The sequence below is a fragment of the Eschrichtius robustus genome, chromosome 12, assembly GCF_028021215.1.
Source record: "Eschrichtius robustus isolate mEscRob2 chromosome 12, mEscRob2.pri, whole genome shotgun sequence".
Classification (NCBI taxonomy): Eukaryota; Metazoa; Chordata; class Mammalia; order Artiodactyla; family Eschrichtiidae; genus Eschrichtius; species Eschrichtius robustus.
In genome coordinates this window covers 45,253,480-46,387,661 of record NC_090835.1, presented here as the reverse complement: position 1 = coordinate 46,387,661, position 1,134,182 = coordinate 45,253,480, and the positions used below count along the sequence as shown (strand labels likewise).

Genomic DNA, 1,134,182 nt, shown 5'->3' with positions numbered 1-1,134,182 from the left:
GGGCCACAGTGTTACTGCTGGCAACCACTAAAACTCTGAATTGGTTGTCTTCTCTTTTGTCTAGTCCATCCATGGTGAACATGGGAGCAAGGCTGGTTTTCTCTGTAGCAGACAGTGAGAAGCAGCCACTTAATTTAGGAGGCAGATCTTGGAAGACTTTACTCCTCAAAAGGGGTATCAGGGCAATTCTGCCTTCTAGATCTTCATTTCCCTGAGTGGTGGCCCTGATCCAGAGCAGGCTCATCTGCTTTGCTGGGCTCTCCCTCCACAATTCCCTTACTCATCCCTCGGAGGAGGTTTCATCCCATTTAACAGAGGGCTAAGTGTGAGTGATAAATTAGCTATGGATCTGTACAGTTTGAGGTGACGTCTAATGGAGATGTTGAAGTTTGTGGCTGGCTGTTTGGCTGGAACTCAGGGCCAAGGACTGGGCTGGTGATGTAAACTTTGAGAAGAATCACTTGTGGAAACTGGCATCATCCTTGAAGCTACTCTGTCACCCTTTCACATCCAATTCATCACCAAGTCCTGTTGATCTTGCTCCTATATTTCTCTGCAGCCCGCCCAGTTCTTTTCCTCTTTACCACCCTTCCTGCCTAAGCTCCAGCTTCATCCTCTCTTGCCCAGTCAACTGCACTGGCATCCCAGCTGGTCCTACCACAGTTTCCATGAGCCTTCTCCACTTTGATCTTAACATCAGCAGCCAAAGTGAATTTTACAAAATGCAAATCCAATCAGTTTTCCCCTGTCCCAAACTCTACCATGGCCTCCAAGAGCCTATATGGTCTTACCTCTTCTTTTCTCTCTAGTAGCTCTCACTCTACTCCTTTACTCTCTAAACTCTGAATTTCAGCCAAAGCAGTCTTGAGGAAAAAAGCAGAGCTGGAGGAATCAGACTCCCTGACTTCAGACTATATTACAAAGCTAATCAAGACAATATGGTACTGGCACAAAAACAGAAATATAGGTCAATGGAACAGGATAGAAAGCCCAGAGATAAGCCCACACACCTCTGGTCAACTAATCTATGACAAAGGAGGCAAGGGTATACAATGGAGAAAAGACAGTCTCTTCAATAAGTGGTGCTGGGAAAACTGGACAGCTACATGTAGAAGAATGAAATTAGAACACTCCCTGACACCATACACAAAAGTAAACTCAAAATGTATTAGAGACCTAAATGTAAGACCGGACACTATAAAACTCTTAGAGGAAAACATAGGAAGAACACTCTTTGACATAAACCACAGCAAGATCTTTTTTGATCCACCTCCTAGAGTAATGGAAATAAAAACAAAAATAAACAAATGGGACCTAATGAAACTTAAAAGCTTTTGCACAGCAAAGGAAACCATAAACAAGACAAAAAGACAACCCTCAGAATGGGAGAAAATATTTGCAAACGAATCAACGGACAAAGGATTAATCTCCAAAATACACAAACAGCTCATGCAGCTCAATATTAAAAAAACAAACAACCCAATCCAAAAATGGGCAGAAGACCTAAATAGACATTTCTCCAAAGAAGACATACAGATGGCCAAGAAGCACATGAAAAGCTGCTCAACATCACTAACTATTAGAGAAATGCAAATCAAAACTACGAGGTATCACCTCACACCAGTTAGAATGGGCATCATCAGAAAATCTACAAACAACAAATGCTGGAGAGGGTGTGGAGAAAAGGGAACCCTCTTGCACTGTTGGTGGGAATGTAAACTGATACAGCCACTATGGAGAACAGTATGGAGGTTCCTTAAAAAACTAAAAATAGAATTACCACATGACCCAGCAATCCCACTACTGGGCATATACCCAGACAAAACCACAATTCAAAAAGACACATGCACCCCAATGTTCATTGCAGCACTATTTACAATAGCCAGGACATGGAAGCAACCTAAATGCCCGTCGACAGACGAATGGATAAAGAAGATGTGGTACATATATACAATGGAATATTACTCAGCCATAAAAGGGAATGAAACTGGCTCATTTGTAGAGACGTGGATGGATCTAGAGACTGTCATACAGAGTGAAGTAAGTCAGAAAGAGAAGAACAAATATCGTATGTTAACGCATATATGTGGAACCTAGAAAAATGGTACAGATGAACCGATTTGCAGGGCAGAAATAGAGACACATGTAGAGAACAAACGTATGGACACCAAAGGGGGAAAGTGGCAGGGGTGGGGTGGGGTGGTGTGATGAATTGGGAGATTGGGATTGACATGTATACACTAATATGTATAAAATTGATAACTAATAAGAACCTGCTGTATAAAAAAATAACTAAAATAAAATTTAAATGATAAAAAATAAAAAAATAAAAATAAACTCTGAGTTTCTTCTCTCTTTCCTTTATTTTTTTGGTGGGAAAATATACATAACACAAAACTTACCATTTTAACCATTTGTAAATGTACAGTTCTGTGACATTTAGTACATTACATTGTTGTGCAACCATCACCACCATCCATTTCCAGAACTTTTTCATCTTTCCCAACTGAAATTCTGTGCCTATTAAATAACTCCCCATCCATCTCCCCTCCGCACACCCCCATCCAGTGTTGGTTTTCATCCTTCAAGGAGCCCTGCAGCAGTCCGCACAGAGTTCTTTATACATCTCTCTGTCTGAAACACTCTTCTTCCCTTTGCCTAGTTAGCTACTACTCATCCAGTGTCACGTTCTCAGGGAAGCCTCCTTGAACCCCCAAGTCCAGACCAGAAGCTCCTGTAAATTCTTTCAAAACCCGTGCTCCTCTCGGAAGAGCACATAGCTCGGTTTGTATTTAAACATGTGCTGTGTGTTGTGGGATGGGTGCTCTCACTCTGCTCTCCTAGCGTAGTTTTTACTGTCAGGAGTTACTCGCTGTGTCCACAGTGCCCGGCATAGTGTCTGGTTCGCAACAGGTGCTCAAAAATTGTTGAATGAATAAACGGATGAACACTCCTTCCCAATCTCCCTTCAGCCGGTCATCCGTCTGTGAGTACGTCCGCTCCCAGACTGGGGTGTGTTCCTGGCGGTCGGACTTTGGCATCTCATCCAGGCTGGCAGGTGGCTGTGCTCTTTGGTTTGCCTATCTCGGGCCTCCCGCCAAGCAGACAACTGAACCCACGCCCCGGGCGTGTCGCGGCGTCACGCGGAACCTCCCTGCCTCCACACGTCAGTCCGTTCCCTACCCTGGCAGGAACTGAGCTTAAACTGCAAAACTTCTCTCACCTCCGGACGTGGGAATTACAGGCTTGGAACTCAAATCCACGCGGGTGAGAGCCGAAAGATGTGAGGAAAATTGGGAGGCGTGCCCCAGCCACGCCCCATCTACATTTCGGTCGCAGTCCTTTAAGAACCGCTTCATTCAAGACTCCGCCGGGACCAGGCAGTGTGGGCGCACCAGGATTGGTCGGTTCGGGTTTGGGTGTTGCTCAGCAGCAGCGAATGAGGGCGTGGGGTGCGGTTTCAAGACTCGCGCATGCGCATCGCCGCCTACCTGCGCCTGGGCCGCCGGTGACCCGGGCCAGGTTCGCGGGTGGGCTAAGGTTGCGGAGAAGGCGGAAGGTGGCGCGGCGGCGCGGCGGGAGGGCGTCGACTCCCGGAGGCCGCCGTCGGGGCGAGGTGAGGGCTGGCGGGCGGAGGCGGGCGCTGCAGTCCGTTAGTCAAGAGCTGGCGGGGTCGGGTGTGGCGCAGGGCGGGCCTGGAGGTGGAGGGCCGTCCCTCCCCCCCGGGCCCGCCCAGCCATCAGGCCCGGCTTAGCTCTCCAGGGCTTCGTCTGGTGTCCCGAAGTCTTCTGCCCACCCTTTTCTGCCGCCGGCTGCTCTCCTGACTCCAGGACGATCCGAGGTGCGCGCCTGCCAGGAAGCCTCAGCGGCCGACGCGGGTAGAGCGCTGCCCCCAGTGGGAGGAGACGGGGTGTGTCCAGATGATAGAGGGGATGATTGTTTCCTTAATTATCCACGAAACTCAGGTAGAGTGTTTTAATAGCAAACTTCCCTTCGCGTGCCAATATTATAAGACTTGGTTGACCAAATACTGGGTGCACTAGACCAGCTTTTCTGAATATCAGATGTTCAGAGGTACTGTATATTTGTGTCCATTACAGGATTACATCTAGACTTCCAGAGCCAGAAGGATTAAGCACCCCGGTGCTTAATTAGGTTTGTAGACATCAAAGCCACAAAAGAATATTCCCAGTGGTTAAAAGTAACTGGTGAAATTTGTGACACGATCAGAAAAGTAATAAAGCTCAGACTGTGGATAGGGTAAATCTTCATTAAATTTTACAAAGAAGGGAATTAATTCTGATAGAGATAATTTTAGTAAAATAAAAATGTAAATAATTGAAAGTGCTTTAGTATTGCTAAACAGAATTAAATTGACATAACAGTTTGCTCAGGAAAATACATTTTAGACAATGTTGTTATAGCTCCAGGAGTTTGTGTTACAACACAGAGGACATCTTGGGGTCCCAAAGCTTTTTATTCTTAAAGGAGCCTCAGAGATCCACCGCATCCAAAGATGACCGATGATCAGAGAGGAAAACCAACTTATCCAGAGTAATACAATGAGTAAGGAGCAGTTGTAACTAGTGTAATCCTAGGCCTTGGCTGCTTTTATTAACAGGTCTCTGATTAGTTCTAAGTATTAGTGCTCCAGGGGAAGGAATTGTTTTCGGGAAATAGAGTAGCTGTAATCCCAAAGATTGGATTTAGAGAAGCAGAATGTAGTGGAAAGATCGTAGGCTTTCCAGTATTTTGAGTAAGGAAGTTTTGGATGGAATACTGGCTCTACCACTTGAGCCTTGGAGCTACAGTTTCCTTTCTGTGCAGTGTAGATTATGCCTACCCCATAGATGGTTATGAGCATTAAATAACATTATCAGTGTAAAAGTTCCTAGCACAGTGCCTGACATATAATATTAGTTGCTATCAAATTCAGCCCCCTACTCTTCTTAGCTCCTAACAAGTGACAGACTTGACGCCTACCCTCTCCCCACCCCATCCCCAAGCAATGCGGAACCAAGGCACTTTCTTGAACTACAAATGAGGTAACCAGTTCTCAAGTCCTGTGGCTGAAGGTGAATTCAGTAAGGGTGATATAACTCTATTTTGTCTTCTGTATTTTTTAAATTTTATTTTAAATTTATTTTATTTTTGGCTGCGGTGGGTTTTCATTGCTGCGCGCGCGGGCTTTCGCTAGTTGCGGCGAGCGGGGGTTACTCTTCTTTGCGTTGCGCGGGCTTGTCATTGCGTTGGCTTCTCTTGTTGCGGAGCACGGGCTCTAGGCACACAGGCTCAGTAGTTGTGGATCACGGGCTCGGTAGTTGTGGCTCACGGGCTCTAGAGCGCAGGCTCAGTAGTTGTGGCGCACGGGCTTAGTTGCTCCGCGACATGTGGGATCTTCCCGGACCAGGGCTCGAACCCGTGTCCCCTGCATTGGCAGGCGGATTCTTAACTACTGCACCACTAGAGAATCCTCTGTCTTATGTATTTTGGATTTGAGGAGTGGGTAATGCCTTATGGTGAACGCTTGTGTTTGAATATTTGTGTGCCGTGAAACTAGTTTTGCTTGTTTAAATTACTATTTTGCAAGGCCCGGTCATTTAATGCTGTTTGTCTCTCCCCCTTTCTTTCTGTCTCTCTTTTGGAGGGAGGAGAAGTGTATGTGGCAGGGGTTTGAGAGAGGGTTAAGGATACAGGGATGAAAAGAAACCAGTTGGAACAAGGGGGCCCTCCAGCTAAGCACAGTCTTTTGCCGGTAGAATATGGGTAATCTCTGACATGAGCAGTTTATAAATAGATGCTGAGAAAAGGATTTAGGAAATGGCAGAGGCAGATTAAAATATAATTTTGATAAAACCTAATAGTAACTAGAGTGCTATATTTGATTACTATTTCAGTTTCTATTTTAAAAAATTTCATTTATGTAAATCTCTTTTTTTCTCTCCAAGTAGAGATTTATCGTGGAAAATTTTTTATTAGTTTTAAAACCTAATTTTTTTTTTTTTTACAAGTTTTATTAGTTTAAAAGTTTTTATTGAGGGCTTCCTAATATGTGCCAGACGTAGTGCCAGGTTACAGGGTCTGCTGGCCTGTAGAAGGAGCTAGTAAGACAGATTTGTATGTCGGGGTGAGCACTCTTAGGCTGCCTTTGTCCTTGTGTAATTGATAATATTTTTTCTGTAACTGTGACATGATTTTCCAGATTCATGCCACTGCTTTCCTGTTTTAAACTGAGTACTGGTTATCTGCAAGTGGCTTTTATTTTAATGAATTCAGAGATTATAGTACCTACCAGTTTAGAAATGTCATGTAGGAATGGAGCTGCTCCCTATAAAACATGCCCTTCAACATTCATGCATAAATCATCAGAATTACAGTTAATTAGCATAAAAGATTATTGTTCTACTAGTAGAGATATTTTAAAATGACATTTAAATGTAAAAAGCAAGTATGAGCATACTTTAAGTGATATAAAAACCTTAAGGTAATACTTTTTTTTTCTGTTTTTAAAGTAATTATACTGACAGGAAATTGCAGAGATAGTACAGAGTATGATTGATAGACTGTATGATAATTGCAAGCTTAGTTTTAAAATAAACTATTTTCCAGAGTGACTGTACTGTTTTACAGTCCTGCCAGTAATGTGTGAGAGATCCAGTTCTCACACATTATGCACATCAAATGCTGTGCATGCTTGCCAGCATTTGATATTGTCACTTTAAAAATTTTTACTTGTGCCAGTAAGTATGTAGTATTATCTCATTGTGATCTTAAGTTGCATTTCCCTTAATAGCTAGTGATGCTAAACATCTTTTCATGTTCTTATTTGCCATTTCTATATCCTCTGGTGAAATGTCTGTTCATGTACTTTGTCCATTTTCTAACTGAATTATTTGTTTTATAACATTGAGTTTTTTTAAAAATTTATTTTATTTTATCCATTTATTTAATTTTTGGCTGCGTTGGGTCTTCGCTGCTGCACGCGGGTTTTTCTCTAGTTGCTGAGACCGGGGTCTACTCTTTGTTGTGGTGCGCAGGCTTCTCATTGTGGTGGCTTCTCTTGTTGAGGAGCACGGGCTTTAGGCGCGCGGGCTTCAGTAGTTGTGGCTCACGGGCTTCAGTAGTTGTGGCTCACGGGCTCTAGAGCGCGGGCTTCAGTAGTTGTGGCTCACGGGCTTCAGTAGTTGTGGCTCACGGGCTCTAGAGCGCAGGCTCAGTAGTTGTGGCGCACGGGCTTAGTTGCTCCGCGGCATGTGAGATCTTCACAGACCAGGGCTTGAACCCGTGTCCCCTGCATTGGCAGGCGGACTCTTAACCACTGCACCACCAGGGAAGCCCAACTGTTGAGTTTTGAGAGTTCTTTAAAAATTCTAGATATCTAGAGTCCTTTATTAGGTATGTGGTTTAAAAATATTTTTTTCCCAGTCTCTAGCTTTTCTTTTCACCCTCTTCACATGGACTTTTGCAGTGCAAAAGTTTTTAATTTTGATTAAATCCAATTTACTGTTTTTCTTTTATGGATTATGCTTTTGGTGTCATACATAAGAACTCTTCCCCTAAGTCCTGAAGATTTTCTCCTATGTTTTCTTCCGCTTTTATAGTTTTACTTTTTACATTTAAATTTATGATATATTTTGATTATCATCAAAATAATGAGAGGTGTGAGATTAGGTCAAGATTCTCTTTTTTTCTTTCATTCCTTCCTCCCTCCCTCCCTTCCTTCCTATAGATATTCATTGCTCCAGCACCATTTGTTGAAAAGACGATCCTTCCTCCATTTAATTGCTTTTGCACCATCGTCAAAAATCATTTGGCTGTTCTTGTGTAGGTCTGTTTCTGGCTTCTGTATTCTGTTTCATTGATCTGTGTGTCTTGTCCCCCTGCCAGTACCACACAATCTTGATTACTGTAGCTATACAGTAAATCGTGAAATAGGATAGTGAGGTACAATCCACTTTATTCTTTTTCAGAATTGTTTTAGCTATTTTAGCTTGTTTGCCCTTCCATATAAATTTTAGAATAATCTTATCTATATCTACAAGCTATCTTGCTGATGTTTTTACAGGAATTATATTGAACCTGTATATCACTTTGGGGGAGAATTGATATCTTTACTATGTTGAGTCTTCCAATTAATAACATGATATATTTCCTTATTTATTTAGGACTTTTTGATTTCTTTCAGCAAAGTTTTATAGCTTTCAGCATACAAGTCCTATACATGTTTTGTTAGATTAACACCTAAGTATTGCATTAAAAAAAGTATAGCTTTATTGAGATCATTTTTTTGGATGATTGTCAGTGGTATTTTATTTTTAATTTTGGTTTCTATGTGTTTATTGCTGGTACGTAGAAAAAGAATTGATTTTGTATATCGGTCTTATATTCTGCAACCTTGTTGAACTCATTCATTTTAGGAGTTCTTTTTTAGTAGGCTCTTTGGCATTTTCCATGTAGACAGTTATGCCATCTGCAGATAGGAGTAGTTTTATTTCTTCCTTTTCTATCTCCTGAGACTTTTCACATTTTTACCCTTCAATGGAAAGTGTGGGGAGATGGGACAAATGGGCTGAGTATGGTCTGTTGCCTGGTAGACTAATTTTTCTTTTTGCCGTCTCTTATTTTTATACCACTGCAGTTTCTTCACATATAAAATGGGAATAATTATCCATTCATCCATTACAGATGGAAAAGCTATAAAGTATAGCTTTACGGAGATCATTGTTTGGATTTTAAATGGTATTTTATTTTTAATTTTGTACTGGAGACAGTCCTTGGCGTGGATTTGAATGTGGAGAGCTCAGAGGAGTGTAGATATAGGCGAAGAATGCGCAGAGGCACAAAGGTGAAGAGAGTAGTGTACATCCTGGGGCTCCTGTTTCCTACAGCTCGTGGTAATTGAGATGCCAAATTACATCCCTAGTGTTCTTTGGGAGAAAAGTCCACCAGTGCCCATACCTGTTAATATCCTATCCAGGTAGAGGATCTGACAACAGGATCTGTGAAACAGGATGTGTAGATCCATAGAAAGATGCATCAAAGCTGTAATAACCTCCTCACTAATCCCTGGTTGCAGGGCTGCCACATGCAGAGGTGCAGTTTATGCCCTGTATGAGCACCTGCAGAATTAATAGATGGGGGCTGACACCCAACTAGGCTCTGCCAGCAGAACTGGTCCAGGGCTGTTTCTACCCCGAGAAGCACCTTGTTCTAATTTGCCACAGGTGCCATGAGGCCTCAGAATCTGTCTCCTTTTGTTGCTTAATGGTGGTCACATATCATGGCTAAAAATTTAGTATCTTATTTGCTAAGTGACTTCCTTTAGCCATCTGTAGGAACTCTCAACATTTTGAAGACTGGCTCTGGGTCAAATGTGCAGAAATTCAGGAGGACATACTATCCTCTCTGTTTTATTTTTGCCTTCTGCTTTCCTTGCTGCCAGCTTTAGGTTAAAAGCTCAGAAGCCCTCCACTTCAGGTGAGGATACGGCAAGTAAACTGCTCAGCACCTACCTCGCTGGATGACCTGAAATGCACAGGTCCCTGGACCCCAACCCTGCTGCATCAGTGTCAGGCTCTTCTTGGCCCTTTGGGACCATCTTGCTACCCTTGTCCTGCTCCCCGCTGTCACTGCTGTTGATCCTGAGCTCTTCTGGTCTCTGTTCCCTCATCCCAGTTGGTTTAATTCTGCAAATGGAGAGATTCATTAGAGAGAAGGAAAAGGAGGATTACAAGTGAAGAAGAGACAAAGAGGCTAATGGAGGGAGGACAATTGGGAGTGACATAGCAGTAGAGGGCAAGGAAATAAAAATAAAAGCCACATTTGCACTTGTGGTGGGGGTGAGGGTGAAACAACCCAGAGTGAACATTTCAAGGGCGGTGGTGTCCCTGGCTCATCACCTGGCCCTCAGTAACAAGGTGACCTTCCTTCCTCAGGTGTCCTCATGACTTCTCTTGTGGACCATGTCCATGATCCTTTTTGCCTGTGTGGTTAGGGTGAGGGATGGACTGCCCCTCTCGGCCTCCACTGACTTTTACCACACCCAAGATTTTCTGGAATGCAGGAGACGGCTCAAGACTTTAGCCTTGCGACTGGCCCAGTATCCAGGTCGAGGTTCTGCAGAAGGACTTGCCTTCAGTATCCAGTAAGCAAGCATGTTCACTGTTCAAGAACATCTTAACCGCGTGCAGAGGTGACATTATGCTGATCACACTGTGTGTTAAAAGCAGGTCTCACATCAGACAGCAGTCCAAGGTTGTGTGTCTTTACAATAGAATCAAAGGGACTCAAGCACTGTTGCCCCAACTCCCACCTTTCTTTCTTTCTTTTTTTTTTTTTTTGTAATTAGTTTTTATTGGAGTATAGTTGCTTTACAATGTTCTGTTAGTTTCTACCGTACAGCAAAGTGAATCAGCTGGCAGAGCGGCCCTGAGCATCGGCAGGCCCTGGTCACCCAGTCTTCATGCCTTTAGTTTGGTAGTTTTTTCTGCATTAGGTGCAGGGGTGGAAAAAAGGTGAGTTAAAAGGAGATACTAGATTAAAAGGTCAGGAAAGGAAAAGGACGAGAGTGAGGAAGCCAAGAAAATAAGAAAAAAGACTTAGAGTTCTTGCCTTCAGTTTTTGCTTTTTTAATTTTTTCACTTTTTAAACAAATTTTAAAGTAAAAAATGTTTATATGACAGGAGCAGGGGAGTAAAAATGAGCATAAGTAGGTCCATCTTCTCAAGGAACTACAGGTCTAATGAGGGGACAAGAGAAATATATAACTGAATATAACACAGTGGGGCAAATGCTCCAGTGGAAGTAGGAATCAAGTGGTTACAGTAATCATGGTAATAAGAGCTAATATGATTGTTTTCCATGGGCCAGGCACTATTCTAAGTGCTGTATGGGCTTATGAGGTAGATAATGGTATTATACCTGTTTTACAGAGGAGGAAACTAAGGTTAAGCAGCTTACCTAAGGTTAGACTGGTAGTAAATGGTAGAGCCAGGATTGGAATGGGGGCAACCAGGCACCAAGGTCTGCTCCTCATGTGTTACGTCATTTCTTATTCTAGGGGTTAGAGTAAAAAGCCGTTCTATGGAGGGATGGCGCAAGGCAGGTTTCGAAATCTCAAAATGGCTTGTTATAGATTTTACATCATTGTTTTCCAGAATTTAGGCCTTCACTTACCAAGTTCTTTTTGTTCCCCTTGAATAGTAAATTTTTGATTGACCTGATAAGGTGGCATCCTTTCAGGGGAGTTCAGTCTCAGAATTAGGAAAACAAAAGGAAAAGTCCAGGCCTAATTCCAGGCTTGGTGGTATTGTCAGGCGAGAAGGGTCGTGGCCTGAAGAGGGATCCAGATGGTAGGCATATGAAGCTGTCACCCTGTGGTATGGGCTCTGGGTGCTCAGGAGCAAAAGCTGAGCTGCATCTGCCCACATCTGCAGCTCCTTTCTCTGGGTGCCTGGAACCACCTTCCTCGGTGGTCCCTTCCTCATTATGCTGTGATTATCTAACAGTCTATGCGAACTTTGTGCTGTACCTCAAATAGGAAACCTTTTCTCTGTTCAAACAAACAAACAAACAAAAAAACGTATCACTTCAAATGAAGTTCTGGGTACTTCAGTCATTTTTTGAAAAGTAGAATGTCAAATATTCTACTCATTTGTATTTTGACTTAAATAGTCACCATTATTTTCACAGAGGAAACTAAGGCTTTTGTTCCTTACAGGTGAGCGGTCCCATAGCTTAGTTAATAATAAATAAGTTAGAGTGATCACACATTGTCAGTGGCAAATGCCACTATACATTTTAAAGGAAGTGTAAGAAAGGCACAGTCCCCGGCAGGTCTAGCTGAAGAGATGCAACAAGCAGCTCCAGGACTATTCAAGGCCCAGCAGATCCAGAGTTGAGGCAACGTGGCGTCTGGGTGCAGGATGCGAATACGTGGGTCTGTTCCCCGGTAACGCAGCTGACACTCTTTTGTTCCAGTTTCTCTTCTTCGAGGGATGTGGCCTGCATGGCTATCTGCTCCTGCCAGTGTCCAGCGGCCATGGCCTTCTGCTTCCTGGAGACCCTGTGGTGGGAATTCACAGCTTCCTATGACACCACCTGCATTGGCCTAGCCTCCAGGCCATACGCCTTCCTCGAATTTGGTTCGTAACCCTCGTTCGTATTGATATTGTTCTCTCTTGCGGCATTGTATGTGTAGGATTTCCAGTTTGGATTTGGCTTTGACCATCAGGGAACACCACTGGAGGTGCTGTAACGTGTCACTGGAGAACAGCCTTGTACGATGAGATTTCACAGCAGTGGAAGGGGCCTGCAAGCTTGGAGGTTCAACACTGGCTTTTCATCTCTCCAGAGCCTGGGGCAGGGTGGAAGAATGGCGAAACCTGTATCTTATTCTGGAGCAGACGTCAGCAAACTGTGGGCCAAGGGTCTGTTTTTTGTAAATAAAGTGGAACGTAGCCGTGCTTATTCTATTACTAACGGGTTGTCTGTGGCTGCTTTTGCCCTTCCCTGGCAGAGGTGGGCTGTTGTGACGGACCATCTGGGGCCCATAAGCCTAAAACATTGACTCTCTGGCACTCTGAGAACACTGCCAATCCCTGCTCTAGAGCGGCGCTGCTCAAGGGTGGTACGTGGGCCCGTTCTTCCAGCATGAGGGACGTACAGAGAGTGAGAATAAAAGTTTAGAAATTCTTGCAGTAATTTGGCACTCCTGCGATATTTTCAGTTGTATTTTATCAAAGTATCTGTCTGCAACCATTTGGAAATAAGAAAAAACTGGTCCTTCATGCAGAGGTTTGAGGAGCACAGCTCTGCCAGAGGACACTCCTTTTCTAGGCCCTGCCAGAGAGGCCCTGTGGAGGCTCAGGGCTTTGGAACACAGCAGGGTAATTGTAGCATATGCTATCAGTATCTGTCAGCTGTGATTCAAGTCATTTTGAGCTCCTGGAGAGGAGGAGTAGAGGTGAGAGTTGGGGGACATTCTCTGGTCTCGATGTAAATCGCCATGGTCCCTATGATGCTCTTGAACGAGGGGCTGGCAGCATTTGGTACTCAGGGTCAGGTGCAGGGCTGGCACCTCGAAGTGTTGCCACTTATGCTTCTGGCAGCTACTGCTCACATCCCCTCATGTGGTCTCTGGCTGGCCCATCAGTGATGGGCCCAGCACCCCCTTTTGGTGTCACCCAAAGGTGCTGGGGAGCTCCCTGATACTCGGGCCCCAGCCTGGTAGCCCTGTGACATAGACCATGAGTTCTGCCTGAGTCTCCCTGTGAGGATTGGTCCAACTGCCGCTCTCAGCCCCACTTCTTCTGAAGGGCATGCTGTCCCCAGTCAGACCACAGCTGCAGCCTCCCTTGGCTGTTATATGATTGGCAGCTGGTAGACCTGTGTTATTCTTTCCCCTCATCTCTGCATGCGCCTTCCTTCCAAAGCGGTGGGCTTGGTCTCACAGGAGACCCTTCCCAGCATCACGTTTATTCATTATTGAGTGTGAGTAGAATATAAGTAAAAGTATGTGGATATTAGAATTATACATGATTTTGCTTTGCCAATATGTATGGAACTTCACTTCAAATACTTATTAAAACTTGGTAATGGTTAATGCTAATGTAAATAAAAGAATTAAAACCAGTACCTTTCAGATATGTAATCCTAGTTTGCACAACATAACTCACAATGATTTGTAATTTTTTTTCACACGCCTTTTCTTGGGATAATCAGGTCAAAACTGACTGTCCCCATTTTTCTATCTTAGAAATATTCTGTGAATGGCCCAGGATTGTACTATGAGTCGTGGCTGAGCTAAGACTCAAGCCTCTGTCCCCTGACTCCCTTGCCACTGAGGTTCTGATGGACAGACTGTCACGTTTTAATTATTCTGCTTTGAAGAGATTGATGAGACCAGTCCTGATATGTACTAATCATGTGTAGTTGACACTCTTCAGAGTCTGGCTGACTTAGTAGCTTGCTTAGAAACGTGAACTTCATTGTGTACGTGTTGTCTTATAACATCCCTTGTAATGAAGACACTCAGCTTGGGTTGCTCTCTTTTCGCAGACAGCGTCATTCAGAAAGTGAAGTGGCATTTTAACTATGTAAGTTCCACCCAGATGGAGAGCAGCTTAGAAGAAATTCAGGAGGAACTCAAGTTCCAGCCTCCAGTGCTTCTCACTCTGGGGGACGCAGATGTGGCTAACGGGGTGATGAACGGTCACCCACAGATGCACTTGGAGCCTGGTAAGTGGCCTGCTGCTCTCTGGCGTTGATAAGGATGAGGTGAGATTGTGTACTTCAAATGCACAGTGACGGTTTTAGTAGGAAGGTGTTTGGGTGGGGGGGGGGGCAGTGTATAAAATACCTGGGGAAAAACATGGGCTGATCTTGTTCCAGGTGGCTGTTATAAAAAACTCAACTGTTGTGACCAGTGAGTCAATCTGAAGAGAGGCAACTCTTCTGACGAAATGCAGGAGGAGAGTGACTTGGCAGGTTGTTTCCTTAACCAGGGTGAAATCTGCACATTTAAATGGTGTAAAGGAGATTTTCACTCTCTTTTGCTGGAAGTCACTTGTTGAACTGTACAGATTTGTACATTCTCTCTCTCTCTCTCCTCTTTTCCTTTGACAGTGAGTCCCTATCTCATCATTTAGTGAAACACTGGGAATCTCCACTGAGAAGCCCCGCTCCTTGATGGAGGGGTGGAGGGCTATGGGGGTGAGTGTGGGCAGGGGCCAGAGCCAGGGCTTCTAGACCTCTCACTCTCTGCTTCTCTGTGGGACCCGGGAACATCGCTCTATCCCTTTGGATTCCCGAGTCCTTATCTGAGGAATGAGGTGTTAATGGACGTGCTCACAGTGCCCTGGCGTCCATCCGTGACTTAGTCTGGCATTAACACCAGTAGCCACTCAATGCCTAGCACATAGCAAAGCATGCTTTTTTGCATTCCTTGTTTACAGTTACACACAATTAAACCAATCTTTAATTAAAGTGGATATTTATATTCTAAGAATTCTGTAATGGTGTAAAAGCTGAATCCTTCCCTGGAAGACAGAACCATCTACATTATAACAGTCTAATTACTTTGTTTTAACAGTTTTATACTAAACTCATTGCTTGAATTTTGAAAGTGGTGTATTAAAAATGTTCACATTTTTGGCTTAACTTTGTGTTTCGATTTGATCTGTTTCAACCAGTAAATTCCTGGATTGGCTCTTACGCCATTCAATAAGTTGTTGTAGTTTATATTGGGATTGAACTTAACTTTTGTGGAAGGAAGACTGGGTAATCAGACCCCAAGCTTCTCCTTTGCCGTATCTGTAGACAGGGTAACTTTGTGATGTCTGTTTTGTTTTATAAACACTTAGACAAGAGGAGAAAATCCAGAAAGTGTCAACTTGCCTATCTTTCTAGGATGTTTTACTGTGGTTTGACTCCCCCTATTGTTCCAAGACTAGAACCTTTACAGGTAGCGTGCTCTGTTCTAACAGAAACTTTGAATTGCTCGGTGGAAACTCTAACACACTAACAACAGGCATCAGTTGGGTTGTGGCTAGATATTTGTGTGTGTGTATGCATATGTGGGAAATGTAAGGACAAGAAAGGATGATTTAAAAGGAGCATAGCAAGAGAATGGGTGGGACACTATTTAACTGTGTGAACCAGAATCCGTTTCAACAGTTACCTTTAAAGAGAGAATGATCATTTGTCCTAATTAGAGTTCCAGAAACAGCTTGTGGCTGAAATAATCAATGTTTCCCTCCTCTTCCCAATAATTTTAGAATTTAAAAAATTGCATTTGCTGTGAATTGCTCCAGGAGCACACATGACACTGAATGTTGTCCTTGTCAGAAAAAGAATGGAACATTTTACAAGCTGAGGGTTGAGCTGTGTAATAGAAATGCTTCAGGATTTGACAGCCAATTTACAGCTAAAGCCATAAACTGCTTTAAATCAGGATTTCTCAACCTTAGCCCTATTGACATTTTGTACTGGAAATTCTTTGTTGTGAGGGCTGTCTTGTGCATTGTAGGATGTCTAGAAACATTCATGGCCTCCACCCACTATAGATGCCAGTAGCAACCTGTCCCCAGTGGGGACAACCCAAAATGTCTCTAGACATTGATTGAGGGGCTATATCGTCTCTGGTTGAGAACCACTGTTTTAAATAGAAAGGAAGTGAAGCACTTGAAAAATCTGTGCTTGCTCAGAGAAGGGGCCTCTTTCTGGAAGAAATTCACCTTGGATTCCCAGATCCATTCTGTCCTTCATTTCTTGCCTTTTCCCCCTCTAACTACAGCTGCTTTTTAAATTAATATGTTTGCAGTTGTGTGTTTAACATAATAAAACTTTTCATTAGCAGAAGGTCTAGTGGATGTCTTTATTTTTCCTTCATATGGAAATTGTTTTCACTAGACACTTCTCGTTTTTCATTGTGAAGCTCCTAATTTCCGAATGGAACCTGTGACAGCCCTGGGCATCCTCTCTCTTATTCTCAACATCATGTGTGCTGCTCTGAACCTCATTCGTGGAATTCACCTCGCAGAACATTCTTTACAGGTAACCTTTTCTATACCTTTTAAATCAAAAGACACATGATGGAAGAAACGGATGGGGATACATATTATTTATGAGGTTATTATGTACTACATTTTAAAAATTGAAGTAAAATTTTTACTTCTCGTTTTATTCTTTGTCGTAAGTTGAGCAAATATGAAACTTGCTCTTTTGTATCTGTTTTCCTAAGACGCCCAAGGGCCCTGCTGGGATATTGGTGAGAAATGGAAAACTTGCTTCAAGGACATCAGGCCACCCCATGGCCCCGGGGACTCCAGGAGTCACTGCGGGGGCTGGATTGTTCATCCAGGGCAAAAGTTTGTTGCTCAGACTTTAATGTTCAGGCCCTTTTTTCCCCTGGGGAGAGTGGCCTCATAGTCTGATTTATATCTTTCAGATACCAGCTTCCTGGTGTCTTTGTCAAAAGAACTGTATCACTGCGAAGTTGCTTCGCCAGCCTGCTCATCTCAAAGCACGTTTCTACTTCAGTGCTTTTTAAATATTATCTTTAAATTTTGAAGTATTTCCAACACTTTAAAAAATAGTATGGAACCACTACGAACACGAACAGATAGATGTTACTTTTAAAAACAAGAGCCGTAACGCTCACACCGAGGCATGTGGTGGCCAAAGCCTGAAGCGCAGCTTAGACTGAATCTCAGGTGGCTTATGGGGACCGAAGTGTTTGGGGAGCAGCAGCAGGCCTGGGCCACGAGTGGTGGCTGGCTGTTTCCACACCCCGTCTCTGGCCAGTGTGTGGTGTGGTTCCCACTCTTACTGTTTACAACGACTCATAAGCAGATGCTTACCGAGTGTCTGTATGCACTAGAACAGGCGTTCGTTGGTCAAGACATAGTCCCTGAGTTGGGGCACATAGCAGAGTGCGGCAACATCACTAAGGAGGTGGCGGTCCCGGGGCGGGGTGGGAGGAGTTGGGGAAAGCTTAGCACTTACAGATGAGTTGGATTCTGAGAGGTGGCAGGGCTGGGGGTGGGGGCATTCCGGGTTGAGGGCTCAGCACACATGCCTGGGGACTGGAGGGCGCTTGGTGTGTCCAGGCCACTCAGAAGGATTTCATGTCACCCCCGGTGCGATGTGTGAACGGGGGCTTATTTCTCACCCAGCCAGGGATTTTGTACCGTCAACCATACCAGACCCAACGCGGAGTAAAGCGCTTCACGTCGTAGTGTTTTGTGTCGTCTAAATATTCCTTTCCTTGTGTTCCTCATATTTGTCTTAGGTTGCACAAGAAGAAATTGGAAGTATTCTGGCTTTTCTTATTCCTTTTGTAGCCTGCATTTTCCAGGTGGGTGAAACGTTGATGTTTTAGTGAGTGGGTTAAACCCATGGCCTTATTTTGTTCTGTTGGAACCATCAGCAAGTTTCTAGATCCTGCTTTTGTTCCACCAAGGCCTTGGTTCAAATCATGGATATAGTACCAGCCCTTAGTGGAAGGACCCTCCACCCATCCTGCCCAATCCTCTCATTGTACAGAGAAAAGACCTTTGGGCTCCGAAAGGGAAAGCCACTTGCCCTAGGCCTCAGGGCCGTTGACAGTGCAGGACAGAAACCAGGAATTTGAACTGGACTCCCAAGAAGCGAGGGATGAAACTGCAGTGGGGGTTGGGCTGGGCCTGACCAGTATGAGGCAGGGTCCTGCCTCGTGCTTATTGTCGGGGCGTCCAAGTATGGAAATGTCCTTCTGCAGAAGTGACACCTATGTCTATGTGTTTCTTTTCAAACACAGGACTAGGTTAAAAAATTTGTTGTTTTTAATAGTAATACCATCTGAGTCAAATCTGTCCTTAGGAAACGAAACAAAAATTATAACACTAACTAGAGCCCTTTGATTCTTAGTTATTTTCAAATAAGCTGTGTACTTAAGGAGTGGGGTAAAAAGGAGCTTTTGAATCCCCTATAGGCAGAGTTAATTCTAGTAAAAACCTGACTCTCTTTCCTCATCCTCCACATGGACTAGGAGTTTAGTACCTTTTCTGCATGTTTGAGCTTCTTCTTCTTCTTCTTTTTTTTTTAAATTGAAAGTTCTGTTCTCAGGGCACTTCCTCTCTCTCCTGCATACATCCTAGATGGCCTGTTTTTAAGAATTACCTGATTGTGCAAAAAGAAATTTTCATCCCAAGATTGAAAATGCACTCATTTTTTTAGAAACAAGTCTCCAAGACCTTGGGTGTTGCCAGGAGGAGTTTCCTGGAGCCTGCATTTCAGGGCTGCAGGTATCTTACAGTTCCACCTTCATCCCTTCAACTGCAGTCTTACTTGGAGAGCTCTTTCGATGGGAACTCTCTCCCTCCCCCACCCCCGAGCTTTTGTCAGATTGTTCTGTGTTTTGAGAATGTGTCTTTTTTAAAAAAAAAAAAAACAACACCCCAACATTGAACCAAAAAACGATTTCCACCTTTTGCAGAACAAGAATGGCCTCTTTCTGTGTGATAGCCCTACAGGAAATATCAGTCACTCTCCCTGCTATAAGACCTTTCCCTGAGTCAGAGATGCTTTTTTTTTCTTTCTTTTTTTTTTTTTTTTTTAGTCTGTGCCACTCGGCATGTGGGATCTTAGTTCCCCGACCAGGGGTCAAACCCGTGCACCCTGCAGTGGAAGCGTGGAGTCTTAACCACTGGCCCGCCAGGGAAGTCCTCAGAGATGCTTTGGAAGACATAACAAGGAGAAGGAGGCTGTCTAGGGAACGGTGGTCCCCTATGCAGTTGTAACTCAGGAAAAGCTAAAAGAGTAAAAGCACGGCTTCTCTCAGCAGCTTTCTCACCTGTTATGACCCCCCTGAAGGAAAATTCATTTGGAGGCCTGTCGACCTTGTTAGGGTATTCTGGCCTGGCTGTCTACCCCTGACCTGCGCCTCTTCTCTCTCTACAGCACGGCCTGGGCATTTCTGTCTGTCTTTCTTGAATTCTTTCAAGAGTGCTGTGTTCTAGTTCCTCCTGTGATGTCTTTTTCACTTTTCTTATCTCTTCCAAATCCCCACTTTCATCCAGTGATTAACAGCAGCTGATCCAGGGAGTCCAAGCTCCACTGTAACGAATTCAGTTTAATAAGCTACTGTGTATGAAGTGACACTGCGTGGCAGGTACGATAAGTGAATCCTGCGTCTGACCTTGGCCATTTCGTTATCTCTGATGGGACTTCCTCTTCTGGTGTCGTTTCAGTGTTATTTGTACCTGTTCTACAGTCCAGCCAGGACGATGAAGGTGGCGCTGATGCTGCTTTTTATTTGCCTGGGCAACGTGTACCTGCATGGGCTGAGGAACCTCTGGCAGATCCTCTTCCACATAGGAGTGGCTTTCCTGTCTTCCTATCAGATCCTGACGAGGCAGCCTCAGGAGAAGCAGTCTGACTGTGGAGTGTGAGGATGACGTCATGGGCTGAACGGATCCTTTGATTTTCTTATGAGGGTCGTGGGTGTTCCCCTTTTTGCTTCTCGACTTCACCTTAGGTTTCCATCCTTGAAGTTCCTTTCAACCGAAGCGGATCGATCCCGAGAGCTGAGACTTTTCATAGGTGCAGTTGAAAGCGTGAGACTGCTTGACATCCAGTCCGAGTTTTGTGCCGAGGGTTACTGCAGAATCTCCAGTTCAGCACGTTTATCTCGGACAGCAGAATCTGGGGGCTTGTTCAGAAAGAGCATTATTGGAAGACCAAAATGGAATTATTTTGGTCTTTTAAATTGAGTGATGCAATAAACCACTAGATTCAATAATAGTAGTTTAAAGTAATTGGCAGTGGTCTCTGAGGAACCACTTAAAAATCTGTATCAGCTTTTCAGTGTAAATGTGACTTGGTTAGTTTTCTTTTTTGAGGGCCAGAAGAGGGTGAATTTAAAACTTCAAAAAGTGGTTTATAACTATAAGATGGATAAATTTTGTTTACATTTTTTGATAACTTAGGTCTGATATGATACCTTTAGAGTATTAAGTTGAACATGTCTTCACTTAGGGTAAGGACAAACTTAAGCTGAGAAAATGGTTAAGAAAGCTGAATTTATTAAATTTATATATAACCTTTTATGGTAGTGGGATTGTAGGGATATAGAAATGTTTTGTATTTATTTGCAGGGTATATCTGAATATTTTTAAAATTGAGTAACCAGCGCTACCGGATCATTAACTTATAAGCATGAGCAGAAATGAGAATATCAGGATTCCTTGCAGTTGGCCACAAACTAGAGTAGGCAAGTCACACATATTCATACGGTGGCACTTTACAGTCACAGGTGGGAGAGGCTGCTGTCATCAGCCTTTTAGGTGGCGGCCGAATACCTGTCACTTTAATCATGTCATTTGATACTTGACCCTGTGTACTTGTTCTCAGAAGATCTCCCAAATTAATTACTCCTCCACAGCTTTCCCAATCATCTTCATTAGATTAAGGGCCTCATTTTTTTATGAACAAGAGTTAAGTGTGTGTTAACTTTTTTAGAGCTTTATAGCTTATAAAGCTTTATAATTAACCCTGTGCTCTGAAAAGTTACTTTTCTTTCTCTCATTGTCAAAATATTGACTGATTGTAGTTTTCCAAAATTTAGATCTGAATATGATCCCTCAGGTCTCTAGAAAATTTCAGACTGGGTTGCCCAGTACCATTCAGGAGGCCATTTTGGAAGTTTGCCCTTTGGATTGTTCTTCATAGAAGTCCGGAATCTGAATAGCTCCACCACAATTGCATAGAATACTTTGGGTTGAATTATGTGATCTTGATAAATTAAAAAATCCTATTTTGGTAGTTTTTAATAGTCAAAAACTGTTGCAAGGGTTATTGAGCAGATGGGGAAAGCAAGGATGTCATTTTAGGGAATTCAGTTGTACTTGGTCATTACTGGTGGTGAATTGTTATTGAGCTACCTTGGTGTCACTTAAAAGTCCATGTGACTATGAACTGTGTTGGGAAAATGTTGCCATGGTAATTTTATTTTCTTATAATAGAATTTCCTATTTCTAATCAAACAAAGTATCTGGATATGAAAGTTATGCTGGCAACATCCTCAGATGTAAACTTCAGAGTTGTCTCTCCACTGATTTTGCATCTGCATAATTTTCCGCATAGCCAGCAGGTGAATTTTCAGGCTTTCCGGGACATAATTTTGAAGAGATGGTGAAACAGAATGGGAAGCTAAGGAGGGGAGACAAATCTTTTTATATTAGAAGCACACACACAAAGCTTTAAAAGTTGATTAGAACTTTAAAAGCTTTAAAAGTTTGATTAGCTTACCCAATGTATTGTTTTCTTTTTGAGCCTGTGTGCTCTTGGTGTTGCCATGTAGCCCTGTACCCCAGATGGTCTGGGGTCTGAGCCTGTGATCCACATTCAGCAAGTGGTGAAGAACAGTCCTTGCGGAGGAGACCCTCCTGGTGAATGCCTCCTGCCCTAGTGGAGAGGTTATTCACACCTGGTTGAATGTGGTCTGAATCCGTTAACATCTATATGGGGTTTGAGATTTACTTTTGCAAACAAAAGGGAAAAGATGCAGTCGACAAACGCTGCAAAATAATGACCACATAAGCATCATTTAACTGAAATCCAGCTAAGAGCAGTCTCAGTTCACTGGTGGTAGAAGCTAATGATAGGAAAGGCGTTCTGGAGATTTTATCCAAGGGAAATCCCAGGCTCAGGGGTTGACTTGGTTCAGGCCTGGAGTTTTGTAGCCCTGTGTCATCCTTGATGCTAGAAAGTTGGCCCCCACGTTACCCTCAGTCCGCCACACACCTCTGTTTTAGCTGTTCTAGCACCTTGATTTTCTCAGACGTTAACCGATCTCACAGGGCTGGACCCTGGGATAGATGAAATAATGTTGGAAAAACCTTAAAAGTGCCTTCGGGTGTCAGATGTGGCAAGACCTTGAGCAGCAGTGTGTGAAGCGTCCCATCTGCTGTATCTGGGCGGGGATGTGGCTCAGTGCTCTCTGGCAGGGGCCAAGTCCGAGGGTTCCCAGTCCGCAAGTGTGCTAGTGTGGGAACCACATAGGCTCTGCTTTTCTTTCCCCAGGCTAGCCTGAGTGTGACGAGGACCATGCCTGGGTTTCCTGTCCTGGGCGGGGGCAGTCAGGCGTATATTTGGGTGGGATTTCCTCTCGGTACTAGAGGCCTCACTGCCCTCAGCGGGAGGAAGGTGACCATAGGCTCCTGGTTTTGCTTCTCCAGCTGGCACCCCTTTTATCTGTGAATCAAGGCCCAATGTTTTAAAGCTCTTCAAGGGGTGGGAAAAAGGGTATTAGAAGGAGAGCTGAAATTAGAACTTTTAGCATCATTGCTACCAACCCCCCCTTGAGCTCCCTGTTCTTCTCCTAGGTGCCCCCGTTCAGGTCTCCCCTGCCTCTTTCCACTTCTGCCCCCCACATTCCAGTCCTGAGGACCGAGGCTGAAACTGGAGTCTCTGGAGGGACGGGGAAGCCACCTTTCATCTTAACGGATAGGGCGGGTCCAGGAGATTCAGAGAGGGCGTGCATGGCCCCAAAGCCCAGCCCTCTTCCCTGTGCACCCCCAGGCACACAGCAAGGCTGGCTGTTTGCGGCACAGGAAGCAGGGCTAGACGAGAAGCGGAGCTGGGGGCTGGCTGGCTGCTGGAAGACAGCAGCTGCCCTTGGCACATGGGGGCTGCACGCCACACCTTCATCCAGGGCTGCCGTCTGTTGTTCCTTGAAGGAGTTGGCTGCTCGTTACATGAAGGACAGGTGGCCCTCAGAAAACAGTGCAGTGCAGGTGAGGACCGGCGGGGAGGGAGGGTTTACGGTGACCAGATGAGTGCACGGACCCCTGCCCCGACGTCGCTCACATTCTAAGTGATTCTACACAGAATCCTGCCCAGGTACGGGGAAACCCTATCTGTGCACTGTGAGTGTTAATAATGGTGGAAGAAGAGAGAGTAGATGTGCCCTGGAGAGATGGGGTGGGAAGGAGCTCCCTGTCAGCTGGCCCGAGGCCTGGAGGTCGGCGTGGCTCTCCCACTTGGTCCGGCCCCGCAGTGGGTGAGTCGCAGCCCGTCGGCCAGGTATCCTCTGGAAAACGGTGGTAACGTCGGCCGGCTCCCCTGGCGAGCTGTCAGGAGGGTAGAAGCAGTAGTGGAGGGGATGCTGGGTGAATCCATTGTTCATGTGCAGGAGGAGAAAGGCTTTGAGTTGGTTCACCCAACAGGCGGAGGTTCTGCAGGCTTCAGGCGGTGCAGCTCGGCACAGCTGTGTCTTCTGGCCTTTACAAAAAAAGTCCTCATGCTTTCATTCCAGACAGGTAGCAGCCTCTCTTCCTCCCCCTGGACCTGCCTCCTGCCTTCCAGGCACGGAGCCTTTGGTCCCAGTGGCATTGGGTCCTCCAGGATCCAGGGAGGCTGGTTGGACCAAACCTCATGGCCTGTTTCTGACCCAGATGAGGAGAGCTGATTCTCCCTTCTGGGAGCAGTGATGTCAAACTTCTGTTGCTGGGGAAACGTCATTGGCAGAGAACCTGTGGAAAAAGACTTGTCAGTAAAATCTGGGAATGGCCGGATATGGAAACATCTGCCCATGTGTACCGACGGCAGAGCTGTTGCCCACAAGCGCCTTTCATTTAGGGTAAAATTATCAAATCCAGTCTATTCCTCTACCCTGTGCTTGGTACATATGACCTTCTTTAACCCTTATACTTACATGATTCTGGGTTGTTTCAGAAGTGTTATTTAATGAATGATTCATACAATGTGGCCCCAGGATTCCATTTTGTTTAGTGGACTTTTTTACTAAGAGCATTAAAGATTGAGGCTGATTTAGCCAGAGAAAACAATTTCCTTCATGTATTCATTTTGAATGCTTGCTGCCCATGTTATACAAGCTTCTTACTGTTTTCATGTAATAACAAAGATCTATTTTGAGTAAACGATGAGTGCATTTTAACAAACTTTCACACAGTAGTAAAGCCTAAACTTGTGTTAATGTTGGTAACGAATGTCGTATAGCCGTTTATATACTATGTATATATAAATTAAACGAGGTGGCCTCAGAAGTGGGAGGAGAGTAAATCTAAGGTGCTTATCAACTTGTGTGTTTGTATTTGTGTGAAAAATCCTGAGTTATGGGTCCATTTTCCTAGATGAGGTGATGTGGGCCTGGCATAATGGAGGGGGGTGTGTTGAGAGAAGTGAAATTCAGGTCCTCTTGTCCAGTGAGGTCTAGACAGGTGCAAGGGCTCAAATAGTCTTCAGCACTAATCCCCAGACTCTGGAATGCAATCATGGGTCCAGGAAAGACCTTGGAAAAACCAAAATAGCAATTGCCGCACTGCCCTGGGGGCTGGAAGGGGCTGCCTTCTATGCAGGCTCTGCTTCTGCCCAGCCCTTTCCCTGCTCTGGGCTCTGAGCTCCGGTCTGTATGTACTCTAAGGGTGATGTCGTTTTCATTTCCAGGACAAGCCCTGTCAGGAAATGGCCACCAGGGGGCACATCATCAGGTTCTCAGCCCAGGGGACTGTGCTGTTTTGCAGGATCGTTCCTGTAGCAGCTGATGAAATTCCCAGAAAGGAAAAAAATGCACCAGCCTCTCCTGACGGCACTTTAACCACACTGGGGGATGCATGTGCCAAGCTCCTCTTCACTATCTGTCCTGAGTGAAGATCTTTTGGAGGAGGGCAAAGACCTCCAAAATAAGCATCTGAATTACTGAGTTCTGGGATTCGGGCGTTGGCAGACCCTTTAGATACCACTGGGTTCAACCCCCTTGTTGCTCAGGTGAGGAAGTTGAGGTCTGTCCTAGGTAGCCAATGACAGCGTAGCCCAGAGCTCTGTCCTCTGGGCTGAGACCAAGGTGCCGTCAGCCCACTTGGCGGAACCCACAAAGAATAAAAAGGGATCTTGGCCCATGAAGGATGCCTTTCTGTGCCAGGAGGGCTGGGTGCCAGTTCAGGCTGATGAATTGCCTTCCTTTTTCTTGGACTCTAATCCCCTGTGGGGTCAGGTAGCAGAAGTGCTGCCTGACAGCTGCCCAGCGTCCTTGGGCAGTGCCAGCGGAGGAGTGAAGGGGCTCAGAGAGAAGGGGCCCACCTGAGTGCGCCTGGCTCTGCTGAGTTAGCTCTAAGACATCCCCGGATCGAATGTGCAGGGCAAAAACTATTAAGTTCACTGAAGAGCACGACGGAGAGTATCTGTGACCTGGGATGAAAAAGTACTTCTTAAACAAAACGTCATAGGCACGACCCTTAAGGCAAAATGATTGATGAATCTGATGACATACAAATAAGGATGTCATGGGCAAAGTTAAAAGGATGAGAGAAGATATTTACAATGTCTGAAACCAGTAAGGGATTAATATACAAGCACTTCCTTAAATCAGCAAGAAAGACGAGCAACTTCAATAGAAAAACGAGCAATTTGCAGAAGAGAAAACCCAAAAAGCTAATAAGCATATGAAGATGTTTACGATCATCAGGAATACAGAGAAATACATATTAAAACAACCATAAGACATCACCTTACGCCTGTGAGTTTGGCAAAATTTAGAAACCTGGATGGGACCAAGTATTGGCACGAGTATGGGGATCTAGGACTTCGTGTACAGCGAATCTGAACAGCAGTGCTACCGTTATAAGCTGAACTGTGTTCTCCCCAAAGTCATATGTCGAAGTCCTAACCCCCAGTACCTCAAAACGTGACTGTATTTGGAGACAGGGTCTTTAAAGAGGTAATTAAGGTTAAAAAAAATTAGAGGTCATATGGGTGGGCCCAAATCCAACATGACTGGTGTCCTTATAAGAAGAGATTAGGACACAGACCCATACAGAGGGGAGACCATGGGAAAGTCCAGGGAGAGGGTGGCCGTCTGCAGGCCAAGAAGAAACCAGCCCCACTGACACCTTGATCTCCAACTGCTAGCCTTCAGAAGTGTGAGAAAATAAATCTCTGTTCTTTCATCCACCCGGCCTGTGGCACTTTGTTCTGGTGGCCCTAGCAAACTAATACAGCTGCCTACCCAAATTTAGTGTTCACACACCTTAGGATGTGGAAACTTCACTTCTGGTTTTACGTCCCTGGGAAACTCTTACACAGATCCTTAAGGGGTCACGTATGAAGAGAGATGTTTACTGAAGCATTATGTGTGTTGGCAGAAAGCAATCTGCGTGTCTACCGGGGACAGATAAAGCGTGTAGGCTCACCACAGAGCAGCATGCAGGAGGCAGAAGTACCAGATTTAGATGTAGTCTCATGGATGCATCTTCAAAACATAGAACTGAGTGAAAAATAACATTTATACGATTAGAAACGTATGTGCACAAAATGATCTAATATTTCCTAAGAATGTACTCCAAAAGATACATGTCAAATTCATTTGCATGGTTGCCTACGAGGGGCCAGGAGTTTGCGAGTTACGTATAGAGATAATAAGGAATTTTTTAAAAAAAGGAGGGCTAGCTAAAGTCAGCAGTCAGGTCTGAGAGCCCTGGGAGAACCAGGGGGCCCGCGTTGCCCCTGGAGAGCTTTCCCAGGGTGCCCAGCCCTGACTGGACTTGACGAGGCCGACAGGGCCTGCCCCTGGGGCCTCCAAAGCCCCGCGAGCTGCCAGAGTGGTTCGGCCTCCAGAGCTTCTTCAGTGGGCGACAGGGGTGGGGGGAACTCGAGCCGAGCCCAGGGGCTGTTATGGGCAGGGAGGGTTTCTGGGACCCAGGGGGGCAGGGGCGGAGGGGAGAAAGCAGGGAGGAGGGGGCTCCAGAGGGGGAATGCAGGCTGGTGGGAGCTGACTCTGGCCACCGGGACTCCTTCTCAGATTCAGGCCGTCTGACCAGTAGTTTCCTGACAGAGACTCTCTCCCACATGAGGCACTCAGCTGAAAGGCTCTCACTCGGACAAAGAGCACACAGCTGCAGGGGGACAGAGGTGCACCCAAGGCAAGGCCTTCCTCCCACCCCAAAAAATAGCCTGTTCTGGCCACGGAGCCAGCAGTGTGAGCCCGCGCAAGTGAAGCAGGAGGGGCCTGGGGCTGGGAGGCGTGAAGGTGACCAGGACCACGACTGCCCTGAGGGGTGGTTGCAGGCACGTTTTCTGAGGCCGCAGGGATGAGAGCAAGGGCCATAAGCAAGGAACACAGGGCCAGAATGAGGATGCACTTTCTCACAGAGCTGTCCAACAGCGCTTGGAGAGGTCGTCAGCACTCCACCATGAAGGTGTGCAAGCAGATGTGAGATGAATCAGATGGGACCTTGGAACATGCTGTCCCCATCTCAAAGACATCGTCTTGTCCGGGATGCTGGTGTCCGCGGGGACATCTGCCTATCTCCCGGAGTGCCTCCTGTTGTGTCCATCCCACGGGGTGAGCCAGACGCCAGTTGCAGGAAACAGCCTGTGCCAGCTCCCGTTTGAAGAGCAAATATTAGTCTTTTCAAGAGCTGCCTGTTCTCTGTCACTTGGCACGGAGGACACTGAACCGGGGGTGGGGGGGGGGGTGCCTCTTGGCCCCCATGCCCAGATGGAGTCTCTGGACCCGGGTCACCGCCACAATGTAGCCCCAAGGAACAGCCCTCCCCATGTCCAGGCAGGTATCCCCTCCTGGTGAGTGTGCGATCAGTGGGCACTGGAGCCCCTACCTAGGGGAGGCTTGGATGGCGCCGAGGCCCCAAGTCCCAGTACATGGCTCTCACGTACTGTCCGGGCTGCTGCTGCAGAGGCAGGGGACTGGATGTTTTGACCTAGACCTCAAGGTCTCTGGGCCCCAGTTCTGACATATATATGGTTTTAAAACGGTCTGATTACCAGGAAAGGGGAATGACCTGTTGCTGCCCCACTATCTCCCTTTGGGGAGACCTCTTCCAACTACTCCAACCAACAGAGTGCCCCTTAGCCAAGCTCTGCTTCTTGCCTTGTTTCTTCTGTAATTTTCCTCATTTATTATCGACTCCTCCATTAGAGGCTTAGCTGCGTGAGCGCAGGGCCTCTGCCTTGGTCACTGCTTGGAACTGTGCACACAGTACGTGCTCAGTAACTGTTTGCTGAGTGAATATAATGACGTTAATACTTTGAAAATATTAAACCGATAGCATTCTCATCCGCTGAGCCCTGAAATCGTATTCCTCTGAAGGCCCTCCACCAGGATGACTGGGGCAGGGTGGGGTGGGTGAAGCCATCTCAAGGAGAAGGGAGGATGGAGGGGGAGGGAGGAAAGCCCAGCCTCAGCTGGTGAGTGGTGGGAACAGGAGGGGATGCACCTCTCAGACGCGTGTCCTGGTATCATCCTCTGGGATGAAATCTTGAAGGGAAAGAAACTGAAAGCTGAAGATAGAGGGGGCGTGTGTCCCCCTCTGCATTGGAAGACGGCCCCCCAGGCAGCCTGTGGCCCTCAGGTGGCCCTGCAGGGTAAAAACGGTGGAGCTACAGATTTGATGGCAAGAAGGTCGGAGTGGGCGTCTTCTCTCAAGCCTCCCTCCACTCCCAGAGGCCTGGAAGGGTCCGGAAGTTCCTGTGTGCGCCACAGGGCACGGGGAAGGTGGCTGAGCTGGGACTGGTGGGCCTGTCTCAGCACCGCCGGGGCCAGTGCTGAGGTGAGAGCAAGTCATCCCCAGGGCCGGATGGAGGCACGGCTGAGCCTGGAGGGGTCTGAGGAGCCAGAGTGAGCTGAGGTGGGACCCCAGCCAAGAGAACAGACTGTGAGCTCATGAGCTATGAGCGCCCGGCCACCGTGAGTGTCCACCAAGACCCTAGTAGAAGACCCTAGCCCTAGCTTTGTGCCAGGCTCCGTTCTCTCCTGCCAGGAGGCCAGCCGTATTGGACTCTGCCTTGTATCCTCTTCACCTACCTTTGCCAGCTCCTGCAGGAATAACGGGACCATCCCCCATCTCAGCTGTCCCACACAGCTCTCGCTTTCTGCCCCAGTCCCTCTGGAGTCACAGTGTAGGATGCCTGCAGGGACCCGCTTACACTCAGGCCTGCCCAGCCTGGCAGTGTGAGGGCATTGCCGTGGGCAGACCTTGAGGTGTGTTCTGCCCACTCCTCAGAGGGTCCCAGCGGGACACGAGTTCCTGTTGGCAAAGCAGTGACCAGTTCAATAACCCACCTTGATTTTGGCTTTCTCCGTTTCCCTGCATCACACTTCTCTGTTCCCTGTTCCTGTTTCCTGGTCACAGGCTCTGCTTTCTGGGGACTCAGGCTACAAGGCCACCTGAGCCTCTGTGCTAGAAATTGCCTATTGGCACTCGGCTTCCCTCTCTGGCCCCTTCCATATTTCCCTGTGTTGCAGGGGCTAGAAGGCTAAAGACTACCTTTCCCAGGCCCCCATGCTGCTTGGGATCTAGATGCAACTTAGAGGGAAGCGCTGTGGGAGACAGTTGGAAGGCAGAAGGGAGATGGAGGCCTTTCTACCTGCGGTGCGGTGGCTGCCGGGTGGGATCTGGCAGACGTGAATTTTTGCAGCAGCAGGACGCTTTGTTCCTTCCACTTCCTTGTCACCAGTTTAATGGATGCGCAAGTAGGACACTGACAATAATTTCCTACAAGGTGGCAGCTGGGGTGGTGTGACCATGAAGCTAGGTGTGCCCTATTTTCCATTTCTCCAAATCTTTATACATTTAATTTCCTGCTTTTTTTTTTTTTTTGACATCTTTATTGGAGTATAATTGCTTTACAATATTGTGTTAGTTTCTGCTGGGTAACAAAGTGAATCAGCTATATGTATACATATATCCCCATATCCCCTCCCTCATGCGTCTCCCTCCCACCCTCCCTATCCCACCCCTCTAGGTGGTCACAAAGCACCAAGCTGATCTCCCTGTGCTATTTTACATTTGGTAGTGTATATATGTCCACGCCACTCTCACACTTCGTCCCAGCTTAACCTTCCCCCTCCCTGTGTCCTCAAGTCCATTCTCTTCGTCTGTGTCTTTATTCCTGTCCTGCCCCTAGGTTCTTCAGAACCACTTTTTTTTTTTAGATTCCATATATATGTGTTGGCATATGGTATTTGTTTTTCCCTTTCTGACTTACTTCACTCTGTATGACAGACTCTAGGTCCATCCACCTCACTACAAATAACTCAATTTTGCTTATTTTTATGGCTGAATAATATTCCATTGTATATATGTGCCACATCTTCTTTATCCATTCGTCTGTCGATGGACACTTAGGTTGCTTCCATGTCCTGGCTATTGTAAATAGAGCTGCAGTGAACATTGTGGTTAACTTCCTACTTTAAATCTCTTTCTGCACGAAAGACCTAGAGTGTTTTCTCTTTCCTGCACTGACCCATGACTGGTTTGGCTTCCTCTCCTCCACCATCTACCACACCACCAGGCTCAGATGGAGGGAATCTGAAAGGCCACACACTTACCCAAAGAGACGTCCAAAAGGAGATTGAGAGTCAGACTCTGTTGGTTGCCTACTCGACAACCATCTTCCCTTAACAGATCAATCCTTCTTCCTTATCAGATCAACTTCCCTCTGGAAGCCTGGTCTCTCTTGCAGCCAGGGCTTGGGTGTGTGACCTAGTCCTGGCCAAGGAGGCTGAAGAGAGTATGTAGAAGGTGGGTTCTGGGATAGCTTATCTTCCTGACAAAAGGAGACACACAGGAAGCACTCTCCTCCCTGCCAGTGGATGGAGTTCTGTGAGAGCATGATGCTTGGGGCAGAAACAGGTGTCTTGCAATCAAGAGGGGATAAGTCTGCGGATGAAAGTCAACACATTGAGGATGGCAGAGTGGACAGGTAGAAAACATCTAGGTCTATGTTGACATTATTGAACCTCTGAATTAACCCTGGAGCTCCCTACTTCTCGTGGGCATCACCCTGGCAGGACCCCTTCCCTCTGGGCCGCATAGAGGCTTGTTCAGAGCTCTTCAAAGTTTTTTCCATGCCAGTATGCTGGGCTTAGAGATGCTGGGATCTCTGGGAGCTGGGCTGGGACTAGGGTGAGGCAAGTGAGGCACTGTCCTCGGATGCAAAATTTAAGGAGGGTCACAAAAAACTCAGTAGGTAATCAGGATAAACGATATTTTACAGGACCTAAATTCCCTGACCAGGGATCGAACCTGTGCCCCCCGCAGTGGAAGCACAGAGTGAGTCCTAACCACTGGACCACCAGGGAATTCCCTTTAATGTAATATTTAAAAAAAATCAACACTAAAGTAAAAATACAAAGCGAACAAAAAATGTCGAGATTTTAAAATAAAGACGATGAAGATTCAGGGTCACCAGCCAGGTCTGCTTCTATGTTTCTACACAGGGCAATCCCAGTGAATGTCACCTATGACAATTCATACAGTGAGGCAGGGTTCTGGGACTGTGAGAATTGGGTTCAAGGCCGGGTTGTACCAGTGACTTGCTGGCGATCCCAAGCAAGTCCCTTCCCTCCTCTCTGGACATAATCTGCCCTACATGGGGGCTGGGGCATCGCCAGGATGGCCTCCTGACCCATCCTCCTCATCCCCATGGCCTGCAGACGTTACTGTCCCTCTTTCTGGGTGGCTGTGTCCTGGCTATTAATATCTCGGCCATCCCTGGCCTGATCAGGGTGTTTCATGACTGCCAGCTGTGGCTCCGGCCCGCTCCCCCGGGAGAAATAAGAGGAGTTGCTGTTCCCACATGGGGGTGGGGGGCAGGACTTGCTCATTAAAACAGGCCCTGGGCAAGTGATGCGAACTGAGGCGCTGAGACCAACTCTTCACCCCACCTGGCCTGGCCCACCAGATGGAGGTGCCTGGGGATACAGACCCCCTGCACCCCACCCCCTCGGGGGCTGCCCTGGTCTCCCTAACTCCTGCCTGGGCCCTGTTGCCTTAGGTCAGTTTCCAACAGCCTTGGGACTTCTCCCCAGATGCCCCACAGACATTAGCTTCAGCATGTCCCAAACCAGGTCCTTCCTCACCTGGATGACGGACTGGCAGCTTTTCCTTGGCCTGTCCCCAGGGCCCTTCTCAGCAGCCCGAGTGGCCTGCCCCAAACCCACCCTCATCCCCTTGGCCTCATTTAAGAAGTCCCCCCTGAATTCCTACTGCAAAGGGCTCCCCGCACCTGCTCACCTCGATTCAGGTGTCCCTGGCATCTCTCATGCTCCCTTGGGATCTGGAGACTACTACCTGGTCCGCAGGGACCGCCCCTCACCTGGGCAGATGCTCCCTAGCCATTCTACTGGCAGACTGGTCACCCTCCTTGGGCAGCCTGTCCCCTGGAGTGGCAGGAGTCATCCACATGGTGGCCGTCTGTGCCAGGATGGTGAGGGGCTACTTGTCTTTGCCTTCCCAGAGGGAGCCCACCTGAGTTAACTGGGCTTTGCCCTCAGGGTCTGGGTTCAACCTTGGTCAAGGGTCAGGGCCTAGCCTGTGGGCAACCAGAGGTCTGGTTCCACCTGGGGTCACAGCCGGGTCTGGGACGGGAATCACTGCCACAAGGTCAGGGACCTTGGTCTGAGGGCCAGGTCCTGGGTCTCCTTAATCCCAGACTGTCCCTGGGGTCATCAATCCTGTGTCCTCACCACTTCCTCTCTCTTGTATCTTGTTCTGAAATGGAGCTGAGGAGAGAGGTCTGCCCTCTGTGTCAACTGGCCTCCTGGGGAGGCGCCCGCACTCTGGGAGCTGGGAGCTGGGCTGGGACTGGGTATTTGGGCCCCTAAGGCCAACCTTGGTGATGTCCTTGAGGCACCACCAGGTGGCAATAGAGATGAGCTGGTCTGGTCTGTGCCGGGAAAGGCAGGAGAGGGACCGGGGAGCTGGAGGAAAGAGGCGCTGCAGGAGAAATTCTGCTCGTGGTCACCCCTATTCCACTCCCATTCCATGCGCAGCCTGGGATGTCTGCTCATGACCTCTGCTGGCCAGGGACAGTGTCTCACCTTCTCCCCATTCCTGAATGCTCCCCACTCCCAGGGGTTGGGGGGTGGGGAGCTTTTCACTTCCTGCTACCTCCCAGGCGGGGCCCCACTCCTGTCCTCCCTTTTTTGTCCCTGTCTTGGGTCTCTCTCTGTTTTATTCACTTTTTACCCTCCTGGCTGGTAACTCTGCTTCTCCCCAGACATGACTCACTAATGGTGGGATTTCAGGCACGGTGGTGGATGGGCCAGGTCCAGGCAGGAAGGTTGCAGGAAGGGGAAGCCAGGGAGGTCAGCTGGAGCAGTGGCTTTGAATCCATCCCTTGCTGACCAGCGTCATCTTCTTCGCCCTGCAGCCTCTGTGTCTAAACCTTTCTATTCGCTGTATTGTCTCTGTTTTGGTGACATCTGTTCTGTCCTCTATCTGCCACCTCTTGGCAACATGGTCATCTCACATGTGCTCCTTGGGCGCAGGTACCCCCATGTAACCATTTTTGGGACCGAGGGCAGCTCTGTCAGCTGTTTTGTATAAATCCAAGAATAGAACTATCTCTTCTTGGTTGGATTCAGGGGGTGGGAGGACACTGTGAGGATGGGGTATAACTTCACCACACTCAGAGGAGAGAGGGTACCACTCAACAAGATGTGAGTTGAAAGCCCTTAGAACTGTGTGTTCCTCACATGGAAGCCAGAGGGGTGGTGGCACCTGGCTTCAGTGATGTCTTGGACCAGCCCTTCTTGGAATGGGGGTGGGGGGCGTGGCCACAAGTTGGAAGCTGGTCTCCATTTTAGCCCGCATGGGAACACCAACCACCAGGAAAACCAAGCGAATCCAACCCAGTGTTTATTGTTGCACAAGCCTGTTTGCAGTCCCAAGGGGATCTTCCGGCTGGGGCGTGGGTAGGAAGCCGTGTGGCCACAGGGGTGCAGGGCGGACACAGGACATGACAACCACCAGGCTCTTGTCCAGATGGGCTGGAGGACTCCTCAGCCACACTCCAGGGAGGGTGGGGTGGGAAAGGGGTTTGGGGGATGGTGGTAATAACAATATCAGTGGTGATACAAATAAGCAAGAGGATCCAGCTTGTTACAATATATCAAAGGCAGCAGTTAAGAGTCTGTGCTTTCCCTTTCCCGTCAGCAAGATCTGAGTTCAAATCCTGTCTGTGTGACAAGATGAGGTACCTGCTCTCTGTGAGGCTCACTGTGAAACAGGGACAGTAGTGCCCGCCTTGCTGGGTTGCTCTGAGGATTAAGGGGCCCAAGAGTGTACATCTCTGAGCCCGGTCCTAATAGTTGGCACATAGGTAGGCAGCCAGGGGCAGCTCCCACAGCCCATAGGGATTGGTAGGGCTGGTGGCAAGCTCCTGAAATTGTTCCAGCCATCCCGGGATGACTCCACTTTAGCGGGGACTATGAAGATAGCTGCCCTCCCCAAAGTAAAACCCCTTGTTTACAACCGCATCTGCCGGAGGCAGAAAAACTCATTCACCTTGAAGAGCTGGCAGCTATGAGGAGGCACTGAGGGAGGGGACCGCATCTTTGGAGAGATGCCTGAATGGTGATGCTTAACCCAAAGGAAACTGACAGCAATGGTGGAACTTCAGGCACTGTCGAGGTGGCGGTGGCAGGTGACCTTTCGGGGCAAGACCTCTGTCCCCTCAGATCACACCACGTTCCCACATGCATTGTCAGGGGATAGGCGGTGGCCCTCCTCGGATGGGTAGTGAGATCTACCAGGGGGTGGAATCAGGTGAGAGTATGCAGATTTCTCGCCCTTAATGGGCAGAGGGGGCCTTTGGGGGCGGAGTCTGAAGACTGAGCTCCACCCCGCATCTTCTAGGTAGGAGCTCCCAGCCCTCCCCCATCTATGCGTCCTCGTCTTCCCAGGCAGGCGCAAGGGCAGTGTTCTCCAGGGGCTTCCGGACAGTGAGCTGGGGGTGCCCGGGCAGCCTCCGAGCTCAGGGCTGGGGCTGACCTCGCCTGGCAGGCCTCTGCCCCCGGTGCCGCGCGGGGTGGGGGGCGGTGCGGACGGGAGGGGCCGCCCACCCGCCTGGGCACCTGGCGGTCAGACCAGGGAGACTTCGGCCTGGAAGCTGGAGGAGCGGCGCGCGCCGGGGCTGACGCGGGTCAGCATGGAGACCTGCGTGCTGCACGTGGCCCCGCTGCTGCCTGCTGACGGGGGCTGGTATTTGGGGTCCCAACACAAGACGCCCTGCAGATGCCAGCGCCGCCACTTCCGCCGCAGCTCTGCCTGCACCTGGGAGAAGGGAGGGTGGTCAGGCCCGCCCCTATGAAGCCTCCTGCATTGCTGATTGGGCTGCACTCCGTCTAGGGTGCGTGAGCCAGACAGTCACAGCATCTTGGGGAATCTACCTTGAAAGGCCAGATGCTACCCTGGGCAGTGCAGAGATGGGACCTTCTAGGGGCCAGGTCAAATCCAGGGATTGGAGTCGGGGGAGGTGGGAGCCAGAGAGGATCAGAGAATTCAGTCCAGGGAGGGAGAGGTATGCGGCCCAATCTCCTGATCCCTGCCCTCCAGCTCACTGGAGCTCATCCAAATAGATTTCTGTGCTTTGTAACCAGGGCTCCACGGTGACTCAGCCTTCACTTCACCCATCCCCGCTCACTCTGCACACAGCCACCTAACACAGCACTTCTAAAACTCTGATGTGCACATGAATCCCCTGAGGTTTTCTTAAAAGCAGATTCAGAGTCAGCAGGCCTGGGGTGGGCCCAGAAATCAGCATTTTAAACAAGGTCCTAGGTGCCATCACTGATTTACTAGTCTGAGGACCACACTTGGAGTAGCAAGGTTTTGACTCTTCTTTGCTCTGCACATATCCCGTCAGGGGTTTTGGACCTTGGGGCTACCAGAGTTCTGTTCCTTGAGCCCCCAAGGTCTGAGAGGGGCTTACCTCGCCATTGAGGAAGCAGTAGAGGATGGCCACCACAAAACCCTGGGGAGGAAGGGAGGGGGAGAGGTGAGGTAGACAGATCCCGGGAGCCCCAAACCCTGCCCCACTCCTGTGTTCCCCTGGTGAAACAAAGGGCTAAACATACAGTTGGTGCTTAATAAATACTTATTACAATGAAAAGATTGGAATCTAGCGGCAAGAGGCCAAGGCCCCAGGTGAATTTCCTCCCTTAAAGCCCAGAGAAGAACGCAGCCTTAAGTCCACAGTTCATACCTGGAAAGACCCCACGACGAGCTCAAAGACCATTTTCACTTCAGCCTTAAAGTTGTCGGGGAAGAAGGCAAACATGATGTAGTGCACTCCAAACAGGGGAATCAGCAGAAGGGTGGACTTGGCCAGCCTCCTGGGGGCAGGGGAGGGGCAGGCAGTGGGTATGGGTGTCCACACATGTGGGCACATGGGGCACAGAAGACGGAGACAATGACCAGGATGTGTGAGGACAGACTGTTGGTTCCCATCAGTCCTATGTCCGCAACTGTTTCTGTTCCCTATCTGCAGTGCCTATGACCTCATGCCCCCTGGGCCTCCTCCCTTGGACTTCCAGCTCCAGTGAAGGAGGGACAAAGGGAAGAGGTGGTTTTACCAGAACCCAAGGACAGGGCTACCTGGAAAGGGTTGGGATTCTGATGGTAGAGGCCTTAGTAAGCGCTAAAATCAACGTGGGAGGAGTCCCTTGAATGAGATGGAAACATGTTGAGAAGGGCTTCTTGAATGACCTTGAGCCACAAAGAGATATAGTCAATGCCAGAGACCATGCCAGAGTCAACGCTGGAGCCATGAGAGAAGGTCTGTAGCTTCCCTCCCCTTTGTCCTATCTAATCCCCTTCCAGAGCCTCCCACTGGTCAAATTTAACTAGAAGTCAGTGGATAAAGAATCCTAGCAAATGTAGCTTGCAAGGAGAGAGAAACCCCTCTATTTTCACTTTCTGGAGGAGAGAGTATAAAGGAGGGCCAGGGCTGAATCCCGAGGATTACGTGTAATAGTGGTATTTCGGGCTCTATGGCCGCTAATGGGGATAGTTTCTTGAGCAACAGGAGATCCTGGTTTCCCTTCCCCTGGTCTCAGTTTCTCCAATCTGTACAATGGGGCAAGTGTATGCTCAACATGGTCAAGTAATAGAAGTGCGGCCCACTGTAAACTTGGAAGCGCTTTGGGTGCTATGAAATACAGTGCATTTATGAGAGACCAATACTCTACTGGAAATGAGGGCATTTGGGAAGGAAGTTTTTGTAATTGGGTTGCTGACCACAGATGCCCAAGGCCACTTGGGAGGATGACGGGTCCTCAAGTTTGTGTCTGGTCACCAAGGATGACTCAGGGTCAACTAGTAAAGCCCTGTCTTTGGCTTCTCTGCTGTATCCACTTCCCCAGGAGTTGCCACCTTTTCTGGGATTACCCCTTTCCCCTTCCCCCCGCTCCCCACACCAATACACGCACCCCCAGAATTCTCTGCAGGACCAGCTCCTCCTTCACCGGCCATGTGTGCTCAGCAGGGTCCACAGTCGCTCTAAATGACTTGCCCCTTTCCCATGGAGCAGAGCTCATCCTGGTTCAGGCCTCCCAGCCACTTGACCTCATAGCTGGTCCAGGCAGTGTGAACCCACAGTTCCCTGGCTGCGAGAGGTCTGAGGAGTGAGTGTGTCTCTGCCTCTGTCTCTCCTGCCTTGGCAGTCAGTCCAGGTAGGCCTGGCCCTGGGCCTGAGGACCCACAGCAAACTGGGGGCAGAGGAGCTGGCCTTGCCCCGCCCACTCCTTCCTGGACCTGGTTCCCAGCCACGCCAGTATCCCGAGCACTGCCCACCGCTCCTTGACTGCAAACCTATCCCACGCGCCTGAGGCTGACAGATGGAGGCTTTCTTTAAATTGAAGGCTTGTGGGGAGGTAGAGAGTGGGAGCTGACAGTCTCTCCGCGGGGAGCTCCATCTCCTACTCCCCCCACCCCTTCTGCCTGCCGACAGCTGTTCAGTTTCCACCTCACCCACGTGGACCTGGTGATGACCGGCTCTCTTTGCCTCAGATTCAAGCCCTTTTGAGCAGCTGTATGTTGGGGAAAACAAGGCCCCACAGGGAAAGTAGAGGAAGAGGGGGCACAGGCCTGATGTGCTACCCCCTGGCAGACTGCAGACCCCCGCAGGGCCTTCCTTTCTCAAACTGGAAGGGAAGCTCCACCTCCACACCCCGAGGGAGGAAGTGCTGTCACACCAGGAACGGGAGTCTTAGTCTCATCAGAGAGAATCACAGGATTCCAGAATAGAATCCTAAATCCAGCAGCTCGTGACATTCTAGCCAGGAATCTTAGAACCACAGCACAGATTCCCCAGAGAGAAGCCAGGCCCAGGAGAACATTCTGGATCACAGGACTGGAAGGTCCCTGTGGGACACCCCAGGTTTGTCTTGTCTGTGCAGTGCTGATAATCAATCTCCTGTTCCCATCTGTGGGCACACAGACCGACTCACCCTCCCACAGCCACCCCCTTCATGTTTCTGTAGTTCTATCTTCCAGCCTTGTTGTTCTCATGAAACCCTGCCTGTTCTCCAGGCCCCCCAAGCACAGGAAGAGCCCTCACACCTTTCCAAGCAAGGCTACGACCCCTGTCCCACAGACACTGTGCCCTCCCCCTGCCAAGACGATGTGCTCCCAAACCCTAGAGGAGGAGGGAGTATGTGTCAGTTTCCTCATCTGTGAAATGGGGACAATTTAGAGGAGACTGTACAGATGACATGAGATGATGCTTGGAAACCCCGTTGCACACACCTGGCACGTAACCTGTGGATGCCGTTACTACTCTCAGGGAGGACCGAGTCCCGAATATGGCCATTTCCTTGGTAGACTGGGGGCTCCCCCGGGCCACGCATCTACTGTGCCCCTTTTCTGTGCCAGGCCCATGCCAGGGACTGGGCACACGGTGTGAACAGGACACAGGTTATCTACTGTGTTCTCGAGCTCCCTGGCTTGACAGCAGATACACAGCGGGGCCGATCACCTGCTAGGTAAGTCATGCAGGAGAAGCAGACCTGGGACTCATGGGCCTGGTGAGGGTGGGACTGGGCAGGGGACACTCGTGCACTGAGCCAGGCCATGGGGGCAGAGGTGGGCAAGAGCAAGGTGGCTTTTTGATGCTTCTGGAGGGGGACTTCCAGGGGACGTGGGATGATTTGTGGACTGGGGCTGGGGATACCGGGAGAGCCGGGGCCCTGGGCCCATACTCACGAGTATGGGCTGCTGTCACTCTTCCCGACATCTGGGGCCCGCAGTTTGTGAACCAGGATTCTGATGATGCGAACAAAGAGGATGAAGTTCACCTGGTGGTTGGGGGCCGTGGTCGGGTGGTCAGAGAGGGGAGGCAGGGTGTCCAGCCCCCTGGGCTGATGGCCTGTCTTCTTCCCCAGGGCCCAGCTATCCATCCATCTTACCTCTCCCCTAGCTCTTCCCGCTTTGGGAAAGTCATCCAGGAACTCTCCCTCACATCCCTAAGGGCTGGGCCTCCCAATCTGCTTTCTCTACTCTAGAGGAAGAACTGGTGGGGAAAGGGATGGGGACAGTCCTGCATTAGGCATTGGGAAGCCTAGGGTTCAGTTCTGACCTAGACACGAATTTCCTGTGGGACCTTGGTCAGTTGTCTACCCACTCCGGGCCTCAGTCTCCCCATCCCTAAGTGGTGGGAGGAGGCCTTACCAAGATGGAGGCGAGGATGGGGGCCTTTATGATCCACCACAGTGAGGAGATGATGGTATCCCAGCATCTGGGCAGGGTATGGTGGGGGAGAATGAGAGAGATTGTCCTTGGCCGGAGAGAGTCAGCAGTCCTCCTGTTGTCCCCGGCTCTGCCCCCAAACCCTTTAGAGACCACTGGCCCAGAGTCTGTTCCTCCATGGTCCCCCTCATCCACCCGGGGGATCTGCCCCGAGTGACAGCAGCCAGGAGGAGGGGGCAGGGTGACAGCTCACCCGTAATCCTCAAAATGGATCCTGATGATGGTCCACACCATGGTGAATGTGCTGGGCACCCCTGTCAGGGCCAAAGGAGAGAGAAAGAGGAGAGGGTGTGGCAGGAAGAGAGGGAGATCAAGGAGGAAGAACCAGGAAGAGGCAGGGAGAGAAAAGGGTGGGTTTCCAACGTGGCCACCTATGGTGGCATATATAGGTAGTTCAGTGTGCAAAGATGCCTCACTGAGGGGGTGACGCTCTAGGTCCGAGGGACTGTGTCTGCCTAAAGGGGACTCGTTTTCTCATTTTGGCAGAGGCACTGCAGAGATCAGCAGCGGCCCTGTGTGTTTCAAGGACTGGAGGGGAAATGGAAGGCTGCTCAGAGAACCTGTCTGTCCCACAGGTCAGCTCGAGGTGCAGCTGCAGCCAGAAGGCACCTGCCCAGGGGTCAGACAGTTGGAGGACTTTTATCAACCCATGGCCAAGTGCCCTGCAGGCAGGATCTGCAGCCCAGCAAGACCTAAGGTGGCATGCTGGCTTGGTACCCTCCCCCTAATGAGCTCCCCAGGCTTTGCCCCCTTGTTCCCAGCCTGGCAGCCCTCCCTGGTACCATACCCCAGCCGATGAATATGTACCCCCAGAAGTACTTCCTCTCGGAGAAGAAGGAGACAGCAAGCAGGGTGTGCAGGTAGAGGCCCTCCACCAGCAGCCAGAAGAAGTTGGCCATGACACAGTACTGGAATAACACCACGGCTGCCTTACAGCCCACCTGCAGGGGGAGGAGAAGAGGGGGCCTCAGTGGAGCTAGCAGGGGTCCCTGCCTGCCCACATCTCTGTCTGGGGTGACAAACAGGATTGCTGTACAGCCAACTTACTCTCTTAGTTATTTTTGTATTATTCCTTTATAAACATACTCAGTGGTTTTCCCATTATCCCTAATTTTAGATCATCTGATGCTTTGGAATAAGCTTGCAATTTTAATTATCCACCCATCAATTTATCATCTATTCATCTTCCTATCTATATATCTATCCACCCACCTACCCATCCAACCATCCACCTACCCACCTATTTATCCATTTACTTACCCACCCACCCACCAGACATCCACTGCCAACTCACCCATCGATCCATCTACCATCCATGCATCCATCCATTAACTATCTATCTGCATCCATCATCTTCCATCTATCAGTCCATCCACACACTCACCTGTCTATCTCTCCATTCATCTACTATCCACATACTAGACATCCACTACCAACCCACACACCTAGACATCTATCCATCCATTCTTTTATCCACTTGTCCATCAATCTGCTCATCCGTCCACCCACCAATATACCCCCACCCATGATCTATCCAATTTTTCTTACTTTATCCATCTATCCTTCCACTTAGTCATCCACACACTATTTACTCAGTCATCCAGCTACCAACCCATCCACTTACCATCTCCGCTACTCATTTATCTTATTCCTATTATGATTGAAGGTAGCTGGAAGACGTATGAGGGAGAATTCTTGCTTGCATTAGCAAGAATCCCTTGAAAGTGTAGGGATATGGGCTGTGGACTGTGGAGTGGGGTTTAGATGGAATTGTTGGGGGAAAGATGGGGACGGAGAAGAGGGAAGAGGAGGGTGAAGTAGAAGTTAGGAAAAAGAGGAGAGTGGAGGGATGATCATTCCTCCTGGGGGCCAGAGGAGCTAGAGGAAGAAGGGGTTCCCCAGGCAGGTGAGGACAATGGAGGAGTTAGGGAGACCCCTGGGCAGGGCAATCAGGGGCTCTGGGCAGCCCAGCTCGCATGATTAGAAGGTCTTCTGGGCCATCTGTCCTCTCCCAGAAACTATCTGCCGTTTCAGATTGAGCCCAGATACCTGTAAGCCAGAGCTTAAAGCCACCCTCCTCCAGGAAGCCCCCCTGCTTTCACTCCTCCCTGTACCCAGAACACAGGTTCCCACCCTTTCCTCCTGTGCCCTCGGCTTTGAGGCACCCTCAGAGAGCAGCCTACCCTCCTCTCCCGATGGTTGGAAAGTCCTTCCTCAGGTCTTACTTCAGTCCCTCCTGTTACAGGCACTCTGTTTCCCCCACCTTCCCTCATCTGCTTTACAGCAAGAATAACCCAGCTCTTTAACAGGACAATTATCTGTGCTTCTCCTTGCCTTAGAAAAGCTTCACAGAGCTGCTAATGAATCGGGAAGCTCATTTCCCCGATTGTCCTCAACAAGTGCGATTGTCCTCAACAAGTGCGCTGGAGGCTTCCGGCTGCTCCCCAGGCTCCGGGTAGGTCTGAGCCCTACTCCCAGGCGGGATCATCTGAGGCGCTCTGGGAATGGCCAGGGTGGCTCCCCTGGGTGTTCCCTCCCCCTTGTCGAGATGCCTGAGATACCACCATCACTCTCTAGAGAAAGTCACTTTTTTTTTTTTTTGGCCACACCTCGCGGCTTGTGGGATCTCAGTTCCCAGGTCAGGGATCAAACCTGGGGCCTTGGCAGTGAGAGCGTGGAGTCCTAACCACTGGACGGCCAGGGAACTCCCTGGAGAGATTCACTTTCAATTTCACTCTCTGGGGAGAAGGTACTTCTGACCCCTGAAATAATGCACTGCCTCTGAGGTCACTCATGAGGCAAAAACTCACTGACCACAAGGGACGAATGGGAGCCAGGGCTGGTCTTGAGCTCTCTGTCTCAGCTCAGGGGGCACTCAGGGAGGGGGCCCTGAGCACAGAATCACCTGGAGATGGATCCCTTAGTGATGGGCGATGAATTCCTTATATGCTCTCTTAACCTCCCTTGCCTAGGAAGGTCCAGAGGACTGAGGGCAGGGGAAGAATAGAAGAAGAGGAGGGCTGTGTGGGCCTGGACTGGCTCCAGAAGGCAATGGGGGGAGTAGGAAGGGGGGCACGGTGAGCAGAACCATGGGTATGAAGATGGCAGAGAGGAGGGATGGAAGGAAGCTTGAATGTCCTTGCACGATGGGGAAACTGAGGAAGGGATTTCCCTAAGGTCACATAGGAAGTTAGCAGCAGAGGCGGGAAGGGGGCTGTGGGCTCTGGCACAAAGTGTACCACTTTGCACCCAGGAGAGGTGTTTCTCATTGGCAGGAGTGGGTGTGTGAACTCCCAGATGGCCAAGCACCGTCTCCTGCTGCTGGGAGGGAAGTGGGATCCAAGGAGCTGGCAGGCAGGGTCGGAGGGGGGCCATCTTTGGAGAGAGAGAGAGAAAGAGAGAGGGAGAGAGAGAAAGGGAGAGAGAGAGAGAAAAGGGGAGACAGGAGGGAGGCAAGGGAGAAGAGGAGATTCAGGTGAGAGATGGCAGAGGTGGGCCAGGGAGGTGGGCCTGGGTGGGTCCTCACCGAGCCCTTGGAGCAGTGATCCGACTCCCCGCCGTCGAAGAGGGCCAAGTCTTTGATGAAGACAGCGGTGGCCCTCAGGATGAACGATATGAAGAGATGCATGTGGATGTAGTTCCGTGTGCAGTGGAGCTTCCTGTGGGAGGTGGCCAGATCTGGGAGGCCGAAGGGGCCTCAGACCCCACCCCAACCAACACGTCCAGTGCTCTGAGGAAGGGTAGGGCTTGTAGCCTCTGAATGCAGACCCCACCCTTAAGGGGGGCCCTGTCCCCAGGTATCCTATCCATGTGTGCAGCCTGGCTTGCAGGTGCCTCATTCCAGGGCACAGGCCCCACCCTCTGGTGCCCTATCCCCAGGTACAGGGCATCCTGTGAGGGATGAGGCCGACACAGGTGAACACTTCGAGCACCCTGCTGTCTCTAGGGGAGGCTGGCCTGGCGGGGGCGCTGGGGCAGGACTGTGTGCTGCCTGGGAGCTGACAGTGGAGGGGGCAGAGCATGCCTGGGTGAGGAGTGACCTGGCTGGTCTCCTCTGAGACCCGTTGCAGGAGCTGGTCCTCACCTGAACAGGCTCAGGATGGCAGTGGCGACCAGGAGGGTGGCGAGGGACAGGCTGTAGCCGACGGTGTAGCCGGTCTTCACAGAACTGTAGAACATTGTCTGCTGCTGCTAGAGGGAGGTGGGTGAGCATCTTGGGTGGGGGTGGGGGGACTCACCTAGGGGGTGTTGGCAGAGGCGGGGTGCCCTATGCATCCTGCCTCCCATCCCTGCCTTGGCAGATGAGGAGGCTGAGGCCCAGGGCTCCCAGGAGTAGCTGAGTGGCCCCTTCCAGTCCCCAGAGCCCCTTCCTCCCTGGTTTCCACAGATGAGACAGGACTGCTTCCCAGGGTGGGGCGGGGGTTGAATGCCCTTTCTCTGCTCCTTCACAAGGGAAATGTCAGTGGGGGAAGGAGCGAAGACCCCACACGACCCATTGGTCCATCCATTCATTCTTCAGTCACGTGTCCAACAGCCCTTCTGGGCCAGCTCTGGGCTTGGCATCCTCAAGCACAAGACTGCTTGCCCTTCAGACCCCCACATGAGGCCCTCTCGCCAAGTGGTGAGGGATGGACAATGGTAAAGAAGACGCTAGGGGGAGAGTAATTTCCCATTTGGGACTCTCAGAGGCTGGATTTAGCAGGAGGAGGGCAATCTGGCCTTTCTGGGGAGGAGGGACAAAGCTGGACACCAAGGGCTTCCTGCTGGCCCCTCCCCATGGACACACACACAGAGCCATGGTCACTGGGCAGCCCCTCCTTCCTCCCCACCTTCCACACCCTGCTGGAACAGAAGCCAGTGGTCAAGAAGGATCCTGCCCGAGGATCTGGTGGGCTTTTAAGGCCTCTGAGGAAATTGCTGCCCTCTTGGGAGGAGTGAAAGCCTTGTCTGTGAAGGGCTTCAGGGGTGGGACAGAGGTCATCACAGACAGACTACATTCACCCACCAAAGCAGAGTGGGGCTCCTAGCTCGGGACTTAAGTTATACTCCAGCCTCACCATCAGTATCCTTCCCTGGCTCCTGGCCCCACATCCTTACAGAGACCACCTATGCTTCACCTGCTCCAGGGCAGATCCCCATCCTGGGACTGAGGACAATGGTCCTGTCCCTGTCCCTGCCCCTGATTGGCTCCTGGGTATCTGAGGCTGGTTCCTTCCAGGATCCGCACCTCAGTTTCTCCTCTGCATGTGGCAGGTGGGATGGGCTCTGTCTGCCCTGCCGGGGCTGGATCAAGGCTCCCACAAGGGAGTGGGGTGGCCTGGCCTGGGGGTGCTGCTTCAGCTTTGATGCTGTGAGTCATCCTCCTGGAAGCCCCCTCCTGGACCCTGTCAGGGGAGCCAGAGGATGCGCCCCTGGGAATGTGGGCCTGGAGAGGGAGGAGGCTTGAGGAGGGCAGACCCTGGGAGTCCTGGCTCCGACATGGAAGGCAACCGTGCCCCTTGGGGGGAGAAAGTGGAAGGAGCTAGCAGGCCCGGGTACTCTAGCGTGTGTGTGTGGGGTGCACTGAGGCCCACCTCGTCCAAACTCGATGCGTTGTCATCCAAGCCACAGGCAACGGGGTAGGGACCAGGCTCCAGGGGCGTCCAGCCCTCGTCAGTGCAGCTGCGGCTCACGTTGCGGCCTGGGTGGAGGGCAGGGGCAGAGAGAAGAGAGGTTGAGGCAGGGAGTGGGTAGGTCGGAGGAGTAGGCATGGGGCCTGGCTGTCTCTGTGTTCAGCCCTACTCTCAGCCCCCCCACGGCATCAGGCTCCAGCTGTTCTGACCTAGACACCCAGGGCATCACGGGGCAGCCTGGGGCAGGGAGAAGCAACTCCAGGGCGGCCAGGGGACGCACCAACGCAGATGACAGCCAGAGCAGACATTCCTGCCCCTTGTCGTGTCTGAACCTGACCCCAGGTGCAATTTAAACTCTGATCCTTGTCACAGGCAGCCTGGATCCTTGGTGTGGAATGATCCCTGACCCTTGTCATGAGCTGAATGCTGACCCCCGTCACAGGGCCACGGATGCTGGTGTGGCAGATGCTTCCTTTGTCTGTCCTGTAGGTACAGACAGCAGCCTTCTGGCTGGGGCAAGGGGCCCAGGCCTGCCCAGTCCTCCTGGGTCAGCCTGCCTGGGCCTACGCGTCTGGGTTTCCTCCCACGCCTGGGGGCTGGGGGTTCAGATGTGCTGCTGGAGAGGGACCAAAGGTGAGGCAGGAGGTGGGTGGGCGTCGGAGGACCTCTGATAAGGGCGCAGGTGCGAAGTCCTCACACACGGAGAAGGGGCACCTGCCCAGGCAAAGGCAAGTATGAGAATAATTGAGTGGCACACCATTGCAGAATCTCGGGGCTGAACCACTAAGGCTGGGGTTCCAGGACAGCGACACTGTCTGCTGTCCCTGGAGGACCAGGGCTGCAGCAAAGGGGCAGGACCACTGAGGGGCCATGTGAGGTGAGGGGTGACCCCAAGGCTCCCCACTCTCCAGGGAGGGGAGAGGCTGAATAGAAAATGGGTGAGCCAGAGAAGAGCCCTCTGCCCCCATCCCAGGACTCATTACAGAGGCACTGAGTCCAGGACACAGCCTTCCTGCCAGGCTTGTTGTGGGAGAGGAAAGGAGAAGGAGGAAGGAGGAGGGGAAGGAGGAAGAAGGAAAGGAGAGGGAGGGAGGATGAGGGGAGAGAGAACAGGTAGGAGGAGGAGGTAAGAGGATGGGGAAGAAGGGGGAGGGGAGAGAAAAGTAGAGAAAGAGATAAGGCGAGGCGATGAAGAAGAGCCGAGAGAGAAGGTGGGTCCTGACATCCTTGCCGTCTAGCTCCTTTCTCACCTGCACCATCACCATCAGCACCACCAGCAGCACCAGCATCAGCATCAGCATCAGCATCAGCATCACCATCAGCATCAGCATCAGCATCAGCATCACCATCAGCATCAGCATCAGCATCAGCATCACCATCACCACCACCACCACCATCAGCACCACCAGCAGCACCAGCAGCACCATCAGCATCAGCATCAGCATCAGCATCAGCATCAGCATCACCATCACCACAACGCACGCTTTGAGAACTTTTCCCAGGTACACTGCACAGAGCACTGCAGGCATATTATCTTTTTGAAGCCCCTCAACCATCCAGTGGGAAAGTAATCCCATTTCACAGTTGAGAAGTAAGGCTCCAAGAGGCTGGTCACTTGCTCAAGGCCACATACATAGGACAGGGTAGGGCAGGTGTGGTCCCATAGTCTTCCCAGGTAACCTTGGCCCTCATCTGCACTGAGGTGACTGGGGACTTGTTTCGGGTGTCCTGGTGCAGAGCTGTAGGGGGCGTCAAGCCATCCTGAGCTCAGGGAGGGTCCCTGTGCATATGTTTAAAATTTCCAAACTTTGCCGTGTGCTCAGAACATCCCAGGTGATTCCCTATTCCCTATTTCTGTAAATCCTCCTGGCCACCATTTGAAAGAGGTTCTTGTCACCCTACTTTATGGATGAGGAACTGAGGGACAACTAGGGGTAGGGGAATAACCAGGAAGGAGCAGCCCATTGGGTCTCTTTCCTCTGTGAGGCCCCAGGGGTGGCAGGAAGGACTTTGCTGAGGAAGGGACCCTAGGCTGGGCCAGTTTCTTGCCCTGGTGGCCCACTTCTGCACAGGTCTCCCAACCGCACTGCCACAGGAGGCTCCCAGGGCACGAGAAAAATCTTCACACTGCCCCTCTGCACACCGGCCCTCCTCACCCCCTCAGATTTCTCCCGTTGCAGCAGAGGGTGGGCCGGCCTGGAGGCTTCAAGCAGCCGCTCATCAAACTGCAGGCCCTCCTCAGCCCCAGATCTCAGGAACTCACTGGGGGCCCGGAGGCCATGCCCCTTCCCAGGAGCTGATTCTTGGGGGACTGTCCCCGCCAGACTGGGGCAAGTAGGAAAAAGGGGACAAGGCCAAATCAGCCAGCCTTAAAGCAGGGGCACTAAAGCTCAGGCTTTGGGTTCCCCAGTGGCTGGAGGGACCAGGGCTCGATGAGACCAGGCCCATGACGTGGTGGACACCTGGGATTATCATGAATTAAGCTAGCGAGCCTGGGTGACCCATCAGTGTCTACACAGCAGCTTCACATGCCTTCTGTGGGAGCAGCGGGGAGCAAACATTAATATGTTAAGGCTCGTGATCAGGAGTTACCAATAGTCCCATTGAAAGGGGGGATGCCAAGGGTGAGAGAGGTTGGGTGACTTGCCCATGGTCACACAGCAAAGAAGCAGCAGGCCTGGGATGCAGACTGAGGTCAGCCTGACTCCACATCTTTTTGGGCTCCCAGCAGCGGCTGAAGGGGGACCTTGTCCCTTGGAGCCCCGATTGCCCAGAGAGCAAGGGAGGGAAGGGGATAGTGGGTCATCTTCAGGGCTGGGTGGCCTCTTTGAAGAGCCTGGGTCTGAAGCCCAGGACTCCAAGGGAACTGCTCTTGAGATGATCTCAGTAGAAGCCACCATGGGACCTTGAGGATCAGCCAGCAGTCTCTTCCCCAGTCTGGGCTGGGGAACCGACAGACCCTGTGTGTGTAGAGGGGGATACGGAGGGTGCGAGAAAAGGCAAGGGACCTTAACCCTGTGCTGGGAGGGCCACTCCACATTCTCCCAGTCTCCTCCCGTTTGTCATGTCTCAAAAAAGAAGTCACGGCCGCCCTGCCCCCTCTCCTCCCTCAGTTCTCCACGTGAAAAGCCCTACTCGGTGACGGGGGGTAGAAATCGGGGGTCATTTTCTCCCCACTCACCTCTCTCCTCTCCCCCATCAGTCACCAGGCCTGCCCCAGCTTCTCTTTCCTCGACACCAGCACCGACCGTCTCATCTCCCCTGGATTAGGTAGGAGCCTCCTGATGGGTCTCCCTGTTTTCCTGCCCCTCCAACCCGCTCCGCACCCTGAATCCTGGAGGGTTGTTCTAAAATCTAGACCTGATCGTGGCACTCTCTTGCTGAAATCCTGTCAATGGCGCCCCACCCCAGCCAACCAGGGCAGACGTCTCAGGTTGACAAGACCTTCTTATCTACGGCTTCACGTGATGCTGTGGGGAGGAGATGTCCCACAGACCCCATAGACACAGGTAATATAGACTGTGGTGTCTTCTTATCAAAATAGCCCTGCTACTTTTTACTCTTAAAAAAAGTCTCTTCAAACATTTAATGGCAAAAACACCGCAGGTGAAAGACACGCAGACCACAAATAAAAGGACTAGACCTCCACAGTTGGGAGACCTCCACAGACTGGGATTGACATATATACACTACTCTGTATAAAATAGATAATTAATGAGAACCGACTGTATAGCACGGGGAACTCTACTCAGTGCTCTGTGGTGACCTAAATGGGAAGGAAATCCAAAAAAGAGGGGATATGTGTATATGTATAGCTGATTCACTGTGCTGTACAGCAGAAACTAACAACATTGTAAAGCAACAATACTCCAACAACAAAAAAATAAATTGAAAAAAAAAGGACTAGACCTCCACAAACATTTTGGTGCCTTGGTGAGCAATCTTTGCCTGGCCACCCCTCCTTCCCAGGCTGTTTACCCAGCCTGGCCAAATGACGTCTTTTAACTCTCTTCAGCTTTCCCTGTAGAACCAGGTCCCTTCCAACCCTTCCAGGGAAGACACTCCTTCCCCAGTTCTGTTACCCAGAGGGGCAGGAGTTGGGGTTGCCATCACTCCTATCCCACACTTCCCTTACTTGCAAACTTTCCTCTTTGGAATTGAGGCTCACACCTTCTTCATCTAGTTGCCCAGGAAAACACAGCCTCTTTCCTTTACATATTCAGCCCCTAGCCCAGTCTCCTATTTCTTGCCATCATTTTCAGAGGCTAAGGCTGCCAAGTATAGCTGCACAGGTTGTTCACTGCACAAGGGCATCTGGCTGATGATCACTGGGGGCTAAAGTGTACTTCATATTCAGCTTGTCACTAGGTAGGTTCTGGTGAGATGTTGAATCCACCTGAGGAAGGGCTGCCTTTCTCTCATCTGCCGAAAGGCTTGGTGTGGGCCCCCCTGAGGCTGGCAGCCTCGGGGTTAGCCAGATGGTGGGCTGGAGTCCAGGTTCTCAAGTGAAGGATCTGCCTTTACAATTCCAGCAGGGACAGAAGGAACAGCATCAGGAGGAATGCAATTAGCAGGCGCTTCCAGGGATCCCAGGAAAGGCTGGTTGCCAGGCTCTGCTGAAGGGAGCATTATGAGAGCTGCCAGAGGAGCTCATCTCCTATCTGTCCAGGTGCTGGGTCCCCCTGGAAGAGGGCTGGGCTAGGTGGGCGCTGGCTTGGAATACGGCACACCTGTGGCTGACCCTCAGGGAGGGCATCCGGATCTCTCCTTCACTGCTGAGGTCACAACACCGGGCACTGGGGAGCGAAGCTGGCCTGCTCCGAAGAGACCATTTGGTCCACCTCCCGTTCCCACTTTACAAATAGGGAAACAGGTCCAGAGGGGCAAAGGCCACCTGGAGTGAGAGACTTTCTGCTCATCCTTTGAGCCCTTATCTAGGTCCCATTCATCACCAACCCTTCCCACCTCAGCCCTGCTCCTCCCTCTGTCCTCCCCCAGCTCATCAAATCCATACCTGAGCGGGGCACACTCGAGTCCTATCCCCCCTCCACCGCACCTTCCCGCTTCCCTCCTCTGCCCTGCTCTCCACCCGAGTCCAAACCACCATCATCTCTCGTCTGCCTTGGGGTTGGGTCTTCCTATTTGTACTCCTAGAATCCTCTCTTTTCACAGAAACCAGTTATCAGTTAAAAACCCCAACTGGACTGTTTCCGTCGCCTGCTTAACCCCTGCAGTGGCTTCTCAGTGAACGTAGGAAAAGCCCAAGTCCTGTCAGTCCTTAAGGCCTGCGTGGTCTGGCATCTGCCCGCCTATCTCTTTCCTCTCCTCCCTCCCCTGGCCTCCCTGCTCTAGCCACACTGGCCTCCACTGAGTTTCCTCAGGGCTCATCCCATGGGCTGTTGATCCTCTGAGCGATCCCCCCGCCAGGATCTTTGCGGCTCTTTCCCAGCCCAGGTCTTCAGACCGCAGCTGCAGTATCACCTCCTCGGAGAGAGGACGCCTGCCTTAGGTTGCTTCCCTCTCTTCTCTGTCCCAGCACCGCTTATCATTTATAATACATGCATTTGTTTTCTTGCTAAACGCCTCTCCAACTAGAACGTGAGCTCCCCGAGGACAGAGCATTTTATCCCTCTGCCCCCCACTGTGCTTGTCTAGCTCAGTGCCAGTCAAGATAGTAGGTGTTTAATGAACATTCATTGAATGAAAGGATGTCTTACTGTGCCATCTTTAATTACTGGTAGCAAGACAGCCCACTTCCTAAAGAGGTTCCCGCTTTTCTTTTCTGCCTTATATGTGAACATTCACTTAAGCAGAACATGACAAGGTGTGTAAGAAAGGTCAGTTTCGCAAAGTCTGAAAGGTCATTGCCTCCGAGAAGTGAAAGACTCATTCATGGCCAGCCCCAAATAATGGGAACATGGCAGCCATAACTATCAGTCAATCAGTTATCAATTGCTGAGCAAATATTTAGTGAGACCTTCCCACGTGCTTATCTTTCTGTGAAGAGCTAATCGAATCCCATGAGTCCTTCAGAGAACTAATGTCAGTGCAACCTCTTCCAGGAAGCCGCCCCTGATTGCTCCAGCCTCTTTGAGCACCTCCTTTGCCTTCTCACTTCCTTGAGAGGCGAGTCCCCACTCCAGCCAGCTCTACTCCTGCCACCAAGCTCCTGCCCTTCAACCCGGGGTTCTTACCTTGAATGGGGGAGAAGAGTTTAAAGATGAGGGGGCAGGCCAAGACGACCACCTGGCCCCGAGGGGTGGCTGGCCAGCAGGTGAGGTTGTCCCACATCTTGCTGCAGCCTGTGGGATGAAGGCAGAGGACACATGGGTCAGCGTGGCCACCAGGTGCCTCCAGCCTTGGGGCCTGAGCCCACAGGCACCCACCCTTTTCCTCCTCCTCCAGGCTCCCACCTTGAGGAACCTCCAGTCTGAGAGGGGAGGCACAGCCCTGCCCAGGCTGTACAGGGAAGGGGGAGAAGGAGGCATAAGTACAGCCCCATGGTCCTTGGTGAGAGACAGAGTGCCCCCTGTGTGTTTCAAACAGTGGTGGGGTTTTGTTTGTTGCAGAGACTAGGGGGGGCCTTCCCCGGCATTCAGTGGGCAGGCGACAGGGATGCCAGGCAGGTACCCTGCATGGTCCTGCACAACGATGAATTGTGTAGCGTTTGGGACTTTCAAATGAGTTGCTGGGCGTTTGCATAGGTGAAAACCTTTTGTAATGACCAGAGGCTAGACTCTTACTCCATTTGACATATAAACACAAGGTACTTATTGTACAGGTTTGACAGTATGAGTTTTCCAGGAATGCAACTGCCAAGTAAAGGGATAGAAGACTGGGCTTCGTTGTGCTCTAAGAGTTGTTCTCACTAAGAGCTGTTCAATGTTTTGGAAAATCACGTTACCTACGGCAATGCTGCCGTGAACCTGGGTCGGTGATGCAACCAGCATATATATCAATCTATATTTAAAGCTCTCACATTCCCAGAATTTATATTTATAGGTACAACCTTTAGACTATGTCTTCTTATCTTTTGGTGTGATTGTGCTGGAATGTACACATAGTATTCCAGCACACATAGTATTTTATTATACGTGTCTTTATTTTTGTTTTACCTTATAACTAGAACATCATTAACAAAACTGTGTCCTAAATTTCATTTTATAATAGTAAGGGAGGCAATAGAAAATATTTGTTGTAAAAAGGAGCTGTTGGGTATGATAGGGTGATGGGTATATTGGGATTTAGCTAGTTCTTGAGGAGTCTTCATAAAACTCACATACAACACAGATGCCTCCAACCCGGTCACACTGTGAATTGTGACAGGGGTGGTGATTAGGGAGTGAGTTTGGAGAAAGCCCTGCATCGCAGGCTGAGCTCTCCACTGTGTACCTATCAGCCTTGAAGTCCTGGCTGGTGACGGAGGCACAGACCCCCCTAGGGGTCTCTAGGGGTCCACTTTAATAGGCAGATGCAAATGCCACGGTTTTGCCTGTTCAGGGTCTGGGTGCCCCTGAGGAACAAGGACTCCTCTGGATGCCGTCCCCGGAGGGAGGTTTAATTGTCTCTTTGCAACGCTGCCAGTCCCATAGATTTACTCAGGAAACCCAACCCCTGAGCTAAAGTCAACTCCAGCTGGGCCAAACCCAGCCCAGCCCAGGTCCGAAGGTTCCCAAGTTCCCAAGGAGGGGGCCTGCGAAGAGGAGGTGGAGGGACATCCCCACTTGGGGAAGAGCCTCGGGCCTCTGAATGCTGAAGTGGGCTGACAGCGGGGAGGGGTGCCTTCTGGGGCTGCGGTAGCCAGGTGGCACCTGCAGCTGAAGGCTGAGAAAGCCTGGATCTCCGCGGCCTGGCCAGAGCGCACAGCCTCCCTGCCTTGGGGACCCCATCCGCTACCACTCGTCCTATCCTGAGTCTTCTGTGGCCTCACCCTGGCTCCCAGTCTCTCCTCCATTCCTGTGCCAGCATCTCTGGAGGCCATGTAGCTGCTCTTCAGGCCAGTCAGATCCTGCTAGTGATGTAAGACCCTGTTCATAGTATCATCGGCAAACATTTATGTAGCCTTTATATATGGGAGACACTGTTCTACCCTCTTTACATAAATAACTTATTTAACCCCCTCCCATTTTACAGATGAACAACTGAGGCACAGAGCAATTAGGTAGCTAGCCCCAGGTCACGTCGCTGGCGAGGGGGACAGCCTGTTCACACGCTCCGTCTCCAGCAAACCTCTTGCACTCTGCCTGGTCTGAAGGGCTCAGTGCCATTCCCAGGAATCTTGCTTGGCAGGACTGTGTATAGCCCTGACAATGCTGGGCACACCCTGTCTTGCAGGCCAGCTATTGTGTCTGGGTCCTTGCCAGGCTTCAGGCTCTCTGGATCTCCAGCGGCGGTCCAGAACAGGAGTGGATTCAGAGCTGGGTCTCTGGCCCTGAGTTCAGCTTCACCAGAGGCGGCACAGAGGGGAGGGAGGCTGGGCTCTGCCCTCAGGGCGGCCACGTTTGGCCTCAAGGAATCTCAGCACCACCAGGGCTGGGCTGTGAGCTGTGCTGGGGTGCAGGCCAGCAGGCAACGGGGGAGCCAGGGAAGAGGGGCCGGTAGGGGGCACGTGGTCAGGGAGGCGTCCTGCTGGAGACAGCAGGGTCGGGAAGCTGAGAGGGGGTGACAGGCAAGAAAATGCTGGGCGCCTGGAGGGCCCGTGGTTGTGAGCTGGGCCCGGGAGTATTCCCTGTGCGTCTGCCCCAGGGAGGCCACTCAGGTGCCACCGCACACGTCATCAGGCCCACAGAGACCCAGGGCCCAGGCTGGCTGAGCATGCCCACTGGGGGCTGCCACCTCAACAGGAAAGAAAGCCCAGCCTGGGGTGGGGGATGGCGAGGCGGCGGCGGGGCTCTGCTTGTCCTTTTATAGACGTGTGTGCACAGAGAGACACACACACTGACAAGCATCCCAGGCACACAGACTCACAAACACACACGCAGATATACATACATGTACACTTACTTGGACATGGAAAAACCAGACACAAGCAAACACAGGCACAGAGAGACACACACAACTCACAGACACACATGTACAGACATGACTGAGCGTGCCACAGACACTCACACACACACACACACACACACACACAGCACACCAGGCAGACACATCCAGGCAGGTCCAGGCTTACACAGACACATGCCTCCAACACACAAAGACACTCAGAGTCAGTCACGGAGCTACACAGCCCAGGGGCACAGCCGTAGCCCTAGACAGACAGGGGCCAGGAGCACACAGCTGGATGTGCGTGAACATGCGCAGAGCCTCTCACAAGGTCATGGGCAGACTCACTGCCCACAGACTCATACATGCCCTCCTCTGGATCTCGGGCCAGCTGCCTGGTGACAGGGTGTTGGCACCTGCCATGCACCCCGTGCCAGCAATGACCTCATTGGGACCACGAGGGTGGCCTGCCCTTGGGGCCTAGGAGGTGCTATAGTGGGGCCTATAGTCTGGGGTCTGGGCCTCTCTGGGTTGCGCATGAGCCCGGATCCCACTGTGGAGCCTTTCCGAGGCCTGTCTGCAGCCTGCTCCTGCCTCCCTGCCCTGGCGGGGGGTTGGGGCATAGGCAGCAGGCAGGTCCGGCCACCCCTCTACCCAGGCCGCAGTCTCAGGGCCCTGGGAGACAAGGGGCCGTCCCTCCTTGCGAGCTGGGAGAGGCAGAGGCCATCCGTGATGCTATACACACACTCACTGCCTCTACAGGAGGCAGACAGCCTGGGCGGCAGGGCCCAGGAGGAGGGGCCCAGGACGGGGTGCATAACTGCCAGCCTCAGTGAGATGGGGGCACTGGGGAGCCAGGAAGAAAGGTGCTCCCCGCTCCTGAGCCAGGCTGCTATGTAACCGTAAGCTCGGCCTCGGGGGAGGTGACCTCTGGGAGGGAGGCCCAGAGCTGCTCCGGGCTCCCCACTGCTCCGGGCTCCCCACTGCTCCGGCCCTCCCCCTCCCTCACAGGGAGCCTTGAACGCCATAGCCACTCCCCACCTGCCATGGGCAGTCGGCCTTGGCGCCTCCCAACTTCCCAGCCTCTCTGCTTCTCCCAATCCTGCCCACCCTTCTGAGTCTGGCTCAGGCTGCAACTTTTGAAGGAAGCCATCTACTCCCTTCCGTTCTCACCCCAGGGCTGCTGAGCCAAATGCGGGGAGCACAGGATTGGGGAGTGAAGACCAGAGGGTGCTGCCATTTGATCTGATGGCCCTGCAGCTGGGCAGCCTCGACCTGAGGGTGGATCTGGGCTCACGGTGTGAGGGAGGGGGGCTCCTTGCCAGTGGCGGCCTCACCTGTTGTTTCATTCTCCAGCTGGGCCTCCTCCAGGCACTGGTTGTGCTGTACCTCGATCATCTGCATAAAGTCACACTCCTCCTGCTGCAGCCCGACTTCCCAGCCGCCCTGGGGAACAGAGACAGGGAGGGGGAGCCGTCACCCTCACCCACAGCCTGCGTGTCATCCACGGACTCCAGGAGCACGGCGCCAAGCAAGGCCCAGTCACCGGACGGATCCAAGTTCCAGACTAAACCCCAATCCCAACCCCAGGCTGAATTCGACCTTAAACTGAAGCCTGACCCTGACCTAGATCTGACCCCAAACGCTTGTCCATTGTCCCCAAAGTGGGGTCTACCTTGAGGGCCCTGTCATGGCTTCCTGGTGGCCCTAGCAGTACCATGGCTGTAACAACACTGTCTCTTTGTGGGTGGTACGGCTATGGACAGAGGTTAGAGGGCCTCTCCTTAGAGCCCAGAGCTGGCCCACTGGACTTTCCAGTTGGGGTTGGGAGCCCTCAGTCCCTGCTTCAGTCTCCATGGATGAGTGGGGCCCAGCAGGTCACCTCGTCATGAGTTGGACCCTGGCTTCCTGTTCTTGGAGCCAGGCCTGGGAGGAATCCAGGAGTCTGGCTGCATCTTCCAGCCTCTGTCCCCACTCTAGGAGCCTGTGCTCAGTCCCCCTGGGTCACCAGGCTGGGAAGGGAATTCTGGGCCTCCTTGGCCAGACCCCACCCCGCCACCTCTGCCTCCTTGGCTTCTGAATAATTCAAGCTCTATCAGATCTAATGAGGGTGAGGGAGGTCTCAGGAAGTACAAGAGGCCCCTTTAGGATGGCTGGAGGTAGGGAAAAGGGATGGGAAAGCCCAAGCTTCTCCCCTCCCCTCCCCTGTGCCCCGGCCAGGGATTAGGGGTGAGATCTGACCTGTGTGCCAGGGAGACATTGGCATTGGGTCTGACACGTGAGTAGGGGTGATAGCTGCCCAGGAACAGCCAGAAAAAACAGGTCTTGGGAGCCACTGAGTGGGGAAGGTGAGTAAAGGCCTCCGTGAAGGAACCACGGGGCTGGTGGCAGCTTCTGCCTGTCTCTTTGGCTTTAGGGAGGTGGCTGCCACCTTACATCAGCTTCCTCATCTCTGCCCAGGGAGAAGAATGTCACAGTCCCAACAGGGCTGTGGGCAGAGGCCAGCAAGATTGCTCCAGAATCAGAGTTTATCAGCGTCTCTTCCACTTGTCCCCCCTCACCCTGGGACATGGTCTTCGACTCCCTGGACCTCAGTTTCCTGGCGGGCCAAATGGGCCTCAACCACCTCCCTTGCAGACCCAAAGGCTTCTTGCAGTAGGGCTGTGGGCAGAGCACAGGTATGATGGGGTTCCCCTTATTTCCTTCTTTTAAGGGGGTCCCCGTCTGGCATTGTTCTAAACAAGTCAATCCCATTGTAAGCATGTGACCCCAAAGAGGGACCACACTCTTAAATCTCATTATCTTTTCTTTTAAACAGTTATATGAACAAGTGTATCCTGCTCCGTAATAGATCTGTGTTACTTTCCATATGCCAAGTTTAAATGACTTTCCAGCTAGTATCTTTACCCTAATTGGCTGGTAGAGTTAATGGTCCAAGATGGAACCCACGTTCGCTGTGTGGCTTCCAGGCTCGTGGCACACAGGCGAGTGAGGTCTGGGTGCTGGGGTCACATGCTTCCCCTCCTGCCCAAAAGGGACGGAAATACTCATGGTGCTTTGTCTTAAGGGATCTGTGTCTGGCCCATCCTGCTGGGGCATGGGAAGAGGGGTGGCCAGAGGGATCCCAGAGGTGGCCTCTGGAAGAGGAACCCAGGGATTGGCCACCCCAGTTTGTGTCCCACCATTGGTCTCTCTTGCTTGCTTGGAGCACGTTTCTCCCCAAGGTAACTTCCCAGCTTGTTGTCCTCCAGCAACAGGGTTTGTTCTGCCTTCTGGTTCTTCCCTAGCCTTGCCTGCTTCTCCTGCCCACTTTCAGCTGCCATCACCCCACAACATGAAAGCAGAATGGGTAGTATTAGACATCTGTGTTGCTGCCTTCTACCATCCTTTACCTTCCTCGGACGCCACGTCCTCATCTCTACCTGGGAAACCACGTCCTTCCCCACTCTTAGTCCATGGGGTTCTGATGAACCCTCTTCCAGGGGATCAATATATGACCAGACTTAAGCCAGTCAAAGTGTTCCTGGCCACAGTCCCTGGCACGTGGCCTAATTCAGGCTCCTCAGAGCCAGGAAGCTCATTCCTGGGACCTTGGATTAAGCAATTAGGCAAGTGGATTTGTTCTTTCCCACTGGACTGGAAACCTCAAAGGACGCAGGTGCTAGAACTACTGCCACCACCTTGTTGCCAAGTATAACACAATGATGAAGCCACACAGCTAAAGGAAGGATAAAGAGGTAGAGAAAAACTGGATCCTCTTGACATTGTCTGAGCCCCTGAACGCAGCCATGCCTGAAATCAGCCCTGCTTCCAGGAACATGACTCAATAACTTTCTGTATGGCTTAAGCCAGTTGAGTTTTCTGTCCTTGTAACCAAGAGTCCAGACTTGTGCTCTGAAGACAGGACAATGGACGCCCTCATTTACTGAGCCCTCTTAAGCCTGGGCTATGGCCATGCTGTTTGCCGGGACACATTTATTTTCCAGTCACTGAGGGCATCATAGGGCTCCTGGTGGCTCCTGCCTGCTACTTTCTGAGGGTGAAGGGGTGTGGGGTCAACTTCTCTAGGCAACTCTGCTCCCCCAGCAGCAGAGCCATAGTGTCTCTCCTGAGAGGCACTGTGTAGAGGAAGGGCAGGAGCCCTTGGGATAACCTGGGAGCCTGGGGGTATCTCTGAATAAAGTGAGGGTGGTCTAGAGCACAGGTCCCCAACCCCTGGGCCGCAGGGTTAAGAACCGGGCCACACAGCAGGAGGTGAGCGGCGGGCAAGCGAGTGAAGCTTCATCTGCCGGTCCCCGTTGCTCACATTACCGCCTAAACCATCCCCCCCATCACTCGCATTACTGCCTGAATCATCTCCCCCCCTCCACCTCACCCTGTCTGTGGAAAAATTGTCTTCCACGAAACCGGTCCCCGGTGCCAAAAATGTTGGGGACCACTGGTCTAGAGGATGAGTTCTGCTTTCACCACAATTGGGTGCTGGGCCCCATCTGGAGAAGGGTAAAGGAAATAGAGACCCAAAAGGGAGCTGGAGGTCACTCAGCAATGCACATTTCCAGAGGGACCTAAGTCTCTGGCCACTGGTCTGGACTGCATCAATCCCACTCCATGGCCTTGTCTTGGGCCATCTGGTCAACCATCGCCCTTCGGAGGACAGGGCCAGGACAGCTCTCTCTAGCCCTTATCACTGAGGAATTCAGGCAGACTATGGACTTCCTCTTCTACATACTTCCCTATTCTAAACATCCTCATTATCCCTCTGGACTCCAGACACACAAAATTAGAAAATTCCCAGCCAGATGTAGCCAAGTCTAATGGTCCCAGGGAAGGGTTCCAGGGGAGGATACAGCTGGTGTGTGGGGTTCACAGAGAATGAGCAGTAGTGGTGGGCCTTTGAGGTTGTGTAAGAGTTTGACAACTAGAGGTAGAATAAGAACATTCCAGAAAGTAGGAGCAGTGTGTGCAGAAGCGTGGAGGCATGAAAATGCCTAATACATTCAAGGTTGCAAGAAGCCCGATGTGGCTGCAGCAAGGGGCGCTGGAGGCATCAGGAGACAAGTTGGGAGACGTAGGCAGGGGCCAGGCCTCATCAGTTCTGCCTGGACTAGTGTAGTAGCTTTCAGCCCCACCACCTGCAACCTGAGGGATCTTTGTAAAATGTGTATCCCCAGCCTCGTTCTCCTGCATCAAATCTCTGATGGTCCTAGGAGTCAAAGCCCAGACATCAAAACTGGCATTCAAGACCCTTCCTAATCCCACCACTGCCTAGGTCTCCCAACTTGTCTCCTGCCGCCTAATGTGGAGAGGAGGAAGCAGGCCTCAAAGTCAGTCTCACCTTGCAGTTGGTTTAAGATGAGAGTTTCAGGCCAGACTGGACCCCCAACACCTTCTCTGTGACAGCAGTTCCTGAGCCCAGAAGAAGGGACCAGGCAAGAGTGCAGAAGTCCGTAGCATCCCTTCAATCCTGATCCTGTGTCTCCTGCCATTTTGTTGGCTGGATGTGGGAGGTGACTGACTGGGGGTTTGTAGGAGAGTCCTGAGTATCTGGCTGGGGCCGTGGATTAGCCAAGTCTTGTTAATTCCACCTGCTCAGTAGGCCCCTTCCTCTCTGTTCCCACTGTGAGGGGCTTGGGAGAGGCCCTGCTTCCTCTTCCTGACGTGGGGCTCCCTGAGATATGGGGCAAAGGCTGAGGTTCTGGGGGAAAGGGTGAAGATGCTGAGAGTTGTAGCTGTTAGATGCTAGGGGCTCAGAGAGACAGGGTGAGGCCAGCTCAGGTGCTGTGGGCCATACCCAACCCCCTCAAGGGAAGCTTGAGACCACAGCTACCGGTCTTGAATCAGAACCTCCAGCTTCATCCCAGGGCCAGAGAACTACGGCTGGAGAAGCCACGGGAGACAGAAGCAGGGCGGTGGGTGCGCATGAGTCCCTCTGAGGAGCAGCTAGTCTGTGAGAGGGGTCTAAAATGCAGCAGGCCGGAATAGGTGAGATAAGAGAAAGAACTTCCTGCCTGCAAATTACCAAGCAGTGTGGGCCACCATAGATGATTTGTGCTTCTGAGGTTTGTCAAAGGAGGGCTCTTTTTTTTTTCTTGCTAGGGATGGTTGGAGCAAGCTGGGGAATGGGGAGTAGAGAGCGGGGGCTCGGGAGGGTCACATTTACCATTCTCCCATTACCATCTCATATCCCATGATCTATTTAAGCTCCTCCCCACCCCCCACTGAAATAAGGGGGCAACAAAGAGTCATGAGGGGAAACTGAGGACCCAGAGAGAAAGCAGTGTGATCAAAGGCACATAGGACTGCAACCCAGCTTCGCCCGCTGCCCCCTTCATTTTGGCTTTTGTGTTTGAATTGGTAAGGAGATGGAGATCTTGTAGCCGAGGAGGAGGTGAAAGGGAGAGGAGAGAAGGAGTAAGAGGAGAAAAGAATGGGGGCAGGCATAGGAAGGTAAGGTAAATCATGGGATCCAGCAGTCACAGAAAAGAGGAGAAACATGCTCCTGGCTTTGCAGAGGGCACTCAAAGAAGTTCAAGTTATCATCTTAGTGGGAAGAGACACAAGGGAGTCTGTTGGGCTGACGGAAATGTATAGTAGCTTCATCTGGGTGGTGGTTACGTAGGTGCACACGTGCGAGACAATTCCCTGAGCCTGCAAATTCAGATTTGTACATTTCACTAATTAAAAACTGCCTCTAAAGTCCCAGGGCGGTATGTGACATGCCATAACCACTTTGGAAGAAGTAGCTCCTCTTATAAGACGGCAGAGCCTAGTTAAGTCCACAAGTTCTGGAATCATACTGTCTGCCACTTCCAGGCTGGGCGACCTTGGGCAAGTCACCTCACCTCATCTGTAAAATGAGGACAATGGCGGCACCACCTACATCCAGGGTTGTTTTGGGTCACATGTAAGGGACACGAGGGGACTGCCAAGGGTTAGCAGTTGTTGCCAAAGCCCCAGCCCAGCCCAGCCCCTCATGCCCGGCTGCCTTGCTGTCTATGCCCGGACCCAGCCTAGCGCCAGCCTGAATGCCCTGCGGAACCCCAGGCAGTCTGAATGTCCTGCCCACTAACAAGTGGCAGCAGTGCCCTCCAGAGGAAAGGTCTCAAGCCTGGTTTTCCCCTACCCCCTACTGCCGTCTGATTTCTCTCCCCCTCCCTGTATTTTCACATCCTTTTGCCAATAGTCCAAAGCCTCCTGTCTCTGCAAGTCCTGGGGAAGGCTGAGCTCTTGGGGGGTAGGAGGGTGGAGTGAGAATGGGTATTGGTGGATGGGGGGGTAAGAAAAAGAGGGAGACATAGGGCTGGGATGCAGGCTTGGGTTTGGGGCAAGAAAGAACTTTCCTCAGCTTAGGGTGGTACCAGGGCAAGGGCTCTCATTATTAGGAGAATGCAAGCAAAGGCATTCAGCCTGGGGTTAAGCCTGGTCCCTCAAGAGGCCCTTCTTGCAAGGTTTACTGAGGGGCATGAAGCCTTACAGGCTTTCTTTGCAGAGGATCACCACAAGGATGGCCAGCAAAGCCGGGGCAGCAGGGACTCAGGTTTAAATCCTCTGTCCTTTGAAAGTCATCCTGGGCACCACTGGGGAAAGAACACTCAGTTTCAGACACGGTGTCTGTGGGTGATGTCGATGTCGGGTCACCCGCAGAGAGCAGGGCAGTGACACAGGGAGCCATGACTCCTCGATACGTCGGCTGGTGACCTCTTCTCCTCCTCTGATGACCCCCTGAGCAGGAAGAACTTGTTTTTAAGATGGTGGGAGGCACTTCCTGGGAGATATGGACCTTCACATCATGAACCACATGAGAGGAGGTGTATATAAGATTGGGTCCTGTCCAGTGAAGCCCAGCTTCCTGCCCACCCACCCTGCTCCAGGCCCCCTGCTCATCCCCTCACCCACCTGCCAGCTCGCTATACAGTCCCATCATGGCACAGGCAGGAAAGGTCCTTGTAGTAGGTACAACTCTCCCACCCTGATAATATCACCACTCATCTTGTGATGCTGGATTAAATGCTGCTGGGGGATACCTGAATATCGACTATTAAGGAATCCCTGTTCATTTTGTTAGGTGTGATAATGGTATCATAGTTACATAGGAAAATATCCTTTGATTTTAGAGATGCATCTTAAAATAATTTGTTCTATGATGTCTATAGTGTATTTTAAAATGCTTCAGCCAAAAAAAGCAAATGATGCAAATATTAATGGTTAAAGGTTAATAATTTTCAAATCTAGAAATTGGGAGTGGACAAACACTGGAAATTCCTATACTGCCATTTTGCTGACATCACTCCAAGAAATGCGTATTTCCATGTTCATTATACTATTCACTCCACTTTAAAAAAAATATGTTTGAAAGTGTTCACAATAACAGTTTAAAAAAAACCCATAATGTGATGGAAAGATTAAATTGTATTTCTTTTTCTTCTGAAATACATCTAAGGTATGTGGGAGAGTTTGTGTGTATTGTACGTTTTCCTGAGTGCAATGAGAACAGCTTTGTGTTGGGAAAGCCAGAGAGGGGAGGGCCGAGTCTGGGAGGATGAGAAGAAGCAGGGAGAAAGGGACGGGGCTCTGTCTAGTTCCCTGGCCCCATTCCTGCATCCACGGCCAGGGGTGTCACAGTGAAGGGCCCCTGCGAGTGGCAGGCTCCACCCAGGCTGGGTTGCCATGAGGCTGCCCGCGTGCAGGGAGGCCCATCATCTGTTGCCTGCCTGGGCCTGGAGCCTCACCCCCCAAATTGTCTGGCCGCCCACGAGGAAGCACTACTCCCTGTCCCCAGTACTCCTGCCTGCCCTGGAAGCCCCTGGGCAAGGGGGGCAAGAGAGGGCTGAAGAAGGGTCCCTAGGGCCCCCGAGCTGGGGATCAAGAGGAAAGAAAGACCTGTCACATAGTTCACACAGCACTTTCACCTCCTTCAAGTCTCACTGAAGTCCTGACTGGACAGCCAAGCCCATTTCACAGTCAGTCGTAATGCTGGGGGTGGGTGGGTGGGTGGGAAGACTCTGCCCCAGCCAGGGTGGAGTTGGCCTCTCTTCCCATTTCTCCTGAATCTTGGGCCAAGGGTTCTCACCCTCCCTTTTGTGATGGGTTAACAGAGGCCCTTCCACAGAAAGGAAACATGCTCTCCGGGTCAACTGGTCATTGCCATGGAGTGAGGGGAGGACCCAGCTCAGGCTCCTTATCATGGAAGCTCTAGAAACGTCAGGAAAGACGGAGACTCAGGGGAGCATGGGAGGGTGGAAACCTCCGAAGGGAGCTCGCCCTTCCAGTGCAGTCCCTGGGGAGCCCTGGGCAGGCCTAACTGACGTTGTCCCTTGACTTAAGGAGGAGACCTGACCCCTCTGTAGCAGTGTTTCCTAAAGCCCACAGGGTGGCTTGCTGGGGGCCAGGAGGGCTGGGTAGCCATGGACAGCTTCTGGAGCAGCTGGAAGCAGAGGGCTGGGTCAGCATGCCTACGGCAAGGTGAAGCCTTCAGGAGCAGATGGCCAGCAACCCGCTTCAGAGAAGAGTCAGAGGAACCAAGCGTCCCCCAAGCCCAGGGCCATCCCAGTCTCTGGGGGGAGCTGAGGGCTTCCTCCTCCTTCTGGGGCCAGGCTCATTGGTCCTGCCAGCAGAGGCTGTTTCATGGTCTCAGGTGGAAGGTTGGACTATTTGGCTGAACTCTTCAGGGGCTGCCCTTCCTCCTCCAGGGAGCCTTCCCTGACTGCTCCTCTCAGCGACCCTTGCCCCATTTCTGGGCAGCGGCACCCCACCCCCACCTGGGCTGGTTCTCCTGGGTCACTGGCTCTGCTCTCCCCTACCAACTGGAGGATCTTCCCAGGGCAGGGCTTGGGTCTGTTCCTTCTCTATGACACCTCCCGTCCCTGCCCTGGGCTGGGCACTGGCCTGAGCAGTTCTGCTACCAGTGAGGAGCCCCTGTGCCTGCTGTCCAGGGGGTGGGGGTAGTGGAAGGCCTGGAGGGTGGTCTTGGGGCGGACTTCCTCTTCTGAGACACTAGAGGTTTTCTTTCCTTTTTTTGCTTCCCTGTTCAGAGATTTCCTCTTCACAGACTGAGGTCAGGGCTCCATAAACAGGAGTGATAAGGCCTTGAGCTTTCAAACTGAACTTTGCAGCTACGATTTTATGACTCTGGTAACGTACACCACCCCCCCTCTCCGCCCCCCCCCCCGCCCCCACCAAGTCTGGCTGGAGCAGGATTGCCTGGTGTCCATTCCTTATGGGAGCAAGTGCTGGCTGGTGGGGAGGAGGGAGAAATAGAGAAATAGGGAAATGGGGGCCCCTCATTCCAGCCTGCCCTCATCCACTCCTGGGTGAGTCCCTTCTCCCTCTGTGGGCCCAGCCCTGCACTGGGCTGTAGGGGACATGGGAGGGTGAGGGACCTTAGCCCTTGATCCCACGGGATGGTCAAAAGAGCCCAGGCTGGGAGGTGAGTAGGGTTGAAGGGTGGGGTCAGAGGGGGAAGGGCTGAGTGGGCTGGAGCAATCAGGGAAGGCTGTCTGGAGGAGCAGCTCAAGTTGGGAACTAACCAAACAAAATGTGGAAAGACAGGGGAGGGTAGGCATGGGAAGAGCCAGGTTTTGGACTCTCTCAGGAGGTGGGGGGCAGATGTTGCACGAGAAGGGGCCCCACTGAAACCACTCTGCCCCTAGGCTGAGAAGCCTCCAGGGATGGGAGAATGGGGTGCCAGTGGCGGTCCCAAGATCCCTGGCTCATCCAGGGAGAATGTGAGTGGTTGGAGCCCAAGGGTGGGAGAGCCCGAGGGCTGCTGGTGAGGCCTGGAGGCTTTGTGACACTGAGAGGCTGTAAGTGGTGCCAGAGCTATGGCCTCAGGGCCAGAACTTGGTGGGGCTTTGAGTGCTCAGGAGGTGGGTCTCACCACAGTGGGAGGAGAGGAATTATGCCAGTTGTTTTAAGGTCTGCTCCCAGGACAAGCAATGAGCACCCCATCCCAGAGTGTGCAAGGCATTAGCTGGATGGAAGAGAGATTCCTGCCCTGGTGGAGGTGATGGTAAGGGAGGTAATCATGGGATAGAAGAAACTAGATGACCAATATACTCCATCCACCCACCAGCCAACCTGGAGCTGGTGCCAGACCTGGAACCCACAGGTTTTAGGCCCTGCCCAAGCAGCAACTGCAGATTCCTCAAGTCCTGGGGTAAGGGTAGAAAGAAATCAACCTCAGTCCAGGTCTGATGGGTGGGGGACAGGTGTGGCTCTGTTATCTTTGGGCCTCACTTTGCCCATCTGTAAAATGGGCTTGGGTAGTCTTCAGGTCTTCCCTGATCTTACAGAGAGATGACCCATGCATCTCCTGCCTCAACCAGAATCTGCCCTGCAGCCCAGGTGAGCCACACCCCCAGGCACACACATGGGCACACCCACATATGGGGCACGAGGGCACACATGCACCAGGGGCACACACACACCCATATGGAGATGAAGCAGAAGTGGGAGGAAGAGGGTGGCCACTGCTTGTTGGTTGTTTGCTCCCTGGTCAGCTTTCCCCATGCACGTGTCTGGCCCTCCCTGATAAACACCACCCCAAATCCTTACTGCCCACCACCTTCCACCTTGAGCTCCATACCTTTCAGCTCTGCTCAGTGCGAGGGCACAGAAGGGTCTGCCTGCCAGCCACCTGATCCCAAAAGCCCCTTCCCAGGTCCCGGGGTCCTCGGTGCTTGGTCTGCTGCTGAATGTCACTCCTACAAGTAGCTTAACGCCCCACAGACACCTCCGGTCGGGCACAGCACACAACGACGACCCTCACAGCCTGCTTCCAACCTCCCGTCTAGCACACCTTCCATTTCAGTGGACCACAATCCCCGACCCTGCATCCACTGACCTCCCCAACCCGCAGGTACAAGTTTGGAGTCTGCTCTTTCCCGCCTCCCCTCCACCGGTGTCCCAGATCCCGGCGCCGAGCGGGCTCCAAACAGCGCGGGAAGGGACTAGGCTCGACGGAGACCCCACCCAGCCCTCGGGTCTAGATCCGGTCTGAGGCGCAAGGGAGGCGAGACACGGTGCTCCGCGCCCCTTATCCCCTCCACACAGACTTGAGCACACGGCTGGGCTCCCGTCACCCTCGCTCCACCCCCAGCTGCCGGGACTCTGGGCGGCCCGGCGGACACTCACCGCTGGGCCGAGGGCGCAGGCTAGGGCGCCGACCAACACGCAGAGCCAGCGGGCGGACGGAGGGCTAGGCGGGCGCATGGTCCGCCCCGAGTCCGCGGCGGGCGGCCCGGCGCCGGTAAAGGGCGGGCGGACGGGCGGCGCACCGCGCAGCGGACGGCGGGGAGACTGACAGAGTGGCGCTGCCGCGGTGCCCCTGCGCTAAGAGGCTCCGCTCGGAGCGGGGGCGGGCCCCGGGGGCTCGTCTGACGGGCGGCGGGTGCAGCCAATGGCTCGGCAGAGGCGGGGCGGCCGCGCAGGTGTGGGGCGGGGCTGGGGGGAAGCCCCGGCGAGTGGGGTGTCCCAGCGCTCCCTCCGCCAGTCCCACAAGTCCGTCCTCAGACGCGAGGTGTGGGCAGGCCTTTGTCCCTTCGGACCGCATCCCCGGGAGACCCCAACCCGTCCCATTCTCCCCTGCTTGGCTCACGACTTTTCCAAGCGCCAGACTACGATATCCCGCTCCCACACGCCCCCTTAGCCCCACCCCAGGGCGCTCTGGTCGTCCAACTTCAAAGCCACCGCCTCTAGGAGGTCTCCCCGCCAGCCTCGCCATTTTCCACTTCTGCGCCTCGGAGGGCTGGTGCAGGCGGGCCGGATTAGGAGACAGCACAAATCACTTCTGATCCTCTAGGCTGAGGGCGCGACCTGCCTAGGGTCCTGGGCTGCAAATGCCCCAGATAGGTGAGGCTCACTGTTTGATCCATTTTCAGTCGCCCCAACTCATCCCTCGCGCCGGAGAGGCCAGGCGAGGGGAAGCTAGGGCGCGAATGAGTCCCGACTCTGGGTTCCTTGGTGCCTCTCCTGAGCCCTGGCGACTCGGCAGGGCGCGCTCGGCACCGGCTGGGCTCCCGGACCATTCACGACCAGGCGGGGGCGGGGCGTCGTGCTTCAGGAAGGCTGGCGAGTCCGCTCCCTCGCGCGTCTGGGCCGGGGCACCTCCGGAAGGAGGCAGAACCGAAGCTCCAGCGCCCCCACGCGGGGAGGGAAGGTCTGTTGCCCGCGCGCGGGCCCGGACTGCGCGCCTCCGACCTAAAACAACCAGGGCCCTCCTCCTCCAGGCTTCCCTATTTTACGTACTGGGACACTGAGATACAGAGAAAGGCCCGGAGCCGGCCTCTGATGCCTCACTTCCAAGGTTCGGCGGGTGACATGGGGCCAGCCCTCCTCCACCGTGAGTCCTCAGAGCTCGGTTTATTCTTCCTTAGAATAAGGGGCAGGTTCACTGGCTCCGCGCCCTGGAAGGGCGCCTTCTTGTGGACCAAATGCCGGTGGCTGCCTTGCCCTCTTTCCGAGGGTTCGAGACGGTGCAGTCGAGGCTGGAGGTGGCGGTGGTGGCAGTGGGGTAGGGTGGCTGATGGGTGGCTGTGATAGGGGGATGAGGGCAGGCGATGTTCAGTGGAGAGGCGGAGAGGGCTGCGCGTCCCTGGGCGCCTGCGGAACGTGCGGCTGCTTGAAGGAAGTCTTACTCCAGGCGCTGGCTGATCAGCAAGTGCGTCAGAGTTCCCTGCGGGCGCACCCTGCTTTCCCTCCCTACAGCGCGGGGTACTCGGGCCGCTGACCTTCTAAGGGTAGGATGGAGTTATGGAGAGACAAGGGAAAGCCAGGAAGGGATGAGCGCCCAGCCCCTCCTCGATTTCGGCTTATTTGGGGTGCTAGCATTTGCTTTCTATTCTCCCTCTCCTCCCTCCCTCCCTTCTTCCCTCCCTTACACAATCATTAAGAGTTTGCTGTGTGCCAGGCTCTGCGCTTTGCACTGGGGCACAGAGATAGATAAGACAGTGGCACCTGTTGCCTGAGGAGGACTTGGGGAGCTATTGTACTCCCTCCAGATTTCTTCCTCCTTCCAGATATAATCTGTAAGCCTGGACATAAGCCCTTCCCCAGACAGGAGAACTGTGGAGATGCCCTTGCCCTGGCCATTCTGGGGTTTGAACTCACTTTCTCAGGGGAGGAAGTGTTTGAAAAATCACCAGCCATCTCCTCATCCATTCTCACTTCTGGAGGCCAGGTTAGGCTCAGGAGTCAGAGGTCCTTGCCTCCCCCTGCGACCCTGCCAGTACTCCCTCTCAGGCCTCAGTGCTCTAGCAGGGCAGTGGAATTTTGTCCTCATTCTGGAGAGTCACCTCTGCTTGGCACAGTGACCCAGGAATCCTAGATATGAATGGCAAATCCATGAGCTTTGGATCTCATAAACCTTTGCCCACTCTACACACACACACACACACACACACACACATACACACACACAGACACACACCCCATCTGATCAGCTGCAGAATGCTGATGAAATCCCACCATTAAAGCATGTCCTTTGGCCTGTTAAAGTTCTGCTCTCTCTGAGGACAGGTATCTTGGTTACTTGAGAGTGCATTTGAGGGAGGTGAGGATTGGGGAATAGGAGAGAGTCAAACCCCACTTTGCCAAGTGACCCTTGGCCAGGCCCAGAAGGGGGCAGATGGAGGAGGGGTGGGAATCTTAAGGCTCTCAGCTGGGAGTGGCTGCCTCTCCCCTTGTTCTGGAGGGTGTCCACACGACGCCCCCTCCTTAGCTCGAGGACTACACGTGGGCAGGCTGGAAGCAGCGAGAGGGACTGGCAGGGCCCCTGGATGCCCTTGCAGTCCTCAGGCTCCCAGGAAGGAAGCGGGTGACTGAGGAATAACAGTTTCCATGCAGATTCTTTGCAATGAAAATGACTTCTTTGTTCTTTCAGAATTGTTCTCCTGGGAGACCCACCCTTCCTTACTTATCAAAAGTCACAAAACAACTTCAGAAGTGAAAGAAGCAGGAAAAAGAAAATAACAAAAACAAACCAATACCTGAACAATTCAACCAAGAGTATGTTTGTCCTTGTTTTTTCTTTTTTTTTGACCTTGTTTTGACGAATTGTTCCTGCATGTCCAGTTCTATGTCCTGAGGCGTTGTGGGGATCACCCGGGGGCCTACTCCTGGGGAGTCCTTGTGATCTGATGAGAAAACCATCCTTTCACATGTTTGATGATCTGGGAAAGCTTCTGGGGTGGGAGTGGGATATCAGAAACAGGAGGTGTGTGTGTGTGTTGGGGGGGCACAGAGACAGACTATTTGAGGGGGTGGGAAGCAGTGACTTGGATCTCCGTCTCCATCCCCACCCCCCACAAAGCCCGAGTCCCTCTGGAGTTGGCCTTTGCCTCATCAGTCCAGGTTTGGGGAGGGGGCCACAGCCACCTCTTTCTCTCTGCTCCCCCATGTCCTCTTGAATGGATTCCTCCACGGGTATCCTGTTCTGAAGTCTCTCCTCCTGGATCCCTGGAACCAGTCTCCAGTCTCTGGCCCAAGCCCCACCTCCCTTCTGGATGCGGGAAACAGAGGGGTGCAGAAGGTGGGGGGAAAGAGAGAGAGGCAGAGTCACTTGCCTTCCCCCGTGATGACAGGCGCGGCAGGAAAGAATCGGCAGCTACTCATCTGGAGCCTGCCTGGCTTCCTGGCTGCCTGCCTCATTCTTGCTGTGGGTGCCACCTTGCCTCCCCCAGTCCTTCTCCCACCTCTCTGAGTCGTGCATTGCAGTGCTTCAAGGCTCCCAGCTCAGGAACTCAATGATGGTGAGGTCTGCAGTGGAGTGGGAAGGGCAGCTGGGGACCACGGTGTGGTCTTGGCTTCCTTGGCAGGGACCTGGCCTGGGGAGTCACTGCTCAGGATGCCCCTTCCGGAGCCATCCACATTTCTGTGTGGATGCAAGCAAGCTTTGCCCTTTCTGGGCTTCTGAGTTGAAGACACCTTAGGTCTTTATTCATCGAGTGGGGCTGGCAGCTCCCAGGATATGAGGTGCTCATCACCTCCCCAGGCCTCTCCTTCTTTGGGGCCGGTTCTTCCTGTGAGAAGATGTTTCTTAACTCCAAGCCGTGGTTTGGTGGAGGGCAGGAGAGGCCTATTGCTTAAAGAAGCAATATTCCCTTCATCCTTTCTGTAACTGCTTGCAGTGAGTAGCATTCCTTCATCCCTCTGGTATCACCACCTCCACTGACCTGGCCCCCTGATGAGCACTGGGGACGTTGCGGTGACTTAGACATTGGCTGCCCCTCTAGGACAGCCTAGCACTGCTTGAGCAGGGCACTGGAGGGACCTTCTGGTGATGCTGCAGCTGCACTAGCTAAAAAACAGAAGTTCATGGGAGTGCAGGGGATGGAGGGAGAATTGTCCTGACTTGAGAGATGGGGAAATGAAGCCCAGGGACGGGTTCGGAAATGGCCAGCATCACCCCTTGGTCCTGGAGGCTGGGGCTTAGAGCTCGAGAGGGAGGGGGCGGAGGGGAGGTGATGGCGCCAACTCTAGGTGCATCAGTTCAGGCCCTCCAGTGATCAGATGCTAAGACCGAGTTAGTATTAGCGGAAGTTTATTGGGTGGCAGGGGGACCCTGTGAAAGACAAAGGAGGAAAAGGCAGGACCCAGCAGGGAGAACCTCAGACTGAGACCCAGCTCTGACGGAGCCTCTGCTAGCCTGACCCTGAGCTGCAGAGCAAAGGTGACACGTGGACGCCTTAGTAACCCTACTCTGCACAGTCAACGTCTGGGGGCCGTCTGGGAAGAGAAGCACCCTCCCCTCAAATGCTGTGGTGAATCCTGAAAGCGCTACTCAGAGAGGCCGTCAGCTCACTGCATTCCCCACAGCTGAATGGCATGTTCTTTCCTGACAGGAGGTCCAACTGAGGCATGTCTGCGGCTACCACAGAGGGGAAACTGAGGCGTGGAAAATGAAGTCCGGGGGAGACATCCTGCTCCAGGAGACAGAGGAGGAGGAGCCTAAGGTCCTACCCTTGGGGAATGCCTATGCTGGGCACAGACAGGGATGACTCAGGAGGGAGCTCCTTTCCTCAGAATCCCAGGGCTCATCATGAGCCCAGGGGGTCAGCGGTCTGTCATCACGCGGCTTGGCATCGTGGTACAGCAAGTCTGGGAGACTCCAGAGGGGAGGACCGCCCCCTCCCCCGTTTACTCTCTAACAGCAGCCACAGTTTCTTGGTCAAATGCCTACTGCCGTACCTGTGTGCATGTGTGTGTCCGTGTATAAGAGCACGTGAGTGTGTGTGCTGTGTATGGGTGTGAGTCAGGACAGACGCATCTGCTCCCAGCCGGGTGTGAGAGCAGGGCGTGGCCGGCGTGTATTGGGAGGAGGCTGAGTTAGGGGCAAGGCTCTGCGTGATTAGTGGCAGAGAGGGAATGAGTCGCAGAAAGGGTTCCCAGGACCCTAGCACCAGGTTGTGTCTCAGAGCTCATTCCTGAGGCAATGAACTCTGTGGGCATTATGGCACCCCGACCCCAGAGGGAGCTCAGCCTAAGTCCACAGAAGACCTCAGTTCCCACGCTCACCTCTCCATTCCCAGCCCCGGGTTCCTGTGAATTGTTGTGTAGCTGGCCTTGGACAGAGATTCTGGAAAAGGATGATAACGTCAACGGGACAAAACAGACCTGGGGATTAAGTAACATAATTGATGCCATCAGAGACTAGTGTGTGTGTTAAAAATTTAAGGCTATCGACTGAAAAAGATGGAAGTCTCTATGGAACTCCCAAACAACTAGAAGAAGGTAAGATAACACAAAGAAAACTCCATCAGTCCAATAAATTATTGTATGTGTGTGGGGGGGGATTAGAAACAAGAATACATGATACATGGAAGCATAAAATCAGATATCAGGAGTAATGACAAACATTAATCATCACAGTAAATGTGAAAGGAGGAGAATTTAAGATGGGAAATTTAAGAGGAATAGTTCGTATTATTAGAACATTCAGTCTATCAAAAAGATGAAATAATCATGAACATCTAAGCATCTAATGATAGAGCCTCAAGATACATGAAAAAATGATGAATTGTCAAATCTACAGTCAGAGTGGAAGACCTGAACACCCTTCCCTCAGGAATTCCATTCAGCTGTCAAAAAAAAAAAAATCAACTAGAGCCACATTTCCCAGCAGGGATAGATATCTCAAAATATGGTATTGAGCAAGCAAAGCAGGTTGCGGAATGAGGTGTACAATACAGTGTTCCTTATATAGAACTTAAAATCTGCAAACAATACTATGTAACTTTTATGGATACAAAAATATATAGAAAAAGTCTAAAAAATGTCCAGGAAGGATAAACGTCTAAGTCCTGTTTTCTTTCTGTAAGGCGAGGGAGGGGAAAGGGGTAAGGCAACTGTATTAGTTTTCTGTTGCTGTGTTACAAATTACCACAAACTTAGCATCTTAAAGCAACACCCATTTATTACCTCATATTTTCTGTAGGTCAGAAGTCCAGATATGGTCTACCTAGGTCCTCTGTGGAAATCAAGGTGTTGGCCCCCTACTCTCCAACCTCAGCAGGCAAGTTGAGTATTATTCTTGTTTTTTAACTTGTTAAGAAAAGCTTCAAAATATACAAAGTGGATAAAATAACATAATGAACTCCCATGTATCCCCCATCACTTTGTTTTCTTTGTGTCCCCACCCCAGCCATGATCATTTTAAATCAAATCACCGATCTATCATTTTATCTGTAAATATAACTCAGTAGGTACCTCTACAGGATAAGCACTCAAAAAACAAAAAAAAGACCCACAATATTATTATTACACAATACCATCTTTATGCTAACCACACCTCCCTACCTGCCAAAATTCCTTAACAGCATTAAATAGTGTCATTATTTAATTTTCTTTCTTTGTCTTATAAATGCTTTTATTTTCTACCAGTTGTTTGTTTAAATAAGGGTCACATATTATAATTCAATATAGAGGCTCCCTCATCTCTCTGCCTCTCCTTTCCTCACAAGTTCTCCTTGGAAGAAATTGGACTGGTCCTGTTCACTGGCTTCCCACAGTCGCAGTTTTGGTGACTGCGTTCTGTGGTGTTATTCAACTATTTCTCTAAGACTGATTATTTTAAAACACATCTTAAAACATAAATGAGGTGATTTGCTCCTTAGTTCAAAGTGCTTACAAATCCTGAGTGAGACCCCCATCACCTCCCCTTTACCTCTCCTCTGCTTCTCCCACTCTTGTCTCCAGCCACCCTGGCCTCCCTGCTAGTCCAATAACTCATTCCTGGCCCACTCTTTTTTAAAAATTGAAAGGTAGTTGATTTACAACGTTGTGTTAGTTTCTGGTGTACAGCAAAGCGATTCAGTTATATGTGTACGTATATTCTTTTCCATTATAGGTTACTACAAGATATTGAATGTAGTTCCCTGTATTATACAGTAGGTTCTTGTAGTTTATCTATTTTATGTATAGTAGTGTGTATATGTTAATCCCAAACTCTTAACTCATCCTCCCCCCACCTTCCCCTTTAGTAACTGTAAGTTTGTTTTCTGATTCCCAGCCCACTCTTGCTCTTGGGTCTTAGGTCCCTCTGCTTGGAATGCTTTTCTTCCAGGTATCGCCATAGCTCCTCACCTTTCTCTTTAAGGCTGACTCCTCTACTTCATACTAAACTGCTTCCTCCGCTCCGAATCCTGGGCTGGGCCCCCTCACCCTGTCTACATCTTTTCCCCATTGTGCTTGTCACCTCCTAAGGTACAATGTCCTTTAGTTATTTGTGAATATACTCTATTACACATATTGTCAGTTTCTCTCTGCTAGAATAGAAGTTCCACGAGGGCAGGGATTTCCAGGTGTTTTGTTCCCAAATGTATCTCAAGTCCCTGGCATGGTGCCTGGCACGTGGCCCTCTATTAGTGTTTATTGAATGAACAAATAAGTGAATGAGTCTTCCTAAAACCCATAGCTGATGCCGCCCTCCCTCTGTCCCAGGATTCTAATGCTGCCCTCTCACAGGCTCTCAGGGAAGCTCTTCCCAGCCCCTCCTTAGTCTGGCCTTGGATACTCTTCCCCCACCCCTGCCCAAGCCTTGGGCTCTGCCTTGTAGAACACCAAGCTCTTTCATGCCTCCCTGGCATTGCCTGTGCTGTTCCTTCTGTCAGGAACGCCTTCCTCTACACGTCTCTCAGGGCAGTCTTTGTCATGCTTCAGGGCTTGAGTCCGTGTCAGTCACCCCCTCTGGGAAGACTTCTGGGAAGACCTGGGATGATAGGCCCAGAGTGGTGATGATTGGACAGCAAGAGAGATGGAGCTCCTCCAGCAAGCCTATCCTGCTTAGACCTATCTTTGACTCTAGGCCAAATCTGACCCTTGATCACAGGCTGATCCCTAATGATCTAAGGCCTCCACCCAGAGCTACGCATGATCTTAGACTGATCCCTGACTCTGACCTGACCCCTGACCCTTATCATGGGTCTCGATTAAAAGTAACCTTTGATCCTGATCACGGGCCTCAATCCAGAGTGACCCATGACCCCAGGATCATACCTAACTTCTGAATATGGGCATCAGCCTAGCCTGACTTCTGACCCCGATCCACCTTGCCTGTCACAGGGCGTGAGAATGTGTGGCTGGCTCCCGTCAGGCAGTGCCTGAGTGTCCAAGTCCACAGTCCCTAGAGAGGGGCCAGGGCCTCAAGGCTGGGAGTCTCCAGGACCCCTGCGGGAAGTTCTCACGTCTGCCTGTCCTCTTCCCATCCCTCCCTCTGGCTCCCAATCCGGTGGGTGCTGCCCCAGACTGACGGGAGACACCTCCCTACCTCAGGGAGCCCCACTACGAGGAAACACAGCCCTGCTCTCAAAGAACCACAGTCTGAGGGGGAGATACAGCCCTCGCTCAGGGAGCCCCACTCTGCGGCAGTACAGCCCTGTCCTTGAGCGTCCACAGTGAGGAAGAGATACTGCCCTTCCTCAGGGAACAGGAATTTGAGGCGAGACATGACCCTGTCCTCAAGGAGTTCCAGTCAGAGGGGAGACACAGCCCTAAATCAGGGAGCCCGACTCTGAAAAAACACAGCCCTTCCCTCGAAGAGCCCCAGTCTAAGGGGGGAGACACTGCCCTGCCTCACGGAGCCCGGTATTGAGATCAGAAGCAGTCCTGCCTCAGGGAGCCCCTCTGAGGGGAGACACAGCCCCGCCCTCAGGTCTCTTGACTTTGTGGCCAGGCACCAAGGGATGGGACTAACTGGCCAGAGCAGCCCACACTTCTTTTTGCTCAGATCTGGGTAAAAATAGCCTCAGCTGCACATGCCTCTCTCTTACTTCCCCTTTATCCTGGACCCTGCCTAGGCCCAAGTCACTTGTCGTCTCCTCCTGCCCCTCGGCCTCTTCTTGCCTGGGATGGGACAGGGCCCAGAAAGATGGGGCCAGGGGCCCAGACAGGTTCAGCAGTTCTGCTGCCACCCAGGTGAATCCTGACACCCGTTGCTGCTTCTGGGGAGCCACGCTGGATTGGCTGTTGGCTCTCTTGCCTCATGATATGAGATAATTTGCTCCAGATATGAGATGATTTATCCGCCCTTGAGGTGCGTAGACATCTCTTCCTCTGCCTTGAAAGGCAAGGAGGAAGCTCAGCCCCTGCCCTGGGAGCCCTCAGAGTGGTTGAGGAGACCAGAATCTTCTGCAGGGATGAGTTAGGGTGTGAGTGGAGGCCGCAGGCTGGGCTTAGGCTCTCTGAGTGATGCAGCCCAGAGGAGGCGCTCAGTGGGAACGGTGCTCTGAAGGGGACGGAGCGTCAGGGAGGGGAGGTCTGGAACTGGTGATGGAGGCGGGATTGCGCGTGTGTGTGTGTGTGTGTGTGTGTGTGTGTGTGTGTGTGTGTGTGTGTGTGTGTATAACCTACAGCTGGGGAGCAAGAAGGGAGTAGAGGGTAGAGGCCTTGCAGGCTAGAGCCAAGGCCACATTTGAGGACAACTGGGCACCACCAGAGGACCAGGAGAAGGGGCCTTGCCCCAGGAAAGTACACAACTGTGTGCATTAAAGAAAGGTCCCATCCCTGGTCTCAGAGAAGCGTCAACTCATGGGGAAGCTTGGGCCTGAGGATCCCTTAATCTGTGGCCAGAGTAGGGTTGGGGTCATGGCCTCCCCTCCATGTGGAGGGGCTGGATGTATTTTATCAGGGCCAGGCTGCTCTAGCCTGGCACGTGCTGGCCACTCAGCTATTGGAGACTCTTCCTTAGTCCTCCTGATGTCACGGTGAAAAATATATCCATGTAGAACACGTGCCCTTCTGGTAGCACCCTCTTGATTACTGGGGTGGAAACTACTGCTCCCCTAGTCTTGGCCCACATGGTTCGTTGGTTGAGTGGGGGTCAGCCTTACTCTGGCTCCAGTAGCGGGTACACGCCCTAGGCCTGACCAGTGAGAGCCTTGCTGATGGTCACATGCCTCAAGCTGAGCCAGTGAGCACCAGCCCTGGAACTTTTGCCAGAACTCTGGGACAAAAGTGTGTTTCTCTGCTAGTAAGCCAGGAAAATATAAGCCTGCTGCTGTTGTGGCCATATTGACCTGCCTGAGATTTGAGCCAGGACACAGGAAATCAGACCCAAGAGATGATGAGGGACATATCTGCTGACATTATTTGAGTCCCTGGATCCAGATGCACCTAAGGCAGATTTTTTTTTTTCCTTGAAGCCTTTTTTTTTTTTTTTTAAGTTGGGGTACAGTTGTTTTACAATGTTGTGTTATTTTCTACTGTACAGTGAAGCGGAGTAGAGTTCTCTGTGCTATACAGCAGGTACCTAAAGCCGATTTGCCCGTGGACTTTTTAGTTTCTGAGATACAGCTCCCTTCTTTGCCTCAGCCAGTGTCTGCTGGCCTTCTGTCACATGAAACAGAAAGAGTTCTGATACTGAACCCCTTCTCCCCACCAGAGCCCAAGCTGTTCAGGGAGGCCACCCTCGGATCATGCTAAGCACCTCCATTGTGAATATACAGAAGCCCAAATCTGACCTCTTTAGGTGAGTCCTATGCTTTAAGTCCTTCTGAATGCATCTTCTCCATCAACATTCACCTGTCCCATGTCCCATCCCCTTGACTTTTCTCCTGCCCAAGAGCTGGCTAATCTGATTAAGCAACTAATCACACATGTAGACCTTGGCCGGCATTTGTCTCCAAGAGCCTTTTCAAGAAGGAGAGATTCTAATCTCGAGAATCTTGAGCCCTCTCTGGACAAGGTTTCCAGAGAGGCTTTGGGGACCTGTCTCATTTCACTGGTCAAGCTGCCCCTTGGGAGTCCTCGGTTCTGAGGACTTACCTTCACCTCTGGCTGCCTTCAGTGGGAGTCCCAGCCACGGGACATGAGGCAGCATTACCACCAGGTGGCAGTGGCGCCAAGTTCCTGAGGCCTCAGGACATCGCTCAGCCCAGTTTACTCGATGTAAATAGAAAGAGGAGGGTGTAAGGAATGGAGCCCTGGCTTTGGAGCCATCCAGATAAAATGGGAATTACTGCTCTGCTACTTAGCGACTCCAGGCCTTGGACAAGGGGCTAGAATTGTGCCTCAGTTTCCTCCCTCAGACTCAGAACTAATTGTGTCACTGCAACAGCCCCACTCTCCCAGAATCTTAACTTCTTGAGGGCTTTTATGTTTCAGGCCTGCTCTAAGATCTTTACATATATTATCTCATTTGCTCCTCAGAAAGATTGTGAAGCACGTGCTATTGTCGTCCTTATTTTCCAGATGTGGAAACTGAGGCACAGAGAGGTTCAGGAGCTTGTCCAATGTCACCCAGCAGAGCTGGCATTTGAACACAGGCAGGCCGGCTTCAGAGCCTCTCTTACCTAACCATTATGCTAGTCCATGTCGAACACCAATGTGTGTTACGTTCTTTTTTTTTTTTTTAAACTTTGGGTTTATTTATTTATTTATTTATTTATTTATGGCTGTGTTGGGTCTTCGTTTCTGTGCGAGGGCTTTCTCTAGTTGCGGCACGTGGGGGCCCCTCTTCATCGCGGTGCTCGGGCCTCTCACTATCGCGGCCTCTCTTGTTGCAAAGCACAGGCTCCAGACGCGCAGGCTCAGTAGTTGTGGCTCACGGGCCTAGTTGCTCCGCGGCGTGTGGGATCTTCCCAGACCAGGGCTCGAACCCGTGTCCCCTGCATTGGCAGGCAGATTCTCAACCACTGCGCCACCAGGGAAGCCCCAATGTGTGTTACATTCTACTCCCACATTACTGTCATTGGCCACAGCCTGTGGCAGAGACTGAGTGTTGGGAAGATAGTAAAATCAGAAGAAATACAAAGGGAGTTGCTTCATGATCAGGTCACCCCAAATCCTTGCCAGTTTTCCAGAGTTCATGACCTGGGGCCCTAAGACTCTGTTGGGAGAGTCTTCTACAAGACACTGATGTCTTTTGTACCTGGAGGAAACAGCTTCCACCACCCCTGCAAATTCCTTCCACTCCAGATCAGAGGGTCTCTGTGTCCTGGCTTAGAGTATGTGGGGATTTGTGAGGGAGGCATTGCTGGTTCTCTTCTGGGGCCATTACTCCCTTTTGTGCCCGTCCTCAGTGTCTAAAGCTCATCTCTTAATCCTCCTTCCTGTGTCCTGGTGTATCCCTGCATTCCCGGCAGGCCAGGGCTGACAGGAGGGATGGCTGGAGACCCCGAGCATCTTTCGGGCTGGGCTGGCCCTCTCCACAGTCCTGGGAGTGTCGTTGCCCGGGCTGCCCTAGGTCATAGACCTGCGACAGTGGCCTCCTGCTCCGGAATTCCTCAGGCCAAGCCCGTGGAGGTTGAGAGTGCGGGTTCCGGAACTAAACAGCCGGCCTCACACCTCAGTTCTGCCACCTGCCAGCAAGGTGACTCTGGGATACTCACCTAACTTCTTTGTCTATATTGCCTCATCAGGAAAATAGAGATAAAAAACACCTACCTTACGGGGTAGTTGCAAGGGTAGAGGGCCTGACAAAGGAAAGAATAATGCATTTAGAAAGTATTAAGCATAAAAGTGCACCAACTGGCACAGGGCTTGATCCGTGGGGGATTTTTGCACAGAGGCACACATATGGTGTGTGTGTGCATGTGTGTGTGTGTGTGTGTGTGTGTGTGTGTGTGAAAATCTGGTCTGAGTCCCACCATCAATCTGCTCTGGTGCTCTGAGGGAAGTGCCCCTGCAGGTGGCAGCTGTGTTCTCATCTGATTTCTGAAACCTTACCCCGGCGGCTGGCTCTGGGGCTCCCTGGGATGCAGAGCAAACATTTTGCTTCCCCTGCTGCTGGCCACGGGGTGGCGATGCACCCCAGACTGCTGTGTCCTGCGACCCTTCCTTGCCTGTGTCTCCCTCTTCAAGCTCAGAGTGAGGGGGCCTTTTAGATTCTCCCAGTAGTAGGGCTGCCAGATTTAGCACATAAAAATACAGGTCACCCAGTTAAATTTGAATTTCAGGTAAACAATGAGTGATTTTTTAGTCTGTCCCTAGTATTGTGTTTTATCTGCAACCTTAGGCGTGGACCCCATGCCTGTCTGAGGTCCCTGTCCTATCCCCCTGGTCCCTAGGTCCCTAGGAACCCCCCCCGCAGTTTCCACCTAGCGGGTGGTGGAGGAGCAACGCCATTTCCAGGGAAAGCCCCAGTGTCCACCTCCCTTGCTGCCCACACGACTCCCCAGAGGCTATCCCTTCCTTGATCCTGGGACCCTCCTCTCCTCTGGGGCAGGGAAAACTGGCCCTGAGCTATCACAAGTCTTCAAAGTTTCTAGATGATCTGTAAATTTCACGCCAGGTCCTTCAGTTTCTTACAACTCAGAATGACTTTTGACGTTTAAAAGCCAAGCCAAGGTTTTGACTTTCTTGTTCTCTCATCCTGTCCCTGTGGGAGGTCTTAGCTATTGAGCTGAGAAAGAACAAGGACACACGAGGAAATGCAGCTAATATTTCCACGTGTTCCCCAGCAACACACAGAGGGTCTCAGGGAAATCTCCCCACAGTCTCAGCACTATTCCCATCCCAACCCTGTTCTTTGTTTCCACGGCCACTGGGGTGCTGGTTGTTCCAGGTGTCAGGCTATTAAAGGACAGGTGTACCTGGTCCATTCATATCATCCTCCCTTGTCATCTGTCAGAAAATACAGCAGTCAACTCTCAGAGCTGCTTCCCAGAGGGGACTGTCATTGTGTCTGTTCTATCAGTCAAATGCATGGCATCAGAGAATCGTAGCCCATCTCTCTGCCATGAGCTCGGGAGGGAGAGAAGACAAAGGAGCCTGCAGAGACTCCTGAAAACTGAGAAGTGCTTTATCACAGCCAAGGACACCCTCCGGTAGATGTCACCTCAACATCCCCTTGTCATTCAAGCGTCGCTGCCGAGTGAGCTGGGAACCCGCACTGCCAGGCTCAGGAGACTGAGGGGACCTGGGCATGACGTCCCCACACGGCACAGTGAGCCTGCAAGACAAAGGGAAATGGGAATTTAATTCTGGAAAGAGTTCTTCCTCGGCCATCAGGCTAAAAATGCACTCATTTGTGTAAGACATAGGTCTCAGTCACTGAAGAAAGTGAATGTGTGATGAAGGGAAGCGTCCTACACTTGGCAGACTTGCTGAGAATTCACACTTCCTGAGTCAAAGCCACTGACATTTCAGAAGAGCCAAATTTAATCAAGGCGTTTTGAAAGATCCAAACTGAATCAGAGAGACATGAGGCCCTATTATCAGCATGAATCTCGATGACTACTTGGAACTGTGTTTGCTGGGAAGTATAGCTTTCTCTGAAAGTGATGGGAAAATCGATTTTGTAAGAGGGCCTGTTTTTTTTTGGGGGGGGGGTATAATTGTTTTACAATGTTGTGTTAGTTTCTACCGTACAGCGAAGTGGAGTTTCCTGTGCTATACAGCAGGTTCTTATTAGTTATCTATTTTATACATATTAGTGTATATATGTCAATCCCAATCTTCCAATTCATCCCACCACCACCCCCGCTGCTTTCCCCCCTTGGTGTCCATACGTTTGTTCTCTACATCTGTGTCTCTATTTCCGGAGGGCCTGTTTTAAGTCAGGTCATTAGCATCAAATATGGAAAGAATAGTTATGCCTGAGAAGCCAAGTTTGCCCCAAGATGCAGCTTGGAGTGTCTTGGGAATACCATGGGCAGAACTTTTGCAAACTTGAGGATTGTAGCCTTGAGGATTATGGGGTCAAGGGAAACCTCATTTAAAGGCTGAAATGCAAAACCTGAAAACGAGCTGCTCTGAGAAGGCCTGGAGGCCTTCGTCTGCCCCTGTCTGATATTTGCCACGTCTATCTGTCTGTGTAGTATTTCTCCCCCTTCTAGAATGTAAGCTCCACAAGACCAGGAGTTTTTTAAATATAATTTTTAGAATCAGAAAAAGAATGAATATATGTATATGTATAACTGAATCACTTTACTGTACACCTGAAACTAACACAACATTGTAAACCAACTATATGCCAATAAAATTTTAAAATAATAATAAAAATAAAATATAACATAATTTTTTTAAGTTTGCAGTTATTACAAAATATTGGCTGTATTCCCCGTGTTGTATAATGCATCCTTGTAGCCTATCTTACACCCAAATGTTTGTACCTCCCACTCCTTCACCCCTGTATTGCCCCTCCCCTCTTCTCTCTCCGCACTGGTAAACACTAGTTTATTCTCTATAACAGTGAGTCTGCCTCTTTTTTGTATATGCACTAGCTTGTTGTACTTTTTTTTTTTTTTTAATATTTATTTATTTGGTTGCGTTGGGTCTTAGTTGCGGCACACAGGATCTTCGTTGTGGCATGCGAACTCTTAGCTGTGGCATGTGGGATCTAGCTCTCTGACCAGGGATCGAACCCGGGTCCCCTGCATTGGGAGCACGGAGTCTTAGCCACTGGACCACCAAGGAAGTCCCATGTTGTACGTTTTAGATTTTACATATAAGTGATATCGTACAGTATTTGTCTTTCTCTGTCTGACTTATTTCACTTAGTATAATGTCCTCCAAGTCCACCCATGTTGCTGCAAATGGCAGAATTTCATTCTTTTTGTTTGGCTGAATAGTATTCCATTGTAGGATTTTTTTCCCCTGATTTGTTCATTGCCATATCCCCAGTGCTGTGAACATTGTCAGGCACAGGGTAGCCCTTGGTATGTATTCACTCAATGAATGAATGAATGAATGAGTGAATGAATGAATGAAAAGACCTCTGAGGCCATGCACGTCACATCCTTTAATACTATTATTAATATTACTATTAGCATCCACTTATTATGTGCTCTATCCTGTGTTCTTACAGCATATTTAGCAGCTCATACACCTGATCTTATTCAGTCTCAGTCCTCACAATAAGCCTGTATAGTAGGTATTTAAGTCCCTACTTTACAGGTAAGGAAACAGAGGCTTCGAGAGATTTCCACATGGCCAGTAAGTGATGGAGCTGGTATCAGCACAGGCCTGTTTGGTTCAAAGACTGAGGTACCCCACTGCTCTCTCTCTTTCTTTCTCTCTCTTTCCCTTTTAAAATAACAGCTTTATCGAGATATAATTCAATAAGACTCAACAGGGCCCACATCTGGTCCACAGGACACACACACACAACCCCTTGATTTCCCAGGCAGGAGTACTGCTCTAGGCCATGTTGCTCCCCAGCTCAGAGAACCCAAAAGCCTTCTGGATATTCCCACTGAAGCCCTCTCTCTCTAGACCAAAAGCAATGGAGGTAGCATTCCATCTAAGCTCTTGAGGTCCCAGCACAGTTTTCTCCAAAGAATTCCTCCTCAAATCATACCTCTTTCCATACTTTCATCTTGTTTGACATCCTTGATGCAGCTGAGGGTTCCCACTTACTTGGTAAGTTTGTGTATTGTAAGGCTGTGTCTCATATTGACTTGGCTGTCTTGTGGTTAACATAGTGAAGCATCTTCTGAAACTGAGGCCAGAGGAGCCCCGTTTTAACATCCTTGCACCAAGATCATACAACTACTCAGGGTTTCCTTTCCTTTTGTCCTCCTGCCTGGACACTGGGAGCTTCATGGTTCGTAGAGCCAAGTTCCGTTAGAGGAGAGTAGAATCAGAAGTAGCAAGATGCTGTTTTCCATGAATTTATGGAGAGATGTTACTTTCAGGTCCTGTTAACATTTATGTCTTCCCAGAAGTACCTGGAGAGGGTCCAGAGATGCTCAGATGATGATTACCTCCACCTGACTTCCTTCTTCCTCTTCTTTCAACTTATTTATCAAAAGTACTTCATACATTGAAGGAAAGCCCCAGAGGACTGGAGTTGGTGGCAACATGGAGGAAGGTAGATGAGTTGGATACATCTCTGGGATCATGAATCTTGGGTGGAATTGAGGTTTTTACTCAGAGATTTTATCTGTTTATCCCCAAGAATCACTAACATCCACCAGATTTCCAGGAAGCCTGAATTTAAATTCACGATAGCAGGTCTTCTGTGTCTTTCTACCCAGGAGCTGTACGGAGGAAAAAATGAGTGGGGATTTGGAATAGATATTTCAAAGGCTTGCAGTCCCTGATGAGATATATTTCCAAATAGTTCTCTAGTTCTCCAAAGCTTTTACGACTTCTTTTACACACACACACACACACACACACACACACACACACACATAAATTCAGGCATTTGATGTTTCTGAAACCCAGCCCGAGGCAGAACCTTAAACACATCTCAAGTTGTGATCACAGAAGCAACAGGCTCCCACTGGGGTTGAGGTTCTGTAGGGCATTTCATGATAAATTTATCAAAGCCACAGGAGCCAGATCTTTATAAATAATTCTGACATCCTTCATTGCTCCTTTTTTTGCCATCAGCCCGTGGGGGGCAATTAGTTTTCATAGAAAAGGGAAGTTTCTCATTTACACCGTTGCATTCACAGCACTTTTGTTTTTATGAACACTTCATTCATTTCCTCAGTCTCCAGATGAATTTTTGCAATATTGGAAATTTCTTATTTATGAAAACCCTGTAAAACTGTTATGTTTCAGTTGAACTTAAGGTTTTTCTATCCATTTGGGGGTCATGTTCTGACAAACTGCGGCCCCTCTGTTTGCTGGGCACTAATGGAAGGGGAAGTCGAGCCCACGCAGACATGTCTCTGGAGACGAGCTGGAGAAATTCACAGAGTTGAAAACAGACAGAGTTCAGTGGGAAGAATTCTGACACAGAGGCCATGCATGGAAAGCAGATAAAGGAAAGGGCGAGGATACCAAGAAGGCTGGTTAGGTTTTGAAGGGTGTATGGAAGTCAGACATGCCAAGAAAGAAGGAAGGGTTTTCCAGGCATAGGGAACAGCATGTGTGAAGGCACGGAGGTCTGAGACAAAGAAGACCTTGCCCACTTCTGGTGGATCCTGGGGAGGCAGCAAGATCTCAGAAGGAGGAAGGTTATGCAGTGTGTTTGAGCAAAATGGTCTTGATCCCTGGTGTGTTTGAGAGTAGTACTATATGACTCCTGATGAGTCAGCTATTTAGAAAATAGCTAAAATTAAAAGCTTAAAATATGTTTTTGCCAACAGTAGAATCATATTAATAAAATCAAAATTTAAAGAGAAGAAAAGGAGACTGATTTTGAGGAAAACAAAAATCAAAACTGCCAGGAGTAAAAGTAGCCAAGGGACTTCCCTGGTGGTCCAGTGGTTTGCCTTCCAATGCAGGTGGTGTGGGTTCGATCCCTGGATGGGGAACTAGGATCCCACATGCCTCACAGCCAAAAAAAAAAAAAAGCAAACCAAAACATAAAACAGAAGCAGTATTGTAACAAATTCAATAAAGACTTGAAAACGGTCCACATCAAAAAAATCTTTAAAAAAAGGTAGCCAAAAGAATAATTTCTTTTTATTTGTTTATTTATTTATTTATGGCTGTGTTGGGTCTTCGTTTCTGTGCGAGGGCTTTCTCTAGTTGGGGCAAGCGGGGGCCACTCTTCATCGCGGTGCGCGGGCCTCTGACAGTCGCGGCCTCTCGTTGTGGAGCACAGGCTCCAGATGTGCATGCTCAGTAGTTGTGGCTCACAGGCCCAGTTGCTCCCTGGCATGTGGGATCTTCCCAGACCAGGGCTTGAACCCATGTCCCCTGCATTGGCAGGCAGATTCTCAACCACTGCGCCACCAGGGAAGCCCAAGAATAATTTCTTGATTAGACTTGGAAATGGTAGCATGTATGTAGTATATAATACATATATTTATAAAATAGCTACATACAGGCATATATACTATATATATAAAATACATACATATACTATATATGTGTGTATATACAATGTGCATATGGTATGTATATATATATATATTAGTCTGTGTTTTAAAAAATTGAGGTATAAGTTACACACAGTGCAATTTTAAAGTCTTAAGCTTGATGAATTATTTTTTATTGACGTATGGTTGATTTACAGTGTTGTGTTAGTTTCTGGTGTACAGCAAACTGATTCAGTTATACATATACATATATATCTATAATTTTTCAGATTCTTTGCCATTATAGGTTAATGGAAGATATTGAATATAGTTCCCTGTGCTATACAGTAGGTCCTTGTTGTTTATCTATTTTATATATAGTGGTGAATACATCCATTTTTATAGACGGGGAACCGGAGACTCGGATGCAGCATGAGTTAGTAAGTTGGAGGAGCCAAATTTTATCTCAGGTCTGCCTGGCTTTATTGCATGGCACAACCTTTTTCACAGGGCTGAAGAGAATTCACCTAAATCTGGGATCTGGCTGGCTGAAGCCTCTTCCCACTCTGGCTTGCTAGAAATCAACATTCTGTAATCTGAAAAAAAAATAACATGTGTATCGTTGAGGCCTAAGAATGATCTTGCTTAAGTAAAGGAGCTGTTACAGTGGAGGATTACTGGACTGAATGTCAATATTATGACATAGTATGAGTGTGTTTCGTGTTTGGTAATTGCAATCATTGTTGCTTTTGTTGTGGCCATCCATTTACAGTGCTTGGTGTCAGTCTATTTATCTCTTGTAAAAATAAAATACAGTGTGTGTGTGTATGTGTGTGTGTGTGTGAAAAAAAAAAAAAAAGAATGATCTTGCTTAAAGTTGCATTTAATGACAATTATAGCATTGAACCGTTTGATTTCAGAATACTTGTGTTGTTAAGTATTGAGGTCCAAAATTGGGACCTCAGGTTAGGCTGCTTTAATCAGATTTACACAATTCACCTATTGCAATATGATATCACAATTTGCAATTCTGTGGTACATGATAAACATCACTGGTACATGTAAGTGAAGGAAACTTGTATCGGAAAGGGTTTATTTATACAGGAGTCTGGGATAAGCAGAGGATTAACTGTAGGGATGAAGAGATTTACTGAAACTGAAAGGCCAAAACAAGTCATAAAGAACACTTGTGTAGTGACATTATTTGTTTAACTGGTAGCTGCATGAAGGGCCATCAGGCTATCCAATGAGTTAATGAAGATTATCCATCTGAGCACTTTCTGTTGCATGTGACTCAAACTGCTTTAAGCATGGGCTTATGGTTTTGTTTACTAAACCATCCAAAGATAGATCTGACAGGACTTCAAGGCTCAAATGTCGTGTTCAGGACCTGGTTTCTCTCTTAATTTCTGGGCTCTGCTTGCTCTGTGTTGAGTCCATTAGCACACAGACTCTTCCCTGTGATCCCAAGATGGCAACTGCCAGCTCCTCGCTGCTGTGGCTACAGCCTTCCTGTTCCACATCAATAGGAAAGAGTAAAGGGCCTTCCTTTAATTTTCTCTGAGACTTACTGGTCTATCCAATAAGTCTATGGATCCTATCTATGGGTCCATGTGTCTATCCCTTGGCCAGTCACTGTAGCCAGGAGTATGGGATGTACTGCGTGGCTCAGCCCCAGGTCACATGTTCCAACCTTGAGTCCAGGAACCGGGCGTAGGTGGACCCCGAAAGAAATAAATGTGGCATTATCAGAAGTGCTAATGAATGGTGGGAAGCAAACCAGCACAATTCCATTTTGGTCTGCTCCAGGACACTCTAAGATGGATTCAAGGAAGTGATTCAGGGGTCTGTGGCTTCCCTGAAGTTGCCAGTACTTTCTGTAGGTAGTTTGTGTTTATGTCCATTTTTTTTTTAATGTATTTATTTTTATTTATTTTTGTCTGCATTGGGTGTTTGTTGCTGTGCGCAGGCTTTCTCTAGTTGTGGCGAACGGGGGCTACTCTTCATTGCGGTGCGCAGGCTTCTCGTTGCGGTGGCTTCTCTTGTTTCGGAGCACGGGCTCTAGGCGCCCGGGCTTCAGGAGTTGTGGCTCGCGGGCTCTGGAGCGCAGGCTCAGTAGTTGTGGAGCATGGGCTTAGTTGCTCTGCGGCATGTGGGATCTTCCCGGACCAGGGCTCGAACGCCTGTCCCCCTGCATTGGCAGGAGGATTCTTAACCACTGCACCACCAGGGAAGCCCTATGTCCATTTTTTAGAGAGAGGGTCCATAGCTTTGATTAGATTATCAAAGGCCAACCCAAAGAATTGCCTCTGAACCAGACTGAACTGCTTTTTAAAACTGTGTTTATACTGTCTTCTTGAATGCTTTCGGTATAAGATGTAGAATCTGCTTTCCAGCTGCCTTTTATCAAATGATGTTGAACCCATCGGGATTACCAGAGATAGTAAATACTGATTAAAATTTAGTTTATAGGACTTTCCTGGTGGCACAGTGCTTAAGAGTCCGCCTGCCAGTGCAGGGGACGCGGGTTCGAGCCCTGGTCGGGGGAGATCCCACATGCCGTGGAGCAGCTAAGCCCATGTGCCACAACTACTGAATCTGCGCTCTAGAGCCCACGAGCCACAACTACTGAAGACCCTGCGCCTGGAGCCCGTGCTCTGCAACAAGAAAAACCACGGCAATGAGAAGCCTGCGCGCCGCAACGAAGAGTAGCCCCTGCTCGCCGCAACTAGAGAAAGCCACGTGCACAGCAACGAAGACCCAACACAGTCAAAAATAAATAAATACATTTATTTTAAAAACCTGTAAACCCCTCTTCCCTCCCCAGAAAGTCCTGTTTGTGGGGCCTCAACAGAGGCTGCCCCAAGCTCTGTCACAGAGGTTGAGCTCATAGCCCTGCTGGGACCCCAGCCACCACCCACTCTCCTCAGACCCTGCCTCAGCAGCCCCTGTTTGCCCAACGATGAAGAGCTGCTCATTCTAGGTGAGGAAAAGGCCCTTTGGGAATTATTTCCCTATCATGATTCCAAGGCTTCATGCAGGCTGATATCTTCCTGCTAATCCCAGGCCACGTGCATTGTTGACACCAGATAATGTTAGTCTTCTGGCTGATACAGTGGTGGATGAGCAAACACTGGGCGGCTGGTAGAATCCCCGACTTCCTGAGTGTCCGCGATCGTGGATTCATTGAAGTTTAAACATATAGAGACCTACCCCACCCTTGCCCTTTGCATTTGCCAGGAGATGAGGTTATCCGTGAATGATTGCTGTAAATAGCCGCCCCTCATTTCCCCCCTCACTTGCACTTTGGCTTTTAATGGGGTTCAAAGCCTGGCATTTTGCTGATTTTCCCCATCTGTGACCCGCAGGCTAGCCCAGGGATGCTTAGAATTTAATGTACACACAAGGGACTACCCTGGCAGTCCAGTGGTCAGGATTCCGCGCTTCCACTGCAGGGGGCACAGGTGCAATCCCTGGTCGGGGAACTAAGATCCCATATGCTGTGTGGTGTGGCCAAAAAAATTAATTAATCAAAATTTTAAAAAGTAATGTGCACACGAATCACCCAGGGATCTTGCTCAAATGCAGATTCCGATTCAGCAGATCTGAGGAGGGTCCGAGATTCTGCATTTCCGACACGCTCCCAGTGACACCCATGCTTCTCAAAGGTCCTCACGTCTAAGAGCAAAGAGCTAGGCCAATGGCTTTCAACTCTGGCTGCACACTGGAGTCACCTGGGGATTTGCAGAAATACCGATGCTTGGGTCCTACTTTCAGATGTTCATAATTACCTGGTTTGAGGTGTGACTCCCCAGATGATCCTGACACACAGCCAGGGTTGAGATCCATCGGGCTGACGCCCCAGCCTTCAGCCTCTGCCTGTTAGCTCCCCTCACTGCCAGTCTGGCTCGCTCATACCACCTCTGCACTGCACTCCTGGATTGCCTTCTCCTTTGCCCTTGGCATTCATAGAGAGCTTATTATGGATTAGAACTTTCCACATAACCTGATGAAGTCAACACTACTTCTATCCCCATCTTGCAGGCAGAGAAACTGAGGTTTGGAGAATGAAGTATCTTGTCCTAGGTCCCACAGCTATTAAGCAGCAGTATCAGGACCCACCCAGGTCTTCTGTCCCTGGAGCACAAAAGCAGCAGAGCGTGGGTTTAAGAGGATGGCCTCTGGAGTCAGACAGACCTGGGGTCCACCACTCACTATTGGTGTGACCTTGGGGTCCACCACTCACTGTTGGTGTGACCTTGGGGTCTACCACTCACTATTGGTGTGATGTTGGGCAGGCTACCCTGATCCTGAAAGCGTTGGGTCCTCCTCTGTGAAATGGAACCCCTTCTCAGGGCTGTCAGGAGCATAAAATGGCATGATCAGTGTAAGCCATGCCCTCAGAGCCTGGGCCCCAGGACAGGTTCTGGCAGTCTCCACACCATAGTACTTCCCGTGGGCCCGTGTGCTTTGGCACTGGGCACAGACTTCTAGATTGTAACTCATCTTTTCTGTGCTCACAACAACTCTTCAAATGGAACTCAATTTCCTTCAACGCAGAAAGGTGCAGGTATGAGAATGGAATGTGTGTGAATGTGATTTTTTTATATTCATGGCCTCAAATGAGTTTTCCTTTGCTGCAAGAGGGCTTGATGGGGGAGGTAGTGGGTTCACCAGTGTTGGCCTGTTCACTCTGACCCTATGGAGTGACCGAAGACAACTCAGCCTGAATCCCCCAAACCATACGCCAGGCTGGCTATACGGCTTGTTTCTCCCCATGGTGGCGGCTGGAGGGATGAAGAGGTCGGGACTCCATCGCTTGTGAATCTCATGTATGCAGGGAACTACATTTTTAGAAGCTCCACATCTAGGACTTTCCCAGTTTTAACTCTAAAAGTCCCACAACCCTGGAAAACCTTCAGTCCCAGAAAGATGGGGACAGTTGGTCACCCCACCCTGAGCACATGTGTCTGGGAGACATCCTTCCATAAACAACCCAGATGGCTCCAAGCCTTTCTGCCTGCCTTCTCCATGGAGGGCTCTTTGGAGTGAGGTGGTTTCTCATCCTCTTTCTGATGTGGGCCCTTTGGTGTGAGGTGGTTTCTCGTTCCCTTTGTGATGTGGGCCCTTTGATGTGAGGTGGTTTCTCGTCCCCTTTCTGATGTGGGCCCTTTGGTGTGAGGTGGTTTCTCGTTCCCTTTGTGATGTGGGCCCTTTGGTGTGAGGTGGTTTCTCATTCCCTTTGTGAGGTGGGCCCTTTGGAGTGAGGTGGTTTCTCATCCCCTTTCTGATGTGGGCCTTTGGTGTGAGGTGGTTTCTCATCCCCTTTGTGATATGGGCCCTTTGGTGTGAGGTGGTTTCTCATCCCCTTGGTTATGTGGGCCAGATGGTGTGAGGAGCTTTGTCATCCCCTTTGTGATGTGGCCCCTTTGGTGTGAGGTGGTTTCTCATCCCCTTTGCGATATGGGCCCTTTGGTGTGAGGTGGTTTGTCATCCCCTTTGTGATGTGGGGCCCTTGGTGTGAGGTGGTTTGTCATCCCCTTTGTGATGTGGGCCCTGTTGTGTGAGGTGGTTTCTTATGCCCGTTGTGATGTGGGCCGTTTGGTGTGCCTTTGTGATGTGGGCCCTGTTGTGTGAGGTGGTTTCTTATGCCCGTTGTGATGTGGGCCGTTTGGTGTGAGGTGGTTTCTCATCACCTTGGTGAGGTGGGCCATGTGGTGTGAGGTGGTTTCTCATCCCCATTGTGATGTGGGCGTTTTGTAGTGAGGTGTTTTGTCATCCCCTTTGTGATGTGGGCCCTGTGGTGTGAGGTGGTTTCTCATTCCCTTTGTGATGAGGGCCCTTTGGTGTGAGGTGGTTCCTCAACCCCTTTGTGATGTGGGCCCTTTGGTGTGAGGTGTTTTCTCACCTCTTTGTGATTTGCGTACGTTGGTGTGCGGTGTTTTGTCATTCCTTTTGTGATGTGGACCCTTTGATGTGAGGTGGTTTGTCATCCCCATTGTGATGTGGGCTCTGTGGTGTGAGGTGGTTTCTCATTCCCTTTGTGATGAGGGCCCTTTGGTGTGAGGTGGTTCCTCATCCCCTTTGTGATGTGGGTGCTTTAGTGTGTGGCGGTTTCTCATCATCTTGGTGATGTGGGCTCTGTGGTGTGAAGTGGTTTGTCATCCCCTTGGTGATGTGGGCTCATTGATGTCAGGTGGTTTCTCATCCCCTTGGTTATGTGGGCCACTTGGTGTGAGGTGGCTTGTCATTCCTTTTGTGATGGGGGCCCTTTGGTGCGAGGTGATTTATCATCACCTTGGTGATGTGGTCTCTGGTGTGAGGTGGTTTATCATCCCCTTTGTGATGCGGGCCCATTGGAGTGAGGTGGTGTGTCATACCCTTTGTGATGTGGGCACTTTGTTGTGAGGTGGTTTCTCATCACCTTGGTGATGTGGGCTCTTTGGTGTGAGGTGGTTTCTCATCCCCTTTGTGATGTGGGCCCTTTGCTGTGAGGTGGTTTGTCATCCACTTTGAGATGTGGGCTCTTTGGTGTGAGGTGGTTTCTCATCACCTTGGTGATGTGGGCCCATGGTGTGAGGTGGTGTGTCATACCCTTTTTGATGTGGGCACTGTGCTGTGAGGTGGTTTCTCATCACCTTGGTGATGTGGGCTCTTTGGTGTGAGGTGGTTTCTCATCCCCTTTGTGATGTGGGCCCATTGGTGTGAGGTGGTTTCTCATCACCTTGGTGATGAGGGCCCTTTGGTGTGAGGTGGTTTCTCATGCCCTTTGTGATGTGAGCCCCTTGGTGTGAGGTGATTTCTCATCTCCTTTGTGATATGGGCCCTTTGGTGTAAGGTGGTTCCTCAACCCCTTTGTGATGTGGGCCCTTTGGTGTGAGGTGGTTTCTCACCTCTTTGTGATTTGCGTACGTTGGTGTGTGGTGTTTTGTCATCCCTTTTGTGATGTGGGTGCTTTAGTGTGAGGTGGTTTGTCATCATCTTGGTGATGTGGGCCCCTTGGTGTGAGGTGGTTTGTCATCCCCTTTGTGATGGGGGCCCTTTGGTGCGAGGTGATTTCTCATCACCTTGGTGATGAGGTCTCTGGTGTGAGGTGGTTTATCATCTCCTTTGTGATGTGGGCCCATTGGTGTGAGGTGGTTTATCATCACCTTGGTGATGTGGGCTCTTTGTTCTGAGGTGGTTTCTCATCCCCTTTGTGATGTGGGCCCTGTGGTGTGAGGTGGTTTCTTATCCCCTTTGTGATGTGGGCCCTGTTGTGTGAGGTGGTTTCTCATGCCCTTTGTGATGTGGGCCATGTGGTGTGAAGTGGTTTCTCATCCCCTTTGTGATTTGGGCCCTTTGGTGTGTGGTGTTTTGTCATCCCTTTTGTGATGTGGGCCCTTTGGTGTAAGTGGTTCCTCAACCCCTTTGTGATTTGGGCCCTTTGGTGTGTGGTGTTTTGTCATCCCTTTTGGGATGTGGCCCCTTTGGTGTGAGGTGGTTTCTCATCCCCATTGTGATGTGGGCCCTTTGTAGTGAGGTGTTTTGTCATCCCCTTTGTGATGTGGGCCCTGTGGTGTGAGGTGGTTTCTCATCCCCTTTGTCATTGGGGCCCTGTGGTGTGAGGTGGTTTGTCATGCCCTTTGTGATGTGGGCCCTTTGTTGTCATTGATGTCAGGTGGTTTCTCATCCCCTTGGTTATGTGGGCCACTTGGTGTGAGGTGATTTGTCATCCCTTTTGTGATGGGGGCCCTTTGGTGCGAGGTGATTTCTCATCACCTTGGTGATGTGATCTCTGGTGTGAGGTGGTTTATCATACCCTTTGTGATGTGAGCCCATTGGAGTGAGGTGGTGTGTCATACCCTTTGTGATGTGAGCCCATTGGAGTGAGGTGGTGTGTCATACCCTTTGTGATGTGGGCACTTTGTTGTGAGGTGGTTTCTCATCCCCTTTGTGATGTGGGTCCTTTAGTGTTAGGTGTTCTCTCATCCCCTTTCTGATGTGGGCCCTTTGGTGTGAGGTGGTTTCTCATCACCTTGGTGATGTGGGCCAGATGGTGTGAGGAGCTTTGTCATCCCCTTTGTGATGTGGCCCCTTTGGTGTGAGGTGGTTTCTCATCCCCTTTGTGATAGGGGCCCTTTGGTGTGAGGTGGTTTCTCATCCCCTTTATGATGTGGGCACGTTGGTGTGAGGTGGTTCCTCATCCCCTTTGTGATGTGAGTGCTTTAGTGTGAGAGGGTTTATCATCATCTTGGTGATGTGGGCTCTGTGGTGTTAAGTGGTTTGTCATACCCTTGGTGATGTGGGCTCATTGATGTCAGGTGGTTTCTCATCCCCTTGGTTATGTGGGCCACTTGGTGTGAGGTGGTTTGTCATCCCTTTTGTGATGGGGGCCCTTTGGTGTGAGGTGGTTTCTCATCACCTTAGTGATGTGGGCCAGATGGTGTGAGGAGCTTTGTCATCCCCTTTGTGATGTGGCCCCTTTGTTGTGAGGTGGTTTCTCGTCCCCTTTGTGATGTGGGCCCTTTGGTGTGAGGTTGTTTCTCATCCCCTTTGTGATGTGGGCCCTTTGATGTGAGGCGGCTTCTCATCCCCTTTGTGATATGGGCCCTTTGGTGTGAGGTGGTTTCTCATCACGTTGGTGATGTGGGCCAGATGGTGTGAGGAGCTTTGTCATCCCCTTTGTGATGTGGGTGCTTTAGTGTGAGGCGGTTTCTCATCCCCTTTGTGATGTGGCCCCTTGTTGTGAGGTGGTTTCTCATTCCCTTTGTGATGAGGGCCCTTTGGTGTGAGGTGGTTTCTCATCCCCTTTGTGATGTGGGTGCTTTAGTGTGAGGCGGTTTCTCATCAACTTGGTGATGTGGTCTCTGGTGTGAAGTGGTTTATCATCCCCTTTGTGATGTGGGCCCTGTGGTGTGAGGTGGTGTGTCATACCCTTTGTGATGTGGGCACTTTGCTGTGAGGTGGTTTCTCATCACCTTGGTGATGTGGGCTCTTTTGGTGTGAGGTGGTTTCTCATCCCCTTTGTGATGTGGGCCCATTGGTGTGAGGTGGTGTGTCATACCCTTTGTGATGTGGACCCTGTAATGTGAGGTGGTTTGTCATACCCATTGTGATGTGGGCTCTGTGGTGTGAGGTGGTTTCTCATTCCCTTTGTGATGTGGGCCTTTTTGTGTGAGGTGGTTTCTCATCACCTTGGTGATGAGGGCCCTTTGGTGTGAGGTGGTTTCTCATCTCCTTTGTGATGTGGGCCCTTTTGTGTAAGGTGGTTCCTCAACCCCTTTGTGATGTGGGCCCTTTGGTATGAGGTGTTTTCTCACCTCTTTGTGATTTGCGTACGTTGGTGTGTGGTGTTTTGTCATTCCTTTTGTGATGTGGAACCTTTGATGTGAGGTGGTTTGTCATCCCCATTGTGATGTGGGCTCTGTGGTGTGATGTGGTTTCCCATTCCCTTTGTGATGAGAGCCCTTTGGTGTGAGGTGGTTTCTCATCCCCTTTGTGATGTGGGTGCTTTAGTGTGAGGCGGTTTCTCATCACCTTGGTGATGTGGGCTCTTTGGTGTGAGGTGGTTTCTCACCTCTTTGTGATTTGCGTACGTTGCTGTGTGGTGGTTTCTCATTCCCTTTGTGATGAGGGTGCTTTAGTGTGAGGCGGTTTCTCATCACCTTGGTGATGTGGGCTCTGTGGTGTGAAGTGGTTTGTGATCCCCTTGGTTATGTGGGCTCTTTGATGTCAGATGGTTTCTCATCCCCTTGGTTATGTGGGCCCCTTGGTGTGAGGTGGTTTATCATCCCCATTGTGATGTGGGCCCATTGGTGTGAGGTGGTGTGTCATACCCTTTGTGATGTGGGCAATTTGGTGTGAGGTGGTTTCTCATCACCTTGGTGATGTGGGCTCTTTGCTGTGAGGTGGTTTCTCATCCCCTTTGTGATGTGGTCCATTTGGTGTGAGGTGGATTCTCATCACCTTGGTGATGTGGGCCATGTGGTGTGAGGTGGTTTCTCATCCCCTTTGTGATGTGGGCCCTGTGGTGTGAGGTGGATTTTCATCCACTTTGTGATGTGGGCCCTTTAGTGTGTGGTGGTTTCTCATCCCCTTTGTGATGTGGGCCCTGAGGTGTCAGGTGGTTTCTCATCCACTTTGTGATGTTGGCCCTTTAGTGTGTGGTGGTTTCTCATCCCCTTTGTGATGTGGGCCCTGAGGTGTCAGGTGGTTTCTCATCCCCTTTGTGATGTGGGTGCTTTAGTGTGAGGCGGTTTCTCATCAACTTGGTGATGTGGTCTCTGGTGTGAAGTGGTTTATCATCCCCTTTGTGATGTGGGCCCATGGTGTGAGGTGGTGTGTCATACCCTTTGTGATGTGGGCACTTTGCTGTGAGGTGGTTTCTCATCACCTTGGTGACAGTGGCCCATTGGTGTGAGGTGGTTTCTCATCCCCTTTGTGATGTCGGCCCTGTTGTGTGAGGTGGCTTCTCATGCCCTTTGTGATGTGGGCCGTTTGGTGTGAGGTGGTTTCTCATCACCTTGCTGATGTGGGCCATGTGGTGTGAGGTGGTTCCTCATCCCACTAGTGATGTGAGCCCCTTGGTGTGAGGTGGTTTCTCCCACTAGTGATGTGATCCCCTTGGTGTGAGGTGGTTTCTCATCCCGTTTGTGATTTGGGTGCTTTAGTGTGAGGTGGTTTCTCATCATCTTGGTGATGTGGGCCCCTTGGTGTGAGGTGGTTTCTCATCCCCTTTCTCACTGGGGACCTGTGGTGTGAGGTGGTTTCTCATACCCTTTCTGATGTGGACAGTTTGATGTGGGGTGGTGTGTCATCCACTTTGTGATGAGGGCTCTTTGGTGTGAGGTGATTTCTCATCCCCTTTGTGATGTGGGCCCTTCAGTGTGAGGTGGTTCCTCATCCCATTACTGATGTGAGCCCCTTGGTGTGAGGTGGTTTCTCATCCTCTTTGTGATGTGGACCCTTTGGTGTAAGGTGGTTCCTCAACCCCTTTGTGATGTGGGACCTTTGGTGTGAGGTGGTTTGTCATTCCCTTTGTGATGTGGGCCCTTTGATGTGAGGTGGTTTGTCATCCCCATTGAGATGTGGGCTCTGTGGTGTGAGGTGGTTTTTCATCCCCTTTGTGATGTGGGTGCTTTAGTGTGAGGTGGTTTCTCATCACCTTGGTGATGTGGGCTCTGTGGTGTGAAGTGGTTTGTGATCCCCTTGGTGATGTGGGCCCTTTGTAGTGAGGTGTTTTGTCATCCCCTTGGTTATGTGGGCCCCTTGGTGTGAGGTGGTTTTTCCTCCCCTTTGTGAGCGGGGCCCTTTGGTGCGAGGTGATTTCTCATCACCTTGGTGATGTGGGCTCTTTGTTGTGAGGAGGTTTCTCATCCCCTTTGTGATGTGGACCCTGTGGTGTGAGGTGTTTTGTCATCCCCTTTGTGATGTGGGCTCTGTGGTGTGAAGTGGTTTCTCATTCCCTTTGTGATGAGGGCCCTTTGGTGTGAGGTGGTTTCTCATCACCTTGGTGATGTCGGCCCTGTTGTGTGAGGTGGCTTCTCATGCCCTTTGTGATGTGGGCCGTTTGGTGTGAGGTGGTTTCTCATCACCTTGGTGATGTGGGCCATGTGGTGTGAGGTGGTTTCTCATCCCCTTTGTGATTTGGGCCCTTTGGTGTGTGGTGTGTTGTCATCCCTTTTGTGATGTGCCCCCTTTGTTGTGAGCTGTTTTGTCATCCCCATTGTGATGTGGGCTCTTTGGGTGAGGTGGTTTCTCATCCCCTTTGTGACGTGGGCCCATTGTTGTGAGGTGGTTTCTCATCCCCTTTGTCAATGGTGCCGTGTGGTGTGAGGTGGTTTCTCATACCCTTTGTGATGTGGGCCGTTTGATGTGAGTTGGTGTGTCATCCCCTTTGTGATGAGGGCTCTTTGGTGTGATGTGGTTTCTCATCCCCTTTGTGATGTGGGCCCTTCAGTGTGAGGTGGTTCCTCATTCCATTTGTGATGTGAGCCACTTGGTGTGAGGTGGTTTCTCATCCCCTTTGTGATGTGGGCCCTTTCATGTGAGGTGATTTGTCATGCCCTTTGTGATGCGGGAACTTTGGTGTGAGGTGGTTTGTCATCCCCTTTGTGATGTGGGCTCTGTGGTGTGAGGTGGTTTCTCATTCCTTTGTGATGAGGGCCCTTTGGTGTGAGGTGGTTTCTCATCCCCTTTGTGATGTGGGTGCTTTAGTGTGAGGCGGTTTCTCATCATCTTGGTGATGTGGACTCTGTGGTGTGAAGTGGTTTGTCATCCCTTTGGTGATGTGGGCCTTTTGGTGTGAGGTGGTTTCTCATCCCCTTTGTGATGGGGGCCCTTTGGTGTGAGGTGATTTCTCATCAGCTTGGTGATGTGGTCTCTGGTATGAGGTGGTTTATCATCCCCTTTGTGATGTGGGCCCATTGGTGTGAGGTGGTGTGTCATAGCCTTTGTGATGTGGGCACTTTGGTGTGAGGTGGTTTCTCATCACCTTGGTGATGTGGGCTCTTTGGTGTGAGGTGGTTTCTCATCCCCTTTGTGATGTGGGCCCTTTGGTGTGAGGTGGTTTGTCATGCCCTTTGTGATGTGGGCCGTTTGGTGTGAGGCGGTTTCTCATCACCTTGGTGATGTGGGTCTTGTGGTGTGAGGTGGTTTCTCATCCCCTTTGTCATTGGGGCCCTGTGGTGTGAGGTCGTTTCTCATACCCTTTCTGATGTGGACAGTTTGATGTGAGGTGGTGTGTCATCCACTTTGTTATGAGGGCTCTTTGTTGTGAGCTGGGTTCTCATCCCCTTTGTGATGTGGGCCCTTTAGTGTGAGTTGGTTTCTCATCCCCTTTGTGATGTGGGCCCTTTGATGTGAGGTGGTTTCTCATCCCGTTTGTGATGAGGGCCCTTTGGTGTGAGGTGGTTTCTCAGCCCCTTTTTGATGGGGGCCCAGTAGCTCCCGAGTCGGGATCGGTGCCTGCCTCCTGCGATGCCGGCACTTATGGTCATGATGTGTCCCCTGCTTGCTTCCTGCTCAGAGTCTGTCTCAGCTCAGCCTGAAGTCTTTTTCCTTCCATCTCTGCAGCCGAGGGAGGTTTCGTTCTACTCGGGCAACAGGAAAAATCTTCATAAAAGAAAACACCTCCTCTCCTCTCCCCCTTTCGGCGAAGACACTTTGCCTCAGACAACCACTCAGTGAGTACACAAAAGTTGGGCTGTTTTCTTTCTGATGCCATTTCAGATGAAGTTTAAAAATATCTTTTTAAACTAGGGAAGCAACACCACAGCTAAAAATGCTTGGATTTGAAAATAAACGTGTGGCAGATTTACACAAATCCCTTGAATCTGTCAGAGATGCTTTCAGCAGCAGGTACGATGCGTGACAAAAGGGGGCTCACGCCACAGAGCTTTGTTTTTCTTGCGTAAGAAGAAGTCTGGAGATGGGCGCCTGCTGATAGTGATTCAGGGATCGAGGTGTCCGGCTCTGATTTGGTATCAGTGTCATTTTGTAGGTCCCCTCATGTCAAATAATGGCAGCATCATGCCTTGTGCGGCTCAGTTCAAAGAGGAAGCAGGGTGGCCTTGAATGGGACTCTCTCCTTCCTTGTCTCTGTTACCAAAGGGAAATCATTCCCAGGAGCCCTCTCCTCAGTGCATTTCCCCTTACATCCTACGGGCCAGAACTAGGTCATACACCCATCCCTAGGCCAGAGACAGGGGTCCTGCCCAATTCAGGGCTCTCTGCCCACTACTGAGGTTCTTTTAGGGAGGAATGGTTTTGGCTGGACGACCAAAAATGTATTCTCAGACCTCTTTCTTCGGGCTCAGAAGCCCTGAGTTCCGGACCTGGTCCTGTTTCTGCCTTACTCAGATATGAATAACATGATGAACTGGATGCATCTTCCTCAAGCCCTGATATCGTCCCTATGGGCCACTTGCAAAGGCAGCAAAGAAGGTGAGCTGGCATCGAGGGTTTCTGCATGAGACTGGCTTCACTGGCAAGAAACACTTTTGAGAACAGGTAAACTAGATCATTTCAAAGGGAACTTCTACCTTGAATGTTTTTGAGTGTCTGTAGGATTGGCTGGCCAGCATCTTTTCTTGTCTCCAGGCATTTTTTTTTTTTTTTTGTAGACGCTGTACAGATATAGATGCAGATATTGACACACATACAAATGTAATTATAGATTGTGTTATCGGGTGATGTCTGAGGAGCAGATGGAGATCCATCTGTTGGGGAAGGCTCAGGAGAAGTCCGGCTAGGGCCCAGGGCTGGGACAAACTGAGAGGGCTCAGCCCTGTGAGAGCAGGTGAAACTCAGGGATTCAGGGCTGGCTCCCTATCCCCGACTTAGAAGTGGCTGATCCTGGCCCCAGTTCAGGGATCCTGGCTCCTGTAGTGGACTTGGGACTTGAAGCAGCCAAATTTATCTTACAGTTGGATTATAGTTGACAAATGATCTTTACAAAAACCGAAGCTGTGATGGAACAGTTGGCAGGGGCCCCCTTATGCGCACATCTCTGCATTCTGGAGCTAAAGGTGGCCTTCTTGTATACGCAGGTGTTCTCCACTTGTGGGAGGAGGGATCCTAGCAGCTTTGCTGGAAGACTCAGGACCATGGAGCTTAATGATTGATGGCTTTTCCTGGGTCACCAGGCCTGGGGAACAGAAGGTGAGGGGCCAGTGTGATGTTGTGTAGCTTCCCCCGTAGGGCACGAGTGACACGTAATGTCAGGCCATCCCACTACTGTCAGTGCCAAGCCTGACACCTTGGTTAGAGTGGTGCCGTCCAGATTTCTCCACACAAAGCACATTTCCCCCTTTGTAATTAATACAGGCCAGGGAGGGAAGGAAACTACATCAGGTTCTAGGGCTGCAGGAGAGGATGGTCCCACAGTGCGCCTTCCTCAGAGCAAGCACATGCCCTCCCACTCCCGGAACCCAGAGAATGTCCAGATAACAATAAGCATGCAAATTCAGTTAGGTCATGGTCAGTGAGGAATGGGTGCTGATGCGTTATCCCTGGGAGAGGGATTATAGCATCAGAGCTACTGGGGATCCCAGGACCCAGCCAGGGCTGCTCCCCTGGAAAACCTCCCAGAAGCAGCATGTGGGTGCCCCATAGTAGAAATGAACATACCCTCAGGAGAGTCTGGGTGAGCCAGTGTAATCACATGTGTCCTTAAAAGCAGGAGAGGAGGCAGAAGGTGAGTCCATGAGATACAACAATGGAAGGAGAGGCAGATGAGATTCAGCGTGAAAGAGAGTTTTCACCCACCCTTGCTGTCTTTGAAGATAGAGGAAGGAGGTAGAGCCCAGGAATGCAGATGGCCCCTGGCAGCTGGGAATGACCCTCAGCTGACAGCTGGCAAGGAAACAGAGATCTCGGTGCTACAGCTACAAGGACTGTATTCTGCCAACAGCCCAAATGAGCAAGGGAGTGGATCCTCCTTTAGGGCCCCCAGAAAGGAGCATGGCCCTGCCAACACCTTGCTTTTAACCTGGTGAGCCCTGTTAGACTTCTGACCTACAGAACTTTAAGTTCATACATTTGTGTTGTTTTAGCTGCTAAGTTGGAGGTGACTTGTTATAGCAGCAATAGAAAACTAATACAAATGTGCTGGTGACCAACCCCTCCCTGTTTCAGAATACCCTTGTGCATAGCAACTGATGTCATAGAAAAGATTCTAGAAGAGCAGGTCACGAAGAAGGACTTATGGTTTGGAAGCTCTTGGGTGAAGGCAAACAGGTTATCAAGGAAGTGACATCTGAAAACTCCAGGGAGTGGAGTGTAGATAGAGCGACTTTCCTGCAATAAACGTTGAGCCTGTCTCAGTGGCTGCTCTTCCCTTCCCCCGAGGAGGCACCAAGAGCCTGCAGAAGGATGGTAAGTGGGTGTACGGTGGGCACGAACTGGGACAGGCATGACTATTCCCAGCTGCAGGACATGCTCATCAGCACATTCACTTATTGCTCATCCGATGACACTTCTGTTGGGAAGAGTAGGTTTTTGTTCAATCGTTCATTCATTCATTCATTCATCAAAGGTTCACTGAGCACCTACTGTGCCCCAGGTTCTGTTCTAAGTTCTGAGGACGAATAAATGAACGAGGAACTTTCTGAAATTGACTTATATTGTGAAGAAAATGAAAACTATTTTCTGGGATGTGGCAGTGGTCAGACAATCCTATTTGAAGTGGTGAGCTTGTCTGAGCTGAGACCATGACAGGAAATAGCAAGCTCTGTGGTGGTTGGGAGAATCACGTTCCAGGCAGAAGGAATAGCAAGTGCAAAGGACCTGGGTGGGAATGAGATGGGCAGGTACAAAGAAATGCGCAAGGTGAATGTGACGGTGTGAAGGTGAACAAGAGGAAGACAGGTGTGAAAGTAGAGGCACTGTGAGGCTAAGAGACTTCTCTGCTCTTTCCAATGACGACCCAGCTAATCACTGGCAGGTCCGGGCTGGACCAGGTCTCCTCGTGAGGACAGCGAGAGAAAAGGTCACTGGAGTTTGGTTTGTAGAAAATCTGGAGTCAAGACTGTGTAAAGGTTAAGACCACAGCTCAGAATATATTCCAGGATAAAAGGCAACGGCGGAAGTAATTCAACATGACAGTGTCTGTTGTGCCTATCATGGTGGGACCATGATGAATTATTTTTTTCTTTTCTCATTTTCTATTTTCCAAAATGTGTTTCGTGAACAAGTTCTGCTTTCACAGTAAAGAGGAAGAAAGCATTTTTGAGCATCTGTATCTACTGTCAAGGAGAAATGAGTGCGAAAAAACCCAAGAAGCATCCATTGGGTTTTGCTGGAGGGAAAGAATGGGGGTTGGGGGGTGGGAAGGAGACCTTGGAGAGAGCAGTTTCCTGAGAAAACAGGAGGTGAAGGGGAGGAGGAGAGGCAAGGCCTTGGGTACCATGGGTTTGCAGTGACACGAAACACAGAATTAGGATGGGAAGAAGTATTGTGATTAAGCCAGGAGGGCATCCCCTTTTTCTGAACGCACTGAATTGCACACCCCCAGTCCCACAGCGCCCTTCTCTTCGGCCAGAGTCCCAGTGATCTCGGTGGGAATTACCTGTGACTCCGTCCACTCACCTGGCGGCCGTCACCCTGAGCTGGAGAGGATGAAGGCGTCCATGGTGCTCTCCCTCATCGGGTACCTGGTGGTTCCAAGTGGCGCTGCAGTCTTGGGGCGCTGTGTGGTGGCTAAGAAGCTCCACGAAGGAGGCCTGAGTGATTTTGAGGGCTACAGCCTCGAAAACTGTGAGTAGCCCCTCTCAGCCCCACTCCTCATGTCTTTTCCCACTGCCCCCTGCCCAGGCTTCCCCAGCTCTCCTCTGAGCCACACCCCTCCCGTTCCATCTTAGGGGTGTGCCTGGCTTATTTTGAGAGCAAGTTCAACCCCACTGCTGCCTACGACAGCTTGCGCGGTGGCTACACCGGCTACGGCCTCTTTCAGATCCGCAACAGTGACTGGTGTGACCACGGCAAGAACCGCTGCCACGTGTCCTGCTCTGGTAGGTCCCTCCCTCCTTCCACCCTGGGGCCCGGGGGCGGCCGCGTTGAGCTCAGAGGGCTGGCCAGCGTTTACAAGTTTGGAGCCGGGAGGAGGAGGGCCTGGCAAAGACGGGGCTGAGCCAAATCCAGGGTGGACCCCAGGGAGGCCGAGCAGAGCACTGCACGGCCAAAGGTCCGCGAGGGGAAGGGGCTGCGGCAGCCTGGGACACAGCGATGGAGACCCACGTCCAGGTGGGCAGAGGCGGAGGCAGGGAGGAGCCTGACGGGTGAGGGCAGAGGGCTCCGGCTGGGCCTAATATAGAAGACACTCTTCTTCAAGGGGAACGGAGGCTGCCACTTTGACAGGCAGAGTGATCACCGGGAGAAGACGGGCTGTCATTTATGTCTCATAAGAAGGTTATGTATGTTTATCTCCAGAGTCCAATACAATTATCTGTAATAGAGGTGGTATTGAGTGCTGTGATGAAAATACGGTGGACTAGATATCCTGAAGAACCCTCCCACTAGATAAAATGTAAAAAAAGTAAAAAAACAAAACCAAAAAACCCCCATCTTTTAAAGTACCTAGCTAAGCTGGCAAGAAAGTAAGACATCCCTAGAGGCTAAAAAGAGGAGAAAAAATGCAGATAGGTAAGTGAAGACTGAATCCAATGATGACCCTGGGGGTTTGACGTCACTGTGTAGACAGGGTCTGAGCAAGGTACGGAGGTGCACTGGCGACCTCCGAAGAGACCTGAGACCCCTGAGAGCTATCCTGTCAGCTGAAAGGGATGAGCTAGAAAACCCCAAAGGGAAGGCACTCTAAAGACAGGGGAAAGACAGTCTTCCCTGGGAATTTGTAACCACAAGCCAACAGGACTCACAAGGCACCATCTAGAGGGGCTAGACCTTGTGCTAAGTACTGGGGGCAATTCAGAGGGATCGTATAGTTTTCCTGTCAGGCAGGGTGGGAAACAGAAAAAGCATAGGCTTTGAAGCCAGACAGAATATTGGCTCTACCTCCTACTAGTTATGTGATTTGAGCCTCAGTTTTCTTATCTAGAAAATGGAGTTATGGGACTTCCTTGGTGGTGCAGTGGTTAAGAATCCGCCTGCTAATGCCGGGGACACGGGTTTGATCCCTGGTCCGGGAAGATCCCACATGCCATGGGGCAACTAAGCCCGTGGGCTACAACCACTGAGCCTGTGCTCTGGAGCCCACGTGCCATAACTACTGAAGCCTGCGTGCCTATAGCCCATGCTCCGCAACACGAGAAGCCACCGCAACTAGAGAAAGCCTGCGTGAAGCAATGAAGACCCAACGCAGCCAAAAATAAATAAATAAATAATAAAATTTTAAAAAAGAAAATGGAGTTAATAATAGTACCTACCTGACAAGGCTTTTATTTTATTTTATTTGATCTTAGCAGCTTTTTTTTTTTTTTTTTTTAAATAAAACCCAAAACCTGGAGCAAATGTCCATCAACAATTGAATGGATAAATAGATCATGGTATATTCTTATTTGCAGACTCTTTTTAAAAACCAAAGTGCATGAAGGAATGTTTTCCTAAATATGTTCTTTTTTTTTAAAGTAGTAGTTCTTTTTTAAAGTAGCCACACAGCGTATGTACTATATGAACCCACTTATGTAAAGTTTAGAAACAGGCAAAACTAATCCATGAGCTACAGAGCAGAATAGGGATGAGGCTTTTTTGGGGGGGGAGTGAGGGGTGCTCCCACAAGGCTTTTACAAGTTTTAAGTCCTGAGCACGGTGTCTCGTGCTTGATGAACACAATTTTCCTTTATTTAAAGAATTTACAAGATAGTTGGGCATTAGGACTGATACATGTGTGTATGCATGCATACTATGCAGGTAAGTATGTTTGTATGCATGTATATAACAGATAAGTGCTGAATCAAAGTGACGTTTTATTCAGAAAAAGGGAGAGGGCACAGTGGGCTAGGCGGTCAGTGACAGACTTTTAAGGACTGTACTTTTGGATGAGCAGGTGCAGGTTGGGAGATGAGTGTGAACAAAGTCTGGGAAGAGGATCTGTGCATGACCCCCAAGCTGTGGGTATCGGTACCATCAGGGTTGGCACTGTTTTTGCCTCCTGCCCCTTGACATGTCTTGAATGGTGGGGTCGTGGAGGAAAGCAGTGGAAAGTGGAAAGCCACGTTGGGCAAAGTTGGACTAAGCCAAGGATTTGAGGTTCTGTTTTCCAGGCAACGAGGGGACAATGAAGTAGTGTTTTAAGGAGAAGCAATCAGACTAGGTTATGGAAGGGGGGAGACTGTAGTGCGGGCAAGAAGGAGGGGGTCCCAGGTGGGAGGTCTTGGTTTCACGATCCAATGAGGGAATGGAAGGATGGATGCATAGACATGTTGGTTCTTCAGGGGCACCTCTGGGCCCTCTCACATGCTGTTCCTTCTGCCTGGAACAGTTTTCCTTCTGTGATGTCCTCAACCCCTTTTCCTTACCTACTCCACTAGATGTCACTTGGCCCAATAACCCTTCCCTGACCCTAATTCAACTTTGAATTAGGTGTCCCCACTCAATGCTGCATTCTCCCATGGTTCCAGGTATCCTTTGTATTATAATTGCCTATAATCTTTATCTACCCCCTTCCAGACTGTAGGCTTTATGAAGGCAGGGATGGATTTATTGTGTTTCTCATTCTATCTCCACTGCTTCTTCTGTAGCCTAGCACAGGATATTCACTATACATATACATTTTTTTTGGCTGCATTGGATCTTAGTTGTGGCACATGGGCTCTTTCTTGTGGCGCGCAGTCTTCTCTCTAGTTGTGGCGTGCAGGTTTTCTCTTCTCTAGTTGTGGCGCGTGGGCTTAGTTGCCCCGCAGCATGTGGGATCTTAATTCCCCGACCAGGGATCAAACCCATGTCCCCTGCATTGGAGGGCAGATTCTTTACCATTGGACCACCAGGGAAGTCCCCATCATATACATTTTTAATGAAAATATCATTATAAGAATTATAAGGAAAAATCAATAGATTTAGTAAAAGATGACCACATCCTGCTACTTCCCAGTGTTGTCTGAGAAAAATACAGGGATAGATTTATTCTTGGAATCACATGGAAGCCTCTCTAGCGTGAGCCCCTGGTAGCTTGACATCACTCTGACTTAGCTGCCGAGTGGTGACATGGTATCATTCCACTTCATTTCCTTCACAGCTTTACTGAATCCAAATTTAAAAGAGACAATTGAATGTGCCAAGAAAATTGTAAAAGGAAAAAGAGGAATGGGAGCGTGGTAAGTAGCCTGTATTAATGACTTTCACCCACTCATCAAGTCCCACTGGTTTGGGACTGTAAGCGTATGGCAACCAAGATTAAGATGAAAGATTCTAAAGAAATCAAGCCATGTTTTCCTCTATATTAGAACAGTCCCTGGCACAAAATACCTTGTGTTAAGTTTTTGTTAAATAAATTATAAAATAGAATTGTCATGGTTTTATACTTAAATGTTGGTCCTTCTTGGAATTTATTCTGGTATTAAAAAGTCAGACAGGGCATTCGCCTTCATATTTTTCAAACGGCTGGTCGGTGGTCTCAACACCACTTATTCGTTAACCTATTTTTCTCACTAATTTAATAGATTGCATTTTAAAGTGGGAATCCTCTTGTTAATGTTAGCTGTCTTCTGAGTGTTGGAAATATCTTTCGTGCATAGTCTTGACCTTCCAATTAATTTGGAAGCTTGGCTGGCCCCCTAGGGTAAGCGCTAGTGAGCTAAAACCATCTTCATTGTATGGCACTAAATAGAGATGTGCTGGGCCAGTCTGATCAAGGCCTCTTACTTGCTCAGGATTCCCAGTGAAGTGAGCTCTTATTAAGCTAATAAGCTGCCACAGCTTTTCCAAAGCTCAGATCAGGCTGCTCTGTGGAACTTGGGGCGGACAGGAAGGGAGAAGACCCAGGCCCCCCTCACCCGCCTCCCCAAGGAGTCCCTTCTGCAGTGCCTGCCAGGGGCTATGGAGGGCGCTGCGATTTCTGAAAATACGTCTGTGTGTGTTTTCCCTGCTGCTTTGTAACTATGAGGGCCAGGGGGTCACCGCCCCTTCTCCAACTGTGTGACCCCCTACCCTGGAAGACTCATGGAGGTTCATGCCCGGTCGAGGGATGGGACGAACTGATGTCTAATGGCCTGCAGTGGCCTGGTGACTCCCGCCACTTCTAGGATGGGAGAGGAGGACCTGGGGTCTGGATTCTGGCCAAGGGGCTGAGAATAGGAGGGTCATGTTTGGAGGACCAGGAGAAAAGATTAGAGAAACTCAGTCCAGCTGACCTAGGTTGAGGAGCTGGAAGGAATTTTGGAAGGCGAGGGGTGAAGCAGGTGCATGGAAAGGTAACAAGAGGCCGTGGCCCTGGGACAAGTGTTCCCGTTTCAGAACTAGGATCTGCCAAGTACTCACCATACATGTCACAGAGCTTCTCTGATGCTCACTTCAGAGAAGTTACAAATGCTTTGCAGGGTTGGAGAAGGATTTCGCAGTTCACAGCTCAGCCTCCCCATCTTGCAGTGTGGGGTTTATGGGAAGGGGAGACGTTGTGAGCAGGATGGAGGGAGCACCAGTCCTCATGCCAGCGGGTGGTGGAGCCAGCCAGCGAGAGAGACATACTTGGGATGCAAGAAAGCTTTCAGAACTGCACCCACTCAAATGCTCCAGGGGCCAGGCAGCGGGTGTAAATGGGCCAGCGGGGGCTGAGCTCCCTGGAGATGCCGAGCTGTGACTATGGGAAGCCCCCTCCGGTTCACTCTCCCTGGTCTTCCTCCCCACAGGACCTCCTGGACCCTCAACTGCCAGCACTCCGACACTCTGGAGCGGTGGTTGGACGGATGCAAGCTGTAGCTACTGGGAAGCCCTGGCTGCACTTGCCGCTGGCATCTTCCTGGTGAAGGTGCTCTCCTGTTCACTGCCTTCACTCATCCCGTTGATTATCTCACCGCTTGATGGCTCCAGATGGAAAAGGGCAAAATTTGCTTCATCCAGGGATGCAGAATAAACCACTAGTTATTCAACCTGGGTCAAAGGGCTCCACTTGTCCTATTATACTGTGATTGTTACAATGAAAATCATTATTTACCATTATCATGCTTCCTTATTATTTAATCTCAGGTGAGGATTCGAAGGAAGGAAAACATCTGGAAAATAAGATGTGCCCATGAATGTCAATATTAATAGAGAAAGGAAGAAAAGATACAGAGGACGGGAAGGGGAGTCAAAGAAGAGAGGAAGAGACACCAGTGCCAGCAGGACCCCCAGCTCCAGCTATGGTGTCTACACTGGGACACAGGTGGCAGTGAGGAGACCACAAAAATCCTCTCTGGGGCTTCCCTGGTGGCGCAGTGTTTGAGAATCTGCCTGCCAATGCAGGGGACACGGGTTTGAGCCCTGGTCTGGGAAGATCCCACATGCCGCGGAGCAACTAGGCCCGTGAGCCACAACTACTGAGCCTGCGCGTCTGGAGCTTGTGCTCCACAACAAGAGAGGCCGCGACAGTGAGAGGCCCGTGCACCGCGGTGAAGAGTGGCCCCTGCTCGCCACAACTAGAGAAAGCCCTCGCACAGAAATGAAGACCCAACACAGCCAAAAATAAATAAATAAATAAATAAAATTAAAAAAAAACAAAAAGTTAAAAAAGAAATCCTCTCTGCACTTTTGTGGAGAGACTCTGGTGACAGTTGATCTTTCTTATAAAATGTTAAGTTTTAAAAACTTGTCAACACGTACTTGTATTAGAGAAATTGTGCAAAAGACAGAAACGTAAACAAGAAGAGTCCTCCCGTGATCTTAGAAGCCAAAGACCATCAGTCACTGTCATGCTTTGGTTGCATTCCCTTTCAGTCTTTTTTTCTGATTGGGGTTTTTCTGCTTTTCCAACAAGGCTGTGATAATGCTCTAGAGAGAGTTTTGTACCTCACTTTTTAGAAAGGAAGAACATGGTAATGAACCTTTCCCTACGTGTATTTCCATTTTAAGAAGAAAGGGGTTTATTTCCAAAGCTTCGTGGCTCACAGAATCCTTGCACAGAGTGGAGCTGCAGGTGGCAGTCTGGGCTCCCAGGGAGCACATGCCTGAGACATGGGAGCAATAGTAGAAGCAGAAGCCCTGCTCCTCAGAAGCCAGTTCATCTGCGGGAACCCAAGCTATGACGGGGGACCCTTGTACAGGAGGGGAAGAATGGAAGTGGCCCCGAGAGAGCCTGTCTGCAACATCTTCACCAAGGTGCTAGAGCCTTCAGAATGAAATTTTAAGGCCAGTTAACATGCCATTGGATGAACACACCAGATTTTACTTAACTTTTCCCCCTACTGTCAGATTGTTAGATACTGCCATTTTTTAAACCATTACAAAGAATGCTGTAGTGCCTGTTTGTGGCTGCCCCCTTTTCGTTTTCTGCACTTTTAAAGCTAAACGACATACATTTCATAAGGAGAACTTGGAGAGTACAGAGAGTCATAAGGAAGGAAATTTAAAATGCTCGTCATCCCCCCACTGGAAACAGAAGTTTTCATTATTGTTACGTAGACACAGTTGAGGGCACCCTGCCGCGGGGGTGGTTGGTGTCAATCTCTTCATGTGTGCTCTTCCCGACTTCATTGTGGGTGTGGGCACATTTTTTTCCTTATAAACATGAACTACTACTGTGTATACAGTTCTGTATCTTGCTTTTTTCACTTAATATTTTGTGGTCTAATATTTCCATGCCTATGACAGGGATCCCAGAACCATTTTTAACAACTGCACCGTATCCACTTAGTGGACAAACTATAATGTATATAAGCCCCTCTTGTTTCTCCGTTCAATCTAGACAGAAAGTAAACAATATGAGTGAATCATGGCCACCTGAAAGGCAGGCAACACTGAGAGCAAGTCAGCCCTTCCTTTGGTTTGCATCCTGGTCATTTTCAGAAAGGAGAAGAAAGAGCTGCAAGTTAGAATTTCAGGGGCAGAACTTTTCATCATTCTCAGTACTGACTGATTAGCTTAATCAGTTGGTTTTGTGTGGCTTCCCCTACCTCCAGAGAAAAGTGTATTTGATAGTTCCTGCCCGCACAGCATGAATCGTACAGTAAAATTCCTGCTGGCGGCCTCCCTTGCTGTTGAGGTCATTGAGAAGCTTCTGAGACCTTGAGAGCCCCTTCCTTATTGAGCTGGGAACCCACATTGTTTCCGAGGTTGGGTCTGCGTGCGATAACACACCTGACCTCAAGCCAACCTTACCCCAGACATTAATGACCACCTACAATTGATTAAAACACTATCTCCTCAAGTGCCACATCCAGCGTGCTGCCGCCTCCTTCCAGCCCATTACTTCTGCCACGGCTCGTCATCGTCCTCTAATGGCCACTTGTGTCAACATGGGCATGAGGCTTGAGGACAAAGCAAATGTTAGTGTATTGATTGGACCGGCCTCTCTAGGGTTTCCCAACACCACCTCCTGGCGTGATGCTTCAAAGCCACTGATAATGGGCGTTACGATGAGCATTCACCCCAGGGCCAGATCTCCCCGTCTGCTTTACAGAATGATCAAAGCTAGGTTTAAAAAAATCACTAATAATGACTCCTGTTACTATTACTTCTATCACCAGCAGCTACCATATTAATGCCAGTTTTACAAATAGTACACATAGACCCTTACATGCAGTATTTTCAGACCTTGCAAAATCTTACAGGGTAGGTATGAAGGTATGAATCATAACTATATCATAGGTGGAGAAATGGAGGTTGAAGGAGCTAAATAACTTGGCTTTACTCCAGCCTGGTAAGTGATGGAGATGGAATGGGTATCTCCCCAAAACCTATAGCTTCCCCACACAGCCCCTCCAAACTCTGGTACAGTACTGGTGTTAATTTTCCATCCCATTCATTAGCTGGAAAATCGGGTCTCCAGCTTTTTAATTAAAGACTTTGCATTGAAGAAGTTTTAGGCAACTGGCACATAATAATGGGTCACTATCCTAGTGCCCAAGTCAAAGGCTGGAAATTGAGGCCCCAGGAGATGAAGTGACTTTCTCAGCTACAGAAAATCAATAGAGGGGCTTCCCTGGTGGCGCAGTGGTTGAGAATCTGCCTGCCAATGCAGGGGACACGGGTTCGAGCCCTGGTCTGGGAAGATCCCACATGCCGTGGAGCAACTAGGCCCGTGAGCCACAACTACTGAGCCTGCGCGTCTGGAGCCTGTGCTCCGCAACAAGAGAGGCCGCGATTGTGAGAGGCCCGCGCACCGCAATGAAGAGTGGCCCCCGCTTGCCGCAACTAGAGAAAGCCCTCGCACAGAAACGAAGACCCAACACAGCCAAAAATAAATAAATAAAAAAGAAAAAATCAGTAGAGAAGGCAGCGTGGTGACTTGCAATGTTTCCACACTTGTGTCATGATAAAAATCACCTGGAGTGGCTGTTAAAAATGCTGATTCCCAGGCCATGCCCTTTATCTACTGAGTCATAGCTGCTGCAGAGAACTCTGACCTGTGGAGTCTCAATGTGCACCAGTTTCTGTGAGATGGAGAATGTCTATTACCTCCTTTCTGCCTTCTAAATTTCTGCAAATGTAGCTCAGTGGGGAAACCAAAACTGCATCTGGAACCCTGTTGGTGCAGGTACCTCCCAGGCCCCCAGCTCCTCCAACCCCAGGGAAAACAAAGAAGCAGGGGTATCGCTCACGACACCATCTTTTCCTCAGTGGGAAAAATTCATTTACTTGAAAAGAGACAAAAAGGATTGTACAAATCCTCAGAGAGGTCTGATTTAATTAGGTTAATTTGTTAAGTACTTACTGCAGCGAAAAACTTTTAGTGCGGATTGTTTCTTTTAGTTATTAATGTTTACATCGCCATATAAGCTCATAATATAAAGAGCAAAATAGGTTTTGTGGTGAAAGGGATGAGCGCTCGTTGTAACGCACTCATGGTGCTTTGAGAACATCACACCAGGAGCTGGCGTTGGGAAACCTGGGGACCCTGCCACTACGGCATCTCTGAGAACAACAGCTCACAAATCCAGCATGGATGAGCCCTCACAGGTTTTGTCTACACTGCATGTCTCCACCCTCTTGGCCATCCCTGGCTGATATAGGGGAGAACCCAATTTTGGCTATGACCATCACGTTCTCTGCCCTTGAACTGAGGGGCTGGACCTTGGGTTGCTGAGTCACGGACAAGTCAGTTCACCAAAGAGGTCAGCAGCAAGGCTACTGCTGAGTCCACAGACCCGTCCCTGGCTCCTGCCCTTCTCCAGCCTTGGGTTGGCTGTTCCTTTTTACTCTGCGGGATCCAGCAGTATTTACACAGTAAGTACTGCTTTTTGTTTAAGCTAGCCAGAATTGGCTTCTCTCATTTGCCACCCTAAGAAACTTAATATGATGGATATTTTAAAAAAAACAAACAACAGATGATTTACACAGTGAGGGTTCAAAGAGATGCTATTATATAGTCAAGGTTACCAGCCCTGTGTCTGCACAAAGTAGGTCATCAGGACACCCAACGCGTACCTCATCTCCCTTCCCCCTTTCCTTCTCTTGGGTACCCTACTCGGGAGAGACACACTCATTACCACAAGAATGCTCTGGAGTGTTGTCTTATTGCTTCAGGAGCCCGCAGCCCTCTGCCCGTCTCATCTACATACTAATGCAATTTCTCAGTATGATATATCGTAAGCGTGGCTAAAAATCCTGGAAGATTTATTAAGTTCCCTAGTTCTTATAGATCAGGGACAATTTTTTATAAATTCTTGCTTTTGCTAAACACTTTAATATGCCATCGTCTAGGCAACAAAATTTTCCTCGATTAGATTTTAAGGCTAATGTGGGGAAGAACTTTCCCCCTTCCTCTCCAACACTATTAGGAAAGGCCATAAGTCCTGATCAAGAACGTTTGCTGGTGCCTCACAGGGAACTTCAAACCTGATTCTGTTTTGCAGCAGTACTGGGTCCTACTTTCTGCCCCAGACCTGATGTCTTGTTGAGGTGCTTGAGGCTGCTAGGGGAAAGAGCCCTCAATCACATTGGGGGTCCTGGTACTGGCCATACAGAGAGGCCCCCACCAGGGGACACTGACCCTGGAGAATGAGTCACTGATCTGGTTCTGACCTTCAGCCATGTAAGCTTAGAGATTGAATCTTTTCAGTCCCAGAAGTTATTGATGCTTGAATAAACATAACCCATGAGGGACCTGAGAACAAACCAGAAAGCAAATTACTAATTTCAAGCAGCCTGGAGGTTGACAGCAGTGGGGTGAGAACATTCTCTCCTTGGAGGCATTGCTCCTCAGGAAGCCAGGTTATCCGATGGTGCCTTGGTGAACGTGAACTCAGCGAAATTTTAATGGCTCCAGCCTCTCTCTCGGGCAGTGGGTGGGCAGACCCCACCAATGTGCAACTTCTGCCTCTCCTTCAGGCTTCCCTGGTTCATCAGCCTTCACCAAGGGACCCATTCTCCCTGAAAAGGGGTGATTCCATCGTGGGCCTAGGGCCTCTGCACTCCTGTTCACTTGATCACTAGCTGATTTTCTGGTGTAAGTCTCAAGACATCCTTAATTCCTTCCTTCCCATGCTCCCTGGGGTCTCTCTGTCTCTCTCTCTCTTTTTTTTTTTTTTTTGGCTGCACCACGTGGCACATGGGATCTTAGTTCCCAGACCAGGGATCGAACCTGTGCCCCCTGCAGTGGAAGCCTGGAGTCTTAACCACTGGACCACCAGGGAAGTCCCTCGGGGGTCTCTTTTAGTCACCATGCAGATAGAATCTTGGTTTGGACTGGACTTGAGGGTGGGCAGGAGGGAGGAGTCAAGGCTGACTCAGGTTGTAGATTTGGGTGGCAGGCTGGGCGGTGGCACCGTTCTGAGCAGTGTGACAATAGTCCCTGTGTATGGAGTGCTAGGCTGTGGACCTCAGAATCATCATCTCGTTTAATCTTCCCAGTGTTCCAATGAGGAAAGTACCAGTATATTTCCCACTAGGCTGAATGGCAACTTTGATAAATTCACTTGTTTTGTTTAATCATTTCATTTTAATTGAAGTTTTCATTTTGTCTTTATAGCAGCATTTAAAAGGAACATTCAGAGTGTCCTTGCTCCCGTTTCCTGCTGCTGCTGTTGGAGCCTAAGGGTGGAGAGGGGGAGATGGAGGGAAAGGAGAGTAATATATTCTTTAATAAGGAGAATTCTTATGAGCATATTCTTCATTCATGCTTTCTTATTCATATGGAGAATATATTTATGAGAGTCTTCATAATAAAGAACACAGGCTCATGAATGTATTCTCTTCATGCATCGCCCCCAGCCCCCGCCCCAGCCTGCCTCTCTTTAATCCCCTTTCTCCCCTGTAATCTTCTCCCCCACTTGGTGCTTCAGTCTCCAGCTGCAGCAGTGGAGAGCTGGGGAAGACAAGAGCTAAATATCCCGTAAAATCCTGATATGGGGACAAGACAAGAGCTGATCAACGGAAACAGGATACTTCAAAGAATCAAATGATTTGGTGACTCGCTCATTTGGCAGACTGGCTCTCAGTGTTTTGGGCGAACTGAGCATTTGGCTTGCCTTTTGCCTAACTGCCCACGTTAAGTGACCTGGAGTCCTCTTCCAGATGAGGAAGCAGAGGCTGGGGAAGTTAAGGAAGTTGCCTGAGGTCACAGTAACTAGTGTGAGATCCACAATTTTAAAAAGGCTGATTCGCGGGTGAGTTGGTGTCTTTGTGCCATTCAGCAGGATAAGAGCACAGGAGAGAGGACAGTAAACCTAGGATGGTTTCCTGGTGTCTCTAAAGAACCGAACTGGGGAGGTTGATTTTCTTTTTTAAACAGTTAAAGAGGAATTTGTTTATTAATTTTTAAATGGATAATAGAGAGCACCAAATAACCATTGCATTGAATTCATCTAAAGAAGTTAATTTTTAAGTGCCAAAACCTCAAACGCCTACAGAGGCCAGGAAGGTGAGAAAACAATTGAGGGGGTAAAGGAATTAGAAAAATCTAATTTACTCTAAGAAAAAACACAGTGCAAAGTGTGATGCTACCTGGCTCCTGTCACTTGGCACCAATGACAGGGAGGCATTAGAGATGGGTGGGGACCGCGGTGAACAGAAGAGGGAGCCGCCATCAGTGTTGTAGATCCTCTGATTATTCACAAAGAGCTGGAAATCTTGATTTTGATATCAAATCTCCCAAGCTGTAAGTGTAACTTCAAATTACTTTTAAATTCCGTGTAGGCCAATGTAAGCAAATCTGCATGCTGGATCTGGTCTATAAATTTGCAGCCTTGTCAGTTGGTTGGCATGGAATCATCACCAAGTCTGGAAGTCGAATCAAAACCATGGGTTCCATGTGGCTGTGGGAATTCTGCAAATTCTGATTATGATAAAGACCGCTTTATCTAAAGCGGTCAAGAAATGACCTCAATACTTACAAGAATACCATTTTACCACTAAAAGGAAATCAGTTTCAAATACATCACCTTGTACATGGAGTGAAGAATTTAAAGATCAGGTTTTGGAACTTGAGAAGTCTGGTGCTGAATCCCAGCCCTGCCACTTAACCACTGTGCAGCCTTGAGCAAATCAGTTAACCTCTCGGTGCCTTTGTTTCCTCATATCTGGATTCTTGTGAGGCTTCAATGTAACAAGATACGAAAATCAAGATAACTGGCACATGGGAGATTCTCGAGAAATGGTGCTTGCTAAAATAGCGATTGCTATCATTGATAATAATGATTATTATCAGTACCTGTATTTATAAACTCTGAGGAAAACTCTAATGAAACTTGTGTTCTAAAAGCTCCTTTTTTTTGTTTTTCGGCCGCAGCACGTGGCATGCGGGATCTTATTTCCCCGACGAGGGATCGAACCTGTGCCCCCTGCAGTGGAAGTGCAGAGTCTTAACCACTGGAGGGAAGTCCCCTAAAAGCTCTTTTCCTGGGTGATTTTTCCATGAGAATGGCAAGGCGTTTTGATGTTACTTTCTCGTTTCATTATACTTACATTTGGAAGTCACAGAGTCTCTGTAATTCTGTCTGCAAAGCATTCAGGGAACCCAAGTAATCCGTTCAAATCCAAACCGGGTGGGAATTTCTGACACTTGACTTAGACAGCATAAGGCATCTCCAAATACTGTTATCCATCGGCCTTTGAGGGAGGCTGCGCCTTGAGAGGATTCACGCAGAATTCAGCCCGTTTCTCCTGCACAGGGCTCCTTAATTCTGTTCTCTGCCCCTTCCATGTTGCCCATCTCTTACTGTGCTATTCATCTCAGCCCAGTCTGCAATCACTGTATTCGACGCAAGAAGTGGTCGTCCTCCAGGCAGTCCTCCCAGGACCTGCACACACACACACACACACAACACACACACATGCACGCTCTCTCCCGCTCTCATGCTTGGGGTGAACCTAAAGAGCTGGTACTGAGTGCTGAGTGAGGGTATGTGTGGGAAACAGGGACCCTTATGTTTTGCAAAGACTGAGAAAATCTCTCAACATAGTCCCAGGTCATCGCGGCAGAGAGAAAGCTGACCTGCCTCACACTGTGGCTAGTGCCCAGGAACACAAGACTTGGGGCTCCAGGACAGTTGATGACAAACGTCCAGGACCCCTCACCTCATTCCTGGCTCACTCCCCACCTCCCAGGGCCACCTGCACCAGCTCCTGACTTTTAGGTTTCGTATCCTAATTCTAGCCCAAGCTCAGACCTGATAGGACAGATCTGACTTCTCCTCATGAGCTGTGTTGCCTCGTAGCAGATACTGTGGGTGGCTTGCCCTGACCGTTCCCATCCACGTGGACCCCATGATGTCCCCAGCAGCTGCAACCTGCGGCCCAAAGAAGGCTTTCTCTGGCTACTTACACCCACTGAGCTGGCACAAGGAGCAAGCTGTGCTGGGAAATTAAGCCCAGCCCCCCGGCAGCCCTCAACCAATGGTGGATGGTCACTGGGGTGGATAAATAGTCCAACTTCCTCACCCTTTCCTGGAGGGAAAACCTGAGGTGTGTTCCACCTGCCTTCCAGAGGTCCCAAAGGGGTTGAACTCCAATTGCTCACAGGGGTAGGCTGCACATTAAAACATTCCCTTTCCTGATTCACTTCCCCACTCTCATCCTGGTGTTTCCTAACATCACCTCCCAAATAAACTCCTTGGCTCAGGGTCTGCTTCTGGGGGAGCCCAGCCTGAGACTGCCCTCTTTCTTATTCTACAGAGGAAGATAATACTCACTGACCACCTTTATTCACCTCACGTCAGCTCCCCAGGGTGGACGTTGTTAATACTCCCACTTTTCAAGTGAGAAAATGAGGCCACAGGGCCAGCAAGTGGCAGAGCCAGGATTTGAACTCAGATCTTTCTGGCTCCAAAAGTCCTGCCTGTCCCATCACAAGACACTCACCTGGTTCCTTCCATCTTGGATGTCTCTCCTGCCTGTTCAAGCCTCAGCTACCAGGAGACAAGTGGGCATGGTTGACCAGTTACTGTGACACCAATTATCACCACAAGTGAAGAGCAGGAAATTGTAATTCAGGAACCGAGTGTACCAAGACAGCTGGCTCCAGCCCACAGAGGCAGGCAGCACTATTATTTTGAGAATCCTCCTGGGCACAGAATAGCAGCCTTTGTGTCTGTGGAGGTTGGCACAGGGGTGCTGGTGCCCTCCCCAGAGACAGGCTGTGTAGGAAGACCCAGTGGAAAAACCCAGCTTGGACCCTCTCTTGTCTGTCACTCTTTGTAAGAAATAGAGGACAAACAATCTGGAGTCTGCGCTTCTAGTTCCCACGCTTCCCTTTATTGTCTGTGTGAATTTTGGTTTCTTGCTTCCCCACTCTGGACCTCGGTTTCATGGGTTCCATGTGCTGAAGCTATGAGCACAGGCCACCGTGGTCCCCTCAACTGCAGCAGGAAGGTTTGAGTGAATTTTAAGTGTTGGGTGCTTCATTCGGATGTTTTCCCATAAGGTTTGGCCCGTGGCTGACCCCAGACCCAACTTCATCCTTGGACAGGGTAAATAAGATGATAGCCATGTCCCATCTCAGGACAGAAGGAAGCACATCACTGGCCCCAAATTTATTTTTATTATGTGCTTATTCTGACCTGAGATGCTGGAAAAGATGGACATTTGTTCATGCCTGCATTCAAATAACCAACAGCTCTTTAGAGTATACCTTTGTTCTTGGCTCTGAGCTTGACACCATGGATACAAAAATAGATACTACAAGATCCTTAACCCCAAGCGTCAGTGGCACCCCAAATGCCGCTGGAAAGTGGCTAACAGGGATGAATGTGATGGAAAAGGTCTTGGGCTCCCTCTGCTCCCCCTGAGTGCTGGTCTCAATGAGTCCATCCTGGTAAGGGAATAAACCATACAGCTTGTAAAGGAAGGTAAGCTGCCTCCGGACTAGGGGCAGCTGCTTCCAGTGTTGCAGAGGGGAGAGGGGATGCCCGGAGAACCTAGACATGGTGTTTGGGTGAAGTCCTGAAAGGTGCACAGGACATCAGCCTCTGGAGATGGAAGAGGATGACCCAGGCAAAGCAACTGTATACAAAGCCTCCTGACATTGTCCAGGGCACATACTGTTTCAGGTGGAAGCAGCAGAGGCCATTGAAAAAGAAAAGGATGGTGGGGAAAGGCTGGAATGGAGCATTCAGGTCGTATGATAGAGCTTCTGAATTCAGCCCGAGGAGTGGGCAACTCTGCAGAGGAGACTTGGCCCATGAGTTCTACAATCCGAACTGTGTGACAAGCCACAGAAATCAATTCCAACTAACTTTAGCAAAGAGAAGAATTTTTTAGGAGGATATGATGAAGCTTGCAGAACTGAAAGGAAAGCTGACCAACCAGGCCTCAGAAAATGCAGGAACCAGGACATCTAGAAGAAAATTGTGGTAGGAGTAAAGAGCAGTGTATTAGTCAGGTCTTGCTGCAATAAAGCTGCTTAACAAACAGTCCTCGAATCTCAGTGACTCACAACCTTTCATTTTTCTTGTCCTGGGCATGGGGGTTGGCTGGGATGGCTCTGTTTCAGGCTATAGCTAAGTTCAGGTTGTGCAGTACATGTCTCCTCATTCTCCTTGGACCTGGGGCTACCTGGGGCTTGTCTTTTCAAAACAGAGAACAGAAGAGTAAGCCAAACCACAGAAGGACATTTGAGACCTGTGCTCCTGTCAAGCTCAGTAATATTCCGTTGGCCAGAGCAAGTCCCATGGAGAAAGAGAAGGAAAAATAAGAAGGTGGGAATCCATGAGGGGTGTGGGTATGTATGTGGGGGAGGGGAAGGTGGGTTTTCAAGGAAAGATACTATAACTACCAAATAGGGGCAGTTTGTCAGTAGGATTACAACACCAGCCAGAGCCCCCTACTCTCCTCAGAACTCCACTTCCTGGAGAATGCCCTGGAAGCGCTAAAATCCCCCCCTAAGCCTCATGGTATGGGAGACCCTCAGGTGGTTTTACACATTACTGCTCAGACCCAGATGATAAGGCTGGACCCCCAGGAAGCAGCCTTTGTGCCCACATTCTTTATTTTTTCACAACTTTTATTTTATTACTTTTTTTTAACACTTTTATTGGAGTATAATTGCTTTACATTGTTGTGTTAGTTGCTGCTGTATAACAAAATGAATCAGCTAAATGTATACATATATCCCCGTATCCCCTCCCTCTTGCGCCTCCCTCCCACCCTCCCTATCCCACCCCTCTTGGTGGTCACAAAGCACCGAGCTGATCTCCCTGTGCTATGCGGCTGCTTCCCACCAGCTATCTATTTTACATTTGGTAGTGTATATATGTCCATGCCACTCTCTCACTTTCTCCCAGCTTACCCTTCCCCACCCCGTCCTCAAGTCCACTCTCTACATTTGCGTCTTTATTCCTGTCCTGCCCCTAGGTTCTTCAGAACTATTTTTTTTTAGATTCCATATATATGTGCCAGCATACGGTATTTGTTTTTCTCTTTCTGACTTACTTCACTCTGTATGACAGACTCTAGGTCCATCCACCTCACTACAAATAACTCAATTTCGTTTCTTTTTATGGCTGAGTAATATTCCATTGTATATATGTGCCACATCTTCTTTATGCATTCATCTGTCAATGGACACTTAGGTGGCTTCCATGTCCTGGCTAGTGTAAATAATGCTGCAATGAACATTGTGGTACAGGACTCTTTTTGAGTTATGGTTTTCTCAGGGTATATGCCCAGTAGTGGGATTGCTGGGTCGTATGGTAGTTCTATTTTTAGTTTTTTAAGGAACCTCCATACTGTTCTCCATAGTGGCTGTATCAGTTTACATTCTCACCAACAGTGTAGGAGGGTTCCCTTTTCTCCACACCCTCTCCAGCATTTATTGTTTGTAGGGTTTTTGATCATGGCCATTCTGACCGGTGTGAGGTGATACCTCATTGCATGCCCACCTTCTCGAGTGAAGCTTTGAGCCCTGTGGCTCCCAAGTATTGACCACTGGGGAGCACCAAGGGTTCCAAGAGCCTCAGCTACCTGTCTCAGATCACTCAGGGGTTGCGGCACCCAAGTTGAAAATACCGAGCTTCTGGTCACCCCTCAGGGTGGGGGTCAAAGCTCCCAGAGGTTGTCCCTGAAGCCACGCCCCACCCCAACTCTGCCTCAGGAGTCAGTGAGCCTAGGGTTCCCCTGGGAAAACGATCTTGGCTCTTCCTTCTCACTCAGTGCTGTGCCTCTGGCTGCTCTCAAGTTCAAAGCTAAAACTTTTCATTCCGGTGTGTGATTTTCCCCTCTTGGCCAGGCCACAGCTTAGGTTTCTATAAGCAGAGCACTGGTTGCTAGGTGACAGCCTCACTCCCGGTTCCAGAGGCAGCCAAGGCAGATATGAACCTGAGAATCTGAAGCTTCCCTTTTCAAGACAAAATATGAAAACTAAAAGAGGAAATACGACGCTAAATTAATTGGAGGGTTATATAACAGCCAGACACGGTCCTCATGCCCTCCCCACCACCCTGCCAAGACCAGTGGGATATATTTAAATGTATTTTTCAAAATAGAGAAAAAAAGTAGGAAGTTGAACTGATAAATATAGTTGGGTCTTTTGATCGGGAGAGGAAATTTCTAATTACATCGCTTTTCTAAGCTCCCACAATCAGATCTACACCTTCATTAACCACTGAGTCATTAGTGAGACTTATTAAAACAATTAGATCTGCAGAGAACTGCAGCCATAAGCAGTTCTGACAGCTGCATCAGGAATTTAAACTTTTCATGAAAATTGGATGGAGGCTCTTGCAAATCAATATGGAATAGATGAGCATTCCCAGTGAAAAATGAGCAAAGAACGTGAATAGGCGATTCATAAAAGAACCACAAATGGCCAGTAAACAAATGAAAAAAAGTCCCAATTCATTAGCAACTGAGGAAATATATTAAAACAATAACGAGAAAGCATTTTTTAACCTGTTAAATGGCAAGAATTTTTAAAATGATAATATACTGGATGGTCAAATATACAGAATATCTGCTTTTTTGATACACTGTTGGAATGAGGATAGAGGAGACCTTTCTGGAAAGCAATTTGGCCACATATTGAAAATGGTAAACATATAAGCATCTTTTGACAGAGTAACGTGATGTCCTTATTTACAAAGACGTTTGTTCACGCAGCAGTATTTATAAAAAGGGAGAAATTTGAAAAAATATCTGTCTAACAATGGGATGTTAGTTAAGTAAAAAGAAAGCATTTAATCCTGCAAGCCATCCTTCTCCGGATGTGGTAGGAAAGTGTGCAGGGAAGATGGGCCAGTTCTCATGAGTTGAGTGCACACATGTACCAGGTAAACTCCACGTAGAATCAGGGCGGGACTCCTTGTCGCCTGGGTGATGGCTGCTTTAGCAGTTGCTTTTCTCTTTTGCTAAGAAACCCAGGGGATTGTAGAATGTGAGGTGATAACCCAGGGTGGGGTTCCTACCTTCAGCCTCACCCTTGGACGTGAGGCCCTGAAGATAAGCCTGCCCCTTATCACGGATTCATTTTTACTGTCTTTCAAGCCCTGGACTATAGGGCTACAAGCTGTTTGTAGGTGGTTGTTGAGTTGAGTGTTGATTTTGCTCTGGAGGAGCCATGTCCCTGCAGTCTGCACATCGACAACCTTCATCCATAATGCATGAGGCTGGAGACGCAAACAAAGAGTACATTCACGTGATGGCCTGTGGGAGTTGATTATCCATACGGAAAAATGAGGAACGTTTTCTCCTGTAAGAGTTAGCATTTATCATCACTCTGTTTCTGTCATCGTCCTAGGCTTTTATTTCTCTGCAATTTTGTACCTTTCAGTGCTTCATGATTAGAAATGAATCAAACTCAACTCACCATATCAACCAGGAACAGAGCACCCCGAGGACTCAGGGGATGGGCATGTAGCGTGGTGGGAAGGGCACTGGTCAGGAAACTGGAAGATCCAGACCTGTCTCCAATTTTCTGTCCCTTACCAGCTTTGGGTCTCAGCTTGTTTTTGTTTTTGTTTTTAATTTATAAAATAATATATTTGAATGATATTATAACAATCAAGCGTCTGGTAAATCATTTGTGTCAAATGTAGCTGCATCAATATTTACCCACCAAAGCTCAGGCATAAAATGTAATTTTCTTTGTGTGTGTGTATGCATGTATCTGTGTGTGTGTGTGTGTGTGTGTGTGTGGTGGGGGGGTGTATGATGTATATGAGAAATATATATGACCATATCTTGCTTCAGAGTCATTTCCCTCTGAGAGCAGAAAACATTTCCATTTATCAATTAAAGGTAATTAATTCTTTTAATCAAATTCTTCTGATTTGAATGCCTCTTTTGTGTAAATATTCAGTTAATTCTAAGTTCAAACCTCATGTCTGGAATGACGAAGCTCGCTTCTCAAGAAGTCTCCTCACCCCTTTTCCTTTCCAAGGAAAATGCAAATCAAAACCACAATGAGCTACCACTTAACACTCAGTAGTGTGACTGTAATCAAAATGACAGCTAACAAGTGTTGGTGAGGATGTGGAGAAACAAACCCTCAAACGATGCCGATGGGAATGTAAAACTGTGCAGCCTTTTAGGAAAACAGTCTAGCAGTTCCTCAGAAGGTTAAACACAGAATTACCGTATGACCCCCTAATTCCACTGCTGGGTATATACCCAAGAGAAATGAAAACATACGTCCACACAAACACTTGTGCACAAATGTTCATAGCTTCATTGTTTACAATAGCCCCAAATTAGAAACAACTCAAATGTTCGTCAACTAATGAATGGACAAATAAAATGTTGTATATCCATCCAGCAGAATATTGTTAGACAATAAAAAGGAATATAATATAATACTGATATATACTACAATATGGATGAACCTTGAAAGTCTTATGCTAAGTGAAAGAAGATGGTCACAAAGGACCACACATTGTTTGATTTCATTTATGCGAACAGTTCAGAATAGGCAAAGCAGTAGAAACAGAGAGTAGATTGGTGGTTGTCTAGGGTTGGAGGTGGGAGTTTGGGGAAAGGGGGAATGACTGCTAAAGGATATAGAGTTTTGTTTTGGGACGATGAAATGCTCCCAATTGATTGTGATGATGGTTGCATAATTCTGTGAATAAATATACCAGAAACCATTGACTTATCAAGTGGATGAACTTTAAGAGAGTGAGCTGTTTAATACGTGAATTATATCTCAAGAAAGCTCTTACAAAAAGTGAAGAGTCGGTCTCTTACCTCTGATGTTGAGCTGGTAGAATAAAAACTTGAAACTGCTAGTGGTCATATTTGTCTATTTCGGAATGAAGCCAACACAAAAGAAAGCAAAGACAAGAAAGGTAGAGAAAGTTTCCTGTAGATATTATCTGAGCCCCTGATTCAGCCATGCTTGAAGCCATATACTCCCGGGACTTCTTTGGTTATGCCAACCAACTAATTCTTTTGTTTAATAAATTTTATTTTGAGTCTCTCTCTCTCTCTCTCTCTCTCATAATTGAAAATATCCTGACTTGTATAGCAAGACGGGCAATCTGTTTTTGTAGAGTTTACCTTGGCTATGATTCCAACTCTACTTTTGAACAGGACTTCCAGAATTTCCTCAGCTACGTAAACCTCAGTGTGGGTAAGAGGTGGCCGATTCTGTACACAGGTGTGCTGGGCCCTGAGAAACATCTGTACTGAGTCCACTCCTCACCAGGCATGAGCTTGGATGGGACCCCAGTGTCTCGGGGCTCACAGTCATAGGCTGGCCTGTAACATGAGGCTGATTTTGCTGCAGGGGTAACTATTTCAATCTCCACAGCTTCTTACTTGAAAATGTCTCAGGACTTCCCTGGCGGTGCAGTTAAGAATCCGCCTGCTAATGTAGGGGACACAGGTTTGATACCTGGTCCGGGAAGATCCCACATGCCGCGGAGTAACTAAGCCCATGTGCCACAGCTACTGAGCCTGCCCTCTGGAGCCTGTGAGCCACAACTACTGAGCCCGCGTGCCACAACTACTGAAGCCCGCGCACCTAGAGCCCATGCTCCGCAACAAGAGAAGCCACTGCAATGAGAAGCCCGCGCACCGCAATGAAGAGTAGCCCCCGATCGCTGCAACTAGAGAAAGCCCGCGCAGCAACAAAGACCCAGTGCAGCCAAAAATAAAATAAATATATAAAATAAATAAATATATTTTTAAAAAAGAAAGAGAATGTCTCAGATGCTCAGACATAAAGTATAGAGTAAGGGAACTCATTAAAGCCATGCAGGGCTTCCCTGGTGGCGCAGTGGTTGAGAATCTGCCTGCCAATGCGGGGGACGCGGGTTCGAGCCCTGGTCTGGGAGGATCCCACATGCCACGGAGCAACTGGGCCCGTGAGCCACAATTACTGAGCCTGCGCGTCTGGAGCCTGTGCTCCGCAACAAGAAAGGCCGCGATAGTGAGAGGCCCGTGCACCGCGATGAAGAGTGGCCCCCGCTTGCCACAGCTGGAGAAAGCCCTGGCACAGAAACGAAGACCCAACACAGCCATAAATAAAATAAATAAATAAAATTAAAAAAAAAAAAAAAAAGCCATGCAATACTTGAACTGAGGATAAAAAGTTACACAAAACCCTGTTCGTTTTTGAAAAGCTATGTGAAATTTATTCAACTTATTCAATTTAGCAAAAGCAAGACCATAAAAACAAATGTTTAAGCTGCAAGAAATCTAAGGCATTATCTGGCTCAGGAGCTTCTATTTTCCAAACTGAGTTAATGAAAAAAGAAAAAGAAAAATACTTTCCTTCCTGTACATTTGAAATAACAGTACTAAGCTCTGGTTTCACTCCAAAGAAGTGTAGGGTGGCATGGAAAACCAGATCCACATGGTTGTCTGTCAAATGTGCCATGGGTTGGCCATGCAGGGACCACTCAATAAGCCCATTTTCTTATTTAGACCAAACACCATCATCTTATTAAAATTCACTTTAGAGCAGATTTCATGTTAAAATTTAATGACACAGTTTGAGTTTGTCAGGAAATGAGGATGAAGTAGATGTAGGGCTGCAGACCGAGGGGCAGTGGTCAGGCTCAGAAAGAAGGGCAAAAATGGAGAGAAAAGGCAAGGTGTCTGAAGCTCAGGAGGCAAGAGGAAGAGTCCAAGGTCAGTCAAAGGTGGAGAAGAGAAAAAAAAAAAAGATGGAGGAGAGAGAGGCACTAAATCAATCAGGTCTCCATCCAGGGCTCCAGCGAGAGCAGGGACTAGGGGTGCTGGGTGGGAGACTGGAGAGCAAGAACCTAGGAGTTTGGACAAAGGAGGAGTTTGACCCCTCTCTGGGTCAGCAGAGGTCAGGGAGGGGGCAGAGCCTGGGAACCCAGTGGAGCTCAAGGCCAGCAGGAAGGGCTCACGAAGCTCCGCCCTTGGGCTGAGGGCTGCCAGTCAGGGCAGGCATTCCTGGCTGGGTGGGGAGTCAGGGGCCCGTTCTTCCTGCACCCCAACCTGGCTCTCCCAAGGTCTCTTTTCCCACCTTGACCCGGCCCACTGTCCTCCAATGCTGGGCTCTGTTTGCTCTGGCTTTGGACCTGGCTCCTGTACTCAGAAGTTAGCTTCTGACCTCCGGACTGTCACCCTGCCTGCCAGAGCGCTGGTCTCTACCATAACTCGCCCCACAGCTTGGAGCCTGAATCCACCACTTATTCCCAGTGTCACTGTCACTGGCCTGTGGTGTCCATTGTCCCTCCCCCCTCCCCCCGTGCCACCTCTGCTCCCGCCAGACTGTCCCAGCCTTCCGGGCACAATTCCCTCCTCCCCAGGAACCTGCCCAGTCCACTGCAGCTTGAGGGAACAACGCTCAGACCATGATCTGAGCTGCTCCTTTAGCCCTTAGATTGCCCGTAAGTGTTAGTCATCTGTTTTGTGCAAACGTCTTACCTCTCAACTAAAGTGGAAAGTCCCTGAAAGCAGGGACTTCCTCGCAGCCCTTATGCAATGCCAGATATACATGTCGTTGATGCCCAATGTAAGTTTCAGTTGAGTGAATGAGGTCTTTGGGTAGAGTTTTCTTTTCCAGCCAGCTTCTCAGCCTGATCGCAGGAGGCTTTTGCTAACAAGCTGTTCTAAATAACGTTGGTTTTGTACTTCAGAGTTTGGAACTGCTTATTGGGCTGTTGGTAAAAACCAAACCCAAGGGTGCCTTTTAAGTAAAGGACCCAATGTTTAAAGCTCACGGTGAAAATAAAACAATGAATACCCTGGAGGGATCTTGAAGTCAGGGCTGGAATTTCAAATTCGTTATAATTATTTTCTGTCCAGCTTGAGAGCTCTGAAAGCAACGTCAGAATTTCCCTTAAATATAATAAACAACCTCAAGTAAGGGAATAAAAGACTGTCCCTGGACCAGAGTCACACGGGGAGGGACGTAAATGGGGACACCTGTATAGCTGGGCCAGGCGATTTACCTGAGCAACAGGGGGCTGCTTCCAGGCCAGGAGAAGGAAGAGAAAGATGGAAATGCAATGCTTGTTTTTGTAGAAAAGTGCCAATGAGTAGAATAAACATAAGTGTGATGATATTAGATCATTATTGAGAATTTTTGATGTTGATAATGGTATTGTGGTTATGCTTCTAATAAAAGAATCTTTGTATTTTAGACATATCTACTGCATGATTTACTAATGAAGTGATAAGCACCCTCCCTGGGATTTGCATAAAAATAAAAATAGATGCAAGTAATGGGTAAATGAGAATTTGTTTATACTGTTTTCTCTACTTTTATATGTGTTTGAAATTTTCCATAATTAAGAAGTGAAAATGAACAATAAAATAATCCTGAGCCATCCCAAATTGCTTACTGCTGTGGCTTCAGAATTTCTCCATGAGCTGACTGGGGGAGGTAGGTGGAGTGAGGGTAGGCTAAGAATAATTGTTTGCATAACAAGGGCACTCCTTTTACTTAGATGGTTTATTTGGAATGGCCTGGTGAGGGGCTTTTGGCAGTTATGCGAGAGGGGGTGGTAAAGTCCCCCAAAGACTGGCTAATCCTAGGGACCTCCCGGTGAGTTTTTTCTTGAGGTCAGAAACATTCTGGAACATGTGACCTGTTCCTGCAGGTTTGGGGACTTAGAGGAGAAAGAGAAGCAGCCAAACCACAACCGCTGTGTTCTCTGGCTGTAGAGGGACTGGGTCTACTCCTGTGATCTAGGCTGGTCTTGCTCTGTATGGCCAAGCCCTGGACTCAGAGTCCAAAGAGTATTTGAGGATTGATAAATGGATTGATTGACTGATCAATTGATGATCCCTGTAAAGCCAAGTTATTGGGAGGATTGCTCGAGAGCACACACCTGGCCCAAGGCTAGGCACACTCAATACATGGTCACCCTCTCCCTCTGATCCCACATATTATTTATGCATACATCAAAACTGCACAGAACAGGGCCTGGAAGCAGAATTTTTCTCATTTCCATTTCCTTGCTTTGCTCTATTCAGGTTCCGAACTTAGTAATTCTTTACCAGCTTAAATTTTAAAAGAGTGGTTTTTGGAGAAAACCTCCTACCTAGATGCTGCCTAAACTCAGCAACCATGTATTCTTTCCCTAAAAAAATATTATACACAGTTAAGCAGTCAGCTCAGGGTCCTGAAGATGCAAAGTGAGCACTATTCACTTATAATGAATACGGGAAAGGCACACGAAAAAGCCCACCAGGTCATTTACTTACCTGTGAGGACCTGCAGTTTTAACTTGCACGTGCTTAAGATTCTCGAATCCACTTCCAAAGGCCAAATAACTTTCCCAAATTCTAGGTCTGTATTTCACTGGTCTACTAGGTATCTGCACTCTGGGATTTTCTTCACAAAACCCAATTCAGCATTTCCAGTGCTGAATTCATTATTTTCCTCCAGACTTGTTCCTCGTCCTGTATTACCTGACTTGGGAACTGGCCAGACCAGAAACCCTAGTGTCATCACTCTGACCGTCACTTCTTTGTCCCCATGCTCAGTTGATTCTGTCTCCTGAACACCTCTGGAATCTATTCACTCTCTTCAATCTGAGGACCATTTTTTTTTTTTTAATACATATATTTATTTATTTATTTATGGCTGCATTTGGTCTTCGTTGCTGCGCGCGGGCTTTCTCTAGTTGCAGCAAGCGGGGGCTACTCTTCGTTGCAGTGCGCGGGCTTCTCATTGCGGTGGCTTCTCTTGTTGCGGAGCATGGGCTCTAGGCACACGGGCTTCAGTAGTTGTGGCACATAGGTTCAGTAGTTGCGGCTCACAGGCTCTAGAGTGCAGGCTCAGTAGCTGTGGTGCATGGGCTTAGTTGCTCCGCAGCATGCGGGATCTTCCCGGACCAGGGCATGAACCCGTGTCCCCTGCCTTGGCAGACAGATTCTCAACCACTGCGCCACCAGGGAAGCCCAATCTGGGGACCACTGATGGTTAAGAAGTTCATCATCTTTCTCCTGGATCCTGACAGCAGACTACAGCCTCGATACTTCCAAGTGAATGGATTTAGGGTATTTCCTTGAAAAATGAGTGAATAGACAATCTCAGGAAGATAAGTAGGGGCCAGTCCATACTGAGAACTGGGTCTTTATCTATGCTCTTTACACTGTCTTTGCAGGGAGGGGTGGGGGGGGGGGGAAGATAAGGTTCTTAGCCAAGAGACGGGCACCATGGCACTGTTTTAGACACCACAGACAAATCACCTTTGTCCTTGATTTCAGGTAGTCTCAAATGGGTACATTAGCTCGGCACAACTTAGGAAACCTTACTTACAAAGAAGTCTGGAAAATGTAGTTTTTAGTTTTCCAGAGGCTGCAGGACCAGAAGGCAAGCAGAAGAGGAAAGTGTGTGGTGGGTATTGAGTGAGTCCGTCTACAGTATCTGCCCCAGTGGCTCCCCAAACTCTTCCAGTGAAACTTTCAAGAAAAAAGGTAAGAGGAGAATCAAATAAATACTATGAAAGCTGTGAAGACGAATAGCCTAAAGCCACCCTCCATAATTCTAACATTTCTTTGACATCTCATATTTTATCTTAAAAATTAATGGTGAGATTGCCTTCTACTCCATAATATGTCTATGTTTGTTTGTTTACATAAAATTGTGATGTTTTCCCCTGAAGCTTTCTGGAAAAATTATACTTTAGATAAAAGCAGCACTTTTACGTAACAGCTGCTCATACTCCTGGGATGCTGAGACGCTCCACTGGGGTAGAGCCACCTGCCCTGGCCTGAGAAGCTTGGGATGAAGCCAATATGACAAAGTTTGGAGACATGCCTGGAGCTCACCCAGGAGCTCACCCAGGTCCCTGGAGCTCACCCAGGTTCCAGCACCACCAGCAAATGAAGTTGAGAATTTCTCAGCGCTGAGGTTTCCACTCTTACCTTCTGTAGGGTCAGGAACCAGGCAGGAGGAGCCCACGGGTGGTGAGGGATACTGTTTAGTTCTCCTTCTCAGAGGAGCTGGGGAAGGTAGAATAGTGTGGGTATTCTTATTACCTCTACTGCTTTCATGGGCAATTTCTCCTGTACCACACAGATCCCTATCAGTTTGCAGATAAATTCAACCTCTTTCTGCCATGATGACTGCTTCCCATTTGTAATTCTCAAGCTCTTACCTGCAAAACATTTAACATTCTTATTGAAGCTTGTTTAAAGATGTCTTCCTTGGATAAAGTGACAATTACCAGGTATATGGGTTGTGGCTTGGGATCATCTATCATCTTGTGATCAATGGGATTGATTTAGATTCTGAGCACTATGGATCTGAATGTTTTCCAGCCAACTGTAGCATCACGGAATGGCAACAAAGTCAGTGTTATTACAATGGATGATAGAGGAATCCCTGACAGGAATGGGATTCGAGAACACCATGATTCCCTAGGGTCCTTCCTTTGCAGTCTTAGGATCATTAATGGGAAATAGTCCAGATCCTAATTTTGCAGTTTCCATTCCTACTCTGGGAACCCAAGGACAATTTTGTCAATGCGGCCTAACTGCCTGCTGATACTTTTTACAAAGTATAACCTTGGATCAAGAGACTTAAATGCATCCACTGCAGTCTCCTCATTTAAATCCCTAGAAATTCAAGAAAATGTATCTTTTTAAAATTCATAACTATTTTGGAAAACAAGAGATGGTGCCATTAGTGGAAATTGTGAGGGACACCTGAAAGTCAAAAGGCAAATGGGATCGATTTGAAGGAGGAAACTAAATTCCAAAATATGGGAAGGAAAGGACTCAAAAAGGAGGAAGGGATTCTAGGGGGAGCTCCGAGTTGGGGAGAGGTGGGTACAGAGATCTGAAGGGGTTCTGGCTGGGATATGACAGGAGAAGCAGACAGGTGGTTCAAAACATCTCCCACCTTCCACTACTTATGCTACTAGTAGGTGACAGAAGTGTCAGCGTTCAGGTGGGAGCAGTGAGTGTAGATGCTTAGGTCACCAGGCAGGCAGTATCCTTCCTGGCCAATGACTCAGAAAGAAACCAGTGGTCCCCACATCCAGAAATCTGGACTCTCCCCAGGCAGCTGTATGTCACCCATTGCCTGCGTCAGTGATGATAAACTGTGGTAATAGCACACACACAGACAGGCTTTCAGGACAACTCAATTGCAAAAATGAACACACAACCACATTTACAAAACCCCTGAAAACAATCAAGATCACATAAGAGAGGCACTAATGAACAAGAGAGAAGAATGAACACCCGAGGAAGCACAGTTAATCAAGAGAATAAAACTTCAGAAGGATGAGAGAGAATTTCACATTAAGCAAGAATAGGTTAGCTTGAAAACTAGCTTCAGGGGGACGTCCCTGGTGGTGCAGTGGTTAAGAATCCGCCTGCCAATGCAGGGGACACGGGTTCGATCCCTTGTCCGGGAAGATCCCACATGCCATGCGTGGAGCAACTAAGCTCATGGGCCACAGCTACTGAGACTGCACTCTAGAGCCTGCGAGCCACAACTACTGAGCCCGCATGCCTCAGCTACTGAAGCCCGTGCGCCTAGAGCCTGTGCTCCGCAACAAAAGCCACAATGAGATGCCCACGCACTGCAACAAAGAGTACCCCATGCTCACCGCACCTTGTGAAAGCTTGCGCGCAACAACGAAGACCCAATGCAGCCATAAATAAATAAATAAATTTATTAAAAAAATAAAGATAAAAAACCAGCTTCAGGTGTTTAAAGGAATCCATCCATATTTTCTTTTAGTACTTATGATTTCATTTTTTACATGTAGATCTCTGATCTATTTGACGTTTATCTGACTATACATATGAAGTATAGGTCCAGTGTGATCTTTTCCCAAATGGCTGGCCAGTTGTCTCAAACCAGTTATTACACATCCCATTTTCCCCACTGATTTGAGACACCACCTTTATCCTGTACTGGATTGATATATGTACTTGGGTCCTACTCCAGGTCTTTCTGTGGTGCTCCACTGGTCTGTCTCTTCAGGCACCAATTAGTTTAAATATTGAGGATTTCTAGTATGTTTTAATATATGATAAGGCTGTACCATATTCTCCAGTATTTTTCTTTTTTTCATGGTTTTCCTGGCCAATTTTGCCTTTTTGGTTCTCCATAGGACCTTCATATTTATCTTAGCAAGTTCCTGGGGGGTGGGGGTGGGGGGAGGAGGAAAGCTTTGTATTTTTGTAGAGATCACATTAAATTCTTTAAATAATTTGAGCAGGATTTAAATCTTTATGATGTTATCTTCCTATCCAAGAATACGTTATATCTTTCATTGGTTTAGGCCTGCCTTTTTGACTTTCAGGAGTGTTTCATCAGAGTTTTGCACATAAAGGTTTACACATTTCCTGTTCAATTTATTTCTAGATATTTTATCTTTCTGATGCTAAAGTGTAGTGGCAACAGTTTCTTTCTTGCCTTGTTCTTATCTTTAGCAAGAATGTCTTCAGTATTTCCCCATTAAATAAGAGGCTGGCTTTGGGTTGAAACATATCTATTTTAGCGGAACGTGACCTAACTTCTGACATATCCTTTAGCCAGCTGGAGAATTAGCAGAAATTGTGTTCCAGGATTGTGTAAAAGAAAGGCACATTTAGAGAACAGTAAGTAATTTAAAATAATTGTAAGTGGCAGGAGAGTAGGCTGCCTGTTACAGGAGAGGCAGGAAATGGGGATGGAGACGGTTAGAAGCAGATCATGAAGACCTCACAGGCTGTGCTGGGGAGCTTGAACTTTCTTCCATAGTATAAAAAAACCACCAAAAGGTGTTAAGCAGGAGAATGGCATGATTAGATTTTTATTTTAGTAAGATTCTTCTGGAGGCAATGGCTGTTGATTTCCATTAACAAAACAGTCCCAACACGACTGCAAATCAGACCAGATACGACCCCACTGAATGAGCCAGGAGGATGAACAAGATCGGTCCAGAAAAAAAAGTTGCAGCCATGTCACTTTTTTTCCTTTAATGTCTTAAAAATTATGGAGTAAGTAAATCTATTCAGGACGAAACGTGAAGGATATTTTCTTTTTTTGTTTTTTCTATATTTTCAGGACATTTTCAGGTTTTTTTCAAAACCTGAAAGTCTTGCTGGGGAGATGCACCTCCAGGAGGCTGCTGAGTCCTCATCTGACCTCAGTGTGAGCTCAAGTGGGCAGACCTAGTCAGGAAGTGGTCCCAGTGGCATGGCAGGGCCTGAGGGACACTTACAGCAAGCCCCAGAATCACTTCCTTTTGCTGAGAACATGACTCTCATCTCTCCCTTTCTGTTCTCCTGAGTGGAGTGCTGGAAATAGTCAAGCACAAAGCACAATATAGTGGACAAAGAATGTGACGTTTGCGTTCATGAAAAATTCAACCCTAATTATACCTCTGGGAGCCAGTGGGAGTTATTGAAACAGTGTGCCCAGAGTGTTCATCTTGTTAATAGATGCTGGCCATGGGGTACTTATTTTCCATGCCATTTATAGAGCCTGTGATGGACAGAAAGAAGCTACTTGCGTCAGTCCATAAAATAATAAGATATGAGGGATATTATGATAATTCTTTGGGGTGAGTTTCATTTAGTATCTGGTCTAGGAGAATGCCGTCCCTCCCTTTAGTGCAATATTCCAACAAATGCAATAGTCAGCTTAGCAGGAGCTCTCAAAATATACACACTAGCTTTGGTTCAGACACCAGGGGTGCATTTTGCTGCCATTTAAAAGTAATTATTTTCAATATGTTTGTGAAGGAAATAGTCTTTAAATTTTATTTCTGACTCTCAATGTAGGAGTGATAGCTCCTAGATTGCAATCACATGGACTGACATAGAGAAACCTTTCAATCACATGGTTTTTGACCCAACTGAAATGGGGAAAGCTCAAAGAAAGTTTTCTAAGGACCAAGGCAGACAAGATCCACTTACTCCAGCATGACAGCCAGTTTTCTGAAAACAAATGAGCAGTCAGATAAGGTAAACACAAAAGAGTGAAAAGGGAAAACTAGCTGGTCCTTTTGTTAGAAGGACAGAGAATATACAAACAAGGGTCTTCAGCCTGAAACCAAGTTCAAAAACTCTACTTTAGCGACTTCCATCGATGCTTCTGTATGTTGAACCATATGTAACTCCTGATATTCTACTGCTTTTGACCTACAACATCAGTCATTTTATACAGTTCAACCTAATGCTTTAGGAATAACATCATGTCCACACCCTAGAACTTGGCATAACCTGCCATTGCTTTAACTCTAAAGCCTTAAACTACCTGACTGCAGCTTCCTGTCTTTCTAGACCCCTTAGGTCCTCCCTTCCATCACAAATCCATGTCTACAGCCCAGACCAGTTTGCTAGTCTTCAGGCCCATGGAGCCAAAAGTCCCCTGGGTGTCTCTGCAAGGAACTCCTGCAGATACTTCAGTGTGATGGTTTAAGAAATATGTCTACAAATTCTTTGAAACTCTCCCCTTTAAGAGGTGGAGTCTAATTCTTCTCCTCTTGAGTGCGGACTGAAGTTAGTGACTTGCTGTTAATGAATAGAATGAAGGAGAAGTGTGTAGCTTACAAAATTGGGTCATGAAAAGCCTGTGGCTTCTGTCTTGGTCTCTCTCTCATCTCATCAACTCAACTCGTCTGTTGAGTTATTTTGAAAGTGGAAAGTGGTTCTTTCAGTTCCAGTCAAGCTTTCAAAACCCTGCATCTTTGGCTAACATCTTGACCACAGTGTCATGACAGACTATAGACAGACTTACCCAACTAAGAATGTCCTAAATTCCTGACCCACAGAAAATGTGAGATAATAAATATTTGTTACTGTAAGCCAGTAAGTTCACGGTAATTTGTTATGCAGCAATAGATAACTAATACAACCAAGAACAAGAAGCCCAACTCTTGATTCACCGTTTTATTGGTTTCCCAGGATTACTGTAGGAAATTACCACAAATTACCTTTCAACCCAGTCAGTCATTCCGGGAACCCAGGAATGTTTTAGACTCTTCTGTTTTACTCACTCTGACCACCAGTTAGTTACTGAGTTTTGTAGACTGTACTTGCTAGACACCTCAGATCTGCCCCATTCTGTCCATCTCCACTGTCACTGTCTCAGTTGGGGTCCTCATTTCCTTGTAGCCAGACGGCTGGAATTGCTTCCCAAGTGGGCTCCTTCACTTCCATCTCACTTCCCATTTCTTTGCAACCAGAATGATTTTCCTAAAGCTCACCATGTCACTCGTTTGCCTGCAAAACTTTGATGACTGCTTGTTTCCCCAGGAACTCTTTGGTTAACCCTAAAACAAATCCATGATCTAGACTCCCCTACCTCACCTCCTGCCATTTTTTACAAGCAGCCTTGGCTTCAGCAATACCAAATTTGCCTTCAGACATCAGAAAAGCCAAGCTGTTTCATGCAGGTGCTGTTCTTTCCGTCTAAAATGCCCATGACTTTCTCCTTTCCCACCTTTATCTAGCTACATCCAAATGTGTTTAAAATTCAGGTTATATTTCATCTCCTCCTAGAAGACTTCTCCAAGTCCCCAGAGGGATTCTGATGCTTCCCCCTACAGCCTTCCTGGGCAGAGGGTGTAATTCTAAATCCATCTTCCCCTTTAAAAGTGTGCTTCCATGAAATTCCAGGATAATGTCCATGTTCATCTACCTTTTTATCCCTAATGCCTGGCACAGTTGTTGCATGTGGTAGGTAACCAGTAAGAGTTTGCTACCTAATAAGTGAGTGAATGAGAGAGGCAGGGAAGGCAACATTTATGGCATGATTATAGAGCCCCGATTGAAAAAAAAATCTTCTTCTTTGATAACATAACTTCACCCCTTTATTTAGATTAACATGGTGGTGCCTTTTAAAAATTCACCTTGTGTATTAACTGGGGCCCTGCTCACACCTCTGACCACGGAGGAAAGGGACAAAGCAACAGGGAAACGTCACAGTCATCATTACCTCCATGCTTGTCATCCAGGAAGGATGGGGTTAAGTTTCCTCATTCCTGAAACAGCCAAGGGTAAAACAGACTGAGCTTGAGGGAATCCAAAAATCGTCCACTGCTTCCAGAAGACATGCTAGTCAAATTAAATGGAGGCCTGAAGAGTGTTGCCAGATCTCTGTTTTGGAAAAGGAGGTGGTGTCTCCTCTTCCAGCAGATGGAAGGCCTCTGTGTCCTGAGGGGGAGGGAGCATTTCTAAGGTCCATACCAGGGCTTCCCACAGGTGCATCTCCATGGCTACCTTTTCATTATCGCCAGAAACAAGGGCCAGGCTGATGTAGACATCCGCCAGAGGGCAACTGGGATTTTCCAGATGGAACTGCCACACCCTTGATGGAGAATACCCAGGAAAAGAGGAAAGGAGGGCAGGGCTGGTAGGAGGGGTGACCTGAGGGCTTGATGGGCCAGCAGAGGGAACCACCAACTAGCCTGAGAGAGCGGCCCAGGACACCAGCCTTGGGGAGCACGCTGGAGAAATGGGCAGATGGCTGGGGTCACAGGAGAGGATGGTGACGCTCACCCAGCAGGATGGGCAGGCTAAGCAGTGTCCTTACACATCAGGAAGAGGGGCCAGGAAGGTGACAAGAGGCTGACAGGGAAAGGCTGAGCTAGGCAGGGCTGCAGAGTCTCAGGATCTTTATACCTGTCCCTGGGCCTTACAGAGGTGAGCATTGTCTTCTGGTCCCGATAAAGATGGTCACAAAGCATGCCCCTAGGTCTGAGCAGAGGGACAGAGATGTTTCCTGAGCAGATGGGGGGAGAAGTTAGAGCCTAGAGGGAGCTCTGCAGTGATCACCTTCAAGAATGGGGGGTAGGAGAACACTGCAGGTGAGGGGCGTTTGCCAGTTTCCTAAGTGTTCTTGCCTGCATGCTCTCATTTGTGGCGCAATCTGTGATTCTTGAGTATAAGAACTAAAACCTGCATGAGAGGGACCCCTCCAATTTCCTCCTTGCCTTCTAACCTCGTCCCTTTTTCTTATTTCTTCGCTATATAGCTCCCTCATGCTGGAAACCTTGACTAGAGGATAAGCCATGGCTTACAAAAATGCTTCTTGGGATATACTATACTGAGGATGGCATTGGGATTGCACTGATGACATGAGCAAGAGGCAGAAAACCAGGAGTGACTTTTAAACCATGAGTTTCTATCAAAGGTGAAAACTGTTGCCTAAACCCAAACCACACGTCCACGTGTTCAGCTTTCCCGTCCTATAAAAACCCTGACCGTGGTTTAATCCAGGGTCACCTGTCCTTTAGGTACTCTTTGATGTGCCTTAGTTGAATAAAGTCTTTAATTTCTATTTGAGTCACTTAAATAATTTTCTGATAGTCAGAAAAATGGTCCTAGAATGTTATTTGGGTTGTCTGTCCCAAAAGCCACATTTTGGCAAGTGTGCAGTGGCATTCAGGGAGGGGATTAGCCTCTCTCTTCCATGGTTTTGGGCTTCAGCTGACCTCGCTTTGCCAGGCACACAGCTGTACAGGACGGGGAGAGTTTGAGGGCAAGCATGTGGGAGTTAGTGCAAACCAGATGGAGCGTAGCGTTCAGCTCACCCTGTCTCAGTCCATGTGCAAGGAAAGGAGGTGGGGTGGAGTAGGGGCAGGAGAGGGGAAGTTTAATGTCCCCGGGTGTGTGATCAGCATAAGTTTCATCTTATGAAATAAAGAATTCAAGAATTAGAACTTGCTTTATATCCCATGACTCTACTTAATTTCTCACTCAAGTCTCCATTCTGCTGGGCTACAGGAAAAGCAACCTCAGCCCTTCCTGGGAAACCCCACTCTCTAGGTGGTCCCACAATCCCCGGTCTTGCACAGCGCCAAGGCATGGGGGTAGGGGAACCCTATTTGTTCCTTAGTCATCGGTGCTCACAGGGAGTCATGACAACACCCGTCATCCTGAATTCCCAACTCCTTCAGGCTGGGCAGCTCTTGAAGAGAATTAGTATGTCTTTGTGAAGCACCAGTTCAAGTGAGGTCAACATGATCTCCAGGCTGGGGGAGACCATCTCCTCTGGCAGAGGGAGGAGGTTGCTTTTGCCAGCCAGGAAAGTTCAAGGGAATCTGGGGATTCAACACTGTTGGGTTCAGCCACCAAAATGTTTCCCGCCCAGGTGTCAAGCTCTCACTCTTTCCCTATTAGCTACTCATATAGTAAGTGGGATTGTTTTCTTAATTTCTCTTTCGGATAGTTCATTATTAGAGTATAGAAACGCAACAGATTTCTGTATATTAATTTTGTATCCTGCAATTTTCCTGAATTCATTGATGAGTTCTAATAGTTTTTTGGACCACCAAAAAACTTAGGATTTTCTCTAGGGTTTTCTATATACGGTACCATGTCATCTGCGAACAGTGACAGTTTTACTTCTTCCTTTTCACTTTTAAAAATATATAAAATATATAAGAAAGATAAGAAGATATTGACATTCTTTAATCTAATAATCTAATTCATGGAATTATGTTTTAAGGGAATAATGAACTCAAAGGAAAAAGATCTATTCACGAAGAAATTAGACCCTTACCTCCTTAAAAAAAAACACTGGAAATAATATGAACGTTCCAGAGTAGGAACTCTGGGGACTTCCCTGGTGGTGCAGTGGTTAAGACTCACACTTCCAATAAAGGGGGCCCGGGTTAAATTCCTGGTCAGGGAACTAGATCCCACATGCGTGCCTCAACTAAGAGTTCGCATGCCACAACTAAGGAGCCCGCTTGCTGCGACCAAGACCCAGTGCAACCAAATAAATAAATTAAAAAAAAATTTTTTTTTAAAAAGTAGTAACTCTGGTTCATTCATTCCTTCATTCAGTAGACATTTATTTAGCTTTTACTATGTGCTAGACATTAGGTTAGGAACTAAGAACCTAAAAACAAATGTGGCATTTGCCTAGGGATCTGCTGGGCGGAACGTGCAAACACATTTAGCTCACAATGTGAGAACACCACAATGAGGATGATTTCCCATCTTCAGTGATTTCAGCGTACTTCCCCCCGTGCCCCACAACCTCCCCAGATGAACTGATTTCCAATTCATTTGACATCAATTTCTAATGTAATTGCAATGTAGTTTTATAAAAGATAAACAAAATGATTTTTCAGGTAGCACATATTGATAAACCTGTAGCTCTGAAATACTGAAGAGTCCCAAGATATGGGAGATGATATTTGTTCAACAATAGAATTGGATCCATCAAGTTTTAATGGCCTGAGAGAAAATGTATGGGGGGAAATGAGCATGATTTATTTGTAGATGTAAATCTTATCGGTTTTTTTAAAAATAAATTTATTTATTTGGCTGCATTGGGTCTTTGTTACTGCGTGTGGGCTTTCTCTAGTTGCGGCGAGCGAGGGCTACTTTTCGTTGCAGTATGCGGGATTCTCATTGCGGTGGCTTCTCTTGTTGCGGAGCACAGGCTCTAGGCATGAGCGCTTCAGTGGTTGTGGCCCATGGGCTCAGTAGTTGTGGCACGCAGGCTCAGTAGTTGTGGTGCACGGGCTTAGTTGCTCGTGGCATGTGGGATCTTCCCGGACCAGGGCTCGAACCCGTGACCTCTGCATTGGCAGGCAGATTCTTAACCACTGCACCACCAGGGAAGTCCAAATCTTACCAGTTTTTAATGATGCCTTTTTACTCTCTCTGAGACTAAAATTATGTCCCAAAGGTAGCTTACTTCATGGCAGTGGGGGGTCAAGTTTACACCATCACCAGGCCCAGGTTAGCAGCAGGGCAAGCACATGGGAGCAGGTGTGTGAATAGACTCATGTCTACATCAGAGGATCTGCTCATTGCTGACATTTCTCCACACAAAGGCTTGCTGTTCATAATCTCAAAATGGAGCTTATCAAGTTAGGCTCAGACACTTTTAAATGTTCACTTGATAAGCTATTCTTCAAAGTATGTTTATGTAAAACACTGTAAAACTTTTTAATGATTGAATCAGACCTGGATGAAGATTTAGGATGTCTGTAGTCCATTCCTCTGCCTTTAGACTGGATGGACCATGGCTACTTCAACTTAGAAAGATGAGAATTTATCTTTTTTCCTGGTAGCATTATGGGTAGTAGCCAAAAGCTGGAAACCTCAAATGACAATTAGCAGAATAAACTGTGAGATATAGTCATTCAATGAAATACAATAAATCGAGCAAGGAAAATGAGTAAACAACAGCTACAATTAATTCCCCCTTCCATCCTATCCCTGCTACATCCCAGCCCTTCATGAAAAAAAAAAAAAAATCAGTGATAATGATAATTGCCCCAAGAGCTAGTTAGCCATTTCTGCTAATTTGCTCCATTGTTTAGAGACATTAACATTTAAAGACTTCCTCCTACACTCCTTGTGCTTCAGAATAAACTTAGTCCTTTTGGTTCTAATCTTGGCAAAATGAAGGGCCTTGGATCAGTCCCTTGGCCATCTCGTCCCCCTCATCTTCCTCTCCATCCACCTAATAGCCTTGGCTCTACTTGGATAACTCTTATTGAAAAGTTCCCAAACACATGCCACCCTCTGGGCTAGCCTATGGCTCATTTCTCAAGGGAGAGTGAGAGGAAAACATCTAGGAATTTATTGTTGGGCAGAGAGGGTATCTGCTCCCAACTCGACCAGTTCAGGGGAGCTTTCCCCATTTGTTTTGAGGAGGCAGCGCTGTCTTATCTAAACACTGTTTTCAACTCACTTTAAAATTATTATTAGCGAGTCTAAAAAATGGAAACAAATCTATACTGACAAGAACAGATCAACGGTTTCCTGGGGCTTGGGAGGGAAGGTGGGAAGAGATACTTGGAAACTTTGCAGGAGATGGAAATGTCTGCTGTCTTGATTGTGGTGATGGCTTCAAGGGTGTACACATATGTCAAAAATGATCAAACTGTATACTCTATGGGCTGTTTATTGTACTTTATACCTCAATAAAGTTATTTAATAAATTCTTAGCTGTTAGTTCAACATCTTTCAGACCTCGCCTAATTTCAAAAGCCTTGGTTTACTGATTTGGAAAGCCAAATCCCTCAGTCAATAGCTTGTCTCCCCAGTCCCCAGAGCTGGAAACCACAGCTGTAACATCCTAAGCAAGCCCTGCTTTGTAAGACAGCTAAGGCCTGTAATCATGTAACCACTTCACTGTCAGTGAAGCTCAGAGAAATTAAGTCAGTTGCAATTTGTTCTTGCCAGAGAACATCACCCTTGCAGTTCAGCTGGGCGTGGGCCACTCTGTGACATTGGAGAGGCAGTACAATGGACATTTCATAGGTGAATATTCTGAAGAGGACGTTCAACTTCAGGTATATGGACCACCACCCCGACCAAGACCTCCTCAAGGCCATGACTAAGGCTTTTCCTTTCTGAATGTGTTCGTTGAGGGGCCTTGGGGTTCACCCAGTGTCTCCTTCCCGGCAGCATCCCAGCTGTGTTAAAGGGAAGGGAATCTAAGGCTTTCTCTTCCAAATCAGTCCCCATCAGTCCCTTTTCTCCATCCCCTTCAAGGGGGAGCAGTGAAGAGAGAACATGAGAACACTGAGCATCTTAGAACACCTCCAGAGCCTTCCACAGCAAAGGCTCCAATTGCATTTCGCTCTAAGGCAAGGTAGAAAGGAGGAGAAGATGGTGATGAACACGTGTATCCACGCCTGAGCTGCCTTTTCCAAGGAGTGGCACGAGTCGTTGATTGTAATCACAAATACCCTTCCTATCCCAAGAAAAAATGCTTCCTCCTCCATTCACCTGGATAAACAAGGCGGGACAGACTTGATAGAAGTCAAGGTTCAGATTGAATTCAATGTGACAAAAGCCTGGCTCAAACAAACTGGCACAGAATTGGAATTTACTGACTACCATTACTAGGAAATCCAGATGTAGGTCTTCTCAGGCGCAGATGGATACGGGAGTTAAAAGGCATTGTCCGTCTCTTTCTCTCTTTCCTGTCTCTCTCTGTCTCAGTCCTCCGTACCGGCTGAATTCTCAGGCAGACTCTTGCGTTTTTGCAACCACCTACAGCTCTTGATTACAAAGGCCCCTACTGATCCTACTGTATCCTAGATAAAGACAGGCCAGCTCCCTCAACGGTAATATATCCAGTCTTATAGAGGAACTCTGATTGGCTCTGCTTGGGTTAAGTGCTGATTTGGGAACCAATCACTGCAGCCAGGAGAATGGCCATATGTACTGCCGTGGCCCACCCATGAGGGAGTAGGTGAGGAGGGGAATTATAGACCCATCCAAACCACATGGGTTGGTTTCCCCACAGTAAAGAGGAGCTCTGCTAGCAGAATGGGAGAGGAGATGGCATTCTGGGAAGCTGTCATGGTCCACTAGAAAGAGGAAGAGAAATCGCTAGCATCACACCAGAAGGCTGTTGCCTGAGGATAAAACTCTCTCCACTTGCTACCTCCTGGAGGGTCACAGAACTCGTCTTCTCTCTTGTGAACCTCCACAGTTCTCATTCATCTGGGGGAAAAGGGGATACTTCAACTCTGCTAGGAAGGCTACTGCCCTGCCTCTGCCTGTGCTATCTTGCTTCTGCAGCAGGAGGAAAGGCTATTGGACTGTCCTCCCCATTCACAGTAAAATAATGATGTCCGCTTGTGATTCATTCAGAGCAGAGAGAAACTTGACCTTCACAGAGAAGAAAATAGCTCAGAGGGGCAGAAGTGATGATGAATGAAATGTCATTTTTCTTGGCCTTGACCTGGAAGACTTAGACATATAGTGATGACATTCATGGAGGAAAGGGGCACCTGTAATCATCTATTATGTGCCTGAGGTTTATGTTCTCAGAAAGTCCATAATTTGAGATTCTTTCTCCCCCTCCCTTATTCAGTGCTATTCCACTTAAGAGAAAGGAAATTTTAGCTGATATTTCTGTGATTTGAAAGCAAGTCTAGCTTGTGCTAAAGCTTCTACTTTTACCATTGACCCCCCCCCCGCCCCCGCCATTTCCCTGGTCCCTGCTTTGCCATTTGTTGGCTATGTGGCCTCGGACAAGTACTGTAATCTCTCCAAGCCTATTCCCTAAAGGGCAGGTAGAAATAATCAGACCATTTTGGTAGGAAGACACACCAGAAAATGTTCCTCAAATTTCTTTCTTTCCCCAAAACCTAAGACAGCTTTTTAGAACTGCCTTTTTAAACAGACTACACTAATAAAATGACACTTGTGCTATATACAAATGAAGGTTATCCAAACCTCCTAAAATGTGAATTTATACACATTTTATATCACTCTGTGCTATGCTAAGAATTGTGTTTTTATCAAATGCTTTTCTTAAATCCATGCACAATTGCATCCCCTTTCTCCTGACTCTGATGTATGAGCTACTTCCTCATCAACACAACTAGGACAACAACAGGGGAAGGGAAAGAGAAAGAAATGTGTGTGTGTGTGTGTGTGTGTGTGTCCCTGCACGTGCACACACAAATATGTGGTGAGGTGGGTACCATGATTATTTGACCTGTGCATTCCTACCTAGCAAGGAAGTATTCTGATTATCACATATGGGCTCCATTCCCATGAGGGTCCTCTGTGGGAACCCAGTGCCTCCATGATGTGAGTGGGCATTCAACCAGTCCTAACTTCATACCTAAGGGAAGGGACTTGTCCTCCTGCAAAGTCACTCCACTCAGAAAAAGCAGAAAAGAAAAAACCCTGCATGCCTGTGTCCTTTCCTCTGCCCTGTTCTGTATCCTGATTGCCAAGTAGAGAAAAAAAATAATAGCTTAGGCTTGGTTGGAGCAGTGTATGAGGACAGAGATTTCAGGATGACTTTAAGCCCTTGACTATCGTTTGCTGAGAAAATATGGACTTGCAATCATTTCTCCAACAATGAATATTTGCTTCTCTGACAATATCTCTAGGTCTTACTGCGGTTTCTGTGTAAAAGAAGCAAAGAAAAACCTTTTATTTTGATGCCAAATTGTAGTGTAACCTCATGAAAGACATGAAAATAGTGTTTAAACTCAACATGCAACAATGCCATTACTTAGGTGAAGCGATATCAATATGAACAACCACAGCCATCTGGTCTCCAGCAATTGTGAGATGCCTGATTTCAAATGTTAAAATGTGGAAAAAATAAAAAATAAAAATAAAAAAAAAATGTGAAAAAATATCTATATCTTAGAATTGATAAAATGTGGTAAACAGGGACTTACCTGGCAGTGCAGTGGATAAGACTCTGCGCTTCCACTGCAGGCGGTGCACGTTCGATCCCTGGTGGGGGAACTAAGATCCCCCTTCAGATTATAACCTGCCAACTCAATGAAAAATCGTGCTCCATTCAAGGGACTGTCTGAGAGGGTGAGGAATTAATGCTAAACTCACACCACTGATTGCACAGCGAGCCCACTATTGGCAGTAGGTGTCCTATCCCAGAGGATGGGGAAAAGCCCAGCTGGTACCCCATTTTCCAAACACAACAGGCTTGGTCCATACCTGGTTTGCCACCATCCCCAAAGCGAAGATTCCCAGCTCTCCAGTACTTACTCAGTCCCTTAAGCTAATGTTAGCCTTAAGAGGGGGTAGGAGAATATGCCCCCAGGTGTTCTTGGGCCACATTTTGGCTCCAAGTGGGAAAGGTAATTGTAAATTTCAGCTAACCAAGAAGAAGGAGAGAATCCAGGCTTAAACTGGGGGACACCTGGTCAGAGAAATATTTTTCTTTAGATGCCCTAATTCTGGTTTGGCCCCAGATCTCACACAGACAGAGGATAGATGCAGGTGGGGAAACTGTGGAGTCAGGGGGATGTGGAGGTCACTGCCAGAAAAAGCTAGTTTCGGGGTGATTTTTTATGCAGCAATTGATATTGGAAGGAAGGGAAGGAGGGGGAAGTGTTAGACTCAGGGGCTATGATAACAGCCCCAGTATGAGCCCATGAGAACCTGAACTATAGACTGAGAGAGAGAAAAAAATCACCTTTGTTTTGACCCAGAAAACTCAGAGCTTCTAAGCCCTGACAGGCATGCAAATAATCCAGCAGCCAGAATTTCCACTGTCAAAACCTTCCAGATTGGACAACAAACCATCAGACAATTTTGGTCACTGCCCCATATAAAGGTCTACTCTGCAAATTTTCCCTGAAAGGAAGAGAATGTTTTTGTTCGCAGTGGTGATCAGGTTCTAGCTACAGAGAGGCTCCACTGACCTCAATGTCAAGCCCTTCTGAGGAGTGTTCTTGAGAGGTGGCTGCTCTGAGCGACAAACAGAAATGTGTGTGAGGGTGGGAACAAGGTCCAGAAGCTCCTGGCATCCTCCCTGCCTCCTTTCCTAAATTTATCTGCTCTCACTTTTTTCTTTTCTTTTTTTTATTAGTTACCTATTTTATACATATTAGCGTATACATGTCAATCCCAGTCTCCCAATTCATCCCACCACCACCACCCCCCCCCCCCCGCTTTCCCCCCTTGGTGTCCATACCCTTGTTCTCTACATCTGTGTCTCTATTTCTGCCTTGCAAACTGGTTCGCCAGTACCATTTTTCTAGATTCCACATATATGCGTTAATATACAATATTTGTTTTTCTCTTTCTGACTTACTTCACTCTGTGTGACAGTCTCTAGGTCCATCCACGTCTCTACAAATGACCCAATTTCGTTCCTTTTTATGGCTGAGTAATATTCTATTGCATATATGTACCACATCTTCTTTATCCATTCCTCTGTTGATGGGCATTTAGGTTGCTTCCATGACCTGGCTACTGTAAATAGTGCTGCAATGAACGTTGGGGTGCATGTGTCTTTTTTTTTTTTTAAACTTTGGGTTTATTTATTTATTTTTGGCTGTGTTGGGTCTTCGTTTCTGTGCGAGGGCTTTCTCTAGTTGCGGCAAATGGGGGCCACTCTTCATCGCGGTGCGCGGGCCTCTCGTTATCGCGGCCTCTCCTGTTGCGGAGCACAGGCTCCAGACGCGCAGGCTCAGTAATTGTGGCTCACGGGCCTAGTTGCTCTGCGGCATGTGGGATCTTCCCAGACCAGGGCTTGAACCTGTGTCCCCTGCATTGGCAGGCGGATTCTCAACCACTGCGCCACCAGGGAAGCCCCGCATGTGTCTTTTTGAATTATGGTTTTCTCTGGGTATATGCCCAGTAGTGGGATTGCTGGGTCGTGTGGTAGTTCTATTTTTAGTTTTTTAAGGAACCTCCATATTGTTCTCCATAGTGGCTGTATCAATTTACATTCCCACCAACAGTGCAAGAGGGTTCCCTTTTCTCCACACCCTCTCCAGCATTTGTTGTTTGTAGATTTTCTGATGATGCCCATTCTGACTGGTGTCATCTTTGATTTCTCTCATCAGTGTCTTATAGTTTTCTGAGTACAGATCTTTTACCTCCTCATGTAGGTTTATCCCTAGGTATTTTATTCTTTTTGTTGCAATGGTGAATGGGATTGTTTCCTTAATTTCTCTTTCTGATATTTCGTTGTTAGTGTATAGGAATGCAAGGGATTTCTGTGCATTAATTTTGTATCCTGCAACTTTACCAAATTCACTGATTAGCTCTACTAGTTTTCTGGTGGCATCTTTAGGATCCTCTATGTATAGTATCATGTCATCTGCAAACAGTGACAGTTCTACTTCTTTTCCAATTTGTATTCCTGTTTCTTCTCTGATTGCCATGGCTAGGACTTCCAAAACTATGCTGAATAATAGTGATGAGAGTGGACATCCTTGTCTTGTTCCCGATCTTAGAGGAAATGCTTTCAGTTTTTCACCATTGAAAATGATGCTTGCTGTGGGTTTGTCGTATATGGCCTTCATTATGTTGAGGTAGGTTCCCTCTATGCCCACTTTCTGGAGAGTTTTTATCATAAATGGGTGTTGAATTTTGTCAAAAGCTTTTTCTTCACTTTCTTTTCATAATGATTCAAAAATACATTTATTTTATGTGGACATAATCCCTCCCCCACCCAAAAGAAATAATAATAAGCCTGGTTTTCCCAGGACAGTCTTAGTGCTTGACACCAAGGCAGCTGCTTAAAAATACAGCCATTGAAGTGACTCTCTCCCATCGTTCAAGTAATTACACCCACCTCTCCACTGGGAAACCCCGTAAGGCATTGGGATGTCCTTTGCAGTATCTGTGGGGAGGGAAGGAACTTGGCAAAAGAGCCCTGGGGCTCCTCTTTCCCTTCCAGCAGACAGAAGGGTGAAAAACCTTTGAAGGTTTCATCCAATTATGTTTACTCTAATGGCATGTGCGCATGCTCGTGCATTAAAAGTTACCCATCAGACAACCAGGAAGAGTGATCAGGCATGTTTGCACATCTCAGTGGTGGGGAGATCTTGAAAGGAGCTGGCTTGGAGAGCCAAGCCCATCTGGAATTGTCTGACCCAACCACACTCCCCAAAGCACCCCCTACCCCCCGCCCGACTCCTATCACCATCTCCACTCCATGGAGTTAATTCCAGTCCAGGAGCCCGATTTCAAATAAGAATCACCAGCTACATGGACACGGTCTGTGTTCTGCCAAGGCGGATCAGTTTTGTTGCTTCTAATGGCTTCCACTTGTGATTTTATCTAGAGGGCTGTGCTCGGGCTAGTGGGGTTTCTGCCTGCGCCTACAGAAAACCGGAAGTGCCCACACAGCCCTCAGCCAATGATGGACGGGTGCAGCTATGAAAGCTCAGCCCCCTTGCCTCAAGTAGGGACATCACTGAGATATAACTTAAATGCCAGAGCTTCCCTGAGGATCAAGTGGAGGCCATCCTGTGTGGGATTTCTCTGGGATCACACCCTGCCTTGGCTTCCCCATCCCTGTCTTGCTTCCCTCACTCTTCGACCAGTCTTCCCCGGGAACACTGCCTGCTGCATCACTCAGATCGGCTTCTGGGAAGCCCAGCCAAGACATTTCAGGAACTTGTTAAAAAGCAGACCTCTGACTCATCTCCAGAGGTCCTGATGCAGTAGCTCTGAGAGGAGACCCCTACTCTGCCTTTTTAATAGGCATCCTTGATGAGTGTGAAGTAGGGGATGGATCCATGGACTCCACATGGAGAATGATTAGTCCAAAACATGGCATTCAGACTCAAGGAAATATATACCTGGGGGTTACCCTGTGGTTTGATGGTCCTAAGAAAGCGTGAAAGTCTGGATGCTGGATTGAGGCCACCTCTGTGGATTAGGGGCCATGAAACATTCAGCAAATGCTTTGCCAACTTGTGCAAAAGGAAGCTTCTGCAACCTGCCAAGATAAACCCTCGTGTTCACATCTACACGTCAGCCCCTGACGCCTGGGAGAAGTAGACTCTTTGAAGCCAACACTACACCCTACTAACCACAGCATCCCAGGACTGTGCAGGTCTCTTAGCCACGTAGCCAGCAGGAGTCTATAGCCCATGGACAGGGGTAAAAAAGCAGGAGGAATACATTTAACCCTGGAATATGACTCAGGTTGATGGAAGCTGAAAATTCAACCATTGTAGTTTGGGTTTTTGCAGAAGTAGACCCTAAGCAAAGGCTTTGAGGGCAAGAGGTTAATGTGGGAGGTGATCCCAGGAAGCACAGGGATGGAAATAAGGAAGTGGGACAGGGCAGGGAAGGCAGCCAATAAAGGTTGCATTACTGAGCATGATACCACCAAGGGCCATTAGGGCTGAACTGTGCTAGGGACCTATGAAGCCAGCATGGAACATGGTTCAGCATGAGAGAGCTGAAATATGTGGTCACCACTTCCCACTAGTTGCTGGCTGAGGGCTGCTCCTCGGGGCATTCATTCCTTAGCCCTTGAAGCAGGCTTCCCTCTACGAGAGACAGCACCCTGGCAAAGAGTCATGGGGGCTGGGAGCTGGAAGTCAGAACAACCCACACAGGAAAGTGAGTGCTAAAGAGACATGGGCAGGGCACCCCTGGCATCTGATGAAGCACCTACACTAATATGTGAGAGCCTGGTCTGTGAAGGCAAGTTCTTTCCAATCACAGTGCCTATTGCATGGGCCTTTTTAAAGCAAGAAAGCAAATTGTTACGGGCGGAAGAAAAAGAAACACAACCACCGCCAAGAAACCAGTAGCATTTCTCCAGACAGATCCTTGAGACCCATCTGTACCTTCTCAAGGAGAGCAGATTGCCTTGTGAGTTCCAGGGCTTTGGCTGGTAACAAACCCAGCTCCTCGCTTCTGATTTCCCAGCTGTGTGTACAGCACAGGCGAATGCCTTTAGCAGCCTGGCAGCTCTTGCGGCAATTAGGGTTGCCAAGAAATAGCTACACGTTCACTCCTGCTCCCTGCATCCATGATTTCCCATTAAAATTAGCATCTTGTTATACAAGGGGTCGTCCCCAGGGAGCCCAGAATAAACCTCCTAAACTTGACGGTTTCAGTGGACGTGAGTGCTGTTCTCTGTCACTTTGACATCAGTGGAGCTGCTGTTCTCCGAGTAACTGATAGAACTCAGGAGCCCTGGATCTGTAAAACTGAAAAAATGCCAAGATTCCTCTCACCTCTGCTCTTCCCTTCCAGGGGCTGTGTCCTACTCAGTATCTCACTCTGAGATCAATATTTTTGTTCCCAAAATTGCTGAATGTGGAAAAGGGCCGGAGGTGCGAGTTTTTTTGTCCCCGAGCCCTCACCTCACATGGCTAAGGTTTATCCCACTGACGGTTTACACCCTTCTAGGAAGTGATTTCTCCCCCACCTTGGATGGTTGTGCAAACGCAGGGTCGTGAAACCAAAGTGGCTTGCTCTGCATGACACGGACAGTGGGTGTGAGACCTGAGACTCAGAACTAATATCATTTCCACTATGAAGTTCCCAGGGTCAGAGAAGAAAGAGAACAGTGCCCACCGTGAAAGAGGACACATTCCTTGAACATTTCTCCAGGTCAAAATATTTGTACACATTGGTGCACGTGTTCCCCCCAAAACAAGAACAAAATAGGGAGATTTGTGTGTTTTCACAGTTCAAGAATGTAACGGGGTCTTTCCTGAGATTTGCACTTAGGGGCTGCAGAAGCTGCTGTTGATGTTTCGCCTGATATCCCCTCTGCCTCCCTGAATTCACCTGCAGCTGTGGGGGACACTTCCGGTACCAGCTGATGGCTTCCCATGCCGAATACCTGCATCTCTCTTCTCTGCCTGTTAGGTCCCCCTCTTTCACACCTGCTACAGAAACCCTCAAACAATAGGACATAGGAGTCATGGATAAACGCTCTAGTGGGAAAATTTTGAAGTGATTTCTATACAGCTTCTTTGAACCCCAGTGGGCCCCAGCAGTAGCCTGTTCTTTTTTTTTTTTTTTTAAGACATTTTTTGCTTTATTTTATTTTTTTAAATTTTATTTATTTTTGGCTGCGTTGGGTCTTCGTTGCTGCGTGTGGGCTTTCTCTAGTTGTGGCGAGCAGGGGCTACTCTTTGTTGTGGTGCGCAGGCTTCTCATTGTGGTGGCTTCTCTTGTTGTGGAGCACGGGCTTCAGTAGTTGTGGCACGTGGGCTCAGTAGTTGTGGCTCACGGGCTCTAGAGCGCATGCTCAGTAGTTGTGGCGCATGGGCTTAGTTGCTCCGCAGCATGTGGGATCTTCCCAGACTAAGGATCGAACCAGTGTCCCCTGCATTGGCAGGCGGATTCTTAACCACTGCACCACCAGGGAAGTCCCAGTAACCTGTTCTTTAACCCATGTCGTATCAACTTTTCTCTCTTCCCCACCTTCTCAGTTCAGCTTCCTGGGATGCCCTCCCAAACACACCACCTGCATCTGGACTTTGTCTCAGGGTCTGTTTACAGGGAGCCCCAAACTAAGGGACTCAAAATATAAGCCAACATTCTTGCTTGAAGACCGAGTCTCTTTTTCCTCCCCACTCCAAGCTCTAGAAACTTACATAAGAAACCCAATCTGGCAGCCACCATCATATTCTCCCTCCTCCGCACGTCCTCGGCGACCCTGGGCCCAGCACCCTGACGCTCCCCGCTCAGCTGGAGGCCTGTCTGTTGCCAGCGTCTCCAGGGAAGTCTCAGAATGGGGTAAACAAACTCCTTCCTTCACTCATCATCATGCGTGCTAGGAAAATCTATGCACAGATCCCTCATTTCCGGGCTGCCAATTTCCGCACATGCTGCAGGTTCGTGCCATTCCTTAAGGAATGGATGTCGTGAAAATCTAAATAGAACTTTTACTTTCATGGTAAAATTCCCTCTGCTTTTTAGCACTGAATGATTTTCTCTTTTCCTTTTGCTCCCTTTCCCATCGACACGCCCTTTGCACATGGCTCAACAGCACCGCTAGGCAAAGTAGCCCCAAACATGCTTTTCCTAAAACCCTGAACCTCTGGAGCACCTCAGCTGGCTCTGCCCATCTCTGCGCTGAAATCTGACATCTCTTTTTCCACCCTCAGGTCTCAGGCTTGTCCAGGAGAAGCTAGTGCAGATGGGATGCCGTGGTCAGGCCCAGTGGTCAGTAGCTTGGTGAGAAGGAAGAAGAACTTTGTATTCAGTGCTGTTTGTGCACCATCTCTCTTTTTCGGTGACCACGTCCTGACTCCCTGCCCTCCACACACGGCACCCCGTCTTTCTGGAGTCCCTGCCTTTAATCCTTGCTCCCAATGTTTGCCCTCCTATATTCCCCAGATTGAGTTAGGTTAGCAAGAAACAGGTGGAGCAAGATTAGGCCTTAAACATCCATGTTCTGAAGGCCTGGATTCCCAAACCCATCCGACTCTACATCTACTCTGGATAATAGATATTTCACATTCTCCCTTTATTGGCCTAAAATACCATTTATAATACTCCAATAAAGATGTTAAAAAAAAAACGTACTAAAGGTAACTACATAAGTAAATACAAAAGACAGTATAAATGTATTTTTGTTTGTAATTCAGTTTTTCTCCTATATGACTTAAAAGACAAATGCAGTATAAGCAAGTCCCAAATACATAAAGAAAAACTAACAGAATTAAAATGAAAAAACCTGACACTATTTTTTTAAAATAAATAAATTTATTTATTTAAAAAAATAAAATAAAATAAAATACCATTTATAACTCATAATATACCTATACAAACAATATTTTTAAAAAATCAATATAATGCCCCCAATATAAACATAATATAAAGTATATTCTGTAATATAAAAGGAAAGCAATTTAGAATACAATGATATGTATCTCAATGTGTAAATGGTCAGGCACAGTTAACTAGAAGACAGTTGTCAGATGTTTGTACCTACTTAGAGTGAGTAAGTTTGGATTTAAAACAAGCAACTCAGTTTGCAGCTGAATTTTATAGACATTTTTCCTTTACATTTGATAACTTGAAATAAAGGTTAAACAATATAAACAGAGGATTTTGTGAGTGGGACAACTAGCTACATGGGCCAATAGAGGTGTGTCACAGAGGGAACTCAAACACCACAAGCAACATTGGGGCTGGTGACCTGGGTTTTCAAAATGGTGGCCATCTCCTGTTAAAATCCCAAACAAAACAAAGTCCAATCTTCAGTAGATTTAACATTGTTGGAAAGTTCAGTTACATTAAAACTGTGCCAAAATGCTTTGGTTTTTTTTACGTTACATGAAGTTAGCTTCTAGGCTTGAATAATTATAGACAAGATTTTCACCCACATGAATCACCGGGGGGTCATCCAACATCATGTGCTTGTCCGTCCAGCAGGTCGCCAGACACCCTGCCTCCTGGCCCCCTCCCACCAAACGCCAGTAGGCACTGCCCACTATTGTGCTCACCCAAAAATTCCTCATAAATTTCCAAAATGTCACCTAGAGAGCAGTATCAACCACATTGAGAAGTATCACCCACCCTTTGCCCCCTACATGCACAGGCCACAGGAATTCAAACAGAACGGTGACCCAAAGATAAAACCCAGTGGGTCCAGTGGGGTCAGCTCTCCACCACCTCAGAGCCAATGTTCTCAGGCAGTGAGGATGTGGCCAAGCAGCTGGAGCTGAAGCATTAATAAGCAAGAAAAGATAAATATGCTGCCCTACTGACAGGTGGGGACAATTGCCCCAAGGGTAACTTGGCAATATTTACCAAAAGTTTAAGTGTACATACTCTGTAATTCAGCAACTCCACCTCTAAGAATTCATCCCAAAGGTAAAAGTGTGCATGAACAGTATGATATATATTCAAGGAGCCTCAGTTATAATTGGAACATATTGGAAGCTATTTAAATTTTTATCAGTAGGGCACTGGCTAGATGAATTAAGGCACATCCATCCAGTGGAATGTTCTATAGAAACTGAGGTAGAATTATGCCAACAATACAAAGTGACCTCCAATATATATTTTAAGTGAAAAAAGTAAAGCAGAGAACATTACATATTATGTGCTTCCAAGTAGGAATTATTTTGTGTGTGTGTGTGTGTGTGTGTGTGTGTGTTTGACACTAAATTGGTTTGCTTGTATGTCTGCGGAAGAATTCACTAGAAACTAGAAGCACTCCTTGCTTCTAGGGAGGGACAGGGGCGAGGGGGAGACTTAGTTTTAACTATATACCCTTTTCTACCTTTAAATTTTTGAATTATGTGCATGTAATACCTATTCAAACCACTTTAATTTGTAAAATTAAGAGCCTTCCCTGATAAGGCTGTCTAGGAACAGCTGTGTCCTCAAGCATTAATTTGGAGTAGGGGAAACAGCCGCCATTGACCAGTAGGCGGGGTGGTAGGTGGGACGTGTCTCTGCTGGAGGCTGGGACATTGCAGGGACACTTGCTCGTCCTCTGCTGCGAGGGGCCCGCTTCAGAGGGAATCTGGATCAGCAGGACCTCAAAGACTTCAGACTGCCCCTCAAAGAATTTAAGTCTCCCTGTTCATTAACTTTTCCCAATTATGGCAACAGAGGCTGCTCTTAAAACTTCTACAAAGGAAAGTGACCCAAAAGACGGGCCTGGAGACACTGGTGGATGGTTTCCCAGGCAACTACAATCCCTGTTGGCTTTTCAGTATTAGTTTGAAAAGCAAAGGCTCATTCTGCATGCGGGGATCAATGGGCTGGGAGATGACCTCTCCTCTTTCCTGTCATCTATTCAGGAGGCGACCTCCCATTTCTGGTGGCTCTTACATCCATGGCTAAAAGAAATGGTGTTACAAACAATTCCTGTGGCTATTTGGGAGTCCATGACCCAGCCAAGGGCCAACCAATGGCTTTTCATTCACCTCTATATGTCTTGTAAATCCAGTCCACTGAACTAAGAGTTGTTTCCTCAGTGAACATGTATTGATCACTTAGCATGTGTCCGGGTTCATTCTTGCATTGGGAGAATAAATCATGGTTCCTGTCCTCTGGCGTACTGGCAGATGAGATGTTCGTATAGATGAAGAGTTCAGTCAAATATCTACTGAACAACTGCTCTCCTCCCAGGCTCGGGGGTGCTGGTTATGATGTGTGTGCCTTGGGTTATCTCACAGAGACTTCAGTGGGTTTGAGTCCACAGCAGTAACCCCCTCATTAACATGCACTTGATTTTCTTCTCTCTCTTCCCTGCTCCTTCACTCCTGCTTCCTTGAGATCACTCCCAAGTAATCTCCCTGCACCCAGGTGCTTGTCTCAGCCTTGCTTTTGTGAACACCTGAACTAAGACAAGAGATTCTGAGGGAACTCATCATTAGGAAAAGGAAACTGTTCACCATGACCACAGCTACGTCTTTCTTTTCTGTCAAATTGCTTCATGTAATGGCAGATGACATTGGCTATGTGGGCCTTTGGAAAATTCCAGGACAAATAATGGCATTTCTAATACAAGTTCAAGAGAAAACAATTCAAGATCCCAAATAGAAGCCTTCAAATAAATTTCTAATCACAGCAAACATTTTCCTGACCTCCTTTAAATGGGGATCACTGTAACAAGTTTAAATTCCATGAATAATAAAGTAGGAGTCTCTAGTAGGTCCCTGGAAATTCCATTAAGTTTTGTACAAAAGCAAAATGGACATATGTCTTTGAGATACTTCGCATGTCTTTGAGATACTACATGGAAACAATCACATTCCTGTTTCAGGGACTGCTTTTGGGGTTGCCTCCCCAACTCTGAATGGGACCTCACTAAAATTGTTTTTGCCACAATCAGACGGAAATTTCTAGATTCCAAACCAATAAACAGTCGCAGGTTTTCTCTCACCTCTACTCTCTCTCCAATGACACATCTGGATATGGTTCCCACCCTTTCAGTTCCCTGCATGAAGCTAGGGACCTTCCACATCATGGGGCATCTGAGTCCCAGCTGTGAGTCTCACTCAGTGATAAGAGGTTGGCTGGGGTTGGGGGGGGGCAACAGAGAGGGCACTGCCCTTTTCTATTCCTTTCCTGAGACAAGGGTAAAATTGGGGTAAAATTTAATTGCCATCTCACACTTGGTAAAATAGAACAAGAACCTCCAAACAAGGTAAAATTCCATTACAACTTCCCTTGTCTTTGTTCGTACTGAGAAGGAAAACCATTTCTCCTTAACATGAGCAGTGAGGTCTACATGTCAAAGACCCTCACAGAGGGACCTCAAGCAGGGGTTTGCACATGTTCATGCAGATACCCTGCCCAACCCCCCCCTCATACCCTCTCCCGGCTCTACTTTTCTCCTAAGCATTTGTGACCATCCATCACCTACTGCACCTGCTAATATTTTTCTTGTTTATTATCTGTCTCCCCAACTAGAATGGAAGCACCATGAGTGCAGGGATTTTGCCTGTTTTTCTCTCTGTTGTAATCCAACAGTGCCTAATAGACAGTTGGTATCTTCAGTAGTATTATCCTGAAATTAGACAAAAGCTTGGGGGCAGGTGGTTTATTCGGGAGATGATCCCAGATACCAGAAGTGAGGAAATGAGGAGAGGACAGACAGGACACAAGGAAAATTGTTCAGTAAATGTTAACTAAATGGATGGAGGGAAGGGAGTTCAGTAACTGGCTTACCCTAGGGAAATTCTACAGCAGTGGGTCTCTAAGTGTGGTCAGGGAAGCACCACCACCAGCAGCGTTAAGGAACTTGTTAGAAATGCAGATTCCTGGGCTCCACCTCAGACCCACTTGAATCAGAAACTCTGGGAGGTGTTTGAACAAGCCCCTTAGGTCAGCGGTCCCCAACCTTTTTGGCACCAGGTACCGGTTTCCCGGAAGACAATTTTTTCCACAGACGGGGGTAGGGGTGGGCGGATGTTTCACGCGGTAATGCGAGCGATGGTTCAGGCGATAATGCCAGCGATGGGGAGCGATGGGGAGAGGCAGATAAAGCTTCACCAGCTAGCCCGCCACCCGCCACTCACCTCCTGCTCTGCAGCGGGCCCCTAACAGGCCGCGGACCGTTAGCGGTCCGCAGCCCGGGGGTTGGGGACCCCTGCCTTAGGTGATTATGCTCTATAACAACTTTGTGTTCTCAGACACCTCTGGGCCACAGTCACAAATCAAACGAGTTTCCCCAACTGAACTACACAGCAGCCTCGTGGGAAAACCACTGGAAAACATCTAATCTGCAGCTCTGTTTCAAAACTGTTGCCTTTTAGATTGCAGAAATGCAGCAGCTTCTAGAGTTCAGAAAGGGGGACGGCAACCAGAGGCGGCTCCCCGCCCAGCTCCCCGCCCCTCGCCGGCTCCCCACCCACCTCGACCCCTACAGTCCCACCATCCCGGGAGCTGAGTACAGATTCCGATTTTGAAAGAATCACTTCCAAATCTTTCTCCGGGAGGGAAAAAAGGGGAAGGAGTGGAGGACCCCGGGAGGGGACGAGGGATGGGTGGCGACCCCCAGGTCCCAGGCTGGAAGGCCTCGGTGCGCTGAGGCTCCAGGGGGTCTGTGGAGGAGCCTTGGCCAGGCGCTGCTCCTGTTGGCGCCTAGGTTGCCGACGGTGAAGTGGGCTGTCAGTGACTTTTGCAGGACGCGGCGAACCGGAGTACCAACTAGCGGACTCGAACACAAACGGCTTCAAGGCGGAGGTGGATGTAGACCCCTACGGCGCGCTAGCTGGGGGTCGCCTAGCTCCGGAGCCAGGGACGCGACCGCGCAGGGAAGGGCGCACGGCGGCCGCGGCGCCACCCGTGTCCCTACCAGGTGGTTGAGTGACAAGGGGCGAGGTCCTTATTTCAAAGCCGTTGGGGACCGGGCCAGGTGTGAGAGCTCGGGTGCTCAGGGAAGGTGGGAGTGGCGGACGCCGATGCCAGAGGGGAATGGGGACTGGGAGGCTTTGGGGGACACTCGCTGGCGCCACTTGGCCACAAGGAGCCGCGGCCACCGCGGGCAGGAGGTAGCTCCGCTGGGAAGAAAACACAGCCCTTTCCCAAACTCCGGGCGAAGCCCAATGGTGTCATCCTCATTTTACAGCTACGTGAATCGGGGCCCAGGACGCCAGCAGCCAGCCGTGGCCGAGCCCTTTCACTGACCCGGGAACCCTTGCCCTCGGAATCCTGGAGAGCTTCGAGGGCTTTTCATGCGGCTGAGAACAAAGTGAAGACCCCTCTTGCCTCCCCCCCGGAGGAAGCCCACTCTCGGGTCAAAAGAGCAGAGCTGCTTGGGGTGCTCCAAGAGGGGCCGACACTTCCTCCATCTCAGGATTACACTTTGCTGACACCCAGCCTGGTCTAGCGTCCCCTCCACCCCACCCCCAGTTTCCCTTCTGGCCCCTCTGGTCCCCCGAGCGGACTATAGGCGCGCGGGCAGCTTCTCCATCCCGGAGGAGGGTCCCCATTCCTAGATCTCCCGCCCGGAGAGGGGGAGCTTCGAGCTGGAACGGGCAAGGGAGAGGGGGTGGGCCCGGCTTGGGGAGGAAGCCCTCCCGACAGAGACGGGGCTGACGCCGGACACCCCTCCTGGGACAGGTTCACCCCGGCTCCGCCGGGCCATTGGCCCCTCTCTCCCGGCAGCCACCTCAATCTTTTGTCGCCCCGGTTGCCGCCCTCTGAGCACGTGTCGCTACCCGGCTGCGTCAGCGCTGGGTAAATAGATGACTGGCCAACGGCTCAGGCGGGGCTATTTAAGAGGCAGCCTCCTGCCCGCCTACCGTGAACTTGGCTCGGCTCCCCTTCTGGTCTGGCAGGAACGCGAAGTCCGTCGCGTCCTATTCCGAAGGTAGGTTCCCCGCTTTGGGGGATCCAGGTGCCAAGTGTCCTTCATCCAAGTGAAGAAGGGTGTCTTCACTTTTGTGCCCCTTCCGTTTCATTTGTCTGTTTTCTGTGTCTTCTTTCCGACAGCTCGAAAGACATTTCTTGAAGTCAGAAAGGACAGAGCGTGTAGGTAGAGCTGCTTTAGAGACTTCTACCCGCAGGCTTTGTTCTTCTCTCGCGCAGGCAACGCTGGAGTATCTATCTGTTTGCTCGGATTAGCATGCAAATTGCGATTTGCTAGATGTTACACATCGGGGCAGTCTACTTTGCAATCTTTTCGACTAAACTACCCAGAGGTTTTAAGACTTAAATTCATTTTCTGAATACTGCAGGAAAATTCAAGTCTTTGGGGGATAGAAACGTGTGTGTTTTATCTGCCGGCGGATCTAAAATGCAGCGGTGCTTGGCTGAAGCCCGATGACTGAACGCAGATTTCTGATTTTCTTTTTAAAAAAACCTGCCTGTGCTTTGCGTAGGGGTTTATTGCCAATTCCCATGTGCACCTTGAAGAAACTTGAAAGATATGGCTTTTATTTATTGCTCCCACATTTTAAACCGTGCTTCTTGGTTTTTCACCATTTATTTCCCTATTGGAAGCGTCTTAGCTCTCTGGAAAGGTGCTACTATTCCTCAAGGGTCTCATTTCTCCCCCAGAGTCTTCTCTTTAGGATAATTTTCACCTATCTTTAATCTCTTGCTTTTCCAGTTAGGAGAAGAGAGACGACACTCTGTAACACTTCCTCAAACTAAAGGAAAACAGAAGACATTCCTTCTGCTAAACAGGGCAGAGGACAGGGTCTCTCTGCGTCCCCCGCACCATTGCCCGGCCCCGGCTGTGGTTCCCCCAAAAGACGAGCGCGGTGAGCCCGGACGCGCGTGCTGGGGTCACGGCTCCCTCGTGCTTGCACCTGCCTGGCGGGTCCGGAGCCCCGCGCGTTTGGACTGAGCCCCCTTCTCCGTACCTCGGGGTGCCCGACCCTCCGCGAGAGCCCGCGGAGGCCCCACCTTTCCGTTCACGTCCCCTTCCCTCTGCTCCCGCAGCCATGAACGGTGGCTTGTGCCTCTGCGTGCTGATGGCTGTCCTGGCGGCGGGCGCCCTGGCGCAGCCCGTGCCTCCCGCGGACCCCGCGGGCCCCTGGGCGCAGCAGGAGGACGAGGTCCCGCGGAGGCAGCTGAGGGCCGTGCGGAGAGTGGACGACGAGTCCCGAGCGCACCTGGGCGCGCTGCTGGCCAGGTACATCCAGCAGTCTCGGAAAGGTACGCAGGCCGCCTCCCTGTCTCTCCCTGCTGCCTCCGGTCCTGACCCTCTTCTCTACCGTGGGGCTGATGGAGGAGGGTAACTCCTCCGCAGGAAACACGGGTAACACGCTAAGATGAAAGGTTTTTTCACTTTCTTTTCCCGAGTTGTGCTGCACTGGACAGTGCAGTTTTTCTGGACGTCCTCTGTAGCAAACTGAGAGCGAGGGTGGAGAACTTAGTTTATTCAGGGAAACCTTTTTAAAAAGCTTTCTTTAAACTTATGTTTGGCACGGGTGTCGCTGTTTAAGTTCAACACCATATGAAGACATGAAAAGATAATTACTGAGCAAATTACAGACTCAGAAAGGGTTTGCAGATCCACTAAACGCTCTCTACTGTAAATGAGAAGGACCCAGGAGCCACCCAGATACTGCACTTGGAAACCCTCTAGCAGGCAGTAATCAGTGCTGAGAACGCTTGAGATCTGACAGCAACAGTTTGAAAAGTGACAGTGTGTCGATTTTCACCGAAGTATGTAACAGGAGGAAAGAATCAGGAGCAGGTTTGAGCTCTCCTCGGCAGTGATTTAGGATGATTACCCAGCAAGAGACGTGTTTGTTTTTATTTTGCTGTTGGAGAGATGGACCCAACTGCAGCAGGAGCTAAACAAGCCACACTTTTCTCAGCCTCAAAGTCTTTCTCCAGGAATAAGGTGATTCAGCAGCTCAGTAGCTGAGTGGCATACAGACAGCCCTGTCCCTTTCCTGGGCCTGGCTATCTCATCTATAAAGAGGGCACGAGGGTGGGGTTCCCCTCGGCCCCTTCCAGGTCTTTTTGAGATTCAGAGGGAGGCTCATTCATCTGTAGAATTCCTGGAAATCATGATTTGGACTGGGGCAGATTTTTTCCAACCAACTTTATCCACAGTGATACTGATGGTGTACACACTGACTGGGGAGTGGTATTTCAAACTGGACCAACACAGCTGGATAATAAACCACAGCTGCTGGGAGGGGTAGGGGGTGGGCTCCATTCCCATGAGGCTCTCTTAACCTGCTGGTGTGCCACGGCCTGGATTTGAAATTTAACTCATGGCTTGACGAGATGGGGAGAAAATAAAGGGCTTGGCTCTCCAGAATCTCCTATAATTCCATATGAAGGTGAGAAGGGACCTTTTTACCAGGGGATTTCAGAAGGAAAGAATAGAAGATGATTTGTTATATTTCATCCTCTCATTGGGAAATTGTCCCAACTACCATCTTCTATTTTGCTTTCCTGCTAATTAAACTGAAAGATGTGGAAATACTAGTCAGATGACAGAGAACATCTGAAAATTTGGGGGAGTTCCTGCTGATTGTCTGCCTGAAAGTAGTTTAATATCTGTCCTTGGATATGGGTTGAATTTCAGCCAGACCAGTCTGAAATATCCTAGGCTTTTCATTGACCATAATCTGGAAGCCCCTTCATACCTTCAAGAAAGATCCACCAGAAACAGTTGTGGGTAAAAAAACCAATTACCAGATGATTTCCCCAGAACTGACACTCGACAGTGGCTTTAAACCACAAATCTTAGCTGGAAGGTCCTTCCTGGTGCCTCTTCTCAGCCCTTTGCCTTCAGCCTGCCATGACAAACAAACTCATATGGGAATAGCTGTCACTTGGAACTTTAGCTGCCAACACCAGGATCAGCACTAGCTAGAAAATAATCATGCTCTTCTATTTGACAAATATGAACTAGAAATAAGTATCTACATCTATAGAGTTTCTTTGACTGTTTTACACATTTTGAGATCACAGTGAATATTTACTCAACTATAGTATATATTATGCTTAAAGATTCCAAACAAGATAACGCACCCTTTGGGGAGTGCTCAAGAGTTTATCATTAGAAACTGTCTGTAGAGCTTTCAATGATCTGAGGAGAAGCAATTCTGTTAGTGTACACGTGCCCCAAGCCCAGCAAAGCCTGGTGCTACATCTGTATTGTCTCTCTTCATCCTCACAACAGCCCTGCGCAGTAAGGTCTATTATCCTCATTGTGTCAGTGTGGAAGCTGGGATTCTGGAAGACTGAGTGACCTACATGAGGTAGCACATCTAGGCAGTATCAGGGCTGAGAGTCTATTCAAGTCCTGCCCTCCCTGGAAGGTCTGGAAGCCATTCAGCTTCCCAACTGTACTGCCCATCATGAGTTTTAAAATTTCAAGGAGCCCGGCCCTTCAATTGTGTAAGTCGGGTGTAAGTGCCTACTCTGTCCACTAAGTGAGTGAGGACTCTGGTAAATGCGCAGAACCATGTGTGGAATGGGGAAATTGTGTCACAGGCGCAGCTTCCGTGCTGTACACGGTGGCCCCACCAACCACTGAGGCTGCTGCTCACATCAGAGCTGCCCCCTTGCTTCCATTAGGTGGAATTCCCAGCTGTGCCCAGCCCTCAGAGGGGGCATTCAGCAGCAACAGGCAGGAGGATGGGGCATATCGCCGTGTGACTGTGCACAGATAACTGGGTCTGAGAGTTTTGCTGAATGCAAGGACTAATATTTCACCTGAAAGGCGTTGAACAATTAAACAGCAGGGGCTGTTTTTCCTCTGCATAGACTGGGGATACCTGCAAAGGGGCTGGAGTGTGCTGGGGTGACACTTAGTTCCAAAGCTGGGAATTAATGGGGGCGGGGGGAGAGAGAGGGGAGAGGAAGAAAGGGTGGGGATGTAACCTGCTCTGTAGGGTAATTTAGCTAGCCTTATTTGATTATCCAACAAGACAGAATACCTGCTTCTGCACTGTCATCAATGAATAAGCCGTGGTCTGACTCGATGCAGCCTGTGGGCAGGAGTTGGCAAGGGCAGCCTTGTGCAGAAGAGCTCAGTGCCAGCAGTGGGACCACGGTGGCTCCCAGTACAATGGGAACCATCGAGTGATCGTCCACCCCTCTGCCCTTGAAGCCACCTGGGCTTTGCCTATCGAGGTCCCTGAGGGACCTTAGGTTGTATAAGAGAAGGTATGATACTGATTTTCTACGCAGGAGGCCACTGTGTGTGATCTGTAGGCCAGGACTGTCACATGCCTCATCATGGCCCTGTCCACTCAACGTGAATCATTCCTGGACTCATCCTGTTCCTAAGGACTTAACTCCCATCCCTAAGGGCCCATTTCAGGTTCAGTTATTGCATTTTGGTCAAAATGGCTGAATTAAATTACCTCTTTGTTCTGCCCACCCTTCTTTGAGTGTTACCGAGGTGCTGAGATTTTAATCTGATGGTGTGCCTTTTTCTCAATACCATTTTTTTTTAAAAAGAAGGTAACTTTCAAATTAATAATTTTAAAACAGTATTTATCTAGCATTGGGACTGGATTCCATTTTTAAAAACACATCCTAACATCAAAATATCGTAATTGCATTACCTTAAAAAGAGTCAGGCAGGCTCAGGGATATTAAGGGGTAAACTTTAGAAGTGGGTAGTACTGGGGAAATCCTGGGTTAGCACCTGCTGAGAGCCAGCTACATAAGGGAAAACACCCCTAGGAGTAGAAAAACCTAGGCAGGTCCCAGCTGTGAAAGGTGAGACTGAATGAATTCACCTAAATTCATACAGATCGCAAACCACACCCACGACTAGAAAAGACTATACCCTCTCTCCAGTTAAACTTTGGCCCAGCAATCCCACTATCTTTATACCTCTTTGATACCTTTAAGAAGGTGCATGTTATGTATTGTCTGGCCTTTTCTATTGTTTTCCTTTACAAACTGAACATGTGATGCTCTTAGATATAATGGTCCTGTTTCCTTCCTCTCTGCCCCTTGTAGCTCCTGCTGGCCGAATGTCTGTAATCAAGAACATGCAGAGCCTGGACCCCAGCCACAGGATAAGTGACCGGGACTACATGGGCTGGATGGATTTCGGCCGGCGCAGTGCCGAGGAGTATGAATACACCTCCTAGAAGACCCAGCCTTCGTCAGCACAACAGGAAGCAAACTCCTGACTCAGAGGAGGCAGAATAAGAAAACAATCACACTCATAACTCGTTGTCTCTGACGTCTGACATTTAAAGTATCTATTTGTTAAGTGTTCAATGTGAAAAATCTGTCTGTAACGTTGTCCAACGCAACCATGCACCTTAGCAGAAATGTACAAGTGGAAGACAAAATGTTTCCCTCATCTGTGACCCCCACCCCCCATTCCTAAAGTGTTGCTATGCTATTAAAGTGATTTCATTCTGCCCCTTATTCCCTGTTTCTACCGAGGGCAAAGGGTCCTTTAGTCCTCAGAACATTCAAGGAGGGATTCCTGATGTATGGGGCCCAAGGAGGCATCCCTGTGGTAGACGGTCCCAGAAAGGGCTTGAGAAATGAGGGTCAGGCAGAGAGCTGGCTTCTCTACTTCAGGCCGGGTAGCCAGTGAAAGGGCCTTCTGTGTCAGCTCCACGGCCCAGCCCTGGCCGCCCTGGGCCCTGGGCCCCGGGCCCCAGTGGGGCACCATTGCAAAAAAACACCTGCCCAGCTTATAGTGCTACTTGTTTGTCTGGGTGAATCCCAGAGAGGCAGCTGGGGATGGAGCTTTCCCTCAGCCCATCCCCACGGGGTGTTCTCATCTGCCAAGTCCATCACACACCAGGGTTTCTCTGGGGGTGCTCTTGGCCTTTAAACAAATAATGGGGCAGCACTGGTCAGCACTTTTGTATGCATTGGACCTCTCCATGGCCCTGTGGCACAGAGGCTATTGTCCTTTTACAAATGAGGAAACAGACTCTGAGAGATGAAAGTGACTAGCCCGTGGTTCCCCAGCTAAAGAAATTCACAGACTTGAGGGCGTATGGCTCCTAGGTTAGCGTGACCTCCATCGCTCTAGCACTTCTCAGACTCCGGAGTGGGTATGAATCACCCGGAAATCTTGATGAACAGCACATTCTGACTAATCAGTTCTGGGCTGTGGTCTAAGCAAGCCCCCAGGTAATATCTGGTCCTGGACCACACTTGGAGTCACGACAGTATAGAAAAGAGTCTGTGATTACAACCCCTTGGGTCTCACCATATTCCAGAGATGTATTGCCGGGCATGTTCTGGGGGATCTGGTAGTTACCCAGAGCAGAAGCTCTCTTTTCGTGGGCCACTCCCTCTATTGGGTCTCTGCCGGGGTCAGCAGAGAGAACTAGTCCAAAGGGATGTCCAGGGATCATCTAACGCCAGCCATCACACAGCAGCCTTTCTGTACCTCCTGGCTGAGGCCCCCAGGAACCCAGGGTTTTATCCAGCAAAGGCCGCAGGTGGCCCAACGCAACAGGACATGCAGCTCCAAAGGGGACAGACATTGGAAAGAATGGTGGTCAGTTCAGTTTTCAAGGAAGGCATACTGCTGTTTGGTTCCATATCAGTTGGGCACCACCCAGTGACCAGTCTGGGAAGTAGATGGTGGTCTATGTGTTACTTTAGCTCTCAAAGTCTTTGATGTGCTAATTAGGACCAGATTCAAGCATGCATGGCTTCGGGTGAGCCCTGGAGTTCATGAAGGACTATATGGGGTTGCTTTCCTGAGCTACTCCCTTTCTACGATCTCCCCAGTACTTTCCAGTTCCCTGGGGCTCCCCTTTTTGGTCCTCCACCCAAAAACTTGGGGCTCTGGTTACCCTATTCTGCCACACACTGCCACGTTTGGGCCCATGTTCAGGTCCAAGTAGCAGAAGAATAGAGAGAGAAAAAAAGCAATGGGGATTGACTCCACCCTCTTGGGATCACAGCTCCTCTGATCCAAGAGCAAGTTTCCCCTTCCTTACAGTTTTGGCCCTGGCCAGGGTCATGACTGACTGCTACCACAGCAGCTGTGTGTTTGCCTGGGGGCTGTGGCATGAAAGAAAGAGAAAAAAGAAAAAAACAGGGAATGTTCACGCTCTCTGGCCATTAGGAATTCCCTTTTTCACTCCTCGAGCCAGAACTAAGGGGCATCTCCTGGAAGTATCTGTGGCCCAGACCCCACTTCTGGTCCTCAGCTGTGTTAGGTTCAAGAAAGGCCCCACCCATAGCCTTCAGGGACTGTCCCTGCCTCCTCTCTGTCCACCAGGGCCTGGTAGTTTCTGCTGAAAATTCTAGGATCTTGATGTAATATTATCTCAAGATGTGCTGAAATTTAAAAACCCAATCATTCACAGCATCAGGCTATTCTCTAAGATTGGGTGCTTATTTTATTATCTTAATTTTGAATCCTTTACTATGACTCCCAAGAGGCTTCTGGTTTGGAAAATCTCAAGACAGCACAAGTGGGATTAGTGACAAGTGGGATGTTACATCTAATCAAGTTCCAAGACTAACAACTTTTCTACCTTTCCTTTCCCTGGCTCACATGCTGGTCTGGACACATGGAAGCAGGCAGAATCGGCAAGAGTTCAAGCCTTACCTGCCCTAACACCTCTGGACTGCAGCCAGAGTGACTCAGAGTGTTTGATCTTTTTCCAAGTTCCATTCTGGAAAGGATTCAACTGCTCTCTGGTATCACCTCGTGTGGACTGTTACAAGCTCTTCACTAGCCTGACAACATGTGTGGAAGTGCACCTGTGTGTCAGGCACTATGTTGATGTGGCAGGTACAATAAACCAAGAACTCCAGTGGGAGAGTCACAAAAGCACAGTATAATGTTCCAAGAATGATGGCAGGTAATATTCAGAGGCTGGGAGAGAGCAGCAGAGCTGGCTGAATTAAGGGGCAAGACAGCTGGGCAGCTGCCCCAGGAGCCAGTCTCAAAGAGACATCTAATCACCACTGCAGCATTGGAATCAGGGTATCAGTGAAATTCTTCATACTTAGTAACTTAGCTAACTGATGAAATGGGCATCGATTCCTCATCTACAGAAGATGACAATGCCCTCAAGTGGACAGTTTTTTAAAAAACCACTCCTGTGGGTGCCAGCTTCTCTCCGTAGAGAAACACATTGAAATCTGCAGGATTCAGGCCTGCTTCTCTTTGCCAAGCTGCTGGTTAACCCACCTAGTCAGCTGAAAATTTAAAACCAGATAATTCAGGCCCTCAGACTGTTATTCTAAGAATGGGTGATTTATTTTATCTTAATGTTGGAACTTGAATATGACTGCCAAAAGGCTCCAGGGCTTGGAAAATCACTCAATGAAACTGAAAAGAGAACAAGAACCACCGACAAATGAAATGCTTTTTGTAGAATTAAAACCAAGAACAAAAAAAGGAAGTCTTAGAAGTATTTTGAAGATAACTTGGTAACTATGGTTACCTCTAATTAGTGAGCGCCTCATGCTTTCCAGATTTGAGTGGAGGAAAACTGAAGTGAAAAACAATTCCAAATTATTAAAAATGTAAGTTCCACTGAGTGCATGTAATGTACTTTTGAAATGTAATTTAATGTCTGTTGAATCTAGTAATTAAAAAGTTGGCCTTGCATTTTTTTTTTTAAACTAACTTTTTTTTTTTTTTTTAATTTATTTTTATTTACTTATTTTTGGCTGTGTTGGGTCCTAGCCTCTGCGCGAGGGCCCTCTCTCCAGTCGTGGCAAGCGGGGGCCACTCCCCATCGCGGCGCGCGGGCCTCCCACTATCGCGGCCTCTCCCGTTGCGGAGCACAGGCTCCAGACGCGCAGGCTCAGCAGTTGTGGCTCACGGGCCCAGTTGCTCCGCGGCATGTGGGATCTTCCCAGACCAGGGCACGAACCCGTGTCGCCTGCATTAGCAGGCAGACTCCCAACCACTGCGCCACCAGGGAAGCCCCCGGCCTTGCATTTTTTAATTTTTTTTTTCTGTAACTTATCATTATTATATGTTACAAAAAATATTGGCCCCTGATAGATCAATTTAAAAAACAAAACCGGGGGGACCTTCAAGATAGCAGAGGAGTAAGATGTAGAGATCACCTTCCTCCTCACAAATACATTAAAAATACATTTACATGTGGAACAACTCCTACAGAACACCTACTGAACGCTGGCAGAAGACCTCAGGCTTCCCAAAAGGCAAGGAACTCCCCACGTACCTGGGTAGGGCAGAGGAAAAAAGAAAAAACAGAGACAAAAGAATAGGGACGGGACCTGCACCAGTGGGAGGGAGCTGTGAAGGAGGAAAGGTTTCCACACGCTAGGAAGCCCCTTCATTGGCAGATACGGGGGGTTGCCAGGCGGAAGCTTTGGAGCCACGGAGGAGAGTGCAGCCACAGGGGTGCGGAGGGCAAAGCCGAGAGATTCCCACACAGAGGATCGGTGCCGACCAGCACTCACCAGCCCAAGAGGCCTGTCTGCTCACCCACCGGGGCGGGTGGGGCTGGGAGCTGAGGCTCTGGCTTCGGAGGTCAGATCCCAGGGAGAGGACTGAGGCTGGCTGTGTGAACACAGCCTGAAGGGGGCTAGTGCGCCACAGCTAGCCGGGAGGGAGTCCGGGAAAAAGTCTGGACCTGCCTAAGAGGCAAGAGACCATTGTTTCAGGGTGCACGAGGAGAGGGGATTCCTTCTCTGTCTGCCCACAGAAGGCAGAGCACTGCCTAAACGAGCTGCAGAGATGGGCATGAGCCGCAGCTATCAGCTCGGACACCAGAGACGGGCATGAAACGCTAAGGAGCATTTCACCTCCTGCAGCCACCAAGAAGCCTGTGTGCAAGCACAGGTCGCTATCCACACACCCCCGGGAGCCTGTGTAGCATGCCACTGCCAGGGTCCTGTGATCCAGGGACAAGTTCCCTGGGAGAATACACGGTGCACCTCAGGCTGTTGCAATGTCACGCTGGCCTCTGCCGCCGCCGCAGGCTCGCCCCGCATTCCAATTATAACTACCGCACCCCACACCCCCCAGCATGAGTGAGCAAGAGAGCCCTAATCAGCCGCTGCTTTAACCCCGTTCTGTCTTGGAATAGACCTTGGGGCCAAAACCAAAGCTGAGCCCCAGGATCTGTGTGAACAAAAAAGAGAAAGGGTAATTTCTCTGTGCAGCCTCAGGAGCAGCAGATTAAATCCCCACAGTCAACTTGATGTACCCTGCATCTGTGGAATAGACAACTAATCATCCCAAAATTGAGGTGGTAGACTTTGGGAGCAACTGTAGGCTTGGGGTCTGCTGTCCATGACTGATTTGCGTCTGATTTTTATGTTTATCTTAGTATAGTTTTTAGCACTTGTTATCATTGGTGGATTTGTTTATTGGTTTGGTCGCTCTCTTCTTTTTTTAAAATTATTATTATTATTTTAAATAATTTTTTTCTATCTTTTTTTCTCCCTTTCCTTCTGAGCCATGTGGCTGACAGGGTCTTGGTGCTCCGGCCTGATGTCAGGCTTGAGCCTCTGTGGTGGGAGAGCCGAGTTCAGGACATTGGACCACCAGAGACCTCCTGGCCCCACGTAATATCAATCAGCGAGAGCTCTCCCAGAGATCTCAGTCTCAACGCTAAGACCCAGCTCCACCCAACGGCCAGCAAGCTCCAGTGCTGGACGCCCCACGCCAATCAACTAGCAAGACAGGAACACAAACCCACCCATTAGCAGAGAGGCTGCCTAAAATCATACTAAGTTCACAGACACCCCAAAACACATCACTGGACGTGGCCCTGCCCACCAGAAAGACGAGATCCAGCCCCACCCACCAGAACACAGGCACCAGTCCCCTCCACCAGGAAGCCTACACAAGCCACTGAACCAGCCTCAACCAGGAGAGTCAGGGGTCACATGCTGTCGCTGCTACTCTGGGCCTTAGTGTCACAGGTGACAGATAGAAGCCCCTGGGGGGACCAAGGGTTTGTACACTGGGGGGCTTGGGAGAACGACACATCTGTGGCTTTTCCCTTCTGAATAATGTCCCTAAACTTTAGCCTGCAGTTGTGAGTCTCTGCCACCGACGGCCCCCCGGTGCTGCCGCTGCCTGGCCCTAGAAAACCCTGCTGAACTCTGCCCTGCCCTCTGGCTCCCCTCAGGCTGGGGCTCTTCGAGAGCAGACCTGTTTTTCCTCATAGTGAGGCACCCTGAGGCAGGGCTGTGTCTCCCCTCAGAATGTGGCCCCTCAGTAGCAGTGCTGTGTTTTCTGAGAGTGGTTCCCTGAGGCAGGGCTGTCTCTGTCATCAGACTGGGGCTCCCTGAACTCATGGCTGTGCTTCCCCTCAGAGTATGGCTCCCTGAGGCAGGGCTGGAGCTCCTCTTTTTTCTTTCTGGCCATGCCCCTCGTGGCTTGAGGGATCTTAGTTCCCCGACTCGGGATTGACCCCGGCCAGGGCCAGGGAAACAGTGAAAGCGCCGTATCTCCTCCTCGTTGTGTCTCCTCAAGGGCGGACCTGTGTCTCCTCAGACTGAGGCTCCCTGAGGCGGGGCTGTGTCTCCCCTCAGACTCAGGGTTTCTGAAGCAGGGCTCTCTCTCTCCCTCTTTGACAGCAGGGCTGTGTTTCCTCAGATTGGGGCTCCCTGAGGGTAGGGTGGTGTTTCTTTCAGCTTCTGGCTCTCTGAGGAAGGGCTGCATCTCCCCTCAGAATGGGGCTCCCTGAAGGCAAAGCTGTTTTAATCCTCAGATTTGTTTGCGCCCCCTGAGGCAGCTCTGTGTCTCCCCTCAGCTTCCGGATCCCTGAAGGATCGCTGTACCCACCCCCTCCTCACTGTGGCTTCTCGGGGACAGGGCCGTCTCCCCCTTAGACCGGAGCTCCGTGAGGCCAGGGCTGTGTTTCCCTCAGATTCGGGCTAAGGAAGGGCTGTATCTCCCCTCAGAATGGGGCTCTCTCAGGCAGGTGGGTGTCACCTCTCAGACGGGAGCTCCTTGAGGACAGGGCTGTGTCTCCCCTCAGATCTGGGTTCCCTGACGGAGCTCTGTATCTCCCCGTCACTGTGATCCTCAAGGATTGAAGGGCTGTGTTTCCTCACAGTGGGGCCTCCTGGCGTAGGGAGGTGTTTCCCCTCAGAACGGGGCTCCCTGATTGCAAGCCTCTTCTTCCCCCTCAGCTTCCCGCTCCCTGAGCCGGGGCTGTATCTTCCCTCAGCCTGGGGCTCCCTGAGCGAGGGCTGTATCTCCAACTCAGACTGTGGTCCTTGGACAGCAGGGCTGTGTTTCCTCAGCCTGGGGCTCCCTGAGGGTAGGGCTGTGCTTCCATCAGATTTTCCAGCTCCCTGAGGAAGGACTGTATTTCCCCTCAGAATGGGCCTCTCTGAAGGCAAGGCTGTTTTTCCCCTCAGATTGGGGCTCCCTGAAGTCAGGGCTGTGTCTCCCCTCTGACTGTAGCTCTTTGAGGACAGGGCTGTTCTCCCCTCTGATTCTGGTTCCCTGAGGGGGCTCTGTATCTCCCCTTCACTGTGGATCCTCAAGGGCAGGGCTGTGTTCCCTGAATGGGCTCCCTGAGGTGGGGCTGTGTTTCCTCACAGCGGGGCTCCCTGAGGTAGGGAGGTGTCTCCCCTCAGACTTGGGCTCCTTGCAGTCAGGGCTGTGTTTCCCCTCAGAGGGGGGCTTCCTGAGGGAGAGCTGTGTCTCCCCTCACCTCGGGCTTTCTGAAGCAGGGCTGTCTCTCCCCCTCAGACTGTGGCTCTTCGAGAGCAACACTGTGTCCTCATAGCGGGGCTCCCTGAGGAAGGGCTGTATCTCTTCTCAGAAGGCAGCTCCCTGAAGGCAAGGCTGTTTTTCCCCTTAGGTTCGCACTGCCTGGGGCAGGCCTGTGTCTCGCCTCAGATTCCGGGTCCCTGAGGGAGCGCTGTGTCTGCCCCTCACTGTGGGTCCTCAAGGACAGGGCTGGGTTTCCTCAGCGTGGGGATCTCTGAAGCAGGGCACTTTCTCCTCTCAGTATCGGGCTCCTTGAGGACAGGGCTGTGTCTCCCCGCGTTTTCGGGTTCCCCGAAGGAACGCTGTATCTCCCCCTCACTGTGGCTCTTCAAGGGCAGGGCTCTTGAAGCCCTGTTTCCTTGGCTTGGGGTTCCTAATGCAGGGCTGTGTCCCCTATCAGACTGGGGCCACCCGAAGGCAGGGCGTTATCGGCCCTCAGGCGTGGCCTCCCTGGAGTCAGGGCTGTGTTTCCCCTCAGAGTCAGTCTCCCTGAGGCAGGGCTGTGTCTCATCTCAAAGCCGGGCTCCCTAAGGCAGGGCAGGGCCTCCCCTCAGAATGAGGCTTCCCCAGGTTCCCGTCTTGCTTGCTTTCCCTGGATCTCTCACATCTACTCAAGGCGCTGCTGAGCCTCCGTTCTGCTGGTCTAAGATCAGGGCCCCGCTTTCCCTCTCTGGTTCTCAGTTCTTTGGGACTTCAGAGCGTGATTAGCCTGAACCTTGGGATCTGGTGTGGTGAGATCCCAAGTACCGCTGAACAAATACTTCCTCCAACTCTGGATTCAGTCATAAAGGATAAAGATTATTTTTATTTTTTTATTTAATTCTTTAAAAAAATTTTATTTATTTATTTATTTATGGCTGTGTTGGGTCTTCGCTTCTGTGCGAGGGCTTTCTCTAGTTGCAGCGAGCGGGGTCCACTCTTCATCGCAGCGCGCGGGCCTCTCACTATCGCGGCCTCTCCCGTTGCGGAGCACAGGCTCCAGACGCGCAGGCTCAGCAGCTGTGGCTCACGGGCCTAGTTGCTCCGCGGCATGTGGGATCTTCCCAGACCAGGGCTCGAACCCGTGTCCCCTGCATTGGCAGGCAGATTCTCAACCACTGCGCCACCAGGGAAGCCCCAAAGATTACTTTTAAAAGGAAGATGTATTAAAAGTGGGGTCGGTTAATTTCAAAAGATGGAAATAGCATAACATAGAATGCTTTTTTGTAAACTATTTTAAAAAGGTGCTTTCCTCTGTCTCCTGGGTGTGGCAAGAGGATATTCGAGATGGTTTCCTCCCCATTCTATGCTCAGTTTTTTCCCTAATGCCCCAAACCTGTGTGTATGCCATGCCCTTCTCGGTGAATGCCTGCCTTGGGTTCACCTGGTGAACTTAGACAGGTGTCTCTCCTAGGACAGCTGCCTGCCTTGAATTACTTTCCAGGGAAAAGCACACCCACCTGATTTTAGGATTGGATCATCAGGGCAGGTTCCTTCAGGTCTTCTGCTGTCTCCAAGCGCCCTCTACAGGCCAAACAAAATAAATCCTCCCAGGATATGGTGTCTTCCAGCCAGGAGCCCAAATGTGCAAAAAATTAAATTTATTTTTTTTCTAAATTTGACTTAATCCCTATTATGACCTCCCAATCAATTCAGGTAATTCAGAATAACTTTCTACCTCCACCAACTTCTCCCCAGGAAGCATCAAAGTTCTGTGCACCGGCTCTCATTGGAGCTTGGGGTAGGCACTTGCCCCACTTTCTTTATCCTGTTGGAAAGCCCCCAACCCATACCTGCCTCTGCTCCCAGGCAATGTTTGGAGGTGAGTCCCACATTTGCCTGGCGCTAGACACTTTGGGACCTCCTGCAGATCTTTCCATTGAGACCCACTTGCTGCCACTTCTACTCTCCCTGTGGCCACTGCCCTGTGATGGGGGTAAGGAGCTGGGCAGGGGTTCTGGAACATCTCCACTTTCTCAGTCCCCCCCAGGAAATGAGCTTGCCTGTCCTTGGATCCCCAGACTCATCCAGGGCTTCTCCCAGACCCTGGACTTGGTTCAGGGACAGGGGAAGGCGAAGGCTGCCGCAGCAGCTCCCTCCTTCCTGCACCAGCTTGGTGAACCTGTTGGGGCCCTGGGAGGCATGGAGTGGGGCATGGGGGAGGGGGAGTAAGCAGTAGAAAGAAAAACTGGCTAGGTTTTCAATCCAGATCTTTTGGTCCTATACCAAAACAGATAGCCTTTTCTTTCTTCATAACTAAAAACCAAGACTTTGACATCTTTGTTTCCTGGTCCCATCAGCTGCCTCTTTGACAACTTCCCTTTGGGCCATGGTGCCCTCTGGTCAAGCTCCCTGGGCAGGGGGCAGGGCTCAGATATACAGAAGGATATTCGTCATAGAACAGGGAGGGGAAAACCAGACCACCTCGAGCAACCCTCTGCCACAGTCACAAGACAGAAGGATGCATTCATTTTTATATTTACAAAACATATAGTACGAGGGTGCTTCCCACCTTTTGGGGGTTCCTTTTCTTGCACCTTCCTTTTAAAAAAATTCTTATTTGCTTTTTCAAGGAATATCTGAAGGTGACTTGCAGAAAGACAGCAAGCCCCTTTATTTTAATCCTTTGGCTAGTCTCTCCTAGGAAATAGGACATGCTTTCACATAGCAGAGTACAAGGACTGAATTCAGGAAATTTAATATTAATACAATATTTTAAAATATACTCTCAATATTCAAATTTCTCCGATCATCCCAATCTTTTCTTTTACAGCCTCTTTTCCAATTTGGGGTCATGAATTGCATTCGTTGTCCCTTTATTCTGGAACAATTCCTCTTTCTTTCATGACATTGATGTTTTTAAAGGGAACAGGTACATGGTTTTATAAAATGTCCCTCAATTTGTGTTCATCAATTTGTCAACTTCATGATTCAGGTTTTGCATTTTGGGAACAACAGCATAGAAGTGCTGTGTCCTTCCCAGGACATCACACATGAGTGGTACCTGATACCCGTTTGTCCCATTTGGGTAATGTTCAGTTTGATAACTTGTTTAAAGTGGTGCCCGACAGGTTTCTCCACTGCAAAGGTACCTCCCCAGCACTTTGAAAATTAATAAACATTCTGTGGGAAGGTACCACGTATGTAAATATCCTGCTACCTAACAAATTCTTACCCAATAGTTTTAGCATCCACTGTTGTCTAAATGAGTTAGTTTTGCAAAATTGTGGTTTTTCTAACTCTATTGTCCCTTCTACTCAGCATTTTACTTAGAAGCATGCATTCCAGGCTCCTTTTCCCATCCTTCCTCCCCTTGGAATGCCCTCCCCACTTGGCAAATCCTGCCCATCCTGGAAACCCAGATCCAGGGTCACCTTGTCTCAAAGCCTTCCCCGCCTCAGCCGCCGGTAGATTAACCCACCCACTCTCTGTCTCCACTTCAAGCAAGGTGGCTACAGCTACAGCTGTCTGGCCTCCCTGAGCCCGAGACGGGGAGACACCGGGGAGGGGAACCCACTCCTCCCACAGCAGGACTCCCACCCGAACTCCGCCTGATCTAGCACAGTGGTTCTCAGAGCCTAGTGAGCCCCAGGACCCCTTGCCGGGCTTGGTGAAACACATACCTGGACCCTACCCTTGGGATTCTGATGCACAACCCCAAAACCTCACTGGCTTAACAACAAAAGTCGGTTTCTCCTTCAGAGCATATGTCAAATGCTAGACCTCGGGGAGTCTGGTCCACACGGAGACCCAGGATAATGGTGGCTCCACCAACTTGTGACGCCATCATTTCAACATGTGGCTTCAGAGCAAGAGAGGAGCACAGAAAATCATGCGTGGACTTTTCTCTGCCCACAGCTCACTGGCCAGAGCTAGTCCTGTGCCCTGCCCACTGCAAAGTGACTGGGAAACATGGGGATCAGATGGGCCATTTGGTGACACTGGTTTCTCTGCCGTAACCATGCTCCCCTTCTCTACTGGCACACAGCCATGAAGTCCTTCTCTCTGTTCCTCAAACACACCACATGCTTTCCTACCTTTGGGCCTTTGCACCAGCTGCTCTCTCTGCGCAGATGCCCGTGTGCCAGATCTCACATGGTTGGCTCAAATGCCACTTCCTCAGAGAGGCCTTTCCTGACTGCCCAAAGTAGCCACCCCATCTCTCACACCAGCCTATTCCAATTCTCTGTTGAAATAGGCCTTATCATGCCATGTCTGGGGTCATCTCTCTCCTATTAACAGACTGTACGCACACTCCACGAGAGAAACTGATCACTTATCACCATGTCCCACTACCTAGTACAGTGCCTGGTCCATGATAGATGTTCAAAATATATCTCCCTCAGCTCATCAACCCTAAGGTGTATTACTATTCCCATTTTACAGGTTTAAAAAATGGAGGACCCAAACAGGAGTGGCTTGCCCAAGGTCACACCACTACCAAATGGTAGCACTTGATTGAAATCCATGCCGCCGCCACCCACTACTGTTTGCTTGCGTGATTTCACTGCTCCCAAATATTAAGGTGGCAGAAATTTTTATTTATCCTTTTGTTCTCCCTATGGTGATCCTCCACTGTGCTTGGTTTTTAAGTCTCAACAAAGTTCTATGGAGGGCAATTTGGCAACATCTATCTGGGAATTTATCCTACAGATATTCTCATGTATGTGGAAAATTACATATACGCAAGGTTTTTCCATTACAGTGCTGTGATAGCAAAAGTTTGGAATTAACTTAAAGGTCCATGGGGGTGTGTATGTATTCGCAGTGGGCACGTGCACGTGGTGGAGTAGTATGCAGCCCTGAAAAGTGAGAAAGAGCTTCAGGTTCTGATTGGAAGGTTATCTAAGGGAACGTATTACATTAAAAGAAAGGTGGGTTGCAACAGAAGTATTATGACTTTCATTTAAGTTCCCCCAAGAGCTGAATACCTTCAAGTCTTTCATAGAGATCGTCTCCTCAATGAAAAGAACAAAATACAAATCAGAATAGCAGTGTGGTTTCCATCATTTGAACTTATTTTATTGGTATTCATTAGCAAATAAAATTTTATTGTTGATTTTGGATGCATTACAACACACTTTTTGGTAGTGGTTGCACGATGTTGATCATTTATTAACTATACTAAATACTGCAACCTCCGAATTGTTGATTTTTACACGGGTATCTCCTTTGTGATGATGGGTGGCTCCTCTCTCTGAATATATAAAATGGTCCGTTCCATCCATGGTTTTCATATTCCCTTGTTATTCTACCTACTGCTTTAAAATACATTCAAATAAAAAGATACAAGTTCCTTGCAGTGAGTGCACACATACCACAGCGAGGAGAGTTGAAAACACAATTAACCAACACCCTCGTGTTCAGAGAATAAATAGTATGAAATCATGGGACCGAAGCTTGCTCCTGGGGACTTTCTCAAAGTATCTTCAGTGGACATAAGGTCACACTCACTCAACTGAAGGATACATCTTTTGCCAAGGGTGGTGGGAGGAGGGTGATGGGGGGGTGCAAAAGGACAATTTCATTTGCATATGATGTTATCCTTCCATAAATGTCTGGAACAAATGGCCACAGAGCACCGTGATGTGCAGTGCAGTCCTCAGATCAGAATAAATAAATGACCTGCTTGGATTGGAAAGCCACAGGCGCGCTGTGACCGAGCTGGAGAGGACAGAAGATGTTTGTTTAAAATACAGCACACACAAATAATAAATAAAAGTTTGAAACTTAGTCGGTGACAGCGATGGGACCAGACTCCCTGTTTGTTCACGGTTCTTCTCACAACACCTCTACCTTTTCCTAAGGATAAAAAGTGGCACAAGGACACAAAGGGCTTTTGGGGACCACTCTGTTCTGAAACAAGAGGGCAAAACGTGTTTTGAGGGCATCGAATGGCTGCAGAAGAAGACCACAGTCGTGAAAGCATGCTCACTGGTCTCAGGTCCAGAACAAGGACCAGAACAAGAGGACCGCCAAAGCCTCATTTCTCTGTGAACCAGTTTGGTGTTACCTTTGGCCGTGGTGCTTCTCTTTGACTTATACTGTTGACAAATTTCATCCACCACCTTTCCCCAACCCCCTTTCCTTATGATCCTATTGTTAAAATCGCCTTGGGTCTGGTCTTAATTTGGTTGTGACACTGGGTCCCAGAAATAAGCTGCTATCTCAGGAGCGGCTTGGTGTGTCTGAAACTTGTATTTTGGTGTCACAGAACCACAGACAGAACGTTCACTGCGACTTCCCATCTAGTACCATTACTTCCCTGCATATATTAAAAAAACAAAACAAAACGCAGAAAAATAAAACAAATCACACAGAACACACAGGGGCTGCCAAACGGTGCAGCAGGAGTGTAAGTACATTCTCTTTCAGGTCAGACGTCTGGTCCGACAGTGGATTACAGAACATGGAGGGATGAATTCAGGTTGAAGGCATGAGAAGAGAAAGTCACAGCTCAAGAAAAGAAGCGACCGTCCGTTGGGGCCGCTGCACGTGGCAGCGGACGGAGGCCCCTTACGCTCTTACAGGGAGGGTGAGGCCAGGTGCCCAGTGACACCAGGCGGCACAGCCACTGTGCTACGTGACAGCTCAGGATGTGTGGCTCCGGCAGCCAGCCACAGATTCACTGGTTTCCTATCCATGGGATAAGAACACACATGGGGCGGGGTGGGGGGTTCAGTGCTTCTCAAAGGAAAGAAGAAGGAAAGACACCGGGCTGCCCCTGCCCCCGGCCAGCACGGGCCAAGTCCTCAAGAGAGCGATGTCGGTGCTGGGGTGCTTCCCGTGGGATTCGAAGGAAGGGCAGGGCGGATACAGGTCTCCAGGTCCTATGTACACATTTTACAGAGTCTCCACTCTGCCCCCATGAGGCACGAGGTTGATTTGTCCAGCTCAGGAGGGGACGTACAGAGGACAGCAGAGGGAGCGTGCGCAGTGCGGGGGGAGGAGAGGGAGGCGGGAGCAAGACGGGTTTCCTCTAGCGGAAGGGCCTTCTCCCAGCCTCACCGTAAGCTAGTTTGTTTGGGGAGTTTAGCACCCATCAAGATGCCCGAGGTGAGCGTCACGGGGGCTTTCATCTGCATGCTGGACCCCACCATGGTGGGGAAGCTGCGGTTCCGTCGGATGCCACTGTTGAGCTGGAGCCCGCCGATGGCACTGGTGACGGTGGGGCATCCAAGGGGCAGGCCCTCGGGTACCAGGCCTCCGGGGACAAGGGCCTGCGTGGGGCCCGGGGGCCCACAGAGGAGAGGTCCCTGGTCCTCAGTCAAGGTGGGGACGTGGGCTCGCCCCGAGTTCACCACTTTGGCCACACTAAACCTCCTGACTTTGTCCACGAGGTTCAGGTTGGAGACAGACACGTCGGTCTGGCTCTCGCTGCTCCGGACCGCCTTCTTCTCCCTCACCTCCCTCAGGATGGAGCTGGCTGGCTTGGAGGCCAGGAAGTTGTCGTAGGGAGGGCTCGTGCACTTGAACTCGAAGGAGGGCGGGGAAGACGTGGGCGACTGCATAGGCGAGTTGGGCGGGGTAGAGGGGATCACGGCCATCCTGGGGGTGTAGGAGTGCAGGAGAGAGCCCCGGCCAGCCCTGTCCCAGCTCTGGGGGTCGTACACAGCCGCGGAAATGCCCCGCTCCTTCAGCAGCCACACTAGCCCCAGGGATGTGCTCATGGTGGTCGTGGACTCACGGACGTTAGTGAAGGATTCGGCCAGGCTCAGTCTCCGCGGAGTGCATGGCGTGGCCACCGGCGTGGACTTCAAGTGGCTGGTGCTGCCACAAGCTGGAGTCGGGGCCGAGTTAAGGCTGATAAGAAAAGACAACAGGTCATTGATCAGAAAATGCCCACGAGCACCGAGGAAGCAGTCCGTGGCCAGCCGCCCGCAGGGTCGCAGCACAGGCCTAGGACATGCTAAGGGGACTCCCCCAGCCCAGGCTCCCCGGGTGCCTCTTTCCATGTCTGCCCTTCCCTCTCACCACAGGGGCCGTGGATTCCCCGAAGTGGGGACGTGGTTTAAGTTAACAGGAAGCTGCATGTGATTTCCCTCTTTCAGCCCTAGAGGGTGGGTACAACTGTCCCCTTTGTAGGTGAGGGAACTGAGGCTCAGGTTACGTGACTTACTCAACGTCACACTCAGCTACTCGGGGGAAGACCCTGGATTTAAACAAAAGTCTGAGGGACCCCAAAGATAGGGGAGGAAGGCCTTCAGCAGAGAGGCTTTCTGTCCCTACCAAATTTACTCAGATTCCTGCCTTCCTTCCCAGTAGCCGCTTCCCTGAGGCAAGACGTTAACCAGGACTACGGGATATGAGAATTTATCCTGGGAATGGCCGAAGCAGGTGGGACATCTCGGTGGAGGACCCTTGGGTGATGGGGAGACTGAGGCTGAAGGCGCCCATCAAGTCAGCGGCAGACCCGGGCCTCCTGACTCCCACCACAGTGTTCTTTCCTCTGCACCCTGCTGCCCTTTAGCCCTTCTCCCGTGGGTGCCCAAGTCCACCTTGATGAGTGGAGTTATCGGGACAGAGGGAGCCACGTCACGTATTATCAGATCTTCATCTAGGGAACCACCTAGAAAAAGCCCCACTGGGTGTGTGAAACCTGGTTACTAAAGGAAAAGTGGAAAGATTCCTTCGTCTACTCATGTCATGCTGACTGAGGACCCGCTATGTTCCAAAAGCTGGTATCCAGCAGTGAGGGAGTTAGGGCAGAAGGTATAACAGAGGGGCAGCAGCGGGGAATGCACTGCTGTCTGCCTGAAAACCAGGAGAGACCCACTTTTAACAACTGCTTCGGGGATGGAGTGAGGCCACCCAGGCACGGAGGCCCTGAGCTGTTGCTGGATGAGCAACTGAGCGGCACAGAAAACATCCCTCCTGAGGGTCTCATGAGACCTGTCCCGGCACCTGCCCAAGGACGCAGCAGGGGCTGCAGGTGCCCCTGGGAACAGGCAGCTGGGTGGTCCCCGGGAACCGGGGGATAGAGCCCTCTCTCCCCAGCCTGACAGGGGACAGGCCACATACCTTGGACAAAGCACCAACTTAGGGAAAGGGGAGGAAGGGGATGGGCTCTGGAGCAGGTCCTTGGAATGAGTGGAGCAGGGCCCCCTCCTGCAGGAGGGACAGGTCAAAGGCAAGTACAAGCTGAGGCGTCCCTTGGCTGCACACTCAGGTGACCTCACCACTGGCCAGTCTGCACAGGGTGAGGAACACAGAACAGGCCCGTCTCACACAAGCTCGGGACCGGGGATGCTGGTGGGTCCAGAGCACTCAGAGGAACATGGGATTAGAAACCACAGCAGATTCCTAAGGTTAAAAGGTGGATTCTTCAAAAGGCACAGGTGGAATTCTACAAAATTGATCTACAAGCAATAGAGGGCCAAAAAAAATCTGGACTTCAAATCTTGTTCACAGAGCCATTCCTAGGGAGATTCTCTATTTTGTTTCAAGCTGCCATTCTTTCAAACTCAGGCAAAAAGCCTTTTCCTACTACTGACTACTCAGGCTTTGTCATCCCTGACGAGGCCAGAAGGACTTAGAGAAGAAGGCAGGGGTGCGGTGTTGAGTCCTATGGCTACAGTCAGCAGAGCACCAGGATGCCAGCCTCTCCCAGGGGGAAGCTCTGTCCAGTGGTCTTAAACACGATCTCTTCAAACATAAAGCTGAGGGATAGGGAAGCCGGGTTCTCCAGAGGCAGGAAGGGAGACGGAGAGACAAGCTAAAATTGAGAGGTCCCCTTCCGGTGAGAACCTTGGTTAGATCTGTATTAGTGCTGGCACTCGGCGCAACTGGGGCATTTAGACAGGTTAGGGGTATCCATTGTCAAGGCCGAGTTAGCCAGGCACAATCAGAGACACGTCCACGCCTACGTCGCGGGTTAGTGGCGGCCACGCGTGCACACACAGCTCCTTCATGGGGCCCTGCCAGGCAGGCCCTGCTGGTGGTGTTCTCACCCCCTGCCTCGCCCGTGGGCTCACTCTCTGCCCTACATCTGCTCTCAGCTCAACGGGGCCTGGGGCTGCTTCGTCATCCTCCTCACATGACCTGCGGAGAATTATTCATCGTTGAAGGTGTTCCTTGGGGCAGCTGCTCCCTCCGAGCTGGCCCTGCTCGCCTCTCTCCCGTAAGTTACCTTCCACTCACCCTGCCAACCTCGTACCACAGAGAAAACAGCTGATGGGGTCACGCCACCGCGTTGGGGGAGACCATTTTCCCTTTCACTGGACGCTCTGGGAGGCCTGAAATCCAGCCAAGCAGACCCCCCCACCAGGCCATACAAGTCCTCTCGTCCTATGGTACCAACTCTTATCACTTCTTGGAGGTGCCCAAGGGAAATGGACCACGCTGGGCACGTGGTTCCATTCAAGTTTTATCATTTCGGTCATTACAGGGTGGCTGGGATGCATGGCCCCTGGGGCCACTGCCAGAGGCATAAGTGCTACCACAGGGCTCAGTAACTCCATTCTGTGAAAGAACACGTTCTACTGACAAACTTTGGGGCAAAAAGCCAACAGACTTGGACTTAGGGGCTGTGGTAGTGCCCTAAACTTCAGCTGGTTGAGGAGGGATGTAAGAATCTTCCACGGCCAATAAAAGAGCAACTAAAAGTGGGTCCAGGTCTCTCTATCTGTGCTGGATCTGAATCAATAGGGGCCTTGGTTCAAAAAAAAAGAAAGAAAAAAAGATGGGACTCAGAACAGGTGACTGCAGTGCTTGGGAGATGCTTCCACTGGCTAGGGGTGGATTTGAATGAGCCTCTCTACTTTGGCTTTCCTCAACGTTAAGTCTCACGGGGAGTGTCTCAACCTCACCCCGCCCTGCCCACCCCACGGCCGGGTCCCTTACCTTGGCGTGACCCGCGTGAGCTCGTCTGAAGGATGCAGGATGCGACAGGTGGTGAAGGTGAAGGTGGAGTTTGTCTGTGACATGCACTTCCCAGGGTGGTGGGCTAAATCAGGGGGAGGGGGAAGGGAGGAACAAAATATAGTCCTTGCATCCAAGTACACCCATGAGAAAAGTCAAACTCCCGCATGGCCCCGGACAGATGCAAGAAACGATGGGCTACCTTGTGAACTGAAGCTGGGCGAGGAAGGTGAAACGCAAATGTTCTGGATCGAAGGTGGTCCCTCAAAACTAACCACACTTTTGAGCACTGGTGTGCAGAGCATTGAATTCCAGCTTCCAACCCAGTCCAGACAGGGCTTCCCATCAGCGTTCTTTGGCCAGTAGTGGATCCAGTTTGAAGGGCTAATGGGCCCTTGGGGGTAAATTTGGGTTCCCTCCTCAGAGGTCCAAATCGGCTTCGGCTTTCTTTTGTTGCTTTACTTTTCTTTTCACTGGCAAATAGGTGCCAAACTCTGCCAAGGGGAGGGGAGAGGTGCAGGGCAGGGAGAGGCACTTGCACCTGGGAACAGGGCAAGGCTCACGGGCTCCCTTTTCTGTTTACACAAAAAGGGGCTTGAGGAAGCTGGCTCCACTACTGTCTAACTGTGGTCGACAGGGAGGGAGACGGGGCCTCAGCTGCCTCAGCAACAACGTGGCAGGAGTCCCAGGGCCTGGGTTCTCTGTGGGGCTGAAGCTCCAGGACCTGGGCTGGGCTGACACACAACGGTGCAAGCAGCACCAGTCCCCCCGGGCTGCTTTCTTGCCATCTCTAGGATGTCTGGTTTCTGACGAAAATGAGACAGAACAAGTTGTCCTCAACTTATTTCCTTTGAAAGCTCCAAAGAGTTGATAAGGCAGCTGAAGTCTACGATCTGGAGCAAAGTAAATCACGGAAGCGTTAGGACCATGCATCAGAAAGCTGGCAGGTGATAAGTAGGAATAGAGTCTACAGGAGACATCATGATTGTCGAGGCCATCCTCATTCATAACTCAAATGTAAAAAAAGAAAAAAAAAAAAGGAAAAATGATGCTGCTTCCAATAGCATGCAAGGTGAGTTCTGGGTCATCCCCCCTCCCCACCCACTCCACCCCTGCAGCCTCTCAGCCCCCAGAGACCTCCTGGGAGACAACGGATTAGGATATTGGAGGCCATGAGCACGCTGAAGATTCAAAAGGCTGCAACTAGAATCTTCTAGCTCCTTATGGCAAGTTTTCTCTTGGATTTGACAAAAAGGAAAAGGAAAACAAACCGGAAGAGATCGGTGCCCCAAACCTACAGATCCACACACAGGTGATTGCATCTTAAAAAAGAAAAGAAAAAACTAGAAACCAGATGAAACCAACAAACAAAAAAATATTGGAGACACGCAAATTGAAGGCAGGCAGGACAAAGCCAAAGCACAAAAATGGTGGCGGTGACTCAGGAGCTATGCAAGACTGGTTTCCCCTGATTATTGTGGTCCAATCCATGTCTTTGTGTCAAGGAAGGCTCCCGTGGCCCCTGGCGTGGCAGCCAGCACCATGGCCACAAGAGCAAACTCCCAGCCACAGGGAGCTCCAGGCAAAGCAGGAGGGGGGTGGAAAACACACGTAAGAATAGCCTTTATGCATCTTTGTTTCTCAACCAAAAACGTAATGGTTTAGGAACTCAGATAATTGAGAAATTACTGCAAGCAAAACAAAAATGGAAGAAGCTATGAAGAAAAGGCAACCAACCAATCACGATTCTCTGATTGCAATAAGGTCTAGAAACAGAAGCAACACAAAACCTGAGAAAAGCATCCCAAATAACAGGCGTGAGGGGTTATTTGGGAGGGAGGAAAGAAAAATGCAGTAAGTAGAAGTAATTAAGACAGAACAGTTGAAAGACAGAGAACATTTTTAAAAAATATCAAACAAAAGCAAGGCTTGATTTAAACTTAGAAGTGTACCCCATTTAAATACATGGCCAGAATATCAAATCAAAAGGTCACACACGTTCACTTTCTCCACCCCATTACATATCGGATCTTCAATCGCAACAGCTAGTGTGAGACGGACATTTTAGAGAGACAGTTGCATCAGCAAAAGCAAAACCCATCTTACTGCAAATGGGTTTTGGGAATAGGAAAAGGCTGCTAAAATTCAGAGGTCATCATTCCCCAGAAGCGATGGACAGCTTTAGAAGACCAAGGAAAATCAACAACAAAGATCAAAAGTGCCAAAGGCAGAGGTTCGGCCCCTCCGCAATACCACTGGGACGCCTGGACCGGCCAGCTCTCCGAGTCACCACTGCCCACCGGGCCGCTGCAGCATCTCCCTTCCTTGGGACACAACACAGAGAGAGTGAGTCACCCGAGGCTCCTTGAGCTGCTGGGGGCTGATTCCTACAGTTCTGTGAACAGGAGAGAGCAAATTCCCAAAGCAAGAGGCACTGACTGACAAGAGTCTTCTAGGCAGGGAGCAGGGGCTCAGTGGGAGCGCTCACTACTGCAGTCACCACTGCACCCCGAAGCCCTGCCTTAGGTGCTGTGGGTTAACCTCGTGCTGCTTGCTTGGGGCCTCCAAGGACAGGGGTTTTGGATTTAATGTTCTGACTTCCCACTTAAATCCTCATTCCTTTTCTCGGTCTGACTGGAGGACTGCAGTGTTCTGAGCCAAAAGTATTAACACTGACAAGTACTTTCATCAAGTATTTTATTTAGGAATGAACTTGCATTTCCCTGCCTCAAAATACCCTAACCTTTATTACTTTTATTTGTTCCTCCTCCCGCAGGTTCTGAAACTGGTACAAAATCCTCATCTGTCAAAGAGAACCTTTAAACTTCATTAATCCTTGATTATTCAAGATCGTCTACGTTGGTGAACTACATACAGGTAGCTACCGTGCAGATTTTTTGTTCTTTAAAATGTGCCACCTGCAAGCACACACCCTTCAGCCGAGGTGGGGTCTCAGAGGGCTGTATAAGGGGGACAGTTCCCCTGCTCACTTGCACTCTGACCGACCCAGGTGTGCTTTCCACCCAGAGCAGGTGCACTTGGTAAATGGCTCTGACTGGCTGTGCTCCTCTGGGGGCACATGGTGCCTGGTACTGACTGGAAAATTGGGTGCTTGGGATCTTGCTGCCGCAGCCAGCCGTGAGAGAGCCCTGGCCCAGCCCTGAGTCTCCAGTGAGTTGGGGCTTCCTTCTTGGATGCCCTGCAGACCACGCTGGGGAGTATCTGCAAGTGTGCTACCCAGACCAGGGTGACTGCTGCTTGGTGGAAGGCTCGGGTCTCCAGGGAAGATGGGCAGGAAAGCCCAGTGCTCTCCTCGCAGCCCAGGGATCCAATGGTGAGAAGAGGAAAGAAACACGGATAAGGCTGGGTATAGTGGCGGGGACCTGCAGGGTGACTGGGCTTTGCAGCCTGGCCGTCCACGGGATGAGATCTGTTCACACGAGCTCATGCATGTCGGTCAATTGGAACGACGCTTTCCTTCTTCCCCCACCCACAGGGAAAGCCAGGCTGGGAATGTGCCGGGGAGACCAGAAACTTCTCTCTCTAAAGGCCATCGTAGCATCGTCCTTAAAAGAACCCTCCCGGGAGCCCACACAGCTGTCAGGGTGCAGCTGCACCTACTGAACTCTATGGGGAGCTGGGACCTACACACACACGGCTTCCAAGGGGATCTCTGAGGACAGAGGAATGCTGGTCATGCTACACATCCAAGCTATTTTTTGGCTTACAGAAGTAACTTATTAAAATATTTTCTTTAAAATTACAAACCCATCCCAAAATCTTGGAAAAAGGGGTTTTATCTTTGTGACATACTGAGAGCCTTCCAGATTCTTTTCCCACTCTTCATGGGACGTGGCCAACTTGTGTAAAATACACAAAATGCCTTGACCTTTTCCCCCTTTTCTTGACTTGAACATGTCGTGTGCAGCTACCGTCACACGACTTGGATCTGCTCTGCCATTTCTATAAACTCATTCACCAAGACACACACACACACACACACACACACACACACACACACACACACTCCCCCCACCTCCGTTAATTCTAGTAGCTGTCACCACATCAACAGTGGCATCCACCGGCCGCGCCGACCTTTTCTGTCCAAGCAAAAACAAACCTACTGAAACTAAAAGCATTGTCCATCCAGCTTAAAGGCATGGCTTGAAAGCCCTGAGAACATCGGTACTTTTTTTTTTCTCATCTTTTTACCAGCTTCTAATGACTTTGTTGTTTTTTGCTCAAGGAGTAACCACAGTGGAGGTGGGGCGCGTATCTTTGCCTGTCAGCTACATGCCCTTTCTTTTTTTTTAAAAAAAAGCAATGTTTTAGAATTCTTCCTAAAAAACTAAACTCTCAGGGCATAGAAAAATGCTCTAAAGACTTTTTCTATCACTTCTTTATATAACTCTGTATGTGAATTTTTCTGGAAAAAAAAAGTTCTATGATGAGTCCATGTGGGAAAAACTCCATAAAACCTTTGTTTGCCCTGTGCTTCATCATTAACATCAATGCTGTTTGGGATTAATGTGGCTTTAACAAGTGTTTTTCTCTGGGGAGGTAGGGAATCAAGGGCAGTTTCAGATGCAGTACAGCTTCTTTTCTTTTTTAAAAATAAAAGTGATATTAAACTACACAGTGTTACAAGATGACATTTTTAAGCCCTTAGTTCCAGGCTTAACATGGGCCTGTGACTCTTTTTCTCTGCTTCAAGCATTTCTTTTACACAGCTCCTGTCTGGTCCTGTAGCTCTAGGGACCCCTGAGTCCCCAGTGCAGACATCCAGCCCACAGGCACCGGGGAGGTTTCTAGCACAGAGATTGTGAACCACATCACAAGATCTCTTCCTGGCTTCTGTACAACTTTCGTTTCCTGCAAAATCTTTAAAAATAAAAAGTCTACTTGTCCCCCTACACCAAGCTGTCTACTCTGTTTCATCTAAAAAGTGACTTAACAGAGGAACAATCTCACGGAATGGCACAGAGAGGACCAGAAATTCCCTCAGGTGGCCCTTGGGGTATCTTCAGGAGATAAAATGACTTTAAAAAAAAGATATATTTATTTATTTTTGCCTGCGGCAGGTCTTAGTTGCAGCACGCGGGATCATTGTTGAGGCACGCAGCATCTTCATTGTGGTGCCCGGGCTTCTCTCTAGTGGCATGTGGGTTTTCTTTTCTTTAGTTGTGGCGTGCAGGCTCCAGGGTGCATGGGCTCTGTAGCTGTGGCCCGCCGGTTCCAGAGCACGTGGGCTCTGTAGTTCGTGGCACGCAGGCGCCAGTTGAGGCGTGCGAACTCAGTAGTTGTGGCACGCCGGCTTAGTTGCCCCGCGGCATGTGGGATCTTAGTTCCCTGACCAGGGATCGAACCCACGTTCCCCTGCATTGCAAGGTGGATTCTTTACCATTGGACCACCAGGGAAGTCCCCAAATCACTTTTTAGAATGCTGTTAAAATATCAAAAGGGCAAACGCAAGAGTCTCTTTGGATTCTTCGGATGCCAACAAAGCTGGACCCTGCGCCCTGTGCCTTCATGTCCGTCCTGTGGCAAACACCAACAGGTGCGGGGAGCAGGCCTGGCTAAGCTGCCTCAAGCCCATCATCCAGCTGGTGCTACCGGAGCCTGTTCAAGAGCGCACTTCTCCCGTGCGTCACTAGGCGGCGCAACTGGACAACTCACCGGAACCTCAACGCGCGTCCACGTGCTACCTCAAGGGCCCTCCACTTTAGAAGAGGCATTGTGCAAACAAACGCCCACTCAACAATCCAAGTGGGTGCCCCTCGAAGCACGGCAGTGCCCTCCTATGGTTTTCAGAGGTGAGGTTCCATAGAAAAAGCGGTTCCAGCGAGCGGGCTTGTTCTGGAAATTTTAATAAAGCAGGGTTGACTCCGTGCTGTTTGGGATGAGTCAATTATGTGATTCTTCATTCATTTTTCACTTTGGGCTGCACTGGCCTGGTTCTGGTTTACTACACATTTGATGCAAGAGCACAGGGCGTCCTTAGCATCTCCTAATACAGGAGGGTGAGAGCAGACCCCAGCTTTGTCCGTAATGACCAAACTCCCGTAACTGCTACACACCAGGGTGGGGTTGAAAAGTCTTCTCATTAGAGTGGGATCTCTTTGTCAACTCCCTCGGTGGAGATAAGAAGGAAACTTCCCAGAGGGTCTGTGAATCGAACGTACCAGACTTTCCCTTCTAGATTCATCAGGTCCTCACGGCCAACGTTGCCTCACAAGCCCCTTTGGGTCCTGCTTCTGCAGTGGGACTGACAGTACAAGAGGATGCCCACCTGGGGCTTTGCTCACACCAGCCCCTGCCTCAGAGGAGGCTGGAGTGATACTCAGGTCCTCGAGCTTTCTGTCTGCCTCCTTTCATCCACCAGCTGTTCCCTTCTCTTCACGTAACCTCTCCTGAACAGAACCTGGACCTACGTGTCAAATAAGAAAGCTACAAAAGAAGCTAGTTCTTGGCTTTTGCTTCTGGGGGCCCAAGTGCTGCAGCTTCAGGGATTTTCAAGGGCACTTTTGACCAAATGTGATTTTTGCCTTCAACACTCAGCCCCCAAAATGACACACAGCTCCACTGCAGTACCACTGCCAGATAGGCTGCCATGATTTATAGGAGCCTGTTTTAGGATATTTCTCCCACTGGAAATGGTCTCCATGTGTATGAGCATTAAGTAAACTGACCTTCGCTTTCTTCTACATTGCTTTAATCCTGCCTCTGTCTCTCCTTTAAGAATCAAGGCATCCAAGATAATTCACCTGGACTGTCCATCCAACCATCTGTTGACCTAACTGTGTGACTTTAAACTCGGATCTTAACCCTTTACCACATGCAGGCTCTTCTCTACACATAAATACCTAAAATTCAGAACACTGGCAGTACGAGATTATGTCTATTTCTGATAAAAGTGTACTTTCTATATGAATTAAAACATAAAATATATTACTGAAATAAAGTAAAACTGTAATCTAAAAATTGTTTTACATAATCCATTTTAATCATCTAAATTATTTACAAATATAACAAGGATTTATCCTTTTTAAAGACATGGGATTATAAAAATCAAATAATGACACAATAATACATTAAAATATATTAATAAATATTTTTCAGTACTCAAAATGTTTTCTCCATGAGAGAGCAGGCTCTAGACAAAAGTGCCTAATATACAAGTTTTCCCAATTGCCTCCCATAATACCAGTTGTTAAAAGAGAAAGGTTAATCACCTTCTGTCTTCAAAGGTTCTCCCTACTAAGTCTTCCCAGGAAGATGGCAGCTCCTGGAACTGTGCTGTTTGGCAACAGGAAAGGGCAGATCAAGGCAGGGACCAGGCCAGCGGGGGTACAAATTCCAAGACAGAGGATGCCCCAGGCTTTCCCACTGAAACTTATCTGTCTACCTGTGACTCCAAGATTGTGTGCATAATGCCACTCAGGGTCCCTGGGATGATTTATGTAGAGTGACGTGCTTCTTACATTCCTAGAATCAAAGTGGTTCTGTCATTCTCCACAGAGAAAAAAGAGCCAAATCATTGCCCGTGCCTTTCCCTCCTGCAATGAGCTTTTACCAAGTCTTACCCAGAAAACAAGCTCGAAAGAACCTTTGCCTAGATGATCAGACCTTCCGTAAATTACCTTCAGCAATCTATGTAATTCTTTCTGGATGCACACTACCAATGTGACTCCTCTATGGTTTCCACTGTACGTTTGTGTGCCTCTCCTCAAAGTTGCTGGGATGGATTTGCTGCAGGTTTGAGGAAGGTGGGAAGAAGCAATGGATACGCCTTTGTATGTGGTAAGGAAAGTGGTTAGGACTTAGCTCCTCATAACTGGTCCCCTTGCTCCCTCTGTCCTCAGAGAGATATTCTTAGCTGAATTGATAAGCTTTATTCCTTCTCTACGACTTCTCCAAGAGAAACCAAATGGTGCTTCTTTAAATTTACAGGATTCACCTTCTAATCCACCCGCAAGACTGCAGGGAGGGGTCACCACACTCAACACGATGCCTGTTCCTTCAGCCACAAAATCAGCAGACACAGTGTCTCCTGTACCACCGTCTGCCTTCCAGAGGGGCGCCAGTGCCGATGACACAGGGAGGTAACAGTACCGAAGGAAAAAGGGTTCCTTTTCTTAAGTGAGAAGATCCTAAATAATATGCATTTTCATTCCCTTGCAAGCTTAATCTGGCAACTCAATGGCTAAAAAATAAAATAAGACATAAATAAACCCAGGTGCTAAATAATCCTTTTTACTTGATGATGCCTCTAAAGTTTATGTCAAAGAAAAAAGAAGAGTTCCTTGGCCAGAGGTGTGTGAACTTGGCCAGGGGATGGGAGACACCACCATGAACCTCAGCTCTCTCCTGCCCTGTACTCGATGGGGAGTGCTGTACCTCTCATGAACGAAAATTATCAGTCACAAAGATGAATGTCCTCTCCTCAAATCTGGTGACTTGGGAATGTCATGAGGATGACGACATCGGGTTAATTCATCTTTTTCTGGGTCTCTCCCCTCAGCCCAAGCAGCCGGGGGGTCCAGGAAGTCTGAGGTAAATAGTAAACCACGTGACCCTCTGATGCCAGGGCCCTGGGCACAAAGCCTTTCATCCCAGTGACGCCTAGGATGTGTAATTCTGCAACCTCATGGTCATATCTTTAATACTGGGGTGGAGGGAGGTGGGCACAGAGATCAGCCAGTGCTCTTTTCCAGATTCATCTAGAGTTCTCTCTCTAAGAAAGCTTACTGACATCCTCTCAGGGTTTGCTGGATTAAGGAGTATTGCTAAAACACTTTAAAAAAAAATCTACTTTGAACACATGTATAAGCTGGAAAGAAAACACACACTCCTTCACTGCAGTTAGGAAAGGGCACAGGCTGATCTATGAAGTGATCTCTGAAATCCTGAACACTTTCTGGGCTTCTTCCAATTTTAATGCATCGTGTAGGTAACAGATTCTCTCATTCACCTTCTGAACGATCCAGCACTCATAATTGCCCCTAAAACTGCCCAACTCAGCTCAGCTCAGTTTGGAAGTCACCAGGGGACCCGAGAAGCTGCCTTTTAGACACGGGGAGAGAGCCAGAAAAGGAAGTGGGAGCTGATGCTTGGGGCGGGTAGGGGGCAATAATCCACTTCTTTTTAGCAGCCTTTCCTGCTCCCCTTCAAGAGCCCGCCGGGCCATGCACCTCCAAGATGGGCAGGGAGCCGCACCCATTGGTTACAAAAGGAGGCATCAGACTCTATTAAAAAACGGAACCGCACAGTGGGAATGCTTCCATCATCACCCACACAGACGAGCAGAAGCTACAGACAGAGAGCCACTACGGATGGTGCTCGGGACAGAAGTGAGAATGGCCCGGAACTCTGCCTCCGGTAGAGATGCCAGGTTTACAGGAGTGATCGCGATGCCCTCACCAGACCCCTCCTCCTCCTCCTCCTCCTCCTCCTCCTCCTCGGCCGCTGGCGGCTCCTGCATCTCCTCTGGGAAAGCCTGAGGCCGGCTCGGGTAACTTCTGCTGCCTGAGACAGTCACGCGTGCTCGGGACCTCTCACCTGAGGTCTCTGGGTGCTGAACTGGCGTGGAGGTAGCTAGGCCCGGGAGGGAAATGTGGTCACCTGTGTCATCTTCTTCGAAGTCGTTAAGGCAGTACACTTCGTCCAGGTCAACGTCCAGCGTCCGGAAGCCCTTGGTGACCACACCAGGCCGGGGGTCCAGGATGCCCCCGAGGTGAGGCTGGGCCAACTGCTGCCAGTGGTGAAGGGTGGCAGAACCTTGCAGGAGAAAGGGCAGAGGGGGCGACAGGGAGAAGAGAGGGTTAGGACGGGGGTCTAAGCGGATGGCTGTTCACCACCCTCCAGTGCGGAGCGTGAGCCCCATGGGGCCCTGGGTGCCACAGGTGGACGCGGGTACGGACACCCATTGAGCTGCCCTTGCCCCTCCTGCTGTGCAGCCGGTGCTAATCCCCTTCCATGCCCAGAAGGGGCACCAATTTAAGGACGAAAATCAATTTTTTTACAAAGTAAAATTAACGCCATACTATGTGCCAAGGATGTTTGGTGACAAACTCTTTATTTTAATCAACTGATGTCAACCCCCCAATCCAACACAGAATCACTTTAGAACTAGAAGTGGAAAAAATAAGCGAGGCAAGCACAGAAGCGGGGTGGGAGCGGGGAATGTGTATGGATTCTATACCAAGTACACACAGCTGGGAACAGGGAAGACAGAGCAGAGGCAGAGTAAGACGATGTCCAACCAACTCTAGGACCCACAACAAGAGAAAAGCAAAAAGAAATTAAAGTAGCACACAGAGAAGTGGTGGGCACGGCCGTCACCTCCTTTACCTAGGTTTTCTGTATTCCGCCAGCAAGCCTGACAGGCCGCAGGTTTGGGGAGTGGGAACTGGCTTAAAGAGACGTGATTTAAGAACACGTAAGTCCACACAGAGGTCTGAAGCAGAGGAGCCCATCTGCTGGTTGACACCAGAGCCTGGGACTCAGATGACACCAAGCAAGGTCTGTAATAACACCGGAGTGCGTCCTTGAGGACCTGGAAGGTAAACCCCGTGCTACCAAAGAGAGGTGTTCCAAGACCAAGTCTGCTTAGGAAACTTGGGTTAAGAAGTGTATTTACTGAGGAACTACATCTCAGAACCTTTAGCATGTTACTCTGTGCCGGGACTCTGCCCAACCCATCTGCTAGAGCAAACCTTCTCCCCCTTAGGACACTTAATACCCCTCACACGGCCCTGGTACTGTGGGTGCCCCGCCCGTGGGCATTCTATCCCCATTCCACAGATGAAGAAGCTAGCCACACCAATAACATTCCATGCTCAACAGAGAGACTTTGAGAACAGTTCTCAATGAACTCCCAGACACTTACTGCTGGTTTCCCGAGGGCATCCTCTGTTGGGAGGGCAAGAATCCCTCCAGACTACCAGGATGCCCTGGGGAACGTCAGAAAGGGGAACCAGGGATGCCAGGGGCCAGCAGCTCAGGAGTCAAGATAAAAGAGAAGTGAAAGGCAGGCAGGCAGGCAGTGTGGCCAGGAAGTGGTCCAGGAATGTAACTGAACTCCCCGACCCTCCGCTGTGCCCAGTGAGCGCACTGCCTCCTAAACACTGCTGGGAAATAACTCCTTGTGGGACAGTCTCGGCCGAGGAGTCTTGAAAGGATTTTGCAAATGGGCAATTTCAAATCCACTTAAAAGAGAAAAAATTGCACACACTTAGGGGTCTCTCCCGGTTTTAAGTGTTACAAGTACGATAGCAATCTACATAACCCGAACCTATTGAATATAACTAGAAAATATTCTAAATGCAAAAAAGAAAAGAGATGAAAGGTGCATATAATGAAACAAACCTGTGCGTGGGATCCTGAGTCCCAGGTGCCACGGCACCATTTTTTAAAAAGCCACCCTGTATGGAGGCGTGCCAGCAGGGCAGCTTGCTCTACATGTATCACCTAGACTCACTCCTCAAAATCGCCCTGCAAGGTTAAGTATTATTACCCACACCTCACAGACAGAGGTTCACTGAAGTTACGTAACTTCCAGAGTCACTGAGTTAGCGGTAGCATAGCCAGGGTTCAGTGTTAAAGGCCCAGTTCTTTCTGTAAACTCCTCCTGCCTCCCTCCTCAAACCACAGGTCTGAAAACTAGCCAGGAACCTGGGCTCAGTGAGAATATGGAGGAATAAATGGCGGGCAGTGCAGCTTCCCCGTGGGCGTCCAGGGCCTGCCAGGAGATGGACACTCTCCCACCAATGGGGTTTCTCCTGCCACTCCTGGGGACCTCCACGCATAATAATCCAAAATGGGCCCCCGGTTTGTGTGTTCACTGTTCACATGTCCACGTTCCTGGCAACAAAACTGCACTGGGGAGAAATTTTAAACAAGGCATTACGACACCCAGCTTGGGGCGGCACATCCAGGTCTTAGAAGGAAGATGAGAAATCCCCAGATGCAATGTGGCCGTGGCCACATTGGGAAGGGGACTAAAGGGAAAGTCAACACACTGGAAAGTGAAGAACCATGTCAAGGAAGTGGCAGATCTCCTCATCCTTCTGAAGGGGGTTCTAGACGTTTACAATGCACCGGGAAAGAACTCATTGAGGCTGGAGGTCTGGGCCCGGAAAAGAGTCCCGTGGGCCTCCATTCTCCATCTGTTTAACAGGCTGCCCCATCTCTCCCCACCCAGTGCATGAGTCCGAGAGAGAAATGAGGCTACAGAGAGCTGCTATTTGGAGTTAAAGAGGCTACAGAAGTACATGGAGTATTTTGCATTCCCTGAAAATGCAGAGCAAGGAAATCTAGTGAGATTACAATGAAAAGGTTATGCTGAAAGATGCATAATACGTGCCTTTTTACCCCACACCTCAGGCCTCGTTTACTCATGGAATAGCCAGCCTTTACTGAGCACTAAGGGCCAGGCTCTCTTCTAAGAAGCCTACATTACTGACTCAGTCATCAGGATAACCCTGCCATCCTCACGTTACAGATGAGGAAACCGAGCGCAGGGAGGTAAAGTGACTTGCCAGAGGCTGCACAGCCAGGCTTTAAACCCAGGCTGGCTCCAGTGCCCAGGGTCTTGACCATAAACACCACCTCTCAGACGGCACTGAGGAGGCCTCACATAATGTGAGCCTCAGAAATCAGGTCAATAACACACGTGAATGGTGTTCTAATTCTCAAACAGGTGTTTTCTATTCTACAAAAGTGACTATTGGTGACAACCTCTGCAAACTTGACTGTCATGTGAGTTACGCCATGCAGGGGGCTCACGGACCATCTCCACTCCTGACTGGTTCTGAGGCCCGAGCAAACGTGGTGGTCCAGGCGTGGCAGTGGATGGGAGGTGGAGTGTGAGGGGTTCTGCCTTATTCAGAGCCTTCGTTGTCTCTTTCCTATCCCGTTTCCCCAGCTCCCCCCCCCCCCCGCACCTGCCGTGCCCACCCCTCCTGGCCTCCTTTATTTGTCAAGCACAAAGCAGGAGGTTCACTGTACTATTAACTACCTCCCATTACCATCACCTTCTCCCACCCACATGAGAATGAAGCTGGGGTCAGGCAGGCAAAGAGGGGAACCTTCATGTTCCTAGTCGGCACCAAGATGGTCTATGGAGCAGGGCGTGGACAGCGCAGAAACGTAACTACGGTCACTGCCCCTTTCCTTCTGTTTGCTTTCTTTCCACACCCCACTGTTCTAACTAAAAGGTTTTCATGTCACCAAAGGAGAAGAAAACTAAATCCATTTATGTCAGCAGAGCACCTAGGGCTTAAAAGTTAGAACTAAACCTGCTGGATAATGTACAGCTTGGAAGTGTATGCTCTTCCCTAATTACATATTAACTTGTTTATATTTGGAAATACTATCTGGTTATAATCAATCAGAAAGGAAGAGCAAAATAGAGGGGGAAAAATACTGCCTGATTCATCTTCTTAATGCCGATATATCTCTTTCTAGTTTGAATATTTTGTTTGTCCTTTACCTGCTTAAAACGTGTAAGATAAGGTGAAGAGACAAGAGTGCTAGCATTCTTAAACACCTAGCCCAGTTATTTTGGCTGACACCAATGAGCAGATAGCAAGATTAATTAAATAGGTAAGGGAGACACAGATGGACGACACAGATTGGCTATCTGCTATGATCCCAGCCAACATTCTCCAGGGGCCTCACCACAGGTACATTTACCTGGGCCACTGGAGAGCATGGGAATCCTATCAGCTTCTTGGTGGCAGTGGAAAAGGATGTATGAACATTGGCCCCAGCACAATGCTGGTCCAGGTCTCAACACTGGTAAGGCTAGCCTTTATACCTGAGTTACTGGAATAGGGCCAAGTTCAAGGAGCCTACAAGTTAATAAGCACCTATTAGATGCTGGGCACGATAAAAACACATCACATTTATTCCTTGCCACAATCTTGTGTGGCAGATGTGAGCCCTATTTCACAATAAGGGAAACAGGGCTCAAAAAGGTAAAGTAACTTATCCAACACCACAGTTAGAGCTGTAATGAACCCAGCATCAGGCAGACTTCCATGTCAGCAGTGCACCATATCAAATTCAACATGGTAACACAGAAGTAATTGTAGAGGAGAGGAAGAAAAAACATATTGGTTGTATTTTAAACAGCTAAGAAGTCAGAGGACTACAAAATGGAGCCAGAGGGATAATAGATCTCTATCGTGAGGATACCTTACAGCCCATAGTGATAAGACATGACTTTTTAATGGTAGTGATATGGGTTCCTGGTGAGCGGGGTACTATAGTTGAAATTTATCTTGCAAATCTAATGGGATTTCCTCTTATTCTATTAATTTATCACAAAACTACTGCTATCTATGTCACAAGATTAAAAGAGAAAAAGATGAATTGGTCAAAATAGCTTTTAAAAAAAATCTCTTCCTACAATATGCTTGGAAAATGAATCCAAAAACACATCCTTAGATGATCCAATGAAACACAAAGTAAAATATAGAAAGCAGACAAGATAGAGATGATAAATTCCAATGACCTTTGAGAGACAAAGGAGAAAAAAGAAAAGAAAGGCAAAAAGTAAAATTGCAGAAATGGAAGATTTTATTGAAAGAAAAACAGACATAATTATGGATCGGAAAACAATCACCAAGCTTACAACTGAATAAACAGTTAAAAAAAAGGATGAGCCATCCCTCTTCTGAAATCTAAGAAGGACCTAAATTATACAATTAAAAAGTAATTATGAAAAAAGAATGTTTGCCCACCCTCGTCCTTCCTTTGGAGAATTATGGCACCCAGCATTTCTTGGGTCTTTAACAAGTAAAACCTCATTTTACAGCATGCATCCTAACAGGAGTGATACTGCCCCCCAGGGTTGAAAACTGGTTCTTCTGGGGTGAATAACGGTACTCTCTTTAGGCACAGATACACATATAATACATATATGTATGGCATTAACTTTTCCGGGGGTAGGGATTGGGAATTAATGTCTAAAATGGCTTCTTAAAGAGGGTAATAAAAAAAAAGTTGAGAAGTACTGCCTTACAGAAATTTTGATTTGGCTTTGCATTAGATACGTAGTAGAATTCTGAAATACCTTCTCAAACTCTCATGGGTTTCCAAACTAAAGGAGGAAAGAAAAAAAGAAAATTACAGGCACTTAGTGGCTCTCAGCAGGGTAGTGGTAGGTAAGGGGAACACATGTTGTAATGCCTAAAGCAAAAAGAAGGAAAAAAGGGGAGTTTTTCCATGAGGTTAATCATCTAGGGTGTCCCTGACACTAGAAACTGAATTGCCCCTGGAAAAGGTAGGCTTAAGGAGGGACAGGACTCACTCGCCTCCACAGTCACCCCCTTCCCGGCCCCCAAACCGTGGAGGTCTAGAAGCCTCGCTCAGAACACACTGCATCTGAGGAAAGCCACACCCTCTTTATTTGAAGACCAAAGCAGAACATGTGAGTCAACAAACAGCAAACCGCTTTCACCTGGTTATTGAAAAAAACAACTTACAGCGTTTGCTTTGCACACCCCCTCCCTGACACCAAATTTTCTGAGAAGTCAAAGCATCAGTTGGCTACACTTCTCACACCCCCAGGCATGTCCTAGTTAACTTCTGAGGATGTTAGGAGCGCCTCTGCCTCCCCAAAAGATCTGTACTTCTACGGTTCTAAATGCAAGAGAAAGAGAACTAGGAAACCAGCGCTAACACGTTTTCTTTTCTTTGGCTGAGTTGGAGGTTAGTCTGGGCTGCCTGTGTGTGCATTTCCAAACCTGCACCGGGAGAGGTGGAGGCCTGGGCACTCAGAGGAACTCAAACCAGCAGCGCGGGTGGCTATCTCGGAAGAAAAAGGAGTAGGCGTTACAGAGGTTGCCAGCTTTCCGGTGGTGGATCAGGGACCACAGGGAGTCGCTGAGGAGGGCAGAGAGGGGCCGAGGCCCCTTGTGATCACCTTCCAGCGGCTTGACGATCTGCAGCTTCTCGGGCAGGTAGGAGCGGCTGCTGAACGACATGCCAGAGAAGCCGGTGAACTCCGAGAAGCGCGAGTGCGTGCCCAGGGACATGATGCTCTCGGTGGGCGTCAGGGAGCCGCTGAGCAGCTCGCCCTTCTCCGCCAGCTCCCTGAGCTTCCGCTCCTGCTCCTCCTCGAAGAACCTCCTCTCCGAGAGGTAGTTCTCCCGGCGGAGGGACAGCCGCCGCAGCGCCGTCTCCAGGTCGTGGGAGCCCGGGGTGCCCGGCGTGCCCGGCTTCTTACTCCGCTCCTCGTTTCTGGAAGGAGGGGAAACGGGGGGGGGGGGGGGGGGGTGAGCGCGGAGCACCCAGCAGGGGGCGCTAGACAACGACGGCCTTACTGCTAGTTTCCAGGTGGCAGCTGGATCTTCTAAGGAAACCAAGGCAGTTGAAATTTAGGCTAAAATGGGGAAACAAATGCCCGTCCAGAAGAAAAATTCCCTCTGTTGGTTCTCTTTTTCCTCAGGGAGGTGAGGAGGGAGCACTAAGGTGCATTGCAAATTTGCACACACTACGTAAAATCCAACCCCTACAAAACATCTCCCTCATGACGCCTTAGGAAGAAACCTTCTTCAGGCTGATAACAAATATTTTATAATAACTCTAAGTGGACTAAAACCTTTAAAAATTGTGAATCACTATGTTGCACACCTACCTGTAACTAACATAATATTGTACAGCAACTATACTTCAATCAGAAAAATAATAAAGTCCAGAAAAACCCAAAGTTCTGATAGAGCAGTTTCCAACCGTCTGACCCATCAGTCAGAAAAGCCAATTTTGTGAAGTCATAGGAAAAGGATGGACAATGGAATGGAGGTGGGGGGTGTTCCCGCAGGGCTTCAGGACGAGAGGGACAGACCACCGCTGAAGAGGACCCATCCCAGGAACGCATAGTGTGGCGGGCACTTGCCAGACACCCTGCACCCCACCTTCTGAAGCGAACCAGATTCTGGTCACAAGACAGAGCCTGAGTCCTCCTCAGCCTTTCAGAATCCAAGCTACAAAGGGGTTCATGAAACAAATGTCTGGTCTGTAGCCTAACAGATAAAGATTAACAGGAAAAAATTGTCATTTATCCTCTCCTCCAGCATTTAACAGAAAAGCCGACTTCTGGTGCATCCTGTTATAACTCTTTAAACTGGTTAACATAGCAGCATCAAGATAAGCATAAGCTCAGCCGGTTGGTACAACAGATTTGAGAACTGAAAGGTCGACACTTTTCAGGCGACTCTTATCAGCCCCCCTTCTTCCGCTTACTGAACCTGTGTTCAATCCCCCCTACCTGTCCCCAAAGCAGAAAGATAAGAGACCCCGGCTGGCTCACCCCAGGTCTGCTGACTCTGCTTCCAGGATGATGCTGTTGGTCTTGTTGTCAAGGACGACGTTGCCGACGTCGCTGCCGTAGAAGCTGGACCGGGGGGTGCTGACACAGCTGGACAGGAGCGAGTTCATGGCCGAGGACTGGTTGGAGCCAGGGATGTTCATGGGGGACGGGGTCAGAGACCTCTGCTTGACCACCTGGTTGATGTTTCTTACGGTCTCAAAGACTCGCTTCTGGTGACTGGGGAGAATGCACATCATCCATGACTAAGCAAATGCAGGAATGACCCTGGAGTTCAACCCTCCAAACCCTGTCCACTGAGAAGCCAATAGGCAGCTGGCCCACTGTGACCCCCAAGCAACCCGACACCCTGTGCCTTCCACGTGTTTCTTAGGGTGTTGGTTGGAATTCAAGAGACTCAATACCCACAGAATTCAGGGCTCCACTACGCGGTTGTGTCCTAAAGTTGATACTGCTTCCTACTTCCCTTAAGCTTGACCTACAAATATATTTAATGGTAACTTTTGTCTCCCACCTAGTTTTCTTCTCTCATGATAGTCTCTAGAAAGCAAACTCCAGGAGGGCCGTGTTCACTGCTCAGCACGTAACAGGGCTCAATAAATTTTTGCAGAATGAGTCTTTGTTGACCATTCATATTAAAAAAAAAAAAAGTAAGACAAAGTTAGTCTTAAAAACTTCTATAATGAGATGATAAACACCAAATGAGTCTTTTTTTTTTTTTTTTCCCTGGAAACTGCCAATTCTAAGAGCAGAACCACACTTTGATGCTCATTTGTTCTCTTTTAAGGAGAAAAAGGTAGGTATGTTTCTATAATGGCTGCTTCTTTCTGGGCTGCAAAGGGCTTCACACATGCACCGAGGCTTAGGGACTGGTCACTTCCAGGATCCCGTTTAAGTTCTGTCTATGGGATTTGGGTACAGAGAAAACTTGATGAAATCAGATCCACAGGTTCCTTACACCTCCGAGCAGGCCAAGTGCAAGGTCTCAAGTTAGGAAGAGAGGTGGCACAGGCCGGTCAGTATGTATGCAGAAAGGAAACGGAAGCCTTGCTCACACCCCACCCACCGAAGAGCCCTTTGTATCTCAGATTGCATCTTATTTTTCTTTTCCTAACAGACGTCAAAATTTTTTTAAAGTAACATTTTCCACTGAGAAGAAAGATAAAAATGAGCGGTGGTGTCAAGATGGAGCTTGTGTGAAGAGAGATGGGAAATACATCTATCCTTCCCTAACTTTCTGCAAGTTCATAATATATATTTAAAACCCAACCAGAGGAGGAGGGGGGTTGTCAGCTGCGTTCTCTAATTTCCCTTAATCTAGACTGTCTGTGGAAGGATCACAGCGATCACTGCTGGCATCTGAGGCCCACCCCACAGTCCCCGGGAGCTGAGAACCAAGGCCGTACGCGATGTCTGGCGACTCGGGCTCTTCCAGCTGCAGCTCCTTGCGCATGGTTCCCTCGATCTCCGCCGCCAAGGAGTCCTGGGAAAAGCCGGGAGACACACAGTGAGTGAGCAGCAATTCAAGTGCTCTGTCTCTAGAAAAGGCGCGAAGACAGCCTGGCCACAGAGCATAAACCGAGGCCTCGGAACACAGGGTGACAGCATCTGCCACAGGCAGAACGCCGGGCTGAGCGATCCCCATGGAGCTGAGGGTAAAGCCCCTTTGCTCCTATGAACTGAGGGTCTGAAAGCAAACCCTATGTTCCCTGGGCCAAACCATGGAGCTGTGGTGGTGACCACAAGGAGAGGCAGAGAGCTTGCGGCGGAGGACCTGAGTGATGGGTGCTGTCGTTTGGGCTCTGCTCTTGTGATCCCTGGCCTCCGGCAGGGAAAGCTCCTATGCCCACCAACCATCTGTGGCGCCCCCCCCCCGCCACCTTTAAACACCGGCTCACATCTCATTTCCGCCAGGAATCCTTCATCTCCTCCCCAAGGAGACAGCAAACACATTAAGACCTTGCCAGTTCTCTGAACAGTCCACTTGCGTCTTTCTCTAGCCAGGTTGTGAATCTGTGGGTCTGGGGAAGACCAGTCATTGAGGACTTCTCACCTCCTGGATGGGCCAAGCCACAAGCTGAGACTCAGCAATGGAGGGGCCTGCTGAGTACCCCTCTCCCTGAACCGCCCACCAGGCCTCACTGGGTGAAGCGGAGCCTGACAGACAATCCCTCATGCTCACGCAGGTGGATGCCAATAGGACCAGGGTGTGCAGAAAAGCACCTGCTGAGGCCTCAGAGGAGGACACCACCTAGGAGAACCTGAAGAGAAGGGCTAAGTTCGTGCCAAACAACAGAACTTCCTGCGACGACGGGAATGTTCTCTTTCTGCACCACCCAGTATGGCAGACGCTGGCCACAGGTGGCTACTGAGCGCTTGAAATGTGACCAGTGTGACTGAGGAACTGAATTCTTAACTGCACTAATTTTAAGTGATTTAAATTTACATAGTCACTTGTGGCCAGTGGCTTCCCAGCTGACAGCGCACGGGGCCTCCTCCAGGGTGTCCACCTCCAGGTCCGCCCCACAGTCCACTGGGGATACTCCCGTCTGGAATTTGTCATTTTTAAGCTAGTTTATTTTTCTTAATACTGTTTACATTCCAAGTTCTGCACAAGGGAAGGACCTTCATACCACTTAAGAGAAACAAGAAACCAAACTACTAATGAGACTGCGGTTCTGGAGGAAAAGTCACAAGCAAGGTCTGTGACATTTGGGGCCACAATCCCCCCTGGGCCATCTGGAGATGAGCATGGATCCCTTCTCAGAATAATGTTTTTAAATGAATAAAATAATTAGGATTAAAGAGGAAGCCAGATATACCGAGTTAATTACTAAAATATTAATAACTGCAAGTATGATAGAGTAACACACAGGATCGGGTTTCAGGACTGGTAATGACCGTCACTTTGAAGCGGAGATTAGCACAGGTGGTGTCTTGGGACGTCTGTGGCCACTGACACGTGCTATGAAAAGAGCTGTGATTTCGATGGATGACAAAGTCACGGGGATGCTAATATCGCTGTGGTTTGTTACCTACCTTCATGAAGGAAGGAAACACCAAGTACAGTTAGGGATTAGTAAACATATAAGATATAATCCTCCCTCGAAGTTCAAGGGCCCACTGAATCCTGTCTGTAGATCCCAGATTAAGAACTCTTGGCCATAAGGCAAGAGAATTGGGAACATACTTGAGCAAAACCTGCTACTCACTGTTTTATTCAGCAGTGAGAAGGGCTGGGAGCAAGAGAGGCAGATCTGGGTGTTTTGCTCCAGAGACACAGGCGTGATGTGAGCTTTAGATTGCCTTAAATATCTTTCATGCATAATGCACTTTAAAAATAGCCGTCTTCAAAAACTGAGCTCTGCCAACAGCAGAAAAAGGGCAAACAAAAGCTCCACCTCAGCAAATAATAAACGCTGAGAATCAATCTCTCCAGAAGAAACCCAAATGCAGACTTTCAATTCAACTTTTCTTATGTCCTGGTTTAGCTTTAAAGTACAGGTCTGTCCTTGAGAGTGGGAACACAGGAGAATGAATCCCAGGCATGCAGGAAACAAGACAGCCCCAAGGAGATGTGAAACCGGGAAGGAGGGAAAGTGAGGCAGGGAGTGTACAAAGCTACACGGGCCCGTCTGTGAGCCGACCATAGTCAGTTCTAGATCGGGATTCAGGGGATGTATTGTCCTTTGCTGCCTTCATTGGGATTCTTGGAATCACTGGATCACCAATCTGCTTCTTGGAAGGCTGACTATTTATGTGTGTCTTTCTTTTTGGTTTCCCTTAGATTTCAATCGGGTGGAGAGAGAGCGCCTGACTTTATATGTGAAATCAAAGAAGAAAAGGAGATCATGATTTAGAAAAAGTGGTTCAGACAGCAAGGGGTTGGGTGACAGTGTCTGCCATGGGGAGGGGGAATCTGTGAAGAAAAAAGAGCCCTGAGTAAAGGTCAATTTGGAAGGGACCAACTTTCACAAACATTTATACAGCCCTCCACTCCTATTTCATTTAGGGGAATTTCTCTCAAAAGTTCTTCTCTCCTCAGAGAGAACTGGTATCTCATCAAAGCATGGAAACAGAGCCTGAAAAGTTCTTGGTGGTTTGCTTTTCAGTCTGTTGATCCAGCCATCCAGATCTAATAGCTAGTAAGCACCTACAACTCTACAATATACCAAGCACTGTGCTAGGCGCAGAGTATTAAAGAGAGGTAAGGAGGGAAGGAGGAAATAGCAAATAAGACATGGTCCCCACCTTCAAGCGGCCCTAGTCTGACAGAAGAAGATAAAATGAGAAAGTTCCCCAAATATTACTGGGAAATGACCAGCAGAGGGGCATCACCCTGTGCTGCCCAAGCCCCATAGGGAGAGGTCAGCCTCCTGGAAAGCCCCCTTCTCAACCACATTCCCCTAAAGCTTAAACATGAAACACATCAGGCCAGGGTTAAAGAAATAAGATTGTGGGGAAATAATATGAAAAATATAAAAATGTCACACCCGGCACAGAGCGAAATCTTTTTTCAGATCACAGATGCCGAAAGCCACCAGAACGGTTAATAAGCATACAAAGAACCAGCGGAACCATCATGCAATTTAAGAATTCTCAAATGCACTCGTGAGGCCAAAATAGCACATACTCTAAAAAGGTCGGGGAAAAATAACGTAGAGTGCCTTCCAAATACCTGAGGTGCCTACCAAATCTAGTTCCTACTAAATTTATCTTCCAAGGGCAGGAGTAGAAAAGACAGATTCGGGGGGGACGGAAAATAAAGAACCAACTCGTCTCACGTGGTTAAGAAGCCGCGGGCTGGGCTCGCGAGCCCTCATCTCGGATCCAGATCCAAACTGCAAAAGGGGAAGCCACCTGCAGAGGCTCAGCTCCAGACCCGCCCTCCTCCCAGGAGCACGCGCTGGCCTGAGCGCGGGAAGTGGGGGTCAGGCAGCAGGCGGGCGCTCACCATGGGAAACAGGCCCAGCGAGTGGTAGCGCCTGGACGTGGTGTTGGGCATGGTCTTGTTCCGCAGGTTCTTGAGCTCTTCTTGAGCCTCGTGCAGCATCTCCATGCACTCGGCGTACTTGTCCTCCAGCTCGCGCAGCTGCAGGACACCAGGAAAGGGCAGAGGGCTGGGATGTGAGACCTGGTACCACCCACCCACCCACTCAGGAGCCAGGAAGAACCAGGATCACTACCAGAGGCTCCTGCCCTCCACAGGACCAGCTGCCCTGTGTCCTGAGGCCAAAGAGTCCTCAAGGCACAGTTTTTCTTTTACTTGCAGACTAATCTCCTAAAACACTAACAACTAAAAATCTCCTAAAACACTAACAACGAGCAACTGAGAGAAAACAAACGAGAGGGCAAGTCATCACTCCCTCGTTTCCTGCCACATCTTTGAACGGGGCTCCTCTGACATGGCGTGCTCTGTGTCCTTTCCCTTATTGGAACGTTTGTCGGGAGCCCGTGAGCGCCGGGCTCCAGGCTGGTGTACAGCCCAGCCTCCCAGGGGCTCACGACCGGCGTCAGCGGAACTGGGAGCCGCCTTAGGAGTAAGAATGACATTCAATTCAATATCAAAATGGTTGTTAAGATGGGCGGGACCCACACAGCCTGTTGGAGGGAGGCTGATGTACCCCAGCTGGGACCGGGGCCCCGATGAAGTGAGGGAGAGCCACTCACCTCGGCCGTGAGCTGCCGCTGGGCATCCTTGGCGGCCCCCAGGTGTTGGACAAGCTCTTCATTTTCCACTGCACACTAGAACGTGGCAAAGGGAAATCAGCTTCTCTTTTAAGACACGTAGAAAAGTCTAACTTTTCCCCTCTTATTCCCTGATCCGTTATCATCCTATCACATGCCCACAGGGAGATTTTATCTTATACTGGAGTAAAATTTTGTCTTTTATATAGTTTGGAAGGCAGCGTATTTCCCGTGTCCGTGTTCATTCCCTATCGCTTACCCCTACCCTCCATAGTCACAGCTGCTCTCTGGAAGCATTTCACCTCAGGCTTCTAGCAAAGGCCTGACGTGGGAAACTTAATTGTTTTTTCGCTGCTTCATCTTAAATCTAAAGGGGACATGGTTCTGCTGCGGAATATACAGGTGCCCTGTGTGAGGGCAAATACCAAACTAGATCATTCAGACTTTGAATTCCCAAACCCTCTGTTTACAGCCCCTTTACCTTTCTTAATGAGTTCTATTCATTTGCAGATTTTTCTTAGGAGGTTAAGTGGTGATAAATGTGATCCCCTTGCCAATTCAGGGCAACAAATTTTATGCTATTGAATCCGCTAAGCTTTAGCAAAAGCTCTAAAGGGACAGCACAAATTCCTAAAATATGAATCTAAAGGGCACTGTCTTTGGGGTAAATGCCCCTTCTCGATCTCAGAACAGCTAGTTTTGTATCAGCCAGAGAAACAGAAGCCTTACAGCTTTTGCCTTCTTCTGCAAATCAACTATTTGGGAGAGCAGGTGTGTGATCTCCTCCTGCTGGCGGGCAGCATCTTCCGTCTTCTTGGCCAGTTCCTCCGAGATACTGGCAATCTGCACGTTGGCATCCCCTTTGACCAAGAAACGACAGTCGCAAGAGCCAGAGAGAATGGTTTCTTTGCGGTTTGTCCAAAAAAAAAAACATCTTTATTACAAGACAGGGGGGAGGAGTGGAGAGGGCACGTGAAGATGGCTTGGAGGAAGAGTCCCCACCTTCCTATATGGGCTCGGTCTGTCTTGAGGAGGAACTGGCCCACCGGCTGCGGCTCGCAGGCTCTGTGTGGGTCCTCACCCCACGGCCCGGAGCCACCTCCCCAGAGAAAATGGGGCAGGCTTTGGCAGGCAGCCCCGGAGGTGCCATACCAAACAGAAGGCGCCTCTGGCCAATTCTGCACGATCCACACAGGAACACACCCCCATCAGTAACAGGAACCCCTGCTGCACTCTGTTCTAGAAAGGAACTGTTGCCATGCACAACACAATTCCCCTGGGCGTTTTCAACCCATATTCAGAGCCATAACTCATTTTACTAGATTTAAACATAGGGTGTGTTTCATTGACTTAAGTGTTTTGCTGACACTCAGAACACTGTGTTGCCCGTTTGTCTTAATGTGTAAACTTATAATGGAGAGGGTGGGGTGGAAGCACATCATATTTGCAAAGCTGAGAACTCTGGCCTCAACGTTTACACATCAAATTACTGATACTATAAGGCTGTTCTTCCACATCTTCAGCTCAGGACTCCGAAGCTGGACCTAACTCAGACGTTAAATAACCAATATTCCAGCAGAAAGCCAAAATTAAAATTAATTTTAATTAATTGCGAGAGATTGCGGAACGTACGGCTGAACAACACCGCACCCAGTGTCTCATAAACGAGGGTGAGGGGTGCCACACAAGATCAGGGGAGGCCTCTAGTTTTCAGAAAAAAATGCGACTGAGCCCAGGCTGGCAGGAAGACCACACTCTATCAGGTGATGCAAATCCGTCTGGTCTTAATGATGGCAGATGGGGGAAGTAAAAGCGGGGGACAGGGGTGGGGGGGGGGCAGGCCATACTCAGCTCCTTCACGCAGTCGTTGACCAGCTGCTGTTCCTTCTCTTCATAGGTAATGGTCTCCGTCTTCAGCTGGCAGGCCTGTGGACGAGGCTCAGGTCAGAGATCCCACAGTCACACCCGGACAGCCCAGGGGATGCAGCAAGGGCTAACCTGGGTCTGGAAAGCTGCCCTTCAGCATCTCCCCAGCTGTGACCCACAGAGCCCTCAGATACAGAAAGTCAATCCCGACCACTAGAGGGCACCGCACAAAGCAGTTGCTAAAACTCTTGTGAGCGCCCCCTCTATCAGTCGGCCTGTCTATTCACGTGTGTCTGTCCTGGCTCATAGTCATGGATCCCCTTGTGACCCAAACAGTGCCTATGACACAGCCCTGCCTACTGTGGGCATTCTAAGGATAACCACCACCACAAGAATGGCTAACACTTATCACACCTACTCTGTGCCGGGCACCACCCTATGAGGTTCTGAGTGGGAGTTAGACCTGCTCTATTCAGCTGAGTAAAAACAGGGTACAATATGAAAGCATTAAAGTTCAGACACCCAAGAGCTACCCTCAGACTCTGGGTGGCTTTGCTCCTGGCTGAAAAGGTGGGAAGATAAGAGATCTGAAGGCCCCAGGAAAATGCCCCAGTTGGAGAGGTATCTCTGAGCCCTCAGGTCCTGGCCCCAGAGATGCCACAGTCCTGAAAGCCAGATGCAGGAGCCGGAATCTGTGGCTGGGATCAGATTCCCTCCGCTTGCTTTAGGGGAAGACTCCGACAGAGGGACAAATTGCTGTGTGCCTGGGGCTAGAGCATTTACTTGGGGCAGGTGCTGGAACTCAGAATGGGGAAAACTGGACTGTAGTCTTGGCTCAGCCACTGGCTGGCAGAGAAAGCTTGGTCGCACTGGGCTGACGTCTCCCATCAGTAAATGAGAGGCTGGAAGCGGTGATGTCTCAGAGACATGAATGACCCTTTCCTCAGGCAAAAGAGCACCCTGTTAAGCCCAGACATGAGGCTCTTTCCAACGTGTGAGGCAAGTTCGAGGTGACAGGTGGTCTGCCCTATTGGAGGGACTTTGGGGAGCCCTGGGCCAGCTTAGCTGAACATGCAGCCCAAACTTGACAGACAAGGGCCTGATCAATAGGGCTGTACCATACCTCTGGCTAGAGAGCATAAACTCACTGATAATTAAACAAAAAGTACTAAATTTGCATGCATCTGTATTTCTGGATAGGGGCAGTGGGTGAAGGGAAATAATGTGGGGTTTGGAGCCACAGAGACTTACAAACCCTGGCTCCGTTGCTCACTAATTTGCAAGATCTTGGGCAATCTAAACACTTAGCAGCCTGGGTCCCGGTTTCCCCTACCGTAAATGAGAATCAAAGTAACCAGCTTCCAGCCTTGTTGTGAAGATTTTTTAAAAAAGAATGCAGGCACAGTACCCACCACAGTGACTAGCCAATCAGAAATACTCAAAAGCACGGGTTTCCGAGCTGCCTCACTCAGTTCAACCTTTTTAAGTTAACTGTCTAAGAAATATGTCTCCAAGTTCTCGTGTACTATTAGGGGACATCTGACCTGCAGTAACGTGAAAACGAGGCTTTCACAGCAGGCCTCCAAGTCATTTCTACGTCCGAGCTGGAGACCACCATGGCAAGGCCCCGCTTTCCAGGAGCTTTGGCCCTGACCGAGAAGGAGAAGGGTTTGCCACTCTCACCCATCCTCACGCTGCATAATTCACCAGTCTGTCTGCTGCAGCCCGGACAGTATGTGCTGCCCTTTGAAGGCAATGCCCGGCTCATAAATGAGGCACGACCTCTGGGCACTTGGTGTGGCTGTGACCCCAGACCCACGTGGCTCTTCCACAGACCATCACCCTGGAGGACGGCGGGGCTGTAATCACGGCTATTCTCACCAGACATGCAAATAGGGCCACCACCCTTGCAGAGGGGACGAGGGCAGGGAGTGCACTTCACCTCTGATCGAAGTACAACGTTCTCCTCTTCAAGGTCCTTCAGCTTCTTCTGGAGAGAATCCAGATGGAAGTAATTCTGGACGGAGGAGGATGACTCATTCCTCTTCAACCTGGGGGAGAAAGTTCACTTTCTAGGGAGGGAGGCGTTTCCTCCCACCACCTGGCAAACCATGGAGAAGCACAAAGAAGGGCCGTTTCAAGGAGAAGCTCAGGAAAGGTGCAGGGGTGACAAAGACCCATCAGGCTGCTCCCTCACCACCAGGAAAACAGCACGGGCTTACGGCACTTCAGAGCCACATCCCAACCCTTTGCTGCCACTTTGCCTCAGATTTCGGGGGAACCAACTCTATTTGAAGTCTACATAGTCTGGGATGCCTTCTATGTGCCAAGAACTATTTTAAGCACTCTTCATGTACGAACCCATTCAGTGCTCACAGCCCTAAGAACTGAGTACGATTATTATGCCCACTTTACAAATGAGCAAACAAGCACAGAGAGGTTAAGTAACTTGGCCACGAGCCACAGAGCCGAGATCTGAACTCAGGCCATCGGGCTCTAGAGTTCATGTTCCTAATAGGAGATTCTGCTGACTCAGAAAAGCCCCCCGCCCAAGGCACCCCCCCGCCAAGGACCCACCACAGCACTGCTGGCTCCAGAACCCTGTATTTCCTCCAAAGGCAGAGTCCAGCCTGTTACTCCTTAACAGCCAGGCCAAACCAATCTAAACCGACAAATAAGCAGCAAGACCCAGGAAGAGGAAAACTAAAGTCCCATCAGAATAGGAAAATCCATCTGTCGGAGGCACTCAGAGATGCTTGGCCTACAGGAGGCTGAGAGCAGCTGACCTGTGCTGCCAGTGAAGGTGACGCTGTCTAGGCAACTCCAAGGACACGGACCACAGGCAGCCAGCGCTCCGGCCCCTAGAGACAGGCCCTTGGGTGACTTACGGGGTGGAGCACACAGACTCCGGCTCGCTCTCCTCTGCGGCGCTGGAGTAGAACTGAAGCAGTTCATCCTTCATGGACAGTTCATGCCGGAGCTGTGACACCTGCACAAACACAGCCCGTCAGGCGCTCTCTACGTGTGACAGCATCCCCGCTCCCGCTGAAACACTTATTGCTCAGTGACAACATTTTTTAAATTCCTCATTCAAAGGGAAGGCTTGTCACCGATTTTGTGCTATTCAAGGAAAACAAAGGGCTGAGTTTGATCCCATTTAAGAAAAATACAATCAATTACTTTTTGGCAAAAATCCCTCTGTTTAAATTTGTAGTTTTTACTTTGGTACAAAGAAGAGGTGAGAGGGGGCTAGAAGGTGCTAGAATGATGGCTGGGGCGGGGGGCGGGGGGCGGCAAGACAGCATAGGGGCTTTGCAAGTAAACAGATGACCAGCTGGGAAAACACTCAGAGAAGCGGACCATGTTACCACGTGGAGGAAGAGGTCATCCGCTTCTGCCAAAACCAAATCCCATCTCGGACCAGGACCCTGGTGATGTCAGTTCCGGGTGGGCAGCTACAAGCAGCGAGCCCGTCAACCCTTGTTCTCCCGCTTGGAAAATCTCATAGCCCCACCTTGTGACGGCCACACCCTCACAGGAACTCTGGCCAAGCTTGGCCAGACCTTGCTTTGTACTCGATGATTACAAGACAGGCATTCCAGATACAGGAAGAAAAGAGGCAACCATCAGGAACTGGCCGTACCGACTACTGCAAGGATGGTTCTGCAAGTCACACTTATTTATACTTCAGGTTTAAAATAAACAGACCTGAGCCATAAAAATTTTCACCTGCCCTTTCACCATTCAGCACCGATGAATAGGCGACCAGCATTGTGAGCGAGAATTATAATTGTTCTAATTCTTTCTTGCTTCTAATTTGATTTGGGGTCTATAGTTTATCCCAACTTTCCTACACAACACCGTGAGTATATTTTATCTTCCATGGAGAAACCAGTTTTATGTGTGTAAAGGCTTCAGCTTCAACACCTAGACTGATCATTTAATGATGTGCCAAAGGGAAACAGTTTTCAAACTCCAAGGTTTCCCAAGGGGACAAAAAGTCACTTCCACCCCCAAGTGCAGGATGCACTTTGTGTGAGGAGAGGAAGCCCCAAGCAAGGGCAGCACCTTGGAGAAGCAGTGCGTGAGGGGCGACGGGTGACCATTTACTGGTTCCTGACGGCATGTCCCTCTGCTCAGAAGGGGCCAAGTAGGGGGCCAGGCTGACCTTCTCCCATACTTGGGAGAAGGGAGATTCAGGTCATGATGCTGGAGGCCGGGAGAGCAGGGGTCAACTTTATTTCTCCTTGAACACGACCGTATCCTACCTCATCACCTTTTAAAGAAAGCCCAGGATTAAAACTTGTCTTTATACAGTGCTGTACATCAATTATATCTCAGTTAACACCGGAAGGGAAAAAAAAAAAAAATCAATAAAAATTACAATAAACCCTTAAAAAAACTTTTTCTTATCGAGTGGCTACTCTGTTTCATCACATTAAATGATTGGTAAACCCAGACAACAATAGCTGGGAATATCTTCAACGAGGAAAAAGTCTGAATACGTCTTAGGGACATGAATAAGGGCATCCTCGCCGCCCCTCCCCACTAAGAAAGTTTCTGATAGAAAATAAGGGAGAAGAAATGAGAAGAAGGAAAGCCAATCAAAGTCCTCACAGCTCAGATTCACTGTTCAAAGGCCAGTGAGGATGATGGCGAAGACACTAGCAAGGGGGGCCTGGCTGTAAGCTCCTAATTCCGGCTGCAGCAACCCCGCCCGACTCTGCAGCCTTCCTCCTCCCGTCCACACCGTATCCCTCCCAGAAAACCAGCGCTGCTCCTCTGAGACCTCAGCCCCTAAGTTAAGCCTAAAATGTTCTTCCCCTGCCCCCTACCCCGCAAAATGATGGAGGCTGAAGACATAGGCCAAGATTTGTATCATTAACATAGTAGGGCTTCTCTCATGAAAACAATAGGCTATTTTTGGTTTTGTTTTAGAAACACAAAATTATATTGTGCTGATGAAGGGGCAGTCACTGCCTCACTCTGCAGCACGGCTGGCTTCCGGCTGCAGTTCCTTCTCCACCTGCTAACGCCCACCCCGGCTCGGAAATCCCTGCTCATTGTTGGAATAGCCTGCGTGCCCTTTAGCCAAGCTCTCAGTGTCTTTCTCAGCTGATATGATGATCTAGACTCTTGAAGGACACGGGCTGTAACTGGTCCACACTGGGGGCCTACTGACCACGTGAGGGCTGGTCCCAGCCTGGGCGACCCGTCCACACTGTCGGAAGGAGACGCAAATGAACAGGAGGGGCAGCAGAAAGGCAGCTCTCCACGTCCAGGGAGGGCCTTTCCCAACGGGATCCCGTTAAATCATCACCTTCCTCGGGCGCGCCTTTTGCGGCACCGAAGCCCCTGCAGACGCCCCTGCTGCCAGGTCCTCACCTCCTCCCTGATGTGCTCCACCTGCTCCTCCAGCAGCTCATTCCTCTCGGTTAGCGTCTTGTTCTTCTTCAACAACGACTGGCCGATCCGAGCAGCCAACTCTAGATCCCGCTCTTTCTGTGAAAGGCAGAAGCGAGAGCAGAGGTTGAGAGAACCCGTGCTTCCAGCAGGAGCCCACAGAAGTCAGTGTCAACTGAGGAAAGAAGGGCGTTCAGCAAGGACAAGGGAATTAACTAATTCACCAGCCACGCACCAGCGTCTGATACCTGTTCAGAGAGGAGCTCACTCAGCTACCCGGGCCCCAAGCAATGAAAGGGAACCTTCCAATCTAATGAAAACAAGTCTCTTCCTACAGGAAAGACATGCTTCCAAAAACCTTTCTATGCAACTGCTTTTGGTCCTTGTGTAATCATTTGATAACCTGTCTCTCTACCTGAAGGGCTGGGCTATTGTATCGCCAGCACCCAGCACAGGGAGACACTCGGTAACTATTTGCTCAATGAATAAGCGAATCCAGAAATTCCAAAGTGCACTTAAAATAGCTAAGGCAGCCTCTTTGGCACACGTTAAGTTGGAATTTACTGAGTTCCTTAGATTTACCGCGTATGAAACAAAAATGTTTAAAGTTACTCTAAAATAGCATACAGTTATGTGTTTCTTTTACTTATGGGAGGTAGGCTACTTAGGCTTTATTTTTTAAAAAAGAGCTTTAAAAATGGAGAAACAATGCATAAAATTGCCCTACTTCAGAAACAAAGACTGTTGCAGACAGAATTTTCTGTTAGCTCAGTTGCTGACATTTAGAGCACAGCAGTACACAGAGGAAAATCCTTACTGGCATTCAAAGATACAGCTGCCTTTATGGGAGGAAAGCTGTTGCCTGACAGTGGAGACAGCGGGGCGGACACCGTCACCAAAGGCAGACTCACTGATCCTTGCTGGTGAAACTACTGGCCACCACGAGCAGATTCACTTGCTCACTTTTAGGTGGGGATTGGCATGGGGAGGAGAACTCCGGAAAATGAAATCCTTTTAGAAGCCTATGCTAATTATTCTGTTCATCTGGTATAAAAAGCAGAAGAAGAGGGACATGGGGTTTTGAGCAGAAAAAAGCTGGGGATTCAGGAATCCTCGCTTCTGATAACCATGTAGTCTTACGGCTTCCACTTAACAAGGATCGGGTACCCTCTAGATCCATCTTTTCCAAACACAGATTATAAACCATCAGTAGGTTGAGAATCATTTTAGTCACGGCAACTGCCATTTTGTTTTAAATGACATTCAGCAGCATAGAACTGAAATACCAAAGTGCATTCCACATAGTAAGGTTATCACTTCATGCTTAAATTTTGCTTGTCACACATTTACCGACAACCTAAGAGGCATTTCTTATAGCAGGTACCTGTCAAAAGTTTAACTGCTCCAGGTGAACCGTTCTACTCTAAAATTTGAGAGTCTGGGTTCTGATTCAACATCCCTGGGGCCCAGTTCCCTCGTCTGTGAGATGAGGTAGGGTGGATGGGCAGACTTGCTGAGGGACCCTTGAAAGAATCTTCTAGCTCTATGATTCATTGAGTTGTAAGATATTTCAAAAAGCATCTTTTATTTCTAGCTTCTTATATATCCACCAAGTTATACCATGCAATAGTAGCACACCTTCCTTTGCTCATCACGGGAGTTTCGCTGAATTACGAGCAGAGTACTGGAGGTCAGAGCATAGTCTGGGGGGACTGGATCCAACAGCGATTTGGCTCTCTGGAGCTCTTGCATGAATGATGGTTTCTCTCCCCTAGGTCTTCCATGGTCCTGAAACCTGTAACTGCTGTCCCAGAAGCCAGCTGGGTGTCATGTCCAGTGAGCCATAAATTCCTCCAACTCCTTCCCAATCTGTGCCTCCCCCTCATGCCCTCCCAGGGAACAAAGGGGACCAGTGAGTCTGCCCAACCAACCGAGACGCCCCTCTCTGTGCATTCATCCGTGCCGGCTACTGTGTCTACCAAGGAGGGTCCTTATCTCAGTGGCCCTTTATTACTTTTCAGACGCAACGGTTGTGCGTATTTGGTACTGGGAGGAAATGACCCACAGGGATTGTGTGAGGGAACCCACTTCTACAGGGGCCGCATCAAAATTAGCAACTAGTGCAGGTGGTTTCAGCTGGCTAACTCTCAGTGAAAACTGTAGTACCACTGTCCATTCCCCTTTGGAAGTGTGGTCTCCATAAATCTCACTCCAGTCTGTTAAATCTCTCTACTAGAGCAAGCCCTCAGACTGAATACCCAGCAGGTGCTTCATGCTCGTTGACTCACTGCCTACTGTTCCGTGTTGCTTGCTGTCATGCATTCGAGCTGCTAAGTCCCAGCACACACAGACATTTTGTATGCAGATTTCAGTGCAAACAAATCAAGCCAAAATCATAACGATGAAGACAGGCTGGGCAAGGCACTGATGAGCACGTGAAGGATGCTGAAGGCTTCCCACGGCACACAGGGGCCAGAACCCAAGAGGAATGGGACGCAGGCAGGGGAAGGAAACAAATGCTGAGGGGCTCAACAACGAAGCCCCTCGCCCCTCCCCACTACACCCCAATACACGTCAAACCTCAGACTTGAGGGCCTCCTTGCCCTCCGGAGGGGGCAACTCTCACTTTGCCTACACCCAAAATCTAATCTGTATAGTAACATAAAGGAAATGCTCTGCTGGAAAAAAAAAAAAAAAAAAAAAAGGAAGTTAGAGTAAAAATATTCAGAGATGAAATGAAATTCTTAAACAAAAAAGTCATCAGAAGGTCTCTGGTTTTTCTAAGGCAAAAGGCCAGTTGCGTTTCTCTTTAAGAATTTCAGTAATGAAAAGGGTCTCATTTCTTACAACCAGCCAACATGTGATAAATATTTACTTCGAAAACCAGGAAAACAGCTAGGAAATGACCACTGGATCAAACTCCAGTGAGAAAATGAGACCATAAACCAATCTCAATTTGGAAATCAGCTACTGGAAGAACTGGTTCTTTTATTCCCCAGGAGATGGTGGCCAGGTGGGGCTTATTCTGGCTCTCCTAGCTCCCTCTCTCCACAGCTATGTTTCGCTGAAAACTTAATGCACTGTAGGATATATGTATATGTATGGCTGATTCATTTTGCTGGGCAGTAGAAGTTAACACAACCTTGTAAAGCAACTACACTCCAATAAAAATTAAAAAAAAAAAGACCGTGACTTGTGTCTCAGCCCCTTTTAGCAATGACCATGAACACTCGAGCCGCCTGGCACGGCCCCAGAGATGCAGAGCTGCCTGCCTCCCATGCTGAGCAGCTGACTCATCTCATTCACCCATTTTGGGATAAAAAAGCATGACTAAGGGGCTCCCGGAATAACCCTCTCTGTAACTGGGGAGGAGACAGCTTTGCCCAAAGGTAAATTCCGAACAGCAGCAAAAGCCAGGGCAAGCTGCAGAATCCTCTTCCCCTTTAACCTGAAAGCAAACTCTTCACATTGGCCAAGGGCTGTGCTCCGGCATCGCGTGCAAATCCCGCCAGCACCCCGCCTGCATGTGGCAGGCATGCAAAACCAAAGCAAACGACCAGAGGAAACGGAACCAAAGCCAAGAAAAGCACAGCATGGCACAACCTTCACGCGACTGGGTCAATTAGACTTTAACCAGGAAACCCGCCTAGTTCCAAAGAAAGGCAGCAACTCAGATGTGATTCTTATCAGGAAAAGGAGAGGCACAGCGTTGTATATAAAACACGCAGATGCACACAGACCATGGCCATGGTGAGCTGCTAAAAATAAAACAAAGAAGCACAGCAAAGAGCCACCTGAAGAAACTGCCCCACAAATATTCTTTTGAGCAACTCAGTTTTTTTTTTAAAGACGACAGCATACTTTTTTATACAGTGACACTCATTTAAGAAATGAGCTGTGAAGTGTTGATGACCAGGATCTGCATACAGGGCTGGAGTCCCAGGCTCCTCTGAAGTGGTCCTCAAGCATCCCAGCAGAGACGGGTCTGGCCCTGCAGAGTCCTCACCCAGCCCTGCCAGCTCACACTCGGCAGGAGCCAGGAACCGTGGGCCATGGATACTCACTGAAGCAGCACCCCATTAAAAAAAAAGTTATCCTGTTCATGTTTTTAAAGTAAAAATGTCTCATTGACAATCAACTAACCGTACTCCCCAAAACTAAATAAACAGGGCAGTAAACAACTACAGCCAAAATCAACAGGGCCACGTGCATAGTGGTTAAGGGCCCGGGCTGGAAGGCAGCTGAGCCATCGGGTGTCTTCTGTCCTCTCAAATGTAGGTCCCCTCACAGTAGGATGGGGGAAATAGTGGCATCTGCTTCTGAGAACTATCATAGAATTAATGAGGTGATGCACAGACGACACCCAGCTCTCAAAGTTTACCCTTAGTAATAAGCATGACCACAGAGGCAGACACTTATCAAAGGCCCATCATTTCCAAGATTAAAAGGGAGAAAGAAATCAGGACCCAACAGGGTCCTCGCCTTGGAAAAACTTCTAACCAATCCAGGTGGATGAACAAAGCCAACAGAATGACAGTGTGGCTCCCGAGCTCAGGGCTGGCCGGGGCACGGACTACCTGGGGCTGGGGGAGTGTGACAGCTTCAGAGATCCCCAGTGAGCCCTGCAGTATGACACTCAAAGGCAAGAAAAGACAGAGGGGCCAAACGGTGCAAAAGGTCACAGGTGGGAGAGCAGGAGGCAGGTCCCGGTGATGAGTATGGAGAGGATTCAGGAATGTGATCAAGTGTGTAGCCTTGAATGCCATACCAAGGAGTTCTGAGTGTCGGGGGTAGCCGAGGTCATTAAAGGGGGCTTGGGAGGGTGGCAGGTGCAGGGAAGATGACAGCAGAGAGAAAACTCAAATCTTAACTGCCAGGGCTCCAGGAGCTGGAGTGGTGGCCTTGGAAAAAAAATAATAAAGGTACAGACGTAGGACCTCCCTCAGAAGACTTGAGGACTAACTGGGTATGGGGTGAGGGGTGGATTTAGAAACAGGACACTGTTGGGGAAAATTGACACAGCAGGAAAGGGGAACATGGTAAAAACTATTTTCAAAAGTTGGCGGTGCCAACCAAGCTAGCCTACGAGGTAGCTAATGCCAGCCGCCAAGACGGCTGCAACTGGAGAGCCACCAGAAGGCCAGTGCCCTAAAATGCCTCACCAATGGCCCTGTCACACGGCCAAAAAACCTAAACTCACTTATTTGGGGCTGAGGAGTTTGTAACTTCCCTGACATGCAGGTGGTCAAGCGGGTCTTGGCTCCTGCCCTGTCTCAGCTACACTGGGTCTACCCGTGGGTGGCCTTCAGGAGAATGGGAGGGGAGTGGGTAGCAGGGCAGGTGAACCCTCAGGAAGTTGGGGTAGGGGAGCATTGGAAGGGTCCAGCCCTCAGAGAGGGTAGGAAAACACTGGATGTGCAGAAGGGAAAAGCACAGGGAAAGAGAGAGACATAAAAATGGGGTGAAAAGATGCCCCCCACCAAAAAACCTCAGGTCCCACACTCCTGCTTGGTCCTGTGTTTCAACTTTGTCCTGCCACTGGCTGAAAATGATGATTTCTGTGTCTCTCATATCTTTCTACTCTCTTCCTCAAGAAGGGCTAATGAATAGTCTCATGACCCCAAATCATTCTAGATTCTAGAGCAGAAACCAGTGTCTAAAAGTTAGCACCTCTGGGACTTCCCTGGCGGTCCAGTGGTTAAGACTTCGCCTTCCAATGCAGCGGGTGCGGGGTTCAATCCCTGGTCAGGGAGCTAAGATCCCACACGCCTCAGGTCCAAAAAACCAAAACATAAAACAGAAGCAATATTGTAACAAGTTCTATAAAGACTTTAAAAATGGTCCACATCAAAAAAAAAAAATCTTTAAAAAAAAGGTTAGCACCTCTGCATTTGAGGTCTGATTTTGTAGGGAGAGTGGGAGGTAGTGCTTTAAGATGGGCACTTATTCAATAAATACTGAGAACCTACCATGTTCTGGCCTGTTGAAGGCATGGGGATATACATATTACACTCATCTGCTTCCAGAGGCCACCACAGCACCTTAATTCTCAACTGTCAACCGAATGCTGAGAAGAAATTGAGAAAAGCATAGTCTCTAGACTAACTGCAGCTCACCTAATCCCAAGCACGTTTCCTAAATTTTTCTTGCCACGCTTGTTTTGGTTATTTCCATGCTGACACTGCATAATAATATTCCTTTAACCTGACGTAAATAAAAACATAACAAAATGGAACTAAAATGTTACAAAGATATGGATAATGATGTATTTTTCTGACATTTTTTGTATACACTTAACATATATCATTAGTATATATTTTAAGGGTTTATAAATCTTAAACAGGATATTCTATAGCAAGTATTTAAATACCACCCTATTCTGTGTCATTAATACATTCCTTTTAAAATCCAAAATACCTTGTTCAAAGTTACAGTGACAAAAGCCAACACAGCTCTCAGTTCAAAAGATAAACAAAATAAAGCCACTGAATAAATCTCAGTTTCTGAGATTCTTCACCGAGAAAAATAGTAATGTATGCTTTAATTGATATAAATTATAATCAGTCAATTATAAATGACTCTTTGCCTTGACCCGAATCACTTACCTCCTCAAGAAGCCGAGTTACAGAATCTATGTCATTATATGTCTTAGTCATCTGGCCAACTCTTTCAGCACATAAAACTGCAAGAAATAAAAACGACAATGAAACTACTGATGCTACAAGCCTGCCAAACAAAAAACCCACCTAAAAAAGTGGCTCTAAAGTCGTACTGGGCACAAAGGGTGATTGGTTTTGCTGGGTTCAGCCCCACCGGGTTTCGTTCCCCGGTTCCAGAGAAAAGATTCAAGCTGTGGGGTGAGGGGGCAGGGGTCTACTATTCACTGCAAAGCCTTGACGCTGCGTGCGTGTGTGCATGTGTGTGTGTGTGTGTGTGTGTGTGTGCGCGTGCACATACGCACGTGCACACTCGGGGGTGGCGCTGAGGGCAGGGCGCTGGAGTGGAAAGGGGTCTGGCCTCATATACGGTCAGCAAACCAAAGTGGGTCAGCAGCACAGCGACTGAGGTATGAACCGTCAGAAAGATCCAGAGGATCTCGAACCCACTCACTGTGCAGACCCAACTACGTGGATAGACTGGGTCCTTCCCAAAGCAGCTCTTGGTATAATTATTAAACAGCCTAAGCTGATGATTGCATAATGGCACACAGCCCCCTCTTCCCCAAATGGCCTAAATTCGAAGGCTTTGCAACCGGTTTCCAAACCATGAAAACCAGGGTGACAGATTTTTTTTTTTTTAATCCACACTCCCACCTCATACCCTCACATACGGTATTTCATGACATATGCCATTTGCTTAAGAGGCCTTAAGAGGCTGTCTGCAGGCCACTTTAGGACTGTGTTCTTCCACTGGAGAAAGAGGGTGTGCACTGAAAGGAGGCTTTAGTCACCAGAAAAATCTCAGGGTTGTTTTATTTTAAATCAATGGCAAGGAATCGATTTGTAGTCCAAATACCATGAAGGTAGCATGGGTTTTATTCTGAGGAGGAAGGAGCGAAAGCAAATGGACTTAGGGCCAAAGTGTAAAATTTTTTGAAACCAGCCACTTAGGGGCTAAATAATAACTTGTTAGTAACTCCTCATAACTAAGACTCTAGAAAATCATTCTTTTAAGCGTAGAGGACTTAGTCAGCTTTCGCAACAACCCACTTGCAGTCACAGCACATGCAAGGCCTTTGGGAACTGAAGCCAAACTCAGTAGCGTTACTAATGGCTAACTGCAACTGGAGAGCAATAGGCCTCTAAATATTTTATAAATCCAAGTAGAGATCATCCTAGTGAGTGAGCGCAGAGAAATCTGATCTGTTGGAATGATTTTCTAGCTTAAGGAGGAGACCTGAAATCTGGTTCCAAATCTGAAACCCTCCCAACACAGGGCCCTCAGAGCTGGGGGCTGGGGGGATGAGGAGGGGTTCCTTTGCTGGCCTCTCCTCCAACCAGTGCTTTACGGCAGGAACCCTCCAGCCACTGGAGAGAGCATTGCCTCAGGCATTTTCCTTCCCTTCCCACAAGGAAAAGCAAGGGAGATGTACAGGGTTGGTCTGAACCAGAATTTAATTTGCTGGAGATGGAGTCCAGCTCAAATTGCTCTAAATAGATCATCAGCTCGAGGTCACAAGAAATCCTTAAGTGGAGATTCCTGTGCCTCAGACAGGAGTTGGTTTTCATGCTGCACAGCTGTGATGCTCTGCAACGGTACAGACAAGACCCGGGAGCCCTCGAGCCAGCTCCCTCCAGGAGAGCATGGCGTCCCCTGTCATCTACCGGCAGGTACAAAGGCCTCTGTGTTGAAGCTTGTGCTGCGACTCTAGGGCCAGCTAATGTCCCCCTTGCTCTCCTCAAAGGACCAAGTCCTCTGCTTTCCTGGAAAAAAAGACAACCAGGCTACATTTTAAACTAATCTTGGTTCTATGTCACCCTAACATAAGAGAACAAGATTCGGAGCAGCTTTTTGCTCTGGAACTGTATTAAACGGAAATTACACTTATATTTTTAAAGCTATTTTTTTTGAATTGAGATCACTGTAGTTAATCATGTGTAGATAATCAGATGCAGATGTCAGAAATAACTCAGAGATCCCATATACCCTGTAAGTTTCACCCAATAGTAACATTTTGTAACATTATATTCACAACCAGGGTACTGACATTGCTACAATCCAGGAATCTTACTCGGATTTCCCCATTTTACTTGAATGCGCATGCAAGCGTGCGTGTGCGTGTGCGTGTTTGTGTGAATATTAAGCTCTAATGATGTTATTGCCTGTGTAGTGTCTCGTATCCCCCAGCACAAGGACCCCTTTTATAAAGCTAATTGTAGAAATATTTAACATGCTTTCACAATTGAACCCAATAAAACGTACACCTGGGCCAGGGTTTTTTCCAGCATTAACCAGTCAGGCACATAGTGTCACCACGCACACTTGTGGTGGAGGCTTGGGGTGCAGAAGATGCAGGCAGAACCTCCGGGAGGTTCTGAGGTCTTTGACAGAGCCCACCTACAGAAGTCAGAGGCAGAAGTGAAAAACTCCTATGGTAGCATGTGCACTATTATTCTAGTTATGTTTTCAAAATACATATAATCTCACCAGTGGGGGGGTGTACAGATTTATAATACACAGAAGAAAACAGCAAAGCCATTAAAAACACTGAAATTTGGATAGAATTACCAATTTTAATATTCTTTTTTGTGCTTAAAAATTTTTTTTTGTAGTAACCATGCACTGATGGGGAAAACATTACTTAAAATATTTTTCAAAAAATATGCAGTTGACTACAATAGAGGGTCCTCCCTGAGGTAACTTTTAAGAGAAATTAGTAGCAGCAGCAGCCTACTTTTACCAAGCACGCTGACTACAGCCTGGCCTTGTTCTTAGCCCTCTAGATGGATTATATCATTTATTCCTCAGAGCAATAAATACTACAGGGTAGGCACTCATATTAACCTCATTTTACAAATGAGAAACTGAGGCCCAGAGAGGTTAACTAACTCATCCAATGTCACACAGCTAGCAAATGGCGAATTTCAAAATAAGAGGAGACTCCTAGCAGGGGCAGCAGCTAACATTTATGGAGGCCCTGCTATGTCCGGGGATTTAATGTGCTTCTTTCGTTTACTCCTCAGAACAATCTTGCAGGGTAGGCGCTGTTATGATCACTACTCCACGGATGAGGAAACTGAAGCTCAGAGAAGTTAAGGACCTGACCAAGGTCACAGCAAATGAGGTTGCATATGGCGGGGACTGAACCGAGGCCAGTCTGGCTCCTGAACTGAACTAGGGAGCCACAAAGAACGCAAGGGCAAGGCTGAGGTCAGCACAAATCAACAAAGTTTAAGAAGCACAAAGAAAGCAAAAAGCATCTGTGGTGTAGGTCAGATCCCTGACTCTGGGGCCCTGAGGCTCAGGTTTTCATAGGAGACTCTACCAAGGTCATGAGGCCCTGGGCAAACTCCTGTAACTGTGTGTCTTGGGATTCTCTTCCGAGAAATGAGGAATAACAAATGACTCTTTAAACAGTAAGACAAGCACAAGCTGCACTTTTCAAGCACCAGTTTTCTATACTCTCAATCTAAAATAAACCGTCTCAAGTTTCTCTCTCCAGGAGAACAGTATTTCAAATAGAAGTTCCACTTCTGACCAAGGGAACTCTACCAAATAAATCCACTTCCCCGCAAAAGGTGTCCAAAACAAACAAAAATGTTATGCTCAGTAAAAGCTAGACATAAAAGACCATCTATTATATGACTCCATTCATATTAAGTATCCAGCATAGGCAACTTATAGAGACAGAAAGCAGATCAGTGGTTCCCTGAACTTAGGAGTAGGAATGGGGATTAACTGTAAACAGGCATGAAGGATCTCATGGGAGGGAGATGTGTGTTCCAAAATTGAATTATGGTGATGGTTGCCAACTCAGTAAATTTACTAAAAAACACTAAATTGTTCACTTAAAATGGGCGAATTTTACAGTATGTAAATTATACCACGATATTTTAAGTTACCACCAAATAACATGCAAACAAGCATCCCTGAACTACCTATGCCATATTCCAGCCACGTCCCCATAACATGACAAGGTAAACACATTCTTTCATGATCTCATGATGGAGCCTTCCTCCGGCCACAAGAATGTTCTCAGACAGCAAAACTGTTTAGGAATAGCAAATCATCCATTCGAAAAATCAGCACTGATGAATGGCACAGAAATGTACTAATCTATCCCACACAGACTAGACTATTTTTCTTTTTTCTTTTATTTATTTATTATGTATTTATTTTTTATTGGAGTATAACTGCTTTACAATGTTGGGTTAGTTTCTGCTGTACAATGAAGTGAATCAGCTCTATGTATACATATATCCTCTCCCTCGTGGACCTCCCTCCCACCCTCCCCCATACCACCCATCTAAGTCATCATAGAGCACCGAGGTGAGCTTCCTGTGCTTTATAGCAGGTTCCCACTAGCTATCTATTTTACACAGAGATAGCTGTCATAAATATTTGCTCAGATGGCAGAAGAATTTCATGATACGTCCATAAGAAAACCGAGAGCCATCTCTCTCCAGTTTTACTCTTCCACCCTTCTCCCAAGTCACAGCCACTTCCTGGAGATTCAGCCATGCCCTTCCTTTGCCTGTTGCCCTTCAATATCTATCTTCAAAATAACTTAGACTTGGCCCCAAAGCCCAAGTGTATTAACTACTAAGACCCATAAGACACACATGATTTGGCTTAAAAAACAAATAAAACCTAACTATTTTCATGCAGCCCTTGAAGTGTGTACAGGAATAGGGTGAGGCCCACAGTACCTGGTAATATAAAACAATGCTCATTTGTCAGTAATTAGAACAAAACGAAAAAAGGCACAACAAATGCTTTGTATTCTTGTTTAAATGGCTTCACGTCAAAAACGGCCAGAAGCATAACGAACCTAATTCTTACGAATGAATGTCCCATGTCCCTTCCCACCTGTATTGTACAGGCTCACTTTCCCTTGCCAGGGTAGTCTGAGAGCAGGGCACCAAAGCAAGTTACTGAAGAGGCCGGGAAGAAGAAAGGAAATAACTATTAAGTATTTACAACATGCTAACTGCTACCATGGGCATTTTACAAATATTATTTCACTTAAAACCCAGAACAACCCGATGACACAAATATGACCCCCATGAAACACTATGAGACAGAGAGAGGGGCCAAGTGACTCGTCCAAAGCCAGACAGGACATAACCATGTACTTGAACCTGGTCTGTTGGGTGCTATAACCATCCACCCTTCCCTAGCCTTGAACACTCAGAGTTGACCTATGGTGGCCATTCATCACCAGAGTATTTAATGAAGGCCTCCTTGGTGATAATCAAGTGGCTCACTTAAGAACTGCTCACTGTGTGCCCAGCGCTCTGCTAAGTGCTAGATGTCTAAGTGCTGGATGTAGACCCCTCCTTCAGGGTCTATGCTCATCCTAGGAAGAAAGTACTACTATTACCCACATTTTAGACATGAAACTGCACAAGGTCACAGAGCTATAATGCGAGGGTCTGATTCTATCTGACCCCCAAGTTGGGGCTCTTAACCACAGCTGAGTAAACACATGAATCCTACCCTCGAGGACTTCGAGGCCTAATTGAGAAGGTCAGACACATGTATAAATTAGTATGGAACAAGCAGGAAGTGCCAGGTGAGAAATGCTCTTGGGGAGTTCAGACACAAGACGGCTGGGGACTGGGGGACAGGTGCCCCAAGTGGGCAGAGCAGTAAGGGGACCGCAAAATGCACAGACTGTGGGTCAGCTTTGCCCATGGCCAGCCCTGGGGTGATGCTGGTACCCCCACCCCAGAAAGAGAACCGCCCTGAACAAGGCACATCACCAGAGGCCTGCGTGGAGTAGCCATGGATACGAACAAACAAACCGCAGGCTGAAACCAAGGTGATGAAAACCATGGGCAGAGAGACCTTTGTAACAGTGCTGAGGTCAGTGCCGATAAGCTAGGCCAGCTCCTTCCTCTGACGTGACCCTACAGGGGAGAGTCCTGCGAAGTAGTGCTGCTGGTCACGCTGCATCAATACAGACCGCAGGGCCCAGGCCTGACGGCTCTTTTCCTGGGGTGGACATTCCCACCCCACAAGACATCACAACCACCAGCGGGACTCGGCACCGTTCCGCACACGGCCCAGCCTTCCCCCCTGCGGCCCAGGATGTCCCTCTCCAACTGGAGGAATGAGCTCCATTTGCGCTGCTCCTTGGGCTTCACCTTGGAACCAGCTGGAGAATTTGGACATGTGACGTTGGCCATCGTTTTCATCTCAGCTTTTGCAGGTGATAATTACTGGTTAGTGCTCAGCACCTGAAAACTGCCCTTTGTGCAAAAGACTGACAGCAGCCGCCTCTGAGGAGGGGACGTGCGCTGTCCCGCAGTCTCAGGGCTCAGTAAACCCCAGACCGTGCCACATGCTCCTTTCAAATCCTGCCACCCGAAGGCAATCCTGAATGACGCCTGCCAGGAACTGAGTGACCAAGCTTGCAATTGGGTAACAGCCTCAGAAGCGTCCAGGTGAAAAAACATTACATAGTTGGGCTTCTTTAGGCCTCTCCTTGAGAAAGCGGAGGGAAACTGCCATGCAACAAACCACAAGGGAGTGATGACAAAACTCCACTCTTCACCAGTGTTTTCCTGGTGCAGGTGCCGCCACTCGGGCACAGAGGGGGTGTGACCACCATGTCACTCAGCAGCACTGTGATTCCCCCCCTGCTCCAGCTCATCCTGAGCAGACGGGATGGGGGAAAACAAGCAAAGCCTGTCTTCAAGAACACCACTCAGTAAGAAATCACTTGAGATCAACTCAGTTTCTGCACAACGCAAGCCTCCAGTGACCAGAAGACACAGAGCCCAGGTATTTTCTCTCCTGACGACAGAAAGAGCCATGGTGCCTCTGACAGCTGTGTGAGCCAAGCAGGCTGCTTCTCCGGGTGCCTTGTGGGTTATGAGGATGACATGAGGTAACGGGAGGCAAGGGCCCGAGGCTCTCCTAGCTGAGAGCCTGGGTGTGGCGGAGGGCAGACCCCAAGGCGGGGCGAGGGCCCCGCTCTGTGCTTGTGGCCCTGGGACTCTGGACAACATATCTGAGCCTCAGTCTCTTTGGGTGTAAAATGGGAGTAAGGCTTATTTCAAAGGCTGTTTTGAAGATTAAACGGGTGACACTGGGAAGTGCCCATCACCCCCACAAGGTGACCTGGGAGGGAACAACAAATGTCTCCTGTATCCGTGGCTACCAATATGAGTGTTACCCCAAACTGATCTTGTCCTTCAGTTTTCAATCAGAAGTATCTCTTTTAGAACCATTAGGGGTGTAGAAAACCACCTAAATCACCTCAGAATCCAGGGAACATGGTTACCTCCACGTCTTGCACATATTCTCACTATTCACAGGGTCAGAAGAAAACAGGGTCCCGCCCAGTGAACACCTTGCTCTGGGATACAGGTCAGGCTTCCAGCAAAACCGGACACAGAAACCAAGCCTTCCAAACCAAACCTCTGTCTTCCTGATCTACGCCACAGACTTCCTTCAGGCCGGGAACAAGTCTAGTGAATTTCAATTTACAAAGAAAACTATGCATGTTGACAATGAAGTCTAGTTGGCCTTCCATATCTATGGGTTCTACATATGCAGATTCAACTAACCCCCGATTGAAAATATTCAGAAAAGAGAAAATTCCAGAAAATTCCAAAAAGCAAAACTTGAATTTGCCGCACTGGCAACTATTTACATAGCGTTTACATTGTATTAGGTATCATGTGTAATCTAGAGATGATTTAACATATACGGGAGGATGTGTGTAGGTTATATGCAGATACTATGCCATTTTATATAAGGGACTTGAGCATCCATGGGTTTTGGTATCCAAGGGGGTCCTGGAAACAATCCCCTGCAGATACCGAGGGTCAACTATATCTTTCTTTTGCAGCTACTGTCCTGAAAATATTATTTTCACCTTCAGGACAGCTAAAAAATTTTTTATTACAGAGAGGAGGGAAATTAGACGGGAACAAAGAAGAGGCAAGGAAGAGAAATGTAACAGTCTATCTTAAGATGGCAAATACAGAGCCGGTTCCCGCCCCCCCGCCGCCCCCCGACCCCTACCATCGAATGTGATCACAAAGTAGAGACCCTGTCATCTGTGAGATGTGGACCAGCACAGGACCAGGTGCACTGGAATCACCCAGAAGGTGTGTTAAAACCCAGACTGCTGGGTCCCACCCCAGCATGTCTGACTCAGCAGGTTTAGGGCGGGGCCCAAGAAGGTGCATTTCTAACCCGGTTCCCAGGCGCTGCTGCTGCTGCTGCCGTGTAGGGACCCCACCTTGAGAACTGCTTGCACAGTATCTAAGAGCAGTCTGTGTAGGGCCCTAGAGCCAGTCTGTGTAGGTTGAAATCACCTATGAGCTGTGTAACAACTTTAGACGAGTTGCTGAAGTTTCCCCTTATAAGTCTATGAAATGGAAAATTATAACAGTACTTAACCTCCTATGGTTATTTTAAGGATTAAATGCATGAATCCACTTAAAGTACTTGGAACGGTGCCTGGCACATAGCAAGTACATACTAAACATTGGCTATCATCATCATTATCATCTGGTTATCAGTTTAAAAAAAAAAGTTCAAAATATATAGATATATGAAATATGTACATAAAATACGTGCAATATGATTTTTCTTCTCTTGACGAGGATATATGATACTGCTCTAGAACCTAGTAAAACCTTTCATTTCAGACTCATATGGTTCCATAATTGATTTTAAAAATGATCTTACGATGTTTTTAGGCAGCAGCTCATCTCATACTTTAATGTGCATAGGAATCCCCTGAAGGTCTTGTTAAAATGCAGATTCTGACCCAGTAGGTCTGGGGTGGGGCCTGGGAGTCTGCATTTCTAACAAGCTCCCAGGTGATGTGGGTACCCAGGATGCACGCCGAGCGGCCCAGCTTCAAGGGACACAAGCTGATCCAGTGAAATCTGGGCTGGCCCTAGTTCTGTAAGAGCAGATGGAGGCCTTTCTCTTGATCACTTCCAGGAACCCAACAAATGCACAGTCCCAATTGGTCTTTCACTCCTCTCTCCTTTCACCTCCATCATCTCTTTCATGAAAGGACCAGACAGGGGGTGCCAGGTTTCAGCACTGCTCTCCCCCTTTCTCCAATTAAACACTTTTAACTGTCCTATAGGTGAAGTGTTAATATTCTCAGGGCAGTAACCTCAAAAGAAGAACACTTTCAGTATATAGCCAATTATAAACCATTTAAAAAATAAAAAGTTATTCTGAGACATGAAAACAGGCCGTCACAGAGCAGAATTTTGAAAAAGTTTTTTGATTGCTTTTACTCAAGACCTAAAGAACTTCCTGCAGTCACTCTTTAAACATTCTGTTTCACAACACCCCCCCAAAAAACCCCTTTTTCTGGGCTGTGAGTAAAAGCCCCAAAAGCCCAATTAGGAAACTCAAACTCAGCATTTGGGTGTATCTTTATTTAAAACCCTCCCCCCTCTTCTCCAAAAGCAGCACCCCTCTGATACAGCCTGGTGGTGAGTTCCCAGGTAATTTCAATGTCAGCCCTTGTACTTTTCTATTTGAAATATTTCTAAACTTTTTTAAAATCCCTATTTCAAATTGGTGATTAATAATTTTTTAAAATAAACAATTTCCTAAAGTAAACAAAAACATATTATTTAATAATGACTCAGTTTCTTGTCCATTAACCCACCAAAAGCCATTCAGTCAGAAGAAGACAATGAAAACTCTTAAAACAGAGTGCTGGAATGCCATAAAGTGTGTGCATGTCGGGGGACTACTGACATTTGCAAAAAGTATGAATTTCAAAGACCTCAGTTAAGCAACAGAAGCTAGACAAAATAATACACACTGTTTGATTCCATTTACATACATCGAGAACAGGCAAAACAAATCTAAGGTGATACAAGTCAGGACAGTGGTCTCCCAGGAAGGAGGTGTAAACTAGAAAGAAAGGGGGGCAACAGGACTTCCCAGGATGCTGGAAACGCAGCTTCTCTCCTGGCGGCTTTACATTCGCCACATAAGACGTGCGTACTTGACCTTATACCCCACTATGAAAATAAAAGACTGCTGTGAGATCAGTGAAACAGCCAGGCCTACATAGACACTAAGAGGGAAAGGATCAGACTGGCGCAAAGAACAGAATTTACCCTCCTCCAAGAGGTCCAGAGTTTCAGGCTGCTTGTGGATGGGCTTCCTCTCTTCACTCTGGCAGTCATACTCAAGATATTCTTCTTCTCCTCCCACATCTCTTAGGGACATTGCGGAAGTCACCCCAAAGCCAAAACATCACCCTAAGAAGCGATCCTTGAAGGAGCTCCTGGCTGCCCTCCCGGAGGAGGCATTGGGGCCGGGGCCCCCGGGGCGCACGCTGGGCCTTGGCTGGGGCCACGGACATGCCCCGGCTCAGCTGAAGTGGAGGGTGTGCGCAGGGCCACTGGCCCATCGGCACCCAGGCGACCCGGAAGGGGGTGGCTCCCACAGAAGGAGGTGGGGCGGAGGGGGGAGAAGCACCTATCGGAATGGGAAAGCCCTGCCCAGCCCTGGGGTGGCCCTAACGGGTGCTCTGGAGTCAGACGGGAGGCGAGCAGGCAGGTGCACGGCCTCTCTGCATCCAGATTCTTCTTCCGCTTTTGCTCCCCCAGAAGCAATGAGGAATGGTAGCTTCCTGGAAGTTTCGCAGCAACTGCACAGGGCAATACCATCCATGCCTCAAGCAGGCACACCTGTCTAAAGGTGGAGCTCTGGCGGAGGAGGTGACCTGGCGACTGATTGCCCAGTTCCCTCAGGTGAGAGAGTTCCTGTGGGTGTGCCTCAAAAGTTGACACAAATCTGACTGTGACAACAGCATGACACAGGGCTGAACAGGGAAGGAAAAGATCATTCTGGTTTCTAGCAAGAGAAAAAGAAAAAACTGCAGTAAGCACTACTTGTATTAAGCTTACTTCATCCCAGTTTTTCTTTGGTAATAATATATTGCATTTGCTCTTTTTTAAACTGCATTTTGTAAATCCCACTCTCACCCTACATCTGTGTATTCACAGCCAAATTTATAAAGATCTTTTCTAATTGCAGGATAAGGGGAAAAAAATCTACAGCCTAATAGTTTGCAAAGCTGCCTGAAAAAAGAATCAAGTTTTATTGCACATCTCACTACCAATTCCTCTACACTGTTTGATTTTGCCTGTAACAGTGAAATGGCAGGTCCTTCCATCAAACCCACTGAAAGGTGGCCTGAAGCACTGGTGTCTCAGAGAATCATGGCACATTGTACAATTCCTGTGCTTCAGCTACCTCCCCGCTACACCGTGGCAGGTCTCCCTGCTCCTAAAAGCTATACCAGGAGGCCTAAACCACCTCTCTGCCCAGTCACCTCCCTCAGGTAACCAAGGGGGCCTTTAGCAGAGGCCAGATTGTCAGCAAGAATTCTCTGCACAAGTTCAGGAACTAGGTCTCATCCGTCTTTAAATCCTTAGGGCTGCAGATCCTGCTAAGGCGGCTAAAAATGTCTGCTAAACTGAATCGCTACCTCCATAAAAACGAATAGAAGACCATAGACCAGTGCCTATAAAAAGAAAACCAGAATAGAATAAAGATTTTATTAAGAAATTAGCACCTACAGACATACTCATTGCCAGGTTACTTTTCTGGAACCTGAAAATGATTGCTACATTTTAGGATGTTAAAAATGTGTTCTTTGTAAAAAGTAGGGTCAGGCTTCCCTGGTGGCACAGTGGTTGAGAATCTGCCTGCCAGTGCAGGGGACACGGGTTCGAGCCCTGGTCTGGGAAGATCCCACATGCCGCGGGGCAACTAGGCCCGTGAGCCACAATTACTGAGCCTACGCGTCTGGAGCCTGTGCTCCGCAACAAGAGAGGCCGCGATAGTGAGAGGCCCGCGCACCACGATGAAGAGTGGCCCCCACTTGCCGCAACTAGAGAAAGCCCTCGCGAAGAAACGAATACCCAGCACAGCCATAAATAAATAAATAAATAAAAATAAAAATAAAAATAAAGTAGGGTCAGTAGAAATTCAGTAGCAGGGAGTTCAAAATCCCATTTTGAAAATCTTCATAAGCTTTAAATACAATGTTTATAAAGGCAGACACTCAGGGGAAAACCATCGTTCTTTAAGCTCAGTAAACATTATCAAATTGGGGCTTGTTAATTCAATGCAAATGACAGTGAGTCTGAAGCTCTGGGAGGGGAGGGAGGGAGAAAACTCCACCTTGTGCATTATTCATTCGGCGAGTATCAGATTGACTATAAGATGTGCAGGCTAGTGGGAGGGGCTGTAGTATATATAAATGAAAAAAAAAGCTGATTTCATATATTTGAAAATACTTTTAAGTGATTTTACTCATAACCAGATGGTTATACTCATCTTTTAATTCAATTCTAGGCTACCTTTAGCAAATGATGTTCAAGTCTCTATATATTATATAATTAAAATATATATACATGTAAATTAAAAGATAAATTTAGGACATGGCATTGTGAACACAAGACCATCCTAGCCTCCCCATGTCACCCCATTTCTCTCAGTTCTCTCATTCTTCAGGGTTCTCCCCACCCCAAACCCTTCCTCCTTCCCTCCCTCCCTCTGCAAGGGTGTGAGGGAATTCTCCAACCTCATCCACATCTGCATTCACCTCAAGGTTAAAGGCAGAGATGGGACAAAGTGCACCTTCTCTGAGAGAACAGTTTTCCAAAAGTCAAAGCAGAACAGACCCCTAAAGACCAGCAAGAAAGCCCAGGAATCCCTGTGCCAGGTGCCGGATGGACTATGGGACATGGACATGGGAGGTGGAGCTGAGGGTGGCCCAGCTCACCCCGGACAGTCAAGCAGCCGCAGTGTGTGCTGTCCCAGAGGTAAGGACTAGGACCGTGGCCCAACGCAGGGGGGCAGGGCGTGGGTTCTGACCCATGTCCGGGAACGTTCAAGGCCACAGAAGGCAAGTGTCACTCGCCTCCCGCCAGTCAGAGGGAGCTCTTCCTGTGAGTGTCCTCTCCAGATTTATTCTACACACCCCACAGAAGTCATCTTCCCGAAGCTCCACCCTCCGCTGTCCAAAGAGTGGTCACGAGCCACTAGGGCTATTTACATTAAAATCTCTATTGATTAAAATTAAATAAAATCCAAAATTCAGTGGCAGTAGCCAAGTTTCAGACGCTCCATAGCCACATGGGGCTAGTGGCTACCAAACGGGACAGCACAGAACGTTTCCATCATCACAGAAAGTCCCACTGGACAGGCACGCCCAAGGATGCCTGCCCCTCGTCTTCAGACATGAGCTTGATGCTCCCCGGCCTCCTTGGCCTGCTTTTCCCCTGCAACCTGTTCCTGCGGACCCCCCTCACCCTCTGCAAGAGTCTCCTTCCCCTCTGTATCCCATGCATCCTACTCCTCTCCACAAGCCTCCCTGTACTTTTACTCCTCTGCCTATACAGAGCAGGGTGGCCCGTCACTGAGGGTCACTTCCCCAAGGCCCTTACTTATGCTATTTTTAAAAAATAAATGAGAAACACAAAGCTCTGAAAACTTGGGCTCTAAGCTCCCTCTGGCCCTCTCATCAGTTCTCTAGTCCTCCGCTTCTACATCTGAGGGAGGACATTATCTCTGCTTTACCAAAGCTGCTGATAAAAATGTACAGCTACGTCATACATTTACATGTAATTCTTTTTTTTTTTTTTTTTTTTAAATCATCTTAACAGCCATTCAGAAGACTGCTGAGTCTGGAAAGGGAAAGTCAGCCTCTACCTCCAGTGGTGCATCCCACAACAAACACACATGAAAAATGGGGCCTGTTTACATGTCTGAACACAAGTGCAGGAAAGTTAGAAAATCATCTCAAAAGTCTAGTAACAGTTTTTCAATTAATGCTTAAAATACCTCTGATAAAACTTCACTCGCAAACCAGCCACCCTGACCCTGGGTGACATTTTAGAGGTCACTGCAGTCAGGGAACAGCACACGTGCGACCTGTGTGTAATGCCGTGGATTTTCATTATGGAATAAGAAGGCCTTAAAAACAACCACTGCACAATCTGCCTGGGTGTCCCCATTTATAAGATCAGTATGAACTAGACCACCTCCCGCTGTGACATTCAAACCTATAATGTTGTAAAAGGGGACACGAGGGTGGATGATTACAAAAGAGACCGCAGCGAGAAACAGGTGGTCCAGATACTATACCTTTTTTTTTTTTTCTGGCTGCGCTGCACAGCTTGTGGGACCTTAGTTCCCCGACCAGGGACTGGACCTGCGTCCTCAGCATGAAAGCGTGGAGTCCTAACCACTGGACCGCCAGGGAATTCCCAAGGTACTATACCTTGTTCAAAATACCAGTTACCTTTTGAAAGGGATTCTTAAAAAGAACTTAATAACTAGTACTATTTCTGAAAAAATAAAATTAAGCACTGGCCTGGCACTTTGCCGATCACAAAGAGCTTTTACTTTATTTACACGCTTTACCCTCCTTCGCAATGGTTCTGGCCAACGTGGTTATCCCCATTTGCCAGATGAGAAAGCTGGGTTGACAGAGGCTCACTGGGGTCCCAGGATGTACCAAACCACTGGTAAAAAGAAACAACAGGCCCCAAATGGAGTCGCTTGCGCTAAGCCCCAGGGCAGACAACCAAGACTTAATACCTGACCTAATTGCAGCTTCAGCCTCTCCCAGGAATGGAGTCTTAACCAGTCGGTCTGGAATTTCCCGGTCAGCAGTAATGAGGTAATCTGCCTGATAGACCCCATCCATCCCCCAAAGAAAGAGAGAGAATCTGCTTTTTCCCTGTCCCTGCTCCCGTCTTGTCTATAAAAGCCTTCCATTTTATACACCTCCTCAGAGCTCCTTTCTACTTGCTAGACGGGATGCTGCTCGATTCATGAATCGCTGAAGAAAACCAATTTGATCTTTATATTTATCCGTTGAATTTTGCTTTTTAACATCACACAGCCATGCAGAATGCAAAACAGGCCCCAAAGGCAGACTCCAAGCCAGCACTCTTTTCTGGCATTCTACCTATTTCTAGAATAATTACAAACGTGCACTCCGTTTCTTTAACTTAGGGACATATACTTGAACCCAAGCCTTTCTGAAAATTAAAAAAGCCTCACACTCTTTATAAGCATACTTCTTTTAAGTGACCAGTGTAGCCAAGAAACAACATAGGATTTCGTGACAGACATAAAGAATTATCTTCCAGACCCCTGTGCCCAGGGATGGTCTCCGCTCACACTGGCATAGTTTCCCAAACACACCTGATGTAAAGAATCACCGAAAGCGTGCACTAAAGATTCAGATTTCTCAGGGCCTCTCCTGGTCTGGAGTTAGTCTGGGAATCTGCTTTTTTGATAAGCGAGTGATTGCCATTATTTGCCAGGTTTTAGAGGTTCCTGCAATTAGAGGTGGGACACAGCCAACGTAGGTAACCAGGACCCTGTTTGACTCTAGAGTTGTTGTTGTTGTTTTTTTAATTTTTATTGGAGTAGAGTTGATTTACAGTGTTGTGTTAGTTTCAGGTGTACAGCAAAGTGACTCAGTTATACATATACATATATCCACTCTTTCTGATGCTAGAGTTTAAACCGTAAACACTGAGTACATGTGTGAAAATTCTGCAAAGACCACTGCCGTACTCTGTTGATCGCTAGCTATTTCAAACCTCTAAAAATTACCTTAAGGTATTGCGCAATCAACCCCTCCAATTTCCTACTATTCTAAGCCCCTGCCCCATACCCCTTGTTTGGGTGGTAGTGGGGGACACAGAGTATTAGACTCCACAACTAAAACTGATTAAGGGGGAAGGATACAATCAGTGGACTGAATAAAGCTCTCCTAAACCTCAAAGAGAAAAGAGAAAAGCAGCCATTTCTTAATTCCACCTTTAAAAGAGGGGTTCCTAATCGTCCTGCAATCTATATTCCCACCCATATATATTACTTTCTTGGTGCTCACCCTGCAATTTAAGTGCGAGTCGGTAACTCTGACATAAATGATGATTTTGCATCTTTTTCAAAACATATGACTCATCTTTTGCTATTAGTATGCAAAGTTCCCTAGAAGTTTCCCTCATTAAAGATTCGAATGGCAAATAATAAGAGAGACAAAGCAACGCTGTGTGTCTAACTCCTACCTGGCCTCCTCACCAGGAAGTTCAGGACCAGGAGATGAAAGGGCTATTCAAAGACTGATTTGCAATTTTAAAGATGCATAAACACAAAGGCAAATTGCCTTCGTTTCCAGACTAACCTGCCGAGGTCAGGAAAGAACCCTAGTTAGACATGTATAAACAAGTAACGACAACATCAGCATATTCTTGAATTCCACCCCCTTTTGTGGGGTTTCCTAAACCAGATTAGTTCTGAGCTTCCATTCCTTTAATTCCCTGCTTTACTTAACTATCTTTAAAACGGGATTACGAAAATGTCAGTTGCCACAGTAAATTCTGTCCCAGTGGCCTTCTCTGCTTCATCCAAATTGGGATGAAGGATAAAGGCAAGTATTTTGCTCAACATAATTCCGACAGTAATTGCAATCAACATTTATTTACCCTTGGACAGATGAGCTGCCTCTTCTTCCATTTTCCTTTTCTGCTGGAAGAAGAGAGATCTGGCTGCCTCGGGGCCAAAAGACTCAACTGAGAAATGGCTGGGTAAGAAAATCCTTCTGATAGACAGACACCCAGATAAGAGCAGGCCTCCTCTCACCCTTCAGATTAACCACCGAGAGTGACTGGCTTCATTTCCTCAGACAAGGGTGTAAATAGAGCTGGACGGTGTCGCAGTTGGGTCAAGACAGTAAGAAACCTTCCTCCCTCACTTCCAGGATGGCTCCGTGGGAGCCATGGCCACACCCAGTGCATCCCCGGGCTGTGAGACAAGCCCTCTGCCGTAACCAATGCTCCGTGATCCTGTGGTCCATACTTTAAAAAGTTATGGAGGGTTCAGCGAGTCACAAATCACCAAGAAAACTTCAAGAGGTCAATGATGGATTCTGAAAAGAAGCACCCCTATAATTGCCTCCTGGAGTTGGGTAATAGGATGGGAACTTGCTTCAAGAATAATATACCCGAAAGAAAAAAAACTGAGTCATCTTTTCCCCTCACAACCCTGGGAGTTGCCCACCATCATCATTACTCAGGATGTTTAAAGATGCACAGGGACTCAACGTGGCAATGTCTTCATCTAATGCTTGGGGATGGTGGGGCTCAGCTAGGGAGGTTTCTCAGCACATTTAGATATCCATCCACCCCCGCTAAGAAAGGCTCCTGGCCCTTTTCCTGCAGCCCATAGTCAAGGCAGAAACCAGCAGATAAAGAGATAATTATGTAGTTCTTAGCTTACTAATGAGGCCAGGTCCCAGCCTGTTACATCATTCAGGTTAATCAAATGTAGTCATGTTAGAGAGACTGAAACTCCGGATTCAATTGAAAAGCAGTTACCTTACCTATTACTGGCTCGTGTGAGGCTGGGAACGTATCATCACTGGGGGAATGGACCCTCTAAGTATATATATTAATTGTGTCCTTTTTGTGTGTGTCTATGTAAAGGCACAGATTGAGGGTCACTTTAAAGAAGAAATTAAAGACAACAGGTTAACTGTGTCATATACAATTTGATGCCAACACCACAGGAGCCCGAGGCCCCTCCCCTGTGGCCTGAGAATGCACCTCAGTGCCATTTCCTGATGCCTGGAACCTCCTGAGGCCGCTCCAGCCACATAAACTCCACCCAGTCTCCTCTGGAATGTGCCACACCCTCCCTGCACACACAGCGGAGGATACAGGCTCTTCCAGCCCCTCCCAACATCTCCCACCCCCATCTCTGGGAGCCCACAAGGAAAATTCATTTGACTTGTCTGCCAGGTGGGAGGCTGCTTCTGCCTTTTGTCCAGCCTCCCCTGTGCCCCCAGGTCTGGGCTCAGAAAAGGGTGGATTCTCCCAGGGCAGAGGACCACTTCCTGAAAACACTAATCCCTGAACCCTAACGAGGACCACATCTCCACTTGCGCGCTCGTGCGCGCGCGCGTGCACACACACACACACACACACACACGCATCACCCCAGCGAGAATTCAATCCCACTGACGTGTGATGCTCACAAGCCCAGCACACACCAACACCACCTCCAAACTGCCAAGGAGCCTCCCACAATCACGAGCCCTGCCCACCTGCTGTCTCCTCCACCACGCCTTCGCAAGGGTCAGAGCCACGCGGTGCTGGTCCCGTGGCCCTCCTTCCGCCCGTCTCCCCAGGAAGATTCCAGGACACCCCCTCCCCCGAAGGAGACAATGGCCCTACACATCCCCGCTCTGTTCTGCAGGAGTCATAATTACCGTCCGAGCATTCTTCATAATACCAGTCTAGTTCATAATAATCCGCTTCGATAAATTTCTGCATAGTCAGTATTCTTGCAGAGGAAAGAATGCACTTCACGGCGCCACCGACGTCAAGTGAAACGCTGCCATGCCTCCCCGCCCTTCCAAAACACTGGGCAGAAGAGCGTCCCAAAACACACCAGAATTAAGCTGTGCATTCTTAATGACAGTCTGGAGCCAGAACAGAAAAGGGGCAGTGAAAAGAAAAATTGTGGAGGGGAGGAGGAGGAGCAGAAAGAAAGGCAATTTGTAGAGCTATCAGAGACCCTGGCAGCCCCGCTAATAAAGCGGCACCAGCCAGCAGCCCTGAATGGGAGTAGCCAGAATCGTCCTATCCGGAAGCACAGAAGGTGACGTCAGGGACACACACCACCACCCTGAGGTCTCACTCCAGCCTCGCCTCCCGCTCCCGCTCATCTTTCAATCTCACAGTTGCCATAGAAACAGGCCGGCTCTGAAAAATGATGCAGAGATGGAGGAAATGTCTTCCAAGGATGCTGGGAGCAGGGGCTGAGAGGTGCCACGTTGGCAGAAAGGAGGGTGCAGGTGGAAAAGGGGGGCAGCACCAGGGACCTTACCACCATCGTACCCTCCAACAAATGTCAGCACAAGTTCATTTGCTTAATTCTGGGTCACTACAGAATCTGCATTTCAAAAATGCCACCTTTAACAATCTGCAACCATTACTTCTTTCCTCAACCTGATTTTAAACATCAAGCATTTTTTCTTAAAAATTTTAACCACCACCTAAAGGAGATGTAGAATACTTAGAAAATGGAAACGTTTTCATCTAGATACAGTCCTGTTCTCTGCTCGTGCCTTTGCTCAAACTCCTAGCAAAAGAGCCTGCAACATACAAATAGAGGAGAACGCCATTACAAAGGGGCCCGTGCAATATAATAGGCTGTTTTCAGGGACATTTATATGTGTAATCAAGGTACAAAAATACACACCAGGAGGAAACAGCCCACCCTCAGGAAGGTGGTTCCCTCTGGGGAAAGAGTGAAGGAATGGGACTTTGAAACTGTACTTATAAATGCATCGGTAACGTTTTATTTATAAAAAAAAAAAGTGAAGTTAACATTTATTAGTCCTAAGTGTTTAGCATGTTTGAAATATTTCTTTTAAATGAGTAATGGGGTAATGAAACAGATTTTAGACTTACTATAAGTTAAACTCACTCCCTAAAGCAGGGTTTCTCAACCACAGCACTATTGACATTTAGGGTCAGATAATTCTTTGTTGCGGGGCGCTGTCCTGGGCATGGCAGGGTGTTTAGCACCATCCCTGGCCTCTACCCATTTAGGTGCCAGAAGCACCACCCTCTCTCTCTGTAGATGTGACATCCAAAAGTGTCTCCAGATGCTGCCAAATGACCCATGGGCGCAAAATCTCCCTTGGAAAACCACTGCCCTAAAGCAAAACTACCTACAGAACCTCACCAGCCTGTTAGCCAGGTACTGTAACCATCTGTTGGTGTCAACAGCAACAAGTGTGGCCTTGATTCAGTTTTCCTCTTAACTTTCTACTCAAGACTGTATAATTTGCGAATGAGTAATAGTAAAAGGACTCTTCAACCACTACTGGGAGGGCAAGCTTCTTTCCTTCCACAGTGACCAAACGGGGCCAATTTCCCTTTATCCTTCCAATGGCATATGATACCTCAGTGAATGAACTTGGAGGAAAAGGCATCCCTCTAGGGCAGGGCTTCCCAGGCTTTAATGAGCATGTGAATTACCTGGAGCTCTTGCTGAAGTGCAGATTCTGATGCAGCAAGTCTGCAGTTGGGCCCAAGATTCTGCATTTCTAACCAGCTCCCACATAATAGCAAAGCTGCTGGTCCCCAGACTACACTGGATGGCAAGGCTCTTCAATAGACTAGACAGATTGGGGTGGGGGGTAGATTTTACAGTGTGTGTGTGTGTGTCTGTGTGTGTGTGTGTATCTGCCTGTCTGTGTGTGTGTCTGGTAGAAAATTTAGAGGAAAACTATGTAAGTGTGTGTGTGTGTGTGTGTGTGTGTGTGTGCCCTCCTCAGACCCCAACTTGGATACACATTTAAAATTTTCTAGGACATTCACCTAATTAAAGTCAGCAGCCAATGATTTTAATTCCTGCTGTAACTGCCCCCATTATCTGAACATATCTCATCTCTCCCTTTGGTCCTTGTCATGTCTCTCCCTGGCAATGATGGTACCTCTCAAGAGCCCCACAGCAAACCACCAGGCGACCTCTCAGATGTCATTCCTCATGACAGGGGAGCTGAGGCTGGCGTCCTAAGGTTTTCCGAGACTTTATTTTTTTAAAGTTCCCTAAGGTGTTTCTAAAAAGATGATTATAGGCCTCATAAATAAACCGACCAACAGTTAACAGGTTCCTCAAAATCAGCATGTTCAACAAGTTCAATCCAATATTCGGGGCGGGGAGAGTCCAATATTAATTTTCAAAATGAAGATGTAATAAAGGAACAGGAAATGCAAACTCCACAAAGCATCATAGAAAAGTTAGGTGCAGTTAGAAACCCCTTAAACAAAGGCTTGGCACATTTACCTCACAGTGCTACGAATTTCAAAAATATTTTATTCATCCCACATCACCATAAAAGCAAAAATCAATGGATGGATGGATGGATGGTCAACTAATGGCAGGCAGTTTAGCTTCATAGCTAAGAGCAAGGGCTTTTGGAGTTGGGCGGCCTGAAGTTTGGTCCAGGATCCTCATTTCCCATCTCTGTGACCTTCTTAGACACCTGAGTCTTATCTGCTCAATGGGGTGACTATAATACCTGCCGCACAGATGGGGCGAGGCGTTAATTAATTAACGCATGGCAGAGCACTTAGCACAGTGCCTGGGACAAAGTGAGTTTGCAATAAATGTTAGTTGGGATCATCTTCATCACTCTAATTCCTTCAAAAAGGAAACAAGCCAGTACGAGCAATTAAAAAGAGAGTACAATTTTCTAAGCTGTAATGAGGGAAATGAGGTAGAAATGTCATGTATCAGCTTTTCCCAGCATAATTCATTAGAAGGCATTGAGTCCGCAGTAATGAGCAGGAGTGGCAATCTGGGGGTGGGGTGAGGCCATTTACAAATTACTGAACACAACTTACATCAAATCTGAAGACTGCATATACCCAACTGACTTTATTTATTTATTTATTTATTTATTTATTTATTTATTTTCTGGCTGCGTTGGGTCTTTGCTGCTGTGCGCGGGCTCTCTCTAGTTGCAGCGAGTGGGGGCTACTATTCATTGCGGCGCGTGGGCTTCACATTGCGGTGGCTTCTCTTGTTGCGGAGCACGGGCTCTAGGCGCACAGGCTTCAGTAGCTGTGGCTCGCGGGCTCTAGAGCGCAGGCTCAGTAGTTGCGGCGCACGGGCTTAGTTGCTCCGCAGCATGTGGGATCTTCCCAGACCAGGGATCGAACCCGTGTCCCCTGCACTGGCAGGCAGATTCTTAGCCACTGCGCCACCAGGGAAGTCTCCCAATTTACTTTCTTAGAAAATGCGAAAGAAAGCAGAATGTGTATGAATAAGGAAACAGCGTCATTTATGGGTGAATTTTATGGGCCTTGAGCAAGTTTTAAATTGAACGTCCGTACCAAAACTGCCGTGTGATAGGCGCAGAAGGATGCAGTAATCCACCCACAACTCTTTAGAGATGGTTCCAAGGTTAAAATCCAGGTTTCTCTGCCTTCAAATCCACACTTTCCTCCAACATTCCCACGACTCCAGAGAGTTACAGCCCTTCCTTGGCCCAGGCTTGCTGCAGCTGAAAAAGCACCTTCTCCTCCAATGTTCCTGGGCTCCCCCCATCACTGCCCCACCCCAGGAGGATCAGGAATCGGGACTGGTCCCAGGAGCAGCCTCAGAGAAGACCCCCTCACTCACCCCCATGTTCACACAACACTATTTAATAAGTGCCGACTGCACATCAGACAACAGCCCTTTACAGCTCACTCAGCCCTCAGAGCCCTGCTACCTAACACCCCCTCACTGGGCAGACAAGGAAAGGGGGCTCAGAAAGGTGACGTCACTAGACCAGGATCACTCAGCAAAAACCAAGAGCAACTGAATCCAAACCGGGCACCAACCACCTCCAAAGCCTTTTCTGTCAATAATTGAGAAAACAGGCCTGGGCTCTGAGCAGCGGCGGCCCGGAGCGCTGGGGCGGGCCGCTCTGCTTTCCCACCACCTCCCGCCGGGCCTCCGCCTCCTGGTCGGCCCGCCACCGGCTCCTCCTCCCCAGACGGCCCTCGGCCCGCGCGCCAGCCGGCTCCGTTAGGGCGACACGCAGTCCCAGCGTCGTGATTAGTTATGATGCACCAGGTTATGACCTAGTTTTATTCTGTAGACCTAATCCGTATGCTGAGGATTTGGAAAAGGTGTTTATTCCCCATGGACTAATTATGGACGGGACTTGGAACGGCTGGCTCGAGATGTGATGAGGGAGATGGGAGGCCATCACATCGTGGCCCTCTGTGTGCTCAAGGGGGGGCTATAAATTCTTTGCTGACCTGCTGGATTACATCAAATGAACAGAAATAGTGATGGATCTAGACCTATGACTGTAGATTTCATCAGACTGAAGAGCTGCCGTAATGACCAGTCAACAGGTAACATAAAAGTAACTGGTGGAGATGATCTCTCAACTTTAACTGGGAAGAATGTCTTGATTGTTGACGATATAACCGACACTGGCAAAACAATGCAAACCTTGCTTTCCTTGGTCAAGCAGCATAATCCAAAGATGGTCAAGGTTGCAAGCTTGCTGGTGAAAAGGACCCCTCGAAGTGTTGCATATAGACCAGATGTGCTGGATTTGAAATTCCAGACAAGTTTGTCGTACGATATGCCCTTGACTATAATGAACACTTCAGGGATTTGAATCATGTTTGTGTCATTAGCAAAACTGGAAAAGCAAAATACAAAGCCTAAGATGAGAGTTCAAGTTGAGTCTGGAGACATCTGGAGTCCCACTGAAATCACCAGGAAAATGATCAAATGTTCTAGTTCTGTGGCCAGCTGCTTAGTAGAGCTTACTGAATGTATCCTCTAAGAATTTTATCCGTTTTGTATTTTAGAAAGGTCAGTTGCTGCATCCCCGAACTCTTTATTTGCACTATGAGCCTACAGACTATCAGTTCCCTTTGGGTGGATTGTCGTTTGACTTGTGAATGAAAAACCTCTTAAACCACACCACTATTGAATGAAAATATTGAAACTGTATCTGTAAGAAACATTTAAAGAGAAGAATATATTAGTTTTTTAATGGTATTTTAATTTTTATATATTCAGGAAAGAACAGAAGTGATTGAATATTGTTAATTATACCACTGTGCGTTTAGAAAAGAAGCAGTCAGTTTCATATCAGTGACAGCATTTAGAGGTATCGTTATGTCGGATAAACCATATGTCCTGGAATTATTTTAGTAGGTTTCAGTAGTATTAACTGTATTTTCCCGTTTGTTCAGATTATCTCTGGCGAATCTTTGTCAACAGTTCCTTTTAAATACAGGTCAATAAGTTCTAAAAACCTACTACTTTTTGAAGTCTTCAATGTAAAAATCCTTAAAATAAAGGCTCTCTCTTTAAAAGAAAAAAAATAATTGAGAAAACATTCAAGGAGTATTTACAAATAAAATTTGAAAGAAAAAAAAAAAGAAGGGGTAGAATTAAAGGAGATAACTCAAGTTGGCATCGCACAGAGAAAACAAATTGAAAAGATTTTTTTTAAGAACGATATTAAAAATGATCAGGAGAATAAGAGGTAAGTTAAAATTACCAATGTGTCTTTTGTGATGTTAAAAAAAATTCTGTAGGCATACCTCAGAGATCCTGCATTTTTGGTTCCAGACCACCGCTTTCATAAACCAAATATCACAATAAAGCAAGTCACATGAAATGTTTGGTTTCAAAGTGCATATAAAAGTTATGTTTATACTATATTGTAGTCTATTAAGTGTGCAATAGCATTATGTCTTAAAAATATGTACATACCTTAATTTAAAAATAACTTATTGCTAAAAAAAATGCTAACCATCATCTGAGCCTTCAGCAAGTGGTAATCTTTTGGCAACTGTAACATCAAAGATCACTCATCACATCACCATAACAAATATAATAATAATTTAAACTTTTGAAATATTGAGAGATTTATCAAAATGTGACACAGACACACAAAGTGAGCAAATGCTGTTGGAAAAATGGTGCTGACAGATTTGTTCGTTAAAAAACCTTCAATTTGTAAAAAATGCAGTTATCTGCAAAGCACAATAAAACGAGGTAGGCCTGTATTGCCAGCTCTGTCAAGAAAGCGGCCCAACTAGGATACTATTCCACCCATCCCCAGCACATCAACATTCTGGTGCCCAGATTTGGGTTAAATCTTAACAGGGATCCTTGGAGAGTTGCTGATTCCATATCTTGGGGCAGGAAAATTCAAGACAGGCCTGCAGTATAGCATGTTGCACAAAAGCAAAAGACCACTCCAAAAGGTCTGGGGTAGAAGTGATAAGGCGTAGGAGCCTGCTTAAAAGGACATCACCAGCCAGCTTGTGATAATTCGAACATCAAAAAGAAAAGAGAGTTAATAACAGTTAAAGGAAACGGGTTGAGTCTGTAAAGGCCATGAATGTCAATGAATATGAAAATAAAAAGGGCAACCAAGTGAACAAGGCAACTGATATATTGCCTTAGGGAAAGGGGACAATAACACGGAGACATTTTTAATCCATCTTAAGAAGTAGGGGAGGGCGGGTGTGTATGACTGTTCTGCTTCTGGCACTAATATCTTTTATAAAGCACTGTATGAACATTTCTCTAAGTAGGATGTCTATGAATAAGCCAACCGCATATGGAATGAGGAGGTAGGTAAAAGAATAGAAAAACCTGATGTTGTGGCCACAACTACCCCCAGGTAGGAGGCGGATCAGATCCTGGGCTGCAAAGTTAGTTATATATTGTCTTTTATAAGCATTTAAGAGACTCTAATAGATTTGGTCTGCAAAGTTAAGAAGGCTCTAGTTAAATAAACTTGTAATCAAAGTTAAATGTGTAAAAGAATTTAATAAAATTTCTAAGTTTCTAATTATTAGTTGTGTGAACACATAAATATTCATATACACATACACAATTTAATATACTCATATGCATATATATATATATACATATAAGAATTTTAAAGTTATTCAATACATTTTAAAAATGACTAAATGCTAACAATTTTGGATTAAATTACTACTGATGCAGTTATGAGTTTGCAGATAACTGCAAATTAAGATGAGTTTCTGATGTTAATTTTTTAAAGCACTGCCACTACCAGTCACTGAGCTCCTGTGGCAGAAGGCAGGCTGCTAACGAACAGCTTGCTGTCAACTACCCCCTCCCAAACCATCTCTACCTCATTTCAAGCACAGGAAAAGCAGGCACCCGTCCCACCTCCAGGGAGAACATGGGGACAGAACAAAGGCAGCAGACAGCACCCAACAGAGACCTACAGACTCAAGTGCACCCCAGCCTGGATGCAGTCCTCATTAAAAATCACTCATACATCTGAGAAGGATACAGAGAAGAAAGAGAGTTCGGATGTGTTAAATGGTTCCAAGTTTGCTTCCTGCAGCCTGGGAGGGCTGCACAGGGCATCTCACGCCTGGGACCAGCAGGTCATGCAGCAGATGTCACAGGGTTCAAAACACAAACCAGAAGCTCAGAACACAAACCGTACCTCAGAACCACTACGGCCTGAGCCCATCACCCAGGAGGGGCGGATGGGCTACAAGCTGAGCTGTCATGTCAATTTCCCACCTGAGTGCGTTCCAACTTTGTCTTAGACGTGCTGGATTCACATGAAAAGGAAAACGGTCAATCTGTACAGAACTGCTTGCCAAGCATTTTTGTTCTTAAAAGAAAAAGCAAAGATAAATCAGCATTGGAATCTGGAATGATGAGAAAGAGTGAAAGCTGGCAGGTGGCAGGTGACAAAGTAGGCCTAAGGGTCACAGGGTAATCTGCTCACTGGGATAAGTAGCTGGCTGCCCTGCTCACCAGACACTGTGCCCAGGGCTCCCGGTCCCGGTCAGCACCCTGCATGGATGTGGCTGCTTTGGACCTTCAGAGATAAGCTCCTTCAATTCTCCCGGACGCCTGGCGCCCAGGCCCACACCTGGAGGGGAATGGCGGGGAGGCGGCGCCTTGACCGCGTGTCGCTGACAGGTGGGGAGTGATGGTGCAGCCAGAGCTTCTCTGCTTCCACCTTTGACCTTGCAGACCTCTGTGTAGCTAAAAGCAATGAAAATGGGCCCAAGGAAGAGCCCGCTCACACGAGGAGGGAGCAGGAGAGGGGAGAAGGCACAATTCCAGGGCTCACTCAGGTCCTCACCTGGAAGCAAAACTGCCCGAGGTCTTGAGAGCGGCAGAAAGGACACAACCAGTACGTGGGCGTTTACATGACAGAAACTCACAGCAACTATTTATAAATATATTAATATATACATTTTAGTATTATTTTTGTTAGCAAATGATAATGAAAAGTTTTCTCTGGCTATTAGATCCCTTCTCCATCCCCTGTACAACCTCCCCTGACTCCCATCATTTATCTTTCCTTCCTTCTTTCAACCCCACCTACCACAATGTTTGTCAGTGCTCCACATGGCACCCCTCCCGCAAATACACACACACACACACCCTGTTTTCTCTTAGGTCACCATCTCATATAACTTTTGACCCCCCCCTTTAGAAGGTCAGCATTGTGTGTTATTCATCCCTTTAATTTGCACAGGCTCAGTGCATATTGTGGTGCCTTTATTTTTGTTTCACTTACGATTTTAGTTAGATGAAGGCAATCTTTGGAAGGGGGCAACAAACAAAATGATCTTTCTATTCTATACGCTGTTTTTAATTTTGCTTTGTTTTTACAAAAAAAAAAAGATAAGAAAGGAGAAAAACTTGTTTTTTAATTTGAAGAAGATGCTTTTCCATTTTCTCTTACTTAAGAAGCACTTATTAAGCACCTATTTAATATAAGGCACTGGGCTGAGGACTCTGGCCTATTCGAACATGAAGTGGACATGGGCTGCACAATAATGGTTGGACTAGATCAACGGTCTTTGATTTTCTTGCCGTTGTTTAAATTAAATTTTACAAAATTAAAATGGGACGGGGAGCTGGTTTAACATGCAGGTTCCCAGACCCCATTCACTCCTCCCACACAAGCAAGGTAGACAACTCAGTACAGGATGCCAACGGAGGGCCTCAAGGGCACCTTGTGTTGGCCCAACCTGGTGCAAAGTCCCCGGTTAGGTAATGAAAGAAAATCAATAATCAGATGTCTTTGCTTCCTTAGCCAGAAAACCTCAGCTGGAACTCAAACAAGTCAAGCTCATGAAAGATTACAGGTACATACCAGGCACTCAATAAATACTTGTTGACTGATTCATTAATAATACTTTACAGCAAAAGCAATCAGTGAGATGATATCTTGAAACTCTTATTTGCTTCATAACCTTCTCTTCTTAGGAAAAGGATTGTTCCAGATAAACTCAGAGGTGAAGTTGTCAGCAGATCATTTGCACTTGAGACAGAGAGAGATTTCTTCTCTTGTCCAAGGCTCCTTAACCGAAAAGTTAACAAAAAGCACTGCCCTTAGAAAAGGCACCAGAAGGAGCCGTAACTACCTACATACCAGCACAGCAACCCTCATGGCTGGTGTCCACTGAACGTTATGAGATTAGAAAAATCTACAGCACACAGAGTCATCTCCACTTGAGTTCAGGGAAGCATAACCTATAGACCACAGGACGCAGGGGCAAAAATCACAGGGAAGAAGGAAACTTCATCTTGAAATTAAGCTACATCGGGCTAAGTTTCACTTGGGACAGTGACCTTGAGTGAAAGAAAATGAATTTTGAATATGTCAGACACATTTTTGTAAATAAATAAGCTACTGCCATATTCTAAAGCTGAGGGTTTGCTTTTTTCACGTTTACTAGATGTGTTTTATTCCTAAACTAGAATTTTTTTCTTATTTAGCTTCTCTGAGAGAATGGCTAATTAAGACATAAAGTGAGACCAGACAACCTAGGTTTGAAACTCAGCACCCCACCTTACGAGCTGTGTGATTTGGGGCAAGCTCCTTAACTTCCCTGAGCCTCAATATCCTCATCTGTAGAACAGGGATAGCAAGACTATTTTATTCAGAGGTCACTGTGAGAATTAAACGAGATACTTGTAAAGCATTAAAAACAGTGCCTGGGGGCTTCCTTGGTGGCGCAGTGGTTATGAATCCTCCTGCCAATGCAGGGGACACGGGTTCGAGCCCTGGTCCGGGAAGATCCCGCATGCCGTGGAGCAACTAAGGCCATGCGCCACAACTACTGAGCCTGAGCTCTAGAGCCCGCGAGACACAACTACTGAGCCCATGCACCACAACTACTGAAGCCCGCGCGCCGACAGCCCGTGCTCCGCAACAGGAGAAGACACCACAACGAGAAGCCCACGCGCTGCAACTAGAGAAAGCCCACGTGCAGCAACAAAGACCAACACAGCCAAAAATAATAAATAAAATAAAACAGTGCCTGGCACACAGTAAGACTATCCTTTCTTCCTGTTGCACCATCGAATTCTAAATGCTCCATATTTATGGGTACATTTCCTGTGTGGGTCATTTTCATTTTCTGTGTTTCTCAGACTCAACGGGAGTGAAAATCCACTTGACTGTTGAAATCTGCCTGAAAAGGTCATTCTACCACCTGGTAAAGGTGGAAACCCAAAGCTTTCTTGCCTCTTCTTAACAAGCCAGGTGAGGGCCAGATTTAAAAGGCAAAGCATCGTTTCTCTCCTCTGGGGGATGACATGTAGGAAAGGGAGATGAGTTTTATCCCACCTCCTGACACCCAAGGTGTCCACTCTGATCTGTGTAGCAATGGTGTAGGTGACCCTCTTGTCCAATGGTTCTCACCTCGGGGAGTGTATCAGAACCCCCTGGGGAACCACTTACCCTGATTCCCAAAGAGAACCACTGCCCTGATTGATGCAGAAAATAAATCTAAAATGAAAGGAAGGTTTACGTTGTCTTCCTACACACCTCACAACTGATTCAATACACTGGTGAGTCACAGTGGTGTGAACCATGGCATGTCCTGGGTTACACGTGTAAACAAACAGATGAAATCCAAAAAGGACACCAGGTACAGAGCAGGGCTCCTAACCTATGCTTCCACCGACCCCTGGGCCGGTCTGGCAAGGCTCACAGACCCCTCCTCAGAAGAAAGATTTAGAGACATAAAATAAAATACAAAGGACTACAAAGGAAACCAATTGTATTACAAGGCAGTTATTAAAACTTCAAAAAGAAGTCTGCGATATAAGTGCCTCTTTATCAATGCACATTAAATAACAAGATCAGCACATCTAATAATGAATGCAATTTCAAAGCAGTGATGAGTAAAGATCTTATTTCTTCTGTATCTGCCTCTTCTGTAGCATGACATGAAAATATCTGTGATTTCTACTGGTGACAAAGTCACAGGCCCTGGTAATACCACTGTGCTTTGTTTTTTCTATGTTCATAATGAAAGTAAATGCTGCATTTCAGTTAGAAGTTTATGAAATTAAGGATGTAATTTTTTTTCCTTTACAAGTTAACAGAACTCCAGTTTCTCTCTACAGACCCTTTGGGGGTCCCAGGACCTCAGTTTGAAAGCCCTGCTCTAGAGAGTGCTGTATTTAAGTTAAGAGTTAATGCTTGATCATTCATTTAATTGATATTTAGCAAATACCCACTTTGCTCTAAGCGCAGGTACCACAGAAGAAAATACAGAATTAAGGTTAGACTTGAAGGCAACCATGCTCTAAGAACTTTCGGAATCTCTGCTCAATGTTTATTTTGGTTTTCTAATTTTATTATAATTTGTGTTATGCACTGCCAAATCCACCAGGATTTTTTCTCTCTCTCTCCTTTAAGTATATCACTAGAAGCAAAACAAACAAACAATAACAAGCCACAATGTCTGTTCAAGTATACTGTTAAAAGGATTTTAGAAGCTATAGATCAGTGCTATGGAATAAATACTATGAGCCCTCCACACCTCAATTTCCTTGATAATAAAATCAGCCTGGCCCAAACTGTAGACATTTTACAGGGATGAGATGAGCCAATTCATATGAAAGGTCTCTGACAACAGTGAAGTCTTATCCTTGGGTGGTGTTCCAATCATACTGTGAATGTAAGTGATTAATCAGTGTATGTGTGAAGGACCCGGGAGCTTCCCTCAGTAGAAATGGCCAAGCGGAGTCCTGCAGAATCATAGGAGGGTCTGTTAAGGAAGAGTAAGTAACACACAGGGATTTCTGGAAAAATAACTGTGCTGTGAATTCTACTGTGAAGCAGTCTGGAGAAACCAAATACGAAACCTACCAGGGAGGTCACCCAGGACGCGGTTTTCCACACAATACCACATCTCCCTGGGCATACAGATACCGTGAGCAAACAAAAGTGACTTGTAATGAGCCTCCTCTAGGCTACAAGATACAACTGGAAGTTCTGAAGCGTCAACCTGACCATTAGTTCAAGTCTAATGTGCTTCATATCTGCCCTGGTGTAGACTATTCTATTTTTACTCCTATCAAAACTGATCGTCTGCAGTGCTCACAAAGAGACTGTAGGGTTTGCATGAAGTATAAAAACACAGGCCAATTTAAACAAAATTCCTTCCTTGCTAATATCTAATAGAGAAAATGTGAAAATAGCCCAGATACAAGCTAAAGAAGAAACTTACAAGTTTGACTTGTTTATTATTAATGATTTCACAAATTCAAGAATATTGGAGATTGGTTTGTATTGGCAAAAATAATTACAGAAAATTTTACAGATGCACAATAAGCTGCGGTTTTTTTTTTCTTTTTTTTCTCACTTTTTAAAATTTATCTGTTTATTTATTTATTTGAATAAGTTGGTTTTGAACCAAGTTATCTCTAAGTAGAAGAAGGATTGTTGTACTCTTTTATCTTTTTTAAAGGTGATGCAATGATACATGGATATGTAAATGATGTCACTTCCAAAGTGACATCACTAATTTAGACTAGGTTCAAATTAACTTGAATTTTAAGTCAGGAGGGTCAAAACAAAAGAGAACTGGTCTTACCAATCTCACGGGGCTGCCATGAATTTCTAAAGAGAAAAATTACATCAAAATTACATCTTGAGTGAACATCAGAAGTATCATTGGTATGTTGTAAATCAACTATACCTCAATTTAAAAAAAAAAAAAAGCAATATCACTGGTATGAATTTTTTTAATTATCGTATATTTTTCTAACCTGTAAAAATCAAGTTTCACATCCTTGTCATCACAAACACACTGAAAGAAGCCCCACCTGGTGTACTGCTCACCTTACCAGGTGTCAGCTCTGCAGCCCACGGCAGGACCGCTTTGCTGCTGCAGCAACATCTTGCCTCTCCCAAATAACCAGCTTAGTGGGCTTTCACACAGCAATCAGCAGCCATGAGGTGTCAGGCTATGTCCTATAAATACTGAGCAGCCTAGAGATTCCCAATACCTTGGGTTCTAAATGCAGACAAGCTCCTCCCCAGCACAAGTTTCTAAGGACTCACATGGAAGGAAATGGGAGCTTTTTTTTTTTTTTTTTTGGCCCTGGCTAGGGAAGTCCCTGGGAGCATTTTCTTTTTTTTTTTTTTCATCTGTTTTTTTTTTGTTGTTGTTAGTAAACTTTTATTTATTTAGTTTTTGGAATTTTATTTTTTTATACAGCAGGTTCTTATTAATTATCTATCTTATACATATTAGTGCATATATGTCAATCCCAATCTCCCAATTCATCCCACCATGCACCCCCCTGCCCCACTTTCCCCCCTTGGTGTCCATACGTTTGTTCCCCATATCTGTGACTCCATTTCTGCCCTGCAAACGTGGGAGCATTTTCTATTCTTCAATATGGTTAAGAGAAAGCTGGTTCAAATGAAAACTCATACTTGTCCCCACTACTCTGACATTTCTATCCAGAAGACTCAAAGTCAAGGCCTTTTATGGGGCTAAATCCCACAACCGCATTTCTTCAAGTACTTTCCACAGATGGCAGGCTGCAAGAGGCAGCAGCCAGTACAAGCGCTCACGTGCGGCCACGGCTAAGGAGGACAGGGCATCACGAGAAAGGGGAATCACTCACGGAAGTACTTCAGCGTCTCCTCAATCTGCTCGGTCGTGAGGTCAATGTTGGCATCTGGAGAAATGAGGGGGGTATGGAGCCAGTCGTCGTGGTCATAACCGTAGATGGTGTCAGCTCTTAGCTTGTAATGGGGCAGCTGCTCCTCCAGCAGGCTGATGATCTCAACTTCCGGAAGGTCAGTGCTGTTGCACACGTCTGGAGGGGAGAAGATGGAGAGATGAAAGCCCGACCTGGTGGTGGCCCCGCCGCTGCTAGTGACCTAACCCTGGGGCCTATAGCCAGTGTCTTGGCTACTTACCCGCAGCACAGAGAGGCCAGATGAGGCCACCTCAGAGATCCTTTCCCAATTTAAATTCTACTCTTGAAACTAGGAGTTATGCATGCTTACTGCCAGACCTCCCTGAAATAGTTCCTGCTTGTTTAGCTGCCCACTTTCTGTGAAGTAAAGCCAAAATTCTTGTGCTTTCACCATTTGGGCTAAGTCTTTCTTTCCAACCCTTTCTCTGGCCATTCTCGCAATGACTCTACAATTAAGCCAAACCAGTTATAATTTCACCAATATGTCAAACTTCTTCCTGCCACTATTTTACCATTCAAACCATGTCTCCACATAGATAAGATTTTGCCTTCGTTTAATTCATTCATTCACCTGTTCATCCTCCTGCATTTCCTTCCATCCACTCATCCATCCATCCATCATCATCCAACTATATCCTGAGTCCCACAGTCACAGGAGACACGATGGTAAACGCAACAGTCGTGGTCCTGCCTTTGCAATGCTTGTATCCTCATGGGGCTTCCAGCCATTAAACCAACAAGTGCCCCTCCGTCAAGGCACAGCTTGAATACCACCTCTCCCCCGACAGGATGGTGCTTTGAGCATACCAGGCAGAATTAACCTGTCTTCCTCAGGAAGAATGTGGACACCTTTGCCCAGAAGAAGGGCTATGCCAGAGACTTACCAAAATCCCCATCTCCTTCGTATTTAATAAGAAGGCTGCACGGCAGGCAAAAATATTATGGAATCACAGGTAAAGAGAGTGTTCAGTGGCCAACTTCCCCCCTTCTTGGGCAGGAGCCCAGGGGAAGCACCTGCTAGCCGCCCCCCGCAAACCTCCTACCACCCCACGCTACCCCTTCTTACTTAATTCAACATATAAAGCTTCACTGCAGGACATTTCGACTCAGGAAGTCCACGTGGCTTTTCAAGTGCTTGCGGAAAGAGTTATAAGTGGAAAGTAAAGACATCTCCAATTTTACTTGGAGCTCTGGGGACTGGAGGGGGACATGTGAACGCTCAGGACTCTCTGCCTCATGTGGGAAATGTCACAGCCAGCGCACTTGGCATTTCAGCCAGCCCCCACCAGGCCGGAGCTGCTCGGCCACTCTGCAAAGGTCTGCGGAGAACAGAGTGATGCCCTCCCCTCGGCCAGAGCCAGCAGCCCAACCTCAAGGCAGAAGATGTCTCGTATCTCTTTATCATCTCCCACCAGCGACAAAACACCCTCCAAAAGGCTCCAGCTGAGCTCCTAACTAAGGAAATATTTCCTCGTCTCACAGTCGAGTGGGGAGTAAGTTCCCACAAAGCTCATCTCGAGGTGAGGCCTCACAACCATAAAATGACCAGCATCTGGCTGAGGGGATACAGGGTCAAGGAGGGATGACACCCAAACGATGGCATCTCTTGGCTAAGCACAGATCTGCTCCACAAAAGGCAACGCCAGCCTATCCCTAGGAGAACGGGCAGGGTACCAACACATCCCTGCACGACGCACCCACACGACAGGCTAGAATCTTCTGGTGTCACTGCCATTTGGTGGTAGGAAAGGCAACGGACTCCAAAAAATAAAAATAAAATCCCTTCTAAGAACGCTGTGTCACTTGTGAGCACACTGGCAGCTGCTCAAACGCTAAGACTCCCCTGTCCTTCCAGGTTCCTAGGGCTGAAGGTCAACATATTTACAGTGTGGGTCCTTGTGCCCAAGAGGTATCGTTTTCCTTAAAGCGTATGATGACCAGTGAGATCAAGTATCCAAAGGTGAGGCTGCGTCAAAAAGCCTTTTTAAAAAACTCTGAATATTTGATTTTTCCGTAATGTGACCCGCCATGTAAACATCAGCAAGTTTTCAGAGGCCTGGCAGGCCCAGAGAGTTAGGAGACGATTATAAAGACTGCCCAGGGAGCTCTCCTTGATCCTGGCTGCAGGGCTAGGGGCCCCAAGGTCCCCCTGTGGAGGGGGACACCACCTCTGCCACATGGAGAAGACACATCTGAGGCCTGAGGTTGGGTAAACATAATATGAGAGCCTTTGAGAATTCCCCCGGAATGCTTTCACCGTGCCAAGCACCAAGCCAGGAGCGTTCAGTGCATTCTCTGACCCTCCTGGCAACCCGAGACGTAGATAATATTTGCTCTGACTTATAGGTGAGGAAGCTGAGATTCACAGGAGCTGTGGAATATCCTGTAGGGCAAGGTCACCTGGCTAAATAAGTGGCAGATTGTGTATGAGAAGCCTCAGCCGTCTGACTGTAAGCTGTGCCCTTCCCTCTGCCATCTGCTGCCCATTTCCCAGGCGGGAGCATTAGAAATGCTGGGGGATTCCCAGGCTATTCTCAACGGGAAGTTTTTGTTCTAAACAGGTACAGATTTCGTAAGTATGGTAGAGGTGTCCAGCTAAACACACTGACAAATCAGGGAGGTGTCTGGATGATTTTCCCTTCCAGAGCGTGGGAAGTAGAGCCAAGAACTGAAGTAGCTTGTCTGCGGACCCACCCCCTCCCTTGGCGCCTACTCAAGCTCAGTGCGTGAAAGGGCATTGCTGGCCTCACCTGGAGGAAAGGAACCTTTGAATGCTCTCTACGGTGCTCATTTCTCCACTGCTCCAACTCACACTATTAACAAGCTATACTATGTAGTCTCGGCTAAGTCTCAAATGAAGGGCATCCCCTTCCTGACTGAACCCAGGCCCCGAAAGGTCCACGGCTTCTGGCAGATCGACAGCAACAGCAGCCCGGAACCCACCGACCCCCAGCCTGTCAAACCATCAAAGGCCAGGCTCACCCAGGCAAGTCGGGTGGACTTACACTCAGCATCCCCCCCTTCGCCAATTACAACAGCCCCATGGATGCCGGCTCCATCTGTGAAAGACACTTTTAAAATCACAGTATTGCCCTGCTTTAAAAACCTCCCAGCTCCCTATAAACTGCTTCATGATTCAGCCCGCACTTTCCTAAGACACAGTCTACTGACTGCTTCCCGATATCCAATTTCTGCTTCTTTCTTTCGGTAAAGTCACCCCGAAGGTGTGGCTGGGCACACGGCCACGCAGGTAAAAACTACATTTTCCATCTTTCCTTGAAGTAAGGTCTGTCCATATGCCTGGTTAACAGGATGGAAACAGAACTTCCAAGTCAGACCCTATCCAACTGTCGAAATGCAGAGATGGGGTGGTGCTGGAGCCGCCTTCAACTGTATAAGTAAAGGCAGCACCTAGGAGGTTAGCAGAGCAACCCTGGGTGCCTGGGACAAGCGGATAGCGGCAGCACTCCTGGGCCATCTACCACTTGGACTTTTAAGAGAGAAAGAAATACACATCTACCTTATTAAAGCCAATTCTCGAGTGTCCCTTCAGTGAAGCCACACCAACTTTTTGCCATTCTCCAAACACATTTTGGCACAAACCTTGGTTTGGACACCACCTGTTCTAATTGTCTGGAATGCCCTTCCCTGCCAGCAAACTCCATCGCAAAATATCACTCAAATTCACCCCATATTTCAAGCTTCCCTTGACCTCTCCCCTCTGGCTATGTATTTAGTACAGAGGTTATTTCACTACAATGTTACATGCGTTTTCTAATAGAGAGTCCCTCGGGAGGAGCTCTGAATTACCCCTTAACATCTAACCCAGCCCTCAGCATCACGCTGGGCAACAGGAAGTGCTCAGTAAGCGTTGGATGAATGATGGGAAAAAGGGAGGAAGAATCGGCAACGGGTGGCAAGCCTAGTCGGCCAAACACCCAGCCTTTAGCATGAGGAAGGTGGAGCCATCTAGTGTCCAGGTCTTTTCAAGTCTCACTCAGTATCTTCATCCAGCATGGAGGAAAGTCCCACGGGGAAGTGAATGTCACCTCAACCACTCAGCAAACGCAAATCCAATCCAGTGTCCAGTATTCTTATAGCACCACCCTGGGAGCAGAACGTAAGACCTCTCTTCACCTCTTCAGAGCTATAACCCTTCCTAGCTTTCTCCAAGGCATAAGGTTTGAAGTGGGTCCTCCTATCCGAGGATGGGGGCTTCACCGAGGGCTGTGGGAGGTGGGAGAGGGCCCTGAGGGTCTGGGGCTGTAGGTCCAGCTATGTCCACTCTCCACCTGACTTGGGCTAGATCCATAACCCCAGAGGGGGCTCGAAGGAGGCCCCTCCATCTAAGCATTTGCACTGATGCAAAGGTGACATGCCAGGTTCATGAAACCTGTCAGGCGCCCCAGATGATGCATACATTTTACAGCAGAGACTGCAGCTCTAAATTAGTGTCCAATGTTTAAAAAATCAGAGAATCTCATGCAAAAATACAGATCCCTAGCCTGTTGGAAAAAGCCAGCATATCTAGGACCACACAGTTATAGGCTCTGAGTGGTGGCCACCTCCAGATGGGCGGGGGGTAGCTCCACTGGGGTTTCTGGGCCTTCTGCCTGTACACCGGAGCTGAGGGCGCTGGGCCCAGGAGAACAGAGAGCTGCAAGGGAGAGGAGGACAGTATCCTGAACACTCCCCCAGGCTCCGGAGATCCTAGGAAAAACAGCGGGGGGAGAGGTGAGGATAATAGGAGGGAGAGAGTGCAGTGCTGGACAAAGAGGAAAAGCTTGGCCAGAGAAAATCTGGCAAAATCAAAGTAAGAGAGGAACAGAAGGGCACAGGAAAGGAGGAAGGAGGAAAGCCAGACCCTGAGGCAGGCCAGCCAGCACCACGACTGCCACCTGCTGGCGAGCGCCTGAGGCCCTGGATGCAGCAAGAGCTGCTCCAGAAGTTTGGAGAATGGGCTCCCAGCCCTGGCCCTGCCCCCAACCTCGCCATGTCACCCGCAAGTCACGTCTTGGTTTATCTGGGACTTTGTCTCTCCATCTGTAGAACAAAGGCATCAGGTTGCAGAAAAGCTCTTTCTCCACCCAAAATGTCTCTGAGCCACCAGACCAAGGGCTGTGTCTGGAGGTGGCCGCCACTCCCGGCACATCCTGCCTCCACCGAGGGGGCCCCATAGCACCTGGATATGCCAGACTTCTTCTGAGAGGCCGGGGATCTGTATTTTTACATAAGATTCCCTGATTTTTAAACGTTGGACGCTAGTTGAGAATCCTGTAAATACCTGAGGTCAAATTAAACACGTGTCTCCGGTTTGCACGCTGGGGTTTCCCATCCTGGTGTCTTAACTCTGGGCCTTGGGAGAAGGTTCCAGACTACACTAAAGGTGACAAGCAAAGAACGTGACCCCAGCCTGTGCTTGAAGAAGTTCTGGCTAGGGTCCGTAAGCCCCTGTCATTACCCATTAACCTTGGCAGTGACTGCAAAGCCATACCAATGTCTTAAAGTCTTCACAAGACAAGACAGCTCACGTACTCAGCCGCCTGCAAATCATTCTGTACAGACTTGGAAACGACGCCTTTTTCTTGAGTTATTAGGATTAAAGGGCACGGGCTCAGAGACTCACACACAGGCCATACTGGTGCCAGGGACACACGTGATACGTTGCAACTGGTATCTGCCAGACGTCCTTCTGGAAACTTCTTCTCTATCATAGGGTCACATAGTTAAGAGCCTCACCTAAGCTTCATCGGGGAACTCTGTTAGAATTATTCTCTAGAATACCATAGAAGTTGTGATTTCACCAACTACAAAGGGACCTTTAGAACTAGAAACTACTGGCTCAACCACGTCATTTAATAGAAGAGGGCTGCACTCAGAGAGGCTGAGGAGGTGGCTGAATGTCACAGAGCAGCCAGTAGCAGATGTGAGACCGAGGCACGGTCCGCTGCACGGCCCCCCCACCAGGAGCCTCAGGAAGTGGCAGGACCACCCCGCAGGCTGACATTCTCCACTGTTTGCCCAGCACCCTGCCCGGTAACCAGTAAATGCTCAATACACATTTTGCTGAACGATGCAAACCACTTGTGTCTATTCCTGCATTTCACTTACTCTCACAAACCAGCAGGCAGTGCAGGGTGAAGTGCAGGAACACATTTACAAACCAGGAAACCAAGGTCCCAAAGGTTACACGAGGAGCCCAAGTCATTCCACTAGGAAGTGGCTGAGCCCACTGCACACACACCCCCCCCGCCCCCCGACACCGTCCCCCCAACTCTAATCCACACACGACTCGCTGCTACTCTCTGCGGCCCCTTGAGAGGATCACCTAGGGAAGGAACGTGCAAGCAAGCATTTCTCCTCCCTTCCCTCGTTTGTGGGCATTTCAGCAGAACTGGGGGACCCTCCCGAGAACTGAGCCTGGGGTGATGGCGCCCCGGGGCAGACAGCACTTCTGTAATGGGCTCTTTATATGCTCCTTCGGTTCTACCGCAGACCTTCTGTGCCAGGATCTATGAGGGTGGGATCCAGGAGCTGGCTTTTACACCAAGTTCTCCAGGGGGATCTTGCCCATCAACATTTGAGAGTTGACAGCCCCTTGTGATTTTCATTAACTAAATTTGCTTTCTTTAAAAAAAATTGATGAATAAGGCCTGTGGCTCAACGTTCAAACGGTCTAAAAGGGCAACGTGGTCCCCTCGCCCGTCCCTCCCACGCACCTGCCCTCTCCCCACTTCCACCCGAGACTTCTCAGACCCCTCCCCAGGGCTGGCATGAGCTCACACCCAAGCCAGCCTCTCCCAGCCCTGCCACTTACGGAAGGGGACACTGAGGCCCCGCCAGAGGTGCGGGGACCTGGGTGAGGTCTCGTAGCTGAGCAGTGTTGGGACTGGACGCCAGGACTACTGATGCTTTCCTGTCCCCACCATCCTGAGTTCACCTCCCGACACACTACCTCCTGCTCACATTCCAGCCCCACAAGGACAAGATTTCTCTTCTCTTCCTTGCTCCCTTGCTGTGAGCAGTAACCAGTGTCTCCAGAGACACTCGCATGGAAGCAGAAAGGCCAAGGAAATCAGGATTCAGAGACAGAAACAAAACCTGACACTGGAAGGGCCGTGGCCTTACCTGCCACCAGAAGTGACTCTTTCTAAGAAAAAGGATAAACAATGACCCCGGTTCAGTTCCACACAGATGGGGTGTCAGGTTCTGAGCTGTGGCTTGATCACACACGACACCAGCTCCCTGTGACAGCAGCACAAACGGAGACGGCCAAGCCGCCCAGCGGCCGCCTTCACAAGCAGGGTCTCCAACACGAGGCTAAAGTGCCACCTTGTGCAACTGAATGTGGCCCCGTCCACTCAGACACGCCAGCGTGTTGTGCAACAAGAGGGCAGGAAGAGGCGGGGCAAAGCAAAGTCAGAAGGACCCTGCTATGGAGGCCCCCGGATGTCAAAACTGATTGCAGTGTTTTGCAGAAATAGTGACTCCAATGGGCTTTGCACAGAAATCTACAAAAGCAGACGATACCACACTACAAGATAGATTGATTCTAACACTAAGACATAAAGTTAGAACTGCACAGAAATTTTATTTTAAAAGGAAAAATTAACGTGTTAATTTTAAGAGTTAAACCTGCAGGAAAATGCTCAAAAAATGGGGTGGGGTGGGGTGGATTAATATTCGTTTGAATTTGATCTACTAGGAAATAAATAGAAAAAAATACTTTGGCTTTCCAATTTTCTTGATAATTTCTCTTAAAAGCGTATATATTATATATCTTATAATTATTCAATTACCAGGCAAATATTTTTACATGAAAATAGCCAGTGTCAGTGTGATTGTAATTTATGTGCTCATAGCTGAATTAGTGTTTAGACAGATGGAGCTGGTGGAAATTGGAACGACACTTGCAGTAAACGGTTTGACAGCATGTTTGGAGAACCAAAATTCTGTCATGACCCTCAAACAAGTAATCTCCCATGTGGGATTAAAAATAAGAGGGGAATCCAAAAAATCTGAAGTGCAAAATACATAAGCGTGTTTATAGTACATAACTCTGATAAAGTTAAAAACATGCATAACCAGGTTCCTTGAAAAGTTAAACTGAATTACCATATGATCCAGCAATTCCACTTCCAGGTATATACCCAAAAGAAGTAAAAGCAGGGACTTGACCAGATATTTGTACACCATGTTCATAGTAGCATTATCACAATAGCCAGAAGGTAGAAGCAACCCAAGGGTCCATCAATGGAGGAACAGATAACAAAATGTGGTAGATATGTACAATGGAATATTACTCAGCCTTACAAAGGAAGGAAATTCTGACATAAGCTACAATATGGATGGACCTTGAGGACGTTACACCAAGTGAAACAAGCCAGTCACAAAAGGACAGACACTCTGAATCCTCCTATGGGGGCTGCTAGAGGAGTCAAATTCAGAGACGGAACGCAGAAAGGCAGCTGCCAGGGGCTGGAGGAGGGGGGAAGAGGAATCTGTGTTTAATGGGTACAGTTGCATCTGGGGAAGATGATGAAGTTCTGGAGATTTACAGAGGTGATGTGTGCACAACAAGGTGAAGTGTACACTTAAAAATGGCTAAAATCGGGCTTCCCTGGTGGTGCAGTAGTTAAGAATCCACCTGCCAATTCAAGGGACACAGGTTCAATCCCTGGTCCGGGAAGATCCCACATGCCTCGGAGCAGCTAAGCCCATGCGCCACAACTACTGAGCCTGCACTCTAGAACCCACGAGCCACAACTACTGAGCCCACGTGCCACAACTACTGAAGCCCGTGCGCCTAGGGCCTGTGCTCCACAACGAGAGAAGCCACCGCAATGAGAAGGCCACACACCGCAATGAAGAGTAGCCCCCGCTCGCCACAACTAGAGAAAGCCCGCGTGCAGCAACGAAGACCCGACGCAGCCAAAAAAAAAAAGAGGCTAAAATGGTAAACTTCATGTTATGTATGTTTTACCATTATTTTTAAAAAAAAAATAAAAGATGACCACTCTACTCATGTTATCTCCCAAATGTATGGTTTTTGTTGGTTCTGGTTACAAAGTCACATAACTCTTGTTATTTTTAGTGTCCCATTTTGTAGAACACAAAGTTTTTCAAAAGCAAATATATTATGTTACAGCAAGAATGCCTGTATAAAGTTTAATTTTTGTGCAGTCAAATTTTTTTCCACCAGTTTTACTGAGATATAATTGACTTACAGCACTGTATTAAGTTTAAGGTGTACAGCGTACTGATTTGACTTACATACATCATTGAAATGATCATCACAATAAGTTTAGGGAACATTCATCACCTCATATAGATACAAAATTAAAGAGAGAGAAAAAATTGTTTCCATGTGATGAAAACTCTTAGGATTTACTCTCAACAACTTCCATATATAACAAACAACAGTGTTAATTATATTTATCATGTTGTACACTACATCCCTAGTACTTATTTATCTTATAACTGGAAGTTTGTACCTTTTGACTGCCTTCATCCAGCTCTCTCTCCCCCGAAGCCCCCACCCCCCCCTTTGGTAACCACAAATCTGATCTCTGTTTCTATGAGCTTTTGTTTGTTTGTTTTTGAAGTACAATCGACCTACAACACTATGTTAGTTCCTGTTACACAACATAGTAATTCAATATTTCTATATATTTCAAAATGATCACTAGGATAAGTCTAGTCACAGTCTGTCACCAACCAAAGATATTACATAACTGCTGACTATACTCCCCACACTGTACATTTCATACCGTAACTCATTTGTTTTGCAACTACAAGTTTGTACCTCTTAATCTCCACTTGATCATTTTCTTTGTAATCTTAGCCTTTGGATGGCCTTCCCCATCTCAAGATTACTAAAATATCCAGCAATATTTACTTCTAGCACTTCTATGGCTTCATTCTTAACATTCTATCTTTGAATCACCTGGATTTTATTGGGTTTGAAGGAGCTATATAGGGATCCAGCTGTACTTCTTATAATGATAACAAACAGCAATAATAATGGCAAATATTTATGGATGCTACCATCTCCAAGCATTTATCTCCACTGACTCATTTAAACGTCCCAACAGACCTAAGAGTGGAGACTATTGTCATCCCCACTTTACAGAAGGGGAAACTGAGGCACAGAGGTTAAGTAACTGGACCCACATCACACAGTAAGTATTAGACCTGGCTTTCTCACACAGCGTCTGGACCCATTGGTCATAGCCATAGCCATCACCCATGCTGCCTCTGGCCCTCTGGTCTCACTGATTAAATAATTCCTCCGTGTAACTCTCTTTTCTCTAAACTGTCCTCCTCCTCCCAACTTCCACTCTCTTGAGTACCTAGCTTTGAGACTTCCTAAAACATAGCACATCGCTAAAGCTTTACTTTTGACCCATTCAGAGACTTTGTCGTCAAATGTCAGACGTGACTGATCTTACTTTTGTCCTGCCTCCTGGTGGTTCTGCTCTCTTGAGGTTTCGTTAGTTACCTGTTTTTTGTTTTATAGAATATGTGTCACCAGATTCTTTTTTTTTCCCCTAGTGATTTAGGGCAGAGTTTCCTCCAAGTGCTGGGAATGGAGGGTGGCAGGCACTATGCAGGGTGGCTTCCAGCTATGAGTTACCATCACCATTTACCCTTTGAGCTATGCAAACGTCATCATTTTCTTATGGGGGTCATGTTGTGAAAGACGAGGAAACACTGATTTGGAAGGTTCACATTCTATCTTTAAGATATGACATCTTATGATATCACATCAAAGAGGCATGGTAGACACTGCTAGTGGCTTCCCAACCACCCATACTCTCCCACTTTCCTTAGTATCAAAGACCTGGGAAGTCTACATTTCTCAGCCTCCCTGCTAGCAAGGTATGACCAAGAGCGTTAAGTTCTGGCCATTGAGATTTAAGCAATGGTATGGTGAGGCTTTCCCAAAGGCTGCCTTCCTACAGCCTGGAACTTGGACATGATAGCTGGAGCTTCAGCAGCCTTCTAAGACCATGAGGTGACCTTAAGGATAGAAACCACGAGTATGGTGGAAATGAAGGACAGGAAGAGCTCAGGCCTTTGAGGACAGGAGGGCCACACCAGCACTGCAGAGCCTCCCTCTGAACTTCTTTTACGTGAAAGAAAAATAAATCCTATCAGGTGAAGGCACTGTTCTATGCAGCTAAGCTTAAGCCTTACTGATACAGGTAGTTACCTTTAAATTACTAGGAGTTAAATCTGTATTTCTCTCACTATCTGTAGCAAAAACAGGATAACTTGCTTATAATTCACCTCACTAATCTTCCTCCCACCTCTTGGGTTTTGTTGCTGTAATCTGGGGGTTCAGATCCAATTTCCTGTTTTCAAATTATTAACTCTTTACACTTACCTTTGCTTTCTGGTTTCCAAAAACATTTACACCCAATATTTATAGTTAGACTCTAAAAGACCTTCAAGGCAGCCTGAGCAGCTGCCAGAGTTCAGGGCCCAATCCTCTGTCTATCCTCTCCTCCCCAAAGTCAGCCCTTACCAAGGAACAATGGAAGTCAGTTAGCATAAGGGATAAACTTTGAGATAAAGACTTACGTGCCAAATCAAAGAAACTTTATTTTATTAATAGAACAAAATTTTGTGAACCCGAAATTCCTACTGTGCCTCTACCATTCAATGCAGTCAACTGTCTTATTGTTAATCTAAATTAACTTCCAGAACAGGAAATTCTGTTTATAAATGAACAATGGTTACTTTTTCAAAACATCACATGAGATCATCTGGGTATTAAAAGATTTCAAACTCATCCAAAAACAGATCACTACAGCCTGATAATAAACAGTTAAAACAGATGAAACAATAAAACCTGGGCGTGAAACGATTCCACGTTACTTGAACCAGGTTTCAAACCAACACAAACGTAAATTCAAAATGTAGACAATTACAGAGGATAACCTCCTACAAAGAAGAATACAAATGAAGAAATATAAGCCTTTGTTAAACATAAATAAATAAAGGAAAAAAAATTTAAAGTTATCTCATCAGGTGACGTATGTATGATACACAAGTGTGATCAGAAGCAGTTAAAGTTCCTATGAGGTGTGCACTTGAATAGCACGGATGACCACTCAAGATCCCTTGCTCAGCTCCCCAACGCCAGGGATGAGCCAAGAAAAACAAGGACAGCAGAAACCAAAAAGCAACTTTCTGAAAGCTTATTAAAAATGCAGCCACACTGGGAGACATGTGAGTGTATTGGTGGGTGACAGCTAAAGGGCCTGGGGTGTCTTTTTGGGGTGATGAAAATATTCCTAAATGGACTGTGGTGATGATTGCACAACCCTGTGAACATACTAAAAACCATCAAATTATACACTGTAAATGGGTGAATTACATGGTATGTGAATTCTATCTCAATGAAGCGGTTACTCACACACAAAAAATGTAACCACAAGGAACGTGAAAAAAGGTCTCTGGGCACACCTACCACCCTTGGGCACATCTCCAAATCTCCTGCCAAACACTGTTCATGAAAGACGCCTCTGAATCCATCCAAAAGGTTAAATCACCTTCCCTATCATCCTAGGAAAGCCCAAGGAATTTCTAATACCCTTCACTGCCATTTCTACTGAAAATGGGGCAAGCAAAATGAGATTTCATGCTTAGAAACAATAAACTCTGGCTGCCTGGAGAATCCAACGATGCGGAACAACTGTTCACGGCTTAACAATGCTGAGGGGATGGGCTATTACTGGACCCAACAGGAGCCCTTTGAATTTTTATTTTTGGCTTCTCAGCTAAAAAGGGATATTTCTCTCTTATTGTTAAGTTGAAGTCCTGATACAGATCAGGGCTTGAAGGTCTAGACCAGGAGTCCACCAACTACAGCCCACAGTAAAATTTGGCCCCCTCCCTGTTTTTATAAATAAAAATTGCATTGGAAAAGAGCTACGCCCATTCCTTTAGGTATTGTCTGTGGCCGCTGTCAGCTACAACAGCAGAGACCACAGAACTGACAAACCTAAAATATTTACTCTCCGGCCCTTTAGGGATAAGTCTGCTAGCCCCTACTCTAGGCCATCGGAGCCCACGTCCTTCCCCTACGCACCCCCACTGAGTTCCCTAGCCCAGCAGAGCTAAGGGTCTAGGCAAAGGGCTTAAAGGTCACTGACACCACTTCAGGGGCTTTCCTGAAGACCACCTACATGCCTGTGCCATTCAAGACCACTACTGCTACCTGAGGGTCTTCTAAAATCCAGGCTGATCTTCCCTCACTCCCCACCCTTGCTATGGTTCACTGTGAATGAAGTATCATTTCGCAACTCAGTGACCTTGAGCCAGGCCATGGAACTTCCCTTGGCCAATGGAATGTGTCACTTACTGCATGTCCAATCAGAGGCTCTGAATGTGCCTGTGTGGTTACATTTGTCCCCTTGAGCTCCTGTCCTCTGCCAGGAGAAGAACATGACCCTACACAGCTGCTGCCCGTCATCCCAAATCTTCAAATGAGACAAGTGAAGCAGACCTGAACTGAAGCTCAGGCATGGAAACTTATGAGAAAGGGCAAGGAGTAAATGTTGCAGTAGCCACTGTGAAATTGAGAGTTGTTTGTTACCCAGCATTTCTACAGCAAAACCTAACTAATACACACACCCAATTTAAAAGCATGTAAAGTACGTCCGCTGATAACTAGGAGGATAAAGTTCACTGCACAGGACTGACATTCCGTCACCATCAGGATCTCCTAACAAGTAGTCTAAGTAAGAAAGACGTGGCCACACTTGGCTTTCATAATGCCCTCCCTTAAAAAAACAACTCCTGGAATTAACTCCAGAAAATAGCAGATGGGAATAAAATAAAATAAAGGTGAGATGGACCAAGGCAGGAGAAGAGATGGGAGCAGATTTCCTTTGTTCTACACATCTAAAGTTGCCGGCCCTACCTGCCATACTCTCTAGACAAGTAACTCCTCTCTCCTCCAGTCCCTTTCAAAAGTTGCAACCCCAGGGCACTGCAGGTGTCTGGTCTCAAGGTTAAGGCTGCCACTCCAGTTGCTAGTGCTCCCCTGGCCCACTAGGTGGCGCTGCATCCGCACCTGGGCAGGCCCACACCCTCCCTCAGGTCCCAGACAGAGGGAGGAGAGGACACCAGAATACAGTACCTCCAGGCCTGCCTCAGACTCAGACTTGCCCCTTCCCATTTCTCCTCACCACAAACCCCTCCTTAAATAGAACTGAAATAGCACTGAGCAATGGAGTTCAAACCTACAGTTACAACAACCTGAGTTGTCTGTTGTGAGGTTTTTTCAACACCGAAAAAAAAAGTACAGTTACATTTATCAGATACACTGAAATCTAATGTGTTGGGTTGGGCGTGAGAACTGAATTCCTACCAAAAGAAGAGAAGGGAGGTCAGGGTTCCCATGCCCATCGGCTCTGCCTCATTATCATGTTTCTAACCATTAAGAAGCAAGACCTTCCTTCTCTCCCACCAAGAACATGACCCACATGCATGGTCCATCATGTAGATCAAAATCCAGTTTAGGGCTGAAAACCTCCTGGGAGAGGACAATTCGAGTCTTGCCCTAAGCTGACTCTCTTGGGGGTCTGGGCTTCATGTTGGCAATCTCTGGCTCCTCTGGCCATACCAGTTCATTTTCTTCCACCTGCCTTCAAAAGTCCTTGTTAGCTTGAGACTGAAAAATGGAATACTGCCTGCCATATCAGTGAACAAAGGTCACAGTCATCCGCGATTGCAGCCACCACCAGACAGTGAGCTGGTGAGCCCTGAGGGAACTCAGGAAGGAAGAGAATACCTGCCATCTAGCAGCCCTCAGACTGCAGCCACTCCCTACCGTGAGCCCTGAGGAAACTCAGGATGTGAAAACACCGGATACTGGCCTCAGATAGCTGAGGTGCGTATCATAGGAATGATTTCAGTGAGCCCAGACTCTTGCATCTTCCCATACATAGAGAAGTGTTAAATTCCTTAACTTGGGATATCTGTTTGTTTTTAATTAACAATTATCTTTTTAAAAATTATTTATTTATTTTGGCTGCACAGGGTCTTCCTTGCAGCACGCAGGATCTTCCTTTCGGCATGCAAACTCTTAGTTGCCGAATGCACGCAGGCTCTAGTTCCCCCACTAGGGGTCGAACCCAGGCCCCCTGCACTGGGAGCGCGGAGTCTCACCCACTGGACCATCAGGGAACGATAATCTTTTGACATTCAGACTACCTGCCCTTTGTTGTAAACCTTCTGTATAACCTGGCTCCCCCCTCGCCTCCTCGGAGCAGTTCTCTCAGGGTTACTTGAGATGCTGCCTCTGGGCTTGAAGTCCTAAAAATTCCCACCAAATAAAACATAACTCTCAACTGTTAGGCTGTGAATATTTTTTAAGTGGACAAGACTCACGCTGCCCCTGGCTTGTGCTCACCCGCCCACTGCCCAGTCCGTCCCCTTGCGGCATCAGGCTTGCAGGCACCATCCCCGTGACGTGATGGGCACATCACCTCCGAGCCAAACACCGTCCAGCTCCCCACCGCTCAGCTCCTGGACCCCATGCTCCCCCTCTGCCAGCCACCTCTGAAATCTGAAATCCACACATCTCCCTCCCTGCCCACAACTCCCAGTTCTCAAGATCCCCTCCCCTTGATCCCCCCTATTGCCTCCATCTCCTCTTCCCATCCAGCTTCAATCCCACAGCCCTCCCTCTGTGGTACTTTCATGACACCCACACAGGACAAAACCCAATTCTGCACAAAACCAACAGTCCACCTTACTCTGCCCTGCAGCTGGGCTCCGGGGGGTGAGGGGCAATCACAAAGCATGATGGGCAGACGGAGAGCCCTAGAATGCCGTGGGCTCCCAGGCTCACCGCGCTCGGCACCCCATCACCTCCTCCAGCACGGTGCCCAGGGGTGCCAGGGAAGGAAGTCCGATGGGCTGGATGGGGTCTGAAACAGTCTCTCCCTGGGCGGTAAACTAGGGTAACACAGCCTCTGCGCAGCTTCCAGGCGCCCAGAGCGGAAGCGGGCTGGTCCTCTCTCCTTCCCTCCTCTCCCAGAGGTCACGTCCCTCCCGAAGACTCCCAGAACTCCCAGCCTTCAGGCCTCCTCTTCACTCCATTCCTCTCCCTGCCCGTTTACCTCCATCTAAGAATTCAGGAGATGTCCTGCACAGGGACTGCAGGCAGAGTGAGACAGGCCCTCCTCCCTCCATCCCCTCACCTGCAAGCTCACACCTCCACGACACCACGACACCTTCACGGTTTTGCTTCTAGCAAAACCCCCCGTGTTTCCCAATGAGCATTACAAAGCCCTTCATTATCACAGGAAGCCTGTTACCTAAGACACTACAGCGGAAAGGGCCAGCTTTACAACAGGCCAACCTCACCTCTTCCACATGCTGGAAAACACTAAAGAACATTAACGCAGCACTGCCTGTAACCTGCTGTCTTTACCTAAGAGGTTCTGATTGAACGGGACGGCGAGGCTTACCAAGTCTTCACCAACCGAGATCCACCTCTCTTGTAAAATTTTTTTACAGGGCAAAAAAGAAAAAACTGTAACTGTTTCTTTTTATGCAGTGGGGGAGGGGAAGAGCAGGGAAAGGAAGGAGAGAACGGAAGGAGTAGGGAGATGGGGAAACAGGTAGCACGGAGGAGAGAAAAGGAGTGGGAGGAAAAAGAAAGAGGTGGAGAGAAGGGGGACGCAGTGGCGAGAGGAAGAAAGAAGAAAAGGAGAGAAGAAAGGAAAACTTTAAGTAAAAGTTCTCCAAGAGTGCCCTCTGGAACCAGAAAGCCTGCTGGCCCCTGTCTCTATCGATTTCCCTATTCTGGACCTTTCACATGTGACCTTTTGTGTCTGGCTTCTTTCACCAAGCATACTGTTTTCAAGGGTCATCCATGCCATAGCATGCATCAGTACTTCATTCCTTTTTATTCCTGAACTATCTATACTCCATGGTATGAATATACCACACTTTGTTTACCCATTCATCCGTTGATAGACATTTGGGTTGCTTCTACTTTTTGGCTACTGTGAATAATGCTGCTTGGAACACTCACATAAAGTTTTGTGTGTGGAATTATGTTTTCATTTCTCTTGGGGACATAACTAGGAGTAGAATTGGTAAGTCAAACAGTAACTAGTATGTTGAACCTTTTGAGGAACTACCAGACTGTTTTCCACAGTGCAAGCTTTCACCTTGACTGCAACATCACGAGGGACCCTGAGCCAGAGCCACCTAGCTAAGCTACTCCTCAATTCCTGACCCACAGAAATAGGTGAAACTATAAATGTTTGTTGTTTCAAGCTGCCAAGGTTTGCGGAAGTCGGTTACACAGCAAGAGATAACTAACAGATGAGAATTAAACGAAGTTAGACACAAAAGGTGTTTAGGACAGTGTCTAGCACATAATAAGTGCTCTATCAATGTTAGCTCCTATTATCACTGTATCTTCCCACCACAGGGCCTTTGCTCATGCTATTTTCACTGCTTGGAATGCTCTTTCCCTCCCTCCCTCCCTGCTAACTCCTACTTATCCTTCAGATTTCTGCCAAGACTACTTCCCCACAGAAACCTTCTTAGAAATGCCACTTCAGGGAATTCCCTGGTGGTCCAGTGGTTAGGACTCTGCACTTTCACTGCCAAGGGCCTGGGTTGGATCCCTGGTCAGGGAACTAAGATCCCACAAGCCACGTGGCGTGGCCAAAAAAAAGAGGAAGAAATGCCACTTCAGAAATCCCCTTTACACAATCTCTTAGCACCCTGTACTTCTGTGAATATCAAACATAGTCATAGTTAAATCGTAATCTGTGTAACTATTTTCAAGACATTTTTTCCTCTTCTGAAATATAAAAGAATCTCAACCTGGCACACCGCCCTACCCTCTGTACACACAAGGAAATCTCAAGAATACCTCTTAAAGGCCAACAACCCACTAGAAAAATGAGCAAAGACAAAAAACAGGCTGTTTGCAGAAAATGAAATAGAACAGAAAGGAGGCAGAGACTCATTCATAATTAAAAAGAAACAAAATAAGATGAAATACCATTTTTTATGACTATCTGATTAACCGTGATGAAAATGGTTGATCAAATTCAGAGACTGCCACATCCCCACGTGGATGCTGGGCACTTAATGGGTGCAGGCTCTCTGGAGGGCCGTGCTGTGATGCGCACAAAATCCTAAAAGCACATTTCCTGTTAGCCCACAGACACGCAGGGTAAGTGACCCAAAAGATGCGCATGCAAGAACGCTGTTCCTTGGAGCACTGTTGAAAAGCAAACACTGGAAACAACTTAAAGCATCCGTCAAGAGGGGACTGACAAAAACAGAGGCTCTGGGCTTCCCTGGTGGCGCAGTGGTTGAGAATCTGCCTGCCAATGCGGGGGACACGGGTTCGAGCCCTGGTCTGGGAAGATCCCACATGCCGCGGAGCAACTGGACCCGTGAGCCACAATTACTGAGCCTGCGCGTCTGAAGCCTGTGCTCCGCAACGAGAGAGGCCGCGATAGTGAGAGGCCCGCGCACCGCGATGAAGAGTGGCCCCCGCTTGCCACAGCTGGAGAAAGCCCTGGCACAGAAACGAAGACCCAACACAGCCATAAATAAAATAAATAAATAAAATTTAAAAAACAAAAACAAAAACAGAGGCTCTTTTTTGGCCGCTGAGTGGCGAGTATGATTAACTCCCTGCCCTTATCGCTGCTACTTGCACAGCAACCCTGCCTGCAGGGGCAGTGCCTGCCTGCTCACTACGTACCCTAATGAGGCCAGGTCCACCAAGCTACAATCAGAATCCAGGCTCCATCATTTTAATTTAGTTTCTCCTTTACATTACAGTAAGGCATTACACTGGTTCTTCCAAGATGATGTGTTTAGAGGGATTCGTTACCTATTAATTTCTGATTAATAAAGGAGGAACTACACAACGTTTGTTATTTAAAAAAAACATGTCTGAGAACAGCTGGTTTAAATAACTGGAGATGATAACGATACAGCCAAACGAGTGACTGTGGAGCCATTGCAAAGCATAAGGCAATATTCTATGTACTGTAATGAAACAATCATAAGTAATAGTTAATTTTTTTAATGCAGATTAGGGTATATGGTATGGTCCCATTCGTGTATTTTTAGAAAAGGAATTATGTGCATAAAAGCTTCCTGGAATGATTTTTTTTAATGGTTAAACTGTACAGATGGAAGAGTGATTGTTACTCTACGTTGACTATGCTTTGGTACAATTCCAAGTTTTACCATTTGCATGTGTTACTTTTATCATTTTAAACCCTAGTTAAGTGAAATTATTAGAAGAGAAAAATCCACAGTGAAGGAAGTTAAATAGGGTCAGAAAACAACACTACTGGATTGTAAACCCAAGGATGCCTGGTTTACATGACAGGACAGGCCACCCCACTCTGCACCTCCTTAAAGGTGAGGGTGGTAACAGTACCTGCCTGGCAGGATTGTGCTGAGAAAAAAGTGAGTTTTCAGAGCAGTGCCTGGAAGCCTACCGGGCACAGAGCAACTACTCAATAAGTGTCAGCCATTGCTAGGATCTGTGATGGCTGTCAACTTGGCTGAGCCATGGGGTACCCAGATATCTGGCCAAACATTATTCTGGGTGTTTCTGTGTGGGTGTTTTTGGATGAGATTAAGATTTAAATCGGTAGACTGAGTAGAGCAGATTCCCCTCCATGACGTGGGCAGGCCTCATCCAATCCATTGAAGGTCTGAATAGAACAAAAAGGCTGACTCTCCCTCGAGTAAGACAGAATTCCTCCTGCCTGACTGCCCTCCAGCTGACATCAGCTTTTTCCTACCTTTGGACTCAAACTGAAATAGTGTCTCTTCCTAGGATGGCGAGGCTGCTAATCTTTGGACTGGAATTACACCACCGGTTCCCCTGGGTCTCCAACTTACCAACTACAGATCTTGGGACTGTTAGCCTCCATAATTGTGTAAGCCAATTCCTTACAATATGATATATATATATATATCTCCTATTGGTTTTCTCAGGAAAACCCTGACTAATACAAGATTTATGAAACTTGATTTGTTCCAGGTCTAATTACAGTTACAAAGTTTCTGTTCGTAATAGTTGCACTTGATTTGCTCAAGTTTGTCAATGTTCACACAAGATCAGACGTCAGAGAAGAAAGTCAAGTTTCTCTGGGCCGTGAGTCCCAGAGTCACCAGTGAACTGTGTGGCTGGGGGAACATCCAAACCCAGCTGCAAGGCACACCCAGCACCCTCTCTTGCTGAATCCCTGGCAAGCCCCTACAGCAAACCTCCGCAGAGTGGGACACACGGGGTGCTGAGGGCAGAGGCCCACATCTGGCCGCTCCAGTCCCACTAAAGAGCATCTTGAACAAAGTGTGTGTGAAGTGACACTTGCTCTAATACTTGCAAAACAAATTAATGTAAATCCATTACGAAAACTTGGCATCTAAAAAAACACCCTGAGAAATACTATTTGTGGCTGGGATCAATGTTCTGAAGCCCCTGCAAAGCACCCCTGATCAATTCTTTAATAAGATTACTCTTTATTTTTATTGTAATTTATTATTGGCCAGCTTCCCAAAATGGTTTAAAGTAGGCGAAGACTAACACCAATACATTAGGTGCATTAAAAACCTGCTTCAAATTCAGAACGAAACCAATTAGGAGGATAAAAATATAGCAGGCACCTGCAACTGTAGCCTCCCAATCGCATGTCAAGAATCTTACTAAAACATTTAAACTAAATTTTACAGTATATGTCAAAACCTTGTGTGATAAATATTCTACCCACTCACCTAAGGATGAGGAACGGAGGAGAAGCAAGGTCAGCTGGTAACTCCCAAAACCATTTACAGCATGTTTAAAAGGCAAATGTGAATGTTTTGTGTTTTGCTGAAGATTAAGTGTTAGCTCTAAAATCAGCATAACAAGGCCCTCCTCCTGCACTGCATTTGCAAAAACAAACCAACTGCTAAACAGGGGCCATTCCACTGAGAGAAGAAGCAAAGAACATTTCTAAATTATAAATTTGAAAAAAACTTGTAATTCCCTAGATTCTAATTCACGTTTTCGCCCTCTGTGAAAGAAGGGATGTTTCACTGTCCATTCTTTTCTGTTTCACTTAGCCAAGTAAGTACCATTTACATCATACATTTTCAGTGGAAAACACAGTAAAAATTTTATACTAGACAGGAATTGACAAGCAAGATTTTACATTCAATTCATAAAAGAAGTCCATAATACTTGAGCATGTTTTCAGAGGACAAATCATCAACTCTGATGGCTTTAAATCAGTGATAGAAAAGGAACAGATCTGAAATGGTGGCCCTGTGATGACAAGGACACCAGACAGGACAGTTCCCATAAGCATAGTGGCAGCAATCCTGTCCGGGGTCACAGCGAGTCATTTCCACCTCTGCCCACCTCCAGGGCTCTGAGGGAGAGACCAGAGCTCATCTACGGACACCAGCAAAAAGCTGGCCTCGAACAGATGCTAGTTGAACAGAGTTATCGAACAAGCCTCAAAATACTTTAAATACACAGACACACACACACACACACACACACCCCCCACAGCATCTCCATAATCTCCCATCCAGAGTCTCATCTGTCTTGAAACCTAAAACTGAATGGAACAGGGCAAGAGGAGCTCATGCCTCTGAGGAACTCACTGGCTCGTGGCCCAGCAGATTGTGAGTAACAGCATATAGACAGGACCGAAAGCAGACGGGTCATCAATCATCAGACTCTGATCAGCCTGGAGGAAGTGAGGAGAAACTTCAGGCCCACATCAAGAGACAAGCCAGAGCAGAACTGATTAGCAAGCTCGCCGTCACCGGGGTGTGGATGGAGGTACAGGGCCAAGCACATTTCGTACAGAAAAAAAGAGAAGTGGGGCAGAGAAGAGGGAGGAGGGGGTGGGGGGGGAGACCCTGCCTGACTCTGTTCTTCACCTCCTGAAAAATTCCTTGCTGACCCAGACACCAGGTGAAGCTTTAAGAAACCAGGATAAGACACAGGATCAGGAAAATCAGTAGGAGAGGCCAGAAGGGGCCTCAGAGATTGTGGTCAGCCGCTGCAGAGAATTTCAAAGAGCAAGGTGGTGGAGTCCAGAAGCCTGGTCCCAACTCAGACCCGCTGCTCATGGCCCTGCAGGGGCCACCTGCCTCCCCTGCGCCTGGATGAGGGGCTGAGGGGTGAGCAGCCTCCAAGGTCCCTCCGCTCTGCCTGTCAATAACTCGATACTGCAATTCCCCACCCCAGGTCCAAGCACAACCTGCCAAGCCGAACAGAACAGGAGAGAAACAACCTTCCCTGTGGCCTTTTCACCCTTCCGGCCGCAACTTTCACAAAGAAAAGCAACAGTGGACATGCCGGGCAAACACACTTACCGCATGAGCTTGTCCGAAGGAGCCTGCCTGGGCAGAGTCTTGGCAGAGGCTGGGCCCTCACGGGCTGCCCAAACTGAAATACCAATGCCATGTGCAGAAAGAAACTCCAACAGCAATTCAGAGCGAAGAGCGATCCCCCATTAGCACCCAACCCAGGCAGCACCTCGGCACAGCCAGCTCCTGCACCTACTCAGCAGTTCTCTGGGCCTGCTTGTTGGGGCAAATTCTAAGACTACTCGCTGCCCTGGAAGCACAATGGGTTACGTAACTAGAGGCAGCGTGTGGGCACCCTATCGGCTCATCTTGTTAAACTGCCCCAAGCAGAAAATGACGCACCCCAAAATGTGATATCCCTAGGTTGAGGGTAAGGGGAGGGAGAGGGGGAGCAGGGCTTTGTGATGGGCATTTGGGCTTTGCCTAAAAATTAAAGAGGAACAAAAAGCCTGCTGTTCGTCTCAGCGCTCCCCAGGAACTGTGGGTGGCGTGGATTTATTAGAGGCCGGGTGCCAAACGGTCTCCCAGGACTGCACTTGGCAAAGCCCTTGGAGTCCACATACGCATTCTCAGAGAAACTCCAGGTCTCTGGAAAATGTTTTCTGTTTTGTGTCTTCCTCTCAGTGACCGACAAATAAGACTTGAACCTGAGCGTGTTCTGCATTGTCTGGCTGCACCTTAAACACGTAACAGTGTCTGTGTTTACACTCCTGTTTACCAAGCCACTGCCAAACGTGACAGCACTGAGCTGTTTCTCAGCTGTCCTAAGGTGCTTGCTACACAGGTTCCAGCAAAGAACCCCCAGTTACCATGCCCCATAGCGTTTGAAGTTTCAGCACTGCAATTCTGCCATTACTTTGCCCTCGGTTGTCATGTTCAAATCGAAACTACTTTAACAAGCTAAATGTTTCCCGGATTTCACTGGCACAGATGCCACTAGAATCCCAGTGATTAGCTCGTGTGTTTAGACAAATGAAGATGCAGTTGGGACACTGCCTCCTCCGAGAAGCCCTCCTAGTCTTCCGGATCCTCTCCCCTCCAAGGCTCACCCAGGCACCCTCCCTGATGCTCTCCCATGTGCTGTGCTTATCACTGGTGTAACCATTCTGCACAGCCTATTTCTACTCGCTCATCTATGTCCCCACCAACTGGACAGTATTCCTTGGGGGGGGGGGCAGGTGGCAGGGAACACATATCCCGGGGGGTCATGACCTACATGCAAGCCCTGCCCCTTAGAGCTCAGGATCTTAGGCCGGATGCTGAACCTTTCCTGATTTAGTCTCTTTACCTAAACAGTCTGAACCTTTCCTGATTTAGTCTCTTTACCTAAACAGTCTCCACTTAATGGGGATGCAGTACTAATTAAATGACACAACTCATTCATTCAGCAAATGTTTACTGAGCACTGGCCACAGGCAGGCGCTCTTTCAGACACTGGGACTCAGTGGTGCACAAAGTCCTTGCCCTTAGCAAGTTTCTATTCTACTGCAAGTTTGGTCAACGAAACACAAACATGTAGTACTCACGGCTAAGTATGGGGAGACAGCTAAAGCAGGTAAGGGAGATGGGGAAGGTGGGTGTGGACCACCCTCTATGCAGGGGAGTCACAAAAGGCCTCTAAGGAAATGCCATTTGGAGAAAGTAAAGAAGGAATCAGGAGGACATCTGGGGTTAAGGCGATCCAGGTGCTGAGCAGCAGCAAGAACAAAGGCCCTGAGGTGGGATGTTCCGGGTGTACCCAAGAATTAGTGAGGAGGCCGGTGTGTCTGGAATGGAGTGAGTGAAGAGGAGATAGGTCAAAGGGGCACCGGGAGCCCTGTCACTGAGGCCACGGTCAGAAGGGAGCCCGCTGGAGGTTTGGAGCACAAGAGTTAAACCACCTGACGTTGTATTTAAAAAGCCACTCCTTTGGCTGGGCAGAGATTGGACTGCACAGAGGCAAGGAGGGAAACAGGAGGCCCAGTGAGGAGCCCACTGCAATGATCCGGGCGTGAGATGAGGGCAGCTTAGACCAGGGTAGTTACTGTGGGGCTGGCGAGAACCAGTCAAACTCTGGACACACTGGGAACAAAGAGTCTGAACAGACTTCCCAGCAAACCAGGGTCTGAAAGAAATACAGAGGCCATGAATGCTTCCAAGGCTTCTGGCCTGGGCAACTGGAAGGATGTAAGTACCATTTAGAAAGACCGCAAAGAAAGCAGGTGGAGGGGGAAATCAGGAGTTCATTTCTGGCCAAGTTAGTCAGAGATGCCCATCAGGCGTCCAAGTGAAAGTGTTGTTATGTGGAGTCAGACCGACACATCTGGCCTTCGGGGCAAAGGTCCAGTCTGAGGACAGGAACTGGAGAGTGCTTAGTGTAGAAGCAGATTCTAAATCCCGGAGCCCGCGTGAGATCACTTAGGGCGTGGGGCACTCGAGACAGTGAAGGGCTGAGCCCCAGGGCCCCCAAGGTTCCCAGAGGGGAGCAGCTAGCAAGGTTGGGACCCAAAGCCAAGGGAGGACCGTATTTCCAGGAGAAGGGGGTGGTCGGCAGTGTCAACTCCTGCTGAAAAGGCTAAGGATGGACCCCTGAACCGAACGAGGCCATCAGCACTGGGGGCACGGTGGGGTCACAAGCCTGCTCGCGGTGGACACAGGAGAAAAACAGGAGAAAAAACAAAGCAAACCGAAGAGCAGAGACACAGACGCTAGCTGCAGGGAAAGCAGAGCAAAGAAGGATTCTTTTTAAGAAGGGAGAGATGATAGCACGCTTTTGTGCTAACAGGAAAGATCCAGGAGCAAGGAGAAACGGATGGTGTAGTAGAGAGAGGGCAGGGGCCGGAAGCGTGTCCTTCAGGGGACAGGCAAGCAGCGGTAGGATTTAGTGCACAAGTGGAGGGGAGGCCCCTGGTGCAACCGGGAGCTCAGGGGTTCAGCTCCCAGGCATTCGGCTGGGATCCCGGCACCTCCACGCCCCTCACACCCAGGAAGCTCTTGACATGGGGTGGGGCTGGGGGCCCTCAATGCCTGACTGGAGAGAGAACAGGGAAAAGCTACTGGAAGCAAATCTGCACCTTTTAAACTGTCATTGGGCGTTATTTCAAACAGCAGTATGAAAGCAAACAATGCAGACAAGACGAGAACTGGGCAAAAACTTCGATACGAACGCAACTGGATTTATCATTATGCCCCTCACTGCTCTTCCACACACCATCCCACACCATTCCCACTCAGAGCCCCCTCCTGTGCTGGCTCCAGGCAGTTGTCTCAATGATCCCTTGAGGAAGGACACAAGCGAGAGCTCCGCTACAATGTGCCTGAATAGCAGATGTTGCCAGTGGGCGCCGGAGGGACGGTGGTGGCGGGGGGCGGGGGGGGGGCCGCCCTGTTCTCAAGACACTGGGAAGGCATGACTGACAAAACTTGACAAAGTTTTTGTCTGTGCAAAACTTGACAGTGTACGAAGGGCGCTGCAGGGGGCTCCCCACTGCTGCAGCCCACAGCATCACGGCATGTTATTTCCATTACACCTATCTTATGTCCGAAGAAACTGAGCCTCAGAGAGAGGGGCAAGGGGCCAAACCACACTGAGCCCCGCTCCGGGCCAGGGACGCTGCTCAAGGTTCAGTGATCCCGTCTTTAACCTTCACGACAGTTCTATGAGGTGCTGTCTTCATCTCAGACAGGTCAGTTCTGGATGGCCGGTCTCATGATCCCAAAGCTCAGACTCTTTGCACTTTGGTAGTCCCTCCCCACTCTCCACATCCCTCCCCCGGGACCCACTCCTACGGCCCCACCCTTCCCCGGTCCTCACTGACTCCCCCACCGTCCCTGGCGGGGAGAGGCGCCCTTACCAGTGATGGTGCAGGCATCCCGGTACCCTCTGCAGCCGGCAGCATCTTCCACAGCCTCGCTTACATAGTGTTCCTCAGGGATGCCCGGGCTGCAGGCTAGGACTGCATGGCTGGACGCCTCCGAAGGGGGCACGGAGTTGGCCAAAGTGTCGTCGTGCAGAGCTGTGGCGTCCAGCTTGGCAGGTTTCACGGGGAGGCGCCCACTGCCATCGGGGACCCCGCTGCCGGAGTCAGGGGCAGTCGGGCAGACGGCCCCCAGGAGGTCTGGCACACCAGCAGCGGCTCCTCACGGGGAATCTACGGGACAATCCAGAGAGAGGAGCTCAGTGACTTAGAGTCTCTGAAAAAAAAAAAACAGAATCTTCAGAAAATAAGGACCCCGAGATGATGTGGGATCAGACTGTAAATTCTGTTTCCTTCAAGCCAAGGTACTTCCAATTGAATTCTTCAGTTTCGATAAAAGAATTGCAAGTGAAGTTCCATTCAACCAATCAGGTACCGGTATAGAACAAAATACAGAGTGTGTGGCTTCATTTACTAACTGAAACCTGTCTTGAAGCAGCTCTAAGCAAATCAACAGACTGGACCACAGCTAAAATGATGACACCTACCCTGAAATGAGCATACCCAGGTCACCTGGCAGCCACATGGAGTGTGGGAAGAGATATGCATGAGCATCCTGGGGAAGACATGCATCCCTCTAAAAAAAAGGCATCTTTTTTTTGTATACTGAATTATGTAAGATGTGATATCTCTCTTAAACCCTTTCCAACCACCGTACATTCTCAACTCTCCAAGAACTTTAAGGCATGCCCCAACCTTAAGCTACGGCATGAAACTAGAAGACTCCTTTAAGAATATGATGCAAACTACAGACCTTATGCCAAAAAAACACACGCAGGTTCTGGAAAATCGGCCCATTCATAGGCTCTCGGGGATCCAAGGGCAGCAGGTTAAGGCTCTGGGGATTAGCAGGTCACTCTCTCTAGAGGCCATTGCAGCAACATCAGCCTGACCCAGGGTCCACACCCCCGCGTAAAACCTGGATGGGCCTAAAAAATACCTGCTAGAAAAGGGATGGTGTATGGCAGAGGCTACTGAGAACCCCACTTGGTTCCAGTAACAGTGAACCTACATGCAAGAGATGTCTCCACACATTTCAGGAGAGCGCTACTGCCTTAGACATTAACTTTCAATTCAGCCACGGCCTCTTTCCTCCCAGCCCACCTCCACATACCACATGCTGTGGGTATGCACACATATACCCAGAAAAAATGCCAAACATGACCATCATGAACAAGACAGAAAGCCTGAGAAACATTCTTTAGCACGACAGTTCTCAAAGTGTGGCCTGAGAACCCCTGGGGTTCCCGGAGACCAGTTTAAACAGTCTGCAAGGTCAAAATGATTTTCTAAGGTAATTTCACTCTCATTCTCTCATAGATGGTACGATGGAGCTCTCCAGAGACTTCCACGATGTGTGATGATGCCTTTGCTCTGAAGGTTAACGAAGGGCATGTGTACTTCTGAGTCCCTGTGGTTTAAAATTTTCTGCTTTGATTTCTAATACAATATATGTAAATCAAGGTGACACACATAAACAAAACCTCTTTGGGATCCTCAATCATTTTCCTGGGACCAAGAAAGTTTGAGAATTATTGTTCTAGTAATGATATATTTACAGTTCTTTTTTTTTTTTTTTAATAAGAAAAAAAGAGAAAAAAGAGGAAAGTTAACAGAGATTTACTCGACATGGTGTAGTCAGTGATGAAGGGAAACTACAGCCCTCAGTACGAAGTTATTTACCAAAATACACCAAGAGTTCCTATTGTAAATGGTGATAAACTCCCTGCCCTCACTAAAATGAACACACAAATATAAAGTGGGAAGAGGTACGGGAGCCTGTACATCCCTGGTGAAAAGTGATAGGGAACCAGAGATAAAAACAGGATTGTATTGACAACATCTCCTCAGTGATTCAAGTACAGACAAACGGAGAAGCTGCCCAGTAAGAAAAAGTCTGGAATTCTCAAGAAGAACTCCCAAGATATTCTGGGCAGCAGAGGCCTGAGGGGGTAGACTAGAAGACCTTCCAGAAGGGAACCAATTAAGCTATTGTTATAGGGCACTCTGAGATATTTAAAGCCATAACGACCCCACTCTTCCCAAGGAGCTGCAAGTACTCGGACCACACCTTGTGAGCTATCACTAATAAGTAGATGGACAAAAAGAACTCAGAGGTGGGGAAGACAAGCTGAAGTAGGCACAGCAGTGAAATTAAACCAGGGACATTTAAAATTAATATATATTATTCACAAACCTGAAGCCTAGAAGAAGAAAAATGGGCAAAGGATATGAAGATTCTCTCCCCTCCCCCCAAAAAAAGAAGTATACAAACACACACACCGAACATTTTCAGGACCCTTAATTGTGATCCAAAAAAATCTCTTTATCAGACTGACAAAGATTTAAAAACTATAACTATGCTCAATTCGATAAGACTTTTAAGAAACTTATAGTGGAGACAGGGGTAATAAATTCAGAAGGACAGCTTGGCTAAATGCATGCGGCTTTTTGGCCTGAGGATGCACAGACCAAGGGTGCTTATCACAGTGAAAGGCTAAGAACAAGCTAACACGTAACAGAGAGGATGGAGCCAATTACGGTGCAGCCACAGAGACGTGAACTCTGCAGCTGCAAAAAGGAAGTCTCAGAGCAGGTATGAATTCATCAGCGTGGAAGGATGCTCTACACAGAGAAATGGTAGGTAATGAACATGGGCTCTAAAAGGTTTTGAAAACTCCTTAATCGATTGAACCCTCATTCGAATTTTCTTTAATCTGTACTTCGACGCAGTCTATATGATCCTTACACAGAAGTTTGAAATAGTTTCTCCCTTTGCAAAATGCCATTGTCCCCCTGAAATCAAGAGGGTTTTTTTTTTAATTGAAATATAGTTGACATATCATATTCTGTTAGTTACAGGTGTACTACATGGTGATTTGAAATTTGCATACATTATGAAATGATCACCATGAGTCTAGTAGCCATCTGTCCCCACCAATCAATCTGGTTTTTAAAACAAAGGGTCAAAAACATAAAGATTTCTTAAAGAGAACTTCAGTCATGGATTTTACAACTTCTGCTTTCATCTTCTATAAAATGAGGGAGTTGGCCTAAATCAGCCCCAAATTACTACTGTCCCTCCTCCTAGTACCTTTGCTTCAACTTACAGCTGTCACACACTAACTCAGAAACATGTTGTTATAGCCAAATAGTTCAAGTAAGTGCAAACATTTTCTCAAAAAAACAAATTTTGGAGACACCAGCCCGTGCTCACTCAAGCCTCAAAGGGAACTCAAGCAACCACATTCAAGTCCAAAGTCCACTTTTTATGGGCAGCAACTGGCAAAGCCTTCAAAAGCTTGAGAAGCCCTCTTTTTTTTTTTTTTAAAGTACAACAGAACTACTCCAGTTGATTTTTTTTCATCTCAAACCCCAGTTAAAATAATTCAGCACACAGGGGCTTCCCTGGTGGCGCAGTAGTTGAGAATCTGCCTGCCAATGCAGGGGACACGGGTTCGAGCCCTGGTCTGGGAAGATCCCACATGCCGCGGAGCAACTAGGCCCGTGAGCCACAACTACTGAGCCTGCGCGTCTGGAGCCTGTGCTCCGCAACGGGAGAGGCCGCGATAGTGAGAGGCCCGCGCACGGCGATGAAGAGTGGGCCCCGCTCGCCGCAACTAGGGAGAGCCCCAGCACAGAAACGAAGACCCAACATAGCAATCAATCAATCAATCAATCAATCTTTAAAAAAAAAAAAAAAATCTATGAAGTGCTCTCACAAATCAATAAGAAAAACAATAGATACCCTAATTGGAAAATGGACTAGACATGAATAGGAATTCACAAAAGAAGAGAAACAAAAGGCCAATGAACATGAAAAAATAAAAAAATAAAAAATAATTCAGCACACAGATGTGTATATTCAGCATTCACATGCATACCAACCTGAGGTCCATCATATCCCATGATTTGTGAATTTTAATTCTCACCATATGATTTTTTTTGTCAAAACAGTATTTTTGTTTTATTGTGGTTAAAAACAAACACAAAACATAAAATGTACCATCTTAACCATCTTTAAGCTCAGGAGTGTTAAGTACATTCACATTGTTGTACAACCCACCTCCAGAACACTTTGCATCTTGCAGAAATGAAATTGTATCTGTTAACCAATAATTCCCCATTTCCTCTCCTGCCAGCCCAGGGCAGCCATCAGTATGCTGTCTATCTGTATCTCTATGAACTCACTACTCTTAAGTGCCTCCTATAAGAGGGATCCTACTGTATTTGTCTTTTAGTGACTGGCTTATTTCACTTAGCATAATGTCCTCAAGGTTCATCCATGCTGCAGCGTGTCAGAATTTCATTCCTTTTTAGAGGCTGGATAATATTCCACTGTACTGCGAAACCCTTCTTGAAGTAAAAAGATCAATTTTTAGCCCATGAAAATCTAGTGGGAAATAATCTAAATTTCTATCAATACAAAAACAGTTGATAAATTATGGCCCGCCCAAATCACTGGATTTTATAAAATAAGATTATCCACATAAGGCACTTACATCCATGCCAGGTACATATCACATTCTCAAAATAGTCATTATCATTGAAAGTATAATTTCCAGATTCTCAGAATCAGGCACCTTTCTGGAGTCTCCGCCAATATTCATATGCCAACATTTCCAAACCTATTATATCATGAAGCCTTTTGCCACAGGATACCTGGTCCCATGGCATTTATTTCATGGAATAGACTTTGGGGAAAGCTTCTCTGTATTTGGCAAACCTCCATACCTTCATCACGCCCTGTCCAGGACTCATCTCTCCCACAGGCTGTGAGCTCCTTGAAAGCATAGGCTGGCCCTGGCACCTGTTAGTTACTGAGTAAATATCTGTAGAATAAATAATAATGAATGAAACAAGGGGTTTGGTCCAAATGACTTTGAGGATTTCCTGAAGCTACGAAGCTGTAGTTCTATGATCCATACAGGAACCAAAGGGTCAAAACTCCCAAATTACACACAGCTAACCCTGAAGATTCACAGAAATCAATGGGGAAACTTTCCAGGGATGCAGACCACCTCCCATGGGCCCTTCAGAATGGCTTCAAATGAACCTCACTTCATCCTTTCCAATACAGATCAACATATACCAAATGTGATGTCACGATTAAACGTGTAAGATCATCCGTATACAATAATTCAGGAATCAGGAAGCCTCATTTATAGACCACTCAAAATCTGGGTTGCAAGTCCCTCGCCCAGTTTCTAGAAGAAAGAGTCACAGCAGGTACCCTCTGAGGAGACCCAGGGACCGTGGAGTGCTGAGTGGTGCTGAGAAGGACACCGTAAGGACTCAATTTCCTAGGACAACTGTTTATCAGTGTTTTTATTCATAATTCATTTTTTCTGCTGATAACTCAGGATCTCTAAAAGCTCAAGGATCAGAAATAAACAGAGTCAGGCATCTGATCAGACTTGCAGAGGAGGCAAGCATCCACTGTAGGAGAGGCCACCCGGCACATGGCCCCAACGACCCCAACACATCGTTTGGGGTGAAGAGGAGAGAGATCAGTTCCTGTAGGTCTCCAGCCTCAGTTTCCTCCTCTCTGAGGTAATAATACCCACACCTCTCGGACTGTTAAACTGATTACGGACACAGATGCAAATAAAGTACCCAGCAGAGTGCTAAGCACACAGCAACCCTCCAAGTTCACACACTCTCAAAGTGGTCACCTCCCCCTCAAAATGATTCATTTACTGTCTAAGAGATGTGACCCCTGCATGTTCCTAAATTTTCACAATTTCCCACACCAGTATTCTATAAGGCAGTGCACAATTGTAAAATCTTAACAATATCAACTTTTGTTGAGACTTACGGTGTGCGCCAGATACTATGTCAAGTGCTTTGGAACCTCTAACTTCTACCACCTGCTGCTGGGTCACCTCCCTCTTAGCTGAGTACTGTTACCAGTTCCATTTTACAGCTGAGGACAAGAATGCTCAGAGAGGTTCAGTAACTTTCTAAAGGTCACAGAGCCAGCAAGAGGGGGAATCCAGGTCTGAACTAAGTGATGGGAACCCCATGGGAAAATGATCCTTGGCACCTGGTTACTGCCCCTCACTCTAATGCACACAGGCATTTGCGAGGCTTCACACGGGGTTCAGGAACAAAGCAGCCACAGCCCTGGATGCTCTCTGGCTCTGGCCAACCCTGGCACACCAAGCAAAAGGCTTCTTTCAGGCAGAGGGAACAAACGAGGCTTAAGCAAAGTGAGAGTGCACGGCCCTGAGAGATGAAAGCGCCTCTGTCTTACTCGATTCTGCTTGGGGAGGCTTTGGGAAGGAGAGATTTTTCTTCGCAGAGGAGTGAGAAATTCTGCAACCTGGTCAAATTTTCAGCAAAAGAGGTGCCAGGAAAAGAAGCAGGAAAAAGTACACAAGGAGGCAGGCTGTTTTGCATTTGAGCTGAGAGGGATCTCCTGCCTCTCGCCTGGGGCCCTTGGCCCAGGTCCAGTGCCTCACTCTTCTCCTCGACTGGTGATCAAGATTCCAGTCCCTGGGCTTCCCTGGTGGTGCAGTGGTTGAGAATCTGCCTGCCAATGCAGGGGACACGGGTTCCAGCCCTGGTCTGGGAAGATCCCACATGCCACGGAGCAACTAGGCCCGTGAGCCACAACTACTGAGCCTGCGCATCTGGAGCCTGTGCTCCGCAACAAGAGAGGCCGCGATAGTGAGAGGCCCACGCACCGCGATGAAGAGTGGCCCCCGCCTGCCGCAACTAGAGAAAGCCCTCGCACAGAAACGAAGACCCAACACAGCCAAAAATAAATAAATTAATTAATAAATAAAGCCCTTACTTCTAAAAAAAAAAAAAAAAAAAAGATTCCAGCCCCTAGGCTGTCAAAGAGTACTGACCAAGCTGCTCAAGCCTAACCCAGTTTGCTGCTGACAGAATACATGTGTGCACGATTTCCTTCCTCTCCAGCATGGGATTTTTGTGGCTCAGAACCTGAGCAAAAACTCCATGGAGCTGTGTGACACTGAGGGGATGGTGTCGCTCCTCTGGGCCTCAGCCACCTCATCTGAACAAAGAAGAGACCGAATGAGCATCAAAAAGCCAGTGGCCTTGCAGATAAGCCATGCCAGGAACCCCAAGTGCAGGCAGGTGGAGCTGCAGGAGGGCTTCTGTGTCCTACTCAGCCCTTCCCCCACTGCCCCAGTGCTATTAGCATGAACCCTCTGCCACCCACATGTAGGCAACTTCTGGCAGGAGAGCCAAGTGATACTGTGCAGACAGAGCTGCCCTTTGTGAACACAGATCACCTGTTTCCCAAGGGCTAAAGGAGGAGCTTCCTCCAGGACAAACTCAGAGGTTGTCAGGAGAAAACCAGAACAGAGCTTCGGGGTTGGCGGCCCAACAGGTGACAAGGAGAAGCCCGTGCTGGGTGACCCCCTCCGTGGTCAGCCAGGTGCCTGAGCTTTCAAGGTTTATGTCTGGGGGGCAGAGGCAGCCAATGTATCTGGGGGACTGACTTACTGTCACAGTTCAGCAATACTGAACAAACAGGTCCCAGTGCAGCAAAAGTTTTCAAAAAGGGACAAACTGTTCTCCAGGATCGTATCAGCCCTCTATTGCTATTGTGACAAACTGCCACAAATTTAGTGGCTTGAAATAGTCATTTTTCAAGTCACAGTCCTATAGGTTAGCAGTCTGACACGAGCCTCGCCGGGCTCCAGCCGAGGCGTCAGCAGGGCTGCGCTCCTTCCTGGAGCTCCGGGGAAAATCCCGTATCCAGGTTTATCCAGGTTGTTGGCAGAAATCAGTTACTTGTGGTTGCAGGACTGAAGACCATACTTCCATGCTGGCTGTCAGCCAGGGGCTGGTCTTTGTTCCTAGAGGCTGCCCGTGTTCCTTCTCCTGCTTTCCATGGGCTCCTAGAGGCCTCTCTCCAGTCCCTGCATGCGACCCCTACATCTCAGAGCCAGCAAAGACATGTCGAATCCTTCACACACTCTATCTTCTCCTTCTGCTGCATCTTTCTAGTCTCCTCTTCTCTCCTTTTCTGTTTTTAAGGGCTCGTGTGATTACACTTCAGATAAGCCAGGACAATCTCCCTATCTTAAAGTCATGTGACCAACAGCCTTAATTCAATCTGCAAAGTCCCCTCATAGCAGTACCTAGATCATTACTTGACTGACTAACCAGGGGACAGGAGTCTTGAGAGAACAACTTCAGAATTTTGCCGCCCACAAGGGCCTTCGGTTCTAAAGGCACAGTATGTGTTAGAAGCCCCCACTAGCCCCAAGCCTAGTGAGAAGGCAGACCACAGTCAGCCCACAGCCTCCCAGGCAGGCCCTTTCAGCCCCAGAGCAAGGTGACTCAGATCCAACGATGGGTACCACACAGGACTGGGTTTAGTCCCAGCCCAGCCACCCCCTACTGACTGCAGTCCTGGGTCAGGTTCCAAGACAACTCATCTATAAAATGTGGGTACCACCAACGGTTGACAAGCTGCCGGAAGAAGCAGACACAATGAAAGGAAATGGCCTGCCAGGCCTAGGACGGCAGGCCTGAGACCGAATCAAAAGTCTGGAGACCTGCCTTAGGGGTCACAAGCATTTAGCACCTGGACATGCAATGGAGGCACTTTTTCACCACATTGTTTCCATCTTAGGAATAATCACATGAGGCCAAGGAACTTGCAGGCTGTGGATAGTCCTAAAGGAAAAGAGCCATTTGAAATCATGGTGAGCACCCCGGAACCTTGATACCTGCTTGAGGCCGACTCGCTCGCAAAGGATCTTGACTTAAGGCATGACTGGCACCAGGGTTTCCCCCTCTCTGGCCAGGGCTATTTGCTTTGATGCTATCTTACAACTACTTCTCTGAGCAAACGGCTGCCTGCTTACATGGTGATAAGACGAACATGTGCTTTTTGAAAGTGCAGAGAGCCCCAGCACTCCTTGCAAAATGAGCTACAGGTCTGGCACTGGGCTTGCTCATTTACATGCATGATCTCGTTTAAGGATCACAACCTATAAAGTAATATCCGTATCTGCTTTTTACAGGAGAGAAAACAGGCTCAGAGAGATTAAATTACTCACCCAGGATGTGAACCTAGATTTGAATGGTTCCAAAGATGTTGCTGTATTACAGTTCTGAGTGTATTGTGCTTATGTGCTTAAAGTTGTTCGAAGTCCAGTGGAGAATCAGGTATTTCATGGGGTCCTTGACCAATGATCATTCTCCTGCATCTAGCCAGTGTCTCTCAAAACAATGCTCTTGCCATAACAGAGGCAAAGGAACTCAAAGCGAAGACCCCACTGAGACCACTCAAGCCTGTATAAGAAATATGCACACCCCAAACAGCCCAAAGATGGGGGTCTGACCTCCAGGGCCATGTTGGGCTGGCGGACAGCTGATGGGCGACTGTGCAGGTCTGCTCCTCCCCTACTTCTCCATCATATCACTCCCCACTTCATCTGACTTTTCTGGCCAACGGGACAAGGGGCTAAGGAGTAGAAAACATCATGTAAGAGTTGAAAAGCTGGAGGAGGAGGAGATGAGCTGCAGTTTTGCAGCAACGGTGTCAGGTGGGAGAAAGAGCAGGGCCGCCAAGAAGCAGCCACTGGCCCTACAGGACGATGCTGTTCTCTGTGGGCTTTCACACGCGTAACGCCATTTGTCCCGTAAAATAAATCTATGCCATAGCTTGGCAGAACCGTTCTTATTCTGTGAGGTGGGGAAAGGTTAAGCAACTTGCTCAAAGTTTTCTCTCAGATAACGGCAGAAGCAGGACTGGAAGCATTTCTTATTTACTCAAAAATTTCAGGGCTTCCCTGGTGGCACAGTGGTTGAGAGTCTGCCTGCTAATGCAGGGGACATGGGTTCGAGCCCTGGTCTGGGAAGATCCCACATGCCGCGGAGCAATGAGGCCCGTGAGCCACAGCTACTGAGCCTGCGCGTCTGGAGCCTGTGCTCCGCAACAAGAGAGGCCGCGACAGTGAGAGGCCCGCGCACCGCGATGTAGAGTGGTCCCCGCTCACCGCAACTAGAGAAAGCCCTCGCACAGAAACGAAGACCCAACACAGCCAAAAAGAAAGAAAGAAAGAAAGAAAGAAAGAAAAAGAAAGAAAAAGAAAGAAAGAAAGAAAGAAAGAAAGAAAGAAAGAAAGAAAGAAAGAAAGAAAGAAAAGCTTTCATTAAAAAAAAAAAAAAAAATTTCAACTACTGCTATACCATGCTGCAAAAGGAAGGAGCATCTTGGGAGGGGGCATGTGTGACCACCCACAGAATGAGGAAGAATACCTGGAGGAGCTGATATCAGCAACTACAGCCAGAAAGTCGGAGCCACATGCGGTAACCAAAGGCACAGGAAAGGAGATGCCATATGGTCTCCAGGACGGCTATCGGGGCCCTCTGTGAAGTCCTGTGAGCACGCCTGAGGGTCCCTAAAAAAGGAGCGGACAGGACAGCTGGAGACTAAGGCAGATACTGTCAAGGTTTCCACTAGGCATGATTGAAGGGAAGAACTTGAGCACACAATGGGGGCTGCGCGGGTGTGCCCGGCACATATGCCCAACACCTGCGCCTCTCACTTGTGTCTGTCACGTCTGCCTGACCTGGACACCTGATACATGTGCCCATCACATGCGTGGCGCCCATCACGTGCACGGCCCCCATCACGTGCACCCATCACGTGCCCCTGACCGGACACCGGACAGGTGCGTCAGTGCTCCCATCATGTGCGCCCGAGACGTGTGCGGTGCCCTCACATGTGTCTTTCCTCCCTTGCTCTCTCTCTCTCTCCCACGCTCTCATGCCCAGGCACACACAAGCGCCCACGTACACCAACATACATGTGTGAAATAAATGCCATTCTTCAGGCCATACTGTTCTCTAGCTCTGAAGGTGAATCCCTCCGATTTTTTTTTTTTAAATCAAGAATCACTCAGAGAAAATTTCCATCACTCAAGTCAAGTGGAGAAAAATGTCTCTGACCCAGCTTAGTCCCATAACTCAGCCTTCTCTTTCTAAACTGTGCTGAGGACAGAAGCAAACCCACCAATACAAGGCACTGCCCCCTGCAGATGCCTACGAAGTAAGGACAAATCCATTTCATTGATCAGGTCTCACTGAATGAAAACTGTCATGTGACCAAATTCCCCGGTTTCCAAAGATAATTCTGCTACAACCCAGAGCACAGAAGTGCCCAGCCACGCTGCCTTCTGTAAGCCCAGCGCCCTCTCCCAGAACAAGGAAGAAAGGAGAATAAAAAGGCAGCGCGCTCTGACAGCCTTACGTAACAGTCCCTGTCTCTCCGGCTGGCAGCAGCAGATTTATAACGTGCCATAAATAGCTCCCTCTCCAGGGAAAGGAGACCACGCTGTGAGGCTGAGCTGCAGAGCCTCACTGACAGCCTGCCTCTCCTCTTCCATCCCCAACGGAACCTTCACGTGTCTTGCAGCACAAAGCGAGTTCAGTGAGAGCAGCTGGCCCAAGCCCAGCGCAGACCTAAGAGACCCTAAAAGCTGAACAAGACATTCAGGGAGCACTGTGTAGCACAAGCCAGTGTAGGACCCATAACTACAGCACGGTCCTCTGCAGACAAGCCTCCCCAGCACACCAGGCCGACAGAGCCGCTCTGCGCTCCCAAACCAAGTCGGGACAAATAGCGGCCTCTGGACATTTCATTCTGCCAGCCAGAGAGTGTAAGCCCAGCCTGGCAGGTGGCAGGCAGGCTGGAGGGGGCTCTTGGTGGAGCATCCTGGCCCGTATGCTCCCTGCCCCAATTCGAACCCCCATCAGAAAACCCGGATCTGCACCAGAGTCCTCTCCACATTCCCAGGTCCAGGGAGGAACCCCAGAGGCTGGCCAAAGCCGGGCAGGGTAGCAGGAGTGGAAAGCTCATCCCAAATCCCTGTGGGGTGGCTTGTTGGAAATCTCTGCCATTCCAGGCTGGAAAGCAGTTGCTCTGAAGAGGAAAACTTTCCCTGAGAAGACTCAGATGTCTTAAATGAGGTAGCCCTGCAGCCCACACCGCATGTGCTGTCACTTCGAAGGGGGGTGGGGTCTCTGGGGGGCAAGAAATGGGGGGAGAGAGAGAGTCGGGATCCACGGGGAAGGCAAGTACATGAGGCCTGTTAGTGATAAACCTCACCCAGCCAGAACAGTGGCTGCGGAGCTGTCACGCTCAAGGATAAAGGTAATATAATAAGCAGAGGCCCAGGAATGCAGGGCAAGGGTGAGAGAGGAAGAGAGGGAAAGAGAACAGTTCTCTGTACGGGATCCCTTCTTGGGTCCCGGCTTTTACTGCACTTACTCCCCGGGTGGAGTCTTGCTTTTAAAAAATCATAATGACTCCAACAAGGAAAAGAACACAAATGCTTCTGGATTACTGCAGTGACCATGAGCTGGGCCAGGCCCGGGTGCATTACCCCAGGGAAGGCTGACCTAAAACTCAGAGCAGCCTGCAGGCCTGCGTCATGGCCCTCCTCCAGTTGCCGATGGGGAAACTGGGGCTGGAGGCAACTCCCCACACTCCCAGGAACCTAGAGGTGGGGCCGGTGTTGAACCCAAATGTGTTTAATGCCTCAGCACATGGCAAACGTGCCAATAAATGCATAACGACAACATCAACTTAGTTCACGGTATTCTTCTCTTACCACTTAAGTAGATCTAAAATTTTCAAAACCAGTTGGGACATAAAAAAGAGCAATCCTACATGAAAAAGAAAAATTTAAGATTATAAGAAAATGTCGATTTCAAGACAAATGCTTTCAAAGAAACCATGAAGATCATTTTACACTGAAAAATGTTAACCTCCCCAATAAAAATACTCATGTAGGAATCATTATGAGAGAAAATTCAATAATAGTTTGCAGGAGAAAAATCACAAGTAATCAGAGAAATGAAAATGAAAACAAGTATGAGATACTCTCTTGTTATCTATCCCACATGTACACCTTTTCCCCTTAGTTACAACCTGTGCCTCTGACCGTGTGGGTAAGGAGGTCGCTCACACCCGGGAGTATGCATCAAAAGCAGTTCCACTTGGGGCTTCCCTGGTGGCTCAGTGGTTAAGAATCCGCCTGCCAATGCAGGGGACACGGGTTCGAGCCCTGGTCCGGGAAGATCTGACATGCCACGAAGCAACTAGGCCCATGTACCACAACTACTGAACCTGTGCTCTAGAGCCGGCAAGCCACAACTACTGAAGCCCACACGCCTAGAGCCTGTGCTCCGCAACAAGAGAAGCCACCGCAACGAGAAGCCTGTGCACCACAAGGAAGAGTAGGCCCTGCTCCCTGCAACTAGAGAAAAGCCAGCGTCCAGCAACCAAGACCCGACGCAGCCATAAATAAATAAATAAATAAATAAATAAATAAATAAATTTATTTTAAAAAGAAAAGAAAAGAAAAAAATAGCAGTTCCACTTCTACAATTATTTCCTAAGGAAAAATCATAACGGTGCACAGAGATTGAACTTTCCTCTTCTAGCACTGCATCACAGTGAAACACTGGAAAATAAAAAATGTCTAATAATACGGATTTCAATGAAATAAAACATGGTCCATCCATATAACAGGTCTGTACACGTCCCATTTCTAATGATGCTGCAGAGAAACCCATGGAAGCCAAGAAAAGGTACTCGGGATAGCCTGAGTTGGAAAAAGGCAGGTCACAAAACAGGGTGTAGAATATAGTGTCTCTGTTTTAGTAAAAATGAGACACATACAAATATAATTGAAGAGTATTTCCAGTAGAATTTCATCTCCGCAGGCATCCTTTTCCCATCCACAGAACTACACCCAACAGTCCTGTTACCCCTCCTTATTAGGTCCTTGGCTGTCCTCCAGCACGACAATCGAGCCCTCCCCTCTCCACGCTTCAGCACCGCTGCACCGTCCTACCAGCCCACACGTTTAAACAGCCTGGATATGAGCACATTTCCTCACCACGGTCACAGAGGTACAAATGCATTTCCTAAAAGCACATCCACTACAAGTTTAACCCCTCTGGGGACAGAAAGACACAGTCACTATTAGTTACTATGAGATGTTGGGCAGGTCAGTTTAACTTCTACAAGCCTCAGTTTTCTCGTCTATAAGATGGGAAATAACAATAGTACCTAATGATGTAGGGCTCTCATGGGGATTAAAGGAGATAATAAAGTCAAATGTCCTCTAAGCCCTTAGTAAATGCTCAATAAATCACACCTCTGCTCAGACCTCTGAGAAAACTCCCCAGAAGCGGGGGTTAACCTTCTGGGGAAATGGGGGCCCTATTTCAACAGGCACTTTCCTACAATCAGGCTTTATAAAAAGTTCAAGTAGGGGCTTCCCTGGTGGCGCAGTGGTTGAGAATCTGCCTGCCAATTCAGGGGACACGGGTTCCAGCCCTGGTCTGGGAAGATTCCACATGCCGCGGAGCAACTGGGCCCGTGAGCCACAATTACTGAGCCTGCGCGTCTGGAGCCTGTGCTCTGCAACAAGAGAGGCCGCGATAATGAGAGGCCCACGCACTGCGATGAAGAGTGGCCCCCACTTGCCGCAACTAGAGAAAGCCCTCTCACAGAAACGAAGACCCAACACAGCCATAAATAAATAAATAAATAAAAGTCAAAAAAAAAAAAAAAAGTTCAAGCACACATAATTCAAATTCCATGCCTCCTATAGTATTGGTAGAAACTGAGTAAAATAAAGACTTACTCCTGTCTGTTTTGTTCACTGTTGTGTCCCCAGTGCCTGGAACATAGTAAAAGTCGAGTGTAGAATGAATTAAATGATTCACACTTTATGCTCAAACCTACTGAACACAACCAACCCAACTGTTATGTCTTAACCACAACTACACGATAGGCCAGTCACCACGATAACTGTGGTGACATAAAGTACACTGGATTTCCATTGAGTCATCTGTCATATTAGGAAATGAGAAGGAAATGATTGAGGGGCTTCCTGAGTGACAGAAGTACCATCAACCAGGATCATTTCATGGTCAACTTCTGAAATTAACCCGCAAAACTTGAAAAGGGGGGGATGTCATTTAAGCATCAAAGGAAGACAGGAAGTTTTTGTTTTAAATTGTGTTGTTTTTTTAATTAATTTATTTTATTTTATTTTTATTTTTGGCTGCGTTGGGTGTTTGTTGCTGCGCGCGGGCTTTTCTCTAGTTGTGGCGAGCGGGGGCTACTCTTCGTTGCAGCGCGCGGGCTTCTCATTGCGGTGACTTCTCTTGTTGCAGAGCACAGGCTCTAGGCGCGCTGGCTTTAGCAGTTGTAGCACGTAGGCTCAGTAGTTGTGGCTCGCAGGCTCTAGAGCGCAGGCTCAGTAGTTGTGGCGCACGGGCTTAGTTGCTCTGCGGCATGTGGGATCTTCCCGGACCAGGACTCGAACCTGTGTCCCCTGCATTGGCAGGCGGATTCTTAACCACTGCACCACCAGGGAAGTCCTTAAATTGTGTTTTGAAGAAAGCTTCATTTCCATTTCCATATGAGCTTCTCAATGTGCACTGAACCTACAGTGAAATCATAGCCTTGTGTTTTTGAAAACAGATTCCGCAGCTATGGAAACAGAAGTTGTCACTGTATACTGACTTCACTGTAGGATCAAGTGAGAAGAAACATCTCAGCTTGGACACAGCTACTTAGCTACAAATATTGTTCTTTTCACTAAAAGTGCTTAACCGTAATCAATAAAGCCCTTAAATTCCTAATTCTCTAGACAAACTGTAGCACATAAAAGTTCCTTGAGCTAACAATTCATACTTCAGGCACGTGCGTAGTAAAAAAAGTGTCCCATTCCTGATTTTATTAATTCTAAATAATCCCCCGAGAAGCAAGTGTGTTCCACTTGGTCCACATTCAAAGTTAGATTCTAGACTTAAACCTGCTTGATGGCAAAGAATAAATTCTCTACAAAGCACTAATGCAGGCATCTGGAAATTACAAGAAAGGAATGGGAAATCTTAGCTCAATTTTTATCATCCACTTTCAGTAAGTAATCCAAAGCAGACCTTGGAATTACTCATGAAGTAGCACAAATAATTAGGAATGCGTGGTACTGACAGCAAAAGCCAGAAGTCTCTATATAAGAATATCCCAGGAAGCAGTGAGGTCAGAGATCAGAGCCACCAATGGGCTGAAGGAAGCACATTTTTCCCCCAGAAAAAGGCACTCCATTAGTCTTTCTGACTGAAATTAACAGGGCCGTTACTAGGAAACTCGTCAAGACAGCCATGCAAACGTTGAGTGAACGCTGACAGCTGGGCCTTCAGTCACAGAGCTTCGTGGGATGGCAGGATCTCACTAGGGTGAGGGACTATGGTTAAGCACAATGCATAAAGGCAATAGCAAGACAGGAAGTGAAAGGAGGAAACACACCAGCTAGCAACTGGATGGCGGGGGGCCGGGGGGAAGGGGGCAGGGAGGACTGAGTCATCCCCAAGCAAAAGAGGGCTGGCGCCTCACCAGTCCCCACCCGACACCACTCCCAAGGGTGCCAACTGCGGGAGGCCCCACAGAGGCACCACATCTGACCGCTGATGACCTTGCTCAGAGGGACCAATACCCACATGCAGCTTTATTTAGCAAGCCAAGCTATCTCTTTCTCTCTCCATCTATTTCCAGAACAGAGCAAGCAGCATCTCTGCACAGCCTTGGTGGGTCTAACACACCTCACAGCTCCTCCTCACAACTTAAAGTTGAACAGCAGACCCAGCTGAGACAGCTTGCTCATAGCTTTAAAACAACACCACCCACGTGGCCTCAGGGGAACTGATGGGGTCACATTTTTACAACTGTGTTATGCTTTGCCTACACTGTGTTTTTAATTTTTGGACTAACTGCCAAGTCTTAAAAATCATAAGTTTTCACACACAGAAGTCTGGATTTCTCAGCCCCTCTTGATAAATGTGGAGATCTGGCAACTTGAGGCTCACGTTCGTGAGATTTTGCTGACAAGTAACACTTGGTCAGGACCTAGAAAGCAGCTGCCCTCCAATGTGCCAAAGTCCCCACCACTCCCTAGTACCTGGTACCCAGTTGATCTCATCCCTTTGTGTTATCCACCTGGCCTCTATTAGCTTGTTCTATAGGAAAAAAAGGGGGCAACGTTCTGGAATAGCTTTGCTTCCACTAATATAGAATGATTCCAATCTTGGCAGATCTTCTTTTATATGTCAATGTCATTTGCAAAATTCCAGTTAAAAAGAATCTCTGGAAAGGGGATTGGTTATAGATAGAGTTCTGATTAGCTTATTGTTTATACTTACAATTGTGACATATAACCCAACATAAAAATTTTTTAAGAAATCCTTAAACTTCACATCATGAGAATTTTCTCCAACAAATTCTACTGTTCAATTTACAATCAGAATCTCAGGAGATCTGTTAGACCTTCAAAGACTAGATAATCCCAATTATACTTAAATTGTTCCAGAGCAAAGGAAATGAAAAAGAAATCCATTTCTTTTTATGAAGCACATATAACACTGACACCTAGGGACTTCCCTGGTGGTACAGTGATAAAGAATCCGCTTTCCAATGCAGGTTGGGTTCGATCCCTGATCAGGGAACTAAGACCCCACATGCCGCGGGGCAACTAAGCCTGCACGCCACAACTACTGGGCTCGCACGCCTCACCTAGAGCCCACGTGCCACAAACTACAGAGCCCACATGCCCTGGAGCCTGTGCGCCACAACTAGAGAAGAGAAAACCCACACACCATAACTAGAGAGAAGCCCGTGCACCACAACGAAGAGCCAGCGTCCGCAATGAAAGATCCCACATGCCACAATGAAGAGCCTGTGTGCCGCAACTAAGACCTGAGCCAAAAATAAATAAAATAAAAATAAATAAATAGGGACTTTCCTGGTGGCGCAGTGGTTAAGAATCCGCCTGCCAATGCAGGGGACACAGGTTCGGGCCCTGGTCCGGGAAGATCCCACATGCCGCGGAGCAACTAAGCCCGTGCGCCACAACTACTGAGCCTGCGCTCTAGAGCCCGCAAGCCACAACGACTGAGCCCGCATGCCACAACTACCGAAGCCTGCACGCCTAGAGCCCGTGTTCCACAGCAAGAGAAGCCACCGCAATGAGAAGCCCCCACAATGAGAAGCCCATGCACTGCAACAAAGAGTAGCCCCTGCTCGCTGCAACTAGAGAAAGGCCGCACACAGCAATGAAGACCCAACGCAGCCAAAAATAAATGAACAAAAATAAAATTTAAAAAAATAAATAAATAATAAATCTTAAAAAAACCACTGACACCTAAACCAGATAAATACAGCACAAAAAAATGTAAACTAGAGACTAACCTCACTCATGAATAGCAACACCTTACTCCCCAAGGAAACGCCAGCAGCATTCTCAATAAGGTTGGCAACAAAGTTATATCTATACTACTCTAATATCTCCACGACTATGTAACAATGTGTACAGTAATCAACAGCCTTCATCAATAACCAGTTAGAAGATGCAATGGAAGATGAACCGCCAAATACGACAACAAAATATAATACTCAGAAGTAAACTGAACAAGATATATGTAAAACACAGGAAAACATTTTTAAAAATAAAACAAAGTTATTCATTATGACACAAATTAATTGTAAGAGTAAAATACTGGAAGCAACCTCAATGTTTACATATAGGAGTTTATACCAAACAATGGAATACTACGCCGCAGTAAACAAAAGAATATATCAGGAAGATCTCCGTAAACTGATTCTAGAACAGTCTCTGGAATATACTGCTAAGTGAAAAAGAAAAGGTTGCTACTTTCTCTACAAGGAAAAAGGGAAATAAAATATTCACACATAAGTAGCTATTTATTTTTACAAAAAGAAATAAGGAATAAACTAACAATGGAAAATGGATTACCTTTGGGGGTGGGTAGGAAGAGGGTGAAAGATTAAGAAGGTAATGAGCCACCTTTGGGTAGAGCTTTTCCTACACTTGGGACTTTGGATCATGTTAATGTTTTACATAATCTAAGAATTTAGTTAAGCCAATGAAGATGGAGACTCTAACACTGAATGTAAACAGAAAGAAATGAACATAACCAGAGAGCGAACAATAACACCCTTAGCAACCTTAGCACTCAGAAGAAAAGAAAGCATCAATCAAAAAAGAAAAAAAAAGAAAGCATCAATCAATGTCACTAGTGCATACAATACTCTTGCATGTACTCAGTGAGATACATTCTCTAAGGGTCAAAAAGAACTGCAAAAAGTAAATCTTGAATTTTATATAGTAGGTTTGTTGATGGTAGTGGTATGAGTGTAGCCAATTTTTAAATTATTTGGGGTGCAGTGTGTAAATATATTGGTGTTGTTTATAACAAGGTTTGGGAGTTGTTTGTCAGTTTAGTTGGAAGGGCCGGGAAGGCATTTTTGGCAGAAGGCACAAGAAAACCGTAGAAAAGTTCAACATGGGAGGAATTTAAGATTTGGGGGGTAAAGGTGGAGAGGCGAGGGCAGATGCAGGCCGCTTCAGCACACAGCTCCGGGGGCTACTACTCACACTGTAATCTATGTAATTGTACACTAAGGTGGCCCTGGTCTTGTACCCCATGCTAAAAAGAGCTTGGCCTTTGTCCAGAGGCACATAATCCACCATGGCAGACATCCTCTCGGCTGCAAGTTCACCCTGACATGCTCAATGAGTTAAAGGAAACCATGCGCTTTGACATGAGAGCTTCATGGCCTGAAGGTCAGGAATACTCAGTATAAACCAGCACTACCGATTCAGATCTGCAGAAAGACATGTATTTTAAAACCTATTCTAGAATTTCCACAATTTTGAGACCTCTGATTAGACTCAAAACAATATCAAAGCGAACGGCCTTTACCCAATGTAACTACTGAAAAAACATGTGGCTACTTAACCCATTGAAAATATATCCTTAATATTCCAGTTATTTTATTTATTTATTTATTTATTTATTTATTTTTGGCTGTGTTGGGTCTTTGTTTCTGTGCGAGGGCTTTCTCTAGTTGTGGCAAGCGGGGGCCACTCTTCATCGCGGTGCGCGGGCCTCTCACTATCGTGGCTTCTCTTGTTGTGGAGCACAGGCTCCAGACGCACAGGCTCAGTAGTTGTGGCTCACGGGCCCAGTTGCTCCGCGGCACGTGGGATCTTCCCAGACCAGGGCTCGAACCCGTGTCCCCTGCATTAGCAGGCATACCTTTAATATTCTAAGGTAAAGTCAATTCATAGATCATTTTCAGAAAAGCATTTTCATTTCCCAGAAGAAATCTAGCACAAATATTTTAACTTCGGTATTTTAGGAAACATTCTGTAAGCTGCTTAAAATCTTTACTTTTCACTTGCTTTTCCATGATAAGTTCATAATAAAGCAAGATTCATCCTGTTCTTATTAGTCTAGAATCACATGGTAGCTTCCCAGATTCCAGTTGGCAACATCCTAAGAGTTCTTAGGAATTACATTCAGGTAACTCAGCAAGTTCAGAAAACTGTTTCACAACTCAAAAGTCTTCCTGCACTGACTTGGGACTGTCTGTGAGAGAATTCACATGTTTGTGACGCGTCACCATCACCCAATCCAGAAGCCTTCTGTGGCATGTCCCCCAGGGCCTATCTCACCTTGGTCTTGGGGTGTTTCAGTTATCTACTGTTATACAGCAAACCACCCCAAAACATAATTGCTAAAAACAACAACGACTGTACTTCCCTGGTGGCGCAGTGGTTAAGAACCTGCCTGCCAATGCAGGGGACACAGGTTCGATCCCTGGTCTGGGAAGATCTCACATGCTGCAGAGCAACTAAGCCCGTACGCCACAACTACTGAGCCTGCGTGCCAAAACTACTAAAGCCCACGTGCCTAGAGCCCGTGCTCTGCAACAAGAGAAGCCATTGCAACGAGAAGCCCGCGCACCGCAGCAAAGAGTAGCCCCCGCTCACCGCAGCTAGAGAAAGCCCGCGCCCGGCAACGAAGACCCAATGCAGCCAAATACATAAATAAATAAATTAAATTAAATTATAAAAAACAAAAACAAAAAAACGACGACTGACTATCTCTCACATTTCTGTGGGTGTGGCAGAGGCTCAGCTGGATGGTTCTTCTTCTGGTCTCACTTGGGATCTCTCACGAAGTTGCATCAGATGATAACAAGGGCTAGGGCATTTAAAATGAGTTCCCTCACATGTCTAGCACCTTGGCAGCAATGCCTGCAAGACTGGGACCTCTCTCTCCTGTGGAAACACGACGTTTCCACCATTGCGCTTCTCCAGTGGTGGCAGGAGCGTTCAAAGTATGAGGCAGAAATCGAAGATCTCTTTAAACTCGGTCTTGAGAGTTAAAGTGTCACTTCTGCCACAGTCTATTGGTAACAGTAAGTCCCAAGGCCAGCCCAGATTCAAGGGGAAGAGATGCAGACTCCAGCTCTCCACAGGAGTGTGGCAAGAATCTGTAGCCCAGCCCAGGGCAAGACAGCATCATTCCCCTCAGACAACAAGGCACAGCTGTGCTGCCGCTGCCTGCTTTCTCTTTGTTCACCATATGGTTCACAAGAGAGTAAGAACTTGGGACTTCCCTGGTGGTCCAGTGGTTAAGACTTCACCTTCCAATGCAGGGGGAGCTAAGATCCCACATGCCTCGCAGCCAAAAAAACAAAACATAAAACAGAAGCAAAATTGTAACAAATTCAATAAAGACTTCAAAAATAGTCCACATCAAAAGAGTAAGAACTCACAAAGTCACAAAGTCTTTCCTGGAGGAAAAGTCTGATAACACAAAGAACCTGAATGCTTCTTCAGCTATGGTCAAGGACAAGGGTTGACAAACTTTTTCTATAAAAGGAAAGAGAGTGACTATCTCAGGCTTTGAAAGCAATATGGTCTCTGTCACAACTATTCAACTCTGCCGCAGCAGCAGGAAAGCAGCCATAGATAATATGTAAACAAATGGGTATGGCTGTGTTCCAATAAAAGTTTATATACAACAACAGGTTGGAGGGGGATGGAGTTGGCCTATAGGACTTAATTTGTTGAGCCCTGGGCTAGGAGAATGAGCGCTGGATTTGGGAGTGGAAAATCAGGCCTGGAATTCTGACTTTACTCACTATCCATGTGACCTGAGTTTCTTCAACTTTCTGAGGTTACCTTCTTCATCTAAAATGTAGAGATAATGCCATTCATCTTCTGAGGCAGTTGTAGGAAGGGATACGCGTGAAAGTGCACAGCCCCTTCCCTCAGTAAGACAAACATGCCTTAGTTCTAGGCTGCAGGGCCTGGAGAATAACTCCTCCGGAAGGGGGTCCCAGGGAAATCTAGCTGGCAGGACAGAAGGACTGTCCACCACTGTTTCCCAATGAAATGGAACCTTCACCGATGAAAATTATATTTTTCAGCAGACTGAACAGTCTTTGTTAGAGACCTGGCCCTGTTTTGCTCTTTCTCAATAGCAAAATATCTTGTTTTAAGGCATATAGACAGTATGGACACAGACGGTTTTTCACAAACAAGTAAGCATACATGGTCAGTGAAAAGAAAAAAAATACCAAAGTAAGCAAGCCTCAGAAGTGTGATTACTCAAATAGAAAGTTTGTTCAGTGGCACAGCAGTATAATCATACTGTATTCAAGCTGGTTTTGTAGCTTCTGAAAGGTTAAACAAAAAACAGTCTCTGAGACAAGTATATATATATAGTTTAATGCTAAAGGCGTAACTGGAATTTTTTTAATATGGGAGTGTAAGCTTTACTTTTCTAAAATTGGCCCTGATAGGGAAAAAAAAAAGTATTCAAAAAATTTTTTAAAAATCTATCCTTAGCCAAAAGGAATTTAAAGAATTAAAGTACTTTGTTTGCATCTCCCCTAATAGGGCAGTGCTTTGTAATACCAACAGTCCTCTAAGAAAATAAGAGATTTCTATTTAGCTGGCAGCGTTCTACTCCAGCTTTCAGAAGATTCCATTCATCCACAGGAAAGTAGACAGATTAGAAGTTGAGTGATTTGTCCACTGTCAAAACCTTGTCCGCTGTAGGATTTTCCTGCAGCACCCACTCGAGCAGGATCTCAGCCATGGCCCCTCTTGCAATTTCATCGTCCCCTTCTGCCACAGTGGTGTGGCCCTGGCCAGAGCAGCTGTCCCAGTCCCCAGGAGAGACAGCTGCGTTCTGGAGGGACAGCGTTAGAAGGGCGTGCGTCCCCTCCTAAGCCCCAGAGTGAGTGCCAATGGCTGTCATCATTTGGATTGAATGTCCCCTTCCAAAGCAATCTGGATCACTTCCAGAGCAAAATACTACTGAATAAAGTTAAAATCTAGGCAAACGGATGGATGGAAGGATGGATGACCCGACTTGTTGCTCCTGATCCATAAATTAATAAATGGATACATACTGTTGGTCTTCTGAGTCAGAAATGAGATGGAAAAGAAGCGAGATGACTTAGCATGAGACAAGCAAAAGCGAACATTCCCAAATTCCCTTGTATTTGTACTTGAGCAGAATGGAATTCTCACATGATAGCTGGGATGTCTATATTAAGGATCTCAGGCCAATCTTCTACTAAATAAAGTTCCAGTGGCGTTGAGTTCACATGATACCCAGAGCTCTCCAGACAGCTGCTTGTTCTCCCCATATCTCCCGCTTTGGAACTTCAGCTTCAAAGTAGCTCCTTGCCTGCTCTTGCCATGGCCAGAGTCCATGCTGTACCCAGGAGGTGTGAGTGTGACGAGCTATCAAAGGACTGATGGATAACAGAGCTGCCTCTCTCACGCTCTCTGTGTATGTGTGTGTGTGTGTGTGTGTGTGTGTGTGCGCGCGCACGGGCATGCGCACGTGTCTCTAACTGCCTGCATATGTACACATAAACCCACCACTGAAGGTCGATGGTTATGTAACATGTCAACATCAGGGGAAGATGGATCAAGGGTGTGTGGGAACTCTCTGCACTCTCTTTGCAATTTTTTTGTAAATCTAAAATTATACCATAATAGAGTTTTTTTTAAATAAATAAATAAACTTTAGGTCAACTTGAAGGCTTGAAGCATATCATTCCAGTTTCCAAAGGCTCCTTCTGCATAAGGAGATGAAGCTGATCAGGTCCCCAAAAGACTGCAAAACACACCTGACATTCTGTGACTGTTTAATGTTGACATTAAGACGTTTCCCCCCTCCCCGATGGCAGGCTGCAACTATACACTAGTGAGATTGCTAAGCGGAGCCCCACCTGCAGGACAGGCAGTCAACTGCTTATTATGTTCCTAAGCCTTCCCACACTGTCAGTGCCTCCCTGCCTCCACTCTCCCAAACGCAAAGGGACAGCAAACACCAAGACGTGACAATGCGCAGGGGAAGCAGAGGGGCAGTATTCACGTCTCCTTCTTACCCACAAGAACCTTCCTCAGGAGACCGAAGCAGACTGGTCCTAATTGCAACGGCCCGTGTCAAAACCATGGCGGGGGTGGTGGGGAGAGGGTGGGGGGATGGAGAGTATGGGGGTGATGGTCAGTGGGGGTGGAGGGTGGGGGGAATGGGGGTGAAGAGGTGGGGGGATAGGGGAAGGGGGGGTGAAGAGGTGGGAAGGGATGGGACCACGGTGATGGACCTGGACCAGTCAATGCCTGCTCATGCCTCCCCCTCCCCCAGCCCCAGGTGTTGCAAAGGAGGAGGCTAAAGAGTGGAACAGGGGCTTCCCTGGTGGCGCAGTGGTTGAGAATCTGCCTGCCAATGCAGGGGACACGGGTTCCAGCCCTGGTCTGGGAAGATCCCACATGCCGCGGAGCAACTAGGCCCGTGAGCCACAACTACTGAGCCTGCGCGTCTGGAGCCTGTGCTCCGCAACAAGAGAGCCCGCGATGGTGAGAGACCCGCGCACCGCGATGAAGAGTGGCCCCCGCTTGCCGCAACTAGAGAAAGCCCTCGCGCAGAAACGAAGACCCAACACGCCAAAAATAAATAAATAAATAATTTTAAAAAAAGAGTGGAACAAAATCTGGATTCTGTTAGGAAAGAGGAAAGGGTGGTAGAAGATGGATATGTGAATTGGCAATCAGTTTCTGCTACTCCCATCATTCACTGGTTCATTCATTCATTCAAGCAGCACCACTGTGAATCTGCTGACAGTCTGTGTCTTGAAAACTCTTGCCCAGAACTGGATTCTAGCCCTCCAGGAGCTTATGGTACAGCCACATTTGTATAAGAATATTCCATTTCCCTGATATTCAAAGTAGCACTGGATATCCAAGGCAGTCTAAATACCAAAGAGTAATTTACTGGTTTCAGAGTGATTTTAATTACTGCATCGTAAAATGCACCAGTGCCCCACTTCCCATCTCCATGGTCACTGCTGGCTGGGAAGCTGCTTAATCTGAATCGGTTGAGGCAGCAGAAGGTGCCCTTCACCAGGCCCCGTCCTATTAATAGCAGCTGTGTGTGACTCAGGTTACAAGTTGGCTCAAATCTGTATCAAACTGGCTCCTCCAACTGAGGCAATTTTGGTACTTAACTTTGTCTCTCACATGAGATTCTTATTTTTAAAACCCAAGTACTGGAAACAGAAAAGTTGATGTTGAAGTGTATTAGAAAGGATATAGAGCAGTCTATTATTACAATTAAGGCCAGAAAAAAGTAAGCACTGTGATTTTCAAAAAAAAAAAATCCCAGGTACTCAATGTTGTATCCTCACGTGGCACACATTTAAAGCTTAAGATATGAAAAACACATACTATTATGTTGCGTTTGGGACATTAAAAAGCAGGATTTCTTACCTTGTTTCTACAAGATTTCTGAGTGAATGGAACAAAAAAGAATGCTTTTGATTTTACAATTTCTAATATTCACCTGGGTTAAACAACCTATTTAATGTCAGTTAATAGATATACTATCTATAATTTTAAAAATCAATGATACAAGAGAAAAGGGTATATTTCTATTTATGTTGAAATATTGTAAGCATTTATTGCAGGATACTTGACCTCAGATATATTTCAATTAAACAAAATCATTTCAAAAGTTTGCATGACACAAGTGGCCAATAGGCACATGAAAAGGCGTCCAACATCAACAGACATCAGGGAAACGCAATCAAAACCACAGTGAGACACCAATTCATACCCTCTGGGATAACTAAAATCAGAAAATAATAATAAGGTACTTCCCTGGTGGCACAGTGGTTAAGAATCTGCCTGCCAATGCAGGGGACACAGGTTCGAGCCCTGGTCCGGGAAGATCCCACATGCCGCGGAGCAACTAAATCCATGCGCCACAACTACTGAGCCTGTGCTCTAGAGCCCGTGCTCCACAACAAGAGAAGCCATCACAATGAGAAGCCCGCAGACGGCAAACGAAGAGTAGCCCCCGCTTGCCGCAACTAGAGAAAGCCTGTGCGCAGCAACGAAGACCCAACACAGCCAATAAATTAATTAATTAATCAAAAAAATAAAATAAAAACAAATTGTTTTTAAAATAAAAAAAGATACTAACAAGTTCTGGAACCCTCATACACTGCTTGTGGGAAAATGTAAAAGGGTGCAACCACTCTGGAAAGCAGTCTGGCAATTCCTCAAAAAGTCACCATATGATCTAGCAATTCCACTCCTTCCCATCTACCCAAGAGAAATGAAAATATATGTCCACACAAAATCTTGCCTATGAATGTTCGTAGCAACATTATTCATAGGAGCCAAAAAGTGGAAACAATCCAAAAGTTCATTAACTGATAAATGGATAAACAAAATGTGGTATATATCCACACAGGGAATATTATACAGCAATAAAAAGGAATGAAGGGCTTCCCTGGTGGCGCAGTGGTTAAGAATCTGCCTGCCAATGCAGGGGACACGGGTTCGAGCCCTGGTCTGGGAAGATCCCACATGCCGCGGAGCAGCTGGGCCTGTGAGCCACAATTACTGAGCCTGCGCATCTGGAGCCTGTGCTCCGCAACAAGAAAGGCCACGATAGTGAGAGGCCCGTGCACCGCGATGAAGAGTGGCCCCCACTTGCCACAACTAGAGAAAGCCCTCGCACAGAAACGAAGACCCAACACAGCCATAAATAAATAAAAATTAAAAAAAAAAAAAAAAAGGAATGAAGTACTGATCCATGCTAGAACATGGATGAACCTCGAAAACATCATGCTAAGTGAAAGGAGCCAGACATAAAGGACCACATATTATATGATTCTATTTATGTGAAATGTTCAGAATAGGCAAATCCAAGGAAACAAAGCAGATTAGTGGCTGCCTGGGGCTGGAGGATTGGGGGAAATATGGAGGAAGTGGTGATGAGTATGGGGTTTCTTTTTGGGGTGATGCAAGTGTTTAAAATTGATTATGGTGATGGTTGCACAACCCTGTGAATACACTAAAAACCAGTGAATTCTACACTTTAAAGGGGTGAATTGTATGGTATGTGAGTTCTATCTCAATAGAACCATTTTTTTAAAGCTGTTAAAGTCTATGGGAAGGGGTGACAGTAAAGGAATAGGCACAATTTGGAGTGATGCAACTATTCCGTATCCTGGTGGTGGTCACACAACTCTATACATGTATTAAAACTCACAGAAGTGGATGCCAAAAGAAAAAAGTCTATTTCGCTATATGACAATGTGAAAAATAAACATTTTTCCATGAGTCTATGGCTTTGGGCACGCACAGCTGACGTATTATGAACAAACGCTCAAAGATAATCACGTCAATCATTAGTCTGTAAGACAGGGAATGACTGACCTCTTGCTGACTTGGCTGTATCTGCTTCAGTGAATAAAATAACCAAGTCACCTCCACTTAGCACCATGCATAAATTGTAACATTCCCTTCCAAACAGTTCAACCATGCTGGGAACAGGTATGACAGTGATAAAACAGCAGAAGGCCATTTTGATAGGAAATAATGGAGTCTTCCGATATAATGCTGCTTCTTCCAGCCACTAGGTGAGGAGTGGGACTGGCTCTACAACTGGTGAGCAGGTGACCTGGGGTGAGTTATTTCAGATCCTCCTGCTTAAACCTACCCACAGCTTCCCATCATTGCTTAAATAAAACCCAAGCTCCTGATTCCGGTCTGCAAGGCTCTCACTGTGCAGCAGGTATCTGGCTGTACCAGGCTGGGGGCCAGGACAAGGCAGGACAGCAGCGTGGGCCATGAAGCCAGCCAGGCCTGACCCTGCAGCCAAAGGGAAGACTGAAGGAGGTCATTCACTCCACGGGATTGATTCATTGATCACGCTGACTCAGTGCTCAGCGCGGTAACCGGCACATATGAGCCCTCAATAAACAGCAGCTACTGTTACTATTATAGACACACAAGTTCCACACACATACACAGACACACACACACACATCAACGTCAGCTTCCTAAGGACAGGTGTCTGCCTCCCCCATATCCTCAACACCCACAAAACCAGTCTTAGAGAACAGAGGTAAGATTCAGGAAGAGCCCAAGTGTTTAGAGAAAATTCTACAAAAATTGAAAGCAGACCTTTCCCAATATCTCTGTCACAGCTTACCTAAGTGTCAGGGTACAGTAGGCTGTCTGCAGGGAGAGAGATTTTGGTTCCCACCTGTGTGAGATGAGCAGTAAATCCATCACTGGTCACGGAAAAGGCACAGGGGACCCTCAGCAGACAGGGGCTGGGTCTCATTTCACTCAGGGAAGACAAATCAAGGAGGGAGGGAAGGCAGTGTCCCTGGATTTGGAACACCTCTTTGCTCGGGCCAGTTGAGGCCTGCTCTACCTGCCCAGCCAGGTCAAGCAGGGTCCGTGTGAACGTGGCTCAGAGCAGGCCCTCGCCAGGGCTCCTGTGTGCCTGGATCCTGCGGGCGGCGGTGGGGAGGCAGTGGCTCTTCTGACAGGATTTCTCCACTCTTCACCCGGGTCCAGGAGGAAAGGAGACCACACCACAGAAGGGGGCCAAGCAGAGTGCACCCAGCTCCCTCACGGAGAGGAGAGGCTTAGCAGGCCCCTCGAAAGCAGCCACTTGCCCCAAGGGTCCTCTTTTACCCTCTTCCTTCGCCACCAACGAGATCCCTAATTCTGAATGGGACTGTGGTATTTTCTCTCTCGCAGAGTGTTCAGGTTTTGTTTTTTTTTCCAGGGATGGGCGGTTGGGGGGTGGTCATCATCCAACTTTTCTTTCTCTACGTGCAAAGGATGAGCTCAGCTATCACACTATACAAACCGTAAACGTCCACTAAAAGTCAATCAGACGGGGTCCATAAGGTCCACCGGCTTAAACAAATGGAAAAGAAAAGATTTCATTGTATGGGGCATTGCCTGGGAGAAGCAAGAACTCATAAAAACAGCCATTGTTCGAGAGGAAAGAATCCGACGGCTTTATTCCAGGCAGCACATGAAAAAGCAACATTCAGCCAGCTTGCCGAGTCAGGGAATCTAAATGGCAGTGGAGTGGCCGGTCAGCCGGCTCCCCCTGCCTTTCCCCCCTTAACAGAAGGCTTGAGAGGAGCCAGGCACACCAACAACACCAAATGCCATGGGAAAATGACTTCTCGAGGGCCTGTGCACCTGGCCCCCGATTTGCTCAGGATGCAGGGAACTCCGACAACTGTAACTGAAACCCTGAGGCCCCCTCACCACCCCAGTCCTTAGCACACTGGTGTCCGTGGCTCTTTCATGACGGGGCGGGGGGGGGGGTGGGGAGGGTCAGAGGGAGACAAGGGAGAACAATGCATACAGTGTGAGCTCAACTAGGTTAGACACACATCTCATAACCATATGCACACAGAATAGACTGCAAGGAACCCCCAGAATGCCAACTGCTGTTATCACTAGCATCCACACGCACAGACCTTGTTAGTTCTTCACATAGTGTACAATAAGACAAGTTATTTTTTCCTTCCAGATTTAATCATGCTTTGGGTCCCGTTGGCTACTTTCCCAAATCAGAGGCTGAAACTGCTCAACAATGGCATAAGCAGCCTTAAGCAGTGATTCTCCAGGGATAGTTCCCTCAGGAAGCCTCAGGTGAGATTACGGCTCCCTAGGGGGATAGCGTCCCAAGTTTTCTGGGACTAAACCCCGAACCCACAACAACTGACTTTTCTGTGTGTGTCTACAAGATCATCTGAACGAGTTAGCGTGCACTAGAACCTTCTGGAGGGCTTGCGAAAACACAGATTGCTGGGCCCCAAGCCTGAGTTTCTGTGGTCTGGAGCGAGGCCTGAGAATTTGCATTTCAGACAAGCTCCCAGGTTAGCTGATGCTGCTGGTTGGGGACCAGCAGGAGGGCCACTGTCCTAAACCAACAGGTAATTTCAAGCCAAACGCATCCCTAAGACACCAACACACTGAACTCCAGCACAGGGCCGATGCCATGCCCCTCAGAGCCCTACCTGGGATGGGGCGTTTTTGCTTTGTAACCTACTTTAAATTCTCGTGAGTTTGGACTTCACTGATGACTCCCTGCTTGTGACGGAACCTGCAGATCTAATCATTCAAAAACTGGGCACATGCTAAGTAAGGTATCGTATCACGAGGCCATAGGGCAGCTGCAAATCACAAAAGGTCTCCAAATGAGTCGCTGGGGTGTCTCCAGGCAGTAGAGAACACAGGATTAGAAGGGGGAAAAGGCGATCCTGATGAACAAGAGATAAAGTTATTTTAAGACCCTCAGAAAATACCACAACTCACAGTGTTCAGAACTGACAATCAAAAAGCATACATTTACTGGGAAGGAGGAGAAAACTACTCAATTAGCACCAGAAATATGACCCATGGGTGCTTTATGGATTTATGATTGGCAGTTAGTCTTAAGGGAAAACATTTATATTTCTTCCTCCCAAAACAAGTACTATAAATTGCAGCAGACACTGCACCTTCTAGCCTAAATCCAAACATAACAACTGTGAACACACTGACCCATCTTCCCCCTGTTAGACGGGCTCCAAGCATGCAGTAGACATCCTCTGAATTCCATCTTCCCAGGAGTGGGAACTCCAGCAAGAGCTGGTTTATCCTCCTGGCCGGTCAGATGAGCCACAAACTCCTCCAGAGCAGGAAGGTCTTGTACAAGCAGCCGGGCAAGGCAGCACAGAGGCAACCAACCAGAACCCACATCTGCCGGTGGAGCCACCTAACTCCGCCCTGCCTTCCTAAGCTATGGCTTTCTGAGGGGCCCTTAGGAGTTCCGGAATGGTGCAAAAATTATGTGTGATTTTTTTTTTTTCCCAGATGTGCTTTATGGCAGATCTGAATCAATAAAAAGAAATAAAACTGTTAACAGTTGGACTTCCCTGGTGGCGCAGTGGTTAAGAATCTGCCTGCCAATGCAGGCGACACGGGTTCAAGCCCTGGTCCGGGAAGATCCCACATGCCGTGGAGCAACTAAGCCCGTGTGCCACAACTACTGAGCCCGCATGCCACAACTACTGAAGCCCGCGCACCTAGAGCCCATGCTCCACAAGAGAAGCCACCGCAGTGAGAAGCCCACACACCGCAACGAAGAGTAGCCCCCGCTCGCTGTAACTAGAGAAAGCCCGCACGCAGCAACGAAGACCCAACGCAGCCAAAAATAAAATAAATTTTAAAAAAACACAAAAAAACTGTAACCGTTGCTCAGCCAAAACGCAACACTTCCAGTGATGCAACGCTACCCAAGTGAGTCCCCAGTTTTTATCTGTTTGCCACTCAGTTTGGAGACCACTGCCCCAGAACACACATTACTGGCTTAGATACCAGCCTGGTACAGGAGGGAGGGCGGTAGGAAAAGAGGGCCAATCTCTGCAGGCTCAGAGATGTGCAGGCACAAGTGCTCTGCTTATAGGATATAGTAAATTGTTCAATTACCTGAAGTTCACGTAACCAAAAAGCTCCAATAAACAGATTTTTAAAATTACTTTTATATGTAACGGGCGATTATGACAATTCTGAAGAACGTCTAAATAAAGAGTACGCTGTGCAGCATTTCAATTTATTAAGCACAACGGCCTGATTTCCAGCCCTTCCAGGTGAAGGAGTCTTGGCTAAGTGGAAAACACATGAAAAGCCCTCAGGATCACAGAACACCGCAGGCTGGGCTGAGATCTGGGTCCCAGTCTGGGGCCCAACCACGGCAGCAAATGGAGAGTCCAGGGGCCTCAGAGGCCCCATCTTCACTTTAAGCGTTAGCATTAGGCAAAGGGTATCTGATCTCCCTTATCCCAGATTAGACCCAGGACTACCCAACCTCACAGAGAAACTTCAGCTTTTGTTTAAATGAATTAAATAACAACGTGATTCCACCTTTAAAACTTCTACCCTGGAACAGTTTCCACAGTGGGTTTCCTGTAAGGGAAGATGAGTCCAGCTTCTAAATAAGGTTATAAAATGAAAAGGTATACATTTATAGATATAAAATATACTATAAAATGTGTTCTCATGAGCAGAAGTTTATGGTAGAAATAGGTTTCTGCTTTGCGAAATTTTAATCATCACATTTCAAAATTGCCACATCTTACAGGAAATCTTTTTAAAGAAACACACAGGCATCAGCTGGTAAAGATTTTATTTTCTTGAAGGAAACTGGTTTTATGGCTTGAGTTTCTTAAACTGAGCTAACTTAAAAATCCAGAGAAATCATGTAATTCAAGTGAAAAAACAGAGCCCAGAAAGAAAACTGGCAGCAGGCTTATGGCTGTTTCAGTGGCTGACCGGCTGACCTTTGCTACTAAATATTTGTAATAACTAATAGATAGCATTTATTAATAAGCACTTAACCTGTAGCACCTCCCCTCACCCTCACCACCTGATGAACAAAGCACCTCATCTCCGTCCTACTGAGGAGGAGACCGCAACTTTAGAAGCTTAGGAAATGATCACACAGCTGGCAAGGGGTAGAGGGGGCTAGAACCTGGGCGGTCTGGCTCCAGAGCCCAGGCTCTTGGCACCGCAAGATGAAACTTGTACTGGCAGATCCAATTTATCGACTCCACTTTCTAGGAAAGTTGCCCTCTTACACAGAGAAAACTCCTTCCACATAACACAAATGAGATCCAAACGACCTTTAAAAAAAAAAAAAGCCTGAGCCTGGATGGGAGGGGAGGCTGGGGGAGAATGGATACATTCTCAGCCATATGTATGGCTCAGTCACTTTGCTCTGCACCTGAAACTATCACAACATTGTTAATCAGCTATACTCTAATATAAAATAAAAAGGTTTTTTTTTAAAAAAAAAAAAAGCCTTAAAAGTAGATGGGGGTGAGGGAGGAAGACACTGTAGTAATGAAAAAACAGTATTTTAAAATTTCAGCATCAGTGATATGGTCCACAATCTACAACAACACAGGGCCTGGGGCCACCTGAAAGGTGGGTTGGTACCCAAGCCAGGGGACGGGGACATCTGGACTCCAGCAAGTCAAGAGAACTAGCTGGCCACGGGCCACACTCTTCATCCCATACCCATCCACTTCCGGAGATGAGCACAAAGAATCACAACCAGACGGCAAGGAACACTCGCGTTTCCATTTTCAAAATACTAAACTATGATCACAGTCATCATTTTGTTTTATTTAAACTATACAGCCTCCCGCTAACCAAAGGCATTTTAAAGGGCCAGGAAGAAGGCTCTCCATCAAGTTATCAAGAGCTCTAAGAGGCCAAAGCATTGTCCTCTTCCAAATCCCAGTCCCCTGGGGAAGGAGCGGGGAGGGGCCCCTGCTCCCTCAGCAGGCCACTGTGTGAGAACCGGAGACACAGGGAGCAAAGCCAGGGACTGGCTCAGAAATGGCCAGACCTTGCAGACACAGCCCGTCTGAGACCATGGACACTGGGATCCCCTTTACTCCCCACCTCCATGGAGAAAACAGGACACTGGGGGTCGCGTTGGAAAAACCCACAGGCAAAAAGCCAAAGACAACATCCATCTAAAGCTGGAGAGATTCGCCCACAGGGCCGGGGGTTTGGAGCAGTTAGAGGGGTGCTGGGGTCAGAGCAAGGACAAAGGATTCCCAAGACAAAGGGGAAGGGAGAGGGCAGGGGTCAGGAGGAGGGGACTAGGAAGAGGAAAGGGGGAGAGGAGGAGGGATGAAGGAGGGACCAGCAGGAGAGGCCATGGGGAGGAGACAGGAGGAAGAGAAATGGGGAAAAGACAGGAGGAGAGGGGCGAGATGGAGGGGAGAGAGAAGAGGACAGGCAGGAGGAGAACTAAAAGCAAAGACAAAATGAGACAGCTGAGTGCCATGAAACGGTTGCTAGGCTGCCGCCCATAAACCCACAGTAACAACCACAGATACACTAATCCTTACCCCAAAAGGGGAGGAAAGGTCAGCAAGAACCGTAAAGCAGAGTTCCCAGGATCGAATTCCACATAAGCATACTTCCTAATGAATTCTTTACAAAGGAGACCAACATCCTCTGGTAATAAGAACCCAGGATCATCATTCTTTTTAAAAGATGAGACAAAGAGATAAGTATAATTAGCAGCACTTCCAGACCATGACAGGTCAGGGTCTACTTCAATATTAAAAGACAGTAATCACAGCAGTGGCAATTATACATAATCAGCCCTAGAGAGTAGAACAGCCGTTTTGCCATCCAAATTAAGAATTGTATTCCTTGTCTGGGACATATACTGTGAAGCAATCACTTTTATGGGTTCTTTTTCCAAAAGAAAAAGGACAAAGAACTTTAGTTCAATGAAAAAGAATTTTGCAAGCACAAGCAATTTCTATGGAGAAGTGTCTATTTCATTGAAAAGAAAAGGTATTTTCATTTAATGGCAGTTCTGAAAAATAATATAAAAAAGTAGTGAGGCTATTTCTGAAAATCATTTATTGTAATATACCATATTGATAAAATAGAGGACAAAGACTATATGACCAGCTCAAGAGATGCAGAAAATGCATTTCACAAAATTTCAACAATCTTTCATGACAAAACATTCAACAAATTGGGAATAAAAAGAAACTTCCTCAACCTGATAAAGAGCATCTATGAAAAACTTACAGATAACATCAGACTTAATAGTGAAAGACAATGTTTTCCCCTATGATCAGGAACAAGACAAGGACGTCCACTCTTGCCACCTCCATTTAACATTGTCCTGAAAGTTCTAGCCAGAGAAAGTAAGCAGAAAACTACTTGCTGGCTGGGCAACCTCTAATTGGTTTCTATGAACCTACCTCTTGGGGGGTCGGCTGGGAGGATGAAATGCTATAATCCATGTAAATGCTCAATAAATGTTATCCGCTGTTATCATTAAGAAAGAAGAGACAAGTCCATTCTCTATGTCTACATCTTTATTCCTGCCCTGCAACTAGGTTCATCAGTACAATTTTTTTTTGATTCCATATTTATGTATTAGCATACAGTATTTGTTTTTCTCTTTCTGACTTACTTCACTCTGTATGACAGACTCTAGGTCCATCCACCTTACTACAAATAACTCAATTTCTTTTTTTTATGGCTGAGTAATATTCCATTGTATATACGTGCCACATCTTCTTTATCCATTCATCTGTCGATGGACATTTAGGTTGGTTCCATGTGCTGGCTATGGTAAATAGTGCTGCAATGAACATTGTGGTACATGTCTCTTTTTGAATTATGGTTTTCTCAGGGTATATGTCCAGTAGTGGGATTTCTGGGTCATAGGGTGGGAGGGCAAAGCTGCGGCGAATTGAGAGTAATATCGACATATATACACTACCGAATGTAAAACAGTTAGCTAGTGGGAAGCAGCAGCATAGCACAGGGAGATCTGCTTTGTGCTTTGTGACCACCTAGAGGGGTGGGATAGGGAGGATGGGAGGGAGGCTCAAGAGGGAGGGGGTATGGGGACATGTGTATGCATATGGCTGATTCACTTTGTTGTACAATAGAAACTAACACGGTATTGTGAAGCAATTATACTCCAATAAAGATTTATTTTAAAAAATAAATAAATAAAATGAAATACTTTGCCCAACATCAAAAAAAAAAGAAAGAAGAGGCAAGTGTTAGAGCCCAATTTTAGAGGCTGAAAGAGATTATCTAGATCTTGCTCGAGTTGTTTCCTCTAACACACTCTCCCAACACAGAACATGCTATTCCCTCCACCTGAATGGCACTGCCCCCTCCGTTTGACTGGGTACTTTTCCTTTAGCTCTTGGCTCCTCAGGGGAGCCTTCCCAAACTCCCTAAGCCACAAGCTCCTATGATAGTCCTCCAAGCACAGTGGCCTCATGGTCACAGTTACAACTTTACGTTTGTTTGTGAAATTGCATTATGTCCAACTACACAACCATACTGTAAACTCCGGGGGGCAGGGCTGTGTGTCTGTTCACCATCCCCAGCATCGTGCCTGCCATTGATTCAACGAAATCACTGTGCCAGTTATCTAGAATAATCTTTACTTAAAACCAACCGATTATGGACTTTAATCACATTTACAAAATACCCTCACAATAACAGCTAGATGAGTGTTTGCTTGCATAACTGAGGACTACAGCCTAGCCAAGTGGACACATTGAACTGACCACCACACCCCCTAAGATCAGGAACAAGGCAAGTATGTCACCTTTTACCACTCTTACTCAGCACAGTGATGGAAGTTCGAGCCAGTGCAATAAGGCAAGAAATGGAAATGAAAGGCACATGGATAGGAAAGGAAAAATAAAACTGTCTCTTTCTGAAAAAAACAAAACAAAACAAAACAAAACGCTGTGCCAGGCACTCTGCTAGGTCCTGAGCATCCCCAGTTCACATGACATATGACGTCCCTGACTTGCAGCAGCTTCCATTCTATTTAGGGGAAAGGCTGGAAACAAAACCCATAAACCAGTGAGTAAGATCGTAAAAGAAAATGGGCAAGGGTGGTCCAGTGGTTAAGACTCTGTGCTTCCAACGCAGAGGGAGCAGGTTCAATCCCTGTTCGGGGAACTAAGATCCCACATGCGGCGCTGCCACAAAAAAAAAAAAAAAAAAGAAAGAAAGAAAGTGGGCAAAAAATGGGCGCACCATAAGTATTTGTCCAATAAAAGAATGACAAAGACCCTTCTCTAATTAGTTACTTAACTCCTAAAACTATCAAAGTAGCTTTCGTTTGTATCAGACCACAATAGCACGGCTCTCCTCCATGGTTCCACAGCGCTATCTACTGCGCTCTGCCAGGTTAACTTCAAAGGAGCATAAACTCCCCAGAAGGTTAAAAGGCACTTCAATAGCCAGAGACAGATCTGGCCTGAAAGTGAGGAGACACTGCCTCTAATTCTCAGGACCAGAAACACATCAATTTTCCCCAGTTGCGACATGAGTCAGAGCAGCCACGGCTATCTCATGACCCAGGAATTCTGTTACACGGCTCTTGTGACTACAACTTGTGATTTTAAAAGGTTCATGAATGTGTGATAGAAGAGAGCACAGGGAGGCTGCAGAGAAAGTCGGCTCCTGTGAGGCTGGCTGCTATTTCCAAATCCACGCCCTTCTATCACCCTGGCAGAGGGATGGAGTAACTTAAATCAGTACCATGAAAACCGACTGAGTTAAGATTGGAAAGCTCACTTTTGCCCTTCAGTCATTCGAGAAATATTTATTGAGCAACTATTATGTGCCAGGCACCATTATGTGCCCCCCTAGTACTGGGAATATAGCGGAAAATGAATACAACAAAAACCCCTGCCCTCGTGGAACTTGCAATCTGTGGGGAGTTATCTCAACAAGTTTTGCCCCCTATACTACACAGACAAGAATGGCCCTTTGGGTCAAGAGCTGAATGCCGAGTCAGACGTCTGCATGCCTTCCACTGTCCAACTGAAGCCTTGCACAATGCTCTTTACCCTCAAGGAGCCACAGACAAAAATATCAGCAGTGATAGGCCACTGGAAAACTAAAACTGCTGATACAGATGGGTAACCTGGTGTCAGGAAAGGCTTCCGAGGCCAATCTCAGGTCAGAACTAAAAGGTGAGTGGGAATTAGCCAGGCTGCCAGAACAGGCTGTGCAGAGATTTGGGGGCGGGGAGAGGGGGTCCTCTACAGGAGAGGTAACAGCAGAGGCAAAGTCCCGGAGGAGGAAGAAAGTATGGCTCAGTTAGGGAACTGAAAAAGCTTTGAATGGCTTCAGCAAAAGAAGGAGGGGCAGCAGCCTCTTTGGCCCCATGGGGAGTTCCTGAATGGGTTTGAAGCAGGGGAGTGATGGGATTCTATCTGCACTTTAGAAAGGTCACTTTAGCAGCAGAGTAGAGAAAATATTGGAGCAGCCAAGCCTAGCAGGGCATTAAGGGAGATCTGGGAGGCGACTGCCCGGAAGGGAGGGAATAACAGAAATGGAGAGTCAGGAAAAGGTCCAGGCTCCTGCCTGAGCAGCTGAGAACAGTGGTGCCCTCCATGTGACTAGGCAGACCCTTTTTATGGCAGGGAGGAGGCGGGGACGAGGGGGAGTACGTGGTGGCACTGGCGGCGGTAATGAGCTGGGCAGTGTCTGTGCATCTTAAAACGGAGGTGTGCAGTGCACAAGCCGGTAGGTAAATGGGTCCAGAGTTCAGGAGAAAAGATTTGGGTTGTGATGGGAACCGAGGCCACAGGCGTGGTGGCCTCCAGGGGCAGAGTGCAAGGCACGGTGCTCACCTGAGGTGACACACCCTGAGGACACCACCACTCACAGGCTACACGGGGGCAGAGGAGACTGCAGCCTGCCAAGGCAGGGTGGTGGAAGAGGAGCAGGGAGGCCGTGAGGGTGTAGCTTTCCAGAAGCCAAGGGAAAAGAGTGTTTTGGGATGGAAACGATGCAAGTAATGCAGTCTGTGCTGTCAAAGGTCAAGAACGTCAGGACTGGAAGGTGTGCTCCGGGCTTAGCACCAAATTCACTGTGCTGGTGGTGGTAGTGGAATCATGGGCTCGGGTGCCCAATGGCAATAGGGCCAGAAAGAAGAGGAGAGGACGTTTCAGTGAGACTGGCAGCGAAGAAGAGAAAAGCTATGAGTGGGGGTGAAGACATGGGGTCTAGGAAGATGGCAGAGAGCTGAGTATATTATAGGATAGTGGGTGGGGTCCATGGAGAGATGATGTTCTCCTAAGAGACAGAAAGGAGGGGCGATCAACAAGCACCAGCCCTGAGTAGGTGGGACAGGATGGGATCCAACAAGATGGCACAGATCAGCCTCAGGCAGGAAGAGGGTCCTTCCCTCACGTGACAGGAGGGAGGACAAGAGAAAGGCACTCCCACGGCCCTCCGGGCATGAAGGCTGCAGGGCAGCTAGGCTGCTGGCTCCTGCTCACTCTGTTAAAAAGTATCTATTAAAAGCAAGCGCTGGGCTTCCCTGGTGGCGTAGTGGTTGAGAGTCTGCCTGCCAATGCAGGGGACACGGGTTCGAGTCCTTGTCTGGGAAGATCCCACATGCCGCGGAGCGACTAGGCCCGTGAGCCACAACTACTGAGCCTGCGCGTCTGAAGCCTGTGCTCCGCAACAAGAGAGGCCGCGACAGTGAGAGGCCCGCGCACCACGATGAAGTGGCCCCCACTCGCCGCAACTAGAGAAAGCCCTTGCACAGAAACGAAGACCCAACACAGCCAAAAATAAATAAATAAAGTGTAAAAAAATTAAAAAAAAAAAAAAAAAAGCACAAGCGCTTAGGTATTTGAAAGAGACATGGGAAGTCTAGATCAGTCACTGCGGCAAAACACAGAGAAAGAAGCCCAAGGAACCACAAGGGAACTGCTGGGCAGAGCCCACGGCCCGGCTGAAGCTGCTTTACACAGTCATCACGCTGGGTGACAGGTGATTATATAATTTCTCCAGCCATCCCCAAAAGGCAGGGGCTGAGTTCTACCAGGTGGCACCAAGGAAGGACAGGAGGTACTCAGTGAGGACAAGATAGGGTGGAAGGGGAGAAGCCAGGAACCTGGAGGGGGCAAGGAACGCGTGCAAAAGGCTGGAAGGACTGGAGTTCAGAGAGCCGGGAGGTTACGCTTAGGATCTGAGGTGGAACAGATAACTCCAGGAGATGACACAGTCCAGCTGTGACCAGGGCAGTGGGTGAAGCAGGGTGGAGAAGCCACTGCTGGAGGGGAGACAGGTAAGGTGCTAGGTGAGTCATCAGAATCCAGAATGATTCAGAAGTAGGTCAGGAGAAGATGACCTGAAGTCAAATGCTTAAGTCTTCCCTGATGGAGGCAGTGAGGCTGGGAGCGGAAGGAGGAAGGAGGGGATAATACACTGAAACTCATCAGCCCCAAAGGAACGGGCTCAGAGCTCCTTCACTGAATGCCTGCTACATGCTGCCAACCAGCAAGAACAAGGCAAACCTTCCTATACATCCCCTTCTTTAATCCCTGCAATCACACTACACAGTCTTATTCTATAGATGGAAAAATCGAGGCTCATTGGCTAAGAACTCACCCAGGGTCACAGAGCCTGAACATGCTGGACCCAGAATATGAGGTTCCGGCTTCCGAACATCAAATCAGCTTGTGCCCACCACATTTACAGAGAGACAGGGTAGATTGCGTTATTTATGCCCCAGCAATCACTTATGCCCGTGCAAGGGTTCTCTAATTGCGCCTCACACCATCTCTGAGGAGGAGGGGTCAGCGGCCACCCGCTGGTGGCTAATAAGCGACCACCTGCCCTCCTGAATGGCTGACTGTACTCGCTGAGATGGGAGGCCACAGTAATTACCCAGAGCACATTAAAAAGAGCCCAGAACCAGAATAAACTCATCGAAATATCAGTTTTTAAGGAAACACTAGTCTGGAATTTATATTTCTAAAAGAGCTAACCTGATCCTACTCAACAGGAAAAATCCCTTCCTTCCCACACTTCCAAACAAAGCAGCCAGTGTTTTAATTCCAATGACAATGGATTTTCATTTTTAGGAGGACAGCGGCCTACCACACTTTTTTAGGGAGGTAAAAAATACTGGTGCCACCGTCTCAGGGTGATTTAAAAAACAAAAAAAACAAAAAAACTCTGCCAGAAGGCAGCATGATTTTCTGTCCTCAAATACTTCAGATTCCAAGAGAATGCACCCTCCAAATTCTTTACCCATAACCTCAGCCTCTGACCCACCTGAAGCATCAGCACCTGCTTTACAAGGGAACCTGCTAAGCATTCTTAGCTCAGTCGTTCCAAGGCTGCACGTGGACCAGCCGAGTCCCCTCACTTCTCAGGAGCTGTGGCTGTGTTTGGTTTCTCCCCTGTGCCATGCCTCGAGGCCAGCCTTGCAGGGAGGGAAATAATCTCAGATTGCTGATGTGAGCAACAGTGATGATGATAAACCTTGGATCAGCTGTTTAATCTTTTTAATCTCCCTGGTCCCTGAAATTCTGATCCTCCCTGGGGGGAAAATGCTATCATCCACATGCATCATAAGGAAGCCAGAAACGTACCTTCAGATAGCCCCAGTCTAATTTATGAGAGAAGCATTTTTAAAATAGTCAATTTCCCAATGCCATTTGCAGCAACATGGATGGACCTAGAGATTATCATACTAAGTGAAGTAAGTCAGATAGAGAAAAACAAATAACACATGATATCACTTATATGCAGAATCTAAAAAATGATACAAATGAACTTATTTACAAAACAGAAACAGACTCTCAGACATGGAAAACAAATTTACAGTTACCAAAGGGGAAAGGGTGGGGGGAGGGATAAATTAGTTTGGGATTAGCAGATACACATTACTATATATAAAATATATAAACAAGGTCCTACCCTATAGCAGAAGGAACTATATTCAATATCTTGTAATAAACTATAATGGAAAAGAATCTGAAAAAGTATATATATATACATAAACTGAGTCACTTTGCTGTACATCAGAAACTAACAACATTGTAGATCAACTATACTTCAATTAAAAAAACATAAAAAACAAAAAATAAAATGGTCAATTTCCAATAGGGCACTGTCTCCAGACACAGGTTAAGCAAATATGCGTACTTACACTGAGACACTATTATCGAACCCTTTAAGAATCCCGGAAATTTTTCAATTTTGAAAATCCATATTCCTAAGGTTAACAATCAGCAATTGTTATTGATGCTGTGCTCTGAGGCATATTGCTCCTCTTTCTCTTTGCCATCTGTTCAGTGGTTACTTCATGCTCATTGATTTGAGATGTACCTTCTGACTTCTGCCACGAAGCATCTTTTCTCAGCCATAAAAGAAAATAGCATTCTCGTCCTTCTCACCGTTTAGCTCCAGCTTGAGACGTGGATGCTTCCACTCATTTCTTTGGTGTTGGGAAAACTTAAACCCCAGTGTCCCTACCAACCACTTGACCAACAAATTGCATATAACGATTTTTAACACCAGGATTCTTAAATTGTGTAAATGCTTTGTGATGTTAAAAATTCCACTTAGAATACATGTAAGATTGAAGGCATCACACTAGATCTTCTTTGCTCGTGGCTCCCCTCACCCAGGGCCAGGTGTCCTGAACTGCCAGCCACCGGGCCACAACACATCCTTCCACTGGCCTTGAGCTGCTACCACTCTCCCTGGGCCTGTACCAACCTCTCCTCTCTCCCTGCTTCCACTCCTGCCCCCATACCCTGGCTCTCCCCACAGCAGCTGGGGGAATCCGTGAAAAAAGTCAATCAATTCATGTCACTCGCCTGTTCAGAATCCTCCAGCAGCTTCCTTCCAATCATACTTGGATTAACATTTCAACTCCCGACCAGGGCCCGGAAGGCCAGTGAGATGCAGGCCTGCGCTGACCATCCCCCATCCGTGTCCACTTACCCAGGGGGGGTGCTGCCCTCCGGCCACACTGGCCTTCTTGCAGAGGCCTGGGCGCTTGCTGTCTGCCCTACCTGGCACTCTGTGCCTCCATATTTTCCCATGGCTCATTCCCCTCCCCTCACCAGTACTGGGTCTCTTCTCACCCACAACCTCCCTACTCCTTTGTGTCTCTCTCGCCTGCCCCCAGACCTGGACTGTCTATTTACTGTCAAATCTCAAGGCCTGGCCCAAAGAAACCACTCAACACACACTTAGCAATCATTCTTCTAAGGAGACCTCCAGCTCCTACCCTGCCAAGACACCCTCACTCCAACCAAAGGTGACTCTTACCTGCGGAAGGCCGATGAAATCAGAACCAACCACCTTTCTGGAGCAAGCCATAAACCATTCAGCAAATACATCGGATGTGGCAATGTACACATCTCTGCCCACAGCCCAGAGCTCCAGCACCTGCACCCACCAGTCTGTAAGATTCCTCTTCTCCAGATAAAGTTAGGAAAATGAAAAAAGACTGTTCCTGTTTTTCTTTCCCATTCTCTCAATTGGCAGAGATATCAATGTGAATAATTAGTTGCCCAGTTCAGTATCACTTTTCTCATGCTGATCTCACTCTACAGTTTGAGTTTGGGGTGTGTGTTTGTGTTTTTTTTTTTTTACCTTTTTTGCAACTAAATACTTTTTTAAATACAAAAAAGTATTTTTCTACAATCGTTATATTTACTCTCTCTTGAAGAAAAATGCCTAGGTTACAGAAACTTTTCTTAAGATCTACTTCTGACAGTTATAGCCATCATTAGAGTAAGAAAAGATGCTAATGTATGAACATATTGTTTCGTTATTTTTGAAATAAGAATATAATGTTGTGTCACAGCTACAAAATTAATATAACTATTTCAGAATAGCAGCACTTTGAAATAAACACGAGGAAACTTCTATAATGAAGCTTGCATCACTCTGAGCTTTAAAGAATATACCTTGGGCTTCCCTGGTGGCACAGTGGTTGAGAATCTGCCTGCCAATGCAGGGGACACGGGTTCGAGCCCTGGTCTGGGAGGATCCCACATGCCGCGGAGCAACTAAGCCCGTGAGCCACAATTACTGAGCCTGCGCGTCTGGAGCCTGTGCTCCGCAACAGGAGAGGCCGTGACAGTGAGAGGCCCGCGCACCGCGATGAAAAGTGGCCCCCGCGGGCTTCCCTGGTGGCGCAGTGGTTGAGAATCTGCCTGCCAATGCAGGGGACACGGGTTTGAGCCCTGGTCTGGGAGGATCCCACATGCCGCGGAGCAACTAGGCCCGTGAGCCACAACTACTGAGCCTGCGCATCTGGAGCCTGTGCTCCACAACAGGAGAGGCCGTGATAGTGAGAGGCCCGCGCACTGTGATGAAGAGTGGCCCCCGTTTGCCACAACTAGAGAAAGCCCTTGCGCAGAAATGAAGATCCAACACAGCCGTAAATAAATAAATAAATAATAAATAAATTTAAAAAAAAAAAGTTATGCTAAAAAAAAAAAAAAAAGAATATACCTTGAGGTCATATCATATAACAGCACATTTCCTGCAGAAATTCAGGCTCCTAGAACAATAATTTAAGTCAGTTTGATATTGATTCTATCTTGTGATCCCAAGCTGAGATGTGGGTTACTCTAAAAAGAAAGGGAGAGGGGGAAGGGCCATGTGGAAGCTGAGTGAGAAAAGCTGGTCAGTGAGATGCAGGAGGGGTCATCAGCAGAACCAACAAGGCACAAATCGTGCGCCAAACTAAACAAAAATCACCAGTGCTCCAGGCCAGCTCACCGATCTGTTCGGGCTTAGAGTGGCCCTGCAGCCACCGCTGTGCCACAGGAACGAAGAGGGCATTTAAAACAGACACTTGGCCAAACAACCTCCAGTGTAGCACCACCCTCGGACTTACCTGCACTCCTTATACTTTCTAGAAATGCCGGGGTTCACTTTTACCCTAAAACGGGCAAACTTTCTTCCTGTCCTACTGTGTCTTTTTCTAGTTCCACACAGGGTTAAATAAAAGGGCCTAAAAGGAGAAAATAAGGAAGTATGGAAGGGAGGGACAGAGGGAGCACCAGGGGAGTGAAAACAACACAGAAATAAAAAGAGAGAGAGAGAGAGACAGAGGGAGGGGAAAAGACACAGAGAAGAAACGCATAGAGAAAACAGAGAGAGAGACAGAAGGAACAGCAGAGAGAGAGAAAATGACACAGAGAGAGTGACAGAGAGAGGAAAAAAAGAAAGGAAAAAGTTCATGGGAAAAACGGAATAATGTGTTTCATGGAAAAGCTATTTGTTTCCGAGTCGCTCTTTTTTCCATGTACTGTATTATGCCATATGTGGGAAGTGAGGGAGGCTGGAACTCCGCCTAAGAACATCTGCCAGGGACCTTAAAAGCCTTAATAATAGCACAGCTGGTGTCCCCAGCCTAATGAGCTCACCACCCACGTGACCCCCCTTCCTCAGAGGCTCCTCCAGGGAAACGAGGGGCCGAGGGCTGGCCCAGGCCCGCCTCCTGCCCTCCCCCACGTCCAGGCTCTCCTTCCTCCACTGCCTTCGTCCTCCCTTTCCTGAAATCACCCCCACCCATTTTCCTGAGCTAACTTGCTCTGATTCCCCCAGTTCCTCCGAACAGAGAGGTTCTTAACACGAAAGGCAAATATCAGAAATAAAAGAGGTGGACATCACTACAGATCTTCTGGACATTAAAAGCACAATAGTTACGCCAATAAATAATTCAACAGCTTAAATGAAATGGACACACGCCTTGAAATAGGCAACTTGCCAAAACTAACACCAGAGGGAAGAAAAGGTCTGAAAAGCCCAATATCTATTAAAGAAATGGAACTCCTAATGAAAAACCTTTCCACATTCAAGGAAAGGCCAGGATGCCACCACGTGGGCCTTTCTGCCAGGGTACAGGACCCTCCAGGAGCTCTAGGCGATTCACTGTCTCTGACAGGGAGGCTCTCAGCCAGCTTGACTTTCCCACTGATCACTGCCTGTAACTAGGAGGAAACCATGCACACAAAATTGGAAAGGAGGGTGCTGGGGCATGGGAACAAAGAAGTGAGGCTTTACAAGTTTGGGAAGTTTTAACCCTCGCTGGTATAATTTTTTGAAACCAATTCCCATCACAGTGCACTTTTAAAAGCCCTCTGGCACTTGAACAAATGGCACCTTAGCATCAGGATGGGCAAGGATTTCAACTTCTAAGGGGAAACCTATTGGAAATTGACAGAGAGGAGACTCCAGTTGGCACTGACACAGTATCCACAGTAATTGGAAGAAGCTGAAAAATCTGCGATCTCTCTCTCAGTCTGAGCAACACATCCCAACCACAGTGAAGAGCCAAATGGACATGATACACGGGGCTTATTCACCAGAAAAAGACAAAGAAGGCCACGTTTCAGAAACCGCGCTTGGTGACACACAATACCATAGATGTCTGTAAGCACGCAGTACTGAGGCTAGCAAATTACATGATTCTATCCCTGCCTACCAGGTAATTATATCAACAGCAATCACATGATTAGCTGAAAGGTGGGCAATCATTAACTTTTCCTACTGTTAAATAAACACTGTTACACACCAAAAGACAGTGTTTTATACCTTGTTAATGCCATGAATAAGTTATCTAAGCCTTGACAACTTCCTGTTTTGATTTATAACACCAATGCCTCTCCTGCCATAAGTTAACATGGCAAAATTCACAAAAATTTAAAGAACAATTATGGTATTTTAGGGACTATAAACACTTTTATACATTATTCCCTTTTGTTGAAATGTTTAATAAACTGAGAATCCTTTCCAAAAATAAGAGTTGTTTCCATTCGCAAAACACCAAAAGCATTAACAGAATCAGTTTAGTCTTTATCAACCTTGTCCTTCCACTTTCACTCTTTTTAGGTTATACATCCAAGGTCAAGTCTATGGTTCTCAAGTCTTTTTTTTTAAATTATTAATTAATTAATTAATTTATTTATTTATTTATTTATTTTTGGCTGTGTTGGGTCTTCGTTTCTGTGCTTTCTATAGTTGCGGCAAGCGGGGGCCACTCTCCATCGCAGTGCGCGGGCCTCTCACCATTGCGGCCTCTCTTGTTGCGGAGTGCTCCAGACGCACAGGCTCAGTAATTGTGGCTCACAGGCCCAGCTGCTCCGCGGCCTGTGGGATCCTCCCAGACCAGGGCTCGAACCCGTGTCCCCTGCATTGGCAGGCAGATTCTCAACCACTGCGCCACCAGGGAAGCCCCTATGGTTCTCAAGTCTTAAGGACTCCTCCTGGCTCCATCTTCGGGCCCACAACAGTACACCTGGCCAAGCTGTATTTGGGCATCGGGCAAAAAGAAAATTCAGTAATACCAATTCTGTCTTTATTTAAAATTTTGATTTTTTTCATCACAGATTTCTTTACATTAATTTAGATTTTTTTGGAAATATTTCACTAAAATACTATTGATATTGATTACTTAAATTTTTTGGCAACTCCCCCGCCCTTAAATTTTGTACTGTAGGCAAGTGCCTCAGTCACTTTAACTTAGCCCAGGTCCTAGCCCACAATAATAACAATACACCCTGTGTGAACCAATGAAGCAGAATAAACACCCATGCTCCCTGTCAGAGACTGGAAAACAGCTGCCTTATGGACCATCTACTAGAGATGTGTATGTGTGTGTGTTCTAAATGACTCCAAGGGGAACGGGGAATGGTATGAAAACCACAAGTTCGAGCACAGTTAAATTCTGTGGAACAAATATTTTACATCATGTTGCATTAAAATCTAATAGTGGGGGCTTCCCTGGTGGCACAGTGGTTGAGAATCTGCCTGCCAATGCAGGGGACACGGGTTCGAGTCCTGGTCTGGGAAGATCCCACATGCCACAGAGCAACTAGGCCCGTGAGCCACAATTACTGAGCCTGCGCGTCTGGAGCCTGTGCTCCGCAACAAGAGAGGCCGCGACAGTGAGAGGCCTGTGCACCGTGATGAAGAGTGGCCCCCACTCGCTGCAACTAGAGAAAGCCCTCGCACAGAAACCCAACTCACACAGAAGACCCAACACAGCCAAAAATAAAATAAATAAATAAATATTTTTAAAAAAAATCTAATAGTGGCCAAATTAACTAGAATCTTTAATTATCTTACACATTCAGCTTCATTCATTTTTACTTACATATACACCTTATACAGTCAATACTTCCTCGGAGGTAACCACCACTATTCTGATCCTTATTACAGGATAGTTTTGCCTGTTTCTTTTTGTTTTATTTTTTGTTTTATTTATTTATTTATTTTTGGCCGCACCATGTGTCATGTGGGATCTTAGTTCCCCAACCAGGGATCAAACCTGCGCCCCTTGCAGTGGAAGTGCAGAGTCTTAACCGCTGGACTGCCAGGGAATTCCCTGCCTGCTTTTGAAAATGGAATCCTACAGTGCATAATTTTGTGTCTGGTCTCTTTTGCTCAATATTTTGCGTGGAACTTTCATCCATCTGTTGCATGGATTAGTATTTCATTCCTTTGTATTCTGAGTAGTACTCCGTTGTATGGATATACCAATTTGTGTATACAGTCAACAGTAATTAATGGACATTTGGGCTTCTTCTAGTTTGGAGCTATTGCTAGTAAAGCTGCTGTGAACTAAGTAAAGAACACTGGTTTCTGCTGAGTATATGCCCAGAAGTGAATCACTGGGCCATAATATATATGCTCAGCTTTAGTAAATATTGCCAATGTTCCCAGTGTTTGTTCTTCTTTGCATGCGGTGCATGAGGATTCCAGCTGTTCCACATTCTTGCCAGGGGTTGATATTGTCAAATTTCTTAGTTTGTCCATTCTGGTGGGGCTGCAGAAGCATCTTTGCTAAAACAAGCGATTTCTAATTCCAATTTTACCACGATTCTATAGCTCCAATAGTACAAACCGTAAAACCTCAAGTAAGATGTATATGAATCACAAAGTGCAGAAAAATCTCTAATTCAGAGCTCATTATTTCAGGAATTCATAAAAATACGGACACAAGCAATATGTGAGACAAACACAAATGATGCTTGGCAAGGAAACCTGAAACATGAATACCACAGGAATTCTTACAGTCAACGTGTTACTGTAAGATGTTTACAAGGCTAAGCCGGCATCTCTTCTGAACCGTGGAGAACCGAGTGATACAACTCTACAAATAAATGCACACCTATTATGTATGAACGAACCCAAAGAACATTTTAGCCCTTATCCTCCTTGGCATCTCATAGCAGAGGGACCCTATGAACCCCACCTATCGCCACAAGAACACTCTCTCCCAGCATTTCTGGTCTCCTCCTGGTCAATCTCCGTGAGTGCTTCTACATGTGGTATCACCACTGTCCACAGGGGCATAGCCCCCAGACCCTGACCTCACACTCAGATCTTTCTACTGAGCATCAGCCCCAGAAGTCCCACTGCCCTAAATACCTCCCCTTGGAAATCTCATGAGCACATCAAACTCAGCACGTTCACAATAGGATCCTCCAGGCCGTCACCCCTGCACAACTGATTGATGTTAATCCAATGTGGAAATCTTGGCCCCATGCTTGACTCTGCCCCCCTCCCCGAAACCTACCACCATCTCCCCGAAGAGCAGGGCTCATCCCCTCAACATCACTCAAAGGAATCCACTTCTTTCCACCCACAATATCACTTACGACCCCAGGTGAAGTCACCACGCTCTCTCTCCCTGGGTAAAGCCAGGGCTTTCACTGCAGGTCTCAAGTCAACCAGGAGGTGGATGAGGCCTGGGACCACAGGCCGGCCTGGGCACGTTCACCAAGGGAAAGCCAGCCACCTCCCCTAAACGACACCCCTGCCCTGCCACGGCTTTCTCTTAGGAAAGTCTACAAACTGCATCCCTTTTCTGCCCTTGTGAGCAAATGTAGCTGCAGCTTCAGAGCTTATAAGGGAAATTCTGAGACTTGATTATCCTCGCCATTCTCTGTCATGCTGCCTCTTGCCAAATAGAGAATCCAGTATATCATAAACGATAAAGGTCTGACTATAAGATAACCAAACTCCCGGGAATATTTATTTTCTTTTTTCCCTTCCATAGGAGTACTATTTCTCTTCTAGTATCAAGAGACATACCCAGCTAAAAGTTTTTCATGTTATGGATGGACCTAGAGATTGTCATATTGAGTGAAGTCAGAGAAAGACAAATATCATATGATAATACTTATATGTGGAATCTAAAAAAATGGTGCAAATGAACTTATTTACAAAACAGAAATAGAGTCACAGATGTAGAAAACAAACTTACGGTTACCGGGGGAAAAGGGGGGAGGGATAAACTGGGAGATTGACATATACACACGACTATATATAAAATAGATAACTAATAAGCATCTACTGTATAGCGCAGGGAACTCTACTCAATACTCTGTAATGGCCTATATGGGAAAAGAATCTAAAAAATAGTGTATATATGCATATATATAGCTGATTCACTTTGCTGTATACCTGAAACTAACACAACATTGTAAATCAACTATACTCCAATAAAAATTTTTAAAAAATAAAAATAAAAAGTTTTTCATGTTAACATTCAATAGTTGCTATGACATTCCTCTTGTACTTGTAAAGTAGTTCCTCGTTTAATAATACAAACTATTTTCCTACCTTGCAAGTATAGTATAAATACATCCACTGCATTAGCCAGCACTTTAGTCTATTTTCCCAATGATCTGCTTGTCATTCCTTATCTATTGTTGTAGTAATAAGAATATTCTGCTTATTTTCTCAAATAGAAAGGTATTTTCTCAAAATTTTAACACCAAACTACACTTCTCCCTATAAGAGACCTTTGAAATGTCTTGATATTTGTGTCCAAATATCAGGTGAAAGGGATTTCTCTAATACTTTGGGATTCTTGCAAAGTTAACCCTTTCTCCTCAGAGCCGAAGGAGGGAAGATAGTTGTCAGATGAACAAAAACCACAGCCTACATCACTGCCTTTGGTCATGGGGGCTATTCCTGTTAGTATCACAAAGATGAAGGCCAGCACATACCCCTAGGGCGTGGCACAGATATCTGCTCCAAAATTATTTGTGGATGAATGGATCATAAGGAGTTCAATAACAGCAGCAATAATAATGGCTAACACAAAATGCTTACTGAGTCAAGCATACATATTAATTCATGTGATCCTCTTAATAACTATATGAGATTATCATATAAGGTAATGATTCAGGAACTCGCCATCATAAACAGGAGTTCTTTGCTGGGTTTAACATATCTGGCCCTGACAAAGCACCAATCTTAAAGTAGGGAATAAAAAAGGAACACGGCTTCAAACACATCAACAGTATGGTAGTTTATCCAGACACATTGTTAAATCTGGACGTTTTTATTTTTTAACAAATGAAAAAAACAAGGCTATACACTACTCAGGTCCATAAAGCAAAATTTTACAACTCCCATAGTACTCAGCCTTTTATTGAAAACATTCTAGATACAAAGGTTGGAATGAAACACCCACCGTCCAGATAACAATCTTCTTCTCTGCAATGAAAGCCAGTAAGCCAGTTGTCTCACAAATTCTGCACCCAAATGTAGCACTCACAGACAGAGCACCAGTGAGTCATACATGTAACAAATTGTTCATTTTCCTGCTCCCCACCTTTCCTCTAAATCATTACACTGCTATTCCAAAATCACAGGTTTGGTTTTTTGTTTGTCTGGTGTTTTTAATCCCCTATCACAAAGCTTACCAATTCCAACTTTGTTCCAATTTTGTAACTCAACAAGAATCTGCCTGTCCCTTTAGTTTAAGTAAACCTCCAATTTTCTTCCCAGGTTTGAAATTCTCCAATGAAAGCAAGGCCCACATCTTTGGACCCCTCTTTTAGTTGAAAGAAAAAAAAAAAAAAAGGCCCTTGCCATTCTAACTGTGCTGTCAGATTTCTGCCAGTGTCAGACCACCAACACCGCACCCCCACTCAAAGTCAAGGTCCAAGAGGAAAACCAAATTCACTGTGAGAACCCTGTATTCAGAATCACAAAATGTAATGGATTGTCTCCCTGAGTTGCCCTTCTGTTTTATCCTCTTTGGTCTTCCAACTCACACACTCCAATTTCCATTCAAAATAAAAAAGGTGAGGGAAAAATGGAGGCAAAGACCATAAACGCACAGACCCTAAAACACTAGTAGCTTCTAGAAACCTTATTAACCTGAATCCCACTACACTTACTAAATAAATTAAATGTGATGCCCCCAGAGTTAAACAGCAATCAGAAGCAAGGGTTGAAGCAAGAACTCCTATTACCAACCACTTTTCAGGAATTCCCCACAGCTCAAAGCAAGGCAAAAACCATGGTTAGTGCCGGGAGGATAACAGAATGAAGGGAGAAAAGTGACTTGAAATAACCATGTCACAACCATTAGGATGGCAATTATAAAAAAAAACCCAGGGCTTCCCTGGTGGCGCAGTGGTTAAGACTCCATGCTTTCAACTCAGCGCTCATGGGTTTGATCCCTGGTTGGGGAACTAAGATCCCACATGCCGTGTGGCCAAAATAATTAATTAATTAATTAATTATACATAAAGTAAAATTTAAAAAAACAGAAAATCACAAGTGTCAGCGAGGATGTTGAGAAATTGGAACCCTTGCGCACTGCTGGTGGGAATACAAAATGGTGCACTCACTGAGAATAACGGTATGGTGATTCCTCAAAAATTAAACACAGACTTACCATAGGATCCAGCAATTCCACTTCTGGATACATACCCAAAAGAAGTGAAAGCAGGGGCTCTAACAGTTGTTTGTACACCCATGTTCATAGCGGCATTATTCACAACAGCCAAAAGATGGAAGCAACCCAAGTGCCCAAAGACGGATGAATGGATAAACAAAATGTGGTACATACATAACAATGGAATAACATTCAGTTTTAAAAAGGAATGAAATTCTGGTATGTGATACAACATGATAAACCTTGAAGATATTATGCTAAGTGAAATAAGCCAGATACAAAACGACAAATACTGTATGATGCCTCTTTTATGAGGTTGCTAGATATTCAAACTCATAAGAGACAGAAAGTAGAATGGTGTTTGCCATGGGCTGAGGAGGGGGAGAATGGGGAGTTAGTGTTTATTCAGTACAGAGTTTCACTGGGGTAAGATGAAAAAGTTCTGGAAATAGATGGTGGTGATATTTGTACAACAGTGTGAATGTACTTAATGCCACAAAACTGTGCACTTTAAAATGGCTAAAATGGTAAATTTTATGTTATATTTACTTTACCACAATTTTTTTTAAAGAAACAAAAATGGTCACTGCATTAGGGATTTCCCTTCATCTCTCAGACTGGAGGACTTGGGCACCTCTAAGGGAAAAACAGAATTTGGCAAAGACAGGTTATCTGCTCCCACACCCCACAGGAGGTTATGGAAGGGGCACGGCAGCCCTATGGCGCTGCACCTGTTAAGGAAGCAGGAGGGAAGATGGTAGGGTGAAGAGAAAGTTACATATACTGGGGTCAGATCCACTCACCTTCCATCTGGCTCCCATTCTGTCATTCTTGTGGTCTCCCATATTCACAGTGCACATGACCCAGCACTTAAGATTTACTCTTCAAAGGGTAGGTAGGTGGATAGGTAGGTGGATAGATGGATGGATACATGGATGGACATTTCAACTACTTGGCTAGAATTTCGGGAGAACTGCCTAGGACCGCTCTGGCATATTTTTAAGAACTCAAAACACCTCCCAATGTTGGGGTAGGGAGGGTAAACCACTGGCTAAATTTTGGGCTGCTTTTCTCACTACTGATGTAGAATGACAGTTTGTCCCTTCCCTCTTGGGTCCTCCGATTATACAGTTCATTGCATACAAGTGAAGGAAGGGAAGAGGCGGGTGTTGGGAAGAGAGTAGATTCAGCAATCTTTTCTGAAAACCCCAGCCCCTTTCTTTTCGGTGGAGGGGCAAGGGGTTGACTCCAGCTTTGAGCACCAATTCTCCCCAGCAACGCAGGGAGCAAGTGTGTGCTGGCTACTTACTCTTCCCAACACACGAGAAGTCTGGCCTTGTGCTTCTGAAAAGAACATTCTGTGTAACCACGAAGGAATGTCTAACAATTAACACCACCTGGGGATGTGTTTAAAATGCAGATTTAGATTTAGCAGGTCCGGGGCGGGGTCTGCCATTTTGCAGGTCTAACAAGCCCCCAGGTGATGCTGAGGGTGCAGGCCGACCCACCACACATTGAATAATAAGGCCTGACACTCCTGCAATCAGCTGCAACCATGACAGCAGGGACCGAAATCAGGCAGAAACAGCAACAGTCAGGATCTCCCTCTAATGAGTATCACCCTCCTCCCACTGCCATGCTCCACCCAGGCCACAGCCACTTGGTTCCACCATGAATCTAGACCCTTCGTCACTGTGGGATAATTAGCCAAGCCGTCTGCAGTCACTCAACTCCCAGCTCTTCTCATCATACTGAAGACAACTGATGCTCCTGGAGGTCAAAGAAATGTTTGCTCCCCACTCCCCAAGAAAAGTTTCAAACAGAAACTCGAGGATGGCTTCTGCACTCATTGCTTACCTGCTCCTCTTGGCTAAAACGCATGATTCAATAATACAAGTGAAGCCAAACTATTTTCAACACTCCAGGGAGACATTTTAGCTTTGGCCACATCTCAAACTGGAAATTTTTTGTGAAGGACCATAATAAAAGGAGGCGAGCATACACTGGATCATGCCTCCTCTACTTTTTGCAAAACTGAAAAATGGAGAGCTTGCAGAATGCTACCATTAAAAAAAAAAAAAAAAAAAAAAATCCAGGCCCACCCACAGTATATGCTGTTGATATTAAAGAACTGCCTGGAAGGACTTTTTTGACTTTACCAAAACATCAGAGGAACTGATGGAGAACCTCGAAAATCCTCTGGTTCTCCATATACATGGATGCTTCTTCTCTCCAAACCCGGAGAGAGAAGAAAAAATAAAATCTCATATTCCTATTCTAATTAGTATCTATTTTAAGAGCTGCAAATACACCTGCATCTATGTTATCAAATGTAGAATTTGCCAATAGCTAATCTGTGTAAACACAAGTCAGGAGACAGTGGCATTTTTTTTTTTTTACGGTCTTCTTTTTTTTTTTAATAAATTTATTTATTTACTTATTTATTTTTGGCTGTGTTGGGTCTTCGTTGCTGTGCACGGGCTTTCTCTAGCTGAGGCGAGCGGGGGCTACTCTTCGTTGCAGTGCATGGGCTTCTCATTGCGGTGGCTTCTCTTGTCGCAGAGCTCAGGCTCTAGGCGCGCGGGCTTCAGTAGTTGTAGCACACGGACTCAGTAGTTGTGGCTCACGGGCTCTAGAGAGCAGGCTCAGTAGTTGTGGCACACAGGCGTAGTTGCTCCGTGGCATGTGGGATCTTCCCAGACCAGGGCTAGAAACCCGTGTCCCCTGCATTGGCAGGCGGATTCTTAACCACTGCACTACCAGGAAGCCCTCCACAGTCTTCTAACTGAGATCACACACCTGGTTTTAGGACTTAATGAAGTTCAGGTTCTTGATGTCTCATCGCAGAAAGAATTCAGTGAGAGACACAGTGATAGGTTAGAAGCGCATTTATTTAGAGAGAAACAAACTCCAAAGACAGAGTGTGGGCCATCTCAGAAGGCAAAAGCACAACAGTGGCATTTTTTTAGTCAACATAATCACACTATCTACTAACTAAGCCTAGGCATTAGGAGAAGTACAATAAAGAGGGAAGGGCTCTGAATGGTATGCTAAAGGATACTCGTCAGAAAAAGTCAAACCACTTACTCCACATGTTCGCAGTTATTTTCAACTAATTCTTTTTTTTTCTTTTTCAATTCTTTTATTTTTGGTTGCATTGGGTCTTAGTTGCTGCCCGCAGGCTTTCTCTAGTTGTGGCGAGTAAGGGCTACTCTTCGTTGCGGTGCACGGGCTTCTCATTGCAGTGGCTTCTCTTGTTGTGCAGCATGGGCTCTAGGCACGCGGGCTTCAGTAGTTGCGGCACATGGACTCAGCAGTTGTGGCTCGTGGGCTCTAGAGCACAGGCTAAGTAGTTGTGGCGCATGGGCTTAGCTGCTCTGTGGCATGTGGGATCTCCCTGGACCAGGGATCGAACCCGTGTCCCCTGCATTGGCAGGCGGATTCTTAACCACTATACTACCAGGGAAGTCCCTCAACTAATTCTTTAAAAAAAAAAGACTTCAAAGCCCCCTGAATACCCCAAGCAGGGTCTTCCTTAACATTCAAATCCAGATAATTTATATTCTGGTGGTTCTTTAATTTACTCATATACCTATCTCCCCCAAAAAATGTAGCAGCCTTTTCAGATGTCAGTACAAAATCCATTTCCTCTGGGAAGATTACCTTCTGCTGTGAAATGTCCTGGCGTAACATAAAATCTGGAACTAGAAGAGATCCTATAAATAATCCAGCTCCAAGACTGTCAAACTGGGGTACAGATGCTTACGCTGTGGGGAGCCCCCAGAGCCCCAGGGAAAATAAGGTGCATCTTCCCTGAGTGCTTTTTGACTCAAGGCAGCAATTTAAAGCATTTTTATACTAAAATACGTAAGATGAATCCTGCATTCCATTCTACATCAAAGGAATCGCTGAGGGCTTCCCTGGTGGCACAGTGGTTAAGAATCTGCCTGCCAGCCGCACAGCACAGGGAGATCAGCTCAGTGCTTTGTGACAACCTAGAGGGGTGGGATAGGGAGGGTGGGAGGGAGACGCAAGAGGGAGGAGATATGGGGATATATGTATATGTATAGCTGATTCACTTTGTTATAAAGCAGAAACTAACACACCACTGTAAAGCAAGTAAAAAAAAAAAAAAAAAAGAATCGGCCTGCCAATGCAGGGGACACGGGTTCAAGCCCTGGTCCAGGAAGATCTCACGTGCCGTGGAGCAACTAAGCCCGTGCACAACAACTACTGAGCCTGTGCTCTAGAGCCCGCAAGCCACAACTACTGAGCCTCTGTGCCACAACTACTGAGCCTGTGTGCCACAACTACTGAGCCTGTGCACCACAACTACTGAAGCCCGTGCACCTAGAGCCCGTGCTCCGCAACAAGAGAAGCCACGGCAATGAGAAGCCCGCGCACCGCAACAAAGAGTAGCCCCTGCTCACCGCAACCAGAGAAAGCCTGCGCACAGCAACAAAGACCCAACACAGCCAAAATAAATAAATAAATAAATTTAATTAATTAATTAATTTCAAAAATAAAAGGAATCGCTGAAGTAACACTGAAAAGTTGTGGAAATCTCAGGCTGAGCTCCCCAATCCCCCTTTCCAGGGTTCCTTTGCCCTGAAGGTTATGAGGCCAAGTTTCAGAAGCATGAAGAGAATCCATTTCCCAGCTTGAGACACGGAAGCCAAGACTTTCCCAAGACTGTGACTGGCCGTCTGAAAGGTCACTGCCCCTAGACAGTCTTCAGAGAGATTTACAGTGCTTCTCGCCACCACCCAGGTGAGTCTCAGAGCAGTCTTTCCTAGAATGCCAGACTAGAAGCACAAACAAGGATTTTAAGAGCTCACCTCCCACCCAGGTCCACCCTCTTCTACCTCAGGTGCAGTATTAACAAACACATAATTAAACAGGCTTCTCAATGAATAATGAAGCCACACAGCCCTTCATAAACACACATCAAACCCTTTCTTTAACCAGCTACACATCATTTGGTATTATATGTAGCTCAGAGGCACCTAGATTGACACATATGCTATTATTTACTGTCTCTTTGCTAAAACTTTGAATTTTTCAACAGTGCAGGTGGCCTCCATTTGGATACACCTAATAAGAAGGCAAGTCAAAATAGGGAACATTTATTCAAAAAGAAGAAAAAAGAGTGGGGGAGGAAGCAGAAGACCCATTCACAGTGTATCTCCATACAACTGACACTCACCCAAGATAAAATCTAAGAACACACATGAGCCTTGGGCTTGGTGGAGAGAGTTCTCTCCCTAACATCTGAATCTCCTAAAAGAACCATCCCTTTGTCCTCCCACAAAAATCATGGTGCATACCAAATACAGATGAGTTAAACAGGTCAGGGTTCATTTTCAAAACCAAGGGTCATGTAATCATATATTTGAACAGGCTGGCCACTGTAACATTATCCTCAAGTTTATTAAACTGCAAGACAGGTGAAAGGCTTGATTTAATATCTGCAACCCTCAATGAGTTTAAATGAACTCTTCACCCTCCAATGCCTTTCTCATTGGAGCCCTATAGGAGAAATAAAGAACTGCCCCTTCAGGAAAAGCGGCCACCAACCTGCTTGCCTTCCTCGGCTGTCTTCCAGGCTGTATGGTGCAAAAGAATAATCAAGTGTACGAAAACACCAACAGCTGAGGGGGCAGAGAAAGCCCAAGGTCTGCTGCCCATCTTGGGAGCAGGCAGTCAAGATGGGAAGCCCAGAGGGTTAATTCCAGACTCATCTAACAATTACAGAGACCTACTATGTGCAAGGTCAGGGGTAGGGGCTCAGAAGAAAGTCCACATCAGATGGCAAACAGTAAAATGCTGCTAGTTTGGAAACTGAAACTTTAGGAACTCCTCGGAATGTGAATAATGCTATTTTATTTTCAAAGTCCTTTTACAGGATCTGATTCAACCCTCACAATAAATCTATAAGAAGGAAAATAACCGCTATTATATCTGCTATCTTATCCCCGTTAGGGCTCAAAAATGTTACCAAGTCACAAATCTAGTCATGTTGGAATAAGACCTGAAAATCCTCCCAGGTCATTCAAACCTTTACAGACACTTTCATTCAAAACACTCTTTAATCCTTACAACAGTCCAGTGAGGTTTGTTTGCGTTCTGCTTGTTTGTTTGTTTGTTTGTTTTAGAGGGACAATCCCAGAGAGGGGAAAGCCAAGTCAAAGAGGTTAAATAAGGGCCCAAGGTCACCCAGCCAGCAAAGAGAGAGAAGAGCTGGAATCTGAATTCAGGTTCCCCACTCCAAGGCCAATGTCCTTTTTGAACACACCAGAGAGGAGTGTGAACAACACAGCCAGAGTGGAGACACCCTTCACGGAGAGCTGGGGATGGGAAACCAAATCCCACAGGTCCCTGGGGCATCAAACAGGAAACGGCTTGTGCTCAGGCCAAGCTGCAACCCAACTCTTGCCAAACCTGCTGCACACAGACATGGGCTCTCTACCCAGCTCAGCATCATCCCCGAGCCCGGCTCAGCGCTCCAGGTGGCTCAGCCCACGACTCTCTGGGCACCTCTGTGATAAAGCTGGGGCCAGAGATCGAAGGGCAGACGAGCGTGATCTTTCCAAACCAAGAGAAAGAGGAAGGTGCCATCTGTCACTCCAGGTCCAACTCTGAACCTGCCAGCCAACCTGTCATCCTCCACTGGAACTTGGGACACGCTTCCCAATGCAGCCTGCCCAGAGCCCACACTGCTCAGTCGGCCACCACCCTCTCTGCTGCTCTTGTAGTTGGAAACCGGAAAGGACCCTGTTCCTAGTTTCCCTGGGGTTTGTCTCCCCCCACCCCATAACCAAAAGATGCTCCACGGAAAGGGTACCCAGCGGCCTACACACTCGCTGACACTGACAACATCCACACATTTGTTTGAAGCAAACAAAGTTCTAGGGAAGCTTATCGGAAAAAATATTTTTTAATCAGAGGCCTAGACATACTTAGGAGGTGCTCAAAGTGGACGCTGATTTCAGTTTCTGAACAAGTGCAGCGAAGGGTTCTAAGGCACGTAGACTGAACGGGTAGGGGCCATCCAGCGCCAGCCCCAAAAGCAGCGGGGCCGGGCTTTTGACCTGTACTTCCCTAAACACAACTTCACAAAAGAAGCAGCAATACACTTCATTAAGTTTCTTGTTACCTGCAGGAGGCTGACCTTGAAGATTCGAAAAGAACTGAAAAACTCAGGTCAAAAAAGTGACAAAGTGAACTTGTTAACTCTCCGGATGGAAAGGAGGGGTCCTAAAAGCCATTTGTCTCGACCGAAACACTCTCAGAAGACGTAGTTTACATTCGTTTTGCGGGTGAGTGGCAATCGGGGTTCCGCTCTCGCTCTAGCCTGGCTCAGCTCGGGACTCTTTGAAGGTCGCCTCACTGTCACTTCGGAGTGCCGGAGGCCGGAGTCCAGGCCACGCGGCGTGACCGATACGATGCACTATTGGCACCTTCCTGTGCCCCCCAGGGCCTCCCGCAGGTGCGGCCGATGCCGGAGGGGGGCCGCCCCCGCAGGGTCCCGGCCTCTCGCCGCTACCACACCACGCATCCACACGCCCGGGACACCCGTGTCCTTCCCCACCCACCCCCGGGCCCGATGCGCCCGAGGCACGGGTCAGCGGTCCACGGGCTTACCCTCGAGAGGCGCACGAAGCGCGGCCCCGTAGCAGGCGCGATCCCGGCGGCCTCCGGCGCGGGGCCGCCCGGGCGCTCGGCTCTCCTGGCCGCCTCCTCTTCGTTGTCCTCGGCCGAGTCCCGGCCGCCCGGCGGCTCCGGTTCCCTCCGCAGTAGCCGGCCGGGCGGCACCGGGGCGCACGCGACTGGCTCGCCTGGGGCGCCTCCTCCTCCTTCTGCTGCCCGCCCGCCGACTCTGCGCTCCCGGGCTCGGAGTCCGAGGTTCCGGACGCGGGGTTCGTCGGGGCGCTCGGGCACCCCAGCGCTCCCTCCCGCGCCGCCCTCCCGCGCGCGGCCGCTCTCCGGCGGCGTCTCGCTCGTAGCGCGCGGCCGTCAGGGGCTCTGGGTGAGCGGGGGCGGCGGCCGGGTGGGCCCCGGGGCGGCGGGCGGGGGCGCTGCTGTGAACCAGGGCACTGACGCGGGCGCCGCGGCGCGGCCTCTCGCCATGGCTCTCGGCGGGCGGGCGCTTCGCACCTCCCCTCCGCGCTGCCGTCACCGCCCGACGCTCGCCGAGCCCTCCCCTTCCCCCGGCCCCGCCTGCCGGCCCGCGCCGCCACCTCCAGGACGCCCGCCGGGCGGAGCGCGGCCCAGCGGCCCAGAGCCGCGCCCCTCCTACCTCGCCGGCAGGTGACCCGCTCCTGCGCCTTTACCCGCGCGGGGCCTGGAGAAGTCCCCGGCGAAATACCTGGGTCGGGAAAAGGTATCACACACCACCACCACCACTACCACCACCCCCGCCGCGAGCGCTTATTTACTTCTAGCACTTCTCCGTGTCCGTCCAGCCAGTCTAAGGGGAGGATGGAACTCACGCGGAGACTGCCGCGAACGCCGTAGAAGTCCAGACGTTTCGTTCCTGCAGGCCGGGCCGTCCCTTAGGAAAGCAATCCTTAGTCTTAAATAAGGGTGAGACAGAGCCGGGAGGTGGGGGGAATATGGATGAACAAAATGCCACCAAAGGGTAAGGGAGGAGGACAGGTGTGTGGCGGATCAGGAAACGATCCAGGAAGTAAGTCCTCACAGGCTACTCTATTATGCAAATGACCGGTGGAAGGTTTAACGGGGAACAACACGCATGACCTCATTTCCACTTGAGGCTGCTGAGTCTACAGCGTTGGCCTAGTCCCTGGCCAAAGGTCATAGAGGACATTGGGAGGACATGGAGAAGACTCAGACCAGAACCGAAGACCCAAGGAAACTAAACCATAGAAAACCTGGTTTCCAGTACTGAAAGAGTCAGTGTATAGAAGAGACTGGGTCAGGCAAGAATCATCAATGGATACTCACCCTAGGGGAGACTTTACTGGGGAGCAGATATTTGCCTGGTTTAATGTGTTTTCCCATAGGTGGTTTAGGCTTATTAGTAGCAAGAGCGAAATATTCAATATACAAAGGCACAGGGAGACAGCACCTTGACCAGGATCAAAACTGACATCCTTAATGAAAGCAGATGGATATCATGTCCTCAGAACACATCACCTATGCAGTATTTCCAGGAAGAATGCATAACCTGAATCTAATGATAATGAAACCCCAGACAAACCAAAATGAGGAATATCTCTTAAAAGGGGGCAGGAGTTGTATTCTTCAAACATGTCAATGTCACAAAAGAAGGCTTGGGAAATGTTCCAGATTAAAGAGTGCTATAAAGTCGTGACAACTAAATGTGATACCTGGTCCTAGACTGGATTCTTTTGGGGGGAGGGGACGCTGTAAAGGACATTCCAGTGGACAAAATTGGAATCCTGATAGTAAAGTATTGGATCAATGTTAAATTCGCTGATGTTGATAATTTGTACTATGTTCATGTGTAAGAATATCCCTATCCTTGGAAATACACACTGCAGTATTGTGTAGGGGTAAGGGGGCATTCTGTATGCAACTTACCCTCAAATGATTAAGGAAAAAAATGTTGATAGAAAAATGATAAAGTAAATGGGCAGAATACTAACAATCAGTGAATTTGGGTACAGGGCGTATTGGAACGTTTCTGTAAGTTTGAAATTATTTCCAAATAAAAAGATTTTGAGGGACTTCCCTGGTGGCGCAGTGGATAGGACTCCGTGCTCCCCATGCAGGGGCCCTGGGTTCGATCCCTGGTGAGGAGATAGATCCCACATGCATGCTGCAACTAAGAGTTCACATGCCACAACTAATGAGCCCTGGAGCCGCAACTAAGGAGCCTGCCTGCCGCAACTAGGACCCGGTGCAACCAAATAAATAAGTAAATAAATATTTTTAAAAAAGATTTTGAAAAACCATCAAGTGGCAGAAGAGATGAGGTGGGAAGAAGGTAAGAAGTGGTCATAAAAAGACAACACAAGGGATCCTTGTGGTTTTAGAGCTTGTGACTTTAGAACAGGTGATAAAATTTATATAGAACTTACACAGACACACATAAGTACAAGTAAAACTGGGGAAATGGAGTAAGGCGGACTGTATGAATGTCAGTATCTAGTTGTGATACCATATTAAGGTTTTGCAAAATGTTATCATTGGGGAAATTGGGCAAAGTGTATTATTTCTTATGACTGAATGTGAATCTACAATTATCCCATTGAAAATTTCAATTACAGGGAGTTCCCTGGTGGCTAGGATTCTGGGCTTTCACTGCTTTGGCCAGGGTTCGATACCTGGTCGGGGAACTGAGATCCCTGCAAGCCACATGGTGAGGCCAAAAAAAAGAAAAAAACAAATTCAATTACAAAGAAAGATCAAGCATATTCCAGGTGTACATAAATGAGCATGGCTGCCTGGGAGTTCAAAGAACAAATGTGCTGGAGCTGACTCCTAGTGGGTTTAGAGCAGACATGGAGCTGTTACCAACAGCAAGGGTTTTAAGGAAAAAAAAAAAAAGACTATGTGAAGCATAACTGACAGATCAGGTTCCTACCAGTTCTGTAATTTAAGAATCCTAGAGCTGGGGGATCTTTGAGATCATCTAGTCCAACCTTCTCATTTTCAGGAAACTGTGGGCAGAAAAGTGGTACGTGACCAGAGGAGCATCAAATTAGTGGTAGACCCATAACTACAACTCTTGTCTGCTGAATATGTCCAATTGTCTTTGCACCTTTACCAGCTGCCTGTCACTCTCTATATCCATGAGATTTAGTCAAGGTTGGTACAGAATTTTGAAGTGATTCATTCAGCCGTTTGGAGTGTGACAGTGGCCTTGTGGGAGAGCAGGGTCCTGACATTTGGTTTCCAGCACCAGATGGCAGACATGTGGATCCCGCTCAGGAGGAGGAGGGGCCAATCTCCCTCTTGTACTCCCAGCTTGGAGGAAACAGGTGGCAAGTGGAACGCCTGGAGTGAGTGAGCACCACCACCCCCCCAGCTATGGGCCCTGAGCTACTTGGAGCTGCTGATAATCTGCTGCTGCTGCAAGTCAAGGGTGCAGGGCCCTGGGAGGGAGGCAGGATGGGCACACAGAAGAAAAAACAGTCATTGCCCTGGCAGGTCCCAGCCTCATCCAGTGTTAGCAGAGGTCTCTGCACCAGAAGTGACTCTGGGCTTCCCTGGTGGCGCAGTGGTTAAGAATCCGCCTGCCAATGCAGGGGACACGGGTTCGAACCCTGGTCCAGGAGGATCCCACATGCCTCGGAGCAACTAAGCCCGTGTGCCACAACTACTAAGCCTGTGTTCTAGAGCCTGCGAGCCACAACTACTGAGCCCACGAGCCACAACTACTGAAGCCCGCATGCCTAGAGCCCGTGCTCTGCAGCAAGAGAAGCTTGCAATGAGAAGCCGGGGCACCAAAACGAAGAGTAGCCCCCGTTTACCGCAACTAGCGAAAGCCCGTGCGCAGCAACGAAGACCCAATGCAGCCAATAAATAAATAAATAAATAAAATTTAAAAAAAGAAGTCACTCTGGCCTCCCTTAAGCCACAGAAAGCCACGCTATTCTTTCCTTTTGTCAAATCAAATCAAAATCAACACGTTTGTTGATATTTGCCAGGCTCTGAATTAGTAACTGGGGGAAAATACAAACAAACAAAACAAACAGCAAAAAAACCCATATCTGATCCCTGACCTTTAGGAACACAAAATACAGCAAAGGACCCAAGATGGAAATGTAGAAAATGATCTGACAGAAGAATTAAAATGCTAGCTCTGTAGGCTCGGGTTCTCCTCAAAAGCAGTGTTGGAGAAGGGCTTGAGGGCAGTGATTACTTTTGGGAAGTGATCCCATGGAACAGGGGTGGGAAAAGGAACCAGGACCACACAAAACAGAGAGGGAGAGAAAGCCCATCCAAGGGTGCTTAATCTAGGTGGTCACCTCTGTGATCAACTGAGCTCAGTCCCACTGGGGGGCCCTCTGAGGAAATGCATAGAACGCAAGACAAAAGGAGGATACATCTATCCACCAGCTCCTGTCTCTCATTGGTCAAGTGGATGCTGAGCAAAAAAGTAAACCAAGCAAGTATGACATAGGACATATATGCATAAAATGATGGCTGACTCACCAGCAAGAAAGCAGCCCGAGGGCAGGGATTTTTGTCTGCTTTATTCATTGTTGTTTTCCCAGCACCAAGACCAGTGCCTGATTCATAATGGATGCCCAATCAATACATACGGACTGGTTGAAATACTAACTCAGGTTGATAATAGAAGAAATTGTAAAAAAAAAATAGGAACATAAGTCATTTTTTAACAATTTGTGTATGTATGTGTCTATTTGTGCCAGGTGGTGGATAGGCTAGGGTGACAGTATAGTGAAAACAGGTACCGTCCTGGCCTTATTGGACCTTTCAGTCTAGGAGAGGAGTCAGGTAACATGATACATGCACACATATTGAGTTAGCTTGTGACAAGTGCTATGAAGAAAAGGATGCAGGCACTAGAAGTAGGTAATAGGCAGATTTATGATAGATTAGTTGGTCTGGGAGGACCTGTCTAAGGAGGTGATGCTTAAGTTGAGACCCAGAGGAATAGGAGCCAACCATGCAAAGGGGAGGGGGCAGCATGAGACAGAGACCCAGCGGCAACAAAGACTCTCAATAGCTGGAGCTCTGGGGAAGAGCCAGACCGGGCCTGTGATGGTTTGGTAAGGAGAGAAGAGTTTTAGGTAAGGGAGTGATTTGGTCAAATGCAGATTTTTCTTTTTTTTTTTTTTTAATGAACAGTTTTACAACACCATGTACTGGTGTGTCAATAGATTGTTCATTTTTTAAAAATAAATTTATTTATTTTGGGCTGCATTGTGTCTTCGTTGCTGCATGTGGGCTTTCTCTAGTTGCGGCGAGCGGGGGCTACTCTTCGTTGTGGTGCGTGGGCTTCTCATTGCGATGCCTTCTCTTATTGTGGAGCACGGGCTCTAGGCACACGGGCTTCAGTAGTTGTGGCACGCGGGCTCACTAGTTGTGGCTCGCGGGCTCTAGAGCACAGGCTCAGTAGTTGTGGAGCAAGGGCTTAGTTGATCCGTGGCATGTGGGATCTTCCCAGACCAGGGCTCGAACACGTGTCCCCAGCATTGGCAGGCGGATTCTTAACCGCTGAGCCACCAGGGAAGCCCCCAAATGCAGATTTTTAACAGTCCCCTCCAGCTGCTGTGTGGAGGATGGACTCAAGTGGGCAACCAAGAATAGCCCATGGCTGTGGAGGGTGTAAAGAGGACCAGACCATCTCAGGGCCAGCCAGGGAGGCATGGCTTCCATGGTATCCACCTCCACCACCTCTACTGCCCACCAGTGATACTTCAGTGATGTGCTAACACCCCACTGTAACATAAGTGGGCCCCCCAAGTTCAGCTGGTAGAGTGTAGGGTTGCATAACTGAAGTTTCATTAAAATCAATATTTCTCAATCTTACAGTTACTATGTGAAAAAAAAGGAAAAAAATATTTTCTATTCATTTCATAAGTATGTAGGAAATAGACCAATTGTTACAAATAAAGTATCAGCTTAAACTGACAGGGAGCTCCCTAAATGATTGTGGGGTACTCACTTATAACCACCTCCCACACGTACATCTTCCAAGAAAAGAACTTGAACCTGCCACCATTCCAGAAAGAGAGCAAAGGTCCAACTACATTATATCCACATTCACGTTATCATTGAATGTCTTATCTTGGGGTTTTAATCTAACATTTATTGAGCACATATATGTACCAAGCACAGTACTAAATGCTTTAATAATAACAGCACACTGAATTCTCACAGTAACTCTATGGGGTAGCTGTTATCAACTGCAGTTTATAGATAAGGAAACTGAACCTCAGAGAAGTTAATTAACTTACCTAAAGTCACATACTATTGACAAGGTCAGAATCCACTCCAGGTTTCTAGCCTCTTATGACTAATTAAACACATTGCTTTTGTTCCCTGCATATAAAGGAGAATCAACCTCAGTCTCAGAAGATGGGAAGAATGGAGAGGTAAGGATTGGGGTGGGAAAGGAATCCTATAATTAAGACATTAATGTTGATGCATTGCTCACAGATTCCTTAGAAGGAGAAAAAAATGGATTAATACCAATAGCTTCTTTATTGCATCTGGTGTTTATCTTGAGACTTTAAACACCATCTATGCATGGATAACTTCCAAATTTATACTTCTAGCCCTGACTTTCCCTCCTGAACGCCAGACTCCAGAAGTTTATAAACTCCAGAAGTTTATAAACAAACTTCCTACTTGACGCTGCCATTTGGATGTCTAAAAGGCATTTCAGCCTTCTATGCCCTAACCTGAACTGCTGGTCTTTCCCCAATTTCTACTCTTCCAGGCTCCTGGGTTTCAGTTGCTCAGGCCAGAAACCTTGTAATCATTTTTAACTTCTCTCTTTTTTCCACCCCACATCCAATCTGTCCTCAAGTCTGTAGGTTCTACCTTCAAAATATAAGCCAGAATCTACTTCTCACCACTGTCAATGTTTCCATCTTATGCCAAACCACCATCACCTCCCCCAGATTCCTGTAAGAGCCTCCTAAATCCCTGCTTGCTCCCCGGCCCCCATCTCCACCACAGTCCATTGTCAACACAGGAACCAATGTTCTGGAAAATGTGAGTCATATCATGGCCTTCCTCTTTTATTTTTTATTTTTATTTTATTTATTTATTTATTTATTTATTTTTGGCTGCGTTGTGTCTTCGTTGCTGCCCACGGGTTTTCTCTAGTTGTGGAGAGCGGGGTGGTCTACTCTTCATTGCGGTGCACGGGCTTCTCATTCTGGTGGCTTCTCTTGTGGAGCACAGGCTCTAGGAGCGCAGGCTTCAGTAGTTGTGGCACGCGGGCTGAGTGGTTGTGGCTTGCGGGCTCTAGAGCGCAGGCTCAGTAGTTCTGGCGCACGGGCTTAGGTGCTCTGCAGCATGTGGGATCTTACCGGACCAGGGCTCGAACCCATGTCCCCTGCATTGGCAGGAGGATTCTTAACCACTGTGCCACCAGGGAAGTCCCAGCCTTCCTCTTTTAAGACTCTAAAGTCTCCCCAGTGCTCTCAGTATAAGCAAGAGTCTTCCCAATGGCCCATAAGACCTACATGGTCTGCCCCCGACCTCATTTTCCTCTTTTCTCCAACTCACTCACTCATTCCAGTGGTCTCCTTGCTGTTCCTTGAATGTGCCAGGGACACTCTCACCTCAGCATTTTTGCTCTGTTCCCTTTGCCTGGAATACCCTTCCCCTCCTTGAACCATCTCATTTAATAATACCACTTCTATTCCCCTGGCATCCCACTTCCCTTGCCCTGCTCTATTTTTTTCTTATTTAGCACATTTAAAAATATTATAAAATTTATTATTGTTTATTTTCCATCTCCTCTTTCTTGATTCACGAGGTAGACTTATTCCCAGATGTATCCTCAGCACAATATCTAGAACATAGTAATTGCTCAATAAATATTTGTTGAACGATCAAGCCTTCAGAATCTAACCAAAGATCAACATTTTATTGTTTAAGGGGTGGAGAATGTAGTAATTTTTGTTTTTCATATCAAACTTAAAAGATCTTGAGGATATGTCCCGAACATTCTTAGCTGCCTTTTCACAGCCCATTGTGAAGTGACCATCTATCAAAAACCTGCTAGATCCTATTTGTTTTCAAGATCTACATTATTATCCTTGGGGTAATGAAAGTCCCACATTACTTTCTTTTGTTTTTGTTTTTGTTTTTTAATTTATTTATTTTATTTTTGGCTATGTTGGGTCTTCGTTTCTGTGCGAGGGCTTTCTCTAGTTGCCGCAAATGGGGGCCACTCTTCATCGCGGTGCGCGGGCCTCTCACTGTCGTGGCCTCTCTTGTTGCGGAGCACGGGCTCCAGACGTGCAGGCTCAGTAGTTGTGGCTCACGGGCCTAGTTGCTCCGCGGCATGTGGGATCTTCCCAGACCAGGGCTCGAACCCGTGTCCCCTGCATTGGCAGGCAGATTCTCAACCACTACGCCACCAGGGAAGCCCCCACATTACTTTCTGATTATGGTAGAAAAGGACTTCTTATCTCCAAGTTCTAGGACTCTGTTGACACTGGCTAAACCTCCGGCTTTCATGGACTTTGAGCTCATCTAATCCTCTTTCTAAGCTAAAGAGTCCTAATCTCAGTTTAGCCTGATAGAAAACTACCTCTGCTATTTTAATTCTCTAGTTGCTCCTATCTAAATCTTTTCAAATTTATATGCCTTTCTGAGTTTCTGGTGTATATTTTAAGTGTGGCTAATATTATCCTAGATGCTTGTTCCTAGTGTTGTGGGTATATGTTTTGTTTTATTTTCCCCTGAGCAAGGATTCTTCATCCAGGGTCCATGGGGGTCCCAGGGTAGGTGTTGGGGTTAATTAATATTAGCGTGGACTAAAGTGATATAATAGGTAACACTAAAATATAATGGCTGAACACAATGCCAATTTTTTGCTCAAGTAACAGCCTAGAGTAATTCCAGATTGTTTCACACACTTATTAAAGGACTTGGGCTAATTTTGGCTCTGCCGTCTTAGGTCACCCTGGGCCTGGCCATCTCAGTTAGGGGCTGGGGTAAAGAGCATGGAGGAAGTTTTATGAGTCAGGCCTGGCAGGGGCACACATACCACTTCCGCTCAAATTTCACTGGCCAGCGGTCCTAGTGACATAGTCACACTTAACTGCAAGGGAGGCTGGGAAATATAGTCTAGCTGAACAACAAAGAAGAAGGGGAAAATAGATTTTGGCTCTCAATAAATAAAAGCTAGCATTTTCTGCCAAAGGGGGGTCTGAGAAACGGACGCATGCACAAAATATTTTTTTATTCCATTTGTTTTGTGCTATTTTGAAAAGTATCAAGAAAATTTGCTTCATCAGTTAAAATTATAAGCTTATGGTTTTACTATACTTTATGCTTCACCAGGAAGCACAAAGTTATATGACTGGCCCAGCTCGGTCACATGACTGTAAGGACTTAGGGTTGCTGTCTGTTACTCATGAAAGATACCAGTACATATGGTCTGGCAAGGTACAAGCATCATCATACCATCATACCCTGTTATGACATCTGAAATAATTTCTTGTTAATAAGAATGGAGCAAAACCTGCTGTGAGGGACACTCTTGGGGCTCCATCCACATCCCTTGTGGCCCTACAGTTTCGTGCCGCCAGTACCAGGTGCCAGCCCCTGCATCTCTTTCACTGTCTGCCTCCCCTGGCCACTGAAGGCTGCTCTGCTCAGTACAGTGGCCTGGAAGTTCTGGGGAATCGATGACCTTGCACCAGAAGTTCCTCTGTCCCTTAGGGCAATGTATGTTTTATGCTGGCTGCCAGAATCCCTCCATGTGATTAAGTTCCAGTTATTTTTGCTTGATTAAACATCTTTCATTGGCTATCCTCCTTCCCCTGTCTCACTTCTCTTCTCTCCTGCCTATGTTTCCTGGGGTCACCAAATAAATTGCTTGCATAGCTCTGGGTCTTCTTCTGGAGGAACCCAAACTAAGACACCTGTCCTGCCATGAGTATTACGCATATTAGTCAGTGTTTGCCCTCAGAACAGATTATATTGGAAGCCGTCAAAGCAAAGAAAAGAGCCTCAAAGAAAATTCTTTAGCCACTCTGTGATTATGTCACAATAGAAGAGAGGTGAGGAGAGGCAGGGTCAGCTGTTTCCACACTGCAAGGTCTCTGAGAAGAAAACTAAAGTAACAATCTTGCACTGTTCAGCACCATCAAGTAGAATATTTTCCTCCTGGTGTTACTAAATTTATTGCATTTAGCAAAATAAAGCCATTGACCCAATATGAATAGATTCCTGTTTTTTTGACTGGGCCCTAGGAATAAAAAACCAATAAGAAACAAACTCCATGTAGGGTATACTAACTTGGCAAAGACACAGCTGAGTTAAATGATGGAATAAGGTGGCGAGACACAGTTTAACTTATTCCTCCCAGGCCCACCCCGCATGGACCAATTAAATGGAGGACTCAGCAGCTGCATTCTCTTAAAGGAAGATGCCAGGCCTATCTGTTAGCTGAGTAGACAAAGAAGGACTTTCAGGAATGGAGCGAGGTGCTCATTCCTTTCATTTTACTTGAATCACCCCATGGGACAGGACACAAAAGCCACCTCATCACATGGGATGACTTTTTTTTTTTTTTTTATGGCTGTGTTGGGTCTTCGTTTCCGTGCGAGGGCTTTCTCCAGTTGCGGCAAGCGGGGGCCGCTCTTCATCGCGGTGCGCGGGCCTCTCACTATCGCGGCCTCTCTTGTTGCGGAGCAGAGGCTCCAGACGCGCATGCTCGGCAGTTGTGGCTCACGGGCCCAGTTGCTCCGCGGCATGTGGGATCTTCCCAGACCAGGGCTCAAACCTGTGTCTCTTGCATTGGCAGGCAGATTGTCAACCACTGCGCCACCAGGGAATCCCTGGGATGACATTATTGCCAACAAAAGCCCAAAGCCCAGGGCAAAGTGCAGGAGTGCCTACGTCAGAGCATCTTGGACATTCTGAAGAAAGCGTGAATCTTTTTCCTGAAAAGTCAAACTTGAGTCAGCTTCCATTCAGAAACCTTGTTTGAAGCAGCCTTCAAGGTCATACATCCCAGTGCCAAGCAGGGAAAAATGACACACTATTCGAAGAGACTTGATTAAGACATTGTTTCCCTTTTCCCCCTCTATTTCAAAAGCTTGTTGGATAGAACACATTTTATTGATTCTTTTCCTCCCCTTCTCAATTGGTTTGAAAGTTTTGCAAACTATTTCTATTTCTTTAATATTTACCCTTAAAATTTTAACAAATTTATATTTCTTTAAAACAAGACGTAATCGTACTTGAGGATGTACTCTAGGAAAACAAACAAGAACGAACACAAATAAAGAACGTAATCGTTCACACGCAAAACATGATGATAAAATACAATATGTGCCTGGAGCATCTGGGAGTGCCAGCAAGTAAGAAGTGCTCAAAACACAAAACCAAACCCAACCCACAGTGATAGGGTATGTCAAAGGGCACAGGAGTTCACTGAAAGAGCTTCCAATGGCCAAAGCTGAAATAATTTGAACCACAAAATAAAGTAGTATTGGATTATAACCCAAAGTACAAAATAAATAGCCATGAATCCACACTGATATAGATAAATGATTGAATAAATAAATACATGGGGAAGCAGAGAGAAATCTCTCACACAGAAGAATTCTGGAAGAAATCACTGTACGGTGGAAAAACCTGACAACCACCAGCTCAGCTAGGCAATCAAGGTTTTCAACAGTGATGAGTCAGGTTGATAGTATGTAATTTTGATATGATGTGATGAGAATGGCACTTTGCCTCAGTGGTCATCCTCTCCCAAACCCACAACTCCAGTCTAATCATGAGAAATATATTAGAAAAATCTCAGTTGAGGGACATTCTAAAAATATCTGACCAGTACTCTTCAAAACTGTCAAATTCATCAAAAACAAGGAAAATCTGAGAAACTATCACAGCCAAGAGGAGCCTAAGGAGACACAACAGCTGAGTGTAATGTGGTGTCCTGGATAAGATCCTAGAACAAAAAAACAAGAACATTCAGTAAAAACTCAGGATATCTGTATAAAATATGGACTTTAGTTAATAAGGTATCAATATTTTTTCATTATCAGTATTTGTGAAAAATGCCCCACACTAATATGAGATGTGAATAACAGTGGAAACTGAGTGTTGGTCACATGGGAACACTTTTACTATCTTTGCAATTTTTCTATGAATCTAAAACTATCCTAAACTAAAAAGTTTACTTCAAAAATAGGGGTAAACATTGAAATTGGTATAATTTAAGGTCTAAATAATTTTTAATAATGTGTTGAGAATGTTTAATGCATTGGTTTTTAAACAGCCATTTCCATTAACAGTATTATTTAAATGTCAACAAAATGAATGACTTGAAATTAAGATATAATTTCTGCAAAGTCTGGACTGTTATGGGAGAAGGAAGAAGATGGAGAAAGGAGATCAGTCTAAAGGTTTCATCCTGTGTAAGGTATGATTTTGATGGAGAAAGGTAAGTTTTTTTTAGATATTAGGGGTTATTGCTAGAGAAACTGAGGTATAGCTGTAGAGCATCCAAATCAATAGAGGGGAACAGTGATAAAGTCAAAACAAAATATAACAAGAATAAGGCCAATGAGTAACCAATGGTCAGAGGAAACATTAAAAGGTAAATCGTCCTTTAGAAAGAGAAGACTCTCAGACAGGGTGAAAAAACAAAGTCCAACTTTCTGGTGTTTATGAAAGACACACCCAAGAGAACACGATTTTTAAAAAGTTGAAAGTGATGGGAAGGGCAGATATACAACAAAAGAATGCACAATAAGTTAAGAAAAGAAAAAATAAAGAGAAAGCACAGGTGACTATTAATATGGCAGCAGTGTCCTCAGATTCTGTACACCTGCCTTTCTCAGTCAGCTCACATTCAACCTGAGTCCACATCCGGCCTGAGTGCAAGGATTTGTGCCCTTCCCCCCAGTAAACCTGAGGATCCTGAAAACTTCACATTTTCCAAAAATCCATGCCATTATTCTCGTGACTTCTTGTGCTGGGCCTCTAAATGACCCATTGCAGGCCCCTTGCCTCTGCAGATCTCACTAGCCAATGCCACTTTGAGGCCCCCCAGCTGTCTGCCTGAGCACAGCTAATATAAGGCTGTCACGTTTAATTAGAGTTGACTAAGACCTGCGGAGTGTAATTACACGTTAGCCCAGTTAACCAGATGGAAAGACTCGATGTTGTGATATGTCATTTATCCCCAAATTAATCCGTGAATTTTATGTAATTCCAATCAAATGCCAAAGAAATCTTATTTTAAGGAAATGACAATATATCCTAAAGTTCATATGGAAGAAAAAATACCTAAGAATATACATGACAATTAAAAAAACAATCAAGGGGTACTAATTTTGACCAGAAAGCAAAATATGACATAAAGTGACAGTAATTAAGGGGTTATTTCTGTCATAAGAATAGACGAATTGCACAGAACTGAGAGTAGAAAAGCAGAATAATGTATCTGTGAGATTTTAGTTTTATGGATAACAAGACACTATTTTCCCCTCATTATAGTAATCTAGATTCTTAAGGGTCCTGGATAATCAAATAGAAACTGTTTTACTGGAAGAAAACTGTATTAAGTTTCATTAATCCTATGGTGCCCACTGTGACATGGGTTTTAGGCAAAATCCTGGGACAAATCAGAGAAAACACTTTTCAAAAAAACCACTTTTCTCTAAGTGTTCCAGTCTTCTCTAATTTCTTCTTAGTTCTTCTTCCTCTTTTTAAAGAGATGATCCTGATAATATATCCCTAGGGGCCTCACTTCATCCTTAGAGAGTCCAAGATTAACAGTCACCACCAATAAAATCAGCCATTTTTTAAAAAAGTTATATTATAAAAAATTTCAAATATAAAAATAGAATCATAGGGACTTCCCTGGTGGTCCAGTGGCTAAGACTCCGAGCTCCCAATGCAAGGGGCCCGGGCTCGATTCCTGGTCAAGGAACTAGATCCCACATGCCGCAACTAAAGATCCCACATGCCGCAACGAAGATCCCGCATGCCGTGACTAAGACCCAGTGCAGCTAAATAAATAAATAAATAAATAAATAAATATTTTTATAAAATAGAATCATATAGTGAGCTCCATGTATTCACCACCAGCTTCAAGAATTATCAGTGCAGAGCCGATCTATCTCTATCCTCACCCAATCCCCTCATCCCTTGAGTTATTTTGAAGCAAATCCCAGTCCCAGACATCATATAATTTCACTCATAAACATCAGTGTTACAACTGGGGCAAAGATTAGACTTAGGGTTAAGGTTAGGTCTAGGGTTGCAACAGAGTGAGTTTTAGGGTTATGGCTTGGGCTTGGCTTCGGGCATTTGTTAACCTTAGGACAAAGAGAGCCATAGGGCGGAGGTAGGGCTAAATCCAGCGTTATAATTAGGATTAGGGTTAAAGCCAGTGGAATGCTCATATGGTGAATGTAGTACATGTTCTTGATTTCACACCCAGGTTTTCTTTGCCTGGCTAGTGTGCACATCCTCCATTCACTTCCTTCTTCTGAAATTTACTCTTAGCTTAACCGTAACAACCTCAACCCTGGAAATTAGGTTGCCCATCCCTAGTAGCCTGCAGTCACAGTTTGAGTGCTACAGGCATTCTAAAGTGACACCCTTGCCTCAAGGTGGGACCAGCTCTGGGGTGCAAATTTTGGTTCCAGGCTCCCCGTGGGTTCAGGCCTATTGTAGTCTCCATTGCTTAGCTCTTCTCATGCCCTGTCTTGTTTCCCTCACTGCCCTCCCCCTACAAGCACTTTCCCAGTAAATCACATGCACAAGAATCCCCTTCTCAGGTTCCACTTCTAGGCAACTCAACCTAAGATAGTGATCAACAACCCAAATATAAGAAGGAGATTAATGTTCTGAGCTGTCAAAAACTGACAATCACCTGCAATGCTTATCTCAATAAGAAAAGGAAACACGATGCATAACCCCCAGTGACTACATATCCTACTCCAGGGACAATATTTTTCTCTCTCTCCTTCCAGTAAGCTCAAGGAGGCAGAATCCTATTTTTTTGTTCACTGCTTTAGCCTCAGGAGCTAATGTAGTACCTGACACATAGTGGGCCCTCAATATATATCTGTTGAATGAATGGACAGTTGATACATATGATTCCTCTGATCTTGCACCTAGACTGCTGCCGACTCCAGGCAGTCACGATGCCAGACTTTTCTCTCATAATTTGAGGTTCTTTAGCTACAGCCAGGCTGTGAGAGAGCTCAGGGCCTTGACTCGAAATGACTCCCGGTCACACACACCGCACTGCCTTGTCTTAACCATTTTCCTTCTCTTTATCTTTTGTCATCCTTGCCCCTTCATTCTCTGCGATAATTTTTCTTTCTTCTGTATTATTAAAATTTAATACCCAGGTGATTAAGAACCATCTCCAACTGGTTCAAAAATGGAGAACTCAATGGAGCAACTTTAATAAGCTAGCGACAAACCTCAATGTGCTTATTAAAAAATTGGTCTGTAATGAAGGAGGCACCACAAATTCCCAAGGAAAGGAAGAATTTTAGTGCTAGGATAATTGGTTAATTATTCTGAGGGGTAATAAAGTTATAACCTAATTTACTAATGTTCATCAAAACAAATTACAGATGGACTAAGTAATCTGACACCAAAAACTGAAACAAGTAGAAAAACAGGTGAATAACTAATCTCCATGTGGGAAATGCCTTTCTAAGGTTAAAAATAATTTTTTAAAAATCACAAAGGAAGTGTTAAACCTTTGGCACCACCCCATCACATATGAACTTATCCTCAGGCAAAAAATCAGAGATACTTGCCAAGATGGAGGTATAAAAATGTTCATTTCAGTGTTAACTATGTATCAGGAAAGAGGAAAAGAAACTGGCGTTTACTCTGGACGAGGAGAGTGTGCCTCTCCTCTCCCCTATCAGAGACTGTTAGGGAGGTTGACCTAGTAATTTGTAAGAGAAAAATCTGAACTCAAATAATCTGCAGATTCTTTGCACTGCTAAAGGTAAAAGTCAGGAGTGGGCGACATTTGTTTAGGCAAACTCCTCAATGACTTCGCTGATGGTGAAAGTTTAGATTAGGTTAGTTCTGTCTAGAGGGAGGTGAGTAATGGATAGAGAGTTCAGATGCTCCACCAGATAACATGCTAAGACTTACAATTTTCCCCTGAGGACAAGGAAGAGAGGGAGGTAAAGTCCTGGATGAGTAGAAGAGGTGAGAAAACAGAAAGAGCTATAGGCAGAGTCCTAGGGAGGAGGGTGGTGCATAGTTACCTGTGGGAGGACTTGCAGGCTGTAGATGGGCCACACTCCATTTTGTCCATTCAAATTATAAGTGTATAAATAAAGTACACACATATATAAAATATAATTTAAACATATATTCATTTAAATTACATGGTGTACAGATAGAATAGGTAGTACAGTTATGTGCTTCCAAATTAGAACTGTTCAAACTGCATCTCTTATACCCAGTCCTGCACCCATCCACCCACTTCCCCTCCACCGAGTCAGTAGTTATTAGTTTCTCGTCCATCTTTCAGGAGATGGTGGATCTACTCTTTTATATATGAGCGACAATATATTCTTGCCCCTCTTTTTTTCTCTCCACAGATGGTAGTCTACTACACTCAGTGTTATGCACCTTGCTTTTTCCCCTTAATCATTAGTCTTGGAGATATTTTCATATCAATGCACGAAGAGCAAATTCATTTCTCCTTTAATCAGTCTCGTGTTGATGGACATTTGAGCTGTTACCAATTTTTAAAAATTACAAACAAGGCTGTAATGAATACTTCTGTGCATACGTCATTTTGCAAATGTAAGAATATATCCACTGGATAAATTTTTAGAAGTAGAATTTCTGGGTCAATGGGGATGTGCATTTATTATTTTGATAGATATTGACAGATCGCTCTCCCATCGGCAATGTGAAGGTGCCTGCTTTCTAACACCCTTATAAGCACCATGTCTAACATTCACTTAAAATTTTTATTGAAATATAGTTGATTTACAATGCTGTGTTTCAGGTTCACAGCAAAGTGATTCAGTTATACATACATATGCACACATATATTCCTTTTTAGGTTCTTTTCCATTATAGGTTATTCCAAGATACCGAGTATAGTTTCCCTGTGCTATGCAGTAGGTCCTTGTTGGTTATCTATTTTATATATAGTAGTGTGTATATTTTAACCCCAAACTCCTAATTTACCCCTCCCCCACTTCACCCTTTGGTAACCAGAAGTTTGTTTTCTATGTCTGTGAGTCTGTTTCTAACACTTTTCAGTTGTTTCCTTTCTGGGTTGTAATCTCCCTCTGTTATTGCCACAACTTCAGTAAAACCTGTTTCACACAGTAACATGGGCTTTGGGGAAGGAAGAAGAAGAAAGCACTGCCAGGTACATGAGGGGAGTCAGGGCCAGAGGTGGACAGAATGTGCTGGAGATAAGATGATCGGAAAGGACCAACCATTAAGAAATCTGTTGCAAGAAGTGACCAAAAAATACATTTTCACTGGAAATCTAGTTCATCCAGGAGTTGCCACAGTATGTGCGGTGGATGTTAGAGTGATTAATTTTGTTATTAAAGGAAAGAGACATCCTAGGGGGCCAGACATTTTACGGGCAATGGGTTAGTATTATCAGGTTGAAAATCCCCCATCCAAGAGGGAGGTGGTGTTTGGCTTTTCATGAATAAGTTGGTGCTGGAAGGATGATCACGCTCCCTCCCAGGCCTTCCAGAGTGATGGGGTGCAGCAGTCCTGAGGCTCCAGGACTCCAGCTTCTGTCTCCAGGAGAATCTGTTCCCTGAAGGGAGGGTTGGAAACCCCATGACACCTTGGCCAGCCTCTGTGTCCAGTTCTCTGGGGAAATGACAACCTGGAAGAACATCATAGAAACCATCTCCTGCCCTCTCGGTTTATACCCCTGCTTAGTGGATTCCTCCCCACCCTCCATTCTGTTTCATTCATTTCTGTTTTTATCTTTACTAATGCTTTCCTTCTATTTCCATGGGGATCATTTTGTTGTTATTTTCCTAAGCTCACTGTCCTTGAGCTAAACCTAACAAAGAATTGGCAAATCCACAACCATAACGAGTAACTTCTAAAAATGGTTCTCAGGAACTGGCAGAGCAAGCAGGACAAAGCAATGTAAAAAGAGGATTTGGGGGCTTCCCTGCTGGCGCAGTGGTTAGGAATCCGCCTGCCAATGCAGGGCACACGGGTTCGTGCCCCGGTCCGGGAAGATCCCACATGCCGAGGAGCGGCTAGGCCCGTGAGCCACAAGTACTGAGCCTGCGCGTCTGGAGCCTGTGCTCCGCAACGGGAGAGGCCGCGACAGTGAGAGGCCCGCGCACCGCGATGAAGAGTGGCCCCCGCTCGCTACAACTGGAGAAAGTCCTCGCACAGAAACGAAGACCCAACACAGCCAAAAATAAATAAATAAATAAATAAATTTAAAAAAAGAGAGGATTTGGAAGATTTGAACATGCCAGTTAATAAGCTTGAAGATATGCATCTGAAATTTTGAACCCAACAAATAAAAAAAAATCTTCTTTTCAAACTCCTGTGGAACATTTAAAAATATTGACCACTGATTAGACCACAAAGGAAATTTCAAAAAATCCCCCAAAGCCAAATAACATACAGGCCAACCGCAACAACAGCAAAATTTGTTAATTAAAACCAAACAAAACCCTAACTCTTAAATATCTCTTAAAGAAAAAAGATAATGCAAACTATGGGTGCTATATCTTTTCACATCTATAAGGCTATTAATTATAATTTTGAAGTTTTAGTCTGCTCTCTGCATTGTTTTTGTTTCCTCTGAGTTACTTTATTCGTTTGCTTATTTTAATCTTTGTCTTTAATGTTAGTCTTTTCTTGTATATCATGATATTTCTGGCTATGTGTTCACATGCAAGGGTAAGGCACTAAAAGGCTCATTCAGTGTTTATTGCACATTTTGAGGGTTTATTGATTAATGAACTTCATTTTGTGTCAAGGCACTGAAATAGCTCTTTTATTGGGAGAACTTGCCTAAGCCAGATGTCAGTATTTTCTCTTGGGCAAATCTCTTTTCCCAGCAAGGAACCTTCCAATCTTTGCACCAAAGATGAGAACACTAGCTACTGCCATCATTCTGGTCAGGAAGGGCCACAAGGTTCAGAAGGCATTTTCTATCCTCTAATGCTCTAAGTCCTTTATTCATGTCATTAACAAAGTACTTCCAAGTTTTTATCTTGAAAGCAGAAGGGCAGAGAGACACTGCCCAGAGTGTCGAGTCAGTTGGTAGCAGAGGTGGAATTCCTTTCATCCACTACCAAGATGAGGATTAAATGCCCAGAGTCTCACATGTTAGTGGCTGAGTTGGGGTTACTTCTGCTATAGATCCTCTGCTTATCTGAAGCCAAGTGCTTTCTGTGTTCCAGATGGAAAAGCCTCAGATTTTCCATCTGATGATGATTTCTTTCCTTGTTCTTAAGTGCCGTTATGGTTTAAGTCCTGATTCAGTCATTTTAGTGAGGATTTGGGAGGCTGCGTGGTAAATTCATGTGTTCAGTTCCTTGAATCATGAGTCCAAATTATTTTGTGAGGACAGTTATAGCCTTTTACAAGTGTCCCGGTTTGGCTTCCTTCTGAGTAGAAGTAGAGCATCTTTCTCAGGTTCCCCAGTTGTCATAAGAATATGTGAACTTCTTCAACACAGGTGCTGCATATTTAACTGGCTTTAAGGAAAAACTACACTCCAGGTATTTTTCATGGTAGATAAACCTGGATTTAAAGCTCTTCTATCTTTAAAAGTTGTGACCTAAGTGTAGCAGTGTCATTGGAAGCTTCTCTGCTGAGCCTCTACTCTGAAAGCTTCCCCAGACTAAACAGACCAAGAGGGCTGAGTGCCCTGAAGCATACCCATTCCTGCAGAGGCCAGCGGCATTGAATGGGGTAAAGCTATCTGCTTATGTGGAGGGAACATGAAGAGGAATCCGCCTATGAACTCAGCGTTTACAACAGTGCAGCTTTTCACAGCACGTTATAGACCTCGGGGATGCATTTATTTCAGGAATAAATTTTTCCTGACTAAACTGTTTGCTTTTACTTTGTAGCAGTGAAGATTTAAGAGTTTCTCTCTAATAGCAGCTAGAATACACAAAGCCCATTTCAGGGCCCATTCTGCACACTTACCGTCATTCAGAGCCTTCAAAATATGTATTTTTTTTTTTTTTTTGTATCTTCTCTCCAGGATCCAGGTGAATTTTCTTAATTTGTTTGCCCTTTCCCTAATTTTTTTTTTTGCCTAACTTTACATGTATTATTATTTTGCATGCTTCTTCGAAAGAAGAAAGATAACCAATAAGTGATTTTTTTTTCTCCTCTGCAATGTCTAACATAGTGCTTTGTTCAAAGGAACTTTGTATGTGACTGAATGAAGAGATTCTTTATGATAATCTAGACAGTAGGAAGAGGAAGCAGAAGGTATTTCTGAGAGGAAGAGGTTGCATGTAATTCAGCATTTGGTATCCTTCATGTCAGATGCATCCTTACCAACTATAATGAGAAGGAAAATCTAAAATTGAGGTGAAAGCAAAGGTCACCCTGAAAGTGCGCAGGAATTGAAGCAATTAAGAACATGGTGTTTCAGCTCTGCCTTGTTCAAGAACCTAAACAGCACTCAGCTGTTTTTTAGTTTTTGAAATTGAACTAATGCCTGTTGAGGTCCTACCTTTGGTCCAGTGGTGGTCACTGAGCGGGGTTCATGTACTCTCTAGCTTGTGTTTGTGATATTGTCTTAAAATTATCTATAGCAGTTCTTAAACTTTTCTGGGTCATTGGTACCTTTGAGAATCTGATCAAACCATGGACTCTCCACCCAGAAAAATGCACATGCACACAACATTTTAACTGCCTTGGCAGGTTCATGTATCCCCTGGAGGCATCCAAAGAACTTACGCTAAGAAGAACCAGGATTTGGTATTGTTTCTGACATGAACGCTTAGGCTGTCAAAACTCGGAAGAAACTAGTCGATATTTCATTGTATGTCTTGATTAATTAGGAAGTGATAGATGAGGAATTTTTTTTCCACATCAAATCTCTTAAATACAAAAAACTGACAATAATGTCTAATGTAAGACTCCTGAGAAGGCAAGAAGGGTTAGAAGTCAAAGAATAGGAGATGTGGTTAACTTGAGATCAGAGAGAGGCACGGTTCCCACACGTAAAGGTTTGCAAAGCGTGGTCCCTTATCGGCAACATCCACATCACCTGGAACCTTGATAGAAATGAGAAATTAGGGGCCTCGTCCTGATTTACAGAATCAGAAGTCCTGTGGGTGGGTGGGCTTGTTTTAACCAGCGCTCCAGATGATTCTGATGCCAAAGTTGATAATCTCTGCGCTAACTCCCATGGAATAGAGGAGCTGGTGTTAACGTTTCTGATGGCTGGAATTTGAGAACGTGGAGCTTTGAAAGTCATAAGCAACCAACTGGAGATCAAGGATCTGGTCTGTTTACTCATGTACAAGAAAGAAGGTAATTCATAGCCTTCTTTTTTCTAAAGGGTCAGGAAGCCATTCGAGGAGCCATTCGTTACCCGGATGATGTCGTCACGTCCACCTGAACTCTGGAGGGCGTCAGAAAGAAAAAGGATGGAAGGAAACGGAGGACAGTGGGTGCAGGAAGAAAGGACGAGGGCCCAGGACGCCACTGCCACCAACTATGCAACTACTGCCCAGGCAGTTCCCCTCCCCCCTCCCAAGCCCCCAGTCCCCACACACAGTTAGGATGGACAGACTCTCCAACACTGCCGCCCACTTCCGAGCCCCAGCCAACGGCTACTCAAAGTGCTCAGCCAGTCAGCGCCCCTGCGCTCCTTCCGGCGTTCTGCGTGCTGCCCTGGAAACGGGATGGGCCAATCCAAACGCGGAGGGGTGCAGAACACGCAAGGCCGGTCGCCGACGCTCTGAGCCCTGCACTTTCTACCCCTATCTAGGGTAGATCGGTGGACTCGTCCTAACGCTGGGCGCGAGGCCGTTGGAGTTGAGGGAGGTGCCTAGCGGCTTCACTTCCAGGCCCCAGCCAATGGGAACCGAAATGCTCAGCCAATCAGCGCCCTGCGCTCCTTCCGGCGTTCTGCGTGCTGCCCTGGAGACGGGCAGGCCGAATGCGAACACAGAGGGGTGCTGGACCTGCACGGCCTCACGCTGTCCGCCTTGCTCCACTGCTTCGCCCCTGGCTTTTGGCCAGTGGACTCGTCCGAAGGGGTCGGGGGCGAGACGCGCGCACTCGCGGCCGGCATCCAGTGGACCTGCGGCTTCTCCCCACCGAGCTAGTGGGTGAGTGGTAGTGGCGGTTTTAGAGGCCACTAATGTGGGTTCCTGTCTCTTTCAGCGTTTGTTGGAGAGACTGTAGGCCTGTAGGGGAGCCCGCCCACCACCCTCCCTCCCTCCGTGGACCCTGTGCCTTCAGCGCCCCCTCTTTTTTCGGGTTCTGCTTTGTGTTTGTGTTAAACCCTACACAGCTTTTGGTTCAGGGTACGCGGGACACCTCTTCTAGACCTGGGTTCGGGAGATGCGCTTTATAGACGCCCCGTATTCGGAGTTTTATCCCTTAAAACTCTGACTTAGCTTTCCGGCTTCTAAGCCGGCCTCGCTGACTGATGTCGGTGGACGTGGGGAGGCAGTGAAAGCCGCCAGTTCGCTGGCCGCGATCTACTTGGGGTGGGGAGGAGAGGGTGCTTACGTAGCGACTCAGAGCCTACACGTTCGACGTCAGACCAGGCTCAAAGCTTGCAGTTGATTTGGTCCTAAAAGTGTTGCGAGGAGGAGCACCTGTTTAGTGCTTAGCATAGTGCCCGCTGCCTTTCGTGCCCTCGGGAAAGGTTGACTTCGCCTGCGGTTTTCAAAGGTAGCGCGCATCCGGACGGCGAGTTAAAACGCAAAATTGCTAGACCCCGTTTCCAGAATTTCTGATTCAGTAGATCTGGGCCCAGGGCGAGAATTTGCATTTCTATCGAGTTCCCTGGTGTTGCTGATTGCCGCGAGAGAGGGAGTTAATGATTTGAAGGTGGGGATGATTAAGAGGAGGGTTCACTCATGTCTTTACCAGCGTGCCGTTACCACCTGAACCGTTTCAGAGTTTGTTGAATGTAGGCTCTGTCCGCTGAATCTTAAGTGCTTCAGTTGCTCGTATGTGTGAATTCCTCTGACTTCTGGCTTCTCAGATGATACCTAGGTGAACTTGTAGATTAAAAGAGACTTAAAAATACACCATGCTTTTAGAAAATGTGGAAGACTAAACTGTGGTGTCTGGGAATGCACACTACAGTGAGAAAACTATAAAGAAACGCATGAAAGTCAGGAGAGTGATTACTTTTGGGGAGTAGGAGTTATTGTCCTAGGCTCAGGGAAGGGATTCTGGGGTCGCTGGCAAAGTGCTATCCCTGACCTGGGTGATGATTACGAGGATGTCTCTCTTATAATAATTCATTAAAGTATACATTTATTTTGTGGGTTTTTCTGTATTTGTGTTTTGTTTTACAAGTTGAGGTTACAAATGTTAAAAAAAAATGCACATTAGGAAGTCTAAGGTGAGGAACATCCCTGGGGTGAGTCAGAAAGAATCTTAAAGTCATGGGCTTTCAAATTTGGAAGATAAACTTAGAAGACCATCTGATCCAATTCTTATTTTAGTCTAAGGAAGTTGAGCCCTCAGAATCGGGAAGTGCTGCAGGTAGTAAACGCTCGTCTAAGCCCAGTTTGTAATTGATGTGTTTTGTTAATTTCAGGCTGCCTGCTCTGCTCAGATGCCTCTATTTAGTGAAAGATTGAGGACATGAATTTGGCCTGACTCAAATTCAGAATTTTAAGATTTTACTTTTTTTCTTGTGGCCTAAAACCTTGTTTTCAAGGACTCACTTACTCATCTTACATAAAAACTTATTATTTCAGCGTCTTATTCTGATGTATCCTAATGTACCAATTTGTGAACATTTAATTAAGGTCTCTGGTTATTTTTTTTGCCACATAATTACTCCTGTTAAGGCTGCATTTTAGTGGGTCAGGACTCAGCACTGGTTCTGTTTACCTGAACCAAAAGACTGGCACATATTTCTCCAGGAAAGAAGGGTTTATTTGGCATCAGCAGGGAATCCCAATTCGGGGTGTGTAACCATGAGAAGCCACCGTGCAATTCCCCAGCATGGCAGGGAAGGCGAAAGCTTTCTTAGAGAGGAAAAGGAAATTGGGAGGGCTGTAATAAACAAAGAATCCATGGCTTTTCATTGAGTTGAGTCCTTGCCAGCAAAGAAGAAGAATCTTTCTTCTTCTTGTTGGGCTCTGCTATCTTTGCAGGGCATGAGAGCTCCCCGCTTCTGGTCTCCTAACTCTAATTGAGGTTTCTGTTTATTAGTTTTTTACACTTCTCCCTTTTGATCAAGATTTTTCTCTGAAAGCATTGCTGATCAAGAGTCAGGTTTTCTAGTTTCAGGGGCTTTTTGTCCCTCAATGTCGGGAAGTATCTTTCCTGGGTGTAGTGTCTCAAGTCGGAGGGAAAGTGCACAGATGGGAAACCTATTAAGGTCACAAGTAACAAGGAAAGGTAGGAGGGAGAACTCTCAGGCACTTTTAATCTAAAATCCATATGTTATCAAGATGATAGACATTGGCGATCCTCTGAAGTCTTAGGCCATCATCAAAGGTTTGGCTACTGTATGGTTAGGCCATTCAAAATGGCTGTTCTCTGCTCTCTGTACACGCCCTGCTTGACCAGGCCCTGCTTCACTCACATGACTATCCAATCATCGTAATTATAGAGGTTAATTAGTCCCTGGTAACTGATGAGCCCATCTGATGTCAATTCCCTCCCATAAATGGTAGCCGCCTCCTCCCTTGAGTAATGAAGAGTGCTGCCGTGTCCTGTCCTGCCTGCTGTCTGCCATACACGGTGGGGTGTCACTCCAGGACCTTGCTTCAGGCATGTAAGATCCTCTGTCCAATAAGCCATTTATGTCTCTGTCACTGAGTCTGGGCTCTTCGAGGCTTGACAGCTACAAGGCTTGCAGGCCTGAGGGGTGCAGCCTAACAGTGACAAACTTCCAGCAGGTCTGATCTGGATATCTTGGGAAAGCTGTCTCATCAGATATTGTCTGCTTCAATTCTGGGAAATCTTTACTTTCAGGTCGCCAAAGGATGTGCAGGTCCAGTCAGAGTGCGGTGCTTCCTTTAGATGTGTTGTGAATCCAAGAGTTGTATTCCTTGGAGTTCGGTGGCACAAGGGTTGGCTAGTAGTACTTGATGGGGGCCTTTCCAGTGATGCTGAAGACAGTTCTTCTGGAAGTGTCTTTTCCAGTAAATGAAATCTCCAGGTTGCAAGGTGTGATGCTTAAGGTCTTTGTCTCCTGAGGGTGCATGGTAAAAAGACCGCCCTACCGGGCTTCCCTGGTGGCGCAGTGGTTAAGAATCTGCCTGCCAACGCAGGGGACACGGGTTCCAGCCCTGATCTGGGAAGATCCCACATGCCACAGTGCAACTAAGCCTGTGCGCCACAACTACTGAAGCCCGTGTGCCTAGAGCCCGTGCTCCGCAATAAGAGAAACCACCGCAACGAGAAGCCGGCGCACTGCAACGAAGAGTAGCCCCCGCTCATTGCAGCTAGAGAAAGCCTGCGCACAGCAACGAAGACCCAGCGTGGCCAAAAATAAAATAAATAAATTAAAAAAGACCGCCCTACCAAAACATGGTTATTTTTAATAGAGGCAATTAGACCTTTCAATATTGGAGTATCTCTCCTTTTATTAAATGTGGATCGTAAGAAGCAAGAGCCAAGTGCTTTGGGTGTCCTCTGATGATCTCAAAGGTTGAGAGTTTCTGAATTCCAGAAGGGGTGGATCTGAGATTTAGAAGGACCAACAGCAATGCTTTTGGCTAAGGTGTTTGGAGGGTCTCTACATGTTTTGCCAATTGAGTCTTCATAATGCTGTTAGTACATTCAACTAAACCAGAGGATTGAAGATGGTAAGTAAAGTGTAAGTGTTGTAAAACCAGCTGAACGGCGCACACTTGTTGAAGCACCTGGCCTGTGAAATGGGTTACTTGACTACTATGAAGTTTGAGAGGAGTTTCCCAAGTAGCGATACTCTTTTCCAAAAGGACTTTAGCCACGTTAAGAGGCAGTAGGCTGTCTGCAAGGGAAGTCCAGTGAAAACGTACAGACCGTGACTAAGGCATACTTTATTCACTAGATGAAGTTATATGAAATCCATTTGCCAGACCTCAAATGGTCCATCATGCAGATGAAAACGTCCCGGGGCAGTATGCACAGGCCTACCTGGGCTGTATTTTGACAAGTGAGGTAGGCACCTTTTGTGGCCTTCTTAATGTTTCCCCAGCAATATTGATTCATGAAGGCTATCATTTTGTCAGTAGACTGATGCTTTAATGCATGTACAGTGGTGAGGAGTGGGGATCTTAGTCTCCCATAGGACTGTTGTTACTTAGTCCAAACCAGAGCTTTCTCTTCTATCAAACCAACAATTGCTGAATTTCTAATCTTTTTTCTTTTTTAAGTCAGCAGGCAGCTTTCTTTTATTTATTTTTATTTATTTATTTATTTTTGGCTGCATTGGGTCTTCGTTGCTGCGTGCGGTCTTTAGTTGCGGCGAGTGGGGGCTACTCTTCGTTGCGGTGTGCGGGCTTCTCACTGCGGTGGCTTCTCTTGTTGTGGAGCACGGGCTCTAGGCGCGCAGGCTTCAGTAATTGTGGCACATGGGCTCAGTAGTTGTGGCGCGCAGGCTCTAGAGTGCAGGCTCAGTAGTTGTGGCACACGGGCTTAGTTGCTCTGCTGCATGTGGAATCTTCCTGGACCAGGGCTCGAACCCATGTCCCCTGCATTGGCAGGCAGATTCTTAACCACTGTGCCACCAGGGAACCCCCTGAATTTCTAATCTTGTTTTTCCTTTTCTGAGGCCAACTGTTGAGCCTTTCTAGCCAGTTTTTCTAAATTATCATTTGGAGAAATATCTCTGGACCATAACAGAGGTTTGGGTGCTGTTGGTCCCTTTAAGGGCAGCATTCCTTGCAGAAATAGCAGCAAGGTGATTTCCTTTTGCTTCCAGAGAGTCAAGCTTAGAATGCCCTGGAATCTTAATAATAGCTAAAGCGGCAGGTAAAAGTATTGCATTCAATAATTCCTGAACATAGGGGCCACTTAAAACTTTATTTCCACTGGAAGTAAAGAAGCCACATTGCTTCCCCACCATTCCAAAATCATGAGCTACTCTAAAAGCATATCTACTGTCAGTGTAAGTATTGACACTTTTGTCCTTGGCTAAACTACAAGCCCCTGTAAGGGTGTGTAATTCAGTATGTTGGGCTGAAGTAGCCATAGGTAAAGATGCTGCCTCAACAACATCAAAAGGAGTTGCAATAGCATACCCAGCAAAGTATTTGCCATTGTCACCTTTAGAATAACCATCAGCGAACCATGAGAAGTCACGTTTACCCCGTGGAATTTCCTATAGAACCATGAGGTGGTTCGTGGGGAGAGGTACTTCGCTGGTGAAGGAGGGGAGAAGAGTAGCCAGGTTAAGTTATTACAACAATAGAAGAGTTATGTGAGGGGCAGTTAACAAAAGGATTTCATAGGAGGTGAGGAGGCCAGCTGATAAACGTTGAGTGTAATGAGAATTTAGGAGAGCTTCTATTGCATGAGGTACAGATGGTTAAAGGGGATCCCACATGATTTTTCCAGTGGCCTTAACCAAAGGGCAGTGGCTGTAATGGCTCTAAGGCAAAGGGGGTATCCCTGTGCCACAGGGTCCAGTTGCTGTTCATAATACCCTTTGGGCTGATGGTGGTCTCCATGGTTTTGGGTGACTACCCCAAGGGCATGCTCTTCCTTTTCATATACAAAAAAGAAAAAGGGAATATGATAATGGGGATGCCCAAGGGCAGGTAGGTTCATCAAACTCTCTTGTAAGGCCTTGAAGGCTGTGTCTTGTGGTCCTTCTCAAAAAATTGGGTTGAGGTTGTTATTGTTCAGTAAAACATGTAGAGATATGGCTGTAAGAGAAATTTGGAATCCAATTTCTGCAGTAACCAACTAGCCTGAGAAAACCTCACAGCTGGTGCTTAGTTTTGGTTTTGGGAAACGTAGGCTGCCATGAAGTCTATCTGGATCTAGGTGTAGCCCTTTTTCTGATATTAGATGCCCTAAATATCAAACCTGGGTTTGGGCAAATTGCAGTTTTTCTTTGGTGACCTTATGTCCCTTTAAGGCCAGAAGCTTTAGGAAGTGGATGCTATCTTCCTGTGTTTCTGTTTATTAATTAAAAAAATTTTTTTTATTGAAATATAGTTGATTTACAATGTTGTGTTAATTTCAGACGTACAGCAGAGTAATTCAGTTATACATGTTTATTAATTTTTTACAGTTCTTTTTAATGAGTGGGTTTCAGGGAGGAGAGGAATGTAAAAGGGACTTAGTAAAACTGTTTCTTAAAATAGATAGATATTATCTGTGCCTTTTTTGGGTTTGATTGACTTAAATTCAAAACTTTCCCACATTTTTTTTACTTAGAATTTAGAAATTTCTCTGTTAATAGTTTGATTTCTTATTTGATCTAGATACCAGGTTTATAATCCAAATGACTAAATGTAATTACTAGCCTATAAGTTATTTTTATTTTTATTTAATTTAATTTATTTATTTATTTTGGCTGCATTGGGTCTTCGTTGCTGTGTGCGGGCTTCTCATTGCGGTGGCTTCTCTTGTTGGGAGCACGGGCTCTAGGCACATGGGCTTCAGTAGTTGCAGCACGTGGGCTCAGTCGTTGCGGCACATGAGCCTTAGAGTGCGTGGGCTTCAGTAGTTGTGGTGCGCGGGCTCTAAGGCGCACGGGCTTTAGTAGTTGTGGCACGCGGGCTCAGTAGTTGTGGCTCGCGGGCTCTAGAGCACAGGCTCAGTAGTTGTGACACGTGGGCTTAGTTGCTCCGCAGCATGTGGGATCCTCCTGGACCAGGGCTCGAACCCATGTCCCCTGCATTGGCAGGCAGATTCTTAACTACTGTGCCACCAGGGACGTCCATGAGCCTATAAGTTTTTATAGTAGAATTTTTCCCATTTTGCAGTAAGTTTTAATTTCATTGGAAGTTGGAATCATAGAGTTACTCCTAGATTCTTAGATTAATGGCTTCCTATACCAAGATAGGGGTCAATAAACTATTGACTACCGGCCAAATCTTGCTCCTCTGTCTGTTGCTGTATGGCTTATAACCAAAGATGAATAAGTTCTGGAGATATAATGTACATCATCGTGATCATAGTCAGCAAAAATGTACTATGTACTTCGAAGTTGGTAAGAGACTACATCTTTTTTTTAAAATTAATTAATTAATTAATTTTTGGCTGTGTTGGGTCTTCGTTGCTGTGTACAGGCTTTCTCTAGTTACGGCGAGCGGGGGCTACTCTTTGTCCCGGTGCATTGGCTTCTCATTGCTGTGGCTTCTCTTGTTGCGGGGCATGGGCTCTAGGCGTGCTGCCTTCAGTAGTTGTGGCTCGTGGGCTCTAGAGCGCGGGCTCAGTAGTTGTGGCGCAGGGGCTTAGTTGCTCCGTGGAATGTGGGTTCTTCCCGGACCAGGGCTCGAACGTGTGTCCGCTGCATTGGCAGGCGGGTTCTTAACCACTGCACCACTAGGGAAGCCCGAGAGTAGATCTTAAATGTTCTTGCCAGAAAAAAGAAATAATTATGTGATGAGATATGGGTTACCATCATAGCATTACTTGACACTATTACAATATATAAATGTATCAACACGTTGTACCCTTTAAACTTACGCATTGTTATATGTCAGTTATACCTCAGTAAAAATATTGAGATAAAATTCACATACTATAAAATTCACCCCTTTAAAATTGTACAATTCAGTGAATTTTAGTGTATTTACAAAGTTATACAACCATCCACATTATCTAATTGTAGAACATTTTCATCTGCCCACAAAGAAACCCCATACCCATTAATTTATTGCTCTTTTACGTTCTGTTTCATAGGGATTTTGCTATGTTCTGACTTCCTCGGTATCATACAGAAACATAAGCTGTTTTTAAAGAGGATATCTTACTGTTTGGATAATTTCTGGGAAGTTTTGTGTAGTCTAGCATGTATAATCCTCTCAAAGAGATGCCAGTTTAAAAGATGTTTTTGGTTGAGTAAATAACTTTATGTTGTTGGAAATATGTTTAATATATCAAATCCATTATTTTATTTCAGTTTTAATTAAAAATCTAGACTAGTAAAAGACTACCTCAAATTGTTATTCACTCAGGAATGTTAGGGGATTTTTCTTGGCCAAGAAAATGAACTCATTATCCTTGATAATGATGTGGATGGTTTAAAAAAAAATTCTTGATTTAAAACAGGAGTTGACAAACTTTTTCTGTAAAGGGCCAGATAGTAAATATTTTAGAGGGTGTGCAGGCCATAGGGTCTCTGTTACAACTACTCAACACTGCCATTGTAGCCTGAAAACATCCTTAGACAATATATAAATGATTGAGCATGGCTATGTTCCAATTAAGTTTTATTTACAAAATAGGCATCAGGCTGGATTTGGCTCAGGAACCAGTAGTTTGCTCACCACTGACTTTGAATAATATTTGGATTGACTCCAATCCTTATGGATTAGATAGATGTACTATCATTCCATATTTGTTTATAGAGTGTATTCACATACATTGTCTCATTTCTCATAATTTGGGTTTAGGTGAGGCATATTACCCCATTCATTATACAGATATTGACACAAAGTGCTTTCCAGTGTAACAGAGAAAGTAAGAGAGGTATCAAGATACACTGGCTGAAATCTTATTCATTCCCTGATTTTGTTGCATGTGTTGGAAATAGCTGTCATTTTCATTATTTTTATTAAGGTCTTGTTACTAGGGAGTTGAATATTAGTTTGTGGATTGTTTCTTTTATTTTTTCCCCTTTTTTCATTCTATGAAAACAAAGACTTGTATTCAACATTTGTAGGTGAATATTTTGAATTTATAGAATTATTAGATTTATTAACATATTAAATAGCTTAGGCTAATTAATCATGCAACTAACTTGCTTTTTTAAAAAATAAATTTATTTATTTATTTGGATGTTATTTGGTTTTCATTGCTGTGTGCGGGCTTTCTCTAGTTGCAGTGAGTGAAGGCTACTCTTCACTGCGCGGGCTTCTCATTGTGGTGACTTCTTTTGTTGCACAGCATGGGCTCTAGGTGCGCGGGCTTCAGTAGTTGTAGCTCACGGGCTCAGTAGTTGTGGCTCGCAGGCTCTAGAGCACAGGTTCAGTAGTTGTGGTGCACGGGCTTATTTGCTTTGTGGCATGTGGGATCTTCCCGGACCAGGGCTTGAACCCGTGTTCCCTGCATTGGCAGGTGGATTCTTAACCACTGCGCGACCCGGGAAGTCCCAAGCTTGCATTTTTTTTTTTTTTTTAAATTTTTATTTATTTATTTATTTACGGCTGTGTTGGGTCCCCGTTTCTGTACGAGGGCTTTCTGTAGTTATGGCAAGCGGGGGCCACCCTTCATCGCGGTGTGCGGGCCTCTCACTGTCGCGGCCTCTCTTGTTGCGGAGCACAGGCTCCAGAGGCGCAGGCTCAGTAGTTGTGGCTCACGGGCCCAGTTGCTCCGCGGCATGTGGGATCTTCCCAGACCAGGGCTCGAACCCGTGTCCCCTGCATTGGCAGGCAGATTCTCAACCACTGCACCACCAGGGAAGCCCCCAAGCTTGCATTTTTAAGTGTCATTTTTGTTTACTTTTTAGGAACTATAGATGCTATTAGGCTGCCATTTTATCAAACGTGAGAAGTCTGCCCAGAGATGGAAAACTTCATTCTGTATGAAGAGATTGGCAGAGGAAGCAAGACCGTTGTCTACAAAGGGCGACGGAAGGGAACAATCAATTTTGTAGCTATTCTCTGTACTGATAAGTGCAAGAGACCTGAAATAACCAATTGGGTAAGTCAAGTATGTTTCCCTCCCTTTGGGAAAAGACAGAGTTATGATCAGATAGAATAAGTAGTATGTAAATAGAAGCCATTGAACTCACTATAGCAAATGGCACATTATCAGTCTGGAATGGGCAGCCTTCTCTCTGTAGTGCCACCAATCCTGAATAATGACTAATGAACATACCCAAGTAATTAGCAACTTAGGTTTTTGTTCTTTGTTTTTGTAAGAGTCAGGGAAAATATAGTCTATATTAGATCACTTACATTTAAATTTAGTATATGATTATGAAGCTTTCCAAAGGAAGGACACTGGGTGAGAGTGACTTGGGTTTGCAATAGCTGTACCAACTTTATAGCCCAGGCTCCTTGGACCAAACCTAGCTTTTTTTTTTCCAACTTTTTTTTTATTGCGGTAAAATACACATAACATAAAATTTATTATCTTAACCATTTTTTTTTTTAAAAACCCATCACAGTGGGAGTGGATTTTTTTTTTTTAAAGCATCTTTCTCTGTTTCTTCCCAAGAGTTACCACTTTTTTTTTTTAATTAATAGCTACTTTATTTATTTATTTATTTATTTATTTATTTATTTATTTATTTAGCTGTGTTGTATCTTTCTTTTGTGCAAGGGCTTTCTCCAGTTGCGGCAAGCGGGGGCCACTCTTCATCGTGGTGCGGGGGCCACTCTTCATCGCGGTGCGCGGGCCTCCCACTATTGCGGCCTCCCCCGCTGCGGGGCACAAGCTCCAGACGCGCAGGCTCAGCAGTTGTGGCTCACGGGCCCAGTCGCTCCGCGGCATGTGGGATCCCCCCAGACCAGGGCTCGAACCCGTGTCCCCTGCACTAGCAGGCAAACTCCCAACCACTGCGCCACCAGGGAAGCCCATCTTAACTATTTTTAAGTGTACAGTTTGATATTAAGCACATGCGTATTGCTGTGCAGCCATCACCATTTTATATGAGGTACGTTTCAGAAACAAAGTACAAAGGTGATTGCCGGAGGCCAGGGAAACGGGAAATGGGGAATTATTGTTTAATGTGTATAATGTTTCAGTTTTGCAAGACGGAAAGAGTTCTGGACAATTCAACAATCGAACTCTTGGTATTTGCCCAAAAGAGTTGAAAACTTATGTCCACACAAAAACCTGCACACACATGTTTATAGTAGCTTTATTCATAATTGAAGCAATCAAGATGCCCTTCAATAAGTGAATGAATAAACAAACTGCTACATATATGCAATGAAATACTGTTCATTAATAAAAAGAAATGGGCTATCAAGCCACAAGGAGACACAGGAACCTTGAATGCACATTGTCAGGTAAGAGAAGCTTATCTGAAAAGGCTACATACTGTATGATTCCAACCATATGACATTCTGGAAAAGGCAAAAGTATGGAGACAGTAAAAAGATCAGTAGTTACCAGAGTTTGGGGGGCGGGGGGGAGTGGGAAGGATGAATAGGTGGAGTACAGAGGATTTTAGGGCAGTGACACTCTTCTGTATGATACATGTCATTACATATTTGTCCAAACCCATGAAATATACACTCTGTTTTCCACAGAGGCGATACCATTTAATATTCCCACCAACAATGTGCAAGGGATCCCATTTCTCTACATCCTTGCAGACACTTGTTATTTTCTGTGTGTTGTTTTTTTTGTTTGGTTTGGTTTGGTTTTTGTTTGTTAAAACAGCCATCCTCATGTGCGTGAGGAGGTGTTGGCTTTCGAAAGACGTGTGAACAGTAAAGGGAAGACAGGTATATGGGGCAAGGTGCACAGTAGTTGGTAGATTCGGAGCTGGGAACATGAGGAATTTCTCTTCTGATTAGGATTTCTCTGAGGTGAGAATCTAAGTCTTCAGTTAGGAGATGGGGGAAGGGGAAGGCAGCGTTCTAGAAAAGAGGAAAGAAAAGGTGTGAATTAGTCACCTGGAGGACAGACCAGCTGGGGCCATTTGAGATTGGGAATCATCAGTGGAAGGTAGCTCAGTCAGTGTGGTTTGTGTCTGCTTAAGTGCCTTGGGTGTATGCAGAGTGTGTGGAGGGTTGAATTGAACTGGAATAGCAGTACTAGAGCGAGTGAGCTGGAAAGTGAGTGAGTGGTGGTCATGGGCTAGGATGTGTGGAAGAGATTTTGGAGAGAATACAGTTATCAGTAAAAAGAAAAAATCTAGCAATGCTGTCCAGTAGGAATATAATGGGGGTTACAAATATTTTTATTTATTTTTTATTTTTGGCTGCGTTGGGTCTTCGTTGCTGTGTGAGGGCTTTCTCTAGGCGGTGAGCGAGGGCTACTCTTCGTTGTGGTGCACGGACTTCTCAGTGTGGTGGCTTTTCTTGTTGCAGAGCACGGGCTCTAGGCGCACGGGCTTCAGTAGTTGTGGCTTGCAGGCTCTAGAGCACAGGCTCAGTAGTTGTGGCCCATGGGCTTAGTTGCTCTGCAGCATGTGGGATCTTCCCGGACCAGGGATCGAACCTGTGACTCCTGCATTGACTGGTGGATTCTTAACCACTGCGCCACCAGGGAAGTCCTGGGGGTTACAAATCTAATTTTAAAGTTCATAGTATCTACGTTGAAAAAGGAAAAATAAGTGGAATTCATTTTATTAATATATTTTACTTAATCCGGTATATACAAAGTATTATTATTTCAGCGTGCAACCAGTATAAAATTATCGAGATAGTTTTCTAATTTTGATGTTAAGTGTTGAGCATCTGGTGTGTGTTTTACACTTGGGGCTCATCCCAGTTCAGACCAGCTGCTTCTCAAAAGGGCACAGTAGCCCTCTGTGGTGAGTATTGGCCACAGTATCTCCTGCATTGGCCAGCGCAGGCTGCAGATGGGTGGTTGCGGTGAGGGTGGAGGGTGAGACTGGCAGCCCAGCATCTGGAAGAGTGGGTACTTGGCATGTATTGAGTGTACGGGAGGGTCCGGAGGGTGTGCTGTGGCCAGAATTCTGTCGGGATTTCTGTACCTCTTTTATTTTTTCACTAGGTCCTTCCCTTTTCTGTGCCAGAATCAGTGGAGATCCCTTTAAACTTGCTCACTGAGGGTTCTCCCCATTTTCTCTTGGCCTTATATTAGGAATCTATCACAAGGTGCTCTTCAAATTCTTTCTTGGTTACTCTGATGCTTGGTTTTCTACTCATCTGTCTTCTAAGTCATGTAGATTCATTTTCCTTTATTTTTGTTACAATATGAGCCCACCTAATTGTTCCTAGAGCGTGCCAAATTCCATTTCTTCTTTTTTTTTTTTTTAATATTTATTTATTTATTTGACTGCGCCGGGTCTTAGTTGCGGCACATGGGATTTTTTTTTTTTTTTTTTTAGCTGAGGCATGCAAGATCTAGTTTCCTGACCAGGGATCGAACCCAGGCCTCCTGCATTGGGAGCGTGGAGTCTTAACTGCTGGACCACCCGGGAAGTCCCCAAATTCCATTTCTAAAACAGGGAGCTCTGTATTTCTACTAATTATGGGCCCGTTAGCCTGTGTTGAGTGACAGTAGAATTTGTAATTTTTTTTTTTTTTTTTTTTAAAGAAAATCAGAAAGCAAGGGTGCAAAGCACTTTGGTAAGTTAGTCATCAGGAATTCTGAGTCTTCACGGTTCACACACATTTTTGTGGTTTTAGTTTCTATATTTAATGGGATTTTTAAAGGGAGAAAGCAAAAATCCCAGAAGCAACTTAGCGTTTTTAAATGGACAGCCTTTTGCATCTTTATTGTTGAGTTTTGAATTCACTCTTGTTTTTGGTGCGTAAGTATTCTTATAATCTAATGGAAATGTACATTTTAAGATCAGTATGTTCATTGTAATCATTCCTCTTTTAATAATCTAGGTGAATTGATATTAGAATTCACTAAGAATATGCTTAAAAAGAAAATAGAAGGCTTTGAGAGTTCTTTTAAATATTATAAAAGTAATACACTGTCATCATAGAAAATTTGAGAATATAGAAAACTGAATAGAAGGAAAAAGCAGCATTGTTGTATCACCCGAAGGCAATCACTGTTCTTTTTGGTTTGTTTCTTCTAGTCTTTTTTTCTATGGGCTTTTAAAAAATTTTCTAATCATAGTATTACACAATTTTATTTCTTGCTTTTTTCACTTAACATTATAACATTGTCACTTTTCCATGTTATAAAATTCAACAAATAATGTTGGCCTAATAATAATCATTCATATACAACTTATTTAACTATTATTGTATTATTGAGCCTTTAGGTTATTCTTAAAGGTTTTTTTGGTTTCCTTTAAAATTATTTCTTTTTTCCTGATTATGAAAGTACTGGGTACTTAATATAGGAGATAGAAAATTAGAAGTAGAAAGAATTTAAAAACACGAGTAATTCTACTCATAACAGCAGCTATTTTGATGTATACCTTCTGGTCATTTTTCCTATGAATATTCTTTTGCAATGTTAATTTACACAAATACACAAAACTTTTGTACAAGGTTTTGTTTGTTTTTAAAGACTGTATGTTGAATTAGCATTTTTCCATGTCACCAGCCTTCATAACCATCGTTCTTTTTTTAATCTTTTTTTTTTTTAAGTTATACAATTATTTATTTATTTATTTTTGGCTGTGTTGGGTCTTCGTTTCTGTGCGAGGGCCTTCTCCAGTTGTGGCAAGCCGGGGCCACTCTTCATCGCGGTGCGCGGGCCTCTCATTATCGCGGCCTCTCTTGTTGCGGAGCACAGGCTCCAGACGCGCAGGCTCCGTAATTGTGGCTCACGGGCCCAGCCGCTCCGCGGCATGTGGGATCTTCCCAGACCAGGGCTCGAACCCGTGTCCCCTGCATTGGCAGGCAGATTCTCAACCACTGCGCCACCAGGGAAGCCCCCCATCATTCTTAATGTCTGTATAGAATTCCACTGAATAAATTCCAGTGTTTTCTTATTTATTTCCCAGTTGTGTATTTAGGTGTGTCTTAATAGATGAAAAGATTTAAGAACTTTTTTATTTTAGTGTGAATGCTGTGTGTTTTTATAGGTTCGTCTCACCCATGAAATTAAACACAAGAATATTGTAACTTTTCATGAATGGTATGAAACCAGTAATCATCTCTGGCTAGTCGTGGAACTCTGCACAGGTAAGATCATGTAAGAAGTGCTACGATTGTAGCCACAATATATAGTTTTGAAAAAACATATGATGTAGTTTTTTTTTTTAATAAATTTATTTATTTTTGGCTGTGTTGGGTCTTTGTTGCTGTGCACGGGCTTTCTCTAGTTGTGGCGAGCAGAGGCTACTCTTCATTGCAGTGAGTGGGCTTCTCGTGGCGGTGGCTTCTCTTGTTGCAGAGCACAGGCTCTAGATGCACGAGCTTCAGTAGTTGTGGCACGTGGGTTCAGTAGTTGTGACTCACGGGCTCTAGAGCGCAGGCTCAGTAGTTGTGGTGCACGGGCTTAGTTGCTCTGCAGCATGTGGGATCATCCCGGACCAAGGCTTGAACCCGTGTCCCCTGTTTTGGCAGGTGGATTCTTAACCACTGTGCCACCAGGGAAGCCCTGATGTAGTTTTTGCTATTTTCCATTTTTCTTCTATTACAAATATAAGCAGTGTTGACTACTGAGTACGTTAACTTGAACACCTATTGCTTGATAGATATTAGGGACTGGAAAAGGGCAAAGGTGTTTGGTAAGAGGAAGACATGTAAAATTCAATTTGGGGTTAACTTTACTTTGGTATAAAATAATGCTAAATCACCTACATAACACTTAGAAACATTTTTTAGTGATTATTGATCAAAAAAGCTTTCCCATTCAGTAAAAACAAAGTATTTTAGGTCGGCTAGCTATTAGCTAATTAGTTTATAAAGTGCTTATCTTTTTATTTTTATGCAAAGGATACTTGGCTTTTAAAAACTTAAGCAATATGGAAAAATACAAAGATGAATCAACAAATACCACCACTTAGCAATAATTAGAGATAACATGTTATAGCTCTTGCTTGATATGACTTTCTAGGACTATATACAGGAAGAAAGGTGACTAAATACATAGATACTGTATTATCTGGGCTTTTAGTTTCAGTATCTTTAGGAAAAAATGTAACAAGTACCATGGTTAGTGTACTTCTATTTATACACTGAGTAGTAATAATCATTAAATATTAAGATGAAATGTAATTATTTATAGCTTTATGAATCTTATGTACTGGCACTTAGAATTTAAAACAATCATTAAAGAGGTTATTTGGAATAATAACTTATTTGCATTTTATTTTTCTGAATGAATAGGAGGAGTCTGTGGTTTAATTCCTTTCATGAGATGTACACACTTTTGAGGTGATCTGGGCACTCAACCCGTTTTACTTTTTGCTTCAGCTGTTATTTGTGACCCCTGGCCATTGTAATAGCCTAACTCTAATTTATGCCTGTGTTTGGAATGATTCCTCACCCACCAAACAAAATGAACAAACCCCAAAATACCTCCTACCTTCATTGCACTAATTCTGATTGAACTTTCAGATGCCAGCTAAGACTTCACTTTCTCTGAACTTGACTCCTGTTATAATCTTGACCCTAAAAAAAAAGGTTTGTTTCTGGCACTTAGATGGTAGGAGATGTGAGTGGGACCCTGGTAGGGTATAGAAATGGAATTTGCAGTGTGTCTGCCATTGGCCTTTTATTTCATCAGTGGTGTACGTCAGAGTTTGTGATTTTCTAACTGTTAAGGAAGAGCACCTTTTTTTGCCATGCAGTTCTTGTAGAATGTGACCTAACTTTGCACAGGAGTAAACATAACTGTATTTTGCACAATGTGATTAAAGTGCACAGCTTAGGTTAGTGTTTAACACTAATTTTTGTAGCTGTTTCTTTCCTGAGGGATCTGGAGTGAGAAATCACAGCACCAGAGTGATTCTCCCTTCATCCCACTGGCTTATTTATTGACTCTTACAGTCTGAGCAGTCGTTCTCCCTGAGCTGGCTCTGGAGCATGGAGGTTTCCGTTACGGTGCTTGGACCACTGTTAACATGTATGTTTCCCCTGCCAGACTGTCCAGGTATACTGATTTGATCATGTTTTAATGCTCATGTCCCAGCATGGAACCTCCCAGGGGTACTGTGTAATATTGGTGGGTTAAAGTGGGTGATTTTAATCAACTTGCAGGTGGTTCCTTAGAAATGGTTATTGCTCAAGACGAAAACCTCCCAGAAGATGTTGTAAGAGAATTTGGGATTGACCTGATTACTGGATTACATCATCTTCATCAACTTGGCATTCTCTTTTGTGACATTTCTCCTGGGAAGGTAATTCATGAAAGTTTTGATTTCCTGTTTGTGTTTCAATTTATAGGGCTTCCTCAAAGATGTTTTTATTTTTAGATACAATTTGGATATAGAACATCTTGAAATTTTAAGTTAACATTTTTTTTTAAACAAAAGGAAGTACATAGTACTATACTTTAAGTTCCTATTTAGCTACCTATTGAAGTAGCTTTTAGAAAGTGAAGTCTCCCCTCCTTTCAGGGTTCTTTGAGTAATTATTATTGCTCTTGAGGTATATGGTGAATGATGAGCTCAACAGATCTGTAAAATAAGACTCTTTGCTCTTAAATTATAGTACACAGTTATGAGCCATTATTTTAGTTTGATAATGACATTCTTGGCTATGTACGTATGATTCCTGATATTATGGATCAAATATTTTTCTTTTCTGGTAAAACTGTCCACAACTAAACGTGCTTCAGTGTAGTAGAGTCACAGAACCTGCTTAGAGTCTGAGTCACGTTAACACTGATATTTAGAAGCTGTGTGACCTGGACAAGTTACCCTTTCTCTCTGTACCTTAGTTTTCTTGCCTGTGATATGGAAGTAGATATTTCAGGGAGATTGTGAGGATTATGTATTATATTTAGGTTAAACTTTTAGGACATTTTCTTAGGGATTGTATGTGTTACTGGTCTTAGCTCCTAGTTCTTTTCCTTTGTTAATGTGAACACAATGAAATGAAAAGTTGAATATTTCCGTGTTAAACATTTTTCTAGGCCATCTATATAAGAACCTAATTAAACCTACAAAAAGCTCTGTAAAAATTCTGTATAACAAATAGAAGTTCTTGTTTGAAATATTCATATACTTGTGTCAAGACTATAACCACTTAACTGTATTACAGCCCTGAAAGCAGCTATAGACTATATGTAAATGCATGGGTGTGCCTTTGTTTCAATAAAACTTTATTGACACTGGAATGTCAGTTTCATGTACTTTTCACATGTCAAGAAATATTAGCTTATTTTCAATTTTCTCCAACCGTTCAGAAACATAAAAACCACTCTTAGCTCATGCTTGTACAAGCTTAGAGACTATAACGTGCCAACCTCTGTGTGGGAGCTCTTTAATGAGGTCTAGTATCATCTCTTTATAATCTAGGAGCTTCAGGCTGATAAGGTAACTTTTATTCTAGAACTGGGGTTGGCAGAGTTCCGGCAGGTGACTGTTTCTGTAAATGGAGTTTTACTGGAACCACCCACATCCTTTCACTTATGTATTGTCAGTGGCTGCAGACTTGAATAGTCAGGACAGAAGCCTTACGGCTTGCAAAGTCTAAAATATTTACTAACTTAAAATTTTTATCTGCCCCCTGCCGGTGGTTCTCAAAGTGTGTTCCCTGGACCAGCAGTGTCAGCGTTACCTGGAACTTGTTAGAAATGCAGGTTCTTAGGCCCCACCCCAGACTTGTTGAATCAGGAGCTCTCGGGGTAGGGACTAGTAGTTTTTCTTAACAAGGCCTCCAGGTGCTCAAAAAAAAAGTTTAAAAGTCACTGTTGCAGACTAACTGACATCCTCAGTATTTGTGACTAGAAGTTGAGGGTAAACTTTAAATTGCTTTTAAGGACCAGAAAGCCCCCTGATCCATTGCCAGGGAGGAAGAGATAAAGGTATGATTTCAACAATCAACAGATGACTTCTAATCGCAAATTATATTAGCAGACTTGCGCACTTAACACATGCCAGTCACTGTCGCCCTTTGCATCATGTGTCACCTCAGTCCTTACAACAGTCTGAAGAGTTAAGTATCATTTTTTCCATTGTATAGGTGAAGAGAGAGTTACAAAGGTTAATAAGTAAAGTCTGCAAGTCAGACTGCCAGTAAGTGGTGGACCTAGGGCTCAAATCTAGATCTCTAACTTCAACACCCTAGTCTTAATCCTAAATCATACGTCCTCATTTGAATGAACAACCCCTAGGACAGGTGGGCTTCCAAATCCTCTTTCAATTGTCACTGAGAATAGGTGAGTATAGATTGTTTCATATACTTTCCTCTTTATCTTTACCAAAAGACTGAGGTTTCTCTCTGTGGTTAAATGATGTGTTTTTCATCTACATCTGAGAAGGGACAATTTAATATTTGATTCTATTACTAGTCAAATGTTGGATTTATGTTTCTTTGGCTTCTTTTTTTAAAAAATTGTAAGCATTTAATTTTCTGAGTTGTGATGAAGTAAGAAAACCAATACTCAGAGTTCTCTAGTGAGATTATAAGAGGTACGGATGGAAATGCAAATTGAATAGAATTTGTTTCTAAACACATTTGTTTTTTAACCTTTATAGATACTCTTGGAAGGGCCTGGCACACTGAAGTTTAGTAATTTTTGCTTGGCCAAAGTGGAAGGTGAAAATTTGGAAGAATTCTTTGCATTGGTGGCAGCAGAAGAAGGAGGAGGTGACAGCGGGGAAAATGTACTGAAGAAAAACATGAAAAGTAGAGTCAAAGGTACGTGGAGAGCTTCCAGGTCAGAACTCCAGTTGTGGGCCGCCCAAGTCACGTGTTTAGGAGATAATGTCCACCTTTTATGTTGCCAGTCAAAAAATGTATTAAAAATGATCAGGAGAAGTCTGGATTTATGGATGGTTTTGTCCAGGGCCTAAATTTTCCGTGTGGCTCTAATGCCGTGTAAGACGCAGGGAACCTCTGACAAAGCCTAATCCTTAGCTTTAGCACTGACCACTCATTAGAACATAAGGAGGGGGGTTTTGTCTCCCTTCCTGCTGTATCCTCAGCACTCAGAACAGTGTCTGGCATACACTGGTGGCTCAATAGATACTCAACATTGTTGAGCAGCTGATATTCTGCAAGTCAGGAAGAGTTTTAAGGGTGCGTCCTTGGGAGGTGGTTTTGTCAGTGAGATGGGGCCTGGGCTGTTAGACTGCTGTGCTTGAGGGGAGAGTGTGAAGTCATATTTCTTATACCAGAACTTCTGATAGAAGTGATAAAGATCTTTTTTCCTTAAGTTCCTGGTGTATGTACTTGAGACTTTGGACCACTGAAACTCTGGTACACTCACCAGAAAGCAAAGGGCACTGAGAGAGAGAGTGGCATCCTTGGGCTTGGTAGTCATATGGCCGTGGATGAGAGGAATGAGGGAAAGGGACGGGGAGCAGCAGGTTAACAGAGGTCCCATAAATACGAGCAAGGAAACTGAACTTGCAGGGCCAGTCTTGAAGTAAGATTTCACGCCCAGGAAGAAGGCTTTCTAAATCCCCAAGTGTCATTCCATGGGATGACTGGCATCCTATGAAAATGAGTACTAGGGACTATGCTTTTATATAGAAAACAAGGAGGGCAATATGTTTCAGGAACGTGTATTTGAAATTTTCCCCCTTTCGTAAGGGGAAGAGGGCTGTGTTGTGGAGAAATGTCAGAGTTTCTAGCAGTGACACTCGATTGCTTCTGCACTTAATCTAAGAACAGTCCCCATGATGGGTGCACATTAACCTCTTTTCCAAGGGATTGGTGATTTCTCACCTCATGGTAAGAACATTCTCATTGGAAGATGGGAGACTGTGGGTTTTGGCAAGTGCTCTGTTACTGCCCAGCTCTGTGACTTAGAGGATGTTAGAGTACCTTCCAGGCTTCAGCTGCTCTCATAAGTAAGCAAGGGAGCTTTCTATCTCTAGAATTTGGTATTTCTATGTAATACTAAACTCTGTATCAAGTGTACATGATACACACTAGTGCTGTTCACCAAATAGGTCCTGTTCTGTTCCTCTTCTGTTTACATGGTAGGATTGCATCTTCCCTGCCAAAGCTCACCAAGTGTGCTCAGAAGTGATGCGAGTCTCTCTGGGAATTTTAAGAGCCAGTGTTTAATTTGCTACGTTCTTTGCCCCTGCCTTAGTGATTGAGGAAGCATGGTTGAAATGAAGCCTGGGTCTTGGATGGACTGACTGTGAGGGTCGGGGCCCCTTGGCTGACCTGTGAGGGACGTGTAGTTTCAGTTATAAAGAAACCTGTGTGGTTAAGTCAGTGGGAATTTGGGGTGCTTACTGCTGCATAACTTAACCTATCCTATTCAAAATACTACAACCAAAGGTTCTTTTCTTTCAACTATTTGAATTGTTAATTTAAAAAAAGAATGCACCTCAGTGTGCCACACCTCTTACTCAGGTGAATATTCAAAACCTTTATATTTTTATATATTCTCACATATTCTTGGGAAGTGGGACATTAATATTAGGAAACATTAAAAAAATGTGAAATATGCATGAAATTATATTTATGTGCATGTTCTCCCATCTTTTTTCACCTCACCTGGTCTCTCCTAGGTAGATTTGTGTTGGGAACAGGACAAATGCCTAACAAAGCTGTCGTTTCTCCCTTGTTCTTAGGATCTCTTATCTATACAGCTCCAGAAATTGTGAGGGGTACTGACTTCTCCATTACCAGTGACCTCTGGTCCTTGGGCTGCCTGCTCTATGAAATGTTTTCAGGTGATTACTTTCTGTTTCAGTTTAAAATCAGAGCTGGACACACACACACAAAGGTTACATCTGGAGTTTTCAAAGAGTTTACCTATAAGATGTGAAAAAGCTAGTTTTCCTAAAATTTTCTATGTACTGATTTTGGCTGACTTGCTTGGTGTCTAGGCATATGCAGATTTGTAGGAACTTTTGACATGGAAGTATTTTTCATGATAATCATTTGGAATGTTGAAATATGCCTAACTAATCTGTCTAACTGATTATTAGTAGAAAATCTTGTAAAGGTACCTGTGACTGTGAATTATCAGATGTATCCAGTGGCCCATGTAGCCATTGGATCATGGTTGTCCATAAGTGAATTTTGTATTTGTTAGGATGATAAATTTTGAATTACACAACTATAAAAATATATAGACAGTGTGCCTGGTATGTACTAGGCATTCAATAATTAGTTATTGCTATATACATATTTTTTCCTATAAATTATGCAATCCTGAACTATCTGTAGTTGAGATTTATTAAGAATTATTGGTAACAGCAAACTATTGTTTAATTTTGCAAGTTTTCATATGATTTCAGGAAAACCTCCGTTCTTCTCAGAAAGTTTCTCAGAATTAGTTGAAAAGATTTTTTATGAAGATCCTTTGCCACCTATTCCAAAAGGTAGGATGTTTTTATTATAAATGCAGTTAATTTACTTCTTACGTGGACTAAAGTTGCACTTTTATCCCCAAAGTGTGTTTTTATTGATTCATAACCCCTCAAATTTATATTTTCTAAATAGTCACAAATTGATATTTTTAGAAATTCTAGCATTCCTTTTGCCATTTTAAAAAAGATACTGAAATGGAAAACAAAGTACTAAGACTTTCCCTCATTTAAAAATACAAATTATCTTGTGCTCCTGTATCAAAAGAAGTCTGGTTCAAAGATTTAAGAAACTCAAACTTTTATGTCTTTTTTTGGTGTGTTCATGTGTATGTACCATTTACTTAATATGTAGTCATGTCCCATGTAGTTATTTCTGTTTAGTGCTTGAATGGGAACAAATCAGGCGTTTCTCAGTCCTTATCTTGATGAATCAGAATGCTACCCAGATAAGCTTTTAAAGTCTTTTAAGCTAGATATGGTTGTATTTTTAAAGTGTTGGCAATTTAATCATACAAATTGTGATTAATGTAAGTCTACCATTAACAATTTTAAGAAAAGAAAAAGAAGGTACAAACATAATAAAACACTTTGCTACACACCTCAAAAGATGTGACTCTTAAGTCACAAAGATGAAAACAGGACTTTATGAAAAATAAGGTTGTGAGTTTTTAAAGAAAAAAAATCCTCAGTAATTGAAAGAATAGAAATACAGAATATTTTCAATATTTTAAGAATCATCCTAGGTGAAAAAAAACAAAACTCTCGATATTTTGAAAATGGTCTGTATTTCTTAAAACAAAAAGCATTTCTTTTTTATTAACTTTATTTTAGTTTTTGTAGAAATCAGTCATTCCTATCTCCTATAATGATGACTTCTGATTTTTTGTTGTTGTTGTTTTAAGTACTCATAGTACTGAGTATTGTTTTCTCCTATAAGTTAAAGATTTTTATGTAGGGAAGAGAAATCTGAGAATGAAGATATCAAAGATCTGGTCAAGATACCACTTGGCCTAAGCGTAATTATTTCACAGGGACCTTGATCAGGCTGTGGCCACAGTGCCTGACAGCACCATCTGTTCTGATGGCTTTGGCCATTATCTTCATGGCCACTTCTTTTAATGATAGACTGATAATTTGACCATGGTATGTATCTTTCTTAATATAAAAAGACAAAACACTTGGAGATTAACGGAATTGGAGATTGTCATAATATTGTGATGGTTATTTTCCTGTTAAAAATCTTTAAAATAAAGAGAGATTGCAAGTACTCTCATCATAGTATATTATAAAGCAAAGCTGGTCAAGTTAAGAGAAAATGGTCAGAAAATGAGGCATAATTAATAGTTGAACACCAAGGGTATGAGTTTGTCAAGCTGGTGGTCCTTACTGGGGTTGTTCAGTAAAGAGAAAGTTTAGAGCTTAGTCAGAACTTAGTTTTTGAGATTCATGTTTTTTGTGGTCCAGGGAAAAGTTTTTAATTTTTGTGTCCTGCCCCGCCTAGCCCTCTCCTGGCATTAAATGAAGGCTGTAATTGTTACTATGTATTCAGTGTTCTCTTAAAAATAATTTATGTACTTAAAATACTATTATTATAATGTTGATGCAGGGTGTGTTTTCAGCTACTTATCACTTTTTTTCTTTTTTGGGTATTACTTTGTGTATAGATTCTTCTCATACTAAAGCTTCTTCAGATTTTATTAATTTGCTTGATGGTTTACTTCAAAAAGATCCTCAGAAGAGGTATGTATGGGTAGTACTTTAACATGAATGGAGACTGGAATCCTTTTTTCCTTTAGTGTACTTCTAACACTGTACTGGTCTTAATATAGAAAGAGCTGTTCAAATTATCTTTTTTGAAAAAAAAGAAATCTGAGTTTACATTGAGTGGCTCCTCTCGGTTTACAGGTGCTTTTAATCATGAGGAATTTTAACTCTTTTAATGTAGCAAATAGTTGCCTCATAGGTTGACAGATTTTCTTGTAACTCCCAAATCCAGGAGGTACATTCCCCGCACACCCCCCCTACACGCCCCCCCCCCCGCCGTTGTGGATTTCAGGCTAAAACTGTCTTAGCCTACTCAACTAGGGATGATACTGTCAAGATACTTAATGTAATAACGACTGAGCAGTATTTCAATGCGATGTGATTTATGATAATCCTGTCCTACTGGGAATATCAAGTGACAGGATAATAGACACAGTGTGAATTTTCTGTGTTGCAGGGATGGCAGGAAGTTAGAAATCCTTATGGTGTGGAGTGGGGGAGGGCAGGAGGGAGTGGGGAGTGAAGGGGGGGGTGTCTCCCTGGCCTGGGAGACAAGAGAAGCTAGGTTCTGGTTCTGCCACTAGGTATCTAGGGGTTTTAGGCAAGCATTTAGGGTCTCTGCTTCAGGGTATAAAATTAAGAATAAATTTAGTGTAGCATGTAATGTATCTTCATTAAATATAACTGAAAAACTGCAGAAGAAAATGTTGATTCTCGTATAAGTTGTAAGACACTCCTATGCTTACAATAGAATGCTTTTAGGATCAATGTTATTTTAGTGGATACCTTCCCAGACATATTTGGATAAGATATAAATATACTTAATTTAACTTACTTTATTTAGGACACATTTCCACATATTTATATCCCATATTAAATACTTTTTTTGCATACCTGAGACCACCCCATAATCTAGTTTTTTTCTCTCTCTGTATTTGCTTGGTTATTTTAAATGGCTGCTGAATGTACATGTAATAACCTGTAATAACAGCATTGAGAGTTTTCTTGATTTAGAATATCATATACACTGACTGCTACAGTAATATCCTGCTATTTTTTTTGTTGTTGTTCACTTAGGCAGTTATCACCTTTGGATAATTTTCTTAAGGTGGGGTTGCTGGTCAAAAGCTAAGAACATTAAAAAGTTTGACACATTTGCTGCATCCTGGGAACACGAGTGGGTTTATACCTCCAGCGTTAGAAATTTCCTTCCCCCCCATTGTTACCTACAATGGGTTTTGTTGATCTTATAAATTTTTGCTAAACTAATGGATGAAAAAAAGTCCATTTTATTGGTAATTTTAATTGTTAGTGAATTTTAGGAGCCCTTTGTATAAAAGGAATATTATATGTGGTTGCAAATTCTCTCTTTAACGTTTGTGTTTTAATTTTGATCAAGGTAGTTTTTATTTCAGTATGGAAATTTTGAACGATTAAATGAATCAGATACAAATTACTTTTTTGTTTTAAAATTTTAGTCGAGCTTAATCATTCTGAGTTTGAGTATACCTCAGGTATAATCTATTTTATTTATTTATTTATTTTTTGGCCGCCTGTGCGGCATGCGGGATCTTAGTTCCCCAACCAGGGATCAAACCCGTGCCCCCTGCAGTGGAAGCATGGAGTCCTAACCCCTGGACTGCCAGGGAAGTCCCCTCAGGTATAATCTACTAGTAGTAAAATTTGATGCTTTGATAGTGAGTCTGGGTTTTAGATATGGCCTGAAGTCATTTTAAAGTGGGTGAACTAGTTAGATAACGTTTTGACTTCTAAAGAGAAGCGTGACTCTGGGTAGTCATGAGGTTGATAATCTTGTTTATTTCTGAATGAAGTTCTAAAAGTGAAGTTCCAAAAAGAATGTGTGAAACAAATCTGATATATGTAACTGGGGCATGTCCTGGGAATTCTCCATGGTAAATCATGTTAAAATAGATTTTTAACATTTATGTTTTATAAAGATTAACGTGGGCAGGACTACTGCAGCATTCATTTTGGAAGGATGCTTTCACTAGAAAAGATCAGGACTCAAGCACCGAGGATTCCAGCGTCAGGTAGTATAAGCTTATTTTTGTGTGTGGGGCATGGTTATTAAACACTTGTACCCTTGCTATTCTATTTTTGCAGCATCAATGACATGCATTTCTATGCCTTCATAATAGGAGAAAATCAAACATGTGTTTAAGGGTTGCTTAAAGAGTTTAGTCATGACATTTTGTGTTCTTGATTTTGCTCATTTTCTGGTCAGTTGTTTATCCAGGCAGGGATTTAGTATGGTCGTCATTAGTTGTGTTCAGCTGGCTTCCCACCTTGTCAGCACATGGTAGGATCTCATTTCCCCTTTCAAGTTAGGTGCAGTCATGTGACTTGCTTTGGCTAATAAAATGTGAGCAGAAGTGACCTGTGTTATTTCTGGATAGAAACTCAAAGAGCCACTGTGTGATGTGCCACATTTCTTTCTCTTGATGAGGTAATTGGGAAGAAAATGTCCAAGTGGAGTTGCTGTCAGGCTGGGTCTTTAGTGACCATGATGAGCATAGCTTTCCTGCCAGCCTTCAGTGGCTATGTGCACGAGTGAGACACAAAGCTAGGAGATTCTGAGTTCTAGGATTTGTGCATTATGTGTTACCACAGCACAACCTAGTTCATCCTGACTAATCCACTTTTATTATAAAATCTTTTTAGCCCAGGACAGTTATAAAAGTGATGGTATTTTCAAAAAATTAATTAACTAATTTATTTTTGGCTGTGTCGGGTCTTAGTTGTGTGTGGCATGTGGGATCTTTCATTGCGGTGTGCAGGCTTCTCTCTAGTTGTGGTGCACGGGCTCAGCAGTTGTGGTGCCTGGGCTTAGTTGCCCCACGGCATGTGGGATCTTAGTTCCCTGATCAGGGATTGAACCTGCGTCCCCTGCGTTGGAAGGTGGGTTCTTAACCACTGGACCACCAGGGAAGTCCCAAAGTGATGGTATTTTGAAAAGAACAAGGTGAGAAGTAGATGAATAGAGGCAAAGTCCAGATAATTGACTCCCCCTCTCCTCCATTCATTCGTTGGTAAGTGGTTGTCTGATTCTTAATTTTAATCTTGTAAATTCAGTGTATTGGATAGAGAAGTCTGAATTCTATTTAAGGTCTCTCCCAAACTTCGGTTTCTGTGATCCATTGAGCTTCAACTGTGTTTTCACATTGTATTAGACTCTCTGAAAAGTACAGAAAGCTGGGCTTAGGACCTGGTCCATCAGTGTCAGCAAATCCCAGGACACCTTTCACCTTAGTTTGTCATCTTCCTTTTAATCTGTATGCCTTTTATTTCTTTTTCTTGCCTTACTTCCCTTGCTGGGACTTTTTCGGTAAGGTAATGAATGAGGAGTGATGAAAATGAACACATTGCCTGGTTTCTGATTTTAGAATGAAAGTATTCAGCCTTTACTTGTTAAATATGATGAGCTGGAGGTTTTGGTAGCTTCCCCTTTTCAGTTTGAATGAATGTTGAATTTTGTCATTCTTTCTGTATCAGTTGATATGATCATGTGGTTTTTCTTCTTTAGACTCTCATTATGGACTCTTACATAAATTGGTTTTCATATATTGAGGCAGCCTTGCCTTCCCACAGTAAACCCCACTTAGTCATGGTGTATTACAGTTTTTATGTCTTGATGGATGTGTTTGGGACCAAGTAGCAGTAGGACAAGGAGAGAGGAGAAAAAAGAGAACAGAGCAACAGGGATTTGCTTCACATTCTTGGGGTCATAACTCTCTGGCTAGAGAAGAGAATGTTCCTCCTTCAGGATTTTAGGCACTGGCCAGAAGCGGCTATTGTCCCCTGTAGCTGCTGCAGGATTACCTGCAGGCTGGGGAAGGACAAAATGGAAAAAGAAAAAGCAAAAGAACAAACAGAAAACTAGGGCGTTTCCACTGCTCTGACCCTTAGGGGTCCCCTTTCCTGTTCCTTGGAACAGAAATAGAGGGCTTCTCTTGGGGCTCCTGTCTGTACTCACTGCTTTTGAGTCCAGGTCGAACAATACTGGAAGGGAAAAAATAAAAGGGAAACTCACTACTGGTTCACTGATACCTTGAGTTCTGGTTTACTTCTCCGATCTGCCTGCTGTTACTTATTTTTCAGGGATAAGGTTTATAGGCTTCTTAGCACAATACCTAGCATGTAGTAAGTGCTCATTTTAGCTCCTCAATGAAAAATATTACTTTTCTAACTCACTAGTTGTTTTTTTTTCTGGCCACGCCACACAGCTTGCAGGATCTTAGTTCCCCGACCAGGGATTGAACCCGGGCCCTGGCAGTGAAGGAGTGGAGTCCTAACCACTGGACCGCCAGGGAACTCCCTCTAACTCAATAGTTTTGCCAAATGTCCTGTGCAGTTTAAGTATCTTTTCCAACCTCTTGTTTGACAGAGAAAACTCTACAGAAAGCTCAGTAGTAAGCTTGATTGTGTTGGGTTTCTGTTGTTGAACAGCAGAAACCTGGAGTATTCTGGGTCACAAGATGCCAAGGAGCTTCTGAAGAGCCCTCATTGTGGACAAGCAAAAGGGGAGAACAGTGGTCAGCAGCTCAGTCACGCCTTCAGAGTAGGTGAGCTTTCATTTGGCACTACTGAACTCAGAATGCTATTTCTGAGAGTTCCTAATTTGTGTTACCTTTCTGTTTAAATCTCTGTATACGTCGTGCCCTGCTCATATTTTTGTTCATTGATGGATATTGTTTTACCTTCCTGCCACAGAAAATCCATCTGAGTTGCGGCCTAAGAGCACTCTTGGGGGTCAATTGAATGAGTCCATGTTTCTTCTCAGGTATGTAAAATGACAGAGCAGTAAGGGATCCATGGGAGATGAAAGTGAAATCTTCTTAAAGTGTCTGTTGTCTGGCTGGTAAACCATGTTACACAGAAATAAAGGACAGGGATAAATGCAAATTCCACTCTCTCTACTTTCAAAGTTACTGTTAAGTGCTGGCCAATGGAATGTAGACTTTGTTATGTATTTTTAAAAAATTTTAACCAAACCACCTTATTTTTCCTATTATAAGGGTTAATTAAAACTCTTTAATTTTGTACTTCTACTTCAAATAAAATTGAATTTAAAATTTCAGAACTCCAGCTTTATTTAGATAAAGACTTATAGAAAAAGAACAGGTTGTGTTTTTATTTAAATGTCGTTTTATCTGGGAGGCTTAATATTTGCAATCATTGAAATAATAAAATCAGATTGGTATTTAAAGTGATTAAGACCAGTGTATTTAAAATTTTATTAATGTGTAAATATTGTGTTATATTTTATTTATAGTTTTAGTCTCATAGAGAAATAGTTTAATTTCATGACATAGGGGTTATAATGATAAACTAAAATTTCCTGGTTTGTTTTACCCATATTTAAATATAAAGCATGTTAAATTTATTTATATATATCTTAGGCATTTTAAGTTCAGTTTTTAAAAAAGAATTTTGTACAATCTCTGGTATATTTTATGACCTAAGTAAGTCCTTGTTTAATGAATGAATAAAAAGGCAAGTAAATGAAGGAGGGGTCATATTTGGAAATTTGAAGGAATTCATCAAAAGAGACCATAATGATCTGAATGGAAGAATTTCTTAAAATGCAGAAAACTCAAAATCAGAGACCTGGGTGTAATGGAGTGGTTCACAGAGTATGGCAGCCATTGATAAGTGTAGGAGGAATCATTAAAAATAGATGCAGAATATAACTTGTTGCTTAAGTAGGTACCAAGGTAATTTTCCATTTCAAACATTTTATGAAATAAAATTGTAAACATTGTCTATGCTTTGTAGAATATCTGTTCTATTTTATTAATCCTGCCTAGATCAGCAGACATTAAAAAAATAAAATCTGTTTTTTTAGGTTTCTGGTTAAAACAGAAAATACTGGATATAGCATAGAAGCTCCAAATAAAAAAAAACAATTACCCAGGAAATTACTTTGAAAACAGTTTTTTTTTTTAAAACTTGTTTTATTGCAGTATAACAGAAATACATGCAGTTTGGGAAAAGAAAAATTGCTCACTTGTAATTTTTGTTAAATTAATGATGTAAATACTCTCTTAATGGTTAATCTTAAGCTACCAACAGTTTGACACTTGACTCACAAATTCCTGTTTAACAATTGGCCCTCATGAACTAGGGTGAACCAGCTTTAGCACACCACTGCAACATGTATACAGAAAAATGTACAGATCATTAGTTTATAGCTCATTGTATATCAGCAAAGTGAACACACCTACCACCCTGGTCAGTAAATATAATTATACCTTTCTTTCTTCCTTAAAGGTGACCACTGTCCTAACTTCTAACACCATAGCTAACTTACTTTTGGGATTTATTTTATTTTATTTAAGGGTGATTTATTTTACTTAAGGGTGGCAGTGGGAATAGTCATAGATTTCTAATACAAACCAAATACAGAAATCAAACAACCATAAGAATAATGAAAATCTAAATATGAAAAGCTAATCTTTTAGGAGAAAAATAAGGAGACTATCTTTTTTTTTTTTTTTCCAGTGGTAATGGATATGTAAGGATATTGACAACAACATTAGAATAGCAGAGGAATTGAAAATGCTATGCATTGATCAATGGGAAACTAGCTAAATTAATTATATTGCATATATACAATAAAATACCATGAAGAAAGCAAACACATATATAGTCTTTGGTTGAACCATATACCATTCTAAGTGCTCTACATTACATATACTATCTCACATAATTTCCCAACAATACTACTACTAGCCCATTTTGCATATGAGACAAGAAGTTAAGTAACATGCCCAAGATGACACATATATATATATTTTTTTCTATATCATAATATTGACATTAAAAAAATTAGTGTCATAAACACAAATCAGAGTTTAAAGTTTTTAAAATCTAACGAGATCACATAGAATCATCATATTCTACCGTTTTTCATGAGACGTGTTTTTTAACCCAGAAAATAGTAAACAGGATAAAGTTTCTGAAATGTGAGTAATGTTAACTGGTGTGCATTTTTCAGTTCCCGTCCTACTCCAAGAACCAGCACTGCAGTGGCATTAAATCCTGGTGAGGCTATGACTGAAAATTCACCACAGAAGACTTCTCCCTTGACCAAGGTAAGCAGAGATGGAATTTTCTTTTTTCTTTTTACGTAGGGTACAGAGACTCAGAAGAATAATTGCAAGTTAATCTCTGAACTATGTTTCTAATTGCAAAATTTACAACTAAGTCATCTTCCTTGATTATCACTGGTTTTTCTAGTAAGTACTCCTAAGAGAGAGGTGCTTCATAGGTGTTTTTTTGATAACAGCTTTGTTGAGATAATTGACACACCATATAATTCACCCATTTAAGGTGTATAATTCAGGGGCTTTTAGCGTAGTCACAGAGTTATGCGGTCATCAGCACAGTCAATTTTAGAATGCTCATCATTCCGCAAAGAAGCCCTGTACTCATTAGCAGTCACTCCTGTTTTCTTCCAGTTTCTCTACCCTCTTGCCTGAGGCAACCACTCATCTACTTTCTGTCTCTATAAATATGCCTATCCCAGACATTTCATATAAATGGGATCATACAATATGTGATCTTTTGTGACTGGCTTTTTTCACTTAACGTAATGTTTTTAAGATTCATCCAAATTGTACCATGTATCAATACTATATTCCTTTTTACTGCCCAATAATATTCTGTTGTATATACCACATTTTATTTTTTCATTCATCCATTTGTGGACATTTGGATGGGTTTCCCCTTTTGGCTATTCTGAATGATGCTGCATTGAGCATTTGTGTACATCTTTGTGTGGGTGTGTGTACTATGCTGCATCATATGGTAACTGTTTAACCTTTTGAAGAACTGCCAAATTGTTTTCCAAAGCAGCTGTACCATTTTACATTCTCAGCACCAGTGTATGAGGGTTCCAATTTTTGCACATCCTCACCAAAACTTTTTATTATGTCTTTTAAAAAAGTGTGGTAAAATACACATTACATAAAATTTACCTTTTTAACTATTTTTAAGTGTACAGTTTGGTGGCATTAAGTACATTCACACTGTTATGTAACCATCACCACTATCCATTCCCCCCTCCCCTCAACCCCAACCCCTGGCAACCACTGTTCTACTTTCTGCTTCTATGAATTTGCCTAGTAGCCTTATATAAGTGGAATCATACAATATTTGTCCTTTTGTATCTGGCTTATTTCACTTAGCATAATGTCTTCATGATCCATCCATGTTGTAGCGTGTATCAGGAATTTCATTCCTTTTTAAGTCTGAATAATATTCCATTGTGTGTATGTACCAATTTATTAATTCATCTTTCGATGCACACTTGGGATGCTTCAACCTTTTGGTTACTGTGAATAGTGCTGCATTGTCTCTTTTTGGTTACAGCCATCCTAGTAGGTGTGAAATTATATCTCACTGGAGTTTTAATTTTCATTTCCCTGTTGGCTAATGATGTTGAGCATCTTTTCATGTGCTTATTGGCCATTTGTATATTTTCTTTGGAAGAATGTCTATTCAAACCTTTTGCCCATTATTGAGTTGTAGGAATTCTTTATATATTATAGATATATGATTTATAAACATTTTCTCCCGTTCTGTGAATTGTCCTTTCACTTTCTTGATGGTGTACTTTGGAGCACAGAAGTTTTAAATTCTGATGTAGACCAAATTATCTTTTTCGTGTGTTTGTTGTTGCCTGTGTACTCTTGGTGACATAACTAAGAAACAGTTGCCTACTCTAAGGTCATGAAGGTTTATTTCTATGCTTAGCTCTTACATTTAGGTCTGTAATCGATTTTGAGTTAATTTTTGCATATGGCATGAGGTAGGGGGTCCAGCTTCTTTGTTTTGCATGTGGATATCCAGTTGCCTCAGCACCGTTTGTTGAGAAGGCTCTTCTTTCCCCAAGACATTAAATAATGTCTTGGAATTCTTGTTGAATATTAATTAACTATAAATGTGAAGGTTTACTTCTGGGCTCTCAGTTCTATTCCATTGATCGATATGTCTTTTGTCATGCTACTAGCACAGTGTCTTAATTGCTGTGGCTTTTTAGTAAGTTTTGAAATTAGGAAGTATGATTCCTGACTTTGTTCTTTTTCAAAGTTTTTTGTTTTTGGCTGTTCTGGGTCTTTTGCATTTCCATATGAATTTTAGGATCAGTTCGTCAGTTTCTGCAAAGAAGCCAGCTGGGATTGTGACAGCAATTGTGTTGAATCTCTAGGTCAATTTGAGGAGTATCGCCATGCTAACAATATAAAGTTTTCTTCCACAAACATGGGATGTCTTTCTATGTATTTAGGTATTCTTTAATTTCCTTCAATCATAGTTTTTTTGAATGCAGAAATATTTTGAAGTAAAAAATTTACCAAGTTATCTTTTATTGTACTTATTGCAGTTGTTGCTGTATTTTTTATGTAATGTGAAATGCATTCGAACCATGTGAAACTTAATTTTGTATTGAAATGAAATGTAACTAGGTTGTAATAAAATCTCACTGCGCTAATAATTGTTTGGTTATATGTGAGAAAATCAGTGTAAAAGTAAAAAATGCATTCTGAAATGCGATAGATGTTGAATTTCTTCTGCCAGATGTTTATTGTATGTAATCATTTTATTGAGAATATTTAAGCACTAATTATATAAGTAAGGGAGCTTATGTTTTATAATTTTTAAAAATAAATTTCTAAGTTTGTTTACTAGCTGCGTTGGGTCTTTGTTGCTGCGCATGGGCTTTCTCTAGTTGTGGCGAGCAGGGGCTTCTCTTGTTGCGGAGCATGGGCTCTAGAGCACAGGCTCAGTAGTTGTGGCGCACGGGCTCAGTTGCCCCGCAGCATGTGGGATCTTCCCGGACCAGGGCTCGAACCCGTGTCCCCTGCATTGGCAGGCGGAGTCTTAACCACTGCGCCACCAGGGAAGCCCCTGTTTGTTCATTTTTAAACAAGGGAACATAATTTTATCACTTAATTTTTTCATTTAATATGTAAGACCTCCTTGCAATTTTTGATTACTTAGTTTAGTCCTGAGCATTTTATTTAACAGCTTATTTTTTGCCATTGTGAATGGGATATTGTATTTTTATAAACTGTTTTTGTGCATATATTCACTTTATGTATATGAAATTAATTTTTACATATAATTTTCTAATTGGTCTACTTTACTCATTTTTAGATTATTGTAAAGGTTTTTCAGTTGACTTCATTTCGGCTTTTCTTTCAAGTTTATCTGTTTTGAAAGTCCATGTTCTTAAATTTTTTTTAACACATTTTTTACAAAAGTTCCTCACTTATTCTTCATGTGTTTTTAATATGTCTGTGTTCTAAGTTGAAGAAGGGTTGTTGTGGTTTCCAGGAACTTTGTTAGCTAATTATTCTGTCCCTTACCTTAGTTTTGGATCATTTCTTTTTCTACTTATCTTTCACTTCACTGATTTGATTTTCTGGTTAGCATTTTTTCGGTCAAAGTTTCAGTGGAAGTTCTTAATGCATAAATCCTCTTTTTTTTTTTTCTGATGTGAAATACTAAGGCATAGCACTAGGAATAAAAATTAAGTTTAAGGAGAGCACAAAGAAACATCTTGAATAACTGATGGGGAACATCTAGTTATTCATTTTCATTATGTGTCAATTCCACTTTAACTAGGATTTGTAAAGATATGGGTGTTTAATACTTATATAACAGGTCAGTACATCAGCTTGAAATTTTTTTATGATGTAATTTAAACTTCATATTGAATATTCTGTAAAGCAGAAATCAGCTGATTAAGTTTTGGTAGATGAAAGATAACAACCATGCTGGTAATTGAAAGACCAATTTGTCTCATCATAGTTTAGAACATCAAACTACAGAAGATCTGTTTTCTAGTTCTAACCAGCGTCGTGGTAAACACGAGCAACTCAGTTACTTTCTCTGAGCCTTGTTTTTTTCATCTGTAAAAATGGGAAAATGATACACCAGATTTAGGATTTTTGTGAAGATCAGATGAGACTGTCTGTGGAAGCATTTTGAATAGCAGTGGAGGTCCATTGATACAGGTGACCTTTTTCCTTGGAGTCTACTCAGCGTCTTACTAGCTCCGTCTCTTAAAGCTTTTCACTAGTCACAGAAACTGGGCCTAATTTTTGTTCTTGTTTCAGATTATAAGTGGACACCTGAGTCAGCAGGAACTGGAGTCCCGGATGAGAGAGCTTATCTACACAGACTCAGATCTTGTCATCACCCCAATTATTGACAATCCGAAGGTGCGGGAAGGCACCCTAACAACCGAGGGCTGAAATCTGGGTGATGTTTTCATTCCCAGTATTCTTTGCCTTATTTTCCTTTTTAAAAAAAATTTATTTATTTCTTTTTTGGCCACGCTGCATGCGGGATCTTAGTTCTCCGACCAGGGATTGAATCCACGCCCCCTTTCAGTGGAAGCACAGAGTCTTAACCGCTGGACCACTAGGGAAGTCCCTTCTTTGCCTTATTTTCTCTCCTGTTCTTGTTGTCGTCTGCTTTTCTTTCTTTCCTGCCGTGTGTCTACATTCCTAACCCTCACCCTTTCTGTAACCCTCTCCTCTTCCTGCATCACCCTCTCTTTCACTGGAAGGGTAAGTTTTCTTCCCCCTTTGCAGCACCTCTGCCTGTCAGTACATGAGCTGGAGAGTGGCTGCTGACTTCTAGACCTCAGACCTTAGCCTCAGTCCCTTCATTTCTCCATACTTACCTAGGTGAATTACTCCAGACATTCTCCTCGCTGATGTGTTGTGAGGGCAGATGTCAGAGAGCAGCACTCACCAGACTGGGGTGGTGGGCAGATCACAGAGAGACCACACCTCTCATAGGTTGTCAGGATTGCAGGGCAGATGATGGGGAGACACGGGGAGCTTGGGGAGGCATGGTTACAATGCACTTCTAACCCAGTGGGATTTTCATTGCTTCACATCTGTGGAATAGAATACTGTATTAGTAGGGAATGATGAGTACTGTCCTTGGAAAAGAAAATTAATTTCTCAGTTCCTCTGTTTTCTGTTGATTTCCAGCTCCAGCACACGTTTCACCACCTATTATGCATTTTTATTTTCTTCCTTTTTTTAAAATGTCTTTTTCTTTATTAATTTATGACTATTTCATCTCACTGGGGAAGTTTCTATAGTTTGGAACAAAAGGCTTCTTAGATGAATGTTTATTTACTAGATAGACAACATTTAATATAGATTACTCAGCTACTTTTCATAATGGAGCTATCTCTTTTTATGCATTCAGGTATCTGGCAGAGTAACTGTATATTATACCAAATTTAATGTGTAACAGGGCATTTTCCCAGTGGAACTTCTAGAAGAATTTGTGCTATCTTTTGACCATATTCTGTATTTCTTTCTTTTTATAACCACACTTAGTTGTTTCTGGGAAAACTTAGAAGTTTTTTTTTTAACTTTTAATTTTGAACTAATTTTAGACTTAAAGGTTCAAAAATAGTAGACTTACTGTATACCTTTTACCCAGCTTCTCTGAGTGTTAATATTGTACAGGAACACAGTACTGTTGGCAAAACCAGGGGATTGACATTGGTACAGTGCTATTAACTGACAAACTGATTTGAATTTCATCAGTTGTGCCACCAGTGCCCTTCTTCTTATGTTCCAGGATCCCATGTTACAGTTGGTTTTTATGCCTCCTTAGTTTGACCCAATCTGTCCTTGTCCTTCACAGTCATGTGGTAATTTCTTATTCTTTCCTTGTCTCTCATGACCTTGACACTTTGAAGAGTATTGGGCAGGTATTAATATTTTGTAGAATGTCCCTCAATTTGGGTTTGCCTAAGTGTTTCTCATGATTAGAATGAGGATATGCATTTTTGGTGAGAATACTACCAGCAGAAGTTTAAAAGATGCTCTATAGAGAGGTTTTGGAGAAGTTAGACATAGAAATGATGATTGAATTTTTTTTTTAATTAATTATTTTTGGCTGCATTGGGTCTTCGTTGCTGCATGCCGGCTTTCTGTAGTTGCGGCGAGCGGGGGCTACTCCTCATTGCGGAGTGCGGGTTTCTCATTGTGGTGGCTTCTCTTTGTTGCGGAGTGTGGGCTCTAGGCGCACGGGCTTCAGTAGTTGTGGCACTCGGGCTCAGTAGTTGTGGCTCGCGGGCTTAGTTGCTCCTCAGCATGTGGGATCTTCCCAGACCAGGGCTTGAACCCGTGTCCCCTGCATTGGCAGGAGGATTCTTAACCACTGCGCCACCAGGGAAGTTCGATGGTTGAATTTTTTAATTAAAAGTGTCATGTTGAAGGTACCCCAGCTATTCCAAACTCATGGATCCAGCTGCTATACGTTTTCCTCACTTTGCTCAAGGAAATCGTGTGCTTTCCTATTCATGAAATTTTTTCTTCGCCAATTCAATCATCAAGTCCTAACCACTCTTCAAGACCTCATGCCCCTTTGCAGGTCTTCCATAAACCCTGCCCTGACCACATCAACCTAAAGTCCTTTCTGATTCTCTATCTTTTTAGAAACATTTCTCCGAAGTATTTTGTCTGTAATTATGTCCCGCCTGTTTTGCATTCTAATTTAAATATTTCATGTTTTTCTGTTGTTTCACAGATGTTTGTCTTATCTTTCTAACCAGTGTGTCAGCTCTCTGGCAGTAGGATCATGTCTTTTATGTCTTTGTATCCCCCTTAGCACTTAGCATAGTGCCTCACCCTGGCAGGTATCCAATAAATATTTGTTGAGTGAGTAAACTTCTAACCTAGAGGTAAATTAGCCTAAGAGTAAACCAGGATAGGGTGACCCTTTTCCATGAAGCTTTATTTTATTGAAGATATCAATTGAAATGATTTTATTTTATACATTTTTACCTATATTTGTATATTTTAATCTGAAAGGGCTTTGTTGAATGCTTATTCTTTTTGGTGATAAATTTTACAGTGTTCTTTTCTGTCTGCATTGATTTATAATCTGATATAGGAGACATATCAGGAGATAGATACCCATCTTAAAAGGTTTTGTTTTGTTTTTTTAACCACAGATAATGAAACAACCACCAATTAAATATGATCCGAAAATATTGCATCTACCAGCACATTCAGGTAGGATCATAAAGGGCTTATCAAGCACATAGATTCATGGCAGACAAATACAAATATGAAATTTAATAGCAAATGGAATATTTTATTTATGAATAGCTAAATTTTTATTTTCTTGCCAACTGGCTATATTCTTGAGACACTGTATAAATTATAAACAACCTGTAATCCATTTGAGCCAGCGTTTGACCTTACTCAGCTGGGTCTAGGCTGCTCAGTACTCTTGTGAGTGGGAAAGTTCCTATGAAACTGGGCGAGTTTTCCTGTTGAATGGGTGGGCCCTCCTCCTGTCCTTTCCCTTGTAAAGCCAGTTGAATTTCCAACATTAATGGTGCTCTTATGGGTACAGAGGGTCGGAAACCACAATGAAGAATCGAGATTCTACTTGAGGGAGTAGGGCAGTTGAGATCAGGGTCAGATGGTTCACTTTTGTGGGGTTGATGTAGGACTGGAGATACTTAAAGGCTGATTGTTACATTTCCTTTCCCCTAACAGAAAGTCTTACTTAGGGTGAGTATAAGAATTTTTCTTATACCTTAAATTTTGATGTATTTTGTTTGATAAGTTATATTTTAAGCTGTTAAACTAGATCTGGAAAAATTCTTCATCATAGCTAGAGTAGAATCTATGATTTAAAATCAAATCAAAGTAAATTCAGAATAAACAACGTATGTTCAAATTTAAATAAACTATTCCAAATAGAAGCACTATTTATGAAAACTTAGAGGAAAATTATCTCAAAATAATATTCTGTCCCTTTCCCCCTTTACTTTGAATTATTTTAGGAAATTATTGTTATAGCTTATTTTGTTTAAATATAGAGATTAGGTGAAACTATGTTAATTTTAGCGGGCACTTCATTTCCCAGTTTTTGTCTTTTGTTTGTATAGGGGTTTGGAGGTGGGAATCCCAGATGATTTCAGCTTTGTATTAACCTAGTTATGTTTACTAGTAATTTCACTGGGACCTTATAACATCTGTAGAAATTTTGGCTTTTCCAGTACTTTAAGGCTAGGTTGCTTTATTTATGCAAAGGGTATCTTGTTTTTTCCATAGTACAGTTTTATTTAAGTTTGCATTTTGTTGTGTTCTTGGTTGCAAGAACATTCTCCTAAATTTAGGCATCTACCTTTTTTAAGCATAGGTTTCCATTGACATAGTTCAAAACGTCTCCATGGGGTGAAAAAGAGATGAACATAGAAGAGCACATAAAAGTAGTGACGTCTTTGGAGTATTTTTGGTTTTGACAGTGTAAAGTTGTAATTTTCTGTGTGCCCTCACCTTAGGTATTGACATTCTGTGTTCCATTTTATTCCTCTTGTAATGTTCTCAGCAGTCCTTTTTCACAGGATCCCCACTTTTAATATTTTCTTTCCTCTGCAGTGGATAAATTAGTATTTCTAAAAGACCAAGATTGGAATGACTTTCTGCAACAAGTGTGCTCACAGATCGACTCCCCCGAGAAGAGCACAGCGGCCTCCCGAGCTAAGCTGAATCTCCTTTGCTACTTGTGCGTGGCGGCTGGGCACAGGGAGGTGGCCACCAGGCTCCTCCACTCACCCCTGGTACGTAGTTAAATCGTGAAGTAAAGACTCCTATCACGGACTTGCAGCTCTCCTTCTGCACGTAACTCTTATTTCTGTAGAGATTAAAACAAGTGCTAAAATACTAATACGATTTAATTACAGTGAAAAAAAGTGACTCATCAAGATGATAGATTTGCCAGAATTGTCATCTGTTTAATGCTTAGATCTAAAAGCAGTTGAATCGACAGTGATTTTGAACAACTCCTTTGGTAACGCTCAGCTTGCATTTTACGTTAACTTGTAAGGTATTTTTCATCTGTGAAATCATAAGACAGAGGTCTTTTCATCAGCTGCTGGAGTGAACTGCCCACGTGGAATACGGGCTCTTTTTACTGGGTCTTCCTGGTAAATTCCAAGGTTTCCGATGTGACACTGAACGGGGAACTGAGTCTCTAAGACTTTTTTTTTTTCCTTCTTCCCCTGGAGATATTTCTTGGACCGTCTTGATTCATCGATGAAACCGTGGGAATTTGGCAGAGCTTTTGAAGTCATCCTCCGAAAGGAGTTACAGTGGTCTGGGGCATTTTCCCTTGTGGGCCTTTGTTTGGGAACTGGCTTGAAAAAATTTAAGTTCATTTTCTTCCAGGATAGTATTACAGTTCCTTATTTGGTACTTGGTGTATGTTTGTGGGGTGAGGGGCAGAGGCATATTTAGGGAATATAATTGAGTTGGAGAAACTGAACGTTCTTGTTCTTAGTTTTTATTTTTATCTTATATTTACAAAGATGCAAAAGCACTGAATATAATTAATTTCCTTGGTGCAGGATTTGCATTTCATATGTATACAGGTTTGGTTTGTTAACTTAGTGGTCACTTTCTGTGTCATTTCATGAATGAAATACATCTTAATTTTTTATTCTAGCTCCAATTGCTAACCCAGCATTTGCGAATAGCTCCAAACTGGGATAGGTAAGTAATATTTATATCTTAATAAATTATTATTTTATTAAGTAGTTAAAACATATATATTTATCAAAAGCACATAGTCCTAAATTCTTATCACAAAATACTCTAAAGTAATGATGACTCTGAATCATAGCACTTGCTGTAGGCATCCCAGTTGTCCATTTAAAAAGATTTCAAAATAGTCCTTATCCTGATATTATAAATATAATTCCAAGGTTATGTAAACTACATCTGGAAGCTTTATTAATGGTTACTCTTTTGAATATTCTTTATCAAATACTTTACAATTATCCCTGTGTTTTAATTTAGTTACGCTTCTAAAGCGTTTTCCCTTGCCATTTTATCTTTCCTTAAGGTGGTTTACAAAATCTAATGAGATTGTGATCTGTAAACTCCTGATGGAAGGATGTGTACTTGCTTATATGGCGGCAGCATACTTGGTGAAAAGCTCATTAAAGTGTAAGAAGGCTCTGTGCTCTGGTTGCCAGTGAGACTTGGTCAGATGATTGATTACCTCTTTCCGAGTCTCAGCTTCTGGGAGACTGTTTGTGGGATGATGAAAGTGCTTTGGATTCAGACAGATGTGGGTGTAGCTCACAAATCTGCCCCCAGGCAAATTATTATAACTGCTGAGTGTCAGTTTACTCATCTGTAAAATGGGGATCGTGTATCAACTTCATAGATTTTTGGTAACAATCAAATTTGTTTTAATTGAAGTATAGTTGATTTACAATGTTGTTAGTTTCAGGTGTACAGCAAAGTGATTCAGTTATATATATTCTTTACAATTAAATTTTGAATGAAGTAGGTGTATGAAATACCTTGCACAGTGCTTGGTTCTTAGTGGGTGCTTAGTGTATTTTGGGGGTTTGGAAGTTGGTGTTATCAATCCTACTTATCTTGTATTATTGTTGAGAAGCTTGCGAAAACTTGAATGTGAAGGGGTTTTGTAAAATGTGCCAGTGGTAGGTTAGTAATTATTCTTCCATGCTGCCAAAACATAGGGGAAACAGTAGCTGTTCACAAAATGCTTTTTTGGATAATTATTCCTACACATCTTCTAATGTTACTCTCCCAAGGTAAAATCTGGCGTTACAAAATAGGATTTTTAGATCATTTTTGGGCATGTTAAACTTTGAGAAGGATTGTGGTATGCTCACTGTAAAAGAAACCAAAAAAATCTTAGCACTTCAGCTAAAACAAATTATATCCTTGAATAGGGTGCCCTCTGCTGATTTTTAAAAAACAGACATTCGTAATCCTTTCCAGGTACTACTATTTTTTTCCATTTTTTAGATTTAAGTTTAATTGTAAAACAGTTTTAATTTGAGGAAGATATGGATAGATAAACGCTATGCTTGGAGCCTTCTTTTACTCTCTTTCTCCATTCAAATACTTTTTCTTCCAGCGAGGCCTTCTCTGTCCTGGGTCATATCACCTTGATAGTGTATGATAAGGGTCTTTAACTTAGCTGGGGGACAATCACTGTTGAAGTATGTATGTTTATTCCTTGGCTTTGTTCAGCATATAGAAAAACAAAATAAAATAACATATAGTTTTGTATGTTTCTCTTCACTTTATAACATGTATTCTTTTTTTTTTTTTTTAAAACATCTTTATTGAAGTATAATTGCCTTACAATGGTGTGTTAGCTTCTGCTTTATAACAAAGTGAATCAGTTATACATATACAATATGTTCCCATTTCTCTTCCCTCTTGCATCTCCCTCCCTCCCACCCTCCCCATCCCACCCCTCTAGGTGGTCACAAAGCACCGAGCTGATCTCCCTGTGCTATGCGGCTGCTTCCCACTAGTTATCTATTTTTAACATGTATTCTTTTAATGTCACTAATTATTTGTCTAAGATTTTTTTATGGTATGCCTCTTTTTATATGCTATGAATATTTGATCATTTTATTTACCCTTCCCTATTTTTGGATAGTATTATAATATTGTAAATAATATATTGATGAACATTTTGCACTTAAATCTTCATGCCTATTTTTGCTTTTTCCCCTAAGGGCAGATTTGTAGAATTAGAACGAATGGGTAGAGGGCAATAGATATTTTTGTGACTTCTGATAAATTGCTGAAATGCTCTGTAGAAACATGATATCAACATGCATTCCCAGTCAATGTGTGTGAAAGTGCCGTTTTGTTAGAACTTTTAACAGTGAATACTTATCAAATTTTATAGCATTTGCCAATCAACTTTATTGAGGTATAATTCACAGATAATGCGTAATATTTTAATTTAAAAAATTTTATTAATTATAAAATATACATAACAGAATTTACCATTTTAGCCATTTTAAGTGTATAGTTCAGTGGCATTACGTATATTGCGATACGTATGTTGTGCAACCACGGTCACTATCAATTTCCAGAACTTTTTCATTATTCCGAACAGAAGCTGTTACCCATTAACCAGTAACTCCCATCCCTCCTCCTCCCAGTCCCGGATAACCTTTGTTTTACTTTTTGTTTCTATGAATTTCCCTGTTGTAGGTACCTAATATAAGTGGGATCATACATTTGTCCTTTTGTGTCTGGCTTATTGCACTTACCTTAATGTTTTCAGAGTTCATCTGTGTTGTAGCATGTATCAGACTGTCATTCTTTTTTAAGGCTGAATAATATTCCATATATGTATATGCCACAGTTTATCTTTTCATTTGTTGATGGACACTTGGGTTGCTTCTACCTTTGGCTGTTGCAAGTAGTGCTGCTATGAGCATTGGTGCAAAAATACCTGTTTGAGTCCCTGCTTTCAGTTCTTTTGTGTGTATACCTAGGAGTGGAATTGCTGGATTATTTGATAATGTTATGTTCAACTTCTTGAGATACCATCATAACTGTTTTGCACAGTGGCTGCACCATTTTACATTTCCACCAGCAATGCATGAGGGTTCCAGTTTCGCCACATCCTCTTCAACCCTTATTTTTTTCAATTTTTTTTTAATAGTAGCTCTCCTAATGGGTATGAAGTTATATGTCATTGCGGTTTTGATTTGCATTTCACTAATTACTAATGTTGAGCACCATTATTTACCTTCTTTGGAGAAATGTCTGTTCAGGTCCTTTGCCCATTTTCTGATTGGGTTGTTTTGTGTTGTTTATTTATGGGAGTTCTATATGTATTCTAGATATTAATGACATATTAGGTATATGACTTACAAATACTTTCTTCCATTCTGTGGGTTGCCTTTTTACCCTGATAGTGCCCTGTGCATAAAGTTTTACGTGTGATGAAACCTAGTTTTTCATTTTTTCTTTTGTTGCCTGTGCTTTGAGTGTTCTATCTAAGAAATCACTGCAAAACCAATGTCATAAATCTTTTCGTTTTTTTCTAAGGGTTTTATAGTTTTAGCTCTTACATTTAGGTTTTTGATCCATTTTGAGTTAGTTTTTTTTTTATACAGTGTTAGGAAAGAGTCCAGTTTCATTCTTTTGTTATGTTTATATTCAGTTTTCCCAGCACCATTTGTTGAAAAGGCTGTCCTCTCCCCATTAAACGATATTGACAGTCTTGTTGATAATCATTTGACTGTATATGCTGAGGGTTTGTTTCTGGGCTCTCTATTCTATTCCCTTGGTTTATAAATCCGTCTTTATGTGAGTATCACAGTGTCTCGATTACCATAGCTTTGTAGTAAGTTTTGAAATCAGAATATGTGATTTCAACTTTGTTCTTTCTCAGGTTTATTTTAGGGTCCTTTGATATTTATATTCTAGGAAGGATTTTTCTAATTTTTAGTATAGTTTGATACTTTAATAAGGTAAATGCTCATTGTCAATTTTTAAAATACAGTTTCTCCATTTGTGAATTACTTCACTTCTTGGTTGATGGGATTTCATTATTTGGTAGTTTTTTGTTTTGTTTTGTTTTTTGTTTTTTAAGTAGAATATCTCGCAGAGGCTCTGCTTCTGGAGTTCCTCCTTCCTTGAAGCTTTCTGCCTGTGGTTTTGGGGCTCAGGCATAGCAGGCTGAATGAGACCTTCTTGCACCTTCAGGCCACACTCACCTCTGTGCCATCCTGCTTTGTTGCTCACTCATGTGCTGGCTGCAGCTCTGGAAGACTCAGGGGCCAACCTGACTTTTTCTTCCTCTTATATGTGACCAGTTTGATTTTGTTTTTCAGTGAAAAAAGAATTTTTCTTTATATTCCAGGCTTGCAAAATTTTACTAGAATGTATCTAGGTATCCCTTTTTACTAATTTGCTTTGCCAGTCGGTCTGTTAAATGCTGCAGCCTTTCTTTTGCTTTCCTATTTCCTTATGATTTCCTCATCTCTATTTCATCCTTTTTCTGCTCCTGAAACTCCTGTAGGATGGGTGTGGGATTTTGTGTCTCTCTCTTTTTTTTTTTCCTTGCTTATTTATTTATTTATTAATTTATTATTTATTTATTTTTATTTTTGGCTGTGTTGGGTCTTTGTTGCTGTGTGCAGGCTTTCTCTAGTTGTGGCGAGTGGGGGCTACTCTTCGTTGCGGTGCGCGGACTTCTCATTGCAGCGGCTTCTCTTGTTGTGGAGCATGGGCTCTAGGCACGTGGGCTTCAGTGGTTGTGGCACGTGGGCTCAGTAGTTGTGGCACATGGGCTCAGTAGTTGTGGCACATGAGCTCTAAAGCGCAGGCTCAGTAGTTGTGGCGCACGGGCTTATTTGCTCTGCGGCATGTGGGATCTTCCCGGACCAGGGCTCGGACCCGTGTCCCCTGAATTGGCAGGTGGATTCTTAACCATTGAGCCACCAGGGAAGCCCAAATTTAGTGTCTCTTGACTTAATTTTCTTTTGCTTTCTCACTCTTTTATTGAGATACAATTCACATACCAAAAAATTCACCTTTTCTTGGTTTTTGTTGAGTTTATGTTTTAGAGCAGTTTTCGGTTCACTGCAAATTAAGGGGAAGGAACAGAGATTTCCCACATACCTCTGCCCCCACATATGCATCGCCTCTCCAATTATCAATATCCCCCGCCAGAGTGGTACATCCTAAATTGACACATCAAAATCATCCAAAGTCTGTACTTTACATTACAATTCCTTCTTAGTGTTGTACATTCTGTGGGTTTGGACAAGTGTATAATGATGTGTATCCATCACTATGGTATCATACAGAGTATTTCCACTGCCCCCAAAATCTACTGTGTTCTGCCTGTTCATCCCTCTGACAACCACTGAACTTTTTATTACTTTCATAGTTTCTCCTTTTCCAGAATATCACGTAGTTGGAATCATAAGGTATGTAGTTTTCTCAGATTGGCTTCTTTTACTTCGTAACATTCATTTAAGGTTCCTCCATGTCTTTTCATGGCTTGATAGCTCATTCTTTTTAGTGCCAAGTATCGCATTGTCTGCAGGTACCACAGTTTATTTGACCATTCACATACTGAAGGACATCTTGATTGCTTCCAAGTTTTGACAATTACGAGTAAAGCTGCTGTTAACATCCATGTGGACATATGTTTTCAACTCCTTTGGATAAATACTGAGGAGCCTGATTTCTGGATTGTGTGGTAAGAGTATATTTAGTTTTGTAAGAAATCACCAAACTGTCTTATAAAGTGACTGTACCATTTTGTATTCTCATCAGCAATGAATGAGAGTTCTGTTGCTTCACATCCTTGCCAGCATTTGGTATTTTCAGTGTTCTGGATTTTGGCTATTTTTATAGGTGTGTAGTGGTATCTTGTTGTTTTAACTTGCATTTCCCTGATGACATATGGTGTGGAGCATTTTCTCATATGCTTACTTGCCATCTGTGTATCCTCTTTGGTGAGGTGTCTGTTCAAGTCTATGGCCTGGTTTTTCATCAGGTTGTTTTCTTATTGTTGAGTTTCAAGAGGCCTTTGTATATTTTGGAAAACAGTTTTTTATCAGATGGGTCTTTTGCAAATATTCTTTTCCAGTCTGTGGCATATCTTCTCATTCTCAACATTCCTTTTGCACAACAGAAGTTATTTATTTTAATGAAGTCCAGCTTATCAATTATTTCTTTCATGGAGCATGCCTTTGATGTTGTATATAAAAAGTCATTGCTACACCCAAGGTCATCTAAGTTTTCTATGTTACCTTCTAGGAGTTTTATAGTTTTGCATTTTACACTTAAGTCTGTGATCTGTTTTGAGTTGAAGTTTTGTGAGCGGGTGTAAGGTCTGTGTCTAAATTCATTTTTTTTCTTGTAGATGTCTAGTTATTCCAACATCATTCATTGAAAAGACTATCTTTGCTCCATTGTATTGCCTTTGCTCCTTTGTCAAAGATCATTTGACTATGTGAGTCTATTTCTGGGCTCTCTTCTGTTCCACTGATCTATTTGTTCTTTTGCCAATACCACACTGTCTTGATAACTGTAGCTTTGTAGTAAGTCTTGAAGTCAGGTAGCATCAGTCCTCCAACTTTGTTGCTCTTCTCCAGTATTGTTGGCTATTCTGGATCTTTTGCCTCTCCATATAAACCTTAGAATCAGTTTGTCAGTATCCACAAAATAACTTGCTGGGATTTTGGTTGGAATCACATCAGATCTACAGATCAATTTGGGAAGAATTGACATCAGGACAATATTGAGTCTTATTCATGAACATGGAGTACCTCTCCATTTCTTTACTTCTTCGATTTTGTTCCATAGAGCTTTGTAGTTTTCCTCATATAGATATTATACATATTTTATTAGATTTGTTCCTACATATTTCACTTATTGGGTGCTAATGTAAATGGTATTGTGTTTTTAATTTCAAATTCTACAAGCTTATTGCTGGTAAGACTTTTATATATTAACCTTGTATCCTGCACCTTGCTGTAATCACTTAATAGTTCCAGGAGGTTTTTTTGTTGTTAATTCTTCAGGATTTTCTGTATAGACAGTCATATCATTTGCAAACAGTTTTATTTCTTCCTTCCCAATCTGTATACCTTTTGTTTCCTTTTCTTGTCTTATTGCATTACCTGGAGCTTTCAGTGTGATATTCAAAAGGAATAGTGGTGAGAGGTGATGTCCTTGTCTTGTACCTGATCTTTTTTTCCCTTAAATATTTAATTATTTATTTATTTTGGCGGCGCCAGGTCTTAGTTGCGGCACGTGGGCTTCTTAGTTGTGGCACGAGAACTCTTAATTGTGGCATGCACGTGGGATCTAGTTGTCCAACCAGGGGTCAAACCCGGGCCCCCTGCATTGGGAGCATGGAGTCTTACCACTGGACCACCAGGGAAGTCCCTGTACCTGATCTTAGTGGGAAAATTTTGAGTTTATCACCATTAAATATGATGTTAGCTGTATTTTTTTGTAGGTAGTCTTTATCAAGTTAAAGAAGTTCCCTCTATTCCTAGTTTACTGAGTTTTTGTCATGAATGGGTGTTGGAATTTGTCAAATGCTTTTTTTGCATGTATTGATATGATCATGTGATTTTTCTTTTTTAGTTTCCTGATATGATGGAAATTCACTTTTTAAAACTGTACAATTTAGCGGTTTTTAGTGTAATCACAGAGTTGTGCATGTATCACCACTATCGAATTCCAGAACTTTTTCATCACCCATTGAGACCTCGTACCTGTTACCGTCTTCCCCTCAGTCCCTGGAAACCACTAACCTACTTTCTGTCTGTAGATTTGCCTATTCTGAATATTTCATATAAATATACAAAATGTGATCTTTTGTGACTGGCATCTTTTCACTTAGCATAATGTTTTCAGGGTTCATCCATGTTGTAGCATGTATTAGTACTTCATTTTTTTTTGGCCGTGCCACATGGCTTGTGGGATATTAGTTCCCTGACCAGGGATCGAACTTGGGCCCCTTCAGTGAAAGCAGGGAGTCCTAAACACTGGACCACTGGGAAATTCCCACTTCATTCTTTTTTATGACTGAATAATATTCCATTGTATGGATAAACCATATTTCATGTATCCATTTTTAATGGACACTTGGGTTGCTTCCACATTTGGCTGTTATGAGTAACACTGCTCTGATCATGTGTATAAAGGTTTTATGTGAACATATGTTTTAATTTCTCTTGGGTACCTACCTAGTAGTGGAATTGTTGGGCCATATGGTAATTCTGTGTTCAACCTTTTGAAGAACTGCCAAACTCTCTTTTACTGCTCTTCCCTGATTTTACCTTTGAGCTTTCAAGCTTGATACTTATCCTTGCTCATTTTACTGAGAATCACTATTTTATTTCAACAATCATATTTTCAAGTTTTTGTTCATTTGTTCTCTGATTGGTCCTTTTTCCTAGCTGCCTATATTTGATTTAAAATGTACTTTTGAATTTGAGGATAAATTATAGGATTATAAAAATTCTGTTTTGGAATCGAATTTAGGGTTAAATATTATGACTAATATTTAAGGTTAAACATTAGGATTATAAAAATTTTATTCTTTTTAACCTGTGGGTCACTTTGTTTTCATCATGGTCCTGCTTTTTAATGCTGTTGGTTCCTCAAATGCTTGGTGATCTTTGGTACTTAGTTTATATTATGAACAAATGGTTAAATTGATCAGCATAGAGGCTGGCAGTACACATTTCCCCTATGGTTCTCTTAGTCTGTTTCTCCAACAACGTCTTCTTTAAAGGAAAGGGCTGGCCTGTGAGTGGATGATGCCTGTTGACTAGTTGACTTGTATGTTGGGAGCCCACCTGGCTGAAGAGCAGGTAGGCAGGCTGGAGGCCTCTTCAGTTTCCAGGTTGGGTTTTTCTTTGGGGTGGGACTGGCTTTCTTCCATTAACCTCTTTCCTTGCTTTAGTATCTGGTGTGGAGGACCACTCTCTGTTCTCCACATCCATACTTGTATCCCACCCCAGAGTAGATTGCTCATTGTAGGAATAATTTTACATTTTACCCTGGAGGCCAGGACTGAGGGTTTATTCTGTGTATCAGGGAAGGAGATGGGAAGGAGGCAGGATCTAATTGGCTCACCTGTTCATTGTGAAGTTCTCTAATCTGATGATTGTCTATAACTAATCCTTGCTTTCTGTTTTACTTTATTCCAAGCCTCTGAGGCTTGTTGGGAAGACCTGTCTTTACCTGTGGTTCTTAGACAGGAGTTTCTTCTCTTCATTTTCTGTCTAATTACATCTAAGTGTGTCATCTAGGATTTCCTCAAACATTCTGGTCTACTTTCAGCCCTTCTTTCTGTCTCCAGTTATTTAATTATAAATTTTTTTTCTTTTAGCAGACTCTTGAGGGAACAGAAAAGTGGGTGTCAGTGTCCCTTCTGCTATCGTAAAGTTTTTTTTTAAATTTTATTTTTTTAAAATACAGCAGGTTCTTATTAGTTATCTATTTTATACATATTAGTGTATATATGTCAATCCCAATCTCCCAGTTCATCCCCCCACCCCCACTTTCCCCCCTTGGTGCCCATACGTTTGTTCTCTACATCTGTGTCTTTATTTCTGCCTTGCAAACCGGTTCATCTGTACCATTTTTCTAAATTCCACATACATGCGTTAATATATGATATTTGTTTTTCTCTGACTTCACTCTGTATGACAGTCTCTTGATTTGATGTTATTTACATGATTGTGATTAATGGGCATTTTTATTTTTCATTTGCTGTCTAAGTTATACAGAAGTGCTTCTAAATTTACAAATGTTTAGGCCTTTAGTTTATGTTTGTTATTTCACTTTTATTATATCATCATATGTCCTGTATAATTTCTGCTGTTGGGAATTCTATGAATTTATCTTTGTGCTCTAATAAAAAATCATAAAAAAAAGTCATGAATGTAGTAGATAATGTGGTAATCATAGCTAGCCCATTCAGCACATATTAAATGTTAGACACCATGGTAATTCCTTCACACGGATTATTTCCTTTGACTCTTTGAGTAAATTGGTGAGGTACATATTGTTGTTAGTCCTAGTTAACTTGAAGTAATCAGGCATGTGAAGGAGGAGTAACTAACCCAGGGTTCCTCCCCCGCCCCCGACCATGGGGCTAAGACTGGCCTCAGGACATTTCATTCCAGAGTCCTAAACACCATCCTATACAGCCTCCCACTGAGTAAGTGTGGTCAGAGTTTAGATCGTAGAGCTTGATATATACATCTGTTACTATGATGCTTGTATGTTTGTATTCACTGTGGCCTTCTTGCTGTGCTTGGGAGAGAGGTAGATTGGAGTTTCCCACTACTGTTGGGTTTACTTTTTATTCTTTATTAATATGGTTTGTAACAACTCACAACTTATATCCTTTGTAGGTCATACCGTTTTTAGTTCTCAAACAATCTTTTCCTCATTTAATGATTTTAGCCTTAAATTCTGCTTTGATATTTGCGTTGAAAATCCTGCTCCAATTTTGTTTACCTTTGTTCAGTCATATTTTTACCCACCCGTTTTCTACTAATGTGTTTAGTTACTTTGTTTTGATGTTGATATTATATTCATTCAGCAAACATTTATTGAGGGACCATGCCAGGTACTGTCTTAGTGCTCGCAGCCCTGCCTTCATGGACCTTGTGGGCTAGTGGGGGAGATGGATAATAAATAGTCTGTTTTATTAAACACACAAAGGAGTAACTATAACATTTTAGATCTGCTCTAATACAGTAGCCACTAGCTGCATGTGGTTATTTAAATTTAAATTTAAAACTAGTTCCATATTTCTCAAAAAACTAAAAATAGAACTACCCTATGACCCAGCAGTTTCATTCCTGTGTATATATTTGAAAGAAACAAAAACACTAATTTGAAAAGATAATGCACCTCAATGTTCATAGCAGCAGTCTTCACAATAGCCAAGACATGGAAACAAGCTAAATGTCCATCAACAGATGAATGGATAAAGAAGGTGTGGTACATATATACAATGGAATACTACTCAGCCATAAAAAAGAACCAGATTTTGCCTTTGCAGCAACGTAGATGGACTTGGAGGGCATTATGCTAAGTGAAATAGAGATAGACAAATACTGTATGATATCACTTACATGTGGCATCTGAAAAATAAACTAGTGAATATAAGAAAAAAGAAGCAGACTCACAGATATAGAGAAGAAACTAGTGGTTATCAGCGGTAAGAGGGATGGAGGAGAGGCAAGATAAGGGTAAGGGATTAAGAGGTACAAACTAATTTGTATAAAATAAGCTACAAGGATATACTGTACAACACAGGGAATATAGCCAATGTTTTATAATAACTATATGTGGAGTATAACCTTTAAAAATGGTGAATCACTATATTGTACACCTATAACTTATATAATATTGTACATCAATTATACTTCAATAAAAAATAAAACTAGTTCCTTAAAGTAAATTTTGTGTGTATACCTATACATATATATATTTATTTCTTCAGTTGCACCAGCCATACTTCAAGTGCTGGATAGTCACATGCATGTGGTGGGTACTGTGTTGAACAACGTAGACATGGAATGTTTCTGTTATCGCACAAAGGTTTATTGGCCATTGCAGCTTTGCGTGCTGTTATGGATGTGGGATGTTCTGAGCTACAGTGTAATGGGTCATTAGGGGCACCCGAAATGGTGACCTTTAAGAAAAATCCTGAATTATGAGATGGAGCCAGTTTTGTGAGGGCATTACATATAGATATAGTTGTATGTAAGTATTTGGTATAAATTGAGAAATACTGTCACTATTAGTTTAAATAGTTTACAACTTAAAACTGTAGGAGTTTCAAGGAGGGTGTTTTCTCTTGTTCTGATAGGAATTGTTTCTGGTGAGAATGGGAAAAATATTTAATTAGCATGTCCTGATACATTTTTCTTTTAGTTGGATAAATCTGGTTGCCATTATCTAATTTTGTAGATTGAAAAAGTGCTTCAAGGTTTCTGAAGTATTTTGAGCTTGTCTTTGAACTGAGATACATAAGTTTTTGCCTTGTATCCTTTAATTCATTAGTGAGTTTTTGATAATAGCATTTGTTTTACATTGTGAGAAAACTTAGAAGTTAATCCATCTGACCTTCTAAACTGCACACATTTAAGCAATTCAAAATTGAAGTGTAATTGACTTGACCGTGGTCCCATATCTGGTCAGTGACAGAGCTGTGACTGGAAGCTTTTCCTTGTAACTTTTGGGCCAGTGTCCTACCAAATCTTTTTCAAAACCATTACTTTTAAAACATAATCTTCTTACTCAGAGGCAGAATGCTAATCATAGAAATGCCTAGGACTTCTTTAATCTGTTTATGTTTAGAGATTTAAATGGCTAATCCAAGAAGCATTGAAATCCATAACAATTATCTCTGTATGATAGAGTTCTGACAACACGAACACTTACCTGTGGTACTTCTCTGAGTGTGATTTGTTTCCCTTCACGGGTCCTGCACAGTTTATTTTACGAATATGAAAAGTAGAGGCTCTCTGGATGAGGAACTTGCAATGCAAGCATTACTAAATAAGAGTACAGTTCTAATCAACTCAACCATTTTTTTCCAATTAAAAAAGTCTTATCAAAACTAATTTTCTCCATGAAATGAACTTTTCCAAATCACCTGAAGTGATATTTAATAATTTATATTTCATTATAAAACTACTTTTATAATTTAACACTTCATTTTCTGCTGGGTAATGAAACAAACACCTCACTGAAAGTATTTTTACAATATTTGTTAGACTTGTAAAAATTTCTTTTAAAGTGAATATATACACATATGCTTCACTATCCTGATATTAATTACTGACTACTTGTGTATAAAATCATTGGTCTACTAATAAGTAGAGCAGAAGTCTTGAGAAAGAAAAATGGAGCTGGAGGAATCAGGCTTCCAGACTTCAGACTATACTACAGAGCTACAGTAATCAAGACAGTTTAGTACTGGCACAAAAACAGAAATATAGGTCAATGGAACAGGATAGAAAGCCCAGAGATAAACCCATGCACATATGGTCACCTTATCTTTGATAAAGGAGGCAATAGTATACAGTGGAGAAAAGACAGCCTCTTCAATAAATGGTGTGGGGAAAACTGGACAGCTACATGTAAAAGAATGGAATTAGAACACTTCCTAATACCATTCACAAAAATGAACTCAAAATGGATTAAAGACCTAAATGTAAGGCCAGACACTATAAAACTTAGAGGAAAACATAGGCAGAACACGCTATGACATAAATCACAACAAGATCCTTTTTGACCCACCCTTAGAGAAATGGAAATAAAAACAAAAATAAACAAATAGGACCTAATGAAACTTAAAAGCTTTTGCACGGCAAAGGAAACCATATCAAGATGAAAAGACAACCCTCAGAATGGGAGAAAATATTTGCAAACAAAACAACTGACAAAGGATTAATCTCCAGAATATACAAGCAGTTCATGCAGCTCAATATCAAAAAAACAAACAACCCAACCCCAAAATGGGCAGAAGACCTAATTAGACACTTCTCCAGAGAAGATATACAGATTGCCAATAAACACATGAAAAGATGCTCAACATCACTAATCATTAGAGAAATGCAAATCAACACTACAGTGAGGTATCACCGCACACCAGTCAGAATGGCCATCATCAAAAAATCTACAAACAATAAATGCTAGAGAGGGTGTGGAGAAAAGGGAAACTTCTTGCATTGTTGGCGGGAATGTAAATTGATACAGCCACTATGGAGAACAGTATAGAGGTTCCTTAAACTAAAAATAGAACTACCATATGACCCAGCAATCCCACTACTGGGCATATACCCTGAGAAAACCATAATTCAAAAAGAGTCATGTACCACAATGTTCATTGCAGCACTATTTACAATAGCCAGGACATGGAAGCAACCTAAGTGTCCATCGACAGATGAATGGATAAAGAAGATGTTGCACATATATACAATGGAATATTACTCAGCCATGAAAAGAAACGAAATTGAGTTATTTGTAATGAGGTGGATGGACCTAGAGTCTGTCATACAGAGTGAAGTAAGTCAGAAAGAGAAAAACAAATACTGTATGCTAACACATTTATATGGAATCTAAAAAAAAATGGTTCTGATGAACCTAGGGACAGGACAGGAATAAAGACAGGTGTAGAGAGTGGACTTGAGGATATGGGGAGGGGGAAGGGTAAGCTGGGATGAAGTGAGAGAGTAACATTGACATATATACACTACCAAATGTAAAATAGATAGCTAGTGGGAAGCAGCTGCATAGCACAAGGAGGGTGGGAGGGAGATGCAAGAGTTAGGGGATATGGGGATATACTTATGTATATAGCTGATTCTCTTTGTTATACAGCAGAAACTAACACAACATTGTAAAGCAATTATACTCCAATAAAGATGTTAAAAACTAAAAGAGCAGAGACTTTTAAAATTTTTTATTTTCCATTTCACTATTAAAGCACAACTTGTTCAGTTTTTGTCACCGTTACAGATGGTGCTACAGAGGGCATTGCGTTCAGGTCTCCCTGTGTACACAAGGGAACGTTTCTCTGGACCATATATGTACAGGAATGTATGCTCACCCTGTCTCATTCCACTTCTGTCTCATGTTAATGCTTACAGTTGTGTAATGTGACTAACGGGGTTTGGTTTCCCCGGTCCTAACTCTCCACTTCAGAGCCCATTTTCTCTCTGTTTACAGAAGGGCCAAGGTGGCGCGGTTGATTGGTTTACTGGCCTCGCACACAACGGAGCTCCAGGAAAATACACCTGTTATTGAGGTAATTTCTTTTATTACTGAAATGTTATGAATGGCAAAGATTGTTCTTGACTTTAGAATATGCAGCTTTCATTGGTGTTAAGTGTGGAATTGTGGCAGTTGTTATAAAATAACCTCGGTAGACCTGTACACTTCAGCACAGCCGCTCATTTACAACATAGTCTGTTGTCAAAGGTGGTGTGGTGGAATTACAAGGCTTGTGGACTCTAGTCGTCATTACTGCATTTCAATAATTTTTGGATAAGGTTTATTTCATTACTGGTTTTCTTGTGGTCTACTCAACATTTTATTATAACTAAAGTATTTTCTACTGGAAGCCCAGCTCAACTTCAAATTAAAATTTTTTTGGGTTTTTCACATTGAATTTAGTGTTTTTATCCCTACCAGTTGTCAATTATTTCTGACAATAGTCACAGTATTTAACTGCCAGGCATGCACTAAAGATACTTTCAAATGTGGTCGGCCCTGTGTATTCACGGGTTTGAGTCTGTGGATTCAGTCAGCCATGGATTGAAGATATTCAGGGGGAAAAAAGTTCTAGAAAGTTTCACAAAGCAAAACTTGAATTTGCTGAACGCTGGCAAGTATTTATATGAAATTTACATTGTACTAGGTAGTATAAATAATCTAGAGATGATTTAAAGTATGTGGGAGGATATGCATAGGTTATATGCAAATACTAGGCCATTTTATATAAGAGCATCTGTGGATTTTGGTATTTGTGGGGTTCCTGAAACCAGTTCCCCACAGATGCTGAGGGACAACTGAATCAGTCATTTCTTTCAAATACCAATATTGGAAAGCCCTTATTAATTAACCAGTAATTCCAAGTCCCATGAAGTGGATGCTACCATTGTATTGCCTTTTTGAACGTTCCTGAACACTAAAAACTACTTTCTATCTATCCTGTTAATGTGTACTGCACTTAACTGGCAGTAGATTTTTATCCCTTGGACTAGGAGAGTGTCGAGTCAGAATAGGTGAGAAAAACCAAGGCTTTTAAGGGGGAAGGGCAGAACTCCTGAAGGAAGGAGAAAATGGTAAAAAGAAGGGATTTTTGTAGAGCCAGACCTGGTAGTGTGGTATCTGGGGCTTTGAGAGGAATTGTTTAGCCAAGTACTGTCTAATAGAACTATCTGCAGTGAAGGAAGCTGTCCTGTATCTGTGCTGTCCAGTACCGTAGCCAGTTGCTGGGATGGTATTCCAGTTAGTCCTGGGCTGTCTAGGTGGAAGCAAATGGGAGATTAATTTGTGCTCAGTGCATTTCCTCTGCTTATGATTCCGTCCCCATTCCCTGCAATTATTAGACCTCTGAGCTACTAAAGAAAATGTTACTAAGTCTAAACTTTTCCTTCTTTTTGTGACCAAGAAAAATGAATTGTGACCTATATGATCACTGATGGTACCCAGCTTGGCTATCAGAGATCTATAAACTAGATTTTTATCTAAAAGACCAAGCAGATAGGGCAGTGACACTTCGGCAGACGAGGAGAAGGCTTAGGAGCTCAAAAGTGGAGCCTCCTTCTGATGACTCAGAGCAAAGGGTCTCCAGTGAAACAGATTTGCTGGAGGAGATGGGAGAGAACTTGATGAAAATTCTAAGACGAAGTTCTGACATTCTAGAGGACATTCCTGGATAATCAAAGTAGGAGGGAACAGTGTGCCATGAAGAAAGAGCCCCTGAAGGTGTAAAATATGACTGTTGAATTAAAATATTCAGTAGATGCAGTAGTAAGTAGGAGATACTGGGTACCTTAGAAGCCGAGTTAGTGAATTTGAAGATAAGTAGGATGTGAATTCTCTTAGGATTCAGAAGAAAAAAAAAAAGGAGAAAAATTATGAACTAAAAAGGCACGGAAGACAGTTGCAGAACATCTCTTACACTGTCCAGTATGGTAGCCATCAGCCAAAAGTGGCCACTAGGCCCTTGAAAAGCAGCAAGTCTGAATTGAGATGAGCTGCAAGTAGAGAACACACACCAGATATTGAAGACTCAATATGAAAAAAAATAATAATGTAAAGTATCTCACCTGTAATTTTCTTTATAGATTACATTTTTATTTTAAATTTTTATTGGCGTATAGTTGATTTACCATATTGTGTTAGTTTCAGGTGTACAGCAAAGTGAATCGGTTGTACAAATACATATATCCACTCTTTTTTAGATTATATTCTAAAACAATATTTTAGATATATTAGGATAAATATTAAAATTTTTACTTTTATTTTTTAATGTGGCTACTAGAAAATTTTAAATTGCCCATGTGGCTTGAATTCTATTTCTATGGGACAGCACTTGTCTAAGATAAACACAATGGGATTTCCAGGAGGAGAGATCCAAGCAAGCAGAAATGAAAAATAATAGGAGAAAATTTCACCCTGAGCTGAAGAAAGACTCACATCTTTAGATGAAAGGTTTTGCACCAAATGTCAGGCAAAACATTGAATAAAAAGAATGCACACGTAGACCTATCCTGGTGAAATTTGTAATTTCAAAGATAAAAATAAAACCTAAAACCCAGGTTATAAGCAAATAAAAGCAAATTAGGCTTACGTTTAATTTTTCTGTAACACTAAAGGCTAGAAGATAAAGAAAATGGTGGAAATGGATCGACACTTAGGAGGTCATGTGATGTTAAATTTCTCTGTTATGTCCGTTGTACTGCCTGCTTGTGGGGACAGAAGATGTTTTCAGAAACTCAATCTGAATTTCACCAACATTTCTAAAAAAAAAAATTTACTTGAGCAAGCTACTTGAGGAGCTGCCAGCTTCAACACCCCCTTTCCCACCCAAGTTTTAAGATAATGTAAAGGAGAAACAAATAAAAACAATGAATCTATTTAAATTTAAGTCTAAATAATAGCTGCTACTGTTGTTGTGAAATATAATCTGGAAAGAATGGATTCTTGAAAAAGACTATAAATATACTTAAAAAATTAATAGTAGCATGGAAGTAAATTCTACATTATTTTAGAGGGTCTGAAAAGGTAGGGGAGAAGGGAATGGAAAAGGAAACGGCAAGTTCTTTCTTGTTCTTTTACGAATTGAACATTTACAGAGTGCCTCTTGTGGGTATGGCCTGTGTTACTTTCAGTAAGACCATCGTTCCAGGCAAGTTCTTGTCTTGTTCTAGAAGGAATTCATAGATGCTGTTTTATTCTTGGCACTGATAATCCATTTCATTCTTGGCATTGATACTCTTATTCTTAACAAATATTTGTCAGTACCTGCGTATGTTGGTGCTTATTTTTATAAAATAAGCACCTGCTATCTAGGTGCTTATTTTATAAAAATAGATGGCAATCTCTGTTCTTGTGGAGCTTGTGTTCCAGTGTAAGGAGAGAGATAATAAACAAATAAATATATAAAATTCGGTGGTGATAAATTCAGTGGTAAAAATGTAGCAGGGTTTGGAAATGATGAGGTGGCAGCAGTGGTGGTTTAGAGATTGGCTGGTTGGGGAAGGCTGAGCAGAGACCTGAGGGAATTGAGGGGATAGTTCCCTCAGCTGGGGAAGAGCATTCCAGATGGGGAAGACACATGCACCCCAATGTTCATTGCAGCACTATTTACAATAGCCAGGATATGGAAGCAACCTAAATGTCCATGAACAGAGGAATGGATAAAGAAGATGTGGTACATATATACAATGGAATATTACTCAGCCATTAAAAGGAATGAAATTGGGTCATTTGTAGAGACATGGATGGACCTGGAGACTGTCATACAGAATGAAGTAAGTCAGAAAGGGAAAAACAAATGTCGTATATTAACTCATATATGTGGAATGTGAAAAGATTGGTATAGACGATCTTATTTACAAAGTGGAAATGGAGATGCAGATGTAGAGAACAAACGTATGGATACCAAGGAGGAAAGGGTGGTGGTGGGATGAATTTGGGAGGTTGGGATTGATGCATATACACTATTGATACTATGTATAAAATAGATAACTAATGAGAACCTACTGTATAGCACAGGGAACTCTACTCAGTGCTCTGTGGTGACCTAAATGAGAAGGAAATCCAAAAAAGAGGGGATATATGTATGCGTATAGCTGATTCACTTTGCGGTACAGTATAATGCAATACTGTAAAGCAACTATACTCCAACAAAAATAAGTAAAAAAAAAAAAAAAAAAAAAAAAAGGTCTGGGGATAGATAAGTGATTGGCACGTTTCTAGAAGCAATGAGGAGGCGAGTGTAGCTGGAACTGAGCCCGAGATAGCGATGGGAGATGAGGTTAGTGAGGTAGCCAGAGGCCAGGCCATCCAGAACCTTGTTGTAAAAACCATGGTCAGAACTTGGGGTTTTAGCCTGAATGAGATGGGAAGCCATTGGAGGATTTGGAGCAGAGGAGAGCCTTGGTGTGGCCGATGTTTGGAAAGGATCACTTTGTTACAAGGACAGGGGCAAGGTGGAATCAGACCACTTTAGGGGGCTTTGGCAGTTCAGATGAGGGATGGTGGTGACTTGGACCAGGTTTGTAGTGGTGGAAAGAGTAAAAAAATGATTTTATTCTGGATATGTGTTTTGTTTTTTTCACAGATAGATTTTGAGGAGTGTTGATAGATCTGCTGATTGCTCTGATATTTGAAGGCAGACTTTAATAACTAAGTCTGGCCAGTATAAATTCTAGTATTCAATATGAAAAGTGCTGAGGCATCAGAAAAGCAAATCCAAAATGAAATTTCAAGACAGGCACCAGACTAGCAAAAATTAAAAAGCCTTAACAATCCTCAGTGTTGGTGAAAATACTAAGCAGGAGTGCTCACATGCTGCTGACGAATGTAAATGGGCAGAGCCGCTCTGGAAAAGTGCTTGATCTCTGAAAGCTGAGCACATCACTACCCTGTAACCCAGGGTACCAAGTGACATGTACAGGAAAAGTACACGATCTGGAAAAGTGCTTGATCTCTGAAAGCTGAGCACATTACTACCCTGTAACCCAGGGTACCAAGTGACATGTACAGGAATATGTATTGCCAGTATGATTTGTAACAGCCCGAGATTTGAAACAACCCACGTGTCTATCAACAGCAGAATCGACAAAGTATGTCACATTCACACAGTGGAACGCTGAATAGCATTGCAAATGAGTTCGTCCTTCAGCACTGGGAAATACGCTGGGATGAATCTCACAGTCATAGATAGTTTTCCTAGACATCAGTAGGACATTCCCTGGGCAAGACTGATCTATATATTCAGGCATGTCCCGGGGCTGTGATGGCTCTTGTTTAGAGGGTCAGCTCCCCCTTGGTGCCAGAGGTGATGAGGGAGAGGGGTACGTAGGTAGGAGTCATAGAAGGTCTGGAGATGAGGGCTGCCTTGAGGCACAGAGTCTGGGGAAGACAGAACAGAGGGCAGGGCTGGAGCTGAGAGGCTGCCCAAGTCCTCGTGCTTGGGACTCCTGTGGCTCTGATGGGATAGTATATTCTGCCACAGGAACTGGGCAGATCTGGGCAGAAGGCATCAGCCACCTCGGGTGATGTGCCCAGCTCACCCCCGGCTCCATGCCTGTGGCCTGGTCCCCCTGGAAATTGCTGCTGCTGTGTCTATGGCTACTGGGAGCATTTGGCCCAGCAGTTCTTGAGCTGCACCTGTCCCCGTGCTCACTCAGGTTGAGTTCTGTGGCCAGTGCTTCCCTCTCTTCAGTACTCTGTGTTCTCAAAGTATTTCCCCAGCTCCTGTTGCTGTCCCTTATTAAACATTGCATTCCTGAGCTCCTTTGAGAAGGGGAGGTGCGTGTTAATTCCTGAGGTCCTTGTATGCTCTGTTCCTTCACTTTTCCCTTTCTGGGTGTTTGCTGATGTTTTATTAATTTGAAATGGAACTTGAGGAAAAATCATACTTAATTTAAAAAAGCAAGTATATATTTAACTACCTAGGAAACTTTTGAATTATGAATTAACATATACTATATTGTGAATTATTTTCTGTTGGATAATGAGGAGTTTACAGAATAACTTGAAATTGTGTCAGGTGCTCCTTTGTGATGCCATCTTTTTTTATTCCGTTACTACTTAACATTTTTTAGTTCTTTATTAATTCCTATGACCAATTGGCTGTAACAATTAAAACAGCCACTAGAGGGCGCTCAAACACTGAAAACAAAGTTTTACAAGTTAATTTATTTTACAGCTTCGGGAAGGAGTAGGCTTGGCAGGTATTTGGTACTGTGTTCATCTTTTCCCTGTTTTTTGGAGTTTCTGCTGCATGAAATGTGGTTCCAGTCCATTGGCAATTATTACCATTTGAGATTAACGAAAGCCATGACAGCCTCTCCAGAACGATGCAGTCATTTCAGGAGACTTGGACTCCTCTGTGAGGCCCTATGGTGAGCCTTAGGTTCAGAGCTCTTGAGACCAGCTTTCTGTAACACATTTGTGTCTTCATACATAGTTTTTCAGTAAATCATTAATAAAATTTCAAGTGTGAGACGCGTTCTGATTTTTCCAGTAGGTTTACTACCAGCAGACAATAAAACTCATGGTTGAAGATCCTGTAGGTATTTTAAAGGCATAGAATCTCATTTTATTTTATTTAAGTAATTTATTTTTTAAATTTTATTTTATTTTTTTATTGGAGTATAGTTGATATACAGTGTTGTGTCAGTTTCAGGTGTACAGTAAAGTGATTCAGTTATGCATACATATATATTCTTTTTCAGATTCTTTTCCCTTATAGGTTATTACAAAATATTAATGGTTTCCTGTGCTATACAGTAGGTCCTTGTTGGTTATCTGTTTTATATATGGTAGTGTATATATATTAATCCCAAACTCCTAATTTATCCTCCCTCTCTTTTCCCTTTGGTAACCATAAGTTTGTTTTCTGTGTCTGTGGGTTTATTTCTGTTTTGTATGTAAGTTGATTTGTATCATTTTTCTTTTTTTTTTAGATTCCACATATAAGTGATACCATATGACATTTGTCTTTGGCTTAGTTCACTTAGTATGATAATCTCTAGGTCTTTCCATGTTGCTGCAAATGGCATGATTTCATTCTTTTTTATAGAACCTTATTTTGAAGATAGATTTTATTCATTTTATTTTATTTATTTTTGGCTGTGTTAGGTCTTCGTTGCTGTGCGTGGGCTTTCTCTAGTTGCGGCGAGCGGGGGCTACTCTTTGTTGTGGTGCGCGTGCTTCTTACTGCGGTGGCTTCTCTTGTTACGGAGCATGGGCTCTAGGCATGCAGGCTTCAGTAGTTGTGGCATGTGGGCTCAGTAGTTGTGGCTCATGGGCTCTCGGGCGCAGGCTCAGTAGTTGTGGCACACGGGCTTAGTTCCTCCACGGCATGTGGGATCTTCCCGGACCAGGGCTCGAACCTGTGTCCCCTGCATTGGCAGGCGGATTCTTAACCACTGCACCACCAGGGAAGCCCTAGGACCTCATTTTATTATTCATCACTGTAATCCACAGTGCCGAGCCAGCCAAGTAACGTGTATTTCTGTTATTCAGTCAGTGTTAAAGGATTTAATAAATGATTACAAGAATGGTGGGAAAGTGTGGCAGTATAATTTGTTACAAAGAGACAGAAGAGATGGAGAAAAATCTATTTTACTACCCTTATGATACAATTTAAGTCCCTTCCATCCTATTCTATCGTCAATGGCTATAGAAAAGAGTTGGTCATGATCTGTTGTATATATTGAATATTTAGAAGCATTTATTCAATTCTTCTTTGTCGTTTCTACAGAAAAATATTGCCAGTTTCTTAAACTTTTCTTCCTCGATATCACATTTACCACCCTGTATTTGTTGTGGTTCTTATGTGTAATAATTTAAAATAAATATGATATTATCCTACATATATGTAGTCTTAAGTGTGCTGTGGATATATTTTACGAAATTGAATATAGAGCCTTAAAATTTAGAACTGGAAGGAATATTAGTAGACACTCTAGTTTGATCCCTTCATTAAACATTTTTATTACGGAAAATGTCAACATACATAAAAGTAGACTGAAATAATGAGCTATCACTTCCAACAATTATTAGAATTTTACCAATATTGTTCGTCTGTTGTCTTCTCTCTCTCTCACTCACCCTCCCTATCCCATTCCTTCTCTCTGTTCTCTTCCCTCTGTCTTCCCCCTCCTCCTTTCCCTTCCCCTTGCTGTTAAGTTTTTTTTTTTTTTTTTTGGCTGTGCCATGTGGTGTGCGGGATCTTATTTCCCCAACCAGTGATTGAACCTGTGCCCCCTGCAGTGGAATTGTGGAGTCCTAACCACTGGGCTGGCAGGGAATTCCACCGCCACCTTGCTGTAGTATTTTTTAAAAAAATTCCAGACATCATATTATACTCTCAAATACTCTAGTACATATATCTAACAGAAAAGGTTTTTAAAAAATACAATCACAATACCATTATCACACCCAACAAAATCGACGGTGGTTTCTTAATATCATCTAATACCCAGTGTTCATGTTTTCTTGATGGTCTTGTACGTGTCATTTTTTTTTTTTTTTTTTGCATCGCGTCTTAGTTGTGGCACGCGGGCTCTTTGTTGCGGCGCGTGGACTTCTCTCTAGTTGTGGCTCGTGGACTCCAGAGCGCACGGGCTCAGTAGTTGCAGCACACAGGCTTAGTTGCCCCACGGCATGTGGGATCTTAGTTCCCTGGCCAGGGATTGAACTTGCGTCCCCTGCATTGGAAGGCAGATTCTTAACCACTGGACCAGCAGGGAAGTCCCTCATACATGTCATTTTGTATTTTATCATTGAACCAGGATTGAAACAAGGTCCTATATTGCATTTAGATAACGTTGACTCTTAAGTCCCTTAATTTCAAACATTTTCCTATTATTTTTTAGTGCCATTTATTTATCAAAGACAAATTGTCATTTGTTTTAGCCAAAGCTGGAATGTTGGAAACTTTCTTCCGTCCTTTTGGTGCCATGGTTCTCTCTCACCTGTATTTCCTGTGAACTGCTAGTTAGATGTTGAGCCTTGATTAGATTCAAGTTGCTTTATGGAGGAAGGGTAGGAATTCTTCCTACCTGGTGCTGTGTGTTTCCTATTGCCTCATGGGGAGATGTGTATAATAATGCCTGGTTGCCTCCTTATTACTGATGTTGTGATTGCTCACTGGCTTCAGGTGTGGTCAGCCCTATGATTATGAACTTTCCCATCACTCTCATACGTAGTAGTTTTAGCATCCATTGATGATCATTGCTTAGTTGCATTAGTCCTTTAGGGTTGCAAAAATGATAATTTTCTCATTCTGTAATTCCTTTCTCATTTACAGCTGGGAGTTTTCCTTACATAAGAGCTTTCCCATATCAGCTAATTCGTTATCCTAAAATATAGTTTGTTTAGCAAAGGCAGGATAAATGATTGTTGCCCTTTATAGACCAATATTCAGAATAATAAGTTGGTGCCTTAGTAGTCTTAATCTGTCCAATGAGATTTTCTTTATATTAAGAAATTATGGATTTACATATGTATGTTTATTTCAGTCTGTTGCAGTCATTAGTCTTTTGGATGCTTAAGTTGTTCCATCTCAGGCCAATGGGAGCCCGTTCTAGTTAGCTCCTCTGTACTTTCTACATGAGCCTACTACTGTGTCTGATAACTTACTTGTTTTCTGTCAACAAGATTTCACTATTCTTGGGAAGAGTCAGCCCCAGTTCTGAAGTCAGTTCTATAAGGAACCTTGTTTAATTTTAGCTGAAAAGGGTGCTTCGAGAATGCAGTCTGGGTAGGGGTGCTCACTGCTGCTGGGATTGTCGTTTCTTATAGAACTTTTCACGGGTGAGAGCTAGGAAATATTTCTTAAAGAGAAAAATCACAAGTTCATTCCAGTTCTATACTTCCAGTTCACATTTAAAATTATGGTTTTTACCTTTTTTTTTTTTAAATTAATTAATTTAGTTTTATATTTATTTTTGGCTGTGTTGGGTCTTCTTTTCTGTGCGAGGGCTTTCTCTAGTTGTGGCAAGTGGGAGCCACTCTTCATCGCGGTGCGCGGGCCTCTCACTATCGCGGCCTCTCTTGTTGCGGAGCACAGGCTCCAGACGCGCAGGCTCAGTAGTTGTGGCTCACGGGCCTAGTTGCTCCGCGGCATGTGGGATCTTCCCAGACCAGGGCTCGAACCCGTGTCCCCTGCATTGGCAGGCGGATTCTCAACCACTGCACCACCGGGGAAGCCCTGGTTTTTACCTTTTTATTTAAAATTTTAATTTCTCATAAACTGAAAGTATTAGCTGCTAATGACATTAACATGCCTATTTTCTTTAACCTATAGTTTAGAATAAATAGTTTAAAAATAATAACCATGTTATTACTAACAGTAAAACTACAAAGTGCTGTTTAGGATATTTTTGTTTTGTTTTGGTTTTTTTTGGTCCTAGGGATACAATCCACTAGGTGATGTATACAGTCAAAATACTGAGTTTTCAGGTCAATTCAAATAATTCTTCACTTTGTACTTCTGTCACCAGTGTGATATATAATTATATATATATTTCAATTTGTATTACATATTTTGGCATTAGAGATTTAGGGATTGCTTTGTGCTTTCTTTTTGGATCAAAGATGGTAGTCCTTTTTTTTTTTACTGAAGAGTTACAAATATACAGAAATGTGTACAAAACATAAATTTCATGCTCACTGAATTGTCGCAAAGTGAAAACCCAGGAAGCTGCCACTGGTTCAAGAAATAGAACATTGCCGGCTCACTAGCACACCCCTTGAGCCCTGTCTCGATCGCTAGTCTCTGCCTTTGCTCTAAAGTTATCCACTACCATACCTTCTGGTACTGTGATTATTTTGCCTGCTTTTGAATTTTATTTAAATTGAATCATATGACGTATTCTTTGGTATCTGGCTTATTTTGTTACATGTCATGTGTGTGAAATTCATCCTTGTTTTAGGTGTCTGTAGTTCCTTTTCATTACAGTATCACACCACTAGTGATGGACATTTGGATTGTTTGCCATATTTGGCTATTATAAATAAATCTTGTAAAAACATTTTAATGCACTTATGTGAACTTTCTGTTAGATAAACCTAGGAGTTAGAATTGCTAGGTCATAGGGTATGTGTATGTTCAACTTTAGAGGGTAATCTAAACTGTTTTCCAAAACAGTTGTATATACTTAAAACCCTTTCACCAATGAAAGAGAATTTTCAGTGATTTGTATTCTCATTAATACTTGGTTTTGGTATAAAATCACGTTAAATTAGTATCTACCAAGTTCTTTATTTTTAACATGAATGAGTATTGAATTGGTTATATGATATCTATAGAGGTGATTGTATGGGTTTTATTCCTATCTCTGTTAATAGGTGGATTATATCAATGGCAATCCTAAAATTAAACCACCCTAGCATTTTTCAAAGTAACTCTACTTGAGTCATGATGTATTAACGTCTTTATAATGCACTGTTGGATCTTTTTGCTAATATTTCTTCTGGGCTTGTCTCCCCATTTTCCCCCCCATGACATTGAGTTCTTGAAAAGCCCAAGCCAGTTGTCTTGTAGAATGTTCCACATTTGTCTACTTGCTTTTTCTTGGTATCGTGAAACTTGATTTTCTGGTCCCTACGTTTCCTATAAACTGTAAGTTAGGTCTAGAGGCTTGATTAGATTCAGGTTAAAGTTTTTTTTTTTTTTTTGTAAGACTATATCATAGGTGATGTTGGGTGCTTCATATTTCATCATATCAGGAAGCATATGGTGTTTGTACCGTATTAATTGTACTTACTTGGATCACTTGATTAAAGAGGTGATGCCATATATCTCCATTGTGAAGTTACATCTTTTTCCTTTGCAGTGTCACTTTTAGTGCCAAGTTAAGTATACAATAAGAAAATAATTTGAAAAGTTATATGGATTGTAACTTGCTTGTTTTAACCTTTTTCTAAATTGAAATGCATAATTTTAGTTAGTTCATGACATGTTAATCAATGTATTAGCTGTCGTTAATTGCCGTTGCATTTTTCTCATTTCATTTTCAACAGATTAATTCACTAAGTTCATCGTGCTATGTAACATTATTATTGCCATTGCTGTTTTGAAATTCATCTAATTTTCAAATTTATTTTGCTTTTTATGTCCTATTTTTTTTTTTTTTGGTAGGATAATCACATCTTGTGACTTAGTTGCTCAAAAGATGAAATCTTCTCTGAATTCTTGATTTAAGAATATTGACACTCTGTTATTCAGCCTTCTACTGAATTGGTTTTAGACTTGAACTTTATGTTAAGCAGTAGATATATGGTGATTTAAAGCATTAGTCAACTTAGTTTTCTCTGAACATTGTGTACTTGTGGAACTCTAACGCAGGACATGATGAACTGGATTTAGGGACAGTTGGCTGTTCTGGCATATGTTTTAGAGGTTGTGGTGTAGCGTGCTCCACTTTGGGCTCTTGTTCTCTATTAAGCTGCACAGTTGCACCACTTCCTCCGCTGTCCTGGTGCCTTGCATGCTGTAGCTTTTCATTACTGGAACAACTGCGCATGGCAAGCTCAGTCATGGTCCTTATTTTCCACAGTCCTCATTTCCAACTTATAGCTTTTTTGAAGAACAAATGATACTTGTTGCACTTTTGGGGATGTACATATTTTATGTACATAAATGAAATTGTTTTTGGGAATGTACATATTTTATGTACATAAATGAAATTGTTTTTACGTAGAGTTTTCCCCATGTAGTGTTTATTATGCTTTTTTCTAATTATAAAATAACGTATGGTTTTCTTTTTTAAAAAATATTTCATTTATTTATTTATTTGGCTGAGCCGGGTCTTAGTTGTGGCACGTGGGGTCTTTAGGTGCAGCATGATCTAGTTCCCTGACCAGGGATCAAACCCTGGCCCCCTGCATTGGGAGCATGGAGTCTTAGCCACTGGACCACAAGGGAAATCTTTGGTTTTCTAATTATGACAGCTTAGCTACTTAGATTACCTGGGAATCCTCCCACATATCTAGAACTGCAGGATAAAATGTAACAAAAAGATTTGTAAAATACTTAGATGCACAAGAAAGGGAAATTCTCAAAAGTCAGAAATGGGGAGCTGAAATCTGATATGGTAAGACTTTGAGGCTGTCTGAGGCAGGGTAGGGTGGTGGTTATTGCTGTTAATTTTGAGATCTGGTAGAACCTAAGAATAGTAGATGAGGGCTTAGGTTCCCCAGTGGCAGTTAGTTGGAACTAAGACTCTTGAAGACCTATCCCTGTGGTAAAAGGGGAATTTTGCAGGGAGAATTAAAAAAAGGAGCAATCCATTTATCTACACTGGGAGATAACAAGCAAGCTTGTTGATTTTATCTTCAGCTCTAGAAAGGTTAAAAAAAGTTTTCATATAAGTTTGTAACCACAGTTTTTTGAGTTTCATTAATGTTTGGAGTATGCATTTATACTTCTTCCCAACTGAGAAATTAACATAAAAATCAGACCTGGGTTGGAGTTCTGGTAATGGTTGAGAAGCTTCTGCCAATAATGATAATGAATCTGGACAGAATATAAAAACGGAAGTAGGTAGAAGCTAGAGGGGACACACAACTTGAAAGAAAGGAAGCTGTGTGAGCTGTGTTTTTAACTGGCTTATCTTCAGGCAGGTGCTCTGAGTTCACACATGGGAACAGAGTTCAAGTAGAACCCAACAGTCTTCCTGGATCAAGGAACTGAGTCCCACCACTTAACTTGGTGGGACTTGACCTCCAAACTCTATCTCCCCAGCACTGAGCAACTGTTGAAATTTCTGCTCCTCTTTGACTTCTCACCCACTGCTTTCTGCTGGGGTCCAGGGAGTTTCACTCAACGCAAGCACACAGCCTCCAAGTTAGCCAAGGACCTCAGAAACTTTTGGAAAATTTTCAACAATTTTCCCATCAAAAGTTTTTTCTATCTCATTCTATATTTTATGTGTATATTATGTTGTATGTATACATTGTATGTGTTTTTGCATTGTATGTGAAATAGGTAATGTTGATTTAAGGTGAAATGTGATTACTTAACGGATGCTATCGTAACCTGAAGAGTATCCAGTAAAAAAAGTAAACAAAGAGCTATAGCTAATTTGGTCAGTAGAAGAAATGAAATGCAATTCTAAATTAACACTCAATGAAAAATAAGTCGGGAAAGGAGGATTAAAGGGAGAAAGATCAAGTGGGACAAATAGAAAGCAAATAGCAAGATGATGGACTTTTAAACCATACCACATTAATAATTACATTAAAGTTCAGTGGCCTAGATGATTGAGTCAAAAGGCACAGATTGTCATACTGGATTAGAAAGAGAAGCCTAGCTATATGCAGTTACATAAGCCATACTTTAAACATGAAGATAGACTAACAACATGGAAAAAGATATACCATGGAAACACTGATAACAAGAAAGCTGCATGGCTGTGTTAATAACAAAGTATATACTAAGGGAGTAACACCTAGAGATAAAGATGGGTGTTTCATAATGAGAGTTTCAATTTATTAGAAAACATTAACAATCCTGAATTTGTAGGCACCAACTAAGAGCACTTTGAAGTAAATGAAGGGAAAATTGACAGAACTAAAATAACAGACAAATCTGTTATTACTGTTGGGTAATTTTTAAACAAGCAAGACAAAGTCAGAACACAGAAGATTTGAATGATAGGAATGAAATTGAAATAATTGACGTTTATAGAATATTAATTTGAACAACTGTAAAATATTTACATTCATTTAAAATGCACACTGAATATTCACTAAGACCATATTGTCAGCCATAAAACATATTTTAACAACAAAGGATTAAAATCATTTAGACTATATTCTCTGACGACGATGGAATTTAGAAGTTAATAAGAGGAAATCTAGAAAATCCCTCAAATATTTAGAAATTAAGCAAAATACTTTTAAATAACTCATGTTTTTTTTCTCTTTTTTCATCAGTTTCATGATTTATTTATTTTTATTGAAGTATAGTTGATTGACACTGTTGTGTTTCAGGTGTACAGCACAGTGATTCAGTTATACATAATATATATCTATTCTTTGTCAGATTCTCTTCTATTATAGGTTATTACAAAATATTGAGTACAGTTCCCTGTGCTGTATTGGTCCTTGTTGGTTATCTATTTTATATGTAGGAGTGTATATATGCTAGTCCCAGACTCCTCAATTATCCCCCACCCCTTTCCCCTTTGGTAACCATAAGTTTGTTTTCTATGTCTGTGGGTCTATTTCTGCTTGCAAATAAGTTCATTTGTATCTTTTTTTTTTAATTCCATGTATGAGCGATATATCTGTCTTTCACTTAGTATGATCATCTCTAGGTCCATCTCTGTTGCTGCAAATGGCATTATTTCATTCTTTTTTTTATGGCTGAGTAATATTCCATTGTATACACATTCCACATCTTCTTTATCCATTCTTCTGTTGATGGACATTTAGGTAGTTTCCATATCTTGGCTATTGTAAGCAGTGCTGCAGTGAATTGTAATAGTGCTGCATGTGTCTTTTCAAATTAGTTTTCTCCAGATACACGCCCAGGAGTGGGATTTCTGGATCATATTGGTAACTCTAATTTTAGTTTTTCAAGGACCCTCCATACTCTCCTCCATAGTGGCTGCACCAGTTTACATTCCCACCAACAGTAACTCATGTGTTAATGAAAAACTCTCAAGAGGATTTAGGTAAATTTTAAACTGAATGATAATGGACGCCTAACATGTCAAGAATTTTGTGATGCTGTTAAAGTGGGAGTGAGAGGGAAATAGTCCACAGCTTTAAATGCTCAGAGTAGGGCACTAGCTATGAAAAGCCTAACGCATATCCCAGTTGCCTGGAAGGTTTGTTAGAATGCAGATTGTTGGACCTCACCTACAGAGTTTCTCATTCAGTAGGTCTGGAGTGGGGCACAATAATTTGTATCTTAATAAATTCCTAGATGACTTTGTACTGCTGCTGGTTCCAGGACTGTACTTTGAGAACCACTATATGAGAAATCAAGAATGTTCTAAGTTCCAATTTAAGAAGTTTAGGGCTTCCCTGGTGGTGCAGTGGTTAAGAATCCACCTGCCAATGCAGAGGACACGGGTTCAAGACCTGGTCTGGGAAGATCCCACATGCTGCAGAGCAACTAAGCCCGTGTGCCACAACTACTGAGCCTGCGCTCTAGAACCCACGAGCCACAACTACTGAGCCTGTGTGCCACAACTACCGAAGCCCACGCACCTAGAGCCCATGCTCTGCAACAAGAGAAGCCACTGCAATGAGAAGACCGTGCACCACAATGAAGAGTAGCCCCAGCTCACCGCAACTAGAGAAAGTCCGCATGCAGGAACAAAGACCCAATGCAGCCAAGAATAAATAAATAAAATAAATAAATTTATTAAAAAAAAAAAAGTTTAGGAAAAGGAAAGCAAATTCAACCCAGTGCAATTAAAATAAAGGAAATACTAAAAAATAAGAGCTGAAATCAATGAACTGGAAAAGTAACAGTATATAAAAACCAGTAAAACCGGTAGTTCATATGTTGATAAACTTATTAAACTTGTAGCCAAATTGATCAAAAGAAAATAAAGAGAAAATACAAATAAGCCATGTCAGGACTAAAAGGGAGACAGCAAGGGAGTAGATCCAACACTCAGGGTACTAAGGGGGTAATCTGAATAGCTTTATGCCTACTTACTTGACAACTTAAATGGACAAGTTGTCTGAATAACACAACTTTCTGGAACTGATAGAAGACAGAAAAATTTGGAGAACCCTATGTCTGTGAATACATTAATAAAAAACCTTCCACCCCAAACAGCTCTGGGCTTCTATGAGTTCACTGGTGAATTCAACCCCCACCCCGCCCATATATTAGTGTGTGTGTGTGTATATACACATATGTAACAGTATATACATTGGTATATGTTTATATTTACTCAACATCACATTTACTTAGCTTTATGAGAAGGTACGAGACAGGCAACATAGCATGAATGATAACAGGGTAATTGGCCGTAAATCAGAAGGGACACAATTCACTGTCACAGGAAGAAAGGATTAATAAATAGAGGTGGAGTGGGGGGTATGATTTGGTGGTGGGATCTTGTATCTAATGGCTTCTGACAATGGAGTACCTCAAGGTCACCACCAGAAAGAGGTGGAGGAGAAGATATGAAGTTGTCATTTCAGAGAATGGGAAAGAGAATAAAGCTGCACAGAAGCCAAGCTTGGTTTGTTTCACCTTAAATTGTTTATCATAATCTGCCTAGTTGTGTGATGTTCTCCAGAAGATAGTTGGGTTTTTAATCAAGGGAGGACTTGAGTCTGTTGAGGGGAGAGAGTGGTCATTTCCAAACCCTCTTGCCTAAGGCCTTACAGTTTTAGGTCTTTTCTTTTCAGACCCCAGTCTGTGTAGGAAAGCATGTAGGAAAGACTGTGAGAAGGTGGTGGGATCATTGGCTTGGATGTTTAAAGGAATATTGCTGAAGGGCTTTGAATAAGGAAGCATGAGAGAGGTGTGAGTGAAGGTGAGAGGGTGTCTGAATTGGAGAAGTATTGGGGATACTGTGAGGGTTCCGGGTGTGACTGTGGATGAGTCGGGGTAGAGGAACAGGTCAAGGGACCAAGTGATGAGCTCAAGGGACTGTTGTGTGGTCAGGGTTCCAGTGTGTCTCCCATAGGGACATCCACTTGGCTGAAAGTGAGGACAGGAGTATAGGTGGGGAGGAAGGAGGTGAGCCAGGAAGGAGCCCGTGTCCTCAGTGCACAAGAAGCATGAGCAGGGAGGTCAGTAGCCAAGGGCACTGAGGAGAGGACAGTGTGAGAAGATGATGCGAGACTCAGGATCACAGGTCCTTGGTCAGGACAGAGGGTTGGAGAGTGTCAGCAGGAGTGAGGAGGAGTGCAGCCTCACCTAGCCTTAGAATACACTTTGAGTTCGGCTCAGGATGCTTGCTGCCTGGGGGGGCAACAGGAAGCATAGAGAGACGTAGGTTTTCCACTGAAATCTCAGGGAAAACGATCTCTCTCTTCTCTGGATAAAGTGCTATTGATAAATTTGGCCCACCATAAGGACTCGCTTAACAACAGTGCCGCCTGTGTGAGGGTTTGTGTTACAGCCGAACACAGAGCGCTAGTCAAAATGTTGCCGGTGGGAAGAGCTCTTCATGAATTAGTTAACCATGTTTTTGTGAATACTTTTCTTTCTAAAACCTGCATTTGAGCAGGATTTTCTTGTTGATGGCCATTTGTGAAAATGGTGCTAGGTGCTTTCCTGAAAAAACTACCTCTACCTTGTTGGGCTTATATTTCCCCCCTTTTCACAGGTATCAAGTGGCCCCGCAGGGTGCTTTGTACCCCACTACTGCCTCAGTGTGGCATCTTCAGTAGTTTCTGTGCTGAGAGGCTGTAAGACGCCGTCTTTCACACCAGGCACTGCGTGACCGTTTCTGGCTCGTTTGAGGGCCTGAGCTGGGACTGATTCTCATTTATAATTCTTCCTCATTGTTAGTTTCAGTGAATTTGCCCTTGTACCTTTCTGCTAAACAAACTTCTTTTTCTGTTACTTTTTGGACAGCATGAGAGACAAATTTGTTAAATAACAAAGCAAGGGTTGAATAATATTCATACCTTTGTGTAGAACGAAGTGAAACGTTCTGGGTTTGTTATACTAAGCCATGATGCTGAAGTGCGTATCGTTTGGGGAATTGCCGTATTTGAATCACTTTTGCATACAAATTAAACATCTCACATCAAAGAATATTTAAAAGGCACGCTTCCTAATTTCTTATAATGATAGAATTCATTTAATTTCTTACCTGACATCTTGTAGAACAATTTTCAGCCTCTGTGTTTTCTGCTCTGACTAATTTTTATGCTCATTTTACCTGGGCTATGAACATACCTTTGTTATAATATTTTTAGAACAGCAGTTGTGAGGCTTACATATTTGAATGTGATATAATTTAGTAATCCTTGGGACCCTAGCAAAGCATCACATTTAATTTTCTGTTAGATGAAAGAAACATGGGAAGAGAACTGGTGATGGAAAGAATTGGAGAGAACACACAATCAGCTGATTCCTGAAGCAGAAAAATGCAATTTAAAAATGAGCTTCCCTTATATTTCTATTTGAGGAGTGTTGAAAAGATGACATTAAGAATATAGTGACAAGTAAATAATACTGGTTGTATATAGCAAACTCAGAACTACAGTATTGGAGCTATGTCTTTGTGCCATAACTTTTAAATTATTATACATCGAAAAGAATTTTAATAAAGGACAATGGTAACTTGACGTCTTAAGAAAACATTTATGTTGTGAGCATGATTGTATTCTGCTCTTTCCAAGTAAAATGTCATTTAACCCTCAATAAATAAATATGTGTGTGTATCTATCTATCTATCTATCTACCTATCTATCTATCCTTTGCCCCCCAGTAGATGCTTACATTAGATACAGAAGAGGGGACCTGCCACCGTGTGGCCATACCTGGAATATATGTCTGGCTTGGTTTCTTCTGCCTGGAATGGCCTCTTCCTCCGTCTGTGTCAGGTTTAGTTTGTGGTCACCAGAAGGAAGCAGAGAAGAGTGGAAAGAGGGTATGTGCATCTCTTTCTGGTATGGCTGCCAAGAGTTGTGACTATAGTACCCTATGTTGGTAAAAAGACACGTGTTACAACAGCATTCCTGTTCTCGTCACCGTAGGTAGATTCTCGCTGGAGGCCTCTGCAGGCTGCCAGTGTCTACTTTGCACCCCTCTCCTTTGCCTCTGCCACCCAGTTGCCATCCGTGTACATCGATGCTTGATGAGTAGTCAAGAAGTGGGATTCAGAGGCTGATTCTCTGATACTGAGATGACATATGAATTCTGTGTCCCTGGTGATTCCAGCAGTTTCTTTCCCTTTTTAAAAAATTTGAGTAAAACTAACTCCAAACTATAAAACCAGTAGTTTGTGAAGACTTAAAAGGCTGTTGCTCAAAATGAAACCTGCCAACTTATTCATTGGTCAGTCTAAGTGTACGATATGGCGTTCCACTACTCTTTTCCAAGGAGGAAAGGATGAATCCAGCTATTGGGGTGAACCTGTCATTTTCAGTATTAACTGATTTCACAAGGTGATAAGGAAAAACTGGAAAGTGAAGCTTTTCAAAGGGGACTATCATTCACCCTCCCTAACCTGTGGCACACTCAAATTAGGATAATTCAGTGATGGTTTATTTACAAAGGGGTGATTGAGTACAAGGGATGGTGCCATTTTCCAGGGCTGGTAATAGTAGAATTGTTCTTACCTTTCGGTCCCAAAAGAATAAGTGGGTTGGGGAATTCCCTGGCGGCCCAGCGGTTAGGACTTGGCACTTTCACTGCTGTGGCCTGGGTTCAATCCCTGGCCAGGGAACTAGGATCCCGAATGCTGTGTGGTGTGACCAAACAAACAAAAAAAAAAAGAAAAAGAAAAAGTGGGTTGGGATGAATGTGGTTCCTGGAGCCCAGAAGGAGATGCATTTGGGAGGCTGATTGAAAGGGGCAGGACCATGGATGGTGGAGTTGGCACAAGTGCAGGGGCAAGGATGGCTGATCCATTCCTTGGAATGGGCATCTCTTCCTGTGAAGGCACAGTGCTGTCCCCTCCATGATCAGAGGGTTCCAGTGTAGTCAACCAGCTGCTGGCTGGCCGGCCGGGCCCTCCAGGGAATGGAGTTGTATCATGGCTCAGTATTGGCCTCTGTTCGTGGCAGGTTGGGCACCCGGCAGTGGCAGTAGCCAGGTCAGCCTTGGGGAGCAGAAGCCCATGTTGTGGAGCCTATGCATTGCCTCCGTCCTTGCCCCCATGTTCTTTGTACGTGGCCCTGTTGAGCGAGCACCAGGGTAGCTGGTGAAAGATGCTGCCTGGCATCCGTGGGATAGTTCTGCTCTTCCAGCTGACTGGTGATGCCCTCTTGTGGGCATTTATATGGGTGGGCTGTGAATGTCTTTACACTCTGTTCCCATTCCAAGAGCCCATCTATACCTCTCTCCCCCAGGCTTTTTTTTTTTTTTTTTTTAGTACAGTTGTTTTCTTTCTAAGTATTGACCCCCTGGCAAGCCTGTTAACTACTGCTTTCTGAGTTGGTATAGATGCATCCCTAAGTCCATCTCTCTCTGGGCAGTGCATGTACATTTACCATAAACAAAGTTCTGCCCACTCAGAGGATTTCTTTTCACCGTTGTCCTTCTGGGCCACCTTTGGGTGGGATTGCACTGAAGTGGCCATCCACTTTGTACTGGTGCCGACGTACCATGCAGATCCATGTGTGCACCAGGTCTATTTGTGCTTTTTCGTCCTGGCAGGGAGGAAATGTAGAACTCCCTAGAAAGTCACGGGGATGGGCTGAGGAAGGGAGAGGCAGCTGAGCAGTGGCAGGCAGCAGATACCATGAGAGTCTGAGCTGCCTGCATATGGAATGTGAATGAGTGAGTCTGCTTGGCTTGGGCTCATACGGACCATTTCAATTTTAAAATAAAATGCTACTGTGCATAACCAATTTTATGGTAACATCCAGTTCATGATGGGCAGATCAGTTCCCGAAGTATCCGGAGGCAGGCATTCAGTCTCAGCCAGGGCCCAGCAACAAGCCAGGAGTGGCTTTTCAAATGGAGAGTGGCGGTTGGCAGAGGGGAGGGCAAGACTTATTCCAAAATCTGGGGCATCTGTGCTGTGATTCTGCTACAGGGGCTTGCCACGGGCTTTCTATAGCATCCCTTTCTGCCACAGTCAGTTCTGACAGCGATATGTCTGCTGGGTCTGGCAGACAAGCTTGGACCTGCTGCAGAACTCCTTCTTGGGCCCCTCTCAAAACTGGCAGCCTTATCAGTGATCACTAAATGGTTGGAGCGTCTAAAATCCAGATGGGCTCACTAATCATTGGACCTCCTAATCTTGGTGGGTAGTGCCAGGTGTAGCAAATTCTGTCTCACTTTAGAAGGAATGTAATCACATGCTCCAAGACCACTGGATTCCTAGGAACTTCACCAATGTTAATAGACCGTGAACTTTTGGCAGGATTTATCTCCTGCCCTCTGGCATGCAAGTTAGGACGCTGCTCACCAGGTCCAGTTAGCAGAATATCATCGGTGTAATGGAATAGCATGTTGTCCCGCAGAGTGTCAAGATGATCAGGGTCCCTCTGGACTGTATTATGACAGAGTGGGAGACTTGATATAGGGGCAATGCAGCAAGTAGAAACAACTTCTGATTTTTTTTTTTTTTTTTTTTTTTTTTTTTACTGATTGGAATAGAAAAGAAAGCATACCAAGTGCCAGGGGCTGTATTGATTTGCTTCTGTAAAGATGCCATATCTGAAATTGCAGCTACAATCAGCATCGTCATCTGATTAGATTTGCAAAAGCTGTAGTCATTCTCCATGACCCAAGTGGCTTCTGCACTGTCCTAACAGGAAGTTAAATGGGCATGTGGTAGAAATCACTGCCCCGACACCTCTCAAGACTTTAATGGCACTGATCCCTAATCGTTGATCTCCATGGATATGATTTGCTTTTGGTTTACTGTCATCAGGTGGGCAGGCAGGGTAGGTGTTCTAGTTCTAGTTGCTGCCACTTTGGTCCTTCCTACTCTAAATAGGGATCTGTTGTGGGAATCCTGCTAATTAGTATCTTTTTTCACTGTATGTTCTAGGGCTAGGAAAATAACCAGGGCTAGGTGTGTGGGCCCACCGGACAGATGTGAGATGGATTTGGTTAAGACTCCACGCAGCCCCTGGCCTTAATAAGCTCCTCCTCTGACTCCTGGAGTATAGTGGCACCTTAGGGCTTCAGAGATCAACCCTCGTTCAGAGCCAGTATCTAATAAGTTCAGAGAGTCTGAGCATTTCCCTTTCCCCAGTGCTCAGTCATGGTAAATGGCTGAGGACCCTCTGGGGAAGCAGAGTGCTGGGACAGATTCACAGCACTTACGTGTGGCCAATTTGTAGGCGTCTCTTTCAAGGGGACTTCAGCTTAGTCCAGGAGCTCTGGGTCTGTGAACCAGCTTGGGCGTGGGATCTGGATAAGAGGCTGTGAGTCCTTGTTACAGGGCTTTTTGTTAGGTCTCTGCCCGAATAGACCCAGACATTTTCTTACTATATGTCAAGTATCACCTTTGTAGGCTGATTTGATGGTCAGTTTACCACTGCCTCAGATTCTAATGGGTCAGAATACTCTGATCACCAAATTGCCCTGTGACTCACTGTGGCACTTGTGCAGTTAAGTGCTGCCATTGGTCTCTGCTATCCCTATATTCCTTTGCTCCCTCTGTGATCAGAGAACCCAATTCCATCGTCAGTGTGTCTTCCCACTGTCATTTCTGACCTATAAAGGATCCCGCTGCAGAGCTGCTCAGAGACGCTGGTGCCCCCCCTCACCAAGGCATGTTTCTTAGGCCCTCCCGGGAGGGGTGGTTTAGGGGGATGGCTGGGCAGATTGCACTTTGCAGAACCATTCCAATGTTTCCAGTTCCCTGAGCTTTCAGACTCTGTCCTCTGTAGCAGTGGTTCTCAACTTTAGTGGCTCATAAGAATTCCCGGGGGGCTTTAAAAATTCTCATGTCCAGGCTGTACCCAGACCAGTTAAACCAGAATCTCTGGGGGTGGATGCAGATAGCTGTAGTTTTTAAAGCTTCACAGGTGATTCGGATGTGCAGACACTGGAGTCCCACAGTAGTGATTCTCAGTGTGGTTGAGGCCATCAGCATTAGCATCTCTTGGCAGCTCGTTAGAGTTGCACATTCTTAGTGCCCGCCCCAGGCTCACTGCATGAGAAGCTCTGAGGGCAGGGCCCAGCATTCTGTGTTTTTACAGATTCTTCAGTGATTCCGTTGCATACTAAAATTTGAGAACCAGTGCTCTGCAGTATGCTGGTGAAATCCTAGCGTTTTGACCTCATTAATTAAAGGCCATCATTAAGGCCACATTTCAGTTGGTCAAACTAGGAAACTCCCAGGTGTTTGAACCTCTGGCCTCCAAGGTGAGAGGCATTGTGACTGTGAGCTGCAGACCTGCTTTTTTTTTTTAAATTAATTTATTTTGTTTATTTTTGGCTGCGTTGGGTCTTTGTTGCTGAGCATGAGCTTTCTCTAGTTGCACTGAGAGGGGGCTACTCTTCGTTGTGGTGCGCGGGCTTCTCATTGCGGTGGCTTCTCTTGTTGTGGAGCACGGGCTCTAGGCGCGCGGGCTTCAGTAGTTGTGGCACATGGGCTCAGTAGTTGTGGCGCACAGGCTCTAGAGTGCAGCCTCGGTAGTTGCGGCGCACGGGCTTAGTTGCCCCTCGGCATGTGGGATCTTTCCGGACCAGGGCTCGAACCCCTGTCCCCTGCATTAGCAGGTGGATCCTTAACCACTGTGCCACCAGGGAAGCCCTGCAGACCTGCTTTGTTTTGATTCTCAGGGAAGATTTTTTTTTTTTTCCCCCACCGCTTCATTCAGTACCAAGGTCTTGAGGTTCCTTACTGCCCTCTCTTGCAGGCTGGTTCACTTCTTATTCGTACATCCTTGGGGTACCAACTTAATGTGAATGGTTTCGTATGTGATAGCACACCATGGGTAAGCCTTAGAGTTTGTGTCTTGTTCCATTTCAAAAGGTCATTTCAAGGTCACAAAGATTCACCCACATGCCTGCAGGGTTAAAGTGTCTTGAATGCTTACCTATTTCTTTTATTTCTTGTTTTCTCTCTGTTTGAATATTTTTTAAGTTTCTGTCTTTGAGATTTCCTTAATTTCTTGCCAGTTCAGCTATGCATTTTATAAAGGTATTTAAAAATATTTTATCTGGCATTTTACAATTACTTTCCATGGGAGGAATCTTTAGGATATTTTGTCTGCCATCTGCCAGAAATGGACAAAAGAATTTTAATGATTAATCAGGTTTTGAACTACAGATTTATTACAGATTTATTGCAGTTTGACATTGAATTTCTTAACCTGTATGGCAAGATTTATCAGTATACTTCTCATTCACAGCTTTTCTGGTGATTGGTGCTTTGCGACACTGGTGTCAGTTCCATGATATAAATGTTGATGGCAGATCTTAGCTGCCACACAAATGATCTTCTTCTACCCTAAGATATGGGTGCAGTAGTTTACTGACTTGTTTTGTCAGTGATTATTTTAAAATGGGAAAACTTCATCATTCCTATGTATAATTAGAGTGGTCTCTGTGAATTGGATGATTAGCGTTCTGTCTCAGTCAGGATATGACTAGCTAATGATATGGTAATGGAGACCATCAAAATCTCAGAGGCTTAAAATTCTCTTGCTGCAGGCGTAGGTGGCTCTGAGGGCAGCTGACCTCAGCATTCCAGGCTGCTTCCAGCTCATGTGGCATCTCCATTCAGCAGGATGCTTTCATGTTTCCTGGGGCAGGGGAATAGAGTAGGGAAAATTGCACGTAGGTGTACATACATCATTTCTACCCAGCCAATTGGTCAGAACTACTCACATGGCCCCACCCAACTCCAGCGGAGCTGGGAAGTATTTTTGTGTGTCCAGGAAGGGAGGGGAACTGGACAGCGCAGGTACTGTTCACCGCTTTTGCAGGTTGACTCTGCCTAACTTAAGCATAAAGGGTATTTATTAGGGGAAATGAGCAAGGTCAGAGACTCCAAGAGGAGGTCTGGAACAGTCAGGACCTGGGAGCTCCAGAGGGCCTTTGGAGCAGGACCCTCTTGGAGTCTTGCTTGGGACCATTGCTAGAAGGAATGAGTGAACTTCAGCTGTTCCTTTATTCTCTGTCACTCTACTCAAGGTTCAGATTTCTGAGCAAGAGCCTTGGATGTGGGAGGAAAGATGTTTCTGAAGGGAGCCAGGAGCCCTTGCAGGTTCCATGTTTGGAGGGCTTCCCACACAGTGCCTGCTTTGTCATCCCACAGACCAAGCACAGTACAGGAGAGGTATTTCTTCAAAAGGAAGTTGGGTGATGTTAGGAAGAGGGTTTGGGTGACTGTTGACCAAAAAAATGACACATTCTTTTGCAGTTGAAATTTGTTGACATCTAATTAAAAAAAAATAAATCCAGGAACTTGATAAAGTTTGAGTACCTACTGCTTCCAAACTTTTTCTACGGCTGTAAAAGACTGAGAAATCTACTATGCATTTTATTTGCTTTTCCTAACAGTTCATAATCTTTAAGAGAAAAAAATCCACCAGTTACAGGTTGTTTGTTTACATTTAGGCCTTGACAGGGAAGTGACAAGATAGCAGTCCTTACTTCTTCTCCCTGATTATTTACTTTTAGGAGTTCGATGTCAGTTTGAACGTAGTTACCCAATTAACATGCAGAGAATTAGGGATTAAAGTTACATCCATAGACGCTATTTTTTTTTAAACATCTTTATTGGAGTATAATTGCTTTACAATGTTGTGTTAGTTTCTGCTGTATAACAAAGAGAATCAGCTATATGTATACATATATCCCCATATCCCCTCCCTCTTGCGTCTCCCTCCCACCCTCCCTATCCCACCCCTCTAGGTGGTCGCAAAGCACTGAGCTGATCTCCCTGTGCTGTGCAGCTGCTTCCCACTAGCTATCTATTTTACATCTGGTAGTGTAGATATGCCAATGCTACTCTCTCACTTTGTCACAGCTTACCCTTCCCCCTCCCCGTGTCCTCAAGTCCATTCTCTACGTCTGCGTCTTTATTCCTGTCCTGCCCCTGGGTTCGTCAGAACCATTTTTTTTTTTTTAGATTCCGTATATATGTGTTAGCATACGGTATTTGTTTTTCTCTTTCTGACTTACTTCACTCTGTATGACAGACTCTAGGTCCATCACCCTCACTACAAATAATTCAATTTCGTTTCTTTTTATGGCTGAGTAATATTCCGTTGTATATATGTGCCACATCTTCTTTATCCATTCATCTGTCGATGGACACTTAGGTTGCTTCCATGTCCCGGCTATTGTAAATAGTGCTGCAATGAACATTGTGGTGCATGACTCTTTTTGAATTATGGTTTTCTCAGGGTATATGCCCAGTAGTGGGATTGCTGGGTCATATGGTAGTTCTATTTTTAGTTTTTTAAGGAACCTCCATACTGTTCTCCATAGTGGCTGTATCCATTTACATTCCCACCAACAGTGGAAGAGGGTTCCCTTTTCTCCACACCCTCTCCAGCATTTATTGTCTGTAGATTTTTTGATGATGGCCATTCTGACTGGTGTGAGGTGATACCTCATTGTAGTTTTGATTTGCATTTCTATAAGATTAGTGATGTTGAGCATCTTTTCATGTGTTTGTTGGCAATCTGTATGTCTTCTTTGGAGAAATGTCTATTTAGGTCTTCTGCCCATTTTTGGATTGGGTTGTTTTTTTTTTTTGATATTGAGCTGCATGAGCTGCTTGTATATTTTGGAGATTAATCCTTTGTCAGCTGCTTTGTTTGCAAATATTTTCTCCCATTCTGAGGGTTGTCTTTTCGTATAGACGCTAATGTTAAAACTTTGATATCCAGACATCACCAAGGAGAACTTCTTACAGTGTTGCCACATTGCAACAACATTTTTAGTTATTAGATACAGAACTTTTTTTCTCTTCAAACAGGTTTACCATCTTTCTGTTCCTGCCTCTTCAGCCTTCTCTTAATCTGTCTAGTGTGTTTTCTCTCTCTCTCACTTTTTAAACCAACAGTTGTGAAAATGAGAACTTGAAGTTTCAAGTCTACAGATCTGAAATGCAATACCCAAAGAAATCTAAGATGTAATAAAATAAAATTGAAGAAAGAATTATGGGGCTCTTCTTTTATGTGCCCAAGCTGCGTTTGGGACATTGAAAATGGTGTTCTGAGAACGAAAAGGGCTGGGCAAAGTGATATCAATTGGAATTCTCTGTTCATTTGAGATTGTGGAATGCCTCTTACTTCAGGAATTAGGGAGGAATACTGAATAGTATCTAATTTAAAAGACTATGTTGTTGTGATGGCTGCTGCTGTATCTCCCTTTGGGAATAGTTGTATAGGGTTTCAAAAATGTCCCTTTGGCCTAATAAAACACTGGGTCTGGAGTTTAATTCAGTTTCTATTTGTAGCTGTTAATTGTATACCCGTTAACGTGGACATTTAAAAACTATAATTTGAGAGTCAAGAGCAAGCAAACTCTTTCTGCAAGTTCAGAATATTAGTTTTATAACTGCAGAACTTCTTACTTCATCATCTTCCTGTCTTTCTGCCTAAGAGGCTGAGTCCAGGGTATGTGAGGTTGATGCACATTTGACCTTTTAATGTCAATCTGATGATTTCAGATAAAGCCAAAAGAGGCCTGGCTTCACTTTGTCAAAGTTGTTGTAAAATGGGTTTTGATTTCAAAATAGTTTAGGAAATAGCATTACAATCTTCAATTATTATTAGAAATAAACAAGCAACCCATCATGCCCGTGGTTGCAGAAGGTTAGTTTCTATTAGGGTAATAGAACCAGTGATGGTGTAGATATGCCTCAAAGCATAATGATACTAGAAATAAGAGTCCCCCCACCAACCCTCTCATTTTCCTTAGGTTTTCCAAAAACGCACACAATAGTAGCATAATGCTTGAATATCCCATTTTTTATCTCCTTTAGTTTCAATGTTAGAAGGCCAGGCAAATTTTTTTTTTTATAAATTTATTTTTGGTTGCGCTGGGTCTTTGTTGCTACGCAAGGGCTTTCTCTAGTTGCAGAGAGCGGGGGCTACTCTTCGTTGCGGTGCGTGGGCTTCTCGTTGCGGTGGCTTCTCTTGTTGTGGAGCACAGGCTTCAGTAGTTGTGGCACGCGGGCTCAGTAGTTGTGGCTCACAGGCTTAGTTGCTCCTCAGCATGTGGGATCTTCCCGGACCAGGGCTCAAACCCATGTCCCCTGCATTGGCAGGTGGATTTTTAACCACTGTGCCACCAGGGAAGTCCCAAGGCCAGGCAAATTTTTACAGACTATAGGACAAACATGCATAAGAACAATATCCATGTATTACTTGGATTTCTGAGTTGGAAGAAGAATTAGACAATCTCGTTTACCTTTTTCTGTTTAGTATAGGCATATTTGAATGTCATACTTAGGTCAATAAAAACTTAATTTTCTGCTTGGTATTTGTCATTTATGTGGTTTGTTTGTTTATTAATTAGTCTCACAGTTTTCCTTTTTAATATTAATATTTCTTTAAATTTTTATAGAATAAGTGGAAAATCTATACAAATAACATTGCAGGGAAACATTATTTGTTGTGTATTGTTTAGTGGTATCCAAAGTTAATTTTTGCAAGTGAGATGTCATGGTGCTGTGGCATTACTGGCATAGATTATATGATGTTTGTCAATTTACAAGACACCGAGCTCCAAAGCAATTTCTTTTATGCTGGAGGCAGTTCAGTTTTATCTCTTTAAGGGTCTGCAGCATTAAAATGTTTTTGATTTCCTGTGATGCTTACTGATACAAAATGCCAGTGGATGATAAAATGGAGAAAGGCTATATGTCCCTGCTATGAATTTTGTGAAGCAGAAAGTTGGATCTGGATTTTGAATTTAGTATGAGGTTGACTTGAAAAGAATTAAACCTTTTAGTTTGAGATAATTGTAGATTCACATGCAGTTTTAAGAAATAGTACAGAGAGACACTGGATATACTTCATCCCGTTTTCCCCGACGGTGACATCTTGGAGAACTATTGTGCAATATCACAACCAGAATATTGACGCTGAGATAGTTAATGAAGAGAACAGTTTCATCCCCACAAGGATCACCCTTATTGCCCTTTATAACCACACCCTCTTCCCTCTGTCTCATGCCCCTCCTTCCAACCCCTGGCGACCACTAATCTATTCTCCATTTCTGTACTTCTGTCATTTTGAGGATGTATGAATGGAACTGTATGGTCTGTAACCTTTCAGAGTTGGCTTTTTTTCACTTAATGTAATTCTCTGGCTATTCATCCTGGTTGTTGCACGTGTTACCAGTTTGTTACTTTTTTTTTTTTATGATTTTTTTTTTGATGTAGACCATTTTTTAAGTCTTTACTGAACCTGTTACAACATTGCTTCTGTTTTATGTCATGGCCCTCTGGCTGCGAGGCATGTGGGACCCCAGCTCCCCAACCAGGGATTGAACCCGCACCCCCTGCATTGGTAGGCGAAGTCCCAACCACTAGACTGCCAGGGAAGTCCCAACAGTTTGTTACTTTTTATTGCTTAATAGTATTCCTTAGTATGGCTGTACCACGGTTTATTTAACCATTTACCTGATGAAAGATACCTAGATCATTTCCAGTTTGGTTAGTTCCAAATGAAGCTGTTGTAAAATTGATGTACAGATTCTTGTGTGGATGGAAGTCTTCATTTCTCTGGGATAAATGCTGATGAGTTTCTGGGTTCTCTGGTAGCTGCATGTTTAGTTCATTTGTTTTTTTAGAGCAACTGCCAAACTGTTTTCCAGCCTGCCTGTACCATTTCACACCCCCGCCAGGAATGGTATGAGTGATCCAGTTTCTCCCCATCCTCAGCAGCAGGTGGTGTTGTCACTCTTTTATTTTTGCGATTCTGATAGGTGTGTGGTGATATCTCATTGTGGTTTTAATCTGCATTTCCCTAATAGCCAATGATGTTGAACATCTTTTCATGTGCTTATCTGCCAGTTGTATAGCTTCTTTGGTACAACGTCTCTGTGCTTTTGGTATCAAATCTACTCTTTACCTAGATTCTGAAGACTTTATCTTATTTTTTTACTACTAGTTTTCTGTTTTACATTTAAATCCATGATCCATTTTGAGTTGATATTTTGTATAAAGTGTCAGATGACTTAGGTTGAGGTTTCCTTTTTGTTTTTCCTGTGGAGAGCCAGTTGCTCCAGCAACATTTCTTGAAAAGATTGACTTCCCTCTGTTGTATTGCCTTTGCACCTTTGTCAAAAATCAGTGGGCCATACTTGTATGGAACTAGTTCTGGATTCTCTGTTCTGGTCCATTGATCTGAGTGCCTGTTTCTCTGACGATACCACACGGTCTTGATTACTGTAGCTGTATAATAAGTCTTGAAATCAGGTGGAACAGTTTCAACCACTTTATTCTCCTTTTTCAAAATTGTTTTGGCTCTTCTGATACTTCTGCTTTCCACATGAATTGTAGGATAATCTTATTGATATCTACAAAAAAAATCTTGCTAGGATTTTGATAGGAATTTCAATAAACCAAGCTCTCAGTTTGGGGGAAATTGACATCTTTACCGTGAGTCTTACTATATATGAACATAGTATATCTCCTTTTTGTATTTATAAACTGTATTTATGAGATGGTCATTCAGGAGTGGCCACAAGAGGAGAGAGAGGAGAGGCTCAGGAAAATAAAGTTTATTATGTTTACAGGTCTTAGAGGCAGGCATGGCATACAGGGCCATATGGAAAAACACCAAGGTGGTCAGGAGGCAGAAAAGGGGAGTGCTTAAGCCATAGCCTTTATTGGGGTTTCCACGGCAAAGGCGAGGCAGGATAAACACCTTAGAATTGGCTAGTCTGAATAATTTCAGCAGGTTTTGGGCTATAGGAAGAGTCTCTCGTTGTGTGGTACCTGACCCTGGGATGATGAAGGCAGAAGAATATTGCCTCCTGAGGTATAAGGGCCAGATAGAGGAGGTATGGCTCTGGATTGGCGAGTTTGCATATTCAAGATATGCTCTCCTGGGCCTTTGCTACCTGTAAGAACTGGCTGGCCCTGGGAGGGTAGGGTCATTCTCTCCCCAGCCAGAAAGGTTTTTTTAAGATGTCAAAACATCATATTGTACAGAAAATAAAATACACACACACACACAAATACATCTCTTCATTTATTTAGCTAGTCTTTGATTTTTTTTTAAAAACAACATTGTTTATATTTATATTATACATAACTTATCAGTCTAGTAGTGTCATCATTTTACCCATTCAAGTGAAGTATAGAAAACTTACCTCCCTTTTCAACATTTAACCTCCCTCATTTTTATATAGTTGTCTTAAATATATCCTCTAAATCCATTTAGAACCAAATCAAGCATTTTCCTAACATTTGCTTCAACCATCTAACATAATTTAGAAAACTTAATAGGAGGCGGAAAGCCTATTGTATTTACCTGTATTTTTGCCTACCATGTTTTTGCTTCCTTCCTGATTTTCCAAGCTTCTTTTTTTTTTTTTTTTTTTAAATCATTTCCTTTCTCTTTAGAATACTTCCTTTATCCGTTCTTTTATGATAGGTATGCTGGTGACAAATAGCTGTTTTTGTAGGTAAAAAGAAAAGGCTGAACATTGTTAATTTCAGATGGACTCAAGGTAATACTAGTGGATGATCAGTACGGGTTGAAAGAAAAGGAAGACTGTGTGTAGAAGTGACCTGCAAGGGCTAATGTGATGTATATGATTCCTTTTTCCTCCTCAACCACTTTATATGGGGGATTCACTGTGTGTAAGGCAGTGGGTGGTGGGAGTTACACAAGGTGGTATCCGTGTACAGGGGAATACTACTCAGCAACGAAAAAGAATGAACTATGTATAAACATAACAACGTGGAAGAATCTCAAATGCATCATGCTAAGTGAAAGAAGCCAGACAAATAAGAATACATAGTATATGATTCCATTAACGTAAACTCTTGCCAACTAATGACAGAAAGTAAATCAGTGGGAGGAGGGAAAGGTAGTGAAATGGAGGGATTACCAAGGGAACTTGAGGAAACACTTGGGGGTGTTGCTGTCTTGATTGTGGTGGTGATTTCACTGGGACGTGCGTATGTCAAACATATCTAATTGTACACTTTAAATATACGCAGATCTGGAAATTCCCTGGCGGTCCAGTGGTTAGCAGTCGGCACTTTCACTGCCGTGCTCCTGGGTTCAGTCCCCGGTCAGGGAACTAAGATCCTGCAAGCCTCACGGATGGCCAAAAAAAAAAAAACAACAACAATGCAGCACATTGTAGGTCAGTTGTAACTCAATAAAGCTGTTCAGAAAAACCCACATCAACAAGTGTTCCTCCCGTGCATGACTGTTGTGCAGCTTCCTGATGTGCAACTCCAACTTGTCCACACTCTTGTTTTACAGTACGGGACCAGTGATTACATGCTGGGATGTTGTAGTATCGTCAAATTGCTCTGAAAGTTTTTAAGTGCTCAGTTTCAGTTTTTAAACTTTTTAAGTTTTAAAAAAATTTATTTTATTTTTTGTTTATTTATTTTTGGCTGTGTTGGGTCTTCATTGCTGCGCACGGGTTTTTTTCTCTAGTTGTGGTGAGCGGGGGCTACTGTTCGTTGCGGTGTGCGGGCTTCTCATTGCTGTGGCTTCTCTTGTTGCGGAGCACGGGCTCTAGGTGCGTGGCCTTCAGTAGTTGTGGCACGTGGGCTCAGTAGTTGTGGCACGTGGGCTCAGTAGTTGTGGCTCGCGGGCTCAGTAGTTGTGGCTCGCAGGCTCTAGAGCGCAGGCTCAGTAGTTGTGGCTCACGGGCTTAGTTGCTCCGCGGCATGTGGGATCTTCCCGGACCAGTGCTCGAACCCGTGTCCCCTGCATTGGCAGGCAGATTCTCAACCACTGCGCCACCAGGGAAGCCTTAATTAATTTTTAAAGTGAGATATAATTGACATATCACATTGTATTAGTTTTAGTTGTACGACCTAATGTTTTGATATATGTTCAATTTAAAAACATATCTTGTCACAGTAAGCAATCATCTTGTTTGTGCACCATGTTTTCAGTTGCATGCACTGTTTCGGAGCAGTGCTTCCACACTATTTATATACAATTTTTTCCCATCTCATTCTATATGTATCATTCTGAAATCATTATACCCTACTTCATGGTCACAGTATCATTTGATTAGCCTGTGTTCTGGGGTATACATTCTGGCATGGAGTACATGGGATTTTCTCAGCATGAGTCCTAGGAAATTAACCAGATCTGATAAAACATGCTGCCAGATTTCAAAGTGGATTATACTGGAATGTTGGTATAATGTTGCCCCACTTGTATTTTTGAAGGAATCATTTAAAAGTTTCATGCAGTGTAAGAATTTTTCAAACTGGGGTGCGCTGGAGCATCCTAGGGACCTGGCATGGGGAAATCTGTGTTCAGATTCTGGCTTCCCAGTGGGCTGGATGGCATGGGGGCAAGCGGCTGCAACTCTCTCAGCCTAGGTTTTCTGGCTTTTAAGGTAGAGCAACGGTTGCCTCACAGAAGATGGGCGATATAGTGAAAATGCTTGGTAACTGATAAGTGCTGTAAGTCGGTAACTTTATTTCACTGGGTGTATTTGTATCTTCGTCTGGGAGAGTTACTATTTTTTTCCTTCGGGAATAAGGCCCGTATATTGAAAATAATTTGGAAACCAGTTCTTAAAAATGCAAGATGAATTTTGTAGAGTGTCTTGCCTGTTGCATATAGGCTAAAGAACCAAGAGATGCACATGAAATAATATACTTTTTCCCTCTCGTTTCAGGCAGTTACTCTCTTAACTGAATTAATTAGGGAAAACTTCAGGAACAGCAAATTAAAACAGTGCCTTTTACCAACCCTGGGGGAGCTGATCTATCTTATAGCCACCCAGGTAAGACTGTCTGTTTAACTCTGTTGTTCTTTGATGTGTTCTGACGTATCATGGCTGATAAGTGTTAATACCAAAGTTTTTTGATTTTGCCCCTTTGAGCACACCTAAGGAATTTAGGAAAATTTTTACCTCTGGAGGAGAGAGGCTCTCAGTGTCTTTCTGACTCTTCTTCTATCTCTCCTTGTCTGTCTTCCCTCTCCCCCAGTGCCTCTTTTTCTTTAAAGTGTAGGAGATTCTCAGGCTGTATTTTGAAACCAGTGGACCAGAGTCCCCAAAGTACTCCCTAGGTTGCTGCCATCTTTGACTCCTTCATGCGAGAGGATCCTGTGGGTTCTCCCAGTGTAAAAGCACCATTATTATTTAAAACACTATGTGTAAATATAGCTCTTAACATGGTGTGAGAATCTGTGACTGCAGAATTTGACTTCTTATATTTGGGAATATATTGAATAGATGTAGATAAATTACGAGTTATTCATTTCATGTGATGCTCTGAGTGTTTTAATGAGTGCCAGTTAAGTTATAAGTTAATGAAAAGTTCTCTCCTTGTACTTATGTTTTGCTTCTAGAACTTGCTTAAATGTTATATAACCTGAGTATCCTTAGTATCTAAATTGACTTTCTGGATGATCATCATTTTAAGGCAATTAACTTAATTACTATAAAACATCAGTATTTAAAATCATTTAGTTCCATATTCAGTATTGATAGCCTGTACGGCAAATCTCACCTCCTTAGTCTTCCTTTTCATAAATGTCTTGGCTATTCCTGGCCCTTTACATGTCAGAATAAATTTTAGAATCAGATTGTCCAATTCTGAAATCATCTTTTGAACCCTGCATTGACTATACAGAAATACTGCTGTCTTTGTGATTTTGAGTCTTCTAATGCATGTTCGGGATTGTACTGCATCTATGAGGAAAGTATTAGTACATTTATGGTATGTTGTCCTTTAATGCACAAAAAAATGGTGTTTTCATACATTTATATTAAAAGATTTTTCATTGAAGTTATTTAAATTATTGGGTTGGCCAAAAAGTTCGTCATCTTAACAGAAAAACCCAAATGAACATTTTGGCCAACCCAATATATTTCACTAATAAAGCTTTTGTACATTTAGCTTGGTTGAGTTTATTCTCAGGTAATTTTATATTTTGAAGAGATAACACTTTCATGAAACCAGAAAACTTGGAAGTATAGAAAGGTATACAGGGAAGGGTCTCTTTTCTATTTTTGTCCCCCATCTGTGTAGTTCCCCAATAAATAACCATTATGATTACTTTCTTACTTATATTTACAGGATTAGGTTTGCACAAATGAGCGAGTAGAAATGTAGATTCTTACTTTGTCTCATTTTATATAGCACGTAGAGCAACTTTTTTCACTTAATAGTTACACAGTATTAAAAACAGTGTATGGAGATAGATACACTGGAGCTATTTCTTAATAATTAATATGGATGTCTTTCTCAATTAGTACTTAGAGCTCCCTCCCTCCTCCTCTTGCACTGGAACATTCTCTTGTGTGCTAAGTTTTGTGAAAGATGGTTTTCCTTGAAGTTCTTGGGGGGTGGGGCTGGAGAGTTTATATTGACTTTACTCTTACCTTGGGCCCTGGAGGCCTTGACGTCAAAGCTCAAATTTACCAAGTTCTGCAGGCCCTCAGAATAAAAGCAAACTTCAGTGCTCTGTTTATCCCTTCATGCTTGCAGCTAATTTTTGGCTTGATTATTCTTTGTTTTCTTGTCAGCTCTCTGAGGCATTTTAAGGATACAGAATAAAACTGCTTTCCTTAGAAGAAAGGTCAGGTATCTCAGACCACAGGAAGTGTGGTCTGCCATCTTATCATGGGTGGGAGTCTAGTCCAATTTTTTTGGGGGGGGGGCGTGTGTCCCATTTTTTTTTTTTACCTTTCCCCCCAGCTTAATTGAGGTATAATTGGCATAGCATAAACTGCACATGTTTAAAGATTAAAATTTCATCAATGCTAATACATGTATACATCTGTGAAACCATCACCACAGTCAAGATAATGAAAATAGCGCCTCCAAAAGTTTTCTCAGCACCGTTTGTTACCCCTCCCTCCTGCCCCTCTCCCCACCCCCAGGCAACTGCTGATTTGCCTTCTGTCATATAGACTAGTTTGCATTTTGTAGAGTCTTATATAAATGGAATAATGCAGAATCATATTTCTATTTGTTTCTAAAAGTAGATCTAGAGAATCATTTCCCTTGGTTCTCACTTTAATTGGATGTAAGCTAGGCTGTTTTAATAAAGGGATGATTCTGTGGCCATGACATTTGACCACATCTTATGATAGCAAACCAGAAAAGGAAGTTATGTCCCTGGATCCACACAGATCACTAATGTTTCACGAGATGAGGCTGTTAGTGGCATTGTCACTTAGAATATAGGTCAACCTTAACATCTCACGTCACTGCTGACGTAGTGAGACTGACCTGAAGTGAGTGATATATGTATACACACACACACACACACACACACACACACACATACATACATACATACATACATACATACATACATACATACATACATACATGCATATCGTATATAATGTAGACACCTAAGTCCTGTCCTTTTGATTCTCTGGTAACACCCTACGGTTATAAGCATGAGAACAGAAGACCAGACTGTGATTCTGATGAGGATATTATGAGGCAACACATTTATAGTTTACGTATTTTTTTTCTGACTTTTGTCAAGGATACATACCACATTGAGGCCAGGTATTCTTATATTTTGTCTCTTTTCGTCCAGCCCATAATCATTTCCAGATGATCTCCTTGCTTCACCCTTGTGTCCATTGAAATCTTCCCCAAACATCAGCCAGCGTGAACCTGTTAAACCCATGAGACTCTGCAGTTGTCACTCCTCAGAGCCCTCCCATGCTTCCTGTCTTCCTCGTTGTCACAGCTAAATCTCTAGTTGCCTTCTGGGCTCTTGTGAGCTGCCTCCCCAGTCCCCATATGACCTCTGCCCTCAGGACCCTCTTACTTGTTTCCTCCTCCCAGGCGCACTGCCCTCCCCACAGTTCCCTGAAAACCCCCATCCTGCCTCCACACCTTTGCATTCGCTGTTCCTCCTGCTTGCATTGTTTTCCCTCCAGATGTTTACACTTTCTCTCTGCTCACATGGGTCCCTGCAGAGAGCCTTCTCCTGGCCCTGAGCAATGGGAGATGGAGCCTCTCTGACTACAGTCTTCCTCTAACCCCTTAGCCTGCTGTGCTTTTCTTCCTTTTTTTTTTAATTAAAAAAGTGTTTTTATTGAGGTATAGTTGATGTACAATGTTGTGTTTAATTTCTGCTGTACAGCAAAGTGACTCAGTTTTATATATATATATATATATATATATATATATATATACACTTTTTAATATTCTTTTCCATTATGGTTTATAACAGGATATTGAATACAGTTCCCTGTGCTATACAGTAGGACCTTGTTTATCCATTGCTATGCTTTTCTTTATAGCGCTCATCACTATCTTGACTTGTTTATTTTGTTTAATTAAAAAAAAAAAAAAACTTTGCCCCCACTAAATACCATTAAGACAGAACGTTTATCTTTCTTGCTCACAGCTGTGTGGCTATTGTTTAGAAGAGTTCCTGGCACACAGTAGGTGCTTTTTTCCACTCATGAACTGCACCAAGGCCACTGGGACTGGAGGGAAATGAGCAGGAAGTAGGGCTGCAGAGACTGGCAGGGACGTGACCATGGAGGGCTCCTCGGCCAAGTCGGATGCCTGGGTCTTGATCCTGAGAGCAAGGGGAAGCCGATAAAGTTTTAAGAAGGGTAAGGGTGTCATCTGATTTAAGTGCCACAAAGATGACTCTGGTTTAAATGTGGAGAATAGATTGGAGGATGGTAAGAGAGGCTTCTGGATCCTAACGGAGAGTAAGTGAAGCAGGAGCAAACTTAGGAGAGGAGTGGGCATTTCAGAAAAGAGAAGGTCGATAGGGCTGAATGTCCAAGAAAGAGGACCACAGAGTCCCCTGGCTAGAGTGACACAAAAGTCACCGGTAACCCAACAAGAGCTGTTTCGTGTATTTATTTATTTAACGTGGAGTGAGTGAGTCCGAAGAAGTCAGACTGCAGCGTGTTGAGGATTTAGCGGGAGGTGAGGACACTTGAGGAAGTGAACGTAAAGCTTAGGATGGTTGTGGGAAAGAGCGGAGGGGCGAGGGGCTGTTTTGAAAATGGGAGACAACAGGGGGCCAGATCAAGCTGGCGGAATGGAAGGACATGGAGCTCACCTCCTCCCATAGAGACATCAAAAATACACCTACAGGAGACTTCCGCTGCCGGGGGCAGAGGTTCGATCCCTGGTCGGGGAACTAAGATTCCCACATGCCACACGGACCAGCCAAAAAAAAAAAAAAAAAAGAAAAACATCTACATGTAGTTCTCACAGCACACCTTAAAATGGGAGATGACAGTGAGTCTGTTCTAGTGGAAATGGAAGGGATCCCGTGGTGATAGGACATCGAGCACTTAGGAGCAACAAGGGATGGTCCAGATCCTAATGACCCTGAAGAAAGCAGGGTGGGAACGGGCTTGTGAGCCCATGTGGAAGGGGCGGAGGACCCTGTCCTGCTGTAACCACTGGGTGTGAGCAGCAGCTGGCTGCAGGTGGAGGTGAGTTAGTAGTTCCTTTCTCATCACTTCCATGGTCTCTGCGAAGGAGGAAAAGTAGGTGAAGTGATGGGAGGGCCGCGGGGTTGAAATATTGTGGTCCTTTAGGAGAGGGAGTTGGTCAGAGAGAGAGACAGGCCTGGAGAGTGACGTGGAAGGTCCCTGGGCTTGCTGCTCCTAGGTCCTTTGTGGACTCTGTGTTCTTGGTGTCACCTGTCCAAGAGCCCAGCTGTCTGAGCGCAGGCCTGGAGAAGACGAGCCACTGGCTCCCTCTAAGGTTGAGTTTCCCTGGGCCCAGGACAAGGGCACTCCAGAGGGTGAGGTCATTCAGGCCTTTGGCAAGAGTGATTAAATGATAGACCAGGAATCTGTAAGTGGCTGCCAGGGAGGGTAGGGGATAGACGGGGAAAGAGAAGGGGTGGGGGAGGGGAGACGGGGAGCCGAGTCCAGTGATGTTAAGGAAAGGTTGTGGTGGGCCTTCTGAATAAATGAGCTGGAAGGGAGGAACGTTGTGTTTGGAAGTTGAATTCGGTGCTGAATTCGCGATTTTTGAGCTGGAGCAGCTCTGGGTGATAATGTCTAGATTATGACCCTATGTGGAATTCCATGATTAAGGGTACAGTTTTAATGGGTCACAACTCTCATCATGGGTATTAAATACTTTTGGATCAGTAACGTACCAATTCTAACATTTGGACAATCTTAAATAAATATTCTAAGCAGAGCCTAATTTCTTCTGCTATAAAGAGATTATTGTTTTTCACCTTCCTCTGTGGCCCCTGGTTTAGTTTGTGATTTTATTTGATAGGTTCCAGGAGTGTTCTTGCGTTTCTCTCTCTAATTTGGTTCTTCCGTGAAAGAATTTTTCCTGACGTCATTAAAATCAGTGTACCCGCTAATCATAATTGCTGACTTTTATTGAGCTTTGTCTTGCTAGGTAGCATACTGAATTTTACTTGTTCCTATGGATTATCCAGAGATATTACTCAAAGCTGTGTGTTCTGTGCTTTCAAATCGTTATGGATAATGTCATACCTTTTAGGTAGGAGTTGCTGTATCATCGCCTACTGTTATCAGTGGAATGGTTTCTCTATCGACCAGGTCATACTGTCCTTTCTTAGTTCTTTCCATCTAGCTACTGCTGAGGGGATCTTACCAACATCATATACAACATAATGAGAAATAGAAGAAATACCTTGTATGTACAGTGCAGTAAAAGACCCCTCATCAGGTCATAATTGTCAGGCTGTACTTTGAATAGAATGTTAAGAACTTTTAGGTAGTTTGTATATATGAAACCGAGCCTTTTTCTTGAAAGGGTTAATATCTTTTGTGCTATTAGCTTCACTGCCTTTCCTTCCACTTCATTTTAGGAAGAAAAAAAAAAGAAGCCCCGAGAATGCTGGGCTGTTCCCTCGGCTGCATACACGGTGCTAATGAGGTGCCTTCGGGAAGGGGTAAGGCTCCTTTGTTGTCCTCTGTAGACGCTTGCAATTGTAATAACCCTTCAGGCACTGTGTGAGGATTGTAGCCTGCAGCAGTGCAGGAGCCTGTCAACCAAGCACTGTATTGCTCCTGAATTTAAGTAATCCCGACAAGCCACTGTAAACCAGTGACCTACAGTGGAACAAGTGTAAAAACGAACAAACTCTCATTCACTTGTTTAAATGTCTTGCTTCTTAAGAGGTGATAGCAAATATAAACAACCTAACTAGTTCTCAATAACATATACTTAATCCTCCCCCCTCTTTTAAAGTTATCGATGCAACAGTTTAACAAGCAAGGTATATGCAGAGAATTTTCTGCGAACCTTCAACATCCCCGTGATTATCTTGTCAGGTTGCCATTTTATGGTTCAGAAACGGGGAAGCTGCCACTAGTATCTGTTGATTTTAATATTAAGTAGTAGTTATTATGTGATGTGGTTTTTTTTTTTTTTTTTTTTTAATTTTATTCACATCCCTTCTCATGCTATTGTTCATGGCTGAAAACCAGCCAGCTGGCCAACCAACCAACCTGAATATGTAGCTCCTGTGTGTAATTGTGTAGAGGTTTTAGTAACTGACCTAAAAGGTTGGCATTTTTCTGTTTGCTTTAAACCTTGACATTGTTTCACCCAAGGCAGAGCCATAAGCTAAAAACATTCCTTAAGGAATGAAAAAAACACACGTCAGAATAAACATCTTTCTTTTGAGTTCATTACTTCATGCGTTATATGGTAATGGAATGATGTCCCAAGTGTAGAAAAATCTCTGCAAGGTTTTCCCCTAGTGATCCAGAAAGGAGGTGTGAACACTTACCCGCCTGTAGGGTTAACTATGTAGTCAGTTGTCACTGTGGGATGTGAATGAAGCCAGTAATCTGTACTTTATCAACAATATGAGAATTAAGTTATTTTTATCTATAGTCAAAAGACATGTTTGGATTTATCATTCAAGGCCTCAAGCTAGGCACACCTGGGGGCACACGGATGAAGAAGGTGGAATTTCTATTCATGCACAGATCCTACCTGTTGTGGGAGATAAGATAAAAATATAAAGTGGAATCTGTCAAGTACATTCATGCAAAAGAACAAAATATAGGAGCTCAAAGGTGAAAGGAGTCTTCTAGGAATTTTTTAAATGATGTAAAGAAATTTTTAAAACTTTGTGTCTTTAATTTATAAAATTTAGATTAATGCTTAGTAAAAGATGATCAATTCTAATCCATGAGGTGGTATCCTTTATTAAGTATATCCTCCCCACCCCCTCCTGTGTTTTCATTGAGTACATACTGTAAAGAATAGCGTTTGATATACATGTGTATTGTTAACAAATAATAACTGTAAAATAGTGATGTAGCTAATGATATAGTTAATGAATGTACACACTTGCCTTTTATTGTCTTGGTATGTATGACAAGTCTTGTATACTTTTCATTAAGAGGGAGAAAAGTCCAGAACCCTCTAATTTATGAAGATTTTATATGTTTGAAAAGCACTTAAATGTATGCTTTGACAGCGTGTACACTAATATTGTCCCAAATAAATAAATTCAGAGGTGATCATCCCCCCCTAAAAAAGGATTTCTATCCTTACAAAAATAATTCAATTGTAGCAATTCTTTAGCATATTCGTCTAATGTATTCAGGACATAGTTGAGGTAAAAAAATTTTAAGCCACTTCAATGATTAAAAAAAATTTTTTTTAATGTAGAAAACTGTTTTCCCAGCCCCTACTGGTATTTCTGAATGTAGGTTCTTTTCTAGCGAAATGTACCTCATATACAGAAGAGTATATGAAATGTAGGAGTATGGTTAAAAGCACACACTCTGACCCACTTACTCTATTTAAAAAAAAGTGGGGGGGGGGACTTCCCTGGTGGTGCAGTGGTTAAGAATCCGCCTGCCAATGCAGGAGACATGGGTTCGAGCCCTTGTCCAGGAAGATCCCACATGCCGCAGGGCAACTAAGCCCATGGGCCACAACTACTGAGCCTGCACTCTAGAGCCTGTGGGCCACAACTACTGAAGCCCTCATGCCCTAGAGCCTGCGTGCCGCAACTACTGAAGCCCGTGTGTCACAACTACTGAAGCCTAGGGCCCGTGCTCCGCAACAAGAGAAGCCACTGCAATGAGAAGTCCGTGCACTGCCACGAAGAGTAGCCCCCACTAGCTTCAACTAGAGAAAGCCCGCACGCAGCAATGAAGACCCAATGCAGCCAAAAAACAAAAAAAACAAAAAAAACAAAAAAACACAAAACACCGAGCGGGGGGGCGCGTCGCTGGTTGCTTAGAGAATTTTTCTCTCTCCCTCTAGGATTGCAATATGTACTTTCTTTCAAAGAGTAAACACTGTTCTGAGTTCGGTGATAAACTTTCTCAAGGTTTTCTTAAAATTTTTTTCTCTTTTCTTTCTACTTTCCCAAGTTTTTCTTTATAGTGTTTCCCTTTTTGAATGTATTGCTAAATATTACGTTGATTGAGTCTAAATGTTGAACTCTATAAATGGACTGGCGCTGTGTTCTTTTGAGACAAGTTTTTTGCTTAAAGTTAGGTTGAGATTGGTACATGCTGATTGTGTAAAGTGTTTGTACCACTGAATAGTATGGTGTTGATGTGTGCCTCAGAGACACATGTGTGTATCAGTTTATACTCCCACCAGCAGTGTATAGGAATATCCATTAACTCACATCTTCTTGAACATTTGATATAGTCAGACTTTAAGTTTTTGCCAGTCTCGTGGGCATTAAATTGTTTCTCAAAGTAGTTTTGTTTTTTTGTTTTTTTTAAAAAATTTTTTATTTATTATTTATTTATTATTTTTATTTTTGGCTGTGTTGGGTCTTCGTTTCTGTGTGAGGGCTTTCTCCAGTTGCGGCAAGTGGGGGCCACTCTTAATCGCAGCACGCAGGCCTCTCATTATCGCGGCCTCTCTTGTTGCGGAGCACAGGCTCCAGACGCGCAGGCTCAGTAATTGTGGCTCCCGGGCCTAGTTGCTCCGCGGCATGTGGGATCTTCCCAGACCAGGGCTCGAACCCGTGTCCCCTGCATTGGCAGGCAGATTCTCAACCACTGCGCCACCAGGGAAGCCCTCAAAGTAGTTTTAATATGCGTTTTCCTGATAACTAATGAGAATGACCATCTTTTTCTATTTATTTTGGTTTCTGTAGTTTTTCCTGTTGTGAAAATGATTGTCTTAATTTTTTCTGTTGCTTTGTAGGAATTTTGCACACCTTCATTCCCACCCTCCCACCCACCCAGCCTATTGTTATAAAATGTTTCAAGTATTAGAAAAGGAAAGAAAACTATAATGATCACCTCTATTTACATCACCTAGGTTCAACTGTTAACGTTTTGCCCTCTTTGCTTTGTTGTAATATGTGTGTGTGTATATCTATCCATATATGTGTATTTATTATTTATTCATTCATTTATTTTCTGAACTGTTTGAAAAAATTTCAGATGTCATGGTACTCCACCCATAGGAGTTTTTTTAAAACGTATTCTGGATATTAATTTTTTGTTATTTATGTGTATCCCAGATACTTTCTAATTTGTGTTTGGTCTTTTCATTTTCTTTACAGTGTCTGTTGATAAGCAGAAGTTTCTAATTTTAATAGAAATTTATCAATCCATTCCTTTATTATTTGTGTTTTTTATATCTTAAGAAAAGGTTCTCTACTCCAACTTCATTAAGATGGTCTATTACATATTTCTTCTAAAAGTTTTATTTTTCCTTTTTCCCTTTAGAAGTTTAAGCTATTTGTAATTGTTTTGTGTGTGTGGTGCTATGCGTGGATCCAGTTTTATTTTTAAAAATAAACATAATCTGTTATCCCAGCATCACTTAATTAAAAGTCCATCTTCCCCCCACGGCTCTGCAGTGTACCTCTGTCATGTCAATGTGCATGTCTCTTCCTGGTCTCTATTTAGTTCTGTTGACCTATTATCTGTGCCATGCTGTCTAAATTAATAGTATTTATTTTTAATAATTTAAAAATATAGAGGGGTGTTTTTTCTTACCATTTTAATCTTTTTCATGAGTTTCTTAGCTTTTTTTGGTTCCTTTTTACTTAAAAAGTTGATTCTAAAAGTTATATGCAAGTTCACCTGTTGGGATGTTGATTGAGAGTATATATCTATGAATAAATTTGAGGAGAATTGGTTGATATTAGTGAAAATGGAGGGCATACTCAATGAGAAAACTAAAAAGAGAATGACACATTTGGTTTAAAAAACACTGGAATAAGATGATTGAAGTTCCTTTGAATTCTTGATGACATTCAGCTAATGTATTTAATTCATTGCTAAAGTTAACTCTGTCGTATACAGCTCCCGTTCTTTATAGGTAGCATTTATGAAACATATTATGTACTGGTTGGACACAGGAAAGGCGAAAATGATTAAGACACTGCCCTATCTTCATTTATTTGGAAAGAAAATTTTTTTTTTATCCCTGGTTTAGTATGCCATTTATTGTTGTTTTGTAACTACATTTGCTTTTTTTTTTTTTTTTTTTCTCTTTTTCTTTCTTGTGTAGTTACTGAGACATTTAAGGCTATTAACTTTCAACCTAATGTTAGCTGTATCCCATTGTTTTGACATGTAGTGTTTCCATTATTGTTATTTTATAGATAATCCCTAGTTTAAAATTTTATTTGGTCCAGGGTTGTTTATGAGATGGTTTAAACTTTTTCAGGTGGGTGGGATTTTATTGCCTCTTTTTTCTTTTGTTGCAGTAACAAAGTTGCATTACGGTATAGATCAAGATTGTGGTCTGTTCTATTTCTCTTGTATTTTTTTAAATTGTGGTAAAACATATATTTAATATAAAATTTACCATCTTAACCTTTAAGTATATAGTTAGGTAACTCACATTGTTGTGCTATTTCTGTTGTTCTTAAATATATTGAGATGTTTTTTGCCTAACTTAATTGACTTCTTTTTTCCACTTTCAAAACTTAGTAATGTACCTTGTTGAACATGGGCCGTTGATTCTGGTTTGTACTCCCTTTTCTCCTCCCTTTAATCTGTGCATTGAGAGAAAAGCGGAATGGAAATTTTACTTTTTTAATTGATACGTAGACTTCTTAGAAGACAATTTTAGTTTTAAATTATACATATTGTTTTTGTTCATTGTGCATAGATAACTAGCTTTGCCATGGGAAATTCACACATGTTATAAGGGTTTTCCGGTCAAATACCTTGGGACACACTGGGTTAAACAAGGTTGAATAGTTTCGTTTGTTTGTATTTGGTACTTTTCAGAGCTTTTAATTATGGATCTCCATGGGCGCATATCCTATGCGATGTTTTCAAAGTTATTTGCCCACAGGCCTACCTTATCCTGTGGCATGCTGTGAGATCCACTTGGGGAGAGGAAGATAGTCTTACACTGGGACTGTCATGAGTTTGTTTAAATAGTTTTCAGTAGGTTTTCTCTTTTTCAAAAGGTTACCTAAGAGATTATGACCTTGTTTTCCAAACAGGTCAACCTGTTATGATTTCTATAATTTTAACAATGGTAATAGAGATGTGAGTCAAATGCCTTTGATCTTGTTACAGATGTAAATGCTCAGGTGGAAAGAGGGGAAGTATTTAGAGTGAGACATTTAAGGTGGAACACGCAAAAAAAAAAAAAAAAAAAAAGGAAGATATGGTATAACTGTTTTAAAAAGAGTGTGGCAGTATAGAAGAAAAGGTACCCAGGATGACACTGAGTCATCGTTTCAGAGTTGGGGCTGGCATTTCGGAGACCTTGAGCTGGGAGTCAGAGGATGTGGATTTCAGTCCCAGGTGTGCCACTCTTGAGTAGTTTGATATTGGCCAAGCCCTGGGGCCCCATCGGATGTTTTGTATAAGGAAAGGTACCTGTGTTGGTTGATCTTCCACATGCTTCTGACTTGGGCCCTCTTTGACAGCTTTCCATTCCATTGCTTTGACCTTCATGTTTGTAGACAATAGCAAAGAGCAATTCTCCCCTTGGTATCATTGCTGTATTGATCTCAGGAATATTTGGCATTGAACTTACATGGCATATGTTCTGTATGTGCATGGAATAGGGAGGCTGAGAAAGCTGGCTTTTCTTGAAGGTAGTTATTTTTATCTGGGTAGGTAGCAACCTACTGTACAGTGCACACAGAAGCTGGAAATAGTACCTAGAGTGGTTCCACATGTTTAGAGGAGAAGATTAATTTATGCATTTGTATCTAATCAACCACCTCTTTTTTTTATAGCTTGCATAATAGTCTGTATATAATTATGGGTGCTGAACTGACACCTGGCATATGTTAAAATGTGAGGTTCAAAAAATAAATGGTTGGCTTTATTATTCATTTCTCAACAATAGCTTATTAGATAATTTTGATGTAACAAAATTCTTTTAAGAGGAAATTGAATTTTCAGTTTTAGTGCTTTTTAAAAAAGAAAACTGTTGGTAAATTGCTTGTATTTAATTAGAAAGAGATGGGGCTTGAATTAGAATGTATAGAGGTGTTAGCCATTATATGTATTATCTTTGAAGTGTTTTTAGACACTAGTTAACAAAAATGAGAGAGAAGTTAAAATTCTTGATACTGGATAAAAGTGAAAATGTGCAGCTGTATTTTCTGTTTTTGTAACTGTCACAGTTTAAGTTTAATCTTCCTAATAAAGAATGTGTGTGCCATCAACACTGGGTTCTCTGCGGGTACGCACAGTTCTCCTCGCCTTTATGTAGTGAAAGTGAGCAACATGTATGTGGAATAGGAATGATACAGGGTTTCTTGTGTTTTTCCTTTTAATACCACTATTCATAATATTTGGAATGCTAGTGTTAGTAGGATGCAATACTAAGTATGGAGTTACCTAATGTGTCTTGAAGCAAACCTTTGAGAATGGCACAAAGAAGCGATCCTGAGTTTGCACTGAGTAGGGAGTAGACCAGCTTCCAGAGACTTGGTGGGGTGAGAGCCACAAAGTATGGTATGTTCACTGCTAGGGTGAGGTTTGTACCTCCTCTTCTCCTGTGGCAGATAATCTTAAGGGGGAAGCTCCACAGGGTTCTACGATTTATATTGGTTGGGTTTCTCTGTAAATTTTCATGTTCCTTTAACTGTTTCACCCCATTACATGCTTTGTAAACTTAACAAATTCTATACCTCTTTTGTTTCTTTCTCATTTAATACCTGTCTTTATGTTTTTTCTATTTATCTTTTTACTATTATTTTTAACTTAATGGTATTGTGGTTAGAGGGAGTGGTGTATGTATTTTTTTTTTTTTCATTTTTAAAAAAAATTTATTTATATTTAGCTGTGTTGGGTCTTCGTTTCTGTGCGAGGGCTTTCTCTAGTTGCGGCAAGCAGGGGCCACTCTTCATTGCGGTGCGCGGGCCTCTCACTATCGCGGCCTCTCTTGTTGCGGAGCACAGGCTCCAGACGCGCAGGCTCAGTAGTTGTGGCTCACGGGCCCAGTTGCTCCGCGGCATGTGGGATCTTCCCAGACCAGGGCTCGAACCCGTGTGCCCTGCATTGGCAGGCAGATTCTCAACCACTGTGCCACCAGGGAAGCCCTGTATGTATGATTTTAAATCTTTGGAATTTGTTGAGACTTCTCACATGACTCAGTATGTATATGTACTTAGGGGGAAAAAAAGGTGAATTCTGCCATTGTTGGGTGATGTGCTTTTTTTCTTGCAGTAGGTCAAGCTTGTTTAATCTGATAGATAGATATAGATATAAATCTATGTTCATGCTGATTGTTTTTTGTCTGTTTTATCAGAGATAGGTATTTAAATTGTTTTTCAGCTTTATTGAGGTATGATTGACATAAAATTGTAAGATATTTAAAGTGTACAAAGTGATGATTTGATATATGCATGCATTGTGAAAGGATTCCCCCACTGAGCTAACACATCAGTCATCTCATATTTTATCCCGTTACCTTTTTTTGGGGTTGGGGTGAGAACATTTAAATTCTCCTCTTTTAGCAAATTTCAATTATACTATATGGTGTTATCAACTAGAGTCACATTGTTTTACATTAGATCCCCAGACCTTATTCATCTTACAGGTGAAAATTTGTACCTTTTACCAACCTGTCCCTATTTTCCTCACTTTTACCTTTGTTTTTTTGTTTGTTTGTTTGTTTTTTTAAGAATGTTCCTTTTCTTTTTTTTCTTTCTTTTTTAAATTTATTTTTTAATATTTTATTTATTTATTTATTTTTACTTTTGGCTGCATTGGGTCTTTGTTGCTGCGCATGGGCTTTCTCCAGTTGCGGCCAGCGGGGGCTACTCTTTGTTGCGGTGCACGGGCTTCTCATCGCGGTGGCTTCTCTTGTTGCAGAGCACAGGCTGTAGGTGCGTGGGCTTCAGTAGTTGTGTCTCGTGGGCTCTAGAGCACAGGTTCTGTAGTTGTGGCGCATGGGCTTAGTTGCTCCGTGGTGTGTGGGATCTTCCGAGACCAGGGCTCGAACCCGTGTCCCCTGCATTGGCAGGTGGATTCTTAACCACTGCGCCACCAGGCAAGTCCCTTACCTTTGCTTTTGAAAGGTGTTATTGTTGGGTATAGATTTATAGGTTGACAGTTATCTTTTTTTCTTTTTTTTTTGGTACTTTAAAGATATTGTTCCCCTGTCTTCTGGTTTGCATTGTTTCTGATGAGAAGTCTCCCGTCATCCTTATTTTTGTTAGGTTATGTGTTAGATTAGCTCTACATAATGTGTCTTTTTACTCTAGCTGCTTTTACAGGTTTCTCTTTATTACTGGTTTTTAGCAGTTCGATTATGATGTACCTTGGTGTGACTTTTCTTTTTTCTACTTGAGGTTCATTGAGTTTCTTAGAGTGTGAATTATTAATTTTCATAAATTTGAAAAAATTTCAGCCAGTAGTTCTTCGAACAAATATTTTTTCTGCCTCCCTCTGCCCCCTTTTGGGATTCTCATTGCACATACATTAGGTTGTTTGAAGTTGTCCCACAGTTCACTAATGTTCCAATGCTTTTTTCTTTCTTACCCAGTCTTATTTCTTTTTGTGTTTATTTTGGATAGTTGTTTCTTTTTTTTTTTTTTTTTTTTGCTAAGTGTTGTGTCTTCACTAATCTACTAATCATTGAGTCTGCAGAGTCTAATATGTTAATCCATTTCATTCAGTGTATTTTTCATATAAGACATTATAATCTCTAGCCCTTTGATTTGGGTCATTTTTAAATTTTCTATTTCTTTCCTTATGCTTGCTTCTTCTTTCTTCTTGAGTGTATGGACTGTATTTATAATAGCCATTTAAATACTTTTTTCTTATTCTGTCACCTGTGTCATTTCCCTTAATTAAATTTTCTTTTTATGAGTCATATTTTCCTGCTTTTTAGTGTGTGTGAATTTAATTGGATGTCAGACATTGTGATTTTTATGTTGGGCACTTTTGTTTCTTTATAGCCTTTTAAGTACTTTTGTGCTTTTTCTTGGACTCATTTAAGTTACCTGGAAACAGTTTGATCCTTTCTGAGACTTTTAAGCATTGTTAGAACTATCCAGAGCAGCCTTTAGTCTAAGGGTTAATTTGGTCACACCACTGGTGCAATCTCTTTCTTCGGACTTTCCTTGATGCCCTGTATTTAAGTGGTTTTTAGCTTATTGGTACACTAATTATTTCCAGCCCTGAGTAATTTCTGAAGATTGTTCTGCATACTCCTTATGATTTTAAAATTATCTTCCAGTTTTTATGTTATGCTATAAGTTATAATTGTGTATTTTCCAGATTATTTCAGCCTTTTTATTGAAATATGTGGAGAATTATGTTATGCGAGGTTTAGTGATTAACCAAATGTAATAGTTTTATAATAGCCTGAAAAAATGACCACACCTCCTAAAACACCTAACACATCCAGGGGCACTCTTGGTATCAGGGCTTTATTTATAAAGCAGTGATTATGAAATGATGTGTATATATTTCTCATCCTAAATAATACCTATTTAATTTTCTCATTGTTTTCTACTCCTCTCTCTCTAGGAAGAACGTGTTGTGAATCACATGGCAGCAAAGATTATTGAAAATGTCTGCACTACCTTTTCTGCTCAGGCCCAGGGCTTTATTACAGGAGAAACTGGGCCTGTTTTATGGTACCTATTCAAACATTCCACCGTTGATTCTCTTAGGATAACTGCAATATCGGTAAGATGGAGCATATTTTGGGGATATGTTTGCATGTATTTAAATACCAAGCTTGAAGAACTGTGCTAGATACAGAGTAAATTTCATTGGATAGGTAGAAATCTCAGAGTAACAGTTGGTAAGAACAATAATTTGATTTTCTCCCGAAGCAGGAGGACTGTCAGGAAATTCCAATAGGATCTTGTGTGACCGTGAATTACAGTTTCAAAAACTATTTGGAGGTGATAGTGGAAAACCATGGCAGTGGTTAGGGTGCAGGATTTGGTACCAAGGTATATTTCTAGTGTCCCTTGACTTTTCCTGTTAGCTCCCTCTTTCAGACTTTATGTTAAATGGGCTTATCATGCGATTCAAATGAATTCATATTAATGTTCAAGCGCCTGTGATTTTGCAGTTTCTGTATTTTGATTGGTTGTCTACTACTTTGCTTCCACGGTTATAATGACTTGCTGTAAAGGATAATTATGTATGAAGATGTGTTAACCTGGTTGTATCAATTTAATAGTCGGTTGAACAGATACAGCCCTTTCTCATATGATTTATTTATATACTCTTTTTCATCACCAGTCTTATCTGGACTCTCAGCGTTATCTGGTACCCTCCCTGTATTTCTCTAGTCTGCTCATTCTTGTGCTTCTCACTGTGCCAATTTCAGACCTTATCTTCTTTCCTTAACCCTCCAATCCCACGTTTTCCCTCCTGCATCCTCAGTAAATGGCTTCCCCCTCAGTAGATACTTCCCAGAGAAAAATGGAGACATCCAGCGGGAATTATCCCGGTGTCTGTCTTACGCACCTTTGGACCTATTTGCATCCACACCTATCCTGCCTCAGTTCTTTCTCTCCTGTTACAGCTGATGAACTGTCCCTTCTCCTGTCAGAGACAAACGTGTCCATGATTCTTCCATCTCTTCTTTTTTTGAGAATCTCACTCAAATGGTTATTTCTGCTCTTTCCTAAATCTTTACCCTCTCCTTGTCTACTAGATCTTTCTAATCAGTATTCAGGTATTCTTTACCCCATTAAAAATAAAAAGACACACATAAAAACATATCCAAAGTTTTTTAGGATGTACCTCCATCCCTCCTCAGCCCCCCACCCCAGCCATACTTCTTTAAAGGGTTATTGCCACAAGCTTGCTCCTTTCTGGCCTGTTTTCTCTTCAACCCTATCTGGTATCTGTCCTAAAAACACCAGTGAACTTTCTCAAGGCATCTCTGAGTCACATCTTAAGGCATTCGTTTTAATCCTGGGCCTTTAAAAAAAAAAAACCTGTCTTGCTTTAATTGGGTTTATATTATCATTTTCATTTTTATGCTCAGCATGGTTTCTTTTCTTGGTAGAGTTTTTTTCTAGTTGTTCCCACCAAAGTCTCATACCTTCTAGCTCTTTCTTCATTTGACACATTAAGCTTCACTCTTTCATCTTGGGCTTCTTATATTTTGTTCTTAGTGTTCATCTAATTTATTAATTTTTCATTGTAATTTTTCCGATTTCCTCCAAAATGTCTCTCCTCTTCTGCCCCAGGATCATGTTCAGTATCATACATATGTTATATATTGTTTTCATATTTCTTTAGTCTCCTTCAGTTTGAAACAATTCCCCAGTATTTCTGGGAAGTTCATGTCATTTACAAGTTTAAAGGATGCAGGGCTTGTATTTTGTAGGGCAAAGCTCAACCTGGGTCTATCTAGTGTTTTGCCATTAAACCTCCTTAACATCATTGAGGACCCTTACCTGTAGCATATGCCTCTGTGATGGTTGCCATATGATGACCATCTGTTTCATTCCTTTTATATCAGAGATTGGCAAATACTTTCTATAAAGGGCCAGATGATATGTATATTGGGCTTTGACGGCCACATATGGTGTGTGTTCCATGTTCTCTGTTTGTTTTCTTTAACACTTTAAAAATGTAAAAACCATTGTACATTGTTCTCATGAGCTGTACAAAAACAGGCCTTTGGTATTGGTTGGAATTCTATTTCAAAGAAGCTCTTTCCCTTCTCCCACATGTATGTGTGTATTTATATCCTTAGGATCATGGATACCTATTTTATTCAATGAATTGTCATGTGATACTACTATTACCACTATTATTATTTATTGTTTGGATGCTCAGATCATCCTAGAAGCCCTACAGGCTGGCTTTTGTGTCCCATTGACCTATCTCTCTTTTTTTTTTTATAAATTTATTTATTTATTTTATTTTTGCTGCATTGGGTCTTCGTTGCTGCGTGCGGGGTTTCTCTAGTTGCGGCCAGCACGGGCTACTCTTCATTGCAGTGCGCAGGCTTCTTATTGAGGTGGCTTCTCTTGTTGTGGAGCACGGGCTCTGGGCACACAGGCTTCAGTAGTGTGGCATACAGGCTCAGTAGTTGTGGCACACGGGCTTAGTTGCTCCATGGCATGTGGGATCTTCCTGGACCAGGGCTCGAACCCATGTTCTCTTCATTGGCAGGTGGATTTTTAACCACTGTGCCACCAGGGAAGCCCCCACTGACCTATTTCTATCATTGATCACTTCCTTACTTTCTGACACCATGCAGTTTCTGGGCGACTTTTGTACTTGCTCTGCCAGGCCTGGAACCAATCATTTCTCCAAGGGACCTTTGGTTTTTAGCAACCACGATCTGGGTGCTGTGCTTATTGCTACGGGGTGTTATTGTTTTCAGGCCTTCTTAGTATTCAGAGCTAGAAAAAAATATATGTACTCATACATACACATACATATAGAATTGTTCTTATATCTATCATTGTGGGTATTTGGAACAAAACTCATGCATTCATATTGATACTCCCAATTTTAATCCCACACTTAGGATTCTTTTTAGCCTTCCCATTTTCTGTGTTTGTAAATCTAATCTCATACAGAAACCTGGTTTCAGTTATTCTCAGTATATTTACTGATCTGTTCATTCAGTTAATTTATTTATTCAGCGTAACAGACTCCATCCGCTCTGGCCGCTGCCTCTATGTCATTCTCTTTCTCCTGTGTCACTGCCACTCTGTGTCCTGAGCCGCTCGTGCTCAGTGCTCCCGTTCCCCTCTGACCTCTTTCCTCAGAACCTGCTGTATTGCCCTTGGGAGGGGAAGGTAAGGGGAGATAGACTAAGGAAAACAAAGGGTTAGGTATCATTTTTGATGCTTTATCTTCCCTAATTCCTTCCCCTTCGCTGTTTACATCCAGCCAGTCGACCTGTCCTCTGATTCTAATTCATAGATACTGCTCAGATCTGTCTGCCTCTCTCTGCAGCCCTGCTGCTGCCTCCATAATCCAGGCCACCACCATCTCTCACCGAGACCAGTGGAGTGGCCTTAACTGGTCTCCCACGGCCAGTTTGCTGCTCCACTAATTCCATTTTCCACACAGGGTGAACTTTATAAAATCACATCTCCTCTTCTTACTGCTCTGCTAAAACTTTTCAACATCTTAAAAATGTTTTTTAAAGGATGATAATAGTAGAGAAATACTACAGAGTACTAGGTAGAAGTTAAGAATTGGCAAGTGCTTTGAGTTTTAGGATAAAATGTAATGTTTAAAGCAATTAGCACATTTTGTGGAGTAAATTAGTTACGCTAGCTTATTTTACTATAATCCCTTATAGATTGTAAACTCCTGGAAAGCCAGGACTGTGTGTTGTTCATCTTTCTATCAGTTAGAAGCCAAGTCTTTGGTTGCAGGTTTGGGCTTTTCCTGCAAAGGTTGAGATGGAGCCTCTTGTCTCACGTCATGAGTGGAGGGCAGGGGGTTGAGAACGTTAAACGTTCTTCTTTACTTGGGATACAAGGGGAAATAGGCCACAAAGGTCCTGCTAATAATAGAATGGGGAATACAGTATGAGATCATTGTTTGGGGATCCTAAAACAAAGTTATTCTAACATCATAATCTTAAGAAAATTTCACCTGCCTTAAGAAGATTCATTAAAGATTGAGGATATAGAAACTGAAAATACGCATCCTGAAGACACTTTACACAGATTCCTAGAGGGATGACAGTTGCATTTTCCCCAGCACGCCTTACAGAGCTGAACTTCTTTTTTGGTTTCTTTTCCGGTAACGACCTCTCAGGAATGTGCTCTGGAGGTTAACGTACCCATTTAGTGATAAAGATTAAAATTCTTCACATGACTTTCAAGATGTTGGGTGATTTTTGCTCCTGCCTACCTCTTTTGTCACATCTCCTAACACTCATTCCCTCACTGTGCTTCAGTGACACACATGTTCTGATATTTTCAAGAATTTCCAAGCGCTTTTCGGCCTCAAGACTTTTCCCCTCGCTATTCCCTGTGCCCAGGATGCCTTCCTCTGGCTTTTCACATGGCCGATTCTTCATCTTTCAGTTCTCACCTTAAATGTTACCTCTTTCATTAGGATGTTCCCTGCCCCTCGTGTCTCTTTGTATTTTCCGTCATAGCAGTGAACACAGCGGTATTTATGCACCCGATGTATGCACGTCATCATACATCCTGTTAGGAGGTCAGTTCTAGGAAGGTAGGGACCCTGTTGCCGTTGTTCCCTCCTGAGCATGTATGGTAGGTGCCCGGTGGATATCCGTTGACTTGATGGATGCAAGAGCAAGGCTGGAGGATGGTGTCATCAGTGCTGAGTCACCAACTTGCTCCTTGTTCCGCTTGTAACAGTCTGTGCCTACTGCCTGTGTCACTGATTTTCTGACCCGTTTCTCCTAGTCATCTCTTGGCGCCATAGAGTCCCCCTGTACCAGTGTGATGCAGATGAGCAGCATTAATATCACCTGGGAACTTGTTAGAAACACAGGTTTCTGGACCCTGACCCAGACCTGCTGACTCAGAATCTCTGCGGGCAGAGGCCCAGTAATCTGCATTCTGACAAGCCTCCAGGCGCTTCTAATGCCTGCTGAAGTTCGAGAACCACTGCCCTAGACCTTGGAGCTCTTGAAAAGCACTGGCCTGGCTTGGAGTCGAAGATGGCTAATTAATCCTTCCTGCTCAGGGGTGGTGGCGTCTGTTGCTTAGGGATTAGTTGTTGAAGGGAGCAGACCTGACTTGGGAAATGTATTGAATGCATAAAAGGATTCCTAGAATTATTGGGATTACAGGGAATCTCTGTATGAGCCACAGTGGGAACCAGAGAAACCTTTAGAGTTAGACTGAGTAGAATGGCTCCTAGGAGGGAGGTTACTGGGCTAATTATAATTACTGAAGTGCTGAGAGGAAGGGTGACAAAGTGAAGAGTTTTTCGGGGCAGTGGTTCTCACTGGGGTTGGAGGGGAGCTTTTCAACAACACTGACTGCTTCCTCCTCTCTCTCCACCCCCTGCCCCTGTCCTGATGTGTCTTAAGATCTCAGAGGTCAGATGAGAGTGTGTCTGGTTTGAAAAAGTTCCCAAGGTAATTTTCATATGACGTGAAAAAATGATTCACAAGACAGAAAAGAAATGGTTCTTAAACTTATTCCGTGGTGATTGTGTTCATGTTTCTAATAGATATGCAGCCTTCAGTTTTGAATTAGTCTCTTTCTTAGACATTGCTTTTAATAAATAGGTGGTCAGGAATTCTGGAGGTAACACAATGTCCTTTTGGAGGCAAATTTTGAAGTGAATTTTGAACTGGAAGTGTTCTTTCCAGTTTTAAAATGTAGTCTCAAGCTCTATTTTATTAAGTAAGTATTTCAAAACCTAATCACTGAAGATCTATCTTGAGATTTGATTTTTTTTTTTTTGATTTGGAGAACACAAGCCCTCATGTGCTCTTAAGCTTCTGTGAGCTTTCGACTGTGTTTGATATCCAGAAGTGATGGGTTAAAAGTTATTTCCTGCATGAGCTTTTCAAAATGGAAGATAGGTTAGGCTTTTGAGCAGCTTTCTGAAGAGGAGAACTTCCAGTTGCCCTCATATTGCTTTGAATACACTTAGAAGCAGTCTGGACAAATCTTGTATCAAGAAACATCTCCATTATGATTGCGTAGGGATTTTATATCAATAGGAAGTCAGTTTTGCTGTGAAAGCCTCTCTAAGAATTGTTACAGTGCTAATGAGACTTACTGTTCACTGTCTTGAAGCCAGTTTAAGGGCGACCCCTAAATATCCTTGAAAAATTCTAATTGTAGCATGATCTTTAGGGGCTCCATTTAGACTGCTCTTATTTCTTTTAATCCAGGGATTGAATAATCTTTGAAATAATACTGACTGAAATAATGAAATAAATCTGTTTTCTTAATTGAAATATGTTTGATTTACAATATTATATTAGTTTTAGGTGTACAGCATAGTGATTCAGTATTTTTACAGATTATACTCCATTAAATGCTATTACAAGATAACGCTATAATTTCCTGTGCTATACCCAGTATCCTTATTGCTTATCTATTTTATACATAAGTTTGTATCTCTTAGTCCCATACCCATGACTTGCCCCTTCCCCTTTTTCTCTCCCCTCTGGTAACCACTAGTTTGTTTTCAGTATCTGTGAATCTGTTTCTGTTTTCCTATACACATTTGTTTGTATTACTTTTAAAAATTCCACATGTAAGTCATATCATACAGTGTTTGTCTTTGTCTGATTTATTTCACTAAGCATAATATTCTCTAGGTCCATCCACATTGCTGCAAATGGCAGAATTTCCTTCTTTTTTATGGCTGAGTAATATTCCATTGTGTATATATGTACTACATATTCTTTATCCACTCATCTGTTGTTTGGGTTTCTTTCATATCTTGGGTATTGTAAATAGTGCTGCTGTGAACATTGGGGTGCATCTATGTTTTCGAATTAGTGTTCTCACTTTTTTCTAGATATATACCCAGGAGTGGAGTTGCTGAGTCATGTGGTAGTTCTGTTTTTAGAGTTTTGAGGAACATCCATAGCAGATGCACCAATTTACATTTCCACCAATAGTGTACAAGGGTTCCCTTTTCTCCGCATCTTCTCCAACATTTGTTATTTGTAGACCTTTTTTTAAAATTATTTCTTTGGCTGCGTTGGGTCTTCGTTGCTGCGCACAGGCTTTCTCTAGTTGTGGCGAGTGGGGCCTACTCTTCATGGCGGTGTGCGGACTTCTCATTGCGGTGGCTTCTCTTGTTGCGGAGCACGGGCTCTAGGGTGCGCGGGCTTCAGTAATTGTGGCACACGGGCTCAGTAGTTGTGGCCTGAGGGCCCTAGATTGCAGGCTCAGCAGTTGTGGCGCATGGGCTTAGTTGCTCCATGGCATGTGGGATCTTCCCGGACCAGGGCTCGAACTTGTGTCTCCTGCATTGGCAGGTGGATTCTTAATCACTGCGCCACCAGGGAAGTCCCGTAGACATTTTGATGATAGACATTCTGACAGGTGTGAGGCCAACATTAGCCTGGTACCTAAATCAGACAAAGACACTACAAAAAATAACAGGCCAATACCTTTGATGAATATAGATGCAGAAATTCTCAACAAAATATTTGCAGAACAAATCCAACAGTATATAAAAAGGATCATACACCGTAATCAAGTTGGATTTATTCTAGGGATGCAAGGATGGTTCAACATTTGCAAATCAATCAGTAAGGTGCACCACATTAACAAAAGGAAGAATAAAAATCACACGATAATCTCAATAGATGCAGAAAAAGCATTCAACAAAATTCAACATCCCTTCATGCTAAAAACTTGCATTAAAGTGGGTATAGAGGGAACATACCTCAACATTATAAAGGCCACTTATGACAAATCCACACTACCATTATACCCAGTGGTGAAAAGCTGAAAGCTTTTCCTCTAAATTCCGAAATAAGACAAGGATGTTCACTCTCACCACCCCTATTTAACACTACTGTATTGGAGGTCCTAGCCATAGCAATCAGGTAAGAAAAATAAATAAAAGACATCATCTAAATTGGAAGGGAAGAAGTAAATTGTCACTATTTGCAGATGACATGATACTTTACATAGAAAAACATAAAGTCTTCACCAGAAAACTATTAGAAGTAATAAGTGAATTCAGTAAAGATTCAGGATACAAAATTAATATACAGAAATTTGTTGCTTTTCTATACACTAATAATGAACTATCAGACAGAGAAATTTTAAAAAAAATCCCTTTTAAAATCACATCAAGGGACTTCCTTGGTGGTCTAGTGGTTGAGACGCCAAGCTTCCACTGCAGCGGATGCAGGTTTGATCCCTGGTCGGGGAACTAAGATCCTGCATGTCATGTGGCCAAAAAATTAAAATTAAAAAATAAAATAAAATCACATCAAAAATACTAAAATACCTAGGAATAAACTTAACCACGGAGGTGAAAGACCTATACTCTGAAAACTATAAACACTGATGAAGGAAATTGAAGATGATTCAAAGAAATGGAAAGGTATCCCATGCTCTTGGATTGGAAGAATTAATATTATCAAAATGGCCATACTGTGTAAAGCAATCTATTAGATCTAATGCAATTCCTATCAAAATACAACATTTTTCACAGAATTAGAACAAATAATCCTAAAACTCGTGTGGAACCACAAAAGATCCCTAATTGCCAAAGCAATCTTGAGAAAAAGGAATGAAGCTGGTGGTACTACCCTCCCAGGCTTCAGACTATACTACAAAGCTACAGTAATCAAAACAGTATGGTACTGGCACAAAAAACAGACACATAGATCAATGGAACAGGATAGAGAGCCCAGAGATAAACCTATGCACCTATGGTCAATCAATCTGCAACGAAGGAGGTAAGAATATACAATGGGGAAAAGACAGTCTCTTCAGTAGATGGGTCATCATTTTCCCTTCTTTACTACTCTCTCTGTCTGTCCTTCACCTGAGAGATGCATCAGACAAATTTCCCTTCTGAGAACCTGCTCTGCTCTTCGTGTCTCCATGTGAATACTTGTCCTCTCTCTCTGGCTAGAATTTTCTTTACTTACGTTTTCACCTTACTTTCCCACTCACCTTCAAAAGCCGACTCAATTATCATTTTCCTTATGTAGCTTTTGTTGACTTGCTTTTCCTGCCTTTCCAAGCATAATTGAGCCCATTTCTATTACAACACATTAAATTCTATTAGTTTATTAATTTGAAGTTTCATTTTTGATAGTCTATGAGCAATTGAGGAGTAGCTCAGGGGTCTGATTACCTTGGTTTGAATTCTAGCTTTGCCATTTACTAGCTATATGCCTTTGAGCAAGTTACTTAAATATTCTGTGCCTTAGTTTTATCACCTATAAAATGGGGTTAATAATAATACCTTTCATATATGTTATTTGGAAGGATTAAATGAGGTAGTCTTCAGATATTCTCAGATCATGTTTTTCGCATACTAAACAATAAACAAATACTTACTTTTATGACTATTTTTTCAACCCTGAGCTTAGTTTCTGCACAAAGAAGGCTTATCTTAATGTTTTTTATTAAAGTTTTTCTGTGTAGACTCATGAATTATTTTATCATTTTAGTTAACTCATAATGCATATGATCATTGTAAGAGTTTCTAATGTTTTACAGCAACTTAAGTATTTATTGGTAGCTGGATTATTGTTTTAATTTTACATGTGTTGAAATTGTCCAAATTTCTTATGCCAAGGTAAGTAATGAAGGAGCAAGGGAAACACCTTCTACTCCTTTCCACAGAAGTATTTGTTCTCTTTCAGGGGACTGGTTCATGGGCTTGGAGTAGTCTGATGGATCTGTTCTCCTGTCCCTGCAGGCCTTGTGTAGAATCACTCGCCATTCTCCTACTGCCTTCCAGAATGTTATTGAGAAGGTGGGACTGACCTCAGTAATAAACTCCCTGGCCTCTGCCATCTGCAGAGTCCAGCAGTACTTGTTGACCTTATTCAGTGCTATGCTGTCCTGTGGGATTCATCTTCAGAGGCTAATCCAAGAAAAGGTTTGACCTATTATTCTACTTTAAAAATTGTTGTGTTCTCCTACAGTTTTAGTGGCTCAATAAGCAATGTATCTCTGTAGAATTTATTTTTCATCTCAAGGGGCCTTTTGAACTTTGCCAGACCTCTGTACCACAGGCCATTCATCTGAAGATGTTATAAGAATCTTTTAGTGATTAAAATAGAAATCTGGTAAATGGCTCTGCCCGCTTGTCCCACTTTAATAATGAAAAGTTAGAAAATTTATGAGTCCTTCCTACATGCTAATATTTCTTATGCCTCCTTGTCCTCAGCCCTTATCTCTTTTCCCATATCCCTTGCCTGCCTTAAGGAGGGGTCCCTTTGTATTCTCTGCTTACCCTGACTCATTTTCATTCCTTTCCTTGTCCTAATACCCTGCCAGTACACATAACCTTCAGAGCTCCCTTTCTCTTGTTTTTAACTTAGTCTCCTGCCAGTTCTTTGATATTCCTTTATTTTATGGAGTATAGAGTTTGTAAGTATTCAGTTCGTATCAGAAAACTACATAGTTACAAAGAAGTCTCTGTAGTAGCTTTCCTCAAAGTGTCTTCTCTAGAGCCTGCTAAGGAGTGATCCCTGGACCAGAAACATTGCATCACCTGGGAGCATGTTGGATACGCAGACCCTCAGGCCCCACCCACACCTGCTGAATCAGAATTGACATTTTAATGAGGTCTCTCGAGGATTTGTTGGAACTTTATGGTTGGAGAAGCCCTGCCCTTGAACATTAGTGTTCAGTGAGGTGTTAACAGGTGAAAAAAGTGGACCATGGTTATATACACATTTGGAAAGCAATGAGTCAGACATATTTCCAACCGTACAACCTTTTCCAGTTTTTCGTGTGCTCATGTGTATTATGAATCTTCATGAGGGTAATGTAGTATGCAGTATTCTTTATACTTATTGGGCCAATTACCCTTTTTCTGAGGGGAGATAACTGTCAAGTTGGAGTTTTGTACAACATGGTGAAGGTAACACTGCTAGGAAGTGTGGAATGGGGCCACTTAAATATTGTGTTTGCCATGTTTCTCCTGCATGAAATGCAACACGTTAAATTTGTTTTTTTATAAAACTAAAAATTTCAGTAATTAATAATTGTCAGGCTTACATAGTAAACTTGATCTTGAAAGTCAAAATAGAAAGCAATCCACTTTTTGCCTTTAATTAATCTGATTTAATTCTGTGAAGAAATTTGAGCCTCAGAGAAAGTATAGTTTGTGTATCTAATTTTTTGCTATTAAATTTTCCAAGTCATTGTATTAGAAAAAGTACCACTTGAGTAGTTTTGCTGTGTAAATTGTGGTAAGAGAGGCTGAGAGTTTTATTTTTCTTGGATTTATTGAGTTTAAGATATTTCACAAAGGTAGTAAAATAATATGCACTAATTAATATGATTTTGTAATTGTTTTATAATGTTTAATATTCCATGTATCTTAAATAAATGATTGAATAATTACATGTATTAAATGAGAAATAATCTTTTGATTTTAACTGATACCGGCACTTAAACATTTTTTTTAAGTTGTGGCAAAAAACATAAAATTTACTGTTAACCATTCTTAAGTGTACAGTTAGGAGTGTTAAGTAGATTCAGATTGTTGTGAAACAGAGCTCCAGAACTCTGTCAACTTGTTAAACAGAAGCTCTATATCCATTGTATATTTTGGGTGTTATGTTTTAAGACTCTGGATTTTATTTAAGTCTTCTGTTTTAGTAGGCCTCCTCTGACACCGAACTGGCCGAGGAAGGATGGTGATGCTTTGTTCCTTCCAGGTTGGGGTGAAAGTCCAGGTTCCCCTGTGGACTTCTGTTGACACCCCAGGGGTGTGGTAGAGCCCCTCCTTACTGCTGGGCAAGGGTGGGAACCCAGGCTTTCCACTAGGCTTCTTCTGATGCCCCCCTGGCTGGTAGGAGGAAGGACTCCTCATTATTCCTCCACTGGCACTGGTTGGGTAGGGATGGGCGCCCCATTCCTGGTGGAAGGTGGTAAAGGTGAAGCCTTCCCACTTGCCTCCTCTGATGCCATCCCAGCAGAAAGAAGGAGGGGGACATCATTACTGCTATAAATGGGTGGAGGTCCAGGTGTCCCATCAGTATCTCTACTGATACTGTGGTTGGGGCCAGGGGGCCTTGTTATTGCTAGGTTGGGATGAAAGTCCCAGCTCTCTCTTGATCCTTTCTATTTCCCTGGCAGGGAAGAGTGTTGGGGTGCCTTGTTACAGCCGTGTGAGGGTAGGAGGCTAGTGTCTCCTCTTGCCCTTTGCTGAAGGGGCCATCGTCTTTCCATGGTGTTTGGCTAGAGTAGAGTAGCTATTGTCTTAATGTTTTTGGTCTTTCCACGCTGCCCCTTTCCTGATCCTTTGGCTTGAGAGAGCTGATTTTTCCTGTGTATTTGTGTGTGTGTGCTGTTTGGCTCCTGGATTATCAGGCACCCAATCTGGGATGTATGAGGCCGAGAGAAAACCCAGCAAACTCATTGATATATTGATCCTCAGGTGCTGAGGCCTCTAACCATTCTGCATCTTTTCTGTCTTGTCCTATAATCTTTAAAATGTATCTATGGCCACTCAGTAATATACAGTGAATTGTCATTTAAAAGGTAAGGTTCTGTTATTTTTTAATTAAAACAATTTACCATTATAGCGAACATTTATTATAGGCCAGACACTTAGTGACTTATAACCCTGGGTTATTCTCTAATGAGACTTAGTGTGTTGAGTGATTTTGTCAAATTCATGGAGTTTATAAATGCTAAAGCTGATGCTCAGGCCAGGCAATAAACAAGGAAACAGAATAATTTCGGATAGTGTTAGTGCCCTGAAGAGCATTACACAGGATGATGTTGATAGAGTGTCTTGCAAGGGGAAGTGTGCAGGGAGTGGAGCCAGACACCATTTGCTGGGAGGGAAGTCAGGGAGGGCCTCTCTGAGGAGGTGTTGTTCCAGCTGAGCCCTCAGTGAGAAGAAGGAGTGTGCTGTGTGAACCTCTGCAGGAAGAACTTTGTAGTTCAGCTTCCCTGAGGTGTGAGGGGTCATGGGGAGACCTAGGAGGAGAAGGAAGGCCAGCAGTGCTGAACGCAGTGAGCAGTGAGAAGGGGACATAGAAAGAGGCTGGGCAGTAGGAAGAAGACCCGGCTCATGTACAACTGTGATACTGGCCTTCCTTAGGGGTTTCGACACAATGGCCATTGTTTTATCTTTACTTAAAGAAAAGTACAAATATTTGTATATAGGTGTGTGTTTTAGGGGCAGGTTTACCAATCTTAGTATTGCTAATTGTGTTTTTTTTCAAGTGCTTGCTTGTTAATGGGCTGGAATGAGTGGAAGAGGAAGGGACCCAGGAACAAATACCAGGCTTACTGCTTCCCGCTGGACAGGGAGAAAGAACTGCACCTGTTCTTTTTGGGGGATTGATGCCTCCATATGGTGATATTTTTTTGTTGTTGAAATTCAGTCCCCAAAAGAGGTCCATGCCATTCCTTTTAAATAAGAGAAATTACTATTTACTGCAGTAAATTTAGAAGAACCTAAAGAAGAAAACAAAATAGACTGTAATCTCACTACCTAGAGCTAATTACCGTTGCCATGTGGGTTTATCTCTTCTTAGTCTTTGGTCCATATGTCTATGAATTTTATGCATACATTTATAAAATTACGATAAAAATGTGTCGATTTATCATTTTCATGAATATGTCATTAAATATACCGTAAGAACATTTAAAAAATAACTATATAATTTTTCATTTTGTGCCACTATGGTAATTTAACCCTTCTCCCACTGTTGACCTGTTTGCCTCTGACTGTTTGGTTTGCACTCACTCTGATGCAGTGAGGATCCTGTTTACATACAACTTTGTGTCTGCTGCTTGCAGATTACCACAGGTGTTATGCACACTTAGAAGGCTGTGCATAAACAATGCTAAATTGTTCTCTAGAAAGGTAGATGATGAGAGTACCATTTACTTGTAATGGTGTGAAAAGTGTTCACAGCCATGGTGACAAGGGAACTCTCTTGAGTTACAAATCATGTGTTCCGCATATTCAAGTAAATAGGAAAATTGGGCAAAACAAAAAGTGACAAACTGTTTTTCCACCCTGTTTTCAAAAAAGAAAAAACAAATGAAACTCTTAATAGGATACTTTCTGAACCGTGGTAGATGGTACTTTGTAAGTAATTCTTGCATCATCACTAGATGTAGGGAATTGATAACCTTTTCACAATTCAGATACTTGAATGACTCTCAGCAAGAAGCTTCTGGAAGGCCTGACCAGGCATAAGAGAAAACCTTGTAAGTTAGGTGTGAGTTTATTTACTAATCTTTGCCCTGTAAACTGATTTAAAAAAAAAAATTCCTGGTTTACTTTGTAGTTTTATTTTTCTGATTCTTCCAAGCTCTTAATGTGTCCTACAAATATTCGATCTTGAAGATCTGGGGCTGGAGGAGTTTGGGAGTGCATAAAGGTGTTTGCTGCTGTTTTACTAGGAAGACAGGTATTGGATGAGGTCATTGCAATTTCCCTTAATTATAATATCTAGAAACTTAAAGTAGCTAATGCCATTTTAATTTATTTTTATCAGATTATGTTTATAACTTTTATGAATTTTAGTTTAGTATTGAAAATCCAGAATATTTGAGATATAGAATACAGAAGACTAAAATAAACTGCTTAACCATCCCAGAATAATCTCTTCAAAAATTTTGATATATATCTTTCAAATTCATATTTATTGTGCATATATGTGTACACATACACAGACATTCACGAATTTCCTTCTCCCTGCTGCCACATATACATGCTATTAGAATCTTTTTACAGTAATTGGATCAGTTGTATACTATTTGTTCATATTTTTCCTATTCAGTGATGTTGGGAATGTGTGTCTAACTCAGTATAACTCTTCAATATTGTTTTTAAAGTGGTATGACGTTCCATCATGTGAAGGTATCCCAATGCATTCCAGCAGTTCACTACTGCACATTTTAAAATTTCCTTTTTTTTTTGCCAGGGAGAACATTCTTATGGCTAAATCCTTTCACATGGACATCTGTAATTATTCCTTTAGGATAAACTTTTAAGTAAAATTAAGCACTATCTTAGCTGCTCCTCCCAGAGTCTCTCATCAAGGATTTTATATTCAGCATCTTGGGTGTTCTGTTACAGAGACCACAGGTAGATGTATGAACATGGAAGAGATCAGTTCCCATGAGCTCTTCCTGAGGAATCTGTCAGAGAATGAGCTTTAGACAACCAAGAAATGTTTGAATAAGTTAAGAATACCAAGTAATGTGGGACTTCCCTGGTGGCACAGTGATTAAGAATCCACCTGCCAATGCAGGGGACACGGGTTCGACCCCTGGTCTGGGAAGATCCCACATGCTGCGGAGCAACTAAGCCCGTGCGCCACAACTACTGAGCCTGTGCTCTAGAGCCCGCGAGCCACAACTACTGAGCCCGCGAGCTGCAACTACTGAAGCCTGTACACCTAGAGCCCGAGCTCTGCAACAAGAGAAGCCACTACAATGAGAAGCCCACGCACCGCAACGAAGAGTAGCCCCCGATCGCTGCAACTAGAGAAAGCCGTGCAGCAACGAAGACCCAATGCAACCAAAAATAAATACATAAATAAAAATAAAATTAAAATAAAAATTAAAAACAAACAAAACAACCCAGTGCCCAATTCTTGATGTTAGACAATTGAAAATATATAAAACCCCGGGAACCCTACTCTGCTATATTTCAATTAATTGAGCATAGTATACTCACATCAACTTGTTTACAAGTTACATGGATTCAAACATCTGCCTCAGTTATTTTTTTTTTTTTTTGAGGTATGTGACCTTGAATGTACTTTGTAACTGCATAATCAGTGATGCATACATTGCACTTCATATGCTTTGGGGTCACTTAACAATTTAAACATTACTTTTTAAAGTCATACCGTGTTTCACAGGTGGGTTTGTTCATGCTCGTTGGTAAGATGATTTCCTTCTGGGTGTTACTGACTACGGATACTGCCTTTCTAATTTTTGCCTTACTTGCTAATTTTGACAGGAGCTGCTGTCCATTTTTATTTTAGCAGTCTAGTTTGACTGAAGCTGTTGCTTCAGGTTTCATGTTTTGACCAAGTAGCACAACAGTGATTAATAGTAAGCCAGAAGGTGCAGATTGCTTATGTTGTTTGGAAGTACTATGGAAGATCACTATGAAATTTCATGCATATAAAACTTTGAAAAATTTGAAAGCTAAGTCAGCTCAGGTTTTTTTTTCCTCACAAAGTCACTAGGCATCCTGACTCAATGGTTGCTAATTTAAAATATGGTAATTAGTTTATGCATATTAATAACATGACTTTGCATTGACATTTTTTTGTCTACGTTAATAAATGTGTTCTATAAGAAACATTTTACTGTACTCTGATGCTTTTGCAAATATGTTCCTATAAAAGGGTTCCATCTTCAAGAAATTCATGGAAAAGACTCTGACAAGTACAGGTTTCTGGTAACTGACTATACTGCTGAACTGAATGAATAAGCATTTTCAGAACTCTAATGAAAAACTGATGAACTCATAAAAGTGCTAACAAAAGATCAAGATGAAAAAAAATTAATTACATGGGACTGAGTGAACTGATGAAGATGAGTATAATTTTTGTGGCTTTCTGTTTGAATTAAAAAAAAAAAATCCCACAAGGACTCAGAGGCAAAGAATATACAAATCAATTTTCACTGCAAAGTAAAGGAGCTGTTACAGTGGAGGATTACTGGACTGAATGTCAATATTATGACATAGTATGAGTGTGTTTCAGGTTTGGTAATTGCAATCATTGTTGCTTTTGTTGTGGTCATCTGTGTACAATGCTTGGTGTCAGTCTATTTATCTCTTGTAAAAATAAAATACAGTGTGTGTGTGTGTAAAAAAAAAACATTTTACTAAGCTACTTGGCTAAACTTCTTTAAGGAAAGTGTAAACCAAAAACAATTTTAGATTTAATCAGTACATTTTTCACTTCCATCAACATTAAATGGGAAAATCGTGTCAGTGTATTATCCACATGATTTCTCTTTTTTTTTTTTTTTTTTTTTTTTGAGGCTATTATCATTTGATGGCCAGGCTGTGCTCATTGATTTTCACCTGTGACAGTTGATTGAAACAGATCAGTTTTACCTCTTGAGAAATAAATAACTTGGACATTCTCTACATCGTCATTATTTTTTATTTATCTCATAATTTTGCCCTTATGATATGTGCTGGAGGGGTTTTTATCCTTTTGCTTACTTTTGATCAAGATATCATTTTCTTTATGATGGAAGCTTCATATATTTCGACCAGTTCCTCACATTGTGAACTTTTCATCACACCATCTTTACATTACGTATGTATGTCCATTCTGAAATCACTGCCAAGAACCATTTGAATGTTGGACATGAACTCGTTGTTCTGTGATTTGGGCAATAGACCTAAACAGCTTCTGCTTTTTTTTTTTTTCTTCTCCACGTGTAAAATTTAGTTATGTTGAGCCAAATGGCAAGATGAATTGAAATCAAAGCTGAATACATAGTGGATTGCAAACTGAAGTGACCCGAGGTCATTTTTGGTTCTCTAAAGTAGCTTTGATTATTCATCCTTGGCACTAGTCTTTGCCTGCAGCCTGTAATCTTCCCTCCTCAGTGTTGTAAGATTAATACTGTTCTAGAGGTCTGGTGCATGTTGCTTAAGATTAAATATGGTGCCCTGGGCAGTTAGTTTTAGGGAGTCAGTCAGCACTGTTCATTTGGTTTTTCTGAAATGACTAAATGAGAATTTATTTAGGGCACAAGATGCTTGCAGGTTTAGATCCAAAATTAGAGTCTGTAATATATTGTATCTTCTAAGGGACTTGGAATTACTATGTTAGAAACAAATCTTGTATGCAGTTTCTTTTATCTTCAGGTATTTGCTGCAGTTTGTCTAGTTTGTTTCACTCAAAATAATAGGCATTATTTTAGTTTTGCCAGATTGTTAGTAATGGCTGCGTAACACTCCATCAATAAGAAATACAGTAGACCTTATCATCACTTCTTAGTGACATATCTGTGTTTTTAAAATTATGCCCGTTGCCGTACGAAACTTTTGTTGCGCCTGGAAAATTTTCCTCTTTCGTTATATGCTTAAGCTATATTTCACTTATCTCTTGCTGTGTGACTACTTCAAAATGTAGTGGCTTAAACAAGAGCAGTAATTTATTTTGCTCACCAATCTGTAATTTGGGCAAGATTGGGAAAGATTGAGTGGGAGCTGGAGAATAAACTTTCCAGAAGGCTCACTCAGATGACTGGGAAAGTTGGTGCTCGCTGTTCCCTGGGAACCCTACTGGGCTGTGGGCTGGGAGCCTCAGTTGCTTTCCACGTGGGCCCCTAAAGGCTGCTTGGGCTTCCTCACAGCATAGTGGCTGGGTTCCAAGAGAGGGTGTCCTAAGAGAACCAGGCAGAAGCCGCATGGCCTTTCAAAGTTGGCTTTGGAAATCATGTAGTGTCACTTCTGTGACTTCCCTTTCCTACTCCACCTGCCCTCCCCACATGCATCATTAGTGTTTGTAATGAAAGAAGGTAAAACGGGATATGGGTAGATGCAATCTTTGCTACAATTATGATTTAACAAATTCCCTATTTTGGGATGTTAAGGTGGTTTCTATTTTTGTTTGTCTTATAAACAGTACTACCATGAGCATTCTTCTTCTCAAAGCTCTTTTGTTCATCACTTGGTTAGGCTAAAATTCTTGAGATAGAACAACTGTGTCAGAAGAAAATAACATTTTTAAGGCTTTGGAGAAGTAACAACTCACTTTGCTACCAGCTAGAGGAAATGTTGAACACTTACTCTCATAGGAACTATATTTGAGATTTATCCATTTACCCATGAGCATGCCAGCTCATCTTTGCTAGTCTGCTTCATTTTAAAACAGATTCTTATTCTTCCTAAATTTGCATTTCTTTGCCTACCAGTGAGGGTACATGATTTATTTGCTTGTAGGCAGTTTAGAATCCTTTGATTAGTCGTTTGCTTATTTCTGTAATTTTTTTACACTACAGTGTTCATAAAAGTTATATTGGTAAAAGTTATTTATACCTAAAGATATCGATTCTTTGTAAAAAGTTTCAAATATTTCAGATACTCTTTCCAAGGTTGCGTATTTATTTTGACAGATATATAGTATCATAAGTTTGTTTTCCCTGTTATTTAAAATTTTCACAACCTGTTGAGAGTCTTTCTAGTAAAGGTAGTAAAGTAAGGATATCATTAGATGAATAGTCTGTCCTTTATCTTTTTTATTTGTTGAAGTCTTAAATATACTTGTGAACGTTTTGCTCTTTCTTTTGTTTTATTTGTATTTCCATACAAATTTCAAAAATGGAATTCTTGCAGCTTTATGCTTTATGATATTTTCTAGTATCTAGTTGGACAAACACCTTCAGTTATTATATCAAGCCTATGAAATGTGTGTGTGTAATCATCTCCGACATGCTATTCTGTCAAGCACTGTGGCACTCGCACTCAGGTTTCTTGGCTCCAGATTACAAGTTCTTTACCACTATATTAAGCTGCTGCTTCATTTTTTCCAGCGTTTTCTTATCGCTCCATAACAATCTATAGTTTTCTTTGTGTAAAGCATACATTTCTCTTTTAAGTTCTTTCTTAAATTGTTCTGTATTTTTGTCATTCTTAATCAGAACACGTATTTATGTGTTTACAGAAAGACACATATAAGAATGTCCATAACAGCTTTACTCTTTGTGGTTCCAAACTCCAAACAACCCAAATGTCCAAGAGTAAAATGGGTATATACATTTTCTGTGTTCACACCATGGAATATTATACAGCAATAAAACATGAACTACTTCTATACATAACATAGCTGACTTTCACACCATTAAATTGAGGTTAGGCAATGGTAATTTTTCTTTTTGTGTATCTTTGCTGTCTCCCCTTTTTCTTGATTAATTTAGTGAGTGCTTTATCTATTTTGTTGATATTTTTCAAAGGCAGCATTTTGATTTATCATTTCCCTTTTTTTCCTTTTACCTTGTTAGTTTCTGCTTGCATCTTTATTTTCTCCCTTTGCTTCATTTTGCTTTACCTTGTTCTTTTTTCAGCCTTTTGTGTTGGGAATTTAGTTCACACACTTCTTTCATTTTAATTTACAAATGTATTTGCAGGTCACGTTTTCTTCTGATGACTGCTTTAATTGTATCCTATAGATTCTTATATATAGTGTTTTTACTATTATTTTTTAAAATTCTGCAATTTTGGTTTGCATTTTTCCTTTACTCAAGGAGTGTTTAATAGAGTGTTTTAAAATTTTCCAGGTAGAAGGGCCTTTTGGATTATTGATTTTTTTTATTACTTTCTACTTTTACAGCACTGTGATCATTACAGTTATTTTTACTTTATGGATTCTATTAAGGTTTTCTTTATCACCTATTATGTAGTTACCTTAAAGGAACATTTCATATTTAAGAAAAAGGTACGTTTTCTATTATTTGAGTCTAAATTTTAATACATATCCATGATATCTAATCTTTTACTTATGTCATTTAGGTCTTCTATATCCTTACTTATTTTTGTTCTCTTGACAGTCTTGGACTGAGAGTAGTGTGGTTAAGTCTTCTATTCCTTCTTCCACGTCCTGTAGTCTTCACTTTTTAAAGGTGTTCACTATACTATGTAAGGCATAACCTTCATTAGTGTATTCAATACTGTTGTGTATGTGTTGTGAATGGTGGCCTTTGGCATTAAAAAGTGTTGTTTGTTGTTTACTTCTTTTTGACCTAAATTCTATCCTATATGTCAGGAAAAATCATTATGTAATTCTTTGTATATCAGGAACAAACTTTCTGCTTTCGTTTTCGCTTGAATTTGCCTGATTGTGTGTGTATATGTATTGATTTATATATAAAATTTATACACAATGCAATTCATATTTTTTTGGAGTGTAGTTGTACGAGGATTAACACATGCATAGACTCTTGTCACCACCACAAGAAGGATACAGAACAATTCCAACATCCCAAAGAATGACCTTGTGCTGCTCCCTTTTTTAGGTAAACCATGTCCCATCCCAGTCCCTGGCATTCAGTGATGCCCGTATGGTTTTACCTTTTCCAGAATGTTATATAAGTGGGATCCTATAGTGTGTAATCTTTGAGACTGGTTTCTTTTACTTAACATCATGCAGTTGAGATTCCTGCGTGTTGTTGTGTGTACCATTAGTTCATTCCTTTTGATTGCTGAGTACTATTCCTTTATGTGGATATACCACAGTTTATTTATCCATGTACCTGTTCAGGGACTTAAGGATTGTTTCCAATTTTTGACTCTTATGAGTAATGTTGCTATCAACTTTTACATGTAGATTTTTCTGTGAACATAAGTTTTCATTAAGTGAAATGATATGCAGTATCTGGGGCATATATGATAGATATGTGTTTAACTTTTTTTTTTTTGGCTGCGTTGGGTCTTCGTTGCTGCACGCAGCTTTCTCTAGTTGCGGTGAGCGGGGGCTACTCTTCATTGCAGTGCATGGGCTTCTCATTACGGTGGCTTCTCGTCACAGAGCATGGGCTCTAGGCACGCGGGCTTCAGTAGTTGTGGCTCGCGGGCTCTAGGGCTCAGTAGTTGTGGTGCACGGGCTTAGTTGCTCTGCAGCATGTGGGATCTTCCCGGACCAGGGCTCGAACCCATGTCCCCTGCATTGTCAGGTGGATTCTTAACCACTGTGCCACCAGGGAAGTCCCTGTGTTTAGCATTTTTATGAAACTGCCAAACTATTTTCCAGAATGATTGTGCCATTTCGCGTTCCCACAAGCAATGTATGTAGAATTCTAGTTGCTCCACGTGCTTGTCATTTTTAATTTTAGTCATTCTAATAAATGTGTTGTGGTGTCTTAATTTGTGTTACTGTAATGATTATGATATTGAACATCCTTTCATGTGTTTATTTGACATCTGTGTACATTCTTTGGTGAAACGTCTGTTTAAATATTTTGTCCTTGAAAAATACTTTTCTTAATGTTGAGTTTTGAGAGTTCTTTATATATTCTGGTAACAAATACTTTCTCCTAGTATGTGGCTTATCTTTTCTTACAGTCACCTCTCCAGAGGAAACATTCTAAGTTTGATGAAGTTGGGTTCATCAATTATTTCTTTTATGGATTGCGATTTTGGTTTATATCTAAGAATTCTTCCTAACCTAAGGTCATGAAGATTTTCTCCTCTGTTTCTTTTTAAGATTTTGTGGTTTTACATTTTACATTCAGTTCTATGATCCATTTTGGGTTAGTTTTTGTATATGGTGCAAGGTATGAGTTGAAGTTTAGTTTTTTGCATGTGGATATCCAGTTGTTTATAGCAAAAACTTTTTTCCAAAATTGCCTTTGTACTTTTGTCATAAACCAATTGACTATAATATTTCTGAACTCTCTACTGTTTCCCTTAGTCTGTGTGTCTGTCATTTTGTCAATACCACAGTGTTTTGATCACTGTAGTTTTTAAGATGTCTTAAAACCATTGTGTGATTCTCCCATCTTTTTTCCCCCCAAATCGTTGTGCTTATGCTAGTTGCTTTGCCTTTACATATAAATTTTACAATTAGCTTGTCTGTATCTACTAAAAATCCTGCTGGGATTTTGATTGGAATTGCATTAAATCTATGAGTCAGTTTGGGGAGAATTGATATATATATTAACTATCTTGAGTCTTTCAATACATGAACAGAAAATGTCTTTTATTTATGTCTTAAAAATGTTTTTCTTACTGTTTTGTAGTTTACCGTGTACAGATTCTTGGCATATTTTTTTAGGTTTATACCTATATTTCTTTTTTTGTTGTTGTTTTTGTTGTTGTAGCTATTTTTAAATGTTTCAGACATTACATGAAATTTCTAAAAATCTTATATGTTCTGGTATAATGTTATAAGTAATAATCCTAGTTATTACTTTAAAATGTATATCTCAGAAATAATTAATTTTCTTTTCAACTGCATTATTATGAACTTTCATCAAATCTTTAACCGTGGTCATTTTTAAGTCTTTTGTCATTTACAGACAGTTCTGGGTGTACTCTGATGATTTTGCAAATATGTTCCTATAAAAGGGTTCCATCTTCAAGAAATTCATGGAAAAGACTCTGACAAGTACAGGTTTCTGGTAACTGACTGTACTGCTGAACTGAATGAATAAGCATTTTCAGAACTCTAATGAAAAACTGATGAACTCATAAAAGTGCTAACAAAAGATCAAGATGAAAAAAAAAAATTAATTACATGGGACTGAGTGAACTGATGAGGATGAGTATAATTTTTGTGACTTTCTGTCTGAATTTAAAAAAAAAAAAAATCCCACAAGGACTCAGAGGCAAAGAATGTACAAATCAATTTTCACTGCAAAGTAAAGGAGCTGTTACAGTGGAGGATTACTGGACTGAATGTCAATATTATGACATAGTATGAGTGTGTTTCATGTTTGGTAATTGCAATCATCGTTGCTTTTGTTGTGGTCATCCATGTGCAATGCTTGGTGTCAGTCTATTTATCTCTTGTAAAAATAAAATACAGTGTGTGTGTGTGGAAAAAAAAAAAAAAAGAATAAAAAAAAAATTTGTTTTCCAGTTGTTCATTACGACTGGAATGTACAAATTCCAGTGTATACAAATATATCAGATCTTGCTAAAACTCACTTATTAGTTCAGAAGTTTTTTTTTTTCTGTAGATTATTTGGGCTTTTCAATATTGTCTTGATATCTGAGACTATTTCTTCCATTCCAATCTGAATACCTTTTACTTTTCTGTCCTTATTGTACACTGCCTATGACTTTCAGAAAAATATTGAATTATGAATGATGGGATAGCCTTGCTTAATTCCCAATTTCAGGGTGGGAGGAAGCATCACGTCTTTGAACATTTAGTAGTTAGTTGTAGGTTTTTTTCTAGATGTTTTTGAGATGGGAGAAGTTCCCTTCTATTCCTCGTTTGGTGAGAGATTTTATCATGAGTGGATATTGAATTTTGTCAGATGCTTTTTTGTTATCAACTGATGTGATTGTGTGGTTTTCCTTTTTTAATCTATTAATATGGTGAATTACACTGATTGATATTCACATATCGAACCAGTCTTGAATTCCTGGGATAAATCCCACTTGAGTGTAATGTATTATACTTTTAATATATTGCTGGATTCAACTTATATTTTGTGGAGGATTTTTTGCATCTGTGTTCCTAAGGCATAGTGTCTATACTTTCTTTTCTTGTATAACTAACTGTTTTGGACCTTTTTTATGTCTATAAATGCTTGTTTAATGATACTTCCTTCTGATTGAGCTGTTATATTACAGATTACCTCTGCTTCATTTTTCTGTTTTGCTTGGGTGGAGTTGGAGACTCTTCATTGGCTGAAGTACTTTAATTCTCACTTTTTGTTGCCTTCTTAGAATAGCTTTATATGAAACTTGTGTCCTGCGTTCTGTACATTTTGAAATGTCTTAAATTATTCTGGGATAATGTTCCATGTAGAAGAGATCAGAGGTTTCAGTTGTTTCTAGGGCTCTTAGTTTTTTTTTTATTTCCCTTAGTTCTTTTTGTGTTGTTGTTAGTGATATTTATATATCAAGAAATTTAGCAATTTATCCATAAAATGTGCTACAATTATCTTACCTGGTTTATGCAATTCTTTTTTGTTCATTTATAGTGTTTTATTTCCATATAGAATTTAACATTTTTGGGTATTCACATTTCTCATGCTTTTTTTCTTCCTTTCTAATACATTATTTATGAACATTTTCTCAAATCTGAGATTTTAAATATGTATAAATATGTATCTGTATCTTCCATGGCATCTTCTAGATCTTTTAATCATTTGGTGTTTATTTTTTAAATCTTAGATTTGTCTAGGGCTTATTTTCAAGTAGGACAGAACCACCACACACGACTCAGTGTATTAATTTTGGTTAGATCAACATTTAGCAAACTTTTATTACATCACTTTTTGTTTTCAGATTGCATTCAGATGCATCAGGTATTCTGTCAATTTTTTCTCCTTAAAGAGATCTCTCCTGGAGCCTTCTGACCAACTCTGTTATGAATAGGCAGCCTCTGTACCTGGTTATCGTAGCTATCACTCTGGAATCATCCTGGGATTCCCTTTGCCTCTTTCCTGTGTTCTCCTCTTCCTTGGTTTATTTCCTCATGGTGACCGTTGGGAGTATATGAGAGGAGTGGTAGTGCGATAAGTGATTTTGGAAAGGTAATAAAAAGTTAGATCATGAAGGGCCTTGTATGCCGTGATAAGGGATTTTAGCTTCTCTCAAGGGTTTTAGCAACTGCTGAGGATATTTTATAGGCGAATAATGTATTTGCTCTTATGGAAGATCACTGTGGCTGCAACTTGTAGAATAGATGGAAGAAAGCAAAGTTAGACAAAGCCTGCTACAGTAATTCAAGAAAGATATAAGGATGCATTGAAATAGGGCAATGACAGTGTGAGTGTTGTTCTCATAGAAATTGGGTATCAGTTGGACACCTGAGAGAGGAAAGAAGAGTCAAGGAGGGTGCTCAGATTTCTAAGTTTGGCTACTGAATTGATGACCCTCATAGTAGGATTATCACGCTTAGGGTAGGTGCCGAGTTTAGTGTTGGATGTGCAATACAAAGAATTGCACTATATCCTGCACCCACATTCACCAGATGTTAACGTTTTACCTTATTTGCTTTATAGTTTCTGTCTTTTACCATGTGAGTGAGTGAGTGAGTGACAGTGTGTGTGTGTGTGTGTGTGTGTGTATGTGTGTGTGTTCCTACCCATTTGAGATGAGGTCACAGACCTGATGCTCCTTTACCTCTAATTACTTCACTGAATATTCCCTAAAAAATAAGCCATCGATTTAAAAATCAAGAAGCTAACATTTATTTAACATAAATTGCTAATCTGGACCGTTTTCAGATTTTGCAGTGGTCCCAGTAATGTTCTTTGACGTGAAACAAAACTTCCAGATCTCGAATTGCAGTCAGTTATCATGACTCTCTAGTCTTCTATAATCTGGAACAGTTTTTAAGTCCATGGCTAGTGGGTATTTGAATGGTTTTGGAATTAGGCACGTGGATGTGTGGGAGCAATGTTAGTGTGGGAAACAGATTTGTGGTTGGTCCTTGGACCACAGTGTATAAATTAGAACTGGGAGTTGACTGTGGGGAAATGGGCTTTCTACTGTCGACTGGAAAGGTGGAAACAGATCTATTACTCAAAGGCACCTTGGTGTTGATTCTGTTTTTTACTCCAATTGATGAATTAGTTTATTTCGTTCAGGATCTAGGTGAGCCTGATGCAGAGGTACAGATAAATAGTTATACAGATGTATAGATATATCTCCATCCTTAAATAGAAGCATATACCTGGCTGTGTAAACTCTTCCTGCCTGACAATATAGCACTCAATATAAGAGAACTTCGGCAAAAAATTGAGCTGTTTACATCTACGTTGGACACACATTGTCACTGCTAGGTGCTTACCTCTGTCAAAGACTTTAGGGAACTTACGTTCCTGCTCTCTGTAGCCATCTTGCTAACAATACGATTCCATATTTCTGCCTACTTGCATTCATTAACGCTGTGTGTGTGTATTCCAGTTTTTTGCATATCAATAGGCACCTGAAGTGATGTACAAATCTGTTAGAAGAGAAAATGACACTAATACTTGCCAACACTTATCCCTCTGTGTTGTATTAAACCTTTAATTAAAGAACGTTACAGAAATATAGGTTTCTCTTGTGTGTTCCATACTGGCTATTGTTTTTATTTTATGTCTGTAGGACCTCAGCTGTGTAGACTAGAGACCTGATCTCTGTGTGTGCAGGTTTGCTCAGGAGTTCATGCCTCCATGCAGTTGTGACTTTCAGTTCTAGTTATTTATTGCTACGCTTCTGGTCGTGTGATGGAGGGGTTAAGAAGCAGGCTTTGTCATCTGCCTGGCCTGGATTTGAATTCAGTTTTGTGAATTGGAGCAAAGTGCTTAAATTTTCAAGATTCCTTTTCCTCTTTAAAATAGGGATAATATTATCAACTCTTCATAGCTTCTTTTCAGGTTTAAATGAGATCATACACGTTAATAACTTGGTGTAGGGAGCAGCACAAATTAAAAACGCAAAAGCAATAGCTGATATTATTTTATTTTCTGCCATCTGTTTGCTTATTACAGTCTATTGACCCTCAGAGTTGACTGCTCTATTTATTTCATGTTTTCTCACAAAAATACTCTAATGTCTCCCACAGGATTTTGTCTCTACAGTTATCCGTTTACTGGACAGCCCCTCGACATCCATCAGAGCAAAATCCTTCCTGGTTCTTCTGTACATTTTGATTCACAACCGCGAGATGCTGCTGCTCGGCTGCCAAGCACGGTAAGGTTTTCTCTGACAGTCTCACCAATGGCTTCAATGTGGCCCCTGTTTATTAGTTTCGTCAGTAGTATTTCTTGGCCCCTATGTACCTGGTATTCAAAATTTTTTTCCTAGGTTTTCCCAAGGGTTTAAATGTTTCACTTGTCACCTCTGCTTCGAAACACTGAAGCAGGGTGTTGGGAAGTGCTTGGAGTTTCCTAGATCTGAGTACAGTCCAAGGCAGGGTGTTAAAGTTGGTTCTGGTTTACATTTTTGCGCGGGCCTCTCACTATCGCGGCCTCTCTCGTTGCGGAGCACAGGCTCCAGACGCGCAGGCTCGGCAGCTGTGGCTCACGGGCCCAGTTGCTCCGCGGCATGTGGGATCTTCCCAGACCAGGGCTCGAACCCGTGTCCCCTGCATGGGCAGGCGGATTCTCAACCACTGCGCCACCAGGGAAGCCCTGGTTTACATTTTTGCAAGGCGTTCTTGACTGGTGGTTTGGTCATAGTTGTCACTTGTGTGAGCTTCTGGAATGAGTAGCCTGAAGCCCAGAGGAGCAGCCTAGAAAAGCAGAGGAGGAGGCAGGGCGAGGATCAGGAGTACAAGGACTGGCGGATCTCTCACTGTCTCTGGGTCTCACCTCCTTCCTCTGAAGGGAGAAGCTGTCCTGATGCACCTCAGGTTCCCTTCATCCTTTGATGCTTCTCGATTAACGTTTTTGAAACTGTCTGGTCCATGCTCTTGAACATATGGTTTATCGCCTATTTCTCGATCTGGCTCTTTACTTATTGTAGAATACTGGGGAGATCCTAGAATTGCTGAGATGGATCTAGGTTAGGAACTACAAAACTTACTCCTGCAAACAGAGAGTAAATGTTTTAGGATTTACGGGTCAAGAAGCAAAACTGCTAACACATATATATGGAATCTTAAAAAAAAAAAAAAAAATCGTTCTGAAGAACCTAGGAGCAGGACAGGAATAAAGACGCAGACGTAGAGAATGGACTTGAGGACACGGGGAGGGGGAAGGGGAAGCTGGGACGAAGTGAGAGAGTGGCATGGACATATATACACTACCAAATGTCAAATAGATAGCTAGTGGGAAGCAGCTGCATAGCACAGGGAGATCAGCTCGGTGCTTTGTGACCACCTAGAGGGGTGGGATAAGGAGGGTGGGAGGGAGACGCAAGAGGGAGGAGATATGGGGATATATGTATATGTATAGCTGATTCACTTTGTTGTAAAGCAGAAACTAACACACCATTGTAGAGCTATTATACTCCAATAAAGATGTTAAAAAAACAAAAGCAAAATTATGGATATTATGTATGTACTTCTATTACAAGAGAGAAAACAAATTTCCACAAATTTTTTTATTGAGATAATAAAAAATATACTACTCCCAATCCATCCTTGGGATGGATTAGCAGATGCAAACTATTATATATAGAATGGATAAACAACTAGGTCCTACTGTATAGGACAGAGAACTATATACAGTATCCTGTGATAAACCATAATGAAAAAGAATATGAAAAAGAATATATATATATATATGTATAACTGAGTCACTTTGCTGTACAGCAGAAATTAACACAACATTGTAAATTAACTATACTTCAATAAAATTAAAAAAAGAAAAAATACATACTACTAATAATTGAGTATAAGTTTTTGAAATATAGGTCTAATGAGAAGAGTAGAATCCTTTTGTGGGGGGAGAGAGAACATTTTACGTAATTAGGGGTCAAAGTGAGAGTCTCATGACCAAATCTGATTGCAGATGTTCTTCTTGGTGCTGATCCCTCATGCAGTTTTATGTATCTTATCTTTGAAAATGTCCTTTCACACAGGTTCTGCCACATATCAGTATCAGTCCATGGGCACATGACTTTAATTGAGCACATTCATCACTTGGAAGGCATTTGTAGTTTTCTGTTAGATTCTTCCTTGATACCTGCCTGTAGCGTGTCATTGCATTGCAGGTGAATCCCTTCTAGGTGAAGGTCATGTGGAAGCTCCTGACAAGCCTCCTTCGGTTCCCATCTCTCAGGGATCCCTGTCCTTTGTTGTTTGACGTCCAGTGTCCTGATTCTGCCATCTCACATGTTTTTGTCTATTTGTTACTTGTTTTAGGTGGGAGGGTGTGCCCTGGTCCTGTTAGTCCATCAGGGCTGCAAGCAGAAGTTGCTCTTGTCTGTCGGTAAAGGCCTCATCGCTGGCTTTGCTGCCTCTCATCTCTCCTTGTGTTGACTATCATTTTTCTCCAGGGCAAAAAATAGAGTTTCTCAACAGGTGTTCTTCCATCATTTCTTGGACTCACCGTCTGGTCTCCGTGTAGCAGCTGGAGTGTCTCTTACCCAGTGTGAATCAGCTTTTGTTTCTTCCCTGCTCAGTCTCTCCTCTCCTGTTGCGCTGAAATAATACCCCAGGCTCTGACCGTGGGCTGCTCTGCCCGACTTCATCTCATCCCTGCCCTCCTCTCACCCCTTGTCTTCTATAGCTCCTCCTTGCACCCTCTCCACGCCAGCTCAAAGTTCTTCTTGTTGCTTTCTGCACACGCTAACCTATTACACTCCCCTCGGGGGTTCCCGGTACCCACAGTGCACTTCCCCGAGATACGTGCGTGGCTGGCTTCCTCAGCTCGTTCAGGTTTCTGTTCAATCTAATGGTTACTACTTTTGAGAGCCTCTCTGATCATCCTGTCTCAACTCCCCCTCCTAACACCAGCTCGGAAACTGTCTAACTGAAAAGAACTAAACCACTTAGACCATGAGGGCCTGAGCGGGACAGGCTCGGTCCTCCCAGGAAATTGCTGTGATTTCTCTGTCCCTGAGTGAATATTTAGAAACTTTGACCGAGGTGGGAAGATGGTGACCTGAATGCACACCCTGACCCTGACCTCCGCTGGGCTCTCTCTGGAGAGTGTAGGGGTGGGGTGCCTGGAAGGCAAGGCTTAGCCTTGCAAGAGAGGTAAGAGTGGGCCCCGTTCTTCCTGCGCTGTGGGGCAGGGATGACGCCCTGTGCTCTAAGCCTGGGGAAATAGCAGATCTTGGGGCTTCTGTGGGGTCCAGAATGCAGGTGCTGTCTGTGTGTGGTCGCTGGGACCAGCACTCCCATCCCCAGGGGATCTGGAGCGGGACAGAATTGGGGGTCAGTGTGCCCCAGTCTGCGAGGCTGCAGGGAGATGACCTCATTCGCCAGCACTTGGAGAGAACAGGTCCCCCTCCTCGCCTGCTTCTTTGCTACAACCCAGCCTGATCAGGTCCGAGTCAGTGGGGAGGACGTCTTGGGCAAGTAAGGATTGGTCACAGGCCCCTGAAGGAGACTCTGCAAGTACTTGAAGGAGGAAGGACAAGAACAGGCAGCTCTTACTGAAGCAGAACTAATGGAATCGACAGAATTTTAACAAACAAGGAGTGAAAACTCTATGGAGAGGCAGTTTTCTGAAATTCAGCAGAACTGAAAGAAAATGGCCTCTTCTGGGGACGGCATTAGTGCTTTGAAAGGACACATTGACCCACACAGAGCTGTTTATAAAGACACGGGAAATTCACGTGGAAACAATAAGAAAGATGGAGTGTGGGTCCAAGAGACCTCACATGCAGAGTTCCAGGAACTTCAGGAGGAGGAAAGGAACAGATGGAGGAGGGTTTCTAATTGAAGAAATCTCAGAAGTCATCTTCTCCTTGAACATGCCTCCTTCTGATGCTGTATTAAACTGCGAGTAAAGGAGTTAAAAAGTCACAAAACCACAAACGGAAAGGGAAAAATGGCTAAGGCAGACGTGCGTTGTCACCTGTCTTTGGTAAGCTGGAAAGCTGACAGATGAACGTTCACTGATTTAGCTGAATGGAGATAACTGAGATCCTTTAATGTCTGCAAAGGGAAGGGCTGGGAGGAGACATGATCACTGCCTGGCAGAACTCTTCTAAGGTTGGGAAGGGGAGGTGTAAAGGTACCTTTGAAGGCAGTGGTGAGAGGGAGGTGAGACTCAAGATAGGAGGATTGATGGAAATTTTACCTGGAGATTTGATTCCCAGCCCTGAACATCCAGGACACTCTGCCTCTTCCACGGCAGCAGGAGACTTGCGATGTGTTCTGGGTGGTTTGAACCGGAAAGGCCACAGATGTGGGGTTTGAGACAGATCAGAGGGAGATGAGGTGCTTTAGGTGAGATCCTCTAATGAGGATCGTAGAAAAGCCTGCTTACTCTCAAAGGTGAGAACTTCTGCCCTCTACCCCTCCTTGGCTTGCAGGCTCTTGGCAGCCTAGCTTGCGTGCTCTTGACCAGAGTTTGGAGATTCATCTCAGGGAAGCTGATTCATCCCCAGTAAAAGCCCCACAGGGGCTGACGTTTGGGTGTCCCCTACTGTAGCTCGGGAAACCTTGCCTGATATTCCTGTATTGGAGCCCATCAGTCATAAGCCCTGCTCCTGCACACGGACATTCCAACAACACTTCAGTGCATCCTCTTCAAATATAAATGGGCAACCAAGTATCACCAGATATTTAAGGAAACATGGAACTCTAACGTGGAACTCAGAAGCCAAAACTCACCAGCAGATAAAAGGAACTCAGCAGAAACAGACTTAAAGTTATAAACAGACAGTTCATGGAAAAAGGAATGAGGATGACTTTTTTTTAAAAATTTTTTTTAGTTTATTCTTTTTTTTTTCGGCTGCGTTGGGTCTTCGTTGCTGCGCACGGGCTTTCTCTAGTTGCGGTGAGCGGGGGCTACTCTTCCTTGCAGCGTGCGGGCTTCTCACTGCGGTGGCTTCTCTTGTTGCAGAGCACAGGCTCTAGGTGCGCGGGCTTCAGTAGTTGTGGCTGGCGGACTCAGTAGTTGTGGCTAGCGGGCTTAGCTGCTCCGCGGCATGTGGGATCTTCCCGGACCAGGGCTCGAACCCGTGTCCCCCTGCATTGGCAGGTGGATTCTTAACCACTGTGCCACCAGGGAAGCCCGAGGATGACTCTTAAACCTATGAGTAAATGCTGAATCTTCCTTATTATAAGAGGAAAGCACATTATTACTCCTCACTAAAAGAGAAACTACACTGAAGACTGTTTCCCACTTGGTCCATTGGCAGTGTCTGCAATGTATTCTGTTGGTGAGGCTGTGGAGGGGCCGGCACTGTCGTGTATTGCTGGTGGGAATGCAAAATATTTTAACTACTATGAAGAGGAATTTGGCAATATCTAGAAAAATGGCATATTTTTACCTGTTGTCCCAGCCATCTCACTTCTAGGATACAGTGTCCAGTGATCTGTTCTTAGCGAAGAAGTGAAATGACACACGCATGAGGCAGTATTTGTTACAGTAAAAAAACCTGTAAACAACAGACTGGCTGGAGAATTGTGGTCACCCTTGGGTCAGTTATCTCTTCCTGCCGTAACAAATTACCACAGACTCGGTGGTTTAAGACACCACACAGTGTATTAATCTGACAGTTCCCGTGGGTCGGGAGTCCAGGCTCTTTGTAGCTAGAGCCTCTGCTCACGTCTCACAGGGTTGAAGTGTAGGTGTTGGCCGGTGCTGCAATCCTCATCTGAGGCTGGGGTCTTCTGCAAGCTCACTGATTGTTGACAGAGTTCATTCCTTTGCAGCTGTAGGACCAAGTTCCCCATTTCCTGGCTGTTTTTCGTCTGGGGCTAGTAGAGGCCGTACTTCCTCTCCAGTGACAATCCACAGCAGAACTATTTGCTTTCTTCCTGGAGGCCAGTAGGAGCACTCTTTATAACCTTGAATCCTTTCCACCCAACTCAAATGTCTTCGACCTCACTCTTCTGCTACCAGCAGTAGAAAACTCTGCTTTTAAAGGTTTCAGCTGATTGGGTTAGGCTCATGCAGATAACCTACATAAGTCAAGGGTAATTGAATTGGGACTTTACATCCTTAAACTCCCTTCACTGTAGTACTTAGATTAGTGTTTGAAGAGCCGGGGAGTGGGAATCTTGGCAGAGGGATGTCTTTAGAATTCTGCCAGCTGCAATGCCCATGGTGGAGGACTCTGCGGCTGTGAGAATGAACAAAGAGGCTCTCTATACACAGCCATGGAGTGACCTCCAAGACATTAAATTATCCTGAGAAAAGCAAGGTGCAGAACAGTACTTATAGTATACTACCTTTTGTATAAGAAAGAGGGAGAAAACAGGAAAGATATATGCATTTGTTAATATTTTCAAAAAGAAAGAAGGATAAATTAAAAATGAACAAAATGGCATTTTATAGGGAACGGAAGGGAATAGGGAGCAGGGGTAGGGATGAAAGCTCCACTTCTCTGAAAGTACCTGTTTTATGATTTAGATTTAAGAGCCAGGTGAATGTTTTTATATAACTAAAAATAAAATTAAGTAAAAATGATAAAAATAAAGCAGTCTCTAAATATTGAAAAATAATCTGGTATCAAGTTTGTAACATAACTCTCCAGAGACTAGATACTGAAGTGTTTAAAGAACACTGTGTTTGGCGGTACAGTTGATCCTTGAACAACATGGGGTTGAACTGTGCAGGTCCACTTATATGTGGATGTTTTTCAGTGAATGTGGGCAGTACTGCAATCTGTGGTTGGTTGAATCCTCAGATGCAGAACTGCGTGAATACTGAGTGAGAGCTGACTATGGGATTTGAGCATCCATGGATTCTGGTTTCCGCAGCGGGTCCTGGAAACTGTATTCTATTGGGATATATTGATATTTCAAGGACTAAAATAACCCCATTAAGAAATCTTCAGCTGTGTTGTGTTCTTGTCAGTGTTAGTTACTGTGTTGCTCTTGACATATATTTACACATATGTATGTATGAAAGTAATAGCAAGGTAGTAATCATGCAAATTGCAATAGGAACCAAGATTTTCAGAGTAAAAGAAAACGTACAATTATAAAAGTAAAATCCTGTTATCCTTAATTTAAATCAAGTGTCAAGATGAACTCATGATTTATTCTTTTTTTTTTAAAGAAATTATTTATTTTATAGTTTTATCTACTGAAAATCCACTCAGATATTAATCCCCAAATGCCGTTTTCCACTAAAACGAACCATGGCCCCTTCTATAAACAGCCTCTTGGTCTTGGGCACAGCTATACATTCAGGCCAGGAGATGAACACATTGAGAACCTGGGGCATGTTGTCATTCCTGAAAGCAAAGAAATTACCAGAAACTGTTAAGGTCATGTCAGAAGAACACAAGAGTCAACTGGAAGGAGTTTCTAGTGGCCGAAGATGGAATTTTGAACATTAAAAGGAATAAAGACTGCAATATATTAAAATATCAGTGTGAAAAAAGTTGAGTTCGTGATTATATTAAAAAAACAAACAACACTTATCAGTCCCAATTTAGAAAATTGCTAGGTCATGCAGTCATTTTCCTGAAGATTGTTCAGTAAAGGAACAAAATCAGTATTTATCCATTGTTTAATATACAGGGTAATCAAATAGTTGATTAGGTGAAGTTTTTCTTTATAGAAGTTTCATAGCTAATAAATACCAGAGAAACCATAGAATTAGGAAAGCTCCATTTTGCAACCCTTAAACTCATAAACAGAATTTTTAAAAAAGCAATGAACATCTTTTGATAAATCTTTGGATATATGCTTTAACATTTCTCTTGGGTTAAATCCTAGAAGTGGAATTGCTGGGTCTTACAGTAGGTGTATGTTTAACTTTTTAAGAAACAGACAAGCTATTTTCCAAAGTAGTTGTACCATTTTATATTCCCACCACAGTGTATGAGAATTCCAGTATTTAATGTCGTTGCCAACTCAGTATGGTCGTTCTTTTTAATGTTAGCAATTCTAATAGGTGCGTAGTTCTATTTCATTGTGGGTTTAATTTGCATTTCCCTAATAACATAGGATTTAGAGCATCTTTTGACGTGCTTACTTGTCATCTCTATATCTTCCTTCTTGAAACATATGTTCCAGTCTTCTGCCCTTCTGTAAAAATGGGTTGTTTTGTTAATGAGTTTTGAGAGTTTTTAAAAAATATAGTCCAGATTCAAGTCCTTTATCAGATATATGACTTGCAAATATTTTATCTCAGCCAGTGGCTTGTCTGTTTATTCTTTTTTTTATTTTATATTTTAACATCTTTATTGGAGTATAATAGCTTTACAATGGTGTGTTAGTTTCTGCTTTATAACAAAGTGAATCAGCTATACATATACATATATCCCCATATCTCCTCCCTCTTGTGTCTCCCTCCCACCCCTCTAGGTGGTCACAAAGCACCGAGCTGATCTCCCTGTGCTATTGGCTGCTTCCCACTAGCTATCTATTTTACATTTGGTAGTGTCTATATGTCCATGCCACTCTCTCACTTCGTCCCAGCTTCGTCTTCCCCCTCCCCGTGTCCTCAAGTCCATTCTCTACGTCTGCGTCTTTATTCCTGTCCTGCCCCTGGGTTCTTCAGAACTATTTTTTTTTTTTTTAGATTCCATATAAATGTGTTAGCATATGGTATTTGTTTTTCTCTTTCTGACTTACTTCACTCTGTGTGACAGACTCTAGGTCCATCCACCTCACTACAAATAACTCAATTTCGTTTCTTTTTATGGCTGAGTAATATTCCATTGTATATAGGTGCCACATCTTCTTTATCCATTCGTCTGTTGATGGACACTTAGGATGCTTCCATGTCCCGGCTATTGTAAATAGAGCTGCAATGCACATTGTGGTACATGGTTCTTTTTGAATTATGGTTTTCTCAGGCTATATGCCCAGTAGTGGGATTGCTGGGTCGTATGGTAGTTCTATTTTTAGTTTTTTAAGGAACCTCCATACTGTTCTCCGTAGTGGCTGTATCAATTTACATTGCCACCAACAGTGCAAGAGGGTTCCCTTTTCTCCACACCCTCTCCAGCATTTATTGTTTGTAAATTTTTTGATGATGGCCATTCTGACCGGTGTGAGATGATACCTCATTGTAGTTTTGATTTGCATTTCTCTAACAATTAATGATGTTGAGCATCCTTTCCTGTGTTTGTTGGCAATCTGTATATCTTCTTTGGAGAAATGTCTATTCAGGTCTTCTGCCCATTTTTGGATTGGGTTGTTTGTTTTTTTTGATATTGAGCTGCATGAGCTGCTTGTATATTTTGGAGATCAATCGTTTTTCCGTTGATTCGTTTGCAAATATTTTCTCACATTCTGAGGGTTGTCTTTTTGTCTTGTTTATGGTTTCCTTTGCTGTGCAAAAGCTTTTAAGTTTCATTAGTTCCCATTTGTTTATTTTTGTTATTATTTCCATTTCTCTAGGAGGTAGATCAAAAAAGATCTTGCTGTGATTGATGTCAAAGAGTGTTCTGCCTGTGTTTTCCTCTAAGAGTTTTATAGTATCTGGCCTTACATTTAGGTCTTTAATCCATTTTGAGTTTACTTTTGTGTATGGTATTAGGGAGTGTTCTAAGTTCATTCTTTTACATGTAGCTGTCCAGTTTTCCCAGCACCACTTATTGAAGAGGGTGTCTTTCTCCATTGTATATTCTTGTTTCCTTTATCAAAAATAAGATGACCATATGTGCATGGGTTTATCTCTGGCCTTTCTATCCTGTTCCATTGATCTATATTTCTGTTTTTGTGCCAGTACCATACTGTCTTGATGACTGTAGCTTTGTAGTATAGTCTGAAGTCCGGGAGCCTGATTCCTTTGGCTCCGTTTTTCTTTCTCAAGATTGCTTTGGCTCTTTGGGGTCTTTTGTGTTTCCATGCAAATTGTGAATTTTTTTGTTCTAGTTCTGTGAAAAATGCCATTGGTAGTTTGATAGGGATTGCATTGAATCTGTAGATTGCTTTGAGTAGCATAGTCATTTTCACAATGTTGATTCTTACAATCCAAGAACATGGTATATCTCTCCATCTGTCTGTATCATCTTTAATTTCTTTCATCAGTGTCTCATAGTTTTCTGCGTACAGGTCTTTTGTCTCCTTAGGTAGGTTTATTCCTAGGTATTTTATTCTTTTTGTTGCAGTGGTAAACGGGAGTGCTTCCTTAATTTCTCTTTCAGATTTTTCATCATTAGTGTATAGGAATGCATGAGATTGCTGTGCATTAATTTTGTATCCTGCTACTTTACCAAATTCAGTGTTTAGCTCTAGTAGTTTTCTGGTATCATCTTTAGGATTCGCTATGTATAGTATCATGTCATCTGCAAACAGTGACAGCTTTATTACTTCTTTTCCTATTTGGATTCCTTTTATTTCTTTTTCTTCTCTGATGGCTGTGGCTAAAACTTCCAAAACTCTGTTGAATAATAGTGGTGAGAGTGGACAACCTTGTCTTGTTCCTGATCTTAGAGGAAATGGCTTCAGTTTTTCACCATTGAGAACAATGTTGGCTGTGGGTTTGTCATATATGGCTTTTATTATGTTGAGGTAAGTTCCCTCTATTCCTACCTTCTGGAGGGTTTTTTTTTTTAATCATAAATGGGTACTGAATTTTGTTAAAAACTTTTTCGGTATCTATTGAGATCGTCATATGGTTTTTATTCTTCAGTTTGTTAATACGGTATACCACATTGACTGATTTGTGTATATTGAAGGATCCTTGCATTCCTGGGATAAAACCCACTTGATCATGGTGTATGATCCTTTTAATGTGTTGTTGGATTCTGTTTGCTAGTATTTTGTCGAGGATTTTGCATCTATATTCATCAGTGATATTGGTCTGTAGTTTTCTTTTTTTGTGACATCTTTGTCTGGTTTTGGTATCAGGGTGATGGTGGCCTCGTGCAGTGAGTTTGGGAGTGTTCCTCCCTCTGCTATATTTTGGAAGAGTTTGAGAAGGATAGGTGTTAGCTCTTCTCTAAATGTTTGATAGAATTCGCCTGTGAAGCCATCTGGTCCTGGACTTTTGTTTGTTGGAAGATTTTTAATCACAGTTTCAATTTCAGTGTTTGTAATTGGTCTGTTCATATTTTTTCTCTCTCTTCCTGGTTCAGTCTTGGAAGTTTGTACTTTTCTACGAATTTGTCCATTTCTTCCAAGTTTTCCATTTTATTGGCATATAGTTGCTTGTAGTAATCTCTCATGATCCTTTGTATTTCTGCAGTGTCCGTTGTTACTCCTCCTTTTTCATTTCTAATTCTGTTGATTTGCATCTTCTCCCTTTTTTTCTTGATGAGTCTGGCTAATGGTTTATCAATTTTGTTTATCTTCTCAAAGAACCATCTTATAGTTTTATTGATCTTTGCTATTGTTTCCTTCATTTCTTTTTCATTTATTTCTGATCTGATTTTTTATGATTTCTTTCCTTCTGCTAACTTTGGGGGTTTTTTGTTCTTCTTTCTCTAATTGCTTTAGGTGTAAGGTTAGGTTGTTTATTTGAGATATTTCTTGTTTCTTGAGGTAGGATTGTATTGCTATAAACTTCCCTCTTAGAACTGCTTTTGCTGCATCCCATAGGTTTTGGGTCGTCGTGTTTTCGTTGTCATTTGTTTCTAGGTATTTTTTGATTTCCTCTTTGATTTCTTCAGTGATCTCTTGGTTATTTAGTAGTGTATTTTTTAGCCTTCATGTGTTTGTATTTTTCACAGTTATTTTCCTGTAATTGATATCTGGTCTCATAGGGCTGTGGTTCGAGAAGATACTTGATACAATTTCAATTTTCTTAAATTTACCAAGGCTTGATTTGTGACCCAAGACATGATCTATCCTGGAGAATGTTCCATGAGCACTTGAGAAGAAAGTGTATTCTGTTGTTTTTGGATGGAATGTCCTATAAATATCTATTAAGTCCATCTTGTTTAATGTGTCATTGAAAGGTTGTGTTTCCTTATTTTTTTTCAGTTTGGATTATCTGTCCATTGGTGAAAGTGGGGTGTTAAAGTCCCCTACTATTATTTCCTCTTTTATGGCTGTTAGCATTTGCCTCATGTACTGAGGTGCTCCTGTGTTGGGTGCATAAATATTTGCAATTGTTATATCTTCTTCTTGGAGTGATCCCTTGATCATTATGTAGTGTCCTTCTTTGTCTCTTGTAATAGTCTTTATTTTAAGGTCTATTTTGTCTGATATGAGAGTTGCTACTCCAGCTTTCTTTTGTTTTCCGTTTGCATGGAATATGTTTTTCCATCCCCTCACTCTCAGTCTGTATGTGTCCTTAGGTCTGAAGTGGGTCTCTTGTAGACAGCATATATATGGGTTTTGTTTTTGTATCCATTCTACCGGTCTGTGTCTTTTGGTTGGAGCATTTAATCCATTTACATTTAGGGTAATTATTGATATGTATGTTCCTATTACCATTTTCTTAATTATTTTGGGTTTGTTATTGTAGGTCTTTTCCTTCTCTTGTGTTTCCTGCCTGGAGAAGTTCCTTTAGCATTTGTTGTAAAGCTGATTTGGTGGTGCTGAATTCTTTTAACTTTTGCTTGTCTGTAAAGGTTTTAATTTCTCTGTCGAATCTGAATGAGATCCTTGCTGGGTAGAGTAATCTTGGTTGTAGGTTTTTCCCTTTCATCACTTTAAATATGTCCTGCCATTCCCTTCTGGCTTGCAGAGTTTCAGCTGGAAGATCAGCTGTTAACCTTATGGGCATTCCCTTGTATGTTATTTGTTGTTTTTCCCTTGCTGCTTTTAATATTTTTTTCTTTGTGTTTAATTTTTGATAGTTTGATTAATGTGTCTTGGCATGTTTCTCTTTGGATTTATCCTGTATGGGACTCCCTGTACTTCCTGGACTTGATTGACTATTTCCTTTCCCATGTTAGGGAAGTTTTCCTCTATAATCTCTTCAAATATTTTCTCAGACCCTTTCTTTTTCTCTTCTTCTTCTGGGACCCCTATAATTCAAATGTTGGTGCATTGAATGTTGTCCCAGAGCTCTCTGAGGCTATCCTCAATTCTTTTCATTCTTTTTTCTTTATTCTGCTCTGCAATAGTTATTTCCACTGTTTTATCTTCCAGGTCACTTACCCGTTCTTCTGCCTCAGTTATTCTGCTATTGATTCCTTCTAGAGAATTTTAAATTTCATTTATTGTGTTGTTCATCATTGTTTGCTCTTTAGTTCTTCTCGGTCCTTGTTAAACATTTCTTGTATTTTGTCCATTCTGTTTCCAAGGTTTTGGATCATCTTTTCTATCATTATTCTGAATTCTTTTTCAGGTAGACTGCCTATTTCCCCTTCATTTGTTTGGTTTGGTGGGTTTTTACCTTGTTCCTTCATCTGCTCTGTGTTTCTCTGTCTTCTCATTTTGCTTACCTTACTGTGTTTGGGGTCTCCTTTTCGCAGGCTGCAGGTTCATAGTTCCCGTTGCTTTTGGTGTCTACCCCCAGTAGCTAAGGTTGGTTCAGCATGTTGTGTAGGCTTCCTGGTGGAGGGGACTAGTGCTTGTGTTCTGGTGGATGAGGCTGGATCTTGTCTTTCTGGTGGGCAGGACCGCATCCGGTGGTGTGTTTTGGGGTGGCTGTGACCTTATTATGATTTTAGGCAGCCTCTCTGCTAATGGGTGGGGTTGTGTTCCTGTCTTGCTAGTTGTTTGGCATAGGGTGTCTAGCACTGTAGCTTGCTGGTCGTTGAGTGGAGCTGGGTCTTAGCGTTGAGATGGAGATCTCTGGGAGAGCTTTTGCTGTTTCACATTACGTGGAGCCGGAAGGTCTCTGGTGGACCAATGTCCTGAATTCGGCTCTCCCACCCCAGAATCACCGGCCTGACACCAGCCCGGAGCACCAAGACCCTGTCAGCCACACGGCTCTGTTCCTGGGAATTCCCTGGCAGTCCAGTGGTTAGGAGTCTGAGCTTTCACTGCGAGGGTGCAGCTTCGATCCCTGGTCGGGGAACTAAGATCCAGCAAGCCACTCCCCCCAAAAAAAAACCAAACACCTGTTCCTGAAGACAAAGTGTCACTCCATGCTTCTGTCTGTTTATTCTTAAGAGCAGAAATTCAAAGAGCAGAAATGTCCAAATGTAAATGGACAAACAAATTGTGGCATATTTATGGAAGGTTATACTTAATTAGCAGTGACTACTTAGTGGTAAATATTTTTTAAGAACTGAAAGCTTTCATCTTACTTGTAAGGTAATAAGTGAATCTGCTGCTTTCATATATGCAGATGGAAGACACGAGATACTGGGTCAGAGACAATGGACTTTTTTACCCACAGCAGACAGCACGAGGGTCGTGTTTGAGTTGTTTTCCCTTGACTCCCAAGTCCCGTGGTGGTGGGGGGAGCAGGCTGGATGCAGGCCCAGGTGGTTGCTGTGCACACAGTGATGCAGTTTGTGTCACTGCTGAGGAGCCCCATGATGAGGAAGCCCCTGTTTTTACAAGGGTGCTGGCAAACCTGCCCAACCTTTACTCCCAGAAGGAGACGTTATCTTTACTATCCTTGTTGGGAAATAAGTCTGCCCTACTCCTGGAGGGAGACATTTTATTTTCCAAAGCTGTTTGCTATGCAAACATCGACAAAAAGATAGATGGGAACAAAAGCTGTCAGTGTCTCTTCACAAGACATGCAGAAATGCAGGAGACCCATGGAGAATTTTCTTCGAACACTGTTGATATGGTAACTCCTGGCTTACTGTTTGTTTTAAATTTATTTTATTTATTTATTTTTGGCTGCATTGGGTCTTCGTTGCTGTGTGCAGGCTTTCTTTAGTTGCAGTGAGTGGGGGCTACTCTTCGTTGCCGTGCACGGGCTTCTCATTGTGGTGGCTTCTCTTGTTGCAGAGCACGGGCTCTAGGTGCACGGGCTTCAGTAGTTGTGGCATGTGGTCTCAGTAGTTGTGGCGCATGGGCTTAGCTGCTCCGCGGCATGTGGGATCTTCCTGGGCCAGGGCTCAACCCCGTGTCCCCTGCATTGGCAGGCGGATTCTTAACCACTGTGCTACCAGGGAAGCCCTTGGCTTACTGTTTTAAGAAACTGGTGACCAGTTTACCAGAGTCAGCTGAACCGTTTTACATCCCCACCAGCAGTGTATGAGTGATCCAGTTTCTCTACATTCTTGCCAGTGTTTCATGTTGTTACTGTTTTTTATTTAGGCATTCTAATAGGTGTTTAGTGATATCACATTGTGGTTTTAATTTGCATTTTCCTAACTGCTAATGATATTGAATATTTTTATGTGCTTATTTTCTTACTGTATATCCTATTCTGTTAAATGTCTGTTTATGTCTTTTGCTTGTTTTCAAATAGATTGTTTTTGCTCTTGAGTTTTTGAGCATTCTTTATATTTTTGAGACATGTATCCACCATCAGATATATGATTTGCAAATATTTTCTCCCAGTGTGTAGCTTGGCTTTTATTCCTCTTAATAGAGTTTTTCTCAGAGTGAAGGGTTTTATTTTTGTTGAGGTCCATTTTATTAGTTTTTTTTTCTTTCATTCTTTCAATTTCAAGTCTAAGAACTCTTTGTAGATCCCAAAGATTTTCTCTAATGTTTTTTGTAAAATTTTTATGTTTATATGCTTTATATTTAAGTTTGTCATTCATTTTGAGTTAATTTGTATTTAAAATATGTGTGTGTGTGTGTGTGTGTGTGTGTGTGAGTTTCCTACAACCTTGCTGAATTCACTTATCTGTTCTAGGTGTTTTTTTGTTTTGTTTTTGTAGATTGGGGAGATCTTCTATATCGACAATTATGTTGTCTGTAAATATGGACTATTTCTTTCCCTTCCAATCTGTATGCCCTTTATTTCTTTTTTATTTTTGGCTTATTGAAGTGGCTAGAATTTCCATTGCTGCACTAAGAGTGATGAGAGCAGATGTCCTCACTTTGTTTCTGATGTCACAGGAAAGCATTCGTCTTCTGCTGTTTAAGTATAATGTTAACTCTAGATGTTTTGTAGATGCTCTTTATCATTTGGAGGAGAGTCCCCATTATTACCATCCTCTGTTCACAGTTTGCTGAGTGCTTTTTTTCCCCTTTAATCATAGATGGGTGTTGGATTTTGTCAAATGCGTTTTCTGCACCTATTAATATGACAAAATGATTTTTTTTTGTAGCCTGTTGATATGGTGCCTTACATTAATTGGTTTTCAAATGCTAAACCAGCCTTGAACACCTAGAATAAATCCCACTTGGCCATCGTGTATAATTCTTTCATGCACGACTGGATTTGATTTGCTAATATTTTGTCAAAAAGTTTTGCATCTAGAGCCAGTTTGCAGGGCAGAAGTTGAGACACAGATGTAGAGAATGGACATATGGACACCAAGGGGGGAAAACTGCGGTGGGGTGGGGATGGTGGTGTGCTGAATTGGGCGATTGGGGTTGACATGTATACACTGATGTGTATAAAATTGATGCCTAATAAGAACCTGCAGTATAAAAAAAAAAAAAAAGTTTTGCATCTAAGTTCTTAAGAGATATTGGTCCATACTTTGCTCTTTCCCTCCCTCCTCCTTTCTCTTTCTTCCCTTCCATCTTCCTTCCTTCCTTCCTTCCTTCCCTTCCTTCCCTTCCTCTCCCTGCCACCTTTATTCACTTCTTTCCTTCCTCTTTCTCTGGTTTAAGTATAACACTAGCCTCAGAAAATGAGTTTGGATATGTACCTTTCTCTTCTATTTTCTGGGAGGGATTGTGTAAAATTGGTGTTGGTTTTTCTTTAAATGTTTGGTAGATTGCTTCAGTGAATCCATCTGGGCCTGGAGATGTTTTGTGGGGCAGGATTTTAACTACAAACCCAATTTCTTTAGTGATTACAGGGCCATTCAGATTATTAATTTCGTCCTGGTTGAGTTTTGGTAGTTTATGGATTTTGAGGAATTTGTCCATTTCCTCTATGTTGCTGAGTTTATAAGAATAGTTTTTCTAGTCTTCTCTTATTTTTTAAGTGCTGAAGGATCTGTAGTGATATTCCTTTTCATTCCTATATTGGTGATTTGTGCCTCCTCTTTTTTCTTTTGTTTTTTTTTTTTTGAGTCTTTAAGAGATTTATTATCAATGTTCTTTTTAAAAAAGTAACTATCTTTTTGTTTCATTAATTTTCTTTACTGTTTTTCTGTTTTCAGTGTCTTTAATTTCTTCTCTAATTTTTATCATTTTTTCCCTTCTCCTTGCTTTAGGCTTGTTTTGCTCTTATTTTTTCTTTCTTTCTTTAGTTTTTAGATTCTCAAAGTAGAAACTGAGAGTATTGATTTGAAATCTTTTCTCTTTATAAAAGGTCTCCTGTAGATTTAGTGTTATAAGTCTCCTTTGCAGCAACACTTTTGCTGCTTTTGTACATATTTTGTTACATTGTTAAACCTTTTAAGTTTAGTTCTATTTATCTTTTAAAATTTCCTTTGAAACTTTGTTGTTGATTCATCAATTATTTAGAAATGTGTTGTTTAATTTTCAGATGTTTAGAGATTGTCTATTGTCACTGTGTTTTTTCTGGTTTGATTTTATTATGGTCAGAAAACATATTCTGTATGACTCCAGTTTTTAAAAATTTGTTGAGCTTTGTTTTATGGTTTAGTATATGGTTTATCTTGGTGAATGTTCTATGGGTACTTGAAAAGGATTCTGCTTCGTGTTGGGTGAAGTGTTCTTTATGTAAGTCAATTAGATCCTCTTGTTTCATTGTGTTGTTTAGATATTCTCTGTTCTTACCAGTTTTTATTTCTAATATTTCTATCAATTGCTGAAAGTAGAATATTGAAGTCTGCATTTAAAATTGTGGATTTGTCTGTTTTTCTTTTCAGCTATAACAGTTTTTTTTTTAAATGTCTTTGGAAGCTCCATTATTTGGTGCATACTTATTTAGGGTTATTGTGTCCTTCCTGGTGGATAGATGCTTTTGTCATTATGTAAGTTCCTCTGTTTCTAATAATTTTCTTTCCTCTGAAGTCTCCTTCATCTAGTGTTGATATAGCCACTCTGCCTTTATTTTAAATTAATTTTTGTATTTTATACTTGTTTCCATCCTTTCACTTTAAACCTACCTATGTCATTGCATACATATGAAGTACGTTTATTGTAGATAGCGTATAGCTGAATCATAATTTTGTATCTACTCTGCCAATCTGATTTAATTGGTGTATTTGGACCATTTACATTTAAGGTGATTATTGATATGTTAGGGCTTAAATCTGACATTTTTTGTTTGTTTTCTCTGCTTTTCTTATCTTACTTTCTTGTGGGTTATTTGAACACATGTAGGATTCTTTGATTTATTTATAGTACTTTTGAGTATGTCACTTTGCATAATCTCCTTGATGGTTGCTTTTATTATTGAAACATACATATGTGACTTATAATAGTTTATTGGTTTCTGTGCTTTACTGCTTTGAGTGAAGATAAAGACCTTATTTCCATTTATTCCCTCACTTAAAAAATACTTGTTTTACGAATGTTCCCTACATATATTGAGCACTTTATCAGATGGGTTATAATTTTTGCTTCAAGTATCAAATATAATTTGAAAAACTCATGAAAGTATGTTAGAGTATTACATATTCCCCTCAGTTTACCCATTCTGATGTTCTTCTTTACTTTTTTGATATTCTTAGCTTTATGTTAACATTTTCTTTATGTTTAGAGAACTTTCATTTGCTGTTCTTTAAGGATGGGTTTCCTGTAAAGGAATTGTTACTTTTCCTTTTTCTGAGAAATCTTTACTTCCCCTTCATTCCTGAAGTTCATTCACTGCAGTTAATTTAAAACTTGTGGTTGAAAGTTTTTGTTGTTGTTGTTTTTTGTTTTTGTTTTTTTTAGTCCTGAAAAATATTCTACTTTCTTCTGGCCCCTATAGTTTCATATGAGACATCTTTTATTTCAGTTGGTGTTCCTTTGTTAGCGGTGGGTCATTTCTCTCTGGCTGTCTTAAACGATATTTTCTTTGTTTTTAGGATTTAGAAGTTTAATTGTAATATATCTTTGTTGTGGATTTCTTTGGGTTTCTCCTATCTTGAGTTTGTTCAGCTCCTTGAATTTGTAGATTTCAGTCTTCTGCTAAATTTAGGTATTTTTTCAGGCATTATTTCTTCAAATATCTTTTTCAGTCCCATTCTTTCTCTCCTCCCCTTCTTGGGATCCTGATGATACAAATACAAGGCATTTTGTTATTGTCTGATAGGTCCCTGAGACTCTTCCTTTTTTTAGCCTATGTTTACCTGCTTTTCAGATATTGTAAATTCAGTTAATCTGTCCTTAAGTTCACTGATTATGTTTTCTGTCACCTGCACTATGTTATTGAGCCCATCCATTGCCTTTAAAAAAAAATTATTTATTTGGCTGTACTGGGTCTTAGTTGCAGCATGTGCAATCTTTGTTGCGGCATGTGCAGTCTTTAGTTGCAGCACGCAGGGTCTTTAGTTGCGGCATGCGGGGTCTTTAGTTGCGGCATGTGGGATCTGGTTCCCTGACCAGGGATCAAACCCAAGCTCCCTGCATTGGGTGTGTGGAGTCTTAGCTGCTGGACCACCAGGGAAGTCCCCATTGCCTTTTTAATTTTGGTTATTGTAGTTTTCAAACTTCTGTAGTTTACATTGGTTATTTTAAAAACTTTTTTTCATCTGAAATTTTCAGCTCTTTCATTGGTTTTCAGACAATTAGAAACTTTTTTTTTTTTTTTTTTTTTTTTTGGCCATGCCGCATGGCATGTGAGATCTTAGTTCCCCAACCAGGGATCGAGCCTGTGCCCCCTGCAGTGGAAGCGTGACGTCTTAACCACTGGAAGGGAAGTCCCTGAAACATTTTTATGATGGCTGCTTAAAAATTCTTATTAGATCCTTCTAGCATCTGCTTCATATTGGTGATAGCATCTGTTGATTGTCTTTTTTGATTAATGTTGTGATTTTCCTGGTTCTTGCTATGATTCATGATTTTTAAAATGATATCCTGGACATTTTGTCTGTTATCTTGGACCATGTCTTCATCTCACTCATTGTCGTTAAGTCTTGCTGTTGCTAGGCAAGGTGTAGAGGTCCAGCTCATCACTGGACCCCATCAATAATTAACCTGGTGGGGGAATCATATTGCTGTTTGCTTCTCCTGGTTGGAGAATGGAAGATCAGCTTCCCGCTCAGACACACTGTTGCTATCCCTGCAGGGAAACTGGAGAGTGTCTTGCTTGGCTGGGCAGGGAATGGAGGATCAGCTGCCTGCTCAGTCTTAAAGATACTACACTTACAGGGGAATCAAGTCTCTGTTGCCTGCTTCCACCAGGTGGAGGACGGAAGATTAGCTCCCTGTTTGGCCTTGCCCACACCTCCCAGGTGGGGAATTTTGGAGTAGGCTATCTGCCTGGGGTGGGGATTGAGGTGGAAGATCTACTCCCTGATTGGCTCTGCTGAAACTACAGAGGAGGGAGGGGGTGTATGCAGTGTTCCATCGGTGTTTTGCCAGCTTAGGGCAGGTATTTTCAGAAAAGTTTTCAGTTAGGCCATCGTTTTACTCGTTCTTTAGCTAGGAGGAAACAGGCTTTTTCCTTTGGGGGTCAGTTCTGGGTTAGAGGCTTCTGTAACATCCTTTCCCAAATAGATGAGAGGCAGTAAGGAAACTGAGGAGATGCACTGTCACGTTGTTCCCCAAGTCCTCCATTTTCTAGGCAGTCCATCTTCTTCTTTCCACCTTTCCAAGTCTTCCTATGCTTGCTTTTATGTTATATCCAGGGGCTTCTGGTTATAAGAGGGAGGACCTGTGAGGAATGGGGCTGCTCCATCTTGGCATAGCTGGAAATCCAAAGTCACTTTTAAACATTGCTTGTGGAAATAGAAATTGTTGTAATTTTTTGGAGAGTAATTCAGCAACATCTGTGATTATTAATAATATAACTTTGGTTCTAAGAAACCTTCATTTGGCATTTAGCTGTTAGAAATAGAAATATGGGGGCAGGACCGGAATAAAGATGCCGACGTAGAGAATGGACTTGAGGACACAGAGAGGGGGAAGGGGAAGTGAGAGAGTGGCATGGACATATATACACTACCAAACGTGAAACAGATAGCTAGTGGGAAGCAGCCGCATAGCACAGGGAGATCAGCTCGGTGCTTTGTGACCACCTAGAGGGATGGGATAGGGAGGGTGGGAGGGAGGCTCAAGAGGGAGGGGATTTGGTGATATACGTATACGTATAGCTGATTCACTTTGTTATACGGCAGAAACTAAAACACCATTGTAAAGCAGTTATACTCCAGTAAAGATGTTAAAAAAAAAATGAAAAAGAAAAAACTCATGAACAACAACAAAAAGAAATAGAAATATGAGTTATTCACAATAGATGCATGAGCGTGTCCATTGTAGCATTGTTTCTAGTGGTCAGTACCCAGAAATAGAGTTAATATCTATTGGTATTGAAATGCTTCAATAAATGATGGTATAGTTATAATATATATATATATATAATATGATAAATATAAAATGAGTCATTTGATTGACTTGGAAGTATGTTCATTATATATAGATAAGTGAAAAATGAAAGGGCAGAAGTATATATTAATTATGAAGTTATTTCTATAAAACAACATGTAAAAATGGCAAAACTCTCCTATTTGTATCTATTTGTATCAAAATTTATTAAAAAGAAAAACATGTATGGAAGGATGATACCAAATTTGTTATATGAGGAAGGTGGAAGTAGGAGATTATTTGTTATATTTATTCATTCTTATTTTTAGCCTTATTATGTAATAATCATGTTTCACTTATTATAATTACATGTTTCACCTGTAACTAAGAAAAAAATACAATGAAGCCAAAGGAAAAAACTAATTAAAATAAATGTTAGCAGTAGGCACCAGCTGATTTTGAAGGATTAAGGGAATCTTTAAGGTAGTCAAAACTCAAATTTGTTTAGGCTTTGTAGATTAAAATTAATAATATAAATTACTCTCAAAATCACATAGGTAGCCAGTCCAGACTATGGAAGAATGGTTGGTATTTGTTCCTTTTTGCTTTGCAGCCCAGGTGTTACATTAGTGTGAATATAAAATGCAATGTTGAATATAAAGGTATGCGAAAGGGAGGCAGACTTCAGGTTAGCGAGATGTTAAAATTCTCTTTGATGAGTTTGTATAAAAAACTCTTCTCCCTTCCACACCTGTGCCTTGAAACTCTGCTAGCAGCTGGATTTCCAAGCTAACCGTGATGCTGCCTGTCTGCCGGAGAACTGAAGCCTCATATCAAGAGCCCACGATAACCTTTGCTACATTATGTAGATATTTTTTCCTGCTTACCATCATCACCATCAGCCTTTTATGGACTAAATTTCAGCACGGTTTCTATGATGTCAGCCCTCAAATCTATCTAGTACAACAGGCAGTGAAATTGAGCTGTCAGGATTAGATAAAAATGATATGATAGCCCCCAAATGTTCACCTATTTCTCCAAATGGTTTCATACTCATATTGAAAATGACAGGAGATAAAATAGGGTCTTGTGTATCTCTAGAAATGATAACCCTTTGAGGGATGAATGGTCTTGTAAGTTCATTGTATAGGTTTGCTGTGAGCCTGCAATGTCAGTGCCTCCTAATGGATCAGGTTTTCCTAGAGGTTTTTTTTTTTTTCTTTCCCCGTAGCATTGTTATTAATATGGTAATCAGTGGGGAGAAAATCTGCTTTGATCTTAAAAGAAAGATTTTTTTTTTTTAAAAAGAAACATTTACTTTGTATAATTGGTACTGTGTGGGAAAATATTTTCTCAGCTTATACCATACAAAAGTCAATTCCACATGGATTAAAGAATTATATATGAGAAAGGAACTGTAAACAGCTGGAAGAAAATATGTTTAAATATGGGCAAGGAGAGCTTTTCTGAGCAGAAAAGGAATGAAAGAAACCATGAAAGGAGATACTGATAGTTTAGCTATATATAGTTTAGAAACTTTCATATCCCCCGCAAATCATAAATAAAATTTCATGCTAAGAAAATCTGTAAATTTTTGCATCATATATAACACGCAGTTAATCTGTGTACTGTAAAAAAGATTCATAAAGATATTCAGCTTCAAGTCTAATCAGAGAAATGCAAATTAAAATGATAACCAAATACTTTTTCTATCCATCATAATGTCAAATTAAGGGAAAAAACCTTGCACTATCTTATATCCAAAGTACAGTTACAGGGGCAACTTTTAACCAGTAGGTGAGGTTACCTTTTTGAGGGCATTTAAAAATGTGTATCATGAATCCTTATGATTCAGAAGTTCCACTGTTATAAATAAACTTGAATCACAGATTCGTACTTTTCTGGGTATGTCAAGTACCTGAAGGATCTGAACCAGACTTTTCTTGGTTGCTTAGATTTTTGTTAACTTTAGCTTTTAGATATGGAAGTACCGTGAGGCTCTTCAGAGAATCTCCTGGGTTCTAGTAGCCCCAGTCTGCACTGTTTGACAGCAACGTAATATTCCCTTGGTGATCATGAATCACTCACTCTTAATCAGTAGAGTAATCCTCTTCATCCCCCAAAATGGAATTTTTGCTATGTCCTCTGGTGGAAACCTTTCTTCCTTGGACCCATTCCAGCAGAGCTCAGGGTCATGGAGACTGGAAGTAAAAATCTTGTGAGTGGGCTATTAGGTATAATACTGAGAAGCAGTCACTCCCACTTCTACCACTTGATTACCAGACCTGTGTGTTTTGACTGTGGGGAAGGCAAAAGCATATATTTTGTTTACTGATTCAAAGCATACACTTTGTTGTTGTAAGATAGGACCCAGTTTTTCGTTGTATTGTTTCCCAGCTGGCAGCGCGACTGAGTTTGCAGTCGGCCATTCCTCCTTTCAGTCAAGCCAGGTGCCTCTGGGTGATGGCGTACTTGCTGATGAGCAGATTTAGTGGGCTTGAGCATGTTACCACACTTCCTTTGCTATTAATAAGTTCCTTGATCAGATATAGTGTTACATTGATTATCATGATGATAAATAAGGCATTTCTTAAGTCTATACTTAGTGGCACTGGCAGAAGCATGTGTCAGGGAAAGCAAGTCCATATTCAAGGTATAACTATTCCAGTGAGGAGAGTTTACTGCCCCTTTTGTACACCAACCTGTTGCTAGATGACTGGCTGGTCCCCCCAGGATATGGGGCCAGGCTGAGGGCTCAGCACTGGTTTCTCGTGTTGGCTGGAGTGGCAGTATCTAGGCCATCGTTGATGAGGAGCATTCCTTACGCTGGGTGTTCGGATTCTAATGTAAATTTTGGGGTGGACACAAATCTTCAGAATATAGTGAGCCAAGGATCAGGGTTGTGATTCACTTATTGATGCTTCCCTGGGGCTCCATGCATCACCCCTATTTTCCAGGCACCGAGAATATCACTAGACATGCTAGGTCATAAGGCCCAGCATATGGCAGAGCAGCTTACACTGCAAGTTGGAATTGCAGCAGAGCCTTTATTCACTCCACTTCCATTAAAAAACTATGAAATTTATGAGTCTCTCAGATAATGAGTCAGAGGGACACGTTCAAAGGTGGTATGTATGTACTGCCTCCTAAGTTCACAAAGCCCATTTTCTGGGTCATAATCAGTAGAAGATGCAATAACTTGTCTTTGACCTGGAGGGATATAGCCCAACGTGCTGTAGACCATTGAGCCCTAGAAACTTCATTGAGGACGAGTAGACCGTGGATTTTTATGGGGTTTATCTGTCTCTCACATGTTTTACTAAGCCAACTAAAGTGCTTGCTGCTACCTGTTTCTCAGATCCAGTCAGCCTCATGTCATCAAAGTGCTAGTGTGCAAGTACAGGTGTGATGTTGATGGGACATCAAGATGATGTAGATCTTTGCGGACTGTTTTGATGGCCAAGAGCAGGATCGTTGGCATGGCTCAAAGGCAAGGCAGTGAGCTTTACTGTTTGCCCCGAGTAAGGAGCAAACACGTGCTGGCGGTTCTTCCAGATTCATACACAGAACAAAGCCTTTGCCAGGTCAGTAGCAAGTACCACGTCAGGGCGATGTCGATTTGCTCCAGGAGAGGTACCAAACCTGAAACTGCAGCTGCAGTTGGAGTCACAACCTGTTTATATTTTGGATAATCCACACAGTCATTTTCTAAGATTCTTCACAGACCAGACAGGCGAATGGGGATATGATAGATTTTATCATCCCCGTACCTTTCAATTTTTTTGATGTTGGTATCAGTTCCTATGATTTGGTTTTCTGTGGATATGGGTTACTATCTTTTTTAGAGAGGGGACATGCCAGGGGCTTCTGTTTGTCCCTTTTTACCATAATAGCCCTCACTGCACAGATCAGATGGCCAATGTGTGGATTCTGCTACTTGCCAAGTATGTCTATTCCAGTTATAAATTGAGGAACTGAAGAAATAAGCATGGATTAGGTCCATACATGTGGTGTGTAAGTGTAATTTGAATTTGGGCCCAAACTGACTATAACCTGACCATCATAACCCAAGAGACAGTAGCTTTCATTACAAACAGAAGTATTGGATGATGAGCTTGCTGAAGATCCCATATTTATTTTTTTATTAATACTTTATTATTTATTTATTGAAGTATAGTTGATTTACAAAGTTTCAGGTATACAGCAAATTAATTCATTTATATTATACATATATATATTTTTTCAGATTCTTTTTCATTATAGGTTATTACAAGATATTGAATATAGTTCCCTGTACTATGCATTAGGTCCTTGTTGTTTATCTATTTCATACATAGTAGTCTGTATCTGTTAATTCCAAATTTATCCCTCCTTTCCAAGATCCCATATTTAAACTACAGTTTTTTCCTTAAGGGGGAAAATACACTTATAAGTTACAGGATGTGCAGTAGATAAATAAAAATGGGTTTAGATTGAAGTGAAGCAAAGAAAATCATGGTGTCTTGATTTTCTGGAATAGTATATGGTCTCAACAAGGAGCTGTTTGGGAGGTGGTCCAGGGTGAATCCAAATGGGATAGATTAGCCACAGTTTGCATCTTATGTCAGCATCATACTGCACATGGGAAGATCTGCAGTAGAAATAGACAATGGAGTAGTCCATTGATGGGCACCGAGCCCAGTAGGACCAGAAGGGCAGGGAGGATGTCTCAGGGGGGTAGGAATGGGGGTGGGGCAGGGGTGATGGCATCCTGGAGGAACCTGGATTAAGCTAAAGCAGGGAGTGTGGCTTCTTCATTTTTAAACCCCGTATAATTGATTTCTCACAATGTGAACGTGCCATTCTCTCAATAAGAGACTAGTGGACTCTTGTCTGTGGTTCACACCATTTCCAGGCAGCCTGCTCTTCTCTTCTCTTGAGCTCCCTTCTGTTTCTCCTCTTCACCTGCATACTCGTAACTCCTAATTGCCTGCCTGGCTTACTTCCTCTCTCATCGTTTATCTGTGCCTTTACCAGATTCATATTCCTCAAATGCCACTTTCATCAAGTCATTCCTTTGCTTTAAAAAAGTCTTTCCTTCAGTCTCCCTGTGATCCCTCTCCTTTTAGTTACCATGGCCTTTGTCCCAGGTTTGCTGTTACTAGTTCCTTTAAAAATGGTTCATAGGGTTGAGAAACTCACCTCTGCGTATCAGCTTCGAAGTGTAAACTTGTTCCCCTGCCATTCAGAGCTTAGGGTTCTGCTGGGGTTCTCCCTGCTTCCCAGGCACATTTTTCCTTCATGTGAGCTTGGGCCTTCCCTTAATCCACTTATATCTGCACCATCGTCTTTAGGAAATTCTTTGAAGGTTCTGGCTGTGAATGGTACAATTTCCTGTTTTTCGGGATAACGTGAATCTTCTGTGGGAATGTGAAAAAAAAAAAAAAAAAGAAAAGGGAAGTAAAATATTTGGGTTCAGCTGGCCAACTTGAACCAGAATTTACCCCTCTAGTTACAGGGCTCATGGTAGGAAGTTAGCATACATTCTTTGCTTTTTTCCCACCTCAGTCTCTTCTTTGCTGGTTCTCCCTCTTCTGCATCTTCCTGGGCCCTCTGTTTCTATTACATTGCTATCCTAACGTGATTTCACCTAATCCAGTGTCTTCAAATACCATCTATTTATTGATATGCACCTGTATGACCTCTCTATACTCCAGCCTTATATTATCTTAACATATTCCATGGCATGCCCAAGAGGAATCTTCAAGTAGCCATAAACGAACCAAATCTGTTTCCGAAGTCCTCCTCCACTGCCAGACTCCCCCCATCTCAATAATACTTGGATTACTGTTCAGATTGTTTATCTTTTTAACTTGATACCCTTGTAGACCGCTAAGAAATAACATTTGCAGTTCCCTCGTAGAACAATTTTGAAGTGTTTATGGACACTACCCTCAAATGTTTCCACATTTTACTTCCTTCATAGAATGTGAATTCTTTTACTAACTAATGTTCCGCTGTCAGTAAAGTCAATTTATTCTACTATAGCCTGTGTAAACACATCCTGTAATGTGAAGGCGTCAGGGAGGGCATGAAGAAATGAAGCATCATTCTAGAGTGAGTTTTATATTATTATGGATCCCTTCAGTCTTTTATTTCTCCCAGCACAGGTAATGGATATTTTCTTAATGTGTTAACAGTCTGTGCTAGTGGTTGAAAAGTGAGTAGTTTTTGCCTTAAAGAAAAGGTATTTCATACTATCGTAATTAAGTAGCACATTATTAAATTTTGTAATAGATAATATAGATTTTAGAAAAAATTGATTCCTTAGAGACAAGTGTGAATTTACTTTTTATACTCTGTAAATTTTGATGGGATTTCTTTTGTATTCTCTGATTTCCAAAAGATAAACATTTCCATTTTCTCTGCCCTCTGTTTCTGGCATCCCTGTTATTTATACGGAGGATTTCCAGGAATAGGGAAAGAACCACTTTTGAATCATCTCAATCTGTGGTTGGGTTAAGGTGATCCAGGATTATATGTAAACCCTGTCTCGGGAAGTCTAACCCTAGGCCTCAAAATATCCTTCCACTGTTCACAGACTGTGTGGATAGAGTCTAACACTCATCAGAAAGTAATCAGGCGTATGAGAAGATAAGATGATATGATACAAAAAACAAATGGGATAAACTACAGTATCCCCAGGGCTTACAATGGAGTTAATCAGATATAGACCTTAAAATAACTATGATCAGTATATTCAAAGAATTTGGAAGATGGAGAATTTCGGTAGAGAATTAGAACTATAAAAACAAACAAAGTGGATGTTCAGTAACTGAAAGGAAGAACTCAGTGGATTGGGTTAACTGCAGATTAGACACAGCTGAATAGAGAATTAGTATACCATACTCAAATCATCTGGGATCAATGGAGAGAGACAAAAGGATGGAAAATATGGAGAAGAGCAGAAGAGACATAGAAGAAAACAGTGGGGAAATGATGGGTTTTTTTTTACAATAAATGGTGCTGGATCATTTTGGCACCAATATAAAAAAAAAACCCTTTATCTCTAAATTACAAAGAAGTTAATTCGTGTAGATTGCACATTGAAATGTAAAAAGATAAAACAATAAAATTTCCAGTAGATAAGACACATGAAAATTTCTTCATTACCTTGGAGTAGACCAAAAGTTTTTAGCAGGACACAAGAGCACTGTCATAAAGGAAAGTATGGATAAATTGGATTACCTTAAAATTAAGAGCTTCTGTTCATCAGAATGCATCACTAAGAAAGTAACAAGACAAGCCATAGAGTAGGGAAAAGTATCTGCTATACACAAAATCGACATGGGCTCTTCACTGAAATATATAAACAACTGAAGGGCAGATAACGCAATAGAAAAATGAGCACAGACTTGAACAGGAACTTTACAGAATTGGTTATCTTTGAATGGCCAACTAACACCTGAAAAGATATGTTAATATCATCAGGAAAATGCACTTTGGTCACAATGAAATACCAATGGATGTCCCACAGCATGGCTATAATTAAAAAGCCTGATAATGGGGGCTTCCCTAGTGACGCAGTGGTTGAGAATCTGCCTGCCAGTGCAGGGGACACGGGTTCGGGCCCTGGTCTGGGAAGATCCCACATGCCGCGGAGCAACTAGGCCCGTGAGCCACAACTACTGAGCCTGCGCGTCTGGAGCCTGTGCTCCGCAACAAGAGAGGCCGCGACAGTGAGAGGCCCGCGCACCGCAATGAAGAGTGGCCCCTGCTCGCCGCAACTAGAGAAAGCCCTCGCACAGAAACGAAGACCCAACACAGTCAAAAATTAATTAATTAATTAATTAATTAATTTAAAAAAAAAAGCCTGATAATGCAGAATTGTGGCAAGGATGTAGAGCAACTGGAATTCTTATACCTGCCTGTTGCAGTGTAAGTTGACTTAATCACTTTGGAAAACTGATCATCAGCAATGCCTATTAATCTGAAGCTAGGCATACGTTATGATCCAGCAATTTCACTTCCAAATATATATCCAACAGAAATGTTTCCATGCATTCAGCATAAGATGTGCTTGGCCGTATTCATTAATTGAAATAGCCCCAATGTCCATCAACAGTAAAATGAATAAATTGCGGTATATTCACACACTGGAATACCACACAGCAATGAAAAAGAATGTAGATGAAGATCTGCAAATATAATGTCAAACAAAGAAGGCATGTGCTCAGATAACTGGTAATATTTAGTTTGGTGGTTGAAGAGTTGAGGGAATGCCAACCTGTTCTAGAAGTTCTCAGCGCATGGGCAGATTTTGTTGACTTTGAGCTTCACACCAAGATCATCTGTATGGGCATTTTGACATGAACTTTAGCATCAGTATCTCTAGGGTGTTTCTCTTGGGCCAGTTAGTTTCACCGAAGTGCGTTCCAGGTGTCAGCCTGGAGGGCAGGGACTTGGCTGCCTGGGTCTGGGGAGCCACCGTGGGGAAGGCAGCTGGAAGTTCTAGTATTCATTGTATAGAAATTCACCTAGTCTCCCGGTTTTGTTTGGTGGCCCCCTCTTTTTTTTTTTGGCTGCACCATGTGGCTTGTGGAATTAGTTCCTCTACCAGGGATTGAACCTGTGCCCTCGGCAATGAAAACGCAGAGTCTTAACCACTGGACCGCCGGGGAATTCCCCTAGTGGCTCCCTCTTTGGCTTGGTTTGCTTTCTCCTAGTCCAGAAACTTTCTGTTTGACTTTCTTTAGAGAATAAATCTCCAGGCTTCCACCTGTGTGCAAGTCTGGCAGTAGTCACCTAGATTCATTGGGTAGAGGAGGTAATCTACAGATCAAACACTTTTTAATCAGATTTTGCCAAATACTTGTACTTTTGCTCCTTTTCCTTTACCCTTAGTTTTTAGAAGTATCTTTTCAATGCATGGTACCAGGGCAAGTGGTTATCTACTTGGAAAACCAGTGGAATTAGACTTCTTCCGAAATCCATATGATAAATCAGTTTCCAGTGGATTGAAGACTTCCGTGTGAAAGACACTCAAGGGAGAAGAAAGAGAAAGAAGGAAAAAAAAAAAAGGAAGGGGGAGAAGGACGGTTCTGGATCATATAAATAATGCCTCCAAGTCAATAACAAAAGATCAATAACCCATGGGAGAATGAGCAAAAGACCGGAACAGGTATTGCACAAAAGAGAAAATATGAACAACAAAGAAATATCAGAATATGCTTACCGTATTAATAATTACTAAAGTTCACATTAACACCACAAGATATAAATGAGTAAAAATTGGATACTACTAGATATTGGTGAGGTAGTTGCTCAGGGGAACTTGTACACTGCTGGTGGGAGTAATTGGGACAACCATTTTGGGAAACGGTTTGGCAGTGTTGTGAAGTGGGACATTTCTTTTTTTTTAATTGAAGTATAGTTGATTTACAGTATTGTGTTAGTTTCAGGTGTACAGCAAAGTGAGTTATACATATATATGTATATATATCTATATTTTTTCAATTCTTTTCCACTGTAGTTTATTACAAGATACTGAATATAGTTCCCTCTGCTACACAGTAAGTCCTTGTTGTTTATCTGTTTTATATATAGTACTGTATATCTGTTAATCCCATACTCTCAATTTATCCCTCTCTCCCCTTCCCCCTTTGGTAGCCGTAAGTTTGTTCTCTATGTCTGTGAGTGTGTTTCTGTTTTGTAAATAAGTTCATTCCATTTATAATGAGAAAACTGAAGCTTTAAAGAGCTTAAGAAACTTGTTCAAGATCACGCTGTTAGAAAGTGCTAGGGCTGGAAATTATAGCCAGATTTGTTGAAATCTCTGTCAATATTATCAAGTTAAAAGAATGACCCTACTGAAGGAAAGGAGAAAAATAATCTAGAAATTCATAATGGGGCACAGGCCATAATAAAGTTTTGGGGTACTGGTGTGGTATTGCTGTTGATTTACCTCTTTTTTAAAGTCATCCTGACTCTTGGCACAGTGAGAAGATGGAGGTCTACAGCTCTTACAGAAAGTGGTAGTCTTTTTGCAGGGCACTCAGCATTTATCATCTGGTAGCGTATCCTGTGTAATTGAGCATTACATCACCTAAAAATTTCTTTGAAAAAATTGGCTGTGTAGAACAAGGATATTACTTCATGTTTTCAAAACATTTTAACTTAAGTTTTGAATAGATAACTCCTACTCATGGCTCATAATCCAAAAAAATTCAAAAAGTAAGAAATTACACCTCATGCTCCACAGCCCCAGATCACCATCATACAAAATAAAGCATTATTATTACTTGCTTATTCATCCTTCCAGAATTTTTTTTTAAATCCAAGCAAAAGTGAACATAGATTATATTCCTCTCTTGATACACAAAAGCATACTATTTTGAACTTTGCTTGTTTTACTTAACATATCTTGCGTTTTTTTCCAAAATATATGTAGAGCTTGCTCATTTTTTTTGGTAGCTACATTGTAATGGTGGACTGTATTTTATTTAACCAGTCCCCTTTTGCTGGACAGTTTCCACCTCAAATTGTTGCTGTGTGTCATATGTATACAGGTATTTTGATAGGAATTGGAAATGTTTTTTCCCAATTTGTCTTAAAAATTTTTTAGCTTTATTGAGATATAATTGACATATAGAATTATAAGATATTTAAAGTGTACATCGTGGTGCTTTGATATATACATACATTGTGAAAGGATCCTCCCATCTAGGTAACACATCCGTCACTTCACATATTTTCTGTTTTTGTGTTTGGTGAGAACATTTAAGTTTTACTCTTAGCAAATTTGAACTGTATAATACAGTGTTCTCAATTATAGTCACCAGGTTTTACGTTAGACCCTCAGAACTTATTCATCTTGTAGCTTAAAGTTTTGTACCCTTATACCAGCTTCTCACTATTGACCCCAACCCCTGGCAACCACTTTTCTATTCTTAGTTTTCTATGAGTTTGACTTTTTTTTTAGATTCCACATATAAGTAATACCATGCAGTGTTTATCTCTCTCTGTCTGGCTTATTTTAACTTAGCATAATGTCCTTAAGTTCCATCCTTGTGCTGCAAAGCAGTGATAATTCCATTGCATGTATACACCACATCTTTTTTTATCCATTTATCTATTGATGACCAAATGGGGGAAGTGTTTTTCCCCAATTTATTTGTCTGTTGGTTTTGCTCATGGTATCTTTTCCTAAGCAGAAGATTTTTTTTACTTCTTATGTGATCCAGCAGTATAATCAAACAGTAGAATTAAGAAAAAGGCCTTGGGGAAAATAAGGACCAAGGAATTGATGTAGAGAACTAGGTAAAGTCTTACTGCAATCTCAACAGCCATATGTATCTATTCAGCTGATGTTTATTGAGCCCTTATTTTGTGTCAGGAACTATGCCCATAAGTGCAATGATGTTGTGGTGAGAAAAATCAGATACAGTCCTTGCCCTTGGCTATTTTTAAATTTACTGGAATGACAAACATTATCAGATAATAAAAAATATATTAAGAAATTGCAGTTGGGTAAGGGCCTTAATGCTATGAGACAATGTCATAGATTTAATTTAAGAAGTCAGTGAAAACAGTGAATTATGAAATATGTATAAGAGTTCACTGGCAAGGAGCGGAGAGAAAAGCCGTGCAGGCAGAGAGGCAGTACCTTGTTGCTGGGGGAGGTATTGAGTTTGAGGGACTGCGAGAAGAACAGTATGACTGCGGGGGAGAGAAAGCAAGTGGAAGCTGGAGAGAGAGTTGAGGGCGTTGTAAGTTATGATAAGGAGTGTTAAGAACTCCCATGTTAAGAAGAGTGGGGTTCCACTGAAGGGTTTTAAACACAGGAGCAAGGTGGTGGACAAGATCAGTTTAGATGTAAGGTGTGTAAGGGTTAGACAGAGTAGAAGCAGGTAGGCCAGCTGGGAGGCTCTGGTCGTAGAAGAAGGAGAAGGGAGTTTGGAAGCTTGCATTTGGTGAGGAGTGGAAAAGTGTAATGGTTTAAGGAGTATTTAATGATTGACTTGGTGTGGGAAGTGAGAGAAAGGGAGGTGAGAAGGATGACTCCTGGGTGTCTAGCTGGTAGAGAGTGATGCTGTATGGTGGAATATTACATTCTGAAAGACAACCAGTTTTGTTGGGATGATAATGGTGGTTTTTTGGGATATGTAGTGTTAGGAGTGCCTTTGAGACAAGCAAAAGCAGATGTCAAGTCAAGTCAGCAGTTGAATGTACAGGTCTGTAGCTTGAGACACCAGGTTTGGGCTGTACATAGGTGATTGGAAAATGTCTGTGTAGATAGGTGGTAAATTAAATCATGGGTGGGGATGAGACGACCTGCGTGAGATGGGTAGAAAGAAAAGAGTAGTGGACCCAGAACTGAGTTTTGATAGATTTGAGCATTTAGGAGCATGAACCAACAAAAGACACAGAGAAGGAACAACTAAAGAAACCAGAGAAGGAAACTAGAACTGTATGCTGTCACGATGTATAGAGGAGCAGGAGTGGCAACTGTATTGAACGCTGCTGAATTGTTCAGACAGGTGAAGGCAGACAGGTGTCCGTTGGCTTTGATGTCATGGAGGTTGTTGGTGACCTCAGAGCAAGTGATGGGAGTGAGAGCAGATTGTGGTGGGTTGAGGAAGTTAGGAGGAACAATGGAGATACAAGGTGTAGATTTCTCTTTTAAGAGGTTTTACCGAGAAAGGGAGGAGAGAGGCATCGGGGCAGTTGGTAGAAGGATGTGAGAAGCGTTTTGTTAAATGGGAGAGAGTGAACATATCAAAGTAGAAAACGAGTAATTGGCCGTTTTAAGGTTCTGAGAAAGTGGGAGGGAATGTGATCCAAAGCACAGTTGGAAGGGGAGAGAGAGGTCTGCAGTTGTGATGGGAGGAAAGGAGCCTAGGCTAAGACGCACAGTCAACTGAGAATTAGGAAGACGAGTTTTTTTTCGTGATGCTCTCTATTTTCCCTGTACAGTAGGAGGCAAAAGCACTCACTGAGAGTCCCGTGAGAAGATGGAAATTTCAGGGTTTAAAGAGAAGAAAACTTTGAAGATAGACTGGGAATAAGTCGACCAGTGGAATGTAGTTGGGTCGCTGGTGCTATTCAGTGCCACTGAGTATTGGTGACATGCGTTTACAGTGGAGTGAATCTACCCCATGTTTAACTTGAGCCGCCTCTCTGCAGATGTACAGAAAGTATATAGATCATTGGATTCATCCAAATCATTTGGCTGCATGGGTGCAAAGAAAAGAAAGAGGGCAAGAGTGTAAGTGAAGAAGTGCCGATGGATTGGGAGAAGATGTCATGGATTCAATTAGTGGAAGTTCCCAGCAGGCTGAAGAACCGTCACAGTGGAAGGTCGTGCAAGTAGGAATAAGGGCAGATTATGGTCAGAGGGCATGTTTGTAATACTTAGCTTGGAGGGGATGCAGTTAAATGCCGGAATCTTTAACGTTGGAAAAGCTGTTCAGCAGATGGCGAGACTGGGCAGGGAGATATCGCGACCCATCTTGGGGAACCAAAAAGGAAGATGGTATTTTCCGGTCCCGCTCCTTAGCTGGGCTGATGGGGCAGGTGTCAACGAACCAAACTTCTGATTCGGTTTCATTCCCAGGTGTTTACTAATAGGGCTCCAAATAATAATAAGCAGGAAGGCAAGAGGATGCATAAATCTACTAAGAGAACCACGTAAATGCTAAGTGTTGAGATTTCAGTGTACGTTACGTATGTGTATTGTGTCCAGAACCACCCCTTTCCGGTTTATAGTGGAAGTGTTTGGAAGTTCTGAGAAGTAGAAGTTGGATGGGATGAGTGATTGCAACAGAGCTGGAGAGATGGATAACGGCAAGGGAGTCCAGCAAGGGAGATTGCTGTAAAGGGGCCTTTGAAGTCAGGGGACTCATTGCCTTTTAGAGAGTTTCGGGGACTAGGAACTTGGGGAGTGGGTCCAGCAAAGGGAAGGAGACGTGGGCCTAAAACTTTTCAACAATACCCTAAGTAACCAGACTGATGATTCAGTATGTCCCCTAGTTCTGGATTGGAGGCAGTTGGTTCAGAGATTGATATTTAATAAATGCCAATTGTTTGAAGAAGAAATAAGTTTATCGAGACAGATTTCATAAAACCAGTGGACAAATGGGCATGTGAAATCCAGATGTTCAGATAGTGTCTGCTATCTGTATCACCCAGTGCTGAAATGAAACTTTTTCTTTGGATTTATATACGCAGTTTAGCGAAAGAACTGGAATTTATGTGACTTGCCTGGGGTTCAGAGCAAGTTTAAGACTGATGACCAACACAAGTGCAGACAACTTGTGGTTCTACTCTGAATCTTCAAAACACCAAAGCCCTCTTCTCTCCAGACACTTTTGTTTGCCTTTCATCTGTCATCTGAAGAATGTGGTTTCCTTTCATGGGCCAGAGGCAAAGGAAGTCAGGGCATTGTTTTGTAATACATTGGCAGAGAGATTCAAAGTTGCCTTATTTTCTCTCTGCATAAATGTTTCGATTTTTCTAAGGCAAAAATAGACTGTGCTTGACAAGTTGCTCCAAATCTAAATGTCAACAAGATGGGGACTGTGCCCCCTGGAAACACTTGCCTTGGTGGCATGTTTGGGCAGGTGCTATCAACTGTTTTATCATGAGAGGTAATCTTTTGCATTTTGCTGTGTGTAGACTGGTGATGTACATCGAGAGAGACAGCAGAAAGACCACTCCAGGCAAGGAACAGCAAAGCGGCAATGAGTACCTGTCCAAATGCCTGGACCTGCTCATCTGTCACATCGTGCAGGAACTGCCACGAATCCTGGGTAAATTGGAGTCTCGTCCTCAGGCCCCTTGCTGCTTACCTTTCTGCGACTTGGCATTTCGGCATCATTTCTTTTTTTGTTCTTGCCAGTCTGTGTTTTGCAGGCAAGTGCAATGACACTTTCTCTTGAATGTGTAGTTTCAAAATTTGAATGTGCCTTATCTGTTTTCATAATTATTTTGTATCAGTGACATGAATGAGGCAATGAGCAGGCTAACAGTTACATTGAGTGTCATCTAGCAGTTTTGGAAAATAGAAGGAAAGCATTTTAATTGGTTAAAATTGGACTTAGGCTATCATTTTAGGTAACTTTTCTCAAGATTTCTCTCTGCATAATTCTGAAGAAAAGCTTTTCCCTTCAGGTTATAGCCACAAATTTATTTTTTGTTAAAAAAATTTTAAATGTGTAGGCATTAACATTTAATATTAAAGAATTTTGATATTAAAGTTCAAAGTTTGAAAATTTCTTTGGTCTGAAAAAAAGATGAAAGTAATAATGATTTGCAAAGGATGTCTATTACAGCTAACAAAATTGGTTATTCCACTGTTATTTACAGACATGAAAATAATCTAAGGAATGCGTACGTTTAGTTTAAATCTCATTCCATGCTTTTCCAGAAGATGTAGCTATAAACCAGAAATGTTTAAAATGTTAAATTTGACCCAACCCGTTATGGTAAAAGCTATTTAGACGCAGAAATTCAGAATATTAAATCAAAGTAATGGAAATATCTTCATGGCTGATTTGACAGTAACTTTTTGCTCCTTACTAATAACTGTGGGAGATTTTTGCCTGTTAATGACTGAAAATAGAGCATTTCAAAATTTATTTGGATTGTAACCTTTTTAAAATCTGCAAACCAAAGGCCATGAGCTGGTCAATTGGTAGTTGAGTTTCTTATTACCTGACTCGTCCTATCTCAGGAGATGAGGTATTTAGGTATCCAACAAACAAGTTTTATTTATTATTGGACTTGCCATCCAATGAGCAGTATTAGGAATTGATATCTTATTACTACCATCCTGTTCTATTATTAAAGAATTCTGATCTATAATCTGTTCACTTGTAATTTTTTAATAACTTTTTTCTGTTTACAAAAGTAATGAGTGCTCATGGTTGAAATTCGGAAAGTGCAAAAAAAAAAAATCATTTCTATTTTAAATTTCTAGGTGAGAGATCAATTTTATATCCATCCTGACCCCAGAGGCCACAACTTTCTGTTGTAATGTCAAGAGTTGTGAATAAAACAATGCAGCTTCTACCCACTTCTTTTATTTGGAGATTAATTGCTTCACTCAGCAGTCCCATTAGTGTTCAGCCCACAACCAGTGGTCCTTACGTATCTGTGGTCTCTAACCTCACGTGTGCTCTGGGGTGTGCTTCGCAGGTGACATTCTGAACGCCTTGGTGAACGTTTCTGGTCGTAAACACCCATCCACCGTTCAAGCGAAGCAGCTGAAGATGTGTCTCCCCCTCATGCCTATAGTGCTTCACCTCGTAACGTCTCAGGTATCATCCTGTTTGGAAAAAATGTATATAAATGTGACTCCCTTCTTTGTAAATTGGAGCTGAGACACATCAGCTCAGACAAAACATTTTCATTTTTCTTTTGTACATGGCTTTCGGGATTTAATCTGTGGAAACTTTCATCACACAGGTATTTCGACCTCAAGTTGTAACAGAAGAGTTCCTTTTCAGTTACGGAACTATTCTTGTGAGTAATGCTGAATTCTTCACGTTCCGAATAAAAATGTGGCTGTCTCTACTGTTTGTGGGATTTGGTGTCAGAATGAGGTAATTTTAAATCTTAGTGGTATTTATTTGTCTCTAGGGAAGTGATCCTTTTTATATTTTTATCTGTTGACTGTAAGAAAATTTGACATTTGGAGGAAAAATACATTCTCTCCTGATAATGCACTTTGTTCAGAGACAGACCCAAGTAGCGTAAATAAGTCCATAGAAAACAATTTCATAGATTTTGATATTAAACATCATGAAAAAATTTAAAATAATAAATTAAAAAATTTTTATATATTTATATTTAAAGTGTGCACTTTGATACACTTTGGTATGTGCACCCCTACGTTTATAGCACCACTGTTTACAACAACCAGGACATAGAAACAACCTAAATGTCCATGGACAGAAGAATGGATAAAGAAGATGTGGTACGTATATATACAATGGAGTATTACTCAGCCATAAAAAAGAATGAAATAATGCCATTTGCGGCAACAGGGATGGACCTAGAGAGATTATCATATTAAGCAAAGTCAGTCAGACAGGCAAATATCATATGATATTGCATATATGTGGAATCTAAAAAAAATGATACAAATGAACTTATTTACAAAACAGAAACAGAATCACAGACATAGAAAACAGATTTATAGTTACCAAAGGGGAAGGTAGGGGAGGGATAAATCAGGAGTTTGGGATTAACATATACACACTAATATTTAGAAAATAGATAACCAGAAAGGGCCTACTATATATAGCACAGGGAACTGTATTTAGTATCTTATAATAACCTATAATGGAAAAGAATCTGAAAGAGAACAGATTTATACATATATAAAAAATGGAATTCTGGGAATATAGTATCATTTACTTTGGCTAACATTGTTGAGTTTTGTGCAGTGTCTCTTTTTGTGATGGTATTTCTCTAACTTGAGCTCAATTTTTTTTTTTTTTTGAGCTCAATCTAACCTTGCCTTTAATTTTGATGAGATGAGTAACAATGAAAAACGAATCATCATATTATCTTTCACTTTGATTTTTGCTCACAAAAAATAGTCTCTTTGTTCAAGTTGTGGCTCGTGAATTATGTTATCTTCTTCCCTTGCCTGGAATAGTTACAGTAGGTACTGTTGATAAAATGGGGAGCTGTACAAAGGGAAAACTAAGACATTCGTCACACAACATCTTTGGTCTTACTTTGATATTAATAATAAACAGTGAACGGAGACTTTCAAGATGCCATGTCATATAGGTATCTAGTTAAAATGAAGTAAACGTCTCAATTTTACTGCTTGTTTGGAAAAAAAAAAAAAAATGATTGCCACCCACAAGTGAGAATATAGTTTCCTAGAAGAGTCATCATACGGTGAAGTATGATGTTTTGAAGTATGAATGTTGAGTAGAGAGGTCACTGGTTTTTTGTAAGCAGTGTGTTTAGTCAGTGCAGTGCGGGTCCTTTTGTACTCATTTTCACAGTGTTATCATCCTTGAGTCCTGAATTCTACAAAGCACATAATTTTTGTAGCACATTCATGAATCTGAAAATTATTAGAATTTTGTCTGCCACCTCCTTTAATTTGCTTCTTAATCATTTTAAAGGACAATGTGGGCATCATTTTTAGCAGAACTATAATTCTATATTTGTAACTCCACTGCTCTAACATATTGATGCCTGAAAATAGTAATTTTGCCCTTGTAGCCCACCTTGGAATATTTTGGCACAGTGATTGTTTGGGACAGATATAATTGTGTTCATTCTCTTATTTTTTCTCATGTGTAGTACTTTTCTCTGCCTACATTAACTGAGTACAGTTTAGGTTTTCAAGGAACTACCAAGTGTCTCCAACATAAAAGTCTTTGTGGACTTTCAGGAATTACAGATATGTCTCTTAGGGAGACCTCATCTGCTCCATGTAATTCATCGGCTTCCACTGAGAAAGGGCCTCCTCATCTTCTTCTCCCATGAGTGGGTGTACCCTTTGAAGGTTGGGGGTGTTCTGTAGGGCTCTGTATGGGTTTTCTTAACAAAAGCACTTTCAGGGGATGGAAAATAACTTGCCTAGTTCAAAGGTAATTGTGCTACTGAAAATTCTTTAGCATAATGTCGCTCAAGTACTGGGAGATTATACACATAATGAAAAAGGTCTTTTGGCTCTCTTGGGACCATTTTCCTGGTTTGAGTCACGGCCAGTCCCAGAAATCTTTTGCTATTTTTCTTACCTCATCTGTTATTTGGCCTTAGCTGTGTGTTCATCTTTCTTTACTCGGTGTTGATGGCACTGATGAGACACTAGTACAGGGAGAATAGTATTGGCTAAAATCAAGGACCTGGATTTAGTTACCCACCCAGCTCTAGTGTACGTTATGATGAACCGTTGAGAGTTAGATGTTGCTTCTGTGAGTTGATTCACAGTCTACTCAGAAGATGCCACAAATATTGTTGAAGTCACAGTGCCCCTCTGGTGCCGGAGGCATAGGCAACTCCCCGGCAGCCTACAGCCCCTTAGAAGTTCTTGGTGCAGATTTGCACAGTAAAGCCTCTTGAGTTTTCTGCTTTAAAATAATTACTTTACATTTTGCATAGGCAAGGCTTTCCTGAAGTTGTTTGAGAGGTTTTGGGTTTGTTTGTTTGTTCTTTTGGGGGGTGGTGGTGGGAAGGCTGCACAGTTATAAATGTTTGTAGGCCAGTGTGCAGAATGGCTTTGTGGAACTGGCCAGGGCACAGTGCTTCTGCTGTCCTGGTGGCCTGAGGGACCAGACCATTCATGTGTATACCCTTAGCACTGTGTTGTGAAAGCCCTATTGTTCTACCTGGAGGTAAATATTAGTTTTAGTGTTCCTTAAAATATGTCTGGTTGAGTAGCTACTGTATTATGGCAGGCCTATTGTCCTTTTATGTTTAAAAAATACACCTTAATTTGAGGTATTCAAGCTTGGTCCACCTTTAGTAGCTGTATACTTGGACTTCTGCTGAAGGAGCTCTCCAGGAACTGCTGGCCTGCCTCAGGTGGTGTGGGGACAGCAGTCAGGGTTGGTATGATCTCCCCTCATTAGAAGGGTCCTGAAGGCACAGGCTGGAGGGGGCATTGGAACTGTGCTTCCCATTGGCTTCAGTTTTCCTACTGGCACCAGGCATGGTTTGCCTGTTAACCTATAGACATCTTTTATCTTTTTGGTAGAAAAAATTCAGGGTACTTCTTATATGGAGGAATGAGTAGAGGAATTAACTTTTTGTAAACACTTCTTCTTCCCCAAGTAAAATAAAGTTTTGGTCTCCTTATGTTTTAAAGAGGCAAGTGTTTGGAAGCAATTTAACAGGGCACTTTTAAACCATTATTAAGCTTTCAAAGGGTCCAGGCCAAAGAGGGGACTACATAGCTGATAATTTCTATTTTCACTTCGTATTGGCACAAGCAATGTGCCATTGTATCTGCCTCCCTCTCCAGTAAAAAAAAAAAAAAAAAAAAAGTACCTAGGGATACTTTTAGCAGTGAAGCATCTAGGGAAGTGCTATGAGGAAGTTCCGCGGTTAATTTCTCCGTAGTTCTTTCGAGCCTCCGTTGAATTGGGCTGAGAAACAGGAAGTAATGACATGAAGGAAATCTGTTTGAGAACTCATGATGTGTATTATCCTGATGTTCACTGTGTTTCTTGTGTCCTTCTGAAAGTGCTCTTGATTAATGAGCTGAGGAAGAGGACTTTGTTCTTAAGTTCTGGCCTCATTAGTTTATAAAAGTACAGTGGTTGTGTGGTGGTTATAGTTTTCTACAAAAAGACATCAAAATTCAAATTTTCAAATGAAAGAAATGATAAAATTATTGTGATTTTTCACATAAGAATATGATTGCAATCTCTGTCACTGATAAATCTTTACTCATCCTGGGTGTTGGGATGATTATTAAAAGACATACTCCTGCCCTCTGCAGATTTTTATTTATTTATTTATTTATTTAACTTTATTTTTTTGGCTGCACTGTGCAGCTTGCGGGATCTTAGTTCCCTGACCAGGGATTGAACCCGTGCCCCCTGCAGTGGAAGCTCCGAGTCCTAACCACGGGACTGCCAGGGAATTCCCTGCAGATTTTTTTTTTTTTAATTTTATTTATTTATTATTTATGGCTGTGTTGGGTCCTCGTTTCTGTGCGAGGGCCTTCTCTAGTTGTGGCAAGTGGGGGCCACTCTTCATCGCGGTGCGCGGGCCTCTCACTATCGCGGCCTCTCCTGTTGCGGAGCACAGGATCCAGACGCGCAGGCTCAGCAATTGTGGCTCACGGGCCCAGCCGCTCCGCGGCATATGGGATCCTCCCAGACCAGGGCCCGAACCCGTGCCCCCGCATTGGCAGGCAGACTCTCAACCACTGCGCCACCAGGGAAGCCCCAGATTTTTATTTTAAGTGAATGTTGTTTTGTTGATAGATTGTGACTTCACTTGTAGCAGATAAAGCAGAGAGAGTGAGTGTACTCTTGTGTTTTTAAAAATATACTATATAATTATTTTTTTTAAACATCTTTATTGGAGTATAATTGCCTTACAATGGTGTGTTAGTTTCTGCTGACTGTATACTTATTCATTGCCACACGAATGTTCTTGTTGTAAGGTTTTTTCCTTTCTTTTCCTTTTTTCTTTTCTTTTTTTTTTATACAGACCCTGAATTGATATACCCACCTTGCTTTGAGAGCTTATTCTCAGCTTCTCTGAAGTACTGCATAGTAATGCAGGGCACTGGTCTGCCCTGGAGGCACAGCTTTCCCTTTCTCTCTCTAGATAGGGCCATTTTTTTGCCCCACAGTAAGTGCCCATCCTATTTGTTCCCCTGCTAAACTCCCAGCTTTGAAGCTCACACCCTTAGAAGACGCCCCATGTGCTGTGGTCATCTACAGATTTTTCTGGGTCATTGCTTCTCGCTCAGAGTCTTTTAGCACTGGGCTCACTGTCATTCTTAGAGAATCGGGTATCCCTGGGGAGGATCCTTCCAGCACCTCAGCCTCTCAGCTCCTCGACCACCTCTCTCCCCATGAGCTTGTCTTTCCCTCTCTCAGCTCCCTCCGCCCATGGCCTTATATTCAGCGTCACTGCTCTCTGGCTCCCACGCCTGATTTTCAGCTCTCTAGCCCTGCTCCCCATCTCCAGCAGCCTTTTAATTCCTCTGAGACTTAAATTGGCCTTTTACCACTTTGCACTCACCATCCTGCCCTCCCTGGGCCCAGTGACTTTTCTCTTTACTCCGCTTAGAGGCCCTGGTTCAACCCCTATCCCTGCCACACACACCCGTAATCCCTTTCCTGTCTCTTCCTCCGTTGTCCTCCTCTGGCAAACCCAAGCCCTCGTTCAGTTTAATTCTCTACCTACCCCACCCCTGCTTTGAGTGACTAAGTATGGCTAGAGGAAAACACGACGAAAATAGCTGGACTCACTTTAAATTCATGGCTGCTCATCTCAAACAAGCCCTCTCTGCAGACTGGGACATCTAGTGCCTTTTCCTAATTTATACACCTTCGCGCTCACCTAGATGACTGTTCATATGTTCCCTCCTCTCCTTGGATCTGCAATGCCTCCTGCCCTGTCCTCACTCTCACCTGATTAATTCCTATTACACTGAGAATGAAGAAGAAGAAATAGATCCAAAGAGATTTAAATTGGTAAATCAATGAAACATTCAGTAGGGATTTTTTTAAAAATTAAACTGGGGAAGTATAAGGAAGAAAATAAATTGAAAGAACCCTATAGTTTCACCATCTAGAAAACCCTTGTCGCTGTTAAAACAGAAAACAAATTAATGCATGTGCATAGCTAGAAAATTCCAACAGTGCAGAAAAGCAGAGAATGAATAGTGAAAGCGTACCTCCTGGGCCAGGAGTCCTCCCCAAAGGGAGCCTCTGCGAGTGGTTCCTGTGATTTCTTCCTCGAAAATTTTTGTTCACATCTATGTTTGTATATTATCTATATATTCTTTAAAAAATTATATAGAAAGATCATACTATAAACACTGTTCTCCCTCTTCATTCTTTACTTAAGTAAGCTATAGACATTTAAGTAGATTTATTGAAGTCAGAAGACATCTTTTTATGAACTCTTTTCAACATCAAATCCATATGTATTCAGCAAAAGTTATGTGCCCATGTTGAAATTTTATGAAATTATTTCAGCCAAATTATTATGAAAAGCTTACAGTGCCTCTTTTTATTACTTATTATGTTATTTCGTTGTTAGTCTTTTTTGTTTTAGTGATAGACTGAAGAATTCAAGCATGTATAAAATATATGCTTATTAAAGAAAATGTAGAAAATTATAGTGATATTGGAAGAAAAAAATCACCTATAACTATCAATGTTTAACAACCATTGTTAACATATTGTTGTTTACTTAGTGTTTTCAATTCATGTATATGCATTTGTGTGCAGAAATCTATGTATGTATGTATAAGATATGTATATGACTTATACCAACACATGTGGTGGAAACTATGTTGTGTATATATAGATTTGTATTCTTTTTTCCATTTAACGTTGTATCATAACTATTTTCATGTATCTTACATTTTTTTTTCACATTTTAATGGCTACATGCTGCCCCATCTGTATGAACTGTATACAGTTTGATATCATTTCAGTAAAGTTTAAAAATACTGAAACAAAGAATATAGTATTTAGAGACACATGTATATGTGGTAAAACTATTAAGAAATGCTGAAGAAATGATAAATTCATGACAGTGGTTATCTCTGGAGGAATAACAGGCAGGTGGGATGTGGGAAGCTCATGCAAAGAATTGGGAATATCTTAGTTCTTAACTCGAATGGTGGGTTTAAGAGTCTTTATTCTTTATAACATAAAATCTATCTATATATCTGCTTTTGTGTATGTTATATATAGTCTTTTTTTTGAATTTTATTTTATTTTTTTATACAGCAGGTTCTTATTAGTCATAACTTTTATACACATCAGTGTATACATGTCAATCCCAAAGGCCCAATTCATCACACACCCCCGACCCCCCCCCCCCCCGCCCCCGCTTTCCCCCCTTGGTGTCCATACATTTGTTCTCTACATCTGTGTCTCAATTTCTGCCCTGCAAACTGGTTCATCTGTACCGTTTTTCTAGGTTCCACATATATGGGTTAATATACGATATTTGTTTTTCTCTTTCTGACTGACTTCACTCCGTATGATAGTCTCTAGATCCATTGACATCTCAGCAAATGACCCAATTTCATTCCTTTTTATGGCTGAGTAATATTCCACTGTATATATGTACCACATCTTCTTTATCCATTCGTCTGTCGATGGGCATTTAGGTTGCTTCCATGTCCTGGCTATTGTAAATAGTGCTGCAATGAACATTGGGGTGCATGTCTCTTTTTGAATTATGGTTTTCTCTGGGTATATGCCCAGTAGTGGGATTGCTGGGTCATATGGTAATTCTATTTTTAGTTTTTTAAGGAACCTCCATACTGTTCTCCATAGTGGCTGTATCAATTTACATTCCAAACACCAGTGCAAGAGAGTTCTCTTTTCTCCACACCCTCTCCAGCATTTGTTGTTTGTAGATTTTCTGATGATGCCCATTCTAACTGGTGTGAGGTGATACCTCATTGTAGTTTTGATTTGCATTTCTCTAATAATTAGTGATGTTGAGCAGCTTTTCATGGGCTTCTTGGCCATCTGTATGTCTTCTTTGGAGAAATGTCTATTTAGGTCTTCTGCCCATTTTTGGATTGGGTTGTTTGTTTTTTAATATTGAGCTGCACGAGCTGTTTATATATTTTGGAGATTAATCCTTTGTCAGCTGCTTTGTTTGCAAATATTTTCTCCCATTCTGAGGGTTGTCTTTTCGTCTTGTTTATGGTTTCCTTTGCTGTGCAAAAGCCTTTAAGTTTCATTAGGTCCCATTTGTTTATTTTGGTTTTTATTTCCATTTCTCTAGGAGCTGGGTCAAAAAGGATCTTGCTGTGATTTATGTCATACAGTGTTCTGCCTATGTTTTCCTCTAAGAGTTTGATAGTGTCTGGCCTTACATTTAGGTCTTTAATCCATTTTGAGTTTATTTTTGTGTATGGTGTTAGGGAGTGTTCTAATTTCATACTTTAACATGTACCTGTCCAGTTTTCCCAGCACCACTTATTGAAGAGGCTGTCTTTTCTCCACTGTATATGCTTGCCTCCTTTATCAAAGATAAGGTGACCATATGTACGTGGGTTTATCTCTGGGCTTTCTATCCTGTTCCATTGATCTATGTTTCTGTTTTTGTGCCAGTACCATACTGTCTTGATTACTGTAGCTTTGTAGTATAGTCTGAAGTCAGGGAGCCTGATTCCACCAGCTCCATTTTTCGTTCTCAAGATTGCTTTGGCTATTTGGGGTCTTTTGTGTTTCCATACAAATTGTGAAATTTTTTGTTCTAGTTCTGTGAAAAATGCCAGTGGTAGTTTGATAGGGATTGCATTGAATCTGTACATTGCTTTTGGTAGTATAGTCATTTTCACAATATTGATTCTTCCAATCTAAGAACGTGGTATATCTCTCCATCTGTCTGTATCATCTTTAATTTCTTTCATCAGTGTCTTATAGTTTTCTGCATACAGGTCTTTTGTCTCCCTAGGTAGGTTTATTCCTAGGCATTTTATTCTTTTTGTTGCAGTGGTAAATGGGAGTGTTTCCTTAATTTCTCTTTCAGATTTTTCATCATTAGTGTATAGGAATGCAAGAGATTTCTATGCATTAATTTTGTATCCTGCAACTTTACCAAATTCATTGATTAGCTCTAGTAGTTTTCTGGTGGCATCTTTAGGATTCTCTATGTATAGTATCATGTCATCTGCAAACAGTGACAGTTTTACTTCTTCTTTTCCAATTTGTATTCCTTTTATTTCTTTTTCTTCTCTGATTGCCATGGCTAGGACTTCCAAAACTCTGTTGAATAATAGTGGTGAGAGTGGACATCCTTATCTTGTTCCTGCTCTTAGAGGAAATGCTTTCAGTTTTTCACCATGGAGAATCATGTTTGCTGTGGGTTTGTCATATATGGCCTTTATTATTTTGAGGTAGGTTCCCTCTATGCCCACTTCCTGGAGAGTTTTTATCATAAGTGGGTGTTGAATTTTGTCAAAAACTTTTTCTACATCTATTGAGATGATCATATGGATTTTATTCTTCAATTTGTTAATATGGTGTGTCACATTGATTGATTTGCGTATATTGAAGAATCCTTGCCTCCCTGGGATAAATCCCACTGGATCGTGGTGTATGATCCTTTTAATGTGTTGTTGGATTCTGTTTGCTAGTATTTTGTTGAGGATTTTTGCATCTATGTTCATCAGTGATATTGGTCTGTAATTTTCTTTTTTTTGTAGTATCTTTGTCTGGTTTTGGTATCAGGGTGATGGTGGTCTCATAGGATGAGTTTGGGAGTGTTCCTTCCTCTGCAATTTTTTGGAAGAGTTTGAGCAGGATGGGTGTTAGCTCTTCTCTAAATGTTTGATAGAATTCACCTGTGAAGCCATCTGGTCCTGGGCTTTTGTTTGTTGGAAGATTTTTAATCACAGTTTCAATTTCATTGCTTGTGACTGGTCTGTTCATAGTTTCTATTTCTTCCTGGTTCAGTCTTGCAAGGTTATACCTTTCTACACATTTGTCCATTTCTTCCAGGTTGTCCATTTTATTGGCATAGAGTTGCTTGTAGTAGTCTCTTAGGATGCTTTGTATTTCTGCTGTGTCTGTTGTAACTTCTCCTTTTTCGTTTCTAATTTTATTGATTTGAGTCCTCTCCCTCTTTTTCTTGATGAGTCTGGCTAATGGTTGATCAATTTTGTTTATCTTCTCAAAGAACCAGCTTTTAGTTTTATTGATCTTTTCTGTTGTTTTCTTTGTTTCTATTTCATTTATTTCTGCTCTGATCTTTATGGTTTCTTTCCTTCTGCTAAGTTTGGGTTGTGTTTGTTCTTCTTTCTCTAGTTCCTTTAGGTGTAAGATTAGATTGTTTATTTGAGATTTTTCTTGTTTCTTGAGGTAGGCTTGCATAGCTATAACTTCCCTGTTAGAACTGCTTTTGCTGCATCCCATAGGTTTTGGATCGTCGTGTTTTCATTGTCATTTGTCTCTAGGTATTTTTTGATTTCCTCTTTGATTTCTTCAGTGATCTCTTGCTTATTTAGTAACGTATTGTTTAGCCTCCATGTGTTTGTGTTTTTTAGCTTTTTTTCCCTGTAATTCATTTCTGATCTCATAGTGTTTTGATCAGACAAGATGCTTGATATGATTTCAATTTTCGTAAATTTACTGAGGCTTGACTTGTGACCCAAGAAGTGATCTATCCTGGAGAATGTTCCATGCGCACTTGAGAAGAATGTGTAATCTGCTGGTTTTGGATGGAATGTCCTATAAATATCAATTAAATCTATCTGGTCTATTGTGTCATTTAAAGCTTCTGTTTCCTTGTTTATTTTCATTTTGGATGATCTGTCCATTGGTGTAAGTGAGGTATTAAAGTCCCCCACTATGATTGTGTTACGTCGATTTCCTCTTTTATAGCTGTTAGCAGTTGCCTTATGTATTGAGGTGCTCCTATGTTGGGTGCATATATATTTATAATTTTTATATCTTTTTCTTGGATTGATCCCTGGATCATTATGTAGTGTCCTTCCTTGTCTCTTGTAACATTCTTTATTTTAAGGTCTATTTTATCTGATATGAGTATTGCTACTCCAGCTTTCTTTTGATTTCCATTTGCATGGAATATCTTTTTCCATCCCCTCACTTTCAGTCTGTATGTGTCCCTAGGTCTGAAGTGGGTCTCTTGTAGCCAGCATATATATGTGTCTTGTTTTTATATCCATTCAGTGAGTCTGTGTCTTTTGGTTGGAGCATTTAATCCATTGACGTTTAAGGTAATTATCAATATGTATGTTCCTATGACCTTTTCTTAATTGTTTTGGGTTTGTTTTCTTCTCTTGTGTTTCCCACTTAGAGAAGTTCCTTTAGCATTTGTTGTAGAGCTGGTTTGGTGGTGCTGAATTCTCTTAGCTTTTGCTTGTCTGTAAAGCTTTTGATTTCTCCATCGAATCTGAATGAGATCCTTGCTGGGTAGAGTAATCTCGGTTGTAGGTTCTTCCCTTTCATCACTTTAAATATGTCATGCCACTCCCTTCTGGCTTGTAGAGTTTCTGCTGAGAAATCAGCTGTTAACCTTATGGGAGTTCCCTTGTATGTTATTTGTCGTTTTTCCCTTGCTGCTTTCAGTAATTTTTCTTTGTCTTTAATTTTTGCCAGTGTGATTACTATGTGTCTTGGCGTGTTTCTCCTTGGGTTTATCCTGTATGGGACTCTGTGTGCTCCCTGCACTTTGATGGCTATTTCCTTTCCCATGTTAGGGAAGTTTTCGACTGTAATCTCTTCAGATATTTTCTTGGGTCCTTTCTCTCTCTCTTCTCCTTCTGAGACCCCTATAATGCGAATGTTTTTGTGTTTAATGTTGTCCCAGAGGTCTCTTAGTCTGTCTTCATTTCTTTTCTTTCTTTTTTCTTTAGTCTGTTCTGCAGCAGTGAATTCCACCATTCTGTCTTCCAGGTCACTTATCCATTCTTCTGCCTCAGGTATTCTGCTATTGATTCCTTCTAGTGTAGTTTTCATTTCAGTTATTGTATTGGTCATCTCTGTTTGTTTGTTCTTTAATTCTTCTAGGTCTTTGTTAAACATTTCTTGCATCTTTTCGATCTTTGCCTCCATTCTTTTTCCGAGGTCCTGGATCATCTTCACTATCATTATTCTGAATTCTTTTTCTGGAAGGTTGCCTATCTCCACTTCATTTAGTTGTTTTTCTGGGGTTTTATCTTGTTCCTTCATCTGGTACATAGCCCTCTGCCTTTTCGTCCTGTCTGTCTTTGTGTGAATGTGGTTTTCATTCCACAGGCTGCAGGATTGTAGTTCTTCTTGTTTCTGCTGTCTGCCCTCTGGTGGGCGAGGCTATCTCTAGCTCACTTTTTAAAGGAAACAAACTCATATGTTTCCTAACTGATTCTATGTTTCATAATAAACTGGTAGGAACACTTTAGTAATTATGGTGAATTATTGGAGAGTCAGCATGAACTAGCTTGAGAGTTAAAAACTCCTGGGGGCTCAGTCTAAGGTAGGGCACACTTTGTGGGGTTTACCTCCAGAAGCTCCACCCAGTTCTCACATTAAAGACTGGGAAAAAATCTCATGTTCTTGACAGTCCAGTGGTTAAGACTCCACGCTTCCAATACAGGGGCTGCAGGTTTGATCCCTGGTCTGGGAACGAAGATCCCACATGCTGCTAGTGTTGGAGGGTCTCCTGCAGATGTGGGGGGTGGTTGTGGCTCACCGTGGGGACAAGGACACTCTATAGGCTTTTATATTTACCAAAAATTTTAAGAAAATCATTGGATTATAGTAAGATCTATTGATATTTTCCACTCCAGGCTAATTGCTGACTTAATTATTTTTTATTCCAAGGCTATCTTATATTTTATTTGCTATTTGTTATCATATCTAAAATACGATATATGTATTATTTTGTGAGCTAGGGGCAGGCACTCAGTTGCAGTGTCTCCGTGTATCACCAGCACAGGTGCTCTGCCTGTTATTAGCCAGGGCAGTGATGGTTTCATTCACATCATGTTCACGGAGCACCCCTTCTGTTCGGAGCACTCACTTGGGGTCTGGGAGGTTCACCCCAGGTTGTTCACAGCTGAGCTGCTCAGGCCTGCCTCTGAAACATTGTTGGGGGTCATCCCACAGGGAGGCATGGGCATGGTGTGTGGGGCACAGTTAAGGGAGTTGGGGTTGGGGTACAGAGTATGTAGGAGGGTCTCAGAACAGTGGTCAATTTTGAAGACAGGCCTTTGACTGCTGCATCTTGATGCAGTACTGATGCTCAGGGTAGCTAAAGCTTGACCTCCCTTTGAGATGACTGTTTGTCCTGATTTAGTGCCATCCTCACTAATGTCCCAATGTACTGAGTGAGTAAGTGTGGCAGATTGGAAATGGTTTATGTGTCAAGTGGATTATCCTCACTTTAGCAGGTTGACCTTTCTGTGCTTATATTGCTATTGATTTTATTCTAACATTTAGTCTCACTGGTAGTGATTTGTATATTTAAAAATGATTATAGTTTATAGTGTATATATACTATTCATATGATCATGTTTAAAAACTATGATTATAGTGTTCATAATATGTATTTAGTACTTAATGCCTTCCATGAGTTATTTCATTAAGAACGATAGGTAGAGGTATGGGCAAAATGTTACTATTTTTTTAAGAACTGTCATATAAATATTATTTATTTGCAGTTACCATTCATGTGTAGTGTAGAATTATCGAAGTTTTAAAAAAAATTTCTAATGACTTTTGTGCATTAACTCAGTCAGGAGACTTTCTAAAAATATTATCTTTCCGCTTCTGGATAAAGAAATTAATGCCTACTTATCACATGAAATTTAGAAACTGTAGAAAAATATAATGAGAAGATAAAAATCACTTGATTCCTACTGCCTGGAGTTAATCATGGTGAACATCTATAGGATCATATATTCAGTTTTTTCTGTGCATGGTTCTTATATCAGAGCTATTTTAAAATCTCTGTTTATTAACATTTTTATTTTTTACAGAGTCATATTAAATCAGTAGACTCAGGAGAAACTAACATAGATGGAGCCATAGGTGAGTAGACCATGGGACATTTTACATCTTTGCTTGAGGTATTTTGATATTATGATTTTGGACATGTAAATAAACATCTATAATAATTAACTGTATTTCTAGGACTGATGGCATCAGAAGAATTTATCAAGATCACCCTGTCGACTTTTGAAGCAGTGATACAGTATCCTGTTTTACTGAAAGACTATTGCTCTACGGTCAGTAGAAATCCCTTCCTTCCTTGTTGACTTGTTTTTGGTGGTTCTTTGCTCATTATTCTCTTTCCCTTCTGGTCCACACCTTACCCCCAGCGTGCTCCTTCTTACTCCTTGCCTGATTATTGGTTGTAACCAACAGCGAAGACTCTCAGAACAGAGTTTCTCAACCTTGGACTGTGGGCATTTGGCGATGGACAGTTCCTTGCTGCGGGGGATGTCCCGGGCATTGTAGGATGTTCAGCAGCATCCCTGGCCTGTACGTAGTAGATGAGGGTAGCACCCAGTCCAGCCCCCCTCGGTTGCAACAACCAAAAAGGTCTCTACACATTGCCAGATGTCTTCTGGGCAGCGAAATTGCCCCCATTTGAGAACCTGTGCCTTAGTGTGATCCTTAGGTGAGCTGAGTGATGACTTTAGAGGAGGGAGGAAAGTTTTGTGACTACGTTCTCATCAGCAGAAAGCCCTCAAGAAAAGGAGCCAGGTAAGACGAGGACCACAGCAATCAGTTTCGTATTCTCTCTCCTGGTTCTAGGGGTTGACTTAGGTCAGCAAGGCAGTTCTCACTCAGGGTCTTTGAGGAGGTACCAGTCAGTGGTGCCTGGGGCTGGAATCATCTGAAGGTCACTCCCTCACATGTCTGCCTCCAGCTGGGACTCTGCAGGCATCTCTCTCCATCTCTGTGGGTCTCTCCAGCAGGGAGACTTCAGGGTGGCCCGACTTCTTACATGGCAGCTTAGGACTTTAATGATACATTCTCAAGAGAGAGGGGATAATTATTTTTTGAGGGTAGGAAATGTCTACCAGCTCTTTATGGTTGTTTTCAATGTATTTTATTATAAAATATAAAATACAGAAAAGTGTATTAAAGTGTGTGTAGTTTGATGACTTGTTGTAAAGCAAGTGCTCAAGAAATCACTGCCCAGTTAAAGAAAAACGAAACAGAATGTTACCATTCTGAGCCCCGAAGTCCCCTCAATCACAAATCCTTTCCTCCCTGGAGAGGGGACCACTATCCTGACTTTCATAGTAATCATGCCTGTGCATTCCTTTGTGGGCCTGTGCCTGCATTCTTAAACAGTATAGGCTGGTTTTGCCTGCTTTTGCTTTGTTTCAATACAGTGTGTATTCATCTGTGACTTGTTTTTTTTTTGCTCAGTGTTTGTAACATCCATGTTGTTAAGTATCTTTGTGCTTTTATTCTTCATGAGTGTGTAGTGTCCCACTGTAGAAATCTGAGTATATGAATATATCACATTTTACTTATTTATCATTGATAGACGTTAGGCTATGTCTAGTATTTGGCATTTACAAACAATACTGCTATAGATATTCTTGTTTATGTATTTTGCTCCACATAAGCATGCATTATTTCTGGGGTACATACATAGGAATGGAATTAGTGGTTATAGGAAATATGCAAACTCAGTTTGTCTAGAAAGTGACATTGTGTTTTCCAGAGTGGTGGTGCCAGTTTACTTTCACACCAGCACTGCAGGACTTCATGTCCTCATTCTTCCCAATTCTTGTTGTTTCAGCCTTTTAAATGAATGGGTGTATAGTGATGTTTCACCATAGTTTTAAATTGTATAGTCAAGACTACTTATGAGGCTGAGTGGTTTTTCAAATGTTTACTGGCCATTTGGGAATAATCTTTTATGACGTGCTTGTCCACGTCTTTCTAAGATTTTGGTTTTCTTGTGTAGTTTTTCAAATTTATTGGCATAAAGAAGTTCATAGTATTTTCTTGCCAATTTTTCTTAGTGTTTGTGTAATCTAATAATATATCCTTTAAAAATATTTGCTATTTACTGTTTTTCCTTCTCTTTCTTTTCTCGAACAATCTAACTAGAGGTTTCTTAGTTTTACTAACTTTATCAAAGAGCCAGCCAGTGTTCGGTTTTGCTAATCTCCTACGTACTATATGTTTCTTTTCTATTTTATTAATTTCTGTTCTGTTTGCTTAATTTTGTTCTAGTTTTGTTAATTTCTGTTCTGTTTGCTTCCTTTCTCCTTTCTTTGGATTTATTCTGCATTCTTTTTCTAACTTTTTGAGATAAATAGTTGATTTTTTAAAATATTTCTTCCTTTCTAACATATGCATTGAAGATCGTGTCTCCTAAATACTGCTTTAGCTGCATTCCACAAGTGTTGGTATGTAGCATTTTTGGTATCTTTCAGTTAAAATATTTGCTTTCATTCATGGGTTATTAAGATAAATACATTTTCAAACATATGGGCACTTTTTAGTTTTTTTTAATAATTGATTCCTGATTTAATTGCGTTGAAGTTAGAGAAATACTCTAATTTCAGTCTATTGAAATTTATTAAGACTTGCTTCATAGTCCATTACAAAATTTTTTGGTAGATGTTCTGTATGTGTTTGGAAAGAATAGGTATTTTGCAGTTCTTAGGTGCAGTATTCAGTTATATGTCCATTAGGTTAAATTTATTAGTTATCTTGTTCAAATCTTTTCTATCTTTATTAATTTTTGTCTGTTTGTCCTAGAAATTACTAAGAGAAGTGTTTCTAGATCTCCTTTAAAGCTATTATGAATTTGTTTATTCTTGTGTAGTTCTGTAGTTTTTGTTTTATATATTTTGAAGCCATATTATTAGGTGCATGCAAATTTAAAATTATTATGTCATTTTATGAAATTGACCTTTTTCTCATTGTAAAGGGACCTTTATTTTCTAGTAATGTTTTTGTCTTAAGGTCTGTTTCATCCCAGCTTAATGTAATCATACCTGCTTGCTTCCTGATACATCTTCTCTCATTCTTTTCCTTTCAACATCTCTCTGTCCTTATGTTTAGATCTGTGTCGAGTAAATATCATATAGTATTTAAAAAAATCTAATTTGACTTTTCCCTGGATCATATACTCCATTTACATTTACTGTAATTGTTAGTATATTTAGATTCATTCCACCATCTTCTTTCAAGCTTTGTCATACATATTTTCTCTTTTCCCACTTCTACTTTCTTATTTTTCTTTTCTGTTGGCTAACTTTTTTCTGCATTTTTTTTCCTCTATGTAAGGTTGGTAGCAAAAGGTGAACTTAAAAAGAAATGATCTTTTCTTTAAGTAAAATACAGGCCATAGCCTACTCAACTCCATTTAGTCCTCTCATGATATTTATGTAACTTTTGCCTGATATTTTAAAGTCTGTCTTGTTTCTCTGTCTTTTTAACTCCCTTTTGTTATGAAATGATAAAAGAATACTCATTACTACTATAATATGATGTTCATTTGCCTTTGCCCCATATTTACTACTTTTTTTGCTTTTCTTTCTTTCTTTCTTCTCACTCCTTCCATCTGGGTTCACTTGTTTCTGACTGACATTCATCCTTCACAGTTTTCCTTAGCTTTGGGTGAGCTGGTGGCAAACTCTTTGTCTGATAAAGTCATTGTTTCTTTGTTTTTTTTTTCCCCAAATATTTATTTATTTTATTTGGCTGCATCGGGTCTTAGTTGAGGTATACAGGACCTTTTAGTTGCAGCATGCGGGACCTAGTTCACTGACCCTGGATTGAACCCGGGTCCCCTGTATTGGGAGCACGGGGTCTTAACCACTGGACCACCGGGGAAGTCCCAAAGTCATTGTTTCTTGAGGGAGATTTTTTTTTTTCTGAGTGTTGAATTCTAGGTTGGCAGTTATTTTTGTTGTTGTTTAGTACTGTGAAGATACTATTTCATTATCTTATGTTCTGGATTGTTGCTATTGAGAAGTTCACTGATAGTTGGTTTTTCCTGTGAAGATAATCTGTCTCTCTGTTCCTTGTTTCCTTTTAAGACTTTTTTTGGGGTGGAGGGGGGAGGGCCTTTGGTTTCTATAGACTCACTGTGTCATAACTGAATATGAACTTCTTTTTGTTTATTCTGCTGAGGATTCTGTGTACTTTTTGAATCTGTGGATTGTCCCTTTTTCTTCAACTCTGCAAAATTCTCAACCGTCATCTCTGGTTATCTTCTCTCTCCCCTGCTTTGTCTCCTTTTAGCAGCTTGGATCCCGTGTACATTAAACTTTCTCACTGTATTTTCTATACTTCTTACTGTCTTTCTGTATATTTCACCTTTTTCTCTCTCAGTGTTATATTCTGGTTAATTTTGTTTGCTCTGTTTCTGTCTTCTGTGTTCAGTCTGGTGCCAAATACATCCACAATGTTTTAAAGTTTGGTTGTTTTTCATGTGTACGAGTTACGTTGTCACTAGAAATTCTGCTTGTCTGTTTTATTCAATCTACTGTATTGCTTTTGATAATTTCCTGTTCCTTATAGTTATTTCCCAGTTTGTGCTTTGTTTATTCACATTTGTTAGATGTAGTTATTTTACACTGTCTCATAGTTTCAGTGTCAGAAGACTGTGGTGTGGTGTCTGTTATATCTTGCTCGTACCCACTTCGTCTTGTTTTCTTGCACACCTTGTTAACGTTTACTGCGTGTTGGTCATGGGACTTGAAATCTGTTTGTGGGCATTCCCTCAAGCCTAGTGTGGATGTTGCCCCCTCCAAGAGGCTTCATGTTTGTTGGGGCCCTGCCAGTCAGGGCTACCTCAGACCACGGTCATTTGTACCCGGTGTGAAAATTCCTGAGACTGTAGGTCTGAGAGCATAACTTCTCAGGGCAGCCTTCTCAGCAGTTCCCAGGAGTGTGAATTTATGTGGAGGGGTTGGTGACTAGATCTGGTTTTCCTAACTCTGAGGGTATCATCCCCACACCCGCCCCAAAGTGCCCAGCTCCGTGTAGAACACTCCCAAAAATCCACACGCTGGGCAGACGTGAACTCAGACCCCTGTCTCTCTGGTCCCACTGGCCTCCATTGGAGCCTTGTGTTTGTGGTATTGGTAAATGCCTCCAGAGCACTATCAGTTCCATGCTCATATGTTCTACTCAACTCTCTAGTTAAGGCTTTCATTCAGGAATTGGTAGGAAAGCTCCCCCACTGCCTTTGCAGGTCTTAAATATTTTAAGGTTTTGTTTGTTTATATTTTATCTGGCAGTTTTTCATTGTGAATTTTCAGTGAGAGAATTAATCCAAATAACCATACCCACTATTGCCAGAAAGCCTGTTTCTTATGGTCACTTTCTTGGCAATGATTTCTCAGTCTTCCTTTGAGATACTATTTGCTTGAGTGTTGCTTATTGAGTCTTTTCCTTAATGAGCAGTAACCCCATGGATAATTTGTTAAGATCCAGTATTTACAAATGTCTATACTTATATTTAATTAGACATTTAATTAGTTTACTTTCTAATCATGAAGTGCTACCATAATAATCATTGAAAGGACAGCCTGTGTTATGATAGGAAAGCTATCATTGTAACTCATGGACTTCCTAAAAAATATTTTTTTAATGCTGTAACTCATGGGAAATCCTCTAATTACCTCTTCTTGAGCATGACTGGAATACATGAAATTGAAGATCCAGCACCGCAAAGGGTATCACATTGTTGGAAATGTTGGCACAAACTATGTTCAAGGGTACTGGTCAGTACTTTGTTATATGGAAGTGGTTACATGCATTTAATTCTTGCTGAGCACAAATACTTAACTCACATTTTTCCCCATAGTTTAGATCATTTAGTGCCTCAGAGTTGGAAATTATCAGTGTGGCTTGCAGAGCAGTTAGAAATACCATAATGATTTGGTTTGTACGGAGAATTTGTTCCCATTCATGGTGGTTTCAAAAAAAAAATGTTATTAATAGCAAAGGGGAAAATAAAGATGATTCTTTATTAGAAATTTCTGACAGTAATATACATAAGTTGCCTAAAATATAATCTGTTTAAACTTAAAAAAAAGCCGTAAAAGCTTAAGCCATGGCTTTAAGCTAAGCCATAATACCTTTTTTAATGAAAAGCCTGTCCTTTTGTAAGTTTTTAAACTGAAAGCTGGAGGCTAATAAACATTGAGTAGTTTAACTTGAATGAAACTAAATTTTTGAGTTAGTACCAAGAGTTGGTGAGGATGTAGAGCAAATGGAACTCTCAGAAACTTCTGGTGGGAATGTAAGTTGATACAATTCCTTTGGAAACCTGTTTGGTAGTGGCTACTGAAAGTAAACATAAATATATTATGACTCAGCAATTTCACCTGTAAATATACATTCAGTAGAAATGCAAGCATATGTTCACCCATACACATATAGAGGATGCTCATAGCCCCAAATGGGAAACTATCCAAATGCCAATCAACAATCTAATGGATAAATAAACTATGGTTTGGTCATACAATAGAATACTATACAGCAATGAAAATGAATGATCTGTAGTTACACTTAAGAACATGGATAAATCTTACAAAGTTAATCTGTGACAAAGATAACAAATACGAAATAACATGATCCATTTGCATTAAGTTTAAAAACAGAGAAAACTAATCAGTTACAAGTCAGGTTAGTGGATACCCTTGGGGCAGTTAAGTGTTTACAAGGGGGCTTTGTCCAAAATGTCCTGGAAGTGCCTTTTTTTTTTTTAATCTGGGTGCTAGTAATATGAGTGTGTTCATATTGTGAAAGTTAACTAAGTTATATACTTAGGATTAGTACATCTTTGTGTTATATTAAAAAGTTTACATAGATATGAAAAATTTTTTCTAATAAAAAAGTGTGTAGAGCTTAATGTAAGCCTATTTTTTAAATGAAGTTAACTGATATGAATTAGCATATCTATGTATGTATCTATCTATCATTGACATGGACTTGTATTCTGTATTAGTTTCCTGTAGCTGCTATAACAAATTACCACAAATTTAGTGGCTTAGAAAAACACAGATTTATTATTTTAGAATTCTGTAGGTCAGAAGTACAGAATGGGTCTTTGGGGCTACAAGCAAGATGTCAGCCTACCTGTGTTTCTTTTAGAGGATCTAAGGAGAAAATCTGTTTGTTTGTTTGTTTGTTTGTTTGTTTTGGCTTTTCCAGCTTCTAAGAGCTGCCTGCATTCCTTGGCTTGTGACCCCTTCCTCCATCTTCGAAGCTGGCAGTGTAGTATCTTCAAATCTCTCTCTCCCCTCTCTCTCTCTCTCTCACCTCTGCTTTTGTTGTCACATCTTCTTCTCTGACTCTGGCCCTCTTGTCAAGGACGTTTGATTTTACATTGGGCCCACCTGTATAATCCAGGATAAACACCTCAAGTTCCTTAACTTAATCACATCTACAAAATCCCTTTTGCTGTGTAAGGTAACAAATGAACAGGTTCCAGGGATAAGGGTGTGGACATCTTTCTGTCTACCATCATTCTGTCTACCACAAATTCCTGTTTTTTATCGATGGCTTCATTACTATAATTATTTTGGTGCTCTAATTATATCAGATTTGGCCTTTCAAGTTGGCTCCTCTGTCCTTGTGACATACCCTCTCATTTTTTGAGTGAGTTTTTACTTTGTGTCACAGCAAGATATTCTTGCCTCAGCTTGTAACTAACCTGACCTGGCTCTGGAATCAGTCATTTCTTTGAGGAACCCTGGTTACCTTTCGTGGGAAATGGCTTTAGAGACCACAATCAGGGCGCTAAGTGTCTCCTCTCTCCTGGGATGTCTTAGCTTCTAGACCCTTCCAAGAAACAGAGCTAGGAAATATATACATGTAAGTACATGTATGAACACACACAGGACACACTTGTATGCATACTTACATATACATGTACACACACGTCAACATATTTTGAAATCATGAGTTCACACCAGTGTCTTCAAATCCAGTTCATCCCCACATGGTTCTTTCTTGCCTTGCCCCATTCCATATTTTTGTGTCCTTTCTTCCTTTGTAAAAATTCTGGCTTCCAGCGACATCAGCACATTTCCTCCTTTGCTTAATGTTATAATATGTCTGAAATTGTTGCAGAATTGCTTTACCCAAACCAGTACGAAAACAAACCTCATGAAATCAGGATTTGTTTGCAGAATTCCCTCCTCCCCCCACCTCCCAGATGTCACCCCAGCAAGGCCGGGGTGTACAGTCAATACTTGGATTAGTCCCCCATCTTCCCTTTTAGTGTGGTCATACTGAATAATATTCATTTGAAATATAGTTGATTTATTTTCAGTTTGCTTTCAATTTTAGGTTTTCTTTTCTTCCCTTCTTATGCTTTTTGATTTTATTTTTTGAGTATGTAGAAGGTTAGCATGCTTCCAAAAGTAAAATCTGTAAAAACAGACATATTCAGAGCAGCATCACTCCCTTCCCCTCTCCCCCGGGGTATATATCCCGTCCACTTCGTCACCATTCCGTCATACCCTCCCTACTCTTATAGGTAACCAGTCTCGTTTTCTGGCTTGTCCTTCCAGTGTTTCTTTTTGTAGAGATAACGTTTTCTTATTTCCCCTTTCTTTCTTATGCAAGAAGTAACATACTATATTTTCTCTTTTGCACTTTGCTTTTTCATTTAGTATGGATACTGGAAAATATTCCATCTCTTTCTTCATAAGAGCAGTGTAGCACTCCATCATGTGTGTGTATATCACAGGTTGTTCAACCCATCTCTGATGTGTGGACATTTGGGTAGTTTCTAATCTTTTCAATCACAAACAGATAACCTGGTGCATGTGCAATTTCCTTCTGTTGGAGGTGTCTCTTCAGTGCAAATTCCTGGACTGTGGGGTCAAAGGGTAAATGCATATGTAGTTTTGCTAGATCCTGCCCGAGTGCCTTCCACATGGGTTTACTATTTTGCTTTCCCACCAGCAGTGATCAGAGTACCTGTTTCTCCACAGTCTTGCCAATAGTGTATCGTCAAACTTTTGAAATTTTGCCAGCCTGATGTGGCCTCGGGAATTCCTTAACATCTTTTTAGGCACTGAATATTGTAAAGAAGATTTAAACAGTGTTGCGTCTAGTTTTTATAGTTAGTTGTTCTCCTCAAAAGGGGCATTCTGGATCATCTGCTCTGCCATTAGCAGTGGTAGAGGTCATGTCCTAGGCATGTTTTTCCTGTACACCTGACAGTACCTTGTGTGGGGTAAGGAGACTGGCAGTTGGTGTGAACATGTTAATTGTTGTGCTGTCAGATGTACCAGATTTTTGTAAGGTCTACTGAAATGAAGGAACTGATGATTAATTTTCAAAGGTAGAATAAGAATTTTAGTTGAGTGCTTAGAATAGTAAACTTCCATTTTCAAATTATTTACTTCCATCAGTAAAATTTTTTTTAAATTAAGAAAAAAACACCCTCTACAAAAATAACAGAGTATAAAGCATACTTTCATTATAAATGATTAAGGTTTAGAAATACACTTTCCGTAGGTTATAAGATTGTTGCTTTATTCTTTGTGAAATAAGAAAATTTGAATGTGGGTACGTGGTTACTTACAGTTTAAAGCTGCTGAACTTCAGTATCTCATGTTCAACATTTCTTAAAATGGAAAATAAGTTTTTAAAATTATAAACAAATCATCATCTTGGGCGTCAATGGCTTTGCTTAAGAACAAATGAAATACGGTTTAGCGTGAGTGTAATTTACATGTTTCAGTGCATTTGTGATTGTTTAGCTTGAATGTCTTAGATCTGTCTTTAGCATCCCCAACTCACAGACATTCATTTCTTCTGGGCCATGTTGTTGAGGACCATTAGTAGTAATTAATGTGCATATGCAGACACATGATTTTTGAATGAGGGACCCAGTTTTTGAGCACAGAAAAAAGTCCCTAGACTTGGGAATCTGCATTTTCAAAAAGAGTTCAAAACGACTCTGTTTTTATGACATGTCCTGAAATGACCTTTAGCACATATGAATATCTTTATTTAAGAAAGCAATACCACTAGCATTAAATATTAAAATTCCTTGGATTGCTCCATATAGGTGTGTTACCTCTGCAACTAAAAAAAGTAATGAATGGTGGAATTTTATGATAAAGAAAAGTCATTAATGCAGGGACATTGCATAGAGTTGCAGTGGTATTTATTTAAATGGTGTACATGTTGTTTATAAGTTCTGTGGAAGATTCTAGACGGGGAAGGCACTGATGAACAAATCATCTAACTGCACAGCAGCCAAAGGGCTCTCAGTCTATTGTCTCAGATGTTCCAGTCTCTTCTTTTTAACAAGGAGACCTAGTACCAATGAGCAAACCATGCCAACTTGAAGGGTTAGACCAGTTTCTCTGTCATAAGCTGTATCAGATTTTTGTCATCCTAGATTCCTCACTGTGACTTGGAAGTGATTTGGTAAAGAGAGTTTTTAGGTTTTTGTCCTTTTTTCTTCTTCATTGTTATCTATTTTATTGCCATTTGGCATTGGATTGTCATTAAAGCATACCATTTTCCTTGAGGACACAGTGGGGGTGGTGGTGAAGGGTAAGCTGGGACGAAGTGAGAGAGTGGCATGGACATATATATACACTACCAAATGTAAAATAGCACAGGGAGATCAGCTCGGTGCTTTGTGACCACCTAGAGGGGTGGGATAGGGAAGGTGGGAGGGAGACGCAAGAGGGAGGGGAAATGGGGATATATGTATACATATAGCTGATACACTTTGTTATACAGCAGAAACTAACACAACATTGTAAAGCAATTATACTCCAATAAAGATGTAAAAAAAAAAAAAAGATACATGCAAAAAAAAAAAGCATACCATTTTCATGTGACTTCTCAGAATGCACATTGAGGTTCATCATGGGTCAGACCTCGCTCCCCAAGTGATATTTTTTTTTTAAAATTAATTAATTAATTTATTTATTTTTGGCTGTGTTGGGTCTTCGTTTCTGTGCGAGGGCTCTCTCTAGTTGCGGGGAGCAGGGGCCACTCTTCATCGCGGTGCGCGGACCTCTCACTATCGCGGCCTCTCTTGTTGCGGAGCACAAGCTCCAGACGCGCAGGCTCAGTAGTTGTGGCTCACGGGCTTAGTTGTTCCGCGGCATGTGGGATCTTCCCAGACCAGGGCTCGAACCCACGTCCCCTGCATTGGCAGGCAGACTCTCAACCACTGCGCCACCAGGGAAGCCCCCAAGTGATATTTTTGAATCACACATTCCGCAACATGATTAATCGATAATCATTCTTTGTATTGGTATTGAAACCGCACGACCTCAGGTGAGTTTCAAACACAGCCAAAGCTCAGACTGGAACTCGGACCCACTGTCTTTTAATTGAAGTCGCACACCTGAAGCTCAGGTTCCTTATGTCTCAGTGCAGAAGGAATTCAGTGAGAGGTGAAGTGATAGGTAAGAAGTAGATTTATTGAGAGATACACACTCCACAGACAGAAAGCAGTCAGTCTCAAAAGGCGAGAGCAGCCCCAAAATACAGGGTGGTTAGTTTTTATGGGCACAGTAATTTCATAGGCTAATAAGTAGGAGGATTATTCCAGCTATTTTGGGGAAGGGGCAGGGATTTCCAGGAATTGGGCTACCGCCCACTTTTGGGCTTTTTATGGGTGGCCTCTGAACTGTCATGGCACCTGTGGGCGTGTCATTTAATGTATGCTAATGTATTACAATGAGTGCATAACGAAGCTCAGGGTCTACCGGAAGTCGAATCTTCCACCCTCTTGGACCTAGTGGGTTCTAACCAGTTTTTGTTGTATCCTCAATGGCTCTGTCATTCTTTTAAATTTGTGCCCTGCCCCCTTCCTCCTGTTCCTGTATGATTTAGGATGCAAAATTTCTCAGGTCCTAAGGGAACTTATCAATAGCTACAATTTTAGATAAAAATCAGTGGGTGTTAAAGGAAGAGAATAAAAATGAATACATTTAAAAAGTGTGTTTGGAAGAGAGAATCCTCCATCTCTGCACGGATGCGTGGGTCTCATTATGTGGAGGGAAACCTCCTCCTTTGCAGGTAGGCTCTCCTCTCCAGGAAATACGGTCTGGTGGAAGACAGAGAAAAGCTGTCTCCGTGAAACATCTTCCTGGCCTTTTTATAACCATCAGGATCTGTGTGGGATGGTGGTTTTTTTGAAAGTTAATTAATTAATTTATTTTTATATTTATTTTTGGCTGTGTTGGGTCTTCGTTTCTGTGCGAGGGCTTTCTCTAGCTGCGGCAAGCGGGGGCCACTCTTCATCGCGGTGCGCGGGCCTCTCACTGTCGCGGCCTCTCTTGTTGCGGAGCACAGGCTCCAGACGCGCAGGCTCAGTAATTGTGGCTCACGGGCCTAGTTGCTCCGCGGCATGTGGGATCTTCCCAGACCAGGGCTCGAACCTGTGTCCCCTGCATTGGCAGGCGGATTCTCAACCACTGCGCCACCAGGGAAGCCGGGATGGTGTTTTTGTAGGTAGGGATCTAGGAGTGGCCTAGAAGCCTGGACAAACAAAGGGGCTGGGGGTGGCAGGGTAACTAAAATTTGCATGAATAATGAACAGGCATTTTTGTGGTGTGTGAGATAAGAGGGAAGGAGGGAGGAGCCAAGAGGGGGCCTGGAAGAGGCTGGCGACAGGGCAGGAGCCCAGAGCTTGTGGAGGGAGAAGGTTAGGGAAAAAGTCAAAGTTGCAGGTGATAAAAGATGACTAAAAGCAGGATGTTTCATATTCAATTTTAAATTGTTGGTGTTGCTTTTATAAAATCTGCTTCACTTCGCACCCTCAGTAAAGCCTGCTACATACTGAGAACTTATGAGACTTTTAATCCTTAAGAGGGGACTGTGTGTTCCATCTCCATGTTGGCATGGTACAGTGAGAAAGGTGGACATTGATGAAGGCCACCCCAATGAGAACCAGCAGAGGCTGTTACTCAGAGCTTCTAGAGCACGGGAGTCAGCACCATCACTTGCCTTTGGCAGAGACTCCAAGGCTGGCGGGGGGTGTAAAAACTTTAGGGTGAAAACGAGGGAGGGCTTAAGGTGTGCCCTGATTGCCATGGGGGGACTGGAGTCAAGCTAATGAGAAACAGAGCATCCTATGTGGTTTGGATAGGAGAGCATATTTAGGTTTCTTTGGTTGGTCTTGAGTCAAGGGGGACACAGTACAAAAAAGAGTGAGGCTGGCAGTTATCGACCAAGTCCTAACCATTCTGAGCTTATGGCTGCAGCTGTTACAATGTGGCTTCCATGCTGTTTCCTGCAAAGGTTGTGGCTGGAGTCCTTTTGTCATAAATAGTCTGACCACTGTTCATTTGTATATTCAGACTCTCGGAAGCAAACATTAGGAGAAGGTGAAAAGCAGATAAAATACTAGAGTCAGTGAGGTAAAAACTCAAGCATTGGCAATGAACCACGGAAAGTAAATAAGCCCTTGCACATTCCTATAAATCTTGGAGAGGACACTAGATTTCTTATAGTGTGCAGGGCTAAGGGTTTTCCTTTTAAAGCTCAAAGTTTGGGGTGATGGCAGCTGACAACTAGGATACAAAATCAAATGAGTTTTTTTTTTTTTTTTTTTTAGAAATTAGCATTCTATAGGACAAGTACCTTTTACGTTTCAAAGTTTTTTTTTTTACATCCTATTCATATTAATAGGATAAATTAGTATGAATAGAGGTATAGCAGTGATATAAAAAGACACAGAAAACACTTAAGTATTTTGTTTACTCATATATTCATAATAAGTGCCTTTTGCGAACCACCTGTTTAAATGAAGCACTGAGAATACACTAGGATGCTAGAATCAGGCCCTGCTCTGAATCGGTTCAGTGTTGGTTGAGAGGAAGGGACCCATATGGAAAGCAAAGATTGGACCGCCGTAGTTGATTGGACTGTGTTGGCGGTACGCATGGGGCATGCCGAGAGCCCTACTCAGTCTAACAGGGTCTGGAGATGGTTTTTTAGAGGAGGCAATTCTTGAGCTAAATTTTAAAGGCACGTAGGAATCAACTCCTGATGGGCTCCTGTGGGAGGAGTGGGTGTTATAGGCAGAAAAAAATCATGTATACAAAGGGAGAGGAGTGTTAAATGATTTCATAAGTCATTTTATGGTTTCTCCCAGTATTATTTTGAGAAACCTAGCGTAATTTACTTGAAAGTACTTAACCTTTCACAAGAGGTGTGAAATTATGTGCATGAGTTAGTGTTTTTTTTTTTAACTGAAGTATAGTTGATTTACAATTTTGTGTTAGTTTCTAGTGTAGGGGGAAGTGATTCAGATATATATATACACAGACACATATATACTTTTTCAGATCCTTTTATAGTTTATTACAAGATATTGAATATAGTTCCCTGTGCTATATATAGTAGGTCCTTGTTGTTTATCTGTTTTATATATAGGAGTTTGTATCTGCTAATCCCAAACTCCTAATTTATCCCTCCCCACCCTTTCCCCTTTGGTAACCTTACGTTTGTTTTCTGTGTCTGTGTGGCTGTTTGCATGAGTTTGTTTTAATCTCTGTCCTAGGAGAGGTCGGTTTATATGTGAAGTACACTTTCGGGAATAACTCCTCCAGGGGTGATTAGTTAGCATTTGAAAGACCCTGATCAGAAGTTCACACTTGTGAGGTGTCTTTATCTTGATGATACTTTTGTTAGAAAGATTTTTTCCTTTGGTGAAATTAGTCCTTTTTGCAAGAGATGTGGATTAGCTAGAAATATTGTACAGGTGGCCCACCCTTGGAAGGGTTCAAGAATCCACTGAGCCCAGCCGAGTGGTGTTCTTGGCATTGGACTCATTTGTTCCTGTGTTTTGTATGCTGGAAGCCTTGGGCAGTCTGCCGAGGTTTGCGGACTCCTTCTAAGAATGGTGTTTTTAAATGCATAAAGCAAATTAAATAAAATGCACAGGGTTATATAGGAAACCATTTATACTGAAATATAGTTGTCAGAATATTTTTAAAAAAAATTTTGCCCTGCTCCTGGGCCCAAGTAACCATCGTTACTGTGGTTCCAAGAGCCTTTTCCTGTGTTTGTTCTCCCCTGTGCCCCCAGATCACTTCGAGCACCCTTGGAGCTGCTCTTTTATTTTGCAGCAGTCCCCTTCTGTGAGCGAGTACGTGTGACCTCCAGAGATCTGGGGCCGGAGGCTGAGGCTAGAACTTTGCTTCATTTGTCATCTTGAGACAGTCTCTCAATTTAGAGTTCCTTTCTCATCTCTGACTGGAATCTTGAAAATTGTATGTGTAGATGATTGTTTTAATTCTCATCTGAATGTTTTCAAATTAAATTCAGAGTAAATTACTCTAAATATCTCAAAAAAAAAAAAAAAAAAAAGCCTAAGTCATCGCATGGATCTCTAGGCCTTTAAATCTAACTTCTGGCAGCTATTTAGTTTAAAGGCAGTGGCAGCAACAACAATAAAATACACCCCAACCTCTTCCAGGAAACGCTGGCTTATCTCCACATCCCAATTTTTATAACGTTAGTTACTTTATACATATGTGTATACATATTTGTAAATGGGCTCCTTTCCCTTCTGGCCCTTAGTAGCTGTTAAGTTCTGAGAGTGGTGGTGATAAAATCCCCTTACCTACATATTGTGAGCTCATCTAAATCATCTATTTTATGTTTGTGTGTGTATGTATATGTATTATATACACACACACAATTAATGTTTGTAAATGTTGGGATGTGTCAGTTATACAGACTTTTTTCCCCTGCATTTTGTTGAGAGTAGATACCCTTCTGATTTGTATGGGAATTTATTGAAATGGTTCATTTTCTTTAACTTCCTTTGTTACATTTTCTTTACATTTTCTGCCTTAAACGCTACTCCAGGAACTAAAGATGTTTCTTTGCTCTCATCTGCGAAGTAACTAACATTTTAAATGTTTTATTTTCATGTTGTCTTTTTTGCTGGAATCATTGTATATTTAACTTTAAGTGAACATGTTGCCAAAAGATATGTGGTCTCCCTTTTCTTGTTAGGATTTTAAAAACAATAATCTTTTCCTGAACACCATTTATTATTTCAGTCTATGTAGTTATTGAATAGAGTATAAATAAAACTAATGAAATTGTTCTTCAGTTTTTATATCCTTTGCCTGGTTTGACTTGCTAAGCATGCAGACATTTTCAGTGTAATTTCATTTTTCAGTTCATGTCTTAATGGGTAGCTTTCATTTGATAAAGTAGTCAACTGTCATTGCTCACCAAAAATATGAATTCAAGGTGAATAGACAAATAATGTTCTAAACTTTCTTGTAGTCTTCATTTACGTATTATAAAAAGCATTTTATTTTTCCATTACCACCCTCCTGTTACTTCTTCTCAAGGATCATTCTCAGTTGGAAGGATTAAATTTGTATCATCTTGGGATACTATTATAATTGGCTTGAGTTATTCAGAGGAAAACTATGTTAATTAAAAAAATTAAATAATATTATAATTAAATAGATTTCTTCTTTTAAGACTTAACGAAATACATTTTTAATACAGAAATTTACATTTAGTATGTATTTAAGATTATAGGTATTGTTTCAGGATACATAGTGTCATACTGCCTGTATCATTTTGCAAGTTGATGTTTTCATTAAATAATGAAATATAAATGTAATGATTTATTCACTCTCTTTTCACTCCAGAAATCAGATCTGCAATGAGTGTTTTTAAATATGTCACATAGAAGCTGAATTGCTGAATTGTATGCTGTGTTCATCTTCAGCTTTGGTTGGTACTGTGAAATTGTTCTTCCAAGTTAAATACTGATTTACTGATTTTTTTTGTGGTATGTGAGTACCCATTTCCCCCGGTCTTGGTATTATGTGATTTTCTAACCGGATTTGTGTAAATTGGTATCTGTTTTGTTCTACCTTTCATTTCTCTGATTGTTAGTGGAGTTGAGTAGTTTTGATATGGTTACTGGCTATTTAGGTATTCTCCTTCGGGGGGCCTGTTCATCTATTCTGCATATTCATCCATTGTCAGGTATAGGGATTGCAGAACTTTCTCCTAGCCAATGGCTTTTCTTCTCATTTTGTTTATGAGGACTCATCTTATACAAGTATTTTTCATTTTAATGTCAAATTTATTAGCATTTAAAAAAAATAAATTTATTTATTTTTGGCTGCATTGGGTCTTCGTTACTGCACGTGGGCTTTCTCTCGTTGTGGTGAGTGGGGGCTACTCTTCACTGCGGTGCGCGGGCTTCTCATTGCAGTGGCTTCTCTTGTTGCAGAGCACGGGCTCTAGGCGAGCAGGCTTCAGTAGTTGTGGCTCGCGGGTTCTAGAGCACAGGCTCAGTAGCTGTGGCGCACGGGCTTAGTTGCTCAGCGGCATGCGGGATCTTCCCGGACCAGGGCTCGAACCTGTGTCCCCTGCATTGGCAGGTGGATTCCTAACCACTGCGCCACCAGGGAAGTCCCTGTTAGTATTTTCTTTTGGTTTGTACTTTTTAGGTATCATTTAAAAAGCCTTTTCCTACTCTAATAACACAAAGGCTATTCTCTCATATTTTCCTTTAAGAGCTTTTGTTTTAACTGTTAGATCTTTAAGCCTCCAGTAATTTTTTTTTTTTTAGCATTATGATATTTTTTTACCAAATAGACAACTAAGTTGTACCTATCCCTTCAGTGAATAGTCTATATGTTTTTCCACCGTTGGTAGTACTCCATCTGCTACTTACTGCGTTCCCATATGTATCTGTTTCTAGGCTCTCTGTTCTGTTCCATGAATCTCTTTGTCTACCGCTTTGCTTGTGCCATCATGTTTATTTCCATCACAGTAAACTTGGAAACTTGAGAAGGTGAGCCAAATATGCCTCATGCTTTTTGGAAAATTTTCCATTATTTCTGACCCTCTCCTTTCCAAATACATTATAGAATCAGTATGAGGAGTTCATGCAAACCTCGTTGGAATATTTATTTTTATTGGAATTACAGATTAATTTGCACAGAGTTGACCTCTCTGAGGCTTCTCATCAATTACTCTATTTTACCTTCATTTATCTTTTTCTCTAGCATATAGATCTGAGTGTCTGACCTATGTCATTTTCCTTCTTTCTGAGAAACAACATTTCTTGCAAGGGCAAGTCTACTGGCAAAACATTTCTTCAATTATTGTGTGTGTGAGAAAGTCTTTATTTTTCCTTTTACTCTTGAGGGATAATTTCAGTCAGAATTCTAGGTTGGTGTTTTTTTCCCTCTCAGCACTTCAAATATTTCACTCCAGCATGATGTATCAGGTAAAATGAACTGAGATCAATGAGCCCTTAGTGTGAAGTTTTCTGTTTATCTGGCTAAGAGCCAGCCTGTGTTTACTGTTTGCTGTAGCTGTGGGTTTCAGAGGCTAAAATTCCCCATAATGTCCTTATTTTGTCTCTCCTTTTGTTTTGGGTTTCCCTAATAACTCCTTCTGAAATAAAGCCTGTGTCTTTATAATAAAGCAGCTCTCTGTTGTAATCCTGTGTTATTACACAGGAGCCCTACTGATGTTGTGGTGAGGTGGGGGGAGGAGGGTTCCATAGCCCCTCTGATCTGGTCTCATTCCTCTTCTGAGCCTGTGCGCCTGGGCTGTGAACTTCACAAGTGCTTCTCACCTCATCCCCCCTCCCCGTTGGTAGGTGCAGGTGCACACGGGGCCTGAAGGAGGTTTTCTCTCTTCCGCTCAGACTCCAGCAATTAGTCAGTCACCCTTTACGTTTTTGCTCCAGCTGCTGGCTCCACTGGTGGTTTCTGCTCCTGTTAAGCTATGATTCTCTGTCTTTGCCTGTCTCTTCACTTCTGGGGGACAGCTGGTTTGCCCTGTGACTTGAAGTCTCTGGTATGTCTGAGAGGAGCTGCTGATTTTCAGTTTGTCTTTTTTCTTGTTGTGAGCATGGTTGTGACAGCTTTCAAGCTTTTTTTCAGAAGTCCATCGATGGCTGTCATACTTGCACATATTTTATATATATATATATATATATATATCTTTCTATGAAAGTCATGATGTCATAGATACCTTAGAATTTTATTACTGTTGTAAATGGTATCTTTTTCTAATTATGTTATTTGATTGGTTGTTGTAGGCATATTGGAAAACTATTGATTTTTGTCTCTTCATCTTCTGACAACCTTGCTTTTTGGACCATGCCTAATTGTTGGTTTTCAAACTTATTGAGTTGGACATGTAGATAATTTCAGTCCCACTCCTCTCTTAATATGCTCTCTTAAACCTTCAAGATAGATGTTGAGCGTGTTCATAGGGGTTGATAGTGGGATATATTTCTCTTCTTTGCATAGTTTTTGCTTTTGATGTACCTGGGAGTTTAGAGTTCTAAAAATTCCTTAGTGAAGCTTGATGTCTATGCTTTGAGTGATGTGATGTCACTTCATGGAAGAGGGTAAACAAAACATCCCTAGTTCTTAGGGTTGTGGTGCAAATATCTAGATACAATGTTACGTATAAACTTATTTTGCGGAGTGGAGCTAGAACAGGGTAACACTGACGGACCACTGCCCATGTGTGGAGATCCTTACCTGTGTAGGGTATCCTTTCATTGGTTTGGACAGCAAGAGGGTGGTGTTGGGCCCTGGACTGCTTTTCCTGCCCTTTTGTCAGTGTGAGGAGAGCACATCTTAGGATCAGGAATCAATTCAGCTATAAACAACAGGAATTTTGTTTATTGTCACCAAAAGAGTTCACCAAATGAGAGAGTAGTTTTCAGAATTACACTGTGGAAATGATTTGTCCTTTCTTCATCATCCATTTTCATTTGGGGGGTAAATTGTTATTTTGGAGTAGGTTTCAAACCATATTTGATTGTGCTCTGTCTGATACAACTAGAAAATCATAGAGGTGGTTTGTGTAATGGGTTTAGATCTTTGGAATCTATTTCTAAAAATCACCAAGATTAACTTGTCATAGCGCTTTGATGTATTTGCAAAAACATGAGGATTATGTATCTCCTTTTCCTCCAACATTTTAATTGTTGTTTAGTTTAAACTTGACTAATGATCACCAGCTTACATATCTTTATTTGACGGTTTAATGTCAACTCATGCCAACCAGAGTTTGTATTATATACCAAAGTTCCTTTCATAAACTCTGAAGGTTTTGATAAACTACTGTCTTGATGACCATAATGTCATTTTGACCTGAGGACTTTTTCAGATTTAAATGAGCTTGGTGGTTTATTAAATGTCATGCAGAGTTTAAATCCTGGGTAAATTTAGCTGTTGCTTTTTTTTCCACTCCTTTGACTAATGATTCTGTCAGTGGAACAGGCATGGGTAGTGGTTGATACTGTAATAGGGGTGGGGTGGGCGCGAGTGACAGTTAGCGTGTGACCCTTAGTGGGGTGGTTAGATGTCCTGCTCCCCCAACAGTCAGCCCCACGGTGGTCCGCACGTAGCAGAGAGTGCGGTGAGAGACGGATCGTGGCTGGCCTTCTCCTTGGGACCCTCCAGGCCCTCTGGCCTTGGGCTGGCGGGTGAGCTGGGGGCCTTGGGGGCAGGCTGTGGGCTGTGTCCTGCAGGGCTCCAGAGCCCTGGCCAGACCGCTCACGGTCCGGGCCCGGCCTTGAGGCAGCGGCGAACCTCTCCCCCATCCCTGCCTCCACAACCTAATGGCGGCAGCGGTGGTCTCCGTGGGTCGCAATGCGTGGGACCCGGCCCCTGATTTGGGCAGCCTGAGGGCCGGCTGGGTCCTGGGCGCCTGGCTCCCTCGGCGATGACGGCTGGGCGGGGTCCGGGGACCTGGCCCTGCGGGCGCAGTCAGCTGAGATCTGCCTCCTCAGCCGGGCTGGGCACTGGCGGGAGGACCCGGTCTGGGTGACCGGCCTGCGCAGGGACCCCTCCTCTTAACGAGGCCTGGACCTCGGAGGGTGAAAGTTGAGCCTTGGGACCTGCCCCTTCTTGTCAGAACAGAGACTAACGTTTGTTTGGTGGACGTTTACAGGAACATCGTGACCTGACCATGACCTGACCTCAAGAACAAAGGATCTGACACCAAGAAGCTTCCAACAACTAACCCCGCCCCTCCCTCACCTTTCCTGTAAAAGGGCTTTGCTGAAAGCTTTCAGGGAGTTCGGGGTTTTTAAGGCATGAGCCACCCGTCTCCTTGCAGGGCCCTGCAGTAAACCTTTGTCTGCTCCGAACTCCGACGTTTCAGTATTGTTTGGCCTCACTGTGCGTCAGGCACACGGACTTGAGTTCGGTAACAATATCAATTTTTTGTTTGTAGGGATTTGAACCAAGTCTTTTACGTCTTTCCTTTTAGGTGGTTGATTATATCCTGCCACCCTTGGTCTCCTTGGTTCAAAGCGGGAATGGTAAGTGTGACCACATCAGTGAGAATTCCATCAGTTACACATTCTGTTTTCATTCTATCTTCATGTGGTCACGTTCTTGGCATTTTTTTTTCTTTCAAGTGGAGTGGAGACTCTTCAGCTTGCGGCTGCTCTCAGAAACCACATCTCTGCTCGTGAACCAGGAGATTGGTGATGGCAAGAAGGAGGCGAATGTCGATTCTGACAGCAATCTTCTGGCTCTCATTAGAGATGTCTTACTTCCCCAGTAAGTCCCCTGCACTGCACTCAGGCAGAGAAGTGTAGGGTGCCCAGGATGCTTCTGGCAAACGAGGTCCAGTGATGGGCTCGGGGTCGCAGGGACCTTATATTTTTGTCCGGGGGCTTATGCACTCACTGTAAAGGAGGTCTAGAAAGAGAGGCAGTAACTACTGTGCTGCATAGCACGCAGGAGAATCTCAGTCCATCTTCAGAAACATCCATTTAGAACTTTATCTGTTTTCTACAAGGCACATGACTGGAGTTCTGCAGATTTAAAAATGTTTGTGGCCAGAGGGATAAGGTTTATTATTCAAGGTCAACATGATAAGACTCCTGAACATAGAATTGGGACTTTTCCTGGACCTTCTCAGAAATAATAGAGATGGAAAGAAATCTTCCTTCCCTCCCCTCCAAACTCTTGGAATGGAAATTAAGTTTAGTTAAAAACAGGATATTTTTTGCGGGGGAGGGATGGTGGCAGAACAGTTAATAAGTATTAATTAACCGAAGGGGATTATTTTTTTCCTTTTGCTCCATTGCTCACATAGCAAACACACAATAGGATGACTGCCGAGAGCACCCAATGCAAATACGTTAAGCTCTAAAATGGCACCTTATAATTCAGACAACACTGTAAATTTTATCAAACAAAAAAATTGAAGTCAAAAAAATTGAAGTTTAAAAAAGGTGCATGCCACATATCACTATTAAATAAATTTTTTATAAAATTAAACAAATGCTGGAAAGCGTGTCAGGCATTAAAGCGCATGCCTAATCCTGCTTCCTCAGGGCCTGGCCTGCAGTCTGAGTCAGTTCAGCAAGTTTTCAAGGATGGCCGCTCCACCAGATGCTCCCCGACATTTGTTAAACTTCTCAAGATCTGTTCTTATTAAAAAACCTTTTTTTTTTTTTTTTTTTCCTCACAATATAGAAACCAGATCTAATTATATTCCGAAGAGCTCAACCACTCCTTGTTGGCTTAGGAAGGTATATTTTACGAAGTGTGTAGCCAGTGTGTGACAACCCTTCTCCCAGCTGAGGGAGCCTGTCTTGACTGACGGGAGCTTGACCTGTGCCGGCTTGATTTACAAGCTAGCCCCTTGGTTCTTTCTGCTTCCCGTGCTTCTGCAGTTGGCTTCAGGGAGACTCCTGGTAATACATACAGTAAGAATACTTTTGATACTCAAAGTAAGAAAATGATTATCTATATGAAAAAAAATTAAACTTTGTCATGTGGAACTTTCTCAGTGATAAACTATCAATGAATATATTTTTGGTTGCATTTGTTATATATGCGTGTGTGCATGTGTGGTTTGTACTTAATGTGGGTAAATATAAGATTCCAATCTTGTTTCATGGGATTAATTAATGCTATCAGTGCCATCTTATCTGCTACCCGATGACTTGTACTGAAGCATTTTTCAGGACCTGAGATGTCCCCCAAGAGGGACAGGATTTCCTCCAACAAGACTTCTCAGTTTAACAATAGTTTGTTAACACTGATGCACATTTGAAATAAAATCTCATTGTTTCTAAAGTCTGCCCACTTTTGGAACAGTCCGTAGTATAAAAAGTATTGAATCTATAATTTTAGTGCTCATTTTATTCATTTGAGCTATAATAAATAATATGTATTTCCTTTAATGGGCATCTTTACCTTTTCCAAAGATGAGGAATTAAAGAGGAAAACACAAATGTAAACCACATGGCAACTCAAGAACAAATGTAATGTAGATGAGCTCAGGTTTTGATTAAGCAATTTGAAATGCACTTTGGATAATGTTATGGGATTTATTGGGATGCGGTGTGGAACGTTTTCAAACCTTGTGTACTGATTCTGATGTGAAGTGCAGGTCTTGGCTCTGCATTTAATTCTTTAAGCCTCAGTTTCCTCATCTATAAAATGAGGATAATTGTACCTAATTTAAAAGATTCAAAAATGAAGATTAAATGGGATACTTCTTGTAAAGCACTTAGTACAGTGTGTGGGACATAGCACGTTCTTTTTTTTTTTTTATTGTTTATTTATTTATTTAATTTATTTTTGGCTGCATTGGGTCTTAGTTGCAGCATGCGAGATCTTCGTTGAGGCGTGCAGGAATCTTTCGTTGTGGTGTGCAAGCTTCTCTGTAGTCGTGGAGTGCGGATTGTTTTTTCTCTTCTCTAGTTGTGGTGTGCGGGCTCCAGGGCGCATGGGCTCTCTAGTTGAGGAGCGCAAGCTCAGTAGTTGTGGCACGCGGGCTTAGTTGCCCTGCAGCATGTGGGATCTTAGTTCCCTGACCAGGGATCGAACCCACGTGCCCTGCGTTGTAAGGCAGATTCTTTACCACTAGACCACCAGGGAAATCCCCCATAGTACGTTCTTGACAAATATGTAGCACCACTACTATTATTATTAGGAACATTATAATCCCTCCTATTAAACTTTAAAATGAAGATTGTAATGGTACAATAATAGTAATACTACATACTTCATAGAAGTGGCCATTAAATAGATGCTGGTGATTGTGCCCACCTGGCATATACAGTAAGGGCTCAATAAATATGTAAAAAATTTAAAAAAATGAACTACAAATGATGAATTCATTTAACTTTGATACTGGAAAACTAGAAACCTTGACAAGGAATTTGGTCTTTGCAGATAGCTCTTGGCAATTGTAAGTTTAGAAATGCTCATAATGGAAAATTCATGTTCTTCAATGAGTATGTGCATATAATGGCTTAAGAATAATGAAGTTTCTAGAGTTTATAGGAGCTATATAAAACCTGCTTCAATGTGCAAATAGACATTTTAATGTCGATCCTTTTAATTTTGTTAAAGTTTTAATCCTTCTTTGACCTTAAAAAATACTTTGGGTAAAGCCAAGGTGACAATCTTTTCAATCTTTTCACCTGAAAGTGTTGTATTAGTTAAGACGATTTCTTTTTTTTTAATAAATTTATTTATTTTATTTTTTTTATTTTTGGCTGAGTTGGGTCTTTGTTGCTGCACGTGGCTTTCTGTAGTTGCGGTGAGCGGGGGCTACTCTTTGTTGCGGTGCGCAGGCTTCTCATTGCGGTGGCTTCTCGCGGAGCATGGGCTCTAGGTGCACGGGCTTCAATGGTTGCAGCACGCAGGCTCAGTAGTTGTGGCTCACGGGCTCTAGGGTGCAGGCTCAGTAGTTGTGGCGCACGGGCTTAGTTGCTCTGCGGCATGTGGGATCTTCCTGGACCAGGGCTCGAATCCGTGTCCCCTGCATTGGCAGGCGGATTCTCAACCACTGCACTACCAGGGAAGCCCCAGTTAAGACGATTTTATTTGCAAACAGTAATGCTTAACTCAGGCTAACTTGCAAAGTAATTATTTGCTCACATAACTAAGAAGTCAGGGACTTGTGCTGGTGTCAAATATAGCTGGATTCAGGGGTTTGAATTATGTCTACAGTACTGTGTGTATGTCTCTTTCTCACCATCTCTTCTCTGCCTACATCTATGTGGCTTTGTTCTCAAAGAGGCTCTTTCTACTTGGTGGTTAAGTGGCTCCTGGTTTATGATTCTAGGGAAAGAGTGGATGTCTTTTCTAATGGCTGTTACAAAATTTTCAGGGAGCACAATAATTTAATCTTGTTAAATACCATGTAATACCTCTCTTCCAGGTGCTTTTCAGAACTGCGGTGTGATATGAATGAAAGTTCAGTTGTAAGAATAAATATCATATTAAAATAAGTATTAGTTATCGTTCTCAGAGAAACAGAACAAATAGGAGATATATATATGTAGAGAGAGAGAGGAAGAGGGAGAGGGAGAGAGAGATTGAGATTTATTATAAGGAATTGGCTCACATGATTATGGAGGCCAAGAAGTCTTAAGATCAGCAGTGTGCAGGCTGGGACCCAGGAGAGCCAATGGTATAGTTCCAGTTTGAGTCTGAAGGCCTGAGAACTAGGAGAGCTGAGGGTATACTTACCAGTACCAGTCTGAAAGCTGACAGGCTGGAGACCCAAGAAGAGTTGATGTTTCCATTCAAGACCAAAGGCAGCAAAAGACCCATGTCCCAGCTCAAGGAAGTGGGGCAGGAGGAGTTCCTTCTTACTCAGTCTTTTTGTTCTATTTTGGTCTTCAGTGGATTAGATGAGGCCCACCCACAGTAGGGAGGGCAATCTGCTTTACTCAGTCTACTGACTCAAACGTTAGTCTCATCCAGAAATACTCTCACTGGCACACCCAGAATGTTTGGTGACACACCAGTAATCAAACGTTGGTGGCCTGTGGCCCAGTCAAGTTGACGCGTCACCCCATCTATCATAGATAACATGAGTGAACGGCTTACTATATAAATTGTGAATATCAAAGAACTGTTACCCCTTCTCACTGTGCATGCTTTGCTTTCTAAAGAGGTGAAGTTTAGTTACAAGCATTTGTTTAGTGCCTTTTGTATGTGGAGGATTATGTAATAACCACATATAGAGAGATGGTATTTGAGTTAGACTTTGAAACCTGGGTATGATTGGATGGAAGAGGAGTGGCTACCCCAGGCAGGAATGGGGTAAGCAAAGGTGTGGAAGAGGCAGAGTAGTGGGCAGTGAGCAGACCAGCTTATTTCTAGCAGAAATCTGCATGTGAGAGTTCTGTGAAATAAGTTTGGGAGAAAATGTTTTCTCTCTTCATCAGCCCATTCATTCACTGATACTAATTGTATACATCTTATTTCATAGGCATATTTCTAATAATGACTAAGATAGGTACAGCCTCTGCCTTTGTGGGATGTATTGTCTGGTAGAGCCAGATATTTCATAAATTAATAATTTTTTTAACCGTAGAAGTTTGTCAGTCATGTAAGTCATAAATGTTTAAGTATAAATTAAATAAATATCAAAGCTGCCTTTCTTAAAATGTGGGCCTACACCATGTTTATAAACGTGCTGAGGAACACATGTTCTTTCCGAAATATTCTGTGTGCTTTTGAGTTTTACCCATTTAACTTTTTTAAGCTCAATGTTTCTCAACATTACATGACATTAGGACACTACTTACTAAGGCTTATCTGTTAACATCACCCAGAACTCTAGATTCCTTTGGTCACAGTCTTTAAATACTGTTCCATTATGGGCATTTCCACGTCAGGAACAAGAAAGGGATGCTCATCATCAAAACTTTAACTTTGGATTATCAGTGTTAACTAATAATACAAGAAAATTAAACTCTAAATATTCTATTCGTTTTTCTATTGGTGCATAACAAGTTAACACAGAGTTAGACGCTTACATCGACATCTGTTGATTAGGTCACGCTCTGTAGGTCAGGAGTCTGACTTCGTGCGACTGGGCTCCTAGCTCAGGATCTCGAGCTGCTGAAATCGCACGGCTGCTGGGCTGAGTCCTTGAGTGAAGACTCCGGGAGGAATCTGCTTCCCAGCACACTCGAGCTGTTAGCAGAACTGTTTCTTGTGGTATTAGCTTCTCAAGGCTGCTGTAACAAATGACCACACACCGACCCGCTTGAAACAACAGAAATGTATTCTCTCACAGTTTAGGAGGCCGGAAGTCTGACATCAAGGTGTCAGCAGGGTTAGTTCTTTTTTGAGACCCTGAGGGTGAATCCACGCATCTCTCCCAGCTTCTGGTGGTTGCCGGGCATCCTGGGTTTATGGCAGCACCTCTCCAGTCTGTGTCTGTCTTCACGTGGCCTTCTCCCCTGTGCGTCTGCCTCACATTCGCCTCTGCCTCTCTCTTGTAAGGACATCTGTCATTATCTTTAGGGCCTACCCTTAAATTCAGGGTGATCTTACCTCGAGATCCTTACCTACATCTGTAAATCGCCTCTGCTTCTCTCTTGTAAGGACATCTGCCATTATAATGTAGGGCCTGCCCTTAAATTCAGGGTGATCTTACCTCGAGATCCTTACCTACTTCTGTAAAGACCCTTTTCCCAAATAAGGTCACATTCACAGGGGGTCAGCACTTGGACATATCTTTTGGGGGGCCATTATTCATCCCAGTATACAGATGCAGGACCAAAGTCACTGTTTCTGTGCTGCCTCACGTTCTTTTAGGTGCCTGAAATTCTTTTCACGTGGACCCTCCATCTTCAAGTCAGCAGTGGTTTGCCAAATCCCCTTCATGCTTGCCATTACTCTGACTTCCTCTTTGGCCACCAGCTTGAGAAAACCGTCTGCTTATTGAAGTTGGTAGTAGTGTTCGTTGGTAATGTGGATCTTGTGATTAGAATATATTTGTATTCATATCTTGGCCCTGCCATTGACTTGGTGTGTGAGCCCTCACTTCCTCCTTCCCCTCCCTGCTTTCCATTTCTCCTCCTTTCTTCAAGATAGTTGAAATGCCAGGAACGTAACTGCTATCTGTATGGTTAATGAGGAAAAGTTTTTTTTCTGGGAAGAAAGATAAACCACATATACTCAGAAAATTACCATGATTTTTTCCGGCACAGAGACAAGATTTAATTTTAAAGGTTCATGCAGAAGAGAAGAGGCAATATTTAACGGAACTTAAGCGCAGAGTGACCTTATTAATTAAAATCAGCACCTCTCAGAAGTTTTATATCAAAGTCATTATCAGTGAACTCTTAACATTGAAAGTAGTCCTCTGCGGACTGTTTGAACGTTTTTTTCTGACACTTGTTACATAAGGGGAGAGCATTGCTCTTTCAGTATTTAGCTATAAACAGGACTAGAGCCTCCGCTCAGGAAACACATCACTACTCTTGGGGAAGAGGAAATTCTAATATTCCTACAAATGTAAATAATGTAATTTGAACTACCTTGTGTGATTGTTCACAGGAGGTTTAAAACCCTTTCTCTCTTCTTCTCTCCCTCCTTTCTCCCATTTATCATATAAATGATATATCAAGTGACTTCTATGTGCCAGGAACTCAGGATACATTGGTGAGAAAGATTGAATCCTTGCCCCTCGGTGTTCATACCGTATAGTGGGTGAGACAAAGCAGTAAATAAATAAATATCTAAGGTGATTTCAGTTAATTGTGAGTGCTCTGAAGAAAATACAGAAAATGGTGTAAGTAGGTAGAGAATGACACCTGCCATATCAGTAAACAAAGGATGTTGTGGCCATCAAGCCCTGAGCCACTGCCACCACCCCAGACTGTGTAACCTGGGGGGATTCAGGATGGAGAAAAGCAGGACACTGGCCCCAGATAGCTAAGGTGCATATCAAAGGAATGATTTCAATCAGCCCAGACTCTTGCATCTTCCCATACGGAGAAAAGTGCTAGATTTGTTCACTTGAGGTATCTGGTTTTTCTTTAATTGACAGTAGTCTTTTGATGTTCCGGCTACCTGCCTGGTTTTTGCTGCAAAAGCTCCTGTACATCCTGGCCCCTCCCTTACTTCTCTGGAGTGGTTCCTCAGAGCGATCTGAGAGGCTGCCTCTCGGGCTTAAGTCCTCAACAAGTCTGCCAAATAAAACATAATTCTCAACTTTTAGGTTACGCTTTTTTTTTTTTTTAATCAGCAAGGGGAAATGGAGGGAGGGCCTATTTTATTTTATTTCAATAGCATAGTCAGGGAAGGCTTTATGCCAGGCAGCAAGCCGTGGGGAAAAAATGCGCTAAGCAATTTGCCTTTGGTAGACTGGAACCACTTTGCCAACATGGTTTTGTTCTATTTTCATATTTTTCTTTAGCTTTGAATGTTTTGTATTGAAAAGAGATCATGCTGATATAAATGTGTTTACAGCGTTTTTATGACAGTAGGACATTCAGCATTTCTCTCCTGGGGAAAGTGAGTACTGTTTTTTTTTTTTTTAACAATTCTCTTGTGACCTGTACAATCATCAGGGCCATAATGACTTCATAAATAATTAAGGCTTTGTTTTTTAAAATCTCAGAAAGGACTGTACCCTTGACAACTTAGAATTGTATTTCCTTTTAGAAATTTGAATTTATAAATGGATTTTATTAGTGGCAACACACTGTAGAGTTGATGTCTCTGAAATAGTATCCAGTAAAAGTCATGAGTTTCACTACCTGATTTCTGTGTTGGTGGCTCAGAGGACATCCAGATGCTTCTGTATTGCATCTTTGTCTCCCTTAACTACAAGTATTCTACGTTAAAATAAGCATGAACTTGACCATCTTTGATGGGAATCAGAATATATAGGAGTATTTCATTTTTGGCCATTCCTTAGATAAGTTTTTTTTTTGCACATAGTATTTAATTAAATATTTTTGCACCAAAGGAAAGTTCCACTTTGTTCTTTTTACTTAATCCTTTTATGTTTTGAGTGTGTACCTAAATCAGTGCATTTAGGTAGAGTGATTTTTCCTCTTTTGGGGGGTACAACCTATGGGAATCTGAGTTGGGATAATTTGGGAGTTAGAGTAAAGGTAAAGGCTCTTTCATCCTTCTGAATCAGAATAATTCTAGTACTCCAGTTCTTTGGATAATATTTTGTAAACCTTGAGTGTTGCTTTAGTGAAGTCATTGTTTGGTTGGTTTTTTTTTAGCCTTTCAGGCCTTCATAATGAAAATTTGCTGTTGATTTTATCGAAGAAGCCCAGACATTAGGGCTTACTATCTGAAATTATATTTAATACTTATTTTGAAGTCTTACCTATCTTTCTCTCACTTAAAAAATGTAATATATATATATATATATGTATGTATGTATGTATCTTCCCACCATTTGTTTATTTCTCCATCCACTTATGTATCCATGTACCTACTGATATGCTTAAGTATCTATACATCCATGCAAGACAATAGAGTGTCGCGTAGAACTTAGGTCACATAAAAACACAAGATTGGAAAGTCTCAAGATATCAACTATTTATTTGATTTATGCCCTCTCTCAGTTCATAAAATTTTGGAGTTGACTCAAGATACCACCTAGTACAAATTTTGGAAGAACCTGTACAGAAAATGCTCAAAAGAGTAGGTTATCTCCCCCTTTCTCATAGCAGTCCAGGGAAAGTCCTCAACCTTCTCCAAAGGTAGATTTCACCTCCATGCGTTTGCTGTTTGGCAGCCTTCTTTTTATCTGACCCCACACATCTCCTTCCTTTAAAGTCTTTACGCCTGGAATCCACCCTGCACTGTTACAAATGCATTTTAACATAATGCCTTCCTCATAGCTTCCTTTGCTCAGAAACTTTGAAACCTTTAGGTGGCAGAAAATAACATTAATAGTTCTTACCCAGCCATTCAAGACTCTCAGTGTTTTGCCTCTTGCCTACCATTTTATGTTAACATCTGCCTTCTCCACTCTGTGGTTTCTCCATTCCTGGTGAGATTTACTTAGTACTTTCTGAAATTTCCTCCTTGGAACCTGTGTCTTCCTCCTACCCCCAGACATCATACTGTGAATATCTGTATCTATACTTATATAACACTCTTTTATTGACTGTCTTGTAATCTACTTACCTATACCTACGTTTATAAATGTTTTAAAATCATTAAAGAATTCCTGGTTAGTAAATATCTAGGATTTTCCCAGTATTTCACTATTGAAATATGTACTGCTACAAAGACCATTTTTAGAGCTACATCTTTGGGTGCATACTGATTTCCTTTTGTTGACTCTCTAGATGTGGAACCACTGTGTTGAAAATTAAATACATGTTAAGGGCATTTGACATGTTTTGACAGTTTGTTTTTGAAGATGACAAACGGTGTATGCTACCAGCTTCTGTTTATGAAACTGCTTGTTTTTCTGTACTCTTATTGGCTGCAGCTTGCATTCCTTCAGATAATCATGATGCTGACAATTTTCTCCCCATATTTGTTGGCCATTTATATCCTTCTTAGGTGGATTTTGTACTTTTTTTTTTGGTGGGATGGTGGTTGGTTTGCAAATAGCTCTTTATATATTAAGAACGTATAAAATCGACCAATATTCTGCAAATAAATTTTCCCGCGTTTGATTTGTTTATGGTGGTTTTGCCACTGAGAAACATTTACTACTTAAAAACTTTAAAACTGTGAATGTTTTTCGGATTCATTTCTCTTTGTTGTCATGCTATAGAGGCCTTCTCGCCTAACAGCCTGTGAATATTTGCTCATTGTGGTATTTCAACAAAGTTAAAAACTTGTACTTGAATTTTTAATTTATTGGTGATACATTTTCAGAAGATACGGCCTGACCATTCTGTCTCCCTTTCCGTGATGACTCTTTTCTTGTCCAGTGTTGGGCCACCTTTCTTTCCTTTTAATTTGTGTGTCTATTCTTGATCCCATGCTACACTTAACAATTCTAGTGGTTTTGTAAAGTACTTTAGCTTTTCTTTTTTTTTTTTTTTTCCCCTTAGATTCCATATATTATGTGTTAGCATACTGTATTTGTTTTTCTCTTTCTGACTTACTTCACTCTATATGACAGACTCTAACGCCATCCACCTCACTACAAATAACTCCATTTGGTTTCTTTTTATGGCTGAGTATAGCTTTTCTTTTAGCAGGTTCTTCCTCATTGTATTTCTTCTTAAAATTCCTTGGATATCCTGGAATCACTCTTTCCTCCCAAATTCTCAGAGTACACTCCATTGACATGTGAAATGTGAGTTTGGGGTTTAATTCCAGCAGAGTGGACCTTTTTACGATACGGTGCCTCCCCTTTCCCTCAATGAAATAGGCACTTCTTTCCGTGTGGCCCATTCTTTGGTCACACCCCCAGAATAACTCCTCACAATAATCAGAGTTATTTAGGTAGCCTCTTTCAGTGTTCTGCCAGCCTACCTGCTTGACACTGGTTGCTCCAGGCACTTGACAAGGTAGGGAAGAGTCTATCCCTCGAATCCCTGAATATGTGATTTTTAGCACTTTTCTCTCCTCTTGGGTAGAGAATTTAGTATGAATGGCTTTTCTTGCCTGGTTTTCAGCTGTTTGGAACCTAGCAAAGATCCCTTATTTGGGGAGGATCCTAGAAGTGGAAGAGAGGGGTGTTGGGACTGGACAGCATGCTTTCATGTCAACAGCAGCGATCACAGTCTCTGGCCAGGCTCAGGGCACTTGGAATGCTCCTCTCCAGCCCCCGTCCATCCACGTGGGCCAGCTCCACACTGGTGACTCTCCTTTATAGCCATTTCAGGAGTCTGGGGTTATCTTTTTTTTGTTTTGTTTTCCTGCCAAGTCTCATTCAGAGGAGTGCAAAATCCAATTACTATCAGCTCAGTTGCGTTCTCTCTCTTGAGAAAGACAAGCTTAATAAATCACAGCATTCTTTTGGCTAGTTCTTGCTGACCATTAGAAACCTATCTAAGACATGTTCAATATATCAATATTTCTATTCTAAACATATCCATTATAAAATTTACCCTTCTTTTTCCAAGGGGAAAAAAACACAGCAATATTCTTTGGGAAAATTGTTACGCGTTAGGCTGGTACAAGCTTCATCCTTCCCTCCTGTTTCAAGGTTAGATAACCTTCAAACAACCTCAACACATTTGTGTTTCAGACAGTAAAAGTTTCATCAGGGTTTCAGTTTTGTTTTTTTTTTTTTTTCCACACACACACACACTGAGGGTTTCAGTTTTAAATGTAGGTTCTACATATTCTTGTTAAGTCCCTTTAAAAATATTTCATATTTTTCAGTCCTCTTGAGATTGTTTTCTCTATTATATTTCTAACTAGTTGTCCATGTGTTCTCCTCTGCTTTCTGTACAAGCATGCGAATAAGGACATCCCATGGGCAGCTTTTTAAAATTCATAGTTTTGTGGTCCTTTCCTCAGTGATTCCAGTAAGTCTGGGAGTGGGAGCGAGGGGAGCTGGTCATCTGGGGTATGTGAGTGACTCCTAAGAAGCTTCTTACCCCTACTTCTGTTGAAATTCTCTGGCTGACAATTTGCAAATACCAGTAATCAGTGGAAGAGTGCATTCTTCTCTTATCACTGACTTTAATGCCTCACTATAAACTCAGCAGTGCCTCAGTTTCCCTGTTAAGGATGTGTGCTGCAAAGGCTTAGCTCAGCAGGTGTGGGGTGGTTCAAACCCTGCACATTATGAAGAAACTGGCTCTTGACTCCCTTCTGGAAGAGTACTTCTGAGCCTTTGGAATATCCTTCCTGATAAGAGAGTCTGTATCCCTGGGGACTTGAGCCATGCCAGATAATTCACGCTAACGATGTGAATTATGGCGGGGCATTGGGCCACACCATATCAGCTTGACCCTCGGAGGGGCTGGAGACAGAGGTTAGCCGCACAGGCACTCCACACCTAAGTGACTGACCCCTAATAAAACCCTGGACGCCAGTGCTTCCCTGGCTGGCGGTACTTCACACGTGTTGTCACACACTGTTGCTGGGAGGACTAAGCCCTGTCCACACAACTCCACTGGAGAGGACAGCTAGAAGCTTGTGCGTGGTCCCTCCTGGACTCTGTACTATGTGCCTTTCATCTTTGCTGATATTTAACCAGTATCCTTTCTCTGTAATAAACCGCAATCGGGAACATAACAGCTTTTCTGAGTTCTGTGAGTCCGTCTAGCAAATCACTGAACCTAAAGGTAGTCTTGGGTGCCCCCAATTGAGGATGATAAGAGCTTTTTATTTTCTAAGACTATTAAGAAAAGGAATATGCTGAGTTGTTCCTTTTTAAAAAAATTTCGAATTGTATGTTAATTTTACAAATACATTTTTATCACCTCTAAAGATGTTCCTTGATTTTTGTTTTATTCGTATGATAAAATGTCTGGTTTTCCTCAATTTGATTTTTATTTGTTAATATTTTATTTATGAACGATTGGTATTTTGTCTTTTATCTTTGTCATACACGGGTGAATCTTTGATTGCTATAATTTAAAAATATTTCATAAGAAAAATTACTAAAATATGGTACTTCCTGGCTCCTTAAACAGAGTGCTCTGCCCAGTTTAACATTTCCTTGACTCTGTACCCCCATTTTGAACATTATGGTGTGTAATGGGCCCTCAGGTCCCATTGGGGGATGAGTGGCTGCTTCCTCTGCGTTAAATGCTCCCTGGACTGCTTTCTGCTAGGAGTTCTCGGGTTTGCTTTCTTTTGTTTTTCCTGTGCTTTCAAGCCCCACTTCTTGTAATTCTTGGGTTGTCTTTCTGTAATAGTCCCTCTCCTCCCTTTACTTGGCTCCTTTTTTAAAGACTGTGGGCTTAGAGGCTGCATAATTAAGCTTGTTATGTAATGATTTCCAAAATGAGAGTAAATAGGCTCTGAGTAAGAGCCTGGGGCCCTCTTCTCTAGAGGATAAAACATCTGCTTCATGTCATGGAGTTTTAAATACACATTTTGGATTTTTGGAGATGTTTTGCTCCCTCGTTAGTTGGTTGTTCTGGAGAGTTAAATCGTAAAGTTGATTGGTTAGTTTGTCCATTTATTTATTCATTCATTCATTTGGTGCTTATTAACTGAGCATCTACATGGTGTTGTTTACTGGATAGCTGAACCTAAGTAGGTCACACACAGTATACAGGCCAGCTCTATATCTAGCAAATAACATGGGAGCACAGTGGAAACTTTTGATGAAGACATTTTGAGTTTTATTCTCTCTGGTAATACTTTTCATTTCAGGTTCTAAAGTATTAATAAGAATGCCATTCAGCAAAGAGTTGACGTAGCGGATCTGAGACTGCTCTCCTGAGAAAGCCCTGCTTGCAAGGCTGGCCTTGGCTGCCATCTTGGGACTTGGCTCTCAGAGAGCTGCCAGTCAGTGTTTAACTGATGAGGGTAGTCCTCTGTGCCCAGACTGTTTGTGCACACAGTATGGTTTATGCTGGATGCCTGCTTTCATCCTGGGAGTCTGGGATTTTTGGTACATGTTAGGTTGCCTATGCAACCAGCCCCATGCGATAAATACCTTGGTCACTTGAGTGTCTAATGGGCTTCCTTGGGCAGTAACATCACGCACACATGCTGCGTTTTTGTGGCTGGGGGGAGAGTGTGCTCTGTGTGACCGCTCGTGGGAGGGAGAGAGGATAAGGAAGTTTGCACGTGGAATCTTCCAGCCTCCGCCTGTGTCTGTCTCCCTTATGACTCAGCTGTGTGCCCTTGCTGTGCTGCTGTACTAAGTCTGTACTATAAATACAACTGTATGTGAGTCTCATGAGTCCTCTAGAATCCCTGAATGTGAGGGTGGTCTTGCGACACCCGACACAAATGCCTAATGTTTCTGGGTCTCTTACTACGTGCGCAGCTCAATACTAATCATTTTACCTGGATTGTCTCATTGAATCTTCCCAACATCCCTGCTCTGTGAGGCAGGTCAGTATTATCGCCACCATTGGCAAGTGCCGGTCCTATATCTCATACATTTATTTCAGTATCTATTTTCTTCCACATGTTTGAAACATGGAATATTGTTTCTGTTGTTCAGAGGAAACTTTAAGTGACAAAAGCACTGAGTGTTTTTTAATCACGTTGTCATTTCAGGTACGAGCACATCCTCACGGAGCCTGACCCCGTACCAGCGTATGCTCTGAAGCTGCTAGTTGCCATGACTGAACACAACCCAACTTTTACCAGGTACTGTCACTTCAAATTTTCTTTTCTTTGTTTCTCATCTAGAAAGTGAATTTTCTGTGTTCTGAAAATGTTGTTAAAGATGATGAGATTCTACAAGGCTAATGTTGGAGTTACCACAGTGGTAAATTTTCATGTTTTATGGTTTGTAGTATCTGTCATCTATGGTGTTTTGGGTCATGTTCTCGTATTTTTATTCTTTATTAGAGTTTGCATACTGTGGAATTCATAATGCTTTAAAATTCTAAATTCTTTAAAGAGAAAATACTAACACATATACTTTTATTCTTTTTAACGTCTTTATTGGAGTATAATTGCTTTACAATGTTGTGTTAGTTTCTGCTGTATAACAAAGTGAATCAGCTATATGTATACATATATCCCCATATCCCCTCCCTCTTGCATCTCCCTCCCACCCTCCCTATCCCACCCCTCTAGGTGGTCACAAAGCACAGAGCTGGTCTCCCTGTGCTATGCGGCTGCTTCCCACTAGCTATCTGTTTTACATTTGGTAGTGTAGATATGTCAGTGCTACTCTCTCACTTTGTCCCAGCTTACCCTTCCCCCTCCCCGTGTCCTCAAGTCCATTCTCTACGTCTGCGTCTTTATTCCTGTCCTGCCCCTAGGTTCGTCAGAAACATTTTTTTTTTTTTAGATTCCATATATATGTGTTAGCATACCGTATTTGTTTTTCTCTTTCTGACTTACTTCACTCTGTATGACAGTCTCTAGGTCCATCCACCTCACTACAAATAACTCAATTTCGTTTCCTTTTATGGCTGAGTAATATTCCATTGTATATATGTGTCACATCTTCTTTATCCATTCATCTCTCGATGGACACTTAGGTTGCTTCCGTGTCCTGGCTATTGTAAATAGAGCTGCAGTGAATATTGTGGTACATGGTTCTTTTTGGATTATGGTTTTTTCAGGGTATATGCCCAGTAGTGGGATTGCTGGGTTGTATGGTAGTTCTATTTTTAGTTTTTTAAGGAACCTCCATACTGTTCTCCATAGTGGCTGTATCCATTTACATTGCCACCAGCAGTGCAAGAGGGTTCCCTTTCCTCCACACCCTCTCCAGTATTTATTGTTTGTAGATTTTTTGATGATGGCCATTCTGACTGGTGTGAGGTGATACCTCATTGTAGTTTTGATTTGCATTTCTCCAATGATTAGTGATGTTGAGCATCGTTTCATGTGTTTGTTGGCAATCTGTATATCTTCTTTGGAGAAATGTCTATTTAGGTCTTCTGCCCATTTTTGGATTGGATTGTTTGGTTTTTTTGATATTGAGCTGCATGAGCTGCTTGTATATTTTGGAGATTAATCCTTTGTCCGTTGATTCATTTGCAAATATTTTCTCCCATTCTGAGGGTTGTCTTTTTGTCTTGTTTATGGTTTCCTTTGCTGTGCAAAAGCTTTTAAGTTTCATTAGGTCCCATTTGTTTATTTTTGTTTTTATTTCTGTTTCTCTGGGAAGTGGGTCAAAAAGGATCTTGCTGTGATTTATGGCAAAGAGTGTTCTGCCTATGTTTTCCTCTAAGAGTTTTATAGTGTCTGACCTTACATTTAGACTTTAATCCATTTTGAGTTTATTTTTGTGTAAATGACTCTACTGCCCAAAGCAGTCTACAGATTCAGTGCAATCCCTATCAAACTACCAATGTCATTTTTCACAGAACTAGAACAAAAAGTTTCGCAATTTGTGTGGAAACACAAAAGACCCTGAGTAGCCAAAGCAATCTTGAGAAAGAAAAATGGATCTGGGGGAATCAGGCTCCCTGACTTCAGACTGTACTACAAAGCTACAGTAATCAAGACAGTATGGTACTGGCACAAAAACAGAAATATAGATCAATGGAACAGGATAGAAAGCCCAGAGGTAAACCCACGCACATATGGTCACCTAATCTGTGACAAAGGAGGCAAGAATATACAATGGAGAAAGACAGCCTCTTCAGTAAGTGGTGCTGGGAAAACTGGACAGCTACATGTAAAAGAATGAAATTAGAACACTCCCTAACACCACACACGAAAATAAACACATATACTTTTAAAAAGTCAGTTCTCGCCTCATTGTACTGAACAATTGTTTATTAAATCTCTGTAGTATTTATAGACTATAATTTTTCTGCTTTTTTTTAAAGAATTAATGTTTTTTACAAAATAAATTTATTTATTTATTTTTGGCTGCATCGGCTCTTTGTTGTTGCGTGTGGGCTTTCTCTAGTCGTGGCGAACGGGGGCTACTCTTTGTTGCGGTGTGCGGGCTTCTCACTGTGGTGGCTTCTCTTGTTGCGGAGCATGGGCTCTAGGCACGCGGGATTCAGTAGTTGTGGCTCATGGGCTCTAGAGTGCAGGCTCAGTAGTTGTGATGCACGGGCTTCGTTGCTCCGTGGCATGTGGGCTCTTCCCTGACTAGGGCTCAAACCCGCGTCCCCTGCATTGGCAGGCGGATTCTTAACCAGTGCGCCACCAGTTAAGTCCTTAATTTTTTTTTTTTTTTTTTTTTAGTTGACATACTTTCATTGAGTAGTGGAGAGCTTTTTGTCTTTATTGAAGACACTACCTGTGATGATACCAAATTTTTTAGTGCTAGTTGCCTAGGGTAGTGGCAGCTGCTTCACTCTTGCAAAGAAGGATTTGTCAGAGACCACCCAGCTCTGCAGAAAGGCAAGAGAAGAGTTGTTGCTTTCAAACAAGAAGCCTGGTTTTGGTTGTATGGGTGATGTGTGAGGACCTTTTGGGTTTGGATCCTGCACCTGTAGGTGCAGTGCACCTGTAGAGTTTCCCTTTGATCTTTCTCAGAGAACTAAATCATACAGTCCCAACCACCTGGATTTCACCTGGTCTTCTGTTTACAAGTCCTGCATAGTGATGAGCCAGCATCATATTGTTAGTGCTGAACAAGAAATGCTATTTGTAGAGTATCTGTATTGAGTGAAAGGCTGACCTAAGACAACCTTTGCAAGGGGTGTGCCAGGGCCCGGGGTATGCCATGACCCAGTCGCAGGGCTGCCCCGGTGCTCTGGGTCTTCAGGTCAGCCACAGTGTGGGGCCTGTCACAGCTCTCAGGCCTCTCTGCTGTGAGCAGCCTCATTTGTTTCCAGAGAGTGACATATAAATATTACCCTGTACTCCCTGTGCCACGTTGTAAAAGAATTTGGGGAGCACTTAACCCTTTATATTGTTGGCAATTCTGAATCCTGTGTTTCTGTAGTCTTTTAAAAGTCTGTCCAATGAGCCTTCCAAATTTCTCACTCAGAAGGCACCATCCTCTATTCCTTCAGAAGAAATTTATGTCTAAAGAGTGAATCTGTGTTAGGAGTTAAAGCCAAATTCAGATAGTTGTTTCTTCTCTGGACCTTTGATACCAAGTGGGAATATTGTATACTGATTTTATCCTCTCATTAGATTGAACAGATTGCATTTCCTTTTTTTTATGTTGTGGCATGTTTTCCAGGCTACTTTCTCTTCTTGCCAACTCTTTATTAAATTCATCTGAATTTCCTCATATTGAGGGAAAAAAACCTAGTGAGGTGGAAACAGATAACTGATGACCTATAACCTTTTTATTTTAAAATGGTTAGACACTAGGTTTAGAAGTCAGTTTATATTTTTTTAGTTTACAAGCAGAATTCAATGGATTAATTTTTATAAACTTTTTTCTTTGTTTTCCTTGCATAATTAATACTTGAATATATTGTCTTTGTATTAAATTCCAGCACTGTAATCACGAGGTCCCCTGGGCTTCCTCATTCCCCACCACTGCTGCACAGGTCTCTCCCCCAGGGCTAATACTTGTTATTATTTTGGTGGGTGTCCTTCCTGAACTTTTTTGGGAGCTATTTAAATTCAGTATGTATATACTGAATTTAAATAGCTTCGCTGTGTGGTGGTCAGTTTTTAAAAAAATCATAGATAGTATCATTGGGTGTGTGTTTTTCTGAAATTTACCTTTTCATTTATCAAAATTATTTGAAGATCTTTTCGTATCAGTATTTATTCACACTCTTGGCAATATCTTTGCCAAACTTACGGATGAAAATGGGATTTCATTTCATTTTGCATTCACTTATCTACTGATAAACTCAAACCTCTTAATATTTATTCACTAAATTCAATTGTAAAAGGTCCATAGCCTTCAACCATCAGTTCTACTGCTACGTATCTGTTCAAGAGAAAAACTCATATATACACAAAGATTTCTGCCTAGGCAAATAAGTTTTAAAGTGAGAAAAATGGTTTTAAAATTAAATTACGTTATAGCTATAATAAACACAACTGTGCAAGGGTTTGAAAGGGCAGGGTACATTTTGAATACTGCTCTACAAAGATATCCTAATAATTTTGTAAACTGAAATTGTTTATCACCCCCAAACCCCATTTAAATACCACTTTGCCTTTTGTAGGGTCTCTTTCTGTATTCACTGTTCTCTTCTGTTTGCCTTTTCTCTTGAAACAGGATATTAAAATGGGAGTTGTCCCATGTCGATTTTGGCTGAGGCTCCAGAGGTCAAGAGCAAAGCATTAAAGGCCTATTACCACCCACCTGCTCTCTTCCCCCCCACCCCTTCTAAAGGGAGGTTCTAGATCCCACAGGCCCTAGCAACCTGTGTGCATTTTGCAAAATCCATTCGTATACCTTGAAGGGGGGGTGGGGGAAAGGAAGTTTTTTATTTCCCTAACTGGATTTTCTTTTTTTTCAAAAATGAATTTTAAGTCCAACATTTCGAAATGGGTAATACATTTCTATTTGGGGGAAAAAAAACAATATAAAAAGATAATACCGAGAAGACCTGTTCCTTCCTCTGTCCACTGTGATCTTTCCTCATCTTCCCATTATATCCCTTATGGCTGACTGCTTTATTCCTTTTATGTCCAAAGGCAAACTAATGTGACTGTGTATTTTCTCATTTCTCCCTTTCACACACAAATAGCATATTATGTATGTTTTTCTACCCTACGACTTTTTTCCCCAATTTTGTTTCTATGTTGATACATAGAGAGCTTCCATGTTGTGTTTTACAGTTATAAACTCTTCCATTGTATAGATATACCATACTTTGTCTCATTAATGTCTAATGGATAGACTTGAGTTCTTTCTAATCTAGTGATAGAGCAAAGAATGAATAATCTTATATTCATACTTCATTTTGTATGTATGCATCTATGTCTTACAGGATAAATCCCTAGATATGGTATTTGTGTATCAAAGGATAAATGCACTTAAAATTTGTTTTCAGGTTCAGCCATATTGCCCTATGGTGGGGACTTTACCAGTTTGCATCTCCAAAGGACATGTTTGAGGATGCCTGGCCCCCTACAACCTTGCTATCAGAATTTGTTAAACTTTGGAACTTTGCCCGGGTGATGAGAGGTTATTTCATTGTAATTTTAATTTGCATTTTCCTTTTCATGAGTGAAGTTGGATATTTCTTTTTATGGTTAAGGGCCATTTGCATTTTGCTTTTTGCTCATGTTCTTTGCCATCAGTCCTTGGTCTTGGCAATGCCACCCTTCAAACTGAAACACCTCCTGCCTGGCTTTCCATTGCACAAATACATTACAGGCCACTAATCCCTTTTACTTCTAACAGTGTCTGCACTATTCCTATTTTTTTTGCTGTCGTGAGTAGCATGACCATGGCTGTTACTTTGTATGCTACAAGTGGTGAATCCATGTATGTTTCTCCATTGTGTATCCATTCTAGAATGGAAATACTGGCTTACAGAGCTTGTGCTTGCCTAGATCCAGTAGATACTGCCAAGCAGTTTTCCAAATTGGTTGTACCAATTTACATTCCTACTAGCATTGTTCACAAGGTCTGGTTGTCATGTAAGCTTTGAAAAAATTTTTTTAAAGTCAGGTTTACTGAAGTATAAGCTTACATAGAGTAAAATTCACTCATTTTAGGTATGCAGTTCTCTGAGTTTTGAGAAACGTACACAATTGTGCAACCATCACCACTATCAAGATAGAGTATTTCCATCGTTCCAAAATGTTCCCTCATGCCCCTTTGAATGTTAGCTTATAAAAATTCTGTTTGCCTGGAGAATGATATGACCAGACTGATTTTAAGTTTCATTTTAATTTTTAGAATTTATTTTTTAAGAGTTAATACATAACAACATTTCAAATTTCAGTATTTGAAAGAGTTTACATAGAAAAGCATATTTTCACCCCTGGAGATAGCCACCCTTTGAGCAGTTTGTGTGTGTATGTATATTATCTTTCACATATATGGTAGTATGTCAACTGCACCATTCTGTACTTCTTTTCAAAAATGTGTATAACAGCTTTATTGAGATATAGTTCACATACCATCTGTACTTTTTTTAAAAAAACAGATACATAGTATTACATTTTATGAATATTCCATATTTATTTAACAAGTCACCTTTTGTTGAACATTTATGTTTTTCTAATCTGTTGGTATTATAAAACAAGGCTACAATTAATAATTATTCATCACATGTGTGTATATATATATGGATAAGTTAAATAATGAGAAGTGGAATTGCTTCATCACAGGGTACATAATATCATCTGGGGATCTTATAAAAAGTCTAAAACCCAGGCCATATCCCAGGCCAATTAAATCACAATCTCTAAGGCTGGACATAGACATCAGTAGTTTTTGAAGCTCACCAGGTGATTACAGCCTGCAAACAAGAGGGTTTTCTTTTGCTCTTTCAGTTGAGACCTGTTTCTCTGCCTTTTCATTTTGCTTAACTTACTCTGCCTCTGTAAATTTAGGTGAAACACTTACAGGTTGCTGTCTTGAAGTGTTGTCCTTATATGGGAGCGTCCCTGTGTAGACTGCGTGTGCCCAGTGCCTTTCGTGGGAGATCTGGATTTGACGTGGACCCAAGTCACGTCATTCCTCAGTGTGTGCTGGCAGCTCTCTCCTAGGTAGGGGTGGAGCTGGAGATGGAGGGGCTAGAGCTGGCGCCAGGTGTGAGGCGGGACCACCCCTGTGCTCAGTGGCCGTCACCACCTAACAGGGGCAGGGTCTGATCCCAGGTTGTAGAGCAGAGGCCCTGACAGTCGGGCCCGAGCTGGCTCTTTGCCTTTAAGCGTGTGCCTTCCCTTCTCCTTGCCCTGGGACCCTTGCCCCTTGCCCCAGAGGGGGGCAGTGCTGAAGCAAGGGGTCCCGTGGGGGCTTTTGGCTCATGTCAGCTGCAGACAGAGCTGTCCGCAGTGCGCCTCCTGCAGAGGCACCAGCAGTTGTTTCCCTTGCTCTGCTCAGACACAGTGAGCCCAAGTCCCCTTTGTCCCTCACAGCCGCTCGCTCCCCTAGAGCAGTCCTCAGTTTGCGCTCTCCATCCTGCCTCGGGGACAAGCCAGCGTGCACTTGTGCAGGCGTGGAGTCCAGGCTTCCCACAGCCCTCCTGTTGGTCCCAGTGGTCCTCCAGCCAGCCAAGGGGGCTCATCTCCCCTGTGTAGGACCCCAGGGTTGGGGCCCAATCTGTGGCTCACAGCACTCCCTCCCCAGGGCGGGTCCCCACCCGTGTATCTTCCCCTTTCCTCTGAGTTCCCTCCCAGTTGCACAGGTCCCAGCCTGATCGCTTTTCTTCCCTTCCTACCCAATTACTTGTGGATCTTTATTCCAGCCTTAGTTGTACAGAAGTCTTTTTTGCCAGTTTCCAGTTAGTTTTCAGTGAGAATTGTTCCTCATGTGGGTGTATTTTTGATGTGTTTGTGGGGGAAGTTGAGGTCCACATCTTCCTCCTCCGCCATCTTGATAGATCTCCCACTGTTGTTAACTATTTTTTGAAAGTAAAATATACCTTACATTCTTATGGAAGATTTTATAGATGGATGTGTTTATGTTATACTGTCTGGGTGTAGGGAAATCCGGAGTGTATACACATGTATTAGGATGTCTGTCTGCTTTCCTTGTAAACGATGTTTTGATTTGTGACCCTGTTGAGTTTGTGACCCCTGGACTTTAGACAGGATGCTTATTTCAACAAAGGAATCTTTTCTCATTGTTTTCTTTCAACACAGATGTGAATTCATGGTTACATGAATACTTAGCAGCTATTTCGGGGTCAAAAGTGGATGGTTTCAGATTAATTTTTTGGTGTGACATTTACAAGGCAACCACTTTGAGTTTATCGTACACCTTTAAAAATAGTGGTTCCCCAGTTGTGTACAGTAGAGTGTTGGTAAATCCAAGTAGGGGTTCAGTAAAGCTTTTTGTGTTTCACAAGGCATCCTTATCTGTAGGCTTTCCCTGGTTGTCTAAAACAGATTCACAAGCTCTGGCCCACAGGGCCAGGACCTGCGAGGTAAGAGTGGTGGTTATGCTGTTAAAGAGTTGTGCAGCCTACAGACACAGACGAATTTGAGGCACAGAGACCTTGTGTCTGGCAAAGCCTAAAAATATACTTTCTAGCCCTTTTCAGAGCATGTTTCCTGACTGCTGAACTGAAGGAGTACAACTTTTTTGTCTTTATTCATGAGAATAGAGAAATATTAGAACGTTAGCACTATATGGGACTTTGGGGAGATCATTAAAATGTATGTTAACAAAAAATTACTCTTGATCGCTGAGATCAACACACCAGGAGATGACTGCCCTCAAAGAGAGGGTGTGTTACACTCACAGATTCCGAGAGGGGCAGCCACGTGGGGAAGCAAGAGAGGCAGTCAGGAGGCAGAGGAAGGAAGAGGAAAACGTGGGCCAGAGCCTTTGTTGTAGTTTACAAGGGTAGGAGTGGGTGAGCAGGCTTAGGATTGGCTGCTTGAATATTTTCAGTGGGCTCTGAGGTGTGGGGTTTATCTCTCCTTAGCTGGTACCTGGCCCTGGGATGATTAGGGCAGGGAAACGGTGGCCTGGAGTTTAAGAGCTCCATATAAAGGAGGCTGTTGGGGGTTTGATTGGCTTGCATAGGAAAGGCAGGCTCAAAGGAGAGTAGTTTGCTATCTCTGGGAACTGTCTGGTCCTGGGAGGGGCCTTCCCCCCAGAGTTAGTAAGATCTTAAGATGTCAAAGAATCAAAAATACAGAATAAAAAGACATGATTAGTATCCTGGGCCGATGTCTTCATTTTGCACATGAGGAAAGTGAGGCCCCAGAGGGAATTTGTGTGTCCCAGACGCCATAGTCAAGTCGAAGAAGGTCAGGTTTCGGATCTAGATCCCCTAGTCCACTGTTGTTTGTACCATCCAGCAGAGCCACATTTTAAAAGACACCCAAGTGAATATCACAGTGGATTTTGAAATAGGATTGTTTTACGTTTCTTTGTGTCACATTTACTTGTAAGAGTGGTCCAGTTCCTCAACATGCTTGTCTTCAGTGTCGTGTGGATCTGATAATAGCACATGCATGATTCTCCTTTGTTTCCCTCTGCCATCATCATTAGGTTCTGGCGCTCCTCTCTCTTTATTTTTATCATTGAGGCAGCTCTTGGCACAATTCTGGTTAGTAATATCCTGGTTGCTGACCTGTGCCTTCTGTCACTCTCCTGGATTTTGAACCCTCCTCTGCTCATGACTTAAACCACACTTACAGGGTTGAAATCCTTCCTTATTATGTTAATTATGATATAACGCATCATCCTGTCTCCTACAGGAACTAACATAAGTCTTTTTTTTTTTCAATAAATTTATTTTTTTATTTATTATTTTTATTTATTTATTTATTAGTTTTGGCTGTGTTGGGTCTTCGCCGCTGCACGCAGGCTCTCTCCAGTTGCCGCGAGCAGGGGCTACTCTTCGCTGCGGTGCACGGGCCCCTCACTGCGGTGGCCTCTCCTGTTGCAGAGCACGGGCTCCAGAGTGCACAGGCTTCAGTAGATGTGGCGCGTGGGCTCAGTAGTTGTGGCTCGTGGGCTCTAGAGCGCAGGCTCAGCAGCTGCGGCACACGGGCTCAGCCGCTCCGCGGCATGTGGGGTCTTCCCGGACCAGGGCTCGAACCCGTGTCCCCTGCACCGGCAGGCGGACTCCCAACTACTGCGCCACTAGGGAAGCCCCTAGCGTAAGTCTTTACATAAGCGCTCATGGAGTAGGTATTAAATTAATTCTCTCCATCCATCCCAGTATTCTGATAGAATTATGGAAGGACACCAATCTAAAGCCTTAGGAGCTTGATCCAAGGCATTCTGTTTTCCTTAGTGATTTGTGAGGAAGATCAACAGTAATTGATCCAAATCTGTTTTGACTTTTTAAAAATCTTTTTAGGAAATAAAAAACTCTTATGTGAGTTTTTCCTGTTGCAAGTGGTAGTACTACTTCTGCTTATTTTCTTCTTTTATCTTGTTCATCAACACAGAGATTTCCCCTAAGTTCCTGGTGACTTGGTACACACTTTATTGCCTAACCTTACTGTATGGGGATCAGTTGGGTCCATTGAGACTGTTTATCTCGGTCCTTAGAAACAACTTAATCTCTCGAATCTGTATTCCCATAGCAACCCTGTATGCTGGAGGCTTACTCACCACTTATCCTCCTCTGACTCGCATGGGACCAGTGACAACTTTCCTTATGGAGTGGCAACCAGGGCCCGGCCAAGAGCCCAACATGCTGATGTGTCTTTGGTCACATGGTGCCTGGGCTTGAGCCACTCACTTGTCTTGTTGGAAGCCAGCATTTAGTTGAAGTCTTTGGTCAGAGCAGTCCCTGGCATTTTGGGGGCTACAATCAACAATAATTCACAGTTCCTTCCTTCTTTATTTAAGTAGATGTTAAGGGATTTTTAACAGAATGCCACCTAACATTTTCTCTTGAAGTAGTTCCTTACTTGCCCACAAGAAAGTTCATTTGTTTCTTTTCTCTTCTTCACAAAGTCTCTTGAAGTTTTACAGTTCATTTCCATTGTAGAATTATGGAACTTCAGGGCAGAATCAGCTTTGATATTTTTCTACCTACAGGAAAAGTTAGTATTATTTATTCATTCACTGAGTCACCTCACAAATAGTTGTGTTCTCTGAGTTGGACAAAACATACACAGTCCTGATTTTCATGGAGCTTATGAATGCATGGGGGTAGTAGACAATAAACAAGGAAATCAATTAAAAAACCCCATGATTTCAGCTAGTGATGTAAGTGGTGTACAGAACAGTAAAGCGGGGTTAGAGAATGGAGAGTGATGGGCTGGGGTCAGCTGTTTTCAAGAGGGTGGTTAAGAGCTTCTTTGGGAAGGTGACAACATATAAGATGGAGGTGACGAGCTGCATTAATGCTAGCTTCATTATTAAAGAAGCAAGCCTCTGATTTCCTGCGACTTTCAGATGAGGGGAATAACAACGGTGTCAGATGCTGCTGCGGGTGTCGGTACGTTGAGGATGGAGAATTAACCATTAGAGTTGGCAAGAGGAGTGATTTCTTAGGGGTTATTTTTAGTGGCATTCAGGGGCAAAAGCCTGGTGGAGTTCCCTGAGAAGGGAATGATGAGGTGGAGACAGGGAACATCAGTAGTTCTAAAGAGAGTTTTGCTATAAAGCAGAGCTGGAAAATGGGGAGCTGGAGGGGGATACGGGATCAAAGCAATTTCTTCGTTTGTTCTGAATATTGTAGTGATGTTTCTGTGTTGACGAGGATGATCTAGTGCAGAGGCTGGTAAACTACAGCTTAGGGGCCAAGTCCGGCGCACCTGCTTTTGTAAATAAAATGTTATCAGAACACAGCCACACTGATTCATTTATTTATTGTTTGTGGCTGCTTTTGTGCTACAGCGGCAGAGCTGGGTAGTTTTGAAAGAGACTGCATGACCTGCAAAGCCAAGAGTGTTTACTTCTGGCCCTTAACTGGAACAGTTTCCCAACCCTTGATCTCATAGGAAGGGTAAAACTGATGAAGCAACAGGGTGAGCAGTGCCTTGCTAGACTGATATCCTTGCCTCCTAGGGGGGTAGCCCCTGCAATGCTCCCTAAGGGAGAGGTGTTAGAATCCAGTGCACAGGCGCAGGGGTAATTGAGCCGGGAAGTTAGGAAGTGATGCTCTGCCTCTGGGATGCTTGAAAGTGAGACTTTTGAAGTGGTGCAATTAGTAGTCATAAAACTGTCTAGAAACTGGGTGCCCGAGGGGGGATTAGAAAAGAGTTTGGAAGTGATGAGGTCATTGAATTGAGTGGTCAAGGTATTGAATTCTTATTTGGATAACAGGAAAACTATGTTCTGTATTCCTATTTTTAGACTATTTATAAAAACGATAGTAACTGTACTAGAGCCTCAATGTTGTTTACATATTTCTGTTTGGGGCTGTTGCCATTTGTTACTATCCTTCGTTTCCTACTTTCAGATAGAGAGTGAAATGGTAACTATTACTGTCATTATTGTGGTCATTATTTTTTATGAGTTCCTCTTTTTATACTTGCCTTTAAAAAAATTAAGACATTATTTTCCCTATGGAAAATGCGTTACCTTTCCCTTATTAAACTGTTTAAGCATGTTCAGAATTACTATTTATTCTTAGCTCTTTCAGGTAGGACAGAGCTCAGTCCTCTCTGGAACCCTGCTTAGAGGTGTTTTTTAGCCTGGGTCTTCTATCTAGAGTAGATATCTTCTGCCTAGAAACATATCTAACCATAGAATGTTGGTTAAATCTCAGGTGTACTATGCCCTTGGCCATATTTTATCGCCTGCTCATTACTTGCTCAGACTTAAGCATGTGAGACACAGTTGGGGCCTGTGATTCTCCATGTCTTCCCTGGTGCAGCTTGATGGAACCTTGGAGTGGTGGGCAGTGTGTGCAGCCCGTAGGTCCCTGGTCATCTCCTCCTCAGCTTTTCACTGTCAAGAGCCCTAGGCTTCGTGCGCCCCTAGACAGAGCCAGAGACTGTTCTGCAGACTCTGTGGCCATTGTAGAGATGACATGAAAGCACTGGGAAGATAGTACTGCTCACATACCACAGTTCTTTTAGCGCAAGAGTCTAGCCTGGGCTATCAGAGCATAATGCGAATTCTAGGACTGCATTCCAAGCCTCCCAAGTAGTTAAACATTGGGCTTAGTTCAGCGGCAGGCTCCTCAATTCACCAGTCATTATTAGGGAATGAGTCAGTCGCGTAGAGAAACCTTTCTCTGGGTTTTGTGCCAGCAGTTTTATAGGTGTGAGCCCGCAGTGAGCTTTTCCTGCCAGTTCTATGAGGAAGCGAAAGCTGTAAGTGGCCTGTGTGCCAGTGGAAATGAGACCTTCCCCTTGGACAGTTCTAGGGTGAGAGTGTCAGTGCCCATGGCTAGATGGCAGTCATGGGCATTGGTAAAACCAAAACCTTCAGTAGCTTTCGTAAGCCATTGCCATCTAAATATTGATATCCTTCAGTGGAACACTTGATTTCTCATTTACATATAGGGTATGCCATCAAAGCAATCTACTTTATTCTTTACCATAATAAACAGTTTTCCATTTCTTTATCCAGCCACCGTAGGCACCATTATCTTCAGGATTTAAAAGGAGTATTCTTTAAATTATTTGTTTATTTAACATCAGATTAACATCTTCATTTAATTGGTTCGTTAAGGAATATGTCAAGATGACAGTTGAACCAATTGCCTCAGACCAGAATATTAATGTATGATATGTTTATTTTGACTGATGCGTTTATTTATCTTTGCTTGGTGGGAGTTTCCAACTTTTCTTATTGGCGTCTTTGATTTTTTTGACTCATCAGCTAATGCCTTTTGGTTATTTTGTACTTGTAAAACAAATTTGTCTTACTTCTGATGGTGTTAAAATGTGCAGCACTGGGGACTTCCCTGGTGGCGCAGTGGATGAGACTCCACGCTCCCAATGCAGGGGGCCCCGGGTTCGATCCCTGGTCAGGGAACTAGATCCCACATGCGTGCCGCAACTAAGAGTTCGCAGGCCCCAACTAAGGAGCCCACGTGCCACAACTAAGAGCCTGCCTGCCACAACTAATACCCAGTGCAATCAAATAAATAAATATGAATAAATAAATTAATTAATTAAATGACTTGGCTGAAGAGGCCCAGCAAGTCACTAAAAGAGCCTTCATTAAAAAAAAAAAAAAAAATGTACAGCACCGAAAACGGTGGCAAAAGGGAAAAGATAACATTGGCAATGAAACATTTCTGTATTTCGTACTTATACAGTTATTAGGTCTCTTTATGAATCGTAGTTAATTTAGAAACCTTTGTTTACTTGGTTATTACAGCCAGCAAACCATCATGGCATCCTAACTGTAGACATAACAGCTAAACAAAGTCTTTCGATATGATCCGTTTACCTTCTGAAGTCTGAAAGAATCAGTCCCCTGATAACTTTTGGCAAGTTTTAGCCTCATATTTCTGTTGTCATGTTTGCACTTTCTTTTGGTGGTTTACCAAGGTAATGGACCATTTTAGAATTAGCAATGTACTTAACGCTGCAGACTCGTTGTTGTTGTTAATCTACTGTGGATGAAGCCAGGCGTCGTCTGAATCCATCACATACACCTGTCACTGTCATTCATCTTTGTAGAACAAAGCGAAATCCAACCGAGTGGCATGTAACATGAGGCACAAAGCACAGATTACCAATTCAGTTCTCTTGTCTCAACACCAAACCCTCTTCCATGTCAGGTCTTCTGATTTTATATGATGACAGTTATTGGTCAGAATATATTACAGTGTTTGCTGTACAGACGGGGCCTTTGTCATGTAATTAAAGAGTACGAGAGCTGCCAGACTAAACAGTGGTCTGAGTTTCAAATAATGTTCTGCGACTTCCTTGGCACGTTTTTATCACCATCTCGAACATGTGTTATTACTTAGTATTCTTTGCCGTAGCTAGATTACAGAGGGAAAAAAACCCCAGGCAGTGAAGGAGACTAACCCTGGTTCTTCAAGGAGATAAATGCCTCCGAGATACCTTGTACCCTCAGAATGCACCATATTTGTGTGTGCATCTCTCTGCTTGTACTCATAAATCCTGCTTAAGCCAACTGTTTACGAAGTCAACATAATGGTCAGCTTTTACGGACAGACTTCATTAGTTATCTTGAAATTCTAAAGAAGGGTAGGCCCAAAGGGCAAATGGACAAAGAACTTGAAATAAACATGAAAAAAAGAGCCCCCCTCATTAGTAATCAAAGAAAATTCCACTATGATGATAAAAAAACATCAAACTGGTAGAGTTTTTTAAAAAAATAGCACTCGTTCAGAGGCTAGTGAAACATACACTGTCATAAATTGGTACATCTTTTATGACAGGCAAACTGACAGTATGTATTAAACCTTAAATGTAGCCTTTGATTCCACTTCTAGGAATTCATCCTAAGAAAATAGTAAAAGATATACACAAATACTTATATACAAGAATGCCCATTAAAACATGATTTAAAACAGCAACAACAATATTAGTAAAGACAGCTGGCATCTGTCTTTACAGAGAGCTTTGTGTGTACTAGACAGGGCTGGGTGCTTCACAGGCACAACCTTATTTGCTCCTTACCATCAGTAAGGGAAGTAGGCAGTGGTATCACATGGGAGGAGAGTAACGCTTGGAGTTATGTGCGCAGAGCTAGGAAGATTGAATGAGAAGTTGAACTCATTTGACACGATTCCTTAACCATTACATTTTTTTTTCCCCTAATGAATACTAGTAGAAAGTGGAAAACAGGGGTCCATCAATAGAGGACTAGTTAAATACAATGTAGGTTAGAAAAGTATACAATGGAATATTACTCAGCCATAAAGAAGAATGAAATAATGCTATCTGCAGCAACATGGATGGACCTAGAGATTATCATAGTTAAGTGAAGTAAGCCAGACAGAGAAAGACAAATATTGTATGATATTGCTTATATGTGGAATCTAAAAAAATGACTCAAATGAACTTATTTACAAAACAGAAATAGACCCACAGACATAGAAAACGAACTTACGGTTATCAAAGGGGAAAGGAGGGGAGTTTGGGATTAACAGGTAAACACAACTATATATAAAATAGACAACCAACAAGGATCTACTGTATAGCACAGGGAACTATACTCAATATTTTGTAATAACCTATAAGGGAAAAGAATCTAAAAAGGGTTTTATATATATATATATATATAATATATGTGTATATATATGTATAACTGAGTCACTTATCTGTACACCTGAAACTAACACAACATTGTGAATCAACTATACGTCAGTAAAAAAAAAAAAAAAAGAAAAAAAAGTTGACCCTAATAACAACAACAACAACAGAAGTATTTAGGTATGAGAACTTATACTTTAATTGACTATGTGATAACATGGGAAATGTTTTAAATACATTAAAAAAATCCCAATATATGTAGGATGATTTGAGTTTTTCTCTCACCCTCTACTGTGATATAATACACCTAACGGTCTATTAAAATCGGCAGATTCCGGTTCTAACCCCAGATCTATTGTTGGCTTTGGAGTGACTGTGAGCAGATTGCTTCACTAGCCTAAGTGCCAATGTTTTCCTCTGTAAAATGGACTCAGCTATGGTTATTAGACATTAAACAAGGCATGGCTGTCCAAGCAACACAGAGTACATGTACAAGAAATGGTAGCTATTATTTTAATGATGAGGTTGGTTCCATGTCTTATATGAATCAAAAAACAAGGAAAGAACACATTAAAACTTATTCATGGTTTTCTTAGAGTGCTGGCATTATAATATTTCATTTGTAATGCTTTGCTCTTCTCCCAAACGTAACATTCAATGTATTATATTTTATGCCTCTGTATTTATATATTGTATAGAAAAAATTTTATATAAATAGCTACATACAATTATTATGGTTTTTAATAATTTTCTATAATCAAGAAAAAATACATTTGTTAAACACACCCACCCAGAGACACAGGCTGGTGGTTCTTATCAAAAGTTAAAATATGAATGACAGTCTCTAATCCATCTTACAGTTTTCCTGGTCAGCAAGGTAGCCTTTGGTTCAGTAGTTTCAAGTTGATCATCGCTCTCTATTTTTGTCTGTTAGTACCATAGTATCATGGATTGATCTTAGAAGTAGCCCCTGAAATGAGCTTGGGGATACTAAAAATTACTCAGCGTAATGAAAGTACAGTTTATAGGAATTGGGACTGGAGCGAAGGTCTGAACATCAAGGAGGTTGAGCCGAGTGTTAAGCTGTTCTTTTTGACCCTTTTCCATTCCACTCCCGTTGACGTCCTTACTTCCTACCTCCTGTGAACTTCTGAGACTTCCAGGTTTTCTTTTTCCTGCCAACTCTTTAAATATTGGTGTTCCATGGGTTTCTGTCCTCAGCTCACTTCTTACTCCTCTTTCCAAACTTAACTCACTTCTTCTCCAAACTAGCCTTTCCCCCATATGTTAGCTTAATATTGTATCTTAGAGCAGTTAAAAATCATGAACTCTGAAACTGATTAGCTGTGTCCCTTGGATAAGGTTCCATGCTAGTGTCCTCCTCTATAGAATAGGTTACTCATTCCTACCTCAAGGTAAGGATTAAGTAAGAGCTGAAGCCCTAAGCCCAGTGCATTACTGCATAGGAGCTTCCATAGATGAGATCCCTCGCTGTGATGTCTGTTGTTCTGGTGGCGGTCATGGCGGTGGCCTCCAGGTAGGACAAGTCAAGCACCTGGAGTCATTCTGAATTTCTTTCCTCCTCTCTCTCTCCTGCATCCAATAGATTTTCAAGTCCTGTTGATACAACCTCGTTGGTCTTTTCCTATTTACTCCTGCTTTGTTTCTTATCACCTCTTACCTTGAAAGTGGTCGTTGGCAGCTACCTGATCTTCCTGTTCCCAGTGCTTTTTGTATTCAGTCCATCCTCTCCCTGTAGCCTGAATAATCATTGTAAAAAAGGTAAAGCTGGTGATGGCATCATTTTGCCTAATCCTTCTCTTAGTGGTACCCAGTCACCTAGAGCAGGGACATGTGCTAACTCAGCAAACTTTTTCTGCAAAAGGCCAGATAGTAAATACTTTGGGCGTTGCTGGCCATATGGTCTCTGTTGCAGCTACTCTGTCATTGTGGTGTAAAAGCAGCCATGGACAATATGTAAATGAATGAGCATGGCTGTGTTCCAATAAAACTTTATTTATGGAAGCTGAAATTTGAATTTCATGCAGTTGTCATATGTCATGAAATATTCTTCTTTTGATTTTTTCCAACCATTTAGAAACCTAACAACTATTCTTAGCTTGTGGGCCACACAGATACTGGCAGGTGGCAGGGTTTGGCCTGTAGGCTGGCGTTTACCAAATAAGTTGAAGTTCCTCAGCATGGATAACAAGATCTTTTGTGATCTGCCCTGGTTTATTCCTCCAGCCTGATCTTTTTAAAAAATTATTATTATTTTTAAATGCAGACTTTCTTTATTTACTTATTATTTTTGGCTGCATTGGGTCTTAGTTGCGGCACGTGGGATCTTTCATTGCGGCGTGTGGGCTCTTTGTTGTGGTGCACGGGCTTCTCTCTAGTGGTGGTGCACGGGTTCCAGAGCACGTGGGCTCTGTAGTTTGCGGCACGCGGGCTTAGTTGCCCCGCAGTATGTGGGATCTTAGTTCCCCGACCAGGGATTGAACCAGCGTCCTCTGCATTGCAAGATGGATTCTTAACCACTGGACCACCAGGGAGGTCCGCAGCCTGATGTTTTGCTACCTTCTCTTTACTTCTTCCACTTATTCAATAAACTCACCTTTTCTCTGTCCTTAATGAGTCATCATGTTTTTGCTTTCTCTCATGCTGTTCCCTTTGCCCAGGGCACAACTCATTCTTAGCTGTCCTCCCTCCCCTTCTACCCTGTCTTCTATCCACTACTTGTAGATAACCTACTTCTCTTTCAAGGTTCAGCTCGAGCGGTACTTATTCTGTGCAGTGAGGACACTCATGTCAGCTGCCTGGGTTTATATCTCAGCCCCACTTCTTGTCTCTCGATCACTTCTTTGTCTCTCAGTTTCTCGTCTGAAAAAAAAAAAAGGAGTTAATCATCATCATCATCCCTATGGTTTCCCTTTGTTAGAATCCACTGAGCTAGCACACGGACAGCACTGGGAATCATGGTTTTCACATAGTTATTGTGCAATCCACGTTTACTCTGCACCTCAGATAGAAGAAACTATTTCTGTTGTCCCTTCTGTACCCTTTATAGACATCTGTCATAGCACTTATAATACTTGATATAGCTCTCGGCCCAGTGCATTGCATCAGTAATAATAGGTACTCAGTAAATGTTTATTGGGTGAATGAGAGAGAAAAGGGAGAAATCTTAGCTCGACTTTAAGTGGATTCCAAAACAAAAATCTCTTGCATGTTACTAAGTAACAGGACAAAAAGGAGCCATAGAGAATAAGCAGGTTCATTAAATTGAAAATAAATTTTAAAATATCTTATATACAATTACTGTGTTTTAGTATCGGGCTCATGTCCATAGGAGGAAAGAAATGCCACGTGGTCAGTCTAGTGGTCCTCTTAGGAACCTGTGTCCCTGCCAATCCTTTCTCTTACTGATTTGCATTTCTTTCTGTTCATTCCCCTCCCCACTCCTGCAAGGATGAGCACGCTTCTTCCCTGTGGTTTCAACATGTGGAGCTGTGGGACCAGTACAGAACCATGTCTTGGAGAAAGTGCCAAGGATTCAATGAATTATTAGAGTAAGGAGGCCAGCTGCAGAGCCACGGGGTTCAGAAAGACAGAAGGTGAGGGCTCAGGACCCAGGCAGAACAGAAAGCACTGGGCTGGATGTGGGGAGGTGGGGCCAAAGCCCTTGGCTGGTTAACAGGAGCGTTGTTGCCTGTGCAGGGACGGTTTGTGTAAAGCCGTGGACAGAACGGGACTTTCAGGCATATCACAGCATCTAGAATTAGAAGGAGTCAGAGATGTCTTGTCAGTGAGCTCCATACACTGCGTGGAGAGCATCTTGACTACTTCTCTTCCTTCTCACCTTCTGTACTTTCTGTGATAGAAACATTCTGTTGCCTGGATTCATTCAACAGATGTGGGTTATCACAGGGCTGTATTGGGCATCTATTGAGGTAATAGGTAGAAAAGCATTTTTGAAAGTTGCTAATGTAAAGTTCTTCTATTTCCACCTAAAACCTCCTTTCTATTGGAAAACCTTTGCTTTATACATAAGCAAAGTGTCTCTTACTGAAATTCATATCTTTTTCATGCTGTTTTAGGCAGTGGGAGATTTTTGTACATCAGAGGTACATTCTGGTATGGCTCGTGTGCTAGCTTAATTCTGACACTTTCTCAGCAAATGAAGCAGTCAACTTTATAACTTGGATTAAGTTATTTTTATATTCTTTATGTTTCGTGACCACTGGGGTGCAAATTTCCTCAGGGAATAAGTAGAATGCCTATCCTAAGGAGGATTCTGTAGATGTTGGTAAAATGACTAGGTCTGAAATTCTCTGTGCTAAAGCCGCTAAAATCTTAAACCTGCCCCTTCTTTTGGGGAAAAATACGTCTTTATATGTGTACCTTTATTGGTAAGACTTCTGCAGTTCTCTGCAAGAGGATTAGCAAGCATTGCAAGCAAAGGCAAACATTTCAAGGAAAAACCTTACAAATATTCTTGCTTTCAAGATAGACATAATATCATGCCATAAGTAAACATTATGAAACCATTTCCTTTTGAAGTTGATTCACTGAACCAGTAATTTGAAATTCAGCTTGATGTTAGAGACCTTTTATTTTAAATGACTGTTGTTGGTCCACTAGACTGGTAAATTAGGTATGCCATAAGAAACAAAAAAGCTTTGTTTGTAGTCTAGCACTCAGTTATTAACAAATATGAAATCTAAAACTCCTAACCAACGTTGTTGGATAGCTAACAAACGTCCAGCATCTATTTTGGGTTTGTGCACAAGTTGGCCAGAAGCAGCCTATTCAGAGAATGAAATCTGAATTATTAAAAAAAAGGAGGCGGGGGTAAGATGGAATTGGGGTGGGGGGAAAGGTCAAGTCTGTAGTGGGCAGAACTCTAAGATGACCTTCAAGACTCCAAGCCCATCTTCTCCCAGTTATTCAGTTAAACACTAACTTAGTCCTGTTGTGAGGGGATATTGCAGATGTCATTAACATCCCAAACTAGTTGACCTTAAAATACGGAGATCATTTGGGTGGCCCTGACTAATCATATGAGCCATTTAAATCTGGTCTAGAGGTCAGAGACAGGTAAGTCAAAGAGATTTGAAGCTTGAGAAGGATTCTACATGGAGGAGATTCCCTGTTGCTGGTTTTAGAGGTGGAGGGGGCCGCGTGGCAAGGAATGTGAGCGGCCTCTAGAACCTGAGAGGGACCCCGAGCTGACAGCCAGTAAGGAAATAGGGGCCTCAGTCCTACAACTGCAAGGAACTGAGTTCTGTCAACAATGATTGAAAATGGATCCCTTCCACCCTCCAGATGAGAATTTAACCCAGCTGGCATCTTGATTCCAGAATTTTGATACTCTGAGCAGATAACTCAGCCATGCTGAGCTAGACTTCTGACCTACAGACCTTTGAGCTAATCAGCAGGTGTGCTTTAAGCCATGAAGTTTGTGGTCGTTTGTTACGCAGCAATAGAAGACTAATATGAGGCCTCTGTCATGTCTCCTTTGCATCATTGTAGTAGCCTATTAACTGGTCTCTCTGCTTCTAGACCAGTGTTGGTCAAACTGGTGAAGAAACAGTTTTTGAAATTCCAGTGTGTTGCAGACCAATACTGTGGCAGATTGTGGTTCACGAAGATGGCTGCAACATCTCCCGTCCCTGTGCTCTTCTGTCACGTGACCATGCCACTCCCTCTCTCAGGAGGCTCTCATTTCCTCCACCTGAGTCCGGGCCTGGCCTTAATGACAGGCTTATAACCTCTTACCATTTTCAAGTGATGCTCTGTGTTGCAAGGCTGTTAGAAAAGGCCCTGCAGCTTCTGCCTGGTTCTCTAGCAAGGCTCCTCCTTGGCACTCAGCTGCCGTGCCTTGAGAGGCCACGCCACGTGGAGAGGGCAGTACTGGGTGATCCAGTCAACAGAATTAACAGCCTTCCTTGAGTCATCCCAGCCCAGATGCCAGACATGTGAATGAGAAGCCTTCAGATAATTACAGCCCCTAAGCTGGTCTAGTCAACCCCAGCCTTGTGTCTTCCCAGCCGAGGCCTCAGACATCGGGGACAGAGACAGGTCATCCCCACTGTGCCCTGTCCAAACTCACGACCCACAGAATCAGTGAGTGTCATAAAGTACTTCCTGCTTTCTGGCACTACATTTGGGATTGGTTTGTTATGCAGCAGCAGATAACCAGAATAAACATTTTTATAAAATGCTGTGAAAGCGAAATTATAGAAAGACAGAATATAAGCAGAAAACACATAGTGCCACTGCTATGCTACTCTTTTGGTCAAAGTAGTTACAAACCTGCCAAGATTCAAGAGGAGAGGATACAGACCCCACTTCTCAGAGAGAGGAGACGTGAAGAATTTGGGAGCCATTAAAAAAAAAATTTAAATTTTGAAATAAATTTAGCCTTATCGAAAAGTTGTAAAAATATTACAGAGAATTTCCATATGCCCTTCACCCAGCTTCCGCTAATGGTAACATCTTATGGAGCCATAGTTCCGTTGTCAAAACCAGGAAATTATCATTGATGTAATATTGTTAACTGATCTGCAGATTTTATTCCAGTTTTGCCAGATTTCCCAATAATGTCCTTTCTCTGGTCCCGGGTCTAATCTAGGACCCCACAGTGCATTTAGTTTTCAGGTCTCCTTAGTCTGCTCCAATATGGGACAGTTCTCACCCTTCCCTGTCTTTCATGACTAACGCTTTTGAAGTGTACAGGTAGTTATTTTGCAAGATGCCCCTCAAATTTGCTTGAATTTTTTCATGGTTAGATTAGGGTTATGCATTTTTCACAAGAGTACCCCAGAAGTGATGATGTGCCCTCCTTAGTGTGTGATATCGGGGTGTACATGACGTCAGTATGTCTTATTCCTGGTGATGTGAAACGTGCTCCTTGGGGAAGGTGCTTCCTGCCAGGGTTCCCCACTGTAAATACCTTGTGGATAGGTCCTTTGAGACTCTGCAGATATTCTGTTTGTCATCATATGTTGCTGGGGCCGTGTTATAAAACTGCCACAAAGTTCAAATTTTTTATCATTACATCCAACAGATTAAAACTTAATCTTTCCAGTTTCTGTCATTATAGTGTCATAGATGTGGGCTGTTTGCAGACTGGCTCTGGTCTGCAGACCACACTTTGAGGAGCAGTGTTCTAGGCTGCACTGCTTCACCAGTTCCTTTATTCCTATTACTGTCAGATCGGAGTTTGAATAGCAAATCCAGCGGTGTCATTCTTCAGCTTGGAATTCGTCAGAGGCTTCCCATCCTTTTAGGGTGCAATCCAAACTTCTAAGCCTGACGGGCAAGGCTACATCATTCTGCTCCATCTTTCACATTGTCCCTTTACTAGTTAGACTTCTCCGATTGTCCTCACCATTGTATCCATGTAGGCACACCTGGCTCCTCCACACACTGTAGCTGGCCAATCCCCTGTCTTTCAAGGCTGATGAGCACCTCTTTTCAGTAGTCTGGGCTCACTAGGTTTTTCCCACGTCTAGTCCCCTGTATCCTGTGCATATATCTCTGATAGAAGTTGAATTTTGTTTTTACGTTTGATTACGTATATGTCAAGCCATTTTTTAAAAAAAATTTTATTGAAGTATAATTGATTTACAATGTTGTGTTAGTTTCAGGTGTACAGCAAAGTGATTCATTCATATATTAGCTATATCGTATGATATTTGTCTGTCAAGCCATTTGACTTGACTGAGCTTAAAGGCATCGGTTTTGAGTTATAAGATTAGCCCATGACAAGGGTTCAAGAGTGTTAATCATAACTTGAGATAGTATCCAGGAAGAAATGTATCCAGTACTAAGTAAGATCCGTATGACCAGATGGATTCCAGAAATGCAGAGACGGTGTGTGGAGAAGCCCTTTGGGGAGGGCATTGTCCCTGATGGATAGGGTTGACTGTTGGGGCCTTTGGCTCTAGACTTGTGGCCCTTCTTCATGTGTATGGTCTCTACCCCAGGGGTAGATAAAAACTTCAAGCGAGGAAGCAAACTCAAGACAGTGCAGCTCCATGGGTGGACCCCTGTGTCTCCATAGGCCTGTTTTATTGCTTTTGGGGACCACTTTCTTTGTCCTGCAAAACTGAGCAAAGAGCAGGTGGAGATCCTCTGCCTTCCTCTCCCTGCACCTCCTTCTAAGTTTTAAAGGAAAATTTTAAAGAATGCTAATAATGGTTTGAAATTCAACCCAACCTAGTGTTATAGCTCTCTGAACAGAACGGGAGTGATCTCCCTGTACCAATTTTTCCTGTGTTGCAACTAGTCTTTTATATCTGGATCTTGCTAGGCTTACTTTATATTTAGCCCTATTTTCAAAGTATGTGAAATGTAATTGTGCCAGAAAATAGAGAAAAGCAAGGCCGCCATGATTCCATAGGTCACCGCTAATAACTTTACCTCGAAAGCAATTGTTTTTTCTTACATCAAAAGTGTTGACCTATTATTTAAAGTATACATTTTAATCTTTTTGGTAATCATTTAGCACATTTTGTGATAAGATCTTCTTAAAATTTGTGCTCATAGCTTCCAGAGATAAATCTCAACTAAGTATTTATCAGAATTTAAATACATGGTATTTTAAATGAGTTATCAAGCATTAATAAATACATGAAAATATTATCAATAAATGATTTATCAATAAATAGATTTTTAAAAATTTCCCAATACCAATGGCAACATTTACTTTAAGAACAGGAAGGAGTTAGAATGCCAAATAATGTATCCTAAAGATTTTCATAAATTCATTCAAAATTTTCTAATTCAAACAGCACCTCTTTTGTTAATAACATAAACCACAGATATACAAAGTCCCAGTCAATCTCCTGTAATCAAACCTTGTAAGGAAAACTCTTTCACCATGTACAATCTTATCATTAAATTACACTGTTAAGGGGAAGAAGAACCGCCCCTCCCCGACAAAAAACCCAAAGTAAAGTAGTCCCAAGAATGGAATTTGGAAAGGGCAGTATATTTCAATTTAATCATCTGGAATTACTTAAATACAGTGTGCTTAGATGGCTAACGTAAAGGAAGAAAAGTTTACTGTGCTACAGTTACGATCTTCACAATCCTTTGAAGATTTGGGATAATTTCAAAAAGATCTCTACTTTGTTTTTGGTTTAAAAAATTCAGATAAATCTTTTCCGTTCCTGTCCTTCAGGCTGTCTATAAACCATAGAAATTTCATTCTTTTCAAATTCAGGAAATAACAGACTCATGTAGTAAGATGATACTGGTCATTTAAATCATGGGGGCCAACCACAACAGAGCCCCCGGATAAGATAGCCTTTTGAGTCATGATTTTCCAAAGTCTCTGTGATGACTTAAGACCTGCTGCCTGAATAAATCCCTGAGAACCAGCCACATCCACTTTGTTTAGAGGTAAGCCTCCTCCTCCCTGCTCTACAGAGGCCTGAGCACCGGAGCTGCTCCCCAGAGGACCAGGTCAGAGCAAGAGAGTTCCATTACTCAGAGCACATCAAGGGTTGATCATTGGAGAACCGAGCTACTAATTGGACTTATGATGATAGGAAAGGAGATGCTTAAAGGAAGGAGACGTATTTTTTAAAATCAAAATTTAAGAACATATTGAAAACTATGGTCTCTAAAGCAGTCTAAAATCTGTGGATTTCAGATATTTTATATACAACTCACAATAAAACAAAATGCATTTTATGTCACTACCCAGTACACGTATTCAGACTTATAAGTGAAATAAAGATGCCACGGAACAATACTGTGTGTGACACCCTTGGATATTTTCTATTTTATTGTTTTAAATTAAGAAAATGCTAGTCAGTAGCCAGTAAACTCATTGCCCACTTATCGGTCACTTCCCATAGTCTGGAAAAATGCTGCCTCAGATAGTTGTAAGCGTATGCAGCCACTGTTGTCCCATACCTGCTTTAGAGTGCTTTTGGGATTACATGTGAGGTTAGTTCATGAGTCACAGAAAATGTCATAGAAAAAAAATTTTTTTTCACTAAAAGTGATTTTATTTAGCTTGAGTTCCCTTTTTATTTACCAGATGTGGCTCTAAATTATGTGTTAGTCAAATCAAAGAACAAAATTTTTCTGGTTGATTGTGTTCAGAAGGATGTGAGGATAGAAGTGTTAGAACTTGAGGGAGACTTAAGAGGTAGTCCAGGCCGGCCTGCTCGTCATGCAGAGACCCGGAGACGAACTAGTTGCAATTTTCAAGAAAGAATTAAGGTCGTTTACGTAATCATATGTTAGTAATAGAATGTATTTTAAAATACCATCACAGAAAGGCTGGTGTTGTGAGTGGCTGCTTCTGGATCTGAATGTTGAGGTAGACTATGATACAGGGAGCTGTCACTTCTATTTACCATTGGGGAGGCAGTGGTGCCTGTGTCCCTGTGACTTTCTTGGCTGTGGTTGCTAGGGCCACTTGGAGATGTATGCGCTTGGCTCTTTCAGCCTGGGTCTAATAAAAGTATATATCATAAAAATTGAAAAAGACCTATTTAGCAAACAATATGGTTAACATCTAGGAAGCTGAGGAAGAGGATTAAGAATGTGCTGACCTAAAGTTGTGCTTAGTCCTGAGTCTGTGCATTTCCTGTCCTGCCCAGGCATGGTATAAGGAGCTCCATCCTCACATCTGAGCCTTCAGTTGCCCAGGAAAGTGAGAGAATGTAAATGAATTTAATATTTGTAGTCAAAACCTTTTCCCTCTAATATATCGAGACTACAGAAATCATCAGGTTTATTTTTGCTAGATACTGAGCCAGGGATTTCTAAGTGCTTCAGTCTCTGAGCATTCTCTCTGTATCTCACTTTTCCTTAACAGATATTTGTAAAACACTGTGATCTTTTTTTTGCCTAATCTCATAGGCTTTTCTTTCATCAGTGTATTATCATAGACAAACAAGCTCTAGGGAGGCCAGATGATAAATTCCCTTTCTATCCTCCTGGCGTTTTCTGTGAAATAGACCAACAGCACATACCTACAATGAAAACAACATGCTTTTCTTAAGTGCTGTAGTTTATCCTACAAAGTAAATTCTAATCAAGTTAAGGAATCTGATTTTTTTTTAAAACTAGAGCAGGATCAGCAAATTATAGCTTGTGGGCCAAATATAGGACACTGCCTGTTTTTGTAAATAAAATTTTGTTGGAACACAGCCATGCCTATTCATTTATGTATTATTTATGCCTGCTTTTACATTGTAGAGACAGACGTAAGTAGGTGCTATAGAGACTGTGTGGCCTGCAAAGCCTAGAATATTTACTATTTGGCCCTTTATAGAAAAAAGTTTACTGACCCCTGGAATAAAGGGATATTTAAAGATTGAAGTATTGTTCTTAAAAAACTGTCACTTTTGAATCAAGGCTATTTTCCCTTAAGTAGCATGAAAAATTCTTCTGTTACAAACAGATGACAATTTATAACTAGGTTTGATGAGAGAAAGTGCCTAGAAACTATTGAGTGATTGGTGTCTACCTTTTTTTAAAGGTCATTAAAAATCATTGTACGTTAAATCATTAATGCTGAGAAGATAACTAATGAGGCATATATGAAAGATTACCGTGTGGCATGCTAATAATTTAACTACAGGGAGGATTGGTTACATTATTTCAGCTGGCATTGCCTATTTTGACAGTCTTTATAATAATTGTGAATTTTAATAAAATTTTACATTTATAAATATCAGTCTGTTTGAGATTTTACTTGCTACAGATCAGTGAGGCTAAGCTAATAGTCATTTGCAAAGAAGCCTCATATTTCTTGTGTTTAGATGTAGTTCAGTGTATTAAAATGAGTATTTAGTCATAATATTTTTCGGTCACAGAATTTAAGCAATGAAACATGGGGCTGCAATGCTCCATATCAGGGTAGCAGTTTAAATAATTTTAAAATAATTAATAAATTATCTTTTCATTTTTTCACAGACTTGTGGAAGAAAGCAAACTGATCCCACGCATTTTTGATGTAATTCTGGTAAGAGAAGAAATGTGCGTCTGAAATTCAAGTGAAATTTAAAAATTTTTAAAGGTTTGACCGTGTTGTTTGGTTGGGTTCTCACCCTAACTCTGCCCAGAAGGATTGCGTGTCCATCATCTCACTTAACCTTATTAGGCCTCAGTTTCCTTGTCTGAGCTTTTGTCCAGCTCTGAGATTGTATAGGGACGCTGTTTAATGACCTGCCCTCTTTCTGAAAATCCTTTGCATTTTATTTCTATAAAGTTAAAAAATATGTTACCTAATATAGAAAGAATACTGTATCTGAGGTTGGTTTGTGGAGGAAGGGCAGAATGACGATCGCTGTGCTTCAATATGAATTTTCTGATTTTCACCATGAAGCTCTCTGACTTTGTCATCACTGGGTCAGATCAACAATTTTATGCCTATGGGCAGAAGTTGTCTTCTTCAGAACGTAGAATAGCTTAGCTTCTGTACACCATTTTTTCCATTCATAGAACACAACTTGATTGAAAACCATCGGTTAAAGAAAACCTTTCCTCTCTGGTTCCTATGTGTAGAGAATAAAATGGGATGTAGGGTTGGCTTTTCTCACTTCTGATAAATCCCTATTTATACTAAATGCAAATCTGAGAATTAGGCTGAAAACTCAGTTGGTACTTATAGCAAGGGAGTGCCCTTAGCCAAGGATGTGTTCTCTTGTACCTGAGTGGGTTGTCCCCCTTTACCAAAAAGTTTCCCTCCATAGCTAACTGACGGTGCAAGGGACAAAGGAGGGGACATGTCTGCAGTCAGATCAGCCGAACCTGCCTTGGTCATCAATAGAGCAATAGCTGTTTTTGTCTGATAACCCTACAAATGGAAGATGAGCCCTCTTTAATCATCCTAAAATATTAATCTACAAGTTGTTTGTGTGCTGATAGGGCTGTATGGTGCAAACATTATTTTTCTTAGCTGCAGATCGCCCTTTTTTTTGGTGGAGAGGTGTTGGGTTTGCTGAGCTACTTGAGTTAGGCGGGGAGTAGGGGTGGGCATGGGTAGTATTCCCAAAGCACGCTCAAGTGACAACATGGTGACCCAGAGCTGCCGTGCTAAGAGGATTGAATTGCTTCAAATAGTCAAAGGGGGTTTTAGGGGCAGTATCAGGAGAAGAAAGGGAGAAAAAGGAGATGAAGAACCATGGAGATCATCAGCTGTCTAGTGGGGATTTTTAAGCTTTGCCCAGTGGTATGTGTATCTCCCACCTTCAGTAGGACGTACATCACTTGCTAATTTGTTGTGGAGTTGGATTTGTTTTTGGAGGGCCACGGGTGCCGTTAATGTTGGGTTCGGCTGCACGGTTGGGCAGGGGGCAGGAGCCAAAGCTGTCCACGTTCAGCCACCTCTGGCTTGCACTTGAAAAGAGACTTGGTGCTGCAGACAGAGAGAGCTGGATCTAGACTGGACCTTAAACTCATGGATGTGACTCATCCCCTTGCTGTGCCAGGAGGGCTTCTGACCTGCTGAGGTCAATACAGCTCCTTTTGTGACTGATAGAAAGTTCTCTACCCAGCCTTTGGCAATCATCTCGAGGTCTAAAATCCCACACATGGAAAATTCTTCCTTGTAGGTTACCAAAACCCCTCCCTACGTGATGAATCTTTGTATAACGAGCACCTAGCAAGGCTTCATGTTGCACAAATGCTTAACTGATTAATGACACCATTGAAACCCCTGTCATTGCGTTGTAGCTGTCGTTGGGAGTGCGTAGAGGTGACATATACTTTCCAGGTCAGGATTTCAACTTGTCCTGAGCCCTGTGACCTCGGAGGCATTTCTGGGATGAGGCTTTTCCTCCTGCCGGAACAGCTCCATACTCAAGTGTTTTGTAGGCCCTTATTTTGAAAAGAGGTCCTGCTGCTAAGAAAAAGTAAAGAAAAAAAACAGTTGGAAATCACTGCTTTTTGGGACAGGACTTTTGATGTATTTGAAGAACATTATTGAATCCCTATCTATTTTTGTCTTTCTTGAGTTGAATAATCTCTACTTTTTTCTCTGTATAAATACATTTTTAATCAATGAAGTATCTTTTTAGCAGTTATCCTATGAACTATTACCTTGTCCTTTCTAAATTTTTGTCACCGGGCTAGACATAATACTTTGATTCTATGCTGTACTTTTTTTTTTTTTTCTCCCATATTTTAACATTTCTGAATCCAGGCTATACTTCCCATACCAATGACATTTTACGGTTGCTTTCAGCCAGGTGACCTGGTTGTCATTGCCTTAACCAATTCATTTCAGTTTTATTTTTCTTTTTATTAGTGCCCAAGAACGATATATTAGAAAAATATATGTCTAAGTTTAAAAGAGCTCTTTCAATAAAAATGAAAATTCTAAGGATAAGAAACCAGGCCATAGTTTAATTGGCAGCATTTTTCTTCTGTAGTGCTTGATAAAATAATGGTGTATCTTAGAACTGATGGATTCCTGGATTCAAGAAAACACAGTGTATACTTCAGTTGGGTCTGGTTTCTAAGTTCAAGGGCCTAGGTGGTGTCTGGCATATATATAGCAGCTTCTAGCAATGGTTTGATCAGAACGAGACATAATGAAAAGATTGTACGAGACCCTTTGGCTACTGCTTGTGTCTTTTAGCCACTCATTAAAAAACAAAACAGCATTTGACTCGTTTAGCTGGTGGTCCACTGTGACCTCTTGATGATTTTTTTCTTTACTCTTAGCACATAACTGTCTTCCATCTTCGGTTTGATGTACTTAGAGCCTGATAATGGGCTTTATAACATCCTTCTTTTCTAGAGTTCCTCATATGATATGCTCTTACCCACAATGTAAGACATCCTCTCCTAGATGTTTTTCATTAGAAAGCAAAACTGTTTCTTCTGGTGGGCAGGAATTGCAGTCAGCTTCTATGTCTTTCCTGCAGGCTTGGAGGAAGGTGAAGATGAAGGCAGCAGAATTCTAAATTTGTCATCCCGTTTGGTAGGAGGTTTCTCAAGGGAGAAAGAGTATACTGTGAACTCCAGGGGAGGGAGTGATTGGCTCTGCTCCGTGTAGGGAGAGGAGTTTCACGGAAGAAGTAACCTTTGAACAGGGCCTTGAGCGGCTTGTCTGTGAGGAGAAGGGGGCATTCCAGCTTTGGGGATGGTGAGTACTTAAATGTGCCTGCAGCGGGGCTGTGGAGAGATGGTAGGGAGTGAGTACTTTGGGACCAGATTCCCGCAGGGCTTTATACTGTGGTTCTTTCTTATTTGTTGGCTTTGCAAATAATTTATGCTCTTCAAAATCATGGTCCTCTAAACAAACTAGTGGTTACCAGTGGGGAGAGGGGAGGGAGGAGGGGTGATATAGGGGTAGAGGATTAATAGGTAAGCTATTATGAATAAAATAAGCTACAAGGCTATATTGTACACGGGGAATATAGCCAATATTTTATAATAACTGTAAATGGAGTATAACCTTGAAAAGATGTGAATCAATATCTTGTACACTTGTAGCTTATATAATATTGTACATAAACTTTACTTCAATTTAAAAATTAAAAAACGTCAGGATCCTCTCTTTAAAAGAAAACTTTTTGAGCCCCTCTGCTGCTGGGGCTATGTGCAGTGAGGAGGTGTGCTGCCTGGCCATTGGGGTTGGGTCTGGGAGAGGATCAGGATGAGGGTCTTGGGCTTATACTGGAAACTTAAAACAGGTTGAAAGCTGGATTCTGGGAGTCACCTGCAAGACTCCATCAGCGAGGCTTTTGAGATCAGCCAAAGGGACTGTGGGAAGGGAGCTTAAAAGGTAGAGCCAGTCTCAGAGGTCTGATCTAAGGGTCCAGGAGTTCTAACACCAGAGAACAGGCAGGGTGTTTTTAATCCTGTGTTCCAGCTGCAAGTGTCCCCACGCTTGGCAGGCCAAGCGGTGGGAAGAACCAGGTAGCTGATAGCTTACAAAAGGGAGCTGTCACAGCAGCTCAGTGCTGCTTCCCTGGCAGACACTGCATTTTCACTGGCAGCACAAGGCAGCTGTGTTGGGGGGAGTGGAGGCTCAGGCAGCCTGCACTGAATTAAGCTGGCTAGATTCCCACATACAGCCTTCAGGGTCTACGACTCTAAGGCAGTCTGGATCTGCTTAATAAATGCGGGCTCCTGGGGAAAGTCAGTCATAGGAGGACCTGGTGGCTTGGTTTTTGAGTGCAGAGTTACTGGCCAAGCAGGATGGAAAGCATTCTTCTTTCTCCTTTGCCACTTTCCAAAGAGTAGACATTGCTTTTAAATGTGTCTTAAGTATGAATTTGGATGGATCAGCCTTTGGGGTTTGCTATAAGTCTAATCTCTCTTCATTTTATTTCAGTGGTTTATGTTGTTTGTTTTTTTTTTTTTTAATTTTATTTATTTATTTATGGCTGTGTTGGGTCTTTGTTTCTGCGTGAGGGCTTTCTCCAGCTGCGGTGAGCAGGGGCCACTCTTCATCGCAGTGCGCAGGCCTCTCACCATCGCGGCCTCTCCCGTTGCAGAGCACAGGCTCGCAGACGCACAGGCTCAGCAATTGTGGCGTACGGGCCTAGTTGCTCCGTGGCATGTGGGATCCTCCCAGACCAGGGCTCGAACCTGCGTCCCCTGCATCGGCAGGCAGACTCTCAACCACTGCGCCACCAGGGAAGCCCCAGTGGTTTATGTTTTGACCTACTTCCGTAAATCATTTTAATGCCAAGTAATATGGGCAACCTGTATTTTACTGGAAAAAAAAAATCTGTACTCATAGCAGATTTTCCAATATGTGCCAAAATATCGCTGTCATGGTATTTTAGGTGTCTATTCCAGAGCAGACAATTAAAGAGCAATTTCATTGGCAAATGTTAACAATAAAAATGGGATTAGCAGCACACGAGTTTGACAATTATGTTGTTTTAACAGTTCTCGAGGATAGCAGTTGAAGCAAGCTTGAGTAAATCTTTCAAGTCAACTGTATCTTTAGAAAAGAGTCTCTTTACGGACCTTTGGAGCCTAAAGGATTTAGTCCCTGAAATACCAAAGTAGTACAGACTGGTAGCCGCATCACATTTAAGGAATGTTTCCAATCCTGAGCGTTCATCAGGCTTCTGAAATTACTTTGCTCCATTCTAGTTGCAGCCCATCTAATGTGAATTGGTTCTTAGGGTTAAAATGACAAGTTACTTATAAGTTTAAGCATCTGCATGCTTGTGTCCAATATGCCATTAATAAGCTGCTGCTCTGCACTTGAGCATGAGTTTCTAAAATAGAAAACATGATCTGATTAAAATTTCAAAATGCTTGACTTAGGAAGGTACTTTAAAAGTTACACAAAGAGTACTTACTGGATGCAGAGGATAAATCTGAATCTTCAACCTACATGGATACCTATAAGGGATTCTGTAGATTGTAAGATGGAGCTCTATAACCAATTCCTGGTGTATACGAAGATGATTTTATACACTGCTAACATACTGCCATTAAAGTACGTACTTCGAAGTATTTTGTTCAGTGGGGGTGGGAAAGGAGCTGGATTTGCGCAGATCTATTCTGTAAACTTATATTTACAGAATAACTCTCTGGGGCTAGTGTGCAATGTATTGATACTGGATTGAATGAAGTGAAGTTGCCCATACAGCAGCTGAACTAATGGCTTTGATCTGATCAATACCGTGTTATCTGGTTAGCTGAATAAATGGGTTGAAGCTAAGTAAAATAAACTTCTATCAGTACACTTGGGCTAAAGCATGACTAGTTACTGCATAATCAGCCCAAATGGTTTGAAAGAAGATGGACTGTATTAAGATAAAAACCACATGTTATATCCAGTGAAAAAAATGCTAGAATAGGGCTTAGGATATCTTTGGCCAATCACAGGGCATATATTGGGAATGTGTTACATAGGGCTTCTCCCAAGTCAGTGGAATCTTGTGTGTTATCATCATCATTCTTGTTTCTAGTTCTGCTCTAGTTCCTGGGCTTCACTTTGAGGAAACAGGTACTATTCCCTCTTCCTTCTCTGTAAGGAGGTGGTCTAGTTACAAACCATAGAAGTAGAAAGTGATAGGACGTCAAATAATGTACTTCCTAAGAGTGTTAAGCTTTTGTGTTTTTTGGTTTTATTCTTAATTGATTGTGGGATTAGACTTGTGAAGAAGTAAGGGTAAAATTAGGGCATAGCAAATAAATGAAACCTCAACAAGAATGAGTTACACACCAGTGGAAAGAGATGCATGGTCCAATAAGGTGCTATAAGGGAGAATCAAGAGAAAACAAACACTGGATTAAATTTTGAACAAGCAAAAGAATTAGTATAGTACTGGAAGAAGAGGCGGTGTTCTTGTCTGAGGGTCTGTGAATCTTAGGTACTTATGTGAGCTTGTCCCCCTGCACTCATCTCACTACCTGTGCTGTTGATTAAATTTCTCCTGCAAACCTGCTCTTTTCAATATGGTAGCCAGTAGCCACATAAAGCACAACGAGCACTTGAAACATGGCTGTCTGAATTGAGATGCGCTCTAAGTGTCAAATAGATACCAAATTTCCAAGGGAAAAAAGAGCGTAACGTAGCTGATTAATTTTCCTGTATTGATTACATGTTTAAATGGCAGTATTTTGGGTGTGTTGGGCTAAATGGAATATTATTAAAATTAATTTTATCTGTTTCTTTTTTTTTACTGCAGCTTTCAGAATATTAAAAATACGTGGCTTGCATTATATTTCTGTTGGATAGTGTTGCAGTAGGTGATTTCCTGTCTTGTATCCTCAGTCACATTGTGACTTTTGCTTCAGGGGGAATCTGCTCTATGTACAACCAAACCGCATTCGTCCCCAGCACATTGCCCTCCCTGCTTTTTGATTTTCAGTACGTTTTGATTTATTAGTGAACAAGTGAGGGAAGTGAGGCACGGCTGTTATATTTAGACCCTTTCTTCAAAACTGCAATCACAGCTGACCTTTCTCCCCTTGATGGTGGATTGGAAGATGAAATGGTAGGAAGGGCCGGTGTTCTTCAGTATAATGTACTCACAAAAGGCAGTGTGGTTGTAGCTCCCCTGAATTCTGGCCATGACTAGCGATACCACTCAATTTTACTTCTTTCCTAACTCTGCAATATCTGAGGATGCCCAGTGATTGGCCATTGGTCAACTTTGGGTTCAGGCTTGTGTTAAAATGCCCACTGTGGTCATCAGGCCTTGCCCATTCTCACTACTCCAAAGCCCTATGTGTTTGGGGCCCTTTGATAGATGGAACAAAGTAAGATAACTTGTGGTAAATACAAAGAGGTACTGGAAGAGCCAAGTTTAAAAGCAGTGATCATTCATTCTCAATATGTGACCAGTGAATGTTATGTTATCTCAAAGTTCCTCAGTAATGTAGGACGCCATAAGTTTATTCATGAACAAAACTGTTGAGATACCCACTTTTTTGAGAATGAGGAAATATCAGTAAAAAATTACTAGTTTTGATTAAAGCAGCAAGCATCTACTAGCATTTGCTTTTGATGCTCTTTGCATTTGTTTTCTTGGATGAGCAAGAAAAAGCAGAATTTATGTGCTTACCCCCTCGCTGCAAAGGATTTTCAAGCTGAGCCAGGAAATCTGATGCACTAAAGCAGTTTACAGATTTATGGGGAAAGGAGAGCTTTTTAAATAGCTCTAGCAAGTGAATTGCATTTTGGATTTATTAGAGGTACCAAATTGGAGAAACACTATGAGGAGATGCCAGTAAGGGCAAGTTATTACACAGGATTTTTTGGTTTATTTTTTTCTGACAACAAAAACTACGTGCTTGTAAAAAGTTCAAATCGTACAGAAATGTCTAAGATAGAATGGGAAAGTCTTCCATAATATCACAGCCTACAGCTTGATGCATATTTTCCTCATTATTTTTCATGTATGTATTTTTTAAAAAAATATTTATTTATTTGGCTGCGCTAGTTCTTAGTTGCAGCATGCGGGATCTCTGTTGCGGCACACGGGATCTTTAGTTGCAGCATGTGGGATCTCTAGTTGCGGCATGTGAACTCTTAGTTGCAGGATGTGGGATCAAGTTTCCTGACCAGGGATCGAACTGGGCCCCTGCATTGGGAGTGTGGCGTCTTAGTCACTGGACCGCCAGGGAAGTCCCCCACATATGTATTATCTCTCTCTTCTTTTTTTTTTTTTTAAAAAAGGGACCCTACTAAATAATATATTTTATATCTGTCTTACTTTACAATGTCCATGGCAGCAGGGTGTGTGTGTGTGTGTGTGTGTGTGTGTATATGTATGTACACCCATATGTATTATTTGTTCTATTTGATGGCCATATAATATTTTTTGTATTAGCATAATTTATTTAGCCAATCCCCACTGATGGACATTTCAGGTTTCCCCCCCAACTTTCTGCTAATGTGAGCAGCACTGAACAGAGAATATCTTTGTACATCTGTGTGAGTTTCTATAGGATAAGTTCTTAAAAGTTGCATATTACACCAAAGTATATGCATCTTTTGCATTTTAATATTACTCTCTGAAGTGGTAATATAAAATTCCCCACACAGCAGTAGTATAAAACAACACCTGCCTTGCCATACTCGCAACTGAGTATTACTGGTGTTTTAAAGCAGGGGTCCCCAACCCCTGGGCCACGGACAGGTACCGGTGGTCCTTGGCCTGTTAGGAACCCGGCCGCACAGCAGGAGGTGAGCGGTGGGCCAGTGAGTGAAGCTTTATCTGTGTTTACAGCTGCTCCCCATTGCTCACATTACCACCTTAGCTCCGCCTCCTGTCAGCATTATGGTGAGTTGTATAATTATTTCATTATATATTTCAACGTAATAATAATAGAAATAAAGTGCACAATAAATGTAATGCACTTGAATTATCCCAAAACCATCCCCCGACTCCGGTCTGTGGAAAACTTGTCTTCCAGGAAACCAGTCCCTGGTGCCAAAAAGGTTGGGGACAGCTGTTTTAAGTTGTCAGTTGTTTGTATTTTGACCTGTGTGTTTTTTAATATCAGAGTCAAATTTATCAGGTTTTTTTTTGCTTGTAGCTTCTGTTAGGAAAGAACTTCTCTTTGACAAGGTTATAAAGTATTAATCCATCTTTTATTCTATACATTTATGGTTTTATCATTAAATCCTAAATCTTTGCTCCAAAATAACTTTGTTGTGAGGAACGACTACAAGTCCAGCTTTTCTCTTCCCCATACCTCCCTCTCACCATCACCAAATTCTTCCAGTGGTGTTCGTTGATGTAATTCATCATGATGGTGGCTTGAAATGCCATATTTATCATTCATTCACTATATTTTGTTTATTGTCTGTATTGACATACAGTAAGCTGCATATATTAAATGTAGCAATATAATTTGATGAGTTTTTGCAAAAATATTCAATCAAGATAATGAATGAACATATCCATCATCACCAGCATTTCCTTGTGCCTATTTTTAACCCTTCCCTCCCTACCCCCATTCCTGTCCCAAGCAACTATTAATTTACTTTGTAGATTAGGTTACACTTCCTAGAATTTTATATAAACTAGTAATAAGGGATGGACTCTTTTCTTTTTTAATGAATCCCTGGCTTCTTTTGTTGAGCGTACTTAATTTTTCCTAGGGAGAAAGCATTATGTCTGATGTGAACCATTGGGTTTTGTTAGAATCCTTTAGTAGGTTGAGAAGTTCCCTTTCGTTCCTAGTGTGCTGAGAGATTTCACTGATGGACTTTTTTTCTTCATCTAGTAAAATCATCATGTAATTCTTTAAAACATTTTTTAATATGGTGAATTTATTGATTGATTTTTGTATGTTAGAACAGTCTTGCCGCCTGGAGTTAAAACCCATGTGATCATGCTGTATTTTTTTAATATATAATGCTGGATTTGATTTAGTAAAAATTTTAAGTATTTTTGTGACTATGTCCATGAAGGATATTGTTCTATAGTTTTCTTTCCTTATAATCTTTTTCTTATTTTTGTATCAGGGTAATGTTGGCCCCAGGGAATGAGTTGGAACATGTTCCCTCTTCTGCAATTTTTTGGGAAAAATTTTCTTTTAGAATTGGTATTTATTTTCTCCTTAAATGTTTAGTAAAAATAACCGGTGAAGCCACTTGGGCTTGAAGTTATCTTTGTGGGAAGCTTTTAAAGTATAAATTCATTTTCACTAATAGATAGAGGGTTATTCAGTTTATTTCTTTTGGTATCTTTCAAGGACTTTGTATATTTCATTTACGCCGTGCGATTTATTGGCATGAAGTTGTTACGGTGTTGCCTTATTATCCTTTTAGTGTCTGAGAATCTATAGTGATGCCTCCCTCTCATTTCTGATACTGCTTTTTTGAACAGTGATGAAAAATTGAGTGTTCCTTTTTTTTTCCCCCTCTGATTTAGTTAGCTAGAGGTTTACTGCCTTTATTTGCCCTCTGAAAGAACTAGCTTTTGGTTTTATTGATTGTTTTCCCTATTTGTTTTTTCATTAATTTTTGTTCTTTATTACACCTTTTCTGCTATTTCCTTTGGGTTTCATTTTTTGCTCGTATTCTGATTTTTTAAGAGATGCTGAGGTCATCAGTTTGTGACTTCTCTGTTTTACTACTATAATCATTTAGTACTATAAATATCCCTCTAAGCACTGTCCTAGTTTCAATTTTGATATGTTTTATGTCATTTTCATTTAGTTCAACATAATTTCTAATTTCCTTTGTGATTTCTTCTTTGATTCATGGATTATTTAGAAGTCTGTTACTTAGTTTTCCCATATTTGGGGCCCAAATGTATTTTTTATTGATTACAATTTAATTACATTGTTGTTAGAGAACATACTTTGTATGATTTGCATCCTGTACAATTTCTTCAGGCTTGTTTTATGGCCCAGTCTATGGTAAATGTTTCCTGTATACTTGTGGAGAATGTGTAACTGCTGTTGTTGGTTGGAATGTCCTGTGAATGTCAGTTAAGTCAAGTTGGTTGTTAGTGTCGCTCAAGTCTTCTGTGTCTTTACTGGTTTTCTGTCTACTTGTCTGTCACTTACTGAGAGAGGGGTAATAGTGTCTCTGGCTATAATTGTGTCTTTGACTCTTTCCCTTTCAGTTATACCACTGTTGTTTTCTGCTTTGAAACTCTGTTATTCCATGTAAAAATTAGATTTGGGATTATGTGTCATTTTGAGGAATGGAACTCTTTATCATTATGAGATGCTCCTCTTTCTCCTTGGTAATATTCTTTGTTCTAAAACCCATTTTGTCTGATGTTAGTATCACCACTGCAGCTTTTTTTTTTTTTTTTTTCATGAAAGTGATTTTATTTTACTTGTTTTTAGCACACCCCTTTCATTTATATTCAGTAATAAATTATTTCAAGCATAACTCAAAAAACACAAGGGCACACACGCAGGTGCGCACACACACAAAAATATGGAACGCTTCACGAATTTGCGTGTCATCCTTGCGCAGGGGCCATGCTAATCTTCTCTGTATCGTTCCAATTTTAGTATATGTGCTGCCAAAGTGAGCACCACTGCAGCTTTCTTTGATTAGTGTTAGTAGGCATATCTTTTCCCATCCCTTAACTTTTAACCTGTCTACACCTTTGTATTTAAAGGTGTTTTTCCTGGAGATAGATGTAGTTTGATTTTACCTCTTTATCCAGTCTTACAATATTAGTCTTCTCTTTGAGGTGTTTAGAACATTTTCATTAAAAATATTTAAATCTACCATCTTACTACTAGTTTCATGTCGCATCTTCTGTTCTTCTTTCTCGTTTATTTCTGTCTTTTCCAGCCACCTTTTATATCAGTTGAGTATTTTCCCCTTTAATGGTTGGCGTCGGGTTTACAATATGCATATTTAATTTACTTCAGTTTGCCTACTATCATGTAGGTAATTACCCTGATGTAATGATTACCTCCCAATATACTACCGGACAAAGTAACCAAGGGTCATTGGACATAAGGGATCACAGATCAAATAAAAAAAACTCACATCACGTGATTTATTGACCCAATTAAGTACGTATAGTGAGAAGTAAGGCGTAGGGTAAATTAATGCCTTTTAAGTAGGGTGCAAGCAGAGAGAAATACACTCCACCTGAATCCTGCGGAACAGTGTGTTCGTATGCTCTCCCCCCGCACCCCGAGGCTGCATCAGCCTTCCTCAGAGTTGCGTCTGAGGAACAGGGCCCACCAACGGAAAGTATCTCAGGCCAACAGCACACACTTGGTGTGACATGTATAGTTGGCCCTGGCCGTACTTGCCAGTGAACTTGCTGACCATCCATGGGTTTTATTTGTGTTTCTTAAGCAGAGAACACACAGGACCTGAGTAGATGCCACCAGTGTGTGGCTTAATTAAAACTTCATGTATTGGTATCTGCTGTTTTAGTATTTAGTTTAATATTTAGTGTATCATGAATATTTAGGGCCCAGATGTCTTATGTATGTTTAATGACTCGTGAATACTAGGTATCTTCTGGTCCTTTCATCCATTTTTATTCATGTCTAGCACACTTATGCTCTATCTTTATATGTCACATCGTATGGGCATCAGACATTCCATTTTTTCTTCTATCTCAGAATTAAATCCTCCATGTAATATGGAAGTGTACTTCACACCACTCCGTGTCTTATGTGAGAACCTTTCAGCAGCATATTTCTATCTGTAGTGGCTTCTTGTCACCTACATCATGAAATCCAATTCCTTCCGAACCCTGCATGATCTGACTGTGGTTTCCTGTCCCGCCTCATGTCATCGTCGCTTTCCCTTCCTGACTGTGCTGTCACCATGTTGACAGCTCAGTTTACTGAACAGGCTACGCACAGGCCTCCTTTTCTCCTCCTCAGGACCTTTGCTTCTATTAGTCCCTCTCCCCAGCATGTTCTCCTCCCGTCTCCTTGCATGGCTGAGTGCATCTCATCCTTTGAATTTCAGAGACCTCTCTACCGCGTCCGCACTGTGAGAATAAGGGGCCACACCTGTCCCTGTAGCCTCGCCTGTCATCTGGCACAGAGTAGCCTTAGGTGTTACGTGGCTATATTATAGTTAAGGTATAATGCATTACTATTTCTAATGTCGTGCTGGATTTAATACACAGACTTGTAGAAGGGTTTTTACTTAAGTATTTGTAAATGTATGAAATTGGTCTGTAGTTTTCATGTCAGGCCTACTACTGTTCTTAACTTTATATTGGGATATAGCTATAGTTTCACAAGAAACTGGAAAGGTGGCACAGAGAGGTCCTGTGTACTGTGCTCAGTTTCCCCCAGTGGTTGTAGCACACTTAACTGTAGTACAATCTCAAAAGCAGAAAATCTACATTGGTACACCATGTTCTGCATCATTCAATTTGCGTACATTTTTTGAGGGTTGTTTTATGGCCAAGGATATGGTCTTTTGGTTTATGTTCTGTGGATGCTTGAAAGGAACGTGTATTCTGCTGTTACTGGTTGAAGTGTTGTATAAATGTTGATTAGACTGTTTTGGTTGATGGTGGTGTTGACTTCTATATCCTTGCTGATTTTCTTTCTAGTTATTTTATCAGTTGAGGAGAGAAGGGTGTTGAAGTCTTTAATTATAATTATGGATTTGTTTCTTTCTCTTTTCTTGTCTCCCAGTTTGTATTTCCATGTGTTTGCATCTCTCTTGCTTGGTTCATACATATTTAGGATTGTTAAGTCTTCTTGGTGATTTGAATCACCATGTCATTTTATCATTATACTTTTGTCATTATGTAATATCTGTGTTCCTTTTAATTTTCTTTTCTCTAAAGTCTGTGTTTTCTCATATCAATATAGCCACACCTGCTTTGTCTTGATAAATGTTTGCAAGGTATGTCTCTTTCCATCCTTTTAATATTCAGACTCCCTTTATCATTATAGTTTAAATGAGTTTCTTGTAGGCAGCATATAGTTGGGTCATTTTTATTTCTTAATCCACTCTTCAAATCTGTCTTTTCAGTGATTTATATAGACCTTTTATATTTAATGTAAGTATTGATGTTCGATATTAAGTTTGTCATTTTATTTTTCTGTTTTTCCTTTTTTTTTTTTTTGGTTCTTTCTCTGTTTTCTTTCTCCTGCCTTCCTGTGGATTACTTGAATATTTAGTTATCATGTCTCCTTTTTTTTTCTTTAATCATGTCTCCTTAATCTTCTCTAGGCTGTGGCATTTCCTCAGACTTTACTTGTTTTTGATGACCATGTCAGTTTTGAGTATTACTGGTGTTTTGAAGAACATTCCATAATTCGAGTATGTCCAATTTTTTTTCATGATGAGATAGTTATGGGCTTGGGGGAGGAATACCACAGAAGTAAAGTGCTGTTTTCATCACGTCATATCAAGGGTACATGCAATCAACAAGACCTGTCACTGAGTGTGTTAACCTTGATTATGTGGCTGGGATTTGTCAGGTTTCTCTACTCTAAAGTTACTTTCCCCCCCATTTCCATACTTTACTCTTTGGAAGCAAGTCATTAGGCACTCAGAGGTTGGGGATTAAGTTCTACCTTCTTGAGGACAGAGTATCTAAGTAAATTATTTGGAATTTTCTATACAGGAGATTTATCTCTTCTCATTTAATTACTTTATGACAACTTTAAAATTTCTCCCCTAGTTATTGGCTCTTCAGGTTTTTTTTTTTTTTTCTTCTTTAATTTACTTTGGAAATTTGAATTTTTCTAGAGTATACAATCCATTATTTATTAAAGTACATTGTGTAAATATTTATTTTCATATTGGACATTTACCCTTCTTCCTAATTTGGTATATTTGTGACTTCTCTCATTTTGTCTGCATTAAGATAGTATTTAATGCTTTTTTTCCCCCAAATCACTAGGTCTTGGATGTTTACCAATTCAACTGATTGTATCTATTACATTAATTTAAAAAATCATTAATCATTCTTTTTTCTCTTTTCATTAGAATTATTTTGTTCTTGTCCTGATCTCTTGATTTAAGTGCTTTTATCCACTTATCAATTTTCCTTCTGAGAAGTAACAGGCCTCAACCTGAGCTACATCTGTTTCCTGAGTGTGTGTCAGGGAGAGAAGTGGAAAGTGGTATTATGTGGAGTTTTGGGGTGTGACCTGTGGCCATCGTTGTTCAGTCAGTTGGTCATCAGGCACTGCTGGGATTAGAGAGGAGAATGAAACACAGGTCTTGGCCTCAGTGAGCTCACAGTTTACTGTGGAGGCAGACATAACTCGATAGCTGTAACAGAGAACGGTGTAAATTGTAACGGAGACACAGTGGGCCAACTCCCTGCTGTGGGGTGATCAGCGCCCCTTCCAGGAGGGAAGCACACTTGGGCTGCGCAGGAAGTGTTGCAGTTTGCACATTGGACCGTATTCACCAGCAGAAGTGTGTATTTGCTCTGTTTGCTCCCTTCCCCAAAGGGCGGGCGTGCGTGCCTGTCCTTCCCTTGCTTGGACGACTCTGTTCTCCTGCCAAGGTAAACTGCCAGTGAGTCCTCGTCTCTCTTCCCAGCTGTCTCTTCTGAGGATCACCTGGTCTCTGTTGACCAGGTGAGATGCCTTTGTCACAGGTGCTCACAAAACCCTGTCCTGCTTCATAGCACTTGTCATTTTGCAGTTTGATGCTTGTTTTGTGTGATGAGTTGATTAAAAGTCTACCGCATGATTACTGACTTCGTGAAGCAGGAACTATGTCATATTTGGTCGCCATCGTATCCCTGCACTCAGATCACTGACTGGCACATAGTAGGTGCTCAGTGAATACCTACACGGTCGAGTGAGTGTGTAAGGGGGAGTGGTGGTGGATGGAAGGAAGGTGCTTGGGGTCGACACCCCTGCCAAGGGGCTCAGACTCTGCTTCTTGTCCTCTGTGAGCCTCAGAAGAATATTAACCAAGGATTTGACATGGTTCAATTTAATTTAGAAGGATCTACCTGGGAACCATTTGTGTGGAAAGCACATTTTAGAACACGTGAGTAAAACAAGCAGTGTTAAGTAGATAATTTTTATTTCTGTAGATATTAACCAGTAGTTATTATTCACTAACCTTCCCATTTTGAAAATGCCTTTTCTGAGCAGTCTTTTTATATGTTAATGTAGATTCTCTCCTGTGCTGTGGGTAGGAGTGATGTTGAGAGTTTTTACCTATGAATATTGTCTCCACCCACCAAGATGTCCCTGTCCTAATCCCTGAAACCTATGCACATGCTAGGTTGCTGGGCAACAGGAATTTAAGGTTGCAGGTGGAAATAAGGTTGTTAATTAGCTGACCTTCTGCTAAGGAAATGATCTGGATTTTATCCCCGTGGGCCCAGTGTAATCACAGGGTCCTTAACTGTGCAAGGAGGAGTCCTCAGAGATGTGAGCAGGACTCCACGGTCACTGGTGGCTTTGAAGACGGAAGGTGGGGCCCAAGGGATGCGGCGGCCTGCAGAAGCTGGAAAAGGGAAGGAGACAGCTTCCAGGAAGGAATGCAGCCCTGCCAACATCTTGATTTTCAGTTCCGTGAGACCCGCCTTGGACTTCTGACCTCCAGAACTGTAAAATAATACTTTTGTGTTAATCTGCTAAGTTTGTGGTTAATTTGTTACAGCAATAATGGAATACTAAGGGAATACCGCTTACTATATTTTATGATAAGCCTATCATGTAAACAATCATGAGGAACATCACAGAGCAGTCTTTGTAGAAGCAGCAACTGAGACTGACTTGGAAATCTGCTTGGGTCTTTTTGTGTTTGTGTATTTGGTGGGTGATAAAAATGTCCACATATATTTGATGTTTTCTTAGATTAAGACTCACATTATGATTCTTGATCTAAATTGGTCGAAGCAGAAAAAATGTTCTTTTTTTATTCTGATGCTGCCCTGCATGATTCACACGTGAATACTTCCTGCCGCACCATATAACTATGGCAATTTCTAGGTTTCGTTGTAAAAATGATTCATTTTGCTCTCCATGACAGGCTTTCGTTTGAAATATATTACTCATGTGCTCTGGGAGATTGCTCACATACGTCTCTCTCCCCTTGTCTGGTCTCCTGAGATGCTCTGTATCTGTTGAATCATTGGAATTTTATTTTACTTCACTATAAAATGTTTTATAGTTTTCCATAGCTCCAGTTGAGCTACCTTTTTTTTTTTTTTTTTTAAATTTATTTGTTTATTTAGTTTTGGCTGTGTTGGGTCTTTGTTGCTGGGCGCGGGCTTTCTCTAGTTGCAGTGAGCGGGGGCTATTCTTCATTGCAGTGTGCGGGCTTCTCATTGCGGTGGCTTCTCTCGTTGTGGAGCACGGGCTCTGGGCACGCAGGCTTCAGTAGTTGCAGCACGTGGGCTCAGTAGTTGTGGCTCACGGGCTCTAGAGAGCACAGGCTCAGTAGTTGTGGCGCACGGGCTTAGCCGCTCCACGGCATGTGGGATCTTCCCGGACCAGGGATCGAACCCGTGTCCCCTGCCTTGGCAGGCGGATTCTCAACCACTGCGCCACCAGGGAAGCCCTAGTTGAGCTACTTTTTAACAATTAATGTTTTAGAGGGTTTAGTTTAGAAAGTATGCAGTGCTGTAAACTGTTTAGATAGATGCCGGGGGCTGCAACTGAAGCCAGGCCAGGCCTTTCTCCCTGCGATGGAGGCCGCTCAGCCATGGGGTGGTGAGGTCAGCTGGGACCAGGGCGAATCTGCTTTGATTGGTTTTGCATGTTGGGGATACTTGTAATGTTTGGTGGGTCCACTCAGCCCTCAGGGGCCTTAGAACTCTTAAGGTTTATTAGCTTGGGTCCTTTGGGAAGTCAGGGACTGCCAGTAATGAAAGGCATGCTTAGAAAAGAGTTTTGTTTTATTTTGTTTTTTTTAGGAAGTGGTCATTATTTTTTTAATTTAGGGAAATACATGTCAAGAGGCATGTTTTGGTTTTCACTTTTTGCCATGTGGTATGTTTTGCCAATGTATCTCCCTTGGTCCACACAGAGAAAAGAATTCTTGGACCCTGTTGAGTTGCCTCAAGAATCCTTAAGGAAGGCCCAGCTACAGAAGAAGAGTTAGCTCTTGGGTTGGCTTTGGATGGCACATGGGGACATATGTCCCTTAAGGCTTTTCCACGGTGCCCCACCACAGGGTGGGGGGATACCAGAACATCTGGGTATCCACTCTGGGTGGGAATTCCCTTCTCAGTCACCTCCATGCTGCCTGCGAACAGGGGCACGCAGTGGATTTTACCCCTGACTCCTAACTGAGGACTCTGCAGGTGTGGCCTGTTCTCAGGCCTGGCCGCCCACCCGGAGAGCTGCAAAGAGACCCTCGGCTGGGATGCTACCTCTGTCTCGAGGGTGGAGGTCAGGGATGCTACGGTAGCGTACGGTACACAGGGCAGGCCCCAACAAAGACTCCCTGGCCCCAAATGTCAGTAGTGCTCACGTTGAGAGAGCTTCCCCTGGAATCTGGCTCACTTTCTTCCTGCCCACGTCTACTGCTGTCATCATCCTTGGTGACTTCAGCTTTCGTGTGGATGGCCGTCAGTACCTCAGCCGTCTCCCTTCTAATGTCCTCTTCCATCCCCTGCACGTACCTAGTGTGCCCAGCCTGGGGACGCATTTCTAACCTTGTCCTCACTCATCAGTGAACTCCCTTCACAGTCTCACTCCAAGCAGCCCACTTTGACCGCCCCTCTGTCCTTCCAGCTCACCTACTCTGGTTCTCTCAGGAGTCCTTCCGCCTCACGGGGGTGTCCAGACCCTTGATGCCGCCAGTCTCACTATCTGCCCGTTCCTTATGTCCTCACTTGCCTTTCTCTGCTCCGTGATCTATCCATCTCATGCCCTTGGACCCCAGTACCCTTACCACCGCCCCCCGCTTTCCTATTCCTTACCTGTCACAGCCGCAACTTTTATTAAGCCCAACTCTTCTCCTGTTTTCCATCAACCCTAACCTGATAAATTAAAATCTGCTGGAGAAAAACACAACTATACTGACTATAGTGGGTTCTCTTTAACTGACTAAATCTCAATTGGGAATCCGTGGTGCTCTGTGTGTCCCCACTCTCAAACGACAGCTCCCACTACTGAGCGGCCTTTAGCTTCATTGAGACGTTTGCTCATCCAGCACCAAAGCTGCCGACCTCTAGGCACGTGTACCCGTCTCCTTCTCTTTCTCCCCTACCGCCCCCTTGCTGCAATGACTAGAATAACCCTGCTTTTATCAATGGCAAACCAAGTCATCGACTTGTGTTCTGGGCCCACCCCCTCTGGCCTTTGTAAGGTTTTTCTCTCAGCAGTTGTCTCCTCTGGCTCTCTTTTTAGGAAATAGTAGGCATGCTCTTCTTCCCACACTCCTCTGCAAGCTATTACTTAATTTCTCTTAGCACCCTCGTAGCTAAATTTCTTGAAAGAGTTGTCTTTGATGCTCTCTTTTTTTACCTTAGGCGGTTTCCTCAGCTACTCTGTAGGTTTTCGTTTCACTTCTTTACTGAGATTGTGCTTGTCAGTGTCAGCAATGACTTTCACACTTGCACATCCCATGGTCTCTGTTGTTACTTCCTTGCCCTGAAAACAGCTCTTGATAAAATCGCCTGCCCTCCCTTGTTGAGACCATTTTCGGCCTTGGCTTCTGTGGCCCCACCCTCTCCAGTTTCCCTCCCACCTCCCTAGCTCCTGCTTCTCAGGCTCCTTTGCAGACTCCTCAAGCTGTATTTGACCTCGAAGATTCAGGGCGCTTCAGAGCCTGTCTTGGGACCCCTTCTCTTTTTTATCTGCATACTTCGCCGTAAGTAAATCTATCCATGTCCATAGCTTCAAATACTATTTGCATTAGTAATTCTCCATTGACTGCCCTTTTTAGCATGAATAAACTTCCTTTTTTAGCCTGCTCAGTGCCCAGGAGGCCGACCCAACCAGCTACATCACCTGGTTTCCTTAGCCTCTGGCTTCTTTGGGGTTCCGCCAGTAGGAGGTGCTGGCGTGATTGAGGGCAGGAGGAGAAAGAGGTCAGGATACTTGTTTTCCTCATTGTCTCCCCGCCTGGTTACAGTCCTGGCAGTGGCTGCATTCCTTTATAACTGCAATTCCTGTCCGGGGTCCCCTCCTCTGTGGCTCCAGCTCCTCCGGGGCTGTGGCAACACGATCCCTTTCCCTTGTCACTTCGGGCCTAAGAGTAGTCACTGCTGGTCCCTGGGTGCTTCACCGCCCCTGCTGGCTCTCTCCAGCTTGCCTACGCATCTGTGAAGAGTCCCTTCACTCTGCATTTTCAGCTAAGTCCCTTTGAGTGTGCCATGTGTCATCTCATCTGGTCACTGCACCACCTGTAACCTGATAATACTATCTGTATCTGCTGCAGACTTCCAAATCTTACGTTCAACCTTGATCTTTCATTTGGAGCCCAGGGTCTTGTGTTGAGCCGCCCATTTGAAATCTCCACATAGGTGTCTTAAAAGTATCTCAAACTTCACCTAGGCAAAGAGGTTTTCTGATTCTGTGCCCACTGCCCTTCCTCACCCATACCCAAACTGTTGCTTCTATAGTTTTCTCCATCTCCGTAAAATATACCTCTCTCCGTCCATGTAGGATGATCCCAGATTATATTCTCTTCTTCTTCTAAACATACCTCCATTTGCCTACTTTTTCCATCTCTGTTACCACCACCATGTCCAACTCACCGTCATATCCCACCTGGATTGCTGCGATGTGTCCTGCCTGACTCATCTCTCTGCTTCATTGTTTCTTTTTCTTACTATCCGTTCTCCAAATAGCAGCCAGATTTTACCTTCTTAAAATGAAAATTATATATCCCTCTCCAGTTTAAAACCTGCCAGGGTTTGACATCCTGCTGAAAATAAAACCAAACCTCTTTACTCAGACTCACAAAGTCCACATCATCTCTTCCTTGCACCCCTCACCACTTGCCCCATTACCTGCTTCAGCCACAGTGGCTGTCCTGTTTCTCCAACTTGTCAACCTGATATCCACTTGGGACTGTTATGTAAAGTTCCATTTGCCTAGAATGCTCTCCCCTCACCTTGGTATGGCTGGTATGCACTTATCATTCAAGTTTGTCTAAATCTTACCTCATCTGGGAGGTGCTTCCCCCAACTGACCCGGTATTTACTTAGTCACTATCTATCAGATCACACAATTTTAATTCTTAATATGGCCCTTAATACTTTTTGATATTTTTGTTGCTTATTTGTCAGTTTTGTGTCTTCACTCAGTAAGATTTAAGGTCCATGAGGGCAGGGATCTTCTTTGTCACATTCAGCACTGAAACCCCAGCACCTGGAAGAGTGAGTGACATTACTAGAAATTTTATTTGTTTTTCTATCAATTGCCTATTCGTGGCCTTGCCCATTTTTCGATATACATATTTATCATTTTCTTAGTGATTTATAAGAGCTCTTTATATGTTAATAACATTAAATTTATCACATATGGCCTAAATATTTTCTTAGTTTGTCATTCGATTTTTAGTTGTATTTGTTGATCTTAAACAGACATTTCAGATACTTTTGGAGTCACATCTATATACTTTAAGATTTTGGTTTTGATATTAGACTTGAAAATAATTTCCCTGCTCCTAATTAGAAAAACATTTCTCTCTCTTTTATGGTTGTGATTTTATTTTCTAACATTGAACTTTTGAATCTACTTAAAATTTGCTTTGGAGTGTGATTTGAAATAAAGATCTAAAATTGTCTTCTTCCAATATTTAATGATTTAACACACATTTAGGGTGTTTAGTATATACAAGGTGCTTTATACATATTAACTTCTAATCCTCATAACAACCTTATGAAGTAGTTTTCCTCATTGTTACAATGAAGAATGTTACAATGTTACAATGAAGAGGCACGGAGAGGCTAAGTACTTGCCCAAGGTCACAGGATGGTAAGAAGTCAGTTCTATCTTGCTCCGGAGTTTTGTACTGTTAACCATTACAGTCTGCTACCTCTGTTACTGTTAAATATTCATTTCTGCACTGTTTTGTAAGTAGCCCATTCATCTCTACTGTTTGGAGAAAGCCACTTTTAACATGATGTGAAGGTATATACATACTCAGGTCTCTTCACAAACTTTCTCACCTGCTTAATTGTTTTAACCTCTATTGTAGTGAAAGTACCACACTTAAAAATTTAGACTTTCATTTAATCTTTTCCTCATTCTTCTTCTTCAGGTGTTTTAGTATTGTTATATATTTTTACTAAAACCCAACTTTATAGAAAAATAAAAACCTGGACCATCTCTATTAAGGTTGTTTCAGTTCCATAAATTCTGGCTTTATTATAAGGAACCATGAATAGATTCTTAGTGGGATATGAGGAATTACTTTTTCACACTGTGATAACTCAACTCTACGGCCACTGCAGGTCGAGTCTTCATTGGACATGAGATTGTAGTGTGAACGTGATTAGCACAAGGCTGGTGACAGAATAGATGCTCAATAATTATGCTATAAATGCAGAAATGAGAATAATGTGTCAGTCTCCACATTCTTTTTCTAATTTTCATTTGTATCCTTTCTGTCAGCCTTACGTATTTAATGAGTAATAATGATTTTACTCAAATGAGATGAGGCGTTGAAATCTATCCTCTCTTGCCAGTTCCTGTTGGGGAGAGAAAAATGCTGAGTTTCCAGGGTTACCCTTTCCTCCTCCACTACTATTATCGCCCCTACTGGAATGGGTCAGGAGAGGCACCAAGATGTCTGGTTTCTCTGCAGGGACTTTCAGAGATTTTATTTTCAGAAAACTTTCCTCATTAGAGCCTAGGCAATTTGGGTCCACAAGAAGAAGTTTAGTAACACAAACCCATTGTTTCTTATAAGGAATTGTTATGTAACCCATTGTTTCTGAGAGAAATGGAAGCATCCATTATATGAAATACTAGTCATTGGAAACCAAGATGAGCAGGGAGATAGAAAGAATATCATTGGGTAACCTTTTGTTCTATTGAGAATGGCATTATGTATGGCATCTTTCCAAAACCGATCTATAAATAAAATTCCATACCTTCTTTTATTATGCTGCATGCTTTTCTTTAGGTCAACCTAGCCACAAAATGGTTTATATCCTAGGGATGAATGATGTCGTTCCAGGAAGAATGTTTTCCATTGAGTATTTTCATAGAATGTTCCATATATCAATATTTGTAATGGATTTCTTATGATGAGCCTTTGGAATTGATGTGCTACTTTAAGGACCACATTGTTTTCTTTTTTTTAAAAAATTAATTAATTTTTAAATTTATTTTTGGCTGCATTGGATCTTCGTCGCGGTGTGTGGGCTTTCTCTAGTTGTCACGAGCGGGGGCTGCTGTTCGTTGCGGTGCGTGGGCTTCTCATTGCAGTGGCTTCTCTTGTTGCGGAGCATGGGCTATAGGGCACGTGGGCTCAGTAGTTGTGGCTCATGGGCTCTAGAGTGCAGGCTCAGTAGTTGTGGTGCACGGGCTTAGTTGCTCAGCGGCATGTGGGATCTTCACGGACCAGGGATCGAACCCGTGTCCCCTGCATTGGCAGGCGGATTCTTAACCACTGCGCCACCAGGGAAGTCCCCACATTGTTTTCTAATAGATAAGACATTAACCTCCCACTTAAATAGAGTAATTGTTGGTCCTAATGGTTAATCCTTGAAAACCAAAATAAATAAATAAATAAATAAATAATGTCAACTGAGTCATGCAATTTGGCTTATATTATGCATGTATTATATATGGCTTGGGTTCAGTTGAAAAGTGAAAACAAAACTGGACTTTAGTGGCCTGTGGCAACATTCACACTTTGCAGTGCAGATGTATGGTTCTATATTACTCAGTGTCAACTGAATATATTTTTTCTGTGTGTGGTTAGTTTGTCTGTCATTAATGAAGTTTGTGATATTAGTTGCTTAAGAAAAATACACTCACCTAAAAACTAGGGTGGGAATGTTAATGTGCCTACCAGAAAGCAATTGTGTAAGTAATCAACTTAATGGTAATATTATTTTATACACTTATTTCTGCATGTATTAATATTTTGTCTTTTATCCTTCAAGTTAAGGGGCCATTCAAGGGTAAAACACTTCCCATAATATATGGATAGAGTTTGATAAACTCCTAGGCCAAGCTAAGGGTAGTGCAAGTTTTTGTTTCACTTACTGTGTTGTTTTGTGCTTTCACCATGTGTGTACAAACTCTATACACATCTGCATAATTATTGACATGTACACATCAACATTTTTCCTTTGACATTTTCTCAGGCAAACTCGTTGCACTTACATTATTGGGGAGAAATAATTTATGCCAAATAATTTTAATAAGGTAAATATTTAGAGAAATGAGCAATGACTTTTCCCCTTGGTTAAATGTTAAAATATATTTACACAACCCATCACTGCTTTAGGAGTCAAAGAACTTGCGAAAAGGAAGAAAATGTGATAGTCTGTTCATTGGAAAAGGAAAAACAAAACAAACTAGAAAATATTTGCTGGCACTTAGATGAAATAGTCCCTGTGACATTTGATCAGTATTTACCTAAGGAAAATTGTGAAAAAAATACGCATTTTCTGATTTCCGGTGGTTTGTATGAGTTTAAAATTATATATGTTCTACACCAGGAAATGGTAACACCCTAGATCATCAGTTTAAAAAACTTAGTATTGTCCTTTAAATATAATGATTGCTTTTCCTTTTTGTACAAGTGTTACATTTAGATCTTCATTGTATGAAAACTAAAATATACAGAAAGGCCCAAAGAAGAAAATAGAAATTAGCTATAACCCCATACCCAGAGATAATCATAGTTAATATTTAGTGTATTTCTGTGTTTGTATCTCTGTGTCTCTCTCTATATACATCGTTTCTGTTTTAGATATGAGCTAATAAATTTCTTTGTGTGGTTCCAGTATGCATGAATTTCAACTACTGTAGTTTAGTTAAGTAACTCCAGTTTCCTAGAAACATGGCTCAGATTTCACTTACCATGGTATATAAACTGTGAGTAATTGCATTAAGTATACAGTTCACTGCTAGCTTTTTAAATCAAGTCACTAAGTGAATAACAGATGCACATCACGATGAGTGGCCTATCACATCGCTTCTTTCAAAGTCTGTTGGTGATTTGTCATGGTGTTTCTGTTCAGGCTTAGACGGCAAAATCTGTTGTTGTGTTTCCTTCTCATCTTCCAGTGATAAACCCACAGGACATTTCACAAACGTGGATAATTGAAAAAGAGATTGAAAGACAGAAGTTCAGCAGAGAAAGGAAATGTGATAATGCTGGAAATAAAATTTTAATCAAATGTAAATGGAATTAGAGAATAAAAGTCTGTGAGAATGTTGACCACTGCTGCCATTCCAGGAAGTCTAGATATGCAGCCAGAGGAACTCAGCAAAGGTACATGTATTGACACTAGTGAGGAAGGTGGTTGTGCTGAAAAGAGTGAAGATCTCCCAGAGGAAGTGACATCAGTTAAACAATAGCATGAAGGGAACTCTCAGAGATATTTCACAACATTGAAAGACAAATGATAAAATATTAGAAAATGAGTATGACAATTCCCCAAAGCATAGAAGAGATGCTCAGTTTATAAGTTACATGATGAGGAAAACACAAGTACTGTTCAAACTGTTGTTTGTTGGTGTTTTACAGCGATGAAATAAAACACTTTAATTCTCAATGTTTCTAATGTTTCAAATGACAGTGTAGTAAATATCAGGGTTTAAAGATTCCCCTATACATGCATAGCTGATGATAAGAGTTTTGAATGTTTTGACAACAAATTTTAAAGGTCATGCAACAATTATATTTTTTTCCCATTAATTATTAAGGTCACTTTGTGTGATTTTAACTTGCACAGTCATTGTAGCAGTAGTTTCTGTAATAACTGTAGAGGTTACAAATAGTATATTTTCCATCAAAGAGAGATCCTTTTTTTCTTAGGCATTTAGGGTAAGGGGTGGATCAACTTAATCCAGTCAGAAAGCAAGCTGTGTCAGGGCTGTCTTATTAAGACTCCGTTCTAACTTTGGTACAGTCTGTTCTTTACGTGTGGCTTTCCTGGATGTTTGACTGAGACCTCTTAGTTCTTTGTCCCCTCAGCTCTGTAAGGCTGGAAGGTTCAGCTCTATCCTTCAGAACGTCCCAGCCTTATTCTCACATCTAATGCCTCATGTACATTCAAACATATTAAGGAAAATATCTTAAGGGAGAGACCATCTGAATGCTTGAAATGGATTGCTTTTCCTGACTGGTTGTTGTTTCTTTATTGCCTTCTTTCTTTTTTTTTTTTTTTTTTGTTGTTGTTGGAGTATAGTTGATTTACAATGTTGTGTTAGTTTCAGGTGTACAGCAAACTGAATCAGTTGTACATATACATATATCCACCTCTTTTTTTAGATTCTTTTCCCATACAGGCCATTACAGAGTATTGAGTAACTCGAGTTCCCTGTGCTATGCAGTAGGTTCTTATTAGTTATCTATTATATATATATAATATATATATATTTATATATAGTAGTAGTATGTATATTTCAGTCCCAACCTCCCAATTTATCCCTCTCTGCCGCAGAGCAGGATAAAGAAAAAAGAAAGAAAAGAATTGAGGACAGCCTCAGAGACCTCTGGGACAACATTAAATGCAAGAAAATTCAAATTACAGGGGTTCCAGAAGAAGACGAGAAAAAGAAAGGGTCTGAGAAAATATTTGAAGCGATTATAATTGAAAACTTCCCTAACATGGGAAAGAAATAGTCAATCAAGTCCAGGAAGCACAGAGAGTCCCATACAGGATAAATCCAAGGATAAACATGCCAAGACACATATTAATCAAACTATCAAAAATTAAATTCAAAGAAAAAATATTAAAAGCAGCAGGGAAAAGCAACAAATAACATACAAGGGAAACGCTGTAAGGTTAACAGCTGATCTTTCAGCAGAAACTCTGCAAGCCAGAAGGGAGTGGCAGGACATATTTAAAGTGAAGAAAGGGAAAAACCTACAACCAAGATTACTCTACCCAGCAAGGATCTCATTCAGATTTGATGGAGAAATTAAAACCTTTACAGACCAGGAAAAGTTAAGAGAATTCAGCACCACCAAACCAGCTCTACAACAAATGCTAAAGGAACTTCTCTAGGCAGGAAATACAAGAGAAGGAAAAGACCTACAAAAACAAACCCCAAACAATTACGAAAATGGTAATAGGAACATACCTATCGATAATTACCTTAAATGTAAATGGATTAAATGCTCCAACCAAAAGACACAGACTGGCTGAATGGATACAAAAACAAGACCCATATATGTGCTGTCTATGAGAGACCCACTTCAGACCGAGGGACACATACAGACTGAAAGTGAGGGGATGGAAAAAGATATTCCATGCAAATGGAAATCAAAAGAAAGCTAGAGTAGCAACACTCATATCAGACAAAATCGACTTTAAAATAAAGACTATTACAACAGACAAAGAAGGACACTACATAATGATCAAGGGATCAATCCAAGAAGAAGATATAACAATTATAAATATTTATGCACCCAACATAGGAGCACCTCAATACATAAGGCAAATGCTAACAGCCATAAAAGGGGAAATCGACGGTAATACAGTAATATAGTAGGGGACTTTAACACCCCACTTTCCCCAATGGACAGATTATCCAAAATGAAAATAAATAAGGAAACACGAGCTTTAAAAGACACATTAGACCAATAAACTTAATTGATATTTATAGGACATTCCATCCCAGAACAACAGAATACACTTTCTTCTCAACTGCTCATGGAACATTCTCCAGGATAGATCATATCTTGGGTCACAAATCAAGCCTTGGTAAATTTAAGAATATTGAAATCGTATCAAGTATCTTTTCTGACCACAGCCCTATGAGACCAGATATTGATTACAGGAAAACAACTGTGAAAAATACAAACACATGAAGGCTAAAAAATACACTACTAAATAACCAAGAGATCACTGAAGAAATCAAAGAGGAAATCAAAAAATACCTAGAAACAAATGACCATGAAAACACAACAACCCAAAACCTATGGGATGCAGCAAAAGCAGTTCTAAGAGGGAAGTTTATAGCAATACAGTCCTACCTCAAGAAACAAGAAATATCTCAAATAAACAACCTAACCTTACACCTAAAGCAATTAGAGAAAGAAGAAAAAAAAAACCCCAAAGTTAGCAGAAGGAAAGAAATCATAAAGATCAGATCAGAAATAAATGAAAAAGAAATGAAGGAAACAATAGCAAAGATCAATAAAACTAAAAGCTGGTTCTTTGAGAAGATAAACAGAATTGATAAACCATTAGCCAGACTCATCAAGAAAAAAGGGAGACGATGCAAATCAACAGAATTAGAAATGAAAAAGGAGAAGTAACAACTGATACTGCAGAAATACAAAAGATCATGAGAGATTACTACAAGCAACTATATGCCAATAAAATGGAAAACTTGGAAGAAATGGACAAATTCTTAGAAAAGTACAAACTTCCAGGACTGAACCAGAAAGGGACAGAAAATATAAACAGGCCAATTACAAACACTGAAATTGAAACTGTGATTAAAAATCTTCCAACAAACAGAGCCGAGGACCAGATGGCTCCACAGGTGAGATCTATCAAACATTTAGAGGAGAGCTAACACCTATCCTTCTCAAACTCTTCCAAAATATAGCAGAGGGAGGAACACTCCCAAACTCACTGTACGAGGCCACCATCACCCTGAAACCAAAACCAGACAAAGATGTCACAAAAAAAGAAAACTACAGACCAATATCACTGATGAACATAGCTGCAAAATCCTCAAGAAAATACTAGCAAACAGAATCCAACAACACATTAAAAGGATCATACACCATGATCAAGTGGGTTTTATCCCAGGAATGCAAGGATTCTTCAGTATACACAAATCAATCAGTGTGATACACCATATTAACAAATTGAAGGAGAAAAACCATATCATCACAATAGATGCAGAAAAAGCTTTTGACAAAATTCAACACCGGTTTATGATAAAAACTCTCCAGAAAGTGAGCATAGAAGGAACCTACCTCAACATAATAAAGGCCATATATGACAAACACACAGCCAACGTCATTCTCAATGGTGAAAAACTGAAACCATTTCCTGTAAGATGAGGAACATGACAAGGTTGCCCACTCTCATTGCTATTATTCAACATAGTTTTGGAAGTCCTTGCCATGGTTATCAGAGAAGAAAACGAAATAAAATGAATCCAAATCAGAAAAGAAGCAGTAAAACTGTCACTGTTTGCAGGTGACATGATACTACACATAGAGAATCCTAAAGATGATACCAGAAAACTACTAGAGGTAATCAATGAATTTGGTAAAGTAGCAGGATACAAAATTAATGCACAGAAATCTCTTGCATTCCTATACACTAACGATGAAAAATCTGAAAGGGAAATGAAGGAAACAATCCCATTTACTACTGCAACGAAGAGAATAAAATACCTAGGAATAAACCTTCCTAAGGAGACAAAAGACCTGTATGCGGAAAACTCTAAGACACTAATGAAAGAAATTAAAATACAAACAGATGGAGAGATATACCATGTTCTTGGACTGGAAGAATCAACATTGTGAAAATGACTCTACTACCCAAAGCAGTGTACAGATTCAGTGCAATCCCTATCAAGCTACCAATGACATTTTTCACAGAACTCAAAAAAAGTTTTACAATTGGTATGGAAACACAAAAGACCCTGAATAGCCAGAGCAATCTTGAGAACGAAAAATGGAGCTGGGGGAATCAGGCTCCCTGACTTCAGACTATACTACAAAGCGACAGTAATCAAGACAATATGGTACTGGCACAAAAACAGAAATACAGGTCAATGGAACAGGATAGGAAGCCCAGAGATAAACCCACGCACCTATGATCAACTAATCTATGACAAAGGAGGCAAGGATATATGATGGAGTAAAGACATCCTCTTCAATAAGTGGTGCAGGGAAAACTGAACAGCTACATGTAGAAGAATGAAATTAGAACACTTTCTAGTACCATACACAAAAATAAACTCAAAATGGATTACAGATCTAAATGTAAGGCCAGACACTATAAAACTCTTAGAGGAAAACATAGGAAGAACACTCTATGACATAAATCACAGCATGATCCTTTTTGACCCACCTCCTAGAGAAATGGAAATAAAAACAAAAATAAACAAATGGGACCTAATGAAACTTCAAAGCTTTTACACAGCAAAGGAAACCATAAACAAGACAAAAAGACAACCCTCAGGATGGGAGAAAATATTTGCAAACGAAGCAACTGACAAAGGATTAATCTCCAAGATTTACAAGCAGCTCATGCAGCTCAATATCGAAAAAAACAGCCCAATCCAGAAGTGGGCAGAAGACCGAAACAGACATTTCTCCAAAGAAGATATACAGATTGCCAACAAACACATGAAAGGATGCTCAACGTCACTAATCATTAGAGAAATGCAAATCAAAACCACAATGAGGTATCACCTCACACTGATCAGAATGGCCATCATCAAAAAATCTACAAACAGTAAATGCTGGAGCAAGTGTGGAGAAAAGGGAACCCTCCTGCACTATTGGTGGGAATGTAAATGGAAACAGCCACTATGGAGAACAGTATGGAGGTTCCTTAAAAAAGTAAAAATAGAACTACCATATGACCCAGCAATCCCACTACTGGGCATATACCCTGAGAAAACCATAATTCAAAAAGAGTCACATACCACAATGTTCATTGCAGCACCATTTACAATAGCCAGGATATGGAAGCAACCTAAGTGTCCATCAACAGATGAATGGATAAAGAAGATGTGGTATATATACAGAATGGAATATTACTCAGCCATAAAAAGTAATGAAATTGAGTTATTTGTAGTGAGGTAGATGGATCTAGCATCCGTCATACCGAGTGAAGTAAGTCAGAAAGAGAAAAACAAATACTGTATGCTAACACATATATATGGAATCTAAAAAAAAAAAAAGTTCTGATGAACCTAGGGGCAGGACAGGAATAAAGACACAGAGGTAGAGAATGGACTTGAGGGCACTGGGACAGGGAAGGGTAAGCGGGGATGAAGTGAAAAAGTATCATTGATATATATACAGTACCAAATCTAAAATAGCTGGTGGGAAGCAGCTGCATAGCACAGGGAGATCAGCTCGGTGTTTTGTGACCACCTAGAGGGATGGGATAGGGAGGGAGGGTGGGAAGGAGGTGCAAGAGGGAGGGGATATGGGGATATATGCATACACATAGCTGATTCAGTTTGTTATACAGCAGAAACTAACACAGCATTGTAAAGCAATTATACTCCAATAAAGATGTTAAAAATATGTATATATACCCAAAAGCATTGAAAAAAAAATAGTACTGCTCATTGACAATGCATCTAGTTATCCAAGAGCTCTGATGGAGGTGTACAACCAGATTAATGTTGTTTTCATGCCTGCTAACACAACATTCATTCTGCAGCCCATGAATCAAGAAGTCATTTCAACTTCTAAGTCTTACTCTTTATGAAAGACACTTCATAACGCTGTAGTTGCCATAGATAGTGATTCCTCTGACGGATCTGGGCAAAGTCAATTGAAAACCTTCTGGGAAAGATTTACTATTCTAGATGCCATTAACATCATTCATGATTCATGGGAAGAAGTCAGACTCTCAATATGAACAGGAGTTTCAAAGAAGTTGGTTCCCACCCTCATGGGTTACTTTGAGGGGTTCAAGACTTCAGTGGGAGAAGCAACTGCGCACGTAGTGGACATAGCAAGAGAACTAGAATTAGAAGTGGAGCCTGAAGATGTGACGGAATTGCTGCAACCCTGTGATAAAACTTTCATGGATGAGGAGTTACTTCTTGTGGATGAGCAGAAGAAGTGGTTTCTTGAGATGGAATCTACTCCTGGTGAAGATGCCGTGAAGATCGTTGAAATGATACAAAGGATTTAGAATAGTGCATACACTTAGTTGATAAAGCAGTGGCAGCATTTGATAGGATTGACTGCCATTCTGGAAGACGTTCTGTGGGCAAAATGCTCTCAAACAGAATTGCAAGCCACAGAGGAATTGTTCATGAAGGGGCGAGTCCACGGATGTGGCAGACTTCATCGTCGTCTTAGATTAAGAAATTGTCGCAGCCGTCCCAACCTTCAGCAGCCACAAAAATGACCAGGCAGCAGCCATCAGCATCAAGGCCAGGCCCTCCACCAGCAAAAAGATTGTGACTTGCTGAGGGTTCAGGTAGTGGCCAGCATCTTTTAGCAATAAATTATTCTTAAATTAAGGTATGTACGTTGTTTCTTTTAGACATGACGCTTTTGCACAATAGACTATAGTAGAGTGTAAATGACTTCCACGTGCCCTGGGAAACCAAAAAATTTGTGTGACCCGCTTTATTATGATATTTGTGTGTTTGTGGTGAAACTGAACTTGCAATATCTCTGAGTTACGCCTGTACCACTGACTGGGGGAGATTTTACTCAGCCTTTACAGACTTTCTGTTCAGCTTACTAGCCTTGTGCAGCTTCAGAATCCATAAAATGTCTTCTGGGGATACTACTTTTGCATTTGAGGCCCCTGAAGTTTCCTATTTGTCTTTCTAGCCTCTTACAACCTTTAAAACCATTGCTAGTTTCTCATGCCCTCAGTGGAGGCCCTCTCTAGGTACCAAGCCTAACTTTCAGCCAGCATCCAGAACCAGCAGATGCCCCCCTCCCTAGTGGGGGAAATGTTTGGAAGTGTCAGTTCACCCTGGAAAAGTTCTCTACTTTCTGGATTTTAGTTCAGTTACTTCTTGGTGCTTTTGAGCTCTCTGTTATCTCTACAGATATGATTTTGTAATTTTTCTGGAGTTTTCTAGTTGTTGTAACGTGATATTATTAGCCTGTGTGACCCATTGTATCCTACTAGAGACAAAAGTGTCCTAATTCATTATGTTCTGCTTTTATCTTTTTGAATTTCATCCTTTTGCTTTCTTTTGGTAACTTCATTTTTTCCTTAGCTTTTTAAAACTGAGTGTGTATTTGTATATTTTTATTGTTGTAGTATCTAATGCTGTATGTTTTCCTCTGATAACTTTAGTAGTATTCCATAGATACTAATGCGTTGTTTTCATTATCCTTATTTTCACAGAACTTTGTAATTTGGATCTGTATTTCCCTCAAGAGTTTTAAAATAGCATTTCAGAAAAGCTTGTTTGGTTTTTTAATTACTTAATAGTGTTGGATAATTGCACTGAAGAATTTTTATTTGGGGGGAAATTTATTGATGTTTTCTTTGTGTCTGCTCTGGTGAATTTTCATGAATTCTCTGTGTATGCTTGTGTACACTCTGTACATATGTCAGAATTTGACATATATCTCTAAGATATAGCTTATGGAGCAGTTATCATGCATAACCATACTAATAAGCTATCTTAGATGGAAGGAGGTGGTATACAGTACCGGATTATTAGTATGGTTCCATGTATTTCTCTTCACTTCTTCTGATTTCTGAGAGTTGTTGCTGTGTTATTGGGCATTTACATATTAGTAATCATTATGAACTTATTACATTTTATGATCTCTAGTTAAAATTGTTTCGTAAGTGTATCCTTAATAATAGTTTTTTTTCTTTCTCTTCAGACCTTAATACAAAGTTAGAATGGAAAATTGGTATGGATTTATGTCTGTTCATCATATAACACCCTCCCAACCTCTTTTCCCATTGGTACCATTCTTTCTAAATGTGAGTTTTTCTACTAAGTCCTTTATTTCTTAATAGCCTCCCTTAGGATTTGGCCCAGAGACTCATTTAATTAGCGAATGGTGATTCTAGTTAAGCTTCATAGCTTTATCATTGTGACACGTTTTGCATGCTTTGGAAAGAATATCTAAAACCCCACTTACCTATTCTGACAGGTGCTTCCGTTCTCTGCAGAGACCAGAATGAACACCCTCTCCCATCTTCCCCTATGGCATTCCGTGAGAGATCGCATGATCGTTGACAGTCGTTTGCCTGCCCCTTGACAGATTGTGTGATTGTTCACAACTCATGTACTCAAGGATTCACATCTAGATGGCTACGCAGGAGTGTCTTGCTGGAGGCGAACAGTCCAGCAGCGTACACTCAGAACGTAGTAACAAGACACTCAGAACGTGGTACCAGTCCATCAAAGAGTAGGAGGAGGAGAACAAGCATGGGGGCTGAGGCCTGAGGAGGTGAGGTGACTGGTAGTGTGGGACCCACCAGCGCCTGAGGTGGGGGTGACTGTGACTCCCTTTCAAGCCTGGTCTAGAAGGAGCTGCCTGGTTGGAGATAGTCTCTCTAGCAGGTAATACATGACTGTTGAATAGGATTCTAATTAGAGTGTAATGTTTTCCTCTGAAGTAAATATAAAACAAAGTATTCATCTCTCTGAATGGTTACTTCCTGATTGCAGAATGAGTAAAATTTTAGATGATCCAGCTCATCTTATTAATCCCACTGGGTTTATTAAATGAGACTTATTTATGCTTGCAAATCAAATTGCTGTAAAAGGTTGTTTCAATAGACAGAGGCAAAATCATAATAAAATAATTTAGTAAAAATGGGAGCTAAGAGTATGCTTAATGGAACATGATTAGATTTAATTTTCTTACTGTTTCCATCATTAAAGCTCCATTAGCTTTTCTGAAACCTCATTTAGGCTTCCAGCCACAGCACAACTCTGAGGCATTTCTGGGGAGCACATAGAAGCCTGTGAGTTCCATTAAAAAACAAAAATAGCTAATAATATGCTGTTCTTTCATTTGTGCTATTTGATATCAGTGTCTCACATCCAGAGTATCATATATCCTCCTTTTAGCCTCATCTCGCTCTTTTTTTTTTTTTTTTACATTTTTTTAGGCATAATCACCATGTGTGGTTATGTTTTTGTTTTTGATTTTCGTTTTTTTTTGGCTGCATTGGGTCTTCGTTGCTGCGTCTGGGCTTTCTGTAGTTGCAGCGAGTGGGGGCTACTCTTGGTTGTGGTGTGCGGGCTTCTCATTGCGGTGGCTTTTCTTGTTGTAGAGCATGGGCTCTAGGTGTGCGGGCTTCAGTAGTTGCAGCATGCGGGCTCAGTAGGTGCGGCACGCAGACCCTGGAGCATGCGGGCTTCAGCACTTGTGGCTCGCGGGCTCTAGAGCGCAGGCTCAGTAGTTGTGGCGCACGGGCTTAGTTGCTCTGCGGCATGTGGGATCTTCCCGGACCAGGGCTCGAATCCATGTCTCCCGCATTGACAGGCGGATTCTTAACCACTGCGCCACCAGGAAAGCCCTCTGACCTCATCTCTTGAAAGCCGTATGTATCGTTATCTGAGAGCTTTCATACAAAAGAAGTTTGGTTTTATAGTTGAAAAGAAAACTAAGACTTACTGATGACTGTCCCTAAAGTGCAGAGGCTCTGAGAATTCATAAGAATCCTTCTGGTTATCCCTTTGCCTTCAAGGATATCCACAGCTAAATCATATTTGTAGATAATGACAGAATCAGTAATAGTGTAAGCCTTCTACTCGTGGTAGAAGGATAGATAAGAATCCATATGCCTTAAAAACCTCCTGAAGTTTTTGCCCCCTCTGTTTGCTGTAACTAAGGGGTGAGAGCTGGCCTTTCCAGCCAGAGAGGTGGAGCCTAGTGAATTTAGGCTCAGTCTGAAGTCAGTGCCCAGAGGCCCACAGGGCCACGTGAAAGCAGGAAGGGAGGTGTGGAGGCCAGGTGATGAAGGCTGCTCAGAGGTGAGCTGAGCGAGGTTGGCAGGGAGTGACCCCTGGGGAGTTGACCACAAGGGTGACATGGTGCCACTTCTGTCCACTCTGTGCAGAGATGATGTAACTCATATCCGCGAGTCATAGTGACAGTGGATGTCTAGTTTGCTTTCAACGCCACTGAATCCCCAAGGAATTAATATCCTGGGCATTTACTGTAAACCAGGATTTAGTGTGGATTCCAAAAGTCTTAGCCAAGTGTCGAGAGTAATCGGCCTCCGTGTGCCCTTGTAACGTCTTATGTCTCTCAACTGCATGTTCCTGAGTTGCAGGGTCTCTGCTCTTCCTCAGGTTCTAGACCTCCCCAGGTTCCTGCCCAGGTCCATTCCCATCTCCGTCCTAAAATCTTCTTTCATCATCTCAGTTCTCCAAGGTCTCATTCCCTGGGATACTTAGAGTAGGGCTTGCCTTGATTGGCACGCCGTGCTGCCCCTTAGCCTGTTCTGACTGTCTGCCCTGCCCACCCACTGGATGGTAAGCTCCCCAATGGCAGGTATCCCGGGGCAGGTTTGGGGCGCTTCATCAGGATCTAGGGCAGGCCTGGCATATGCTGGTCTTCAGTACAGATTGTTGAAGGAGTGACATTCATTTGTGTGCAGAGGAGATTTTTCATTTTTTACCTTCTTCTATTTTCTGTAATACAGAAGTATATCAGGTGGGCAGACTACTCAAAATGACGAATAACCTACAAATTGTTCACATAGTACTTTGTAAAGAGTTTTGTGTATGTCTGTGCAAGGGTATGTGTTTGTATGTTTTTAAATTTATGCAATTTCACACTAAAACCTTTTTTCTTTTTTAGTGTGGGATCTTAGCTACCATCCATTTATTCTGTCCAAGTCAGTTTTGTTTTCTATGTTATAAAACCCTGTGATTAAGCAGACAATAATTCATAAACATATTCTTTTTCTCCCTCCCTTCCAAAATTTATGTGGTGAAGTTGGCATTGGTGGTAGCTCAGCTGGATTCTGCTATTTGGGATTCTTCTAGGGGGCTGAAGAAAGGCAGGATTCTGAGGATTTTTTTCCTCACATTATATCACAACTTTATATTGTTCTTGGGTTTGATTAGTGTGCATTCTGTGGAAGGGTAGATGGGGGGATGCCAATCTAGTGCTAAAACTTATATTTAAGTGATCTTTGCCACAATCCACAGATAAATATTTGAGACTGTGCAGAACAGTTTTGTTTAACTATAGTCACAAAGCTTAGAAATTGTTATATAATTTGACATTGTTTAACCTGTCATTCAAAGATTCATTTGGGAAAGACACAGCATCGGGTATAGCATCAAAGGATGTTAGGGAAGAAAAGGACCTTAGCTTGAGTCTCCAAGTAGATCATTGCTCTCCGGGCATCCATTTCTGCAGCCATAAAAGGCAGTGCTTTTCCCCTGCTGCTTGCTTCCAGTGGAGCTTGCAGCCCTGCACCTGGATAAGACAGCTGAAGCAAAATGAAGCATCTGGGCGCTCTGCCCCTCTGAGTTGCTGTAGGGGAAAGTCTCCCTGTCATCTGTATGGCTTTAGACAACGTGTTTCCAGCTGCCTGAGGTTTTGCCTCTTTCTCTGCCCTTGTTGGATCTGGTGACAGTGAGTTGGACGACGTGGCTCAGAGTCATTGCTCTCGGCCTCTCTCTCTGGTGGAGTGCAGATCCCTGGTGGGAGCAGAACCCACACGTTTTGTTGAACTTCAGAGCATAGAGACGTGCAACGTTTCAGAATTGGAGCTACGTGAATTGAATTATTTCCTCTGCTTCCTAAACAGAGTTTGGTTGGTTGATTGGTTTGCTTAACCTGCTACTTGTGCCCTGAGAGATGAGATTCTAACTTTAGCCAGTAAGACTGGCGAATAATAAAATCCAGTCCTCCGGGAGTGGGCTGTTTATGCCTGTGAAGCTCAGGGGCATCGCCTAAGGATCAACACCCCTTCTCTGTTCACCCCACACCAACACAAGCTCATGACAGCCGTCACCATTCATTATCATGCACCCCAACAGGAGGAAGGATTCCCGGCCAGCCAATCAGCCCGAGGGGACCAGGCATCTAGTCATTTGCAGCTCATCAAAATTCACATGCAGGCCCCCACTCACTGCAACTAGAGAAAGCCCGCGCGCAGCAAGGAAGACCCAAGGCAGCCAAAAAAAATATGTAAAGTAAAAAAAAAAAAAAAAAAAAAAAAAAAAAAGTAAAAAAAAAAAAAATTCCACATGCAGGAGGGGCTGTGACACCATCACTCTACTCACAGGTGAGAGTGTGGTAGCAAGAAAGCAACCCAAAAGCAGGGCTCCACGAATCCAGAAACAGCTGGAAGTGCCCAGAGTTAAAAAGCACTTCCTCTTGCTTTTCTGCTCCCTGTCTGTTGAGAATGGCAGGGGTCCCCTGGGGGCCGACAGTAGACAGTGGTGACGTGCAGGAACAAGAGCTCTGTCTCTGTGCACCTCCCTCTGAAACACTGGTCAGCATTTATTTGGAGGCACCCAGTGGCTGGACGTGTGCTAGGTCTGTGCCTCACTTTTCGTTCCAGATGGAGGTGAACAGCTGCCTTGGATGCAGAGACCTCTTGATTTAGCACCTGCAGACGAGGACTTATTCCCTGAGCTCAGCCTTACTGGGCTTACTTTTCCTCTTGGGGAAAATCCTTCTGACCCTCTTTTCTTCCTTCCCATCCTTTCTCCCTCCGTAGTCTGTCTCCCTTCCATCCTTCCTCCCTCTCATCCTTCCTCCCTCCCCTTATTCTTAGCACTCATTCTGATTTCTGGCTTTCTCTCAGACCTGCATGAGGAAAATTTAATGATGCCAACTTGACATCTAAGCTCTTCAAGCTGAAGTTCATTTATTGAAATACAGGAGTTAAAAATATGAAAACACCATAGCTGTCCCTTTTCCCTCCTCCTCACTTGCTCATTCCTGAGCTCAAGGGACTTTCCACGGACTGATGGGACTGTTGCTTTCATGCAGAAACAATGCCGTGACCAAATGGGCACTCCATAGATGAGTCTTGGATGCCTAGCCTATAGCCAAGGCTGCCAAGGGTGTTTGTCCCAGAATAGATATTAAAGGGGAGGGTCAGCTGGTGTCTCAAGGCTCTTAGACATACTGCCTGGTTTGGCATAAGAAATTAATTTAAACTGTCAGTTCCCTTTTCAACTTCAGAAATGGACACTGGCAAGTATATGGTCACTTTCTCCCGTGGTCAAGTTGGTCAGTCTCCTGACTCTTCTTGTTTGCCCAGCCCATGCCCTGCAGGTTTATTGATCCTTTCTCTCAAACCTTTTCCCAGCAAAAGACCCCTTGATGCACCCCGCCATGGTTGTCCAGCATGAACCACATTAACATTGACCAGTTTATGCTTATATCTAGGGAATCTTCCAATTCCATTTAATTTTTTTAAATGCTAGTAAGAACACAAAATATCATCTAGGAAATGAAAAATTCCTGAGATGATTTTATCCCATTGCAGCCAGTTTGTTTTCCAAGATGTTATAGTTTTTATCATCATGTGGACAAAAATGAGCTTATCGAATGTTCCAACAAATATAACTGTTATTATCTAAGTAGAGTCTAAGAAAAGGAAAACTGACTGCCCTCCATTATGGAGATTGAGAACAAAAGTGTGATCATGCATAAAATACCAAGTGCAGCAAATTTTAGGGAGAGTGACAGAGATCTGGGCTGCCTTAGATGCTGCTGATTTTTAAACATCACATATATGTGTTTGCAGTTCCCCTGATGTCTGATTTGTTACCGGCTCAGAATAATTTATTGGGAAAAGGTGCTCCTTGTTTAACGTTTCTGTGAGATGGCCAGGCTCTCCTATCACCTCTTTAGAGATAACCCTCTGCAACAAAAACTGGTTGAAAAAATCCTGTCAGCCCCAGAAAGTATGTGCTTCCCGGGCATGGGGGTCAGTAGGCATTATGTTGAGGCTTTTCCCATTTCCCCAGTGATATCCCACCTACCTGTTCAGGGATAAGAACTGATCTATCAAAGAAGATGCTAAGGACAAATGAGTCTGCAGCCCTGGGGAGCAGTACTTAAAGCATTACTCCAGTGTGCACAAAATTTGTATCCATCTTTAAAGTTAACCTCCCTGACTCTGCATACCTCGATGTGATCGTTATTTATTTATTTTTTATTGAAGTATAGCTGATTTACAATGTTTTGTTAATTTCTGCTGTACAGCAAAGTGATTCAGTTATACATGTATATACATTCTTTTCCATATTCTTTTCCATTATGGTTTATCACAGGATATTGAATATAGTTCCCTGTGCTGTACAGTAGGACCTAGTTTATCCATTCCGTATATAATAGTTTGCGTCTGCTAATCCCAAACTCCCAATCCATCCCTCCCCCACCCCTCTACTCCACCTTGGCAACCACAAGTCTGTCTCTATACCTGTGATTCTGTTTGTTTCGTAAGTAGGTTCATTTGTGTCATATATTAGATTCTGCATACAAGTGACATCATATGGTATTTGTCTTTCTCTGTCTGACTTACTTCACTTAATATGATAATCTCTAGTTGCATCCATGTAGCTGCAAATGGCATTATTTCATTCTTTTTTATGGCTGAGTAGTATTTCATTGTATATATGTACCAAATCTTCTTTATCCATTCCCTGATGTGAATTTTAGAATTGTGAGGGCAAAGTGAAGTAATGGAAAAGGAAGATGCACTTCTGAGTTTAAGTCCTGGCCCTACTCCGTATGTTCCCTTCTCAGGGCTTCGATTTCTTTATTTTTAAAATCAAATGATTGACTTAGAAAGTTCTCTTCAGTTCTTCCAAAGTCTGGTAGTATGATTCTTGCTTTGCTCCAGGTTTGCCAGCTGGTTTGGGGCAGGCCAAGGAGCTCTTATATTTTTTTCAGCCCAGTTTTCTTTTCACTTACTGCACCATTTCTTTATGTTCCTTGAAACCCTAGGTTTAAGTAAACTTCCAGTCGTTTCCTGCTAGTATCTTTTTCCTGCAGGATTTACTAGTTCTCCTTTGGGACAGGAACTGTGAGTACCAACACCTGGGGAACTCCTGCTGCAAAAACTGCAAACTCCCACAGTCAGGATAGCTGTAATTGAAAACTGTCTTGTGATAATTCTGTGTATTGATCTTTTCATTCACTTTTGCCTTCTGTAATATTTTCTTTCTTTAGAATAGGACACTTCTTTATATTTGTGAGCAGTTATCTTTAACGGAGGGTCCCATTAAAACTGTCAACGTCTTTCAGAATTTGAGAGTGTACATTTTCCATGGTGATTCAAGTGCTTGATGAGTACTTGACAAATATGTAGCAGGTGAGAGATTTTATGTATTTCATTTGAAGTCAAAATATCTGAATGTATCACTTACTGCAAACAGTATTCAGATGTAAATAGTGATTGAAAACGTTTTGAGAAAGGTCATTTTTTAATCCTTCTGTAGTTCTGTTTCACACCCTTAAATAGCAAACTTTAGGTGCTCCACAAGTATTTACTGATTGCTTGATTGAAGGCAGTTTCTAGTTGCTGACAAGTTCATTTCTCGAAAGAGCATCCCACAAGCTGTATATCCCTTCCCGAGCTGTGGTCGTATAAGCGACATTGAGCGTTTCCTTATTTTACCAGAGGCCACTGCATACTGGGCACTGCACCTAGGCTCAGGAGACCCGGCTAAATGTCCTAATTCTTCCCTCAAGGGGCTCGGCATTGGTCGAGGAATGGATGAACAACAGTTAAGGGATGTGGTAGGCGCTGTGATGAAGGCAAGCACGGGAAGGTGATGGAAACGCCGTCCAACATGAGAAGGGCAGCCTTCGTGCCCGCCCGCACCCCAGCTTCAGCAAACAACATCTGGCCTGAATTTTTAAGAAGGAACATGAGTTTGCCAAGCCTTTAATGTTGTTTTTTTATTATTGTTGTTCTTCTCCTTTTCTTTTTTTTTTTTTTTTTAATTCGGGTATAGCTGTTTTACAATGTTGTGTTAGTTTCTACTGTACAGTGAAGTAGAGTTCCCTGTGCTATACAGTAGGTTCTCATTAGTTATCTATTTTATACATATTAGTGTATATATGTTAATCCCAATCTCCTGATTCATCCCCCCCCCTCCTCCTTGGTGTCCATACATTTGTTCTCTACATCTGTGTCTCTATTTCTGCCTTGCAAACTGGCTCATCTGTACCGTTTTTCTAGATTCCACAGATATGTTAACATACAATATTTGTTTCTCTCTTTCTGACATACTTCACTCTGTATGACCGTCTCTAGGTCCATCCACGTCTCTACAAATGACCCAGTTTCGTTCCTTTTGTTGTTGTTGTTCTTACTTTGCACGTTGGCAGGGTTGCTAAGAGAAGGCAGGAGGGGTTTTGTGTCTGGATGCACACTTGTATTTTCTCTTTCTCATCTGTCCCCGCTATTTCAGGCCTGTATTTAGCTCAGAGAGCGTGTTGTGGGCCAGAGTGGCCTGTCTTTCAACATTCCAGGCAGACACATGAAAGGGGTACAGTCCATCCCCGGGGACACTGGTCCTGGCAGCTTCCCTTCAGCTCCACGGCCAGGGTTCTCCCTCCTGAATAGTGTTGGCTCGGGCCCACTGTGCCTGCCTTGAGGCCTAGGGCCCTGCTGGGAGCCCAGAGGACGGAAGTTTCCTGCTAGAAGCCTAAATAATGTGAAAGGGCACGGCTGGGGAAGCCAAGTGACACAGTTAATCTGCCGGAAGGGCATCCACAGTGCACTGCCGTGGGTGTTGCACAGGACTGGGATTCTAGAGCCGAGCTGGCACACTGACTGACAGATGGTACCAGTTGAGCCAGACTCCCTTCCGTGCCAGCTGGAATGTATTGCTGATAATAACTTGTATTTGCTGCTAGAGGGGCTCTAACATGTTTGTCAGTCAAATTTAAAAACAATTTGAAACTCTTTTCTCTTGTGTGTTCAACCAGAAGGATGGAGGGAGATCTAAATAAAAGAAGGGACTTAATTTTATACCTGTAGGCCCTTAAGGTGAGAGCATCATATGTTTTTGGCTACAGATGGGAGAAGAACATTTCCCGGCCCTCCAAGTCTGCTCAGCCCCACAAAACCCCGACCACAGGGCAGAGGATCTGGTTAACTGCTTCACAGCTGGTAGAGCAGAGGCCCAGTAGCAGATACCCCAGCACCAACTTCCTCATACCCCAAACAGTCGCACTTTGGACCCCTACATCCTGGCCTTTCTTCCCAGGAAATCCCATATATATATTTATGAGCTAAATGAGTGAATTCATTTTAAATCACTCTGTGCCCTCGCCGTTTAATCCAGTTTGTTTCCTTCCCTGTTCCTCACCCCCAGGGGTCAGTATTTGTCTCGATAAGTCTTGAGACTATTTCGAAATCATAATGCAGTGCTCCTCTGGGATTGAAAGCCTTGGAGCTCCAGTGCCTTTCCTCTGTCATCTCCTGGTTCTTGTGGCTTCTCCCCCTTTCAGGCCTTGGAATCCCAGTGGGACTTTGGGCACAAACTGGACTGTGGGACGCAGTGGCCTCCCTCTGTCCTGGATCTACTGTAGACTCCGACACGCTCACTCCCCAGCCCCGCGGCCCCCGATGTCAGCCCTGGGAGTGGAGCCTAATCTCTGCCACTTTAGAAAGAGGAAGCTGGTTAGCAGTCAGAACGGTGAGGCAGGAGGTAGAGATACCTTTAGGAGATGGTGGTGGCCCCGGCCAGAGAGGGCAGCGGCAGTGAGGATGGAGAGCAGACAACAGATTCAGGAGGCGCTCGGGGAGAACCAGGGGACTGTCATGGCTGATTGGATGTGGGAGATGAGAATAGAGACGGTAGTCCCGGGTGAGTCCAAGATTTATGACCGGGTAGCTGGGCAGATTGGAGGGTCGTTCATTGAATTGGAAAATGGAAAAGGAGAAAGTGTGAGGGGAAAGGAGCTGAGTTCAGTTTAGATTCCACTGAGTTTGAGCTGCCTGTGGGACAGCCTTGTGAAAAATCAATAATAGGAAAGTGTCCTCTTCTGCACGCATGTACTCATGTGGTTTGGGTGCTCTGAAGGCTCGTTTCTGCAGGCTCCAGATCTCTAGCTTTCTGGCCATGCAGGAGAACGTATGAAAAGGAGAGTGGGTGGACACCCCACTACGTCCTGGGGCAGCACCTCTGTACCAACTGCAAGTACATGCGCAGTACAGGGGCAGCTTGCAGAGCAACGTACGTTTTTCCCCCTGAAAGGTAATGTGAATGTGTGTTGAATGGGATGCACTGTGTGTTTATTTCTAAGAGATCGTGGATGTCACGTGTGCATCACTTGTGTGTGCTTCTGCTTTTCGTTCTCTCGGTGCTCTCTAACCTTGTAGGATCGGCTCTTGTCTTCTAATGTGTTGTCTTTTGAATCCCGACCCACACCAAGGGCGGAAGAGAGTTGCCACAGTTCATTGTTACCTTCGATCGTTAAAGGTATCTCCTACCTGGACTGTTCAGACCCCAGCCCAACTTTTTCATCTGGACATCTGGAGTCTTGTAGTGCCGTTTTCCATCTTGAGATATTAGCATCAAGTATAACGCTCTGTTTACAGTGAAAGCACTTGGGGAAGGCTGATCGTTTTTTAGCAGTGTTTCCTTGCTGTGCCCTTGGTGTTGCAGAGCTGTCCTCTTTAAGCACTGAAGCAGTTAGTTTTGAGAAGGCTGATTCTTCAGGGTCCAGTGCTCTCCTGCTTTTCATTTGCTGAAGCTGTACATTTTAATGAAGTTGTTTCATCTATGTTGCCAAACACTAGAATTTTGTGGCTTCAATTCTAATTATCTCTACTGGCAAATGCTATGTTTTATTAGAACTCTCAAGTGCCCTGTTTGTTAAATGTCCGCACACTGTGGCGTTGGGCACACAAATTAGGTCAGCCTTGCTTATTGGGCTATGGATGAAGGAGTTAAAGATTTTCGTCATCATCTTAAAGTGCAGTAGGATCGCCTTGGGTGTCTTTGTAGGATAGCAGTGATGGCTTCTCCTGTGAGCTCAGCTTCCTTTCTCACCCATCAGCCCACGCTAACACTGAGTGTCTCAATCATGTGGCTGTTGACTGTGGCGCTAGTATGTAATTTCATCCTTGCGGGTAGTATGCCCATTCTTCCCTTTCCTTAGTTGCCTAATACCCACATCTTGCTTCCTGGGTTGCATGTCTTACAGCAAATGATCTGTATTAAGGGCTCTTGTGAAGCCAGGAGTTCCCAGTGGTGGTGACGCAGGGCTGGTCACATTGTAGCCGAAGACGGAGGGCAGCATTACAGTAGCGGCCCCAAATCAATATGTCTGTGCCTCTTTCCATCCGTGCCTCTGGATTCCTTTAAGTCCGTGGGTCCTCAGGTCATGTTGGCTAACCTGGGGTGTGCTGACTGGTGACCCTGACACCCCACCCTCCGCTCTCCTGCTCCATTAATGTGGTCACCAGGCAACGTCGCTTGGTGATTAGGGGCCCCTGCCATCCTACAGACTGAATCCCAGCTTCACAATCGAGGAGCTGGGTGATCCTTGGCAAGTGACACTTCATCTCGCTAACCTCAATGTCCTTATCTGTAAAGAGGGGAGAACTGTAGTCACTTCAGGATTTTGGTGAGGATTAAATGAGATAGAATGCTTGGGGTAGAGGCCATGGCACATAGTACCTTATCAGTATATTGTCAGTTCTGCCTTGTCTCGGCTCGGGCCCACGTGGCTGCTCTGCCTCAATCAGCAAAGAAGCTGCTGGTGCCTGGGCCCCAGACCCTGTGCCAGAGACCCTGTTGCAGGTCATTAAAAGCTTCCTTCTCTCCTCACACCACTTTTCTTCCATGTGTTGGGGTGCCAGTGGTGTGGACCCCTTTCTTTATTAGTGAGCCATGGGGATTTAAAAAAAAAAAAAAAAAAGACACCAGGATTTTTCCTAGGCTTCTGTTACAGTCCTTTCACCCTGGGGCTCAGGTAGACCTTTTTAGGGAGAGGGGTTGTCTTAGAGGAACATCTAATGAAGACACAGGCTTTAATCAGCATCACCCCTTCCCTCCAGCTCTGACCCAAGGTCTTTGAATCAAACTTGTGGTTCCCTTTCCTCTTTACATCAGTCTTCCAGGGGCCCAAGAACAGCTCTTGTCCCACATGTTTACCCTGGTGGTTTCTCCCTTCATATAATTCTCTACTCTGACTTTGAAAGTAAATGTGATGTTTTTCAAAGCATAATTTATCCCCTGTGGGCTATGAATATGGCTGTGAACAGCAAGAACAAATCTTAATAAAGTTGCTAAGAGAAATGAAATAACTCAATTTGATAGAAAATAATAGAAGTATGCTTAATTCATATTTATACCTTCTCAACTATGCTTCGCCTGTCTTTAGCATTCTTTCTGGGGGAAGTTATGATCTAGGCCACAGCAATAACTGTCTAGGTTCCCCTAGAGAACCATGTTGTCATCTTGAGCAGGAACAATGACTCTGTTCCATGGTCTCCCTCCCTCATACTAGGTAAGAAGCGTTTATACCTACAAGAAGGAAGAGGAAGTGAGTACAATTTTATAATATAATTTTAATAATGCCCCTACTTTATTTAGAACAAAGTTCAGTCTATGAATGGTCTGAAAATCAACAACAAAGAAACTAAAACACAACAGTGTTTTGAATAATGGCTGGAAGAGAAAAGGAACCATGCCTCCCAGTCTGGTTGTAGGATTATTGGTCTCTATTCTCTGCATCAGATACGGTGCCCTGAGTGTTTCCAGTGATAAGGTTAGTGGGGGCTTTTGATAGAGTGTACCTTTATGCCCCTCTGCGGATTGAGTAGTGGGGCTGGCAGAGCCCTTCCTTCTGCAGTGATTCTGGAAACCCCAGGCCAGGAGTCTCAGGACCTGGTTGGCTGGGGTACGGTCCTGGGTTCTTAGTGTTCAGGGGTAACGGAGGTTTGGAAACTTGGCTTTTGTACTTAAGGGAAACGCCCGCATCAACAGGTGGCTGTCACTCTGTGAGCACAAGGAAAAACCAAAGTATTGGCTTTGCAACGAGCCAAAAATGCTGCCAAGCGCACAGAAAAGGTGCATTTAATCATAAAAACATGTATATGGAAGGAACAATGGATTTATCTCCAGTAAAACTGACCTATATTTGCCGACAGACTGGCCTTTGAACCAGGAGTGGTGTGTGTTATTTTACCAAATGGGACCAAAAGAAGAGATTTGTTAGTGTCTTTCTTCTTCACAAGAATAGGTTTCCTGTGTATCGTTAGTTACTTTATCATGAGTAACATGTCATGTCATCTTGGTGCTTATTAATCACCCTTTCCTTCCAACCAACTGTAAGAATAATTAGATGAAATTGGTGGCAGCCCATTGCTTCCACATTAATATTCTTAAGCTGGTGTCAGTGAATTTTATATGGTTGAGGCTGTTCAGTTTGCCTTCTCCGTATCTATCGATTGCCCTTTTTGAGCAGAATGAAGGTGTTTTTATTAAGCTTGGATGCCAGTGAGAGTTATTTTACGGTGACCACAGTGCAAGGCACCGTCAGCATGTCGGGGAATGGCAGGCGTGGCGCTGGACGGGCTCGGCTGTCCCCCGGGACCGGCTGCCAGCCCCACAGCTGGTAAGTCTTCTGTTAGGCTCGTCTGATGTCTTTCCCGCACTTATACTTTCAGTGACCTTTTGTGTATCTATCTGTAAAGGTAAAACAGAGAAACTCACAGCCTAATAGCATCAAATTTTAACATCCACTCTTAAGCCTGTGTTTCTAAAGAATATCAATTTTCAGCCAGTGGTATTTGGAAAGCAGACCTTTTGTCTTGTATTGAAGATATAGATGGTAAGACTCATGAAATCAAGCGGCTCCTGTTGGTGGGATGTACACGTCTGTTAACTGCAGTTTCAGAGCCTGATGCCGCGTTGGTGTTTTGATGAGCTTTGCGAGCCACGTGTTCATCAAGCGAGTCCCGCTGTCTCTGCTGCACATCCCCACTCTGAGACCTGGGCTACTGGAGCCTCTACCGTCTAGACCACCGCTGGTCTTAAGGGCAGAGGAAAGACAGGACGGCGAAGCCCTCTCTGCCCCTTAAAGCTTCTGCCCAGATGAGTCTAATTGGCCAAAGCAAGTCCAGTTATGGGCATCTCGAATTATGAGGGGGCAGGGAAATGCCATCCTCCTGCATATCTAGGAGAGGGAAGTGGGAAATCGTGTACATTTGTAATGACTAACTCGAAGTCACAAATGTAGATTCTTGATTAAACTGGAAAGCTGGTTCCTTGAAAAGACCAATAAAATAGGCAAGGCTTTGGTGAGTCTGACCAATACGAAAGAGGGAGGAGACAGGTAAAAGGTGATGTCAGTCGGTTCAGAGAAGACAGGTGACTGCTGTGTACGATTCTATTACAATACGTTTGGAAACGTGGACATTATAGGTGATCTTCTTGGAAAATGGAAATAAAATTGGGTCAGTGTGTACATTCCTGAGTATAAGATGTTTTTCAAAAAAATACTTAAAGATCTACCGGTAAAAATACACTGAGCCCAGTTGCTTTTATTAGTGAGTTCTACCACATCACCCAGAAATCGATGCACCGTAAATATTTGTGGAATAAAATGGATGGACAAGGCTAGCATGAAACTGATACTAAAATCAGATGAGGATGTCACTCATAGGCCAATAACATTGAAGAACATTGATGCAACTACCCTAAAACAAACTAGCTAACAGAACCTGGCAGCATAAAGAGTAAATCCAAACCTGCTCAGACGCTGCCTTCCGAAGGAGGTTTGCCTTACGTGCCTTGTTTAAAACTGCAGCCTTCCCCTGCAGCACTCCCAAACCACTTTACCCTGTTCTGTTCTCCTGTAGTGTGTATCGTCTTTAACATACCATGGAATTATTTACTATGTTGTCTTCCCTCTCTGCTTCAAGGTAAACTCCACAGGGCATCCGCAAGGGCAGGGCTTTTTCTTAAAAAAATTAATTAAAAAAATTGTTTTTGGTCTCTTTTATTCACTGACATAAGCCAAGTACCTAGAACAGTGGGCACTTAGTAAATATGTATTGCAAAAATGAGTTAATTCTAAGTGCAATATGGCATCCTGGATTGGATCCCAGAACAGAAAAGGGTGTTAGTGGAAAATGTGAAATTTGAATAAAGTCTGTAGTTTCACTATCAGTTTTGTATCAGTGTTAAGTCCCTAGTTTTGTTTTTTATTTTAAAGATTTATTTATTTATTATTTATTTATTTTATTTATTTTTGGCTGCATCAAGTCTTAGTTGCGGCACACGGGATCTTCGTTGAGGCATGCGGGCTCTTTTGTTGTGGTGCGTGGGCTTCTCTCTAGTTGTGGCGTGCGTGTTTTCTCTCCCTAGTTGTGGCATGCAGGTTCCAGAGCGTGCAGGCTCTGTAGTTTTGCAGCACGCAGGGTCTCTAGTTGAGGCGCGTGAGCTCAGTAGTTGTGGAGCACGGGCTTAGTTGCCCTGCGGCACGTGGGATCTTAGTTCCCTGACCAGGGATTGAACCTGCGTCCCCTGCATTGGAAGGTGGATTCTTTTTTTTTTTTTTTTTTCTTTAACGTTTTTATTGGAGTATAATTGCTTTACAATGGTGTGTTAGTTTCTGCTTTATAACAAAGTGAATCAATTATACATATATATATATATATATCCCCATATCTCTTCCCTCTTGCATCTCCCTCCCTCCCACCCTCCCTATCCCACCCTTCTAGCTGGTCACAAAGCACCGAGCTGATTTCTCTGTGCTGTGCGACTGCTTCCCACTAACTAACTATTTCACATTTGGTAGTGTATATATGTCCATGCCACTCTCTCACTTTGTCCCAGCTTACCCTTCCCCCTCCCCGTGTCCTCAAGTCCATCTCTAGTAGGTCTGCGTCTTTATTCCCGTCTTGCCCCTAGGTTCTTCATGACCTTTTCTGTTTTTGTTTTTTTTTTAATTCCATATATATGTGTTAGCATACGGTATTTGTTTTTCTCTTTCTGACTTACTTCACTCTGTATGACAGACTCTAGGTCCATCCACCTCACGACAAATAACTCAATTTCGTTTCTTTTTATGGCAGAGTAATATTCTATTGTATGTATGTGCCACATCTTCTTTATCCGTTCATCTGTCAGTGGACACTTAGGTTGCTTCCATGTCCTGGCTATTGTAAATAGAGCTGCAATGAACATTGTGGTACATGACTCTTTTTGAATTATGGTTTTCTCAGGGTATATGCCCAGTAGTGGGATTGCTGGGTCGTATGGTAGTTCTATTTTTAGTTTTTTAAGGAACCTCCATACTGTTCTCCATAGTGGCTGTATCAATTTACATTGCCACCAACAGTGCAAGAGGGTTCCCTTTTCTCCACACACTCTCCAGCATTTATTGTTTGTAGATTTTTTGATGATGGCCATTCTGACCGGTGTGGGATGATATCGCATTGTAGTTTTGATTTGCATTTCTCTAATGATTAATGATGTTGAGCATTCTTTCATGTGTTTGTTGGCAATCTGTATATCTTCTTTGGAGAAATGTCTATTTAGGTCTTCTGCCCATTTTTGGATTGGGTTGTTTGTTTTTTTGATATTAAGCTGCATGAGCTGCTTGTAAATTTTGGAGATTAATCCTTTGTCAGTTGCTTCGTTTGCAAATATTTTCTCGCATTCTGAGGGTTGTCTTTTCATCTTGTTTATGGTTTCCTTTGCTGTGCAAAAGGTTTTAAGTTTCATTAGGTCCCATTTGTTTATTTTTGTTTTTATTTCCATTTCTCTAGGAGGTGGACCAAAAAGGATCGTGCTGTGATTTATGTCATAGAGTGTTCTTCCTATGTTTTCCTCTAAGAGTTTTATAGTGTCTGGCCTTACATTTAGGTCTTTAATCCATTTTGAGCTTATTTTTGTGTATGGTGTTAGGGAGTGTTCTAATTTCATTCTTTTACATGTACCTGTCCAGTTTTCCCAGCACCACTTATTAAAGAGGCTGCCTTTTCTCCATTGTATATTGTTGCCTCCTTTATCAAAGATAAGGTGACCATATGTGCGTGGGTTTATCTCTGGGCTTTCTATCCTGTTCCATTGATCTATATTTCTGTTTTTGTGCCAGTACCATACTGTCTGATTACTGTAGCTTTGTAGTATAGTGTGAAGTCTGGGAGCCTGATTCCTCCAGCTCCATTTTTCTTTCTCAAGATTGCTTTGGCTATTTGGGGTCTTTTGTGTTTCCATACAAAGTGTGAAATTTTTTATTCTAGTTCTGTGAAAAATGGAAGGCGGATTCTTTACCACTGGGCCACCAGGGAAGTCCCAGTCCCGAGTTTTGATCAGTGTACCTTGGTTGGGTATGCTGTTAACATAGGGAACATCTGGGTGAAGGGTATATGGAAACTCTCTACACTGTCTTTGCAACTCTTCTGTAAATCTAAAATTATTTCAAAAGAAAATTTTATTAAAACTAAATTAGTCCAAAGAATTCTAAGATGCTTCAGCATTTAAAAAGTAAAATAAAATTTCCACTCAAATGACACCTTCTCAATGAGTCCCACCCTGACCACACAATGTAAAATGATGGACAACGTCACTGCTAAACTCCCAACCCTCCTTTCCTGCTCTGCTCTTTTCTTTTTCTACCATAGCACTTGTTATCTTCTAACACATAGTCCAGTTTACTTATTTACTGTGCCTGTTTTTTTTTTTTTTTTTTAAATATTTATTTATTTATTTGGCTGCTCCGGGTCTTATTTGTGGCATGCGGAATCTCTAGTTGGGGCATGCGGGATCTAGTTCCCTGACCAGAGATCGAACCCGGGCCCCCTGCTTTGGGAGTGCAGAGTCTTAACCACTTGACCACTAGGAAAGTCCCTGTGCCTGTTGTTTGTTGTCTATTTCCGTGAGGACAGGGAACCTTGTTTTGTTCCCTCAGGTGCCTAGAACAGTGCCTGGTACATAATAGCTCTTCATTAGTTATTTGTTGAGTGAATTAATAAATATGATATAACTTATGTTTAGATAACAGAGCAAACCATGTATTTCTGTGTGTATGTGAGAGAGAGAGAGAGAGAGAGAGAGAGAGAAAGGGAGGAAATGAATAGGAAAGGGTCTGGATGGAGTCTACTAAATTGATACACCCATAACTCTTTAGGATAGGACTTGTTATTAACAGAGTGACCAAGGGACAGGGCCAGGGCTAGCGTGGGACAAGCTAGCCCCCTAGAAGCACTCACTTCCAGCAAGTGCTTGCATTGGCACAGACCTGAGAGCGAGTTTCTCCATTCTTTCTATACTGTATGCAGCTGGCTTGCCTCATCTAGTCCTGGAGCTTAAAGACTTTATTTTTATACTATTTGAAATTTTATAGTTTCAATCACAGTCAGTGCTAGTTGTTTAATTTTTTAAAAATTCAGAAGAGTGAAAAGGAAACAAAACTAAAGCAAGTTATTTTTTTAAATTTATTTTATTTATTTATTTTTGGCTGTGTTGGGTCTTCGTTGCTGTGCGTGGGCTTTCTCTAGTTGCAGCGAGCGGGGGCTACTCTTCGTTGCAGTGCATGTGCTTCTCATTGCTGTGGCTTCTCTTGTTGTGGAGCACGGGCTCTAAGCATGCGGGCTTCAGTAGTTGCGGGATGTGGGCTCGCGGGCTCTAGAGCGCAGGCTCAGTAGTTGTGGCGCACGGACTTAGTTGCTCCACAGCATGTGGGATCTTCCCGGACCAGGGCTTGAACCCGTGTCTCTTGCATTGGCAGGTGGATTCTCAACCACTGTGCCACCAGGGAAGCCCCAACTTATTTTTAAGATCCCTTAAAAGTTACAAAGAAGTTATCTTTTGTGTCTTTACAATGAGAAATGAGGGCCAAAGTTACTCCCTGCTGTATGATGCAAAGTGTTAGGGAAAGCAAAATTCACTTTTTCAGGTCCCAAGTGTAGTTTATTACAATGAAGCAGTGATGCAGTAAGTCATATCCAACATAATCAGCATTGTGTAAGACTAAAGAAGGAGAATAGCAGTTTACTCTCCAAACTGCAGAAATATTTCTTTAAGAGGTTTTTCTTCTGTGATCTCAGAATCACTTTCAGGTGTGGTTTCCTAAGTTCCACGTACTTGATTTCTGATCTCTCTGACTCCTTTGGTGCCCTTTGACAGCACAGAGGGCTATGTGGTTGTCCCTCAGTGCATGGGCAGGGGACTGCATGCAGCAGTGCTGGTGCTGAGCGATTCAGACTGCCTCCCGCTCACCTAACTCACTGATGGGGCCTTACCGCAGAGGGGTCTGCTTCACCCAAGTGCAAAAAGATAATCATTCAACCTTGTAAAAGAATGAAGGGATGGAGGTCGTTTGATCATTTGTCTTTATTACGATGTAATGCTATTTCTGTACTGTTATGATGGAATGGTGATCTGTTGCAGGAACATCAGGCGAACATTCTGGGTAACACCATGCAAAGTGTGGTTGCATTGCTCAACAATCTGGTCACCTGCAAAGATTTGAATATGAAGCTACTTTATGAAAAAGGTAAATGCTTCTTATACTTCATCTTTGATTATGCTGAACTTTGCCTATTTGTAAGTTTCCTCATCTTAGAGAGTCAAGAAGTAGTATTTAAAGTTGATCAATCAAAATAGATGTTTAAAGGTGTACAAATAATGATAACATCACCAGCAGAAATGGAAAGTGTCGTTAGATTGTGATAGATTCTCTGAGTTAATTCATTCTCCTTCATGGCACAAAATCAATACAGACTCCTTACAGATGAGAAACCAAGAAGTAGAGTGTAAGCAGAGTATTTAGACTTATTTCTGCCTATCAAAATGAAAGCCTATATGGTCAAAAGCACCTTGGAAAATGAGACTGGATGAGTTACACTTTATGCATATCTGTAATATTAAAATGAAAAACTTTAAAAAAATTAATTAATTACTTTTATTTATTTATTTATTTATGGCTGTGTTGGGTCTTCGTTTCTGTGCGTGGGCTTTCTCAGGTTGCGGCAAGTGGGGGCCACTCCTCATCGCCGTGCGCGGGCCTCTCACCATCGCGGCCTCTCTTGTTGGGGAGCACAGGCTCCAGACGCGCAGGCTCAGTAGTTGTGGCTCACGGGACCAGCCGCTCCGCGGCATGTGGGATCCTCCGAGACTGGGGCTCGAACCCGTGTCCCCTGCATTGGCAGGCAGACTCTCAACCACTGCGCCACCAGGGAAGCCCTAAAATGAAAAACTTTTTAATGACTTCATTTTTTTAGAATAGTTTTAGGTTTAAAACCAAATTGAGAGGGAGGTACAGAGATTTCCCATAAAACCCCTGCCCCCCACACATGCATAGCCTACGCCATTGTCAGCATCACTCACCAAAGTGGTATGTTCTTTACTAAAGATAGACCAACATTGACATCCTAGTCACCCAAAGTCCTTAGTTTACAGTAGGGTTCACTCTTGGTGTTGTACATTCTATGTGTTTGGACAAATGTATGACATATATCCATCATCACAATATTATACGGTGTCTTTTCTTTCATCGCCCTAAAAATCCTCTGTGCTCTGCCTATTCACACCCCTGCCTTCCGCAACCTCTGATCTTTTTATTGTCTCCCTAGTGTTGCCTTTTCCAGAATGTTATAAAGTTAGAATCACACAGTAGGTAGTCTTTTCAGATTGGCTTCTTTCACTTAGTGATGTTTATTTAAGGTTTCTCCATGTCTTTTCATGGTTTGATAGCTCATTTCTTTTTAGCACTGAATAATTCTCCATTGTCTGGATGCATCACAGTTTATTAATCCATTCACCTAACAAAGGACATCTTGGTTGCTTCCAGGTTTTGGCAGTTCTGAATAAAGCTGCTGTAAATATCTGTGTGCAGCTTTTTGTGGGGACTTAAGTTTTGAACTCCTTTAGGTAAATACCAAGAAGTGCAATTGCTAATCATACACTAACTGTTTAATTTTGTAAGGAACTGCTAAATTGTCTTCCAAAGTGGCTGTACCATTTTGCATTCCCACAGGGAATGATGGTTCCTGTTCCTCAGCATCCTTGCCAGCAGTTTGTGTTGTCAGTATTCTGGATTTCGGACATTCTGTTAGGTGTGTAGTGGTAGCTCGTTGTTTTAATTTGCCTTTCCCTGATGGTATATGATGTGGAGCATTTTCTCATATTCTTGTTTTCCATCTGTATATCTTCTCTGGTGACCTCTGCTAAGATCTTTAACCTAATTTTTAATTGGGTTATTTGTTTTCTTACTGTTGGGTTTCAGGAATTCTTTGTATATTTTGAACAAGTGTCCTTTATCAGATCTGTGTTTTGCAAATATTTTCACCCAATTTTGGGGCTTGTCTTCTGATTCTCTTGGTATTGTCTTCTGCAGAGCAGAAGTTTTCAATTTTAATTAAGTCCAGCTTATCAGTTATTTCTTTTATGGATTTTGTCTGTGGTGTTGTATCTCAAAAGTCATCACTATACTCAACGTCATCTTGTTATGTTACCCTCTAGGAGTTTTATAGTTTTGAATTTTTTACAATTAGGTCTGATCCATTTTGAGTTAATTTTTGTGAAAGGTATAAGGTAGGTTTTGTGTGTGTGTGTGTGTGTGTGTGTGTGTGTGTGTGTGTGTGTATGTGTATGTTGCTGTCTAGTTCTAGTACCATTTGTTGAAGGGACTGTCTTTGCTCCATTGTATTGCCTTTACTCTTTTGCCAAAGATCTTTTAACTATATATTATGTGAGTCTGTTTCTGGGCTGTCTGTTCTGTTCCATTAATCTATTTGCTTATTCTTTCAGCAGTACCACACTGTCTTTGATGTCTGTAGCTTTATAGTAAGTCTTGAAGTCGGGTAGCATCAGTCCTTCAACTTTGTTCTTCTCCTCAATACTGTGTTGGCTGTTCTGGGTCTTTGCCTTTTCATATAATCTTTAGAATCAGTTTGTTGATACTAATAAAATAACTTGCTAGGACTTTGATTGGGATTGCATTGATTCTATAGATCAAGTTGGGAATATTGTTGCGTTTTAAACATAACGTTTACTACTTTTATATTAATAAAATCTTTCATTTGAATGTTCGTAAAAATAAGACTTGAATGAGATCAATCAGTGGATAAGATCGTTAAGTCCCTGTTCTGATTTTTTCCCCCAAGAATTTAGAGTTTTGTTTCTATGTGGTCATTATATTTAAATGTTGGCAGTATTTTTTTCCTCCCCTAAGAAAAATGTGCATTCCCAGCAGTAATAAATATTGCCAACAGTTGAGGGATTTTAGTGCATAGAAATATTTATTCTTTTATAGAGCAGCATCCTATCCTGTTTTATGGGTATGTCAGAATAGACCAGTACTCTAATGGGTATGGGTAATCTCCAATCTTTTGCTATTACAGATATTCTGCAATGAATAACCTTATGCATGCATACCTTCACACGGGAGCAGGACTATCTATAGGGTAAATTCCTGGGGTTAGAATAGCTGGATCAAGGGGTATATGCATCTGTAATTTCCATAGATATTGACAAGGTGTTGTAAGTAACATGCCAATTTGTACTTCCATCACGTCACATGAGATTGGTTGTCTTCGGACCTATGAGTATGTTATGTTTTCCCATTTGTTTGATTTTGTTTCTTTATAGTTTTCCTTATATAGGCCATATGCATTTCTTGTTGTTTATCTCTTCCCAGGTTTCTTCCCATCCTTTTTTGCTTGCTATTAGAAATAAGGAATTTTCTGCCAATATAGTTTTCAATTATTTTTTTTTTTTTAGTATGTGTTTGAAAGTTTTTGATTTCTATTTATTAACTTTGTTCCTAGGTTAATTCTCTTATTACTTTCCGTAGTAATGGTTTCTAAATGATTCTGTTTACTTTCTGGTTATATAACAATAACCATTAGTAACCATCTTTCTTTTCAACTTTTATAGTTCTACTTTTTCTCTCTTGTCCAGTTGCAAGATTCAAAGAGAATGAGATAGAGGATACCTTGGTATTACCTCAGAATCTTTTTTTCTGTTTAAGGAAGTACCTATCTATTTAAATTTTATCTTTTGTAATCAAGAATAAATAATGACTTTTGTCAGATGCTTTCTTGGCATCTCTGGAAATGAGCAAATGATTTTTCCTTGGATCTATTCATGTAACAGATTATATTTAATAGATTACCTAATACTAAATCATCCTAGCATTTGAGTCAGTAACCATACTTAATTGTGATATGATATTCTTTAATTGTGCTACTTAAATTCTTTGTTAATCTTTTATTCAGGATTTTCCATTGCTACTCATAAGTGGGATTGGCCTGTAGTTTTGTTTCCTGTTTCTTTCTTTTTTAAAAATACAGTTTTTTGCTAGATTTTGGTGTCATTGCTGTATTCTTCTTCTTTTTTTTTTTTTTAAAGGAAGTTTTCTCTCTTCTTTTCTCTCTTCTTTTGAGCTGAATTGAGATAGCAGAAATTACGCAGTGATAGGAGATGTAGGAATTCCATCCTAGCCAGTGGAGAAACCTTGCTATGCACCTAAGTAAGGTTACACCAGCCTGAAACTGAAGGCTACTCTAGACCTGCCATAGAGTTTCGACTGTGTCCTAGGACTAAGGATTAAACCACTGTAGACCTTTCCTAACAAAGAATAAAACTAATCCCTCAGGGTCAAAAGATTGACAAGGAATTTAACTGCCTGCTAGAACAAAATTCCAATTAAAAGATGACAATATAACCCACACTCTCTACAACATATTATCCACAGTGACAAGCATACAGCCAAAACTTAATATACATGAAAAAGAAGTTAGAAAATGTGACCCATGATGATGATATAATGATGATGATGATAATAATAATAATAATAATAATAATAATATTAATAAAATGTCAGTTCAAACAAAGCCCAAGATCACCCAGATGTTGGAATTACCAGATCAGGCACTTTTTTCCTATCTGTTAAAAATGTTTATTAGCAAATAATAGAGAGGTAAGATAACCCTAGCACCCAACTGATGCTTTCTTGACAGTCAGGAGATTTGAAAGGAGAGTAATGCTCTCACTGTATTGTTCAAGGTGATTTCATATGGTCTTGGCATTCTTGTACTTCCTAAAAATCATCCCAAATTCTGAGAAACTCAAAACCAGGAATCTGTACCAGTTTTCATGTGTTGCAGTTTTTCTTTTTTTGGATAAAGTTTTTTCCAGCTTTTTAAAGATGCAGCCGAACTACAACAATGTGTAAGTTTAAGGTATACAATGTGATGATTTGGTAGGTGTATATATTGTGAAATGGCAGATCAGGCTTTTAAACAACTATTATAAATATATCCAAGGCCAAAGAGAAAAGAGGTAGGGAATTTCATCAGAGAAATGGAATCTATGAAAAAATAGAGCCAAGTAGAAGTCTAGAACCAAAAAGTATAATATCTGAAATGAAAACTTCCCTGGAGTTTAGCAGATTAAAAACTGCAGAAGAAACAGTAACTAAACTTGTAAGATAAGTAAAGTTTTCCCATTTGAAGAACAAAGAGAAAGATTTTTTAAAAATGAAAGAACGTCAGTGACCTGCGGGACAATAATCAAGCATTCTAATATATGTGTAATTGGAATCCCAGAAACAGAAGAGGGATAATGGGGCAGAAAAAGAATTTAAATAAATAATGGCCAAAATATTCCCACATTCGGTGAAAATATTTGCTTACAGATCCAAGAAGCTAAGAAAACCCTTAGCAAGATTGAAAAACAGAAACTACCTAAGCACATAATATCCAAACTTTGAAAATTGAAGATAAAAATTTTGAAAGTGTTCAGAGAAAAATGACAGCAAGGAGGAGGTCAGCAATACAAATGATGGCTGATCTCTTGTCAGAAACAGTAGAGGCCAGAAGAGCAGAAAAATACCTTGAGTGTTGACATAATGAAAGCTGCCAACCTAGATTTTCATATTCAGTGAAAATATCCTTTAAAAATGAAGGTGAAATATGGACATTTCAGATAAATGAAAATTTCAGAATTTTCTGCCTAATGGTAAATGTTAAATTAACTTTTCAAGATAAAGGGAAGTGATACCAGATGAAAACTGAAACTCAAGATCTGCAGAAAGAAATAAAATATACAAGGCAGGGCTTAACTAGAAAAGAATATCTTTTTTTTCCTCTTCTCTGAAATTCTTTAAAAGAAAACTTACTAGGCAGGCTTCCAGAATGGGTACATTGATGACCCCCATAAACCTATCTTGCCATAAAAGTAACAAAAACACTGGAAAAAAAAAAGTTTGGTAGTAAACTTTGTGAACTCTGGGAATTACCAAATTACTAAAGGCTTGCAACAATGTAAGGAATGTTTATTCAAGAAAAACTGATGAGTCTCTATAAGAAGAGAACCATTTTGAGCTCTCTGGCTGATGTTGAGGTCCCGCACAGAGCTGTAAAGTGCCTAAATGTTGAAGGCATTCTCCAACACACACACAGAGCCCCTTGGCAAAGGTGGAAGACTTACTGATTCAGGGTATTTAAGGAACTCTCTGGCCAGTCTTTAGTTGGGTGCTGAGCTAAATGACACAGGCTTCTGTGACTTGACACTACAGGTAATACAGACTTAAAGAATTAGCACAGGAAAGTCACTGAACTAACTACAACAAAACAGCAATAACTGAAAACCGTTGGGGGTGTGTGTGTGTGTGTGTGGAGGGGGTCTGATTTCCAAAGTTTACACGTTATATGATCTAAGATATCCAGTTTTAATCAACAATTACAAAGCATGCCAAAAAAGAAAAAATAGCAAGGTATGGCCCATATACAGGAAAAATGCAGTCAATAAAACTATTTCAGAGGAGATCCATATGTTGGATTAACTAGACAGAGATTTTAAATCAGCTATTATCAATACATGCAAAGAACTATAGGAAACCACGTCTAAAGATTTAAAAGGAAAGCGTGAAAATGATGTCTGCGCAAGTTGAGAATATCAGTAAAGAGATAACATTATAAAAAAGAACCAAATGGAAATTCTGAAGTTAAAAAGTATAATAATTGAGATGAATAATTCACTAGAGGTTCTCAACAGTAGATATGAATTGGCAGAAGAAAGAATCAGCTAGTTTGTAGATAGGTAGGTCATTACTACTGGCCTTATAGAAATAAGGAGGATTATAAGGGAATACTATAAACTAACTATATCCCAATAAATTAGATAACTTAGATGAACTTTCTAGAAAGGCAAACTATTAAATTTGTTTAAACTATTAAAACATCTGAATCATTGTTCCTTTTCCATAAGAATGACCCGTATTTATAGCTTAGTAGGTTTTTCAGACTGATTCCTGTGCATAGAAGTTAGGGGGCCCTAATACCTCTTTTCGTTCTGAAAATGAATTATCCCCGTCCTTTTTAATCCAAGCTGGTGGTTCTTCTGACATTATAATTTCTAGCAAAAACTTTGTCAGTTTCCTGTAAATCTTATTGAAGTTTATTCCATTAAACAAAAAGCCTACCCATGAATCCTTCAAAACATTTTCCTCTCTAAGTTGGGCTGAGAATCAGGATACTGTGGAATAATGCCTGCAAGATTCTTAGTAGCCCTGTTGGCCAGCTGAGAGAGTGGATGAGGAGTCAGATGCCTGAAATTGAGATTCCAGAGGTTGCAGCTACTAGCCTATGAAAGCATGGGATTGCAGGGCTGAGGCAGGATAAAGGAAAAAATCCTAGAAGACATAATCTTAGGGAATTGAGAGGTCAGGCATGGAAGGATTGTCTATGATGATGGAAGGCATCTACTGAAATTTTGTGTTCAGAGGCCTGTTAGATTTGGCACACCGGAAGAAGCACAGGTGGATTTAACATGACGCTTAAGTGTCAAGGGCCCTCATTTACGCAGGGACAGTTTACATTCGTAGTTTTTTTCTTCTTACAGCCTATCCCCACTCCCCAACTGGATAAGCTTCAGTTCTCATAATATCTAGCCCCTTTCCGTGTTTTGTGGAGTGGAGTGGACATCACAAAAATAATTATGGCAAGAGTAGTGTTAGTGTAACGTTGAGCTCAGAGAATAAGGCGGCGGGGGTGATCTAGTGGTCTGAGGATGATGGCAGTTGGAGGAGGGGAAGTAGGTGGGACAGACTTTTGATCTGAGATTCAGTACATTATAGCCTGCCAGCTGGCTGCTTACTTTTACAAATAAATTTTTGTTGAAATATAGATATGTCCATTCATTTGCACGTTGTCTATGGCTGGCTTTGTCGTATAATAGCAGCGTTGAGTAGTTGAGACAAAGACTAAAATATTTTCTGTAGGGCCTTTTAAGAAAAGGTTTGCCAACATCTGGTCTAGAAGCAGCAGTGGGGTACAAGGCGACACCACTAAGGCCCAGTGTTAAATGCGGACAGAGTGGACAAAGAAGTATCCATCACTTGAAGGTCCTGCTGAGGAGACAAGGCTCTAAAAGGGGCAGGTTTCAGGTAGAGTAGGAAGATAAAAGGTACATATAGACAAGAAGTGGATGATTTGAGGGATTTAGCTGATAACTGACTCTGAGCTCCAAATATCACAGTGGAAGGGGTTCAGAGGTTGGGCAGGGACGGGATGTGGCCTCTGAAAGGAGATGCACAAATCCTCTTGCTGTTTATACTATTTGTGGGTGACCGGGAGTCCTGAGCTTCTTGTGACAGCATGAGTAGGGACAGAGGGCATGATGAGTCCAGGTGGTCTTAAGGCTGAGAAGGGTGGTCAGGCTGCAAGTGTGGTAGGGTGAGGAAGGGTAGTGGGATTCCAGGAGTACACTGAGGTTGGGATCTCCTTCCTGGCCCTTGCTAGGGGAGGTTAGAGGGGAGGAGAGGTGAGGCCCTTGTGGCTGCAGAAAGTCGGATTTCATTCTCCAGAGATAACACCAGGTCTGACTTTCCATTATACTCTGCTGCTTTCCAGACTCTTTGGCTACTAAATGTGTGGGCTGAGTTTTCCAAAGTTGGGTAAAAGATCTGTTGGGTGTTTGCCAACCCAGAGTGTATTAAGATTCAGTGGAGCATGGCCACATGAAGAGTTACTAATGATCTGCCACTGTATGGGCTTGAATGTATGTGATTGGCTTGAATGAAGTCTTCTTGTTAATTTTTATTTTGGATCAATTCTGGCTCAATCATTGGTTTATATATTCATTACATGTCATACAGAATTAAATTCCCTATTCCAAACATAGTTACTTGTAACATTAATACCTTAAAAAATCACCCCAATATAAGTGAGCTGTACAGCAGATGAAGTAGAAATGATTATTCCTGCCTTGAAGTGCTTCATTACGGTGCTGTGTTAGGCCAGCGTCAAACTGAGTTTCATCCTCAGACCACACACTAACACCTAGTGGTAGAATGAATTCTAAGGCATACATTTTTTTCCCCCTCACATTTTAATATCTCTGAAATAAGTACATCAACCATTGCTATCCACATGGCAGTCCTGATGTAGTTTTTGCTGCTGACATGTGTGTGTTGAACCTTGTGGACTGGGTGTGAGTGCCCTGGAAGTGAACCCAGAGATCTCAGGAGACATGCTTCGTAATGCTCTCTTGCATCCGTGTTCTCGTGGAACAAAGCTTACGGAGCAACACGGACATTGATGATTCCGAGTTGACAAATGACAAGAGTCAGCCTCCAAATGGGAAGAATTTTTTAGGAAAACTCAACCAATTAATTTTACTTAGATTTCCTTTTTTATGTATTATAAAGGCAATATATGAGAAAATCCATATCAAAATGAGTCTCAGAGCGCTTGCATTGAGTGTAAGACGAAGTTCTAAGTGATAAAGCGTGTGCCATGTAATTGGTAGCGTTCTTTCTTTCTTAGTGGTACATAAAATAATACTGTTCCTTCCATCACTGGCATCTTAGACTCATTGAGGTGTGGTAGGTAATACATGTGAGGACCTCCGTACAGCGTCTGCCACCTGGTAGGCGTCCCACAAAGTATGCAGACTCTGAGAAGTAGAGTCATTGACACATCACCAGTATGCAGCTGCATTGTATAATTCAGGTTTTTTGCTTAAACATTTTCATTTTTAAATGAAACGTTTAGGGAAAGAATTAAAAAACAAAGTAAGACCTTTTGTTTATATTTGAAAAAAGTGTTAGAGTTATTAACATTTTAAAACTGGCTGCTGGCTCATCCCTGTGCAATGACCTTTTGATAATGGATGTTAATTCCAGCTTCAGTTTTACCAGCAGAGCTGTCAGCATAATGGATGTACATGACACACTGCAGTAGCCAAAAAACTGTAGCACCTCCAAAGGAGCATTTAAGGAAATTGTTTGTCCCCGTTGGTTTATGGTGTGTCAGAAATCAAAACACTCATTTCTTGCTAGGTTTATTATAAAAATGCCTAATTCAGTGTTTCCTCAGGAGACCAGAAAATCACTTTGAGAGCTGTTTGGGCTTTGAAGGTGTACTTGATAGCTCTCTTAGATTCCTTTACATTTAAGAATAACATTCAGAATGATGTCGCAGAGCAGGAGTTGGCAAACTTTCCTGTAAAGGACGAGATAGTAAGTATTTTAGGCTTGTAGGACCATATGATCTTTGTCGCTACTGCTCAATACTGCCAATATAGCGGGAAAGCAGCCACAGAGAATGCATACACGAGTGGTTATGACCTTGTGTCCATAAATTTTCTTTAAAAAATTAGGTGGTCAGCCCACTGGCCGTGGTTTGCCAACCCGTCTTGTACAGTAACTAACTCAGACTCTCCCAAAACTACTCTGAAATTTTCACATCAACATACTGGTAAAATTTAGTTATTAAAACTATGATTCAACTTAAGAAGTAACCGAAAATTACATTTAAATGAATATATTCAGAAAGAGGCCACTGCCTTCACAGCAGTGTGAGGATTTGTGAAGAAGACGTGGAATATTTGCCCTAAGGGCTTAATCTAAAAATCATAATAAATACATCTTAACTGAGTCAGTTAGCCTTTGTTAGGTAATAAACCACCCCTTAAAGCTAAGTGACTTAAAATAATAGTCGTTTATTTGCTTACTGTTCCGTGGGTTGGCAGCACAGGCTGGGCTCTGCTGGTGTCAGCTGGACTCATTCATATGTGTGTGTGTGTGTGTGTGTGTGTTTGTGTGTGTGTGTGTGTGTGTGTGGAGCCTTGTGTGGCTGGGGGGATACTCACCCTCAAGGAGGCGCCCTCAGGCTTTTTCCCGTGGTGGCAGCATTCAAGAAGAGTCTGAGTGGAAGCTGCAAGGGCCCTTGTGACCTGGGCTCGGGAATCTTCTGTCACTTCATCACATGCTATTGACTGAAGGAAATCACTAAGCCAGCCTGGGTCGAGGGATAGGGAAAGAGGCTCCGTCTTTGATGACAAGAGCTGCAATGAATCCATGACCATCTTTAGTCTAGTATAGTTACCTAGACCTTTAGAACCAGAGCTTTACATGACACCATGACTGGCGCACTTGGGGTTGGCAGACTACCCTGTAAAGAGCCAGATTTCACATATTTTAGCCTTTGTCGGCCACAATCTGTTGCAACTACTCAGTTCTGCTCTTGTAGCAGAAAAGCAGCCGTAGACAATAAATACATAAAGGGATGATCATGACTGTGTTTCAGTAAAAATTTATTTACAAAACAGATCATTTTCCACCCTGATCTAGATCATCTGGTCTTTCAACAAGTATTTGTGTGCCAGGCATTGTTCTCGGTGTAAGGAATATGGCAATGAACAAAACTGGCAAGATCTCTGCCTTCATGGAGCAGACATTCTGGTGGAAAAAAATAGACAGCAAACCAAAAAAATGAACAAGAAGTTTACATTAGATAAAGTTAGATGTTACACGATGATAAATACTGAAGGAGTAAAAAAAGAAAAAGGGGGTATGAGGTGTCTGGATGGGAGTGGGGTCAACATCCTACCTTGGGGAGCCAAGGAAGGCCTCACTGTGAATATGGTTGTTAAGTAAAAGCTGGAAGGAAGTGAAGAAGCAGCCATACAGATAAACCTGAGGGAAGGTGGGCGGAGAGAACAGTAGGTGTGAATCCTAGGTGGGAGCCTGCCTGGCAGGTCAGAGGAACAGTGGGGAGGCCAGTGTGGCCGCAGCAGAGGAAACACTGGGCAAGACAGGAGGAAAAGCCAGCAGAACTGGCTGGTGCCTTCGGGGAGTACAGAGTCATTTTTGTCGAAAGCTGTTTGGAAACTTATGGCTAGACTGCAGTTCAGTTTGAACTGAGGATTAGGAAATTGGTTGCTGATTACTGACTACCTACTTACCCCTCTATCTTGGTTGACTTGTGAAGATTAGACCAGTGGCTTGGGAATCAGTGGGACTGAGGACCGTCCCAGGTGAGGCTAATGATAACCCAGGTTGGAAAATCTTTGCTGTGTAGACTCAGCTCCCACACAGAGCCGGACTCTTGTTTGCTGTCACCCTGAGGGATTGCTGTGTGAATGGGTCTGGAATTGGAAAGCCCTTTTTCCACAGGAGCAGCACACTCCATCCTTTGAAGAATTCTAATTGTTAGAAAGTGTTTCTTTACCTTGAACTAAAACTGGCTTATCTGTGATTTTTACCTTAGTTGATTCTAGTTTTCCCTGTTGGGACTACTTAGACAACATTTGTTTCCTTCCTTCTGCCTCCCGCTCCCCCCCTCCCCCTCCCCTCCCCCTCCCCCCTCCTCCCCCTCCCCCCTCCCCCCTCCCCTCCCCCCTCCTCCCCCTCCCCCCCTCCCCTCCCCCCTCCTCCCCCTCCCCCCCTCCCCTCCCCCTCCCCTCCCCCTCCCCCTCCCCCCTCCCCCTCCCCTCCCCCTCCCCCTCCCCCCCCTCCCCCTCCCCCTCCCCCCTCCCCCTCCCCTCCCCCTCCCCTCCCCTTTCTCCCCTCCCCCCTCCCCTCCCCCTCCCCTCCCCTTTCTCCCCTCCCCCCTCCCCCCTCCCCCCTCCCCCTCCCTCTTGCTGCATAGGGTCTTAGTAGCAGCACACAGGATCTTCATTGAGGCATGTGGGATCTTTCATTGCGGCACACAGCTTCTCTCTAGTTGTTTTTTCTCTTCTCTGGCTGTGGCGCATGGGCTCCAGGGCACGTGGGCTCTGTAGTTTGCGGCACGCAGTCTCTCAAGTTGAGGTGCGCAGGCTCAGTAGTTGTGGCACATGGGATTAGTTGCCCCGCAGCATGTGGGATCTTAGTTCCCCGACCAGGGATCGAACCCATTTCCCCTGCATTGGAAGACAGATTCTTTACCACTGGACCAGGAGGGAAGTCCCTTAGATAACATTTGTTATTTCAGTTACTTATAGGAGGAATTAAATACCTTCCAGTATGCAAGTAAAGTTTAGACTGTAGTAATATCACAGTTGGTGTCTTATAATATTTTACATTTAAGATGCCAGAAATATTTTATTGAGTTTTTTCAGCTAACTATTGATAAGAGGCATGTATATTTCTTTACTACCCTGTGTAACTTTTTATAGCATCCCTTGTTAACATATCTGTCAATGTTTGGTGTTCCTTGATTTCAGTGTTCACTTTACTTCGTCCTTTATTGAGGGGATTTATTCAATTATACCTATTCATTCTAGATGGACAGTGAATTAAAACAAAAATCTGTTATTTTGACTCTCGTGTCTGTGGGCTAAGCTCTAGGGTAGGCTGTGAAAACTCTTACATTAGCAAATTGCCTAAGTTGGGGTAACTCCAGTGGACCCCAGTGAAGTTGGGTTCTTCTAAAGTTCTGCTTGGTTCTGGGTTGTCTTCCCAATCCTTAAATGCATTCAGTGGCCATGGTCAACGTCACCAAAATATGCATGGTAGTCTTTCACCAAACAAGGGCCCCTGACTGTGACTCCCTGACTGCTGTGGCTTAATTTCCTTAATGGTCTCAAGCATTTCACGTGAGTTTCCTGCACCCTCATCTTTCTGAATGCCCTGTTCTACCTATCAGCAGTTCCTGTGCTCTCCATGCCTAAAGATTCTGTGATGGGGGAGCTAGGACTGATTTTAAGGATTGATTTAAAAAAAAATTTATTTATTTGGCTGCATCGGGTCTTAGTTGCGGCACGCAGGATCTTCGTTGCAGCATGTGGGCTCTTCATTGAGGTGTGCGGGCTCTCTAGTTGTGGTGCTCGGGCTCCAGAGCACACAGGCTCAGTAGTTGGGGCATGCGGGCTCTCTAGTTGTGGCACACGGGCTGTAGAGCACGCCGGCTCAGTAGTTGTGGTGCACAGGCTTAGTTGCCCCGTGGCATGTGGGATCTTAGTTCCCTGACCAGGGATCGAGCCTGCGTCCTCTGCCTTGGAAGGTGGATTCTGATCCACTGGACCACCAGAGAAGCCCCAAGGATTGATTTTTTTTTTTTAATGTTATCTCCAAGATAGTTCTAGAAAATACTTTACTCTTCTGTATTTAGTGAAATTTCACTTGTTTAATGTGTAGGTTTAAACATTGAGGTGTAATTCACATGCCACAAAATTTACCATTTTAAAGTGCACAATTCACTGCTTTTTAGTGTAGTCACAAGGTTGTGGGACTATCTCCATTATCTAATTCTAGAACACTGTCATGACTTCATACAATCCCATGTACTCCTTAGCAGTCATTCCCATTCGTTCGTTCCCGCAGAAACCACTAATCTCCTTTCCATCTCTATGGATTTGCTTATTCTGGACATTTCATATAAATGGAATCATATAATATGAAGCCTTTGTGTTTGGCATCTTTCACTTAGCAAAATGGTTACATTTTAATGTTAAAAGAAAAGGCACAAATAATCTAATTTATTTTTTTAAAGTCTTTATTTAATTTGTTATAATATTCCTCCTGTTTTATGTCTTGGTTTTTTGGCCGCGCGGCATGTGGGATCTTAACTTCTCAACCAGGGATGGAACCTGCACCCCCTGCATTGGAAAGCGAAGTCTTAACCACTGGACTGCCAGGGAAGTCCCAAATAATCTAATTTAAAACCTTGTCACCTGAGAAACTTTTATATGTTTAAATAACAGTTATTTTCATCATGTACTTGAACTTTTCTGATTTCTCACTACCTTGATATCACTAAAACTTTGCATTAACAAACTGCCCCTATTAGCTTCAAAGAGTGTTTAAACATGTCTACATGAAGTTTTGAATCTGAAGTAAATTCTTATGTGATGAGTAGGTATAATCCAGCTCTTAGTTTTAGAGATTGTTCTCATTTTAAATGAATATAGGGGAAATGTATGAGTATAAGATATGAATGCTCTCAAAAATATTGAACTTCAGCTGAACATAGAGTGGGCATTTCTTGAATTTGACATGACATTATTTAGTAAGGTAATATTACCAGACTTCATTTAAGAATAGTATAAGGTGGATGCCAAGTTGGCTTTTCTTTTCTCTTAAAGATGCTTTGAGAACTCTTCTCTGTTAAGCTAATACTTGGATAAAGATAGGCTTGTGATAAAACTTGGGGAAAACAAGGATCCCAACTTAAATCTCAGGTTATATCTTCCTTCTTGGACAAGAACACACTGCAGCATTAGTTTTCAATGCTGCATGTGGGGACGATATAAAACTAGGTATCTGAAAAAGCCTTCATTGAACTAGGTATTTACATGATAGTATTTTCCTTTAATGGAATCACGAGGTAAGATACAAGGTTCTCTTTCAGTTTCTATTGCTACGAAGTGTATCTTTTCATTTCTTGTCTTGCCACTCATATGAACCAACAGTTTACTGTACTGAATGAATCAAAGAAAAAGCAAATACTTTTCCCTTTTCCCCATTTACTTGGCTTCCTACTTGTAAAGTGGCTGTAATATTACTTGACTCATTCAGGTACTAAGCAGGTAAATGAAGTCTTAAAGACTTCTGAAACCTGTCAGGAAAGATGCTGTAGTTAAAAAAACCCTCCCTAACAAGTGGGCTGTAAGGTGAATTCTTTATACGTAAATGTCTGTGTCTATAATTTTCCATTGATAAATTCACGTATACAGTTAGACCTAAGCTCTAACAGAAAATCATAAAAAACATTGACCTGCGAAGGCAGTAATTTTGAAGAGTGGTTTCAGGGTATAGTAGTATTAAGTGACCTCCAACCTGGACTGTCTGCCAGTCTGTGCTTCTCAAGGGCATGTCTGTCTATGGGCTGTGGTCAGTCTCCTGTCTGATCGTTATTTATACGTCCTGCTCTCTGAGGGAGTACATTATTTTAATTTTCCTTTCATAAAGTGAAAAGTTACGGAGATCTGAAATTCCATCATTCTATTCTGTCCTTACAGTAGCACCATGAAATTGGTTTCCTCATCAATAAAATAGAGCTTAAATCTTCTTTGCAGGGTTGGTAAGATTTAAATGAGATAATGTATCAATATGTAAAGTGCTTAATAAATAAAGGACTCCCAATAAATAGCAGCTGTATTATTACCACTATTTGGCACCATCCTTGGGAAATAATAACGACTTGCTAGATGAATTAAAGATTTGATTTTTAAAGGCCCTTTTGAATGTTTCTGGTAGTAGGAAAAAAGTGACTTTTATTTTACATCCACATTCCCAGACCCACATAGAGCAAAAGTACAACTCCATTTTTAAAAAATGCAAAACACTTAAGCCAAAACCTTTGAAATATATCTGCCAAATATTATGAATTTTATACAAAGGTGAACAGTATATACCTCATTAGGCTGAACAAGGTATATATTTTCCCCACCTAAGCGCCACGGTCCTGAAAGACAGCTTCCTGGGCCCTGCGTGGCACCCAGGGCTGGGTGGGGAAGGGTAGAGAGTGGATTGGGAAAAAAAATCAAGATCACTTTTTCTTGTTAGTTAATCAAGAAGCTAAAATTTGTTTTGGATTCTATTTTGTTTATAGGAATAGGCAATGCTGTCTTAATTCCCCTCCAACCATGCTGTAGGACTTGGGTCTCACTGAGGCCCTGTATGAGACCTACAAGAGATGGGGGGCAGAGGGGGTCTCTCAAGAATGTTTCACTTGCTCAGTTGGCGCCGATGCCCGAGTTGGACAGTTGTATGGAATAAATCACAGCAGAGAACAGAAACAGTGTTTCAGAATCCTAAAATGTTTATTTGGACCCTGTTATATTTTCCGGTGATGTTCTCAGTCCCACCTTTCACCTGGGTTTGCCTTGCCTTCTTTATTTCAGCCTTTGCCCCTCTTCCTCTCTCAGGTGTTTTCCTCTCTCTGGCCTATTTCAGGCCAGCAGGCTCCGTACTTGGTCCCAGTTTTCTTTTCAGCTCTAATCCTGAGTATTTTGGAGATCAGGAAAGACTGGAGGAGAGCATTGAGGGCCAATTTTAGGACTGTGGTATTGACGGTTTTTCCCTGTACTTTCTCCTGGACTCCTGGTTGGCCATTGATTTGTTTCCAGGGTCACTACTGGGCATCCCTTTGAAAGTCCATTCAAAGGATGAAGAGGTGAGAGAAGGAAGAATAAGAATGGGGAAGGGGAGGATGCATTTGGGTGAATGATAATCGCTTGTTCCTGGACTCCCTCTACCTTTTAGTCACTGTTTTAAAAACAGCTTTATTGAGATTTAATTGACATACCTTACAACTCACCCATTTAAATGGTACAGTTCAGTGAGGGTTTTTTTTTGTATTCATAAAGTTGTACAATCAGTTTTAGAACATTTTTTCATCCTAGAAAGAAACCCCATGCTGGTCGGCAGTCATTCATCACATGCCCCCAATCCCCTCTGTCTAGGAAACCATTTATCTATTCTGTTTTTATTGATTTATTGATTTAGAATATTGATTATATTGATTTATTGATTTTATTGATTTAGACATTTCATATACATGGAATTATATAATATGTGGTCTTTTGTGACTGGCTTCTTTCACTTAGCATCATGTTTTCAAGTTTTATCCATATTGTAGCATATCTCAGGACTTCATTCATTTCTTGCAGAATAATATTCCATTGTATAGATATACCACATTTCGTTTATCCATTCATCAGTTGATGGACATCTGGATTTTCCATCATTCAGTTATTGTGAATGCTGTGAATATTCATGAACAAGTTTTTGTGGGGACATATGTTTTCATTTCTCTTGGGATATATCTAGGACTTGAATTTCAGGGTCATAGAGTAACTTTATTATTAATCTTTTGAGGAATTGCCACACTGTTTTCCAAAGTGGCTACACCATTTAAAATTTCTACCAGCAGTGTTATGGGGGGTTCCAATTTCTCCACACCCTTTCCAACCCTTGTTATTATGTGTCCTTTTTTATTATGGCTATCCTAATGGTGTGAAGTGGTATCGCACGTGGTTTTGATTTGCGTTTTCCCAGAGGTTAATAAGGATGTTGACATTTTTTTCATGATTTGTGGAGGACTGACCTTGGAACAGAAGAATCTTGGAGAAGGAGATGAGAACTCTCTGATGTATTTTTCATGTAGCGACAGCCAGAATGATCATTTTAGGGGGCAAATTTTATCGTATTACTCCCTCTGCTAGCTTTCTGCTGCTCTTAGGAGGAAGACTGGAATCATTAACATAACCAATAGCTCTTATTTCACCAACTTCATCTCAAGCCACTTTTCCCTCTTTTGTCTGTGCTGTAGCCACAGTCACCTTGTCTCTGGTTCTGTCAGGTACTGTGCTGCTTTCCACCCCATGCCATCCCACGTACCATTCCCCATCCTTTTTACCTTATTACTTCCTTCAGTGCTCAGTTCAAACACCATTTTCTCCAGGAAGCCTTCTTTGATATCCCATATTCTCCTTTGTTGCACATATTACAATTTTAATTAAAATATGAATTATGTAGTTAATTGGTTAATGGCCATGCCATCTGCTAGAATGAAAGCGTCACGGAGACAGGAACCTGCCTGTCCCATTCATAGTTGCATCCCCTGCACAGTTCCTGGTGCGTGGTCGTTGCTCAATAAATATACACTGAGTGAGTGAGTGAGCGAGTGATAGCGGATAAGAGTAGGGCTCACGTTCCATTTCTAGAGTAAGTGCTTTGAGTCTCTGCACCTACTCACAGTCTCAGCCGCAGTATGCCCTATGCTATATGTGTTGTCTGACTTCAGACCTCATCTGCAGTGATGTATTTCATATCTTTATTCCCTCGACGTATGTTTATTCAGAACCTGATATACATAAGACAGTAGAAGCTGAGTTCTTTTAAGGCCACCAAAATGGTTAAAATTTGGGCTGCTTACCCAGGTCTTATCCAGTTCCTCACTTTTGGAATCCAGCTGACTAATCTCCAAGGGGAAGATCCTGTTGCTTTGGAGCACAACGAAAACCACTGGTAGAAACTGAGAACATAATCTTGGATTTTGCAGAGCAATTTTTGGGAGCTACAGACTTACAAGCAGTGATTCTATTTTTGCTTCCATCATTTTGTCTGACCTTAATCTTGAAATATGGAGAACTATGTGTTAAATAGATTGAACTGTCCACTTTTCCTTCTTTAATGTTTCATTGAGATGAAATGTCTTTATTCCCCTTCCCAAGAGTCTTGTCACCAGTGCTCACTTAACGCTTCTTAATCTGAAATACTCTGAGATATCAAAGCCGTATTATAACTTATCAAAAAAGTTTTTTAATAAAAGAAAAGACATTTAACAAGCTCTTTGGCTAGGTCAGATTAAAAACATGTTAAAAATAGGAAGGAGGGACATATAATAGAAGGTGCAAATCTATAATAGTGTCGGGAAATAGCATATAATGAGTTGTATCTCTTATAAATATATCTCAAAGAGCTACTCAAAGAGGTTTGAAGCTATCTTCCCAGAAAAAGGAAAGATGTAAGTCCATTATTTAAGGAAGAATTTGAGAAGTTAGCATGTGAGTGGAAGAAAGTAATATGGTATGGTCATTGAAATAGCTGGTTTAAATCCTGAGTCTACAATTTACTTGGTGAGATATTTTGGGTCTTAATCTCTTTAGGATAATGGCACCTATTTCGTATGTTTGTTTTGAGGATTAAATGATCATGTATATAGATTTGTCATGTATAACTAATACATTTAGCATAAGTATTTAAAAATAAGTACTAAAAATAACTGAGTGGTCCTCACATGAGACCATATAAGCAGATCATTAGAGTGAGAAAAGTGAAGCCCAAGATAAGATATTAGATTCTAAGACAGTATCAGGCATTTTAAATGAGTTAAACTTTACTGCTCCAAGTAGGTTACAATGCAGTGTATTGAAAAATTCACAAATATGATCTCAGAGCCCTTTTTTTTTTAAAAAAAAATTGAAGTATAGTTAATTTAAAATGTTGTGTTAATTTCAGGTGTACAGCAAAGTGATTGTTATACAGATGTATATATATATATACACATATATATACTTTTTCATATTCTTTTCCATTATAGTTTTTTTTCACAAGATACTGAATATAGTTCCCTGTGTTATACAGTAGGACCTTGTTGTTTATCTACTTTATACACAGTAGCTTGCATCTTTCAATCCCAACTCCTAACTTATCCCCCCACCCCTTTCCCCCTTGGTAACTATAAGTTTGTTTTCTTTATCTGTGAGTCTGTTTCTGTTTTGAACTTATTTAGTTCATTTGTATCATATTTTAGATTCCACAGATAAGTGGTATTGTATATTTATCTTTTTTCGCCTGACTTACTTCACTTAGTATGATAATCTCTAGGTCCATCCATGTTGCTGCAAATGGCATTATTTCATTCTTTTTTATGGCTGAGTAGTATTCTATTTTGTGTGTGTGTGTGTGTGTATCTCACATCTTCTTTATCCGTTTTATATGTGAATGGACATTTAGGTTGCTTCCATGTCTTGGCTATTGTAAATAGTGCTGCTGTGAACATTGGGGTGCATCTTTTCAAATTAGAGTTTTCTCTGGATATATGCCCAGGAGTGGGATTGTTGGATTATATAGTGACTCTATTTTTAGTTTTTTAAGGAATCTCCATATTGCTTTCCGTAATGGCTGCACCAGTTTACATTCCCACCAACAGTGTAGGAGGGTTCCCTTTTCACAACACACTCTCTAGCATTTATTATTTGTAGACTTTTTAATGATGGCCATTCTGACTGGCCGTTGTTCTTTTTTTATAATTAAATATTTATTTGTGGGATCCTTCCTTCCCTCCTCCCTTCCTCCCTTCCTTCCTTCCTCCCTCCCTCCCTCCCTCCCTCCCTCCTTCCTTCCTTCCTTCCTTCCTTCCTTCCTTCCTTCCTTCCTTCCTTCCTTCCTTCCTTCCTTCCTCCTTCCCTCCCTCCCTCCCTTGCTTCCTTCCTTTTCTATTGAGATATAATTTACATATGTTGTATATGTTTAAGGTATACACTGTGTTGATTTGATACACATATATTGCAAAATTATATTATGCCACATAATTACCATTTCTTTTTTGTGGTGAGAACATTTAAGTACTACTGTCTTAGCAGCTTTCAAGTATATAATACTGCATTATTAACTATAATTACCATGCTGTACATTAGATCCCTAGAACTTATTCATCTTATAACTGGAACCTTATACTCAGAGCTATAGTTCTTAAGTTACAAAGAAATAGGGTGCCTAAGAGCTTAGGATGGAAAATATCTCATTTACAGAAAGAGGAATGGAGGAATTTCAGAACTATAGATAAATCTGGCTCCTTAAAATGATGATGATGTTAGTCTGTGATAATTGGAAAAAGGAGAGGCTAATCAGGGAAGGCCTGAGACCATATTTAAGAGGCACTAATAGGACATCTTGGAGATGGAGATCATTAACTCTTAGATGATATTATTAGGCTGTAAACATTTGTACAGACAACTGTTAAGTTGGGTAATGCTAGCTTGTGGGAAAAAAGAACCAAAATTTCAGTAGATTAACACAAAAGAAGTTTATCAGTTGTATAATAGTAGAATTTGTGACCTTCCTGGTCAGTGGGCTGCTTTCTTTCATCTCATTCCATTTCATGGACCTGTCATTCTCCTGGGTCTTTGAATCCTCTGCATCCAACAGGCAGAAGAGTAATATAGTGGAGAAGGCAACCTGGTTCTCAAGAACCCCAGCTAGAGATGAAAATACTTACAAATCATCTATCTGATAAGGAATTAATTTCCAGAATATATAAAGAACTCCTACAACTCAACAACAACAAAAATCAAACCACCTAATTGAAAAAGGGGCAAAGAACTTGTATAGATATTTCTCAAAAAAAAAATACTAATAGCCAATAAGCACATGAAAAGATGCACAACATTATTTGTCATTATGGAAATGCAAATCAAAACTATAATGAGATATTTCTTTGAACTTATTAGAATCACAACTATTTTTTTTTAAAAAGGAAAATAACAAGTGTTGGTGAGATACGGAGAAACTGGAACCCTCACGCATTACTGGTGGCAATGTAAAATGATACGACTGCTGTGGAAGACAGTATGGTGATTCCTCAAAAGTTAAACATAGAGTTACCATGTGATCTAGCAATTCCCCTCCTAGGTATATGCCCAAAAGAAGTGAAACAGGGCCTCAAACAAATAGTTTTGCGTGAATGTTCATTGCAGCGTTATTCACAGTAGCCAAAAGGTAGAAATAATCCACATGTCCATCAGCAGATGAATGGGTAACAAATGTGGTATATATGTACAGTGGAATATTATTCAGCCATAAAAAGGAATAAAATTCTGATCCATGCTACAACGTGGATGAACCTCGAACACATTATGCTAAATATTAGAAGCCAGACACAAAAGGACAAATAATGTATGATTTTACTTATATTCTACAGAAAGTAGAATAGTGGTTACCATGGGCTGGGAGAAGGGGGAAATGGGGAGTTTTATTTAATGGGTACAGAGATTCTGTTTGGGATGGTGAAAATGGTCTGGAAATAGTGGCAAAGGTTACATAGCATTATTAATGTATTAAATGTCACTGAATTGTATGGTTAAAGTGGCAAAGCTTATGTTATATATGTATTTTTACCACAGTCAACAAACAAACCCAGCTGGAAATGACACATGTCCCTCTTGCTCACATCCCATGGGTGAGAACTGGTGTCTGGGCTATGTGAGGACGCAAGGAGTTTGGGCAATGGAGAGCCTGGCTGAGCAGCCACTTTCCAGCAAAGATTCCACAGTTTGGAAAGAAGAGCACAAATATTTTGCAGATAGCAACTATTGTGACATCAAAGACTAAATTAAAAATAATTTTTTTAGTATGTATGTATTTTGCAAGATAGTAAATCCACTTTGGAAGTAACTTCCTTGAAACTGTAGGATCAGAAGATCCTGAAAAATTCTTATCGAACATGAGCCACGTAAAAGAAATTAATATTAAAGTTCCCATTTTACTAATTATAATGTATGAAATGTTTAAAATGAGTAAAGTGTTCCTTATATTGTTTGTGTTGTTCCATGTCTTATTATTAAGGTTTCCATGAATGTACTTTGATTTTCCTGTCCCTGTTTTCCCCATATGTTCACACGTGCTTCAACTTCAAATTCTCGACCATGTTGCTTTCAGCAGGGGGACTACTGTCTGATGGCCCAACTGTGGGGCATCAAATGGCTCCTCTGTATAAGGAAGGATGTTGAGTTTACTTCTGGGTTAAACGTTAAAGAAACGTTGCAGGTAAAACTAGAGGCTCCTTAGCTTTAGGCATCCATGGTGGAGAGGCTAATGGAAACCATTCCTTCTAAGGAGTGCAGAGAATGCTGGGATGTTTGGCTTGTAAGCCAGATGATTAATCAGAGCTTCCAGCACGGTCTGCAAATGTGTCTGCCTCTCCTGGGAAATGGAAGGAGGTTCATGTTGTGAGTTGCTCCAATAGGCAGGACTTTGGGTCCTAGGGAAAGTTCCAGGGCAGCCACTTCCTGTTCAGCATAAGACAGTTCTTTCCAAGGGTCTGAAAACCTTAAGTAGAGAGATGTCGGCTTCTGGACAAAGTGAGTGCCACAAGTCTCCAAGGGAGACCAAACAGAGGAGCAATTCCAGTGTGGAGGGGAGCTTGGCTGAGGGCCTCTAGAGCCCCTTGACAGCTCTAGAGATTCTGTGATTCTTTCTTATACTTGCCAGTAGTTTGCAAATATTCTGACAACCTCTAAGATGAAAAGCAGAGGAGGAGTTAATGTAATGAAAGAAAACTATTAAGATGTAAATTGTTTTCTCTGGTAAGCGCTTTCCCAATGTGCTGAAACACACATTTACTTTTATTCCCTCCTGTCTAGGCTGCTGACACTCAGGAACTAAAGATGGGAACGTGGAATGAAGCAGGTTATACCTGTACAAAGAGAGACAGCTAACATCTGGCTCTTTCTTTTTTCCTTTAAATGATATAATCAGTGTTGCATAGTGTGTCTAATGCCTTCTCTTTTATATCCTTAGTTTTAGAGAAAAAAATCAAATGCCAGGTGGCCATTATTGCAGGACATTGTTGACATATTCAGCAAACAGTAGGCCATTTAAAGTGACGAAAGTTATTAATGGGATTAGAACAGTAATAAAACTTTATAGAGGAGTTTAATAACTCATTTACAGACCATGAAACAAAGCTAATAGTCAACCTTCATGGGTGAAGTGATCTATTTGTCCTGTGGTCCACTGCTTTGACTTTCAGTCAAATGTCAAGAGATCACTTAGATTTCAAATGTCTTTATGTGCATCTTATTGTTAAAGCCTGTAGAATTTTGCACAATTAGAAAATGAGTCCCCAAAGAGCAATGATTTAGTGTTAACATTTTCAGTAAAATGTAAGCTATCAGCTCTTTCCATTTACGGATACATAAATGAGTGATTGGCAGACAGTATGATCTTCTGTCTATATAAGCACCAAATTTTGGATTTAATCCAGTTTTTTTCTTTAGGCATCTCTTGGATATTAGGTATAAATAGCTGAATAAATCATAGGGCTTTTATTTCTCATTCTGTTAACAGTTTCCACCGTAATTGAGTCTGGGCATTATAGTTTGTCCTCCCCTCCCTCCTAAGAGCTCTTCCACTGCACCATGCCCAGAAGACTTCCTTTCCTGTTGGAAACAGTTCTTTGATTTGGGTTTTGTTTCCTTCAATTTCATTCAGTAACCCTTTTTTGAATCACAGAGGGTTTAGAGTTAGAGTATTCCTAAAAATCATTTATTCAAAAACCGCTCATTGTACAGATGATGAAAGCAAGGCCAACAAGGTGCAGAAACTTGCCCTGGGCTCCCCGAGCTGGAAAGCAGCTGGGATGACCCTGAGATGTAGAGGTTGTAACTCGAGCCCCTTTGCTCCCTATGCCTTCACCAAGGCCTGGCTCACCTCCATCTTCAGAACTGCAAGTGTTTGGTCAAAGCACCATTGGGTATTTTCTTCTGCCTCTCATTTGGAACCAAGCTTTTGCTTTAGTTTTGTTTGCTGTTGATGAAATTGACTGGAACACTGCCTTCTTTCTTTGAGGGTAATATTACTGACGACTCGTGGTCCTCCTTTAAAGACATGGGTCAGTATCTTCTCGCTTGATGTCCTTGGTGACCAATGGCATGCTATATATATATATATTTTTTTTTTTTTCTTTTTTGAGATATCTGGCCAGTGTTGAGAAAAGACATCTCTGCCCAGAGAATAAAGCCATGCATTCTTTAATCCTGGGCTTCCACCAGCTGAGCTCTCTATCTGGGGATGGCATTCACCCTAGTTCTCTGATATGTAACTGGTATGGAAAACTTGATATGTACTTTAAAGATAAGTTTCAAATAATCAAAAAAGTGAGGAGTTGTTATATTTGAAATAAAGAAGATAGAGTAATTGGGGACAGGTCCATTTTATGAAATTGAAGTAGTAAGCAGGTTGGTGGAATTCTCAGTCCTCCTAATCATGTCTTGACAGGATGGCCAATCCAAAGGGTTTTGACTCAGACAACTTGATCAGTCATTTGTTATTGGGTAAAGGGATACTCATTCAGATTTTTCTAGCACAACATGTCATTGTTGCTCAACAAATATTTATTAAATGAATCAGTAAAAGAATGAATGAGCAAATGCACTTGAAAATTAAAGATAATTGCATATGGTGTGTGCTTGTGAAAGGATCAGGTGATAGGAGAGAGAATAGGTCCAATAATAAAAATAATGACAGTAATTACAATAATAAGATGTAGGACCCAAGATGGCATATTTTTTAAAGACCAAGGTATCTATCCTTGAACAACTCTGAATCAGGGTCTGTACCTGGCAAGGTGAATGTCCCTTGAGGAAAGCCAGTCATCCACATCCTGAGAGCCCATAGAGGGAGCTTTCAGAATGGCAACATGAAAGTGGAACCTGGTTTTGGCCTGAGGGGCTATTTTACTTTAAAGTTGAGGTGTCTGAAGGTAAAAGGTATGTAGCCAATGATGCTGTAGACTCATATATTGTTGAAGGGGCAAAAATGTACAAATATATACCAATGTAAACATTTTCACAGGCCCCCATTACAACTGTGTAGCAAAACCAAACACACACACACACACACACACACACACACACACACACACACAGAGAGAGAGAGAGAGAGAGAGAGAGAGAGAGAGAGAGAGAGAGAGAGAGAGAGAGAAAAACCCTGAAGCTTTAGTCATCAAATGTGGACTTTCCAATTAAATGTGTCTAATTCTTTTCTGGTTTAAAATGGCCCGATCGTAAATCAATCTGCAGTCTGTTCAAAATCCAGCTCCCTTTGAGATCAGTTTCTCCTCTCCCCTCCTCCCCAAGGCAGTCTGGACCTACAGGGGTGCTTGTGTGTCCTGGTGGGGCTGGGGGAAGGGAGAGGCTCTTTGGATCCCCTTACAATGAGATACAAATGAAAAACATTATTTTAAGCTCATTTCCTTCATTTTAATGGTATGAAATGCCTCTTAGATTTTAATCAAATATGCTTCATTATTTTTGAAAATGTGATTTAGCATTTTATGATAGAGCAGTTGGTGATTTGGTTTAGTTTATCTTTTTCTTAATTAGTAGACTTTATTTTTTAGAGCAGTTTGAAGTTTATAGAAAAGCTGAACAGAAAGGACAGAGGGGCCCCTGTATGTCGTCCTCCCCTATCTCCTGTGTACGGGTTCCCTTCTTATTAACATCTTTCATTAGTGTGTTATATTTATTATAATTGAACCAATTATTATAATTGAACCAATTGATACATTATTATTATATAAAATCCATAGTTTTCTTTAGGGTTCACTCTTTGTATTATACAATTCTGTGGGTTTTGCCAGGTATATGATGTCATGTATCCACCATTACATTATCGCACGGAATAGTTTCACTGCCCTAAAAATCCTCTGCTCCCTCGTTCATCTCTCCCTCCTTCCCACCCCAAGCCCCTGATCTTTGTAATATCTTTCTAGTTATACCGTTTCCAGAATGTCATCTGTTTGGAAGCATCCAAATGCAGCCTTTTCATACTGGCTTCTTTTACCAAACAATATGCATTTTAAGGTTCCTCTGTGTCTTTTTGTGGCTTGATAGCTCATTTCTTTTTATTGCTGAATAACATTCCATTGTATTTACCTTATTTATTTAGGCTGCGCCGGGTCTTTATTGTGGCACGTGGGATCTTTGGTGTGGCATGCGGGCTCTTTAGTTGTGGCCTGAGGACTTCTTAGTTGCGGCATGCATGTGGGATCTAGTTCCCTGACCAGGGATCGAACCCGGGCCCCCTGCATTGGGAGTGCGGAGTCTCACCCACTGGACCACCAGGGAAGTCCCTACCGTATATAGTCTATCAGTATTCCATTGGATTACCACAATTTGTTTATCCATTTACCTATTGAAAATACCTTTGTTGCTTCTAAGTTTTGGTAATTATGAATGAAGCTGCTATAAGTATCTGTGTGCAGGTTTTTGTGTGGACTTAAGTTTCCAGCTCGTTCTAGTAAACACTAAGGAGCAGAACTGGCTGGATTGTCTGGTAAACCCATGTATAATTTTGTAAGAAAGGCCCAGACCGTCTTCCACAGTGGCTGTACCGCTTTGCATTCCCACCAGCAATGAGTGAGAGTTATTTTTACTCTGCATCCTCACCAGCATTTGGTGTCAGTGTTTTGGATTTTCACTATTCTAATAAGTTTGTGGTGGTGTCTTCTTTTAATTTGCAATTCCCTAATGAGGTACGATACTGAGCATCTTTTCATATGCTTATTTGGCATCTGTGTGTATTTTCTTTGATGAAGTACGTGTTCAGATCTTTTGCCTGTGTTTTAATTGGGTTGTTTGTTGTCTTATTGTTGAGCTCTAAGGAGTCTTCCCAGATTTTGGATACAAGTCCTTTCTCAGATATGTGTTTTGCAAATATTTTCTCCCAGTCTGTGGTTTATCTTTTTATTTTCTTCTGGTTTGATTAGTTTTGATACTTGGTTTTAATGGCTGTTACAGCTGAAAAGTAAACCTCATCGCAGTGCTGCATAGATCTTTGTGGAGAAAATGCACCACTGACTCTGCCTCCTAAATTATACTTATTTTCAAAACCGTATGCCAGTTATGCAAATATTTAAAAAAATAACTCGTCTAGTAAAATTTCATTTTCCCAGAACATTGCCTATTCTTACAAACTAATTGGAACACATCACATTCTTCTATAAGAATTGCTTGGAAAACATTTAAGTGGGTGTGAAAATAGCCTCCATTTTTTGGTCCTATCTCATTTACTTTTTACTGAGTTTTAACATGTAGTAATAACCTACATAATTTTTAAGCATACAGCTTAATGAGTTATTACATATGTATAAACTTATAAAACCAACACATAGATCCAGATAAAGAACATTTTTACTACACCAGAAAGTTCCTTCAAGTCCCTTCCCAGCCCATGCTCATATCCAGGGCCAATCAGTATTCTTATTTCTATCACCATTGATTAGTTTAGTCTGTTCATGAACTTCTTATAGAAGAAATATAAATATATCCACTTTTGTGTCTGGCTACTTTCATGGCATAATTTCTGTGAGACTCATCCACACTGGTTCTTTTATAAGTTTTTTTTTTTAACTTAAAAAATTTCTGTTTAGTATCCCATTGTACTAATGCATTACAGATTCTTTCTTTTCCTACTGCTAAACATTTGGCTTGCTTTCAGTTTATGTCTGTTATGAATAAAGCCGCTGTGAACATTCTTTTTTTTTATATAAATTTATTTTATTTTTGACTGCGTTGGGTCTTCGTTGCTGCGCGCGGGCTTTCTCTAGTTGTGGCGAGCGGGGGCTACTGTTTGTTGCGCTGCATGGGCTTCTCATTGCGGTGGCTTCTCTTGTTGCAGAGCACGGGGCTCTAGGCACGTGGGCTCAGTAGGTGTGGCTCACGGGCTCTAGAGCGCAGGCTCAGTAGTTGTGGCTCACGGGCTTAGTTGCTCTGCGGCATGTGGGATCTTCCCGGACCAGGGCTCAAACCCGTGTCCCCTGCGTTGGCAGGCAGATTCTTAACCACTGTGCCACCAGAAAGTCCCTGAACATTCTTGTACATATCTTATTGTGTACATATCCCCTCATTTGTTTTGGATACATACAGAACCATGCATGCACACCCACACACACACAGACACACATACCTACATACATACATCTACTACTGGAATTGCTGAGTCATAGGGAAGACATGTTAGTCTTGAACAGATTATGCCAAACCGTTTTCTCAAGTGTTATGCTAATTTGTACGTAAACTGGCAATGTAAGAGAATTCCAGTTGCTCTACGTATTTGGTCTTTGTCTTTTTAATTTTAGTCTTTCTGTCGGTGTGTAGTAATATCTCGTGTTTTAAATTTGTAACATTTTTATATATTGATTGGCCATTTGGATATCCTCTTTTGTGCCTTGCATGTCTTTCAGTCATTTCTAACGTTGGCTTGTGTTTTCCTTACTGAGTTATAGGTTTCTTTGTATATTGTAAGCAGGAGTCCTTGGTTGGATATGTGTATTGCAAATAATTTCTTCAATTTTATAGTGTGCCTTTATACCCCTCAGTGATAAACTTAAGGAGCAAATGTTCTTAATTTAATGAATTATACAGTAAGTCCCCTACATATGAACGAATTCCATTCCGAGAGTGCGTTCGTAAGTCTAATTTGTTCGTAAGTCCAACAGAATTAGCGTAGGTACCCAACTAACACAATCACCTATATAGTACTGTACTGTTATAGATTTATAATACTTTTCACACAAATAGTACATAAAAAACAAACAAAAAATAAAGAAAACATTTTTAATCTTACAGTACAGTACAACAGCTGGCATACAGGGGCTGGCATCGAGTGAACAGGCAAGAAGAGTTACTGACTGGAGGAGGGAGAGGAGGTGGGAGATGGTAGAGCTGAAGGGCCATCAGCAATAGGAGACAGAGGGCAAGCTGCAATTTCACTCATGCCTGACATTGATGGTTCTGGTTCCTTGCTGGAACCAGATGCACGTTTGCATCTTTGAAAGTTCGCAACTTGAAGGTCCGTTTGTAGGGGGCTTACTGTAATTTATATTTTTATGGTTAATGCTTTGTGTGCCTTGTTGAAAAACTTTTGCCTGTGCCATAGTCATGAAGATGTTTTCCTATGCTTTCTTCTAAGCTTTATTATTTTCCTTTTATATGTAGGTCTATGAAACATCTCAAATTAATATTTGTGTATGGTGTGATAAAATGGTCATGGTTCATTTTTTATCTTCTGCATTATTCGTTTAAAGACCTTTTCTCTTTGTCTAATTTTTCTTACGGTATATATCTGAGGATTCTCAGCAGATATTAGAACAAATTATGCTGTAGAAAATCTGCATCAGATGATGCTGTATACTTTTTCAAACATCCTTTTTCAAAATGCTCTCTTTATAGTAGTTAACTTTTTCACTCAATGTTAAAACTTCTCTCTCACCTTGAAGGGACAGGTGAAGAGCGTGTTAAGAAAGGATGTGTGTGTGTGTGTGTGTGTGTGTGTAATCATCTGCTAGATAGCATGCTGACAACTTATTTGTTACGACACAAAATCTTAGCAAGTATCTTTTTATAAAGAAAAAACTGAGTAAGTCATTTTCAGGTTTAGCAGCTCTTTTAAGATCTTGGTCATGAGATTAGCAATGATCACTCTACATCTCATTACAAAATAATTATAAAGACCTTCCTATTTTAAAGATCTTGTTTTTTTTGTTGTTGTTGTTGTTTTTAAAAACCTAACCCCAACACTGGCTTAGTGTTTGAGAGTGGGCCCTCTTGATCCAGGTTGCCTGGGTTTAAGTCCTGGTTCTGAAACTTATATCCACAATGACCTTGGGCAAGTCTTAACTTCTCTGTGCCTCAGTGGCCTCACCTGTAACAACAGGTTTAATTACAGTGTCCAGTATAGGGGTTGTTGCAAATAGTACATGAATGAGTGTAAGGAGGTCAGGATGTTGTCTTGTACAAAGTTCATGCTCCATAAATAGTATACATTCAAATACTGTCAAGTATGAAACCTCAAAGAGGCTTCTGTATATCTTTCATTATTTCCTAACATGTTGAGAAATACTAGACTGAAAATCACATGAAACAGTTTTATTTTTCTATTGTAGGTGCTTAGTATAAAATTCTTTCCAATGATGGTGGGAATTAATATAACTAACCTAATCATATAATTTCTAGCTAAAATATCAAGATAAAATACATTGCAGGATTTGTTGCAATAGTAGTAGCTTTCATAATTTTAGTTTTTTAAACTGACTTCTTTTCAGATCTGATTAGGTTGTCATTGCTTTTAGCATCATACTGTAGCTGAGGAAAAGTGTAGGAAGCAGAATTGTTCTGAATTTTTGTTTGTTTGTGTTATTAGTATTAACTTCAAGTTCACTTTTTTCCAGGAGTAAGATACGTTACCTTTTTAAAAAAATTTTTTTGGCTGCTTTGGGTCTTCGTTGCAGTGCGCGGGCTTCTCATTGCTGTGGCTTCTCTTGTTGCGGAACACAGGCTCTAGGCACGCGGGCTTCAGTAGTTGTGGCATGCGGGCTCAGTAGTTGTGGCTTGTGGGCTCAGTAGTTGTGGCTCGCGGGCTCTAGAGCTCAGGCTCAATAGTTGTGGTGCACGGGCTTAGTTGCTCCGCGGCATGTGGGATCTTCGTGGACCAGGGCTTGAACCCGTGTCCCCTGCATTGGCAGGAGGATTCTTAACCACTGTGCCACCAGGGAAGTCCAGTACTTTACCTTTTGATTATAATTTAGTTAATACTAAATAATATAGTTGGTGCATCCATTGAACCAGATGCACATGAACTGCTATTATGTCCCAGTCCCTGGAATTTTACAAAACCCATGGGATTCCCCACTCTCCCTTCCTGAGTCTTGCAGCTCACTCTTTTCCCTCTGGATAACCAAGTGCCACTCTCTTTGTGAAGCAAAGTGATGCATAGATCCAGTGGAAATACCAGTTTTGTTATTTTTTTTGGTAAAAATAATTATAAGTTATTATATTTTCTTATCACACTCCAGTTGATCACTTTGGCCTGTGGTCTAAAATAACAAAAACACTAGCTTAAGTAACAGAGGACACGGAAATGATTCAATAATGAAGGACTCAGTGTTGGAAGGCAAGAAAATTAATCTGAGAGGAAAAATAAACTATTTATGGGAGACAGGCGTTTCTAGTTTAGTTTTTCTTACTATGTGGACAGTTAAAAGAATAACACTACAGAAATGCATTTGACAAAATATAACACCTATTTGTAATTTAAAAACCATTAGCTTACTAAGATTAGAAGGGAATTACCTTAGTTTGATAAAGAATATCTCAAAAAAAAAAAAACTAAACTAAAGCAAAATGTCATATTCAATATTAGAACATTGAGAATTTCACCCTGGGGTTCAAACAAATCAAAGATATTCATCATCATCACTTTCAGTAAACATTGTATTGGATGTCCTAGCCAGTGCAAGAAGGTAAGAAAAAGAAATAGATGTGTAAGAATTGGAAAGAAAGAAATAAAACTACTAGTATTTTCAGATGACATGAATGTGAACCTAGAAAATTCAAAAGAATCTATGAGCTATTGACATTAATAAGGAAATTTATCAAGGTTACCAGTTACAAGGTCAATATGAAAATCGATTGATATAAATATTAAAAAATCAATCATGTTTCCACCAAGTTTAAACCAAAAATTTAAGACTTGCTGTGTATAAGTAGCATCCAAAATTCAAGTAACTAGGAGTAAATCTAATGGACAGAATGTCTACACTGAAAACTATAAGACGTTATTGAGAGGCATGTACATAGGATGTTCATAGTACAATATAATTACAGAAAAATGGAAACTACTCAAATACTCATCAACTTTAGAATGTTTAAATATACTTTGGCATAGTCACACATTGTAATGCTACACACCAATGAGAATAATGAACTACACCTACTCTTAGTACAGTGTGAATGGATCTCATGAACATAACTTGTGATTCTATTTCTGCCGACTACAAAACCAGGCAGTTAATCCTTGAAATTGAAAGTCAGTGCACTAATGACTTTTGGGGAGGAGAATAATGTCTGGCGGAAGAATAAGAGGATTCTGGGTAATGGTGATTTTCTCTTTCTCAAGCTGCAGGCTCTTTACATGGTTGTTTTCAGTTGGGGAAAATTCATCTAGCTGTGCACTTATGATATTTACACATTTTTTTGTTTATAGCAATAAAAAGTTTTTCTAAAAAAATCTATTACTCACAGATGGTAGGTTAACACTGAGTATATGCCTACCTTAGATTCAGTAAGTCAGATTGGTTTGTCATTTGATAGTACCACATAATAGCTGTGTGACCTTTTGCACTCAGCTAGGGCACATGTGTGAATTGCTTCCTCATCTGTAATATGGGGATAATATCATCATTGTTTAGTCATATTGAGAATTAATATGGCACGTAAATGTCACTGAGAAAATGATCATTTCCCTTAAGGGACTGTGTGTGTGTGAATGTGTGTAAAAAATTATATGTATATGTGTGTGTATATAAAAATATGTGTGTATATACACATACACACATATCTATGATAGAAAGCAACAACTCAGTGGAATTTTATATTACGACTCGTGATTAGATGATCTTTCTACAAATGAAACCGTATGTCTAAATGTATGTTTAGAGTCTACATTTTGAGACGAAAGTATAGCCATATATTTAGCTATGTTCAAATACAGAGCAGAGTTCATTCAAAAATTTTTTACAGTGAGATTGTGGCCATATTTTTTTTTTCCGCTAAAAGCTATTATGTATAATAAAACGTATCATTAGTTACATTTAGGTTGTTATAGATGATAGGTTGGGATCTAATAATGATTTGTCTCCCTTTGCAGTGCAGCTTGTCAGATTTAATCAGTAGGTAATGAGACATTGATGGAAAATGAAATTCAGAGTTATGCTCTACACTTCCATGTTTGCATACGTCACTCTGAAGACCTGAGCCATTTTATAGTCCAAAATAACAGAAATAGCTTTTATTTCCATTCACGTAGTCATTCAAACGTTTATTTATTTGAATATTTGTTGAGAATGACTAATTCCAACTACTTTTTTAGGCACCAGTCATAGCAATGGATAAAACAAGGGCCCCTGTCTTAACGGTGATTATATTCTAGAGGAGAGAGACAGCGATAATTTGTGTGTCAAATATATGTCAGATCATGACATGAATAAGCGGGTAGGACGTGCGAGATGGGGGTTGTGTACAGGAAGACTGGGGAAGGCTTCTCTTTTAAGATGACATTTGAGCAGAGATGTTAGGGAAGGAAGAGAAAATCATATCAGTGTGAAGGGGATGAGCATTCTCTAGCTGACCAACTGAATACCTCGGTCTTAATTCAAAATCAAATGACCCAAAATAAGAATTTAAAAAACATATCTCTACTTCAGTGAGGTGTTTTTCTTTTGTTTGTTTTTGTCTATTTCGACTCAACCAAAATGGCCTTTCCTATTGCTGAAATCAAAGCAGTGATTCAAATGACTAGTTCTGAGTGTTGAGGCTCTGTAATTCAGTATCTCTAGCTCTAGCTCCTCTTTTCAGAATCCTTGCTTTCAAAATGTATTTATATCATGAGGGACTTCCCTGGTGGCGCAGTGGTTGAGAATCCACCTGCCAATGCGGGGGACATGGGTTCGATCCCTGGTCCAGGAGGGTCCCACATGTCACAGAGCAAGTAAGCCTGTGTGCCACATCTAGTGAGCCTCTGCTCTGGAAGCCCGTGAGCCACAACTACTGAAGCCCACACGCCTGGAGCCCGTGCTCTGCAACAAGAGAAAGCCTGCACACAGCAACGAAGACCCAATGCAGCCAAAAATATAAGTAAGTAAATAAATAAATAAAATGTATTTATATCATGAGTAAAATTCAGATTTTTTTTTTCAGAAGAACACGGTATTGTTTTATGTCGTTTTAGAACATTCAGATGTCAACTATTAATCATCAGGTTTCTTCTTTTCTTAACAAACCAAAAAAGAAAAAGAAAACCAAATGATTCATAAAGCATGTGTACTAATTACATATATGTTATATTTTTAAGTTAAATATAATGTGAGAAAGGGACTTCCCTGGTGGTCCAGTGGCTAAGGCTCTGCACTCGCAGTGCAGGGGGTCCGGGTTTGATCCCTGGTCAGGGAACTAGATCCCGCATGCTGAAACTAAGATGCGGCGCAGCCATATAGATAGATAGATAAAATGTGAAAAACTCATTATTTAGGTTAATTTTTTAGCCAGTTCAGAACTCAGTGTCTTTAATCTTTTTCAACATTCTAACCTAAATAAATGATTTCTAAACAAACAAACAAAAATTAGTTATCCTATGACATTAGCAGGATTTTTTCTGAGATTTTTAGGGCAGACAGGACCTTTGGAGCTCTTCTAGTCTGATTCCTTAGTGTCGGTGAGGAGGTCCTGAGGAAGGTAGGGTGCCTGCAAAACTAGATGAGACAGCTGTGATCTGCAGGCTCTAAAACCAATGCCTCTTCCTCTTCCCCAGACCAGTTATAGTTTTGTCTTTTAAAAAATGTGCTGGACTGAGAGTTCTGGGACATCACCAGCACTTCTGGTGTCCCCCACAGTGTAAAGAAGAGCTGATGTCATGATTATTTGTGTAAATAATCTCTGAAACATTTTACAAATATTTAGTTTGTTAGCAACTAAATTTTGATCTCTGTTGGCTTTGTTATTTGCCTTTGTGCTCCCTGTGGCAGAGCCACTGATGCTCCTTCGGGTCGTCAATTACATCTTAAGTGATGTCCAGCTCCCTGAGATTTTGTTGCACTAACCTGGTTTCTTGTGAGAGTTACAAAATTAAACGGTGACTTGCTGAGAAAAGCCTTCCTTGCTTCTAGAAGACTGAGGCTCTGGGCACCTGACATGTATTCATAATTCTAACTTAGTCTTCGGTATGTAGGATTCCTTCTGACAGTCATATGGAGCTAAGTGTTTTCTGTTCTCTTCGTTAATCAGCTGATTGGTTACCATGCCCATACCTTCTCTGAACTTCTGCAAGTATTGAAAAGTCCATTAAAAATGCAGGTATTTTCTTCTTAGGCTAGTTTATCAGTCTGGTGTATTTCTATGTCAAAAGGCATCGCATTTTTTTTTTTTAATTGGAGTATAGTTGCTTTACACTGCTGTGTCAGTTTCTGCTGTGCAGCAAAGTAAGCATTGCATTTTTAAGGCAGTCGATGCGTAGATTTGGTGTGTGTGTTTAACCAGATTTATTAAGATATAATTTACATGCAATAAAATACACTAATTAGGTATGCAATGTGATGAGTGTACAGTTGTGAAACCACCACCATAATCAAGATATGGAACATATTCATTACCCCAGTTTCCTTGTGCCCCTTTGCAGTGAATTTTCTCACCCACTCTCAGGCCCAGGCAGCTGCTAATTTTTTGTGTATCTATAGTTTTGTCTTAAAAAATGTGCTGGACTGAGAGTTCAGGGACATCACCAGCACTTCTGGGAATTTCTGAGTTGACCTGATCCTAGAGATTGGCTACAGGGAACATGAGGGCCCTCACTCCATCTCCCTGATTCCTGAAGAAACGTTTCCTACCTTTGCTCAGCTTGGCCTCTCCTTGCCCTCTACACCATCCCTCCTCCCTCCCACCACCAGAGATAAAAAGACTAAAATAAGGAAGCTGATACCCTGGCCCCACCTTAGACCAATGAAATTAGGGTTATTGTACATTGGGACCCTGGCATTGCTATTTTCTAAATATCAGGGTGTCAGCCGGGATTGAGAACCACTGCCTTAAATGGTTTCAGTAGAAAAAAAAGATAAGATGAAAACTAATGAACTAGGATTCAACTTAAGAAGTTAGAAAAAGAAAAGAAAGGGAAAAAACCCAAAGGAAGGTGATAATAAAGACGAGAGCAGCAATTAATGAAGCAGAAAAGTTCATTAATACAGTAGAGAAGATCAGCAAAGGCAACTCATAGGTCTTTGAAATGACTGATAAAATTGATCAAACTCAAGAAAGCCTCAGCAGAAAAAGGAGAGAGGGTACAAATAAATAGTGATAAGAATAAAAAAGAGCAGTAACTGAAGAAATAATAAAAGAATATTATGGAAATATTATGCCAATAAATTTGGAAACATAGAAAAATAGAAAAACTCTTAGAAAAAGATAACTTACCAAACTTGATTCAAGATGTAGAAAGTCTGAATTATATTATAACTAGACTGAGTATATAATTTATCATCCAAATCTAGTACTTTCAAAAAATTTGCTTAATATGTGTAAATCAGTAGTGTTCCAGACCGAGTAGAATATGTAGTCACCCTGTCTATAACTGTTAAAGAAATTTTAAAACCTTCCTAGAAAGAATAAATCAGGCTCAGATGGTTTTACATGGGAGTTCTACCAAAAGTTCGAAGGCCAGATAATTTCAATTTTACACTCTTCCATTGAATAGAATAACAGTTAATATCCCCAACTCATTCTGTGAGGTCAGTTTAATCTCATACTGAAACTAGCCTAGGGCAATAGATTAACAAAAAATTACAAATCAGTCTCATGTATGAACATAAATGGCAAACAGAATTCAGTGAAACATGAAAGAGAAAATACTGTATAAACATAGGTTTTAATCCAGTAATCTAAGAATGGTTTAGCATTAGAAAAATCTATAAAATGTCACTAACCACATTTACAGACTAAAGACGAAAAAAATACAATTGATACAGAAAGCCATTTGATAAAATTCAACACCCCTTTAAGATTAAAAGGACCCCCCCCCCAAAAAAAAGCTCTTAGCCAAATAAAAACAGAAGGAGACTTTAACTTGATATAGAGTATTTACCAAAAATATCCAGAAAACCTAAATTGTAAGATAATGCCTAAGAGGCATTACTTCTGAAAATTAGGAACATTATTGCCCATAGACACAGTAAGCCCCTATCCAGCACAGAATGATGTTTAAAGAATATAAAAAGTATAACAATTTTAAAGAAACAAATTGTTGCTATTTATAGATGATATAATTTTCTACATGGAAAGCCACGACAAGAAAATTATTAGAAATAAAGGGAATTAGCAAGTTGGCTCAATTTAAGATTAATGTATAAAAATTATTTCTATATATAAAAATATAATATTTAAATAGCAGTAAAAAGTGAAGTCCCAATGCATTAATCTAAAAAACTATGTGCAAGGACTTTATGTGGAAAATTATAAAACTTTATTAAATGACATTAGCAAAGACAATTGGAGAGATCTGTCTTATTCATGGATTAGAAGACCTGATTATAGCAGAGATACTAATAGTCTCCCAAATTGGTTAATGAACCCAGTACAGTTAAAATAAGTGTACTATCAGGGTTTTGGTTTTGATTTTTGAAAGTTGGTTATCTGATTCCAAGCTTTATATCAAAGAAGAAAGGCCATGTATAGTCAAATTCTACTAATTAAGACAGCAGAGTTTTGGTTCAGATATGGTCAAATAAACCCATGGAACAGAAAGATTGCTTAGAAATAGAGCCCTACTTGTTCTGTGACAGAAGTAGCATTCCAGATCTCTGGAGAAATGATGTAATGTTCAATAAATGGTCCTATAATAATAGTTTCTTAGGATAAAGAAATAAAGAAAATGGGGCCTCTGCTTCATACCATTCACAAGAATCAAGTCCAGATGTTTTATATATTTAAATACAAAAGAGTAAACTTTAAAACTTTTAGAAGAAATGTTGAGTGCCTTAAGCTTTTAAAAATTTGTTCATCGTAAGACACCATATGCAAAGTGAAAAGACAAAGCATAAACAGAGAGAAGCTGTTTCTGACATACATAATTGACATAGGATTAGTTTCCCATGTATATGAAGAACTCCCACAATTCAGTGAGAATTGAAAAAGACAAACAGCCCACTAGAAAATTAAGCAAAAGAAATGAATAGGTGCTTACTGAACAGATAAATGGCTAATAAATATGAAATTGCAAATAAATATGAAAATAACAGTGTTTTTAATAATCGGGAAATACAAATTAAATTCTCAACGAGTTATTTTTATACTATTAGATTGGCTCTAGATTACTGCTAAAGTTGTGGGTCAAAGTGAGCACTGTGTATGGGTGTCTACAGTCATGACTCGACTGCGGACAATAGTTACACTATCTTGTAAAATCGAATATTTGTATGTCCTTTGAGCAATTTCTCTCCTACAGATATATCTTGGAGAAGTTCTTGCATATGTGAACCCAGAGAAATGTACAAAAATATTTATAGCAGCATGGAAACAACCCAAATGAACATCAATAGGTAAATGGATTTATCAGTGTGATAAAACCATATACTGGAATATTTTCCAGCAATGAAATGAATGTCTCATAGCTATATGCACCCACAAATATTAAGTGAGAAAAAAAAGTAGGCTGTACAATTCTATGTGTAGTATAATAACCAACTTTATAAAATTCAAAAACAAAATTAAGCAATACATTTAGGGATACATATAAATAATAGGATTGTGAAAGCAAAAGCAAGGGAATAAAACATTCAAAATCCAGAATAGTGGATATATCTATGGAGGATTATCGAGGAAGGTTAAATGGAGTTGGTGAATTTTTAAGTTCAGTGTAACATTTATGTGCATTTTATTATTATGCTTCATAATTTATATGCCAATATTGTTTTGATTACATCAAAATAACAAAATTTAATAAAATGTTGGAACTACAATGACAGATTATTTCGAAAATAATGGCTCAGGAAAAACTATATATTCACACTTTGTTTTTTCAGTTAAGCTCTTCTCAGACTGAAGTTAATGGGTTTGAATTCTTTTGTTAATAAATAAGAAAAATGAAGATAAATAGAGCATGTATTCAACTCAGGGAGTTCGAATGAAAGCAGCAATAGAATGGAAGAATTAATTAATAAGCATTAGGCAAATAGTTGAAAGCTAAAAGTAAAGTTAGCAGAACAAATATCAGAGCTTAAACGTTTCTGCAGAGGCAGATAGGGCTATGCAACAAGGTCGGGCAACTATAAAACGTCCAGTGGACCTTTGTCTGGAGGTGCTCCTGTGGGGAGCTGAATCCCCATGTAGGAAACTTCTATGCAGAGAGATGGGTGAAACCTCTCAGGAGACTCTGGGCCATAGCACGTGGTACACTGTGGGTTACAGGGACTGGAGAACTTGGTCCTTCATTCTGGCCGCAGGTGGGTAGGACTGGGGTGGTGGGTTCGTAGGCAGGGAGTCTCTGGTCAAAAACAACCTTGTTCTTTACCCTACTGTGCTGTGCTGATGTTATCTTATTGTTCCCCACGAACGTGCCATTTTCATCAACATAAAGCTAGCAAGTTTTTGTGGAATTACTCCATTAATTAAAATTTCAATACATTAATTGTTTATTGCCAGATAATCTAAAGCCAAAAGTGAAATTGGACAACTGAAAAAATCTTTAAACTCCTACCCCTTGCATTTTGCAGTGGATTGTCCTACCCTCAGAAAAAAAGCTGCCACTTGCCAAGAAACATTAGTATTCCACTGTGATGCTGCTTCAGAGGTTTTGCAAATATTTATTTACTTCAGACTTTAATGTAGTCGTCTCATAATTGCCCAGACCACCAGAAGGGGAAAGTGCATGGTTGGAAGGGGGCATTTAAGGATAGGTCACAAGCAAGACATCTTTCTCTTCATTTCAGCAGAGCACCTCTGCTCTCATCTGTTTTGTATATTGGGGTTCTTCATGATATTTCCCAGCAAAAGAGTTTTCATCAGTTAAAATTTTGAAAACCAGGGTTCAACTGCACTTCACCTATAAGAATTGAGTTCCTTGCTCAATAAAAGTATTAGCAAGAGAATGAGAGAATGGATGAATGAAGTGGCCCCATGGTAAGAACATGTAACGGAGTCCATTTTAATTCAGCTTGATATTTAAATTGTCATTAAATTTGATAGCACAATATAATACAGAGGCATGAGATTTAGGGCAGGTGTTTTGCTGGGCCCGATTTCCCATCTGAGCTTTTGGTTTCTAGAGATTTGTCTTTTCAGGTCATTTCACATAAATGGAATCATACAATATAGTATAGTCTCTTGCATCTGACTTTTTAAAAACTTACATAACACTTTTGAGGTTTATCAGTGTTGTAGTGCGTATCAGTATTTTGTTACTTCTCATTAAAGAATAGTGTTCCATTGTGTTTATTTTTTTTAACTTTCTATTTTGTATTGGAGTATAGTTGGTTAACAATGTTGTGACAGTAACTGGTGTACAGCAAAGTGATTCAGTTATACATATGCATGTATCTATTCTTTTTCAAATTCTTTTCCCATTTAGGTTGTTACATAATATTGAGCAGAGTTCCCTGTGTTATACCACTGTGTTTTTATTTTTTTATAAATTTATTTATTTTTGGCTGCGTTGGGTCTTTGTTGCTGCGTGCGGGCTTTCTCTAGTTGTGGCGAGCGGGGGCTACTCCTCGTTGCGGTGCGGGGGCTTCTTATTGTGGTGGCTTCTCTTGTTGTGGAGCACGGGCTCTAGGCACACGGGCTTCAGTAGTTGTGGCTCGAGGGCTCTTGAGCGCAGGCTCAGTAGTTGTGGCGCACAGGCTTAGTTGCTCCGCGGCATGTGGGATCTTCCTGGACCAGGGCTCAAACGCATGTCCCCTGCACTGGCAGGTGGATTCTTAACCACTGCGCCACCAGGGAAGTCCTAGTTTTTATTTCTTAAAGAATTCTTACTGTTAATTCATTATGATCGTATTTTCTTTTATGTCTTTCAACATGTTTTTATTTGCTGCTCTAAACCCTGTGTCATCTTGGTGTCTCTGATGTATCTTTTCTTGGTTATGGATTACATTTCCATGATTTTTTGCATATGTGATCATTTTTCATTGCCCGGTGGCAGTTCTGGAGGCTGTATTGTGAATCTGAATTTTGTTGTCTTCCTTTAGAGAATGTTGACTTCTGTACTGGCTGTCATTTTATTTACTGGTGGTTCTGCTTGATTCTTTCAAGGCTTGTTTTAAATTTTTGTTACCACAGGTTATTAGTTAAGATGTGGTTTTTCTAAGGTCTCAGTTGAATACTCAGTGTGTTAATAAACAAGGTCTCCTTTCTCTGGATTGTCAGAACTCCTTGTCTCCCAGCTCCGTGCAGTTTTCACACTCTCCATTCAACCTACAGCTTCCAAAGTACTGTTCTCTATCACATCTCCTGGAATCTCATCCAGTGAACATTTTAGTATTTGGCCGAAGACTTTCGGGTACCGCTAAGCAGGTCTCTGAAACTTTTTTTCTGGACAGCTCCACCCTCTTCATTAGTCTACGTGGCAAATTCTAGCTGCTTCAGCAAACCCTAGCTTCAGTCTCCTTCTCCTCAGCAAAGTGAGTCTGCGATGCTCTGCTTGGGCCCCATCACACTGTGCTTAGTCTGGAAAGTTCCTTTGGGCAGAATGCCAGTGTGATTATAGAGCTCATTTCATGCATTTTCCCTCTCCAGGAATCAGAATCCTGTACTACTTGTCTCACATCTGAAAAACAGTTGTGTCTTCCATTTTGTCTAGGTTTAACATTATTTATGGTAGAAGGACTAGTTTGATACCAGTTATACCATGATGACTGGATGTCAGAGTCCTCAGTCTGTTTTAAATTAGAAGTTTACTTATTATCAGTATCTCATCCTTTATTCGAGTCATTTGTGTTTCCTTCTCTTTGAAAAGTATATCTATTTGTTTCCTTTGACCACTTCTGTGTTTTTAGTGTTTTCTTTTTGGCTTGTCAGTGTTCTTTACAAATAAATGAACATTGACCCCACCATATGTTATGCAGGTATTTGCTACTTTGTTGATTGACTTTTAATGTTGTTTGTTAATGTTGCATTTTAGTACGGAAATATGAGATTTTTATAAATATTACTTATAAACCTTTTATGGCTTTTGGGTTTTGTGTTATATTAGGAATGCTTTCTCAACTCTAAACTTAAAAGTTCTCTTTTATTTTTTTCTGTTACTTTTATGGATTCAGTTTTGATTATTAAATCATTGATTCACCTGGAATTTATTTGATTTTAAATTGTGAGAGTAGGATTTATTATTTTATGAATACTCAGTAGTGCCAGTACTGTTAAGTGAATGTTCCGTCTTTTCTCCATTGATCTGAAATGCAATCATATTACATTTCTGTGTGGATTTCAGGCCTCTTCATTTTTCCCTTCAAGTTTATTTACTCGCATGCCAGTGCCAAACTCTTAATTTTTGTAGTATTGTTAGTTATGTATTTAAATGTTTGATTGGGATAATTCTCGCTTCTAGTTACTTTTTCAAAAGGTTCCGTGCTATTTTGATTTCTTTCCATGATAACTTTGTAATTAGGTTGTCTAGTTTCAGAAAACACACTGAGTGCTTATTCTTATCTCAATTACTTTGAATTTATAGATTAATTTAGGAAGAATCAGCATTTTATGATTTTGAGCTTTTCTATCTAAAAACATGTTATGACTGTCCATTTGTCTATCTGTCTGGTTCAGTGTCCCTTGATAGTGTTTTAAGCGTGTCTTCACATAGACCTTGCAGAGTTCTCGTTATATTTATTCCTAAGTATCTCATCTTCTTTTGTTGCTATTGTAAATGGGATTGTCTCTTCAATTCCGTCTTCTAAGTGGCTTTTACTCTCTTACACTGAATGTTTTTCTTTTTGCAACAAATTTTAATCTGTGATATTCATAACCTTCATCTAAATGCTGTTCCCTGTCTCTGTCTACTTTTCTCACTGTCACTCACACAGACATCTGTTGAGCACTGGTAGATGTCAGCCACTGAGATGGACTCTGGGTATATGATGCAGAAGATGTAGTCCATACCCTCAAGCACCAGTAATTTTATTGTCCCTCTCATCTAAATTAATTTACATATTCATTTATTCATTCAGAAAGTACTGAATGTATTTCAGACGCCGTGATAAGCATTAAAGGACTCACAAAAAAAGCACCCTGTTCAATTCAACTATATATATTCCAATATTTTTTAAATGTACTTTTCATTCCATTATAATTTCTTTCTTTGAGGAACTTGCTGTCTAGTTGGGGAGGAACATTTTGCGTGAAAAGATAAGTAGTACTATAAGATGATATTTCAAAAATGGAAGGCATAAATGGAAGCTCTCAAAGGAGAAAGAAGTGAGTGGAAGTGTGCACTTTGAGTGAAGTGGAGGCTGTTGGGAAGATGAGGAGGAAAGACCACCTTGGCTTGAAAGAACAGCAGGAACAGAGGTCAGAGGTAGGAGTGAAGGAGGAGGTGCAGGGTGCCGAGAATATGCATCCGGGCTTGACAAGTGGGTCTGTGTTGGCAGGCAGGGTGTGGAGGACCTTGAATGCTGGGTTGGACTTCTGACTTGGTCAAGTAGGTGATGGCACAGTGCTCGGGCTCTCTCTTGGCAGTGAAGGGACATTACGTCAGTGATACTGAGCCAAGATTAGGCTGCCCCACTTGTGGGATGGAGATTGGAGGCAGAGAGAACTGACAGGAGGCTGAAACAGTAACTGCAGATATGTGGTGATACAAGCCAAAACTGGAACAGGAAAGGAACTGCTGTAGCATACAGAGTCATTCAAGAGACACGGCAAAAGGGCACAGGCATTTGGGCTGAGAGGGAAGAGCTAGCCTTGCTAGCAAGGTTTCAAATCTCAGGAAAATTCATCATGCCTTTGACCTTTTCCTGAAGATGTCAGTCAGGGAGTCCTATCCTCTGAATCGAATTAACATGTAAAGTTGGGGAAGTGAAAGTATTCATACGTTAGAATAATCCTAGTCATACCCTTTGTGTATTGATATTAATACTATATGTTTTAGTCTTTATAGTTAGAATACAATGATTAGAATTTTGCTAGCCAAGGTAGGTGGGAGGTGACATCTGAAGGACAGTCTCCTTTGAGAGATATCAGTTGAATAACTCCTCCATAGTAGAACTTGTGTTTACTGGATGTCAGAGTGTTAGTGCTGATTGCTTTGGAAACTTAGCAGCAAAGTAGATGCATTTCTTATACTAGAAACAAGAACTTTGCACATAGTGCCAACGGAGATGAAGCTTAGGGGCAAAGCTTGTATTGGGGGGGGTTTCGGGGGAGAAAAGATTGTGCCCAGAAGGGTGACGGTGCTGGCTTTTGGGTCATCACGTTATTAGTAGGATTTGGCTCCACTACCAGAGGAGACCCACCTATTAATTGGGAAACACTGGGCCAAGCAAGAGAATGAAAGCATAACACACCCTACCACCTAGATACTCCCAGTCTTCAGAAAGATCCTGTTACTGTCCCCTTGTGCCCAGTGAAATATTCTCTTACCAACCAACTGGTGATGAGTGACAGAGAACCCAGCAGGGCAGTGAGAAAGAAGCCGTTGTTGAAAATAGATGATCAAATGCTAAAGTGCTTGTAGTGAAGTACTTTTTGAAAATTCTATTGATGACTTTAACAGTAGAAAAAATAGGAAGGAAACAGACTTATCTACACTGTCAATAAAAGAAGGAGAGATAGGATGGTAATTTTGAGGGACCACCAAGGACAGTGGAAGGTTTCTTTTGGATTGAGAAATTGGCTTAGTTGAAAACAACAGATGAAAGGGAGAGAGGAAGGAAACTTAAGTGAAATTGAATAACTCAGAAGTGGTGGTGGGGGGGGGGGGAGTGGGTGGAAGGTTTGGAGAAAGCAGAAGGGTATGGGATAGCAGTCCTGCTTTTTTTTTTCCCCCCATAACATTCGGTTTCTCCCTCTCTCTCTTTTTAAAAAAAATTTATTGGAGTGTAGTTGATTTACAATGTTGTGTTAGTAGGAATGAGACTGCTTTTGCTCTGAGACCTCCAGGAAGGATGACCAGAGTATGTCATTTTCTCAGCTCCATTTTCTGTCTCCTTGATTTTCACATTATGCTCCTGTACCAAAGCCATCCCAATTAGAAAAGCAAAGCCAGCACTTAAATGTCTCACAGGCTTCCAAGTAGTAGTTATTTTCTTGGTATCAAGCTTCCTCACAGCTGAGACACTTGAAACTTTCTTCAAGGTGGAACAAACCTCACAAAAGTGTCAGAATGGAATACAAGTTTACTTGGTGTTACAAAAGTTCAAACTGAACTCTGAACAGAAGCCTTACTCACTGCTAACAAATGTGTAAGTTTCAGATCATGATAAAAAAAATAAAGTGCTGTCAATTTACAATTTAATTTTTTATAAGATGTAAAATATCTGTATCTTTTCCAATCATAAAAGCAACACATACTCATTATGAAAATTTATATAATGAGGAAGTGTATGAAGTTAAAAGCAAACCCAGGTGACCTGGGTTATCCATGTACGTAGAGCTTTCCAAGCAGAAGTAGACAGTGAGGAAGAATCCAGGTCTGGAGTTAGCTTGCCTGGGTTTACCCCTTACTTACAGTTCTCTGGGAGGTCCCCACTTTCTCATCTGCAAACTAATGGGAATAATAACTGGGTGGCCATGGAGGATTAGATGAGACGTGTATAAAGATAAAGTGTGTAAAACAGCACTGTGCTGAAAAACTAGGAAGTGTTTAATAAAAAAATTTACTCTTAAATGCCTGTAGTATATATGCTATTATACTATATGTATTATTTATTAACTTGGTTTTCCATATTCTATGCTGTAGACATGTTTCTGTGTCAGTACCTGTAGCTCTACTTCATCTTTTTTAATGGTTTCAAATCTCATTAGTCGCCTCCCCACATAGGCTTTTAAAGAAGCCTGTTAACTACGAAAGTAGTTAACTATTATTATTGCCTTGGCTAGATTATCCAACAGAATTTTTATTTTTTTAACTGAAGTATAGTTGATTTGCAACATTGTGTTAGTTTCAGGTGCAGAGCAAAATGATTCAGTTATGTATGTATATGTGTGTGTGTGTGTGTGTGTGTGTATGTGTATATATATAAATTGAATCATATATACATATATGTATTCTTAGATTCTTTTCCATTATAGGTTGTTACAAGATATTGAATATAGTTCCCTGTGCTGTATATACAGTGGGTCCTTGTTGTTTTCCAACAGAATTTTTTTTTTTTTTTTTAGAAATTTATTTATTTTTGGCTGTGTTGGGTCTTCATTTCTGTGCGAGGACTTTCTCTAGTTGCGGCGAGCGGGGGCCACTCTTCATCGCGGTGCACGGGCCTCTCACCATCGCGGCCTCTCTTGTTGTGGAGCACAGGCTCCAGACGCGCAGGCTCAGTAGTTGTGGCTCACGGGCCCAGTTGCGCCGCGGCACGTGGGATCTTCCCAGACCAGGGCTCGAACCCGCGTCCCCTGCATTGGCAGGCAGATTCTCAACCACTGCGCCACCAGGGAAGCCCCTCCAACAGAATTTTTAATGAAAATTGTGAGAGTGGGCATCCTCTCCTTGTTCCTGCCCTGAATGCATATGCCTCTACCGTTGATTGTCCAGTTATATAAATGGACAGTGGTCAGATCCTGTATGAAAATAGACGTCTGACTTACAACCTCTGCAGCAACCATTCCAGGACGCCAGACCATCACCTCTGTAGCATTTGGCCCAAATCGGTCAGGACTTGGTCAGTAACTGCCGACTTCCTTAATTTTTTCCCCTGCTTCCAACTCAGGACCAGCCACAGAAAGTCAAATATGCTCCCCCAAACAATGACAAGGTACCTTGCTTTTAGTTAACCCACCTCCAGCTCCCCCATGCCAACAGCCTCCAGTCAGTGTGTTTGCGAAGCCTTCCTGTCTTTTCACTATAAAGCTGTCTCTCTCCTGCCTGCCTGCCTTTGAGTCTCTGCCAAACACAAGTGATGCTGGCTGACTCCTTTGCTACAGCAAGCTCCGAATAGCCTCTGCTTGTTCTCATTTGGGTAATATTTGTTTATTCCCACACACTGTTAAGTGTGTCTTTTATTAATGGTTTTTCTAATGATTAATCAGCTATGAATTTCTAGAATGAGCCCTTCTTTGATCTTGTTGTAATGTCAGTTACTCAACACATGTTTGTTGAGTACCCAGTATGAGCCAGAGGCTGTGCTAGGCTTAGGAGAGATAGGAATAGCCCCAAAAGATGTGTTTCCTGCTCTTGTAGAATTTATGGTCTAGTAGGGAAGACAGACAACTCATCAGATAAGTACACACCTTGATTGTGGCTTGAAGGACAAAAGAGCTTCAGGAAACTGAGGAGTGAACGGGGAGGAAACCCAGAAGTGTGGGGTGTCCTGTAAGCCAAGAAGGCGGCAGCATTTCCAGAAGGTCAAATGTGTCAAGAGCCATGAAGAGGTCAAGTGCAAGGAGGTAAAGAATGAGTATTACGTTCTTCTGTTTTTAACCAGTATTCCTCATATATTTTCTTCTATGGTTGTTTCTGCCAGCTTCATCGTTTACATTAATATTTAAGTGAGTTTTTGCAAGTTCCTTTATAGCTTGAATTGATTTCCAATGTGACTTCAGGTTTTTCAGAAATTCGATATATAAAAGCTACATATAAAATTCTTCCTAATGTTTATTTTCTCCACCAGAAAATGGAAAATGAAGTACATTCCCTGTTGATTGTTGTCATTTACTTGACAGCACTGGTGTTGAATACCTAATATTGCTTTGTGTCTCCTGCACCATCAGCTACAATAGGCTCATTCTGTGAGTGGCATCTGTTAATTAACTAATGTGGAAAGATGTCACTGACGTGGAAGACTGTTGTGGGATAATAGACCTGCTGTGTACAAATGCTAAAATAACTTTTGCAAAATAAGATTTTAATGAAGCAGATTGATTTTCAAGGCAGAGTGTCTTGGTGCCATGGCAGTTTTCTATCCCTTCTTTTTGTTTACACTTCTTTAGCCCTTTCTATTTCTCTAGTAGTGGGAGAGATTCAACTTGGTATGTAAAGCCCTCCCCATTACCTTTCTTATCCTTATCTCTTCCTAATTACGTCTTTTAAAATAAATCTGGGGGGTTTTTTGCATTCACTTATTAGACTGAATAGTTGTATTTTCCTCTTTTTCCTTTTTCAGTCATTTCAGTTACAGAAAAGCAATCTTGCATAGCGTGTAATAGCACAGACTGTGGAGCCAGATGGCCTTGGCAAAGGCATCTAACCTTTCTCAGCCTCAGTTTCATCATCTGTGAAATGGAGCTGTTAAGGAGATTTTTTTTTTTTTTTTGGTTAGATATCTGTTAAAGCACTTAGAATAGTACCTGGCACATGATAAGAGCCATCTAGGTTTTTGCTATTATTACTGTTTCTCTGGCTAGTTCTAATATCTAGCTTTTAGTTTAGAGGATTGATGTTATTTTATTATTTATTTATTGATTTTACTAATAGTCACAGTTTGTTATCGTGAATCTTTATTGAAGTGTCTGCAAATAATTTTCCATGTAGCGTTTTAGTAGGTTTAGAGGAATACAATATTCATTTGCCACATTCTGACTTATAATTACAAAGTATCAGAGCCTAAAGGAAACCTCAGGTGTCACATAGAGCTCCTTCATCATCATTTTCTAATAAGGAAATTATGGCTCAGTAAGAAGGAGAGAGTTGACCACAGTCACTCTGTTAGGTTCTGTAGCGCTGAGACCAGGATATGTGTCTCCAGGCCCTCAGTCCATTGTGCTTTCTCTGCTATAATTTGAATGATATAGTCTCCCTCTCCATTTTTTTTTTTTTTTAAAAACTCTTTTTTTTTTTTTTAATTAATTAATTTATTTATTTTTGGTTGTGTTGGGTCTTCGTTTCTGTGCGAGGGCTTTCTCTAGTTGTGGCAAACGGGGGCCACTCTTCATCGCGGTGCGCGGGCCTCTCACTCTCGCGGCCTCTTGTTGCGGAGCACAGGCTCCAGACGCGCAGGCTCAGTAGTTGTGGCTCACGGGCCTAGTTGCTCCGCGGCATGTGGGATCTTCCCAGACCAGGGCTCGAACCCTTGTCCCCTGCATTAGCAGGCAGATTCTCACCCACTCTGCCACCAGGGAAGCCCCTCCCTCTCCATTTTTGGCCAACCAGAAATGAGCCAATTCATAAGCTTTTCCTACAGAACAATGTAATGACTATAGAACATCTCTAACATTATCAGATTGGGTTCTCTAAGGTTTTGGTCTATCATCTGATGCAAACTCAGAAGTGTGTCTCATCAGTAGGAACAGTGGCTGAGGACTTCTTGGTAAAGACGACAGACTAAGCCAAAAGAATTACTTCTGTTTCCTCCTTGTATTAGTTTCTAACAAAGCGACAGGTTTAGCATCCTAAAACAACACAAAAAATGTATTCTCTTACAGTTCTGGAGGTCTGAAGTCTAAAGCCATCTGTTGGCAGGGCTTCATTCCTTCTGGAGGTTTCTGTTTCCCTGCCTTGAAAACCCAAGTTGAAGAGCTGCTAGAAGCTGCTGCATTCCTAGGCTTGTGGCCCCTCCCTTGCATCACTCCAACCTCTTGCTTCTGTCATCACATTTCCTGCTACTCTCTCCGATCTCCTGCCTCCCTCTTCTAAGAACCCTTGTGATTACATTTGACCCACTTGGATAATCCAGGATAATCTCTCCATCTCAAGATCCTTAACTTAGTCACATTTATATAGTCCCTTTTGCCATTATAAGGTAATATTCACAGTTTGCAGGGATTAGGATGTGGATATCTTTAGGGAGAGGGGGCATTATTTATCCTACCACAGTCTCAAAATGCCATTGAAATAAGAGTCAAGCCTTTTAAATTATTAACTCCAGGGAAAACAAGAAATTGCCCAGGAAAGGAAAAATCATCATAGTTTTCTATATGATTTATTTAGGAATAGTGTTTACAGTCATAGCAATGTAATCACTGAACATCAATCTGATTAAAAGTAAGAGATAATCATAGTGGGGGATGAGGGGTGTGAATTGTGTGCATGTGAGGTAGGGGTGGGGAAAGAGAGCTGCATCTTCATTATCGCATGGTAGGAAGTCATCAGATAATGTCTAAAACTAAAAAACTGCAAGTGTGTTATTTAGTGATACAGAGATAAATAATAAAATAATCAAGTAAAAGTAAAACTAGTTGCGTCTGGGGAGAGGAGGATGACCTGGGGCTGCAATAGACTGACAAAAATAAATAAATAAATACAGATTGAAAGAAAGGAAAGTAGGACGGGAATAACGCATGGAGTCAAGAAAGGATTTTTTGAAGATGACTGAGTAACCTGAAAATTGATAGTTGGGGAACTGCTAATCTTTCCAGTTAAAAGAGGACTTAAAAACAAGAATTCCCAGTCTCCTGTGTTGGTTAGAACTTTTTACCTGCATGTATCAGAAACTTGTCTCAAACTAGCCACATGAAAAGTGGAAGGTCTATGAGTCCAAGGGTGTCTGATGGAACTCGAGGCAGAATCATTCCTGGGCCCCAGAAACAGCTAGAACCAGGGGCCCAAATGTGACACCCGAAGCCCTTCTCCCCCCAGTTTCTCTTTTCTGTCCATCACTTTCCTTTTCATTCTTGCTGTAGCCCTGCATCCTTGCTGTTTGATCCTTGAGATGACGCATCACCACTGCCACTCCCCTGTTTCAAATGTTAAAATGTGTTCCCCAGAGAGATGTGGCTCTCTCCTTCCCTGCCCTGCTTCTGGAACTCCAGGGGAAGAAAACAGGGCTGGGGACACAGTCACCTTGAGCAGAGCATACAGCGGCCAGGCGATATCTAAACTTCCCGGCTTCTCCTTCTTGGGATTAACTTTATCATGGAATTTTATTTTAAAAATGGGATACTGTCTAGTTATTTAAAAGAACAAGTAAGCACTTTATATGGTGTGGGAAGATGTCTCTGACAGATTCTTCAGTGAAAAAAAGCAAGCCATAGAATCTGTTCCATGCATGTATGTGTGCGTGTGTTTATGTATATTTCACATGCCTCGAAAGAATCCATGGCAAGCTCTTATGTATCGTGATTTTTGAGGAAATGGAATGTCTGGGAAGTTTTAATTCTCTGTGTCACACATTTTATATACAAATACATATATCTGTATTATTCGAATATTTACAGAGTATAAGAAAAAAGTGCAAAATGTGAATTAGTCCATAATGAGTATATATCGCTTTTATAATAAGAAACCAATGGGAGAAATCTTTGCCACTTTGCATTGCCTATAGGATAAAACCTAGGGTCTTCTGCCTTGGGAATCTGACTACAGCCGCCCTCTCACAGGTCCTATATTCTAGCCTTCACACAATTGCTTGACTACGGCATGTTCAAATCCCAACTGGAAATCTTTCTCGTGTTTCTTGACCAAAACTAGTGAGCTCCTCCTCCTCCCTCCTGCCTATCCAAACCCTCATGTCCTACCAAGGCCACTTTTAGCCCCTCCTTCCCCTGTCCTCCCATTCATCCTTGCTCTCTGACAGATAGCACCAAGCTGACCTTTTATTCTGTGATGTGTTTCACATGTGGATATCTTTGTAATGGGCCTTGAAAAGAAGGAGCCACTTTTTGAGTTTTTTCCCTCATTGTCTGGCACTATGAAACTTACATCATAAGAGCTCTGCATATTGCAAATGAACGGCTGGTTAAGTGACTGATGCATGTTTTCTCCTGAACGTTTACCCACCAGCTGGGAGATAGATGGCAGGGGAAGGAAAAGGAAGGACTGAAGGTCTTCTGGGGCCTCAAGAGCACATCTCTAGCTCAGGGCCCAGCTCATAAAAGCGCCTTCATAATTCAGCAAGTGCTGCGTTGTAGTCGGAACGGAATTAGACAAAGCCTCCAGGCTTTGGGGAGTGGACTTTGGGCTGCGTTGCTGCCGAGGAGTCTCCCTCCCTCACAGGAGGGCTTCCTTCCCTGCTCCTCCACCCCACTCCCTTCTAGCGCTTTCCTGGGCATTGCACGTGTATGATTCATTGTTTTTTACCCATTAGTTTCCTGATAAAAACTGGAAAGTTTCTGTACCTTTGAGTTAATAAAATTTACTTAGTCATAAACAACATTGTATTGTAAGTTTCAGGTATGAAATTAGCATCCACTTCTACTTTTTATATTCTCACTTTCCAAAATTGTTCCGGGTATATTTGTTTAAATTAATCCTATGCTCTTTTAGCTGTCTCTGGGTAATTAAAATTCACGTTATCTTCAGTGCATAAATCCTTTACGTGTTAAACTGCTCCTTTCAATGGTTTTTATAATTGAGTTCATTCTGTCCAAAACTTTTACCTCTCAAGTATGCAACTAGAGCCTCATTTTGGCCACACAGAAATAGGTTTATGTGTTGCTAAAATTCAGGATCTCTGTTTAAACCAAAAAAGGGCATTGCAGGCCCTGAGACAGGTGGCCAGGATAAATCATACACCCGGAATAATTCAGTCCAGTGTTCTTTATCTGTGGAACTAAGTGATTCTGTGCTAATCACAGGAGGATCCAGGGACAATTGTGGACTCAGGGGAGCTGGAGTGAGTTTTTTTTTTTTTTTTTTTTTTTTTTTTTTTTTTTATGAAAAACTTGAAAAATATCTACAGGGAGCAGGACTGAAATCATTTGAAGTATATACCCTGTGACAAAAATGCAATTAAGCTACAAATTGGTAACAAAAAATAGCTGGAAAAATTGTGGCATGTTTGGAAATTAAGCAACATGCTTCTAAATAACTGTAGGTCAAAATTTCATAATAGAAAGTTGAAAATATTTTGAATGTTTTGATAGGGAAAATACTACATACCAAAATTTGTGGGATACAGTCAAGGTCGTGCTTAGAGGGAAATTTTAGCCACAAATGTGTGTGGTTCAAAAAGAAAGAAGGCTAAAATTAATGAGCTAAGTATTCCCCTCAAGAAATTAGCAAAAGAAGAGCAAAATAAACCCCCCAAAAGAATGAATGAATGAAGATAAGAACAGAAATTAATTAAAAAGAAAAAAAACTCAATACAGAGGGTCAACAAAACCGAAATTTACTCTTTGAAAAGACTAATAAAATTAGCAAAACTTTGGTGAGATTAATCAAGAAAAAAGACAGAAAGCACAAGAATAGAAAAGAGGCTGTAATTTTAAATGCTATGAACTTTAAATGATAATAAGAGGAAATTATGAGCAAAAACAGAAAGTTTGAAATAAAATACAATTCATAGAAAAAAATGCAACTTAGAAAAGTCCAAATAGTCTTAGAACCATTTAAAAATTGAATCAGCAATTAGAAGTCCCCCCACCCCGTGATCGAGTTTGTTTTTAAGATACTCTCATAGACAAAGTTTTCGTAGGAAAGTAGTTCAGAATGAATGCCCTGAATACAGAGTCCGTTCAGGCTTTCGGAAGAAAAATGTCATTTAAACACTAGCGTCTGTCCTATTTGAGAGGTCCCAGCCTATGACATACTTTCCGTTTCAGGTTCAATGAGTTAGTAATTTCTGAGCACAGAATTATGAGTTGGCTAGTCGTCCTCATCTAGCAAGACTTATTCAGTGGTCCTCTCCTGACTGGGGAAAGCCAAACTCTCATGGGCCCTCGGAGTTTGGGAGGGACGGGTATGAGGGTGAGGGCTTTAGGTGAGAGTGGACCCCAAAGCTCCAGGGCAGAGACATGCAGAATTGGAAGGGCAGGGACTTCCCTGGCGGTCCAGTGGTTAAGACTCCGCGCTTCCACTGCAGGGAGCGCGTGTTTTACCCCTGGTCGGAGAACTAGGATCCTGCATGCCACATGGTGCGGCCAAAAAAAAAAAAGAATTGGGAGGGCAGATGCGGGAGGAGGATGAAGGCTGGGGTGCGGGGTTGGGCTGGCACCAGGCACTCTGTGGACACCCAGGGCCTCTTAGGAAGCGCCTATGCCAGCCTGTGCAGGCAGGTTGGACGCAGATAAACGGGCTGGAAAAACAGAGGCAGAGACTGACACTAAGGTGGTACAGTAATTCTTAACCTCAGAGATGTTCGGACGTGTTTTCGTTTGGGGTCGCGTGTGTGTGTGTGTGTGTGTGTGTGTGTGTGTGTGTGTGTGTGTGTGTGTGTGTGTGTGTGTGTGTGTGTGTGTGTGTGTGTGTGTGTGTGTGTGTGTGTGTGTGTGTGTGTGTGTGTGTGTGTGTGTGTGTGTGTGTGTGTGTGTGTCAGTCAGCTCCTTAATTTTGGCCAGGAATGGTTGCTGGGATGCCCCAGCTCAGGACCCACGCCGTTCAGTTCACAGATGCCTGCGTTTACCCTTCAGTGTATCCAGGACAGCACTGCCACTTTCACCCTCCATGTTGTTCTGTTTAAAAGAAGACGTTTAACTCAGCTGATGTGATGTGACTTCGGTGGTTCTGGTGGTTAAGCGTTGATCATTTTGGGAAAAACAAAACCATTTCCCCACATCGAGTTGCACAGATGCTTTTATACTCCTCTTCCGGATTGTCTGTTTAGGTTGACTCTAATGAACGCTAGTGGAAATGACCACATGTTAGTATGATGTAAATGTAGAATTATCTGCAAGGAAGCCTCTATCTGGGGAGCTTATGCTTGGATTTAGAGTGTTGTTTTCAAATCATTAATGATAGAAATGGAAAGTACTTTCAAAAGCTTGGAATTTCAAAGTGTACTCTTATATTAGTTCTCTGCTCCAACAGATTTTGAGAAAATAATATTATAATAAGGACACAGTGACCAAAGCTGGGAACAGCTCAGGCACATTAATATTTCTGGAATATTAAACGCTTGAAAATAACTTATGGGGATGACCCCTTTAGAGATTTGCTTATAATTAACACAGAATAATTCTTGGACTTTTTTTGAAGAGTTGGTTATGATTCATGTAAAATAGTTCTTGCATTCTATGACTTAATGAATTTTGATTTCTTTTAGAGATGCTGGGGTGGAGTATTAAGATGGCATTTGGCCAGAGGGCTGGGAAGTACTAGGACGCTATCCCAGATGTCTTTGTACGGCATCTCTAAGGGAGATGACAGGCAAGCAATGCGCAGAAACCCTTTTAATTATTCTGGTCCCCATAGAGGACTGCTCTTAGCCCCACTTCCTATACTAGGTCCATCTGCTGGCCTAGAAACAGAGTTGGCTGTTGCTATCCCTGTGTATTTGCCTCGGCGTTGGAACTTCACTCTTGGATCTTAACACCCTCATGCAGGAGAGCCTTCTCTTCCTTGCACACAGATGCAAGCCAGCTAGCCCGAGGGGAGGGCCAGGGGACACAGCACGGGGCTGTGCGTTTGCCCTGAGGGTCTGGAGCAGAGCTGACCTTAGCCGCAGGTGGCTAGTGTATCTCAGACTGGGTCTGGTTGAGAGAAGAGGAGCAGAAGCCCCCTCCCAAGACAGCAACAAAAGAAATGGCTGGGCCCTTCCCAGGGGCTCAGGCCTCTGCCTCTGCTGTATTGTCATTAGCCTTCTTAGGGGCAGAGGAAGGTAGAAAAGAGCCATACACACGTGCCTGCGGACAGGTGAATCCCTTGGAAAGTTTGCACTCTGGAGAACACAGCCTGGCAGTATCCTGGAACTTCATTCAGTCTCTTTGGAGGTGGCGTATCTTTCTCTTGACTGGGGAGAATGAAAGTACAGAAGCAGGGAATGTTAACTTCCTTTCCTTCCATTTGCCACCTCCTAAGATGTATGCCTTCACTTTAGTAAAATGCATCATGTGTTAGCTCATTCACAGAGCTTTGCCTATTGTAACAGTCTAATCCTCAGGTCCCGTAGGGTGAGGTGAGGGGACGAACAGGCTGCCTCCTTTGCTCCCACAGAGGATGTGGACAACTGGTGTGGTCAGCTTTATGCAAATGCCCGTCCAAGCTCTCCTGCCTTCCAAGAAACTCTATTTCCTAACTCCCTCTATGGGGAAATTCTGGACAGCATGGAAGCAAATATGTCAAAACCTACATGGTATGTGGGGAAATGTAACAAGGAAGGTCTGGCAACTTGAAGTCTGACCTCAGGGCACAGGACCTAACAAATTTTACCAACGACAGTCATCGGTAACCTGGAAGTGACCCAATCGGTGAACTTTTTTTCTCAGGCTTTGAACCGTGTCAACTAGATACCCTTGACACCCTTTTTCTGTTTGATTCTGGTCATTTGTTGATGTCTGTGGCATTATGTTATTATGGCTCTTTCTCTGTTATGTTGGCACCTTTGCCTCCATTTCCCCTGTAAATTCCTCCCCTGTCTGGGATCTACTCACCTCTCAGTCTTTAACTCTGGGCCTCTGTCTTGCCCGTCCTCGGGAACTTTTCCACTTTCTCCAGTCATCTCCCACCTTTTTCCGATCTGACTGTTAGCTGGTTTCTAGGCCTTCATCTCCAACAGCCTTTGGGCCTTGGCTTTTGGATGTTATCTCAAACTCAGTGTGTCTTGAAAACTAACGTACATTATAGTTCCTGGAAAACTCACTTGCCCATTTCCTCCAGTGAGGGTCTAGTTCTCCTGTCTCTTACTGAGGCTTTTTGGCCACACCTCACTGTTGCCAGGAAGTCACAAATCACACTTGCTGAGGGATGTTTCTGCCCCCTCCTTGCTTCCCACCTCACCAGCACTTGGTCATGGCATAACTGCAGAGGTTTCATCATTGACCTTCTGGTCTCAGTTCCCCACTGGTTGCTCCCCGAGGCTCCGTGGTATTGACAGAAATGGACCTGGGAGTTATATGCAAGTTCAGATCACTGAACCTTGGAGTTATATGCAGGTTCAGATCACTTTGTGACTCCTGCTTAGTCTGTGACCTTGAACTGGTTACTTAAATACCCTGAGTTTTTGTTTTCACATCTAGAAAGTGGAGATATTAGCATCTGTCCCCTGGAGCTGTTAGAGAATTCAGATGAGATATTAAATGGAAAAAGCCAAGTAAAGGTCCAGTGCCAGGCACAAAGCAGGTGCTCAGTAAATGCTGCTCTCATCCCAGCAGAGACCGCACTTCCTGCTTCACTTAACTTCCTCCGACCTCTCTCAGTCTATCCCAACTGATTTTCTTTAGCTCTTTTAAAATTTAGGTATGGTTTATATACAGTGAAATGGACAAATCTTATATATACAGTTCAGTCATTTTTGAAAAATGCATACATTCCTGTAACCAACACCTCGTTAAAGTATAGAACATTTCCGTCACCTTAGAAAGTTCTGTTCTACCCCTCCCTCAGAAGCAACTACTATTCTGTTTCAATCAACATAGATGAGTTTTCTTTAAATGTATTCATACAGCTGAGTTTATATACCCTCTTTTTGTTCCCGGTGTCTTTCTTTCAGCCCTGTTTCTGAGATTCAGCCATGTTGTTATGGGATTTAGTGGTTCATTCCTTTTTATTGCTGAGTGGTACTCCATTGTATGACTATATCTCAGTTTGTTTATCTGTTCTCCTGTTGATGGACACCTGGGCTATTTCGATTTGGGGCTATTTTGAACACAGGTCTAATGAGTCTTTTTGTGGACATATGTTTTCATTTTACTTGGATAAATCCCTAAGAGTGGAATTGCTAGGAAATGTAGTAAATATGTATTTAAATTTATAAAAAACTGCCATCTGTTTCCCATCAGCAGTATATGTAAGTTCTGGTCATTCTACATCCTCACCAACATTTGGTGTTGTCAGTTTTTTCATTATAATTATTCCTGTTTGTGTGTGGTGGTATCTCATTGTAAATTTGGAGTTTCCTGATGACTAATGATGTTGAACACTTTTCATGTGCTTACTGACATATCTTTTGTAGACTAAGTGTTCAAGTCTATTATCCATTTTAAACATTGGGTATTTTGGTTTTTTATTATTGAGTTTAGGAATCATTTACATATTCTGGATATAAGTTCTTTTTTTTTTTTTTTTTTTTTTTTTATTACTGGTGTCCCTGGAACTTTATAATGCCACCACTGTCTCTGATTGTCATTGTCATGACAGCGCAAGTGGCTAAATATGGCTACTTGTGAGACACATGATATTTGGACTTTAATTATTCCAATTATTGCTTACTTAAGGTCAATTCAACATACATGAAAGAGAGTTTTAAAACCCACATCATCTGCCAGTTGACACCATCCATGTCACATTTATTCCATTTATCCTATGATCATTTGCTAAGAGAAACTGTCAGTTGCCAAGTGTCACTTCTGTGGCCAAAATCTGAATTATTTTTTTTATTTTTATTTTATTTATTTATTTAGGAATGTTAAAATATTTATTCAGAGATTAGCCATGTATTGGGGGTCCTTTCCTAAAACCCAAACATGAAAACCCCCAAAGGAAAATTCCATATAGACTATGATTGCAAATGACTAATGCAATATAATTTAAGTAAAACATGGAAAATACATTTCATTTTTAATAAAGATCTAAATTGTGTTCCTTTTTGAAGGTTTTGTTTTGTTTTTGAATTTTATTTATTTTTTTATACAGCAGGTTCTTATTAGTCATCCATTTTATACATATCAGTGTATACATGTCACTCCCAATCTCCCAATTCATCCCACCACTGCCCCCCATCACTTCCCCCCCTTGGTGTCCATACGTTTGTTCTCTGCATCTGTGTCTCAATTTCTGCCCTACAAACCGGTTCATCTGTGCCATTTTCTAGGTTCCACATATATGCGTTAATATACGGTATTTCTTTTTCTCTTTCTGACTTACTTCACTCTGTATGACAGTCTCTAGATCCATCCACGTCTCTACAAATGAGCCAATTTTGTTCCTTTTTATGGCTGAGTAATTCCATTGTATATATGTACCACATCTTCTTTATCCATTCATCTGTCGATGGGCATTTAGGTTGCTTCCATGTCCTGGCTATTGTAAATAGTGCTGCAATGAACATTGGGGTGCATGTCTCTTTTTGAATTATGGTTTTCTCTGGGTATATGCCCAGTAGTGGGATTGCTGGGTCATATGGTAATTCTATTTTTAGTTTTTTAAGGAACCTCCACACTGTTCTCCCTAGTGGCTGTATCAATTTACATTCCAAACACCAGTGCAAGAGAGTTCTCTTTTCTCCACACCCTCTCCAGCATTTGTTGTTTGTAGATTTTCTGATGATGCCCATTCTAACTGGTGTGAGGTGATACCTCATTGTAGTTTTGATTTGCATTTCTCTAATAATTAGTGATGTTGAGCAGCTTTTCATGGGCTTCTTGGCCATCTGTATGTCTTCTTTGGAGAAATGTCTATTTAGGTCTTCTGCCCATTTTTGGATTGGGTTGTTTGTTTTTTTAATATTGAGCTGCATGAGCTGTTTGTATATTTTGGAGATTAATCCTTTGTCCATTGATTCGTTTGCAGATATTTTCTCCCATTCTGAGGGTTGTCTTTTCGTCCTGTTTGTAGTTTCCTTTGCTTTGCAAAAGCTTTTAAGTTTCAGTAGGTCCCATTTGTTTATTTTTGTTTTTATTTCCATTACTCTAGGAGGTGGATCAAAAAAGATCTTGCTGTGATTTATGTCAAAGAGTGTTCTTCCTATGTTTTCCTCTAAGAGTTTTATAGTGTAGGGCTTATACTTAGGTCTCGAATCCATTTTGAGTTTATTTTTGTGTATGGTGTTAGGGAGTGTTCTAATTTCATTCTTTTACATGTAGCTGTCCAGTTTTCCCAGCACCACTTATTGAAGAGACTGTCTTTTCTCCATTGTATATCCTTACCTCCTTTGTCATAGATTAGTTGACCATAGGTGCGTGGGTTTATCTCTGGGCTTTCTATCCTTTTCCATTGATCTATATTTCTGTTTTTGTGCCAGTACCATACTGTCTTGATTACTGTAGCTTTGTAGTATGGTCTGAAGTCAGGGAGTCTGATTCCTCCAGCTCCATTATTTTCCCTCAAGACTGCTTTGGCTATTCGGGATCTTTTGTGTCTCAATACAAATTTTAAGGTTTTTTTGTTCTAGTTCTGTAAAAAATGCCATTGGTAATTTGATAGGGATTGCATTGAACCTGTAGATTGCTTTGGATAGTATAGTCATTTTCACAATATTGATTCTTCCAATCCAAGAATATGGTATATCTCTCCATCTCTTTGTATCATCTTTAATTTCTTTCATCAGTGTCTTGTAGTTTTCTGCATACAAGTCTTTTGTCTCCCTAGGTAGGTTTATTCCTAGGTATTTTATTCTTTCTGTTGCAGTGGTAAATGGGAGTGTTTCCTTAATTTCTCTTTCAGATTGTTCATCATTGGTGTATAGGAATGCAAGAGATTTCTGTGCATTAATTTTGTATCCTGCAACTTTACCACATTCATTGATTAGCTCTAGTAGTTTTCTGGTGGCATCTTTGGGGTTCTCTATGTATAGTATCATGTCATTTGCCAACAGTGACAGTATTACTTCTTCTTTTCCAATTTGTATTCCTTTTATTTCTTTTTCTTCTCTGACTGCTATGGCTAGGACTTCCAAAACTGTGTTGAATAATAGTGGCGAGACTGGACATCCTTGTCTCATTCCTGATCTTAGAGGAAATGCTTTCAGTTTTTCACCATTGAGAATGATGTTTGCTGTGGGTTTGTCGTATATGGCCTTTATTATATTGAGGTAAGTTCCCTCTAGGCCCACTTTCTGGAGAGTTTTTGTCATAAATGGGTGTTGAATTTTGTCAAAAGCTTTTTCTGCATCTACTGAGATGATCATATGGTTTTTCTTCTTCAATTTGTTAATATAGTGTATCACATTGATTGATTTGTGTATATTGACGAATCCTTGCATCCCTGGGATAAATCCCACTTGATCATGGTGTATGATCCTTTGAATGTGTTGTTGGATTCTGTTTGCTAGTATTTTATTCAGGATTTTTGCATCCATAATCATCAGTGATATTGGTGTGTAATTTTCTTTTTTTGTAGTAACTTTGGTTTTGGTATCAGGGTGATGGTGGCCTCATAGAATGAGTTTGGGAGTGTTCCTTCCTCTGCAATTTTTTGTAAGACTTTGAGAAGGATACGTGTTAGCTCGTCTCTAAATGTTTGATAGAATTCACCTGTGAAGCCATCTGGTCCTGGACTTTTGTTTTTTGAAAGATTTTTAATCACAGTTTCAATTTCATTACTTGTGATTGGTCTGTTCATATTTTCTAGTTCTTCTGGTTCATTCTTGGAAGGTTATACATTTCTACGCATTTGTCCATTTCTTCCAGGTTGTCCATTTTATTGGCATAGAGTTGCTTGTAGTAGTCTCTTAGGATGCTTTGTATTTCTACGGTGTCTCTTGTAACTTCTCCTTTTTCGTTTCTAATTTTATTGGTTTGAGTCCTCTCCCTCTTTTTCTTGATGAGTCTGGCTAATGTTTTATCAATTTTGTTTATCTTCTCAAAGAACCAGCTTTTAGTTTTATTGATCTTTGCTATTGTTTTCTTTGTTTCTATTTCATTTATTTCTGCTCTGATCTTTATGATTTCTTTCCTTCTGCTAACTTTGGGTTTTGTTTGTTCTTCTTTCTCTAGTTCCTTTAGGTGTAAGGTTAGATTGTTTTTTTGAGATTTTTCTTGTTTCTTGAGGTAGGCTTATATAGCTATAAACTTCCCTCTTAGAACTGCTTTTGCTGCATCCCATAGGTTTTGGATCATTGTGTTTTCATTGTCATTTGTCTCTAGGTATTTTTTGATTTCCTCTTTGATTTCTTCAGTGATCTCTTGGTTATTTAGTAACGTATTGTTTAGCCTCCATATGTTTGTGTTTTTTACATTTTTCTCCGTGTAATTGATTTCTAATCTCATAGTATTGTGGTCAGAAAAGATGCTTGATATGATTTTAATTTTCTTAAATTTACCGAGGCTTGATTTGTGACCCAAGATGTGATCTGTCCTGGAGAATGTTCTGTGTGCACTTGAGAAGAAAGTGTAATCTGCTGTTTTGGGATGGAATGTCCTATAAATATCAATTAAATCTATCTGGTCTGTTGTGTCATTTAAAGGTGTGTTTCCTTAGTAATTTTCTGTTTGGATGATCTGTCCGTGGGTGTAAGTGAGGTGTTAAAGTCCCCAACTATTATTGTGTTACTGTTGATTTCCTCTTTTATAGCTGTTAGCAGTTGCCTTATGTATTGAGGTGCTCCTATGTTGGGAGCATATATATTTATGATTGTTATATCTTCTTCTTGGATTGATCCCTTGATCATTATGTAGTGTCCTTCTCTGTCTCTTGCAGTAGTCTTTATTTTAAAGTCTGTTTTGTGTGATATGAGTATTGGTACTCCAGCTTTCTTTTGATTTCCATTTGCATGGAATATCTTTTTCCATCCCCTCACTTTCAGTCTGTGTGTGTCCCTCGGTCTGAAGTGGGTCTCTTGTAGACAGCATATATATGGGTCTTGTTTTTGTATCCATTCAGTGAGTCTGTGTCTTTCGGTTGGAGCATTTAATCCATTGACGTTTAAGGTGATTATCGATATGTATGTTCATATTACCATTTTCTTAATTGTTATGGGTTTGTTTTTGTAGGTCTTTTTCTTCTTTTGTGTTTCCCGCTTAAAGAAGTTCCTTTAGCATTTGTTGTAGAGCTGGTTTGGTGGTGCTGAATTCTCTTAGCTTTTGCTTGTCTGTAAAGCTTTTGATTTCTCCATTGAATCTGAATGAGATCCTTGCCGAGTAGAGTAATCTCGGTTGTAGGTTCTTCCCTTTCATCACTTTAAATATGTCATGTCACTCCCTTCTTGCTTGTAGAGTTTCTGCTGAGAAATCAGCTGTTAAGCTTATGGGAGTTCCCTTGTATGTTATTTGTCTTTTTTCCCTTGCTGCTTAGAGATGAGGGTCCATTTCTGGAATGTGGAATTGGAAATATCTGCATGAACTCATTATTTTTATTCTGTCTAAAAGATGTATACTTTTTTTTTTGAAGTTTATTTATTTATTTATTTATTTATTTATTTATGGCTGTGTTGGGTCTTCATTTCTGTGCGAGGGCTTTCTCTAGTTGTGGCAAGCGGGGGCCACTCTTCATCACGGTGCGTGGGCCTCTCACTATCGCGGCCTCTCTTGTTGCGGAGCACAGGCTCCAGATGCGCAGGCTCAGTAGTTGTGGCTCACGTGCCTAGTTGCTCCGCAACATGTGGGATCTTCCCAGACCAGGGCTCGAACCCGTGTCCCCTGCATTGGCAGGCAGATTTTCAACCACTGTGCCACCAGGGAAGCCAAGATGTATACTTCTTATATCTGTCCACTCAATCAGTGACCCATTAGCAATGAGTGTTTCTAGTGCTGAGACCATGGTCTCTAAATACCAGTCTCATTAAAAGAAACCAGGACTCCTTCGAGAGGTAGCTAATGCACAGTCTTAGGCAGGAATTCATAAGATGAGCTTGAGACATATTATCTTAGTAGAAAGTAGGTCACTTTCAAGGGGCTCTCAGTGGCCAAAGATGGAACAAGTTTAGCATAAAAATAATAGTGATTGAAATCAACTAAAATCCATAAAATATATTATTTAAAAATCTATTATATTCACATTGATGCTCCAAAGTGAACTGATTAGTAACCTTGGTAATTTCTCGCTTCCCCCACCCCCCTACCTCGGTCCCATTTGGGACTTGCAAAGACTCCAAAATCATTGTTGTGAAAACTGGTAAATGATAACAAAGAAACATTTATGAAGCATCTACCTTGCCTTTCCTTTACAAACCATATTTTATGATAACAAAATAAGTTGATAAAGGAAGGTTCTTTATAGAAGAAATGCAGATGAAAAAATATAGAAGGAATGACAGAATTTGAAAATTCCATATTGAAATAATGAAATATTACAACTAATGAAACTAGTGAAATAATACAACTGGACATTGGTCATTAGTAGATAACATTTGATGGGGAAGTTTATACTGGATGATTTAGGCTAACAACCCGTGTACCCATGGGTCAATTTCAACATCATTAAGAGTAGAACAACCAGACAGTATATCCTTCCAGATATAATGCAACAGGATATACAGAGTACCCAGCTCCAAGTATTATTGCCAAAATAATCTAACCTGAATTAAATTGAGTCTCTAAGTCTAATTACCAGTTTACAGGAAATGCAGGGATATAAGAACAACCCAACAAGAACATCTACAGGAAAAATATTCTCATTTCTCCAACAAATAAATGGCCTGAAAAATTGCAGGTGGGGAAGAGGACTGTTAGAGGTTGAAGGAGACTTAAGATCTGTGGCCAAATGGAATGTGTGGACCTGCTTTGTATCTTGAGTCAAACAAATGAACTGTAAAAAAAAAAAAAAGACAGTTTTGTGACAGTTGAGTTTTGAACGCAGATGGTATATTGCGTATGTTAAGAAGTGGTTTAATTGTATTAGATGGTAATGGCGTTGTGGTTATGTTTTTAAAAAAAGGTATTTGTGAGACTTACAGAAGCAGTTACAGGAGAAATAAGATGATATCTAGAATTTGCTTTAAAATACTAAAAAAAAAAAGTAGATGGGGATAATTAAACAATATTGGCAAACTATTGATAATTATGAAAGAGGGTGATAGGGATTCATTTTACTGAAATTTCTCATGACTTTCTTTGTTTTCATAATAAAATGTTGAAGCAAGAAAAACTTGTATTTTCATATGAAGTGAAAGTTCTGTCTATGAAGAGCACTGACTATATCGCTGAGCTAGGCCATTTAACATCGTATTAATGGGCTTTGCTGGCATTTTCACTGTTATGAAGAAATATTTAGGTCATACTTCATTTCTAATCTCATATGAGCACCTTCCCTGACAGCAGGTGACTTCCGAGTGTAATGTCAGAGCTTGGTGTTTGTTGCCTGTTTTTTCACAGGCTGGAAAGGCTTGCCAGCCCAGCATGGATTCAATTGCATTCATTGTTTGTGCTCCTTGCTTGAAGACTGAATAAAGATCGGGAAGAGCACAGCTGTTCATCAGCTGTTTCGTCTGAATCAAGCAGCATGTAGATGGGTATCCAGGGGTCTACCTCCTCCTTCTGAAGGGCCATGTCCTTCTCTGCTGTTCACATAGCTGGGTCCCTTGCACCTCTGACCATCAGCACGATGTGTCACAAAGTAATAATGAACTCCCCAAAAGAGAACATCTTCTCCTGCAGCATGTGTTTACCACATACTACGTTTTAAAGCCCTTCTACCCTGCCTGCAGCTCACAAACGCCAAGTGCTGATTCATAGCGGGCACTTGAGTGATGCATGCTAACTCAAAGGAGAATGCCTGTCGGTGTAATGCATGTGTCCTAATAATTGCTTTTCTTTACTCTGTGTCATTGATGATTTGTGCTATCAAACCTTGTCACTTGATAGAGAAATTTTGCTAATAATTCATTCTACTTTCCCTTCAAGTATATTTATTTTCAGCTTTGTGGCTTATACCAGTTTTTGCCGCAAGGATTACGAGTTTGAATGATGCTCTGTAATTTTGGTTTCTCTCTGCCTTTAGTGACAAAATTAATTGCTTTTGTAGTCTAATTACTTTGCACTTGTCTAGGAACACTAGATTGGTTTACTGGAAATGACACTGTGCAATGTCTGGGAAAGGTACCAAAGCTTGGATGGCTGTGCCTGGCAGAGTTTCCATCCAATTGTCCTGAGAACTAGGGACCAATGGATTGCAGGTCCAATAAATAAGTGGATTGCAGGTCCAGCTTACAACACATGTCCTACCTCCTTACCATGTTTTTTTCCCCATCTGCTTGTGTAAAATATTTATATTCGAAGATTCACTTTTTTCTAGAACATTGAGATCTATTGATAGTAAAGGACCCCCTTACCGTTTCGGTTTATAACATTTCACGTTGTCTTTTCACCACGTTTACATCTGAATCACTTTGGGAATTCAAAATGTAATGCTGCGTTACAATAATAATAAAAATGCCAACTTAAATGTATTGGTCATAACAAACTACATCAAAGTGAAAGCTGATGAAGACCAGCCACACTGTGAATATGAGGTTTGCAGAGACAGACCTGGCAATTTCTCAATTTCACATTGCTTAAAATCATTACCTTACATTTTGGAATGCATGTGAAAAAAATCACTTCATTTCTTTAGCCTCTTGAGGTGACCCAATTACTTGTCCATCCTTGATAGATCCCCAGTTCACTTGCGGTCCCTGAGCCACCCCATGAAGAACTGTACCTTTAAACAGAACCTGAGGACAGGATGTTTGCATATAGCACTGTGCTGTGTCAGGGAGTCTTCCATCCCTGTGAAGCCTGTCCATGTAGGATAGTGTTTCTCAAAGTGCAATTTGGGGAACCCTTCCATCAAAATCAGCGGGGGAGCTTTTTAACAAGTATATTCCTAGGCCTCATTCCAGGCTCCTGAGCAGACTCTCTGGGCGTGTGGCCTGGGAACCTGCATTTTAGAAACCTTTCCCAAGTGTACCTGGTACAAATACAGTTGAAGGACTGTTTAGAGTTTATGCAACGTAGACTATGTATGCCTGCTCTGCTGGGTTTACGTGACACGTTATTTTTATATTTTATGATGAATGTTTTACCCTTCTCCTATCTTACCCCCAGGACTGGTCCATCACGTCTGTAACCTGTTCACTGAAACTGCCACACTGTGCTTGGATGTGGACAATAAAAACAACAACGAGATGGCAGCCGCCCTGCTATTTTCCCTGCTTGATATTTTGCACAGCATGCTGACCTATACCTCCGGGGTCGTGCGACTGGCTCTGCAGGTAGAGGACCTCTTTCTCCACATCTTGAACAACCCTGTGCCACGTCCCACTTCCCTTTCCTTCTCTTTTCTCTCATCTTCCTTGAATGTGTCTTTATTTTTGGAAAAGAACATATGGTTCTAACAATAGGGAGAGAATACCATATTTATTAGCCATCTTTGGGTGACCAGTGTCAAGGACAGGTAATTTGAACACAAAATCTGAAAGGAAAGCAGGAGAGGCCCAAGCAAAGAATTGGGGAGTACTCATTAGGGAACTGCTGGCGACCCAGAGATCATTTGGACTGTGGGGTTGGCCAAGCAGTGTGTAGTTTTTCCTGTCCAGAGATGGCACTCCAGCCCACCCTCAACAGGATGGATTAGCTAGTGAGCAGCAGCAGATTGAGATTTTATGTGCGCATACACACGCACACATAATGTGTTTGTATGTGCATAGATACACACACATACGTATACATGCATATGCAACACATAAACCCTCACACTTGCTTTCCCTTAAGACTGATAATGTGGAATTGCAAGATGGTTTTTTGCTTTTTTGTTTTTTAATATCTTTATTGGAGTATAATTGCTTTACAATGGTGTGTTAGTTTCTGTTGTATAACAAAGTGAATCAGCTGTACATATACATATATCCCCATATCTCTTCCCTCTTGTGTCTCCCTCCCACCCTCCCTATCCCACCCCTCTAGGTGGACACAAAGCACCAAGCTGATCTCCCTGTGCTATGCGGCTGCTTCCCACTAGCTATCTATTTTATTTATTTTACATTTGGTAGTGTATATACGTCCTTGCCACTCTCTCACTTCGTCGCAGCTTACCCTTCTCCCTCCCCATATCCTCAAGTCCATTCTCTACGTCTGCATCTTTATTCCTGTCCTGCCCCTAGGTTCTTCAGAACCTTTTTTTTTTTTTTTAAAGATTCCATATATATGTGTTAGCATACGGTATTTGTTTTTCTCTTTCTGACTTACTGCACTCTGTGTGACAGTCTCTAGCTCCATCCACCTCACTACAACTAACTCAATTTCGTTTCTTTTTATGGCTGTAATATTCCATTGCATATATGTGCGACATCTTCTTTATCCATTCATCTGTCGATGGACACTTAGGTTGCTTCCATGTCCTGGCTATTGTAAATAGAGCTGCAATGAATATTGTGGCACATAACCCTTTTGGAATTATGCTTTTCTCAGGGTATATGCCCAGTAGTGGGATTGCTGGGTCGTATGATAGTTCTGTTTTTAGTTTTTTAAGGAACCTCCATACTGTTCTCCATAGTGGCTGTACCAATTTACATTCCCACCAACAGTGCAAGAGTGTTCCCTTTTTTCCACACCCTCTCCAGCCAGCATTTAATGTTTGTAGGTTTTTTGATGATGGCCATTCTGACCAGTGTGAGGTGATACCCCACTGTAGTTTTGATTTGCTTTTCTCTAATGATAGTGATGTTGAGCATCCTTTCATGTGTTTGTTGGCAATCTGTATATCTTCTTTGGAGAAATATCTATTTAGGTCTTCTGCCCAGTTTTGGATTAGGTTGTTTGTTTTTTTGATATTGAGCTGCATGAACTGCTTGTATATTTTGGAGATTAATCCTTTGTCCATTGATTCATTTGCAAATATTTTCTCCCATTCTGAGGGTTGTCTTTTCGTCTTGTTTATGGTTTCCTTTGCTGTGCAAAAGCTTTTATGTTTCATTAGGTCCCATTTGTTTATTTTTGTTTTTATTTCCATTTCTCTAGGAGGTGGGTCAAAAAGGATCTTGCTGTGATTTATGTCATAGAGTGTTCTGCCTATGTTTTCCTCTAAGAGTTTTATAGAGTCTGGCCTTACATTTAGGTCTTTAATCCATTTTGAGTTTATTTTTGTGTATGGTGTTAGGGAGTGTTCTAATTTCATTCTTTTCCATGTAGCTGTCCAGTTTTCCCAGCACCCCTTATTGAAGAGGCTGTCTTTTCTCCATTGTATACTCTTGCCTCCTTTATCAAAGATAAGGTGACCATATATGTACATGGGTTTATCTCTGGGCTTTCTATCTTGTTCCATTGATCTATATTTCTGTTTTTGTGCCACTACCAAACTGTCTTGATTACTGTAGCTTTGAGCTGGAGGAATCAGGCCCCCTGCAAGATGGTTCTGAGGGCTAGAGATGTATTGGGTTGGCCAAAAAGTTCCTTTGGTTTTTAAGTAAAAATAAAAGACACATTTTTCATTTGCATCAAGAGCTTTATTGAACAACATATTCACCCTTTTTTGTTCCACTGCCTTCTGCCATTTTTAGGCAACTTCATAATTCCATCTTCCCAAAACTTTTTATCTTTTTGAGCAAATAACTGTTCCAGGTACCTTTTACAGTCTTCCAGGGAATGGAAATTTTTTCCATTAAGAGGATTTTGTAAAGACCTAAATAAATGGAAATCCGAAGGTGCAATGTCTGGTAAATATGGCGGATGAATCAGAACTTCCCAGCCAAGCTGTAACAGTTTTTGCCTGGTCGTCATAGAAACATGCAGTCTTGCGTTATCCTGTGGACGATTATGTGTTTTCTGCTGACTAATTCTGGGCACTTTTCATTGAGTGCTGCTTTCAGTTGGTCTAACTGGGAGCAGTACTTGCTGGAATTAATCATTTGGTTTTCTGGAAGGAGCTCATAAGAGAGGACTCCCTTCTGATCCCACCATATACACATCACCTTCTTTGGAAGAAGACCAGCCTTTGGTGTGGTTGGTGACGGTTCATTTCACTTGCCCCACAGTCTCTTCCATTCCATGTTATTGTTTCACTTACCCCACAGTCTCTTCCATTCCATGTTATTGGGCAGTATCCACTTTTTATCACCCATCACAATTTGTTTTAAAAACAAAACGTTTTCATTACATTTCAATGGAGAATCGCATGCGGAAATACGGTCAGGAAGGTTTTTTTCCCCTTAACTTACGTGGAACCCAAACATCAAAGCGATGAACATAACCAAGTTGGTGCAAATGATTTTCAGCGCTTGATTTGGATGTTTTGAGTATGTCGGCTATCTCCCGTGTGGTATAAGGTTGATTGTTCTCAATTAATGTCTCAATTTGATCACTATCAACTTCAACTCGTCCGCCCGACCGTGGAGCATCGTACAGAGAGAAATCTCCAGCATGAAACTTCGAAAACCACTTTTGACACGTTCGATCAGTCACAGCATCTGCTCCATACACTGCACAAATCTTTTTTTGCGTTTCAGTTGTGTTTTTACCTTTCTTGAAATAATAAAGCATCATATGCTGAAAATGTTGCTTTTTTTTCTTCCATCTTCATTATTAAAATGGCTACACAAAAATCCACCAATTTTGATAAGTCTTTTTTTAAATGCACGCTGATATGACAGCTGTCACTAACAAAATTGTTTCAAATGAAGTTAAAGACAACTGAGTGCTACTGGGGCCATCGTATGGGAAAACGGAATGAATCTTTTGGCCACCCCAATATTTAGTGGCTATAGAAAAGTCAGGTAGCCCCAGACTGTAACCTGGCATCGTGCTCTGAGGAAGGAAGGGCATGTGAGTTCACTGAGTAGTACTTTCTGTGTTAGGTGTTAGGTACCACCACGTGCTTGTCTCCTTTCATGTTTTCTCTAAAGAATTGAGTCAGCTGATACTTAGATCATGGGATAGCACACAGCCAATATGAATTCACTGTTATATTTAGAATCCCAGTAAAATTGCAAGAGATGTGTATCAATGGTAGCATCCTGGCTTGGATAGATGCAGAAGTTGCTGTTGAAAGCAGACTGTTCTGATACCTTGCCAAGAGTCACAGTAGCAGCGCCAAGAATGAATCCCTAGACCCCGGTTTAGTCTCTGTTATTCATCATTATCTTTTACCCGCAGTTAAGGTGGTGAAGTATGTAGCTTGTCTCGTGTGTTTTAATAAATAATTCCAAGATCCCCTCAACCAAGATGATAGTTAGTCAGTAAGTTTTAACCCAAACTTGTAAAGCCAGTAGATGAAAATGGCCTTTGGACTGCCTTGCTGTTTTTATTTGCTCATATTCTAAATGAACAGTAAAGCTTGGCTAAGTACTTATGGAATCCTGAATTATGGATTTCTCTTAGTTTTCCCTCTCTTTTCTAATAAGTGTCTCTTCAGAGAGCATTGTTTCTTTTTCTTAAAATTTTTATTGGAGTATAGTTGATTTACATTGTTGTGTTGGTTTCTGCTATACAGCAAAGTGAATCAGTTATACATACACATAGGTCCACTTTTTTTAGATTCTTTTCCCATGTAGGTCATTACAGAGTACTGAGTAGAGTTCCCTGTGCTATACAGTTGGTCCTTTTAAGTTATCGAGAGCACTGTTTCTTATTTCAGTTTCCACAGTGGTAGCTTTATGTAATTCTTCAAGGTGTAGTTGATAGTTACTCTCACAAGATGCTTTGATGATATCAATCTGTAAAAGACTGTGTAGGTTGTGGATAAAAAGGATCAGAAGTCTAAAAATTCTTTAAATTCCAGAACGTAGAAATCCTCTTTTATTTCAAGTGATCAGGAAGGGTGTTTACAAGGAAACTCCTTAGTACAAAATATTTTCTGATTCTTTTTTTCAATTTGTTAGTGTACCAATAGATCACTGTTTTTTATTCTTTCATTTTTTTCAGCACCACTTTGTATTTTACTGCTGTCATCTTTCTAAATCTTTCCCTATAATATCTGCCAAGTATTGCTTTTGACCTTGATGACCGACTTTGATCTACGTGATACCTGGTGTCAATCTGAAAGCGGTAGAGTCCTTGAGACTGAATTAGGGAAAAGGTTGGGGAAAGAAATGGAGTGGGCATCAAAGACACATCCTTCTAGAACACTGAGCTGTAAGTTCTTTCCAAAGCATAAGTCACCTCTTCCATTTGTAAACATGCTGCACACCTGGGATTCTTCTGCATTCAAAGCCCATGTCTGCTTTTAACAGGAACCTCTCGAAAGTAGAAGAGCTGAGTGTTGCCAGTGTTAAAAATGATAATAGTGCTTAGATTTATGAAGCACTTTTCTTTCTCAAGGAGGAGAGGGATATGATGCAGGAATGTGTACTGGGAAGGTGAGGAGTAGGGGAGGGAGGTGTCAGATTCTCTGTAGGAGTCCCGTCCCTATCCCCAACCTACCTTGTGAGCTTGTGTGTGAAAGATGTGGAAGCAGAGACAAATAGATGCTCAGGACTCACTGGTGTGGTGGGAGCCCCTGGGCCTTGCAGGCTGGAACACCTTGGATTTGAATCCCAGCCACGTCACTTTTACCTATGAGGCGCTGGGCACGTTACTTGACCTGTCTGAGTATCAGTTTCCTCGTCTGTAAAGTAGACATGCTAACTACTCAGCAGGGGACTTAAATGAGAGAATACGAGATATGTAAATATGATGTGCCTTAAGTATACCTGGCCCAGGGAAGGTAAGCGATAAATGGTTGCTGTATTGTTAATAGCAACAAGAAGAAAGGTGCTCACCTCCCCTTCCTGTTTACAGAGGGTTCCTGGGGGCCATGATTTCTTCATTTCTGTGTCCTGGCACATGGGAGGGCACTCAGTTCGTATTTACGGAGTGAACTAACTCCTAGCAGGCTTACGAGATATAAATTTATGGTTTTATTTTGCATCTGTGAGCCTAGCCCAGGGCTTGGCACCTGTGATTTTGGCAGGAATCAAGAGAAGAAGGGTGTTAAGTGTCAGGGAGCTTCATTTTGGTAAGACCGTCAATACCCAAATAGTGGAGCAAATCATCATCTTAATACACTGAGATGCCTCACCACTGGAAGGTACAGGGTCCTGCAGAGTGAACAGGGGCGGAGGATGTTACCAAGTCTGGGGGCTAGGGAAAGAAAATATTCAATATTAAAATCCAGGTCACCTGACTTCCCAATCTGGGCCTTGTCTCTCACTTCTGGAGTGATGGGGGCAGCTTGATACATTACGCTGGTAGTAGGACGGTTTAACTGCTGTTGGTCGGCAGGTGTGTCGGCATTGCCTGGAAGACTGAAACGTGGCCACTGAGTCTTCTTTGATCTCACGCTCACGTGAAGGCTGTCAGCGTAGGGGCTACAGTCTCTATTCCAGTATCTCTTGTAGTTACCAGTTCAACTCCTCCGGGCTTTCCCCTTACTGTTGTCCCCCATGAGCTACCCTGTCTGGTAGCTGAGTGCAAGTGAGATTTGTCTGCTGTAGTCCGTGGTCCTCATCGTTTCTCTCCTGCCCTTGAAAACTTTGATGACATCTCATTATCTACATATCATTTCCTAACTCCTTGGCAAGACGGTCAAGGCCTCGTATGATCAGCCCCAGGGTGGTTTTCCAGCCTCGTCCACCAGCCCTCGTGCAGCCCGTGCTCACGCCAAACAGTCACCTTGGCATTTTCCACGTGGATCCTGTGCCTTATCACTCCCGGCCTTTCCTCACGTGATTCCAGCACCTGAAACACCGGCTGTCCACGTCATTCCCTGCAGACCATGTCCCCACTATCCAAACGGTGAAGTTGTGTCACCTTTTCCTACTCCCGCCCCAGCTCCTCTATTCCCTCCTCCACTGTGGCAGTTTTCACACTCTGCCTTTAGGGCAGTTATTTGAAAGCTTGCCATTCTTCTTCTTCTATTTTTAAATTTTATTGAAGTATAGTTGATTTACAGTGTTGTGTTAATTTCTGCTGTACAGCAAAGTGACTCAGTTATGCATATGTATACTCTCTTTCGTATTCTTTTCCATTATGGTTTGTCACAAGATATCGAACATAGTTCCCTATGCTATACAGTAGGACCTTGTTGTTTATCCCGTCTATGTATAATAGTTTGCATCTGCTAATCCCAAACTCCCAATCCATTCTCCCTCCCCCACCCCACTCCTCCCCCCTTGGCAACCACAAGTCTGTTTTCTATGTTTGTAAGTCTGTTTTATAGATAAGTTCATTTGTGTTGTGTTTTAGATTCCACATATAAGTGCTATCATATGGTATTTGTCTTTCTCTTTCTGACTTACTTTGCGTAGTATGATCATCTCTAGATCCATCCATGTTTCTGGAAATGGCATTATTTCATTCTTTTTAATGGCTGAGTAGTATTTCATTGTATATAGGTACCATGTCTTCTTTATCCATTCATCTGTCGATGGACATTTAGGCTGTTTCCATGTCTTAGCTACTGTAAGTAGTGCTGCTATGAGCATAGGGGTGCATGTATCTTTTGGAATTATAGTTTTGTCTGGATATTTGCCCGGGAGTGATATTGCTGGGTCATATGGCAACTCTGTTTTTAGTTTTTTGAGGAACCTCCATACTGTTTTCCATAGTAAAGCATGCCATTCTCTTAATGAAGCCGTGAGGTTCTACAGAGTGGGGACTGAGTCGTATCATCTGTGCATGGCAAGCGTGTGGGTGATGGTGTTTGGGGAGCACACCGAGTGTTGAATTGAATTGTCTAGGCCACACCATTGCAGGTTGTGCTCTGTTGTGCTTAAACCTGCTTAGGACGTTGGCAGCGACTGCCTGAGGAATTGACTCTTGTTCACTACAGGTGCCGTACCTCTGTGTTTATGTAACAAACCTCTGTTGAGGACCTGCCCCCTGTGCACTAGATTCATGTAGCAATGGTAGATGTAATAGAGTTATATTCTTCCTGGCCTTTCTTCTTGTGCCAAGAAGTTAGCTGTATCCTTTTATCTCATTTTGGGTAATGCTGTAATGCCATTTAATATTACATATGGCTCATAAGTTGACATACCCATGTTTTATATGTTTACAGCTATTAAATTTATATTTCTGCCTAGAGTTCTCGTCTGAGATCTGTACTTAATATATTCAGTAGCTTCCTAAACGTGACCACTAGAATGCCCCACAGTCCCCTCAAATTCAACATGTCTAAAGCGGAGCTCAGGATTCACCTCCCAAACCATTCACCTGCCAGCAAGCCCTGCCCCTGTCATCCTGCTGTGCAAACTGGAAACCTGGGGGTCATTCTTAAAATTTCCCTTTTTCCTATTCCCCATCTAATTTGTCACCAAATAATTTAGATTTTGCTTCAAGCACTACTGCTAGCACCCAGCTCAGGCTGCCCTCTCCTCTTGCCCAGGCTGTAACAGCTGGGTGAGCCAAGAACCCTGGATGGCCAGGAGTGGGGTCAGTTACCAGCCAGCAAGGACTGGGGCAGTGAGTCGTGGAAGGGGATCAGTGGGACCAAGGCAAAGGCAGAGGACTGGACAGGGAGGACCGTGGCAACATCACGGCAGAGGTGGGTCTTCTTGCTGTGGAAAGAGCCCCTTGCAGAATGCACACATAAGGCACCTGGGAATCGAGAGGCTGACTCTGGAGAGTGTGCCGTTGGGGAGCTGGAGAGACCCTGAGAGAGGCTGGCCAGGCCCCTGTATTCATTGCTCGGCTACCCACACGTGATCCCCTTGGCGCACAGAGTCTCTGCCGTGGGCCTGGATTTTTGAGAGGAGAGTTGAATTTCATATGCATTCCTGATGTGCACCTTCCTCTTGTGCAAGCTATAGCATTCCCTTTCTGGAACCCTTGGCATCTTTATAAGGAGGTGGTACCCGAATACTGGCGGGCAGGGTCAGGATGCTTCTTGGTGACAATAACAAATGACTGTAGACCTTGGAGGGTCTGGAGGCCCACTGGATATCCTGGTGGGAAGAGTCCCACAGTGTGTGCTTGTGCTTGTAGCCGTGTCTCCTTGCTTATGTGTGTTTGGAAAGGAAGCAGTGGCCCCGTGCCCCTCCCTGCCTAGGTGCTGGTTTGCAAGACTGCCTTATTTTTCCCAAGAGACAGTCGGTCTACTCTAAAGGATAACATGTTAATGTGCAAAGACTGATATTCCACCTCACATGGTGCTTCAGAAGGCAGGATCAACAGCCGAACTTCAGAAAGGTTCAGACCTAGGGTAGTGCTACGCGTTTGTTTTCTGGGAGGAAATTTCACCTCTCTAATAGAGGCCAGGGGTTGAGGTAGTGATAGGGGAGGGGAGAGGTGAGAGGAAATAGCTACCAATTATTGTTGTCCCCCTTGGCTGCAGAGAGGTGCAAGCTATTAAAAGGCAGGTGTCTGATTTTCCACAACATCCTTTTGAACCAAGGAAAGCGGGCCACTTAAATTCTGTCCATAGGCCCGAAGGCAGAAGCAATCTTGGCATTTATGAGAGGGGCCCCAGAACCCAGGTTAGTGACCTAAGGCAGGGCAGCCTGCTCTAAAAAGGCTCTGGCAAAGGTCATTACCTAAAAGTAGTTTTGTTCTGAGTGAAATTAAAAACAGAGAGGGTGTATGTGAATGAAATGTGTATGTACTATAGCAAATACAATAAATAATCAGTGCCTTCTCTCAGTATAAAATTATTCATCTCTATGGTAGAAATCTTCTCTGAAATGAGGCAGGTCTATAAAACTCCTGGGAAAGACACACTTAAAGTTAAAGCCACTCATTTCTCAATTCTTACTTCCATTGCATACTTCCTAAACAATGGACCTGTATCTGAAGCTTCTTCATGCAGTGGTCCAAAGCCTGTTCATTCGATAAATATTCTAGATGTTATCTGGGCAGGTGTGTGCATATAGAGAAGGAAAGCACAGCAGAGTGCATTTGGTCTGCACCATATAATGTGTATAACAGTGCCCAGAAGAGGTGAGCTCGTGTGATTTGGAGTCATTTAGCCTGGATTCATCCTCCAGCTTTGTCACCCATTGTCTGTGGGACTTTAGACAAACTACTCAACCTCTCTGAACTTTAGTTTTCTCCCCTGGAAAATGGGGATAACCGCACCTCGTCTCAGGATGGTTGGGAAGATAAAGTGCTTTACCACCCGCAGTGTGTGAACATCAATATCATCCCTCCGACGACAGCCCTGGTGATTGCTTTACCTGTGGTCCGCCCAGATCCGCCTCTGTGGCCTGAGCTGGTGGCAGTGTGTGTACTCTCTGTCACGTGATAACCGAGCATAACTTCTCTTCAGGGGCCCGAGGTCACGTGCTTCCTCTGCGCCGTCATCTGTTGGGGCTGGGTGGACCTGTCTCCTGTGGCCAAACTGACTAATCTCCAAGACCCCCTCCCCCTCTCCTCCCCCTGTTCAGGCACAGAAGTCCGGCTCTGGAGGGAGCACTCAGGCCGCAGAAGACCTGCTGCTGCTCGGCAAGCCTCTGACAGACCTTATCAGCCTGCTCGTCCCGCTGGTAAGAGCTCACGCACCTGCTTGTGTGTCTCTCAGGTCGTTGCAGAGGGTGAAGTGATTTTATTTGAATTTCATGATGTCTTGACTTGCTATGCTATTTTGATTCCTTTCAAAACTAGAACCAAAAGAAATTTCAGAAGATTATTTAGCCTGGAAATACTAAATTTCTACTTTAATCGGCGGGTGGCTAATCATTCATTTAAGTGGACATTTAAGTAAGGCAGAGCCTCAAATTCTTCTTAATGGATGTGAGGTAAAAAAAAAAAAAAAAGGAAAATCAAGAAATGAATTCCAAGAAGGAAGAAGAAATCCATTGTGGGGCGTCAATTCTCTTTCAAAAAGATATTTTAGGGTTACTTGGCATGCAGGACTACCCTGAAATCCAGAAGCGCAGACAGAGCTAGAGCATATCCACCACAGTCTCCACAGAAATAGAATGAAATAAGTGAAATTACATGAAAACAGATGAGACTTCACAAGACTACTGAGTATGTGAAAAGAACCCAATGGAGACTTGGAGTTTGGACCAACTGAACCTCATTGTAGTTTTGACTTGCATTTCCCTGATAATTAGCAATGTTGAGCATCTTTTCATGTGCCTATTGGCTATCTGTATGTCTTGTTTGGAGAAATGTCTTTTTAGGTCTGCCGCCCATTTTTTGATTGGGTTGTTTGTTTTTTTTGTTATTGAGTTGTCTGAGCTGTTTGTATATTTTGGAAATATTCAGGACATAGATGGGGCTCCAGTGAACAGAGGGAAGACTAACCAAATCATGCACTCTTTAAGGACATATAAAAGACTCAAAACATCCCCATTAAATATAACTGATGCAATATATGATATGTAGGATAATACTTATATTAATAGCATATAAGATTTAAACAATAAAAAAAGCTTAAAGGCAGTTGAAGAATCTATTTCAGGTAAATTTCTAGGGCGCTCTATTTCACATATGTATCTTATAGACAGGGTTTTGGTGTTTGCCACATTCTGAGATGTGCTTTAATAGTTGAATTTATTCCAATTAGATTTATTCTTAAACTTATCTTTGGTCTTAATTTTACTGTCTTATTGTATATTTTCTTTCTAAATGTTTTCCTCTATTAGACGTAAGGTTTAATGCAAAACAAAAAACCTTTATCAGGACAAAGAGAAGGACTCTACCATGGTAAGGAATAAAATCCACAGGAAGATACAATAACTATGAACCATTCTGTGTCAAATATCAGAGCATAGAACTATAAAAACAGAGAAGGACCAAAACATACAGGGAAGGACCAAAACATATAGGGAAAAAAAGTAGAGTAATATCAAGAGATTTAACCTGTCTTTCTCATTGCTTGATGACTCAAGTGGATGAAAATGATGATGTAGAGCAGGGGTTGACAAACTAAGGCGTGTGGACTAACTCTGGCCCACTGACTCTTTTTGTAAGTAAAGTTTTATTGAATACAGCCGCACAAACAGTTGTCTATGGCTGCTTTTGCATCTTAACGGTAGAGTTGAGGAGTTACAACAGGGACTCTGTAGCCCACAAGCCTGTGTTGTTTACTCTCTGGCTCTTTACAGAAAAAGTTTGTTGACCCCTGGTATAGAGGATATGAAAACTTTAGTTAGATTAATCTAATAGAAGTATATCCGTCTCTCTACCCTGAAAATAGAGACGGTACCTTCTTTTCAGTTTTCTGGAAATACTTTAAAAAGTTTACCATGTGTTAGGTTAAAAGAATATCAATAAATTCCAATAAGTAGGAACGGTATAGACCACATTGTTTAACCGTAATACACTTAAACTAGAAGGAAAAATAAAAATAACAATACACTGTTAGCAAATATTATTGATGAGCACAGTCAAAGACATTGTGATTGTCTCAGTCTGGGTCCCATCAGAAGACAAACCACATAGTGATTTAAACAGGAGAATTTCAATATCAAGAATTATTAAGCTATCATTGAAGAGTAAATGTAAGATTTAAAAAGAACTCTGTAGGGTATCCGAAAGCTGAGGGAGAGGGAGAGTACCTCAGGAAGGACAAACTTGAAAGGGGATACCTCTTCCCCAAGGCTGTGGGTCAGACCTCATTGGAGAAGGTGTGACTGCAGCCAACAGGACAGTGGGCCAATTTGCTGGGTTGCCCAGGCCAGAGCTGGTCCACAATCCCTGGGGAAGCAGGAAGCAACCCTTGAGAGTGCCGGTGAATCGTAGCTAGTGGGCAGATGTACAGAGGGTGGCAGGGTGCCGCTGCTGGTGGTGGGAGGCCTGGAGGGTCCGATGTCTGTGTAGGGAGGACCACAGGAGACGAACCCAGAGAGGCAGGCAAGTAGGGGGAGTCGGGGTGCCAGTGCTCGGGAAAGCCTGGAATGCACGGTCTCCACTAGGGAGAGCAGTGGAACTGTGTTCACAGGCCAGGCTAGGATGAGAGCTGCAGAGGGGCCCAGTATTGTGGGCCCCCGGTGAGGTCAGACCTCCACCAGATGCCACCACACCCGTACTTCTGGCCTACACTACAGCTGCCAGAAATAGCTGGAGAGCCCCTTCTTGCTGCAGTGTGTCCTCTGAGATATTTTCCCCAGCCTTTGGGACTCTGAACTCCTGTTACTAGTAACTTGATCACACTTAGTTTCTAGTACATTGGCCGAATGTCTGCCTAACGTGTGTGAACTGTGTTGTGTACATACACATTCACCACTGGAGTCATTGGGTTTAAAAATGGCCTGCGACGAACATTCAATATGTCTTCTCCGGAAAAGATTAATACACATTTATAGCTGTGTATACAGTGAAGAAAAATAGTAATAAGGCTATTGAGGGCCTCAACTAGAGCACATACAGACCAAAGATAAATTTTTACAGTGGTTGTTGAGAATGTGATAAGTTACAGAATGAGGTGCTGGAATTGCTTTCCCACAGGGAAAAATAAGCAGACTTTTAGTTTTCACTGGACTTGGGTAATTGTAGAGGTATTTTACCTAAAGGAAGGAGAATGAACTTGTTAGCTTTTGAGGTTCTTTCCAGATAGGGTCCTGTGAAAGTAAGCATACTTATCCTTCAGGGAATATGAAACCTGTCAACCCATAATTTATGACCCATGTTTATATTATACACTATAAAATCATAGTGAACTGTGGGTATAAGACTGATTCTCAGTCTGCCTTTTTTTTTTTTAAAATAAATTTATTTATTTATTTATTATTTATTTATTTATGGCTGCATTGGGTCTTCATTGCTGCACGCGGGCTTTCTCTCGTTGCAGTGAGCAGGGGCTACTCTTCATTGCGGTGTGCGGGCTTTTCATTGCGGTGGCTTCTCTTGTTGGGGAGCACAGGCTCTAGGAGCGTGGGCTTCAGTAGTTGTGGCGTGTGGGCTCAGTAGTTGTGGCTCACGGGCTCTAGAGCGCAGGCTCAGTAATTGTGGCGCACGGGCTTAGTTGTTCCGCGGGGCTCGAAACTGTGTCCCCTGCATTGGCAGGCAGATTCTTCACCACTGTGCCACCAGGGAAGCCCCTAAATGTTTTCTTATTTAAGAAAATACAAAGCCAGGATATGTATCCCAGATGAATTTTGTAACTAGATAATTAATTGCTATAAAACTTACGCTACAGCTTCCTTTTCCCCCTATTAAAATAAGTATTTTCAAATTTATAAGAGATAATTGTTTTTAAGGTTTTCCTTATTATATGCCAAAGATGCCAGGCTTCAGCCTGGCTTATACTTTTCATACTAACCGTGCCTTTCTCGGCCACTGGAAAGGTGTCCCTCTGCAGTCTGGGTAGGATTGCAGTCCTCACTTAGCATCTCCTATGTTGATCTCCTGTAATATCCTCTGGATAACTTTTTTTTTAGTGAAGTGTCTGGCAGTTCTTCTTGGCTGTAAACTTGTAGCCTCCTGACAAAAAATTATTGAATTACAGAGATCCAGCATATACTCTGCAGATAATAATATACAGGATCCTCAGTATACCTTCATAAGCATCATGCATAAGATCAAAGAACAGCCATTGGGTACGCAAACATGCCAATTTATCACACAATACAATATAGAAATTTTTTTGTTATGCTTCTAGGTTCCCTGGGGCCCTGTGGAGGGAATAACTAACTACATGATTTGGGCCAAGGAAGAAGGGCTGTTTGAATTTGTTTTTTTTCTTTTGTTGTGATGAAATAAACATAACGTAAAATTTACCCCATTAATCATTTTTAAGTGCGCAGTTCAGTAGTATTGAATATATTCATAATGTTGTGTAGTCATCACCACCATCCACCTCTGTAATTCTTTTCATCTTGTAAAACTGAAACTCTATACCCATTAAACAGTAACTATCCCTTCCCCCCACCCACAGCCCGTCAGCTACCATTCTATTGGGTTGGCCAAAAAGTGCCTTCGGTTTTTAAGTAAAAATAAAAGACACATTTTTCATTTGCACCAAGAACTTTATTGAACAACGTATTCACCCTTTCGTTCCACTACCTTCTGCCATTTTTCAGGCAACTTCATAATTCCATTTTCCCAAAACTTTTTATCTTTTTGAGCAAATAACTGTTCCAGTTCTTTTACAGTCTTCCAGGGAATGGAAATTTTTTCCATTAAGAGAATTTTGTAAAGACCTAAATAAATGGAAATCCGAAGTGCAGTGTCTGGTATATACAGCGGATGAATCAGAACTTCCCAGCCAAGCTGTAACAGTTTTTGCCTGGTCATCATAGAAACATGCGGTGTTGCGTTACCCTGATGGAAGCTTATGTGTTTTCTGTTGACTAATTCTGGGCACTTTTCATTGAGTGCTGCTTTCAGTTGGTCTAACTGGGAGCAGTACTTGCTGGAATTAATCATTTGGTTTTCTGGAAGGAGCTCATAAGAGAGGACTCCCTTCTGATCCCACCATATACACATCACCTTCTTTGGATGAAGAGCAGCCTTTGGTGTGGTTGGTGACGGTTCATTTCACTTGCCCCACAGTCTCTTCCATTCCACGTTATTGGGCAGTATCCACTTTTTATCACCCATCACAATTTGTTTTAGAAACAAAACGTTTTCATTACATTTCAGTGGAGAATCGCATGCTGAAATACGGCCAGGAAGGATTTTTCCCCTTGACTTATGTGGAACCCAAACATCAAAGCGATGAACATAACCAGGTTGGTGCAAATGATTTTCAGCACTTGATTTGGATATTTTGAGTATGTCAGCTATCTCCCGTGTGGTATAACGTTGATTCTTCTCAATTAATGTCCCGATTTGATTGCTATCAACTTCAACTTGTGTACCTGACCGTGGAGCATCGGCCAGTGAGAAATCTCTGCCACGAAACTTCATAAACCACTTTTGATGTGTTCGATCAGCCACAGCACCTTCTCCATACACTGCACAAATCTTTTTTTGCGTTTCAGTTGTGTTTCTACCTTTCTTGAAACAATAAAGCATAATATACCGAAAATGTTGCTTTTTTTCTTCCATCTTCAATATTAAAATGGCCACACAAAAATCCACCAATTTTGATAAGTCTTTTTTTAAATGCACGCTGATATGACAGCTGTCACATACAGTCTAACAAAATTGTTTCCAATGAAGTTAAAGACAACTAAATGCTACTAGAGCCATCTTATGGAAGAAAATGAACGAAACTTTTGGCCAACCCAATATTTTCTGTCTCTGTGATTTTGACTATTCCAAGTACCTCATGTATGTGGAGTCATATATTATTTGTCATTTTGTGACTGGTTTATTTCTTTTAGCGTAGAAGTGGTATTTCATTGCAGTTTTAATGTGTTTTTCTCTAACTATTAGTGATATTGGGCATCTTTTCATGTGCTTATTGATCATTTGGATATCTTCTTTGAAGAAATGTCTATTCACGTCCTTGGCCCATTTTTGAATTAGGTTGTTTGGTTTCTTGTTGTCGAGTATTAGAAACTGTGTAATCTGAAAATTAACCCATTATCAAATATATGATATTAAAATACTTTGTGCCTTTCTGTGGATTGCCTTTTTACTTTGTTGATATCGTGTTTTGATGCACACTTTTTGAAAATTTTCATAAAGTCCAGTTTGCCTAATTTCTCATTTGTTGCCTGTGCCTTTTGTGTCATATCCAGGAAATCGTTGCCAAATGCAGTGTCATGAAGATTTTGCCCTTTGTTTCTTCCAAGAATTTTATAGTTTTAGGTCTTACATTTAGGTCTTTCATTCACTTTGAGTTTATTTTCGCACGTGGTGTTAGGTAAGGGTCTAACTTCATTCTTTTGAATGTGGATATCCAGTTTTCTCAGAACCGTTTGTTGAAAAGACTATCCTTTCCCATTGAACGGTCTTGGCACCCTTGTCAAAAATCATTTGACTGTATGTGTGTGGGTTTATTTCTGGAATCTCTGTTCTCTTCAGTTAGTCTGTATGTCATTCTTCTGGTTTGATCATTGTAGAGTAAGTTTTAAAATCAAGAAGTCCAGCTTTATTGTCCTTTTTCAAGATGGTTTTGGTTATTTGGGGTGACTTGAAATTACATATGGATTTTTGGATGGGGTTTTCTATTTCGGCAGAAAACTTTATTGGGATTTTGAGAGGGATTGCATTGAATCTGTAGATTGCTTTGGGTACTATTGTTGTGTATTATATTGATTGATTTTCATATATTGAACCATCCTTGCATTCCAGGAATAAAGCCCACTTGTTCATGGTGTTTAATACTTTTAATATGCTGCTGAATTTGGTTGTCCAGAATTTTGTTTAAGGTTTTTACGTCAGTGGTCATTAGGGATATTGATCTGTAGTTTTATTTTTTATACTGTCTTTGTCTGGGTTTGGAATCAGGGTGATGCTGGACTCACAGAACAAGTTAGGTGTTCCCTTCTTTTCAATTTTTGGGAAAATTTTGAGAAGGATTAGTATTAGTTCTTCTTAAAATGTTTAACAGAATTCATCAGTGAAGCCCTCCGATTCTGGTTGGGGAACTAATATCCCGCAAACTGCACGGTGTGGCCAAAAAAATTAATACATAAATAGGGACTTCCCTGGTGGTCCAGTGGTTAAGAATCTGCCAGGGGATGTGGGTTCCATCCCTAGTTGGGAAACTAAGATCCCACATGCCGTGGTGCAACTAAGCCTGTGCACTCTAGAGAGCATGCCACAACTAGAGAGCCCATGTGCTGCAACTACTGAGCCTGCACGCTCTGGAGCCTTCATGGCACAACTAGAGAGCCTTCACACCATGACTGCTAGCCCGTGCACTCTGGAGCCCACGTGCTGCAAATACTGAGCCCGTGTGCCACAACTAGAGAGAAGCCCATGCGCTGCAACGAATATACCGCACGCTGCAAGGAAAGATCCCGAATGCCGCAATAAAGATCCCGTGTGCTGCAACTAAGACCCTAAGCAGCCAAATAAATAAATAAATAAAAATGTTAATAAGTAAATAAATAAATGAAAGAAAGGAAAATAGGAGACTATTTTTTTTAAAATCACATTATCTCACTTGGCATCCAGCACGAGCAGCAGAATTGGTGTTTGACGTGTAGCTGAGGAGCCAGCCCCATGTGCACGCCAGGAGGTAACACCTCGGCTCTATGTTGTTGTGGTCTGCAGAGGTACTTGCAGAAGATTTTTGATTACTAATTCAATCTCCTTACTAGTTACAGTTCTATTCACATTTTCTACTTCTTCATGATTCAGTCTTGGTAGCTTTTGTGTTTCTGGGAATTTTTTCAGCACGGTATTTTTTTTTGTAGGAATTGTTTAATTTGTTCTAAAATGTTCATGAAATACAAAGAACTTAAGTATAGCCAAGACAACTTTGGAAGAAAACAAAGTTGAAGGGTTGACACTACTTGATGTCAAGTTGTACTATGAAGTTACTATAATCAAAATAGTGAGGTATTGGTGGAAAGATGCCTTTGAGGTTCGTGAATATGTTTGTTACCTTGATTGCTGTATGTTATAAATATGTGTAGTTTTTTGGCATGTCAGTTATGCTTCAAGGAAACTGTTAAAAATAAGTCCTTTTGAGGCTGCTCTATTATTTTCATTTCTTCCTGAATGAATTCACCTGGTAGTCATTGTGTTTGGTGGTTCTCTTTCTCTGTTTTAGGCTTCCTTCCTAGTCAGGCTCATTAAGAGTGGAAGTTATTTGTATTTTCTGACGCTGCTGTTTCTTTTCTCTGCACCAGCCCCTTGCTATCTAGTGATATTATGGTTACCTTGACTCTGCTCTGGGCCCCCAAATTCCGATATCATGATGATACTGGATTTATTACAAATCCAGACATCGAGCCTGCAGGGGATTTGGCACAGGTTCTGTTGCTGCTCTTTTCAACAGTAGAGCAGCTTCATTTATTATCCGAAGCCCCAAGGCTGGAACAGCTTCTTCAGCTTCCTTTTGTGGACAGGAACCCCAACCTCCATTTCACACTCTGTGCCTGACTTTTGTCCTAGCTCCACATGGGGTGTGGCCCCAATTGTATTGGAGATCCTAGTTGCTATAGATACTTCTAACAGCTTTTGAACCTCAAACTTCTGTGTGCTTGTTTCATTTCTGGTCCACAAAGATATTTGTATCTTATAAATTTTTTTCTTCTTGTAGTTATTATGGAGGTAGTAGTGCAAAACTTGAAGTCACACACTATCTTGACTGCAAGTCACTTGTCTGTTTAGTTCCCAGCCTTACTACCCGCCCTTTCAAAGTGGTTGGCCATCACAAGCTCTCAGTAAATAATTGTGGGGTGCATGAATGAGATATAACAAGGGCCAAAACCTAGTTACAAAACAAAATTGTAATACGAGCTGATTTATATCATGCTGTATGTATGTGTGTATAAAGGACACAAAAAGAAGTGAGGGTAGAGTGATTTATATCAAGGACTTAACAGGATATTTCTCGACAATTTTTTATTAAAATTTTGATTTAGGGTATGAGTCATAAGGCAGAAAGGTTTAGTGTAATGAGGTGGGGGGATCCTCCTGAGAGGGCACAGGACAGGTGACATTCAGCCTCAGCCTTGGAAACATTCTTCACTCAAGAGTGGCCAGAAGCTGGCCTCAGAGGCAGCTCTCACCCTGCATCAGTGGGGACCAAGGGGTCTTCTTGCTTTTCCCGGAGTATAGTATGTAAGGCATGGAAGCAAAGCAAGGAAGCAGCTTAGTGCCAGCTCTTTCCACTCTAGAGATATCTGACGTTCTCTCCATCAGATGGAGAGTTGTATCTGGACTGTAATTTTAGCTTCAGAATCTTGAACGTTTTTCCTAATACACCTTATTTTTAGTAAACAGTGAGTTTTTTTTTTTTTTTTTCCTAAATTTAGGATTTGAATTCTCAGAGTCAGATCTGACAGGTAACTCCATGCTTCTTGAATGATTCAGAAGCATGTATCTCTCCCACTATCTCTGCCAGTGGCCAGCAGAGGAGGAAAACTTCATAAATATTCGCCAGCTCTGCAACTCTTAAGTTTCTCACAGTAGCTGCTACAACAGAATTCACTCTTTAGTTCTGCCGGTAAGGGTCAACATACTGTTCTGTTCAATGGAGACGAAGAACAATTTGGTTGGATTTCCTGTGGCAATAAGTTCGCTCTGTGATGCTATACTAAACTATATTTTGGTCCTCCAAAATAAGCAGCTAGGTATGTCTCAGTAGAGCATAAAAGTTTATGTTGAATTTTAAAATGTTGTTCTTCTACTTTTAGGCTCAGGAAGTTCCATGTCTGGGCACCTGTGCTACATCCATGAAATGATAAGAATAGTGATTTCTTTTAGAAAAAAGCAAATGAAATGTTTTTGATCTACATTGATTGTGATGATTTGCTAATTGTAATTTTGTTTAAAAAAATATGATTCTTTTATTTTTTTTTCCTATTTTTTAAAAAGTGAAGCGTAGTTGATTTACAATGTTGTGTTAGTTTCAGGTGTACAGCACAGTGATTCAGATATATATATTCTTTTATCAGATTCTTTTCTTTTATGGGTTGTTACAAAATATTGAGTATAGTTCCCTGTGCTATACAGTAAGTCCTTGTTGTTTACCTATTTTATATATGCTACTGTGCATATGTGAATCCCAAACTCCAATTTATACCCCCCCCCCCCCCCCACCGCCCCCTTTCCCCTTTGGTAACTGTAAGTTTGCTTTCTATGTCTCTGGGTCTATTTCTGTTTCGTAAATAAGTTCATTTGTATCATTTTTTTTAAGATTCCACATTTAAGCGATAGCATATGATGTTAGTCTTCCTCTGTCTGGCTTACTTCACTTAATATGACAATCTCTAGGTCCATCCATGTTGCTGCAAATGGCATTATTTCATTCCTTTTTTAAAAAAAAAAATTTATTTATTTTATTTATTTATTTTTGGCTGTGTTGGGTCTTCGTTGTTGTGCGTGGGCTTTCTCTAGTTGCAGCGAGCGGGGGCTACTCTTCGTTGAGGTGCGCAGGTTTCTCACTGCGGTGGCTTCTTTTGTTGCAGAGCAGGGGCTCTAGGCACGCAGGCTTCAGTAGTTGTGGCACGCAGGTTCAGTAGTTGTGCCTTGCGGGCTCTGGAGAGCAGACTCAGTAGTTGTGGTGCACGGGCTTAGTTGCTCCACAGCATGTGGGATCTTCCCGGACCAGGGCTCAAACCCATGTCGCCTGTATTGGCAGGTGGATTCTTAACCACTGTGCCACCAGGGAAGCCCTATTTCGTTCCTTTTTATGGCAGAGTAATATTCCATTCTTGATGCCCTTCCTGAGTAGACTTGTCACTAGCAGCAGCCTCTGGGTCTCCTTTCTGATTACTGTCAAAGAGCACGACTACCTGGTCCCCCTTCCCAAGCAGGCCATTTTGGGCAGATGGACCCTAACATGTCCTTATCCAGTGACCCAGCATAGCCAATTGACACAATGTGTAAAAGCACCTTTTTCATAAAGTTTATCTGAAAGGTTCACCAGGGAGTTAAAATGACCATGTCTTGCCTACAAGTCAGTAGTTGGACCAGAAGAGCTCTGCTGGCCCCTTCAAGCTCTGTCATTTTAAAATTCACTCAAGAGATAATGAAAACTACCTAGTATCAGTATCAGAAAAGGTGTAGTATTTTTCCAAAAAAATTCTCAAGGAATCTTGGTTACATGCAGTTGCATGTTCCTACTTTTAAGTATCACTTGGGCCAAAAGATAGTTGTATTCATATTTAGTTCAAAGTTATGACTTATTCTCGCATAGAGTCTTAGCAATTTTAGACTTATTTTGGGCCATGTCTGCATGATCTGGTGAAACAAAATGAGAATCATCAACCTTGACTGAGTTGAACTCATTAGCATACTTCTTAGAAATTGGTGTATCGCTGTGTGGATTGTAAGCCTATGTGTGTACCTTCTAATAGGCATTTTTATTTTTATTTTGATTCGATTCCCTAGGGTCATTAGTAGTCAGGTTTCCATAGTTTCTGTCCTTGGAATTGAGCCATCTTCGGGAACAACAGTATGACATCACTAAAGACTTGTCATGCAGAATTCATTTCCTGTCATCATTCTACCATCAAGAGCATGCCTTTTGGACTATACACTCAAATGCAGTAGAACAACACTCATTTTACAGAGAAGTAGGTTTGCGTATAAACTGTTTGGTTAAGCTTCTCCTGGCTTTCTTTTTGTCAGTGTGAATGGAAGGGTTAAATTTTCAACTCACAACTTTTTTTATAAGTGTGGTTTAGCACATAATTAAAGATACACTTGAGGCAAAAATAGGAAACTCACATTTCACGTAAATGAAACCTCAAAGCTGTTTGGAATGTGGAGGCCAAGATAATTACAAAATCCATCATGCAGAAACACTGCAAGTACAGAAAATTCAATGTGTAACTTAGTGATCAGTTTCTCTTAATTTATCACTGAGAGAAAAATAAATTGAATATTTAATAACTAACCTCTTCTTTCCTGTACTAGTTATTGTTTAAAAATCAGTTCAAAACATTTTGAGCATTAACACTGGGAAAATATAAAGTACCAAAATATAAAATAATAATAGAATAAGGTATTATGTTTTTATGCTGGAACCTCACATACCTGATGCCAGAAAGTGCAAATGAAAAATGAAACATGAGACGGTAATCCTGATGTATGGGTAGAACAGCTCTCTTCTGAGTTTTCATTTGTTTGTTTGTTTTTAATGTTTATAGTGACACGTAGTTTCTGGGTGTGCCTGTGAAGGTGTTTCTGAAAGAGATTAGCATTTGAACAGTAGATTCAGTAAAGCAGGCAGAGGAAGGTGAATTTGCTCTGCGCTTGAGCTGGGACGTACATCTGCTGCCATCATATGTTAGAACTCTTGGATCTTGGGTCTTTAGACTCAGACTAGGATTTACACCATTGGCTCCCTTGGTTTTCAGGACCTTTAGGTTTGGAGAAGAACTATACCATCAGCTTTCCTGAACTTCGAGCTCATGGATGGCAAATCATGGAACTTCTCAGCCTCCATAACCATGGGAGCCAATCCTTCATAATAAATCTCTTTCTGCATAATTATATATCTCCTGTTGGCTCTTTCTCTGGAGAATCCTGTCTAATGTACTAGGTGAAAGGGTTGTAAATTTTAAATTTTGATATAGGTTACCAAATTGCTGTCTCTAAAAGGTAGAGAACCAGTTTTCATTCTCACTAAAAGAGAGACTGCCTGTTTCCCCACAGCCTTGCTGATACTGAGTTTTTTGAAAGTACATCATTTTGCTTTTCTTATAGATGAAATTTTGTATGTCTTTGGTGTTTTGTATTTATTTAATTTTAAATGTAATTTAGCATCTTTTGTGGGTTTGTTAGCCGTTTGTGTGTCTTTTCCTATAAATTGCTTTAGTGTAATCTTTGCTCATTTTCTATTTAGTTTACTTTCTTTCTATTGATTTTTAAAAATTCTTTGTGTATTAAGTTTATAATTTTGTCATGACAAATATACTTTTTTATTTTCTCTTTGTATTTCTAATTTTTATTGTTACTTTAGCTATAAAGGTAGTTTTCATTCAGTAGTCAACTTTATCAGTGTTTTTCTTTATGACTTTTGAATTTTATGTCATCTTTTAAAAGGCCTTCCCATTCCAGGACTGTAAATATATTCACCTGCATTTTCTTTTAGTACTTTCATGTTTGTTTGTTTTCTACTTTTAGATATTTGACTTAGTCAGGATTATTTTGTTGTAAGGAGAAGGGTGGACATCTACATGGTGGTGTATTTGTAAAAGATTTCAAACATCAAGTACTATTAAGATTTTGTTTTGTATCCTTTGCCATATAATTATTAGGTAAGTGGGAGTAGCACCTGCATATCTTATGAAAATACCATTTCTTTGAATACAATTGATTATATTTATTCTTTGCGCCACAATCATTAAATAATTGGGAGTAGTTTGTGTCCTAAGAGATAATAGGAAAACATGTCCTATGAAAATAGCATCTCTTTGGCCTAATTGGATGTCTTCCTAATAAAACTAAAGGGGATGAAACCATAGTGATTCTTTTATAGCATAGAAAAGGAAGTGAGTAGCAGCCTCCAAGTAGGAGAGCTATTCTGATATATCCTGCCAGGGGTTACACAGAAGAGCCTTGCTTTTACATTATGTGATCCTCCAGAGAAAGTAGCATTTTCGGCTGGTTTCCCCTGTGGAAAGACACCTTTTCTCCATTGGTTAATCAGAGAGAAACAGTCACTCTCAAGACATGCGGGGTGATGAAGAAAATTCCATTTAAAGTTGAGAGGTGTTGATGGATAACAGATAACTTGAGATATATATTTATATGTGTGTGTGTGTGTGTGTGTGTGTGTGTGTGTGTGTATTGTATATATGTATTTTATGTCTACTTTAAGGTCATACTGATTGCATTTTACTTTGTCAATGCTGGTCTTTAATATCCCAGCCTCCTACAGTGTATGCTAGATTTTTAAACTGTGGAAACTGCTGTTGCTTGTCTTCAACAGGGCTAATAGCCTAATAACGCGGAGCTCTGCATTTATAGGTAACAGCAACAAAAAGAGAAATGGTTACATCTTTAAAAAGGGGAAACAAAACAATGATATCTGATTGATTTGACAGTCCATGTGAGGCTGTTTGGCAAGACACAGTGACATTTCCATGATGCAGTTGGGTCACCTCTGAACACCCGTTAATTTAATTATGGTTGTGTTGGCTTCATTGGTTGCCCAGACGAAAGACCTTGGGCAAGTTAGTAAGTCTCCATTTCCATGTCAAAAAAAGGAGAAAATTTTAACACCACACACGGTTGTTGGGAAGACTAAATGAACAGTGTGTGAAGAACTGTTGGCACGGCACTTGGCACATAGTAACCCCACCACCACCAGTGTGTGCTTTTCTCTCTCTGTTGTATCCGTACTGGTGGCGGCATTATCTTTATTACTCAGTAGTACAATAACATGCGATGCAAAACCCATTACGGCTACAACCTCAAAATGCAATTCCCAGGTGCCTTCAGACCATATTTAAGATGAGCAGTAAACACCCTGAATTTGTTTTATTTTTGCCACCCAGAAAAAAGCCCTTTGATTTCATGTAAATTCAGAAAGCATGCCGGTGCATCATTTTTGAAGCAGAAAAATAATGTGGATCTTTACCCATAACTGTGATACAGTGAAGTTAGCAGTTTTGATAATGATGTTTGGCTTTTTTGTTTTGTTTAATGCCTGCAAAATTATCCTGCCTACAGCTCCCAGAGGTCCTTCCCATACAGCATGTTCTGTAATCATATTACGGATCTAATAAACATCTCTCTTATTGTAATAAACTCTCTTTGTGTATAGCCTGATTAACGTGCTGAAATAATGTACCCAGGGGTATTTCCAACAATTTCACTGTAGCTCTAAAATAAGCTGCCCTAACTGCCACTTCATCTCCAGTGAGTGTGCCCTGCAGTGTCTCACAGATCACGAAGGGAAGGTACAGGGGGCAGAGCCTCCCAGTAAAGCTGCTTTGGGGGCAACAAAGTCCTACAGTATAAAACTTCAGACAAACAATCTCACTTTTACTTTAATTCTGGATCAGTTTCTTTGAATAAGTGAGCCATTAGTTTGTAAAGCTGAGACTTTACCTTATGGAGTTTATGCTTAATGTCTAGATAATAAAGCCATAACTATAATTAACCAATTTTATGCAGAGAATTTTCTTCTTCCAATTGTAAAAAATTGCCTGGTTTGGTTAAGTTTTTACTGTTAGGAAGTGTTTTTTAAATTTTATTAGCCTGGTAATTTTACTATAAAATATCCATTCGTTTAATGGAAATAAAAACCCTTTTTAGGGATAAATGTATTCTCTCCTATACATTTTCCTTTGGGGTATATTCTCTACCTCAAACCTGTATTATTTAGATATGAGCTTTTCAGAAAGGGATTATTTTAGCATAAAGAGAACTCCAGGTGTTTTTTGATATCCTGGATTCAGTAAACAGTAATCTTTGCAGAATTCTAAACCATGTAATTCTGTAATACATTTTTGAATCTTTTTTTAAAAATTATTTATTTTGTTTTATTTTTGGCTGAGTTGGGCCTTCGTTGCTGCGCGTGGGCTTTCTCTATTTGCGGCGAGCGGGGGCTACTCTTCCTTGTGTGGTGTGCGGGCTTCTCATTGCGGTGGCTTCTCTTGTTGCGGAGCACGGGCTCTAGGCACGTGGGCTTCAGTAGTTGTGGCTCTTGGGCTTAGTTGCTCCGCGGCATGTGGGATCTTCCCGGACCAGGGCTCGACCTGCATTGGCAGGCGGATTCTTAACCACTGCGCCACCAGGGAAGTCCACATTTTTGAATCTTATAACCAAAAAGTAAAAAATTCGAGTTTCTTTGTTCCTTATTTGACAGTCATAAGAAATCATGATGGTCTGTTGCAGGAACTGTTAAATGCAGCCTTAGCCCTTCACGTCTTCTCCAGCCATTATCGTTCGTTATAGTGAGTCTTGCGTTTACCTCTTGACAGTTTGTGAGGGTCATTACAGAGGGTACCCAGGAAATTTCCCCTTTTAAAAATTTTTGGGGTAGGGAAGACAGATTTACTTCAAATATTTGAATTAAAAACTGTGCCATCAGCCCATTAAAACAACTCCAAGCAATATAGAAATGATAGAAGTAAAACTAAAGTCTCCCCTCCCTGAACCAGGCACTACCTCCAGTGTAACTATGGCTTACATTTGATGTGTGTCCTGGCGTTCTCTTTACTCTGCATACAATCACATGCGTTTGTATCATTGTTTTTCTCTTGTCTTGTTTTAGCTTCCATTTCTAAAAATAGTACCAGAGGATAGATATTTTGTAACTTGCTTTTCTTTTTACTTATCCCAATAGTATGGACATCTTTCCAAGTCAGTATTTATACTAGAGAATGGACTTGAGGACACCGGGAGGGGGAAGGGTAAGCTGGGACAAAGTGAGAGAGTGGCATGGACATATATACACTACCAAATGTAAAAACAGATAGTGGGAAGCATCCGCATAGCACAGGGAGATCAGATTGGTGCTTTGTGACCACCTAGAGGGGTAGGATAGGGAGGGTGGGAGGGAGACGCAAGAGGGAACAGATACGGGGATATATGTATACGTATAGCTGATTCACTTTGTTATACAGCAGAAACTAACACACCATTGTAAAGCAATTATACTCCGATAAAGATGTTAAAAAAAAATGAGCTCATTCTTTTTAATAGCGGCACAGTATTTCATAGTGTGAATGTACTATTGTTCATTCAGTTGAAACATCTCCTGATGCATGGCCAGTCAGGTTGTTTCCACTTATTTGCTATTAGGAGCATAATACAGTACACATCTTTGTTTGGGTTTAGGTACTTCTGTATTTCCTTTGGTTAGATAAGCACCCAGAAGTGAGATGGCTAGGTTAAAAGGTACTTTCCAATTTTAATAAATATTAATTGCCATATGACTTCCCAAAAGGTTTTAACAGTTTATATTCTAATTAAAAGTGTATAAATATACTCGTTTTCCTACATCTTCAGCACTACATCTTCTGAGTCTTTCTAAAATTTTGTCCATTTGACAGGTAAAAATGATGTCTCACTAACTATATTAATTTGGATCCCATGGCTGTAGCATTGGGAAAGAGAAAGGAAATATAGCCGCACAAATGCAAACTATGTGTAACATTAAGGCATTAACTTTGTATAGAGAAGTAGATGATTTTTTAGAAAATTAAAACTTACCAAAATGGGCATCAGAATAGATAAAAATATCAAACTTCAAAAGATGTAAATTTGATCATCTAATAATATGTCTCTCAAACTGTTTAAATAGGAATCCACAAGGTCTAAATTTGTTTTCACCACAAGCAGGTGGAAAAGAAGGATATGGCAATCTTATGAGTATGTATACCATGTAGAAATTCAAAGATGTCAATATAGGTATTATCACGAAAGCAAATGTTGTTAGGTAAGGTAAAAATCAGAATTATTTATGTTTTAATAGTTACACGTTGATTACAGAGGACATGATCACCCTCTTTGCCTTCTAGATGTCTTATGAGACTCCGTTATTAGAAATGATATTTTCAAGGACTACTTTATGGTATACAATAGATTCTCCTTTTCTGCAGCTGCAGGGAAAGAAGGAACATTTTCCTCTTTATTATTCTGCTAAGATTTCTTTCACAAACAGTTAGAAGGGCTGCCAGTTTGAAGGGCAGATACTAGAATTGCATTAGTTACTACCAAAAGAAAAAACTTAAAATATGGGGAAAAAAAAAAAAAAAAAAACACTCAGACAACCGGATTCTAATAATGTGATATTTTGCATCTACAAGATCTATCATTAAAGCATTGCAGGCCTGGGTGGTTTTACAAGTGAGTTCTAAATTTTCAAGAAATAGAGAACTTCTATACTATTCAAATAATTTAGAGTACAGAAAAAGATGGAAAGCTTCCTAGTTTATTTTCGTAAAGCTATAATAAATCTAATGCCATGACCTACTTTAAAATAATACAGAACAAATGAAGATCACTTTTATTAACAGAGGTGAGAAAATTTCTAAAAGGTAAATCAGATCTAGCAGTATATTAAAGGACCAATGTAACCAAATAGGTTTTGATCCAGGAATTCAAGAATAGTTCAAGCACTCAAAAAGCATAATTTAATATTTTAAGAAATTGAAGGAGAATAAAAACATGATCATAATAATCAATGCTAAAAATTAGTTCAACTAAACCAGTCTTCAGTTTTAAAAACTCCATTTAAGGGCTTCCCTGGTGGCGCAGTGGTTGAGAATCTGCCTGCCAATGCAGGGGACACGGGTTCGAGCCCTGGTCTGGGAAGATCCCACTTGCCGCGGAGCAACTAGGCCCGTGAGCCACAATTACTGAGCCTGCGTGTCTGGAGCCTGTGCTCTGCAGCAAGAGAGGCCGTGATAATGAGAGGCCCGCGCACCGCGATGAAGAGTGGCCCCCACTTGCCACAACTAGAGAAAGCCCTCGCACAGAAACGAAGACCCAACACAGCCATAAATAAACAAACAAACAAACAAACAAACAAACAAACAAACAAACAAAAACTCCATTTAAGATAGAGTGAATCTTCCAAACATGTTGAAAGTTATTTTCTAGAAATTAATTGTCAACATTTAAAATAAACATTGAAAGCATTTTCATTAAAATTGAATAAAGGAGGAATGTCTTCTACTGTCACGAAGTAGTCAACAGTGGCGGGGGGAGGGAGATGTGTTGTTGGTAATGCTGTAAGATAAGAGAAATATTAAGTCTAAAAATGATCATTACTTGCAGTTGCTAAGGTTTTTATACCTAGGGAAAAAAAGATTGAAATAAAAAAATTGTTGGACTGAAAGCAAATTTCAGTAAGTTGGTGGCTTAAAATATAATACCCCAAAACCAAGAACTTCTCTTTATGCTGGCATTAATCTGTTAGAAGTTTTTCTGTGAAAAGAACTCCACCCCCCCCACCCCCCCCCCACCCCCCCCGCAAAAAGGCCAAAACTAAATGTAACAAGAAAATGCAAGTTATAGGACGATAACTGTGTAACATTTTCAAAGACGTAAAATAGGACCTGAATGAATGGAGAGACATGCAGGTACCTGGTGGTAAGATTTAAAAATACAGATTCTTCCCAAACTCATCTACAAATTTTAAGTAATTTAAAATCATAATTTCATCCACACTCTTTAGTTCATTAAAATAATCCTGTGGAATAAATGTGAGATTTACCAAGAAAATCTTGAACAGGAAGGTCTCTTTTCACTGTTCTCACTTTTCACACGTCCATCTCCTGTCTCTCACAAGACGCCTTTAAAGGAAAAGTGCAGGAACTCAAGAAAGAATCAAGTTAGAACAATGAAGAGAAAGGGAACACGGGAGTCAGTAGCAGATTAAGATTTCAACATATTTCTAGGAGACAGAAGGATTAAACAGGCAGAGGAAGCCTGGCCCCAAAACACCCTGCGGGGTTGCCAGCACGGTGGTGGGAGTTGGCCTTCCCACTGAAACCCCACAGCACCTCTGGCCTCTGGGAAGGAGATGAAAATAGGGATGTTTTCAAAAGTCTGTATGAGGAAAGCTCTGCATTTGATCCCTCTTATGCTTTTCTCCAATTTCCACATACAGAAGACCAAGTAGCCTTAGTACATATACTCCAACATGATGCCGGGACTTTTCCTAAAGAAGTCGAAGCTGAGAAGAAATCAGACAGTACCCCAGAGTAACACCTGCCTGAATTTTCTGAGAAGGGTGGTGGTAGAAGTGATGTGAGTCTTCCCTGAAGAGAAGCTTTCCAAGCTCCACACCTGCAGTGTAGGGCTGGGCTACCACCCTCTCCCCAGGTGATCTCGCTCAACTCCTTGATTTCAGTGATGGCTATACAAGGGGGATTTCCAAGTTTGTATCTTTAGCTATGACTGTCCCTGGAACTCCACTCACATATCCTGTAAAGCTACCTATAATATCACCATAAGAATATCTAAGCCCCTGGTGGTTCAAGCAGTGAATGATGATCTGACTCAGGTTTGTGCCGGCTCTGCGCCCTCTTGCCCTCTCTGGCCTCATTGTCTAGCCTCTTCTACCACATTCACTCCAGTCGTGCTGCCTCGTTGCTCAGACAGGGTCTCGTCAGCCACAGCAAGGCTTTTGGACTATATCTAAATACGCTGAGAAGTTTCTGGAGGTTTTGAGCAGGAGGGCGATATGATCTGATTAAAGTTTTTTAAAAAATCACTGTGGCTTCTGTGTGGAAAATAAATTGTAGGGAACACAAGTGGAAGCATAGTGGAACATTTGGTTACTTCTTGGGTATCTGTCTCGAACATCTTTCTGTCATCCAATGACAAAAGCAGAATCCACCTGAACGTCTCCAGTGGAGAGAGAGAAAAAGAGCAGAAAGGGACATATGATCAGGCCAAAGCTTTTACACAAAACCTAGCATCTTAACAGTCGGTGTTGACATATTTACCCTCTGTGGTTTCTGCAACTTTGGTGCTTCAGTAGAATTATTTAAATCTCCTTCTATATTGACTGGTTATAATTTTTTAAATGAGCTATGTTTTCCCATTCTTTAGTTATTGATGAGGAAAATGTGAAGTTTATTATGAAACTAGCCAGGGCAGTGCAGGAGGCCCAGAAGTCAATGCTGATTTGACCTACCAGTGACTTTCAACTTATTTTTGGATTTTTTTTAAAACCCTGGTACTCTAGTCTATGATATATAGACTTACAACTGAATCAGTAATGGTAATGGCAGGTTTTCTTCCCTCAAAATTTCCACATTTAGGAATATAATGTGCCTGGGGATCCAAGAAGTAAGGATAACTTCTCAGGAGGAGGGGGCAGTGTCAAGGCTGTGGTCAGCAGTGTTTCTGTGGCGCTGTCATAAGGAATTAACCACCATTCATCAGCTTAATGCTATTTTCTGCTGCCTCTTCAACTGAGTTTGGGCAGGAGGGATGTATTAAAATGAAGAGGAACAGGGATTCATGGCCTAATGTGAAATCTTGTTAAAGATGTCCTGGTAAAACAGAGGGAATCTTTTCTCCAGGTGTTTAAATAATATCAAAAGGGTAGAAAACCTTGTATTACTAAGTGGTTTTCTTTTTTTCTTTCTTGGTTAATATATTCTCTTCTCTGAAAATAAATATTCCCTTATAATTTTGGCAAAACACTGTACTAGGCAATATTTTTAAAATAGAATATAAAATGAGAAAGGTTTTGAAATGCTGCGTTGTATTATGCGGGTTGAATAAAGGGAAGTAAACAGTACAACTGTGATTTTCAATTGTTTTAAAACAGTTTTTAAAGTTGAAGTATAAGTTTACTCTGAGATATATCCAATTTGTGTGTGTGTTTATATTTGTTATCTCATCTCTCCCACAGAGCATTTGAGTTTGCTAGTGAGAATGTTTGCTATCAAGTTAGGGTTGTCCGGTAAATTACAAGATACCAAATGAATATACTTACACTGAAAAAGATAAATTGTTTATCTGAAATTCAAACTTAATTTGGGTGTCCTTGTAAAAAAAAAAAAAAAAAAAAAAAAAAAAGGTCTGACAATCCTAAATAGAAAACATGCAGAAAACAATGAAGGTAAGATAGGGTGAAGTTTCTGTACAAATATGAAGTCTAACATAATTGCTAAAGTTGGGCCATGGTTTTGGCCTTAAGAGTCCTGGTTGCCAGACAAAAATGAGAATATAATCATTTGCAAGATGTACCTTGCCCAGTAAGTGGGGTGAGAGTTCTTCGGGGCAAAAAACATATTCTAGTTTTTAGATCTGAAAGAACACTTTTTTTATGGGTCTCCATTAAAGGGATCCTTTGCGATGGGGGTGATGGTGGTACTATCTACCCCTTATTGAGCATTTATGAACTAGACAGTGTTTTTCAAAGAGAAGTTTTTGATTATATGAAGTCCATTTTACCTTTTTTTTTTTTCTTTTGTGAATTGCACTTTTTGCATCATATCTAAGAAATCTTTCCCACGTCCAAGGTCAACAAATTTTTTGCCTCTGTTTTCTCTTAGAAATTTTACAGTGGTAGGTTTTATATTTAGGTCTATCAATATATATTTTTTAAAGAACCATATGAGTTTCAGGGATTCCTGAGGATGCTGGCTTCTTTCATTTAGTGTGGATGTTCCTTGGTGGTTCTGAGCTACCTTAGCTAACCCTAGAATTGACGCATGCTATGAACTATTTTGAGTTAATTCTGGTACGTGGTAAAAGGTCTAGATTGAAGTTTATGTTTCTGCATATTGTTTGAGCACATTTGTTGAAACTATATTCTCAACTGTATTGCCATTGCACCTTTGTCAAAACTCAGTTGTATTTGTGAGGGTCTAGTTCCTGGGCTCTGATCTGTGTCTAACTTTATGCCAATGCCATACTGTTTTAATTATTTCAGCTTTATAATAATGTCTTGAAATCAGGTAGTATTATCCTTTCAACTAATATATACATGTATAATATAAAAACTTAGAATCAGTTTGTTGATTTCTACCAAAAAAAAAAAAAAAACCTATTGGGGTTTCAGTTGGGATTGCATTTAGTCTTAATTTGGGGAGAATTGGCATTTTAACAAAATTGAGTCTTCTCACTCATGAACAAGATATATCCCTCCAGTTACATGGATCCTCTTTAATTTCTCTTGGCAGTATTTTCTGGGTTTTAGTGTACAGGTCTTTCATCTTTTGTCAGATTTATCCCTAAATCTTTGAATTTTTTAGATGTTATTGTACATGATTTTTTTTTATGAGTACATATTATAATTATTTACCGTTGGACATTTAAATTGTTTATAATTTTTTCACTTATAGCATTGCAATGAATAACTTTGTACATGCAGATATACTCACGTGTGATTATTTCCCTTTAAAATTTTTTAAAATTATATTTTATTGAAGTGTAGTTGCTATGCAATATTATATAATGTTATGGGGGTAAAATGTAGTGATTCATAATTTTTAAAGGTTATACTCCATTTATAGTTATTGTAAAATGTTGGCTGTATTCCCCATGTTGTACAGTATATCCTTGTAGCTTATTTTATTTTTTAAAAATGATTTTTTTATTTTTTAGTATTTATTTATTTATCTATTTATTTATTTATTTTGGCTGTGCCAGGTCCCAGTTGCAGCATGTGGGCTCTTAGTTGCAGCCTGTGGGCTTCTTAGTTCCAGCATTCAGGCTCTTAGTTGCGGCATGCGGACTTCTCAGTTATGGCTTGCATACTCCTAGTTGCAGCATGTGAACTCTTAGTTGCGGCATGCATGCGGGATCTAGTTCCCTGACCAGGGATCGAACCCAGGCCCCCTGCACTAGGAGCACGGAGTCCTACCCACTGGACCACCAGGGAAGTCCCCCTTGTAGCTTATTTTATACCAAATAGTTTGTACCTCTTAATCCCCTACTCCTATTGATATATTACCCCTCTTCCCTCCCTCTCCCCATTGGTAACCACTAGTTTGTTCTCTGTATCTGTGAGTCTGCTTCTTTTTTGTTATACTCACTAGTTTGTTGTATTTTTAAGATTCCACATGTAAGTGGTGTCATACAGTATTTGTCTTTCTCCGTCCCACTTATTTCACTGAGCATAATGCCCTACAAGTCCATCCATATTGCTGCAAATTTCATTCTTTTTCTGGCCAAATAGTATTCCACTGGGTGTGTGTGTGTGTGTGTGTGTGTGTGTGTGTGTGTACATTTATTTATTTATTTATTTATTTACTGCATCTTCTTTATCCATTCATCTGTTGATGGACATGTAGGTTGCTTCCATATCTTGACAACTGTAAATAATGCTGCTATGAACATTGGAGTGCATGTATCTCTTCCATTTAGTGTTTTTGTTAACTGTGTTAAACTCATTTATGGGGTCTAGTGGATTGTTTGTGAATTCCATTGGATTTTCTACATCGAGAATCATGTCTTCTGCAAATAAGCAGTTAAGTCTTCCTTTCCAATCTGGATGCCTTTTATTTATTCATTTATTTTGGCCTGACTGTGCTGACCAGAACCTCCCATGTTGAGTGGAAGTGGTGAGAGCAGATGTTCCTATCTGTCTTTCTGATCTCAGGGTGAGGCATTCAGTCTCTGACATATTTTTTTATCAGGCTAAAGAAGTTTCCTTCCACTCCTTGTTTGCTGAGTTTTTGTTAGAAATAGGTGTTGAATGTTGTTAAATACTTTTTCTATTGAGATGATCATATGGTTTTTCTTTTTTAGTTATTATGGTGTTATGGGTTGACTGTATCCCTCAAAAAATATGTGTTAAAATCCTAACCCCCCAGTACCTCAGAATGGAACCTTATTTGGAAATAGGCTCATTGCATGTGTATGTAATTTGTTAAGATGAAGTCATACTGGAATAGTGAGGGCTCCCTAATCCATTATGACTGCTGTCCTTATAAGAAGATGGCCATATGAAGCCAGAGACACAAGGGAGAATGCAATGTGACGATGCAGGCAGAGATTGGAGTTCTGCTGCCACAAGCCAAGGAACGTCTGGGGCTATTGGAGGCTGGAGGAAGCAAGGAGGGATTCCCCCCTGGAGGCTTCAGAAGGGGCATGGCTCTGCCTTGATTTCAGACTTCTAGCCTCCAGAACTGTGAGAAGATAAATTTTTGTTGTTTTAACCCACCTAGTTTGTGATCCTTTATTATGATGGTAGCCCTGGGAAATTAATATATATGATTTATTACATTGACTGATTTTTTTGAACATTAAACAGACCTACATTCCTAGGATACACTCTATTTAGTCAGGATGTATTGTCTTATTATTATCCTTTTAATATTTTGTTTGATAATATAATATCCTTTTAATATTTTATTGTTCCTTTATTTAATATTATTATCCTGTGATTTGCTATAATTTTGTTTAGAATTTGTGCATCTGTGTTCATGTTTTGTAGTTTACTTTTTTATACTGTTTTCGTCTGGTTTTGGTATCAGGGTACTGTTGGTCTCAGCAAATGAGTTGGGAAGTATTCTCTCCTCTTCGTTTTTCTTGAAGACTCTGTGCAGAGTTGCTGTTGTTTTTTTAAAAAAGATTTATCAGGAAGTAATTTGTACCTTTAACCCCTGTAAAGTGCACAGTTCACTGCTGTTTAGTATTTTCTCAGAGTTGTGCGCCATCACCATGATCCAATTCCAGAACATCTTCGTCTGAATGTTCAGAAAGGAATTTCATATTCATTAAGAGTCACTCCCCATTCTCTCCCCTCCAGACCCTTGTCAATCACTAATTTACTTTCTGTTTCTATAGATTGGCCTATTCTGGATATTTCTTATATATGGAACTATATAATATGTGGCCTTTCTCTTAGCATGATGTTTTTTCCAAGGTTCATTCATGTCTGTAGCATGTATCAGTACTTCATTCTTTGTTTTGGCAAATAATATTCTATTGTATAGATACACCATAGTTGCTTATCCGTTTATTACGGACATTTGGGTTGTTAACACTTTTTGGATATTTTGAATAAGGCTGCTGTGAACAATTGTGTACAAGTTTTTGTGTAAATGTGCTTTCTTTCTCTTGAGTATGTATCTAAGAGTGGAATTGCTCAGTCCTATGATCAGTCTGTTTAACCTTTTGAGGAAATACAGAGTGTTTTACAGAGCTGCCATCAGCACCAGCAATGTATGAAGGTTTTAGTTTCCCCACACGCTCACCAACACTTGTCATTATCTGTAGTCTTACTTATAGCCATCCTAGTGGGTGTGAAGTGGTATCTCATAGTGGTTTTGATTTGCATTTCCCTGATGGCTAATGATGTTGAATATCTTTTCCTGTGGTTATTGACCATTTATATACCTTTTTGGAAGAAATGTCTATTTTCTTTGCCCTTTAAAAATTATGTTATTTGTCTTTTTATTACTGAGTTGTAAGAGTTTTTATATTGTGTGGGTATGCAAGTCCCTTATTAGGTATTAGATTTATAGCAATTTTCCCTTATTCTGTGGGTGGTCTTTTTACTTTCTTCGTGGTATCATTTACAGCACAAAATGTTTTAATTTTGATGAAGTCCAGTTTATCAAATTTTTTTTGGTTGTTGCTTGTGCTTTTGGTGTCATACCCAAGAAACCGTTGCCTAACCCAAGGACGCAAAGGTGTAATTACTCCTGTGTTTTCTTCTAAAAGTTTTACATGTTTAGCTGTTGTATTTAGATATTTGATCCATTTGGAGATAATTTTTGGATGTGGTGTGGTGTACGGGTCCAACTTCGTTCTTTTGCGTATGGCTATCTAGTTGTCTCAGCACCATTTGTTGAAAAGACCATTTTTCTCCCCCCACCCCATTAAATTGTCTTGGCACTCTTGTTGAAAATCAGTTTACCATAAATGTAAGGGTTTAATTTTGGGCTCTAAATTCTATTCCATTGATCATTATGCATGTCCTTATTCCAGTACTACATTGACTGGATTACTGTAGCTTTGTAGCAAAATTTGAAATTGGGAAATGTGATCCCTCCAAATTTATTCTTCTTTTGTAAGTTTGTTTCGGCTATTCTTAGTCCCTTGCATTTCCCTATGAATTCTAGGATCATCAATTTCTGAAAAAAAAAAAAAAAAAATCCAGCTGCAACTCTTGAATGCTTTTAATCTGTAGATCAGTTTGGGGCATGTTGCCAACTTAATAATGTTAACTCTTCCAATCCTTGAACATGGAATGTTTTACCATTTATGTACCTTGTTTAATTTTTTCCAAGAATGTTTCAGTTTTCAGTGTACAAGTTATGTACTTCTTTCAACATTAGTTCTAAATATTCTATTATTTTTGATGCTATTGTAAGTGAAATTGTTTTCTTAATTTAGTTTTCAGATTCTTCATTGCTAGTGTATAGAGATACAATTGATTTTTTTTATTGGGGTATAGTTGCTTTACAGTGTTGTGTTAGTTTCTGCTGTACAGCGAAGTGAATCAACTATGTGTATACATATATCCCCTCTTTTTTGGATTTCCTTCCCATTTAGGTCACCACAGAGCATTAAGTAGAGTTCTCTGTGCTATACAGCAGGTTCTCATTAGTTACCTATTTTATACATATTAGTGTATGTTGATCTCATATTCTACCACCTTGCAGAACTTGTTTATTTTTATAGTAAAAAAGTGGATTCTCTAGGATTTTCTGTATGTAAGATCATGTAATCTGCAAATAGGGTTTGCCTTTCTAGATGATTTTTCTTTCTTTTCCTTGCCTTTTTGCCCTAGCTAGAACTTCCAATGTAGTGGTGAATAGACCTGGCAAGAATGGATGTCTATCTTGTTCATGATCTTAGAGGGAAGGAATCCACTCTTTACCCATTAAGTATGGTGTCAGCTGTAGATTTTTCCCTAGATATCCTTTATCAATTTGAGAAAGTTCTCTTCTATTTATAATTTGTTGAGTTTTTTTTTTTTATCCTAAAAGGGGTTTTAATTTTGTCAAATGCTTATTCTATGACTGTTGAAAGGCTCTTATAATTTTTGTCTTTTATTCTATTAATATTGCACATAACATTGATTTTTAGATGCTAAACTAGCCTTACATTCCTAGGATAAATCCCACTTGGCCGTAGTGTACAATCCTTTTAGTATGTTGCTGAATTTGGTTTGCTAACACTTTGCTGAAGATTTTTTCATCTATATTCATAAGGGCTATTGGACTGAAGTTGTCTTTTCTTGGAATGTGTTTGTCTAGTTTTGGTATCAGGGTAGTACTGGCCACATAGAATGAGTTTGGAAGTTTCCATTTCCTTTAGCTTTCTGGAAGAATTTGTATAGACTTGGTATTACTTCTTCCTTGAATCTTTGGTTGAATTCACCAATAAAGCCATCTGGGCCTGTAGTTTTCTTTGTAGGAAGGTTTTTAACCGTAAATTCATTTTCTCTAATGGATAAAGTGCTATCCAGGTTACTTGTGTCTTCAGAGTGAGCTTTGGCCTGCTCTCTTCTCTCTGGTACTTTGTCCTATGAACTCTAGCTGCTTTGGTTTTCTGAGACTTTTCACTCTGTCTCCTCAACTTAAAAAATCTGCTGGCATCCACCTCAGTTGCCGTCCCTGTGCTTAGGCCTGGTGACCTCGTAAGCCTCTGACCTGGGACAAGAGTAGAGCTCACCTCAATTGTTCTCCATCCCTTGGGCATCACTGTCCTACATTACCTGATGTCTAGTGTCTTAAAAACCATTGTTTCGTGTATTTTTCTGCTAGTTTGTTTTTGCAAGCACTTGGGTATATTCTTATCCTGTTAGTCCAGGGAAGATGGAAAGATTTTTATACCATCACAATCTTTTTGGTAGTGGTGGGGCAGGGCGCAAAAAACAAAACAAAACACAAACATTATCAAGTTTACAAGGATCCAAGAAATAAGCCATCTTTGAAATTATTACTTACGATAAGCATCCTCCCATCATTTCAACAATGAAGCAAAACTAACTCAGAAATGAAGAAATGTTAAAGTAGACTGAAATAGAAGCATGAATGCCTGTGCCTATCTCACTAACTACCCAAAAGCTATGAAAATAGAGAAAGGATTAAATATCTTACAATCATGGGAGAATGGAAGGAGAAGCTGTTAGTGGAAAAGAAATTTTGGGCAGTTACTAGATGATAGAAAGCAGATGGAACTGAATCGAAATATAGTGAAGAAACCTATCACCCAGAACATACATAGGAAAAAACTAACCAGAAGGTAGGAACAGATGCAGATGATCTATAAACTCAGAGTGGAAAACTGATGGAGGCCCTAGGCACTTACCAGGCTAATTGAAGATGCACATTTAGAACAGGCAGGCCTGTCAGTCCCCTTCCCTTATTCATTTTGCTCTGCTTTATTGCAACATAATAGGTCAAGAACTGCACTGTAAAGAGAATGAACTGTCTATCTGGTGTGATTTCTAGTATGGGGTTATGCCCTAGAAAGAAGCATTGTGGAGTTTGAGGAAATCATAGAACACAGACAGAGGAGGCAACTTGAAGAAACAGACATATACAAATGCAAAGGAAATTGAAGCCAGCTGCCTATAATAATCTGCCCAATCTTTCATTCATAGAATAGAAAGCCAAGGACCACCAGACATTTGGGGAAGCATAACAGCCAGAAGGAGAGAAACCAAGGTGAATAAACAGCTGAGCACAAAAGAAAGTTGATAGGAAGTGTAATGGGTTGAATTGTGTCCGCCACAAAAATGATATGTTGAAGTCCTGACTCCCAGCACTTCAGAATCTTAAACCTCATTTGAAAATACTGACGGTCTAGATGTAGTTAGTTAAGATGAGGTCATACTCGAGTAGGGTGGGCCCCTAATCCAATATGACTGGTGTCTTTGTAAGAAGACAACCGTGTAAATTCAGACACACACAGGGAGGAAGCCATGTGGTGGCGGAGGCAGAGATGGGAATTATGCAGCCGCAAGCTAAGAAATGCCAGAGGTTTCCAGCAAGTCATCAGAAACTAGGAAGAAGCAAGGGAAGATTCTACTATGAGTTTCAGAGGGAGCAGGGTCCTGCTGTTTGATTTTGAACTTCTAGCTTCCAGAACCGCGAGGTAATACATTTCTGTTGTTTATGCCACCCAGTTTGTGGTACTTTGTTATGGCAACCCTAAGAAAATAATATTGGTAGTAAAAGATAATTTAATAATTCTTAATGAAAACATAAAACAAATGTTCAAGTAACCCACAGGAAGGTTAAAAAAAAGAGAGAGGGAATCAGAAAAATAAGAAACAGGGGAAATAAGCAGAAGACAATAAAATCGCATGTTAGACTTAAACCCTAGCATCGTAATATTTATCATAAAAATGTAAGTGGTCTAAATGCACCAATTAAAAGACAGAGATGACTAGAATGGATAACAAAACATGGTCCAACAGTATGTTGTCTACAGAAACCTCACTTCAAATATAATGATACAGGCAGGTTGAAAGTAAAAGGTTGAAAAGTATATACCATGCAAATATTAATTTTTAAAAAGCAGGAGTGGCTGTCCTAATATACATGTTAATTTCCTGATTGTGATCGTGTACTATAGTTATGCAAGATGTTTCCATTGGGGAAGTTGGGTGAAGTATGTGTGGTATCTCTTTGTATTGTTTCTTACAATGGTATATGAACCTGCAAATATCTCAAAATAAGATTTATTCACACGCAAAAGGATGAAGGTGGTCACCTACTCATACCATATACAAAAATTAACTCGAAATGGATCAAGACCTAAATGTAAAAGTTGAAACTATAAAGTTCTTAAAAATAAATGTAAGAGCTAAAACTATAAAAATTCTCAGAAGAAGCTTAAATCTCAGGACCTTGAAATAGGCAATGGTTTCTTAGGTTTGACACCAAAATCACAAGGAATAAAAGGAACAGATAGGGACTTCCCTGGTGGTCCAGTGGTTAAGACTTTGCCTTCCCATGCAGGGGGTGTGGGTTCAATCCCTGGTCAGGGAGCTAAGATCCCACATGCCTTGTGGCCCAAAACCCAAAAAAACATAAAATAGGAGCAATATTGTAACAAATTCCATCAAGACTTTAAAAATGGTCCACATCAAAAAGATCTTTTAAAAAATGGATAAATTTGACTTCATCAAAATAAAAAATATTTTGTGCTTCAAAGGACACTATCAAGGGACTTCCCTGGTGGTCCAGTGGCTGAGACTCAGCGCCCCCAATGCAGGGGGCCCAGGTTCAATCACTGGTCAGGGAACTAGATCCCACATGCTGCAACTAGACCTGGCGCAGCCAAATAAATAAATAAATATATTTTTAAAAAAGGACACTATCAAGAAAGTGAAAAGGCAACCCAAAGAATGGGAAAACATTTTTTTTTTAAATTATTTAATTATTTAATTATTTATTTATTTATGGCTGTGTTGGGTCCTCGTTTCTGCGCGAGGGCTTTCTCCAGTTGTGGCAAGCAGGGACCACTCCTCATCGCGGTGCGTGGGCCTCTCACTATCGCAGCCTCTCTTGTTGCATGCAGAGCACAGGCTCCAGACGCGCAGGCTCAGTAATTGTGGCTCACGGGCCCAGTTGCTCCGTGGCATGCGGGATCTTCCCAGACCAGGGCTCGAACCCGTGTCCCCCGCATTGGCAGGCAGACTCTCAACCACTGCGCCACCAGGGAAGCCCCGGGAAAACATTTTTGAAAATCATATGTCTGCTAAGGGATTTGTATTTAAAATATATAAAGAACACTTAGACTCAATTCTGAAAAGACATATGACCTATCTTAAAAAGTGGGCAAAGTATCTGAATAGACATTTCTCCAAAGACGATATGCAAATGGACAATAAGCACATGAAAAGATTTTCAACATCATTAGCCATCAGGGAAGTACAAATGAAAGACCACCACGAGTTACCACTCCACACGCACTAGGATGACTGTAATTAAAAATATAGGTAATAACAAGTGTTGGTGAGGATGTGGGAATACTGGAAACCTCACGCATTGCTGGTGCTAATGGCAGCTTTGGAAAACAGTCTGGCAGCTCCTCAAAAAGTTACACACAGTGTTACCACATGACTCAGCACCTCCACTTCTAAGTATATACCCAAGAGAAACAAATACTTGTCTGCACGAAAACATTTGCACACATGTTCACAGCAGTGTTATTCATACTAGTCAAAAGGTGAAAACAACTCAAATGTCCATCAGCCGATGAATGGATAAACAAAATGTGGTATATCCATACAATGGAATATTACTACGTAATAAAAAGAAATGAAATACTGATACATGCTACAGCATGGATGAATCTTGAGAACATGCTAAGTGAAAGAAGCCAGTCAGATAGAGTCATATTTTGTATGATTTCAAGTATCTGAAATGTCCAGAATAGACAAAGCCAGAGAGACAGAAAGCACGTTAGCACTGGGCAGGGACTGGGGGTAGAGAGGAAGAGATGACGTGAAGGTAACGGTTACAGGGTACAGGGTTTCTTTTTCAGGTAATGAAAAAATTCTAAAATCGGTTCTGTTGGTGGTTGCACAACTCTGAAAAATACTAAAAACCATTGAATGGCAGATATACGTTAAATGACTGAATTGTATGTCACAGGAATTATAGCTCAACAAAGCTATTAGAAATAAAATAAAACTTTAAACATTAAAAGGTTAAAATGCTTATGGTATGATTATTATTTCATAATATACCTTTTAATACAGAAACAATGCTTTCTCTCTGCCTGTTTAGTCAATAATGATTTGGAAACAGACAAGTTCAAACTGTTTCTTAATATCTTCTAGAAAGTGGATTTTCCTAAATAAGTTAAGTAAACAAGAATGTAAGGGTTGTGCCTCGGAAAAATCAAACTGTTTCCACATCTATAGATGCACATACACCTGTATGAATATATGCATATATGCATATGCATATAAAATATATGTTGGTCTTTTGCTTGTCACGGGTCATTAATCACTAGGGATTAAAGAAAGGACTGCAGCATTTCCTTCTGATTTTGTGCTGTTAGCCTTGTTTGAGTTACTGTATGCATTTTGAAAAAGATCCATTCAAAAAAATACTCCTTTAATTCAACTTTGTACTCAGACTGACATTCTATCCGTTACGCCAAATTTTACTGTGGTTCTTGAGGAATACCAACACCATCTTCAGTTAAGCTTAAGTCGTCCAATTTATTAATTTTCAGCTTCCTAACGAGGATCCTGAAATTTTTGAAGTTTCATCCAAGTGTCTGTCTATCCTGGTTCAGTTGTATGGAGGGGAAAACCCAGACAGCCTGTCTCCCGAAAATGCAGAGAATTTTGCTGATTTACTGACATCCAAAGAGGACCCGAAGGAGCTAAAGCTTCTGTTGAGGATTCTCAGAAGAATGGTGAGTCCACACAGAAACTGGGGCTTGGGTGGGCGGCCTCAGTGGCGGCCAGTAGACGGGGAGTAGTCATTTTCTTCGACCTAGTTTCATTAAAGAACTCCCAGTTACCTTTCCCTGTAGTCACCTACTGTTAACATTTATCATATTCTGCATATCTACCTGCATATACAAGTATTTTTCCTGAACTGTGAGAGAGTAAGTTAGACACATTGTTCCTGCTTACCCCTTAGTATGTGAGTGTGTATTTCCTGTTGAAATGGATGTTCTTTTACTTAACTACAGTTATCAAAACCAGGAAATTTAACATTGATACAAATCTTTTACTCATCTGCCATCTGTATTCCAGTTTTGTCAACTGTCCCCATAATGTCCTTTGTAGCTTGTTTTCTGGTGTCGAAACCAGTCCAGGATCATGTATTTTAGTAGACGTGTGTCCTTAATCTGGAATAGTTCTGCAGCCTTTCTTGGTCTTTCATGGCATTTCTGAAGAATGGGCCAGATGTTTTGTAGACTCTCCCTCAATGTAGGTCTCTCTGATGTTTTCTGGACAATTGGATTCAGGTAAGCCCCAGAAGAAATACTGTGTCCTTCTCAATCCAGCAGATCCAGAGGCTTATGATGTCTGTTTGCCCTTTACTGGTGATGTTAATTTTGATCACTTCATTAAATCAATGTGTTGTTGTTATTTTTAAATTTTTTAATGGTTGCAAAAGGGAGATTTTCAAACTTGCAACGTTTCTAACCCCCAGGATGGTACTGTGGGAAACATTTTCCCTTTCGCCCCATTTATTTTTTTTTAACAAATTTATTTATTTATTTATATTTAGTTTTGACCGTGTTGGGTCTTTGTTTCTGTGCGAGGGCTTTCTCCAGTTGCGGCGAGCGGGGGCCCCTCTTCATCGCGGTGCGCGGGCCTCTCACTGTCGCGGCCTCTCCCCTTGCGGAGCACAGGCTCCAGACGCGCAGGCTCAGCAGTTGTGGCTCACGGGCTTAGTTGCTCCGCGGCATGTGGGATCTTCCCAGGCCAGGGCTCGAACCCGTGTCCCCTGCATTGGCAGGCAGATTCCCAACCACTGCGCCACCAGGGAAGCCCCCCCATTTATTTTTTATTTATTCTGTTTTATTTTTTGGTGGCGTTGGGTCTTCGTTGCTGCACGAGGGCTTTCTCTAGTTGCAGCGAGCGGGGACTACTCTTCATTGCGGTGCACGGGCTTCTCATTGTGGTGGCTTTTCTTGTTGCAGAGCACAGGGCTCTAGGTGCGCGGGCTTCAGTAGCTGTGGCTCACGGGCTCTAGAGCGCAGGCTCAGTAGTTGTGGCACACGGGTTTAGCTGCCCCGCGGCATGTGGGATCTTCCCGGACAAGGGCTCGAACCCGTGTCCCCTGCATTGGCAGGCGGATTCTTAACTACTGAGCCACCGGGGAAGTCCATCGCCCCATTTATTTTATTTTTAAAAATATATATAGCTGATGTTTACTTGAAAGTACTTTTGAAGACTGACTTATTTTCTTTTTACAGTTAGATCTTGTTCTGCTGCTTTCGAAGGCCGTTATTTACAGCAGCTGTTGTTGAAGTTAGTAGAAGAGTGGAGGTCCCGTTAGTCTGTGTCATGTTCTGGCTTGTCAGTCTGTGTTCACTTCTAGATCCAATTAACTTGAGGGGTCCTTTGGCAGTGGAGGCTATGGATGCTTCAGAGAGTTGCCTTCAAGACAATTTTTATGCTAGTTTGATAGACAGCTGCAGTACGTGACCCAGCTAAATCTGCACAGCAGGTTATGGGTGACAGAACTAGAACAGAGATAGAGAGTTACCCCCCTCGCTGCTACATTATGCTTTTGTACAGCCAGACCTCCCAACCGCAGCAATGCTTCCTGTCTAGTGGAGTCATTCCCTGAGTAACCGGATGATGACACAATCTAAGCGAGCCTCCCAAAGTGTAGGATAAATACGTCTGGGGACAGCAGATCTTGCGCATGGTACTCCAACCTAGCACTAGATGACACTGGATCACGTAGTAGGGCAAATATTTCCTCTTCCATTTTATTTTGATCTTTCTGATGATTTAAGGTGAAAGTCTCAATTTGGTACTATTGTGTCTTTAACACCTCTCGAATCCTTCAGAATGTCCCTTTTTAACAGAGAGGAAGCCTCTCAGGTGACTAGCTTTTTCAGTAGAGGTAAGATATTTCTTTCAAAAAACAGTTTTATTCATTTAAAAATGGTGAGTCAATGTGAAGTCAAGTACTAGAAAATACGGTAATGTGAGTGATATGTACATGTGGCAGAATCGTGTGTTTGGTACAGAATGACAGAAGCTTGGGGATATTGACCTCACATCTGATACAATTAATTTTATAGAGATTCACCGTCTCGTATTTGAAAATCTTAGGGCCAGATTGAGTTTGGAATTTATAATTTTCAGATCTTTTTGGCATGGTGCTTATACTATATATGATATGACTCCATAGCAGTCACCTGGGTGGTACCGTCGTCAAGCGTGGTAATATTTCTGCTGCAAAGTGTATGAACATTCACACCAAGTGGGTAAATAAAAACTATATGTGACCCCATGTGGGTTAGGTCAGGCTTTGCCACCAAATATGTTTTTGAACCAACTTAAGAAAAAAAGTTTTGATTTTCAGAGCTTTCTAGATTTTAGAATTGCAGAGAGATTATGGACCTATCTTTGGAATAAATTACATCATCTTTAAAAACCAGGTTAATTTAATCATGCAGGAAACAATTAGACCCCAACTTGGTCAAAGTAACCGGACTACACCATCTTTTAGTTAATTTTACTGTCTGAAATGACTTCCGTGTAGTTTCTGACCTGCCACATGTAAGGCCAGGTAGGTTTTGTTTGTGGAAGAAAAGTTGAATCCAAGTGACTTTATCTGTGTATGTGAAAATAGAAGTAGTTTCTGGTGCTGCTCATCTGTTTTTTTTTTTTTTAAATTGCAGTAAAGTAAACATAATATAAAGTTTACCAGCCATCTGTGATAAGTGCTTTATAATCTTTTGAAAACTTTCTAAATTACCCATGGATGGGTCAGTGTTGGGTTCAAGTGGTACAAAACACACAGTCAGGGATTCTGGGCCTTGAACTTGCCTACCCTGAGGCTCGGTTCTGCTTAAACTTAGTACTGAGTTCAGTACGTTTGGAGAAAACAACAGCAGATGACCCAAAGAGTTGTATGATGCCAGCGCCCACTCCCGGACTGATGTGGTCCTTCCCCTCTCTCTCGCTGCGTCCTGTCCTCACCTCCGTGGTTGCCACTGTTTTGTAACTGCCAGCTTACCGTCTGTTCTCACCTTCACATTACCCTTGTTCAGGGTAGTGATGTGGTCTTTTTCAGCGTGTTATAGTGTCTAGCCCATGAAAGGTTGTCAGCAGATGATGTTTCTAACTGTGTTAAGGACTTCTGGTGAATTGTCTCATTGAATCTTCACAGCTACCTTAGCGGTCAGCTCCAGTGATTGCTTCCATTTATAGGTTAAAAGCTAAGGCTCAAGGAGCTTACGTAACACTCCCAAGGCCACCAACTAGGACTCGGCAGAGCTGGGACCAGCCAAGCTGAACTGACCCTAGCTTGTGCTCTTGCCAAGTAGCTAGGCACCTTGCTGCTGCTCTGTAACTGTACTGATCTGGACTCTGAGGGCATTCACTAAGCTGAACTTGACTGAATTTCGATCCAGAAGGCACCTGAGAGATTCATTCTTTCATTCATGGGAAAATAATAGAGTTATTACTATGTGCATCCTCTACACTGGGGGAACTAAGACAGTAAGATATGCTCTTCCTGCTGCCTGTTGTCAGGGATCCCTAACTGGAGCGAGAGAGAAACGCCAGCTTCATTATAAAGCAGAATGCAATCAGTGCCACGCTAGAGGAGCCAGCAAAGTTCCACAGAAACAATCTCCTTTGGGGAGGACATTGGCCGGGACATGGTGTTTGAGCAGAGTGTAGAAGGATGTGTTGGTCATCCATGCATGGACCAGGAGGAAGCACATCCTGAATAATGGCCCCAAAATCCACAGGGCTAGACTGACAGACATAAGAAATGGACCAGGAAAGGCCAGAGGGTACCAAACATTTGGAGTTTGGACACCGTTGTTAGAATTAGGAAGTTCTGGTCTCTGAAACCAAAGGACGGTGGTAGCATCTCAGTTGAATTCAAACTATGTTTACAGTGAAATAAAGCTTTCTCACAGTGCCCGGCATGTAATTGGTGTTTATTAAGTATCCACTGAGCTGAGTAAGAAATATCTATAAAATCTCTTTTTGTTATTGGCAGTTGTTCATTTTTGCTCTTCAGTGTATATTGTGAGCTCATTTGAGTGCTTTGTAGATGCACAGGCCAGAATGAGAGGGACCTTAAAAGGCGTTTAGTTGTTCCCCAGTCTGATGCTTCAGTCCCCTCCACACTATCCCTGCCAAGTTTCTTAGAAGGGGGTGAGATTGGATAGGTAGATGCATAGAGGATGGGAACCTGGGAGATAGAAAGAATGTGAACAAAGATTTCCTGTGATTTTAAGAGGGCTGGCGTCTCTGGCTCTCCTCGATGGCCTGGGGGAGCCAGACTTGATAGAGAGGCAGGGAGCAATTTGGTTTTGTTACCTGAATCAGTAATTGGATTAAGGAGGCTTGTTAAGTGCAGCCTTCTGATTATAAGAAGTTAAGGAGGGAAAGACAAGCTCTTTAAGGACCTACCTCAAAGGACATTTATTAAGTGCACACTCCTTCTGGGAGCAATTCTTTTTTTTCTTAATTGAGACAAAACTGGCATATAGCATTATATTAGTTTTAGGTGTACAAGATATTTCTATATATTGCACAATGATCACCACAGTAAGTCTAGCTAACATCCATTGCCATACATAGTTATACATTTTTTTCTAAGATTTACTTTCTTAGCAACTTTCAAATATACGATGCAGTATTATTAACTATAGTCACCATGCTGTACATCACATCCCAATGACTTATTTATTTTATAACTGGAAATTTGTACCTTTTAATCCCTTCACCCATTGTACCCACTTCCAGCCCCTCACCACCAATCTATTGTCTGTATCTATGAGCTTGGCGTTTTCTTTCCGTTTTTTTTTCTTTTAAGATTCTACATAAAAGTGAGACTATGTGGAATTTATCTTTCTCTGTCTGACTTATTTCACTTAGCATAATTCCCTCAAGTTCCATCCATGTTGTCACAAATGGCAAGATTTCTTTCTTTCTTTTTTTTTTTTTTTTTTTGCTTGCACCGGGTCTTAGTTGCGGCGGGTGGGCTCCTTAGTTGCAGCTCATGGGTTCCTTAGTTGTGGCATGCGAACTCTTAGTTGTGGCATGCATGTGGGATCTAGTTCCCTGACCAGGGATCGAACCCGAGCCCCCTGTATTGGGAGCATGCAGTCTTATCCATTGCACCACCAGAGAAGTCCTAAGATTTCATTCTTTTTTATGGCCAAATAATATTCCATTGTGTGTGTGTGTGTGTGTGTGTGTGTGTGTGTGTGTGTATGTGTGTGTGTGTGTGTTTGTGTATCAAATTTTCTTTATCCATTCTTCTATCATTGGACATTTAGATTGTTTCCGTATCTTGGCTATTGTAAATAATGCTGCGGTGAACATTGTGGTGTATATTTCTTTTTGAATTAGTGTTTTTGTTTTCTCTGGATAAATACCCAGAAGTGGAATTGCTGGGCCTTATGGTAGTTCTATTTTTAATTTTTTGAGGAACTTCCACACTGTTTTCCATGGTGTTTGCACCAGTTTACATTCCTACCGACAGTACACAAGGATTCCCTTTTCTCCACGTCCTCGCCAACGTTTGTTATTGGTTGTCTTTTTGATAATAACCATTCTGACTGGTGTGAGGTAACATCTTCTTGTGGTTTTGATTTGCATTTCCCTGATGTTTAGTGATGTTGAGCATTTTTTCATGTACCTGCTAGCTATCTATATATCTTCTTTGGAAAAATGTCTATTGAGGTCTTCTGCCCATTTTTTATTCAGATTGCTTTTTTAAAATTAAGTTGTATGAGCTCTTTCTATTAATATATTTTGGATATTATTCCCTTATAAGATATATGATTTGCAGATATTTTCTCTCATTTAGGTAGGTTGCCTTTCATTTTCTGGACAGTTTCCTTCACTGTGCAGAAGCTTTTTAGTTTGATGTAGTCCCACTTGTTTATTGCTTTTGTTGCCTTTGCTTTTGGTGTCAGATCCAAAAAAATCATTTCTAAGACCAGAGTCAAGGAGCTTACTGCTTATGTTTTCTCCTAGGAGCTGTATGGTTTTAGGTCTTATGTGCAAGTCTTTAATACATTTGGAGTTAATTTTTGTGTGTGGTGTAAGATAATGGTTCATTTTCATTCTTTTGCATGTGTTCAGTTTTCCCAACACCATTTATTGAAGAGACTGACCTTTCTCTATTGACTATTCTTGGCTCTTATGTCAAAAATTAATTGAACATATATACATGGGTTTATTTCTGGGCTCTCTATCCTGTTCCATTGATATATTTGTCTGTTTTCAATGCCAGTACCATACTGTTTCAATTACTATATCTTTGTAATACAGTTTGAAATCAGGGAGTGTGACGCCTCCGGCTTTGTTCTTCTTTTTCAAAATTGCTTTGGCTACTTGGGGTCTTTTGTGGTTTCATACAAATTTTAGGATTGTTTGTTCTATTTCTTTGAAAAATGCCATTGGAATTTTGATAGAGATTGCACTGAATCTGTAAATCACTTTTGGAGCATTTCTAAAAACAAGAGGGTTCTACTCTGTGAGACTGTCTCTTTTTAAGCCCTGATTGAGGAGTGCCTCTTTCCCCAAAACTGAGCAAGCCAGGATGATTTCAGAGAGGGCAACCCCAAAATACCCTTGGCCCTACAGTTTCTAAGGCCATGTAGTGAGCCTGTCTGTGACCGGTAAACTGTGGTTGTTAGAGAGCCATCTTAGGAATAATGTGGCAGATTCCTCCCTATGAGTTACACAAAAGGCCCTTTCTTGAAATATCTGTTTCAGCTCCCAATCTTGTGACTGTAACTTTCTAAAAGCAGAATTTTCACTAACAGATGAAAGGAATAAGATGTTTAATTTGTGCTGATGGGGTTGGGATATGTTTTGCCCCTAGGGTACTCTTCCTTATTTAGTCTGTATTTAGAACATTGAGAAAACGTTGGGGAAACCTGAGAATTTAATTATGTACTGTAATTTACCAGGATGTGTGGTGGTTTTATAATTAGACTTTGTACTCTGGCTTTAAAAATGTGATGGAGATCCTTCCGGTTGCTGCCAGGTTTACCTGTCCCTTAAACTTGATATCAGTGGGAGTTTTCTCAGGGTAATGATCGTGGATCAGCTGCTTGTCTCTTAATTAAAGCTGGCTTTACTCCAACACTCAAAATATTGACTACACACAAGCCATCACAAACTTGTTCTGTAAAACTGACTGCTCTCTGAAACCGGAGCATGGTCATAACACGCTGAGGTTGCTAACTCCTTTCACCTGCCTGCTCACCCATCTACCTGGTACAGCAGAGGTGGCAGCAGTGGGACTTGGGCTCGCTCTCTGAGGGTGATTAGTATTAAAGATTATTACAAATATCCATCGCTTGGGGACCCTTGACCCTGCCACTTTCAGAAAATCTTGCTATGCTCGCCACCATTTTTCTTCCAAATTCTCATGTAGGTCCCCTGGTCCTTTCCATTTTCACCATGAGAGCAGAGATGTTGTGTTGCTGAGAATCAGTGTGATAGCATTTCTTCACATACAGAGTTTTTAAAGCTCTGAAGAGACCAAATGAGGAAACTGGGAATTCTGCAGCCATTCTTTTTCTATTTTAGGAGCAGGATGAGTTGTAGATGTAGAGTCAGAAGGGACCTAATTTCTATTAGAAAAGTAAAGAACTATTCCTTGAGGTGTAACAGGAAGGCAAAATGATACCTCTCCCTTCTAGCTTATTTTTCTCATAGTAAGGCCTTCTTTTCTTGACTTGTTTTCCTAAAGGGAAAAAAGTGGGGAGATTGTTGTGAAGCCAGTGAAAATTTTTAGAGAAACACTATGTACCCAAAGGAGTAAAAAGCAAGTGTAATCAATTTTTGTGAAATCTCGTCCCTTAGAACGTTTTCCTGAGACTCTGAGAGGATGCTCTTAGGAGTTTCCAAGAGGGCTCTTTCCCTGAATCCATACACACCGTTTATTGTTACACTGGATGAGCATCTATGCCCGTGATTGCCATAGGACTCACAAGTTAATTGGGAACTCTTTGATTAATTTAGTTGTATCTTTCCAACAAAGAAAAGAAACATCTTGCTGAAAAATTTTTCCTTAGTTCCCTGAGAAAACATTCCTGAGATTTTTTTTTTTAAATTAATTTATTTATATTTGGCTGTGTTGGGTTTTCGTTTCTGTGAGGGCTTTCTCTAGTTGTGGCAAGCGGGGGTCACTCTTCATCGTGGTGCGCGGGCCTCTCACTATCGCGGCCTCTCTTGTTGCGGAGCACAGGCTCCAGACGCGCAGGCTCAGTGATTGTGGCTCACGGGCCTAGTTGCTCCGCGGCATGTGGGATCCTCCCAGATCAGGGCTCGAACCCGTGTCCCCTGCATTGGCAGGCAGATTCTCAACCACTGCGCCACCAGGGAAGCCCCATTCCTGAGATTTTGAGCAAGACAAAATCAGGAAGCTTATGGCCAGTGGAATAGGGTCATTTACAGCCAGTCACTCTCAAGACCGAAACTTCTGTGTTTCTGTGAGTGAAGCCACATCCACCTCAGAGAGGAAGTATGTGGATCTTTGCCGTGGGTTTCCCGAGGATGTGCAATATGTCTCATCCCTTTGGACATGTCTCTTTCTCCCTCACATTTCCTAGGTGCATCTGCCCTCTCCCCTGCCCGTTCCCACATGGAGGCGCCTCATGGTCAGGCTGGGCACCTTCCTGTCCTCCTTCTCAGTCTGATGTTTGTGGGCCCTGGGCAGCATAATTTCCCTTCTGTTTTGACTTCTTATTTCAAGAGATTCAGCTCCCTCCCTGCCTCCTGAAATTCTTCTGTCAGATAAAATTCGTTCTCTAATGAGCCCTTTCCTCTTTCCGTTCCCATTGCCATGGATGGTATCTTTACCCACCTTTCTATTATGAAAGGTTTCAAAACCACACAAAAGTTGAAAGAGTAATATGATTGAGAACCTGTGTAATCAAGAATTATTATCAGAATTGTTATCGTTTCACCATATTTTTCAAGTCTCCGTATGTACTTTATTCACACAAAATGTTGTCACCCTGATACTTTTTATTTCTACGTGTGTGTTTTAAATCACGTGAAAGCAAAGGAATCCTGACACTTGGCCCAATAACATTATCACACCCAAGAAAATTAATAACGATTCGTAATATCGTTAATACCCAATTCATGTTTAATTTTCCTAGTTAAAAAACGACTTAATAGCTTTTTTTTTTTTAAAAAAAAAAAGCCCTGTTCCGGTCAAGGCTCACATACTGAATTTGTTGTTTTCTTAGTCTCCTTTAATCTAGAAGAGTCTTCCTGCCTTTTTTTTCCCCCTATGAAATTGACTTTTTGGAGAGTCTGAGTCAGTTGTCTGGTAGAATGCCCAACAGTCTGAAATAGTATGAATATTTCCTCACAGCATTTTTGGTCACAATATCTCATCGGTATTGGCCCCTAATCTTGTATCCCATCAGGAAGCATATGGTGCTAGGCTGCCCCACTTTCAGTGATGCTAAGTTTGATTGCTTGGCTAAGGGGTTATCTTCTGCTTCTCTCCATCAGGTAGATACATGTTTCCCTTTGCGATTACTAAGTAATCCTCACAGAGATGCTTTGGCACTGTGTGAATATCTGTATTCCCCACGACTTCTTAAAGAGAAGGGTAAAGACTATAAAAAATGGGCCAGTGGTGATGGAGCAAAAGAAATAGTTAATTTTTAAGCATTAATTTTTAAACTGTGGAAAGGCCCAATCTGCTATCCTTCGGAACAGGTATCCCTCAAAAAGAGAGAAGACCTACTGCTTTCTTGCATAATATTAATTTGTTGAGAATCTACCCATTGTAAATTATAAGTAAACAGCTAAGGGTCCTTGGAATTTGTTTTATGTTCTGTATCCTCCTCATGACCAAGGAGGGGAAGAAGCTTTGAGGGATCATCTATTTATTCAAACTTTGAATATTCCCATTTATAGGTACTTATTATCTGGTTCAAATGATAGTGATTACAAGTAACTGTGGAGTTTTCCTGATTCTTCGTGATCATTCTGACCATCTTCAAGCCCACTGTGCAGCTGTTGCTGTGCAGAATGCTCTAGACTCTCTTGGTAATGTGGGATTTCTTTAATGACATGCTTTTAACAAAACCATTCTTAAAATAGTGAACATTCAAAGCATGTTAAGAATTAGGATGAACATGTTTGAGAAATACTTCCTTGTGGATACAGACAGCAATGAAAATTGCTCTGGAGGACCTTTCCTTAGGAAGACCTGTACTAAATGTTTCTAATTTTTGTATTTAAAAGAATATTTTAAATGCAATTTTCCTTTGTATAATCTATAACAATTTTAATAAATGAATTCTGTCCACTAAAAGAATAGTTAATGTCTACATGATATTCATAGGAATATCTTCCTTTCCTCAAAAGGATTGTTTTCAAGTTGTTATACTGTATATGACAAAGAACCAGAGTTGGATTTTGGGTTTTCTGTTTTTAAATAATCATGGAAAAAGCTAAAGATAAAAAAATTTCAGTTGATATTTAAAATATTTATCTGAGAGAGTATTTTAAATTCAAGCCGTTAGAAAAGTTTAATTTAAAGGTGAATTATGACCTCTTATTGTTGTTTTGTATAAGCAAGTGTTTTGAAATTGATCAACAGAAATACTTGACCAAGTTTAGGTACATGATTTTGCAACACAGGGGTTCCTTTTTGTTCTGGAATAAGTAATACTGGAAAACTAACCACTTCACGTAAATTCACTTAAACTGGCCGCCTAACAACTGTGGTAAATAATGACAAAATGTGTGGCTGGGGCTGGATCTCAAGAAATATAACTGAAATTTATTTAAATGCATTGATTTTGTCTTTTAACAACATTATGAAGACATTCTTATAATGGGTTACTTTGCATTTTGTAAGCCTGTGCAGAAAAAGTCTTCGCTAAGAGTGACCACTCACTCAGCAAGTAGTTATGCAGTGCCTGCTCAGTGCTGGGGATAGAGCCGTGAACAACACAGACTAAGATCCCTGCTCTGCTGGAGCTTACCAGGGAGAGTGAGATGACAACTGCATTTATTAAATAAACTATTGATATTTTAGATAGTAAAAGCACTAAGAAGAAAAATATAGAAGGAAAGAAAGATAAGACATACAGTGGGACATGTGCAGCTCTGGATGATGTGACCAGGGAAGGTCTCACCGAGATGACATCTGAGTAAAGACCTGAAGGAAGCCAGGGGGAGATTTGGAGCAGGACACGCTAGACAGGGGACAGCATTTGCTAAGTCTGCAAGGCAGGTGCCTACCCAGGGTGTGCTAGGAACCCCAAGGAAGCCAGTGTGTCCAAAGCAAAATGAGCAAGGAATAGATATGTAAGACGTGAGAGAGATGACAGAGAAGGGTTTGGTGGAGGGAGGAAGTTATCCTTGCAAAGACTGGCCTTCATCCTGAGTGAGACGAGAGCCTGTGGAGGGTTTGGAGCGGAAGTGCGAGGCGATCTGGCTGCCACGCTGAGAGCGGTCATTGAGGCGGGCGAGGGGTGAGAGATGCCAGCAGGTTATTGCAGTCCTGGGGAGTCCTGGTCATGGCTTGGAGTGGTTATATTTTGGATAAGTCTTGACAGTACAACCAGTAGAATTTGCCAGTAGATTGGATATGGGCTGTGGGGCAAACAATAGTCAAAGATGATTCCAGTTTGGGCCCAACCGAAAACCTAGATGGCCAGAACTCAGGAGGAGCTGGTCTGGGGGAAGAGGGGAAATCGGGAGCAGAGTTTGGGACACGTTATGGGTAGATGCCTGTCAGCCATCCAAGTGGGAATGTCTGGTTGGCTGTTGGATCTACAGGTCTGGAATTCCAAGTAAGAGAAGTCTGGACTGGAGGGAGAAACGGTGAGAGGTGGTGATCAGAACATGGGCTGTTCGAATGGGGATTCTGGAAGGCCGCCAGTTAATGGCAAAAACCAGGTCTAGAGTAAAACCACAGGAGTGAGTGTCTGAGGTGTGGAGGAAGACAGGGTCATGGGAGGGAAAGCCAGAGACCTGAGTGGTGCTGGAAGGACCCTCTCTATGGACGGCAGTATTACCAAGCGCTGTGACAAGAGTGGCACTGGGGACAAGGACAGTGAGCTGGGAACCCAGTGACCCACAGCTGCAGCAGGAAGAGTAGCAGGCGCTATTCTCTGGCGACATTAGGTTTAAAGCCGGGGGGTTATGGAGGAGGGGTGGGGAATGGTCAGGAAGCAGCAGGGAGAGCCACGGAGCCATCTCCGTGAATAAGGAACCCGAGAAAGGGCTGTACAGAGCACTGTGGGTGTGAGCCCAGGGGAAGAGGGGTGACCTGGGAGACCTGGGCTCTGCGTTGTGATCAACGTAAACTAGGATGAAGTGTGGGTGCTGGAGACTGGTCCCGACTGAGATTGCACAGACAGGATGCGTGAGGCTGTGAGCAAGGGGCAGGGACCTTGCTGGTGCCTGCAGAGTTCTGGGCCTTCTTCTGACTCTAGCCAGGACAGAGGTGACCCCACGTCTCTCTGCCCACGAGAATCAACAGAGGGCTGGTCTTACTCTGAGTGTGCACAACCCATCCAAACCCTGCCAGGGCGCCCTGTAGCTGGGCCCTTTCCCTCCATCACATTGGGCTCTACCAGCAGTTCTAGACATTTTTGTGTGTCATCTTTCACATTATCCAAAGTGCACGATGGCACATTATAACAGCCTTCATCTCTAACCTTCTCAGCATCATCATAAAATGTGGTCTTTTTTGGAAAACTGTTTAAGGTCTTCATTAATTTTCCATTGCTATTCAAATTAGTATTCCCCTTTGAAGTTCCTGCCCTTTCTTCACACTTGAAGAGATTTTCCTCTTCTTTAGCTGGTGACCATCCGGTGTTGTCTGTCTGTCAGACCTTCCCTCTTCAAAGATTTTGTATGTCTGCGTCTTTATTTCCTGTCCTGCCCCTAGGTTCATCAGAACCATTTATTTTATTTTATTTTTTTAGATTCCATATATATGTGTTAGCATACGGTATTTGTTTTTCTCTTTCCGACTTACATAGAGAATGGACTTGAGGACACGGCGGGGGTGGGGAATGGTAAGCTGGGACGAAGTGAGAGAGTAGCATGGACATAGATACACTACCAAATGTAAAATAGATAGCTAATGGGAAGCAGCCGCATAACACAGGGAGATCAGCTCGGTGCTCTGTGACCACCTAGAGGGGTGGGATAGGGAGGGTGGGAGGGAGGCGTAAGAGAGAGGGGATATGGGGATATATGTGTACGTATAGCTGATTCACTTTGTTATACAGCAGAAACTAACACACCATCGTAAAGCAATTATACTCCAATAAAGATGTTAAAAAAAGACTTTATGTAATTCTTCCACCATTACTGGCAATGATTTAATGAAATCCCATATCTTTTGTAAGATTTGAATTTTCCCTTTGCAAGTGATTTCTATATCACAGATATGCTAATGTAAAAAAAACAAAAAAACATTGTGCCTAGGCCTGGCCGAACACTGTATGTGTGTGTGTGTGTGTGTGTGTGTGTGTGTGTACATGAGAGAGAACCACCCATCAATTTATCAGTAAACATATTCATGCCCCAAGTTCCTGGGGGCTGGGTTTTTGAAAATAAAAATTTGGGTAATAAGAACCCTTTGCCACTCTGTAATCACCCTTTTAGCTTAGCAAATCTGATGATCCCACATTCAGGCATAGTTTCTGCTTAAGAATTTGCCTTTAAAATTAACCATCACAATAAATGACCCTTCTGATCTATGTCAATAGACATTTACTTTGATCTTTCAGTGTTTTGATTTGTGGGGTGGATGAGTAAGCCTGAGCAAAACCACACGATCTCTTTCTAGTATTTCTCCTTAGGACTTCAGGAGACGGATGAGGAGGTTAGGCGGCCAACATGTGGGGTACAGAGACCAATTCTCATTGGCATCTTAGGGAGTTGAGCCAAAAATCCTAGACCAGCATCTCAGGGGTTGTTACTGAGACCTGTCATAACTTTTTCTGTTTCAGGGATTAGCTTTTTCTAACACCACGTTTTCTAAAGGAAATGTATTGAAAGTGTTCCTGAGAATTATTTCCCGTAGCATCTTGCTTTCCTATTTCAGCTGCAAATATGCCACTGTCATGACCCTCCTGGAAGCAAATAATGGTTGGGACTCTCATTTCCAATTATCCTCGCCTCCCTTCTTGATTTATACACAGAACAGATTTATCCTTTCTTCAAAGAAAGTTGTTAAGTTCTACACAGTATAATTTTTTTCAGGATATTAAATACCTTTATTTACTATAAACTGATAGTACTTTCTTTCTTTAAACCCCAAGAAACATTGTAGGTTTCATTAATTGGGTCACAAAGATATTTGGTTTTAAGTACCACAAAAGTTTTGATGCCATTTGCTTCCTTTTAAATTCCTTCATTATTATGTCAAGAAACAAAGTCTGTTTATAAACCCCACATGGACTTTTTGTGTGATGGTTATGAGAAGGTTTTAATGAAATTTGAGAGTGTCTCTAGAGATCACAGATCCTGGGGCCTTTAACATTACTGTGTTGCTTAGCAACCTGGAAGTCATTTCATTTCCAGGCTCTGTAATAACATGATATACTTTTCTTTGCCAGTCCCTGATGAAAATGTAATGGAAATAATCCCTTTCTAAAGGTTGCACTCCATGAGTGGGTAGCAACATAGATTTTTTTCCCCTCTTTTTTCACCGTCTGGGCAGCTTTTTAATTCAGTGCACAAGCATTGTCTTCTGAATGTTGTACGTGACAGAATGAAATATATTCTAAGATGATATTCTTAAAAGGAAGACCTACTCTTCTGATATAATGATTAGAAATACCATAGAAGTTGTCAACATACATAAGTGTACTTTCACCATGTTGAAAAAAGGGTAAACTTATTAGTTGACCACCAGTTAATGCAAGAATGTCTGCTTACTCCTAGATAATTTATTAAATCCAAGTATTTGCCGGTATTAGACAGGTCTTAAGAGTACAGTAAAACCAAATGCTTTTGAGTAATAGGAACAAAGCCAGTCTACATTAGTGAAAAGTTTGACTTATTGACTGCTTTTGAAAAAATATTTTTGTAATTTTTCTAAAGCAGTATTTTTTAATTATAAAAGTAATACACAATTTGCACATGAAGTTCATACATAGTAGCATTGTTCATAAAAAGTGGAAACAATCCAAATGTCTGTCAGCTGATGAATGGATAAATAAAATGTGGTATATCCATGCAATGTAATATTATTCAGCCATAACAAGGAATGAAATACTGGTACATGCTATCACATAGATGAACCTTGAGAGCGTTTTGCTAAGTGAAAGAACTTAGATGCAAAATGCCACACACCGTGTGTTTCCATTTTTATGAAATATGTACTAGAATTGACAAATCTACAGAGACAGAAAGATTAGTGGTTGCCAGGGGCTGGAGAGAAAAGGGAATGGAGAATGACTGTTAATGGATACGGGGTTTTGGGCAAATGATGAGAGTGTCCTAAAACGTATTGTGGTGATGGTTATACACCTTTGTGAATATTCTAAAAACCACGGAATTGTACACTTTAAAATGGTGAATTTTATGATATGTGACTTTGTTATAAAAAAATTATAGCATCCAAAAAAAAGGAATATGACTTGGGAAATATATAAGAGTAAAAAGAAAATAATGTCATCCTTAAATTTATAATCCATACATTACCATAGTTAATGTTTTATTTCTTTCTAGACACACACACGACATATATGTATGTATGTGTATATACATATGCACATAAACACATACACATATATTGACATACATTTCTAAACAAGTTAAGATTTTAAATTATGATGGTGCAAAAGTTCATGTGTTTACCTTGATTGCCTCCCAAAATCATTGAAATGGTCAAAATAAGTATAAAAATAAGTGAAAATGCACAACCTCACTGGAAACAAGGAAAGGTATCAGCGATAGATGCCTAATTTGGGAAGTTTCTACAAGACACAATTAGTTTAACAGAAAGACTCTTCAGAATTTAGGAAACCACAGACCACCATAGGGAAAGAAGCAGAAATGCTGAGACGCTCTGGAAGAATCCCAGGCTCAGGAACAGCAGAGGCTCAGAGGAAGGGCAGAGCCCAGGCCCAGCCCACACCTTGGAGCTGCTCAGTGTGTGTGCACAGGGTCTTCCCTAGGGTGCCCTGTGGTGGGCACAAGAATAACTGAATTCCGGGCTGGGCTGCCCTGGTCCTCCAGAGCCACTGCCCTCCGCCAAAGTGGGTGCTCAACCTTCCATCCTGTCCCTTCTCTGAAGTTAAGTCTTCATTCATTTTTCTTACATTTCTCTCACTCACCCCAGGGCAAGGCTGCCCATAGCTCTCAGCCGCATCCTTCAGGAGCAACTTCCCCAAGGACATCAAAGTGAGATCTTACACGTTCCTGAGGTACCAGTCCTCGCTCATTAGATCGATCTTCATTTGATGAAAGATGGGCAGACAAAGAAGAATTGCTGGACATCTGAGGGAAGTCTGTGGCCAAAGAGTGGCCACAGGTGAACCAGAAAAGCCAGTGGCCACAGGAAAGAAAATATAAGAAAGAAGACTTAAAAACAAATTCTAATTAGTATTCTCACAGAGACTTCAAAGATGATCGCATCCGTAAAACGAAACATGACGTTCCAATTTTAAAACCCAGGAGAGGGATTGAATAATGGAATAAACGGACAAAAGCCAAATGAATTATTTATGAAACCAACCTGAAGCATTCTTTCTGAGCGCAGAGTGAGAGAAATGTTAAGAATTGTGGCAGATGGGTCCAGGAAACCGCACAGCTCTTCGTGGGAACCATATCTTAGCAGATCTGTTGATCCACACACATTCAACACCCTCCTGGCACAGAGAAGGTGATGGAACCCTCAGCTGTGGTATGTGGACAGTTGCCCCACACCCTCCACAGGAGAGCACTTTGCCTATAGGGTATGTGCCTAAGTGGATATCTATTTTCCCTTCTTTTTTTGTCTTAAGTGAGGCAAGTGTTAACGTTTACTGTGATGTGAAGAAGTTTTCACTCACAGCAGGCCCTGATAGGACAACTAGATTTTCCAGACCAGATACTGAGATGATTCAGCAAAAGGCACTTTTAACAAATTGAAGTATAATTGATGTACAATGTTATGTAAGTTACAGGTGTACAGTATAGTGATTCATAATTTTTAAAGGTTATACTCCACTTATAGTTATTTTTAAATATTGGCTATATTCCCTGTGTTGTCTAATATATCCTTATAGCGTGTTTTGTGATAATGGTTTGTACCCTTTACTCCCCTGCCCTTGGATTGACTCTCCGCTCTTTCCCCTGCCGACTGGTAACCACTAGTTTGTCCTCTATGTCTGTGAGTCTATTTCTTTTTTGTTATATTCAGTGGTTTGTTCTATTTTTAATATTTCACATATAAGTGATGTCATACAGCGTTTGTCTTCCTCCGTCTGACTTCTTTCACATAGAATAATACCCTCCAGGTCCATCCATGTTGTTGCAAATGGCAAAATTTCATTCTTTTTTTATGGCTGAGTGATATTCCATTATATATACACACATACATACATATACATGTATGTATGTGTATATATACATATACATACATATATATATATACACACACACACACACACACACACACCACATCTTCTTTATCCATTCATCTGTTGATGAACACTTAGATTGCTTCCATGTCTTGGCTATTGTAAATAATGCTGCTATGAACATTGGGGTGCCTGTATCTTTACCAGTTAGTGTTTTGGGGTTTTCTTGGATATATACCCAGGAGCGGAATTTCTGGGTCATCTGGTAGTTCTATTTTTAGTTTTCTGAGAAACCTCCATACTGTTCTCCACAGTGGCTGAACCAATTTACATTCCCACCAACAGTGTATGAGGGTTCCCTTTTCTCTGCATCCTCGCCAACATTTGTTGTTCGTGGTCTTTTTGATGATAGCCATTCTGACAGGTGTGAGGTGATATCTTGTGGTTTTGGTTTGCATTTCCCTGATAATTAGCGATGTTGAGCATCTTTTCGTGTGCCTGTTGGCCATCTGCATGTCCTCTTTGGAAAAATGTCTATTCAGGTCTTCTGCCCAATTTTTAATCAGGTTGTTTGTTTTTTGGATGTTGAGTTGTATGAGCTGTTTATATATTTTTGGATATTAACCCCTTATAGGTCATATTATTTGCAAATATTTTCTCCCATGCAGTAGGTTGCCTTTTCATTTTGTCGATGGTTTCCTTTGCTGTGCAAAAGCTTTTAAGTTTCATTAGGTCCCATTCGTTTATTTTTGAAAAAGCACTTTTGGATTCAGAATTGAGTCTAGTGAAAATACTGAAAAGTGCCACCTTGGGCATAGTTTCCTGGTGTGATGGAGTTAACAGGACCTCCAGGCCCTTGCTACTCCAAACGTGATCCCAGACCTTCAGCAGCGTCATTACTTGGAAGCTTATTTGAAATGCAGAATCTCAGGCCCCACCCTATGCCTGTTGAGTCAGAATTTGTGCTTTTTTTTTTTTTAATTTATTTTTATTTTATTTTTTATTTTATTTTATTTTTGGCTGTGTTGGGTCTTCATTGCTGCGCGCGGGCTTTCTCTAGTTGCAGTGAGCGGGGGCTACTCTTTGTTGCGGTGCGCAGGCTTCTCATTGCTGTGGCTTCTCTTATTGTGGAGCACGGGCTCTAGGGTGCGCGGGCTTCAGTAGTTGTGGCACGCGGGCTCAGTAGTTGTGGCTCGCGGGCTCTAGAGCGCAGGCTCAGTAGTTGTGGCGCACGGGCTTAGTTGCTCCGCGGCATGTGGGATCTTCCCGGACCAGGGCTCGAACCCGTGTCCCCTGCGTTGGCAGGCGGATTCGTAACCACTGCGCCACCAGGGAAGGCCCAGAATTTGTGCTTTAACGTGGTCCCCAGGTGGTTCTAGAGGTGGTTCTAACATGGTCTAGAGGTGGCTTCTAAAAATCCAGGATGGGTGGTTAGCAGAGCCGTAAACAAGATTTGAGCCTGAGAGATGCCCTTTTCAGAATCCAGTGTGTCTAGCCAATTCCAGATACTTTCAGTTATGTTTGCTGGGAAGGCGACTGGAACTCTTTTGTTTTCTGAGACTGGAACTCTTAATTTGTGTCTGTCCATTTATTTCTGGAAGACCTACTGACATCAACTTCTAAAAATCTTTTTTACTTCTTATTTTAATTTTTCTCTTATTTGAAAATGATGATGACATTCAAATTTGATGTAACTGTTCAGGGTTTCTGTCTCTAAAGGCTATTTTATCTAGTAAAGAATTCACAAGGGGAGAGACTTTGAGCAACACCAGGAGAGAATTATCAGGAAGAGAATACTGATTAAATAAAGCTGTGAAACAGGCTAGCAGAAGGTAGGAGAGTTTTTTTTTTAAATCTGTTAAAATGGTAATATCCTCCTGCTAATGCATTAATAATGCAGTAGCAAGGGCATAGCGCCCGGCTTGGGGGCTGGCGGAGAGCAGGTGGGCCAACATTGTTGCTGATCCATCAGTTCAGGTGCAGAGGCTGGGACGTGGGGACGGGGAAGTACTGAGTGAGCCCTTTTAGACAGTCAAGCACCAGTGACTGGATTAAGGGAACACACTTGGACACGAACAGGCAGGTTCAGACCTCACTCTGTCCCTTGTCTGCAGTGTGTCCTTGGGCAGGTCACTTAACATCTCAGAGCTGAGTGCTAATTTACCTGGTAGGGCCCTTAATAGAGGATTACAGGAGACAGTTACGCAAAGGGTTTATCATAGTGCAGTGCATCCCTTGTCACAGCACAGAGAGAAAGCCACCGATAAAAGACATATGTACATGCGCACACACACAGATACATATTTTGGAAATGCCAACTGTCTTCATAAATATCCGGGATCCAGGCATACATGGTGACCAGATTGTACACTTACATCCTTCTTATTTGCTCAGTAAAGGCTTTTTCTGGGAGAATGCACATCCTTCCTGTCAGGGATACACACCTCCTGCTGAGGGGTTCAGCGGCAGCCGAATGAGAACACATACCGCGTGATGCGCGTGTTTTTATTGCTTGCCTCTGCAAGAACCCAGAGCTCGGAAGTCAGCTTTCTTGCAGCCACAGTCAGATGTGGGGAAGCAAGCCTGGGCCCCAGCAGTCTCCCAGCACAGGGGAGGCCTCTGCTGTCTGCTTCGCTGAACTAGAGATCTGTCTCGCCCAGCAAAGCGCAGAGCAGTCACCAGGGCTGCTCATGACTTATGCATGAAGCGAGGTGATCCCATCTGGCCTCCCTCAAGGTCTTAACCCTTCCTTGGCCCTTCCCTGCTGCCAGCACATAATCCTTAACCCCTGGGGAACCAGAGGCCCGTGGCCAATTACTGTGGGCATCTTCGTGTGCCCCCCAAGGAGCTCCTTGTGCCTTGTTAGGCTTAATTGCATGGCCACTGGGAGCTGGAGCCTCCGGTGTGGGTCTCATCAGTGGCCCCGGGGCATTCTGAGGAAGGGCAGCAGCGCTGGGAGAGTCCACTGCGCGGTGGTGCACGGGCTGGCGGCCTCCGTTACCACTACAAAGGCTGCAGGCTGGCAGGCTGGCGGAGGCTGTGTCACTGCACAGAAACCTCTCAGGGACAGTGCAGCCAGAGTGGGGCTCTGTCCTCGGGGGCTTCTGAGCCATCGTAAATCTGGAATGTTCTCTGCTGCTAAGTGCAGGGACCCTCCACTTATTGTCACTGTTAATCAGATGACTCTAAACACTAGGAAACGGTTTTCTTCAAAGTTACTGTCTTTGACCACCCTCTTAATAATGATGTAAAAGCCAACGTGTATTGGGTGTTTTCTCGGCTGGCCACTAAGCTGAGTCACTGACCTGGGTAACATTAGAGCCACCCTATGAGGGGAGATAGGAATACCCCATTTCCCCATTTGGGGAAACTGAGGCACAGGAGGCCCCCATGAGTATGTGGGGAATCTAGGATTTGAATCCAGATATTTTAATTTAACATCTTTAACCATCATAAGTAGTGTATATTGTTATCATACTTACTGCAAATAAGGAAGAAATTGTACACCTTAAAACGATTAAGACGGTAAATTATATGTTACATGTATTTTACCACAGTTTTTAAAAATTGAAAAAAGGAAAGGAAGAATGGGCAAAATCCTCCAAGGACCTATTTTTATAAATGTGTTGCTGGTGTGAATGTTCCTAACTGATCTCTGCTTTATCAGTAGCCTGAATATGTCAGTCTCTAATTCAATCCCAAATTCTAACTCTGTCTTGTCTCTTAAAATTGTCTTTTCTCAAAACAAACAAACAAACAATCCCCAAATAATTTAGCACTGTCATACCTAGGAACTTTCTGTGTATTTCAGGCAGCAGTACTTGGAGGGGCTGCATTTTTCACGCTCTTTAATCCACAGGTCTATGCCTGTAGGACCTCACACCTGAAATGAATCATCTTACTATAATTAACCCTCTGCTGTCTGATCTGGCCCGAGACGTGAGCTGTTCTGGTTCATTGAGGCATTCAACTGTTGGTGTCTCAGGAAACCAGACTGCAGTAAGAGAATGTTTATCAGCAAAACTCTTCTAAACACAGATTAATCTTTGCTTGACTATTTTGAGCTCCTTTCTGAGTAGACAGTGACCTGTGTAATGTTTCAAACAGCAAAACGCCAAGTATAGGCTTACTCGATTATTTTGTTGTTTTTTTACAAGAAGGCCGAAGCTCTTACTTTATAATGATATAAATCCAAAATATAACCACCTTCCCTAGAAGCAACTCCAAAGCATTAGAATCTATCTTTAAAGATATCGTGGCAGAAACTTGCATGTAATACACATCTATTATATCAAAATTTGAGTAAGGTGCTGCATTTTATTATCATTATTGATATTACACACTCACACAGAAACGTGTGGAGAACAAAATAATAAAGACTCCTGTAACCACCACCCAATAAGATGCTGCTTTGAAAAAAGGTTTAATCACACTAGGATATGAAAACTGATGGTAATGCTGTAATATAAAATAATCCCTTATAATGATGTATGTTCAACAGTACAGCTTTCCAGCTTCTAAGCAGTTTTCTGGAGTATATGCAACAAGTTCTGATGGATTCAGTCGCCCGCATCCTCAGGGGATGGCCCGTGTCAGCCCTAATCCCAGGAAAATATGAATTTGTGTCCCAGAGCACTTTTCAAACAACAGGAGAAGGAATTGGTACTTTTGATAATTTTGTCTATTTTTCCTGAGTTTTATCTCATCAAATGAGAGTTTTCTCTCAGTCGACTCTAAGTTTACTGTTTTCTCTTTCAAACCTTTTAAAAGATGTCCAAACCCATCATTTGTTTTTCCATCTTCTGTCTCGGCTAATGAGTTTTCTTCACACTTCGCTGAGAAATTACATCAGGAGAGAACTGCCACAGGCTCCCACCCCGACATCGCCACCTCCCTCCTCTTCTGCGGGGGGGGGGGGGGGAGGCCAAGGCCTCCGTCCCCTCCCTCTTGCTCAAGGATGTGCCTCCAGCGTCTGTGCCCTTTCTATCTCCTGCATCACAATGTTCCCCTCAGCGGGGTCAGTCGCATCAGTGTACTGATACGCTGTCACATCAGCCATCTTTAAAAAGGAGAAAACACTTTCTGTACCCATATCTCTGCCTAGCTGCCCCATTTCTCTCCCCGTCCCAGCAGAGCTCCTTGGGATCCAGTTAGTCAGGCTTCCGTACCCACCCCTCCATCAAAACAGCCCTGAGCATGGTGGCTTGTGAGCAACAGTTCTCAGCCTTCCTTTCACTCGGCCTTGGCACAGCTGGTGGCTCCTTGAGGAAACTCCTCCCTTGGATTCTGGGACACCACACTCTCTTGCTTCTCCTCCTGACACGCTGGCCATTCCTCTCGGTTTCCCTTGCTGGTTTCTCTAAACACTGCGGCGCTGAAAACTCCACCCTAAGCCCACTCCTCTCCATCTGCGTCTGCTTCTCAGGGAGCTCAGCCCGTGCCTTGCCTTTCCTATCGTCTCCCAGTTTGCACCTTCAGCCCCCGGGGCCCCTGAACTTGAATCTGATGGTGTCAGCAGCCTGCTCCCCATCTTTGCTCAGCTGACCACGGGTATCTCGGATGTCCTGTGGCCTTCCTTCCCCAAGCCTGCTGCCCCGTCACCCTCCCCATCTCAGCCATGGCAGCTTCAGGTGTGTCAGGTCAGACCTTGCACAGGCGATACGAGTGCTTCTCCAGCAGGGCAGCCTTTGAGCGGGGCCCAAAGGAAGCAGGGGAACAAGTCACGTCATCTTTAACTTCTCCCCCTCTCGCTCCACCCCCGTTGTCCACACAGATCAAGAACCTGACCTTTTCACTACCACCACCTCCCCTGTGCTGATCCATCACCTCTCATGTCAATTATGATAACTGCCTGAGCGAGTCTTCCTGCTTTACCAGCGTCCCCGTCCCCGTCCCCGCCCCCGCCCCACAGGCTGTTCTCAACACAGCCGCCAGGGCGATCCTTTTAAAGCCCGAGTGAAGTACGGCTCCCCGTCTCAGAGGAAAGTCACGGCCCTTCCCTCACCTGCAAGGCTCTCACAATTTGGCCTCCAGTCCCGGCACATCTCAGCATCCCTCCTGCCACTTTTCTTCTTGCTGCCTCCAATCCAGACATACTTGCTGCTCCTCAAACACACCAGCCACGCTGGTACCTCAAGGCCTCTCTCTCTGGAAGATTCTTTCCCAATCCCACATGGCTTCCCGCCTCCTTTCAGGTCTTGACTCAGGTGTCACCTGGACCGAGAGGCCTCCCCTGGACAGCCTCAGTGAACGAGGCGCCCCTTTCCCTGCCTCCGTGCCCTCTGCCTCCTGACCCAGCTTGCTTTTTCTCCGTTACACTCATCGTTTGCTGGTGTCTTGTCTGTTTGCTTGTTTATTTTCTATTGTTTATCTCCGTCACTAAGATATAAGCACTGTGAGGTCTGTTTTTCGCATCTTTTCTGTGTCCCTCGCACACAGAGTTATACTGGGTCTGTGGTTTGTTTGGATAAATGAATGGTTTTTGTAAACTTTGCACCTGTTCCTCCTTGGATGGACTCAAGCCACAGGCTGTCCCGCAGAGCCCGCTACTTTGTGGTGTGTTTGCCCCCAAATGCCCTGTGGCAAGAGATCGTGTAAGAGGCAGCGTGGCATAATGATAAGCAGCCTGGACTCCAGAGCCAAAATCGCTCATTTGAAACATAGCTCCGCTTACTAGCCCTGTGACCTCAGGTTACTTAACCTGCAGTGGCCCAGTGCCTTCATCTGTGGCATGGGATTCTAATAATACTCTCCTTGTGTAGCGCTATTGTGAAGATCAGATGAGTTACTTCCGCAAAAGCAGTTAGAACAGTGCCTAGCACATGCGAGGTACTATCTAAGTGTCAGCTCTGTTGTTTTTATTTATCTTTGGATCTGCCGTGACACCTGCCACAGCAGCCTGAATTAAGTGAGCATTCATCAAATTGACATGTCTCCTGTCGGGGGGACGACCTATGGGAGAGTGGGTGGCATGTTGGATTGTTGGGCTGCAGACTGATACCCAAGCCACTCCCATTTTGTAAAGGTGTTCAGCAAGCGCGCTGAGCCCTCCTCTGCGCCATGCTCTGTGCTGGGCATCGGGCAAAGCGTGATGGGCAAACCCAGATCAGTCTCCAGTCCCAGGGAGCTCTCAGCCCTGCCCTATTGAGCCGTCCCACTCCGAGAAGCTGACAATGAGGGAAGTAGCCCAAATGCAGTCTGTGGTTTCATCTCACTGGCTCCCACCCACCCCAAGGCGGTCGTGGCCTTCCTGCCAGCTCCGTGCACCACACTCAGAGGAACGTTCTGCCCACACACCACTGACGTTCTCAGAGTCGGCTCAGAGCTGCTGACCGGGGCTGCTCCTCCTTCCCTCCAAGATATGGCTCATGAGGAGACAAGGTTTTAATTTCCAGTCTAGGTATAAGTCCCTGCTTATGCCATTGGGAAACCCTGGATAAGTTACCTAACTTCCGTAAACGTTCTTTGCTTTATCAATGAACTACAGATTGAAGCATCTGCCTATAGGCTACTATGAGGATCAAATGTTTACCCAAATGTCGTCACATATCCCAAGCTTTTAGGGTCACCATTTCCCTTAATCTCCAAGGAAAGCGATTCATATGCCATAGGGTCCAGCACTCCCCCAGGGTTGCAGAGGATGCCTGGAAAGTGGAGGGGGCTTAGATTTTATAGGTTACTTACACCCCCGATTCCTGCCTGCTGCTCACCATCAGAGCTTTTGCTGCTGGCCTTTCTCTCCCTGCCTTGCCCGGAGCTTGGACCCGAGCCACCTTCTTTCAACCTTCAAAGTTCCACCTTCCCAAAGGTGGAGAATGGGGTGTTTTCAACCTGCTGCCTGAATCGTTAGGCCATGTTCTACTTTGCATCCCCCGTCCCACGCTGCCCCTTTCTTTTTTAGCTCCTGCTCCGCCTGACTTGTCCCCTACCTGGGACTTGCCCTTGCCACTTGAAGCTACTCCTCAGGCTCCGGGCTCTCATGGGCTTTGCCTGGTTTCACCTTACCTTCCACACTGACCCTGTCTTCCTTGTGGACCACCTAGACCAGAGGAACATTCTTATTTTTCTTAGCTAGCAAAATTAAATCTTTATTTTATTTTATTTTCTGATTGTACAGGTAACATCAGACCTTTAGTCATAATCATTCAAATGTTGCAGAAATGACTAAGAAAGTTAAAAATCCCAGAAAAGGGAGTCCAACTAAACATACTGTCCCACAGCTGCCCTTTTGCACTGGCTGGTATGGTGTGGAGTTTTAAATCTGGTTCGTCTACGATTAATAAATAGGAAGCATATAGTTTACCATGCTGTGATTTGGAATACCACCGCATTCTCGGACTTCTATGAGTGATTGTATCAGAAAAGAAAGGTCAGAATCACTAAGAATTCAAAAGGGGGTATCAAGAGAAAGGGCACTAGCTGATAAGAGGGCAGACCCGACAATAACAAATCAGATGCGTTCCTGCCAGGCAGCTTCAGGTCTCGTCTGTGTGTCTGACACATCCCAGTGACTGTCACAGCTCAATCTCCTATTAACAAGACCTGATGTTTTTTTGAGCAATCCTCTTTCCTTTATAGAAATACACGCAAGGTCACAGTAGAGCCAATGAACAGTTCAGCACAGAGAACACGAGGGGACAGGACCCCTGCGTGGTAGCCTTCAATATGGACATAAATTTAATTACGAGGGCCATGGCCTATTATTCATCTTACCCAAGTAAGAATGATTTTTAAAAATTACCTGTATGGAAAAATTACTAGAGAGTTAAGTGAAATATCCAGGTGTTTACCTGAAAGAGGCTGTGGGGTATCCTCAGGGCTGGAAACCGGGTTTACCAAGAGTTTTTGTTCATAAGTTTTCTGTTTTGAATTTGATGACACTTTTCAAGCTAGCGGTTTCATTTTAGCATACCCAGTAATGAAATAAACAAAGTGTGAAGTGTGAGACACTGCTAGTTAAACATTTATGCCAGCCCTACCCTGTCATTTCTTGAAACTATTAAAATGTAATGTTTTTATATGAAATCATTATAAATTTATAACAAGTCTAATCTGTGGGGATGCGCTGTTCCACTGACTGTGAATTATTGTTCTAAATTTCGGGTGGCAAATGCTTTCTCTGAGCTATGGTGCTCAGATTAGTTCCTATGATGCAGTGTAAGAATATATCTTCTAATTTGCCTAAAACATGATTGCTGATTATACAGTTTGATTTGAGACCTTCTAAAATATTTTTCCCAAACAGCAGTCTTGACAATCAGCCCTCTTACAATAAGGAAGTGCTGATTGATTGTGAATATTTCCCTGAAGACTTCCTACCCCCAAATCTCTATTGTTAAGAATGTATCCGTAGCGATGGTGACACCAAAAAACATCACCAAGTCTTCAAGATGGGTGCAATAATTGGGCTGTAAACAGATGGCAGGTTTCTGCAGGGCTTTAGCTACGCCCAAGGGCATTCTTGGGTTTGGAGGTGGGGATTCAACCCAGGACTGGATCTCTCTTCCAGGGCAAGTTTACATGTGGGTGGACCAAAAGCTACCATGTTTTGGGGGTGATTGAAGAGTATTAGGAATGCCTTTTCACCTCAGAGTATCTCTGCCTTTCAGGTCCTCCCTGAAACCATCATCAGTTCCTAAAATTCCACCACTAGAGATCTTTCTTTGGGGAACAAGCTGAAAATTAATAGGCAGGCACTCTTGGAAAACGTGTTGTGTTTGCCCTTAGCACAGTTAGTTCCTTGGCAAATGAGAGTTTTCTAGCGGCTTTCCAACGTGGTAGGGAGCTGAGAGCAACTCCTTCAAGAATGATGAACCTAATAGGAAGAGGGCAGTGCTGTGATGCATGTGTTGGGGGAAAGGAAAGAAGATGATCCAGGTCACTGGGGGTAAGGGAATCCACAAGGTAGGAGTGGGGTCAGCAAGCCATTCTGGATTTCCACAATATAACAGAAGGCAAGTGTTTACCTAGACAACACTGCACGGTAGCTCTTCTCTGCAACTGCATGAATACAGATTTGGAAAACAAGTTATACTGTAGTAAACACAGGTTCTTTGGTGGGCTGGCCTGAACCTCTCAGAGTTTGATTGCTCTGTCTCACAGTGGGGCCTTCATTTCCTGAGCTTCCAGGACCCTTTAATAAGTTGGCCTCGGTTAAGCTTCTCTTTGGTTCCCTCACTTAAAAGCAGATAAAGTACAATAAAAGAACACTCTATTGTGTCTTGACCTCAAAGAGCTCCCAGTCTTAACAGGCAAGAGGCCTGTTACCACACATTGTTTGTAATTAGAAGGTGAAGTCAAGAAAAAGTTGAACAAAAATGAGAATTACCTGCAAACGTGGTCTAAAGGTAGCTTGTTGAAAACCATTCCGCATGGACATCCCTGAAACAGCCAGGGAGGCTGGTTTGTAATGGATGCAGCCTCTGCCAAGTCACTCAAGCCTTCAATAAAAGGGGATTGGTCCTCATGGTCTCATAAGGCCCCTCCCCATGAGGTCACGACCCCAGCACTGCCTCTGCTCAGCCACTGTGGACTGACGGGAGAAGGAAGGTGATGGGAGCCAGTGATGCGCCAGCCATAGTCATCCTCTCATGTGACTCACAACTGGACTACATATCCCAGCACCCCTTGCATTCGGGTTCTAGCCAATGGGGTGTGAGCACAGGTGTGGCCTCTGAGCTGAGGTTCCTTAGGAGGCAAAGGTGCCTTTTCCATCATCTCTCTGCCCCTTCGCCAGTTGGATACACAGGGCTGTGAGGCCCCCGTGGGACAGTGGGGCCACAGGCTGGAAGGAACATGTGCCTCGGAGGCGTCAGGTCACCTTTGAAGCTAGCACTGAACTGTTAAAGGAGACAGTAATAAACTTCGAGGGTGTTAAGCCCCTGAGGTTTAGGTGAAAGAGTGGTAGGGACTATCTCCTACTTCATCTAGCATTATTTTAACCAATGTAGTAGGTGTTACGTTAGTTACTTCTATGGAAGTAAGATGGAAAGTTGTTTTGCTTTAGTTGTGATTGACTTCTTTTTTTTTTTTTTTTCTGTATATCCATACAATGAATATTATTCAGCCTTAAAAAGAAACGAAATTCTGCCACATGCTACAACATGGATGAACCTAGAGAAAATTATGCTAAGTGAAATAAGCCAGACACAAAAGGACAAATAGTGTATGATTCCAACTTACTTGAGGCACACAGTGATTGACTTCTTATTAACGCTCCACTACTCCAGATTGTTAACCAAATACATCAATATAGATGTGTGCCTACTTCACTGGCCTTCTGAGAGCCTTATCTGGTTTGTATTCAGTGAAGTAGGTCACTACTTAGTGGAGCCAGGCCCTGCTGGTTCTAGCCCGTGGGAACCTGATGTCCAGAGAGGCTTCTAAGATGGGGAGACTCAGCAGAAATGGGTGTTAAGCTTAGAACTTCATAGAGTAAGCAGGAAACAGTGTCCCTGGGAGAGGCCAAAGTCAGATGGTTTCTTAGATTCTTTAAGCCCAGTGAGGAAGGCCACCAGATACTGCTGGCCTTGAAGGCAAGTCCAGTTGAGGAAAAGCACGGGAAGGAAAGAGTAGGAGGCAGATGTCGAGGCCCGTGGGCACCATTCTGACCCAGTGGGTGGAAGATGCTACTGATCTGTTTTGCTTGGGATTGGAAAATGCACGTACCCCGTTCTCTTGTGAGTTGGCCTTGTCTGACCTCAAGAGCTTTCTCATCCCCTGTTAACCAGCACCTTAGGTAAGATCCCCTGAGTCATCTGCCTTCCTCCGTGCCACACAGCTTCCTGTTTGGGTTTTGGGCTCTGCAGGGGCTGGGAACCTGGTCTAAAGGAGGAGGTTAAGCAAAGAGGAGCTGCTAAGTTGCTCTGCTGGGCCAGTCAAAAGGGCACTTTTCTGGGAGGGGAGGTTACTATGGTGTTAAGTACTTTTGGCTTCTTCTTGGTGGCCGGAGAGTCCTGAGCCTGGAATCAGAGCATGGGGAGAATGAGCTTATACCCGAAAGAGAGGGGTCCCAGCAATATGAAGGGGGCAGGGAAAGCACTGGTTAACAGGCAACGAGCTAACACCCCTAGAGGGACACCAAAACCTGATACAGACTTCTAAGTGTTCTTTTTTTTTTTGGTGGCCTTGGGTCTTCGTTGCTGCGCGCGGGCTTTCTCTAGTTGTGGCGAGCGCGGGCTACTCTTCGTTGCGGTGCGCGGGCTTCTCACTGCGGTGGCTTCTCTTGTTGTGGAGCACAGGCCCTAGGCGCGTAGGCTTCAGTAGTTGTGGCACGGGGGCTTCAGTAGTTGTGGCTCGCGGGCTCTAGAGCGCAGGCTCAGTAGTTGTGGCGCACGGGCTTAGTTGCTCCGCGGCATGTGGGATCTTCCCGGACCAGGGCTCGAACCCGTTTCCCTTAGCATTAGCAGGCGGATTCTTAACCACTGCACCACCAGGGAAGCCCTAAGTCTTCTGTTTTGAATGGCAAATCCCTTCTCATACTCTCAGTAAATACTGTTGTAAATATTATTCAAGAAAGCTGTGCCTGGAGGGATAAAGGAAGTGGGAGCAGTGTGCACCCTGGCAGGGGCAGCGTGGGGTGTGACCTCACCTTTCCTCTGTGGCTACAGTGACAGTTGGAGCACTTGTTGGGGAGGGAATCAGTGGTCCCCGAATCCAGGTGGTAAGTAGGAGCTGAGTCAGAGGATGCCTGCAGCCGAGTAAGAGTGTGAGGACATAGCTACACATGGGAACAGTCTGGAGACATCCCAACCCCCTCAAATACACTGTTTGTCTGTCTTTTTTTCTTTTGCCATTTTGTACCCAAGGAAACTTAAGACATTTTTCCTATTTGCTTCTCCCTATAAAATTTAAATACCACAGATATTTTATATATATACATACATACATATATGCGAATATATGTGTGTGTGTATATATATATATGTATATATATATGTGTGTGTGTGTGTATATATATATATATAGTGGTCCTTTGGAGGGACACGAATCATTGTAATAACTAAGATGTAGTCCTCCCCTGCCGAAAGCCAATTTCTACCCCTATGGGAGCAATATTGCCCTGGTAAAAATGCATGTCCTAGGAGGTGACCTGGATAGAGGAGGGAAGGTCAGGTCCTCTACCCCGTGGATAGGGTGACCCCAGCAGTCACCTGGGTGACTGACGCTAGACACAGAGGAACACCTGTCCCTCTGGCCTGGAGATTCACTAGGTGGTACGGAAGGTGGCTACGTTTGAAAAGGCAGAAACTTGGATTTGTCCCAGGTTTATCTTTAAGGAGTCCGTAAGGCCCCTGTAGCAATCCTGGGGGCTGGGTGGCAGGTGGGGAAGTGTCTACAGCTTGTAGCTGGAATAAGAAGAGAAAGAATGAAGCAGTGCCCTGTCAAATACCATCCACTCTGGAATGCCTGAAATTTCTAATTATTTCAAAATACATCCTGGAAAAATTGGCGATTATGCCACTTTTTATCAGCTGCAACTGGACGCGTGTGGTTTCAACCAAAGAGCTTCTGGTTTGACTCCTTTTGTGAAGAAGGAAGGACCGTTAATCTCTGCCTCCACGGGCTCTGGTATCCGGCCTTCCACCAACAAACCCAAAGAAGTATTTCCTGCCAGGCTAAGTTGTCGTTTAGGAGAGTCAAGGCCTTGACTCACCAGCTTCTGAAGGGGTTTGTCAAGTGGTGACACAGGGTGTGAAGTTGCCCTCTCCGGCCCCGAGGCTTGCTGGCTGTCCAGAGGACAGCTCTTGGGCGGCTTGGCCCACCTTCCGTCCAGAACACTCCTGTTGGGAGTGAGAAAGGTGGCCGGTCACTCTGAGAGCCGTCTGGAAGGGAGAAATTGATCATGTGACACACTTAGAAGTTTTGTTTTGACTTTTGCCAAATGAATGAGGGGAATCTTTCATTACAAGGTCCTACGGTTGCCATCACTGATGCTCCTGAGAAACCCTGAGTTCTTTTGACTGAGCTTTCATTCTGGAAGAGCCGGGTGGAGGCAGATATCTCGTGAACCTCCCTGTGGGGGAGGAAGAGGCCCTGCCGCTCACCCTCCAAAAGGACCAAGTCTCGTTAATTCCTCTGCAGAAAGAAATCTGCAGACGTCTGGCGACAGTACCCAACTCCTTTGAGACTTTAAAATGGAAATTCAAACCTCTGGATCTTTTCTGTGATGACTGGGGCAGCTCCAGTGAGGCAGACCTTGCCAAACACGAAGACACTTCTTGAAAGACGGAGTAAAGAGTGAACCATGAATACTACACGTTTCCAGAGTTGCTTGATGCAAGGCTAGATTTGGTTACTGTAAAAACCTACACAGACATACACACACAGACACACACACACAGACACAGACACACACACACACACACACCTGGCTATCAAACACTCTGCCATGATCTCACTTCCTTACTGAAGCGAAATATAACAGCAAGCCTTCAAACTGAAGTTTATTCTGAAGCAGGATTACTTTTTGGTTTATATGCACAATAGGCATATAAAAAGGATAATGAAAGATATATAATACTTTATACAGATTATTTCTACATTGTATTCATCTTAAAGAAAGAAACTTGCAATGAAATATAACTAGTTATATGAAAACTCTTGCGTTTCTGTTCATGCACATTTTTCTGGAGAATGGATCCATAACTTTTATTTTAGTCTTAAAAAGGCCCATGACTTAAAACAAAAAACAAGAAAAATAAAATAAAAAACAAATGGTCAAGGACAGGCTGTCCCTCTGTAGGGGAGAGAGAAACAGGCACGTTAGAATTTTATAAAATGATTCCCTCAGCTTACACTTTCATTACCTTCTTAGGTTAAATATGAGGGTGCTAAATATGATGAATAGTAGGTTTGCGTAAAATATGGACAAGATCTGTGTTTATGAAGGAATGACTCTCTCAAATCACATTTATCATAATGTAATGTTAAATTATAAAATATATACCATGTGCCTGGAAATATACCTGTGAAATAGCACAGAGAATTTATGTCCATATTAATAATGGCAAGATGATCAAAGTAATCTGGGTCTTATTTTTCAGAAGGATATGTGTGACCTTGACAGTGGTGCCATGGTGATATTTCCTTTACTTTATGGAGGAAAAACCGACATAAAGGAAAATTATTCTGTTTCATTGAAAGTAGAGATGAAGTACCTTGGGCCCTATGTTCCATAGCAAGACCCCTCCAAGGAGAAACTTATATGCCTTGTATGTGTGCCCAGAGCTCCAAAGGGAAATTGGCTTTATGCTTATATTTGATAAATGGGGTGAGGGTAGAAAAGACCCTATTCCTGTTTTGCCATTCTAAAGCCTGCCTTTGCCTTTCCTAGAGTTCAGTTCTACATGAGGGACAGGACTTTGAAGCTGCTTCTTATTACTACGACTAGTAATACTTCTACTAGCAATACTACTACCAGTACTACCACTACGGGTCCCTCTCATCTGTCTGCTCAAGAAATGTTGGGTGTTGGCGAATGGGGAAGTTCCATGCTGGCCCCTGAGGAAGACTCAGGCATAGGGGCTGGGAGGAGAGGAGTTTGGCTTAAGTCATCCCAAGCTGAATGGACTTAGAGGCCAGCTCTCAGGAACCAACCTAGAAAACCAGACTTCCTTGAGGATGACCCCAGAGACCTGCAGTTTCTGAGTGTGCATTATTCTGCAGGTGCTTCTTTTGCCCTGGTCAAGTCGCAAGAGTCTGTGACTGCCTTCTAGGAGCTATATTAGATATGGATGGAGAGATGGAGGGATGTTTTGTTATTGTCAGAAAACTAGGCTCTATAAATGATAACACTAGGGGGGCGGGTATGTGGTAAATTCAGTAGGAGTTCAGCCTTCCATCTCGTGTGGCCTTTGGTATGGCCTGACCCCTGGAGATCCTCTGGTCTTCCAGATGTGCCCTGTCTCTCTTGGCACCTGTATCTTAGAGACTGACTTAGGGAAGAGTGAACCACTCAGGTCACAGCTTTAGGAGGGCACTTTGGTTCCTTGGGTCTCTTGGTTCGGGGTCAGCTTACGGAAGATGTTCTCTTCTCTGGAGTCGCCAAGCTTTCTGAGTCTTGCGTAAGATGAGCACCAAAGACTCTGGGCTTCTCTGGCAAGGCACAGCCAAGCCATGTTCATACCTTCTAATTCAGATTATGCTGAATGTAATAGATGAGTAGATTCATGGACGTGGAACGAAGCTCTCCGGGAAGTGTGATGTATTATGCCGATGTGAGGGACTTCTGTTGACCTCTTGTGATTTTTCCTGCTGTAAAACTAACAAGGCTCTGAAGAGCTTGATGTGTACATTTACCCTTGTTTTCCTGGAGCTTGGTGTGTGTGTTCAGTTACACGTCTCTCTCTCAGAATATGATGATCTTGGGGCAGCGTAAGGAGAGAGACGTAGGCTTTGGAGGAGAAGAAATTTCAGCTGTTTGGACCTCCCTGAGCTCACATAGCCTCTCTGACCCCCATTTCTCCTCTGCGAAGCAGAGATAATAAAACGTACATTCTAGAATTGTTTTTGAGAAATAAATAAAACAGTGTAAGGAAAACACTTGCAGAAACCCCAGCATGTCACAGACACACTCAATGGTAGCCTTTACCTTGTTCTCCAGGACACCTTGTGTAGGGACCCAGAAATGCCGCACTGTGTTTGCTGGTGGTCAGTGCTACACCTGTGCCAGGACTTCATCCTTTTGCATTTGAGACCTTGTCTTTCTTTTTGCCTCCTCTCAATCCCCATTTAGTTTTTTAATGTATTAAATCAGCAAATCTGCCTGTTCATAACTTTCTAATACCTTGTTTTTCATACAGGGAACAGGTACTGATGCCCGTGGTAAATCAGGCTCTGCACTAGGGGTTACCGTGGGTTTACACTGGCCTCAATGAGCCCACAGCACGTGGCACAGCAAGGCAACATGTGGTCCATGCACTGCGATGATTCCATTGGGAGGAGGGCCTCCTTTTTTTCCTGGAGACACTAGGTGGTATCCGGGATGAGTTTGAAACATTCATGTATGATGTAGACATGCTGATATGGAGGGAAGAGCATTCCAGATACAGGGAACAGCATGAGCAAGGGTATGGAGGCAGAAAAGGGAGATCCATACAGGGGGAAGGAAAGGAAGTTTTAGATGGAGGTTTTTTTAATTTAATTTTTTTATTGAAGTATAGTTGATTTACAATGCTTCAAGTGTAGAGCAAAGTGATTCAGTTATACATATATATATACACACACATACATATATATATATTCTTTTTCAGATTCCTTTCCATTATAGGTTATTAAAAGATACTGAATATGCTTCCCTGTGCTATACAGTAGGTCCTTGTTTATCTGTTTTATATATAGTAGTGTGTATATGTTAATCCCAAATTCCTAATTTATCCCTCCCACCCTCTCTTTCCCCTTCGGTAACCATAAGTTTGTTTTCTGTGTCTACGAGTCTATTTCTGTTTTGTAAATAAGTTCATTTGTATCATTCTGTTTAGATTCCACATATAAGTGATATCATATGATACTTGTCTTTCTGTCTGACTGACTTCATTTAATGTGATGATATCTAGGTCCATCCACATTGCTGCAAATGGCATTATTTCATTCTTTTTTATGGCTGAGTAGTATTCCATTGTGTGTATGTGTACACACACACACACCCATGCATATACATATATACCACATTTTCTTTATCCATTCATTTGTCGATGGACATTTAGGTTGCTCCCATGACTTGGCTATTGTGAATACTGCTGCTATGGACATTGAGATGCATGTATCTTTTTGAATTAGAGTTTTTGTCTTTTCCGGATATATGCCCCAGAGTGGGATTACAGGATCATATGGTAGCTCTATTTTTAGTTTTTTAAGGAGTCCCCATACTGTTCTCCATAGTAGCTGCGCCCATTTACGTTCCCACCAGCAGTGTAGGAGGGTTCCCTTTTCTAGATGGAGTGTTAAATGCATGAAAGAGAAGAGGAAGAAATGAAGTTGCCAAGATGAATCAGAGCCTGATCTGGAAGGGGTTTGTCTACCGCCTGATTTTTGAGAGCTGGGAGAAATATCTGTCTTGTCTCCTGCAACGTTATAGGCTGTCAGTTCTCCCTTTTTTTTAGACTGTGAACTCTAAACTAGAAATATGCAAAGTTAGAATTCTCTGTTTTATGATTTCTCCAAAAATAAAGAAGCATTTTGCATGCTAAAGACTTGAAAGCAGTAGACACACAACAAGCCTAGTTAGAACATGTGTAACTTTGGACTGAGTCTACTATTGGGATAGACTTTAAAGCTGATACTGTGTGCCTTTGAACTCAGCTAGAGCTGCAGGGATGGCACTTTTATTTAGTTCTATTCAGAAAAAAAGTATAAATCTTTACTTGTGAATCCTATGTTGTTGTTGTTTTTTACCTAAATACTTGTCCCTGTGTCTAAAAAGGGGGGATTCCAGTGACTAAATTCTGTAATTGGAGTTCTTTGAAGATAATCCTGAGTAATGACTCATGTATTACAGGTTATTTTTAAGCCATTAGAAAAGTTGGAAGCTCATCAGAAAAAGCAATGAGTCTGTACATGACAGAGCCCCCAAATCCACATGACTGACTCACACCCTTGTCACGTTCAATGCCGTATACTCAAAAATACTTGGCAAATGGTTTTCAAAGTGAAGTATTTTAGGAGAAGAGAACTCAAGGATATAGCATCTCTGCTTGCTGTCATCTTTTTCAATTATTTTACCTAAGATTTATTTTCCACAGCATACATGAAAATGTACTTCTTCCTTACTCATTTTGCGGTTATTACGAAAAGTCGTTCACAATGCAAATGAACATCATCCAAAAGCTTGAACATATTAAACTAAGCCTGAAACCATTCAATGGCAGGATTCTTCTGCCCCTTTCAGCCTCCCCTGCTCCCTCCCCACGTCTGCTGTAGATGTGCCGCCTGCCCTCCTGGGCCCCATTTTCCAGGCACTAAAAGGAGCGCTGAGTGGGTGCTTGCGGAACTCACCTTCTGCAGAGAAGGAGAGCTAAGGACTTCAGTAGCCAAAAAAGTTGGGAACAATGCTGTGGAAGAGGAAATCTAGTGTTAGTTGTGAGACACGTACAAGAAAGAGACAATACGAACTTTCAAGAAGCTGGTAAAATTAAGTACTGATGTCATGATGTGTCCAGACGTGAGCGGCGTGTCATGTTGAAGGTGACAAGAAGGACCGTCCCAGTGCAAGCATGTCCTCAGTGCATGGGGCAATCCGCTCGGTAAATATTGGTAGAGCGCCTTGTGAAAGCACCTCACTGCCCTGCTGAAAGCCTATCAGCGGGTCCCCAGTGCGCTCAGGATAAACCCTGGAGTCTTGAACTCGGCTTTTGAAGTCGCTGCTGACTTCTGCTCATCTCCCCAGTGTTGCCTCGCCCTCCTCCCTCCTTGTACCTTCACTGCAGCTACTCTGGCCACTGACAGTTCCCCTCTCTGACCAGACTCTTGCTCACCTTTGAGTTGTTCCCTGTCCCTGGAGCTCTGTTCCCTCCCAGCCCCACCTCCTGTGCTCACCTGTTTCCCCTGGCAAACCCCTGCTGTCTCTGCAGGCTCAGTTTACAGCCTTTTCTAACCCGAGTTGGGTAACATCTTGGGCTTGCCCCAGTGTAGCATTTCATGGCATTATTGTGTTTCGTTTCTGCACGTAGACTGGATGGTCTTTGAGGAACTGTCTTGTTCACATCCACTAGCAGTTAACAGAGTGTGTGGACCATATGTAGAAGACACCCTGACATGGAGAGGGAGGGAGGACAGAAGAATGGAGGAGAGAAAGAAGGGAGGAAGAAGAAAGAGAGAGAATTGAATGCCTGTAAGGCATTGAGCCAGGCACTGGGAATAAAGCATCAGTTAAAAAAAAGAAATTCCCTCGCCCACCAGGAGCTCACAGCTTGGTGGGGAAGAGAGATTCATACTAAATTATGAAAAATACAGCACAAGAAAGCATACGACAGGGGTGCAAGTCATATGCAACCAAGTGTGCCGAACCCCCTCAGGGCAGCTCCTGAGCACGAGAATGAGGCCTTGCTACAGACCTCAGGGTCAGCGGGGAGCAGGGGGCCCCCAACAGGTGAGGCCAGGTGGTCGGGTGAGGAGGCCGCCCTGGGTGGAATGCTGGCTGGGGAGGTTGCCATCTGCAGACACAGGTGCCCACGGGACCCACCTTGCTTCCTCTTGGGATGGTTGGATCAAGCCTGTGCTTTGTGTAGGGACACTGAGGGTCTCTGGGCTTACGTGCCCCAAGTCACAGAAGAGCACCCAGGGCTGCCCTCCTCTGATTCCTGCAGGTGCGCTTGCTCTCTCTCTCTGTCTCTCTCTCTGTCTCTCTCTCTCTTTCACATGAAGAGGGAGGGAGGGAGGACTTTCAGCATTAGTATTGTTCTGAGGAGCCGCTTGAAGTAAGGTTTACCCAGAGCTAGCCCAACTTCAACAGTTGCTGCGATGCTGTCATAATAAAGAATACGGGTGGGAAAGTATATACAAGCTTATCAAACTTGGGCATTAACCACTTATCACTTATTACCACTTATTATTATCTTGGTTAAAGTGTTTAAAAAAAATATAAAGCTAATGTAAAGATGCCCAAAGTACAGTCTAAGTGAGTCACTGTTTTTCATGTAAACTGTGTAAAACCAAAGAGAGGGGCACGTCAGCCCTGCTGCGGCTCTTTGTTTCCCGTTTATGTCTCGTCAGTAATCTCACGAGGCTCCGGGTGGGAAAGAAAAAGATAATTAGCGTTAGGCTGTGGGAGAAGCTTCCACAGTGACAGAGGCTTATTCATTGTTATGGACAATCACAATGCGACAGGAGCTCGTAAGGATGCAAATTAAAAGAAGACCACAACTTGTCAGTGGTTTGCTTTTTTGTTCCTCTGACTCTTTATTAGACAGTAGCCGCTTGCGTATTTCTTATATGACTTTAGCTCTAATAACAGTAACAACATCCTAATTATTAGGGGCCTCTAGATCAGCTTTGATTGCAACACAGACGAGGAAAATCTGTTAGAAGCCTCAGCTCAGTAGAAAGTCGAGATGGAAGCATTAGATTGTGGTGCAAGTCCCTTAGCCTCTCAGGCAGCCCTTTTCCTCTCCACGCCCATCCCTTTCCCCTGGATGTGAAGCGGCCCGTGGCCGTGCACGTCTGGTATGACTGGGTGCGCTGGCCTGTCCCCACGCACGAAAACGCAGATGGAGAAGCTTGATTCTGAACCCTCACCTCATGAACGTCCCCTCCCCATACGCTTCTCTACTCAGCATCGACCAAGAACGTAAAAGGAGGCAGAGAAACTTATTAAACCATCATGGCAGTTTCTTCCATTTCATCCACGTCTTACCACAAACCATGTTTGAATTTTTTTCTCCAAAAAATTGCGTAATTTAACACATCTGCTAAATGTTTGTGCGCTCTTAGCTTTTAATATAGTGTAATTTGTTTATAAATGTTCCAGGAAATGTTCTTCTGATATTTGAGATGATTTTACAGATGCTTTAGGTCTTGTGCTTCTCCCTTGTAGCCTCCACCAGGAGATATAGCCAACTTCCTCCAGCGATTCTCAGGAAGAGTAGTCCTGAGCCCAAGGGACAGAGATGAGAGGGGTGCCTGCCCCACTGGGAGCGGACCAAGAGTGTGGGACGGGTGAGGAGAGTGGCTCATGACTGCCATTCATGCCTGTCTGTTCACCTGTTCTCCTGGGCCAGACATGGCTACTTGCTAGTGATGTTATCCCTAGGGATCCCTGATGATAACGTTGGTAGGAGAGAAAAGAGATTTGAGGGATGAGGTTATTTTCAAAGTTTCCCCTTTCCCCCTCTCAGTTATAAAGAATTTGCAGTAGAGGCATATAGTGTGCTCTGTGAGGATGGCTTAGGCACCGCTGTCTTTTGTGAAATCAAAGTTACGATATAGTGATAGTGATGGTTCCAACATCAGGCTTTCTCTCTTTATTTAGGTTGCTGTTCTGGTTTGGGCAGGTTCCCATGGTGTAGGTAAACTTTCATGTGTGGGACTGTGGTTGTCCAAGCTTCCCTGGTCTGTCTTTATCATGCTTAATGTGGTGCCACCAGGCCAGCTCCTCCAAAGAGCTCAATTACCAAACAAAATCACAGTACTTTCTCTGTACTTTTTCTCAACCGGGCCTAGGCCTGCCTTTTGTCACCATCTGTAATGATCAGCTATTATGACAGTAATGCACAGCACAGTGATATATAACACACTACCCCAGAACTCTGTAGCATTGCATCAATAAGCATTTATTTCTTGATCACATGATGGCAGGTCATCTGGGTTTCTCTGATCTAGACTAGGCTCAGCCAGGCCTGGCCCAGCCCACAGGTTGGATTCAGCCCCGCTCCATTCCTCAGGGCCAGTGGACCAGTCAGAACAAGGCCTTCTCCTGGCAGTGGCAGAAGCACAAAAGACCAAACCCAACCATGCAAGTACATTCCCGGCCTCTGCTTGTGTCATGGCCACCAACATCCCATGGGCCAAATCAAGTCACATTGTCAAGCCCCAAATCAAGGAGATACAAATATCTCTACCCACTGTGAAGCCAAATCAAGTCACACGGCCAAGGCCAAGTGAATAGTTGCTGAAAGTAATATAAACTGTCACAGCATCACAGGGCCTGGCCACAGAAGGTAAATCCCATATCAGTCTCCTTGTTCCTCTCTTACTGCTTATACTGAAGACTCTTAACACCTTCATGGTATAACCACAGTACTTGCGGGAGAATTAAGAACTCACATGTTGGAGAACAATTATAGGCTCTTAATCCAGAGGGAGCACCAGTTATGGCACCAGCCTGGGACGTTCCCAGGTGGGATGACACAACAGCCAGGCTTCCATTTGGAAATTTGAGGAGGCTGGTCCTATACTCAGCTTAGGAACCATTCTCTTACCCCCAGCCCCAGCATATCGTTTGTACATGTGTCTGTCTCCTCTACCGGGCTCTGATGTCCTTCAGGAGAAGAAACTTGTCCCTTTGTCCCCTGGGTTCCCACCTCAACCCCATCCAGTTCTATAAAAGACTCCCAGGGAATGCCTAGAAAATGGCAGAAACTTCAGCCTTGCACTGCAAGTGGTTACCAGTATGAACTTGGGCTTATTTTCGCATCATTTTAATCATAGAACATTTGAGATGAAAAGACTTTGAGCAATCATGTAGTTCAGCAGTGTCCAGTGGAATCTCCTGCAGTTGGAAATGTTCTATATCATGCTGTCCAATACAGCAGCCACTAGTCATAGGTAGCTCTTGAGTACTTCAGATGTGTCTAGGGGAACTGAGGAACTGAGTTTTAATTGTATTTAATTTTAATTAATTTAGATGTATACTTAAATAGCCACATGTGGCTAGTCACTTCTATATTACAGTGTAGGTCTAGTTAACCCCTTGTTGGCCCAGAGTGGACATCAGTAGATATTTCTTGAATGGATGGATGGATGGATGGATGAATGAGAAAGAGAGAAATGGCCCCCACCCCAGTGTCACACAGCAAACTCGTGGCAAAACCAAAATAAGAGGCTGGGGCATGGACACGCTGACCTGGGCACTCCCCTGACGCCATGTCACCTCCTCAAGGCCTGTTTGCATTACTTTTATCTTAACTTCTGTACTTGTAGCCTTCTAGCAACATCTGAATACCTCATGGTCAAATAGGTTGTGGAAAAAAAAAAAAAAAACCCAGAAAAACAAAACTGTTTTTCTGCCTTTAGTAATTTGAAGAGTGAGCATTAAAAACTCAGACATCAAATAATTTTTACACAGTAGAAATAACATATACTTTCCATCCAAATTAAAACCCACGCTCCCAGCAATTTAATTATGCAAATGTGATATAAGCAGCAGTGAAACCGTGTTAAAGGGGAAGAATGAAGATCGATAAGCTGAAATTTCCGGTGACATTTTCCTTTTTAATTTCCTCTTTTGGTTAATATTATGCTGATTTTCATGCACTGCTTAGGTGGAGACTTTCTTTGTGATAAGCGCCTCTACAAATTTATGCAAATAATATTAATCACTGTTGAGAAACCAGCAGCCTTTCCCAGCCCCGCTGCCCACAAGTGTTAGGCAACAACACTAGGTGGGTCTTGAGCTCTGAATGTGATTAAGTACACTGGTTAAGCAAAGCTGCTGTGTTCAGAAAGGGCTGTTTTCCTTTAGCTGCTTGGAGAATTCTACATTCAAAGTATAATTCCCACCTTTGCTCTAAGAGGGGCCCCCAACTGAAAATGGAAGAGTGGATGTAGATTGCGTTGCCCCCACTTCACCCGAGGAGCCCCATTCCACTGGTCCTTTGCAGTCAGGAGCTCTGTCTTAGGGTGGGTCCTTCAGAAGCAGACCTTGAGATGAGGATTCGGGTACAAGGAGTTGACCGAGGAAGTGCTCCCTGGTGAAACCTATGAGGGGTTGGGAGACCCAGGACATGGAAGGGGAGAAAGCCAAAGAACGGTGGGATCTCAGGTGGAGTTCTGAGGAGGGTGGTCTCATCCTGATTCCACAGGGGACACTGAATGTAAGTTGTGCATCAGAAGTGGTCCCCACTTGAGACCAGGGGACCGGGCTTTTGTCCATGGCCCTCCAGTCAGTCGCTGGCAGGAGGTATCCTGTGGGATGTGACTCCCCAGGTACTGCAGCCCACTGGGAGTGCAGGCCCTTGGGCGGGCTCTGCAGACTTGGGAAAAGAGACCCGAGGGGATTGGGCAGAGCACCGGCTGTGTCTACTGGAATCTTGCTCCAGGCCCCTGCCCACAGCTGGCACCCCCAGCTTGCTGCTCTTCCTCCGAAGCACGTGGTCTCTAGTCCCTGGAGTCCCCTTGGGGCCCTTGAGGGCTTCCTGTCCAGGCAACTGGGATTTCTTTCATAAGGGTTATTATGCCATCAGATCCCAGTGGTATTTTAACAGCAGTCTTCAAGTTTTAAACAGAGGGGTGAGCCGTGGAGGGAATTTGTAGCCAGGCCAGTGAGGAAGATGCTTGGATCAAGAGAGCTCCTCACGGGCAAGGCCAGCTAATGAGGAGCCCACATCATCCAGAAATTAAGATTTGGTATTTTTCCTCCAGCATCTGGGAATTTCCTTTTAAATCTTAGGAAGGCTGTGGTGATTCCTGCCTTGCCGTGGCCAGAACATTCCGAGCTTGATCTCTGAGCGGTAGAGTGTCCAGCGGGTCATCCTGCCACTTCTGCAGCCGCCTCCACAGGCCTGGGCACAGTCAGGGGAAGGAAACTGGAATTCCGGGTGCGGGTACCCTTGTGTCGAGGCACTCAGATCCTATTGGAGAAAAATTGGAGCCCCAGACACTCTCTCTCTTCTTATTTACTTCCTCCCTCTTAAAGAAGGTGCTTCTCTGATGGGCTCTTTCTGCAAAGCAGAAATGCTATTTTGAAGGTGAACGTAAAAGCTCTCTTGGCAAAGAAATTGCTTTGTTCCATTTGAGAATCCTCTCTGCCTTTGAGAGAAGAGAGGATGTGGGGCTGTGAGAACTTGATTAGCCCTCATCAACTTTCCCTCTGGTTTTCAGAGACGAGGCTAGACAGAAAGGCTCACACGTTCTCCCCGTGGCTCTCTGTGTCCCCTAGTCGCCGAACTTCAAGGGCCGCCATATCCAGAGCTGCCGGAGATCCTGGAATTTCTATTAGGATGGCAAACCCAGGGGGCTGGGCCGGAGCCCATACTGCAGGAGAGGAACCAGATTTGGATTTACTGTCTGGGTTGAGACAGACTGAGTGGCTTTGATAATTCCACCTTATGAAATGAGGACATTGTATGAAGGGGGAATTGTAGACTGTAAATTTTAGCTCTTGTGGGTGATAATGGTGAATTCTGGGCCTCAAGACTTCACAATTCTATATGAATGCACGGCTGTGTTTGCATCTGTGCACACACGTGTGTGTGCGTGTGTGTGTGTGTGTATATCGTTTTTCCTATCCTGGCAAGTGTGGCTGGTGTTGATGTGCCCTCAGATACCAGCCCTTCCCGCACCCCACCCCCCAGAACAGGGAACGCAGGAGCCCCCTTCTTCACCCAGGCCCTTCCAGACAGCCCCAGTGACAGAGAGGGGTGACAGCTACTCTTATTCCCGAACCCCTCCCCCTCCCCCTCCCCCAGCCCATACAAGGACTCTGTCAAAACAATGTCAATTTTATTTTCCCCAAATTGCCTAGTTTCGTATTTTTAAATAAACACAGTAAATATATACTGTATAGTAGAATTTTAGAGCCCAGAAATGTAATATTCAAAATAAAAATTAAATCATCGTCAGGATTTGGAGTAATAAGACGTGGATTTGAGACCTGCATTTACCGTTGGCTCATTATGTGGCCTGCAGTGTATCGGAGCTTCCCTTTCCCCATCTAGAAAGTGGGGCTAAGGCCCAAGTAGAAAGACTGTGTGACAGTCCAGTAGGATGACATTTGCAAAGCGTAGTGACCTGGAGAGGACTTCTCACACAGAGCTAATGTCATCAGCGTCTTTAATAAAGTGTTTGGAGCTGCGGTGAAGCCCCTCCCCGGTTGCTTTTTTTTTTTTATTAGATCTTTATTGGAGTATAACTGCTTCACGATACTGCGCTAGCCTCTGTCGCACAACAAAGTGAATCAGCCACATACACACATACATCCCCATATCCCCTCCCACCCTCCCTATCCCACCCCTCTAGGCGGTCACAAAGCACCGAGCTGATCTCCCTGTGCTGTGCAGCTGCTTCCCACTAGCGATTTTACATTTGGTAGTGCATATGTGTCCATGCCACTCTCTGACTTCGTCCCAGCTTCCCCTTCCCTCCCGTGTCCTCAAGTCCAAGCAGAGCTTCATTCTCCCCCGTGGTTCCCAGCAGGTTACTGACAGCGGGGCTGTAGCCCCGCGGCTTCCTGTGCCGGGCATCCCTCAGGCTGCAGGCAGACGGCAGGGATGTCCTGACTCCCCGTCTCCCAGGCTGCCCGGAGACCCCATCCTACCTGGTCCCACCCAGTGCTGAGCTCTGTAAGTGGAAACGCTGGACGCCTACCTGGGGCAGTTAGTGGCCTGGCCAAAGAAGGGACAGCCCACGGGCATTTGTAAAGGGCAGTGTGGGTGGACTTTGGGGTGATATAGCAGTTTCTCCTCCAGCCCCACGCCTGCCTATACCGGCAAGTTCGCTTCTTAAACCTTCAGTGCATTGACTCCTCCTTGAGAGCTGGTAAAGAGAAGTGGCTTCTGTGCTTGTGCAGAAGCAATGTGGGACAGACATCCATAGGACACTCCTCTGACCACTTTGTCTTTCCCAAGCTGGACCCCAGCAAGACCTCTGGACTTCAGATGGGGCTTGAAGTTCTCCCACCTTCATTTTCTGTTAACGTTTTCTTACAAGCTTTAAACTCGGTGTGGAGGACCCTTTACAGCATGTTATTTTCCTAGAGCTCTTGTCGGTAGTTTCTTTTGTACAGCAAGTGCCATCCTCCAGAGGCAGTTTCATTATAGTGGGGGTTTTCCTGGTAACAGTACGGGGGTCCCGCTGGGAGTGCCTGAGGCTGGGACGCCGCGTGTTGCAGAGGCAGTGAGCTGAGCCCTGATCCTCCCACTCGCCTTCCCTGCCTGGTCTCCAGGCGGGAGCTGAGTGAGTCTGGGTGGAGGACAAGCTCACCTTCTTTGTGGCAAATACTATGCACTCAGCTGGCATAACCGGTTCCCTCTTTCCTCCATGGAGCACCTCTCTTTCCCTCTTTATCTCTCTCTCTCTCTTTCTCTCAGCCTTGTTCTAGAAAAGGTTTACAAGGCTTTTGGGTTTGTTTTTTTTTTTTTTTTTCTATTTTCTGGTTAAGTATTTCTTTATAAGAATGTAGAGCATTTTTTATTTGGGTTCTTTTCATTTTTTGCATAGAGGCTCAGAATGGACATTTTAAAAATATCTGAACTAAGAAATCATTTGAGACAAGAACATTGGTGCTATTTAAAGACCAAATACATCCTTTCTTTCTGTCCTCATGCATGTGACATTCAACTCTCTTAAATGCCTCATGCCTCCAAGACACACCTGTTTTGTAATTGCCAATTTCTGTGGTGTAAGTCAGCATTATGCACAGTATTCCTTAACAAAATAGTTCTTTGCTTATACACCTTATAATAATTTATAAGGCTATAATTTTCTTACATCTTGTGTCATTAGTGGTTGTGACTTCTTTGCAAAAGGGAAAAAGTATTTCATTTTAATTTTTATTTATTTATTTTTGGCTGTGTTGGGTCTTCGTTTCTGTGTGCGGGCTTTCTCTAGTTGCGGCAAGCGGGGGCCACTCTTCATCGCGGTGCGCGGGCCTCTCACTGTCGCGGCCTCTCTTGTTGCGGAGCACAGGCTCCAGATGCGCAGGCTCAGCAGTTGTGGCTCACGGGCCTAGTCGCTCCGCGGCATGTGGGATCCTCCCAGACCAGGGCTCGAACCCATGTCCCCTGCATTGGCAGGCAGATTCTCAACCACTGCGCCACCAGGGAAGCCCCAGTACTGTCATTTTAACAATATTAATTCTTCCAATCAGTGATCGTGGTATATCTTTCCATCTGTTTGTGTCTTCTTCAGTTTCTTTCGGCAGTGTCTGTTTTCAGAGTATAGATCTTTAGCCTCCTTAATTAGATTTATTCCTAGGTATTTTATTCTTTTTGATATGATTGTAAATGGGGTTTTTTTTTCTTAATTTCTCTTTCTGATAGCTCCTCGTTAGTGTATAGAAATGCAACATGTTTCTATATATTAATTTTGTATCCTGCAACTTTACTGAATTCACCGATGAGTTCTAGTAGTTTTCTGGTAACATCTTTAGGATTGTCTGTGTATACCTCATATCATCTACAAACAGTGACAATTTTACTTCTTACTTTCTAATTTGAATTCCTTTTATTTCTTTTTCTTGTCTGATTGCTGAGGCTAGGGCTTCCAATTCTGTGTTGAATAAAAGTGGCGAGATTGGGCATCATTGTCTTGTTCTTGATCTTAGAGGTAATGCTTTCAGCTTTTCACTGTTGAGTATGATGTTAGCTGTGGGCTTTCATGTATGGCCTTTATTATGTTGAGGTATGTTCCCTCTATACCCACTTTGTGGAGAGTTTTTTGTTTTTTTTTTTTTTTTAATATTTATTTATTTATTTATCTTTGGCTGCGTTGGGTCGTCATTGCTGTGCGTGGGCTTTCTCTAGTTGCAGAGAGCAGTGGCTTCTCTTGTTGTGGAGCACGGGCTCGGTAGTTGTGGCTCACGGGCTCTAGAACGCAGGCTCGGTAGTTGTGGCGCACGGATTAGTTGCTCTGCGGCATGTGGGATCTTCCCGGACCAGGGCTCGAACCTGTGTTCCCTGCATTGGCAGGCGGATTCTTAACCACTGCGCCACCAGGGAAGCCCTTGTAGAGAGTTTTTATCATAAATGGATGTTGAATTGTGTCAAATGCTTTTTCTGCATCTGTTATTATTCTTCAGTTTGTGAATGTGGTGTATCACATTGATCAGTTTGCAAATTTTGAACTATCGTTGCATCCCTGGGATAAATCCCACTTGGTTGTGGTGTGTGATCCTTTTAATGTATTGCTGAGTTTGGTTTGCTAACATTTGTTTGAGAATTTTTGCACCTATGTTCATCAGTGATCTTGGCCTGTAATTGTATTTTACTTTTTGTGATATCTTTGTTTGGTTTTGATATCAGGGTGATAGTGGCCTCATAGAATGAGTGAAGAAGCATTCCTTCCTCCCCACCATTTTGCAATAGTTTGAGGAGGATAGGTGTTAGCTCTTCTCTGAATGTTTGTTAGAGTTCACCTGTGAAGCCATCTGGTCCTGGACGTTTGTTAGCTGGGAGTAAAACGCCACTCTTAATAAGTATGCTAACTACTATTTTTTTTTTTTTTTGTATCTTAATTACTCATTCTAAAGAACACAATTATAAAGAAAGAATCTTGTGCCATTGTTAAAAGTACCTTTTAAGAAATCAATTTAGAATTGTCAGAGTTTTGTTTCTGTCACTTGTATAACCATCAGTTTCGTGTAAATAACAATTTACCTTTGTTGACCTTTCTCTCTTTCACTCTCAACTTTATAAATTTTCATCCTACTTTAAATTCTCTGTCCCTAGGAAAAGCGTCATCATTTTGACTGTCCCTTTCCCCTCCAGCTGTGACATTCCAGAGCCCTGTTCAGTTTTTCCTTCCCCCTTTATCTGAATCTTGATCTCTACTCCTTCAAAGGGTGAATTAAGACATAAGTTAATTAAACATGAAACTTTTGGGCTTGCCTGGTGGCACAGTGGTTAAGAATCCACCTCCCAATGTAGGGGACCCAGGTTCGAGCCCTGGTCTGGGAAGATCCCACATGCCACGGAGCAACTAAGCCCGTGTGCCACAACTACTGAGCCTGTGCTCTAGAGTCCGTGAGCCACAACTACTGACACCTACACGCCTAGAGCCCATGCTCCACATCAAAAGAAGCCACCGCAATGAGAAGCCCACGCACCGCAACGAAGAGAAACCCACGCACCGCAACGAAGAGTAGCCCCTGCTCGCCGCAACTAGAGAAAGCCTGCGCACAGCAACGAAGACCCAACACAGGCAAAAATAAATAAGTAAAATAAATAAATTTAAAAAACAAAAAAAAATGAAACTTTTTTGTGGTTAATTCTTTTCCACAAAATTCAAATCCATTCTAATACTAATATACACATCTCAGATATCTTTCTTAGGCAGTAATCTTCAAAGACCCAGAACTCTTTCTTTGTTTAAATGGTATGTAGCCACACAAGGGGACTTCCTGCCACCCTGTTTGGAGAGTATGTGGAAGTTGAGTGGGGGAAGAGTAGCAGACAGAAGCACCTGCAGAGCCCACATTAGTGTCACCCTCCACGGCTCATGGTTATATATATATTTATGGACAAGCATAAAGCCTCCAAAGATGCTTAAAGCAGGTTTACCAATTTTAAAATGTCTGTCTGTATTTATTCATATTTATATAAATATATGGTCTAAGCAGAAAAATAGCCCATAAAAAAAATCCCCCAAAGTCATGATGGAGGTCCAAGAATTTAGAGCTGAAAGGGACCTAGGATATCAGATGAGACACCCTTTCTTTGTAGCCAAGGCTTTGGGTCCCTCCAGTGTAATGGAGGAAAACAAAGAACACAGTGGCTAATAGAACCGAAAGAGACTTGACAGACCTCCAAATGAGAGTAGATGAGGCAGCCTGTCAGCCTAATTCAGAGAAATAATTTTAACAAAGATTTCTATAGGTTAAGCTCTCTCCAATTTGCAACCCCTTTCACAAACCTCCAATTCCGAACTCTTCCTATCACCATAGCAACACTCTTCTAATAAACAACTAGAAGGGAAGAAGCGATTTTGCAAATGTGACCGTCTCCTACCCTCAGTTTTGCCATTGTGTGTGTGTGTGTTTTCCTCAGTTTTATTTTATTTTATTTTTTATTTATTTTACTTTTATTCTCTCTCAAGATCTTACCATTTTATAATAAATAGCACCTGGCCATTAAAATGGGAAAGCCAGGCCTGGAAGCTTTAATAACTTGGCACTATGTATTTCACTTAGATCAATGGTTCTCAAGTGCCAATCCGTGGCCCAGCTGCTTTGGAGTCAATTAGACCCCAGTCCAGACCAGCTGAATCACAATCTCTGGTCAGCCCAGGAATCTGAATTCTTAATGTTCTCCACTGAGGTGCTACCAGGTTTGCCAATCATGATTTATCTTATATTATACCTGTCCTGAATAGCCAGCATCCCAACTGTTTATATATGTCCTTTACAGCAAATAGACGAAAAATAAAACAGCTCAGTTCAAACTGCCTGAATGATAAAAGGAAACTACAGGATCTGTTTTAGACAACTTCTCCCCACAAAAAAAAAGAAAGAAAAAGAAAATTATCACAAGATGACACTACCCTTAGTTGCCCTTAGGTAAGATATGAAAGATTTCAGAATTTTAAAAATACCAGACACTGAGGCAAAGAAACAGTACTGCAGGCCAAGGTGGGTATGAAACATTTGCTGATTTCAACTCTTTCCCCAGGCAGAGGCCCAGTACAGATCCCCCAATTCTGATTGTCTATCCAACTTCTCAGCACTAATTTTTCCATGATTTATAGTGTATCTCCATTTAAAGGGAAGTAAAAGGCGTCACAGTCACAAATAGAAATGAGTGATGACTGAATCACCAGTTCCCCTCTGTGAATGCAGGTCTGTTGAGGTTGTGTACACCATCGGGTTTTACTATTATAACATTAATTTCCATAGATGCCACTGGCAATCAGTCTGCAGTTTGAAATTATCCAGGTCACACTTGTCCTCATGATTCAATTTAGTGACTTGATCTGAAATATTTCTGGATGATGTCTTCACAGTTTATTCTGACTCTGATATAGTCTGAAATGGGACCTTCAGGAAAGATTCTCTCTCATGTTGTCTGGATTTATCATGGCCATGAATAAGTCATCCAGAAGTGTGTTATTTTCCTGCCCTCTGGGTCTCAATGCACAATGCTTTGCTTGAAGAAAGAAAAAAAAAAAAAGGATTTGTTTCAGAAATTTCAGCTGAGATGACTAGAAAATATTTTTGAAGATTGATTAAAGTTGGTTTAAAGGTTAGTACCAACCTTCTTAAAGAAAGGATCTTAAACTATTATCTTGCTTGCTGTGTACCATCTGGCCTTCCGAAGCAGCACAGTATAGGCTTAGTCCATTGAGCAGCTGAGACTTCTGGCTTCTGACCAAGACTGACATTGGGAAGATGGGTAGCTCTGAATACTGTCGTTTTGTAGCACTAAGTGTCATTAATCATGATGAAATCAAATGGATTCTTGCTTGGACTTGACTGTTTTCCAGAATTTTTCCTAAAATCACTTGAATATTTGACTGGAATTCACAATCTGCTTTGTCATTGGTGCTTCTGGAGTTGATCGGCTTTGAAATGGAAATGTAGGCTTGTTGATTTGTGTTTTATTTTTTCCCTCTTGGCTGGAGAATATCTACTTACTGGAGGAATCAGGCTTGTCCTCTAGGCCATAGAGTGGTCATGCTCAGATTTCCGGTGGGTGCAGAAGAAAGATTCGTGAGCTTTTAAGATTCAACATCCCAAGATCTTACTTCTTTTAATTATTATCTTGTACTGCTACACCATATATTTCTTACATCTTACTTTCTCTTTAAAAGCTATTTATTTTAGCTTATAGAATACTTGGAGAGACACTTAAGAGGAAAGAAAAATTATACCATAGTCCCAGATAAATGATTGGTTATAATTTTGATGTATTTCCTTCTAATCATATATCTACTCATTCCATATTAAAAGATATTCCCTGTTCACTGGCTCTTTATAAGGCACTAAGGAAGACTCTGAAGTTCTTGACAGTCAACCAAACAGAGACTAATTGCATTATTAGGTATCTCTCATTAAATACAAACGGATAAAACAAAGTGCTAAGAAATTTGCCTTAAACAGCCTTAGAGATTCTGTGGGCTTGGCAAAGGTGTTAATGATGAGGGAAGCGGATTGCAGAGAAAAAGTTTCATTTTCACCTTGAATTTATAAAATATTTAGGAAAGTGTGTAAGTAAATATAGAAAAAGGAGAAACTGAGGAATCCTAAATGACGTTGTGACACTTTTGTTATCCTGGGGTTGGGGATGTGGAGAGAAAAGAATAGCATAGGAATAACCTCAGGTAGACATTTTTCCTCATGTTTTTACTTTTTCCCCAAGGATCTAAAGGCAAGGAATTAATATTAAACAGTCAGGTTTTATTCTGTAATTGCGCACGTTATTATCCCAAGAACCCTCCATTTTCTTCGGGTAATTGGAGTAGATTAGCTGTCAAGAACCCTGGAGTAGATGCCCAGTTTGAAGTGACTCGCCCAAATGTTTCTGCTCGCTTGATGAGTCCCTTACATGCATCACTGCTGCACCATTTCCTCAACTGTTGGCCCAGAGGAGCTCCCTGCCCCCCGGTAGACAGTCTTGCCTGACACAGTCCAGACTAACTAGATCTCTTACCCTAATGAATGGTTGCAGGCCCGACCTGCAGAACTAACAGCTACCTAAGTCGGTCTGGGGGCAACTCCCTTCTTTCACCCAAACGGCCGCTGTGCCTGAAAGAGTTCATTATGGAGTTTACTAATAGCCCGTGTGTGTGTGTGTGTGTGTGTGTGTGTGTGTGTGTGTGTGTGTGTGTGTGTGTGTGTGTGTGTGTGTGTGTGTGTGCGCGCGCACGCTACATGAGCAGACTCCTTGGTCTTTGGGAAACTGCAATGCCAAGTGCTAAGCTGCAGATCTCACGTGACTCCCTACAGAGGCTGGCAGATGGACCACTCCTTCTGGCCTCCCTCTGGCCTCCTCACCTCGTTTCTCTATGACCTTTTTAGCCACTGTGAGCGTAACAGCATGGCTTAGTAAAAACCCTGATCTCCAGACTGCTTCCCTGGCTGTGGTTGGACTGCTTTCATAGGCTTAGCTCTGCTGCCTGGAACTATTATGGAGCCCAAGTGAAATTATGGGCATGAAAGTCCTTCTAAGCCACAGAGTGCTGGGGCCAAAGGGTTCTTTGGAGTTTTTAGATGCCTTAGGAGTAAATGGGTCTCTTAGCCTGTGACTTGGCTCTGGGCCTGTAACTCTCCAGTCACCCCTCACCTTGATGACCCACAAGCTTCTTACAGCATCATTGCTTGTCCATGCCCAGCCGTGGTCCCTGAACCCTCACTCCCAGATGGGTTTGTAGCACAGTAGGAGAATAGTTAGACCTCACTTCACTGGTTTTGCCTATAAAAACTGCCTAGGTAAGCATTGCCTGAGGAATTGGGACAATGCGTGAGCATGGGCCAGCCTCGGGAAAGGTCCAAATGTGCTCAGATTGTCAGATAATTCATGAAACTCATAAAAAAAGAAGTCAGTATAGCATCGATTTCCTTGGGAAAGCAAAATCAGTCCCAAGAGGCTCGTGGGGAGGAGAGAGAAGTCGATTGAATGAAACAAGGAGGAAATAGGCATGCAGGGATTCGAGAGAGGCAGAGCATCCTCGTGCTGGCAAATTCTAATCTCTCTGGCATTGATTCTAGTACACTTGAGTCCAGAAAGCTCAGTGACGGCAGGATTGTAAAATCAGTGGCAGGAAACAGCTCTTAGCTTCAGGGGAGAAGCACATTTAACTGTCTAAAGAGAAACCACTGGGTCTGTGGAGGTGAGGCCAATTAATGTGATATTAATCTGAAACATCTTCATGCTTGTACGAGTTGGGAACTTCTAATCCTGGTGCTTATGTTTTAATAATCCTGTATGTTTCTGTATTTTTATTCCTTAATGCAGTACCATTTTTCAAATCTAATATGCTCTTCCAATAAATACCCTTTCTTATGAAGAGCTTTATTTTTTCATTCAAATGGTTTTAAACCCTAAGATATATAAACAGAGGTGTTTATTGTTACATTGCATTAGTGAAAACTTGGAAATAATCTAAATATTCATCAGTATGGGGACCTATCATGTAAATGTTGGTCCATCTATATAATAGAATACCATGCAGTACACAAAAATAATGAGGTAGAACTATATATATTGGTAGGAAAAGATGTTTGTGGTATTGGGTTATAAAACTGTATTTTTAGTAAGACTCCATTTTTATAAATACTGAATCTATATAACTAAATAAGTTTAGAAAAGAGTTTATAAGGAATAGGCATTACACTATTAAAGCGTATTCCTCTAAAGGTGAAAGTTGTAGAGGGAAATTTTCCTTTACTTATCCATATATATATGAATTGATCTGTAGTATGTGGGTTTCTTACAGTGAGCATGTGCCTTTTTTTTTTTTTTTTTTTTTTTTTTTAGAATTCAGGTTCCTTCAAAATTAAACAACAGTAGAAAGAAAAAGATCACTAGAGGCACCAGATATTATAATTTTCTTGAACTGGATTCACTGCTCCCCAGATTAAGCCAAGAAGTTTGGAAAACCTGAAAAACCAGATATGTAAAACTATATGTAGCCAAAATAGGCAATGAATGTTCCCCAACATCCTCTGTTTAAGAATTTGAACAGTTGATACACACAGCAACTTGGATGCATCTCAGAGGCATTGTGCTGAGTGAAAGAAGCCAGTGTCAAAAAGGTCCATACAGTAGGATTCCATTTATCTGACACTCTCAAAATGACAAAACTATGGGGAAGAGATCAGTGGTTACCAGGGTTTGGGAAAAGGGGCAGCAGAAGGGAATTAGTTTTGGTGATGGAATTGTACCATATCTTGATTGTGGTGGTGGTAAACATGCAATTTACATGCCAGAATTCATAGAACTAGTGACAGAAACGTATACTTTACTGTATGTTAATTAAAAAAAAAATTTAAAGCAGTAAAATAAAGTAAAGGGGAACCAAGGAAGATTGTGTGTCTGTCCCGCATAAGAACTTGGCTGTGGTCTTCTGGTTTGTTCAGCACCATATATCCACCCACTCTGCAGGCCTGGCTCTCCTTGGCTGAGTCCCAGGGGCAGCCTTACCCTCACCTCTGCCCAGGATCAGTTCCTCCACCCATAAGGGATTGTTTAGTTTCTATTTGAGTAAATCCCATATCAGGAAGCTCAGCATCTTTCAAGGCTTTATGTTGGATTTACATATATGCCTTCTGTGTCACTTCCTCTCTCTAACTTCCACCAATAGAATCTAATTTTGCTCACTGGTAATAAAATAAAGCTAAGTCCAACCTCTCTTAAAACTCCAGAAACTTCTGTATATTGCAGTCATATCTCTGCTCTCTCAGCATCCCGCCTCTCCTCCTCGGAACCGTTTCTTTGCTCATCCTGCTACATGCTGGTTCCCAGACCCTCCACCCCTCTGGTCTCTTTTGTCTGCTGCCTCGTTTGTCAGCATCCCTCTGAAAATGCAGGGGCCAGAGTGAATGTGCTTCTCCGTCTGTGGTCTGACAATAGAGAACAGAGCTGGCCCACTCTCTTGCTGATTCTAACAGTTTTTAATTTAGTGACAGTGATGGTTGCTTCTCCATCTGTAGAAACTGTATCGCTCTGCAGACTGGAAGTGTGCAAACACTGCCTTTTTACACCTGCCGCTGTGAAGCCTCAACTCCCCATCCTGTTCAGTAGGAGTGGGTTCTTTGTCGTTCACTGCAGAATTCCGCATTTATCCTGTTCAGTTACGTCTTCCTAGGGTGACCATCCTGAACTATCCAGATCACTTTGCATCCTGCAGTGTTCTGGCGTCTGGCATATCTACCTTCCTCCCCACCCTCAGGCTCAGACATGCCAGGTCTTCATCTCCATTATCTTCATCCTCTAAAAGACTTGAAGAAGGGAGAAGTCTGAACTTCATTTCTGCCCCATTGCCTCTGACTCAGTGGGAGAGCCTTTTCCACAGGAAAAGAAATGCCAACATGCCCTAAGCTTTCCTCTGCCTGTGTTCCTTTCCAAAAAGATCCCTCTTGTGTTCTGAATGTTGTCACTCTTTATCGGTGACTGTTAATTGTACGCCTTGATGCCAGTTTAGGCAGCTGGGGCAGGATGGCGCCGCATAAATACAAGTTATCATCCTAATTAGCATCACTGCATACTTAAGCAGGTTGGAGACCTCACGGCCTCCTCTGGTACTTCATAGGTGTGTAGTTATTATGAAATTACTACACATCTGCGTGTCTTATTTCCATAATTGCTGCACTTGAAAGGTGACTACTGGTCTCTTCCAGAATGAAAAGGTGTTAATTATGTTCATAATCGGGAATTCTGAAGCAGCTTCTCTTAGTGGGTCCTGGAGGGAAGTGTGCTGGAGATGACAGAGAAGGCAAGTGACCGGGGCCCCGGTGCCAGTGCGAGGGCAAATGGCTATGAAGGGAAGTAGAGATTCCATAGAGAAAAGTAAGAAAAATATCTCAAGGAAAAGCAAGTTATAAATGGTCATCGACTTGAGGACATGGGGAGGGGGAAGGGTAAGCTGGGACGAAGTGAGAGAGTCGCATTGACATGTATACACTACCAAATGTAAAATAGATAGCTAGTGGGAAGCAGCCGCATAGCACAGGGAGATCAGCTCGGTGCTTTGTGACCACCTAGAGGGGTGGGATAGGGAGGGTGGGAGGGAGACACAAGAGAGAGGGGATATGGGAATATATGTATACATATAGCTGATTCACTTTGTTATACAGCAGAAACTAATACAACATCGTAAAGCAATTATACTCCAATAAAGATGTAAATAAATAAATAAATAAATAAATAAATAAATAAATAGTTATCGAAGCACTTTGTTGGCATGATTAAAAAGTGCCCTTGCTATAATGAGGTAAATTAAATAGGCCAGGGATTTGGTGCGATTTCCTTTTGAACAAAGTCCCCTATGGACTTTGTCCAGCAAGACATCTTCTTCCAGCAGGTTGCTCAGGATGTGAGGATAAAGGTAGAAGGTGCTAGATTGTCCTTTTTCTTCCCCTTCTAGAAGCCAGGGGTTTAATTCCAAAAATCGTTTTTTTCTCAGTTCACCAAAAATAAATAAACCGCCCCAAAAGCAAAACTTCTGTGCTGGTCCACCTTATCAAAAGCTTGGACACGCCAAGTCAGAGAGCCTAACATATAAATGCAATGTTATCAAACACTGAGCTGTTTTATATAGTTATTGCTAAACTAGTTGGTCAAGAGACTGCATTCAATTCAGAGCCCTTACCTAAAGCATCTGCCACTGTGTTCTAAAGGCCCTGCTCTTGATGGGATGAGCCGGGGGAGGGGGCTTACGTGGCTTCTGGCAGTGGTCCCTCTGGTTGCTAGTCTGGCTCATGGTGGTTCTGTCCTCTGTGGCCTTTACTGTGTCCCTCCAAAGCATCAGGCACTGTCAAAGAGGACCATTTCTAGATGACCTTGAAATAGTTAAACTGTCCATCCTACCCATCAGGGTGAAGTGACTTAGGGAGAAAGAGAAGAAGACACTTCATTAAAAACAGCTTACAACTTCTGTCAAATGGACTTCGCACATGACCACCAACAGACTGCATGTGAGCTTTTCTTTTATTCCAGAATCCCCAAACATGTACCCTATCGACTGTAAGCTTCTTTTGCCTTAAGTCTGCCATGACCTAATATTTTTCTTTTTACTTTTTTCCAACATAGGAGGGAGGGTATAGTGTAATCCACTATATGCGTGTTCTTGTGTATATACAAGCAGGCAAATGGAACTTTCTTTAACTTAAGGTTAATACATTTTCCAACGAATGTAGGGTAATCTAGTGGAAGAGGAGAATTGGGAATTGTAGCCAGCAGGCGTTTCAATCACAGATTCTAAATTGCACTTCAGTTAATAATGAAATGCTGGCAGGAATTAGCTGCAAACTTGTATTCAAGAATCGAATTTGAGGAGTTGTCCGTATTGATTTGTGAGGTATAATGGTACCTCTTGTGACCAGAATGCTGTGAATTTGCTGCCTGCAGAAAGAATGAGAGAGCGGATTAGAGCAGTCTGTTCTTGGGGAGCCCCAGCTGTGCTGAAGCAAAGAGTCCCAGTTAGTGGGAGGTCCAGGAGTCTAGTCATTGTGTACAGTGACTTTTACTGGAGTATGATAAAGACCTGGCTTTACTTTATTACATATATAAAAGCATTATTTTATATGTCTATATAAATATATACATTTATCTGTATAGATGTGTACAGACATACACACGTGCATGTACACACATACAGTTAGGTGTGTGTGTGTGTGTACAGTATGTAAAATAAAATCCATTGTTTCATTAAAAACACCTTCTCAGTTCCAGGAACTTGGCTCCTCACGTGCAATTTCAGTGTCTCTGAAAATCATTTTCAACCAAGACAATGACATAAATTCTTGAATTTACTGAATGGATAAGTATTTGTATTGAAAGTATCTGCTTTACATAACATAACATAAAATCTGATTTCTTTTTTATACTTAATTGGAGTTTAACGCTTATCTTTCTTCTAAGAAACCAGTGAATAATTTATATTTAAATATAAATATTGTTTGAAAAGTTGTTTCTGTCTCTAATCCACATGTAGTCCATCTTAATTCTTCCAGCTGCCCAGGACACTCCCACCTCCTGGGCTTCTTTTAGATGTCATTTTTCTGAGTGACCAAACTGATATTGGCACGTTTTGGAAAGAGAGCTTTGCCTTGGGGATTCTTGGGAGAATATTGCCACGATATACACATCTTATAGTCACCAGGGGCTGAGCGTACAGTTCAAGCGGTTCTTTAATGAAAAGCATATAATTTAAGCCATCAGAAGATTATAGTTTATGCTGTGAAGAAATGAGGGACATTCTTACCACTGTAACAAACCCTGCTGGTCCTTCCCTTCTCCCGGCTAGTGTAGTTAATCTCATTTGGCTGGGTAATTACCTCCTTTGGAAGGATGATGATTTGTTTTTATTCTCGCGGTGCTAGCGTTTTCCCAATCTATAGTTTTAGTACACTAAACTATAGTGAAGATTTCCTTCACGCAAGAGGGAAACGTGCACAGTTTATCGTGACATGCTGATTGGAAAACAAGAAAACCAAAGGAAGCTCTTCTAAGATCACGGTGCACAGGGTAAAGGAGGAAGATGTCCTTATGTTGCTTTTGATGAAGTGAAGAGAAAAATGCTGGCGAGTAGAGGCCCAGAGAGAGAGGGTACCTTTCACCTCAAGCCTTTGCTTTTGCTCATACTGTTCCCCCATTGTTCTTTCCACTTGCCCAAATCCCATCCATCCTTCAAGACCCGTTGCCATTTCTGCTCTCTCAGTAGCTGTCAGCCCCCTCCTCTGCTATCTGCACACTGAGTGGTTGCTCCCCTGACACTTAATCCTCTGTACCTGATGGTAGTTCTCTGTGCCCTGTTGTCTCTGATTATTGAGTTCTTATTAAACTTTTCATGTTTGCTCTGCTATGTCACATGCCTCTGTGTAGCTCTGCACACAGAGTAGATACTCAGTAAATGCACTGAATTTGGTAAAGGATCTCATAAGATGTTCAGTGGTTCCCCCCTCACTCAGCTTAGCCTTCTTATTCTGCAGAGGATTGATGACTGTTGAATAGTAGGAGATACAGTGACACTAACTAGGTATCCCCTCCCCAGCAGCCAGGCTCCCATCTTCTTTGTGTCCCCTTGTGTCCCCAGCACAGGCCAGACACACCAGAGATTCTCAGAACCTGCTTGCTGAATTGAAAGAAAGAGAAAGGGCTGCCTTCTTGATGCTTCAGCCCCAGATGAAATAGCTGCAGCCTCTGAACCCCGATCTCTGGCTTGCCTGCCTTCCTGCTGAGCCAAACCTGCAGTGACAGTCATCATTCCTCAAAGCCAAAGAACTGAAATGCTGCTGGATCATGAAACAACTCAAGATAACCAGGTGTAGGCTTTGCTGCCTTCCCCCCTTTAGGAACCCAGGGAAGTAACTAACCTGTACCACCCACAAGAAAGGGGAAACGTTTCCAATCTTTTTTTTTTTTTTTCTTCTATTTTTTTGAATTCTAAAGTCCGTCTGTTCCCTCTTGAATTGCGGTTATTTTGCTTGTTACTTTTTGTTGACAGTAAGAATGCCTCTCCATCACCTTATCTGCCTTTTACACCACCTGCAAGCGCTCATGGGAGTGAGATTGGGGAGCGGGTGCTGGGGGGAAGAGGACTTTCAGCAAACCTGCAGGTGCAGCCAGCCCTGCCTTGTGGGCAGTAAGTAGGCAGGGCCATATGCATGGCTGCAGGATCCCTGAATGTTAGTCAGCTCCTAGCCAGCCAATGGAGAATTAACTTTCTATAGCACAGGAGTGCTGAGACCACTGGAGTATTTAGTCAATACTGTAAATCCTGGTTAACAAAAATGTTCATTTCTTTGTCTTAGAGCTGAATTTAAAATTTCTCCATCTAGAGAGACTTACTTTCCCCACTCTTATTTGTTGTTTGTTGCTGTTACTCAGCTAGGAGCCAGGATTTAGTTGTTTCTTCTCCTTCTCCAGTCTCCACTCACGCACAGAGAGCTCTTTTATGTATGTGTGTGCATTTTTAACTTACACAAATGTCACTGTACTATTGATAATGTTTTTTTAAAAAGCTTTTTTTCCACAACGCTATACTTTAAAAGTCCATTCATGTTACTATATGTACATGTAGTTCTTTGCATCTGGAGTGCAGATCCAGGATGGACTTACAGGGCCAAACGTAGGGCATGGGCAGGCTGTCTTTCAAAAAGTACTGAAAGATTGTTTGACTTGATTTGACAGAGGTTTGACCTGCACCAGTTTAAACCCGTCCACAGTGGCTCTTGAGGGTTCTTGGCTTCTGCACATCCTTGCAGGATTTGGTATTACCCAACTTTCTGTTTACTGGGCACTGATATCCATTTTGATGGGTGTCAAGTAATATCTCATCGTAAATTTAATTTGTGTTTCTCTGCAAACAAGTGCTTCTGTGAATTTTCTATTTCTATCCTTTGCTCATCGTTCTGTTGGTATCTTTGGCCTTTTCTGGTTGATTTGCAAGTATCGCTTATATGTTCTGGATATTTAGATCTAAAGATGGCAAATATTATCTCCATACCTGTCATGCTTGTTAACTTTGCCTATGATGTGCTTCGTTAACCAGAAAAAATATCAGCTGTTTGCCTTTGGTTTGTACCTTTGGAGCCTTGCTTAAGAATTCTTTCCCTTATCCAGATCATATAGATAACTACCTACAATGTGTCCTTTTCACCTTAATTTTCAAAATGTCATCCTGTAAACCTTTGGTATACATTTATTTCTGTTTCTTTTTGAGTGAAGCAAAAATTTTGACTCTAGTTTTAATATGTGTGTGATGTAGTCTAGCAAGTATGCTGAGCATTGGCTGATTTGGCCAGAAGGAAGCATCCATCATTTCTTTAACCAGTGGTTCCCAAACTTTAGTGTTCATGGGAATCACTTGGGAGCTTTGAACAAATGCAGATTCTTGATCTCTACCAAAGATTCTGGTTCATTAGGTCTGGGGTCAGGCTCTGCTTTTTATCCAGTTCTAGGTGGTTCTGATGCAGGTGGTCTGTGGCTATTACCTTGAGAGCTACTACCTTACAGTGGGTCCAATTGTAGCAGGTACATCACTTTAAGAAACACTGTCCACAAAAATTCACATAAGGGACTTAGAGCAAAGGGAGCGTCATGGAAAATTTACCTGCAACACCAACCCATCCTTTAGAGTGGGAGTCTCGCTGGGTGTGAGGAAGCAAGGCTTCTACATATGCAAGAGTTGTTGAATATTTTATACCCCAGCTCTTTGCACACTAATGCCGAGTTTCTAAAGGACACTGGAGACGAGAAAAGGGTTTTCCGAGGCTGTTACGACCCTAATTATTACCTCTCATCTTATTTTAAAGGAGCCCCCTGAAGTAGTAATGGAATCGTGAAATCTTGGGAGGAAAAACCTTCCCAGGGTCCAAATTTTCTGCATTATAAAGGGAAAAAGTAAGAACCAGAAAGACCTGGCAGTTAAGATCCATGGACTGTTTCCAGGCTTTAAAAAAATGGCAGTAAGATATAATTGCATGAAATTACTGAATCTTCAAACTTGTTCTAAAGCAGCCTAGATGCCTTATTTGAAGGATGAGCCTCAGGATCAATTCAGGAGCCTGTTCAAAACTGAGAAGCATTTTTGTCTGGGACCGTGGCCGGCGAAAGCTGTTCTCAGTGCCCAGCCTGGGTTGTGGAGCTGGGCAAGGTTAGCGGGTGTCCTCTTTGTCCCACAGACACTGGAGGAATTTATGTTAGGTGCATGAGGCTCCTGGGGACCCAACAACTCTCCCTGTTACTGAGAATTCGGCTGTAATTCCAACAGTTGGCTTGTATTATCACATTCATCGTCGTTTTCAAGGTAATGATAGTGATACCCTCTGGATTCACATAGCACGGTTTACGTAGGACTTTGCACTAGATTATCTCATAATAATAATGGCTGCCTTTTGTTGAGTGCCCACGATGAGATGGAGGCTTTATGTATATGACCCTTAATTCTCCCAAGAAATCTGTACTTTTATAGTTGGGGAAACAGGCTCAAAACCACTAGGAGAATTTCCTTTAAGTCTCGTAACCAGTAAGCAGCAGAGCTGGAATCAGAATTCAAAGAGCAGATATTCTAATCATATATGGCCTCTTTCGTAATTTAAAGAAAATTCAAGTTTATTTTCGTTTAAACCCTTAAACATTTGAAATATAGCGTATTTATATCATTACTGAGTTTTACTAAGTTATGGGAAAGTTTTGTATCTATATGCATGAAGAAACCATTATGGAATCAGTAGATAAAAGCTTGGGCTCTCCATTTATGAATTCAGTGACTCCGGCTCCACCTCTTATTAATTCAGTGTTTTAAGGAGACTTATTTAACCTCTCTGACCTCAGTTTACAGATCTGTTAATTGGGTACAATAGCAATACCTATTTCATATAGCTTTTAGGAGGCTTGCGTGACCTAATACATAAAAGTGTTTAGAAAAGTATCAGGTGCATGGTAAACAATAAATGTTAGGTGTTTAAAAATTGAATATGGTGATATGATGGCATTTCCTTTGCAGACTGGAGATGTACTTGCTTTGATCACATACCAGAATATATTTAGGCTAGTAAAACAATGTTTGCAAAGGTTTCTCCTTGTTTAATAGAACCTAGATTTTGAAAGAGCCACAGACCTGCATGTTCTCCCTTTTGATCTGGGCTCTCCCCAAATTTATAGCACTTAAACATCTAGCTCATTTTTGGGGGGGGGGGCAGTAAAGCTTTATTTATTTTTTTTAACATCTTTATTGGAGTATAATTGCTTTACAGTGGTGTGTTAGTTTCTGCTTTATAACAAAGTGAATCAGCTATACATATACATATATCCCCATATCTCCTCCCTCTTGCGTCTCCCTCCCACCCTCCCTATCCCACCCCTCTAGGTGGTCACAAAGCACCGAGCTGATCTCCCTGTGCTATGTGGCTACTTCCCACTAGCTATTTATTTTACATTTGGTAGTACATATAAGCCCATGCCACTCTCTCACTTAGTCCCAGCTTACCCTTCCTCCTCCCTGTGTCCTCAAGTCCATTCTCTACGTCTGCGTCTTTATTCCTCTCCTGCCCCTAGGTTCTTCAGAACCTTTTTTGTTTTTTTAGATTCCATATACATGTGTTAGCATACGGTATTTGTTTTTCTCTTTCTGACTTACTTCACTCTGTATGACAGTCTCTAGGTCCATCCACCTCACTACAAATAACTCAATTTTGTTCCTTTTCATGGCTGAGTAATATTCCATTGTATATATGTGCCACATCTTCTTTATCCATTCATCTGTCGATGGACACTTAGGTTGCTTCCATGTCCTGGCTATTGTAAATAGCTAGCTCATTCTTGATGAGTTATGAAAACCATGCACATATGACATGAAAAGCGCCTTTAAATCTTTTGAGCCATTGAGAGCTCTGTGGAAACGAGGTGTCCTAATAGCTCTTACGATGGAAATCACCTGGTTTGCGGTATAAATTGCCGTCACAAGCAGCCCCTTGTACTAGTCCACAGACACCCCACCCTAGAGGAGATGCCCACAGACACCACACCCTAGAGGAGATACCCACAGACACCTGAGAAAGAAACACAGTCTGCAGGTCCGTTCCCAAGGCTGCCTCAGTCTCCACATGGCCACTTAAATGTCTCTGGGACCGTCTTGTACTAGTTTTAATATTGCATTTAAGTAAAAAAGAAAAAAAAAGGGACCTGTTTCTAGAAATCCACAAGAAATATCTAAACTCGTTTTCATAGACCTGTTACAGTTAATCATACCTTTTCAGACACAATCCTTTATTCCTCAGAATCCATCATAATAGAATCAGTGGTACTGAGTCCTCCGCAGTTCTTTTTAGAACAAAATTAACACATACTGGAATTAAGTTTTCTAAATGAATCAGTCACCTTCTACCAGTTATGGGGACGTCACTGATTAAGACCTCCTCATTCCAAATGCTGCCCATTTTCTTTGTAAGCCACAGTTGGACACACAAAGTCAACAACAGTGTCCAAGTAGTTTTTCTAGATTTGCTCTGACCTCGCAGACCACACGGCCGACTGCCTGCGGCTGTCACTCCGAGATGACTCAGGTGGATGGCTGGCCCTGTTCATCAGGATTTGCCTCAGGGCACGTCACAAACCCTGGACTTTTCTTTCTACCAGCATCGTGCATAGTACCCTAACTATAGAGAAGATTCTCATTAAAGTGTTTTAGGATTAGGTAGCTATAAACAAATCTTCATTTGTGGTATTTCTCCCAGTACTATTATATTTATAATTAAAATACTACAGTTTTGAAGTAAAAACTAGATATAACTGTGCTGCTTACTGAATTCAAGACCAAACCCAAGTATTCATTTTTATGAAAATATGCAAGCAACCATTTTTTTAAAACTAACACATATATATGGAATCTAAAAAAAAAAGAAAAAGAAAATGGTCAGAAGAACCTAGGGGCAAGACGGGAATAAAGATGCAGACCTACTTGAGAATGGACTTGAGGATACGGGGAGGGGGAAGGGTAAGCTGGGACAAAGTGAGAGAGTGGCATGGACATATATACACTACCAAATGTAAAACAGATAGCTAGTGGGAAGCAACCGCATAGCACAGGGAGATCAGCCCGGTGCTTTGTGGCCACCTAGAGGGGTGGGATAGGGAGGGTGGGAGGGAGGGAGATGCAAGAGGGAAGAGATATGGGGACATATGTATATGTATAACTGATTCACTTTGTTATAAAGCAGAAACTGACACACCATTGTACAGCAATTATACTCTAATAAAGATGTTAAAAAATAAAAATGTAAAAAAAAAAAACAAACTAACCTAACAACACAGTTCGAACAGATGTAGACTTCTTAATTTACAACCTCACACTTAATCTACAGACTGAAATTATGTTTTGAGACCCACATTTTAAAAATATCTTCTCAACTCTCTATGCCAGACAAACAAAATCTCATCTATTACCATTTACCATTTATCACTCATGGAATGGAAGAACAAAAACAAGGGTTTTTTTGTCCGTCTTACTTTTTTCACCTATATTTTCCTTCATTAGGATTTGCTCAAGAGGCAAGATAAAGAGTTGTAAGCAATTTTTGCCTTAAAACATTAATAATTTACCTTAATCCCTGGGACAATAGCATAGGATATACCCATTAGTTAAAAGGTCAATAAAACTGCATCCACAGGAGAAGGGAGGTCAAGTGACGATTCCCTGCAGCATGTGTGAGTTAACAGTAAACAGCAATCAAAAGAGAGGAGCTGGCAGCAACTTTCCCAACCTCAGGACCAGAAACTAAGTCTTTCTTGTCTGTAATCATGGGAAGTTATTCTAGTGAGTGGCAGAGCCCCAGTCTGTGGTATAGATAGCATTGCAGGGTAAACCAAAACACCTTCTGGAGTATTTCGATAAATTTCTCCATCAGAATTGCAATTCTGTTCAGCATCAGCTGTTTATCCTGAGGTTCCTACTATGATAAACTCAGTAAATTTTTGTTTAGAAGGATGTATATTTGACCAAGAAAAAAAATGGTGGTTGTGTCTTGGTCAGTGTGTGGGGAGGGAGGGGGACATCAGGCTGGAACTGGGCTATGTCACCTCCTCTTCCATCACAGAAGTTTAACAAACCCTTGTGTTAGATTTTTTACCTTTATAAATAATCAGCTGTACAGGGACAGCTAAAAAGTGAAATGATAGTGTTTCAAAATCAGAAGTGAGTTTGAATTGCTGAGAGATTAGATGTAGTTGCCAATTTTACATTAAAATATTCAATCATACAAACCTTTGAATGTTTAAGGAGAGTATTAATGTTTTTAGAAAATGATATGTTTTTAAAATTTCATAGAAAAATATATGGGCGAAGAGCAAAAGAAGAGGAAAATATTCCAAGATGTTAACTCATTCACTTAACGAAGGTTTGAGTGCCTGTTATGTACAAGAGGCTGCTGTAGATGCTGGCATATGGTGACGAACCCAAAAAAAGACAAGTTCCTGCCTTCATGGAGCTGACACACCAGCTGTGGGGAGGGGGCACAGCATACTAGTTTTTTTTTTTTAATTGAAGTATAGCCGGTTTACAATATTATGTTAGTTTTAGGTGTATAACACAGTGATTCAGTACTTTTGCAGATTATACTCCATTATAAGTTATTAGAAGATAATGGCTATAATTCCCTGTGCTGTACAATATATCCTTGTTGCTTATCTATTTTATACATAGTAGTCTGTACCTCTTAATCTCACACTCCTAATTTTGTCCCTCCCCCTTTCCCTCTCCCCTTTGGTGACCAGAAGTTTGATTTCTATCTTTTTTTTGATTGAGGTATAGTTGATACACAATATTATGTTTCAGGCATAAATAATGATTCACAATTTTTAAAGGTTATACTCTATTTATAGTTATTGTGAAAATATTGCCTGTATTCCCTGTGCTATATAGTATATCCTTGTAGCATATTTATTTTATACATGGTAGTGTTTTTTTTTTAAATATTTATTTATTTATTTATTTTGGCTGCGCCGGGTCTTAGTTGTGGCGCACAGGATCTTCGTTGCGGCATGCAGCCTTCTTAGTTGCGACATGCGAACTCTTAGTTGTGGCATACATGCAGCATCTAGTTCCTCGACCAGGGATAGAACCCGGGCCCCCTGCATTGGGAGCTCGGAGTCCTACCCACTGGACCACCAGGGAGGGAAGTCCCTATATGTAGTAGTTTGTACCTCTTAATCCCCTACCCCAGCAGTCCCCAACCTTTTTTGGCACCAGGGACCGGTTTCGTGTAAGACAGTTTTTCCACCGACGGTGGTGGGGGGTGGGTGTGGAGGATGGTTGAGGCAGCAGTGCGAGCGATGGGAGCGGCAGATGAAGCTTCGCTCACTCACCCACTGCTCACCTGCTGTGCGGCCCGGTTCCTAACAGGGCTTTGGGGACCCCAGCCCTACCCTATCTTGCCCCTCCCTCCTTCCCTCTCTCCACTGATATCCACTACTTTGTTCTCTGTATCTCTGAGTCTTGTTTCTTTCTTGTTATATTCACTAGTTGGTTTTATTTTTTAGATTCCACATGTAAGTGATATCATACAGTATTTGTTTTTGTCTGACTTATTTCACTTAGCATAGTAGCCTCCAAGTCCATTCACGTTGCTGCAACTGGCAAGATTTCATTCTTTTTGTGGCTGAATAGTATTCCATTTTTGTGTGTGTTTGGGTGTGTGTGTGTGTGTGTGTGTAACACATCTTCTTTATCCATTCACCTGTTGGTGGACACTTAGGTTTCTTCTGTACCTTGACTATTGTAAATAGTGCTGCTATGGACATTGGGGTCCATGTAGCCTTTTAAATTAGTTTTCGTTTTCTTCAGATATATATACAGGAGTAAAATTGCTGGACCATATGGTATTTCTATTTTTAATTATTTGAGAAACCTCCATACTATTTTCCACAGTGGCTATACCAGTTTACATTCCCACCAACAGTGTACAAGGGTTGCCTTATCTCCACATCCTCACCAGTATTTGTTATTTGTGGCCTTTTTGATGGTGGTCATTCTGACAGGTATGAGGTGATATCTCATGGTGGTTTTGATGTGCGTTTCTCTGATTATTAGTGATGTTGAGCATCTTCTCATGTGCCTGTGGGCCATCTGTATGTCTTTTTTGGAAAAATGTCTTTTCAAGTCTTCTGCCCATTTTTAATTGGCTTTTTTTTTTAATATGTTGAGTTATATGAGCTGTTTATGTATTTTGGATAGTAATCTCTTATAGGTCATATCATTTGCAAATATTTTCTCCCGTGTAGTAGGTTATCTTTTTGCTTTGTCGATGGTATCCTTTGCCGTGCAAAAGCTTTTAAGCTTAATTAGGTCCCATTTATTTATTTTTGCTTTTGTTTCCGTTGCCTTAGGAGACAGATCCAAAAAAATGTTGCTGTGATTTATGTCAGAGTGTTCTGCCTATGTTTTCTTCTGGGAATTTTATGGTTTCTGGACTTACATTTAGGTCTTTAATCCATTTTGAGTTTATTTTTGTATATAGTGTTAGAAAATGTTATAATTTTATTATATATATATATATATATATATATATATATATATATATATATATATATATATATATATATGTATATAGCTGTCCATTTTTCCCAGTACCACTTATTGAAGAGACTATCTTTTCTCCATTGTATATTTTTGCCTCCTTTGTCATAGATTAATTTACCATAAGTGCATGGATTTATTTCTGAGCTCTCTATATTGTTCCATTGATTTATGTGTCTATTTTTGTGGCAGCACCATACTGTTTTGATTACTGTAGCTTTGTAGTATAGTCTGAAGTCAGGGAGTCTGATACCTACAGCTCTGTTCTTCTGTCTTAATATCATTTTGGCTGTTCGGGGTCTTCTGGGTTTCCATAAAAATTTTAAAATTATTTGTCCTAGTTTTGTGGAAAATATTCTAGTTCTGTGTAGCTGGGTCCTGGGGCTCCTGGTCCTGGACCCTCTCATGGGCGGGGCCATGTCCAGGAGTGGCTAAGGGCTCAGGGGGGTTCTTAAGGCAGCCTATTTGCTGGTGGGTGGTGCTCTGTCTTCACCCAGTTAGTTGCTTGGTCTGAGGCATCCCAGTACTGGTGCCTACATACTGGTGGGTGGGAGTGGTGCTGGATCCTGAGGCTAATAAACTAGAGGGAGGATTCCAAGATGCCATTTGTCAGCACCAATGTCCACGTGGTAGAATGAGCTCCCCAAATTCACTGCCGCCAGTGTCTATGTCCCCAGGGTGAGCTCCAGTTGCCCCTTGCTTCTCCAGGAGACTCTCCAAGATCAGCAAGTAGTTCTGACACGAGCTCCTTTCAAATGACTGCTTCTGCCCTGGGTCCCAGAGTGTGTGAGATTTTTGTGTGCATTCTTTAAAAGTGGAGTCTCTATTTCTCACAGCCCTGTGGGTCTCCTGAAAGTAAGTCCTACTGGCCTTCAGAGCCAGATGTTCTGGGGGCTTGTCTTGCAGGACCCCCAGGCTGGGGAGCCTTATGTGGGGCTCAGACCCTTTGCTCCTTGGGGAGAACCTGTGCAATTATAATTATTCTCCCATTTGTGGATTGTCCACCTGGGGTTATGGGTCTTGACTATACTGTGACCCCACCCCTCCTACCCATCTTGTTGTGATTCCTTCTTTATATCTTTGGTTGTAGAAGATCTTTTCTCATAGGTTCCAGTCTTTTTCACTGATAGTTGTTCTGTAAATATTTGTAATTTTGCTGTGCCCATGAAACGAGGTGAGCTCAGGCTCTTTCTACTCTCCCTTCTTGGCAGTCAAGTCCTCTGTTCATTTTTCTTCATTCTTGTTTTCTCTTTGTTCTTTGGATTGCATAGTCTCTCTGTTGATATAACTTCAAGTTTACAGATTCTTTTTTCTGCCCTTTGAAATCCACTGTTGAGGATCTCTAGTGAACTTTCTGTTTCATTTTTGTACTTTTCAACACCAGAATTTAATTTTTTTAAAAAAATTATCTGTATTGATATTCTCTATTTGATGAGATATTGTCATCATACTTTGCTTTACTTCTTTAATCATGGTTTCTGTTACATCTTTGAGCATATTTATAATGCTGCTTTGAAGTTTATGTCTGTTAAACCTAGTATCTGGGCCCTGTCATGGTTTCTGTTGCCTTGTTTTTCCTGTTTGGGTCATATTTTTCTGTTTCTTTGCATGTTCATAATTTATTGTTGGTAACTAGGTATTTAAGATAATATATTGTAGCAGCTCTGGTTACTGGTCCACCTTCCCTCAGAGCTTGTTGTTGCTATTTGCTTGTTTATTTGTTCAGTGATTGGCAAGCTATTGTAGTGGAGTCTGTTTCTCCTCACCCCCTCAACAGCATGGAGCCTCTCATGAAACTTTCTCAGGAGTGCAGCCTTGGATATATTGCACAGTCACCCTGAGATGATCATGGTTTCAGTAGGCTCTCTGTCTCTTTCCCTGATCTCTCCAATAAGCTGTCTGCATTTTTGGTATCATATCAAACTGTTATCCTTTATTAATTTCTGAGTACTATCTTTGTTTTCACAATGCTCTGGGAAAAAATTGCTCACAGTCTGATCCAATTAAATTTGGGCCCCTTTGCAGGGGAATTTTTGAGGCTAGTCTTGAGATCTGTTCTGACCCCAGGAGGGCTCCTCTAAGCCATCTCTTTCCTTGGTTCTCTCTGGTAAAGAAGTTGGCCTGCAGTTTAGGTTGTTGCTATGATGAAGCTACTAACCTCCCCTTGCTTGCTTACTACCAAAAGCTTATTTGTTTTTGAGAGCATCCTTTGCCTTGAACTTCCTCACACTCTGTTCCAAATAATGTCAGTTCCTGTGGGAAGAGCTTTGGAGTTCTTGGTTCTTAAATCCTGCCTCTTCCCCTGGGCAAGACCTCTGAGCCACAAATCTGGAGCTGGGGGAGGGGACAGTGACCAGTTTCTCTTAGAGTGACACCCTTGTTTTGTGAGCAGCGTCAGGTGGGGGCTGAAGCCTCTGGCCTTCTCAGCTTATGTATTCCAGGGTGGATCCTCTGCCCTATGAACAAACAGGGGTGAGGGCCATCAGGGCACCAGTATTCTCAGTGTGCCACACCTGACACAGCATCTGCTCTCTGAGTTGGAGCTGGGTGGAGGAAGGGAGCCTCCAGCCTCTCAGCTGTACTTGTCTAGAGTTTAGCCTCTGCAACACATAGTTGGGCAGGATGAGAAACACAGGTGGCTTGCTCCTCCTGGGGGGTGTATCATAGCCCTTAAGTGGGAACTGGCAGGAAAGGGAGCCCTGTATTCTTGGTGCACCAGCCTGGAGTGGAGTTTCCATCATACTGAGGTGGAAAGGGTGAGAGGTTAAGTGGATCATGGTTGAAATGCCACAGACTTTCACTGTTCATACTGAGTATTAGTGGGTTTTCTTTAATAACTGTTTCTTCATTTGTTGTATGCCCTTAAGACAATTTTAGACACTTTTAAAAAATAATTTCTACCAATTATGCTTGTTTTGCTGGGACTGGGTCCACAGAGCTCCTCACACTGCCATTCTGGAAGTCAGGAACACCATATTTACTCAAAAGAACAACTACTGACAAACTGATTAGACTCAAACATTTGGCAGTCATTTTCTCAAAAATGAACGAAGCCTGTCACTTTGGAAAAGACAACTAACACATTTATTGCCAAAAAATTGAGTTTTCAAGCAAAAATTAGAAGTTTAGAAATGTGTAATCACCACTGAGAGTTTGGCAGCCTCCCAGTACATAAAGACTTTTCTGATGAGATCAGTGGTGATATTGATTAATGAGTATGACTTTTTTAATATTAAATAATGAACTGGGTCAACATTTGGGCAGATCTTTACAACTCAGTAGAACAATATTTTCAAGATGGCAAACACAAGATATTACAAAATTTTATGTGGTGAAAGACCTATTTTAAGTGCATGATAAACCGATCAATTTCAACATACTAGAGTATGAAAAGTTTACTGATAAGGTTTCCATTTCATGTCACAGTTATCCTTAAGAAACTGACACTTGCTGTATTTTGGAGTGTATCAAAGAAGAATATTCACAGTTCCCTGGAAAGACAATTATGATACTTCTCTATTTTCCAATTTTGTATCTGTCTGAGGCTGAACTTTCTTCATGTACTTTGACCAAAACAATATATCTCAGCAGATTGAATGCAGAAGCAGATATACGAATACAACTGTCTTTTAATACACCAGACATTAAAGAATTTTCAAGTGTAAAATAATGCCACTCTTGTTCCTAAATTTTCTTATTTTAAAAAATGCATTTTTTAAGTAAAACATTTGCTAATATGCATCGTTTTATTATTATAATTTTTAAATGAATTTATAAATATTTTTTAAATGTCTCAGCTTTAATTTCTAGTACAGTAAATATTGATAAATATACCCCACATAAACAAAAGGTCTTCGAGGTCCTCCAGTTTTAAAAAGGTAAGGGGTCCTGAGAACAAAAACTTTGAAAACCACTCATCTAATGTAGACCTATATATAATTTTCATTAGATCAGTGTTTTCATATATATATGTGTGTGTGTGAGTGTATGTGTGTATATTTGTACATATGTGTGTGTGTATATATCTATATACACACAAATACATATATGTATGAAAGCCTGCACCGAACAAAGATGTATTCTTTACAAGGACGTATGGAACAATTACACTTACAGCTTATTACAAAATTTTTTAACAAATTTAAAATAAATAATATACTCAGACCACATTTCTAACCACAGTCAAATTAAATTAGAAATGAATAATAAAATAAACCATCCCTTCACCACTACCACCACTACCATTATTTGTTTGTTTGGAAACTATGGAATATACATATTCTTAAATAATTCATGTCTTTAAAAGAATTTCATAATGTTAAAATTAAAAATATTTAGAACAGTTATGGTTGTCTATTGCCACAAAACAAAGCATACTGAAACTTAGTGGCCTAAAAATATAACATTTATTTTGTTGACCGGTCTATAGTTTGGCTTAGACTTAGTAAAGTTGGTATGTCTCTGCCCCTCTGTTCCACGGGGCATCAGCTGGCACATCTCAAAGGCTGAGGGTTGGAATCATCTGAAGGCTTACTCTTGTGTCTGGCAGTGGATGGTAGCTGTCAGCTGGAACACCTATACACGGCCTCTTCACATAGCCTGGGCTTCCCCAGAACATGCTGGCTTGTTCTAAGGATGACCGTCTCAGTAGAGCCTTGCAGTAGCTGTATCTCCTGCTATGACCTAGCTTCAGAAGTCACTCACCATCACTTCTCTCCACTTGAGCTCAGTCAGTCAGGCTGAAGGAAGCAGGAAATTAGACTCCATCTTTTGATAGAAGGATTATCAAAGAACTCCTGGGCATGTTTTAAAACTACTATAGAATTGAAGTAATAACATTATATAGCTTAACCTAGACAATACTTTAGTACCTTAGCTAGCTAGAAGGACATTTTAGCATCAAAAACAAATTTTGAAAACAAGAAACATTGAAAATAAATGTGTTGAATGTTCAATTAAAGAAGCTTGTAAAAGAATAACAGATTAAACCCAAAGAAAGCAGAAGGAAGGAAATGCTAGATATGAGTGGAAATTAATGAAATAGAAAATAATGCAATAAGTGAGAAGATCAACAAAATCAAAAGATGTTCTTAGAAAATACTAATAAAATAGTCCAACTGGCTAAGGGAAGATAACAAACAAGTACCAACAATGGGAGCAACCCCTAACATTTAGTGAGCACTAGATATAATAGTTGTTATCACTTTTATTGCCAAGGATGGGTCTAAGCATATTACATACATTAACTAGTTTAATTTTCACAACAATCATGTTGAGATTGGTTCTTTAGGTAACCCTAATTTACAGATGATGAAACCAAAGTATTGTAGAGGTTGAATAATTTACCCATGGGACACATAGCCACTGAGTGCCTTACTGAGTGCCTTACTATTTATCTTTGCTGTATCTGTAATTATGCACCTCTTTTGATTCCTGATGGTATTTTTTGTCTTCTCTCATTTTCTCCTGAGGTTTGTCTACTCTATTGGTCTTTAAGAACCATCTCTTGACTTTGTTGATTTGTGTGTTTGTTTCTGTTTCATACATCTTTGCTCCTACAGTTCTATTTTCTTTAGATTTATTCTTTTCTTCTTCTAATTTATTATTGAATAATTTCCATGATAAGCTCATTACTTTTCAGCCTTTTTTCTTTTCTAATATAATCATTTAGGGCTATAAATATCCCTCATAGGGCCATGTGCACAATTCTACAAGTTTTGATATATAGCATTTTTATTATCACTCAGATCTAAATTTTTTAACAATTTTATTATAATCCCTTCTTTGGATCATGAATTATTTTTAAGTGAGGTTTTGGGGTTCCAAACCTCTGGGTTGTTTTGTTGTTACTGACTTCTAATTGAATTGTACTGTGGTCAGAGGACCTTATCTGTATGGATCCTAATTCTTGAAAATTTTTGAGACTTGCTTTATAGCCTAGTGTGTTATCACTAATGTTTTATACGTGCATTAGGAGAATATGCATGCTTCAGTTGTTGGGTGTAAAGCTCTATGTATACTCACTAAATTGAGCTTATTAATTATTTTGATGAAATATTCTATATCTACTTAAATTTTGTATCTGCCTGATTATCAGCCAGGTTGTAAATTTGTACCTTTCTCCCTTTAGTTCTATCAGTTTTTGCTCCCTATATTTTGACACGATTTTACTGGTGCATTCGAGTTTAGAATTGTTTTATTTTATTGGTGATTTCAAACCTTATTATTCTGTAGTAACTTCTTCTACCCCTACTAATGGTTTTTATCTTAAGGTCTATTTTTAAAATTAATATAGTTACACTAGATTTCTTTGATTATTACTTTCCAGGTTGGTCTTTTTCCACATTTTTCCTACAACCTTTCCATACCTTTGTTTTAGAAGTATCTCCTACAAAGAGCATGGAGCCGGATTTTGGTTTGTTTGCTATTCTTTGGATAACTCTCCGTTACACTTTTAACTTAATTGTTTTCTTAGTTTAAGTCTTTTATTGTAAAATGTCTTTCAGACAGAGGGCATGTAAACATATTTGCATAATTTAAAGAATAATTATAATGCAAACAAATGGGTAACCGTGATGCAGTTCAGGAGAAGAACATTGTCAGCCCCTCAAAATCCCTTGTGCACCCTCCCCCGCTACATTCTGCTCTCTTCCTCAGTGTAACCACTCTCCTCGCTTTGTGATAGTCATTCCGTTGCTTTTCTTTATAATTTCATCATCTTTCCCACTAATTTTAAAATTTCTTTTAATTTCTAATAAAAACACTTAAGACTAAATTATCCTTTCCGTAGCCCTTTAGTTAAAAACTGCAAATTTCAAATGTAGTCCTTCTATTCTTTTTTAGTTCTAGATATGTTCTGTGTTCCATTAAATACATTCTGTATTCCATGAGTTCACCCTTGGTCATTTAGCAGTATGTTTTAAATATTCAAAATTTATGATCTTTTAAAGTATCTTTTACTTATTTTTGTCTATCTTGATTGTATCATAGGTCAGAAGATACCATCTTGCTGATAATAGTTGTTAGCTATTCATTGAGCCTATCCTTTGTGGTCAATTTTTGTCATTTTTTCACGTGTTTGAAAAAACCTCTACGCTTTAGCTATAAGGGTACAGAATTGTATGTGTGTCCGGTATATTTATCTTGTTAGTTCTGTTCCATTCCTGTCTTTATCATCTTCCCAGTGTTTTTGTCTGCATGATAGACATCTCTCAGCGTGATTATAGATTTCAATATCTCCTTATAATTTGTTCATTTCTACGCGTATGTTTGGGGTTGTGGTGTTTATGTGCACGCACATCACAGTTAGCTTCCTGGCAAACTTCCTAGAGAACTGTTCTTTTATCAGTGCGTTCAGGCCTTCCTCATCTTCATCCTTTATTTTTTTATTTGAAGTATCTTTGCTGTACAATATTATGTAAGTTATAGGTGTACAATATAATGATTCACAATTTTATAGTGATTCACTATATACTCCATTTATAGTTATTATACAATATTGGGTATATTCCCCATCTTATACAATATATTCTTGCAGCTTATTTTATACCTAATGGTTTGTACCTCTTAGTCCTCTATTCCAATGTCCCCCCTAATGCTTTTTACCTTAAGGTTTGTTTTACCCTTTGTTTGCTTGTTGTGTTGGTCAGGGTTCTCCAGAGTAACAGAACCAATAAGATGTGTATATAGAGAGGTTTATTTTAAGTAATTGGCTCACACAATTTTGGAGGCTTGGTGAGTTCAAAATCTGCAGGGTAGGCCAGGAGGCTGGAGACCCATGCATGGAAGTTGCAGGTGGAGTCCAAAGGTAATCTGCTGGCAGAATTCCCTCTTCTTCTGGGGAGGTCAGTCTTTTTCTACTAAGGCCTGCAACTGATTGGATGTGTCCCACCTACATTATGGAGGGTAATCTGCTTTACTCAAAGTCTGCTGATTTAAATGTTAATCCCATCTAAAAAAATGCCTTCACAGAAACATCTGGAATAGTGTTTGACAAAATGTCTGGGTACTGTGGCCTAACCAGGTTGAAACATAAATTACCATCATACTTGTTATTTAATTTTTAGTTTTACTCTCAGCCTCGCTCTGCTTTTGTGCTTTTAGGTAGGTTTCATTTGTTATTCATTTGAATAACATAAAGTTAGATTTTGTTGCTGTTTTTATCTGATCTGACAATCTCTGTCTTGTAACTAGTCCATTTATTCTGTTCACATTTATTGTGATCATATTTGGAGTTAATTTTTTCTACCACTTTATTGTACTTTTCTGATTCTTTCCCCTTCCCTTTTTTTTCCCCTGGCTTCTAGTAAACTGATTGAGAAGTAAATAAATATATACCTTTTTTCTTCTTCTACTGGTTTGAAAGATAGATACATTTTGTTTCTTTTATTTAGTAATCATCTTTAAACAGTTAACAGGTATAGTTAATTCAACAAAGTCTAAATGTAGTGCTGCTCAAAGCGTGAACCATAGATTGGTGCCAATCCAAGAACTTTTCTGTACAATGAGATTTAGTTCACAATGAGATTAATAAAGAGATTGAGTTTGCTCAGCACATGAGGATGGAAAGTGAGAGACCTTGGATAAATATGAGAAGGGAAGTGGAAACTCAAGCTTTTGCGTACCAAAGTGAGCATGTTCTCAGGCAGCCACCACTGCTCCAGGTTTTAATTTCTTCCTTGTGTTTTCCCACTGGGGATTTCCCTTACTTCCTTGCTAGTTCAGCTGTTTATTTAAGGGAATGTGGGTTATATTTTATCCGCACATCTAGGCTATTGTAGTGTGAGAATTTTTGGTCTAGGCCTTAACGTTGGGAATGGAAGTCTCTCACAAGGCATCTTTATCATCAGGAAAAATATTAATTAATTTAAATGAAACAAAGGGACCCACCTTTACAGAGGGCTGGAGTTCCCCTCTCCAGGGTAGAAATCTTCCTCCTCTGGGCCGGGCCCTGTCATTTTGATGGCCCAGCATGTGCACCCCTCTCCATATTAGGGCAATGTTCTCCGCCTTGTAACTCTTGGCAGGAGGCTGCCAAGACTGCCTCAAATGATAATACTTTGTACTCCTATTCCAGCCTCCCTTGCAGCTGGGCTACAGGTGGGGATTTCAGCTCTACCTCTCAGACTCCCTCATTGCACAAATGGCATTGCCAAGAAGAAGCTAGGCTGTTGCTAGTCATGACTGTAGGATAATGAGCAGACACCGTGGTGTAGGCTGGGGTCCCTTGTGGCAGTGGTGGTAATAGGCGTGAGCTTTGTCCCTGAAAGCTTAGCCTCAAGGCTTCCAGCTCCCCCCGCCAAATCGTGAGCCCCTAATGTCTTTCCCTGCTGAAGTCAGCCAGGGTTGATCTCGGCACCTTGCTACTAAAAACTAAGAATCCAAGTGTTACATTTATCCATGTTCAAAGTTCCTGTTTCTACTGAGCCAACAAAACCATGTTCTCTTGAAGAAGGAAACCCCAGGCAGATGTTTCACCATTTTACACGTGATACTGAGTACCCCCTACTCACATTTTGCAGGCCTTCAAATGTGTCCCTCTCTTTAGTGACAAATACAAGCAGAGCATCCATTGGACATGACTACTGGATGTCCGGCCCCTTCACAGGTATTTCTGAGTATTCTTGGGGATTTTGAACACCTCTTGGCTGTCACTTCTCACCTTATTCTCTGCCATGCAGCTCCCAGTTTCAGTCCCGGGCACTTCTGCAGGCTGCTGTCCTCCCCAGCTTGGCATACCTCAGAGCACAGGTGTAGCTACAGAGCTTGCTACCCAAGGTGACCCTGAGTTACAGACTTGAGCATGTCAGAAGGAAACTACAGTGCAGAAAAGACACATTTACAGCTGAGGTCTTAAAGACCATCACTAGTCCCTGGCCCAGAGAACCCCTTATCTCAGAAGACACTGCTAGACATATATGCAGAAACTCACTTCTGTTTGTGAATCACTTCTGTATTTTAGTGTGAAGAAATAACTTAGGGAGAAATCAAGCTGACACCTCAATAACTTCACTGCCTCCATGGAGACATTTGCACGTTACTCCAAATGTGCTCTAATATAAATGTGGTGGCACAATTCTGCAGTCACAGGATCTTAATTTGAATGATTACCACTTCTCCTGTTTTCTTTGGGAAGTGGAATTAACACTCCAGCATGAACTAGAAATGCTAAATTGTTAATAGCCTCCCTAGAGTTTTACTTCTTGCTATGACATCTTCAATGATTTAATCTTGATTTAGGCAGAATAAAATATCACAGTGTAAGCTCCTGAACTGGAAGTTCTTTAAATGTTCTTCAAGAATAGACAACTCTTTTCTCCTGAACCCTGAGAAGAAGACAGTGTCAAAATCAATTATGAGCCAAATTATCATTATCAGAGCCAATGCTATCATTTTTAAAACTTGTAATGACTTAAGAATAATGATAACATTTGCTCATTTGTATTTGAATGTTTGATGTTTTATGAATTTTGAATAAGATATTGATTTTGGTCCTTCTGACATAAATGTATAATTCTGTCTTCTAATCTTTTGCTGTGGACTGTTTTAGTACACTTCATTTTAAGAAAAAGTTCACTTATTCTTTAATATTATGAAATTCTCTTATGATGTCTGCATTGGATTAGGGATAAATTATTTGGATTTTCAAATATTTAAATAAACTTGTTTATCTAAAGTTTGACATATAGAGAGCCAAAGATAGCTGCTTTGCTAACATAAATCACTGAAATGTTTGAAATTATCCATATTCCCCAACAGACATTCATCATGATTTTTTAATTTAGACTCATAGCTTTTTATTATTTTTCTTCATTTTAAAATTCTCTGTTCACTTTAAATAAGGACTGTTTTTCAACTTGGAATCTGAACTTTTGGCAGAATAATTGGGAAGTAAATAAACCTGTGCTACAACAGAGCAGTATTCTAAATATTTCAAGTACTTTGAAAATAGTTAAAATAAATGGCTCATCACAACATGCTGAGTTTTCATAAAACTACCTCTTTTGATCACAAACTTGGTTATTCAGAGAATAATCTCACTGCATCGTTCCTGTCAGCTGTCTATTCTTTCATATTCTTTCTTCAGAAGGCCACCAGAGGAACTTCCCTGGTGGCCCAGTGGTTAAGACTCCACACTTCCATTGCAGGAGGCATGGGTTTGATCCCTGGTAGGGGAGCTAAGATCCCACGTGTGGCAAAAAAAAAAATAAAAAAGGCCACAAGACATTTAAAAGCCACAATGGTAGGCTGGCCTCCGCCATCATCCCTGTTCCCTCTCTTATTCTGGATTCAAGACATATGAAAATACCTGTGTACTAGCTTGCTTAAACAACTGAGTCTTGATTCAAATATCATTTTGTGTCCACTCAGTCATGAGCTGGAGAAAACTCCGTTTATCTCAGAGAGGAAAGCTGAACATACTTTAAACTGATACTCAAACTCTTTAAATATGTCTATTCAATTCTCCAGTAGCCAAGCATTCTTCATAGCACTTCTATTGATAAAAGTTGTTTCCTACACAAGAGAAGGAAATGACCTTCAAAAACAAACCCAAAACAATTAAGAAAATGGTAATAGGAACATACCTATAAATATTTACCTTAAATGTAAATGAATTAAATGCTCCAGCCAAAAGACACAGACTGGCTGAATGGATACAAAAACAAGACCCATATATATGCTGTCTACAAGAGACCCACTTCAGACCAAGGGACACATACAGACTGAAAGTGAGGGGATGGAAAAAGATATTCCGTGCAAATGAAATCAAAAGAAAGCTTGAGTAGCAACACTCATATCAGACAAAATAGACTTTAAAATAAAGACTATTACAAGAGACAGGGAAGGACACTACATAATGATCAAGGGATCAATCCAAGAGGAAGATATAACAACTGTAAATGTCTATGCACCCAACATAGGAGCACCTCAATACATAAGGCAAATGCTAACAGCCATAAAAGGGGAAATTGACAGTAACACAATAATAGTAGGGGACTTTAACACTTACACCAATGGACAGATCATCCAGACAGAAAATAAATAAGGAAACACAAGCTTTAAATGACACAATAGACCACACGGACTTAATTGATGTTTATAGGACATTCCATCCAAAAACAACAGAATACACTTTCTTCTCAAGTGTGCACAGAACATTCTCCAGGATAGATCACGTCTTGGGTCACAAATCAAGCCTCGGTAAATTTAAGAAAATTGAAATCATATCAAGCATCTTTTCCAACCACAACGCTGCGAGACTAGATATCAATTATAGGAAAAAAAAAAAAACTAAAAAATACAAACACATGGAGGCTAAACAATATGCTACTAAACAACCAAGAGATACCTAGAAACAAATGACAATGAAAACACGACAACCCAAAACCTATGGGATACAGCAAAAGCAGTTCTAAGAGGGAAATTTATAACAGTACAATCCTACCTCAAGAAACAAGAAAAATCTCAAATAAACAACCTAACCTTACACCTAAAGTAATTAGAGAAAGAAGAACAAAAAACCTCCAAAGTTAGCAGAAGGAAAGAAATCATAAAGATCATGTCAAAAAGAAATGAAAAAAGAAATGAAAGAAACAGTAGCAAAGATTAATAAAACTAAGAGCTGGTTCTTTGAGAAGATAAACAAAATTGATAAACCAGACTCATCAGGAAAAAAAGGGAGAAGACCCAAATGAACAGAATTAGAAAGGAAAAAGGGAAGTAACAACTGACACCACAGAAATACAAAGGATCATGAGAGACTACTGCAAACAACTATATGCCAATAAAATGGACAACCTGAAAGAAATGGACAAATTCTTTTTTTTTATTATAAATTTATTTATTTTTGTCTGTGTTGGGTCTTCATTGCTGCGCATGGGCTTTCTCTAGTTGCGATGAGTGGGGGCTACTGTTCATTGCGGTGCGTGGGCTTCTCATTGTGGTGGCTTCTCTCGTTATGGAGCACAAGCTCTAGAACACACGCTCAGTAGTTGTGGCACACGAGCTCAGTTGCTCCACAGCATGTGGGATCTTCCCAGACCAGGGCTTGAACCCGTGTCCCCTGCATTGGCAGGTGGATTCTTAACCACTGCATCACCAGGGAAGCCCCTGGACAAATTCTTAGAAAGGTACAACCTTCCAAGACTGAGTCAGGAAGAAATAGAAAATGTGGACAGACCAATCACAAGCACTGAAGTTGAAACTGTGGTTAAAAATCTTCCAAGAAACCAAAGCCCAGGGCCAGATGGCTTCACAGGGGAATTCTATCAAACATTTAGAGAAGAGATAACACTTATTCTTCCCAAACTCTTCCAAACTATAGGAGAGGCAGGAACACTCCCAAACTCATTCTACGAGACCACCATCACCCTGATGCCAAAACCAGACAAAGATGTCACAAAAAAAGAAAACTACAGGCCAGTATCACTGATGAACATAGATGCAAAAATCCTCAGCAAAATACTAGCAAATAGAATCCAACAGCCCATTAAAAGGATCATACACCATGATCAAGTGGGGTTTATCCTAGGAATTGAAGGATTCTTCAATATATGCAGATCAACCACTGTGATACACCATATTAACAAACTGAAGGATTAAAACCATATGATAATCTCAATAGATGCAGAAAAGCTTTTGACAAAATTCAACACCCATTTATGATAAAAACTCTCCAGAAAGTGGGCATGGAGGGAACCTATCTCAACATAATAAAAGCCATATATGACAGACCAACAACCAACATCATTCTCAATGGTGAAAAAATGAAAGGATTCCCTCTAAGATCAGGAACAAGACAAGGATGTAAACTCTTGCCACTCTTATTCAACATAGTTTTGGAAGTTTTAGCCACAGCAATCAAGAAGAAAAAGAAATAAAAGGAATCCAAATTGGAAAAGAAGAAGTAAAACTGTCACTGTTTGCAGATGACATGATACTATACATAGAAAATCCTAAAGATGCCACCAGAAAACTACTAGAGCAAATCAACGAATTTTGTAAAGTAGCAGGATACAAAATTAATGCACAGAAATCTCTTGCATTCCTATACACTAATGATGAAAAATCAGAAAGAGAAATTAAGGAAACACTCCCATTTACCACTGCAACAAAAAGAATAAAATACCTAGGAATACACCTAAGGAGGCAAAAGACCTGTATGCAGAAAACTCTAAGACACTGATGAAAGAAATCAAAGACGATACAAACAGCTGGAGAGGTATACCATGTTCTTAGATTGGAAGAATCAGCATTGTGAAAATGACTATATTGGGACTTCCCTGGTGGCACAGTGGTTAAGAATCTGCCTGCTAATGCAGGGGACACAGGTTCGATCCCTGGTCTGGGAAGAACCCACATGCTGCAGAGCAACTAAGCCCGCGAGCCACAGCTACTGAGCCCGCGTGCCACAACTAGTGAAGCCCGCATTCCTAGAGCCTGTGGTACACAACAAGACAAGCCACCACAATGAGAAGCCTGCGCACCACAACGAAGAGTAGCCCCTGCTGGCTGCAGCTAGAGAAAGCCCGTGCACAGCAATGAAGACCCAACACAGCCAAAAATATAAATAAATAAATAAAAATTTTAAAAAAAGAAAAAGAAAATGACTATACTACCCAAAGCAATCTACAGATTCAATGCAATCCCTATCAAATTACCAAAGACATTTTTCACAGAACTAGAACAAGAAATTTTACAATTTGTATGGAAACACAAAGGACCCCGAATTGCCAAAGCAATCTTGAGAACGAAAAACGGAGCTGGAGGAATCAGGCTCCCTGACTTCAGACGATACTACAAAGCTACAGTAATCAAGACAGTATGGTACTGGCACAAAAACAGAAATACAGATCAATGGAACAGGATAGAAAGCCGAGAGATAAACCCACGCACATATGGTTACCTTATCTTTGACAAAGGAGGCAAGAATATACAATGGAGAAAAGACAGCCTCTTCAATAAGTGGGAAGCTGGGAAAACTGGATAGCTACTTGTAAAAGAATGAAATTAGAACATTTCCTAACACCATACACAAAAATAAACTCAAAATGGATTAAAGACCTAAATGTAAGGCCAGACACTGTAAAACTCTTAGAGGAAAGCATAGGAAGAACACTCTATGACATAAATCACAGCAAGATCCTTTTTGACCCACCTCCTGGAGTAATGGAAGCAAAACCAAAAATAAACAGAAGGGACCTAATGAAACTTCAAAGCTTTTGCATAGCAAAGGAAACCATAAACAAGACGAAAAGACAGCCCTCAGAATGAGAGAAAATATTTGCAAATGAAGCAACTGACAAAGGATTATTCTCCAAAATATACAAGCAGCTCATGCCACTCAATATCAAAAAAACAAACAACCCAATCCAAAAATGGGCAGAAGACCTAAATAGACATTTCTCCAAAGAAGATATACAGATTGACAACAAACACATGAGAAGATGCTCAACATCACTAATCATTAGAGAAAAGCAAATCAAAACTACAGTGAGGTATCACTGCACACCAGTCAGAATGGCCATCATCAAAAAATCTAGAAACAGTAAATGCTGGAGAGGGTGTGGAGAAAAGGGAACCCTCTTGCACTGTTGGTGGGAATGTAAATGGATACAGCCACTATGGAGAACAGTATGGAGGTTCCTTAAAAAACTAAAAATAGAACTATCCGATGACCTAGCAGCCCCACTGCTGGGCATATCCCCTGAGAAAACCATAATTCAAAAAGAGTCATGTACCACAACGTTCATTGCAGCACTATTTACAATAGCCAGTACATGGAAGCAACCTAAGTGTCCATCAACAGATGAGTGGATAAAGAAGGTGTGGCACATATATACAATGGAATATTACTCAGCCATAAAAAGGAATGAAATTGAGTTATTTGTAATGAGGTGGATGGACCTAGAGACTGCCATACAGAGTGAAGTAAGTCAGAAAGGGAAAAACAGTATGCTAATGCATATATATGGACTCTAAAAATATGGTACTGATGAACCTAGTGGCAGGGCAGGAATAAAGATGCAGACGTAGAGAACGGACTTGAGGACACGGCGGGGGGAAGGGGAAGCTGGGACGAAGTGAGAGAGTGCCATGGACATATATACACTACCAAATGTAAAATAGATAGCTAGTGGGAAGCAGCCGCATAGCACAGGGAGATCAGCTCGGTGCTTTGTGACCACCTAGAGAGGTGGGATAGGGAGGGTGGGAGGGAGTTGCAAGAAGGAGGGGAAATGGGGATATATGTATACATATAGCTGATTCACTTTGTTGTACAGCAGAAACTAACACAACACTGTAAAGCAATTATACTCCAGTAAAGATGTTAAAAAAAAAGTTTCCTGTGAGAACACACAAAATGCCCACGTTCTTCATCCAAGAGCTTTGAATGATTCTAATTTCCCCCTGTTCTTGCTCTGACTCTGACATCTTCAGCCTGGCCATTTGTTATCGGTTAAGCCTGGGCTTCAGTGTCAATCTTAAACAGAAATTTTAGTGAATTAATATTATAAAAATATTTATTAATCAAGAGGCCAAGATTGTTTTAGAACCTTGAACTGAGTTTTACTATAGGTAATCAACATCAAATAGCTCTTAGAAATAGAGTACCCCTTGCCAAGAGGTGTTACATTCATCATGGATTCAAACTTAGTTTTCACAGACATGTTTTGTCCTTGTAAGTATTTTGATGATGAGATCTTTTAGTGATATCTGACAATGTTTATTAAATGGCAACCAGTCTCTTGATTTTGTTTATGTTTTTCACATTTCTTCATTTGTATTAATAGATACTTAAAAATGAGTTTACCCAGATGCATTCCTTTGCAGTACTGTAAACATAGCACCCCTGTTTCTACAGAAAATCATGATCAACCATTCTACCCAGTGCTTAAGCTGTTGTCTGGCTAAAAGTTAAATAAATTAGGATTGGTGTAAAATCTTTTCAGCTGTCTCTGTACCATTAAATAAGTTAGTGATCATGTGTTATATCAGTTCCTGGTGGGTAACTCGGAGCTAATTAGTAGGTATCCTGGGTCTCAGCAAGATTCAGTCCCCTGTATTCTGTCATTATATTGAAATGCACATTTCCTCTCATTTTTAAAGACTGAATAGCATTTCACTTAAAGTGAAAAAAAAAAATGCCAACTGGTTAAGAGAGAAAAAATCTACTTAGTATAATATTCTTCGTATCAGCGGCACCGTCCCTGCGGGTATTGATTTCTCCCGACTTCACTCAGCACAGTCTTGACTAATGAAGGAAGCCGGCAGTACCGATGATCCCTGGGCAATAAATGATTCAGAAATCACGCCTTTTCATTTTGGAGTGAAATACAGCAGCCCCCTCGGACCCTTTCTGGCTCCTGTTCCATCAGTACGGACGTGACCTTGGGCAAGTCCCTGAGCCAGTCACACCAAATACTTCCAAGACCCTCCTCCTCAGTCTGGGTTCAGCTACTTCCTTATTGTGACTTTAGATCCCAGCGCTTCTAGGTCAGAAGAAGCCCCCAAAATCCGTGAGATGGTCAAAATTTGATTATATTCAGTCCAGAAAGTGTTCAGTCGGTATTGTGAGATCTGAGCTCAAGAACCGTTCTGGGACTGATGTTCAGTTAATGAGTCCCGGAGCTTCCGGCTTTTCTATAGTCCATCGGAGGGCAGAAGTGCTACGCCATGCCCAGCACTGGATTGTCGCACTGGTAATACCATCTTTTATTGTTTCAAGGCTCCAAATTAACATGACCTTTTTTGGAGTTGAAGGTTTCACAATTTCTCTCTTTCTTATCCCTGATCCCAGGGTCTAAAATTAAGGGGAGGAAAAAAAGTCAATTCAACAAATACTTATCTACCATGTAGCAGACTTTGTTCCAAGATCTGGGGATGCATCAGTGAAACAGAACAGACATAAATCCCTGCTCTTGTAGACTTTACATTCTAGTGGGGGGAAGCTGACAGGCAACAACAAGCACAGGACATTATATTATACAGTGTATTATGAATTCTACAATGTAGCAGGAAATACTAAGTGCTGGGGGCAATTAACAAAGGAATGGGAGTATAAGGTATGAAGGGGTTTGGCTGCAATTGGGAAGGTGACATTTGTGTAAAGACTTGAAGGAGGTGAGGGAGTGAGCCATGTAGGTGTCTGGAAGAGAATCCCGGGGAGAGGAAACGGCAGTTGCAAAAACCCTGAGACGGGAGCGTACTTGACTTACTCAAAAACCGGGAGGTTCAAGGAACAGCAAGAAACCTGGCGGGCTCAAGGAACATCAGGGGAGGCCAGTGTGGATAGAGTAGGGAGAGGGAGGAGGAGAACAGTGGAAGGTGACGTCAGGTCACTTATTACAGTTTCAAGAACAAAGACAACCGTGGCTCGGCCCAGGGTGGTGGTAGCAGGGGTGGTGCGAAGTGGTCAGATTTTTGAAATGTTTTGGAGGCAGAACTGGATTTCCTAACAGATTGGATTTGGGGTGTGAGAGAGAGAAAGGAGTCAAAAATGGCTGCAGGTAGAGTAGATTTGGAGAGCAAGATGGGGTGTTCACTTGTTCAATATGTTAAACTTGAGATGCCTATTAGATACACAAACTCACGTCCACCGGCGTATTTGACTTTTCCTTCCAGTCTTGGTATTGACTTGGTCTTGGCGAGGCATGTGCATAGGCTCAGAATCTTCCGGGATTTCCTTGCTGTTGCATGGATGTGATAAGCTGAAGGTCAGGCTGAGTTCCTAGAGCGTTAGCTGTAACCCACCCCTTAATTTGCCATGCAAAAGAGCCTGCCAGAATGCAAGAAGGTGAACGTGATATTTCTAGGTGGTAACCTTGGGTTTCTAATTTGTTTTCTAAGAAGAGAAAATTAATTCTTTTATAAATGTCAGTGCTCTAACTACTGTTAGCCACAAGTCACTTGTATCGTGCCTGGGAGGATGTCAGCATAGCATTCTCCTAGCTGAGACCTACGTGGTGCTTTCTTGTCACCATCTGGGTGCGCTGAGGAAGTGTCCGGTGGCCTCACCAGGCTGTCTGGTGGCTGTGTGTGGACATCCTTAAATTAAGACAAAGCTTCTCCCAGCTGTGCTCATATTATTTGGGAAGTATTCTGCAATCACAGAATAATGTTAATACAAAAATCAGTGAAAACTTATTGCAAGACTCTGTATTGTTATGATTATGTTAAATAATGCCCATTAAAAACATACATGTAGAGCAAAGTTACACATACATACATAGTCAAATACTGTATCTGTACTGATGAAGCTTCCTCCTCTAAAAACTCATTTTTTAAACGCCAATACCCACCAGTTTTCACCATTTAGAGCTGCTGTAAATGTCCCAGAAATGAATATCTAAGTAACATTTACCTCTTCCTTAATTCTCTGCATTTTCAAAATCTTAATGCCAACCTCATTTATCCAGTGGTATATACATCAGACAGCTGTATGGTTGCCCCAGGCTTTCATCCAGTCAAAGAAATGTACCCAAAGCTCCCATTTTTCAATGTTTCATCTGCTAAATTTGTACCTCCTAAAAATAAATCCAATTTTGGCAAGTGTGTGATGACACTGGAGCTCAAACCCTGCTTATGTCAATGGAAATTGGTTCAGCCCCTGTGGAAGTGATCTGATGGCGTGTTTCAAGGGCCGTATTATTGTTAATAACCTTCACTCAGTAATTCTGTCCCTAAGGATCTATCCTAAAGAAACCATCCGAAACATGGGAAACGTTTTGTGTAAAAAATTATTTATAATTCTTGGAAGTTACAAACAATCTAAAAGCCCGTCAATATGGGCATGATTAGATAAGTGATATTATACTCCTTCAGTGGAATATTTTATAGTCAGAAATTATTATAATAAATACAGATTAGCATTGTGGAAAAAGATATGGGCTATAATGGTTGAAAGTAAAACAGCACAAAAATAGTATGTTCACTAGAGTTACGAACTACTCCTCTTGAGCAGAGAATCACAGAACATAAAAATCTCCCCATCCAAATTTCTGGGAGACCCCACGCCGAGTTGCATCGGTTAAATATTGTTGCATTAACCAGTCACCCCGAAACGTGACTTAAAACAAGAGCCATAGTCGTAGCTCATGATTCTGCAAGTCAGCCATTTAGGCTGGGAGGTGCTGGTGATTCCTTAGCTGGCCCTTCTGGGGCGTCTCATGCATCCCTGCTCAGCTGCAGGTCAGGTAGGTGGCTCTGCAGGACTGCTGGTCTGTCTCACATATCTGGAGCCTTGGCTGGGACAGCTGGGCCAGTTCTGCCCCACGTGACCTCTTCTCTGGCAGACTAATCCGGGCTTGTTCTCTAAGAGGTCCAAGAGGGAGAATGGAAGTGTGCAAAATCTCTTGAACCCTAGGCTTGGAACTGGTACCATATGGCTTCCATCACATCCTATTGGTCAAAGCAAATCAGAAGGCCAACCTGGATTCAAGAGTGGGAAATAGACGCTACCTCTTGATGGGAGGAGCTGCAGAGTCACGTAGTCGGGGGTGTACATACAGAGGGGAAAATCATTGCAGCCATTTTTGTAAATGTTCTGTGCCACCAACTCATTGAATTGTTGAGGTTCCTAACCCTCATTGATTCTCTAAAGAGTTCAGCTATTCCAAACCTGATGTTTTACTCCAGGCTGAGATCCCACCCAAACACCCAGACAGGCACCACTTGGGATGGGCCATGGTCAGCATTCTCGCTGCTCAGTCCCTTGCCATGCCGTTTCTTTTTTTTTTTTTTTTTTTAATTGGTGAATTTTTTTTTTTTTTTTTTTTTAATTTATTGCTGTGTTGGGTCTTCGTTTCTGTCCGAGGGCTTTCTCTAAGTTGAGGCAAGTGGGGGCCACTCTTCATCGCGGTGCGCGGGCCTCTCACTATCGCGGCCTCTCTTGTTGCGGAGCACAGGCTCCAGACGCGCAGGCTCAGTACTTGTGGCTCACGGGCTCTGTTGCTCCGCGGCATGTGGGATCTTCCCAGACCAGGGCTCGAACCTGCGTCCCCTGCATTAGCAGGCAGATTCTCAACCACTGCGCCACCAGGGAAGCCCGCCATGCCATTTCTTACGTATTTTGATACTTACATATTTTGATTTCTTCCATTTGACCCTCTCTGATTGGAGGACTCCTAATATGCATGAAAGTTTACAACCTTCCCAGTGTTATCACTCCTCTAACATACAGTCTGGAGAAGAAGAACCTAATTGTTGACTGATTTAATCTTCAATGACAGAGGGCATAACCATGGAAGCTGGGACCCTTATTTCTTATTTCTAGATCAAAATCTTATTTTCTTTTTGATTTAAGAGGGAGAAGTGAGAATAGGAAGATCTAAGTATTTCCAAATGGCACTAATTCTGGTGAATTTATTTATGTTAAAGACAGGAAAACATGAGTGGACAGGGCATAGTGTTGAAGTTCTCTCTCACTTTGGGGGACTGACCAATATGGGGTTGAATAGAAAGCTTTAAACCCTTCACTTTTTATCTTTAAATTCTTAGCAAAAGCCACTACTTTTGGTTTTTGAGTCCCAATGTTCTCTCTCCTTATTGATAGGAAAACTTAAATAGTTCATCCATCAGAAAACACAAAAGCTCAATTTTAAAAGTGTCTCAGCAGCTTTCTGGTCTGAGTTGATGTATTAGCCTCGTAAGCCAAATATTATTTTTTATCCATTGCATTTTAAGCTGAATATCGCTTGCTGTGTATGGTGTATGATACTGTTTTGGGGTCTGATTCTTCCACTCATTAGCAGAATCCAGTGATAGATGCAATATCCTCAGTAGAGATGGGCAATTTTTTGCCTGCTGTAAACCCATAAGGTGAAGTGCTGCCTAGTCAATTGTTGACTGGGGATGTATTGATTTGTGTTAGGCCTTTGACCTATAGGTGCTACCGGTGTGGATGTTACATTGCCAAGAGAGCATCGTTCATGTCCTTTGCATCTGGGATAATGAGCTGAAGTTCATGCTCTTCTGCAATATGATAATGCATTAGCCCATCCAAGAACTTTGGATGGCCTGACCATCCTCAGCCTCATACGGTGAGAGAGGCTGTGCTTGGCAAGGCACTTTGCTTTGGAAAGCAGCAGTGGTCCATCAGAAAGCACCTCAGGTGTTGGAGAAAACAAATCAGTGAATAGTGTGAATTTTTCTTTGCCTTCAGTTGATTTCAATGGCTCTTAACCTATGGAGCTTTAAGAAAGTGTTGGCCCCTAGTCCCCGAAGATTCTGACGTGCTGGGTCTGGAGGGGCCTGAAGAGATCTGTGTGTTTCAAAGCTGTGGAGGTGATTCTGGCGTGTAACGAGGGTTGAGACCCCCTGGATTAGACCTGTGTTCTGAGGAAGAAAGGTCTGGCAATCCTTTAAAGAGGGCTCAACATCGGCAGCCTTTGGTCGCCTCCTTTCCAGTGCAAGATGCTGGAAAACTCTGTGGGACCCTCCTGTGGTGTGGCATCAGTCTCAGAATCAAAAAGCTGAGGCACACCCTCTGTGCTGCTTTCCGAGTGTCTGTAGCAGGAAGCAGCCACCCCCTGCAGGTGCCAGGCATCAGTGACTGCAGAGAGTCAGGAGCTAGGGGCCCACAAGGAATCCAGGATCACAGAGCACGCACGGGAAAGCTAAGCAGCAAAAATGTGCAGGCCAGAGCACAGTAGGGACATATGGAGGCTGTAAGAGGGAGAGGAGTTTCTGGAGCCATGGGGTCCCTGAAGGATGGATGGGCTTTAGTGAGGCCAGGAGAGAGCACCTTCCCGGCAGGGAGCTGGAACATGGTAGCACCTGGGGCATGGCCCCCTCGCTGTCTCAGGCCCAATTTGCAGAGGTCTGAAGCGTGACAGGCCTCTGCATGGGAAAAGTTGGGGGATTAGGTCTTACCACTGTGTTCTCTGTCTGTTTCCCCAACCTGATACTTCCTCCTCCTTCTCCCCTCCTTCCTTCTGTGACCCCCATTCTGCTTGTTCTGCGGCGATCTGGATGTCACCCCGAGGCCCTTTGCAGCCTGGGCCCTGTCTCCCCGCAGTGATCAGCTTCTGGCCGTGGAGACCCCGGCCTTTTGCTCAGGCCCTTTGTGGTCTCAGAGCCGTTGGGCGTGGCGTTCCCTCTGTTCACGACACTCCGATGCTCTGCTTTTCCTCTCGCTCCTCGTGTGGCCGCCTCCCGTTCTCCTTCAGGCTCCAGCGTAAATGTCAGCCCCCAGCAAAGGCCTCTCATGTCTCATGCTTCTTTCTTTTTGCACCATTGACACTGAGCTGGCCGCCTCCCCGCCATGGTCCCCAGCTGCTGGGCAGAGATTTCTGTGCTTGCTCTACAGGCAGGACAGACCTTCCTGACTCCCAGCCTCAGCCAAGGAGCTCAGCTCTGGTTTAGCAAGTCTGGGGCCCGTGACCTCGAGCACCCACCAGGATGGCGCTACAGCCGCCCTTGTGGTGGGCACCCTGGTCAAGATCCCTGCAGGGTTCGGCTTCCCGCCCCGCTCTCCACTACCCTTTAGGAATCCTTTCCCTCTCTTTCAGACTGAGTTTTGTGTCTCCTTGTTGTTTTGGTTGTGTGCTGCCCTGCGTTCCAGTGCGTTTCGACAAAAGGAGGGCCTTTCCCCCCATCACTGCTGCTGGCCATATTGACCTGGAGTCACATTATTATAGACCAAATCTGATCACTTCCTTTCCCGAAACTCTCGTGATTCTCTCCTGCTAACAGAGACAGGTACAGGCTCCTTCACATGGCACACGAAGCCTGGCACAGCTGGCCCCACGGTCCTGGACTCACCACACCCTTCACACTGTCATGCCTTGGTTCCCGCTGTCCTCTCCACAGGGAGTCGCTTTGCTTCCTCTCCATCTCACAGACTGCATCTAATCCTTCAAGATGCAGATCAAGTGCCGCCTCTACAGTGAAGCCTTCTCCACCCATCTCACACCTGCCCTCTGCTAATCCCCTGGCGTCCACCAGTGCTGCTCCCAGTGAATCATGGCTTCTCTCGGCCTGACTGATCTCACCCCCAAAATCGAATCCGCCACCAGCTGGAAAGGGAGCCTGGGGATTGTAGTTTCTGGGGTTCCCTGCTGTGACAGGCAAGAGCTTAGAAGGGTACCGATGGTCCAGAGTATCAGGAAATGGCATACATGTGCCACAGTCCTTCCCCACAGGGAACTCATGACCTGGAGGAACCCGAGTAATCCTGGGCAGCACCCGGTACGTGCTTTATGACATTGCCTCCCAGCCACTCGGTATCTCAGCAGTAGAACTCAGTCCAGTTCCTTGGGCTTCCCCAAACCGTTCCCAGTGCAAGCCCACCGGTCACTAATACCACCACGCAGCCAGAAAGGGCTCACTGAGGAGTGGAAGCCAGGAAGGATGGCAGAAGCCTAGGCGAAAGGCAATATCACCTAGAGAGTAAGAGCAGAGGCTTAGAAGCCAGACTGTGAGGGTTCGAATCCCAACTCCTCCACTTCCCAGCTGGGTGGAAGTTACTTGACCCCTGTCTCAATTTCCCCATCTGTTAAATGGAGGTAATAATCATGCCTCTGCATCCAACTGTTGTCTGATTAAATGAGTTCATACGTATAAAGTGCCTGGTACATAGTAGATCTTCAGTAGGCTTAGCTGTCATCGTCACCACCACCACCATAATCAGCATCATACCTATAATAACATACGGCAGAGACCTTACCAGGTCTTGTACCAAAATAAGGTTGCGCTAGTGGAGAAGGTGAGCATCGGGGTCCAGTGCCAGGTGTTAGACCGACTCACTCTCCTCCTTGGACTTCTGCCCTCCAGTCAGCTCTGTTCCCTCTGTACAATGAGGAGAGTTTGGATGAATATGCCCCCAGATTCCTCCTGCTCTGTCACCCCTGGATTCTGCTGCCACCTTCAGCCTGAGGCTCGGAAGGATGCCAGGGGTTACCGCTCAGGCTTTCATCCTGGCGAACGTTCACCTCAGCCTTGGCCTTTCGTCGGTAGAATATGTTTGTGTTGAGTCACCAAGTCATATTAAAGTCACTTTGTATTTTGTGGATATTTTCAATAATGATAAATTTCTGAGGGAATTTTGTGGAAGTATTTATGATTATTGTTATGGGTTTTGGGTACAGATGATTATAAAATCTAATTAAGAATTCAGAGTATTGAGTCGCCCTTGGGGATTTAATCATTTATTCCAGTCATTTTAGTGCTCTGTGTCTTCTCCCTCAAATACCTGAAACAGTAAACTCGGTAAGCAGTAGCCATGATTTTTCAATGGTCCTTGCACTCAGCTGATGGTGTATTATTCCAGAGTCACGAACATTTTAAGTATGTGGTTTATAACTGCCATAACAACAGCTGTAACGAAACAAAGCAATTTAAACAAGTTAACTAAAAATGTGTAAATGTGTGGGAGATGCAGCTATCCTAGCAGAAGGTCGAAAGCCTCAGGAGTGGCCTGGCTGCGTCAGATGCTCCCCGCCCCCCCGCCCCCCGGAGCCTCCTCCACGCCCGGTGCGTTTGGTGCTGTGGGTCCCCGGCAGTCAGGTGGGGAGGCCCGGCTTGGGAGACGCTCCTCTCTTGTGAACCAGAACAAAGGGGAATCCAAAGGTTCGACCATCACAACGTTTCAAGACTAGGTTGGAAGTGACGGCCACTCAGAGGATTACTTTGAGGAGGGTCCTTCTCCGAGTAAACACAGCCACCGGGCAGGTGCGTGAGTGGGGCTGGCCAGTCTTTGGCTGCCGTTACCTTGGGGTACGATAAGTTAAGGCCCCTCAAAGCGTTCTCGGCGTCACGTATTAGGTACTAGTAGTTATGTTATCAGCAAGTCACAAAAACCCCGAGTCAAGCGGTGCAAGCAGGGAGTGGGTGTGTTACGTCTCATGGAAGGGGGTCCGGAGCTGCACAAGGTGCTGAGGCTCTGCTTGCTCCTCGTCGTGCAGCTGCCCTCCTTCTACGAGCTGCTTTCTTGGGCTGTAGCAGGACATTTGCCGCAGCTTCAGATCATACCAAGACCGACCCTCCAGAGTTTCACCGCGTCCTGCCCAGGTCGTAGAGAAGGGACCCTTTCCAAGAAGCTCCCAGCAGACTTGCCCTAAAGTCTCAGTGACTAGATTCAGGTCAGGGTCCTGGCTGGCGATCACCTCCCAGGATTCACTCAGACAGTCAGAAATGACCTCCTGTCCCCCGGAGGCTCGGTTAGGAAGGGAAAAGTGGAAGCTGGGTTTTTTATGATCACACATGCCGTATTTCAATTTTTTTTTTTTCTGTTTGTGAAATCACTTGAAGTTGAGTTTTCCGACAAAACTACATACAAAGAATAACCAGACTCAAACTGAATTTTAGTATAATTCTTATCTTTGTCCAAAAAATCACTGTGTTCCCTTTAGGTCTTTCCAGGCACCCTGAAGGTAACTCTGAAGACACTTAACCCAGTCACGTTACGTTACACAGACTCATGGGATCAAGAGCCAACTGAAGGTCCAACCTAGTTTAAGAAAACAAGGCTTGCACACTCTGCCCCCAAATGTCCCCACGTGTAGCCCTGATAAATAATAAAATTCACTGGACTAAACTTTATGAATAAACGTGACTTTGGCTTCAGTGCAATAACTTCCCGTTCATATATGGCTCTCGTTCATATATTTGGACTCTGGCGGATGTTCATATCATCCTAGGGAGGTTTGAGGCTCTTACTGGGAGGATTTGGTTGAGAGAAAAACTCTGCTTCCACGAGACCCAAACCTGTAGCCAGAAGACCAGCTCTCTATCTGAAGATGCTCAAACCCCCAGAGAGCTGTGGTGTCAGAGGGGTGAAAGGAGAGTCTAAAACGTGTCCCCCGTCAGTCACGTGTCCCCCGTGTCCTGTTCTCAGCAGAGTGAAATCACGAAGTCAGCTCTCACCCCCACGGGGACCCCATTTGATCTTATTTGTTTCTGAATTTTGGATGGAGAAAAATCAATATAAAGATAAGCATCATATTCACAGCTGAAATCATATCCCAGGGGCAGAAAACAGAGGAAACTGCGTTGTTTTTTCTCTTCACATCATTTCAGTTCTTGAGCCAGCGGGAAATTGTATCCCTCTCTCTCCGTCACTCGGTCCTCCTTCCTTCCCTTCCACCAAGTTAAACGGGAACCGTTTCTTCCTGCTTGCTGGTCCCTAACCCCTTTCCTTCGCCTTTCTCAGCCCCCAGCGTTGCCTGCTCGGTGAGCTTCCTTACCTCTGCTCTTCTGCGCCCCTTCTCATTCCCCCCAGATTCAGCCCCAACCCTGACCTTGCTGTGTCCTGTCAAGATTTTGACCAGGCTCTGCCATGAGCTCCTGGAGTTACCGCCAGGCCCTCGATGTGCAGGGAGGGCCTTGTGCATCGGCCTCTGCCATCTTCTGTGAGCGGTTTGCACAAACAGTGAACAGTGCATTGCAAGGTGAAATTGCAGCAGGCTGACCCTGAGACAGATAGTCCAGGCCTTGCTGTCTCGGGTCCCTGGAGAATCGCGGTTAGGTAAAGATGATGGACATCCGTGGAGAGCCTCCTGGATTAACTGTCACTCCTAGGGGTTGAGGTCTTCAGAGGGGCTGAAGGCACGAGGCAGCGGGGGCTGGTGTGGAGACAGAAGGCAGTCCCGAGCGTGCGAGGGCCTGAGCTTGGGGTAGAAGGAAGATGCCCTGCAGTTTGGGCAGGAAGCCTTGCCCCAAACCTGTGCTCCTGCCCCGCTCTGAGTGTGTGTTCGGGGCCACCTTTCCTCACCTGGCGCCAGCCTCCCTGCCTCCCTAGCCACGGCTGTGGCCGCAGCCTGAGGTGTTGCCTGGGCCCTGCCTCCTCTCGTGAAGGCCTGGACGGGCCTTGGGGCTACACCCAGGCGGGACCCTCTGCGGCTCGTCACAGCCTCAGCCAGCCAGCTGCCCTCGCTCACTCCCCTCCCGCTTCTGCCTCGGCTTAGGGCAGGTTCGTGGCCTCTGAGGTCCCGGGCTGGGCAGATCTAAAAACGCAGCCTCGTGAGGCTACATTTAGGGCCAAATCCAGGCTCATGGACTTCCCTCTCGGGCCCAAGAAAGCTGCTCTGAGCCACACTCCAGGTTAATTTAGGGCCAAATCCAGGTTCTGCAACTTCCCTCTTGGGCCCAAGAAAGCCACTCTGAGCCGCACTCGCCCCCTCTGAAAAGCTGAGATAAAAATAATGCCCACCTCAGAGGGTTATTTCAAGGATTCAAGAAGATAACATATGAAAGACCTTTACAAACCGTAATGCACCAATCTATTATCTTTTTTTTTTTAACACCTTTATTGGAGTATAATTGCTTTTCAGTAGTGTGTTAGTTTCTGCTTTATAACAAAGTGAATCAGTTATACATATACATATATCCCCATGTCTCCTCCCTCTTGCGTCTCCCTCCCACCCTCCCTATCCCACCCCTCTAGGTGGTTACAAAGCACCGAGCTGATCTCCCTATGCTATGCGGCTGCTTCCCACTAGCTATCTATTTTACATTTGGTAGTGTATATATGTCCATGCCACTCTCTCACTTCGTCCCAGCTTACCCTTCCCCCTCCCCATATCCTCAAGTCCACTCTCTAGTAGGTCTGTGTCTTTATTCCCGTCTTGCCACTAGGTTCTTCATGACCTTTTTTTTCTTTTTTCCCCTTAGATTCCATATATATGTGTTAGCCTACGGTATTTGTTTTTCTCTTTCTGACTTACTTCACTCTGTATGACAGACTCTAGGTCCATCCACCTCACTACAAATAACTCAATTTCGTTTCTTTTTATGGCTGAGTAATACTCCATTGTATATATGTGTCACATCTTCTTTATCCATTCATCTGTTGTTGGACACTTAGGTTGCTTCCATGCCCTGGCTGTTGTAAATAGAGCTGCAATGAACATTGTGGTACATGACTCTTTTTGAGTTATGGTTTTCTCAGGGTATATGCCCAGTAGTGGGACTGCTGGGTAATATGGTAGTTATATTTTTAGTTTTCTAGGGAACCTCCATACTGTTCTCCATAGTGGCTGTATCCATTTACATTCCCACCAACAGTGCAAGAGGGTTCCCTTTTCTCCACACCCTCTCCAGCATTTACTGTTTGTAGATTTTTTGATGATGGCCATTCTGACCGATGTGAGATGATATCTTTTTTTTTTTTTTTTTTTTTTTAATTTGCCTTACTCCCTTCCCCAGGAAATTTTAAAACCAAGGGAAAAGTTTAATTGGCTGATAATTTAAGAAATGAAATCTTACAATAGTGAAATGGATTAGATAACATCTTAATGTCTCTTCTAGCTCTAACTTTCTTTTTTTTTTTTTTTCACACACACACACACACTGTATTTTATTTTTACAAGAGATAAATAGACTGACACCAAGCATTGTACCTGGATGACCACAACAAAAGCAACGATGATTGCAATTACCAAACATGAAACACGCTCATACTATGTCATAATATTGACATTCAGTCCAGTAATCCTCCACTGTAACAGCTCCTTTACTTTGCAGTGAAAATTGATTTGTATATTCTTTGCCTCTGAGTCCTTGTGGGATTTTTTTGTTTTTTAAATTCAGACAGAAAGTCACAAAAATTATACTCATCCTCATCAGTTCACTCATCAGTACCATGTAATTAATTTTTTTTTTCATCTTGATCTTTTGTTAGCACTTTTATGAGTTCATCAGTTTTTCATTAGAGTTCTGAAAATGCTTATTCATTCAGTTCAGCAGTACAGTCAGTTACCAGAAACCTGTACTTGTCAGAGTCTTTTCCATGAATTTCTTGAAGATGGAACCCTTTTATAGGAACATATTTGCAAAATCATCAGAGTACACCCAGAACTGTCTGTAAATGACAAAAGACTTAAAAATGACCACGGTTAAAGATTTGATGAAAGTTCATAATAATGCAGTTGACAAGAAAATTAATTATTTCTGAGATATACATTTTAAAGTAATAACTAGGATGATTACTTATAACATTATACCAGAACATATAAGATTTTTAGAAATTTCATGTAATGTCTGAAACATTTATATTAACATATTTCCATACATATTTCCATACAAATACAAATATAAGATTTTTAGAAATTTCATGTAATGTCTGAAACATTTATATTAACATATTTCCATACATATTTCCATACAAATACAAATATAAGATTTTTAGAAATTTCATGTAATGTCTGAAACATTTATATTAACATATTTCCATACAAATAACCCAATGAAAGTTTAGTATTAGTTGTTTTGTTTGTTTTTTTATACTGCAGGTTCTTATTAGGCATCAATTTTATACACATCACTGTATACATGTCAATCCCAATCGCCCAGTTCAGCACACCACCATCCCCACCCCACCGCAGTTTTCCCCCCTTGGTGTTCATATGTCCATTCTCTACATCTGTGTCTCAACTTCTGCCCTGCAAACTGGCTCATCTGTACCATTTTTCTAGGTTCCACATACATGCATTAATATACGATATTTGTTTTTCTCTTTCTGACTTACTTCACTCTGTATGACAGTCTCTAGATCCATCCATGTCTCAACAAATGACTCAATTTCGTTCCTTTTTATGGCTGAGTAATATTCCATTGTATATATGTACCACAACTTCTTTATCCATTCGTCTGCTGATGGGCATTTAGGTTGCTTCCATGACCTGGCTATTGTAAATAGTGCTGCAATGAACATTCGGGTGCATGTGTCTTTTTGAATTACGGTTTTCTCTGGGTATATGCCCAGGAGTGGGATTGCTGGGTCATATGGTAATTCTATTTTTAGTTTTTTAAGGAACCTCCATACTGTTCTCCATAGTGGCTGTATCAATTTACATTCCCACCAACAGTGCAAGAGGGTTCCCTTTTCTCCACACCCTCTCCAGCATTTGTTGTTTGTAGATTTTCTGATGATGCCCATTCTAACAGGAGTGAGGTGATACCTCATTGTAGTTTTGATTTGCATTTCTCTAATAATTAGTGATGTTGAGCATCTTTTCATGTGCTTCGTGGCCGTCTGTATGTCTTCTTTGGAGAAATGTCTATTTAGGTCTTCTGCCCATTTTTGGATTGGGGTGTTTGTTTCTTTGATATTGAGCTGAATGAGCTGTTTATATATTTTGGAGATTAATCCTTTGTCCGTTGATTCATTTGCAAATATTTTCTCCCATTCTGAGGGTTGTCTTTTCGTCTTGTTTATGGTTTCCTTTGCTGTGCAAAAGCTTTGAAGTTTCATTAGGTCCCACTTGTTTATTTTTGTTTTTATTTCCATTACTCTAGGAGGTGGATCAAAAAAGATCTTGCTGTGATTTTTGTCAAAGAGTGTTCTTCCTATGTTTTCCTCTATGAGTTTTATAGTGTCCAGTCTTATATTTAGGTCTCTAATCCATTTTGAGTTTATTTTTGTGTATGGTGTTAGGGAGTATTCTAATTTCATTCTTTTACATGTAGCTGTCCAGTTTTCCCAGCACCACTTATTGAAGAGACTGTCTTTTCTCCATTGTATATCTTTGCCTCCTTTGTCATAGATTAGTTGACCATAGGTGCGTGGGTTAATCTCTGGGCTTTCTATCTTGTTCCATTGATCTATGTTTCTGTTTTTGTGCCAGTCCCATATTGTCTTGATTACTGTAGCTTTGTAGTAGAGTCTGAAGTCAGGGAGTCTGATTCCTCCAGCTCCATTTTTTTGCCTCAAGACTGCTTTGGCTATTCGGGGTCTTTTGTGTCTCCATACAAAGTTTAAGATGATTTGTTCTAGCTCCGTAAAAAATGCCATTGGTAATTTGAAAGGGATTGCATTGAATCTGTAAATTGCTTTGGGTAGTATACTCATTTTCACAATGTTGATTCTTCCAATCCAAGAACATGGTATATCTCTCCATCTGTTGGTATCATCTTTAATTTCTTTCATCAGTGTCTTATAGTTTCCTGCATACAGGTCTTTTGTCTCCCTAGGTAGGTTTATTCCTAGGTATTTTATTCTTTTTGTTGCAATGGTAAATGGGAGTGTTTCCATAATTTCTCTTTCAGATTTTTCATCATTAGTGTATAGGAATGCAAGAGATTTCTGTGCATTAATTTTGTATCCTGCAACTTTACCATATTCATTAATTAGCTCTAGCAGTTTTCTGGTGGCAGTTTTAGGATTCTCTATGTATAGTATCATGTCATCCGCATACAGTGACAGTTTTACTTCCTCTTTTCCAATTTGTATTCCTTTTATGTCTTTTTCTTCTCTGATTGCCGTGGCTAGGACTTCCAGAACTATGTTGAATAATAGTGGTGAGAGTGGACATCCTTGTCTCGTTCCTGATCTTGGAGGAAATGCTTTCAGTTTTTCACCATTGAGAATGATGTTTGCTGTGGGTTTGTCATATATGGCCTTTATTATGTTGAGGTAGGTTCCCTCTATGCCCACTTTCTGGAGAGTTTTTATCAGAAATGGGTGTTGAATTTTGTCAAAAGCTTTTTCTGCATCTATTGAGATGATCATATGGTTTCTCATCTTCAATTTGTTAATATGGTGTATCACATTGATTGATTTGCGTATATTGAAGAATCCTTGCCTCCCTGGGATAAATCCCACTTGATCGTGGTGTATGATCCTTTTAATGTGTTGTTGGATTCTGTTTGCTAGTATTTTGTTGAGGATCTTTGCATCTATATTCATCAGTGATATTGGTCTGTAATTTTCTTTTTTTGTAGTGTCTTTGTCTGGTTTTGGTATCAGGGTGATGGTGGCCTCATAGAATGAGTTTGGGAGTGTTCCTTCCTCTGCAATTTTTTGGAAGAGTTTGAGCAGGATGGGTGTTAGCTCTTCTCTAAATGTTTGATAGAATTCACCTGTGAAGCCATCTGGTCCTGGACTTTTGTTTGTTGGAAGATTTTTAATCACAGTTTCAATTTCATTACTTGTGATTGGTCTGTTCATATTTTCTATTTCTTCCTGATTCAGTCTTGGAAGGTTATACCTTTCTAAGAATTTGTCCATTTCTTCCAGGTTGTCCATTTTGTTGGCATAAAGTTGCTTGTAGTAGTCTCTTAGGATGCTTTTGTATTTCTGCGGTGTCTGTTGTAACTTCTCCTTTTTCATTTCTGATTTTATTGATTTGAGTCCTCTCCCTCTTTTTCTTGATGAGTCTGGCTAATGGCTTATCAATTTTGTTTATCTTCTCAAAGAACCAACTTTTAGTTTTATTGATCTTTGCTATTGTTTTCTTTGTTTCTATTTCATTTATTTCTGCTCTGATCTTTATGATTTCTTTCCTTCTGCTAACTTTGGGTTTTGTTTGTTCTTCTTTCTCTAGTTTCTTTAGGTGTAGGGTTAGATTGTTTACTTGAGATTTTTCTTGTTTCTTTAGGTAGGCTTGTATAGCTATAAACTTCCCTCTTAGAACCGCTTTTGCTGCATCCCATAGGTTTTGGGTCGTTGTGTTTTCATTGTCATTTGTCTCTAGGTATTTTTTTATTTCCTCTTTGATTTCTTCAGTGATCTCTTGGTTATTTAGTAACGTATTGTTTAGCCTCCATGTGTTTGTCTTTTTTACGTTTTTTTCCCTGTAATTCATTTCTAATCTCATAGCGTTGTGGTCAGGAAAGATGCTTGATATGATTTCAATTTTCTTAAATTTACCGAGGCTTGATTTGTGACCCAAGATGTGATCTATCCTGGAGAATGTTCCGTGCGCACTTGAGAAGAACGTGTAATCTGCTGTTTTTGGATGGAATGTCCTATATATATCAATTAAATCTATCTGGTCTATTGTGTCATTTAAAGCTTCTGTTTCCTTATTTATTTTCATTTTGGATGATCTGTCCATTGGTGTAAGTGAGGTGTTAAAGTCCCCCACTATTATTGTGTTACTGTCGATTTCCTCTTTTATAGCTGTTAGCAGTTGCCTTATGTATTGAGGTGCTCCTATGTTGGGTGCATATATATTTATAATTGTTATATCTTCTTCTTGGATTGATCCCTGGATCATTATGTAGTGTCCTTCCGTGTCTCTTGTAACATTCTTTATTTTAAAGTCTATTTTATCTGATATGAGTATAGCTACTCCAGCTTTCTTTTGATTTCCATTTGCATGGAATATCTTTTTCCATCCCCTCACTTTCAGTCTGTATGTGTCCCTAGGTCTGAAGTGGGTCTCTTGTAGACAGCATATATATGGGTCTTGTTTTTGTATCCATTCAGCCAGTCTATGTCTTTTGGTTGGGGCATTTAATCCATTCACGTTTAAGGTAATTATCGATATGTATGTTCCTATGACCATTTTCTTAATTGTTTTGGGTTTGTTTTTGTAGGTCCTTTTCTTCTCTTGTGTTTCCCACTTAGAGAAGTTCCTTTAGCATTTGTTGTAGAGCTGGTTTGGTGGTGCTGAATTCTCGTAGCTTTTGCTTGTCTCTAAAGCTTTTGATTTCTCCATCGAATCTAAATGAGATCCTTGCCGGGTAGAGTAATCTTGGTTGTAGGTTCTTCCCTTTCATCACTTTGAGTATATCGTGCCACTCCCTTCTGGCTTGCAGAGTTTCTGCTGAGAAATCAGCTGTTAACCTTATGGGAGTTCCCTTGTATGTTATTTGTCGTTTTTCCCTTGCTGCTTTCAATAATTTTTCTTTGTCTTTAATTTTTGCCACTTTGATTACTATGTGTCTCGGCGTGTTTCTCCTTGGGTTTATTCTGTATGGGACTCTCTGCGCTTCCTGGACTTGGGTGGCTATTTCCTTTCCCATGTTAGGGAAGTTTTCGACTGTAATCTCTTCAAATATTTTCTCTGGTCCTTTCTCTCTCTCTTCTCCTTCTGGGACCCCTATAATGCGAATGTTGTTGCGTTTAATGTTGTCCCAGAGGTCTCTTAGGCTGTCTTCATTTCTTTTCATTCTTTTTTCTTTATTCTGTTCCGCAGCAGTGAATTCCACCATTCTGTCTTCCAGGTCACTTATCTGTTCTTCTGCCTCAGTTATTCTGCTATTGATTCCTTCTAGTGTAGTTTTCATTTCAGTTATTGTATTGGTCATCTCTGTTTGTTTGTTCTTTAATTCTTCTAGGTCTTTGTTCATCATTTCTTGCATCTTCTCAATCTTTGCCTCCATTCTTATTCCGAGGTCCTGGATCATCTTCACTATCATTATTCTGAATTCTTTTTCTGGAAGGTTGCCTATCTCCACTTCATTTAGTTGTTTTTCTGGGGTTTTCTCTTGTTCCTTCATCTGGTACATAGCCCTCTGCCTTTTCATCTTCTCTATCTTTCTGTAACTGTGGTTTTTGGTCCACAGGCTGCAGGATTGTAGTTTTTCTTGCTTCTGTTGTCTGCCCTCTGGTGGTTGAGGCTATCTAAGAGGCTTGATGGGAGGCTCTGGTGGTGGGTAGAGCTGACTGTTGCTGTGGCGGTCAGAGCTCAGTAAAACCTTAATCCACTTGACTGTTGATGGGTGGGGCTGGGTTCCCTCCCTGTTGCTGTGGCGGTCAGAGCTCAGTAAAACCTTAATCCACTTGACTGTTGATGGGTGGGGCTGGGTTCCCTCCCTGTTGGTTGTTTTGCCTGAGGCAACCCAACACTGGAGCCTACCCGTGCTCTTTGGTGGGGTTAATGGCAGACTCTGGGAGGGCTCACGCCAAGGAGAACTTCCCAGAACCTCTGCTGCCAGTGTCCTTATCCCCACGGTGAAACAGAGCCACCACTCGCCTGTGCAGGAGACCCCCCAACACCAGCAGGTAGGTCTGGTTCAGTCTCCCCCAGGGTCACTGCTCCTTCCCCTGGGTCCCGATGCACACATTACTTTGTGTGTGCCCTCCAAGAGTGGGGTCTCTGTTTCCCCCAGTCCTGTCAAAGTCCTGCAATCAATTCCCACTTGGCTTCAAAGTCTGATTCTCTAGGAATTCCTCCTCCCGTAGCCGGACCCCCAGGTTGGGAAGCCTGACGTGGGGCTCAGAACCTTCACTCCAGTGGGTGGACTTCTGTGGTATAAGTGTTCGCCAGTCTGTGAGCCACCCACCCAGCAGTTATGGGATTTGATTGTACTCTGATTGCGCCCCTCCTACCGTCTCACTGTGGCTTCTCCTCTGTCCTTGGACGTGGGGTATCCTCCTTGGTGAAGTCCAGGGTCTTCCTGTCAATGATTGTCCAGCAGCCAGTTGTGATTCTGGTGCTCTCGCAAGAGGGAGTGAGAGCACGTCCTTCTACTCCGCCATCTTGGTTAATCCTCCTAGCGAGATGATATCTTTTTAAAGGAAACTGTTCCGTATCGATCTCTGAAGATACAGTCTCTCTCGTTCAACGTGGCATGTAAGGTTGTCCATCAAAACGAGGTCCCAGAAAAGACCTTCTTTCCCTAGTTCTTGACAAAATGAGTTCAGCTTTAAGGCAATCTCAGGTTCAAATTTCAATTGATGAAAAGAATGTAGAGTGAACAATCTCTCATCCAGTCCTGTTTTCCAGCCACTAGACTCTCCTCTCTGGAGGCAGCCAAAGTGATCATTATTCTGGACATCGCTCCAGAGATGCTTTATGGAGGGGAATGTTGACTGTCCATCATCCTCCCCTTTTGCACAAACGGCAGCTGACTCTGCACACTGCACCTCTCTTTCCCACCCACCCGCCACTTGTTTTATCTTTGCCAATCAGAGAGGTGGGAATGGTATTTTGCTGTAGTTTTCATTTGTATTTTACTTACTGTAAGTGAGACTAAGCATGGTTTCCTGTCTAAAAGCCATGTGAGTTTCCTTTCTTGTGAACTGTGTTTTTGTATGTTTTGCCCATTTTTTAAAAAGTTGACCCTATTATTGATTTCTAGGAGCTCTTTACTAGGGAAAGGAGCTGTTTGTGAACTATGTCGCAACTATTTTCCCAGTTTTTCATTTACCTTTTTAAAAAAAATTTATTTATTTATTTGGCTGCTCCGGGTCTTAGTTGTGGCATGTGGGATCTAGTTCCCTGACAAGGGATCGAACCCAGGCCCCCTGATTGGGAGCATGGAATCTTAACCACTGGACCATCAGGGAAGTCCCTCGTTTACCTTTTGATTCTGTTCGTACCGGTGGCTTCCGAGCAGAATTTGATTTTAGGTAGTCAAGTTTCTGTCAAAATTCTTTGCAAAGAAAAGAAGGAGGACAAAGTGCTGTTCAGCTCTGACCTTCCAGGGAGTCTGTCTCGAGCCTTTATTCTTTTTCTAACCCCTGTTGTGATCCTCTGATCTCCCCTGTCAGCCAAGGGAAGGTGGCAAGGGCTAGGGCTTTGACCTGGGATGGTCCAAAGAAGCAAGGGAAAGTCTAAAACTTTGAGCCTTGCACCAGATGGAGAACACAGATGACACCTGAAGTGAAGGGCTGTCTTGAAGGTCAGATTACTGGAGCATAGGGCTTCCCCAGAGCTCTGGGAAGGGTGTCTTTTGCTCACTTGGGGTTGGTTAAAGGTTCCAAGCCCGCTCCACACTTACCATCATCAGACAACTGTAGGAGGATGAGAGAATTCACCTAGTCAGTGAGTTGAAATCCACAGTGTGTGGTCAGCCAGTGGGGCAGGTGTCTGCCATTCACAGATACCTTCCCTAGCTCATTTGCTCCCCCCAGACACTAAACCAGGCTCTTGTGGATCAATAATAGTCTCACCTGTTACATATTCTGTCATTGTGGAATCCTGGAATCGGGGGCTGGTTCTCAGTCCTTTCTGCATTGAGGTCCCTTCCTAAATACAGCTGTGGCAAGGCCCATGCCCAGCAAGGACAGCTTGCTACCCACTTGCTCTGCCTGCAGGCTGGTGGCAGCAGCAGCTGAGTCAGGCTTGGTCGGTGGGCACAGCAGAGCTTCACGTTTCCTGGGCACATGGCATCACCGTGGACCCCACCAATGTTGGGAAAGATTCTGAGCGGGTTCACCAGCAGCTGAGTTATTCTCTCTTGAGCTTTCCAACATTTGACGGATACACCAACTTGTCTGAACTAGTAGCCGGAAGGTTTGCTCTGAATGCCATTACTGCTTCTTCCCCACCCTTTCTCTCTCCGCCCTTTGGCCATTCTCTTAAAGCCGGATTCTAATCTTTCTTTGAATAGAGTATTTCTCAAAAGAAATGTTTTCTCCCTCTGCTAGATACTCGTGCAAGAGAAGATGAGCAGGAGGCTTTGATCTTGTAGGCATTCTTTTTAAGTTTGATCTTTTGATCTAATGTTTTGTTTCTATGTACTTAATGGTTTGCTTCAAAATCACCTAAATATCAAGTCAAAGAAGACAAATACTTTTCAAAAGCAGAACCCATACCCATGCTTTATTGTAACCCCTAACAAAGTGCTATTAAATTGTCCTTTGCAACCAGCAAATTGTTTCTACCCTGGCAGGAGGTGAAGAGGAGAGCTGCACCAACCCAAAGCCCAGATAGCGAATGACACGGCAGTCACTCTGCTTTGTCACATCACTGTCCTAATATTCTTTATAGGAAGTAATATATAAGTTCTTCTTGCAGGACGTTCACTGAGCACCACAGGCTGTGCAGTGGGCCCACGTCTTTCTTGTGAGGGCTTTGAGTTGACCTGGTTCACCCTACTTCAACCCCATTGGACTATGGGCCTCTGAGGCAGTTTAGTGGGCAGGGCAGAGCACAGCTGTCTCAGGCGTTCCCACACAGAACCGTTAGTAGACAGGGCACCGCATCTAGGTTATCAGAGTTGCAGAGCTATGATAGAGGCATTCTTTTCCCATCACCCTTCATCTTCCCTGCTACCAGGTAGGTAGGAGTCCTAGGCACATGAAGCCATGAGATACAGGATGCAGAGGAATTCCCAACAACCTGGAGCACAGCTCCATGGGATGTAAGTGGCTGTACTGCTTGCTGAAGTGTCAGAAATCTAAACAAACTGCAGTGAATCAAGCCCACCAGGATTTTTATTCTGGTTCAGTATAGGTATAGTCATGTATTCCAGGCCAAGGCCTGTAATTAATTTGGCTATATCTGTGCCAAAAGATTCTTGCAAATAAGAATTTAAGATTCTGTGCTTGCTACGCATCTTTAAATCCGTGAGTCAGTCCTTAGAGCTTTTTTTTTTTTTTTTAAAAAAAAAAGGTAATTAATCTGTGCTTTCTGAAGAAAACTATTACCACTGTAACTGAACATCAGTGTATTATTGGCCATCCGTGTTGCTGTACAACCTTAAAATATACCGCAAAGTAATGCGCGTGCACACAAAAAAGGAAAAACGGGACACGTTCTAGGTATCCAACGATAGAGAAATGTTTAGATAAATTTTGGATGTGTAAGCATTACAAAGTAATACATGAGGACTTCCACTTTAGGGCAAGATGGAAGAATAGGACACGATTTACCCTCTTGCCTGAAACAACAACACGATATATGTAAACAGTATGTAATAAGCAATAAAAACAGTGGTTTTTAAGATATTGGGCATCAGGCAGTGAAAGATAGTGATCCCTGAAAGACAGTACACAACAGTCCTACCCAACGGCCAGTATCCTAGAATTGAGTCTCATTGGCCTGGCTTGGGTGATGTTCCACTGGGACTTCTTAGACAGGCTTTGCTCATATGCTCACACCTGAAGGAAAGGGTGGGTATCAACCTCATCCAAACCACACCCAAAGAAAAGTCCAGAAGAGAGAAAGAGCTCTGGACAATTAAGGTACTGCTCCCATCCCAACAGGCTGGACCCCAGGTCCTAACGCCTTTGCCCTGCCAGGACCATGATCCTGGGGTGCGCTGGGAAGTGGCTCTCTGAGGGGGACTTTGGAAGGGATGTGGCTGGGGCCATGGCCTGGGTGTGCTGCTGGGTGTCAGGAGAGGGGGCTGCTCTGGACACTTGAGAGGAGGAACTTATTGGGGTGGTTCCCTGGTATTTTGTATATTTTCTCTTCCAGACGAACCTCGAATCATCTTATCAAATTCCATCCAAAAAACTCTCATTGGGATTTGATACGGGTTGCATTGGATTTCTAGGTGAACCCTGAGAGAGCAGACATCTTTACGTATCTTCTTCTCATCCTTGAGCATGTAATTTCTCTTCCCGTATTTGAATCTTCTTTAGAAGTTTTCAGTTTTCTTAATAAGTCTTGCACATTTCTTGTTAGTTTACTTTTCCTCTCTAGGTATTTCATAGCATTTGTCATCTTTTCTTTATTTTCTAACTGGTTATTGTAGATTGTATCACGTATGATTATTTTGGTTCCCAAGTGACAAAGAAAAACTCAGTTAAAACTTCTTTATAATAAGTGATCGGATAAACAAACTGGTATATCCATACAATGAAGTACTAAGTAATAAAAAGGAATGGATTAGTGATACAGGCTACAACATGGATGAATCTCAACATAATTATGTTGCGTAAAAGAAGCTAGACAAAAAAGAATACGTACTAGATGACTCCACTTATATAAAACTTTGTGAAGTGCAAAGTAGCATATAGTGACAGAAAGCAGATGAGTGGTGACCTGGATGTGGAGGGGGGAGTGAGGAGGAGAAGGGAGGGATTATAAATGGGCAGGAGGAAACTTTTGGGGGCGATGTGTATGTTCACCATCTTGATTGTGGTGTTTGCGTCACACAGGTATACAGCACGTGTACATATACACATATGTACGCAACAGTATACATATGTACTGTATACTCATATATACAGCTGTAGACATATGTACAGTTTAGCAAATTGTACAGCTTCTGTTTGTATAGTTTATCACGTCAGTCAAGCCTCAGTAAAGCTGTTAAAAATTAATATGTGCAGACAGAATGAAAGTGATAAAATATAGAAAAAGGATGTAGATAATGTAAAAAAAAACAACAACCAGTTTTATAAGTCCTATATCAATTAGGTAAAAACTGCACGTGATACAGATGGTTAAAAAGAAACCATTTAGAAAGATGGTTATTTTAGGGAAAAAAAGAGTTATTACAATAAATTTTGCCAGTTGTTTTAATAATACAAAAACGAATAAATAGAAGACAAAAATGCACTCTATTCTCAGATTTTGTCATTTTTATGGATTTGAATTTGTTTCTCTATTTAAGGTTTTTAATAGCTTCCTTAGAAATATAAACTTTCTGTGCCAAAATCTCTTCATGTATAAAATGGGAACTTTAATAGCACTTAACTCTTAGAAGCTTAAATGAGCTAATTCATTTCTAAGTTCTTAGAACAGCAGTACCTGGCATACAGGAAGTGCTCAGTATGTGTTCGCTCCTGCCATGACCAGCTACTAACAGAGCGTTGCCACCAGGCTACCTTGGATCCTGGAAGGACCAGCAGAAGATTGAGCTTTAGAGCACTGATTCCCCCCCATCTCTGTGTACTCAGAGATAAATAACAGAAGTTAGAAAAGAGATAGGGAGGGAAGGGAAAGGGCTCAAGATCTTTGTTTATACTTTCTCACTCTGAGGACGTGAGACCTCACAAAAGTGCAGAGCGATTCTTTGGGTTCAGTAGGGAGAGGAGTGGACAGGTGAGGAGGTGGAGCCCTCAGCCAAGGTCATGGGCCCTCAGCTGGGTGCAGTATGATGGGTGGAGTGAGTACCCTACCTGAATGTCCAGTCCTGGCCCTCAGACCCTCCCCCATCTGACTGTCTCATCCTTACCTCTTTTTCTGGACTTTGGGCCCCCTATTTGAAGAGGTAGTTTTTATTGTGTATTGTGTATAGATCCTTTTTTTCTCTGCGTGACCTCTTGGCTTCCACGTTAGCTAACAGCCTGGTCTGTCGTTATCCTGGGCTGCTCACAGTGATGTGTGTAAGTGTGTTTATTCTAATGTACATGTATATTCCAACTAGTACAGAAAAGTTTATAATTTTCACATATAACAGTTCATACTGATAAATAGTATTTTCATTGCACCTTCAAACTAGACGTAGTGTCATCACAAAGTATTGAGGGTGGAAAAAAGATGAGCCCCTGGAGATTCAAGGATTTTCCCCAGCACCCTTTCAGCTACAGTTATGTTCAAGTGCTTTACTCTATACTTCTATTTATTAAGTAATTTAACGTTATACGAAAGTGTAAAATCAAATGTTTACCATTTGAATAACTTTAAGAGGCATAGAGATTGTACTATTTAAAGGAATCCTATGAAGGTCCAGTATGTAGATAATCTGCATCAAGTTGCATTTCCTTAAAACAGTCCCAGAATCCCTATGGTCTTAACTCATGTTTCATTATCATGAACCAAAGCATCTCACCAAGGTAACAATGGATCATGGTGCCATTTTGTCATGAGGTGAAATGGACTGTAGCCTCATAATAGCCCTAAATGAACGGAGCCTATGTTCTCCTGAAGCCATCTCATCCAGATATGGAAGACTGTGCACTAGCAGAGGACCATCAATTCTTGGAGCTCATTTATCTATCCTAGGCCCAGTAACTGTTCCTAGGATCTTCTGTAAAAGGACATGTTGAGTGGCATGTAAAATTCCTACAGCCTGTGGCCTTTATTGTTTTCATGGATTTGCACTGAAATTATTAGTGAAGAGAATTGAGGAGGGTTATCCATTTCCAAGGGATACCTTGGAATGGTGATCGAGTGATTATCCTCTAAATACAAAATAAGAACGTCGTGCCCGTCACATTTTTTCCAGAATCCTGATCCATTCCAAAACTCATACAAAACTAATTTCAGAGGAATATAGTAAAGCTTGCTTAACTTAAACTCTCACTCATGTTGGTCATATGGGAAAAAAAGAAATACCTAGTGATAGCTGAGTGCCAGTTTGGTCTGGATATAAAACATCTCCCCTGGATTGGTTGAGTCAGTCAGTGTAACTGGTGAGCACTTTGGTCCAGAGAGCAGCTCAGGGGCTGGCCTCTGTGAGCTGCATCTGAGGTACTGCTGCTGGGCCGGCAGCAACTATATGCAAAATCTTTACTTTCTGGAGCCACATTCAGGGATGGCGGAGTGTGGGGTTTCCAGGATGCTTCGCCAGGGGGCGCTCTGCCTTAGGAAGCCTGGGAGGGCCCTGCAGCACACGTGCATTCCGGGTGGGATACATCCCAGTGATGGTCACAGACCCAGGTACCACAGAAGGAAGGCCATTGTGTATCACAGCAAAGGCTGGTCCAAGACCTAGCTTCATATGTTAAAAAAAAAAAAAAAAAAGGGAGAGGTAACCTCCTGAATTTCCTCAGACATCCTAGCATAACATGAGAAGGCAGCATAATCTGCCTCAGCCAGGATCCAAAACCCAGGGTCTTTCAGCCTCAGCGCTGTTGACACTTGAGCAAGGTTCCCCCTCTTCCCCTCTAGTGAAAGAAACCCTTTTCTCCATCTCAGTTTATTTTCCTGTCTCTGCTCAGTGAAAACCCCCTTAGAATACTTCTGCCTCTGAACTAGGGTCCTTGAAGCACTTTAAGTCATGAATACTCAACCTCATCTGAAAGCACCGAAAGGTTTCCTCTTGGGTAACGCTCTTTGGCTTCTAAGAAGCTTGACCTTGTACTCGGAGCCATTAAGGAGAATGTGGAGAAACCACGGTCCAGCCTGTCTGTGGGCAGACCACCTACTTCTGAGAATCCCCCCACGGTCACTCGCCTGGGTTGAGAGGGAGGCCCTCTTGGTCTCAGAGCTCTGGGCCCGGCTCTGCGAGGCCCCTTCTGTGTCCCGTCTGCTCTAGAAGGAAGCGCAGGCAGAGCCTGAGGCTTTTCTAGACCTCCACCCACTAGAGCCTCACTTGGACCACAGCTCTGGCGTCCCTGTCAAAGTGCTCAGGGTGACCCGGAAGGAAGCCGCACGAGTGGTCACTGCTCCCTTGAGTCCAGGACCCTCACCCTGTCCTGTCACCAGCACCGGCTCCTGGTCCCCATCCCCCGCCTCCACCGGGGCCCCACCGCCTCAAGGATGAGGGCGGAGCCTGCAGAGCTCGGCCACCTCAGCCTGCCAGAGCCTTTCATAGAGGAATACCCAGGCTCTTTGATATTGCTCTGGAAGCCTCCAAGACCTCGCTTCAGTTCATTTTAACCGAGGCCAGTTGGACACTTGTCCGGGAAGTTGCTTCCTGCACATACCAGCTCTGCTTGGCTCTGTGCGGTCCGTCAGGTTCGCCCGGAGCGGGGAATGTTTGGGTCAGCAGACTTCTCCTGGGAGCTGTCCACCCCCCATCGCGCACATACACACACATAGCTCTCTGTCATCGCCCAGCTGTGCAGAATGGATGCTTTGGGGGTCAGCCGACAGCTGACCTCTCTCTCTGAGGTGAAAATCCAGGAACTTCACCAGGCCCCTTCGCCCTTGTGGGACCAGCCTTTCTCAAAGGGCCTCACAAAGATTTCCCTCCAGCGGTGGTCTGGCCTGTGGGAGGGGAGGCCGAGATCTCAAAGGAGCTGCTCATTTTCTAAAAATGGTCATTAGTGAAATATTTCCAAATGGAGTATTTGATCAAGTCCCTCAACAAACATAACAGCCACCAGGGGAATTTTCAGCAGTGTCTGGCCTAAATTTGGACTAATTGATGCCTGATGGTTTTAATTATATCAACCAAATGTGCTTTAATTTTCCTTCCCATTGCATTTCCCTCCCAGTGTTACCAGTCCCAGGAAATTTCAGCAGCCCCTAATGTTTCCTTAGAGAGTCCCAGAGGATAAGGTAACGTTTGGAGGACAGTGCAAGACAGCAGAGGAAGTAAGTAGACTCTTAGCTCAAGTGTCTCCGTCAGCCCTGAGCGGCCCCTCACTTGCCTTCCTGGCCGGAGGCCAGGCTGAGCGTTCTGGTCCAGTCTCCAGGCCTGGCTGCCTTGAACTTCAGTCCCCGAGACCCTCTGTCCGAACTTACAAATCCCAGCTCGATGCCTCTGGAGTCCTTTGTCATGGCGGCCCTGAGGGCCTGTGGCGACAAGGTACTAGACCCAACCCCAAGGCTCCTTTTATACTTGTGAATTCAGTGGATTCACGGCAGCCGAGGGGCTCCTGCTCAGCGCAGCGTGTGACTGTAAGCAGAAATCACATCCTTTCCCCCGATCTGTGACATGTGTTTCAGGAGGAGGTGGAAGACTTCGCTCATCTAGGTGACAGTTTCACCGTGTGTTTCAAAAGTGGTCACTTACCAAAAAATAAAACACTCGTTTACTAAGTCTGTTTACAAGCTTGCTGATAATGGTCAGTAATTTATCCCCCCCCCCCCCCCGAGAATTAATATGTAATCCGTGTTACCCGTTTTCAGATCTAAGCTCTCCACGCCTGCCTTTTCCTCCTCTTCTCGGAAAAGTCCTCGAATTGCTTTATTCCTGATAGAAATCCCCAGGGCTCTGTTTCCATAGAGTACAGGCTAGGATGCAGACTCTCCTCTCGTTCCCCCCAGAAGGGTCTGTTTAGGTGCTTTGCCTGCGAGGAAAGGTCCGTGCTTGGCTCGTCAGTACCCTCACCCCGGCGGTCACCCACGCCTCACCTCTGCTGACCCCCGCGGTCACCCACGTCTCACCTCTGCTGACGTGCAGTCTCTGCCGTCCAAGATGAAGGGCCCGGCAGCGTCTTGTCTTTGCTTAGTCGAAGGCTCAGCGGAAGGGAGGGTGCTGGCCGGTGAGTCCTTGGGTGTGGTTCGCTGGGCCCTGCCGCCTCCCCCGGGCCGGTTCTGCAGCCCCTCCTCACTGGCTCCCTGCTTCCAGCGGGTTCCTGCTTCTGCCGCCTCCAGGTCCCCACCAGGGTCCTTCCCCCCTTAGGACCCGCGTAGCAGCTGCTCTTGCCCCTCCGCAGAATACGGGTCCCCAGTCCCTTCTCGTGGCTGGTTCTTTCTCACCGTCGCATCCTCACGCGTCGTCTCCTCGGGGAGACTGTCCTGGCCACGCGGCCGCCCGCCGCGCTTTCTCCTCCCCCCTCTCCCCTGCTTGATTCTTCCTGACGCCCACCGCTGTCTCAAATTATCCTGTTTACTCTTTTTTTAATTGAAGTGTGGTTGACTTACAGTGTTTCAGGTGTACAGCAGAGTGATTCAGTTATACATTCACACATACGTATATTCTTTTTCAGATTCTTTTCCATTATAGGTTATTACAAGATCTTGAATATAGTTCCCTGTGCTATACAGTAGGTCCTTGTTGTTTATCTGTTATATATAATAGTGGTTCCTTCTCTGTTAAACCCGAATTCCCAACTTATCCCTCCCTGCCCTTTCCCCTTTGGTAACCAAGTTTGTTGTTGTCTGTGAATCTATTTCTGTTTTGTAAATGAGTTCATTGTATCAATTTTTAGATTCCACCTGTAAGTGATATCATATGCTATTTGTCGTTCTCTGCCTGACTTCTTTCCCTTAGTATGATCATCTCCCGTTCCATCCATGTTGCTACAAAAGGCATTATTTCATTCTTTTTTATGGCTGAATAATATTCCATTGTATATACACAGACGACATCTTCTTTATCCATTCATCAGTCGATGGGCATTTAGGTTGTTTCCATGTCTTGGCTATTGTGAATAGTGCTGCTAAGAACATGGGGGTGCGTGTATCTTTTTGAATTAGAGTTTTCGTCTTTTCTGGTTATATGCCCAGGAGTGGAATTGCTGGATCATATGGTGACTCTGTTTTTAGTTTTTTAAGGATATTCTGTTTACATTTTAACTGTGTTTCTCACAGTGGAAGCTCTGCCTTGACACCCATCCTACACTATATCCCCAGAATCTAACTAAAGAGGGCTTGGCATATAGCAGGTGATCAAGACACCCTGTCTTCTTCTTCTTCTTTTTTTTTTTTTTTTTTTTTTTTTTTGGCCACGCCATGCTGTTTGCGGGATCTTAGTTCCCCGACCAGGAATCGAAACTGCACCCTTGGCAGTGAAAGCGCAGAGTCCTAACCGCTGGATCGCCAGGGGATTCCCAACACCCTGTCTTCCTGACCACAGAATCATGCTAACTAAGACTTGTCAGACCCTTTACTGCTGCAGAAAGAGCCTTCATGTGTATTCAGCTCGTGTCGGACTGTGATTTCTTCTCTGCCCGCCTCTCACTAGCCTGAGGGCCTTGGGAGCGAGGATGGTAACACTGGAGACCTCAAACTGAGCATGTCCGCATCGTCATTTCACATAATCACAGTCACGTTCTACACATTGCTTTTATATTTGCTGCTCTTTACCTAACATTACAGGGTGTGCATTTTCCTGATTGTTCTTATTTATGATGCTGTATCACAGCAGCGTGGTTTAGTGGCCGACAGTATCCTCACTAGGTCGAGTGAGGAACTGGGGAAAGAAGGAAACTGGGGGGACCTACTAAGCCTTGTTGACCTGATATCACTCACTTGCCCCCGCCCCTTTCCCCACCATCCAATAGAAAGTTCAGAAAAAGGCCTGGAAGCAGGCACTGAATAAGCTACTTCTGCTGTCTGCTTCTCCACCTCAAAGCCCCGCCATTAACACACACACGCTACCCACACCACAAATTCAAGGACTGCATTGTCAAATAGACCCCTCACTATGACCCCATAGAGCATTCCTAAGGATCAGCTGAGATTTGTTTGGGTCAAGGTCACATAGTATCTCCTCACACAGTTCCTCACTTCTTACGACCCTAGCTCTCACACTTAGCAAATCACAGGACAGTTACTGTCTTGGGTGTTTTCTCTTGTGAGGAACTGATTCCAGCCACATTCCGTGGTTGACATCCTAGCGCCACTGACTGGGAAACCTGTTCTCTCGTGTTCGCCTGTCTAAGCACTTGGATCAGGTCCTCTGGGGAAAATGGTGCGGCCTGATCCTGTGTTTCCCCAGAACTGTCTTTGGGCCAACTTACAGGTTATTCTTATATCCACAAGAGGTCCACAGTCCTATTTCTTTGCCAATTAAAACTGCTTTTTCCTCACTTATTTTGGACCTGGCTGTTGTAGTTAGTTGGATCAGGTCTAAAAGATTTCCCAAACCAGCTATATTTATATTCAACATTTTAAACTTACTGGATTGAATGGCCAGAAACGGATGTAATTATGAACAGTTTCTAAGCATTAAGGGCATTTTTACTGCCCCGAAGGGAGCTGAAGAGAGCTTCATTTAGCTGGCCTAAAATGAAGAGGGTAGATATGGATAATTTTCTTCTAGAAAGCAACCGTGTCTTATGGGGTGAAAAAGAAAAACATTCAAATCCTCAGCATGTCATTTCCATGGGCTCTGGATTTAGCAGGTGCCCACAGGTACAGACGGGAGTTTGGAGAGCAGAACTGAGGTGTCGGGCCAGGTTGGGGAGCGTACAGACCCCAGGAGGAGAGGCAGGAAAGGTCAACAGAAAGAAGAAAATCCTTCCACACTGGCGTGTTCTCACTAAGGTCAGCTCGCCCGTGCCATTTGGTAACTATTTGCTCACCATCTGTCTTCCTTTGCTTGCTGCTTTTCCAAATCTGGAAATATCAGATGAGAAGAGAGTACTCCCCAATTTGACCCCGGCTCTAGAGGCTGCGGTCTTAAACACGGCAGGCCAAGCCATTCCTTCGGGGACCTGGGCTCCTGGAAGCTGAGGCTGGCTCCCCCGGGGCCAGAATGGCAGCCTCCTCCCGACTCACGGAAGGTGTCAGCTCCCGCCTTCCCCAGCGGCCACTGGCTGTGTCTGTGCCGCTGCTTCTGCAGCCAGACCCTTATGGGGGCGGCAAAGGGCAGCACGGCGACTGGGGCAGGGAGGGCGGTGGAGCAAGTCGGCCAGATCTGGGTCTCCATGCCAGCCTCACCCCATCTCTAATGTGAAGTCATAGAAGACCTTCCTCATACGGTTATTGTGAAGAGAACGGGAGATAATGGTCCACAAACTGTAAGCTCACGTCCCATCACCATCAGGGACAGCCCTCCACCTGAGGGTGTGAGGAGAGACGCAGAAAAGCCTTCTGGCCGCCAGGCGCTAAGAGAAACTGCCAAGCGCATGGTGGTCTGCACATCAGGGTGTGTTTACTGGAAGTACATATGATCCATGGACTCCTTTGGTCAAGACCTGGAACCCCTGATGCTGTCTAGGAGAGAGATTCTGTGGTCCCTGCTCCCACTGGAAATGATGGGGATCAACAACAGCAACAGTGAGGGGAGCAAGGGGTGCCAGACAGTTTACCAGGGTGGCAGGGGGCACCGAGCAGCACAGTTGGTAAGCCTTTACACTGAATCACCGGCATGTAGGCAGTGGAGCCTGAAGTGAAACACCGTGTCATCGGTCACTTGGTCATTGATTGTTATTAATCAGCCAGTCGGCCAACAGCTGAGCAGTGTGCTTAGCGGACGTGAGGATGGAACGGACTCTCTGGAAGGGCATGTGGATCTTGAAGGTGGGGAGACCGGGTCTTAGCTCAGTTCCACTGCCTGCTGGCCAGGTGACCTTGGGCAAGTCACATTAGCCCTGCTGGCTTCCGTTTCCTCTTCTGTAAAGTAAGCATAGGAATACTTCTTTTTCTTGGTTGTCAGAAAGAAGATAACGTATCTGAAAGCACTTAACTCTGTTCTTGCACATAATAGGTGCTCAGAAATGTTGGTTTCCTTTCTTGAACCAAATTCCAAGCTCTTTTTGCTCTAAGGCCTGCTGACTCAATTCGTTTTATAGACAAAGGTGAATCACGACAGTTTTTACCTGAAACCTAGGTTTTCTTAGCTCTGCCTACGCATGTTGGTGAACGCCCTGTGCCTCCTCCCACCCTCTCCCCTCCCCGTTCTCCTTGAATGCTCAGCATGGAAACTCATGGGTGCTCTTGAACACGAGGAGCTCAGCTGTTTTCTTCTTCTTCAGCCTTCTTCAACTTGAGGAATCACTGTATCCGGACGCCACCATCTCCCCGGGCCTCTGTGCTGCCAGGGTCTCCCTGTGAGTTAAAGCTACACTGTGCTCCGTGCAGCGCGTGGAAGAACGCCTCCACAGCAGTCCACCCGGATGCAGAGATGGTGCTGCTTCTGGCCCGATACCACCCAGCTTCAGTGTAATGTCTCGGTCTCCCTGCAGAGAACCTGAGTTCACAGGATCTGGGCCAAATCCGGGTGACCAAGGCTTTGGAACTGGGCCTGCCTCATCCACAAGCCCACACCTCTGCCCTCGGGATGCCCCAGTGTAGGTTCCAACTGGCCCCCCTCACTCCTTGGTGATCAGCAGATCTGCTGACAGGCATTCTTAGGGATGTCTCTAGATTTCCTTCAGATCATCCACCTGATTACTAGCCTGGGTCAGAAGGGGCCTCACTTGCTTTTGTTGAGGAATATAACATTTCTAAATGGACTCCCGGGAAGGCACAGATGCCGTGAGGCAGCCAAAGGCCGTGCATGAGAATTACTCCCTTCCACCCCAGATGCATTCAGCAACTCATGGAAGACGCACACGGGCCTGGATGCAGAGCAGCTTGTATTCATACAGTCTTGCTTTAAATGTGGATGTGAAAGGCAGCTCAAGAAATTTCTGGAGACACCCAGAGTGAGCACCAAGTGGAAAGCGGGGAGGGACTGCCAGATGCCATCACGCCGCCCAGAGGTTCTTCCCAGATTCCAGCCTGGCATCAGAAGGCAAGGGGATAGCGTGTCTCGATATGCAAGGGGTAGAAATGGCTTTGAAGTAACATGAAAACCTTAACTGAAGAGAAGACAAAGTATATGTTAAGAGAACAAAATAAAGGGGCTCGATGGATAGGTTTATTTTTGAAATTGAAACTCTCTGAAGTAGAGTTGTCATAGTTACCTGCTTGTTTTTACTCGTATTTAGGAGATCTGAAGGCCACGGAATTAAAATAATCCTCCCGTGTGTGAAGCGTGTGTCTGTAACAACAAGCGCCAGGGAGCACCTGGGCCACGCTTGCTCTCGTCAGCTCCGTCTGCTGGGTTTTTTCTGGTCTGTCCGTGTTGCCCGGGCCTGCCTAGAGGAACTCACGATTAGAAAACTAAGGTTAACTTGGCGTCGTTGTGCCACACACATTCAGGATCAGGGAAGAGACAGACACGTATTATTACACACTCGTAACAGAGGCTGGCGGCCTGCCTGTGCCTGCCTCACTCACGGCTACGGAGCTCCACACCTGAAACCACTGCCAACCAGAGACGCTGGCAGCGGAGCTTTTACGAGCTGCAAGAGGACGATGCTGTGAGTCAGATTCATGAGCATAAACTCACAATGTGTCACGATGATACAAAGTAAAGTACGTTCTGACTTAACGCGTTTGTAAGGCCTTTGCTGAGGAATGTTGGCACCAGGCCTGGCTTTGTCCCCCGGTGGCCACTGTGCCCCGGGAGACCTAGTCTCCCCTCAGCTCCCCCGGGCACACTGCAGAGGCTGCCAACTTCAGGCTCCTGCCGTTACCGAGGGCCTCAGATGGCTTCTTTTGGTAGTTTGCATCTGGGAAGCTGAAATCCAGAAAGGAGCCAACCCAAACTCTGTCCTGGAGGGTGGGTGTGTTTAAAAAAGAAAAAAGCCACTACCTTACAATTTGTGAGCCTGGTGGGAACGTGAGGGATGATTCTGCAGGACACCAGCCTCTCCTTTCAGTGTTTTGGTTACACAGTGATTCCTGAATGCTCATTGACACAACCCACGTTCAAGGGACTGTAGCAGAAGGTTGAATAAAGTAGCATATTTACCCAAAGTCCATCATCTGCTTTTTCATATTCCCTCAATTAAACAGAGATGGAGGAATTGTCTTTCCAAGTTGATCTTAATTCTAAGCTCAAATTCCCAACTTTTTTATGATGTTTCCCTTAAAGATCCCAATGTTTTGAATGGATGCCTGTCTACCAGGTGAACTGCATGTATTTAGTATAATTCATGTTTCCATTTTGGTTGACTTTAGCCATCCAGCTACCAGTCAGATGTCTTAGGAGCAGGAAAAATGTGAGGCAGGCATGGCTTAGTTTTCAGGAAATGGACACCTGCCACGTGATGCTTTGAAATAATAAAATCTACTCATGGACTCTTAGAGGTCCAGGAACCTCTGCTATAGAACATTATTGCAAAGTAAAATTGTTTCCTTGTCTTGGCTAATGGAACTGACTTCTAATGAAAATATTAACTACAGGAGGAAGGTATCGTGTTGACACTCTTCGCGAGTGTCCTCTTGCATTATTTATTTTCTTAGAGAGTCACTGCAGTGCTCGCTCTTGACTATGTCATCAGAGCCATGAGAAATTCTCCAACAGTTGCTCAGCCGTGAATTCACTATCTCAGTGGACAAGTGTCACTTTCCCTCCTGCCTCATGAAGGACGGGTCTCAGTGTGCCCAGAACGTTCTCTGCTTAGGTAGCTCAGAAGAGGAGGAGGTGGGATGACTTTTGAGCAGACCCACAATTTGCTGTTTAACGAAGTTTAAGTACTGAGAAAATAGAAGGGTAAAGGCCACACTGTCTGATAAATACAGTGGGGTGTTTCTAAAAGAAGGTTGGTACCCATCATAATTTATAACCTTTAGTGGCCAAAGAGGAGACCAGACTCTGGGAGAAAGGAGTAACTCGTTCCAAAGGATTATTTCAAAGCCATTTAAAATCCTAACATTACAAGCTTGACTAATGATAGGAAATTGGTGTCAGAGGGCAAAATAATTTAGCAAGGCATATTAAAAGTCTTATCTTTTCAAAAATTATCCAGACTTATCTTTACTGATATCTCATTCTAAAAATCCAGTCAGGCCTATATACCAAGTAAGGCGTGAAGGCTTTCCTAGCTGTTTTTCCATTTCCCTGTTGAAGGACGTCTCGGTTCCTTTTTCTTTTTAGTGATTTTTGAATAAAGCTACTACAGACTTTTGTACACAGGTTTTTGTGTGGACATAAGTTTTCATTTCTCTTGGGCAGATACCTAAGAGTACAATTGCTGGGCCATATAGTAAAACTACATTCAATTCTATAAGGAATTGCCAAACTGTCTTCCACCGTGGCGGTACCATTTTGCATTCCCACGGCAATGAATGAGAGTCTCTGTTACTCTGCATCCTGGCTGGCATTTGTTATTGTCAGTTTTATGAATTTTAGGCATTCTAATAGGTATGTAGTGGTATTACATTGTAGTTTCAATTTGCGTTTCCCCAGTGACAAATGATATTGAGTAGCATTTCATGTCCTTGTTTGCCATCTATAATACCTTCTTTGATGAAGTGTCTATTCAGATTTTCTGCCCATTTAAAAAATTGGGTTATTTGTTCCCTTGCTGAATTTTAAGAGTTCTTTATATGTTCTGGAGAAAAGTCCTTTATCAGATATGTGATTTGCAAATATTTTCTCCTAGTGTGTGCTTTGTCTTATTCTCTTATCAATCTTCTACAAAGAGCAAAGACATTTTTAAAATTTTTATTTTTTTATTTTTTATTTTTTTAATTGAAGTATAGTTGATTTACAATAATGTTGGTTTCAGATGTACAGCAAAGTGATTCAGTTATACATATATATGTATATATCTATATTTTTTATTCTTTTCCATTATAGTTTATTGCATGATATTGAATATAGTTCCCTGTGCTATACAGTATATCCTTGTTGTTTATCTATTTTATATATAGTGGTGTGTATCTGTTAATCCCAAATTCCCAATTTATCCCCCCCGCTTTCCCTTTGGTAGCCATAAGTTTGTTTTCTATGTCTGTGAGTCTGTTTCTGTTTTTTAAATAAGTTCATTTGTACTATTTTTTAGACTCCACATATAAGTGATATCGTATATTTGTCTTTCTCTGACTTACTTGACTTAGTATGATAATCTCTAGGTCCATCCATGCTGCAAATGGCAAAATTTCATTCTTTTTATGGCTGAGTAATAGTCCATCGTACATATATAAAGAGCAAAGTTTTTAACATTGATAAAGTCCAATTTGTCCATTTTTTTCTTTCAGAGATTGTGCTTCTGTGTTGTATCTAAAAACTCATGAACAAACCCAGGGTCTCATATCTTTTCTCCTATATTTCCTTCCAGAAGTTGTATAGTTTCACATTTTGCATTCAGATCCATGATCCATTTTGAATGATTTTTTTTTTTTTTTTTTTTTTTTGGCCATGCCTCACGGCTTATGGGATTTTAGTTCCCAGACCAGGGATCGAACCCAGGCCCTCGGCAGTGAGAGCGTGGACTCCTAACCACTGGACCGCCCGGGAATTCCCTTGAATGATGTTTTATTTGAGGTATTAAGATATGTTCCTAGGGTCATGTTTTTGCATGTGGTTGTCCATTTGTTCTAGCATCATTTGTTCAAAAATGTTCCCCCATTCAGTTACCTTTGCACGCTTGTGAAAACTTTGATATTGTTTGTGTGGGTCTGCAAAAAATCCTGCTGGGATTTTGATAGGAACTGCATTAAACCTATATTTTGGGAAAATTAATATTTTTACTATATTGAGTCATCTAATTCATGAACACATTGTATCCATTTATTTAGTTTTTTAAAAAGTTTATCAGCGTTTTGTAATTTTTAACATATAGATCCTGACATATTTTGTTAGATTTATATCTTTGAAATTTGTCACAACTTGCTTTATGACCCAGTATGTGGTATATGTTGAAAAGTTTCCATGTACATTTGAAAAGAACATATATTCTGCAGTTGTTAGATGAATTTTTCTATATATGTCAATTAGGTCAGGTTTGTTAATCTTATTGTATAAAACGTCCATACCCCTTCTGATTTTCGTATGCATGTTACTGGGAGAGATTGAAAAATATCCCACCATAATTATGGATTTGTGTAACTCTCACTTTGGTTCTGTCATTTTTTGTTTTACAGATTTTGAGGTGGTTATTAGGTACGTTTAGAATTAAGACTTGATATATCTTCCTGGTCAGTTGATCGTTTTATAAATGTGATATGTCTCTCTTTATTCCTAGTTATAATTATTGGCTTAAAGTCGACCTTGTCTGATATTAGCTATACCAGCTTCCTTTGGTTACAATTTGTGTGGCATCTCTTTCTTCGTTCTTTAAACTTCAGTTGCTCCGTGCCCTTATATTTAAGGTATGTTTGTAAGCATCATGTAGTTGTGTTTTATTTTGGTTATATCTAATCTAAAAATGTTAGTTGGTCTTTTATTTGTAGTACTTGGTAAATTTACATTTAATGTAGATATTGATATATTGGGGCCTACATTTACCACATTACTCTTGATTTCTGCTCTGTTTTTCCTTCCCTCTTTGGGTTTGGGTTTGTTTTGCTCTTTTTCTAGTTTCTTAACATGAAAGCTTGGATTATGGATTTGAGACGTTTCTTTTTTAATGTAAGTATTGTACTATAAATTTCTCTTTAAGCACTACTTTAGCTGCACCCCACAGACTTTGATATATTGTATTGACATTTTCATTCAGCTCAGAATAATTTCTAATTTTCCTTGGGATGTCCTCTTTGATCCTTGGATTATTTGAGTGTGTTGTTTAATTTGCAAGTGATTGGAGATATTTTTGTTATCTTTGTTATTTATTTCTAGTTTAATTCCAGTATGATCAGAGAATATAATTTATATGACTTCAGTTCTCTTAAATTAGTAAATATTTGTTTTATTACCCAGAATATTGTATACATTGGTGAATGTTCCTGGATTCTTGGGGAAAAACGTAAATTCTGCTGTTGATGGGCTTAGTGCTCTACGAATATCAGTGAGATCCAGTTGGATGATGGTGTTGTTCAACTCTTCCATATCCTTGCTGATTTCTGGTCTACTCATCCTATCTATTACTATAAGAGTTATTTGAAGTCTCCAACTACAGTTGTGGATTATTTGTCTGTTTTTCCTTTCAGTTGTATCAGTTTTTCTTTATGTATTTTAAATTTCTATTGTTAGATGCATACACATTTATTGTTTTATCTTCTTAGTGAGAGAACCCTTTTATCAAGATGTTATGTCTTTATTTATCCCTGATAATTTTCTTTGTTCTAAAGTCTTCTTTGCCTGATATTAATACAGCCACTCTAGCTTTCTGTTGATTCCTGTTTGTATGGTATATCTTTTTTAACCTTTTATTTTAACCAACACAGGTTGAAGGTGAGCCTAGAAGTTCATAAATAATTTTATGGGGTTGCTTTCTTGAGCTCTTCCCTGTTATCTCCCCAGTACTTTCTGGCTCCCTGGGTCTCCCATTTTCTGTCTGGCCACAAACTGCTTAACTTCCACAATTGTCATGTCGGGGCCAAACGCTGTGAGAACAGAGAGAGAGAGAGAGAGACGAGTTTTGGCTGATGGCTCCTGTTGCTGCCACCACTGCCACCACAGAATTGCCTGGGGCGTGGTCCAAAAGAGAACTGAGGAAAAGGAAAGGGGGGGGGGGGTTCATCTACTCTCTCTGAGCTTTTGGAAGTTTCGTTTCCCATTCCTCAAGCCTGGCTTCTCCTGGGGCTGTCTCGTGTACCCCACTTCTGGGGTTTGGGTGTGTTGAGTTCAAGGTGGTCTGTACTGGAGGGAAAGAGGTGATGGCGCTTTGGTTTCAGTGACCTTCCCCAATCTGCCAGTGTTGTTTACTTTTCAGTGTTCTGAAATAGCTGCGCTGTGCATTCTGTTCAGGTTTTACATGGAAAGGGTGGCATGTGTTTTCTCTGTCTTTCCCAGAACTAGAACCTCTGATTGACATTATTTAAAATTTTTATTTTCTAATTAACTCATACTGATAGAACAACAGTTGATGTTGCTAGTAAGAGTTCAGGTAAGTGGCCAAATCACATAGTTTTCCATTAATTCTCTTGGCTTTGTTTATGCTTGCATTTATGTCAGCTGCACACGGTGCTATTCTCGTCTCCCCCTTTGATCACATAGTTTTCACCGTATTCTTCTGTTTGCACCTTCCAACTAGCCTCGTGAGTGAATGTAGTCTTGTTATCTCTTTGCAACTTGGAGCACAGCCTCTTACACATGATCCCACGGTAGGGCTGGTCAGGGCAGTGAGTCTGGATGTAGCTCAACTGAGCTGTATGAGGCACAGTTTTGAGAAAAATTAGATGGGAATTCTCGCCGCAGACGCTTTCAGGGTAAGTTTGTGCTTGCTTCAGACATAATTGAACTACAGCAGCCTTCTGAACTCATCAGGTGGGGTGTAATTTCAGAACAAATTTACACACAGCTCTTTTAAGATGCAAATCTTTGCAGAAATTACACCTGATGCAGTTGAGCTGGCAGCTGGGGTCTGGCACTCTCAGGAAGCGGGAAAGGGTCTCAGTGGAGGTGAAGATTCATTCACATGCAATTCAGAGGCCACATTAAGGTCTAACCACCCCTGTGACCTTCCTATCACCATGAGTGATTGATTAAGAAATATTCAGCCTCTCCCTGAGAACTACAGAGATGATAATCCAGCCCTGGTTGCTATGATCAAGTGGAAAGACAGAAAATGGCGGGGACAACCGAGGCCAGCCTGGTTCCAGCCTCATGTGGGGTTAGGGTCAAGCTCCCTGTGTACTGCCGTAGTGGTCCCTTAATCTCACTAAGCCTCAGTCACCTCATCTATAAACACACTACATGCTTACCTTGCAAGGTGAGGCTACTGAAAGGGATAAGTGAGAAAATGTACAGGAAACTGCAGAGCCTTCTGAAATGTGAAGTTCCATACCAGTGTTTATTAGAAAATATTTATTAAATATCAAAGATAAAAATGGGACATGAATGGTGAATTAAGAGAAACATTCTAATAGCAGAAGTCAAGGTTCATTCCTGAAGTCTTCTCTGCCTCGTAGGGCATGGACTCGTTTTACGGAAGGACTGAATTAGGAGGTCTCCAGGGGCCTGGGCTGGGTCAGCACCTATCCGAGTCCCATCCAGCCCTGAGAGTTTATGATTCTGCCTCTGGTGCCCAAGTGTCCCTCCTCTGTGTCTCCCGGGACGGTGGCCGTTGGCAGGGGCACACTTCCCAGGGTACGCGGGTGGGGCTGTGACCGGTTTGATTCCTAGTGCCTCTTTCTTTTCCCAGGCTCCTGAGATGGCCGGGAGCCCGGCATCATCCTTCTGTCCATGTGAAAGAGGTTGTGTCGGGCTTGGGACGCAAGGGCCCACTGGGTCCCGGAACCGACAGCTGGAAAGTTTGTTCACCCATGATTTGCTTTAACTGAAATGTTCAGGCTTCCAGAACACAGACCCTCCTGAGGGACCAACGGGAGGCACCCCATCCTGCCTTGGCACATCTCCAGCTGCAGCGGACTCCTTCCTGCTCACCCCAAGGGTTGCCTCCATGGTCAGCAGCACACTGGGGCTCAGGGCTCACTGCCCAATAGCACAGGTGGCCTGAGACTCAGGGTGCCCGTCCAACGGATCATGGGTCAGGGATGGGCCAGCCGACCGCTTTCCTCTCCCTCCCTTGCAGATCACCTCCAATGAGAAGCACCTGGAGAGCCTCAAGAATTCGGGGAGCCTCGTGCGGGCTCTGGAGTGGCTGGCCCCAGCCGGGGGGTAAGTAGGCCCAGGAGGGCTGGGGGGAGCAGTACAGAGCGTACCTGGGCTCAGCAAATAGCCTGGCGTTCCTTTTCTCCTCTCTTCTTCCCTCCCCCACCCCCCGTTTCCCCTACACACCAGGGACCGTCACCTTCCCGCCTGACACTGCCCACTGAGATCCCTCCCTCCCAGTGTGGGATGGGCCACTCTGCCCCTCCACCCCCTGGGAGTCCCCACTATGGAGGTGGGGGGAGGTAACGGGAGGGAGAAAAGAAGAGCATCCTAGCCCTGCAGCGCGGGGAGGCCGTATTCCCATCTACAGGGAGTAGAGATGGGGACGGGAGCGGATTATGACCAGGTGGGAGACCTGATGAACCTCATGAGAAAAGCAGTACCCGTTTGTGCACACGTGCCCCCCGCAGCAGCCTGGCCAGAGGCACCATTACCACCACCTTGCAGAGGGTCTGGAGGCCCACTGTACAGCCCCGGCTGCCTTCAGGGGGAAAACTTGAACCCACAGAACAGACTGTTTGACACTGAGAAGCTGAGGTTAGGTCAGCCTCCCAGTCCTCAGCTTCACAGTCAGTACGTCTAGAGCATCCTAGAAGTGAGGTGCCGAGACCGGGACAGCCCTGTCATCCGGAACACGCTGCACCCTGTGGAGGGAGGAACCGGCCTCTCTGCCAGCCCCCCGGTGACGCCCATGCCGGTGTAGAGAGGGCGCTGGGCGGGTTCTTGCCGCACACACCCCTGCACTCCCTGGAGAGGCGGTTGGGGGGCGGGGTGCGGGCAGGGCTGACGAGTCATTTAAAATGTTTGTGCCACGTGACCAGAGAAAAATGGCATGGGAATAAAGAGAGAACTGCCCCCAGGTATCCACCCTTTAGTCAGCCGGTGTGCTGTGTAATGGCTCACTGCATGGGACAGTGCCAGGGCCTGGCAGGTGGGCTCTGGGGGTGGTTCAGGGGGCTTGATTAAATGACTCGGTGAGTGCCTTGTCCCCAGAGCTGAGGGAGGCGGCCGGAGGACGTGGTGGCCCCTGAGCTGCAGCTGCTCTCCCTGCCCTGGGGAGGAGGCCCCCCTGCTGAGGGGTACCTGGCCTTCGCTGGGTGTGCGGGACGCGGGGTGCTGCATGGCATCCCTGGTAGTTTGTTTTCAGAACCACAGGGTTCTGTGGAATCTGCTTCCTGGTGTTTGGGGTTTTGTATTAGTTGGGAGAAGAACACGCGGTCGAGGTATTGCTGGGAAGGTGAGTCTGCGGAGAAGGCTCAGCTCCAGCCAGCCCTGCTGTATTAATCCTGGATTGGGTGGGGAGGGGACAGCGCCTCCTGGCCTACCCCAGCCCCCTTCCTCTGTAGCTTAAGCCGAAGTTGTCAGTTCTTACCCGTGGTTACTGTGAGCTGAGGGGAAGGACGGGCTGGCTTTGATGGGAGGGGCCCCTGCTCACCCCGGTGGCCCCTGTGGCGTAAGGCACGGACACTGGCTCCCCAGGCTGGGCCACGGGCCTTCCGCTAGACTGGTCTGTGAGGAGCAGGTGATGACCGTACCTGGGGACCCTGGCCTTGTGCAGACAGCTGAGATGAGGACCCTGTGAGCAGATGTGTGCCTGCAGAGGGTGGGAGAGCCACCGGGAGGCACGGACTTGAGTGGGGAGCTGCTGAGAGCCCTTCCTCTCCACGGCCTGCCTCTGTGGGACTCCCCCGCCCCCCAGCTGGGTCCGAGGCCGGCACATCTTCATGCTGTACCAGTTTGGGAGCGCTGGACCCAAATTTGGACCAAACGTGAGAACGAGACTCCCTGAGGCTGGTGGCCTCTTCCGTACCCACACGTATCACTCCAGCAACTAACACGTCTACACCAGGCAGATCTCGTACTGGTCGACAGGCTGGTGCTCTGAAATTGTCCCGCTTGGGCTTTGTTCGGATGGCCCCAGCAGAAAAAGGTTTTCTCATGCTGACCAAGAGTGACCGGATGGCAGCGTTCTCAGTTCTGATGGGGCCCTGCCAGGTGGGTGTGTCCTCCTTGCCGGTCACTGGCCCCCAAGGGCTGCTCTGGCAGGCGGAGTGGGCAGCACGGCTCCAGCAGAGTAGCCTGGTCTCAGCCGGGAGCAGGCCAAGTTCAAGTGCATTCCCTCAGTCCTCAAAGGGGCCTTTGACGCACAGAGCAGGAATGCATGGCACCACCTCCGACCACAGTCCTGTCCCCCTGCGACCCACCTCTTTTATGCAGCCCCCTGGCATTTGGCAACAGCTGTATTTCTGTGTAGTGAAGGGTGTGCTATCAGCTAATTTTATACTTCCAGGCACACTGCTACGCGCCATTCTTTTCTTTGGTAACATTTGTTAAGGCACAGGTTTAAAGGTGTCTCAAACAACTTGCTCCAATTAGGAAGTTTCCGTTTGAAACTCTTAATTGCACATCCACACCTATGAGAATAAGAAACCCGAAGCTCCTGGCTGATTGGCCAGGAAGGGGCAGCATGGAGCAGGGAGTGTCAGCAGCTGGGATCTTTGCTGGATGGCGCGAGTCAGCTGCAGGCAGGCGCCGGGCAGGCTCACTGTGGGCCTCGGGCCTGCAGGCTCTGGCTGCCGTCCGCCTGACTTGCCCTCACAGCTCAGCATCGGTGCACCTGGCCAAAGTGGGGTCAGACGTCGAGGGGTGGCAGGGCCAGTGCTGAGGCCCTGTGGGACTGTGGGCTTCGGGGTCCTCACCTCATGGCACTGGAGCCTGCGAACGCTGTTTCTGCTTCTCAAGCTGATGCTAGGGGCAGCTCTGGGAAGCAGCTGGTCCATCAGGTACTCGGGTGCAGAAGAGGCCCGCCCCTTTGGAAGACAGAGCATTTTACCCTGGGCATGCCTAAATGTCTCTACTTTGGTTTTTCTCACAGTTCGTCGGCCAACAGTGCAGTGGCTTCCTTGGCCCTGGAGATCCTCCAAGCTGCTGGACACTAGGCAAGAAGGCATTTAGCACAAGCCCACTCTGCGGCACCCACCCTCAGCTACACACATTCACCACATGGCACCTACAGCTCTGTTTGGATCTAATAAAGTCAGCTGAACCCAGAACCTCTGGCTGAGATGATCTAACACCAGACCCTAGAAAACCCACTCAGAATGGACCTCCTCGGTGCATGTGGGATGCATCTGGGAACCCCAGGTTTGCTAGCTGTTCTCAGAATGCTCTTTCCCTCTGTGTGGGCCAGGTGGGCCTCTGCTGAAGCCTGCACTGCCTGTGCTAGTCTAGGCCTGCCAGCGTCTATTAGCATCTTTCTTCTCTGGAGAAGATTTAACAGGCAGGACTAGGCAGGAACGCTCTCCCAGCTACAGCTCCAGAGCAAGCCTTTGGAAGTTATAGTCTCTTGTCTTCCTCCCACTTTTACCTGCTTGGCTTTTCTTCATTTCAGGGATGAAGTGATTCCAAGAATCTTGGGGAGAACTGGGCAAGACTGCACTAACAGGAACAGGTGGTTAAAACTTTGCCCAAAGGAATGCAAAACGCTCAAGGAACGCTGGCTTCCTTGAAGATCTGCTCATCTAGATGGGATGATGGCATCAAGGTAGAATCACACCCCCCACTTCTACCGGTGATCCCCCTTATCCTCGAAGCCTTTCCAGCTTCTTTCTCACACATAGGCCCTTAGTGTCCCCTATGTAAGAGTCAAGCCTGTGAAAATAGTGGGTGGACACTGCGGAAGGGGGCTGGGACTGTTGTACTGAGGGAGGGAGGGGTGCATCCTGGGCAGCTTGAACCAGGTGAGCAAGTTGAGAACATTCCTTGGCCTCCTCTCTGGGTCCTCTGTTTCCCCACCTGCAGAACGAAAGGGCTCGACTAGATCAGTAGCTGCAGTGCTCTGGGCTGCTTAGAGAGGGGATCTGCCCCTTGACACACACTGCCTGAGCCCAGATGGGCTTCTGTCCCAGGCAGCAGCCCCTATGCAGGGGGAATGGGCGGGGGACGCAGAAGCGGGAGGCACAGGGGCACACAGGCGGCCCCACACCTACTGCATCACGGGAAGCTGGGCACACTGTCTGTCGCCAACAGGCCCACATTGCCGTGGTGATCTGGGTAGTGTGCCAGCTTCCATTTGGCTTTGTAACGAACACAGCAGCTCCGTGCCCCCCTCCATCAAAGGCGTGGATGTCACTTACCTTATTTAAACCTCACCACCTGCCAAGCAGACCTTCTTATCTCCATTTCATAGATGAGAAAACTGAGGCTCAGAGGAGCCAGTCCACTTGCCCAAGGCCCCACTGCTGGGCTGAACTCGGGACTCGGACTCCGCAGCCTGTGTGTCTGCCAGTGGGATGTCCAGAGTCGAGCTGAGTAGCAGGGGTGTAAGGGGGAACCCCACCCAGGAGCAGGCAGTGTCATTTGCTCTCATAGCCTCCTTACTGCCCACAGGAAGTCCTGCTGGGCAACGTGCCCATCACCAGGCTGTGCGCCCAGGTGGCCCTGGCCTGGCTGGGTTTGCCTGTGCTCCTGGGGTGGGGGACGCTGATGGAGCAGCTGGAGGCCTGGCCTTCAGCTCCTGTTGCTTTGCCTCTTTGGTCCAGGGAACAGGCACAGTTCTCCCTGTTTTCCCAGGAAATCTGTTCTCTCTCCTTTCATTCAGCTCTTAGGGGAACCATCCTGGAGTTCTGGACCTAGAGTCCCCCAGAAGGTATTCCAGAGCAATCGAATTCTTCTTTCTCTACCCTTTTGAGCTGAGCAGGGAGGAGTCTTTGCCGCTTAAGGTGAAACAGGAGGAAAGTTTTAACATTCCAGAACCACGTTAAGTGGACCATGCCTGGCCCTGAGTCCCACAGCCTTGCCTCTTAGAGGAAAGGTGTATTTGAATAGGCAAGGAAGAGATGGTCCCAAGCAGGGCTAGTGCCCCACCAAGGGTGCTCAGCCCAGGGTGACAGGCGCTAAAGCTAGCCCACGCCAAGTTTTACACCCTGGTGTGAGGCTATGTCCTCCTGGAGTTAGGGGATCCTTTCTGTCCTTCGCACAAAGGTGCCTTATGGAAAGCAGCAGCCCCAACCAATCTTAATGAGCTGAGGTAGGGGACATGAGCAGTCTGGCTGAGCAGACAAGGGGGAGGCCGAGGGCAGTACCCTTCCCTGCCCCACATGAGAGGCCCATACCCTTTTGTGGCTTCCCCAGCTCCAGTTCTGAGAAGACCTGGGCCCCAGCCACCCATCAGAGCTCTCAGGATTCTCGCAGTGACCAGAGGCCCAGACCCAGGTAACTACCGGCCCTCCCCTTCCCACCACCTCCAAGCTTTAGCTGTTTGCTAACTGGCTACAGTCCATCGGCTGAGCCCCCCAGGGATGAATGGCATCACTGAAGTTGCAGCGTAAGGGGGCAAAGGAGGCAGCAGGAGCATGCCTTGCACGGAGCGGAGCAGACTGGCGAGTGGCTGCACCAGGCTGCCTTCTTTCCCTAACAACAGGCCCAAAGCTTTGAGACCTTGCCTCAACTTACAGCCTGAGAGCAGGTGCCCAGTGAGCTGTCCCTCTGTGAAAATCTATCTGGGGTGACTCTGGCCTGGAGGGTATCCTGAGAGGAACTGACAGTCACCTGGCAGCTAAGCAAGTGGCTCTGTAGGACGCAGCAACAGAATTTACTGACTTGACGGTTCTTTGGGCTTGTCTAGCTCTTCATGTTTCCCGTATTATCATGAGGTTTCCCCTATTACCTCATGAGGTTCTGAGGTCAATTCTATGAATGCAGGGCAGCTCTTAGCCCTGTGGGACAGCTCAGAAGTGGAGGCTCTGGTGGCTAAGGCTTTTGTCCATAGTGAGTGATAGTGAGAGGACCTGGGTCTCTCCTGCCTCCACTTGAAGCAAAATGCCCTTTATTCTCCCTCCTCCGACAACAGAAAAATATGTAGAAATAAATCTCTCTGATAAATGGACTTAGGCAGGGGCTGAGGTAGGAGCCTCAGGAGGGAACTGGTAGGGAAGGGGGAGGCAAGAAGCTACAAAAGCCCAAAGAGCCTTGGTCGCTGGGGAGACCTGTCTGGAGTGGGGTGGGGACAAGACTCACTGAGTTTCAGGAGGCTTTGGCCCCAACAGCCTCAAGCTTCCAGGAGGCCGAGGGAGGGAAGTGGCAACAAGCAAGCAGCCTTGGCCCAGAATAAGGACCAGGGCGGTGTGGAATCTTGGATGTGACCTGGAAGAAGGCTGGCCTTTTACACCTGGCCTCTGGCCTCTCAGAGGCTCGACGCTGAGGTGGCAGAGGAGGCTGGTCACCTCCCTCTAGATTACTCGTGAGGTGGGGAGGTGGAGTGGACACCACACAGGACGTTGATGAATAAGAAAAAGGAAGCACTACCTTTTCAGCCCCCTGCCCCCATTATTTTCTAATTGCATTTGATGGGTGTTCACTCAAGCAAGGCAAGGCAGTTAGATTCTCACCTACTAGAACAAAACAACTGCAGTGGAGCAACTCAGCTCTCTGCTGGTTTATAAACCATACGGCACGATTCGGATCTTCTGTTTTTATTACACTAATCAAGACAACGTATTTATCTCAAGATCTTTCACTGCCAAGGAGTCCAATAACCAGGTCAAAGCCTCATGTCTAGAACACCTCATCCAACGTGGAAAAGCTTCATTTTTCAGCTCATTGGTGGTCACCGCAATGGGATCAAATGTCCTATGCACCTCCATCCCCAGGTAACCACTCTTCTGTTTTTTTGTGGTAATCTAATAATTTTCTTGCTTTTTAGTTTTACTATCTCTGGATGATTTCCTCAAAACAGTTTGCCTTTCTTTTTGCAGTCCTACAGCATGCATTTGTGACTTGCTTTTGTTCAGTATCATATTTGAGATACACCCATACTATTGTGTTGAAGCTGTAGTCTTTTACTGCATTGCGGCCATTCTCTTGCAAATTATTGGACACGTGGGCTTCCAGTGAGGGCTTTTGATATTTTGTTGATCATGGATTTTTTTCCTGCATTAATTTCAGTTTTATCCAAATGGCTACCTAACTGTTCTACACTTTTACTAAAAAGTCCCTCTTTTTCACACTGACCTCCAATGCTACCTTTAAAGTGTCTATTGTCTTCATCTTATTCTGTTCACTTAGTGTATACTTCGACACACGTGCCAATAAGTTGTTAATTTAACTACCTCTAGCTTTACAGTCAGGCCTTGACAGCTGATAGAACAAGTCCTCCTATCATCTTATTCTTCACCAGTGTCTTTGCCGTTCTTGGCTCTTTGTCCTTCTAAGTACATTGCAGAACTACCTTGCTGAATCAGATTAACCTTCATATAAAGTTTTTACACGGAACTTCAAAACTATAATGATTTTAGGCAAAGCCCTGAAATGTTTTCTGGTTTTAAAAAAAAACACCCCGCTGTGGTTCTTTATGTTAAAAGCTGAACTCACTGAAGATCTTCACTCTGACCAGTAGCTGTAACTTACTAATAGTTCATGCAACGCTGCCTTGCTTCTTTGTGTCATGCACTGGAGGCACAACTGCCCCTCACCAGGTACACAAATGTTTCCTCTCCAATCCCAATTACATCTTAGACCACAGGGAAGAATTTATAAAGCTTTCTCAAAGGGTCCTCATCCAACAAAAAGGTACTGAATACATGCTTTTAAATACACAGCAAATCACAAACAGCCCTCCCTAAGCACAAGACACTTCCATGCTTTTTAAAGCCCCAAACACAAGTTCTAACAAAACAGGTCTACTGACTCTGCCCTCAGGGATGAACTAATAAGCTTGTCAGACCTACCACCAGGATGACAGGCTCACCTGGCAGAGAGCATGGAAGAAGGCCCATTCTAGTTCGCTCTGATTATGTTCAGATAAACATCGGCAGGTAAACCATCTCAACTATCAGTTCAAAGTGGAGTTGAAGGAATTCCCTGCTCCAAATGAGTCACACTTCTGTGAAGGTGCTTGAAGTCCAAATCCAGGTGAGTAATTCTCCATTATTACCTTAAAGGAATGAAACCATGTGATGGAGTCTGGGGTGGGGGATGCCTATTGGGCTACACAGAACAAAACTGAAAGGCAAAGGACTAGATGCCTTTGGTCACGTGGGCAGGATTATACATATGGCTGCAGCCAGGATGAAGGAGTCTTGGCCATAGGCTCTAAGCCCAGAGTCCTTCAGTTGGAGACGGTGGACTCACCTCTTCTTACACAAGCTCAGAATCAACGTTCAAGGCTGAAACACTTTTGGTGCAATTTAACCCAGGGCCAAGTGCTAAAGAAACTTGGCAAACAAACAATTCCGTCTACTAGCAGTAAGGCTCTTTCCATCATTACAACTTAAGTTTATTCAGCTTCACCCTGAGGAAGACACATAGTGAAATAATTTATTACCCTCGCAAACCACTAAGTGACAAGGAAAAAAAAGTGACACAATCGAATGAATTAAAAGTTTAATTCTGAACCATTTTTATAACCGCATTTTCTCTTGAAGCATTGTATCACAGCAGGTTACAACAACTTTGGGATAAAAGGCAACTGGTAAACTGTCCAAAACAAGGTTCCAAATAATACCTCTTACTGATTTACCCTACCCATACATATCCCAAATAAAGTTTTTGATCAAAAACATGAAATAGATCCACCTGCTTATTTTAAGCATATTAAAAAGGAAACTAATTGGACCATTTCTATTTGTCTATTTTATACAAAAAGGCTACACAATGTTACACTTTATTCAGATTACAATTAGAGTGATTATGAATTAGTGTTCTACACCATTACTCAATTCTTAAAAATTAGAAATTGCTGTAGCAGTATTCACTATAACTTAACACTACGAGAGACTTAAAAAACTAACAGTTACTGCAAAAAAAAGAAAAAAAGAAAAAAAAAAGAGCTACTTCAAAGCAAGCAAAGTCAGTACCATTACAGATATTTAAAAAAAAATTTTAACAAGCAAGGCTAGAGTTTGATAAATTCCATCTTGTGATCCATTCTTGTGCATTCTTCACTTCTTGAGTCACTCCCAAAATCCATTTGTATTGTTACTCCTCGACCAAAAAGGACCAGAACAAAAAGTTTACTTCAATTGTTCCCATAGGAAACTCAGCTTGGTTAGTGTGTCAGGCACTTTCTGAGATACCAGCCCACCCCTCGAGCCCTCTCAGCAACTCTACAGGCCAATCACAATGCAAGTTCAGACAATACAGCTGTATAAAGAGAGAAAGGCTGCTATTAATGTTTAAAACAGCAAATGTTACTCATTTGAGTATTAAGTTGCAAAAGCTGTGGCAAAAAACATTAAAGTTAATAACTTCCACACGTGACCACGTGACAAACCAGAAATCTGAGAACATTCACATGTTCCAAGACATCTCCTTTCAACGTATCTTTTTTTGTGGCAGATTTACAAATAGGCCTAAACCACTCCCACCCTACCAACCAAGTCTTTCTGAAGTTTTGTAGGCAGAGTAAAAGTATTTTACCCAAACTGGCTTTTTTAACTTCTTACCTAAAGGATGGTTTACAGGTCAGTATCAAACCAGGCCAGCTGATTGCTGTCACCTGGAGGCAGCCCATCCATGAGGTCCTGGGCGTGCCCCAGGTCTGGCAGCCCATCAACTGGATAGTCAGCACCAGGGTGGTGGCCGCCCATCTCATGCTCCATCATGGGGTCCATACCCAAGGCATCCTGGCCGTAGCCACCAGAGTGAAAAGAACGATAGCTGGGATCTAGGAGAGTCAGGGGTAGCAACGGAGTGGGTAAGGGAGAGAGAGAGAAGACATAAAAGTGAACACTAAGGTTAGGGACATCCAAGGGCAGCAAGCTTGTCAGAAAGCGCTGCTTTCTAACCTCTTCAACTTCCAGCTTTCTTCAGCTAAGTGCCAGTGCCAGGCCACCCATGAGGCTACACAAAGTCTGTTTCCACCAAAGGCAGACCAGCAGGTTCTAGTCGTGGACATGCGGCATTTACCCCAGGCAGGGACAGGCTCCTGAGCGGGGAGCAGCAGCAAGCAATCTACTGTGTGTGACACCTAGGCATCAAGCAGTCATGGCAGGAGGTGAAGGCGATAACAAGGAGGTCTGGCAATTGTAATCTATTTGTTAGAAAGTCCAGGCGACACCCACAGAAGTACAAAGAAAATGGGCCAGTTTCCAGTGAAACCTTTATATGTTTGTTTTATATTAAGGGTTAACATTTATATGTACCTGTCAAGGTAAGAAGCTTATAAGCTCTAGTGGTTTATTAACTAGGAAAAACCAGGTTAAGATTATAAATTTAAGATGAATAGTTACAGCTGTTAGTGGTCTACCCCTAATTATGCTCCATTCGCCACTACCCAGATTTGAATTGTATTTTTAGAGTTTTCTGAAAAGCTAACTATGTAAATACCCATCCCAGATCTGAGCTTGGGGACAGAAGTTTCCATACTCTCACTTCCTGGGTGGGCTGCAGACACAGGTATTATGGGTTCTCTGAACAAAAAAAACTGAATGAGAAGCCAGGCGACTTGTAACATCCTGCACTGTACTGCAGAGGCCTAGCAGTAGTGACACATATTTATTGGTGTGATCCTACTGCTTGCTCAGTGTGTGGCTCAGAATTCCCTGTGCTCCAATAAAGATACTGTTGCTGACTCTAGAATTTAAGAACTGCCTTTAATTGCTACCACTACTTTCCTGCCAACACTGGTTTCCCAGATGAGCAAACCAGCTCTTTTGATAAAGCTTTGGACCTTTAGCTTGATCTGGAGATAATCAAGAAATGTGAGACACATACCATCCTGGCGATATCCAAGGGGTTCTCCCTGGGCACCGATATCAAGTCCAAGATCAGCAGTCTAGATAAACAGGTACAAGGCAAAGAAGCAAAATGAAAATTCTCAGCTCAAAGCATACTGTCTAATATTTTGAAAACATACTTATTTTCAGATTATGAAAAGAATAAAGAACTCAAACATTATAGAAGTACTTAGAAAATGCAGAATTACTTTGAAACACAGATGCATACAATACAGAAATACTTCAAACTCTACCCTTCAAAGATACCTAGAGATACCTAGAGAAACATGTTTTCCCATTGCACACAGTATTAACAATACTGATTTATTCTTTCCACAAGGATATATTATTAAGTACTTACTACGTGCCAGGCACTGTTCCTGGTGCTAGAAATGTAACAAACAGGAAACAAAACAGGCAAAGTGTCTACCCCCAAAAGGAGTTGCTGACAGGTCATGGTATATGAAAAGACACTTAGAGCCTGCGCATTAGAAGAACGAAGTTGCCACTAACTGTGAGAGGACAGGTCTGGAGAAAGGGAGTGGGTGAGGAAGGTCAGAGCTCAAGCCGGAACGTGTTAAGATTGCCTATTAAACAGCCAACTAACATACTACTCACTGTTTGGCAGTTTGCTTTATTTTTTTTCCACCTAACGATATATAGGATCTCTCTCCAGTCATTCAACAAAAACAACTGACTTTATGACTATGTACCATAATTGAAAAAACTTTCAGGGTGGTTCTACTGTTTCAATGAACAAACTGTACTGAGGACAAATACTGAACAAATTAATAGAAATTCAAGTAGAAAAGTAGGTGAAAAATTGAGCATTTTTTAAGAAGTACTGATAAACTGACCTCCAACAGTGGTTAATAGACTGCCTCTTTCCTAACAACCTTTTGAAAAATGTTCTTTAATCTGCTACCTTTTTCATCTGTCTCCCTTAGAAATTCTAACTTGTTTGTTCTGAACAGGCTGTTTAAAGCTGTAGTTTTTCCTCACAGCAGTTGCTAAAAGAGTGTAAAGAATGAATATGCAAGCCAAGGACAAAGTCAGTGCAAATGAACACGTACTGAGTGGTTTGAGAGGAAACCACAAACCTCCTTATACCTGCTCTAGCAAACAGCCAAATTAAACGTGCTCACGCTGCCTACCTCATTCCAAGCCATTGGCTCTGTTCTGAAGAGAGAACTGGTCAGCTCAACCGAAAGCCGCTTCTTATAATCCTGTGGCTTGTCCTCAGACATTCGGAACAAAACAGCAGCTGCATATGTTGCTGGAAGAAGGATGGAATAAAGGTCCTTGAGGAGAAGCTGAGGCGTCACTGTACACAAGCTAAAGGCTCTGGTTCCTTTCCTACTTACCCACACCTTCATTCCTAGAATGAAGTAATTCTGTCAGAGGAGCTGTGGCTCCCTCAGCTTCAATAGCTTCTGCAGCCTCCTTGTCCTGAGCAAGTTCACAGAGGACCCCTGCAGCTACTCTTTGGATATTTTCAATGGGAGAATAAAGCAGCTAAGGAGAAAACATACACCCAAAACCTAATTAAATCTAAAGTTAAAACATGGCAAGCACCCCACTGCAGTGTAAACATTCCCAATTCCCAATTCCGAGTGTAAGCGGTATCTGTACTGCTTGTATTAGATCACATGCTCTACGTTTATGTGCTTGAGTGATGCTCAGGAGCAATGGTTTTCTAGAGCAGTTTTAGCTACGAACCTTTTCGTCAGAGTTTTATTCAAGCTAAAACTTGGAAGACCCAGAGGTGGCTGGAGGCCTGTGCTCTGGCAGCCCAGACCAGCTTTCGTCCCTTCACAACTGAGCAACCCTAAAAGTGGAGTAGGAAGTCTCCTTCGTTTCTTGAGGTTCTAGTCCCAGTGTTTCTCCTTCTACTGCCCAAGAAAACCGAAGGGAATTCTCATAAATGTATTCACCTGAAAGGACACGACACACTGAGATTCTATTTTTTATACTCTGAACAGGAAGCACGGGCAGTACTGCCATTTAGAAATGGTGATAGCAGATGAAAAATTAAATGCTGCTGCCCCTATTTTCGTCTCTAATTTCCTGATACTTTGCTTATCTTTAAAATCCTGAAATTTTTACTGACACACAGAATCTAGAACACCTCACTTAAAAGCAACATACCTGCACAAACAATGGAATGGTATTTAGGCCTCTGATAACAATTCGGTTGTGAACATCCCGAGCTAGGATGTGAAGGGCTCCAGTACAACCTTCAACTATTTCTTCCATGCGGACCCCCTCCTACCAAAAGAAATATGGTTAATAAATAGGGCATTGTCCTCTCTAAAGTTTATATACTTGAAAGGCTTTCTGTTCTGAGTAGCAATTACTAGATTAGTTATTCACACTATAAACCCAAAGTTCCCCAGAATTTGCAATTAATTAGTTCAGGAATGAAGGTGGACTCCATTCAGTTGAATGTCACTTTCTGAAAGTGGCCTCTTGTCAGCACTAATTCCAAGCAGCACCCCTCCCCCATCACGGTACTGCGCACAGCAAAGCACAGCTTCAATATACCTCTGCATCCCAAAGATAACTTTCTTACAGTCAGGGCACCAATCACTCTGGGTAAAGGGATACATAAAGAAAAGATACACAAAGATGGGAAAGTAACGTGCAGACTATGTCAGTGTTTTCTTTCAGATGCTCCCTCTATCTTTGTACATCTATGTGTATTTGGTGAAAACTTAGCAAAGTTTTATCACCAACTGCTAAAATTCTACTGAGCTGCCGGTAGAAAATCCACTCACCTCCTCCAAGACTATTCAACTGATAGCCTATATGGGAGAAGGAAGTTAGCTTTTGCAAAATATAACTACAATCTGCTTTCCCTCTATCTGAGTTTTTAAAAAGGTCATAATTCTGCTACTTGCAGCAGCTTTTATATTCAACTTCATTTTTATAAGGACACAAAAGCTCCTTTCTTCCTAGAGAGGAGATTTTAAAAGGTACCCTTTGCATTCCATTAAGCCACCTCATGGAGACAGGCCAACACCAAAAGTAATGAATAGAGAAAGGCAAAGCCTCCTAATGAGTGCATCCATATCACAACTAGCAATCAGAGTCTCAAGATCTGTTCTGGTAAAGTCTTGTTCTCTAAAGTAACCTGATTAAATAAGAGAGAATCTTTGAACGTCTGAGTCTTAAAACACATTCTGAGGAATCAGAAGTGTCTTTAGATACTTGTAATGAAGCTAGTTTTAAGACTGCAAACTTGACATCAAAGTTTCAGGCTAGGATTATAGGTAAAGATCCCAGAAATGCTACTACTTAGTCTTGTAATTTGTTGGCATTCGTTAAGTCCAGGGAAATAGTTTAAACCACTCTTGGAAGAGCTAGTAAAAGGTACGTTAAACATTTATAGGTAGAACTGCAGTGGGGGATAAGAGACTCTGAAATCAGACAGACTTGGATTCAAATTATGGCTCTGCTACTTCCTAAGGATGTGAACCTTTTGTATGGATTAAATGAGACCCCCAAAGCAGTAAATCACACTCCACACCCCCTTCGTACGATTGAGGAGGCAACGATGTGAAGGACATGTCAAAGGACATACCACTCGGGGCCACATTACTCCTTATCTTCTATGCAGCCACGGAGACATGTCAGATTTTTTTAGTCAATAGCAAGCAGCCCTTCAGGCAGGCAGGAGAATGGAGGGAGCCAATGACCTCAGTAGTTCAGGATCTTATGGATTTTTGCATTCCTTTTAAATAGCCAGGTGTCACTATTAAGATTTACCTACCACAAACTGCTGCTGTGTCCCACCCATAGATGTACGGCGCTGGGTATCCTGATGTGCACGAACCAGCAACTGAACTAGTCGTGGAATGGCACCCTGCTCACGCAAAGGTGCGTGATTTGCGGGACAAAGGGCAAGATTTCGGATCAATCCAACGGTAGCCTGCAGAAAAGAAGGAAGAGTAAAGAACTGGCAAACAACTCAACAAAACCATTTTCTTAGCCTAAAATTCCTAACACACTACATCTATCACAATCACTTGAAAGTAAAACTGACTACAGAAACACTTCAAAACCTCACCTCCATCCCAGACATATTTCCTATTTACTAAAGAATACAACTCCTACTTATCAATCCCTGGTGCCTAGACAGCCATCTAATAATAGTCAGAGGTAGTTCATTTTCAATTCTGCAACCTTCTACTTTCACTGACAATTTACCTTGATCAGAGGCCAATGGGATGGTGGATGTAGGAGTTTAACCACAACTGGCAGTCCATAGTGAAGGCGAACAGCATTCTGGGCCATCTCAGCTTCCTGGTGTCGGCTGGTCAGATGACGAAGAGCACAGATGGCAGGCTCAGTGATATCCTCCCTGTCACCAGCACGAAGGACAGTACGCACAAGAGCCTCTATACCACCCACTTGGCACACCATCATCTTGTTCTTGTAATTATTGCAAGTGAGATTAGAAAGAATTCCAGCTGCGCAGGTGACCACATTTATATCATCTGAGCCCAGAAGCTGAACAAGGGTCCCAAGAAGACCTTCCATCCCTTCCTATGGAGATGAAAACAGACGCTCAGGACATATTCAGCTTGACTCTTTTCATTAAGGCACCGGTTTACTCGGAATTTACCTGTTTAGTTGCAGCATCTGAAAGATTCCTCAGAGTCCAAAGACAATTCTGAACAAGACGTTGACTTGGATCTGTCAGGTGAAGTCCTAAAGCTTGCATTCCACCTAAAAAGATTAAAAAATATCTAAGGCGATGGCTATTAGCTCACAAGTCGTATCAGTACAAAGTGTCTTCTCTAGTCTTAGAACGTGTCCCTCTTTATTGCCAAAGCTTATCCCCTCCATCTAAGTCCTTTATTTCCTTTCATTTTCTACAATGCTGCTCAGTTTCCCTTTCTTTTCCAGTTCATCTCACCTAGTGACAACTTCTGTCAAATATCTATTGTTCCTTCCCTGTGTGGAAAAAGCCTGCATTCTCTCCACAGTCCCCCTGTAGGTAATATTCCTATTACTTATTTCCTTTCATCCAATTATTTCAAAAATATTTAATACCAGGCCCTGTTTTGAGTTGGAGCTATACCAGTGAGCAGAACAGTCTAAAATTCCTACCTTCACAGAGCTCATGGTCTACGTGGAGGCAGACAAGAAACAAATACACAATTAGTAAACTAAAACTATACAGTGTGTCAAATGGTGTTCAGTGCTACAGAAAACATAACACAAGACAAAAGGAGGGGGCTACATTTTTAAGTAGGGTAATTAGGTCACCTAAGTGTGAAGGTGACATCTGAGCAAAGACCTGAAGGAGTTATGTAAACTCATGGGGTGAGGACAATCCAAAAAGAAGGCACCAGAACGCTTAATGTCTGGGACTGTATAAAAGACACTGACTTCAAAAGATGTGCTTCAAAGATTCACAACCTTCCATCATTTAGAACCCTAATGAAGGACGTTTACACTGGCAGAGGAGTCTAAATGGAAGCTCAATTCCCCACACACTGGCTTAACTTCACCATCTCTCTCCTACTGACATCACTTCTAAATGCAGTGGGATGTACTTTCCCTTGTCTCCTTGTTTATCTTTTCAGGTCTGCTTTATTTCCTCAATTAGGTTAGGTCTACTTGCTGTAATTCTCACGGCACCCTGTACTTCTCCCTTCACAGCATTTATCACAACTATAATTTAGCCTACCACCCCTACAGTAAGACAAGATCATCCCTATCTGGTTCGTTCCTCATAGCAGCTCCAGCTGCTAACAGGGTGCACAAGGCTGATGCTACTTCCCTGGTGGTCCAGTGGCTAAGACTACGTGCTCCCTATGCAGGGGGCCCAGGTTTGACCCCTGGTCAGGGAACTAGATCCCACATGCCACAACTAAGAGTTCACATGCCACAACTAAAGACCCCGCATGCCGCAACTAAAAGATCCCTGACACAGCAACGAAGATCCCACGTGCCGCAACTAAGACCTGGCGCAGCCAAATAAATAAATAAATTTTTTTTTTAAAAAGTAAAATTATATACAGAAAAAAAAAAAGACTTGATTCCCCTCTAGATCTCATTCCCTCCCTCCACTGTAATTATTAACTCTAAGAGAGTGGATCTTAGTTCCAGATGCCTCTCAGAATAGCCTGAGAGACTTAAGCACACACACATTCTGATTCAGCATGCCCAGGGTAAAAGTCCGGTGCAGATGGCTTAGAGGCACCCCTGCCTCTTCCCTGTAGCCCTTACCCACATACACTAAGAGGGCAACTCCCAAATCTCTATCCCAGCCCAGTCTTCCCCTGCATTCCAGTAGCATACGTTGCCAGCTACCTTTAGTCACTCTGAATATGTCAACTCAAATAACATTCATCCTTTGCTATGTATTTTTAATGTCTAATGACATCATTCCTAGAAGCCTATAACACATCCCAGTGGCCTGGTCTGCTTGCCTTTGGTCATTCGAACTGTCATACGATGCTAGTATTAATATTCCCAACACCTCACTGTGATGCTGTGCCACTGCTCAACAGCCATCAATAGCTTCTCATTGTAAGATAAAGACCAGGGACTTCCCTGGTGGCGCAGTGGTTATGCAGGGGACACGGGTTCAAGCCCTGGTCCTGGAAGATCCCACATGCCGTACAGCAACTAAGCCTGTGCGCCACAACTACTGAGCCTGTGCTCTAGAGCCCGTGAGCTACAACTACTGAGCCCTTGTACCACAACTGCTGAAGCCCACGCGCCTAAAGCCCGTGCTCCGCAACAAGAGAAGCTACCACGATGAGAAGTCCGCGCACCGCAAGGACGAGTAGCCCACGCTCGCCGCAACTAGAGAAAGCCCGCGCACAGCAACAAAGACCCAACACAGCCAAAAATTAATTAATTAATTAATTAATTAATTAATTAATTAATTAAAAAAAAGGAAAGATAAAGACCAAATGCTTTAGCATAACCTTCAGGAGCCCTTTAGGATTTGGATCCCACCTAATATTTCAAATTGACCTAAGCATTCTACACCTGTGTTTCCAAAGCTGGAATAAAGCATGAATAAACATCTTCCAGGGACCTAGAAACTCCTGCACAATATAGCCCTGCCTGGCTGTAGCTCATTACCCTCATCCTGAGCTATTCATCCCATCACTCACTAGGTTCTAGTTACACAGACTTTCTCTTCAGCACCTAGAACTCAACAATTTCTTTCCTACCTTCAGGACCATCTGGAAGGCACTTAATCCTTCTCATACAGATAACACCTTCTCATTCTGCAATTTCATTTAACATCCCCCTCTCAGGGAAGCCCCTTCCCTCCCCATTAATTCTGTATCACTATTTGCTTGCTGTTCATTTCTCTTGTAACGTTCATTCCAATATGTGATCACTCCATCTTTCTGCATATTTTTGTCACCCTCACCACCTGTAAGAATAAATACAGGGACCATACCTATTTTGTTATCCATTGTATACCATGTGCTTATTACAGTGCTTGAAACACAGGGGCTGAATATTTTCAGAATGAACAAATGAGCATCAGAATAACCTAGGGAACTTCTAAAAATCAAGATTCCTAGGCCTCCAGTCCCATACATTTCCAGCTACCTACTGACTCTCTTGTCACTTCAACACTCCAGGGATTCTGATTAAATAAGTCTAAAAATCTGTATTTTTTGCACGCATTCCAGGTATTTCTGGAATAGCTGTTATCAAGCCAAGTATCAGCCATCATTTTTGATGGGTAATATGAACACTGCCTAAACTAGGCTTGAATAGCACCAAAGAAGGTGTCAAGCAGAACATATACTTTGTCTGAATGCAACTTTGGCTTCAAACGGAAATAGGACCATCTACTTTCAGTCTGTTAAGGTCAGTTCTATCACCCTTTTCCTAAGAAAGGTAATCTAATTAGAACTACACGTGCTGCAAACATGAGAACCCAGAATAGACAAGTATACTTACCAGCTTCGACAATAGCCGGCTTATTACTAGAGCAGACAGACAGCACCTTCAGTACTCTGCTTGTGGTCCACAGTAGTTTCTCATAGGTGTAGGTCCTCATTATATTCACTAAAGCTTGAGGTCCACCACTAGCCAAAATGATCAGCTGGAAAGATGTGTATGTATTGTTAGTCATGGAATCTTGATCAAATGCCTGAGAAAAGCTACTATTACCAACCTATTTTATTACACAAGAATTTCAGCCAGCTTAATGACTTAAATATATTCCTGGTCGTCATTAGCTAGACCCCCATACTGGGGCCCTATTTAACCCCTCCTTCTACAACATTTCACTCAAATTCATGCACCCCAGTCCTCCCAAAAATATATAAACTCTGGCCCAATTTTCTTCTTCCCACACTGATCATAGTAAAAGGAAAAACAAAAACAACCAAAAACCGTGTTGGTATGAAACAGTAATGCCCAGATACACAAGTTACATCAAAGCCGAAGTGTTGAGTGAAAATGTGAACCAGAATGGGCACTTAAAAACTCTTAATGATCTAGCTCTTTGCTTTTCCTAATCATATCTCATATCCACCTCAAAAAGAGACAGCATAAAGTAGTCATTCTTGCCCTTTACTCCCCCGCACACCCCCACCTCCTGACTCTACCCCGATCTTCTGAAAACACATCTCATCACTTCACGCCTCTGCTAAAAACTGTTTCCCATTATCCTTTTAACATGTTCCCCTAAGCCCTGCAGGATCTGCCCTATCTCAACAGTCTCACCTCACACACTTCCTCTTCCTTACTCTTTGCATTTCTTGAATTTCCAAATCTTGCCCTGCTCCTCCCTCAGCAGAACTGTCAAAGATGCCATTTCCTCTCCCTAACCTTCATTCACCTTTAATCAATCCCTTCTTATCCTTAAGAGCTAAACTCAACTATCACTTTCTCCAGGAAATCTGCTTGAACCCTCAAAAGAGGGTCTGGTTCATTTACATGCTCTCATAGCCCCTTTACTTCCTCCTAACACATGAATTAAATAGTAATTAGGGTATTATTTCAGTGTCTCTCTTCCACCCAAGAATGAAAGCTTTAAGAGAAGCTTGCGTGCTATATCCCTATCACCTAGCATAGTGCATTACACACTGACAACTCAAATATTTAAAGAAACAGAGATGTCCAACTTTTCTAGGATACATACAAAGGGTGAGGCATACAATGAATTTGCCAAAATCCATAGAAGGACATGACATTGGGGGTCTCCCATGCTCCATGACAACCACGTTCAATACAATTCTTTTACCTTGCTTTCTTGATTGCCATAAGCTAAAATCTGAAGGCAGTCTGTTGTAATAGCCAAGAATTTAACATTTGTTTTGTTGAGCAAGGCAACCATTTTCTGCAGCCCGCCAGCTAAACGCACTGCCATTTTAGCTCCTTCCTGATGCAATAAAAGGTTGTGGAGAGTTGTAATGGCATAAAACAATACAGAATCCACTGGTGAACTGGGAAGAAGAAAAAAGTCTCATCAGAAATGTTGTGATTGCACTCTTCTCCTTCTGAGCTTGGAGCATTCTGACCATGTTTTCTTACCCAAGCATCTTCACCAGGGCAGGAATGCCCCCAGACTTAAAGATGGCCAGCAAGCCCTCACGATGATGGGAAAGATTGTGCAAGGTCCCAGCAGTACAGCGAGCCGTTTCCACATCATTTGTATTCTGCATGGTGCGTACAATAGCAGACACCATCTGAGGAGAACGCATGATGGCGTGTCTGGAAGCTTCCTTTTTAGAAAGCTGATGGACCATAACTGCAGCCTTATTAACCACCACCTATAATGTACAGGAATTAAGAGACGTCATTTTCCAGTTTTCAAATACTGATACTGGGTAGATATTATAAGACTACTTCCTTGGGAGTTTCCTTCAAAGCAGATTAAAAAGCTAGCCATGTCACTACTTACCTGGTCTTCATCATTTAGCAGTTTTGTCAATTCAGGGATTGCACGTGTGGCAAGTTCTGCGTCATCTTGATAGTTAATCAAATTTACAACTGCATGTTTCAGCATCTGTGATGGTTCAGCCAGACGCTGGACATTAGTGGGATGAGCGGCATCAAACTGTGTAGATGGGATCTGCATGCCCTCATCTAAGGTCTCAGGGAACATAGCAGCTCGTACCCTCTGAGCTCGAGTCATTGCATACTGTCCATCGATATCTGCAAAAGGTAAATTCAACACTCACTATCCATAGCTCAGCATTCACCGAGTATTTGCTATCCGAAACAGTCAAGGTGATATTGCAATCACTCCCTTCTCTTTACCACACCATTTTTATTTAAGCTATTATACACTAACTTTTATTAGAATAACTATTTAGTTCTCAAAACTGCATTCTGACTTTCAGTAAGGCAATAATACTCTTACCAGCTACTTGTTCTTGAGTGAAGGACTGAGAAAATCCCTGCTCCCACTCATACAGGACTTGGGTGGTATCCACATCCTCTTCCTCAGGATTGCCTTTACCACTCAGAGAAGGAGCTGTGGTAGTGGCACCAGAATGGATTCCAGAGTCCAGGTAAGATTGTTGCTGCCAGTGACTAACAGCTGCTTTTCTGTCTGGCTCCATGGCCATGTCCAGCTCCATCAAGTCAGCTATAAAAATCAAACAGCATTAGTATTACTACCAGAGAAACGTTACCTTAATTTGAAAATAAAAATCTATGATATGACTCACTGAAATCTTTTTAGAAATAGTCAAGTCTGAAAGACAGCCAAGGATAACAGAATGATGGCCAGGATCAGCTCAGTGATGAAAAATCTGTACTCTTAGAAGACCACCTAACAGTTACTCACTGAATCAGTGAAGAATGGTACTGCATCCAGGCTCCAGAAGCAGTCATCCAGACTAGATTCCTGCTGGTGGCTTGTTTGCTATTTCACCAAGCCATTAGGAGGAGTGAGCAGAAAATGGAGCAAAAGGTAGCCTGACAAGTAAGCAGGGAGAGAGGAAAGCAGGGGAATCTGAGCCAGACTGGGTTAATGGCAATGAAGCAGAGCCCCAATTCAGTAACTAAAGACTTATGATACAAACCTTGGGTAGCCATTGTCCACGCAAGATTTTCAAAACCGTAGTATGGTGTACTTCAGAGACCCTAAAAGAGTTAATCAAAGTCATTAGGATTTTAAATTGTTTGATTTTAATACTCGTAAGTCACTAGGATGGCCTGTCAAACATCATGGACGACCTCCACAAAAAGCCCCAAGTCGTCTTTCACCGTGTGATAGAGTGAAACACAGACCTCATGGTCTCCTCCAAACACTTCAACCACAGCTCTATCATTGCCAAACTTCTAAGTGAAAACTTCTCTTTAACAAGCACCTCTTTTCAGGAGAAATATAAATTACAGATACACAGGATGTCAAAAAAGCAAAATTACTGAAGATGACAGAGCATAAGCACTCTACTAATGAAAGCCAGGGAGGGGAAAAAGCTATTCAAAATCAACTCCTCCTTGAGTTCCAAAAGTCCTCTCCTCTCCCTTTTTAATTTCTTTCACTGCAAAATTCATAGGTCTTCTTTGGGCAACAGAGGTCCAGTGGGATTTTAAAAACACCAAATTAAAAAAAAAAACAAACAAACACCAAATGTTCATTTAACGGGTCAATTGTTACTGTTTTCTTTTCTGATATAATACAATGCCATCTAAAATACCTTCGTAAGGTATTTTATGTGTGGTGACTGGATCAGAACAGTAGATTTCAGATTTTGTACTAAGAAGTAAAATTACTTCTCAAAGTTTGCAACACAAATTAAAAGCACCTTTTTTAGTCAAACTTTTCTAAGTTCAATTTTATAGCAATGATTTATTATAAATACAAGTGACTGCTTTGATCAGTGTAAAAATCACTCACGTATATATTAAAAAATCTTAGCATCTAATTTATGTCTGCATTTTGGCATTTTTGTGTAATACTCAGGAAAACACTGAATTACACAGGGAGCTATTTGCAAATGAGACCAGTTTAAGGGCTTATGGTCTCTAGATATTCCTAATAACAAAACTTCCTTTATTACATAGTCTGCCCCAAACAAGTTCCTCTTGCACTACAAATTAAAAATTAGATGTAAATTACCAATGTGGACTAAGATATTTAAGTGTGAACTGTGTTTTCTATCAGTGTCCAAAAAAGTTTAAATGTGTTTAACATAATGCAGTTGGAAACTGTACTCTAAAAGTCCTATCTTCTCTATGTAAAGGAAGCATGTGTAGATTATTCCTGGATTTGCTCTTCCAAAACTAGATTTTTATAACCACAAAGATCACTTGACACCTAAAGCTGACAAGAGATGTGGACACAGTTGTTTTATCGTCCACAGTAGGAACAACTGACGATTTACTTACAAGGCAAAGTGAAGGACAGAAAATAACAAAGGTGATTCCTGTCAACAAGAAACCTGTATTTTAAAATCATGTACTAAGTAGGATTATGTGTTTATTGTTTTGATTCAATAGGATGGGAGGGGGTGTGTAGAAACCTGCACTTCTAATGAACATTCTAAGGATGCAGAAAGTGATCTGCAGACCATATGTTGAGAAATACTATGCTGGAAGAAACCCAGGTTCTCTGTCCACTGATGGCTGTATTTTAGTTCGTATCTTTTGCCTATCTTTGAGACTGGCTATTTAACTATTTCTCCACCCCTCTGAAAAATGGGTTCCCCTCTCCAGCTCCCAATATATTTCCAGGGAAGGGGACTTAAAACATGTTTTACACTGAGCTTCTCCTCTGGCCAATGCCACAGGGCTCAGAAACCAACTAGTCACATCTACAGGTGCAGCTGTTTAAGAAGTGCTTTGATGTATCTGGCATCAAGAAAAAAAAATATTTATAGTGTTTTTTTCCTTGTTGAGACGAAGGCAAAACATATTAGCCATATTACTGGGTAAAATCTACTTATGTGGGCTGACCTAGCAACTTGACCATGATTATAATGATTTTATGGAAAAAAGCAAGTTCATGTTCCAAACTTATAATATCTATTTGCATGTTGGGGACGTCTTAGTACTGTTATTTTTTTATAGCACTTTCAAACTTACGCAACATACATAAAAATTATTCTTGCTCTTCATGGCAACCCTCTGAAGTGAGGGAGGCCAAGTGTCAATCAGCAAGTAAAGAAGTAAAAAGTAGGAATGAAAATGGGGATCTACATAAGCAGCAGTATATACCAACTCACCCCTACACTGATCTGCAGACAAATCCAAATTTACCTAAAATTTGAGAAATATTTACTGAAGAAATTGAATATCCTATCCAGAGAACTACAGCAGAATCTTGCCCCAAAGTAAAGCTTTCCTTATTCTTCCTCTGGGCAGAGCTTTCAGCCCAAGGGCTGGCTCCCCTCTACTACACCCTGCCATACATTAAGGGCCTAGAGCTCCTAATCAACTAAGGCTTACCAAAGACTTCAGGAAAACCAGACTCCAGAGAAACAAAACTTTAAAATCGGGGTAAGGTGGGGAGGGAAACAGAACGTTTCACTTTATTACCCTCATAAAAACTGGAGAGAATAAATAAAAATAAAAAGTTCAATAGATAACTGAAATTGAGAAAAACTCCTAGAGCATAAAGGAGAAAGACACACAGAATACAAGAGAAGAAACAAGAGGATCAACTCAGGGGATCAAAGCTCCAACTTCAAAAAGAATTATGAGAAACAAAAATGGGGAAAAGCCCACTATGTACCAATCAAGATAAAGGGAGTATAATGCTTTTTAAAAAAAAAATGAAGTACTAAATGTTCCCAGATGCAAGTGACCACAACTATAGACTACATTTAGAATGCTGTGTACAGTCCTGACAGCTTTATCACCACCAAGTGGTGCTCTGACAAAGAAAGAGGGTGCTGGGGGATCACCAACTTATCCAGTCTAATGAGGTAATGGATACATGCACACTTCCTTTTATTTTTCTCTTTTTGCTTAACATGTACTCTTTTCCAATTATATATTTTGTAAAGAACGCCTCAAAATTCATCTATTTCTGATTTAAACTCTATAAGGTTTAGAAAAATATATATCCATTACATATAATAATTTCAATCTAAGGAGAAAGTTCATCCTACACCATACCTTATTCAAAGTATTACTATGAGTAATTTTTCCTTCAGCTTTTCTAACAAGACTACTTAAGCATGCTAGGTTTTTCTTTTTTCTTATTATGAAATTTTTCAAATATGCAGAAAAGTGGACACAACTTTTTTTTTTTTTTTTTTTAGAAAGGAACTTGATTAGATACCAAGGGTGGGGGAATTCTTTTTTTTTTTTTAGACACCAATTGTACTTGAACATTTGTTATTTTATTTTATTTTTAAATTTTATTTATTTTTGGCTGTGTTGGGTCTTCGTTTCTGTGCGAGGGCTTTCTCTAGTTGTGGCAAGCGGGGGTCACTCTTCATCGCGGTGCGCGGGCCTCTCACTATCGTGGCCTCTCCTGTTGCAGAGCACAGGCTCCAGACGCGCAGGCTCAGCAGTTGTGGCTCACGGGCTTAGTTGCTCCGCGGCATGTGGGATCTTCCCAGGCCAGGGCTCGAACCCGTGTCCCCTGCATTGGCAGGCAGACTCTCAACCACTGCGCCACCAGGGAAGCCCCGACACAACTTTTTAATGCACACATCGCCTATACTTAACAATTATTAATATCGTGCCATACTGGTGCCTTCCTACAGAATGATTTTAAAGTAAATTACATACATTAGTACATTATGTGGCTATAAAAAGTAACGATATTTTGTTACATACCACAACATTATTATAAAAGATTAGCCTTAGAGCTAACTTCAAAATGATTGTTGGGGGCTCTACTTCACCTTTTGTACTTTAAGTGGCCTTCGGTCAAAATCTACATGAGAAATCTTGACATAATATAGATATCACCCATCAACACAAAATTATCTTAATTACCTTGGATTTCAAAAAGTTTGAGTACTACTAACTAGAAGTAACTTTGCTATAAAATAGATTATAAAACCAGTTTATAATATAGATTACTGGCTGTTCATGCTAACAATTAACTTTTCCAAGAATCTAGTAAGAAAGTGCACGAAAAACTTTTGATATACTCTCAGGAATCAGAAAAAAAGTTCTTACTAAAGTCTATTTTGTAAATCTAAAAGCACATACATATGCATTTTTATTAACTGTCACTACTAATACCTTGCCATTTAAAAATTTATAGTCTCAAATCTTCCTGTCTCAGCACTTTTTATTCAACACTAACACTTTTAAGTCACAACTTACTCTAGTTTCCTTTCTGCTTTTACTCCTCAGCTGTGTGTGTGTGTGTGTGTGTGTGTGTGTGTGTGAGTGCGCGTGCGCGCGTCCATGTCCTGGGAGGGGTCTTCCCCAAACTGGGCAATAAAAAACAAACATTTAATGACACTTTCACTCCTCTGAAACACCTAGATTGATACTCCTGGTATTATCTTTAAATATGTAGGTACAAAAATGGCTATTAGAAATCTGAACTGTCTGTGGCTAGGGAAAATTAGGATGTTCCTGATCATTTTCCTTCTTTCATTTTAGTGTCTCCTCTACCTCACCCATAAAATAATATATGCTTAGTATAAAATGGTATTTTCCTTTGGCATTCCCATAATAATGACATTGTTATATTTGGTATTCTGTTAAATTTACTGTTAGGTTTTTTTGTTAATATAAAAATATAAAAGCCAATTCCTTGTGTTGTAGACCCTTACCAAATATTATCTGTACTGTATCATAGGTCTATACTATAATTTAACCACACCTCACATTCTTGAATATTTAGTTTGTCTTTCCTATTTAGTTTGCTAGTCAAACAATGCTGAAAAAACATCTTTGCATATAAATAGTTCTCTTAATTTCTTCCACCTCCCTTCCACCAAAGGACTACTTCAATTACTGGGTTAAAGAATAAGAACTTTAAGTTTTAAGGCTTTTGATACATAGCTCCAAAATACTGATGGAGCATAAATTGATACAGTTTTCAAAGAAGGCATTGTACTAGTGACCACCTTACCAGGGCCGATCAAGCATCAACTGTTATCTCGGACAACTTTTTTTTTTTTGGCTATGCTGGATCTTCGTTGCTGTGTGCGGGCTTTTCTCTAGTTGTGAGGAGCGGGGGCTACTAGTCGTTGCGGAGTGCAGGCTTCTCCTTGCGGTGGCTTCTCTTGCTGCAGAGCATGGGCTCTGGTGTGCGGGCTTCAGTAGCTGTAGCACACGGGCTCAGTAATTGTGACTCGCGGGCTCTAGAGCGCAGGCTCAGTAGTTGTGGCGCACGGGCTTAGCTGCTCCACGGGATGTGGGATCTTCCCGGACCAGGGCTTGAACCTGTGTCCCCTGCATTGGCAGGTGGACTCCCAACCACTGTGCCACCAGGGAAGCCCTCGGACAACTATTAATAGCTATGCCCAGCCATCTAATGTATGTACCACCACCCCACCCTACAAGTTCTTCTAAATTCTGAGAAGACTGAATGCTTAATTTTTTCCCCCTACTTGTAGCCATTTGTCTTGCCAGATTTTTATGTCGTCCTTTTAACATTTTTATGCGGTACATGTATATGTCATGCATAAGAAGTCACTTCAATAATCGCTGATATAGCACATTTAAGCCAACTATGTGTGTCTGAGAATATGATTTTACTACTTAAAATAATTCAATTATGGCAATATCCTTTACATGTATGATGTATCATTAGTCTCACTGATGAGTAACTGCACACAGAATCTTTGGTCAATAAACACAATCCTAAAATAGTTCTGATCCATCAGGAAAAAAAAAAGTTTTAAGACAAATTTTCACTTTTTCCACTCTAAGAACAAATTACTACAAAAAGTAGAAACTGTTTTTCTCCAGCTTATACTAATATAAGCTACCAAAAAGACAGATCTTTTTCAATTTTATTTCTTTCTTTTAATTTTTAAGTTTTTTTTTAACTATAGTTGACTTAAAATATTGTGTTAATTTCAGGTGTGCAGCTTCAGATTCTTTTCCATTATAGGTTATTACAAGATATTGAATATAGTTCCCTGTGCTATACAGTAAACCCTTGTTGTTTTTATCTATTTTATATACAGTGGTGTGTATCTGTTAATCCCATACTCCTAACTGATCCCTCCCCCTCCCCTTTCCCCTTTGGTAACCCTTTTCCCCTTTGGTAATTATGTCTGTGAGTCTGTTTCTGTTTTGTAAATAAGTTGATTTGTATCATTTTTTTAGATTCCACATATAAGTTATATCATATGATATCTGTCTTTCTCTAACTTACTTCACTTAGTATGATAAACTCTAGGTCCATCCATGTTGCGGCAAATGACATTATTTCATTCTTTTTTATGGTTGAGTAGTATTCCATTGCATGCATATACACACACACACATACACACACACACACATTGTGTATGTGTATGTATGTGTATATATATATATATATATATATATATATATATATATATATACACGCACACACCACATCTTCTTTACCCATTCATCTGCTGATGGACACTTAGGCTGCTTCCACGTCTTGGCTATTGTGAATAGTGCTGCTATGAACACTGGTGTGCATGTAAGATTGATAGTTTAAAATACAGCTATTTCAAAATACATACAGAATAGCCTTTATCGACACAGGCACATTTTTATAATTTGCAAATATAATTTTATGCAAGTTGAAAAGAAAACCCAACACTTCATATTGTTTATGTAGTAAAAGTACAAAGAATACACACCAGCTTCTTAATCCTCAGGGGCAAAAGGCATAGTATGCAAAAGGATATTAAAGATGGCTTCAACTCTTTAGCTCTGTGTGTGTGTGCGTGTGTGTGTGTGTGTGTGTGTGTTTAATCAAACAAATAGCAAAATTACATGTTAATCTGGGTGGTGAGTACATGGGTGTTTATTACATTAATCTCTACACTCTGCACAGCAAAAATAACTAAATAAAAATAAGAAAACAGCTATACATCAACATTCCAGATAAAATAATTTAAACCCCAAATATGATTTTAAAATACTTTTGTATGTTAATCTCTTAAAGTTCATTAAAATGGAGTTACCAAAAAAAAACCATGAATATTTTATAGAAACTTTTGTTAAATCAGCTAAACCTTACACACTCAAGTCTTGAATATGAGAATAAAACATGTCCATCTCCTTGAAAAGGTAGCAGTCACAAAAGCTAAACAGGCTACAAGTCTATTTTAAAAGGCTAGTGGTTGTAGTTATGTGGGAGGATCTGTTTCCATTACATCTTGAAACTGAAAATTCTGTTTCTCAAACTTCACAAAATGATGACTGGCTAAATACTTTTAAACTGAGGACACTCTTTTTAACATTCTAAAGACACTTTTACACCCATTTTAAGTGGATTTTACAGTCTGATAAAGCTGCACAGAAAACACAGTTCAACCAAATTTTTAATGAAAGTTATTAAATTATATACAAACTAGTTTCCTATATACATTTAGGACAGTCAGAAAAACATAATCACAAAGAGTTCACTCATAACTGCAACAATAAAAACAACAAAAAAAGGTACATACAAAATTAAAGGAGAGCTGTCTTATTCTTGACTAGAATTTTTTTGTACTATATAAAGATGCCAGTTTTCTCTTAGTTTATAAATTCAATGTATTCCCAACAAAATGCTCAGTTAGATTTCTTTAGGAGTGAAAATGATTCTTAAATTCATTTGGAACGGAAGTGTGAAGATAATTTAAAAAAGACTGAAATAACAATAAGGGACCCATTCTATCAGATACTAAAATTCATTATAAATCAACAGCCAAAGCAATTAACAATTATATTATTGGGGGTAGGAATGGTTAAGAGACTATAGTAATCAGAAAGCACCCAGACATAATGCGGTAATTTAATAAATGTAAAAGGTGATATTTCAACTGGTGGGAGATAGCTGGATTACTTGATTAATAGTATTAGGAGAAAGGGACTTTTCCTTGTAAAAATACCATTTTTTCATCCTTACTGTATTAAAATTAAGCCTACATATGCCAAATATTTACAGGTTAAAAACAAAAATACCAATGGGATAAAATATGGTCTATACAAGGGTAGTATATATGGAAATAAAACCATGGTAAGAAGCCCAACATAAGCATGACTTGGAACTCTGAAATCAAAAAGATAGGATAATTTGTGTGTGTGTGTGTATAAAACCTTAAAATCCCAAGCAAAAAACCACCATGTATAAAGTAATTTTTTAAATGACATATTGGACACCAGAAGTGAAATATGATTAAAGGCTAATATCCATAGTACACAAAGTACTGAGGAGAAATCAATAAATACAGCAGAGAAAGGGCAGGAACCATCACTGAAGGAAAAATAGAAAGTAAGCAATAAACATATGCAAAAGAGTTTAAACTCATTTATTTCTGCTTATCAGACTGGTAAGATTGAAAAGATAATACCCACTGCTGAGATGGATATAGTTAAACTGGCAGAAACTTCTTGGATGGTAAGTTGCAACTATCCATTAAATACAAGTGTAAACACTTTCACATAAAAATTCCGTTTTTATAATAGAAATGTATTCTGCAGAATATTCACACAGAAGCATGCCAAGAGGGCTGCACAGTGACGCATTCATAGAGAAAAAGCTGGAAATTACCCAAATGCTCATCAACAAGGGAGTGAATAAAAAATAATGTATCCATTGAATGGAATGTATATTCATCTACTCAACAAATATTTAAGTATCTTTTATGTTACCAGCATTGCAGGAACAGTGAATAACAGTCAGAGAGTCAAGGTCATACGTCTAGGAAAGCCTGCATTCTACTATTAGAGAGTTAAGTAATAAAAACAAGACAATTTGAAGAGTGAGAACTGCTGTGAAGAAAATAAACAAGGTAAGAATAGAGTGACTTAGTTGGGGAGGAGGGCTACACTATGTAAGAGTGAGTGATGAGGGTGGAAGCGACAGGAGCACAGAAGGAGGAGCTAGCCAAGTGAAGATGGGGCAGAACACTCCATACAGAAAACCAATGCAAAGGAAGGAAAGACCTGTAGGGAAGCAGTACTGAAAAGTCACCAGTATAACTAGAAATCAGGGAACCATGAAAAGAGGTAGGGACCAGATGGATAAGGGTACATACTGGGAAGCCACTGGAGTAACTAACACCTGTGATTCAGGATTTTTAAAGTTCACTCTAGTGTCTATATGGAAAAAAAAAAGACCACGAGGGTCAAAAGCAAAGCAGGGAGAAGAGTTAGGAGACTACTGTAAATCATCCAGGTTGAGAGGGATAGAGAATTACTATGAAGCCGTTAAAAGTTAAAAAGAATACATAGAAAAAAATTCAACATATATCTAATATGCAAGGCATTGCATACTTTTTAATAGACATTTTTGCACACATTTGCAAAGAAAATGTATAGAAATAATATACTGGTATTAGAAATGATACTTGCCCAAGAAAATATCTATCATTTAGCCCACTCTATGTTAGCCAAACAGTGATATACAGCATTAAGTAAATGTTTCTCAACATAAAAGCTAAGTGGGGGCTTCCCTGGTGGCGCAGTGGTTGAGAGTCTGCCTGCCAATGCAGGGGACACGGGTTCGAGCCCTGGTCTGGGAAGATCCCACATGCCGCGGAGCAACTGGGCCCGTGAGCCACAATTACTGAGCCTGCGCGTCTGGAGCTTGTGCTCCGCAACAAGAGAGGCCGCGACAGTGAGAGGCCCGCGCACTGCGATGAAGAGTGGCCCCCGCTTGCCGCAACTAGAGAAAGCCCTAGCGCAGAAACGAAGATCCAACACAGCCATAAATAAATTTTAAAAAAAGCTGTAGAGTTTAAAAAAAAAAAAAAAAAAAAGCTAAGTGGCCTATAAAATGGACTTTCTGCAAAAGAAATGTGGAAACTACTCAGCCAACCATTAGCACCTCAAGGCACAAAGAAATTGCTTAAAAAAAAGACATTCTTAGGAAAAATAACCAATGTTTTCTAAAAGCAAGGAAATCAAACTTACTGTAGGTTTTTAAAATATTTAGGTAAATGTCATTTTATTATATCAATAAATTTCTATTTTTAGTAATTTAATTTAACAGAGATTTTTCATTCAGTTCTTATTCTACTAAAGTGGCGATATTCTAAAAATCAACTGCATCACAAAGTAATGGAATCTTCCCAAGCAACCTCATGAAGTAGATAACACTCCCCCAAATCATCAGATGAAGAAAATGACTAGCAGCAGTTAATATGAGTACAGGTAGTAAACTGCTCTGTTAAAACTCATATCCAGGTCTGTTTAGCTCAGTCACATGCCCTTTCAATCAAATCATTTATCCCATCCCCACCCCAAAGTTACACACTATTAGTATTTAACAATCACTGTTGCAGTTAAGTGCAAGAGAAGGGTTAGCAACTTTTAGATAAAAGTATCATAAGTAATACTAAAGAACTACATTCTTTGAACAGTAACCACAGCAAAAAAAAATAATAATTTAAAAATATTTCTGGGCTTCCCTGGTGGCGCAGTGGTTGAGAATCCCCCTGCTAATGCAGGGGACGCGGGTTCGAGCCCTGGTCTGGGAGGATCCCACATGCCGCGGAGCAACTGGGCCCGTGAGCCACAACTGCTGAGCCTGCGCGTCTGGAGCCTGTGCTCCGCAACAGGAGAGGCCGCGATAGTGAGAGGCCCGCGCACCGCGATGAAGAGCGGCCCCCGCTTGCCGCAACTAGAGAAAGCCCTCGCACAGAAACGAAGACCCAACACAGCCATAAATAAATAAATAAAATTAAAAAAAAAAAAAATATTTCTAAGATTTGTATCAGTACATACTCCATACTTTGACTCTGTGCCTAGCACAAATGCTGACAAGAAAATGCAGGATTCTCAAACATGAGTATATTATGCCAAGGAAATGGAAGACTTTACTTCAAGAAAGTTTCTAGATGTTACTCTCTAAATTCAGGCTACAGGCAGAATTAATGGAAGGGAATCAAAGACTTCCAGAAGTAATTTAAATGCATTGCTTTTTATCCCATAACAATAACCTTCCTCTTCTCCACTTGTTGTAAGAGTTCCCCTTCCCCACCATACAAGCACACTGAACTTAAAAAAAAAAAAAAAAAAAAAAAAGGCAAGCTCAATATGTGAACTCTGAGAGGGCTTGGGGGCTGTACCTTTTGTACCTTTAGCTCCTCACTGTTTCCAAAGTGCTTAGCACAGGTTAAGCTCTTAAATACTTGATGGACTGAATGTGCTAAAAACAAGAAAAATGTTCTAAAAGTAGGCAGAACAACTAAAATGTAATATAGAAGTTTAGAAAGCCAACAATTATATATACCTAAGAGACTTCTTAAATGCCTTTACGAACACGAAGGATTCGTTTGTGAACAATGTATATCATCTAGAACAGAAGTCAGCAAACTTTTTCTGTTAAAGGCCAGACAGTAAATATTTCAGGGTTTTGCAGGCCTTACATAGCAACTATTCAACTCTGCTATTGTAGTGAGAAAGCAACCACAGACAATATGCACACTAATGAGCGTGGCTAGGTTCCAATAAAACTTTATTCATGGAAAGTGCAAATGTGAATTTCATAAATTTCATGTGTCATGAGATATTATCTGTCTTTTGATTTTTATCAGCCATTAAAAAGTGTAAAAATCATTCTTAGTTCTCAGGCCATACAAAAACAGGTGGTAGGCAGCAGTTGGCCAACCCTTCATCTATTTATTACTTACTTTCACTAAGTACAAATGAAAGGCAAGTGAATTTACATTTTAATTAAGTACATTAAACCTAAATGTGAAGACCAACAACAGAAAGGGTTTTTAAGTGGGCTACTAGGTTACTAAGAGAAGTCACTCACCTTTTTCCCAGGAGTATCTTCAAAAGCAGGCTGTGTGAAAAAAATGAAACTGGACCAAATGACATATGAAAGCCACATCAAGTCCATTTGTTTGGGAAAAACATATCAGGCCATTAAGATCAGGTATATGCTAAACTAGAACATGGCTTCAATATGCCTTTTTCTTCCCCCCATAAAAAATCTTAGCCACTGTTGTTGTTATTAATTAATGATCATTATTAACATCACTTAGACCCGCATGTTTGGCCGAAGGAGACAGTGTCCACAGAGGATGTGATGATGACACAGAAATTATGAGTTACCTAGAATTATTTTTTAACTCTCTAGAAACAATTTCTAGTGTTATTGGCATAGAGAGAATGATTTTTCATTTACTTTTCCACCAATAGTGTATATATATATTTTTTCTGATTATAAGTTAATAAATACCTTTTTACAGAGGAATATGAAGAATATTACTGTCTTAATAATTCCAACTTTCTCTCTATGCATTTTAGTCTAATTTTTCAACAGTTATGCACCTGGTACTTTCAGAGAGTGCTCAACGAACATTTTTGAAGATATATACACGGCTGACCCTTGAACAACATGACGGGGGTTTAGGGGCACCAGCCCCCACATGGTAGAAAATTTGAATACTGCTATCTCTGCCTCAGAAACAAAGGAACTGATAAATGACTCGCCCAAGGATGGGACAGAATCAAAACTCAAACCCTAGTTTTTTTCTTCCACATACTGCGATCTCTAATCCAACAGAAACTTTTCCTCACACTTACAGATCTGTAAAATCAAAATACAGGCACTATATTTATTGGTGGAAAAAAGTGTTTAAGTTGATGTATGCAGTTCAAACCTGTGTTCTTCAAGAGTCAACTGTACTATGTATCTTCATACCAAATGTGTTTTCTAAAGCATTTTAACTAAACAACGTATCACAGAGATATCAATGGATGTAGATATAATACCAAATTCTGTAAAAGTGTACAGATTATCAAAGAATTTAAATTCCTTATAGCAAACTGACTTTGATACAAATACTGTTACTTCTGCTTTTTATATATTATTTGATATATTTTTGCTAATTCTCTTTTACCTTTTGAATCTGTTTTAATTGTTTTAAATGTGCCTCATACATTGAATATGATGTTGGATGTTATCTTTTTTAACCCAGTTGGAGAGTCTTTTTTTTAAACATGTTTTATTTCATTTATAGCTGTTATAAATTATATGTTGGTCTTGTTCCTCTTGCCTTATTTTTGTCTGCAAATCCTAACATCTGGGTTATTTCAGCATTTTTTTTCTCTTGACTTTGGGTGACTTTTTCTTATTTTATCACACGTCTAGTAATTATTGATTGTATATCGCATACATTATAGATTGTGTATTAGATATATTGTGGAGACTCTGGTTTCTGGAGTCTTCTAAAGACTGTTGAGGTTTCTTCTTTAAGGCAGTTAAACCACCTTAATTTTACGGAGCTTGGTTTTACACTTTCTTAGGAGGAATCTATTTCAGATTTTCCCCTTAGATTTAGGGTAAATTACCTTAATCCTGGGAAACGTCTTTACTCCTAAGGTGTGACCCTTCTCTGGTTTCAAATGAAAAGCATGAGGTGTTTACCAAGACCCCCTAACTTGGCAGGACCAAGCTCCAAACTCTTCTTCACTGTGAGGGTGGAAGCTGAAATCTCTGCTCATGTTTCTCAGTGTTCCATGTATTGCTTTAAAATGAGTTCCTTGGAATTGCCACCCACCCCCCCCCCCCACCCCGACACACACACACACACACACACACACACAATTCTGGGGTAGGCCGAGGATCTGAAGGGAGTTTATGTACAGATTCTGAAGCTCCCCCTAGGACTCCCTCCACTGTGAATCTACCTACCCCCCAACTCAATTTCCAGCCATCCTGGCAACCCTGAGCTCCATCGTCTGACACTTCATGAGTTCTAGTCGTCCTGCACCAGAAACACTGGTGATTGTTCTCACTGGAGAAGCCTTAGAAATATGGATGTCACCCAGTGAGTGTATTTCCCTTCTTTCATGGGTCACATTTCCTCAAACTTCTTCTTTTGCAGCTCTCTTGGTACCTTCCAACAGTTATTTTTATATTTTTTTCCAGAGTTTATAATTTTTTCTTCCAGTTTTATTGAGATATAATGGACATACATACTGTATAAGATATACAGCATGATTTGATTTACATACATCATGAAGGGATCATCAGTATATTTAGGAAACATCCATCATCTCATATATAGATACAAAATTAATAGAAAAAATTTTTTTTCTGGTGATGAGAACTTAGGATTTACTCTCTTAACAGCTTCCATATATAACATAAAGCAATGTTAATCACCATGTTGTACATTACATCCCTAGTACTTATCTATCTTATAACTGGAAGTCTGTACCTCTTGACTGCCTTCATCCAATTTCCCCCTTTAAGACTGTGTTTTCCTAAAAAGATCTCCAAGCTTGCTTGTAGAACCCTTTAAACTGGCAACCAGATCCTTCCAAAGGCTCTAACCTGGAACTTTAAAAAACACAGATTACCAGGCTCCATCCCCACGGTTTTCTGTCAGTAGGGCTGGGATAGAACCTTGGCACTGTATTATTTTTTTAAGTGCCGTACATGTTGCTGATGCTGCTACCCTCAGAGCAAAGGGCTACAGCTGTAGACAAACTATATGACTCAACTCTATGTATAACATTAGTCAGTAACCCAAGCTAAAAAACCCAGAACATAAACCTGACTCCAGAGAGTAACCCTAGCATCAGCTTCGTGCAAAGCATCTATTCATTAAGACAGCACATATTCTAACTTAATCTTTAGCAACCTTCTGCCCCCCACGACGCATATCAAGTTTATGGCACTCTCCCAAGCAGAAGGACATCTTGCTGCATTTGACAGTCTTACCATAGCAGTAGGTCTCCTAATTATGAGTCTCTCTTACATTAAGGAAGAGTAGAGTAAGCTAGGAAACTTTTATTTTCAAAATGTTACTCCATTACCTCAATACAAAGAACTTCAAGGAACTCTAAACCTCTGTTCTATTGTGAGTCCAAATATACACCAATAAATAAGTCATAACCTGGAGCTATATACGAATGCCCAATTGGTATATTATCTTCTCAATTTACCAAATTGTTATTTAATCAAGCGATTTTCTGTTCCACAAGAAATCTTTCCCACAATTCTTTCATTTACTCCATAGTTCCAGGATATAGCAATACCAGTAGCATAAATGCAATGTAAAGATTTCATATATTCAAATTTTGTTATGCAACTGCTACATACCAAGAAGAGTAATAGATTCTGGGGATACAGTGGTGATATAAAATAGACGTGGTCCTTGCATTCTTGACAGAGAGACAGACAACAACTGAATAAACAATTACAAAGAGTGATAAGTGTATAACTAAATAACAAGTGGGAGAATGGAGTGGAAATGACACTAGGACAAGTGGAAGGCCCTACTCAGTGGCCACAGGCTTCTGTGGTAACCTTCAAGGGTACCTTTAAGCTGTGAAGATAACCTTCAAGCTGAAACCTGAAGAAAGATGCAAAAGAGCCAGCATGTAAGGAGCAGAGCAGGAACATTCCAGAAACAAGAAAACATGTGCAGAAGCCCACAATCATTAGGACCCCGTCATCTTTTAAGACCACGGTGGTTCGACTGAAGCGGGAAAGTGTGATTAAAATGAGATGAGGCTGAAAATAGCCAGATCATGTAGGGCTCTACAGCCTTTGTTAAAAAATGTATTTTTTACTCTAAGTGCCACTGGAAGTCCATAAAAGGTTATAAGCAGGTGAATAACAAGATCGTATTTGAGTTTTTCAAAACTGGCTTTGGCTATAATGAAAAATAACTGAAAGGGGAACAGAAAAAAGGGAAACCAGTAAAGCAACTATAGCAATGTCCAGGTAACAGATGGTGGTGGCTTAGGCTAGGGTAACAGCACTAGGCACAAAAAGTAGCTAGATTAGAGAAATACTTTGGAGATAGAAAAGAGTCTCTGGTTGATGGACTGATTGCAGTAGATGAGAGAAAGTAGATGAGAGGAATTAAAGATGACTACTAGGTGTTTGGCTTGAGCAATTAGGTTGTGATACTTACTGAGTTTGGTGCAATGTAAGAAAGGAGAACGTTTCTAGAACTGCGCTGTCCAATACAGTAGCCATTAGTCACACATGACTATTTACATTTAAATTTTATTAAAATTTAGCTCATCAGTCACATTACCACACTCCAAGTGCTCAAGAGCCACATGTAGCTCGTGGCTACCGTATCAGACCACACAGATGTAGAACACTTCCACCATCACAGAAAGTTCTACTGGACACTGCGGTTCCAGAGGGAAGTTTAAAAAAAAAAACAAATGCACCAAATGCTGAGTGATCCAGCAAGACTAAAGGTAAAAAGTATCTGACTGGTCAGCATGGAGGTCCAATAGTGAGTTCAGCAAGAGCACATTCACTGAAATAATGAAAGCAGAACACAAACTGGAATAGGAGATGAAAAGTGAAGACCACATCCATAGGATATCTCTTTCAGACTATGAAAGGAGCAGAGAAATTAAAGGGGCATTAGCTGGAAAGAAATAAAGGTCATCCAATTCCAGAATATTCACCCATTCAACAAGTATTTATTAGCACCTACAACTTCCAGATGCTGTTCTGAGTACCAGGCATACAAATCAGAAAAAGACAGTGACAGGGGGAAAGAACAAGTGAGTAAACAAATGTTACTTCAGAGTATGATTAAGTGCCACAAACTAAATAAAAGAATATAATAAAGTGAAAATGAGTGAAGAGGGAAGAGCTCAATCTGACATGAGCCATAAATGACAGGAAGGAACCACCTCTGCAAAGATGGAATGTATTTGTATGCTATTGGGAAAGATCCAAAATGAGGTGAAAAGATTTAAAAGTCATTCACTCAACACATATTCACTGATCAACTAGTTATGCACTATGATTCTAGGTACTGGCAAGAAAACAGTAAGGAAATAGACAATTATCCCTGTCTTCCTAGAGCTTATGTTCTAGGAGGCTAAGAAAAAGGGGGGGGGGAAAGGTAAAATATCTATTATGTTAGACAGTGATGAGGCCTAAGGAAAAACATAAAGCGAGATAGGAGATAGGAAGCTGGGGAAGAACTGCACTTTTACTGAGTTTGCAGAGCCTATTGTTTCTAACTCCAAAGCATTCCTCCAATCTAGCTACTCTGTGCCTAGTGCTACTACCCTAACCTAAGCCACCACCATCTGTCACCTGGATGATTGCCGTAGTTATTTTACTGGTATCCCCTCTTTCTTTCTTATCTCCTTTCAGTTTTACTTCTATGAAGAGTGAGAGGAGGAAAGTAGTAGGTGATAAAGAGAGTAGTCCAAACACATAGGAGTTTGTGCTTTTACAGAATGAGATGGTTAAGCCCCTGGAAGTTTTCAAACAGAGAAGTTATATGATCTATTGCTTTAAAAGGATTATTCTGGCCACTGTGTTGAGAATACGTTTAAGGGGAACAAAGGTGTAAGCAGGAAGACCAGTTAGAAGACCTCTGTAGTAATCCAGGCAAAAGATTAGGAGAGCAAGGCTATGAAATAGCATGGTAAGAAATGGCTAGATTTTGGATATATTTTAGAAGGAGAGCAGACACAATTCTCACACAGGGTTTGGATATGGGGTGCGATAAAGACAGTCAAGAACAGCAAGGTTTTAAGTGTGAGTAACTGGAAAGACAGAGTTCCATTTAGGACAGACTAAGAGAAGCAGCTTTAAGAGAAATTGGGAGCTCAGTTTTAGATATTACATTTGAGAATGCTTCTGAGAAATCCAAAATGTTGGGGAAAAAGCTGGCTATCAGGATCTATAGTTCAGGGGAGAAATTCAGGCTAGGGACATAAATCTGGAAGCCATGAGCAAATAGATTAAATACCATGTTTAAAGCTATGAGACTGGAGTGTATTTAGACAATGAAAAAGGAGAGGTCCAAGGACTAAATTTTCAGCCACTACAACACAGAGGTCAGAGATGATAGAAAAAGCAAGGAAGACTAAGGAGGAACCACCAGTGAGGTAGAAAGAAAACCTGCTAGCAGATGTGGTGGCCTAGAAGCCAAGGGAAACTTGTGTCTCAAGCAACTGTACCAAATGCTACTGAGAGGTTAAGTGAGATGAGGACTAGAAATTTATAACATGGTGGTCACTGGTAGGGGTTGAAAAGAAAAGGGGAGAGAGTGTATCCAAGCAATTGTTTCAAGATGTCTTGTTCGAAAGAGAAGCAGACTGGGTGGATAAAAGGGGAAACAGGAAGAAAAGATTTTTTTGTTTTAAATGGGACAAATAATATCATGTCTGTATGCTCATAGAAGGAAAAACCAATGATGCAAGAGAAGGGAGAATGACAGGGTCATATTCTTGAGAGCAAGAGGGAATGGGATCTAGTATAGAAATGAGCGGGTTGTCCTTATCTCTGAACACTACAGTTTGTCCATGATGACACAGAAGAAAGTAAAGGGCACAGTCACAGATGTGGGAGCATACAGGAATTCTTCCAATTATTCAATATGCTTTGTGAAATAGAAAGCAAGGGAAATAGATGAAAGCAAGGATGGGGGAGGGGGTTTGGGGAGGTTTGAGGAGAGAGGAAAAAGATACAGTCATAAAGAGGGGTGAACTAAGAGACCAAGGACCACTGGACATGAAATCAGAGAGGGACAAGGTTGTTGAGAGTGTATATAAGGAAGTGATTATGATTCAACATGAAATTTCAGTTGGGTAGAAGTGAGGGTGAGGGATACTGAAAAGCTTAGAAAGACAGTGTAAGTTTCAGTGGGGCTGAAAAGCTGTTGGAATTGAAGTATTGGGGTGGTTGAATCAGATGGAAAAATAAGATCATTGGAGGAGAAGACATCAAGGAACTAAGAGGTCAGAACAGCAGAAGCATCCTCTACATCAGTGTTACTCAAAGTACCAGACCACGACACCCTAAGGAGCTTGTGCCAGATTATATAAACCAACATACTGCTTCCTTCATCAAAAAAGTTTTGGTACCAAAAAAAGTCAGCTGAACTAAACACTGAACTTAGCGACACAGGTGAGTTACATTCTGGCACAAACTCCTTACTGCAATTCATACTGGTAACAAACAGTTCACAGACCAGGTGACATTTTGAGTAGCACTGGTCCACATGGATATTGATATCACCAAGAACCAAGAATCATGACAGAAATAAAGACGACAGTGAGCCAGGAGATAATGGTATTCAAGGAAGTAGGGGAATGACCCAGGAAAGCTGGTAGATGACTGAAATAAGGAGGGGTAGTGGGTGGTATAATTTGATGGCATGAGAGGCAAAGCTTAAAGTTGTGGAAAAGAATGGTCAAGAAGTGATAACGAGGAACAAAGAAGACATCTACTCTACCTCTTGGTTCACCAATAAAAGGTGTGCAAGAAGAGGAAACATCTACCACTTCAGAGAGTTTCAAGGTCAGTAGCATTATCAGCGGAGAAGCTAGGTACAGCTGGAGCAAGAAAGAGAAGGAAACATTCCCAGAACAGATAGACAATAAAAAGGATTTGCTAAGGACTATGAGTTCCAAAGGCACTATGAGTTCCAATGAATGGACTTCAGGAGATGATAAAATGTGGGAGATGGAGACCAAAAACAGCAATGGGATTCAAATCCGGAGGGATACGGGTAATACATACAGAAGAGTGAGGCATAACTAAAGAAACAAAGTCCTACAAAAGGCATGTGTTAGGACTGGCCTCTGACCAGAATATAACGCTTACTCCTTTATAAAGATGGACCCTCCATCCATGCAGATTGATGTTAAGAAGGTGAAGGAGCTCCTGCTTGTTTAGCTTCTGATGGGGAAAAGGGGACTAGTCTGACGAGCAAAGAGACAGTTAAACAGTCTTCTTATCTTCGCACTTTCTAGAGAAATGTAATATGATCTGGGGTGTAACGGCAATAAGGAGAAACCTAAGGCTCTTTGGCATATAGTCAGGGCATTCTTCAAGCATGATTCAAGGATGTAAGTATTCTTTCAAAAAAGATCCAGTTTTAGTATTTTAACTATCATTACATTGCCTTATGAGTGACTCCCAGATTTCTAATATCTTAAACTTTCTAGCCTCTTTTCATTCTATGGGGAATAGACAGGCTGGCACTCTGACTCAGGACCTAGGAAAAATGACAGCAGAATTAAGGCAGGAAACAGTGACCTATAGAGGACAACTATCAGATATGAGTTTCACCTTGTAAATGGATCACAGAGGACATTCATAACTAAAAGTTACAACGATATAAACCTCACTCATATCTCATGTGGCTTTTCCAAGAGCAGATATCAAATTAAAAAAATAATAAAATAATTAAGAAACTAAACTAACTTTAAGTAAATCAACTTTAAGCAAAGTACCAGAAAGACTAGTAAGAATCTATCTAAAGAGTACCATGTCAGCATACTATGTTTCCTATATAACATTTATGTAGTGTCTACTTTTGTATCTAAATGAACTGTTGGGTATAAAGTAATGTTTGACATTGCTACATTCTTTCAGTTGCTCAGGAAAGATTTGAAGTGTCTACCTCAGCACTTTCTACACAATAGAATGGAACTCCACTTAGAAACCTCCATAGTTAGTTGGATTGAAAAATATTTCCAAGAAACCCTTGTTCCTCCCTTACACATGGGTCATTCATCTGGTATACAGAAGACTTCAAAGACAGACTCACTCCCTACACCCTTACCCCCAAACCACTTAATTATACTTTAAAGTGGGGGGGCAGCTTTTACAACCCCCACCCCCCTGAGAAGCAAATTACAATCATTAAGATCATCTTCAAAATGCATTCCCGAGAAAGTCTGCAGTAAATCTAACTTCTCACAATTTTATATGGATAATGTACAATAGAGTGTGTGTACATAAATATCACAATTATTTCAGCTATCATAAAACCCTGTTAATAAAAGAAACTTATTAACTAACCCTTTAACATGTGCACATCTTTTCCTTCCAAGTCAGATCAGCTACCAGCATTTAAGATAAGATTTATCACAGCTATCATTTGTGTGCCATGAGGACTGATGAACTTCAAAGAACTGAAACAGGTTAAAAATATCTCCCCCACCCCCAATTTTTTAACTAATTGTTTAACACACCTGTTACATCAGTTAAAAGGAAAATATCAGTCCAGCAACATGTAAGTTATGAAATCACAAGTAAAACCATGGGAATATTAGTGAAGAAATTAACAGATGGAAAGAAACAGGGGAGCAAAATGGCACTGCATGAAGCAGTTTCAAACCAGCATCATCCAGCTATTCATACTTTTCAATCTGTTTTTTTTTGGGGGGGGGGGGGTTGCGGAGGAGGCCTTTTCAACAAGTTCAAAAGAAATCAGAGGCAAGAAATCTCTGGACTATTACAAGAGAAACTTTACAGTAGCTCTGTAAAGTTATATGGAGATTGTGGAACAGGCCAAGGGGTGAACACCTTGGGATGAATGTTTTGTGAAAAGTCCACTGATCAGTTTGGCTTGCATTCTATACCATATCATATAAAAACAATTGCAGTCTACAGCACTATTTTCAGATTTTTTTTAAAACCAATGTTGGCCTATGGTTTGCGTTTTCAGTCCAGACAGTTTGCCATTTAAACATGTAGTCAGAAAACTAAATACCCAACTTTTCAAACTCTGGAAATGAACAACCTTGCCCTAGCAGCAAAAGATTTAACCAATATCTACTTAATTGCCTGCATAAATTTATTCTGACCAAATAGCAGTAAGCCATTCATTTAAATAAAACTAATATTCAATTAATTTTTCATTATCTAAATTTTGCTTTTCAGTTTTAAATCTAGTCTGATAATAGTTTATCACAGAAATGCAGACTTTGGCTGAAAACCAGGACATGAGTTAACGCCATCAATAAAATTTCAGGCTGACATGATTGTGTACACACAGCCAGAATTTGTCCAGCATTTTAGGTACCTTCAAAGATTAAGTTTTGAGACCTCATTTAAGAAAACACTTTAAAAAACTATACTTAAGATGATCAATTAATAAACAAGTTATTTCTCCTCCTTTTCCTTGACCCAACCCATCTTAATTCCTAAACTTATAAGTGTACGTTTCCCAGATTTCACAAAGTTAGTAATATGAACCTGTTTTAAGTTCCTAATCTATAATCAGTTGATACAAGGCATTTTTCAAGTGCCAAATATGAACCTAATAGTTTAACAAATCTTACTTCCTAAGTTATACATATATATACATATGTATACATAGAGAGACACAGATGCATACCCACTCCCAGAATCGTATTACCTTCAATCATTTAGTAGAATCATCATTATAAAAAAACTCTACTCTAAATGGACTACTGCAGATGTCACAAACTGGCAGATCCTGCCAATAGGTATATTTAATTTGTGTTAAACAGTGTCTCAAAACATGAATTTCATTCACCAATGTGTGCAAATCATGGGATGCACATTAATCCAGATTTCCTGCTTCTCTTAGGGGAAAAAAAATTCAGATGATATGGACACATGAACTACTTTCCCACACAATAGCTGGAGCTGAAGACTGGCTTAGATAGGACATGTGTTCCCCAATTTGTCATAGTTCACAGGGTCCCAGTTAGCCCATACCTGCCTGGCCCTGGAGACACTGAATAGTTATTCCCACTGTGATGGGAGAATTTTTTTTTTTTTTTTAAGTAAGATGTACATAGTTTTCAGGAGAACTTTCAAATCTACTCTCATCTCATAAAAATCTTGGAAAACTGGAATAGAAGCTATTTGACCTACAGACAGTAAATGATGCAAATACTAGTTACGGACTTAAACATTACTTATTCCATATATGATGCTTTTTGAGGGATCACAACCCATTCTGAAATAACCATTTATATAAAACAGCTGAGGCACTCTTGCCTCATGTTTTTAAAAAGGTGTAACAGGGACTTCCCTGGTGGCGCAGTGGTTAGGAATGCTCCTGCTAATGCAGGGGACACGGGTTCAAGCCCTTTTCCAGGAAGATCCCACATGCCGCGGAGCAACTAAGCTCGTGAGCCACAACTACTGAGCCTGTGCTCTAGAGCCCGCGAGCCACAACTACTGAGCCCACACGCCTAGAGCCCGTGCTCTGAAACAAGAGAAGCCACCACAATGAGAAGCCCGCGCACCCAACGAAGAGTAGCCCCTGCTCGCCACAACTAGAGAAAGTCCGCGCGCAGAAATGAAGACCCAACACAGCCAAAAATAAATAAGTTAAATAAATTAATTTTTTAAAAATCTATTTTAAAAAAAGGTATAACAATAATACATTTCTTAAATAGTCAAAAATCATTATCAATTTTTCCACAAAAACATACTAAATTCCAAGATCAAAATTGGAGCAGTGATACGGTCATTTTCCCTCCCTACTCAATCAACTTTTAAATTTCATTTCAAGCACCTATTTATGGAAAACATACAAAGTTAAAATTTTTTTTTCTAAACTGAGAATTTTCCATAAAATGACCATTTGACTTCTAAAAGCTATTTTTTTTTTTAATGATTGCTTTTATTTATTTTTGGCTGCACTGGGTCTTCGTTGCTGTGCGCGGGCTTTCTCTATTTGCGGCGAGCAGGGGCTACTCTTCATTGCAGTGCACGGGTTTCTCAACGCGGTGGCTTCTCTTGTTACGGAGCACGGGCTCTAGGGCATGCAGGCTCAGTAGTTGTGGCACGCGGGCTCTAGAGCGCAGGCTCACTAGTTGTGGCACACGGGCTTAATTATTCTGCGGCATGTGGGATCTTCCTGGACCAGGGCTCGAACCCGCGTCCCCTGCATTGGCAGGCGGATTCTTAACCACTGTGCCACCAGGGAAGTCCCTAAAAGCTATTTTTAAATGGGCTTTCTTCCTGTTACCGATCAGAATCTGATTTAAAACAAGTATTTTCATAAAATAATGCTACTAATAGAAACGGCAAGAACTTTTAACATAGGAGTGTGGAGAAAGGTGTTTACTGAAAATTTTAAAGGTCAAAATACTGGTATTGTGCATCACAGCATTATACAAATGTATACGCTATACAAATGCCTATAGTCACTAGGCATTGTGCTCTAGAGTTCACGTTAAGTTGACTCAACTAGCTTTGTTGATATCCAGTTCTTAACACAGACATAATATTCCTTGAAAATATAACCAAGTTGAAGACTTACTCATGTTTTACTGTATAAGAGATTTTAGACAAATTGACAATTCACTTCTTTGTTAACTTCTTCTGAGAATTTTAGTTTCTATAATTCATTAATATGGCTAGACATGAGGATCCTTTACCCCAAAATTATACTGAGTTTTTGGTTTATAATTATGATATATTTAAGCAGAACTTCCTATTTTAAGTAACAAATAAAATTTAACCCTTAATTTAACTTTGACCTTTCTCCTGCAAATAATGGTTGAGATGACATGTTCTCAAGCCGATCTTTTAACTAGCAGTAATAAGATAAATAAGCTATTCTAGAATTCAAAAGGTTCCCTGACTGATGCTTTCCCATCAAAACTGTTTGTAAGTATGTTCCACGCAAACTTGATGGGGAAAAAAATATCACTAGCATTATATTATATCCACTGGAGGGCACTCAATGTGACCGAAGCATGCAATAACATGCCCTAACTCTATTCTCACTCAACTGCATCAAGTTTGAGGGAGACTTTGGGGATGGGGAATCTCTCTTAAAAGAAGAGATGCCCACAATTAACAAACTTACAAAGATAGTTAAACTCTAAAAAGGGTTCCTAATGTGATTGACTTTCTCTATTAAGAGCTTCTTTTTCCTTAGGGAGAAAGCAGATTAAATACATACTTCAAGGATACAGGGTTCAGGCCTCAACAGAAGTATCTAGATTTCAAACCTGGTCAAGCTCAGACTTGCGTAAAACACAAAAGCAGCATTCTTAAGTAAACAGAGGAAATAAAGAACTTTCTCCAGAGTTTAAGTGATGAAAAACTACACAAGTTAACTCCTCCTCATTTTCAAGCAATACAAATAATATATTTTCCTTTCGTGAAACTTAAGTACTTATTTTAGCCTATTACTCTATCACACCACAATTAGAAAGGTATTACATAAACAATAGTCTGTTAAAGAATGAGAACTGAATGGGGAGGGGGAAGGGTAAGCTGGGACCAAGTGAGAGAGTGGCATGGACATATATATACTACCAAATGTAAAATAGATAGCTAGTGGGAAGCAGCCGCATAGCACAGGGAGATCAGCTTGGTCCTTTGTGACCACCTAGAGGGGTGGGATGGGGAGGGTGGGAGGGAGACACAAGAGGGAGGAGATATGGGGATATATGTATATGTATAGCTGATTCACTATGTTATAAAGCAGAAAGTAACACACTATTGTAAAGCAATTATATTCCAATAAAGATGTTAAAAAAAAAAAAAAGAATGAGAACTGATTCTGCAACTCAGTATCCTCTCAATGAGGGTACAAGAGGCAACAGCTACATGCTCTGGACTAATCAGCAAGCAGTAGCTCCTAGTCTATGTTTTACTATTTACTTTTATGGTATAAAAATGTTTTTAGTCAAGGTGTTTCAGCTAAAGATACCGTATTCCCAACAAAAAGAGGGCTACAAGAATACAACTAAGTTAACAGAACTAATGTTTTCACAATCAATGTCACAAGTCAACATGTAGCACGAAAGAGTTGCCAATACTTTTTATTAGAAGTTTGCCCTGCTCTAAATGCATTCATCCCTTCTGCCCTGGGTTGGCAATCAAGCACGCTTCCAACCAAGCTCAAAGTACAAACTTAAAATTTACCAGCTCCTCCTCTACAATTATTATCAGCAACTAGTAAACCATAAAAGAGAAATAAAAGCTTATTATAACTGGACCTATGTATATTGTTTCATTTCAATAACACAAAAGTTTCATTTAGCTGAAGATACTACATATACTCCATTTCTGTGGTTTTAAGTTCACTGCTACTTATAACTATAAAAGACTGAGATTCAAACTTTTGAATTCTCCATGTTCCTAGTTTCAACAATACTTACACTCCTCTTTCCACCCCTCCCAACAATAAAAAAGGATATTTGCAGATAGTTTTCCTAAGGGCCAAATCTCAAAACACCCTTAGAGAAATTTGCCTACTTCATGTTTTCCCTTTCCCATTTGGGGAGGTGGAGGAGGGAAGTGTCTATGAAGACAAAAATACACTTCATTTATATGTATAATTTTTATTCTCTTCATCACTAGTAACAGTAGGAAGCTCAATTCAGTTTCAGTTTTAATATAGGAATCTACATTTTTCTACATAATTACCTTGGTAAAGGAAATAGACAACATTTCAAAAGAAAGAAAACTCCCGAACACTTACTGACACTTGAACACTGCTAAATGTTTTTTTTTTTTAAGCCACCTTTTTTTTTTTTAAATTGGTTTTTCCTGAAAGCGATTTTAAATGACTGCTCTAGCCTCTGGGAGAATCTCAGGCCTAGAACTCCACAAGGACTCTAAGTTACATACTATACTAAACTTTCTAGTGCAGTTTTTTAATTTCCCCCTCAAGGACTTCAGACTTGAATAGTCTCAGCATTCCTTTAATCCTATAGAATAGCCTTCTGGAAGTTTTTCAAGTTACTGTTGCAATCACTTTAGGGCCTTGTACATGGCCTTCAGAACAAAGACTAGGTCAAAGTAATGAATACTGGGCGCAACTTAATCAAATTTTGTGAAAGGATATTCTCAAACCTTAATAGCACTTTTTTTTTTTTAACCCAGAGATTTGTGGGTTTAAATGTAAAAGTAAAATAAATGTAGCAGCCGCCTTAGTTCAGACCGGGGCGGGGGGTGGGGGGGTGGGGAAGGGGAGCCTCCCAAGTAGAAGTTTATGTCACTTATTTAAGCAGATACTAAACAGTAGCATTATATAAATAACATTTCAAGCTATGTCCAATATTTCTTAGGACGAAGACAAGTTAACAGGAAGATAGCTGAAGGTACTGAATGTACACCGAGGGACAATAATGAAATGGCTTCCCAAGTTCCAGACAAAATACGTTATAACTTAGCGATCTGAAAAACAGCAGCCCAGACTTTATCAAAGGCTAGCCGTCTCTTCAAGTTGCTGTCTAGTCTAAGCCACCACTATTCACGACACAAAGCTCTCGTTTCACTAAAACCACTCCTCGATTTCCTTCTGCCGACCTCTGCATACCAGCAGGCCAGTCTCCCTTCAATCACCACTCACAAACTCGGGGGGGAGGGGAGACCACAGATGTCTGGAAGATACAAAGTAGGAGACAATGCTCCCTCCAACAGGGAACAGAAAACGAAGGAAACAACTACATCCGACTGCCAAAGCTTTCAAGTTTAGCGGATTCAGAAGCGGGCTGTGAGAACTGAACTTCGAAAGTCTCTGTTCCAAGTCCTCTCCCCAGACAAAACACGGAACGAAGTTGCAACGCTTGAATTTCCTTCGGGCAATTTCGTAGCGAGGGAACAATTCACCCCACTGGAAAGTGTTCTCAAAATCAAGTTTAGCTGCCATGAAACTATCTGAATAAAGAATTTACTCGAACAAAATTCTCGAAGCAGTCAGAGGCTGAATCCCATGGGTCACTTGATAAAAGAGACAGTAAGCCAGTCGCCCTCGCCCTTATTTTTCCCAGGACCTCCCTTGCACGCCGCTTTCACCCACCTGCACCGTATAAGAAAATATAGGTGCAAGATATGGATTTTTATCTGTGCAAACCCTCCTGGCGCATCGCACCGTCTGCAATAATAGTTTGGATCCTCTAAGGTTTAAAGTTGCTTCGATTTAAACAAGCGCACTCACGCCGGCAGGGCATTAAAAAAAAAAAATACTAACGATCCTCTTAACAATACGTCCTTAAGCACGAAAGGGGGAACCTGGAGATGGGACCTCGGGTGGCGTCCCAGGCCCAGTGCCCGCACCCCAACTCCCCGCGGAGGCCGGGAAGGCGGAGTCCCCCGTCCCCACCCCGCCCCCCACCCCGGCGCATCCCGAGGCGCAGGGTCCCTCCCCCAAACTCAGCCGCGGCCGGAGCCCCGGACAGAAACCACAGCACCCCCCCACCCCGCCGGCCATCCGAGCTCCAGGACGCGCCCTCGCGGCGCCCCCTCCCCGAAAGCGGTGCCCCCCGGGCCCCCGAGGAGCGGCGCGACCGGAACCGGGCCAGGCCGCCGCCCTCCGTCCCCCGAGCGCGGCCCGCCTCCGCCACCTCCCCGGCGTCCCCAGTCCGCAACCCCCGCTCCCCACCCGGGGCCTCCGGGCTGCGCTGGGCCCGGTTTCCAGCCGCCGCCGGGACCGCGCGCCCGCGACGAAGTTTGGCTCCAAAGCGGGAGCGGGAGCAGCCCCAGAAGGGTAAGGAAAGGAGCGCCCAAGCACCTCAGGGGAACAGGCTCCTCCCGCCGCGGGAGTCCGACCGTCCTCGGCCTGCAGTGGCGGCTCGACGGGGACCGGAGCTGCTCCTCGGACCTTCCTCGGTCTCCGCCTCCCCTCGCTCTCCGCTCCCGGGGCCGGGCTAACGCGGCTGCCACAGACCGAGAGGCTTAAAATGGCGCCGCACAAGGAGCTCTTATAAGTCGCTCAGGAGCCTCTGTATCCTGCCGCCAGCGGCGCAGCGCGGAGCGTTCCGCCGCGCGAGGACAAGGGGCGGGGCGCGGGGGGAGGGGGGGCGGTGGAAAGTAGTCCCCGCGCCGCTGAGCAGCCCGCCGCCGTCCGCCCGCCCGGGGCAGGGGCGGGGCGCACGCGTCCTCTCCGGACGCTGTCCGGGGTAGAGGCCGGCTGCTGCCCCGCCGTGCGGGACCGGAGGGCGGCCCGCTAGGGCGCCGTGGTCCGAGTCAGGGAGGCCGGGGGCCCCCGCGAGCCGGGGTAGGCTGGGGGGAGGACGACGCTGGTACTCTCCGCTGTCCCGAGCCCGACGTCCCCGCCTCGCGCGTGCCCCGGGCCGTGAGAGCGGACGCGGGGCTGGCCGCGCGCTGCCCGCTGCTCGCGGGAGGCGGCATCGGGACCCAGGCCCTCCGGGGCCGAGCGGGCCAGGCGGCACAGGTCCCGGGAGGGCGGAAGTTCGGGGCCGGGGCCGCGCCGGCGGCGCGGGGAATGAGGTCGGGGCCCGCCCGCTCCGGGCGCTGCTGGGCGCCGCTGCCGCCCGGCTCCCGGTCAGGGGACCCCGGCGCGTTCGCGCTTCCGCCGTAGTTGCGGTCTGGGCCCCAGGCTGTTTGCAGGACTTGGCTCGCAGCCGAGCCAAGAGCCCCAGAGCCCCCCACGGTCCGGATCGTGGATCCCGCATCCCTACCGGCTGTTCACCCCGAATCTGGAAATGAAGTACCCGGCCGAGCCGCCAGTTCTCCCCACTCCCGAAGGCTGTGAACTCGCGTTAGGATAGGCGCCTAGCCCGCAATTCAACAAGTCCTGATGAGTCCCTACTGTGAACAAATGACTGATAGAAATGGACTAGCTCTAGAGCCCTGCCAACTAGGTTAATTCTTACAGATTCCATTTTCATCTGGTTCCACTTTGTTACTAAGTATCAATAGATTTTTGTGGTGGTGGCGAGGATTTTTCTTTGGAGGAGGTGCATTTATAGGGTATCACTTATTTGAGAAATCCAAGTATGTTGTTTATGGAAAGAGCTATTGATTAGGCAGCTTCTAATTTTTAAAAACGCATTTTCTATTCTTCAAAAACATTTTCGAATTCGTCTTAATAGGTTGAAGTTGGTTCTTCATTCACCTTGGAAATGTCTCCATTGTAATCCAGCAGGATTGGCATTTGTCAAAGCTGAAAGAATTATGATCGATTCACTTTCTCCAGTCTGTTGTTGTATGCTTATTTTTCCTCCAAAACAATGGAGAGAGTACAAAAAGCAACAAAGTTATCTTGAGGCTTTTATCTCTGTAATTAATGCATGCAAACAATAGGTCTTTATACATAGGTACAGGCAGGAAACCTTCTTACTCATTCACTCGTGGAGTAGGTTATGTAGTTTTAGGCATAGCTATGCTTCAGGGGCAACATGTTCTTTAAATAATTCAATTTTTCCCCCTATCTTAAAGATATTTTATTATATACCGTGGTAATGTTAACTGCTGTCTATCACCCTAGCATACGTGGGGCCCTGCAGTGGGAAAAGTCCGCAGACTAAGATGATGTTCAGTGAGATCCATTGTCTACAATGACTTTCTCATTTGTGTCTTTGCTAGCAGTTCTGTAGAATTAGGAGTAGAGGATGGTTGCAGTTAACCATCTGGTCATAATTTGAACAGATCGAAAGGAAAAAGATACTTCATCAAAGCAGTGTTTCTAATATAAACTCAAAAGTGTAAATGGCATTTTTTCAGGTACTGATCCCCAATTTTTATGTTTATATACAGAGTTAAAGAATATGCAGTTGATTTGATTAAAGTCATATCTTTAAAATAAGATGACTAATAAATATCAGAGTAATTTTTTAACAGACGTTTCCTTTTTCTATGTTCAGTTTTGGTTTTGTTTTGCTGAATAAGGCACACTATTAAAACTGGTTAAGAAATATCTGCACCATTAGAACATCTAAAGGATAAAAACTCTTCTATATTTGTATTTCTCTATTTAGATGCCAAAATAATTGAAGCATTTTTCTATAATTTAGATATCTTAATCTAAATTTATAATTAATATTTAAAATCCCTAGTAATACTTTAAGCAAACACATGTTAGTAAAGGAAATGTAAAATTTGCAACAATGCAGCAAGCTATTTTTCCCATCACATCTAAGTGTACTGAAGAATTACTGGGTGACTAGCACTAAGACGAATTAGTTGAATTTAACAAATTGCTCAGAATTTTTATTTGCTTATCCCCAAGATAGAAATTGTTCCAACTGCCTCACCAAAAATATGAGATGAATAACTTCTCTGAAATGAAGACAAATATTAACATTAAACCAACAAGAAATACAAGCATCAAAATACCCGATGAGTTGGTGAAATAAGTGATTTTGTAAAAATGATTTTTAAAAGTTGACCTTGGGCAATACATTTCATAAAAAACACTTGGTTATCTTTTTTACACCTTTTCCTTCTAGAGCCAGCCACTTGGGTTTGACGTGAATTAATCCATTTTGTGAAACTGCAGAGGACAAATGGTTCTAAATTTCAGGCTGTGTTCCTGGAAACCAAAAGTGTCTCCAGCTGGTTTAACCGAGGAAGTATTACCTGTCATGATTTCAGACCACTGGCACATCCAGCAGTGGTTTCATGGAGCCTGAAGGTACAGCGTCACTTCACTAAAACACATACTTTTGAATCACCTTTAGGCAAAGAAATAAATGCCCAGATTGTTTTTGCACTTCCGACAGAAGCATTAATCAAGGCAGCATTGCAAAGAAGGCCCCTTCCTTCCCTTTTGGGACAGTTAACTCTATCAAATCCACTAATTAAACATTTATTGAACGCTAAGACAATGAGCTTCCTTTAGAGAGAAATGGATGCCTGGGCTCCTTTTGATGAGGACCCTTAAATGAATGTGTAATTGTAATTGTAAAGAAGCCCTCCTTGAAAAGAAACAGAAACAGTAGAAAACAGTGAAACGAGGGTGTGGTCTCTTCTGGACAATCTGAATCTCCTTGGGAAGAATCCTCCCCCAGCAGAAAGGTAAGACTAAATAATATTCCATGCATTTATAAACAATAACTCCCGACTGTCTAAGAAGGCTCGTTCAAAAATATTTCTTTTCAACAACCTGCAAACACTGGACAAAAATCAGCATCAGCTTTTCATTTAAGCAGTTCATCAAGTGGGCTGTTTATGGATTGGGGCTTTTGATTTGCAATCCATCATGTCAGGGTTCAGTGTTATCTTTTGATTTCTTTCCAGCTGAACAGACTAAGTAGTTGTAAATACCTCTTGTCAGACTACATGGTTGGCTATTCTTACACACAGAAGTCATCTAGGAACCCACTGGGCAAATTCGGCGGAGAGCCACTATGGAAAGCTTGCATCTGGTGTGCACTGCGGCACGAGGGGGGGGCAGTGAAGGTGGTGGGAGGCGATGTCCATGGTGGTGGCGGCGGCAGCAGCAGTGGTAGTTATGTTCATGGCCGCTTCAGCTATGCCAGGAACACTTTTCGTGCTTGGACTTATGTGTTCTCCAGGCCTTCATTGGCTTGACACAAGAGTCTCTGCCATACTAAGGAAGTACATTTTAATGGCTACCATAGAAAGTGTAAGGAGAAGCAATGGAGACATCGTCCATCATATTCAAAGAGCACAAAGGTATATGTTTCTCAATGTTTCTAAGAACTAAGACAAATACCGCTGCATTGCTAAGAAATCATGCTTTGGAGACATACCTCCCCCAAACATACACACACACACACAAACACACACACACACACACACACACACACACACCTCTCTATTAAAAATTTCAAAATGGTTGCAGATACTTCATTCACAAGAAGGTTAAAGGCGTTTCCCATCGAAAGAAGGATTAACTTACCGGAGGATTCTGGGACTGCAGATGTATACTGCGACAAAATCCTAAATTCATCGAAAAAAATCATTTCTGGACTCCAGCTGCTAAAAATAATAGAATTATAGTAAATCATGGATAAGATTAAAACAAGCCATTTTCACATTCCAAAGTGTTCAGGAAAAAAAAAATGATTCTTTTCTTTTAACTCCTTTCTTAAACAATGCAAATTTTAAAGTAGCTTTTTCTTTCCAGAGCACGCAGCGCCATGAAATCGATAATTTTTGATCTTTCGGTTAGTAGGCAACATGGTGAGCTATTGCAGGGACTGCAGGCAGCAGACATGTTCTTGTCAGCTAAAAATTTTCATATGGTTTTTGAATCCATTGAGATTTGTAGATGTGATACCACCGGTTTTTTGTTTTAGCTTGCACTGGGCTATAGGGACACAAACCCTCAGTTTATCGACATATCCAGGTCTATTGCTTTATATATATTAAAAACAGGGAGTCTTACTGGATCTTAAACAAAAAATTATGTAAAAGGAGTGGCTGGTGTGATTATAATCCCATCATGCAGGGTCCACGGTTCCCATTTAGTGAAATTTCGCAGAGGGCAACTTCTTAAGAACATCCCTGCTGTGCAGAGTGAAAAGCATGAACAAACCAAAGACAGAATTCATCTGTGTTTATATTTTACAAACAATGAAAAACCTACTCTTTGTATGCCTTTTTTCCCCCACCTTATTATTTCATGAAAACTGCAGCATTTTCCCCGCCCCCATCCAAACACTCACCACCCCAGCACTGCAGTATTCCGTCCCTCTGTTGCTTCTCCTTCGTCTTCTTTTTCGCTTTCACAAATTCTGCACGCGCCATCTTTGTGTGGGGTGATTCTTTGCTAATTTCAGTTACCCATTCTCTCACAAATCGGTTCAGAAATAGAAAATTATAGTGTGCTTTGGGGCTTAATTTGCCTAAATTTCTCCCAGCCTTCCCTTCTGACACAGAAACATGGAAACAACGGGGGGGGGGGGGCAAAAACAGAGATATTTCTATTATTGCCATAACCTGTTGTATACAGTGGTGATAAAAAATATTATTAACATAATAGCAACAGCTGCAGCCTAAATAGAAGCTATGAGATAATTAATGTGCTACAACAAATTAATTTGCTGCAGGTGCCTCTGCTGTGAACTGAGTAACCCATGCCATATAAAGTCTAAATAAAATGATGAGTCCCCCCACATGCTAAAAGAATACGGAGCAAAATGTCTTGTTCAGTAAATATTATGCGTGCCTATTGTAAAAAAAAAAAAAAAAAAAAATCCTCCCCAGCCCCTTCCCCCCTGTCCCCCACCAACCTATCTCAAATGGTTTAGTCATCAGTGGATAACAGTGGAGTTGGATCGGGTGTTTATGTGTATGAGTGTGTATGTACACAGGTGGAGGGTATAGCTTTCTTAAACATATGGAAGTTTGATGCTGGATCTTAGCTGGAAAACGTATGGAACAGCTATAGATTTCTTTTTAAAAATCAGCTCTATTGGTTTTAAAACAAAAATTAGTGTATTCATGTGTACAGCCAGAAGGAAAATAACAGTGTTGAGCTGTAGCCCATCTTTTAAAGATAATTAATCTTTTAAAAAATCACCTCTCTTACAAAAAAAGGAAATGTGTTTGTAGTGTGGCACTCTTCGTTGATGTGAAAGAGAGACTTTTTCTTTACTCTCACTTGCTGTCAAGTTGAGTGTTTATGGAGAATGATTGCTGGTTATATCACAAGTGTGTTCCAGAAATACACCGCATCAGACAGGGCAGCATGGACAGGGCCTGGGGAAGGTCACAGTGCCAGAAGCAAATGTCCATTTTCCGTTTTGCACCACTCAGCAAAAAATAACTTTGAGCCTAGAAAAGTGGAAGAACATATAGATTGATTTTTTTTAACTACTTGACCAAAAAAAAAAAATTCTCTTAGAGTAGGGATATAGTCATTTCTGAGTTTTCTCCCAATAATGCTACCGAAGGAAATGACATGTCTGTTTTCATTGCAGCCTTAGTTTGTTGTTTGTTTAGAAGTCAAAAAATATAAATTTTATCATTGATCTAAATTTTCAAGGTTATTGGTTATTCAAATTTACTTTATTGGATGATCTTAAATTTTAATTCTAAATCTTACAATAAATTAGATCTCTAGTTTCTTAAACAATGCATAGATTTTTTAAAATAGCATTTTGATTTAACTTTGCAGAAATTTTATTTCTAGGAGAGGATATAAAATTATTCAAACAGAACACTGTTCCAGCTATATCCAGAAGGGACACTGCATTTGCACGGGTTTTCGTTTAAATATATTTTACTTCACATATTCTTTCAGTGGACAGAAATGCTCTGAGTTACCACCATTCTCTAGACGAAATTACCGTGTATTTGTCACACCATTTCTCATGCAGTGACGGACATGCATTTTACTCCATCTTTCTTTTGTTTATGCTAAAGCTTTTTCTTCATAATCCACTTTCAAATCTGCCCATATTTTGAATTTATGATTATAGACTCTGAATTAGGGGGGGAAAGAAATAGAAACAAAGACTGTATTGTTTTTCTCATAAAAAGAGGAGAAACAGCCAATTCTTTGATAAAAATGAGAAAACTTGATAAGTATGGAATATATCCATCTCCTCTGGGATTTTCCAGTAATTCTGATGTTAGTCGACTGTGTTGTTCCACACAAATGGAACTCTGTGAAATCATATAGTTCTATGAATATGAAATCAATTAGAGAAAGAAAAAATGCTTTAATTTCTGTTGCTTTAAGGGATCATCCATTCAAAATATTTTCCTTTCCCTATAAACTGTATTAGAATCTAAGCTATAAGAAATCAAGACTGTAAGTGTCTAACATACATATTCCTCTTTCCTGTGAATGTTCTTCTTTTCATAGCACCATGATCCCAAATCTCTCAACCTTTCCTCATAAGACTTAGTTTTCAGAACCCTTATTCTTACATTATCAGAACAAGGGACATTGTGCAAGTTCTAAATAGTAAAAAATGATTGTTGTAAACCAGCTTGCTTTGGGGTGGTTTGTTACACAGGAAAAGCTAACTAATATAGCTAAGATGATGCAACTTTTGCCTTGTTTTTAATAATCACATCATACCGCAGGTTTATCCTGAGCTTGTTGTCTTCTAAAACAAAAATGTCTAAAGATTTTAAATTATGCAGTCTGGTTAGTAAAAAAATTTCGAGTATATGCTCTCTAGATGTCTATTTATTTAAATCATATACAGGTACTACTGTCAATACATATATTAAATATCAATGAAGCTTGGCTTCTTTTTTTTAAGATAAAAAGTCAGTATAGGAGTTGCAGTATTTTATTTCCTCATGCCAATAGATCCTCCTGGGCACCTTTTGGGTTATATTCACACTATTCAGGACCACTCTTCTAAAACTCTGAAATCTTTCACAAAATCTGCCTTAAAGCATTGTTCATCTATTCTGAATGTGTGCAATTTGTTTTTTAAAACTAAACTCAGCTTTATTTATGATACTTGCTGATTGTTGCAGAACCCTTTTGGAAATTACACATTGATCTTTTCTATTAACTGAGTTTAAATAAACCCCCTTTGGTAAAAAAAAAAAACCCACCATTTGTGTTTCTAGCAAATGTACCTAGAATATATACTGGTTTGTGGGGTCTCTTGCATCACCATTTTCTCTTGGTATTTAACTCTTTTGTGTATGTGGATATGTATCCCATTTCTTTCTTTAACTATGTTTTAAGAAGGGGGTGTTGGGGACTTCCCTGCTGGTCCAGTGGTAAAGAATCCACCTTGCAATGCAGGGGACGCGGGTTCCATCCCTGGTCAGGGAACTAAGATCCCACATGCCGTGGGGCAACTAAGCCCAAGCGCCACAACTACTGAACTCACATGCCTCAACGAGAGAGCCCGTGTGCCGCAAACTACAGAGCCCATGTGCTCTGCAGCCTCTGCACCACAACTAGAGAAGAGAAAACCCGCATACCACAACTAGAGAGAAGCCCGCCCGCCACAATGAAAGATGAAAGATCCCGCGTGCCACAACCAAGACCCGACACAGCCAAAAATAAATAAATAAAAGAAGGGGGTGTTACTGACATTTTCAACAAAGAGGATGAGGATGCCTTTTCAATGTCAAAAGATTCTGAGATACCTCACATGATAGTAACTGTACTTTTAGTATCTGTTGATTAAGAATCTGCATGGTGACAAAAAGCTACTATAAAATCGGTAAGGCTTTTAAACAAATTTATGTTTTATTAATCACTGTGGAATCTACATGAATGTGAATACTAATCACAAACATATGTGGAAGACTCATTTTTCAGTGCACAGACGATTCTTCATGACCTTCTGGGGTATTCGGGCCCTTGCTTAACTTGGTAATGAGAAAGCCACTGCAGGAATGAAAGCAGGAAACACAAATCCCACTCTGTGGTGCACTACTCCGTTGACCTGGACAGACTCTTTAACCTCTCTGAGTCCTGGCATCCCCTCTGTAGTGGAAGAAACAGCAGTGGTGGTGGGAGTCACAGTAATCCAAATGGTGACGTCCATTTGCTCAGGTTATAAGCTAGATACACAGAGCTGGAATTTGAACTCTGTACTGTCCAGTGCAGTAGCCATTAGCTGTGGGTGGCTATTTAAATTTAAATGAATTAAAGTTAAAATAAAATAAAGTTCAATTAAATTTTAATTCCTCAGTCTCATTAGCACATTTCAAGCACTCAGTAGCCACATTTGGCTACCATATTGCACAGCATGGATAGAGAGCCATCATCGGTTCCATTGGGCACTGCTGAACAAGACTGTCCAACTGCAAAGGCTGTACTTTTGCCACTGGATTTAAATCTTCCTTACTCATACATTCCTTTACTTTTCCATCCACGTAGCAAACATTTACTGAAGACCTACTACATGCCAGGCACCATGTTGAACACTGGGGAGCTATCTCACTGTGTTGTTGTCAAGGGCAAATGTATAGACATAAAAGAGCTTTTTAAGCTGCAAAGTTTTAGATGAAAGTGAGATACTTGTAGGGTGTAGCTGCTATAATAGTAGGACTCCGCTTCATTGAGGGCAGGGTCTATGTTACTCTTCTTGGAATCCTCTCCTCCCTCCCCCACCCCACCTCCAGCACGTACCCATCAGATGTGAATGCACAGCCTCCCATTATAGTGCATATGTGTCAGTTTGTATCCATCCACTTTCTGAACCCTTTTCCCAAATTAGCGGAATCCATCAGGTAGCGTATGGGCCGTGGAGCTGGATCATGGGCATGATGCCTCAGCTCAGCCAATCAGATTCTCTGCTTGGGACTTTGAAACTAGAGCACATGACGTGAAGAAGCAGGTTTAATTATTTCCGTGACTGCAGCAGTAATGTCCACTTTCTACGCAACTGTCACTTTACTGGAGCTGCGATGGTTAATCTTAAAAGCAACTTTATTTCGTCCGCCCCAACCTGACACCCCCTTAAGCTTCCTTCTTAGGGGTGGTCCCACCATCGCCACTGGATGCCACGTGAAATGAATGTCCATGACTTTCCTGGTCTTTGTCAGCTAACAAAGTTTTCTGGTCACTAAGTTGCAAAACACGGTCTCAATTTAACACTTCTATCTTCAGTTGAAGGTAAAAATTCTCCCCCCGTCCCAGCTAGGGCTGCGAGGAGGGCGGCTTGACTCCTTCCTCTCACCATCATGTCCTCCCCGCCGCCCAGCTGCTGTTTTTGACCCTTCTGGGGTTGCGGCCATGAGGAAAGGTAAGAGGAACGTAGTACTTCTTAACAGACTGGTTCCTGTTGTCAACTGGCTTTTGCCCTCTGGGTCCGGCCAGTGATTAAAGGTGGCCCTGTTGTGGACATTTCTGTGGGCCCTCGGGCAGCTCCCCTGCCAGAACACTCTGCCACTCCCTTGGGTACGGAGTGACTCCACGGCAGCCCCTCTGACGTTCTCTTCAAGGATCTGCCTCCAACCTCGAGCTCTCATCCCTTTCACGTCCTCACTATGCTCAGTTCTGGGTCATCTGCTTTGACATTTCTGCCTGGTGACCGACCTGCTCCATACCTTACTCTGACATCGAAAAATTGTCATACCTTTGTGGCTCACGTGAACCTTCTGGCCTGACTTCCTGCTCCCCTAGGGACAGCAGTGGGGGCGACGGCAACGGTGACCTCATCCGATGCTTCTGTGGGTACTGTTTCCTCACCTCCTTGGGCTTCAGCTTTTATTTTGAGCCTGCTGCTTCTACCTTCCTGGTGAGTCTGTGAACTATCCAACAGCCTTTCAATACGTTCTTCTTCAGCTTTAGCCAGCCAGTCATTTTCTATTCCTTAAGTTCAACACCTGCTCTGATCAGCGTTTCCATTGTAATGTGTTTTTTTTTAAAATACATTTATTTGTTTATTTTTGGCTGCGTTGGGTCTTCGTTGCTGCACGCGGGCTTTCTCTAGTTGCAGAGAGCGGGGCGGGTGGGGGGGGCACTCTTGGTTGCGGAGCGCGGGCTTCACATTGCGGTGGCTTCTCTTTTTTTTTTTTTGAGAGCTGAATGACAATTTATTATACCGTTAATATAGTGTAAACTTACAGTTATATTCTTAGCTTCTTCTTATCAATAAGGTGAAGATCAATACAGAGATTTGGTCTGAATCCTTAAATTCTCTGATTGTGAGGTTTGTTAAGTCACCTCTTGGGACCTGCTGTGTTCTAATTATGACGTGATATTAGCTTGTCAGTATGAGGGCAGTATTGCCCCCTCCTCAATTTCCCAGAAAACAAAACAATGTTCATAACTATATTTGCAGGAACTGTCAAAAGTATCTGAATTCATTACCTACATAGAAAACATAAGTTCCAGTTAGACTATCCTGCAGCAGCCTAATAGCACAGTTTTCGTTGTCTAATGGCTACTGAATGGTTGACTTTTGTAGATGTTTCAGGTGGGTTTTTCAAAATTTATTTTTTATTTTATTTATTTTTGTCTGCATCGGGTCTTCGTTGCTGCATGCGGGCTTTCTCTAGTTGCGGTGAGCGGGGGGTGGGGGGGGGGGGCGGGGGCGGGGGGTGCTACTCTTAGTTGCCATGCGCGGGCTTCTCATTGAGGCGGCTTCTCTTTGGTGCGGAGCGCAGGCTCTAGGCACGCAGGCTCTAGAGCGCAGGCTCAGTAGTTGTGGCGCCCGGGCTTAGTTGCTCCGCGGCATGTGGGATCTTCCCGGACCAGGGCTCGAACACTAGTCCCCGGCGCTGACAGGCAGATTCTTAACCCCTGTGCCACCAGGGAAGCCCCGTTGCAGGTGTTTTTGAAAAAAATATGTATGCCCTATTTGTTGTGATGTGCAATTTTATACGTATCCATTAATTTAAGCTTAATTGTGCACTTATGTCCTCTATAGCCTTATAATATTTTAGCTACTTCATTTAGAATTATAAATATAATATTTACTCATTGATACCCTAAAATGTGTCAGGTCCCATGCCAGGCTCTGAGGATTCAGTCCTGAGCAGTACACAGCTCCTGTCCTCACAGAGCTCACAGTAGATGACAAATGTCTCAGTGAATGAGGATATAAGACCTGCAATGGCGGTGGCTTCTCTTGTTGCAGAGCACGGGCTCTAGGCGCGCGGGCTTCAGTAGTTGTGGCTCGCAGGCTCTAGAGCGCAGGCTCAGTAGTTGTGGCGCACGGGCTTAGTTGCTCCGTGGAGTGTGGGATCTTCCTGGAGCAGGGCTCGAACCCGTGTCCCCTGCATTGGCAGGTGGATTCTTAACCACTGCACCACCAGGGAAGCCCCATAATGTATTTTTGACTGTTGTCTATCTATCTCCCTAGTTTGCATCTAGTCACTGTATCTCTACTATCCTTTCACATTGCAAAGCAACGCAGGCACCATGTAAAACAGTCAAACAAATCCGAAATATGTAACATGGAATGAAAAAGTGCTACATAATTCCATGCCCCTCAGATCTCCATGTTCATCAGCATTTCCAAATGTTTTTTGGAAGTAAATAAGAGATTCACATATTTTAAATATATTTCACCCTATCCACAAGTTACCATCACCACAACCCTCACCTTAACTCTCTTATTAATTTCTTCCGTATCCTGCCAGTTTCTCTACGCATATATAAACAAACATGACCTTGTGTTATTTTCCTTTTACCCTCCCCCGTTTTTACGCAAAAGATAGTATAATCTTCTTGCACTTTACTTTTGTCACTTACAACGTATCTTGGAAATCTCACCACATCCACTACCCAGAGAACTGCCTCAACTGTTTTTAAAGCTGAAGAAAGACAAATACTGTATGATATCACTTACGTGTGGAATCTAAAAAAATACAACAAACTAGTGAATATAACAAAAAAGAAGCAGGCTCACAGATATAGAGAACAAACTAGTGGTTACCAGTGGGGAAAGGGAAGCAGGGAGGGACAACATAGGAATAGGGGAGGAAGAGGTTCAACTATTATGTAAGAAATAAGTTACAAGGATATATTGTACAACATGGGGAATATAGCCAATATTTTATAATAACTATAAATGGAGTATAACTGTTAAAAATTGTGAATCACTATACTGTACACCTGTAACTTACATAATATTGTACGGCAACTATACTTTTTTAAAAAGCTGCATTTTAACTCTCCCCTTCCCGTCGATGGACGTTAGATTGTTTCCAAGAGTTTGTCATTACAAATAGCACTGCATAAATCATCTCACACGTGTGTCATTTACGACAGGTGCAAATCTTAACTGTAGGATAAATTCCTGGAAGTGGGACCGCTGAGTCGAAGGGTATATGTACCGGGAGAGCGGAATCAGTGCTAGGTATTGTTAGATTCCCAATAACTAGTTGGCACTCCCAATTGCCATAGATAGGTGTTGTAACAGTGTCTGTTCTCACCAGCAATGAGAGAGCGCCTGTGCCCTGGCAGCTTCACTGATGGAGAGTGTGGGGAAAGATGCTGCTGTGCCCGACCCACACCCGCTAGAAGGTCTTCTCTAGACCAGCTGCCACTCTGCCCCAGGGCTTCTCTCTGGCTCCAGGAAGCGGGCTTGACCTGTGTGTGAGCCTGGGGGATGGACAGGGCAGAAGCGCCTGAGAGTTCATTCCCCACAAGCAACCATCAACCAGTGATGTTCAGGGAGTTGGTGGATAAATACCTCAGCTTCCCGCTCTCAGAGGGGATAACTCTGGAGTGTGTTCTGCACTGTCCCCCACGGTTCTCCGACTGAGCTCCAGGCTTGGCTTCAGAACACACCCTTCATAACACCTTTCCCTTTCCTCCTTACTTCCCTACTGGTGTTTCCTGCCCTCCCCTCCCAAATAAACTACCTACACTAAAATATTCATCTCAGGGTCTGCTTCTGGGAGAACCCAACTGAACAGCCTGTCATCAAAATTTTGGAATTGTATGAACGATACCGCAATGTCATTTGGATCTGCATTTCTCTTGTGAGTGAAGTTGAGCATATATTCATACATTTGAGCTATTTTTATTTCTATTTCTGTGAACTGATAGTCACATCTTTTGTCTATTAGTCTCTTCAATTTCTATAAAAATCACTCCGTAATAGGAAGATTAGCTCTTTGTCTGCACTATGAATATTTTTTCCAGTTTGTTGCCTTTTTCTTTTTCTGTTTTTCTGCTTTCTTCTCTCCTTCTCTTCCTTCTCCTCTTTTTTTTTTTTTTTTTTTGGCCATTCAGAAGTTTTAATTTTTATGTAGACAAATTAATCGATCTTCTCTTGTCTCTTCTGTATTTTGAGTCATAGTAAGAAATGCTTTCCTCCGTTCCAAGTTATAGAAGAATTCCATGTTTTCCAATAAATCTTTAAAAAATTCTTTAGTTTCCATCTTTAACCCACTGGAATTTATCCTAGTGGATATTCATCAACTATTACCTTCATCATGCTTTTCCTGCACTGTGATCTCTCCTAGAATCACAATCACCTTGAAACTGCCCTTGCGTTACTTTGAGCGAGGTGTCCTATTTCACTGGCCCAACCTATTTCCCCTTGTAGATGAGTATGGATCTCTTGGCTTTCCTCTTAAGTTGGCCTTTACCACCCTTCGTAGCAGAAGAGTTTCCTGCTGCAGCATTTTTCTACCTGCAGTAGCCCCCCTGTATCTTTTTCTTACTGAGCCCATAGTTTATCTCATCTGATAGTGTACATTTTCTTCCTTTCCCACAACTCTTCATTTTTTTCCTTTTGTTCTGTTCAAAATGGCAGAGCAACTTGTGTGCCATTTTCATATGGTATTGGACCGGATCTTTCCTCAAGATTGCAGCGTGTTTTTCCTTGCAGCCTCAAAAAGTAATGAAAAAGATTGAGAGTGCCACAAACAATTTTATAAATCTGTGGGGTCCTTTTGCAACTCGGGACGTTGCGGTGTACATTTTAAATTTATTTTTGTCTTGATAATTATTCACTCTTAGGGAGAAAAATACCGAAAATAGACAGACAGACAGATAGATAGATAGATGATAGATAGATAGACCTGATCTGTATTCATCTACAGAGTGCTAAATAAGTCACACAAATCACATCTGCATATGAACTTGATTAAATTCTGTTGTTTTGGCCAAAGTGGACAAATTAGAAGGATTAAACCTTTGTTTTGATTTGTTGCTGCCTTTCTGTTTGACCATCCCTTAGGTGTGCTTCTAAAAATATTGCTCTTGCACTTTTGGTGCTTTTATTATGACATTCTAGGTCAATTCTGCCCCCTAAATGTGGGTGAATCATACTCAGTGATCTTTGACCTTCTTTTAGTTAAGTAACACCCATGGAGGGCTAGTCTCTTCTTGGAATGAAAGAAGCCCATCATGTTCTATTGGCCTGGTTAACTGTCCTACCATTGAATCAGAGGCTCTATTCAATGAGAGAAAAGGAAACCAGCTATCATTCCTTCCTCCCACGGGCCTTTTAAGCTCCTTTTGCCCACATATGCCACAAAGAAAATGCATCACCTCTGTTTACTCATCTGCCTCTGGGTGTACCAGATGCTGCTTGTTCTACCTGAGAAGAGAATATTCCTGCCTGCTGCAACTAACGTAACACAGGGTCCACTTTCATGGATACCCTCCACGGCCTTTTCTCCCTTTTTCTTGCACGAGACCATGGGAGGAAAATTGGGTGGTGAAGTGCCCATCTCCCTACCAGACCTTCATTCTTCCTGCCTGTTTGCAGTGTCGCCTCTGTGGAAACTTCCATCACAGACGTCTCCTCCAGGCATCCCCACCCTCCTCATCAGTATACTCCTCCCTCGAGTGTCACTAGCTGTGGGATTGTAAGACTCCATTATAATAAAGGTGACGATGACAGATCTCAAGGAAGTCGAGCTCCAAAGTGAGGGAGGGAGGCACATCAGAGAGAGGGCTCCGGGAGCCTGATAATGAGATGGAGAGGACTTCTCCTGCTTATGGGTGAAAAAGACAGGGAAGTCTCTGAAGACAAAGCACATAATAATGCGATCACAGAGCCCTCCTAATGGGGCCGATGTGATGTTCAGAACATATATTCTTTTCACTGCCTTACTCTTATGTTCCAGTGGAAAGGTCTTCAAATGAGTGTTTACTCAGTGTACCTCACTCGGTAACACCACACTCTGGGCAGGACTTTTATTACACCAAAGTTACATGCAGGTATATGTTTAATTGACTTAATAACCTTGGGGCTCAGAGATAATTTTTTCTAAACACTTTGTCTCAGTTACAAGAATTTAAAAAAATGTTTCGTCAGACATAAATCCCTTAATAATGTTGTCAATTTATTTCTTAAAGATTTTCTAACATGCTTAGCTGGGTGCTCCCTTGCCCTTTTCTTCTCCTAAGAGGTGGCTTTTTTTTTTTTTTTTAACAGAAGTGTATAAACTGGGTCAGCCATCACGGCCAGCTTCCTGTGTAAGGAACGCCCTGTTTTCTCCAAGCTGGAATTTGGAGATGCAGGACCTCTTTAGGAAGTGACTTGAGGTCCCCTTGGTGTTCAGGAAAGAAACAGGCCATACCTCTGCCTCGTGTGCTGGAGGGGACTGCTGCTCTCACGGTAGCTGGGGATGCAAACATTCACGTTTCTCTTGGACTGGACCCGGGCCGGACCTATTGGCATGGCTTGACTGAGTTGATATAGCCTTTCCCTTTCTTCTGTTTCTCAGTCACTGAGTCTGGCAATCAGAAAGGCAATCAAAGTCATGACTCTCCCAAGTGCATGTAGTTAATAGAGGATTTTCCAGAGCTATTTGTTCCCAGAGGGATTTCTGGATGGTTCTTGAAATTAGGAACGAGATGGATGGTCCACCAGCCCTAAATATTTTTTGCTTAGGACTAAGGATTTCCAAATCATTAGTGGGAATAAAGAATGCTAATGGGTAATGGGGTTTCTTTTTGGAGTGATGAAAACTTTCTAAAACTGATTGTGGTGATCGTTTCCCAATTTTATCAATATACTAAAAATGACTGGATTGTACACTTGAAATAGGGAAGTTGTATGGTATGTGAATTATACTTCAACAAAGCTGTTATAAAACTGTATTCATATATTTGATTGGTAATAATTAATCCTATTCTTAGAGGATCCCATCCTTAATGAATCTAATGATATGCATCGCTCAAGACCAATAGGAATCACCTGGGACTAAGTGCAGGTGTCAAAATAGATGAGCAGAGTTTGTGCAAAATTTGTTCCTGTGACAGACTCAGAAGCTCACATAGTTCTTACAAAACACTGTTATGCAATTCATTCATTTCAAAATAGGGAATCTGAGTTTTGTATTACCTACGTAGCCTAAGATTAATTTTTAACACGCTAGGGTAAATAAAAGCTCAGAAATACACATCATCTTCTGGTCACCACTTGCCCGTCACCTGGTACTTCCTGATTCACTGGCAGGAGGGATCACCCACAAACATTCCCAGTGGAATTCTGGGGTCGTGTACCTCAGCATTTTCTCAGGGCAGCTGCAGGTAGGGTCAGGATGTTGGGAAGTCATTGAATCCAGGGCTTTAGAATGCCTGTGACCCCTCCCCTCACTTCGGTGTTGACCTCCAAGAGCTAGCACCGGTGTTTCATTTTTAGAAGCTGGTCCTCAGTCTATAGGGACCATATGCACAGAGAGCCAGCAGTGCCTAGGAAGAGATGTGCCCACCCACACGGGGCGTGGCCCTTAATCAATGACTGATGGGTGCACACGGGCAGCACTGAAATGCCAGGTGGAGACAACTCGGAGGTATCACTCACACTCTAGAGCCCCTTACGGCAGCGGTCCCCAACCCTTCTGGCACCAGTGACTGGTTTCCTGGAAGACAATTTCTCCACGGAAGACGGGGGGAGGGATGGTTCAGGCGGTAACGTGAGTGATGGGGAGCAATGGGGAGCGGCTGACGAAGCTTCACCTGCTCGCCCACCACTCACCTCCTGCTGTGCAGCCCGGTTCCTAACAGACTGGTCCGCGGCCGGGGGGTTGGGGACCCCTGCCTGATGGGATCAGGCAAGGCCCCTTCGAGGGTCTCTGCGGGGGATCGCACCTTTGCTTAGTTCCCTCCCCTTCCCTGCTTCCCTACAGGTCTCCCCTGGGAGCACTTCCTCTAGAAATCCCCTGCACAGGGATCCTCACAGCAGAGGCTGCTTTCAGGGGCCTCACCTAAGACCAGAGTCCACATACCAGGCTAATCAGTGTGCTGGTGGTTAGCGTGCCTAGGCACACTGTGGGTACAACTGGTCTCCGAGTCTTAACTGTGTGAATCCAGCCTTTCCCTCTGGAAAATTGGAGTGCGTGGGCAGGCAAGGGGTCAGGTGGGACTTGACAGAACCAAGATGTAGAGAGAGAAACACAGGGGTCCTGGAGCAGGGCCAGCTTGACGGGCATGCAATCTGTGCGGTCACATAGGGCTCTGCACTTAGAAGGACCCTTGGTTTAATGCTCTTACATTGTCAACTTGAAATTCGTAATACTTTTTGAAAAAGGGCCCTGCACTTTCATTTTGCGCTGGGCCTTGCACATTATGTAGTTGGACCTAGCCCATGTATCTAACCATATCTGAAGCTACCTACTCCTGGATGTTTTTGGTTTCACAACCCAGCAAACGTCCTTTGGGCTTCTGTCATTTGCAGCATATAGAGCTATGAGCACAGTGGGTTCCCAACTGCAAATGTCAGAAACTCATTCTAGCCGGTTTCAGCAGAAAAGGAATTTGTTCAAGCATTATCAGATAACTCAGAGAATCTGAGAGGTCCAGAGGAACAAACCTGAATGCCCAGCGGCAAAAAATAGTGGCCAGATTCTATCACAAATAGAACACATCCCTGGACACAAATATCACGTTCACGTACCCGAGTCTGGGGCTCGGATGGTCCTTGGAACCTTCGTCACAGGGAACTGGATACTCTGCCGCTATGCTCAGCAGAATGGGTTCCATGCGCCACCAAATTCTTCATGGCATTAGCTTCCCAATCGAAGTCTCCTGTGGGTGTCAGGTTGGTGAAGGCTATCTCCTTGCCTGCACCTGAGAAGCAAAAGCAGCTGGGCAAGAGGCATTCTAAATAGCTTCCCTCTTGCATTGGGTGGGGGCGGGAGGGGGGCAGTCATGAACCAGGGAATTTCCCCAAACACAGTAAGGGGATTGAAAAATGTTGGGAGGCATCCACGGGTATCCACTACCCACTACTTACATACATTTGAATTCTGCTGCTGACTGCACACAGGAAGTACTTCATGAACGTGGAATGAATCACACACACTTTCTACTGTTCTCAGTGATTCAGGGGTCTCCCAGTATGCTCCCCCCAACCAACCCTTAGGACATCCTACACCTTGTTGCCCTTTTGGGGCTGCCCCAGGCCCACTTTTCGACCCCATGTCCCTGGTACTGTACTATTTTCCACGCATCTGGAATCCCAACCAGGACAATACGGGTACGTTTCTGCAAAGCAAAACAGAACCAAGCCCTTAGGTTATAAGGTGTTTGTTCACCTGGAGGCAGGTGGAAAGGTGCTTTCTAGATGTTGTTGGCTGCCACAAAGCAAGTCCCACACACTTACTGCAGCTGGCAGGTAATGAACCTATTTCTATGCAAAAAAGGATCTCTTTGTTGCTAATAATTTTTATGCCGCTTCCAGCCTGTTCAGAAGGAGTATTTTTCGGAATCAGGTGTTAACAAAATAATGAACCAAATAAAATGTACAGTTAGCAATTATCAGTTTCCTTTGATGAATCCGCCCTAGAGTTTGTTATTGCCAATGTGATGTAAAAATTAAACAGAAGAACAAAAGAGTGCCGTTGGGAGGGGCATGAAATCAGCATTTAAAAACAACTGTTTCATCCGTTTTGTACCGTTTGTACGGAATACATTTATTTCAAAGGAGAGGCTGGAGTAGAAAGTGGAAATGGGCGGAGGGCCCGCCATGGACACCAAGCTCCTCGAGGCGGGGCTTTTCGGCTGTTTTGCAGGAGGCTCTGGGTGGCCTGTGGGGAGAACACCTTGGTGTCAGAGGGATGAGGTCGGGCAGACATCAGCGGGGCCAGGATCGCGTCTAACTGGTGTGTGCTTGGGGCTGTGCAGGATCTGGAACCGGGAAAGAGCAAAGAGCTGTGTCTTGTCTCTCTCTGCCCTGGGTGAGCTCATCGGCTCAGTTTTTCTGAAGCTTCACTGCTGGTTGGGGTGGGGTTGGCATGAACCAGGGCTCCTCTAAGACGCTATTCTCTCCCCCCACCCTGGTTAGAAGGATTGTCAACCTTCATTCTGCCAGAGAGGTCAGGCATTGCTAGAGCCTTCAGTGTCCTTCAAGGGGGTGCGGCTCTGAACTCTGCTTCCCTGGGAATCAGCGAGGAGACTATGGTAGGTGCTCAGAAGACATTCGCTGAACAACTGCTTGTTCACTTTAAACCTTCATCCGGGCTGTTTCCACTACAGCATTCTTCCCCTTTCTGTGCTGCCCATCAGTCACTATGGCTTCTTGGAATTTTGACAGAAAGCATTAAAACATAAAATGAAGTCATAAATCTTGAGGGAGAGGTATTCTCCTGAATGCCAGGAATACATATCCACCCTGTGTGGACTGCCCCGCAGTTGGGGTCCACTCCTGCACATCCCCAGTCCTCAAGTCCGGCTCCCCTGTGTTGCCCAGGACGGGAGAAGAACACAGGTCAGATTCCATGTTTCCACCGTGAAGGAAGCAGCTACATCCTTAGAGGCAGTTTCTGAATAACCTGTGCTGTATGTTTTCACTGACCTTAAATCCAAAGCCAAACAGATGAAGATGAGCCCTAAGGACGAGACAGGAAGCTTGAGAGACTCACTTTCTAAGGGATCAGCCACATCTGTGAAATCTCATCTCGGCTCCCAAGCGCCGGTCTTCACGCCTAATACAGCGCTTCTCGCGACCCTCCCTGTGGCATCCTTTGGGCTCTGGTCTCCCATCGTCTGTAGGAGGTGACGAGGCTTTCTTCGCATTGAAGGGGAGACACAGGACACACACGTCTCAGCTCCCATCTCTGAGATGCAGAGCACACTTCCTCCTGTCCCTGGTGGAACCACTGCAGTGGATTTAAATCCACAACTGAACTCATTTCTGGGCATGTGGGAGGTCACTTTCTGAACTGAGGTTCCCTGCCTGCAGCCTCTGAGATCAGAGTGACCAAGTGGAGCTTCCTCTTTTTCTCCCCAAGTTTGGCCAAGACAAGTTCTTCCAATAGGCCAAGCTGCAACTCACCACCAAGATGCTTCCGAATTTTTTCTGTTCAACAGGATGCCTAAATCCTCAAGGGGGGCAAAAGCATCTTTTCAGAAGAGATGCCAAATCAGCTGCTGATTACCCGTGCTAGAAGTATACACAAAAGAATAAAACACCATGCTGTAGAGTGCCCTCCCCGTTCTGCACTTGGAAGAACTTTGGCTTCCTGAACCTAAGAAACATCATGGCCTAGTAGTGTAGGGCATACCCATGATTACAAACCCCAGCTCTGCCACTCTCATCTACGTGACCTTGGGCAAGCAACTTGACCTCTGGGACTCAAGCTGGTCATCTGTAAAATGAAGATAATGATTGTACTGCCTCACAGGGGTGCTGTGAAGATTAAATGAGACAGGGCATAGCCTGGTACCTGGAACATTCAGTAGGAGCTTAGTGAACATCAGTCATTACCCCGTTACTCAGATGTGGGTGGAGGAGAGAGACATAAGCTTCCTGGGAGCCTGGAATCCTAAAAGATGCTCTCCTGAGGGGTGCAGGAGCATGAACAGGGTATTGGGGCAAATGCTATTGCCCTTTAAAGTGGCAGCTAGGAGCCTTCAACTCTGACCAGCCTCCCCCACATGGATGGCTGCCTCTGCCTGGATGACCTTTAAAATAGGCAAAGCCATGGGCCCAGAAGGTTTTGCTCTCCCTGCGACCGATGTGTCTAATTATCATTCTCCCTGGGATTTGACTGACCAGAGGTGAGCTCAAGAGAAAAGGAGGGGTCAAATATCAATAGGACGTTCTGCCCAGCACAGAGGAATTGGAGTTTTCTGGAAGGTAGGGCAAGCCTTCCAAAGATTTTCAGCAGGAGGGTGGCAGGATCAGAATTACGTTTCTGGAAAATCACGAGGGAAGACATTGTACACCCACAGGTGTCTGCAGAGGGCCATAGAGTCAGGCAGGAGGCAGGGGGTGAGGGAGACCTGCAGTGGACCCCCCAGTTGCTCAGGGAAGAGGTGACCCACCTAGACCAAACAGGGCAACGGGAATGGAGAGGGAGAATGAGGAGAGAACGGGTATGAGTGAGTCGAGAGGTAGAATCAGCTGTGCTTTGTGAATGGTTGGGTGCAGGAGCGGGACGGTGGGGGGAGCAGCTCTCACGGTTCTGGCTGGAACATAACGCTGCCCAAGGCAGGATGAAGAGCAGGTTTGGGGGAAGATGAGCTTTGGCACAGGCTGAGTTTGGGGTGCTTGTGGGAGGCCCCAGTGGCAGCTCCTCCCTGAAGATGCAGGCTCAGAGTGGGTATGGTCTGCACTGGGGTGGTTAGTTCCAGCTGTGGATGAGCTGCCCAGGGAGAGAAAACTTAGATGAGCACAGTGATGGCTTCGACGTCAACTCAGCTGAGTTACAAAAATCAGCGTGGCCTCAGCATGGCCGGGCACTGCCCACCCCGAGGTCTTTGTGGGGTGGGGGGCGTCCAGGCTGTACCTCCTGAGACCGCTGCTTCTGGAGAACTTGGAGGAGAAGCAATGTGGAGATTCTGTGCAGGGCTGGAAGCTGGGGAGCTGAGCAGTCTCACAGGAGTGTCAGCCCTCCTCTGGTTCCCCGGCCTTGCACACAGTGCCCCACTCCCTCTCCATGCCCTGCACAGAGTCACAGTCAAGTGGGAGGGAAGCCCGCCCCTGAGGCAATCCTCTGCCTGCCCTGAATCCCTGGGGATGCCTGCCAGGGAGCACTGGGCCTCTGGGGAGCTTTGCTTTCTCGCCTCTGAGGCTCTGCAGAGCCTTGGCTGTCGGCGGGAGACAGGAGGGCAGCACTCCCTGAGGCTTGGCACTACTGGGGGGGCAGCACGCTGGTTCCAGGAGCCTCTGCTCTGGCAGAGAGTTCACAGGTGAACACTGGGGGTACGGTCCACAGCCGCCGAGGAAACAGAGAAACACTCCAAGCTGTGCCCTGTACAACCAAGTAAAGCAAAGATGGACAAAACGACTCTGTCTCCTTGAGAGCCTGCTTGAGGCACAAGATTGATGATGGGGTCCTCTGTAGTCAGGGACGTCATTTATTCACTCATTGTAGGTCTTGTGGAAATGCCACGTCAAAATGGCCTGAATCACTAGCACATCCTTAGGCTCGCAGACTCATGAATCACCTACACTCTTGGCATCAAGAGGAACTTCATCATGCATCCATCCATCCATCCAACCATCCATCCCAGAGACTGCCACTCTGCCACACCCTCAAATGCATGTAGAGAGCACAGAGGTGAATCAGACACAAACCTAAGAAATGCACAGCCTGGAAGGAAGAGAGGGATAAATAAACATAGCCCCCATTATCTCCACCATGATATTCTTCCTGTTATGATTGGTAGACTTCAGAACAATGGTAGGGACACAGAAGTGGGCGTGATCAGTTCCACTTAGGTTGGAATGGGTGGCTGGTCAGAGAGGACATAGCTTTTGAGATCAGTCTTGCAAAAAGCAAGAGGGATGTTTAGCAATATGCTATTCCGTACATCTCTAAAGTTCCCGAAGTTCTAGTAGTTAATCTTTGCTACCTTGAACTAAAGACCAAACTAGAGGTCTCTGGGGGTATGGAATGGACTGAAGAGCAATTGATTCTTTTTAAGGTCCTGCCTAGATATTAGAAAATTGCTTAAATTTAACTTTTCCAAATATTTTGAAATATGAATAAGTGGATAAAATTTCACTGAGTAAGAGAATGAGTCTTTTCTAAGAGCCCTGGTTATTGTCAAAAGAAAGAAAAAGGACTGCAAAAGGGAGGTTCTTTTGTTACAAATGGGCCTTTATAACTTTTAGGGAGGAGGAAGCTAAAATATGGAAATTTCTATCACTCATTTTTATTATGTTTCATAATCACCTGATTCTGTTAAAAGGAGTTTTTTTTTTTTTTTTTTAAACTCTCACATGATTTAAACTATCTTTTAAAAGTAAGTAGAGAGACAAGAATTCCAAGATGTCAGAAGAACGGAGGCTGTGCTTACTGAAGATGCGCATTAGAATCACGTGGGCCCTGCTCAGTACTTTGTTCCAGCACGCCCCATCCCTGCTCTGGGGAACTGCACATCCCCAACTCCAAACACATGACCTGGGAGGGGGTGTGACAGTTACAAGACTCTGACCCCTTGCTGGGGGGTCATGTGACCCAAGCAAGACCAATCAGGGTCCGCCTCTGAGACTTTTCGGTTGGAGTTGGAGAAGGGCCCTGTCCCAGGGGTTATGGATCAGAAAGGAGTTGAAGAAGAAGGTGGCCTTATTCTCTACCACTCAGAGAAAGCCTGTCTGCTGTGGGAGAGAATGAGCCAAGCAGATATAAGCAAAGCAAAGGGAGAGACAGAGAGCTCTGGTTTTGTTTCTTATCCCTAAAAAGATACATAAAAATGAGCTTTGAATGGCTCAAAAGGATTAGGAAAAATAGGTCAACTAAGAGAATCCAAATGTAAGTGGTTCATTGGGAACACTCAGTGTGGTAGAGATAGAAACATGAGACATGTTTTTCCTCCTCATTGCTGTGCTCTGTGATATCTGCTTTTCTTGATCTTTAATTTATCTTGGCACAGTCCACAACTTTCTGGCCACTTTCAGTGATTAAATACAGCCAGGTCCTAATAAAAACACCAATCTTCTATCCAGTGCTGTGATTTCTCCTCTGCCATTGCTGCCTAGACCTGTGGCTCAAAGGACTTGTAGGGAGAGAAAACATGGTCTTCCTTTCCCTTATTTCCCATCTCTCATGTTTCTAGCTGGTCTACACTGGGCAGTGGGGGAGGGATGGGAAGAAGGGGTCAACTTACACAACTCTCATGTGGTAAGGGGGCCTTGATTTCTCTCTGGTTCAGTACAGTCTGCCAGGTGATGCAGGTTCTAATGGCTCCCAATATGCTTTGCCTAGATAAGTGACCGTTGGATGTTTTGTCTCATCTGGTAGGCTGAGAGGAAACGGAGCTGCCAAGCCATATGAAGCTCCCACTAGAGATTTGAAGGAAGATGAATGGTACTTAAGTAACAAGAAGACCGTGAAATCAAACCATTAAAAAACAATTTCAAGACCAGTCAATTTCCCTCACCTTCTTTTCACTGTGATGAAGCCCCCCAAAGTCATCGGATGGTTCTTTTGATCTTGCTCAAGTTGACTGTGTTGACTGTCTCACCATTTTCCATCGGGGCACAGAGGTACTCCTTGCTTTGGGGGAAATGCTGCCTCTGGGAGAAGATGGGGAAAGGGGAGACTCCACTTCCTTCCCCCATTTTCTCCAGTTATTTTCCAGCCTTGAGGACAAAGCTTGGATTTCTGAGGCTGAAGTCACCAAGGTTGCCCGCAAGCATACCTAAAAGAGAGAGTCTCACTAGGTTTACTTTTCTCTGATTTTTAAAAACTTCTTTCATCCAACGTGAGCACTCTGTCACGCTCTACCCTAGAAACCGAGTTCCAAATTGAGGTCCAGAAGGGACTTGTGTGGGTTTTTGGCCCATGGAGCAAGATGCCTTTAAATCTAGTGGTGATGATGGTGTGAGTGTCACCTAGGATGACATACATTTCTTCTTCTATCTCAAAAACCCAACTTCCCAACTTTCCATTTTTTAGTTTTTAATTTAAAATTATACAAATTATAAAGAAATGCATTTTCCTTGTGAAACATTAAAGCAAAACACTTTGGATACGATTACAGACCACTTTGACAAACAGTGCCACCCTCCCACCAAAGAAGTCATGGCTATTGCAGGAAGATGTGTACCCCCTAGTTCTTTTTCTACTCATCAACATGCATGCTATGTATTTATGTCCCCATAGAAAATATAAAGTATGTGTGTTTAAATTTATTAAAGGCATTGTGTTTTGCACACTATTCTACAACTTGTTTTTCCATTTGACACGGTCCTTCAGGTTGGAAGGACTGAACTCAGAGCTATCTCTCTGGTAACACAGCCTGGAGGGCATGAGGGAGGCTGAAACTCATCCCATCTCTGCTAGCTTAGCCCAAAGGGAAGGCTGTCTTTCTCTGACTATTCTAATTCATTCAAAGATATGGTGTGTGATGTGGTGGTCCTGGATGGATCCTCTATGCTCTATTTAATTGCTTCGTAGTATTCCCTTAGTGTGGATACACTGCTTTTGATGGATCCATCCCCGTGGTTGGACATCTAAGTTTTTTCTAGTTTCTCATGATCGTAGGAAATGCTGCCGTGAAGTTTTATGTCTGTTTCTGTGCACATGTGCAAATATTTCCCTAGAGTAGTAGTGAGATTTCTGAGTCACAGGGATGCACATTTTAAATTCTACTAGACAATGTTAAATTGTCCTCTGAAGGGCCCCACCAATATGCAGTCTCACCAGCAGTGTACAAGAATGACCTTTTCCATCATCCTCACCAACACTGGATGCTGCCAGACTTGGGTCTTCCTTTCAATTGCCGTCCCCTTCTTAGTGTGCATCTGGTCGACCCTACCGCTCTGAGGTTGTTCCCAGCCCACTGTCTTATTTTGTTCCTGGTTTCTTCATCAACTTGATCTCAGTCTTGGCTCTCTGGCCACCTGAGTTTCCTTCTCCTTTGTCCTGACAAGGAGCGTCTGCTCTCACGCTGGCCTGAATTCCAGGTGGCAAGTGGGCAAGAGAACAGCTCTGCCTCCATCTAGCTGTGTGACCATAGATGAGGCCTCAGTTTCCCCATCAGTAGCATAAAGGAACTGGGTTCCAGGAACTCCAGGATCCTAGCTCTCACTTTAACCAGGGGCTCTTGCCCGCATCAGAGCTAACCACCGTTCGGTCCGGGTGAAATGCTTTACTGCAAGTGCACACAGTCAGACATGAGTCATCTGAAGAAGTGATGGGTAGGTATGGACTTTATTGCTCCAATAAATTATATCACCATTCATTACTGTGTTTTCATGGGTGAGGCTGGGTGATGAAGGAAGGACATTTCGGTCTGCCCAAGCTCTCCACCATGTAGTGAGCATTTCTCAATTAAATCGGGTGTACTCTCACCTCTGCAGCCACTTCCTTCTTGCTTTTCAGACCAGATCTTCCCCCATTTAATCTGAAAATATTTATTGAGCACCTGCAACATCCCCTTCTCCATGACCATTTTTGGAAGGGATGAGAGTAGAAGATGTAGGGGGTGGAAAAGTGCTTTTATGAGCTGCCTGCTCTCATGGCTTAGTTCACTGCTGTTTAATAGAACTGTCTGAGATGATGGAAATGTTCTCTAAAATCCGTGCTGTCCAGTATGGACAAACTGAAGTGCCTTGGACCACTTGTTATAGAAGGTGTGGTTGGGATCCCTGTGCTAGTGTATAATGAATGTAAGGAGGCAATACAGTCCTGGGGGCCTTGCAGCAGACACTCCAGAACTCAGTCCTCTCCACCCTCTTTAAAGCTTCAGTCTCTTAATCTGTAAAGAACTGTATCGAGGACGAAAGGACATAGTGTGTTTAGGCCTTGACGCAGGGCCTGGCCCACTGTAGATGGCCAACTGGGGTATTCCCTTCCCCTCTGCTCTGCTGTCTGGGTTCTCAGGACTTCTACATGCTTCAGACAAGTAAAAGGTTCCCCCATGAGGAGGTGGGACTCAGGGAGCAGAGCCCATGCTTCTGGGAGCCTATGCTCCCCCTTCAAAGGCTTCCAGAGCCTCAGACTCTGATTCACCCAGGTGAGTTGCATAACTTTATGGACGCCACAAATCATATCACTCCCACTGTGGGGATTTCCAAGGGTGGGAATTTGCCTCTCCCACTACAGCCTACCTGGACAGGTGTTGGAACATAATAGGTATTCAGTGAATAATGGTGGGTGGGTTGATCACCCAAAGTCATGTAGTTTGAGTGGCGGCCAGGAGCTGTGAGTTTTAGATACCACCCCCCGCCCTGCCCCCAGCTCTGTTCCAGGAACATGCAAGGACTTTGGGGTCGCAAGTTAGGGCTGGACCCTCAGCTTTGCTGTTGCCTGGCTCTGTGATCTTTGCGAGTGCTGACTCTGCCCTCCAATTCTGGGACCTGAATATGTATGGCCTGCTTTTGCTGGGCAGGTCCTGAGGCTGGCATAGGCATTAAGGACACACTTCTCCTCAGGCTGGGGTTTGTTCTCCCAAACCCCCGCCCCCTCTCCACGCAGCGGAGCTTGCAGCTGGCTTCCTGTGGCTCCAACAACAGGCGGGCGGCGTTCTCCTTCCCTTCCCTGACCTCACCCAGCAAGCACTCCAGAGGCGGTCAAAACAAACAGGACTTGCGCGACCCGGCCAGGAAATCCAGAACAAAGGAGGGCTTCTTTTATCAGCTGTTTCCTTTTGTCAGAAGATAAATCGTGAGAGCAATAACCTTAGGAAAAAAAAAAAAAAAACTGGAACAGAAGAGAAATAACATCAGTTAAATACTACTTTGATAAATTTGAGTAATTCATTTATTTCTCATTCAATGAGTATGTGATTCTTATGTGTCAGGTACATGGAGCTATGGCTGTTTCATGGTGTACAAGACATGCAGTTTGACCTAGAAGAGTTCAGGGTTTAGTGGAAATTAGAAATAAGAACCCGACAGGACTACAGTACAGTATGACTAGGGGTCACTGACTTTGTCATTACAGTGTCCCTACTGCCTGGAATTCGGTGGGCGTGTAATTGGTGCTTAATAATGATTTGTTGAGTGAATGAGGACAGATGCTTGGGAAGCCCATAGGAGGGGTGCCTAATCCAGAATCCAAAGCTTCTTGGAAGAAATGACAGAGAGACCAGAAGACTTGAAGAAAAGGCAGGAATTAGCAAGGCAGAAGTGGTGAGGGGAGGTATGGAAAGATGGGGGTGGGCAGGGGTTGGGTTTTGCAGGCGAGGAAGCAGCATCAGGTTGAGGATAAGGGCCTTGGGTGAGCTCAAGCAAAAAAAGTTGCCAATAACTGACCACTTTTGACTAAGAAAAACTGCAACGTCATATGGTTCAACCAAATACTTAAAATGTCAACTGAATAATCAGGGACAAGATCACGTGGGGCCTTAAGAGCTGCACCAAGATATTGAATTTTTCTCCCGAGGGCATGGAGAGGCAACGAGGTTTTACTTTTTTCTCCCCCCTAAAATAAAACTATTTTTTTCATATGGCTCTATAACCAATATATGTTATTATTTAAAAAATTCATATTATAACAAGAGTGAAAAGGAAAAAGATAGTAGTCATCTTTTCTTTTTAAAATTTATTTATTTATTTATTTATTTTTGGCTGCATTGGGTCTTCATTGTTGGGTCTTCGTTGCTGCACGCGGGCTTCCTCTAGTTGCGATGAGCGGGGGCTACTCTTCGTTGTGGAGCGTGGGCTTATCATTGCGGTGGCTTCTCTTGTGGCAGAGCTTGGGTTCTAGGCGCACGGGCTTCAGTAGTTGTGGCACACGGGCTCAGTAGTTGTGCCTCGCGGGCTCTAGAGCGCAGGCTCAGTAGTTGTGGAGCACAGACTTAGTTGCTCCGTGGCATGTGGGATCTTCCCGGACCAGGGCTCGAATCCGTGTCCCCTGCATTTGCAGGCGGATTCTCAACCACTGCGCCACCAGGGAAGTCCCACCATTTTATTTTAGAACTCTAGCTTGGACATTCCTAAAGGGATTTTGTTAACCTGAAATAATCCTTTGCGACTCTTTGATGATATGCCCTTATCTCTAAGAAGGTCTTTTATATGCTAAAATCGGTGGGTTGGAGCCACTGTTGGTATCTCTTCAGAATCAGAGCCTCCTCCTTTTTGTGGTGTTATGTTTCTTACCAATTTTACCAAGGGTGGGCATAATTGACATTTATAGAACAACAAGTCAAGTCCTGACGCTTATAAAATTGGTAAGCGGGCCACAGACACTTCTCTGCCTCTGTGGCTGGCTTCCATGGAGTGTGGGTGGGTGGCAAGGCTGTCCACACAGAGCCCAGACCTGCTGCCCAGAGCGGAGACTGAACACCTGAAACTGATCAAGTGGCTGCTTGTTCATTAGACAAGCCCTGCACCCATCCTGGTCCAGACCCACCACTGCCCCCCACTTCCCTGAGCCCCCTCCCCAGGGTTCCAGCCTGACTGCCTCTCCATGACGGAGGAAGCTTCAGCCCACAGGCCCCAGCCCTCCCAACCCAGGCACATTCTGGGTGGGGCTCAGGGTTGGCCATGGAGAGGCAAAAATTATGGAGACTTGTGACATTTCACTGATGCACTGAGCACTGAATCCATTTTGTTTCCATATTTCTCTTGGGGAAAGACTTCACCTACTAAGACCATTCCCTTGCAAGATGGAGATGCCTCAGATCTCTGCCCTCTTTTAATACCTTTCCGTGCAAGATGGAGATGCCTCAGATCTCTGCCCTCTTTTAATACCTTTCAGTCTTCCAACTTTTTCTAAGTGCCTTTAACTTTTGCAGTTTTAGAGAAGAATTCTCATTCTAAACTTACCCTTTTTTGCATATGCTCATCCCCTCTTAATGGCTTGTCCTATGCCACCAGCAACCCTCCCCCTGCATGTCCCCGGGATTGCAGGCAGCAGTTGCATCTGTAGGTTAAGGGCTCGGCTGCCCAGCCACCAGGGTCCTGGTGGGTTTCCTTGCAGTCCCCTCAGTTGCTGTTTATTCCCTTTCTGTTGTCTTGGGACTCAACCCCGTCTTCTCATATTATCATCTCATATTAATTTTATTAACCAGAAGAAATTAGAGATTTCCTGTGGTCTGGCAATCAGAACTCCAGCCTTGATAATGACACCTTCTTTGTTTCTTGTTCTTTTCTCTACTGCTTTCCATAGTGAGCTTTCAGGCTCCCGATCAAAGACGTTTTTACTCTTCATCTAGTATAATATTAATAACCACTCAAAGTAACAATAAAACAACAATAACAACAACAACAGCTTACATTTATTGAGGGCTTACTACGCACGAGGCACTGTTTCATGTATCTTACCCATGTGATCTCTTTTGACCCTAAAAACTATCCCCACTCTACAGATGAGAAAAGTTAGGCACAGAAAATTTACATAGCTTACCGAAGTGCTAGAACCAATGTATGAACCCAGTTAGTATCCCAGATTAAGAGCCAGGAGAATACACTGTTTTTAGAAATACCCGCATATCCCGTTGGCCCACTTCCCAAAGACTGCTTACGTGGTCTTGGGCGATCAGATACTCTTTGTCCTGAGGACATGGGTGACTGCAGATGTCTTCTTGAAGGCTCTGCGTCAAGACTCTTTTTTTTTTGGTTGTTCCTGTCTACACTGGCTGCAGCTGCTCCTGTAGGTTCTCAGGGATGTGCTTTATCGGGATTCAGATGTCCCTTCCCCAGGCTCGAGCAGTGCTCTCTGGGATGCATCCCTGATTGGAGCCCCTGCGATTGTGTTCCCGATACCTTGGTCTAGCCTGCGGGTGATTCCATGACAGGCTCCGAGCTTGGGCCGGAGGCAGGAATCTGCATGCGTCAGCCAGGGGCTGATCCTCTGCTTCAAAGGTCTACGTATTAGTGACGCAGGCATAGCCATCAACTTCTAGATACCTGGGGCAGCTATGATGGTCCATGGTCCTGGACATCAGTGTCATCTTCCTGCTGGTATATCTTGCCCCCAGTACCTCCCCCCAGGTGCTCCTTTGAGCCAGCCTCCTGGCTTTCCTCCAGCCCTCTTGACCCCAGTGACATCAGGTGATGGGGCCAGACAGCTGGGATCAGTCTTCCTGAACGGCTCTATCTATAATTTCATGGTCATTTGGACTGGTGTAAATGACAACGGTAGAAAAAATAACCCCATGTGCAGAATGACCCTGGTAAGGTGGGTCAGACTCAGTGACAGAGGTGTGGGTTATGGTCAGAGTGAGGCTTCACTAGAATCTACACCGACCCAGCAACCCCCTTCAGAGACGTAGGCCTTTTTGAAACAAGACAACTTCCTATACTAATGGTGTTACCAGGGGTCCTGTCTCTCTGCGGTGGGACCACTCCTCCACCCAATAACTGGATGAGTTAGAAGAGAATGGTGACCCTTCCAGCCTGCTGGATGTGATAACCAGACATCAGAAGGCAGAGGGTGAGAAGCTTTCCATAAAGGCAGAGGTGATGTGGGGAGCTTGGGCCAGTGGTCCCTGAGGGGGTGTGCAGAGGTGGTCAGCAGCAGCATGGATGTGCAGAGGTTCAGAAGCCCAAGGTCTCCCCAAGGGGCACTGGAGCCAAGGAGCTCAGAGCTACTGACAGCAGCTGACAGGCTAAGCGAGGAGGCATTCAAATGGTCCGAAAACTCGGGAAAAGTGCCCCACCTCATTTATGTTTGTTAAAAAGCAGGTTGGCAAAGATGAAAACAACTTATTGGTGAGCACATGAAGAAAACGGCACTCTCATACACTGCCGGGGGAAGCATAAATTAACACTGGTCCATAATCCATTACCTGAAACTCTTGGGGACAGAAGTGTGCTGGAATTTAGAATTTTTCAGATTTTTGAAAAGCAACATGATGTATAAATTATATAACACTCCCTGTAGGAACTAGGGCAATATATACATTTATGTGTCTGCATGAAATGTACAAATACTCATACTAAGTGGGATAAATAAAGCCGTAAGTAGCCTCGTGTCCATTCAGGTCAGGGTCTGCCACCAAATGAGTTTAGTTGTTAAACTTATTAAAGCATTTTCAGTTTTCAGCGTTTTCGTGGGATTATAGACCTTGTGACCCTTCTGGAGGGCAATTTTACCATATGCATTAAGAATCTTAAAATAGGGGCTTCCCTGGTGGCGCAGTGGTTGAGAATCCGCCTGCCAATGCAGGGGACACAGGTTAGAGCCCTGGTCAGGGAAGATCCCACATGCCGTGGAGCAACTAAGCCCGTGTGCCACAACCACTGAGCCTGTGCTCTAGAGCCCGCGAGCCACAACGACTGAGCCCGTGTGCCACAACTACTGAAGCCCACCCGCCTATGCTCCACAGCAAGAGAAGCCACCGCAATGAGAAGCCCGCGCACTGCAACGAAGAGTAGCCCCCGGTCACCGCAACCAGAAGAAAGCCCGCGCGCAGCAACGAAGACCCAACGCAGCCAAAAATAAATAAATAAATTTATTTTAAAAAAAATCTTAAAATACACATACCTTTTCACCCAACAATTTTTACTTCTAGGAATTAGTTCTAAGGACATAATTGTGATTATGTGCAACAATCTAGCAATAAGGATGCTCATTACTGCATTGTTTTTGTTTGAAAAAGAAAGAAATTAGAAACAACCTAAATGTTTACTAATGAGGAATTGTTGAAATATGCAATGGACTATGAGGTGATCCCTAAAAATATGTTTGCTTACTGACTTGGAAAGAAGTGCATGATATATTGTTTTAAGGCAAATTTAAGCTATGAAGACAATCTTATTGGTGTAGTAAAACTTAGAAGAGGACATATGCACTAACCAGGGTTATTTCTAGGTTTTTATTATGCATAGTTTTTCTTTATTTATTGCTAATGTGGGTTTTCTCATTTTCTTTGAGTTAGAAAAGTAAGACTTTCAAAGAATTCAGATGTATGTAAGCTAAAACAAAGGCTTCCACTCTTCTCACCCCCCCCCCCCAACTCCTCCTTGGGGGTAACACATACCCATTAGGTGGGTTTCTTTCCAGACACTTTATCTCTGTTTGTAAATGCATAAAAACTTTTTTTGAAAACATCTTTATTGGAGTATAATTGCTTTACAGTGTTTAGTTTCTGCTGTATAACAAAGTGAATCAGCTATATGCATACATATATCCCCAAATCCCCTCCCTCTTGCGTCTCCCTCCCACCCTCCCTATCCCACCCCTCTAGGTGGTCACAAAGCACAGAGCTGATCTCCCTGTGCTATGCGGCTGCTTCCCACTAGCTATCTATTTTACATTTGGTAGTGTAGATATGTCAATGCTACTCTCTCACTTTGTCCCAGCTTACCCTTCCCCCTCCCCGTGTCCTCAAGTCCACTCTCTACGTCTGTGTCTTTATTCCTGTCCTGCCCCTAGGGTCATCAGAACCATTTTTTTTTTTTAGATTCCATATATATGTGTTAGCATACGGTATTTGTTTTTCTCTTTCTGACTTACTTCACTCTGTATGACAGACTCTAGGTCCATCCACCTTACTACAAATAACTCAATTTTGTTTCTTTTTATGGCTGAGTAATATTCCATTGTATATATGTGCCACATCTTCTTTATCCATTCATCTGTCAGTGGACACTTAGGTTGCTTCCGTGTCCAGGCTATTGTAAATAGTGCTAAATGCATAAAAACTTTTAAAGTAATTTTTCCACCCGTGGAGTGTTAAGTAATTTTTCCATACTGTGTATATTGGTCTACATCTGACTCTATCAATAACCTGTTTCCATGCTGCAAGGGTGGACCTTAGTTTACTCAACCCTTTCCACCTTGTTGGACATTTAAGTAGCTTCTATTTATTTACTATCTCAAACAATGTTGCAAAGAACATTCTTGGGCATGTGCCTTTGTGGACATGTGCGTCATTTATGTGCAAGAGTTCTTATTTTTCATTTTCCTACCATGAACATGTGTTCTTTAGATTATTAAAAATCTTATTAAACATATTAAAAGATTCCATTAGATTATTTCAAATAGCCTGAAGCCACTCAGTTGGCCCATTTTTTCTCAGGATAAATGAGCTATTTGTTAGCACCACCTTATAAATAAATGCCACAAGTTTTTGAGCCATACACATTTTTTACAGATTCATCCTCCCTGAGGAGTATCTGGTCCAGGGCAGCAGACGGGAGTCTTGGCTGCAGTTGCCAAAGCCTCGAGGGGTGGGGTGTGGGTGTGGATTGTCCTTGGATGGCTCTGGGTGTCCACTTTTCACAGACAATCAGGTGACCTGGGGGCCTTCCCTTGGCAGTTGGTGGTCGCTGACCACTCCTGGGAAGGCTTCAGTTGCTGATCCCAGGGGATAATGGTTCCCTGGGGGTGGGCTGGCTTCTCTGGAGTTTGGGCCTGATGGGTTTTCTGGAGGTACACGGGGGTCCTGGATCCAGAGGGGAGCTCCTGGGGTAGTGAGGGCAGGTAGAATGGGTCCTCGTCCTGGGCCCAAGTTCTGGGCTTCCAAGCCCTCTCTCCCTCTTGTGAGTGCAAAGCAGATGCCACATTTCCTTAATTTTCAGAAAACCATTTTTCTTTTGCATTGCAATGCACCTGCAATAGGAAGTGGACACTGAATGTGGGAGTGACCTTCCCCTGGCTCTTCCTGAAGCCTGTTTTATCAGAGGCTGAAAAATCCCATCCCTTGTATGCAGAGGACGAAGGAAAGTCTTTTCTGAAATTCAGACTGCACTTAAGTGTGAGGCAAAAGCTGAACTCATCATTCCTTTTCCTGGCTGCTCAGTGCCCATCCCTTCTCATAATGCTGCCAGAAACCCTCCTGTGTAATTAGTGGGGCCGTAATTAATACATGAGAGGAGTTTTCCTAACAGATCCGAGCCAGTGTGTCCTCTTAAAATGGGGTGGGAGGCAGACTTTACAGGCTTCTACATGTTGACCCGAAACATCCAGTCAGAGAATTGCATTGTCATCCCCGGCCGTGCACATTTATATGCTTCTCGGACGCACCGGCCCCGTGGAGGGAAGCAAAGGGGTGAGGAAGGGTTATGAGCGACTGAACTGGGGACTGGAGAGGGTGGGCTTAGAGAGCTGGGAAAACTGTGCATGGAGCTGCAGTTCCAGTAAGAGAAACTTCGGAAGGCAGAGGTGAATTGGGTGGGGAGGCAGATTGGGGATGTCACAAAGAAGTGAACGTTTATGAAGCACCTACTATGTGCCAGGCACTGAGATGCTGTCTCATTCAACTCCTGAGATAAATGTCAAGATCTCCCCTTTTACAGGTAGCAACGGGGTCCCTCAGTGGTGATGTGACCCACTGAAGGCCACAGTTAGGGACTGAGTTTCTTCTGGCTCCCAAAGCTTAAAGGAAAATCATTCTTACTGCAATCTTTCTTCAGTCTTTTCCCACCAGACCATCCAGCACTCCACTGGTGGATGAATGTCCTAGAATCTTGATTCGGCTCACTCCCTCCACAACCTGGCTGGTCCCTATCTCTGCAACCTCATTGCCTGTGGATGGAAAACGGGCCCCGTTTTTTACAGCCTCGCTCGGGTGACAGTGAAGGTATTGGCCGAGACACTCTCTGAGGTCTCTTCTAGGCCTACTGGTCGTGATTTTATGGTTGGAAAATATTTATAAAATTCATAAATATTTTTCTAATTAATTTTACAGGTTTCTGCCCTCCAATAGGTGCAAAGCAGCACCCTTGCCCCCAAGCATGACCATCCTCCACTCAGTTGACCAAGCAGAGCCTTGGTGTTCCTTTTCCCCCTCACCCAGCCTTAACCATTCAGTCACTAATCATTAACAAAGCCTAAATAGCCTCTAACCTACCCCTATCTTTCCATTTCTCTTACCTCCAGACCTTTCCACCTGCTTGTCTCTGAGGCTTGAATCCTCTTTGTTCCCCTCTTGGTTGGTGGATTCCTACTCATCTTTGGGGATCTCACCTCGGAGGCACCTCTTCCAAGATTCTTGGAGCCATTTTGCCCCCAAGTTGGGCTTGGGAGCCCCTCCTGTGGCCGAATGACCTGGCCCACAGTTCTCCTGTGGCGAGCACCAGTTAACGTACATGAAGGTGATTTTAAACTATAAAGTGCCATTCAAGCATTTTCCCCTTCTTTTCCCCTTTTCTTTCTTCTTGCTGTTCATTCTTACTTTCACCCTCCTTCCTCCTCCTTATTTAGCGGAGGTCCTTCATCTGAGGGCCAGTAGGCAGCACTTCCCGTGTTTGGGTAAATGTGTATGTTTCTGCGGACGAGGTCCAGAGCTTTCATCAGTGCCTCAGGTGTCATCGACCCAAAAAAGGTTAAGAATCACTGTAAATTTTCTTGACACAAATGGGGAGCAAGATGAGGTGGGCTTTATTCTTTAGCTCATCATCATTCTCTCTGTCCTGCTTTATCTTTCCAGAACACAGCCACAGACTTAACGTGGCAAGCCAAACTTTCAGATCTAGGTTGAGGTAATATTGGAAGCACTAAAGTTCAACCTCAAAGCAACTTCTTGCCTCAACATTGTCTGTCCCCAGGAAGGCAACTCCAATAAACAGTGCTTCCTTTAAATGCTGGGGAGACTGAGGAGTGAAAGGCCAGGTTCCCAGTGTGGCTTGATTTTCCTGGGGAATCAACTGAGGCAGCAGGTGCTGAGTGGGATTTGCACCAAGGACAGGAGGCACCACCCCTAGCATCCCCAGGAGAGCTGCCTTCCTGCCTCATGGGCCCAGCATTCCCAATTGCTTCCTCCCAATGAGGCCTGAGGCTCTTGTGAGAAGGGATCACTATCGCTCAGTTTAATGCCCATTTAATATATATTTCAAGATAAAGACTGAGGATTCATGGGTTCAGCCTGTGAAGGTACAGCACAAATGTGTGAAAATAAAATATCTCCTGACCTTGCCATCAGAGACATAGATATTATTTTTTTCTTAGGAGTGTTTGGTGAGGTTTCTTTCTTTCTTTATTCCTTTCCCTTTTTTTTTTTGGTGGTGGTTGTCGTAGCTCAACGGGGCTTTAAATTTAGGGAGTAGTCTGATCAGTCATAGCCAGAGCCGGCAGGAGAGTGGAAGATGTGACCTGGAGATACAGGCCTATGAGTTTCGTAATAAATCCCTCAGTCTGCGGCTGGGGCCCTGAGGGGAGGCTCCAACTTTAGCCTGCCCTAAACAAAGTGTGGAGTCATAGAAACAGCATCATAATAACACTCTCAGAGTGCTCATCGAGGCCCTGTCTTAGTGTAGGGGGCCCCCAAAGCAGATCGAGGTAGGAGGGGTTTGGAGAAGTAGGACAGGGGAGGGAAGGAAGCTGATCCAGGGTGAGTAAATGAGCAGGTCGCTTCTGTAGGCAAGGGGAGCTCAGTCCACCAGGGAGGAAGTTGGGGCATTTATTCATGAACTCCGGTCCTTCACTGGTGGAGGATTGCTCTCTAGGGTGTTTTTTGGCTTCTGTGACACAATATTCTGCTACACCTCCAACGGTTTTCAGTCTACTTTTTGGGGTCCTCTTACTCTATCCATCATTTTTTTTTAATATAAGTTTATTTATTTGGCTGCATTGGGTCTTTGTTGCTATGCACAGGCTTTCTCTAGTTGCGGCGAGCGGGGGCTACTCTTCGTCGCCGTGCGCGAGCTTCTCCGTTGCGGTGGCTTCTCTCGTTGTGTGGCATGGTCTCTAGGCACGCGGGCTTCAGTAGTTGTGGCATGCGGGCTCAGCAGTTGTGGCTCACGGGCTCTAGAGCGCAGGCTCAGTAGTTGTGGCGCACGGGCTCAGCTGCTCCGCGGCATGTGGGATCTTCCCGGACCAGGGCTTGAACCCGTGTCCCCTGCATTGGCAGGCGGATTCTTAACCGCTGCACCACCAGGGAAGTCCCACACTATCCATCATTAAATGTAGAAGTGCCAGAGGACTTGGTCACATCCCCGTTTCCTTGGTTATCTACACGATCATCTTACACTATTTATCTTATCTGCTCCCTTGGCTTTAGTTCTACCTGTGTACTCATGACTCTGTAATTGCCAGCTTGTGCAGACTCCTAGTTGTCCCCCCAAATGTCACCTGCATCCCTAGGTATTTGTCAAACACCACCCGCTGGCTCTGGAGCCTGAGGAAGGGAGAAATAACATCAGAGGATGAGCTCAGGAAGGGTCTGCTTAAAATAGGCAAGATTGACGGCAAAGGAATCTGTGGCTCATCCTTTTCAGTCATTTCCTTGTAAATAGCAATGAGCACCTTCCCCTTTTTTTGGCAGTCTAATCACTATGAACTCCCCTCTGGTGGGTACTTTTTTTAGAGCATAATAGAAGGTGTGATATCTTGTGAGAGGCGCCAGAATCACTTGGAGAACGGCAGCTCCGGGATTGAAGGAGGAGGTGACAAGTTCCTGGGAATATTAAAGATTAACACCAAATACTTTGTTGCTATTTAACTCTGACGATTCATGTTGCTGGAGCGGAAACAGAACATTTCTTTCCCTCCCTTCTGTTTATTCCTTCCCTTCTCTGTTCTGGGGATTCAGAAGCTGTGGATGTCAGATGCCAACTCCTTAAGGGCTGAAATGGTTTTATATAATAACAGAGAGGGGGCGCCTACAAAATGAAGAAAGAATCTAATTCAGTGCTTGGACTGAAATGGGAACTGGAAACGAGGTGGGGGGGGGGGGAAGCAGTCTTAAAAATAGCTCACTCAGAGAGAAGAATGCGGCTTGTCTCCCAGTGGCAGGCAGGCGCAACCCTTGGGTGAATTATAGGAACCTACTGTAGGTCTGTGCGTTCGCTTTTGAAATGTTGATCACGGCTAAAAGGAGGTGGGTGGAGGGGAAGGCTGCTGGTGCCTGATGCTGGGAGCAGCCTTTGGCAATGGATGAGGCTGTCAGGCCCAGGTCCATTGCCTGCACAGGCAGCGTGCCACCTGGATACTTATGCCCTGTGCCCTCCTGCTGGTTACTTATGCAGCTCTCAGTGCTGAAACTCCAAGCCTTCCCAGTGGGGTACACAGGTCTCCAAAGAAGGCTGGGGAAGCAGCCTAAGAAGATGGGACGAGGTGGAAAGAGAAGGAGGAGAGAGGGCTGAGACAGGAGATGGTGATGAACATCTTAGACACCCAGTGGCGCACACACACACACACGCAAACACACAGAGTGCGAGCATGAGAGAGAGACAGAGAGAGAGAGACAGAGAGAGGGAGAGAGAGAGTGCAAATGGGAACAGAAGCCCACAGGGAGAAGCAGAGAGAAGCCAGACAGACCCAGAGACAGAGGGAAGGAGGAAGACCGGCAATGGATTTATTGCTGGGTAATGAGAAGGAATGGGATACAGCACCGGCCCCCAGGCTGCAATGATGCCCTCTTCCTATGCCCCAGCCCCTCACTGTGCTTGCAAGAGGAGCCATGGTTGCTTTTGTCCTGTGGTCATCTTCGCTTCTAACGGACAGCTCCCAGGAGGAGCCTGAAAACCGTAGGATTACTGCAGGCTTTCACTGCAGACCTCCACCTTGGCAGGTGGTCAACCAAGGCCTTAGCTTCTGTGCCCAGTGCGTTGAGGGATTTCTGGATCAGCCCTCTTTCTTCTCCCTTTGATTGATGATAATGCCAAGTGCCTCATCTATATCCCCCTCAGATTCCCCCAAACAGGGAAGTGAACCCTGATTCCTTCTTCCCTGGCCCGTGATGCCTGAGAAGGTGAGCATGCAGACAGACCAGGTGACCAAGAGCACCTCCTATAGCATCTTGCAAATCTAAACCCATAAGGAGGAGGACGGGAAAGAGGGCAAGACCTCTGTCCTGCGTTCCTAGTGTCTGGCACAGCACCGCCATGGGGGCCCCTCAGCGCTCACCAGTCTCCCTGCTGCAGGTTCTGGTCCCAGACGTGTGTGTCTCTCTCTGCCTGAGGACTCTGACCACGAGTACGTTTGGCTTTGGGAACAGACCTAAGCCAACGACTGTGGATAAGTACTCCACCTGCCTCGTCTCTTGGATGGCACAACTCTGAGGGCTGTCAACACAGCTTCCCAAGGCACCCCAGGTGCCCAAAGAGGTGACCTGCCCATCAATACCCCCTGTATCGTCTGTCTTTCCTTCCCTGTCCCACTGCACCTACTGCCTGCCTGCAGCTTTCTGGGGTGGCCTCCCAGTGACCCAGGTGCCCTCCAATTCTAATCCTTGGCGGGACCCCCCTCTCCAAGACAGGGTCTGTGTGGTTACAGTTGTTTCCTCCCAGTGCCTGTGAATGGGCTGGGCTCCGTCACCAGCATGTAAAGCGTCACACCTCATTCTCATCTGGGTTGCCCAGAGACCACCCAGGGAACTTGCTGGAGTCAAAATGTGTCTCTACGACTGCCAGGCAGGAGCTGCCTTAATCAAGAAACAGCAGAGGAACAAGAAAATCATGGGAAAAGAATAAGCACGGTAATTTCTGCACTTTGACAGACATACTTTGAGAATTAACAACCCAAATTAAGTCAAACGCCCTTGAAGCAACCCCTGAACTTGGAGTGAGCAGACCCAGCCTATCTTGGTCCTTCTCAAACTCTGGCTGCCAACGGTGATCTGTGAGGCGGGCGCAGACAGTAGAAATGTGGACAGCGGCTGCCGCCACCTCCATCCTTAAAGAGAAAGATTCTGGGAAGAATGATCCTCCTAAGAGACGGGCCAGTGTCTGAGCAGAGTTTGGTCACTGGAGGACACAGGCTGGAGTCGAGTCGCTGCTCCACCACATTCTGGCTGTGTTACTTTACTGAGCCAAAGATGTAACCTCTCTGAGCCTCAGTTTCCTCACCTGTAAAATGGGGGCCATAACACCTCATGAAATTGTCATGAAGATTAAAAATGACTTAATGCGTGTCCAACGGCTGATATCAAGTATAGCTCCCTTTGCCCTCTCTTTGTCCTCCTCCAAGGGAGCCACCCCTGACAGAGGGCAGGTTGAGGGTAAAAGGAAGTGTGTCCGGCCACACGGTCAGGCATCGGGACGGCCGGACACCATGGCTCCCACACACAGCCCGTCCGCATCCGTGGGCGTGGGAAAGAGATGTAAACGCAGACGGGCATCAAACACGAGTTAGACATGCCATTCCGCGCCACCGACACATTTCAGAAGCGCACATCACAAGGCTCTTGTGGAAGCCCTGGCGGCCGGCCAGGGTCAGACCACAAAAGGAAGTTGTTTCCCTGCCGGAGCAGCCGGGTGTGGCCAGGGCACCACGTCACCGCAGAGCGTGGGGCTCTGCTGGGATTTCCTGCCCTCCCTTCCGCTCTTTCTCCCGTGGGCCCTGCTGCGAACAGCTCAGGTGCCGATACCCCGGCCAGCGAGGAAAGTCAGCTTTCGCCTGACCCTTCCCCACGTCCCCGGAAGGGCAGAACCGGTGCTGTTTACACAGGGCCTCTCGATGTGGCCCTGCAGCCCTCCAGGACACCGCCCTAGCTCTTCCTCCCCTCAGAAGCTTCTTTCATCCGCAGTTGGTAGAAGTCACATTCCCTCTGTGGCATCAAGGTCGGAAAGGCAGCCACAGGCCAAGAGGTGGCAGAAGGTCTGTGACGCGGTTGGCCTGAGTCAGGCCTCATTCCCGGCAGACAGTCTGCAAATATTTATTGAGGGGCTGCTTGGTAGCAGCTCTGTGCCCAGGTCTGACAGAGATGCCCTGTGCGAGACAAGGGGCTTATGTTCCAACTGGGAAGAAGACCAGACTGACACGCGGAAACCAGGGGTCCTGTTGACCCCAATCTATGCTTAGAATACTCCGATGTGCGGGAAGGCGCAGACCGCACACGGAGACGCGGGTTACTCTCGGAACCCCAAGGAGGCTGTAGAAGGATTCTGCTTTGGCCCATCGACTGTCCTCCATGTAGCACTAAACGCACTAAGTTCTCAGATGGGCCCCTTGTGGTCTCTGGCCTCCTTCCTTACTCTCATTCCTTTGCCCCGTATCTTCGGTCCCACGTAAGTTTGATCCCTTCAATCTAAGCATGCAAACATCCATAAGATGTTTGCATTTGTCAGTTAGCCCATGCAAACAACCTTGCAAGTGAGGTCCTGCTATTTCCGTTTTGCCAAGGAGGAAACTAAGGCTTATTCAGCCTCAGGTATCAAACCGGATACCTTATGTCGATAGCATCGTGCTTTTGTAGAGCACCTCGGTTCCATTTTCTTATTTGTCCAATGACAGCTTGGCTCACGTCTAGCCTTCCCTCGTCCGGGGGCCCTGAGCATGGTGCTGGGCACACAGTAGCTGCTGTGGGAATTAATTCCACCAGCGAGTTCGCTCTTGACTCAGAGCTGAGCTCCATGTACTAAGGGAACGAGTATTTGTATTAGGGAAATAGAAGGGGGTCATTGTGGGACTGAGGCTCAGTCATGGGGGTGGGGAGAACCTGGGGCCTTGGAGGCAGGGAAAGGGGGTCCTAGGAGGCCAGAGATGGACATAGAAAAAGAGATGGAGGTGGCCAGAGATAAGCTTCTCCTGTGCTTCCACTTTGTTGCATGCAGAGGGAACTCCTAGGATCTAGGGGTTCATGGACGGCCCCCCCCGGTCACGAAAACCCCCGCTTTCCCTCCTTTCTTTCTTTCCTCCCTCCTTCTCTCTCTCTCTCTGTCTGCTTCCCAGACTCCCACACCTCCTCCCTTCCTAATTGCATTAGGCTTTAGCCTTGGATCTGGCACCTGTATTTTTCAGGCAATGAAAGCAAACCCTGACTGTGTTGTGATGTTCTTTTCAACAAAACTGCCTTTTAGGTAAATACTTTTTGGGCCAATCTCACTGAATTAACTATCTGGGTCATTTGAATTTCTTCTCCAGGAGATAATTATGGCCTTTGGGATATGTAAAGTGTACCGCAGCCCTATGAGCGGACAGGAAATGCCAGCCTCTCTCTCCCTACGCCACCTCCTTCCATTTCTATGTGAGCCAGGGAACCAAATTCTCAGTGGCTCCCATCTCCAGGGTCCAGTGTTACTTTGGATCTCTCTGGGGGAAGTCCCTTAGGCGTTCAAGGTAGCTCTAAATGTGAGGGAGAAAATATGCATGTTCTTTTCCGTGGCAGCAGTGACTTCCTTCCAGGCAGCTAAATTTTTTTGGGAAAAATAACATTCTGTAGATTCCCTCTCCAATTCTGGAAGGTGAAATAGAGCAGTAAGTAGTGTCGTTACCATGCTATCGCTTTGGGACCACTAAGGCTCATTCACAGCACAAGACAAGACAAAAGCTCTTAGACCCGAGTCGGGGAGTGGGTTGCTGGTAGGGGTAGCTGCGTAGCTTTGATTAGAGTAATGAAACATTGTGGAGGAAGAAGCTGCCAGCCCTTCTCTGGCTCGGGAATGTGGGAAGCCACCTTGAACATGAGAATGGTTCCTCTGTACCATGAAAAATGTAAGATGAGTCATTGTCGTCCTAGGGGAGAGTGGACACCTTCTGTGTCACAACAAAGCTGGCTCTTCCCAATACCCCTTGAGGGGCAGAGCTGGCAGGAGGGAAGATGGTGGGAAAGTTTGCAAGGGGCTTTCTATTCATTTGCTAGGACAGCCATAACAAAGTACCACAGACTGGGCGGCATGAACAACAGAAACGTTTTTTCTCACAGTTCTGGAGGCCAAAAGTCCGAGAGATAGGTGTCAGCAGGGTTGCTTTCTTCTGAGGCCTCTCTCCTTGTCTGTAGTTGTCTACCCTCTCCCTGTGTCCTCACATGGTTTTTCCTCTGTGCAGGTCTATGGTCTAATCTCTTCTTGTAAGGACACCATCGGTCACACTAAGGTAGGGTCCACCACATGACCTCCTTTCACCTTCATGACACCTTTAAAGGCCTTATCTCCAAAAAAGGTCGCAGTATGGGGTACTGGGGATTAGGATTTCAACATATGAATTTTGAGGAGGACAAAATCCAGTCTCTAACAGGTTTCCTGGGAGGACGGCTGGGAAGGTGGGAGTTGAGTGACTAGGGAGTGGAGGGGAGATTACTACTTGTGCCCCAAGCTGCTGATGTTCAGATAGGTTAGAACCTCCATGGGACACTGGGTCATCCTGAGGCCCCTGGGCCAGAGGATACCAAAGGGTCCAAAGGTGAGCTCACCACGGAGGAAGGGAGGCCTGGGATCTTGACCCAGGCTCACCAGCAGGGTCTAGAGGCTGGCGTGTGTGGGCGTGAGGAGTCGGGGGGAGAGCAAGGGTGGGGAGGGGAGCTGCAGCTGGATGCTCCTCCAACTCTACAGATGGAACTGGCTGAGCATGTGAATGCAAATCAAAGAACTGCAACCCTGGAGCCCAAATTGGGGCATCACAGGCGGTGTGGAGGCTTGCGTGAGCGAGGCTGCTGTGCGCGGCTGTACCAGCAGCAGATGGCATATTTGTGTCCTATGGCCACATGGCTGTGTGTGAGAATGGCACCCCTGGAGCTGGGCTGCGGCCTGCGTGGTGGGGCGGTGTGGTTCTGACCCCAGTGGAGGGGCATCCATCCAACTCTGCAGGACCAGTTTTCAACAGTGACACCATGTGGCAGTCACAGAAGCAATACCAGGAACAAGACTGGGCAGACTCTCACTCTCTCTCCACCAGGCGTTTCAAGGCAAGGCTGACCTCTTCAAGTCTGTAAGGCCCAAGTATATTGGGCGATGGAGATAGAGAAGGTGCCAAGGAGGAATTTTCTTCCACATAAGGTGGGAAGGTGGGAGTTGGGTGATTAAAGAATACAAGAGATATGACTGATTTGTACCCCAAGTTGGTTGAATGGAACATACCAGTTGTTAAGATCCCTTTGGGAAGAGGGGACAACTTTTTTGGGTGAGATTTTTAAAATCTGCACTTCTGACACCATTAAGCTCCTAGAAGAGATCATAGGCAAAACATTCTCTGACTTAAATCGTACCAATGTTTTCTTAGGTCAGTCTCCCAAGGCAATAGAAATAAAAACAAAAATAAACAAATGGGACCTAAGCAAACTTACAAGCTTTTGCACAGCAAAGGAAACCATAAACAAAACCAAAATACAACCTACGGAATGGGAGAAAATATTTGCAAAGATGCGACCAACAAGGGCTTAATTTCCAAAATATACAAACAGCTCATACAACTCAACAACAACAAAACAAACAACCCAATTAAAAAAAATGGGCAGAAGACCTAAATAGACATTTCTCCAAAGAAGACATACAGATGGCCAACAGGCACATGAAAAGATGCTCAACATCACTAATTATTAGAGAAATGCAAATCAAAACTACAATGAGGTATCACCTCTCACCAGTCAGAATGGCCATCATTAAAAAGTCTACAAATAACAAATGCTGGAGAGGGCGTGGAGAAAAGGGAGTCCTCCTACACCTTTGGATGGAATATAAGTTGGTGCAGCCACTATGGAAAACAGTATGGAGGTTCCTCAAAAAACTAAAATAGAATTACTGTATGATTCAGCAATCCCACTCCTGGGCATATATTCAGACAAAACTATAATTCAGAAAGATGCACCTACCCCTATGTTCACAGCAGCACTATTCACAACAGCCCAGACTTGGAAACAACCTAAATGTCCGTTGACAGATGAATGGATAAAGAAGATGTGGTACATATACACAATGGAATATTACTCAGCCATAAAAAAGAATGAAATAATGCCATTTGCAGCAACATGGATGGAACTAGAGATTATCATACGAAGTGAAGTAAGTCAGAAAGAGAAAGGCAAATACCATACGATATCACTTATGTGGAATCTAAAATATGACACAAATGAACCTATCTATGAAACAGAAACAGACTCACGGACATAGAGGACAGACTGGTGGTTGCCAAGGGGGAGGGGGTTGGGAGAGGGATGGAGTGGGAGTTTGGGATTAGCAGATGTAAGCTATTATATATAGGATGGACAAATAACAAGGTCCTACTGTATAACACAGAGAATTATTTTCAGTATCCTATGATAAACCATAATGAAAAAGAATATTAAAAAAGGGTGTACATATATGTATAACTGAATCACTGTGCTGTGCAGCAGAAATTAACACAACATTATAAGTCACCTATATTTCACTACAGAAAAAAAGGAAAAAATCTGCACTTTTGGATTTTGGTTCAAATTTTGACTTGTCATACATCCAAATGTACACGTTTTATCAGTTTGCACTCATCAACCGGGCAAAGATTCTTATGCAGGCACTCTGGCAGACACGGACAGAGCGGTATTAGCCTCCAGTGACTTACTAATGAAGGAGGAGAGACCTGAGCTGTTCCATCAACTCTGTCCCACATCCAAGTCAGCTGCCTTCAGGGAAGAAATGCTCTGTCTTAGGGTGGGTTTCTCAGAAGCAGACCCTGAGACAGGGATCTGTGGGAAACTGATTTATTAGGGAGGTGCTCCCAGAGGGAGGGATGGGGGAGCAGGGCTGTGAGCCCAGGCAGAGCTCTGGAAGGTCACAACTCACAGTTTGTGGGCTTTCCTAGTCCCCAAACAGTCAGTCCTTGGCTAAGGGGCTCCTGGGAGGTCAGAAATTTCCAGGCACTTGGAGCATTTTGCTCTTGTGAGCAGAGTGCCGCGGCAGCCCAAAGACAATCCTCCCAAAGGAGAGGCAGGTATGGCTGCTGGAACCAAAGGAACCCACTGCTGGGGGAAGGTGCACAGAAAGGATCAAAGGAATGCCTCTGGGGGTGTGTAGGGCTCTGTCCAGGGTCCCACTTCACGAATGAACAGCTCCCACAGCTCAGGTTGACTCTTCCCCCCAGAACTGTTCTAAGACCTGATTCAGTGGAGGAGTGTGAAACTTGGGCCAGAACCACCGAGGCTGAGGGTGACTCCTTAACTCACCGGCTTTGTGACCTTGAGCAAATGACTCTGACCTTCACTGTCCTCCCTGGCAAGATGGGAATGGCAATTCCTCCCTCCCAGGGCAGTTGTAGAGATAAGAGAGGCAGAGCCTGCTAGGCGCTTGGCCCCCTGCTTAGCCCACAGCAGGAACCTGTGAAATGCCAACTCCCTGCCCTATGACTTCCCCTCCCTCTTCTTGGGGAAGAACCTGTGCCCCGTGAGCGCCAGGTCCGCTGCAAAGTCCCTGTGACCTGCTTGTTTTGTTTACGTACCGCTCAGCGGAAGGTAACAATTTAGATGGCAAACTGCACTGCCAGAGTCGGGGAGTTGGTGTATTAATTCCTGACTATTTACTGTGACAGGTTTAAAGCCCAATATGTCAGGGAATACTGGGGCTCCCACTCTGCAGCACACAGAATTACGAAGACAGACGCACCTTGCTGCTTCCCGGCAGCATTAAGCATTTCAGGGCACTGCAAGTTCCCATCATCTCCTGTGCTCAGGGGGCTGGGAGCACCCAAAGGGTTGACTTCATCCTGTCTCCTTTCCCAGCAGCTCCCGGGCTTATGGGTGCTGGGGGAAGCCACCCTTTCTCTCTTGGAGGGGCACAGACAAGCCCTTCCGCCACCTGTATAGCTCTGTACAGTTGCAGGATGTACTTCATTCCAAATCTGAATTGATTTGTGGAAAGGTAACATGACACAAAGGTTCACTGTGTCCAAAGAGAAGTAGTTTAGGAAATGTCCAAGAGAACTTTCTGCCATTATAGGAGATTTCTGTAACACACCCTGTCCAACACAGCAGCCACTAGACACATGTGGCTATTGAGCCCTTAAAGTGTGGCGAGTGCGGACAAGAACTTGCATTTTAAATTTTAGTTCATTTAAGTTTAGATAGCCACACGTGGCAACTGGCTACTGGTTTGAAGAGCACTGGGGTAGCCTCCTTTTGCTGTGACTTATGGATGCTATAAAAATGTTAACCACAGCACACATGGGTAGAGTACATGAATAACCATGAATAGCGCACATGAATGCCCCACAATGAGTTAGTGCTAGAATATACATCCTAGTGGAGCTAAGAAACATAGCACGGGCGTCCTAAAGGATTTGCTGATCATTCCTTGGAGGTGACATGCCTAAGACACAAACACTCATAAGTGATTCCTGCCTTCCAGGTTGACGAAGGATTCCTGCAGGGAGGACCACGATGGTCATCTCTGTTTAAGTGAAGCTGGTGATCTTCTCGGCCTCAAAGTGAAATGGGAAACGAAGGCATTTGGGCCCCTTGGAATCCAAATGGGCAAGTTTCCATTGATGTTCCTGGCTGATTTCCAGGGATGATTTATTTTAAGAGAGGCAAATATCCTGGGGCAGACTGAAAAAGCCAATTCCTATCTCTTTTCTTGAAGCTTCTGCGTCAAACCCTATTAAAATATGAAGAGGATCCTTAAGCCAGAAGGCCAGGTAATCCTGTGCCTACCCTAAAATAAATCCGCAAGAGGAGCTTTTTAGAAATCTGAATAGCTCGCAACACTTTTGGAAACAAGTGCGCCAGAATGAGGTGTGTTTGATAACACGGGGACAGATGACTCAGTAAAGTGACCTGAATCGTAGAAACTGCTGGTGCTGTGAACACTGTCCTTTATCATGTGGCCAGGGAGGTTGAACTAACCGGCCCAGTAAGTGATCCTGGCAGATCCTGGCAGAGTGAGGAGGCACAGGGAGAGAGGGAGGGGCGGAGTGCTCCCAGAACCAGGGACTGAGGGCTGCACAGGGGTGGCAGAGACCCAGTCAAGGCTGGGGACACCGAGAGGGGACACAACCTGGCTCGTTAATATTTTCCAATTCTCCCAGTTTCTTGAATGAAAAACTAATCTTTATGCTAAAAGGAGTTTTCCCGTGGATGATTTAGGGAAACTGTTACAGTTACCGGCCCCTTAGGAAGGGATTGCAAGTAGGAACACAAGAATCAGGGCCAATGGAAAGTCTGGTTTCAACCAGCTTTCAGAGACTGTCCACTGCACTCCAGGCACCATCACTCAGGGTCATTTCCTGGGTCACCTGTCCCTGAGTCACCTAGCACACAGCATTTTGTGCCTCGCCTTCCGAAATTATCTATTGCTATCTAGATTTCTAAAAGACTCCTCTTGTTGATTTAGACACAGGATTACCTTGCCTACCGACTTAAGAATCCTCCCCATAGGTTCGTAGGTTTGACACAAGAGCCTCAAGGAAAGGAGGTAGGAAGGGGTGTGAGAGATAAGGATGAGAGAGGTGGGGCTGTCTTCTGGTTGCTCCTGCTAGAGTAAGGGAGACGGGGATGGCAACCAACGATTATAACACCATGCAGTGATTGTTTAAATAAAGCTGGGCGCCGTGTATCTTGGAGCTCAAAGGAAAGGATGACTAACTGGGGAGCAGAAAGCAGAAGGTGAGTTAAGAGAAGTGAGTTGGGGAGTTACAGCAGCTTAGCAGGCCTTAGAAAATAAGTAGTAGGACAGAGAAAGGAAAGGCAGGCTTTCTAGAGAGGGTGCAGAGGGCACAGGTGCAGAGATCAGTGTATTTGTGGATGAACAGAGCCCTGTAGCCTGGGCAGGGTTGGGGGGGGAGGTGTGCAGCCCCAAGAGCCAAAGCAGGGGAGGGAGGGAGGGAGGGAGCATTCGGACCAGAAAGGGCCCTCTGTGCCAAGTGGAGGAGTCAGAGTTTTATCCTGTAGGTTACTGGGAAATAGCAGAGGTCTTTGAACAGGAAGTTTTGTGATTAGCTTTGCTTTTTAGGACTGGAACTGGGTATTCTTCCTTCCTTACCAGCCCGTGCGTATAAGTGAAGTTACAATGAAAAGCGCGACCTGTGTTTTGCTCCCGTAATTTCATATCCCCCTCCCACCTGCTGAAGGGAAGGACCCCACCCCACCTGTGATATCCCCAGGGGACCCTGAGGAAGAGGCTCCTGCTGGTAATTCCACGGCCTCCTGCTGCCAGGCCGGCACACAGCTCTCCAGGGCTGAAGGTGGTCTTCCTGCCTCCACAGAGACCACCTGTGCTCCCCTCTCCCACATGTCGGGATAGTACGTCTTCTCTGTGTTAAGTCCTGTTAGAGGGCCCCATGGCAGGGTGACTCAGGCCCAAAAGCATCACTGGGTTGTCAAACCTCCTCTTCTTCTTTTTTTAATTAAGATTTTTTTTTTTTTAAGGGAACCCTCCTACACTGTTGGTGGGAATGTAAGTTGGTGCAGCCACTATGGAAAACGGTATGGAGGTTCCTCAAAAAACGAAGAATAGAATTACCATATGATCCAGCAAGCCCACTCCTGGGCATATATCCAGACAAAACTATAATTCAGAAAGATACACACACCCCTACGTTCACAGCAGCACTATTCACAATAGCCGAGACACGGAAACAACCTAAATGTCCATCGACAGAGAAATGGATAAAGAAGATGTTGTACATTTATACAATGGAATACTACTCGGCCATATAAAAGAACGAAATAATGCCATTTGCAGCAACATGGATGCAACTAGAGATTATCACTAAGTGAAGTAAGCCAGAAAGAGAAAGACAAATACCATATGATATCACTTATATGTGGAATCTAAAATATGACACAAATGAACCTATCTGTGAAACAGAAACAGACTCACGGACATAGAGAACAGACTGGTGGTTGCCAAGGGGGAGGGGTTGGGGGAGGGATGGAGTGGGAGGTTGGGGTCAGCAGGTGTAAGCTATTATATATAGAATGGATAAACAACAGGGTCCTACTGTATAGCACAGACATCTGTATTCAATATCCTATGATAAACCATAATGGAAATGAAAATAAAAAAAGGATGCATGTGTGTGTGTGTGTGTGTGTATCTGAATCACTTTACTGTACAGCAGAGATTAACACAACATTGTAAATCAAGTATACCTCAATAAAAATATTAAAAACTGAAAATTTTATTTTTTTTAAAGAAGTTTAAGGTTCACAACCAAACTTCTGTTTTGCTTTGGGACCCCCCACTTTCTCCCCAGAGCACGGGGCTGGATTTGAGGCTCTTTGCTGGGTTGAGACATTGCTGGAAGCTTTTTAGCCGCCCCTGAGGCAGGCAGATCATCAGTGGGAATTTATGGTTGTGTTTAAGTGAATTCTCAGCAACTCAGAAATATTTTAGAAGGCAAATTGAATTTTGGAGGCTTTTCCATCGTGAATGCTGTGCTTCTCCTCTGTAGTGTCAATAATTCTGTAGAGGAGGGCAGGGAATTGGTGATATGGGCAGGTCCCAGAATTGAACTAAAGTAGTGCAAATCCCAGGTCTGCCACTTGTGGTGTGACCTTGGCCCAGTTACTTAGTTTGCTCTGTCTCAGTTTTCTCCTCGATTAAATGGGGATAATAACAGTATTTCCTACATAGAACTGCTGTGAAGATTTAAATGGGTGGATGAAGTTTAGGGCAGTGCCTCGTATAGCACAGGGGCTCAGGCAGTGGTGATGACGTGCGATTACTTTCTGCTTCAGTTAACAGGAAGAAAGGGAATGTGGATGGTATAACTGCAGTGGTGTAGTAAAGCATTAAATTAGTAGGAATTTCAGGTGGATCGAGCTGTGAGACACTGCTTTGCTTTTCAAATGAGCATGGTCACAGCAAGTTGGAGAGTATTTTTCTGTGGATAAGATTCAAGCGAAAGCTGACAATGATTTTCATGGGGGATTTTAAATGTAGCTTTGCCCAGAGTGAGGGACATAGATGATCTGACCTGGACAAGTGTTGTCTCTGTGAGATTATGTGGCTCTCATCGTGGGGTGTGGAGGAGTTTGGAAAAGTGAGCTCTTGAAAAAGACAAGTTGCAAAAGGAAGACATTATACCCCTCTGGCCCTTGCACTCTGGTTCTTCTGGAAGCAGGGTGCAGGCAGCCTCGGAGACTAATTAAATAACTGCTAGAAGCCCCCAGCTCTCCTCTGGCAGCAGGAGGTTCCTCAGCTGCTAACTAAGGAAGGCTGGTTCTTTCCTGCCCGGGCCTTGGAGCCTGGGGTTGCTGCTCAGTGTTTAGCCTGGAAGGCAGGTAGTGTCCTCATGAAGTTCATTGTCTCAAGCTGGTCTCCTTGTTCATAGGCAGTAAATGCAGCACGAGCACGGGAACCCCAAGCGGCCATCCAAACCCAACATCCCAGTGGTTTTCTGCCCTAGACCGGTAGGTAGGACAGATGGAGTGCTCGCCGTGGCCAGGCTGGATGGTGCCGTGGGCAGAAGGCCTGCATCCCAGTGTTCTTCAGTGATTCCTGGCTCTAGTGGATTCCACGGGGCAGGAGTAGTTGACTTGCCACCAAAAGAGGTGTCTTCTCTCCACACCTCAACACTCCATCTTTATGTAAAAGTAATTTTCCTTTATCAAAAGCTTATTAACATCAAAATTTTAGTAAAGTCAGCTTTAGAGAAAGAAAAAAAATCCCCTTCCCACCAACACAATTATTTTTGCATATCCTCCTTCAGTCTTAGCCATGTTATACATATAGTTTTAAAGATTTGCAACCAGTAGTCTACAACTTGTAGTCTAGTTTTCACTCGACATTATGTCATAAGCGTCATTAGTGTCGCTCTATGATTTCCTAATTATTTTTTAGAGCTTTATGACATATATTCCATTGAGTTACTAGACTATCATTTATTTAGTCATTCCCTATTAATGAACATTTAGATCATTTTCAGCGTTGGCTATGATGGTGACTGCTGATGAATGTCTTTGTATTTATAGTCAGTTTCTTCTATTAAATTCTTTCTTAGGATAAAATACAGGAGATGGGCTTACAGGATTGAAAGGTATGAACATTTTTTTTCTTCTTAATACATATCATCTTCCAAAAGGACTGAACTAATTTACAACATTACCAGCTGCATATGACGGTACCATTTCCTTCCCAACTTCTCTCACGTTGGCAGTTGCAATACAAATTTGTATTATTAATTTTTATAGTACCCTATATCTGTTTCAATTACATTTCTTGGATTAGTCTTCCCTCTATCTGACCCTTTAGTCCAAGAAGATCTAGCAATCCACCATGCCCTGCGGGCCTTAACTTTCTAGTACCTCCCTACAGCCTCCAACTTAATCCTGAATCTGTTTTCACTGATTCTTAAAGCTGGGGAGAATCTCCCTGCCTGCCCCTGGCACCTGCCAGATTTGATTCTCTTCTGGATTCTTCTAGCGTGGCACGTTTTCTGTCTCGTCAACTCCTCCAACTGTTTCAATTAAGGAATTACTGTTCCATGCTCTGTGGACAGCATACCTCCCTCTCCTGATAGTAAGCACTGATGCAGACAATTAGTGCAAGTGGTAAAGAACATTTTCCCATACATTTGATTATAACGTGCTTTCTCTTTTGGGAGTTGTCTATGTCCTTTACCATTTCATTCATCCATTCATTCATTCATTCCAACAGATATTACTGAGTGCTTAAGGAATTCTGGATGGTACAGATATGACAGTGAAAATATAATCTCTGCCCGCATCTAGCTCACAGTTTACTGGGGCACACAATATCAACAAGTGAGCAGGTAGACAAGTAATATACCAGGCAGTGATAAGTGCTAAGGAAACAAAAACTAAAGTAGGGTAAAGGGACAGAGAATGCTGGGGAAATGTAGGCAATGGTGTTCTGGAGCTGGCTTGCACCATCTCTTGAAAATTGTGTGCATCCCTCCCCAGCCCGTGTCCAATGACCTCACAGTGGCAGCTTGAAATTGGTCATGGTGGAAGTGTTGACATCACAAGCATAAAATCCTACAATTCAGGAACAGCTTGTTGTTAAACTTTTGTCAGCACACAACTGGATGTGGTGTTGCCATTTTGTGTGGGTTGGTCAGGGAAAATCTCACTGAGAAGGTGACATTGGTCCTGGAGGAGGTGACGGAGGAGACCTATGGTATCTGGGGGAAAGGCATTCCAGGCAGAGGGAACAGCCAGTGAAAAGTCCTGAGGCAAGTTGTGGTTGGCATGTTTTAGAAACAGCAAGGAGGCCAGTGCAGCTGAAACAGACCTGGAGGGGCTGGGGAGCAGGAGAAGGGTGGTAACTAATGAGATGGCATGGGTAGAGGGTAGACTGGTAGGAGATAAGATCAGATATTGGCCTTGCAGGTCACTGTAAATATTTTGGCTTTTAATCTTGATTTGAGATGGAAGTCACTGGACAATTTTGAGCTGAGACGTGACATGTTCTGATTTATGTTTTAAAAGGACCACTCTGGCTGCTATGTTGAGTATATAAGTGTAGGAGGGCAGAATTCCAATCATTAGCAGGCTTTTGAAATCATCCAGGAGAGAGTTGATGGTTGTTTGGATTGGTAGTGGAGGTGAAGGAAGGGTTAGATTCTGAATACATATTCCAGGAAGAACCCACAGTATTTGCTGATGGATCAGGTATGCTGTGTGGGAGAAAGAAGCCAAGGATGATCTCTTTCTATTAAGGCCATTTCCTATATTAACTTTAAAGAAAGTGTTTTAGTTTAGGAAGATTTGGGGCATGATGGCAGACACCACTCAGCTCTTTGGTTTATACATCTTTCTTCAATACAGATCTTATTCTGATGAAAGATTTCCATTTAACTCTGTTTGATTTTGAGCAAGCCAACTATGCACAGCTGTTGGGGAGAGCGCCAGAGGTCCACAAAAATCCACGGTCCCCTGTTCTCACATAGAGTAGCAGAATTCACACTGGGCACAAGGCAGCTAGATGCATCTCTGGGAGCAAGTGTAGGCCAAGGGGAGGTGAGTGGAAGTATCACCTTGAGGTGAGCGCCACACAAAAGAGAAGACATTTTCCCTCTTCTCCTACCACACAAGCTCAAACATTGACGTCAGATGTGCCCATGACTTGGCTGTGACCATGAGCCGGGAACTGCGAAGGAATAAGCCGGAGGAAACCGAGGCTCTGAGACGACCAGGTGGAGCAGAGCTGCCCGCTGCCACTTCTGTCAGGACTGTTACATGAGAGAGAAAACACAATCTTTTCCAAGCCATAGTTTCTTGGGAGTCTTTTTCGTATAGCAGCTTAAACTTTACCCCAACGTAAGAGCCAGTTCCAAAACAAACCAATAAACCAGTGGAAAATCAGAAGGTAGAGAGTGACATATTCCAACTGAGGAAGGAAGCCTGAAGGATCAGACCCCTTAGACGAGTACAGAATGGAGGAAGACCAAGGGCAAAGGGCCATCCAGTAGCTGGGAACACCTACAGAAGGCTAGTCGTGATTTTAGGTGGGCACAGTGGGAACAAATTTGCACTGGTAACAGTGAGTAGAAAGGCATTGGGTGGAGGAGAGGAAGCATTCTGGAGTTTTAAGACAGAAAGATTTTCCTAGCATGAAACCAGTATGTACTGGGAAGTGGGGACTGAGGTCAAAAGTCTATTGCGGGGGGGGGGGGGTGTCATTCCACTGTGAAAAAGGTAAAACACGAGAAATGATCCTGGGAGAAGACACTCTTGCAGTCATTGAAGAGGTGGAAAGAAAGGACCCAGTAGGCCTTTTGAAAAATATGTCTTCTATTATCCATGCACTAACCTTGATCTATGCTAAGGGAGGGGCGGAAAGACACCTAACAACCTTCCCCATTAAAGTTAATGGGGAATCTTCTATTAAGTCTAAGGGCAGAATATGACATGATGAATCCATATGATTATATCATGAAGCTTCCCAAAGATAAATAAGGCTCTTAAGAGACATGTTTATTCGTGAACAATTTATATCGGTGTACGTACTGTCAGCTGGAATGTAACACACAATTGCTGAGGATAAGGCAGGAAACGATGACCAAATTCGGCTCCAGCTGGCGCTGCAAGCGCTGGTGTGCAGTAAATAACTGCCAAATCGCAATGAAGATAAATTGGTGCACTGGGTGAACACTTCCAGAGAGCCAACACATACTTCTTACTCTCTATAAGGAGCTGACATTGTCTGGCCCTTGAGGGAAGCAGCAAGGTTTCCCATCAAGGCCACTTCAGAGGTTAGGTCAATGTCTTTGGCAGGAGGAAAGGAGCTGTGTCCTCATGTTCTGGCATCCTGGTCAGGCACACGTGTGAGCCTATGTTTCAGCCAGAGGGACTGGACTGCCATCTTTTCCATAGCCCTCTGGGTGTCTGCAGCTGGAAGAGCTCTGCCCACTTCGTTTCTCTCTGTGTCTGCAATACTTTGTCACTCTAAGGGGACATTCTTTTTTTTAATTGAAATATAGTTGAGTTACAATATTGTGTTAGTTTCCAGTGTACAGCAAAGCGATTCAGCTCTACATATACATATATATATGTATGTATTTCAGATTATTTTCCATTATAGGTTATTATAAGATATTGAATATAGTTCCCTGTGTTATACAGTAAATCCTCGTTGCTTATCTATTTTATGTATAGTAAATAAATATACTACATTTTTGTCTGTTAATCCCATACTCCTAACTTATCCCTACCCCCCCTTCCCCTTTGGTAACCGTAAGTTTGTTTTCTATGTCTGTGAGTCTGCTTCTGTTTTGTATATAGATTCATGTGTATTATCTTCTAGATTCCACATATAAGTGATATCATATAGTATTTGTCTTTGTCTGACTTACTTCATTAATATAGTATTCTCTAGGTCCATCCATGTCGCTACAAATGGCAATATTTTATTCTTTTTTATGGCTGAGTAATATTCCATTGTATATATATATATCTCACATCTTCTTAAGCCAATCGTCTGTTGATGGGTTATTTCCATGTCTTGGCTATTGTAAACAGTGCTGCTATGAACACTGGGGTGCATGTATCTTTTCAAATTAGAGTTTTCATTTTTTCTGGATATATGCCCAGGAGTGAGATTGCTGGATCACATGGTAGCTCTATTCTTAATTTTTTAAGGAACCTCCATACTTTTCCATAGAGACTGCACTAAGTTACATTCCCACCAACAGTGCATTGGACTTCTAAGGGGATATTCTTATAGTTCCATTCCTCACCCTCCCAAAACGTCCAAGTCTTCTGTGGTTTGGAGTTTATTTCCCTACTCCGCAGAGGCTTGCTAATCATTGTGCGGTATGACAGTAACAAACATGTGGGCTGTGAAGTGGGTCTGCTCGGGTTCAAATCCTGGCCATGCGATGTATGAACTCTGTGATGTTGGGCCCAGTGTCCTCATTTGTGAAATGCAGATGATATTTCTGATGAAAGGCATCATAGTACCGTGGTTCAGAGTGCGGGCTCTCTGAACTATCTGGGTTTGAATCTCATCCCCACCATTTACCAGCTGTGTAACCTTGGGCAAGCCTACCTAACTCTACTTAAAAATGAGGATGACAACAGAACTTGCCTCATGTGATTGTTGTAAGGATTACGTTAGCTGATCCATGACACATGGCAATCACTTAATAAATGTTACCAATTATTAATTGAAGGGTTGTGGTAAAGATTACTTGAAAAATACATATACCAGGCTTAGACTGATGTCTAGGACATGGAAACACTGGATAACTGTTTGCTATTATTAATTAAATTCATTGATTACCTCTCCAACTGCCAAATCAATTGAGCATTTTCTTCATCTTACTGGAGTGCATTGGAAACTGTTGGTCACTCCTATAATCTTGAACTTGCTGTCCTTGGGTATCCACTGACACTGACGTCTCCTGGTTCTCCTCATACTCTGCCAGCTGTTTCTTCTTTTTCTTTCATGAGCTGTTCCTTCTATTTTCTTTCATGACTTCCTCCTTTTCCAAAAACCTTTTACATGTTGATGTTCCCTAAGGTTCCTCCTAAACACTGCTTTAATTTCCATGCTGCACCGTCTCCCTAATTTAATCTACTTTCTTGGTTTCATACTCTTCTGTAGCTCAATGACTCCAGTCCTCTCTTGAACTCAATTCTAAGGTATCCGATTGCTTCCTCAACACCTCCATCTAGAAGTTCCATAGATACCTCAAAACTCACCCTGGGTCACACCGACCACCATCCCCTGCAGCCTGCTTTTTCTCTTATGTTCTGTGCTTCTGTCAGTAGTTACACTCACTCCCTTAAGCCGGAAACATTGTCAACCTGACTTCCCCTCCTCCAGCCTTTTTAGCCAATCAATCTACAAGCTCTGCCCATTGTTACCTCTTAAGTATTTATCAGAAAGATCAGCTCGTCAAGCTCACTGCCATTCCCCAAGTCCAAGTCACTTCATCTCTCAACAGAATTACTACCATCACTTCCTAAGTGACCCCCCCTCCCTCCCGGCTTCCTATGCCAACACATTTCCTACACAGCAACCAGGAGGATATAAAATACAGATTATTCCAATTATTTCAGGCTTAAATCCCTCCAGCCTTCTTGCCCTCAGCAGTAAATCCAAAATCTTCAACCCAGCCCACAAAGCCCACAGCTCCAGCTTCATTTGTGCCTTGTGTTCCAGTGAGATGAAGAGCCCTGGTTTCCAGTCCCACTTTTATTCACTGCCTGTGACGTTCCCTCTCCACATAGCACCTCCCAAAGCTCATCACCTTTAGGATTCATTTCAGGTGCCAGCCTGCCCTACCTCCTCTTTCCTCCAAGTTTTATTGGCCCCTCTGGACTACAGCCCTGCATTCATTTCTATCACTCCACTTAAACCAACAGAATAAAATGGTCTTCATTTGTATCTGTTTATCCCACTAGGCTGTAAACTCCATGAGGGCAGGAACTGGCTCTAGTTTCCTCCTTATATTCTTAGATGCTAGAACACTGATAGGCATATCATAGGGGCCCAATAAATGTTTTTTTAAGAGAATGAGCTCATGAAGAAATAGACTGCGATCCAGTTGAGGTCAGGTCCTTCTAACGAGAGGCAATGGGCTGTCCTACCCTGATTAGCTGGGTGTGCATGCAGAGAGACAGTGTCCCTAGGCTAAAGTTTCTGGAAGAATTGAAGAAGCCTACTAGATACAAGGCAGAAAATGGGGTGAGGACTGGGGGCCAGCATCTGTCTGGTTAGGGCTCTTCAGGATAACCTGAACTGGATAGGGACGGGCAGGAGTGAGCACCATCCTGGGGAAGCATGACGTGGATACTAACAGGGCTGATGTTAAACAAGTTGTGCTACATTATCTCCCATAATAATTATTCCTCTCTATATAACCATACCTCTTTGCAATGACTTTGCAGCTCTTGCCATCAGGAGGTGACGCCTTTTTCCCTACCTCTTGAATCTCATGACCTGCTTCAGCCTCATGACCTGCTTCAGCCAATAGAAAGAGGCAGAAGTGACACTGTGACAGGTCTGAAGCTAGGATTCAAGAGGCTTTGTGGATTTTTCTCTCTTAGAAACCTGTCCAGTCATGTGAACGAGCCCAGGCCAGCCTGCTGGATGATGAGAGACCAAGTGGACCAGAGCTGAGTCAGCCCAGTCGTCCAGCACAGGCCTCAGAAATATGAGAGCACAGTGACCATCAGCAAAGCCACCCTACAGCTGACCTGCATCCGACTGCAGGGGTACGAGGGAGCCTCGCCAAAGCCAGAAGGACCACCCACTGAGCCCAGTCCCACATGCCAGGACATGCTATTGTGAGCTAGATAAATGGCATGGTTTTAGCCACTTAGCTTTGAGGATGTTTCTTATGTAGGAATAGATAACTAATACATCATTTAACAAAGTTGGATGGGATCTGAGAGTCAGAGAAAGTGATGTGGGTCCCTGTCCCCACACTTAGCTCTCACTGCAAACAAATGCCATTGTCCTTTAAACTTAATTTTACTGGGCATTACCGGGGAAAATTTCTGGCTGATGTCTAGGTCAGTGGCACAGCTGATAAACTGGGTGATCAATTTATATCCTGTCTCCAAATGCCCACTTCCAGAGCCCCTCTCATCTTTGGACATTACCCCCAAGGAGAACCAGCAGCAATGGCTACACCACCCACAACACTACCACCGGAGCTCCTTCTGCCACTCCTTGAAGGTGTGTGCCATGATGGGTGAGCATGGGAAGGTAAGGACCATGGCACTGACATGTCTAGACCTGAAACCTAACACTGGCTCACTGTAGGACTTGATCTCCTTTTTTTTTTTTTTTATTTTTGGCTGTGTTGGGTCTTCGTTGCTGCGTGCAGGCTTTCTCTAGTTGCGGCGAGTGGGGGCTGCCCTTCATTGCTGCACGGGCTTCTTGTTGTGGTGGCTTCTCTTGTTGCGGAGCACGGGCTCTAGGAGCGCGGGCTTCAGTGGTTGCAGCACGCGGGCTCAGAAGTTGCAGCACATGGGCCCTAGAATGCGCGGGCTTCAGTAGTTGCAGCACGCGGGCTCAGTAGTTGTGGCTCACGGGCTTAGTTGCTCTGCGGCATGTGGGATCTTCCTGGACCAGGGCTCAAACCCGTGTCCCCTGCATTGGCAGGTGGATTCTTAACCACTGTGCCACCAGGGAAGTCCCGGGACTTAATCTCCTTGAGCCTCAGTTTCTTCATCAGTAAAATGGGGCCAATAATGCTTGCCTCAGAGGGTCACTATTAGGATTAAATGAGATAGTACTTGTGACGGGCCTATCTCATTGTAGGGTCATTACGAAGGGTGGGGGAAATCATGGAGGCATGGGGCCTAGCACAGCTGAGCTTGAAAAAGATGTCTTTTCCTATATGAATGAGGAGACAGTCCCAGTGCTCCTTGCTAGCTACAGGCATGGGTTCAGGTTATCTTAGAGCCATCAGAGGAGGCCTGAGGCAGGTGGGGCTTCCCCCCCGGAGGCCCCCCACCAACCCCCGCCTCAGAAATCATGCCCCTGGCCAGAAACCATGGGTCCTGCCCTTAACGACTCTGCTGCTGTCCTGGTCAGGACAGGGCCATGCTCTTGGCAAAACTTCTCTGTGCTTTGTGCTGGCGATGTAGTGTTTAGTGAATTTCTTCCTGTTTGGGAGCCTAGAAATGATTGTCTTGGTGGCCCAGGCACATGTTTTCCTAGCAGAAGAGCACGTGCGTGGGGGATGGTTTGCTCGTTTGCAGCCAGGTCCCCCCGGCTCCCCACTGGTCTACACCCACACCCGCAATATTGCTCCAATTCCTGTGGGCCAGCAGGCTGTGCCCAGGGGTGTGGACCGACGTCCATCACAAGTCAGATTGAGGGTTAGGAAAAATCATTTGGGACGTGATGACAATTGCAGGCACAGACCCTACACTTGTGGCTGCTGTTTCTTTTCATAGACTATTCCCAGGGGACCTCTGTCCTAAGCAGTTGCCAATCTCTGCTAAAAACCTCCATATTTCCCCAGACCTCTAGAAAACTTTAAAGAGGAAAACACTGAAGCTTTGAGTCATCTACTCTTTTTGCTACCCTCTATCTCATTCCATACTCTTCCAGTATTTTTGCATATGCACACATATATACACACTGATATACATCATACATATGTGTAAGTACCTCTCTCCGTATATACGTATGTGTGTATACATGAAGAGATAATACATGTATGTATGCATGTACGCACAATACACACATGTGTATGTGTAAAATGGGATCATACCGATTAGCAGCCTTTTGTTTTCACTTAATGTATCATAAACATCTTTGCTGATCAGTAAACTTTTATTAAAAGGCCACAGTCTAGAGAAGCCAAAATTCAGTGCCAAGTTCAGTGCCTAGAAGATCTTGTTTGTTAGTGTCTTTTAAAGACTTTAATTTGAATGTCTTAGGAAGGGGCATAAATCCTTCAATCCCTGACTGGCCCTGGAGGCATTTGAGATTGTCATCCTGAGTTTTCTATTATTATTTAAAATTATTATTATCCTACCATATCAATCAACATTTCTCAGTAGTAACTGGCATTTGGGGTCAGACAATTCCTTGTTTTCTGGGACTATTTTGTACATTTCAGGGCACTTAGTATCTCTGGCCCCCACTAACTCAATGCCAGGATGCCCCCAGGTCAATGTGACAACCAAAACTGACCCCATGTATGGCCAACCTGGGCCATCTGTTCTTGTCCTGGGTGAATGATGAGATCATTGTAGACTCTCCTTCATTGACATGTTTCATATGATGATCATATATCCTAGTTCACCTGGGATGGTCCCAGGAACTCCTGGGGTCCAGATGTATTTATTACTAGCACCCACTTTCACTCTTAGAAGTATCCTTGCTTGGATGATAAACGGCTACGCCCAAGTTTAAGGCCCTGCTTCAGAACTGGTTAGAGTCGACAGAGTTCTGCCTGGGAAAGACTGCATGCTAAAGGTGCTAAGTGTGTCTTCCCAGAGTTAACCTATCTGTCTGATGGTGGATGGCTTCCGCTGGGCGGTGCCATGGACAGATCCCATTCCCAATTCCAGGGCTAAACATCAGGGCATTCAGTGACCCAGGCACACTTTTTAAAAAAGTGAGCAGAGGATTGGCTTAAGGACAGTACTTGGTTGGAGAGTCAGGGTGTCTGGTGACCCCTTAGATTGATGAAGACCTGGGGCTTTACAAAGAGGGAGAACCTCTTTTATCCACCCTCTGTGGAACCCCAAGCAATGAAACAGGCTGCAAGTGTGGTATTAACACTTATGCTATGGACTGCACATCTATTTCCATAGTGCATGTATATCTGTGCTTTATATATAAGGATTAAGAATTTTTTCAAGCCCCCCTTTAAGAACTAATTTTTGCCCGCTTGTGGGTGATAGCACTCCCGTTGAGAATGCATGGCCTAGAGAGGTCTGCCCAGGCTCCACGTTTAATAGATGTGGAAGGGAAGGGGAGGGGAGGGGAGGGGAAGGGAAAGGGGAAGGGAAGGGAAGGGAAGGGAAGGGAAGGGAAGGGAAGGGAAGGGAAGGGACGGGAAGGGAAGGGAAGGGAAGGGAAGGGAAGGGAAGGGAAGGGAAGCAGAACCTTAGGGTATAAGGGCTTCAAGGGTCCTTTCACCTTCCCTACCCTGGAAACTTGCATTCTCCCTGAGCATATCCACAGGAAGGAGGGTCAACCTAGCTTGCAAACCCTAGCCCTAACCTTAACCTTGACTGGATGGTGGATGGTGTGTCACAGACATCACTCAGGCAAGAGGCAAAGTCAGGACTCGGGGCTCCCCAGTCTTGGGCCAGAGCTCTTACTTGGGTCCATTATGTCTGTCTCTGGATCTCCTCTTAAGATGCTTAAACCTTCACTCTCTCATTTACATCTAAAACATGCAGTAGGTTTGGAAGGACCAGATGTCTCAGAGAGAAGGCTCCTCGAGGCTGTGGGAGATGCAAGTTCAACAGTCACTTAAAAACCAAAGCCAAAGGACTGAGACTCCTCTGTGGCCTGGTTGGAGAAGTGAATTCCGTCGGGAACCTTCTAGTCAACCCTTTCATATGGGGACAAATGCTTCACTCACTCAGGGCTTGGGAGAGGTCTTCCCCCAGGAACCTTGCCCGGGCAGCTGGTTATCTGGGACACGGAAGAAGATTCACCCCAAACCTTTGACTGCAAAGGAGCTGGGTTGAAGGTAACTTGGACTGACATGGCTGCAGGCCCCACTTCTGCCTAATGCCATTTCCAGGTGGATCCTTAAGTGTTTAGAGCAGGCCCCGGGCAGGAAATGTGTCCTGTGTTGAAAGCTGAGGTTCTTGCCATTGTTCATTCTTATTTATGGCCTTTTATGGATTGGTGCTCCTTTAAAGAGATGTGTCAACTATTCCTGTGGGCAGCTCTGTTTATCGACACACGATTTGCTCTGTGTTAGTTATGCATGAATCATGGGCATTACTACAATCTGGAAGACCACAGAATTTTACATGAGGTGGTGCCTTTCCTGCCATCAGGTTTCTCAAATGTCCTTTCTGATTTTGCTCATCTAACCTCACCTCAGATTCATACTTTCCACTAGGAATGATGTATTGCTATTGGATTTTAAAAATTAAAACTATTCTGAACATATGTGGCAAGAAACACTTTGGGAGTCAGTACATGTTAATATCAATATTAATCTAAATAATAATATTGTTTATTGGGCTCTGTGTACCAGGTCTATGCTAAGCACTTCCGTGGACTAACTCATTTAATCCTCATAACTACGTTGTGAGATATATATAATCAATTCTCTCATGTCACAGAGGATAAAACCGAGGCTCAGAGAAGTAAAGTAACTTGATCTCACCAGTCAGAATGGCCATAATCAAAAAGTCTACAAATAGTAAATGCTGGAGAGGGTGTGAAGGAAAAGGAACCCTCCACACACTGTTGGTGGGAATGTAAATTGGTGCAGTCACTATGGAGTATAGTATGGAGTTTCCTTAAAAAACTAAAAATAGAGCTACCATATGATCCAGCAACACCACTCCTGGGCATATATCCAGAGAAAACCATAATTCGAAAAGATACATGCACCCCAATGTTCATAACAGCACTATTTACAATAGCCAAAACATGGAAGCAACTTAAATGTCAATTAACAGATGAATGGATAAAGAATATGTGGTCCATATATACCACAGAATATTAGCCATAAAAAGGAATGAAATAATGTCATTTGCAGCAACATGGATGGACCTAGAGGTGATCACGCTAAGTAAGTCAGAGAGACAAAGACAAATATCATATGATATCACTTACATGTGGAATCTAAAATATGACACAAATGAACTTGTCTATGAAACAGACTCACAGACATAGAAAACAAACTTATGGTTACCAAAGGGAAGGTGGGGCAGAGGGATAAATTAGGAGTTTGGAATTAACATATATACACTAATATATACAAAATAAGTAAACAAGGACCTACTGTATAGCACAGGGAACTATATTCAATATCTTGTAATAATCTATAATAGAAAAGAATCTGAAAAAGAATATATGTGTGTGTGTATATACACACACACATATATATATACAACTGAATCACTTTGCTGTACACCTGAAACACAACATTGTAAATCAACTATAGTTCAATTAAAAAAATAAAAGAGTACACAGCCACTGAATGGCAGAGCTAAGATTCAAATTCAGATCTATCTGATGCAGAGCCCGAGCTCTTAACCACAGGGATATATGGGCTCAGAGAACTTGGGAGAAGAGTGCCCCATTTACATGTTCTCTCTGAGGCACATGCACTCCCAGAGCCTCCGCTTACCAGGAATGCAATGTGGGGTCACAAAGACATCACTGCCTCAAAGTCAGAAGATCTGGATGTGAGTAGCAACACCTGCCCACCTATATTCAGTTTATTATAAAGACCAAATGCTACAATGTGCATGACTAAAGTCTCTAAAATTGTAGGTTGTGATGGCTTTTATAGAAGATGGCTGTTATGTGTATATACATAACTGTCTCTACATGTTTATACATAACACAAACATAGACACACATACAAGAGTATCCAATGTTGATAGGCTTATATCAGGTTGCTCACAGTTGGACAAGCCATTCTTCGGATTAGGAATGATTAGCCCTGAAGGGGCCTAAGAGATCATCTGTACCTTACAAGTGAGGACAATGAGGTTTGGTAAGAGATTTCTGTGTACTTTCTCCAGGGCTGGCAAAATAACACTAAGGCTTAGAGACAAATGACTCAAGGGTAGCCAGGGACCAAAGAGTTGTAACATTGAAATGTAATATTGGAAATCCTGATCACTTGGTGGTAGAAACCAGCCCAGACTGGGAGGGGAGCAGACTGGAACCAGAGAGACAATCAAGAGGGCTGCGGGGAGCAGGAAGGGAAGGTTCCAGGTGGCTGGACAATGTTATCTATTTTTAAGGGAGAGTATTCAGAAAGCTTTACACCTGAGGTGACCTGATACTGTTTCTTCTTTATGTGTCCTCACACTGTTCATTCCCAAATTGGGAATTTGGGTTTAACAAAGACACACTACCATATATAACAGATAAACCAGGACCTACTGTACAGCACAGGGAACTATATTCAATATCTTGTTATAACCTCTAATGGAAAAGAATCTGAAAAAGAGTATATATATATATATATATATGGCTGAATTACTTTGCTGTATACATGAAACATAGTAAATCAACTATACTTCAATCAAACAAGTAAATAAATAATTTGAGACAGTGGTGGGTGTCACGAAGAATCAAGAAGCAGGGGAGAGGGGAGAGGAGAAAGTGCGACAGGTGGCCAGGTGGCCAGGACAGTCTCCCCAAGGAAATGATGCCTGAAGATGCAACAATAAGAAAGAACCAGGCACGAGAAGAGTCTGGAGACTCGTATTCTGTGGAGGGGCAACCGCAGCAGTGAACAGTGCTCTATGGCCGCCCACATATCGGTAACTGCGTTTTACTGGGTTCAGTGAGGCTGGCCTGAGAGTACATATTTGACATCTGACCAGGAGGCTGGACTTCAGAGTGTACTGAAGGGTGGCCCCAAGGGCAAGTCAGCTCCCAAGACTAGGAAGTAGTTGGGGAGGGAGCCTGAACTGAGTCCACCAGTCCCAGGTGGAAAAGCCAAGGTGAAGGGTTTGATCCCTAAAGGGGTCAGGAGCCATTTGGTCTTTACAGAAGTGACTCCTTGGCCAAATTCCATACGAATCTCACCCATGATGCCCCCAGACTCCGCATGTACCCATTCTTTCCTCAGAGGTCTAGCTGACCCCGCACTCATCTTTCCCTATCTTCGTGCAAATGCCTGGGCCCAGTCCAAACTAGATGAGAGGGTACCGATAAGTAATCCAAGTCCACAGCTGACAAAACAACCCACAGCACACGTCCTGTGTCCAGATGGGGACCAGGGGTCAACTGTGTCATCTGTCTTTATGAAGACAGCATGTTATTATACTAATTACAGTGTACTGGGCTTTACTGGGAACCAAAAATAGATACATGTGGCTTCTAAGGACAGGCATGAACATTCCTTTGGCTTTCTTTGCTATGTGATTTTTTTTTTTTTTTTTTTTGGACAAATCTTTGCCATGATTAGTTAAAAAAAAAAAAGAAAAAAAAGAAGGGACTGCCAAAAGCTGTGCCGCCTTAAGGCATTTCTGGAAGGGCATTTGCATTTGACCTGTGCTACTGTCACATGTGCCCTGTTCACGGTGCTGTTCCCCACGGTCATGTGTGATTGCAAAGGACACAAAAGAGGCAGCCCCACTGTATCCTCTGCTGCAGCTTTTTTATTTCCAGGCTCTTTACATCTCTTAATGAGGAGCTGCACATCACAGCCCAGCCTGGGTGGGCCCACGAGGCCTCTTCCCCGGAGAAGAAACTGGTGCGAGGTTTGGGCTGACTCTGCACCAGGAGGAGAGAAGGAATTAGCATTGATTGAGCTCCCGCTGTTACATCTTGCTGTGCTCCCCTGAGCCAGATGTTTTGCTGATCACTGCAAAATCTCTGGAAGGTAAATGAAGAAGCTTCTGCAGACAGAAGTCAAGGGTGGAGCTGGAATCTGGGCTCAAGTCTTTTCATTCCAAGCCCGTGTTCTTCCTGTGTTATCTCAGGATAAAGTTAATCCACGGCCAGATAAAGGATGAGTAGAACTTAGTGCTTGGTAGGTTCTGTGAGATACAGGCGGTGGGACATGGTGTGTCTGTCCAGGTGGGCGTTTGTGTGCTGGGGGTGGAGGTTGGGTGGGGGGAGGAGATGCAAGGAGAGGTGGTCAGAACAGACCGTGGACGTACTGGGTGTTCTTAGTGCTTTGAAGACCCTGAGGAGCCAGTGAAGGAGGGGTGGTGGGTCCGGATCTGTGTCCTGTAAGCATTGTTCTGACTGTAGTGTGGAGGCCGGGCTGAGGGCAGACTTGTCTCAGTAATGCAGGCGAGAAGCCATCAGGGCCTCGTGAGTCGTGGCTTGCAATGGCTTGCGATTTAGAAATATGAGACTGCTGGCAACTCGATGAGGCACTGACAGGGAGAAGCGCCGTGAGCGCCAGGCTGTGGCTGGGTTCCACTGCAGTGGTTCTGAGTTATGGGTATCAGAAGTCAACCTCTGCTGAGTGAAGCAGAAGAGAGCTTCATGGAAAGGACACTGGGCAGCTAGAAAATCCGTCGGAAGGGAGACACTTGATCTGGGGGATAAGCAGCCTGGAGCAACACCCAGAACCACGTGGGGGCAGAAGGGGGCTGGGGAAGCTTCTGCTGCTACCATTGAACCCTGGGTGGCATTGCTGCCACCTCTGTGCCACACACTTGAACCTGTGGCAGAGAGGGAGGGAAAGAACCCCATCATTCCTGCTTCTAGCTCCTGAGTCAAAGCCCAGTGTGGGGACAGGGCTGGTGGGTCCTGCAGGTGGCCTGTGCCCTGACTGCAAAGGCTGCTGGAGATTCCAGTTTCTGTCACTGCCATCGTCTACAGTCGGTGGCAGGCACCCAAGACAATGAGAACTCATAAAGTGGGAGACTCCCCAAATAAAAAGGCGGTTGAGACACTGGATGGCCAAATAAAATGATCAAAATCCACTAACACAGCTTTAGTTGAGAACTGAGAAACTGGGGGCAGAATTAAGAAACTGGGTGCTGATGGTAAGAATATTCTCTAACAGGTATTGAGCGATTAATCTGTGTGCTAAGTGCCTTAAATGCAGAATCTCAGTTAATCCTCACGACAAATCCCCTGGCAATTAGGAATATGATATCAATTTTACAAAAGAGGCAAATGTATTACAGACATGTCCCTACACACACCCAGTAGGTGGCTGAACTGAAATTCTAGCCTAGGCAGCCCATCTTCCGAAACAGTGGTAACACTTCCGTCAATGAGGGCTGCATGAGGAACTCAAGGTGTATTTCTTTACATTAGAGCATTGTAACCGACCGTCCCTAGGCCTCACTGGTCATAGGGAAAAATTATGCCACGTTAACTGTTAATAGGAATTCCAGTCTTTTGCAAAGCCCCATCACAGGGCTCTCCCGGGAGTCTCCAAGAACAGCTTAGTGGGATTAAGAGTCAGACCAGGTAATTGGTTATTGGTCACTGTGTTGTCACCATCCTTTGCTAAGCCCAGGCCCGTTGTCAGTGCTGCTGGCCACAGAGAAACCCCCGTGCTCCCATCCAGACTTCTGATGGGTGGACACTCTCCTGCAGCCCCCAGTGCTCCCATCCAGACTTCTGATGGGTGGACACTCTCCTGCAGCCCCTCTTTTTTTTTTTTTAATTGAAGTAGAGTTGATTTACAGTGTTGTGTTAGTTTCAGAGGGACAGCAAAGTGACTCGGTTGTACATATATAGGTATACCTATTCTTTTTCAGATTCTTTTACATTATAGGCTATTACAAGATATTGAGTATAGTTCCCTGCGCTATACAGTAGGTCCTGTTGTTTATCTATCTATTTTATATATAGTAGTGTGTATCTGTTAATCCCAAACTCCTAATTCATCCCTCCCCCTCTTGGCCCTTTGGTAACCATAAGTTTGTTTTCTATGTCTGTGAGTCTATTTCTGTTTTTTAAAGAGTTCATTTGTATCATTTTTTTAGATTCCGTATATGACATCATGCAATACTCGTCTGATTTACTTCACTTAGTATGATAATCTCTAGGTCCATCCATGTTGCTGCAAATGGCATTATTTCATTCCATTGTGTGTGTGTGTGTGTATGTGTGTGTGTGTGTATATATATATATATATATATATATATATATACACACCACACCTTCTTTATCCATTCATCTGTCGATGGACATTTAGGTTGTTTCCATGTCTTGGCTATTGTGAATAGCGCTGCTATGAACATAGGGGTGCATGTATCTTTTTGAATTAGAGTTTTTGTCTTTTCAAGCTATGTGCCCAGGAGTGGGCTTGCCAGATCATATGGTAGCTCTATTTTTAGTTTTTTAAGGAACCTCCATACTGTTCTCCAGAGTGGCGCCGGCAGCCCCTCTTTGTGGCACTGAAAGTCCCCCCTCTAACACCTGCCCCCCATCTGCCAGACTGAGGCACCTGCAGCTACACAGTCCCCCAAGGCCAGCACAACTGCCTCTCAAGCCCAAGATCCTCCAGGGCCAGTGGCCCTCCCCCAGGAGAGGCCTTCAGAAGCAGATGTCCGCAGCTCACTCCGGCCCTCACGGCCACTGACTGTATGAGGAGAGAAGAGGATTAGCTCCCCTCAGCCAGCTCTGTGACAGGGGACGCGCAGCAAGGCTACTTGCACCTCTAAGATCCTCTAATTTTAGTGGGAGGGCAAGTTTAGTTACTCCTACAAGCCACACCCACTTCAAATCATTCTCCTCCCATCCCAACCTCACGTTCATTCATTCATTCGGTCAGCAACAGATATTTAGAGTGGAATGATTATCTGTAAAATGATAATACCTATGGAATAATGGTATCTATTTGTCTTGGTTTAGATCTCCCTGAAAGCAAGGACTTGGGTGTGGGTTGTTAGTTTGGAAAGTGATTCCACGAAGCAGGAGGGAGGGGGCAGGAAGATGAGCTGGGAAGGAGGGAAGGCCCATCATGAGGGTGCGTTATCAGGGTCCGAGAAGTGTGCAGAGCCCCCCGGAACTGTCCTCCTGAAGGAGGGGGGCAAGAGCATTTATCCACAGCTCCTGGCCCCGCCCCCCTCAGTGGAGAGCTGCCCGTATCGGGAGCCGGGTGCTCTGGGTTACCTGCCCCCGTCCTGCCCTTCAGAGGGCTGAGCTGGCTCCTGCAGCTTCAGTGGGTTGCGGAGGTAGAGAGGGTCAAGTGTGCGGATGCGCCTGAGCGGTCCTGTCCAAGGAGGAGTCCCCCACCACAGCTGGACTGAAATCCGGGGTGAGATGAGGAGCCACGATGCGACACCCAAAACATATGCTGCACTTCCCTGGGATGCTGTTAATGGTTAAGTGAGTTAGCTTATGTAAGATGACTAGAACAATACCTGGCCCCAGTGAGGCTGGGTGTGTGTGTTTGCTATTATTATTTGTGTGACAACTGCAGTGTGCCTGGTGCTTCTCTGTGCATAAGCCCTCATGGGACTTACCTTCAGGACACAAAACATACTTTGTTTATGTATCAGAACTCTGGCATTGTTCAAGTTCCTTTGCCAGGAGGTTCTTAGCCCCCAGGTAAATGGGTCGCTTGAGGATGGTCAGATGACATGACCCCACCTGCCTGTCTGCCTTGTGTCTCTGTTCTATCTCCGCTCCATCACGGAGGCCCTGCCAGTGCGCCCTGCTGCTCAGGATTCGAACAAGGATTTGAAAGCTAAGGTTTGAGTCCTGGATGTAAAACCATCAAACCCAAGTTGTCTACCTTCTGAATTATATCCTGATGGGAAGAGAAGACAGCTGGAGACTAAATTCACTTAGCTTTTAAATAATTGATGGATAAGAGATTGCAGTATGTGTAAAAACATACCTTCTGGATATGCCACTGAGAGGGTTCAGGCAGAAGAAACCACTCTCCCATCCCCTGAGGCTGGCCTGCCTTTAGCTAATCTGATGGATGACCTAATCCTTTCACATGGGAGAGGACCAGAGCCTGTGTGTCCAGGCGATAAATGCCCCTCTTCACTGAGCCTTCTGGAGGCAAGTCCAGTCTAGCCAGTGGCTCACCCATCCAAACTAGATGACCTGCCTCCAGTCCCAGATAGGAATGTTCAGTCCTCCTACTCCTGCCTTGTTCCCAGCCTAAGCCTTGACCATGCTGGCCCCATACCTGTCCCTAAGATGCAGCCCTTGATATGCCTCCGTGAGGACTGCCTTGGCCACCTTCTTGCTGGCTGACTCCTTGGTTTACAGTGGTTTCTGGCTTCACAGGGAACCCCCTTCCCCTCAACCCTGTGATAACACAGCCGGTCATAGGACTGTTGCAGCCCAGGGTACAGCCTGCTCTAGCTCCATCTTAACTCTCACAAATAGGAGCTGGTGATGTCTCACCCCGAGTGAGAGCCAGAATTCACTGACTTTCCAAATGTTAACATATTGCTATGAAAACTTGTTTCTATTGGTCTGTAGCTTCTGATTCAAAATCTCAAGATCCAAAACAGCTCTGAAAACCAAAAGTTAATTATAATCTAAACAGCAGCAAAATCTGACCTAACTTATCTCATTTGCCAGAAATATCTGACCTACACTCGGGGGAAGCTATTTACAGACTTTATGGATCTCACTTGGTGTGAATATGCATATATGCTGCTACAAATATATTAATGCCACTGATGATGATTTGTCCTAGAGCCCACTGGGAGTGCTGTGTAAGATGGGGTATGTGTACCACATTACCTTTCCAAAATACGTTCTACATTCTGAAGCGCACCTGACCCCAAGAGTTGGGGATGAAGGATTGAGGCCTGGTGTCAGGATGGCCCCAGGGAGGGTTATGATCTGGGAGAGGTGGCCATGAGTGACTTTTGCTCTCCAAAGCTTAGGATGCAGGGAACCAGGAACAGCTGCAGCCTGAGCTAAACTGGGGTTTGAAGTTGCCTGTCATATATTGCAATAATAAGGTCCAAGAAATACTGACAGGGAACTGACAGCGTCTGTACAGTTCTTGTCACTGAAAATTCAAAGGAATTTTTGCACTACTTTATCAGATTTACAGATGAGGGAACGGAAAGTTGTTTCCCCCAGTTTGGTGGGAGAGCCAGCAGAGTCTGGAAGAGCGGTAATTGTGCTCAGCAGGGGAGTCATTGGTGCCTAGTGACTGATTAAGTAAAGGGTATGTTATCCACTTCTGACCAATGAGACATGAGGGAGAGCCTGTGTGTGTGTGTGTGTGTGTGTGTTTGTGTGCGTGTGTGTGTGTGTGTGTGTGTCTGTGGAGGTGGGGTGGAGAGTGGGAAGATGGGGTAGGGGGAGTGTCTGGGGAAGGTTTGCCATCTCCTAGGAAGGAGACTCAGTGAGAGAAATAGTGCCCTCCTCCTTGTGCACTTTGCCAGGAGAGCTTGGTACTGATGTGTCATCTGGCCCTCACCCCTAGGAGAATTTGGCATCGAGGCTGGCTGAGTGGTAAGACGGAGGGTCCCTCAGTCTCTAACCACAGTATCACCTGGCAGTAGATCTGTTTCCACTTCAGACTGTTTTGCCTCTGGACTTGCTTATTGTTGAAGCCATGGGTGAGCTGGAGCTCCCTGTTCTTTGTACCCCAAAGCATCCTGACTGATAGAGTTGGGGGTCGTCATGTCCTTGAGACAAGAGCATCCACTAAGGTGAGAAATAAGGGAAGGGCATGCCGTGGGCAATGGGGAGCTTGGCATTTTCAGTGAGATGGTGTGAAACATACCTTGTACTCTACCTGGAACATCCCCAAGCATCTATATTAATTAAATAACTATTAATGAGCTTTTATCAGGCATCTACCCCATGGACAGCACAGGGACAGGTCTTTCTGGGAATAAAAGAGTCACGCAAAGCACCGTCCTTGTCTTCAAGCATCATAAACTTTAGTTGGTGGAGACAAGACTAGAAATAAAACAAAATAAATGGTTTAGAGAAGGGTGTGATCAGTGTGTGCTGCAGTAGGTAAAAACTTCATGGAGATGGGACAGCTGGGGCTTCATCGGGGGAAGGACAGAGGTGGGGACATTGAGAACAATGTGCCCAGATGACACTGCCTGAAAGTAACAGAGCTGAGATTCAAATCCAGGATATCTGACTCCTTCCAACACCTGGGCATCTGACTACTACACAGGGAAATATTCATGCTCTCAAGATGGATACGCAGGCTTGGAATGCTGATTTATTAATTTAAAATGAGAAGGACGAAGTGAGAGAGTAGCACTGACATATATACACTACCAGATATAAAACAGATAGCTAGTGGGAAGCAGCCGCATAGCACAGGGAGATCAGCTCGGTGCTTTGTGACCACCTAGAGGGGTGGGATACGGAGGGTGAGAGGGAGATGCAAGAGGGAGGAGATATGGGGATATATGTATATGTATAGCTGATTCACTCAGTTATACAGCAGAAACTAACACAACAGTGTAAAGCAATTATACCCCAATAAAGATTTTTTTTTTTTGGAGGGGGGGGTTTAAATTTTATTTATTTATTTATGGCTGTGTTGGGTCTTCGTTTCTGCGCGAGGGCTTTCTCTAGTTGTGGCAAGCGGGGGCCACTCTTCATCTCAGTGCGCGGGCCTCTCACTATCGCGGCCTCTCTTGTTGCGGAACACAGGCTCCAGACGCGCAGGCTCAGCAACTGTGGCTCACGGGCCTAGTCGCTCCGCGGCATGTGGGATCTTCCCAGACCAGGGCTCGAACCCGTGTCTCCTGCATTGGCAGGCAGATTCTCAACCACTGCACCACCAAGGAAGCCCAATAAAGATGTTTTTAAAAATTAATTAATTAAAATAAAATGAGAAGTACAACTGGCCAGTATTATAACCCCAGATTTGGAAAGCCAAATTATATTCACTAGGTCCCTGAGGGAGCCTGACGCAAATCAACAGATACCCCTGATACCTGGATGGGGCCTTCAGGGGCGAGGTCCCGGCTAGGTACTGATAAGAAAATGGCCAAGCCTCCTAGTTCAAAGTTCCTAGTTCAATCCCAGGCTGTTTATAATATGCTTCTCCAGACATGGTCAGACTCAATGGGCCAGGCTCTAGGAATTCATTATCCTTCCATTCAATGGCGCAGCTAGTAAATGTTTAACACATGGCTCTCCAGGAAAAAAAGCCCTGATTTGTAGAATTTGCCAACTTCCACAGCATAAATATTCCAACCAAGGCTGATTTCAAGCTACCAGTAGGCAGAGCTGTGCACAGTGGTCCTCCTGACTGGTACGGGTGGCTTCCAGGACACCAGTGTGATCACGCTGCATCCTGCCTCTCCGAGACTATATCCAGATGTCCTGACGGGAGTGTGGGGTGTTCCCAGACTTCTCAGTAGCACATTTACCAAATTAGTCACAGCCATTGAACACGAACTTTTTCAGTTAAATTCTTGGGGGAAGCCCTCATTTCCAAGTTCTTAGAGAACACTTTATTTTTACCCCCATACACCACCAACTAACACAGTTGTCAGGTGGCCATTATAGTGACTAGGAACCTGATGGGCTCAAGAAACCAAAAATGGATTTTTCTTTTGATACTGTCTAAAGTCCAGAGTTCTGTGAAAAAAAATTATAAAGAGTGGGGTATGGGATCTGCAGTGGACTGAGAAACACCATGGGTGGCAAGAGATACATTAGTACAGAAGAATCTTCTGGAACACCCTTGTTCCCTCTACCCCTCCCCCTACCTCACTTTGCTGTCTTGCCCAACATAAAATGACAGGAAAGGGCTTCCCTGGTGGCGCAGTGGTTGAGAATCTGCCTGCTAATGCAGGGGACACGGGTTCGAGCCCTGGTTCTGGGAAGATCCCACATGCCGCGGAGCAACTAGGCCCGTGAGCCACAACTACTGAGCCTGCGCGTCTGGAGCCTGTGCTCCGCAACAAGAGAGGCCACGATAGTGAGAGGCCCGCGCACCGCAATGAAGAGTGGCCCCCGCTTGCCGCAGCTAGAGGAAGCCCTCGCACAGAAACGAAGACCCAACACAACCAAATAAATTAATTAATTAAAAAAAAAAAGAAAGACTAACAGCTATAAATATAATGATTGAAAAATGTATCCACATATTAATTAAAAATTAAAAAAAAAAAAATGACAGGAAAAAAAAATCTGTGTTGCTTAGTAACGGCCCAGGATGCAGGGGGAGACCAGTCACTATAACTCTGAATTAGGTCAATAACAGCCCACAAAAACTCCATCTTGAGGATTTAAAGGACAACCAAAGCACAGCTATAGTCTCACTACCTGGTGGGGAAGTCCCATTAGCTCTGGGCATTGGGCTATTTAAGATGAAATGTCTGGGATATGGATTTTTTTTCTGGGAAGAATAACCTACTCTGAGGTCATCAAAATCAATAGGCCACTTTGAAGGCTGACTCGAACCATTATTGGTGATGTTTTGGATGTGTTTGCGAATCAACAGTTCAGCAGAAATAGGACCATTTAGTAGTTCCCATGGAGAGCCCTGTCAGGCTTGCAGTGAAGCCTGTCCACCCACTGAAAGCACTGGCGTCTCCCAAGGGCTGTGGGGAACCTAAGGGAGCCTGAAAGCTGAAACCAGCATAAAAGATTGAGTGTGGAGCCTCCAGGGTGGCCAACGGTCCCAGTTTGCCTGGGACTGATGGGTTTCCTGGGATGCTGGACTTGTAGTGCTAAAACCAGGACAGCCCTGGTCAAACCAGGGCTGCTGGTTACCCTAAGCAGTGGTTCTCAACTGCAAGTGATTTTGCCCCCCAGGTAGGGTTACCGGATAGAATCCAGGATGCCCTGTTACATTTGGATTTCAGATAAACAATGAATACTTTTTCAGTATAAGTATGTCCCAAATATTATAATAAAATGATTCCTTGCTTACCTGAAATTCAAATATAACTAGGCATCCTTTTTCTTTCTTTCCTTCCTCTGTCCTTTTTTCCTTCCTCCCTTCCTCCCTTTCTCTTTCCTAAATCTGGCAAGCCTACTCACAAGGGACATTTGGCAACAACTGGAGGGGTTTCTGGTTGCTACAACTGCAACTTGTGTGTGTGCGGGGTGCAGGGCAGTGCCATCAGCATCTAGTAGTAAAGGATGACGCTAAGCTTCCTAGAATGCATGCGACAGCCCCTCATAACAAGAAATTATCTGGACCCCGGGACTTCCCTGGTGGCACAGTGGGTAAGACTCCACGCTCCCAATGCAGGGGGCCCGGGGTTCGATCCCTGGTCGGGAAACTAGATCCCACATGCATGCTGCAACTAAGAGTTCGCATGCCACAACTAAGGAGCCGGCAAGCCACAACTAAGGAACCCATGTGCCACAACTAAGGAACCCATGTGCCACAACTAAGGAGCTGGTGAGCCACAACTAAGGAGCCCGCCTGCTGCAACTAAGACCTGGCGCCACCAAATAAATAAATAGATTTTTTAAAAATTTATTAAAAAAAAGAAATTATCTGGACCCAAGCGTGAGGAGTGCAGAGACTGAGAAAGCCCATCCTAGATCTCACTTAAGCTGGGCACCCACGTAACTTCGTCTTTTTGGGAGAACACTTAAGGACCAACATGGGTGCCTCTGCTTCACATACACACGGAAAAATGTATTATAAATTCCTGACCTTGAGTGTTTTCAGTCCAATAGTCAAACAGCCATTGGCATTTAAGAAGTAAGTAGGAAAAGGCTTTTCCCTTGCAAGGCACCCCCTTCCATCTTTGAGGAGAGCCAGGCAGGGTGTGCATGACACAATAGTGCAGATAAAAGCTCAATCGGTGTGGTCTCCAGGACGCCTCCATCTCTCCAGACTTTTATGGTGACATTTCCTCACACTCCTGAAGCTCGTTCTTGGCTTTGAAAACAGGGCTTCAGAATGTCTTCATTGTTTTACCTACACCGGTACTGGGAGCGCCTGGAGTTTTCCTGAAGGAAACTGTAGCAGCAGGAATTTTGTGTAATACTATAATAAGGGGGCTTTATCCTTTCAAAAATACATCCTTTCTCCTTGTTGCCAGCTCTCCTACAGCCCTGTGAAAAATGTAACTCAGAAGTTACTGAGGCGTTTTTATGTTTTTCCTGTCTCCCTATAGTTCGTATCAAGCAACAGAAGGCAATTATTCTGTAGTCACAGCGGTCCCCAACATTTTTGGCACCAGGGACCGGTTTCGTGGAAGACAATTTTTCCACAGACAGGGTGGGAGGGCAGGGAAGGATGGTTCAGGGGGTAATGCAAGCGGTGGGGTTCCCTTGCTGGCCCGCCGCTCACCTCCTGCTGTGCGGCCCGGTGCCTAACAGGCCTCGGACCAACACCGGTCCGCCGCCCAGGGCTTGGGGTCCCCTGCTGTAGCCCATGCTTAGGGACGCTAGCTAGAATGAATGAATGAGTGAATGAGTGAATCAAAATGTCAATTCTGTGCTCATTTCCCTCTTGTGTGAGTAGTGAAATGTAAACAGTGGCATCTGCTTAAAAGGAATTGGGGAATTTGATGACCCTAGGTGCCTCATAGAAGTGCAATTAGTGTTTTATGGGTACAGAGTTTCAGCTGGGGAAGATAACAGGTTCTGAAGATGGATGGCGGCAGTGGTCGTACAACAATATGATTGTACTTAATGCCACAGAGCTGTACACTTAAACATGGTGAAAATGGTAAATTTGTGTTATGTATATTTAACCACAATTTTAAAAAAGGAATTGGTGGTATGGTATTCATCTAAGCATATAGTAAGTGTTCAATAATGCTTGCTGATTGACTGTTAACCTAAGGTTGATCTGGGTCTAACTATTTGCATGTTTTCCCCAAAAGAGCTTGGCAATTGCCTCATCATCCTGTACAGTTATCCTTAAAGTGAGGTGGACACTGCCTATTCTTTACTCCAGCAATCACTTGAAGATAAGCCTCTACCCTCATGGAGGAGTAGCAACGAGGTTTGGGGCCTTGACCTCGACTCCAGGGGCACACTTGATTGGGCTGGAAGGAATCCCAGTGGCCTGGCCTGTGATCTATTTAGGACCAGTGAGTGACCCATTTTGGACCAGTGAGCCATAAGAAGAAGGTGGCTGCAGGTTCTGTGAAAACTCTTAGAGGAGGTGAACAGCCAGATGGCCCCTGACGGCCATCTCAAGAACAGAGGGGATCCAGGTATAGGATGAAGCTGATTTTTAGGGGGCAGAGAGGGAAGACAAGAAAGACCCTGGGGTCCCCAGTGTACAGCTGGATCCACCCCTGAAGCCACCCGCTTCTGATTCCCAGTCTGTGTGCCAGTGAGGTTTCTTGTTTTTGTAGCCACTTTGAGCCGGCTTTTCTGTCACCTGCAGCTGGAAGCAGGGCTGATCCCTGTGAAGCTAAATAAACATAAGCTTTAGATCTCTCCACTTACATGAGCCCTTCCAATGCCACAGGAGGTCCTAACAAAGCATTCCCATGTTTTTGTAAAATTTGCAAAGGCCAGGTATTTTAACTACAATGCTTTAAACCACTGCTTCTTTCTGTCTGGATGCACCTGTGTCACAGTGCCTCGGGGGTTGGTGCCATTGAGGCAACCATGGGCAGTCCTGGGATCCGCGAAGGGGTGTGGATAGCTATAGTTCACAGTCACTTTGTGGTTTCGCCAAGAATTCTCTTACCTTCCCCAGAGCTGACTCACTTGGTTTAACATCTTGCAACCCTCTATGTGCACATATATGAAGCTAAGCCTATAGCCAAGGGCTTAGGAACCATGGGGTCTGCCAGATCCACGTTTAAGTCCTGACTCTGCCCTCTGTGTGGTTTGGGGCCACGTACATACCTCTCTTAGCATCACTTTTCTCATCCATAAGATGGGACCCACCTCACAAAACCACTGTAAGTATAAAATTATGCAAAATTCTTGGCATACCCTAAGTGCTCAAATAGTGAGAGAGATCAAATATTGGATCTGACCTTTAAGAGGATGACCCAGTTTATTCAAAGCCCAGAAAGATAGATGGTTGAGGCCAAACCGGGGACACATGTGGGTGAAGTGTGACCAGAGGGAAGGGTGTGGACTGTCACAAAGTGGAGAGGGTAGGCCCTGCCAGAGAGCAGCCAATCTCAGCTCCAGCCAAGTGTTGTCAGGCAGTGGGAGTTGAGGGATGCCAGTATTTTTTTTTTTTTTTGGCTGCATTGGGTCTTCATTGCTGTGCGTGGGCTTTCTCTAGTTGCAGAGAGTGGGGGCTCCTCTTCGTTGTGGTGCACAGGTTTCTCACTGCGGTGGATTCTCTTGTTGCAGAGCATGGGCTCTAGAGCGCAGGCTCAGTAGCTGTGGCGCACGGGCTTAGTTGCTCCGCGGCATGTGGGATCTTCCCGGAGCAGGGCTCGAACCTGTGTCCCCTACACTGGCAGGCAGATTCTTAACCACTACGTCACCAGGGAAGCCCGATGCCAGTATTTTTAAGAAAAGCCAGAAAGTCAGATTTTTTTCCCCTAAATTCTGCAGAGTTTTTAATGTCTTCAAGTAATTTTAAAAAGTTAAACCCTGTATAGGCCAAACAAAATAGAAGCAAGGGCTGAATCTGGCACACCTCACTGGTTTGCTACACTTGCTTTGAAGTCTGGAGGTCGGCCTGTGAGCTCCAAATGCCAAGGCCACCTGGCCTCTGGCTCTGCTCTCTGTCCCTGCGTGTCTCCATCCATCCCCTTGACTGTTGCAAGGCAGGGAAAAATACTTCTACGTGTGGACAGCTGAAGATATGATGTGAAAACCATCAAAGGGGAAGAGAAAAGAGAACAAGCAGGGAGATCAAAGTTTCTGCAACTCCTTCCCCCTCATGCAGACGTTGTGTTTCGTTGGAGGCCAAAAGTCAACCTACTTCAGCTCAATTCATTTCAATTAAATTTCCTAAATATTACTGCATACCAAGCCCTAAGCTAGGTCTTGGGGATTTTTTTTTTTTTTTTTTTTTTTGCATGCTTACTGTGTGCTTGGCACAGAGTTAGATGTTTTAACTACTTTGTCTCACAACAACCTTGTGAGGTAGAAATGATCTTCTTCATTGTGGAGAAATAAAGACTCAAGAGTGGTGAAGCTCAGACATAGAGAACAGAACTGTGGTTACCAAGGGGGAGGGAGTTGGGGGAGGGATGGAGTGGGAGTTTGGGATTAGCAGATGCAAACTATTATATATAGAATGTATAAACAACAAGGTCCTACTGTATAGCACAGGGAACTATATTCAATATCCCATAATAAACCATAATGGAAAGAATATGAAAAAGAATGTATATATATATATATATGTGTGTGTGTGTGTGTGTGTGTGTGTGTGTAACTGAATTACTTTGTTGTACAGCAGAAATTAACACAACACTGTAAATCAACTAAACTTCAATAAAATAAATTGAAAAAAAAAGAGCGGTGAAGCTACTTGTCTAAGGTCCCCTCACTAGTCATTGACACAGCTGGGTTTAAGCCCCAATCTGTGATCTGTGCATCTCCAGATCCCTTCTCGGCTCTGGGCTACCATTCTTTTCTTAGATGCAAACAAATGAAGTGTAAAGCTTGCAGCAAATGTGCTAAGCGTTCCAATGGAGGTGAGTGAATGTGCTGGGGGAGGACAGGAAAGGGAAGGGCCTTCCCCAGCGAGTCTCAGGCTGCAGTGTGCACAGGGATCACCTGGGGCTTTTCACACCCGGGGTTCTGAGTCAGAGGTCTGGGGAGGGGCTCCACAGTCTGCATTCCTAAGAAGTTCCCAGGTGATGTCCAGGCCGCTGCTCTGTCTGCCACACCTTGAGAAGCAAGGCTCTATCGCGTGATCTCAGACCCTTTGAGGAGAGCCACTTGAGTGGAATGGTGACAAAGCAAGGATGTGGCTGGTCAGTGTGAATCCATCACTGTTTCTAGCAAAGCAACCCTCCCCTCTGCCTGTCTTCTGATATGTAGCTACTCATGTTTGCCAAGAAATTTGAGGCTACTGTCCAATTTAATCCTCAGTTATCATTATACACATTTTACAGATGGGGCTCAGGGCTCTTAATGGTTCTAATGAATCTAGCATTCCTGATTTCAGGCAGGGGAAATGAGCTTGAGATGTAGCAGGAAGGATTCAGTGCAGTAAACAATGCCAGAAGCACAAGCCCCAGACCCCAAGTGAAAGGGGGCAAAGACCTAACTAAGCCCAGAGAGAGTGGTGGAGGGGTGAGAGGTGAGTGATTTGGGAAGCCTGGGAACCAGTGGCAAGCTGCCAAAATTAGGATCTTGGCAGGGCTATGCATGCTTCCTGGTCTAGATTTCACCCATAAAGGTCCATGCAAGGAACCTCCCCCTTCAGTTAGAGAAAATGAGTCTAAGGTTTCTCCAGTGGAACCCACCAAACTCAGAGGCCCAGCCTTGCAGCCACCATATTTAGAGTTGCTAATGCTCACCTACCCTGTAACATCCTGCCCTTGGTGGTAGCCTTTCCCAGATGCCACTGATGTGCATGGCTACCCTAAGACTTGCCTGCTAGTCTTCCATTTTTATGATTTATCAGTGAAGAAGTGTTGGGAGATTTCTAGGACAAGACACGCAGGTACTGGGGACGAGAGAGAGGGCCGTAGGAGCTTGGGGGATTAAGTTCTTAGATCCATCATGATGAGAGGTGCATGTGAGCTGTCATCTTGGGGCCCTAGCATCAGGTCTTTTAGGACAGCAGATTCCCGCTTCTCTAGTTTTCTGGGCCACCCTATAAACTTGGTCTAGCAATCTAGCACCTCTCCATAGAAACTGGAGGAAGGGGGGTTATTGCTTGCTACTCAGGGCCTGTGTTGGGGAGAAGATCTGGTCAGCTCTGTGATTCCAGGTTTGAAAAGACTCAAGTCACACTGGAAATCCTGGGTAACTACGTCATCTTGGAGCAATAAACATGTGCTGCTTCTTCCATGCCTCCTGAGTTAGCAGAACTGTGCTCTCCTGCCCCAGTGAGAACCCAAGTGGTTTCTAAATTTCCCGTGGCCTAGCTGGAACTGATTCTCTGAAGGCAGAAAAGGTTAAAAATGTGTTTTAAGCTCCAGGCAATTGGAGAAACCTTGTAAAACCCCTGACACCAAGAGGACCTACATTGGATTTTATCTAATATTAATAATGATCAAATGCAGTTGGCATCGCAGCTCTTAAGATTCTCCAGGAGAACATCTTCTGGTTTGAGACTCAGAGAAGACAGTGTGATGCTTGGGGCACGGACCTCGTCAGGAAAATATAATCAGGAAATGAAAGAGCCCCCAGATTAGAGCCCTGTGCTCCTAGTTTAAAAACATGCCCTGAATGTAAATTGGTGCAGCCACTATGGAAAACAGTATGGAGGTTCCTCAAAAAACGAAAAATAGAGTTGCCATCTGATCCAGCAATCCCACTCCTGGGCATATACCCAGACAAAACTATAATTCAAAAAGACACATGCACCCTTATGTTCACAGCAGCACTATTTACAAGAGCCAAGACATGGACACAACCTAAATGTTTGACAGATGAATGGATAAAGAAGATGTGGTATATGTATACAATGGAATATTGTTCAGCCATGAAAAAGAATGAAATAATGCAATTTGCAGCTACATGGATGGGCCTAGAGATTATCATACTAAGCAAAGTAAGTCAGAAATAGGAAGACAAATACCATACGATCTCACTTATATGTGGAATCTAAAATACGACACAATGAACTTATCTACAAAACAGAAACAGACTCACAGACATAGAGAACAGAGCTGTGGTTGCCAAGGGGGAGGGAGTTGGGGGAGGGGTGGAGTGGGAGTTTGGGATTAGCAGATGCGAACTATGATATATAGGATGGATAAACAACAAGGTCCTACTGTATAGCACAGGGAACTATATTCGATATCCTGTGATAAACCAAATGGAAAAAACATAGAAAAGAATATATATATATATATATATATATATATATATATATATATATATATATAAAATTGAGTCACTGTGGTACAGTGGAAATTAACACAACATTGTAAATCAACTAGACTTCAATAAAATTTAAAAGATAAAATAGAAACACAACCAGAAGGCATGAGAGAGGGTGTTTCTCTCTACCGAAACACCCTCTTTTCGTAGAGAGAGGTCGCTCACAGAACTTGCCTCAGATGGGGCCCTGAAGGACAGAGCAGGTCCCTTCCCCTCCAGCCAGCAGGACGTCACGGGGGCAGAAAGGAAGGCTGACAACCCTAGTGACCAACAACAGCAGTGGATCTCGTAGTGTGGTCCCAGGACCAGCCACATCAGCATCTCGTGGGAACTTGTTAGAAAATCAACTTTCAGGCTTCAGCCCAGAACTGCTGACTCAGAGAGTCCGGCGGTGGAGCCCGGCAATCTCTGTTTCACTAAGTGCTGTGACAGATTGTGATGCTTACTTAAGTTTGAGAACCACTGTTGTGCATCAAACGATGGGACTAGACTGGTGAGAAGATGTATTTGTATTGACTGGTGTAGTGTTTGAAATTTTCTGAACTGATGTCCAATGTTTCAAAATGGGTATTTTTATACGAAAATTCACATTTCTGAATTTTCCTGTGGCATTTCTTGGGGAAAAAAATAGGAAGATCTAGCCACAGGGAACTCTCATAACTGCTTGGCAATAATTGCCTGGTGCTGAGAAGAGGCTGCTGCTCTTAGAAAGGGCATGAGCCCTCCTGGAAGCAGCAGCCCCTCATTACCTATCTCACTGGCCGGCTGCACTCACTTCCACTGGAGGCCTTTGAGCCATTGGCCCATAACCTATATAATGTCTAGTGTCACCTCGAGTTGAAGTTTATTCAACACCCATTTGCTGAACACTTACATGATAGGATGGGCTTTCTGCCGCCCTCATCATCTTCTTTTCTCCCTGACCCTTATCATTCCCATCCTCAACTCCCTCCACTTTTTGCTAAGATGGGGAAAAAAGGAACGTCTTGTTTAGCGCAATACCCAGAGTACAGCCGTGGAAGTCAGTCAATACCAGCAGAAAGAGGTTTATTTGTTTTGCCTACACTCTGCTCTGATCGCAGTCTTGAGAAAGTGAATTCATTATCATGTTCAGAAGGAAGGGACACTGCCCTTCTGTCAGGCTTGGGCAGCCATTATCAGTGGTTTGGGGGTCCTCAGAGGTGGACACACTCATTCAGCAGCTGGTGGCCCCCTAGCCTGGGATGGTCTGGGACAGTTGACACTCTCCTCTGTGCCAGACACTGGGCTGGGCTGTGAGAACATACAAGGTGATGGAGAGCCTTCTCTTTCTTTGGGAGACGGTTGGCAGGGGCAGCATGTAAAGGTCAGTCTGCATTGTCAATGCCAAACGCATAGTCCTAAACATTCCCTTGCAGGTGGCAGATACTCTACCCTTTATGTCATTCCTTCAGTCCCTTTCTGTGTCCCTTTTCACAAAAGTAACAATCCCTCTTTATAGACAAAGGGTCTACCATGGTGCTTTCTTCCATTAGGTCATTTGGTTATCAAGCGAGGGGTAGGTTCTGGGGAGGGAATGAAAATGAAAATGGAGAAGTGAGGGGGATTAGAGTACATGTGTGTGGGAGGGGAGGGCATGCTCACAATTCTACACTTAGCTTTTCTAGACCAGCTGTGACTTGACAGCCCAAGGCATCCTCAATTGAAGATAAACCTTCTCACTTCTGAATATACATCCCTGAAGGCAGCTGGTGAGCTGTGTACCCACTGGGGCCTTAGGACCCAATGGCACTGAGTGGGAATCAGTCAGAATAGTAACAATGTAGGGCTTTTCTGATGGATACATACATGTTGCTGCTGACTGATTCCTGGGGCCAGCTTGCTAGAGGATGCAGGGGCAAAAGAGGGGAGGTGGGTCCTGGGGGCCAGGTTGAGCTGCCGCAGATGGAGAGTGCTACCAGGAGGCTCAGGGAGGATTTTTAGGTGGGAGGCTAAAGTAAGAGCCAGGTGGCGGAGGGGCGGGGGACGCGGGGGTGTGTAATAGATGGATAAGAAGTTTGTACAAGGGAGACGAACAGGAGTGAGGACTGGGGAACAGGACAGAGCGATCGAAGACTCACTCCTGTGATCATGAGGTGTCCTTGGAGCTTAATCTTGCCTCTCTTGGCTCTGGGCAGCTCTTGAATAATGCTTACCCCCAGTAGGACCCATCTTCAAAAAGAATGAGAGGTGGGAGAGCAAGGAGGGGGAGTTAGAATCAGGAAATTCAGTCATTAAATGTAAGCCTCACTTTAACCCTGCAAAGTATGGAGTTATGTTCCCGCGTAGCCCAGATATCTGCTGACCTGTTTATCCTTTGACATCTAAACAGACATGCTTTTCCTCCTGTGCCAGGCCACTCCCCTTACTGAGATGTCTGTGATGCCCCGGGCCTAGGTGCTTATGTCACTTCTGAACTCCCGTGTTCATCCCCACTTGCCTTCCAGGGCCACTTCCTCCGTGCTCTGTACTCATCTTCTTCCCCATGCCTGGCCTCCCTCCTTGAACCACTTTTCGTGTGAGTGGTAGACTTTATCCAAGTCTGGGAGCAGCAGATGGCTTTGTCTTACAAACAACATCAGATGATACTGGATATTCCTGATCCTAAAAACTCGGCCTTCACCAGCCCAGCCACCACATTTCTCTTTCCATCTCCAGGTCCCATCTCCATCGGCTCACGTGATTCTCTTCCATCCCCACACACCTCTGATACCTTCTTGGTGCACGGTTTGTTAGCTGCCACCTTGCCTCACTGTTGCCATGCAGACCGTTTTCTGGTGGTATCTCCCTCCTTACCTAGCGTGGCCCATCACAGAGGCTTCCTGAACAAATATGTAAAACGGATGCTGGTGCCAGCCAAAATAACTTTTTTCACCCTGCTGCAACCACTTTACAACTGAACTCTGTGAGGCTCCAAGAAGTTAAGCAGCCTGGCTAGGACACACATCTTCTGGGCCACCTGGGGAGACATGTGAAGGGGCTTCCTGCCCCCCAGGAAGCTGGACACTTGGAGGGCCTCAGCTGGTGGGGTGGGGGGTCTTGTCCTTCTGTTTCCTCTTCATGTCATGAGTCTCCTGTACTTGCAGGGCTCCCTCTTTTAAAGCAAGGCTGTGGAGGGAAGGCTGTGACGGGGCCAACATTCCATCAGTTTGCCCTCTGGGGGGAATGGCTGTGGGTGCTGGGTAGGCCAAAGTGCCGCACTGTCAGCAAGTTCCATCCCTCCAGCTGTAGCCAGCCCAGCACACTTGTCTCAGTTTAACACGCTGCCGAGTACATTGTACCTCACAGCTCAGAATCAATAAAGTCAAGGCAATTTCCTTAACGTGCCATCAATAAGAGATTATGGAAGGGGGAGGGTTTTCTTTAGAAGCTAATGCCTTACTAAAGTTCAAATGAGGCAATATATAGTAAAATAAATTCAATCTCCATTTTCACTCCTTGCAATTTTAGTGGAGACTAAATGAAATGGAACTGTGTTGATCTTAACCCGTTCAATATATCTTCACTTCCTAAGAACCAAGGTCATTTTTACCTTCATGGGAAGGGAAGCAAAATATAAAATACCCATACCGAACAGAAATGCATTTGCAGGGTTTTGAAAGCCAGGTAGATGGCTGATATATTATGTAATTCATTTCATGGCATAGCTGAATGTGTTTTATAGATAGTGTTTAACCTTGCCAGTTCTGCTCTGAGATAATCCCCCTTCTGAGGATAAAAATCATATATTTAACATAAAAGGAAAAGTTGGGAGAGAAAAGTAGCATAATGTGTTCTGTATAACAGATAACCAGAAGTTGCTTACGCAGAAAGATGATCAGAGCAAGTTCATTGCTACTTTGCCTTATTAGCTAATCATCATGTTAATATTAATCAGAAATGAGGTGATAACCACTTGAGTGGCACTGTGCTACTGAATGACAAAATGTATCCAGCGTTGCTTGGCAGGGTGGCGTGTGGGCAATGGCACAGACCCTATCTATCACGTAACTGTTCTGTGATCTTGGGTAATTTACTTAATCCCTTTGAGGCTCAGTTTCTTTGTCTGTGAATGGCCATAGCTACAATCATTGTAGCAGATAATGCTGGTTATTTATTCATCATTCAGTTCCCTTCCTGCTCCTTCCCAACAGAACCCTGATTTTGTTCAAGTTTTCCCAACCCCTAACTCCATACAGGAATCTTGATTCATCCCAAGCAGTACATGCAGCCCCTGGCATCTATTATTAGTCCAGGGAAGGGCATGTGGTCCCAGTTGGTCCAATCAGATTTAAAACAGAGGTATTTTACTGTCAAAATGACTACACTACCCAAGGCAATCTACAGACTCAGTGCAATCCCTATCAAATTACTAATGGCATTTTTCACAGAACTAGAACAAAAAAAGTTTTTAATCTGTATGGAAACACAAAAGACCCCGAATAGCCAAAGCAATCTTGAGAAAGAAAAATGCAGCTAGAGGAATCAAGCGCCCTGTCTTTGGACTACACTACAAAGCTACAGTCATCAAAACAGTATGGTACTGGCACAAAAACACACATATAGACCAATGGAACAGGATAGAAAGCCCAGAAATAAACTCATGCACCTATGGTCAGTTAATCTACAACAAAGGAGGCAAGACTATACAGTGGAGAAAAGACAATCTCTTCAATAAGTGGTGCTAGGACAACTGGACAGCTACATGTAAAAGAATGAAACTAGAACATTCCTTAATGCCATGCACAAAAATAAACTCAAAATGGATTAAAGACCAGATACTATAAAACTCCTAGAGGAAAACATAGGCAGGACACTCTGACATAAACCACAGCAACATCTTTTTGGATCTGTCTCCTAGAGCAATGGAAACAAGAACAAAAATAAAGAAATGGCACCTAACTAAACTTAAAAGCTCTTGCACAGCAAAGGAAACCATAAACAAAATGAAAAAACAGACTACAGAGAGGGAGAAAATATTTTCAAATCATGCAGCTGGCAAGGGATTAATCTCCAAAATATACAAACAGCTTATATAATTCATTACCAAAAAAACAAACAACCCAATTAAAAAAAAAAAAAAAAGGACAGAAGACCTAAATAGGCATTTCTCCAAAGAAGACATACAGATGGCCAAAAGACACATGAAAACATGCTCAACTTCACTAATTATTAGAGAAATGCAAATCAAAACTACAATGAGGTATCACCTCTCACCAGTCAGAATGGCCATCATCAAAAAGTCTACAAATAATAAATGCTGGAGATGGTGTGAAGAAAAAGGAAACCTCCTACACTATTGGTGGGAACATAAATTGGTATAGCCACTATGGAGAACAGTATGGAGGTTCCTTTAAAAAACTAAAAATAGAGCTACCATATGATCCAGCAATCCCATTCCTGGGCATATATCTGGAGGAAACCATACTTGGAAAAGATACATGCACCCCAATGTTCACTGCAGCACTATTTACAATAGCCAAGACATGGAAGCAACTTAAATGTCCATTGACAGATGAATGGATAAAGAAGATGTGGCATGTATGTATGTATGTATGTATGTATGTATGTATGTATGTATGTGTATATATATATATATATATATATATATATATATATATATATATATATATATATATATATATACCACAATGGAATATTACCCAGCCATAAAAAGAATGAAATAATGCCATTTGCAGCAACATGGATGGACCTAGAGATTATCATACTGAGTGAAGTAAGCCAGACAGAGAAAGAGAAATATCATATGATATCACTTATATGTGGAATCTAAAAAAATGATGCAAATGAACTTATTTACAGAACAGAAATAGACTCACAGACACAAAAAATAAACTTATGGTTACCAAAGCGGAAAGGTGGGGAGGGATGAGGAATAAATTAGGAGGTTGGGATTAACATATACATAATACTATATATAAAATAGATAACAAATAAGGACCTACTGTATAGCACAGGGAACTATACTCAATGTTTTGTAATAACCTATAAGGGAAAATAATCTGAAAAGGTAGATAGATAGATAGATAGATAACATATATAAATGAATCACTGTGCTGTATACCTGAAATTAACACAATACTGTAAATCAACTATACTTCAATTAAAAAGTTTTAAAAATAAATAAATAAATTTTAAAGCCAAAAAAAAAGAAAGAGGTATTTTAACTTTCTCCTGGTGAGTATGAACAAGGAAGCATATTGTCCCAAAGGCCATTAGTCACCATCTTGCAGCCACATGGGGAACTAGACTTGATGTGAAGGCAGTAGTGAGAATGACAAAGCACACTGCCAGGAAAACTATACAACAGCTCTACAAAATAGTTCCAAAGAAGTCAGGGAATTTAATAAAGATAAAAGAAGAAGTTAAAGGCTAGAAAACAAAAGAAAGAATAATCAATAAAGGGACTTCCCTGGTAGTCCAGTGGTTGAAAGTCCGCCTTCCAATGCAGGGGACGCGGGTTTGATCCCTGGTCGGGGAACTAAGATCCCACATGCCATGGGGCAACTAAGCCTGTGTGCCACAACTACAGAGCCCATGTGCTGCAACTACTGGGCCCACATGCTCTGGAGCTTACACACCACAACTAGAGAGAAGCCCACACGCTGCAACGAAAGATCCCACGTGCTGCAACAAAGATCCCGCGTGCTGCAACTAAGACACGATGCAGCCAAGTAAATAAATTAAAAAAAAAATTTTTTTAAATCAATGAAAGCATTCTGTGAGTATCAGTGGGCTATATGGAATTTACAATAAAGAGTATAATATCATTCATTATTAAAAAAAACAATAATCAATAAACCTTAAACTTGTTCTTTGAAAACACCAACAAAAAGATAAACCTCTGGCAAATCTGATCAAGAAAAAAATGTAGATGATACAAATTTGAAATATACAATTTCAAACTTTTTCCTGCCATCTTATCTTAGTTTTATATTTAACAGCTTATGTGTTCTCTCTTCCCCTGATTCTAGTTTTGAGTGGAGTGATTGCATTTTATTTGATCCTTTTCCATCTTAAAGACTTGAGAAATTATATACTATTTCTCGTCTTCTAGTAGTTACCTTTACTTTTTAAATAAAAATATTTAAACATATTTTTCTATCCATATTTAAAGTTCATAAATGTTTATGTCCTCTCTCCAAATAAGAACATAACTTTGGCATATTTTTATTTCCCTAGTCTCTCTGCCCTCTCCCTCCCACCCCACTGCAGTAATCTCCCATGCTGAAATCATTTAGCACTTTAATTTTAATTTTTATTCTTTTTATCAAGTAGTCGATACCTTTTTAGATAGCTGTGAGTTTCGTTGATTTCTTTGTCATTGAACCTCAGCCATCCAGCTCACATGGTCATTTTCTAGTCTAGAATTTGTCATCCATAACAAATGAATCATGACCGAATTCTCCATTTTAAATATCCAACTATCTGATCATCATCAACTTTCTTTCTATCTCATTGTTCTGGTTCTCTCATGGCAGAAAATATCTGACTTTACTGAAACTTCTAAATCTTTGACTTTATCTTTTGTCACCATCCTTCACTGCCTAATTCCCTCCCTACCCACTTTAAGTTACATGGACAGCACAGTATGACCATCCCTTGTAAACTCTCTTTGTCCTTCTCTCCCTTCATAATTACTCCTGGAAAAATAACCTGGTTAAGCCCAATTTTATGCTTACTCTATGTTTGTGCCCAAGAAGCTTAATATTACTGGAGAAAATTACATTGAATCACTTTAAATTTATGACCTTAGATCTCATATGGGCACGCAACACTTCCCAGACACTCCTACTACTCTTCCCCAATAAATGTACTTTTCCACCCTCAAAAACAGACGCTTTACTTCTTCTCTTCTTTCCTCAAGCCTCCAAAAGCCCCTCACCTCTTAATCTCAACTAGGACCTCAATTCCAACTTCATAGAGAAAAACTTTAATTAGATGTGAATGACTTTGTCTTCCACCTGTTGGTCTGCCATGTTGTCTGTATTTGTACCTCACTGTTATAATGAAAAACTTGGGTCCCTTCCTATCTAAGCCCTGCATTTTACCCTGCATCCCATCCCCTCTAAACTCAAGGATTTGCATACTGCTATTATCCCCTTTCTGTCCTGCATTGACACTTTCTCCCGTTCAATTAGGTCATCTCACATATACATACATACCTCAGTAGCTCCCTCCTCAGATAAAACCCTCTTGATCTGGCATGTCCTTTCAGCTTTCCCATTTCTCTGTTCCCAGTCACAGCTAAACTCACTGAAATATTTGAGTATAAACCAAACTTTCAAATTCCTTCCTTCCCATTTTCACTTCAGTCACTCCAGCCACATTTCAGTCTCATCAATCCACACTGACAGGGCTTGTACTAAGGTTGCCTTTGACCTACATCTTGCCAAAGCTGAAGGCCAATTTTCTGTCCTCACCCAACCTCTCAGTGGTATTTGATCCAACCCACTGCTCCCTTCTTCTTTGACACATGACTTCTTCTGATTCTGAGATAACACACACTTCTTATTTTCTTCCTATCCTACTGCCCACACTTTCTCAGTCTCCTTAGTTGGCTGCTGTTTCTTTCCAGATCTCTAAATGTTGGAATGACCAAGGCTCTTTCTTTGATCCTTCTCTGTCCATAATCTATTGGTGGTCTCCTCCAGTCTTATGTATGTAAATAAAATGTATGTGTTGATGACTCTCAAATTTTAATGAGCAGACTTGATCTTTCCTCTGAATTTTAGACTCATATATTCAACCATCTACTCAACATCTCCACACGCTTGTCTATTAGACATCTCAAACTTCACATGTCCAAAGACAACTGGTGGTGACCACACCCTCCCCCATCCTAGCCCCAACTATCCCCTCTATGTCATCCCCATAGTACCATATGTCACTACCCTCCACGCATTTATGATGCCAAGAACTTGGTTAACTTCAATTCTTCTTTTTTCCTCATACCCCACATGCAATTCACTGGTGGGTCTTGTTGGCTTTACCTCAAATTCATATCTCAAATCTGTCCACTTCCTTTATAACAACACTGTCTTTGGTTTAGTCCAATTTTCCTTTACTCTTTCCCCTGGACAACTTTAATACCCTCCTTAGTGATCTTACTATCTCCATTCTTGCTTCCATAACAGTCAGAATAAAATACACACTGTGGAATATTTCAGACTCATAGGAAAATACAAAGAATAGCATAACAAACATCTATACCCATAATTCAACATAAGAAATAAGATATTCTTAACATAGTTGAAGTTTCCACAAGAAAATCCCTGATTGTCACTCTCTCTCCTCTAGAGGTTACCGTCCTCTTTCATTTTGTAGTTATTATTTCCACACATGTATTTATGTCTTTACACTTTAAATAAATAGTATATATTTAAACGATATGCATATATAAGCAATATGTAGTTTTGTTTTTCATCCCTTGGCTTTTTTTTTTTCAGGGATGCCTGTGACATTCCTTAATGGCTATGATTCCCTTTCCCCTGACCTCAAGACATCTGGATCCAAATTTGTGCAATTTGCATAGGGCCTATCAACTGCACAAGACCTTTGGGTTCTCAAAGGTCTCACTGACCTTTGGGTCAGTCTCATTGCACTGACCCACCCACTGGCACTTCTGATTTTTCCCTTTGTCCACACTTCTCACTGACATTATTTGAAATCATGTATATATTTATGTAAGTTGCTGCAAAATGTTTTCTTATAACTGGGCAAGGCTCAGGTCAATACATAAATAAGTAAATTTGACACCTCCTAAAAGCAAGAGAGTTTGATATAGAGCCCTTGCATGGTGGCAGCAGTAAGCCCTCTTTTTTTGCATTCAGGATTCTGTGCTACAACAACTGACCAGGTCACCTTGTACTGTCCCAGAAGCTAATCTGATGTTTTAATAACATTTCAGGGTTAACTGCATTATTCAAAACTGTACCGTAAAGGATCATGAACCATAAACCAGCTGCTCAAACACCTAACCACACAATGTCATCATAATGACATCCCAAGTCTCCATTTTCATTGGAGTGGGGAGGTGGAATAAGGATGTAGGAAGTCCTCTCAGAACTCATGTTTATGATATATTTAAGATCATCCCCACTAAACCTTCTATTTCAGACTTCCCTGGTGGTGCAGTGGTTAAGAATCCGGCTGCCAGTGCAGGAGACACAAGTTCGACCCCTGGTCTGGGAAGATCCCACATGCCGCGGAGCAACTAAGCCCGTGCGCCACAACTACTGAGCCTGCGCTCTAGAGCCCGCGAGCCACAGCTACTGAGCCCGCGAGCCACGACTACTCAAGCCCGCGCGCCTAGAGCCCGTGCTCCGCAACAAAAGAAGCCACTGCAGTGAGAAGCCCGCACACCTCAATGAAGAGTTGCCCCCGCTCGCTGCAACTAGAGGAAGCCCGCACGCAGCAACGAAGCCCCAACGCAACCAAAAATAAATACGTAAGTTTATTTAAAAGAAAAAAAAAAAGGCTTTTATTTCTTCGAAACAATTGTAGCATTGATTTTCAAGGATAGGCTGGTACCCTGGTAGGTTGTTGTGTCAGAAGAAGGTAAGTCTAGGATAACAGAGAATATGGCAATTGCCTTCAGACATGAAAATGGCTACCAATGCGGGACGAGCACTGGAGTTTTTCTGTGCAGCCCCAAGAGGTAGAACCAGGTCAAGGTGTTTAGTTCAGTAACAGAAAGAACTTTCTCATGGTCAAAACTGGCAAAAGATGGAATGGCTTCAGCTATTTGTTGTTATTTTAGGTCTGGAGACAAGTGAAAAATGAGAATAGTGGATGAGGTCAGCTGTGTCCTCTGGTTGGCAAAAATGAAATCTCCATTAGCTGTGAAATAAAAAGACACTACCCATTCCTAAAAAGTTTACAGATATTCCTATTACACATCCATTAATTGAAGATGATGAATTCTGAGTGCTTAAGAACTTCACGAAATCATTGTAACGATGTAGATGTTTGAGGAAAGGGCTTGTGAGTTCTCAAAGGAAGTTTCATCCTCATTTATTCTGTTTGGATCTTCTGAGGTGACAGGTGAGAGGGGATCCTTCATGCCAATGAAGATGGCTATGAGCTGAGAAAGGTTGGAGGACTGTTGGACTCTGCTGTACCTTACCTGGGCTATCAGCCCCCTACTCTGAGTGATCAATGAAAAGAATGAGAAAGGATTGCTCCGTCCTGGTATCTGAAGTGTTAACCTTGGGAAGTGTGCCCAAACAAGTGAACAGCAGTGAGGAGACAGACATCTGAGATACTGAGTGAGTCATGGCTGAAATCGTCCATTTTGATGTTCCTGTGTATTGTTGAATATGTACTTTATCTTTCCATAGTCTGGAATTCTGGCAGTCCTATTTGAGAGGCAATATTTCACAACAAGCATTAATGCTTGTGCATTTGAATTCCATAGTCAAAGCTGCCTTTCACCCTGTGCACAGGGCCAGTGGCCACAGCTTCCCCATCGCTCAGTGAGGGTCAGGGGTTGTAGAGAAACACTGGAGCACCTCACCACCTCCTCAACGGCGCTCCTGCCTGCTCTGGGTCAGCGGGGATATCCGCTCAGCCGCTCTGATGCCCGCAGCCAGGAGTACAGGGAGTGAGCAGCCCACGGGGAAACCCTTGACCAGCAGGGACAGAAGCTGGTGTTCTCTCCTTCCCTTTTCCCAGCGCCCCACTCCTATTCCTTAGGATCATTTCCCAAACTGTGCAGCTGGCATGGAAGCCCAGGTCCCAGGCTCTGCGTTGGGGAGTAAACTTGGCTAAGACAGACACCAATTTGTTTTGCTTTGCGCAAGTTCCTTTCTCTCCCTGGGCTTCTCTTTCCTCTTCCTTGAAATGAGAGAATCAGGCTTGTTCATTCCTTCCAAAACTAAGAGTCTATAAAAAAGAGGAAAATTGTCAAGAGTTCCAGGAAATCCCATCTTCCTCATTAATTCCTTTATCAACATTCAAGTGATTTAACTCCAGTTCAGATAAGGCTTCCACAGTTTTAAACACTTCCATTCCCCGTTGTGAGGGGGTGGCGATTCTGCTTTAGAGTTTCTGTTATCCCCCTGACCCTTCAGACCTTATCCTGAAGTAGCAAGAAAAAAAGCTATCAGGGAACGTAGTAATACAAATGGTCACAGGTCCACGCCCCTTACTATTTTCCTACCATTCACAATGACTGCCTCACCAGGGAAACTTGGAATAGGGTTTGGTCTCTGTAAATAGCAGTGGCATTGCTGAGCCCAGTGGTCATGAAGGGCAGGGACAGAAATGACATGTTGTCAGCAAACACTGGTTTCAGTCACATGACGCAATAAAGGAATAGAGCAAGTCAAGCAGCTCTCCACTCGGAAACTTCACCTTGAGGGTCCAGACCTGGAAAAACTGGACTGAATACATTTTAGGAAATAGCAGATTCCCATTCAGCTACAAACTTCAAGGCAGTTTAAGATTGAGACAAAATATTTAGTGCTAATAAAGCATTTTGATGCTTATTTATTGGTTGTTCCTGGTTTGAATAGCAGAAGTCAGGAGAAAGGTGGATTGTGGCCGGAGGCTGGATTTTTTACACTCAGATGGTGGGGGACAGTCTCATAGTGTCAAGATGCTGGGAAAAGCTACCAGCTTCTAGGGAGTGAGGGTCTAGGGCTGGTAACCTCCTGCACTAAGGCATCTTTGCAGGAGTCTGTAGGGGGTAGGGTGATAAAGCTGCCACCAAGTGGAGGTTTCGGTGAGGTTCTTTGTCCAGATTTCTAAATCCAGCCACTTCCCTTAGTCCAGGCCCCCATCAGTTCTCTGGTGAATGACCTTCCCATTGGTCTTTGTGTCCCTCTCCCTCTATTCTTTCTGCACGTAACAGCCAGTGTGTTCTTTAAAACATAAGTCACATCATGTCTCCCCCCAACTTAAATATCTTATTTATTTATTGACTTGTTTGTTTTCCCTCCTTGCCCAGTAGAATGTGTGCTCTAGGAGAGCAGGGGCGTCTGTGTTTTTTTGACCACTGTATCCTCAGCAGTATGGCTGCCCTTGGGACTTATTAGGTGCTCAATAAATATGGGTTGAATTGCTGACTTCCAAATGTCCTCAAGAATCATCAGTCATGTTCAGAGGGAACCAAAGTCCTCCAGCAAGAGAGCACTCCCCACGCCCAGAGGGATGCAGCAGAAGGAACTCAAAAGATGAAAATCTGGCTGATGTTGGACATGAGGAGGTATTCTTGGCCTCAGCAGTTCCTTCTGAAGAAGGCTCTTGTGCAGTGAGAAGCTTTGAAAACAAGAGGCTAAGCCTTTAGTTCACGTCTGATACTACGCAACACGTAACGTATCCTGTCACCAGGGATTGGGAACAGAACATGTACCAGCAGGCTGCTCTGAGGCCGACCACCTGGCAGGCAGTGTGCTGCAAAGCACGCCCTGAAGATGCACAGGGTCCTCTCCCTCCCATTCCCAGACACTCCCCATGCAGCACCAGGGGTCTTAGGAAGAAAATGACAGTCAGCTGGACATTGAGTTGGTCCCCAGAGGGAAGTGACCACTTGACTGGCCCCACCACCTTTTCTTGGGGCAGCAGAGCTGGCCTTGGGGTCAGCTGTGAACCAGAATTTGTTGCAGAGAGAGCTGGGTAGCCCAGCTTTTAATTTGGATCAATGAGAGGGTTGGAGTGATTGATGTTGAGGAAGTGGAGCTGGAAGAGTGGGGCAGACACCCAGGTGTGCTGGTCCTTTCATCTTCACATCAAATGCTACCTGGTGAGTTACAGGGCACAGGCTGGGGGTGGAAAGAGTGAGGGGTAGGCAGCTGCTGCTCAAAAGCAGAGACGGGACCATGTGGCTGAAGACGGATCCTGGCTTCCGGTCAGACAGCTGGCTCTAAGTAACAGGCTGCCATTTCCTGGGAGGGGTAGACAGGTAAGAGTCTCCTAGTAAATGAAAGAGCTGGGGGCTGATGATGTACACAATGGAAATATGATAAATTATTATTCATTCATGTATTCATTTGTTAATTCAACAAGGATCTATAGCCTTGATAAGCAAAGTAGGGGCCATGGCCCAGCAGTGTCAGCATTATCTGGGGAGCTTGTCAGAAATGCTGAGTCTCAGGCCCCTCCACAACCCTCTGAACCAGAATCTGCCTTTTGATAAAACTGCCAGGGAATTCTTAGCCATTGCCAAGCCAGAAGGCCTGATCTACAGGATAACTGTAATGGCCCACTACTGGGTAGGGCCCTGCAGGGATGCTGAGGGGGTGCATCTGGCAAACCTCATGCCCCCCACCCCCTGCACTGTGCAGGGCTTGGAGGAGGGGGCCCAGGTGCTCCTCCTGTAGGCGTTACTTCTGAGAAGACACACCTGGCTTACTCCTTTCCGAAGATCATGTAACATCTGCCCACTTCAACAAAATAGGAACACAGATGACAATAGCACGCAGCAGTGACAAAGAACAAAGGAGGCATGAGTTCCCTTTCTTGACGGGTTTGAAATAAAGCCCTTCTCTTGCATCCTCTCCCCACCCCCAATGAAATTCCCAGTGTCCTCCCACCAAAGAAAAGTTGCTCTTTCTGAATGAATGAAACTGCCCCAAATCACACCTCTGTGTGAATTTAAATCAGTGACAATTTGCATTTCGACACTCTTGATGATGCCAGAGCCAACAAACAGGTGGGAGAGGCATCTGGGGACCGAGAATTTACACCATCCAGGTTGAGTTATGTCATCTTAGAATGAAGGTCCTGAAAACGACCCTCCCAACATAGAAATCTGAAAAAAGCACTTTCCAATTTATAAAAGTACTTCTTTCCTCAGGCACCTATTTTGTAGGTGAAGAAACTAAAGTTCAGAGAGGTTGTGACTTGTCCAAAGTTGCATAACTAGCAGTAAGTGTTAAAACTGAGATTTTAACCTAGCTCTTCAACTAGAAAATGTGTGTTCTTTATATACTGTTAGGCTGTTTCTACAGTAGGAGAATTCTGGGTTATCCAAGAAATCCCAAGTCCCTCATCTTTTTCAATTTTCCATTAATTCACGCAAAAAGAAATTTATTGAGTACCTTCTTCATGCTTAGAGCTGAGGAAAGAGGGCAGCTACAAAGATAACACATCTGTCCATCTATCCATCCATCCATCCATCCCCTGATCTATACAACCAATTGCTGCCTTCAACCTCAAGAAATTGACAGAACAATAAAGGAGAAAAGACACACTGAGATAACTATATTATGTCCATGCCCCTGTGATAGGAACTGAACGTGCTTCACCACCAATTTCTTGGCCCCATATGACTGATGTCCTCCCAGTGACTCTAAATCTAGAGTGCACTCTCTCTCCGGGCTCTTTACTGCCAGCTACTGAACCCAGTGTGCTAACCACATTTCACCGTGTCAGTAGACACCTGGAACTAAACCACTTTACCACAGTCCAGAAAAATATCCACTCCTGCATTTTTCGAGCTTAGATATGCATTGACAGCTGAGATCTGCCGAGTAGCAGTGGCACTATGGGGGTAAGGCTGTCCCCCTCCCACTCCGTCTCTTCTCACCACCCCTTCTCCATTCAGGGAAGCTCCAATGCTTTTCTTTCTCTTTTAGGGTGAGTCATTCACCCATCTCCTAACCCCAAAGTTATACAACGAAATGTATCATAGTCCTCAGGAGAAAAAGGACTTTCTCTTTGCCAGGAGGACTTTAGACTTGTGATATTTCACCTTTAAATAAACTCTTCTGTTGACATACAGCATACAGGCAGAGAGTGTACACATTAGAAGCCTACTGTTCGATAAGTTTTCACAAAGTGAACACAGGTGAATAACCAGCATCCAGACCAAGAAACAGAAGAAAAGCAGCATCCCAGAAACCCTGTCTAAGACAGTTGGGATGGCTTCAGCTTCCGAAAGGATGTGAAGGGTTTCAGCAACCGGCAAGGAGCCCAGTCTGGTCTGTGACTGGAGATGGGGGAGGGTGAGGCGAGAACACTGGAGAACCTAAGGCTGGGACCGCCTTGTGAAGGATCTGGAATATTCAGTGGCAGTTGCAGGACTTTAGATATATCTATCAGACTCAGTGCTCCAACCGACACACACACAAAATCAGATTTGTTTAAGCAAAAAAATAAAAAGCAACATATTGCCTCAGGCACTGCTTGATCTAGAGTTCAAAGGATGACAAAGAATAGGTTTTCCCCCTTCTGTTATTTTATCTCTTTCCTCCGAGTTGTCACCTTTTAATTTGGGTTCTCCCAAAGCAGACCCCAAGGCAGGGATTTGAATGTCATTTGGAAAATGCAGGAAGTACAAGTGGGGATGTGGGGAAGTGACACAGAGAAGGGAAGACAGCCAGAAAAAGGGGCGGCATCAAGCCAGCTCTCACTGTGGGTGCCTGGAGCTTGATCCCACTGAGAAGCTCTGGAAACCACGTAGAACACACACTTCAGTGCTACCCTGCTGGAGGGGCAAGGTAACAACTCCACCAGCCTTCGGTGGAGGGCTGCTCATAGGGAGTGTTAATTCCCTGGCACTCAGGGAATGCAGCCTTCTGAGATGTTTGAGAAAGCCCATAGGCAGAGATGCAGTGGCGAGTGGCTGGTGCCCATGAAGGGGTAAGGGGGCCCCAACAGCATCAGCCATTCTTAGCGGGACCTGTCTTCATCCTCAGAAATGGCAACCAGCATTTCTTGGGGCTGGAAGGGAGAGATTTTTCTCCCCCAATACACGAGCAAAAGACCCGATTCTAGCTTTCACTTTGTCCAAATTGGGTCACTGGAATTAATCTCTGAGGCCAGGGGGAGGTGATATCATAGAAAAGAACTTCCATGCCATTAGTTGACCCAGCAGAGGAAGGAGAAGTTAGTTCCTACTGCAAGATGAGGCGTCTGGTGGGGATGGGATGAGGTGTCCTGGAGGCACCTGGTATGTGGAATGGAAGCCTGAGAAAGAGCTTGGGCTGAAAGTGTTGACGCAGGTGCCTGTCTTCATTTGGGTCTCCCCAGAACAGACTCCAAGACAAAAACCTGGGTGCAGGTGGCTTATGTGGGAGGGGGAAGTGATACAGGGAAGGAAAAGAGGACAATTCAGGGGGTGTTAATGGCATGTCACCTCTGTGGGCGAGTGAGACTCAATCCTGCTGGGACCTCTGGGAACCAGTGTAGAACATACCTCAGAATTTCTCACCAAGGCAGAGGAAACTGAAGTTTCTGTTCCTTAGCTCCCATCCCTCCTTGGCTGAGAGATTTTCTGAGGTGTTTTTTACTCCCCAGTACTTCCTGCCTGATCTGAATGTGGACTCAGCACGTGCCTATGGACAGAGGATGCCCTCAGGCCGAGAGGCACAGGACGCCATCAGCAAGTGGCCATTAGCTGGCTGCAGGAGTCCTCCAGGGTGGACGGAGGGGATGTGGCTGGGACACCATCATCATCTACTGTGGGGCCCTCCTGTTCTCTTGTCACTGCGGCAGAGCCTGCCCCCAACCCAACTCACACCTTTTTCAGTCTTTAAGTTCTTCACTCTCTGTTCCCAGGTAGCCCCAGAGTCCCTGTCTCCTCTTACCCCACTATCTGTACCTCCATTGGCCCTGGATGTCAATGTTCTAGATGGAAAAGGTAGTCCTTTGATAAATTCCCACATTAAAAGGAAACAAGGAATAAAAGCTTGCAGAGGGGAGTGTCAAGTGTTAATCCAAAATTGTCCCTGGGAATGGAAATGGCCGTTATGTGGGCAGAAATTAAGTCACCTGCCCTGTATCTATTAGCTTAATTGAATCAGTGCTTCTCAAGTGGCCTGGAGAGTAGTTTAGAAATTCTGCGGAGTGTGAAGCAGGCACACGGCCCCCTCTGAATCTGATGGGCCTCCCTGCAGAGGGGTGGAGGTGGGGACATGGCCTCCTCTCTGCCTTTCTGGTGAGGAATCCCTGTGTGAAATCTGGGAAGTTACTGATGTGCGAGCCTTGGAATGCAGACGATGTGGCGACACAGGCAGGGAAGACTAAGAGCCGCTGGTTTGAAATATAATCCCGTATTCCCACGTGCAGTAGAGTGGGAGGAACTTGTGGGGAGAAGGCATGGGTTTGAATTCAAAACTGACTAGCCCCTGAGCTTCTCTGCATCCCAGTTTCATCATCTGTAAAATGGGAATGATAATGCATGGGGGAACTGAGGGAATTTACAGAGTTTCTGGCACAGCATTTGGACTGCACACTTATTTATCATTGTTCATTTTGCAATCAACCCTCTGAGTGATCTTTAATGCAGAGCCCCTACCCCGTGTGGTGATGGAATAGCAGTCTCCCAGGCCCCTCCCTTCCAACCGTTATTACTGACCCTCCTGCTGAGCTCCCGGTTGGTGTCTGCCTCAGAGCTCAAGCTCCCTCCACTGTTGCCAAAGGGGTCCTCGAAGCGAGGGGTCAGGGATGTTCCCCTTCATCTCATGATCACAGCTGTTATAGAGCACCTCTCTTTGTCTTGCAGGCTTGGAGAGCAGGGGCGCTCTGGAGGCGGGCTCAGATGTCCCAAGGGCTACGGCAGAGTGCAGATAAGGTCTGCCTGCAAGTCTTGCAACGAAGGGTGGTATTTAACAGGGAAGGCTTTGCTAGGGCAGGAAATAGAGGGTGAGCGTCCTCCCTGGCAGGGACAACGGAAGTGAGAGCCATGACCAGATCACCTCCTCAGAGCCCCCTTCCTGACCTACCCCCTACTCCTCCTCCCAATGTGAATTTGAAGATGTTCCCTGCCTCCCCCTTTGAGCCCCACAGGGCACACTCTCACCAAACAGCTGTCCATCTCATCTATTAGGTGCACTTGTCTGCATGACTATTTCTCCTTTTCTTATATGCCTGCAATTAGTACCGAAGTCATTGCCCTCAAACATTCAACATGGTATTTTTTTAAAAACGACAGTAAACAAAAAATAGCACGCGCACACACACATACACAAAATAGAACATTCAAGGAAATTTCACTTGCATTCCTAAAAAGATGCCGACGGCTGTGGCTGTGGATTCTCTGAGAAGCCTGGGTAAGTTAATTAACAATGTATCCTAAACCCAAATGCAAACACAAATGCCCTTAGAGTGAAAAGCCACTTGCTGCCATTTGGAGGAGAGGAAGTGGGTGGAAATTCCCAGGAATTCCCTGGGTGAATCCTGCAGAGGCATTGCCTCCAGAAGACTGACCCCAAATATAGCAGGTGCAGCTGGCCCAGGGCAGGAAAAGCATTCCTGGGCTGTTCTTTACCCTCAGCCAGCAGGGGCTCTGCCTCATAGTGTGCTCTCTTTTCTACCTCCTGGATCAGCGTGACATGCTCCAAGCCTTTTTCCTACCCTTAAAGCCCCATGGGGCAAAATGAAAAGGAAATTGCTGCCCCCCCCTTCCCCTACTTGCTTCACCCAATGACAGCCAAGGACACATTTTTGGCTCTTTTTCTGTGACTGCTCCATGCACTTACTGAATACACTAGGAAGCCAAGCAGAAAGCTCCTGCAATGAGAGCCTGCCCAGTTCAAGTCCCCCCAGGGCAGGACTTCCGAGAATGCCTCACACACAAGAGCTCAGTCGAGGGGTTGGAGATGATGCAAACTAAGCCCAGCTAGTATATTCCACTGGCCACTTCTAACGCACAACCCTATGCACAATTCTTTCTGGAATAAGGCGGGAAATAGATGAAGAAGTAATTACACAATGTTAGTTACATACTCATATATTTAGCCTTTACATATGGACTGTATGTTCAGAATAGTTTGCAAGTATTCTACATTCAGGGAATCACTGTGTGTGGTGTATACTCATATTTGAATCTTACTCATATTTGAATCTTTCTGTAATAGGATTTGCTGAAAAGTGGCGAAAAGATTGGGTCATTCAATAAAGGTGTTGGAAAGAAACAATATTATACTCCTACACCACACCATGCACACAAATATAATTGAAGAGGATTAAGAATTTAAACTTAACAAAATGTAATGGTATTAGAATAAGGCACAGGACAGTTCATTAAAAAAAAAAAAACCAACAGTGTTTGGGTGAAGGCCTTCATAAGCAAGAAACAGACTCCAAAAAGTCACAGCAGTGGGAAATTAAGAAATTTCACCTTATAAAAATAAAAAATTTCTGAACAACAATAAAAATAACACCATAAACAAAGTTAGATGGCAAAAGTTACAGGCAGAAGAAATATTTGCAATGTATTTGATACAAAAGGGATTATTAGCCAGAGTAGGTATGTGTGTGTATATGTGTCCGTGTCTGTGTTTTTCAGATCAATAAGAAATAGTTGCTGTTACAGAAAAGTGGACAAGAGATATGAATGGGCACTTCGGATTTTGCTTGAATCCTTGTCTGGGGGAAACCAAACGAAGACAACGGGGTCCTCCTGGAAGGAAGGCAGTGGTGGCACCGCCTTTAAGTGGCTTCCTGATCGGTAAGCATCAATGAAGGGACCAGAGAGGAGGAAGGGACAACTATTCAAGAGCATATGTGTGACCTTTGCAGTTTGGAGGAGCAGGGTGTGGACAGATTTTTTGCATGAGGTGCAGGCTTGTGCCACTGAAATGTAAATTATTGCTGCTGTTGGGATCTCCACTTTGCTTACACTGCCATCAGTGGGACAAAAACACATGCTGTGTTAGGGTTTCTCACGGTCCCTGCTTTAAATAAGACTAGGACAGCTGGAGTTGTGGGATTACTGAAGGTGCACTTTTCCCAGCACCATCAGTCACTGCTGAGAGATTTAAATTTCACACATGGACTCTGTAGCCTGTGAACTACTGCTGTTTAAGTTGGATATTAATAATTTGTGCCCCTTCTACTACCAAGAAAAAGTTTTGAGAAATTACTGCTTATGTTGTGAATTTTAGAACATCCTGGGTCAATTCATCTTCTAAAGTTAACTGGTCAAAGCAGCTGCTGTTTGTAACATCAAAGATTAAGTTTTCATAATCCACGGTGGGCTGGCTCCAAACACAAGACACAAGTCTCCAGCCTACCTGGGGATCCTTTGATTCAGATCTTTTTCTGCCACACACAGCAATCGTTGAATCAGTTCAAGCCAAATGGACTTATTATGAAGACCATCCTTTCTGGAAGGTGATACAAAGTCAAGACAGCCCTTGAAGGCACTTCTGAGTCTCTGCAAGTGCGTTATGTTGTTACTACTGGCAATATCAGATTGTAAGGCATAGGAGAGATCAACTAGTTCATGCCGGATGAGATGTGCCTGAGCCACCTGGCATGCTGGTTTCACATTACATTGGACTTAGCTTCTTTGAGACGCAGCCTACAGGATGATCAATTAATACTATTAACTGTGTGGCTTTACAGCGTAGATTGTGCTGATTGACAGGTGCCTATATAGGTGCAGGTGGGTGGCAAGTAATGAAACTTGTCTCAGCAAATCAGTTTATTTGTAAGCTGTAGAGATACCTTGTTTTCTCCTTAAAAATGACATAGAAGAGAAAACTCTGTATTACTACAGATGACAATTTTTGTGCTATGTTGACCCTAAAACTCATCTAGGTGTTGCTCATTTGATAATATGCCAGGTGGTTTGGAAAAGATTCTAGCTTTTAGCATGACTGGTCAAAAGATTTTGACGAGAAATCCATATAGATTTCTGCAAAATGAGTGCAAAGGCAGAATTTCTTGACATAAATCTATCTTGATATAAATCAATAGATATTTATCCATCTACTTAGTTTGAGAAAGGATGCAAGTTCTTGTCAAAGTAGTCTCAAGCAAATATTGGAGTTATAAAATTTCAAGGTGTGTATGACCTCTGTATGACATAAACCAAAACTTTCAGAAAGGCCCAGACCTTTAAGAAATGTCATTCAGTGGCTGGGTCTGCTGGAACAGAGGGAGGCACATGATTGCTCAATCCTAGTAACTCTCCTTTGAAAAAATTACCTTGTGTTTCCCCTTAATTACAAGTTTCTTTGCTTATAAAAGATCTGGATGTGGTTTCATCCCCTTATATCACCCAGCCTGAATGCAGAGCAGGGTGAGGGTGGTAGGTGCCCAGTTGTAAAAATTCAGGCTGGCTTGCAGTGGGACACACAGGCTTGCAGGAGGCAGAGGAGGCTAGGAAAGAATGGCAAGAATGAGGGCTGGGGTGAAGGACAGGACTCTAGGGCAGAGGCTTGCCAGGGTGACCTAGACTTCGGTAGACCTTAGGAGAGTCCAAAATAGCAGGGGCAGTAGGCGGTGCTCTAAGCTGGAGAGGGCTGAGCCCATGGGGAGATGAATCCACTAACCAAGCTAACTACCCCCTGCTGAAGCCACAGTACACAGCACTGTGTGGTTCCTCTCCAGAGCAAGGGTGTAGTGGATCCTCAGCAGTTTCAGGGCTCAGGCCAAGAAGGCTGAAGCTTAACACCAGGCGTGTGGACAACAGAGGGTGGGTGGCTGGCCCGACACGATGCTATGAGTGAAAGGCTGACACGGGGTGGGGGGCCCTTTGGTGGCCAGAGGATTCATCACAGCAGATACCACGCTTGTGGCTCAGCAGGAGTAATTCCAACCCCACGTGCTGGGGCTGAGCTGCTGAGATGCTATTTGCTATAAGGCATGTCCCTGATTGGCCAAGGGATATGCCTGGCATCTTGAAGGATGTAGCCTTCTCATAAGAAGCCCAAGAATGGCCCAGATGCACGTGGGACTAATAAAGCAAGTACCATGTAGCATGCTGCCCTTCACAACTTGTCCCTGTGTTCCCTTGTGCAGTCTCAGCCAAACTGGTCTCTTTGTTTTCCCTTAGGAAGACCCACTGCTCTCCCACCTCAGGGCCTTTCCACTTGCTCTCCCCTCCACCTGGACCGCTCCTCCCCCAGACATCCTCCGGGCTCACTTCCTCACTTTATTCCAGTTGCTGCTCAAATAAACCTAAGAAAGGTCTTTCCAGACCATCCTTACTAAAATAGCACTTTTGCTTTCTCTAGGCTTTTACCCTGGATTTATTTTTCATAGCACTTATAATTCCTTGATACTATATCATCTATTTATTGTACACTGTCTATCTCCCCACTCTAATAAAAGCACTATGGGGGGGGGGTGTAGAACCAACTTTGCCATCATATTTTCAGTGTGTAGAACCAGACTTGGTACAAAGAGGTGCTCAATAAATATTGAATGAATGAATGAATGAATGAATGGTTGAGCAGACTACCAGTGCCCATCACATGGAGCGAGTGGCTGTGGTGTGCACCACCCGCCCTCGTGTGTGTGATCAGTACGGTTAATTAAATGAGGTTGCCTAAGGTTGCCAGTGGTCCTAAGAGAAGACTAGAGGACTCCAGAAAACTTGGGGTTGCTGGGTGTTGTGAAGAGAAGCTTTCAGTTCACAGTGAACCGTCCCACTGCATGGGTCTCTCCCCAGCTGGTTGTCCCCATCTCCTGGGCACAGTGGCAGCCATGTTTGACACAAGCACCCCCAGACCTCCTGCAGGGGCTGGAGACGGGCAGGCTTCCGACAAGTTGCAACCTTGAAAACAACCTGGGAACTGTATCCCCAGGACACAAAACCCTCTAATTTGTATTCTCAGTAAGAGTCAAGAGGACACTGCACTGTGGAAAAAGGGGAAATCTGAAATCAGGGTAGATTGCTTTCTGATGAAAAACATGAGTTCTTTAATTTAGAAAACCATTCCAGACAGCATGAATAGCACAGTGGATAAGGCAGACAAGAGACTCATTGATTCTGAAAGATGGTTTGATAAATTATCTGATTACTCAGAAAGGTAAAAAGATTTCCTGTAAGTGTAAAAAGATTGAGATCGTGAGCAAAAAGAGTCAAGAAAAATTGATTCAGGAGGTGTAATAAAAGCTATTTTCCTGAGCTGGAAAGACTAGAATCTTTAGATTAAAAGGGCTTACCAAGTATCAGAGAAATTAATATAAAGAAAGAACACACACTTAGAAATATCCTGGAACATTTTTTAAAAATTTAAGAATAAAGAAAAAAATCTTACAAGTAACCATGTAGATAAAACAAAATGATCACGTTGACAACTCACTTCTTTTCATTTTTTTGATCAAAAGCAAATGAAGCAATGTTACAGATAGCAACTGAACGATTCTGGGGCCAGGCAAATGGGGGAGGAATTCCCAGACAGACAAGGTCTCCGGAAGGATGTAACTCACTTCTTTTCCTTCGTCCTGTTTCCTCAAAAAGTAGTCCAGTGATCTTGGAAGCACATCACAATACGGAACCCAAGCATGTCTTTATAACCTTTTTTTTTTTTTTTTTCCCTTAGATTCCATATATATGTGTTAGCATACGGTATTTGTTTTTCTCTTTCTGACTTACTTCACTCTGTATGACAGACTCTAGGTCCATCCACCTCACTACAAATATCTCAATTTCGTTTCTTTTTATGGCTGAGTAATATTCCATTGTATATATGTGCCACATCTTCTTTATCCATTCATCCGATGATGGACATTTAGGTTGCTTCCATGTCCTGGCTATTGTAAATAGAGCTGCAATTAACATTTTGGTACATGACTCTTTTTGAATTATGGTTTTCTCAGGGGATATGCCCAGTAGTGGGATTGCTGGGTCGTATGGTAGTTCTATTTTTAGTTTTATAAGGAACCTCCATACTGTTCTCCATAGTGGCTGTATCAATTTACATTCCCACCAACAGTGCAAGAGGGTTCCCTTTTCTCCACACCCTCTCCAGCATTTACTGTTTCTAGATTTTTTGATGATGTCCATTCTGACCGGTGTGAGATGATATCTCATTGTAGTTTTGATTTGCATTTCTCTAATGATTAATGATGTTGAGCATTCTAGAGAATGGACTTGAGGATATGGGGAGGGGGAAGGGTAAGCTGTGACAAAGTGAAAGAGTGGCATGGACATATATACACTACCAAACGTAAAATAGATAGCTAGTGGGAAGCAGCCGCATAGCACAGGGAGATCAGCTCGGTGGTTTGTGACCACCTAGAGGGGTGGGATAGGGAGGGTGGGAGGGAGGGAGACGCGAGAGGGAAGAGATATGGGAACATATGTATATGTATAACTGATTCACTTTGTTATAAAGCAGAAACTAACACACCATTGTAAAGCAATTATACTCCAATAAAGATGTTAAAAAAAAAAAAAGAACTCAAGCATGAGGAAAATAAAATATGAAAGAAATGGATGATAGAGTTAAAACATGTGCTATATATATATACAATGCAATATTACTCAGCCATAAAAAAGAATGAAATAATGCCATTTGCAGCAACATGGATGGACCTAGAGATTATCATACTAAGTGAAGTAAGTCAGACAAAGACAAATGTGATATGACATCACTTACATGTGGAATCTAAAAAAATTATACAAATGAATTTATTTACAAAACAAAAATAGACTCACAGACATAGAAAAGAAACTTACGGTTACCACAGGGGGAGAGAGATAAAATTAGGAGTTTGGGATTAGCAGATACACACTAGTATATATAAAATAGATAAACAACAAGGTCCTACTGTAGAGCACAGGGAACTATATTCAATATCTTGTAATAAACTATTTTTTTTTAATCATTCAGTGTGATTCTCCACTTTATTTCTTTTTCCTGTGGTTTTTAAGAAAAAATTATTTATTTTATTGATTTATTTTTGGCTGCGTTGGGTCTTTGTTGCGGCCTGTGGGCTTTTCTCTAGTTGCAGCGAGCGGGGGCCACCCCTCGTTGCAGTGTGCGGGCTTCTCACCGCGGTGGCTTCTCTTGTTGCGGAGCACGGGCTCTACCCATGGGCTTCAGTAGTTGTGGCTTACAGGCTTAGCCGCTCCGCGGCATGTGGGATCTTCCCGGACCAGGGTTCGAACCCGCGTCCCCTGCATTCGCAGGCGGATTCTTAACCACTGAGCCACCAGGGAAGCCCTGTAATAAACTACTGATATAATGGCAAAGAAAAAAAGAAGCTTGCTTAATAGAAAAAAAGTTGAATTATTGTGTAAATAATTAATAAAATATTTAAATACAATATTAAATATAATTAATTCAGTATTTAATTTTGTAAGGAAACAAGGCAAATATAAAAATAATTGTGAAAAGAAAAAGATTGATAATTAAACAATATCATTAGCTTCGATTTGAAAGCCGAAGTTGGAGGTGAACATAGGTGGGAAAGATAGGCAAGTGTACCAGGTCTCTCACTTTCCATGGAGAGGGTCAGCAGGGCCTGTAGCATTCCTGACACTGATAAAAGGACATAGGAGCGACTATTTTTTGAAATATAAGGGTAACCACTAACCCATTAAAAACAGAATTAACAACTTTCAAATCGCTTGGGTAAAAAGAACAAGTACACAAAACATTTGGCCAAAGATAGGAATAAAAAAGAAGCAAGGAGGCATAAAAATCCCAAACAGATTGCATAAACTAAGATGAAAGAAGTAAGACCAACTACGTCCATCTTCATATCAAATACGATAATAAATAAAAGCAAAGAGTCCCAGGTTGATCCAAACATAAGTGATTTATAAGAGACATATCTAGAACAATGACAGAGAAATGAAAATAAATTAGTAAGGAAATAAAGACATTCATACATAATGATGACGGGGCAAGAATCTACCAGGGTAAGACACACAAATAAGAAAAAGGAGTCCATTTAGGAAGCAGGCTTGTGGAAGGAAGCCTGTTATTCCCCATAATTCCTCCTAGCACGAGCATTATATTTATGTGGAAGAAATATATTGATGGGCCACTGGGGTGGCGTGGGTAGCCCAGGGACAAGCTTAAGCCTCAGAATATGCCATGCAGGGCCCAAAAGAGGACTTACCCATGATCCCCAGAGGGAAGTGGAGAGAGAAGAAAAGGAAGTGGCAGGATGCCATGCTCTGCACTGTGGCGCCTTCCCTGTATTCCCCACAAGGTCAGCTAGGTCAGCTGAACCCCCGCTGAGCCCTGGGCATCAGTGGGCTCTTTGTGGAAATGGGTAAAGGAGCTTGGCTTTCCATCCAAGTTGATAAAGGCTGAAATATTTCAAGCAAATTCCGGGTGCAGAGAGGATCCTAAGGAGGCAATGGCAGCAACACAGGGAAGGCCTTTCGAGTTCTTCTGGGGGCGCGGGTTTGGGGGTCTGACTCTGATACACTGACAGTGAGGTCACACCAGTAAATGCACTCTGATGGAGATTTGCACACAAGCCAGACCAGAGCAGAAGCTGAGGGCTGGAATGTAACAGACGCAGGCGCTAAGCTCCCATTACAACATCCATACCAGGAGTGGTGGAGTAAAGGGCCACAGGTGAGGAGCTGGTAGCCCTGGCAGCTATGCTTGGTCATGGGAGGCCGTCTGTAAGTTTGGACCTGTACCCTCTACTGAAATAAGTGCATGTGGACCACGTCAGTGCTCTGTCCACGTGCCCTCAGACCCCTTTCTACCACTCTCGTGTGCTCCCTGCCTGCCCTGTGTTTTCACTGCCAACAGCCAGCGCGTGCAGCGTTTTTCTGGAGGGATCCTTCAGGCTGCTGCAACCCACCAGGCCTGCCCGAAGGAAAGGCTGGGAGCTCCTGGGAGTTTGCTTCTCCACCGTGGCCCTTAGCCAGTGACTAATGGGTGTGGGTGGGTTCAAGCCCATTCCCTTTTCTGAGGTGTCCCTTCCACTCCAGAACAAAACCTACATCCCAGAGCTCCCGGCGGGGTCAGGCTGAGACTGCCTTGGTCGGGACCTTGCTTGAGATCACTCCCAGCTCAGCTTCCTGCGCTTCTGGGTCCTGCACCCCGTACTCCCTCATCAGATCTTCATCTCAGGGTCTGCCTGTGGGGAATCCAACTACAACAGGTGTGCCGGCTTCCTGCAGTTCTGGCTATTTCTACTGTCTAATTTCCTCCCTTTGCTCTGGCTTCCTGCCAGAAGCAACCTCATGACTTGTTTCCCAGGTAGATCCTCTCACAGGGAATGAATGAGTTGAACTACAAACACCCGCATCAGGGCGTGCCCTCACTTTACACCTTACTCTCGGAGGACCTGTTAAAGAATATCCCCCTCCAGCTTTCTGAAAACCTGTAGAGTGGTTGTGGAAACTTTTAGCTGTTGGAGTCCCTCTTTGCCTATACCAGGTTTCTCCTCTGTGGAACATCTGGCCTGGGATGCTGGCAAAACACAAAAGATATGTGGAATATAGTCTGTATGGGAACAGTATCATAAGTAGAGAGTCAAGTTCTGTCTAGAAAAGAAATTAGGGTGGAATATAACAGATCCTGGGTAGAGTCAAATCAAATACCAGGAGATCGACGATGGCTAAGGAGAAGGAGAGGTTAAGATAGGTAAGATGGGAGCTAAAGTGAGCATCCAGAGATTCAAAAGAGCAGGCAAGAAAATCTGCTCTCACAACTTTTATTCAACACTGTACTGGAGGTCTTACTCAAAGTAAAAAGGCAAAAAAAAGAGGAATAAAAGGGATGAAAATTGGAATGAAAAAATAAATAAAATGTTCTTTACTCACAATGACATGATCGTCTACATAGGTTACCCAAAACAATGTACAAAAAATCTACTTGAACTAATAAAGGGATTTAACAAATTTGCATGGTATAATAACAATATAAAAAATCAACTGTAAGTCGATCTACTAGCAACAAACAATTGGAAATTGAAGTGAAAATGCCATGTACAACAGCACCAAAAATTATAAAATACTTAGGGACAACTCTGACAAAAGATGTGAAAAGGTCTGTGTGTTGAAAACTATAAAACATTGCTAAAGAAATGAAAGAATACCCAAATAAATGGAGAGCTAAACTTTATTCATGGGTTGGAAGACTCTGCATTGTCAAGATTAATATTATTCCTTGATTGATCTACAGATTTAACAATCTCTATTAAAATTCTAGTAGGCTTTTTGTAGAAAACGACATCCTGATTCTAAAATTCTTGTGGAAATGCAGTGAACCTAGAATAGCTAAAACAACTTGGAAAAGAACAAAACTAGATGGTTAACACTACCAGACTCCAAGACTTAATAAAGCTACAGTTATCAAGATAATGTGGTATTGGTCTCAAATTAGACAAAGAGATCAATGGAACAGAAGAGAGAGAGAGCCCAGAAACTGACCCATACATATGTGGACCACTGATTTTTTTAAAATAAAGGTGCAGGTAGTATAGAGAAAGATTAGTCTTTTCAATAAAGGGTATTTAACAGTTGGAAAACACACACACACATACAAATGATGAACTTGAGTCCATACCTTGTACCATATACAAATATGAACTCAAAATGGATGATAGATCTAAATGAAAAGCCTAAAAATATTAAAGTTGGAGAAAAAACATAGAACATCTTTTTGACCTTGAGTTAGACAAAGATGTTTCAGATACGACACCAAAAACTAAAATTTAATAAAATTAACATCATGTAAATTAAAAACTTCTGCTCAGGGACTTCCCTGGTGGTGCAGTGGTTAAGAATCTGCCTGTCAATGCAGGGGACACATGTTTGAGCCCTGGTCCAGGAAGATCCCACATGCTGCAGAGCAACTAAGTCCATGCGCCACAACTACTGAGTCTGCACTCTAGAGCCTGTGAGCCACAACTACTGAGCTCGCATGCCTAGAGTCCATGCTCCGCAACAAGAGAAGCCACCGCAATGAGAAGCCCGTGTGCTGCAATGAAGAGTATCCCCCACTCACTGCAACTAGAGAAAGCCTGTGTGCAGCAGTGAAGACCCAATGCAGCCAAAATATAAATAAATAGATAAAAATTAAAAAAAAAAACAAAACCCAAAAACTTCTGCTCTTAGAAGGACACTGTTGGAAGAATAAAAATACAAGCCAGGGACTTCCCTGGTGGCGCAGTGGTTAAGACTCTGTGCTCCCAATGCAGGGGGCCCAGGTTCGATCCCTGGTCAGGGAACTAGATCCCACATGCATGCCGCAACTCAGAGTTCACACGCCACAACTAAGGAGCCCATGTGCTGCAACTAAGGAGCCAGCAAGCCACAACTAAGACCCGGCGCAACCAAGTAAATAAATAAATATTAAAAAAAAAAACAAGCCAAAGACTGGTATAAAGTATTTGCAAGATATATTTCTAATAAATAACTTATATGTCATATATATAAAGAAGTCTCATAATTTAATAGTGAGACAATTTTTTAAAGTGGGCAAAAGATTCGAAAGTGGGTAATAGATTTGAACAGGCACTTCACCAAAAAAAGATATATAGATGTCAAATGAGCACACCAGAGGATTCTCAACATCATTAGTCGTTAGGGAAATTTGAATGAAAACCGCAATGACATAAAACTATACATCTATTAAAATGTATCAAATTTAAAAAATCTACCCTGCAAAGTGTTGCTGAGGATGTGAAGGAAATGGGACTCACAGACACTGTTGTTGGGATGTTAATTGGTCCAACCACTTTTGAAAACATTTTGGCTATTCCATTTCTAGGTATTCACCCAAGAGAAAAGAACTGTATGTTCATACAAAAACGTGTACATGAATGTGTACTTTATTTGTAATAGTCAAATATGGGAAATAATTCAAATGTCTATTAATTGATAAATGGATAAACAAGTTGTGGCATATCCACACACTGGAATACTATTCAGCAATAAAAAGGAATGGACTATTGATTTATACAACAACAAGAAATTCTAGAATAATTATGCTAAGTGAAAGAAGCCAGACAAAAAAGAATATATATCATTCCATTCATATAAAACTCTAGAAAATGCAACCTTATCTACAGTGACAGAGATCAGAGCTTGCTCAGGGAGGGAGCGTAGAGAGATGAGAGAGAAAAGGTTACGAGGGGCAGCAGGGAGCTTTCAAGGGTGGTGGACACGTTCATTATCTTGACTGTGGGATGGTTTCACTGCTGTATCTATGTACCAAAATGCATCAGACTGCATTTTTGATACGTGCAGTTTACTGCATGTCAATTATACCTTAATAAAGGAACATCACTTTCCTTTTTCTTTCCTCTGGGGGAAGGATCTGGATAAAATCTGAGTGAGCCAACTTGCCTATTATGTTAAGCTTCCAGCTCTGCACTGCAAATCCAGAGGCGGTCTGCCCATTGCTCTTCTCAATTATCCTGCTTGATGGGTAACATTGCAAAGTGCTGTTTGGGCTCTGCTGGAAGGATGAGCACTATTTCCAGTGCAGCGGAATTTAATCTCAGGATCACCAGCAGTCTGGTCAGGGTGGATGGCCCTGCCTTAAGACTGCAGACCCTATCAACAAGATAAGGTGCATCATTTCCAGGAGATGTAGGATTGCCACTGCAAAACTAGTTTTAGGAAGCTGCTTTTCTGTCCAGAACATCCACCTGAAAATAGCTCTGAGCACTGTGGAGGCAGCACCTTGCAGCATCCTGAACTGAAAGCTGAAAGCTAAAGATTTATGGAGCAGATTTTACCTCTAATTCCAGATTTTGTAATGATACAAAACATGCTGATAATAAACAGCAGCTCTAAGAAGCCTGAGAATATGATCCAAATTCAATTTACTCCTTGCCTTTCATCTGGGAAGAATCGAATTATCAGGTTCCTAGAGGCAGGGGGGAAACAATTAATATTTCACTCCCCTCCCAGATAATAGTGGATCGTTCTAGTGCATTTCTACTCACACCTCGTTTCCTTTTTCTTCCTTGTTAACAGAGTCCTAATTTTGTTCAGGCAGCAGGTCGTGTAAGCCAATCATGGCAATCCCATTTCCTTTTGCTGGTGATTGGTATAGAGGTAGTCATGAGAACAAGGGCTGGCAAAGGAGATGGAAGGGGAAGCTTCTAGGAACTTTTGGGGAAATACAAGAAATCCAGCACATGAAGGAAGCCCTCTCCACCACCTCTTCACTCCTACCTTTGGGGCAGGGTGTGGGGATCTGATGCCTGAAGTTGCAGCAGCCGTCTTGCCACCGGAAGACCACACCCGGGGAAGTAAAGCCAGCACACTGAAGAGGCAGCATGGAAGCATGGGTGCTTCATGACATGGGGAACTCCTGAGGCAAACCTTAGACACTCTACCTCTGGATTTCTTGATAATTAAAGAATAAAAGTCCTAGTAGCTTAAACCATTGAAGGCTGGGCTTTGGCTATTTATAGCTAAAGCAATCCGAAGGGATGTACACCCCGTGGTTTTCCCCCAATATCTGTTCTCTCCATCTTCCTTAGCAAATAGAACCCCTCAGTTTTCATCTGGGCATATAGTCACCTGGATTAACGCTCCATTTCCCAGCCTCCCTTATAACTAAGTGTGCCCATGTGAACAACGAGAGCAGTTGTGTCAGGTGGCAGCTGCAGGGAACTGTCTTTAAAAAGAATTGTTGCATACACTTTGCTCCTTTTTCTTTATCCTGTTCCTTATCCAGCTATTTGGAACGAGAATGTGATGGCTGGAACTTCAACCACCATCTTGGACTGTGAAAAGGAAGGTCTCATTCTAGGGCAAGGGACAAGGTGAGAGAGCCCAGGTCACTGAGTCTTTTGTAGGGAAGAACAGCCCCGGATTGCCCATCTTCAGGCTTTTATATGAGAGATAAGTCAGCTTCTACCATGTTTAAGCCACTATAATTTTTTTTTAAATGTAGTTGAATTTAATCCCAACTGATACATTAAATAAGCAGCTGCTGGAGGTACCCCATAACCATCATAGCTATCATGTCCTGGGTCCACAGCAGCCCTCTAGCTTCTAGATGAAAACAAAGGAACTGACAGGAAGCTGCAGCCACTCGAATATGCTGTTGTAGCATGAAAGCAGCCAATAGAGAATATGTAAACGCATGGGTGTGGCTGTGTCCCAATAAAACTTTATTTATAAAAACAGGTAGTGGGCTAGATTGGGTCTGTGCACTATGTGTTTCCAATGCCAAGTGCTATGTTAGATGCTCATTTATCAAGCATTTGCAATGTGACTGACCTGGTCCAGATGTTTCAAAACACTGTCTCTCATTATTCTAATCAGAATCCTGAAAGTCTTATGGACGAGGACACTGACACTTGAAGATAGTACGTAGCACGGTCAGGGCTCACAGCCAATAACAGTGCTGGGAAGTGGACCCAGACCCGCATCTCTAAAATCCATGTCTGTGTGAATACATCACTCATATTACTTTCTGCAAATGAAATTTCTCTTCTAACAACTGTGTGAGTTGTGCCTGGTAACACGGTCCGCAGGCGCATCTGACCGCATTTCCGACGTTCCCCAAGGACCAGAAGAGAAGAAATGCCAGCAAAGCCCTGGGATGAGGCGAGAACACAAACATTGTCTCGTTTAACACACTTCCTGCAGACAGAACAGTCAGCTTCAAACCGTGGGTGGGAAAGGAAGGGAGAGACAATGGAAGGAAAAAAAGAGAGGCACGAGGCTCTGAGGAATTCCACAGCAGAACAGCCTAATTATAGTGTCTCCTCTCTCAGGCCTGAGAACCCAGTGGGCAGGAAGTTAGAAATACCAAGCCTACCAACAGGGATCTACCATGGGCTGACCCCCGAATGAAGGGCTTTCTTTCTGTGATTTTTATTTAATGCCCACAGAATCCCCATGAAGTTGATACCAGGACCCCTTTCTTAGTGGCACCAGAGACTCAGAGAGTTGGGTAGGTTGCACAAGGCCACCCAGACAGCGAGGGGCAAAGCTGCGAATTAAAGGACACCTGTCTCATTCAGAAGCCCAAGTCCTCTCCCCGTCCCCTGGCTTTCCAGGGTCACTCTTGAGGTGGAAGAGCAACGAGGGCTTCTGTGGGAGTGGTTTATCCCAAAGGCAACACCCCACTGATCAGAGTGTGTGCCTGTCCAATCCTGGTCGTTCCTACTTGTTTCTCTTTGGGCGGGGCAGCAAAATATGCAGGGATGGAGGGAGTCAGAGTCGTTCTGGCTGCTCTGTGATAGCAGAGTATATATGTGTGGGAAGTAGATGATTTGACTGGGAGGTGGTGGGGCTAGGACTAGGGAGATGGCCCTGGAGGTGAAAAAAATGGATGGATTTGGGAGTGCAATAGGACACGGTCATGGACTCAATGTGGGAGGGAGGAGGAGAGAGAAACCGGGGGACAATGCCCAGAGTCTGGCTTGAGCAACCGATTTGAGAGAGATGGGTTACAATTTCCACTCTAAACAAATAAAGTTTGAGATTTTGATGACATATCTAAGTGTGTGACGTCACCTAATGAGTCTAGAGCTAGGCAGTGAGGTCTGGGCTGGAAACAGACATTTGAGAGTTGTTGGCATTTGCCTGTGTAAAACCAGCGGCCGGCTAGGTGTCCCAGCCTCCGAGAGACACACTATCCTTATGCTCTCTTACTTGTGCTGACTGGCCCAGCATCTTGGTAGAGCCCCAGCTGCCCTGCTGACCCCAGCATGCCTTCACACTGCCTCTGTAGTGGCCTTAGAGCACACCGGACCTCCTCTTCTCCACAACAATCCTGTGTAAGTAGGGGCAGTCCAACATGGGGGAACCGGGCCCTGAGCTATGACCCCATTCCTCTTAAAGGTCCCATGGTACCCAGCACTCTCCAGGAGGAATGGAAGGCAAGGGGCTGAGTACCCAGTGCAGCACGTGGAGCTTTGTGTGCGATGTCTTCTGGTTCCCCTGCTTCTGGATCCTTGTATCTTTGGTCCTGATCTCTTCCCAGCTCCGGAAGAGCCCTCATCTCCCTTGTTGAGCTTTCTTCTCCCAATTTTAGCATTGTGTGTTCAGTGACCTTTACGCAATACCCAACCACCTCCAAGTTCTTTCTAGCTTCTTTTATACATCCACCTAAAATGTTCACTCTTTCTTCTAGATGTTAAACAGAATTATCAGAACCAGGCTCTTTTTTGGCTGCAGCAGGTGTTTCTCCAAGTTTCATATTATCTGCTATCATCACTGACGTGCTGGGATTCAGGTATAAACACCTCTGCTCAGGAGACAAAGGTGAGATAAGGGAGACTATAGGTGACTAGCCGGTGGGAATTTGCTGCAGGGTCCAGGGAACAGCACTTGTCTTGGGCCCAGACAACCTGAGTTCGATGCCAGGATCCACCTGGTAATAGGTGTGTGAATGAGGGCATGTCACTTAACCTCTCTGTGTCTCAGTTTCTGTGTCCGTAAATAGTAAAAATAATTTCAGGATTATTGTTAGATTGTGGGGTATGTGGGGAAAGTGCTTTGTACACTGTACATAGAATTACAAAGGTAATATGTTATTTCCTGTGCACAACACTCAGCAATTTGTATAATTAGAGGCTCTTACGTTTCTGCTTGCTCAGTTGCATTAGATGGTAAACATCCCAAGGGCTAGCTCACACGAGCCCGGACGGCTGCTGGGCGCTCGGCGGAGGTACAGAGTTGTGGCAGCTTCTTCTTTTCAAAGTTGCCTTTGTCTCTGTGCTTTTGCACTTTAGTCAACTTTTCTTTTTCTTTCTCTCCATTCACATAGTGATGTCAACCAGTTCATATTCGGCAAATATCAGGATTGTCAAGATGTCAGAGTAGGGAGAAAGGATGCAGGGAACCGAGTAGGGAGGGAAAATCCACAGATAATGAAAGTATCAGTGCTTACATCTTGTTTCTTCTCTTTACCTGAAGAAGTAAATGAGAAGCAGCCCACTTGAAGTGGCCATAACCCCAGGGCCTTTACAACTCGTCCTCCTGGGTGGCTACCTGAGGGGAATCTTCCAGCTGAACTGGTATCAGCTGTACCCCCTTGTCTGTGAGTGTCTGGAGTTCTCACTCTGTGTGCCCTTTGGCCTGAGGGAGCTGCCGGAAGCCCCCTCGACGTCTGTGTTGACTCTCTCTGCTTCTCTGGCTTTTCTCGGCCTCTTTCCTGTTCACCTCTGTCCTCAAATGTCTGGTAAGCCTGACTCATAAGAAACCACAGCCAAGTCACCTGGAGGTCTGAGTCACTGGCTCTTGGAGCATCTCGTTCTTAAAAAAATAATAAAGGCCAAAGTAAGTGCCTAAGTCAGGGCTGTATTTTGCAACAGATTTCAGCCAAGTATTGCTTTAAATGGTTAGTTCTGGGAATTCCCCACATGGGTCAGATGACTTATCTTTGGCAACTAGGATACTAGTGAATCATTTTATCTCTTAGCAACGGACTTCCCTCCTCCCTCCCTCTTTCTCTCCTTTGCCTCCACAAGGGTTCGCAGAGAACCCGCGCGTCCCAAGCATGACACTATGTCTTGGGTGTAGAAATGAGACACAGTGTGATGCTCAACGAGCTCCTGGTGCACACAGGGGATAGACCATTGAATGCACAGGGACACATGTGACAAGTTCACCAGTCGGGGTAGCACAGGGGCACTGAGCTCAGCCTGGGGATTGTCCTGACCCAGGGCCGGGTATGAGCAAACCAGGTGAAGGGGGGGGCGCAGGGGAGACATCCTAGGCAAGGTCAGAGAATTTTCTGCCACCTTCTTTGGTGGTCACCCGAAATGCTCTCTTACACAGCAGCTGTCTTCTACCATTGGGGCCAGTTGAGCTTGACTCTCCTCTCCATCACATGGGAGTGCCCTGCAGGAGGGGGGATACGACAAAGGTCGCGGTCAGAAGGAAGATGGAGGAGGGCGGTCCCTTTCTTAGGGAGCCCTAAGAAAGGCAGCTACCTTCCATGCCAGTGTCCTTTGGGCTAGACTCACTAATCAGTCTTCTGGATGATCCACTGGTGAGCAGTGCACCTGCAGGCACAGCGGAGAGCAGGAGATGCAGAGGGACAACGTGGTGGTAGCCAATGCTTTTGGTACCCTGTGCCACGCTCCCTCAGCCCACCTATGATTTGGCCGCAGCTCTGATGGAAATTCAGTGTGGGCTCACATGACGACGTCCAGCTCAAATGCAAGACCGATCTTCCCGTGTCCCTGCCACAGCGCCATCTCTGAAGCGGGGAGCCCTCACACAAGCACAGCCTCCCAGCGTGAGGAGGTAAAACCCCCGGAGCCACCATCAACCTGTGGAGGATGAAAGCCAGTAGAGACACACCCAACTTCTCATCCTTTGGGTAGAACGTTCCTCAGGTATGTTTGCAGTCCAACAGGAATTCAAAGGAGTGAAGGTGTGACTGCAGGTCTGTTGAACAACTTCTCCAAGTGGCAGTAGGCATGGCTTTCCACCCTCTGGCCACATTCCACCTCCTCTTCTCAGGAATTCCCTTGTAGGTGCACCTTGTTCCGACCACAAGTGCACAGCGTTTCTCCTTAGGCCCTTGCGAGCCACACCCTCTAAACTGGGAGTTCTGTGGCCTTGGCTGAGTAATCAGTTGGCTGAGCCATCAGTTGGCTGAGCCATGTTGGTCAAAGGGCACGTTATACTTTGAGACCTTTGACTGGAAGGGAGAAGGGCTGAGATTTGTTTACCTGGTGCTGTTGATGTCTAAGTTATTCTCCTCCACTCAGTCCCCAGGCTGGCTGGCCTTGTGCTGGGCACTGGGGATACAGCAGGGAATAAAGCACTTGCTGTCCCTGCCTCCATGGAGTTTGGTGGGGAAAACAGACATTAAACAGATCAACACTGAGAAATACGTAGTAGCCCTTCCAGAACTCACTGCCAAGAGACTGGTAGCAGAAAGATAAACCAGGGAAGTCCCAAGGAGATCAGGAAAAGCTCCTCTGAGGTGCCCCTTCAGCTGAGAGAGACGGGGCGGGGGCAGGAGGCGGACAGCGTGCTCCAGGTGGAGAACCAAAGTGTGCAAAACAAGGGGCACGGAGTAGCTTGAAGCTTTTCAAAACTGGAAGTGAGCTGGTTGGCTGGAGAGCGGGGTGCCTGCGGGCTATGGTGAGATCTGTTCATTGCCCATGATGAATGGTGACAGCGTAGCCTGCTGCTTCCAACGGTCAGCCTGTGAGCAAGCATTTGCTGAAACCCTATGGGCTGAGCTACACTTTGTGGGGTGCAGAATAATGTTTGGGCCCTGCCCTTAGGAAGTTCCAAGCCACAAATGAAAGGAGAAGTGTACTTCAAGGAGATGTGTTGTTTTCAATCTACGAAAGGGTGAGCTGGCGTTGGCAGACTGAAAATATCACCAAAAGGTCTGACCAGCCTCTGCAGCTGTTATACATTACTGGGGTCCAAAGGTCTGGCCTTGAATGTCTTATTTTTTTCTCTCCCAGTATCCTTGCTTTAAAATAGAAAAAAAACCCCAACCAACTTAAAAACAGTCTTGTTTACTTTATCCAAGATTAAAGAGCTTGAACCGACTTGGACGGTCTAAATGGATTTTTAAGTGCCTTATGGACAAGTACCCCTAATTGCTAAAATGCTAGACTGGGCTTCCGTGACTCTGTGCAGTGCTTGTGTTGTCTGGGTTTGCTTATTTACTCTCCTTGTTAGAGGTCAAAAGCTAAGTCTCAGATTAGAAGATTTTAATTTTTGAAGCTGAGGATTGAAACAAATTCTCCAGAGCCATGTCACACACTGGGCAGTGGCTTTCAATTTTCTTCCCTGAGTAGGACAGTCCAAGGTCTGACAACGTCTCTAATCCAGTGCTCTACACATGAGAAATCAGTGCAGTGGTGAAGTGCCCTAGAGGTGCACGTCATGGTCCATGTGTTTTGGAAATTCAGAACCACCACAGAGAAGTGTAGGCGGGGGCAAAGCTAGAGTCTCTGGCCTCTCCTTCCTCTTCTGTTCACCCATCGTGGAAGCAGCCTGGGATGGTAGAAAGAGCCCGGGATGTGGAGACCCAGGTTCTGAGCGTCAATCCTCAGTGACTCTGGGTGGGACACTTCACTTCTCTGAGTCTCGGGTTCTTTATTTGTAAAGTGGGGATAATAATACCTGCCTCAGGGATTGGTTACTGGATCTAAATCGTGAAGCAAGAGCTCAGGCATCCCCAAAGCCCTCAGACTCAACAGAGTTCTTGTGAGAGTCCCTCCTCAAGAGAAACAAGTCCTACAATGTTTGCAGAAACCATCCTCCTGGCATTAGAAGAAATTATACGTAGGGATTTTTCCAGGGACTGGGAAAAATTTCTTAGATACTATGTAAAGATTTATTGCAATATTCTTGGGAGAGGCCTGGTGGGAGGGGGGGCAGGGTAGTTTATATAATTTTTTTGGAATTGATTATCTACTGAGCTTTTTATTAATCAAAGGTTGGTGTGGCCCTTCTCTTTCTGCTGTGTCATTTCAGCCATTGCTTTTCTCATGCTTTCTGCAGGATGGTGGGTAGGAGGTGAGCTCTGCACTGTGGACCCACCCAGCAGGTTAAGGATCCCCAGCCAGTCTGGTTTTTACAGGCCCATGAGATGAGTCTGTGGGCCTCCAGACCATCCAAGGCTGGTGGCTCAGACCCGGGGGCCCCTGGCTCTGTGGGAGGCTGGAGTCACCCATTGGGTGGGGCAACCCTTCCCTCTGGCTGCCCAGGCAGTGTTCCTGAGAAGCTTTCACGGACAGATGACTGAATGTCCATTGTTCTCTGGAGAGAAGGGCCAAGACCTGTACTAGAAACCTGCAGGGGAAACAGAGGGAGATAAGGCGAGACTATGAAGCTAGCCCTACTTTGTGCGGTACCAGCTAGCTAGCGGGTGTGTGTATCGGGTGGGCAGTGCTTCCTGAGTCCAGCAAGGCGGCGGAGGCAGCTCTACTCATAAAGTGGGGTGCAGTGAGGGGAGCAGGGCCGGCGAGAGACTCATCCCAATAAGGGGAACGGAAAGGGGGCTCGCTGCTGAGGGTACAGTCTGAGCCAGGCCTTAAAGGAGAAGACTGGGGAGGAGGCCTTAGCCGAGGCAGCTGAATTTTCAGACGTACACAGGTGTCGTGGCTGGAGCTGCGAGTTTAGCGTGAACCAGCTGTTGAGTATCGCAGGGGAGACCTGGATGAAGGGGGTGCCGACCAGCCTGGATTTTTGGCCTAGGCGCTGGCTGGATGTTTTCCATCATGTGGGTAACTCAGATAAGTTGACAGCATGCATATTGGTATGAGGCTCTTTTCACTTATTTACCATGTGGCATGGGAAGCTCTTTCAGTATCCTATCTAAGAAGAATTCATGGTGGAAGAACTACACGAAAAGAAAGTCATATGAGATCAAAGATCTGAAGAGAGAATTAGAAAGAACAGAGAGCAAGAACTCTTTTAATGCACAGGGTGAAATCAAAATGGATGGACATCCGGTTTAAGTTGACCACACTACTTCTCTCTCCTGTGACCCCACTGAAATGACTGTAAATGAATTTTAAAAAGGAAACCCCCGCAAGAGGTCAAAGAAACAGGAGAGGAAACAGCAACAGATGAAAGCATTCAACAGACGTTTGGAAATCAAAATGTGGGTGAAGCACGGTAGAGCCAATTCACTCTACAGAATCTGGACTCAGAAACACCAAGGACAGCAAAGGGCAGGGAGGTCCTGGGAGCTGGAACCAGGGGGGCCGGTTAAAGATGTCTGCATATTAGCTATACTTTCCTCCGTGCCAGTGTCAGGGAACAGCCCCCTCAGAGGCAATCTGCCTCCTCCTAGGTAGGCTGACTTAGAAAGACTCAATGCAGAGGACACGAGACACAGTCAAGGTTGGTAGGGGAATTAAGGGAAAGCGTGTGTGCTAAGCAGGGGGACCTCTCCACAGTCTTCCTCTCCCAGCCCTCCCTAGAAGGCTGATGGTCAAGCATGGACAGCCAGGGAAGACTGAAGCAATAATCTCTGGAGAGGATAAATATCTCCGGACTGAAAACTGGATATGAAGGTAAGTGGGATAGAACGTATTGTCTATTGAATCCCATTACTCATGCTGCTATCATATTGGTTATTATTGATTCATTAATTGTACCAGTAAAGAATACAGAAATGTGGGTACACCAAAGTTAGAAGGTACTGTCTGACCCTGAGTCAGAGGAAAATCAATGTCCAATGACCTCCTGAAAGTGACTTCATGAAGACGGCTCAAGGTCACGCAAATGTTACTCTTGTTACCTAATTCTCCAGGTCACACGGTTCTTACATAATTAGGTAACGAGAGCTATAAGGATGCTGCTTCTTTGTGTTTTGAAGCCCATGATATAAATCTCTTCATTAAGTTGAACGACTATCTGAACATCTTTGACACCATGCCAATTTCATATGGCTCAACCCACTAAAGAGGGGCTCGATATGACAGGTAGAGAGAGGGACTGTTCTGGGTCTTGTGGCTCCAGGTATCATGTTCTGGCAAAAATCTCTAATAAGAAATAACCTTGGTTACCTGGAGCAGAATTTAACTTCTTTAATAGGTAGGCATCTTTAAACCACAGTAAGATTTAGAATCTTTAAACCACAGTTAGATTAAGAATTAAGGATATAACGGCTTAAGAGAATAAAACTCATTCTACTGATTTTTTTTTTGTTAAGAGGGAATCACTTTATTTTATTTTATTTTTTCTGTGCTTAGCCAGGTTTTATTTATTTATTTATTTATTTTGAACACCTTTATTAGAGTATAATTGCTTTACAATGGTGTGTTAGTTTCTGCTTTATAACAAAGTGAATCAGCTATACATAAACATCTATCCCTGTATCTCCTCCCTCTTGCATCTCCCTCCCACCCTCCCTATCTCACCCCTCTAGGTGGTCACAAAGCACCGAGCTGATCTCCCTGTGCTATGCGGCTGCTTCCCACTAGGGAATCATTTTATATTTGGCATTTTAGGTATGCATAATATGAAAATTTGGCTAATTTAACTCAAATTTAATGCAAATTTAAAATGTGTATTAACATTTTCTGTTTATATATATCCATGTATATATCTCTATCCCTATTAATCTGTCTATCTATGTAGCCCACTACCTGTCTTTGTAAATAAAGTTTTATTGGAACTCAAAAATAAAATAAAATGTGTATTAAATATTTGTTTTAAATTTGTGATTTTAGGTTGAATTAGAACATTTAAGATAACATTAAATTCAACATAATGATGAACATTGTAAACATAAAAATTATTTACATTCTCAGGAAAGTTTTGCTTGTTAATTCAGAAAAACGAAGTATTTAAAAAGAAAACTGAAAATACATAGAACAGAAATGCCTATGCCTCGAAATACAGGGAGAACTTGACAAAATCACAATGACAGTAGATCTTATTACAACTCTGTCATTATTTGGTATATCAAGGACCTAAAAATAAGCAATGTAGAAAGGATTTAAATATCACAACCAACAAGTTAATTTAATAGCTCTATATAATTTTTTTTTTTTTTACCCTGGAAAGCATGTTTAAAACTTAGCATTTACTTGACCACAAAGAAAATAAATCCTCTTCAATAAGAGATTTTTCAGGTCTCATTTTCAGAACACACGCATCACAGACTGAAGCTATTTCTGCAGCCCCCTCCCGCGGTCCACTCTACTGGTGAATAAATCAAGCCCCCTTGGGGGTAGTAATGAAAGGGGGCAGAGAGTAAAGGATGGAGCAAAGGGAACTGGTGTTATCAGTGCCCACTGTGTGCTGACTTGTCTGTGTACCATCTGCTTTTCTTATATTTTCTCACCCGATTCCCAACACCCTGTAGAGGCATCACGACCCACTTTGCAGGTGGTAGAGGGTTACTCTCATTGTCCACAATTTGGACTATCAGACCCCTATCAACTCCAGCCAGAAAGTTCCTGCCTTTCACTGGAAGGAGGAACTTCACCCTCTGCCCCCAGACTTAAGTCCTCTTTCCCATCTCCGGGTGGCTCTCTTCCACCTTGGTGGTAAAACGGGGACTGTCACATTGACCCACTTCCCAGCGGCGGCGTGAGATGCAACAACTAATTACGAAGGCTAATAAAGTATTTACAGAGCCTATCGCACACTTTGGAAGTGCAAGGGCTAACTTAATAAATACAAAACGACAGTGCTAGATAAACAGCACACAGAGCCTAGTGCCACTCTGGAAAAGGGTAACAACTTGCCAGGGTAGTTTCAGGCTCTATTAGATGCTTGCAGCAAATATCACTGTCATCCAAGAGGAGAGAACATCTGCCACACAGGAAATCCTGACTGAAGGCCGCAGTCCAGCCGTGCAGAGCAATGTGGTTTGATAAAAATGAGCAGTGACCTTTCATGCAAGTGCTAGTACCTCTGGGCTTTTTCAGAATTCAGGAAGGTAGAAGCCAGTTGGCTCCATGTAACCTTGGGCTCAAGCTCCAGGGCCTTGCCTGATTTGGAAAGAAACCCCTCTCCAGGAATCTGAAGCAGCTCCGGGCTGGCCAGGCTCGAGAAAGGAGGCTCTGGGCTGGCCAGGCTCGAGAATGTCTTGATGAGAAGTGTAGGGGCATTTGGATCTTTGCAGGGGACAACAGAAGGAGCAAGTAGCACGGCCATTTAAGTAACAAAAAGAAGGCCAGTGTATCAGAAGGGTCCAGACAGGAAGATAGATCCCACGCCAGGAATTTTGTGCAGGGACTAGAGGGAGGAGAAAAGCTGAAAGGGCACCCAGGAGACACTGAGGCCACCCAGAGACCATCGACAGAGGGAAGCTGCTATCACCCTCAGGGGCCGGAGGAGCAAAGGTAGAGGAGGCGTTGCCAGAGCCCAGATGTGAGCCGGACCCACGAAGAAGATGCAGCTGATGCAGAGACACGACTCGAAGCAGAGCAAGGAGGGGACAAATCCTAAGATGCATAGCTTGCATGGTGGGTACTTGTGGCACTGAGCAGGGCAGGGGAGGGCTCTGAGGGCCAAGATCAGATGCCCAGTGCACAGCAAGGCAGTGGAAGGTGGCACTGAGCAAGGTCAGCTAAGCTAGATAGGATGCTAGGCTCCCACCGAAGCACAACGGGAAACGCTTAACAGGCTTTTCGGGGTTTTTTGTTTTTGTTTTGTTAATCCCAAACTCCTAATTTATCTCCCCACCCAACCCCCCAGCCCCCTGCACTATCGCCTTTGGTAACCATAGTTTGTTTTCTATGTCTGTGAATCTATTTCTGTTTTGTAAATAAGTTCATTTGTATCATTTTTTTTTTTTTTTTAGATTCCATATATAAGTGATATCATACGATGTTTGCACACTTAACAGGTTTTTAAGCCAGGAGTGACTTTCCCATCCCACGTGCTAGATAAACAGCAGGTCAGTAGCAGAGCTCTGGACTCCTAACTCCCCGTCCAGCTCACGAATCATCACCTGGGGAGCCCGGTACCCACTGTCCATGAGAACAAGCCTTTGGGTGAAGGAATATGATTCTGGTCACTTAACACAAGTTGTGAGAATCACAAGGCTGGCAGCCCCCGGGAGCATGTGAGCTCTCTTTCCCTGAATTTGAGTTCCAGCCTTTTACTGTTTCAAAGATCCAGTGCCAGGGGCAACCTAATTCTAACTGGGTAACCAAATTCTAATACCATGTAGGCATGGAATTCCAGTTATAGAAAGTCACCTTTACTTCCACCACAAGTTACTAAGCCTGACAACAGGGTCAGTGAACGGAGCAATGTGTTGAAAACATCAGGGTAAAGGGCTTCCCTGGTGACGCAGTGGTTGAGGATCTGCCTGCCCATGCAGGGGACACGGGTTCGAGCCCTGGTCTGGGAAGATCCCACATGCCGCGGAGCAACGAGGCCCGTGCACCACAACTACTGAGCCTGCGCGTCTGGAGCCTGTGCTCCGCAACAAGAGAGGCCGCGACAGTGAGCGGCCCGCGCACCACGATGAAGAGTGGCCCCCGCTCGCCGCAACTGGAGAAAACCCTCGCACAGAAACGAAGACCCAACACAGCCGTAAATAAATAAATAAATAAAATTTAAAAAAAAAAACATCAGGGTATGTGAATCAGTCAGGTGACCCCAGAAAAGTAATGTAGAAAGTTCTAGACAAGCCCTGCTTTAGCTTTCCTCCCCAAGAATGGTGTTTAAAATTGTAAACTGTCTAATGAATCAAGTGAGGAGCATAAGCTCATGGGGTGTTAATTTAATGGCTCACTTGGACTTTGACTAATTTAGCTCTTGTGACAGTGTGATGATTTTGGAAACTCCAAACTGGGAAGTGACACGGATTCATTTCACCCACCCTTTGTCAACAGAACTGAACTGCTGGGAACTGAATTGCTGCGTGCCTTTAGGCGGGCAAGGAGATGGGGGTCTCATAAACTCACAGAGTCAGGGAAATAATTTACTTAAGGTTGTCTAATTTGTTAGGGGCAGAACTGGAGCCCAGAATCCAGGACTCCAGGCCAGGGGTTGTGCCTGCCGGTGACACAGGGAGAGCTATTTGGTTAACTGTGTCCCCCCACGTCCCATATTCTTTTCCGAGGCTCCTGTGTTTTTCAAATAACTGGACCACAATATTTACTCCTACCTCCCATGGACATAACACTGTTTTGCTTCTGGAGCTCCAAGAGTTTTAAGATCTGACCCTTATCCACAAGCTGTGAGGAGAAGCCCATGGGAGTCAACCGTCTGACCTGAGGATAAAATGAGAGAAGGCATTTCCTGGAGCCCAGCACAGAGCCTGGCGCACTGCAAGCAATCAAGCCACACAGATGTCTTCCGTGGTAGTGGAGTTTATTAGCAAGTATGCTGGGCAGTCTCCATTGCCTTTCCCAGCAGACCAACCCTGACGGCAGGATCTCCGTCACCCCTGCTTTCTGTCTGCTGTCGCTGTAGGAGGCGTGGGGGGATGAGGGGTTGCAGTCCTCTTCCATAGGCCACGGCTCTTGTGCGGGTCATCACCCCTCCCTGCGCCACCTTGGGACCGGGAAGGCAAAGGCTCCCACGGCTGCTAGCCTCCGGTGCCTCACCGGCCCATGCTGGCTTCCTGACCCTGTCCACACCCTCAAAAACCATCCTTCCTTACACTCACCTCAGTTACTCCATTTGAGCGTGCCCTCCTTTTCTTTTCTAGACTCTATCTAATCTAGTAGTTGAGTAAACTATATTTCACAGTAAAAAATCAGTTTGAAAACTCTCAGGGCCTGTTACAGGCTCTTTGCCCAGTGGTGGTCTGGGCACACCTGTGTCTTTGCTATTTCATCCTTTCAAACTTCTCAACGGGCAGGTTATGGGAGAGGAAGTAAGGGGAATTTGGCCAAGGAGGGTGATCAGACATTTGACTTATGGCCTATGCATACAGATTTTCTGGATCATGGCAATCGAAAGTATTCCGTCCCACTGTAACATCAAGTATGCTTGGGTACCATTGCCAAGCTCATGAGTCCCATACACCTCTCTTCTGTATGGGTCACAGATTCTTAAGAGAACTACTGTATCCAGACGATTCAGTGTGATTTCTGGAAAACTGAGCATCAAATTCCAGCACTAGAAAAATGTTAGGCACGTCCCAGGGCACTCAATACCTATTCACGGACTAATGAATGAAGTCTGAGATCTACCACATCCCACTATGGTTGGCATATGGGGTAGAGTCATAGAAGTATAACTTCTTGAGTGCAAAACATGCCCCTATGTCCCCATGCCTACGTGTTCAGGCATCCTCTGTAGAAGGCAACTGAATGAGCATTGCTAGGTACCAACTGAAGCATCCAGTTGGGTCTCTGATTTTAAGTTGTCTTTTCTAAGGGAATATACCTTGCCTTCTTGAGGCTGGCATTTCATTGAAAGCCCCTGATTCTAGCTTCTTAATTGACTAAAAGAAAAAAGGAGGAGAAGACTCAATCTCTACAGCTACCTCTACCAACTCACTGCTGGAGAACACTGACCAGCAGTTGCCCACAGGATGACTCATACTAAAATACTGCTTTTATGCCGCAGGTCCTCCTTTCTTCCTTTTGGGGTTTGGTAATATTTTTCTGCCCCTCAGCCAGTGCCTCTTTTGTGTATGGACCCTGGGGGCCCAGGGAAATCCTGATAGAGTCAGAGTTGCTTGGCCTCCCAGCACTCAGGCCTCAATGGCTAAGCCTGTGCTTGTCTATTACTTGCTTTTCTGAATGGACACACTTCATAGCAAAAGGTCCTGTTAGAATGTGTACTTCCTGGAACATGAAAGACATGGATGGGAGAGTTTATGTGGGTGAAGTGGGTGGCAATATAGAAATACTTAAATTTGACCAGCACATATTTAAATATAAAGAGAAGAAAAAAGATAAAACCTCATTCTACAGCACCTGCCTACACAGAAAGAAAGAAAATTTAGCTGAGAGGGGAGGGAGTGAGCTAAGACCTCTGGTCCTAAAGCAGTTTGCTTGATCTGAACTTCCTGCTGGTCAAATTTTCTTTCAGGACACTCCCTCTAAAACCCTAGTGATCCCTGGGCTTTAGGAGCTGGTACTGTGGGCATGGACTCAGCCTTCACCACTTTCTGGCTGTTTGAACTGCAGCAAAATGCTTAGGAACCATGGGCTTCAGATTCATTGTAGAGAAAGTGGCCAAAGTTACTTCCTTGAAAAGTTGGTCTGAGGATGAAATTAGATAATGTAAGGGTTTTAGCTAAGTGATGGCATATGATAAATGCTAAATAAATACAAGATTACCCTGTCTTCTGACCTTAATTAATTTAATTCCACAATCCTGAAAACAAGGCATTTATTCACTCATTCATACATCCATTCATTCAACAAATAATTATGGTGCTGACCTTGGTCCTGGGTATATAACCAAAGCATAACCCAAATGATGAACAAATCTAACAGGTTCTTGCTCTCAGGGAGTCTAGCAAGAGAAAATAAGCATTAACAAAGCTCCACACGAAGAAAGTTTTAGCTACATGTGTGTTAGGAAGAAAAAGAATATGGCCCCAGGAGACACCATAATAGGCAGATATGAGTTTGTATGTGGAGGAGGTCAGGAATGCCTCTCTGAAGAAGACATATTGAAGTTGAAATGAAAGGAACTGTTAGAGTTTGCCCAGCAAAATCAGTAGGGTGGGAGTAGAAGGAAGAGGAGAACTCTGCAGTAGATCAAGATGTGTGAAGACCCGGAGGCAGGAAGAGGTTGGTGTGCTCAAGAAATTCAAGGGAGGGTGTCATGGTGGGTGTGCTTTGAGGGAGCTAGAGAGTAGGATCCAGTGACAAAGGAAAAGAGTAGCCACTGAGCATGAGAGGTATGTTGGTGGCCTCAAATGAAGTAGGAAAAGCAGACCAGAGGATTCGTGGCCCCGCGTGCCCCATGTTGTAGAGATGGCCAGCTCCCATCAAAGATCATGCTTCCAGAGTATAGACTTGTTCCTGGGAAAGGACTGTCCAGTCAGGACACCACTAGATTTCCAAGCCCCTTGCATTTAGATGTGGCCATCCGACTACAGATCAAAATGATGCATGTCATTTCTTGATCAAGACTTTGAAGAAGCAGGTCCACCTTCTCCATATGCCCTCTTTCCCATCTTTCCAGCTAGAAGCAGATGTCTTTGAGACAAAGATGCTGGAGTGCAAAACAGAAGGCACTTTGGTCCCTAAATCCTGGGGGATAGCTGCTGGCTTACTAGGGCCATTCACCATGGACTGGTATGGTACTGTGAAGTAACCTTCTTTTGTGTTTCAACCATTACATAATTTTTATTCCATTTATTACAGCACTTAAGCATTCCTCTTACTTAGACACTGTATGAAGGAGTTTTGATTTTATTCTCAAAATTTTGTCTCAGGACTTCCCTGGTGGCACAGTGGTTAAAAATCCGCTTGCCAGTGCAGGGGACACTGGTTCAAGCCCTGGTCCAGGAGGATCCCATGTGCCGCGGAGCAACTAAGCCTGCACTCTAGAGCCCATGAGCCATAACTACTGAAGCCCCTGTTCCACAACTACTGAAGCCCACGTGCCTAGAGCCCGTGCTCTGCAACAAGAGAAGCCACTGCAATGAGAAGCCCGCGCAATGCAACGAACAGTAGCCCCGCTCGCCACGTCTAGAAGAAAGCCCACGTGCAGCAACGAAGACCCAATGCAGCCAAAAATTAAAAATAAATAAATATAATTTTAAAAAAAGCTTTATCTTGAGTTCTAAGTGTAGTGGGAAGTCACTGAAGAATTTTCAGCAAGGAACTGGCATGACCTGCTTTCACTGTAAAATGATTACTCTGGCTGAACAAATGCAGAGAGGGGTTGGGAGGTCTAGAACTGCATAGTAAACAAGGAAAGAGATGATGATGGCCAAAAATAGTGGTAGCGGTTGAGAGAGAGAAGTTCTGGCGTTCAGGATCACTAGGACTCAACGATGGTGGGTAGGTGGGTGAAGATAACCCTCATGTCTGACTGGAGCAACTGGCTGCCACAATGGTGGACCCTGGGAAGAGTCCTGGCTCGGGGAGAAGGCAGCAAGGGTCAGAACGTGCAGGGCAGAAGCAGGGGCATTTCTGCGTCACACCATCTCTGTCGGTCTTTGCAACGGAGCTCATCTTTATGGGATTCTGCGGTCACATTGCCAGACAGAGTCTTCGGTCTGGTTGGCGTGGGACGTCTTTCCCATACGAAGTAGCAAACCCATCATCCATTCATTCATTTGCTCATTCATTCACTCAACCAGGTACTGGGCTAGGGACGGGGGTGGGGGTGGTCAGCACACAGTCCCGCTCTTGAGAAGTTCATAGTCCTCATACTCTCCATCTTTCACTGCTCAAATAAGTTTATCACAGTGGAATCAGTAGCCAGAAATATGTGGCCAGAGGAACTGACGATTAATGAAGATATGGTTTCTGATATGGAGAGTAAGTGGTGTGAGGGGCAAGGGTGGAAAAAGAGGAGGTCTAGGAACAGAAAGGGCAAAGAAGGACTGTTTCCCCTAAAAATTTACCGTGTTTCCTCCTATACAACTTTATAGGATACTTAACACGTGCAGGGAAAAATCAAGACCCAGATGCTTATGGGACCTCCCCAAGGCGTCCACAGCTAGAACAGTCTTTGACTCAAGGTCCATACCTCCGTCACTGCACACCATGGGATGCTTCCCTGGAGGGGTAAGTGCTGTTTATAAATGAGTTTGGAGGAAAATGGTTGAATGTGGGGATTAAGGAGAGGCTATTCTGCAGAGGGGCAGAGTGATGTCCCTTCACCTGGACAGGTGCTCAGGGCTGCCTGGCCATCTACCCCGGGTGAGGTCCCAATGGTTAGAACTGGTTTGGTCAGGTTCCCAGTATGGAGGCAGAGGGTGACTGCAGGCTGTGTCCTGTGGAGCCCGGGGAAATTCTGTCTCCTGGTCAGGGAGGAGGGTATTGGGCTGGAAAAAAGGACATGCTGACAAGGTCAGAACGTGCAAGCAGTGGACCAGTGGTGTGTAGGAGATACGGCTTGGTTTCTAGACCTCAGGGCCACAGTGGGGGACTGGTTAAATCTGGTCAGAAGCAATGTCATTTCCTCAGAGAAAGATAACCCTGGCACGCGTGTGTGCGTGTGTGCGCGCATGCCCACAAGCATATGTGCATGCTCTCATACATACACACATACGTGCTCAGGGCGTGTTCCATGCTGGTGTGGGGTTCGAGACGGGTAGAGTGGAAGCAGGGGAACATTAGGAACAGGAAGCCGACTAACCCGGAAGCTGGGAGAGCCAGCCTGGGAAAGCACTGGTTTCCGCCCATGCGGCTCTCTCTGTACCACTGAGTCTTCCAGTTTCGTTCCCAAGATTCACCACACACAGTTCTTTCTTACACGATCCTTACTTATAACTAGGGAGGTATGCTGAAGACTCGGGGATGCTTCTAGCTCTCCCCAAGATGGAAGAGGCCCCGTCAGCCTTTGCTAGAAGGAATCAGTGGCAAAACAGACACTGTGCTAACATCAAACACTTGGATTCTGTCTGTGAAAGGCGATCTGTTAAATACAAACATGCTTTAATGTTTCCACCTTCTGTAAGACTTTTCACAAATATATGCTTATAAATCGTGAAAGCTCTGCTTATATGTTCAGTGCCTTGATTTTCAGACTGGAAAAAGTGGTCTCTGTCTCAGCCCGTAATGACAGTGGATTCCCTGAAGATTATATGCAATTTTACACCAAAGTGCCTACATGATGTGCCAAACACTTTAAAAATCCTCTTTTAATCTTCTAACAACTCCATGAGGTAAGTACTCTTATCGTCCCATTTTACAGACGGGGTCACTGAGGCTCTGTGAGGTCAGATAACTTGCCCAAGGTCACACAACTGGGAAGTGGTGATGGCGGGATTTGAATCCAGGCTGTCAGGCTCCAGAGGCCCTGCTCTTGACCATGCATTCCTCCTTCCATGGACAAGAGCGGCCTCTGCTCTACCTTGTTGCACTGAATGGTCACCAGGCCGTCTCCTGCACTAAATAGGAACCTTCTGGGAGGAGCTGTTTCTAGTTTCTCGTCACTCCTCCAGCTGGAGGCACAGAAGCTGGCACGTGGGAGAGCCCACTAAGGCTTGTTTCATGTCTGCTATTGGGACTGGAAAGGCCTGCCAAGGTGATCTGGACCATTCTTCTTCCCTAGCAGCAGCATCTGGGATTCTGCACACAGCGACCTTATCCCCAGCGCCTCACCCCCGACGGCTTTCCCTCCACAGTCTAATCCCCTCTCAACAAGCTCCCCTGGCAGACCAAGCCCTGGTGCACGACCATGGGCATCTGTCACTTCTGTGCAGGGCCAAGAGGAGATGTGCCCACAGCACTGAACAGGAAACACTTTATCTGGGCTGGGCACCAGTGCAGGCTGTGGTCGTTTGCTACCTCCACGACAGAATGCCCTCCAGTTCCAACAAGGATTTATCCAGTGAGCCTGCTGCCAGTTTCACTGTGTTCCTTTTGTTTCAGGAGCACAGTAGGTAAAATCCATTGGTGAGGCAGATGCTGGATTAAACTTAGAGATTCAGACGTAGACACTTTCCTGAGTGGGGAAGAAACATCCTGTGTGGCTTGGGTTTTCTCCAGAATGTTGCCCTGAGGCCTAATAAGAATGAGAAAAATAGATGGGCCTTTTCCATTTCACTAGTAGACTTGGAAAAGAAGGGAATTTAATTTTAGGGACTAAAGTCCTAACCAGATTTTCAAAATGGTGTACCTTTTTTTTTAATTTTAATTTTTTTACTGAAGTATAGTTAATTTACAATGTTGTGTTCGTTTCAAGGGTGCAGCAAAGTGATTCAGTTGCACATACATATATATATTCTTTTTCATATTCTTTTCCATTATATGTTATCGTAAGATATTGAATATAGTTCCCTGTGCTATGCAGCAGGTCCTTGCTGTTTAACCTATTTTATATACAGTGGTGTATATCTGTTAATCCCAAACTCCTACAAAATGGCAGACCCTGACCCAACAAAAAAGTTGATCAACGGAGGCAGGAGGGTAACATTTACTGAGCTCCTGCTATGTGCCAGGTTTTTGTAAATGTTCCTTTAAAAGTCCCAATAAGTTCACAAAGTGACTATTTTGAGGTGCACACAGATGAGACTGAGATTCAGAGGTTATGTGACCTGCCCAAGGTTACACGACCAGTGGGTCACAGAACATGAATACAAACCAAGGTGTATGTGACCCCAAAGTTCACGGTGTTCCCAGCACACAGCACTGCCACAGACCTTTACTGAGCTACCTACAAAGAATGATTCTCTTGATTGCTTCAAAAGAGGTCTCTAACTTTTAAAAACACCACAAGTATATAAAGAAAAGTCTTCTATTTTGAACACATAACACCTGTTCCAAGATTTAAATGGCAAATAGCATAGTGGTATATTGTATTTTGGAAATAGCATATTTTTGAAAAGCTCTCCTGAACTAACTTGACAGAAATAAACCACACCAAGTAAAAGTAAAGAAAGTTATAGCTGTTCCATTTGGTATTTCAAAATTTTTCTTTCTGACCAAAGCTAAAAAGCAACAGAGTCAAACAAGGAGACGTTAACTATTAACTTGGGGGTGAAAAGTCAATGGTAAGCACATTCTTGGTACTACCCTGCCCACACTTCAGCAAATATTAACACATACGGGCAAGGACATTTTCCTGTAACTATACGAGTGTGTTGTATACATTTGAAAAAACGCCAGCAGTGAAGGCATTTTCCCAATGCTCAGCCCTTCTGTTACAGAGGCCCAGAAAAGTAGCCTGCTTAAGGTCACCTGGTCAGTTAGAACTGGGACCCCCGAGGACAGCAGTCCCTGGCACCCCACCTTTGTGTGATGGTTGGATGGCTTTGACCTGGTTGGACAGAACTACAGTACATGGCATGACTGCTTCCATTTACAAAACACTGAGGAGTTCATCATCCTCTTAGAACTAATATCATATCTGAAATGAAAAACTCACAGCCCCATTCTGATCTTTTGCCTCAGGTCTGGGGCTAATGGGTAGATGACTATTGATACTATAACTTTCTAGACTTGAGCTTGCAGACTGGTTTTCTAGGAGAATGGCATAGTAGAAAATGCATGCAATGGCATCAGACTGAGCTGAGTCCACAACCTAGCACTGCCACTGGGCGGTTGAAAGCTAAGGGCAGGTAATATCTCCCCCCGCACCCGGATCTCAGCTTTCCTAGTGACGAAAGGGAAATAATGATATGTAATAATCCTCATGTGTAGAGGGTTGAACGCTGTCCCTCCCAAATTCACGTCCACTGGGAACCTCAGAATGTAACCTTATCTGGAAATAGCATCTTTGCAGATGAAACATATTGGATTAAGGTGGACCCTAAATCCAATGACTGATAGTCTTACGAGAAGAGGACAGGATACAGAGAGTCAGAGAAGACCGTGTGAAGACAGAGGCAGAGATTGGAATTACACTGCCACAAGCAAAGGAACGTCAAGAGCCATCAGAAACTGGAAGAATCAAGGGAGGATCCTCCCCTAGAGCCTTCAGAGGGAGCGTGGCCCCACCAACAACTTGATTCTGGACTTCTGGCCTCCTGAATTGTGAGAGAATAAAATTCTGTTGTATTAAGCCACCACTTTTGTGGTAATTTGTCACGGCATCCGAAGGAAATGAATATGCTCTGCAAAAGGCTCAGTAGGGTGCCTATCATGGGGAGAATAACAGATCAATGCCTGTGCTAACTTGGAAGATAGAAAATGAAGTTTTGGGCACGTCCAAAAGGATCTCCAGGCAGAATGTTGAAAGTGTCAGCTGGCTCTTACTAGCTATACATGGTAAGTTACCACAAGAAAGAAATGGACTCAAAAGAGAACTGGCCAGTTTGCAAGCCAATTTTAGAGGGAATATGGAAAGACTTAATTTGAAAAATTAAAACTCTCTAGCCTCTTGAGTGAGGAAAAGATGATCAAATTAATACATGACCTCAAGGTAAGATCAAATCAAGGATGTGGTTATGAAATGCTGAAAGAATTAAGGTATTCCTGGTAAGTCCACTCAGCCAGACAGAAGGGCTTTCAGAAATTTTAAGGGTGATGTCCCACAGCAGGTCACATACTCAAAATGGCAGTGATTAAGTCTACCGAGAGAGACTTGTCTTGAAAAGGACTGTGGATGTGACCTTGTCTGTTCAGATAAACAAAACAGGGTCTGGAACACAATATATATTTGTTCAGTGAGTGGGTGTATTAATGAATGAGCTAGAAGGAAAAAAGTCTAGAATAAAATGATATATCTGTAGCTTGCATTCTAAGTGGGGGGAGATAGACATATACAAGTAAACAGATAAAAAACAAAAAGAATTCATATGAAAAAAACAAAGAAAAGTAAAGGGATAGAAAGTGACCAGATTTGGGGGGCTGGTGAGGGATTGTATTAGATTGGCTAGTCAGGAAAGGCTTCTCTGAGGAAGTGACATTTTGGGCAGTGACCTGAGTAATGAGAAGGAACAAGGCTCTCTGAGGGGAGAATTTCCCAGGTAGAGGGAATGGCAGGTATAAATGTCTGAAGTGGGATCAAGGATGAGTTTTACAGTTTATGTCTGCAGCAGAGGTAAACTCAATTCTAGATGATCATATTTTCTGGAATTCGATGAGGACCATCCTATAATGTGAATACTTTACGATGCATTTTTGGTGGCTTCCAACAGTAGAAGGGGGAGGGGCTGGGATGAGTGAGGAATTTATGGGGATAGAGGAACAGAGAAAGACATTGTATGCATTTGAATTTACAATTCCAATATAAATAGCTGGGTGTTTTCAGAGTATCCACTTGGTTTATAGATTACTGAAGCTTCAACCCCCTTCCACTAAAGCAGGCGTTTGAGAGTGGCTGGTTGACATCTTCAAGGATCTGGTCTTCCATGCCGGGCTGTGCAGCCTCCCCGTGGTCCTGTCCCACCTCTGCCCACGCTGCTCTCTCTCTCTGAGCTGTGTGGTTGATCTCTGCTGGCCGGGGAGTGTGTGTGTGTGTGTGTGTGTGTGTGTGTGTGTGTGTGTGTCTGTCTGTCTGTCTGTCTGTCTGTCTGTCTGGAGTCAGCACATCTCCTGGGCATCTGCCCTCCTGAGGCCGGGGAGCTTGTGTGTGTGTGTGTGTGTGTGTGTGTGTGTGTGTGTGTGTGTGTGTGTGTGTGTGTGTGTGTGTGTGTGTGTGTGTGTGTGTGTGTCTGGAGTCAGCACGTCTCCTGGGCACCTGCCCTCCTGAGTACAAGTGGGGTCCTGGCAGTTGTGTGACCCATCGCCATTCCCTTTACTTTGGGAGAGATCTCAGGGGCTCAGAATGGTGACCAGCTTTCTCAAGGTCACAGGGCATGACCACTGATGGTAGCCGCCTGGATTTCAACACCTCCCTTTCCTGTTTGCAGTGACCCAAGAGCTCTGGGTCTCTTCCTTCCCTGGGAGACCGCTCACCCCAAGCCAAATGGTGCCTCCTTACCCAGAATCAAGCCCCATCCCCTAAGTAGCCTCCTTGCTCTCCTGCCCTGCCCTCAAGCTGCTCTAGGTGTTTCTGCTGGGGGTTCTCCAGCCCTTAGCCTGCCACCCTTGACCTTCCTGGAGTTAAGACCCCTCCCTCCCTCCGGAACCTCACCTTGGGGTGTGTTGCCATGTCAGCCAGGCAAATGGCTGTGACTCAGAGTCAGCTCGAGGGACCCTCATGGGACCTGGCTCCAGCCACAGGTGGGAAAAAGGCGGGGTTTCCTCTCATTCATGCCCTGTCTTTGGTGGAGTGAAACAATTCCTCTGTACTCACCGCAGCAAACAGCCTTGGCTCTATTTTTACAACCCTTGCTCGTATCTCTCCGAGGCAAGGCTTCCCTAGGAGACTGCTGAGTCAGAGAGTCCCCAGGGAAATCCAGGGGAAGCTTGCCAGGCAGAGCCGCCAGCGGGGCCCCCTCCTAATGAGCCCTGCATCACCCACTCCTCCTCTGCGCCTCCTGCCAGGGCCACAGTCAAAAAACACTGACCCTCCGGTGACGCCGGATTTGGCTAAATCTACGCGTCAGAGCCTGGAGTGTCTCCCGTGGGCCAGGCCCTGTGATGTGGGCCAGGACTTTGAGGAACTGGTATAAACCCTGCCGTGACAGGTGAGGACACTGAGCCTGGACAGAGTCCAGGCCTCTGCTGGCAGAGCTTTCCTTCCTGCTTCACAGCACCCCTTGCAAGAGGCCCACGGTTCTTCCTGGACCATCTCCTTCCTCTTTCCCTCAATTTCAACTTCCCTTCGTTTTTTGTAAAGAGATCATGTGGAGCCAAACTCCGTCGGCTACGTTTAATTTGTGTTCTGTTCATGTGGAAAGCTGCCCTGGCTATGTATCCTGGAGAAGTCTGGCCTTGGTCCTTCTCAGGACCCACTCCTGGTAGCAGCCACTTTCTGCGCTTCTGCCCGAGGAGCAGGGCCTTTGCCCTCATGGCACCAAACGTGCTGGGGTGAGTAGGCCTCGGGATGTTGACTGAATTCTCTGAGGCTCAAGGGTCCATAGGACTAAACCAGAGACCGGGGATTTGGGATGGTCTCAGAGCAAGGAGGCACCCACCGCTAGCCGTCACATCCCATCCCATCCTACAGGGCGTAATTGCTGCTGCCTGGTGCAAAGGGAAGTTTTAATCGGAAGCAAACCATCAGGTTGGTGTGAATAGCTCACAAATCACAACAGGAAGTACATCACACCATTGGGAACAAATGCTGTGGAAATTTTCTTCATAGAAAAGGAAGGGAGAATGTTACATCGTACCAGACACTTGTACAAAATGACTAGATGTGGAAATAATTAGCTAATTTATTTTCTTTCAAGTTTCGTATTTGTTTGTTTTCCATTTATTCTAATGTAATTCTCCTTAGTATAACGGCGTGGCATGTATATATACATGTGTCTGCAGGCCTGCAGTTGAGAAGGAGATCCAACCCTCAGCGGTTTTTGTCTGGTTCTTCACCCAGCAGGCAGTGATGTGTCCCACTGTCCCTTGTGACTATTTGGCCTCACTCCAGAATCTCATCACACCCGTCACTGCTGAGAGAGTATGATCCCTGTGCCTGGCATGGGGACCCGCTGGGACAATCTCGATGCCATTGTCACAGCCAAACACATTGAATTTACATTCTTTTTTGCATAATGCTGTTTCATTTAACATTTTCTAAAATGGGATGAGAAAAAAAGGGTTTTTTTGGGTAATTTATTTATTTCTCTCTTGGTTTGGGTTCTCCCCAAAACAGAGCCTGAAACAAAGCCTTACATGGTAACAGTTTTTTTGAAAGGTGATTCCAGGAAGTAGAAAGAAATGGGCAGGCTGAGAAAAGAGGAAGAAGATAAGCCAATAAAAGATGAGGGATTGAAGCAAATATAAACTGGTTGTTTTGTGGGTACCTGGAGTAGTCTTTCGGGGGGCCCTCTATGGAATTGTGTAGAATGCACCTCAGAACTGTCCACTTGACCAACAGGAGGTTGGGACACTTTCGTACCAATTCCCATCCTCCTTTGAATAAAGGCTTCTCCTGGGGATGTCAACCCGCCGCCCCCCTAACCCTCTGGGCTGTGCTTGTGTGGAATGAGTAAGCCCTGGTGGCCTTGGAGAAACTCCAAGGTAGAAAAACCAAGAGAAGCTCAGGAGGTTGGGATGCTGTTGCCTGCAAAGATCAGTGCATCACAGCCGCCGGCTGAAGCTGGAGAGTACAGACGAACCTGCAGCAACGTTTCTCATTCAAAAGAGAAAGAAAGGGAAAAATAAACAACCCCAGATTTGCAGTGGTGTACACAAACACCTACAGTACAGGACATCAAAGATGTGAAGAAATTGTGCAATGAAGGGAAAAAAAAACCAAAACAGAACAAAATTTCCCTTAGTTCTTCCTAGCAGCCAGTGCAAGGAGAATGTGACTGTATTTGGAGATGGGGCCTTGAAAGAAGTAACTAAATTAAAACGGGGTCGTCAGGGTGAGCCCTAATCCAATGTAACTGGTGTTCTTGCAAGAAGAGGAGACTGGAACACAGACAACACAGACAGAGGGACAACCACGTGAGAACACAGTGAGAAGGCAGCCAAGTGCAAGCCAAGGAGAGAGGCTTCAGAAGAAACAAACCTGCTGACACCTTGATCTTGGACTTCCAGCCTCCAAAGCTGTGAGAAAATAAATTTCTGATGTTTAAGCCACCTAGTTTGTGTTACTTTGTTATGTGTTACTGAGCTGACTAGTACATAGTCAGTATGTGCTGTTGTATGAACTGGGTCATGGGATCTTTTTTTTTTAAAGGATTTAAAAATTTTTTTAATTTTCATTTATTTTTGGCTGCGTTGGGTCTTCATTGCTGCGCATGGGCTTTCTCTAGTTGCGGCGAGCGGGGGCTACTCTTCGTTGCGGTGCGTGGGCTTCTCATTGCGGTGGCTTCTCTTGTTGCAGAGCTCAGGCTCTAGACACGTGGGCTTCAGTAGTTGCAGCATGTGGGCTCAGCAGTTGTGGCACGCGGTCTCAGTTGCTCACGGCATGTGGGAACTTCCCGGACCACGTCCCCTGCGTTGGCATGCGATTCTTAACCACCGCGCCACCAGGGAAGTCCCTGGATCATGTGATCTTACCTCCCTGCTTGGTGGGAGGCCACGGTGGGCACCTGACCCAACTGAGGCCTGACTACAGGCTCACCATCAACCAAAACCTCTACTTTGGGGATTTGGGCCAAAAGACATGGAGAGGTGGACATTGTTGGCCTTTGCTGAGCACTGGGAGTCCCAATAGACTTGGGACTAGAGTCCCAAGTTAACCCATGAGAAAGTTAACCCATTGGTAAAAGAAGCAGATCTGCAGAGAGAGAAGGGAGAAGATGGGTAGAAGGAAACAGGTGAAAAACACAGTCCCTAAGATGTGGAGAGTGGCGAGATATAAGATATTCCTGACTCCTATGGGGGAGCGGTGAGGGAGGGGTAGACTGGGAGTTTGGGGTTAGCAGACGCAAACTATTATACCTGGAATGGATAAACAACAAGGTCCTACTGTATAGCACAGGGAACTATATTCAATATCCTGTAATAAGCCATAATGGAAAAGAATATGAAAAAGAATATATATATATATGTATGTATGTATAACTGAATCACTTTGCTGTACAGCAGAAATTAACACAACATTGTAAATCAACTATACTTCAATAAAATAAATTAAAAAAAAAAAAAAGATATCCCTGACTCCTAAAGACTTCACTTCCCACAGGCCTAACTTAGTTTCCTGTTTTGGGAATACCCTGGATGTACAGATTTTTATTTGTAATTTTTAAAGTCTATTTTCTTATAAGCTTTCTTTGTGCTTAAAAATTAACGCTGCTTTACTCACAGACTTAGAGAATGAACTTATGGTTACCAGGAAGGAAAGGTGGGGGAAGGATAGATCGGGAATTTGGGATTGACATGTACACACTGCTATATTTAAAAAAGATAACCAACAAGGACCTACTGTATAGCACAGAGAACTCTGCTCAATATTCTGTAATAACCTAAATGGGAAAAGAATTTGAAAAAGAATAGATACATGTATACGTATAACTGAATCACTGTGCTGTACACCTGAAACTAACACAACATTGTTAATCAACTATATTCCAATATAAAATAAATTAAAAAAAAAAATTAACACTGCTTTTTGTACTTTGAAGTATTCAAAAAATATGAGTATATTTACTCTAACTCTTAACTCCATCATGGCTGGTTAATTTTGTAGAGAAACTACAACCATACACATGCTTTTTTTTAAACATTTTTATTGGAGTATAGTTGCTTTACAACATACACATTTTCAATGCATTCTACAATGTGACACATATGTATCTTCTGTTTTTTATATAAAACTTCTAATAAAATAATTTGGAGCAAATTTAAAAAAAAAAGACCTCTGTGTAACTTTTAGTAAACTTCCCTGGATACAGCAACTAATCCTTAGCTGGATGGAGAATGTGAAGAGAAAGAATGATTTACGCAAGAAAATGGAGAAATCAGGGACCTAAGGTTCACGATGAGGTCACGAAGGGGAGGAGCAGGGATGGCTGAATGACACATTTACCCTAGCAAACCTGCCAGCTCCATACATCTGTGCATGTTAATGTTCCATTGGCCCATAATCAATCCAATATGCTAACCCTTACAAAGGTATTATTTTTTACAGGACAAATCTTTTATTTCAAAAAGACAAATCAGAATGATATTTTGGAATCAAGAGTTTATTCAGTCTCAAAATCAGGCCAAGCAGACCACTGTCCTTTCTTCCTTTGTGTAAGTGGCATTCATCTTGTCTGCACTTCCTGGAACCAGTAAACCGCCATCTAGGTGGTCTGTATGGGTCCCTCAAGTGTCCACTGAGCCATATCTTCCATCCTACACAGCTGTCATTTACATGGAAGGGGCTGTAGTATTACCAGCGTCCCAGCAGTGTGGCCCAAGTCAAATGTAGGGGTATGGTGGTTGGTTCACACCCTCTAGTCTAGACGTCAGGGTTGGGTGCCATCCCCAGCACTTCCCTAGTGCATGTGTCATTTTTCCTCATGGCATTAACACCTTATGCTTTATATTTTATAACTTGTTGAATAGACTGTGCTCTGTGACTAGACTGCAAGCTCTGTGAGGACAGGACCATGTCTTTCATTATCACTGTGGGCTCCTTTAGTGAGAGCGCAGGAATTTGCTTGGAGTAGGTGCTCCCTAAATATTTGTTGACATAAAACAGAGTACACTGTCCCCAGCTGTTGGCCAGGGGATAAGGCTGTCTGATTCCTCACTGGGAATAGCACAGTTGTCAGAATGTCACTTCTGCACCCCTAAGTTGTGTCCTCTTCTCCATTTAATACATTCCCCTCAAGTCTTAAAGAATCCACAGAGGGCTTCCCTGGTGGCGCAGTGGTTGAGAATCTGCCTGCCAATGCCGGGGACACGGGTTCGAGCCCTGGTCTGGGAAGATCCCACATGCCGCGGAGTGACTAGGCCCGAGAGCCACAATTGCTGAGCCTGCGCGTCTGGAGCCTGTGCTCCGCAACAAGAGAGGCCGTGATAGTGAGAGGCCCGCGCACCGCGATGAAGGGTGGCCCCCGCTTGCCACAACTAGAGAAAGCCCTCGCACAGAAACGAAGACCCAACACAGCCATAAATAAATAAATAAATAAAAATAAAAAAATAAAACAGGAGCTGTTAAAAAAAAAGAAAAAAAAAAAGAATCCACAGAAAGAGATGGCGGCGACCACAATTTGTCTATCCGCTCTGAAACGTGAACTTACTTTGTGGTTATGAGGCAGTAAATTTGCCATCGTTTTTATTGGAAATGGCGACAAGAAGGCAGTGATCAGCTCTCACTGCTTCCCTGGGATTTCCTTCATGATCGATGGTGTGGCCACTTTTCCTGTCACTGTCAAAGGTTGCTTGGCCTTTTGCTGTGGGAATTATTGGAGTACGAGGAGCGAGGAAGGGCATGTCGAAGGCCACCTGGATTTATCAACCTGGATTTCCAGTAGGAAATGGGTCAGGTTTCATGCCAGTGAGAGACTGTTTCCCCCACAGTCCCTGCTGTGTTCAGGTGGCTTCTTAAGGTCTATCCTGGATCCGGGCAGGCACGGTGAGCCACAGGGGCATGCCATAACGGAGTGTAGCCTGATGGGTGATAATGAACATCCACTTGGGAAAAAGATTGACTACAGAAAGTGTAATTACTTTTAAGTCCCCCAGTTCTGTAAATGCGTATAAAAGCACACAGGACTGGGCTGGTTTGTCATCATAAGTGCTATGAAGGAAAGGTTTGCTAACAAAACAAACAGATTAAACAAAAATGCAGGCGGCACGTTCAGACACCTTAGGGAATCATTTTTTAAGCTCTTTAGCAAAGGCTGTATGTAAATCAACAATGAGTTAGAATATTTACCTATTGAGCTTTGTTTTTTTAGACAGGGAAAAAATATTTTTTTGGTCTTAGTCGTAACGGAAGGAAAGGGAGTTCTTTTAGGTGAAGGTGGGCTGTGGGACCCTGCAAGCTCAAATGTCCTCTTACCATCTGACCCTCTTCCACGGCCAGTGTTGGCCCCTCAAGCGCCTCTGCAGAGACCTGGGATGCCAGGGAGGCCAGTTTGAAAGCCACCAATCTGACAGGTGTGACCTACATTTGGAGCTATCTGATAAGAAGGTAGAGGAACTGCACACGCTTTATAGGAACAAGATTGTTTCCGAACAAAACATTCTCTAACCACGGCTTTTCTTTCACCAGAGACTTATCCTCATTCAAATATCCTTTGCAATTAGCCCAAACAATTGTTTAGAGCCCTTCAAATGAAACGATTGCAGAGAAGGGGTGGGAGAGACAATACGAAGCTGAGCTGCAAGTGATCGCAAGTTCTTGGAAGAGCAGCAAAGGGAAGGACAGAGGTTACCTGGTCTGTGCCCGTGTCACGGAAGGAGGCAGGAAGGGAACAGCAGGCATGGAGTTGAGAGGTTTGAAATGGTTATTCCCAGGAGCCAATACACGTTCAAAGGCACTCGGCCAACCAGGAGCATGGAGCAATATTACGAGGCGTGGCTGCTGCCGGCACGAGTGCGCCACATGCCTGCTGGAGGCTGTTCCGGACTACACGGTCCCAGGGCTGCAGGCTGAAGTCCAGCAAGGTCGAGCCTCTGGCCAAGGAGCTACAGCTCACGCACACCCAGGCTTGGAGCAGCCACCCGAACTGGAGTGCCAGGCAGCACAGACCAGGGACCCTGGTCTGGTTGCTCTGATCCTGGCTTAAGGCTCACAAGGGCCACTGAGAGGAACAGCCTGACCGGCATTCCCAAGCAGCTGCTGTGGTCAGTGTCCCCCAGACCCTCTGAACACTGCTGACCCTCCCATCCTCACATCTCCACGTGGCCACCATGATTTACCACTAATATGCTCTGGAAGATCAGTGGCTTTAAGTGGGCAAGGATGCTTAGGGGTCTGCATTATTTAACTAACTCTCCCATTCTCTGTGGATTAGGGTGTCTGCTCCTTAAGAGCAGGGAATATGCCTTATTCCTTCTATTTCCCCAGGAAACACCGTGTTGGGTGCTCAATATATGTTTGAGGATGAGTGGAAGGGAGGCTGAGAAGTAGGACAGGAGTGTGGGTGGAGACAGCAGTGATTCTGGACTTGTGATTGTCTTTCAGCAGTGATCAGCCTTTTAGGCCACCCTCAGTAGCAGCTTGCCCAGTGCCTCACGAGCCAGCAGCGCCCATCTGCCTTAACCTTTGTGTTCACTCTGCTGCTTTGAACACCCACTCCCCTTATCACAAAGTCAGGCAGCAGCAAGCTTTCACGATTCCCTTGCTGGAAAGCTGCAACGCTTGCAGCACTTTCTTTCTGTTTATAAATAAGTTCATTTGTATAATATTTTAGATTCCACACATAAGTGATATCACGTGATATTTGTCTTTCTCTGTCTGATTTACTTCACTTAGTATGATCATCTCTAGGTCCATCCATGTTGCTGCAAATGGCACTATTTCATTCTTTTTTACGGCTGAGTAATATTCTATTGTATATACGGACCACATCTTCTTTATCCATTCATCTGTTGATGGACATATAGGTTGCTTCCATGTCTTGGCTATTGTAAATAGTGCTGTTATGAACATTGAGGTGCATGTATCTTCTTCTGGATTGCTGGATCATAAATATGTTTGTTAAGTTTCTTTGAAGCTATTACAGTTTCTCCTCTCTCATGTTCTCAATGTCATTTATATACTGGAGAAATCCAGTCCTTTGTCCCATAGAATTTCCCGGGTTTTTTTTTTTTTTTTAATTGGGCTTCTTTCTTCTTCAGTAATGTTGTTTAGCAAGTTCCTCTATCTCCTGAATTTCCTATAAACTGGTAGTTATGTCCAGATGCTTGATTAAATCCAGGTTTAATTCTTTCTGGCAAGAATATTCCTTAGGGAATGTTCTTGTATACTTCCAACTGCATTATATGAGGAGACATAATTCCCATGGCAACTTCTTAGCTTACATCCTTATTAAATACATAAAGTTTCTTAAACTTTATATACTCTTCTTGAACCACAATCTGGCCCCACTTGTAGGTTTTTACCATTAACTTTAAGATTTAGCCCTAGAACCATGATAAACCACTGGGTACCCCCAGCAGCTGAACCACCAAGAGATCAGCAGGTATAACATACGAGACTTGTCCTTAAGTTTCTTTTTTTTTTTCTTTTTTTATAAATTTATTTATTTTTGGCTGCGTTGGGTCTTCGTTGCTGCATGCAGACTTTCTCTAGTTGTGGCGAGCGGGGGCTACTCTTTGTTGCGGTGCGCGTGCTTCTCACTGCGGTGGCTTCTCTTGTTGCGAAGCACAGGCTCTAGGTGTACGGGCTTCAGAAATTGTGGCACGCGGGCTCAGTAGTTGTGGCTCGCGGGTTCAGTAGTTGTGGCTCGCGGGCTCTAGAGCGCAGGCTCAGTAGTTGTGGCGCACGGGCTTAGTTGCTCCGCGGCATGTGGGATCTTCCCGGACCAGGGCTCGAACCTGTGTCCCCTGCATTGGCAGGTGGATTCTTAACCACTGCTCCACCAGGGAAGCCCTTAAGTTTCATTTACTGTCCACATTTATCATTATGCCATGCTGTTGATTTTTAACCTCTGGAGCCACGACAAAGTTCTGCTTGGAATGAAGTAGTACATGGCATCGAACCAGGTGCTTGTGTTACACAGTTATCCTCAGAGCTGTAGGGAGTCAGCTATGTTCTTGTAAACAAAGCAACTACATCCACAGATGTAAGTTATTGATATCAATAAATAACTTGTAAGCCTGCATGCTTTGGTTAAAAATTCCCAGCTGCATTTAAGCAAGTTTGCATACATTGATTAACAAGAATTCCTAGCTGCAATAATACTTAATTATTGTCCCAGAACTCACAACTATAGTTTTGGGAACTAGATCCAAAAACGTCCTCCAGGGCTTCCCTGGTGGCGCAGTGGTTGAGAATCTGCCTGCCAATGCAGGGGACACGGGTTCGAGCCCTGGTCTGGGAAGATCCCACATGCCGCGGAGCAACTGGGCCCGTGAGCCACAACGACTGAGCCTGCGCGTCTGGAGCCTGTGCTCCGCAACAAGAGAAGCCGCGATAGTGAGAGGCCCGCGCACCACGATGAAGAGTGGCCCCCGCTCGCCACAACTAGAGAAAGCCCTCGCACAGAAACGAAGATCCAACACAGCCAAAAATACATAAATAAATAAATAAAATTTTAAAAACGTCCTCCATCCGGCTAAGACTTTTATTCGCATCTCCAGAAATTCAGGCAGATATTCGAGGGCCCTGGTATCTCAATGCCTAATGCTTCTGCAACAGCAGAGAACGAGGCGATTGTGAGATTAGCCCAAGTTCTGCTTGCCTGCTTTCTTTCTACCCAGGAACCGGGGAGATAATTTTCACTTGTTAGGGAAAATTAACCCAACCTCTCAAATTAAATGGATGCAAATCTCACAATCAGGGGCTCAGAATCCACATGGAGTCACAAACAGTCTATTGTGCAGACCTGTCTTATGGAAACCTGATCCATTCATAGAGGAGTAGGGATCCTTCTTCGGGATGTATTTTGAGTTTTATGAAGACTCCCTTGGGAATCTGGAGCCCCCAAGGGAATGGGCTATCAGACACTGGAAGGTAATACTTGCCAATCACACCCAAGTTAGATCACCTTTACAGAAGAAATCGGTGGTGTTTATTGGTATTGAAATTGGTGCTCCCAGAGACATCCCTGATTTGGGCCCTGAACTTGGCTCTGGTGCCTAACTGGGAGGCTGAATCCACAGCAAACTTCTGGAGCAGGGCCACGTTGTCACAATCTGCTGATTAATCCACGAGCAGGTTTCCAGGGCCCTTCTCCAGCTCCTGGGGCAAGTCATTTTTGTGTCTCAGTTTTTCCACTATCACAGGGATAACAGCAGCCCACACTGGAGACAAAAATGATTGGAAAAGCAACGCAAGAGTACGCTGTGAGTACCGACACCGTCCTCACAATTGCCTTAGCCTGGAGGCTCCCATCCACCATGGAGAAAAGTTTTATTCCCTTTCAGTGGTCAGGGAAACACTCACTCTTCATGGCTTTATCAGCCCTCCAGCTTCCAGACCGAGGCAAACGGAGTCAGTGGGAAACTGCTGGGGAAGCCAGCTGTGCAACAGTGAACAACTGTCTTTGTGAGAGAGGAAGGCTGTGCTGGGCAGTGGCTAATGGGCCTGCGCAGTGGAATTTTTCTCCCTTTTTAACCAGACTGAGCCTCGCTCCTTTCTGGCAGGCAGACAGGCCCCCTCTTCCAAGTATGCAGGAAAGTTCTGTTTTGACAAGCACACACATTCTTTTTCAAAAGCCACAGAGGCAAACGCCTTTGTTGCAGACAGACCAACTCCCTTCCAGCCCAGGAGGTGAAAACCCTTTCATGAGCCACATAATGGGAGCAGCACCGCACTGGCTGATGCAGGCCCCGAAAAGTACACAACTTCCATTCTGTGGCTTCCACATACATAATGTCCTTCCCCTCACAAATCCAAAGGCTGGCAGGGCTGTTTGTCCGGCACTGGGCCTGGAGGGAGCAGGGGGTTGGCAGGAGTCATGAGGCATTTTTCTGTGGGCTTTGGTTTCCTGGCCAGTTGAACCCAGTCCAATGATTGTCCCAAGGTTCTGCCAGATAAAACAAGGAGAGAGCTTTTCTAGATGCCTGGTGACTAAGAGACGGGGGAGGGAAGGCATAAGCAGGATGGGGGGAAGGGGCGCCCAAGTCCCAGCCAAGGCCATGGCTCAGGAGACCCCTACCCGAGCAAGGACTCTGACCCTGCCCCACTGAATGGCCTCCAGAGACCTTGCCCTTCAGGTGAATGCCTGGCACTCAGGCCATTCTCCCCCTGGCACGGGGCCCTGATCTTAGCACCCCTTGTGACTGAAAGTCAGATTCCCTGGAACAGGGGGTTAGCATTTTCAGTGAACTAATCCCACTTGCGATATTCAGTATTCGGAGCAGTCGGCCCTATCCGGGAGCAGTCTGGAAGGCTGCTGCTTCCCTGAGGTGGTATCAAGAATGGTATAGGGACTTCCCTCGTGGTCCACTGGTTAAGACTCTGCGCTACCAATGCAGGGGGCCCGGGTTCGATCCCTGGTCAGGGAACTAGATCCCACATGCCACAACTGAAAAGATCCCATATGCCACAACTGAAAAGATCCCCTATGCCACAACTAAAAAGATCCCGCGTGGGGCAACGAAGATCCCACGTGCTGCAACTAAGACCCGGTGCAGGCAAATAAATAAATAAATATCTTTTTTAAATCAATTACTTAAAAAACAAAAAAAGAATGGCGTAAGACACTATCCACTTCCAAAGTACCTCACTGAACTGCCCGTCCACTGTGCTTGAACTTCGTACACTTGGAACCACTAATTGGGAGTCACTAAAGCATCATCTTCAAAAAATTCTGCTTAATATTTGCAAACAATGCTACCAACAAGGGCTTAATTTCCAAAATATAGAAACAGCTCATACAACTCAATAACAAAAAAACAAACAACCCAATCAAAAAATGGGCAGAAGATCTAAATACACATTTCTCCAAAGAAGACTTACAGATGGCCAATAAGCACATAAAAAGATGCTCAACATTTCTAATTTTTAGAGAAATGCAAATCAAAATTACAATGAGGTATCACCTCACACTGGTCAGAATTGCCATCTTCAAAAAGTCTATAAATAATAAATGCTGGAGAAGGTGTGGAGAAAAAGGAACCCTCCTACACTGTTTGTGGGAACATAAATTGGTATAGTCGCTTTGGAGAACAGTATGGAGGTTCCTTAAAAAACTAAAAATAGAGCTACCGTATGATCCTACAATCCCACTCCTGAGCATATATCCAGAGAAAACCATAATTTGAAAAGATACATGCACCCCAATGCTCACTGCAGCACTATTTACAATAGCCAAGACATGGAAGCAACCTAAATGTCCATCAACATATGAATGGATAAAGAAGATGTGGTACATACAAACAATGGAATATTACTCAGCCATAAAAAAAGAATGAAATAATGCCCTTTGCAGCAACATGGATGGACCTAGAGATTATCATACTAAGTAAAGTAAGCCAGACAAAGACAAATATCATATGATATCACTTATGTGTAGAATCTAAAAAAATGATACAAATGAACTTATTTACAAAACAGAGACTCACAGACATAGAAAACAAACTTATGGTTACCAAAGGGGAAAGGAGGGGTGGGGTGGGATAAATGAGGAGGTTGGGATTAACATATACACACTACAATATATAAAATAGATAAGCAACAAGGTCCTACTGTATAGCACAGGGAACTATATTCACTATCTTGTAATAACCTGTAATGGAAAAGACTACGAAAAAGAATAGACATATATATATATGTATAACTGAATCACTTTGCTGTACACTCGCAACTAACACAACACTGTAAATCAACTCTACTTCGATTTTTTTTAAAGTTCTATTTCAGATGCACATGTTAAGTTCACTATTATGCTCTAATTAAAATACATAAATTCATGTAGGCAAATTACAAAATATATGTAGACTTCACTCCCCTGGGGGTCTAGTGGCTACTCCTCTGGGACCTCTTCTTCTTTTGCCCTGATTTTATGTTCCTCTCACTTCCTCAACATGAAGACCCTCCTTTCACATCAGTCTCAACACACCCACACTGGATTGACTATTTCCTAGTGTCTAAGCCGAGGAGTTAAACACAGAAGTTGTCCAATGTCCAGTATTTAAAGTATGGATACTTTCTGTCCCGGTTACAGTTCAGCAATTCTATTTCTGTTGCTCTGTTGTTTTGGTACCTAAGTGTGACTGCATAGATGTGTGAAATGTTGACAATTCCAGAGGAGCTCTTTTCTCCTGAAATATAAGGGCTCTATGATATCGCTTTTTGCAAAAATGTCTTTGAAGTCTTCCTACAAAGTGCCTGAGTTCAGCCCTGCAGAGGTGGGCAGGGTGAGAGGGTGAGAGCTCCTGATAGGCAGGACGAGGACATCATCCAGGCTGCTGGTGGCCAAAAGGATTCTGATAACTCCAGGCTCTTTCCCCTGCAGTCACTTCAGGTCTCCCACTATCGAATGCCCCTCTGGCTCTAACAATTTTTATCTGACCACAAAAAATGTGGCTTTGCCAATGCTCGATGTTTAATTATTTCAATTTCATTAAGTCTAAGTTACTCAGATTGTCTTCTTGTCTTCCAGTTCTTTCAAACCCAACCTGAAGGGTATTTGAGACCCAGGGCTTAGGATCAATGCAGGGAGGAAGGTCCAGGCTTCTAAGCCATTCCCACCTCTAGGTAAATGCATAAAAAGTATAAAACAAACCTATATACTAGGAAGCCTAAGGTTTCCCATTGATTTTCATTTTCTTTTTGTTTTTGTGAGGTGCACGAGAGGAAAGGGACAGAAGGGGGAGTGGTGCCAGTTTAGGCCAGAACCATTGGTACGGATGGTCTGGCAGGAGCAGCGCTGGACATCACCTGCATTGGCCGGAACGCAGCACAAGCCTTCAGAGCCTCGGTGAGCCGCATTGGCAGCTCCAGCCAGTTTCACCCCTGAGACCAGGCCAACGGTGACCTCAGGGAGTGACCAAGTTCAAGGTGAGGCTTCTTAGTGTGGGCACAAGTCCCAGAGACAGGAGAGAGGCCAAAATCACAGACAGAGACAAGGGCTAGGACCCTGGAAGCTGCAGTGGAAACCAGGCAAGAAGGACCCCAGCAATGAACATTCTAGCTGGAAACTTCCCCTTAACAGTCATCAGCTGCCTAGAATGTGGATGGTAAGATGCTGGGACGAGAGAGCTGGGTTCAAGGAAGGATGAAAGCAACCAGATTCTGGTAGGTAGAGTTGGGCACAAGAAGGGCTTCAGGTAATGCTTTATGAATGATTTAACATTCAAAGCCTAACATTTTTAGCCCTTTGAGGCTTTATAGGAGGATGTGCCCCTGTCTTCTGGAGCCGTACCGTAACTACTTGGCCCAGGCCCATCCTTGAGTCAGATAAAGGCAGTGGCTGTAGTGTGACAGCAGTTGAGCTACTGGCACACATCCTGCATCCCGGGTGCCCACGTGGGGCCGGAGGGCTACTCCCCTAAGCAGGGTCTGTCTTGCTCTTCCCCTGCCTTGTTTCCAAACCTCATTCACTTATTCAATAAATAGTTATTAAACAATTACGGTGTGCCTTGTGCCATGCTATACAGAACTGGTTCCTTATAGTCTGGTGGGGATTTCAGACAGTAAGGAGGCAAATAAAAATAATTACAAGTTATTACCAATTATGATCATGGTTTTGAAGATAAAAATACGACGCTACAAGAAAGAAAAAGTGGGGTTACCTACTTCGGAATGGGAAATCCATGAAGACCTCCCTGGAGGAGTGGCATTTCAGCTGTGCCCTGAATGCAGAGCAGGAGTGGGAGAGAGATCATGCAGGCAGAAGGAAGAGCATATGTGAAGGCGCTGACTCAGGAAGGAGCTGGAAGCATCACAGAACCGAAGCAGGCTTAGCCTGGGTATGTTGTCATGGTGGTGACAAAAGGCAGAAGCAGAAATGCAAATGGAAACGTGTAAGTGTTCTGTCAAGCATCTGCTTGTGTCACCTCTACTAACATCCCATTGGATAAAGCAAGTCACATGGCTGGATGCAGAGAGAGTGGGAGGTCATCAGAGGTCATGGCAAAGTGCATGACTGAAGGAAGGAGTGAGGTATTCGAGCCATAGATGTGATCGCTCTACCACACCTGCACTCTTCTTTTTTGGCTTCTTGGTAAAGGAGGAGAGCTCATCTCACTAGGAATTTGGCCTGATTTAATGTTGGAGGATCACTGACAATTTTTCCTTTATATATTTTTAATTTACATACCAAAAAATTCACCTTTTTTTTGGTATACTTCTATGATTTCTGACACTTGCAGAGACTTGTGTAACCACTACCACAAATAAGATACAGCACTATCTTCATCACCCTTCAAAATTTCCTTAGGTCACTGCTATTTTGAGAGCTCGTGTCTGGATGCTACAGCCCAAAGAAAAGAGGTAGGGTTTCTTTGTTTGTTTGTTTTTAACATCTTTAGTCGAGTATAATTGCTTTACATTGTTGTGTTAGTTGCTGCTGTATAACAAAGTGAATCAGCTATATATATCCCCATATCCCCTCCCTCTTGCGTCTTCCTCCCACCCTCCCTATCTCACCCCTCTAGGTGGTCACAAAGCACCGAGCTGATCTCCCTGTGCTACGCGGCTGCTTCGCACTAGCTATCTATTTCACATTTGGTAGTGTATATATGTCCATGCCACTCTCTCACTTCGTCCCAGCTTACCCTTCCCCCTCCCCGTGTCCTCAAGTCCATTCTCTACATCTGCGTCTTTATTCTCGTCCTGCCTCTAGGTTCTTCAGAACCTTTTTTTTTTTTTTTTTAGATTCCATATATATGTGTTAGCATACGGTATTTGTTTTTCTCTGACTTACTTCACTCTGTATGACAGATCCTAGGTCCATCCACCTCACTACAAATAACTCAATTTCAAAACTGGTGGTTTTGAATGAAAAACGTTAAATCCTTGACAGCACCTCTGGAGTGTTCTGTAGCCAAAACTTGAGGTTTAGCTGAGAAAATGCCCTAGTCAAAAGGGTAAGCCATCAAATGGAACACCCTATGAAGACTACGGTAACAAGAAATTTAAAAATCTTTGAGTGAGAGGGATCTCAGCTGGAAGAGATCTCCACCCCACCATTTTACAAAAAATACTAAATCCCTGATGGGTTTGAGTGCATCTTCAAGGAGGAGGGGAGAGAAAGAAAGAGAGAGAGAGAGAGAGTGAGAGAGCTAAAACAAGAACCCAAGCCTCTTGCTCAGTCCAGTGTTCTTTCTGCTGTTCAAAGCTTCTTTAGCCACTGGCCACTCACCTCCTTTATAATGTTCATCTCTACCTTTTGTGCTCATTCTCTGATCATCTGGCCCAGTGGGAATGGACTGGTCTCTCAGTGCTCTGTTTTCTTAATTTCTCTAGTAGAAGCTGAAGGCATTGTTTTTCTCCAAAGAACCCTATTTGGTGCTGAGGGATTTGAGATGCCTTCCCTAGGTTTGCAGAGGGAACAAGGTTTTAGTTCCCAGAAAATTTAATACACAGTTTGATCTTTGCTACTCTACTGAACTCCTACTGAGTTTGCATTTCCTTATCTCATAGCTCTCCCAGCTGCCAGGTAATTTGATCTGGATTTGTCTTATCAGTCCAAGGACAGCAAGCAGGTGACGAATGAAGGGCTAGGGAGGCAGCTGTCTCTTCTTTGAAGCCATGGCATTTTTGGAAGGGACTGTGTGTGTGTGTGTGTGTGTGTGTGTGTGTGTGTGTGTGTGTGTGTGTGTGTGTGTGTGTGTAGCAGTTGCTAGAAATGGAGGTAAAACTCACTCCTACACTTCTTAGCCCAAGAACTGTAGTGTTCTTTGTCTTTGCTCCCTCCAACTCGCTTAGATGTGACTCTTTCATCTTGAGGGTTCTTGGTGTTCATGGGGTTTTGTGGTGGCCTGGTCATTGTGGCTCTCTTCCCAGAGGACAGAATTTCCCTGGCCTGACTTTGGTTGATCTTAAAACAATAGCTCACACTTATAAATCATGGTCAGATGCTCAAGCTGAGTGTGGAATGGCACAGCAGGTGGATTATTCAACCTTCCAGAAGACAAGCCCTGTTGGTACCATGGGGCTGCTGCCCCAGGTAACCTGGCTAGGTCTTGAGCTTCAGAAGTGAGATTAGAGGATCAAGGAGAAGCTGTTGAGGCATGGCATCTGACCCACTTAAACCTGTTATACTCTCTTCAAGAGTCTGATATGTCCTTTGAGAGGCAACGTCTCTGCATTGTATCTCTCCTGCATGACTGCGGGGATAAAGCCCTCTATTTCTACTGGAATAAAAAAAATAAGCAGGGAAAATGGAATCTAGACTAATGGATATCCAGACCCAGCAGGACAAAGCCCTGTGATGATGAAACCACCAGGCTATCTCCATGCAATACTATTGCTGCCATAGACTAAATAGAAAGGCACCCAGCGCACCCACTTGATACCTCAGCATCCCTGTGCCTTGGGGGTGTGATGTCATAAAACAAGTCAACCATCATTTAGGGGAGTCATTTCAAGGTTTCCCATCCCTGCTCTCTGGCTCACTTTCCCTCTGCTGCTGTCACCAGGATGTCAGCACCCAAATTAATGCAAGGCCCCAAACCAAGCAAGCATCAATTGGATTGTCAGCCCAGTGAATGACCCACCCTGGGGACCTGCTGTTATAGCCCTACCTCAGCTGTCACCTTCCTGTGGCCTTCCACTTTCCCCAGGCAAGCAGAGCTGCCAAAAACAGCAGTCAGCTTCTCCCAGAGGAAGGGAAAGCTGTGTGGAAGGTCAGGTAGACACAGGGCCTGAAAAAGCTCTCCCCTCCCCAACTCACATACGCTGCTGTGTCTTGTCCTGGCTTCAAGCTAAGGACCTCTAAATCCAGCCACAATAGTAACACTGCGATGGCAGGAAGAATGTTCAGCCCAGAAACCACATCCTCCGCAGTGCCACAGCTGGCACCAGTGAAGGACGTGGAGCTAAATGGAAAAGGAATTTGAATGACAAAGTGACATGATGTCCATCTCAGCTAATGATGGGACAAGTTGGTATTCCATCACTGGCCAGGCAAAACTGCCAGGCCCAGATCTGTATTTAAAAGCTATTTCTCATGGTTTTAAGTCACCAGCTCAAGCTCAATATCTAAAACAAAGAGAATGAATTATGGAACAGGACGAAGTGAGCTTGTTAATTTTCTCACTGATACACTGTGAAATGAAAGCTTTATTCTAAGAATGGTATATCCTCAGGGCTCTCTCTGGAGAGACGCTGACAAATCCAAATGTCCTTACTGTTTCCTTTACCCCTCTACTTTATGGCTTTTTTGATACACATTTATAAAATATGTATATTTCATGGTATGTCTGTATCCGTAGGACTCGGGGAATTCAAGTCTGTGATTCTCTTTAGGACTTCCTTGACCATAAAAAGTGTTTAGGTGGTATTACTGATGAACACACACACACACAGACACACACACATTAGATTGTGTGCAGCCTGTCTGTATGTATTACAGAGACACCCGTGCGGGCTGCTGGCTATTGCCCATGCTGGTGAGCTACAGCCCATCTCCAACTGGAACCCAATGAAATAATCATGATAATTTTGCCTTCATGTATCACCTTTCATCAGGAAGGATGAAAGGACTTCAGAAACTCTGGGTTCCTCTTTGATCCGGGCTCCTATCTGGTACACCAATCTCCATTGTGTATTCTGCCCCTACCCCACAGATGGGCCTCCCATTGATGGTAATTGAACTTCCATATGCAGAGCACCAAGGGGCCAGCCTGGCCTGAGAGCCTCCTGTCGGCTGCCAGGAAGGAGAGGGCTGCTTCCAGAGGGCCTGCAGTGGCTGTTCAGCGTTTGCAACAGGGCATGGTCTATAAACATGGGGAAAGAGGGAAGGAATTCTTAGCTGCAACTTTAGTTTTGAGAGAGGGATACTTAAGGGCAGGTGGAGGAACATTCTAGGCAGCGATAAAACAAATCTCCAGAATGGAGGTGTCGCCTAAGGCTCTGCTCTTAGCTGTCGTCTCAGCCACACCCAGGACTTTAGCTATTAGCTTTATGGGAAGGACTTTGAAATATATATCCCAGGCTCAAACTCTCCCCTGGGTCTAGCCAGGCCTCTCCAGCTGTCTCCTGGGCATTTCCATCCACATATTTCGCTGGAACTTCTCAACTTCCACCAAATATAATGTATGATTCTTCCTCCTTTGCTCTCACACAGTTCCCTTCCCTGACTTTCCTATATGTAGTTGCTGGAGTTAGAGCGAGCCCTGGGTAAGTTAGTCAAGATCTTTGTTCTCATGGAGCTTGCATTTTGGAGAGGGGGTGGGGAGGGGAGAACGCAATCAACAAAGAATGAATGAAGATGAGAAATGCCAGGGAGTGATGGGTCAGGTGATGATAGGCTAGGGGTGTGGACTGCCTTGGACAGCGATTGAAACTGGGCTCTCTAGGGAGAGGATGGGGAAGAAAAGCATTTCAGGTGGAGGGAAGAGCAAGCACCAAGACCCCACAGCAGCAAGGAGATTTGCCCGTTTGTGGAACAGAAGAGATGCTGGGCTGCTGGAGTATGACAGAGGGAAAATGGGAGGAGATGAGATGGGAGAGGTGGGCAGGGAGCAGATGAGGCAGGGTTTGCTGCGTGAAGTTTGGATTTTTATCTGAGTGCCATTCAAAGTCAGAGGAGGGTTTCAGCAGGGGCTCTGGGAGCTGACGTCCATTACTGGCATCTCTCAGCTGAGCCTTTAAGTCACTTTGACTCTTCTCTGTATCACACACCTCTCGCTTTCCACATGGGCAGTATTTAACAGGGAATGAGGGTAAGGTTTTGGTAAACCTCCAGCTCCCCGCATCTCCCCTCCAGGGTCTTGGACAGAGTCCTCTGTGTTCAAAAGGACTCGCAGCCACACGGAAAACAAAGCATCCCTTTTGTGATCACTGGGAAAGCACCAATACCCCTAAGGCTGTGAATGTGGCTTAGGCTAGCGGACCAAAGCATAGTTTTCTCATATTCTGAGAATTTAAACCTTGGAACCCACCTGCCCAGGCATGCCTGCTGGAGGACGGGGTGAGCGTGGGGTGCTAGAATGGAGACTGGCTGGTGCATCCGTCTCTCAGCTGCTCTCAGTGTTGGCTGCTAAAGGATCACAGCTGTTTCCTCTGCCAAAGAATTCCCTTGGGAGGTTACACCTCCCCATCAGGGGGCAGTGGGCAGCCCATGACCCACTGGCATGGGGGTACAAAAGGCCGGCCCCTTACCACCGGGTGAGACAAGTCTGTGGTGCAGTTCATGCTCCAGAGCTCCCTCGGGAACAGACCAAAGCGTCTCCAGCTGAGCCCCCATCCTCCTTGCTCTGTCCTCTGCTCCATCTGGCTCCCCCTCTCCCCTTCCCCTGACAGCACACTCTCAAGACACACGCCCTCGATCACCTTTTCAGGCTCTGTTTCTCAGGAAGGTAACCTAAGACAAGTGGAGATATAGCCAGACCTTTTAAGGATCCTGGACTTAGGCTCTCTGCGATATTTTTTATTCACCTGTCTCCTTTAAATTCATCCATTTATTCAACAAACAGTTGAGACATGTTTCGTACACTCAGGACCATGAGAAACCCAATGCGCACAGCCCATGCCCTCATGGAGCGTACTAACGGGGGAAACGCAGACATTAGACAGGTAAATGCATCCACTGGGTACAGGGTGGCCAGGCAGGTCTTCCTTGCTGTAATGGGATTGTCTGCCTCCAAGGCCATATTTCCAGGATGATGGAGGGGTGAGAGAAGCACAGCCAACAGCCACCAGATCCTTTCTTCTGCTTCGGGAGCTGCTGGGATGTAGTTGGGATTAGGGGCCAAAATGACATTATTTAGTCTCACCATCTCCCTTGAGCTGACTCTTGTCAGTCAACCCACATAGGGAGGTGCGGTTAAAGGGGAGAGGACACTGCAGGAGGCCCCTTGAGGTGCTCACTCCTTGATTTTTCTAATTCTTTTATGTTTTGGAAAGACTTGCTCTTCTCAGCCTCTCAGGAGGATGGTCTACCCGTAGGCGACATGGCTGCCTCCCCAAACAATCTGGCCAGGATTTTAACCACCAGCCCACAAAATCCTAAACAGTTTATGCCCAGCAGCCCATGCTGTGAGCTGAGATTCATGCTGCAGTTCCCATGACTGAAGGAGAACATTCCAGCCATCCCTGGGCTCTTCTATGGAGGCTGTATCTTGCCAACGAATTCTTTTTGCCCTGGGACCCGTGGCCACACTGCTGCGCTGAGACCTTCCTGTGTTCATGGGGCTCTCCTGCCCCCAGGGGCACCAGTCGTCTCAGTTTCCCACCTGGAGGAGGTAGAGGAAAGCTGTTGGCTGACACTTGTTCAGGCCACTCTGAGAGGTGCAGCCTAGGGAAGACCTCTGTGAATGGCAGCCAGATCCCAGCATCCTCTGTGAGTGCCTGCTAACGGAAGAGATCCCTTAGGGCCAGCACCAGCATCATCTTGTGTGCCCTGTGCAGTTACACAAGGCTCCCCCCTCAGAAGGGTCTCGTGCTTGGTTTAATGCTGTTGGTTTAATGGTCAGCAGTGGGAGAAGAGAGGAGTGGGGGCAGAAGAAATCCTGCTTGATTGTCAAGAGGACCAGATCTGTCTTCTCTTGCTCTGACAGACGCTTGGAGCTGGTCATTTTTCTCAGGGAGCTCTTGTGGGCTCCTTGGAGGCTTCCTGCTAGCCCTTCACTGGGAGTTGCCTCCCTCCAAACAGATGTTTCTCTCTTCCAAGAGTCAGCTGAGGCTCTTTCCACAGCCCTTAGAGATCCAGCATTCCCCCTCAGCTCCTGGGGCTTCTCTTGAGAGGAGCCCAAGCAAACCCCACTCTCTCTCTTCTGCAGAGCCCTCCTCCACCCAACTCTGTCTCCTCAGTCTTGCAGCCATGGACCACTTTGTCTCTGTCAGCTGTGCAGTGACACACTGACCTTTCCTTCCACACTTCCCAATGCAGGCCACGCATGTCACAGCGTTCTGAGTGGCCCCATGGAAACCCCCCCCCCACTAAATCTGAGGCAAAAGTAGCACTTCCTACCACTCCCCCCTAAGTGGAGTGAGACATCTCATGTCATGGCAATGGCTTTCTCCAAAAATAAACACACACACCCCTTCAAAATTCTCTCTCCTCACTCTCTACTATTTTTGTGTATTTTCTATACAAAATATAGTAGAGTGGTGGGTGAGACAGGACTCAGGAGTTTTGAAACCAGTTCTTGACAATTTTCTTTCTTTTTTTTAAAAAAAAACATCTTTATTGGACTATAATTGCTTTACAATGGTGTGTTAGTTTCTGCTTTATAAAAAAAGTGAATCAGCTATACATATACATATATCTCTATATCTCCTCCCTCTTGCATCTCCCTCTCACCCTCCCTATCCCACCCCTCTAGGTGGTCACAAAGCACCGAGCTGATCTCCCTGTGCTATGCGGCTGCTTCCCACTAGCTATCTGTTTTACATTTGGTAGTGTATATATGTCCATGCCACCCTCTCACTTCGTCGCAGCTTACCCTTCCCCTTCCCGTGTCCTCAAGTCCATTCTCTATGTCTGCGTCTTTATTCCTGTCCTGCCCCTAGGTTCTTCAGAACCATTTTTTTTTCTTTTAGATTCCATATATATGTGTTAGCATACGGTATTTGTTTTTCTCTTTCTGACTTACTTCACTCTGTATGACAGACTCTAGGTCCATCCACCTCACTACAAATAACTCAATTTTGTTTCTTTTTATGGCTGAGTAATATTCCATTGTATATATGTGCCACATCTTCTTCATCCATTCATCTGTCGATGGACACTTAGGTCGCTTCCATGTCCTGGCTATTGTAAACAGAGCTGCAATGAACATTGTGGTACATGACTCCTTTTGAATTATGGTTTTCTCAGGGTATATGCCCAGTAGTGGGATTGCTGGGTCATATGGTAGTTTTATTTTAGTTTTTTAAGGAACCTCCATACTGTTCTCCATAGTGGCTGTATCAATTTACATTCCCACCAATAGTGCAGGAGGGTTCCCTTTTCTCCACACCCTCTCCAGCATTTATTGTTGACAATTTTCTTTATAATTTTTTTCTTTTCGCCGCGCCTCACGGCTTGTGGGATCTTAGTTCCCCGACCAGGGACTGAAACCGTGCCTTCGGCAGTGAAAGCGCAGAGTCCTAACCACTGGACCACCAGGGAATTCCCTTCTTTGTAATTTTTACATGAGGGATCTGGCTTTGGAATTTCACACTATTGTGTCTCATTGTCTCTGGGGAAACTTCAATATTAAGATCTTGATACATGCAAGGCCCTGGACTAAGCACCATCACTTAAATAACAGACTGTTTACAAAGCCCTATGAAGTTTATGAAGCATCTCACATACCCTACCTCAACTGATTCTCCCAACAGCTCTGTGACAGACATTATTATGTCCTCGCTTTACAGGTAAATATTTTGAGATTCAGTTGGCTGTGTGGCTGGCCCTTGTCAGTTACCTAATAAGTAGGATGGCCGGGGTGGAGACCCCCTCCCAGGTTTTCTTACTCCCAAATGCCCGTTCTACCTTGGCATTTCTGCCCAGGAAACAGACGTGGATGTTGGTGACCATGAGAACAGCTTCCCATCAGCACTCTATGAGGTATGGGAGTAATGGGTATGAACATGCTTTGCAAACCATACAACAACCAACCAATGGAGTGTGATACTATTTATGTGGTTATTACTTTTAGCTTCTGGGTCATCTGGGTTGACTATTTAGGATGCCAAAGTTCACAGTCACCTGGAATGGTCATCCCACTGCTGGACTTTGGACCACTCTGAACACGGTCTACCCTTGTCTTCACCTCATGTGCCCTGTTTTGTGTATTTGGGGGTCCCTGCCCACAAGTGAAGTTTACTTTTCCTGCCTCTCAGTACTTCAGGCCTCTGCTTATTGTCTCACCTAATTACCTTGCCTTCACAAAGGTGAGAAGGTTGAGGCAAAACTTCAAATCCCAGCTAGGCTACCCGTTTTCATCCTTTCAGTGGCCTTTCAGAGACCATAGCTCCTGACCTGGTCAAGTCCCACACTAGTCATGCCATCCCAAAGAGTGTCTGACATGGTGGGCAAGGAATCAGGCTTCTGGGAGAAATTTACATGTGGGCAAGATCTTGTACCTTCAGATCTTACATCAGATGGTCATCTACAGAGGACTACCCTGGCCTTGAGTGGAAGCAGCTTTGTACTCACCGAGGACATTGTAAATGATCTAGAGGAGTTATCAAAAGGGCAGAGGAACTCAAGTTAAGGAAACACTGGGTAAAAACAATAAACAAAAGATAATAATATTTAGTACATAATGTATTTAGTACCTGCTAAGCACTTTCATGCATTATTTTTTATCCTAACACTAAGCTCATCGGTCTATGGGGTAGGTATAATTATTTCCACTCTTCAAATCAGGAAGCTGGGGTACAGAGAGGTTAAGTAACTAGTCCAAGGTCACATATAAGTGATAGACACAGGATTCAAACCTGGGTCTTTCTGAGTTTGAAGCTTATGTTATTAATCATTATGCTGTGTGTCATCTGACTTCTTAGGGACACTGGAGAGGAAAACGGTAGATGTATCAAATGTGGGGAAAACCATAAGAGCTATTTTAAAGAAAGAATAAAGCACCTTTGTTCCAAAGTTCCATCAGTGAATATGCCATGAAAATGTGTATGATTCTTCTAGATTCGTCTCTTCCAAAGTTTCCCAAGCACTCTGCCTTGGCTCATAATGTAAATAATGGCCCTACAACTGAAGTTTTGCAAGGTAAAGCATCTTTAAAAGAACTCTGGATGTGTTACAGAAAAGTGATTTTCCAAAAACACACATTCCTGTAAAATTTCATTCTGAGGGGCAGTCATGAGGCCTCCTGCCCCTGTGGCCAAATGCACCACATTAAAGCAAATGAAAACATAACTCAGATGGTTAATATGAATTAGCCTTTCCATAACCCTTCATATTGTCAAAGTGCTTTGCCCTGCTGCTTCTGGTTTATATAAACTAAGTGATTCAGTCAGCCAAACACCAGGAAGAAAGATTTCACCAGGCTTTGATTGAATTAAATGGTCTACCATTCTTTGGCCAATGCTAAAGGTTTTATATGAAATTGAAACAAGAGAAAATTCCTGGGCTAAGAAAGTCTGATGACCAAGAAAACCTCTGGAATAATATTCTCACTACAGTCAACCACGAAAATATCCAAGGCCCCCCCCTCAAGTAGGTCGCAACTCTGTAAGAAAATAATTGGTGGGCCTTTGTTCTTTCCCTCTCTACAGAGTGAAAGCACCAACCCCTTCCATTTGGTGGCACGGCTGGCATGTTAGTGAGTTTTGTCCCCAAATCCAAGGTATCCTGAAGAGCAGTGTCTCAATTCAGGTACTCCCATCAGCAGACCCTGAGACAAGAAATTGAGTGTGAATGGCTTATTTGGGAGCGCATGCCAGGAAACTCCGGTAAGAGAGTGGAGAATTAAAATAGGGAAGAAAAGCAACCAGTAAAAGGTCCATATTCAAATAAGTAGCCACTTTGGGACACTAGAGCTTAATCCTGCTTGAGCCCTTAGTGTCTCTGAGTTTCCAGCCTGATGGGTAAGGAGCTGGGGTATTTACACACCACCATTACTTATAGGTTAATAGCTGCTGGATAAGGATATCAAATCCCCAGCAACTCCAGCCTTTCCTCCTGCAGACAGAGCCAGCTCCAGCAAGCCAGAGAGCGCCCTCAGGCAAAGTGCCACAGGTGCCACAGTCAACATGCGTGGAAATGGTAAATGCGATGCAAGCTGCATCTTGAGGAGGAGTGGAAGAATGTGAGAAAAACGCAGAGGCAGGGCTGATTCACGTATTAGGCCACTGTCTGGGGCCCATGAAAATGTTTTAATCTGAATTTCTTTTAAGATCAGAAAAAAGAATGAACATAATCATTAAAAAGATATAATAAAAATTCAGCTTGTATTTGCCTTTATACCAGCACTGTCATAAAATATAATTTTTAATATTTTTTAATGGAGGAAGGGGCCCATGGAGACTCACAGAAGTCATACACTGTCCTTGCGCAGAGGAAAACCTTCAGTTATTTTTCTTGATTTTTGGCATATTCTACCGTTTCAAATGGCTCACACTGGTCCAAACCACCTACCTCTCCTGTTTCATTTCTTTCCTCTTTTCTTTCTTTCTCTTCTGCTTCCATGCTCCTGTGTCCCTCCTGCTGTATTTTTCTTTGTGTATCTGTAGTAGACATCTGTTATTTTTGTCTGCCCAGCATCTACTCCCAAATCTTTTGATAAAAGCCTCTGAATTTGCTTTTGAGAAGCCAGTCTGCCCTACCCGCTCCTGGCCAAGAGACAGGCAGGCACTTGATATAAATGAGATACTTCCTCCTTGGAATTCGACTTCTGAACAGAATAATGTAAGAACTACATTACTTCCTGCTCCCCAGACCCCTGGTGTGCCCTAGCTCCCATCCTCTTTGAAATCTCATTCTTCAGCTCTTCCTTCCATTCTGTAATGTATAGGATAAATAGATAATGTATATGAGAGGCATATATATATGCCTATATATATACATATGTATAGGAGAGGCATACCGTGTTCATAGATTAGAAGACTCAAGTCCATAAAAGCCATCAATTTTTGTTGATTTGATATTCCAAACAAAATATGAGTGGTTTTTCCTTCCATGAAAATTAGTAAGTTCTTTCTAGAATTTCTATTAAAATGCAAAGAGCAAAGGATAACCAAGACACTTTTGAAGAAAAAAACATAAATCAGGATGATTTGCTTTACCAGATGACAAGAATTATTATAAAGGTTTAATTATTGAGGTACAGATAACTAAGGTAAAAATCTAGACAAATACACCAATGATACTGAACAGAGAACCAAGAAAAACCCATATATGTATAGATACTTGATTTATGACAAAGATGACACTGCAGAGGATTAGAAAAAAGACTTTTCAGTAAATGGTGCTGGGACAATGAGATACCTATATGAAAAAAAAAAAAAATGAAGTGGATCCCTACTTCATACTCTACACAAAAATCAATTCTAGATGGATTTAAACCTAAATGTGAAAGGCAAAACAACAAATTCTTTAGAATATAGGAAAATATATTCATTATCTTGGAGGAAGGAAATAATAGAGAAACACATAGTAATTAATGAAATAGAAATTTGTTAAGATGGTAGATCTTATGTTAAATGTTCTTATCACAAAAAAAGTAGTAGGAAACTTTTAGAGGTGATGGTTACATTTGTGGCATTGATTATGGTGACGCTTTCACAGATGTACACTTATCTTCAAACTCAAGTTTCAAAACTCAAAATCAAGTTGTGGGAAAGTCTTTGCCTCCCTGGCTCTTCCACTCACCCCTTTCTTGTGAACTTTTCACATTTCTTGGGTTAAACAAGGCATAGAAAACACTGACCTACAGGAAAAGATTACTAAACAGGACTCAAAATTAAGAACTTGTTCATAAAAATCACCTTTAAGAGCATGAAATTACCTTTAAGGACCTGGAAATGCAAGAGTGGGAGAAAACCCATTTGCTGACAGAGGTTGTATCTGGAATATAAAGTACTATAAATCAATAAGAAAAAAGCATACAACCCAATGAAAAAACAGGCAAGGGACTTGAGCAAGTCATTTAGAGAAGAGGATGTCCAAATGGCCAAAGATACATGAAAAGGTGATTAATTTCATTGTAATGAAAACTGCAACCACAGTGAGATGCCAATGGATGTCTCTGATGAGGGAAACCAAGTGTCTTCCAGGTTAAGAAGAAATTTACTCTGTATCGTATACCCTTTTGCATTAAGCACATTTTACATTATACTTGTATTTAAGTTAAAAGAAGGAAATAAAAGTACATTTGAATTAGAGAAGGAAAACAATGGAGGGAAGAACAGAATTGCCAAGACAAACCCTATTTCCTTGCTGTGGAACAGTGACAGGCATCAGTTGATTGATGTTCTTGAGCTCTGACAACTACACAAAGAGAAACTAATGGCTGATAGATCAATTGATGGAGTAATCCAACAGGTAATTCAGGCTCCCAGACCACTTTTTCTTTTCAAAAAGAAGTCTGGTTTAGTGGGAAATCTGGTTTTCTTTAGCTCGCGGAGGGTCATACTGACTTGAAATAAACCCCTTTGAAATACATGTATGTTTTAACTGAATTATTTACGGAGGGGCTAAATTTTTCTATCCTGATGGACCAGTCATTCACCGAATATTGACTATACCACGTGCCAGGCACTGTACTAGATAATGAGGATGCAGCAGTGAACAAAATAGACAAATTCTCTGCCCTCTTGAAGCTAATCTAGAAGGAGAAACAGAAAATAAACAAATATCCAGAACAACAAAGAATTGAGGGTAGTGCTATTTCAGACAGGGTGGCCCTGTAAGGCCTCTTTGAGGAGCTGAGATTTCAGCAGAGAGTGGAATGAAATAAGAGCGGGAACCATACAACATCCACAAAGGGAACAGCAAGTGCAAGAGGCCTAAGGTGGTCTGCGTATTGATGGGTTCTACTGGGGTGATTGTTGTTTCATGGGATTCGATGCTATTTTGCTGTGCTGTTTCCTTTAAAGAGGTAAAGTTACAAGTGGATTTCATGTCTGTCATTTGTCTGGATTCACTCCTCTAGACAAGCCTGGGTTGAGAGCAGATATTGTCAGTGACCTACTATGAAAGAACAGATTGTCTGCCCTGGTATCATGGCCATGTCATTCATATCCTGGAATGGCTAATGAGGTGTCTTCTTTTGGTATAAAACTAGTGTCTGGGGATTGTTGGACTAATTCTGTAATGTCTGCAAAGTAAAGAGGGCATCACTAACCACCGTCATAAACTGGGGGTCTTAAGCTCCCTCCCACCTCTCCTCTCGGTATTCAGAGGGTGTATCTTGAGCTTCCAAACCCCATCCAGGACCGCTTGTTGCTCCTATTCCCACGGTCTTCCTTTGGGTTCCCGACTTACACTCTTGTTTCTTCCATACAAAAGCCCTGTTTTCTTTTCTTCCACAATGAAAGTTGGCTCGTCAAAACCTAGAGCTCAAACATTTAGCAACCAAAAAACTGGTTCCCCTTTCCTTCAGGGCAGGGAGGGCTTGCTCTTCAAACTCTGCCAGCAAGTGTTGAGATATGTGCTTTCCATCCTGGAGGTGGGAAGTGTCCTCCACTCCCAGAGCGGACTGTGTCCCACTAATGGGACAAAGGAAAGGGAGGAGAAATTGTTGTCAACATGTAAAACCAGGTGGAATAATCAGTTCCTGCTACCTTTTCTTCTGCCTGTGATCTGTTTGTGTTCCCAGTGTCCCCAGGACAGAATTCCTTTCATTAGGTAGACACACCACCCACTACTTGGGGAGGGACTCCCTGACTTCCTTGGGTGTGTGCCTTAGCCTGGCCCCTAGATGAACTGCTCACCCCCTTTGTGCTTTGTTTCCCAGGGTGTGATTTCCTCATTATTCTGTCTCTTGTTCACCTCTGGGTCATCCTGCAAGTGATATGAGGCTCCAAAGCACCACACAGGTGTTAACTGAAGCTATGGGAAAGTCTTTGCCTCCCTGGTTCCCCGACCCTCCCCTCTCTTGTGGCTGCCTGCGTCTTCCTCCAACTCATATTTGACTTTCCTGCTACAATCCCTGGGGAGTCCATCATCAGACCTGCCTTCTCAGAAAACACTCCTCATCCCCTCCCCAGCCAAATGAGCCCACCTACACTTGAACTTTGTACATATGGGGACACTTTTCCCATCATCTTCCTTAGGAAAAATAACCAGGTTATTTCTAATCTGAACCACCTTGGTGTTCCCTCTTCCACTTCCTCCCCATATTTTGCTGAAGGGTCAGGACTTACATGGGCGGCTTTCAGTAATGACCATTTTGTTCTTGCCATATTGTCCTCAGATTTGTACCTCAATTGGTCCCCTTCTTGCAGCTCCTGGCACCCTGTTATGTTACTACGGTAACAAAATTTAGTCAGGTCCCTGCTGTACTAAGCAGCAGTGGTGATTAACTGCTACTCTTCCTGTAACTTGGGTCTAAGGCCACCTGTACCCTTGATCCAGTGGCTCACCTCCTTTGCTTATCCTCAAGCAGAGATGGTTGGTAACCAAGGTTTCCTATCAGACCTAATGGCATCTTTCCTGGTGGCATTAAGCATGTAGTAAAAGCACCACAGAGAGTCTCTTGCTTCTTCTACTCAGGGGAAAGTGTTCCTATCTGTGTACATGGTGAGAGGAGGGTGGGGCAGGCAATGGAAAGGATGACCCTCCCTCCTGAAGGCAGGAGAATATCTGACGTCCTATGAAGCTCCCGATCCAGTATGAATAGCGTAGTGGGTCTCAAGACAGAATATGCATTAGAACTCTTAGGGATCTGGTGAAAATGCAGATTTCAGGGATCCACTGACAGATAATGAAACTCAGGCACAGAGATTTTATACAACTTGCCCCAAACTTTTCAGTGAGTTAACCTGTATATTATACTGTCTCTATTTAATTCTTTTAAACATATTTATTTTATATTCTGAATTTGATGCTTTTATTATCTGAAATTCTTAAGGGTCCAAATCTGCTGTTGGTTGATTCTCCTCATGGAATCATGGCTCACGGAGTTTTGTTTGAGCATTTGTTTTATAATTTGAAATTGTGAGTTCAGGTTGGTTGGGCTACATCTGTGGGTGTCCTGTGTGGCTTAAGTTGGGGTAGGAGAAATCTCTCCCAAAGGGTTTTAGTTTTGCTTCTTTCCAGATGTCTCAGAGATGTTTCCTACCAAGGATCACTTATTATTAATTTCTTGGTTTGGAGTCTCCTGGGATAAATTTGAACCTGGACCCCATATGCAGAAACTCTGGGGATGCAAATTCCCCAAGGAGAATATTTTCCATTCAGAGGAGAGCTGAGAGAGATTTAAGCTTGTTGGTCACTTTCCTTTGACGGTAAGTAGACTTTCTCTAGTTCACTGTTTGTATTAGGGCTCTCCAGAGAAACAGAACCAACAGGATGTGTATATATGTAGAGAGAGATTTATTTTAAGGAGTTGCTTCACATGATTGTGGAAGCTTGGCAAGCCCAGAATCTGCAGTGTAGGCTGGCAGACTGGGACCGAGGGAAGAGTTGCAGTTCAAATCCAAAGGTGATCTGCTGGCAGAATTCCTTCTTGCTTAGAGGTCAACCTTTGTTCTTAAATTAAGGTCTTCAACTGATTGGATGAGGCCCACTCATATTATGCTTTACTCAATGTCCACTGATTTAAATGTTGCTCTCATCGAAAAAACACCTTCACAGAAACATGCAGAATCATATTTGACTACATATCTGGGCACTGTGACTCAGCCAAGCTGACACATAAAATGACCATCAAATCATTTGTGTGAGTGTGGGATATCTGAGGATCCCGGCTTTATGCAAGGGTCTCACTTCTAACTTTCCGCCTCACGCAGGCCCCAAAACTTCATCTCTTACCCTGCATGGAATTAGTCTATTTTTAGGTCCAGGTTTCTGAGTTCCATTTAGGATGACCTAATTCTCAAAACTTGAATTTTCATTTGGAAGCCTATTATTGCTCTCATTAACTTACTCTTCTCACTTGATGTTCTTGAGAACACCAGCTCTTTAATGACGTGTAGGGATTGTGGTAGTGTATTCCCTTGGCCCACAGATCTCAGACCGAGTGATTTGGTAATGGATTTTAGCACCTGCAATTCACAGTCTTCACTTGCTATACTAAAGGAAATTCAAGTTAAAATGTTGTCAGCTCAGAGAGCAATTATCATCTGAGCCCAGTTGATTTTGGTGTCATGTGGATCTGACTTTATAAAACCATGGCCATAGATTAAGTAGAACTCACTGCAGAGTGTGTATACCATAGTCATTGAAAAGGACCCAGTGGGTAAATCTTGTATTAATGTTACTGATGCTAATAAAGCCACCATTTATGAATCCCTTACTATTAGGCATTGTGCTAGGCACTGTGCATAGCATTTTTAGAGAAGTTATTTCCTTTGAAACCCACGGATCCAGGAGCTCCAAGGAGCCAGGATCTGCAAGAAATAGGTACTTGTTGTTACCATTTTACAGGTGGAAAACAACCAAACCTTGGAGAGGTTGCCTTAATAGCTAGGTTTATGTTGCGATATTGCTGTGTAACAAACGATTCCAAAATCTCAGTGGATTTCAACAAGCATGGGTTCTGTTATGGTTACGTTTTCTGTTTAGTAAATTGTACATGCTTCAACCTATAGCGTGGATTCAGTTCTTATGAATTAACCCTTTTTGAATCCCAGCTGTCTTAATTCTAGTTCCCTAGAAGCAGGTCCTGAGATGGGGATTTTTGCACAAGTGACTTATTGGGGAAAGCTCTCAGGAAAAGAAGAGTGAAGGAAGAAGAAGGGGGTGGGGCAGAACTAATCAGAGATGTGGTCTCAGCTGGAGTCCACTTTAGTCTGACCCTCCATATCCCTGATCTGGAATGTGAATTGAACCACAGAATTGGCCCCACCTGGCAGTAAGGGGACTGGGGTTTTGTAACTCTGTATCAGCCAGCCAGCGGCTACAAGTCGCCCAAGATCGGTGGTGGGGGCCTGCAAAACCCTATCTAAGTGATGCGCAGTCCTCCTGCAGACACATCGTAGCCAAGAGAAAGTTAACATGCTTCCATTGCGCAGGAAGAATATAAGAACATCTGCTATCAGTGGCTGGGAGACATTGAAACCCTCCAGAGAGTTGGGAGAATATTAGCAATAAAAAGTTGTGTCTGGGATGACTTGAGTGAAGCCTTGCCTGAAGGTGGAGGTGACTTTACACTGCATGGTCCCTTTTTGAAGACATGAAATGTTTTAATAAAGTGTATTACTGTGAGAAAACCCTTTTCCTTATTACAGAGTCAAAAGCCAAGTGCCGTGTGTTATTCCTGAGATTTTTGCTTACATCTCTGTCTCTCCACTCCTGTATAAAAACCTTAGTTCTCTAACAACAAAAGATCAGCAACAGAAATTAAGAAAACAATCCCATTTAATATTGCATTAAAAAGAATAAAATACTTAGGAATAAGCCTACCTAAGGAGGCAAAAGACCTGTACTCCAAAAACTATAAGACGTGATGAAAGAAATTAAAGATTACACAAATATATGGGAAGATACACTGTGTTCTTGGATTGGAAGAATCAGTACTGTCAAAATGACTATACTAGTCAAGGCAATCTACAGATTCAATGCAATCCCTATCAAATTACCAACGGCATTTGTCACAGAACTAGAACAAAAAATTTTTTAAATCTGTATGGAAACACAAAAGACCCCAAACAGTCAAAGCAATCTTGAGAAAGAAAAATGGAGCTGGAGGAAGCAAGCTCCCTGGCTCTAGACTATACTACAAAGCTATAGTCATCAAAACAGTATGGTGCTGGCACAAAAACAGAAATATAGACCAATGAAACAGGATAGAAAGCCCAGAAATAAATTCACACACCTATGGTTAAAATGGATCTTTAAAAATGGATTAAAGACCTAAATGTAAGACCTGATACTATAAAACTCCTAGAGGAAAACATAGGCTGGACATTCTTTAACATAAATTGCAGCAATATCATTTTGGATCCACCTCCTAGAGTAATGGAAATAAAAATAAAAATAAACAAATGAGATCTAATTAAGCTTAAAAGCTCTTGCACAGCAAAGGGAACCATAAACAAAATGAAAAGACAACCCGCGCAACGGGAAAAAATATTTACAAATGATGCAACTGACAAGGGATTAATCTTCAAAATATATAAACAGCTCATATAGCTCAATATCAAAAAAACAAATGATCCAATCAAAAAATGGGCAGAAGATCTAAACAGACATTTCTCCAAAGAAGACATACAGATGGTCAACAGGCACATGAAAAGATGCTCATCACTGCTAATTATTAGAGAAATACAGGCAGTCCCACCCCCTGCGCCCAGAATGGAGCCCACGTTTCCACAGAGCTGGAACTCCTGGCTCAGGGTCTCTTCCCTCCGCCGTCACTGAACTGCCCCAGAGCCCGAGGGGAGGGCGACCTCACAGAGGCTGCTGGCTCTGGAGGGGCCCCACCAGCCAAAGCCACAACAGTCCTTGGGACCACGGGCCAGATCACTCATCCTGGGGTAAGTCACCTGCCATGTCATGAGGACACTCAAGCAGCCCTGAGGAGAGATCCATGTGACAAGGAACTGAGGCCTCCTACCTACAGCCACGTGACTACAGTGTGCTGAGTCCAGTTCTTTGAAGTATACAGACGATCGTAATGCATTTCCGGAAGAGGAGCTTCAAGATGGTGGAAGAGTAAGATGCGGAGATCACCTTCCTCCCCACAAATACATCAGAAATACATCTACATGTGCAACAACTCCTACAGAACACCTACTGAACGTGGGCAGAAGACCTCAGACCTCCCAAGAGGCAAGAAACTCCCCACATACCTGGGTAGGGCAAAAAAAAAAAAAGAAAAAACAGAGACAAAAGAATAGGGATGGGACCTGCACCAGTGGCAGGGAGGTGTGAAGGAGGAAAGGTCTCCACACACTAGGAAGCCCCTTCGCGGGCAGAGACTGCATGTGGCGGAGGGGGAAGCTTCGGAGCCGCGGAGGAGAGCGCAGCAACAGGGGTGCGGAGGGCAAAGCGGAGAGATTCCCGCACAGAGGAGCGGTGCCGACCAGCACTCACCAGCCTGAGAGGCTTGTCTGCTCACCTGCTGGGGCGGGGGCTGGGAGCTGAGGCTCCAGCTTCGGTCGGATTGCAGGGAGAGGACTGGGGTTGGCGGCGTGAACACAGCCTGAAGGGGTTAGCGCACCACAGCTAGCCGGGAGGGAGTCCAGGAAAAGGTCTGGAACTGCCGAAGAGGCAAGAGACTTTTTCTTGCCTCTTTGTTTCCCGGTGCGCGAGGAGAGGGGATTCAGATCGCCGCTTAAAGGAGCTCCAGAGACAGGCGCGAGCCGCGGCAATCAGCGCGGACCCCAGAGATGGGCATGAGATGCTAAGGCTGCTGCTGCAGCCACCAAGAAGCCTGTGAGCAAGCACAGGTCACTATCCACACCGTCCCTCCCAGGAGCCTGTGCAGCCCGCCACTGCCAGGGTCCCGTGATCCAGGGACAACTTCCCCGGGAGAATGCATGGCGCGCCTCAGGCTGGTGTGTCATGCCAGCCTCTGCCGCGCAAGCTCGCCCCGCATCCGTACTCCTCCCTCCCCTGGGCCTGAGTGAGCCACAGCTCCCAAATCAGCTGCTCCTTTAACCCCGTCCAGTCTGAGCAAAGAACAGACGCCCTCAGGCAACCTACACGCAGAGGCGGGTCCAAATGCAAAGCTGAACCCCGGGAGCTGTGCGAACAAAGAAGAGAAAGGGAATTTTCTCCCAGCAGCCTCAGGAGCAGCAGATTAAATCTCCACAATCAACTTGATGTACCCTACATCTGTGGAATACCTGAATAGACAACGAATCATCCCAAATTGAGGAGGTGGACTTTGGGAGCAATGATATATATATTTTTTTGTCCCTTTTCTCTTTTTGTGAGTGTGTATGTGTATGCTTCTGTGTGTGATTTTGTCTGGATAGCTTTGCTTTTACCATTTGTCCTAGGGTTCTGTCTGTCCGTTGTTTTTGTTTTTTATTACTTAAAAAAATTTTTTTCTTAATAATTACTTTTTATTTTTTATTTTAATTATTTTATTTTATTTTACTTCACTTTATTTTACTTTATCTTCTTCTTTCTTTCTTTCTTTCTTTTCTCCCTCTTATTCTGAGCTGTGTGGAAGACAGGCTCTTGGTGCTCCAGCCAGGCGTCAGGGCTGTACCTCTGAGGTTGGAGAGACAAGTTCAGGACACTGGTCCACAAGAGACCTGCCAGCTCCACATAATATCAAATGGCGAAAATCTCCCAGAGATCTCCATCTCAACGCCAAGACCCAGCTCCACTCAACGACCAGCAAGCTACAGTGCAGAACACCCTATGCCAAACAACTAGCAAAACAGGAACACAAACCCATCCATTAGCAGAGAGGCTGCCTAAAATCATAATAAGGCCACAGACACCCCAAAACACACCACCAGACGTGGACCTGCCCACCAGAAAGACAAGATCCAGCCTCATCCACCAGAACACAGGCACCACTCCCCTCCACCAGGAAGCCTACACAACCCACTGAACCAATCTTAGCCACTGGGGACAGACACGAAAAACAACAGGAACTACGAACCTGCAGCCTGTGAAAAGGAGACCCCAAACACAGTAAGTTAAGCAAAATGAGAAGACAGAGAAACACACAGCAGATGAAGGAGCAAGGCAAAAACCCACCAGACCTAACAAATGAAGAGGAAATAGGCAGTCTACCTGAAAAAGAATTCAGAATAATGATAGTAAAGATGATCAAAAATCTTGGAAATAGAATAGACAAAATGCAAGAAACATTTAACAAGGACCTAGAAGAACTAAAGAGCAAACAAACTGATGAACAACACAATAAGTGAAATTAAAAATTCTCTGGAAGGGATCAATAGCAGAATAACTGAGGCAGAAGAACGGATAAGTGACCTGGAAGATAAAATGGTGGAAATAACTACTGCAGAGAAGAATAAAGAAAAAAGAATAAAAAGAACTGAGGACAGTCTCAGAGACCTCTGGGACAACATTAAATGCACCAACATTCGAATTATAGGGGTCCCAGAAGAAGAAGAGAAAAAGAAAGGGTCTGAGAAAATATTTGAAGAGATTACAGTTGAAAACTTCCCTAATATGGAAAAGGAAATAGTTAATCAAGTCCAGGAAGCACAGAGAGTCCCATACAGCATAAATCCAAGGAGAAACACACCAAGACACATATTAATCAAACTATCAAAAAATTAAATACAAAGAAAAAATATTAAAAGCAGCAAGGGAGAAACAACATATAACACATAAGGGAATCCCCATAAGGTTAACAGCTGATCTTTCAGCAGAAGCTCTGCAAGCCAGAAGGGAGTGGCAGGACATATTTAAAGTGATGAAGGAGAAAAACCTACAACCAAGATTACTCTACCCAGCAAGGATCTCATTCAGATTTGATGGAGAAATTAAAAGCTTTACAGACAAGCAAAACCTAAGAGAATTCAGCACCACCAGACCAGCTTTACACAAATGCTAAAGGAACTTCTCTAGGCAGGAAACACAAGAGAAGGAAAAGACCTACAATAATAAACCCAAAACAATTAAGAAAATGGTAATAGGAACATACTTATCGATAATTACCTTAAATGTAAATGGATTAAATGCTCCAACCAAAAGACACAGACTGGCTGAATAGATACACAAACAAGACCCATATATATGCTGTCTACAAGAGACCCACTTCAGACCTAGGGACACGTACAAACTGAAAGTGAGGGGATGGAAGAAGATATTCCATGCAAATGGAAATCAAAAGAAAGCTGGAGCAGCAATTCTCATATCAGACAAAATAGACTTTAAAACAAAGACTATTACAAGAGACAAAGAAGGAAACTATATAATAATCAAGGGATCAATCCAAGAAGAAGCTATAACAATTATAAATATTTATGCACCCAACATAGGAGCACCTCAATACGTAAGGCAAATACTAACAGCCATAAAAGGGGAAATCGACAGCAACACAGTCATAGTAGGGGACTTTAACACCCCGCTTTCACCAATGGACAGATCATCCAAAATGAAAATAAATAAGGAAACACAAGCTTTAAATGATACATTAAACAAGATGGACTTAATTGATATTTATAGGACATTCCATCCAAAAACAACAGAATACACTTTCTTCTCAAGTGCTCATGGAACATTATCCAGGATAGATCATATCTTGGGTCACAAATCAAGCCTTGGTAAATTTAAGAAAATTGAAATCATATCAAGTATCTTTTCCGACCACAACGCTATGAGACTAGATATCAATTACAGGAAAAAATCTGTAAGAAATACAAACACATGGAGGCTAAACAATGCACTACTTAATAACCAAGAGATCACTGAAGAAATCAAAGAGGAAATAAAAAAATACCTAGAAACAAATGACAATGAAAACACAACGACCCAAAACCTATGGGATGCAGCAAAAGCAGTCCTAAGAGGGAAGTTTATAGCAATACAATCCTACCTCAAGAAACAAGAAACATCACAAATAAACAATCTAAACTTACACCTAAAGCAATTAGAGAAAGAAGAACAAAAAAACCCCAAAGTTAGCAGAAGGAAAGAAATCATAAAGATCAGATCAGAAACAAGTGAAAAAGAAATGAAGGAAACAATAGCAAAGATCAATAAAACTAAAAGCTGTTTCTTTGAGAAGATAAACAAAATTGATAAACCATTAGCCAGACTTATCAAGAAAAAAAGGGAGAAGACTCAAATCAATAGAATTAGAAATGAAAAAGGAGAAGTAACAACTGACACTGCAGAAATACAAACGATCATGAGAGATTACTACAAGCAACTATATGCCAATAAAATGGACAACCTGGAAGAAATGGACAAATTCTTAGAAATGCACAACCTGCCGAGACTGAACCAGGAAGAAATAGAAAATATGAACAGACCAGTCACAAGCACTGAAATTGAAACTGTGATTAAAAATTTTCCAACAAACAAAAGCCCAAGACCAGATGGCTTCACAGGCGAATTCTATCAAACACTTAGAGAAGAGCTAACACCTATCCTTCTCAAACTCTTCCAAAATATAGCAGAGGGAGGAACACTCCCAAATTCATTCTATGAGGCCACCATCATTCTGATACCAAAACCAGACAAAGATGTCACAAAGAAAGAAAACTACAGGCCAATATCACTGATGAACGTAGATGCAAAAATCCTCAACAAAATACTAGCAAACAGAATCCAACAGCACATTAAAAGGATCATACACTATGATCAAGTGGGGTTTATCCCAGGAATGCAAGGATTCTTCAATATATGCAAATCAATCAACGTGAAACACCATATTAACAAATTGAAGGAGAAAACCCATATGATCATCTCAATAGATGCAGAGAAAGTTTTCTCAAAATTCAACACCCATTTATGATAAAAAGCCTCCAGCAAGTAGGCATAGAGGGAACTTTCCTCAACATAATAAAGCCCATATATGACAAACCCACAGCCAACATCGTCCTCAATGGTGAAAAACTGAAACCACTTTCACTAAGATCAGGAATAAGACAAGGTTGCCCACTCTCACCACTATTATTCAACATAGTTTTGGAAGTTTTAGCCACAGCAATCAGAGAAGAAAAAGAAATAAAAGGAATCCAAATCGGAAAAGAAGAAGTAAAGCTGTCACTGTTTGCAGATGACATGATACTATACATAGAGAATCCTAAAGATGCTGTCAGAAAACTACTAGAGCTAATCAATGAATTTGGTAAAGTAGCAGGATACAAAATTAATGCACAGAAATCTCTTGCATTCCTACACACGAATGATGAAAAATCTGAAAGAGAAATTAAGAAAATACTCCCATTTACCACTGCAACAAAAAGAATAAAATACCTAGGAATAAACCTACCTAAGGAGACCAAAGACCTATATGCAGAAAATTATAAGACACTGATGAAAGAATTTAAAGATGATACAAATAGATGGAGAGATATACTATGTTCTTGGATTGGAAGAATCAACATTGTGAAAATGACTCTACTACCCAAAGCAATCTACAGATTCAATGCAATCCCTATCAAACTACCACTGGCATTTTTCACAGAACTAGAGCAAAAAATTTCACAATTCGTATGGAAACACAAAAGACCCCGAATAGCCAAAGCAATCTTGAGAAAGAAAAACGGAGCTGGAGGAATCAGGCTCCCTGACTTCAGACTATACTACAAAGCTACAGTAATCAAGACAGTATGGTACTGGCACAAAAACAGAAATATAGATCAATGGAACAGGATAGAAAGCCCAGAGATAAACCCACGCACATATGGTCACCTTGTCTTTGAGAAAGGAGGCAAAAATATACGGTGGAGAAAAGACAGTCTCTTCAATAAGTGGTGCTGGGAAAACTGGACAGCTACATGTAAAAGAATGAAATTAGAACACTCCCTAACACCATATACAAAAATAAACTCAAAATGGATTAAAGACCTAAATGTAAGGCCAGATACCATCAAACTCTTAGAGGAAAACATGGGCAGAACTCTGTATGACATAAATCACAGCAAGATCCTTTTTGACCCACCTCCTAGAGAAATAGAAATAAAAACAAAAATAAACAAATGGGACCTAATCAAACTTAAAAGCTTTTGCACAGCAAAGGAAACCATAAACAAGACAAAAAGACAACCCTCAGAACGGGAGAAAATATTTGCAAATGAAGCAACAGATAAAGGATTAATCTCCAAAACATACAAGCAACTCATGCGGCTCAATATCAAAAAAACAAACAACCCAATCCAAAAATGGGCAGAAGACCTAAATAGACATTTCTCCAAAGAAGATATACAGATTGCCAACAAACACATGAAAGAATGCTCAACATCATTAATCATTAGAGAAATGCAAATCAAAACTACAATGAGATATCATCTCACACCGGTCAGAATGGCCATCATCAAAAAATCTACAAACAGTAAATGCTGGGGAGGGTGTGGAGAAAAGGGAACCCTCTTGCACTGTTGATGGCAATGTAAATTGATACAGCCACCATGGAGAACAGTACGGAGGTTCCTTAAAACACTAAAAATAGAACTACCATACGACCCAGCAATCCCACTACTGGGCATATACCCTGAGAAAACCATAATTCAAAAAGAGTCATGTACCAAAATGTTCATTGCAGCTCTATTTACAATAGCCAGGACATGGAAGCCACCTAAGTGTCCATCGACAGAAGAATGGATAAAGAAGATGTGGTACATATATACAATGGAATATTACTCAGCCATCAAAAGGAACGAAACTGAGTTATTTGTAGTGAGGTGGATGGACCTAGAGACTGTCATACAGAGTGAAGTAAGTCAGAAAGAGAAAAACAAATACCATATGCTAACACATACATATGGAATCTAAAAGAAAAAAAAGAAAAAAATGGTCAGAAGAACCTAGGGGCAAGGTGGGAATAAAGATGCAGACCTACTAGAGAATGGACTTGAGGATATGGGGAGGGGGAAAGGTAAGCTGGGACAAAGTGAGAGAGTGGCACAGACATATATACACTACCAAACGTAAAATAGATAGCTAGTGGGAAGCAGCTGCATAGCACAGGGAGATCAGCTTGGTGCTATGTGACCACCTAGAGGGGTGGGATAGGGTGGGTGGGAGGGAGGGAGATGCAAGAGGGAAGAGATATGGGGACATATGTATATGTATAACTGATTCACTTTGTTATAAAGCAGAAACTAACACACCATTGTAAAGCAATTATACTCCAATAAAGATGATAAAATAAAAAATTATTAGAGAAATACAAATCAAAACTACAATGAGGTATCACCTCACACCAGTCAGAATGGCCATCATCAAAAAGTTTACAAATAATAAATGCTGGAGAGGGCATGGAGAAAAGGGAACCCTCCTACACTACTGGTGGGAATGTAAATTAGTGTAGCCACTTTGGAGAACAGTACGGAGGTTCCTTAAAAAACTAAAAATAGAACTACCATATGATCCTACAATCCCACTCCTGGGCATATACCTGGAGAAAACCATAATTTGAAAAGATACATGCACCCCCATGTTCATTGCAGCACTGTTTACAATAGCCAAGGCATCGAAGCAACCTAAATGTCCATCAACACATGAATGGATAAAAAAGATATGGTGTATATATACACAGTGGAATACTCCTCAGCCATAAAAAAAGAATGAAATAATGCCATTTGCAGCAACATGGATGGACCTAGAGATTATCATACTAAGTGAAATAAGTCAGACAGAGAAAGATAAATATATGATATCACTTATATGTGGAATCTAAAGAAAAAAAAAATACAAGTGAAATTATTTCCAAAAGAGAAACAGACTCACAGACTTAGAAAACAAACTTATGGTTACCAAAGGGGAAAGGTTGGGGGAGGGACAAATTAGAAGCTTGAGATTAACATACACACACTACTATATATAAAATAGATAACCAACAAGGACCTACTGTATAGCACAGCTCAGTATTTTGTAATAACCTATAAGCGAAGAGAATCTGAAGAATATATATATATATGAGGAATATATATATATATAAGATATATATATATATCTGAATCACTGTGGTGTACACCTGAAACTAACATGATATTGTAAATCAACTATACTTCAATTAAAAAATTAAAGACTAAAAAAAAAAAAAAAGCAGCAGTCAGATTCCGGCAGTGCAAAGAATTACACTTGAGATATTCTTTCTATCACACCAAATTACCTCCAGAGACAAAGGAAGGAGGCTACTCCTCATCTGGGAGTTGTTGGCTGTGAATGCAAGAGATGTGGTGACACACTGTTTAAATAAAATTAGTTGGAATACACAAACTGGTGTGAGCTGGGTGGAGTAGAGGGTAACTGGATTAATTTAAAACAAAACAAAACAAAAAAACCTTAGTTCTGACCCACATGGTCTCAATCTTGAGTTGCTATGTCAGTTGCTTCATCATTCTCGCACCTCCAATCTCTCCCCCTTCCAGCCTGATCATGTAATACTAATACCATCACACCTTTGATAAAGTCCTCCTGCTGAATATCTAAATCCCCTATCTGGCCTTTCACACTGTCTGTGGTTTGACCCCACCTGCCCTCACCACTCTGTTGCCCACCACTTTGAACCCCATCCCTTCCTCCTCTGCTTCAGTGGTTCCTGATCACACTCACTGGTGTCTTTTACCATCAGCCCAACTTGTGCCCAGCAGCAAGCCAGAGTGTCCCATAAGCAGGTCAAGAAGGCCCAGGATATACTGCTGCCCACAGGTGAGAGGTCCCATTTGTTGGGAGGGGACAGAGGTGTTGCATCTAATTGTAAGACAATACAGGAAGAGGGAAGGAGCAGCCCTTAAGGCAAATACCCTAGGTTACTCTTGAGGTTATGGAAAGGTGTGGTCTTTAGGAGTTGAGCACAGAAGCCTGCTACGCTGGAGGCAGAGGAGCTGAATCCCAAGCGTTTCAACATTGCACAGCCAAGCCAGGCATGGAGAGAAGCAGCACGGTGAGTTCACCTCAAGGGCTTGGAAGCAGGCATCTGCCAGTCCAATCCAGTTGGGTCAGTTATGCCAGCTGTTCCCACAGGGCATGGTGCTTGGTGCTGACAGGAAGCTTCTCACTCTCTGTCCAAGTTAAAGCAGCATTCTTGATCTGGGCAGGTAAAGGCTGGCAGGTGAATGCTGTTTCCCAGAGCAAGGCAAGGTCCTGTGAACACTTCTGGTTGGCAACTCTAGCCCAGAGCTCAGGCCTTCGGGGCTGGGGGATACAAGCTCTAACAGTCCTTTATCTCTCTAAGCTACTAGTTTCCATTTCTGTAAACTAGGGAATAACATTGCTTAGTTCATAGATGGGATGTCTAAGTGCCTAGCACAACATTTAGCACACAGTGAGTGCTCAATTAGACTTTAATCTTCTCATATTTCTGTCACATCTTCTGCCACAGGAAGCACTGCTCCCCTTCCCCTGGGAGTGAACTTCAAGAGTCTGTACTAGTTACACCTCCCCAGGACCTCCTGGGCTGCCCCTGCACCAACTATATTTTCTTAGCACCCACCCGACATGCATAGTCTTATCACAAAATAACAAGGAGCACTGTTAATTAATTTCTTAACTGTGTTTGTGTCTGCACCATCTCCCTACCCTGCAGTGTTATGCCATTCATCAGTGGTGCAGACATACTTCTTGCCCAATGTGACTCCTCCAAATGTTAGAACTTATTCTTGGGCTGAACTAAACCAGCCCATCTTGATGTCTTGAGCTGGGACAATGGTTAATAACACCATTATTCTCTCAATAAAAGGAAAGAATTTGCACCCTCCTCTGAATTTGTGCACATTGTGAATTTCAGACTATGCTGGCTGCATACAAATTTCAAAAGCTTTTTTCTTTTATCTCAAGTCTAACCATCAGAGTCCAGTTGAAAGCTTCGGCTGACATGGTTTGCTTTTCATGACGAAAGTATGTCTTAGGAGATGTTTGCCTGTCAAGAAGAAAAGCTATGAAAGCCCAAGAGTTAAACTCTGCCAGTGCGGCCACAGCTCCTCCATCCTATGTCGCATCTTCCTCTGTCCTTGAACAGTTGACAATATGGGTGGTGGGGGAAGAGAGGAAGATATCACAGTCAGCTTTTTAAAGTCAGCCTTGCTTCAGCTGTGAGAACTGAAGACTATGAAGATCAGAGCAAGTCCATATTCCAAGTCTTCAATGGACTTTCCTTTCCTTTGAACATGAAAGCCCCAACTTAGGCTCCCCGAGGCATGGAATCACTTAAGCGATGGTCACCCTAGGCCCAAGTCCAGCTGTGAATAAAGTCAAAAATTTCAAGGCTCAAATCTTTATGAGAATGGGTCATTTGACTACACCATGTATTTCCAAAAATACGCTGAGGACTGGAAGTAGGAGACCTAGTGGCTTGGTTTACCTCCAGTGCCATCCAGGGCTGTGTCTAGAGCTCTGCCTTCCCTTCCTTGCTGTCCACTGTAGGACTATCTGTGCAATGTCAATAAAAAAGGGCCCCAGCCCTTAGATCTTTTGCCACTATTTCTCAGTTTTAAAAAAGAATGTATTTTGGACACAAACGTTTTAGAAACTTTTATGCATGAACTCATCTGCCCTTTGCCTCACTTCCTTACTCTCTGGATGAAATAGGTTTGGGGTACAACACACAGAAGAACGGGACCCATTTGCCTTCTCACCTCCTGCAGTCTTCTAGACTCCATGATTGGAGCTACTTACTACCACCTCCAGACTCTGAGACCAGTCCTTTCCAGATCCTAAGATATTTAATGGGGTTCTAGGCCAGGTGTTCTGTTCTACCCACATGAGACTTGTGCTGGCCTTATACTCCATTCTTTGTCCCAGGAGCATCCCTTTGGGTTTGGGTTTTTCTTGTTGTTTGTTTTGTTTTGAACAAATCTGATATTTTACACTCCACTTCTAGTTTGGTTTTGGCTTTCTTTCTCCCCCCACTCTGCCTTAGCCTCTCGGGAATTTTCTTATTTTTACCCATCCTGTGCCACCTTTGTGACACTCTTCTGTCTTCCCATATTTCTCCCATTCAGCCTCCTGCCAAGACAGCTTGCTACTCATTCGTCCTCTTCCTGGATATTCTGTCCTTTTACCTCCCGTCCAGGCTCTATGTTGCATTCTTTGGGGCCTTTCTAGGTCTCTGCCAGCCTTGTGATATATTTCCATTGCCTATGATGTCTCAGTAGTCTGCCCTGCCAGACCCTGGGATCTGGTTGGATAAAAGGCTATGACCGAGCCTCAGCAAATCAGCTATAGCTTGGTGTTCTGGATCAAGAACTGTAAATATGGGCATGGAACTTTTGCCACTTTTTGAAAAAGTTATAGTCCTGGGTTTACTGGCAATATAATGGTTATAGAGAACCTGGGTTTTTGTCTTAGCTCCACCTTTCATCTTCTGGGTCATTCTGGCCAAATCTCTTCCTCTTATTTTCCTTATCTATGAAATGGGACCCTGAAGACTCTTCCAACTCTGAAGTGCCTTGATTCGTGTATATTTTCATCTGAGGCAGTTCTGCTTTCAAAGATGCATGAGCTCCTTATGAGATTCATCAGTTTGGGTGGAGAAAGCTAACATCCTACACTTGGTCTTTATCTAAAACTTGGTCACTATCTTCTTTTCCCACCAGCATTTTATTTTGTGTTGCTCTGTTTAGAGTCTCATCAAATAATTCAACAAATACCTATTGTATACTGGCATAAAGGAAGAATGACTTTGAGAATGAGATAAGACACTTGCACATGAGTGACTTCCTCCTTAGTGGAGATAAAACCACCAAAACTGCCATCTGGGGACCATCCCAAAGCAGCCAGAGCTTCCAGATGTTCCTGCCCCTGCTCTGCCTCTCACAGACCCAGGGCTAGGAATTTTATGAGCCTTCCTAGGTATGCACTTTCTCTCCTTACAGAGGAAGAAAATAAATCACCCTATACCTTGGGAAAGATCATTAAGACCAGGGTCTTTAAAAGAGTAACTCTGAGCCGACCCAGTCAAGACAGGCTCTTGTCCATGTTTATCCTGAGAATTCTCCTTGTAATATGACTGGGCCAAACAACAGCATCTCATACTTCTATAGTAATTCAAACCTCACATATTGCTTTTGTCTACCTTATTTGAGCCCTAAAAATAACTTTGTGAGACAGGCAAGGCAAATGTATATATATATATATATATATATATATATACATATATATATATATATATATATATATATAAAAATATATAAGTGTGTGTGCATGTGTGCGTATATATATGTATGTGTATATGTGTGTGTGTGTGTGTGTATATATATACATATATGTATGTGTATGTGTGTGTATATATATATATATAATCCTGTTCCCATTTTCCATACACGAAAACTGAGGCATATATATATATATATATATAAAACCCTGTTCCCATTTTCCATACACGAAAACTGAGGCTCAGAAAGATTGTGTGACTTGTTCAAGTCACTCTCCTGATGACTGATCCCATGCCCTCTCTCGTCCCTTCATTATCTTTTTTAACCTGAGAATGTGTGTCTGCCTGCTCAGCCGTAACCTGAGCCTTGCTTTGCAGTGACGACCAAAGAACCTCTTCAGACAGTTTCATAGATCATTTTCAGGCAGCTGTGGAGAGGACAATAAACACGATCTTACAGCTCAGTGTGCAGAGAAGCAAGCAAGATACGGTATTATACATGGTCACGGAGCCAGAAGCCCTAGATCCAATCCTCCTGGTGGTATGACAGATGACTTCATAGCTCCAAAAATATTTTCAGTCAGTTTCTCATAAGCTCCAGTTGTCCAAAGCTTCCAGAAGCATTTATGAGGTGGGGAGAGGGGTGGCAACAGGGTGCTTATTGCTGCTTTGCTTTAAACAAAATTACAAAGTGAGACTTTTAATTTGCCTCTTCTCTAGCAGCTCGACCAGCACATGTGGGTGGGTTGATGAGGTCTTTTCCTCTCCTCTACTTTTTAGCAGGAGAATTATTCTTGGGGAAAACCAGATGCTGCAATTACTTGGAAAAAAAAAGAGAGGACCAGCCATGTGTCTAATTACTAAGCCAGCCTCACATGTGTGCCTGCTTACCTACTGATGTGTAAATAGCCAGAGAGTCCTGTGTATGGGGAACAAAGTCCACATAAGCTCACAGACACACCCATGCATTGCTCCTCCCAGGAGGACCCTGAGGACAGCTCTCCAAATGAACATGGCAGGGCTGAGCCTTTAGGAGCTGAAGGGGAAGAGGTCCTCCCCAATGTGGC

At 43.5% G+C, this 1,134,182-nt stretch overlaps 8 protein-coding genes, 1 non-coding gene and 1 pseudogene across 20 annotated transcripts; 5 read left to right on the top strand and 5 right to left on the bottom strand.

Annotated features, from left to right (window-relative positions):
- Nucleotides 1-3,465: 3,465 nt before the first annotated feature.
- SEC22C (SEC22 homolog C, vesicle trafficking protein) lies at nucleotides 3,466-24,568 on the top strand. Of its 2 annotated transcripts, XM_068558155.1 has the most exons (7): nucleotides 3,466-3,616; nucleotides 9,936-10,144; nucleotides 11,980-12,143; nucleotides 14,059-14,238; nucleotides 16,436-16,554; nucleotides 17,792-17,857; nucleotides 19,731-24,568. In XM_068558155.1, the coding sequence occupies exons 2-7, from the start codon at nucleotides 9,963-9,965 to the stop codon at nucleotides 19,929-19,931; spliced, it is 912 nt and encodes a 303-aa protein (XP_068414256.1). In that variant the 5' UTR covers nucleotides 3,466-3,616; nucleotides 9,936-9,962; the 3' UTR covers nucleotides 19,932-24,568. The 2 variants fall into 2 exon arrangements, with proteins under 2 accessions (XP_068414256.1, XP_068414257.1); XM_068558156.1 differs by lacking the exon at nucleotides 9,936-10,144.
- Nucleotides 24,569-35,384: 10,816 nt separating this feature from the next.
- VIPR1 (vasoactive intestinal peptide receptor 1) lies at nucleotides 35,385-56,059 on the bottom strand. Its single transcript, XM_068557555.1, has 12 exons — nucleotides 55,984-56,059; nucleotides 51,856-51,963; nucleotides 45,623-45,729; nucleotides 44,134-44,237; nucleotides 43,576-43,708; nucleotides 40,837-40,990; nucleotides 40,243-40,303; nucleotides 39,972-40,038; nucleotides 39,507-39,598; nucleotides 36,508-36,637; nucleotides 36,235-36,276; nucleotides 35,385-35,576 (listed from the first exon to the last, which is right to left on the bottom strand). The coding sequence occupies exons 1-12, from the start codon at nucleotides 56,048-56,050 to the stop codon at nucleotides 35,385-35,387; spliced, it is 1,257 nt and encodes a 418-aa protein (XP_068413656.1). The 5' UTR covers nucleotides 56,051-56,059.
- Nucleotides 56,060-102,878: 46,819 nt separating this feature from the next.
- On the top strand, nucleotides 102,879-108,129 carry LYZL4 (lysozyme like 4). Its single transcript, XM_068559101.1, has 4 exons — nucleotides 102,879-103,017; nucleotides 103,122-103,271; nucleotides 106,451-106,529; nucleotides 108,060-108,129. The coding sequence occupies exons 1-4, from the start codon at nucleotides 102,879-102,881 to the stop codon at nucleotides 108,127-108,129; spliced, it is 438 nt and encodes a 145-aa protein (XP_068415202.1).
- A 51,071-nt stretch (nucleotides 108,130-159,200) lies between these two features.
- Nucleotides 159,201-163,334, top strand: CCK (cholecystokinin). Its single transcript, XM_068559104.1, has 2 exons — nucleotides 159,201-159,414; nucleotides 163,201-163,334. Exons 1-2 carry the CDS (start codon nucleotides 159,201-159,203, stop codon nucleotides 163,332-163,334), a joined length of 348 nt encoding a protein of 115 aa, XP_068415205.1.
- A 12,571-nt stretch (nucleotides 163,335-175,905) lies between these two features.
- Nucleotides 175,906-277,685, bottom strand: TRAK1 (trafficking kinesin protein 1). Of its 5 annotated transcripts, none has more exons than XM_068558237.1 (16): nucleotides 277,517-277,685; nucleotides 251,220-251,414; nucleotides 218,633-218,709; nucleotides 212,010-212,126; nucleotides 209,513-209,613; nucleotides 208,567-208,675; nucleotides 206,606-206,684; nucleotides 205,488-205,618; nucleotides 204,741-204,815; nucleotides 204,025-204,162; nucleotides 200,477-200,553; nucleotides 199,053-199,289; nucleotides 197,667-197,983; nucleotides 191,156-191,512; nucleotides 181,718-181,820; nucleotides 175,906-178,678 (listed from the first exon to the last, which is right to left on the bottom strand). In XM_068558237.1, the coding sequence occupies exons 3-16, from the start codon at nucleotides 218,681-218,683 to the stop codon at nucleotides 177,880-177,882; spliced, it is 2,691 nt and encodes an 896-aa protein (XP_068414338.1). In that variant the 5' UTR covers nucleotides 218,684-218,709; nucleotides 251,220-251,414; nucleotides 277,517-277,685; the 3' UTR covers nucleotides 175,906-177,879. The 5 variants fall into 5 exon arrangements, with proteins under 5 accessions (XP_068414338.1, XP_068414339.1, XP_068414340.1 ...); XM_068558238.1 differs by having other exon boundaries at nucleotides 191,294-191,512; XM_068558239.1 differs by having other exon boundaries at nucleotides 191,357-191,512.
- Nucleotides 241,480-241,973, top strand: LOC137773386 (hypoxanthine-guanine phosphoribosyltransferase pseudogene; annotated as a pseudogene).
- A 39-nt stretch (nucleotides 277,686-277,724) lies between the features above and the next one.
- Nucleotides 277,725-353,888, bottom strand: LOC137774031 (putative uncharacterized protein ASB16-AS1). The gene is made up of 4 exons (XM_068559169.1): nucleotides 353,848-353,888; nucleotides 338,422-338,504; nucleotides 337,574-338,297; nucleotides 277,725-277,813 (listed from the first exon to the last, which is right to left on the bottom strand). The coding sequence occupies exons 1-4, from the start codon at nucleotides 353,886-353,888 to the stop codon at nucleotides 277,747-277,749; spliced, it is 915 nt and encodes a 304-aa protein (XP_068415270.1). The 3' UTR covers nucleotides 277,725-277,746.
- Nucleotides 353,889-359,758: 5,870 nt separating this feature from the next.
- ULK4 (unc-51 like kinase 4) lies at nucleotides 359,759-900,706 on the top strand. 4 transcript variants are annotated; one of them, XM_068558233.1, is made up of 37 exons: nucleotides 359,759-359,907; nucleotides 369,390-369,583; nucleotides 374,580-374,679; nucleotides 376,702-376,841; nucleotides 379,146-379,308; nucleotides 381,204-381,305; nucleotides 381,876-381,959; nucleotides 383,612-383,687; nucleotides 385,670-385,762; nucleotides 388,182-388,294; nucleotides 388,443-388,512; nucleotides 390,730-390,826; nucleotides 394,856-394,960; nucleotides 397,729-397,789; nucleotides 399,170-399,351; nucleotides 400,236-400,282; nucleotides 414,821-414,899; nucleotides 449,268-449,375; nucleotides 455,405-455,488; nucleotides 465,498-465,659; nucleotides 475,314-475,496; nucleotides 492,811-492,938; nucleotides 528,784-528,917; nucleotides 530,305-530,426; nucleotides 530,575-530,631; nucleotides 544,283-544,334; nucleotides 544,437-544,531; nucleotides 565,524-565,575; nucleotides 565,675-565,819; nucleotides 580,163-580,255; nucleotides 608,180-608,228; nucleotides 661,244-661,349; nucleotides 728,468-728,634; nucleotides 738,715-738,813; nucleotides 771,377-771,562; nucleotides 897,591-897,676; nucleotides 900,546-900,706. In XM_068558233.1, the coding sequence occupies exons 2-37, from the start codon at nucleotides 369,446-369,448 to the stop codon at nucleotides 900,607-900,609; spliced, it is 3,822 nt and encodes a 1,273-aa protein (XP_068414334.1). In that variant the 5' UTR covers nucleotides 359,759-359,907; nucleotides 369,390-369,445; the 3' UTR covers nucleotides 900,610-900,706. The 4 variants fall into 4 exon arrangements, with proteins under 4 accessions (XP_068414334.1, XP_068414333.1, XP_068414337.1 ...); XM_068558232.1 differs by having other exon boundaries at nucleotides 388,179-388,294; XM_068558236.1 differs by lacking the exon at nucleotides 369,390-369,583 and having other exon boundaries at nucleotides 388,179-388,294.
- LOC137774343 (U6 spliceosomal RNA) lies at nucleotides 619,590-619,696 on the bottom strand. The gene has a single exon (XR_011075864.1). It is a non-coding gene; the product is annotated as a U6 spliceosomal RNA (small nuclear RNA).
- Nucleotides 900,707-904,127: 3,421 nt separating the features above from the next.
- On the bottom strand, nucleotides 904,128-947,847 carry CTNNB1 (catenin beta 1). 4 transcript variants are annotated; one of them, XM_068558974.1, is made up of 16 exons: nucleotides 947,655-947,847; nucleotides 919,413-919,473; nucleotides 918,746-918,973; nucleotides 918,284-918,537; nucleotides 917,914-918,152; nucleotides 917,624-917,825; nucleotides 916,333-916,477; nucleotides 913,013-913,116; nucleotides 912,595-912,933; nucleotides 912,158-912,316; nucleotides 910,534-910,653; nucleotides 909,750-909,900; nucleotides 909,540-909,661; nucleotides 908,384-908,444; nucleotides 907,114-907,334; nucleotides 904,128-905,960 (listed from the first exon to the last, which is right to left on the bottom strand). In XM_068558974.1, exons 2-15 carry the CDS (start codon nucleotides 919,423-919,425, stop codon nucleotides 907,126-907,128), a joined length of 2,346 nt encoding a protein of 781 aa, XP_068415075.1. In that variant the 5' UTR covers nucleotides 919,426-919,473; nucleotides 947,655-947,847; the 3' UTR covers nucleotides 904,128-905,960; nucleotides 907,114-907,125. The 4 variants fall into 4 exon arrangements, with proteins under 4 accessions (XP_068415075.1, XP_068415074.1, XP_068415073.1 ...); XM_068558973.1 differs by lacking the exon at nucleotides 904,128-905,960 and adding an exon at nucleotides 906,038-906,811; XM_068558972.1 differs by lacking the exon at nucleotides 904,128-905,960 and adding an exon at nucleotides 906,038-906,652.
- Nucleotides 947,848-1,134,182: the final 186,335 nt, after the last annotated feature.

Excerpts from the sequence above, each read along its gene's own strand:
- SEC22C (XM_068558155.1), top strand. The coding sequence starts at position 9,963 with ATGTCCATGATCCTTTTTGCCTGTGTGGTTAGGGTGAGGGATGGACTG. Across the intron at positions 12,144-14,058 it reads ATACGCCTTCCTCGAATTTG|ACAGCGTCATTCAGAAAGTG; the intron begins GTTCGTAACCCT and ends CTCTTTTCGCAG. Across the intron at positions 16,555-17,791 it reads TCGCAGAACATTCTTTACAG|GTTGCACAAGAAGAAATTGG; the intron begins GTAACCTTTTCT and ends TATTTGTCTTAG.
- VIPR1 (XM_068557555.1), bottom strand. The coding sequence starts at position 56,050 with ATGCAGATGATCGAGGTACAGCACAACCAGTGCCTGGAGGAGGCCCAG. Across the intron at positions 43,709-44,133 it reads GCCATCCTGAGCCTGTTCAG|GAAGCTCCACTGCACACGGA; the intron begins GTGAGGACCAGC and ends CACCTCCCACAG. Across the intron at positions 40,304-40,836 it reads GTACATATTCATCGGCTGGG|GGGTGCCCAGCACATTCACC; the intron begins GTATGGTACCAG and ends TGGCCCTGACAG.
- LYZL4 (XM_068559101.1), top strand. The coding sequence starts at position 102,879 with ATGAAGGCGTCCATGGTGCTCTCCCTCATCGGGTACCTGGTGGTTCCA. Across the intron at positions 103,018-103,121 it reads GGGCTACAGCCTCGAAAACT|GGGTGTGCCTGGCTTATTTT; the intron begins GTGAGTAGCCCC and ends GTTCCATCTTAG. Across the intron at positions 103,272-106,450 it reads CTGCCACGTGTCCTGCTCTG|CTTTACTGAATCCAAATTTA; the intron begins GTAGGTCCCTCC and ends TTTCCTTCACAG.
- CCK (XM_068559104.1), top strand. The coding sequence starts at position 159,201 with ATGAACGGTGGCTTGTGCCTCTGCGTGCTGATGGCTGTCCTGGCGGCG. Across the intron at positions 159,415-163,200 it reads CATCCAGCAGTCTCGGAAAG|CTCCTGCTGGCCGAATGTCT; the intron begins GTACGCAGGCCG and ends TGCCCCTTGTAG.
- TRAK1 (XM_068558237.1), bottom strand. The coding sequence starts at position 218,683 with ATGACTAAGACATATAATGACATAGATTCTGTAACTCGGCTTCTTGAG. Across the intron at positions 204,163-204,740 it reads AGCGGCAGCTCACGGCCGAG|CTGCGCGAGCTGGAGGACAA; the intron begins GTGAGTGGCTCT and ends GGTGTCCTGCAG. Across the intron at positions 199,290-200,476 it reads CCCGAGTCGCCAGACATCGC|TCACCAGAAGCGAGTCTTTG; the intron begins GTACGGCCTTGG and ends CATTCTCCCCAG.
- LOC137774031 (XM_068559169.1), bottom strand. The coding sequence starts at position 353,888 with ATGGAGTGTGGCCCATCTACAGCCTGCAAGTCCTCCCACAG. Across the intron at positions 338,505-353,847 it reads GCCTGCAAGTCCTCCCACAG|ACTAAGGATTGCTTTCCTAA; the intron begins GTAACTATGCAC and ends CCCTTATTTAAG. Across the intron at positions 277,814-337,573 it reads GCTTCGTGCGCCTCTCGAGG|ATTCCCCGTGAGGAGCCGCT; the intron begins GTAAGCCCGTGG and ends ATTGTCCCGTAG.
- ULK4 (XM_068558232.1), top strand. The coding sequence starts at position 369,446 with ATGGAAAACTTCATTCTGTATGAAGAGATTGGCAGAGGAAGCAAGACC. Across the intron at positions 414,900-449,267 it reads AAAATACACCTGTTATTGAG|GCAGTTACTCTCTTAACTGA; the intron begins GTAATTTCTTTT and ends CTCTCGTTTCAG. Across the intron at positions 544,532-565,523 it reads TGAAAGACTATTGCTCTACG|GTGGTTGATTATATCCTGCC; the intron begins GTCAGTAGAAAT and ends CTTTCCTTTTAG.
- CTNNB1 (XM_068558974.1), bottom strand. Across the intron at positions 918,538-918,745 it reads CACTCAAGAACAAGTAGCTG|ATATCGATGGACAGTATGCA; the intron begins GTAAGAGTATTA and ends TACCTTTTGCAG. Across the intron at positions 909,662-909,749 it reads TTCTAGGAATGAAGGTGTGG|CAACATATGCAGCTGCTGTT; the intron begins GTAAGTAGGAAA and ends TCCTTCTTCCAG.